Source organism: Podarcis muralis, chromosome 1 (assembly GCF_964188315.1).
Source record: "Podarcis muralis chromosome 1, rPodMur119.hap1.1, whole genome shotgun sequence".
Lineage (NCBI taxonomy): Eukaryota > Metazoa > Chordata > Lepidosauria > Squamata > Lacertidae > Podarcis > Podarcis muralis.
The window spans coordinates 125006728-126160160 of NC_135655.1; the positions used below are offsets into that span (position 1 = coordinate 125006728).

The following is a 1153433-nucleotide window of genomic DNA, read 5'->3' on the forward strand; positions in this document are numbered from 1 at the left end:
CCAAATCAACAAGTACTACAAACACGCCTCCAACTCCCTATTCTAGAGATAGCTTCACCCTGGGTAGGGTTGCCATGTGTCCTCTTTTAGGCGCTGTGGATTAAACCACAGAGCCTAGGACTTGCCGATCAGAAGGTTGGCGGTTCAAACCCCCGTGACGGGGTGAGCTTCCATTGCTCGGTCCCTGCTCCTGCCAACCTAGCAGTTCAAAAGGACGTCAAAGTGCAAGTAGATAAATAGGTACCGCTCCGGCAGGAAGGTAAACGGCATTTCCGTGTGCTGCTCTGGTTCGCCAGAAGCGGCTTAGTCATGCTGGCCACATGACCCGGAAGCTGTACGCCGGCTCCCTCAGCCAATAAAGCGAGATGAGCGCCGCAACCCCAGAGTCGGCCACGACTGGACCTAAAGGTCAGGGGTCCCTTTACCTTATGTGTAGTATGTAACTAAAAATTCAATAAAGATAATCTAAAATGAGATCAATATCCAGTATACACAATCAGGATAAGGAAATATACTTCTATTTAAGATAATTTGTTACACTTTGCACAATGGAACTAAGGCCAAGGCCAGACATGGACCTGACCCATGAAGTGATGGTGAAGTTGGTAGAGGACAGAGACAACACCTTTCCACCACAAATATAATGTGGCCACTGAGACCATATAACACCAGTCCTGAAAGACCTACATTGGCTCCCAGTACGTTTCTGAGCACAATTCAAAGTGTTGGTGCTTTAAAGCCCTAAATACCTCAGTCCTATATACCTGAAGGAGTATCTCCACCCCCATTGTTCGGCCTGGACACTGAGGTCCAGCTCCGAGGGCTTTCTGGCGGTTCCCTCACTGCAGGAAGTGAGGTTACAGGGAACCAGGCAGAGGGCCTTCTCGGTAGTGGCACCCGCCCTGTGGAACGCCCTCCCATCAGATGTCAAGGAAATAAACTACTATCTGATGGCAGCCCTCTTTAGGGAAGTTTTTAATGATTAGGGAAGTTTTAAATGTTTGATGTTTTATCATGTTTTTAATATTCTGTTGGGAGCTGCCCAGAGTGGCTGGGGAAATCCAGCCAGATGGGCTGGGTATAAATAATAATATTTTTATTTTTATTATGTCATGTGAGAGATGTGTGTTCTCCATAGGAATGCCTGACCACTGCAAGTCTTCCCCTTCAAAAAAGAGGAGGTGAAATTTGGCCTATGTGTAATTGAGTATCTATGTGAAACACCCATGTCACATGTGATACTATAGTGAGAGAGAAGGGCAGAGGTTCACCATGTAGCCTGAACAACTTTCTTCACATCATTGGGCGTTACTGCACATGAACAGCTTGCCATTGGTGACAGCTGCCATGCAAAGTGATTAAATGTGGCCTTCATGTGGCACACATGATGTATAAACCAATCCTCCGTTCCACCTAAATGTGTTTAGAATTTGCGTATGAGATAGCTTAACCACAAGTATATTACATTTCACATACCAAGTAGGTTTTCAAACATCCCGACTTAAGGCACATAGGCACTCTTACCGCAGCCTAATTTAAACAACATATGCAGATTTAATGCACCAATGTCATTCAATTGCCTGTTTTCAGACTTATCTAAACAATGAGCTAAAACCTGAATGTCATCTACGTTTTGCCGGCAAGTCTTTCTAATCATTGGCTGACTTGTTATGACATCATGGAATGTTCGCAAATATTCAGACTGGTTATGAGGTGATATCATTCATAGCAAAACTAAGCCCCAGTGATCTTAGTTTTGTATTGATTTTAGCCATTCTCAGAACCCTGAGTCCTTTTCTATATGTTTTTGACAATATGCTTGACATATTCACTTTTTCAACCATGTCCTAGACCCTAAGTGGTGTTCACAACTTGGACAAACAACCCAGAAATAGTTTTGACCTCCTGTATAAAGACCTAAGAGGGACACAGGTGGTGCTGTGGGTTAAACCACAGAGTCTAGGACTTGCCGATCAGAAGGTAGGCGGTTCAAATCCCCATGACGGGGTGAGCTCCCATTGCTCGGTCCCTGCTCCTGGGTCCCTGCCAACCTAACAGTTCAAAAGCACGTTAAAATTCAAGTAGATAAATAGGTACCACTCCGGCAGGAAGGTAAACGGTGCTTCCGTGCACTGCTCTGGTTCGCCAGAAGCAGCTTAGTCATGCTGGCCACATGACCCGGAAGCTGTACGCCAGCTCCCTCGGCCAGTAAAGCGAGATGAGCGCCACAATCCCAGAGTCAGTCACGACTGGACCTAATGGTCAGGGGTCCCTTTACCTTTTATAAAGACCTAACGGCGAAAGTTTTTGTTAGTAATCACTCATCAAAGCCACTGAGACTACAGCGTGGCACACGTCAAGGATGTCCTTTATCTCCACTACTGTTTGCAATCTTTTAAGAACCATTATTGATTTCAATAAGAACCAAAGGATCCACGGAACTAACTTTGGCTCACAATAATTCAAATTTTCACCGTATGTGGATTATTAAATAAATAAACCGCTCTTCATAAAAACAACAGCCAGCTGCACAAATATAAGATGGAGGACACCAGGTTTGCCAGTAGCACATGTGAAAAGGACCCAGGGGCCTTAGTACACCACAAGGTTAAGCTGAGCCAACAGTGTGATGCAGCAGCAAAAAAGCTAATGCTATTCTAGTCTGCATCATCAAAGGAATAATGTCCTGATCAAGGAAAGTAATAGTCTCAACCTATTTTGCCTTTTATATGCTTGTTGTCTTTGTCCATGGAGTTTTCTTGGCAGGGATACTGGAGTGGCCTGACGGTTCCTGCTCCAGGTAGATCACGTTTGGTCAAAACTCTCCACTATGACCTGTCCATCTTGGGTGGCCCTGCACGGCAGAGCTCATAGCTTCTCTGAGTTATTCAAGCCCCTTCGCCACGGCAAGGCAGTGATCCATTTGGGAGAAAAGCAATGACAAACCTAGACAGCATCTTAAAAAGCAGAGACATCACCTTGCCAACAATGGTCCGTATAGTTAAAGCTATGCTTTTCCCAGTAGTGATGTATGGAAGTGAGGGCTGGACCACAAAGAAGGCTGATTGCTGAAGAATTGATGCTTTTGAATTCTGGTTTGGAGGAGACTCTTGATTTTAAAACCTAAACCGAAGACAGGAAGGGAAACTGTTGATATTTTAGTGGTACTAGGTCAAAACTACTCAAACACTCGTTAGACATCTACTTTTTTCTTCTGCTACCTTCTTTGTCCCAGTACACCTGGGATTCAATGAGATAAAACCTCTCTTTATCCTATAGACACAATTGGCCTCTACAGTGGTACCTTGGTTCTCAAACGCCTTGGTTCTCAAACGCCTTGGAACCCAAACACTGCCAACTGGGAAGTAAGTGTTCCGGTTTGCGAACCTTTTTTTCGGAAGCTGAATGTGCTCCGTTTTGAGTGTTACGCTTCTGATTTGAGGGCCACACTTCCGTTTTAAGTGCCAAACTTCTGTTTGGATTGTTACGCTGAGGTCTGTCTGTTTTTGCTATTTATTTTGCGTTTTTGTCCCTCTTTTTTGTGTGTGTGACTGTGTGGAACCCAGTTCAGCTACTGATTGATTGTGTGACTGCCGTACATTGTTTATTGCTTTCATTTTATGGATCAATGGTCTTGTTAGATAGCAAAATCCATGTTAAATTGCTGTTTTTGGGGTTGTTTTTAAAAGTCTGGAACGGATTAATCCATTTTGCATTACTTTTTATGGGAAAGCGTGCCTTGGTTTTGGAACGCTTTGGTTTTGGAACGGACTTCCGGAATGGATTAAGTTTGAGAACCAAGGAACCACTGTATTAGTGGTATTATGTAGAAAGTTGCTTCATACAATTGAGGATGCACACGTTTAATTTTATCATATGGAAATCCTAGGGCCAGAACACTTGGCACACTAAGCCATGATCTGTTAATAATAATAATAATAATAATAATAATAATAATAATAATAATAATAATAATAATTTTACTTCCTGAAGCATTAACAAGCACAAGTCCTTGAAATAGAAAAACAGACACCACTCATTCAGTCTTGATATGATTCTTTGTCTCCGCCAAACCTCTTTAAAAAAGAAGGATATGTAACATTTTCTTCAGTATTGGGATACAGGTAATATACCAGAGATGGTGAGTGTTATTTTGAAAACAGAAACCATATCCTTAGGCAGTATTGATTGCACTTTAATAATTCATAGAGTAATATTTGCAAAAAGAAGCCTAAGTATGGAACTCAAATATTCACAGTTTGGGAATAACCATGTTTATTTGCTAATTCTTTTCAAAAGGTTTTGAGTCTAGGTAAGACATCTGCACTATTTCAAAAAAGCAAAAATAAAATATGGTTGTTGATGCTTTTTTAGTCCTCATGGGCCCCCACTGAAATCTGCAGTCAAATGAAAATGTCTGCATCGGATTGTTTAATATCTGGTAACAATAAATATTTTATTGCAATGATGGAAATAATTCTGTGGCTTTTTGATACAGATTATTCTGAACAATTTAAGGACAATTTCTGCTTTGCATTTACAGACTCGTTGCCTAAAACCACTCCCTCGTCTCACTTTGGATTCCCACATCTGAAAACAAAGGCTCTCGGCCCTTACAGACATTCAGTAATGATAAAAGAAGTGCAAAGCAGCGGCGGTGAAATTCGCATTGCAGGGAGAGTCTCCACCTTGAACTTATATGTTAAGTTCAAGAGACTGGTTTTAAAGTATACAGCCCTATATGTTGGACTTTTTGGAGATGGCCGACCTGACTGGAAGAATCCGCGACCAGAAAGAAGAGGAGATACAAGAGGATTGGAAGAAATTTAAAGAATATTTATCTAAATATTGTGATATAAGATAAATAGAAAATTCTTGGAGGTGATAAATAGGCTTAGGGGTAGAATAAGAATATGTGGTAGTAAATATTAAGGATTAGAATATTAATAAAGGAGAAGAGGTTAGAAAAGGAATGGAGTTAATATTATTAGAAATATGAATTTGGAGAACTGTTATACAGGTGATATAAGGAAATTCAGATAGGGGGATTCAAGGAAGTCAGTTATCAATGTAATGAGAATTAGGTATTTAAAGATACAAATTTTCTTTGTGTTTAGTTTTGTTTATTGTAGTGTAATGTGTTTTTCTTTGTTGTGTGTTTTGTTATGTCTTTTTTGTGATAAATGTGGAAAATCAACAATTTTTTTTTGAAAAAAATAAAAATAAAGTATACAGCCCTATAGAGCTTGGACCAGGACACTTGCGAGATCCCCTTACCCCTTACATACCCCATCAATCACTGCACTCTGCATGTGATACCATTTTATCAGGAACTCCATTGTGCACAAAAAATAGGAATTGGGCCTTTAGTGTTGTGGCACCTATAGACACTCCAAGTGTCTCTATTCTTCAGGGACAAGTCCCAGATTTAAAGAAGACATCCCGGTTTCTGATTTGATCCCAAAATGTCCCGCTTTTCCTTAGGACATCCCTGTTTTCATTGGAGAGATGTTGGAGGGTATGGAGCTATGTGTCAGGCTTTGAGGAATCGCCTTCCTCCCCTGTGGCGGTAAATAAGAAGAACAAACGAAAGGAACATCTTACCAGTTAGATCCTTTAATAATCACAGCAAGAGACAACAGAACATTTCTCCCTAGAATGGCGGTGCTCCCAATTAAGGTTCAACCCTCCTCCTCCATCCCTATTAATCTACGTCACTCCTACATCTTGTAATCTGATCTTGTAACTTCTGCGTTTTCTGTTGTAACACTCTCTGAACTCTCCATGTCTTTGGGGATGAGGAGTTTAATGCTGTCCAGAGACTGTGAATCTGTTAACCCTTTCTCTTCTAGTGCTTCTTCTCCTAGCTGTTCCCCATCCAGTATTCCCCAGCTTCTGCCTTCTGAACTATGCCCCTCTGCAAACCACTGTTCCAAATCTATACTGTCCCTCCTGCTCCTGGGAAGATGCAGGATCAGGGAGAGGAGGTAGCTCCCACCATTCCTCTACAATGCAGCCCTCCTCAGCACAGTCCCTAACATCATGTGACCCCTGAGCCGAAAAGATAAGCAACTATAAAACCTTTAGAAGGCATCTGAAGGCAGCCCTGTCTAGGGAAGCAGGAGCCATGTCGTGTCACTGGAGTTGCAAAACTGATTCCATGCCGTCACCTCAGACACCGATTCCGGCCCAGTGGATTAAGGCAGACAATTCCAACAAGAAAGAAAAGTGGGCGACATCTAAAAGAAACGGGTGTGGCTGCATGAGAAGCTTACAGATGAGCTGAGATTTAAGAAGGGCGTGTATAAGAAATGAAAGGGGAAATCACAAAGATTGTGCAGTGGTAGCTCTGGTTTCAGACGCTTCAGGTTACAGACTCCGCTAACCCAGAAATAGTTGTTGTTGTTTAGTCGTTTAGTCGTGTCCGACTCTTCGTGACCCCATGGACCAGAGCACGCCAGGCACCTCTGTCCTCCACTACCTCCCGCAGTTTGGTCAAACTCATGCTGGTAACCTCGAAAACACTGTCCAACCATCTCGTCCTCTGTCGCCCCTTCTCCTTCTGCCCTCCATCTTTCCCAGAAATAGTACCTCGGGTTAAAAACTTTACTTCAGGGTGGGAACAGAAATCGTGTGGTGGTGGGCCAGCAGCAGTGGGAGGCCCCATTAGCTAAAGTGCTACCTCAGGTTAAGAACAGTTTCAGGTTAAGAACGGACCTCCAGAACGAATTAAGTTCTTAACCCGAGGTACCACTGTACAAGAATAGCCAACCGTTTCAGAGTGAAAAGCTTGGAATACCAGGAAGAACTTTCTGACAGCAAGAGTTATCCAACTGTGGAGCAGGTGCCCTCAGGAGATGGTGGAATCTCCCACCTTGGAGGTTTTTAAGCAGAAGTTGGATGGCCACCTGCCATGGATGTTTTAGTTGAGATTCCTGCAATGCGGGGATTGGACTAGATGACCCCCCCCCCCCCCACACACACAACTCTACTATTCTATGACTCTATGAACTAAGTTGCTAGAGTTTGACAGCAACAATATAAAAGATTGTTTCTCAAGGCTGCCTGCCTCTGGTAAAGTCCAATGATATTTACAGTTTTAGGCCTATTACCCTGAACTTTTTTAGTTACAATGGGGGGGGGGTATTGCAGTTGTTTGTGGTGGGTGGCAGATAAAGGGGAGTCTGAGTCTAAAGGCCTTATATATGAGGTAAATATTTAAGCCTTGGGAGGAAAGAATTGAGTTAACCATCTGACTGCCTTTCACAGGACTGAGGAGGAGGGGGGGGGGAGAATGTGGGCAATTTTAGTAATTTCAGTTACTTGTTCTCAGCAATTTACTTTTCACTTGGGGGAAACCCTTCTCCACTGGAAATAGTACACAAGAGGGAGAATTTTCCTTTCCATCCAGCCAAAGTTTCTTCTATTAAACCCTTAACTATAGCCATGAGACTGTTCTAGTGCAAAATGCATTCTCAGTAATGGATTTGTTGGCATCTTGCAGAGCTGAGGGACTGAGCAAAGTCGCCAATGTATAGATCTGTTTTCCTTCATTTTGACTTTGTCCGCTGATTCTTAATCATGTAATATGGCAGACAGATCTCCTTTCTGAGATTGGGGTTGATGTTGAAGAACTCCCCCTCCCTCTTTAAAAAAAAATATAATTGGGGGGGGGGGAGGTTTGTGCTATTTAGCAATCTTCTGTCTCTTTGTAAGATTATTTTCTTCCTGTGCTGAGTGTATTGTTTACAGGTTTAAAACCGTATTGACTGAATAACCATTTGCCACTATAAAAGCAAATAAATCATATTTATAGCGGCGGAGCATAATAACACTTTGATAACATTCCATCACTAAGCAAAAGTGAAATTTACTTAAATCCACCCAAAGTTAAGCACTTCATTTATTTTAGTGAGAAAGACTTAACGTAACTTAACCCAGTTAAGTTATACAGAAAATCCGCAATTGAACATGACAGGAAGTGGAATGGGGTTGTAGAAGTTCAAATGTTCCAAACAGTTTCACCCTAACACCTCCTGGTGTGATCTTCCCAAGCTTATTTGATCATTCTATTTTATTGTTGATTAACTGATCGATTTAATATATATACCACCTTATATCTGAAGGTCTCAGTGTGGTTCACAGAACAAAATCCAAATATTCTAACCATCTCAGGATTTCTGTCTTTCATACTTTAAATATTTAATGCAGTAGCTGCTTGAATTAAATTTTAAATAACAAGCTCCTTGTTTATTAGTGACACCACCACCACCCCAACTGGGCATGTATAGGAGAGAGAGAGAGAGAGAGAGAGAGAGAGAGAGAGAGAGAGAGAATAAGTAGCAGGCAACAGCTGGAATTTAATTTAATAAGTGAATATGCAGGATGGAGAACTGACTAGGGGAAGTGAATTACTGACTTTTCATCACCGCAAACATGTTTCATACCCAGCCTTCCTGATCCTGAAAAGTGAAAATCCTTCTGATTAAATAAATTTTAAGAGTCCTGGAGGGAAAATATTTAAGTCAGCTCAGTTCTATATCCAAATTGTTATATGTGGTGTTTTCCAATTCTGTTACCAGCTGAAAGTGAGGTTAATTTAATGAGGTGACTGTTACATCTCATGCAAAATGTAGCACGCTCGCCTTCTGAAAGCCTATTTGCATCCCCCATGATGAAGGGACAGCTCCATTACAGTAAGTTCAACTTTGCTGCTGCCCTGCTCTATAACAGCACCATACAGGTAAGCATCTTCGCCCTTCTATGCTGACCACTACTGCTTTTATATACAGTAAGTAATTCGGCACACAGAGCCCATGACAATTAGCCTTGCTCTGAGAGCATTAGCTAATTTAATGTAATTGCTGTGAGATGCTCACAGGCTCAGTTAAACACTATGTGTATAAATAAAAAATGGCGTATTGGGAAGCAATGGGTGATGATAGATAGATAAATAGATAGATAGATGATAGATAGATGATAGATAGATAGATAGATAGATAGATAGATAGATAGATAGATAGATGATAGATAGATGATAGATAGATAGATATAGATAGATGATAGATGATAGATAGATAGATGATAGATAGATAGATAGATAGATAGATAGATAGATAGATGATAGATAGATAGATGATAGATAGATAGATAGATAGATAGATAGATAGATAGATAGATGATAGATAGATGATAGATAGATAGATATAAATAGATGATAGATAGATAGATGATAGATGATAGATAGATAGATGATAGATAGATGATAGATAGATAGATGATAGATTAGATAGATAGATGATAGATAGATAGATAGATAGATAGATGATAGATAGATAGATAGATGATAGATAGATAGATAGATAGATAGATAGATAGATAGATAGATAGATAGATAGATGATAGATATAGATAGATAGATATAGATATAGATAGATAGATAGATAGATAGATAGATGATAGATAGATAGATAGATGATAGATGATAGATGATAGATGATAGATGATAGATAGATAGATAGATGATAGATAGATGATAGATAGATAGATGATAGATAGATGATAGATAGATAGATAGATGATAGATAGATAGATAGATAGATAGATAGATAGATAGATAGATAGATGATAGATAGATGATAGATAGAGATAGATGATAGATACAGATGATATATATATGATAGATAGCACCCCTTCAATTTAGTTTTATGTTGCAACCTACATTAGCCAGGGACATGTATGATGCTTTCTGAGGTTGTGCTAGCCGGAAATCCCTCTCATTTTAGCATGGAGACACAATTACAGAACTATGGAGATCCTATTTCCTTCCAATTATATATTGTAGCTGAATAAAGAAGTTCTTTTGCACACACACCACGCCGGAGACAGAACATTTGTCAGTGCTCTGTGCTGTGAATTCGTTCCTCAGTAGCGAGGGACTTGGGACTGTATTCAATCAACAACCTTGAGGGCCTTTGCTGGCATTTAAATGTGTGCTTCTGTTTATATAAACGGCATGTTCCCATGCATATCCATCTGAGGGCACATATAGACCTCACAACTGGAAACCAAGGGAATTCTACTGGGAGAAAACTGGAATTTATCACACTATTACCGAGCACACAGTACATAACTCAGCCCATCGCAGAATTCAAAAGCCAATTCAAATGCAACCTGGATTTCATTTAGAAGATCGAAATATTTAGCTCACTGTTGGGCAAGGAGTTCCCAGGAGAGATTCGCATTGGGATGCATCTGTGGTGATGACCTGAATTGTAAAATGAGAAACAGGTTCTTTTCAGCAGTAAGGCAATGTTAGAAGCCAATGTGCCATACATAGGCTATGGCTGCGTGGGGGAGAAGACTCAAATGACTTGGTTTCTGACCCTTGAAAATGTCTAAAATCCCCGTTCAGTTTGGATTTCCCCCTCAATCCATGGCATGACGCTGTGGCTGAAGAAAGCATATGGTCCTAATAGATATTCAGTCCAGATGTTAGCTGCCTATAATGTATCCTGAACGGCAGTGCGTAGGGAAAGATGGTGAAGTAGTTAAATAAGGAACATGCACATTCCAGTATTCTCACCCGTTTACTAAAGTTAAGAGTTCCAGATTGCGATACCTCCGGTTCTGTCACATTGAATTTCTGGAAAACATTAAGAGCATGAAATGCACTGTACACGTGAAATAGACATCGAAAAGGAGGACCCCCTTGAGAGTCAAAAGAGCTGCAAACATGCACATGGTATTTTCCTTGAAGGACTTACGCAGGTGTTCTTGGAACGCTTCTATAGTGGCTCTGTTGCAAGAAGATTTGCAGAAAGCCCAGTTAAGACTGGCTTGGATTTCTATTGCACTATTAATATACAAAGCCCCTGGCAGTCCTGATCTTAGCTCTCCTTGTGGCATATTTTACAGACGTGAGGGAGCTAAGAAAACTGACCCTGCAATAATAATAATAATAATAATAATAATAATAATAATAATAATAATAATAATTTATTATTTATACCCCGCCCATCTGGCTGATTTTCCCCAGCCACTCTGGGCGGCTCCCAATCAAGTATTAAAAACAATACAGCGTTAAATATTAAAAACTTCCCTGAACAGGGCTGCCTTCAGATGTCTTTTAAAGATAGGATAGCTGCTTATTTCCTTCACATCTGAAGGGAGGGTGTTCCACAGGGTGGGGGCCACTACTGAGAAGGCCCTCTGCCTGGTTCCCTACTGTAACCTTACCTCTCACAATGAGGGAACCGCCAGAAGGCCCTCGGCGCTGAACGATGAGGCTGGAGATGGTCCTTCAGGTATACAGGACCGAGGCCGTTTAGGGCTTTAAAGGTCAGCACCAACACTTTGAATTGTGCTCAGAAACGTACTGGGAGCCAATGCAGATCTCTCAGAACTGGTGTTATGTGGTCCCAGCGGAAGGAAATGCTCTGTGAGATTATGACCAACCAGCCTTTAGGAGACATCCTTTCATGAATGACTGTGAACAGATGCTGTTTTCTGATTACCGAGACCTGGTTCTGGAGCTGATATCTGACTATACTGACAAGCGCCACTTTGCAAAAGTCGCACACGAGTGTGTTAGCTCACTTGTCAGTCTCCAAGCTCATGTGAATTGCCCATCAGCCAGGTCATGCTAAGTCAGGTGCTACTACTTGTGGGCAACTGTGACCACAAAGATACTCCATAGGGTGGATTTTAGAACGTGTGAGCTCTGTGCTTGGCCCAACAATGTGAAAATGTCACAGCCCACCGCCACCCCCTGCCTGCAAGGGCACCTTGGAATGCCACCACCCTTTCAACCGCCAAGTTTTGTGTTGACATATGGTCTGAAGCTCAACATCAAAAAAACGAAGATCATGGCCACTGGGCCCATCACCTCCTGGCACATAGAAGGGGAAGAAATATAGGCAATGAGAGATTTTACTTTCTTGGGCTCCATGATCACTGCAGATGGTGACAGCAGTCACGAATTAAAAGACGCCTGCTTCTTGGGAGAAAAGCAATGGCAAACCTAGACAGCATCTTAAAAAGCAGAGACATCACCTTGCCAACAAAGGTCCGTATAGTTAAAGCTATGTTTTTTCCAGTAGTGACGTATGGAAGTGAGAGCTGGACCATAAAGAAGGCTGATCGCCGAAGAATTGATGCTTTTGAATTGTGGTGCTGGAGGAGACTCTTGGGAGTCCCATGGACTGCAATAAGATCAAACCAATCCATCTTATGGAAATCAGCCCTGAGTGCTCACTGGAAGGACAGATCCAATACTTTGGCCACCTCATGAGAAGAGAAGACTCCCTGGAAAAGACCCTGATGTTGGGAAAGATGGAGGGCACAAGGAGAAGGGGATGACAGAGGACAAGATGGTTGGACAGTGTTCTCGAAGCTACCAGCATGAGTTTGACCAAACTGCGGGAGGCAGTGGAAGACAGGAGTGCCTGCCGTGCTCTGGTCCATGAGGTCACGAAGAGTCGGACACGACTAAACGACTAAACAACAATGGTGCTGCAGAAGCTCTTACAGATCCAGTCTGAAATCACACCTGTAGGTGGTGATCATGCAAGTGTGAACCTTCTCTTGATTGCGTGACCAGGTGGCGACCACCCCAGCCCCCAGGGACCGCCAGTAAGTAATAATGACACATGACCATGTGTTGTGGATTAAAATTTGGCCGCAACTTTATTAAACTTTCAAATGTAGGAGCCCTTGGCTTAGGCCTTGGGCATGTATCCCTCCCAGCCCCCCAGCCGGGGGAACTGGGGCTCCTCAAGGTAAATGGGATATGGGGGTGCTCTGCAAGATGTATGTGTACGCAGGCAGCCCACCCTATATCCCCACACACGGGGTTGTTCACTGACAACCTTTCAGTGTATTGCCAGTGACACCCATATTACAACCTCTTTAAGAGGGGACCCTGGAATCGCCACCGCAGTGGGAGGGTGAGTCACCACTTCACGCCTCCCCCCAAAAAAAATTTAGGGAAGGAAAAGACTAAAGGATTCCACCCAAGGCTACGGGGAAGACAAAACCTGCCAATGCAGGAAAATTTCTTCCCGGCTCTTCAACAGCAACCAGTCAAAAGACCGTAGCAGCGCCCGCTAAACAGGAAGAGAAAAGGTTAACTTGTAAACAAGAAACATTAAACAAAGGGAGGGGTGGGTGGGTGAAGCTCCTGAGCCAACTGCCTGGCTACTGATGGCTCCTCCCCCTATTTATGCCAGTGGCCCCACCTCCCAGCAGTGTAACTTGACTACTAAGGCTGGGCGTGAGCCTCCAAATAATAACACTGGGAGGCAGGCCAGCCCATACAAACTGGTAAGTTCCCCGGGTTCCGAAGCATTGCACGTAATCCCGCAAAGTGCACCCACAGTGTAAAATGCGAGTGCTCATTACGGTATTGGTTCCATGGAATGAAGATCTCCAGGGGGGAGTTCCTTGACTTCATTTGGACCAACAAGTGCTTGCATCCAGTCAGGTCTTTTGCAGTCTGCAGCTTTCAAAAAGGAACAGCAATTGATTGCTGTCTCTGTCAAAGGCAATGAAAATTATAATCAAAAATAGAGATCCACAATGAAAACGCATAGAGGTGTGTGTGGTGTAAATTAGGAGTTCCGTGTCTTTGGATCTTAAAAAGAAACAAACAAACCATAAATAAGCCCTTCATCCTTGGATACTGCAGCATGTTTGGGACTCAGCTACACTAGTCAATTATAACATTAAAAATGTGTTATAAAAATGGGACACCAGAGGGCACTGTACAGCAGTGATCCATCCCCAGTGGTAAACTGCACTGGGAGCTATATATATATATTAATAGCGGGGTTTTTTAATAGCGGTTTTTCATATCTGTGTAGATCCAGCCCAAGTGTGTGCCTGTCAAACACATCATTGACATGTCAGCTTTAACGCAGTTCATCTCCTGTTTGGTAGCTATCAGGATAAGATGGGCCTGGATTCAGGACCCCCCAAGCACATGCACACATGCCCAACAGAGGCCTGGTGCTGTCAGAGCTGATTGTGCAGATCATCTGTTCAGCACTGTCTATCCAGACAGAATAGCCCAAAGGGAACCTTACAAGGAGGTCTGGCTATCAGGCACATAAATCCAGCAATTAGAATTATTTGTGCATTCCAGATTCCCGAACCAGAAGAGAATTCTCACGTGGGTCATCCTTACTGGACTGGACATTGCTGCCAGAACAGTGATAAGTAATGACAGGGTGCTTCTATTGCAGAGTAAAATGGTTTTGTGAATGCAAACGTCCAACCCTCTGAGAGCGTTGCGGCTGTGACCTTTGCTCAAGGTGAAATAGGCTAGTTAAGGCCTCCCAGTCAGCCAGGGATTCTTACATAAGCTGCATTTCAACCCCTGAGATTAACCCCTTTGCCACATAAAAATAAAAATCAGATCAGATCAAGTTACCATCTCAGGGCAACTCTTCCTATAAACAAGCTCCTTTGTTGCGCAGGCCATAAAAACCTACATGGTGCACACAAGGCGATGAATGCTTAGGATTTACTGCCGTTCAGATCACTGCTGGATAACAAAAGAGACTATAAAAAAATACAGTACCATAAAGGCAATAGCAATATGGGCACAAGGTGCTGGGCTGCTGAATTAGAAGGGAGACTGAATTTTACATCTTTCATCCACCCTCAACTTTCAGTATAGTTGGAAATGACTCTTCTGTTACCTTTGCTAAATGTCCAGCATTTCAGTGGTTTTCTTTGTTTTTGACAAAAGGATTTCAAGAAGCTGCAGTCATAGACATTCCTCCTGTCCCTCCCTCCTGCCCACCCGCCCTGCCTGCCTGCCCCCCCCACTTTATTACTATGCGTGTTGTTCTGAAATACTCAATTCAGCTATAAACAATCTACTCTATCAACAACATGCTTTTGCACTTTTTGAAATGGTGCTTTGAGGCAGATAAATGAAAATAAGTATGGCAGCTTGCCAGTAAAAATTTCTGCAGACTAGATCATCACAGGGGCACGGGCTTCAGTCAGTGTGTTATTTTATATACTGGAGGACCTAAAAATCCATTTCTGCCCATACAATAGCCGTTTGTTTTTCCCTTTGGTTGATGTTTGTTCTAATCCTAGCTGACATTTTTAGATAATAATGGTTCACAAGCTGTTCGGATCCATGCTGAAAGAACCACATCATCTAGGACTCCTTTCTGCTTTTAATAGTAGTGTATGATCAAGGCAGCTGGGGGGTTATATCTCTGAAGCTTTGGACACAGAAAAATTGCCATCATGACCTACAGGTCAAGAATGTGTTGCTATACTTTAACAAAACCTTAGTTTTTCCCACACCTCCTCTATTTGTCCATGTTCTTAGCCCACACAAAGCATTTGTGTTGGCCAGACTAACTTATAGTACTATAAGTACCTACGGGACCGCCTCTCCTGGTATGCCCCGCGGAGGACCTTAAGGCCCCCAAATGACAACATTTTGGAGGTCCCAAGTCGCAAGGTGGTTAGATTGGTCTCAACTAGGGCCAGGGCCTTTTCAGTACTGGCCCCAACTTGGTGGAACGCTCTGTCACAAGAGACTAGGGCCCTGCAGGACTTGACATCTTTCCGCAGGGCTTGCAAGACAGAGCTGTTCCACCTAGCCTTTGGTTTGGTCTCAGTCTGACCCTTATGTTTCCCTCCCCTTATGGTTTTGCATTTTAAATTGCATTTTAACCTGTATTTTAAATTGGTCTCTTTTTTCCCTATTAAGTTTTTACTGTAATTTTACTGGTGTTAGCCAGCCTGAGCCTGGCTCTGGCCGGGGGGGGGGTATAAATAAAATTTTTCATTATTTATTATTATCATTTATTATTTGTCTTCCCTCACAGAAGTTTGACTGCACTCGCTTGGCAATTGAACATTCCTGATTATCACAAGAGTGAGGGATTCATGGTTTCCCAGATGTTGCTGGACTCCAACTGCCATTGTTTGGAGTACAACATCTGGAGGACTATAGGTTCCCAACCTCTGTTGTACTAGATATATGGCTTGATGGCTGACTTAATGTTCTACCAGTGGATGGTCAGGTCATATTTACCTGCACGATAGAAGGAGGCTCTAAACCTAATTTGTCCAATCTCTGGCAGGGGTGGAGGGAATGGTAGTGAGGAGGAGGTTGTTGTTTAGTCGTTTAGTCATGTCCGATTCTTCGTGACCCCATGGACCAGAGCACGCCAGGCACTCCTGTCTTCCACTGCCTCCCGCAGTTTGGTCAAACTCATGCTGGTAGCTTTGAGAACACCGTCCAACCATCTCGTCCTCTGTCGTCCCCTTGTCCTTGTGCCCTCCATCTTTCCCAACATCAGGGTCTTTTCCAGGGAGTCTTCTCTTCTCATGAGGTGGCCAAAGTATTGGAGCCTCAGCTTCACGATCTGTCCTTCCAGTGAGCACTCAGGGCTGATTTCCTTAAGAATGGAGAGGTTTGATCTTCTTGCAGTCCATGGGACTCTCAAGAGTCTCCTCCAGCACCAGAATTCAAAAGCATCATTTCTTCGGTGATCAGCCTTCTTTATGGTCCAGCTCTCACTTCCATACATCACTACTGGGAAAACCATAGCATTAACTATACGGACCTTTGTTGGCAAGGTGATGTCTCTGCTTTTTAAGATGCTGGAAGAGGAGGTAGCAGCACATAATGTAGCAGTTATGAATTCTGAGTGCCTGTAAAGGACTGCTAAGAAATTTGCCAGGGCTTCCATGTTCTTTCTGCACCCTACATAATACTTGCAATTTTGTGTTAATAAACATACTACAGTCAATTTGCATCATACGCTGGGGTTCTGTTCTAAGAGTATATGTGAAGATTGTGTATAGCCCAAATTACCTTTTTTTCTGGCTAGCTGCTGGCTGGCAAGTGGGGAGAAGCTTCATGGAGAGACCTTCATGGAGAGCGATTGGTGGGTGAAGATGGATGAAGGAGACGGGCAGAGAGATGAAGGCAGCACAAAAAGCATGAAGTGGATCCTGGAATGGAGCCGCAGCCAAGCATGTGCAGATGATATTGTGTATGTTTAATGCATGTATGATGTGACTGGACTGTATTGCAAAGAAATGGCCTTTTCACTGAAAAGAAACATCTTTTAAAGCTTGCCTTGGATTATACAGAAAGGAGAGAGTTCCCAGGATCTAATACCCAGTGCATTGCATTATAACAGTGTGAAGGTGAAAAGTTTGTTTTATTTGAGCTGTTTCCAAGCATGCCTCTCTGCGGTACAGTAGAACCTCTACTTACAAGCGCCTCCACTCGCATGTTCAGAGTTGTGACCATGGTAAACCCGGAAGTAACCAGCGAGTTTGCCACCGTTTGCGCATGCGCAGGAGCAGTGATTGCCGTTCGCGCATGTGCAGAAACGGGCAATCGCCGCCTGAGCCTGCGCACAATGGTGCCTCTCCCATCAACCCATTTTGCCATAAGGACAGGCCTCCAGAATGGATTGTGGTCATGAGTAGAGGTTCCACTGTACTTATATCTTACTTGATGAGTTCCCCAGTGGTACCATCTACATTCTGCTGTCTTGTGCTACACACAAGGCCTCGATCAAAGCATCTCCATGCAGTTCCTTGATTTGGTCCAAAATTTCCTAAAAATAGTCTCAGAATATTCTTTTCCACCTTCCCCCAATCTTGTAAAATTTACCCATTCCCCCGAGAGAATTTTTTTTTGGGGGGGGGGAGCCATAGCTGCCCTGTTCTGCCCTGCCCCTGCCCCTGCTGCCACCACTGATGGCTCGAGGTAGGCTTGGGAGTCGCGGGCAGGCGGTGCGCCGAATGTCACCTGGGGCGGTCCACCCCCTCCCTTCCTATGCCCCTGTCAGGAACACCTTGCAGTGGGTGGGGCCAATAGCAGGCCTAGTTCAGCCAGCCTTCCTAAGACTTGGAAGAGTTTTGCAACTTGCTGAAGCAACAGCTCCCCTCTAGTCTGTGCTCTGTCCAAGGTGCTGACCTGAAAGTGACTCTGCTGTACCTCTCACCATGCTAAAACACCACTTCTGCTCCTCCTCTCAGCAACCATAGGTCAGTTCCCATGGAGCACGAGGCCCAGTCAGAGCAGGATATATGATACACCCTTCTATACAATAGAACAGCCTTCTTCAACCTTGTGCACCAGACTGTTGAAAGCTGCAGTAGATGTATAATGCAAATGGATGGTCAAACCACCTTTATTGTGTCCTTACTGATTTTACACAATCATAACAACTACATTCATTCTTCTTTTTCTTTGGCGATCACTCGTAGCCGAGTAAGATTGTTTTCCATAAACACGGTTTTAACAGTGAGCCTGTAAGTGACTGTGGAGGCCAGTTCTGGATCCACACTTCCTTCCACAGTGGGGACATAGGTTTCTGGGCAGGAGTTGATCATGGTGAGGGTTTGTCAAGCGTGCCTTCCTCTTAGCACTTTTCTCCCTTTCGTCCTGAGTTCGAGCGTCTTCAAAGCCCATGACACCTTTGGAAAAGGCTGTTCTCCAATTGGAGCGCTCGCAGGCCAGTGTTTTCCAATTGTTGGTGTTTATATTACATTTTTAAAGATTTGTCTTGAGAGAGTCTTTAAACCTCTTTTGTTGACCACCAGCATTATGCTTTCCATTTTTAAGTTCAGAATATAGTAGTTGCTTTGGAAAATGATAACCAGACATCCACACAACATGACCAGTCCAACGAAGTTGATGTATTCATACATTCTTTGTCTAGCTCCTCCCCTTTGACCTTACTTTCTTGGGTAACCCTGCTGGGAATACGAGACTCCCGACAGCTTCACTCACAAGGGCCATAGGAATGTAGAAGCCCACTCACCATGACAATACACCACTCATGAGTCCAAATGGAGATCATTCAAGGCCACACAGTGAGTTTATGTATTTAAAAACTCATATACCACCAATCCAATTGATTCACATCACTCAAAGTGGCTTACAACAAATAAAATCAAACCAATCCCATTAAATAAATAAAACCATAGCCTACAAATGCAATCAGGTCCATCAGAGACAGGACCCTAAAATGAGCATCTCTACCACATTAACTAACTTAAGGTGTTTTTCCTATATATACGTTTTATGAACTAAATTTTAAAAAATCATCTGCCCAAACAGAAACATTTTAACCAGTCAGTGAATAACAGCAAGAGAGAGGGCCAAATGACACTTGTTGGAATAAGGTATTCCACAACCTTGGAATGACCACCAAAAAGGCCTTCTCTCTCACCCTGCCTCACTCATGGGTTGGATGTGAAGAAGGGTCTTTCCAGAAGATCTTAGAGAGATGAGACTGGTATGATAAGAGATGTCCCCTCCAAGCTTTAAAATGGTTATCAGTCACCATTTTAAATTGTGCCTGGAATCAAAGTAGCAACCACTTTGGAGAATACAGTTGTGCCTTGGAAGTCGAAAGGAATCTGTTCCGGAAGTTCGTTCGACTTCCAAAGCGTTCAAAAACCAAAGTGTGGCTTCCGATTGGCTGCAGGAAGCTCCTGCAGCCAATCAGAAGCCACAGAAGCCCCATCGGACGTTTGGCTTCCAAAAGAACATTCGAAAACCAGGTCACTTCCAGGTTTCGATCATTCGGGAGCCAAAATGCTCAAGAACTAGGCTGTTCGAAAACCAAGGTATGACTGTAGGCGTAAGAAGTTTCCATGGTGAATTGCCCCTTGCAGTTGCATTCTGGACCAACTGTAAGTTCCAAAGACTCTTCAAAGGTAGCCTCATATACTGCAGTAACCCACAGATGGGGTCAACTCTTATTGGGAACCAGTGTAGTTCCAAGTCCAACACGTTCTTCATTGTATTACAAATCTACTTTTATGAACAGCTGTTGAGGAACCTAAGGGACGCGGGTGGCGCTGTGGGTTAAACCACAGAGCCTAGGACTTGCCGATCAGAAGGTCGGTGGTTCGAATCCCCGCAACGGGGTGAGCTCCCGTTGCTCAGTCCCTGCTCCTGGCCCACTAGCAGTTCGAAAGCACGTCAAAGTGCAAGTAGATAAATAGGTACCACTCTGGCAGGAAGGTAAACGGCGCTTCTGTCTGTTGCTCTGGTTCGCCAGAAGCAGCTTAGTCATGCTGGCCACATGATCCGGAAAATGTACGCCGGCACCAGTTGCATTGCGGCACCAACAAACAACAAAGCCTAAAAGTATGGATAAATAAAGGTACAGGTTTTGCTCTAGTCCATGGGGTCACGAAGAGTCGGACACGACTAAACGACTAAACAACAACAACAACAACAACAACAACAACAGTAACATATCCTATAGCCTGTAATAGACACAAATACTAGTAGGTGGTTGGTTATTCCTGGCAGTGTGACCACTTATGATCCGGAATGAAAGGAGATGCATCCTTCACATTGCTAAGTATGTTTGCACCTAATACACTGGAGAAACTGTTTCTGAGCATCTTGGTTCATCCATGTGAAAATGTGACCCCTGTAATACTGCCAAGGTCAGAGAGACTGGAGATGATGTGCTGACTAAGTGCTGGTTAGGCAGTGGGGAAAGGTACCCAGGGGCGATATTAACACGATGAACAAGTTTTGATTGGAGCGAAGCTGTGTTTACATACTCACCTACTTTGCCCACCCAGCAATAAAGAATTTGCTCTTTATAGAAGCAAGAAAAATCCTCCCTTCCCCACTCCCTGGAAGTACGCCAGAGGAAGAACAATTTGTGTCCCAAAGCAAAATCCATATGGATTTTATATGACAGATCAATGAGTGAGCTGGATAGGGCTTACCTGTTGTGAACTAGAATTGCTTCCAGCCTGTTGACATAGTGGATTTTTTTTAAAAGGCTGTAAATGACAGTACTATGTATGGGTGGACAAGTGGCAGGCTGGTCAACAGTTTAGCTTTCGTGGACTTATTTGCAAAGTTTTTTGAGAGCCAGTGTGGTTAGACTTCTTGGGCATTATGGCAGTCAAACCAACAATTCATGCTTTGCCCAATAAGCACACGAAGGGGCTGAGGTTTACAGAGCTTTCCTGTGAAATTTGCTAGAGAGAACTCTGTGAGATTACTTCCTTTGTCTGCCTTGGCAGGAAGCTATAACACCACATGCTTTCTTCCTGCCTGGGCAGCCTCCTCTTTCTTCATCATGTTTCACAGTTGACCACATGTGCATGTCTGAGCTCTGCAGCTCAGACGCCATTTTTTAACTTAACTTTTGTATTTTTGTAGCTTAGATAGTGTAAACCTGCCTTTATTTTGCTACTTTAACTGCTGCTTCAAGATCTAGATTATGTAAGTAAATACTATTTTTACTTTTTCACAAAACTGTGTGTGTGTGTGTGTGTGTGAGAGAGAGAGAGAGAGAGAGAGAGAGAGAGAGAGAGATTGCTATTTTTAAGGGGAAGAAAAGAGGTAATACCAGGGAAAATCCAGTCTGCCTTAAAGCATCCTGGATTATTGTTTCTAGACATTTAAATTAGCCTTGTCTTAGCTTTCAAGTTTAAGCTGCAAAGGATGGGACACTACTGATCTCACTCACATGAGCAAGGAAGGATAGTAACTAAACAGTATATCCTCACCTAGCATCTGAATCCATTCCTACAAGAGTGTTGGACTATGACACGGGAGTTCAAATCCCCATTCGGCTATGAAATTCACTAAGTGCCCCTGAGTCAATTACTGCCTCTCAGACTGACCTACCTTATAGGGCTGCTGTGGCGATGAAATGAGGAAGGGGGAAACCATGTGCACCTCCTTGTACTCCTTGGATAAAATAGCAGTTTAGAAATACAACAAACAGGCAAATAACAAAGATTCTTCTGTGAAGCAAAAATGTCATGCCCTTTTCCATCGGAAATGAAGATTCACCTCTTTATTTCCTGTGATCTTCAAACCCTGATGACTCAGGGTTTCAAAACGCTTGAGGAGTCTCCACAGGTAGAGAAGACACCCAGATGCTGACATTAGTCTCAGCACCACCATGGTACCAGTGGGAGCAGTGGGACTTTAGGGATGGGATTACATGCATGTCCTGGAGGCTCACTGCCTTCTATGCAGAAGTAACACACAAAGGGAGCTAGAGATATTTGGGGGGAGGTTCTTGATCTTGCTTAGGGACAGCATCGTACACAGCCCTCTTCTGATTTTGCAAAAAAGAACAGGCCAAGTTTCCAGTGCAGGTGAGAGTAGAACTTGCACCACGTACAGTTGGTCCATTTGGCTCAGCATCCTGTTCCAGGGTTCCTAGAGCTGGTTGCCTGTTGGAAGCCCAGAACACGATAGCCCTCTCCCACAGCAGTGGCTGGTGCTCACTGTGACTGGTAGGGAAGAAGGCAGAGAGGCTAACAGTAGGTGGAGTCAACGCCAGTCAAAGGCAGAGCCAACTCATTCTAGCTTTTCTCCAGGACCGCTTCTTTCCATTTGAACCTACCCGGACCCTGAGATCATCGTCTGAGGCCCTTCTTCGTGTGGCTGCTCCATGAGAGGTCCAGAGAGTGGCAACACAAGAACAGGGCCTTTTCTGCAGTGGCTCCCCATTTGTGAAATGCTCTCCCCAGAGAGGCTCGCCTGGCGTCTTCATCATACACCTTTAGGCGCCAGGCAAAAATGTTCCTCTTTAATGAGACCTTTGGTTGATTGACATCCAACGCCCTTTTATAATGTATTGGGGAGGAGGGGATTCATGTTTTATTTTTGTTATGTATTTTGTGTTTTTATATTGTGACATTATCCCTCCCTAAGACTTGTGGGTATAGAGTGGCATACGAAGAAGAAGAAGAAGAAGAAGAAGAAGAAGAAGAAGAAGAAGAAGAAGAAGAAGAAGGAGGAGGAGGAGGAGGAGGAGGAGGAGGAGGGGAGGAGGAGGAGGAGGAGGAGGAGGAGGAGGAGGAGAAGAAGAAGAAAGAAGAAGAAGAAGAAGAAGAAGAAGAAGAAGAAGAAGAAAAGAAGGAGGAGGAGGAAGGAGGAGGAGGAGGAGGAGGAAGAAGAAGAAGAAGAAGAAGAAGAAGAAGAAGAAGAAGAAGAAGAAGAAGAAGAAGAAGAGGAAGGAGGAGGAGGAGGAGGAGGAGGAGGAGAAGAAGAAGAAGAAGAAGAAGAAGAAGAAGAAGAAGAAGAAGAAGAAGAAGAGAAGAAGAAGGAGGAGGAGGAGGAGGAAGAAGAAGAAGAAGGAGGAGGAGGAGGAGGAGGAGGAGGAGGAGGAGGAGGAGGAGGAGAGGAGGAGGAGGAGGAGGAGGAGGAGGAGAAGAAGAAGAAGAAGAAGAAGAAGAAGAAGAAGAAGAAGAAGAAGAAGAAGAAGAAGAAGAAGAAGGTGATGGCAGACAGGATGGCTGAGGGAATACTATGGTTGCCCAAAGAACCAGCCCTCCACTGATCTCCCATAGGGTCCCTAGGGACTGGCATGAATTGGATTGATCTTTATTATGGCCATTGGCCCGTCACGCGACAGTTTCCCATACCAACCAACATAATGTACTTGAACCTCCAAATTTAAAACCGCCAAAACTTACAAAAAACAGACAAGAACCAAAGCAACACAAAAACAAAAGGCCAACATCATGCGTTACAATCAATCTGTAACATAAACGTCGCCCTCTGCTCATAAATTAATAGAAGACATCAATGGTGATATCACCTAATTACATCCTAAAACATAGATCATGGTTTAAAGGGATTATCCGAGCTGCACAGGAGTCCGTTTCTCTTCTTTAGGGATAGGACGCTGATCAAGAATCTGGCAACCGTGAGTGATCTTAGGGGGTCATCATCATTTAATAGATATCTCAGTTTGGCTTCAATCGTATCATCGGCAATTCCCTTTAGATATTGAGCAAGAAACTTGCTCCTGGGGGACTGGCATGAAGAGCCTTGCTTCCTCTGGACATGTAGGTTCCATAGAAACCTCATGGAAAGACTCCTTTGATGGGTCTGTAGCTAGGCTTCTATGCAGACATGATGGCCGTATGCGTACAGGAAGCCAAGTTTGCGAAGCTATGTCTCCACACAGGACATCATAATGTGTCCTTCTGTTTCCAGGGCATCGCCACTGTGAACATTTCAATTTTCATGGGTTCTTAGGTTCCAAGGCATGAAGCCAAACCCTTGCAAAGACTGAAGAAAATATATCAGGTATGAAAGCAGGTTCGCTTACAAACCGTGAATGAAAATTCTTCTCACTGCGAGGCAGTTTGATTTAAAAAATAAAAAAATAAAACGAATACATGCATGGCACAGCTTTAGTCCTGAAACTAAATTAATAATGAATGAGGATAGTAATTTTTAATTTTTGTCTGTGCACGAGGAGGAAAAAGAAAATGCGCTTACCAGATTTGACAATTAGAACAGGGCAACAGCATCGCATGGCACAACGCAAAGCGGTTTTTCCCAGCGGTTTTTCAGAGGGAGCTCGGCAGATGTGCTCAAATATTTACAAGTGCACAATATTCACATGCTTTTCAGATGCTGACCCTGCTGATTTGCAAAAGTCTGCTTCAATCTGGAGGGGAGCGCCAGGTTTCCCAACGTGCAACAATGCACCAGAATGACTGCCGGTTGTTGCTGTTTCCGATATAGCACAGTTGTGATCTGCTTAGATAAAAAGGGGCAGGATTCAGGCAAAGACTCCCAGCAGCCCAGTCCCACGTGTGCTTGCTTGCTAGGAAGCAAGGGCCAAGACGGGCTTGACCCGCAACCTGGTTCTATGCCTGATTCTTTGAAGTGGGTCCCTCTAAAGAAGATCGCAGTCTTAGTCCCGCTGATTTCACAATGAGAGAGAAGCCCGTGCATAACCTTCTCCTGTTCAAATCAATGGGACTTAAATATGACTTACTGTGGCTGGGTTCTCACGAGTCACCCTAATGTAACCGCCCTGTGTGATCACAGTGCAATAGAGTCATAGAGTCGGAAGGGACATGTAATATCATTTCTTCCTCCCATCTGCCGATGCAGGAAATCGACTGCCACAGCCTCCCTGAGAGGCTGTTCCAGTTTGTCAATATCCTTCTTAAACTGTGATGCACAAATTGGACGCTACAGAGGCTTCTTGGCCTTTGTGTGGTCACTGAAGGAGGCACCCAGGGCCACCTGCTAGCTTGAAAACCTGGAGAGTATCAAAGGGAGGTGCCAGTCGTGTGAACCAGTGCTTCCTCCAAAGTTGGGGAGATAACCATAGAATGTTTGTGATAATTATAGTGGCTCCCTACTCTGTCAACTGCACTAATGTGCTGTCCATACAGGTCAAACAGTGGTAATCAATGTGCTGACCTCAATATGCTGTTGGACATCTATATCCTATCAGCCCCAGGCATCATGGCCAATGGTCAAGGGTATACGAGGTATAGTCCATCTGGAGGGTACCACAATCACCTCTTAATGGTCCCAGCTTAATTGCAAGCTCACCAACAGAATCGCAGGTTCCCAAGGAAAACCACAAAAGGGACCAGAAGTATGTGAGCCCAACACCAAACAAAGTCTCTTGAGAAGAACATATGCTTGAAGGTATGGAATATGAGCCATATTTTCTCTCTCTCTCTCAAAAGGAAATGTTATTCTCTGGGACATTTAGAAATTAAGTTTCATTCTGAGTCACAACAAAAAGTCCAAGTGAAATTCACAACCCTTCTGAAAGTTTCAAGTGAGAAACATCAACATGAAAACTGTTGGCATTTTGAGTTTAAAAGGAAGTGGAAACTCCTACGTCCCGACGCTGCTCCTGCTATTGGGACGCTGGGTTGGCTGTTGCTTTTTTGACGCCATGACAAATCAAACTGTAATGACAGTTTAAGTTTAAATTAAGCTCTGCGGTTTTATTTCTGAAGCGATTGGAAGTGAATGTTTCTGGTTCAGGACTTCTCACTAGCATGTCAGTGATTTCAAGCTGCTTCCAATTAAATTGTATTTTAAGAAAACCAAGACCAGGGAGAACATTCAGTGGTCCCAGTTAACTCACTTGTTAGTGTGCACCTGTCTGTGCCTTCGTGGCGAGATTGCCTGTCAGAAGTGATGCTGCTTTCCTGGTTTGCCACTGGGCCACTCCAGGCTAGTGTATTCAGCAATGTGTTCCTGACACAATCATAGCGCATTCATATTCCTAATCTTAAGGAAGTCACTAGGTATCAGGGCTGGTTCAGATGCAGGTCAGCACCCAAGATACAAAGATGAACAGAAAGGTTAACTCTTTGTTCAGGAAAACAGCATACAATGCCTGCAGACTGGCTCCTAAAACACAGTTGCCAGGACTGAAGGTCTTCACCGTCTCCACCCCCTGAGCCTCCTTCTCTTCAGCCATACATTTCCCAAGCAGCCTTAAACTACACCAGGGGGCGGATCTGTGCTCTTTGTTCTGCTACATACCGTATTTTTCGCTCCATAAGACGCACCTGACCATAAGATGCACCTAGTTTTTAGAGGAGGAAAATAAGAAAAAAAATATTCTGAACGAAACAGCGGATGTATGATTTTTGTGGTTCATGCCGTGGCCACAGACATGTGATCTGATGGTGAATTTGGGGTGACCATATGTCTGTTTGTCTCTACAGACCCTCGTGGTCTTGGAGACAGGGAAGAGGGGAGCTTAGTACAGTAGGACAAGCAAGTTCCTGAGACGTTTCTGCAGCCTCTGTCCCCTCCTCTTCCGCTTCATCTACTGAGTCTGAACTGCTTTCTGCACCTGGCTTTCCTTGCTCACTAAAGCTTGTTGTGTCCAACCATAACTCTATGATGAGGAATGGTGGGAGGCACCAACTGGGGAACTCCGTAGGGAAGCCTCAGAAGAGGAAGGCTCAGAGCCTGGTGTTATGTACTCACCCTGGGCCAGCAGGGGGATACTGTAGATAGTTTTCACTCAGGTCCACATATGCAAATAAGGGATTGAAAGTGACGCTCAGTGATTGGATAGTTACAGAAAGTGGTTACTGTTGCATTGTAGTGGAGCTCTATATAAGCAGGCTGGCTGAACCCTGGGCCAGCAGGGGGATACTGTAGATAGTTTTCACTCAGGTCCACATATGCAAATAAGGGATTGAAAGTGACGCTCAGTGATTGGATAGTTACAGAAAGTGGTTACTGTTGCATTGTAGTGGAGCTCTATATAAGCAGGCTGGCTGAACCCTTCAGTTCTGTTCTGTTCTGGCCTGTGAATAAACAAGAGCTGTTTGACAACTTAACACCCGGGGAGTGGTGGTGGGACATTGAGGACAGGTCAGGGGGGAGGAATGGTTGGACACAACCCCCACTCACACTGGCCAACCAGATGCCTTTGGAGAAGCCCACAACCGGGGCTTAGCAATAGCCCACTCCCTACTTGCCATTCCCAGCAACCACGTGCCAAAGAGCCCATTAGCTAAGTGCTGTGATGACCACTGCCAATTCGAACTGAAAGGGTGGTTCGGAGTGGGCAGTGTAGTCCAAATAGCATGATCTCTGCTTGCTACTTTGTTCCTTCCCCTGCCCCACTTCTGTTTGTCTCTACAATCCCTAGCGGGAATGGATTTGGCCAGCTGGGATCAAGATACAGTCTAAGAATTTACAACAAAACACAGTCTTGCGAACCTAATGCTAGCAGTAAACAAACCTTTATATCCCAGAGCAAACTCATGGGCTTGTTGGAGGCAACAACCAAAAAATGAGTTTGGTTGTTGTTGTTCTTTAGAAAACCCAGTCAATAAACCATCATCAGAATCATAAGGGCCAAATATAAAATTCTCAGCACCAGAGAATTGCATTAGTGGCAATCCAGTTCTTTACCCTTCTCAATCTCCTGGGCGATCCATTAATTCTCTCCCCCCCCCTCCCCCCAATTCCCATTTTCTGTTTGCATTGCAACCGTCTGCCTCTCTTGACACATTTGCAGAATACCTGTCATACAGCTTGTCTCTTCACCTCTTGCATATTGCAGCATTCACACCTCGAGGAATTATAATGGTATCAGTAAACAAATCTGTTCTGTCTTTAAAAACCAGCAAAATATAAGTCTTCTGGCTTGTTGTTGTCATTGTACCATGCTCTGTAAACTGAAACGGGACTTGGGCACTTGCTAGTCTTTCACTGAAAGCCTGAATAACTCCCGTTGAATAACACCGACTCTAGTAATTCATGTGCACTGCCTTCGGAGGGTGTATTAAACAAATTGGACCCAAGTATGATAGTCATTTATTGTATTAGCAATGAAATCAAACAACTTCACACTATTTGTTTATGATATGGTTGCACGCTACTCTATCTCCAAGTGTTGAGAGACTCTAGGAGTTTGGAGTGCTTACCCATGGTTTGGTTTCTTTGAAAAAGTCTGTGGAGACAATATTTGGGATATTTTGTTTGATTTACACATATACACAACCTGAACATAGAACGGAGAGGCTCACAGAATTAACGTGCCAACCAATCTTGCTTTAGGTTTCTATTGAAGCCCTGAAGTTCAGATTTGGTTTGAACACAGAGCAAGATATGCTTCTGTGTCTCCAGCTTCCAGCATCCAGCTTCCAGTTCTCTCACACAACTCTGGATGCTGTTCTTCTACCTATCAGCCCATTGAGGGGGCAGGGGAAAGGCCTACCCATTTGTTTCTATGGCAACGGAGCTTACTCTTTTAAGATGCAGATGTTGGGTACTTACTGAGCAGCTGATGCCATTAGACTGACAAAAGGAATGGCCTGACCTTCAGCCAGCTCCTTCCTATATTGGCTCTTCTTCTTCTTCTTTGATGATCACTCATAGCCGAGTAAGATTATCTTCCATAGACACGGTTTTAACAATGAGTCCGTAAGTGACCGTGGAGGCCAGTTCTGGACCCACACGTCCTTCCATCGCTTTCCAGGCAGGAGTTGATCACGGTGTGGATTTGCCAAGCGTGCCTTCCTCTTAGGACGTTTCTCCCTTGCATCCTGAGTTCGAGTGTCTTCAAAGCCCTTGACACCTTTGGTAAAGGCTATTCTCCAACTGGAGCGCTCGCAGGCCAGTGTTTATACTACATTTTTTTAGATTTGCCTTGAGACAGTCTTTAAACCTCTTTTGTTGACCACCAGCATTACGCTTTCCATTTTTAAGTTCGGAATAGAGTAGTTGCTTTGGAAAACGATCATCAGACATCCGCACAACTACCTAGGCAGTTATCTTTCCACAAGGGCCAACATTGATGCTGAAATCCAGCATCGCCTGAGCTCTGCAAGTGCGGCTTTCTCCCGATTGAAGTGCAGAGTGTTTGAGGACTGGGACATTGGCAGGGAAACCAAAATGCTTGTTTACAAAGCTATTGTACTACCAACCTTAGTATATGCTTGTGAAACATGGACCACTTATAAACGCCATCTCCAACTCCTTGAAAGGTTCCATCAACGGTGTCTCCGAAAAATTTAACAGATACATTTGGGGCACAGGTTGGGAGTGGACCCAAGATATCTTCCAGATCATGACCCCACCCCCTGCAAACTCATAACACTATTTATTCATGATGGGGAGTGAGGGCAAGAAAAACTGTATTTTCTCTATAGTCAGCCACATGTAGATTTGGCATATCATCACCATGGAGATGCTTGAAGAAGCTGAGCTTTCTGAATTCCATCACAGAATCATAGAGTTCTTCAATACAGGAAATCCAGGAGTAGAGTGTCCACAGAGAGACGAATGCCCAGCCTTTGCTGAAGACCTCCAGCAGGTGGTCCATGGCTGAGCTCCTCTTTCAATATATTTCTCCTAAAGGCATTTATCCTAAAGTTCACCTTTAGAAATCTACTCTCTGGAACAGTAAGTTCAATGAGGATTCCTCTCCATCTGTTCAGAAATCCTGTTCGGGATTTGCAGCCTTACTTGTCCATGAGCTTCTTTCACATTTCCTGAATGTTTCAGCGCAGTTATCTGCTCAAAAATGCATCGGAATCCATTTTTAAAATGTGTATTTTGAGAGAAAATACATTTGGAAATGCCTGTTTTGTGAGAAAATAGTTCTGATGTGTATGTAATTACTTATTCAGATGTGCATTCAATGTGGTTTTGAGCTGTTATTGCTTTAACTGAAGATTAATAGAGAAATTAGACAGGGTGGACTTATGAGAGAACACATGCAAGAGAAACATGAACTGGAAAAAGACCAACACAGTCTTTGCTCGGTGCTGTAGGTGATTGGATCTGCCTGCCAAGCCACCATTTTGCATCTGTCTTCTCCACTACCACTATTATTTTAGGACGGAGTGAAAACAGCCTCCACATTATTATTTGTGGGCAGGTAAAAAAAGAAAAAAAGGTAAAGGGGCACCTGGACAGTTAAGTCCAGTCAAAGGCAGGAAGATGATGGGGGACATTTTTGGAATTCTTCTAATACTGTTTTTCCTCAGAAAAAACCTCTCTTCTGAGGAATTTCAGCTCACTTCATGCAAACGAATTGTCCGAAAAGTTATCTTCTGAGAAATTCCTCATCAGCCACAATTTATTTTGCACTTGGCTTCAGTTGCTGGGCCACAAGGTTTTAGTAGAAACCAAAGGAAATACTGCAAGCTTAAAATCTGACTGTGCCGACATCAGAGAGGGCTCTTGTATGTTTTAATACTTGAGCAGACACTGGGATTCCTGACATGGGCAAACTGCCATAAAATGGGGTGGTAATAATAATAATAATAATAATAATAATAATAATAATAATAATAATAATAATGTAATTCCCCACTCAGTCATGTTAACTCTCTTTTTTAATTGATATTTTGTTTGAAGAATTTCATATATATATATAGAGAGAGAGAGAGAGAGAGAGAGAGAGAGAGAGAGAGAGGTGGTGGGGAGGAAAATATGAATGAAAAATTTTTAAAAATTGCTTTATTTTGTAAATTTTATACACTACTTCATTATGAAAAAACCACCTCAAAATATGAAGAGTATGTGCAATGGATTCAAGATCCAACTGCAATTGAGGATCTACAAGAGGTGAGAGATGGACACTGACAGTTCTGATGGATTCAGTTTTGATTTCTAACCCAGAACTGAAATGAAACAACACACTGCTCCCACCGGTACTTACCCAAAACTATAGGAAGGGAAGCAGTAGAGCTGTTTATTTGTCCACTTATTTATTAATTTATTTACGGCATGCCATTTCTCTGTTCCAGAGATGTTTACAATTATATCGTTTTGCCAGCTTATTGGAAACATGTTAGGAAACTACAGGAGGGAGGACAAAAGAGGTGAGATTTTCCCATTGCTTATCCCGAGTCCAGATTGCCATATTGCCTTGTCTTTGCTTATTGTTCAATCCTACGTGTTTCTTCCATTTAAATATGTGGATCGATGCTGTAGGGTAATAGTAAGTAAAGGTGTGTTCAGATTTTGCTGTACTCCAACTCCCTTCAGCCCCAGCCAACATGGTCAAAGGTGAGGGGAGAGGGGAGTTTTATTCCATCATTTGGAGGGTGTGGCGTTTGCCTCCTAGGTGGGTCATAAGGAAAGGGTTAAATGTGTGTGAAGATGATTGGCCAGTGAAAACTGATAGGAGGAGTTAGAGTGAGAGTTGGAGTTGTGTGAAAGTCAGTTGAGAGTTGGGAGAAGGAAGAGGGAGGAATAGTCTGTGGGTTGGTCGAGTTGTGTTGTGAGAGAGTGAGAGGAACTGTTAGGTGGAGTCAGATAGTTAGTTGGGATAATCAGTTTGAAGTTGTTAGGAACATTGGGTCAGTAAAGAAACTAAGATTAAGAAACTGCCAAGAAAAATTAACTGAAACCATAAACTTGTTTATGCCTATAAATAAACTTGATTTAGGGACACGGGTGGCGCTGTGGGTAAAACCTCAGCGCCTAGGACTTGCCGATCGTCAGGTCGGCAGTTCGAATCCCCGCGGCGGGGTGCGCTCCCGTTGCTCGGTCCCAGCGCCTGCCAACCTAGCGGTTCGGAAGCACCCCTGGGTGCAAGTAGATAAATAGGGACCACTTACTAGCGGGAAGGTAAACGGCGTTTCCGTGTGCTGCGCTGGCTCGCCAGATGCAGCTTGTCACGCTGGCCACATGACCCGGAAGTGTCTGCGGACAACGCTGGCCCCCGGCCTCTTAAGTGAGATGGGCGCACAACCCTAGAGTCGGACACGACTGGCCCGTACGGGCAGGGGTACCTTTACCTTTACCTTTAAACTTGATTATTTGTTAATGTTAATAACCGGCTGGACTCCGTGTGTACCCGTGAGAAACGGGTTGGTGGCAGCGAAGAAAGCAATTACAGTGGTGGCACAGGGTCAATAGACTGTCAAATGTCCGGAGACCCTGTGTGATTGCCACAGAGGGCAATAGCATTAGCTACCTTTGTGGTAGCTAAGGGAAGAATTGGACTAAATGACTGTTAAGTATATTTTGTGGAGAATTGGACTATGTATATCCTGCTCCTTTAATTCTCGTTTGTTGTGGCATTTGTACGGAGCCCCCGGTCGTCTCATGGACTATGGACCCGTACACCACTAATCCGTTGCCACCAACCAGGTCCTCCCTGGTAAAATCACTTCCGTCTGAGTCAGGTTCTCAAGTAAATAAAGAAGAGTGTATTTTATTTCAGACACAAACCAACTTTTATGGCATTCCAAACATTGTTACTCTTTACTTTCTTAGTCTTATTTTCCTCTCTCTATCTCTACTACCTCCCCTCACTCAAGAACCCACTGCCCTGACTTTCTATTTCCAACTGCCTGCCAACTGCTTCTCCAACTGCCTTTCCCAACCAGCCAACCCACTAAAACCAACCAACTACCCACCAACAACTCTAACAAACCTCAGGCTAAGCCCTTTTATACATATGTAGGCTCCGCCTCCAGCTTTCCTATTGGTCTACATTTTTAACCCTTTCTTTTTTTTCCTGTACAGGCAGGCTCTAAACGAAAGGGGAAACGCCACAGGTGTCAACCTCTTTTATGGTCTGTCATTTCCCCTTGAAAATGAGGTTTTCTGAACCCAAAGAAACCATCAACCATTTGGTGGCCTGAAAGAAGAAGAGTTTGGATTTGATATCCCACTTTATCACTACCCAAAGGAGTCTCAAAGCTGCCAACAATCTCCTTTCCCTTCCTCCCCCACAACAAAGACTCTGTGAGGTGAGTGGGGCTGAGAGACTTCAGAGAAGTGTGACTAGCCCAAGGTCACCCAGCAGCTGCAAGTGGAGGAGCAGGGAATCGAACCCGGTTCACCAGATTACAAGTCTACTGCTCTTAACCACTACACCACACTGGCTCTCTAAAAGAGGAGGGAAGTTTTAGAACAAGACCAGTCATAAAATGTGCCCTCAGAAACATCCGTTTCAGAAATGTATGCAGCCCTCTGATCCTTCTGGAAGTACAGTATTCTCTCTCTTTTTTTGCTAAAGCTCCTGTTTACACAGATTTAATCAGTCGTGCCACTGGGGCACAGCAAAACTAGCAATGTGACCTGTAAAGGTTTAGCACCAGATTGCGGTTTACAATCAGACCAACAAGAGTCACTGAAGTGCACAACTCCCGCCCCAATTACTAATTAATCAGACCCAAAGAAGTATCCATAAACAGTACGCATTCAGCTGTGAGTCCCATAAATCCAAAAGGCTTCTCTTTTCGTTTTTGTTTAAAGGAGGAAAGGTGACCTAGAAAGATATCGTTGCTACATTTCACCTGTTATATGATCTCTTCTCTACCCGCACACGTTCTCTTTCAGGTGGGATCATTCTCACTAACGGGCAATCGTTCTCCTGGCAATAGCAAAGCAAACGTTCTGCACAAATAAGAAGTATCACGTTGTGGGAAATCACAATAGTTTAAAAAGCATGTCGGTTGAAAATAATAATAATAATAAATTTTATTTATATCCTGCCCTCCCCAGCCGAAGCCAGGCTCAGGGCGGCTAACAGCAATAAAATAGTACAACATTCTAAAATCATTTCATTATAAAATTAATTCAACTCAAATTGATGGCAACCATTAGGCTAAAGTTCTGTGAAGATTGCCAAAGGAAGGAGTCAGGCTGCGCCCTGACCAAAGGCCTGGTGGAACAGCTCTGTCTTGCAGGCCCTGCCGAAAGATATCAAGTCCTGCAGAGCCCTAGTCTCTTGTGACAGAGCGTTCCACCAGATTGGAGCCACAGCCGAAAAAGCCCTGGCTCTAGTTGAGGCCAGCCTAACCTCTCTGTGGCCTGGGATCTTCAGGATGTTTTTGTTTGAAGACCGTAAGTTTCTCTGTGGGACATACCAGGAGAGGCGGTCCCGTAGGTGCGGGTACCCATATGCATCTTCCCTGCTGTCCATTTGACCCCCAAAGGACCATTTCCAGGGAGAGCTCAAGACATTTTGACGCCTGAGGCAAACCACAAAATGCCAGCCCCCCTCCCTACCAGGGAAGAAGGGGTGAGTGAAGATCTAAATCAGGAACACGGTGGGGGGGGAATAAATATTTACATCAGGATCTGCTGTCCTTGTGGATTCTGCTGCCCGAGGCAGTTGCCTCACATTATCTCATGGGTGGGCCGGCCGGGCCATTTCACAGATGACTCAGAGGCAACTCCAGATTTTTAAACCACATGAAAGCTCACAGAGAGCATAAGCCAATATCAGCTCACCAGGGACCAAACTAGGTGTGACACCATACACACAATAAGCAATTGCATGCTTTGTTCTAAAAGGAAATAAATAGCAGACTTGTCCCCTCGCTCCAGATTGGATCTGTGGTGTGACACAGGGAAGCTTCCCCTCTGCCTCTCTCTGCCCCTTACTGAAGTCCTGACCCACATTTCCCCACTTTGCTATGCTATTTGCATTTATGGTAAATCTCCCATATGAGCCAAGCGCACAAGCTGTGTTGCAGAACATTTTAGGTGAGCACTTAAAGCATCTTGATAACACGTTTCTTTTTTTAAAAAAATGTAAACTTGCTCACAAGCTCTGGATTTCTCTTTTAATTCATGGAAAACTTGATTGCCATTTGCCTCGATTTGGCAGTAAAATGTCATTTTTTCTTGGGTGGAAGGACCAGGAACAACAACAACAACAACAACAAAGCTTGGACATAGAGCTGGAAATCCCAGATGTGTGCCTAGAAACTTGTCACAAAAGGAAGTTTGGATGAATTCCAGTTCTCGTGATTTCTACAAAATGTCTGACAAAGCAAAGCAAATGGGAGGCAAATATTTAAAAAGTCACAGTATAGATTTTACTATTTCAACTCTGATTGCATACACATGGCATTTCATTCTAATATCAATGGAGACATAGTACTTGTCTTTTCTATGCAGTTTACATACAATCTAGATCAGGGATCAGCAAACGTTTTCAGCCGTGGATCGGTCCACTGTCCCTCACACCTTGTGGGGAGCTGGACTATTTTTTTTGGGTGGGGGGAAATGAACGAATTCCTATGCCCCACAAATAACCCAGAGATGCATTTGAAATAAAAGGACACATTCTACTCATGTAAAAACACGCTGATTCCCGGACCGTTCGCTGGCCGGATTTAGAAGGCAATTGGGCCGGATCCAGCCCCTGGGTCTTAGTAAGCCTACCCATGATCTAGATCATTCATTCATTTGATTGTTTGTTTGTTTGTTTATGGTTAATTCTCATGAATGCCTGCCAATCTTTATTGTAGAGTGTGTGGCCTGTCTCTTTAAGAGGCATGCCAAGTACATAATAGGATGTGATTCCTGCAACTAGTGGGAACTAGTTTGAACCTTAGACTTGCCTATGTGGTAAGTCCTAGTTTCTATGCTGAGTGTTGATTTGCCGTTCACCCATAAATGTGACTATTGAAGCTCTCTTGACTCCTGCAGCTTCCTGGTATTTGGCTGTGGTTTCTTCACACAGTGAGTTTCCTTCCCAAACCCACAGGGCAAGCACATAGGGTAAAGTCTTGAGATGGTGGGCCTGTAGAAATAGGCTCCTAGGTGGCTTGAACAGACCATGGAGAGGGAGGCAACCAAGATGATCAAGGGTGTGGAAATCAAGCCTTGTGAGGAGCGATAGAAGGAGCTGGGCATGTTTAGCCTGGAAAAGAAGAGACTGAGAGGAGATATGATTGTTGTTGTTTAGTTGTGTCCAACTCTTCATGACCCCATGGACCAGAGCACGCCAGGCACTCCTGTCTTCCACTGCCTCCCGCAGTTTGGTCAAACTCATGCTGGTAGCTTCGAGAACACTGTCCAACCATCTCGTCCTCTGCCCTTCTCCTTGTGCCCTCCATCTTTCCCAACATCAGGTTCTTTTCCAGGGAGTCTTCTCTTCTCATGAGGTGGCCAAAGTATTGGAGCCTCAGCTTCAGGATCTGTCCTTCCAGTGAGCACTCAGGGCTGATTTCTTTAAGAATGGATAGGTTTTATCTTCTTGCAGTCCATGGGACTCTCAAGAGTGTCCTCTGACACCATAATTCAAAAGCATCAATTCTTTGGTGATCAGCCTTCTTTATGGGGAGATACGATAGCCATCTTCAAATATCTCAAGGGCAGTCACATGGAAGATGGAGCAAACTTTGTTTCTTCTGCTCTGGAGGGCAGGACTCAAACTAATGGATTTAAGTTAAAAGAAAGGAGATCCCAACTAAACATACGGAAAAACTTTCTGACAGAAGAGCTGTTTGACAGTGGAATGGTCTCCCTTGGGAGGTTGTAGACTCTCCTTCCTTGAAGGTTTCTAAGCAGAGATTGGATGGCCATCTGTCATGGATGCTTTAGCTGAGATTCTTGCATTGCAGGGGGTTGGACTAGATAACTCTTGGGATCCCTTCCAACTGTACGATTCTGTGATTCTGTGAGAGCAACAGGGAGGTCATGGTCTGCAGGACACTTCATCTTTGGCCGTTCTTCAGCCGCAGCGGACAAAATCCTACTTACCTTCAGCAGATAGCCACACCATAATTGCAGGAGTACTACTAAATAGGTATTTTGAACCATACGTAAGAGAAGCTCCCTTCCTCGCATGGCACGGAGCCACCCGGCTTTGGCAACAATGTGGGATGTTTATTACGAAAAGCAGAAATACAGAATGTGCACTTATTGTAAAGGTCATTTGGAAGCTAAACTCCGAGCTGTTTTAGTCAGTTTTCAACCTGTTGCAAAAGCAAACACAGCCAGCCAGTGTACGTTGATGGCACTCCATTTCCTTCTGTGGAGCGCCATGTGATTATTGTGCCAAAGTAAATTTTAATCAAGGCTCTCAGCATGTCTTAATGTGACATATTGCATCAGCAGTAGGATATGTCATGTTGGACCAGCGCCTCCCTCCCACACTACGGGTGTAGCTTGTACAGTGAAACTTTAATCAGGAGAGACATCTACCGCTAAGTGTTCTTTTCTGTGCTGTAGGGAAAGACCAACCAAAGATAATCTAATTTAGCATGCAGTCCTGCGCCATAGAACTCAATGGAAAAACTCCTCCTGTTCTAGGAAGAACGTCTCCTGTTATTAGTTCGTTAGCTAGATGAAGTAATAAAAATAAGGTCTCTACTTATCTGAGTCTTTCGCAAGGGCAGTCCAGGCCCGATTGTTTATCAAGGACATTTGGGGATTGCCTTACCATAAATATAATCAGCCCTTTTGCAAAGTTGCCTCGGCCTAGACTGCGAAGGGCTTAAGGGGAAAACAACATATTACCAAAGACGAAAAGGAAATCATGTCAAAACGGAAATTCCCGTTGCCATGTGACCAAACCCTGAGATTGAACACTTCTGGTCACTAGGAGATTAATCAGGGCAAGAGAAACAAAGGCAATCAATGAATGTCTCTCAAGAGGGTGCAATCACTATCCAAATATTTCTCTACGGGTTCATAAAACGATGAGAATTCTTCTTCTTCTTTTTAATCCTTTGTTAACTTCTTATTTTTATGCATCTTGGCCACAATCCAGCACAGTTACACAGGCTGGAAGTTCTATTCATTTGACTCAGCCACAATGAATGTGTGTAGTTGGGTGATGAAGTCTGGCTGTAATCTAGAGTCCAATGCAAGGATAAGGCTTACCAGGATTGGCAATGGTTTATGGAGCTCTGTGTCAGTCGTGGGGAGTCTGTGTTGCTGGACTCTAGCTCCCATCACCCCTCACTATTAGTTCCTGCTGCAAGGAGCTGGTGGGACTTGGAGTTCCACAATACTTGGATGGCCATAGCCTCCCCATCCATAGCTGTCAACTTACAGATTTGAAAATAAGAGACCAGCAGCCTCAAAAATAAGGGATCAGCAGCCAAAATAAGGGATTTTAGCCAACCAGCTCCTTTCCTTTCCCCCATAACAGTCAATCGAAGGAACCTCCAAAAGAAATCCAAAAGCCGCCCCCTCCCACGAGATCGCCACCCGCCATTGTGCTCAACCAGCTCCTTTCCTTTTCCCCCACCATGTGCCCCCGCTCCAGAGAGACCTTTTCCCCGGCAAGTGTGAGTGGGCCGTCGATGACGTATCCATCCGATTCCGAGCACAAGTATGTTCAACTTCTGAGCCCCTCCGAGCCAAAGGCAGAAAGCCCAGCCAGCAGCCAAATGAAGCCTCAAGCAGTGGTTCCCACAGCGCAGCAACCCGGCAAAGGGGATGCAGCAAGGGAAACCACCGACACCTCTCCGCTGGGAAGCGCTGAGCAAAGGCGAGTCCCCAGGCAATGCGGCCGATTTGATTGGCACAAGGCATGCAAGCTCCACCCCCCAGTCGTTCTTAGACTCCTTATTGGGTGAGCAACGCAGCGAAGCAACACAGTTGGAGCCTCCCTCCTCCCTGGCCGGCAGGGAGGGAGGGAGAGGAGCTGCTTCCTTTGAAACCCGGGAAATTTAAGGGACATCATCAATAAGGGACAGCAGCGGGACACGGCGCTGGGATAAGGGAGTTTCCCGCCAAATAAGGGACGGTTGACAGCTATGTCCCCATCCCTGCTATATGCAGCAATGGGAGACCCTTGTTTGCAGATGTGAGGCTTCCTTGCTACATTCTGGCCCAACTGATGCAGTTCGCATGCACGGGTTCCCTTTAATACGGGTATCACGTTTTAAAGTCTTTGGCAGGACTGTAAACTTTAAAAAGTCATTAGCTTTTATTTCTCCCCATCTTTAATCATCTCATATGCAGCTGTAATGTATCTTTGAGAAATCTGTTAAATATGTCGTGTCATCGGGAATCAGTTTGTGGTTGAAATCGGCGCCTTGTAAAAGAGAAATCCAGTTTGACGGATAATTCACTTTCCTTTTTGTTAAAAGGGGAAAAAGAAAACGTGCTTTAAACCTTTAATGATCTATTTTTACAGCCAGACTGGTCCCGGTTTATGCATATGGTTCAAACTAGAATCCCACAATATTAAATATAAAAATAATACTTTCCCTAAGAGGAAGCCACAGTATATCATTGAGGGGGGAGAGAAAACCACAATGAATTGCTAAAATAGGCTATTTGGCTATAAATAGCCAGTTTCTATTTTTGCAAACTTCTATGTGTATATTTTTGGGGGAGTGTGTGTGTGTGTGTGTGTGTGTGTGTGTGTGTAACGTATCTTTCCCCTTAGCTGTAAATAATAGGGTAAGCATTTTGAAAAAGCTGCCTGGTCAAAGACAACTACTCACATCGCTCAGGGGGAAGAAAATGCCTCTCTTTTTCTCACCGCTTGGCAACATAACAGGGAACAGAGGTGCACATCTGTAAATAAATGCATCATTAGATTCTCATCAATTTGTAAGCTTCACTTGATGTATGGCTAAAATAATCCCAGAAGGATAGGTGAGCAAGGATTCATTTTCAGGCTCGTGCAGGCAGACAACACAGCCTGGCAGGGGGTTGAGGTGGGGAGAGACGGTCTAAATGGAGATTTTCCTGCAGATGGGGGGAAATCTCATCGTTACAACTGTCCACAATGAAGGACTATTTAAAGTACATCGTCGCCAATATACTCATTAGCCAAGGAGCTCTGGACATATTAAAAGAACACAGTAAAACAACTAATGAGGCACTTGAGTAGTAACAGGTTGCCATTAGAGCAGCATCTGCTATCATCAGAGTTAATTATTCAGTTGCTTTGTTTTCCAAGTAGGTGTCTGATAAAATTTAGCAGAATCTTAATTAAAACACATTTTCAAACTCCTTAGATGCTCATCTCATCTAAAGAAATCGAGACAATATCCTCCATAAACATCAAGCTTCAGTTGAGCCATCAAACGGAACAAGGAGCTCAGCCAATGCAAGTTTATTTATTTTTTTAATAGATGTTAACCGTTTGAGCGCTGGTGGAATGCAAATGACAATACAATTCTGCACTTGGGAGCGAACTTTTCTCCGGGAGCCTTTCCTGTTCACAAGCTTTGCCAGCTAAGGCCACAATCCTGCGGCCTGTCTTGGTGGAGGTGCAGGAGGGTTCTCCATAGGGCACCTGATCAACCTCGCCTTTCCTGTTATGCCGGAGAGTCGGGCAGAAGGTATATTTGGATCTGCTTGTAGATCTCTGTGTGGTTTGCATTAGACCAGCAAGGATTTTGGACTCCCCTCCTGTTTGGGAGTGCCCTGGGTTTACTTGAGGACTGGTACTTGCAGCAAAGAGGAGCAGAAGGAGGTGCAAAGAAGATGGGAACCTCAGGAAACCAGGAGGAGGTACTTTAGAAACACCACTCCTCCTCTAGGGATGGAGGAGAAATTCGATTCAGGTCACATTGACCTGCAGACATATCTAACTGGCACTTCCTAGAACAATGCACAAATCAAAACACAGCCATTACCAATTCTACCTCAAGGACAGTGCTTGGGTATTGAAAAACATCGAGAAGCTCTTCTGGAGTGGGATGAGCAAGCCCTATTTGATTACAATGGTTTATTCTCTGAATTTTGCAATACAGTTCTCCAGCCAAGTATTATTGACCCAAATCTCATTTTTAAAAAAATTTAAAAAATGCATTAAAAGAAATTAAATACCTAAATACAGTGGTACCTCGGGTTAAGAACTTACAGTGGTGCCCCGCAAGACGAATGCCTCGCAAGACGGAAAACCCGCTAGACAAAAGGGTTTTCCGTTTTGGAGGTGCTTCGCAAAACGAATTTCCTATGGGCTTGCTTCGCAAGACGAAAATGTCTTGCGAGTTCCTGCAGGGTTTTTTTCCCTTCCCCCCCTTTTTTCCCAAGCCGCTAAGCCGCTTATCAGCTGATCCGCTAAGCCGCTAAGCCGCTTAACAGCTGATCGCTAAGCCGCTTATCAGCTGATCCGCTAAGCCGCTAAGCCGCTTATCAGCTGATCCACTAAGCCGCTAAGCCGCTTATCAGCTGATCCGCTAAGCCCGCTAAGCCGCTAATAGCGCTAAGCTGCTAAGCCGCTAATGGGCTTGCTTCGCAAGACGAAAAAACCGCAAGACGAAGAGACTCTCGGAACGGGTACTTTTCGTCTTGCGAGGCACCACTGTAATTTGTTCTGGAGGTCCATTCTTAACCTGAAACTGTTCTTAACCTGAAGCTAATTCTTAAACTTTAGCTAATGGGGCCTCCCGCTGCTGCCGCCGCGCCACCGCTGCACGATTTCTGTTCTCATCCTGAAGCAAAGTTCTTAAACCGAAGTACTATTTGTAGGTTAGCGGAGTCTGTAACCTGAAGCATCTGTAACCCAGGGTACCAGTGTGTGTGTGTGTGTGTGTGTGTGTGTGTGTGTGTATCTCCCCAAAAAAATCACACTAAAATGCTGATGAATTTTCATGAGCACTTCTTTTTAAGGGAAAAAATCACAAACTGATGTGGAAATATGGAGAATTTTACATTATACTGTGAAACTGAGAAAATGAAATTAACAGATTCACTCACCCCCTACTGTCTTTCCCCAATCTTCTTGTTCCCAAACTTGAAGAAAAGATCAGCCCAGCAGCCATAGAGAACATAGGCCCGTTTGAATGTTTTTCCCTCAGCATTTGTCAGGGGAAGATATCAAAACATTCCCAGAAACAAGAGATTCTGCAGATGTTCTATGAATGCCCTGGACACTGTAGAGCATATTCTCTTTCATTGCCCATTGTACAGTACGCTCCGTCAACGCGTGCTGTCCCCTCTTTTGGGCGGTCTGGAACCCCAGCAAGGTGAATGTGTGGGATTCTGCCTATCCGACGTTGACCAAAGGGTAACGGCGGGGGTAGCCAAGTTTTTGGTAGCACTCCTCCAAGGAGCAGGTTAACAAGGAAAACCACTGATTTTATATGTATATATAAAAATATGTATGTAGCCAACTGCTGCCTTTCTATATATATTTTAAGGCTTTTATATGCTATTTTCTCTTTTATGGTTTTATTTGCATAATGCCTAATAAAGGTTTGATAAGTAAGTAAGTAAGAGAACATAGGCAAGCGACTGGAACTATGAGAGGGGAATGGATAATAGCACATCACCAGGTTGCTCTGGGCAGTGCTGGCAAGAACAAAATCGCGTTCCCTACTTAAATGAAACTGCTGAAATGAAGAACTCTTTGATAGTCAGGAGTGGATTTTGGTACAGAAAGACTCAGTTCTGGCTCTCAGAACAAATCCCGGGACTCCAAATGCTTCATTCTTGCCTTGTGCACAAAGCTGCTGTTAGTGGATCCATTCTAGGGGGTCCCAGGGGATGTGGGGAAATAGTTCCTGTTAATCCTAACACCTGCGCATCACTCTCTTATGGGTCCTTCCAGAGCTGCTGTGACAAATGTGCTCCAACATGGCAGGCTGTTCACCATATTCTGCAACGTCCTTGCGCTGTTCTTCTATGGAGGGGAACCTGGGTACGAGGACAAGACGTGTGAGATGGCGGGGACTCTAATATGAAAGGCCTTGATTCAATGAGAAGGGTGTGCCCTGTGGCAGCAGAGCAGGGGCATGGTTTGGGGGCATGAAATTTCAATGCAAAATTGTTAGAGGGTGCTTGCTAACTACAGCTATGCGCTTCTGTCACTGGGCTCCGTTGAAAATGGCTTCTCCATGCAAACCAGGAAGTGACCCCTCCAGACAATGGAGAGACTTTCTTTTTTATTTCTGTGATCTCCTAGTGATGTGGATGCTGTTAGGTAGTTGAATACACAAGCACACTCCGTCCATTTCCCTCCTTCCCACCAGCCCTCCTCGTGTCTTTGGGCACTGGCAACCTACGCTACACCACTGGCAATACAAGAACAATGTGTTATCTAAGGAGGGGGCCTTTAGCCTGACCTATCTCAAACTAAATTCCTCATCTCAACATGCTTCAGCACCCTCATTTTAAATAGCACAATACGCCGTGCCAACTCTGGGCACATAAATTGTACTTGGGTTAAAATGTTTGTCAGTGCTCAACATTGGGCGTTCCCAACTGAAGCAAAATCGAGCACCCTGCTTTATTATCAAGCAAACAAATATATGCCCTTCGAAAGGATAGAGCACTCCTTTTATTTCTAGGGAGGAGCTTATGCTTTTAAGCAGATGTGATTCTCCCAGAGAACGAAAAAAGCAAAGCGTTAGCCTTTGCTATCTTTCATAAAGAGTATATCTGGCAACCTTTCTGGCAGGTAGAAAAGCCTGCTATTGTCACACAGTGGCACATTTGATTATTAAGGGGATCTTAAATATGCATGTTTACCATGTAAAATGCAGCCTTGAAAGCAGCAAAGGCTGTTTTCCTGAAAAACCAGCCAAATCCAAAATGGCACCAACCATCTGTTAAAGCAGGACTCCTGAGCTCCCTTCATGTGAAATCCCACCATTTTGCAGTGACAGGAACAACAGCCACTCTGAGGTAATGCAGGCAATATAATTAATGAGGGTGGCGCGTATATCACCGCACAGATTTCACTATCTGTCCTCCCATGTTATCCGCCGTGCGAAGTGTGCATATGATGGCATGTCTTTGCGTCCTTGTTATCATGAATGTGGGCCAACTGTTTTCATAAGCCGTGAAGTGTGAGCATGAGTGAGCTTTTCAGGATGTGCCTGTGTGGAGAGAGAGAGACGCTCTCCATGTTCGAGCCAAACCACTGGCTGATCATCAGCCCTCAGATGTTATGATCGCTGTGAGGAGCTGCAGCCAGGGGGAAGTGGTTTCCGTGGCCTCCGTGTGTGGGCCGCCCTGTCTGAATCAGCCCTCGGTGTTTTCAAGGGAAACGTTTCCCTGTACCACTCTGCACCTCCCAAAAGCAAACAAAATGGAATGAGAGACGTTTGACTTTATATAGACAGCTTCAACTATCAAATGATTTCCAATGTGGGCTGAGTGGAAGGAGGTAGAATTTTGCAAACATTTTCATGCCCTTGTTTCTTCTTTTCAGTGATTGCTTTTTTAACACAGAAAGGGTGACAGAAATGTTTGTGAGAAAAGGGAAAGAATGAGAGCCCAGCATACGCCAGTTGGCTTTGGTCATGTGATGATGCAACACAGAGCAAGCGAAGGCCTCACATTGCCCTCGTTTTGAATAGAGGGGAAGAGGACATTTGCTTACCTGTTGCCAAGGCAAACAAGTAGGGGCATCCTGTCTTGCTATAATGCTCTGCTGTTGTGGTTTAGTGGTTTAGTCGTGTCCGACTCTTCGTGACCCCATGGACCAGAGCACGCCAGGCACTCCTGTCTTCTACTGCCTCCCGCAGTTTGGTCAAACTCATGCTGGTAGCTTTGAGAACACTGTCCAACCATCTCGTCCTCTGTCGTCCCCTTCTCCTTGTGCCCTCCATCTTTCCCAACATCAGGGTCTTTTCCAGGGAGTCTTCACTTTTCATGAGGTGGCCAAAGTATTGGAGCCTCAGCTTCAGGATCTGTCCTTCCAGTGAGCACTCAGGGCTGATTTCCTTCAGAATGGATAGGTTTGATCTTCTTGCAGTCCATGGGACTCTCAAGAGTCTCCTCCAGCACCATAATTCAAAAGCATCAATTCTTCGGTGATCAGCCTTCTTTATGGTCCAGCTTTCACTTCCATACATCACTACTGGGAAAACCATAGCTTTAACTATACGGACCTTTGTTGGCAAGGTGATGTCTCTCCTTTTTAAGATGCTGTCTAGGTTTGTCATTGCTTTTCTCCCAATGCTCTGCTAGACGCTGGAAATTGCCAGCACAATGCAGCAAGATAGCCTAGCTGAGTCAGCAATGGGCTGAAATCTTCCCTCTTCAGCTGCCATTTAGCATGAAGGCAACATGAGGGCTTAGTGATGATGTCATAGCCAAATCTGAGTAGCTGTGTGGTGCTGTATTGACATCATGCTGCCTACATGATCCCTGATGGGTTAAGACTGGCATACTAAACTAGAAGAAAACCATGTTGTTGTTGTTGTTTTAATAGCAACAAACTGGGTGACAGATAGGTGGAGTACACAGAAGTGAATTTGTGGGGGGGTATCATTTCCCCCCCATGAAATGTTTGCTCTCCTCCCTCCACATTTTCAAAATCTTTTCAAGAAATGTGAGAAACTTTTTACTTTTTAAAACGCTGGATGCTATTACCACCATGAGAAAGACAAAAAGGTTGTTTGGCTTCCTAATGGTCGTATCACAACTAGAGAATAGTGTTTCCATCTTGTAAAAATAAAAATAAGAAGCCAACCATTGAAACTAGAGATGTGCGGAATATTTGGGAGTGAACATATGCCATCTCCACTAAATTTGGCATCTCTCCACGAAACCCATAAATTTACATTCCAGCCCAGGGCTGCACTAGGCCAGTCAATTTTCCCAGAAAACAATATTTTCACGGACTAAATGCTGAAGCAAAAATGTAGTCCTGAAATGGGCATGCTTTCCTCCCCTTTATTAAGTGACAGTTTGGACAGCTTAGGAACCCATAAGACTGCTTAGGAACCTTGCTTATCCTCTTGCAAACAACCATTGTTGCAGCTCTTCCCATTTCAACCCTAGGCAGCCTCTTTGGTACAAGTTAGATATGTACAATATCTATCAGGCAGTCTTCTGTACTTTTTTGACTTGTTAATAGCATCCACTTCTGACAGTACAGTAGCTTAAGCCGTCTCTACAGCCTGTGATATGCGGAATAAAGTTTCTTTTCTTTTTTTTTAAAGCCTCCTTGATGACATTTTGTTGTGTGGGAAAGCTTGCATTTTTGGAAGCCACTTTGATCGTACAATATGGAAAGCGTGCTATCTTAGCTGTTTCCTACACAGAGTTGGAACGAGTCTTTTTTGGAGGAAATCCACTGGCAAGATCTCCAAGCCTTGAGCAGTCAATTTTAACGTGTGTTTTTTATATATATATAAAAAATTAAGTGTATTCTTCATGCATATACTGAGCAGTTATTTTGAGATACTGCCTTCTGGGATGATTACTGTCTGATATCAGATAAGAGTGCCATACCGCATAAACGTGGGTGTGTGAATAGTTCAATTCCTTTGGGACGTTGCAAGTAGGGCCAATTAAGAGCTTTATTAAAGACTGCCGGCCTTACTTCTCTTACAACGCATTTCTAGGTGTGAAATAGATGCTTTAGCCATCAGAAGTAAGTAAAGTAAAAGCGCATAAAAGCAAATCTCAATTATTTTAAATTAAGTTTTGGTTTAAAAGGTAAAGGTAAAGGTACCCCTGCCCGTACGGGCCAGTCTTGACAGACTCTAGGGTTGTGCGCCCATCTCACTCTATAGGCCGGGGGCCAGCGCTGTCCGCAGACACTTCCGGGTCACGTGGCCAGCGTGACATCGCTGCTCTGGCGAGCCAGAGCCGCACACGGAAACGCCGTTTACCTTCCCGCTAGTAAGCGGTCCCTATTTATCTACTTGCACCCGGGGGTGCTTTCGAACTGCTAGGTTGGCAGGCGCTGGGACCGAGCGACAGGAGCGCACCCCGCCGCGGGGATTCGAACTGCCAACCTTTCGATCAGCAAGTCCTAGGCGCTGAGGCTTTAACCCACAGCGCCACCCGCGTCCCTTTTGGTTAAAATATTGGCATAAATCTGAGGGACAGAGGGGGCAACTTGATCTCACTGTCAATCAAACTACCTTTTATTATTCTCCAAAGTAAATGGAGTAATGAAGACCACACTGATGGTCATTTACCCAAGACTAACTACATCCCAAGGGACATGGGTGGCGCTGTGGGTTAAACCACAGAGCCCAGGACTTGCCGATCAGAAGGTCGGTAGTTCGAATCCCTGCGACGGGGTGAGCTCCCATTGCTCGGTCCCTGCTCCTGCCAACCTAGCAGTTCGAAAGCATGTCAAAGTACAAGTAGATAAATAGGTACCGCTGTGTCGGGAAGGTAAACGGCTTTTCCGTGCGCTGCTCTGGTTCGCCAGAAGCAGCTTAGTCATACTGGCCACATGACCCGGAAGCTGTACGCTGGCTCCCTCGGCCAGTAAAGCGAGATGAGCTTCGCAACCCCAGAGTTGGTCACGACTGGACCTAATGGTCAGGGGTACCTTTACATTTACCTTTTAACTACATCCCAAAGGGCACCAGTCAGAAGATTCTCACCCCTGGCAACTGACAGGAGCTGCTCTGTAAGTCCTGGGCCACTACCCAGCCTAACTTCAGGCCCAACGACATATGACATTAAATGCATCTTGGCATCCAACGTACAGGTTTTAAGGAAAATTCAGATAGCAGCAGCCAGAGGGTTGATAATGACTGGGATCAGAGCAAGCAGAGAGGTGGGATTTGACCCACCCCCGCCCCCGTTTTTAACCTGATGAAATCTCTCTGTAGCTATTATTTGAGTAAGGAGGAAATCCCCCCTGCCATCAATGGCGAATTGTGCCCACCCACCAAGCATTTCTCCTCCACCTCTGCTCTGATCCCATGAATTATACCACCACCCCTGCCAAACAGCTAATATAATTTTCATTTTAAAAAAGTCTATATGCTAGGCTATATGCTATATGCTCGATGCCTAGTTGCAAGAGTGGCTTTATTGTCATATTGAAGATGTACCTCTTAACCCATGACTTTAGACACTTGAGATGTATATGTTTGGGACCTGCCTTATTTCTGCGATTTTAAGTTGTCTTAAACATTTTTAAACAGGGGACACAGGTGGCGCTGTGGGTTAAACCACAGAGCCTAGGGCTTGCTGATCAGAAGGTCGGCGGTTCAAATCCCCACGACAGGGTGAGCTCCCGTTGCTCGGTCCCTGCTCCTGCCAACCTAGCAGTTCAAAAGCATGTCAAAGTGCAAGTAGATAAATAGGTACCGCTCCAGCGGGAAGGTAAACGGTGTTTCTGTGCGCTGCTCTGGTTTGCCAGAAGTGGCTTAGTCCTGCTGGCCACATGTCCCGGAAGCTGTATGCCGGCTCCCTTGGCCAATAAAGCGAGATGAGCGCCGCAACCCCAGAGCCGTCTGCGACTGGACCTAATGGTCAGGGGTCCCTTTACCTTAAGGAAAAGCAAGAGACATTCCAGGATCAAATTAGAAAGCGGGATGGCTTCTGTAAATCCAGGACCGTCCCTGGAAAATAGGGACACTTGGAGGATCTGTATGCTCGGTTCAGCAGCTGAATACTGCAATTGCTGACAGGAGTGAGACCCTGCCAGCGTATAACAGCCCTGCTCAGAGTTCTGCGGTAGCTGCCAATTTGTTATCAGGCCAGCGTTGCTATGAGTCTATCAAGCCGCTAGCAACCTGAGAACAGTTTACTTTGAAGGATCACCTTATCCCATGTGCGCTCACTCAGCCACTTCAGTCTGTGCAACAGGCACTTTTGCAAAAGCCGCATGATGTTCATTTCGCACTTGCAAGCGACCAGCCTTTTAGCGTGGCGACTCCTCACCCCATTGACATTAGGCAGGCTTCCTCTCTGCATACATTCCTTTTGGTGCCTGTTTAGGCAAGCCTACCCAAACACGCAAAGTCGATGTGTATTGTAATCTGTAATTTAAGCTTAAATTGTATACTTTTAAGTGTTGGCTTCATTTATCTGCTTTTTTCTTTTTAATAAACTAGTTTCCAAGGTGGGTTTTCATTGACAGTTTTTATGTGTATTTTATATTCTTTGCAAACCACTTAAAGCAGTGGTTATTGGAGTTCCCCCCGCAAGCACAGAGCCCACTTGAAAACCATTGAGGACCACTTTAAAATGTTTTGCTTGTTGCAGCAATTGTATGGCTTGCTGTGCTAGATGCTGTGTGTGTTTATGTGTTTGCGGGAAGAGGCCTTACGGGTTTGCTTTCGATTTATTGTTTGCATTGTGTTCACGTTTTGTATTTTTTATGTTGTGAACCACCCTGTGATCTTCAGTTGAAGGGTGGTATAAAATTAAAAACAAGAAACAAGACAAACCAACTGTATGAAATTTATAAGCACACCACCTCAATGAAGCTCACAGACCTCTGATCAATTGAAGACTCTGGGCTTACCGTATTTTTCGCTCCATAAGACACACTTTTTTCTTCCTAAAAAGTAAGGGGAAATGTCTATGCGTTTTATGGAGTGAATGCGTGGTCCCTGGAGCTGAATTGCTCAGGGGCAAAAAGCAGATCATGCTCTCTTTTTTTTGAAAGAGGGAAGTGGGTGTTGAAACAAAGCCACTGATCATTTGCCAATCGGGGAGAGAGATAAGGGACGCTAGAGATAAAGGAGGCTGCCTGGGAGGGGGCAGGTAAAGACAGCAAACTTGCAAAGGGGGGAAACAGGAAGACTAAAGCAATAAGGAGAGAAATTAGAAGAAAAGGAGGAGCAAAAAGCTGCTCCAGCTAAGGAAAAGACACTAAGGCAAACAAGAGGGAAAGGAGTGTTGAAAGGAAACAGCTGATCGGTGGGATCGGATGAGAGATAAGGGACCCTAGCAGAGGCTGCCTGGCAGGGGGGAGGTAAAAGCCCATGGATCCCCAATGCATGGATTTTTGCATTGGGTCACCCCAAATTCACCATCAGATCACATGTCTGTGGCCACAACATGAACCACAAAAATCATACATCCACTGTTTCGTTCAGAATATTTTTTTTCTTGTTTTCCTCTTCTGAAAACTAGGTGCGTCTTATGATCAGGTGCGTCTTATGGAGCAAAAAATACGGTAGTAGGTTTGATAGCGCAATGCCCAGTTGGGGCAGAACAACCCTTGCTCAGAAACTGCAAAGATTCTGTGTCATTTAGCTGTCTCTTCTTTCCCCGGTGAGAATGCCATTCCTGCTTCCCACATCACGATGCTCCTTGCCAGTTCCACCCACACTCAACAGAGTGCTGTTTGTGAAGTCACCAGGAATGTGACTGGAAGATGACTTCGAACGCAGGCAGAAACGTGTGGCGAGGTGTGCTCCTTGAGATACCTTGGTCAGTGGCAGACTGTCGCGGAGTGGTGGAAGCCGGCTGACCAAGGGCTTCATTGAAAAAAATCTGGTAATCATACCTTAATACCATTTATTTTGCTTCTCAAGTGAAGCATGCAAAGCACTTTTAAGAAAGAATAAAGGTAAAGGTAAAGGGACCCCTGACCATTAGGTCTAATTGTGGCCAACTCTGGGGTTGCGGCACTCATCTCGCTTTATTGGCCGAGGGAGCCGGCGTACAGCTTCCGTCATGTGGCCAGCATGACTAAGCCGCTTCTGGCAAACAAGAGCAGCACACGGAAACACCGTTTACCTTCCCGCCAGAGCGGTACCTATTTATCTACTTGCACTTTGAGGTGCTTTCGAACTGCTAGGTTGGCAGCGCCACCCACAGCCCCACCCGTGTCCCAAGAAAGAATAAAAGGCCTCAAAATGGCTAGTATTTTTACCAAAACCTAAAGGAGTACAATGGGTGGGGACGCAGGTGGCGCTGTGGGTTAAACCACAGAGCCTAGGGCTTGCCGATCAGTAGGCCGGCGGTTCGAATCCCTACGACGGGGTGAGCTCCCGTTGCTCGGTCCCTGCTCCTGCCAACCTAGCAGTTCGAAAGCACGTCAAAGTGCAAGTAGATAAATAGGTACCGCTCCGGCGGGAAGGTAAACGGTGTTTCCGTGCGCTGCTCTGGTTCGCCAGAAGCGGCTTAGTCATGCTGGCCACATGACCCGGAAGCTGTACGCCGGCTCCCTCGGCCAATAAAGCGAGATGAGCGCCACAACCCCAGAGTCGGTTACGACTGGACCTAATGGCCAGGGGTACCTTTACCTTTAAAGGAGTACAAAAAAGAACTTGGGGGTAAACTATGCCCTTGGAAAAGGGGAGGGAGGAGTTCCCATTGCAAGCTGCACCACTCCTTGTAAGAGCTTTTACGAGCATTAGGCAAATGATACATTGGGCATGCAAGGCCTGTACAATGTTCCCTTCCCTTTCACCCCAACTTTCCCCACATTCAGGGCCGGATTAAGACCTTAAGCACTTAAAAGAAATTGGTGCCCCCGTATATGTCTAATTCAAAAAATAAATAAACTGTAAAATAAGATTTTATTTTTCAAAATGAAACAAAACCTACAGTAAAGTGGAAAACAATGTTTATTTTTGTATACTTCCACTTTATTTATATTGGAAAAAATTTCCTCCTGCCTTTTCTAATTGCAATGCTTTTGATCAGATCCTCAAAACTTATTTACGTAACGCATCTGCTTCTATACTCAGCCTGCCTTGTTGCATCGTCGTTCTGCTGGGGTTTTTAATACACTTCAACTAAGAATATGAATGCTCATCTGATCAATCTGTGACCATTAATGTAAGAAATCTGGCTGTTAAGTTGTGGGCGAACATATCAGACGACACAGCGATTCTTCCAAAGCAGCTCTTTATTTGTAAGCTGGAACAGAACTGAACTGAGGAGCTCAGTCAGCCTGCTTATATAGAGCTCCACTAGAATGCAACAGTAACCATTTTCTGTAACTAGCCAATCACTGAATGTCACTTTTGATCCTTCATTTGCATACAAACTATCCAATCACTGAACGTCACTTTCGATCCTTCATTTGCATAACTATCTACAGTATCCCACTGCTGGCCCAGGGTGAGAACTTCAGTACATAACACCGGCAATGTAAAATTTATGTGGTGCTACCCTTCTCTTGATGCCCTAAACACAGGCTTATTTTGCTTAATGATTAATCCAGCTCTGTCCACATTGTAAAGGCCTGAAAGGGAACTGAAACTGCCTTCAGCTGAAAGCACTCAGAAGCCTTCCCTCATCATTAGGAACCCTGATCAACAACTGATGGGGAGGACTAATAGGATTCTCAGCCAAATGCAATTATAACCCCTTCCCATTGAATGTGGGAAAGTGGAGGGGGACAGTGCCTATGCCCTATAGCCACAACTTACCGTACTTTTCCGTATATAAGACTAGGTTTTTCCTTTAAAAATTATGTTAAAAAGTGGGGGTCGTCTTATACATGGGTAGTGCATAGGGTGGACGTTTGATTGGTTGCTGTTGTGGATGTCAGCGGCTATTGTGCGTGTTATTGGTCGCTGCATCAATGGGTGGTGTTGATTGGGCAACGCTGAGGCAATTGGGCGTGCCATCGGCAGCTTCTGCCGGCGAGGGGACAGACGAGAAGTTGATTTTGCGGCGCATGCGGGTGGGCGATTTTCAGCATTCCCCCCTAGAGAAAGCTCAATAACCCAGGGTAATTCCCCCCATTTTCTAAAATTTGAGTCCCCAGAAAACCTCTTATATATGGGGTGTCTTAAACACGGAAAAGTATGGTACCTTATGTTCTTATACAGTGCTTTTTTTCTTTAAAAAAATGTTTAGGGGTACTCTCATTTTGACTCAAGAAAATCACCATTTTATGATTCAAATCGGGGAAAATAAATACAGTAAATGGACAAAAGTACAAAGAACATGCACAACACCGTTGTCCCATCTTCTGTTTTCACAGAGTCGTCATTAACTTTACGCTTCTAAGCTGGCTGTGATGATGAAAAATAGTAATTTTCCTACTCATATTGAAATGCTGCCCCTCAAGGAGGCCAAACTTTCATCAGTAAAACACCACACATCCCCATTCCATGCTGCTTCACACATTAAACGCTCACTTCTGTCTGAGACTCAGGAAACACTGTGACAGGAAATGAGGCTGCCATCGGGGGTAGCAATGGAACTGATGATTCACCATGCTAGAGAAGAAACTTAAAAATTTAAAATTTAGTTTCTTCTCCCATTAGATTCACAAAATGTTTGGGGGTATGCATACCCCTGTGTACCCCCAGGGGAAAAAACCACTGCTCTTATATATTCTTTGAACAGGTCTTATAACAGAAGGGCTATAGATTTGCACCATACTTCGACTAGCTTAGCAGTGCTGGATGAGATGAACCTTGGTGCCATATTCTTGACTCAAAAACAATTGCAGCTGGGTGGAAAAATCGCCATTTTCATTGACCCATTGATTTGCGGTTCCTCAAAACTCCTCTTGATGCACCTTGTCAGAACACCTCGGGGAATTTAGTCCTCGAGTTTTGCTTCAGGTGAAATTCAGAAGCAACTCTAAGCTAAATATTTCCTTATCGAATTCACTTGGCACGGAATCTCTGCCTGCTTTCTGCACGGCGCTTTGGACTCCACTCAAGTAGCTCTTCCCCAATCCCCTTGCTAAAATAAGCAGGAAGCCTGAGGGAAAACTGAGCAGCAGAAGTCGTCTGGGTGGTGTTGCCAGAAGACATTGTCTCTCCCTACCCTCAGAAAGCCAGATTGGCTTTGCCGCATGAAGTCCTGGCAGCAGCGCAGGAGCTAAATGGCAACCTGACAAAGGAGAGGCCGTGAGGGTAGACTGTGGAGACAGAATGGTGGTTGGGCATGGTAGCTCCAGACAAGGTTTGCCAGTTTCCTTGAGGCTCTGGCTCAAGGCAGAGGAAGCTGAGCCTGGAAGTTAAGGGGTGGCCCCTGGGGCAGTAGGATGGGGTGGAGAAACCTAGTGTAGATTGGGGAGGCCTGGCCAGATGGGCGGGGTATAAGTAATAAATTATTATTATCACAGACTAGAGAGGGCAGAGGATGGGCCCTTGGAAGTTCAACGGGGGAAGCCTGACCATGTCTGGTGCCTTAGTGGTTGGTGGCCTGATGGATATGGGGATGGAGCAAGTACTTACAGGTGTCAGGGACTGGGCTGAGGAGGAATGGTGGGGGTGCCCCCCTCCTCTTGAACCTTCCCGAGAAGAGCAGAACAGTATAGATTTAGAACAGTGGTTTGCAGAAGGTCACAGTTCAGAGGCTGCAGAGGGGAGAAGCTGGGAGATGCAGTGGTACCTCGGGTTAAGAACTTAATTCATTCTGGAGGTCCATTCTTAACCTGAAGCAGGTTCTTAACCTGAAGCACCACTTTAGCTAACGGGGCCTCCTGCTGCCGGCATGTGATTTCTGTTCTCATCCTGAAGCAAAGTTCTTAACCCGAGGTACTATTTCTGGGTTAGCGGAGTCTGTAACCTGAAGCATCTGTAACCTGAAACGTCTGTAACCCGAGGTACCACTGTACTGGGGGAGGAGTAGCAGGAAGTAGAAACACCAGGGGAGAGACAGCTGACAGACTAGGTGTCTTTAGAAAGCATTCCTGACACACACACCTGGACCAGTGCCAGATTTACGTATAAGCTAAACAAGCTATAGTAATATATATCTGACGTGCTTTAGAACTGCTAGGTTGGCAGGAGCAGGGACCGAGCAACGGGAGCTCACCCCGTCGCGGGGATTCGAACCACCGACCTTCTGATCGGCAAGTCCTAGGCTCTGTGGTTTAACCCACTGTGCCACCCGCGTCCTAAGGGGTGGTTACAATTGGTTAAACTTGATTCCCCCCCTTTTTAAGCAACTTTTCCAGATCGACTTTGAAGTTTGTTTGTTTCTATTCAATTTCTATTTAAAGTTTTCCACGTGAAATACACTAAAAGGCAAGCTAATCTAAAAGGAAAAGATAAAAAAAATCAAGAATAAGAAAAGGAGGAGGAAGGGTGAAACGAAAAAGCAAACACAAACCTTCTATCACAATTGTATCATGCTCCTTATTCCATACACAAAAGAGTGAACACTTCTAGCGCTCACCAACTCTAAAGTTTTGGTGGGGTATGTGTGTGTTTGTGTGTGCACCCCTCCTCCACTCTCCCATTTCCCAAATCAAATGTGAAACATATTTTCAAAGCCTTCGCGTCACACGATCATCCCACAAATATTCTTGCCTTGCTCGAAGGAGGCTTGGCCAAACTTTTCTGGCAGTTGGTCTGCACACTGCGACGCGTAGCTTATAAGCAAGCCGCCAGGAAAGAGCAGGGCTGACTGCCATCTGAGAAATAGGCAACATCTTACTCCGTATTTAATCAATATCAAAATGACACATCAACATGCACAATTGTTTGTAACCAATTGGCAGACAGTCTCATTAGGGCAAGTTCACTCACCCTTGAAGAGCGATGCTGAGATGTGCAGGGAGGGAGGCGAAAGCTGCAGCGAGGGCCAAAGGGAGATAGAAAACAAGGAGGTGGCAGAACTCAGTGGTCCTCTTCGTGTTGTCGTCCCCCGTCCCCCCCACAAGCACCTGCCCTGTGGCTCAGTCCATGTGAGTAGCGTGTAAGTGAAAACCATGTGGACCAGTCATTTTCCTCTCTTCATCTCAGTCACCACTGCCCACTGGGGAGGGAGAAAATAACATTACGGGATAGACCAGGGCTGCAGGCCCAGTGTACCCAGTGTACCCAGTGTACCTGAAGGAGTGTCTCCCCATCGTTCAGTCTGCTTGGACTTCCGCAATGTGTGCTATGTGGGGATGCCTTTGAAGGTGACCCAGAAACTACAATTAATCCAGAATGCGGCAGCTAGACTGGTGACTGGGAGTAGCCGCCAAGACCCTATAACACCAGTCCTGAGAGATCTGCATTGGCTCCCAGTACGTTTCTGAGCACAATTCAAAGTGCTGGTGCTGACCTTTAAAGCCCTAAATGGCCTCGGTCCAGTATACCTGAAGGAGCGTCTCCACCTCCATCGTTCAGTCCGGACACTGAGGTCCAGCTCCAAGGGCCTTCTGGCGGTTCCCTCACTGTGAGAAGTGAGGTTACAGGGAGCCAGGCAGAGGGCCTTCTCGGTGGTGGCGCCCTCCCACCAGATGTCAAAGAGAAAAACAACTACCAGACTTTTAGAAGACATCTGAAGGCAGCCCTGTTTAGGAAAGTTTTTAATGTTTAACAGACTATTGTATTTTAATATTTTGCTGGAAGCCGCCCAGAGTGGCTGGGGAGGCCTGGCCAGATGGGCGGGGTATAAGTAATAAGTTGTTGTTGTTGTTGTTGTTGTTGTTGTTGTTGTTGTTGTTGTTGTTTCAGTCTTCTCTGGCATTGCCTTTGCGGTGCATTTCCAACAGGGCACACTGTGATAAATATGGCGCCTTGTGCAAGGCCAAAATTTGACACCCACCCCAGTGACCACTCACAGCATCTATGTGGGGCAATGGTTGCAGCCCCTTCGCACTCTGCCTCAGTCCCTGGCACCTAGAGCATGCTTGCTTGCCAGCTGATGCTGGGGAATTCTCCTCGGCTGGTGGTGTTGAGGGGCGGTCTTCCCGGAAAAGAGGACAAATTTGAATGGGCCAATCAGAGGCCCTGCTTGGAGGGTGGTGACTCGCTGGCTAGCCGGGGATTGGCTGTTAACCTGCTTGGCAGTGAGGCTTAAGAGGCCAGCTGTGCGTGGCTTCCAACATTTGTACGCCCCACCTCCTTCCCAAAACTGGACAAGTGCTAACTAGGCTTTGAGAAGGAGGCTTCTAGGACTCTGTTGGAGCCCTCACACCTCCTTCTCAAAGTCCAGCGCTTCCTAGGTGTCCCTGTGGGGGGGGGGGGGACTGGTTGCACCTCCCTAAATCTGCCAATGTTTCCCAACAGCTTCTATTGAAAACACTTTGAAACACACTTCGCAGGGAAAAGATGGCGTCTGCCACCAGAGAAGGACTTTTGGGTTGATTCGGCATAAACACCAGTGTGTGAGGACATACTGCAAACAATAGACTTACCAGCTGCAAAAAAAAAAGGAGAGTCGTACAAATTTCACACAGAAGCACATTATTGCTACTTCAACTCGCCTGTGGAAACAACTCAGAGGCCATGAAAGAAGGAAGGATAACAACAGGAAGATTTAAAGAAGAACTATTGGAACCTCAAGGCAGTAGAGACATAAGATGATCAGAGCCCCACCAAACTTGAAGCATGGGAAGCCCCAACAAAAAATTATAATTTGGCAGAATATTTGGACTATATGATATGTATTTGTATAATTTGGAATACTTAATGTGATCTGATTGGATTGTTAAAATGGAAAAATTAATTAAAATTATTTTTTTTAAAAAAGAAACACACTTTGCAGGCAATCTCTCCCAGGGCCAGTCAGCTGATGCATGCTGGGATACAATGCTTCAACATGCACACCAATAGGAAGGCCGCAGCTTTGCCTGCCCCTTGGCTCATGCAACATATGGTGCCAGGAGCAGGGCAGGTGGATGTGGTTTGGGGAAAATGGCCTCACGGGCCAAATTAAGGCCCATGCCTGGCCAGATTTGGCCCACAGGCTTGAGGTTCCGGACCCTAGAACAGATTCATTTATATAGATTCCCGATGAGGTTAGGTGTGCTTCAAGCAGAACCAGCCGTTGTGATTGCTTGTGAAAGGACTTAGAGGGCAGCTGCTGGATTTCATATATAGTGGTACCTCAGTCTACGAACAGCCCGGTTAACAAACTATTCAGTGAATGAACTCCGCAAAACCGGAAGTGGGTGTTCCGGTTAGCAAACTTTGCCCCAGAAGCCGAACGGTGTAAGGGCACCGGCAGCAGGAGTCCTCAGTAGGGAAAGCGCACCTCGGTTTAAGAACGGCTTCAGTTTAAGAACGGACTTCCGGAACGGATTAAGTTCATAAACCGAGGTACCACTGTACAGTCAAACCTCAGTTCTTGAACGGCTCCATTTTTTAACGTTTCTGCTCACGAACGCAAAAAAAAAACCCGGAAGTAACTGCTTCGGTTTTCAAACAATTTTCAGAAGCCGAACGTGCTACGTGGCTTCCATTTTGAGTTTCTCTATTGTACTGTTGCTTCCGCTTTCAGTTTTCGGTTGTTGAACGTTTTGGAAGTTGAACTGTCTTCCGGAATGGATTACATTTGACAACCGAGGTTTGACTGCACAGAAATGTGATATTTTGTTTGTTTATTATTAATTTTCTATTTTGCCCTTCCTCCCGAAGGAGCCCAGGGTGGCAATAGATCACACCCTTTACCTGTGCCCCTCACGCACAAATACGCACAAGTAAGTTTCGTTCAGTTCAATGGTACTTACTCCTAAGAGTGCAGCCTTTGAGAATTTCCCCCCTCTGTCCCACCATAGCACATCTTGTCAGCTTAGGGCAACCTCTTAATTGTGGCCTCCAAATTTCAGATAAGGACAGTGAGGGTTCATAAAAAAAAAAGTTCTCCGTGCCTGCTCTTCGGTTATAAAACTCCTCACTTTGGAAGACTGCTACACCTCAGCATCTTTCAGAGCTGATTCCGTATTTTTCGCCCTATAGGACGCACCTTTTCCCCTCCAAAAATGAAGGGGAAATGTGTGTGCGTCCTATGGGACGAATGCAGGCTTTCGCTGAAGCCTGGAGAGCGAGAGGGGTCAGTGCGCACCGCCCCCTCTCGCTCTCCAGGCTTCAGGAAGCTCTGCGCAACCCTCGGGAGACCGGCGCGAAGTCGTGCCGGGCTCCCAAGGCTTGCGGATAGCAGCCTGTTCTGGGGGCTGGGGTCGGGGGAAGCTCGGGCTTCCCCTGCCCCAGCCCCACGCCTGGGGGGGAAATAATTTTTTTTCTTTATCCCCCCCCCAAAAAAAAACTAGGTGCGCCCTATGGGTATGTTTTTATCTGGGTATGTTTTTATCTGGGTAGGTCTTTTATGGCTAGCTACTTTTTTTAAAAAAAAATGTATTATTTTGTCTCACATAACCTATATTTTGAGTATATTTGGCATGTGTTTCAAATAAGCCTAAGGGTGGAGAATACATCTGAATAAATAAAGACAATTATGAAGAGAAAAAGATAATGAAAGCAGGATAGTATCTGAGGGATGATTTATATTTTGGGCAGCAATAGAGCCACTGCTTCTTTCCTGCAAAGAGGAGGTGGCTAGAGGCATTGCTTAGACCGCCCCCCCCCCCCAACTGCTTTTTCTCTGCAATCTCCCCAGCCTGGATTCCCAGAGTTAGGATGTGGGATAAATTCAATTCAGGTCACATTTGAAGGCAAACCTGCTTAATTCATACCTTCTGAAACAATTTGTGAACAAAAACGCAGCCATCTTTTGATATTTACATTTCTCTGAATTTTTCAGCACAGTTCTCCAGCCGAGCGGTTTGTAGGGGAAATGTTCCCACTAAAATGAAAAATTCATTATATTATGGGGAAATGGTTTTGCCAAAAAATGTGTATATTGCACAAAAAATGTGTATATTAGGAGAAATCCGCGCTAAAATGCTGAGTTTTAATAGGACTTTAAAAAAAATTAACAAACTGACATGAAGAATGGGACTTAGGAGTGCAAACACAAGTACAAGTCATTTTATTATGGTCAATGACCAGTATAAACTTAGGAACGTAAAAATGAAGAATGGAGAGAAGCTGAAGGTAGAAGAAGAAGAGTTTGGATTTGATATCCCGCTTTATCACTACCCGAAGGAGTCTCAAAGTGGCTAACATTCTCCTTTCCCTTCCTCCCCCAGAACAAACACTCTGTGAGGTGGTGGGGCTGAGAGACTTCAGAGAAGTGTGACTAGCCCAAGGTCACCCAGCAGCTGCATGTGGAGGAGCAGAGACGCAAACCCAGTTCACCAGATCACGAGACTACCGCTCTTAACCACTACACCACACTGGCTCTCCAGGTACAGATTTGTTCAACCCTATTCAAGAGAGTGATGTGACAGCAGTGAGTCGGCAGCAGGGCCGGATTTAGGTTTGATGAGGCCCTAAGCTACTGAAGGTAATGGGGCCAGCTATCCTTTGTCAACAACAAATTGTCACTGTTTTTTGTGTTGAATATATGCTATATGGTGATTTATGGACCTAATAGATCTACTGTTGCCCAAAATATAAACCAGCTGTCACCACTGTATTACAACAGAAGTAAAGGTAAAAGGTAAAGGACCCCTGGATGGTTAAGTCCAGTCAAAGGCTACTATGGGGTTGCCGCGCTCATCTCGCTTCAGGCCAAGGGAGTCAGCATTTGTCCACAGACAGCTTTCCGGGTCATGTGGCCAGCATAACTGTTATGTAGTGTAGTTTCACCCTGGGCCAACAGGGGGATACTGTATATAGTTTTCACTCAGGTCTGTAGATAGTTTTCACTCAGGTCCGCGGCAGTTATTTTAGGCGGGAACTCTGGGGCTGTTGTGGTTACAATGTGACAGCCGGCTGCCTATAAATACAGGCCGGCTGAGCTGTTCACAGTCAGTTCTATTCCAGCTTACCATAATAAAGAGCTACTTGAAGAGATCGCTGTGCCGGCTGCTATGTCAACCCACGACTTAACACTGGCGACGAGGATGGGATAGATGGACATCAGAGCACAGCCAGATGCGGCCAGCCTCTGAACTGAGCTGAATCACTGAGCTGAATCACAGAGCGAAATCACTGAGCGAAATCACTGGGCAGAACCAGTTCAGAGCTGACTGTTCTGGCTAGAGCACTGTGTTCCATCCATCGCCCTTCACGCCGGCATCGGAATCATGGCTTCACTTGTGCCTCTACCGCCGTTTGCGCCAGCCTCTGAATCATGGGACTCCTACCTCGCTCGGTTCGACTGCTACCTCCAAGCCAACGAACTGACAGCAGTATCACAGGATCGGAAGCGGGGCCTATTCCTCAGCCTCTGTGGGCCTGAGGTGTTTGCGACGGCCCGAGCGTTGGTTGCGCCTGAAGCAGTCCAGGCATCACCATGGGACACGATCCAAGAGAAGCTCCGCAACCACTACGCACCAAAGCCGTCCAAGATTGCTGCCCGCCATGCGTTCTACCACAGGAACCAGGCAGAGGGGGAGTCAATCAACAACTACACCACCGCCCTGCGACAGGCTGCAATGCACTGTGAGTTCCGAGACTTAGATGATGCCCTGATGGATCGAATCGTCTGCGGGGTCCGGGACATCCATCTGCAACGGCGTCTCCTAGCCAAGCCAGACCTCACGCTACAGAAAGCCATTGAGGAGGCTGTGGCCTCAGAAGCTGCTGAACGCTCCGCTCAGGAGATCCGCAAGTCCAGCAGCCTGCGTCTTGCTAGGGAGCCCGTTCCGGTGCATCATGAAGAGGCCAGCAGTGAGGAGGCATCCTCCAGTGAAGACGATGATGTGCACCAGACAAAGCGGGAGCGCAGGAAGTTCCAACAGAAGTCCAAGGGCCAACCGGAATGTGCTGGCTGCGGAGGCAACCATTCCCGTGCCAAGTGTCGATTCAGAGACGCCATCTGTAGGAGGTGTTCCAGAAGGGGCCACATCGCTAAGGTCTGCCGATCGGCTCCGTCTGACACCCCCCCTTCATCGACTCGCAAGTCCAAGTCTTCACTCCAGTCTGCCAAGGAAAGTTGTTTCGCTCTCACCAACTGCCGCTGCCCGTCTGGAACCACGATTGGCCAAACCGACTCGCCTACGAGACGCAAGCTGAACGTCACGGTGCTCATTGAAGGAGCTCCATGTGACATGGAGATCGACACCGGGTCTGCCCTGTCCATCGTGTCATGGAGCACCATCAAAAGACTGGTACCCAGAGTGTCCAAAAGGCAACTCGACTCTCACCGCGTACACCTGAGAGACTACCAGGGAAACGACGTTCCCGTGGTAGGCGTTGGCCGGTTCCGGATCGCCTTCAAGGATTTTTCGGGCCTGCTCCGGTTGGTGGTGGTCGAAGGTCAGCGGCCAAGCCTCCTAGGGCTAGACTGGTTTGATGCCCTCGGCCTGGAAGTCACCGGCATCAACTGCATCTCTAACGCAGAGACTGAGGGTCTGGTCAAAGACTTTGCCGAGGTTTTTGACGGCACCTTGGGCCAATATACAGGTACGCCCATCTCCTTTAGCCTGGATCCACAAGTCGCCCCCATCAAGCTAAAGCCACGCCGGGTTCCCTTTGCTCTCAAGGCTAAGGTGGACGAACAACTGGACAAACTGATCGCCCAAGGAGTTTTGGAGCCGGTTGACCACGCAAAGTGGGAAACCCCCATCGTCACGCCTGTCAAGCCAGATGGGTCGGTGAGAATCTGCGCTGACTACAAGTGCACGATCAACAAGGCACTTCAGCAGCACGCTTATCCGGTTCCTGTTGTCCAACACCTGCTGCATTCCCTGGGTGAGGGTAAGGTCTTCGCTAAGCTGGACCTTGCCCAAGCCTATCAACAACTGCCAGTCGATGATGCCACTGCTGAAGCCCAGACGATCGTCACCCACCGGGGGGCATTCCGTTGCCGCCGGTTGCAGTTCGGGGTGAGTGTGGCTCCTGGCATCTTCCAAAGCCTTATGGAGCGTCTCCTGCAAGGGCTTCCGGGCGTGGTACCATATTTTGATGACGTCTTGGTGTCTGCAGACTCACACCAGCAGCTGTTCGAGCGCCTCCGTGCCGTGCTGACCAGGTTCCAGGAGGCCGGGCTCAAGGTAAAAAGGGAGAAGTGCCAGATCGCCGTTCCACAGGTAGAGTTCCTGGGCTATCTTATCGATGCCTCCGGTCTTCATCCAACCACATCCAAGATCCGCGCTATCCAGCAGGCCCCCACTCCAAAGAACAAAACGGAGTTGCAGGCGTTCCTGGGGCTGCTGAACTTTTATAACATGTTCCTGCCCCACAAAGCCACAGTGGCTGAGCCTCTTCACCGACTCCTTAGCACTAAGACGCCTTGGGCCTGGGGTCATCGGGAGACGGCGGCCTTCAACGCGGTCAAGGCTCTCCTTTCTTCGGACAGTGTGCTGGTACAGTACAGTGAATCCAGGCCGCTGGTCCTTGCCTGCGACGCCTCACCTTTTGGCATCGGTGCTGTCCTTAGTCACCGTTTTCCAGATGGAAGAGAAGCACCGCTCGCCTACTTTTCCAGGACACTATCTCCGACGGAACGGAATTACAGCCAGCTCGACAAGGAGGCATTGGCACTTGTGGCTGGAGTGAAGAGGTTTCATGAATACCTCTATGGCAGGACTTTTGACCTCATCACTGACCACAAGCCACTCCTGGGCCTCCTCGCCGGTGATCGTCCAACTCCACCGGTCCTCTCACCACGCATGCTGCGATGGACTGTTTTCCTGGCTGCCTACCACTACCGGCTCATCCACCGCCCGGGGAAATCGATGGGCCATGCCGACGCCCTCAGCCGTTGCCCTCTTCCAGCATTTGTGGAAGACCCGGCTCCAGCTTCATCGCTCCTTCTGATTGAGGATCTTCCGGCAGCGCCTGTGTCGGCTGCCACTGTGGCCTCCGCATCTGCCCAGGATCGCACCATCAGCCGGGTGCTCAACTGGGTGTGGAGGGGGTGGCCACAAGGGCCCTTTGCATCGGAGTTCCAGCCCTTCGCAACCAGACAACATGAACTCTCAGCTCATCGCGGCTGTCTGCTGTGGGGAGACCGCGTCGTGATTCCCCAGGGACTCCGTCAGCGCGTCCTGGAGGCTCTGCACGTTGGCCACCCGGGAATTGTCAAAATGAAGGCGTTGGCTCGGTGTTACGTCTGGTGGCCTAATATGGACGATGCCATCACTGCCTGGGTGTCCGCCTGTCAAGCGTGCCAGGAGTCGAGGCCTGCACCACCGGCAGCTAAGGGATACACGTGGGAGACGCCAAAGACACCCTGGTCGAGGGTGCACATCGATCTGGCTGGCCCCTTTCACGGCCGGACCTTTATGGTAGTGGTGGACGCCTATTCCAAATGGCTGGAGGTCGCCCTGATGCCCTCCACCACTACCGAAGCTGTCATCCGGGTGCTGCGAGGCCTGTTTGCAACGCATGGGTGTCCTGATGTCCTTGTCTCTGACAACGGACCGCAGTTCACATCAGGCACGTTTGAGCGGTATCTTTTGGGACTGGGCATCCGCCATGCCCTAACGGCACCCTTTCATCCATCCAGCAACGGGCAAGCGGAAAGAATGGTGCGCTCGACAAAAGAGGCACTGGCGCGCCTGGACCGGGGAGACTGGCATGAGCGGGTCGCCGAATACTTGTTCGCGCAACACATCACCCCTCATGCGGCCACAGGGAGGAGTCCTGCGGAACTGCTTATGGGCCGCCGCCTCAGGTCACCGCTCGACCGGCTACACCCAGACTTTGCCGTGGCTGAACCCCCAGGCTGTGCCAACGCACCACGGTCATTTGTCCCAGGAAACCAGGTCTTTGCCCGGAACTATGTGGGGGACATCCCTTGGGTGCCAGCCACAGTAGTGGGAGTCACTGGACCTCGCTCGTACCAGGTGGCACTCGAAGACGGGCGCTTGTGGCGACGGCACATAGACCAACTTAGGCGCAGGGTTGGGGACTTGGACACTACCGAGGTGCCCCCAACTGCGCTTGCGGCTCCAGAAGAGACACGTACAGATGGCGAGGCCCCACCTACACCTCCCTCGCAAACTGCCAGCGTGGAGCCGAACCAAGCCGTCTCAGAACAGACTCAGACCACTCCACTTGCGGAGGCTCCACTCACAGCAGCGGATCCAGGGGAGTTGGTTCCAACGCCACCTAGGGTCGCACCACAGCCTCAGCGAGAACTGTGTGGCCCTCCGGACTTGGCTACCAGTCCCCGGCGGTCTGGCAGAGTTTCCAAGCGCCCAACTCATTTAAAGGACTATGTTGTTGGACAGGTATCACTGTTGGTCTAAGTATGGGAAATGTAACCGATATGCTTTTGTGCCTAATTGAACCATTACGCGTAGTGCTGTATATAAGGAAACCATTACGATTGTAACTAACGCCTTATCTCGGTGGGGAGGGGTGTTATGTAGTGTAGTTTCACCCTGGGCCAACAGGGGGATACTGTATATAGTTTTCACTCAGGTCTGTAGATAGTTTTCACTCAGGTCCGCGGCAGTTATTTTAGGCGGGAACTCTGGGGCTGTTGTGGTTACAATGTGACAGCCGGCTGCCTATAAATACAGGCCGGCTGAGCTGTTCACAGTCAGTTCTATTCCAGCTTACCATAATAAAGAGCTACTTGAAGAGATCGCTGTGCCGGCTGCTATGTCAACCCACGACTTAACAATAACTAAACTGCTTCTGGCGCAATGGGACACCATGATGGAAACCAGAGCACGCGGAAATGCTGTTTACCTTCCCGCCACAGTGATACCTCTTTATCTACTTGCACTGGCGTGCTTTCGAACTGCTAGGTTGGCAGGAGCTGGGACAGAGCAACGGGAGCTCACCCCGTTGTGGGGATTCAAATCTCCAGCCTTCTGATCGGCAAGCCCAAGAGGCTCAGTGGTTCAGACCACAGTGTCCAACAACCAATCAGATTCATAATTTAGCAACTCAAGCTTCAAGACTTCTGCGATGTGATTTTCTCAGGGCCACATAGAAACTATGTGAAAACCAGTAACTGAACTCTCAGCATTGCAAAACTTGGCTAAAACGCAAGCCTCTTTTTTCTCTTCTTCTTTTTTTTACATTTGCAGTTTTCTAATGTCCCTTATTTTAAAATAAATAAATGCACAAATAAATAAATAATCGGAGTAAGCGAACGCAGAGCATATAGAGCAGCTTATCAATTGAGAGGAGATAATATTACAGAGCGGTATAGGCACACATGTTATATATTCCAGGGGCAAAATTCTTTTCTCCGGCATGCATGGAGTAATCACAAACATGCATCAAAACAATTTTAAAAAAAGGTTAAGGAAAAGTCAAGCTCAAATGCGCAAGCCAAGCAAAAAGAGTCGAGACAGACTCATGAAAATATCTGAGGCAGGGGGGATGTTTTGAGTCGAAATTCTCTCAGCCCTCGTCTGAGGAAATTGGTGTCATCACTTGTGTTGCTGACTGAAAGGAAAGCTTGTTTCTTGGCTGTCAAGGTAGCCAAAACCCAGTAACATTTCCTTCTGCCCAAGAAAAAGCTGGAGCTGGCTGAAGCCGAAAGAAAAAAGAAGAATGAAACATGATGGGGAAGAGAGCTGGAATCCAAACACAAGCGAAAAATCCCTCCCCACCCTCCTTCCCTTCATTAAACCGCAGAAAAGGCAGAACAAATAGCAACATGTAAAAAATCCGAGCCCTTCTGATAAATTCTACTGGATCGAATCCCTCATTGCAACACATACAAAAGCGTTTAGTCATTGCCTGTGGTGCAAAAATGGATAAAGGCCCAGGGAAGAGATTTTTATGTTTTATTTTTTTGTACTATTCATTTTGGATTCAGTTTTTAAAGCAGGATTGTGCTGGGCAGCTCATCCTGTGGTTAAGGCAGAGGAAAGAAATATTAGGCAGCCGAATATCTGAGGGTTGCCAATAATTCAGGGCAAGAAAGATGGTTCTGTTCTTGAGGCTCCAGCTTCCCTTTGGTAGCCGAGAGGCAAAGATGAGGCAATGGGCTTTAAATGGCAGAAGCGTAAGTGAAAGTGGAATATATTAACACTGGATGTCTTAAACTTGGTGGTTAACAGAATAAATGATGCAAGGAGGGAGCTGCACCCAAGACAGGGAAAGAGGTAGCAAGGGAACAACCAGCTTCTTTAAATAAATTCAAATCTCCAGGCCTGATGAGCTGCACCCAAGGATTCTAAAGGAGCTTGTGGATGTAATCTCAGAACCTCTGTGTCTACTATCTTTGAGAATTCTTGAGGAACAGGTGAGGTCCTCACAGACTGGAGCCACGCAAATGTTGTCCCCATCTTCAAAAAGAGGGGAGGAAGGAGACCCAGGTAACTATTGACTGGTGAGCTTCACATCGATACCAGGAAAGGTTCTGCAACAGATAATTAAACAATGATGCTGCGATGGCAAAAACCCAGCATGGATTTCTCAAAAACAAGTCATGCCAGATAACTGTGACTTTAAGGATGAATGGGAACCCTTTACAAAGTATCTGAAGATGCACCAAAGTGAACTGGACTCCTTGGCAGGTTTTGAATAAACATTCACAAACTTTTTATTGATAATAATCAGCTAAATAGTTTGAGGATCTATACAACTTTGTAACATGCAGAAAACAGCAGTCTCAGAGAAACCAAAGACTGGAACTGAGGGAAGTCGGGGGGTGGGGGGGTTGTGTGGGAGGGGGAGAGGGAGGAAAAATGGGGGGGGCAAGGATGATATGTTTTTTGGATAATATGTCTTGTTTTAATTTTGAATAAATAAAATTAAACAAAAAACAAGTCATGCCAGACAAAACTTCATTTCTTCTTTTGATAAGAGATGCAAGCTTGGTGGATCAGGGGGATGCTGGGGACATAGCATATCTTGATTTCAGTAAGGCTTTTGATAAAGTCTCCCATGCTGTTCTTGTGGGGAAGCTGGTAAAATGTGAGCTGAATGAGTTAACTGTTAGGTGGATTTGTAGCTGGTTAACTGACCAAACCCAAAGAGTATGCACTAATGGTTCCTCATCACTCTGGAAAAAAGTAGGGTGCCACAGGGTTCTATCCTGGGCCCGTTGTTGTTCAGTGTCTTGATAAACAGCTTGGATGAAGGAATGGAGAAGGTGCCCTTCAAATTTGCAGATGACACCAAATTTAGGATCACCGTATTTCCAAAAGTAAAACCAGCGCCGTTTTTTGAATGTCTTGCCTAAGATCCAGGACAAAGCGACACCCCACCCCCTCAATTCCACCTTTGAAAACCCAGTAACGTCTGGGAAAATTCAGATGTATGGCAGCCCTAACAAAACTGGGAGGGGTAGCTAATGCCTCAGAAGACAATATCAGGATTCAATATGCCCTTAACAGATCAGAGAACTAGGCCAAAACTGAATTTCAATGAGGACAAACATAAGGTTCTACACTTAGCCAGCTAGATCAGGGGTCAGCAAACTTTTTCAGCAGGGGGCCAGTCCACTGTCCCTCAGACCTTGGGGGGGGGCAGACTATATTTGGGGGCGGGGGGTGAACAAATTCCTATGCCCCACAAATAACCCAGAGATGCATTTTAAATGAAAGCACACATTCTACTCATGTAAAAACACGCTGATTCCTGAACCATCCGTGAGCCGGATTTAGAAGGCGATTGGGCCGGATCCGGCCCCCGGGCCTTAGTTTGCCTACCCACTGTTAGGATATAGCAGATTGTCTAAGGTTGTTAACAGAGAACAACTTAAGATTTATGTACAGAGGTTGCAATTGGATTGAACCACAGGTACTACAGGTTACACGGAAAGGGGGAGGATGTTAGGATATAGTTCCGTTCCACCTTAAAAGAGTACAGACTGTTGTGTGTCACATGCCTGTTTACTTCCAGCACAGTCTGCTGGGAACTTCCGTTTTGTATATTGCTTTTGCTTTTAGCTGTTTGCTGGACACGAAGGGAAGCAGACATGTTTGTTTTTTCCTTTGTTCCTGAATTATGCTGAATAAAATGCTGTAAATACTGCTTACACATGGCTCTGTCCGCCTCTTCCGTTGTGAGATTTATTTACTCTGCTGATAGAGCGTGCCGAGTCTCTAAACGTATCTGAGGCTTGTGTCGCTGTTCCAAGGGAGACCGGTGATCGCCCGGCTGCTGGCCGGTGGCTGGAGCCAGCTGGGGGGGTCTGCCTGATGCCCCCATCTCGCCGGCAGTATCCAAACACCCATGCCCTAGATTGACAGTGGAACATTTGAAAATGATCTAGGGGTCTTAGCAGACAAAGCCACTTCTGAGCTGGAGAGGAGGTGGGGTTGCGGGCTTCACGCCCACCCCCACGTGCGCAGGGGCTGGCTCACAGCCCCCGCGAGACTGAGGGGAATCCTCGACTGCATCATCTCCCCTGCCAGCCAATTGGCTGGCTTGGGAGGCATGGCCCGCCCTATTTAGGGCCGGCGCGGCCGAGGCTCGACCTCTTTTCGTCGCTCCAGCTGTTCCGGTTTCCCATCCCTCCCATCCTTTAGGCAGGCTCTCTGACCTTGCTATGGACTTCGGTTGGTCACCGTCATGGGGCCTGGTAGGAATTTTTTTCCACTTGGCAAATTGGCTCCAGCCATTTGGTTTTTCGCCTACCTCGTAGCAACTCGTCACAACTCTGCGGCATTGGTGGTTAGGCATTGGTAAGGGGCATTGTTATGCAAATGAGGGGGGGAGGAAGTGCCATCACCTCCCCCACATTGAAGGGTAGTCCAATAAAGGATTCCAGGGGGCGTTGCCCTGTCTGAAGCCTATGGAGGTGTGGGTCTAAGGTACGCCCCCGAGCGGTGACCCCGTAGGAGCTCCTAGTTGACGTGCATCAGCAGGACTCCCTCTTCTGGTGGTTAACCCTTTCCGGTCTTCATGCACTCGGGCTGAAGCTGGATAGTCAATAGGACCAATGCCTAAGCCAATACCACTCATTCCTGTAATCAATAAAGTTGTGGCCTAATTTCGCCCATTAACCTAAATCATGGTGTCTTGTGTCTTTATTTCCACCGGGGGGAGGTGGGAACTCGCCACACAACAAGTTTAACATGAGTCAACAGTGTGATGCAGCAGCAAAAAACCAATTGCTATCCTCGGCTGCATCAACAGTATAGTATCCTGATCACACTATTCTGCCTTGGTCAGACCACACCAGTTCTGGGCACCACAGTTGAAGAAGGACGTTGAAAAGTTGGAACGTATTCAGAGGAGGGTGGCCAAGATGATCAAGGGTCTAGAAACCAAGCCTTATGAGAAATGGTTGAGTGTGTTGGGTATGTTTAGCCTTGAAAACGGGAGATTGAGAGAAAATATGATAGCCATCTTGAAATATCTAAAGGGCTGTCACATGGAAGATGGAGCATGCTTGTTTTCTCCTGCTCCAGAGGGCAGGACTTGAACCGATGGACTCAAATTATGAGAAAGGAGATTCCAATTAAATATCAAGAAGAACTTTCAGGTGGTAAGAGTTGTTCAGCAGTGGAATGGACTCCTTCAGAAGGTGGTAGACTCTCCTTCATTGGAGGCTTTTAAGCAGATGTTGGATGGCCATCTGCCATTGATGTTTTGGTTGAGATTCCTGAATTGCAAGGGATTGGACCAGATGGCCTTTGGGGTCCCTTCCAACCCTACAATTCTATGATACTATGAATCATGCAACTGAGAGGGTATGATCAACAGAGTACTTACTCATGTCCACCACTACAAGTTAGGTGAAAAAGCAGTATGCAGGTATCATAAATAACAAATGGTAAGTAAGAGAGGGAAGACTACATGGATAGCTCAGTTGGTTAGAGCATGGTGCTGATAATGCCAAGGTTCGATCCCAAATGGGACAGCTGCAAAGTCTTGCTTTGCGTGGGGTTGGCCTAGGTGATCCTCAGGGTCCTTTGCAACTCTACAATGTTGTGATTTCTATGGCTCCCGCTCTTTTGACAACCGACCATTGTCCACACCTTGCAGTGGGAAATAAGGCGAGTCCCCAGGCAACGTGGCCAATTTGATCGGCCCAAGGCATGCAAGCTCCACCCCCCAGTCGTTCTTAGACTCCTTATTGGGTGAGTAACGCAGCCAAGCAACACAGTTGGAGCCTTCCACCTCCCTGGCTGGCAGGCAGGGAGGGAGAGGAGCTGCTTCCTTTGAAACCTGGGAAATTTAAGGGACATCATCAATAAGGGACAGCAGCGGGACATGGTACTGGAATAAGGGAGTTTCCCGCCAAAGAAGGGACAGTTGACAGCTATCCAAGGAGGTTCTGCTGTATCATATACTCTCCACTGTGCTTATTCCTTCCTTTGCATCCTTGTTGGAAACTGTTGCAGACATCCCATCGCGTTAAGCAAAAAACTAATTGATAACCTGAGTGCAGCTCTCTGTCGTTCTACATCTGGTGCCACCGACTGGCATTCGCGACAAGCGAAACTCCCGTGACTTTGCACTCCAGCCCTTTTGTTTCATGGGGAAACGTAGTGAGATTCTCGTGGGAAACAGATGCTCAAGCACCCTATTCACAGCATGCTCCCTTAGGCCTAAATATGTTCTCCGTTTGCTAGTAAGTAAAAGAAGCATTTAACATTACCGGCAATGATGGAAGATAACTTTTACCACAGTGGTTTGCATATTTTGCACTTAATTTGTAAGCTTCTTTGTGTACTTCTTACAGATTTTGTAGGCTTCCGGCCATGGAGGTAGCTAAGCTCTGCCAGCGGAGCTCCAATTCTGAGATAATGGAAGCGAGGAGACTGCTTCACAAGTCCAGAGAGCCAGTGTGGTGTAGTGGTTAAGAGCAGTAGTCTCGTAATCTGGGGAACTGGGTTCACTTCCCTGCTCCTCCACATGCAGCTGCTGGGTGACCTTGGGCCAGTCACACTTCTTTGAAGTCTCTCAGCCCCACTCACCTCACAGAGTGTTTGCTGTGGGGGAGGAAGGGAAAGGAGAATGTTAGCCGCTTTGAGACTCCTTCGGGTAGTGATAAAGCGGGATATCAAATCCAAACTCTTGTGGGCCCAGTTGCATGATGCACAGTTTCTTTCGCCAAGCCTGGCTTGACCATGGCAGCCAGAGCAGTAAGAGCTGTTCAGCAGTGGAACAGACACCCAAAAGAGGTGGTGGACTCTCCTTCCTTGGAGGTTTTTAAACAGAGTTTGGATGGCCATCTGTCAGGGATGCTTTATTTGAGATTCCTGCATTGCAGGGGGTTGGACTAGATGGTTTTTGGGGGTCCCTTCCAACTCTTAGATTCTCTGCAGCAATGCAAACATTGATGTCAGGTTCTGGAATTAATTTTAGGAGTTTTAGGAACTGGATTTCGAAGGAGAGAAATGTACGGCAGGGCAAACTGGAGGAATAATGAAGCAACGAAATGTGGGTGGGTGGGAGATCTGCTTGTAAACTGAGATAACTTTATACAATAGCTAAGGGCCATAGCTCAATGGGAAATAATCCATATCTGAAATCCTGGGCTGTGAACACACCAAACATTTAAAGCATATTGCCTCTCCCCAAGAACCCTGGGAGCAGAACATTAATTCCCAGCATCCTTAACAAAGTACAGTTCTTGGGGGGTGGGGAGAAACTTGTAGTTTAATTGTGCCTTAAATATACGGTATACAAAGCTTTAAAAAAAGAATGGGAGAAATTCACATTTTATCTGAGAGACCATTGTAAACAAATGAAAACATTAGCAGATTTTTAACAACGCTTGTAATGGGGGAAAAACTTTGGATAATATAGATTTAAAATATAGAGGATGAAATAATATGCAGTTGAAAAGGATAATATAAAGACCCACGGAGGGAATGGAGGGGGAAGTCTGAGACTCAAGAGAATCTTGCATTTCGAGTGTATTTGCATGTCGAGGTCCCCAGGGCCACCCCAATAACCCACACATCACACAGACATTTTTGTTTAAGGTTTTTGGCATAATTTTGGCCTCAATTTTATTAAAATACAAAAATGTGAGTGGTTGCTTAGGCATTGGTTGCGACTATCTGCCCCCACCATGGGGGACAGACTGACATTCCGCATGCCTGCAAAAGTCAGAAAAGGGGAATACACTTGGGGGTAGCGACGGAGCAGGGAACCTGCCCTCAGCCCTCCCCAAATGCAACCAGGAGCTCTTGCAATGGCCCAAGCCCCCTTGACTGGTTAGACAAGCAATAGTTAGCCCCTGATTCCTTTAACGGAATCCCTTGCAGCAGCAGCATTAGAGGGGCAGGCACAGCCAATCCATGCCCCTCAACCAACCAAACCATAAACCAATGCCTAACCGCGAACCTTACAAGTTGTGACGATTTGCTACGCAGTAGGCAAAAACCAAATGGCCCCAGCCAATCAGCCAGATGGACAAAATTCCTACCGGGCCCCTGCCCCAAGAGCAGACGACCCCATGACAGGCATAGCAAGGTCAGAGCGAACAACCCTAAATATAGGGAGGGGGGGGGGAGGAAGCCCTAGCCTCGTGCAAAGAGTTTTAGCATTTCTGGCTGTCTATCAACAAATGGCAACATTAACTTCTTCCCAACAACAAGGAAAGCCCAATCGCATCAGTGGCCAACAATCAATTAGCCCACCCCCATCTTTGGAGTGTCCTGGCGGCCCCCACCGCAACACGTGCTCTCCACGAAGGAGAACATGCTTTGTGATATTGTTGGAGTTTTATATTTGTAAAATTAAATAAAATGTTTGCAAGTACAAGCAGCCCTGGAGAGGCGTTGCTCTCTATACTGTAGGCGAAACTGAACAAGATGAATCCATAGGAAAACTTGTTACAGGGCAGCTTCCCGTGTTTCTGTGCACATAACATGACACCACTTTCACTCGATGTGCGGCTACAAATCATTGTATAAATTTACCAAGTGATCAGCTTGAGTGGAAGAGCAAATGTTTCTTTCCGCGCGGGGGGGGGGGGGAAAGTAAGCTGGGAAGGTCGAGATGGCCGGCAGCACTCCAGTATATACAGTTGTCACTGATATAATGTAAAGTCAGCCTCGGCTCTTTGATGTTCCATAAACATGTCATTTTGAGCGGAGTCAGTTTTGCAGGCATTTCATCAGCAGAGGCACAACAAACAGCTCCAATTATGCTCCATCACTGTTTATCCTTTACCTCTTTAAAATGCCCATCTATTACCAGCAGGGTGGTTTGCAATGTTTAGTCTCCAGTGAAGATGATATTTAAGGACCCTCAAGCCCTCGGGCAAATTCGCTCCTTCTTTCTCACTTTAATCCTCCGGCTTAAGCAGAGCATGGTGTGGAAGAGGGGAGCGAAAGCCCTCTCGAACGTTGCCTTCAAACATGTAACACGTTTAGACAGAGGTGCATTCAAAGATCCCTGGAAATCACAACTGGAGAAGGAAAGTGTTTCCAGGGTTATAGCCTAGTTGAAGGCAGTTTTTAAAAATGAAAAAAAAATGAAAAGAAAAGAAAGGTTGTATCACGATGCAAACCTATTCAGGAAGCCCAAACTATATTTTAAAAAATAAGTTTATAATTTGTGTGTCCTTGTTTGTTGATTTGATCCTTTTCTACATTGTGACTTGCCATTATTTTTATTAATTATAGTTTGGTAATTATTTATCCTAACTGTTAAGTATAAACTGTTTTATTATCATTTGCTGAAATTTAATTTTCTGTTTACTATTACATTCTAATGGATTAGTGAATATCGCTTTATTTTAAAGTTATGTTTTTGACTTTTTGTATTGGATCAGATTGTTATTAGCTGTGTGATCTTTGCTGTCTATTTTGCTGTTTCTTCAGTTTGTCAACTGCCTTGTGTATAGCACATAGCTGTCAACTGTCCCTTATTTGGCGGGAAAGTCCCTTATCCCAGCGCTGTGTCCCGCTGCTGTCCCTTATTGATGATGTCCCTTAAATTTCCCGGGTTTCAAAAGAAGCAGCTCCTCTCCCTCCCTCCCTGCCAGCCAGGGAGGAGGGAGGCTCCAGTTGTGTTGCTTGGCTGTGTTGCTCACCCAATAAAGAGTCTAAGACTGGGGGGGGTGGAGCTTGCATGCCTTGTGCCAATCAAATCGGCCACGTTGCCTGGGGACTCGCCTTTGCTCAGCGCTTCCCAGCGGAGAGGTGCCAGCGGTTTCCCTTGCTGCATCCCCTTTGCCGGGTTGCTGCGCTGTGGGAACCACCGCTTGAGGCTTCGTTTGGCTGCTGGCTGGGCTTTCTGCCTTTGGCTCGGAGGGGCTCAGAAGTTGAACATACCTGTGCCCCTTGGAAAATCCCTTATTTTGGCTGCTGATCCCTTATTTTCGAGGTTGCTGGTCCCTTATTTTCAAATCTGTAAGTTGACAGCTATGGTATAGCAATCTAGAAAGGCGGTATATAAATTAAAAGTGAAATGAAATGAAAAAGAATATGGGTAGCTGTCATACCAAAACCATCCCCCTGGGGGCCTTTTTCCACTCCAAGGGCTGAATTGCCGCATGGCTATCCTTCAAAGCAGTCAATAGAGCATGAGGCTCTTAATCTCAGAGTCACGGGTTTGAGCAGCGTGTTGGGTAAAAGATTCCTGCATTGCAGGGGGTTGGACTAGATGATTCTCGTGGTGTCTTCCAATTCTACAATTCTATGATTCTGTGCCAGTTTTGGGTGGGGCCACACACAAAGACACTATGCTCTGGTTCACTAAGCTAAGCTACAGTTTAGCGCAGGCATGTCCAAAGTCCATTTCGGGGGCCTAATCCGGCCTGCCGGTCGGTTTAATCCTGTCCCTGTGGCAGTTTATTTCCTGTGTTAAAATTGTAAAAAAAACCCTCAACAACTTCAACCCTAAAAAAGCCCAACAACTTCAATCCTAAAAAAAGCTAAACCACAATTTTGGTTGGCCCCTTGGTCTCCCCTCACGGCCCTTCACTTCATCAAATCTGGCCCTCTTTGAAAAAAATTTGGACACCACTGGTTTAGCAGGTATGACCAATTGTGAGTGTGCACACAACTGCTTTGCACTACCCCTGCTCCTCCTGCTGATGCTGTGTTACTATGGATATAAGCCACCAATTGAGGCCAATTGGGAATCCCACAACCAGGACTCATCTAGGTACTCCATTAGCAGGGCCGGCCCACCCATGAGGCAAGGTGAGGCGATCGCCTCAGGCAGCAGGTCCACTGGGGCAGCAAATCCCGATGTCGATCTTCCTTCCCCCTTGTTCCTGGTGTAGCTCTTCCCTGGCAGGGAAGGGGCGCCATTTGGGGGTCTGCCTCAGGCGGCAAAATGGCTTGGGCTGCCCCTGTCCAATAGACTGTGCCAACCTTTCCACAGCAAGTATGAGTGAATTTACTTTATTACGGTCACAGACCACCATAAGCAAATCATCTAAATAAATAGCATAACAGTATCTCGTAAGCGGATGATTATTAAATAAATGGGAGCAAGAACCAAATGTGTAGATTAAAACATATACATAGATCACTTGATTAGACATAGGTAATGGATGAGTAAAAACTGATAAGAGAAATCAAAAGAGATCAGTTAAAAGCAGTTATATGGGGTGGGGTTCAGAAGTACGGATCTAACAATATGAGCCTTCAATTTAGGACTGATCTGTAGCATAAATCATCCTTCGACAAATATCTATCATGGCAGCACAAAATCTGGCGACTAAATATGTGACTTCTGGGCTTTCGTCCTGTAGTAATAGGAAGATGTAGTGCAAGTAAGGTAAAGGTAAAGGGACCCCTGACCATTAGGTCCAGTCGTGACCGACTCTGGGGTTGCAGCGCTCATCTCGCTTTATCGGCCAAGGGAGCCGGCGTACAGCTTCCGGGTCATGTGGCCAGCATGACTAAGCCGCTTCTGGCAAACCAGAGCAGCGCACGGAAACGCCGTTTACCTTCCCTATTTATCTACTTGCACTTTGATGTGCTTGCGAACTGCTAGATTGGCAGGAGCAGGGACCGAGCAATGGGAGCTCACCCTGTCGCAGGGATTCGAACCGCCGACCTTCTGATCCGTAAGTCCTAGGCTCTGTGGTTTAACCCACAGTGCCACCCGCGTCCCTGTAGTGCAAGTAAGTGCAAGTAAATGCAAGTATCTTCTGGGTTGGGAACCACTCACTCTCAAGGCCACCATCTTGCTAGGACTCATTTTCAGTTTCTTGATGCTCATCTAGACCACCACATTGAGGAACCAGTCTAGAGTCTGTACAGTCACACCTGATTCAAATGTTGCAGTAAATAAAGCTGGCTGTAACCGGGGTACCAATGCGCCAGATCTCCCAATGCCCACTCCCATTGGCTTCATTTAGGCATCAAACAGGATTGAGGGTAGGTTGGTAGTGCCCTGTGGCACACCACAACACAATTGCCAGATGACAAGGTCACCCAATGCCATTGTCTGGATCCAGGAGTGGAACTGCAGTGCCCTCAACATCCATCCCACAGAGTCAGTTCAGAAGGATGCCATGGTCAATGTTCTCAATATCCACCGAAAGATCAAGTAAGAGTAACAGGCTCACTGTCCCCACTGTCCCTGTCTTAATAAAGTTCATCCATCTGGCAACCAACACTGGTTTGGTTCCAAAGCCAGGTCTGGATCCAGACTGGAATAGATCTAGATAATCAATTGGTAAGTCTCTCATTATGGACCAGTCTTGGCCTTCTGTATTTGTCACAAGAAATATCCAATACCTAGGGTTGCCCTATACCAAATGTAAAAACCCGAAAGTTGCTGAGCTTTGATGAAAGAGGATGCTCATCAAATTTACAGATGACACCACCGGAACTGTTGAGTTTTTTCTAAAGGGAAAACCCTAAAGTTGTTGAGATTTTTTTTACAAAGAAAGCAAAAAACATTACTTTTCAATTGACTTGCCTAAGATCCAGGACTGAGTGCGCCTTTCGGAAATTCAACCCGGACATCAATTCTGCCTTTGAAATCCCAGTAACGTCTGGGGAAATCTGGAGGGACCCAGTAAACTTTTCATATAAGCAGGCTCCAGATCTATAACCGCTTGGGTGCTTTCAATAAATGCAAAGTTACAGGGCAGAGAACATCTCATCCAAACACACTTCAAAGCGAAAAAACACAACGAACCTAGACATTTATGGCATAATCCTCTTTAAGTTAGAAGAGCCAATAAAGTCAGCTCCTCCTTATTGGCTGTTAACCACAATAACCTACTCAATTTCATCTTTTGTACATGTCATACGGAGATTTTCATTTTACTTTATTGACTAAGAAATACCCGGTTTTCTGGCTGGAGCTTATTATGTAAAGGCAGCATAAAAGGACTCATTACTTTTTAACTACAAGCAGAGAAGGAAGCAGTGTGCGTGTGTTATTTTGCTGGAAAGACTCCATACAGTAGCATTCCAAGCTATGGGCAATATGGACTTTTGGTGTGCAAAACTGTGGAAAGCTATATCAGAACTACAATCTCAGGCACAAGGTTGTGGGGTAGAGAGTAGGATGCTTGGTTTTAAGCCTGTCAACAAGAACTGAAGCCTTGCTGCAATCGTACATGCACAGCATAATAGGCTTAGGCTAAAGGACTATCTAAGGGACGGGGGTGGCGCTGTGGGTTAAACCACAGAGCCAAGACTTGCCGATCAGAAGGTCAGCGGTTTGAATCCCCGTGACAGGGTGAGCTCCCGTTGCTCGGTCCCTGCTCCTGCCAACCTAGCTGTTCGAAAGCATGAAGTACACGTAGATAAATAGGTACCGCTCCAGCGGGAAGATAAACGGCGTTTCCATGTGCTGCTCTGGTTCGCCAGAAGCAGCTTAGTCATGCTGGCCACATGACCCGGAAGCTGTACGCCGGCTCCCTCAGACAATAAAGCGAGATGAGCGCCATAACCCCAGAGTCATCCACGACTGGACCTAATGGTCAGGGGTCCCTTTACCTTTTTAAAGGACTATCTGTAGGGACGCGGGTGGTGCTGTGGTCTAAACCACTGAGCCTCTTGGGCTTGCCGATCAGAAGGTCGGCAGTTCGAATCCCCGCGACGGGGTGAGCTCCCGTTGCTCAGTCCCAGCTCCTGCCAACCTAGCAGTTTGAAAGCACACCAAAAAATGCAAGTAGATAAATAGGTACCGCTCCGACAGGAACGTAAACGGCGTTTCCGTACGCTGCTCTGGTTTCTCCGGAAGCAGCTTAGTCATGCTGGCCACATGACCTGGAAAAACTGTCTGCAGACGAACTTCGGCTCCCTTGGCCTGTAAAGCAAGATGAGTGCCCCAACCCCAGAGTCGTCTGCGACTGGACTTAACTGTCAGGGGTCCTTTACCTTTACAATTTTAAAGGACTATCTACATTGACTGCGTGGCTGGTGGCCATGTCAGGAGATTTAGAAAAATCAATCCTGGGCATGGAGCAGGGCCGGCCCTACCATTAAGCAGAGTGAGGCAACGGCTTTGGGCAGCAGGTGCTGAGGGTCAGCATTCCCCTTTGTTAGAGGACAAAGCTGTGTCTGTCCTGCATAAGCAGCCTGTTGCTCCTAGGTGTCATGGAAGATGCTCACCAATCACCTGTGTTGAAATAATATTCAGTGGCCAATAGAATGGAGGCACCACCTTGTCCTTTGCCTCAGGCAATGCCTTGGGCTGGCCCTAACTTTGGGCAGATTTTCTTTGGGATTGCAGGACACAGAGAGGAGAAATTTAACCCTTCCCTTCCCAGCAGCAATGCTGAGAGAAGTACACACGCAACAAGCGTTGCAGTTAGTGATAGGTGGGAAAAAAGCCATTGGGTACTTCTTCTTCTTTCCTTATTGTGGATTGTAAGGCAGGGGTGGTTTTCATGGAGGGAAGAGGTAAGAGTTAAACCTCTTTTACCCAGGGCAATGTAGTTCCCCGCACCCAGCACATAGGATTCAAAATGCTGCAAGACAGGCAGCTAACCTAGCATTTAGTTAGGCCAGGGGTCAGCAAACGTTTTCAGCAGGGGGCCAGTCCACTGTCCCTCAGACCTTGTTGGGGGCCGGACTATATTTTTTTTTGGGGGGGGGGGAATGAATGAATTCCTATGCCCCACAAATAACCCAGAGATGCATTTTAAATGAAAGCACACATTCTACTCATATAAAAACACGCTGATTCCCGGACCGTCCGTGGGCCGGATTTAGAAGGCAATTGGGCCGGATCCGGCCCCTGGGCCTCAGTTTGCCTACCCATGAGTTAGGCCTTATGAAATGATTTCCAGAAGTATGCGACACCTTCTGTTCATACATATTCACGAGATGATAGTTTCAAAATCATTTTACTGCTTCCTTCTCCATTATTTTGTGTGTGTGTGTGTGTGTGTGTGTGTGTGTGTGTGTGTGTATCTAGAGAACGTCTATGAGGTCGTTCTTCTATTGAGTCAGACCCGTCTAGGTCGCAGCTTCGCTGTGCCTTTGATTTCAAGACATGAGAACCTGGGGAAATGTCATTGTGACATCAGGTGACTGACAGGTGGGTGGCCCCTCCCAGCTGCCAAATATGGTCTGCAGGGGGTGGGGCAGATAAAGACCCTGCCCTCTCAAGCACAAGCTGAGGTCCTTTTCACAGGACTCTGACCTAAAATACTTCAAACTGGAAATACAGTGGTACCTCGGGTGACATACGCTTCAGGTTACATACGCTTCAGGTTACAGACTCCGCTAACCCAGAAATAGTGCTTCAGGTTAAGAACTTTGCTTCAGGATAAGAACAGAAATTGTGCTCTGGCGGCACAGCGGTAGCAGGAGGCCCCATTAGCTAAAGTGATGCTTCAGGTTAAGAACAGTTTCAGGTTAAGAACGGACCTCCAGAATGAATTAAGTACTGAACCCGAGGTACCACTGTACCAGGGATTGACCACGACAGACAAAGCAGCCACTCATCTTCTCACCTAAGGCCCATCGTATAACTTGGTATAAGGGAACTTCCTAAAAAGAAAGGGTTTCTCTTCACTAATTTCACTCAGTGTGTAGCTATAAAGCAATTATTCTCCATCTTCTTCTTCATTATCCGGCATTGTTGAGATGATCACAATGAACTACACAATAATGAAATAACAAGAAGAGTTGACTGTGGCAGGAATGCACGTAAAACAACTAGACAACGATTAAAAGGTAAAACAGGCTTGCAGTCTGCTATTGTTGATGTTATTTGATTCATTAGAGTCGACAGCATTTGTTGAATGTCTCCCTGGTGTCCACAACTGCACAGGTGATATTTGTCATGCAATTATATACATTTTACAAAACACCAATCAGGATGGTAATTTTGATTTGCTTGTAGCAGGGGTGGCTAAGCCCACTCTCCCCAAGATATATATATTTTTTCCCCTTAAGGAGTCCACCAACTTGGGCAAAAAAGAGACAAAAAGATTTTGTTGAGCAAGAGGAATCTGCAGTTCAGACGAAACTTCAACTATAAATGATAGCGCCACCTTGTGTCAAAACACGATCATTTCTTCTCGAAAATACAGCTTTTGCAACCAGTCAGTCCGCTTAAAAAAACAAACTACCTAACAAAAAATATATATTTTATAATCCCAGGTTTTACTTGAATTGTGGTTCATTTGTTGTAACTTACTTCAGACTTCTTCTCTTCTTATTTCTTTCACCAAACGTGGTTGTAACAGATAATGCCAATTAATTGTGTGGTGTGGTGTGGTGTGGTGTGGTGTAATAGAAGAAGCAAAGTTACTTGCGCCTAGGCACCTGAGAAAATGTTAGCTGGGATCTTTATAGACCTTCACCCTTTACAACCCTCACCATGTCAGTCATCTTACACTTTAGCATAAAAGGACAATAATCTGCTTTATTGCTACAAATGGTAAGGAAACTGCAGGGTGTAGAAGCTTTTTAAAAAAACCTCTGTTGTTTGGCGACCTCACTGCCATTTACCGATAACTTATTGCGGTACTTCACTCAATTAGACGCATAACTTAATCTTATTTAACAGTGTAAGGAACAATTTGGACAGTTTTTGAATCACAATATGCTATATAGCAAATACTATACACACACAATATGCTATAGATGAGACCTGCAGGTATGGGGCAGAATAATAATAATAATAATAATAATAATAATAATAATAATAATAATAATATTATAGGACAATGGTTTCACAATAACCCAAAGGTTTTAATAACCCAATAGGCTTATGCTAGTGGCCTTCAGTTAGAAGAAGAAGAAATTCGCATCTATCTTCACTAAAACACATCTGGTTGATTGTAATGCTCATAAGAAAGAGGTCAGTGGTAGTTAGATAATTAGCTGTTAAATTTCAAAAGAAACATGGCAATGGTGCCTTTATTAGGATAAACAAAAATGCCCCAGCGCTGTGAGTGGGCTTTTGAGTTCCCCAGCAATCTTCTATAGCTTGGACACTCAGTACAGAAAAGGGAGAGGAGGAAGCAGAGCTGAGCATGGCGAGAAAGCTATTTGTAAGTCTGGGGTGCAGAAAATGGACTTAATTAGGAACTTTAATGTGGGAAACTGATTTCAGGTAGCACCAAAGTCTACTTGAATTAAGAAGCAATGGCTGTTCCTATTCTGGAAATGCAAAAATCCCATAGGCGTTTATTAAAACTCTCTCTCTCTCTCCCTCCACGTGTACATATGTCCCTAATCTCCTCTCTCTCTCTTTTTTTCCAAGTAACTTTTCTGATGCTATTGTTTTCTAACCCTCAACAGCTTGGGGAGGAGGTGCAATAAGAGCCACTGTCTTCTCGGTCACAATATATATTTATATGTATATATATGTGGCATAAGGGATGCGGGTGGCGCTGTGGGTTAAACCACAGAGCCTAGGACTTGCCGATCAGAAGGTCGGCGGTTCGAATCCCCGCAACAGGGTGAGCTCCCGTTGCTCTGTCCCTGCTCCTGCCAGCCTAGCAGTTCGAAAGCACGTCAAAAGTGCAAGTAGATAAATAGGTACCGCTCCAATGGGAAGGTAAACGGCATTTCCGTGTGCTGCTCTGGTTCGCCAGAAGCGGCTTAGTCATGCTGGCCACATGACCCGGAAGCTGTACGCTGGCTCCCTCGGCCAATAAAGTGAGATGAATGCGCAACCCCAGAGTCGGTCATGACTGGACCTAATGGTCAGGGGTCCCTTTACCTTTTATATGTGGCATGGATGTGATTCAGCACACACCTCTAACTCCATAACACACCTCTGACATAAAAAGTTACCGGGTCAGGAACTAGATTACACAGGTGGGAGCAGACTTCTGCATGTATGCTAGGTGGGTAACATAAACAGGTGTGCCCAAACCACACAGTTTCTACTCTGATCCAGCAATGTTGACTACAGTGCCCTGGGATTTAATACAGCATTTCACAAAAATAGTCAATTGAGTTGTTTTGACTTTTAACCCCTCAAGCATTATTAAGGATCTCATTACAGGTGACTCCTGGTTCTTCTCAGTTCCAGAGATGCCCTCTGAAAATGAACAATCCCAACGCCTACCTAAAGCACAGAGGCCCCTCTCCATATTTACTGGAGAGAGAAAACGCTTGATCTGTTGCCAGATTATTTGTTTCCCATTGTTGGCATCATACCGAAAAGGCTCTTATTTGATGTAGATGGTTTGGCGGAGGGGGGGGGGGGAGGGACGAAGTGCAGGATTGTACATCAAATTGCAGAGGATTTTTTTTGTTATTTATTTGTGGCAAACAGGCGAGCATATGGCTCTGTGTCTGAATTTTTGTTTGTTTGTTTAGTTTCTCTTTTCTTTCTATTTTGGTTTACTGTCACAAATGTTTTAATTATCTCGTGCGTCGCTGTTTCAGTTACGCATTGTCTCTCTTTCTTTTTGACTTGGGGGCAGCTGTTGAGTTCTCCAGATTTAGGGCCCAAATCTGCTCATCGTTATGCGAGAGCACATTGCCGCATGTCTTGTGTTAAGCAAAAAAAGGGGTGGGGAAGAGAGCCAGCGACTTCGTAATGGGCCGTGACTTATGCTCCATCCGTCACACGAGGCACAAATCGTGGCGGGGGGCAGAAAGGTGAGTGTCCACTCTGGGCTGCATTTTGAAACGTGCTTTGCACATCTCCACATGGATTTCAAGACCTGAGTTTATTGCAATAAATATTTCCTTTGGTAGTAAAGGAACCCCTGACCATTAGGTCCAGTCGTGACCAACTCTGGGGTTGCGGCGATCATCTCACTTTATTGTCCAAGGGAGCCGGCGTACAGCTTCCGGGTCATGTGGCCAGCATGACTAAGCCGCTTCTGGCGAACCAGAGCAGCGCACGGAAACGCTGTTTACCTTCCCGCTGGAGCACTTTGACGTACTTTCGAACTGCTAGGTGGGCAGGAGCAGGGACCGAGCAATGGGAGCTCACCCAGGAGACTCAGGAAGCTTGCTTCGGTCTGAGACTCAGGAAACACCGTGACAGGAAATGAGGCCGCCATCGGGGGTAGCAATGGAACTGACAATTTACTGTGCTAGAGAAGAAACTGCCGTATTTTTCGCTCTATAAGACGCACCAGACCACAAGACGCACCTAGTTTTTGGAGGAGGAAAACAAGAAAAAAAAATATTCTGAATCTCAGAAGCCAGAACAGCAAGAGGGATCGCTGCGCAGTGAAAGCAGCAATCCCTCTTGCTGTTCTGGCTTCTGGGATAGCTGCGCAGCCTGCATTCGCTCCATAAGACGCACACACATTTCCCCTTACTTTTTAGGAGGGAAAAAGTGAGTCTTATAGAGCAAAAAAAACCGTTAAACATTTTTTTAAAAATAAAATTAGTTTCTTCTCTTGTTAGATTCACAAAATGTTTAGGGGTATGTGTACCCCTGCGTACCCCCCCCAAAAAAAACACACACACACACACACACACTGGGCAGAGGAAGAGGAGGGACAGAATTTATTTTATGCGTTTCTGGAACTCTAAATCAGCCCTATTCCGTTCTTGGCCAAAGCCAGGTGCACAGTCTTCTTTCTTGCCAGCTTCTGAAAGGTGGAGGAAGCCAATGTACATTTTAGGCACCTGAAGGATTCAGCCTGGGTCCATTTCAGCACAAATTGACGTGATCTGCACCTCCCAGGCTAAGCCAGCATTCACGCTTCCCAGACGATCTGATGAAGCCCTTGGCTTTAAGTGACAAAAACCCAACACTCCAACATTATTATTTTTAAATAATTTAATTTCATAAATATGTTGAGAGAAAGTACACTTAAGACATGCATATTGAATTTCACAATACGTATTTGTATGAAAATAAAAGTTTCCCATACCCAGAATATTTGTAGCACAACTTGCACAGGGTGGCGGGAGTAACTGCCCGGCGGTGCAATTTGGACCAGTGTATACATTAAAAAATAATAATGATGAACATATAATATGTTGACAGTTATGGAAATGGTATACAGTCATACCTCATGTTACGGACGCTTCAGGTTACGTGTTTTCGGGTTACGGACTGCGGGAAACCTGGAAGTACCGGAACGGGTTACTTCCGGGTTTCGCTGCTCGTGCATGCGCAGAAGTGCTAAATCGTGCTTTGCGCATGCGCAGAAGCGCCGAATCGCGCCGGCGCAGACGCAATGGTTCAGGATGCGAACGCTGCGGGTTGCGGACGTGCCTCAGTCACGGATTACGTGTGCAACCCGAGGTTCCACTGTACAGGTTTCAGATTTCCAGTCTGCTAGCAGCCATGCTCTTCTGCAAGATACACCATTCATCTTCCCTTTTCTATTTTTGTTTTCCAAGTGGCAGTCAACATGCCCAGCCCTCTTTCAGCTTCTGTTGCGGGGGGGGGGGTGCCCCTTTAAAAGTAATTTTTGGCTTATTATTTCTGCAAACCTTAGGGTCCCCTTGATACCTCTCTCTTCTTTCCTCGGGGCTCCGTTTCTGCCAGCGACACACCCACCCACCTGAGTTCACTATTGGAGACAGCAGTAGTACATTTGGCGCTCGTCACCCCCGTGTTTTCAATATGGCAGATGAAACGGCAGGTTTTGTTTGCTCAGAGGCTTAGTGAGGGCAGCTGGCCAGGCAGATGGGCACCCTGAATGCTTTTCAGTGGCCCTGTGCCTGCAGTCTAATTTAGTTCAGCGAAATTCAGCCACTGAATTCTGGGGATGAAGAAAATTAGAGATGTACAGTGGTACCTCGGGTTAAGTACTTAATTCGTTCCGGAGGTCCGTTCTTAACCTGAAACTGTTCTTAACCTGAGGCACCACTTTAGCTAATGGGGCCTCCTGCTGCTGCTGCTGTTGCGCCACCGCCGCTGCACAATTTCTGTTCTCATCCTGAAACAAAGTTCTTAACCCAAGGTACTATTTCTGGGTTAGCGGAGTCTGTAACCTGAAGCGTATGTAACCCGAGGTACCACTGTACAAGCCAGCTTATACGTATTGATTGACTGACTGCACAACTGCTTCTGCACAAGAGCAGCCTGTCTAAACAGTGAGAGCTCAGGATCTCAGAAGAAGAAGAGTTTGGATTTGATATCCCGCCTTATCACTACCCGAAGCAGTCTCAAAGCGGCTAACATTCTCCTTTCCCTTTCTCCCCCACAACAAACACTCTGGGAGGTGAGTGGGGCTGAGAGACTTCAGAGAAGTGTGACTAGCCCAAGGTCACCCAGCAGCTGCATGTGGAGGAGCAGGGAATCGAACCCGGTTCCCCAGATTACGAGTCTACCGCTCTTAACCACTACACCACACTGGCTCACAGTCTGCTCAGAAGCAGTCCGCTTACAGGTCTACAACCAATCTTATACTGGCGCTTGTTTGTGTGGGGCTGAGATATGGATGAAGAAGTGGGAGCCTGCCCTGGGTATCACCACACCACACTCAAACCTCACTGAGGTCCTTAACAACTAGTGTAAGTTATCTGCCCCAGATCTTCCTTTTGAACTTGGGATCTGGTAACTCTTGTGTCTACCACAACGGAGAAGAAAGCGAAATCCCAAATTATGCAGACATTTGTAAGTCATACAGCTGTTTCTCTTTTTAATCTGCAATAATGCTGGCCTCATAAAGGGTATAGCTGCTTGTTTCTACAAATAAAAGCCCACAGCTCAAAGGCAAAATATTTTCGAGACAATGTACAATAAGAGTAAGGGTTCGCCCGCCCGCCCCCCCTCCTTCTCAAACCATGTAAAAGCTGTTTTGTGAAATTAAGCTGGAAATATCATAAGTGGGAAATGACCACAGAATAAATAGGAACCTTTCAGAACGGCAGAAAACATGTGTTATTTATTTTCCTTGTAAACAGAAGTGGCAGATTCAATCAGCAAGAAATATCAGATCATTATGACCATTTTAATCATATAAAAAGGGGGTTCATAAGTTTTGTTTATGGTGCATTTAACAGCACTTTCGGTTTATCGTTAAGGGAAGTCAATAGCCCTTATTTACCGATATGCAAGAGATAAGCTCGTGCATTCCTTTCGACTCTTGCAGGGAACAGAAACCAAGGTGGAACAATTAAGTGTCTGTTCCGTTACCTTTTGCACTCTTCATAAGCATATGGGAATAATTAAAACGCAGTGCATCTGAAAGATTTACAAACAGAGGTCACAATTCAGCACAGAATTAGGCACACAAGCCCAATGAGTCCACAGGGCTGGGGCACCGTTTTCAAAAGGGAGGGGCATCCTTGTTCAGGAACCCAGGTGATTCTCTACCTCTAGCCTGCCTCCTATTTTTAAACATCCTTTGTTGCTTAAAGGTGTATGTGTGTGTCCTCTCCTGATCACAGCAACTCATGAGAAATTTAATCTTTGCAGGTTCCAATACAAGGTGACCTGCTCTGCACCTCCCAGGCTAATGCGCAGATCAAAACTTCAATTATCCATCAGCTTCGACGCCCCCACAGCCTCAAAAAATGGTATCAAAATAGTTTCCAAACGTGTATTTTGGAGAGAAAATACATACTCCAATGGCATTTCTGTGCAGGTTATAAAAATAATAATTAGCGCAGAAACAGGATGGAAGGGATTTATGGGTGAACACATGCAAAAGTGACACGGATCGGCTGATTCACCCGTCTCTAACTAGTAATCTTGCTCTTGTTAATTATAAGATTTAAATAACCACAAATTAATGCTTTAAAACAGGCTGGCTCCAAGCCGGTTGACATGCAGGCAGGAGCCATGGACGTCTGAGCAAAGGATAGGCCGAAGCCTTGGTGCTGATCAGCTGTTCAAAGGGAGTTTTTTGGGGGGGACAAACCGAATTCATTTCCCCCACTGAAAAAGTGGTTGATTTTACTGTCACTCTTCTGACTAGGACAATCGGCATAGTCGATAGAGTTGCGTGCAACGGCCTCTTGAAATTCTCCCCCTATTTGCAGGCAGGGAAATTGCGGTGGGGGGGGTGGCACTGGGCCAAATCTCTCCAGGAGGAGGGAGAGAAATTCTCCAACTGTTTCTAGTGTGTGGGACTCACCATTAGCTTGTGGCATTCGGGCAGCTTGTTTCTGAATTTGGTTTTGTTTTGTTTGCTACCACTGCACAAAGGGGCACCACTGTGGTGGTAGATTGGCGGCCATTTTGCTTCTTCCACGATGCCCTGGCCTTAATGTCATCCCTGTCAGCAGGGCGGTGGTGGGGAGGGAGGCAAACTACAGACACGTTCTAAAAAAAAAAAAAAAAATTTCTTCCAGCTCCACTCTAGCACCTTACCAGATTTTCTCCACCACACATGCCCATCACCTGTTTGCAGGGACATCTCCTCAGAGACATCTCCTCATCCAGCACAGATGTTGTCATCCTGTGTGCTTGTACTGCATAGCTGGATTGAGTGGCCACATCTGGTAACTCAGGTGTGTCCACATTATCACCATAGCTGTCAACTTACAGATTTGAAAAAAAGGGACCAGCAGCCTCAAAAATAAGGGATCAGCAGCCAAAATAAGGGATTTTCCCGGCACAGGTATGTTCAACTTCTGACCCCCTCTGAGCCAAAGGCAGAAAGCCCAGCCAGCAGCCAAACGAAGCCTCAAGCGGTGGTTCCCACAGCGCAGCAACCCAGCAAAGGGGATGCAGCAAGGAAAACCACCATCACCTCTCCGCTGGGAAGCGCTGAGCAAAGGCGAGTCCCCAGGCAACGCGGCCGATTTGATCGACACAAGGCATGCAAGCTCCACCCCCCCAGTTGTTCTTAGACTCCTTATTGGGTGAGCAACGCAGCCAAGCAACACAGTTGGAGCCTCCGGCAGGGAGGGAGGGAGAGGAGCTGCTTCCTTTGAAACCCAGGAAATTTAAGGGACATCATCAATAAGGGACAGCAGCGGGACACGGCGCTGGGATAAGGGACTTTCCCGCCAAATAAGGGACGGCTGACAGCTATGATTATCACCTTAGAGCCCAGTGAAGTCACTTTCTCCCCAGTACATTTCACAGCTCTTCCCCCTGCCCCAGCTGTTCACATCAGCATGGCTTCATTATTGACAGATTTGTTTTTGTTTGTGTTCACACTGGGGAGTGTCGATGGGGTCGGGATCTCTTTACCCTGTGCAAATGCGTTCACCCCTTGGCTAGAGATGAATTAGTGCTTTCCCCAAAAAACGAAATATTTAGGGATACTCTCATTTTGACTCAAGAAAATCACGACGAAAGGAAATGAAGGCGCCATCAGAGGTGTCAACAACGAAACTGACCAATCGTCATGCTAGATTCCAACTCCTACTTCACACATTAAACGCCTGCTTCCGTCTGAGACTTGGGAAACACCATGACAGGAAATGAGGCCGCCATCGGGAGTAGTAACGGAACTGACGATTCACCGTGCTAGGAAAGAAACAAATTTGTTTTTAAAAAATTAGTTTCTTCTCTCGTTAAATCCACAAAATGTTTAGGGGTATACATACCCCTGCGTCCCCCCAGAAAAATAGCACTGAGTATAGTGATGTAATTTACTGAAATTGGGAACACTTAAATGCATTACTGGAATGTTTCCCAGTAACTCTTGTGCGATTCGTTAACTCTTCTCACATGGGAGGCATATTATTACAGTCTCCATTTTGTCTCATTTTGGTGGATGAGTGACTTGACCGTAATGGCTGCATCTCCATGAAGACGGAAGAAGAGACAGGGTTAGATAACTCTCTAAACGCAATAGAGGAGAGAAGGGCTAATATTTCTGTGTGAATGCATGTGACAAAAAGAAGTACAGAAGTTGATGTTCTCCCAAAGAAGCAGTAAGGAGAAGTCTTCTGGAAGGAGAAAGTGGGAACCTCTCAGAAGAAACTTCATGGCCTAGTTGGGTCATGGGCAGAAGGCTGAAGGCAAGTCCTGGAAAGAGAGAAAGACACGGTTTGCTTGAATGTTTAAGGAAGAAGCTGTAATCTTCAACTAAGAACAAAATAAGTCCATGCTTGAATAAATGCTTGCATATATTCTTCTTTAGCTATATGTTCTGCAAGTACAGTGGTACCTTGATTCTCAAACTTAATCCATTCCAGGAATCGGTTTGACTCCAGAAACGGTTCAAAAACCAAGGCCAGCTTCCGATTGGCTGCAGGAGCTTCCTGCCCTCAAACGGAAGCTGCATCGAACATCTAGCTTCCGAAAAACGTTCGCAAACCGGAACACTCACTTCCGGGTTTGTGGTGTTCGGGAGCCGATTTGTTCGACAGCTAAGCCGTTTGAGAACCAAGGTACCACTGTAAAAGTTTTTGGATATTTTAACAAGTGTTTGGACATGGTTTTAGTTTCAAGAAAAGAGTTAGTGTGGCACATGATGTTGGATTCCCAGCTGCAACTTAGCTGCTCTGCCAACAATCCCTCCATCTAGGAGCAGGTTGTATATATGTCAATAAAACCACATATCCTAGAGGCATCACAGTCTCTGCTGTGCCTTATTCCCAAAAGGAATCACAAACCCTGGGTAAGCACCTAAAACCCCTGGGATCTCACACTGCTCCTGGAGAATTGGGTGACTTATTGTTCGAACATGGATTTAAAAGCCAACAGTGAGGGCCCAGGAATTGGGGTTTGTGAGGTAAAGGACCCCTGGGCAGTTAAGTCCAGTCAAAGGCAACTATGTGGTATGGTGCTCATCTCACTTTCAGGCCGAGGGAGCCGGCATTTATCCACAGACAGTTTTCTGGGTCATGTGGCCAGCAGGACTAAACCACTTCTGGAGCAACGGGACACTGTGACGGAAACCAGAGCGCATGGAAATGCCGTTTACCTTCCTGCCACAGCAGTACCTATTTATGTACTTGCACTGGTGTGCTTTCGAACTGTTAGGTTGGCAGGAGCTGGGACAGAGCAACGGGAGCTCACCCCATCGCGGGGATTTGAACCGCCGACCTTCCAAACAGCAAGCCCAAGAGGCTCAGTGGTTTAGACCACAGAGCCACCTGCGTCCCTTGGGGTGTGTGAACACAGTCTCGGTCTTGAACACATTCCAGAGGAGGCCTTTGAAATGTCATGCAGATTTCGCATCTCTCTGCCCCTTTCCCCCCTGCAGATCTGAAGCAGCAACCCTCAGCTTGTCTTAAGCGTTTGTCAGCCAGTGCCCAAAGTGTCCTGGCGCATGCATGCTCCCAAAAGGTAGATTCTCATTTGCAGACGTTTTGATCAGTGCATCTTCATGCGCCGCCCTAGTTCCCCCCCCCCCCCCGAGAGTGGCTGAAATATGAAAGCATGAAACGTTTTCCAAAACGATAATTTTAGAGAAGGGCCAAAGTGATAGTTATAAAGTAGCCAGTTGAGGTCAAATCCTTACATAATGATTAGTTTTTCTGCAGTCTCTTTTAATTTGCTTTTTTAAAATAAAAAATACAGTCTGAGGCTTGCTGAGGGGAGAAAGAAGGTACATGTGGCAGATTCCTTGGCACGGGAAGCCTGATGTCAAGTCGAAAGGAAAGCCACTCAAATATTTCTCTCTGATTAGATTGGAGCATTTCCTCTTAGATTTTGGTTCCTGTGTATCCTAGCTTAAGAACTTCTTCATGTGGCATCTTGTATGAAAAAGAAATCTAATCTTAAGCAGATGTATAACATTTCATCCTTTAAGGCCAGCAATACAGCTGGGGGGATGTTCGGAAGATTTTTTTAACATTTTAATTATTTATTTTTATTTTTTCTGCCGCTCCTCACAAGTCGGTCACCAGCCAGGTCCCCTCTGAACTGCTGTAACTCCCTCTCTCTCTCCCTCTCTCTCTCTCTCTCTCTCTCTCTCTCTCTGCGTGTGTGGTCTCTAAAGTACTTTGGCGATAAGGGTAATTTCTCCCTGCAGTGGAACATTTCATTAAAGAAAATGAGGAACTCTTTTAACATGGGGGGTGGGGTGGGAGGGCAGGCGAAAAATAAACAGAGGGAATGCCATCCGTTGAAAAGGATAAGAACAATAGACCATAAGTGAAAAAAGAGGGGCTTTCTTTGCCACTTTGTGGCTGTTGAGTCACTTGCCCATGTGCATGACTTCATTCGTAAACGGGCTTTCTCAAAATTCTCCATCTGCAGGCAAAGAAATGGTGAGCAGAGCAGGTTGGAGAATTTATGCAACAGTTTCTCAGGGGTGGGGCCTGTGGCTGTCGGTAGCACAACTCCTCCCCATTTTAAAAAAGTTTTCTACTTTTTCCACTGCAACAGTTACAGCCGCTCCAAGTGTCCCTATTTTCCATGGACAGTCCCAGATTTACAAATCCATGCCGGTTTCTGATTTGATCCCAGAATGTCCTGGTTTCCCTTAAAGGTAAAGGGACCCCTGACCGTTAGGTCCAGTCATGACCAACTCTGGGGTTGCGGCGCTCATCTTGCTTTATTGGCCGAGGGAGCCGGCGTACAGCTTCCTGGTCATGTGGCCAGCATAACTAAGCCACTTCTGGCGAACCAGAGCAGCGCACGGAAACGCCGTTCACCTTCCAGCCGGAGTGGGACAGTACAGGATCACTTTGGTCCATCAAAGTCCTGGGGGGAAATGTAAGTCTTAGCCTGGTGCCAAAAAGATATCAGCAAAGGCACCAAGTGGACCTCACCATGGGGAGCATTCAGCAGATGGGGAGCCACCACCGGAAAGGCCCTCTCCATTGTCATCACCATCTGAGACTCCCTCAGAGAAGGGATCTAGAGAAGGGCCTCATATGAAGGGTCCAGGTTGGTTCCTATCAGACAAGGCATTCCAGAAGATACTGAGGTCCTGAGCCATTTGTTGTTGTTTAGTCGTTTAGTCGTGTCTGACTCTTCGTGACCCCATGGACCAGAGCACGCCAGGCACTCCTGTCTTGCACTGCCTCCCACAGTTTGGTCAAACTCATGCTGGTAGCTTCGAGAACACTGTCCAACCATCTCGTCCTCTGTCATCCCCTTCTCCTTGGGCCCTCCATCTTTCCCAACATCAGGGTCTTTTCCAGGGAGTCTTCTCTTCTCATGACGTGGCCAAAGTATTGGAGCCTCAGCTTCAGGATCTGTCCTTCCAGTGAGCACTCAGGGCTGATTTCCTTCAGAATGGAGAGGTTTGATCTTCTTGCAGTCCATGGGACTCTCAAGAGTCTCCTCCAGCACCATAATTCAAAAGCATCAATTCTTCGGCGATCAGCCTTCTTTATGGTCCAGCTCTCACTTCCATACATCACTACTGGGAAAACCATAGCTTTAACTATACAGACCTTTGTTGGCAAGGTGATGTCCATAAAGCACTTTCAATTGGCTAGATTGTCTCTACCTGCCAGGCTACTCTTTGACTCTTCGTAATAGGAAGGTATGGGTGGTAGTACCAAGATCCTTTTGTGCATATGAAATGGCACCTGTACCTTTAAGAAAGCTGTGATTGGCCCTGCCAGGATGGATTGAGGCTATGTCATGGCTGATATAAGAATAGCATTATAATTGCATTGCCAATCTAACAAAGAAAAGGAAGGAGGGACAGGAAAAGTTAATTACAAAAGTTAATATGAACATATATTTTTTTCATCTCATTTTATAACATTTCCCAGAAATCATCCAACCCAATTTGCTCTACAACTAAGCTACGACTTTCCCCCTTGCTATCATTTGCATTATCTTTTTTTTACAAAAAAATTATTGATTTTAACAAATGTAACATATAGAACATACAAAAGAAAACACATTACAATACTAAAAGAAACAAAAAACAAAAATGTAAACACCTATTCCTTCTAATATACATTTTAAAGTCCATTGTATACTGACTTTCTCAATTCCCCCCTGAGTTTCATTGTATCCCCTTGTAACAGTTCTCCAAAATCAACTTTCAATTACAGTTATCTCCTTCAATTTACTTCATCTTCATTTCTTTTCTTATTGGCTTAAATCCATATTAACTATACAACATTCTTATTCTAAACCTAGGCCTGTTTGATACTTTCAAATACCTTCTAATTATCTTATATTACAATATTTGACTAAATAATCTTTAAATGTCTTCCAATCTTCTTGGTATTCCTCGTCCTGATCATGGATTCTTCCAGTCAGGTCAGCCAGCTCCGAAAACTCCAGCATCTTCATCTGCCATTCTTCTACCATTGGTATTTCTTGAGATTTCCATTTTTTAGCTAATAGCAGTCTTGCCGCTGTAGTGGCATACAAAAATAATCTAACATCTTTTTTAGGCAATTCCAGTCCTAATATTCCAAGTAAAAAGGCTTCTGGTTTCTTTACAAATGTATATTTCAACATTTTTTTTCAACTCATTAGAAATCTTTTCCCAGAAGTCCTTAACCTTAGGACACGTCCACCACATATGATAAAAGGATCATTTGCATCATCATCATCATATGATAAAGTAGCAAAACCCTGAGCAATTTTCATGCTAAAGGAGTGCATTTATTTTCCTGTGCAGGAACAGCTTCGTTTATTTTCTCAGCAACTCATTATTAGTATTCGCTATTGTTTATTAACTTACCTGCTGCCAAAATGGCTTCTCTCGTACAAGCCATCGATGAAACTGATTCACATTCTCTCTCTCTCTCTCTCTCTCTCTATATATATATATATATATATCACACACACACACACACACACAAGCATCCCAGGGTTGTCGCAGAGGAATGACCTCATACTGTAAAATGCACAATGTGGGATTTTCACAGGCCTGTTGGTTATCTATGGGGACTGTTGGTGCATTAAGAAGTCATGCACAGACACAATTTATTGGCCTCACTGACATCTGTAAGGATCTGACGGTATTCTTTCTGCTCACTGAAAGATAGGGGCACACTCAGATAACAACAGCTATATTAGGAAGGTAATATAAATCTTTTGGTTGCTGCCATCTTCTCAGCTGCCCAATAAGCTCAGTCCCTGGATAATATCAAACATGTGTCATTCATAAGAGCCTGTCAGCAAGTTTCATGGTAGTTAGGATGGAAGCAATGGAATCTGTAGGACACTTACAGAGCAGAGACAGTGCTCCTCATGGGTGTTTTATGCTCATGCGCATACACCCCCTGCTCCTGCATGATCCCAGAGAGATCATGATTGCGCAGACAGGTGGAGACCCCCCCAACGCAACCCTGAGCGACACCCGAGTGGAATAATGACTCAAGACAACGTGTTATGGGATTGAAATTTGGCCACAACTTTATTAAAGCTTCAGATGTAGGGAGAACTTGGGTTAGGCATTGGGTGTTTATCCCTCCCAGTCCCCAGCCGGGGATCTGGGGAACATCAGGGTTATCCAGAATGAAAGGCAAGAGTCTTGATGGCAGAAGGATGGAAGAATGAGGAAACCCCAACCAAAGAACAGTAGCAAGAGAAATTGATGAACTATGCAGAACTGGTTAAACTGACATACAAATTGCGAGATAAGGACAACTGTGACTTCAAAGAAGAATGGGAGCTTTTTACAAATTACCTAAAAAGACAACAAAATGAACTGGACTCCTTGGCAGGTTTTGAATAAACATACACAAATTTATTGATGGTTGATGCAGCAGATGGATAATATAAGGATTTATACAATTTTACAGTATGCAGAGAACAATATGAGTTGAGAAATCAGAGAGAGGAGCTGAGGGAAGTCTGGGGAGGAGGGTTCTTTGGGGAGGTGGGGGGAAGGGGGAAAATAATGAAGATGATTTGTTTTGATATTTTGTTATGTTGAAATTGTTAATACATTTTTTTAAAAGGGTTATCCAGAATGTGTGGGGATTGGGCTGGCTCTGGAGAACATCTGTTTAAGCAAAGAGCCCGTCCCCATTTTGCCACCATCGCAGGCGAGAGCAATGACAACCTCTCGCCATATGGCCAAGCTCCGAATCTGACTGAGAACTCCCAGGTAAATTCCGCCCACTGTTGTGTGAGCAGGGCGATCCCTCCCCTTACCTGGACAACTCTCTCCTGGTAACGCCTCCCCAGTTGGGATTGGGTGACTGGTAGAGGTAGACGGCTACCTCCAGGTGTACAGCCGGGGGGGGGGGCAAATCCAGGCTGTACTACCAGGAGCCACATGGGATCAGGGGGGCTGTGTGCGACTGCGCAAAAGACGCCCCCCATTTGATGTGGGGAGCAGTCATTCTTAACATGGGTAATTGAGACTGTCCCATTTGATCATACCGTCACACTTCTATTTCCCCTGCTCCCTCAGTTAAAAAGAACATTGTCCCCTGTTAAGTTGTGGGTGAACATATCAGACGACACAGCGATTCTTCAAACAGCTCTTGTTTATTCAGAGGCCAGAACAGAACTGAACAGAAGGGTTCAGTTAGCCTGCTTATATAGAGCTCCAGTACAACGTAACTGTAGCAATTTTCTAAAACTATCCAATCACTGAACGTCACTTTCGATCCCTTATTTGCATAACTATCTACAGTATCCCCCTGCTGGCCCAGGGTGAGAACTTCAGTACATAACACCCCCAAGACTGCAACTCCCAGCATCCCTGGTTCATACTCTGAATGGGAGTTGTAGTTTACCAATATCTGGAGGGCTAAAGGTTCACCTCCCCTAATCGGCAGGACAATATTTTCGCATCTTGTTGTTGTTTAGTCGTTTAGTCGTGTCCGACTCTTCGTGACCCCATGGACCAGAGCACGCCAGGCACTCCTGTCTTCCACTGCCTCCCGCAGTTTGGTCAAACTCATGCTGGTAGCTTCGAGAACACTATCCAACCATCTCGTCCTCTGTCGTCCCCTTCTCCTTGTGCCCTCCATCTTTCCCAACATCAGGGTCTTTTCTCATGAGGTGGCCAAAGTATTGGAGCCTCAGCTTTCGCATCTAGGCAAGGCAAAATATGTGAAGGATAGGGGGCCAACCCCACCCCCCAAAAAAAACCCACGCCAAGGTAAGCGCTCATTGGGGAGAAGCACATGTCTTCCACCTGTTTGGAGATGGCTGGGACTTGAGCCCTCATCCTGTTCTCCATCAACCTCGGGCAAGAGGCAATGCATGCCTTCATCCAGCTGAGTAATAGGTTAGGAACACCAGAAGCATAGCTGTCAACCGTCCCTTATTTGGTGGGAAAGTCCCTTATCCCAGCGCCGTGTCCCGCTGCTGTCCCTTATTGATGATGTCCCTAAAATTTCCGGGTTTCAAAGGAAGCAGCTCCTCTCGCTCGCTCCCTGCCGGCCAGGGAGGAGGGAGGCTCCAACTGTGTTGCTTGGCTGCGTTGCTCACCCAATAAGGAGTCTAAGAACGACTGGGGGGTGGAGCTTGCATGCCTTGTGCCGATCAAATCGGCCGCGTTGCCTGGGGACTCGCCTTTGCTCAGCGCTTCCCAGCGGAGAGGTGACGGTGGTTTTCCTTGCTGCATCCCCTTTGCCGGGTTGCTGCGCTGTGGGAACCACCGCTTGAGGCTTCGTTTGGCTGCTGTCTGGGCTTTCTGCCATTGGCTCGGAGGGGCTCAGAAGTTGAACCTCCCTGTGTTCTGAAAATCCCTTATTTTGGCTGCTGATCCCTTATTTTCGAGGTTGCTGGTCCCTTATTTTCAAATCTGTAAGTTGACAGCTATGACCAGAAGGGATCTCCGCCACCATCCCCTATGCAAACATTACGATTACAAAAAGTGGAGGGGGGTTGTCTCTTTGTCTTATAGGGAATCGAAACGTTGTTCGTTTCCACAACTCCAGAAAGCAGGGGGAAAGGGGACCTTGAAACCTTCCCAGTGAAAGTTTAAACCTGCCTTTTGGTTCTTGTGTAAACGTTTGAGATTGACCTTTTCCCAAAAAAAAGAAATCTTTTATCAAATAGTCTTGATCTTCTGTATGCTTTTAAAATCATTTTGCTTTGCTCTGGGCTGGGATTGGGTGACATTTGTTATGTCTCACAGGCTGGTTTTGCCCACTGGCAAATTTTCTGGTTATTACATATGAGTTTGGAAGAGAAAGCTGACCTCCAAAATTACCTGTTGCCAAATGACTGATGAAGAAAAAGCAGAACAGGAGACTAAAGAGTGCCTAATAGAGAAGTTTATATTTTCTGGGGATCTGGATTATGTCTTCTGGCAAATATATACAAGTCCTTCACTTAGAAAGCTCCATGGGCAGAAGTGCAATAGTTGAATGACAAATGGTTCTATCGCTTTGGGCAGTCACTATAAAACTCTTTATATTCACTACCAATAAACCAGCTAACTTATTCCTTCATATTTTTTAGTAAAAGCCTTTCCCATAAGTAGAAACAGGTTGGCTGAAAGTGCAATCCTAACCACATCTACTTAGAAGTAAGGCCTTCTACAGCATAAAGACTGCAACCTTAATACAGTGGTACCTCAGGTTACAGACACTTTAGGTTACATACGCTTCAGGTTACAGACTCTTCTAACCCAGAAATAGTACCTCGGGTTAAGAACTTTGCTTCAGGATGAGAACAGAAATCGTGTTCCGGCGGTGCAGCGGCAGCAGTAGGCCCCATTAGCTAAAGTGGTGCTTCAGGTTAAGAACAGTTTCAGCTTAAGAACGGACCTCCAGAACAAATTAAGTTCTTAACCCGAGGTACCACTGTAATAGAGAAATTAAGAAATGCAGAATAGGTGATAAAGAACGGAAAATCATCAGAGGTTGTTGACCGAAGTCTAAAATATTGTATAAGATAAGTAGTTATGTTAAATGATTGTTGGAAAAGACTCTCCTCCCCGAAGGGGAGGGGAGGGGTTGTGGTCGGGGCTCGAGCTCCGGCTAGCAGGGGGCGTGGCCCCCTGCTGCCCACTCACCTGGCTGGCGCTCACGCCCCCTCGGTGGCCATCCAACCGGGGGCCACGGTGGGGGCGTGTTCAGCAGCATTTTGCTGCAGCGCCAGCCTTCCCCTGGCCTCATTATGTTAAATGATTGTTGGAAATGATATGTTAAAAAACCAATAAAAATGTATTTTAAAAAAGAGAGAAAATCTGCCAGTCATATCAAAAGAATTCCCCTTAAGTGGCTTCAGGTGTGCACTGGGCAAAGGAGGAATGGTAGAGACTGAACAGAACTCTCCAAATTCACTTTGAATGCGGACTGGTGGCAACTGTAATGTCACAACTTCTTGCCATTTCCAACTGATGCTGTCTCTCCATATCCTTGAACCTCATCTCTCAAACTTGAAGAATCTCTGAAAACTCTTACACCTCACCTACCATACTAGCCAAGCACAGTGCAGGAGTGGAATGGGTCTGTGTGTGTTGCAAAATAAAACATCACTTATCCTGCTGTCAGGGGCTCAGGGACTGAGCCACAGGAGAAGGAGGAGATGGAGAGCGAAGGGGAACAATCGGAGGGGAGCGCAGGAGGGTGTGACAGTGACCAGGGAGATTCCCTGAGTCTCTCCAGCGAATCAGAAGATTCCCAGAAGGAGGCCCCCAGGGTCAGGGCAAGGGGGCCCAGTGGGGAGTCGCCAAGCGGCAGCTGGAAATCAGGGGTAGCTTCCCCACCAGAGCACATCCCACAGACTAGAACAAAAGCCTCCTCCTGCAGGAGGAGGGAGTGAGGCAGGACTGACCACGCCTCCGTCAGAGAGTGGAGGGGCAGAGGAGAGAGCAGGGCTGTCCAGCCTCCCGGAAGGAGAAAGCAGTGAAGGGAGCAGTGTAGCCGTTAGGAGGAAAGTGGGCGGCTGCGCACGCGCGCCAAGTTCAAAGGTAGAGGCGCGAGGGACAGCAGAAAATCCGGATTGGGAGCCAGGTCCCAAAGCCCGCCGGAGACAGGGGGAGGAGTCAGAAGAATCCGCCTCCGAAGAGTCCAGGAGGGTTGGGATCCCAGAGGGCAGGAGGACCCGGAGGCGTAAGGAGCAGAGGGAGGAAAGGAAGAGGTGGAGCAAAGCTCGGGTATTGAGCTGGTGTAAAGGAGGGGCGGATTCAGACGGAACTTCGCCGGTCTAAGGACTCAGATGTAGCGCTGCGCGCCACGGATGTCAAACCAACAATGAACCACAATAAAGACTTTTGTTTATAAAGAGCAACTGGCGTTGGTCCTTTGTGAGCTGGGACCTGAGGCAGCCGCTGACACCTGCCTTTGTCTTAAGGTAAAGGGACCCCTGACCATTAGGTCCAGTCGTGGCCGACTCTGGGGTTGCAGCACTCATCTTGCTTTATTGGCCGAGGGAGCGGTGTACAGCTTCCGGGTCATGTGGCCAGCATGACTAAGCCACTTCTGGCAAACCAGAGCAGCGCACGGAAACACTGTTTACCTTCCCGCTGCAGCGGTACCTATTTATCTACTTGCACTTGACGTGCTTTTGAACTGCTAGGTTGGCAGGAGCAGGGACCAAGCAACGGGAGCTCATCCTGTCATGGGGATTCGAACCGCCGACCTTCTGATCAGGAAGTCCTAGGCTCTGTGGTTTAACCCACAGTGCCACCCGCGTCCCTTGCCTTTGTTTTAGTTATCACATTTTTAATTACCATAACATTTTGACTTCTTAACGCCAATCATAATTGGATTGTGCAATAAAAACAATGTGTTTGGTTTTTGATGTTGCGATATTGCTCCCCACTTGGAAGGCTGCTTCACTCCCAGAGAAAATATCTTGGAATGAATAATTACTAGGTGTCTGTTCCCTAATGAAGATGAATGCCACATCACATCACACAGTCCTCATGTGATTCAGTGGCAGAGGCTAGCATTCTTCTCTGTTTTGATTAACACAAGGCTTATCCAGGTAGGTATCGACCACAGTCCAATTAAACAGACATGGTGACTCATGAGTTAAACAGCCAGCTGCCTTTGGTTTGCTACTCATCTGGTTAGCCCTCCACATAGTCAAGTCACGTGAATCACATCAGACAAATCACTACATTGAATCTAGAACTAGATACAAGGTGAATCTTGGAGTCTGGGCACAGTGGCATAGCAGGGGTTGCTAGTGCCTGGGGCCGTGTGGATGGGGTGGGAGGGAGGGAGTATGCATGCTCATTCAGCTGCGTTACCCAAGAGATTGCAGCCACAGAGATACAAAAGAAGAGTCATTCTGTTGTCTGGAGAGGTCACTTCCTGGTTCGCAAGGAGATGCAGTTTTCTACAGAGCCCCATGACAGAAGCATGCAGCTGTATTGATGCAGTACTGGGTGTAGAAAATTTGCATCCCCAACCATGGATTTATTTATTTTTTTAATTGCCACTGCTTTTAGTATGTGTTTAGTATTTTTATTTGCTGCCATTGCTCCGGCTGCTGGTAAGGTGATCTGGCAAGACATTGGCTATAATATTATGTTTGCTGACTGGGAATGGTTATGGACCACTGGTGTGAAATTCACGGCATGTAATGCCTTGAAAGAAAATATTATGAAAATGATATACAGGTGGTACATGACCCCAGTCAAGCTTGCAAAAATATACCATTTGCCAGACAATAAGTGTTGGAAATGTAAAGAAACTGAGGGAACATTCTTTCACCTTTGGTGGACGTGCCCAAAGGTTAAGGCTTTCTGGGAAATGATCTATAATGAACTGAAAAAGGTATTTAAATATACCTTCCCTTAGAAACCAGAGGCCTTCCTTTTGGGCATTGTTGTCCAAATGGTGCCAAGAAAGGACAGAACTTTCTTTATGTATGCAGTAACAGCAGCAAGAATACTTATCGCAAAGCACTGGAAGACACAAGATTTGCCCACTCTGGAAGAATGGCAGATGCAACTGATAGACTATATGGAATTGGCAGAAATGACTGGCAGAATCCGAGACCTGGGAGAAGAGCTAGTGGAAGAGGACTGAAAGAAATTTAAAGACTACTTGCAAAAGTATTGCAAATTGTATGAATGTTAGAATGATACGGGATATAAAGATAATATGGTATTAGTGATATAGTTGAAAGGAGTATGTAAAAAATGGTTTACAGAACAAAGGTGAAGTCAGAATAATATTATGTCAAACTTAAATAAAATGAAAAAATGGGGGGAAATTGGAGGCATAATAGTTGAAATGTATAATATGAAATAAGATTTGAAAGAAGGTGAGGCATTGCTGAATAAGATTGTGTAAAAGGGAACACAGAAAAGGGAGATGCGAGGGAGTCTGGAAGGAGGATTATGAGAACAATATCTAAGAAATTGGTTTTCTTATGTCTTTTTTATGTCTTTTTTCTTTTGCTTTTTATGATGGGTTTTCTACTGTGCTTTTCTGTTTTTTGGATTGATTGTGATGGTGTTTTTTCTTTTTTCTTATCCTGTTTTGTGAAGTTTGTTTTATTGTTTGAAACTTTAATAAATATCTTTTAAAAATAAAAAAATAAAAAAACCAAATGTGACACTAGATGGCGATAGGGAGCTATGCAAAATCCAATGTGTTTTTCAAAATGTTTTTTAAAAAGGATTTTCACATCATGTTTTTTTTATATGTGTGTGTGTAGATTTCACCCCAGGCAATCTCATGGCTGAGTGGGGATTTGAACCCTGGTCTTCTGGGTCCTAGGCTGGCACTCTAACCGCTACACCGCACTTGCCCTCCAGGTCACACAGAGCTACTTAAGAGTGAAAGGAGGGGCTGGAAGGCTGCAGTGCATATGCAGGGATCTCCACCTTAAGGAAAGGCCCAATTGACCACTGACGTTTATTGACATTTGGCTTCCAAGCAGCAGTCAACTTGGCTGCTCAGCATGACCCTATATTTGCTTACCTAATCTTCATCACTATAATCTCTCGGATGCACACCTTTAAAGGTCCTTTAATGACACAGACAAGTGTATGCTTAGCTGTAGTGCAGAGAGTTAACCGCAGCCACAAAGAACCTGTTCGGAGACCTTAAGCCCTCTTTAAGGTCTGTAAAACAGTTTGGCGACACAGTTAGAGCAAGAGCTTTACTAGGAAAGAGCAAACAACTAAAAGTATTTTTCACAAGGCACACAATAAAACCAGTATGACTGCATTCGGTCAATAGCAGTGAGATCCTTAACTCCTGAGTATCTGCAATTCTTTAGTGAGGCTAAGCTAATAAAGAAGCACGTAATTAACAAAGGCCACCCTGTCTCAAAGTCCCAGTGACTTCCTATTGAAGCAACCTTCTGGTTTTAATATTTTGCATGTATGCGTGAAATAATTTATTGCTGTTCTAAAGTCATTTCAACTGTTCGACATTTGCTGGTTTGCTGACGGAAACAGTAAAAAAAATAATGATTCTTTCATTTGAACATTAGTTCTTAATTTTAACATTTCCTTATTTATTTATTTTTTAAAAAGGGATTTGACGCGGCAATAAACCTTAGGAACATTCCTAAGCAGATAAATATTATAAGCAGGTGAGAGGGTCCCATCCCTCCAGGGGGGGGGGGGGCGTGTTGCACGATTTCCAAACTCTGGGCTTAAGGTGGCATCTCAATAAGTTCATTCATGTAGCAGATTAGTCATTTCATCTCCGATCCCACAATTTTTGACAGGGCATAAGTTGCCTTCATAATTGCCCTATGTGGCATAGCACCCTTGTACCTACGGGGCCGCCTCTCCTGGTATGTCCCGCTGCCCAAGCCACAATGTGGTTAGATTGGTCTCAACTAGGGCCAGGGCCTTTTCAGTACTGGCCCCGACTTGGTGGAACGCTCTGTCACAAGAGACTAGGGCCCTGCAGGACTTGACATCTTTCCGCAGGGACTGCAAGACAGAGCTGTTCCACCAGGCCTTTGGTTTGGACTCATTCTGACCCTTATGTTTCCCGCCCCTTATGGTTTTGATTTATGGACTACTATTAAAATGAGGCTGCATTTTAAATTGTATTTTAACCCGTATTTTAATAAACTGCTTGTTTTTGGGGGGAATTGGTTTGTCCCCCCCCCCATTATATTTTATTGTAATTTTATTGGTGTTAGCTTCCCTTCGCCCAGCTCTGGCTGGGGAGGGTGGGGTATAAATACAAATTTGTTGTTGTTGTTGGAAAAATAAGACCCTGTGTGCTCATAGATAGATAGATAGATAGATAGATAGATAGATAGATAGATAGAAAGATAGATAGATAGATGGTGACCAAGCTGCAGATCAGAACAGGCATCCCATGAAAAAGGAAGCAATTTAAGGGTATGGAGTTTTCCTTCCAAACCCCCCTTTTCACTCCCAAATTTTTTGCGGGTAAAAATCTGGCACAGCCCTATTTCTAATCTTTTAACATCTCCTTTCTGCATTTTCACCCAAGAAAAGTGAAGAATACTTGCACAGCTGCCAAATATCCCACAAAACACATACCTCATATTTCATTCCATTTCAAAAGTCAAACTCAGTGGTGCATATAATCCCTTTTTGTCTTGCTGTTTTCATCGACTCGCAGATAGCTGCTGGAGGTGGGTGCATTTAAATGGCATATATTGGTCCTTTATCAGATGGAGTCAATCGAGCCGGCACCCTTCCAATATACAGTGTAGCTAACAATATTTTGTTTGTTTGTTTGTTGTTTTAAAGGATTTCTGGACCACCTTTCCAATTCCAGGGCTCAAAGCAGCTAAAAGTTTACAGCAGGGATGCGGAAATTGTGGCGCTCTGGAAGTTGTTGGACTCCAACTCCCATCATCCACGGCTGAGGATGATGGGAAATGGAGCCCAACAACATCTGCAGGGCCACAGATTCCCTCATCCCTCGCTTACAGTATAAGCAAATTCTGAGGAACCAACAGGGGATGGAAGAGGAAGAAGTAGCAGACAAAGACCAAATTGTGTGTATTTGGGCCTTATTTTAGTTGGGGGATGAATACTGAGGGGATGAAGGCAACAGAGATTTAGGATCAGAGTTTTCCTTCTCCTTGATGGGCTCCCTTCCCAGGTTGACCAGCCCCATCTGCCCCTCACTTCCCTCTACAACATGTGCAGAAACCGCCATCTTGAATGTTGGACCCACTATTGACCTTGTCTGTTCCATCCACCAGGGCCTGTCTTCGCATGGAAGGGAAGTCCCTAACTCACTCAGGGTTTGAGACCCAATAAAGACAATAGAAAAAACAATTATTATTATTATTATTATTTAATTAAAAAAATAGCAAAACAGTAGATCAATAAGGGAAATGTTGACTGCAGCTTAAAGCAGGGTGTATTCATCAAGATGTTGTTGGACTAATAAATGCTTTAATAGTGGCTCAAAACAGGGTTGGGGAGTCTGTGGTCCTCAGATATTGTCAGACTCCAACGCCCATCAGCCCCAGACAGTATGGCCAATGGTCAGAGGTGATGAGAGCTGTAGTCTAGCAAAATCTGGGGTGGTCACGGGCAACCCACCCCTGGTTTAAAGGGTTCTTAAACACTGAAACTAAGATCATGGCCACTGGTCCCATCACCTCCTGGCAAATAGAAGGGGAAGAAATGGAGGCAGTGAGAGATTTTACTTTCTTGGGCTCCATGATCACTGCAGATGGTGACAGCAGTCACGAAATTAAAAGACGCCTGCTCCTCGGGAGAAAGGCGATGACAAACCTAGACAGCATCTTAAAAAGCAGAGACATCACCTTGCCAACAAAGGTCCGTATAGTTAAAGCTATGGTTTTCCCAGTAGTGATGTATGGAAGTGAGAGCTGGACCATAAAGAAGGCTGATCGCCGAAGAATTGATGCTTTTGAATTATGGTGCTGGAGGAGACTCCCGAGAGTCCCATGGATTGCAAGAAGATCAAACGTATCCATTCTTAAGGAAATTAGCCCTGAGTGCTCACTGGAAGGACAGATCGTGAAGCTGATGCTCCAATACTTTGTCCACCTCATGAGAAGAGAAGACTCCCTGGAAAAGACCCTGATGTTGGGAAAGATGGAGGGCACAAGGAGAAGGGGATGACAGAGGACAAGATGGTTGGACAGTGTTCTCGAAGCTACCAGCATGAGTTTGACCAAACTGCGGGAGGCAGTGGAAGACAGGAGTGCCTGGCGTGCTCTGGTCCATGGGGTCACAAAGAGTCGGACACGACTAAACGACTAAACAACAACAACAAACACTGAAAGAATAAAGAGATCTCTGGTGGCAACAAAACAACAGAATATAATCCAGGTGAATTTGGGGCAAGGGGTCCAAAGACCACCTTCCCAGTTGCCACTTCCACTTTACCTGGGAAGGTGGAATTACCAAAGGAGGATGGGCTGTGTAGGGATTTAAAGATGAGCGGCATATTTTTGAATTGTACTTGGAAATGGATTAGGAGCCAGGGCAGCTGTTTTAAAGCTAGTGAGGTATTTCTCCTGTCCCCAGTCCCAGTTCATAGTTTGACTGATGTGCAGTATTTAAAGCAACCGTCGTTTACGAACAGTCTGGAGAGGCAGCTCCACGTGGAACACATTCCAGTAGTCCAAGAGATATGTTATCAAACACGGACAGCTATCTCTGTATAGAAGAAGATGCAGGATAAGATGAACCTGGAGGATGGTGTTTTGTGACATGGAAGCCACTCAGGAGTCTACAAAGACAATGCCAGAGTGAATAGTACCCTCACATGGTGAACTGGATCCTTTCAGTAGAGTGCAAACCTGTTCAGAATGACCGCTCTCCACATTAAACGGGGGGCGCCCTTTGTGTGGTCATGCGCAGCCCCTGGACCCTATGCGGCTCCATTAGCACAGGCTTGGCTTCGCCTCCCCAAGGTGGGATACCTGGAGGTGTCCACCTACCTCAGTAAGTTGCCCAATCCCGCCTGGGGAAGCGTTGCCAAGGTGATCAGGCCAGGTAGGGAGAGGGACTACCTGACCACACAATAGGGGGAAGATCTTACCTGGGAATCTTCAGTTTGCTCCAGAGCTTCTGCCACCCTACCCACCCTCAGTTAAGACTTCTTTTGCAGGTTAACCTTTTCTTCACAGGTATGCGGGCGCTGCTACGTCAGGGTCGCTGTTGAAGGGCCAGAAAGGAATTCCCTTGCATTGGCAGGTTTTGCCTTTCCTGTAGCAAAACGTCACAACTTTGGCGGTATCAGGCATTGGGCGGAATCCTTTAGTCTATCTTCCCTGAATGGGGGGAGCGTGCAGCGGTGACCCACACCCCCTTCCTCTTTACAGCGGCGATCCCAGGGTTCCCCGTTAAATGGGTTGTTTGAGGGGAGGCTTTGGCCGTACGCCTAGAGGTTGTCATTGCTCTCCCCTGCGATGGGGGCGTAATGGGGGCGGGCTCTCTCTGCTTGAACATATGTTCTCCAGAGCCAGCCCAATCCCCCCACATTCTGGATAACCCTGATGTTCCCCAGATCCCCGGCGGAGGACTGGGAGGGATAAACGCCAATGCCTGAGCCAAGGTCTACCCACATCTGAAACATAATAAAGTTGTGGCCAATTTTAATCCCATAGCACGTTGTCTTGAGTCGTTATTCCACATGGGGGGGGGGGGGCGCCCAGGGTTTGTGGGACTCCACCTGTCCACGCAATGATCACCACCTCCCATGGCAGACTATCAACGGGCTCTCCATATTTTATTTGCATTTCATTTCAGTTGAGTGACCTTCATCTCATTCTTTATTGATTCCAGGCACTAATCCTGCACCCTCACAGCCTCACCTGTATCGGTATCAAACTTTATTTCGGTCAGAGACCAGTGTCGCCTGGCTCTGATGAGAAGGAGAGGTAGTGCTGGGGGAGTCATTGGCATACTGATGACACCTCACCACAGATCCTCAGGTGGCCTCACTCAGCAGCTTCATATAGATCTTAAATAATATGGAGGTCAAAAAACAAGCTCAAGGAAACACCACAGAATAGCTGCCATGAAGAAGAGCAATAGTCTCCCAGCACCACCTTCTGGAAATGCCCAGCTCAGACATTGCAAACTCCCCTTCATTCTTATTTTTATACATTTTAACATGTGTTTGCTGTTGACCCAGCATGGAAACAAATGTTCCTTTCCTCACAAATCTTGCCGGAAATAAGGCTCTGTGTGTCTGACGGCATTTTTACCAGGCTAATTTTCAATTAAATTTCAATTTCCATTGCAGAGCCTGAAACAGCCAAAATAATAATAATAATAAAATACTTGGGGTGGGAGATCTGCTGCTTTTCCTGAAACCATTCTAGGCCATTCCTGAAACCATTCTTTTTTCTCTCTATTGCCTCCTATTGGACATTGGAAAATAAACACAGGGCATTCATCCTGAATATTGTGTTGATTTAAAGCGTATGGCTTGACATTTATCATGGGGCATTGGTAGTCCGCTCCAAAACTCAATTAAGGTAAAATGTTTGGATTTAAATGGATCAAATCTCATTGACTTCATTGTGGGAATAAATGTGAGGAAACAGGAAGTGTGAGCGAACTTTGTCTTCCTGTTTCCAAAGCAGAGTCCAGCTCTGCAGTGCAGTGAGGCAAGATGAAGTCCAGTCAGAGTGTTCGATAAGGTAAGGCAGGGCTCAGGCTTGAAATGAGGCATAGCTCACGCAATGCTCTGGGGGGACACAGAGCTCTGAAGGTGCCCATCTAGGAATAAGCTGGAACTGAGCTTGTAGAGAAAACCAGCAACTTACAGGCATTAAACCTGTGTACATTCAGCTTTATGTACTTGGGATGATGATGATGATGATGAAGAAGAAGAAGAAGAAGAAGAAGATGGAAATGGGCCTGGTGTCCAGAAGGAAAGACTTTGGCCATTCCACCAGCCATTGCACCTAATGTGTTTTGGCTATATGCTATTTTGGCTCTGGCACAATCTCCAAAACTTACCGTATTTTTCGCTCCATAAGACACACTTTTTTCTTCCTAAAAAAGTAAAGGGAAATGTCTGTGCATCTTATGGAGTGAATGTGTGGTCCCTGGAGCTGAATTGCCCTGGGGCAAAAAGCAGATCATCCTTTTTTCTTTTTTCTTTTTTTTCTTTTTTTGAAAGAGGGAAGTGGGTGTTGAAACAAAGCCACTGATCATTTGCCGATCGAGGAGAGAGATAAGGGACGCTAGAGATAAAGGAGGCTGCCTGGGAGTGGGGAGGTAAAGACAGCAGACTTGCAAAGGAGGGAAACAGGAAATCTAAAGCAATAAGGAGAGAAATTAGAAGAAAAGGAGGAGGGGGAAAACTGCTCCAGCTAAGGAAAAGACACTAAGGCAAACAAGAGGGAAGGGAGTGTTGAAAGGAAGCAGCTGATCAGTGGGATCAGATGAGAGATAAGGGACACTAGTGGAGGCTGCCTGGGAGGGGGGAGGTAAAAGCCCATGGATCCTCAGGATTTTTACATTGGGTCACCCCAAATTTACCCCAAATTCACCATCAGATCACATAGCATGTCCATGGCTATAGCCTGCACCAAAAAAAATCACGCATCCACTGTTTCCTGGGGCTGCAATGGAGCAAAAATGTGGTTACAAAGCATGGATCCACATGGATACTCAGGATTTTTGCATTGGGTCACCCCAAATTCACCATCAGATCACATGTCTGTGGCCACAGCAAGAACCACAAAAATCATACATCCACTGTTTCGTTCAAAAAAAATTTTTTTCTTGTTTTCCTCCTCTAAAAACTAGGTGCGTCTTATGGTCAGGTGCGTCTTATGGAGCAAAAAATACAGTAAACTCTACGTAGGTTGCAGACTTACTGTAGTTGTAGCAGCACATGCAACCTATATGGTTGTGTCAGGAGTCCAGGTTCCCAGCTTGATAACACAGTGAGCATAGCTAATTAAAAAGGCGGATTTATTGCAAAAACAAACAGATAGCTCCAGAAAGCTCTAACAAAGCCTCTGGCACCATTACTCAAAATGACCCCTCTGAAGCCTCCTTCCAGCGTCGACAGAAGATATTGAACTTACGAACCTTACACCTCTTATTTTGCTTCCTATCTTGCAGCCCTCCCATTCGCCGACTCCTCGGACTTAGTGGATCAGCTCCCACCTCTTCCTTTTCTGAGAGTTCTTTCACTCCTGTTTGTACTTCTGGTAAGCTTTGGCTTTGTTCCAGCCTGCTCTCAGCTACTGCCTTATCAGCCAGCCCGTCAAGGTCAGGAAGAGCCAAAGTCTGCAGCTGTCAGCTCTCCCCTGCCAAACACCAAAGCCTCTCTGTTCCTTGCTGCTTTCTGCAGTTGGCTGCAAACCTTTGCTTGGAGCTGGCTCATTCCTGACAGGTTAGCACCACCTGCACTGCAAGATGATGCTTGAATTAAAAGGGCTCCAGCCTTCACTAGTAATCTTTTACTGTGATGGAATGGCAGAGCCCTGAGTCTTCTGAGTCAAAGGATAGGAGCACCACATCCTCATGCTGGGAGGTCCCTGGTCCCATACTTTCCTCTGACAGCAGCATTTCTGAGACTGGCACTGTCTGTCCTTCCCCTTCAGGTGCTGAGTCCTCGCCTCCATCATCTGGTGAAGAGGAACCTTGACTCCCAGAGATTCAGAGGTGTTCTCTGGCTTCCATCAGGAACTGACACAGCTTCTTATATATGAAACTTAAACTGTTTATTTTAGAAAAGGGTGCAGTTGAGGCCCAGAACCTCTAACTACTGTGAGGCACCTTAACAGCAATAACAGGAACAAGGGTTTTTAATTTCCACACTGACCCTGGGCAGCTGATGACCACTCTTGCAAATATTAACTCTCCACTAACCACAGGTACCTTACCACATCACTCTAGTCACATAAATAAAAATGGCCCAAGATCTGCATGGCTTACCCACTGCAGGCCTAGTAAGACTCCTGGGTGGGGGTTTTGGGGGGGGGTTGCTTCTTGCCTGGGGCTGCAAAGATTACAGGATGTCAAGCATTTGGGAAAACATGAGATATGTCTGGACTGGGGCTACATCCTTACTGTGTCCTATGTCAGACCCTCCAAGTGTCCCTATTTTCCAGGGACAGCCCTGGATTTACAGAAGCCATCTCAATTTCTTATTTGATCCCAGAATCTCCCGCTTTTCCTTAGAACGTCCCTATTTTCATCGGAGGAATAATAATAATGATAATTGATTGCCCCAGCCACTCTGGCCAGCTTTCAACATACCTTACTTTTCACTCTATAAGATGCACCAGACCACAAGACACACCTAGTTTTTGGAGGAGGAAAACAAGAAAAAAAATATTCTGAATCTCAGAAGCCAGAACTGCAAGAGGGATCGCTGCGCAGTGAAAGCAGCAATCCCTCTTGCTGTTCTGGCTTCTGTGATAGCTGCAGAGTCTGCATTCGCTCCATAAGACACACACACATTTCCCCTTACTTTTTAGGAGGGGAAAAGTGAGTCTTATAGAGGAAAAAATACGGATATATAAAAACATAACAAAACATTAAACGTTAAAAAAACTTCCGTATATAGGGCTGCCTTCAGATGCCTTCTAAAGGTTGTATACTTACTTATCTCCTTGGCTCAGTGATTGCATAACTCCATACCCTCCAACATTTCTCTGGTGAAAATAGGGATTTCCTAAGGAAAAGAGGGACATTCCGGGATCTAATAAAAAACCAGCATGGTTTTTGTAAATCCAGGGCTGTCTCTGGAAAATAGGGACACTTGGAGGGTCTACAGGTTCATATGACCAAAGGTGGTCCTGGGAACTTGCGAGAAGCTGTTTTAGCAATGGAGCAACACATTGTGACATCCTGGATATCACATGGTGATTAATTTAAAGTTTCCAGGTACTTTTTAAAAGTAACTCACATAGAGCACCTTGCAATAATCCAGTCATGATGTAGCTTAGGCATACATGACCCTGATCAGACCTGCCTTCTCCAGGAACAGGTGCAGCCACTGTCTAAACTAAGCAAAGCCATTCCAACTATGACTATCACCAGGTTAATCCAGCCCTCATCCAAACACCGAAGTCTGTGGAATGGAACAGTGGCATAGCTGTCAACTGTCCCTTATTTGGCGGGAAAGTCCCTTATCCCGGCGCTGTGTCCCACTGCTGTCCCTTATTGATGATGTCCCTTAAATTTCCCGGGTTTCAAAGGAAGCAGCTCCTCTCCCTCCCTCCCTGCCGGCCAGGGAGGAGGGAGGCTCCAACTGTGTTGCTTGGCTGCATTGCTCACCCAATAAGGAGTCTAAGAATGACTGGGGGGTGGAGCTTGCAAGCCTTGTGCCGATCAAATCGGCCGTGTTGCCTGGGGACTCGCCTTTGCTCAGCGCTTCCCAGCAGAGAGGTGACGGTGGTTTTCTTTGCTGCATCCCCTTTGCTGGGTTGCTGCGCTGTGTGAACCACCGCTTGAGGCTTCGTTTGGCCGCTGGCTGGGCTTTCTGCCTTTGCCTCGGAGGGGCTCAGAAGTTGAACATACCTGTGCTTGGAAAATCCCTTATTTTGGCTGCTGATCCCTTATTTTCAAGGCTGCTGGTCCCTTGTTTTCAAATCTGTAAGTTGACAGCTATGAACAGTGGGCAAAAGGAAACCACAATGTGTGATACACAAGAGAAGGGATTTCTCTGAATTGTTAAAGCCTCACTGAAAAGATATGACCACAACATGTTCTATGGCTGAAAGACCCATTGAAAATGTTACTTTTGTTTTTGTTTGTTTTTAACTGCATTTATGCATTCCATACGGATGTTATTCTCATGTCATCTCCATACCGATTCATATATAAAGTTTTAGAAGAGATCTGAATGAAGAATGAGTACAATGAGAAGATATGGAACAATGAAGAAGACACTTCAATCAAGCAGTAAACAGCCAGGAAGAGGAAATGGATGGTGTGGTAGCATGAGGCATAGCTAAGGTGACTACAGAAGATCTTGGAATTGACTCAGTTCTTGGTAAGTGCCATGATAATGTAGACAAAGGAACTACCACATTTTTCGCTCTATAAGACGCACCAGACCACAAGGCACACCTAGTTTTTGGAGGAGGAAAACAAGAAAAAAAATACAGTGGTACCTCAGGTTAAGTACTTAATTCGTTCCGGAGGTCCGGTCTTAACCTGAAACTGTTCTTAACCTGAAGCACCACTTTAGCTAATGGGGCCTCCCGCTGCCGCCGCGCCTCCGGAGCACGATTTCTGTTCTCATCCTGAAGCAAAGTTCTTAACCCGAAGCAATATTTCTGGGTTAGTGGAGTCTGTAACCTGAAGCGTATGTTACCTGAAGCGTATGTAACCTGAGGTACCACTGTATTCTGAATCCCAGAAGCCAGAACAGCAAGAGGGATCGCTGCGCAGTGAAAGTAGCAATCCCTCTTGCTGTTCTGGCTTCTGGGATAGCTGCGCAGCCTGCATTCGCTCCATAAGATGCACACACATTTCCCCTTACTTTTTAGGAGGGAAAAAGTGAGTCTTATAGAGCAAAAAAATGGTATATTGCAGAGCATTGGGGGAGGGGGAATATGGTGATGAGTCAAAAAGCATCTCAAGTGCCTTTAAGGAGAAGTGTAGCAAGAGGTTAAAAAAGGCTTTCTGAACTGTTTCTGAGAAAAATGTTTTGGATCCTTTGGACATCCGATGGAGTGGCTCTTGAGGGAAAATGGAATAAATAAATAAAGTGAGCTGCTGTTCCAGGGAATATCGTACGAAGCCTCCCTTTCTCTGCAACATTGAAACGTTAAGTTCGGATGACAGATTCTCCAATAAACTAGACAGCATTATTATGATGCTCCATGTTTTTCAGTGTTCAGCAGCGACATGCACTCTCTGACCCAGAATCAAATACAGGTTTCACACATGCTAGTCCTGCACAGAGTGGGATAGACCGGAACATGTGTCTAACTTTCATGTAAGCCCTGGTCCAGGAGGCAGGCAGAAGGATAGTGGTGCTCTAGTTATCTCCCGCTTGGAATATTGCAAAGTGCTCTACGGGAGGCTAACTTTGAAGGTGACCTGGAAACTACAATTAATCCAGAATGAGGCAGAGCCAAAAGAGCGTATTCTCAAAAAACATTAAGTGCAATGGGTGGTGGAATGGCCAAAGTCTTTCCCCCTGGACACCAGGCCCATATCCCCAATGATGATGATGACGATGATACACCGGTCCTGAAAGACCTACATTGGCCCCCCAGTATGTTTCTGAACACAACACAAAATGTTGGTGCTGACCTTTAAAGCCCTAAATGGCCTTGGTCCAGTATACCTGAAGGAGCGTCTCCACCCCCATCATTCAGGCAGGACACTGAGGTCCAGCTCCAAAGGCCTTCTGGCGGTTCCCTCACTGTGAGAAATGAGGTTACAGGGAACCAGGCAGAGAGCCTTCTTGGTGGTGGCGCCCTCCCTGTGGAACACCCTCCCATCAGATGTCAAATAAATAAACAACTATCTGACTTTTAGAAGACATCTGAAGGCAGCCCTGTTTAGGGATGTTTTTAATATTCTGTTGAGAGCCACCCAGAGTGGCTGGGGAAACCCAGCCAGATGGATGGGATTCAAATAATAAATTCCTCCTCCTCCTCCTCCTCCTCTTCTTCTTCTTCTTCTTCTTCTTCCCATGATCCTTGCTGTGCGGCTCTTTGAGGAAGGAGACATGTGACCCAAGTGCAGTGTTGGTGCTTCCTGTTCTTCCCTCATGTGCTTCCTTTCTATGCTCTTTTCGTTTCCATAACTCTCTCCCCGTCGCAGCTTATGCCTGTCACTACTGCAGTTTGTTTGTTTGATATTGTTGCTATGAATTTGTGATTCCAACTACTGCAAGCCATCCTGAGTGATGTGCACGCATTAGAAGTGTGAGGTAAAAATAAACCGATGTGACTGGCCAAAGAATTGCTGAAAAAAGACCCAACCTTTCCATCCTGAAGGAAATCAGCCCTGAGTGCTCACTGGAAGGACAGATCCTGAAGCTGAGGCTCCAATACTTTGGCCACCTCATGAGAAGAGAAGACTCCCTGGAAAAGACCCTGGTGTTGGGAAAGATGGAGGGCACAAGGAGAAGGGGCAACAGAGGACGAGATGGTTGGACAGTGTTCTCGAAGCTACGAACATGAGTCTGACCAAACTGCGGGAGGCAGTGGAAGACAGGAGTGCCTGGCGTGCTCTGGTCCATGGGGTCTTGAAGAGTCGGACACAACTGAACGACTAAACAACAACAACATGTGCCAGACCCGCTTAGATCTGAAAAACCTCGTGTCCAGGGCATGCATGGTGGGTGGACCACCACAAAACATGGCTGCAACTTTTATAGATCAAATGCAATGGCTGCAGAAGCAAGAATCCATGGAACTGGCTCCCAAATAAGGATTCGGGAACTTGCATCCTACAGCCAAACATTTTTCAGCACTTAAAGCAAAAGGGAACCATAAAATCATGAAAAAGGAAGGTTAAAAAAATCATTGCAGAATTAAAACCCTATCCTTAATGTATTTTGCCTGAAATAATGGATAGCCTGCTGTTGGCATATTACTGAATTGCTGGTAAAATATCTAACTATGTAATACAGTGTAGCCTGAGGGTAGAAAGGAGGGCCGATATGATATAATTTTCTTTTTTTCACTCTTCCCAAATGCCATGACAGTACCTGCTTTACAACTTTGTACAAACTGAAGAGCCATTCATCTATGTCTAAATGAAAATGACATTACATATTTTCTATGATTTATTAGTAAACTACTAAGTAGTAACATCAAGCTTTTAGGAAAAGATTAACATTATGCTGCAGTAACCTGTCATTTTCATTTAAGTAAAAGCTGTTGAAAATGCTCACTCTTTGCAGTGGAACATACAAAATCCCTTCCTAATGGATGTAGAAATGGCCTTAAATCCCTTTTGCACCATAGCATTAAAAACAAGTTATTTGTGTTTGTGTGTGTACTTCATACCCTGCCCTCGCTACACACACACAATTATGCTAGAGCAAACAAGGCTGTCTGGGGATGTTCCTTTCATGGGTTTGCTTTCTTTATTTTCTGTTTGTGTCTAAGCATTTGAGGGGCCTTCAACAACATCTGTCGCCCCCTTTCCATTCTGTCGCTTATATTCCCTTTCCTGGTCCTTTGGCCCATGAATTTCTTCCCTTGAATTTAGCGATATGTGCTGTTTCTGTTTTACTTCTAATTGTATATATTATATTAAAAAATGCACCTTTAAAAATGTTTTTTTAGTTCATTTACACGGATGGCGTTAAAAATTCTGCACACACTAGGCCACACTCCCAACCTAGACTCCAAAAACTGGCAGCATTCCTAGCAGCACAGAATCCGCACATCACAATTCTCTCAGAATTGTTGGATGGGATGCAGGGAAAGAGGCACCATTCTCCATCTGTGGTAGGGCTGCCCACAGGTATTTCAATTCTGGACAGTGGTTTGTCAAGAAATAACCAAATTACAGTGGTGCCTCGCAAGACGAAAAGAATCAGTTCCGCGATTCTCTTCGTCTTGCGGTTTTTTCATCTTGCGAAGCAAGCCCATTAGCGGCTTAGCGGATTAGCGCTATTAGCGACTTAGCGCTATTAGCGGCTTAGCGGATCAGATGATAAGCGGCTTAGCGGCTTAGCGGATCAGCTGATAAGCGGCTTAGCGGATCAGCTGTTAAGCGGCTTAGCGGATCAGCTGTTAAGCGGCTTAGCGGCTTAGCGGCTTAGCAGATCAGCTGTTAAGCGGCTTAGCGGATCAGCTGATAAGCGGCTTAGCGGCTTGGGAAAAGGGGGGGGGAACCCTGCAGGAACTCGCAAGACATTTTCGTCTTGCGAAGCAAGCCCATAGGAAATTCGTTTTGCGAAGCACCTCCAAAACGGAAAACCCTTTCGTCTAGTGGGTTTTCCGTCTTGCGAGGCATTCGTCTTGCAGGGCACCACTGTACTCAAACATCCCGTTCCAACCTCACAGCCAATTTGTTTACTAAATCCATGAGAGAAACAGCTGAAGAAGTTCAATTCACAGGAACTCTTGACACGGTTGTTGGTGGCTGCCAGAACTTCAATTGCCCCCAAATGGAAAACCTTGTGGGGATGGTAATTTTCGCTTTGGGATAAAAAATATGTGGAGATTTGCATCAGCTAAAAAAAAACAGCTCCTAAAGTATGTGTTGTGAAAGGCTCAGAGGATCCTGAAAAAAATTGTCAAACAGCTATTACCATTAGAAATAGTAATATAATAATAATTTATTATTTATACCCCGCCCATCCAGCTGGGCTTCCCCAGCCACTCTGGGTGGTGTGGCATTTGCCATCCTAGGTGTGTGACATCATACTGGGTTCATAAGGAAAGGGTTAACTAAGTGTAATAGGACTAACCTATAGGAACCCAAGGGGAGGAGTTAGAGTTAGAGTTGTTAAGAAGTCAGTCTGTAGTTAGAGAAGAGAGAGGGAGGATAAGTCTGTGGGTTGGGCTAGTCTGATGTGAGAGAGTGAGAGAATCTGTTAAGAAGAGTCAGTCAAACAGTTGAGATAATCAGTCAGGAGGTATTAGGAAGGTATAGGCCTAAGGTTAATAAACTGACAAGAAAATTACCTGAGAAACCATAAACTTGTTAATGCTTATAAAATAAATTTGTTTATTTGGTTTAATTTTAACAACTGTCTGGACTCAGTCTGTAACCCGAGAGTAACGGGTTGGTGGCAGCGGGGAAGCGAGCACAGTGGTGGCACAGGGATCAATAGACCGTTAAACGTCCAGGGATCCTGTGTTTGGCTTCCACCAAAACATTAAAATACAGTAATGCATCAAACATTCAAAGCTTCCCTAAACAGGGCTGCCTTCCCAACGTTTTGCCAGAGTCTCTTTTCTTGTAAGTTGAATCCACTGGTTTCAGTTCTGCCTTCTGCAAAACAAACGTTTGTCATCATCCATGCGGCAGCCCTTTAGATACTTGAAAGTTGCTATCATGCCAATTCTTCTCCAAGCTAAACATGCCCAGCTGTCAGGGTCTGGGCAGAGGAGGAATTGTGGAGGCCGCCTTCCCAGCCTGACCCTTCCAGAGAAGAAAAAGACAGTTCAGAATTACAACAGGGGTTTGAGGGAGGTCACAGCTCAGAGGCAGGTGAGGGGGAAAGCTGGGAAATAACAGGAGAGGAGGAGGAGGAAGAAGAAGCACCAGGGGAGAGATAACTGACGGACTCAGTGTCTTTAGAAAGCATTCCGACCTGGGAGAAGAAGCAGTGGAAGAGGATTGGAAGAAATTTAAGGACTACTTACAAAAACATTGTAAATTGTATGAATGTTAAGAAAGATGCAAGAATAAAAATAAATATGGCATCAGTAAGCTAGTTGAAAAGAATCTGAGAATAGGTGAAAGTTGACAAAAAGTTAACTCTATAGTTAATATTATGCCTAAATGGAATATTTAAGTCTTTGGTAAATAAACTTAGATTTAAAGACATAATATTGGAAAAATACATATAAGACATTAAAACAAGGTGATAATTTGCTGTTCAGAATTTTATAAATTTGGAAAACAGGAGCGAAAGACGTGAGGAAGTCTAAGAAAGTGAAGAAAGTTTGAGTATTAAGAATTTGATTTTGATTTTGATGTTGTATTTTTTCTTCTTTTGTATGTTTTATTTTGTTTTTTGTTTTTTGTTTGTTTATTGTATTGTTGGGGATGGGATTATATGTGTTGGGTGTTAAATGTTTAAAATTTTGAATAAATATTTTTTAAAAAAAATAGAAAGCATTCCAGACCCATCCCCTTTACCAGAAAGCCACTTCCGACCTCAGGAGGAGGTGGTGCTGCGGGCTTCATGCCCCCAACACTCGCACGGAGGCTGGCTCCCAGCCCCGCACGATCAGGGGAATCCTCTGCTGCGTCATACCCCTGGCCAGCCAATCGGCTGGCTCCGGGGGTGTGGCTTGCCGCTTTTAAGGCAAGCGTGGCAGAGGAGCGTCTTCTTTTGCCATTGATCAGCTGGGGAATTTCCCACCCGCCCACCCTTCAAGGTTTCTCCTTTGACCTTGCTATGGACTTCGGTTGGTCGCCGTTAAGGGGCTTGGTAGGAATTCTTCCACTTGGCAAATTGGCACCAGCCATTTGGTCTTTTTCGCCTACCTCGTAGCAAATCGTCACAACTTCCTCGGTTTGGAGGTTAGGCATTGGTAGGGGTATTGTTATGTAGATGAATGGGGGGGAGGAGCGCCATCACCTCCCCCCAGATATTGAAGGGTAGTCCGGTAAAGGATTCCTGGGGGTGTGGCCCCGTCTGAAGCCTAGGGAGGCCAGGGCCCAAGGCACGCCCCCGAGCGGTGACCCCGGGGCACCACAGCACCACCTGCATTCCTCCAAAATACATCTAGGGTATGTCAAATAAATTCAGGTACTATTCAAGTGTTCTTTTTCCTATAAACAAATTACTGATGTTTCATTCCCAAAGCTGTTCATTCCCAAATCATTGATAGACAAGCACAGCCAAAGATGGCTCCAAGATAAACAAAGACAAATGGGAAAAGAGGACTGTTGGGTTTGGGTGTCAATTGCCAGATGAAAGAGGTGCTTAAAACATCATTGGAAACAACAGAAATACTTTTTTTTATGGCCTTTGTGTCAGGTCCTCAGTGCTGGAAATGTATAAAAGGGTGTCTATGTAATATACAGACCAGTGCATGTTTTATGTTGCAAATAGCATGAAGTCAGCATTACAATTTTCTAATGCAGTAGCAGAACATCTGGAAAAATAAATTTGTTTAGCTTGAATAGCAGATCTATTTATTGAGCCTTCTTTCAAGAATATGCACATATCAACACTGGGATTGGATTCTCAAAACAGGGGGAGGGAAGGGAGGGGGTGAAGGGGTCTGGTGAATTCAAATTGATGCACTACTTATTCCACAATAGTAATTCAATTAATGATTTTATAGACCCTATCAGTCAAATGGAATATAGAATCAAAGCAATTAACTTGGTTTGCCAATGCAGCAGTCTCAATCTCCACAAAGTGCATTGCAAAAATTTACCTTTCGCTGTGTGCCAGACAGAGCAAATTGCTTTTGAGGTTTGGAACTTCTGTTTTCCACACTGAATTCCTTGAAATAATATCTGTTTCTTGCTGTGACCTTGAGGCATTTTCATGATGCTGTTCCAGCTACAGTGGACTTTTGCACGTATACCAGTATTGGGAGATATAAAACAATTCCCTTGGGTTGTTGGTGTTTTTTTACTTTCTCTTGCAAAGAACTCTTGAAAAATAAACCCATTATTTGTGCTCAGGATTCCAATACCCAAATCTGTGCCCAAAGTAGAATATCTAAGCAAATTGCCATCTGCCACTCTGAAAGAAGATTGAATGCACCTCTTTCTCAATTCACTAAGAAAAGATGACTGCACAGTTTCTGTCAAGGCGATGGCAAAAGATGATGCCTTGCCCATGCGTCGATGCAAAGTCCCTGGGGTGTTCAATGTACGAACAGCCACAGGGTTGCAGGAGAGCTCATGCAGCTTTCCACTTGGATCTGCGACCATTAATGAGATTTTCTCAGGATATGCATGGGAAGTGATATGAAGGACAGGAGCATCTGAACACTTTTTGGGACCTGGGAGATGCTGGGGAGGAGTGTAGGTGTAGGGTCCAGTTGGCCAGGTGTTGACTATGTCCTAGCCATTGCACATCTTGAACTAGAACTAGTTCCTTTTTTAAATGAACTGTCCAAGCTCTGATTGTGACATAACCAGAGGTTAAGCACCATGGAAACCAAGTTGTTGTGGTGTTATGTTTTAGGCAACCACTGAGCCTCTTGGGCTTGCCGATCAGAAGGTCGGTGGTTCGAATCCCCATGATGGGGTGAGCTCCCGTTGCTCTGTCCCAGTTCCTGCCAACCTAGCAGTTGGAAAACACAACAAGGCAAGTAGATAAATAGGTACCGCTGCGATGGGAAGGTAAACGGTGTTTCTGTGCACTCTGGTTTCCTTCACAGTGTTCTGTTGTGCCAGAAGTGGTTTAGTCATGCTGGCCACATGACCCGGAAAGCTGTCTGTGGACAAACGCCATCTCCCTTGGCCTGAAAGCAAGATGAGCGCCGTAACCCCATAGTCACCTTTGACAGGACTTAACCATCTGGGGGTCCTTTACTTTTACCTTTTACCTCAACCTTGTGCCCTCCAGATGATTTGGACTAGAATTCCCATCATCCCTGACCATTGGTTGGAGTCAATGTGAGTTGTACACATGAGGTAAAGGTAAAGGGACCCCTGACCATTAGGTCCAGTTGTGGCTGACTCTGGGGTTGCGGCGCTCATCTCGCTTTACTGGCCGATATACAGGGAGCCGGTGTACAGCTTCCGGGTCATGTGGCCAGCATGACTAAGCCACTTCTGGCAAACCAGAGCAGCTCACAGAAATGCCATTTGCCTTCCCACCGGAGCGGTACCTATTTATCTACTTGCACTTTGACGTGTTTTCGAACTGCTAGGTGGGCAGGAGCAGGGACCGAGCAACAGGAGCTCACCCCATCGCGGGGATTCGAACTGCCAACCTTCTGATCAGCAAGCCCTGGGCTCTGTGGTTTAACCCACAGCGCCACCCGCATCCTTGTACACATGAGGTAGAGGCAGGAATACCTATTACACTTATCTGTTAACCCAAGTTTTTTGCACTTTAAAAAAAAAAAGTTTCATACACTTCTCAGTTTTCTCATCATTTTGTTGCATTATGATCTCACTTTATCTTGTTTTTAGGAAATTGCATTGACAGTTATTGGTGTGTTTTTACTGAGTCAAAAATTATAATAAGGGATATAAAATTGTAATAATTAATGATAGTCCCAAATATATCAAGGACACCAAGCTGGGGGGGGGGCGTAATCTATAGGCATTTGCTAAGTCACAGAGGCTGCAGGCGTGACAGATATTTGATTTGATTTTTTAAAAAATCACTCTATTCTGAACAACATGGCTTGGGTGGGGACCCTGAGGCCCAATGTGGTCCTGTAGGCATCTCTGTTCGGCCCCCGAGACAACACCCCTCACTTGCCCTCCTCCATACCCTCCTCATGTTGGTGACACACTTTTTAGACACAAATCATTTCGTGACACAGTGATTTACTCACAAACCAGAGGTTAAACTAACCCCTTTCTGGCCCTGGGAGGAGCACAGTGAGCATTCACGTGACACACCGACAGACTGCAGCCGACACACTAACATGTCGCGACACACAGTTTGGAAAGCTCTGAGCTAGGAGATTCATTTTTTAGTTTTTGTTTAATTCATCTATATTGGTTTTAAAATATCATCTTATATATTACAGACAGTTACATCAAAATTAAACACAAAAATATAATAGAAAAATGATAAAGGAAATAAAAAGCAAAAAAGAGTTAACAATAAAAAATGGCTATTGGTTATAACATCCTGTCTTTTCTAACAAAGTCTTCTGAAAGAGACTTCCAATCATTCTCGTCGTACTTTTTCTATTGTCTTAATTTTATCGCACAGTTTGTTTTATAACTTTTCCTGTATATTTATTCCTTTTGTTTATTATGTACAAGTATCATTCAGTTCTGCTAGGATAACGTCATTATTACAGTATAATCTTACATATTCTTTGAATAGTCTCCATTCTCTGAATATTTTTTGATTTGGGGCTCCTCTGACTTTTCCACTCAGCTTTGCTAATTGAAAATACCTGAGCTAGGGGATTCAAATTACTGCAGTTCAGAAAATAATGTTTCACCATACTCAGAAACACATGCATATTCTGTGCTATGTAAAAAGAAAATGAAGATGAACTGCTATTTATCTTTTGAGAAAGATTTCAAAAATCATAGGTCAGGGTGTGTGTGGGGGGGAGATACTAATGTTTGGTTTTAAGTCTTCATCTGACATGGCATTCAAGACGTCAGAAAGCAAGATTCAGATTTCATCAAAGGCATTTTTCCCTCATATTTGTTCATGGTTCATAATCATGTCTGCTATTGTCTCTTCTGGAGGTTATTGTTATGCTGTTGATTACAATTTGTAGATTTACAGGGAATGTAAAAGCAACCACAATGCTTGATCTCAAAGATCCCAAGGACAATATTGGCTTGAATTCTTACATCAATGCAGGCTTTGTGCTTCACTGTTGAAAATATCTACCCAGATGGAAACACCAGAACATGATTCAAAGCTCATTGCAGTAAAATGAATCCAAAGGTTCCCAATGGGGGGAAAATATATCCCATGCATTGGGAAACTTATGCCTTGGGACAAAGATAGTTGGTTCATTTGTTCATTTTTACCTCAGACCTAGTCACATTAGTGTCATGTCCAATCTTCTGACCCAGTTGATTATTTTCTTTCTTTTGACTTGATTTCCAAGAGGTGATGGTTCTAAAGATTTTGCTCACATAATCCAGACCTTCGGTGTCAGTGCCTGAAATGAATTACTGTTTATATTAGAAACTTCGTTTAATAAATTAGGTCTGGTCTATGAACTGTCAAAGTTCTGCTACGTCTGTAATTCATATAGAACAGATGCCTTTTGCGAGACTCTTAGTTAGAAAGTAGGCAACATGATTGCTTCCTTTTTGCCATTACTAGGTTCTGTGGGTTGAGCTATCTACTGCCTATAGAGAATTAAAAACAATTTAAGAGGGCATCTGGTAGAAAGCACTCTAAGGCACCAAAAAAAATTGTTCCATATACAATGCGCTTCTGTTTAGGCCAGAGAATTATTCAGTAATTGGCACTTGTTTAAATAGACCATTCAGAATCAGTTTGGCTTTGGTTTTCCAATTGCAGATTGAGTTACTGAACTTTCTTCTTTCCAAACAAGAAACTTGGGGAGTCCTGATTTTTTCCAGCATATTCATGGCACCACTGTGATTAAGAGCAACAGCTAATTTTTGTACAAGAAACAAACACATTTTTCAAAAAGTGACATAAATAATTCAGACATTTTTTCCCCAGATTGTTTATAAATTATATATATTTAGTTTACTCTGGCCTAGTTTTTGTTTTGTTTTTTGTAAAACTGATTTTTTGTTTTTTAATGAAAGGTAACAGCAGCAATTTTTTAACTGCAGAATTTTAAATGGTAAGGGGAGTCACTGATGTGCCATTTTAACTTTTGGGCTAGCAGTTTTATTTAAGATAGTAAGCCAAATATCCTGTGATTAGACTGGGCTGTTGGAAGCCGACCATTCCATTGTTTATATTTTGCAAAGCACTCTTAATGTGGGAACAGTTGTCACATGAAAAGTTAATAATGAAGCATATCTATAAGGATATAAAATAATGTTGTGGAAACATCAGTTCGCATCAACTGTTATAAGTTCAGACACTTGGAAATTTTCCTTCTATAGCTTTAGGTGACAACATTATGCTTATTTTTCCCCTTATTTCTTAAAGCTTGATTTGTGCATTCTAATTCTTTTTGGGTTCATCCTCCCCAAAAAAATGCCTGTCTGAAGACAAGCCGTTTTGAGTAGAACAGCTGTCCAATGAAAATTTCATTGTTCTCCCTAGTAACACATTAAGATTTCAATAAAAGCTAAACCCATCGCTGGGGGAATTGAGAGTGAGTTTCCTGTGTTGCTGTGCCTATGAAATGAAAATGAAGCAGTTAACCACGGGAAGTCGCGATGGCAGATGTGTGTCACAAGTGAATCGAGATTGGTCAGTTTATGGCGGATGTAGCCTGCCAGCAGTTGCTCACCTTTGGCCACTGAAGCTAACAACATCTGAACTGGGACAGGTTCCCTGCCTCGGATCTATATCAAGCAAATCTCACAACCAAGACTGCAGAGCTAACCCCACTTATCTGGGGCTTCTGAGTAGACATGGTTAAGTTTGCACAGCAACCATTGATGAGCAAATTATCCATTTTGGTTTCTCTCTCTTTTTGCAATTTTAAGTTCACTTCTCCATGTTTTCACACCAGTTTGTGATTTTTTAATTTTATTTTTAAAGTCCCTGTGAAAATTCGTCAGCATGTCAGTCGAAATTTATCCTAATACACACACAGTTTTTGCCTAATGCACACATTTTTGCAAAGCAAATTTCCCTAATATAATGCATCTTTGCACATTATTCTCACTATAAAGTATGCATTTCAATGTACAGTTTACCTTACTATGTGATTTTTTAATTATTATTATTATTATTATTTGCATACTTTACTAGCCTGGACAACCTCATGCAAAATTCAGAGAAGCGCAAATTTTTAAGGATGGCTGTGTTTCAAGTTTGTGTTGTGGTTCAGAAAGTGAGAATTGGGTAGATTTGCCATTAAATGTACTGAAATTATATTTCAGCCCTAACTGCCCAGGTAGGACCCCTTAGGAATACAATCTGTTGCTGTCTCTAAAAATACTATTGATTTGATGGAGTGGCATTTTGTACGGAGACTTCATTTGAAGTGGATTTTGGAGTGATTTGTTTTTCTTAACTTGGAAAGAATACATTTTAATTATAATTCCTGGGTTCTTAGAATTCAGATTTCATGTTAACCTGTAGAGAACCTAAGGCTGCATGGGTTGATATGTTCTTGATACTGCCACCGGTAAGGCAGTGTTAGGTTTAACAACAGTACAGAACCATCTGGTCCTCAGAACACATTCTACATCTAATTTCAAACCTGGTCAGCTTTTAAAGACAATATGTAGATAGTAGGAATATAGGGTTTCTGATGGCTAAGGGTCAAATGGCAAAACCCTGCCACAGATTTTGAATAGAGGGAACTTTTGAAGGAAGAATGGAGTTATCCAGGGGTTGCCAACTGACCAGAAAGAAATGGCCTAGACTGCTCCCATGTCTTCAGCAGCTGTCTCATCAGGGGAAAAAATGACAGCTGACATTTTTTATGCTGTGGAGATCAGCATTAACATCTGCTCATGTATCTAGTTCAGAGGTCAGCAAACTACGGCCCGTGGGCTGGATACGGCCCGAGGGGCTCGTTAAACCAGTCCCCGGTCCTTGCCACCCGCTCAGTCAGTCCCCGCATGGAACTAAACCAGCGCGGCACACCGGCTTAGCTCCACATGGGGACTGACTTCCGGGACACAGCCACAGCTTCCTGGAAGCTCCTGCAGCCAATAGGAAGCCGTAGGCGGCGCCTCCTCCCTCGCCATGGCTCCGAAAGCACATACGCACAGGTGTGTGTGCCCCCGTGCGCGGGCGCTCCGGCCCGCTGGCAGAAAGTTTGCTGACCCCTGATCTAGTTCTCAACAGCACCACAACAAAATCTGATTTAAAAAGCTGACAACGTTATTGTACTTCAAGCATTGCCTCCTCCTAAGTGTGCCTCATGTGCACTTTCAGATCAGATTCACGGGACTCCCGTCCCCACCCCCGGGGTGAAGTGGGAGATTACAGAGTCTTCCTGGTGGTGGCTTCCCTTTCTCAAGAAGCTAAAAAAAGCTGGTGAAAATGTCTTTGTTTGTTTGATCGTGTGTATCAAACACAAGATTTTGGTTTTATGTTTTATCATTGTAAAGTGCCCTGATATTTTATGGCGTGGTGATATAGAAATATAAAATATAAAGTGAATAAATCGATTCTTCTACCCTGAGGGGGGAAATAGTGATATAGGGTGAGTTACAAATATTTTCATTTCAAATATGAAATGATAAAACTAAATCCTTCATCAACAAGGAGAATCCCCCAATCTCTGCAACAAGTGCAATATTCTCTGCTGGAAAACAGAATTCCCTCTCATCCCATTCAGTTTAACAGCATTCCTGTTTCTCCAAACTCCTGGCTGCCTGAGCAATTTGGATGTAAATTTTGCAAGGCACTTTGAAGATTGAACGTCTGCTGTACTGCAAAGCCAAATTAATTGCTTGATTCAGTATTCCAATTGACTGAGAATACAATGTTGCATCTATATATAATTATAAATTGAATTACTATTATGAAATAAGGAATGCATTTCTTCTGAATTTGCCCTTCCCCTCTGCCTCCTATTGATGGGACCTAAATTGTATCATCTTGAGAGTCCCATGGACTGCAAGAAGTTCAAACGTATCCATTCTTAAGGAAATCAGCCCTGAGTGCTCACTGGAAGGACAGATCCTGAAGCTGAGGCTCCAATACTTTGGCCACCTCATGAGAAGAGAAGACTCCCTGGAAAAGACCCTGATGTTGGGAAAAATGGAGGGCACAAGGAGAAGGGGACAACAGAGGATGAGATGGTTGGATGGTGTTCTTGAAGCTACCAGCATGAATTTGATCAAACTGCGGGAGGCAGTGAAGGACAGAAGTGCCTGGCGTGCTCTGGTCCATGGGGTCACGAAGAGTCGGACACGACTAAACGACTAAACAACAACAAATTGTATCATCGGCCAATGAAGTTTGTGTGGCTCATCATAGGCTATCAGACCAACTTCCCAGGGTGCCTAAGCTGTGGCCCTTCAGATGTTGTTCAACTCCAAATCCCATCAGCCTCAGCCAGCATGGATGATGGAAGTTGTAGTGCAGCAGCATCTGTCAGTCTGCAGGTTAGTTTCCCTTGTCTTAGGCTCAGGAAAGCTTTACAGCAATGTAGGAGCTATCATGATTCTAAAGTAACTCACCTCCTGTGTTTTTCCAGGAGTTCTGCTTTATGTGTGTTTTTCCCTAGCCAGCAGGAGAAAGAGGGTACAGTCTGTTGGGAAATACCATAAGAAGACAGTCCACACGAATCCAGAACAAGAGACTTCCCCAGTCTAGCAATCTGTTTCAGTCCAGGCAGAGGGCCTTCTCGGTAGTGGCGCCCGCCCTGTGGAACACCCTCCCATCAGATGTCAAACAGATAAACAACTATTAGACTTTTAGAAGACATCCAAAGGCAGTCCTGTTCAGGGAAGTTGGTTTTTTTTTAAATAATTTTTATTGAATGGTTTTATGTTACAAAAAGCAATACAGCCATACTACCACAAAATATAATTAAGAAATAAAAATTACATACATCGATATTTAGTTTGTTATTTGTTATTTACCGTCTTATTTCCTTCCAAACATTGCATACAACACACATATGTGCAGACACCCACACACGCACAAAAAATGATAATAATGAAAGTAAATATTTTTTCCCCTTTTATCTTCCAAAATCTTTTCTTCAACTTTGACTTCCTGTCAAGTCCCTTTGCATATATTTTATCTTACATTTGAATGTACACAAAACAATAAACCTTTCTATATAATTTTTCTAATACATTCTGAAAACATAATAAATCCTTAATTGTAGTCCACCTCCTTTTAGTTCCTTTATCACTCGAATGCTAGCACAGAGTCTAAACTATTATTGTATTTTTGAACATATTTTTTATAAACATCCCATTTTCCCGCTAATTTTTGCTTTGAGTTTCCTCTGAGTTTACTAGTCAGTTGAGTCGTCTCCACCAATTCCTGTAATTTGATTTGCCAATCTGTTATTTTTGGAGCCTCGTGATCTTTTGTTCAGGGAAGTTTTTAATAGCTGGTGTTTTACTGTGTTTTTAATATTTTGTTGGGAGCCACCCAGAGTGGCTAGGGCAACCAAATCAGACGGATGGCATACTGGCGCTGTGGTCCAAACCACTGAGCCTCTTGGACTTGCCAATCGTAAGTCAGCAGTTCAAATCCGCACAACAGGGTGAGCTCCCGTTGCTTTGTCCCAGCTCCTGCCAGCCTAGCAGTTGGAAAGCATGCCAGCGCAAGTAGATAAATAGGTACCACTACGACGGGAAGGTAAACGGTGTTTCTCTGCGCACTGGTTTCCGTCACGGTGTTCCATTGCACCAGAAGCAGTTTAGTCATGCTGGCCACAGGACCCGGAAAGCTGTCTGTGGACAAACACCGGCTCCCTCAGCCTGAAAGCGAGATGAGCGCCACAACCCCATAGTCATCTTTGACTGGACTTAACTGTCCACGGGTCCTTGTCCTTTTTACTTCTTCTTCTTCTTATTATTATTATTATTTCTAATAGTGACCAGCTAGATGCCTTCAGGAGACTGCAAGCTAGGTATATAGACAACAGTCTTCTGCCATATTATGTTTCTTGCTCCAGACGCTCAGAAGTACACTGCCTAATATGAAGGTTTCATTCACTGAAAGTCCTGTCCAGAACATTGGTTCTAACTCATGGGTAGGCAAACTAAGGCCCGGGGGGGTGGATCGGGCCCAATCACCTTCTAAATCCGACCCATGGACGGTCCAGGAATCAGCATGTTTTTACATGAGTTGAACGTGTGCTTTTATTTAAAATGCATCTCTGGGTTATTTGTGGGGCATAGGAATTCGTTCATTTGTTGTTGTTTTCAAAATATAGTCCGGCCCCCCACAAGGTCTGAGGGACGGTGGACAGGGCCCCCTGCTGAAAAAGTCTGCTGACCCCTGTTCTAACTCTCAATGAAGTACCAGCCGTCACTGTTGCTCTTGTTTGTAGGGAAGGGTATCTGTCTGGAGCTGGTGGGAATCTGTACATGTCTGCCCTGTGTGGTGAATTACTGAACTGCAGGTGGCAGCCATATTTGGTGGAGAAACTTCCAACCAGACTCTGCCCATCCAGGCTATTGCAAAGCAGACAGGAAGGAGTATAAGGGTTTCCTTTGACAACTGCTTGTTGCTGGAGCAACTAGAGCTTTCTTGGTTCGGGGAGGTTTGTGCATCCTTAGTTATTCATTGGTTTGTCCCAAGGCTTCTGGTTCCCAGCTGCAGGCCCACCCCAGACTCATGGCTGAGCCCTGGTAGTATCCACTGCAATATGTCTTGCCTTTGAGTGTCCATAACAGGAACCCTCACGTGGTATTTTTCAATGGGATTTTAAAAGGAAAGAAAACTATCTCACTGTAGCAAAAAAGATCCCGCCTTGTCGTAATCCCACTCAGGGTTTGCAGCTCAGAAAACCTACTCCCCGGCTTCCCCTGAAGCATACAAAATCTCACATTGATTTCATTGTTAAATGGATTAAGCCATTTATTATGGAGAGCTTTAGTTAATGGGATTTGTACCATTGTCAAAAGTAGTTTGCTAATCATTCAAGCTGTGGCAAATTATTGAGGAATATTCATTCAGAGCAAAATCCTTGACTTCAAACTGAGTGTGTTTGCAAAACACAAGGCTTGTCGCACTGCAAAAGTGGGGATATTGAATGGAAAGGAGAATATTGCCTCAACGGAGCACATAAGTGTCTGACAGTTCTCTTAGAAGAAGGATTACTTCGCTCAGTTGTACCCTAGCCCTGCTTCCCATATGGCAACAATGGTGTTCAGAATGTCTGGCTAGGATACGAGAGATTAGGGTTGCCATATTCCCGAAAGTGAAAATGCAGACAGAGTTGTTGAGCTTTGCTTTGATTTTTGTAAGATTTCTTTTTATAAAAATAGCCCAGTTTCCCCCAGACATTTTGCCAATTCAGCAAAAATCTGCCCACCTGCCATTTTAGTGAGTGATTCTGGACGTCTCCAGGAAAACCCGGATAGATAGATTAGATAGATAGATAGATAGATAGATAGATAGATAGATAGATAAGATAAACGTTATTCGCATTAGCCAACGGCCATAGCAACATAAAACAAGCGATATATACAAATAAAAAAGCAATGGGTAAAAAGGGCAATCAAATGGCCAAGATTATCGTTCAGATTGTTGTTGTTTAGTCGTTTAGTCGTGTCTGACTCTTCGTGACCCCATGGACCAGAGCACGCCAGGCACTCCTGTCTTCCACTGCCTCCCGCAGCTTGGTCAAACTCATGCTGGTAGCTTCGAGAACACTGTCCAACCATCTCGTCCTCTGCCGTCCCCTTCTCCTTGTGCCCTCCATCTTTCCCAACATCAGGGTCTTTTCCAGGGAGTCTTCTCTTCTCATGAGGTGGCCAAAGTATTGGAGCCTCAGCTTCAGGATCTGTCCTTCCAGTGAGCACTCAGGGCTGATTTCCTTCAGAATGGATAGGTTCAGATAGTGGCCCTTAATCTCATTGCACCCTCGATAAACCTAGCAACCTTTGGACATATGGCAGCCCCATGGGAGATCATGGGTTCAAATGCCCATTCCTTGGGCCAGTCATTATTTCTCAGCCCAACCTGACCTCAGAGGGTTTTGTGAGCATAAGATGGAGAGCAGGAGAGAAACATACTCACCACCTTGAGCTTCTTGGAGGAAAGGTGGAGTATAAACAGTGGCTATACCCTAAAAAAAAAACATGTGAGGGAGCCCAGAAGGGCCAAAGTATATTTCTAGGTGGGTCAGTCGTGTCCCACATGTTAAGAACTCTGGAAGAAAAATAGCAGCTTATGTTAATAAAAAGGGTCCGGCAATGTGGACCCTCTGCCCAGCACCACCCATGGATATAAATATAATAAAGAAATAAACTGGACTACGGTTTCTTGTAGGCCCAGAAGCTCTGCTCTCCCACTTCTGCAGCCATACAAACACTGCAGTTTGTAAGACCTCTCTTCTATGAGTTGAGAAGTCCTCTCCTAGGTGCCCAGTGATAGGTCCCTAGTGATGAGCGGAACCTGGAAAAATCTAGAAGTCTCAGGGCTACCAGACATAATTCTGTGTGTGTAAGCAGAGGCCATGCGGAGAATATTGGGCTATCCTCTTTACCGGTGTATCTCTCATCTTTCCATGGTTTTGCTCCATTTTCTCTTCGCTCACCACTACACCAAGCTATTTGCTTTTTAAGAAAGACATGGGTGAAAATATTCTTGGACGCCTGCTGCAATAGGATTTATATTGTACCAAGCCTACATCTGACCCACTGCTGCTCCCGATTATAGGGCTGTGTGTTCTGTAATGAAAAACAAGCATATTTATAGAGACAGGTTTCCTATTATCCTAAGAGGCAGCTGTTGCTCTGCTGAGATCCTTTCTTTCTTTAATTAGTTTAGCGGAGTAGTGTCTGTTAATTTCACTCTTGACAGTGATCTTTGGCCCCAGTTTCTGGAGCCTTAAACGATATTGTCCCCTTTTAAAAAATAAAAATAAAAACCTCAAGGCCCTCCACCATTAAATATTTGATTTGATTTGTTCTATTATACAGTATATTAAATGTTATTCTGCCAGCTAAGTATATATGGGTGTGATCCAAGGGCAATTGAAGTTAATGGCTCTCTTTCAATTAGCGTCAATGGTCTTTTTTTATTAAGCACCGTAGACGTGCTTTCTAAATAGCACTAATAATGTTCTGACTACACTAATAAGGGATTTTCTTATGAGCCACACATATGAGACATGCATGGTTCACCAGGCATGACTGCAATGCGAGCAGGGGGATAAGTGATTGGGTGAGTGAGGGTCCATTTCATCACCCTAAATAGCAGTTCCTCCATCAATTTTTAAGTCGTTGGAGAAGGGTCAGACACAATCGTCCAAGAACCGTTCCCTAGAAAGCAGTATTCATTTTAAGCAGTGTGTCGGCAGCAGGGCTTTTCCTCAGTCAGAACTCACCGGAACTCAGTTCTGGCACCTCTCTGGTGTGCGCCATTGCCATTATAAGAGAACAAGGAAAATGTTTGTGGTGAGTTCTGGCACCAGTGTATGTCTGAATACTTTTAGTGTGTTGTTGATCAAATATTTTTACAAATCACTTTCTTAATTACTGGCTCATGCCATATCTGTCTACCAGCTAATCATAAGCATATATAGATCATCCTTCCTCAACCTAGTACCCTTCGGATTTTTTATTTTATTTTTTACTACAGTTCCCATTATCCTTTTGCTGGCCTTGGTGTTTATGGGATTTTTAGTCCAAAACATCTAGACAGCACCAGATGGAGGGGTGCTGGTACAGCGGAACCTCAGCTTTCAAGCATCTTGGAAGCCAAATGTTTGTGTTTTTGAACGCCAAAAACCCGGAAGTGAATGCTTCCATTTTCAAACGCCCCTCGGAAGTTGAACGGCTTCCGAAGCGCATCTCTCCATTTCCTCAATGGAATTTGCAGATCGCCCATCACGCCTCAGTTGTCGAATGTTTTGGAAGTCGAACGGTCTTCTGGAATGGATTACCTTCGGCAACCGAAGTACAGTGGTACTTCGCAAGACGAATGCCTCGCAAGACAAAAAACTCGCAAGACGAAAGGTTTTTTTGTTTTTTGAGCTGCTTCGCAAGACGATTTTCCTTATGGGCTTGCTTCGCAAGATGGAAACGTGTTGCAAGTTTGTTTCCTTTTTCTTAACACCGTTAATACAGTTGCGACTTGACTTCGAGGAGCAACTCATAGAACGCGGTGTGGTAGCCTTTTTTGAGGTTTTTAAAGGCTTTGGTGATTTTTGAAGCTTTTCCGAAACTTTCCCGACACCGTGCTTCGCAAGACGAAAAAAATCGCAAGACGACAAAACTCGCGGAACGAATTAATTTCGTCTTGCAAGGCACCACTGTACCACTGTATAAATTAGTTTTGTGTGGTGTGTGACCCATGATCAGGAGACATACTGAGTCACTGATAAGATTGGTTTGAGATATCCAAATACAGTGCTGTATTGTTATTTAACTGATAGCACAATTGTACAGCTGCCTACTCAGAAGTGAGTCCCATTGAAGTCAATGGGACTTCCTTCCAACAAAATGGGTATTTGGATTGCAGCCTGGAAAAGCAAATGTGAATCAACATGTGCGTCAAGTCAATTTAAAAACACATAACAGAAACAGCTAAAATAGTTTTTTTTAAAAAAAAATACAATAGTTAAAAACAATAATAACTGAAAGTCAGATTAAAATCAATACCAAATGAACATCTGAGGCAGAGACCTTTTCCTCCAGCTGTGAAACAGCCACAGGGAAACTGGATTTCTCTTTTTCCACACCATTTTGATCAAATGAAACTATTTTTCTTTACTGTTAGATTGCTACTGTTATTCAAAACTATTGGTGAAAATCAACTGCCTCCTGGTTTCCATTGTCAAAATCCAGCTTCTTTCATATTTTTCCTCTTTCTCAGATGCCTCATTATAGGCTAGGACAGGCTCCCCTTCGTGGCTTTATAATTCACTTACCCTTGAGGTTTCTTTTGTGCACAGAATATCTGTGGAAGACCATTTTGGATATGAGAAGTGGCTGTTGTTCTATCCCTTTCTTAAAGACGCTGCCTAGTTGCCACTTCACATGAGGGGGAGTTGCAATATGATTTATTATTTGGCTAATATTGGTATATTTCTTTAGCGCTCTTTGCTGACTGCCAATAAACTCCCACCTCTTTCATTTCTGTCTTTGTAAGGAATAGGATTGGGGGTTTTTTTGTAAAAAGATCCTGTGTCCACATTCCTCACTAATCCTGTCAAGTTACCTCAGGCTTCATTCAAGGCCTTCAGCTTAAGCAAGGCTGATGGCGTCATCGGCAGATCGCAGGTGGCGAAGGTCCTTGAGGCCTTCTCTTTATTCTCACAAACCTTGAAAGTTTCCTCCAGGTGGGAGGTGAATTTTAATTTTAATTTCACCCTTCAGAATGAACTTTGAACTCCTCCTTAAATATCATTGTTCTGCACATGTAGATGTGCCTTAAGTCATTCACAAGACCACATGGGTCTTCTTCATTCTCATCGAGAGCATTTACAATGCTTTCCATTTGCACTGAGGCAACGTGCGACTTGCGACTGACAAAAAGAAAACATACAAAATGACTTCCAAAACAAAACGCTTCTGTGATTCCAGCCCTTGTCTGCAGAAGGCTCAGAAGAGGGCTTATGAAAGCTAAGAAACGTGCATCTATTGAAAGTATAGCTATTGGGTAAATGAAGTATAATAGGGCTAGATGCAACAGCTCTCTTTATGTGAAAATGAAACAAGGACAACCTGGTCTGCAGCTCAGTTAATTGGAACAAAATGGATTTAAGCCAGCCTGACCCCATTGACTTCAATGGAACTAAATAACTGGGTAGGCATTTAACATTTTCCACTCTCTACATGTAGGGATTTCTCTAGCTGTTTGATTCAGTCGGGGCAATGTGCTGTCAGAAGTTGCACTCTTGGGCAGCCCAAGTGAGGTGGCTGCCTCAGGAAGCTGGTTTTTGGTGACATGAAAGGACAGCAAATCGTTGATTACTTAATTTATTATTGTTGGGTTTGTGGGACTTCCTTCCTCGGGGGGGGGGGGCAAAATACCGTATTTTTCGCTCTATAAGACGCACCTAGTTTTTGGAGGAGGAAAACAAAAAAAATATTTTGAATCCCAGAAGCCAGAACAGCAAGAGGGATCGCTGTGCAGCGAAAGCAGCGATCCCTCTTGCTGTTCTGGCTTCCGGGATAGCTGCGCAGCCTGCATTCGCTCCATAAGACGCACATACATTTCCCCTTACTTTTTAGGAGGGAAAAAGTGCATCTTATAGAGCAAAAAATACGGTAACTATGGCACTCTTGGCTATTGTGCAATGGGTTTGTGCCTGCTCCATCTCAGGCAACAAAAAGTATTTGGGGGATTGTGTTGTCTGGCAAGCTGCTATGTTTGCATAGCTAGAACATTCATAATTGTGAGACGCTGAATTCTGCCCAATTTCTGTTCTACTGCTGCTGTCTTTATCCTGATTTCATTGTTTTGATTATTATTTTATTGTTGCATGCAGGCATTATTATCTTGCAAGCTGCTCTGGCATATTGAGGGACAGGTTATATTGTTGGCATCCGTCTTTCTCAAGAAACAATGGAGTACACCTCCAGGGATATCGCCAAACTGCTGCATTAGGAGCACTGAAGTGGGGAGTAAGGCTACACAGTGTGTATGGAGGTCCTGCCCGGATGACAAGATCCCCCTCTCAGCTTCGCTGATGTGGTCCAAAGGAAAGCAGGGCAATACATTTGGCACCAGCTCGGCTGCAGGATTGTACTTGAGAGCTTCTGCATGCAAAGCAGATGTTCCGTCCATGAGCTTTGGTTCTTCCCCGCAGGAGCCCTATCACCCTTTGCATATTTACACCTAAACTTTCCATATCAGTATAAGTCCGTACAAACTTTTATACAGCAGTACCAATTCATCTTCTAATAACCACAGCGCTTGTTTAGCACAGTGTTTAATTTACTTAAATATTTTAGGAAAGGAACAAAAACAAACCCGCAGCGTTCTCACCTCTTCTGCTTCAATGCTGCAATTGTTGCAGGAAGTTTGTGTGAACAGATGTGTGGGATCTTTATAAAAAGAAGAAGAAGAAGAAGAAGAAGAAGAAGAAGAAGAAGAAGAAGAAGAAGAAGAAGAAGAAGAAGAGGAGGAGGAGGAGGAGGAGGAGGTGATAGAGAGCCAGTGTGGTGTAGTGGTTAGGAGCGGTAGTCTCATAATCTGGTGAACCGGGTTCGCGTCTCCGCTCCTCCACATGCAGCTGCTGGGTGACCTTGGGCGAGTCACACTTCTCTGACGTCTCTCCGCCTCACTCACCTCACAGAGTGTTTGTTGTGGGGGAGGAAGGGAAAGGAGAATGTTAGCCGCTTTGAGACTCCTTCGGGTAGTGATAAAGCAGGATATCAAATCCAAACTCTCCTCCATCTTCTTTGAATAACGCATTTGGTAAAAATAAAACAATGCTACTAAATAATGCTACAGTGAATGATGCAGATTACATGCAATGGTAAAGGTAAAGGTAAAGGACCCCTGGAAGGTTAAGTCCAGTCAAAGGTGACAATGGGGTTGCGGCACTCATCTTGCTTTCAGGCCAAGGAAGCCGGCATTTGTCCACAGACAGCTTTCCAGGTCATGTGGCTAGCATAACTAAACCGCTTCTGGCACAACGGGACACTGTGATAGAAACCCGACTGCATGGGAACGCCGTTTACCTTCCCGCCGCAGCAATACCTATTTATCTACTTTCACTGGTGTGCTTTCAAACTGCTAGGTTGGCAGAAGCTGGGACAGAGCAATGGGACCTCATTCCATCACGGGGATTCAAACTGCTGACCTTCTGATCGGCAAGCCCAAGAGGCTCAGTGATTTAGAGCACAGCACCACCTGTGTCCCTGCATGTAATGGACTGCACCCCTGACCCCACCATCCAGCAATGTATTTCAATTTAGTCAAGAAGGTGTGTCATGATTAAATCAAATGACTGCATACTATACTTTGCATTCATTGCAGATAGCAACAGAAAAAGCTTCCCTACCAGAAGCATTTTGTAGAAGCTTTCGTGGAGGACTGAGGTCAGGGCAGCGCTGCTCGCAGCCTGCTGAGAGCACACCAAAGAAATATATGCTCACCAAAATCCCATGAGCCATCTCCAATGATGCTGCCATCGCCTCCTTTTCTACTTCTCCCAAGGCACAGAATGGCAATGGAGGCAGAAGTGGCAAGAGGCAAGTGGCAAAAAGCCTGACAAGGTTTTCTTCTTCAGCACAAAAGATGCAGCAATTTTTGTGTGATGCTGAATACCTCCCAGTCCTTGACTAGAAGAGACACTCCATAGCATGGCCTTTCCTCCAAACTGCTTTCATGTGCTGGTCCCATGGGTTACCCGAGAGACAAGGTCCAAGTCCGGTCTGTGATCAAAGGTGCAACGTGGAGGCAGTCCGTAGTAGCTGGAGCTGGGTGCAGGGCAGGGAGTCGGGTGAAGTCAGAAACAGGCATGCAAGCAGGGAGCCAGGGTGGGTCAGGAGCTCTGGAGGGAAAGCAGGACAGGGTTCAGGCAGGAACTAGCAACCAACAATGTTGCTCCCGCAACTTGGGACTGGGGCTGGCCGGCTTTTATCTGCCCTGAGGCATAGGGCAGCCCCGATCCTCTGGTGACTCGCCTCTCCTGGCCTGGAGGCGAGCACTCCTCCTGCAGGAACTTAGTTCCCTCCACCTATCTGCCCTGAGCCTCTGCAGCTCAGGAGAGGCTGGAGGGTTACCGGACCCAGAGGCAACCTCAGCTTCCTCTGATGGGGCTGAGAGTGGAGCACCTGCAGGCAATGGGTCCTCCATCACCTCAGGAGCCAGAGCAGACTCAGCTGGTGCCTGCACCTGAGGATCCAGCACAGGTGAGGACCCTTCAGGCTCATGCCCCAGCCCCGGCTCAGCTGGTTCTGAAGGCGGGGAATCCTGTGCAGGCTGGGATCCCTCAGTTTCAGCATCCAAGTCTGAATCCCAGGCCATCACATTTCGTGAGATTCCCACCTGTCCTTGGGATTCTTCACAGTTCTAACACTGCCAAGGATAGCAAGAAGAAATGTTTGGATTGGATCTTCTTCATTCCAGGAGAATTGTGGAAGGAGGCCCGTTCACTAGAGAAGGCAGTGGGGCCTGGATTATATCACGAGAACCCATCTCACAATCAGAATCACACGACTGTAAGTAGGTGGTGGAAGGAGATTTCCGTTTTTACCACAGAGACCTGGGTTTTGATCCCTACCCACTCATGAAGTCCCCCTTGCAAATTACAATTTAGAAGCAAGATTGTGTGCAACCCAGGGAGGCGTAAAATGCTCATTTTGCTAATAACCTTGGGATATTAAATTACATTCCGTACATACACAGCAGATAGCTGCATAAAACTCTCTCTCAGCATCATCTAAAAAGAAAAGTTAATGTGATGCCTCTGGATTTGTGGTCTCTAGTGCCTCATTGACTCCCGAGAACCTGACACTACATGAACCCTTTCTTCAACACTGCCCCATGACCTGCACTTAATGAAAGTTAAGCACACTTCACGGATGACAATCCATGTATGAGTGACTCTCAAGGGCGCGACAGTCGTGGTTTTGGCTGCTTTGAAAAGACCGATTGGCTGCTTCTGAGGGCACGTTAGTGGTTTCAAATGTAAAGTGATTTAGAACCTCCTTCCCTTGATTATAAAACACTACTGTAAACAGCACGAAACGGAAATGAAAGCAAGAACCTGTATTATGAACAAGGCCCATGCTTCAACTTCAGTGGAAAGAATTTGGTTTCGTCTGAGAGGAAGTGATATCTGCACCGGTTCATTTTCACAAGAGGTGGCACTGTATAATACCATGATTGGTAGCTTCTGCCCATATTTCATAAACAATTTGCATCTGCCTGCAGCCACTTGTTGGGAGTGGAGATGCAAAGATGAAGGAGTGGAATTGGCCGGTGTGCTTGCTTCCTTTGTCTCATGGTACAGACAATAGAAGAGTTGTCTCCAAAAATCATTTATACGTTGCCACCAGGATACAACCAGGGAGCATTTAATTTAAATTCACACCTATCTTTGCAACCATTTCTGATTCTGTAACTTTTTTATTCAGTGAATGTCTCCATTCATCTAGCCTTGATGCATTTCCCACAAACTGCATGTCAATGATGTGCCATAAGTAAGGTCTCTGCTTAGCCTACTTCTCTCAGGTTCTTCTTCTTCTTCTTCTTCTTCTTCTTCTTCTTCTTCTTCTTCTTCTTCTTCTTCTTCATTTGCTTGGACTCATCTTGAGCTTGCTGACAGATTATCTTTGCCAATCCCCCAGAGGTTCTCCTTTTAAGATTTTTGACCCGGTCAGCAAACTAAAGCCATCAGCATCACATAGCATTCATCAGAGTAAAATCATGAGAGTTCTCCCACACATGCCGAAAAATCAAAACTGAAAGGACAGCATGAAGCAAATAGCTTGGCTAGAAGAGGTGTGCCACTATTCCCCTCTCTTTAAGCTCTTTCGAAAGAGCAAACTTCTAAAATGGATGTTAACAGAGTCTTTTCCCAATACACATTTGCTCATCAACGTCCCCAAGACACCCCCCAATAAAACACAATTGACACATGATTTTTAGTTTAAGGTTTTTGGCATAATTTTGGCCACAACTTTCTTAAAATTACAAGCAATGTGAGTGGTTGCTTAGGCATTGGCTGTGACTATCTGACCCCGCACGGGGACAGACTGACATCCGCATGCCCGCGAAGTCAGAAAGGGAAAACATTTTGGGGAGAGAGATGGGACTGGGTACCATGCCTCACCTCTCCCCAAATGCTCCCAGGGGCTCTTGCATGGCCCTAGCCCCTTGACAGGAGTTCGGACAAATGCATGGCGAGCCCCTGGGTTCCTTTAATGGAAAACCCTTGCAGCAGCAGCATTTTGGAGGGGCAGGCACAGCCAATCCATACCCCTCCACCAACCAATTCCTAAACCAATGCCTAACTGCAACCTTACAAGTTGTGACGATTTGCTATGCATTAGGCAAAAACTGTGTTTTGGAGATGAGAGCAGGACCATAAAGAAGGCTGATCACCAAAGAATTGATGCTTTTGAATTATGGTGCTGGAGGAGACTCTTGAGAGTCCCATGGACTGCAAGAAGATCAAACCTCTCCATTCTGAAGGAAATCAGCCCTGAGTGCTCACTGGAAGGACAGATCCTGAAGCTGAGGCTCCAATACTTTGGCCACCTCATGAGAAGAGAAGACTCCCTGGAAAAGACCCTGGTGTTGGGAAAGATGGAGGGCACAAGGAGAAGGGGACAACAGAGGACAAGATGGCTGGATAGTGTTCTCGAAGCTACCAACATGAGTTTGACCAAACTGCGGGAGGCAGTGGAAGACAGGAGTGCCTGGCGTGCTCTGGTCCATGGGGTCATGAAGAGTCGGACACGACTAAACGACTAAACAACAACAACAGGCAAAAACCAAATGGCACCAGCCAATCAGCAAAATGGACAAAATTCCTACCAGGCCCCTGCCCCAAAAGCAGACAACCCCATGACAGGCATAGCAAGGTCAAGCAAACAACCTGAAAATAGGGAGGGAGGGTGATCTGAAGCGTGCAGCGAAAAGAGGAAGCTCAACGCTGTGCGCAGGGTATTTAAAGGCTATGGCTGTCAATCACGAAATGGCAACATTTAAATCTCCCCAGCAACAGGAAGCTCAATGATAATGGTGGCCAAACACTATTCCTGCCCAGCAACAGTGGATGTCTTGTTAGCCCCCACCACAACATGTGCTCTCCATGAAGGAGAACACGCTTTGTACAAAAATGTGGGGGGGGGGGTTTAAACAGTGCCATCTGTTTATTAAGTATTCGCCCTGGTCAGTTTGATAAGAGGGGTTATACGATCTTGCCCATATCTAAGGAAACAAGTGGAATCTCATTTTACAAGTCCCTTGGCATGGAAGAATGGGAGGGGGAGAGAAGGGAGGTTGTTATGTATTCAGTGGTCTGTGTTTCCTGAGCTTGAGTCTGGACTAAGGATTCTGGACCCCTGTGTTCTGATTCGATACATGATATCCAATCACAGAACATTTCAGGATTTGGGCCTCTGCCATTGGCCCTTAAACTCTGAGTCATGATTCACAGCTTAGAAGTTTAGACAGCCAATCATGTTGGGAGTGGGAGTGGCCCAGGCTTTCAGAAATGTATATAAGCAGTTGCTTGATCCTGTTGTCCAGTTCTGTTAGTTCAATAAAGGTTCTTGCTGTTATCACTGTGTCTTGCCTCGTGGGAACCCGCCTACACTTCAGAGGTGGCATAACCATAGCTGTCAACTAATAATAATAATAATAATAATAATAATAATAATAATAATAATAATTTTTATTTATACCCTGCCCTCCCCAGCCAAGGCCAGGCTCAGGGCAGCTAACAAGCAATAATAAAAACAAATTGAATGAATACAACCTAAAACAAGATTAAAATACAACATTAAGATATTGAAACATTAAAATATTAAAATGCAGCCTCATTTTCCCTTTTCTTGCAAGGAATCCTATTCGGAATAAAGGAATTTCCCTTTAAAAAAAGAAAACGTTGACAGCTATGGGCATAACAGAAAAAGCAAAGAGATGTCCCTGTCCTCTTTTGCCTTTGAACTGCTAGCTCCAGCCCCAGATTGTTAAATTGTGGGTGAACATATCAGACGACACAGCAATTCTTCAAACAGCTCTTGTTTATTCACAGGCCTGCTTATATAGAGCTCCAGTACAACGTTACTGTAACAACTTTCTAAAACTATCCAATCACTGAACGTCACTTTCGATCCCTATTTGCATAACTATCTACAGTATCCCCCTGCTTGCCCAGGGTGAGAACTTCAGTACATAACACAGATCTTCCCCTCTTCTACCCACTTGCCCTGCTCAGGCCCAGCTTTCATCTCAGATGCTTCATATCCTCACCTCTCCTTTCATTTTCTGTTCCAATCATTCTCCATCTAGAGCAAGGAGGGGGGAACTCGTGAACCTCCAGATGATCATCATCTCTGACAGTTTGCCTTGCTGGCTGGGGCTCATGGGAGCTGGAGCCCCACAAATCCCGCCTAGTCCTATATAAAGTCACTGCAGTTGTCTAACCCTAAAATGGCCGAGGCCTGAATGATAATCACGTCACCTGCGGGTGCGAGAAAAGGGCACAGCCTTCTCACCAAGTGGAGATGGTTGTCTGACTCAAATCCAGGGGTGATATTGTAAGAATTGCAATATTACAAATCTAGGTTGGATGGCAGTGTATTTTGGACAGCCGTCAATTTCTCCCCGATTCCCTATCAGCTCTGTTTGATGGGCATTTCTTCAAAAGGGTCTTGCATTCTGGCTAAACATGTGTTGTGTGGGTGTTTCTTTTCAGTTTGAGTCTTGCTCCTGTCTGTATTTGTCATATAGTGCTTATGCTTATGCACTGCGCATTAGTAACTGCACAGCTGAACGCAGAAGTCTGTTATGTGGTTGGCATACCATAACAAAAATCGGAATAAAGGGAGAAAATCAGTAAAAAGAAGGCGGTATTTTAAGGAGCCTTCCCTGTGATTGTATAATGTGTGCAATGTTAGACTTCTTTTAAAAACTACAAAACGCTTGCAGTACATAGAAGTTTAAAGTCAAGGATATGTCAATGTTTCTGCTGCTCTTCAAACTACCAGTAGATTGAAAATGCAACCTTTCTTTTCATAAAACATTAGAGGCAACAATTCAATTATTACTGCATTTCTGCCTGGTTTTGTGTTTTAATTATTCCTTACCCCTTCACTACGGACTATTCAGCGTATTCACTCACCACTAGAGTAACAAAGTGTTTCAGAAACACTTCAAAAAAAGACATTCTCCTTCAGGAATTAAGCACAGTTCTCAGTAAGAGTTCACTTAACTATTCAGAGAATAATGACCAAGATGTCAAATCCTTGAAACCCAAGCTTTGAATATATAACAGCAGATACTCATGGTGCCACCCACAAAAATATACACATATGTATATGTCCTTCAGTAAAAGTGAAAGCAATTTAGGATGCTACCCATATTTCTTTTTTTCCTTTTTCTGTTTTGTTTTATCTAGCACTACTGTGCTTTTCACTGTATTGTCTTCCTTTTCAAAAGAAAATTCAGATCTATGGAAATATACGGAGAACTTATCGGCCCTTAAAGCACAATTCCTATCTTAATAATGATAGCGATGGTAACAAGGTCTCTTAGCAATTCATCAGCAACTATCTGTTCAATTATCTCAGATAATTTCTTAAGCAGAGAGTTTGTTTTCCGTGGCATTCCATGACATGTGAGAGAAGAGCCCATTCTCCTTCATAAGGACCATTGTATTTGACGGTAACTGTATTAGCTCAGATGGCGAACTTCTCTCCTGGCCTTTTCATTTCTGGAGAGTACAGAGCCTTTGTCAGAGAAGTTCACCAAACAACCTGCTTCAGCTCTCTGATTCTAGTTTTCCAGTGCAAAATAATAAGGGGGAAAGTTTGCTATTCAGCCTTCAAAGCAAGGCTGAGCTGAAACCATCCAGGAGGTCCTGGTTTTGTTACTGTTGGGAGGGTTTAAATGTGTTTTTCGCACTTCTATGGTTTAAATGTGTTTTCGGTGACCTCAGAAATTATTCTCCACTGCTCCCACGGGACTGATCATGAGACAAAGGGTTGCAGTGTCTTGTGAAGTTCAAGAAAGCTTAGAATAGGCTGTCCATGGGCCAGTCTACATGTGCTAAGCTTGAATTAGTTCTTCAACAGAACTGAGCAAAAACTCAGGAGTGCTATTATATAGCCATGGGTCATGGACTGGTTGGATTTCCCAAGGGAAGAAGGCCTGGGAAGTGGTGGGAGGATGACAATGAGTGGTCAGATGGAGAAGAAGATAGGAGAAGGAATTTTCAGAAGCAGGTAACAGGGTTTAGTGAGCAGGAAGAGGCTGTGACAGAGAGCAGTCTGGAAGCAGAGGCAGAAGTGGAGGCTGGAGAGGAGGGGGGCCAATAGGAAGAGATGAGGCGGGCTGGAGAGGAAGCCCGGCTGACTTCCCCTCCTGCTGCAACCAGTCCCTCTGCAACCAGTCTCTCAGGACCAGAAGAGGCATGAAGAGGGTGGAACAGAGACAGACATGGCAAAGACGTCTCAGATTGCTTGGGAAGGATCTGGGAAGAAGGAGACTTTGGGAAACTATGGGGAATTTCATCCCTCCAAACTGCCTCATAGGATTAAGATCTACTGGGAAGACCTGCTATGCTCACTAGGCCAGAACTGTTCTGTTTTTTTGACTACAGAGTTAACTTCACATGTGCCTTGTGAGTTATTCCTGACCTCCTCCTCACTCCCGCCTTGAAACCATGTGCGGCTCTTCTCTTGAAGCATGAGAATTAGGGTTTATCCACATGTACCTTCCCCCTGCTTTTTCCAGGCATTTGTTGTTTAGTCGTTTAGCCGTGTCCGACTCTTCGTGACCCCGTGGACCAGAGCACGCCAGGCACTCCTGTTTTCCACTGCCTCCTGCAGTTTGGTCAAACTCATGCTGGTAGCTTCGCGAACACTGTCCAACCATCTCGTCCTCTGTCGTCCCCTTCTCCTTGTGCCCTCCATCTTTCCCAACATCAGGGTCTTTTCCAGGGAGGCTTCTCTTCTCATGAGGTGGCCAAAGTATTGGAGCCTCAGCTTCAGGATCTGTCCTTCTAGTGAGCACTCAGGGCTGATTTCCTTCAGAATGGATCGGTTTGATCTTCTTGCAGTCCATGGGACTCTCAAGAGTCTCCCCCAGCACCATAATTCAAAAGCATCAATTCTTTGGCGATCAGCCTTCTTTATGGTCCAGCTCTCACTTCCATACATCATTACTGGGAAAACCATAGCTTTAACTATACGGACCTTTGTCGGCAAGGTGATGTCTCTGCTTTTTAAGATGCTGTCTAGGTTTATCATCGCTTTTCTCCCAAGAAGCAGGCGTCTTTTAATTTCGTGACTGCTGTCACCATCTGCAGTGATCATGGAGCCCAAGAAAGTAAAATCTCTCACTGCCTCCATTTCTTCCCCTTCTATTTGCCAGGAGGTGATGGGTCCAGTGGCCATGATCTTCGTTTTTTTGATGTTGAGCTTCAGACCATATTTTGTACTCTCCTCTTTCACCCTCATTAAAAGGTTCTTTAATTCCTCCTCACTTTCTGCCATCAAGGTTGTGTCATCTGCATATCTGAGGTTGTTGATATGTCTTCCCGCAATCCTAATTCTGGCATAGTCTGCACTTTAAAACACCATGTCCAAGTGTCTTTTCTTGGTGCCAATTGAGCGCTATTTTCTCAGGGAGAGTTCTGGGACAAAAAACTCCACTCAGACACTGAGCTTTTAAGTGTGGACATGTGCCTGGAAAGAGTGTGGCAAAAGATGGGGAACTGGATCTAAGCAGCGAGTCAGATTATTTCTTCTCCCACGCCACCCAATTTTGAAAGGAGGGTGTCAATCACCAGACATTGCTATGAAGCCTGCTTTAGAGGAGAGTGACTCTTAGCACTAATCTGCAGATGGGCACTGAGAGCTATCTCAACTGAAGGGTATTTGCAAGCACTTTGAATATACACTAATTATTATTATTATTATTATTATTATTATTTATTCATTATTTATTATTTATACCCCACCCATCTGACTGGGTTTCCCCAGTCACTCTGGGTGGCTCCCAACACAATATTAAAAACACAATGAAACATCAAACTTTAAAAACTTCCCTAAACAGGGCTGCCTATAAAGGTAAAGGGACCCCTGACCATTAGGTCCAGTCGTGGCTGACTCTGGGGTTGCGGCGCTCATCTCGCTTTATTGGCCGAGGGAGCCGGCATACAGCTTCCGGGTCATGTGGCCAGCATGACTAAGTCGCTTCTGGAGAACCAGAGCAGTGCATGGAAATGCCGTTTACCTTCCCGCCAGAGCAGTACCTATTTATCTACTTGCACTTTGACATGCTTTCGAACTGCTAGGTTGGCAGGAGCAGGGACCGAGCAATGGGAGCTCACCCCATCGCGGGGATTCAAACCACTGACCTTCTGATCAGCAAGTCCTAGGCTCTGTGGTTTAACCCACAGCGCCATCCACATAGGTATATTCTAAAAGTCAGATAGCTTTTTATTTTCTTGACATCTGATGGGAGGGTGTTCCACAGGGCGGGCGCCACTACTGATAAGGCCCTCTTCTTAGTTTCCTGTAACTTCACTTCTCACAGGGAGGGAACTGCCAGAAGGCCCTCAAAGCTGGTCCTCAGTGTCCGGGCTGAACGATGGGGGTGGAGACACTCCTTCAGGTATACAAGCAAACAGACTTCAGAGGGAATGTCCTGCAATGCCCATCAGTTGAATATAAACAGCTTACAAATGGACTTCAGAGTGATGGCTTTCCATGACTGTCAGCTGATCTGTGTTATGAGGGAGTCCTAATTGCCAATGAATGGTCTGTAACACACTTTTAGCTCCAGGTTTCCCATTGCTGGGAAACCTACAGGAAAGGAGAACTGTTATGTACTGAGTTGAATAGGATCCAAAATGCAGCAGTCTGATTGGTCCTAGAACAATAGGATTCAGAATGCAGCAGTCTGATTGGTCCTAGAACCATAGGATTCAGAATGCAGCAGTCTGATTGGTCCACAGGAGCCACCCAATCCAGCTCCAGGTGGAAGTGAATCCGCAACCTGATTGGTCTACAGGAGAATCCCGGAATTAGCCAATCACGTGGGGCCCATTCTGTAATAATGTATATAAGGCAGACATTCTGGGGGAACTTCCATTCCTCCTCACCACTATGAGCTGAATAAACAGCATGAAATCCACTCTCAACTCCGAGTATATTTCAAGAACATACACAATTCCCAACAGAAAGGTAAGCTCAACCCCACACCCCCTGGAATGATAAAGTCTAATGCGTCTTGTGAATGAAGTAAAACCACATCAACAGGTGCCTCTTTTTGGGTGGGGGGGGGGGAGAAAACTTTCAAGAACTTGGACAGGTTTCAGTACAGCACATCTTTGGGGCTGCCTCCTGTGTTGCTCTGCACATTACTTTGTGTCTAGACTTGGATCACACCCACCCACACACCGCTCTTTGTCCGTCATGAAGAGCAACTCTGCAAGCGATGGGCATGAATGAAAACAGTCGCAATTGTCTCTAGGCAGAAGAGCACGTAGTAGCTCATGAGTGCCCCCTAAAGTTCTTGAGAAGTAAGACACCAGGAGTAGTAACACTGCACTGGAAAAGATGTCTGTTCCTAGAGAGCGCAGGAAGTCTGGCGGCTGGCCAAGCAGCAGAGATGCTCTGACAGTGGGATTGGAATGTACAAATTAGGCTCAGGAAATGTCACTTGGAATGATTTTTTTTTTCAAGGCACCTTCATTGCCAATTTTAAATCTTAGAGCAATAGAAGAACTAACTAACCTTATAAAGACAAACATAAGGATAAAATAGGGACAGTGTGTTTCTAGGAAATAGCAAACAGAGACCGGCCCTCGTAAAGAGGAACAACAGGAGCATATGAAAACCTAAATATTTAATTGTACACCCACTGAGGACTGTGGCTTCCCAGTGTGTGTGCACCGGGTATGTTGTTGTTGTTTAGTCGTTTAGTTGTGTCCGACTCTTCGTGGCCCCATGGACCAGAGCACGCCAGGCACTCCTGTCTTCCACTGCCTCCCGCAGTTTGATCAAACTCATGTTGGTAGCTTCAAGAACACTGTCCAACCATCTCGTCCTCTGTCGTCCCCTTCTCCTTGTGCCCTCCATCTTTCCCAACATCAGGGTCTTTTCCAGGGAGTCTTCTCTTCTCATGAGGTGGCCAAAGTATTGGAGTCTCAGCTTCAGGATCTGTCCTTCCAGTGAGCACTCAGGGCTGATTTCCTTCAGAATGGATAAGTTTGATCTTCTTGCAGTCCATGGGACTCTCAAGAGTCTCCTCCAACACCATAATTCAAAAGCATCAATTCTTCGGCAATCAGCCTTCTTAATGGTCCAGCTCTCACTTCCATACATCACTACTGGGAAAACCATGGCTTTAACTTTACGGACCTTTGTTAGCAAGGTCCACAAGCACCTAAGTGCAGACATGTGATAGTCACACCTGAGTAGCTAAACCATGCACTTTTTAAAAAACTTTTCTATTCCGGGATAGTGGGTGGGAGCATTTTTTTTCAATGTGAGAGAACTAAACATAAATCTATGCCTAAAATTTAAATAAAGGAATATAACATGACTTTTAATTTTATTTATTTACTGTATTTTTCGTCCCATAGGACGCTCGGTCCCATAGGACGCACCTAGTTTTTGGGGGGGAAATAAAGGGGGGAAATTTCCTTTATTTCCCCCCAAAACCAGATCGGGGAACAGCAGGATGGCGGCGCTGCGCCTCCCCGCTGTTCCCCGAGCTTGTGGGGCTGGCCGATGTCTGCCTGAAGCGCGGGGCGCTCTGCTTCAGCGCGCCCTGCGCTCCGTGCAGCAGGCTGCTATCCGCAGCCTAGGGAGCCCTGCGGGAACTCCCACAGGGCTCCGCAGGCTGCGGATGTCTGCCTGGCGCGCGGGGCCCTCTGCTTCAGGGCGCCATACGCGCTGGGCGGCAGGCTGCTATCCGCAGCCTAGGGAGCCCTGCGGGAACTCCCGCGGGCTCCCCAGGCTTGCTGATAGCTTCCTGAAGCCTGGAGAGCGAGAGGGGTCGGTGCGCACCGACCCCTCTCGCTCTCCAAGCTTCAGCGAAAGCCTGTATTCGCCCCATAGGACGCACACAGATTTCCCCTTCATTTTTGGAGGGGAAAAAGTGCATCCTATAGGGCGAAAAATACGGTATTTATTTGGAATATATACTGTGTTATAACCCTGAGACATTCTTTAACACAGCTTACAAAAGATTATCAAGATCAAATCACATCTGGCTTACAGTTCAATCCTATGTGTGTTGTCTGAGAAGTAAGTCCCGTTGTAAGACTGTCATCCCATAAGGCTTTCTGGAGAAGATCAATTGAATTTAATGTGGTTTACTTCTGAGTAGGAGGGACACGGGTGGCGCTGTGGGTTAAACCACAGAGCCTAGGACTTGCTGATCAGAAGGTTGACGGATTGAATCCCCGCGACGGGGTGAGCTCCCGTTGCTTGGTCCCTGCTCCTGCCAACCTAGCAGTTCGAAAGCACCTCAAAGTGCAAGTAGATAAATAGGTACCGCTCCAGCGGGAAGGTAAACGGTGTTTCCGTGCGCTGCTCTGGTTCACCAGAAGCGGCTTAGTCATGCTAGCCACATGACCTGGAAGCTGTACGCCGGCTCCCTCGGCCAATAAAGCAAGATGAGTGCTGCAACCCCAGGGTCAGTCACGACTAGACCTAATGGTCAGGGGTCCCTTTACCTTTACCTATACTTCTGAGTAGACATTAATAAGGCAGTCTGACTTAGGCAAGACAATGGAACCTGGTTCTATGAGCATGAAGTATATTTAGCTGCTATTGATTTTGCTCCCATCAAATTAAATGGTAAACTTCCCCAGACTTCAAATAGAATTACAATCTCATTTTTAATGTTGTAAGGAAGAATAATAATTAAATGCTTGCTTTCAGATTGATGATTTCCACTATAGAAAAAAAAATACAATAAATTATCTTTTTTTCTGTTGGAGGATGGAATACAGTGGTACCTTGGGTTAAGTACTTAATTTGTTCAGGAGGTCCGTTCTTAACCTGAAACTGTTCTTAACCTGAAGCACCACTTTAGCTAATGGGGCCTCCTGCTGCCGCTGCGCCACCGGAGCACGATTTCTGTTCTCATCCTGAAGCAAAGTTCTTAACCCGAGGTACTATTTCTGGGTTAGCGGAGTCTGTAACCTGAAGCGTATGTAACCTGAAGCGTATGTAACCCGAGGAACCACTGTAATGCAATGGAGGTTGGGTGTTTCAAGCACACATGTAAACCACCTTTTAGTATTAGAACATAAACAAAATCCACAATCAGTAGAGGAACCATTAAAATATTTTCCATTAACCAGGAATATATCCCCCCCCCCCAATAGAAGTAACACATAGATGACCTTTTAAAAGGGTAATTTCATATGGGATACTAACGGCATTGTTAATGCCCTACTTTAGTCATAGACGCAGTTTGCAGATAATGTTCAGCCAAACCATGGGTTAGCAAAATGTTTGGGTTCCCAGAGCGAAGACTGAGATTGCTATGTACTGAAGTTCTCACCCTGGGCCAGCAGGGGGACACTATAGATAGTTATGCAGATAAAGGATTGAAAGTGACATTCAGTGATTGGATAGTTTTAGAAAATTGTTACAGTTACATTGTACTGGAGCTCTATATAAGCAGGCTGACTGAGCCCTTCAGTTCAGTTCTGTCCTGGACTGCAAATAAACAAGAGCTGTTTGAAGAATCGCTGTGTCGTCTGATATGTTCAACTTAACAGAGATCACTCTGCTCCTTCCCTGTTCCTCCTGCAGCCTCACTCCCCCAAGTGTCTCCCCAGGCAAACCACGAACGGCAAACCCAGAACAAACCTTGATTTTATCTTATGGTGTGGCCGGAGCGAGACAAACCATGTGCCCAAGTTTTAGACGTATCTGTAAGCCAAACCGTGGTTTAGCTCAGGGCCGTACAGCAGCAGCAGCATCGCGACTGCAGTCTTCGCTCTGGGAACTTTCTTGTTGACACTATAATCTACGATTTGGCTTGGCGGTTCACAGAAAAGATCACAATATATAAAATCAAAATAAAAGCAATAATCCAATAACACCCCTCTCCTCCCCCCAAAAAGAGCCACATTTTAAAAGCGTATAGGACAGGGGTCAGCAAACTTTTTCAGCCGGAGGCCGGTCCACTGTCCCTCAGACCTTGTGGGGGGCCGGACTATATTTTGGAAGGGGAAAAAATGAACGAATTCCTATGCCCCACAAATAACCCAGAGATGCATTTTAAATAAAAGGACACATTCTACTCATGTAAAAACATGCTGATTCCCGGACCGTCCGCGGGCCGGATTTAAAGGCAATTGGGCCAGATCCAGCCCCCAGGCTTTAGTTTGCCTATCCATGGTATGGGATGTTGATCAGGTTAAAAAAGGCCTGGTTAAAAATGAACGCTTTTGCCTGGCGCCTAACGGTGTATAATGAAGGCGCCAGGCAAACTTCCCTGGGGAGAGCATTCCACGGATGGGGAGCCACTGCAGAGAAGGCCCGTTCTCGTGTTGCCACCCTCCGAACCTCTTGAGGAGGAGGCACACGAAGGAGGGCCTAAGAAGATGATCTCAGCGTCCAGGTGGGTTCATATGGAAAGAGGCAGTCCTTGAGGTATTGTGATCCTGAGTTGCTTAAGGCTTTATAGGTCAAAACCAGCACTTTGAATTGGGCCCAGAAACTAATTGGTAGCCAATGCAGTTGTACCAGGATCAGTGTAATATGCTCAAACCGTCTTGCAACCTGGCTGCTGAATTCTGCAATGGAACTATTGCATGACCTTCAGCAGCTTTCAGATACATGAAGTAAGCATGGCATGCAAATTTTTCACCAAGGGCAAGGGTCACCAGCATATACCCTCCAGATGTGGACTACATCTCCCATCATCCCTAATCATTGGCCATGCTGGTTGAGGCTGATTGAATTTGTAGTTCACAACATCTGAAGGATACCATATTGATTATTCCCTGAGATTATATCCAATTAAATTATCCTCAGAGTAGGCTCATTGGGTTATAGCCAACTTCAGTCATACACCAAGTGGTACCTTAAGTCCATTTTTCTCAAGGAACTTTCCAAAATACAGTGGTACCTCAGGTTAAGTACTTAATTCGTTCCGGAGGTCCGTTCTTAACCTGAAACTGTTCTTAACCTGAAGCACCACTTTAGCTAATGGGGCCTCCTGCTGCTGCCACGCCGCCGGAGCACGATTTCTGTTCTCATCCTGAAGCAAAGTTCTTAACCTGAGGTACTATTTCTGGGTTAGCGGAGTCTGTAACCTGAAGCGTATGTAACCTGAAGCATATGTAACCCGAGGTACCACTGCATATGGTAGATTATGGGTTCCCTTTTTCAAAAAATGCTGGTGCGGTTCTGTGCATGCCAATGAGAACTTTTACTGAACACTGTGATGCAGATGTATGTATTGTTGAAGGACATGGTAAACAGACCAATAAAAGCGACAACAAATTGATTTCATTGAAAAAAGCAAGTGAACGAAGAAGGGAGCACTGTATTTTAATAAAACCGTGAGCATGTTTATGGCTTGTTTCCTGTTTTCTCTAAAATGCTTTCAACCTTATCTTAACCCTTGCTTTAGAAAAATCCATTCAGTGCCTATAAGAATTCAGAAAGCATGGAGTTAAATAAGTTTGCTCACCCTCCCCCCCCCCCCAACCTCAAACAATTGGAATCAGCAGTTTGCATTATTTTAAAAATGAATGCTGAGAATCAGCAATTTTCCTTTTCTTTTTTGCCTTTCTTTTTTTTTAAGATCTCGTGTTGTTGGGTGTTTTTTTTATATATATTTAAAGTGGAAAACTACATTAAGTGCAAGGCACTCAACAAAGAAGCAGCCATAAAGCCTAAGTAGTCTTGGAGTTATAAAATATGTCCGTTGTGGCAATTCCACTGCCAACAATGAAGTTTTAAGCATTAATATGCCTTCATTGCAGTTTTAATGCCTTAATATTGACTCTATAGCTCTTTTGGGTAATTTTGCTTTCTGTGGTACTTGAAAGGTGATGATGTCAGCATTCTTCATACTGATTCATATGCAGGTTGATGAAGCTGAGTTATTTATTGAGTTCCATTATATTTTCTATAAACATTAGTTCTCAATAAACAGAGACATTTAGCCGAGGGTTTATTTATTAAATAGGTACTGTACAGATGGTTTTGCCACACATGATGTGCTGCAGAGGATATTACTCAGGAATAATCAGCTGTGTTATAGCTTGGCTAAATTAATAAGATGATAATGATGAAATTGATGCTTTTGAGCTAGGCTTGGTAAATGGTTTTTGCATAAACAAACTGATAAATTTGAGAAGCAATTACTTGCTTGTCAAAGATAAAAACACAACAGGGCCCATTTATAGTTAGGTCCTATTTATTTTTAAAGATTGTACCAGATTTTATGTTTAATATGCTGCAATTAAAAAATAATACTTAAATGAAGAATAATAAAAAAACTCTAACTTTCTGAGTTTCTCCTTCAAATTTGAAGATGCAGCACTGCTTGGTTAGACATCAAGTAAACTTTTTTCAGGGCTTTCAGGGAGGAGAATGGGGTGGGGAATCAAGGCTGAGGCGTGAAAAATATTCACATGAGCTCATTGTTTACAAATGCAGCCTTTACAAATATAAAGATGTGTGTGTGTGTGTGTGTGTGTGTGTGTGTGTGTGTGTGTATGTAGTTAGATAGATCAACACCCATGCATATATATAGAAACACATATAAATACACACAAACGTTAACACGGAACACCCAAGCATTGACTTATCTTTGTACCTTTCCTTGACACCCCCTCTCTGTGAGTGGAGAGCCGTATTCATGGGAGAAATGTACACAACAAATGACACACATCTGGGATGTCTAATAAGGGACCAGCTCTGCCCAAGACTCTGCTTCAAAGATGGTGATATTCAGGGCTTTTTTCCAGGGGGAACTCACTGGAACTCAGTTCTGGCACCTCTCAGGCAGGTGCCACTGCCATTCTAAGAGAAAGAGGGAGGCGGTCATGGTGAGTTCTGGCACCTCTTTTTCTAGAAAAATAGCACTGGTGATATTAAATATCTAAATAAATTGTTGTTGTTTAGTCGTGTCTGACTCTTCATGACCCCATGGACCAGAGCATGCCAGGCCCTCCTGTCTCCTGCAGTTTGGTCAAACTCATGTTGGTAGCTTCGAGAACACTGTCCAACCATCTTGTCCTCTGTCATCCCCTTCTCCTTGTGCCCTCCATCTTTCCCAACATCAGGGTCTTTTCCAGGGAGTCATCTCTTCTCATGAGGTGGCCAAAGTATTGGAGCCTCAGCTTCAGGATCAGCCTTCTTTATGGTCCAGCTCTCACTTCCATACATCACTACTGGGAAAACCATAGCTTTAACTATACGGACGTTTGTCGGCAAGGTGATGTCTCTGCTTTTTAAGATGCTGTCTAGGTTTGTCATTGCTCTAAATAAATAAGTAAATGTTATTACCCATATTATAGGAACATTGGCATTCAAAATCTCATTGGCATTCAATATCTCATTCTTTGATTTAGCGGGTTGTCCTTCTAGAGAGCACGTGTTGCACAGAGATCACCAGAGCTACCCTTGTTGTTGCGGGCGGGTATGTTTGGATAGCCACAACTACCCTATTGGTCCCTCAGGTTGCTGGAGGTAATTTGGCCAATGGGAGAACATGCAAGCAGCAATTTGAGGGACATATAAATACCGCTGCATGTTGCGTAGAGATTTCTCTTTCGCTTCGTGTACCGGTTCACTCGCCTGCCCTCCTTAATTTGGGGATATATATGACCTTGCTGTAGGGACGCAGGTGGCGCTGTGAGTTAAACCACAGAGCCTAGGACTTGCCGATCAGAAGGCCGGCAGTTCGAATCCCCACAACAGGGTGAGCTCCCGTTACTCGGTCCCTGCTCCTGCCAACCTAGCAGTTCGAAAGCACATCAAAGTGCAAGTAGATAAATAGGTATCGCTCCGGCGGGAAGGTAAACGGCATTTCCGTGCGCTGCTCTGGTTCGCCAGAAGTGGCTTAGTCATGCTGGCCACATGACCCGGAAGCTGTACGTCAGCTCCCTCGGCCAATAAAGCGAGATGAGCGCCGCAACCCCAGAGTCGGCCACGACTGGACCTAATGGTCAGGGGTCCCTTTACCTTTACCTGTGACCTTGCTGTGCCTATCATGGGGTCGCCTGCTTTGGAGCAGGGACTCGATAGGAATTTTGCCATTTGGCTGATTGGCCGGTGCCATTTGGTTGTCGACTACTGTGTAGCAAATCGTCACAACTTTGTAAGGTTTGCGGTTAGGCATTTGTTAGTGTGATGGAGAGGGTCTGGCTTGACTGTGGCCTGCCCTTCCGTGAGAAAGGGTATTCCGTTAAAGGTATCCAGGAGCTCGTTTGCTTTGTCCGACCCCTGCAAAGGGGATAGGGATGTGAGAGAGTTTATAGGAGCATTTTGGGGAGAGTCAGAGACTGATCCACAGATCAAATGGTCTTTCCAGGGTGTTTACCCTTACTGATGCCATTATTGGTACTGGGTCAGTTCTGATCCTTGACCTGGTGAGTCTGAACAGGATCAGATAGTCTGGAACCAATGCCTAAGCAAACCAGTCACAGCCTCTAATCAACAAAGTGCCCAAAATTATGCTAAAATCCTTAAACAAAAATTTGAGTCTAATTTTGTCTTTCTTGGGGAGACTTTGGGGGTCTTCACACGCAAAGCAGTTTCATATATAAATGATAATAAATTAACAATAACAACGGAATACAAGGGTAGCCTGACAAGATGAAATCAAAGTTAAGAAAGATGTCCTAGCAGTGCAATCCTACATATATGCAATGTCTTGCGCTGAACAGAACTTAAGCTCAGGTAAATGTGTATAGGGTTGCAGCATAAAAGGCTTGGAGAAATGTAAAATAGTTACATCCGGTACCTGAAATACAAACTGAGTGTGGGCAAATGTGTCTGGGGAGAGATTTCCACAGCTAGGTGCCACAACAGAAAAGGCCATGTCTCTGATCACCTCTTACCTAATCTCCACCAGTAGTGGGAGGATCTCGACATGGATCTCTGAAACAGATCCTAATGTGCCAGCACGTTTTTATGGGGCCACATTCATGTGCATACCTGGGTCCTCACGAAGCCATTTAATAATTGGCATTCATGGGCCTAAGTGCAATATGGTGCTATATTAATCTTAAATTGTGACATCTTGCACTCAAATTAGAATCCCGCTCACTATTGTTTCATGTTAAATGTGCAAAACGGTCAGCTTCTAAAAAGTGCATTGATCCAACCAGACTTGTACCCATAAAGGTTGAGAGAATGATGACCTCAGGTACGTTTTGCAAAAATAAAAGACGTTAACTTTGTTACTTTTGGTCTTCAAGTGGAAATACATGCTTACAACCATGTTCCCCCAGGAGACAGCACTCTTCAGCGCTCAATCAGAACAAATGGCGATTCGGGTTTCCTCCAGATTGACGTTTGCCCCAGTTTAGCACTAAAGAGCGGGTTTTCTCTAGGAAAGGAGTGCGGCAAGTGGGAAACAACTCAGGTCCAGATTTTCTCTGTTTTCCCCCATGCTTTCTAGGCAAGAGGAAGTGTGGATGAGACCCTAATTTAGCACAGGCTCTAGTTTTCCCCACCCCTTGAATCTGTTTGAAGTCTTCTTTCTTTCTTTCTTTCTTTCTTTCTTTCTTTCTTTCTTTCTTTCTTTCTTTCTTTCTCTATCTCTCTCTCTCTCTCCCTCTCTCTCCCTGAAAAAAAGACACTTTCAATCACAAGTACAGTTTTGTCACCTTCTGTTCTACCAAGACATCAGGATCACACACACGGGAACTTTTCTGTTCCCTTTAATGTGTGCCACCTCGCTCCTCTTTCATTCATGAGTGGAGTGATTTCATTGCCTACCAGAGTGGAATGCAAAAGCGACACTTTTGGACTGATGACAGGAAGTTGTTGCTTTTTTATAATAATAATAAAAAAAGAATGAACACAAAGGTTCCACTTTACTACTGCTTGGAAGGAAAGGATGCAGCATTTGTGTGTGTGTGTGTGGGAGAGAGAGAGAGAGAGAGAGAGAGAGAGAGAGAGAGAGGGAGGGAGGGAGAGATATTCCACTTCAACTGACAGAGAGAAACACCTTCGGCATCAGTGGCCAATAAAACATCCTATCTGAGTGGAGTGAAGATGAGGCTCTCTTACAATTAAAGATGGCCAACAGGGGCATGCAAGGCGAGTGAAGTGTCCTTGGAGAATTCACCTGCATCTCTGAGAATAAAATGTGCAATGGTTTTAATGGGTATAGAAGGACGGTCCTGTTTTTACGCTAAATAAATGTATGAAGTTTAAAATGTAAAGAGCTATTAATAATTGCTATGCATATCTTGGCGGTACGAGGCTCAGCGCCTGGGTGACACACTTGATTGCATCCTAAGCAAGCCGGGGGCTTCAGCCTTGCCAGGTTTCAGCCTCTGCCGCTTATCTTCAAGACACACGATTAAAGCTGTCATAAAAGTTTGCAGAATTCAAAGAAATGCATCCACTTCGCAGACACCAGCCAACATGGTACAGACCAGGGAAATGGAAGTGGTTTCTGTTGGCCTCACCTGCAACAATGGAAGACCTAAAAAGGTAAAGGTAAAGGGTCCCCTGACCATTAGGTCCAGTCATGGCCGACTCTGGGGTTGTGGTGCTCATCTCGCTTTATTGGCCGAGGGAGCTGGCGTACAGCTTCCGGGTCATGTGGCCAGCATGACTAAGCCGCTTCTGGCAAAACCAGAGCAGCGCACGGAAACGCCGTTTACCTTCCCGCCGGAAGGTGATTATTAACCTATTTATCTACTTGCACTTTGACGTGCTTTCGAACTGCTAGGTTGGCAGGAGCAGGGACCGAGCAACAGGGGCTCACCCCGTTGCGGGGATTTGAACCACCGACCTTCTGATCGGCAAGTCCTAGGCTCTGTGGTTTAACCCACAGCGCCACCCGTGTCCCTAATGGAAGACCTACAGCCCCCAAATTAGTCCTCACTCCTTGGAGAGACTGTGGGTTGTGGGGATAAGATGGGGAAGTCTGTGGGGCTCATTGGGGGACTGAAGACGAACTGGATCTTGCCACACTCCTAACTGCATCAGCTGGAGGCATGCAAATGTCCTCAGAATAAACAGGTATCCGAAACTAGATGGGGCAATAATGACACAATCGATAATGGCATGGTTATTTGGGAGGGAGGGTTCATAGAAGGATCTGGTCCAGACTGAAACTGAAGCAGGGACTGGGGGAGTTAATTTCTTGTCCCGTCAAAGTTAGAATCTGAATCAGGGTGACCCACAGCTGCTATGAGCACCCAGGGGGAAATCCTGAAAGCTGAAGACCACAACTGAAACAAAGGATTTCTGCCCCCTCCATGAACACATGCCCCCCACCGGAGTTAAGCACCTCCCAAAGCTGTTATTACGCATGTTTTCTGTTTATTGTCATCATCTAACTTTGCTCTGCATTTGGGGTGGTTGGGGAGAATAGTATGATACTCCCGACGCAGGGGGAAGCTTCTCCAATGAACGAGACATCCTTGGACCGCTATTGTGAAAAGGAGGTTCGCTTAGATGCTTCTTAACTGTGTCCGCAGAATCATTCTAATTAGAACGGTGATTTAAACCCAGCTTGTGTCATTCTGATTAGGCAAATCCTACAGATCTAGACCACTCAGCTGAGGTGTGCTTCCTTTCGTGTTGCTGACAGATGCCGATGTCACTTCTCAGGGAGCTGAGCATGAATTCATTAAGCAGATTCCCTTGAAATCCCTTGAACTATGATAATTCCTCAGATGCTTACCTGGGACAGTGGGAGAATTCAAATAATGGGAAGCCACTTTAGTTTGGGTCAGCCTGCCCCCTTAGAGAGCCAAAGTATGTAGGCAGAAAGCTTTTTCGGAGAATTGCTCTCCCACCTACCCCATGCTATAGCATGGAATGTTCCAGAACTCTCCGACAAGGCTATTGTCTTTGTAGCTGAAAAACATAATGATTTAAAGCTTCTTCTTATTGCTCCAGTACAACTTTAGTTGCCTTTAAAGCCCTAAACGGCCTTGGCCTAGTATACCTGAAGGAGCATCTCCACCCCCATCGTTCAGCCCGGATACTGAGGTCCAGCTCCAAGAGCCTTCTGGCAGTTCCCTCACTGCGAGAAGTTACAGGGAACCAGGCAGAGGGCCTTCTCAGTGGTGGCACCCGCCCTGTGGAAAGCCCTCCCACCAGATGTCAAGGAAATGAACAACTATCTGACTTTTAGAAGACATCTGAAGGCAGCCTGTTTAGGGAAGTGTTTAATGTTTGATATTTGATAGTGTTTTTAATATTCTGTTGGGAGCCGCCCAGAGTGGCTGGGGAAACCCAGCCAGGTGGGCGGGGTATGAATTATATTATTATTATTATTATTATTATTATTATTATTATTATTATTAGGCTGCACTCTCCTTTTCGAAGCAGTTGCCCAGGCTGGCTTGTAACTCCCTCTTCACTTCCTATCCTTCTATCTATGGTGAATCCCAAGGAACCCTCTCTGTGGCTGCCTGGCTCTCTGCTTGACAACACGCAACAAACACCTTGTTCTGAGAGGGTTAGCAAAGAAACTGTCGGAGTGGCTTTGTGGTGGAACCGCCGAGTCTGATCCCTGTCCCTGTCCTGTGCTGGGGCACCTACCTGTTTCCTCCTCTCCATCATCCTTCAAGCTCCCAGCCTCCAGCACTTCCCAGCTTTCCCCCTCCTCTGGGGTGTGGCAGATCCAAATCCTCTCCCTCTGTGCTTTCCTGGGGGGCGACAGAAATCCTGTGACAAGAGAGGCCTGGGGCATTGTGCAACCTGACTGAATTTCACGCCAGAATAGGGGAGTCTGGAAGCATCCCATGACCTCAGCCACGGAGCTGTGACTTTTCTTCCAACATGCATCTTTAAAGCCCTATATGGCTGAGGAGTGTGAGTCTTCAAGGGCTGCCCCTTCCCATATGAGCCATCCCCCAGACTCTGCAGTCTTCGCCAGAGGCCCTTCTCTGTGCACCCCACCTGAGGAAGTTGTGGAGGGTTAAGAACGCAGGAGAACATCACACAGAGTCGTGTTCTTCCCCTGCCACACTGGCTGAGCCCTTGGAATGAAAATAGGGTCTGGGGCTGAGCCTAAGGTGCCACAACCACATTCCCTTGACTTCCTGCCCCACCTCAGGAGACCTCTCTCTCTCTCTCTCTCTCTCTCTCTCTCTCTCTCTCTCTCTCTCTCTAAGCGGCCATTACTTGGTGGAGCTGTGAAGAAGAGCCTCTGCTGTGCCCCTCTGTGCCCCCACCTTTTCCACCCGTTTGACTGGCATGGAAGATCCTCAAAGGGAAAGTGGATTCAAGTGCCGAGGGCAGAGCTTGGGAGCTGAGCTGCTGCACAGCTAGGCCCGCAAAATGCACTTTGTTGTTCTTCACATCCGGATAGGCAGCCTTCCTTATCTGTGACCAGTGGAGTGTTCTGTTTCCATCTGTGTATTTCATCTCAGCCCTCCCTCCCACCCTTTGCCGTGGAGAGTTAGGATGCTTTTCCAGCTTTCCCAATCTTCTTTCTATGCGGCTTGTCTATGCAGGTAGAATGAATTCCTCTCAAAGCTGAGGCACACACACACACACCCGTACGCACACATATATATACACTGAGGAGTGGGGGGGGGAAGAGGCTCACGTCCATGATTGATGCACTGTTTAATGCCAGTGTGGTATAGTGGTTAAGAGCAGTGGACTCGTAATCTGGTGAACCGGGTTCGATTCCCTGCTCCTCCACATGCAGCTGCTGGGTGACCTTGGGCCAGTCACACTTCTCTGAAGTCTCTCAGCCCCACTCACCTCACAGAGTGTTTGTTGTGGGGGAGGAAGGGAAAGGAGAATGTTAGCCACTTTGAGACTCCATCGGGTAGTGATAAAGTGGGATATCAAATCCAAACTCTTCTTATTCTTCTTCTACGTACAGAGTCTCGAGTAGAACTTAGTGTCTGTTTGGGAAGGAGCCTTTCAAAAGGCACCCTTGACAGGAGAATCCACTCCCCCTGGTCTTTGAGGACAGAGCCACCAAAGGAGAAGGTAAAAGGTAAAGGCCCCCTGGACAGTTCAGTCCAGTCAAAGGCGACTAGGGGGTTGCAGCGCTCATCTCGCTTTCAGGCCAAGGGAGCCGGCATCTGTCCACAGACAGCTTTCCGGGTCATGTGGCCAGCAGGACTAAACCGCTTCTGGCGCAACAGAACACCGTGACGGAAACCAGAGTGCACGGAAACACCGTTTCCCTTCCCGCCACAGTGGTACCTATTTATCTACTTGCACTGGCGTGCTTTCGAACTGCTAGGTTGGCAGGAGCTGGGACAGAGCAACGGGAGCTCACACTCTGTCACAGGGATTCGAACCACCGACCTTCCAATCAGCAAGCCCAAGAGGCTCAGTGGTTTAGACCACAGCGTCCCTGTTACCAAAGGAGAAACCTTCAGGCAACTACGCTAAGAACAGAGAGGGCTTTGATTTGTCTCTCCAGGTCTGTCATGGTTGTGGCTGGGTAACACAGGTACATTGGTACCTCGGGATGCGAATGGGATCCGTTCCGGAGCCCTGTTCGCATCCTGAAGTGAACGCAACCCGCATCTGCGCATGCGCGGGTCGCGTTTTGCCGCTTCCACGCATGCATGTGACGTCATTTTGACCATGCGCACATGCGCACACAGCGAAACCCAGAAGTAACGCACTCCGTTACTTCTGGGTCTCTGTGGAGCGCAACCCAAAAATACTTAACTTGAAGCACATTTATTTCAATACAATCGTCTTTGGATTCTAGCAAATGCTGCAGGTGTGCTTGAGAAATGGCATTAAAGGACATTTTCACATATAAGGGATGGAGCCCAGTCAGTGAGAAGACTCACTTAGTTCAGTGATGTGCCACAGGGGTCACCAATGTGGTGGGCACACACATGTCCTTGTGGCGCATGCCTGGTTGCAGTGTGTGTGTTGTGCTCACAGCAGTTCCCCCAAGTTGGCAAATGTGCTCACAGGGCCTGTGACGTAGCAGCTAGACCACGACTGGGGATACACAGGTTCACTCAGGCACAAAGTTCATTGGTATTGGTACCTCTCAGCCACGGGGACTTTCTGTTAGGATAAAATGGGTTGGAGGTGGGGAGAGATCTATGTCCATCACCTTGAGCTCATTGCAGACGGGTGAGAAATGGATGGAATAAATAAATAAATACATTTGTGAGGAACTGCAGCCTCGACAATTCGGTAAACCCAGCAAAGCAAAACTCTGAATTATCTGGAAGGTTAATTTGCTTTACAAAGGCCTGGTGCCAGCGTTCTCTTCTGCACCAGCAAAGCTAAGAAAAAAGAAAGGCACACCACCTCTAGGTTTCCTGCTCAGTGTGCGTATTGATAAGGGTCTGCAGCCAATTCTGGTACTGCGTTTCCTAGAACATGCCATTCACACAGGTTTTTTAGGCACACACTTTGATGTACAGTGGTACCTCAGGTTAAGTACTTAATTCGTTCCGGAGGTCCGTCCTTAACCTGAAACTGTTCTTAACCTGAAGCACCACTTTAGCTAATGGGGCCTCCTGCTGCTGGAGCACGATTTCTGTTCTCATCCTGAAGCAAAGTTCTTAACCTGAAGCACTATTTCTGGGTTAGCGGAGTCTGTAACCTGAAGCGTATGTAACCTGAAGCGTATGTAACCTGAAGCGTATGTAACCTGAGGTACCACTGTATGCACAAAAAAGGTAATGTGTGGAGCTGTCCTTAAAGTCCATGTTTGAATATATGTTTTTTACTCTCCCCTTTGAGCTTAAATACAGCCGGTCACAAAAATAAAATTAGATCCTCCATAGCTTCTAACATTTCTCTGATGAAAATAGGGACGTCCCATTCCATAATGATAATTTTACTATTTCTAACCCACACACCTTATTGGGTTGCCCCAGCACTCTGGGCAGCTTCCAACATATACAAAAGCATAATAAAGCAATAAATATAATTTAAAAAAAACTTCCCTATGCAGGATTCCCTTCAGACGGCTTGGGGACTGGATAACTCCATACCCTCCAACGTTTCTCCAATGAAAATAGGGACATCCTAAGGAAAAGTGGGACATTCTGGAATCAAATCGGAAACCGGGACAATTTCTCTAAATCAGGCACCTCCCTGGAAAATAGGGGCACTTGGAGGGTCTGAAACAGTAACATACCTGCGTGCGGCAATTCAGGACTTCTTGGCAAACCTGAAGGCATTTTCTAGAGGTATTTTCACACCTCAGGTTCTAATACATAATCAGAGCTTCGGTTCCATGGCTTGCACATCCAAATTAATTAGAAATTTATATGGCCAGGAGTTCAGTTCCGCCTGCATTTAAGACAGAGGCCATTACTGCTTCTGTATTTGCTCTCTTCATCATGGAATAATTATCTGCCCATTTAGAAAATGCAAAATTTGTTTCTGTTTTTAATAGAGGCTTCAAACCATAAAAAATATTCATCTGAACTGCAGAGCTTCAGAAGGCCCTCAGTGGAAAGCAAATGTTTGACTCCAGGTGCACTTTAAATGAGACAGCTAGTTGTCCATATAGATATGCTACTTGGATTTTATTTAACTAGCCATTTAGTCTGCCCTAACCCTGTGGTTCGTATAGTAAAAGCTATGGTCCGTATAGTAAAAGCTATGGTTTTCCCAGTAGTGATGTATGGAAGTGAGAGCTGGACCATAAAGAAGGCTGATCGCAGAAGAATGGATGCTTTTGAATTATGGTGCTGGAGGAGACTCTTGAGAGTCCCATGGACTGCAAGAAGATCAAACCTATCCATTCTGAAGGAAATCAGCCCTGAGTGCTCACTGGAAGGACAGATCTTGAAGCTGAGGCTCCAATAGTTTGGCCACCTCATGAGAAGAGAAGACTCCCTGGAAAAGACCCTGATGTTGGGAAAGATGGAGGGCACAAGGAGAAGGGGCGACAGAGGACGAGATGGTTGGACAGTGTTCTTGAGGCTTCCCACATGAGTTTGACCAAACTGTGGGAGGCAGTGGAAGACAGAAGTGCCTGGCGTGCTCTGGTCCATGGGGTCACGAAGAGGCGGACACGACTAAACGACTAAACAACAACAACAAATCCTGTGGTTCAGAGCGAGCAATGGCACTTCTGTATTTTATTCCAGCATCATGGCAAACTTGTAAATTAGAGTACCCTTCTTTCCTTGTGTGCTGATGAGGTGCTGAGAGGATCACCCAAAAGCATCCAGGAAATGTATTGTTAATAAAAGATTTGAATCGAACCCTGCTAGGTCTGTCAGTCACACTTGCTAGCCAACGGATGCACTGAACTTTCATTCACTTTGACTTTACGAGAAAATAAACAAGTAAATAATGCTATCCTCTGAACAAAGCTTACATGCTACTGGCAATATTGCATTCACACGACTCACTTTGAGTGGCCTGCCATGCAATAATTAGGACAAAACCATGTTTACAATACCATGAAGATTTGTGGGCAACTGAGACGAAACTATGCACTGGTGGGCCTTGTTCATTCATGTGATATTATCGCTTTGACGTTGCTGAAGTTCATAATGCAAACTCTATCTTTGTTTCTAATCCAGGGAAGTCCAGCTCAGGGCAAGAGAAATCGTCTATTAAGTGCTGAAGAAACACACCCCAAGGTGGCAGGAGATTACAGGGGAAGTTTTGCAGGAGATGGACGAGTAGCAAAATTCACAAAAGGGCCACATTTGTTGTTCTGAGATTGCAATTCTCTTCACATACATCAGGGATCAAGCCATGTGTGAATTCAACAGGCCTTAAAGGTAAAGGACCCCTGACAGTTAAGTCCAGTCGTGGACAACTCTGGGGTTGCAGCGCTCATCTCGCTTTACAGGCCGAGGGAGCCGGCGTTTGTCCGCAGACAGTTTTTCCAGGTCATGTGGCCAGCATGACTAAGCCGCTTCTGGCGAAACCAGAGCAGCGCATGGAAACGCCGTTTACCTTCCCACCGGAGTGGTACCTATTTATCTACTTGCACTTTTTGTCTTGCTTTCAAACGGCTAAGTTTGACAGGAGCTGGAACGAGCAACAGGAGCTCACCCTGTCACGGGGATTCGAACTGCCGACCTTCTGATCAGCAAACCCAAGAGGCTCAGTGGTTTAGACCACAGTGCCACTGTAAGCCCACATAGGATTGTGGAGCATGCTTCCATTTGCGGATATGAACTACTGGGCATGTTGACAAATAACAATAATTTGAATATCACTTTCCAATTTGATGAAGAACTTATTAAACAGGGAAGGTCTCACGAAGAAAGGTGGATTCGGTCTTGATTTCCTTGCATATCTGCATCTAAGGTTGCAGTCCTCACCCTGTCTACTCAAATGTAAATCCTATTCAGTGGCGGTTTACTCACAGGTAAGTGGGTTGCAGCCCCTATCTCCTGAAACCCTCTAGCATGTGGCAAAGAACTTTTAAAAAAACGTAGTGGAATGCAAATAAAATTTGACATATCCAAAATGACAAGAAGCCAGCACCCCACCCTGTACGGGAAACTTGTAGGAAACCAACATCACAGCTTTCTTCTTCTGTTAACCTTCTGTCAGAGTTCCTTCCAAGCAATTACCACCAAAGTGACTGAAAGGGAAATCTGGCAGGGTATATTTCTGCCAAATTTGTCTCACAGTAATACACAGTAGAAATATTATTTTGGATTGCTCATTTTGGGCCTGATCCCACCACTTTTTTAAAAAAAGTCTCTGTTGCTCTTCACTCCAGAGTGTCAAAAAAATTAAAAAACCAGTTACCCTCTGAATAAGCTTCCATATACAATATGGTTATGCCTATTGTTTCAACGAGAAGAAAGCAAGGAGAGAGAGAGAGCAGGTTGTGAGGGAACATTGTGTCAACATTAATGTCTGTAATGACTTGCGACATCACAGTGTGCTTCAGGGTCTGTGTCTTGTTTGTGCTTTCAGAAGTCCTGTGTGATACAGCATCGGCAGCCCCATTTTACAGATGGGGAACTGAGGCTGAAATATTCCATTCTTCCCAAAAGCCTCCCCTTAAAGGCATTACCCAAGGCCTCTTGGCTGAGCGTGGGATTGAACCCATGAAAGCACATTTGGATCCTGCACTCTTTCTGTTGACTTTACCACGCACTTAGAAGCAGTTATGTGATACCTGTGCAATAGCTATGTTCCACGACCTAGATCTGTCCTAGAGCTGAGGTGCCAGCTTCTCAAAATAATTGAGGGGGTCCGATGCGATATCCTGATGTTGCACATGTGACATTGCAAGGAGCCAGGGGTTGGCACCAAAGGCCCTCTGAACAGTGAGGGGACCCAGCCCCCTAAAAAAACAGGGGAGGGGACTATAGTGCCTTGGCCCCCAGTAGCCCTAAATGGCCTCGGCCCAGTATACCTGAAGGAGCGCCTCCACCCCCATCGTTCAGCCTGGACACTGAGGTCCAGCTCTGGGGGCCTTCTGGTGGTTCCCTCACTGCAAGAAGCAAAGTTACAGGGAACCAGGCAGAGGGCCTTCTCGGTAGTGGCACCCGCCCTGTGGAACGCCCTCACATCAGATGTCAAAGGAATAAACAACTATATGATTTTTAGAAGACATCTGAAGGCAGCCCTGTTTAGGGAAGTTTTTAATGTTTGATGTTTTCTCATGTTTTTAATATTCTGTTGGGAGCCGCCCAAAGTGGCTGGAGAAACCCAGCCCGATGGGTGGGGTATAAACAATAAATTATTGTTGTTGTTGTTGACGCCTATGTCCTGGACAGAAACGCACATTGCCTTGAATTTTCCCCCGCTTCACTAATGACTTTCTTAATATTGTCATTGAGATTGTCCTTCTTGGCTACAAATGAGACATTTAGACAGGGCTTCTTTTCAGCCGGAATTTACTGGAATTGAGTTCTAGCACTCTCAGGTGGGCGCCATTGCTGTTATAAGAGAACAAGGGAGGCGTTCATGGTGAGATCTGACACTTCTTTTCCATAAATTAGTAGTAGTAGTAGTAGTAGTACCCCATCCAACTGGCTGGGTTGCCCCAGCCACTTTGGGTGGCTTCCAGCATATATAAAAACACAGCCAAACATGAAACCTTAGATAGCTTCCCTATACATGGCTGCCTTCAGATGTTTCCTAAATGTTACTGAATTACTCGTCTCCTTAACATCTGATGGGAGGGCCTTCCACACGGCATTTAGAGCTCTTGTCTAGTCTACTACAGTGGTACCTCGGGTTACAGACGCTTCAGGTTACAGACTCCGCTAACCCAGAAATAGTACCTCGGGTTAAGAACTTTGCTTCAAGATGAGAACAGAAATGGCGCGGTGGCAGCTGCAGGCCCCATTAGCTAAAGAGGTACCTCAGGTTAAGAACAGTTTCAGGTTAAGAACAGACCTCCAGAACGAGTTAAGTTCTTAACCCGAGGTACCACTGTACTAGAATTGCTTTACTATAGATTGTAAGAAGTGAAAGGAGGACTCTTCAGCATGCATATGCCCCTCAGACAAAATGCCACAAGGTTGATTGGGTCAAGAGATTTTTAACATGGGAAAATTTATCCAGTGGCAAGGTGGGGGAATCAGAGGCAAGTTTGTTGTTTCGTATTGGAATACAAGCCACACCAGATCCTTATTCATTATCAGAAGAGATTTAAACATTAAATCAGCTGTAACTTCCCTCCTCTTTTGTATCATTTTTATTATCGTTCTTACCTTTGTCATTCATTTCAAGCTATTAAATATTATCTTATGGTCTGTAGTATGATAAGCAATGACAAGTCATTGGGAAACGACTGTTTTGTTGTAGGTTTAGTTAATGTGCTTTTTGAGAAATATTAACTTTTAAAGTATTTTTTTAAAGTAAAGGGGAAATCACTTCACGGTGAGGCTGTCACCACAAATTGGCATGCACCAAGCTCCACAATAAACAGACTTTTGTGGCAAAACCTGAAGGAACTTTGGCGTCAACAAATACTCTATTTGGACCTTCTTTCTCCTATAACCCATAAAGAGCCTTAAAATCTTCAGAGGAGACCATTCTGGGGGAAAGCATTTACAGAAAGAAGCAAAATCATGAATCAGAAGAAACAATGTAATTGAACCCTGGGTTTATTAACAATATTCGAAAATATTCAACTTAATTTATTAAGTTGAACACCCTCCCATCAGATGTCAAGGAAATAAATGACTATTTGACTTTTAGAAGACATCTGAAAGCAGCACCATTTAGGGAAGTTTTTAATGTTTGATGTTTTATCGTGTTTTTAATATTCTGTTGGGAGCCGCGCAGAGTGGATGGGGAAACCCAGCCAGATGGGTGGCATACAAATATTAAAACTGTTGTTGTTGTTACACAAGGAACTTATTGCTTTTCTTCTGGTGGCGGCACGATTATTCATAGCAAAGAACTGGAGAGGTCATGATTACGTACACATCACACAATGGAAACAGAGCACATGGAGTATTGCTTTATCACTACCCTAAGGAGCACGTCCTAGTGCAAGTAGATAAATAGGTACCGCTCCGGCGGGAAGATAAACGGTGTTTCCATGCGCTGCTCTGGTTCACCAGAAGCAGGTTAGTCATGCTGGCCACATGACCTGGAAGCTGTACGCTCCCTCTGCCAGTAAAGCGAGATGAGCGCCGCAACCCCAGAGTTGTTCATGACTGGACCTAATGGTCAGGGGTCCCTTTACCTTTACCTTTAAGGAGTCTCAAAGCGGCTAACAATCTCCTTTCCCTTCCTCCCCCACAACAAACACTCTGTGAGGTGAGTGGGGCTGAGAGACTTCAGAGAAGTGTGACTAGCCCAAAGTCACCCAGCAGCTGCATGTGGCGGAGCGGGGAAGCGAACCCGGTTCACCAGATTACGAGTCTACCATTCTTAACCACTCCACCACACTGGTGTACAAGCCCTGAACAATGCATCTGATATAGACAGTTTTGCTGAAATATGGTGTTCAAACGATGGCAGGCACCCACTGACTATGCACATGGACTTACGGAAAAATCCGATGCCTTAGTCTTCTGTTCTGGGGGCGGGGGGGACTTGATGGGAATGGGGAAAACCAATTGTTCTGCTAATGTTTATATTTTTGAAAACCAATAAAAAAATCTTTTAAAATAAAAAATACCTTCAGAGGAGGCTCTATTCATAGTCCTACCCATTTCTGCAGTAAACTGGGACGGGGCCTTTTTTGTTGTGGCCTCACAGTTATAGACATCCCGTCCATTAGAAATGTCATAGTCTCTCCTGTTGTCAGCCTTTCATCACCAGATTAATGAGTTTTTGTTCCGTTGTGCCTTTTGGAAAGCAGAGTGAGCAGAGAACTCTTTTTCTTAATGATGATTATTTTTTAAACAAACTTACGTATATTTGAAGACAGCTACAACTTCTATCAAAAGCAGCAACAATAGACTTGTGCTGGCAAAGCACCATTTCTATTGCCTCTCCCCCATGCTCCCCCAAAATCTTATGGGGGGCACCCCACCCCCATAGCTGAATTTGAGGGCGCACAGGGGCTCATCTCTTGCCCTAGCAGAACAGGAGAACTGGATACAGCCCTATATTTGTAAAATCCCTGTTATATCTCCCTCTCAGTTAAACTGCGCTTGTTGTTCATGGTGTGCAAGTCTGACACACTAAGAATGCTCTTGACCATTTGTTCCATTGTTTATTATCCGAATTTATGCTCTGCCCTTCAAGTAATATATCAGGGTAACAATAAGAATATTATAAATTAGTATAATGGAACGTCAATTACTAAGGTTGAAGCGGGCAGGGATAGATTTCCCATTGTTTCACTAGTGTTTTTCTCGTGACTGTGGAAGGAAGGCCACTCTCAAGAACTCACCCACCATCGGTTTATTGCGAAAATGAGCCAAAATCTATAATAAGGAAAACATAGACCGGGAATCCATAATGACAATTCAGCGTCTTTCAACGACAACACGTCACGCCGCATCAGGGGAAACAAAGGACTTGAGAAAACCACTTAGAATGGTAAAACACAGAACATTAACAAAAGGAGCGCCCAAACACAGGCATTTATTAACATGTAAATAGACTGAGTCAGCAATTAGTCAAGACTCATTATAATTGAAGAGACTATAGTAATTAAGCTGCCATCGATTTAATTGTTCCCATTTAATTTAAGGTAAATATTTACTATAACCACGGTTTCTTCTTGACTTCTGCATGGAACGGAAATATATTGATACAGGGCTTGGGATCAAACTTCCCTCGCAGCTTTAGGGAATATGCGTTCCAACCAACTGTCATTCCAGAGTGTGTGTCTTAACTGCAGAAGCAGCTCAGCCAAGGCAGCGCTCTCGAGCTGACAGATCTTTTGAAACTATGCAAATCAGAAAGGCAGGTTTGACTCCAAATGGAGGCTCATTAAAAGTCGTTTCACATACTCAAGATTCAGTTTCTTTTCTCCACCACCACCCCTTTCAAAAAAACAAACCCACAAATTTCATCGAACACCTCGTGAGGCCTGTTCACGAGGTGAAATGAACATCCGTGAGGAGGCCCACCATGGCATGAAGAGCCTCTCAACCGCCATGTTTGATGTCACATTGGCAAGCTCTGTGGTGGGGCCGAATTGCACAACCGTATTGAGGCAACACTGGGTGTTGAAATTTTGCACCCCTAACAATTTTGCACCCGGGGCAACTGTCCTTGTGATCCCTCCCTGCCTCCATGCTGTGCCACTGGCAAAGGGGAAGGGACAGTGGTGCCCATTGTCCAAATGGAATTATATCCATGGTTCTATAGATACAAAATACTGTATTGAGGGATGTGTCTCTATATATTTTGCATTTAAATGTCATATTATATGTAGCAGGGAGACAAAGGGACAGATGTGGTTGTGTGCCCGTCATGCATTCTGATTAGTTATAAAAAGGCCTTTCTAGCCCACGCCTAAGTATGGTTACAGTGGTACCTCGGTTTTGGAACGTAATCTGTTCCGGAAGTCAGTTAGAGCTCTGAAACTTTCCAAAACCGAGGACTCAACAGCCGACAGCTAGGCCTCTGGATTGTGCACTCAGCGGAAGCCGTGTGGCATGTTCGACTTCTGAGGCGTGTTCAAAAACCGAAGCATTTACTTCCAGGTTTACGGCATTCGAAAATCGAAATGTCTGACTTTGTTCCACTGTACTTGGGTTTGGTGTGTGTCATCCCCTCCACCATCATAATGTTGTTTAATTGTTGTGTAAACTACCTTGGGAGTCCTTTTCAGGGCCAAACATCACATGCGTGCACACACACAAATACACTTTTTTAAGAAATAAAGTTCAGTGTCCAAAATTGTATTCTTACCTCCCATGTAGCCCAATATGGGCATTTCACACCTCCCCTTCCTGCCCACCTGCCATCTTGAGAAACTAATCAACCACACCAATAGCAATGCCGCTTCTACACTGGCTGCAGAGGTGGCAGGAGGCCCATGCAGCTGCCATCTTGGGGGCTTTGGCTGCCTCATTCTGCCTAATGGCAGAGCCACCCTGTCGCCACGGTAGCAGGGATGCAACCTTGCCTATGAGAAGGCCAGGACATCGAGGGGATTCTCGTGAGATTTTGCCTGTTGAGGAACCATATACGACAGGTGGAATTCGGAAGCTGAAGAAGAGACACCTCAGGCCTTCGCTCCATTACTGTTGTTGTTTAGTCGATTAGTCGTGTCCGACTCTTCGCGACCCCATGGACCAGAGCACGCCAGGCACTCCTGTCTTCCACTGCCTTCCGCAGTTTGGTCAAACTCATGCTGGTAGCTTCGAGAACACTGTCCAACCATCTCGTCCTCTGTCGTCCCCTTCTCCTTGTGCCCTCCATCTTTCCCAACATCAGAATCTTTTCCAGGGAGTCTTCTCTTCTCATGAGGTGGCCAAAGTACTGGAGCCTCAGCTTCAGGATCTGTCCTTCCAGTGAGCACTCAGGACTGATTTCCTTCAGAATGGAGAGGTTTGATCTTCTTGCAGTCCATGGGACTCTCAAGAGTCTCCTCCAGCACCATAATTCAAAAGCATCAATTCTTTGGCGATCAGCCTTCTTTATGGTCCAGCTCTCACTTCCATACATCACTACTGGGAAAACCATAGCTTTAACTATACAGACCTTTGTTGGTAAGGTGATGTCTCTGCTTTTTAAGATGCTGTCTAGGTTTGTCATTGATTTCTTTACCTTAAATTAAAGCAGACTTTTAATAGAGGATTGCTCTCTGATAGCCCGTCCTGTTGAGGATTCCTGCATACAGAGGACTGTTCTAAGTCAAGTAGTACACAAGGACACCCTGGTGCCTTTGCTTCATTGGGACAGCTTCTCCTGCTGCTCCGTTTTTCCTTGTCAATCACTGCTTTTCCACCAAGCAAATAAACCCTCACTTACTCCCATGCACACCCTGTTTCACTGGCCATGGAGATTACTCTTTTGTTCTTGCCAATTAAGGCAACGCATTCAAACGGCTGTTGAAAAGTCACTGTGTCTAAACCAGGTTACATGCATGCGGAGTATGAATATTGTTCAATATCGCCTGAAAGGGGGGATATTTTTCCCCCTCTGAAAAAGAAATATAACAAAGTGAACATTTGTCAACTGGGCAGCAAACAATAAATGGATCTCTTTTTTTCTATATATAAAAAAATGACAATCCCCAAAACCAGTAATTCCTTTTTAAATAAAAACAAAAATGAGAAACAGTAACTATTAGGAAATCCCACCTGGTGCTTTTTCTGTGTTAATGATGCTTCTTAAATTGCATGTGGGTAAATGGTAATTTTGTCTCACACCATTAAAAACTAATGGAACCCTTGATGATAAGAAATGCCATAGCTAGCTTGTTGGAAAACGTTTAATTAATAAAGTAATAAAATTATTGTAAACTAGTGCAGTTTCACGGAGAATTCAATGGGATATAAAACAGATAAAACGTCCAAGAGAGTTGGTAGAAGAAATAAATGCTACTATACAGTAAAGGCAGAGTATAAAATGAAGCTAAAATTCAAATCAGCTGCTCAGCTAATAAAATGCTATTACACTTCCGTTCAGAGGCTGGGGGGGGGGGGGGGAATCGAACAGTCCAATTCACAATACAGTTAAACTAAAATCCTCAGATTTAAAGATAAATCTCCTTAAGCACTAGTCTTTTCCTGTGCTAATTCACACAACCTTAAGTGCCTGGTGGGCTCCAGAGGGCAAGAAGGCAGGCATTTACTGAGGCGGAGAATAACTGAAGAAAATTCCCAGACTAATGAACCACGTAGGCTGCATTCACACAGCAGTATATTCTGATTTCCCCATTATTTCCCAAAATATTCCAGCTTTCACGTGACGTGAAAGTCACATAAGGAAGCCTAGCAGAATCTGGTGGAAGTTCCGCACTCATTTCCGTGTTACTTGCTTCCAGAAACAGAAAAATCCACTTGCAACCCTACTAATCCACAAAATCTAGGAGTAAAGTGATGAAATTTGGGGCGACATACTGGCATTCAGGGACACGGGTGGTGCTGTGGGTTAAACCACAGAGCCTAGGACTTGCTGATCAGAAGGTCGGTGGTTCGAATCCCCACGACGGGGTGAGCTCCCGTCGCTCGGTCCCGGCTCCCTCGGCCAATAAAGCGAGATGAGCGCCGCAACCCCAGAGTCGGTCACGACTGGACCTAATGGTCAGGTGTCCCTTTACCTTTACCTTTTACTGGCATACAAGCTTTTCCTGTTGTTTCCATGGTGGGTCATGCGGGGGGGGGGGGTAGAAGCACACATATTCAAATATATACAGCTTGTGAAATAGAGGTTTCATTCAGATATCATGGCCAATAAGGTAAAGGTAAAGGTACCCCTGCCCATACGGGCCAGTCTTGCCAGACTCTGGGGTTGAGCGCCCATCTCACTCAAGAGGCCGAGGGCCAGCGCTGTCCGGAGACACTTCCGGGTCACGTGGCCAGCGTGACATCGCTGCTCTGGCGAGCCAGAGCCGCACACGGAAACGCCGTTTACCTTCCCTCTAGAAAGCGGTCCCTATTTATCTACTTGCACCCGGGGGTGCTTTCAAACTGCTAGGTTGGCAGGAGCTGGGACCAAGCAATGGGAGCGCACCCCGCCGCGGGGATTCGAACCGCCGACCTTTCGATCGGCAAGCCCTAGGCGCTGAGGCTTTTACCCACAGCGCCACCCGCGTCCCTATCATGGCCAATAGATCTATCCATTTGTTTAATTCTTTTTTAAAAAAACAACAACCAGCTATGTTAATGGCCATTGCCGTTCCTGGTGATTGATGGAAGCAGAACAGGGTTAACACTTCACTGCTTAGAGTCCTCTCTCAGTTGCTCGAATTCAGCTCCCATGAGTCCCAGCCAAGATGGCCAGTGGTCAGGGATGGTGGGAATTATGGTCCAGCAATATCTGCAGGTTCCTCACATGTAGATGAAGCGTTACAAATTTCACACATAAAGTTGGATGCAAAGATGTTGCAGAATGCCACCCAAAGCAAAAAATGATTCAAAAGTTCAGTGTTCCAAAAGTGCTGCCAGACGCTAAGACAGTTTTCAGTCCCATTTCTAGCACAACCAGTCATTCTCCATCATGATTCTCCATTTTTTCAGGGCCACGAACATGAGCATTTTGCATGTTTAGGAATATTGTCTTCTTTGTATTTTTGTTTTTTTTAAAAAACAACAAATCATGTCACTCTACATTACTCTCCAATTTACCCTTTTGGGGACTTCCGCAAGGTGGGACAACAGGGCTCCCTTGCCCATAAACTGACCTTGGACAAAGTCGCTGAAAGTGTTCATTTCACTACCTACGTTTTCATGAGGGGGGGGAAAGACCCACCATCTCCTCAGTCAAGTTGAAGGCTGGCTAAGGGGCTTTCTCTCACGAAAGCACTGCTCCCTGTCAGTGTTAACTTTGCCATAAATGACATGTTTTCATTTGGCAAAAAAAGGAACGCGATTTTGATAACATTTTTTTTTTCTTCTGAGGCAGATAAATTGACTGCTTTGACATATCTACATATTTTTAAGAACCTGTCAAGGATCTGTGTCTGTTAGTGAAACCCAAAGCAACATGCTGTTACCTTGTCAAATGCTTTCTTGAGCTATTTAATATACTGCCCGTCCCCTGGGAGTGACATGGTTTGTTTGTCCAAAACAGCCACTCTGGTCAAAGGTCTGAGTCAATATTTAATTGTTTTTTGTCCCCGAACCTAACTTCCCCCTGGGGGAATGTTTGTCCACGTTGCCTACTTTGTTTATTGATGAATCTACATCTTTTTTTTTACAACTGCTTCTTTCTGGGTCATCCAATTGGTCCAGATGGAGCAGAACTGTCCATTTCAGATACTACCACTCAAACCACTTTGAGCAATGCTTGTGTGGTGGCTTGGCAACATGGCAGCTTCTGCTCTTGGCGAAGGAGAAGAATAGCCCCATTCTGCATGAGCAAGAAGCCTCCCTCGGCAAAGGAAAACGCAGCTGCGGTGAGAGCGCATATGCTCAGATTCCTGTGAAGCTGGAGAGATGCCGTCAGCGGCTAGGAATTAGCATAGGAGTGGATTTTCTGCAATCTGGAGACCACTTCTGCAGCATCTGGTATTGCGATCACATCAACATGGTATGCATTTTTTTTAAAAAAAAAATGGAACCCATGAAGGAAGTCTCCTCAAGACCATAAAGTTTCTGAACATCTCATCCACACACAAGCAAATTCACCAACGGGATAGAGAAGAACTTCCAAATGCAGAGCATAGTACAGTGGTACCTCGGGTTAAGAACTTCATTCTGGAGGTCCGTTCTTAACCTGAAACTGTTATTAACCTGAAGCACCACTTTAGCTAATGGGGCCTCCTGCTGCCGCCGCGCCGCCAGAACACGATTTCTGTTCTCATCCTGAAGCAAAGTTCTTAACCTGAAGCACTATTTCTGGGTTAGCGAAGTCTGTAACCTGAAGCGTATGTAACCCGAGGTACCACTGTAGTGTAAAACAGGGATAGGGAACCTCAGACCCAAGGGCCAAATACACCTCCTGCGTTTGGCCCTTGTGATTCTATTGAGCTCATGACTGTCTGAAGTTCAGCCTACACTCGAGTAGGACCCTGGCAGAGACACATGCCCAACTGGCATGTTCCCTCCCTCCTGGTCACTCATTTGGGAGCTTCCAAAGCTTTCTTCTGCCCGAACATCACAGCGACCGATGCCAACTGACACCGGCACACTTAGGGATCCGCAGAGTTTGCGCAGCTTGCGTAGCAGACCTCAGCAACTCAGCATTTTGGCTAATCTACTTTATTTACATATAAACACACACGGATCCCTGCAACATGGCTCCCTCTCTCTCTAGCATCAGGCAGCAAAGAGAAAAAAACAAAGGACAATACTCCCACTTCACGGAACACAGTAATACCAAAACATCCTGTCTTCGTCACTTCCCACATTGTGGAGTCAAAACATATACCGTCATGTGATAGACAAAAATCCCATGACTGCAATCATGGAGCAGGAATTCTAACAATGACCCCTCTCCAAGCCACACACTTACCCATTCCTACTCCAACTTCTCAGGGGCCTTAGCCTGGCTGGAAAGTGTCTTCAAACTCCCCACCACCCCACTCCCAGTGATAATGTATTAAATTTTCAAAGGATTTCACATGTACACTCCAATGCATAATAATTTTTTCTTTCATTTTTTCGACTCCCCACCCTGTTATCCATGGTGTTGTTTTTTATTTCTCCCCCTTGCTGCTCCATATCTTCTCTGTCTTATACCATCCATAATAACAATTCAATAATCTATAACTCCTTCTGTTGCTCATGGTTTGAATCCTGATTGCGAATTTCTCATACTACATTATTTCTTTAAATAGTCCGAAAAAGGCTTCCATTCTTTCTTCAACAAAATGACCACCAGCGAGTTCTCTTACTTTAGCTGTTAACTTTGCCAATTCCACATAACAAGGAAGTGTCCTCAAGCTGTGCCTCTTGGCATTTGAGATGAAGAATGACGGCATGTCTATGTGTGCAGAAACCTCTGGCTTTTGTGTGCTTGGGATGTAGCCTACTGTACAAAGGATGATCCATTATATTATCCATATTTGCCTCTGGTCACACCCAACACTTGTCTATGGCCCACAGAAGGCAATGTGGCCCTGGGCCAACAAAGGTGTAAATCGATACCTATGCAAGAGGAGTAAACACTGTTTATAGTCAGTCTGCTGGTTCCTACCTTTATTGAACCCGAATCTAAGTAGAGGAAGGGTGCCCATGCTGAACTGAAGATAACATGGCACCACCAGGAATACATATTCCATTTCTTTTTGAAAATCAGCCAAAATCTGGAGTTTGGCAATGCGTTCCGACATGTGAGACTTCGCACAGCTCAGGCAGAACTAATTAATCTCAGAGATCATGCCCCATTACATTCAAGATTTAAACTGTCAATCAGGAAAGGGAAATAACAAAACAGTCATTTGATCTCTTGTGTGCCAGGCATCTGTTCAGGTCTAAGGACCTGTTATAGTTCCAAAAGAACAGCAATGAAGCAACAGGAGATCAGCATATATAAAAGGCATTTTTTAAAAAATCTGTTTCAGAGAAGATGGCAGCCAATCGTTCATCCTTGCTTCTGAAGGTAAACTCAGAAAGATTTATAAGTGTGTGTGTAAATCAGGTAGGCAATGAAATGTAGGCGGGTTCCCACAAGGTGAGAACAGCAAGAACCTTTATTGAACTAACCGAACTGGACAACAGGGTTAAAGCAACTGCTTATATACATTTCTGAAGGCCTGGGCCACTCCCACTCCCAACGTGATTGGCTGACTAAACTTCCAAGCTGCGAATCATGACTCAGAGTTTAAGGGCCAATGGCAGAGGCCCAAATCTTGAAATGTTCTGTGATTGGGTATCATGTATCGAATCAGAACACAGGGGCTCAGAATCCTTAGTCCAGACTCAAGCTCAGGCAAACACAGACCACTGAATACATAACAGCCAACATGGTGCTTGGGACGTTAACATATGAGAGTGATGGAGGTGAAACAGGTTACCCAATCAGAACCCAGGGGGTGGAGTCAGAGGGACTATAAAACCAGCTCTGGGAGGGGCAAAGGAGGAGTTCATTGGGAGTTGGGTGGTTGGTTGGAGTGGGAGTGAATTGGGAGAGAGTCTGTGGGTAAGTTGAGTTAGCGTAGCAAAATAAGCTGAGTCAGGAACAGTTAGGAGCTAGGAAGACAAGTACAGTGGTACCTCAGGTTAAGTACTTAATTCGTTCTGTAACCTCACTTCTCACAGTGAGGGAACTCCCAGAAGGCCCTCGGTGCTGGACTTCAGTGTCCGGGCTGAACAATGGGGGAGGAGACGCTCCTTCAGGTATACCAGGACGAGGCTGTTTAGGGCTTCAAAGGTCAGCACCAACGCTTTGAATTGTGGTCGGAAACATACTGTTTGTCAATATGATTGTTTTTTGTAATAAAGGTTTTCGGTGCTTTTTCAAAACATATTTCCCCCATAAACTTTGATGTTGGCTGCTAGGCTTTTTGTTAAGGACCCATTATGACTCTTCTGCTTGCATATTTATTCTGGCACTGCAGCAAGTGAGGTCACAAGTCCTGCTGGGGAAAGGACCACTCTCTGCCGTTTCCCTTTCTGCAATACCACAGGGTGCCTCCCCTCTTTTTCCTGAAATATTTATTTATTTAAGATATAGGTGCTGAGGAGGGTCCGATAAACACTTCGCAAATGTTAAATGTTAAATGCTGTTTTTTTCTGGAAAAAGAAGTGCCGTAACTCACCATGAACACCTCCCTTGTTCCGGTGAGTTCCGGTGAGTTCCGGCTGCAAAAAGCTCTGTGTGTGTCGCTTGAAAAAGTGCCACTTCCACAGACTGAAGCCGTCTAGTGTACACAAATGAAATAAGGCATTTATTCAAGTAGAGAATATTTATCTAGAAAACGTTGTCTCCCTTTCCGACAATCTAAAACTACATTTATCTACTAAATTCTGCTATTGTATACCTCTTTAAAATCCTACACGGTTCCCTGAGATGCACTGTGTAGTATGTCCTAAAACTCAATGAAACGTTGAGTTCGCTTTCTGGTTTCATCGTCAATCTAAATATTATTCACAAACATATCCCCCTATTATAGTCCTTTCTTTTATTGCTGCTCGTTCATTCAAATCTTATTCAAGAATACTGTTCTTCCCTCCCCTCCCCTTGCCTAGTAAATATCTTTTTATCTATCTCCTCCATCTATCATATGCATTTCTTTGTGCATAAAACCTTGGGAAATGAAAGACAAATGTTAGGAAATATTTAAACATTGGACAATATTCCTATGAAAGTTTAATGTTCCCAAGCCTACAGTTCCCTAATACCTAACAGTACAAGTTCTGTTGCAATATTTGCCCTAATGGAAAACGATAAGTGGCATTCCTCCAAAGCAAACCACCAAGAATTGAGCAATAAAACAGCAAAATAAAAAATATAAATAAATGCTAGCTTGGCATTTAAAGAAAGAGGAGATGAAGCGAGAACTGCTGTCTGGGATAAGAAAGAATTAACCACAAACCCCTTTTCTATCAAGCACAAAAACCCCTATATTAAAATGACACACATCCCCAAATGCTCAAAGAGTGGCGTGCATTGCGATAGCTCTTCCACTTCCGTGAGACTCTCAGACCCGTGGAGCTCAAATACACATTGAGCAGATTCTAACTCCCCACTCCCTGCTGACGAGTAAAAATATATCTCTAATGCAGTCTATCTATGGAAGGCCAGTAGAGCAAAGATTACCAAAGTTGAAGCAATGATTCTTCAATATCAACTTCGTTGGACTGGTCATGTTGTTTGGATGCCTGATGATCGTCTTCCAAAGCAACTACTCTATTCCACACTTAAAAATGGAAATCGTAATGCCAGTGGTTGACAAAAGAGGTTCAAAGACTCTCTCAAGGCAAATCTTTAAAAATGTATTATAAACACCGACAACTGGGAAACGCTGGCCTGCGAGTGCTCCAATTGGAGACCAGCCTTTACCAAAGGTGTCATGGGCTTTGAAGACACTCAAACTCAAGACACAAGGGAGAAACGTGCTAAGAGGAAGGCACACTTGGCAAATCCACACCATGATCAACTCCCACCCCGGACACCTATGTCCCCACTGTGGAAGGACGTGTGAGTCCAGAATTGGCCTCCGCAGTCACTTACGGACTCACTGTTAAGTCCGTGTTCATGGAAGACAATCTTACTCAGCTTCAAGTGATTGCCAAAGAAGAAGAAAACAAAGAAGACAGATGTAGATGGACTGACCCACTACTAAGTATATTCTCTGTGTTTGTTTGGCAGTGGCACTTTGGTTGTGCCACAGTTTCTGCATGTGCTGTAGAGGGAAGTGAGGGGCAGATGGGGCTCGTCAACCTGAGAAGGTAGCCCATCTAGGAGAAGGAAAACTCTGGTCCTAAACCTCCGCTGCCTTGTGGGATATCTTTGGGAGAAGAAAAGGCCAAGGAGTAAATTCTACACAAATCCAGAGTGGAGTCCCTAAAACGGTTGGATGGCACCTGGTACTCCTGCAGCCAAGCTGGGGCCAAACATATTCTTCTGCCTTCCTTTGGACCACATCAGCAAGGCCGAGAGGGGGGTCTTGTCCTCAGGGCAGCCCAGGACTTCCATAGACACTGAATGTTTTTGGTGGTTGTGTGCAATGAATGATGAGTGAGATTGGGTGAGTGACTGCATGTCTGTTGTGTTGTGTGGACTGACATTTCGTATTTCGCTGCCTTGTGCTTCTCTCTGATTTTATTTTCGTATTGTGTTTATGCATACCAATATTGTTTATATAGGGACGCGGGTGGCGCTGTGGGTAAAAGCCTCAGCGCCTAGGGCTTGCCGATCGAAAGGTCGGCGGTTCGAATCCCCGCGGCGGGGTGCGCTCCCGTTGCTCGGTCCCAGCGCCTGCCAACCTAGCAGTTCGAAAGCACCCCCAGGTGCAAGTAGATAAATAGGGACCGCTTACTGGCGGGAAGGTAAACGGCGTTTCCGTGTGCTGCGCTGGCTCGCCAGATGCAGCTTTGTCATGCTGGCCACGTGACCCGGAAGTGTCTCTGGACAGCGCTGGCCCCCGGCCTCTTAAGTGAGATGGGCGCACAACCCTAGAGTCTGTCAAGACTGGCCCGTACGGGCAGGGGTACCTTTACCTTTACCTTTATTGTTTATATATTCTACATTCAGGTAGGTAGCTGTATTGGTCTGACACAGATGAAATAAATAAAAAAATTGTCCAGTAGCACCTTAGAGACCAACTAAGTTAGTTCTGGGTACAGTGGTACCTCGGGTTACATACGCTTCAGGTTACATACACTTCAGGTTACAGACTCCACTAACCCAGAAATAGTGCTTCAGGTTAAGAACTTTGCTTCAGGATGAGAACAGAAATCGTGCTCCAGCGGTGCGGCAGCAGCAGGAGGCCCCATTAGCTAAAATGGTGCTTCAGGTTAAGAACAGTTTCATGTTAATTATGGACCTCCAGAATGAATTAAGTACTTAATCTGAGGTACCACTGTATAAGATTTCATATGCATGCACATTTCTTCAGATACCAGATACTTGTTCAGATACTTGTTATCTGAAGAAGTGTGCATGCACATGAAAGCTTATGCCCAGAACTAATTTAGTTGGTCTCTAAGGTGCTACTGGACAATTTTTTAATTTCTTTATACATTCGACAGCATTGCTAAATGTGCTAGATGGACACATTTAAAAATGTTGCTGATAGGTTTGGAATTGCCCAAGATAGATGTTAGATTGTTTTTGTATGCCACAACTGCAGCAAGAATTTTGTTAGCCCCAAACTGGAAACTACAATAAATACCAAGAGTGGAGGAATGGCAGATGAAGATGATGGACTTTTTGGAGCTGGCCAACCTGAGTGGAAGAATCCACGAACAGAAAGAGGAGGAATATCAAGAAGAATGGAAGAAATTTAAGGACTATTTAGTTAAATATTTTAAGATAACATAAGTAGAACTACTTGTAAGTACCAAATTGGCCTAGGACTTAAATATGTTAAATTGTATAACATTATGGATAGAAGCTAATATGAAAAGAAAGAAAGATGTTAAGTGAGTAAGTTACTGTATTTTTTGCTCTATAAGACTCACTTTTTCCCTCCTAAAAAGTAAGAGGAAATGTGTGTGCGTCTTATGGAGCGAATGCAGGCTGCGCAGCTATCCCAGAAGCCAGAACAGCAAGAGGGATTGCTGCTTTCACTGCGCAGCAATCCCTCTTGCTCTTCTGGCTTCTGAGATTCAGAATATTTTTTTTCTTGTTTTCCTCCTCCAAAAACTAGGTGCGCCTTATGGTCTGGTGCGTCTTATAGAGCGAAAAATATGGTAATCTTATTTGAAAGTAGTATTGGAAAGCTGCTACAATGAGTTATATGGAAACTCAGCTAGGCGGATTCAAGGAAGTCACTTACCAATGATAACAAAATTGGGGTTTTAACAATTAGGATAAATGTTTGTTTGTTTATATTGTAATGTTTTTCTTTTTGTTTGTTATAAATTTGGAAAATTAATTTAAAAAATTTTAAAAATAAAAATGTTGCTGACTTCTACTCTACAGTTTCACAGCTCTCTGGTTCAGGTGAAATAATTCCATTCTTGGAGATGTAGAAAAACTGACCCTTATTCTATCATCCGTTGGCACACAGGTAGATATTATTAGACTGACATATATAGCTCAGTTGGCAGAGCATGAGACATAATTTCAGGGATGTGGGTACAAGCCCCACATTGGGCAAAATATTCTTGCATTTCAGGGGATTGGACGAGTGGTCCCTCATTGTCCCTCCCTTCCCATTGTGATTCTATGATTCAAGTCAGTTATATAAGGTCATAAAATAAAAGCATTGCTTCTTACATTTCATAAGCAGAGCTATGAGAAGAGATTTTAACCACTTTGATGCATCTTGCTTCAGCAGTGAGTCTTCAGGAGTTAGTAAATCCCTCAACACCAATCAATGCGATGAAACAGAAAAGTGTCCCATGTCGTCAAAACTGTACAAAATATTTTATTTTAAATACGTCGGTGTGGTAACATGCTAGCCATCATGTCAAGAAGAATGGGAAAGAATGAAAACAATGAGCTTTCCCAGACATTGTGTCAATTATAAATCTTGATGAGCAACAGTAGGAGCAGCAAGATTTGCCTGGCATGAGTAGGTTTTTTTGTGGGTTTTAGTCATTGTTTTCACTTTGCAGAACTGACAGCAAATCAACAGGAACCGACATACTAAAAACTCCTTCACTGAAAAACAATATTGCTACTTGCTATGGGTTGGTATCCAACAGTGGTTTAGTGCTGGTGGAAGCACTTCTGCAAGCACATGGCAAAGTACCATATTTTCTCCTGCTCAATTGCAGCTTTCTGTGCCATATCCCAGATTTCTCTGCATCCCCTTTCCAACCCCACCCTTTCTCTCCCAAACATTTCTCTCTCATAGTTTTTGCCTAACTTGAATATATCTTAGAACTCTGATAATTATTATTTTATACATACCCTCCAACATTTCGCCAATGAAAATAGGGACTATTCCATCATCATCATCATCATACACACATATCCTCCAACATTTCTCCAATGAAAATTGTTGTTGTTTAGTCGTTTAGTCATGTCCGACTCTTCGTGACCCCCTGGACCAGAGCACTCCAGGCACTCCTGTCTTCTACTGCCTCCCACACTTTGGTCAAACTCCTGTTTGTAGCTTCAAGAACACTGTCCAACCATCTCGTCCTCTGTCGTCCTCTTCTCCTTGTGCCCTCCATCTTTCCCAACATCAGGGTCTTTTCCAGGGAGTCTTCTCTTCTCATGAGGTGGCCAAAATATTGGAGTCTCAGCTTCACGATCTGTCCTTCCAGTGAGCACTCAGGGCTGATTTCCTTCAGAATGGAGAGGTTTGATCTTCTTGCAGTCCATGGGACTCTCAAGAGTCTCCTCCAGCACCATAATTCAAAAGCATCAATTCTTCGGCGATCAGCCTTCTTTATGGTCCAGCTCTCACTTCCATACATCACTACTGGGAAACCAATGAAAATAGGGACATCCTACTCAAAACAATAATAATTATTATATTATTTATACCCCACTGATTTGCCTGTGTTGCCACCGCCACTCTAGGTGGCTTCCAACATATATAAAAAAACCAACATAATAAAACATTAAAAACTGCTACTGGGCTGCCTTCCTTCGGGGGGGGGGTCGCATAACTCCATACCATTTTTCCAATAAAAATAGGGGCGTCCTAAGGAAAAGTGGGGCATCTCAGGATCAAAACAGCAATCCTTTATTATAGAATAGGGTGTCCCTGTTTTCTTCGGAGAAATGTTGGAGGGTATGTTAAAATAAGAGAAAGTGTGGGACACCGAGACAAGAATGTGGAAGCAGATGGGGCTCTCCTGAGTTGTCGCTAGGAGCTCAGCTTGTAGACTCAGTTCCAAGATTGAAAGGACAGGCTGAAAAAGATGCTACAGCTATCAGGTTATCCACACCTATGCTTCTGAGATGAAGAAGCAATGGCTATTCCCCCTTCACTGAAAAATTAAAGTCTGGCTTGTTGTAACCCCAGGTCTGTCCCAAAGTTTATATGAAACCATCTCCATCTTGGAACTGAATCTACAAGCTGACATCACGGCTGCAACATTCAGCCTATTTTTTTATTATTATTATTTTATTGCACTTTGGGGTTGTTGTTTTTGTTTTAATTCTGCCTGCCCACCCTCACCTTGCCAGATTATGGGCTCAGGATTGATAACTGGAAAGTTCGTCACACCTTTTGTGACAATTTGATTGCCGCCGCCCCCCCCCCCCAAAAAAAGGAACTGCTTAGTTATAGATTGGGGAGTTTGAGGAGAGAAAAAACATTCTTGTATTTTTAAAACCTAAAATGAATTGAATTTAAAGTTGGTTTTGGGGGGGGGGGGAGTTAAAAAAAATTATGCAAGATCCACTGAGAAGAAAAGGCACTTTAGCATTAGAGTGATTCTTTAGCGTGCGTGTATGCATATATATATCGCTGAGATGGAGAGGCAAGTCCTTCACAAGTACTTCATAAAATACTAAACAGGAGTTCAGTAGGAAAGCTCTTGTCGCATCTCAGTTAGGGTGGTTAGTGCCGGTCTTTGAGCTACGGTGCCATTTGCACTTGTCTCGCTCTCCCTTTTGAAAACGTATCGGAAAAGTTGTTGTTTAGGGGAGTAAACTCTTTATCCATGCATATCTTATTTTCTCAGCACTAAGAATGACTCTGATTCTGTCCCGGATATGCATGTCAGATGCATAACTGATTAGTGACAAGTGACACAGAAACAGAAAATGCTCCGTGTTATGATGAATAATAAACTCGGGCAATTTTATGCAGGGAAGCATAAGGCGATGACTTTCTGCACTTCCCCCCCTTCCCATATAAATAATATGGATCTCACCAAAATGGAGAAGTGGGGAAGGCAGAGAAAGTTGTTACGGCAAAGTTATTGGGTGCATTTCCAGTTCCTGTATTAGACTCATACAACCACAGAATTGAGAGATGGAAGGGTCTTACAAGGATCATCTAGTCCAACCCACTGCAATGCCGGAATCTTTTGCTCAATGTGGGGCTTGCACCCAGGACCCTGAGATTAAGAGTCGCAGGCATTACTGACAGAGCTATCCCAGGTTTGGTTTATATAAGAATAATACCCAAAGAGTAACAATGGCAGCACAACCAAATACAGAAAGAAGCATGCTCAGCTGACTTCTGTTAGAGCCACACTTAGGGCCAGTGTGGTGTAGTGGTTAAGAACAGTGGACTCGTAATCTGGGGAACCGGGTTCGTGTCTCCGCTCCTCCACATGCAGCTGCTGGGTGACCTTGGGCCAGTCACACTTCTCTGAAGTCTCTCAGCCCCACTCACCTCACAGAGTGTTTGTTGTGGGGGAGGAAGGGAAAGGAGAATGTTAGCCAATTTGAGACTCCTTCAGGTAGTGATAAAGCGGGATATCAAATCCAAACTCCTCCTCCTCTTCTTTTTCTTCTTCTTCTTCAGTTCTTCCCAGGGAAGCCTGCATACAGTCGTAACCTCGGAAGTCGAACAGAATCCATTCCGGAAATCAGTTCGACTTCCGAAACGTTAGATTTCCGAAGTGCGGCTTCGAATTCCAAAGCCCCCTCGAATGTTCGTCTTCCAAAAGAACATTCCAAAAGTGGAACACTCACTTCCGGTTTTCGATCATTCAGGAGCCAAAACGCTTTACTCCCACGGTGTCCGGGAGCCGAGCTACGACTGTACAGTCATACCTCGAGTTGAATGCGTTTCAGGTTGAGCGCGTTTAAGTTGCGCTCCGCGGCAACCCGGAAGTAACGGAGCTCAAAATGACAATATGCGCATGCGCGGTAGCGGCAAAATGCGACCCGCGCACGCGCAGATGCGCCATCGCATCTTGCGCTCCATTCAGACTGTGAATGGGGCTCCAGATGATGAATTCCGCAAACAGTGGTACCTCAGGTTACATACGCTTCAGGTTACATACGCTTCAGGTTACAGACTCCGCTAACCCAGAAATAGTACCTCAGGTTAAAAACTTTGCTTCAGGCTGAGAACAGAAATCGTGCTCCGGCGGCGCAGCAGCAACAGGAGGCCCCCATTAGCTAAAGTGGTGCTTCAGGTTAAGAACAGTTTCAGGTTAAGTACGGGCCTCCGGAATGAATTAAGTACTTAACCTGAGGTACCACTGTATAGAGCAGGGGTCGGCAACCTAAGGTCCAGGGGCCGGGGTCATTTAACCAGCCCATGGACCCCTGCCGCCCACTCAGTCGGCTCCTGTGCACCACGCTAAACCGGTGTGGAGCAGAGTGGGGACCGCCTTCCCCGACGCTGGCTGGTTTCCCATTGGCTGCAGGAAGCTCCTGCAGCCAATGGGAAGCTGCACACGCCTCCTCCGTGCTGGACGGAGTGTTTGCACATGCGTTCATGCACACGCACTCTGGTCCAGCGCGGCATCTGTGGGAACGTGAACCGGCCCAAGCCACAAAAACTTTGCCGATTCCTGGTATAGGGATTCAAGCCCAAAAGCTTATGGAAATCAACTTGATGGGGGGGCGGGGTAGATCATTGTAGTGATCATCCATTTTAGATAAATGCACAAAGAATTAAATAATTGATCAATGTGCCATATAGCAAAGAATAAGGCGAATGAGCTCGATTCCCACCCCCGGTTTGAATATCATAGTTCTCTGTGCTGACCAAGAAAATGGTTTTCTTAAAATATAGACTTTAAAAGCTTTCCTAAAGATCTATCTAGTATCCGAGGGTGGGGAAACAATCTACATGTGTCCACTTCAAAACATATTTTCCATTACTTTCATATTAAAAAATATTTACCATCTTTTCCAAATTCTATTACTAGCATGAAGAAAAATTAGATTTCTATGACTAATTAAAAACACTTGGTCGAAAATGAAATAGCGGGGAAAAGAGCACATACAACATAGACATTTCCGTGCTGAGGCTGGGATGAGCTGCTTCAAGCACACTCAAGAGTTTGGGGGTGTCTAATGGCATATCTTGAGAGTCCCATGGACTGCAAGAAGATGAAACCTATCCATTCTTAAGGAAATCAGCCCTGGGTGCTCACTGGAAGGACAGATCCTGAAGCTGAGGCTCCAGTACTTTGGCCACCTCATGAGAAGAGAAGACTCCCTGGAAAAGACCCTGATGTTGGGAAAGATGGAGGGCACAAGGAGAAGGGGACAGCAGAGGACAAGATGGTTGGACAGTGTTCTCGAAGCTACCAGCATGAGTTTGACCAAACTGCGGGAGGCAGTGGAAGACAGGAGTGCCTGGCGTGCTCTGGTCCATGGGGTCACGAACAGTCGGACATGACGAAACGACTAAACAACAACAACAATGGCATATCTGAAACTATTTTTTTTTAAAAAAATAACAACTGCCCTAATTCTGAAGGCAATTGGGTGTTTTGGAACACAACCTGGTTGGGTGTAATTTGAGAAATTGACATCCTTCCACCGTCGCTGCTTGGATATGCATAACAGTCTTGCACCCCAACCTACGCCTCCGTTCTAGACCACCCCTTCCTCCTTCTCGAGCAAAGCACAATCTGGGTCTGTGTGTCAGTCCAATGACAACTTGAATCAGCCTCTCGTTGTCATAAGGTATTTATTTATTTATTTATTTATTCATTCATTCATTCATTCCCTGCCCATCTGGCTGGGTTTCCACAGCCACTCTGGACATCTCTCAACAGAATATTAAAAACACGATAAAACACCAAACAGTAAAAACTTCCCTAAACAGGGCTGCCTTCAGATGTCTTCTAAAAGTCAGTTGTTTATTTCCTTGACATCTGATGGGAGGGTGTTCCACAGGGCAGGCGCCACTACTGAGAAGGCCCTCTGACTCGCTCCCTGTAACCTCACTTCTCACAGGGAGGGAACCGCCAGAAGGCCCTCGGAGCTGGACCTCAGTGTCTGGGATGAATGGTGCAGGTGGGGACACTCCTTCAGATATACAGGGCCGAGGCTGTTTAGGGCTTTAAAGGTCAGCACCAACACTTTGAATTGTGCTCGGAAAAGTACTTGGAGCCAATGTAGGTCTTTCAGGACCATAGCTGTCAACTTTTCCCTTTTCTTGCGAGGAATCCTATTTGGAATAAGGGAATTTCCCTTTTAAAAAGGGAGACGTTGACAGCTATGTTCAGGACCAGCGTTATGTGGTCTTGGCAGCCACTCCCAGTCACCAGTCTAGCTGCCGCATTCTGGATTAGTTGTAGTTTCCCAGTCACCTTCAAAGCTAGCCCCAAGTAGATCGCAACATCACACTCAAGATAGTCTCCGCCATCTTGGTCAGATAAATTGCTGGGCAGCAGAGTGGGTGGTATATCAACAGCAACCCCAGTTTACTGACCCACAGGCAACTTGGGCACCCTCATCCATGGTTAAGTCATGAATGATTGAGGTCTTGTCATGTACTGGTCTTGCACTAAATAACCATGCTCAGAAGCTGGTTTGCACTGTGGACTAGCGAAGAGGAGCCCAGTTATTGGGGTGGGGCAGGTGAGAGGCTGGCTCAATCTGCCATCTAGACTTACAACAGCCAAGGCCTCATACCTGGAGTCACTGACTCTGCCAATTGTCTTCTTCTATCCAACCTGCCTATTGAGGAGACAAGCTATAGAGATCAGGCCTTCAAAGCTTGCCCGTGTTCTCCGTACGGAACCAAATTCTGTGTTCCAAAATACAATCACGGTTGTACGGATTTCTAGAATCCCTGACTATATGACCGAGCACAGTATAATCTACATAATCTGCTTTACTCTATTTGATTATAGTGTAACAAATGTATTTTGCACTTTATTTACATTTGGTAAACCTTTCCCAGATGCCCCATACTCTGATATTTTGTATCCCAACTCCTATACGATCAAAGCTGCGAGCAATTCAAAGAAAAGAAGTTCTTCAAAGGCTTGTGACATTTGGAGAGAAATTGAGAAAACGCATCCTCTTTGAAAACTGGAGGACTGCATGGGAAACGAAAGCAAAATAAAATACTATTTATATACACTGCTTCATTTTTTTAAAAGGAAATAGTAATTATCAAATGCCACCAGATTAATAAACAATTACCATAGTAACACCAGCAAGATCTGAAACATATGCTTATCCATTTTTAACGTGTAAATGGAAATACAAGACAGCTGAAAGTTCCTTTGATTCCCTTTGTTCCAATAAGACAAGTGACAAATCCATTAACAGATCCTTTCATGTCATCTCCTCCACTACTGCACTTTGGAACTATATCTGTAAATACTGTGCTAGAAAGAAATGACCATCCGGTCTTTTATTTTCACGGACAATCCACCAAAAAACAAACAAACCCTGGACCTTATTCATGAGAACTACTCTCTGGACACATGTGAAATTACTATATTGCACAAAAAAGTAAAGGTGCGTCCATAATGAAAACAAATCCACAATCTAAGTTAAAGCAATATGACATTTCTGCTGCCCTAAGAAAGGACTTCTTAGTTTTTCTATCCTATCTCATCACTCCGTTTGCCATAAATGCTTTCTATTGGAACACAGGAATTTGCCTTACGTGGAATCAGACCATGGCTCCATCTAAGTCAGCGTTGTCTGTCCAGAATGACAGCAACTCTCCAAGGTCCACCTTGTGATACCAAGATTGGTTGGCTTTGTCTTCTCTGATAATATGCTGTAACTACACTAGAGATGGGGAGGAATTGGGTCTACTTTGTTCATCAGACCAACCAAATCTGACACTCCCAGACTTGCTTGAAGATCACAAAGGAACTCCCGCTCAGATCACACAATTCTCTGGATTTTGCGGTGCATCTGTGGCGCACAAAAGGGGCACACAAAATTGTATGTAAAAGATGCATACAAAATGAGTGTTTTGATGGTAAATGCATTGAGAAGCATTTATTTTCCTCCATGTAACTGTGTGATGGGGATAAGGTGAAACATGTACTAATAGGCTGACCACTGTTTAATTATCAACAAAGCTATCCCAATAGGGATGCTCCACACACTATAGTTTGTACCACGGGTACCAGTTTTCAATCAGTGTTTCTAGATATGTGTCCTTAAAATGCAAGAAGCCTCCTCTCATTCAGGGCTCCCAGCTAGTTTACATATAAGTTTAGTGGGACAGAGCTAAAACAGATTTAACAAATTTTCTAATTTCATTGTTTGAACCTAAGCTTTCAAATTTCACCGTTCACACTTTTAATGCAAAACCCCATTGCTTAGGATTTTGATGGCATCTTTTTGTTCTTTGGGTTTGGCAGTTATCAGACATAAAACTTCCTAAGCTGTTGCTGTCAATTACTGCCCGATACTTAAAACCTCTGCACGCCTCTCATCAAATACAATAAAATATTTGGCGCCATTGTGTGAAGCAGCAATACACTCTGATCGGCGAAAGCTGCAAAACGGAAGGGAAAGGAAAAAAGAGATTGTACATACATCACAGAGGTCAACATTCATTCCATAAGCATGCTTGGATGGCAAAATACGCAGATGTTCTGTAAAAAACACATTTCCCCCAGTTTAACAGATTTCTTCCTTTGGACTTGCCAGTCAGAGTCCATTGCAGTTGAAAGGAAAGGCCATGTTAACAACTTAGAGCAATATAGGTAGCGTTTGGGACCACAATATTTGATGCTGTAAGGAACCACATTGGGATTTGTGATTGGAGAAGGTTGCTCAGAATATGGCATGTCAAATAGAGTGGGAGGGGAAATCGACAGGAGGCTGGAATGGCAGGTGAGATGGAGGTGGAAATTTTGTCCCTGCTGACGTCTGGAAGATGGAGAGAGGGTAGAGGGGATTAACTTGGTGGGAACGGGATTGGGAGATATCAGATCACATCGATCCCGCATTTCAGTTTACAGTGGTACCTCGGGTTACATACGCTTCAGGTTACATATGCTTCAGGTTACAAACTCCGCTAACCCAGGAAATAGTACCTCGGGTTAAGAACTTTGCTTCAGGATGAGAACAGAAATTGTGCTCTGGCGGCACGGCAGCAGCAGGAGGCCCCATTAGCTAAAGTGGTGCTTCAGGTTAAGAACAGTTTCAGGTTAAGTACGGACCTCCGGAACGAATTACCGTATTTTTCGCTCTATAAGACACACTTTTCCCCCTCCAAAAATTAAGGGGAAATGTGTGTGCATCTTATGGAACGAATGCAGGCTCCATGGCTTCAGCGAAAGCAACGCGAAGCCTCCGAAGCGCAGAGGGAGCTCCTCTTGCTGTCCTGGCTTCGCTTCACTGGAGAGGCGCTGAGCAGCTTTCCCTGTCTGCGCAGCGCCCCTTCAGCGAAGCGGGAGGAGAAATGGAAGGGGCCCCGTTTCTCCTGCCGCTTCGCTGAAGGGGCGCTGCGCAGAGAGGGAGGGATTTTTTGTTCTTGTTCTCCCCCTCTAAAACTGGGTGCGTCTTATGGTCGGGTGCGTCCTATAGAGCAAAAAATACGGTAAGTTCTTAACTCGAGGTACCACTGTACTGTATATTTGCCTTCGTTGTTCCTCGAATAAACCAGCTCTTGTTAACCCTGGGTAACCGTCAGCGAAACCCACACTTAAAGGTTTTGAGCAGCTATTCCGATACCTCCACCTGCACGGCGCTGTTAGCACGGTAAGACAGGGACAATCATGTAGACCCTGGGCACCTATTTGGGATCCGTTTATTTCTGATGGTTAGAAATCATACACTGGCAGGGCAATTACTTTAATAAAAACATTCTGATTTTGCAGAAAGCCATATTCAATATTTGCAGAAGGAAGGTAGGGTTTTTGTTTTAAGTATTTTAGACCTTGGAGCGATGCTTCCTATCGAAATTTTAGAGGAGGAAAATATGACAAATCCTGCAGTTTTATTCTCCTCCGTAGCTTCCCATTACTAAGCCAGCCAAATGCCACCGTGGAAAGAGGGACTTCGCATGTCATCTTGATCTGCTGCCTCCAACACCTCCCCCCCCCCCTTTCATTAAAGCTTTAATGCTGCAATTATGGTCACGTTGCCCTATTAAAAAAAAAAAGGAAAAGGCAGTTTACTTTAAAAAGTGAAATTGCATAGCCTACTATTTAATTATACACAAATGTAAATGGCCCATTTTTCCATAACTGGTTATTACAGCACTGTTTTACTTTCTGAGTTTTCACAATCTCTAAAACCTACAATGCTTCCTGCTATATAATTGTTTTGTTACATTATTGTTTTCATCTTATTTTTTTCTTCCCCCCCCCTCTCCCTTTTTAATGCGAGTGCAGCAGGAGGATAAATCTTGGTTTTAAGCCAGCCAGTACTTCATCTACTTAAGCTTTTATAGATGAAGATTGCTGTAATTATCAGAATACCCGCTTATTTCTGAAGTATTATCTTGGCAACCTGCTGGCATTTACAACCAATTAACAAGCGTTGCCCATTAGTTGCGTAAGGGGTATCGCGGAGTAAACCTATTGTGTGTTAATTTTCTATTTTAGATAATCAGTTTGGCCATCCAAAATGGAAAGGGGAAGAAAAGAAAGGTTTGACACGCAGTGGCAAGCGTGTAAAAATTACAACGTGCTTCCGAGAGACAAAGGTATCCAACGACATAGTGATTACTTCACTGTCGTCACCATTGGGTCTTAAGTATTTATTCCTTTTATCTCTTCTGGAAGATAAATTATAAAGTACAGCTTCGGCAAAGTAATCATGTGCCTTCCTCTCCAACTCTCTCCCCCCCCCCCCCGCCCTCCCCAACCGACTGGCTTTTCCTCCTGTCCCCTCCTGTTTGTAATTACATCAAATTGTACAAGTGTTAAACACTATTTAAAAAGAATTTTTTTAAATTAAAAAAAGACAAAGAAAAGAAAACTGGCAGCCGATGGGGGGGGGGGGACAGGCTCCTGTCGCCTTTCTATTACTATTAAAAAGGAGGAACGTGAAGGACTCCGTAAAAGATAGCACTTGTAAGTGGCCTCATGTGCGCTGCATTTCCATCCAGCTTATCATCTTTGTTCCTTTATTTTTGTCGCTCTCCCTGTTTTAAAAATGGGGCAAAGATAAAGGACACCCCTGGATGTCCAGTCAAATTTGACTATGGGGTGCGGAGCTCATCTCCACTTTCAGGCCGAGGGAGCCGGCATTTGTCCGCAGACAGCTTTCCGGGTCAGGTGGCCAGCGTGACTAAACCGCTTCTGGCGCAACGGGACACCGTGATGGGAACCAGAGTGCACGGAAATGCCATTTACCTTCCCGCCACAGTGGTACCTATTTATCTACCTGTGCTGGTGTGCTTTCAAGCTGCTAGGTTGGCAGGAGCTGGGACAAAGCAATGGGAGCTCACCCCGCCGCGCAGATTTGAACTGCCGAACTTATGATCAGCAAGCCCAAGAGGCTGTGTGGTTTAGACCACAGCGCCACCTGCGTCCCTAAAAAAAAAAAAGGAGTAAACTCCATGAAGGGTCCATAAAAGGACGCAAGGATGGTGGGCAGAAAAGATTGACCCTTGAAGGAAAATGTGGGAGACAGAAGAAACCCCTCTTAAAAGTGGGGAGTAGAGATTGAGGGCTTTAAATACACACACTGAGGGAGAGTCCTAGCCCTGGGGAGCAGCTCACCCTAGTAGAAAAAATTGCCTCCTTCAGTAGCAGTCCGCTCATACCCCTACACCATCCCCGTCAATCGCTTTGGAAGCAAAGAGGGCTTTCTGCACAAATTACAGTGGTACCTCGGGTTACAGACACTTCAGGTTACAGACTCCGCTAACCCAGAAATAGTACCTCCGGTTAAGAATTTTGCTTCAGGATGAGAACAGAAATCGTGCTCCGGCAGCACGGCGGCAGCGGTAGGCCCCATTAGCTAAAGTGGTGCTTCAGGTTAAGAACCGTTTCAGGTTAAGAACGGACCTCCAAAACAAATTAAGTACTTAACCTGAGGTACCACTGTATTCCCAGGTAAATTCTTTGTCTATTCTCATATGTGCCAAACTCAGCTCTTTAATATTTGTTGTGTCAATTGCATCCAAGTGATGAAGTGTCTGTTATCGCAGTATGCTGATTTATTTATTGATGTTATTTATTTTAGATGCATAAAAGTTATTTTAAAAAGTCTAGTGGGGATGTAATGGATCGGCCTTTTGAGTAAAGCTGAAAAGTTACTGCTTCATATGACTAACCTGCAGAAAGATGTTCCCTAAGTTATGCAGGGATTCAAAGTCATTGAAATCATTGGAGGGTTGCCATACGTCTGGGAATTCCCAGACATGCCCTATTTTGAGGCCCCTACATGCCTATCCAGGGGAATTTTACAATGTACCAGAATGCGGCAGCTAGACTGGTGACTGGGAGTGGCCACCAAGACCATATAACACCGGTCCTGAAAGACCTACATTGGCTCCCAGTACGTTTCCAAGCACAATTCAAAGTGTTGGTGCTGACCTTGAAAGCCCTAAACGGCCTTGGTCCAGTATACCTGAAGGAGCGTCTCCACCCCCATCGTTCAACCCAGACACTGAGGTCCAGCTCTGAGGGCCTTCTGGCGGTTCCCTCCCTGCAAAAAGTGAGGTTACAGGGAACCAGGCAGAGGGCCTTCTCGGTAGGGGCACCCGCCCTGTGGAACGCCCTCCCATCAGATGTCAAGGAAATAAACAACTATCTGACTTTTAGAAGACATCTGAAGGCAGTCCTGCTTATGGAAGTTTTTAATGTTTGATATTATTATTATTATTATTATTATTATTATTATTATTATTATTATTATTATTACAGTGGTACCTCGGGTTACAGATGCTTCAGGTTACATACGCTTCAGGTCACAGACTCCGCTAACCCAGAAATAGTACCTCGGGTTAAGAACTTTGCTTCAGGATGAGAACAGAAATCGTGCTCTGGCAGCGCGGCAGCAGCAGGAGGCCCCATTAGCTAAAGCGGTGCTTCAGGTTAAGAACAGTTTCAGGTTAAGAACGGACCTATAGAATGAATTAAGTTCTTAACTCGAGGTACCACTGTATTCTTGTTGTTGTTGTTGTTGTTGTTGTTGTTGTTGTTGTCGTTGCTGCTGTTGTTGTTGGTGGTGGTGGTATTCTGTTGGGAGCTGCCCAGAGTGGTTAAAAAAACCCAGCCAGATGGTCCGGGTATAAATAATAAATTTATTATTATTATTATTATTATTATTATTATTATTATTATTATTATTATTAGTTTTAATTTTGTGTGTGTGCACCCAAGCAGCTCCACCCAGTGGCAGAGAGGCTATCTGGTGACTGCCCTATTAAAAAGCTCAACAACTTTTTGTGTCTGGATTTTTGACTCTTGAAATATGGCAACCCTATAAAAGTGTTATTTTGACTGGATCATGGCTATTATTATTAATTATTATTATTGTTGTTGTTGTTGTTGTTTTTAACAAAAACAATAAACTTGACAAAGAAAGCAAAGGGTTCAAGATCCTGTTATTACAAAAATGGTGCCATTACAAAATCCCATTATTGCCAAAGATGGCTATTATCTACTGAGTTTTAAAGACTTAAGCAGATTTTTTTTTAAAAAAAGCATGGTTAGATCCCAACTATTCCACAGATCAGGATGGTTGAATGGTTCCTGCTGTAAAATGACAGGAAATGTATTTTATTAAATGAAGTGAACTGTACAATGATGCCTTTTATTTTCCTCCTGTGGATTGGTTTCATATTTTGCCTCAGCATAAGTTAAACAAAATTAAGACTATGATTATGCTAAAACGATGGAGCCCATTAAAGGAAAAGATAGAAAATGTTGAACTCCCCCAACAAAGTCATAAAGAATTATCAACTGTGCAATTAGTAAAGACTGAGCATACAAAGTGAAGTCTATTAAGTCATAAATGAAGGAGAAAAATGTTGTGCTTGGCAAACTGATGAGTAGATTTGGCTTAATTATTTTGAATTAATTGCTATTGGCTACAATAATTGGAAAATTAAAAATTTAAGGTATGGCCATAAAACCATTCCCATAAAATGAATCTGGTAATACAACCAGGCCATTTGTTTAACTATTTAGCATACAAAAGGCAAAGCAATAATAAGGATTATCTGGCAGAACTGTTCGGCGGAAGGAAGGCTTAGAAAACTGTGCTGCCTGTTCATGCGACGTTCAAGCTGAAGAATGTCAGTATTTGTCCGGAAATTCAATTTTGGTGAACTAAGGCCAGAACGCTAAGCACTGCTTATCCTTCAGCACCCTTAAATACAATGGGACTTACTTCTGAGTAAGCATGCATAGGCTAACACTTCTTTATTCCTTCAGAAACATATTAGTGTTAGAATTTGGTCCATATCATGTCGTCTCTTAGAGCAGGAGGAGCAAGCTCCCATTAGGAGACCACTTCTGTTTTGTAACAAGATAGATAGATAGATAGATACAGTGGTACCTCAGGTTACATACGCTTCAGGTAACGTACGCTTCAGGTTACAGACTCCGCTAACCCAGAAATAGTGCTTCAGGTTACGAACTTTGCTTCAGGATGAGAACAGAAATCATGCTCTAGTGGCGTGGTGGCAGCAGGAGGCCCCATTAGCTAAAGTGGTGCTTCAGGTTAAGAACAGTTTCAGGTTAAGAACGGAGCTCCGGAACGAATTAAGTACTTAACCCAAGGTACCACTGTAGATTAGATAGATGATAGATAGATAGATAGATAGATAGATAGATAGATAGAGATAGATATAGATAGATGATAGATAGGTAGATGATAGATGATGATAGATGATAGATAGATAGATAGATAGATAGATAGATAGATAGATAGATAGATAGATGATAGATAGAAGATAGATAGATGATAGATAGATAGATAGATATAGATAGATTAGATAGATAGATAGATAGATAGATAGATAGATAGATAGATAGATAGATGATAGATAGATGATAGATAGATAGATAGATAGATAGATAGATAGATAGATAGATAGATAGATGTTGATAGATAAGATAGGATAGACAGGCAGATAGATAGATATTTAGAGAATAAGCATATTTTCTCTATTACCATGGCATCTTTTCCTTTAAAAAAAATATGATGGAAATTATTCGAAGAGTACATGTATGCATGTGTCCTGGTGTGTGTTTTTTCATTTAAAACAAACAAACAAACAAACAGAAGCTGTTTTCCTTCCCAGTCTGTATATGCTCAGGAGTACTTGACCCAAGATGCCAGAATATTTGCAAATTTATGTTCGAGTATTAGAACTGGATATGGAACAACTGATTGGTTCAAAATTGGGAAAGGAGTATGACAAGGTTGTATATTGTCCCCCTGCTTATTTAACTTATATGCAGAATTCATCATGCAAAAGGCTGGGCTGGATGAATCCCTAGCCGGAATTAAGATTGCCGGAAGAAATATCAACAACCTCAGATATGCAGATGACTCAACCTTGATGGCAGAAAGTGAGGAGGAACCTTTTAATGAGGGTGAAATGGGAGAGCGCAAAATATGGTCTGAAGCTCAACATCAAAAAAACGAAAATCATGGCCACTGGGCCCATCACCTCCTGACAAATAGAAGGGGAAGAAATGGAGGCAGTGAGAGATTTTACTTTCTTGGACTCCATAATCACTGCAGATGGTGACAGCAGTCACGAAATTAAAAGACGCCTGCTTCTTGGGAGAAAAGCAATGACAAACTAGACAGCATCTTAAAAAGCAGAGACATCACCTTGCTGACAAAGGCCCGTATAGTTAAAGCTATGGTTTTCCCAGTAGTGATGTATGGAAGTGAGAGCTGGACCATAAAGAAGGCTGATCGCCAAAGAATTGATGCTTTTGAATTATGGTGCTGGAGGAGACTCTTGAGAGTCCCGTGGACTGCAAGAAGATCAAACCTATCCATTCTTAAGGGAATCAGCCCTGAGTGCTCACTGGAGGGACAGATCCTGAAGTTGAGGCTCCAATACTTTGGCCACCTCATGAGAAGAGAAGACTCCCTGGATAGGACCTTGATGTTGGGAAAGATTGAGGGCATAAGGAGAAGAGGACGACAGAGGACAAGATGGTTGGGCAATGTTCTCAAAGCTACCAGCATGAGTTTGACCAAACTGCAGGAGGCAGGCAGTGAAAGACAGGAGTGCCTGGCATGCTCTGGTCCATGGGGTCACGAAGAGTTGGAGATGATTAAATGACTAAACAACAACAAATTGACAGAATGGAGAAGATTCAGTCGTTCTGTCTTCCGCTCTCCACACCAACCAAACCATTCTCTCCATAGTGACAGGAGTTCTAATGGTATCAAGATGCATGGTGTACAATTCTACGGCTAAAGCTAAGCAGGTTGGAGCCCGCAAATTTCATGAATTTGAGACTTCAAAGGCTCAGCCCCTTAGAGGAAAAGTAAACTTGTAAGAAAGAAATTTTCCATTGTCAATTTGTGGTTTCCTTTACTGCTGAAAACCACAGAGGTTAAGGAAAGCCAAGGAAGCAGAAGGCGCGCACCGAAACAACTTTGATAGGATTGCTAATTCCTATCAAAATTATGAGGTCACGGTGACCATCTCTTGCTAGAATTGTGCTGCAGTGAGGAAGTGAGGAAATGTCCTCAGATGTTTCTCAAGGAGAAGTCTAGAAAATCATACTGAATACAACTTGAGATCCCATGACAAGACATATACACGCATGCACACACCTTGGCTTTTCTAAACTCTTTTGAACTCTGTCAGCAATTTCTCAAATGTTTCCAATGGATTGTCGAGCTCCCAAATTCTCATAAGCACAGCTGGGGAAGGTTTTCTAGTGGTAAAGTAAGTGACTGGGGTCAGAAAACCGATGACGTGCCAGAGGGCCTTCTCAGAAAAAGCAACCTGGTTGTGGCACCTTCTACCCTCTCTCAGCTGGCCACCTTGCTTTGTCTTTCGGCACCAGCTGAAGATGTCCTTCTGCCAGACCTTGTGAATTTGTTGTGAATGTGCCTCCGATGCTCAAACCCTCCAACATTTCTCCACTGAAAATAAGGACATCCTATTCCATAATGATTTTACTATTTATACCCCACCCATCTGACTGGGATGCCGTAGCCACTCTGGGCAGCTTTCAACATATATAAAAACATAATAAAACATTGAACATTTTTTAAAAAAACAAACTCTCCTTACCTATGCCTTCAGATGTCTTCTAAAGGTACTATAGTTACTTATCTCCTTGGCTTGGGGCTCAAGCATAGCTGTCAAGCGTCCCTTATTTGGCGGGACAGTCCCTTATCCCAGCACCATGTCCCGCTGCTGTCCCTTATTGATGAAGCTTTGTTTGGCTGCTGGCTGGGCTTTCTGCCTTTGCCTCGGAAGGGCTCAGAAGTTGAACCTACCTGTGCCCGGAAAATCCCTTATTTTGGTTGCTGAGCCCTTATTTTCGAGGCTGCTGGTCCCTTATTTTCAAATCTGTAAGTTGACAGCTATGGGCTCAACAATTGCATAACTCCATACCCTCCAACATTTCTCCAATGAAAATAGGGATGTCCTAAGGAAAAGCAGGACGTTCCAGAATCAAATCAGAAACCAGAATGGCTTCTGCAAATCAGGGACTGTCCATGGAAAATAGGGACACTTGGAGGGTCTGCAATGTACATGTGTGTGTGGCCTCCTCCCTTTTCATCCCTCTTCTTCACAGCAGGCCTGGTACCAGTGGTACCATACATTTGAACATGTAACTGACATGGCTTCCTCCAAAGAACACCGGGCACTATAGGTTGCCCACCCCCACAGAGCTACAGTCCATAGCACCCTAAACAAATTACAGTGCCCAGGATTCTTTAGGGCAAGCCATGTGCTTTAAATGTGTGTTAAGTGTGCTTCAAATATGCGCTATGAGTAAGGTAAAAAGGTAAAGGACGCCTGGACGGTTAAGTACAGTGAAAGGCGCTCATCTCACTTTCAGGCCGAGGGAGCTGGCGTTTGTCCACAGACAGCTTTCCAGGTCATGTGGCCAGCATGACTAAGCCGCTTCTGGCGCAACGGGACACCTTGAAGGAAACCAGAGCGCACAGAAACACCATTGACCTTCCCGCTGCAGCGGTACCTATTTATCTACTTGCACTGGTGTGCTTTCAAACTGCTAGGTTCGCAGGAGCTGGGACAGAGCAGCAGGAGCTCGCCCCGTCATGCAGATTGAAACCATCAAATTCTAATCTGCAAGCCCAAGAGGCTCAGTGGTTTAGACCACAGCACCACCTGTGTCCCAGAGCTATGAATATGACCCTTCAGAAGGATTGGTTTACAATGATTTTTCACTGTATTTTATTTTTGTGTGTATAGTTGCACTTTAAATTGTTGCACCTCACTTCGATATTACTTCTGAGGAGAGGTTGGATATAATTCTATAAATGAATGAAATAATTTCTACTCAATAAGCAGTACAACAAGCAATTACGTTTTTTCCACTCTAGATCTACAGTGGTACCTCGGGTTACATACGCTTCAGGTTACAGATGCTTCAAGTTATAGACTCCGCTAAACCAGAAATAGTACCTCGGGTTAAGAACTTTGATTCAGGATGAGAATAGAAATCGTGCAGCAGCAGCGGGAGGCCCCATTAGCTAAAGTGGTGCTTCAGGTTAAGAACAGTTTCAGGTTAAGAATGGACCTCCAGAATGAATTAAGTTCTTAACCCGAGATACCACTGTATTCATGCAGATTCACATTGTCATCCATGGATGGAGCACGAAGGATAGGCAGAGAGGGACGTACCTTACTTGGGTCACAGACCTTGTCTGATACTTGTTGGCAGGATCAGGTAAAGTGTTCTCTTTCCAATACACAAATAATACTAAATGTGGAAAGACTTAACATTTGTGAAGAGTTTTTGGGACCCTCCTAAAGATACCTTTCAAACACTAAGTGTGACTCTCCCACTAGTTACAAAAGTAATAAGCCGAAAGAGGGGGAAATTCCCTCACACACTTCCAATTACTGAATTAAAAATAATATTAACGTTAAGTCAGAAATGATTGATGCCTGTGACCCTACTTCAGTCTTGCCCTCTTGTATTTTTCCCGTTTGATTTCTGCTTGAGTGGAATATAAAAAAGTCTTGCTGTATCCATTATAAGATTTGAAGACAAGCAAGTTCACTGCCAGCAGCTACTCCACTTATTCTTTTAAATGGAAATTTGCCGTCTGCTGTATCACACAGGGTGAGGGGAGGGGGAATACAGAACTATTTTTTGCAGCTTGTTCACTGAACAGATTATTGGAAGGGGAAAAGGCATTTCCCCCCCCTCTTACACATTTCCAAATTTCAGTGAAAATACCATCTTGGCAACTTGAATTGGGGGAAACAGTTTTACTCTCATATTGCTACTATGCTTCATTCGGAAACTGTAACTACATCCATGGCAAAAATAATAATAATCCATGCTCCGAGGATGTTACCTATCAAAGACTTCATTTCTAAACTCGCATTATGCACAGTGGGACTTGTTTCCAAGTAGACGTGCATTTCTTTTTCAGTAAATTCCTCAGGTGATTTGCAGGATTTGATTTTTTAAAATAGAGGTTTGCAAGATTAGAGAAGACTGTACAAGGCAGCAGTGGTGATGCCTGAACTTTTTTCTGATAAATTTATACGTTCTACCACACATTCTTATTCTACCCCTAAGCCTATTTATTACTTCCAAGAATTTTCTATTTATCTTGTATCACAATATTTAGCTAGGTATTCTTTAAATTTCTTCCAATCCTCTTGTGTCTCCTCTTCCTTCTGGTCGTGGATTCTTCCAGTCAGGTCAGTCAGCTCCATAAAGTCCAACATCTTCATCTGCCATTCTTCTATTGTTGGTTTTTCTTGCAATTTCCAGTTTTTGGCTAATAAATGTCTTGCCGCTGTAGTGGCATACAAAAACAGTCTAACATCTTTTTTAGGCAATTCCAGTCCTAGTATTCCACTAGACCTCTGGTTTCTTAATAAATGTATTTTTCAACATTTTTTTCAACTCATTATAAATCTTTTCCCAGAAGTCTTTAGGTGGCATCTGATTCTAGGCAAAAAGACTGCAGCCTCCTGAGTTCAGTCACGGCTTTCTCCTGTTCTGCCTCCCCACTTCACGGATCAAAGCCATCCCCAGCCTCCACTGAGGCTTTCTGTTGTTGTTGTTGTTGTTGTTGTTGTTGTTTAGTAGTTTAGTCATGTCCGACTCTTCGTGACCCCATGGACCAGAGCACGCCAGGCACTTCTGTCTTCCACTGCCTCCCGCAGTTTGGTCAAACTCATGCTGGTAGCTTCAAGAACACTGTCCAACCATCTCGTCCTCTGTCGTCCCCTTCTCCTTGCGCCCTCCATCTTTCCCAACATCAGGGTCTTTTCCAAGGAGTCTTCTCTTCTCATGAGGTGGCCAAAGTATTGGAGCCTCAGCTTCAGGATCTGTCCTTCCAGTGAGCACTCAGGGCTGATTTCCTTAAGAATGGAGAGGTTTGTTCTTCTTGCAGTCCATGGCACTCTCAAGAGTCTCCTCCAGCTCCATAATTCAAAAGCATCAATTCTTCGGCGATCAGCCTTCTTGATGGTCCAGCTCTCACTTCTACTCCACGTGAAATCTGGACGGGGGGAGCCAGCATTCCTCTTTCAAAACAACCAAAGTTGGGGTAGAGATTCCCATTCCCCCAACCCAAGTTCCTACCATTCAGGCCCCCCTATGTTTATTTCTCCCACCTCTTCCATCAGGGCCTGCTGACCCCAGCCTGACCCTGGCAGACGTCATCACTCCTTTGAAAGGAAGCATCAGAGCAACACTATGCCAGTGCGGTCATGATTGCGCTGTTAGAATTTATTCAGTTGTTTTGCTATCTGCTGCATTCTGTCCCACCATTGGTAGTTTATAGCATCAAGTTTGGCTGAGAGATGGCAAGTTGCCCAAAGCCACTTGAGGGGCAGCACCAAACGAGTGAGGATTCCCCTTGTTCTTTGCTCTACATTCAAGTATGCCTGCAGACTCTCTCTTTACCAACACATAAATTCCTCCTGGTACCCTTCATGCTGCCACAATTGCTCTATTCACTTCTCTCAGGTGTGCTTCAAATTTGCTGGGGCTTCAGTGTCTGCGTTGCTAGGAAGCAGCTGTTCCGCGGGTAAGGCGTTAGCGTGCAAGTTGTATTTGCCATAACACGTTTGTCTCTCAGCAATGACACCTTGCTTTTCGATTCGCGGCGTTTTGTACAGCCTTTCTTGTATAGCCTTTCATGTCGCTGCGGTCTCATTCATTTCCGTTTCTTGAGGAAAGCTTCCTAGACAAGTGCTCAGGTTTTCCATCATTGTTCCTGACATTCTGCCACTTTCATCTGGAGCGGAGAATCTTAGGAGGCTCCTTCGTAGAAAATGTGGTTAATTATCGTTTCCCTTTGAGTGGAGACAACCATTTGGTTGATTTGCAACTTTGTCCCTGGCTATGGTACAAGGAGCACTGGAGAACGGGGTTTTTCCTCCTTTTGCTGCTAATAATCATAATATTTCCACAGGGAAAGGAAGGTGGAGTTCAGAAAGATGCATGCTTCCTGCTACAGAAAAGACCTAACTACAGTCATACCTCATGTTATGTCTGCTTCATGTTAGGTTCTTTCAGGATACGACCAGGAAGTACCGGAAAGGGTTACTTCCAGGTTTCGCCACTCGCACATGCGCAAATGCGCAAAATGACATCACATGCATGCGCAGAAGCGGCAAATCGCAACCCGCACATGCGCAGACGCGGGTTGCGTTCTTTTCATGTTGCAAACAGGCCTCCGGAATGGATCCCGTTCACAACCAGAGGTACCACTGTATTTGAGACACTGTTGAAATTGTTCAAGAATTTGCCTGCACTTCTGCCAATACTAGCGAGACCTTGACTGAGCTTTACTGAAACCACTGCACCCTAGAATCAGTTTTTAGGCATCCTCAGCTGGCTGCTTAAAATATTATCTCCTTGCTTTTTTTTTAATCATCTCCTTTTGGCATCCCTATGAATATAGTGAATATTCCCAGTGTGGAGTCTAGTCTCACATAAACAATTCATAAACATGGTTCTCACAGAAGGACATCAAAGTGCAGTGAATATGAAACCCAGTTCATTCGTACTCATTATTGCCATGTTGTCAATGCTTTTCTACAGGATGCTATGTAGTAAGGGCTTGCCTTAATGTTTCCACTTGAACAAACTGTTGGTAGCAGAAATGGTTAAAAAAGAAAAAAAAAAGACTGCAAAATAGTTAATAATAATCACCCTGTTATATCTCAACTCCCCTAGAATTCTCTTTAGGCATTTGTAATGCAGATTAGAGGGACGCGAGTGGCGCTGTGGGTTAAACCACAAAGCCTAGGGCTTGCCAATCAGAAGGTCGGTGGTTCAAATCCCCGCGACGGGGTGAGCTCCCATTGTTCAGTCCCAGCTCCTGCCAACCTAGCAGTTCGAAAGCACATCAAAGTGCAAGTAGATAAATAGGTAATGCTCTGGCGGAAAGGTAAACGGTGTTTCCGTGCGCTGCTCTGGTTTCGCCAGAAGCAGCTTAGCCATGCTGGCCACATGACCCGGAAGCTGTACGCCGGCTCCCTCAGCCAGTAAAGTGAGATGAGCGCTGCAACCCCAGAGTCGGTCACGACTGGACCTAATGGTCAGGGGTCTCTTTACCTTTGAATGTAGATTAAGGAAACAGACAGGAAAAGGGCCAAAGCTGCTGTGACGAGGGATCTGAAAGCATTATGAAAAGAGGACTTCTCCAGAAGTTTCCAACGGTTCTCCAAATGTTGTCAATGGTGCATTGTATCAGAGTTGGCCTACTTTGAAGGCCTGTAAGGCATGTATGCTCGAATATTTCTCGCTGTCCGATTTCTGTGACTATACACCAAACTTTCCGGTCACACCTTGTATTTCATCCAGGTCAGGGTTGAGGCAGCAGCAGGGCATGCTTTAATGGCCCCCTAGATGTGCGTGTGCCCAGCCCATGCCACCAATGCCAGAGCAACACCAGCTCCAGGCCACTTTGTGACTGTTTCGGTTGGTTTGAGAACTATTTTTGGAAGCCAAACGTCTGACGGCGCTTCCACGGCTTCCGATTGGCTGCAGGAGCTTCCTGCAGCCAATCAGAAGTCGTGCTTTGCTTTCAGAATGTTTTTGAAGTCAAACGGACCAGTACAGGCCACATGATCTCCTGCAATGATTTTACAAAGCTTTTAATGTTTAATAGGTTATTGTATTTTAGTGTTTTGTTGGAAGCTGCCCAGAGTGGCTGGGGAAACCCAGCTAGATGGGCGGAGTATAAATAATAAATTATTATTATTATTATTATTATTCCAAGGTACGACTGTGTAAGAGAACAAGAGAGGCGTTCATGGTGAGTTCTGGCACCTCTTTTTCAAAGGAAAAAAATAAGGCTAATATAGTTCTACCAGTTTTTTCAGCAGATTCCTAAATGAAATCTCATTTTTAATTCACCCAAAAAAAAACTGCTGTGCCATAAAAACCATTCACAAAATGGCAAAAGATACATACTTGGCCAACTCAAAGGTTTAGAGGTCTGATCCAAATAACAGATCAATTCCATTGAATGCTTGACCCGAATCTTCTGTTTTTAATGGCAGTATTTTATTAATGTGCATTATATCATTGTGCATTTTTAATTAAGAGTTTTCACTTTTTAATGTTCATATAATTTTATTTTATTTTTACATTTTGTAAGCCACTCCTATTTGGTCATTAAGTGGTATATAAGACGCAGGAGTAGTTTAATGAGCCCTTTGATTTGAAGACTTGCGAAGAGGAACAAATGATTCAAATTGCAATCCTAAACACACCAGGGAGTAAACCCTGTTGAACATAATGCGATTGCACTGTAAAATATTAAGAATGAACAATTTGCACATTTAGAAGACACATTTTAACCCCCAGATACTACTGAAATCCAGCCAGGCAGTTCTCTCGCACGCTTTGAAATCAACGGAACTTTAAGAGTGTTTAATTTTGACTGGATTGAGACCATGTTAACGTAAATTGATTGCGGTGGGTGGAAGAGATGGAATCCAAGTAATGATGAAGAAGGAGGTCGTGTCCGGTTTACCTGTCAACAGACAAGTTGACAAGGCTCACTAACTTCACATTTTAGCAAACTTTTCAATTAGCACCCTCTCCCCTCCCCTTGCTATTTAAATATGCTTAAAGTAATGGTTTTCTGTAATTTCTCTCTCTCTCTTTTCCCCCTTTGGAAACATACCGTGCTATTGTCAGCTTTAAAAAGAAGCAATTTCCTGACTTTTTGAGATTGAGCAGGTCAAGGAAAAATTACTACTGTGGAAACCCTATAATTAAATAGACTAGACAGCTGCACTTATGAGAAACTAAATTTAAGTTTATGCTATTAATACTTGATTTGGGGGTGGCACTTGGAGTTGTAAGCAGAAGTTAAATTTGCTGCCAGCCACCACCCCCACCCCCCCACTTGAAACACGTTTCCCCCCTCCCTTTTTAAAGAAGAAAATCTTTTTCTTTTTTTTTCTTCAAAATAGCCTTTCCTTTTTCTTTCTTTTTGGGAAAAAAATATATATTTCTAACTAGCTGATAGAACAATTAGAACATGCAGCTTAAGAAAAACTCCTCTCTCCCTTCCTTTTTTACTTTCGGTTATTATAATGTTATAATTTGGGGAAAATAGGTAAAGGTGAAAACAACATATATGTTCCTCTTTACAATCATGGAACTAGAAAAACACTTTTAAACATTCAGCTAACTGAAATAAAACACAGTTTCCCAAATTGCACTAACAGCGCATATATACTTACATCTCACACATCAGTTTTTAAAAAAGTACAAATGCAGTCATTTTAATGTTTGCAGACTGCCAACTATATATAAAGGCAAGGTTTTCTGAAGAAAAATTTAAAAATATCTTAGATTCTTGGAAGATAAATAAAGGGATGGTTGTTATTATTACTTCACAATATCACTATTTTGAAATGAAAGGAATTGCCAGCCCATAGCATGAATCTCTGGAATAACTCTTTCAAAACTAAGTGTCCCAGAAACCCAAAATAAAAGTTGGCATATGACGAAACAAAAAAGGGAAAAAAGGAGGGGGGTATTTTGAAGTGGCAATACTCATGATTTTCCACAATGGGGAGTTATTCTAAGTCTTGAGGTACATTTTGCTTTCGTTTTCTCAGAACACGTGTCACTGGCTAAATAGGACTTCTAATATTATTTTTGCCTTGGGGAATATCATGGAAGTCTCTCTTACAAACACATACAAAACAAAAAAAGTCTTCACAACTTTCCCCCCAAATGCATGCAAAAGCAATTAATACACCTTTAGCCAAAAGAACATTACAACTACATTGTTTCAGGCAGATTTTTATCTGTGACGCCATTCAAAAATCCTTTATTAGGCCTTTTATCCAGAATACCTTTTTATTATTATTGCCATCTCTTTGTTCCTTGCATTACAGAATATGTGGAAACTCAGAGCTCGCATCTTCAAGCAGGGCATGAATTGAACCCAGGTTTATGTGCTAAACCGATCCGTAGCAGTGTCAAAAGAAATACACATGTCCCAATAGGTGTGTTCCTAGTTATCATATATTTAACTAAATTGATTCAACAACTGCTGGTAGGTGACACGTATCAAAACATGTCACATATATGCACATTAGGTAGATTGATGAATACACCAATAAAGGAAGCAATAGTAACTGGCAAAATATTTCAGATCCATGTCTGCTTCGTGTTTTCGTTCCTGCATCTGCTTGGCGAGTCAGTAGCAGCTTTTTCCCCTTTCGGTGTGTGTGTGTGGTGCTGGAATTCTGTTTTCCAGCTGCCCTGATTCCATGGAGTAAAGGAAAACTGAAAAGGAAAGCTTCTCGTCAGTAGATGCAGGCATTGTAATAATAATATTAGATTATCATGCTGTCACGAAGCAGTCTACTTGTGAGCACATCCAGGGATAAACACACGCAAAGAAGGCCTGCTTGGAAAAGGGTGATTAGAGATTGCCACCTACCCAAACGAGCTTTGCCCACAAATCAGCAAATGTGATCCTCTCCTTAAAAGACGTGGCAGTGGCAAGAAGTGACGGCGACTATTTAAAGCATAATTATGCACTGCCTCCAGCATGCAGAATGCTTTTGCTTAACTTCAACCAAGAGTTAATTGATAATGCCACTTTGCAAAAGCGCTGGGCCTGCACCACACAGTCGTGTTTCAGCTACGTCTCAAGCAAATGGTTTTTTTAAAAAGTCTTTTCGGATCAAGAAAGCTTGTCATTCTTCAGATCTGATTGTCAGCTCTTGTCGGCAGCTGTGAGGATCAGCAGAAATAGTAAAACATGTGTGTTGCTGCTACGGTATACCTGGTGAAATCTACTAATCGTTTTCTTAAGAAAGAAAAGAACACTTTTGCTGATTGAGCTGCTATTTTCAGCTCCAACGCAAGATTCAGATTGCTTCTACTTTTCTTACTTGCTTATCAAGTACTTCAAGGATGCTTTGTGAAATAAATACTTCTGGTCTTCTGTTGTTGTCAGTTGTGCTGGGATCTAGTGGAAAATCCAACGCAGTTGAACGAATCTAATGAACTATATAATGTACAGTTTATAGGAAGCCCTCAAACTAAGGAGATTACTGGAAGTCTACACCTATGAAACTCCTTGCATGGCATGATCCACTGCGGTCATAATCTACCACAAGAAAGGAATGGAAATAACTTCCGCTCCTTTCTGTATGGTCTTCGAATACAGGAATTGCCTTGATATATATTTCCCCCCCCCCCATTCTGTTGGCCTTATTTTCAGTCCATATTTTATGTGTATTGAGAACATTCTTTTCAAAATCTGAAGAAAAAGTAAGATCAATAATAGCAATCAATGGCACAGTAACAAAAATGGCAACAGAATCAGGGAACTCCTAGCTTTAAAGTTTTCTGCTTTTAAAAAACATGCTTCTGTTGTCCAAGCAGAGAAAAGGATATACTTGGCTGTGAGCAGAAGAGTCACATCAACTGGTGCTTTGGAGTGGATTGTGTTTCAGGCTAAAATTGAGCATGTCTGTTCACCAGTGTAAAAAGTGGTGATATATGTTCATAGGATATGCATGATTCAAGGAATGTGAGAAGTATATTTCTGTTCCCAACTGAATCACTTTCCACCTCCCTCTGCCCTGCTTCCTGGTCATTAAAAAAACAAAAACAAAAACCACCCAACATTATAATTATTAGTTGCTGTTTCTCTTCTTTTTCCCCCCAGAAAAATGAAACTCAAACTGACTTACAAAAATGAACGTTAAAAACAAGGCGAAAACTTAAAATGCACAAGTAATGTAGACTAATACATCAAACTTAGCCCCATCCCACTAAAAGATATGCAGACAATTGAGATCCAAATGTCTGGGAGAACCAGAATGTTTTAGCCTGGTTCTCAAAAACAAATAGTGATGGTGTCATGTCCCTATTTTCCAGGGACATCCCTTATTTAGAGAAGCCATCCCGATTTTTTATTTGATCCCAGAACATCCCACTTTTCCTTAGGATGTCCCTATTTCCACTGGAGAAATGTTGGAGGGTATGGAGTCATCCGACCACCAAGCCGTCTGAAGGCAATCCTGTATAGGGAAGCTTTTGTTATGTTTTTATATATGTGGGAAGCTGCCCAGAGTGGCTGGGGCAACCCAGTCAGATGTGTGGGGTATAAATAGTGAAGCTTTCATTGTGAAATGGGACGTCCCTATTTTCACAGGAGAAATCTTGGAGGGGATGACACCATGCCTTTCAACCACAGTTGAAGCACATCCATCACCACCACTGCTAAGCATTGTGGACACTGTAGTTTACCCCTCATTGAGTTACCACTCACAGCAAACAAACTACAGTCCCCATAATTCTCTGGGGGGGATGTGTTATGAATGTGCTTTGAATGTATGGTGTATACACAGATACAATTTATAATGAAACTCGTCATCTGTTGGAGGTCCTCATGCGCTTGCTTGTACCTGAACATGAGGAAGCTGAATCATGAATATAATGGGCTCTTCCCCGAACCCACAAGCGGGTGGTAAATCATACTGAAATGTGGATGTGAAAACCCCCCTTGATTCACTGATCAGGTAGGGTACATAAATCATGGTTTTGCACATGTGGGACATCTGTTCTGTATGCAAGTAGCCATGTGAAAGGACAAACCACCCCAGAGATTAGCCTTCCAAACATGTAAAACAGGATATTTACAGGCATTTAACACCCGCCGAACGTGTAAACAATGTGAAAGATGCAGGAACCAAATGAGAGGAAGGGTGCAGGCTGCAGGGTGCTATCGGCCCCTGTTGCCCAGTGAGATCTATATAAATCTGGATTTATAGAGGTGGATTTAGGGGAGCACGATCAGCTCAAATGCACTGCACGCAGAGCCATGGAGTCCCACAACTATGGTGCAGAATGGATGATGAGAGGAGGGGAAGCCAAATTTTGGCATCACACAGGGCACCGCTGGAATTTGAGACCCCCAGGTCCACTATAGAACCTGCTCTTCATCTGTCTGCTACACATAGCATTAGGTTCTAATCCTAAGCATACTTGCTGAAACCAGAGGGGTTTATTCCTTAATAAACATCGTTCCGATTGTGCTGCAAGTCTGACACGTGTATTTGAAGTGCAAGACTTTGAGGCCAACAGCTAATGGGCAGCTTTAGTACGTCATTTGTACTTTTACCCTTCTTCTTTTTTTAAAAAAATGGTGCTGGTATGCACATGTTTGTGTGTGTTGATCTAAGCGCATTTTCCCCACCTATACTGCCTTAAAAGTTGTGGCATCAGCTGTTCTTCCATGCAGTTGTTACAACGGCCTTAACTCAAACTACAGTAATGACCATTTTGTCATGCGGCTCTTTAGCCTTAGCGTGGACGTTTTATGCATCTTGTGGAACCTTTGACAAAATAATGTCGCGCAGCAACAAGTGATCTTGTTTAGAAAGCATACTTTTCAAAAGAAGCTTTCTGGCACGGATTCCTCAGTAAGCAGTAATCAACGGGGACGCTCCTTTGTAATTTTTCTGTTTCAGAAATAATATAGGAGTTTACTAACAGGAAGTTTGTGGGCAGGAACAGTAAACAGTCTCACGGTCCATCTGTTATTATGGGATGCAAGAAAGCTGAATAAGGACTTTCTTTTTTAAAGAGGCTATTTAGGTGGGGGGGGGTTAGGGATCAGAGAACTTTATGGGCAAAGGGGAATAGTTTAAATATTATTAATCAACCAAAAATAAATAAATCTAGAAACCAGATCTCTCTTTGTTTTCGTTTTCTGAATTAAACTATCTGACTTTAGCCAAAAGTCTTGTAGACGACCCAAATAAAATACTTTAAATGCTGAGGCACAATCCTGCCCATGTTAAGCATTTTAAAGTCCCATTAATTTCAATGGGTGTGTAGGAGGTCGTAAAACAAATGCTTGACTTCCATGGGAGCTAAAAATAAAATAAAATGCTGAAGTTTGGCTGGATCTTGTCTTTTGTGTTCAGTTGTTAAGGAGGGAGCTTTCTTTGCCTTAACTACCAACTGAGTTGAAAAATCAGATGATACACTCCTGCTGGAATTTCCAGGAAAGTATCTGCTATCCTGGGGAGGGGGGTGACAGAGTTGCCTTCGCTTGCTTTCTGGGGTGAACTGAAAGAGAGTTTCATGGAGAGAGAAGGATGTCACAAGAGCTGTAAAACAGACAATGGGGAAACTGGGTTATGGCTGGAACTTAATGCTTCATGTTCCAGTAAATAAGTACTAACAACTATTGCCCGTTGATTTTTGCAGCAGTGTAACTTCTTATAGCTTCCTTCCTCCCAGAATCGACTCACAGATAGGGATGGAAGGATCTGTCAGCTTCACTTCTCTTGGTTTCTCTTTTTTTTTTTTCCTGTCTTAAATTTGGTTCTCCACGTTTCTGCAGAAATTTGCAAGGGTTCTCTTTGAAAACCCTCCTGAAAATTCTTCGGCATTTCAGTGCCAGTTTCTCCTGATAAAACACATTTTTGGTATGGACGCCTGGCATTTTTGCAAGCCGTTTGTCCTAACATAATGCATTTTTGTATTGTACTATGCTGATACAAATGCAAACTTCCACCAAATAAATGCATTTAAAAAAAACCAAAACCACCGCTGTTTAGAAAACAACATAGCAAATTTCGGGTAAGTGCAAATTTCAAAGGAAGGTTTTTTTCATTTCCCATTTTAATTTGGAAAGTGCGAGCTCAATAAATTTTGCTTTAAATATGAACAGAATCTAATTGGTTCCCTATCCTTATTTGCAGGGTGCTGGGTTGACATGCCACGGGAGGGTGCAAATGATTCGGGCTTGGTTTTTAAAAATTGCACTTAGCTCCGTTGGTACTTTTGTGAAATATTTTGGGTGATATATGCAACGTGGTGTCCTGCTTATACAGATGGACTTCCCCTTCCTCTTCTTCTCTTCCTCCCAGCAGTAGCACCCACTGTTACGTATCCATATCTGCTTAAAAGGGTTGAGGAAGATTGCAGTTTGCAGAATCGGGGTAGGAGAAGAAATCAGATCATGGCCACTGGTGCAATGTTAAATCTTACCCTTTGTAATTAATTTCCCCTAGATAGAGCAATGGAACTCTAGAAGGAGAATGCAGTCACATGTATCATTTGGTCACTTCTACAAAAAGAGATGGTGATTTGTCAGAGAAGAGGTTTGGACATAACATCTTCTCCTTCACACCAACGAATGATCTTCTACAGTAAAATATCAATGCTTACAAAAGCCTTTCTGTAACCAAAAGCCAAATTGGGAAGTACAAGTCAACCCAAATGTACATTTGAAGCAGTTTGGTTGAAATAATGTTTTTATTTTTCAAGTGAGTGAAATTGTTACTCAGCCCAATTATAACATTATCTGGATTCATCTCTAGTCTATTGCTGTGTTAAAATAATTGTTCCATTGGATGTGAATTTGACTTTCAAAAAAAGGCTTGTATTCACAAAACATACGGACATGATTCAGCCAAATGGAAAAAGTTTGTAGTCCCATTAATTTCTCTAAACAGAGACCATGCCCACACTATTTCACTGTAAGATATTAAAATCAGCATCACACATAGAATAATGCCATTTTGTAAATACTATATATCTATAGCCTAATTGCATGCATAATTCCTTCAAAGCATCCCCCATTGACTTCAGTGAGATTACTCAGTGAGTAACAATACACAGCACTGCAACCCAACCCCAACCCCCCGCTAATCGCAGATAATTTACAGGTGCAGATCTATTTACATGTTTTATTGTATGCATTCTAGGGTTGCCATATTTCAGAAAATGACAATCTGGACAAAAGAAGTTGACTTTTTTTGAGGAGGGGACCGAAGTTGTTGAGCTTTCCTTGCCCCCAATTTTTTTCTCGCCCCCCCCCCCCCCGAGAAAATGAAGTTATCATGGTTACCATATGTCTGGGGAAACGGACGTTTAAAAATCCACACAGACACCATTTTCAGGATCAAAATCCCGGGGGTGTCTGGGATTTTGCGAATGTATGGCAGCCCTAATATATTCATGACAGTATTCAAAAATAATACCCAGATTGTGTTAGAAGCAAAAATGCATGCATAGTGATACGGCAAACTTCAGGCACCTGAAATTACACAGTGGGGGGGGGGAATGTTTTGCAAAGGTAAGATGACAGATTTGTCTCTGCAGCACAGGAAAACAGATACACGGGTACAATACTATTTGCTAAATTGCAGAGGAGCAGGGAGCCATGCTAATCTTAGAACGACGGCCAACATACTGTTACGCGATGCCTTACAGACTAGGGCCACAACCGTGCTTGGAAGAAGCACTCTTGAACACCGTGGGACTTGCTTACCAGCAAAGCGGCACAGCAGTGGGTTGTAGCAAATTTATTCTGGCAAAGGGTTTCATGGACTTGAGCCCACTTTGTGGTGCGATGGCTGTTTGGCATTATTCCAGTGTTACCACTCAAACACTAGGTTTTCTTTCCACCCTCTGCAAGGGCGCCATCTTCTGGTTTTCCATTTGAAAAATCAACCCTCTACCTGAAAGAAATGCAAATTTTACAGGGAGATTTTTACAGGGAAAACAGTTTGTATTGTTGTTATGAGGGAGGGGGACTGCTCCTTTTCTCTTATGGGGTACCCAAGAGCCCATGTTGTTGCTGTTTAGTCGTTTAGTCGTGTCCGACTCTTTGTGACCCCCTGGACCAGAGCATGCCAGGCACTCCTGTCTTCCACTGCCTCCCACAGTTTGGTCAAACTCATGCTGGTAGCTTCGAGAACTGTCCCACCATCTCGTCCTCTGTCGTCCCCTTCTCCTTGTGCCCTCCATCTTCCCCAACATCAGGGCCTTTTCCAGGGAGTCTTCTCGTCTCATGAGCCCATATAGAGTCCTTTTGTAGATCCCTTGATCAGTAGGAGAAAATAACAGAGATCAACCAGAGAATATTGAGAAGCAAAGCAGCTAGTAAGCCTGATCTTTATTAAAGCTGTAGCAACAGGGGGCTCCCCCACACACACATGGGGGGGGGGGACAACCCCGAGCCATGCACGCAAGCCCTTATATAGGCATTTTAAATTGCCCGTCCTGGAGTCCAAGACCACCCCCAGAAACATCATACATATCCTGTTTCCCCAAAAGTAAGACATCTCCCGAAAATAAGACCTACTTCCAGCCCCCCCCCCCCCCGAATATAAGGCCTCCCTGATAATTAAGCCACCCTGGAATATAAGGCCCCCGAAGCTACCGTAAGACGTTGCACCGTATACAGGTAATAAATTTCTTTCTTTCTTTCTTTCTTTCTTTCTTTCTTTCTTTCTTTCTTTCTTTCTTTCTTTCTTTCTTTCTTTTTGTTCAACAATAAATGTGTACCGTGGAAAAATAAGACATCCCCTGAAAATAAGACCTGATGCATCTTTGGGAGCAAAAATTAATATAAGACACTGTCTTATTTTCGGGGAAACAGGGTACATCACAGAAGGGGTGTGGCCCAAGACCACCCCCCAGATACATCAGAGAAGGGGCGGAAATCTGGGTGTGTTGTTTCTTCCTGTCTGCCAGGTTACCTGATTGGATTACCTGGGCATCCTGGCCACTCTTTTGTTATGATAACTACTCAATTCCTGAATCCAGGTCACAGGCTCACACCCTATTCATATCTTAAATGTGCCCTCAAGACAGGAGACCATGGGGAGATTTCCCTTTTCCTTGCAGAGAAATATTTGAGGTCATTTTGGGAGAGAGAAAATGGTTTCAGGACTTTTCTGTGGGTTTCAGACATATTTGTGTGTGTTTGCTTGGTACATTTATGAACATCTATTTTATAGATGTACAGTGGTACCTCGGGTTAAGCACTTAATTCGTTCCGGAGGTCCATACTTAACCTGAAACTGTTCTTAACCTGAAGCACCACTTTAGCTAATGGTGCCTCCTGCTGCTGCTGCGCCGCCGGAGCCCAATTTCTGTTCTCATCCTGAAGCAAAGTTCTTAACCTGAAGCACTATTTCTGGGTTAGCGGAGTCTGTAACCTGATGCGTATGTAACCTGAAGCATATGTAAAGACTCTCCTCCCCGAAGGGGAGGGGAGGGGTTGTGGTCGGGGCTCGAGCTCCGGCTAGCAGGGGGCGTGGCCCCCTGCTGCCCACTCACCTGGCTGGCGCTCACGCCCCCTCTGTGGCCATCCAACCGGGGGCCACGGTGGGGGCGTGTTCAGCAGCATTTTGCTGCAGCGCCAGCCTTCCCCCGGCCTCATTCTTCCTTCCTTCGCCCCTCGCGAGTCACCCACCCTCCACTCCCTTTAGTTAGGGCTCGGGTTTTTGGCCTTGCTATGGACCTTAGGTTGGTCGCCCTGGTTGGCTGGGGGGCCTGGTAGGAGTTTTTCCATTTGGCACTAGGCTAATTGGTTTTTTCGCCTACCTCGTAGCAATCGTCACAACTTTTGTGGTATTGGTGGGTAGGTTAGGCATTGGAATAATGTGTTGCGCTGAGTGGAAGTGCTAGGTGTGGCCATCGCCTATGCCTTCAATTTTTAGGGGTATTCCGTTAAAGGAATCTGGGGGTCGTGTATTCCGTCCGATGCCTGCTTGGCGGGAGGCCTTGGCACGACCCTCGGTGACAGCAGGGGTGAGCCTATAGTCGGATTGGCATCAACAGGCTCCACCTACTGGTGAAGAACCCACTTGTTTCGATCCAATGCCTAAGCCAATACCTTTTAAATGCTGTAACCAATAAAGTTGTGGCCTTTCCTAGCCCATTAACCTTATATCACGTGTCCTTGTGTCTTCATTTCACTTCACCGGGGTCGGGACCTCGAACCACAACCCGAGGTACCACTGTATACCTTAAAATTCTTATCACAATGTCCATGAATTAAGTCTCATGTATGAACTCGTAATTCTTAGAACTGTCATATCTTCAGACCTGAACAACACCTCACATTTTTTTTTACTTCCCTCAGTCTGCTATATTTCCTACATGGATGATACAGCCCCTCTAGCTGGGAAATATCGATAGTCTTGTCCCTGCCGTGACTTTGGTCAACACTTCAGAGGATATTATATATTGCCTATTCATTAAACTTTCAATTGCATCGAGGAACGGGAGAGAACTTCAATTCAGGTCTCACTGGAAAAACAGGACCTATAAAAATTCACGCCTTCCAAAACAGTGTGCAACCTGAAACACAGCTGTCTTCCGAAATTTGCACTTCTCCCAGTTTGGCTAAGAAGCTTGCCAAGCAGACAAAAACACATACATTAGGGGGAAGTATGAACATTCAAATTGGCAGCCTTGAAAATACAGTTTTGCTGCTGTAGGGGGTGGAAACAGAAGGCTATTTTAATTCCCCACCATGTCTCCCATCAGAGCTGTCCGAAGATGTTTTTCCTGCCTGAAGTGAAGGACAAAATGCTCCCTCCCACAATGCAGTGAGAAACTGACTGAAATGGCGTTGAATCAGAGCCCCACCACCATCTGCACTGGTGACACCTGGCTTGAGAGCAGTACATGTGAAAAGGATCTAGGAGTCTTGGTTGACCACAAACTTGACATGAGCCAACAGTGTGACGCGGCAGCTAAAAAAGCCAATGCAATTCTGGGCTGCATCAATATGAGTATAGCATCTAGATCAAGGGAAGTAATAGTGCCACTGTATTCTGCTCTGGTCAGACCTCACCTGGAGTACTGTGTCCAGTTCTGGGCACCACAGTTCAAGAAGGACACTGACAAACTGGAACGTGTCCAGAGGAGGGCAACCAAAATGGTCAAACGATGCCTTATGAGGAACGGCTAAGGGAGCTGGGCATGTTTAGCCTGGAGAAGAGGAGGTTAAGGGGTGATATGATAGCCATGTTCAAATATATAAAAGGATGTCATATAGAGGAGGGAGAAAGGTTGTTTTCTGCTGCTCCAGAGAAGCGGACACGGAGCAATGGATCCAAACTACAAGAAAGAAGATTCCACCTAAACATTAGGAAGAACTTCCTGACAGTAAAAGCTGTTCGACAGTGGAATTTGCTGCCAAGGAGTGTGGTGGAGTCTCCTTCTTTGGAGGTCTTTAAGCAGAGGCTTGAGAACCATATGTCAGGAGTGCTCTGATGGTGTTTCCTGCTTGGCAGGGGGTTGGACTCGATGGCCCTTGTGGTCTATTCCAACTCTATGATTCTATGATTCTGTGCACTAGAAATATAAAGCAGAACCATACCACTTTAAGCCAGTTTTCACACACAAAAAACCCTGGGAACTGTAGTTTGCTGAGAGTTTTTAGGAGAGACATATTCTCCTCACAGAGCTGCAATTCCCAGAGTTTCCCAGGAAGGGAGATTTTGACTCTTAATCCAGGATGGGAATCCGACTCCTTAATAACTCCTGTCAGTGGACCTATGGGTGTTGTTGGACTACAACTCCCATCATCCCTGACCATTGGCCATTCTGACTGGGACTGAGGAGAACTGTAGAGTCCAGGGAGATGCCAAGGACTGAACCTGCGGCCCTCTGCACACAAAGCATATGCGCTCTACCGCCGAGCTGTGATACACCTCCTTTCAGCTAGCAAGTTTATTTGCCATTTTCCCCCACCTTTTTTCGTTCTCTTTTTTTAAAGAATTGTTTCTGGTGGAGGTTTGGTGCACTCCAGTGGCTGAGGGTAGACATTGCACCTATATTCAAATATTTCTTACCAGAAAATCATCAGAGCTTGTTACTCTTCACGTCCGTTCATGTGGTAATTTCCTCTCTGTTTTGGGGAAATGAGCTGTTGTCTGTGGCATTTCACTTCAGTGGAGCCTTTATCATCTTGTGATATATTCAATATTCAAAATATCAATGATTTCCCTTCTTCTCTTCCCATGGTTTATTTTGCATAACATAAATCCCTGCGTATTTTATATAAACTAAACCATTCAGTATTCCATTATTACATCCATCAAAACTTATTTACACTGTTGAATTTATCTTAATGCTGCCCATGTTTTCAAATATACACAATTTCCCCTCATATATTCAGTAAACATTTCCCAATCTTCGTTAAACATATGTTTTCCTTCCAGTAGCACCTTAAAGACCAACTAAGTTAGTTCTTGGTATGAGCTTTCGTGTGCATGCATACTTCTTCGTATCTGAAGAAGTGTGCATGCACACGAAAGCTCATACCAAGAACTAACTTAGTTGGTCTTTAAGGTGCTACTGGAAGGAATTTTTTTTGTTTTGACTATGGCAGACCAACACGGCTACCCATCTGTAACTGGAAATATGTTTTCCTTGTTCTCTTATTATCACTGCTCTAAGCTCTCAAACTTCCTCTCCTTCCCAGGGCCGACCCAAGACGTTTTGGCACCTGAGGCGAACCACATTTTGGCACCCCCTCCCCACCAAGGAAGAAGGGCTGAGTGAACATCTACATCAGGAACAAGGTAGAAATAAAGATATAGATTGGGATCTGCTGCCCCTGTGGACTGGGCCACCTGAGCCAGTTGCCTCATGGGTGGGCCGGCCCCTTCCATATTTCTGAAGTATTTCATAGTTCACTTCCAGACAGATTGCAGTTCTCTCCCCCCCCCCCATAATTTTTATTAAATTTTCTGTTTTACATTTTAGAATATTCATTTAAACCACCTTAAAATATCAGTGACTTCCCATGTTTCATTTTGCATAACATAAATCCCTGCGTATTTCATATAAACTAAACCATTGAGTATTCCATTATTACATCCATCAAAACTCATTTACACTGTTGAATTTATCTTAATGCTGCCCACGTTTTCAAATATACACAATTTCCCTCCATATATTCAATAAACATTTTCCAATCTTCTTTAAACGTATGTTTTCCTTGTTCTCTTATTCTGTATGTTAGGTCCACAAGCGGCACATATTTCATCAGTTTAAGTTGCCATTCTTCTTTGGTTGGGACCTCGCTCATTTCCCATTTTGGGGCTAACAAAACACGGGCCACAGTAGTGGCATACATAAATAACCTTATTTGACACCTGGGAATTTCCGTCTGAATTATCCCCAACAAAAAGAACTCTGATTTTTGGGGGGAAAGTATTTTTAAACATTTTTTTCCCAGTTCACTATGAATTATTTCCCAATACTCTTTTAACCTTTTACAGGTCCACCATATATGATAGAATGTACCCTCAGTCTCATTGCATCTCCAGCACTTCTAGAGCTTCAGCTGGACTTTGGGATGGACGTATAGTCTCAAATGGCAAACGTTGTCCATCTCTTCTTTTGTGTCAGTATCTTTTTCTTCACATTTAGTCAGGAAGCTCATGTTCAGCCTCAAATGCAGGAAGCAGATCTGGTTCCGTTTACATACCAGGGAAAGAAGTTCTTCATGTGCTCAGACAGACTAGCAGGGAAGGGCCAGTATCACCATAACCAGCTTCATTCATTTTATATCCCATACACACTTTCCTGGGAGTAAGGGCCCCTCCAGACATCTGTTTTATTCCTTCTCCTTGAGGGACTGCCTTCCCAGGTTGACAAGCCCCCTCTGCCCCTCACTTCCCTTTACAATACATGCAGAAACCACCTTCTGGACTATTGGACCTTCTAGGGGGTCTCGTCTGCTCAATCCACTAGAGCCTGTCTTTACATGCAGGTAAAGTCCCTTAGTCACTGAAAGTTTGGGACCTATTGGGACCCACACCTGGTTTAGCCAGCCAGCTGAAGATATTGGCTCCCAGTATGTTTCCGAACCTAGCAGTTCGAAAGCATGTCAAAGTGAAAGTAGATAAATAGTTCCAGTTACAGATGGGTAGCCGTGTTGGTCTGCCATAGTCAAAACAAAAAAAAATTCCTTCCAGTAGCACCTTAAAGACCAACTAAGTTAGTTCTTGGTATGAGCTTTCGTGTGCATGCACACTCACTCCGGCGGGAAGGTAACCAGCATTTCCATGCGCTGCTCTGATTCGCCAGAAGCGGCTTAGTCATGCTGGCCACATGACCCGGAAGCTGTACACCAGCTCCCTCAGCCAATAAAGCGAGATGAGCGCCGCAACCCCAGAGTCGGTTATGACTGGACCTAATGGTCAGGGGTCCCTTTACCTTTACCTTATGTTTCCGAGCACAATTGAAAGTGTTGGTGCTGACCTTTAAAGCCCTAAACGGCCTCAGCTCAGTATACCTGAAGGAGCGTCTCCACCCCCATCGTTTAGCCTGGACACCAAGGTCCAGCGCCAAGGGCCTTCTGGCAGTTCCCTCCCCGCGAGAAGTGGGGTTACAGGGAACCAGGCAAAGGGCCTTCTCGGTGGTGGCGCCCTCCCTGTGGAATACCCTCCCATCAGATGTCAAGGAAATAAACAACTATCTGACTTTTAGAAGACATCTGAAAGCAGTCCTGTTTAGGGGAGTTTTTGATGTTTTATCATTTTTTTAAAATATTCTGTTGGGAGCTGCCCAGAGTGGCTGGGGAAACCCAGCCAAATAGGTGGGGTAGAAATAAATTGTTGTTGCTGCTGTTGCTGCTGCTGCTGTTATTTCCTGGGATGTGGTCGCTGTCATAGGCTGACAGCTTCTAGGAGCCACAGGTGGGAGCTGAGTGCAGGATGGGGACCATAGGTGAAGGAACTACCCCAGAAAGAGCACATTGTGTCCCCAATACCCCATAGCAAACAAAGCCAAGCAAAACTGAAGCTGCAATCCTATATATACCTATTTGAGAGTAAGCCTCATTGTATACAGGGGCTTCATTCCAATAGGATTGGAGTGTGCAGGTCTTTGCAAAATAGTCATAATACATTTGCAGGACGTGGGTGGTGCTGTGGTCTAAACCACCGAGCCTCTTGGGCTTGCCGATCAGAAGTTCGGCGGTTTGAATCCCTGCGACGGGGTGAGCTCCTGTTGCTCCGTTGCAGCTCCTGCCAACCTAGCAGTTCGAAAGCATGTAGTGCAAGTAGATAAATAGGTACCGCTGCGGCAGGAAGGTAAACGGCGTTTCCATGCGCTCTGGTTTCCGTCATGGTGTCCCATTGTGCCACAAGCGGTTTAGTCCTGCTGGCCACATGACCCAGAAAGCTGTCTGTGGACAGACACCAGCTCCCTCGGCCTGAAAGCGAGATGAGCGCCACACCCCATAGTCGCCTTTGACTGGACTTAACCATCCGGGGGCCCTTTACTTTTTTACCCTTACCATAATACAATACACTGATATATTCAATTGTCAGTGAAAGAAAATGGGGCTTTGCTTGTAGTTTGGCCTCAACATTTGTTTTTACTTCCTGCAGAGGGCTGCAAACCCTAGTTCATCAGAGAACTTGGGGAGGAGGGAGAGATTGAGCTTGCTCCATGAAATGCCCATATCTAAGATTGCGAGAAAATCAAAATTAGTTTTATCAGCCTAATAGGCTGCACTCATTTTGAGAGAAACCGTTTTATTGTGTCACCAGAATGAAATGTTCTGTGCCTGGGAAAGCATGCATTTACAAATCTATTAAATCAAGTGTTTTTTGAACACGATAACAGGGCAAGGACTTTCTCCCTCATCCCATACGACTGTGAATGTCTTCTGCACCCACACCCTGAGGGGCATCATTACCTTGCCTCTGTCCTATTTTGGCATTTGGGCACACTACCATTTCCCAAGATATCCCTTCCATACAGAGTGTTCCTTTAGCTGACATGCATGGGCATACATCTTGCCTACTCAGGCAGACTTCTGTACAGCGGTACCTTGGTTTTCAAACATCTCTGCTGACAAATGTTTCGGTTTTCGAATGCGCCTGGGAAGTCAAACATGAAACGTGGCTTCTGTATTGAGTTTTCCGTTTTCAGGCTTCCGTACTGAGTTTTCTATATTGAGTTTTCCAATTTGATGCTTCCGTTCTGAGTTTTCAGGTTTCGAACGTTTCGGAACTCAAACGGTCTTCCGGAATGGATTACGCTCGAAAACAGGACTGCGATGTGCCTAGAGCTACATCTTGCATTCCCTTTCCTTTTGCCATACAGTCTACGTTTTTCCTCCAGCTTAACCCATTCCATGCATCTGGTGCCATTGGCTCCAGATCACACAAAAGCCGATGGCACCAGAATGCAGGGGTTTGTACTTGCCGGTCTTTGCTCATTTGTCCCATGTCCAGCATGGAAATCAACCCAGCAAATATGATCTGCATTCGCTGTTGTCGCTTTCAGTCTGCAAACGATAGGTAATTACATTTCCTCCTCCTCCCCACCCCCCTCAATCTGCATTGCATTTCCTTTGCATTGAAATGAATGGGGTCGAATAATGTAATGATAATAAGGGACGCGGGTGGCGCTGTGGGTTAAACCACAGAGCCTAGGACTTGCCGATCAGAAGGTCGGTGGTTCGAATGCCCACGGCGGGGTGAGCTCCCATTGTTCAGTCCCTGCTCCTGCCAACCTAGCAGTTCGAAAGCACGTCAAAGTACAAGTAGATAAATAGGTATCGCTCCGGCGGGAAGGTAAACAGCGTTTCCGTGCGCTGCTCTAGTTCGCCAGAAGCGGCTTAGTCATACTGACCACATGACCTGGAAGCTGTACGCCTGTTCCCTCAGCCAGTAAAGCAAGATGAGCGCCGCAACCCCAGAGTCGGTCACGACTGGACCTAGTGGTCAGGGGTCCCTTTACCTTTACCTTTAATGTAATGATAACATAACTTAGGTAGCTAATTACAGTGGTGCCCCGCAAGACGAATGCCTCGCAAGACGGAAAACCCGCTAGATGAAAGGGTTTTCCATTTTGGAGGTGCTTCGCAAAACGAATTTCCTATGGGCTTGCTTCGCAAGACGAAAATGTCTTGCGAGTTCCTGCAGGGGGGTTTTCCTCCCCCCCCTTTTTCCCAAGGCGCTAAGCTGCTTATCAGCTGATCTGCTTAGCCGCTAAGCCGCTTAACAGCTGATCGCCAAGCCGCTTATCAGCTGATCCGCTAAGCCGCTTATCAGCTGATCCGCTAAGCCCGCTAAGCCGCTAATAGCGCTAAGCCGCTAAGCCGCTAATGGGCTTGCTTCGCAAGATGAAAAAACCGCAAGACGAAGAGAATCGCGGAACGGATTATTTTCGTCTTGCCAGGCACCACTGTGCGTAGGTTGTCTTAAGTGACATAATTTCGCCACAGCAGACAACAAGATGAATAACATAGCGTCTGGTGGGAAACAAACCGCAGTGGAGTGGAAACAATATTGCAGAGAGGAATGGGAAATGAGGCCCCCCTAACTGTGATTAACCAAAGGATACCCTATTTCCAATATCACTTTCACATAATACAGTGGTGCCCCGCAAGACGAATACCTCGCAAGATGGAAAACCCGCTAGACGAAAGGGTTTTCCATTTTGGAGGTGCTTCGCAAAACGAATTTCCTATGGGCTTGCTTCGCAAGACGAAAATGTCTTGCAAGTTCCTGCAGGGTTTTTTTCTCCCTCCCTTTTTTCCCAAGCCACTAAGCTGCTTATCAGCTGATCTGCTAAGCTGCTAAGCCGCTTAACAGCTGATCGCTAAGCCGCTTATCAGCTGATCCGCTAAGCCGCTTAACAGCTGATCCGCTAAGCCGCTAAGCCGCTTATCAGCTGATCCGCTAAGCCCGCTAAGCCGCTAATAGCGCTAATCCGCTAAGCCGCTAATGGGCTTGCTTCGCAAGACGAAAAAACCGCAAGACGAAGAGAATCGCGGAATGGATTCTTTTCGTCTTGCGAGGCACCACTGTACCAGATATCAAAGAGAAAAACAACTACAGACTTTTAGAAGACATCTAAAAGGCAGACTATTGTATTTTAATATTTTGTTGGAAGCCGCCCAGAGTGGCTGGGGAAGCCCAGCCAGATGGGCAGGGTATAAATAGTTGTTGTTGTTGTTGTTGTTGTTGTTGTTGTTATTCTGTCTCAGACCACCGAGCAAGAGGGTCTGAGGTTGGAAACCCTAACGAAAAGCCACAATAACAATATTAGCCACAATAACAATAAAAATATGCTATGATGTACCGTATTTATTATACTGAATTTCTCTGATCACTCCATCACTCCATTCGTTCCCCATACACACGAAATCCATAGATGCAGGTGTAGTTTGGATGGTCCCAGTTGCTCAAAATCTTCAAGAGCAGGTATTGAAATTTACCTGAATTTTCTCTCTGAAAATACAGGGACATAAATAGAAGGTTACTTTTTGCTTCCTGTAAAGTATATTTTGTTGCAGGAGTGCCAACTTGGCACCGCAACTGTGGGTGCCATGCAGCATGCATGAACCTGGCGCAGAACCTGGCACTGTTGACCTCCTTTGTAATATTCTATTTTGAAATCTTTAAGATAAAAGTTTGGTTTTCTGTTAGTTATGTTGCTTTGACTGTATACTCTAAATTTGACTTTCTTCAGAAATGTTTGATTCTGGATAGTTTCATTGATGTTTTAATATGCTGTAAACCGCTTAGAGATTTTTCTTAGAAATATAAAGCAACATAGAAATTAAATAGAATAATAATAATAATAATAATAATACCTCCAGCTTGAAAGTTTGCATAGGGAAACCATCGATTCTGTAGACAAATGACCCTAAAAAGTTCCCTTCCTCCTTCTCAAAATCATCTTTGAATCCCTGAGAAGAGACAAAGAGGGAAAGCTGAAGAGATTCGATAAGAGGCTTCAAAGAAATGAACCAAAGGTTGTTATACAAACATTGATAAGTGTTCTTTTAAAAAAAAACTTCCACCTTTAAAATTTCTCAATGCAAAGTCCTGAAAACCATAGGGGAATTACTCACATAGATAGAGAAGTTCTTTGGAGCACTGGTTATTTCTTCTGTGTGAGAAATTTTCTTTGAAATATGATCCAGGGTCACAGCAACCGGGCAGACGGCTTCGGACAATTTGATGACGACATAGCCTTGAGAGCCTTGCATGGCCCAGCAATTCCCAGGGGTGTTATCCCGCTGAAAAACAAAACAGTCTCATGCCTATCAAGAAGAGAGCACACACAAATCTGGAGAATTCAGAAAATAAGTGTCGTTTGTATGCGAATTACACTAAAGACTCAAGTAACTCTTTACAAGTCCCCAACAGTGGTGGTGCTGGGGGAAACAAGAGTTTGTCCCTACTTTGGCAGCCAACACGAGATAGAGGTCAACGTGTCTGGACACCTTTATCTGGTTGTCACTGGGAAGCAAAACTATTGGAAGAGTGTTAAGAGGCTGCTTTTGGTACCTGGCGGTTTGAAAGCACGTCAAAGTGCAAGGAGATAAATAGGTACCACTCCGGTGGGAAGGTAAACGGCATTTACGTGCACTGCTCTGGTTTCACCAGAAGCGGCTTAGTATGCTGGTCACATGACCCGGAAAACCTGTCTGTGGACAAACACTGGCTCCCTCAGCCACTAAAGCGAGATGAGCGCCACAACCCCAGAGTCGTTCGCGATTGGACTTAACTGTCAGGGGTTCTTTACTTTTTAAACATCATGTTATGTTGATATATCACGGTGTCTGAAATAAGGATGGAGCTATGTAGAATCGATCAGTAGGGTTGGGTGATAACTGGTTTTCAACATTGTGCTATATCACCAGCTAAACATTGTGATATACCAATACAGTGGTACTTCGGAAGTCGAACAAAATCCATTCCGGAAGTCCATTTGACTTCCAAACTGTTCGGAAACCAAGGCGTGGCTTCCAATTGGCTGCAGGAAGCTCCTGCAGTCAATCAGAAGCCGTGTAAGCCACGTCAGATGTTCAGGTTCCAAAGAACGTTCGCAAACCAGAACACTCACTTCCGGTTTTGCTGCATTCGGGAACCAAAGCGTTCAACTCGCAAGGCGTCCGGGATCCAAGGTACGACTGTATATCACAATGTCTGAAATGAGGATGGAGCCATGGAGAGGCATTGGCTGGCTTCACAGTTTTTCTCACATTGTGTTTTTTGCATAGCACACACATATCATTATTCACAATATATTGACAGGTCAAAAATTATGAAAACAATATCATGATATGGACTTCAAACAGGTTTTGGATGATATATCAGTGGGACATTCCATTTCACCCGCATCATGTTGGCTGTTGAAAATCCTGCCGCTATTTTATATCATTTTGTTTCAGGTGTTGTGCTTTTACTGTATATTTCTTTTGTCTTAAGGTGTATTAGTGTTTCCTGCTTGGGGGGGGGCTCTTGGCTAAATAGGGGTGTACAAATAATCCATGCCATTGAGACTGGAGGGTAGGTGGATTTCTCTGCTGGATAATAATAATAATAATAATAATAATAATAATAATAATAATAATAAATTTTATTCATATCCCGCCCTCCCCAGCCTTAGCCGGGCTCAGGGCGGCTAACAACAATAAAACAGTACAAAAGTACAGCATAAACAACACTCTAAAATCATTCATTCTAAAATTAATTAATTCAAGCCACTGGCAGCCATTGGGCCAGAGCTCCGCGAAGATTGCCGAAGGAGGGAGTCAGGCTGTGCCCTTGCCAAAGGCCTGGTGGAACAGCTCTGCCTTGCAGGCCCTGAGGAAAGATGTCAAGTCCCGCAGGGCCCTGGTCACTTGTGACAGAGTGTTCCACCAGATCGGATGGATGATTGAGAGGTACTGGTGGTGAGTCAAAAAAATTGAGAAGGACCCCAAACATTGCTTTCCAAGATTCCTACCTCAAGAATCACTTCTGGTGCTCGTGAGTAATCCCAGCACAGTCCCAACATGCAAAGCTGCGCTCCCGTTTCATAGCTTGTGCTGAATTTTACGATCGATGCACCTACAGATATTAGGGCATTAAATAGGGACGGTTTCACACACACACACACACACACACACATACACAATCAAAAATTAGTAAGAGAAACATAGAGAATCCAATCAGAATTAAATTACCACAGTTGGCAAGTGCTAGCCACAAATCTATCGGGGTTTCCCAGTTCAAGTCAAACAGCCTCCAATATGGCTTTGTTTCATTACTTCCTCCATGACTCCTAGAATGAACATTTGGCAATGGAATGTCACGTTCTTCATTTTTTTAAAATACATTGCTACAGGGTTCATCCCTCTCATTTTCCTTTGTTGAGTTTATCAGTAGCTGCCACGATGTGTGATCATCAAGCAAATCCTATAGGGCTTTTTTAAAAAAAGGTGCCAGTACTCACCATTAAATTGTTACAGTAAGTGCCACACTTTAAATATTTGGGGTACTGCATACCCTTGAGTATCCCCGGGGGGGGGGGGGGAGCGCTGCCTGTTTCTCTCCTCTTTCTACCATCCCTTCTCTCTCTCTCTCTCTCTCTCTGATAACTCAATCATCTTTCTCTCTTCCCATTCCTTTTCCTCACCACCAAATTGGTTCCTGGGAGAGGGACAGATTGGTCTGGTCCTGAGGGATTCTCCTCCCCCCTACACCCGCCTTCCATCACGTCATTCATTTGGGCTTCCTCTCCCCCCCCCCTTTCCCTTCCGACATGTAATTTGGGGAACAGCTACCTGAAATGCCCTACCTTTGCCGTAAAGCCTACGTAGTAGAATGCTGCGATTGTACCATATCAGACCCTCCAAGTATCCCTGTTTTCCAGGGACAGTCCTGGATTTATGGAAGCCACCCCAGTTTCTGATCTGATCCTGGAATGTCCCACTTTTCCTTAAGGTAAAGGTAAAGGTACCCCTGACCATTAGGTCCAGTCGCGGAGGACTCTGGGGTTGTGGGGCTCATCTCGCTCTATAGGCCGAGGGAGCCGGCGTTTGTCTGCAGACAGCGTCCGGGTCATGTGGCCAGCATGACTAAGCCGTTTCTGGCGCAATGGAACACTGAAACCAGAGCAGCGCATGGAAACTCCGTTTACCTTCCCACTGGAGCAGTACCTATTTCTCTACTTGCACTTGACGTGCTTTCGAACTGCTAGGTGGGCAGGAGCTGGGACCGAGCAACAGGAGCTCACCCCGCCGCGGGGATTCGAACCGCCAACCTCCTGATTGGCAAGCCCAAAGCTCTGTGGTTTAGATCACAGCGCCACCCACGTCCCTATGACTTTTCCTTAGGACGTCCCTATTTCCCTTGGAGAAATGTTGGAGGGTATTCCATATTAATATGAAGTTAGAAGCCTGCAGCCAATATTCTAGTGGATAAATATTTGCACACACCAGAAATCAACAGATTCAAGAGAGGAGTTACTCCCCTCATACTATATCACTGCTGCTTCCACCCCAACACCACCTCTCTTCCCCGCTCGCTCCATCTCTGTCTCACTGTTCCCTTGAAGCTCTGCTGCCTCCTAGTGTTTGTCTACCACTCCATCTATACCCTCTTCTTACCTGCAGATTTCAGGGCAAAGTCTTCTTTTTCAATCTGATTGCTTTCCACTGAAGTGCCCCCCAATTGGTTGAAGAGATGCTGTCACAAAAAAATATACAATTGAGGTGTAGGAGAGAGAGCCCACATGCCGCTATGCAAACACATGCCCATTACTGCAGGTTATAGAAATAATTTCTCTTCTCCCATCCTGAGTCTTTCCCCCTGGTTGATGTGGCCAAGTGGGGAATATACAATGTCTGGAAGTGCGGGTTGTGGTGAGGGAGAAGCTTCAACAAAGCAGTCAGGGATCAGTGGAGGAAAATGAGGGGAACCACCAAGTAGAGGAGGAACATTATGACTTTGGTGCATCCATACCAGAAGTATTGAGTTATTTTCTTCATAAGCAGAGACATCACCTTGCCAACAAAGGTCCGTATAGTTAAAGCCATGGTTTTCCCAGTAGTGATGTATGGAAGTGAGAGCTGGACCATAAAGAAGGCTGATCGCCAAAGAATTGATGCTTTTGAATTCTGGTGCTGGAGGAGACTCTTGAGAGTCCCATGAACTGCAAGAAGATCAAACCGATCCATTCTGAAGGAAATCAGCCCTGAGTGCTCACTGGAAGGACAGATCCTGAAGCTGAGGCTCCAATACTTTGGCCACCTCAGGAGAAGAAAAGACTCCCTGGAAAAGACCCTGATGTTGGGAAAGGGGACGACAGAGGACGAGATGGTTGGACAGTGTTCTCGAAGCTACAAACATGAGTCTGACCAAACAGCGGTAGGCAGTGGAAGACAGGAGTGCCTGGCCTGCTCTGGTCCATGGGGTCACGAAGAGTCAGACACGACTAAACAACTAAACAACAACAACAAATTTAACTTTCATCCCACCATGAGTGGGGCCAAGAACTTAACAACCAGCAGAGCTGACTTAGAATAGATGGATGGCAACCCAGCCAGATCAGTGAGGTATTAATTCTTCTTCTTCTTCCCCTTCTTCTTCCCCTTCTTCTTCCCCTTCTTCCCCTTCTTCTTCTTCTTCTTCTTCTTCTTCTTCTTCTTCTTCTTCACTGTCACCCTTAACCTCTACCAGCATTGATAGCCCTGTTTATGGCTGACTGTGGAGAGAAGGCATTTTGCAAAAATCTTCATAAGAGTAGCACAAGGCTCTTCTCTTTGGGTGATTTCTTAGGACTGTGAAGGATTCATTTATTTATTAAACTCATATCCCACTTTTCCACAAGGACACAGGCAGCTAACACTGACACTATAAATACAAAAAGACCATCATATCAATTATATCACAAAGTATTCATTTTTATTATCCCTGATTGTATGTGATTCTCAGTAGGCTATGTACACCAATATGATCTGTGTGGGAAATATTTGGATTTTGAAGATTTTCTAGTAAATACTGTTTTTATAAACACCATCAAAATATTATTGCCTGCAGATTTTTTCTGAGATGGCCAAATTGAATGTCTTTTTTCATGACTAAAATTGTTACAAGACATTTTAATCAACATATTGTGCCCGTCTTGGCTTACGTGGGCAAATTTCTTTGATTGGTCAGTTCACTTTCAGAGGGATGCATTACCTGATTGACTGCTAGCCAGTGATAACTGATAATTAGTTATTATAAGTCAGAAGCGTAAATAAATTGTAGCTCAGGTGACCCTCACCTTCTGGGACTCCCAGTGTCCATGGACACTTCCGAGGGCATCTACGAGGCTCTGGAGACCAACGACGTTCTGACGGAAAGTACTGATCTGTTTCTGAAGATTCTGCTGAAGGGCCTCATTCTGGCGACTAAGCAGAAACGTGCAAAACAATCAAAATATCCACAATATTGCTTAAGCCTAAGCAAAATAGCTCACCATGGGGTCAAAGGATGAATTGTGTGGTTGTAGGGTCCTGTGGGGTGGGGTGGGGAATTTGCTCTTCTTAAAAAAAAAAAGAACAAATCAGAATATCATCAAATTTTAGAAGCAGAGAGGGATAGATATTAGACTTATTTTTCCAGGGGTCACACATCATAGGGAATTTGTATCTGAATTTCCAGATCTATATATCGGACGCATTAAAATGGTCATTTGCCTTGTGCCAGTGATTGGAGAGCCGTATTAATTCCTTGTTTTACTATCGATTTCCTCATGCTTCCTGACACCTTTCATTGCAAGTGAGGGATGAGGGCCTTTTCTGCCAAACAACACCTACTACAAACCAGATTTCTTTTTCATTCACACTGACAGGAAGGTCAGTGCTAAAATATTCTTTCCCTGTGCAGCCTGCCCAAGGTTGCAGACACATCAATCTCTCTTCCTACTATATTTTAACAAACTTGCTGTTGAGTTGCCAGCCGGGACCTGAGTTGCATCTTTATCAGAGTATAACCGTGCTTCTTTCTTATGGTGTGTGGGTGGGTGGGTGTGGGTGTGTGCAGAAATCACCAGACTTTTACAAGAACCACCTTCTGCCTTGCTGTGCAATTATCAGCTTGCGTTTTAGGAGGTACAGATATCGCCATTCAAATCTAACCCATGGATTATGGCAGAGCTGGCTCCCAGTACATTTCCGAGCACAATTCAAAGTGTTGGTGCTGACCTTTAAAGCCCTAAACGGCCTCGGTCCAGTATACCTGAAGTAGTGTCTCCACCCGCATTGTTCAGCCCGGACACTGAGATCCAGCGCCGAGGGCCTTCTGGTGGTTCCCTCATTGTGAGAAGGTTACAGGGAACCAGGCAGAGGGCCTTCTCGGTAGTGGCGCCTGCCCTGTGGAACGCCCTCCCAGCAGATGTCAAAGCAATAAACAACTATTTTACTTTTAAAAGTCATCTGAAGGCAGCCCTCTTTAGGGAAGTTTTTAATGTTTGATGCTGTACTGTTTTCAATATTCAGTTGGAAGCCGCCCAGATGGGCAGGGTATAAATAATAAATTATTATTATTATTATTATTATTATTATTATTATTATTATTATTATTATTATTATTATTACCTCTGGCCCTCTAGAGAGCACTGGACTTCAAATTTCCATCAGGCCCACACTGTAGGGCCAATAGTAAGGAACGATGCAACATCTGGAGGCCCACAGGTCCCCCATACTGGCCTTATCCAAGGGTGGTGAACATCTGGCCCTCCAGATGTGGCTGGCCTACATCTCCCATCATCCCTGATCATGGACCATTCTGGTTGCAGCTGATGCTGGTTGGAGACCAACAAGATCTGAAGAGCCACACGCCCCCATCCTTGGAGCATGGGTTTTCATCTTTGCCTCTGCTAAGCTCATCGAAGAGAATCAAACTGCATTTGCGTGTTTTTGCCTCGGGCTGAATTCAAAATGACTGTGTGCCGTACATCCACTGAGAAAGTTGTTTTACCTCAGCTGTACCTTCATCACCTGCTTGAAGATATCAGAGGGGTTGCACAAGCCGTACAGAAATCCTAGAAGGAAACATGAACCACATTAATGGCTTTCTGAACCAATCAGAAAAGGCCTCTCCTCCTCAAGGAGGGGAGGTGTTGTGGGCGGGACGCGATTTCATGCGTCACGCAGGAGCGTTATGCCCCCTGCCCCACTCACCTGGCTGGCGCACCACGCCCACAGGTAAGCGCCCAACCGGGCGGCTTGGAGGGGGCGTGGAGTGCGGTTTAAGATACCGTGGCGCCAGCCATTCCGCCTCACTTTTTGCCTTCCCGTCGCGAGTCACCCACCCACATGTGAACACCCTAGATATTTATGCATGGCCACCACACACAAATTCACTCTTGTGTGTGCATGCACATAGACATACAGCACACATAAGTGTGACTTAGTAGAAGTCAAGGTCTCAATGGATCCGTTTTTAGCAGTCTATATTTGATACACATTACAAATAAATGCACATCACAAATATATTCTGCAGGTTATATAACAAAAAAAATGTGCTTAGGCTAGCTCTTTGAGGAACATACCAGAAAAGATGCCCAACAAGAATATTAGGGTCAGAAAAGCCAACATCTTCATGACAGGCCTTGGATGGTCTCCTGAGAAGATATAAATTCAAGTGGAAATCATGGAAATATATGATTTCTGAGCAATTGTAAATGGAGCATGTATACGCCTGAAAAAGGCAAACATGAGCAAACAAGTCTACGTATGCTCTCTTCCTGTTATCAACATTGCTGCAGATTTTGGCTTTATTTATTTAGGATTTGTTTACTTAGGAAAGCAAGGGTCCCATCCTTTATAGGTAGAAAGGAGATGGGTGGAGCAGTTTTGCTTGTTTTTATAATTGTGACTAGGGGTCCAAGAGGGCATCACTTTTTGTTCAGTCCTGTAGTTGTCACACGCAGCACTGTTTCTGCTCTGCAGAAATTTCTCCATCCCTCCGTCCCGTGCTTTTTTTGTTTTGCAACTTTAACAACAGCGGCAAAAATCACCATCCCAATAAATAACCTGTTTTCACCATTTTCCCTCTGAGCCTGAGAAGAAGAGTGGTCTGTCGAACTGAAGGTGACTCAGTAATGAACCTTATCAGTCCCTTGGCAAGTTCACAGACTTCTTTCATCCTTCCGTCCAACTGAAGATAAATGAGTGTTTATACTTCCAATTAAAGCCTGTTGAAGCCCGTTCACACAATCAATTTACTGTTGATGGTTCTCATATACATCTACCAATGCATGCAATATTCGTCTTTTGGGAAGGTTGTGGTTCAAATTGTTGTTGTTCAGTCGTTTAGTCGTGTCCGACTCTTTGTGACCCCATGGACCAGAGCACGCCAGGCACTCCTGTCTTCCACTGCCTCCCGCAGTTTGGTCAAACTCATGCTGGTAGCTTCGAGAACACTGTCCAACCATCTCGTCCTCTGTCATCCCCTTCTCCTTGTGCCCTCCATCTTTCCCAACATCAGGGTCTTTTCCAGGGAGTCTTCTCTTCTCATGAGGTGGCCAAAGTATTGGAGTCTCAGCTTCAGGATCTGTCCTTCCAATGAGCACTCAGGGCTGATTTCCTTAAGAATGGATAGGTTTGATCTTCTTGCAGTCCATGGGACTCTCAAGAGTCTCCTCCAGCACCATAATTCAAAAGCATCAATTCTTCGGCGATTAGCCTTCTTTATGGTCCAGCTCTCACTGCCATACATCACTACTGGGGAAACCATAGCTTTAACTACACGGACCTTTGTTGGCAAGGGGATGTCTCTGCTTTTTAAGATGCTGTCTAGGTTTGTCATTGCTTTTCTCCCAAGAAGCAGGCATCTTTTAATTTTGTGGCTGCTGTTACCATCTGCAGTGATCATGGAGCCCAAGAAAGTAAAATCTCTCAGTGCCTCCATTTCTTCCCCATCTATTTGCCAGTAGGTGATGGGACCAGTGGCCATTATCTTCAGGTTTTTTCAAATTAGAGAACTTGATTAAGGGAAGAACACTGAGAAGATGCATGCTCTCCCTGTTTCCCTAAACCAGGGGTAGGGAATTTGTGGCCCCAACTCCTATCTACCCCAACCAGCAAATGGTCCATAATCAGGGATGGTGGCAAAGGAGTTATCACCCAACAACATCCAGCTGGACCAAAGTTCCCCCACTTCTTCTCTAAAACTACTCAGCTAACCTACCTGCATGTTGGAATGCAAGAGAAACTGGGTTGGTTCTCAGTGTCCCGGCTCCGAGGAGAGATGGACTGCTGTAGCTCTTCATCTGCTGCACTTCTATAACTATCAAAAGTAAAATGTCACCTCAATAAAGGTAAAAGTAAAGGAACCCCTGAGGTCCAGTCGTGACCGACTCTGGGGTTGCAGCGCTCGTCTTGCCTTACTGGCCGAGGGAGCCGGTGTACAGCTTCCGGCTAATGTGGCCAGCATGACTAAGCCGCTTCTGGCGAACCAGAGCTGTGCACGGAAATGCCGTTTACCTTCCCGCTGGAGTGGTACCTATTTATCTACTTGCACTTTGACGTGCTTTCCAACTGCTAGGTTGGCAGGAGCAGGGACCGAGCAATGGGAGCTCACCCCGTCGCGGGGACTTGAACTGCCAACCTTCTGATCGGCAAGCCCTAGGCTCTGTGGTTTAACCCACAGCACCACCCGCGTCCCCACCTCAATAAGCATCTCTATTAAGGGCCAAGGGTCTGTAGCTCAGCGTCAGAGAACATGCTCTGCACACAAGCGGAGTGCGGCTCAGTCTCTGGCCCCTTCCATTTAAAAGGATCAGAGATCAGGTGATGAGAGAGGCTCTTCTTCATCTGAGACCCTGGAGAGATGCTGTCAATCAGAGTAGACATTACTGGGCCTGAGGGGCAAAGTAGCTTCCTAAGGCTGGTTGCAATTTCTTACTTTCCCATGTTCTATATTTCCTCCATTTATTTTATTAGCAATATTTATAGATCACCCTACAACCAAGTTCTCAGGATGGTGAAAGAGAGAGAGAGAGAAAGAGAGAGAGAGAGAGAGAGAGAATTGTTAAAAGAATTTAAAGGTCTCAAATGTCGAGTAAATATTTGGGCAAAATAGGTTAAGGTAAATGTGAAAGCAACATACATGCTGCTCTTTACAATCATTGAACTAGAAAAACACTTTAAAACGTTCAGCTAACTGAAATAAAACACAGTTCTCAAACTGCATTTTCAGTGCATATATACTTACATCTCACACATCAGGTTTTTTAAATATATATATACAAATGCAGTCATTTTAATGTTTGCAGACTGTCAACTATATATAAAGGCAAGGTTTTCTGAAGAAAAAAATTAAAAATACCTTAGATTCTTGGAAGATAAATAAAGGGATGGTAGTTATTATTACTTCACAATATCACTATTTTGAAACGAAAGGGAGGGGAGAAAAGAACTGTCAGCCCATAGCATGAATCTCTGGAATAACTGAAATGACAACAGTGTTGTTGTTGTTTAGTCATTTAGTCGTGTCCGACTCTTCGTGACCCCATGGACCAGAGCACGCCAGACACTCCTGTCTTCCATTGCCTCCCACAGTTTGGTCAGACTCATGTTTGTAGTTTCGAGAACACTGTCCAACCATCTCGTCCTCTGTCGTCTTTTCCAGGGAGTCTTCTCTTCTCATGAGGTGGCCAAAGTATTGGAGCCTCAGCTTCAGGATCTGTCCTTCCAGTGAGCACTCAGGGCTGATTTCCTTAAGAATGGAGAGGTTTGATCTTCTTGCAGTCCATGGGACTCTCAAGTGTACACTGCCAACAGTGTAGGCCCCAGGAAATGCTCTCTAGAAAGGGCATTCTATAACTGGGGTGCCACCACTTAAAAGGCCATATCCAGGAACAACAGCAGGTAAGACTGAGAAAATTGCTCACTTACTCGCTTTACGCTCTCTGAGGCCCCAAAACTTACTAGGTCCTTCCATTTCCCCAACTTCAGTTCCACATTTAGAAGAGAACATTTGACGTATTCTATTTTAGAGTAAAAGTTTGAATAATATTTTTATGGGTCTGGACAATGATTTATTCCAAAAGGAGTCAGTTCTCATGCTTCCTGTTGCTTCAAATAGAGTAATATTAATTTCGGCAACAAGCCCACCAGTAATATTGGCGGATGCCCTCCATGGAGAAGACGCCATGCTGAGGACGCCCTCAAAGCTGAAGTCATCCTTGACTGCAATGCTAAACAGCTACCGCAAGGACAACTGTGTCTCTGACCACCTGATGCAGAGTCCTCTTCCATCATGGACCTCTGTGCCTCTTCTCAACAGATCATGTGCCCCATCTCCAAATGGAGCTTAAAATGGTAAAGGACCCCTGACAGTTAAGTCCAATCGCAGATGACTCTGGGTTGCGGCGCACACTTCGCTTTACAGGCCGAGGGAGCCAGCCCTTGTCCGCAGACAGTTTTTCTGGGCCATGTGGCCAGCATGACTAAGCCTCTTCTGGTGCAACAGAACACCAAAACCAGAGCAGTGCACGGAAACACCGTTTAATTTCCCACCACAGTGGTACCTATTTATCTACTTGCACTGGTGTGCTTTCGAACTGCTAGGTTGGCAGGAGCAGGGACCGAGCAACGGGACCTCACCCCGTCACAGGGATTCGAACCGCCAACCTTCTGATCAGCAAACCAAGAGGCTCAGTGATTTATACCATAGCGCCACCCACATCCCTACATGGAGCTTAGAGGGAGCCATATTGCTGCTGCTAGCTAGCTTACTTTTCAAGAAAAAATGCACCCAAGACCCGAACATACCTAGAACAAGTGGCTTCTGATCTGGGCACATCACAATGTTAGCGTTGGGTTCCATTGGTGGAGGAGTTTCAAAACAACATTGTTCAATTAAAGGATTTTGATCAGGCAAGTCTTTACCTATTAGAGACAGATGACATTGTTAGCACAGAGGTCCAGAGGAATCAAGGAGGAGCTTGATGCTTTGGATTTGTATAACATGCACTATCAAGTTGGTAAGAAATGGGTTGTCCTCCCCAGACCCAGCTTAAAGGTTTGCTGCGGGGACAGCAGGAGAATGACTGCATTCCTTGTGGACTCACATGCTCAAGGCAGATAGACCACTGAAAGTGCAGTGGGAAGGCTTTCCCCACATAGAGAACGAAAACAAGACCAAGTGCTGTTCTCAGTCTCATCACTACAACCACATGGATTTTAAAAAGTAATGGACTATGTGGAATTTACAAAGCTGACAGCAGTATTAATGTTAAGTTGTGGGTGAACATATCAGATGACACAGCGATTCTTCAAACAGCTCTTGTTTATTCACAGGCCAGGACAGAACTGAACTGAAGGGTTCAGTCAGCCTGCTTATATAGAGCTCCAGTACAACGTAACTGTAACAATTTTCTAAAACTATCTAATCACTGAACGTCACTTTCGATCCCTTATTTGCATAACTATCTACAGTATCCCGCTGCTGGCCCAGGGTGAGAACATAACAATTATGGGATCAAAATAATGAACATTTTATAGAAGAACGGAGGCCCTTTGTGGACTATTTGAAAGAAACACTACAGTCACATGAAATCATGGGCAGGATTCGAGATAGGAGCTGCGGAAGGAAAACAAGAAAGTACAGTCGTACCTCGGAAGTCGAACACTTTGCGACTCAATCCTTTTGGCTCCCAAACGCCGCAAACCCGCAAGTGAGTGTTCCAGTTTGTGAACGTTCTTTGGAACCCGAACCAGAAAGGTCTCCCACCCAAGGTTTAGTGTTACATGTGAATTTGACCACTTCACTTTTCAGAAAATGCACCCCGATCTGCATCAGGACTAGAGTGCACAGGGAAGGGAGATTGAACCCTTTCCCCCCTCCCCTTACTATTTTCCAAGTCCCCCCCCCCACCAGCAATCACTTTTTCCAGCTGTAATTTGACCATGAAAGCAAATGCAGTGGTACCTTGGTTCTCAAACACCTTGGTTCCCAAATGCCGAAAACCTAGAAGTAAGTGTTCCGTTTTTCGAATGTTTTTCGGAAGCCGGCTGTCAGCGATTGTTTCCAGGCACCAATCAGAAGCTGCACCTTGGTTTTCAAACATTTCGGAAGTCAAACAGACTTCCAGAACGGATTAAGTTTGCCATTTTTGTTTCTGCTATTTATTTTGTGTTTTTGTTTTTGAGGCTTTTTCGGTTAATTTCTTTTTGTGACTGTGTGGAACCCAGTTCAGCTACTGATTAATTGATTGATTGTGTGAATGCAGAAATGGACAATGACTATCATCAATGCAGGTAAGAATTTTTTTTTTTTTAATTTTTATCATCTACAATACTGTCTTATTTATTTTATAGTACAGTACATTGATTATTGCTTTCATTTTATGGATCAATGGCCTTGTTGGATAGTAAAATTCATGTTAAATTGCTGTTTTAGGGGTTGTTTTTAAAAGACTGGAAGGGATTGATCCGTTTTGCATTACTTTCTATGGGAAAGGGCACCTTGGTTTTGAAACGCTTTGGTTTTGGAACGGACTTCCAGAACCGATTAAATTTGAGAACCTAGGTGCCACTGTAATGTTTGCAGTAAAAAAAATTAAGTTAACTGCCTTCTTATAATTTGGCAAAAAGAGAATAAAGCTATAGAGACTAGTATGGCACAGCATTTGAGCTAACTCACTCAAGATACCATATTGCACATTCCGCTCTCCACAGTGTTTACTTTAGGCCTTATCTCCTTCACCCCATAAAGCAAGTGTTGTGGGAAGTTGAACTCGATTCCAAATGCCGATTTGAGGATTATGTCCTAAGCACACCCACCAAACATCACTGTAATATCTCAGCGCTCAGTGGAAATGTTGCATTATGGTACATTTTTGTATCTTTCATAGCCCCTCTGAAAACCCGGACAGGATTCAAACTCGGGTCTGGAATGCAAAACTGCATTGTGGGTTTATGCATACCAGTTTTTATTCTGGAATCTCAATCTGCAAGGGAGATGCTGTTTTACAATATAATTCTTACCACTTTGATGTAAGGAATTAGAAACCAGGGGTTTGGTTTTTTTGTTTTGCTTTTAATGTTCCAATATTAATGGTATCGAATCTTTGGCATTAGGCTTCGATTTTGCAGGCCTGCATTTTATGACTCCTGCGCTGCGTTCCCTTTCCCTATCTGACCCTGGAAGTGGGGCAAATGGCAGGATGTTTTGCTATGTCTGCCGTGAGTTAGCGCCACAATCGCCTTGAGAGCTTCCAAGGAACAGATAGGGACAGGAATGTCAACAACCCTCTCGAAGGCCTGGATGCTAAGGAAACAGTGATAAAGGAGGACATTTGAGACCCCAATGGCCTGAGCAGTTAAGGGGCACCCCAAGGTAATTGTGGGGGTGAGGTTGCCAGTATGGAGCCATGTGTGTTTTACTTCTCATGACCTGTAGCCTTTCTCGATGTATGTAGAAGAATCCTGACTCTTTGTGTGCTGTGTTTGAGCCACTATATAAGCTTTGTTCGGGACAGACTTTTTTAAACTGGTGGTTCAGCCAGAACAACCAGTTGCTAGAGCATGAGACCCTTCATCCCAGGGTCATGGGTTTGAGTGAAAGATTCCTGCATTGCAGTGCTCCTTTCCAACTCAACACGTCAGTGATTCTGTGACATTCAGAATATGTCAAAACCCCATTAAACTGGGCTCTGTCCTATTGCAATACAGTGGTACCTCGGGTTACATACGCTTCAGGTTACAGACTCCGCTAACCCAGAAATATTACCTCGAGTTAAGAACTTTACCTCAGGATGAGAACAGAAATCGCGCGGCAGCAGCGGGAGGCCCCATTAGCTAAAGTAGTGCTTCAGGTTAAGAACAGTTTCAGGTTAAGAACGGACCTCTGGAACGAATTAAGTACTTAACCTGAGGTACCACTGTACAGTCATACCTCATGTTACGTCCGCTTCATGTTACATTCTTTCAGGTTACGTCCCATGGCGACCCGGAAGTACCGGAAGTTCTGGGTTTCGCCGCTCACGCATGCGCAGAAGTGTGAAATGGCATCACGTGCATGCGCAGAAGCAGCGAATCACAACCCGCGCATGCGCAGACGCACCGCTGTGGGTTGCGCTCTTTTCATGTTGCGAACGGGCCTCCGGAACGGATCCCGTTTGCAACCAGAGGTACCACTGTAGTTAATAAACTGGATCCCTAACTGGATCTGCTTGCTGCAATTCACTTGGTCCCGTTTTTTATTTAAGCTTGGCTACGATTTAAAGTGACATGCCCGTGTCTCGCTTGGCCACTGAGGGAGCAGAATTAAATCCGAATAAGGCCATTTGTGCTACACACAAACAAACAAAACTGCAGCTCAGTTGGTTCAAGTGTGGTGCTGATAATGGCGAGGTTGCAGGTTCGACCCCCTATGAGACAACCACACATCCTTCCAACTCTACGATGCTATGATACACACTGAACATGTGCGAGCATCGGCAAGTTAAACCAAAGGCCTCACTTCACTTGGCCGATGAGCACACTCACTACAGCAAGGCTGCATCAGGTCTTCCGATCCACTGCTTTTCGCCCCCCAACTTTTCTGGGAGCAAGTCTCCTTCCAGGTTTTGGAATCCCATTTTCCTTCTGAGGCAAGAGAGTTGCGCTTCCTGCGGATTCTTTTGAAAACCCTGAGAAAAGAAAGCTGAAATTGTGTGGTTTTTTTTTTGTGGCAAGAGAGGGGAACCTTACAGGGAGGGGAACCCATAGCTCAGCAGTACATGACTGCATTGCCAAAGGAACCGGGTTCAAATCCTGGTGTTTCCAGGGAGGGCTGCCAAGGACCCCCTGCCTGAAACCCCGAAGAGCCACTGCGAGTCCGTTAAAGGTAAAGGTAAAGGGACCCCTGACCATCAGGTCCAGTCGCGGCCGACTCTGGGATTGTGGCGCTCATCTCGCTTTATTGGCCGAGGGAGCCGGCGTACAGCTTCCGGGTCATGTGGCCAGCATGACTAAGCCACTTCTGGTGAACCAGAGCAGTGCACGGAAACACCGTTTACCTTCCCGCCGGAGCGGTACCTATTTATCTACTTGCACTTTGTGCTTTCGAACTGCTAGGTGGGCAGGAGCAGGGAGAAGCAACGGGAGCTCACCCCGTTGTGGGGATTCGAACCGCCAACCTTCTGATCAGCAAGTCCTAGGCTCTGTGGTTTAACCCACAGTGCCACCCGCGCCCCTTGCAAGTCCGTTAGGGAGGAAATGCCAAAATGGACAGATTTGCTCATCCCCTGCGAGTCCGTTGGGGATGAGCAAATCTGTCCATTTTGGCATTTCCTCACTTTTTCTGTATCATTCAAAAAAACCAAAGCGAAAAACCACCCAACTGCAACCTCCCTCCAAGATGATTCCATCAGGCAGTGCCAGCTCTGGTGCATTGCTTGTAGAAGCAGAATCCCGAACCAAAGAGCAATGGAAAGAAGACAAACCGTTTCCACATACACTGAAATGCAAGCAGGCCACAGCACAATGTTATTCTTACATAAACCAGGCCACAATATGTTACCCAAGCTCCCTTGTACCTCCTCACTCCCGTTTCTCGGTACGAAATGGGTTTCAGCCTTTGGAGAATGGCCAATCTTTCGCTGCGCCGTTCCAGTATAATCCTTTCGCTGTGGCATTCCATGGTCATCCTGCTCAACATGATCAATAATATTTATTTATTTATACATACATACATACATACATACATACATACATACATACATTCATACCCCGCCCACCTGGCTGGGTTTCCCTAGCCCCCTGGGCAACTCCCAACAGAACATTAAAAACACAATAAAACATCAACCATTAAAAACTTCCCTAAACAGGGCTACCTTCAGATGTCTTCTAAAGGTCAGATAGTTTCCTTGACATCTGGTGGGAGGACCCTCAGAGCTGGACCTGAGTGTCTGGGCTGAATGATGGGGGTAGAGACGCTCCTTCAGGTATACTGGGCCGAGGCCGTTTAGGGCTTTAAAGGTCAGCATCAGCCATATCACACATGAAGTGTGATTTCACGCATCCAGAATTGCAATCCAACTGAATCACAATATGGGCAGCGACAAACCACAGCGAAGGATATTCACCTTTTGTGCTCCTGCTGTGCCACAGCAGGGAATAGTGCCATGTGCAGAAATCAACATCCCGATATATCTCACCTTTAACTTCGTTGGAAAAGCCAGATTCTGGTCCTTACTGCTACAGAGATGGGCTTGGAACAGTGAGTGAAACGTATGGCGAAATCTCAGAATTGAGCAGAGCAACGAAATGTTCTTCACCGGCTCCCTGCAAACCAGAATCAAGCAATAAATAAATCATTTCAACCTTCACTGTGAACCAAAATCAATGAAATTGGCTGAAGGAATTCCATGGGTTCATTTGGAGTTGGTGCATGTCGCACAGTTTCCTGCTGAAATCATGCAACTTTTTATACCCCCCCCCCCCAAAAAAAAAAAGGTTTCAGGAAGGGCAGGTGCTCCTCTTTTGTTGTGCTAAAGTGCAAGGTTACCCTCTGGGTGGCAAAATTGGAGAACCAGAACAACTAATAAAGCAGAATTCTCTGTGGATAGTATAAACCCATCACTAACGCACTATTATTGCAGAATAAGGTAAAGGTAAATGGACCCCTGACCATTAGGTCCAGTCGTGACCGACTCTGGGGTTGTGGCACTCATCTCGCTTTATTGGCCGAGGGAGCCGGCGTACAGCTTCCGGGTCATGTGGCCAGCATGACTAAGCCGCTTCTGGCGAACCAGAGCAGCGCACGGAAATGCTGTTTACCTTCCCACCGGAGCGGTACCTATTTATCTACTTGCACTTTTGATGTGCTTTCGAACTGCTAGGTGGACAGGAGCAGGGACCGGGTAGCAACGGGAGCTCACCCCGTTGCAGGGATTCGAACCGCTGACCTTCTGATCGGCAAGTCCTAAGCTCTGTGGTTTAACCCACAGCGCCACCCACATCCCATTATTGCAGAATACAACTGCATAAAAACCTCCAACCAACCCAAGTCCAGGGGGACCTCTCTATAACCCCTTTCAGTTTCATTGCACTATCACAAGGAATGTTGCAAATAATTCTATAAGAAGGACAGTATTACTGACCTTACAATGGCCTAATCCTTCATCTCCCGACCTCAGTAACATCAACTTGAATGAAGGAGATCCGAATGTGGTACTTCTATGTCCTGAAAGGGAAGTGATTCCAATGTATCTGATTGGATACAAACTGCATGTATTTCATCCTTGAGAGGCAGCATATATAGAGGCCTCCTATGAAACAGTTTGAAGGTAATACAAAATGACCTCATAAACGACTTCACTTTGGTAACACTGCCCCAGGTGTGAGGTCATGCGGGAGCCCCAGGAGCTGCACTGTGTCATTGACACTTAGGCAGAAAATCCTTCATCATATATATCTGGAAATCAATATTGGCTCTTGGCTCTCCTATCGCTGGTACCCTGGATACATCATGGCAACTTTTCCATTTAGCATTCATTAAACTTCTGGTGCCTTTTATTGACTTAATTTGTTTCCTCTCTTCTTCTGCCTCTTCCCAACGCTCAGGGCAGTTAACAACAGGTTTGGTAGAGTGAAATATAATAAGAACAGGCATATCCCAAGGAAAGATGTTAAAAATAACCTCCCAACCATCAGGTGTTAACAATCAGCCTGGACAAGAAAGAGTAGACCGTGTATCGTCAACTATGATGGAGTACTAAGGAAAAGGAGATCTAGCACTGAGAGACAACTGACTGAGGACACATTATGTTGTGTTTTTGTTGTTTGAAGGTGTTGCACAGACGGTACATTCATGGTGGTCCTATTGATTGATCATCGTGTCATGATGCAGCAGAAAGAAGAAAGCACCCTCTGCAATATGGAGGATCCAAGCTATTGGAATTGATGGAAGCTGGAAAGAGATTCATGAAATAGGTTGTCCTCTACTTCTGTAAAGCTTGCTCCTATTGAAATAAACAACTACAACTAACATGGTTTATATGCAAGTGAGATGTTTGATGGCTACTGGGAATGCGGGTGGGAGGCAGGCAGTGGCCTTAGATTTTCCGTTTCAAGTATTGCATGTATGAAAGTGGCCCATAAACCACAGAGATCACATTGGGGAGAATTCCAATGGCAGTGGAGGTGTGTTTTTCAGAAGCACAAAATGCTAAGAAATAATCTCTCACCTATCAATAGGAGCCAATTGACGGCTACAAATGGGAGGTGGCTCTGAGACAAATAGGGATTGGACGAGGGAAGTCTGGCAACTTACACAACTATCTAAATTAACTGGAAGGTTTAGGTGAAGGGATGGAAGACAGCAAAAACCAAGACTTGAGGAAGGATGTGTGCAGAGTGAAAAACAGGAAAACTAAGAATCATGTGGATACTTCCATGATCAGATGCAGCCTGCCTCAAAATACTAGTAGCTGAGGGACAGCAGTAGGAGACGACTGTTGCCCTCAGGCGAGTTTGTGGACTTCCCATAGACATCTGGTTCTCCAGTCAAGGAATCTGGCACTAGACTTGATAGTCCTTTTGTCTGATACAATAGAACTCTGATGTTCTGATAAACAAAAGCTGAGATAAGCCCATATTATTTTATTTATACCCCGCCCTCCCCGGCCAAGACTGGGCTCAGGGTGGCTAATATCAGATATAAGAACAATTGATTAAAATACAACTTAAAAACAAGATTAAAATACTACCGTATTTTTCGCTCTATAAGATGCACCAGACCACAAGACTCACCTAGTTTTTGGAGGAGGAAAACAAGAAAAAAATATTCTGAATCTCAGAAGCCAGAACAGCAAGAGGGATCACTGCGCAGTGAAAGCAGCAATCCCTCTTGCTGTTCTGGCTTCTGGGATAGCTGTGCAGCCTGCATTCGCTCCATAAGACGCACACACATGTCCCCTTACTTTTTAGGAGGGAAAAAGTGAGTCTTATAAAGCAAAAAATACGGTACTTAAAATGCAGCCTCGTTTCAATGGAAGCCCAGATCAAAAACTGTCTGCGGGGAGAAAACGTCAAATCTTCACCAAGGCCAACTATCCAGACTGGTCCTACATGGGCCAGAAAAGCCAGGGAAGTCCCCAAATAGGGGTTCCAGCTCTTCTTCCTCCCCGAGCTCAGCAGAGGCGGCATTGGCAGGGGGAGTGGAGATATTTCCGGATCAAACCAGAAGCTGGGATGGCTTTCATAATTCTGAGACTGTCCCTGGAAAAGTAGGGATACTTGGAGGGTATGAGGCAGTCCAGATGAGAATATTAAAAGAGCAGCGGGGGGTTTTCATTGTTTAGAAGGGAGAATCTGACATAGACAACACAACCTTCTTCAAAGCAGAGAGCACAGCCTTGTAGCTGCACAGCAAATTAGTCTAAAAGAGAAATCTGGTGCTTGTTTTTGATTCGGCCATCCTTTCAGACAACCGTATAAAATACATTCTTTTGATTATACTCCAGTGTTTAAAAAGGGAGGGAGAGCCATTATCTCTGTAGGAGGTTCTTACTGCACATCATTGAATAACTTTGTGTGTAATAAGATTGTTTTTTAAGCAGAACGGACCAACATTATAAAAAAACTTCAATTATCTCTTAACGGTGTTTTAGGAGTCTTTTCTTCTAACTCACCAGCAACAGATCTGTTGTGAGTCACGCCAAAATTCCAATATATTGCCTTATAATGAGAGTAACCAAATATAGAGAAAATCTCATCTGAAACACCCAGACAAACAGCTGTAGAAATATGCCTCAAAGCTAGTTTTATGCCTTAATTAACGGCACACTTATTTAATGTTTAATTGTCTCAAACCATCAGCCATTCCAATTTGAGAGAGATAACAGAACCCAGTAATCAAGATAACCAGAAGCACAAAGGAACCACAACAGGCTTGATTTTGTGGAGGAAATTAGGCCTCTACAGAGAAGTGTGGAAGTGCTCCTGGGTTCAGCTTTACACCCAGTGCTATTTTTCTCCAAAAAAAAAAGAGGTTCTGGAACTCACCATGAACACCTCCCTCGTTCTCTGAGAATGGCAATGGCGCCCACCTGAGAGGGGCCAGAACTGAGTTCTGACAACTTCCAGCTGGAAAAAAAGCCCTGTTTACATCTGAATGACCCGGTGGCACTGGGCACTTTTCTACAAGTTCAAGTGGTGCGCCACAGTGTCTCACACTAGATGTAAATGAATTGTGAAAAAGACTCTATGAATTGAAAGTGGAGACGCCCTACGTACTTTGTTTGTTTTGTTTGTTCCACGAGAAAACCTTTAATAAAAAAACTAATTAAAAATAATGAGTGTACCATCTGCTCTTGTTTCTGAGCACATCAGGCCTGGCTATGGGGACATGTCAATTTGTATCCTGCCAATTTCCTTCTCAGCCCAATTCATAATATCGGCGATTAAATAGTTTATAATTCATAATATCGGCGATTAAATTGCAGTGAGAGATTTTACTTTCTTGGGCTCCATGATCACTGCAGATGGTGACAGCAGCCACGAAATTAAAAGACGCCTGCTTCTTGGGAGAAAAGCAATGACAAACCTAGACAGCATCTTAAAAAGCAGAGACATCACCTTGCTGACAAAGGTCCGTATAGTTAAAGCTATGGTTTTCCCAGTAGTGATGTATGGAAGTGAGAGCTGGACCATAAAGAAGGCTGATCGCCAAAGAATTGATGCTTTTGAATTATGGTGCTGGAGGAGACTCTTGAGAGTCCCATGGACTGCAAGAAGATCGAACACATCCATTCTGAAGGAAATCAGCCCTGAGTGCTCACTGGAAGGACAGATCCTGAAGCTGAGGCTCCAATACTTTGGCCACCTCATGAGAAGAGAAGACTCCCTGGAAAAGACCCTGATGTTAGGAATGATGGAGGGCACAAGGAGAAGGGGACGGAAGAGGACGAGATGGTTGGATAGTGTTCTTGAAGCTACCAGCATGAGTTTGACCAAACTGCGGGAGGCAGTGGAAGACAGGGGTGCTCTGGTCCATGGGGTCACGAAGAGTCGGACATGACTAAACAACTAAACAACAACAAATAGTTTTTGTCCAGGACACCTCCTCCTGTACCTCCTCCTGCCTCATCTCTAAGGTCAGAAAGACCACTCCCCACATTAAATGGGGGGGTGCCCTTTGCGTGGTCACGTGCAGCCCCCTGGACCCTATGCGGCAACCTTAGCACAGGCTTGGCTTCGCCTTTCCCAGGTGAGATACCTGGAGGTATCCGCCTATCTCAACCAGTTGCCCAATCCTGCCTGGGGAGGCGTTGCCAAGGTGATCAGGCCAGGTAGGGGGAGGGACCATCTGCCCACACAATAGGGGGAGGATCTTACCTGGGAATCATCAGTCGGCTCCAGAGCTTGTGTCCCATCATTGTTCAAAACCACGCTGATGGGGATTGTAAGGCCAAGTGTCTCTGTGCAGTGACACCCAGGTGGAATCGAGACACATATAAAAATGTTTTAAAATATATATAAATACTTTTTTTAAAAAAAAGTTTTGAAAAACATATTGAATCTGCCATAGCTCACCATTGCCATCTAGTGTCACATTTGTATAATGCACTTTACAGTGTTTTATCGGCAGAGTCCCCAGTCTTTGGAACTCTCCTTCTGAATGCCTCCTCTCGTTTTCCTTTCTGATGACAGGTTAAGGTCGTTCCTTTTTTTTTTTTTGGCAAGCATTTTGCAGTGGTTGAGTTTGATGTTATATCTCTTTGGATGTCTAAAGTATTTTCTTAAATTGTGCATGTGTGTTTCAACCTGTGAGATTCTTTTCAGCAAAAATGCCACACAGAACTAAAATAAGAACACCTCCTTTTCTATACTTTCTGGTTTTCCTAAAGATAGGTCCCCGACTTCTCATTCCTTGCCTACACAAAATATTCTGAATGTATAAAATGTGCTTTTATGATAGAAATCCTCAAAGCATTGCAGAGACACAATGTGCCAGAAGTTTCTGTTCTTCACAGACTGTATTTGCACACTGGGTGACTAGCAGCAGATTCCCATTTTGTCTAAAATAACCAAGAACTGGGGTGCTGTCTTCTCTTTGAAGCTGCATTTCAAAAGAACCATGTCAGCTTTAGATTCCAAGAACTGTTTCCATAGATGTATAGGACAAATTACCATTTTGCACACCATTTCTCTCTCTCTCTCTCTTTCTTTTTTGAGAAAAGAATGGCAATAGAATGGCAATAGGGCCCACCTCAGAGGTGCCAGAACTGAGTTCCAGTGAGTTCTGCCTGGGGAAAAAAGCCCTAGATACACAATTTTTTTTGAAAAGCATTGTTGTTGTTGTTGTTTAGTTGTGTCTGACTCTTCGTGACCCCATGGACCAGAGCACCGAGGTGTTCGGGATCCAAATGAGTGTAAATCTAAGCCAAACCATGTTGTTGTTGTTTAGTCGTTTAGTCGTGTCCGACTCTTCGTGACCCCATGGACCAGAGCATGCCAGGCCCTCCCGTCTTCCAGTGCCTCCTGCAGTTTGGTCAAACGCATGCTGGTAGCTTTGAGAACACTATCCAACCGTCTCGTCCTCTGTCGTCCCCTTCTCCTTGTGCCCTCCATCTTTCCCAACATCAGGGTCTTTTCCAGGGAGTCTTCTCTTCTCATGAGGTGGCCAAAGTATTGGAGTCTCAGCTTCAGGATCTGTCCTTCCAGTGAGCACTCAGGGCTGATTTCCTTAAGAATGGATAGGCTTGATCTTCTTGCAGTCCATGTGACTCTCAAGAGTCTCCTCCAGCACCATAATTCAAAAGCATCAGTTCTTCGGCGATCAGCCTTCTTTATGGTCCAGCTCTCACTTCCATACATCACTACTGGGAAAACCATAGCTTTAATTATACGGACCTTTGTTGTAATGAACATAACTAAAATGAAAACGGAATCTCACTTGACTGAGATTCCAACCACTAGCCCAGGCGTTCAAGACAAGAAGGAACACTCGCCGCTTTTCACAGAAAATAGATATTAACGCGTCAGTAAGTTGTGAGTAATTCAATACAGTGAGAAGCGACTGGCTCAAGTCAGCACGTCTTACATCAACTTCGATCTCCACATTTCGAAATCAATCTCCATTAAATATACAGCTTCTAAAGGAAATGTATGAGCCCAATAGCCAAGGCAAACACAATTGAATTGGTGGTGGTGGTTTTTTCTGCTTTTCTACCAACATAGATAGATAAATAGACAGACAGACAGACAGACAGACAAATGATAAATAAATGATGATAGATATAGATGATTAGATAGATAGATAGATAGATAGAAGATAGATAGATGATAGATAGATAGATAGATAGATATAGATAGATAGATGATAGATAGATGATAGATAGATGATAGATAGATAGATGATAGATAGATAGATAGATAGATAGATAGATAGATAGATAGATAGATAGATGATAGATAGATAGAGATAGATGATAGATGATAGATGATAGATAGATAGATAGATAGATAGATAGATAGATAGATGATAGATAGATAGATAGATAGATAGATAGATGATAGATAGATAGATGATATAGAATAGATAGATAGATGAGAGAGAGATAGAGAGAGAGAGAGAGAGAGAGAGAGAGAGAGAGAGAGAGAGAGAGATTAGATAGATAGATAGATAGATAGATAGATAGATAGATAGATAGATGATAGATGATAGATAGATAGATGATAGATAGATAGATAGATAGATAGATAGATAGATAGATAGATAGATATGATGATAGATTAAGGTTACCAGATTTTTTCAATGAATCCAGGGGCACTTTTCAGCTTCGATGGATTTTGTATGGGGACTGATTTGTAAATCCAGGGACTGTCCCCAGGAAACGGGGATGTCTGGTAACCTTATGATAGATAGTGTGTGTGTGTGTGTGTGTGTGTGTGTGTGTGTGTGACCATCTAGATACAGCTATAGCATGAACTTGCTTTGCTGCAATAATCAACCCAATTCTCAGCTCACTGAAATATCTGAAGTATGAATTTAAATGTGGAGACACTAAACCAGGGCTAAAGCAACTTTTCTACGGTCAGGGACCACTCCAGATATTACTCTGGAAACCAGAACCACCCAACCCTTCCATGATGGTTGTCCAACACACTCAAGTTGGTGTTGCCTAGCACACGTGTGGGGAACTTTTGGCCCTCAAGGTCTCGCTGAACTACAACTCCCAAGAATGACCCCTATTCCTCTCAGAGAGCTATAGTCCACAGAGTTCCCTGGGAAGAGGGATTACCTGTTAAACCATTCTGGGAACTGTAGTTCTGTGAGGGGAATATGGGTCTCCTAACATTTCTCAGCACTTTTAACAAACCACACTTCCCAGAATCCTTTGGGGGAAGCCGTGGCAGTTGAAAGCAGTATGATACTTGCTTTAAATGTCTAGTGCAGACAAGGCTAATAGAAATATGGCCCTCAAATTCTCATTTTCTTCCATTTTTTGGTATCCCTTAAGTTTATATACCTTTTTGTTCTCATTCAGAGAGGAAGTGGGGAGATAACTTTGTGCTGCAGAAAGAAATAACTTGCAATTTAAAGGTCAGTCCATTCAGGATTTTGTTTTGTTTTTTAAATCAACTTTGTTGTTGTTTAGTCGTTCAGTCATGTCCGACTCTTTGTGACCCCATGGACCAGAGCAAGCCAGGCACTCCTGTCTTCCACTGCCTCCCGCTGTTTGGTCAGACTCATGTTGGTAGCTTCAAGAACACTGTCCAACCATCTCGTCCTCTGTCGTCCCCTTCTCCTTGTGCCCTCCATCTTTCCCAACATCAGGGTCTTTTCCAGGCAGTCTTCTCTTCTCATGAGGTGGCCAAAGTATTGGAGTCTCAGCTTCAGGATCTGTCCTTCCAGTGAGCACTCAGGGCTGATTTCCTTCAGAATGGATACGTTTTATCTTCTTGCAGTCCATGGGACTCTCAAGAGTCTCCTCCAGCACCATAATTCAAAAGCATCAATTCTTTGGCGATCAGCCTTCTTTATGGTCCAGCTCTCACTTCCATACATCACTACTGGGAAAACCATAGCTTTTACTATACGGACCTTTGTTGGCAAGGTGATGTCTCTACTTTTTAAGATGCTGTCTAGGTTAAATCAACTTAATGGTTAGCAAAGATCAATAATTTGCCATTCAAGTGACTGTCAAAGAACTTCACTCTCTAGGACACTTGAAGAGAGGTATTGGCTGGGCATTCAATTCCGTAGGGCTTGCTTCTGAACAGACGACAGTCAGGGTTGCTCTGTGAATGGGAACCTTCATGTTCATAGGGACTATAACCTTGAATACCAGTTGCTGAAGACAGTGGGGTGGTAATAGGAGAGGACTGTCAATCAATCCATCTTCCCACTGTGGAAACTGGGATGCTATTCTTGATTATCTGATGCAGCAGGGCTCTGCTTAATTTCTTATTGTCCGCATCACCAATGTATGCAAAGCTACAGATTAGGGTTGTTGTCACATTTCAGACCACGGAGAAATTAAGCAGGCGATTCCCTACTCTGAGCAGTGAGATTGGAAAGGCTACACATTTTGATTTCTGTCTGTGAAAAGATCCTTGTTTGCAAATTAGCAGTGCCATGGTTAAGAGAGTGCAAAGGCTGTGGGTCTCCACATAAATGTGAAAGAGGTAAAACAGATTTCTCCACTGTTGCCTGCAGCACAATGCCTTTTCCACCCTGTTGCCTTATTGGGGATTAGACATTGGTTCATAATGCCAGTGGCAGATGCTTGGGAGAGGTGTGGAAGAGTCTTTTTGTTTGTGTGTGTGTGTCTTTGCCACTAGAGGGTGCACGCACCGTACTTCCCTTAAAACGCACAAGCGTTCATTGTCAAGTCTATTTACAAAGGGCACATTCAGACATCAAAAATTTGCTCCACGCACCTAAGGTTCTCAAATTTTGTACTAACCCTGCAGGCTTGTTTGTTTTAATTTTTTGGTTTTATGGGGGTGGGGGGGGGGGAGATTCACGGAAATTTAGCAGGTGAAATCTGCCCCTTTCCCTTTGTGCAAGACAAAGCCTGCCCAGTTCTATTCCTGTTATGCTGCTGCTGAAGGGATACGAGCGAAGCCAATATAAACACCGACAGTCCTGGGCCAATTTTATGATAGAACCAGCGATTTGGGAAGGATCTAAGGAACGTGGGACTTCATTCCAATGAGCAGAGCACCCAAACCAAAATTTAAATTTGCCCCATCCTTACTATTAGTTTGTTTTAGTTACAAAATTTCTATTCAATATTGCCTTAGCTACCGTATTTCTAGGGACGCGGGTGGTGCTGTGGGTTAAACCACAGAGCCTAGGACTTGCTGATCAGAAGGTCGGCGGTTCGAATCACCTCAACGGGGTGAGCTCCCGTTGCTCGGTCCCTGCTCCTGCCAACCTAGCAGTTCGAAAGCACGTCAAAGTGCAAGTAGATAAATAGGTACCGCTCTGGCGGGAAGGTAAACGGCGTTTCCGTGCGCTGCTCTGGTTTGCCAGAAGCGGCTTAGTCATGCTGGCCACATGACCCGGAAGCTGTACGCCGGCTCCCTCGGCCAATAAAGCGAGATGAGCGCCGCAACCCCAGAGTCGTCTGCAACTGGGCCTAATGGTCAGGGGTCCCTTTACCTTTACCTTACCATATTTCTACTCTCGTCAAAAATCCATCAAAAAATTGTCTCGGAGAGATTGACATTAATGCAACAATTAAAAAAAGCAACATCGTTTGACTTCATAGTGACTTTGCTATCAATCCAGCTGAGGCTACAGCTTGCCTAGGATTATGGGATCATTTTAGGTTGATGGAGCCAGTTGAGTGGGCCACCAGCTTGCTGTCTGTGATTTATCCAACCATATACCCTCTGGAGGCCTGCTCTTCATAGCTGATTAAAGTCAGCCAGAGTGGGGTGGCTGGGCGAATCCAGAGTTTTGTGATGGGGAGCTGGCAACCACCCTTAAAGAGGCAGTGGTACACCTGCTCCTTATAAAGCCCATGTTTAAACCCAATGGCATGGCATATCTACCAGCCAGCTGCCCATATTTCAGGAAGGAAGGAGAGAGTGTGGTGGCAGAGTAACAGCAAGAGTTCCTGATGATACAAAACCATTCCCAAAGTCTTTTCATCCCCTAAGAATATTTATGACCTATTTTTCCATGGGTCCCTTCCAACTCTACAATTCACAACTGTATGAATAAGTAAAAGGAAGCAGAAGTTAGCTATGAGGTTTTCTGAAGGTTTTACTCTGGATGTAAAATGGCTGGATTCTGTAATTAAAAGAAGAAAATACATAAAACCTTGTTTAATGAAGAGAATTCTGAAATTTATTTGGAAAAATAGGTCATAAATATTTTTAGGGGGGCGACGACTTTGGGAATGGTTTTGTATCATTGGCTGAAAAAGAGAGAGAGAAAGATGTTGGTGTTTTCATCAAAAATAATGTTATAGAAACCTCTGTTACAATCTGAATGGTTGTGTCTTCCTCACTGACATAGTCTCTAGCAACGCGCATCAAATTCAGGATTGTATCCCCATAGGAGGTGTCCTGCACTCAGCTGAAATTGCAGCGTCAATCCAGTTTCTTCTCTAAAGGAATAACCAGTAGTTTCGATTAATTCAGCATTTTAGCTACGGCTTGCTGAACGTTGCTTTCATCGCACCTGGCACAGAGAAGATTCACCACTCTTTGCCAAACACATCTCTGTGTGTCTTCAACGCACTGGTAACTGTTTCTAGGTGCATTTCCATGGCCTCGTGTGAAAACTCAGAGCTACCAAGTATGCATTTACTTCCCAGTGCTAACAAAGATTCGTTTTGCAGTGCTGTACGAATGGAACTAAGTGATTGAAGGCACAAACAAGCAGGCTTGGCTCACTTTCATGGTGGATGATTCAATCCATTGCCTCCAACAGCACGGCTTTCCTTACAGTCGAATGCTCTACTTCATTGGAGTTTGTGGGTTCTTGAACTTTGTTGATAATTCCCAGCGAGATGACTGCATGCTGTTGGATCTGCAGCAGTCTCAGAGGCTTCACAGATACCAATGGAGCTCAGGTCAAAGTCATAGGGGTCATTCTGGAGATCAGTTGGCAGGATCATCACAATCCTGCTGAGTTTTCAATATATTCCGCCAGCACATCGCTTGAATGCAACAGAAGGCAGTATTAGCTTGATTATGATGACTTTGATTTATTTGGGAGGAGGGTCATATTGGGTGCTATTCAGCTAAATACTGAATAAATACTATTCAGCTACATATTGGGTGCTATTCAAGGGAAGTAATAGTGCCACTGTATTCTGCTCTGGTCAGACCTCACCTGGAGTACTGTGTCCAGTTCTGGGCACCACAGTTCAAGAAGGACACTGACAAACTGGAACGTGTCCAGAGGAGGGCAACCAAAATGGTCAAAGGCCTGGAAACGATGCCTTATGAGGAACGGCTAAGGGAGCTGGGCATGTTTAGCCTGGAGGAGGTTAAGGGGTGATATGATAGCCATGTTCAAATATATAAAAGGATGTCATATAGAGGAGGGAGAAAGGTTGTTTTCTGCTGCTCCAGAGAAGCGGACACGGAGCAATGGATCCAAACTACAAGAAAGAAGATTCCACCTAAACATTAGGAAGAACTTCCTGACAGTAAGAGCTGTTCGACAGTGGAATTTGCTGCCAAGGAGTGTGGTGGAGTCTCCTTCTTTGGAGGTCTTTAAGCAGAGGCTTGACAACCATATGTCAGGAGTGCTCTGATGGTATTTCGATGGCCCTTGTGGCCCTTGTGGTCTATTCCAACTCTATGATTCTTCTATGATTCAGCTAAATAAATAGTGCAAAAGTTTTGGGCCGTGCAGGTGAACTCTCCCCCTTCTCTTATATAGGCGGCTTATCTTTAAACTTGACTTGGACTGGATATTGCTGAAAAGGTGGAGACCTTCAAAGGACACCTTCAACTAGAAGGCTGTTCTCTGTCAAGTAGGAGATACGGCCACCCTGGAATTGTTACAGCCACCAAGTTCAGCTCTCGGGCTTGTTCAGTAGCAATTGCAGTTCTCACTTCTCTACCTCCCTGTGCAGAGGTCTGCAGCCCTTGGGATGCAAACCATGCCAGCATAGGGGGTCCTGCTTGCATCCAACTCAGGCATGTGGACTCCTTAGCAAAGGAGGAACGCACTGCATTACCCTATATAGCTTTATCCCAGCCACGTTCCGATACTGTCAATCAGAATATTCTGGTCCAAGCCTGACTAAATCCTAGCACGTCTGGAAGATGGAGAGACCCTTTGCCACCTTTGAAGATCTCCATGTGTGGGCAGAAAAGCTCTGAAGACTTTGCTCCCAATAAGAATATGAGCTCTAATTTCATCATTTAGAAAGACCAAGTGATTCTTTAGTTGCATTTAACCCATAGCTGTCAACTTTCAGATTTGAAAATAAGGGATCAGCAGCCTCACCTGTCCTGGGGACAGTCTATGGGATATTTAACAATCCGGAATAGCAGCGGGAAGCAGCGCTGGAATAAGGGAATTTCCCACAAAAAATGGAAGGTTGACAGCTATGATTTAACCATATCAGCCAGCAGTTAACCAGCAGCATGTTAGCCAGGGCTGATCCATTCTCAGTAAATTACTTTGTTCTCAATTTGTGGTGTGGTTTTATGAGTAGGCCTGTTGCCTCATAATATTCCATGTATCTCTGTTTAGTAAGTGATTGATCTAAATCAATATATTTTTCCTACTGTTCACATGCTATTGAAGGCAAAATTCTGAACATGTATTTCATCAGTGTGCAGTAATCGACTTAAAACATGGCTCTTTTTTTTTCCATAGCTTTACTCTCTCAGAAATGTGCAACATGAACATAATAGTGTTAAGGAATCAGAAAAATAAAACAAAATAACTTAATGCATACAAGATTTTCAGACTGTCAAAATTTCAACAATTGGCCTTTTTGTTGAGTAAAATCAGCACATTTGTTAATCAAATTAATTTAAAAAGCTTTTCAAAATAAAAGCAATGCTTAAATAAATATAGTCTCTTATATCAATAGAACACTACTTTCTAACAGAGGTAATGCAGATACATACTCAAGCACTGAGAAGATTGAAATATAGGAACACCATTAAGAATGTTTGAGCCAGACATTATGAAGGATGGTAAAATGAAGACTTTTTGCTTATGTCCTTCAGCTTCACCATGAGACAGAACCCTAGCAGACAACAGTTTCAGCATGAAGTTGAGAACGGTGGCAATCATTAAATTTCCCAAGCTATTTATTTCTGCTACTATGCCTTCTGTCAAATTTCTTCAAATTTCTAGCACATCACGTTCACCGAATCACACTGGCGTGGTGGAAATATGATTTGAGTAGACTGGGGAGGAGCCATATTTGCGCTGGAATCGTCATGTGACTCATGCACCACTGTTGACGCACTACCAGCTTTGTCACAGCCCAGCAAATTAGTGTATTTATATAATGACATCAATGCGCATAACACTCCAAGTAGTAACATGGTAAGTTTGATCATGTGATTTTCAATAGCTGGTCAGGTTAGAGCTTTATTCAACCACTCAGCTCTCACCAGATCATCCTTCTCTTCCACCAGCTATATTTCATTGTGTGCTTGCTCTTGGACATAGCAAAATAAGGCTATTATGTGTTTGCCTTAGGCCTGCTTCTCATGTTAAATGTGTGAGTTTATTCTCACAACCCTTCCTGAAAAGACAGGCTGAGAGAATAACACCACACACAACTAGCGCTAGAGAGAAAAGGCTTGAGAACTGCAGAGCAACTGCTGTTCAGCAAGTCTTTCTTCTGAGTAGCATCATTCCATGTTACCTCCACAGTGGTACCTCAGGTTACATACGCTTCAGGTTACATACGCTTCAGGTTACAGACTCCGCTAACCCAGAAATAGTGCTTCAGGTTAAGAACTTTGCTTCAGGATGAGAACAGAAATCGTGCAGGGCGGCGCAGTGGCAGCAGGAGGCCCCATTAGCTAAAGTGGTGCTTCAGGTTAAGAACAGTTTCAGGTTAAGAACAGACCTCCGGAACGAATTAAGTACTTAACCCAAGGTACCACTGTATTTTGAAAAAAAATAATAGTAACGAATTCCTAGGCCCCACAAATAACCCAGAGATGCATTTTAAATACAGTGGTACCTCAGGTTACATACACTTCAGGTTACATACGCTTCAGGTTACATACGCTTCAGGTTACAGACTCCGCTAACCCAGAAATAGTACCTCGGGTTAAGAACTTTACTTCAGGATGAGAACAGAAATTGTGCTCCGGCGGCATGGCAGCAGCAGGAGGCCCCATTAGCTAAAGTGGTGTTTCAGGTTAAGAACAGTTTCAGGTTAAGAACGGACCTCCAGAACGAATTAAGTACGTAAGCAGAGGCACCACTGTACTTGTATTCCTAGCCAGACGCGTAACTTCCGTTTGAATGCAGGCCCATGTTTGACATGTATCATGAGAAATAGCCCTTGCTGGTTATATGCGGGATTGTTCATAGGAGCAAAGTAAGCAGAATGAAGTTCTTTGAGCTTTATCTCAAGCTCACTGTTTGTATAAACTTCCTTCAGGTAATGATGCTGGGAAACATTCCAGAGTTACTAAGGAGCACCTTCGTATTCTATTATGTCTAAAGGAATATTTGATATCCCACATTTCATAACCAAAGCTTGGAAATCACTCCATCCCTAATTTTGCAGAGCTGAAATATCACCCTGGCTTCCTTGCATGAAACAAAATGGCCAATTTATTCTATTAATATGAGTGCATTTCAAATCATGATTAGCCAAAAAAAAAAAAAAAAAGTTAGTGGAATGTTCATCAGAAGTCCCATTGAGATCTATCAAAAAAAAAAATCTGATTGTTTAATATTTCATCAACTTAATTTAATAGGTAAATTAATTATTTATCATTCCCACTATGCTGAGGAATCCATTATTCATCCATGCCAATAAAAGATTAGGTTCATGTCTGTGCTTTCTTCTGCTGGTAAAATCTGTATTACATAGTTGGAACAGCACAGTTTATTAGAAGCTGCCACTAAAGCAACAGTATGGTACAAAGAAGCATTAAAACTAATGTGTTATGCATTCTCTCTATCCACCAAGATCTTCAGAATGATAAAACCAGTGCTTTTTTTCTGCGGGGACGCAGGGGTATGCATACCTCTAAACATTTTGTGAATCTAAGTTTGTCCTCATTGAGGGGCAGTATTTCAATATGAGTAGGAAAATGAGAGTACCCCTAAACATTTTTTAAAGAAAAAAAGCACTGGATAAAACTCTGATCAAAGATGCCAAAATAAATAAGGAAAAGGGCTAACAATGTAACTTCATGACAGAGCATTTACTAGATCTCCCCACACAAACACACACACACACACACACACACACAGCTTGGATTTATTAGAAATATCACTACTTCAAGAGTCTAAACTTGGATAAATGAACTCAAATAAAACACTGGCATTGTGAGGATTTTAATACTTCTGATATCCGGTAGAGGGCAATCTAGTGCGGTCTTTTCTCTTTCTCTTTTTAAATGTGTTAAAAAAATAATTTCAGGCTATTGAAATATATGCCATTGCCAGACAGCGATGGTCTTCTTTCACAGCCTCCCATTCTCATCGCCAGTCTCCTTTTCTTCTATTGCCTCCAGGCACCGTTTTGACTTGGCATCCAAAATCCCAGTTCTGCTGAGTCCACATGACAAACAAGCCAGTTGGACCTGCTTCATGTTCTCTATGGCTTCGTTCTTGGCGTTCTTCAGTAGATCACCTTGTCCCTACGAATACACAACAAGCACACAGAAAGAAGATGAGTCGTTAATAATGCAAGTCCTTAAAAAGATAAAGAAGGGCTGTATTTCCTCTCTCTCTCTCTCTCTCTCTCTCTCTCTCTCTCTCTCTCTTTCTTTCTTTCTCTCTCTCTCTCTCTCTCTCTCACACACACACACAAACACATACACTTTGTCACAGCATAACATGCACAGACAACAGACAGAATGATAGTGGATGCAGCTGGTCTCTCCGATTTAATACATTATGAGCTGTTAGCAATTCAAGTGAGTTATTAACGCCTCTTTAACCCATCTCCTGACACTAGAGAAAATGGCCAAAATCCAACTAGCAAAAAGGTGCCTTAAATCCTATTGAAAGTAACAGTTCTTAATCATGTACACCCATGCTCTGGACTGATGAAGTTGACTCCTGTCTGGACAATGCTGCTGAGAGCAAATGCTTAAGGGGGGAGAACCTAAGAATCAAACCAAAGTAGACATTTGTTAATCAGCTGAAACACTGAGCCAGCATCAGAATGAACATTTACATCCTCTATTCTTGTTAATGTTTTGGTTGTAATAGTATCCATGGTATAATTATTCAATAGTTTTATATAAAATCAAGAGTGGGTCCCAAAATAATCAGATTCCCCCCCCCAACATTTCAACTAAAGGGCTTACTAGGGTGGGGGGTTAGCAAACTCCAGAAAAGCTGTAATGAACATATTTTCCCCGTTCCATTCTGTTTTTAGTCTGCAGGCTCACTTTGTCCTGCATTCCTAATTCCTCTTGCCTTCTAGTTCAGCTTGCAAAGTTTCCAAAATTAATTTTTGAATTGGCACATACAGTTTACTGTAGTACAGGTTACTGGCGCACACCATGGAATAAACACATTAATAAACTAAATCACAGTGCAAAACTAAAAAAAAACACCCCAATCCATGCAATGATGCAATCACATCAGAAAGGTTCGCCATCACCACCCCAAACCTCCACACAGAGAAAGCACATGTAAGTGCTTTGGTGGCGATGTAAAGGGCCTCAGGTGGGGTCCCTTCACACAACTGCTTGATGTATCTGCAGTGGGGGTAACTCTGCTACATTCAGCACATGAAGGAGAAGGTCTTGTGAACCAGAAAGAATGAATTTCTGTGCTGTGATTATTTAATCAATGAATATGTGCACCGGCGCATGTCAGCAATCTTATAAGGCAGGAAAATGCAAACCAAACTATGGCAAACTGCGCATGCACAGCCATCTGAACTTAAGTCTGGAACTCAAAACCAGATCCCAGCACTTTGACAGAGTTCCGCCAGCTTTTAGATTCGATTTTTGGCATTTGTTGGACAGATCATGAGAGTGATGGTGCTGCTTTGGAGACAGGACCAAGTCACCAGGAACCACAAAATTGCGTGAGAAATTCACATGGGGAGGAATCTGTAAGCATCCCTACAGAAAAGCTCCTCTTTGGGGACATTTTAGAAGAGCACTGCAGCCACCGAGGATCAAAGGCATGCAGGTCCTTAAAAACACTAGCCATAAAAATAGAATGGAGAAATCTGTCAAGCACAACTCCCACAGACGTAACTGTAAGCTTCGCGTTCTAGCTGAAGGGCAGAAGAGAACAAATCAAATAAATGAAGGTTAGGGCTTATACCTTTCCAGGAAACACAGGATTGCTTCCAAAAACAGAAGCTCCATGCCCACAGAAAACTCCATGCCCACACCTGCATAGCCAGTGATGTGGAGCAGGCAAGGAAGCAGCACAATGCAATGATGCCAGTATTCACATAGCCTAGAAATTTCAGCCCATCACCACATTCTCTGCAAAGGATAGAACCGGAACACAAGAGAGGAAATATCCTGTTGCTACTGTGCATCTGTGCACTGTGACCACCATATTTCTTACAATCATTACAATTCACCTTTTTCTCCCCACAGAGAATGATCCCAGCGTGGTGTAGAATACGAACCTGCAAAGGACCAAAGGCAACAATCTCAAGAAGCGTGAGAAATACATTTTTGCCACATTCAGTGCAAAGCTGTAGACATCTGCCATCACTCAGCTCATGCACAACCCCCCCCCTTAGCAAATTTTGGCACTTGGTGAGAACCTGTTGTGACTCGATGATGCACTGACACATGCCATGTGATTCTGCATTCACCCCATTACTCCAGTCCTGGCAAACAAGTTGAGAGAGACAATGGTAGCTGGCAAGGTTCAGAACCAGTAAACAATGCTTGGGAACAATAGCAACTAGATATACCAGCGTGAGCTAAGATTGCATCACAAACTGATAACGTCCGGGCTCATTCAGTCATTCTGCTAAACAACTTAGTGATACAAAGGAGCCCCTGTTCAACATGATGACTCTAGTGTGATTTCAGTGCCCATCCAGCCCTTTATGCCAGATTTCTTTTAAATATCATCACAGCTTTAATTGGTCAACTGCTTCACGACTCCTAAAAAGAGAGCATTGGCATGTAGGAATGAGCACAAAACCTACAGGTAGCTTATAACACAGTGTAACTGCACACAGTGTTTCTGTTCCATCCATGTACACTAAATACATGAACATGAAGTGAAAATACTCATGTAAGAGACAATCAGACATTATGATCTGCAGATCTGCTTCAGTTATGGAGAAAGCGCAGATAAGCATATGTGAATATGTGTATGTGTATGTGTGTGGATGGATGGATAGATAGATAGATAGATAGATAGATAGATAGATAGATAGATAGATAGATAGATAGAGATAGATGATAGATAGATAGATAGATAGATAGATAGATAGATAGATAGATGATAGATAGATAGATAGATAGATAGATAGATAGATAGATAGATGTGTGTGTGTGTGTGTGTGTGAGAGAGAGAGAGAGAGAGAGAGAGAGAGAGAGAGAGGATAGATAGATAGATGATAGATAGATAGATAGATAGATAGATAGATAGATAGATAGATAGATAGATGATAGATAGATAGATAGATAGATAGATGATAGATAGAGATAGATAGATAGATAGATGATAGATAGATAGATATAGATAGATAGATAGATAGATAGATAGATAGATAGATAGATATAGATAGATAGAGATATACGGTAGGTAAAGTAGTCTCTAGGATGGATAGAATCCAAATCTTTCATTGAGACCCAGGAGCAGGGATGAAAGTTGTAAGGGCCACTCATCTTGCATTCATTAGTGTTGTATTGAATGATCATCCCAGAAAATCACCCTACGATTTACTGTTTTGAAGCTGCCAGCAACAGATTGTATCACTGGATTACCTGGGGATCATGCAATAAACTAACTGGCAATCATAAATGTTTGTGAATCATTCATATACTCCCATGTTGATCAAAGCTAAATACCATGGGTAGACAGATGGATTGGCATTGCATCATTGATGAAATGCAGTGATTTCTTGTCAACTGATGGCTCTAACAAGTCTGTTCTCAGAGTTCAGTCACGACAGAGGGATGTAAAGCAATTCAGTTTGAGCTCTAAAAAAGTATCAGGGCTATACTGTTCACCACAAATCTAAAACATATAATCCTTCACATTGCCGCTACATAGATTTTCTTCTATTTAAGTCACTTGTTCTTAGAGTGGCATGTACAGAATTTTTGAAGGAAATTTGGCAAGCGTTTTCCTGCTTAAGTTAATATTGCTTTGTAGTCTGTTTTCTACAGATTTGGCCTGGGGATGGGAGAAAAATTGGATTCAGCTCACATTCATAAATCTACCTAATCTGCACTTTATAAAACAGTTTGTGAACTGAAGGACAGCCATTCTTCAAAAGTTGCACTTCTCCAAATTTTGCAATGCAGTTCTCCAGCCAAGTAGTGCGTAAACTTTACCTTAGCATACACATTATTATTATTATTATTATTATTATTATTATTATTATTATTATTACCTACCACTTCAGCAATTAAAAAATAAAACATCAAGAACATAAGAAGAGCCATGCTAGATCAGACAGATGGCTGCGTGAATCCTGCAAGCATTCTCCTCTCCTGCTATTTCCAACAACTGGTATTCAGAGCTATACTGACTCATTCAGTGGAGGCAGAACATTACCCTCAAGAATAGTAGCCATAAAGGTAAAGGTAAAGGGACCCCTGACCATTAGGTCCAGTCGTGGCCGACTCTGGGGTTGCGGCGCTCATCTCGCTTTATTGGCCGAGGGAGCTGGCGTACAGCTTCCGGGTCATGTGGCCAGCATGACTAAGCTGCTTCTGGCGAACCAGAGCAGCGCATGGAAACGCCATTTACCTTCCCGCCGCAGCGGTACCTATTTATCTACTTGCACTTTGACGTGCTTTCGAACTGCTAGGTGGGAAGGAGCAGGGACCGAACAACGGGCACTCACACTGTCGCGGGGATTCGAACCACTGACCTTCTGATCTGCAAGTCCTAGGCTCTGTGGTTTAACCCACAGCGCCACCCGTGTCCCTATCCTCCGTAAATAAGCCATCCAAGTTGGTGGGCATCTCTGCCTCTTGTGAGAGCGAATGCCATAGTTCGGCTATGCACTGTGTGAAGAAGCAATTTTTTGGTCTGTCCTAAATCCTCCAACATCCTGCTTTTAGTTTTATGCGTTTTAATTTTAGGAGAGAGAAAGAAAAACATTCCCCAATTCAAATTGCAATGACAATGTATATTGCAATTTGATATGTACATCCCCACTCCCCAATTTTCATTAAAGTTTTGTTGGCCTTTGAGGAAAATACACACACACACACACACCTGCTTCATGTGAGCAAGGTGAGAAAGCAAATAATGGTTCTGAGTAACATCTCACAAGAAAATGAATGACAAACATAGGTCTCTTGTGGCAATACTGTTCTACTTCTGCAAGGGATAATTTCCGCGGACATGCTCTTGTTGAGAAGCCATCTGTTTGCTTTGAGAAAATTGGTTGTGAATATAATCTACTTAAAAGGGGGAGGTGCCAGCAAAATTATGTCAACACCTTAACAAAACCAAATACTAGAAAGAATGTGGGGTTAGTTCCAAAAATCTGGTTAAACCAAAATAACCCCTGGAAATAAGTCACTGCAATAACCTGAGAGCACAGAACCATTTTCTTGGCACACACACACATAAAGAACTCATTATTTCTGTCAGACAAAGAAAAATCACATTCCTCTATCCTAGCCTTCGAAGACTCCTGCTTCTTTAGCTATTTATGTATCATAGAGTCTAGAAATAAGTATCAAACCGTAAGAAAAGGTTAAAGACAGTGTCTGGTAGGATGATACAGTAGGATGTTTAATGCTGTATTGTGGTTTTAATATTCGACTGGGAGCCGCCCAGAGTGGCTGGGGAAACCCAGCCAGATGGGCGGGGTATATATAATAAATTATTATTATTATTATTTTATTATTTTAATAAAATAGTAAAGGGCTTCTATAAAAGGTGGGAACATTTGGCAAACACCATTGCCTTCAACAAAATGCACTCCCCCTTTCATCAATTTTTCAAGAAGGCCATCTTCCCAACAGTTATCTCCAGAGGGAACATCCTTCAACACACATTTAGGTAGGTGGGCAATACCTGATCAGGTAGCTCAAAGTAACTGGACTTCACTAGCAGCTTCTCCATGGTTCCAGTCCAGAAGGCTCAGCAAACATCCATACATCATTTTATTTCAGCACCATTTTGGTTTGAAAACTAACCCTCCTAGTCACAGTGACATCATTGCACAGCCAATCCTATTGGGTTACATGACGACAAAACTGAGGGGAAACGTGATGACTGTAGTCAAATCTGATTGGGTGGAGGATGATGTCACTGTTACTAGGAAGAAGGAGGGCTATTTTTTCAAAGAAGAAGATATTGAAGTCACCGCCATCTATAAATATAAGCAACATGGTTTTGCTGAGGGCATCTGGTGAGCTATGGCCCCGCTAAGGGCTGAAAAGCAGAAATGAAACACATGCCTTCATTCTACTATGTGATCATGAGAGCACCAGGGTACCACACAAATCACACAGGTTGGTTTCACCTGCATTGAGGGCACATCTGATGTGCAGCAGACTCACGGATCTGTGCTTCTGCAGGCACAGAATGACAATCAGCCTCTTACATATGCACATTTGTGGGGATATGTAAAGCTAGGGATAGAAGAGGAATCACGGGTGATATTTCTGAGCCCATCACCGATGATTACTTCAGTTGAGATACTGTTCAGGAGGTTGCGTTTGGCATTTATTTGCTCCCTGGTGAGCCACTGCTTTGCCTAATGATGACTCATGCTCTTCCAGACTTTCCTTCACGGAACTTGCCAAAGCAACCATCTGCATATATAGGAAGCACACCACAAAGGAGTACCAGATACAGTTGCTAGTAATGTTTCAATGAACATTAAGGGCCCTGGATTATTCTCCAGCTCAGATTACCATCTAAATCAGAATTCTTGGTTTACCCCTCCCTCCCCCCACCCACTCACTCAGCCTCCCTCCCCCCAATTTCCCACCAACCCCTTTTAAAACACTTTTCCCTGACCACCAGCCTAGCAGCAATAGGACGGATGCTCCAGGCACTACGAGAGATAAGGAAGGCGGTACTGAAGTAGCCCTGGGGAAATCACTTTCCCACGGACCCCTGTAACCTTTTGTCCTGGCACACTGGTGTAGCATGCCAGGTGCCGGGAAGGAATAGGCGGGACAGACCTCGTTTTCTTTGCCTCCCAATGGCTGGAGTGCCACTGGCGGCTCTGTCACTGGATTGACCAGTAGGTAGTGTGAAAGTGTCAGAGAACAGGGTGCTTGGGTCGAGGATTCTGCTTTGACTCAGAAATCAGTCTAGCTATTTCATTTGGGGAAAAGTAACTTGGCTGATTTCCAAGCCAAAGCTTACGCAACCTGAGGGTGGTTCACCCATCACAGTAGCCAAGACAGTAAGTTATGTATTCAGAACTGGGAAGTTAGAAAATGGAGCAACAGCAGTATAAAGTTATTCCTTTTAAGGCCTTAGAAGTAAAATCTAGGATGCATGTCAGCTGGAAATCTGAAGGCATGCTTTCATAATCTCTGTACGGAAGGTTCACAATAAATGAGTAACTAGAAACATTTTACAAAGATAATATACTGTATTTTTTGCTCTATAACACGCACCCGTCCATTACACGCACGTAGTTTTTAGAGGAGGAAAATCCGTAGGCATGCCACCCATAGGCATTCCCTCCATAACACGCACAGACATTTCCCCTTACTTTCTAGGAGGAAAAAAGTGAGTGTTATGGTGCAAAAAATACGGTACATGAAGGGACTTAGCTAATGTATGGTAGGTGCAATGATATATTAAATATTGTTTTTAAATATTGTTTTTAAACTAAGGATTAAACTCCACAAATCTGGAATGGAGTCCCTAAAATGGTTGCCAAGCTACTGCCAAGCATATTGCTCTGCTTTCCTTTGGACCATATCAACAAGGTTTGAGTGGGGTGTTTTGTCACCTGGACAGCCCAGGCCCTCCATACACGCTGCCGAGGCTTGTGCCCCAGGGAGGTCACTTTGGTGATGCTAATGCAGTTGTTGAAGCTACCAGCATGAGTTTGACTAAACTGCGGGAGGCAGTGGAAGACAGAAGTGCCTGGCGTGCTCTGGTCCATGGGGTCACGAAGAGTCAGACACGACTAAATGACTAAACAACAACAATGCAGTTGTTTGACTTCACCCCCGGAGGCACACTCCATTGACTCCCAAGACAAACAGATGCCAACAACAACAACAATGTTGTTTTTATATACCCCCCCCCCAAAAAAATCCCATACCTTAGCCATGATAACTACCGTATTTTTCGCTCTATAGGATGCACTTTTTCCCTTCTAAAAAGTAAGGGGAAATGTGTGTGCGTCTTATGGAGCGAATGCAGGCTGCGCGGCTAAGCCCAAAGCCAGAACAGGGAGACGGAGCATTGTGCAGCGCTCCGTCTCGCTGTTCTAACTTGGGGTTAGCTGTGCAAAGCCTCCACAGGGCAGCGGGGTGAAGGCACCCCGCTGCCCTGTGGAGGCTTCACAGGCTGTCCCCGAAGCCAGAACAGTGAGGCGGAGCGCTGCGCTCCGTCTTGCTGTTCTAGCTTGGGGATGGCCCAAGGGGGTGAAGGCACCCCGCTGCCCTGTGGAGACTTCAAAGGCTGTCCCCGAAGCCAGAACAGCGCTGCGCTCCGTCTTGCTGTTCTAGCTTGGGGATGGCCCAAGGGGGTGAAGGCACCCCGCTGCCCTGTGGAGGCTTCACAGGCTGTCCCCGAAGCCAGAACAGCAAGAGGCTATCCCAGAAGCCAGATCCCTCTTGTTGTTCTGGCTTCTGGGGTTCAGAATTTTTTTCTTCTTGTTTCTTCCCCCCCCCCCCCCCCAAAAAAAAAACTAGGTGCGTCTTATCGTCCGGTGCGTCCTATAAAGCAAAAAATACGGTATTTCTAAAGATTTTTATTATCTGTAGCAGATTTGTATGCTTTTCAAAAGTGACAACAGGAGAAAAGAACAGAGACAGTGAAAGAGTAGGGGTTTAAGAGGGTTGCTTATATTTCAAGAACAGGTGAAATGAGTTGCCAGAGGCAGGGCTTATAGCACCCAACAGCTGGAATTCACAACCCCCCACCCATTTTTCCATCCTTCCCACGTGAGATAGGACTCATTCATTAGTATCCCCTGTCAAAACAAAAGCAGGCTGTGAACAAGAGAGACAACACATGGGATTTAACCTGTGGGCCACCAGTGAGGGGCAACAGAGAAACCATTCAGATAATCAAGGAAAAGTCTTAGCAGCCATAGGCTAGAGGTCATTTCATAGCATCTGACTCCTTTAACAGCCTCCAGCCCACTGATCTGAGCCACAGAGGTTCTATTTGCATGTTTAAGACATGAACTCTGGCACTCAATGGGTGAAGTGAATTCCTGCTTAACTATTCTCCACACTGGAATATGTATTTACACAATTTTGATAAGTGCTTAGACAAGAACTATTATGAAGCTGTCACAAAGCTAAAGGTACAAAACAGCTAGCAAGATGAAACCAACCTGTAATCTACATACATGTCGATTCCCCATCAGATTTTATTTCCTTGACATTGAACATCTGAACATATTTGGAACTGCATCACAAGTAAAAGGCTTTTTTCCACAATTTCCTGAATCAATGGTTGCCACATGTAATTGTATCTATACAGTCCTTAACATTGTTAAACATGGCAAAGACTTTCAGTGCCTAAACTTAAGCTTTCACTGAGAGCTGTATATTAAATAGCCCCTTCACTTTATTTAAAGTGCAAAATCAGACATCCTACAACAAAAGAATCTTAAACAAGTTAATTATGAGGCTTTATGCTTTCCTCAGTTCTGAAAGGCCTGGACTGTGGATTATGATTAAACAGGCCTATTAAAGCAGAGAAGATTAGTTTGGCTAATTCCATAATAGTCTGGAGAGAATTCGCTGTACTGCTAACTGGCTGTTTCAAGGCCCAAGGCAAAATCTGAGCAACTGAAGAGGCAGCGAGAGAGAGAGAGAGAGAGAGCGCAGTTGTCTTGCCTGCTGCAACACCTTCAGTTAATTAAGAGATGGTGTATCTCAGCTTCTTTTTCCAGATGTTGGAAGAAGGCAGTCTAAAAACATCTGTACTAAACATGGGACAGAGCAAAGGGAGCTCACCCCGTCACAGGGATTTGAACCGCTGACCTTCTAATCGGCAAGCCCAAGAGGCTCTGTGGTCTAAACCACTGAGCCACCCACGTCCCTGAGGAAGATAACCACCTGTAAACTGAATATCTCAAAGTCACAGAGCAGCCAATGAAAGATACAACCCAAATGGGATATATGTATCACCAAGGCAAAATTTTGGTCACAATTTTGGTAATGAAACAAACTAACAAAGCCAAATGACCAGATGCCTGATAGATGGTGAGGGTAAAATCAGAAATATAAGCCTGGAGAAGATCAGTCCTCAGCCTGTATGGTTTTTTTTTAAAAAAAAATAGATAACTGAAATGGAAAGTTTTGGTATTAACATGTAGAAATCATCAAGCTAAAGGTTGCTCCAAAATGTTGGAAGAGCCTGCAGGAGCTCATGGAATATGGTGCATAGAGCTGCATTAAATAATCAGCAAATATTGGATGCAACACCTTACATGAATAGAAGCATGTTCCATTAGTCCAAAGGTATCACTGGATAGATCCTTAGCTCCGTATCTTAAAAGTGGACAGTTAACCACCCAACCTCTACCTAGCTTAATATTTAGCTTCTCCTAGTTTGACTTATTAGCCAAAATTCAGAGCAGCCATCAACAACAACCTCCTACCAATTTATTCTCACTTCAGAGTAATGTAAGATGGCTTGGATGACCACCAAAGATTTTGGACCTCAGTGATAAAAGCCAATTAAAACATCATGCTATATTATGCCACTGTGCTTTAAACAAAATTCTGTGCCAGAACCTATGGTGAGTTCTTAGAGATCAGTGGTACAGCGCAAGATTCTTGTTTTGCTATGTCAATCAAGATTTTTACAGCCAAAATGAGAACTGGCTTAAATGCAAATGATTTTTTTTCTATCACCTTGTTATGCAAGCTAAATTATTGTGTATTAGCCTGTCAAATGTAACTAGAAATGACAATCTGTACCTCAAAAATTGTGATATTGGAATATCTGTTTCTCAAAAAAAGTAGAAGTGAATTTGATGTCTACAATATGTCTTAATCCTCAGGATCTCCACTGGACTCAATAACTGAATCCCGCTGTGTTTCTAATATACCTAGTTCTTTCCTAGTTCATCATTACAACAACATAAAAAAGCTGATATCACCACATCAGCAAGGCACAAAACTTGCTTGCAGATTATTTTAGCTGAATACTGACAGAGGTTTTAAATGTGAAATGTGACCATAACAAGAACATATATTATACAGGTATCAGTGGGGTCTGCGAGATAATGATGTGGTACTTCTGTTTGGGATTCCAGGTGCTCCATGCTATTTCATCACACCTGTTCCTTTTGCCAATCCTGACGCTGCATTCAATGCCTACAATGCTTTTTTGTACTTCTCCAAACCTCAGAGGAACTCTGAGTCTGCTGATACCTCCCCTCTTATCATGGATGGTGCCATTTTGGCTACACAAAGACAGCACTCAGAGCGTTGAGATCACTAACAGTAGCATATACAACATTCATCTAGAAGCTGGGATTGGCCTCAACTCCTTGACGTTACCCAGATTCCCACAGGTGTAACATGCAAAACATAGGGGGGAAAGATGGTGTGAAATGCAAAGGAGTTTGTTTGTTTTGCCTGCCTCTCTTTTCTCATTCTGGAACAAACCTCGTCCCTTCTTCAATCTGGTACCACCAGATGTTTTGGCCTTCAAGTCCCATCACCCCCAGGCAGTTGGGCTAGTAGGCATGTATAAAGGAAGTTGTAGTCCATAATAACCTGAAGGGCACCGGATTGAGAAAGGCTGCCTTAGACAGAAAGAGACTTGAAAGATGCCTGCTCTTGTGCCTGTATACACAACTTTCAAGGTTTTATCCATCCAATAATGTGAATCCAGAAACAACTACCTCCGTTCTCACCAGAGAATTGCACGGTGAACCTAAAGATGAGAATATGACAGCCTAGCCTGCGATTTTGCTCCAGCCCCTCCTGGGATCAGTGTGTCTGATGCTTCTCTGTTATGCACTCAGATGACTCTCTCACAGCACATCTGACGTAGGAGTTGTCACCTTTTTCCTATTGTTGTCTAAAAATAAATTGAAGCCTTCAGGGATTGCCTCTCTGTGAAGTTTGGGCAAGCAGCGCTTCTTTAAAAAGCAAAACAAAACAAAAAAACTATTAGTAGAAGGAATGAACAGAGGCTTTACTGCTCTATGCTCTTCTTGACATTCTCTGGTTCACTTGACCTATTTAAAGCTAGCTGTAAGCTGTCAAGGATACAAATTCAAATGACTCCCGTTTTCTAGCATTGTTTTTACTGTAAAGCCTCCTTTTTATCGAGAGCACTGTAATCCTTTGATCAGTTTAGCGACTCTGACAGCTCTGGTACAAATCCTCTTCAACACCTTCTACCTTAAGAGCTCATAAAAGCTGTCAGTCTCACCGTAGCTGGAGAAACAGCAGCAGTCAAACAGCTGCTCTTTGGTCTTGAGCCATCCGAATCCAATACAATATTACAAGGCTTTTGTTTTATCTGTGTAAACTAGAGGCTCTCCCAATCCCCACCTGCCTCTCACATGCCACAGCTAAGCACCCCAAATGGTCAGGAAGCAATAAGAAGCAAACAAAAATAAAGGTTTTCTCCAGGATCAAGGCTCAAAGATGAAAAATTATCCCTGCTCAGTGAAGATATAGGTTGGTATGGGCAGCAGGAAAGTTGTTTGATACCTGTGGAATCCAGGCAAATCTTGTAAGGTCCTGGCCAATTTGGTAATACACACTGCAGTATTACACTCTTTCCACTTATGCTTTCTCCTTGTTGGGTAAACAGTTAGGAAGCTTTCCTTCTCTACACTTCTAAAGTGACTGCTATGACTTTGAAGTGACTACTCTGATATCTAACCCAATTACAGGGACATTTCCTTCTTGGCACAAAGCAATTCTCATGCAGCAAACAGCTCGACATACAGTTCTTGGGAGGTCAAGCATGGGAGATCTCTTCTGGTTGTAACAGTAAACATCAGGACACCCCTATGTTAAGTTTGAAGATAGATTCAAGTGATTGTCAGGAGAGAAAGTGTTGTGGTTGTATTATCTTGTTGTTTGTTGTTGTTGTTTAGTCGTGTCCGACTCTTCATGACCCCATGGACCAGAGCACGCCAGGCACTCCTGTCTTCCACTGCTTCCGCAGTTTGGTCAAACTCATGTTAGCTTCGAGAACACTGTCGAACCATCTCGTCCTCTGTCGTACCCTTCTCCTTGTGCCCTCAGTCTTTCCCAACATCAGGGCCTTTTCCAGGGAGTCTTCTCTTCTCATGAGGTAGCCAAAGTATTGGAGCCTCAGCTTCACGATCTGTCCTTCCAGTGAGCACTCAGGGCTGATTTCTTTAAGAATGGATAGGTTTGATCTTCTTGCAGTCCATGGGACTCTCAAGAGTCTCTTCCAGCACCATAATTCAAAAGCATCAATTCTTCAGCGATCAGCCTTCTTTATGGTCCAGCTCTATGGCTTCACAAAGAGATGCCTGAAAGCACCTTGTTTTAGCCAGTACAAAAGAGGCTGGACTAGACCAGTGATTTCAGGGGGGTGGGGAGTCTAGAGTATATCAAGCAGTCAGTCATAGCAGTTTTGTGAACAGAGTCCACTTTCATATCCAGGAAACTAAAGCCAAGTTTACACAAACAGCAGGGTGGAGGTGGCAAAACTTCTGCAGGACTGTACCACTTCAGACGGGAGAATCTTACTTATTTACAAGGTTTATATCCCACCTGTCTTATTACCAAATGCTTGGTGATACAAAAAGCTCTCTGCACATGGAAAGCTTGTAATTGGGAAGAAATGTTCCAGCCCAGCTGTCTTCCTGAGATACTAGTTTTCTAAGGGCACGTAATTTTGTTGTGCACATAATTTTGTTTTACATGGGCATTATTCAGTCACATGACAACTCAATTCCCATCTGCCAAATGTTCTTAATACAGTCCAGGAACATTTTGCACCTTACCTACTTACCTACAACCTACCTACTACATTCACGTGAAATGATTTCCAGGCTGTCAAATGATTTCCGGAGAAAGTATCCTTCCACAAAGAAGGAAGTCTCCCATCAATTTAACACAGTACAGTAGTATTGATTTTATTTAAACCCAAGATGTTATTTTATTGGGGCGGCATGATGGCTCTTATTTTTAAGGCCTGCTCAGGAAGCCACGCCAGCATAAAAATACATTTGTTTATTCAGTACTGTTTATGCTAGCATGGGATCTCAGAACATCCATTGCTTTTTTTTAAAGGATTTAAGGATTGCTGTATTTAAAAGTACAGTAATTCATGTTAAGTTAATTTCGTTTCTAACTGGAGAAAAGAAGGACCATCAGAGATGAGAAGATAAAACCAGTACTCCCAGAGAAGTATTTTTAGCTTTTAAGGCAAATGATCATGAAATTTAAAATTGCATTATGTGTTTTTGCAATAATACATCTGTGTGATTAAACCCAGCTCTTCAGAGATAAGACCATTACTAATGGACAACAGGATATTTATAAGCGCCAAATGACCACAAATATACTGTAAAGATAAAGCTGTACAAAAAGGGACAGATTCGGATAACATTACCTTGGCAACCCTTTTAAACAGGAAAAGCTGCCTTTGGAGGAGTAACCTGATACTGAAGATCATATTTTGTGGGCAGGGGCTTCAAGAATTCCATGCCTGCTGTTTCCTTGTTCCAAATCTACCACTGGACTTTGAGATACAGTACAGTCGTACCTTGGTTTTTGAACAGCTTAGTTCTCGAACATTTTGGCTGCCGAACGCCACAAACCAGGAAGTGAGTGTTCCAGTTTGCAAACATTTTTGGAAGCCGAACATCCTCTGAGGCTTCCATGGCTTCCGATCGACTGCAGGAAGCTCCCGCAGCCAATTGGAAGCCGCGCCTTGGATTGCGAACGTTTTCGGAAGTCAAACGGACTTCCGGAATGGATTACGTTCGAGAACCAAGGTACGACTGTACTGGCAAATGCACATTTGGACTCCCCTGCCGTTCAGGAGCCACCAGGTAGGTAATTTAGATTGGGAAATGGATTGTGTATACACACACCCCACTGGTGCTCCTATTCTCTTTGTGCATTGAGATGTGGCTTTTCATGTTTAGAAGGTGCTGAAATAACATTAGGCCAGGGCTCCCCAAACTAAGGCCCACAGGCTGGATAAGGCCCAAAGGACTCATTTATCCGGCCCGTGACAACCCCCGTCGCCCACTGCCGCCGCTCACTCTTACCGGCGCTGCGCTGTGCAGCTGCCCACTTCCCGGTCAGAGGAGCACCGGAAGTAGCTTGTGCACATGCGCATGCATTATTTGTGCATGCGCAAGCATTATTTCCTGTGCACATCCAGGTCGGAGGAGGCTCGTGCACATGCGCACAAGCTATTTCTGGTGCTCCTCCGACGCGAAAGTGTGCCAGAAATAGTGTGTGCGCACGCGTATGGGCACGCGCTCCCCTGCCCTCCACGCGATCAGCGCTGGAGACACCGGCCCGAGGTGCGGTAAGTTTGCTGACCCCTGTATTAAGCACATTTATCAAAGAACAGTTTCTTGTTCTTCACTGCTCACGCACCTTGGAAGCATTATCAAATATTCTTCATCAAGGTTACATCTACTCCACGTTCAGGAAGAAATCACAATACTTTTTTTAAAAAAGTCTTTTCTCGAATATATAAATGATGCAATTTGGGCAAATCCGTATGACTGCCCATTCTGCACCATTTACCTTGCCAGTTATGTTGATGGGTGAAGGAGCTTACTCACTAGCGCCCCGCATAATATTGGTCATCATATTCTGAGATTTCACCAGGAACTCTCCACATACTTTAAAGTTCTATATTTGCAGCCTGGATTGTGCAGGCTTTTCTATGCCAACTGTACCCTTTAAACTGATGTAAATGAACAGCATTCCTTTCTGCCACCTTGCCTTGCTTCCTTTAATTAGTGCTCTGCAGGAGCAAAGCTTTGATGTTCTTGCCCTAGTTAAAAATGTCATCATTTCAAATAGAGGGACAACCATGTGCAGGATATACTCCCAAGATATACAGGTAGTACCGTATTTTTCGCTCTGTAAGACGCACCAGACCACAAGACGCACCCAGTTTTGGGAGGAGGAAAACAAAACAAAAAATATTCTGAATCTCAGAAGCCAGAACAGCAAGAGGGATCGCTGGGCAGTGAAAGCAGCAATCCCTCTTGCTGTTCTGGCTTCTGGCATAGCTGTGCAGCCTGCATTCACTCCAGAAGATGCACACACAGTTCCCCTTACTTTTTAGGAGGGAAAAAGTGAGTCTTACAGAGCAAAAAAATACGGTATATTCAAGAGGACTGGAAGTATAAAAATGACAGCCCCATGCTCTTAGGGAAGCAGTCCTCTTCTATCAAGAAGGCTGCAGCTGCCTCATTTTCTACCAGGAGATTAAATAATCTGAAGCACCCCTCTGAGAACTTTCTATGTAAACAGTATTCCTTTTACACTCAACAGCTCTGCTCGTGTTCTGTGTACAAAGTCATAGCTACTGAAATTAATGGCTAACATAAATCCTTGTTACCACCAGAAAGTCAACAGTGCAACTGATTCTGAGACAGATGTTGCCTATATTCCAATCCTTAACCCATTTAACTTGGATGTTATCTCCTATGGATCTCAAGAGCAATTTGCTTCCAAGAGCACAGCCCAAGGGTCACACACATTTCATGTTTAAGAGTACACCCAATATAGTTTAAGTGTGTACGTCTAAAAGGGTTAAGTGTGAAAGTGACAAATACATATATCATACCAACAACAGAGGTGGAAAGCACTAGAAAAAACCCACAGCTGCAAATAAAAAAAGTCTGGTTAAAATTCTAAAAGCAGAAAACTCTGTGAAAACACAGAGTTTAAAATAATAACAATAATATGGCGGCTTCCAGAATATATAAAAACACAGTAAAACATTAAACCTTAAAAAGCTTCCCTATACAGGGCTGCCTTCAGGTGTTTCCTAAATGTTTTATAAAATAATAATCATTACTATTTATTGCCAGGGCAAATGAAATGTAACTGCTACTGTTGTTGTTTACCTAGCATCAATTTTTGTTTATTTTGTTTTATTTGCTACATTTACATCCAATATGTTCTCCAAGGAGCTCGAGGTAAAACTTCCTTTTGTCCTCAGAAAAATCCTAATGAGATAGGTTTGGCAGATTTTGGTGACTGGCCCAAGGTCACCCAGTAAGTGGGGAATGAACTTGGGGTCACTTGTAGATGACCTGTTTATTGAGCACTCTATTCTGATTTGTTTGCAGAGAGATTAGATGACTTTGTATCCAGCAAATGTTATCCGGTACTTTCAAGAGCATTTGCCTGTCACATTCGTTATCATAAAAAGTCAAATTTTTGGAAGCAGCCTTGTTGCTCAAGAACTCCAAATCAGCTTTTATTGTGCAATCTCAATTTGTCATACAGGTGGCTGTGGTTTGCCCAAAATAGCCTGTTGGGTCAAATTCCAAAGTCTATCAGGTTTAGTTAGGCCCACCAGCCAGAGTTTTCTTCTCACTGGTATAATGCATCATACAAGCATCTTATTTCCAAATATCACAACTCTCAATGTCTAAGACCAAAGCTACCCACTTTCTAAAGCAGGGTTCTTCAAAACAAGTATTTATTACAAAGAAGTAAAGATTTCTGGGGAAGAAAAAAAAAGATTCCGCTTACAACTTAATGATAAAATTGATGCTTAAAGAAAACGCTTTGGAAAATTGAGTGGGGAGGAGATATTCCTGTTGTGAAATGCTTGGAAACAAAGCACTAAATAAAAAGAACCTGAAGATCTCACATTCTTTGAAACAACTGGAAGCAGATCCTACTTGCTTGACAACACTTACTGCATCATCCCCTGGGGTGGCTGTTTTCCAACACAAAAGCTGGCAGCCAGGAGACATGGGGAAAGTGGGTTGATTAACTACCACCTGGGAAAGATTGGGATTACAACGATGCTACCCTGAAATTATGGTAGAGTTCACTAAGAAGTTTCCATTGCTAAATAACAATCAAGTCAAAGCCCATTAAGAACACTGTCTTGTACATGAATAGGATCATGCAGGAAAATATCTATTTTTAGCCTCGTATAAGAAATGCAAAACCTAGTGCTGTCAACAAGCAAAAAGCAACTCTCATGGGGGCGTTGGTAAAGTGCGTCAGGAGAAAACAAGGATACAATAGGGCTCTACAAATCTAATAACAATTGACTTGGTTTTACAAATCTTTAAAAGAGACAATTTAAAATCCACTGCCAGAATCTGGCCTAGCCTAATTGGCCTCAGGCAAAAAATCAGTGTTGGGGACAGAGGGGCACGGGCAGGAGAGGCAATGGGACTATTCCCTAGGGTCAAGACACTATCAGTCATCCATGTTCACCTCCCTATGTAAAAAACCACTAGATCTAAATCATCCTTGGAGCAGGGGGGGGGGGACATAAACATATTTAATATGGTCTGGTGGCTTCTGGATTATTATTGTAAAATTTAGTTTATTACAGTACAGGGACCAGCAAAGCCTTCTGCTTGTATGAAATGAGCTCTTCATTAGGATCTGTCTGCTTATGAATAATTCAAATAACATTGTCAGTTGCGGCCTTTTTTTGCCTAAAAGGAAGAAAAAAATTGCACTTCAGAGAGATGCTAACTATAGTGTAAATGAAGACGGGGTGAACAGATAACTCACTGCGGTTCTGGAATATTTCTGAAATGAAGAAAACAAACACATCCTAGTTTTTATCTCTGCAGTGAGCTGTGTTTTGCTCCACTGGAGTATCACTGCCAAAGGTGGATGTTTGGGTGCCACAACCCTGCTCTGCTAGGAATGACAGAGCGTAATAATAAGAGTTTGTAAGTAATCTGCAATCAAGTGTAAAGGTATGCACACTGGGCAAATAAACCCTGATTTCACATCTACACTCAGGGGGTCTGAATTGGCAGCAACGTGACCTTGTGGTTGCAATGGATAGCTCAATGATATATGGCAGCTGTGAAAAAGACAAATGCCATGCATGCTGGGCAGCATTAGGAAACAATTGAAAATAAAACTGCCAATGACATAATGCCATTATACAAATCTATGGTGCAGAGACATCACCTTGCCAACAAGGGTCCGTATAGTTAAAGCTATGGTTTTCCCAGTAGTGATGTATGGAAGTGAGAGCTGGACCATAAAGAAGGCTGATCGCTGAAGAATTGATGCTTTTGAATTATGGTGCTGGAGGAGACTCTTGAGAGTCCCATGGAATGCAAGAAGATCAAACCTATCCATTCTGAAGGAAATCAGCCCTGAGTGCTCACTGGAAGGACAGATCGTGAAGCTGAGGCTGCAGTACTTTGGCCACCTCATGAGAAGAGAAGACTCCCTGGAAAAGACCCTGATGTTGGGAAAGATGGAGGGTACAAGGAGAGGGGAACAACCGAGGACGAGATGGTTGGACAGTGTTTTCGAAGCTACCAGCATGAGTTTGACCAAACTGCGGGAGGCAGTGGAAGACAGGAGTGCCTGGCGTGCTCTGGTCCATGGGGTCACGAAGAGTCAGACACGACCAAACGACTAAACAACAACATGGTGCAGTTACACTTGGAATACTGTGGACCAGGGGTCAGCAAACCGAATTCCTGTGCCCCACAAATAACCCAGAGATGCATTTTAAATAAAAGCACACATTTTACTCATGCAAATACACCAGGCAGACCCCACAAATAACCCAGAGATGCATTTTAAATAAAAGGGCACATTCTACATCTGTAAAAAGACGCTGATTCCAGCACCATCTGGATTTAGAAGGTGATTGGGACGGATCCGGCCCCCGGGCCTTAGTTTGCCTACCCATGCTGTGGACAGTTTGAGTCGCCTTACCTCAAAGAGGCTATTGTATTTCTCCCTCTCTCCTAACCCTAGAACTCGGGGACTTCCAATGAAGATGGATGTTGATAGATTCAGGACGGACAAAATAAAGCATTTCTTCACACCGCACATTCTTTGTATCAGCAGAATGGTGTTCACAGGGTGTTAGAATGCAATCCTAATCATCTACAGCACATGGGCTTGTTGAGAGAGGGGAGAAACTTTTTTAAAAAAAAAAAATTAAAAATTAACTATTGGATATATTCTTTTTCTAAAATGGTTGTCCATAGAATAGCTTGTCCTGTACTCTCCATCTCTGCTTGCCTTTCGTTTAGAACTAGAAGCTGCCCAAATACTTTCCTGGTTCATAGAAGAGTTTTCAAAGAGTTGAAAACATTAATTGTTGAACCAGGGACTAGTTTGCAATTTTTCTACTTATCCTAGTTTCAAAATTCAGTCTTTCTATCTCACAAACCTTTATCTTGCTCAGGGAACACTACAGAAAAGATACAACTGGCTGCCAATATGGGCGGAGGCATAGTTCTTTAAGCGATTCATGAAATAATGAGTCAGGACTGAACAACAAGATGCCTCCTGCAATGAGTGAAGACGTTTGTTATCTGTAGAGTCAACAATTCCTGGTGCTCAGTAGAGATTACCTAGAATCTGACATCTCCCACACGGTGGAATGTGGCCAGATCATTCAATGTATTAATCTTATTAGCTAAACTGGATTTAAGTCTGAATAAGAAGATACCCCCACATTCATTTGCACCCTCAAATAGGGATGGGAGGGAGAGAGTTTAGTTTGGTTCACATTTTAATGGAATCTTCCTTAGTCAAACATCACAAAACAATACAGAAACCGAAATGCAACTGCTTTTGGAATTGAAACTTCCCTGAATGTTGCAATGTAGTTCTCCAGCCAAAAATGTGCAATAGCATGCAAATAGGCATTATATTAGGGGAAACGGTTTGCAAAAATGTATATTTTGCAAAATTGCATACAAGTATATGTACATTAGGATAAATGTGGATTCAAATGCTGAATTTTCATGGAGACGGTTATTTTAGGGAGGGGGCGTTAACTGCAAACTGATGAGGAAATTGGTGAAGATTGGAAAAAATGAAAAACCAAGAGAAAGCAAAATTGGCAGATGCATCCATCCCTATGTTCAGATCCCCTTTGTTGGCATTTCCACAAGACAGCCTACACACTTTATGTTCCCAACTCACTTCCAAATCTATCACTAGATTTCTGGAAATAAAATGCTACTTTGTTGTTGTTGTTTTTAAAAATCTTAATCAAATTATTTTAATATGCTCTGGCATTTATACAACACCGCCTTATGTTGAATGAAACCAAGTTGGCTTATACACCAACTGACAGCAGCTCTCACAAGCACAGATCTTTCCGAATCCTGCTCCCAGAGAACATTTCTAACTGGGAGACACCTAGAATTAAATATGATGCTCTGAATCTAGATTAGGTTACTCAAGATTTAATCCAACTGAAACCAATGGAACCATGAGACTAACTGAAGCCCTATTGGACTTTAATAGAGCGAAAGTACAACTAACTTACAGGACAATCCAAGTCATGTCAACTCAAAAGCAAGTCCCACTGGTTTTCAATTGGTCTTATTATCAGGTAAATGTGCATAGGGACAAAGCCTTAGTCTGGATCTTTACTTCATGCAAAACGTGCACTCTTTCGATGAGCAACAACAAGTCGCACTGTGCTAGTAGAAAACCTTATGCCAAAAAGACCATGACATAGTGCTACTTTGGATATAACCTGTCGTCATTTTAAGAACATAAGATTAGCCAGCTGGTTCAGTCCAATGGCCCATCTAGTCCAGCCTAAGGGAAGCTTGTAAGCAAGACATGAACACAACAGCAGTCTGCCTACCAGCAATCCCCAGCAACTGGAATAAATTCTGTCTCACAGAAAGGACAAATCTACTTTTGGCTGTCCCCTGAAGCCAAAGAAAAACCAAAGAACTCCACAGACTATAAAATGCTTACAACCAATCTTATTAAATTTTATTTGACTAAGGATTGCTTTAATCTCTTAATGTAATGAAATGCTCCTCTTCTTTATGATTGTCATACATCAGCATTTTCCTGCCATCATGTTAATATTCAATATACTTTTCCTGTTAAATGTAAGCAGAAGTTTCAGACCTAGATTCTCTAGAGAAGGAAAGGTGTCACTTTTGTACTTACCTTTAACACAGTGATATCCCATGCAAAACTCTCAATGGCTTTGCTGAGCTTCCTTCCTTTCAAGCCTTCCTTTGTTCCCAGGTCATGAAGCTCTTCATGCAGTTCCATTCCTAACAATATATTTGGCACATGAACAAAGGACAAGACATTGAGGGAAATGCAGTTACATATTTAAACAACAACAACAACCCACATTTATGGGTTCACTGTGCCCCACAAGGATTTATATACACAGTATATGTACACCATCCTTCTCATGCCATCCAGATGTTTGGGGCTACAACTCTCATCAGACCCAGTCAGCAAAGTTGGTCAAAGTTCAGGGAAGATGTAATCCAAGACATTTTCCCCAGGCTGCATGTCGAAACAGGGATGGTTATGCAATCCTGTGGAATTGCAATTTCCACTGCGTTCAATGGAGCTCTTAGCAGAGGAAGCGTGCAGCCTTGCATACTAGCAAAATATATAATTCATTATAGCAACAAGGCATCCATGAATCATACTGTTTCCACATGGTCAATGAAGGCAAAAAGGTAAAGGACCCCTGGATGGTTAAGTCCAGCCAAAGGTGACTATGGGGTTGTGGCTCTCATCTTGCTTTCAGGCCGAGGGAGCCAGCGTTTGTCCACAGACAGCTTTCCAGGTCAGGTGGCCAGCATGACTAAACCGCTTCTGACACAACGGGACACCGTGACAGAAACCAGAGGAAACGCGGTTTACCTTCCCGCCACAGTGGTACCTATTTATCTACTTGCACTGGTGTGCATTTGAACTGCTAGGTAGGCAGGAGCTGGGACAGAGCAACAGGAGCTCACTCCATTGTGCGGATTTGAACCGCCAACCTTCTGATTGGCAAGCCAAGAGGCTCAGTGGTTTAGACCATGGCGCCACCCGTATGCCACATGGTCAAAGAGGTAGCAAGGGAATAGTGGCAAAAACAACAAACAAACATAACCACGGCAGGCAATGTTTCTCCAAGCCTCTTCTCAACTCCTCCTGAGAATATTCCAAAGGGAATTTGAGGAAGGATATCCCAGAGATGCTTACTGTTAACCATGAGCAGTAGCTTAACATTTAGTTCTGGTTCATACTCACTAAAGCATGCACCTCAAAGCAGTCCCTGGGCCACTACTGGAAGAGGCAGGCTCCTTGGGGCAATTTAGGTGAGCACAGTGGGGGAAACCGCACTCCCATACAAATGATTATTGCAACAGGGGGCTGCCTCTGAAGATGGCTCGGAAACTTCAGCTGGCGCAGAATTCAGTGGCCAGGATGCTTGCCGGGGCAAGATGGTTTGAGCATATAACACCAATCCATGGCTGACTGCACTGGATGCCAGTTAGTTTCCAGATCCAATTTGAAGTGCTGGTTTTGACCGATAAAGCTTTAAATGGCTCAGGACATCAATACTTCAAGCACTGCCTCTCCCCGTATGAACCAACCCAGACTCTGCAAAAAATCATCTGAGAACCTTCTTCATGTTCTCCTTCCACAAGAGGTGTGGAGGGTAGCAATACAAAAAAAGGGTCTTTTCTGCAGTGGCCCCCATTTGTGGAATGCTCTTCCCAGGGAGGCTCGCCTGGTATCATCATTAATAATAATAATAATAATAATAATAATAATAATAATAATAATAATTTATTATTTGTACCCCGCCCATCTGGCTGGGTTTCCCCAGCCACTCTGGGCGGCTTCCAACAAAGAAAAAAAATACACTAAAATGTCACATATTAAAAACTTCCCTGAACAGGGCTGCCTTCAGATGTCTTCTGAATGTCAGGTAGTTGTTTATCGCTTTGACATCTGATGGGAGGGCGTTCCACAGGGCGGGTGCCACTACCGAAAAGGCCCTCTGCCTGGTTCCCTGTAACTTGACCTCTCGTAGTGAGGGAACCGCCAGAAGGCCCTCGGAGCTGGACCTCAGTGTCCGGGCAGAACGATGGGGGTAGAGACGCTCCTTCAGATATACTGGACCAAGGCCGTTTAGGGCTTTAAAGGTCAGCACCAACACTTTGAATTGTGCTCGGAAACTTACTGGGAGCCAATGTAGGTCTTTCAAGACCGGTGTTATATGGTCTCGGCGGCCGCACCCAGTCACCAGTCTAGCTGCCGCATTCTGGATTAGTTGTAGTTTCCGGGTCACCTTCAAAGGTAGCCCCACGTAGAGCGCATTGCAGTAGTCCAAGCGGGAGATAACCAGAGCATGTACCACTCTGGCGAGACAGTCCGCAGGCAGATAGGGTCTCAGCCTACGTACCAGATGGAGCTGGTAAACAGCTGCCCTGGATACAGATTTGACCTGTGCCTCCATGGACAGCTGTGAGTCCAAAATGACTCCCAGGCTGCGCACCTGGTCCTTCAGGGGCACAGTTACCCCATTCAGGACCAGGGAATCCTCCACACCTGCCCGCCTCCTGTCCCCCAAAAACAGTACTTCTGTCTTGTCGGGATTCAACCTCAATCTGTTAGCCGCCATCCATCCTCCAACCGCCTCCAGGCACTCACACAGGACCTTCACCGCCTTCACTGGTTCTGATTTAAAAGAGAGGTAGAGCTGGGTATCATCCGCATACTGATGAACACCCAGCCCAAACCTCCTGATGATCTCTCCCAGTGGCTGCATGTAAATGTTGAAAAGCATGGGGGAGAGGACAGAGCCCTGAGGCACCCCACAAGTGAGGGCCCAGGGGTCTGAACACTCATCCCCCACCACCACTTTCTGAACACGGCCCAGGAGGAAGGAGCGGAACCACTGTATGACAGTGCCCCCAGCTCCCAGCCCCTCAAGACGGTCCAGAAGGATGTTATGGTCGATGGTATCAAACGCCGCTGAGAGATCCAGCAGAACTAGGAAACAGCTCTCACCTTTGTCCCTAGCCCGCCGGAGATCATCAACCAGTGCGACCAAGGCAGTTTCAGTCCCATGATGAGGCCTGAATCCCGACTGGAAGGGATCCAAATGGTCCGCTTCTTCCAGGCGTGCCTGGAGTTGTTCAGCAACCACTCGCTCAATCACCTTGCCCAAGAATGGAAGATTTGAGACTGGGCGATAATTGGCCATCGTGGCCGCATCTAAAGATGGTATTTTAAGAAGCGGTTTAATAACCGCCTCTTTCAGCGGGTCTGGGAAGGCTCCCTCACGGAGGGAAGCATTCACCACCCCACGAAGCCCATCGCCCAGTCCTTCCCGGCTAGCTTTTATAAGCCAGGATGGGCAAGGATCCAGGAGACAGGTGGTTGGCTTCACTCGTCCAAGCAGCCTGTCCACATCCTCGGAGGTAACAGGTTGGAATTGATCCCACACAACTTGACTAGACAGGACTCTAGCACTCTCCCGCCCCGGCCCTGCTCCCACGGTGGAGTCTACCTCTTCCCGAATCTGAGCGATTTTATCTGCAAAAAACTTTGCAAAATCATTGCAGGAGATCATGTGGCCCATACTGGGCCCCGATGTTGCAGGTGGTTCCGCTAAATTGTGAACCACCTGAAAAAGTCTCCTGCTGCTGTTTTCTGCAGATGCAATAGAGGCGGCGAAGAAGGTCTTCTTCGCCGTCGCTATCGCCACTTGGTAGGCTCGACGTTGAGCTCTAACCTGTGTCCGGTCAGATTCGGAATGGGTTATCCGCCACCGGCGCTCTAGCCGTCTCAACGATTGTTTCATTGCCCTCAGATCCGTGGAGAACCACGGGGTTATATATCTTTAGGCACCAGGCAAAAAACTTTCTCTAAAACCAAGCTTTTGGCCTTTATCTGTGGCCTTTTAGAAGTGGGTGGGAGGTGTTTAATGTATCTCCCCCTTGGTTTTAATGTACCTATGTGGAGTTTTTTGTCTGCCTGTCTGCCACTTTGGGTTGCCTTGGGCAAGATAAAGCAACTAACACATTTATTAAGTAAATAAATAATCCGGCCAAGGGAGTTATGGCCGCCCATCAATTCATATGATAAATACCTCATAAGAAGGTTGCACCTGTATGAGGAAATTGGTCTCAGTCCAATGTGTACTCCTATAGACCCCCTGTTTGTTACCGCATTTTTCTGTGTATAAGACGAGCTGGAGATTGTCAGCGGCTATTGGGCGTGTTATTGGTGGCTGTGGCAAGGGCTGGTGTTGATTGGATGTTGCTGCAGCAATTGGGCTGGTGACTGATGGCTCTTGTGACGCATGCGAGTGTCAGAACGGGTCAGATGAATGAGCGATTTTCTGCAATCCGCCCCCCCCCCAAAAAAAGCTCAACAACTCTGGGCAATCTCCCCCCCCCCCTTTTCTTAATTTGGAGATTTGGAGTCCCCCCCCAAAACAGGGGCATCTTATACGTGTTATACACAGAAAAATACGGTATTTCCTCTGCCATATGACAAGCCATGTTGGATCAGACCAAAGGCCCAACTAGTCTGCTCTCACAAGAACAGCATCCTCCCCACCTGAGATTCCCAGCAACTGGTAGGCAAAGGTATGCTGCCGTGGGAACGCTCCAGGTAGGGAATATGAGCATCTGTGAATAGGGCAACCAACTCTGGCTTGCATCCATAGACACATGCAGTGTATCTGGTAAAACAGAACACACTGGTGAAAAGGCACCAGAATTATCATGATGAAGATGTATAGCTCCAGTTAGCTGTGCTGCCGGCAATAACCCTGTGCACAGTAATGTGATTGTTCCTCTCAGAGAAAGAAATGTTTATTTATTTGTTTGCATGTTTTTGTACAAGTAGAGGACCTTGGACCTAGCTGCAAAGAATTAAATGCAGATAGGCTGTAGCAAAATAACACAATTACCTTAATTCGGCTGCGTCAGTGGAAAAAATATTGAATGCAGTTAAACCAATTCGAGCCTCAGTTATATGGGCTTCATCTCATTCAGTTGCTTTAGTAATATTAATCCAGTTACTAAATGGAATAAGCTCTGTTTAAACAAGGTTTTAACGAAGTAAGCAAGACTGTTACTGAGGTTTGTGCTGCTTTAACTAGATTACTTCTAAAATCAATTTAATTAAGCTGATGATAGTTTCTAATTGAGGTAATCTCTAAAACAGATGACATGCACGCACACACTCACAGAAGGAGCAAGGCTTTGGGTCATCTAGATACAACAGGCAGAACAAATCATTCACCACTTTGGTTTGAAAGTTGGCTCCCTACCCCCAAGTGAGAATCTTTGTTGTCAGATTCAAAAGCAGAGCTAAGAGATGCTCACAGAAAAAATTACCGTATTTTTTGCTCTATAAGACTCACTTTTTCCCTCCTAAAAAGTAAGGGGAAATGTGTGTGCGTCTTATGGAGCGAATGCAGGCTGCGCAGCTATCCCAGAAACTAGAACAGCAAGAGAGATAGCTGCTTTCGCTGCACAGCGATCCCTCTTGCTGTTCTGGCTTCTGAGATTTTTCTTGTTTTCCTCCTCCAAAAACTAGGTGCGTCTTATGGTCTGGTGCGTCTTATAGAGCGAAAAACACGGTACTTAGCCTGCTTGGCTCATACTACAGTAACACCATGGTTTGCCGTATTTAAATACCAATATGGTTTCAAAAAAAAATTTTTAACCAGTCTGTGTTAAGGAAAACTCCTCCTGTCCTTAAAACTTCAGCAAATGCCTTCTGCAGTTGCAGAGGGAAGGTACCTTAGTCCCACCCTGGGACCTTCAAGTGAAGAGTGGGCTATAAACATTTCAAATGAATGAATGAATGAATGAATGAATGAATGAATGAATGAATAGTATTGCTTGTGACCTAAGGCATTGGGTGTCATTGGGTGTGAGGCTGAGGGATTAGAGCAGGCATCCCCAAACTCGGCCCTCCAGCTGTTTTGGGACTACAACTCCCATCATTCCTAGCTAACAGGACCACTGGTCAGGGAAGATGGGAATTGTAGTCCCAAAACAGCTGGAGGGCCGAGTTTGGGGATGCCTGGATTAGAGAGCAATCCACAGAACCCTTTGGATTTTCCTCTATAACTCAGAACGTATGAAGTGAATGTGTACTACACCAGCTGTTAAACGCCAATCAGACTGCTATCCCACCCACCAAATTTATTATTCATTTATGAATCGCATTTAACACATGTCTCAAGGCGATTTTCAGTCATATCATATAAACGGAGAAAATTGTTTCAAAAACAGTACAAACACACACACACACACACACACACACACACACACAAACCTGAAAAGAGGTTTAGAAACAATGAAAATAAACACATTTTCTTCCAGCTGGAAAAATATCCAATTAAATTGGTTTTATTCTTATGATGCTCATATGTTTGAAATTTATGGATCACACAGCCGACCTTGTCTATTTTTTCTTCTTACAATCAATGATTTTGACAATGAAACTTTAAACAAATTGAATAAGGCGCTGTGATATGGATAGGATGCTTTAAGGCCGGAAGATGTTCTCTCTAGGATATCATACTTTGAGATTATAAGATGTTCTATGGGCTACTGTATAATATTATTGTGCACATGTTTCATTTTGGACTGCTGTTATTCTTGAATACAACCATCAATACACACTTCCCCAAGACAGATCATATAACCTACATCGTCTTGTGCTCTGCTTTGCTCCATGGGCTTTGAGTCTGGAGCAAGAAGATAAACTTGTATGGGAGATGTAGGTTATGAGCTGCCCTGGGAAACTTTGCACTGATGGCCATATTACGGCAGGGGTGGGGAACTGAATCCCGACAAAGAGCTGGATCCAGAACTGGCCCACCATGCGCAAGTGGAGCTTGTGCTTATGAAAAACCGCAGGCTGTTCATCTCAGCGTAATCACAAGTCACCCCCTTCCAGAAAGAATATCATACGTCAAATATCACACGTCAGGATGTATGGAGTTTACTGGAAGTAATTTTGATGTTTTCTTTTTTAACGTAAATTTGCCCAGAACTTGTGGCATTAGTTAAAAGCCTTGCTTTGTAAGCCCTCCCATTTGTAGACAAAGTGACAACCACCATAACCATTTACCAATCCTAGGATGCCTGTGTGACAAAAGCAATCCCGCACCCTGCCCACTTATTTTATGACTGTATTTTCTGCCATCATAAAAAGCGGTACCTTTCCGGACAATTAGTTCAATGCAAGGATAATGGATCAAACAGCCGTAGTTAAATGCTCCCGTCTCATTGATTTCAGTGAAAGAGACCTTAGTGCATGCTTGTAGGGAGGGCGGGGGCTTAAAATGCACAGCTTAAGTAGCTGCTTTTACACACTCGGATACTGTTTCAGAGGTTTTTCCTCCTGTACAACACAGTAGTACTTGGGGCACTGCTGTTCTCCTGGCTTCGGAGAGCAGCCCATCGCTGGCACTTCCCAGAGCGAGAAGGGGAATGGGGAGGTGTGGATTGCTCTTGCCAGTTGAGCAATGGCAAGAGTATCAGATTGGCTCGGCCATGCCGTGCCAGCACAGTCCTGAGCTCTCCATGCCACTTCCCCTCTGCTAAATTCCAGTGATGTGATGTGTTCTGAAACAAGGTGCGCAGCGCTGGTCCCCCACTACACCACCACAAGGGTCTCTAAAGTTACCACAGGAGCCCTGGGGGTATGGGAGCACTCGTGCCACCTTTCATGATGTGGAAAAACCTGCCCTGCCATTTTCCAAACGTTCCTTTTTAAACTCCTTTGGCATTTAATTTCTTGAATCCTCTGTGTCCCCTCTCAGTATTACAGACCATATCTGACCTGTTCAATGAGAGAGGGGTAGTGCTATGAATGGACAATCCCATGGGCATTCTGGTTGGTCACTGTGAGAAGATGATGTTGGACTAGCTTCCCAATAACAGCCTCCCCTATTATTATTATTATTATTATTATTATTATTATTATTATTATTATAGTGGCACCTCGGGTTACATACGCTTCAGGTTACATACGCTTCAGGTTACAGACTCTGCTAGCCCAGAATAGTACCTCGGGTTAAGAACTTTGCTTCAGGATGAGAACAGAAATCGTGCTCTGGCGGCACGACAGCAGCAGGAGGCCCCATTAGCTAAAGTGGGGCTTCAGGTTAAGAACAGTTTCAGGTTAAGAACGGACCTCCAGAACGAATTAAGTACTTAACCCGAGGTACCACTGTATTATTATTTGAATTTATACACCACCCTGTACCTGGAGGTCTCAGGGCGGTTCACAGAAAAGATCAACATAAAAACAACAATATATATATAATCAAAATAAAAACAACAACCCAATAACACCCCCACAAAAAGAGCAGCATTTTAAAAGGGTATAGGATGTCAATCAGATCAACCAAAGGCCTGGTTAAAAAGGAACGTTTTTCCTGGCACCTAAAGGTGTATAATGAAGGTGCCAGGCACACCTCCCTGGGGAGAGCATTCCACAGACGGGGAGCCACTGCAGAGAAGGCCCCGTTCTCGTGTTGCCACCCTCTGAACCTCTCGAGGAGGAGGCACACAAAGGAGGCCCTCAGAAGGTGATCTCAGGGTCCGGGAAGGTTCATATAGGAAGAGGCGGTCCTTGAGGTATTGCGGTCCTGAGCCGTTTAAGGCTTTATAGGTCAAAACCAGCACTTTGAATTGGGCCCCAAAACTAATTGATAGCCAGTGCAGTTGAACCCTAATCTTTGGACTACAACTCCCACCAGTCCCTATCAGCACAACCCTGCTCCCACCTCCTGCAGCAAGGAGGGATATTGTATCCTTAATGGGCAAGAGCTAGAATGGAAAAATATTTGGGATGATTATTGCCAAGGAAGTCTCTTGAGTATATTTAAAACTGAAAGAAGGTTACCTGCTTTCTGGCACTGAACTATCTTGTCGTAAACAGCATCTGACGTTTCTATAAGGAATCTGCTTTCTTGAATCATCTGTCAGGGAAAATAAAACAAGAAAAGTTGCTTTTATTAGCTTTGCCTCTCAGGCCAGAATCCCTATGTCGAAAAGCCCTTATTCGTTCACTCCTCTAAAACGCTCCCCATTTTGTAACAGAAAAAAATGATAAGGGAGATTCCATGAACAGTTTATGTCAATTAGGCATTATCTTGACAGGCAGGGGGAAATGCAAGATACAATGTCAGGAGGAAATGAAGGCAGGAGACAGACAATTACAAGCTTAAGGACATCAATGCCTTGGGTACTTCCAAATGAGCAAAGCTGTCTCTCTAGTTGCAATCATGCACACACTTAACTTTGGAGTTGTTTCACTGAAATCAGCAGGACTTCCACGTGAACCTCCATGGTGTTCAGCAATCAACTGCATCTTATCTCATTCATGATGCTGCCAAATGTGTCATCCAACTGTTAGGTGGCGCATTTGTGAGCATCAAGTGTAAGGTCTTTGTTGTTTAGTCGTTTAGTTGTGTCCGACTCTTCGTGACCCCATGGACCAGAGCACGCCAGGCACTCCTGTCTTCCATTGCCTCCCACAATTTGGTCAAACTCATGCTGGTAGCTTCGAGAACACTGTCCAACCATCTCGTCCTCTGTCGTCTCCTTCTCCTTGTGCCCTCCAAGGTAAGAGTCTAGGGCCCACCATTTCCCATTCCCACACAATGGATGAGGAATAAGGAGAGAGCCGACATGATGCTGTTTCCACCCAGCTCTCATTTAAAAGCAGGGACAACTGTGATTTTTATCACTGAGAAGACCCGGAGTGCAGAGCCTCCAAAGAATTTATCATAGGTAAATTTAAAAAAAAAAAAAATCAAGCTTCACAGTACTTCATGGGGGAGGGGGAGTCATGCTACACTTTGACTCCTTTTTAAATAATGCTGAATGGAAGCACCGGTACTGAGTTTGCATGGTGGGGAGGCACAAGATCTCAAATAACTGTGAATACCAAAAAACAAAACAAAAGTAACCCTTAAAGAATGTTTATTAAATTATGCAGTTAATGGGAGGGAAAGTGGACAGTGCACTCCTTTAAACATCTAAAAGGCATCCCCAATTCTTGCTTAGTGACATTCCATGCAAACACAACCCAGCAGACATCAAAGCCAAAGCAATGTGCATTGTGTGAAGTTTTACAACCCAAAGCCCAACACTTTCATAATGAGGAACTTTTACCCAGAGCAGACCTACTGAAAGGTTTTTCTGTGGCACCCAAAAGTTGACTACATATCTGTGTGTGTGTGTGTGTGTGTGTGTGTGTGTGTGTGTGTAGCTTAGATATAGATATAGATATAGATATAGATATAGATATAGATATAGATGATATAGATCGCCGAAGAATTGATGATTTTGAATTCTGGTGCTGGAGGAGACTCTTGAGAGTCCCATGGACTGCAAGAAGATCAAACCTATCCATTCTGAAGGAAATAAGCCCTGAGTGCTCACTGGAAGGACAGATCCTGAAGCTGAGGCTCCAATACTTTGGCCACCTCATGAGAAGAGAAGACTCCCTGGGAAAGACCCTGATGTTGGGAAAGATGGAGGGCACAAGGAGAAGGGGGCGACCGAGGATGAGATGGTTGGACAGTGTTCTCGAAGCTACAAACATGAGCCTGACCAAACTGCGGGAGGCAGTGGAAGACATGAGTGCCTGGCGTGCTCTGGTCCATGGGGTCACAAAGAGTCGGACACAACTAAACGACTAAACAACAACATACATATACATACATATAGACTCTCTCTCTCTCTTACAGGGTGGCATTCAATGTCACACTAATTTGATTGTTACATCACTGCAAGCATTTCTGCTTGCCAGACAAAACAATCTCCCTAGTACAGGGGTCAGAAGGAGAGGGGGGAAGCCCCATTAGGCTATCTTTCACTACTGCACTGTGTTAGTTGAATCCGGCCCATATATTTATTTATTGATTACTCCCACATACCCCTTGATGTGATTCTGTGATGTCGAAAGGTTTTTGTGACCCCTCCCCACCTCACCAATAATGTGTCCCTCTAAAAAATACCATACCCAACTTTTACACTTTGGCCCCCAAAAGGTGGCCCTCACTCCAAAAAAGATTTGCCGCACCTGCACTAGACCATTTAATCCAATGGTCTGTCGGCAAGACTGTATATGGGATTATTAAATAAAAACAAAGATCAGTTTACAGTTCAAGCATTTTGACTTAAGGTGACTTGTATATCCAGTTCTAAAAGCGGCATGGCAGCCATCAGTTGTGGGGCATATAGTTGTCAAGAGAAAGAAAAATGAGAATCAGACAAACGCTCTTTGTCTGTTTATACGGGATAAAGCCAATAAAACAAGCAGTTAATTGTTAGAAAGATAATTACTAAGGGTCTCTGAGCAACTGCATCTGCTTTGTGTGAAATATCGGAGCATTTCATGCACCACTGAACACACACTGCCACGTAGACGAATTTCCTTCAAAAATGTATTCACATGACTACTTTACAAATACACACAAATCTCAATCACTCAGAAAGTGTATTATAATGTATTTAGTGAGAAATTACACACACACACACACACACACACACACACACACTTGCAGTCCAATCCAATATGAGTTTTGCTCAGAAACAAAACCAATTTCTGTTGGTGTGGTTTACTTTCAAGCAAATACATCATTAGGCTACAGTTCTCTACATGCTATTTACAAGTCAGTCGACCCCACTGAACAATATGGGGCTAACTTCTGACTTAACCTGCACTGAATCAAGCTGCAAGATCCGTGGGTCACTGATTTTAAAGGACACCTATTAAAAGATTTACACCCTAACCCAGGTATCAATACCATCATTTCCATATTCAGGTACATGTCTCTTAAATTCAGGAATCAGGATTATTGGGTTGTTCTTGTTTTTATTTTGATTATGTATTTTCTGTTTTTATATTGTGATTTTATCCTGTGAATCACCCTGAGATCTGTGGATATAGGATGGTATACAAATCTTAATAATAATAATATTCCCCAGCCACTCTGGGTGGATTCCAACAAAGATTAAAAATACATTAAAATGTCACACATTAAAAACTTCCCTAAACAGGACTACCTTAAGTTGTCTTCTGAATGTCAGGTAATTTATCTCTTTGACATCTCATGGGAGGGCATTCCACAGGGTGGGCGCCACTACCGAGAAGGCCCTCTTCCTGGTTCCCTGTAGCTTTGCTTCTCGCAGTGAGGGAACCACCAGAAGGCCCTCGGTGCTGGACCTCAGTAATAATACCCACTAAAATCCTACCATATACTGGCTCAAGTTCCTAAGCCTAAGAACTACACAGCTAACCTCAAGAGCCAGTGCGAGCCAGTGGCAAGTTAGGGGCTCCGCAAAACGGCTTGGCTGAGGTGAGGGCAGCCATGCACTCCTCAGCCAAGCAGTTTATAGAAAAGGAGGGAGGAACAAGCTGTATCGGAGCCTGGCTGATGCAGCTAGATTCTCACTCTGTGCTGGCATGAGGGGCAGACTGCGATATATCGCTGATGAAACCGCCGCAGCTCTGAGTCCCTCTGTCTCCAGCAGCCAGCTGCAGGCGCTGGAGGGACTCAAGAGTGGTAACGGTTTCACTAGCGATATACCACTGAGTGAAACCACCATCACGGTCCTGGGCGATATATCAATATATCACCCAGGCCTACTCCCCAGGGAGAGTCGCATGTCGCCACCATTGAATATCTTTTTTAGCATCAGGCAAAAACATTTCTTTTCTGCTAGGCCTTTCCCTTTTAATTATCCGTGGCCTCCTTCAGTGAGTGGGACCTTTTAGTCCTGCCTTTTGAAAAGATGAATGCGTTTTAGATTTTCCTCTTTTTTATTATTATTATTATCCTGGTTAAATTTATGTTTAATTGATTTATTGTTGTAAGTCACTTTGAGTTTGTTTTGTTAAAAAAGTGATTAATAAGTTCAATTGATTAATTAACTAATTATGCTATCTTCTCACACATCTATTGCCCCATTTGTGTACTAACATGGTTATCTGGCGCTTCTAGCAACTGGGGGGGAAATACTTATTTCCAAGTGGAAAACATTAAATCCATTTTGTATCCTACAATATATAACAGGACAGATACCAATACAGACCAGTGGTTGTCAAGAGGCTCCTCTATCCTCTTTGGGAAAGGTAGAAGATGCTACACAGAGAAAGGCATTGATCTTCTTAAAAGGCTTGGTGCTGATGTTTATTTTTATATAAATTCATTATAAACAAACAAACAAATAAAGTTGAGTTTGGGGAAACACAAGGCATAAGCCAATATGAAAATCTCTGAGAAACAAAGGTGGCTCATGTTATTTCCAATATAAACCAGATAACAACAACCAAAAAAAACCACACCATACCAGGTCGTATGCCGCTAGAACCTTCTTCTGCACATCCGTCAATGTCCCTAAAGGTTCTAGGTAGGGGAAGTTGTCTTTCATACAGAGGGCCACTGAGGGAACATTGTCGCTGTTCATAAGGCGTGAGGACAAGGTCAAAATGCACTGCTTCAGATTGGTAATTGGTGGGAGTCCACAAAGCTCTTTAAGAGACACAATTGCATTCTGTTGAGGAAAATAAAAGCATCAGTTTATACTTACGGCAGGGAATCATTCCAATTTATTTTATAGAGCTAACTGTGACTGTAATGAGGAACACTGGACTCTTTAGAACAGCGATGGCCAACTTTTTTGGCCTGAGGATTACACTGAAGGTTCACCACCTATTTGAGGACCGTATGCTAGTGGTGGGTGTGTCAGAAGCGGATTTAGAGCAGCACAACTGGTTCTCCCACACAGGCACCTAATCTAATGCCTCCGACCCAAAACTTAGTAACCACTTGCTTTGAGAAGGAGGCATGAGGGCTCTGACAGGGTCCTAGAGTCCACCCACCTCTTTCCCAAAGCCTAGTTAGTGCTTGCCCAGTTTTGGGAAGGACGCAGGGAGGGCTCAAGAACGGTGCCAGAGCCTCGTGCCTTCTTCCCAAAAACCAGCACCTCACTCACCCAGTTTTGGGAAGGTGGCACAAGGGCCGGGGGGGGGGGTGTCAAATTTTGTACATTACAGCAGCTTCATAAGCTTCCCGTGGAAGTGTATTTCTGTAAATACGTGAAGTGGTTCTTAGAGACAGGGCTGATGCCAGGTTTGAGGGGACCTGCTATTGTGTCCTAGTGAGCCCCCCCCCCCCATGCTCTGCTGAGTGGGGCAGCAACATGCTACCCAGCTTGCCAAAAGAATGCCAGGTGAGAAACTGCCATCTTAATTTCCCCAGGAAGCCTCTCATCCGACATCAGAGCCCAGAGAAATGAAAATCACAGCGGTTGCAACTTAATCACTTGGTGCTTCTCTTTTGAATGCTGGAAACTTTTTAAACAGGAAGCCGTAAGCAGGAGCTGAGGGCCCTCTGAGAACCATGGGCTCCACCATTTCTGTAAACCTATCAGATGCTGATTTCAAGCCTGCTTAGGGATCTCGAGAAGATTTCAAGGCTTCATTTTCTTCAAGAACATGCAATAGACTGAGCTCTATTTTATTCTATTTTTATCAGCATTCAAGTTTGCTTTTTTTCTTAATGAACTGTCTCCTAAAATGTGTGCTCATATGAATGAGCCTTAAAATATTTCTCTTGTGTTTCTTTTTAAGCCAAAAATAGAAAGGTATCTGCTTGATTTTCCTGAAATGCTCAAAACTAGAGTCAGGGTATATTTAATGTCTCATTGAATAGTAATGTGTGCCCGGTATTTTTAACCTATATTTTCAGGCTATAGTTAAAGGCAGAAGACTTGTCAGCATTCAATAAAGGGCACAAGCTTCCATCATGGCACAGCTGCATCCTCTGACTGACACATTGCATAAGGAGTCAGTTTACAAGTCATACCAGAAGACTACATACACAAATGAAAACCAATTTTCCGTTTTAAGCAGGCATTAAGCAAACCTGGGGGACTCAGGTGGCGCTGTGGTCTAAACCACTGAGCCTCTTGGGCTTGCCGATCAGAAGGTTGGCAGTTCAAATCCCCGCAACAGGGTGAGCTCCTGTTGCTTGGTCCCAGCTCCTGCCACCCTAGCAGTTCGAAAGCATGTCAAAGTGCAAGTATATAAATAGGTACTGCTCCGGCGGGAAGGTAAATGGTGTTTCCATGCGCTGTTCTGGTTTTGTTGTTCCGTTGCACCAGAAGCGGCTTAGTTATGCTGGCCACGTGACCCAGAAAACTGTCTGCGGACAAATGACGGCTCCCTCGGCCTGTAAAGCGAGATGAGCGCCGCAACCCCAGAGTCGTCTGCGACTGGACTTAACTGTCAGGGGTCCTTTACCTTTTAAGGAAACCTGGGATATATACACCTTGGTATGCTAGCACCCAAGAAGCCTATAGGAGAAGCCATTTATTTCCTTCAGGGAACTCTTCCAGAAAGCTGGACATTATATATGCCCTATCAGTTCCTTTTCATGCACTGAGAAAGATAGCTCCGAAAAAGTACTGAGGAAAAGAGGTGCAACTCTCTCCCAGATCTCGCTCACCCCTACTGGGCATGGAGCCACAACACTAGCTTCCTGGAAGTGGGGTTGCTTCCACTTACCAGGAGAGAAAGAGGTGAGTTTCCCCAGCACTGTATCCACCTTGCCTCTTAATCCCTCCCCCCATAAGCAGCAGCACCCCACTCCCAGGAAGCAAGGGAATGAACAAACCAATCAAATGTTCAACATTACACCAGTAGACTCTCTCCCATGCACAAGGGAACTGAAGGATGCTGTGTGATGCAGTATGAACCTTGTAGCAACCTAATTTAAATTATTATCCATTACATATGTGTTTAGTCACCGCCTAAACACTTGAGAGAGCAGTACATGTGAAAAGGATCTAGGAGTCTTGGTTGACCACAAACTTGACATGAGCCAACAGTGTGACGCGGCAGCTAAAAAAGCCAATGCAATTCTGGGCTGCATCAATAGGAGTATAGCATCTAGATCAAGGGAAGTAATAGTGCCACTGTATTCTGCTCTGGTCAGACCTCACCTGGAGTACTGTGTCCAGTTCTGGGCACCACAGTTCAAGAAGGACACTGACAAACTGGAGCGTGTCCAGAGGAAGGCAACCAAAATGGTCAAAGGCCTGGAAACGATGCCTTATGAGGAACGGCTAAGGGAGCTGGGCATGTTTAGCCTGGAGAAGAGGAGGTTAAGGGGTGATATGATAGCCATGTTCAAATATATAAAAGGATGTCATATAGAGGAGGGAGAAAGGTTGTTTTCTGCTGCTCCAGAGAAGCGGACACGGAGCAATGGATCCAAACTACAAGAAAGAAGATTCCACCTAAACATTAGGAAGAACTTCCTGACAGTAAGAGCCGTTCGACAGTGGAATTGGCTGCCAAGGAGTGTGGTGGAGTCCCCTTCTTTGGAGGTCTTTAAGCAGAGGCTTGACAACCATATGTCAGGAGTGCTCTGATGGTGTTTCCTGCTTGGCAGGGGGTTGGACTCGATGGCCCTTGTGGTCTATTCCAACTCTATGATTCTATGATTCTAAACCTCTTCGGCTGCCACAAACCATTTTGTTGCTTATCAAGTTCAGCAGTGGCAGATTTGGAGAGAGTACAAAATTCCATTACAGACACTGCGTTGCTCCAAAGGCCACCTGAATCCCATCAATCCCAAATTATACAAATTGGCACTGAACCTGCATTCTGCTACATACCATTGTAATCCAAGTAGGATAGAAAATGAATGGAACATCTGTGTGTATGAAAGTAATTATAGTCTATAAAAGTGAAAGAGCAACTCTCCATCATTTGGCTATACTAACATTTCTCGTTTTGAGTAGGGCTTTTTTCTCTCTTTTTCTGTACAAGCATATTTACAAACCAGTTCCCAACAGGAATTTACAAAAACACCGCTTTTAGATATAATTAAATCAGCTGCTCTCTCCATCTTCTGACAGACGGCAAAGGGTGTTGTCATCTAAATGCATATTGCAACCTCATTCATTTTTGTGCTAAATGTAATTTGTCTTTAAGGTGTTTCAATAGCAAGATCTGTATTTTCTCACCACTTGCTTATACATTATGGTAAGGATAAAACTGTTTGCATGAATTGTAGACATGTACTTTCACATGATTAAAAAAGTTCCATGTCTGCGATTCAACCCTTCTTCTTTAAAACATGTTGAAAAGAAGGATGCAGCGGCGGGGGGCATACCAAGTTTTATAGAACAAATGAATTAATCTTTTATGGGGAACTTTAAACCCTTTGTAGTACCTACATCAATATACTTTATTTTTCCTGGTGGAAAATTTTGATTTATTGAAGACCATTCCTATTAACAGAAGAAAGTAGACTACTAGTCCTGTAACATTTCATGAAACAGACATTGAAACTCTGACTTCTAACTTCTTTCAGTGCCAAATCTGGTGCACACAAGAATGCTGTTCTTAGTGTGCAGGGACTACAATGGATTTTAGCATGTTTTTGGTACTGGGCTGCGCCATCAAGACAAGTTTGTTTGCACTTGCATCTGGTTTCTTCAATCCTTCTTCGGGGGGGGGGGGGAGAAAGAAGAGAAGGTCATAGGAATCTGGCATTTATGTGTACAGATGCACGGCCTGAGTCACAGCTGATGACAGTATGTGCAGTGGGGGCAGGCATGCAATCTGACTGCCTTGCCACCTCTGGAAGATCCCTCTTGAAGCAACCTTCCTCAATCTGCTGTCCTACAGATGTTTCAGCTACAACTCCCTTCAACCTCAACAAGCATGGCCAACAATCAGGGATGGTGGGAGCTGTAGTATACCAAAAGGCTGTTGAAGAGAAATCCAGAAGAACAAGGATAGCATGGTGGAAGTTGGGAACTTCAGCTTAAAAGGGATGCAGAGGACATCCTAACATAAGGTGCAGCTCATTGACACTTGAGAGGTAGGGTCTTGGGGACTGTGCATTCAACAACACTGAAAGAATACAATTTAAGTGAGCTACAACATTATTTACTAATAGGGTGTTGCATCACTTGCGATAAGATCCCCCATTATGAAAATATCATTAGCAGTTCTTTTGACTTAAATAGTTGATTAAATCAAGTTCTAAAACAAATGAAAAGAATGAAATGGTACGTTTCATTACCTGCATATTTTCCCGCATGTCAGTTGCCTCTCTTAATGGATGTATCGCTGGTTTGAAGATGTCATCTACAATCTTAAGACTTGTATTCCGCAGCATGGTATAGTCTCTTGTTTTCATCCCTATTCTTGCGGTCAGGCTGCGTTTATGGGCCTTCCCTCCACCGCTTCGGTTAGTTATTGCAATGTGCACAAAAAGCGTAACATGCTCCATAAGGTCTCCAACAAAGGAGCGCAAAGGTATGTGCCGATAGCCTGGCTGTATACATTCTAGGGGGATAGCGCATTGGCCTATGAACTCATCTCCAATGTAATCATCATCCAGCACAACAAAACGGATCATTGCAAGCTCTGGTAGGTTTATCTCAAACTCAAAGCTCTCGTCAAAAATGGGGTTATCACTGTTTTGCTGAACAGTTTTAGTTCTCTGTTCTGTACAGTCTGCAGGAATGCCATGGACTTCTAGGAACACATAAGGATCTATGACATCCCCCTTGGCGCAGGCTCCTTTTGGCTTTGGAAAGTTCTGCCCACTGATGATTTTGACATGCAGAACTTGAGGAGAGGCCCCTGGAACTATGCCCTTTGTATTCGCACTGAAATAAGAAACTTCTTCTCGCATAACAGAAGGTCGAAGAACATAACCGCATCCTCCGTTTTGTAGAAACCAACCAGTATGTAAATCCATCATTGGCCCTGGCGTTTGATAATTCATGGCCACTATCTGGCAACCACAGTTCCAAAAATCCTGCGGATTTAAGTTGCTGGAATCTATTCTCATGGCACTAGGGTATATTCGAGACAGAAATTTCTTATTGTAATTTACAAAGTTCTCCGGACACTCATTTGCAATTCTGCTAGCATCTGCTTCACTAAAGGAACAGATTTCCCAGTAATTCTGACTTTTCATTGAGTGCTCAAAATCTTTGAATCTGACAGCTCTGCATACAGATACCAGGTCAGACAGCTCCTTGCATAACCAAGTCATCTTGGGCGTCTCCACAGACACTTCAGACATTCTTCGAGATATTTCAGCTTCTTCGTCTTCATCACTGACTTCTCCCTCTAATAAATCCTCACCATCAGGCAGTTTCTTCCCTTTGATGATAATCTTCATTTTCAGTTTCTCTGGAGATGGAAGGTAGGCTTCTGACTGCGGTGGCATATCAGTATAGAGCCTGTTTTTAAAAATCTTCTTCATCTGTTCAACCATAACCTTCTGCTGCTGTATGGAGCAGTAGTTTCCCAAGCAAAGAATAAGAGGGTACTGTGATGAAACAAAGGCAAATTTGTTGATCACCTCAATGACACATTGAAAAGATAGAGGTGACGTCATGCTGTTACGATTGCAGATGATGGGCTCCTTATCTGGACCATCACACACATCCAGTTCAATACATCGACAGCTCATCTTCAGTGCCCTGACATAGCCATTAATATCAGCTGGCCCTCGCACCTGGTCTTCTATTAGGTAAGTATTGTGAGATGAATTGATATAGTAATGTGATAAAGGCTGGGTCATATCTTGGACAACATTTTTATGTGCAGGGTCAAAAATATCACATTCTGGGGACAGCAAATACTGAGTAAATCCATCAATTGCCAGAAAACCCTGCAACCGCCCTTCCTCTGAAAATTCATACCTTTGAATAATATCAAGACACATTTCTTCAGTTGCTTGTGCCACCCCTTGCTCAGCTTCTAAAAAAAGCATGAGGTCATTGACATCTAAGTATTCTTTGTTTTTAGATATTTGCACCAGCAAAAAATAAACTTCGGGTCTAGTGCAAAGCTCAATGTATGCTTCACAAAATTCCTCTTTTGTTACACGGGTCGTTAGCTTCTCTTTGCTTCTCTGGATTTCCTTAAATTTTAACCTGATCTTTGACTCCTTTAAGGCAGGGTTCAGCTGCTTTATTAATTCTACAGCTGTGTCTTCCAACATGATCCCATTACCATCGACATCTGCGGCTTCAAACACAGACTTTAGCCATGCAAAACGTGGAGTGTCCTGGCTACCTTCTATCAAATCCAGGCACTGTTTGGCACGGGAAACCAGGTACCTCAAACCTGACACCCAAATGTTGGTCACGTCTGCTGAATTGGCAACGAGATCCAGTGACTCATAATTCTCCCCATGAATTATAGAGAAGGCACAGTCTTCGGAAATTTGATCTGCTAGCCCATTGTTTCTGAATGTTTCTGTGTTTTTCCCTAACCGGACCTCTTTCACAGCGGAAATTTCGAGTTTGGCCTTGTCAGGATCTTTCTTAGATGGTTCCCAGCGAAGCGCTTGTGAGTCAGTGTCCAGGGTAAAAAAACGATTATAAATACGGGAGTTTGGCCGGACTTTCTTCAGTTCACAACCAGCCTGCATGAAGCTGATACAGTCGTTGGCACTGCTTATTTTCTTTTCCGATGGCATGCTGCTGAAGGACACTGTTTTCTTGCGTCCACATTTTTGATTTGCAGGATCCTGCAACACAATTTAAAAAACAAAACACAATGAATGCCCTTCAGATCAAATGGTAGGTAGAGAAATGACATGTTAAGTATAATGGTCATTACCACGCTCAACAAGTGACTGACTAAATAACATTCATCCATTAAACTGCACATGGGCTGGTATAAACTATTTTGCAAGAGGTGAATGACAAGATGATCCTTTACCCCTCAACAGAAGCTCATATAGGATTGCTATATGTCTGGATTTTCCTGAATACAACTGGAATACTGCAGTCAGCAGCAGTGTCTGGGCAGAAATTGAGAAAATGTCCGGTAAAATCCAGACGTATGACAACCCATGTTGGCAGTGCCATTTTTGCCGTATTTCCATAAAAATAGCTCAAAAATGGCAATTTTACCCAAAAAAACTCAATAACTATGGGCAAAACTAAAAGAAGCTCAACAACTTTGGCAGAAAAAAGAAAAGCTCAACAACTTTTTTGTCATGATTCACTGTTTGAAATATGGCAACCCTAGTCTGGCACATGCTCCTACTTCAACACTGGCCATTGGACAGTGTTCTTCACCACACTTGAGAGCAGAGAACTGGTTAGAGGGATGTGTGCAGAACACACACAGCCCAGCGCTTTTAACACCTTGATATTACTCTCCCTACACTCTTCACATTTTCTGCCTCAAGCAGCTACCACACTCTGCCCAACAGGAAGGCCGGCTGTGGCATGACTGCCATCAAGTACATAAAAAACAAAGAGTCTTGGGGCAATTTAAAGACTAACAGTTTTTTTTGTAGCATAACTATCAGCACAACAGCAATCAAAGGGGCAGAGTTAAATAAAGGTGATCAAGGCAAAAACCAACATTATCAAACCACTTTAATTCTGCTCTGCATCCTGAAGGATGAACAAAAGAAAACCACAAAATTATAACCACTGTATAAAATGCTGGTTCACATTTGTTACATGACATATATATTTATTCTCATTTCCGTGGCCCAGCCACAATCCATTCTACACAGAAGTTTGTCCATACCAGTGCTTTTTTCGGGGGGTGGGGTGCAGGGGTATGCATACCACTAAACATTTTGCGAATCTTTGTACTTTTGTTCATTTACTGTATTTATTTTTCCGGATTTGAACTATAAAATGGTGATTTTCTTGAGTCAAAATGAGAGTACTCCTAAACATTTTTTTAGAGAAAAAAGCACTGGTCCATACCACTGCTGACCCACAACTCTAATCTCCATCGACATGCAAAGCTTTTTTTTTTTTTTAAGTTACAAGGATATTTAAATAGAAGTGGAATCAAAGCAATTCTACTGAACCAACCAACAATAATAGAAAGTAAGAGTAAAGAGAGTCCAGTTGTCATTTCAAAATCCAGTAATGTGGGCGTCAATGACCCACAACAAATTCCCCCTTGAAACACACAATGGCCCCCATAAAATATGACTTCTATGTAGGCACTGGGTAGCATATCAGTCTATTGTGCAAGACCAGGCAAGTCCCGGCTTTAGAACTCATCTATTAACAGTCTCTGAGTAACAGAGTTTTGAGAATGCTCAGCAGATATGGAACCTTTAGAGGTAGTGGTTTGCCTGAAGATGTTGCTGGACTCCCAACTCCCATCAACCGCAACACATGGCCAATGGTCAGGGAGGATAGGGGCTGCAGCTCCAAACACCTGGAGGCTTACAATCCTTCTCCCCCAATGTAAAATCTTCCCGCTTTCAAATGGTTAATCAGAAAATAAACACCTGAGAAATGTTAAAGCATTGTGAGAATCCACTGACTTTGACACAGGAGTTTTACTATGTGTCAACAAGGCCTACTTTCAGAAGCCAAAAACACCATAACCAGACACTGGAGAGACCTGTCAGGAGTAAGCATAGACCAATGGTACCAAATAGTATGGGAAACAGCCCTACTAGAAAAATTAACCAATAAACTGAAACTGACACGGGGACAAACAGAAGAAGATGCCTTCACCCCGGTATGGCTCCCCTTTATCACATACACAGCCCAACAAGACAATGACAATAATCCACCAACAGCATACAAATCAATATAGCTAACCTGATCCAAAACACCCACCCACCTCACTCACACACGAAAACAAAGATCACCACAGCCAGTCACAAACAATCAACCACACCCTAGGCCAACCCCAACCTCTCTCACCACCAAAGAAACACAAGTGAACAGCACAAGCAACGCTGACACCAGACCCTACATACATTAAGCATAACAGAAACATCGCCACCCGACCCCACCCCCACCCATCTTCCCTCCCTCCACCCCCCTTTTTTCCCTTTTTTCTTTCTTCTCCCCCTAATGTCTCAACAAATGAAACGGATTTGTAAAAATGTTACATGGGAAAAATGAGACTTTACACTTACTTCTGTAAAACAAGAAAATTGTAATAATTAATTTTTTTAAAAAAAGGCCTCAGACAGAATGGCACAGACAGATTAGAGAAGGAAAGAGAGAACCAGTCAGTGCGAGTAAAATGAATGTGTAGAAGTACGCACAGAGCTTGAAGACCTAAGTATGAATGAGACAGAAAGAGCAGAGGCAAGCAGGAACAGATCCAAGGGGCAAAACAACTGTGTGCTCAAACTCCAGGTCTTCTCACTCATCGATTCCCTTACACGCATCCTGAGCCCATATACTCATCCCAACCCCTCAATTCCTGTCTTGCCTCTTTCTCCAGTGATATGCCTTCGGCAGGAAGAGTCAGGAATTGTGATGGTGTGTTTCCGATCATGGAAGGAACGGTCAAAAATTGTGACGACGTGCCTCCATACTGGTCAGCAGAAGCAGCCAAAGACTGTGACGATGTGCCTCCATACTGGTCAGCAGTGGCAACGGGCTGTGGCACTGAGTCCTGAGACTGGGTATGAGCAGTCACAGACTGTGAGGATGCGCCTCCAGATGAGGCAGGAACAGCCACAGACTGCGTCGATTGGCTGCAAGCAGCTACAGATTGTGAGGATGAGCCTCCAGGTGGGGGAAGAACAGCTACAGACAGGGATGATGTGGCTCCAGACAGGGTAGTAGCAGCTATAGACTGTGATGATGTGCCTTCAGGAGGGGTAGGAGCAGCCACAGACTGTGACGACGAGCCCCCGGATGGGGTAGGAGAGTCCACAGATTGTGATGATGAGCTGCTAGAATGGATACAAGCAGTCAACGCTTTCAGAGGACTCAACATTTAAGCACCTTGCTGTTGTGTTCCCTGGCAACCTGGGTGGGCAAAATGGCATATCTGCCTTGCCTTCCCATTGGTCAGAACTTAAGGCCAGCCAATCAAGCACAAAAAGAACACTCGGTACCCAGCCAGAAGCGGATAGAATTCATGGCTGCAGCTTTAATGCAGCTAGGTAATTTGTTTAAATATTTGTAACACACACTTCAGCACCTTGCGGACACCCCTCAAGATAACTTACAAAACCCAGTTAACTAAACAAGAGTGCCAAACCGAAAACTAGAATTGGATTTTATCCTAGACTGTACATTCTAGTGGAAAGAATTCTGACTTAGTAGATTCTGAGATGAAACTAGATGAATGTTTAAAATACAAAGTATGCCCTGCCCACTTTGGCTACTATTGAGGAAGGGAGCACTATTTGGAATCAGAGAACAGACATCATTATCCTCCACCCTTTCATTCGTAATTTGAGCACTGAATCAGAGGAAAATGGGAGACTATGAATGAATGGATGTGAATGTGAAAGGATCTTCCTTTTAAAATACATGGAACTGGTGTATAATGGCTTCACTAACCCATACCAGACAGAACTTTTGCAGCTGAATTCTGATTTAATTGGCACTTCCAAATCATCTTTACAGGCAGTCCCATGTAAAATTCATTACAGTAGCCCAATCACATTGTAGCTAGAGGAAGTCCTGGTCTAACGTGACAAATGCTGTATGTGTTTCAACACACCTCATCTTCTTTTCAGCTCACAATCAAGTCCAATGGTAATCAAAGTGTGTCCATATGTCCTACTCTACAGAGGACGGCCATCTATTTGAAGAGCTCTCCAGTCCAAGTCCTAAAGCGGAAACAGGGAAGGGAAAACAGGGGCCTTGAAGTTGCCTATTAACAGTTAGCACCCGGAACTGTGGTAACTTTGCAGGCACCTGTCAAGAGTGCAGGCACCTGGTTACAGTTTTCTTCACTATGGTGAGATGTATTGTATTTCTATTTATTTTTTAGCAATTATTTCCATATGCAAATTTCATGCAAGCCTGTGCTCTCCTTTGTCCTTTTATTGGTGATGAATATAATACAGGAACAAAAAAATAAACAACTTTAATGTGAAAATAGTTGGCATGATTCTCTATTTTTGGACCAAAACATCTATTTAAAATATCAAATATTGGATAAAGGCATAACAATTTGGGAACTTTAATTTTTTAAAAATAAATTTCTGTCCTAGCTGCTTGAGCAAATTAAAACCTTAAGCTTGCTCTTTCACACCCTCTATTTGTAAATATTGGTATCTCCCTTGGATAGTGAAATATTAGAATGATCTGTAGTACATTCAGGACAAAATTGTAGGCTTCAAGTACCACTTAAACCGCCACACCTGGTGTGAAGGGGGCAAGGGGAGGTGAAGGAGGGGGGGTGAGAGATAATGTGTTTGGCTATATGCCAAAATGATGGAACTAAAAATATCACTACAAAATAAAAAGTAAAAAAAATCCCAAACCACACATTACTTTGCATTCTTTACACGTCACCCTCTTTTCTGCTCATTCGCTCCACATGCAGTTAGCATTCTGTGGCGACTGAGCATGCCCAGTTCTCATTAAGCTTGAGCGTGGGTGATGACATTTTGGGAACATAAGCAACAGCACTCACAGCTGAACATCGTAAATAATGGGAATGAAGCGGTGCCCACTGAGAAGACTCTTCAATACTGCCCTGCATCTAAGCTCTTAGGAAACAAACAAAAACATTCATTTCTATTATTCTAGATCAGGCAAGGGGAACCCTCCAGATTCAGCTGTACTACAACTCCCATCACCCCTGGTCACTGGCCATGCTTGCTGGGCTGGTGGGAGTTCTAGTACAGCAACATCTGGAGCACCAAAAGTTCCTCTAAATGATGAGGCCAATGTCATTATGTTCTATTTTCACTCTCCCATGTATTTCTCAACACAATGTTATACGGTGTGTAGATGAACTCTGATACAAGGTGCCATCCACAGCTCACACAGTGGCCCGAGAGGGAAGTAAAGAAGAGGTGGAGTCACCAAGCAGTCTGGAAAAAGCAAAACAAACAAAAAACATCCTTCTAAGCTTCCAGTACTTAAAAAGGTCTCCTGCTACAGTATCAATGGATATTTTTACAGCAAGATAATTTGCTTCACCCATCAATCTGTTACAGCTCAATGACAATTAGGATTAAAATAAGGAGAAAGCCAATTAAACTAGTACATTAGGTCAACCCTACCATTATCCCTACAGCTCAGAGACACATTTTATTTGTTCCAAGATTTTCATATTGTAATTTATCACAACGCTAATACAAAAGTCTAGATGCCAAGTATAATTGAATGCAGCTGATTATAGGGTGGCTCTTAAAGATCCTTTCAACACATGGTTTAAATGTAAGCCCTTGAAGAAGTTCTGCTGCCACAACAATTTCCAGTAAAAACACAGAATAAATTCAAGAATTTTCCCCTCTGAGTTTCTATCAGCTTACAACATGAAGAGAAACTTACAGGTATGGGTCTTCGCTTCTAATGTGCCTAAAGAAATAAAAATCTCATAGAGCTCTAAGGAACTTCATTCCAGGTAAATCAGTACAGTGGTACCTCGGTTTACGAACTTAATCTGTTCCTGAAGTCCATTTTTAAACCAAAACCATTCTTAAACCGAGATGCGCTTTCCCTAATAAGGCCTCCCACCACCGGTGCCCTTCCACCGTTCGGTTTCCATTTGATGACCGAGGTAAAGTTTGCAAACCAGGACGCCACTTCCGGTTTTGCAGAGTTCGTAAACCGAATCGCTCGTAAACAGGACTGTTCTTAAACCGAGGTACCACTGTATAGGATTGCAGCATTGGACACATTTCAGTCTCTTGACTTTAGTGAACATAGGAGTCAAACCATTGCTCCAGCTAACTCTGTAATGTCTGCACTGGGTAGACATGACTCTCCAGGGTTTCAAAAAGGCGTCCCTCCCTACCCTACCTGGAGATGCTGGGGGTTAAACTTGAGACCTTCTATATGCTCAGCATTGAGCTACGGTCACTTTCCTTCAAGGAAACCTGTATACAGAAGGGACCATCTTAGAAGAGGCATCCCACGTTCTCTCCTTCGCAGCAGAGAACACCTCTTTTAAGGAATGCATGGCCCATTGCTGCAGTAGCACTCCATGGAGGCTGGATCTGCCACCACCTCAGAAACGCACACACACCCATGCCACCTCTACAACAGTCTCTTGGTGAATAGGAGGCACTGCTGGCCTTCTTCCACCCCTGGGGAGGAAACACGAGGGCTGCCCTTTAGGGTCTCCTGGGCTCTGCCCCCCCTCCCAGCATGATTCAGAGTGGGCCCCTTTTCCCTCTGCAACAGCCTTTCATTCCCACTTCACCCATTGGGAAAGCCTGATTTGATTCCTCTACCTTCCCTGCTACTGTTCCAGATGTAGATCTTTATTTTCCTCTTGTTCTAGATATAGAATATATGTTTTAGCACATAGGGTGAACCACAAATGCCCCTACCCCCTGGCCAGGGAAGAAGGGGTGAATGGAGACCTACAGGTGAAACTCGGAAAATTAGAATATCGTGGAAAAGTTCATTTATTTCAGTTTTCATCAGCTGTACGCCGTAATGATCACAATTATAACAAATAAAGGCTTGACATCTCTCGCTTTGCACGTCATGAGTCTATCATATTAGTTTCACCTTTGAAGTTGAATTACTGAAATGAAATTTTCCACGATATTGTAATTTTCTGAGTTTCACCTGTAGGTCTCCATTCACCCCTTCTTCCCTGGCCAGGGGGTGGGGGCATTTGTGGTTCACCCTATGTGCTAAAACATCTAGGGCCACCCCTCCTCTACTAGCCTCTCAATAAACCACCAAGCCCTCTCCCCCATGACCTTTTAATATGGGGTGAGCTGCATTGCTTTAACTATTGCTGTTTACAAGAGCAATCCTAAAGGGGTGAGAGAAAGAGAATCTGTGGCGGATCTACTGTCACTTCCTAAGTCCTGCTGGGTTCACACTTGCAGGGAAATAAGGTGGGGGGGGAGAGCTTTTTCAGGATCCCCCCCCTTCATTCCCCACCATTTTACTCTTTTCCCCCTCCTGTTTGCCGGTGGTTGGGCAAGGAGGTCCAGATAAAGTTATGACTTCTCATCTAGTGAAACCAAAGCTTCCCTTGATTTCTGGCGGCAGAGCAGCAACAGCAGGAGAGGTTTCTGCCTCCAGAATGAGGCATAAGGTAACTTTTCCCCTTTTGTGCCAGTTACTAACACATTACAACATGGTGCACATTGATTAAATCATGGCACCAAAAGCAATCGTGATGAAAATTGCACACTGGTAGACCTGTAAGGGAGGGTGGGAAAGGGGCTAAAAACTGTAGCGAGTTATAGCCTGAACCAAGTCTGGAGATTGCAAATGGGCAAAGGATAAATGACTCATTTGTTGCTGCTGCTCAATACAAAAGAACAAGTCATTTGGAACCCTGACATCTGGGGAGTATTTCAAATGGGAAATTTTGTAAGCAGATCGGTCTTTTAAAAAATCATTTTGCTAATGCAACATAGGTCTCCTACAGATTCCTCAGCACTTTTATCAGTGATGATAAAGCAATGACTCAGCGCCCCATTAAATGTTACCCTAGCTGTGTGCAGAGGCCCCTCTTCTGTAAGCAGCTCCAGCGTGACTGGGTCAGCATTTAATGAACCCAAAGTAAATGTGTAGAGAGTCATATGTAGGGAATCCCAGCTGTGGAAGAAGCACCCTGCCCAGAAGGAGAGAGGAGGAAGACTGTTGGGAAGATGGGAACACCCTTATGTTGTTAAGTATCTTAACAACATAACTTTCCTGATTGAACTTAAATCAAATGGGGCTGATATGGGTGAATAACCCACATTTGAGAGGGTGACCACTTACAAAATTTCTAAAAAAGAGGAAAAGCTTCACTAGAAAAGAGACCAAAAGAAGACACTAATTTGCTTTTTTTTTTTACAAAAAAAATGCACATACTAATTTATATGTATTGCTGCAAATTTATAAATCATGACTATTGAAACAGAAATCCAAGACCATTCACCAAAGTGGTAAAGGCTGTAGATGGGTTGCCTGTGTGCCTGTTCAATCGACTGTCCAGGTATGAAAATATTGGCAGGCACCTTCAAGGCCTCTCTTGCTCTCCTTTCTTGGGGTTCTTCATCTCTAAAGCAGACTTGGACTTGATGGCCCTTCAGATACCAGATGCCACCAAAAGCAGGGTGCCTTCAAAGAGAAGACTTTCTCTGGCAGGTCTTCATACAGACAACTGTCCTCTGTAACCTAAGGATGCATGGCAACCCTAGGTGTAGTGATTATGTTGTAATATAATAGGTCTATAATGTTCTCAGAAATCCATTAAACTTTCCCCATCCCCACTCAGAATGCCTATTTCCTATCCAGTTTATTGCTGCTATTAGAATTAATGTGATGTCAATTTCCCTGAAACCGATACATAAATTCACGCCAGTCCAATCTGCAAGTGTAATTCCAGTCCACTTTCATTTACCTCGCCAAATGATGTCAGATTTTAATTAAAACGCTTTAGCTGAAAATTAAATGTCAGTAGTGATGCAGAGTTGCTGTTAAAGGGGTGTATCAAATAAGCAGCAGACATTTTAAAAAGAAGCAAAGAAGGCAGCACGTGGCTAAAAATGATGATAATGGAACAACGGAGGAACACAGTGTGTGAAAGAGAAGGATATAAGAAGGGTAATCATGGGCTTTTATACAGTATCTGGTCTCCTTGGTGAGATGAACATGAAGAAAAGGACACATTACCAGAGTTTCAGGCAAGTAAACATTCCCAGCTCTACCTGGAGAGGCAACAAGGGCAAGTAAGAAGACAAAACCATCTGTAAAAGCAACTCACTTGTCCATATATACAATGGTAATTGGGACAAGGCATGGCTCCAGGCATTATAGATATTGTAGGTGGGTGATCAGCACATTGTCATTCCTTGATTCCAACCAGGTAATGTCTGAAGGATGATTCACACAGCAAGCACTGTCCTAGATAACGATGATACTCAGACAACAACAATACCCACACAGTTTTATGTGGAAAGGAAGTTGGATTTTCCCAGCAAGAAAAGATCGTTGTTTGAGTGTGGCTGGGCACATTCAATGTGTGCAGCATTATCTTGAGGGGAAACATCTGGATCATGCTCAATGGCACAGTAAGAACTGCATTAATTATTGCAGGAGGGGTGCTTTTTCTAGAAATAGCCCCTTTACCTACTTTTTTTTTTTTGTTGAAGCTAAAAAATATTTATTAAAAAGGATCAGTTGCTTCAACCATGATTATTATTATCAGTGCCTCTTTTCAGCACTTCTCTCCTTTTTTGGTTAAAAAGTGTGACACTTACTGTAACAACTTCATGATGAGTACCGGCACCTATTTTTCTAGGAAAGAAACACTGATTATTATTACTTGCCAGAAATTGTTTTCTGCTTTAACTTTATGTATCCCACTGGAGAGTAGCCATTATTAATGCATGCATGCTTCTGGAATGTGTTTTGCTGACCATCCAATAAACAGCTAATCAAAGATAAAGATCTAGACATTGTAACATCCCATTTAACGTTTATAGCCAAAAAAAATTAAACAACTCTTTCTTTTAAAGAGATGTTGTTCTAGAATACTGTACACACTGATTATCATTCCATTTTGATTTGCAAGGGACGCACAAAGTGTATTTTTGATTGTTATACATTTAATTTCTCAAGGAAGGCTCAGCATTAAATCTGATGAGCAACCTATGCAGTAGGGATTTTCAGAAGCTTAGTACTTGCTCCACTAAGATCAAACCCTGCAGGCACCATCAGCAAATTGTTCTCTAAGGACATGTCTGTCCATTTCCTCCTGCAGCCCTCAAATCTGTATTTGTTTATTAGCAGCTATGGACTAATTTCCTCTTTGGTGTTCTGCGCTACAGGTTTCTCACATCTGAAGATGAAGTTGGACTGAAAACCCAGATGACTGTTTGGTTCAAATATAGGTAAGCTACATTTTCTCTTATTAAGAGAGCCTGGGAGGAGTACACAGGGTCTGTGTGCTGATTGATGGTGACAATAAAGAACACTGAGAGCTGATCCAAATAATCTAGGAATGGGTTCCATATTTTTTCCAAAAGGCTTCCAGCATCTGCCTTCTAGGGGCAACCCACTCTTTATATGCCATTTCATGCTGCCCAAGCTTGGTTTTCTGAATCTTTAACACAAAGCCCTTTGGTATCTGTGTGCACCAGGCCTGAACCAAGACTGCTGTGGTTTAGAAAAAGCTGTGATATGCCCCATTAATAGATTCCCAAGCTGTTAGCATCTGAGCATCTGGCATGTGGTCTTAGTAGCTAAGACCTAGTTTATTCATTGAGGCTGCACTCCCAGGTAAGTGTGTATAGGGCTATTGCTTAACAGAGCACAAAATTAAATGAGCAGGTGGAGTTCAAGGTAAAGCTGATGCATCTCGCCATCTCACAAATCAAAAGCCCCTACAGGGTGTGCAGTGTCACAACACTGGCAGGACCAGATTTTTGCCATCTTTAGGTGTTTAAGTAATTAACTAAGGACAAGTGGGGGCTGAGGGGACAAATGCACTAACTCTACCCTCTAGCCCCCTGTCAATGTTCTCATCACCTTCCATGGGTTGGAGGGTGAGAGCCTCCTTTGCTAGTGACAAGCGGGGTTCTAAATCATGTGTGGAGCCTCCATGAGGTCAAAAGGTCCCTGTTTCAGAAGAACATCACCCACAATCTGGAGTGCAATGGGAACGGCAAAAGGGGCAGTGCTATCATGTTTGTCCCTCTGTGCCCTGCCCTGCTTGTGTGTTTACTGAACATTTAACATGAACCCCTCTAGATGCTGCCAGACTCCAACTCCCATCAGGCCCCAGCCAGCAAGTCCAATAGCCAGGCATGATGGGATCTAAAGTCTACCAGCATCTGAACAGTCACCCTGAACTAGAGGCATTATTATGCTTCTGCACAAGCAGAAGAGCATCTTTGGATTTACTGTATTTTTTGCTCTATAGGACGCACTTTTCCCCCTCCAAAAATGAAGGGGAAATGTGTGTGCGTCCTATGGAGTGAATGTAGGCTTTCGCTGAAGCCTGGAGACCGAGAGGGGTCGGTGCACACCGACTCCTCTCGCTCTCCAGGCTGCAGGCAGCTATCCACAAGCCTTCTGAGCCCGGCAGGAGTTTCACTTTTTTTCATGAACCCATGTCCTCCTCTGGGGTGTGTGAAGCAGTTGCTATATTATGAGGTATGCAACAGTCCTTCCATGACTAGAGAAGTGCACATCCGTAGCAGACGCACACAATTTGAACTTGTCTTAAATGGCAAGCTAAAAAAAGATCCAAAAAGGTGGCATTTGCTTAACGAACGTTAAAGAGCACCAAAGAGAACTTTTGGATGCCCTTTGATGGATGGAAATTCTAATGCCCGGGAATGAATTTTTCAAGCAAAATGTCCTAAGAATGTGTTTCAGGGTCCTGAAGAATGAGAACTGATAACCTTTCACATTGCTGCTGAGATATGGTAACCTTCCCATACTTGTCGTTTGCCGAGAACAGGTATGATTTATTTCATCTACAAAAACAGATACTCCTAACAAGCCAACCTGATAATTTGATTTGAATTCTGAAGCTCACAGGCTGTAAAAATGCCAGATAAAGTTGAAATATAAAATTGTACATTCCACTGGGCTCGCAACAGACCTTGTTCTGCAGTCCACAACCCTGTTCAGATGAAGAACTTGGACACATGCCAGTTGTGTCATGTGGATGTGTGTGTGACTCTATATCTGCTCAAATCTAACAATCTGAACTCAGCTGGGTCGTTGCTTAACCTTTGCACGCACATAACAATTAGCCTTGGAAAAAAGAACCTGGGCTTTTTTGCACTATCATTTTTTCCTTAATTGATTGACTTCAACATCTTCCAGTCTCTGACTAGAACATATAGGTCATGCATTACACTTGCATGTTATTCTATAACTTGTCACCTTTCAAAATGGTTGTCGTATTTGTTTAAAAACAAATTAAATATTGTTTTAAAAGAACTGGGTGAATTTTGAGCAATTGCACCCATTCCCCCACTGGTAAAGTTGGTTTTGTTTGTTGCAGGAGGAAGAAAGCAGTAGGGGAATTGAGCCCTCTTCAGACAATGTGTACTTTATACCATTCTAAAAAGGAGGACTGCACCTATCCGACCAACCCCTGACTTCTGTCCATTCATCAGCTCCCTGAACATTGAATCTCTTTGTGTAACTTGGGGCATTCCTTCATACACACATTCAACTTCATACATGAGCTTTACTGTGAACTACTGTGTGGAGCTTGGGTTGAGATCCCCATGCCACACATTGAAGATGCACAAACGCTGAACATCTGAAAAGATATAATGTGGAATCATGATTTAGCCTGAATATGGGATACTGAGGGAGTCATTTGCATCACATTCCAAAGAGGCTGCCATACGGCCAGTGGCGTAGCGTGGGGGGTGCAGGGGGGGCTGGCCGCACCGGGCGCAACATCTGGGGGTTAGGGTTAGGGGGCGCAAATCCACGGGTTAGGGGGCGCAAATCCACGGGTTAGGGGGCACAAATTACTTGCCTTGCCCCGGGTGCTGACAACCCACGCTACGCCACTGCATACGGCAGAAGGCTTCACATGGGCCAGCAACCACAGAGATTATGGTTGATTTGGGATAACAGAAGTTGCAGTCTAGCAACATCTGGGTAGTGTCAGCTTCCTCACCTTGCACAAGAGAAATGGAAAGTGACTTTAAACCCAGGGACCCTCTTTCAACTGCATCTGCCTCCCCAATTTATCTTGGTGCAGATGGAAATAAAATATCCCGCAGATTGTGCTGATGATGTATCCTGCTCTGCAGTTCATTATGCTTAAACTAGAAAAATACTAAAGACATGTTTCTCGATAAGCCTGACAGATTACATAAAGTCATTGGAGTTTTACAAGGGGAAACATTTTCAAATGTGTTGATTAAATTATGACTAACGACTTGGAGCCATAGATATAAATCTCTAATCTCATCAGCACTAATGATCTCCTGCAGAAGGAAGAAGGTGTTTTATTCACTAAAATAAATAAGCTTTTCAGGGGGAAGCCTCATAGAAAATGAAGTACATTCTCCAAATTGCCTTTCACCAGGCTCATTTTAAAGGAAAAAAATTATTCACGAAAACAAAGAAGGCATCATGAAATCAAGCCACTGTGGGTGGTTTATAAAAGCTAAACCAATGTTTTGTATCCCTTGAAATTACCCATTAGGTTTGCATTCTGAGCCGCTCAACCTTCCAAAATTATTTTTACATAGACATGCCTTGGATTAAATAATGAACTACCATATTTTTCCGTGTATAAGACGCCCCCATGTATAAGATGCCCCCTATTTTTGAGGACTCCAAATTAAGAAAACACTTCTCAGCACTACTCGTGTATAAGACAAGCCCCAATTTTAAACCTAATTTTTTGGTTAAAAAAAACCAAACCCTAGCCTTATACATGGAAAAATATGGTAAATCCCCCACCGCTTTCCCAATCCTGCTCCGATCTTATAGGGGAAGAGGCTCACAAGGGCTTTTGAAAGCCTCCCTCACCCTCCTGTTTTAATACTGAAGTCAATCATATGATGTCATAATGGCTTCAAACTGTTGGCAGCTGGGTGGCCCCACCTACCTATCAAATATGACTCAAAAAGCAATTCTTGATCAGGATCTGGCCTATGGCATACCTTGTTGGCTTCCTTTAGCTATTGTAATAACCATGCTATACTATATTTCCTGCACCACGTTCCACAGGCTACATAACCCTCTCATAGATCAAGTATGCAAGGAGTGGAGAGAAGAAATTGAGAGTGAATTGTTTACTCCTTGATGAGATATTTACTCATTTCTCATTTTTTAATTCTGTCCATCAACGAAGTCCTTTGGATGGTTTTCAAAAGCCATGAATCAATAAAATAGAAATGTACAATCAGATAACCTCAAGACATACACTAAAAACAATTATCAGTACAGGCAATGTAAACCTATCAGAAACCAACATTACATCATTATAAAACTAGCCAAAAAACAGCATAGGAATTAATTAGTGTCAAAGATCAATGATGCACTAAACACGTGTAACTCAAAGAAGCACTGTCAATGAAAAGGCCCCAGTATAGGTGCCAGGCAAGACTCTATGGGAAGGGAGTTCCATAAATGGGGTGCCAGAAATGAAAATAAACTCTTGTCCGTCTCACCTCGTTTGGCAAGGGCTACTTTTCTTCTTAACCTTACTGTAAGCATTGACCCGCACATGAATGTGATTCAGACAAAGTACTTCACAACTTGCTGATATTGCTCCACTGCTGCAAAACATCAACCACATGGGTGTGTCCAAAAACATGTGTTGCCCAGTCAACAACATCCCTCCGGTGTTGGGGAGCAATTGTGTGGGAAGGACACACAGAACTGCCTCCACCAACATCACCCTGCTATTGAAGGTGCTTGCAGTGGTATAGGACAAAAATGGGGAACCTCTCGCTCTTCAGATGTTGTTGGACTTCCATCTCCCATCACCCCCAGCCAGCATGGCCAACGGTCAGGGATGATGGGAGTCCAATAGCATTTGATGGGTAACCTGTTCCCTGGTTACAAGATGTCACCATGAGAAAATAGCTCCACTCCACTACAGGTAAAGTATTGAGATCAGGGAGTTATGTATATGCACTTGGGTTCATCTAAGGTGTGTCCTCTTCATTTAATGGGCTTTAGCTACTACAACAAAGAACATAATAAAACCTTAATATAGATGGGTAGCGAAATGATCTCTAAACATTAACTGTGCTTCTGTCTAGTAGAGGCTGCAGAAGGTTCATGCTTAACTCGTTAGGAAATTAGCACTGTGCTTTTGTTATTACTCTTTGAACAAAGGAATAAGGGGTAGTGGTGAACCACAGAGAGAATATAGCTACTCTCTGACCCTCTGTAATAAAAAGCCATATAATTTACTTGACACTGATTGGAAGCAAAGGTTAGTGATTCACACCAAATTAACACAGCTCTACTACAAGTGCATTACTTATGTGTCATTAACCACCATCCCAAGAGAACTGACTAATCAATGACAGGATAAATTTACTTGCAGGAGCATTTTCTGAATGAGAAAGGAGCAGAAAAGGTCTAACGTGCCAGAGATTCTACATTGAATGCAGCCTAACATTTGAACATGTTGAGCAGTTTGAACATGATCCAGAGCTGGTCTCCCAAGTTTTCTTTAAAGTCTAACAAACCCTGCACTTAAAAAAAGATAACAATTTTAAAATCCTCCTCAATTACACACATCTATCACTCTACACTAAGGGACGCGGGTGGCGCTGTGGGTAAAAGCCTCAGCGCCTAGGGCTTGCCGATCGAAAGGTCGGTGGTTCGAATCCCCGCGGCGGGGTGCGCTCCCGTCGCTCGGTCCCAGTTCGAAAGCACCCCCAGGTCCAAGTAGATAAATAGGGACCGCTTACCAGCGGGAAGGTAAACGGCGTTCCGTGTGCTGCGCTGGCTCGCCAGATGCAGCTTTGTCACGCTGGCCACGTGACCCGGAAGTGTCTCCGGACAGCGCTGGCCCCCGGCCTCTTGAGTGAGATGGGCACAACCCCAGAGTCTGTCAAGACTGGCCCGTACGGGCAGGGGTATCTTTGGGAACATGGGGTGGCTGGTGGGGGGGGGGGTGAGTGGGAGAGAGAGAGAGGCACGCGCACACACTCCAAACACCCTTAAAATAAATGTAAAGTGGACCGTCTACATTATTACAAAAAACAGTAATAATTGAATGCAGTGACAATAATTTATGATAATAAAGAGTGGACACATAGTCCTACAGATACAACCAGCCCTTTGAGGGTGACCAAACTGCTGATGCGGCCCCCAATGAATTTGAGTTTGACACCCCTGACCTACATCAACATAAGGCCAGAACAATATGCTTTATTAAGCTTCCTCACAACAACACTGCTCTCTCGCTCTCTCTCTCTCGCTCTCTCTCTCTGTGTGTAAGAGATATGCATGTAGGTATTATATGTCTATAATTCCCTCAACCTAGTGCTCACCACAAGTTTTGAACTACAACTCCTACAGCCATGACCATCATGGAATCCCAAACATCTAGAAAACACCAGATTGGAGAAGAGTGGTATTATATTTTCTATGTCAACTGACCAGCATATTCCATACCAAACAGTATTCAACAAAATTCAAACATTAGGTTATGCGCTGGCACAAACATGTACCAGACTATTTTGCTTTCGTATAGTCCTATATGGATTATTATGAATTTTACAGCAATAAATCAGAATTCAACCCCAACAGGGGAGAAAAATGAAAACTATGCTCAAGCATTTATTTATTTATTTATTTTGTCTGTATCTTTAAAGGTTGTGGGCTGACATTCAATTCAGTACTGTACAAAAGTATACCATTCAATCCAGTTCTACTCTTTTGAATCTTGGAAATCAAAGTCTGCAGGACATCCATGAGTTTAATTACAGAAGACAGGCATTCAGTAGTCAATATGGTAATCTCCAGATGTCCATGAACAACAACTCCAATTATTCTTTACCATTAGCCAGGCTGGCTGGGCTGATGGGAGCTGTAGTTCAACGACATCTAAAGGACGCCATGTTGGCTATTCCAGCTTTAACTTAGGCCAGCCTTCCCTCAACTTTGTGCCCTCCAGATGTTTTTTGTCTGAGGCTGATGGGAGTTGTGGTCCAAAACATCTAGAGCAGCGGTTCTCAACCTGTGGGTCCCCAGATGTTGTTGGACTACAATCCCATCATCCTGAGCTCTGACCTTGCTAGCTAGGGGTGATGGGAGTTGTAGTTCAACAACATCTGGGGACCCACAGGTTGAGAAAGGCTGATCTAGAGGGTATTAGGTTGAGCAAGGCTGGCCTAGGCTGTGCTTTATTACCAAAGGCTTTATTACATTTTTATATTATTGATAATAATAATAAATGTACAAACAACACCCTTGGAGGCAAGATGTTCCACATATCCACAAAATGTAAGTCCGATCTCAAAAGGCTCCAGAATAAATAAATAAATAAATAAATAATGCAAATGGGCTGAGCACATGAGTTGGTGCTTCTGTTTCCACCCCGGCCATAATTTTAAATGAACTCAAAACAGATGGAATTAAGATCTGTATCATCCGGTGCCCAATTTCTCAGCCACTAACTTTATCTGCCCAAAGCCTCTCCCGCCTATCCCTCACTTGCCGTTCAACCAATGCTATTTGTGTTACAATGCTACTACTTACAATTCACATTGTTCTCTAAGTTTCAATTTAAAAACAGCAGGAAAAGTCAAACGTGGAAATGAACATTTAACATAAACTGCCTGCTCCTCCTGCTGTTGCTCTGCCACTGTAATCTCTCCTGTAAAGAGAGTTAATTTCTTCCTTTTAAATCCCCGCCCCCCACAGTTCCTTAGGCCTTTCCATCCTCGTATTCTTTAAACAAAAGGTTCAAAGTTCCTGTGCAAAAAGTAACAATCCCACTAGGAGTCAATGGGAGTGCATCACACATTTTTCCCATGAACCCTTCCCATCCTTTCCTACACACTGGCCTCACGAAGATCATCTGTGGGAGCAAAATGTCCTTGCAAGGCTACCGCTGAAACTCAGGAGGGCTGTGCAGTTGAGACCGTCTCGCAGCAAGCAGCTTATTTGTGTAGGAGTGTGTTTATTAACATTGTCATTCTCAGCAGTCTCTGTACACAGTGCTCAACATCTGTGCTAAAGTTCAGACCAGCAGTGGATTATCCAGAAACCTTTTAAAATGTCAGCCACCATTTGCATTAATTCACAAGATAAAACACTTAGAGTGCTCTGAAATCTCCTAGTCACAACTGAGCTCAAGGTAACTTATGGAGGGAAGGGGTTGGCCCATCTGAGCTTCTTATATTTTATATCTTTATGTATTTCTATATTCTAATGTTTTCCAACCTGAAATTCAGTTTGCCCCATGACTCCACCAGTTCGTGATTTAAAATAAAATTTTAAAAAGTCTGCATGAATATTCATACACATCCCTGTGTGTGTTTCTTCTAATATATGTATTGTTGTTCCATCTTGCCCAATATTTTTGGAAGCAATTGTCCCAAATATAATGTATTATGCACAAGTCTGAGAACTTTCTGAACCCAATTACCTCTCCCTCTCAAAGTAGCAAGATGGGTTCAGGACGAATCCAGTATTGAACTGGGTTTAGGTCAGATGTTACTTTCTACCTGGGCAGCAAAAGGACACATGGAGACTCGCTCCCCTCTCATGGTAGGTTGGAAAGCAGGGGAAAGGTAAAGGGACCCCTGACCATTAGGTCCAGTCATGGCCTACTCTGGGGTTGCGGCGCTCATCTCACTTTATTGGCCAAGGGAGCTGGCGTACAGCTTCCGGGTCATGGGGCCAGCATGACAAAGCCGCTTCTGGCGAACCAGAGCAGCACACAGAAACGCCGTTCACCTTCCCACCGCAGCGGTATCTATTTATCTACTTGCACTTTGACGTGCTTTTGAACTGCTAGGTTGGCAGGAGCAGGGACCGAGCAATGGGAGCTCACCCCATTGTGGGGATTCGAACCACCGACCTTCTGATCGGCAAGCCCAAGGCTCTGTGGTTTAACCCACAACGCCACCCCCGTCCCTGGAAAGCAGGGTGAATGTATATAAACTGTATGCCTTTTAATACCATCCACCAGAGAAAGAGAGGAAAAGAAGGCCCTAATGGTCAGGGGTCCCTTTACCTTTAATGTCAGGCTGAATTATTCACCAGTTTGCTGAAATGATTGAATAAAGCTCAAAATACCTTTCAATGGTAACTTTGATGTTTAACTTTATATATAGAAATAAGAGTTTTGGTGAGTTGCTGCTAAATCTTTACAGTAGCTTATCTTGGATGCCATGGTGGCAACAGACAAAAATGACAGTAATATATTGATACAAGAGAAAACTTATTTGGGGTGGGATTGCATTTACAGTAAATGTAAAGCAAATAACAGATAATGAAGTGAAGCCTCTGGTCTAATAAAAGCAGTAGAAGTTACGGTAAAAAAGAAGTTGTAAATCCTTTTTCTACCAGTTCCCTTGAGGATGGTTGTGATGGAAATGATAGAGTTATGCATAGTCCCTCTTCTGTGGAGTTATTGTTTTCTGTAATTGCTTTCTCTTTGCTAGTATCAGTTCACATGCCAATTTTGTTAAGCTCAGAAACAGAGAAGCACCTTGGGTCACTTTTCTAAGGCCAATAACTGGAAGCCTTTTTCAATTGGTGAGCTTCAAACAAGAATAAAATTTAATGAAGTGAACATAAAAGGCCTCCAACATTTGTGGGAATAGGCACATTGCATGAAAATGCCCCTTTTACAGAGTGTGATTTACTTCTGTGCTAACCAGAGGTTTCTAGGAATATGGGGAAAGGACTGTACATGTGGTCTTTTGTGGAATATGCTTGTAGATGATGCCTTCCTAGAGCAGACTGCCGAACATTCAAAAGGAGAGATGTAGTAGTCACAGGAGACTTCAATTTTCTCCATATCTGTTGGAACTCAAACTCTACCAAAATTGTAAGGTGGAACAAATTCCTGCATTGCCTCACTGACAATTTTATTTCCCAGAAGATGGAAGAAGCAAAAAGGGGGTTATCTATCTTGGAACTGGTCCTTACTAACAGGGAAGAAGTGATCAACAAAGTGGAAGTACTCAGAAACTTGCAAGGAAGTGATCATGTCTTCCTGGGTTTTATGATACAAAGGCAAGGGAAAGCTGAGTGTATTCAGACATGCACTCTGGACTTTAAGAAAGCCAGTTTCAAAAAGCTTAAGGAGCCACTGGGTGAGATCCCATGTTCAGAAATACTCAATGAGAAGGGTGTCCAAGATGGATGAGAGTTTCTTTAAAGGTGAAATATTGAATGCAGGGGTGCCATATGGGGTGGCCAAAGGCTCCCCCCAAATTTTCAAGAAGTGGGCTGGCCCCCTCAAAATTCCACAGCGGCTGTGCACACATGCTGTGCGATGTGCTCACCTCATTCTGTGTGGCGTGCTTGCGTCACTTGCAGTTTGCAAGCAATTTCCCTTGATAGAATGCATTTTTCTATGTTATTTTCATTAATATTTGCATTTTTCTATGTTATTTTCATTAATATTTGCATTTTTCTGCACACTTTCCCCTAACATATGCATTTTCATAAGCACTGTTTGGTAGGAGAACAGCATTGCAAAATTCAGAGAGGTGCGAATTTTGAAGGATGGCCGAGTTTCAGTTCTTGTATGGTTTCAGAAAGTGCTGATTAAGTAGGTTTGTCTCCAAATGCAAACTGAATTGAATTTCACCCCCCATTCCTACTCATTTCTTATAAGAAGGGGCCCATTCTGGATCAGAGGATAGGTCCACCTGTCCAGCATTATGTTTCCAGAATGCCAGACACCTCTGGAAAAAGGCCCTTCTGGAGAACCAGAGCAGCGCACGGAAACACCGTTTACCTTCCCGCCAGAGTGGTACCTATTTATCTACTTGCACTTTGACGTGCTTTTGAACTGCTAGGTTGGCAGGAGCAGGGACCGAGCAACGGGAGCTCCCCCCGTCGCGGGGATTTGAACTGCTGACCTTCTGATCAGCAAGTCCTAGGCTCTGTGGTTTAACCCACAGCGCCATCTGCGTCCCTTATAGCCTGACATTAAGCGATGACCAAAAAATACAGAGAAGTCCTGTATGTGGTCATCAGTGCTGTGCTGCAGCAGTTGAGCATTCAAAAAGCTGAAGTGGATGCCCTAGGAGAGTTGGGGCCAGAGCTGGAGGAGATCCATAGGAGGGCCAATCCAAAGGCAGTCTGCATAAAGCAGTGTCTGAACTCAGAAGACCACCCTGAGAAGAGCTGAAGTCAACATTCAAAGAAAGCAATCAGCTGTGGAGAAACTGGCAGGTAGGCAGAAGGAGGAAAGCAGAGAAATAGGGAAGTGTCATAACTGAGTGGTAGAGCATCTGCCTGAATTTGCCATTATTCATTACCTGCAGATGTTCCTAGGTTCAACCCCCAACATCTCCAGAGAAGGCAAGGAGAAACCCAACCTAAAATCTTGGACAGGTGCTACCAATACTAAGTTAGATGGACCAATGGTCTAAGCTTGGTACAAAGCAACTTCCTATGCTATATATTCCTCATTCAGAAGCATCTAGACCACACGAGAAACCAATGGGATGCCTAGAAGCTGTGACCCATGAGAACAATACCACCCCCTTTTTTTCCTCAACTATGGGCTCAAGTAGCTCACCATCAAGAGCAGCAAAGCACAGCCCAGGAAGCAGCAACTGTGTGATCAAGTTACATAGAAAGAGAGGGAGTGGAGGTGGGATGAGGACCTGATGTTCACTGCATTCCTCCTCATGGCTTCTTTTCCCCCAAGTGCTTCTTTCCTCAGCCAAACTCTGATTCCAGAAGTGACCTCAGCTGGATGAAAGGTTCTCAAGGAGAAGAGCTGCAGAGAAGAGGTTCTGTCCTCCTGTCCTGAACACCCCTTTGCTGTATTAAGATACACAGTAAATCATTCCCTCCCAATCCATTTTTCTATGTGATTGGAGCAGATCACACAGAGCTGCCACATATTTAATTTGGCCCCCGAGTCCTGGCTGATCCTCGATGTTGATTACCCAACATGGGAATTTCCACTGATGTCCACAGAACCATGTCAACTTCAAAATGATGCAAACACATTTTTAAAATGGTTGCAGGATTGCTGTTTTAAGTAGGATCTTCCCCCATAATGTCATAGTTCTAGGAATTATGAGCTTCATCTGTCTCAAAATGCAACAACTCCACACAATCTCATTGACTGAATGCCACCAAGCCAAACTCCTTCATTCTTATAATTACAATCTAGCAACTTTAGTGACTGGTAAGGGAGGGCCTCTCAGGAAAAGCCAAGCCCTTCAGCTCAAAATGGATGCCCAAAAGACTCATGGATATGAAAGGCCCCATATATCTCAGCCACTATTTTATCACTGCTCCTAAGAAATGAAGAAGTGCGAGCACCGTCTGGCTAACCCTAACCCAAAACTCAGGGAAATATGCAGTATTTACTTCTGTTGCAACGTATTTTCATAAATCTGTTTTTCCCTTTCTCTCTGTTGAACTAGAACATTCAAGCAAGCAACAGGATATTCAGTGCCTACAAGGGAAAAATGAATGGCAATATATTCTTCAGTGAATTTATCTCTTGATTCTCTCAAAGGAAAAGGCTTCTGAACTTATAAACAGCCTCTCAGATTTGTCTGAAGATGTTTCAACACCACTCTTTCTCATGCCTGGTAATAGGGATGAGAAACTGCTTCCATGCTCAAATATGTTAAGAAATCAGGCAAGGAATGAGGTATTTCAGAAGCTGCATGGCCATTCTTGATAAGTTTGACAATAATATAAATACAAGAACCCTTGAAGATACATAGAAACTGAAATGAACTCTGACAGACCTTTTCCTGAAAGCGCGTTTTTTGCTATTCAGCAGTAACAATGAAAAAAAAATCTAAGAAGCCATCAGTCAAAACAGGAAGAGGGTTTTTTTTACCACCAACTACCTTCCCATACTCAAAAGCATAAAAAAGATCAGTGCTATCGATTAGAACCTGCAAAGGAAGGACTAGGCTGCAAACATCCAAAGGGCATTGTCAACTTAACTCCACAACAACTAATTGTTAGGGGAGGCTATGACCATGCAACAGAGTGAACAAGATATTCTCAGAATAAACATTTATAGCTCCTAAGGATCACTTTCTGACATATATTCATAACAGCTCCGATCCTCTGTCTGCTGTACGGAGTGCGTGTGAGGACAGCTTAGGTCTGCTCCCTTAAAAGGGACAGTAGTGGAAGGGGTGGGTGGGTGTGGATGTGTGTAAGGGGAGGGGGAAATAGGACTAAGATCCCCACGTATTCCGCAGCCCAGCCAATGAGAGGCAGTGGCAAGTATGGATGGACTCGTCTATTTCCATCCCATTCATTTCTGCATATTTTTCATTCACTGTTCTGTTATGTCTTGTTTCCACATCCTTTTCTAAAAAATCACGCTTGTGCAGTATTTTGATTGTATTTTACATATTTTTGATCACATTTTAGGCCAGATTGTGAATATAAGCAACCTTTTAAAGCACTCTTTGCAGCAGAATATAGATGTTTTACCCATCACCAGGCAGGCTGTGTGACATGGCAGTATGGGAGAGGGCCTTCTCTGTGGTGGTGCCCTGTCTTTGCATCCAAGTGCAACCTTTCAATGGCACTTAAAGACAATACACCTTTGCCAAGGCTTTTAGTGGGGAATATGTAACTGCCTTATTTATGTTGCATATTTATATGTTTCATAACACATGTTTATGTTTATATTGTTTATACTTACGTTTATATTGCATTGTTTTTAATGGTTATTTTTAAGAGTAGCCCATCCTGGGAACCTTAGATGAAGGGCAGATTTATGCCTTGACAAATAAATAAAAAATGAAATGAAATAAACCCAGGCCTCCTTGATCCTAATGCAAGGCTCTAACTATTACACCACACTGATGTTGACTCTAATGTCTGCTGCCCTTTTGCTTTGACTCTTTGTTAGGAAGAGGATCAATTTAAGCTTCTCTTTATTTTTGGTCATGTTTTTAGGACTTAGTGGCCTTTGCATCCAATTCCCTGGAGCTTCCACCACATCCTTTGCACAAAAGAAAACCAAATAAGTACAAGCAACTATGGAAAAAGTTGAAAATCCACATTAGGCCTATTAAATATTGAAGGGGAGGGGAGGGGAAGGGGGCACTGCAATGTAGACCATCTCTACTTTCAATCTCTAAAGCCGGTTAACTCAAAGCAGCAGCAGCAATAACAGAAACTTTATTCCATATCCCTGTTAGTTCATGAAGTCGCTTGGTAAGCGCATCTTTTAACCACAAGATGCTTGCTAATCTCAAAGAACAGGAAATGAAATAACAGTATTCATATAAATTAGATGCAGTCAATAAATGAACAAAATGCTGGGTTATTAGTTTTTGGCACAAACCCCTTCACTTTGTGCCTTTAAAAGGAGTGGGGGAATGAGAGCAAGGGGTTCTCAAGGGATTCGCCATGGAACCCATTTTCCGTCCCTGTTCCCATGGTGCTGAAAACCTTTTGGCTCTATCATCAATGCTTTATTCAGCCTCCCAAAAAGAATCAACGCTATTTCAGGGCTCGTCCACACTTCCACTTGTCCTGTGCCTAGAAAACACAGGTCCTAGAGCAGGCGTAGGCAAACTCCGGCCCTCCAGATGTTTGGGACTACAATTCCCATTATCCTTGACCACTGGTCCTGTTAGCTACGATGGGAATTGTAGTCCCAAACATCTGGGGGGGGGGGGGAGTTTGCCTATGCCTGTCCTAAGGGTTTTCCACATGTCTGAGTTGTTTTGCCTTTGCCCCACCACTTTTCCCCAGAAAAACCCACTCTTTAGCACTAAATCACAGCAAATGTCAGTCTGGAGAAAACCCATAGACGTTTGCTCCTGTTCACTGGTAAGCAATGGGTTTTCCCGGGGGAGAGCAGCAGGGCAAGAAGTGTGAATGAGCCCTCATTTGCTGTTCTAAGCTAAGGATTGATATGAGGATATTCTTCTGCTACTGCAAAACCATCAGGGCTTCAAAATGTCCAGAAATTTTGCATCTCTAGTCCTAGCACGGCCATTCACCCCCAAAAAGTTCCTATTAGACTCTAAGTGGTTTGGTTTTTGCGGGGGAGAGGGCTGCAACAAGAGGAAAACACAAAATATCCCAGCAATCGTCTTCCTAAATAAGACTTCAACACATCTGCAAGTTATATTTTTGCTGAAAAGTTTGTGGTACTTGCAGTGATGTGTTTAGTGTCACATATAGTTTAGCCCTAATATTATCCATTGCTCAGTTCCAACCAGTTGTTGCGTACACATTTAACTCCATTTCACATCCATTATGTACCTTCAACAGCATGCAGCTGAATACATTTGTACATTCAGCAATTTAGTTTCAGGTTTCCAGAGTTCAAACAATAAAACATTCATAGATTTGAGGGGGGGAATGCTTTGTGAAATCTATTTTCTTAGACTTTTCATGACCCCAAAGTTCACACCTCACTGAGGCTGCGTTTCAAACAGTTACATCATACAGCAAGCACATTTCCAGGGCAATCTGCTCTGTGTAAAATGGCTCTCTGAGGTGTTGATTAGCATCCTGCAGCTTCTTTGAACAGCCTTTGCTTCTAGGCTGAGATTTTGGGGAGCATCTTGGGAGGTCAGCTGGCCACATGCTTCAGGTGAAGTTGGTGCAAACCGAGAAATGTGTTCGCTGAAGGCTGGGTGTGTAGTCAGAGTCTCAAGGGCACGGAGTGAACTTGCAGGTTCAAACATTCAGCCAAAAAAGTAAATGTACAGCAATCTCCAAAACAACAACAATAAAAAAGATCCTCCAGGCACATGTTCGAAGGCTATGAACTTACTAGAGTCAACTTTCCAAAAGAGTGGGTTGTATCCAATAGGAATGTCAGAAAATTCTGACGGAGCAGGGGTGGAAATTGTCAATGTTCGTTTATTCGTCCCAAGTCCAGAAGGGGAATCAATTCAGCAAAAATAATTGCTATGTTGGGTTTTGTTGCCAGCGTTTCTCATTCAATAAAAATGATCTACCACTTGACTGTAAGAAAAAACTTCAAAGCAGTTTGAGGTTTCTTTTTGTTCCTTTCGGCGTGCAAAGAACACATAATTGATTGTGTCCCCCCACCTCCATACACATTTCCTTTTGCATTGAAATGAATGGAGTGGAATAGTGCAATGACAATGTCATTATATAACTAACGTAATTAGTTACGTGAATTATGTAATTTCATCACAGCGGGCAATGGTACATATAACAGTTTTTGGAAGAAGTTGAACATCAGAGGAACAGAAAAAGTGATCAAAGGGCATAAAGTAAGCACAGAGCAAAACGTGAAATGGTGCCTCCTTACATTCTAATATCCAACTACTGTAACTTTTACTTAGAGAAGACCCATTGAAAATAATGGATTGGTCATATGCATTAATTTCAGTGGGTCTACTGTAGGTAGGGCCAACACGGCATACAGTCCAATTAATTTTACTCACCCTTGTTTAGTCACATACGATGGCCCTACTGCATGGAAGCCAACATGCGAACAGCTCTATGTGTGTTGCCTTTAACAGTGCATATTTCTTCCTGGGGCAGGGCCAATGGAGCACCCAAGGGTGCAGCTGGGTCAGCAACATGGCACCACTCCTCAGTAGTTTAATGATTATCCCTTCATATGATTAGCACATGGGGGGGGTCTTGTTACAAAGAAGGAAAGGCACACACTTCCACAATCCAACATGCACTTCCACAATTCAACAGCATCCAAAACAACAGGAACACAAGACAAGTGAGTTCTCTTTAAAAGTATCTTGAGATGTTTGCTCTTGCTTTTGTCCTCTGGAATCTTTCCAAATTCCTGTTAACAGACCATTCAGAATCAGCGGTGCATTTGCTCAGAGCCTGATTTTGATAAGGGATGCTATCATGCTTGTGTGAATACCAATTGGATCTGACGCTCTCAAAGCAGAATGTTATCAGAACCAGACCTGGCTTTCGCACCAGGAGCAACACATGGGGCATACCTGTGACAACTGTGACTTGGGTTCAGAGCATCTCACAGGGTCACAAACACAAATTCTTCAGCAAGAAGGTATTAACAAAATCCTGCAATATTCGGTGCTATGTTACCCCAGTTATATTGTTGGAATCTTTACATTCAACCTATAAGGTAGGTCAGTATTATCATCTCCACATTCAGAAAAGCCAACAAGCCTTTTAAATGGAGATCCCAGTATGCATCTGTACCAGGATATGAAATTGTTTTTTTATATATGAAATTGTTTCAAATTGTTTTTCTATATGGAGTTGCTTTTACGTATGGAATTGTATTTTAATTGTTTTTTCTTGCTGATGTTTTTCCTGTGTGATTGCTTTGGCATGTTTTACAGGATAAATAAGCAGATAAATAAAATATTGTGGATGAGAGACTGACAGATATGCCTCTATTGAGTTAATGGCACAGCAACCAGGAACTCCTAGATTTATAGCTCAGTCATTATGCTGCACTGGCTCTTAAGACAAATTAGCAGAACCAGGCACAGTACAAAATTATTTGAATGTATGTCCCGGCTTATGAATCCCCCCCCCCCCCCGCTTGCTCGCTCACTCTTTAGCTCCCTCCCTCCCCACCTCAGGTAGGTTCAGAGCTCCAACTGTAGGCTCTTTCCAACAACCCATATAATATAATGCATTTAAAGCATCCTTATGCCACTTTATGGGACGTGGGTGGTGCTGTGGGTTAAACCACAGAGCCTAGGGCTTGCCGATCAGAAGGTTGGCGGTTCAAATCCCCGCGACGGGGTGAGCTCCCGTTGCTCGGTCCCTGCTCTTGCCAACCTAGCAGTTCGAAAGCACGTCAAAAGTGCAAGTAGATAAATAAGTACCGCTCTGGCGGGAAGGTAAACGGCATTTCCGTACACTGCTCTGGTTCTCCAGTAGCGGCTTAGTCATGCTGGCCACATGACCCGGAAGCTGTATACTGGCTCCTTCAGCCAGTAAAGCGAGATGAGCGCCGCAACCCCAGAGTCAGCCACGACTGGATCTAATGGTCAGGGGTCCCCTTTACTTTATACCACTTTAACACTCATTGCTTCTATTAAAGAATCATGGGGACCATAGTTAGCAAACTAAGGGTGCTGAGAGTCATTCAGAGACCTCTTAAAGAGCTACAGTTCCAAGCACCTAACAAACTACAGTTCCCATTACTCATTGGCGGAAACCATGACTGTTAAAGTGGCATAAGAGTGATTCAAATGAAGCTGTGGGTGTGACCCACATCTCTGATTAATTTCTTTCCCACATGGTTTTTTTTAGCCAAGCAGCCCAGTCGCATCTCTTTCATAACCGTTCACAAGTGTCATAATCCACTCCAGACATTTCCTGCTAATTTCCATATCTATGATTGTCTCACCTCCTTTTGAATAAAGGTAAATTCAGGTGCTACTACAACTTACTACATAAATTGTATGGTTCCTATGAATTTTATATATTGATTTTATAGAGTTATCACTTGTCTATCTGCCATTTTGAAGGCTCCACTTTGTGGAACAGGGAAGCCAAATATAAATATTGCAATCAATTGATAAACATGCATGTGAAAGAAGGAAGGGCAAGACTGAATGGCTACCAAAAGTATGAAAAGCTCAGAGAAAATGAGCTTGGTGAACATGAGACATCACTAATGAAAACATCAGCAGTTTCTAAGTATTTGAAACATACAGAAAACCTTTACAAGCTACAATGGAGATGTATATCACACATTATCCCAAGAACAGTAATGAAAATGGAAAGTGAATCCATTTCATTCAGAGATTGTGTGAAATGTGCAGAACTTAAACCAAGTCTGCACAGGATTAGGAGTATCCAAATGAAAAGTGATGATTAATAGTAAGGTGCTTCAAACAGATTAGAAGAATGAGCTATTCAACCAAGAAAACTCAATTAATGAAATGCAATAGACCTGGCCTAAATGGCAGTGTTAGTAATGTTAGTACGGATATCCTCTTGATTTCCCACACAGCTAATACCATTTGCCTTGTCTTCTTCCTAAACTTACCACACTCCAATTTCCTGTTTCAGCTGCCTACCTGCCCCTAATCCCTACTCTCTTTGCTCCTTGCAAAAAGAAGAAGAAAAGAAAATAGCAAAAGTATGCACAATACAGAACTTAGATTTGAGTGGGCATACCCACAAACTTCCCAAAAGACATGAACCCATTTGGATTATCTAACTACCTGTGGAAGTTTGGTCATCTGTACCATCCTGCCAATGGAAAGGAGTATTTTTGCCACATATCTGATATGGATGTATGGTAAAATGACTGCCTGAATAGGCTTAGAGTTTGGGTCTGTTGGTGCTGTGTTATTCTTCCAAATTGCCACTGTTCCTCACGGTGAAGAAGCTTGTGTCTGTTTCAAAGCTAAATATGCGGTTTTATGACACATCTCATAAAGAGATCTCCAGTTGAGATACTGGAAAGCTGACAACCTGTTGTTTAACCATTCCCTATACAACTCCAGACATTCTTATTCAGTTTTAATCAGTGATGTTAAAACGACTACGTCCCATGAGGTCTGTTCACTAAACAGCGTCTGTGTCTCTGGCTCCACGAAAAGCCCTGATGCCATTTTGTTTTCCTGATGTTTTATTCATTCATAATGAGCCTAATATGCACATTACGATTCTTGGAGTCATAGATGTTCTCGCACGAAATGGAAATAAAAAAATGCCTCTTTTAGAAGGTCTCCTTCCTACATTTAAGAGATCCCTGGGGAATTATGTTTACTCACACAAGACCCTGAATGAAAATAAAATTTAAACCCATTTGTGTACAACAAAACAACTAATTACTGAAAATTACAGGCTGGGGAAATAGGTGGTGACTTGTTATTGCAGAATAAACACATTCAATGCTACTTCAGCTCCTTTGGCCCCTGTTCAGACCATTTGCTCAGAAAGAAAAATTACAGGACTTGGGTACAAGGGGAAAGTGAACAATTTCACATCTCTCCCCCTCACTGAAGCAAATGGAAGCTTAGGATTTGATTGCCGCAGGTTCCAATCTGGCCCAAGACCCTCACAGCCAGCCTATCTCAGTCCCTTGAAGAGCTTGGCAGGTTGTACATTTTCTGTGCTTTGTGTGTGTGATTAAATTTTCCCTTTCCCTTGAGTTAAAATGAGAATATTCCTAAACATTTTTTTAGAATAAAGCACTGCTCTTGGGGGAATGGGGTTGTGTGAATTTCCCCATTATATTTCATCCGCATGTCCCCTACATTGGAATTAGAAAACGTGCTGATTGCTTAAGCCTTTTGTAGTCAAAATCAAACCACTTTTTAAAAAAAATTAAACAATTAAGAACTCCTATTCCCTAGCCCTCTCTCGACTATACTTACCTAAATCCCTCCCCTAATCAAAAAGACTGTGCTCATCAAGAGGTAGAAACTAAAATAAGATGCCAGAGTAATCATAGAGGGGATACGCAGCTGCTGCAGCAATTCTCATAAAAAGAAAGTTTGTCGAGACATCCTGGAACCATTCTGACACTGCTAATTGGTTAGTCTTTCCAAGAGGAAGGCAATCAACTTTTTTTTAAAAAACAAAAAATAAATCAATCCGTTTTAATAGCTGGCAGGATCCTTGTTAATAAACTTTAGTAGAACACAGTGGCTGCGCCTTATCTCAAGAACTATAGCCCGCCATGAAAAAGGCATTTTTTGGTGTCTCTTGTATCCATGTGAAAAAGAAAATGTTTTATCTGGCATCCTCAGTGACAACCTAACAGGAACATATTGCCTTGGCATGCCATTGTTCCCAGGCTCCTCCTTTCCCTTCTCTCCAGCCAGCAGGAACCTCATGTGATCAAAGAGCGCAATCCTCCTCCTGGAAGTCTAAGTTAGGAGCAGGACTGAGCAGCTGCCAAGAAAGTCATGTCTGGCCTTCCAAAAACCCTGCCAGGCTGGGGGAAGGGAGGGTTCCCCGTCCCCTGCTTCCCTTTTTCTTTTTAACAAATAAAAAGCTTTCCACACATCTACATCTTTCCTAGTGGTATTTAGTTTGCATGTTTCAAGCGGAGGCTATAGCACCTCTCAATAACGCACCATGGCTTTTATACACACCCAGATTCCGGGAGTCTGGAGTAAGTTGTTCTGAAGATGAGAAGGGAAGGGCTAAGGCAGAGGGCTGTGTGTGAGGATATCAAAGCCAAATCATGCGAACAAGAGGGCTTTTTGCTGTTTATGTGGCAGCCAAAATCTCAAGTGAAAAACAAAGGGACAGAGAATATTAGCTATATGAGGAAGCATCTGTAAATGAAGCAAGGCTGGTGAAGCACCCATTGCATCTGGCCATGCAATTCCATACTGCTCGGTATGGAATTCTTAGTCTCAAAGAAACTTTACCCTTGTGAGGTGAAGCCGCTGAAGGCTGGCTCTTGAAAGCCTCATACAGCTGGCTCAGTTCTCAAATGAAGGGAACTTATGCCTCAGCGGCTGCCAACCTCCAATTCTGAGGTTACCCAAGGGCCTGAACTTGCTCCAGCCACTAATTTGTTCACATGATCCAGTGATTTGAGAGCAATGAGAAAAATCAAAAGGCTGTTCATCTTGGGACCAAGTTAGTGTTAAAACACATTCATTTTAAATCCTCAGGGTTTCTCATTTTTGTAACCTGGAGTTCATGCCTCTATAGGGAAACATGGTCTTTTTATGCACGTGTACAAGTGTTGCTGGTTGACTGTCACATCAAGCGATGGTTCTGTTTGTGCAAATGAGTCACTGCAGCTGGACTGCTACTGCCGGAACCTTCGTATTACACACTACCAATGCAAACACGATGCTTTTCAACAGGGCCACGCATTCTGCTGAGAAAGCTTTCATAAAAAGCCATTAAACAATGGGGAAACAAATGAGATACACAGACATGTTTCTAAGGCAATGAATTAGCCTCAAGGTGGGCCCTTGACCCATAATGTAATCAGGGCAAGGAAAAATGTATAGAGGTGAAAGCAGGATTGCAAAGAAAAGGTCCTACCGCCAGTTCAGTATAAAGGCCTGCATGGAGCCCATGTAGATCCCATTCTGTGCATGTAGGGCTTTCTCTGTGCAATCAGGAACCCAAGAAAAGCAAGTTTCACAAAGACATAAAGTTCCTGCTAATGTACATTCCAGCAAACAACTGCCTTTCCCAATGTGTTGTTTTATTTGGACCAGGCTTCTCTGAATCACAGAGTTTCCATACACTCCCCTTCCTTTGTATGGAGGGACTGAAGCCCATTACAACTGCTAACCAACAGCGTTTTTTCCTCTCTGTTTTGTTCCAGCAAACAAAGCAGTACAACTCCAGCTCCTTAGCTGTGTTTCTCTCCCCCAAACATTGCACTTTACAAAGGAAGGGAAGGGCTATTGTTTTGCTTGTTATTTTAGCACTGCTCCAAGAGCGACGGATTCCCCTGCTGCTTTGTCCCCATTTCCCCTCACGTTCTGTGTGCCCCACAGGATGTCACACTCGATTCACCTACTTGAAAGTTTGAAGTGGAGTCTCTGTCTTATTCACAACAAGCCTCTTGCTGCCCTGCCAGATTTGCTAATTGTTGCCAGGACATTATATTAAGGGGGGAAAGAAATGAAAACTTCTTTATGGATGTGACTAATTTTTCCATAGTCAAATCTCAATTACATAGGTCAAACAGAATTGTCTTCTGAAAATATTAATTACATGAAGGAGATGATGATGATGCTTTCAAGCAATCAAAACAATTCACTTTGTAACTGTAATCCTCACCAGTCTTGAAAGGAAGGGAAGGGAATGGTTAAAATCTGGCCCTTCAAATGTTGCTGAACTGAACTCCAGCTCCCATCAGCCTCAGACAGCATGTTCAGCAACATTTGGAGGGACACAGACAAGATAAATTGGTATTACTGTCCTTTCTATTGCAGATGGAGGCAGCATATCTGAAGCTGCAACAAAGTGGTTTGCCCTGAGGCCACCTACTGAATTCACAGCAGAGGCAAGATTCAAACCAGAGACTTCCTGATTTGTAGCCCATTATCTTAGCAGACAAGCCACACCAGCTATCTTTTCATTGACTGTATGCTGCTGTTGTAAAACAATATTTAATAACATGAAAAAAGTGAAGTGGTACAGACTACCTGGCCAAAAAAGCCATCCGATTTTTTCCAGAGACAAACCGCTTTGCACCTCTGAATTTTCTTGCCTGCCGCCTCTATTGGGTCCCGTCAGAGGTATAAGGTTTTGTTATAAAAGTCTCATGATGGTACTTCATTGTAGTCCCATCTGCCTTGCCCATTTAGCCCTAGCCTCACCCATATTGTTGGACAGCCCCTTTCCTTAAAGAAACAGACAATTTAATTCTAATATACAGTGGTACCTCGGGTTACATACGCTTCAGGTTACAGACTCTGCTAACCCAGAAATAGTACCTCAGGTTAAGAACTTTGCTTCAGGGTGAGAACAGAAATCATGCACCGGCGGCGCAGCGGGAGGCCCCATTAGCTAAAGTGTTGCTTCAGGTTAAGAACAGTTTCAGGTTAAGAACGGACCTCTGGAACAAGTGAAGTACTTAACCCGAGGTACCACTTTAATACATTTCAAGAAAGAAGAAAATAGTGTGGGTGCTCTGCCTAACCCACCTATTGTGTCAGGGAGCCAGCCCAGCAGAGGCAATAGCAAAGTGTGAAATGAACTTTGTAAATCTTATAGCAATACTCCCATGCTACAAGTGTGACTTAGACCAGAACTTTGTGCCTTTTGTTACCAGATGAGAACAGAATGTAGAAATAGATGGGCCTCTGGCTAATTCAGTTGGGCTTTTCTTTTGTACCTGCCTGTGCCAACTCACTTTCACCACTGGGCCCTAATTTACACAATCTCATATCCTCCAACATTGCTCCGATGAAAATAAGGACGTCCTAGGGAAAAGTGGGACATTCCAAGGTCAAATCAGAAACTGGGACAGCTTCTGTAAATATGGGACTGTCCCTGGAAAATAGGAGCACTTGGAGGGTCTGCAATCCTGAGGCTAATGTTGGTCCTGTTTTGCTCAACCCGTGGCAGTTCCTTTGTTGCAGCTAACAAATTTAGGCAACTTCATCTAGTGTCAAATTGTACAATTATAGGTTAACATCAAATCCTGTTTAGCTGCTCATGACAAACGAAATGTGCAGAGAGCGACCCCCAAAGGGAGGGAGGAAAGAAACCAGCTAAAACTTAGCAGCTCCTGTGAAAGATGTCTTTATCCCTTGTTTATTCAGGAACGTTTTCTCTCTCTCTTCATCTATTCCTACATGCCTGTTTCCCCACCTCTCTTCTAACCATACTTGATCTTTGCTAATTATTTTACAAACTGATCTGATCCCCACCCCTCAGACCAATGTGTGGACTGGAACGTGGTGATTTGCTGGTTTTCTCACTTCCCAAAAAATTGCAGTGCAGTTTTCAGGTCAGGAGGGAAAATAAGAAAATACATTTTTAACAGTGTCTTTTTTTGAGAGAGAAAATAATTTTAGAAATGCTAAATTTAGAGAAAATAGTTTACAAGTACTTACTGAAATGCACATTTTCATGCAGATGATTATCATTATTATTAAACGTGAAGATGGGACAAAATGGACCTATAGCTCACAGATGAAAATTATGTAGACCAGAGACAGACCAAGCCATCCATTCCTAACCTCTTGTTCTGTGATTCAAAACATATCCTAAGCACATATCACATCTTTTATATAAAGTAGGGATGAGAAACCTGCAGATAAAACTGCAGGGACTACAGTTGGACTGTAGTTGGACTGTGACAGCCCCAGCCATCATAGTCAATAGTCAGGTATGGTGGCAATTGTAGCCCAACAACATCTGGAGGGTCACAGCTTCCCCATCCCTGATATAAAGAGCCTCTTTGAGAACCATACTCTCACCTACAAGTTTAAGCATTCCCAGGATTCCTCCTTCAGGAACTGCATTGACTACAAACTGAGTTTTTTGTTTTTGTTTTTAAAAAGTCATTGCATATATTTTTAGATATTTTTAAAAATGCAATGGAGCATCTGGTGGTGAAGCTGGGCCTGGTGGTTTACAGATCACATCTTAGAAACCACTGGGGTAGGAAATGCAGCCTCTGCTACAACAAAAATAGGTATAAATGGGAGTCTTCAAAATAGGATAAGATTACAGGGACAATTTCAACCTGACCCACGGAACTAGTGCTAGGAATCTTAATGCCAAGGTGGCTCCCAGTTGGGCTTCCTGTGGCCAAGTGCTCTAAAAATGACAGGTACTACTCAAACAATCGAGGAAGTCCTAGATTCCTGTCTCTTTCTGGATGCTGGGGATGTGGGAGGGGGGCAGATAGCAGGGAGGTGATAGAGGAAAGACTACTGCAGATTAGTGTTCTTACAGCCCTGTCTCTTGCACCCAGAAAAGTATTCCCATGTGCAGCTGAGCTTTTTATAGCATGGGCAAAAATATCTCAAGTGGGCCGTTCAAAACATATGTTGCAGAACGGCACATTACACATTGTTTAATGTCACATGTATATGGCTGACAAGCATTGGTGCAGGCTTTAAATTAACTGGTTGTCTATGGCAAGTAGAAGAAGTTCCCTGCAGGTTAAGTAGGCTGATTTGTTTCAGATTCAGTGGAGTGCCCAGGTGTGGTGCCACAGAATCCTCTATTCAGTCTCACCTGGAAAGGGTGATTTGCTTCGAAATCTACCGCATGATGACTGGGTGAAGTGAAAAACTCCTCTTAGAAAGGCACACAGATTGCACAAACAATGGAAGAAAGATTTCCTTGGATCCCATCCAAGTAGATTTTAAATTTCCATTTTGCAGCCCAAGGGAAGACAGCTGGGGAAAACATGCCTCATTCCAAGGCAGACCATTGATCTATCTAGCTCAGCACAAGCTACATTGATTGGTAGTGGCTCTCCGGGATTTCAGACAGGATTCTTTCACAGCCCTACCTGGATTTGTAAAAAATAGTAGTAGTAATAATAATAATAATCCCATAATTGAACAGCAAGCAAAAGCTTCAGGCTGCAATCCTTTGCACACTTGCCTCAGAATAAGTCCTACTGAATTCAATGAGGCCTACTTCTGAGTAGGTATATATAGGATTGCACTGCCAAGTTTACTGCAAACGGCATTTAGCCTTACAGAGATCTCTCATACCTTGCTTTCCTCTGCATATCTCCTTACTAAAAGAAAATAGTGCCCTTTATTTCACTTGTCAGTATTATCCTTTGTCTCTCTCACTTGACCTTCCTTGTTAGGAATTCCCGCATCTCCTCTGTCTCCTCTAAGCAATGGTTATACATCCTATTGTTGAAAATATTCCAGTCTCTGGCTATAGCTATGCCGCTTATGATCGTCATCACCAATGGGGTTTAGAAGTCAAACCACAGTAATTAAAGAAGACTCAAGCAACACTTCTCAGGATCTCTGGAGAGGAATAATCACAACAATGGCAACCCAGCTAGGTGCCCTTCCTTTCCTCTCTAGGGCGTGTAGGTGAGAGACACAATCTGGGGAGAAGGCCCAAACACCACCAATACCAATTACTGCAAACCGCAGGAGACTGGAGCTGCAAACTGGTTGGTTACTGTAGGAACAGGATGCTGGACTAAATGAACTTTTGGCTTGATCCACCAGAGCTCTTCTTATGTTCTTAAAGAGCTGTCTAACCCTGTAAGCTTTTCATGGAAAGCTTTGTACAAATACCACAGCTTGAAAAGCAGATATGCTGAGAAGTGTTGCTTGGGTCTTCTTTAATTACTGTGGTGTGACTTCTAAAGCCCATTGGTGATGACGATGGTAAGCGGCATAGCTATAGCAATTCTCAAATGCGATAAAAATGCAAGTCAAATGCTACAAAGCCAAATGCTCAACCAATATTTTTTTAATAATAATAATAATAAACACCCAAATGATAAATTAAAAGATCTAACCTCAGGACACAGTGCAGCAAAAGAGAGTCATAGCTAACTTCTGCTGAAATCATTGAGACTCATGAGATGCGCCAATTCCATTCACTGTGTGGCAGGCCAGGTCATACCACAAAGCGAAGTGAAGAAGGTTCTAGAACTAATTTGGGGCATTTTGAGGTAATAGATAGGAAAATGATCCTTTCCAGCTGAAATCAACATCATTTAACTGCTTAACTTCCACTTAGCCATGTCCTTTGCTATCTTGAGTGGATTTTCCAGTTCGTAAGGAAGGATATGCCATCTTACTTATGCTCTCTGCCTTCATCAATATGTCTGGGGAGCTGGTGCAGCTAAGTGGCTTAAATTGTAGTGGTGAGCCAGCAACTCCTTGGCTTCTTGAGATTGGAGAGACTGGAGAGATAATATATGTGCAGCATTTCAAACTCTTATGTTCCAATGTGCTTTTTTATTCTCTCTCTCCAAAAAGACACAGTTTGCAGATCAGCATGTTCTTGCCTATTTCTGCCTTTCAAACACATTGCTGGGCAGGGAAGTAGGAGGCAACAGGTAATCATCAATAAAATGAAGTGCTCTCAAGTTGTCACAGCATCACCCATAACATTTCAGCAGGAGATGGTTTTTGTTTTATGGTTGTCGCATTTTGCAACTCTCCCCAGACCACGCCTGGCTAGGACATGCCCTGGAACTCTGACAATGCCTCTCACTTGTCTGGATGAGGAACACAGAGGGGTGTGGGAGGGTTTGTAGAAACTATCCTAATGAACAAAAGTAAAATTCATCTTTGTTGCTTTACCCGTGTTTGTCTCTGGCCCCAGTCACAGCTAGCATGGGGCCCTCTGAAGGTTGCCCAGATGAAATACGGTCTTCAGACTGAAAAGGGATCCCTCTCCCTATGCACCCCAGAATATGAGGTTCCCTCTCAACCCTACTTTATCTTCAAAACAGCCCTGTTAGGTAGATTAGGCTGAGAGGAAATGATATGGCCAAAGTCTTATGGAATGTTTTCCAGTGAATTTTTACTCCTTAATGCTCTAATTCCACAAATCTGAGTGGGTAATTGAGCTTGCCTTGAAGCTGACACTCTAACCCAGCTTTCCCCCAACCTGCTGTCCTCTGGATGTTTTGGACTAAAATTTTCATCAGCTGTAGTCCAAAACACCTGCAGGACATGAGGTTGTGGGAGGCTGCACCAACCACTTTGCCTGAGATTTTCCACCTGTGGCCTGTGGAACATTAGTGGCCCATGAGCTGCATTCCAGTGTGCTGTAATACAGCACAGTGGTACCTCAGGTTACATACGCTTCAGGTTACACACTCCGCTAACCCAGAAATAGTGCTTCAGGTTAAGAACTTTGCTTCAGGATGAGAACAGAAATCATGCTTCGACGCCACGGCAGCAGCGGGAGGCCCCATTAGCTAAAGTGGTGCTTCAGGTTAAGAACAGTTTCAGGTTAAGAACAGACCTCCGAAACGAATTAAGTACTTAACCCGAGGTACCACTGTATACAGTTTCTGACTCACACTTGCATGCTTGAAAGAGTTAGCCTGAGCTGAGGTTGCTAGTGGGGGTGCAGCTTAGGCTCCCAGCAGCCTTTTGCTTCCTCCCTCCTATTCTCTCAGTTTTTTTCTCTTTATGCTTCCTGGAGCAAGCAACAAGCTATGAGGCCATGCGCTCCCTGCAAGTGAACTGAATCTCTCTAAAAGGAGATTTTATACCCTGCATCTTTGCTAACCCAAAGATTGGGCTGTCCTTTTGGTACGGGACCAAGAACTTTCTTTTTAAAGTTGTTTTTTTACTGCCAACAGATGGATTTGTTTGATGCAACTTCTGGAAACTCAGGTGTATAAAACATTCACGTATTTGCAAAGCTAAGTGTCTGTGATTTATTCTAGTGTAAGTATTTTTGTGGAGAACATTGGCTGAAAGGTGGGTGGTGGTAGATGCAAATCTAGTGAAGTTTTAGTGGGCTTGGTGCAATCACCATTGTGCTTAGTTCTGCTACAGGAGAATAAGGAATCTCTTTTCCAAATCTCTTCCTGTGGAAGGTGATCCACATAAATGTTATGGAACTAAGATTATCTGTACTTGACCTTGCCCCTTATCTATTTATTGTTTCTGATGATATAAATCAAGGCCTAGGGCCTGTGATTTCCGTAATACAGTGCTGGTTTTGATGGTGATGCCAGCACTGAAGGGGGAAATGTTGTTAAAATTTGAGTTACAGGTGTGTTTTGATTTGTAAAACAAACATTCCCCATTCTGGGAAATGATATATAATGAATTGAAGAAAATGTTTAAACTCACCTTTGCAAAGAAACCAGAAGCTTTTCTACTAGATGTAATAGGAACAGTAATTTCCAAAGAACAGAAGCAATTATTTATATACACCACAACAACAGCCCGGATCCTGTTAGCTCCAAACTGGAAATAATAACAGTTACCAACAATAGAAGAATGGCAAATAAAATTTACAGACTATGAAGAAATGGCAAAACTGATGGCAAAACTCAGAGACTCTGACAATGAGAAGCTTAAAAAAGAATGGGGGAAATTTATTGTGTATGTGTACAGAAATACTGCAAACAAGTTGGTACACTGGCAGGTTTAGATTAAGCACGTGTTAGTAAGGAATTAGAGAATGTAAAGGTATAACAAGTGGATAAAAATGATAACAAAATGCAGAGAATGATGTAAGATGTAAAGAACCAGTAGAAGGGGGTGAAAGGAAGTTTTGAGGTTTAAAGAACCTCAAAAGAAGGTTTGTAAAATAGTAGGGTTTTTTATTAGAAGTATAAATGTTAGATGGTGGTTTGATTTTTGTATCCTTATTTTATTATTATTTTGAAAAAATTAATTAAAATTTTTACAAAAAAAATGATTTGTAAAATGAACAAAACATTTACAAAGTGGGCCACTGAGACCCTCAGGAATTCTCAAACAGTCTACAAGAAAAATAAGTTGAGGACCAGTGCACTACACTCCAGGTTCGCTTGCGCCTGTGTTCAAACCTTAACTAAAACAAACTATTAACACCAGAATACTAAGTGGAAAACAAAGGAGTGTGAAGACTGCTGTGTTAAAAAATTCTCCTTTTGCGTCTAAGCCTAACCCTGAAATGCTAATTAGGACAACCAATCTGCCCTGTGCCATCTCATCTCCTAAATGAGATGCTATTTTCACACTTAGCAACACTGCTACAACTTCAAGCTCTTGGTGGGGGGGTGTTAACAGTCTGTTACGAAGTCCCCTGAAATCCCAGGCTTGAGACTTCAGTGCCTGATCTTTATCGGCATTTAATCTATTTGCTGACATTTTGTTGCAATCTAAGTAAGTCATACCTGTTAACATTTTAAGTGAAAGGAAAGCATACCACAAAAAAAAAAAAAAATATCCTAGGCCCAGGGGGAGTAGGTGTAGAAAAAGACAGAAAGGCCACCAAGGGCTCTTATATAAAATCAGAATTCTGATCCTCCTGAAACCACTCCAGAAATTAAATTGATTCCCACAAAATGTTAAGACAGCCACCAGTTTAAAGGGTTTTTTAAAAGAACCAAACTGGTAAGAAGTATGCTTCTACCAAGACCTGTGGCATTAGGCATTACAGCTAAGCAGGTGTCTTCCATATTCAAGCGTAATACACAAGGGGTGAGGCGCCTGTGGCCCTCCAGAAACTCCTGAACTACAGTTCCCATCAGCCCCAGCCAGCAGGGGCAGTGGTCATGCTAACATTTACTTCACATACATTAACATGTACAGATCTATACAAATCTAAACTCATTTCTGAACAATCCTGCCATGGATGTATATATAAACCTTGCAGAATATACTTATATAAGTAAAAGGAGGGAGGGAAATAATAAATGCAATAGTGTTTTTAACAGCACGAAAGGCTAGAGAGTTAGAATGAAGTGGTTAGAAAGAGGTTGGTAAAAATCACAGACCTAAAGAGGCTGCAAAGGTTTAAAAACATATTTTTAGCCTATTCCTTTTTATGGCTCTGCATCCCACAGACACTGTTTAATCTTGTGCTGCTAAAAACGGTGCCATATGGAATTCTTTTCAAGGAGTTTTTACTACAGCTTTTCCTCTCTTTTTTCACAGTGCTGTTAAAGTAGCAACACTTCTCAGTTACAGAGTGCTCTTTATGTTCAAAGCTGTTAATGGATAGGGAACTGTAGGTTTCAGAACCAGAAGACAGCTATGATAACCTAGCTTGAATTTCAAGCCTATAATAGGCTACATACTTTTTGACTAATGAATCACTTGCACTTTTATGACTTCCGCTGCATATCCTCTTTTTCTGTCAAAACAGCATTCCCTGACTCAGGGTTCCTAGATGTAGTTTGACTATAACCCTCATAATCCTTGAACACTGGCCTCAATAGCAGGGATTATGGAGGGTACAGTGGTACCTCGGGTTAAGTACTTAATTCGTTCCGGAGGTCCGTACTTAACCTGGAACTGTTCTTAACCTGAAGCACCACTTTAGCCAATGGGGCCTCCCACTGCTGCCACGCCACCAGAGCACGATTTCTGTTCTCATCCTGAAGCAAAGTTCTTAACCCGAGGTACTAATTCTGGGTTAGCGGAGTCTGTAACCTGAAGCGTATGCAACCTGAAGCGTATGTAACCTGAAGCGTATGTAACCCGAGGTACCACTGTATAGTCCTATAACAACTGGGGACCCAGGGTTCAGAAAGGCTTGTCAGGAACCACAGATGGCAATTGATCAAACTGCTATAGGTCCCCAGTAGAGGAACGATGTGCTTATATAGACTTGCAGTTCCGGATACCATCATGAAGGAAATCTCCATTGCAATAGTCTCCCTGGAAGAGACTGTGCTATGTGGAGACTTTTTCACAAATTAATGAAAATTCACATGGTGTTCCCCTGAAGCTACTGCTGCAAAGTGTGAACTGAGTTTCTCTGTGGACTGGTGAACTCCACCCATAAGAGATAAACTCCTTGCCACTACCCACAAGGGGGTGGAGGTGGGGAGATAGGGCACATCAAGAACTTCTAATCTTGCCATGGGTTGCTGATGTTTGTTATAACTAATTGAAGTGTAGGATGTTAATCAGTGATTCATTAGCTAGGTTCAATCTTTTACCCTCTGTACTATACAAAGAAGATCCATGTCCTCATGGGATTAGAGAGCATGAGTCTTTTAATATCTTACTATAGTATCCACTTTGTGCAAAGCTCAAATTGAAATTACTGCTAGATTTAAGGACACCTGGGATGAACCAACTGGATGTTTAATTATTAACAGATCGTGGTTTTAGCAAAAATAAAAATGTGAATGGGCCTTTCAACTGTCCTTCTGAACAATAGCTACTCACGGTTTCTAATTAAGGCCCAAGAATGCACGCCATCAAATATATTGAAAACAATGCAGTCTGCCCTGTCAAAATGACACATGAATGAAATGCCTCCCTCCGTGAGGCTTATGTCCAATCTCCTACATTCCATGAAATGCAGCACAGGGAGATATTATCTACATGTTGCTCAGTCAAGATTTTCTCTCCCTTTCTGTTTCTGTATTTTAGAAATCTCACTGCATGTGCTACTATCGTGATGCAGTGCACTTGTAAAATAACCAAACTCTGCTTAGGGCCTATATCCCCCGATGTACACAAAAATGGGGGAAATAGAAAAAAAAAACACAAAAGTCTCTGTTCTGAGCATCTTTGCTTTCTTCCTTCAATTTTCACTTTTAGGTGCATTTTGCTGTTAGTGATTCTCATGCTCCTAAAGCTGTTGTCCTTCCTAACCTCAGTTAGGACTGGATAGAGATAACAAATTCTGGCAGGAACATGATATCTTCCACCCTGCCAGATTATGCAACCTTTGGATTACATAGAACCCATGGACTCGATGCAAAGGGTTGCGAAGGAATATATGGCTGATCCTTCCCAGATTTTTCTTATCAGCCTATTGCATTGAGAAACAAAAGCCAGCATGTCTGCAAGGAGGCATATGATGATACTAAATCAGCCCGTAGGAGCAACATTGCTTACATGTTATGTATTGTGGCAAGGGAGATAAATCACTTGAACCTCCATGAGTGCAACTGTGGAGGCAACAGCAGCCACATTGGTAAGGTAAAGTTAAAGGGACCCCTGACCATTAGTCGTGACCGACTCTGGGGTTGCGGCGCTCATCTCGCTTTATTGGCCAAGGGAGCCGGCGTACAGCTTCCGGGTCATGTGGCCATCATGACTAAGCCGCTTCTGGCGAACCAGAGCAGCGCACGGAAACGCCGTTTACCTTCCCGCTGGAGCGGTACCTATTTATCTACTTGCACTTTGATGTGCTTTCAAACTGCTAGGTTGGCAGGAGCAGGGACCAAGCAACGGGAGCTCACCCCGTCACGGGGATTCGAACCGCTGACCTTCTAATCAGCAAGTTCTAGGCTCTGTAGTTTAACCCACAGCGCCACCCACATCCCACTAAGGTAAAGGTAAAGGGACCCCTGACCATTAGGTCCAGTCGTGACCAACTCCTCCATGAGTGCAACTGTGGAGGCAACAGCAGCCACATTGGTAAAGGTACGTAAATAAGGAGTGTCCAGTAGGCAAGCATCAAAAGGCCCACAACCATAATCAGAAACTGATTGTACTCCTCATACTGATTGATCTTGCCCTGGTGTAATGGACAGGCATTGTTGAAACCAGATGACAATTTTTATGGGAAAGAATGAAAGGACCCTCTAAATAGACATCTCTGTGGATTTATGATGCTCTAAAATGGGTTATGTGGAAGCATGTCTCTTTGTTCTCAGTTTCATCTAATATTTTCATATACTCATTTTTACAGCTCATTAGTTGCAAAATCTAACATAATGAAGCCCCAGTCTAACTAGAGTCTCTTGATGTCCTATTAAAATAATATGGTCATTAATACAATTCATAACTATTCGTACAATCCAAAACAAGAACTAATGTTATAAATGACCCAATTGCTAAAGTGATGTTTTAATTAATATTTTTTTCCAAGAATCTCATCATGCACAATTTCTTCTGCATGAGACAGTGTTGACCTGCAGGTCACTCATGTTTATGCCCCACAAACCAATTTGTACACATAGCAGCCAGCTATAAAGCATCACAGTTAAGCATCATCCCCAAAATAATAAATAGATGGAGGTTTGCCATATTTCATAGACAAAGCTACGTAGCTTTTGTTTAGAAATAGTAAATTTGCCATCATTAAGATTCTGAACTTGGATATTACAGTGAAACAATAGGGCCAAATATAAATATCTAAGAGTTTATGGATGCTCCTGTCTTGTACCATTTCTGAAAATCCTTTGCCCTAACTTCTCAGATTAATCAACCATTTGGAGGATCACCCTCCAGAGAGCATATTGTGCTGAAAGGAAATAGATTCAATGCCCAGCTCATTCAGTGATAATATTAGGAATTGTGTAAGATAGAGAGAAATCAAAATAGTTATCAGGTCACTTCTCCCACACGATAGCTTTCATAGGGAGTTGGTCCCACCACACCCAATCCCTTTTCTGTAAGAATTTCAGCTTTATCCCCATAGTTCTCAGTCCCAGCTCATTTCTCCACATTTGCCTCACTATCCTCATATGGTATTAGGATTATTATAAACATTAACATTAACATTAATTTAGTTTGTAAATCGCCTACCATGGAAACACATCTAAGTGATCAACAATAAAAAAAATAAAACCAACAATAAAAACTACTTCAAATCCAACACAGATACACTTAAAAGGCTTCTTGAAAAAGCTGGTAAACAACCAGCCTGGCATTTAAGTGGTACATATGCTATTGGTGTACATGCACTCATGCACACAAGCACACACACGCATATATACACATACACACACAGCATCCTACAATTTAAGAAAAGGGAAATAAATTATTTTAAATGAGTAAAAAAGCAAGCACTGTTCACTTCCTCCAAGTCTTCCATCTCCCACCTACGAGCTCAGATATATTTGCGACTCTGCCATTTACAAAATGGCAATCGAGTTACACCTACTAACATCATTAATGTAAATCTGTTCCTTTCAAAACGTACTGCCTTGTTATCTTCATCTGTACTTGTTGTTCTGATGCCCTCTTTCACTGCAATCTAATGCACCCACTTGTAAAGGTAATGTTAAAATAGGAATGAAAGTACTTTTTTCTTTTCTTTTTTGCTTTTTCAGCCAATCACATTCATTCATGATCATCCAATCATCCTTTTAGAAAATGTTCAGACTTGAGCACAGAGTCTTTCTGCAGAGATTCTTCACAGCATTGGGAGTATGCGCTTGCTCTTTAAATTTGTCACGCAGATGAAACAACCAACAGGACATTCTAAGAATTCTACTGATTCTTAAAATCTTTGAGAGAGACTAAGCCAGGGATGGGGAACCTATGACTCTTCAGAAGTTATTAGACCACGTTTCCCCATCACCCCCTGAACAGTAGTCATGCTGGCTGTGGCTGATAGGAACTGGAATCCAACAATATCTGGAGGACCACAGGCTCCCCATTCCTAGGCTAAGGAAAAAGGACTCCAACAAACCAGTTCCAGTGCACTGCACAGACCCTTTATTCTGCTCCAATTCAGAGGGGTTATCCTGTGGCCAGTGAGAGCTGGACCATAAAGAAGGCTGATCGCCGAAGAATTGATGCTTTTGAATTATGGTGCTGGAGGAGACTCTTGAGAGTCCCATGGACTGCAAGAAGATCAAACCTATCCATTCTTAAGGAAATCAGCCCTGAGTGCTCACTGGAAGGACAGATCCTGAAGCTGAGGCTCCAATACTTTGGCCACCTCATGAGAAGAGAAGACTCCCTGGAAAAGACCCTGATGTTGGGAAAGATGGAGGGTACAAGGAGAAGGGGACGACAGAGGACGAGATTGTTGGACAGTGTTCTCGAAGCTACCAGCATGAGTTTGACTAAACTGCGGGAGGCAGTGGAAGACAGGAGTGCCTGGTATGCTCTGGTCCATGGGGTCACGAAGAGTCGGACACGACTAAACAACTAAACAACAACAACAACAACATCCTGTGGCAAGGGATGTTGCACTCCTGGTCCACTAAAGTTGACACCCCACACCACCTCTGTTCCATTTGTGCCCAGAAGTGATTTTGCCTGGCTAAACTGTATCCTTGGAACTAGGATAATACCTCTTGCTTGCCTAGAAGAACATGGGTGTCAGGGGAGCGGGCGAGAAGAAAAAAACTTCTTGTTTTGGGATAGCTGGAATGTAGCATACTAGAAGCATAATACCTGCTGCTCTACCTACTTTTGTCTCCACCTACTTTCCCCTCTGGCCACACCCACCCCTGGCATGTGCCCCTTGGAAGGCTACTGTAATTAAGCAAAAACCATACCCTCCAACATTCCTCCAATGAAACCAGAGTTCCTTAAAAATAATTTTACTATTTATATCCTGCCCATCTGACTGGGTTGCCCCAGCCACTCTGGGCAGCTTCCAACATATATAAAAGACAAAATAAAACATTAAAAAATTTCCTGAAACAGGGCTTCCTTCAGATGGCTCATGGGTCAGATAACTCCATACCCTCCAACATTTCTCCAGTGAAAATAGGGACGTCTTAAGGAAAAAGACATTCCGGGATCAAATCCGAAACTGATCCAGCTTCTGTAAATTCAGGACTGTCACTGGAAAACAAACAAGGACACTTGGGGGGTCTGCAAAAGTATGTGTTACATATATAACCACATATTCTTTCCTTGCCTCCATTTTCCTTTTGTGAACTTGTACGATGGGAAGCATCTGTCAAATCTGTCCTTTACGATGTGCCATGTATATAGACTGTATTATATCAATTAATATGGGACGCAGGTGGCACTGTGGTCTAAACCACTGAGCCTAGCTCTTGCTGATCAGAAGGTCAGAGGTTCGAATCCCCGCAACAGGGTGAGCTCCCATTGCTCAGTCCCAGCTCCTGCCCACCTAGCAGTTCGAAAGCACATCAAAGAGCAAGTAGATTAATAGGTACCGCTCCGGCAGGAAGGTAAACGGCATTTACATGCGCTGCTCTGGTTCGCCAGAAGCGGCTTAGTCACGCTGGCCACATGACCCAGAAGCTAGCTGTGGAGAAACGCCAGCTCCCTCGGCCTATACAGCGAGATGAGCACCACAACCCCAGAGTCGTCCACGACTGGACCTGATGGTCAGGGGGTACCTTTACTTTTTTATATCAATTAATAATAATAGTAATGATGATGATGATGATAATGTTATTGAGGAACGCCTCTAGACTGGGGTACCCTCAGGAAGCCCTGTGCTGCTGAAGCTCTACTGACAGACAAACTGTGTACACACCATATACTAAAGCACATTCCTATCTATAGCTATAGATCTATATATAGATGTAGATATAGATAGATATATCTCCTGGGAACTATAGTTTGTTAAGGGGGCTGCGAATTATACCTCTGTGAGGACTCAACTACAGTTCCCATTATTCTTTGGGAGAACTCATGTGCTTTATATGTATGGTATGTACACAGTCTCAGAATGCCTTCCTTTTTGTAAGCCATACATAGTTCCCTGCAACTGATATTGTCTCTATCTTTTTTCCTTTTTGCCATTTCATCCCTCCCACTCCATTCCTATCGCTCTAGTAAATGCCAGGGCAACATGTACCCAAAGGAATAGGAAGTTTCTTATCACAATATTCTTGACTGATCCAAGCAATCACAAAGGGGTTTTAGGGAAGGAAGGAAGCAGCTTGTCTATCTGTAACGGACTGAGTGATGGAGAGGCAGGGGACACAAAATTCACCCTTGAGCCCTGGAATCTCTTCTTCCTAGTGTGTAGCATAACTACAAAGTAGGAACCCAAAGTAGGAGCCACACTCTTCTCACTATTTTTCAGGCCAATGAGCGATAAGTATTTTTGTCACACTGTTTGAACTGGTGACATTTGTGAATGCATATAGATAAAAGATAAAACTAAGCTCATATGTGAAATGCCTGTCCAATCTGCAATCCCTTTAGGCTCATTATTTTTTATTTTAAAATAAAATAAAAATAAGAAATTCGTAGCGAAGCTAACCACCATATGGCTGAAAGGCTTGTATACAATTATTTATACGCAATATAAAACCTGGCACCTACTCAGACTGAAATTTGTGGTGACTGAGAAAATCTAAAATATTATTGCAATAAACCCTTCTTTCTGTAATAGGCCAAATTGCCATAAAGAGACACATTCCAAGTTGTCCAATTTCGTTTCTTGTTCTACATTCTGCATGGTAAATCCTCCCCATATTCATATAAAGAGATTAACAATATTGTTCAGAGTGCTAGACCTAACTTTCTTCATAAACCACCACAAGAGCAGCAATCCAGCTCTATTATACAGTAATGTCCATTGAATCCACTATCATCTTTCCCACTGTATCCTAGCATGTGTCCCTTTGGAGCAAACATTAAAAGCCAGGAATGTGATCCAGCCAAAATTGAGCAATGTAATTTAAAATGAGGGGATCCTTTAAAAACACATTGCTTACTTCTCCACCTGAGCTCAATGGGACTTACTAGTGCTCATGGTAGTCTGGACTGTACCACAAATAGTCTTTAAGCATTGTGGAACAAGGGCCACACAGTGTAAAGTGCAGGGTTTTAAAAGCACTGTCCTCATGGGATAAGTAACATTAAGGCCGGAGTTCTGTACTCATCCACCTTGGAATAAATTGCACTGATATTTAAACAGATTAGGCATCTCTCATGATGAGCCCAAACCAGAAAAGAAACTTAGATCTTTATTCATGAAAGGTTGCAACAAAAGAACCTTGATGAGCTCATTTCCCTTTAGCAGCAGGAGGCTGAAAAATGGTTTGTTTGGCTCAAAATAGAGTTTTTAATTATTCAGTAATGTTATCAATTTACATTTAGTTAAATAAGGACCAAAAAAATAAAAAGTGCACATCTTCAGAATTCATGAAGCCATACTGGAAGCATCGAGGAAGATGTTACTTGGAAACTTTGCAGAAAACAGAAAGGAATAGGATGGAAATAACTCCATAATCAGGTGAGCATTTCAGAAAACTAATATTTTTCATTGCATTTACTCTGCTCCACATGTTTTCCCAAAAAAATCCCCAGTAGCCTAGCATCTATCTGGTAACAACTCTACCAAGATCAAAACCTTTGGAGGAGTATAGTGGGTGCTCTATTTCTGTGCGCGCCCCCCTCAATCCACCTTTCACATTGACCATATCCACACCAATACAGTTAGAGAAGTATCATGCCACTTTAAACAGCTATGGCTTCCCCCAAGGAATCCTGGAAACTGTAATTTGTTAGGGGTGCTTAGAGTTGTTAGAAGACTGCTATTCCCCCCACAGAGCTACATTTTCCAGAGTTCCCTAAGAAAAATCAAAGTGGTTAAAAATTACAACCCCATACAAAAACTGCAGGCTTTTGCCCACTCAACAGTATTTAATTCCTAAAATATGGAAGACTGCCTATAAATGATCCAATTCTGACAGGGAAACTCTTTCCCTCCTGATCTCAGTTGTATGTTTATAGTTACTCCGAGGTGTGGGGGAAATCACTATGCAATACTCCAGTACACTAGACCTGAGCCCTAGCACTGAAATCCAACTCTGGTGCTAAGTTTTGGTGAGCCTTGACTCAAACAAAACCTCATAAGTAGGTTACTTTAGAAGAAGTACAAAATATGCTAAGGAATGAGCCAGACATGTGCTAATCAATGAGAGACGGCATTGATCTTGGCTGGGGAACAAAATCTTTTAATATATAAGGATAGCTCCTTTCAAGGTGGAAACAACACATGGGGAATTTCCATGCATGCAACTGGTGGCCTCCTTTCATTATTATTTCCTTTACTGTGCCTAGGGAAGCAGTTTAATCTCACCAATGGAAAAAAATAAAACAGTGGCAGTGTTTTTCTGTCTCTTGTAATCTGGGGAAAGAGGCAATGATCCCTTCCCTCACCCCGCAACCCAACTTCATTTTCAGAAGTACTTAAATTTATATATACCACTTAACTTCACGCAGCATGAAACAGCAGCGGTCTTTTGTTTTCCACAAAAAGGTGGTTTGACATTTGTCATGGTTTCAAAAGGCAAGTAAGCTGCAGGGAAGCCTTTCATATCGGATTAGAGCACACAAGAGTGGGATGATGCCTTGTGCAATAAACTGCTTCATTATAGGTGGAAAAGGTAGTAGCAAGTAGGCATGTAAGTAAGCCCCACCAAGCTGGCATATGTAGCTTCTGGAATCTCTCTCAGTGGTTCTTAGATTTTAAAAGGAGATAGCCTAATGTAATAGTGGGACGCAGGTGGCGCTGTGGGTTAAACCACAGAGCCTAGGACTTGCCTATCAGAAGGTTGGTGGTTCGAATCCCCGCGACGGGGTGAGCTCCCGTTGCTTGGTCCCTGCTCCTGCCAACCTAGCAGTTCGAAAGCACGTCAAAGTGCAAGTAGATAAATAGGTACCGCTCTGGCGGGAAGGTAAACAGCATTTCCGTGCGCTGCTCTGGTTCGCCAGAAGCGGCTTAGTCATGCTGGCCACATGACCCAGAAGCTGCACGCCGGCTCCCTCGGCCAATAAAGCGAGATGAGTGCCGCAACCCCATAGTCTGCCACGACTGGACCTAATGGTCAGAGGTCCTTTTAACGTAATAGTAGCTTACCTGATGTTGGACTACAGCTCCCATTATGCCTGACCATCAGTCACCCAGAATGGGGGCCAAGAGGAGCTGAGGTTTGACAACATATAGAGTGGATCTTGTTGGCTACTCCTACTCTAATAAGTCATGAATAACCATTAAAAAACTCATTTTGTTCGCTGTGGACAAGGCGATACAAGAACCCAGAAAAGAATGTGCTCAATATGAAAAAATAGCGTAGTTGTATCAATATGTTATTGTTATTCTTAGGGAACATCATTGAGGCAACGCCATTATAATGTAACAAATTCCCTCAAGTTTATCCCCCAAAGCACCTGGAGAATAGTCTGTTCCCAGGACTATTATTTACACTGTTGCATCCTGAAAAAGAACAGATATCACAGACATGCAAACTATTGTCTTCTCTTGCTTTTCACAAGGTATGTCCATTTGTGGACAACAGCCTCAGGCAGAAGTAGGGCATTTAGCATTTGCCAGTCTCATACTGTGGAGCCCCCTTCCGAAAGAGATTCAGCAGGAATCCCACTTTTAACTTTCAGGCATCTCTTGAAGAATCATTTAAGCCAGCAAGTAGTTTCTCGAGTAGCCAGTCCCTTCAATGATGCCCTGCAATGCTTTTCATTGTTTTTTATGCTTTTATATTGCTCTACAGCACCCTGCTATTTTACGATAGGACAATATACAAATACTTTTAAAACTAAATAACAAAATCTCCACCTCCACTTATAGGCCAATGTACAAACAAGTAATATAATCCATCCTTCTCAATAAACATTTTTGAGCTACACTTAACTATTTTTCTTTAATGTATATATGCTCCAGAAGATATGGACCCTTCGCCATTTCCTTCTAACTGAACACATAGAGGCATTACATCATTTATACTTTGCTGGGGTTTTCATTTAGAATATTGCTACAACGTTTTAACTCTTTCCACTGGTAAAGGCAAAATCCAGCTAGAAAATGTAGCAAGGATGAAAAAGTGGTACAGTACTACTTCTTCCAGAGTGAACATGTGCATTTAATCCATATTTGCCATTTAACTGGTTCCTTTTTATGTTATGTGTGGAATTTCTAGGCAATGCTACTGGAGAAGGGAATGTCTACAAATAACTGTGGCTGAGTTAACATTTTGCCCCAGCCAGATCTGCCTTCCTGTAGGCTTGAAGGTCTCCAGCTAGAACCAGGACTGAAATCAATGTATAGCTTTTTCTGGCTCTGAACAGGTAAGCAAGAGTACCTGACAGCAGTCTAGTAAAGTGCTGGACAGAAATAAGCTACTTCAACAGCAGATCCTAACTGCCTTACTGGGAAGTAAAGGCCCACTTGAACACCACAGGAATTGCTTCCAAGGAAACGTAGTGAAATTCATCTTTTAGTCACTTTTAATGTTTGTTTCTCTTAAATTTAAAGTTATTTAGCTGCTTTTTACGCTCAAATAAAAATTGCTTAGATTACCTCCCAGGGAGGAAGGATGTTTATATAAAAACTGCTGTAACTTGTTCAGAGCCCCACAGACTTTTGTTGGCTACAAATCTAATAAATATAAAAAGTACTTCATGCTCCCCAAACCAGAACTTGCAATAGGGAGCAAGGACATGGGGGCAGATGCAGTCTGCCAGTCGTTCCTTTCCAGATCCTGCCCAGCAACTCTTCCTAAAGCAGGCATGGCCAAATTTGGCCCTCCAGCTGTTTTGGAACTAGCTAACAGGACCAGTGGTATGCAGGTGGCACTGTGGGTTAAACCACAGATCCTAGGACTTGGCGATGAGAAGGTCGGCGGTTCAAATCCCTGCAACAGGGTGAGCTCCCGTTGCTGTCCCAGCTCCTCCCAACCTAGCAGTTCGAAAGCACGTCAAAGTGCAAGTAGATAAATAGGTACCGCTCCGGTGGGAAGGTAAACGGCGTTTCCGTGCACTGCTCTGGTTCGCCAGAAGCAGCTTAGTCATGCTGGCCACATGACCCAGAAGCTGTACGCCGGCTCCCTCAGCCAATAAAGCGAGATGAGTGCCGCAACCACAGAGTCGGTCACAACTGGACCTAATGGTCAGGGGTCCCTTTACCTTTACCTTTTAACAGGACCAGTGGTCAGGGATTATGGGAATTGTAGTCCCAAAACAGGTAGGGCCAAGTTTGGCCATACCTGTAAAGGCTAGGGAAAGGGAAAGGGAAAGAGGCACCTGTAAGGATAGGTACCTGGGGGTTCACTCCCTGAAAGACAAAAGGCACCTATAGACTGGGATTTAATCAGATACCAGCAAAAATGAGACATTTTGTATTAAGGAAAGTAAGAGAAATATTCATTGTGGAAAGTGTGAAATGACATTTGCTTTGATATAATGTCATCTAGCCTCCCCACAAGCAAATTATGATGAATGCTCAATAAACAGGTCATCTGAAAGCACCTGTGGTGCAGTGGCTCAGTGGTCAGAAGGCTGGTGGTTCGAGCCCACCGAGGGATGGTTGTGGGCAAGATTCCTGCATTGCAGGGGGTTGGACTAGATGACCCTCAGGAACCCTTCAAAGTCTGATTCTATGAGTTATTCCACCAAACATCCATCCACATAAGTGACTGGACTTTGACAGACAGACACAGTTGTAGGCTCCGGTGTGTAGAGGGGAAGGAAGCAATACTTGAGCAAGCTAAACTTGTGTTTCGCTTGGATGGGAGACCACTGGGAGCCGCCCAAGGGCAGAAGGTTTTTTCCCCCTAAAGGAAGACATAGTTGCAATGTGGGTAGGGAGGCACCCATAAGAAAAGCAAATCCACAACACATATACACAGATATTGGAATAAACTATTTCAGATAAACGAACACACCAAATTAAACAAACAATCTCTGAATTACACCTGAAAGTAGTTCCTATAATTTCCAGGTGAACTGAATATGAATTTAAGTTGCTTTTATAGCAGAACTTTGGATGATTTTTTAAATTCAATTCAATTTTAATTCAATAATTTATATGTACAGGGTATAAGGGTTTCAACTCACTAAACTCTGTTTGATTGGAGCTGTTGCATTTACTTATCTGAAAAATGATGCTGATTGATATTCCAGCTCAAAAATTATAATTGCTGAGAAAAATAAATGAAAGAATTGTTAACAATACATCATTTGTGTGCTCTGATGTTTTCTTAATCTTCTTATGCATATTTCATACTTCAGCAAAGCAGCTTGTAAGATTCTGAAGGCTTGGGGGGCGGGGGCGGAAATGCACAGTGAATGGAATTGTGAATTGAACCAGAATATTATTGGTTCCTTTTTGGAGGGGGGAAACTTGAACTGGAACTAGAGTAATGTCTTTTTGGAAGGGGTGAACTGAACCTGGACTGAATTCTTTTTTATAAAACAAACTTTCTAAGCCAGGCTCCCTCAACCTTGGCCCTCCAGATGTTTTGAGACTACAATTCCCATCATCCCTGACCACTGGTCCTTCTAGCTAGGGATCATGGGAGTTGTAGGCCAAAAACATCTGAAGGGCCAAGGTTGAGGAAGCCTGTTCTAAGCAGTGCATATACATCTATCCAATGCCTTTTTTTCATTCTCTCACCCAGAGGAGAAATCACCCCTAATGACATTACTCCCATCAATCTAACTGCTTTCATTCCATTAACACATCAAGATTACACCATTATGAAGTGATCAATATTGTTTTCCACTTTCCTGAGCAACAGGTGGCTGCAAGGGAGGAGAGGGAGGGGCGCTTTGGGTGCCTTTACATAATAAACTGTTTATTTACAAATGTACAGGCAGAGCAGATGTGAATCAAGGAAGCACTTGCACTGACAATACTATTCAATGGAGCAACAGTCCTTGTTGTCCCTGCCCCCTGCCCAGCAGAGGAACAGCATATCTTGCAGCCCCCAAAGCGGATTGTTCTTTCCATCCGGAAATCTCTTAGCAACCTTTTCCAGCAAGCTCCATACTCAGAGATGATCTTTCATCTCTTCTGCCCACACTCATGTAGCCTCTAGGAAAACAGCTATTCTAAGTAAACCAAATCAAGATTGGAAAGGACAAAGGAAATCTTAAGAGAGGCAAAAAAAGGTACCGAAAAGGCAGCAGCTATTGCGGCTGCATAAGAGAACACAGTGAGTGATATTCAGTGATGGGCTGCATACACATGATACCTTTAAAGCACTTTTTCCCCCTCAAAGAATTCTGGACACTGTAGCTTGTGAAGGGTTTCTGAGAATTGTAACTCTGTGAGGGGTGTCCAGAATTTTTTGAGGGGTGGAATGTGCTTCTAATATGCTTTAAAAGTATAGTGTGAATGCACATTTCTACTTGTCCCACTGCTTTCCCCCAGGGAAACCTGCTCTTTACTGTTGAATCTGAGCAAACCTCAATTGGTAGACGTTTGTTCCAATTCAGCAGTAAAGAGTGGGTTTTCCCAAGAGAAAGCAGTGGAGCAAATGAAAAACTGCTCAGAGACCCCTGTTTTTTAGGCAAGGGACAAATGATGTGTGGGTGAATCTTTAGATCCATTAATTTCAATGGTACTACTTTGAGTATAACTTGGTTGTATATAACACCCACAATCCATTATTTCCAACATGTTTCACATTCCTTTTTAAGGGAAAGTTGCCTTTATCAATAAGGGAAGCAATCCTATGCCTGCTCCAACCTACTTAAAAACAGTATGACCAACTGACTAACCTTTTTGTATACAATGGTATCCAAATGGTGTCCTTTCACTTACAATGCCAGTTTTGATTCAGCAGAGGTGTCCATTAACATGAGGGGAGGAGGTGGTTGTCAACAATTCCCCCAAATGATTTCAAGGGGCTGATTTTTTTTTGGGGGGGGGGGAAATATGCTGGAAACTTCAAGGGAAAGGATGCATCAGGAAAAATCCCATCCCTGCCCTCTGATTAGCAGACACCTCTGTTGGATCAAAAGCCTGTCACCAATCGGATTCCACCCAAAGATAATTTCTCTTGAAAAAGTTTTCTTCAATACCACCTTTCCTGACATAGTTGTTTCCCTGTAAACAAAGTCTTTACCGGTTGAGACTCAAAGGATGAATTTCATTACATCTGCTTACATCCCCCTTCCCCATTACATTTCAATAACATTTTCCTGCTCTTGGATATTTTTAGGTGGTGCTTGAAATGGAATAGCTTGTAGCTAAATTTTAAAAATCATGACATCACAGTTGTCTTTATTGTACCTACCCTAACCATTGGAACTGGCTTAACTAAAACAATTTCTCCGTATCTTGCTTAATCTAGGTTTCTAGTAGCCTGTAATTTATGTTCAAATAATGCTTCAGAGTAATTTGGTATTGATTCAAGAGTATCACACAGGATCTTTTTTTAAAAAAAAATACAGCTTCCGAAAGGTCAACTATTTTCTTTTTCCTTTGCTCAGTTCTTGCATTTGTTCCCAGAAATTCAGATTTCATCTGGCTAACCCTTGTGAGAAGTTTGGTCACCATCACTGAATTCTAAACTTCACCCACTTCTTCTGCATACCAGAGAATTACCAGATGGTAAACAAGCAGAGCCTGCACCTTGAATAATTCAGAACCACTTTCTTCTCAATTTCAACAAATTTCAGTTTATAATTCATCCACTGACTATGGATTACAAAACATATCAAGCCACTTTATACCAAGTCAAGCAATCTGCAGCCCAAACCTACACTTGTTTTCTTTTAAGCCCTGCTGTGCTCAGTGGGCCTTACTTCCTAATAGGAATACTTAGAATTGTAGCCTTAGTCTATCTAGCTCAGTACCATTGAGTCTGACCAGAGTCTCAGGCAAGGATTCGCTGAGCCTGCAGTCCAAGATCTTTTTTAAGCTGAGATCTCAATGACTGAACCAAAGATATTTCACACGCAAGCAAATGTTCTGCCACTGAGCTATGGCCCTGTCATATAGATAAGTACTCTGCTCAGTCTTCATTGGATTGGTTTGATGGTTAATATGCTAGAAAGCAAGTTCAATTATTTCCAGAGAGAAAATATTGTCTATTTTGATTTAGACAAAAACCCTTTCCTTGAAAACAGGAGTGCAAAGTGGAGCTGCAGAACAGAATGAAGAAATTGCTTCAGAAATGGGTAGAGAAGGTGAAAAGGCTACATAGGGCCGGAATGGTAAACTCTAGAGGATTATTATGGGGGAAATGGCATGGGGCTTGGTAAACAAAGTGAGCAGGGACACAGCCCCTAGTACATGGGTAGGCAAACGAAGGCCCGGGGGCTGGATCCGGCCCAATCGCCTTCTAAATCCGGCCCATAGACAGTCCGGGAATCAGCATGTTTTTACATGAGTAGAATGTGCCTTTTATTTAAAATGCATCTCTGGGTTATTGGGGCATAGGAATTCATTCATTATTTTTTTTCAAAATATAATCCAGCCCCCCACAAGGTCTGAGGGACAGTGGTAAAGTTTGCTGACCCCTGCCTTGTACAAAATAAAAAAATAAAACCTTTATGTACCATCCTACAAGGCAATGCTGAAAGATAATTTCATTCACTCCCTCCAGATTCACATTCCATGGTGACATGTGATTTCAAGACATAGCAGCCAGTGTGAGGTTGTACTTTTCCTTGGATGAGCCCTGCATGAAAATTACATCGCACCTTAATGACAAGCTCAGATGTAGTCATTCATAAGCACAATTCTCCAATATGTGCTGGATGTGACAAACCCCAGCTTGATTTAGAGCAATTGTGCGGAAGAATCAGCCAGACACCCAAAGCTATTGAGTTGGAAAGAAATTCTAGTTGCTCCCAAATGACTGCTTAAGGATCAGAATGTTAGTAAGCATCATGGGACAGAGCCTGCTTTTCGATGTAATTAGATCCAGAACAGAATCAACTAAATGGCCATTGTTGCTTTCTATTGTCAGTGTGCTCATAAAACAAAATCAGCAGTTATTCAGTTATTCTGCAAGCAGGATGCATGCAATTTAAGATCAGGCACAGGCATTGGCCATATAATGATGCTCATTTATTAAATTTATATACCATCCTTCATCCGAAGCTCTAGGGAATTAATATGGGTGATATGTAACATAAAAACACTAAATACAGTGGTACCTTGGGTTACATACGCTTCAGGTTACATACGCTTCAGGTTACAGACTCCGCTAACCCAGAAATAGTACATTGGGTTAAGAACTTTGCTTCAGGATGAGAACAGAAATCGCACGGCAGCAGCGGCAGCAGGAGACCCCATTAGCTAAAGTGGTGCTTCAGGTTAAGAACAGTTCCAGGTTAAGAACAGACCTCTGGAACGAATTAAGTACTTAACCTGAGGTACCACTGTACATGAGACTTGCTATGTGGAAGTCGTGTTTTCACTGGCATTCCCATGTGTGGGCACAATACGTAACCCACCAATTCTACACAGTCACAATATAGATACTTTCAAATGTGCCTAAGAGGGGCCCAAAGGCAACCAATGGCATCCCAATGGAGCATGCACGGAAAATAAATATCAGAAACATAAAAGAACCACAATAGATGTGACACTAATTGGAAGGATGCAACTAGCATTTCTAGTTATTGTAGGGTAAATGGAAGTGCATACACATTCCATTCTGAGCTACTATCAGCCCCAAGAGGGAAGCTTCCATTAACATCACCTCTAGCCAAATCCTAACGAATAGCATGTGACTTCCCATGTATAGATTGAACAGTTCTGTTTCCCATGTGACTTGAGTTCTTTACTATAAATACTGGCGCCATCATGTTTTGTCCAAGTTTTCAGCAATCTTTGGCAATCAGCCAAAACACTTTGACTCAGTTTGGCGTTACGTGTGTTAGGGTTAGATTTTGGCATGCATAATTTCCGCGCCCCCCCCCCGCCTCCACAAACTCCAATTCCCTCCCTTTTTCAGCAAACCGCAACATGTTGTTATATCCAAAGTGACAAATTATCATTTGTGCTCCAAACCAGAACAGCAAACTAAAATGAGTAACCAACATGGTGCTCTCAAAACGATTTGGGCTACAACTCCCATCTTCCCTGACCACTGGCCGTGCCAAGTGGGACTGATGAGAATTGCAGTTCTAAGCACTGAATATCCCTGTTCTTACAATGCAGTAACCTTGCAGGTTTGGGTCTGGTGCTGTAAGTGCCTGAATGGAGATCACCTGGGAACCCTAATGATGCCACCTTGAGTTTTATCATCGAAGAAAGGCAGGATGTAAATGTAACTGGCAGTGGAATCCTGTGCATGAATCCTGAGTCTATTGTGTAGTGTGTGTGTGTGTGTGCACGCGCATGCGTGTATAGCAAGGGTGAGGAACCTGTGACCCTTCAGAAATTGTTGCACTGCAACTCACACGAGCCCACAGCCTACATGTCAGGGATGATGGGAGTTATAGTTCAACAACACCTGGAGGGTCACAGGTTCCCCATCCCTGGTATATAGAACTGCAACTTTATAATGGTCTGCAGTTTTAATGGACTTAAATTCACTGGTAAAATATTGATAAAATATATTTTTTAAAAAAAAATAGTCTGGAAGGCAAGAGAAATAGCATTTTCCCTATTTGAATTTGTGTAACTTGTAACCACAAAGCTGAACGCAGCCCAGCCATTTATGTATGGTGTCCTATCAGGAGTTCAGCAAACCTCCTCCTTCCAAGTCCAGTCTGAAACAGCAGTAATAAAGAGATTGTCAAGGATCTAGCAGGCCTCATGACATGGCGTGTGAGTAGCAGTCAGTTCTGTGGCTCATAATTCTGCAGTCTGATTTAGTGCAAAAATTAGAATGACACTATTTACAGCTGTCAGAGAAATACCCTGTCATTCCATTAGAGATGGACAGAGCAGTCTGGTTCTGGTTCATGTCAGTATATTATGTCCCATTCATAAACTCATTCCAATGCATTTCCACATCATTCTGCAATTAAAAAAGAAATAGAAAATTCACATTTTTGTAAGGTATTTCACCCTAATATTGTAAGCATTTTAGACACATTTGGTACTTTTTTTAGCCAACAGCTATATCACAAAATTCTGAGAAATGCAAAAACTGAAGGGTCATGGCATTCCAATTTGTATATTAATCCAGGAAGTGCAAATCAGGCTGTTTGTTGTAAATCACTTCAAGACTTCTTGTTGTGGGAAGTGATTCATAAAGTCAGTAAACCTAGCCTAACAAGATTGCTTCTAAATGTGTACTGAACAAAATCCTCAAGCATGTCTACTTTCTCTCTCTAGAAGGTCAGAAGCTTGCAAAACATCACTTACAAAATCTGACTCGCCTCACCCACTGCTTCTCTCAAAACTTTCCTAAATCATGCCATGCTGACATGACTTTGAGAGAGAGAAAATATCCTGGTGTGCCATGCCTCAAAATGCTACCAAAGCATTTTTAACCTTATTAGCACATGGTGAGATGGAAGCAACACTCAACAACATTCACAACGGTGTTGTGAAGTGATGCAAGCAATTTGATTTGAGCTAATCTTTTGTTGGTGTCTTCTGAGCCACAGTTCTTTGTCTTCTTAGTTGCTTGCCATATGAAATAGCAGTATGAGGAGAGATTTTTGAAATTCAAGCAAGCAAACAAACAAAGCCACATGCAGAAATTACAATCTTGAGCTATGATCACAGATTTTACTGCCCACATAGCACTCCCTCAGGAATACATGTTTGACCTGTTCCCTTAGTTCTTTTTAAAACAAAAAACAAAAAAACCCTAGACTTTCCTTAAGTAATCCATAAATAATCAAACTGGATGAGATCAAGGAACTGTCTTTTGGTTATGTCATTCAGCAGAGTCCTATGCACATTGCTTGTACTGTATTACCAGGAGTGGTGAAATTCAGGCCTAGGGCTGAATGTGATCCTCCAAGTCTCCTTATTTGGCTCTCAAGACACTCAATAGGCCATGCCCCTTCCCTGACACATCCTCAGCCCTTCAGTGCTTTTGGCCAGCTGGAATGTGCCCTGAAACGGTAATACTGTCTCTTACTTGCATGGATGGAGGACAGAGAGATGTAAGGCAAGGTACAGAAACCTACTGACTTCTGCATGACTGGAACATTTCATTTCTCGTTTCCATTTTCATAATAATTCTGCAGCATCCCTACTTAAGGATGAGATCTTAATGATGGATGGCTGAGTGGGAAAAGGGGATGGAAAAGTGGAGAAACAAAACTTTAACTTTCCATCTCCCACTTTCCCTCCCCACCAAACTTGACAGCCCTTTAGCCAAAGTAAAGGTGCCATTATTTCACATTTCATACAATGAAGTATAATTTAATTGCAAATCCAGACCTGCACTTTTTAGTTTGGGCCAATATTGAATGACTGCTGCTGTCGACTCATCCCCTTAAATTCTCCCCTCCTCTAAAATTCATGGAAGGCCAGCTTTTTCTACCTTCAAACAGTAAATCCCAAGTGCTGAATTGAAAGTGCAGGATTGTTGCTACAAGCTCCTTTTAATGTTTGTTTAATAAGTTGTTTATCAATCCTTAGGCACCAGTCAACTGGGATCTGCAATATAATAGGAATCCATAGTCACCCTGCGAAAATTAAAGGGAGAGAGCAAGAAATAAGATTGAAGGAGGAAGAGAGAGACTAGACAGCACAATAATGATACTGCTAAATGCACTTGCATTTGGCAGACACAGGTAATTCCTGACTATTGCTGAAAATTCTCACGCACCAACTGACAAATGCAGTGGAAAAATCAGGAAGAGACTCAGATTGAGACGTGGATGTTTCTGGGGTGGGGGCAAGAGGGGCAGTTGCCTTTCCCCCAGATAAGGCATAATATCCAAATTTCTTGCTTTCATATATTAAAAGAAGAAGAGGTTTCTAGTATTTTGTAGAATCTGAGATATACCGTATTTTTCTGTGTATAAGATGCCACCATGCATAAAACGCCCCTATTTTGAGTGACTCCAAATTAAGAAAACAACCCCTCAGCACTACCTGTGCTTAAGATGAGCCCCAATTTTAAACCTTTTTTTTTTGTTTTGTTAAAAAACCTAGTCTTATACACGGAAAAATACGGTAATTCAAAATGTAAACGCACTGTCCTCCTCAACCTTTCTTGTTGAGAAAACTAGTATGTTTTCCCGCGCCCACAATTATATCCACCTATGATGGATGGGGACGCGGGTGGCACTGTGGGTAAAAGCCTCAGCGCCTAGGGCTTGCCGATCAAAAGGTCGGCAGTTCGAATCCCCGCGGCGGGGTGCGCTCCCGTTGCTCGGTCCCAGCGCCTGCCAACCTAGCAGTTCGAAAGCACCCGCCGGGTGCAAGTAGATAAATAGGGACCGCTTACTGGCGGGAAGGTAAACGGCGTTCCGTGTGCTGCGCTGGCTCGCCAGATGCAGCTTGTCACGCTAGCCACGTGACCCAGAAGTGTCTTTGGACAGCGCTGGCCCCCGGCCTATAGAGTGAGATGGGCGCACAACCCTAGAGTCTGTCAAGACTGGCCCGTACGGGCAGGGGTACCTTTACCTTTACCTTTATGATGGATGGGAAACTGAAGCCAAGAGACAGTGATGGACACCAAAGTTGACCAAGCATAGCTTTGTAAGGATTTTGGCTGTGATCTCCAAAATATGGTTACCAGATTTTTTTTCAATGACTCCAGGGACACTTTTTAAAAAACAAACAAACTGAGTAGCAACAGGGAATCAGTAGTGGGGATGGCGAGGCAAAAGACCCTAGGCCCAAGCACACGGGCATATTGTATAAAGGTGCAAAGCCCTTCTTTCACACCCTGTGAAACATAAATGTGCAGTTTTTAAAAAACTGGGCAACGGCGCACCACCCGCCCATGACTTCCGAGCCTTCCCCGATCTCCTGTCCCCTTCTCCCTTTGTTTTGACAGATCGGGGAGGGGGAGGCTCGGGAGACACGGGCGGGCAGCTGTTGCCCAGGAGGGGACAAGGTGCACAGTTTCTCTGCCAGGCAAGGTGCAAAGCCCTTCTTTCGCGCCCTGTAAAACATAAATGCTTAATTTTTTTTAAAAAAACTGGGCAACGGCTGCTCACGCACGACTCCCGAGCCTCCCTCCCTCAGTCAAAACAAAGGGGGCAGGAGATCTGTACTGCTGGACATCCCTGGTTCCCCTTCAGCAGCAGCACCAGCCGTGGCAGTCAGCAGCCCAGAGCCAGCCTGGTAGCGCAGTTGGCTCTGGCTGGCTCCAGGAGCTGCTCATTGCCGTGGCACCCGCTATTTTTCCTCTCCGGAAGTCCCCATATGATGTTTTGTTTTGTGCTGAGGCTGCCGCTGCCACGTTTCCCGGGGACAGATTTGCAAATCTGGGGACATTCCGGGGACAGAATTTGTCCGGGGACAGATTTGCCAATCCGGGGACTGTCCCCGGGAACCAGGGACGTCTGGTAACCCTACTCCAAAACCCAGGTCTCTTCGACGCCAGTGGCACTCTGCAGAAGCTCCTGCACTCTTTACAGAAAATAGCCTCAAGGGTAACACTGGCGTGCATGGCACTTTAAGGGCTAATAAAAGACATTGTTGCCTGATCCATTTTGTTTACAATATACAAGCTGTAGCTTCAGCTGGAACAAAATGTGTTAGAGGATCACAGCCAAGGTTAGATAACAATCACGGAATAGAGGAGACGACAGAAGGCAAAGACGCACTGCGGGACGGGGGTGGGGAGTGGCATGACTTTGTTTTCATGTTGTGATCAACAGGCTGTTTCCATTCTGAGGAAGTTATTCGTATTAAGTTGTCAGAAGGCAGAAGTACACTCCCATCCTGTTACCATCAGTGCAGCTCACAGGAGCATCACAGTCTCATTGAAACTATTTCCTTTTGAGGCATACCAGACTATACTGGTGGGTAGTGAGATTATTAAGATGCTTTGAGGAGGCGTGCAAGAGTCCATTATAGGAAAAAGTACAGAGCCATTATACCCCCATAGTAATGCTTACAATATACATACTAAGGTTTATTATCTCACAGGACTCTGTGGAGAAGTTTTGCTCACTTACAATGATGCTACAGGTTTTTGGGAATGCCTCCCTAGAGGTATCACTCGATTACTCTTCCCTCAGCTGAATGTATGAACTGAGTCTATTGAAAAGTTTTGCATCTGAAGCAACAGAAAGAGTTCCTCCTGTAACATTGCACCAGTGACAGTTCATTCATTCACACATGCATATTATGGTCACCAAGTCATAAAACATGAATGCGAGAATCAGCCCTTCGACGTGTTTCCCAGAAAGGGTGGGGTAGGGGGTTGTTTTTGCAGAGTGTTTACCAGTTTCCAAGATCACAATGCGTTTCTTGGATATTGGGGCCAGAACAAAAGCAAGCTGTATAGATGTTTTGAACCATGGTGCTTTCATGAAAGCATTTTCTTCTTTTTCTTTTTGAGTCATACTTCTGGAAATCTGCCAGTGTGGTGTATGCCTCTATAGAGCACTTTGATGACAGGGACTGAACAGTGGCATGTTTATCTCTAGGTCACTTGAGCCAAGAACAATGTTCTCATCACAAAAGCAACAAAAGCAAGCAAAATATACAGGGGTAATGAAGATACAAAGACAGATTTTGAATTATTGACTTAAGACCCCTGCATTTGCTATGGAGAATGCTGCCAAAAACAGCCTCTCCTGGGTGAGAGAACACCAAGCTAACCATAATACATATTAGTACTAATAATGGGATGGGAGAGTTCTACAGAGTCAGCTTCCATGCCCCACTTTGTGTTTCTTGCAGCTGCTGTAGCAATGCTTGAGGATTTCAGTTTCTGTGAATTCTTACGCAAACTGAACTGACCTCCTGGAGTAATGTGCTGATCCAAAGGTAATTATTCTTCAGATTTCACACTTCTCTGAATTTCACAGTACAGCTCAGCTAGCAAAAATCATACCAAAATACATTAAACTAACAAACTTAATTCCAATAGGGACAAATGTAAGGTTCTGCACTTAGGCAAGAAGAACCAGCTGCACAAATATAAGGTGGGTGACACCTGGATTGCCAGTAGTACATGTGAAAATGATCCAGGGGTCTTTGTATACCGCAAGTTTAATGCGAGTCAACAGTGTGATGCAGCAGCAAAAAAACCTAATGCTATTCAAAGTTGCATCAACAGAAGAAAAGTGTCCCAATCAAGGGAAGTAATAGTACTACTCTATTCAGACCACACCTGGAGTCAAATGTCCAGTTCTGGGCACCTCAGTTTAAGAAGAATATTGATTAGCTGGAACATGTGCAGAAGAAGGTAACCAAGGTGATCAAGGGTCTAGAAACCAAGCCTGATGAGGAATGGTTGAAGGAATTGGATATGTTTGCTCAGATAAAAAGGAGACTGAGACGAGATATGATAGCCATCTTCAAATATCTAAAGAGCTGTTACATGGTGGGTAGAGGAAGCTTTTTTCCCCTCCTGCTCCAGAGGCTAGGACCCAAACCAATGAATTCAAGTTACAAGAAAGCAGAATCCCACTAAACATCAAGAAGAACTTTCTGACAGTAAAAGCTGCTCCACAGTGGAACAGACTACCATAAGAGGTGGTGGACTCTCCTTCTCTGGAGGTTTTTAAGCAAAGGTTGTATGACCTCCTAACATGTATGATTTAGTTGAGATACCTGCATTGCAGAGGGTTAGACTAGATGACCCTTGCAGTACCTTCCAACTCTACAATTCTATGATTCTACGTGTATTTTAGGACAAAATATGGAGAAATACACACAGTGAAATAAAATATGTATTTTTAAATACAATTTTTTATGTGGATTTAAACAACTTTAGGATAAGTACAGAAATGGGACAGAACAGACTCACAAAAAGGACACATGTGAAACTGTTAGGCTGATCTAGTCATCCATATTCACAACCTCATGGCCAAGTTTCATCAGTGGCGTAGCGTGGGTTGTCAGCACCCGGGGCAAGGCAAGTAATTTGCGCCCCCTAACCCGTGGATTTGCGCCCCCTAACCCGTGGATTTGCGCCCCCTAACCTGTGGATTTGCCCTAACCCCAGATGTTGCGCCCGGTGCGGCCGGCCCCCCCTGCACCCCCCACGCTACGCCACTGAGTTTCATTGCTACCTATTTCAGGTAGGATGGGGTGGCTCATCATAAAACTCATCATTCAAGAACATCCCTTTGGCAAATGTGATGACTACTGTCAGAACCTCAAAACAATAGAAATAATTATTGTTGCTCTTGGTCCTAAGTCTGGAGTTGGTTACATGTTCCAGGTGAAAGGAACTTTTGCACAGAAAATTCTTTTTTTGCTGGTAAGGTTTAAAAATGATTTCATTTTTCATGCATAGCAAAAGTGTCATTTGGGTTTTCTCAGAATTAGTCCGTTATTCTTTGCTTATTTCCCCCACAGCCCCTTGACTGAATGCACATTTGCTTTACTTTTCCAGAGACAAAGCATTATTCCTCTTTACCTGGCATAAGTTGATCATCCTGGAAGGATCTGGCTAATGATTCAGTCTGTTTGGGGACATGAACTAATGCCTCACATATACAGACAGGCATGATTCCACATAAATTTTGCAGTGCCCTTATCAGCATGTCCACCTATGGTCTGCAGCTGCAGGTGGGCTTCCTTAGTCCCCTGTTCCTAAGCAACTGTCTCTGTTGGAAGCCAAACTAACCTGGTAGACTTTCTGCACTCCTCGCAGCCATTACTGGTTGCTGATCAGGGTCCACACCCACTCCTTTGCAAATGGAAGTGCTGGACTAGAATCCAGTGGAGACTCTTGACTGGAGGAGAGGCAATTTTCTTTTATTCTTCCCCATCTGGAAGCCCTCCGCACCACGCTATTCCAGAGGGCCTCCAGAGCAGCTTTGCAAAAGGCACAAGAGGCTTCAGTTGGGAAAGAATTGGTTAAAACAGCCTCCCTGTCCCCTGCCTCCACTGTGAGCCAAACAACGCTAATCACAAGCTTCGTTCCAATCCACTGCCTTTTCATGTGCCAGCATAAAATGCTCCCTTTCCCTCTGCAGACTCTCTTTACAACAAAGCACAAATGCAATCTTCGAAGCAATGCAGGTGGAATTTCTAGGTGTGAAAAATGCTTTTGAACAATGTCCCTAGAAGATGGCACCCAACCTGGTGCCATTCAGATGTTTTGGACAAGAACTCCTATCATCCCTAATGATGAGCCATGCTGGCTAGGGCTAATGGGAACCACAGCCCAAAATGTCTGGAAATGGCTGCAGCAGAACATTTCGTATTGCCTGCACGAGCTACAGTAAGATGAAAATCTCAAGGATCTGAGAAGGTGACTTAGCCTTCCACGTCCATAATAAGAATATGCAGGAAACAGAGGTCAACACTGACCCACGTAGGTTCTGAGTAGCATTCTCCTCAGTGAGGAGGGATGTAAGTGAAGACATCTGCATTATTTTATTATCACTACATGCCAGTGTCCTCCTGAATATTAATTTTAATGTGAAGTAGGGGCACTAAAGCAGCAACATTCTTAAACACCCGACAAATGAGGGATTCATTTCCTTTTGTATTTTGTGAACACCTCAGGACTTGAAAGCCAAAAAGAGGCTCATGGCTAAGCCTAGAAATAAATATAGGCATCCCCCCACTGACACAGGTGTTAGGTTCCGGGTCCTGGCACATAACTGAAATTGTGTAGAGTGGGGAACACCATATTATGTTTTCAGTTGAAGAGTTATGGAAGTATTTTGTAAGTGTGTGTGTGTGTGTTTCAACAGAACACTGTACTATAACCTCACTTTGTAACAGGAGTTCTTCTGTTCAGAGTTTCAGCCAACTGCCCATTCCCTGATCTCAGATACTCCATTCCATTCCCTGGTTTTCTTTTCCAACAATATTTAATGGCTCCTGAGCACGCTCAGTCCTCCTTGGGCACTTCTTTTAATTGTAATTCCGTAAACCAGTTTCATTAGAGCATGCCAATCTCTCTTGTTTCTCAACGGTCTCACTCCCACTTCATTTCTGTCAGCACTAGCTACCTGAATTTACTATGAGTGATGCTCCCTCTCTAAACAATGTTATTTTACCAAACCTCTTGGGCCACCCTTGCCCCTTCTTTATGATGCTGTTATCTTATGATATAAATGCAGTGATCTGCCTCTTCTATCAAGAGTTAGCCACAGTGACCAACTTATAGCTCCAGGGTATACAAGCGTTCTCAGCTTCAGGTCTCAGTATAGCAATACTGGAAAGAACCCATATTTCTTTCTGTACTTTCAGATTTTGAATGCACACTTAAAAAGAAAATCCCACCCATAAAGCATGCAAACTGCCCTCTGCATTGAGAAACAAGATATTGAGAGGGAGAAGGAAACATATGTTCTCGCTTATATTTTTTCCCAAATTGCTTTTCCAAACAATCCAACCATATGGATGTAATTTATAAAAACCTGAGTCATGCTGTTGTTATAACATTCATCATCATTTATCATTTACAGGAGGGAAAGACATTTCCAAATTACTGGCCCAGTTCAGACATCACACTAAGCCATAGTGAACAACTATGGCTTAATATGAACACACAGCATGTTGGTGTACACTGCTCAAAAGTTCTCATTTCGTCCTCTCCTGCTGCTGCCACAGTGCCAGGAAAAAAGCCAGAGTTTGATTTGCAATAACAGCCAAACCCAGCTCATGGTTGGGTTCTCTCGAAACAGACCATGAGCACTGAAACTCTTTTTTCTTGGCTTACTGCTCATAGTTTGTTTCGGGAAAACAAGTCATAACCCTGGTTCAGATGGCACAACAAGCCATACTCTGGCTCGTTCCCCAGTGGTGTGACAGCAGCAGGAACAAGGGAGGAACAAAGCAATAACATTTGGGCAGCATGCCACCAGCACAATGCAAGCTCGTGTTAAACCAGGTGTCAGGGGTTCAGGGACAGAGGCACAGGTGAGGGAGGAGACAGAGAGCGAGGGGGAAGAATCCCAGGGCAGCGAGGAAGAGGATGACGATGACTTGAGGGATTCCGTGAGTCTTTCAAGTGAATCGGAGGATTCCCAGAAGGGGGCGCCTGTGGTCAGGCCAAGGGGAGTCACAGGGGGGACTCGTCAGGAGCAGGGGACCAGCGGGGGAACCCAAAGTGGGAGCTGGGAGTCGGGACCGGCTTCTCCGCCAGAGCGCAGTGAAGGGGGTGGAGATTCCAGAGTGACAGGAGAAGCAGGTCCGAAAGCAGAGAGGGAGGGGAGATCGGAGCAAGACATCCTCCCGGAAGGGGAGGGGAGTAGTGCAGGGAGTAGTGTAACTATCAAGAGGAAGGTTAGCGGTTGCGAACGCGAGCCAAGTTCAAATGTGGAGGCGCGCAGAAGAACAGGGAGCCCGGAGGAGGAGCCAGGTCCCAAAGCACGCAGGAGGGGGGAAGAGCTGTCTGGGGATTCCGCGTCAGGGGAATCCAGGAGGGGCGAAACCCCAGGGGGCAGGAAGACCCTGCGGAAAAGGAAGGAAAGGAAGAGGTGGAGCAGCACAGCCCTCTTAAACTGGTGCAGAGGAGGGACTGACTCAGAGGGGACTTCAGCGGTCTAAGCGTAACAGACGTGGGGCTGCGCGCCTCGGCTGTGGAGCGTTCAATGAACTTCAATAAACATCTTGGTATATAAACTGGACTTGGCGTTGGTCTCTTGTGAGCTGGGACCTGAGGCGGCCCTGACACCAGGGTTAGTTTTTAACTATGGTTTAAAAGTGACGTGAAAACCAGGTCACTGTAAGCTGAACCTTTGATCCATGAAATCCATAGCCCAGACATTTCAAACATTTTAAGAAGGTCATTCACAAAGTTAGTCAGCAAGGGCTTAGCCATTCATTTCTCTCTTCAAGCTAGCCATTATTTCTTCCCCAACTATGGAGATTTCAGAGTACACTGTGAAATATTGACTTAAGAAAAACCAACTGTATAAGGCTCTCCTGTGCCTGACTTTCAAGCGTCGCAGCAACCACTCTTAACCAAACTCTCACATGGTGGATAACCAATATACCATGGACCTCTGGATATGCTTCATAGGTTAAAGCACGGTGGGCCTTAGATGGCTATGAAATTCCTATGGCAGTATACGGTTCCCTTGTTCCATTAGTGCAATGATTTCTCCTAGAACAAATGAGTTTCCCCACCACAACCCAAAGTGCTCTGGAGGTTTGGGGGGGGGGACCTAGGGCCAATTTAGGGAGAGTATGGGAGGAGGAGAGTGGAGAAAGTTATGTTGTACAAGCAAAGATCTTTGGGCTAACAGGAGAGCATTAGCACTACTTTGGATATAAGCCAATATCTACGCAAAGCATGCTTGCAAAAGTAGCAGTATGCCTGGGTGCAAAGGTACCGGTGATTGGCGAAGGGGGATCAAACCGGTGATCTCTGCATAATTTCATTTTTCAATAGATTAATTTAAAAGGAGCCTCAGAGCAGCCAAATTAAACATTCAAACATGTGCTGTTTAAAGGAGCTAGAATCACATTATGCTCTTGATCTATGTAGGAGTGTCAACACAATGTTCAATCATTTTAATAAACCTTCCTTATATTTATAACATCTAGCAAATATTAGACACACAGTGAGGCAGCCTTCCTAGTGTTTTTACTAGCTGCCTCTATGCTCTGTGCACCTCCAACTTTTAAGGCATTGAAGGTCATAATTCAGAATCTTTACAACCTGAAAATGTACACTATACTGATGTCAACAGGGTATTCTTTTTTATTATTCTTTAAAATATCCCAGTGACGATAACAGACATCTGATAATACTTTCTAATTGGTGGCAGGTGGGTGGCATAGAGATTCACAGATGCATCACTGATTTTGGACCAAAAGGTGAGTATCCTGTAATACACAATCCTACCATAACTGCCTCCAATTCACAAAAACAAATTGAACTGTAGAAAAAAAATAGATATGAAGCTGAATAGTATGAATATTATTATTGTTTTGTCGCTAGAAGTCAAAAGGATGACCATGGACTTTTAAAAGATGGCAATAACTGAAAATTATGTACTTCTTTTACCCACCCAAGAAAATTGGGTCATACTGATGTATCAATTTTTTAAGAAATGAACGACATGCTATATATCCCAGGGCAAAATTAACTGGTATGTCTATTAGCAAACTGAGCTGGTAAGTGCGGCCAAATCACGGCCACTGGGAAACAAGTAGTAGGAATCAGCATGTTGGTTGGAACGCCAAAGTTTACAGAAATATAAAAAAGGAGAACTCTCCTCCCCACCCACAAAAATCTAGGAGGACTGAGCATGTTCAGTGACCACAAAATACAGTGGTACCTCGGGTTACAGATGCTTCAGGTTACAGATTCCGCTAACCCAGAAGTAGTACCTTGAGTTAAGAACTTTGCTTCAGGATGAGAACAGAAATTGAGCGGCGGCAGCAGCAGGAGGCCCCATTAGCTAAAGTGGTACCTCAGGTTAAGAACAGTTTCAGGTTAAGAACGGACCTCCAGAACGAATTAATTTCTTAACCCAAGGTATCAGTGTTAAGAACTTAATTCGTTCTGGAGGTCCGTTCTTAACCTGAAACTGTTCTTAACCTGAGGTTAAGAACCTGAGGTTAAGGTACCACTTTAGCTAATGGGGCCTTCCGCTGCTGCCGCCGCACCGCCGCTGTGCGACTTCTGTTCTCATCCTGAAGCAAAGTTCTTAACCTGAGGTATTTCTGGGTTAGCAGAGTCTGTAACCTGAAGCGTCTGTAACCCGAGGTACCACTGTACTGAATTTGGTTTAGAGAGGGCCATAGAATGGAGCATCATGAAATAGGTATAGGCTGGCACTTTTGTTACAGATCCCAGTTTTATGTGGCATCATGAGTTCGGCTGCCAGTGGCGGGAAGCAGGAAAACAAAACCACAGCACAGCACAAGCTGTACTAGACATTGCAGAAAGGAGGCACTACATATGCAATGATAATCTCTGGTGACAGCCTCGCATTTACTGTAACATCAAGTTTGATGCTAGATTAGACACTGACAGATGCAGCCTCTGAATCATATTCTGCGCTGTGCAGATGAAAGAGTAAGCTTCCCTAATCTCTAAACTCCAAAGTAAGTACTTCCCAAACATGCTCACACAACTTATTGAGGAGTGAAAAGGAAAGACTCCAAAACCTTGCATTTCCTTACCAACTTCAGGCTCTAGTGGGAGCTGTGAAATGTTATCTTTCTTGAAATCTGCATTCCTCCGAGCATTCTTACTCCCAATATTCAAAATATTCCATTACGGGAGAAATGGCACAAAAGCAGAGTTTAAAGAAAAAGATTTCTTCGACATAAAGAGGGGATATTCATGTCACATATGTGGCTCTCACAGTTGGTGAGCCAGAGGTTTCTAGCCACTAACATTTCACTCCTGCAGTTTGGAGGTAAGGACTAGACTGTGACTTAATCTAGTACTTAATCTTCTAGACTTAATCTTCACTTTCAATTGCATGGGAACTACTGAATCTTGGGCTCCTTCTATAACACTCAGTAATATCAGAAGCCTGGTGCCACATGGGCAGAGTCCCCACTGCTCCCTCTGGAATCAAGAGCAGCACTGCTGTGGGAACAAGTCACCATGTGGAGTTCTTCCATATGACCACAGACTTCCATTATCAAGCAATTCTGGAAGGAGATACATGCCTAATTTTGTTCCCCCAGTGTCAATGCTAGATCTTAATCTGGGAGTGGGGACCTGAGGCCCTCCAGACGTTGCTGGACTTCAACTCAAGCACCATGACCAACAGAGACAATGGGAGTTGTAGTCCAGAAACATCTAGAGGACCTCAGGTTCCCCATCTCCATCTTAGTCCTTGCAAAACAATGTGGGTACAGTTTTACCATTGTGCTAGCATCTCTACCTATGTTTTGCAAGCCTCACCGACACATATCTGCCAATCTTTCAACATCTAGAAGATTTGAGACTAACATATCTCACATATTTTTAAATGAACTTCCCCAGTAACAGAAGGAACCATGCAGTTGACTCCTTTAGCCAATGTCTGGCATTACAGAGTGGCACAGAAAGGAGTTATGATGCAAAAAAAGTGGTTCACTTTCCCGCCTGCCTTATGTTTGATTATGGCCTAAAACCCAAATGCTGAAAAGGAAAGCAGATAGTATTACAAAATATGCAAAAATTAAAGTATAAAACAGATTGGTCAGGAAGGGAGGGTTAGAGACCCTACATGCAGGGAATGCCTAATCTAAAATCTGTTTTTTACTGTTTTCATTGTAATTATTTGTATGTTTTAAACAGGTTTTTATATGTATATAGTTTTAATTCTATCAATATTTATTTTTTTCTTGATTGTTATTATATGTTTTTAGAAGTTCTAAATAAATAAATAATAAAATCACACAACCCCAATATCAAATCTCCCAACGTGGAAATAAATAAGATAGGCTAGCATATGGGCCCACCATCTCCAGTCACCTGTGTTGTCTCTGGGCAAGAAAAAACACGTGAAATGAGAAGGTGATCTGCAGAATTGTCTCATAGCCACCTTATGCTTTCAGTTCTTGTGAGGACCCACACAATAATGCAGAAAAGATCAATTCCAATGCCCAAGGTGTAGCAAGGTTCCTTTAAGGCTACTGTGAGGAGGGGATCACAACAAACAGATGCATCTGAGTATCGCTGCAGTAATTTCTTTGTCATCCCTGGAAACAAAGAGTGCAAACACAATTCGTATTATTATTCTAAGCACACAAATGACCTCTCTAATGAGTCTGGCAAAACAGATAATTTTAAATTACACATTTCTTCTGCTTGACGTGGCATCTGCTACTCTTTGCTTCTGCACCTTAGTGAGGACAAATATTCAACTTCGGGGCCTAAGTGAATGCCAATATGTTCAAAAAGAGATTTACTCAAAATTTCCTTGACAGCAGCTGCTGAGCTTTCAGAGGTTATAAATCCATCCTCAAAGTGGGGTTTTAGGATAAACCGGTACAGTGTACACACAGAAGGAAATTAAAACCGGAAAAGCAGAAAAGATAATTGCCAAAAATAATAAAAATGAAAACAGAAGAAAAATCACGTGCCTGGATTTTAGCTTCTCATTTCGTAACTTAAAGAAAAAGAACTAAAGAACCTTACTATTTACTCCTCCTGATGAAGGAAAAATGCAGCCATCAACAGGCCTAGGTCATTTACGCAGGAATAGTTAGAAACATAAAAGGCTGCCTTAAACCAAGTCACATCACTGCTCCATCTAGCTCAGTATTATACAGACAGGTAGCAGCTCTCCAAAGATCCAAGCAGACTTTCCAGGACATGCTGGCAATTGAACATGCAAAGTAGATTGTCTACTACTGAGCTATGGCCCTTTCCCCTTCCATTTATTTGTGTATTTAGTACTTTTATATCCCACCTTTCTTCCATCATGGAACTTGAGGCAGTATAAAGGGCTTCCTGTGCCTTCTCCTATCCGAGCATTTACCAGAACCTGGGACCAATTTGTTGCTGTGAGATTACCAAATGGTGTGTGAAAACGGCATGTGCTTCACCCTTTATCTTGCATGAAGTTACCTATTGTTTTCTTGCTTGCTAATTTTCTTATATCCTGTCCCTCATCCTAAGGTAATAAAACCAACAAGTAGCAATAAAACCTTAACTAAAATTCCAATGCAACAGTGTACCAAATGGCTGAAATAAATCCTTTTTTAATTTTAGCCAGATTATTACCAGCATAAGTGACAACCAGATTTCACTAGGGAGAGAATTCTGGACACAGGGGGCTGCCACCAAGAACACCCTTGCCCCACCCCACAAGCCATGCCCACTGATGGCAGAATTGGAAAAGTCTTCTCCACCTAGCTGAAAGGTACAAGGGAGCAAGTATTGGAAAAATTGAACTTTTAAGTACTTGGTCCTCAATTCATGTAAGGTTTTTGACACCAATTGCTTATCACTGTATCATAATGCACTTAACAGAATGCAACGCTGAACATAATGGGCCTACCTCAAAGCAAATAATCACACTAATAAGTTGGAATTAAAAAAATCATTACTGAAGTAAGTCGAACAAAACAATAAAAATTATAGGACAAATACCAAAATAACAACAACCAGGGCAGTATACCTGAAAGAGACTTAAATCAGGCAAGCATAGTACCTAAAATAATTAGGAAAGCTGAATTTCACGTTGTACCGTGAAGAGAGAGTCCCATGTGTCTGTATTTGTTGTATATTTGATAAAATCCCACAAAACAGCACAGAATGTTTCACGATCCTCCAAGCCTTCGGAAACACATAATTTATGAGTTGTTTTTTCAGCTAGTGCTAAACTCTGCATGTTTTTATACCACAGCAAGAGTCACAAGTCCTATACATTTTCCCATTTGGGGGCAACTGGGAGTTCTGGCAGCCACCAATATCCATGTCAAGAGTTCAACCCTTTCCATAAGTTTGATTTTATTAAACTAAACTTATAACCAGCCTCTCTAAACTAAACCTACCATTCAAGCATTTCTCAACGTAAAACAGTCTTGTCAGATTTCATATGAAGGGCACGAATGAGTACAAAACATTACACTGGAAAAAACCAGGACCACATTGCCACTTTGTGGTGCTACTGTTGGGCAAACAAAGATTTGTTCTTAGAAAACAAACACTGTCCCATTCATCAGCAGTTCTGACCATCAACCTCTGGGGATCAAATTTGTAACAAGAGGAACCTACTCAACAGCTGGTCTAATAAAGCAGAATTGTCAACTTTTGATTCCAATAATATTTGTTGATTGCTTAGGAAGACCCGTCTGGATCAGGCCAATGGTCCTTCTAGTCTCACACTGGTCAACCAGCCTATGGTAAGCTTGCAAGCAGGACATGAGTGCAAGAACACTCTCCCCTCTTGTGGTTTCCAGCAACAGATCTATAAAGCAAAATAGAGTTTCTCCCTTCACTCTCACTCTCTTCAGTTCTGTCTGGAGAATATATTTCCTCCCTTCACAGTTTGCATACTGTTTCCCTGAAAATGTTATCAAACTGCATTCATGCTCATTACTGCTGAAGGGACAGATGATGAGACTGTAGAAAGTGACAGTTCAAATAACTGCAGAGAGGGCATTGTTCACATTAAATTTCTTTCTTAAAAGAAGCCGATTTACAAGAGCTGGATTTTTTGCTTGTCAGAGGAGCAGAGTATAGTATAAGAAGGGGAAATATCGTTATGCCTCACCCCCACCTTTTAACAAATAAATAAAGTGGGGGACAAAATGTTGTTTTTGTCTTCTTTATATATGAAAATGCGCACACCATCACCAATGTTTTGAAAAGGTAAACATAATAATAGCAAACTAAGTACCAAACTGATTTTATAAATAGTGGGGGAAGTAATATACTGTATACCTGTAGTACATATTATTCCAGGATTTGCAGAAAAATGTGCTCAGTTCTCTCTAAATTTATCTGAGATTTGTTGCCCTTTTCGATCAGATATAATTGGTGATTTCCATCATTTTGCCGACAGGTAATTAGGATTTGGGGGTGGAGAAAATGTCAAAGGGTAACAACATATGAATATACTTTAATACTTTGAATGTTCAATTAGATAATCACAAGATCCTCAAAAAAAGCAGGCAAGCCAACTGCTCAAGACTAAATGACTAAGCTGGAAAACTACCAGTTATATTAAAAAATAAATAAATCACTATTTATTTTTAAACTACTAAACATATACCACAGCTAATTAGGTCCCCAAGGCAGCTAACAAACAAGTTGGTCAAGATAATGTCACATTTCAAAAACTCAAGTATAATAATTTAAAAAATAAACACTCATAGCATTACAAATATACATTTAAATGCAGCAGAGAAATCATTCTCCAAGGGCCCTCCTAAATCTCTTTGCTGGCCTTCGAAAGTTAGCAAGGGGTGTTATTTAGAAAGTCTCTCAAAGGGCAGAGACTTTAAAAGCCACCTTCATCTTGTCACCATCTTTAGCAGAGCCATTTGCCAGAGAACGGCGTCCCTGGTTACCTGAGGGCCCCGAGGGTGATCACATGGAAGAAAGTTTTAGTTTTAAATGTGAGCACTTAATAGGGTTGCCAAACCATCTGAATTTTGCTGGCTTGGCCAGAATGTCACCTTCCTTGTCATTTATAATAAAAAAAAAAACAGAAGCTGAGAAGCTAGAAAAACACTACTGCCCAGTTCACGCAAAACACTAAGCCAAAGCATGGGTAAGCATTAATGTGCAAGACAGCAGATACTCACAGGGAGGAATCAGACACTCTCCCCTGGATCTGCTGCTCCTGCTGTGGTGAAATCCAGCACCAAGACATGGTTTGCCTTAGCATTATATCCAAACCCAGACATAGGCTCATGGCTTGTCACACTGGTCTGGACACACCACAAGCTGTAGCCAAGGTCAGTTCCAAAAGTATGTCCTGAAGTAAAATAAAGCAGTATTCTTCAGAGATTCTTTTTTGAAGCCTGAAGTTCCTTTGTTTTAAAAAAACAAAAACTGAACTGGTTCCCTTCTTCCCTGTGCTTAGCACAACTTACCACAGACTTTACCAATTCTAAACACTTTGAAAAGTACAGACCTGATCTTATCAATAGCCATATATCAGTTTTCCTATAATACATTGGTCATGTATGCAAGAATTATAGTAGAGCTGGGAGGGCGGATGTTGCTTCTTTACAAAAGTAATTCTTCAAAGGCTGAAAATGCATCCTGGTTCTCAGTGCAACAGTTGAGCCTGCTGAACAGAGAACATATTCATGCCATATTTAAAGTTGGATTATTGCCATTCCTGCCGGGTACGTATTTCTCCGTGAAGGACAAGTCTGGTAATTGCAATTGCCACAATTCCAAAACAAAACGCTTTCAAGCAGAAATGCCTGATGTATTTAAAAAGACTAGCTTATGAAATTGCTCAAACCATAAAGACCATTATAAAAGAAACGCATACCATAAAACTCTGGATCTAAAAGATGATACATTGTGGCTTTTAGCATTTCTGTTGTTTGAAACATGCCATTTTATATAATGCCCCACAACACCTAGAAAGACTCACAAAATTTCTGCTTCTCGGTGATTTCAAACGTCCAGGCTTGCAGTCCCCCGCCTCTGTGATGGGACTATGCCATAGCAGAAAGTGCACATTTGAATAACTTACAATGTTTATATTTTAAACATTCACTTTCTGATGTGATACAGTCCCAAATCACTGGGAAGCAGCTAACTTCTCTGTTGGGACCCCAATTTATGGAACTCTCCCAAAAGAGATTCATCTTACCACATTTTTACCGTATTTCTCAAGAAGGGGATACCACTTTGCATCTTAAAGCTTTTCCTGTACTTTTGAAAGGATTTTTCATGCTGTTTGTGTGTATGGATAAACTGAGTGCTGCTGTGTTTATAATTCTTATTTTATTGCCCATGTTACAATTGAAATTGTTGTACCTAATTAATAGCTGGTTCTGTGTAATTTTAATATGTGCATTGCCTTAGATACCATCATGAAAGCATCTAATGAGCAAAAAGAATTGCCTGCACTCCCTCCATATGAAAATTTTACAGTGCAATGAAATTTTGTCACTGGAAACACTTTCAAACAAGCAAACCTCCTCCAACATTCTGCAGTAATATAGCTGCTTGCAGGACTATAACACGTCTGTCCAAAACTTAGAATCAGCTCTATTCCCTAGGCACAAAACTCTGTTGCCAATGTTGACAGATATTATAATTCACATATGAAAAGAATAACAGTGTCTTCGGGTGGGTGGGGACTCCAACAGTCTTTGACTTGAAACAAGTCAAAAATAATAATATTATCCATTAAGCATGTTAACAGTACTGCAAATTGCCTGTGTGGCAGTAATATCAGCATGTATGCACAGCACTTTTCCAACTAATTAAGGACACCCATTTCTCAGACTCAGTTTAGTAGCATGTTTAGGTTTCTTTATTCTCCCCCCCCCCTTTTTCTCTCCACTCTTTTCCTGATTAATGAGGTCAGGAAAGAATACTCCATGCCAATAATAGTTTGTATTAACCACAGGAAGCACAACTCAGTACTTTTCCTCACAGTGACTGTTGGGCTAAAAAGGAAGAAAAGAAAAGAGAGGAAAAAAGCCCAGGCAACTGTATACAGTAAAGTCTGAGCACACAACCCAAGAAAAAAACAGCTCAGCCTGCCAAGAGTGCTACAGGAAGTTTAGTAAGTGACAATGTAATTTAAAGCAAAATGCTTATTTGAACTACGAAGAAGCAGGATCATTTTTTATGCCTATCTGGCCGCCGAGTGTACAGACAAAAAATAAAATAAAATGCAGAAAATGCATTGGAAATGTCTCTTGTGCCAGAGGCGGCGGCTGATTCTTATTTGCATATTTCAGAGACATGGCCGTTCATCACTATGGCTGCAGCAGTTGCCAAAACCTGGGGAAGGGTTTTTGCGTGGATTCTTGTGCGATAGTTGGCTTCAATGGCCCAAAAAATAGCCCTTCAAAAAACCACAATACATTATGATAGAAATAAGGAGACTTGGGGGAGGGGGTTTACTGAATGAGGTTTCTTTTGATATGCCTCCTGGCTGCTAAGGCTTTGGCACACACTGCTTTCAAAGTTGTCACTAAACTACAAGGAAAAGAAAGACACTATTGAAATTGCAAAAGCAGAAAACTGCTGTTAGGATGTGGGTTCGCTTCATTCAGGGCATAAACACACCACGAGTGCAAGCAATAAAACAGCAATACCCAAGTGTCCCCTTTGAGAGCCAAAAGAGTCATGCAGGGTGACCACACAACTTGATCAACGCATGTTTGCCCCAGACACCCAAAATGCAAGGGTGTGGGACGTGTATGCCAGGGTTATCTCTCCAGATGTTGTTGGACCCAGACTCCCATCAGCCCCAGTTAGCATGCTCCATAGTCAAGGGTGATGGGAGGTGGAGTCCAATAACATCTGGAGGGTCACAGGTTTCTCATTCCTTGTCTACCCCCTATTTTGCACAATGGAACATACAGAGGACACATATGATTCCTCACTTCCGGTATCCAATCCAGCCTAGGGAAAAACTGTTTAACAATAGAGCATAGCAAGGCAACCCAAAGGAGTGGACCAGATTTTGCTCTCCTCCTTTGTACACTCCTTTTTTTGAGACCCTCGCAGCCCTGCTTTGTATATGAACCAAGCAAACACATGTTCAACATATACGTGTTGGCCTTGCTCATCTAGTCTGGCCCTAAATCACAGCAGTTTCACACAACCTCAAGTTTATCCGGTGGAAGCAACCAAAAAGCCATATTTATACAATAAAACTAAGCCTGAGTGCATCTTTTTATTTACTGGGTTTATATCCCACACTATTCCACACACACACTAAAAAACCCAAAGCAGCAAACAGGAAAACATGCTAAAATAAATCATATGAAAACTCAAAATACATTGCAGCAGGCGAAAGATCCAGATAAAAATGCCAATAAAACTAGGAAATAGCTCAGGAGCAATAAAAGTCGAGTATATTTACTGAACTGAAAACCAGAGGAAAATATATGCTTTTAGCTGGCTCCAGAAGGACAATGAGTGTAGGTGTCAAGCATGCAGAACCAGAGTGGGTGTTCCACAAACAAAAATGTTGGGGAACAATTCACAAAACAGCTTCTGCAGCATATCTAGGTGTGGTTCTCAGAAAACAGGTGTAGATCTCTTCCGGACACAGCAGGGGGATCATGTTTCCTTTTAAACAAGACAATGCCTTAAAAATAAAAATACTGGTCAAGTGTGGAAGTTTACAAGCTTGATTTGCAGTTTAGTGTGTGCAAATGAAAGCACCCTTACAGGAATATCATTATCCCTAAGATTCTCTCTCTCTCTCTTGGAAAGTCTGTTATTATACTGTTTTCGCCCAAATGCTAATCAAGTTTAAAATTGGATTGGCTCCTTAATATTTTGAAACTTTGCTAAAGAAGTGCCAGTTACTATCCAGTCTGGAGAAACAGATCTTGGAATCACACAGCACAGGCTTATTGCCTGGCTGGCAATAAGCCTGATGACTGGCCACTCACTCCATGGGCCAGTTTTATACATAGCCTTCCAGCCAAGTTAGCAGGCCATAACCACCTTTCGAGCTGTCCTGTGACACACAGGTGGATAAAGACAAGCTGGCCTGATCTGCTTTTGTTCTTCTCTGAAGTACAGGCTGCCATCAACATTTGTTTTTTGAAGCCTTACTTTATCCAAAGCAAATCCGTTTTGCACATGGCATTTGTTTTACCTCCAGCACGAAGCAATGACCTTCTTAAGCATGCATAATATCCTTTTAAGGACTGGGTCTGAACTCGGAAGAATGGTCCCTTATAACTCATGGAAATTACCCTTTACCTGCCGGTGTCACTGCTTCAGCCTTTATTAGCAAAACCTCACACTTTCAAGATGATCAGAGTCACAGCGTGCAAATAGCCAAGTGAAAGTAAGTGGGATACACATCTGCCAATTCCTCGAAAGGCTGTCATCGCTTGCATCAAATCTGATTCAAGAGTCTGTAACCAGCTTTCACACAGCTGTTTTCTACTTGCACCACAGTGACTTTCTGAAACAATTCCCCTATGGGAAGATCTAAGGGCTAATTCATGCATTACAATCCTGGCTATCTACCCAAGATGTTTCCAAAGCTTCCTTAAATGTGCATAGTGTACTTGCCTTGATCGGCTGCACCTTCAACTCTCCTGAGTTCGGAAAGAAAAGGAGGTGAATGCATTGCCCTACATGATCTTACCAGCCCTAAAAGTCCACTGTGACACCACTTTAAAGGTAAAGGAACCCCTGCCCGTACGGGCCAGTCTTGACAGACTCTAGGGTTGTGCGCCCATCTCACTCAAGAGGCCAGGGGCCAGCGCTGTCCGGAGACACTTCCGGGTCACGTGGCCAGCGTGACATCGCTGCTCTGGCGAGCCAGAGCCGCACACGGAAACGCCGTTTACCTTCCCGCCAGTAAGCGGTCCCTATTTATCTACTTGCACCCGGAGGTGCTTTCGAACTGCTAGGTTGGCAGGCGCTGGGACCGAACAACGGGAGTGCACCCCGCCGCGGGGATTCGAACCACCGACCTTTCGATCAGCAAGCCCTAGGCGCTGAGGCTTTTACCCACAGCGCCACCCGCATCCCTGTGACACCACTTTAGCACATGGTAAATTTCAGATCATAGGAGCAGAGGAAGCTGCCTTATACCAAAGTCAGGCCATTAGTCCACCTAGCTCAATATTGACAACATTGACCGGCAGTGGCCCCCAGGAGTCTGGGACAGCCCTAGCTGAAGATACCAAGGATTGAACATAGGACCTTCTGCATGCACAGCGGATTCTCTACCATTGAACTATGGTCCTTAGTGAGTATAAGTAAGAAGAAATGAATATATATACTGATTTGCCACAGGTGTTTTGATTTAGGTCAGGATTGTGGGCCAATTGTGTCCGAAGATTTATGACAATTTTGTTCTCAAGCTTTGCTCACAATCTCAAAGTGAGTGTTGGCCCCATCCAAAAACACAATTCCACATGGCACTCTATAACCAGAAGTAAAATTTTAAAAATGTACAATGGAATGCCAGGTTGACGCATCATTTTTCCAAAGCTAGTACACTTCTAAGCATGGATCTTGCTAACTTGTTTAAAGTTACAGTGAAGATCAGCACTCTAAAGGAAACAAATTTTGTTCCCAAAAGTCTAAGTGGTATATTATAAATGTAAAAGCTTATGCATGAGAATATTTACCTACATGTTCAAAACTTCTACGTGGAGCTCTTTTATTCTTCTGAAGCTGTGGGTTTAAACCACAGTTTAAAAGGAAACAAAAACCGTGTTTAATTACCATTTCTAGTTTCGCATAGTCCTTGTTATCTTGGGAGTATAGTCCACTTATTGCAACACTTTAGAATTTCATAGCCATTGGCTTCCACTACAAAGTACTAATGAGTGGGCTTCAAAGAGATACCTTAGGCACAACAAGTGGGATTTTTGACTACATGTAAGGCACACACATCCTTCCTTGCTGGCTGAGGTTGAAAGGAGTTGAAGTCCAAAACATCGAGAGTCCAGCAGGTTGGAAAATTACATTACACATGGTTTCTGAAAGCCCTATCCATTTCAAAAGCAGTTTTGTTATGTGACACCATTCAAGAAACAGCACAAAGATTCTTTGGGCATGGAGAACTAGTGATGCAGTTCTTTCAATCCCAGCCAATATTTGTTATGTACCTGAACAACTAAGTGTTGTACAATTGATAAAGGACATTTTTTTTTTTAAAGGCTATGTTCTGCCATTGCCAAGAGGTAGTCACAATGCACAGTACTACTGTGTTATACAATAATTTCATTAGTTTCAACTGTTTCTCTTGGCAATGAGGTGTGCTATCCCTCATTTTAAAGAAAAGCAGAGCAGGATTGCTGCTAGGATTTTAGGAAGCACCTCACCCAAAAGAATAAGCAATATTCAGAAAACAGAACCTGCACAGTTGAAGATGGGTTCTGCATGACTTGTTTCACAACCTTGAACACAGTGATATCAAATTCATACCTGCATTCTCATACTTATCACTTCAAGGGGGGAAACAGAATTCATTTACTTAATAATGTTACAGAATACAAAGGAACAAAGCTGGCTTTCAGGTTATTTTGAGATACAACATGTTGAACCCTTACACAATAATCCTTTTCTGTTACACATAGTTCCTGGGCTAATGAGTTGAATCATATGGTTCCTCAAAAAATAACAGAAACTATGTACCGTTGCTCATTTCTGCAAACACTGCTTCCAAACATCCCATTTACAAATTGTAGCAAAGTACCTTAAAATTGAAAGGGACGCGGGTGGCGCTGTGGGTTAAACCATAGAGCCTAGGACTTGCCGATCAGAAGGTCGGCGGTTCGAATCCCCGTGACAAGGTGAGCTCCCATTGCTCCGTCCCTGCTCCTGCCCACCTAGCAATTCAAAAGCACGTCAAAGTGCAAGTAGATAAATAGGTACCGCTCTGGCAGAAAGGTAAACGGCGTTTCCGTGTGCTGCTCTGGTTCGCCAGAAGCGGCTTAGTCATGCTGGCCACATGACCCGGAAGCTGTATACTGGCTCCCTCGGCCAATAAAGCGAGATGAGCGCCACAACCCCAGAGTCAGCCACGACTGGACCTAATGATCAGGGGTCCCATTACCTTTATACCTTAAAATCAAATTGAGTTAACTAATGATGCTATCCTAATATTGACCAATATTTTCATTGTTTGTTTCAGATGTTTCCTTAATCCCAATATTATTGTTATTTTGATAACATTTTACTTATATTACAGGAAACAAAAACTACAATTCAATCTTTATAAATTGGCATGGGCAACATGTTTGATATGGCTCAATTCATGGCCCACAGATTCCCTGCACAGTTCCCAGATCCTCTGCCTTTCCATTTCCCACTGGTTAAGGCCACCTCTCCTCTTCATCTTCCACCAGATAGTCTGGCATTGATCAGGAAGTATGATATATCTGCAGTACAACCACTGCCAGCCTTCAGCTCCATCCGAACCTGCCAGAAGGGAATGTATTGTGTAGCAGGAATTGGGCTTGGTGCCTCTTCCCAGCCACCATGGAGAAAAACCATGATGGAGATACAGATTTACAAGCTAAGTAGTTTTGTCATAATACCAGGTAAGTGAATCCAAGTGGCAAAAATAGTTATGTCATGCAAATAGGCAGACATCAGACTGTTGGTCTGGAAAACGTATAAAGTCCTTTATGGCTTTGGTACAGACTATCTGAAGGACCATATCTCCCTATATAAGCCTGCCCAGGCTTTGATATCTTCAGGTGAAGCATTTCTCTTGGTTCTGCATCCTCATGGGCACATTTGGTGAGGACACAAGAGAGGGCATTCTCAGTGGCTGCTATCAGGCTATGGGAGAGCCCTTCATGGGAGGCTAGGCTAGACCTCTCCCTGCTTTCCTTTTCCTAACAGGCAAAGACTTTTTTGTTTACACAGGCCTTTGGCCACTAACTGGCTGTTATGGCAAGGACTTTTAATGGTGGGTGTTGTTTGGTTTCTTCTCCTCTTGTGTTTTTAAATGGTTTAAAGTAGCTTTAATTCAGTGCTGCTTTTAATACGGTAACTGATTTTTTTAATGAAATAATATTTATAACAGTTACGTTTCCGGGCTGTATTTGTTTTTAATTCATGCTGTAAGCTGCCTTGAGTCATGACATACTGGGAGAAAGGGGGGGGGGACATAATCTTTTTTTAAATAAATCTAAATATCAGGTCTCATGGGCTTTAACTAATTGGCATGCTGTCTTTGATGCCCTTGTTTCAGATCAGAAAAACAATGCAGCTTCCTGGTAAAAGTCGCCACCAAAATCTTAAATTGACAGACAGATTCACAACATACCCAGTTCTTTTGAGAACAACAAAATGCCGAGAATTACAAAATTGGGAAAATTGGGGGAAGAGAACATAATTAGGAAATAAACAAGGATCTTTACTACAGCAAAAGAATTATGCTTCTCTGATGGTATGATCAAAACCAGCAGCAAAACTATTTTGGGGGGGAGGGAATAATGCCCCTTGAGATGGATCAGCAAAAAACATGGTTGAGTTTATTACACAGACATGAGAAGATGAGATAAAACAACAAGATAAAATCTCCAAAATAGCAGCTGAATAACCAAAAATTGATGTTTCACTTGTGCAGCCCAGCATTAGCTTTCCCGTTTTCTTTTTCAGTGGTTTCTTTTCTATTTATTAGCATTTGCTAATGCTGGCAAAATGGGATACTATTAATAACATGTATTTGATTGTTTTCCCGTGTGCAGTGCCCTAAATGGCGAGCATAATTTAAAAAAATAAATTAAGTCTAAGTCAAATAGGGGATACTATCTCACCTTCACCCCCTGAAAGTAATACCACCACTATTTAAACAATGTTCAAGATCAGGGGTCAGCAACCTTTTTCAGCCGTGGGCCGGTCCACCATCCCTCAGACCATTTGGTGGGCTGGACTATATTTGGGGGGGGGGGATGAATGAATTCCTATACCCCACAAATGACCCAGAGATGCATTTTAAATAAAAGCACACATTCTACTCATGTAAAAACACACCGATTCCCGGACTGTCCGCGGGCCAGATTTAGAAGGCGATTGGGCTGCATCTGGCCTTAGGTTGCCTACCCCTGTTCAAGATGTTTGAAAGGATGCAACAGGTTCACACATCCAAAGTGAAAGCAATGTGATACAAAAAGCATTCTATTCACATTCCATTCCAGTCTGGTTGGCTACATGATAGCATCATTGTTCCCAGAAGGAAGAAGAGTTCGTTTTTTTAAAAAAAAAAATGGTACCAAAGGAGTAACCAATCAAGGGACAAACCAGACACCAAAGAAAAATGTGAATAGGTGGGTTCTGAAAAACATTTTATCTACTTTCTGTCTTGCAATTTTTTGTGGGCAAACATTCTGAGCAGTACTACATTAAACCCCCAAAATGTGATTCCAGTGTATGGTGTTTACACAGCCTAGGAGTCAGTTCACATGTTTACCCATCATGTAGCGGGAAGACACCCTCATCCATCACAACACAAAAAGTGTGTTGACATAAAATAAAGATTGACACAGTGTGTCTATGTGCAAAGGAGAGAAAGCTCGCACCCATTCCACATGAAATACCCAGGATTTGAAGGGATGTAAAAGAGTTCACAAAGGATGTCAAATTTGACAAATCTCGGTCCTATGGGGGATTTCAAGTCTCTCTGCCTATAAGCTGGAATCAACCATGAGGAATACAGCTCAACATCTTTAAGTATTTTCTAGTGACCATAGTGAAGGAGAGATTGCTTTTTAAGGCTTAAATGGAATTATCAGGCCCTTGGACAAGAGCAAAGCACTTTCAACAGCTAGACTCCAGAGTGTAAGCCAATGCAAAGCTGCTTTGACATCCCTCAAAACTGTTTGTTTGCAGTGGTTTTGCTAGAAATTGCATCTGCTACTAAACATGATCAAACTAACATTTTTATATGTTTTCAGGCTTCTTCGCTTCAGAAGATCTTCACTCAGCAAATTCTCCATGTACTCCTATATATACATGCATTTAAAGCGCACTGGTTCCCCCAAAGAATCATGGGAACTGTTGCACACCCCTCGCAGAGCTACAATTCCCAGCACTTTTAACCATCTATGGTTCCTAGGATTCTTTGTTGGGGGTACAGTGTGCTTTAAATATTTGGTGCAACTGTTCAGATCCAAATGCAATCATTCTCAGAAGACTCAATGAAAGGGTTCTTTGTAATTCTTTTATATTTTGCTTATGCTGAAGGATGTAGCAAGTAACTAAATATTGGGGAACACTCTGAAAATGGACCTAAAAAGGTGCAGCCCTAACCCCTCCAGGTGCTCAGTGTGATCTCCTCTGCCCATCTCCTCTTGTGAGTCTTGTCTTAAATATCAGTGTTTTAAGTGTTTCTGTGCATGCTGTTTGCTGCTTTGGCTGCTCTTGTGTTCAACACCATTACATTTCCCTTGCACAGGGAGTATTTGCATCGTTTGCAAGCAACCCTTTGCACTCATTATCAGTAGAAATATAGGCACACCTGTGCATTAATATCAATGTCATAAAGGCAGAAGGGGGCTATATTAGGGGTAATATTTACAATTCAAAGCACTTTTACCTATGTAGATTAAAATGTGTGCGCGCCTAATAAAAGAAGCAGGGAAGCTCATGTTTCAGCTACAAAAAAAAATGCTAAGTGCTTACTCGTGAGACATTGGCTTTAATGAGGTTATGTGGCTTTTATGCAACAACATCAAAAGCACACTTCCCCCCCAAGGAATCACCACTGAACTAGCTGCTAGAAAATGCTCATGGGAGACTGAGGAGAATTGTGCAGGATTTCCCAAAAGATAAAAACAGAAGCATTGATCTGTATCTAGGGTAGTGCTATGCAAAGATTGTACTGGCATTAGAATTGGCTGGGAAAGGTTATTTGTACTAGATTTTAAAACATGCTTGTTGTAAATAACCTTTATCGTAGACTTTAAACTTTTCCTGAAAAATAAAAAGAACTTTTCTGTCATTTCTGATAACGCTCGTGTCATTTTCACTGTGAGGGTTTTGTAAGTCGGTTTGAGAGACTCACTAGGCTACAGAGGAGGATATAAGAATTCTAAATAAGTAAAAAGAATAATTTTTATAATCCCAAATCCTGCCATGTTAAAAATAGGGTTACTACTGTTGTTCTTTATGAAAGTTTCACAATGGACATTGCACATTGAGCAAAGCATGCTAGAAAATTGGGAGACAGCCCTACAGTTCCTGGGAGGCCATCCCAGGGGAATAGGATTTGCAAATCTCCCTCTCCATGGATGGAGAGGGCGATCTACCCTCAGAAGCCCTCTCTCAGACCAGCTCTCTGCTATACATTTAAGGCAGTGTCATTTCACTTTAAACTGTCATGGCTTGCCCCAAAGAATCCTGGGATATGTACTTTGTTAAGGGTACTGAGAGTTGCTAAGAGATCCCTATTTTCAGTTCTCTTTGCCTTGACATGTCACCCTCTCTGTTTTTAGCCTGTTTGACATGACTCTTTCACAGCCACTTTCACTCTACAATGTACATCATTTCTTCTTTGTCAGCAATTACACTATAAGACAGTGTCTTGATTCCGCAGTTTCAACTGAACATGTTTTTTGGTATAATGACATATTTACAGGTAGACCGGACTAGTGAAGCATTCCCTCCTTCCCCCCCAAAAAAGCACATGTACCTCAGGTGTTACTTTTATCTTATAAAGCTTTTTTAAAAAACAACACCCTATTGAATTTATTGCTAAATTAACATTTAAGCGGAGAATGGGGCTTTTTTTTTTGTCCCCGCAGCCCCAGTAAGCACAACAAAGGAGAAAGGTGAACAAAAGGGTAGGAGTGGGGAAATGACAGGAGACACTCAGTTTTATTTCCCAATTTTAAAAAAAAATTCCCAGGTTTTAAAAGGTAAAAAGGAGAATGTATCTGTGGCAACATGCAAACTAGGCCCAATCCATGTTCCATAGCAACAATATCCTCTGATCCTGTTACAGTAGCAATAGATAAGGGATCATTTCACACAAAATATGTGGGAGGGGAAGAATTCAGTTCAGCTTGCATTTAAAGGTGAACTTACCTAATTTACAGTTCCCAAAACAATACTCGAACTAAAATGCACCCGCCCTTCCCCTAATTTCACAATTCTATTCTCCAGTCAAGCAGTCTGTACAAAAGGTGTACATTAAAAATGCATCTATTAGTAAAAATGCAAAATACCGTATTTTTCGCCGCTCTATAAGATGCACCACACCACAAGACGCACCTAGTTTTTGGAGGAGGAAAACAAGAAGAAAAAATTCTAAATCCCAGAAGCCAGAACAGCAAGAGGGATCGCTGCGCAGCGAAAGCAGCGATCCCTCTTGCTGTTCTGGCTTCTGGGATAGCTGCGCAGCCTGCATTCGCTCCATAAGACACACACACATTTCCCCTTACTTTTTAGGAGGGAAAAAGTGAGTCCTATAGAGCAAAAAATATGGTACATTGTATTGGGAAAGACTGTGCAAAAGTGTGTGTATTAGGAGAAATCTCCATTAAAGTGCTGAGGAATTTTCATGAGGTTTTTTTGTTGTTGTTGTTTTGCAAGGGGTGACGTTTTGATGGAATAATGTAAAAAAAATAATGAACTCAAGACTAGAAAAACAAGAAACTGAGAAAAACCAAAATTGACATGTTTGTCCATTCCTATATCATGCCTGGGTAGAGGAGGCCTTAGGAGCTGGCTCTGTTCCTAATGCAAGCTCAGCCTTCTTCCCCCACTGCCTGTAGAAAAGAGAAGGGAAGAGGTGTCCAGTTCTGGCCATTTTCCTCACGGGAAGCTGGAATATCGATAGTACACCACACTTGATTCTCCTTAGGTTATAAAAATACAACAACAACTGAAACCCCATCAAAACAAATGGCATTTGAATGTTTGATTTGTTTGTCAAGGGCTAATAGTTATTGATTTCTTTTCAAGCACCTTTGGATGCCTCATGGAGGATGCTGCACAAAAGGGAAAGTGATGCAAACCAGTCTGTTTCCTAGGAAATTGTTAAGGCGCCAATAATAGCACAACCTGAGGAGAAAGCAGCCTTCAAAAACGTTTTGAAGAAAATCACATTTAATTTGGGTGGTGGTGGGGAAACCCCACACGCTCCTTTCAACGTAAAATCTCTAAGGCTGTTTGCCATATATACTAAATGCAATACAAGTTTAAAACCTTCATTTTAAAACAGGAAACAACTTAAACTGATAGAAACAATAAAAGCCAAGTCATAGAGTTAGCAGAAACAGTGTTCATTTATCAATGCAAAATGAAAGCTTTCTAGAAAAGAACGATCTTGGTTTCGCACCTTATAGACCTATCAGACTTCCTTCATGAAAGGTTCCACAGCCACCCACTATATATAGTCCTACACAGAGATAGACCTTATTAGGTAACTGGGGAGAGACAGATTCTCTTAGGAGAAGCTCAACATCCAGATAGGTTCATATTGGTCCTTAGGTATTCTGAGCGCAGACCATTTAGTCTGAGGTAGTCAATTTGATACCTTCCAAATGTTGCGGGATTCCAATTCCCAACCAGCCTGGCCATTGGTGAGAGATGACAGGAGCTGTAGCTCCATAACACCTGGAGGGCTACACCTCTGAACTGTTGAGATTCATTCCCCGTGTTTGCAGTCATGGGGTTGTTGTCTTTCACATGACGGTGTATGTTTTTATTCCACAGTGTGGGAAGTGACGGAGACAGGATGTTTTGTGTTACTGTGTTCCGTGAAGTGGGACTATTGTCCTTTGTTCTTTTTCTCTTTGCTGTCTGATGAGAAAGAGGAAGGAACTAAAGCAGAATGCTCCAAGTGTATTATATGTAAATAAAAGTAGATTAGCCAAAATGCTGCGCTACTGAGTTCTGTTACGCAAACTGCAAATACTCTGCAGGATCCCTAAACGTGCTAATGCCTTTTGGTATCAGTTGCGGTGATTTTCGAGCAGAAGAAAGTTTTTGAAGTTCCCAAACGACCAACCAGGAGGGAGAGAACATGCCAGTCGAGCATGTGTCTCTACCAGAGTCCTACATGAGAGTAGGATGCTCCTAACGTCTTCAAAAAGGTTGGCACTTACAGATGGACCCAGAAACCATGCGGAAGCCAGAGAAATTTTAACACCAGTGTCATATTTCCAGATAGCCTTCGGTATTAACATTCGCCACATTCTAAACCAGTGGTAAATTTACAGACAGTTTTCAAGGGCAGCCCTGTGTGAAGCACACTGCAGTAGTCTTCAAACAGAGATATTGCTCAGCAATAAGAAACTGGAATGAATACATTGTATAAACTCAGCTCTAGCATGGCAATTCAGAATGCATATAAACTCAGCTGCTTTGCTAACTGGGCTAATGCTGGACAAATACTGCCTGTGGGAGGGCGCACCAAATTTTTCTTAGAACTTCATTCAGTTAAGTTCCCTAACTGAAGCATGAGAGCGAAGGACATGCAGAGAGGCGGGGGGGGGGGGGAGAGACAAAACTAGAAAAGCTGAGGACATAAATCCATTCCGAGCTCTTACCATTTAATGTGCACAGCAGGTCCCTGATTTCCCCCTTCATCATAATCTAATTCTTCAGCCAAGCTTAGTTGCATAACCCTGCACAACAGGGCCTTTTTCAAAAATGAAAAATGAAAGACAAACTGTCGTTGCAGCTAAGTAAAAGCGGAATGGGATTAGTGTATTGACTCCTTGGTTATTCTGCTTTCAATCCAAAAGTTCAAGGGGAGGTAAGGAGAGAGGGAGAATTCTATAAAGGAGAAGCCACAGCAGTAAGTGGATAACAGCCTTCAAGTAGAACTGCATAGTAACCACACTATAATACATGAAGCCCGCTGGCTCTTCCACTTTCGTTATTCATTTCGAAGCGCCAAGAGGCAAGGGGATATTTTGAAAACCAAGACTGCGGTTTTGATTGGTGACTGGCATTATACCTTGCATGCATTTGTTCGCAGCACAAGCGAGCACCCACAAGCAATTTGACCGAAAGCCCTAAATCGGTATGGAAATGAAATGGGACGTGGTCTGAAGTGCTAGTACAGAGCTCAACCACACTTGTGAGTATACCCCTTGCCCAACAATTTTGTGTGATGTGGGACACACCTTGTCCTGACCACAAGTGGCACCCCACAGCTTAAGATGGATGCCTGTGGGTGGCTTAGCCAGGCAGGTAAAAGTTGCAGAACCTTGGACAGTTCCAAGCAGGAAATGTCCTCCAAAGATGTCTAAAGCTTATCTCAGGCCTTATATCCTTTCTTGGGCAGACCTTCAGTTAGAAGGCCATATCTTCTATCTGAAAAAAAGAGAACCTTAAAATGGCAGTCTTTTGGCTTGGAGCCATTTGCCTTTTGGACAATTCCATGGTGAGCAAGATCCAGGAAGTACAAAGCACCTAGTCAAACAAAGGGAGCCAGCTGTTCACAGAACAACAACACCACACACACACACAAAAGCTGGATACTCAAGCTGCTTTAAGAAGTTCTGAATGTTGCTGAGGGCCGCCAAAAATGGCCACAGGGGCCACATGCAGGCTGCGTGTTCAACCACCCTCTTCTGAATGCTTAGTTGAACTTCATGATAGGTTAACCAGCATTCAAAATTGCAGTGCATGGTGTTTTTTTAAGTGAAGTATGCATTCCAAGGTCCTCACCTTTTCAGCAGAATCTGATGAAGTGAATTCTAGTCGGTGAAAACTTAGCCAATGTGATGCCCCTCCAGATGTTTCTAGACTCAAGCTCTCAACATCCTTGACCTTTTGTCATGAGGACAGGGGCTGGTGTAAGTTGGGAGCCCACAAGCTTCAGGAGGGGACTGTTATGTTTTTAGACTACATTTGTTCAGTGCTTAGATGTTTTCTAATATTAGGTGGTCTAGAAATGTTTCCAGATTAATCAAGAACACATTTCTGAGCCTTCAAAGAAGCACTCGCTGAATTTTGTTTGTTTCTTTGTTCATTTTTGCTGCAACAGATTAAGGTAAGGACTCATCCACTTTTCCACTTACCGTATTTTTCGCACGATTGGACGCACCGGACCATAGGACGCACCTAGTTTTTTGGGGGGGAAATAAAGGAAAAAATTTTCCCCTTTATTTTCCCCCCAAAAGCAGGTCAGGGAAACCGAACCAGGTCGAGGAACAGCGGGATAGTGGCGCTGCGCCTCCCTGCTGTCCCCAAGCTTGTGGGGCTGGCCAATGTCTGTCCGGCGGGCGGGGAGCTCTGCTTCAGGGCGCCCCACCCGCCAGGCAGCAGGCTGCTATCCGCAGCGTGGGGAGCCCTGTGGGGAACTCCTGCAAGCCTCCCCACTCTGCGGATGTATGCCTGGCGCGAGGGGCGCTCTGCTTCAGGGCGCCCCACCCGCCAGGCAGCAGGCTGCTATCCGCAGCGTGGGGAGCCCTGTGGGGAATTCCTGCAAGGCTCCCCACGCTGCGGATGTGTTCCCGAAGCGCCTGGAGCTCTGCTTTCAGGGCGCCCGGCGCTCCGGGAAGCAAGCTGCTATCCGCAGCCTAGACACGGCTAGCGGAGCGCTAATCCCGAAGCCCCAAGCTTCGGGATTAGCGCGGCGCTTCGCTAGCCCTGGGAGAGCCCCGCAACGTCGCGGGGCTCTCCCAGGGCTAGCGAGACCTTGCCGGCACCCAGAAGCTTGGGGCGCGCTGAGCTCCGCGCGCCCCAAGCTTCGGGATTAGCGCGACGCTTCGCTAGCCCTGGGAGAGCCCCGCGACGTCGCGGGGCTCTCCCAGGGCTAGCGAGACCTTGCCGGCACCCAGAAGCTTGGGGCGCGCTGAGCTCCACGCGCCCCAAGCTTCGGGATTAGCGCGGCGCTTCGCTAGCCCTGGGAGAGCCCCGTGACGTCGCGGGGCTCTCCCAGGGCTAGCGAGACCTTGCCGGCACCCAGAAGCTTGGGGCGCGCTGAGCTCCGCGCGCCCCAAGCTTCGGGATTAGTGCGGTGCTTCGCTAGCCCTGGGAGAGCCACGCAATGTCGCGGGGCTCTCCCAGGGCTAGCGAGACCTTGCCGGCACCCAGAAGCTTGGGGCGCGCTGAGCTCCGCACGCCCCAAGCTTCGGGATTAATGCAGCGCTCCGCTAGCCGTGGGAGAGCTGGGTCTCCCACGGCTAGCAGATAGCTTCCTGAAGCCTGGAGAGCGAGAGGGGTCGGTGCGCACCGACCCCTCTCACTCTCCAGGCTTCAGCGAAAGCCTGCATTCGCTCCATAGGACGCACACACATTTTCCCTTGCTTTTTAGGAGGGAAAAAGTGCATCCTATGGTGCGAAAAATACGGTATCCCATGCCTAGAAAGCACAGGTCCAAGCAGTTTTCTGCTTCACCTGCACATTCTAGGCATAGGTGAAAGCAGTTTCCCCCTTGCCCCATTCTTTTCCCAGGGGAAACCCACTCTTTATTGTTGCATCAGAGGAAAATATCAACCAGGAGAAAACGTGAATTCATGTTTGCTCTGACTGAGTGCTAAAAAGCTGTTTCTGCAGGGGAGGGGTATAATGGGACAAGAGGACGTGTGGGTGAACCCTAACATAACTTCCCTCTGGAAGCTGTTGCCTTAAATTGCCAGAAGTCTGTAAGATCTGCAGTTATAAAGCCTCCTGATTCACTTAAAGCTATCCAGTGAATTGTTTCTTAGTTATATCACAAGTATTGTAAATCAATTTTGACCAAATTCAGTTCTGTTTTTGCTTTTTCTTGAATGGGTACACATATAGGCCTAGGTCAGTAAAGATCCAAGGCAAACGTTTTCTTTCTCTTTGCTCCATCTCACTTTTTAACATTGACAGGCAAGACTAATGCATTATAAAAATAAATAAATAAGATGCCTAATGAAAAGCTTTGGTTATATTCCAGAGAAATTTGCATAGATACTCTGGAATAAATTCTATAGGGAAACAAACCTCAGGGCAAAACAGATGCAATAAACATACCCTATGACATCTGAAATTGATTTTGCTAGCCTGGCAAATCACTCAGTACAGCTTTCCAAAAGGGGAAAAAAAACCCACAAACATTACACAGCAAATGCACAGCTAGGGACCACAACAGTATGGAAAAAATCTCTATTATCTTTTCTCAGCGTCATTAGCTGTTATATCATTTAAATGCCTTGAATCCCCTTGTCAGATATGAAATTAAGTTGCACTGGAGTGAATCGTAGGCATTAGCTATCACATTACTCCAAGTGTCGACTACAGGCTTTAGAAAGGAGATGGCAAGGAGAGAATTGATTGTTTTAAAAGAAAAACTGCTTTTGGATTTTAAGTCTTTTTAACAGCAGCAGAGCAAAATCTGATTATAACACTGCGTTTAAATCAAGCTATACCCGCTGAGGTTTTTAAGTCTGTACCCTCCTCAGAGATTTACGTACCAATGGGCATATAAGAGCACCCAACTAACAAATATTAAATGCATCGTGATGGCAAACCCATGGAAATTTCCGTTTCGCGCTAACAGTGTAACATCCATGGGCCTGAACAAAGACAACAATATTTTGGGTGGGATGAATGGGTGGCATTTCAAAAGACACACAGCCTTTATCCACCTACAAATAGATGGATGCTTTTGACACACCTGCTGTGGAAAGCAGGTAGGGAGCAGGCTAAGTGAAAGAGCAGTGGAAAGTACAGTAACCCCATCTCTCTCTCTCTCTCTCTCTCTCTCTCAATCTCTCTCTCTCTCTCTCTCTCTCTCTCTCTCTCTCTCTCTCTCTCTCTTTTTATCTATCTCTCTCTCACACACAAACACACACCTACACATCCTTTTGGATGCAGGCATGATCTTCATAGCCAGCGACATTAATCCAGAAAGTCTTTCATTCCACTAGTTTTGTTATATAGCTCAGAATACTTCTAAGGGGCCCCTAGATGAGCTCTTATGCTCCATCCAGAATCAAAGCAACAATCTCATGCAAGCCCTCCAGGTCTCTCTATCTGGTGTTAAGGATTCTCTCCAGGCCACAAACCTTCCCACTCTTCACCAGCCCTGCTTTTCACCCTCCTTCCCTGTTTCTGCCAGGGGCTGGAATGCATTCTGTGTCTGGCATGCCTGAACAGAGGTTAGAAAGGGGTACATGAGTGCATGTAGAAACTACCCTACTGCACAAAGATGACATGTGTATCAATTGATTTGCCTATTTTTACATCTGCAACCCCTCCCCCAACAATAACACCGGCATGTTGCCTCTTGAAAGGTTGACCAGAAAGAAATATTGTGTTTTGTCTGTAAAAGGTTCCCCATCCCTACTGTAGATACTGAACATGGGGAGGTGGCACTGCCTCCAACATGGCTGGGTCGGGATGGCATGGGGATGAGGGACCAACTCCCTTCTCTTGCGGGGGCCCAATTAGTGCCATTGCCTTCCGTTAAGAGTTTGGCTGTAATCCTTGACGCCTCCCTTTCCATGGAGGCACAAGTTACTGCAACAGCCAAGGCGACATTTTTCCACCTTCGCCGCATCAAGCAGTTGGTCCCTTACTTTTCCCGCCCTGACCTGGCCACAGTGATCCATGCAATGGTCATCTCCAGGCTTGACTACTGTAATTCGCTCTATGCAGGGCTGCCCTTGAAGCTGTCCCAGAAACTCCAGTGGGTGCAGAATGCTGCAGCGAGGCTCCTCACGGGGTCTCTGCCATGGGAGCATATTCATCCAGTGCTTTTCAAGCTGCACTGGCTCCCGGTGGAGTACAGGGTCAGATTTAAGGTGCTGCTTTTGACCTTTAAAGCCCTTCACGGCCTAGGACCCTCGTACCTACAGGATCGCCTCTCCCGGTATGCCCCACGGAGAGCCTCAAGGTCCATAAATAGCAACACCCTAGTGGTCCCGGGCCCTAAGGAAGTTAGATTAGCTTCAACCAGAGCCAGGGCCTTTTCAACTCTGGCTCTGACCTGGTGGAACGCTCTGCCTCCTGAGACCAGGGCCCTGCAGGATCTGATTTCTTTCAACAGTGCCTGTAAGACAGAGTTGTTCCGCCAGGCCTTTGGCTTGGAGCCAATTTGATTCCCTCCCTCTCTTTCTTTTTTCTTTTCCTTCTCCTCCTGTGAGGGGGCTACATTTTAATATTTTCATGTTTCAATATTTTAATGTTGTATTTTACTTTTGTTTTTAAGTTGTAATCATTCAACTTGTTTTTATTATTGCTTGTAAGCCGCTCTGAGCCTGGCCTTGGCTGGGGAGGGCGGGGTATAAATAAAAAAATATTATTATTATTATATGCACATCCAGTGTGAAAATATCTTCTTGTGTGCATTTTGTGGTATCTGAAGAAGCGTGCATGCACACGAAAGTTCATACCAAGAACAAACTTAGTTGGTCTCTAAGGTGCTACTGGAGATTTTATATATATATATATATATATATATATATATATATATATATATATATTTTGACTGCGTCAGACCAACATGGCTACCTACCTGATTCTTGTGTACAGTTGTGTATGTTTCAGAGTCCTGGTAAAGTAGGGTTCCCAAAGACATAAATAGTCCTCTGCGCATCATACAGTTTTATATGCAGAGTTCTTCTATTGTCTGAGTTCTTCTCAGACAATACAAAGAATGTGCATATGCTGGGATGGAGAGAAGGACAAGGTTTGAGGGGTCCCAGGTCTGCCTGTGCCCACTGGTCTGGCACTAGTGGCATTCCTGTGTCAAAAGGAAATTAATAAACAAAGCAGCAGCGTTCAAAGTACACACTCTCATTACCACTTGCAAATACAGTTCTTCCTTACATTACTTACCTAACACCACAAGTTAAATTATTAATGGAGCATGTGTATCTTGGCATCTCACACACACACTTGGCTTCACTTAGGGCATTTCTGATGTACTACAAGATACTCCGCCAGATATTAGGGAAGTCATGCCAGATCAGCTCTGTGTACATACTAGCAAAGCTAAGCGGTCGATTAACTCTGGTCAAATTACATGGCTTTCACAAAGCGGGGGAGCCAGCAAAAGTATGCAGCAGTTTTTAAAATATGCAAAATACCTTTTAACACATATTTTATATTGCAAATTCCACACCATCACCAGACACTGTGTGTGCTGCTATACGTGAAGCAAGTGTATTGCTTGCTGAATGATATTTTTTAAATTGGGATAAGAAAATTAAAATGATATAATGCTGATTTGATCATGTAAATTTACATTTTACACAAATGCAAAAAATGACTAACACAGATAACCTAAAATATCTTACCGCCATACAGTACAATAAATCCAAACATGTTTCAACCAAAACGCATCTTCCTCAGTAGCCACTGAGGAAGTGGTCACTGTGGAAGTACATACATATGCTGTTGGGGATATACACAAATTATGAATTCAGAAATATTTTGAACAATCAGACTCAATTATTTAAAGTATTAGTTGTTTGCACCTACCATTGACTGAAGTGAACTTGAACTAGCTGTGTTACTGTAGGTGAAAACATCAGAGTGGCTAAGAAATAAGCTGAGCTACTTCTGATTTAATTTAATTTTAAAAAGTAGCTTAGAAAATCCAATCTGTTTTTTATAGGTTTGTCCCCACTCTCCTTCCCAAATAAAAGCCCCTTCTCAGTTTTATGTCACAATTGGGTGGTGTTTGGAGAATACTTTTTAGATTTTATTGCTAGTGAAAAGGCAGTCCTGCACACAATATTAATTATTGTCACCCTTTAAAAGATAACATAATTTTGGTGATCTGTGTGACGGTTGTTGTGCATGACAGGAAATGGCTTTTGCGATGCGTCAGCCAGAACTATATTTCAAATGTGACCGCACCATAGATTTATATCCCATTCTGCTATACAAGAATGGAATGTGGGAAACATCTGCACTTCAATCGCTTAATCATAATTCCCTGGAAATTCTGGGAGTGAGAGAGAAAGAGAGTGGTCTACAGAGAAAGCCTGCATCATCATTCTTAGACATTTGGAGGTTAAGAAGTAATATTTGCACTGGGATGCAAGAAGCCCTCTGCATGGGCCTAAAATACTCCAGCATGTGGCCAGGACTTCGCAGAATTTAACTTCTATCTGCAGTCCCCAAACACCATGTCAGGCAGGAACATAGGAAGTTGCTTTCTACCATGTCAGATCATTCGATTGTCATTTCAAAAAGCTGTATAGCACAAACATTAGTCAGTCTCAAGAAAGCCAGCATAGTAAAATTACTAAGCCTGAATCATCTCCACAGAGTTTCACAAGTCTTTGGCGATACTGAATGCACCCTATTGTGTTTAACATGCACAATAAACAGGTACCATATTTCCATTTTCCTAAAGCTATGTGCAATTGTTTTGCCAGTTTCCCTGACAGAACAGCAGAGAAACCACACTAGTGATCCAAAGAAAACACTTCTGCTTTGTTTTTTGTTATTTCTATTCTCAGCACCACCAGACTATTGGTCCATCTAGTTCACTTTGTCTACACTGACTAACAGGAGCTTTCCGGGGTTTTAGGGGTCTTCCCCTGCCCTACTCAAGAGATGCCAGGGAATGAACACGGGACCTTTTGCATGCAAATCATGCAGATGCACAGTATATGGTGCACTCCCTGATTCTCACGAGTAGCTTCTCAGAATCTGCAGAGGCCTGAGGGGAGAGGCCATTCAGAAAGTTCTAGTTTGTACATACATCTTCGGGGCTTGAGCTTAGTATTCCAGATGTTTTGTACTACAACTCCCGTCAGCATAGCCAAAGGTCAGGGATGGTGGGAGTTGTAGCACACAACAACTGGAGGGCACCACATTGGATATGTATAGCAATAAACTTTACAGTAAACCTTAGTATACCTCAGTAAACTTTAGTTTACCTCCGTAAACTTTACAACTTGTAAAGCAGCTCTAAACCATTTTTTTCCTGCATTAGAAAAGAGGGAAAGCATTATGAGAAATAGCAGCTTGAAGGGGGGAAACTTAGTGAATTAATGGCTAAGCTGTGGTTTTAACAAGGGCCTACAGACTTGTAGCACACACTCTGATGCCCTTCCCGCACAGAGCTACAATTTAATGAGGAAGACGAGAACCATGTATACCACTTTGAGCTCCTTGGAGAAAAATGTGGGGTATAAATGCAAAAGATAAATAAGTTTCCAGAGTGGTTTAGCAGTCAATCCCCCTTTCCCAGGGAACTCTGGGAATTATAGCTCTCTGAGGGTAACAGGGGTTTCCTAAGAACTCTCAGCACTCTTAAACTACAGTCCCCAGAATTTGGGGGGGGGGGGGAAGCCATTACTGTTTAATGTAGTATAATAGTGCTTTAAATGTAAGGTGCAGACAGAGCCTTAATCACCACCAAGCGCTGCACAAAAGGAAGAAAGGGAATAAATATTCCCAGCATGGAACAATGTTACCATACAGGCCTTCTCAAATGCACACAGAGTTAATATCATCAGTCATTGCTTCATCTCCCACACAGTCCACCTGCAGACAGAGATAAAAAACAGGAGGAGGCGAAAGGGTTGTACATCTTCAAGGGCAGGTTGAACGAAGGCTCGCTGTGGAAATGTGGCCATTCTCATAAATGCCTTTTTAAAGAGAAATCCAATGTTTCCAGAATATTTGCCTTCTGTTCCCACACAGTGAAACACTATCATGTTTTGCATTTAAATTTCAAAGGATATCATTGTTATCTTTAACACCTTGCAGTTCCTGAGAGAAACCCAGCTCATTTACAGTTGACTTCAAGGAATGCACTAGCAAAACGTTGGGCGTAGGGAATCTTGTCCAACTTTAAAAAACAAAATAGTCTCAAACAGTAATGTTTGTCCTCAACAGCAGAAAATAAACTCAGCAGCCAAATTTAGATTGCTATCCTGAGCACATTTGCTTGGACATAAGTACAATTGAACTTAGAAAAATTCAGAAAAATATGTTTAGAGTATAATTAGAATGTAAGACACATGAACAGAAAATAAATCTGCAAATCATTTGATAAATTTACTGTCTCACAGCACAGTCCTATGCATATTTGTTCTGAATATTGCCCCCCTTAATGAACAATGAATTTGTCCAGTTCGGCCCATGCATTCATGCAAACCACCAAACCAGAACAGACCTTAAGGTGATGAAGTAGCCACTAGGCTCTGAGTATTGGACAACTATACATTAAAAGCTAAAGAAGGGAAGGGAGTTTGTGCCCCTCCAGATGTTGTTGGACTCAGTGGCGTAGTGTGGGTTGTCAGCACCCGGGGCAAGGCAAGTAATTTGCGCCCCCTAACCCGTAGATTTGCGCCCCCTAACCTGTGGATTTGCGCCCCCTAACCCATGGATTTGCCCTAACCCCAGATGTTGCGCCCGGTGCGGCCGGGCCCCCCTGCACACCCCACGCTATGCCACTGGTTGGACTACAACTCCCATTATTCATGACCAATGCAGTTATGCTGGGTGGGGCTGATGGGAGCTGGAGTCCTACAACATTTGGAAGCACAATGATTTCCCATCCCTGTCAAAATTAATAAATGAATCACGGCGTGTACTGCGTTGAAGGAAAATGTAATGAAAATGGTTTATAGATGGTATATAACGCCAGTTAAACTGGATAAAATGTACAAAACATGTAATAAGTGTTGGAAATGTAAAGAAAAAGAAGGAACTTTCTATCATATGTGGTGGGAGTGCAAAAGGGTGAAAGGTTTCTGGGAAATGATATATAATGAACTGAAAAAGATGTTGAAATATACATTTGTTAAAAAAACCAGAGGCCTTTCTATTAGGATTGGTAGGTAATGAAATCAATAAGAAAGATTCTAAACTTTTCCAATACGCAGTAACAGCAGCAAGAATACTTCTGGCGCAAAGATGGAAACAGGAAGAAAATCCAACAGTGGAAGAATGGAGAATGAAATTGACTGAATACGCAGAATTGGACAAACTAACTGGGAAGATTCGATACCAAAAAGACCAAAAGTTTATCGAGGACTGGGGGAGATTTACAGAATATCTGAAAAACATAAGTGATGTACAGATAATGCTTGTTGGTTTTGAAGAGACTCTGTGAAGAATTAAGAAAAATTGTAAAAAAGAAAGTAAGAGGGTAGAGGAGTGTTTAAAGGCAATAATAATTTTAGAAATGCGTTAACAATAGAAATTGTAACGAAAGATTGGCAGAGAAACTGGAGGAAGTCAAAAATTGACGAATGAGTGATAAAATATGAGTTGATTGTATAAAAATGTTTGGAAAACGAATAAAAATTATTATTTAAAAAATTAATAAATGAAATGTTGTATTTAAGGGCTAAAGTCCCATAAAAGAGATTTTGGACATCTGAGGGGAATCTATTGTTCTTAGGACTACAACCCAAAAAACAATTGTTGCATAAATGAGGTTACAGATTAAGACTGCTACATCTGAAAAGCAAAGTCCATTTTTGTCAAGGATAAAAATGGACTTTGCTTTTCCTGATTAAACTCGTGCCACATGTGGTTGGCAGCAACTGCAACTCCGAACATCAAGAAACTCGTGTGCATTTTTCCTTTCTTCGCTCCCAGCAACTGGGGGAGTGGATTCCAAATTTCCTATTATCTTATCTCAGCTTTCTGAGTCTTTCTCTATTTTAATAAAAGCTGCACTTTTCTTTCTAAGCATGATGGACAAAGGGCTTCAGACACTTTTTTTTATCAGTTCAGAAACATTACTAATAGTATCAATCTGAAGAAAACCACTAAAGCAAAACAGGCACCAAGCAAAAGAAATAAATCATCCAACCAAATAAATCCAAGACTGAAGAACCAATTCCAGGCTCTGCTGAGCAAGAGCTGGTACTCAGCTCCCAGGACCAGCATGGGAGGTCAACTCTGACATTTTCTTGCTCCAGCATTGGAAAGTGTCCCATCCCTGGTGCCTAAGCAGCAACAGATGCTGACAGTGTCACTGCAGCCTTGAAAGAAAACCCCAGGTTGTAATATAGGAATGCTTTGGATGGCAGGCAAAGAGGGGCACAATAAGGGAGGATCAATTACAGCCATAGGAAGAAATATCACACACAAAAGCAGTACCTATTTATCTACTTGCACTTTGACGTGCTTTCGAACTGCTAGGTTGGCAGGAGCTGAGACCGAGCAACTGGAGCTCACCCCGTTGCGGGGATTCGAACCGCCGACCTTCCAATCGGCAAGCCCTAGGCTCAGTGGTTTAGACCACAGCACCACCCATGTCCCCAAAATGTAAAGGTAAAGGTAAAATGTACATTTGCTTTAAAAAGCGTTTCCCTTGTCTTATTGCACATTTACACATGTGCAGCTATAACAGAGGCCAGGCTCCAAAGTCTTTTGATGCCATGGATGACTATGCAAAGCAGGTGTAGGTAACCTTTGGCCTGCTGGATGTTGCTGGACTACAACTCCCAGCAACTCAAGCAAGCATAGCCAATGGCCAGAGGTGATGGGGGCTGTAGTTCAGCAACAGCTGGAGGGCCAATGTTCCCCATGCCTGATGAAAGGAAGCTATCCCCTCTTGCTTTGGAAATAATAATATTCCATTTTGAACTGTGGTGGCTGATTCAGACAACCATTTCATCACCCGATGTATGTTACAGTCACCAAGGAATGAATGCATGTGTGAACCAGCCCAAATGAAGGATAAAAGGCCCTAGTACTCTAAGAGACCTCTCAATTCAGGATTTATCCATTTGTACTTGCAGATTGTATGAATGAGAGCTGCCCATTTCATTTATCAGGTTTCAAAAAAGTCTGACAAAGATATGAATACAATATATGCTTTCACATTCCTGCTGAATTAACGACACAAGATTACCATTTGAATACTCACACTGTTAATAACACTGAATAGAGTGTTGATGGCTCCCACATTTCTAATGGGTGTATTATTCCACTTAGCCGCTCCACTCCAGCAAACTCACCTCCAGGTTTGCTATTTTTATTGTTGCACCCAGCTGATACCCAGAGAAGAAATTACATTACACTCAGGAAGCATGTACTATATAATAAACATGCACACTTAGATTTCATCTTTGTTCAGGAGACAATGATATGCTAAGAATCAGGTGTTCAAAAAGGCAGGGCAATTCAAACTCGCATAGATCTTTTGTTGCAGAAATTGCAAATTCAGCTTAAACCAGAATTAACTGCAGTTACTGACACTGTAGGAAGCAAGAGCTGTTGGTTCCTTGGAAATTCCAGAAATAATTACCAGCAGCAATAGCCAGGTCAAGAGTACAATGATCAGTCAAATGGCATTTCAAGACAGTGATGAATGGGGAAAGAAATAGCTGTGTTGAATACACTGGAAAACCAAGCAGATTAATATTTTTTTAAAAAAATAAAAAAGTTTCAGAAAACTAACCAATCCTATTGCATATTTTAATTGAAATTGGTGGCACACACTTTGCTGTCTGAGTAACAGGATCACCTGCTGTAAAGTAGTGAACAGCCCTTGGCTCCAGAAAGAAAAAGAAAACTAGGTGTTTTGCCCATCCTGAATATCTCCACTAAACCAAACTACCTTGGGATCCAGTGCCACAACTATCCAGGCACACCACATTTTGCTTTATAAAGAGAAACAGAGGAGTGAGGTCACTGGTTGGCGTAATCCAACCATCGAGGTAAAACTTACATCCACTTCTCCAAAACCACCTCCTGCTTCAGCACAGTACTTTGCAAATATTAAGCAGGATTGTTATGACAATGCTTATGTATTATGACAAGAACACCTACTGTATTAAGCCATTCACTTAAGATTAGCATCACAAATGTGGCAGCTCTTTTGCTTTTTAATCCCAGTATAAGAGGGGGAGCCAGTCAGAGACAGGAGGCAGGAATGGTTGGCAGTAACAGAGCAAACTCAGCTCCCACAATGCAGAAATATGCTCTCACATATTACCAATGCTAATTGCTAGGTGCTTCAAGTGTCAGATATTATGAACAGCCATGGGAGAGTTTTTAAATTACTGTTCATCATCAGTAATTTATAAGCGTTCAGGAACAGAGAGGAAGGAGGATAATGTCTACTGGGTAATAGGAAAATTAACATCTTATAATTTTCCCAGTACAACCTTAGCAGGGTTACTCGGGTTCCAGTATAATCCTTTACCTCCAGCATAATGTAAAAACACTTTTTTCTACTGCAGGCTTCCCCAGTCTAATGCTCTCCAGATGCTCTGGGCTATGACTCCCACCATCTCTTACCATATGCTATGCTGACTGGGATAGACAGGAACTGTAGTCCAAAACATCTGGAGGGACTTGGTTTGAAGAATGCTGTCCTAGTACAAGAATAAAACGTGACCAGACAGTTTTGTTTAGCCAGCAATACCTTCTTAAAACACTGTAGATTTCAACCATCAGGAGTTTGTGACATTGTTTTTGCATCGAGCTTCTAGTCTCTATGTCTGCAGATATTATGTTAAAATCATGGTAGCAAATAACAGCTCTTCAGTGCTCGGGAGGCAATACTGAATTGGAGGAAGTGGAGATTATACAGATCATCCATGCAGTATGTCATCACATTGAAAGAAAGCAGGAAGGGACAGCACATTTATTACAAAGGTGGCGTTCTGGTGAACCTTGGGCAGAGCACAGCAAATAAATTTTCCAACTTTTGACATGAAAATTTATGGTACCGAACAAAGCCTGCAAAGTGGCATGGACAGTGTGACAACTGTCTGTTCATTTAAGGTATAGCTATTTCAGTTTCTAGCAGCTCCACTCCTACCAAACATACTATCTGCACATAGTAACACACCCCACATCTCAAAAGACAAGCCCAACATCCAAAAGGGCTTTACAGTATATGTGAATAGAGAGACCTTGAATTAGGCTCAGTAGCTCATTGTCAAGCAGTGCAAAACCTTCAAAATTAGAGTGATATGCTACATCTTCAGTGCACCCATGTATCTTCAAGAATAGGCCTTTGCACAGCCTGTAACAGTAACTTATCCAGAATGAATGATCAGAATGTTGCAGCAGTAGAATCGAAGTGGTGAATCACTGTGCTCACAGCAGGCAAATGGGTACTACCCGTCCGACTGCCATTACTGTCGTTGCTATCAAGCATGGATGTGGTAGCTGGCCCAGAAGTCTTTGGGGGGGAGGGCACACAGGTTTTGTGCTTTATTTCTGAAGCTGTAGGTCCAAAGAGAGTACTGCTGTTTTGTGCTGCCCAGAAGTCAAGCCAGCACTTCTACCTCTGCTGCCTAAGGTTGAAATGGGTCAATGCCAGCAGCTCAGACAGGTTCAGAAACAGTGCAGGCTTCTGCTTGTGCTGAAGTCAGGTACACAAAAACACATGCGGTATGTCCTGGCTAAATGGTATATGAATTTGTTTGCATGCATACACACTTTGGGGGGGAGATTAATATATATTAAAACCGGAAGTAGAAAAATAAAAAGGAAGGCCATCTTTTTCAGGTTAGATGGCAACCCTTTTTTTATATATATATGACATACATTATGGTTAATCCATTGTCTTCTGCTTCAAAATGCCTTTTGCCATTTTTGAGAAGCTGACAACAATTTCCCCCCAAAATGGATTAAGAAGTATTAGGGGCCAGGGAGAGAAAAAGAAAGAATGGGATGCCATGGGGGGCAGTTCAGACTCTAAAAAGGCTACCAGTATTAGCTTCCTTCACACTACAAACTGCACCTTTCACTTCACTTTGGTACTTAGCTTTTTTTTAGAACGCTTGAAATGCCTGTGGAGGCTCTGAGAACCCTTGTGCTATAGTAAGGTCAGTGCTTTTTATAATTTAAAAAATGAGGTGCCAGTAGGAAAGTGCCATGGGTGCCAGCAAAAAAGACTGTCATACGCAACAACAACAAAAGAGGTGCCAGTAATCTGTACCAGCAAGGACTGTCACACACACACACACACACACACACACACACACACACACAAACCATGAGTAACGGTATGGGAACCTGTGGTCCTCCAGATCCACTCCAATTCCCATCAGCCGCAGGCAGGAAGGCCAACAGTCAAGGGTAATGAGAGCTGTGGTCCAGCAAAATCTGGATGGCCAAAGGTTAGCCACCCCATCATATTTAAATATGCAGTAATACTTAAGGCATTAGAAAAACCTGATACAAGTCTGTTTAGTTTCCATGAAGAAACTAACAAGAAATGTTACAGTCAATTACCATTTCTCGTGGGGGTTCTGTTCCCAACCCTGACTGCATCAGCGAAGTGCATAAAAGCGGGCCCCGCCCCATTATGCCTTTTTAGTGACACATTTAGTGGCATTTTTGGGTTTGGTGTCATGCACTTGTGCACAATCATGTATCATTCAAACATGTGTTAATCAGTTGTTGCCTGTATAAATTAAACGTAACACAACAGCAACCTAGCACTAAGGGGAAAACGTAAATTTAGTGTCCTAGCTTTGTACTGACATGATAATAAAAATGTCAGCACTCCCCTTGGAGCTGATCCATTAATCATCAGCCCTTCGTTGCTTTTCTCAGAGTCATGCTTAAAATCGTGACATGGATTAAATGGAGCTATGGAGAAAGAGAATGGATGGTAGCGCTTAGAGTTTATTCTAACATTTCCACTTCGTTGTTTATGAACTCCACTCATAAGCATTTGGTCTCCAAAGACTTTTATTCATTTATAAATAAAGCAACTTTAGCATCAACCCGCAATTTTATATTTTGCAAGGGGGTGAGAATACTAAGGCCTAACAAGGAAAGGACAGGAGCAACACTAGCAAGGATTAAAAATGCATCGCATTAGGCTCCTTGGAAGGGCTGTAGGACCGTAGAACACATATCTTGCATGTGTCGAAGGTCTCAAGCTTCAATCCATGGTGCTTGGGAAGGTCTAATTAAAGTCTAATTAAAGTTTCCGTAACACCTACCACAACTTGGCAGGTGGGACAGTAAGGGGGAAGGATGAGAAAACATAGTTTGGGGCAGCTTTGAACCTTTCCTAATGCTCAGTACAGGGTCAGCTGTAATCAGCTTCCATACAAGATGGCAAGGGTAGGAACCACATAGTAGAGCTTGGACAGCTGCTGGGGTGGAAACCAGTTCTTTACCTTCCTGTACGGCTCAGCATACAGGTGGTGCTGTGGGTTAAACCACAGAGCCTAGGACTTGCCGATCAGAAGGTCAGCGGTTCGAATCCCCGTGACGGGGTGAGCTCCCATTGTTCGGTCCCTGCTCCTGCCAACCTAGCAATTTGAAAGCACATCAAAGTGCAAGTAGATAAATAGGTACCGCTCCGGCGGGAAGGTAAATGGCGTTTCCGTGCGCTGCTCTGGTTTGCCAGAAGCGGCTTAGTCATGCTGGCCACATGACCCGGAAGCTGTACGCCAGCTCACTTGGCCAATAAAGCGAGATGAGTGCCGCAACCCCAGAGTCAGCCACAACTGGACCTAATGTTCAGGGGTCCCTTATGGCTCAACATAAGGCTTCACAACAGTCAAGCTTTCCCCCTCCAGGCATTTTGGACATCTCCCATGAGACCCAGCATGATAAAAGTTTTCTAAAGTTTTCTAAGAGTTGGGCAAATATTAAGTAAAACAGCCCTACTCTTCTTCAAAGTTTACATTCTCAAAGGATGATTTTTCCTAATGAGTGCCATCAGCGAAAGTCCTGAGTGAGGGCTTGTGCTTGAATAATGGGCTTTCCCCCTCTCCTACCGCAGTGCACCCTTGTGGCCCCAAAATTGGCTCTGGGGAAAATCAAAACAGCAGGAGGATGGAGGAGAGGGGAGATCATTCAGTCTGGCACTCTGATATCCTTGCACAGACAGAACGTTGGTCATAGCCCAACACTGAATTCCTCTCAGACACCATTTGGAAAAAGGGGCAGAGTAGAGAACAGGAAAACAAGCACATTTGGGCACTTAGTCTTCATAATTCCAAACAGTTTCATAACCAGCTGGAATAGAAGCAGATGGAGACACTTCCAGAGAGATGAGCTAAAAGGTAGTTAGTCCCAGTCAGGGCAATGAAGCAAGCTACACTGTCTCACCTCTCCCTCTGGTTCAACTAGGTGGAATGGCTGCTAATACGTAAGGAATAAAAACCCTTATCTGGTCACTCAAATCACACTGGAATGTCAACAGGACTTGAATGAATATGTTCAAAGTCAAGCAGTTTTGCCAAGTCCTATACATAAATAAATTAATGCACCAGCTTTGTCTAGCGTACCCTTATTTGGGGACACTTGGAAACATGCTTCTGAGCTTTGCTGACTTGGTATTGCAACAGAAGTACTGCCAAGGGATCCTGAGCTTTTCTTGTATAAAAATATCTTTAGGATCAGTGGCTGCAAAAGTCTGGTTTGTTTTCATCTTCCTGTATACACAACTGTGATTGATGACTAGTTTCAGCTTCCCAAGGAAAGCACAAAAACAGGGCAATGGTTATTTTCATCCTGCAAACAGCCTTCCTGCTGGGAACAATATAATGAAACTTAGCAGAGTCAAACACGGCTCAAAAGGGGCTCTTCAAAGCATTGTTCAGCAAGCAATGCTCAAATGCTTCCAAAAGCTGTGTGCATGATTGTGCAAGACATGAAAGAATGGACTCCATTGGTACTGGGGGGACAAATCTTATTGTTTTCTGAAAAATCAACATTTTCATCCAGCTCAGGGTAGCCAATGTGGTGCCCCAATGGAGCCCCCAGCTGGCACAGCCAATGGGAAGGGTTTGTTAAGAGTAGTAGACCAGCAACATCTGGAGGGCAACCTCTAAGGTAGTTCAGTCTTGCAAATCTCTCTTGAAAAAGACAATGCTTTGGCATGCACTTTTAGGGCACTGTTGACAATACTGATGCTAAGGCAACAGGCATATTCAGATGGGTGTCATTATGAGAGGAAATGAAGGAAGTCAGCATCTGCCAGTTTAAGTAAATGACGCAGATAAATTATGCAAATATATCACCTCCTCTGTACAATGCTCATCAAACTACACTGTCCTGTAGAAAATACGGAGTTTGGAAGATGGCGTATTTGCAGCCACATAAAATGCCACATATCGTTTGCTTTTGACAACTTTCCCCTTAGGACTGTTTCACACTGTATGCAGGTAGTGTAGTTCCTGTCAAAAAAAAAAAAAAAGTTCCATGCATCTGCTATAAAATATGTCAGCAACTTTCCACATAGATCAGTCCTTTCATATGGCAAGAGCCCACACCATTACTACCACATGAGACTTCATCATATAAATCTGAAATGCTGCATGGAGTCTCTGAAAAGTAGAAGAGAATTTCATAGTTGATTCCCACCACCTGTGTAACACAGTACTTACTCTAGAATATACAGAATATAAATGGAGTCGCTTGTTACTTAACCCTACAGATTGTGCCCAGATGAAGGCAGGTTGGAATCCTACTCTTTGCCATCTAGTTTTCTATGGTCAGGGATGTGGTGGAGAAACATTCTCCCTCAACATTCTCCACTGGCATAGTCGTACGAACACTACTGCACATACATTTTCTAAATATTTAGATGAGCTTTAAGGTTCCATGAATTTGGCACAGCATAAACATAACAATAGTGAGGAAACATTTTGGCATAATAGTTCACTGAATGATAAAAGCATGCTTATTCCACCAAAGGTTAAAATTAAGAATAAATATACTTGACATTCATATTAAATCTGTAATGCATTGAGTGACTTTTCTCTGCTTTAATATCAAGCTTCAGCAATTCACATTATTTGGCTGAGATACACCTCAGTGTAGAGGCAATATTCCGTGTACAATGACAGCCTCAAGCATTATTTACCAACCATATTCCCAATTTTGGTTTTCCTTTAATCCTAATTCCTTGCCTCCCTCTATCCAGAATGTCGGCAAGAAAAGACTATAAAATAAATTACAAGCATAAACTAATTAGATTCTCCCCTTGAGTCTATAAATTAAACAGCCAATTTACAGTTTTTAACTGATAAGGAGAGAAAAAGATTACCTGCTTGCAATTGATTTAAAATTATTTTACGGGGGGCGGGGGGCGGGACTGCAGCAATTTCAGTGTTAGAGCTTAGAGCTACTTCCCAAAGACACAAATGTATATGCATGCACAAGTATACCCAAGGTTAGAGAGCCATGCATGCTTTCGGCTGTAGGTAACTACAATATTCGTATGTCAACATATTCACATTCATACCTTTGTCTCTCATATGTATTTACATTGGCCAAAGTCAGGAGGAGCAGAAGGTGGAATGCACTGTTTTAGTCAAGTCCCTGTGACATCATACAGGATTTCCCTTTGTCACAGCCTTTTCTATTTGTCTACTACTGATCACTCCCCCAAACTTCCAATTTGGAAGAGGCAAATTATTGAATGATGCAGCCGTTGTTGTACATACTTTGATTGTAAAAATCAACCTTGTTTGGACTCGCACTGAAAGTAGTAGCAATCTCCATCATTTTCGAACTAGCAGCATTTCTGGATAAACGAATAATGTATTCTATGAGATCAATGCATCTACCACCCTGGCTTTTATGCAATCTCCTCAGTCAGGCAAAACCAAGACGCATCCACTCTAAACTGAAAAAACACCCATACATACACTTTTGAAGCAATGCTACTATTCAAAGCATCCTTGCATTAAGCTATCACAGTTTCCTAGCTTCAATGGCTATCCAATGGCACATGAGCTTTTAAGTACACTAAAGACTGGGTGCAGTGCTATGAAAAGACCATGGTTTTGCAGAGAGGTTGTTAAGGAAATCATCTGGAGGAACTAAAGATGGCAACTTGTGTGACTATTTTATGAGGATTCAACCAGTTCTTCATAACTAGTTCCAACCAGAGTAAACATTTGTTTTTCTGCAACCAACTGAGCAATCTCTTATTGGTCATGTCCAGACATGCTAAACCATAGTTTGGCATGACAAGAAAGAGTTTCAGCAAGCCTTGATCTAACACATTCCCTTCCCTTCTCTCTCTTCCTCTAGTGTGGCCACATAACATTCAGAAACCTCTGCTTCCAATTTCAGTTACCAACAGTTTAGTGTATTATCCATACCTGAAACTGTGGTTAATGTTAACTATGGGTATAATTCATCAGTATTATCATTTCTTTACTATTGGTGTACAGAGGTGGCTAATGTGGTTCAAGAGACATCTCTTTAAGTTCTTCTGTTCTTTGTGGTGATCAAATATTTGCAGAGGAAGATGTAAATAAATTAGTAACATCCTAAAACGATACCAAAAAACCCCACTTTGTCAGCCACATCAACAACAAGAAGTGGTGATGAATATTTGTGAAGAGCCAAAAAGGATAGGACACTTCATATGTTCAAGTGGAGAAATCTTAACTGTAGCACCATTGTTTCTGTTTGTAAAGCAGACAGTGGCAACCTGTCCATGTAATTTAGGTCAAGACATTCTTTGCCAAGTTTAATATTAGTCTCTTAATCACTTATGCTGTACTCTAGCTGCCAACAAGGCTTCAGAAAAATTGCATGTCAATTATTTCTAGAAAGCGCAACAAAAAAAGGAAATGGAATGAAGAAGTCCATGCAGCATAGCACCGTAACTTCTGGTTCAGCCAAAGGAAACAAAGACTGAGCTTAAATTGAACAAAGAACTTATGCTCAGTCTGCAAAGATTTTTCCCTAAACCCCTTCGGCAACATCTTTCACTTCTCTCATCTGCTGGGAAAATGAAGTTTGCATAGACCACGGCATGCATGTAGCCCAGCTTTATTTATTGCATAATACATGTCTAATGCTATCAAGAGAATGCCACATCATTTTATGTACACTAACATTTTGAACTCATAAGAATTTGGTTTCGCAGAGCATTTGTTATGGCCAGCAATAACATAAATATTATATACATGTTGTGACAGCCCAACTAGGAATCAATTGACCTGTTTATATGTATGGGAATGTAAGACTCCTGGCACTGCATCCATGTCATCTGACGCAATATCTAAATAGTGCATACCCTACAGCATGCATGGATCCAATACACATAAAATTTAACCGTCTTTTTAATATGTATGGCACTACATGCCCCAGGAAACGGTGCAAACTGGTCTACCATGTGGCATGTGACTGATTAAGTAAATGTTGCTCCACAAAAAATGAATCACCAGCATAGACAAGAGCTTGTTGGAAGTAACTGGGTTTGAACAGGCTCTTAGAATAAGCTGTCATCACTGTGTTGAACTGCATAGAGCAATCCCAAACATATCAGCAAATGGAGAAATCTGTGCTTAATTATCTGCAGTATATCAAGTCCGGACCTTAAAGAATTGCATTAATGCACTGAATCTCTGGAATGGAACAGAGTTTAAAAAATAAAAGTTTTTAAAAGTTTTTTAAATGATAGAACATTATGGATTGTCTTTTCTAACTTACTTTGGGGGTTGCCAGCATGGCACCCACAAGCACCAATGTATTCACAAAAGTTCAATAATCGGTTGATTCAATAATATATATTATTCCTCTTTAAGATTCATCCTACCCATTTTATTCTATGCTTAAAAAGTATACTCAGCCTACCGTATTTTTCTGTGTATATGAGTTTTTTTGCTAAAAAAGATTAGTAAAAAATTGGGACTTGTCTTGTACATGGAAAATTGGCATCCAGGGGGATTTTTTAAATATTTAAGCATATGCCCGGGATTTTGGCTTGGGCGGGCTGAGGTAGTCCCTTTTGCTGCTGTCCCCCCTTTCTCCTCCCCCCTCTGGGCTGCATGCGACTGGCTTGCCTCTTGCTTGACCACTGGAGCAAGAGCAGCTGCCACCACCGCTGCTGAGAGCTGCCTCAGCTACCTCTCCTTGCCCTTCTTTCCTTTTTTCCCCTCTTCCCCTCTCGAACTCCCAGCCTGCCCCCAGCCCACTCACCACGTCCCTCAGCTCAGTTTGCTCGATGGCATGGCCTGGCGCAGAGTGGGCGCTGCCTTCCCCCGGCTCTTCCTCGGTGTCCTGCTTGGGAGCCTCCTTCCCCTCGCTTCCCCGCAGCAGCTGCCACTGAGGGGGAGCATGCGGTGCCCCAACCGCTGCCTTTGCTTCTGCACCACGGTGCACTGCATGCACCTCATGCTGGAAACTGTGAAGGCAATTGCCCCAAAAAAGATAAACTTGCCACCGCAAATCATCCAGATTTTCACTTCTATTTTAGGGTTTGGTTTTCTTAATTTGGGGTTCAAAAAAATAAGGGTAGTCTTATACAGGGGGGCATCCTATAAATGGAAAGATATGCTATTTTTATCGTACCAGCCTGGTGTGAATTTTTGTTGTTGTTGTTAACACAATAAAAATATAAAAAGGCAAAAGTTCTCAATAAATATTTCCTCAAAAATCCACAAGGTTGTGTGCCCTTCCTGCTCAGTTACTGCTTGCACCAGTTTGGATTCTCCTACATTGAACGTGCCCCCTTACACATGCCCACATTTTGTTATATTCTAAGACTAGACTCTCATCCTGCCCTGTGTTCTGAACAGAGGACAGGTATGAAAAGCTTCACTCTTTGAGCAAGCATGGTAGTGACTGATATGGGTGCCGTTTTCCTGTTGATGGGGATCAGGTGCAACATGTCTACACCATTTTGTCATTCTGCATATGTTTAGTTGTGGCAACCATTTGGTGATGGGCACCCACAAAAATTCCAAATCTGCCCACTGGTCCCAAAAGGTTGATGACCCCTGTCTTATGTACTTTTTGTGCTATGTGCTTGCACTGTGGCTCTCCAAAAGACAATACAGTGGTGCCTCGCAAGACGAAAATAATCCGTTCCGCGAGTCTCTTCGTCTAGCGGTTTTTTCGTCTTGCGAAGCAACCCTATTAGCGGCTTAGCGGATTAGCACTATTAGCGGTTTAGCGGCTTAGCGGCTATTAAAGGCTTAGCGGCTTAGAAAAAAAAGGCTTAGCGGCTTAGAAAAAAATCGCAAGACTCGCAAGACGTTTCCGTCTTGCGAAGCAAGCCCATAGGGAAAATCGTCTTGCGTAGCAACTCAAAAACGGAAAACCCTTTCGTCTAGTGGGTTTTTCGTCTTGCGAGGCATTCGTCTTGCGGGGCACCACTGTATAATCAAGTTGCATTTACTTCTTGAAATAAACTATATCAATCATTGCTTCTTTTTGAGCCAGAAATACCAGTCACAATTTGATCCTTTTTATAATTATCAGACAATCCTGAGTGACTGTTAATGCTCCCCCCCCCTCCCCCGTATTCTTTCTGTCTCAGACTTGGGAGGAGAAATTCTGGATTAGTCTTGTGCCTCCAGTGTATTTGATCCACTATAATGAACGCCTCATTGAATTACACAAATTACAATGATTGTGATACTTTAGAATACGTTGTCTATTTTTTTTCTCCAAAACCTTTCACCATATTTTTCCTCCCACAAAATAAAATTATATTTAATGTCAGCTTTTTTGGAGAGTATTTTAGAAGATTCAGCTTGTAGTTTTAGGTGTCACTAGAAAGGTTCTTGATGGATTCCAACCATTATCTTGCATCATAAAGTATCACAGCAATTTTGAAACAGTCTCCACTATCTGTGCTGTTCCACTTGGGCACCCATGGTACCTAAATGTACCCAGCTATTTTAGGAATCAGACCAGAACATAGTGCATTACTGTTTGTTAACATTAAAACTGCTGTTAGATTATTCCTGTGTCTTCAACAGAGAGATAATAATAATAACAATAATAATAAATTTTATTTATATCCCGCCCTCCCCAGCCTTAGCCGGGCTCAGGGCGGCTAACAACAATAAAACAGTACAAAAGTACAGCATAAACAACACTCTAAAATCATTCATTCTAAAATTAATTAATTCAAGCCACTGGCAGCCATTGGGCCAGAGCTCCGCGAAGATTGCCGAAGGAGGGAGTCAGGCTGTGCCCTTGCCAAAGGCCTGGTGGAACAGCTCTGTCTTGCAGGCCCTGCGGAAAGATGTCAAGTCCCGCAGGGCCCTGGTCTCTTGTGACAGAGTGTTCCACCAGATCGGGGCCACAGCCGAAAAAGCCCTGGCTCTCGTTGAGGCCAGCCTAACTTCTCTGTGGCCTGGGACCTTCAAGATGTTTTTATTTGAAGACCGTAAGTTTCTCTGTGGGGCATACCAGGAGAGGCGGTCCCGTAGGTACGAGGGTCCTAGGCCATATAGGGCTTTAAAGGTTAAAACCAGCACCTTAAACCTGATCCTGTACTCCACCGGGAGCCAGTGCAGCTGGTATAGCACCGGGTGAATGTGATCTCGCAGCGAAGACCTCGTAAGGAGTCTTGCTGCAGCATTCTGCACCCGCTGGAGTTTCTGGGTCAGTCTCAAGGGCAGCCCCACGTAGAGCGAGTTACAATAATCCAGTCTGGAGGTGACCGTCGCGTGGATCACAGTGGCTAGGTCAGGGCGATGATCAGCAGGTGAAGCTTTTCCTGACATGGAGCTAAGCAGTTTACACCATTATTTGCTAATCACAGCAGTAGCTCAAACTGCACTTACAATGGATTGACACAAGACCAGTTCAAAAATTCTCAATCGTACCTAGAGCCTGTCATCTGAAGTCCACCACTGTTGCCTAGAAGCCTGCAGCCAAATAATTACTTATTTCAAATAAATATGTAAAACTCAGTCTCCACCCATCCCCTTGTCTCAGTTTTGAAGCTGTTCTGCCCTTTTCTTCAAGTCTCCTTCACCTACCCTTATTTCCCAGTTCCAATCTTTCCTTCACCCACATTGCCTCTGGGCTTCCGGCCCCTTAGTTACCCCACCACCACGGATCTCAGACTTTCCAATCCTCAGGCTGCTCTAAAAACCTGCTGTCCCTAGGATCTGTATGGCATTTTAATACTAGTTAAAACGAAACTTTCCCCTCTGTTAATAAACAGAACTGGAAACATTCCAACTGTTTTGTTCCCTGAGCACTTGGAATTTTTGTGAACATTCCATGACATTGCAGCAGTTGCCCAATGCTTTACTGCCACAAATGCAAAACAACACTGATGAGAGGGAGCAAAGTTCAGTAAGAGACAGCACATGCTTTGCATATATAAAGGTCCCAGGCTGAATCCCCAGTACATCCTGCTAAAGGACCTCAAGTTTGGAGCTGCTACCAGTTTGGACTAGACAATACCAAGCAAGATGGGCCAGCGATATGACTCAGTATAAAGCAACTCCATCTGTTCAGGGTCAAGTAAACCAATCAAGACACACAGATTGTAGCACAAAACTAAAAACTAAATAAATCATGGCCAGTTCCTTAGGGAACCATTCTTTCCCTTTGATATTGCTTTAGAACCAGGATTCTCAAACTTCAAAAAACTAATTCCACTTTTAAAATTATGTGCCTAACCACCACCTAATTAGCAATACTAAACCAAAGAGAGTAAGACGTCTATTGGTAAACAGAGTGCTGAAATGGAATCCTACAGAGCTTAGGCAATCTAATAAAAATTTACCTAATTAAAAGTTGAATTACTAAATGCTGTCTGAATGTGCTCCTTTGGTAAACAAGCTATTTGTCTTACATGCTTATAAACTATGGGAATCATTATCTTGCCAGGGAGAGGTTTTACTTTTAAGATAAGTGACTCGTGATTAACTTACAAATTTTATGTAAGACAGAGATCTCTCTTTTTGTAACTTTTCTACCGACAAGATATTTTTTCATTCATGGGTTGCTAGCACACAGTGGTTTGTGACATAAAACAACCTCTCTCAGCTGGTGGCATATAGTTAACTTTTGCATTTATTTGCATGTATCGCTGACTCAGACCTGAAGCAGATCCATCATGGCATCCAACTCAATGCATCTATAACTGATGAAATCCTGAATAAACAACATATGCACTAAAATTCAACTTAACACCAAATAAGGCTACCAGTAGAATCAGGCTCAGCATTGTTGTGATGCAGAAAAACTATGGTAAAAGCTTATTTGGGCATAACTTGGTATTAGCAAGTATCATATTTTTCCATCTATAAGACTCCCCCATGTATAAGACGCCCCCTATTTTTGGGGACTCCGGTTTAAGAAAATGGGGAAAGATTTATCCATGTAAAAGACACCCCCAAATTTTGGACATTAGTTTTTAGGGGGGTGTGATGGGATGATGAGCTGCTTGTGCGTAAAATCCTAGTCCCTCAGAGTTTGGCCAAGTCCGCAAACCTCTGCCTACGACGGAGCCCCTCAAGCATGGCTCCGTCAGTCGCTAGCAGAATCCGACAGTGGGCGCTTACGGAATCTCTTCCAGCATAAAAGCTCCTTAACGGAAACACGTCTTCTGGACTCTCTGCGCGACAGTTTCCGGCGAGGAGTGGGTGTCCCTATAGGAGGTCCTGAAACCTCCCCACTATTTTCGCTGGAAGTGTCCCTGAGCCATCCCTCCGACTCACTTTCCCTTGGAGCTCCTTCTCTCCCCCTGCTGGTTCCCTCTTCAGCTGCTAAGTCTCTCTCAACCTCTGTGAGCCCTTCCACCTCCTGTCCTTCCGATGGCAGTTCCCTGACAGGGGGGGGCCTAGTCTTATACATGGAGAAATACGGTAGTAGGTGGGTGGGTCAATGGGCTCATTTTCCTCCAGTATTTCCACCCCAAGTATCAACTTCCCAAAACGTATTTAATTTGTACTATCAGTTTTTATGCCTAAACATTTGCCATGCTGAGCAACAAAACAGCCTCAACACACACACACTTGCAGAAAGACACAGGATTGCAGAAAGACTAGCTGATTCACATAGCCTTTCATTCGATTTCTTGCTTGTACATTGGTTTCCCAGTCTGAAATAAAGCAGAAAGATACTTTGGTTTGGCCATCTCCATTTCTTTCCTGCCATAAAGACTACCTCTTTTTCAGCAGCTCTGGACATTAGTACAGCCAGCAAAAGTGGAAGAACCCATAATTAATTTCCACCTTTGATAATGTCTGAAGCCACTTGCTCTCTCCCAAGACAGACACCCAGGAGCATCAACATGCTGAGCTGAACAAAAACAGCTAATTATAATCTATCTGACTCAGAATTCAACCCCTGCTGTTCAAGAAAGCAGCAAATTCTACCATATTTTAACTTTGCATCATCGAAGTAAAATCACTTTTATAGTGCTGAAAAATGGAACTGTCCTTGCCCCTTGTATCACATGAAAGCAAGTGTCAGTATTGGCAGAGGTATCTCATTCTGAATAAAGTTCAGACTCAACCACTTGTAGTTGGGGGAATACAAAAAGGTGTGCAATGCTGTGCACCTTCAGACGCTGCAATATCCAATTCTTGTTGTTTCTTATGTGCCCAGCAGTAAGCTATAGAACTTACATATCCATTCTAGGTTTTAAGGCATAACATGCATTCTCTCTCGTTTCTAAACCATTACCAGGAATTAAACCTGTTATCAGCATCAGCCACAGGTGACACCCCTTAAGAGATCATGTTGGGTGTAGCCACTACCAAGAAAAAGGATTTCCATGTGGTAGCATAACATAAGAACACAGAAAGACACACACTTTTGTAGTCCATTCCAATTGGCTAGCCAAATGCTAATATATTATTGCTTATATATTATATATATTGTCCTACTGTATATTTTGGAAAGTTGTTTTTATGCATTTGGACACCTCTAAAGACGCGGGTGGCGCTCCGGTCTAAACCACAGAGCCTAGGGCTTGCCAATTAGAAGGTCGGCGGTTCGAATCCCCACGGCAGGGTGAGCTCCCGTTGCTCAGTCCCAGCTCCTGCCAACCTAGCAGTTCGAAAGCACATCAAAGTGCAGGTAGATAAATAGGTACCGCTCCAGTGGGAAGGTAAACAGCATTTCCGTGCGCTGCTCTGGTCACCAGAAGCGGCTTAGTCATGCTGGCCACATCACCCGGAAGCTGTCTGCAGACAAACACCGGCTCCCTCGACCAGTAAAGCGAGATGAGCACCACAACCCCAGAGTCATCCACGACTGGACTTAACAGTCAGGGGTCCCTTTACCTTTAAAGACATCATAACCAAATTTTGTTGATGGTTCCCTCTATCAAGGAGCACACACTTATCTCTGTTGGGATACAACTGGGTGCTATTTTGAATCAAGATGACAGACTAAACTGTTCAAAACTGCACTGATTTTAACCACAAATATTTTGTGCACACATGGGGTTCTGTTGGAAAATGGCACCCCTGTGTCAACTTCTCCACCTCACCACTAAAACGTGGGAAATGACTGATCCTTTTGGCATACATTACTGGATAGTGATGTAATGCAGGATGAAGGGATGAAACCTTCACATCTAAGAAAAATTGTTGCTGAAAGTTATAGGTAAGAACTTCATCCAAAGATATCAATTTCAATGGCAGTCTTTGGTCATATGAAAGATAGCTTCTATTCCTAAGCCATGGAATGAAACCTTGATTCTCCAGAACTTTATCAGATATGGGCAGCGGGGCCAGTAATGCTCACTTGTAATCCAGCTTTTTGAACAGGCAGGCTATGGAGTGTCATATGGGAATGGCCTAAGCTTCCTGCTTATTAATTCAGGGGTAGCCATCTAGATGGTGCTGTATTCCACTTCACATCAGCCACAAACAGCATGAGAAATGGCCAGGAAATGGGAGTTGGGGAAGACAGCATTAATCTGTTTATTGCAATGATGTTTTGAGAAGTATTCCTGTTTTTATATTGCTATTCTCATCTTGCTAGCCACTTTGTGAATGTCTGTGTCCCATATTCTAGTTGTTAAGTGGGGAATGCAGGGAAGCAAAGTATCTATGCTAAATGAAAACTTCCCTTTGAGCTTTCATACACATTACGAAACTGAAGGGAACAAAAGGTCTTTGCCGTTGTAATAACCAAAAGGATCAATGACATTGACAGAAAAATGGTATATACTGTAATACAAATTAACAACAAAAATGAGTCAGGAGAAGATGGCGGCAAAGAAGCAAAGGAAGAACAAGAAGGGAGAGATACTAGAATATGCCTTCAAAAGGTAAAATCATTTTGATTAGCCTTGCAGTCTTTATGTAGACAAAAATCCTCCCTTAAATCTAGATCCAAGGCAAGGGGAGTCAAACTTCTTGTTTGAATAAAACTCTGGGGATCTTTTTAAAGTGCTTGCATATCGAGCTGGAGGAGAGAGAACAAACTCACAGATTTTCTCACCAGAGGATGACACAAGGCATTCTCTGCTCTATATGTTAATGGCTGAAACTAATTTATCATCCCAGATGGTATTGTAGGAAACCTAGCCTGAGGGACACAATATAAGAATTAACTAGATGCTCAGTAATTAAACAGCTTCAGAGACTTGCCTCATTTGTATCATGCCAGCCATTCATAAAGATTTCACCTTCCTTGGGACTCAGCAGCTATTGCCTGCTAGTTCGATTCAAATGCTCACTTACGGTATTACTATCTTGAAGAATGTTTTCCTTTTATAGTCATCGAAACCAGCTTCTGACACACAGATTTATACAAAGAAGGTGAAGCCCTAACTAAAATCTGCTTTAAAAAATACACAATTGTAATGTACAAGTTAATGGAATGATTCATCACAGTGATGAATTCATGCTCTTGTCCTTAGGCATCCTGCTCACATTTTACCGGGTTGGAAAAACAAATACTCAAGTATGATGTCTTTATAAATATTGAGGTTTCATGACTCTCTGGTGAATGAGGCAATGAGGTAATAACACAAAGCTACTGTTTATTTGAATTAGGAATCCGCCTGCTTCTACTATCTCCCAAATATTTTGTCTTGTGGGGTAGCATTTCATCAGATGAAAAATCAACTGAAGGCAGACCTCTGGATAACATTTTGACACTTTACTTTGACAGAAACATGGCTAAAGCTACAGATTTTTAAAAGGGGGGATGATAAAATTCATTAATGGATTTTAAACCAGGCAATTGTTCCTTTTAGAGATACGCAGATCAGACTATTTCCAGTTCATGTAAATTTTGTATGTATTCATTCATAAGTCTGTTACGTATATTTGAATACATAACAGTGCATGCATGGCAAAGTGCAGTTTATCCAAAAGTACACATTTTTTTATGTTTTCTATATTAATAGCTGTATTGGCAGAACTGTGAAATCCAAAGGATAATTGTACAGTGGTACCTCAGGTTACATACGTTTCAGGTTACATACGCTTCAGGTTACAGACTCCACTAACCCAGAAATAGTGCTTCAGGTTAAGAACTCTGCTTCAGGATAAGAACAGAAATTGTGCTCCGGCAGCACGGCGGCAGCAGGAGGCCCCATTAGCTAAAGTGGTGCTTCAGGTTAAGAACAGTTTCAGGTTAAGAACGGACCTCCAGAACGAATTAAGTACTTAACCCGAGGTACCACTGTATCTTGATCTGTGCACACACACACCATGCATTTAAAGCACATGACTTCCCCCAAAGATTCCTGGGAACTGTGATTTGTTAAGCTCTGTGGGGAAACTAGAGTTCCTATGATTCTTTTTTGGAGGGGGTGAATGTGTTTTCAATGTATGGTGTGTACCAGAGGTAGGCAACCTAAGGCCCGTGGGCCAGATGCGGCCCAATCGCCTTCTCAATCCAGCCTATGGATCGTCCAGGAATCAGCATGTTTTTACATGAGTAGAATGTGTCCTTTTATTTAAAATGCATCTCTGGGTTATTTGTGGGGCCTGCCTGGTGTTTTTACATGAGTAGACTGTGTGCTTTTATTTAAAATGCGTCTCTGGGTTGTTTGTGGGGCATAGGAATTCATTCATTCCCCCCCCCAAAAAAATATAGTGCAGCCCACCACATGGTCTGAGGGACGGTGGACCGGCCCATGGCTGAAAAAGGTTGCTGACCCCTGGTGTGTACACTGCCTTCATCCAAGAGGTGCAAATTAGGTAAATTAATTTAAAAATGCAGTTTAAACAAAATGTTTCTCCATCCCTACTTTGTTTCATCTTTGCATGCTGATTTTTCAACCTCTAGCAGAAGTGATGGGTATTTCTAACCACAGGGGCCAGTTCACATTTAGCAAGCTGGCTGCTTTTTTTTCTTCACACATTATCTCCTCTCTCTCTCTCTCCTGGTAAGAAAATGACATTGAGAAGTATCAGTATAAAGCCAGGCTATATTTGGATCCTTATTTATTTTTCTAAAATATTTATGTCCCATTTTTCTCAGCTCACAAGTAAACTACCCAAAAGTGGGTGACATACAACTAAAACAGTAAGATCAAACCAAAATAAAATAATAAATAACACACAATGCAGCAGGCAAAAAGTTCCAGGGAGAGGAACCAACCAAACAACTTGCTTAAAATTTAAAAAAGCTTCCAGGAGTTATCAAAACATTGTAAGCGTAGGAGTCAAATGGATTTCCCTGAGCAAGGATAAAGATAGAAGTTGAATCACAGAGTTGGCAAGGACCTCAAAGGTCATCAACCGCCTATGAATGTAGGAAATCCACTAATACAATATCCTGGGCTGGTGGCTCCCAATCTCCAATGAAGGAGAATCCAAACAGCAGAACACAAATCCAGGCAAGCAAAAGTCTGGCATGCATTTCTTTGTTTATTACATTTATATCCCACCTTTCCTCCAAGGAGTTCAAAGTGGTATGTACATTTTATCCTCACAACAACCTCATGAGGGAGGTTAGGCTGAGAGATTATGCCAAGGTAACCCAGTGAGTTTCAAGGCTGAGCAGGCATTGAACCCTGGTTTCCCAGGTCCCAGACCAACACCCGAAGTACACACTCCTCAGGGCAGAGTCATGAGTGAAGTCCATTAACTTTCCGAACCACTCCATTTTGTTGTAGTTGCACCAGGTGACCACACTAGGAACCCTGTACTAGAAGAAGTGAAATGACTGGTTGCTCCATCTCATTTTGTGTATGCTGGTTTACACTTAACACAGAGAACAGCTTCCAAGGTGTTGCTGAGGACAAACCGCATGTCTTTCAAAATCCATTATCATGATTGGCCTCTACATCCAAGAGGGGGGGCGGGATCCCATTATTTTTAAAAAAATCCATCACACCTTGTCATTATGTATTGAGCAGGTTAACCATCCATTTGTTATATACAGTTTAGCTGAGACAAGAACAACAAAGAATATCAGCACAGGGAAAGGTCCCAACAGAATTACAGTGGTATCTCGGGTTACAGATGCTTCAGGTTACAGATGCTTCAGGTTACAGACTCTGCTAACCCAGAAATAGTACCTCGGGTTAAGAACTTTGCTTCAGGATGAGAACAGAAATCACGTGGCGGCAGCTCGGCGGCAGCAGGAGGTCCCATTAGCTAAAGTGGTGTCTCAAGTTAAGAACAGTTTCGGGTTAAGAACGGACCTCCGGAACGAATTAAGTTCTTAATCCGAGGTACCACTGTATTTCATAGAGCCCTGTGTTTATAGACCAGCACCATTCAATGTTGTCGACAATACTTTTCTCCTCACAGTGATGGAGCAGCCAAAAACGACACACTCCAAGTCGACAACACTTATAATTCCCCCAGAGGAAAAAAGAATTCTGAAATGGTGGGTTCTTGTGTACAGGTGACTTCTGCTTTGCTACTCTAAATACAGCTTTGGGAGTTTAACATTTACATATGCTCAGGCTTCACCATGATCATTTTCTATACAGGAAACTTATTCTTTAAAACAACAACTGAGCTGCAGTCTATTATTTGTCTTGTCAACAAGCAGAGCCATTATCATGTTTCCTCTAATAGCAAAGTCAGGTGGTTTGAGTTTGGAAACAAAACAAAAGCATTCAAGAACAAAGGTTGCTGATACATATGGGGTGGGCAACCCTAGGTTTGGAGAAGTGAACATTTGTAAATTAAAAGGATTGAAACATACACACACAAATGAAACAGCCCTGTGAGCTTCCAGAACCTTCAAAAATTTGAGAACCTAACAATATGAAAATACTTGAATAACTTGAAATACTTGAGCAAAAAAAAATGAGAGGCACAAATACAAGATGGGGGACACCTGGCTTGAGAGCAGTACATGTGAAAAGGATCTAGGAGTCTTGGTTGACCACAAACTTGACATGAGCCAACAGTGTGACGCGGCAGCTAAAAAAGCCAATGCAATTCTGGGCTGCATCAATAGGAGTATAGCATCTAGATCAAGGGAAGTAATAGTGCCACTGTATTCTGCTCTGGTCAGACCTGACCTGGAGTACTGTGTCCAGTTCTGGGCACCACAGTTCAAGAAGGACACTGACAAACTGGAACGTGTCCAGAGGAGGGCAACCAAAATGGTCAAAGGCCTGGAAACGATGCCTTATGAGGAACGGCTAAGGGAGCTGGGCATGTTTAGCCTGGAGAAGAGGAGGTTAAGGGGTGATATGATAGCTATGTTCAAATATATAAAAGGATGTCACATAGAGGAGGGAGAAAGGTTGTTTTCTGCTGCTCCAGAGAAGCGGACACGGAGCAATGGATCCAAACTACAAGAAAGAAGATTCCACCTAAACATTAGGAAGAACTTCCTGACAGTAAGAGCTGTTCGACAGTGGAATTTGCTGCCAAGGAGTGTGGTGGAGTCTCCTTCTTTGGAGGTCTTTAAGCAGAGGCTTGACAACCATATGTCAGGAGTGCTCTGATGGTGTTTCCTGCTTGGCAGGGGGTTGGACTCAATGGCCCTTGTGGTCTATTCCAACTCTATGATTCTATGATTCTAACTCGTCTTGTCGTCTGAAAAGGAAACTTTCAGACTCACATAGGAATTCCTATTACAGGTAGGTAGCCGTGTTGGTCTGCCGTAGTCAAAACAAAATAAAAAAATTCCTTCCAGTAGCACCTTAGAGACCAACTAAGTTTGTTATTGGTATGAGAAGAAGTGTGCATGCACACGAAAGCTCATACCAATAACAAACCTAGTTGGTCTCTAAGGTGCTACTGGAAGGAATTTTTTTATATAGGAATTCCTGTTGATGCTGCTTTTTGTAGCAATCTTCACTACTGCGCCCACACTGGTTTTTGACACACCAGGCTGGAGCATTTGCTTTGCTTTTTTAAAAGTGCCTGTGTGCACAAAGAGTAGAAGAGGAATGTATTGGGACAAGAGAGTTGCTCTTGTTTGTCCCATAGGGAGAATGCCAGCTTCCATGCTGGTGACAACCCAGCAGAAGTGGGCATGTCTACATGAGAATTAGTTTCCCTTGCGCTTTGCCAGACAAGGAGTCATGTGCATCTCAACAACTTGGGTAACCAAGGCACGCAAGAGCAATAAACTTTAAAACTTATTTTGTATCAGCAATATTGTTTGAGTAGAGAAGAAATAATCCATTGTAAGATGATGCAAATTCAGGTTACAATCCTTCATCAGTTACATCTGCTGAAACTTCCTTGCTTCAGTGGAATTAAACAGGCAGAACTGGGCACAGGATTGAAACGACAATTATTCCTGCTGCCAACTAACACTAACTTCCCATAATAAAATTTCTAACTGTGGAAATTTTTACATCTCACTTGTGTTTGTCTACTGCCAGCAAATGTAATCCTTTAAACCCGACCTGTGATTTAGCTCTGCTGAAAACACACAATGACATTTCCAAAGCATTTCCTAAATGCATTCAGTCAACTGACCTGTCTTTTTAAATCAATACTTCATGACTGAAGCTTTAGTTGTCGCAAAGTCCTTTTTAATACAAACAGGATCAAGGATTGAAATGCCGGAAAGATCCTACTGTTTGTGCCCAATTGGCAAGAATTTTCCTCTTCCACTACTCACTAAAACTGTAGAGCGAAAAATCGGTGGGTTTCTACAGTGAGGGCTGGCAGCACCAGGCTCCTGCTGAGACCCACACCTCTACAGGGGGCCGATTGGTGACCTGCAGAGCCTCCTAGCTGTCACTTCCTAACTCCTTACCCTCCCCAAAGCATGACATCCTCCACTTGCCTTGCCCTCTTCCTCTTTGGTTGCAGAGATTGGGCCAAGCAGGAACGAGCAAGTGAATGGGCAGCAGTGACACAGGTGGGAAGTTGAGCCCATTCATAAGAACATAGGAAATTGCCTTATACCATCAGATCACTGATCCATCTAAGCCCAGAATTGTCTACTGTGACTCTACCAGGGACACAGGTGGCGCTGTAGTCCAAACCACCGAGCCTCTTGGGCTTGCCAATCATAAGGTCGACAGTTCGAATCCCCGCAACGGGGTGAGCTCCTGTTGCTTTGTCCCAGCTCCTACCAACCTAGCAGTTTGAAAGCACACCAGCATGAGTAGATAAATAGGTACCGCTGCAGTGGGAAGGTAAATGGCGCTTCCGTGGCTCTGGCACAGTGTCCCATTGTTCCAGAAGCAGTTTAATCATGCTGGCCACATGACCCGGAAAGCTGTCTGCAGACAAACACTGGCTCCCTTGGCCTGAAAGCGGAGATGAGCGGCACACCCCATAGTCAAATTTGACTGGACTAAACCATCCAGGGGTCTTTTACCTTTACCTTTTTTTACCTTTACTGCGACTCTCCAGGCAGAAAACATTCCCGAACCTACTTGAAGATGCCAAGTATTGGAAAAAAGGACTATTTGCATACAAAGCAAGTGTTCTACTGTGCCATGGCGCTTCTCCCTGAAAGTGGAGGGGGGAACCAGCTATAGCATAGTCCTGGTAGTGGTGGAACACATTGAATTCATGACTTTAGCTCAGAGTCATGTGGGATATTTTAGAGATATGGTTCCTATAATTCCGATGTGCACTGCCCTGATCAGAACTCCCTCAACTACTGTGTGGATTGGAAGGTAATTTCCTCCGTATGTTGTACTCTCCAAATGTTATTACACAACTCTCAGCTCAAAAAATATGCCAAAGTACATTGAAATAATATTTTAGGTCAAAATCTATTTATAAGAGATGGATCCATCCACTCTTAACTCCATGTCCCACAGGCAAATAAATGCTTAAGAGAGTATATATCCCGTCTAACATTCAGCTGGCACTACAGGAATGTAAGTGATGTTATAGGTCATGAATGCTTTAACATATTGGTTTGTTGAGCTGCAAAATAAACAGCACAGGCAGAAAGTATTTGCAAATGTTATAGGAAAAAGAACATAATGAGTCAACTTCGGCCCACTGGTTTCCTCTGCCCTGCAAAGGCCAAGGTTATCAGCAGTGAACAAATTCAAGGGGAAGTCATTGTACTCCATTAGCTAAACTGTCATTTTAATCAAGGAGACACTGGAGCACAGCTGACTGAACAGTGCACAGACTGTTAGGGGTGAGGAGAGGACTTTGTGCTCAGAAAGAGCAGGGGAAACACCTTGAACACTACATTCAAATTAGCCTAACAGTGTGACATGGATGACAGTTATGCAGTCATGTTATACAAAACCTCCCTCTCTCTAGTCTCATAGTACATAGGTGAACAATAGGTGTTTCCTTAACGGACACCGATGTAGGAAGCACATACATCTGTCTAGATGGGGATGATCCAATGCCCTCTGCAAAACTCCATATTGCTCACGGTGGCGCTTGTATGTATTATAGCAGGGATAGGGAACTTGTGCTCTTCCAGTCTATTGTTGAATGACAGCGCCAATCATCCCTGGGTCATTGGCCATGCTGGCTTGAGCTGATGGGGGCTGGAATCCAACAACATCTGAGGGCCACAAGTACCTCACTGCTGCTATATAAGTTTTAGTCTCTCTCTCTCATGCTGCCTGAAGAACAAAGACAGGAAGAGGGGGAGGCTGCTAATTGAGCAGATAACCTCAGACACACCCATATCAACCATGCTCAAGGGACATTACCTATGGTCAAAACAATGACAAATAGGATTGCAGCCTTGACCATCTGAATAGCTGCAACACTGAGCAAATGAACAACATTCTGAGGGAGAGATGCTGAAGGGGGAAACAATGAGACTTGCCTTTTAAAAATATATACATTAATTGCTAGACAATAATTGCTAGAGTTTATGGCTGGAAAGTGTTTGCTCGTTTTTAAGTGCTTTAATGTTAGATGTGAAGGCAACAGTACAAATTACTAAAAGAAGCCATTAGTGGCTATAGAAATATTGATAAAGTATTGTTTAAAAAATATCCTAGTGACAGGATGCAATGTAAACCTCAGCTAATGGTAGATTCCGTATCTAAGCTAGCTGGTAATAAAGTAGAAATTCAAGATCATCCTATTATAAACCTCTCTGTTCTCAGTAGACTTCCCCCATTATTTATAAGTGTCCTGTGCGGGAGCTCTGTTGCTCCATCTACAGTATGATCTTCCCCTCAAACCCCATGGATATCCCAAAATGTATACCTATGCATAGTTAGCAAAGTCTCCTCAGAGATTGATTGGTTCGATGCTCTTCCCCATATTGTGGCTCTTTTCAGTACAAGTAGCAAACCATTCTAGCTTTTTATTCACTCTCTTACACTGCATGCCCATCTCTGCACATCTGAAAATAAATCAATATGGTGGGGTAGAGAATAGAAGTGGGGTTTTTAGTAATTTTTTCCAAGACTTCCCCCGTCTATTGCCTAGAGATGACAGATCACACCACTGGAGGTTGTACAAACTTCATGTGATGAATAACATGTATTTTAAATTATCTGAAACAGGAATGGAAAACCTATTATCCTCCAGATTATGTTGGATCACAACTCCCATCATCTCTAACTTTCGGCCAAAAGTTTTGAAGGAGTCCAAAAATAGTGCCGCCATTGCAGCATGAAAACAAATGTTCCAGGACTTAAATTGATGAGGTGGGGGGGGGGGATTGGACTGTGGCAAAACGGGAACAGTTATTTCAAGTTCCCGACTCGGTGAACCTGCAAGGACTCTGGAAAATTTATCTTTGGAAAGAGAAAGTAAGTTTGTTCCCTCTTATCAGACTGACTTAAAAAAAAAAGAATCTGCAAAATCTATGCATAATTCTTTATGTGCAGATAAGTGAATCTTCGGTTAAGGAAAATACGAAACCGGCATGTATGTATATTTAAGACAGGATTGGTGTACTGTTTTTATTGTTAATATGACAGTCTTTCTTTCTTTCTCTCTCTCTCTCTCTCTTTCTTTTTCTTTTTGTTGTATCTGGTGGGGGGGGGGGGGAGGATGCATGAAGAAGGTCATGCATATCTTTCTTAGCCAAGCCAGGGAGCAACCAATCCTCACCATCTATTCCCTTAAGGCCATATTTTAGGTACTGTAGTTGAAAGCTTATGTGGATTTAGGACAGAGCTGCTGAAATGCCCAGAGCAAAATGGATAGGCTTTAAAAAAGAAAAAAAGAAGTTGTTCATGGGCAATGGAAAACACATAAAGTGATGGGTTTAAGACCACCGCCACAAACACATGGTTAGCTTAGATGAAATACTGACTTAGCTTAAAATAGAATTTGCCATATAACAGGGTAAACATAAGTTAGGATATTGCTATCCACACACATCTGAATATAAGTCTGCCCCAAAATATCAAAACAACTCCATTTGGATGCACCCATTGATGTGGGATGGAAACTTTTCTGCAGAATTGTTTTCAAGACAGAACACTTGTGTGTGTGTGGATTTTCTTTCATTCTACCAGTTTATTAGGAACAATGAATGAATGCCAACTGGAACTACAATAACAGGCAAGCTGGGGAGTTTCAAAATTTTAATTAATGGTTTTCAGTAATGTTTTTCAGATGATTATCCCTAGCCAGTCAACATATCATGCACAGTTCTTCAGATGGCTAAAATTTATTAGTGTGTCAATAGTACTCAGTGCCTTTGTTTTTATTCTTAAAATTTAAACAATGGAAAGGAAATGCACTGTAAGACTTAAAGCACATTAAATGTGCTTAAATTTCCCCTCCCAAATATTTCAGATCAAATGTTTGCAGTGTACTGGGTTAAAATATGAAGAGGGGTACTTTTTAAAGGCTTTGTTCACTAAATACAAACTAAATATGATCACTCCCCAGGGCATGCGAATATTTTCCAATGCAAGCTGAACATTTTCTAATTCAAAGTTTTCCAGAACACCCACATCACTAGCTACACCTACACTTGTCCATAGGTGGGAAATAGGCATTTCTGAAGTGGAATAAATGCCAATCCAAAGCATTTGGGGTTACATTTAAATTGGACACATCTTCAAAAAGCTTCCCAAGGTAAAATGGTCTCTTTAAAACGACCTCTCTCTCTCCATTATTTGTGGTATTACCTGTATATATGGACAAACAAGAGCCATGAGGTGGCACTGTCCAGGGAGTATGGGAAGATGGAACATCACCACATCATCATGGAATCTCTCTTAACTCTACATGGTGTCAGAGAGTGTAAAGTAACTATACAATCTCTACATCTGTGGTAAGAGGGAACTGCACACATGGAAAATGTCAGACGTAAATTCCTCCACCAAAGAAAGTGAACAATATGTACGTGGTATGTAAAACTCAATCTGAGATATAATATCCACCGGATGTAGCCCAGAGTTTTGACAAGAGAATCACTTCAGGTACCCAAAACCTTATGGTTGTAGGGATGTTAAAATTGTACATGGCCCTGACATTCTGTGATTTGACAGTATAGAAATATTCTATTCTACAGTGCCCTACTACAGAAATTATTTATTATTTAAATTTGTATGCTGCTTTTCCATATAAATCTGCTTCAAATGGCTCAGAATAAAACAACAAAAAAATGGAGAGCCCTACATCATCATAACAACAACAACAACAGCAACAACATTTTAATTGATATCCTGCCCATCTGGCTAGGTTTCCCCAGCCACTCTGAGAGTCTTACAGCATATATAAAAACACAACAAAACATCAAACATTAAAATACAGAATATACTATACTAAATCATATCTAAATATAACATGACAAATCCGGCAATAACTCAATTTATGTTAAAACATTTTTATTTGATTTGATTATTTAATTTCTATACCACTTGATATATTAAAAATATCTCAAAGCAACAACAGACAACTTGAAACAAATATTCCAAAAATACACTGTTGGATATAAAAATGTTACATTAATACAAAGTTACACACACAAAGACAAACACTCTGTGTGTGTGTTTGTGTGCATGCGTGCGTGCACACACACACAACAGGTTTGTTGAGCTTCCCATGGGTCCAAAGTATTCACAGCTCTTTCTTCACCCTCTGTCCTCTCTTCCTCCAGCTGCTAAAACACCATTTTTAAAAATCTGGTTCTTCTTTCCCATTTTTCCTTTCCATGGGCTTGTGCCCTCCAGATGTTTTTAGACCACAGCTCCCATCAGCCCCACAGTCAATGTTGGGTGTTACTGATGGGAACTGTACTCTAAAAAATCGGGGGGGGGGGGAGGAATAGCTCAGGAAAACTGGTGTAGCCTCTGTGCTAGTGTAGTGGCTGGAGAAACCCAGCCAGATGGGCGGGGTATAAATAAAAATTATTATTATTATTATTCATATCAAGAATTCAGATTCAGATTATCCAGTCATCCTAATGATTATCTGTATCTCTGGCATGCCAAAACGAAGGCATATTTGCAGAAGCATTCTTGTAAACTTCAGATTAAACTTACTGAGGAAGTAACAGATGCACTTAGATAGTACATCTTAGTTACATATTGGGAAGATGTGATTATTCAGATTTTGAAATATTATGCATGTGTCAGCCCTGTTCTGCAATGCTCCTTTGGCATCATGCTTGGCTGGCTGCCTCAAATCTGCATTTACCCAGTAATTGCTCTACCGAAGCATAATAATTTCTGTGGAATATGTAACGAGCTAAATCACAAATCAGAGGCCATGCTAATATGGTCTCTAATGGGGAGAAAAACCAATTTGCTTCGCATAAAGAATGCTACAGATGACCCCTGTGCAAAAGACATACAGTTGGAGACCATTGTTTTACTTCCCTGTTCAAGGCAACCGAAGAAGAATGGCATCAAAGATTGGTCAACAGGTACATATCCTACAAAAAACAATTTCATAACTTCCATGGTTAGACACCTTGAAAAATGTCTACATCTGTTATGTTTTACAGCAGCTGGTGATGGCAATATCCCAGTTCACCAAACAGAAGCAGGAAACTGGTCAGATAAACCTTTGGCTTGATCCTGCAGGACTCTTTTGACCTTTAATCTCAGTCAGTCAAAATAAGTCCTAAAAACTGTAATCTTTGAGGAAAGTATAATCCCTCTTTATGAATGACATGCTGCATTTTCTGTTTTGCTTTTAGGTGGATTGTGAGAATCTATGGCAATCCTGGCCCCTTCCACAGCCCCCCACCAACTCCCAAATCCCAGTGCTATCCTGTTTACCATAAGCATCACTGAAAATCAATTCCAATTTTTACATCAATTTCAATTGCATATTTATTATTTAGACTATAAACTTTCCTTAAAGGAGCATCAGTATTGCCACATTTTCTTAATTAAGATGCTTCATTACTGAGAATGTTACTTGAACACAATGACCAATTTTGCTTTAGTTCATTACTGTTCTCTAGACAACCATTGTATGATCACATTAATTTGCAGAGGCTGTCCAAATATTTCATCATAAAAGAAATATGTGGTTTCTTTCTGTAGGAAAAGCACATTAGATTTCCTATAGAAAGAGGCCACATTCTTCTTTTATGATGAAATATCTGAATAGCTTAGGCAAATATAGATTTTCTATAATGGCCCTATCTACATCTTTCTCCACAGTAATGCAGTAACATCCAACAGGTATTATTTTTGTAAACAATTTAGAGCATTTTTATATATTAAAAAGATCAATCAGTATATACCGTAGATTTTGTTAAATAAAACGTGGTGGAACGCTCTGTCACAAGAGACTAGGGCCCTGTGGGATTTGACATCTTTCCGCAGGGCCTGCAAGACGGAGCTGTTCCACCTGGCCTTCGGCTCAGACTCACTCTGACCCCCTATATGGGATTTGGTATATAAATTTTCCCTTGGCTTCTTTGCTGGCCCATGTAGGACCAGCATGGATAGCTAGCTCGGGTGAATATCTGATGTTTCCTCCCTTTATGGTCTTGATTTATGGGCTACTACTAAAATGTAGTAAAATGTAGCGGCGCTGTGGTCTAAACCACTGAACTTTGGGCTTGCCGATCAGAAGGTTGCCAGTTCGAATCCCCGCAACGGGGTGAGCTCCCATTGCTCGGTCCCAGCTCTTGCCAACCTAGCAGTTCCAAAGCATGCCAGTGCAAGTAGATAAATAGGAACCGCTCCAGCGGGAAGGTAAAGAGCGTTTCCGTGCGCTGCTCTGGTTCGCCAGAAGCAGCTTACTCATGCTGGCCACATTACCTGGAAGCTGTACGCCAGCTCCCTCGGCCAATAAAGTGAGATGAGTGCCACAACCCCAGAGTCATCCGTGACTGGACCTAATGGTCAGGGGTCCCTTTACCTTTACTAAAACGAGGCTGCATTTTAAGCCGTATTTTAATTAACTGTTTGTTGTTGTTGTTTTCCTATTACATTTTATTGTATTTCATATTTGGTGTTAGCTGCCCTGAGCCAAGCCCAGGCAGGGGAGGGTGGGGTATAATATTTTTTATTATAATTATTATTTTTATAATAATTATTACTATTATTATTAGGGCTGGGGTATAATTTTTTTAAATTATTATTATTATTATTATTATTATTATTATTATTATTATCAAGGCTTCCCAATTCTAATTTATCTATAGATTAATATCTGGTTGGGGATATAGTAACAAATCCGAAAAAGAGCACCTTTATATGTGGATCAGGACCTATCAAGAAGCTTGTACATTACATTTTATATTGCCCATTGTATGATTCACCCAGAATTAAATTTATCTCCCCTTTTCAGATTGCCTTAGGTCAACCAGATGATTTGAAAATCTGAAAATTAAATGGTTGATGGCAGATGTCAATAAGTGCATCAGCTATAGGGTGGCACTATTTGCACTAGTGGTAAGAAAGATAAAGGCAGCCTTTCTGGATAGTGCAAGTGACAAACCCCAGGGATGCTGATTAGAAGGAATGTTTCTAAATTTTGGACCTTGTAGATTTGTCCTGGTCTGATGCAGGCAATTGTCTTTCATTTTATAGTTTTGTGATTTGTGCTCATAGTGTATTGTGATGGTCATTGGCTATAAACAATTAAATTTACTGACTATAGATAAATTACAGCAGGATAGGGAACCTAAGGCCTCTAGATACTTTTGGATTCCAGCTCCCATCAGACCAGCCAGCATGACCAATCACTGGGGTGATAGTTGTGGTCCAACAATATCTGGAGGACCTCAGGTTCCTCATCCCTTACTTAGGGTGTTTAGCGCTACATGTTAGTTACCCCTCAGTTCTATGCTAAAAGGAAAACCCAAAACAGGCAGAAAAAACACACCCAAACATTCACGCCTTTATTGTGTAATCTGGCACAGATTACAAGCAATATTACACGGAAACTGTGTTAAAAATGATATACCTTTTACTTTCTTCACTGCAGTACAATTAATGTTTTCACCATATTCATTTCATGAGGGTGTTTTCACAAGTAACGCTGAATATATTTTTGTCCTAAATGTATATCCTAAAAATATATATTTGCTAACATTCAGCAGTTTCATGTAGATGTTAGGGGATAAAATCAAACCCTGAGGAACCCCACAATGAAGGCTCCACAGGGCCGAAGATCACTCTTGAAACATCATCCTCTGGAAATGACTATCCAAGTAGGACCAGAAGCACTGAAAAACAGTGCCACCCACCACTAACGCAGACAGCCACTCCAGAAGGATACCATGGTCAACGATATCAAAAATCACTGAGAGGTTGGGAAGAATTAAGATGGACACATTTCCAGAATGCAACCCGATGCGCAGAAGCCTTGTCGTACTCCTTTCCCAATTATGAACCAATCAGTAGTTCCATATCCAGTTCTAACTGTAGCTTCTTGTCCCACATAGAGATTTCTCAGGAGACAAATGAGGTGATCAGGCACTCCCATTTCTTTAAGAACTTGCCATAGTTTGCTGTGGTCGACACAGTCAAAGGCTTCTGCATAGTCAATGGAGCAGAAGTAGATGTTTTTCTGGAACTCTCTAGCTTTCTCCATAATCCAGCGCATGTTTGCAATTTGGGCTCTGGTTCCTCTGCCCCTTCGAAATCCAGCTTGCACTTCTATTAATGGGCAATTCAGAATGCACCCGATTCAAAGTGTAAGGTGGACCTTTAAAAAATATAGGGCCCAAACTAATTCATCCAAACTCAGACCACATTCAAGTTGGACTATGCCATCTCCACAACTCCCATCAATATGTAAGCTAGAGAAAGGTTATTTAGCGATGTCAACATACAGGCCATGAGACTTTGGGCAAATTTAAACTATGGATTTATCTTCCACAAGATGCAGTGATGACCAACAACTTGGATTGCTTTAAAATACAATGAGACAAATTCATAGGCCAGTGAGTCTTATCAATGGCTATTAGCCACAATGTCTATGTTCTACCTTCACTGTTGGAGACCTAGCTGCTGATAATTGTAGGTGCGGAGAGTGAAGGCTTCCCATGGGCATCTGGCTGGCATCTGTGGGAACTGGATCCTGGACTTTGGCCTGATCCAGCAGGGCTCTTCTTGTGTTCTTACCATATCCAGTCCCACCAGCATCAGCCAGGGAAAAGATTAACTTTGCAAAAAGAACAAGGGAGCAAGGATTCATGAGAGGCTGTCCCTCTTGAGACATTTTGGGGTTTCAAGTTGGAAGTTCATGTTCTCAATATGTTAGATGGGTAGGCCCCCCCCCCCGTCACTTTTATTTCATTCACTCTATAGAAGTAACATTCAGAAACATGCAGCCTCATCTAATGCATATTTCCTCCAAAGTCTTATTTAGTTCAAGGAGGTGTGCACAGTGCTTCATTCCAAGTTTGCTTTATTAAAAGAAAAAGACAGACGTGTACTCTCCTTCTGGCTTCCTTGTATTGCAAACCAGACGTCTGAAATATCTTAACTGCCTGACCCACAGTATCTTATAAGAGCACAAGCTGAATGAAATTAAGCATTAAATTCTCTGTTATCGGTGGCTTTTAAAGGGTAAAGATGTCAGTGAGATGAATAGAAGTTCCTGAAGCAAAAAAAAAAGCAGCCCATTAGCAAGGCACTCGAATCACTTTCCTAGGCAAGACATGCCTTCCAGCTACTGAAAGTCAGAACAGAACTTAACCCTTCCCCTTCCCCTCACCATTTTTCTGTTGATCCACCTCTCCCCACCCACCACAAGCTGCTTCTCCAACTCCCATGAAGTGCCAGGTGCATGCTTACAAAGCTGCACACTACACAAGGTAGCATGCTTTAAAAGCCCATTGAAAAACAAAATGAAATGGGGGGGGGGACCACACCTCCTTGCACTTGTGAAACTATCTAGTCAAAGAGAAGTATTTCCATTTACAATCTCCCCCCTGCAGCCTTAAGTGGCACAATCCACTATGCTGAACTGAGCAAATGTATAATCGCTAAACATGCTTCAGTCCTGTAAGGTCTTCAGAAAAAACCACAGCAGCACAATGCCCATAAAAGCGGATGAGGACTATGCCAGAGGGTCACCTTGAGGATGCTATTTGCTCCACAACTAATAGAGAGTGACAACTTCCTCCATGAACGTTGAAATTAATAAAGAAAAAGCTGGTTTACAAGACGTTCACCGTCAGCAAGTCAACCAGTAGCCTTCTTTCCTACAGTTTTTTCTTCTAAGACTGGGAGGCACAGAGAGAGAAAAAACTACAGATAACAAAGGATCAAGCAAGCAGAAGAAACATTGCAACCAGATGGCAGCAGAAAGATACTCAAGGAATTCCAGATCAAAGTTTGTTCTGTCCTGCATGTTGGGTGGGGGAGCTTACTGAAACAAAGCAGATGGCAATCAGCAAGACACATGGCATCTTCTATCATTTCCATTCATTTGTAGCACTACATCAGAGTAAGACCTCTTATAAGATTAATAATAATCATAATAATCAAATGTCCCATCCAGAATACCATTTTGGAGCCTTACAATGCAGGCCTTACATGTCTAAATATGTCAAATGTCATTCAGCGGGCGTTACTCCCAGATAAGTAGGGTTAAGTTTGTAGACTTACTCTGTACTCTTTAAGCCGACTAACAGCAACAAGCATTCTGATGGGGTTGTTGTTTTAAATTTTGTTCAATAATTATCATAAATACCAATATCAGTGGCATGGCTCTGAAGGTCTAAACAAAAACTGAAGCTAATAGGTGTCTTTCTTGGTTGCTCGCCACCTAACTAGGGGAAATTAGTGGGCAGAAGTGAGATGGCCTTTTCCATGGTGGCACCATAGCTCTGCCCTTTGCAGTGAAAAAACCAGGAGAGTTGTGTTTTCATAGTTTGGGCTTAGTGAGTGTTTTATTATTGGTGATTCAAAAAGAAATTACCCTGAATTTTATATTTTTGCATTGCTGTTGCATTTTTGCATTTTTATTATGTGTGCTACACTGAGACAGTTCTGCTCAGAAAGGCAGCCCTTAAATAACTTTTGATAAAATAAAATATTAACAACTGGCTCAGACTAGATTATCCACAGATTTCAGGAAACAATCTACCAGATTAGCAATTATAGCAAGTGGTGCTGTGGGTTAAACCACAGAGCCTAGGACTTGCCAATCAGAAGGTCGGCAGTTCAAATCCCCACAACAGGGTGAGCTCCCATTGCTACCCGGTCCCAGCTCCTGCCAACCTAGCAGTTCGAAAGCACATCAGAGTGCAAGTAGATAAATAAGTACTGCTCCGGCGACATTTCCGTGCGCTGCTCTGGTTCACCAGAAGCAGCTTAGTCATGCTGGCCACACGACCCGGAAGCTGCACACCGGCTCCCTCAGCCAATAAAGCGAGATGAGCGCCGCAACCCCAGAGTCGGTCACGACTGGACCTAATGGTCAGGGGTCCCTTTACCTTTACCTTTATCAGAAAATTAGCAGGCAGCAGCCAGGAATGCTCTTGTCTTGTGTATTCAACCTACCAAGGCACCTTACAATCACAACCCTACAAAGTACCGGTAAGTTGTTAGAGGGAGAGAGCTTTACAAGACCACTGAATGGTCAGCCACAGCAGGGCTGAGCAAGGATATGAACACCACATCCATACCTGAGCACTCTAGTCATCATACTAGCCATGTAGAATCAATGAACAGACATACCATGCCGCGTGCAGACAAACCATAACACATGCAGGAAAATGGGCAGGGAGATGCTCATCTTCCATCTGAGTATAAAGTATTTTTTCCCACTTCTAAATATAACGCTCCACTGAACTCCAAGAATGACCTGTCTGCTGACACCCTACTTCACATCTCAAGAAAAGGCCGCATATAGGGCAAATATATTTCTTGGTTTACCCAGAAGTCCAATTTTCATTGGTACTTACTCCCTAGTCAGAATACACAGGATTTCAGTCTTAGCAATTCAGAACCTCCCCAGTCAGCACATCATCACTTATTATTACCTCCACTAGGTATGTTTTGTAATGTAAAAATATACTTCTGTGGTTTTCAGAGCCACCACAAAGAAGCAAGTTTCATCATAGGTCACATACACAAACAGCATTCTCATAATACATCACTTTCATTTTTTCTTTTACATACAGATCTCTAGCTCTTTAAAAATAAAATACAAATGATTTTTACATGGATGTGGCTGGCTGGCAAGATAGCTACAGCAAGGGAAAGCTATGGAACTGAACTCCTGCTTTTAATATAATTTCATAACATATGTCCACTGTCAAATAACAATCAACACAATTACTAAATGCTTAGCAATCTGTATGTTGTGCCCCAGCATCTTAATACTGTAAAGGCTCTCTCTCAAAAACAGGCATAATACTTCCCTTTTCTCAAACTCTGTTTTTAAAGTATTCACAGCAACTATTCCTTGTACAGTCACTCCCCCAAACAAAAACAAGAAAAATCACTTTCCATATAATCTTCAATTCAAAATAATAACTACACTTGTGCACCCCAATCTTTATACTCCCCAGTCTTAACTCCTATGCTGTTCAGAAGATAACACAAGGTTATGTTTAGTAATTTGAAATTGTCTGAAGGTCCAACTTCATTACTACCATAAGGCAGGCACCCTCCCTCTACTGTTTTAGATGCCTGCTTATTTCAACAAGCTTAGCCAGACATATAAATGTAGTTATATACACTGGTTCATAACATTTTGCCTTATTTATCTGTGCATTCTTGATTTTATATTGTTTTACACACACCCATTACAGATCTTTTAAGATTAAGCACTTTAGTTACTGTATTTTAATGCAGAAAAACTTAAAGCGCTGGTGGTAAACTCTGCATGATGCAGTCCTGACCACATTGGAAGGGACCCTGAGGATCATTCAGTCCAACCCCCGGCAGTGCAGGAATATGCAACCGTCCCATACAGGGATCGAACCTGCAACTTTGGTGTTATCAGCACCATACACTAACCAACTGAGCTATCCAGTGCTGTAGATACATGGCTTAACCTTGAATGTGTACATATGTTTCTACATAGAAAGCACATAGGTAAAGGTAAAGGTACCCCTGACCATTAGGCCCAGTGGCGGATGACTCTGGGGTTGCAGCGCTCATCTCCCTCTATAGGCCGAGGGATCCGGCGTTTGTCCACAGACAGCTTCCGGGTCATGTGGCCAGCATGATTAAGCTGCTTCTGGCGAACCGGAGCAGTGCACGGAAACGCCATTTACCTTCCCGCCGGAGCGGTACCTATTTATCTACTTGCACTTGACGTGCTTTCAAACTGCTAGGTGGGCAGGAGCTGGGACCAGACAACGGAAGCTCACCCCGTCGCAGGGATTTGAACTGCCGACCTTCTGATCGGCAGAAGGTTTAGACCTGTGGTTTAGACCACAGCGCCACCCACGTCCCCATAGAAAGCACATAGTCTGACTAAAACATAAATGGAGCCCACTTGATGGCAACTTACTGAAAAGATAAGCTGCATTTCCTGCCCAAGCCTGGTCAGCTCCTAGCCCAGGCTGGACAGCCAACCAACGGAAGAATCTTCAGATACTCAGGGATGGGAAGAAGCACCTGAACATCTCTGCTTTGCAAATTTACACAACTGAGTGGGCAAAATTGGGAGCCTGGTTTACCGCTCCTTAAGCATCCTTCCTTGTACCCAATGAAAACTGGACACACAGCAATAATCAAGGCTAACTCCAGGGCCAAAGCTGTGGGCATCTTATCCCATAATTCTTTTTCTACAAATATCCTCTTGATCTGACTTCATTTAAGCAAATGAAGAAGCTCCTCCCACTTGATTATTCCCCATATGTGTTGCATCATCTAAAAGTTTTTCTGCTGAGTAAAAAAATGTAACACTCACTGGCGGTTTCCTAGTTAAGCTGGCAGGGCTTATTGTACTGTTACCATATGATTTTACCTGCTTCACTAGCAGCAGATTAAATTTAAAGCAGATCTGAAATCAAACTGTGGAGCGCAGCAGTTGCTCCAAGCACTTCCAGGAATAAGCAATAAAAAGGGTGGCGGCAGTACGTGAAGGGATGCCTGATTTGGAGTAACTCCTGCTATCCTGGATAGAACCAATTAGCTTAATGCAACCATCCGAGATGCAGCCTCCTCCAAGAACCCTTTAAAGCACCAATGCCAAACAGCATGGCCAAGCCAGTGCAAAGGATGAAATGCAGGCACACGACATAAGACTGAAGCAAAGTGCAATGTAGCTACTCCCTGGAAAAAGGGAAAGTACGAACTCCTCTCTCCTGGCTGTTATTTCCAAGCCTAAGTTAGGAAAAGCAAACAACCACAGCACATGTTGACATGGCGTTCATAAGAACCAGTCATCCAACATCATCCTTACCCGCCAAAGACATTCCAGAGGATTACACATTATTCTGGTACAATAAATAGTCACAGCAAGAGGGGATACAGGTAGTGGTAGATCTGACTACTGTATAGGGAAATTTCCTCTCTCTCTTTTTTCCCCCTTCTTCTATATTTCAACTATTTCCCTGCTTGCAACAAAGAGAACTGACCACGTGGTGAGCCAGTCCTCAGCAAAAGGAGGTGGTGGTGGTGGCTCTCTCCATCCATCACCTGTGACAATCCTCTTCCTTTTCAGAAACTAACGATGCCCCTTCCTCTCCGCATGTTCCACTTGCAGCCGAACCTCAGAAAAGAAAGTTTTTAAAGGAAGCAAGTCGGAAGTATCTCTACCTCCCCCCCCCCAAAAAAATCTCCCTCCTCTGCATGTACCGAAATACACGTCGGATTTCTCCTACCCTTCCGTGAACATCGCCACGGCTTAAGTGGCCTAGACAGGCGCCCCCAAACTGTGCGGGTTCCTGGTTTTCTATTAAAAGGGGGTTGGCGCTCGTCGGAGCTGCGCTACACGTGTAGCCACATCCCGGTCGCAGAGGGATGGAAAAGGAGAGGAGCTGGGGTTTTTTAGCGAGCTCGCAGCAGCAGCAACATCCCGGGTGCAGCGAGCGAGCCGAGCGGCTGAACACGCGCGGCGGCGCCGGGCGTCACGTGTGAACCCACCCACCCACCCTCCGGCGGCCAATCCTTACCTTAATGATGCTGCTCCTGCGAGGGGTCGCCCTGGCCGCTTCCAGGAGCATCGCTTCGGGGTCGGCGGCGGCGGCGGCCAGAGACACCCCGCTCCTGCGCTCCCTCCTCCGGGGCGCCTCGGGCTCCGGGAAAGGCTCCGAGTCGCCTTCTCCCGCCGCGGGCGCCGGGGTTGCTTCTGCCATCGCGAAGCGGAGCCGCGTCAACTTCGAGGGGCGCCAGGCTGAATAAATAAAAAAACAAAAAACCCTTTTTCTCCTCTTCCCCTTCCTAAAGCGCCGCTGAGGCAAGTTTCCGCGAAGGAGACGTCGCGCTCGCCTGCTGCATTTCCCGTGGAAATATGAGGAGAAAAGCCGCCGCGCTCGCTCGCTCGGGCTCAGGCGCCCCTCCGCAGCCGCCGGGGCTCCGTCGCAAGCGGGGAAGGGCAGGGCGGGGAGGCGCTAAACTTGGGACAATGAGGGGAGTTTTGCAGCTGAGGAGAATCGTGAGGCGAGGCGAGAGGCGCACTCCGCCTCCTCCGCCTCCTGCTGCTGCTGCGCGCGCTCTTCGTCCTCTTTCTCTCTTTCCCTCACACCCATTCACTCGCGCGGGGGGCGCCGGTCACGGCCAGGAGGCGCCCCCTCAGAAGCCACATTTGAGCGCGCACATCTCCGGGCTCCCCGCCGCCGCCAGCCCGCCAACCGGCAGGAAGTGCCGCCGGTTTCAACTCCCCTCACACTCACACACACACTCGCGCTCCTCTTTCTTTTCTGTTGTGACAGGGCCGTGGCTTGTGTGTTTTGACAGGCGGAGGCTGACGGGCAGCAGCCCCGACCACTCCGCCGAGGGGAAGCGCTCCGCTCGGCCAATCGCCGCGCCGAGGGGGCGGGGCCGGGGAGGCCCAGAGCGAGCGGAACGCGCTCCCTTCTGGAGATCGCTAGGTTCCCCGAGGGGTTTCGACGGGGCGGGAATGCACGGGGTTGGAGGGCATGAATTAGCCTTTACCTTTAATGAAGCGGCCTGTGACCTTTAAAGTTGTGTGCGGTGGGGGGTTTGTTTTTGTTTGTTGTGTTTTTATATTGTAAACTGCGCTGTGATCCTCGCAGGAAGGGCGGTATAGAAATTTAATTAATAATAATAATAATAATAATACCCCTCCCCCATGCAGGAAACCCACGACTACAGCCTAGTTTCATGTCTCTTTTCTCAAAAGGTAACCACCTTTTTAATCATTCAGGTCCACTGTTTGCAGCCCTGTCATAAGAGATCTGGAGGCCAAGATCACTAAGGAGTCCAACAGCCCATAATGATTTCAAATATAATAACAGCATAAAAACTCAAGTTGCTGAAAGTTTAAAAGGAACGCACGTTTTAAAAGGTTATAAAATTAGAAAGGTCACATTTCCTGGCACCAAAATAGCATCAAAGAACGTTCACTTGGAAAAAGGCTCTCTTGGTTGCCCTCCTCCTCATGGAGCCACCACTGAGAAGACCCTGTATCCCGTGGCCACTTTACCACCATCCAGAATTGCCGTATTATCCCAAGGTGACTTGGGAAGAGCTGTTGCTTTCTTCTGATTGTGTTTTCTATGTGCACTGGATAGCTCAGTTGGTTAGAGTGTGGTGCTGATAATGCCAAGGTTGCAGGTTCAGTCCCCATATGGGACAGCTAAATTGCAGGGGGTTGAACTTCATGATCCTCAGGGTCCCTTCCCAGTTCTATGATTCTACTTTTATGAGAGCTAAGGGATCTCTTTCTCTATTTCCATTTCTGTGGCCAGAATTGGATTAGTAAAGGTAAAGGGACCCCTGACCATTAGGTCCAGTCGTGGCCGACTCTGGGGTTGCGGCGCTCATCTTGCTTTATTGGCCGAAGGAGCCGGCGTACAGCTTCCAGGTCATGTGTCCAGCATGACTAAGCCGCTTCTGGCGAACCAGAGCAGCACACGGAAACGTCGTTTACCTTCCCACCGGGGCAGTACCTATTTATCTACTTGCACTTTGACGTGCTTTTGAACTGCTAGGTTGGCAGGAGCTGGGACCGAGCAACGGGAGCTCACCCCGTCATGGGGATTCGAACCGCCGACCTTCTGATCAGCAAGCCCTAGGCTCTGTGGTTTAGACCACAGCGCCACCCGCATCCAATTGAATTAGTATCCCGGTCCAAATATCTTGACTCGCAACAAGAGGCTGCATGGAAGGATCAGATCAGTGGTACTTGGGACTTACGTACATAAGTCACCCATGTTCAGAAAGTTTCAGAATATTGTTTCCATTTATTTTAGATATCTTTGCCAACGTTTAGAGCAAAGCCCTCACAAGATAGCTGACATAAAAAGAATAAAACAATCTTATGCAGTCATTTTAAACAGTACAAATTTCTGTCCCAGCTTCTGCCAACCTAGCAATTCGCAAGTACACCAGTGCAAGTAGATAAATAGGTACTGCTGCGGCGGGAAGGTAAATGGCGGGTAGGTAAATGGCGTTTGAGTGCCCTCTGGCTTCCGTCACGGTGTCCTGTTGCGCCAGAAGCAGTCTAGTCATGCTGGCCACATGACCCGGAATGCTGTCTGCAGTCAAACAGTGGCTCCCTTGGCCTGAAGCAAGATGAGCATCACACCCCATAATCGCCTTTGACTGGACTTAACCATCCAGGGGTCCTTTACCTTTACTTTACCTACATTACATGCAGAGCTTTTTTCTGGGAGTACTAAAGGGTATGCAGTACTGGCACCTTTTTATTCTAAAAGAAATGCACTGCCAACATGATACTGCACGGTGGTTGCTGTGTCAAGAGAAAAAATACTTTAGCACATTCTCATGTTCTGTCACAATGTGAAAAACCATGTGCTGATGCTGATGGACTTCGGAGAGCATGGCCAGAACCTTCACTCTTTGCAGCTTTGAAGGGCGGTGTACTTTTGAAAGAGTTTAATTGCTTTGAAAAATAGCGCTGAGATCAGGCAAGAGGAAGCTTTTCAGAAACAAGATCGCCCTCTAGCTTTTATCTGTAGAACATTCGCTCAGCAAAGGTTAGCGTTGCTCTCAAGGAGCATCCGGATCCGATCCTGGAGCCTTCCCTTTATTGGGCTGCCAAATCAGACTGTTCTTCACCATAGAATGACCCTTGGAATCAAATCAGTTTAAATGCTTTGAATTTCGGTTGATGTCAAAGGCTATGAGCTGACCTCAGCATGCGCCAGAAATTATGACACACGCCAGAGCTCTCAGCAAGTGTGAGAGAGCCTTGGCTTCAAGGTGTTGGAGGGAATGCACAGGTGTTGAGGTGTAACATCCACTGAGCTTGAGCATAGATCAGGAAACATAGGCATTTGTTTAATTAGCGAACCCAACAACCAAAACAAATTAAATGCAAATCATTAAAGGCGGTATGCTTTTGACTTAATTTTCTGACTTAACGTAAACAGTGGCAGAAATTAAAACAAAACCAACATAGCGTCAAAAAGATTTTAAATATCCAGTGACCTTGAAACACCTGGAGAAATCAAAAGGTCTTCAGGTGGTGAAGACAAGAAAGCTGGTGTCAACAGAGCCTTCCAGAAAGGAGCGTTCAATAACCAGGGAACACCGGCAGAAAAGGCAAGCCTTTCTCAAACTCACCTTATTTCTGAATTTAGGAATTTGGAGAAAGGCCTCTGATGATTACCTTAATAATTGGGTGGCTCCAAAAGGGAGGAAATACTCCTTCGGGTATCCAAGACTTGAGCCCTTTAAAACTCCTGTTCATAAATGTGCTAGGAAATTGACTGGGTGCTGGTATTTCTAAACTGGTGAGATGTGTTCCCCGATTCCAGTCCTGGTTAGCAATCCAGCTGCCGTATTTTGTATTAACTGAAGTTACTGATGTTACTGGATGCAACAATAAAGACGTCCAATAACACGAGGTCAGGGCATGGCAGGATAACTGTGGCAAAGTTACGTATATCTGTTCAGGACAGTTTGCAGACAGCACACCAGCTATAACTGGTAAACTTTGTGTCCCTGAGGGCTTCTGGTTATAGGATCAGCTCCAAGCTGCAAACATGATCCTAGGGAAAGTGCAACCACGTAGAAATAAGGTGAGAATCTACTGCTTCTTTTTAATTTCCTTCTGGAAATTGATTTTTTTAAACAGCAACAACAACCTGTATAATTAGTAATAACATTGCTAGTAAAGTAATGTTTGGCAAAAGATAGATGATAGATAGATAGAGATGTTGAAGACCTGATGTTTCAAACAGTTTTGGGAGCAATGTTCTATTTCTTTGAAGAGTGTAGGACTTTTTTTCAGCTGGAGCTCTGCACCTCTCAGGTGGGCGCCATTGCCATTATAAGATAAGAAGGGAGAAGTTCGTGGTCAGCTCCGGCACCTCTTTTTCTAGAAAGATAGCGTGGGAAAAGTGGATATGCTTTTGCAATTCTGGAATCAAACAAGTATTTGTCACAATCTAAGCTTAGAGGTGTAAGAAATTATATTTTAAAAATACACAAAATTGGGCACCCGTGCTTAATCACATTTTCTTTTTAACGTGAGTCTTATATGAATGGACCACTGAATATGTTTAAGCCTTAATCAATTGCTTGCTAATTAATGGAATGTTAAATGCATGGCATATTTAATGACAACCTATTTTGTGTATTCTGTATATACACTTTTTCCTGTTTGTTTCGTTTGTGACAGTGATACAGCATAGCTTAGTGATAGCACCATTTACAAATGAATATGCTCTGTTCCATCTTTTTGATATATTGGTATATTCATTTCAGTCAGAGGCAGTTTATGCTAAAATCCCTCAAGAAATGCAATGAGGCACAAAAATATGCAGTCTGGATCAGAATGCACAGGTCCATTAAATTCACATATGGGTTTTTTCAATTTTATGAAGAAGTATTATGGACTTGTAATGTCAGCTGGTACAATGGAATCTATTTTTAACCTCAGTCTGCGACATAAACCTTAATTTTATACATATAAAATCATAGACTCATAGAATTGTAAAGTTGGAAGGGACTATGAGGATTATCTAATCCAACCTGGTGGAATGTTATATGTCAATCTTTCCTCTTTATCTGTATTTCTTTCTCCTCCTTTCACGGACCTTTCTCGTCTTAAAAATATCACTTTTTAAAGGGGAGGGTTCAGCTTACTTGTGGGTAAGCTGAAGACCACTTATCTGTACATCAGAAGATACAGTGGTACCTTGGGTTACATACGCTTCAGGTTACAGGCTCTGCTAACCCAGGAATAGTACCTCGAGTTAAGAACTCTGCTTCAGGATGAGATCATAAATCGTGCTCCGGCAGTGCGGCGGCAGCAGGAGGCCCCATTAGCTAAAGTGGTGCTTCAGGTTAAGAACGGACCTCCGGAACGAATTAAGTACTTAACCCGAGGTACCACTGTAATGTTGTTTGATAGTGTAGCAGTAATAAACCAAACTGGGGCAGCATTTCATGGAAGTGAACGGGGACGAAATGTGAAAATGGGCTGCCATTTTACAATGGTACCCACAATGACTACAAACTCACTTCCCTAAGAGTTCAGTGTGTGCTATTGTGCCAATATAATATTATTTTTTCCAGTGTGCGCCATTATAATTTTTCAACACGAAAATCCATCAGGCATTTTGTTTCCCATTCACCTAGCTCTCTGGCATCCGTTTGTTCCTATTCACAGCCAACTTAAACTTAATTGACCTAAAGCAGTTGGTGTCGTAATTTTGCCATTTCACTCCCCCACTTAGCCTCTAGACAATTCATTAATCTTTTTATTAAAAGGTACTAATGTAGATCTGGAGGTGGACAACCTTCATCTACCCCTGGTATTGTGAAAACTGACAATTCATTCTTATCTCTCATCGAAGCAATTACTGAATTACAACAGAACTGGTAATTTGTATCTTGTCATCAGAGCATCGCAAAAGTTTATAACAGTGTGAAAGTAACACAAGGTGACATCAGCAGAAGTTAACTCGCACTCTAATAATAATAAGATGCATCAGACCACAAGACGCACCTAGTTTTTGGAGGAGGAAAACAAGAAAAAAAATATTCTGAATCTCAGAAGCCAGAACAGCAAGAGGAAAGCAGCAATCCCTCTTGCTGTTCTGGCTTCTGTGATAGCTGCACAGCCTGCATTCGCTCCATAAGATGCACACACATTTCCCCTTACTTTTTAGCAGGGGAAAAGTGAGTCTTATAGAGCAAAAAATACGGTATTTATACCCCACCCTCCCCAGCCAGAGCTGGGCTCAGGGCAGCTAACACCAATAAAATCACAGTAAAAACATAATGGGAGGGGGAAAGAAAAGGAAACCCCCCCCCAAAAAAAAACCCCAATTTAAAATACAGGTTAAAATGCAATTTAAAATGCAGCCTCATTTTAAAAGTAGCCTTTAAAATAAGCTGCAACACACACTATCTCAGAATGCTACATTTCACTGGCAGATCATAACATGCCCCTCTTAAAAACCTCTTTTAGCAAGTAAGAAAATGAAATATTAAAATAAAATGGGGTATGGTGGTATGGGATAAAATGAATTTATGCAAATCTGAATAAAACCTAAATGAATAGGATAAAACAAACTGAAATTTCCAAATCTTCTCTGACAAAACGCAGCATTCTCTCTTAAGAACTGTTTCCTCTTATCAGTTACTGCAAATAAGACATTGTCCCAGGATAAAAACATTATCAAATTTGTCAGATGCTTTCACTGAAGGATGGGGCCTCACTCTTCACCCACATTAGGAAAATCCCAAGTGAATTACAACAGGACATTCCCTGTTATTCCATAGCTTTGTAGGAGATGTGAGGGTTAGCCCATCAGGTTAGCAGTGAACAGTGAGATGAGATGGGGACACTTACCTGACACACACACACACACCGGTCCATACCTGTCAACGTTTCCCTTTTTTTATGGGAAATTCCCTTATTCCGAATAGGATTCCTTGCAAGAAAAGGGAAACGTTGACAGCTATGCACCCGTCTCCCATGTCTCTGCTGCACACTGGAATGGAAAGGGGTGAGGCAGCAACGAGTTTGCCATGTTGCAAACTCTCTGGGAGAGCTAATTGGGCACGCCTACCAGTGTGTTTGGGACATGGGTGGCGCTGTGGGTTAAACCACAGAGCCTAGGACTTGCCGATCAGACGGTCGGTGGTTCGAATCCCCACAACGGGGTGAGCTCCCATTGCTTAGTCCCTGCTTCTGCCAACCTAGCAGTTCAAAAGCACGTCAAAGTACAAGTAGATAAATAGGTACCGCTCCGGCGGGAAGGTAAACGGCGTTTCCGTGCGCTGCTCTGGTTCACCAGAAGCAGCTTAGTCATACTGGCCACAAGACCTGGAAGCTGTACGCTGGCTCCCTCGGCCAGTAAAGCGAGATGAGCACCGCAACCCCAGAGTCGGTTACGACTGGACCTAACGGTCAGGGGTCCCTTTACCTTTACCAGTGTGTTTGCACCATGCAGATCTGACCACCGCTGTGACCCTCTGCATCTATGAAGCAGCCTCACAACCCTACCCTGCTGTCTGCTATTGCATAGGGCTTTTTTAAAAATCCAAGTATTGCTAAATCAATGTGACATCTCTAAAACGCAGTGGCATTTGGCATGTGTATATGGGCCTCAGCACAAGTCCATACCGATGGCCAAAGTCATACATGTGACATCAGTGAGGGTCGTTTGCTGTTGCACAACTGTGCTCGCAGCATTGCTGTCTTAAAACAATATGCAACGTTTACCTGTCAAGGGGTGTTTCACACACTAATCAAAAGGCACTATTTGCTGCTGATAGAAGTCTGCTGATATGAATCTAATAAAATTAGCATTTGTGATATTCTGTGCTTTTTTCTGAGGGTACTCAAAAGCATGCAGTACCAGCATACTTTTGTTCTAGCAGAAAAGCACTGGTTATATTCACACTAATCACTGTTTGGTCAGATTTTCTCCCTTCTACAGCCGAAAAGGAACAAATTGCCCTTCCTCTTCATTCTGCAGCACCAGACAAACATGTTGTCCTTGTAGATATGTTGTTCCTAACACAATCAGTGTCTGACGTGTATTAAATTCAAAACTCAGGAAGGCAACCTTGAGTTTCTTTCTCCCTTTGCTTTGTTTGGGCTACAGCTTGCAGGATATCCATTTTAAAATAAAGATACCTCGCAAAGAAGCAGAAAACAGAGAAGGACAAGGTCTCGTGACACTGTCTGCAATATATTGGTGGTGGATCAGACACTAGTACAGCATGATAGGGAACACCCCCCCCCCCGGCAGCATTGTTGGACTACAGTTCCCATAATCCCTGGCCAATAGCCTTGCTGGTTGAGGCATATAGAAGTTGGAGTCCTACAACCTTTGGAGGACCACAGGTTGTCCACTATGTAGCCAAGCATTCTTTATTCAACAGTGGCCAACGAGATGCCTCTGGAAAGTTCACAAGAAATTGAATTGATATTGAAATTGAAATTGAAATACTTTATTGTCACTTGTACGACCACTTGTCACTTGTATACAGTGAGATTACACGAGCACCCCCCACTCAGCTCTCTTAGTCTTAATTCCCCTCGTTTACTAACACACACACCAAACCCAAAAGTCAGCTGCCCTGTTGTTATCTTTTCATTCAGCAGCCTAACAGCCCACGGATAGAAGCTGTTCTTTACCCTGTTGGTGCGACTAATCATGCTTCTATATCTTCTGCCTGAGGGGAGGAGATCAAGGAAGTGCCGGCCAGGGTGTGAATCACCCCTGAGAATTTTCCTCATTCTCCTGAGGCAACGTTCTTCTGCTATTTCATCCAGCGGATTTACGAGACAGCCCATAATATCTTGTGCTGTATTCACCACTCTCTGTAGGCACTTGCTATCAGTTGATGTCAAACCATGATGCAGTATGAAAGGACACTTTCTATTGTTGACCAGTAGAAGGAGATCATCAAATGTTGATTGACATAGTTCTTCCGCAATTCTCTGAGGAGATGGAGTCTCTGTTGGGCTTTCTTAACCACCTGGGTTGTATTTATTTTCCAAGTAAGGTCTTCACTGAGATAAACTCCTAGGAATTCAAAGGAAGAGACTCTCACCACACAGCCCTCCCTGGTGTACAGCAGGGCTAGTTCTCCTCTCTTCCTCCAAAAGTCCAACACCATCTCCTTTTTCTTGCTGATATTAAGGTGCAAGTTGTTCACTAGGCACCATGTAGAAGAAGGACATGATGTAACACTCTCCTCTATTGTTCATCCCCATTTTTGAATAATAGAGACTCTATTTGTCTACATATCCTCAAACATATATCCGATGAAAATAGGGACGTCCTACCATACCCTCCAACATTTCTCTGATGAAAATAGAGACGTCCTAAGGAAAAGTGGGACATTCCAGGATCAAATCAGAAACTGGGACGGCTTTTGTAAATCCGGGACTGTCCCTGGAAAATACTTGGACACTTGGAGGGTTTGCTAATATCCATTGATAGACCTGTATTCCATTAATCTGTATAATCCGTATTTAATCACCCTATGAAGATGGTTATTCAAATAGGACCGGAACAGCTGCAAAACAGTGCTACCCACACCAACTGAGACAGCTGCTCCAGAAGAATACCATGGTTCATGGTATGAAAAAGTGCTGAAGGATCAAGGAGGATTAACAGGGACGCATTTTCCCTTTCTCTTTCCTGATAAAGGTGTAGGGTGACAAAGACAGTTTCCATGCCTGAACTTTGCTTTAAATTGATCTAGAAAGTCAGTTTTATCCAAGAGAGCTTCGGTTGGACCACAACACTATTTTCTTTTGGGTGTCTCCTGAAAACTGAGGGTGGGATTCACCTAACATGCCCTATCTGCGGCAGCCCTGTGCAATGACTTCCACTTGCACAAAGGGCTTTCCCACTTCTTCCCCCCAAGTCGCTGAAATTGGCTCGGAGGGGTCAGGAGAAGCCCCAGAACAGCACATGAAGGGAGGAGACTGGGGATTGTTCCATCTGGCAAACTGAAATGCAACATTCATCATAGCTCTACATTGAATTCCACCATGTTTTATTTAGACAGGCCTTTAAGATGAGAATTTATTTTACCAACCAGTATTTTATTGATCGTGCTTTCATTGATCATATTGCGATGCTGTGTTCTAATACGTTCTGCCTTGATAATTTATTTATTTTTAGTACAGTGCATTCTATAAATATGTAAGTAAGTAAACAAATAAACGTAAAATGCTTTTTAGGTGCCCTTCCTCAGAGAAGTGCACAAAAATACAGAAACAATTTGCACAGCATATAAATATGTTAATGACAAACAACAAACCCAAAAGTAGTCCAAAACCATAAAACTAAAACATGGGGGGGGAAGCAGTTTTGACTAACATTCCATCTAAAGCTCTGGGCAATAACTACCAGTAAAAGAGCAGAGAGGAAGGATGAAATAGAGTGGTAAATTATGTCCGAAATGAGAATGCAAGACGAAATGATAGAATAATGTCAGTATTTTTCATATGATTATGCTAGTCTCTGCCTCTGTTTGCCACCATTTTGTTAACACGTGCTGGCCTGGGACCATCGTTTTTTATTTGTGGGTCTCGGTCGTTTTTGGCTGTCTTAAGTAGGCCCTGCATGTAGCAAGACTGAGAACCTGTGTGTTATGTACTGAAGTTCTCACCCTGGGCCAGCAGGGGGATACTGTAGATAGTTTTCACTCAGGTCCGCATACGCAAATAAGGGATTGAAAGTGACGTTCAGTGATTGGATAGTTACAGAAAGTGTTACAGTTGCGTTGTAGTGGAGCTCTATATAAGCAGGCTGGCTGAACCCTTCAGTTCAGTTCAGTTCTGGCCTGTGAATAAACAAGAGCTGTTTGAAGAATCGCTGTGTCGTCTGATACGTTCACCCACAACTTAACATTAATACTGCTGTCAGCTTTGTAAATTCCACATAGTCCATCCAAAAATGTGATGTCGTACCGTCACACATTTTCTGACTGTACATATGACAATGCAGAGGTGGTCAGTGTGGTGGCCTCAGATGTTTTAGACTGCAACTCCCAGCATCCCTGGCCACTGGAGCAGATGATTGTACTCCACAAAATCTGGAGGGAACATTATCTACCCCTGAGATAAAGATACAACAGAAAATTGGTTTCTTTTTTAATCCACTTGTCTGCTTTTGCCACCTTGCTTGAATGCAATCCACTTTTCTTAACCCCTTATGCTATTCTATTCTGCTATTCTACTAGTATGGTGGCATCTCAGACTGCAGTCCTATGCATACTTACCTGTGCATCTCAGTGTTTGCTTCACTGAACTACGACTCAAGCCCTTTGGCAAGAACTTGGTTCCTATTGCTGTGCTTGTATAATCAATCCGGTTTGGAGCTAGTAGAAAACGGTTAAGATTCTTCCACCTAACTAATACTTCAGTCTTCTACACACTTACCTGAGAGTAGGTGGAGGTTACACGTATAAACTTGGGCTGCATATTGCTGTTCATGGTGCTGCCAGAAGATACGTGTTTGGCAGCCAACTTTACCTTCTTCGCTTCTTACTTCTAATGCATTTGTTCTCATTTTCTGCACTCCTTTTGTGTAAGGATGATGAATCACTCTTCCATCTTTTCTCTTTTGGTGACTTCTGACTTTAGTGACATTTCTCTCACTCCCAGTCTTTCCTGCACAGTTTTTAATGATCATTCTGATTTCATTTTCTCACTTTTATGGAAACCTTAGGTGTTTATTTCAATTACATTTAACAACTGGTACTAGGACTTGTGCATCGGTTTGTGACTTCGTGTTTCCTAGAAGGCAAATTTTGGGGATGCGGGTGGTGCCTGTGGTCTAAACCACTGAGCCTTTTGGGGTTGCCGATCAGAAGGTTGGCAGTTCGAATCCCAGCAATGGGGTGAGCTCTGGTTGCTCTGTCCCAGCTGCTGCCAACCTAGCAGTTCAAAAGCACACCAATGCAAGTAGATAAATAGGTACCGCTGCAGCGGGAAGGTAAACGGCGTTTCTGTGCACCCTGGTTTCCGTCACGGTGTTCCGTTGCGCCAGAAGTGGTTTAGTCATGCTGGCCACATGACCCGGAAAGCTGTCTGTGGACAAACGCCAGCTCCCTCGGCCTGAAAGCGAGATGAGCGCAGCAACCCCATAGTCGCCTTTGACTGGACTTAACCGCCCAGGGGTCCTTTACCTTTTTTTTATAAGGCACAGTGAGAGAAATGTCAGCCACAACAACACAGTGGCATTTTACATATTGTGTTACATGTTCATGATCCAGTTTGTCATGAAAACTCTTGCATCACTCCTCTCTACTACCATTCCTGTTGAAGCCTGGCTGTCAACCAGCCTGGAATCAGGTGTGCGCGTGTGTGATTGTTGGCAAAACGATACCCCGAAAGGGGGAGGAGGAATGCAAGTGTCAGAAAGCAAACAGCACGCAGGAAGGGATCTGCAGCTAGCGGCTAGATGCTGCCACCTCCTGCTGCTCCGGGCTTAGAAATAAGATACTACCCCTGCTACTGCTCTTGGTCAGGCCAAGGTGTAATAATTCTCACTGCGCAGAGGTGAGTAACCCCCCCGAACTCCACACGCTTTGTGGTTTGTGTGTGCAGAAGGATCTATGTAACTCTTGTGAGCTGAGCGTGCGTATTTCAGGACAGCAAGTTTCTCGGAGTGAGTGACAGCAGCAACAGGACAAGGGGAGGTGGCAGAGGTGAGCAGAGAGTCTTCTTTCCCAAGCATGGCAAATAAACACTGGTCTCTTCTAAGCAGCACTAGGGGCGGAGGCTAAAACTACAGATAAGCAATGCAAGGATAATACGGAACGGTATGGGCATGAGGGTGATGATTTTTGGGGCAGGAGTAGGAGGGAGACTAGGAGGTGCAATGGATTGAAGGGGCAGGGTAGGTTTTCAAGGAGGGGACAGAGTTTATGTAATCGTGGGGTGCAGGCTGAGATGTTACAGAAAGTGGCAAAAGGAAGGACCGACAGGCAACAAATGAAGGGGAATAATTAATGTGAACTGTTTAAACTGCACGATGCAATATGAAAATATGGAACTGTATACTCTTTTGGCAGCCAAGATGTTGACCTATCTTCTTCCTCAATATTCTCCTGAAAGACTGAAAAAATGCTTGGTCTTGAGACCTTAAGATCTCTCCCTATAGGCTAGTCCATAATGGGCGAACACATTCAAATGAATTCTGTAATGGGTGAGGAGGACCAATGTCAGAGCTTTGTGACTGCATGTAAGCTGATTTGTTAGGATGCGTTAGTTGGACCAACGATTAAATAATGCTGGTGTGTAACGATTAACATACATAATTGCTGTCTAGCAATACAAGGCCGAAAGAATGTGGGAAATAGGTTCAGCTACAAAATACCCACAGATGTCAGTTTATCAACAGGCCAGCCTTTTACTAGTCCGTATATAATTTGTTCTTCAAGCCATTTGATAGAAGGGAAGAATATAAAATCAGAAAAAACCCATTTGTGTCTATGTTTTCATTGTTAGTGCTCACATGTATTTCCAGGAGTAAAGGCTGGCTTGCCTCAGAGTGTTTTGAAGTACCTAAAGCTCATGCTATTAAAAAAAAAAAGCCAGACTTCCTTCCTTGACCTTTTTGCCACTACCAACTTGCATAGCTATAACCCAAATTTTTTACTCAGATTAATTTATGGCTGAAAGCACTAAGGGTGAGAGCACACTGGACATGCTTGGAGACACTTGTCCTTAAGGTGCCATGATATTTTTTATTTTTGTGTGTGTGTGTATTTTGCATCTTTGTTGGAAGCCTTCAGAGTCGCTGGGGAAACCCAGCCAGATGGGCGGGGTACAAATAATAAATTATTATTATTATTATTATTATTATTATTATTATTATTATTATTATCTGAAGTCAGGAGCTGAAAATCCTGGATATAAATTATGGTAGCATTTGTGCGGAAGCCATTTTTGGGAGAAAGTATGGGCTGCCGAGTGGCAACTAACACAAAACAGTCTTACGGGAGAGATGTGTAGAGATGTACAGTGGTACCTTGGGTTACATACGCTTCAGGTTACATACGCTTCAGGTTACAGACTCCGCTAACCCATAAATAGTGCTTCAGGTTAAGAACTTTGATTCAGGATGAGAACAGAAATTATGCTCCGGCGGCGCAGCAGCAGCGGGAGGCTCCATTAGCTAAAGTGGTGCTTCAGGTTAAGAACAGTTTCAGGTTAAGAACGGACCTCTGGAACGAACTAAGTACTTAACCTGAGGTACCACTGTATACGATATTAATCCAGAATGCGGCAGCTAGACTGGTGACTGGGAGTGGCTGCCGGGACCATATAACACCGGTCCTGAGAGATCTGCATTGGCTCCCAGTACGTTTCCGAGCACATTTCAAAATGTTGGTGCTGGCCTTGAAAGCCCTAAACGGCCTCGGTCCTGTATACCTGAAGGAGCGTCTCCACCCCCATCGTTCAGCCTGAACACTGAGATCCAGCGCCGAGGGCCTTCTGGCGGTTCCCTCACTGCGAGAAGTGGGGTTACAGGGAACCAAGCAGAGGGCCTTCTCGGTAGTGAACCTCCCATCAGATGTCAAAGAAACAACTATCTTACTTTTAGAAGACATCTGAAGGCAGTCCTATTTAGGGAAGTTTTTAATGTTTAATGCTGTATTGTTTTTAATATTCGATTGGGAGCCGCCCAGAGTGGCTGGAGAAACTCAGCCAGATGGGCGGGATATAAATATATTATTTATTATTATTATTATTATTATTATTATTATTATTATTATTATTATTATTACAATATGGCAGCAAGTTTAGGGAAGCTTTGTAACGTGTAAAGTTTTACGTTATGTTTTTATAATATATGTTGGAAGCCGCCCAGAGTGGCTGGGGCAATCCTGTCAGATGGGTGGGGCACAATTATTATTATTATTAGCATTAAAAATGCTGTTCCAATGCGCATATACTTGACGGAAATGCTTGATGCTGCTGTGTGCGTTAGGCCGAAACCAGCCAGGATAATAGTGATAGCATTTCTGATACAGGCATATGGATGTGCTTGTGAATAACCTGAAACTAACAAGACTTGTGCTTTCATATTTGGATTGTATTTGCCTCCGAGGTCTGCTCAGAAACCTGAATGGAAATAAGTGTGTGTGAGAGAGAGAGGTTGGAGATGAAATGCTAAATAGGACAAAATGCTAATCTTCAAAGTCGTTCCTCTCTTCCTGCCTAGAGATTACACGGCTCATAACTGGCCATGGATGAAAGCCGAGTTTCTGGGCTTCCAGAAAGTAGGACTTAGGTGTAATTTGGGGGGCCAGGAGGCCAACTAAATCTACCGCCCGCCTAACTTTCAGGCTCCGCCGAGTCCCCTAAACACAACCTCAAGCCCTTACCCTCCCGCTTTTACCCCACCTCTCCGCCCAGCCGAGGCTCCCACCACGTGTGGGGAGCGCGAGTTTGCCGCGCCCGCCCGCCCCCCGTTTTGCCCCAACTCCCGCTTCGCCCTGGGGCTGCGTTGAGGGAGAAGAGCTGCGTGCGCGGAACGTGCCCGCCGGGAGACCGCCGTGTATAGGCGCGCGCGAGGGAAAGAGATGGAGCCCGACCCCTCGGTTAGTATTATGGGGGGGGGGCAGGCCGCCTATGGGGAGGAAACCGTTGGTTTCCTGAGGAAACCGTTGGGGCAGGTTATCTCAAACGGGGAGGCCGACGGTTGCGGCCGGGCAGCTCCGACGGCGACAAAAAAAGGCGTTTTATTAGGCGGTGGCGTTATTTTGTGTGGGTGGGCGAGCGTGAGGCGGGTAAGAGAGAGGGCGCGAAATCTCCTCAGAAGCCTCGACGGCGGTTTCCCGCCAAAACCGGCGGGCGAGGCCCATAACGCTCCCGCGCCCTCCCCGCCTCGCTTTTGGTCACGAGACAGGCGTTGGCCACGCCCTCCCTCCGTCAGCACGAGCCCCTTCCCGCTTTTATCCGTCTTCCTAAAATCCAGCCCCGGCCAACCGCCGTGCTCGCGCCAGCTGCTTTTCTCCACCAGAGCTAGCGCCCCTTTTGCGCGTGCGCCCTAACGGCGGGAGAAGGGCGGTTGGAGCTGGGGGGGGACGGGACGATGTTCTTTCCCGCCAATAGATGCCGCGAAAAAGCCGAGGAAAAGTCAGCGCGAGGCGCTCCTAATTCCCCCTCATTCCTTCTGTAAGTGCTTCCTTCTCTCCGCCCGCCACTTTTCGATGCCCTTCTGGCACTCATTTGTTGCTGTGTCGGCCTTTCCCGCTTTGCCCCCCCCCTCTCTCCGCCCCCCGTCCCCTTTTTAGCTTCTAAAACAGTGTTTCCAAACAGCTGTTTTTGGACTACAACTCCCATCATCCTTAGCTAGCAAGACCAGTGGTCAGGCCCGGTCTTGCTAGCTAGAGGCGGGTGGCGCTGTGGGTTAAACCACAGAGCCTAGGACTTGCCAATCAGAAGGTCAGCGGTTTGAACCCCTGTGACGGGGTGAGCTCCCATTCTTCGGTCCCTGCTCCTGCCAACCTAGCAGTTCAAAAGCACATCAAAGTGCAAGTAGATAAATAGGTACTGCTCCGGCGGGAAGGTAAACAGTGTTTCCGTGCGCTGCTCTGGTTCGCTCAGAAGCGGGTTCGTCTTCGTCATGCTGGCCACATGACCCGGAAGCTGTACGCCGGCTCCCTTGGCCAATAAAGCGAGATGAGCGCCGCAACCCCAGAGTCGGTCACAACTGGACTTAATGGTCAGGGGTCCCTTTGGACTACAACTCCCATCATCCCTAGCTAGCAATACCAGTGGTCAGGCGCAAGAGCCTAGCCAGGCTTTATGTAAGGGGGGAGCAGAACCTCAGTTAAGTATTTGTTATTGATTTACTTGATTTGGGGAGCAGCTGCCCCCCATTGGCTCCACCCATGGTCAGGGATAATGGGAATTTGGTAGTCCAAAAGCAGCTGGAGACCCAAGTTTGGGAAATACTGCGGAATCTAGAACAAGAGAGAGAAAGAGAGATGATTGAAAGGTCAGCGGTTCGATTCCCCGCGGCAGGGTGCGCTCCCGTTGTTCGGTCCCAGCGCCTGCCAACCTAGCAGTTCGAAAGCACTCCTGGGTGCAAGTAGATAAATAGGGACCGCTTACTAGCGGGAAGGTAAACGGCGTTTCCGTGTGTGGCTCTGGCTCGCCAGAGCAGCAATGTCACGCTGGCCACGTGACCCGGAAATGTCTCCGGACAGCACTGGCCCCCGGCCTCTTGAGTGAGATGGGCGCACAACCCTAGAGTCTGTCAAGACTGGCCCGTACGGGCAGGGGTACCTTTACATTTACCTTTTTATCCGCTTTCTAGTAAATAGTCCCGCGAAGAACCTGGCAGTGTCAAGTTTGTAACTTAACTGCGGCACTAGGGAGTTTATTAGAGATGCCTCTTTTTCATTTGGTGGGTGTGTTTCACACGTGGTGTAGAGTTTCGGATCTGCATTTGGCAATTTGAATATAAAAATGAGAAGTCTGATTGCAGATTTATTTGCTAATGCTGGATGAAAAGGCAGAGTTCCTCTCGGTACTTCCAACTCGTGACATCTTTTGGCCTACTTTTGGTTTGTTAGTTAGTTTTCAATCAGTTATGTACATGGAATCTCCCAGTCCTTTTTACAAAGAGTTATTGATTGATTGAATTTATATACTGCCCTATACCCAGAAGTCTCAGGGTGATTCACAGGAAAGATCACAATATATAAAACCAAAATAAAAAGAATAACCCAATAACATCCCCCAATAACACCCCCCCAAAGTGTTGGAGTAGGGAATACAAGCACAGATTTTAACAAGTATACAATATGACAAAATACAAAAGTAGTAAACAAAACATCCTGGGTGATTTTTTAAGAATGGCTTCATCTGGAGCTGCAAATGTAACCGAAACTGCACCAGTAATCTTCCCTGGGGAGACAATACATGAGGTGGGGTGCTACAGTAGAAAAGGTACTATCCTGGGTCAATCCCATATACACAGAAAGGTTTCTGATGAGGATCCTAATAGCTTGGCAGGTTCAGATGGAAAAATGCAGTACTTAACCCAGCAAGGATGGAGTTCCATGTATATTGAACATACTGAAAACCCTTGTTTTCTTGGTACCTCTACATATCCAAAAGAATCATTTTTGGTAACACATGCCATAAAGAAAATGCCTCAAAATCATTATTTGTTTTATGAAGAGTGTCTCCATTTCTAGAGAACTTGATATTTTGGTTAGATTGAAGGGTGAGGGGTGTTGTCTCTGTTATTTGCTGGATTGAATGAAATATCAGGACAGTTCCTTCGCCACTACCACTCTGCTCCAATCGCAAGTAGAGAACAGCAACTTGTTGCATTGCTCTTTGAGAATGCTTGGAATGCCTCATAGGTATTTCATATCTGATGGGACAATCTGCCACCCTTTTCTTCAATTTGAGGCTTGGGAATAGGCAAGGGCTTGTCACATGCAGTATGTCAAGCAAAATTGTGCATCCCTTTTTCTTTATATGTGTGGAGACTTAGCATATGTACAAAAACATGCAGAGTTCAGTATGTTCAACAGCTGTGGAAATCCATCATGGGTTTTCTCATGGGTAGAACTTGCTATTGCTAAAACTAAATTTGTAAGTACTGTACAGTGGTACCTCGGGTTACAGACTCTTCAGGTTACGTGATTTCGGGTTGTGCACCGTGCCGAACCTGGAAGTACCGGAACGGGTTACTTCCGGGTTTCGGCGCATGCACAAAAGTGCTAAATCATGCTTTGCACATGTGCAGAAGCGCCGAATTGTGACCCGCATGTGCACAGACGCGACGCTGTGGGTTGCGAACGGTGCGGGTTGCGAACGTGCCTCCCGCATGTATCATGTTCGCGACCCAAGGATCCACTGTAAATGTAATGCCAGGAACAGATTCAGGCCCAAACAATATGCTACCCACAAACACCTTTAGAAAAGGAGAAGCTGTTTTGGAGTGGAACTTAACCTCTTCCTTCCTAACCTCTGTTTCACTTCTCCAAATTGCCTCCTGTAGCATCACCCTCAGAAGGGTTTCCCATGCATGTTTTGAGAAGTCACCAGGGTTCAAGCAGTTGCAGTTGAGGCCTCAATATGTATGTTCAGTGTTATGGCTAGAAGAAAGGAAGAATGTTTTAGAAGCTTTGAAATCCACATATTCATTAAATCCATTTATTCAGCAGTAGGTCCCACTGTGGAGGTTTCTCACTAGGACATAAGTTTAGGATTGTAGTACTAGGTAGGTAAACAGAAACCCCAGCCTGATAGAAAGGACAGTCAATTTTATTGTATTATATTTTTCTTACTTAAATCTTCAAGAAATTACTGGCTTAAAATAATGCACTGCATTGCCTTACTTGAAATTCTGCCTTATCTACATTACCTTGTATTATTTTGTATTTTTGAATTAAATTAGTTCTTCATAATAGCACTTCATCCTTGTGTTCTGAATTAAATGCTCATTGCCTTAGGCTTCTTCCTCTCACCCTGTCATCTAATGATTGCTGTAAAGTAAAGATATGCTATGAATTTGTGTATTCCCATTGCATTTTTAAGTGTTTATCATCACAGCCAAAATACAGATAAACAATATACAGGAGCAGATTGCAGTCTTGAATTACCATAATGGGAATAGAGTAATGTTTTGTGTTGCAGTAAGAAATTATGCTGTGGGCAGAGTTTCAGTGCTGAAACTGAAAATACAGTATTAATATGCACGTAACATACGTAGTAAAAGATTTCATTGTTAATAACATTAGAAGAAAGGACATGATTTTGTCTATTATGAGATCTCTGGTTGTGTAGGCAGCAACTATTTTAGGCGCTGACATGCGGGTCCTTTTTGCCCTGGGAGAGGGCCGAATTGGGGCTGGGCATGCTTATGAAGGGTATGGGGAGTGGGAATGGAACCCCCAAGCGAAATGGTCTCCACCTGTACAGTGGACCCTCCAGATACGAACTTAATTGGTTCCTGGGGTCCGTACATACCCCAAAAAGTCTGCATCTAGAAGCGCTGCTTTTGCACACGTGCACAGAGCGCTTCTGTGCATGCGCACGTGGCGAAACCCAGAAGTATACACTTCTGGGTTTGCCGCATTCGCAACCCGAAAGTTACTTTACCTGAAGGTAACATAACCCGAGGGTCCACTGTACTTCCTTTTACATAACCTTGCTTTGTGCTCTTAAGTTATTGTGGGGAAAAGAGCACTAACTTTATAATTTTACTGGATAAAATAGATGAAAGCTACTCTGAGGTTCTTTTGGTTCTGATTGGTTTGATATGGTCTGATTAGCTTAACTGATTAGCTATTTAAAACTCCATTTTTAAACCAGAAAATACACTTTAAAAATGTCAGAGTTGTTCCATGGAAAAGTTTCCAGCCAATATCTCAAAAAAGAGTCTCGGTTTTTCACAAGCTGCAGTAGATTTTAAGAGGGCCGCAGGTGGCGCTGTGGTCTAAATCACCGAGCCTCTTGGGTTTGCCATTTGTAAGGTCAGCAGTTCAAATCCATGTGACGGGGTGAGCTCCAGTTGCTTTGTCCCAGCTCCTGCCAATCTAGTGGTTCAAAAGCATACCAGCATGAGTAGATAAATAGGTAGTGCTGCAGCGGGAAGATAAACAGCTTTTCCGTGCGCTCTGGCACTCATCACAGTGTTCCGTGTGCCAGAAGCTATTTAGTCATGGTGGCCACATGACCCTTCTGTAGACAAACACTGGCTTCCTTGGCCTGAAAGTGGAGAGGAGCGCCCATCCCCATAATCGAATTCAACTGGACTTAATCGTCCAGGGGTCCTTTACCTTTTACCTTTAGATTTTTAAATGCTTCTTTATGAAAAATTGTTTATAAATCATGGTGAGGAAATATAGGCTAAAGAGTTGTGTTCTTCAATTATAATTTATTAATATCTCTTAACTATTTCCTTTTAATAACCTTTAACCCCTCAATTGACATATCAGTGTATTTTTCTTTTCCAAATTGGTTTGTTTTTTTCAACAGACTCAGGAAGGACCTTGTCGTGGTTCTGTTGCTCATAGCAGACTGTGCTATGCTAACGCTTCCTGTGCATTCCTAGATACTACACTATGAACAATTATGACAATTTTTTTCTGGAAAAGAAGCTGAAGTTTGGAATTTATTGGCTGAATATTAGGGACACTGTGATAATGTATTTTTTATTATTGTTTGATGGTTAACAGCAGTAGAACTTTATCTCATGTTGTTCATTGTCATTCTGTGCCTTCAATCTGGAGCAAAAGGAGAGAAAATTATTATTTTAAACAATAATGTTTTTTTAATTATTAAGCAGAGGTTTGGGTTTAGAAATGGTTAAAATAGGTGTAGTGAATTTTTTCTTCCAGCTCTTCATTTATTTTTGATGGGTATCCATTATCATGATCCTTGTTGACGGCATGGGTTGTATATACGTATACAAATACACAAACAGTATATACTGCAGGAATATATATTTATGAAGTTGAAATGGCACCATTTAGAAAATCTTTCTGGAACACCAGTGCCCCCCTGGTTGGGAATCACCCAGAATTGCCAATGAGAACTGAACATGCTCAGTGGTAATGTAATGCTGACTGACTGTTGGGAAGGATGGAATGGAGTCCCCTATAGGAGGGTATGGCAGGGTGTTTGAAATCCTGAACACAAGCACTCAATTTTACAACATTTTCTTGCAAGCTACACTTGGTTCAGTCTATTCGAAAACAGTTCTTACAAAGCTTTACGGCCATTATTTTTACAACAGAATTTTGTTTGGATTTTATACACCATTCCCATTCTCTGATAATTTCATGTTGTGGGAATATTTTGCAGAAATATTTTGAAGAATATAATTTCTGCTGTGAAGACTAATTTTTTAAAAAATGAACTAGATAATGTTTTGTACAATATAATTGTGGGTTTTTTCCTATGCAAATTTCAGTCTTTTCCTCGTTAGTGTTAGCAGTAGTTCCATATGGTCTAGCCCGACATAACTGTAGTTACTACTGGTTTTAGTTTCTAGCTTATAAACTAATAATGGTGTACCTTTTCCTTATGGTTCAACTAGTACAGAAATAATGTTACTAGGGAAGAAGGTGTGGTTTTTTTAGTTAATTTTTGATATTTTTCAACATAGGATACAGTAAAAACTGAACCAGTCTAAAGAAAGAAGTAACAAACCAAGAAAAAGAGAGAAAGAGAAAGCTTTCCCCTGTTCCCTCAGCCTCAAACCCTGAGAGAGCCTCTCTGGCTTACCTCACATCCAGGTCCCTTCATCTTCTGTCCAACACCTTCCTAAGTGTATATTCATTTATCTCAAATATAAATATTCAAAGAACCAAACATACATGTAAATAGGGTTAACAGAGAGCTAGAGTTAAAAGTCATAAAGTAAAGGTAAAGGGACCCCTGACCATTAGGTCCAGTCGTGACAGACTCTGGGGTTGCGGTGCTCATCTCGCTTTATTGGCCGAGGGAGCTGGCGTACAGCTTCCGGGTCATGTGGCCAGCATGACTAAGCCGCTTCTGGCGAACCAGAGCAGCACACGGAAACGCTGTTTACCTTCCCGCCGGAGCGGTACCTATTTATCTACTTGCACTTTGACGTGCTTTCGAACTGCTAGTCGTTGGCAGGAGCAGGGACCAAGCAACGGGAGCTCACCCTGTCACAGGGATTCAAATCGCCGACCTTCTGATCGGCAAGTCCTAGGCTCTGTGGTTTAACCCACAGCGCCACCCACGTCCCGAAAAGTCACAGAAAAGCAAGATATGAAGAAAAAAATAAAATAAAAAAGAGAGTCTTCCAATTCTCTGTCTACCAATTATGTATATGACAATTATTTAAAGTATGCACTTCAGAGCAAATTCTAGCTGTATTAATAACTAGCTTTTTCTCATTCTGCTAGATGGTATTTCTCACCCTCCCAGGCACCTTGAATTCACATTTTTTCACTCATGAAGTCCAATATAGCGCTTCAGTTATTACCTTCTAGTGTCCAAAATCTCAGAAAGTAAATTTAATCACCATGATTTTGCAGTCAGCAGCATTTCATTTGAACTGGGTCATGGATCTGTAACCAAAAATTCTCTTCCTTTGAAGAAGGAACTTCTCCGATCAAAAAGTTTTCAGAGGGTAGAAAAATGGGATTCTGCTGCTCCAAGTTGCCAATTTTAAATTGTTCAGCAAGCCACACATAAAGAATGGGAATGTCTACTTGCTTGTTCTGCTAATTTAAATTTTAGAAGAAGCTCTTTTAAAAGATTGCATAGTTTGCAAACCTACACACGTTTAGCTCGTAAGTCCCACACGTTTAGCTCTAAGTCCTGGACTGAGTTGACATATACAGGATTGCACTGTTAATCAGGTGTGATGTCTCTTTTGCACACATGTATATTCCCAGCCTCTTTCATACATGTCCCATCTCATCATGCAAGTTGTAAGACTGTAGTCCTGTAGTCACACTTATCTGGGAGTAAATCTTTGAGAGTAACACAGTGGGTTTTCCCAAATAAATATACACAGGACTGCACTGTAAATGGCATAGAGAAAGAGGTAAGTTGTCTCCTTTTCATAACTATGAAAGGATCAATCTGCCAAGCTGAAATTCATCTCAGTTTCTTATTTTTCTGATACAGTACTAAGTTCAGTTCTCCACCTTAAGCTGTTGGAGTCAAGGGTCCTTGGGGCAAGGAGAGAGTAATTAGGGATGCAGGAAGTGCTTTCTCTTGGTTCATAATTCTCCATGGCTCTTAGCTTCAAAGGGGTTAGAACCTTTAAAAATTTGTAGAGTTGGCATGCATCATGTGACACGACCCGCCCCCATACCATAAACAGTTAAGGAGTATGTATATCTCAATTTTCCCATCTTGTTCCCCCCCCCCCCCCCAGTTTTTCTTCAACTGACACCCTAAATCAGGGGTCTGCAACCCGCGGTTCCGGAGCCGCATGTGGCTCTTTTACACCTTTGCCGCGGCTCCGGGGCGGATACTAGCGAGGGGAGGAGGCGCATCGTGTGCCCCAACACTCCCCACTGTGGCGGGCGCTGTACTGGCTGTGACGTCGCATGGGGCGGTGCGTGCGTTAGTCATGCACCGTCCCGACGTCACCTTCCCGCCCGCCTGCCCACTACATTGTAAGGGGCATGTACGCTGGTCACTGCATTGAAAGGGGGCATGTACGCTGGTCACTGTTTTGAAGGGGAGTAAAGAACACACACACACAAAAAGGTAACTTGTTAACTTAACGTTTATTTCTATGAAGAGGAGTAATTCTGAGGGGTCAAACAAAGAAATAATAAAAAAGTGACAAAAAAGTTATTTTTATAATGACGAGTTTTGCAGCTCCCAGTTGTTTTTTTCTTCGGAAATGGGTCCAAGTGGCTCTTTTTGTCTTAAAGGTTGCAGACCCCTGCCCTAAATAGTCTATCTCATGGAGGTCAGTGAGCATGGTCCTTGTTGGGTCATTTAAGGTTTTTTTTCCTCTTCTCCTCACCCTTTTAATTTACAAACAAATTGTTCTGTTCCTCACATAAGCTGTGAGTACCCTGGTTTCACTATTCCAGTGAGAGGCCTGAGACCAAGTTTGCTATTGGATATAGAATGATTATGATAAGCAAAAACTTGGTCCTTTTCATTTTTTATTTGATTTGTATTGTATGAACCTTTTGAATTTTTTAATAAACCGTATTACTTTGCATGTGCATATAGGGTGGGATATAAAAACATTAGTAAAATACTTAAACATTCCAGTCTACAAGTGAATTGGGTGTGTGTGGAAAGGTTTCAGCTTGTTCTTATTTCTTGATAATTAAAAATAAGAAAACATATAATTAAAAATCATAAGAACATTAAATATTATCTACCATTCTCTTATTGCTTTCAGAATGAATTATGATTTCTAAACATAACTAGGTGCAACAGGTGAAGAAAAGGTAGTGTGTACCAGGTTGAAACCATTTATATGAAAGCAAATTCTCTTAAAATCAATGGAATATACTTTGAAGCAAATATGCAGTGAACTAACTAGCTATATGTATGTAGAATTCAGCTGGTAATCTTAGATTTAGTATATGTGGCATCCTGAATGAAGATACTACCGAAGGTAGCTTAAAGGTACCCCTGCCCATACGGGCCAGTCTTGACAGACTCGAGGGTTGTGCGCCCATCTCACTCAAGAGGCCGGGGGTCCGGAGACACTTCCGGGTGACATCGGCGCTGTCTGGAGACACTTCCGGGTGACATCGCTGCTCTGGCGAGCCAGAGCCGCACACGGAAACACCGTTTACCTTCCCGCTAGTAAGCGGTCCCTATTTATCTACTTGCACCCGGGAGTGCTTTCGAACTGCTAGGTTGGCAGGCGCTGGGACCGAGCAACGGGAGCGCACCCCGCCGCGGGGATTCGAACCGCCGACCTTTCGATCTGCAAGCCCTAGGCGCTGAGGCTTTTACCCACAGCGCCACCCGCGTCCGAAGGTAGCTTAGTACGTCAAAAATTAAATAATAGCTGTGATTTGTCTTTTTAGCATTTCAATTTTTTTGTGTTGAAAATATATCTTAACAAGACTATATTCTCTTAAACAGCAAACTACAAATCAGATGCAAACTGATTCTCTGTCTCCGTCTCCTAACACTGTGTCGCCAGTGCCTTTAAATAACCCCACAAGTGCCCCAAGATTTGGAACAGTCATTCCTAATCGCATCTTTGTTGGAGGAATCGATTTTAAGGTATTTTTTTTCTGATCTTGGTTCCTTAGCAATACAATCATTTTTTTCACTTCTGTCTTAATAGGTTGCTTATATCATTTGTTGTATAGTTTTATGTGTATAAATGTTGAAATTAGGCTCTAATTTTATGTATTTGTTGGACAGGTATAGTGCTACTGCACAAGAATTTCAAGATACAAACACCAACCAATGAGAAAATACTGGATTTGTTCACTTTGCTGGTCCTTCTCATCTCTGTTACTTAATAGAGAAGAAAAGGCGAAAGAGTTGTAATTTTGGACCTGGTAGAGCCTAGAAAGTATCTAGCCCAAATTCTCTTCCAACACTGGTTCTAAGGGGGCAGGAACTTCTACTTAACCTCTACTTGAAAGGTTGCCTTTAAGGCCAGTAGACTAAAAAATAGCATTCAAATTATGATTTTTGAACATTGAATTTAAAAAGACGAGATGCGATTCAGTTAGTGGAATACTTGATACAGAATGGTGTGATCAATATTAATATGATTTTAAAAATAAAACATCCCATAAAGGAAATCAAAGTTAAATGATGATTTTAAGTACATTTATAGTAATGATTTGATGTTGTAATCATTTTCTTTTTCTTTTACTAGACTAATGAGAATGACCTAAGGAAGTTTTTTTCCCAGTATGGCTGCGTCAAAGAAGTAAAAATAGTAAATGACAGAGCTGGAGTATCAAAGGGGTTAGTACAATAAAGCATTTGCTCATCAAGTAGAAATAATACTAGTTCATGCAATACATGCAGGGGGGAAAATCCTTATTACATAATTAACAAGACATGAGCACCTTAAAACTACAACCCCATACACAATTAACTTCGATTAAGTCTCATTAAACTTAGTAAGGCTTGCTTTTGGGTAGATGACTTGTATAGGATTGTACTCATAGTTAAAAATCAACATTTTTTCTCTACAGTAGAGGAGGATATCCTCGTCTGAGTTGCTCCTCCTGTTCACTCCAGAAGGCAGAACTATGCAGTCATAGTCATTCATGGTACATTCAGGTCCTGGAAGGAAAGTACCAGCTCTTTTACAAAAAGTTAAAAGTTTACAAAGAGTTACAAAAAGTTTCCTATTTAGAGGTAATTAGTATATATCAGTTTTCACTATGATTTTCCAAACCATAGGAACAAAAGGCAAGGTGGCATTTCATGTTTTCACAGACTAGGGTACTTTAGGTTGACTATCTCACAACCACAGGCTTCCCCCCCTTGTGGAAGTTCTAAGGGAGACTCTTCCCACTGCCCTGCATGCTCTGCTTGAATTCTCTGCTCTAGCCTCCCTCTTTTTCAAAAGCCCGCACTCCCCACCCCCAATTGGACTGCACAGGTATGGTGATGGGTAAAAGGCCTCAGGCATTCTAAAGTACGGTAATTCTGCCATCAGATCTTGGCTGGGAGTGGCACCAATTGAGGCTTGCAGGTAACTGAAGGTGGGTGGGAGTTTGCTTCCCCACCCTAAAGGTGAGCTAGCCAAATATGGGCCAGCAGGCCCCACATCCCAGGGTGGAAAATTCAACAGGTTGGTGCAAGACTTCTTATTTTCACTACCACCACATCCACGTTCCCCTTCAGCTCTTGCTACTGTCCTGAAGTCCTGGTCCTCCTCATTGCTCTGAACTGATATCTGACAGACCAGAATACCATAGGCACTGCATTTTCATCTCGCACAGAGTGATGAAGGAAAGCTGCTCCTCCCTCCACTTCACCTGCCATGGGATATGCTGCTACTGCTGTCAGTCAAGTCTTCCCAGTTCACAATGTGACAACAATCTAGTGAAAATAAAGTATAGAGAGTATAATACAGGCAAGCATGTAGACAGACTTCTTGTTCATTATGTTAACTATACATATAAACATTTCTGTCAGTTATCTTTTTATGTGTGTCATCTTGGTTTAATCCATTCATTCACAAACTTGAATATGTAACAAATGCTGAAATTAACCCATAATAAGGTGCTGCGCATTGATAGAACAGATTAAAATAGGAAACTTTAATGACTAGTTTTAAGTAGAATAGTTTAAACCAAGTTTAAACCGCGGTAAAAAGCCACCATCCTGGTAAAGGCCATGAGAACTCTAATTTGTTTTGGGGAAGCCAGCCAAAAGATTATGTTTAATGGATTTTTAAATCTGGTGTTTGATATGGTAGATATACTGATCCATAGTGCTCAAGTCAGTCAATGGTTCTTCCTCATTTTATATGATATCAGAAGAGGCCTTCATTTTATGCATGTCAAGCAGCAGCTCTTGTTTGGGAAGGTTGCAAATATAGTATATGCTAAGAAAAACGTATGCTGTTTTACTTAGGTATGGTTTCATCACATTTGAAACTCAGGAAGACGCTCAGAAAATACTACAAGAGGTAAACACGATTTCATTAAAAATTATATATTTGTGCACAGATAGGAACTGGTAATACCAAGTAACATTTGTTTATAGTAAGGTAGTGGGGAGTGCCTGGTGCTGCCCACAAACCAAAAAAATATTGTGATTTTTAAATGGATAATGTGGTTTGTGAGTTTGGACCTGCCACACCAAAAATCAAGTGAAGTTAATCCAGAGTCTTGTTTTGGTCCGCTGCCTTGATTCCAAATGGCGCCTGGCATTCCAACGACAACAGTCTCTTCCATCTCCACCTCAAAAAGTTTCATGCCAAGTTTGGGAACAATATTTTGAGAGGTGTCCAAACATATAGAGTACAAACAGATGCACAGAAAAACAAACTACTTTGCAAAATAATGTGGAACATTAGACATGGGGACCTGCAAAAACAGTGTGTACTCTATTATTTATTGGTTCATTTGTTTAGTTTGTAACTTCACTCTTCACCCAATATTTGTAACACAAGAGTAAAAGCATTGAATACAAAATATAAAACAGATAAACATTACCAAAATATAAATAAACAGCAACTGTCAAAATTACTGGCATATTAACTCAACCACGATCTGAAGGCTTGGGCAAGGAGGTACATCTTCAGCCGCTGTGGAAAGGTAAACTGTTTCAATGCCAGATTTATTTCAGAAAGGAGGTGATTCCAAAGATAAGGTCCAACTACTGAGAAGGTCCCGTTTTGTGGTACCTCAGGGAGGCTTGCCTGGCTGCCTTCATTACATTTCTTTAGGTGCTAGGCCAAAACATGCCTCTTTTAATTAGCCTTTGGCTAATTTAGCAATGCATGAGATGTATTGTTTTTTGTTTGTGGCTATGGTTATAGTTATAAAAGTTATAAAATTTATAATAGTTATCAAAGTTTTATGGATCAAAATATTATGCATTTATATCCACTTGAGATGGTTTTATTTATTTTTTAATCCACTCTGTTTGATTCAATCCTTATGATCACTGTAGTTGGTTATAAAGCGCAGTTGAATACATTATTTAAAACAAATACTTGTCCAGTTCAAAAGAGTCTTACCATTTGGCACAAAACAAAGGACTGAGTTCACAAGACATTTCCATTAAGATTTGAGGTGAACTGAAGGTATCTGTAAAACGTGTTGTTGAAATGTTATTGGGATTTTTGAGACATTCATTATTTGAATACATTTGAAAAATAAACTATTAAGGTAAATAATTGTATGTATTTTCTTTGCTTTGGCTTAGGCTGAAAAACTAAATTATAAGGATAAAAAACTGAATATTGGTCCAGCAATAAGAAAACAACAAGTAGGGATTCCTCGTATGTATTTGCTTGCTTGCTTGCTTGCTTCCTACCCCCTACCCCCATCTTTTACGGGTGTTTTGGAAAAATCTTGGGCTATGCCAGTGCTGTGAAGAATTATTTAGGCTACAATCCTATACACACATACTTGGCAGTAAATTTATTTGAACTCAGTGGTATTTACTTTTGAGTAGACATGCATAGGATTGTACTGTTACTGTTCTATTTGCCTACTAGTGAGTGTTAATATTCTCTTAGCAAGTTTATCTATAGTCCAACTCAGGCTCATGATAGTGGAAGGCTTCTGGCCCAGCTGAGGCACATGCCTTCTGATGGTGATACAGAGTTGCTTCTTTTCATCACATTGGTCCAGGCATAGGCAAACTCTGGCCCTCCAGATGTTTGGGACTACAACTCCCATGATCCTTAGCTAACAGGACCAGTGGTCAGGGATGATGGGAATTGTAGTCCCAAACATTTGGAGGGCCGGAGTTTGCCTATGCCTGCATTAGTCAGTTTCATAGAATGATTCTTAATATTAAATTGCAGTGAGCTGAAATTTTCTGTTAACACATTTTGCGATTTAGAGGGAAATTCTGATGTTGTAATTTGAGGGGATTAGGATGGGGTGGGAATGCTTCTCTGCTCTGTGTTGATGGGGGACATGTCTGACCCAGAGCCCACAGTCACATTTGTGGAACGTTCTGTAAGTGTAGAGTTATAGGACCAGAAATGGGACATATTGGAGATGCCCTTTGGTTTTCTTGATCCAACACCATTCATCTGAGAGGCCCTAGGATTGGATCTATCAACTACACCAGCCTGGAGCTGGCACAGTTAATCCCTCCAACCAATTATTATAATTAAGTGAATTGGTTTCTTGCCCCAAAAACTAATGAGTGAGAAATTAAACAAAAGAACTGCCAAGATAAAAGAAGACCCAAGCATGCACACGTTTCCTACCTTGGCCAGCACAAGCCAGCAGGGCCTTGAAAATGGTGGAAACTTCTGCTTCGCTCCCTCCCACCCACATCCCAGTTAGAATTGCTCTACTCTTAATTGATAAAGTATTATTTACAAGCATCATAGCTTGGATCCTAAAAGTGTGTGTGCTGTGTTCTGCTCACAGAATAGGGTTTTTCTGCCTCTCTTCCCATTGCAGTTCTCTGCATCCTTCAAAAAGCCACTTGTTGAGAGTCAGCCCCCCACCCCTCATCGCGTTTGTGTGCTATGGAGAGTTGTAACTGCAACCTAAGAAATTTGCAGAGGTTTAAGAGCTCTCGGTGTGCAAGTAGAAGTGCTTTCTGCTCTCTTGGGTTCAAGTGGTCTGTTGGATCCAAGCCCATATGTATTAGAATTTTTTTTAAGGATAGAATGCAAAGTACCTGTGAGTTTTCAATTTTGTTACTGCTTATTTTAGGATCCAGTATAATGCCAGCGGCTGGAACAATGTACTTGACTACTTCAACTGGATATCCATACACATATCATAATGGTGTAGCTTATTTTCATACTCCCGAAGTTGCTTCTGTTCCACAGCCATGGCCTGTACGTAATTTCTTTTGTTCTGAGACAGTGCTGATGTGCCAGTAGCTGTTTGGGTTTGTTATTGTTAAATTTTGGAAATTAAAGCTAATTGTCTTCTCTGAATAGCTATCAGCACAAATTTATATAGTATACATTGTTGCCTTTCTAACTGTGCGACCTTGTTTCACACCTCTGTTGTAAGCAGCTTTTGTGAAAAGTGCAACTCTACTGTCCAGTAACAACTAAAAAGTATATTTATTCAAAGGGTGCAGTATATTCCCCTGAATATAAAAAAGCAATTGAGGGAGTCAGCAGGAATAACTATGAAAAAGAATTTGGATGGGCAAGCAAATGGCAAATGCATGCAACACAGAATTGTAGCCATTCTATGGGCCCTTATAACTCTGATTAAAAAATAATAATCATAGGAATGATCCTAGTCTGATTCTCCATAGGATTTCAAAGAATCATAGAATTGTAGAGTTGGAAGGGACCACAAGGGTCATCTAGTCCAGTGTTTCCCAACCTTGGGCCTCCAGCTGTTTTTGAACTACAATTCCCATCATCCCTGACCACTGGTCTTGCTAGCTAGGGATGATGGGAGTTGTAGTCCAAAAACAGCTGGAGGCCCAAGGTTGGGAAACACTGATCTAGTCTACCCTCTGCAATGCAGGAATCATTTGCCTGATGTAGGGCTTGAATGTATGACCGTGAGATTACTGGCAGTTTTGTGTGTGCAGTATCCCACTCCAAATTCACTTTGCGGCATTCGGGAGCCAATTTGTTCGGGAGCCAAGCCGTTCAAGTACCAAGGTACCACCGTACTGTGGTTAACTATGAAAAGTATATTGAAGGGGAATTTGTTTTGGAGGATAGATAGCAAAAGCCCAAATGGCACTTCTGATATGTGAATTATTGTAAATGATTTGTTTGTTTGTTTATAATTTAGTTTTTAGTGTATTGCTTAAAATGTATTTCTTAGTAGCATGTTAATAATTCTTTGGACAACTCAGTAAGATTCTAATTGCTGTTCTCTTTTTTAAAGTCACGTTCTATTTCTAGTTCTCCTGTGATGGTAGCTCAGCCTGTTTATCAACAACCTACATATCATTATCAGGTAAAAAAATAAATGATGCTTTTGGCAACTTATGGCAGCATAGGAGAGGAAATTGTGCTTCATAGTTTAATTGATTTCATAGTTGTTTGTTTGTTTGTTTGTTTGTTTGTTTTACCACTCTAAAAATCCTTAAAAAAAAAATCTTAAGTGGTTTACATTAATATTTATATTTAACAAAAAAATATTTTCAGAAAGCATAAACTAACCATTATGGAAAGATGTATTCTTAATTGAAGCAGGCTCAGTAGTACAGTGGTACCTCAGTTTAAGAACAGCCCTGTTTACGAACTATTTGGTTTATGAACTCCGCAAAACCGGAAGTAGTGTCCCACTTTGCGAACTTTACCTCGGTCTAAGAACGGAAGCCGAACAGTGGAAGGGCACCGGCGGTGGGAGGCCTCATTAGGGAAAGCGCGCCTTGGTTTAAGAACAGTTTCGGTTTAAGAACGGACTTCTGGAACGGGTTAAGTTCGTAAACAGAGGTACCGCTGTAGATGGACAGCCAGTGTATATATTTTAACAATGGTGTCACACAGAATCTTTGAATGTTGAATTGGAAGGGACATGTTCTTGGCCATGTGCCCCCATCAGCAGTCTGCCCCCCGCCCCCATTCTGCACCAGCTGGACCTTCTGAACCAGGCACAAGGGCACATTGCAGTAATCCAACCTTTAGGTTACCAGCTCAAGAACTACTGATATATAGAGTACGTGATATTAGAACTTTATTTGATACTTACCAAAGAAATGGAGGGAAGTCAGAGGCATGATAGAGCCTAAGTTAAATATGTAACCTATATATGTGTAATTTATGAATGTATGTATGTGTACTGAAAATCAATAAAAAATTAATTTGCCAAAAAAAAAAAAAAAAGAACTACTGTGGTTAGATTATCCCTGTCCAGGAGCAGTCCTAGCTGATGAACCAAAGCTGGTAAAAGGCACTCCTAGCCACAGAGGACACTTGGGCCTCTGGTGACATAAATGTATCCAGAAGTACCCACAAGCTAGGCACTTGCTCCTTCAGAGTACAAGCTCAGCCAGAACAGGTAACTTGCCCATGTCCTGAACATGGGAACCAAAGATGATTCAAATATTATATGTCATTAAAGAAAGAAAGATTGATAATATCTTTTTTATTATCTTTTTTTATTATCTTTTTGATAATATCCTTTGCATTTATTGTGTTTAACTCTGCTGTATTGCTGTTAATGTCTTCAGCATATATTTTATTTTACAAACGGTGTAAATGGGGAATTTGGGTAAATGTGGAATTTGGTGTGTGTGTTTTTTAGCATACTGTTGTTTTCAATTACCACAGGCTCCTGCACAGTGTCTTCCAGGACAATGGCAGTGGAGTATTCCACAGGTAAATCATATTCAGTCTCTATAATCTGTTTGTTTATTTATAACAATTATATTGCACCCTTCCTCTAAGTAGTTTAAGGCAGTATAAATAGTCCCCTTTCCTCCACTACTATCCTTGGAACAATTATGTAAGATTAGATTAGGGCTGTCAGATTGTAACTGGCCAGAGGTGAGTAGCCTTTGTAGCTGGGATTTGTGATGTGGATTTAAACCTAGTATACCATACTACTCTCTGTTGGTTTGAGGTATACACTTCATGATGCCATGTGATATACTGATTGCTCCTGGCGGGCATGCAGGTCCAGACTTAATGGAATGAAATGGACTTTTAATTCAGCAGGGGGATACTGCTGGTGGATGGGAGGGGGTGGAGTCATTTTTTGCTGTTTTCGTGGGGTTACAGCTCCCTACCATGCCTGAGAGTGGGGCTCCCTCAGCCCTCTGGGAGCAGTTATTCAGAGAGTTAAAGTGAAGAGGCAAAAGTCACCCCCCCCTTCTGCCTATAGGAGCATCCCCTGAGTGGAATGCTGCTCAGGGAATATTCCTGTTGGCAGAAGTGAAGTGTGGGTACAAGCCAGTAAATTCACATCCTAGAAATTTCAAAATTATACAGTTTCAAAATACGGCCTTCAGTAGATTCATTACATTACCTCAGGTATTACCTGGGACTGTTTTTGGCGCATAGTCCTAATTACTTGCTTGTAGAATTTTGGGAGGAGGGAATGTGATGGAGAAGGAAGAGACAAACTCTTTGAGTAATTCAATTCAAACTGGAAACAAGTTATCATTCAAATGCATGCACACTTTTTAGAACACATGGGTTTGTAAGTGTCAATGCTAAGTGTACTTCCAGGGGGACAGCATTCCACTTAAATAATAGTTATCATATTTGCATTGAAATCATATATTACATTTTTTCTTCTTCTTTAGCTTGAATTCTTCTAAAAATTGAGTGTGTCATATGCAAAACAATGTTTTCTCTTTTTTAGTCTCCTGCCTCTCCCACCTCATTCTTTTATCTACATCCTTCTGAAATTACTTACCAGCCCCTGGAGATTGCCCAGGATGGTGGATGTGTCGCTCCTCCTCTTTCCCTAATGGAAGCTGCAGTTCCAGAGGTACTTATACTCAGAAAAAGTATTTGTAGGCTGCATCTGCTCTACCTATTTAATTATTTGTAGATAATTTGATAAGATTGCATAGAGAATGTATGAAGAAAGAATTTGCTGTAATCAAACATTTTAGAAATCTGTGGGGTACCTTTCAATGAGGACTGTGTGCTAGGGGGCCATTCATAGACTGAGTATTCTCCATTCACATATGAGAGAAAGTAATTAGCAGTACTAATTAATTGAGTATACTGCAGTGACACTTACCCCTTCAGTAGTCTCACTGAATGTAGTAGTCCCTTTATTTTATCTTACAGAATTTTGAGGGAACAGTTTGGAAATAAAGCCCACTTCTATCAGTATAGCTTTGGTCTTTTATCAGTATTGCATAGTCCTGATCTCATATCAATTTTGTAGGGTGCTTCCAGGCAGGGGCCTTATATCACAAAAGGGTTATAAAGGCACTCCTGCTTGTCCTCCATGCCAGTGGGTGGAGCTTGTCAGATTGTATCTGGGTTGGGTTTTTTCTGTCTCTCCCCTCAGCCATTCCTCTTGTTCTCCACTACCTTTTCCCATTCTGGGCATGTGAGCAGATATTTCTTAATCTGTGTGCATTCACCTTAAAAAATATTATCTGAGAAGTGGTGCAAGAGCAAATGTTGTGCAGCTATGAGTTGAGTTTTTGATAGGTATTTCAATAATCTCCCCCTTTATTCCTGCTGCCAACATCAGAGAATGTTTATCTGAACACACCCCTAGTGTAACCAAATAATAGGCATGTGGTGTAATACAATTAATTAATTAATTAATTTATCTTTCTTTATCTTATTTGTTACTTTATTATATGTACATCAATGGCTACTATAATACTGGTTCTTTACTAATCAGCTAACCCTGCTACACATTCATCACCAACTCACACATCATCTACCAGGCACTCCTAACACCACTCTCAACAGCAGACTGTCTCTCCAGCAACCCTGAAACTCCCTTTCAGAACTCCCACCCAGTCACCACTCATTCTCTCCCACTTTTGATAACATTTAATTCCTCTAATTTACCGTACTTAACATTCACCTTGGGTACTCTATACATACACGTGCTTACAATATTATGTACAAAAGCAACAGTCTCACAAGGTCTACATTAAATTGCTGTATTAATCTTTAAAAAAAAAAAGTCTGATGCATGTATTGCAATGTACTCCAGCATAATCCTTCACATGTACTATGTGGAAATCTTGAAGAGTTCCTCTGAAGTGGGTTAGTGGAAGTAGACACATTTACATTGGTTGGATCTAGACACATCCAAGAAGCGCTTCAATTAAACGCATTGCAAACTTTGTACAGTCGTACATCGGAAGTCAAATGGAATCCATTCTGGAAGTTCGACTTCCAAAACATTCAGAAACCAAGGCGTGGCTTCCAATTGGCTACAGGAAGCTCCTGCAGCCAATCGGAAGCTGCAGAACCTGCGTGGGACGTTCGGGTTCCAAAGAGCGTTCACAAACTGGAACACTCACTTCCGGGTTTGCGGCGTTTGGGAGCGAGTTCTACTCACAAGGTGTTTGACTTCTGAGGTAAGACTGTGAGAAATTGCGTTGGCAAAAACGGAACTCCACAGCACCATCTGGTATCACAGTGTTATAATGCATATAAAACGCTTTTTCTAGCTGAGTCCATTGTTTTGGCTGCTAGAAACAAAATAGCTAACTTACGCTCATGTGAGGAGCCAGTAGAAATAGGGGTGCACTGATAGAGCCACCTACTGAAACATCATCACACACATGACAAAAAATCCCACCCTAAAAATCCAGATGAGCAGTAACCATGGATGGATAATGGGTTATTTTTACTTCTGGGTTTTTGTTTTGAAATCTAGTTTAGATGTAAAAAGTATGCGTTGGCATTTTGATGGCAATGACATCATGTGGATGCTGTAAAAAATATGTCATCCACAATCCGTCTGGAAGCAATCTTAGTTTTGCTACTGTTTGGCAGAACCCAGTAAACTAGCTTTTTTATTATATGCTATTAAATTCCGTTTGGGTTCTGCAAACATAGGCAGTATATTCCTGGCTGACATTAGAAATCCCATTCACCACCAGTGCTCAATGAAGCATTTGAAGGATCAAAATAATAATAATAACAACAACAGTAAAATGTATTATTAATTAATTAATTAATTAATTAATTATTGCTTTCACAACCCAGCTTTACATTTCACGTGCAGTTATGTGTACTCTATTATGATGGTCTCATTTATGAGGTGAAGCCCTTAGTCTTGAAACTTGGTTTTAAAAATGTCACATAGAGAGAAATGTACCACTTTCAAATTTTTAAAGTAATCAGGATGTCTTGACTGCAATTTGACATCTAGCAGGACATAAAATTTACCTCATACTGAACAGCAAACCAGCACAGAATGGTCAAACCCACACATACTAGTATAGCTAAATTTATATGTGTATGCATGCATGCATGCATGCACAATAGTGGCATTCAGACAGGCATGGAGGCTTCCATCAGTGGAAGACCTTCATGTAGAATCAAGTGGAAGGTTTTCCTGACCATGATTTGAGAAGTCGAGAAGATCCCAGTTAACTTAGGTGTTTGGTAGTTTCATTGTCCCATTCATATTGTTGCATGCCACTCCAATCTCCAAACGGTGTGGGATTCTAGGGTTCCAGGTGCTTACTCGGGGTTTGGTTTCCTCGGAATGAGGGACGGTGGAAACTGTGGTGTCTTTATGATAAATGGTTTATTTACACATATATACAGCCTGAGCCTACAATAGAGGGGCTCACAGCATCAACACTGCAGAACGTATTATTCCCCCAATAGCCACAGCCTTGGATTCAAGCAGAAATTCAGACATGGCTCTCACTCAGGCTTCTGTCTGCTTCTGGCTCCCAGCTCACCCCCCTAACTCTGGTTTTTGTCCTTCTAATTGCTAGCCAGGTTGGGGGGGGCACCCAGCCAGGTGAAGGGGGATCTACCCATTTACCCTCTGACATAGAGCAACTTCTTTTCTTATATTAACAACCCATACTTAGGGCCATCATGGCCCTTGGCTAGCTAACTCAACAATGGGATATTCCATTTGATTCCAACCCTTTTTGGAGCCAGGAATTAGAAGGGACTCAGGCATACAGCCTAACTCCTGCCCCTAAACTCTCAACAGTATGAATAGAGATAAATAGGAACCCTGATATCTTAGCAAGTTAAACATATTTTTTAAATAAAAAATAGAAAAGAGAGTATAAATATAGCTGACCCCATAAATGTTAAGGCGTACATGGAGTATGAAGTGCTTCAGGTTTGCTAAGTTTAACAAATATTTCAAACAGCTGCTGGACTCCACAGTAACCCTGCTGACTCCGGAGGGTTAAAAATAAATAACTTAATCATTCATTTCTCATCTACTTTCTGTAGAGTTAAAATGGGAGACACATAATCTGCAAAGAACCTTGAGTGCCAGTAGGCATAGAAGGGGCATAGGCAATCTTTAGTCAAGATATGTTAGCTCAATAAGTACCAGAGAGCAAGCTAAATTGGGGGCGGGGGGCACTGTACAGTAGGGATGGAAGGATCTGTCAATTTCAGTTCTCATTTTCTCATTTTTCTAATCTTCATTTCAGTTCTCCACGTTTCTGCAGCAATTTGAGAAAATCCTCATGAAAATTCTTCAGCATTTAATTTCTCCTAATAAACATATTTTGTATACATGTTTGACTAATATACACATTTTGCAAGCAATTTTTCTAATATAATGCATTTTAATCTGTTGTTTTCACTAATCTATACTTTTATGCACACTTTTTCCTAATATATCCATTTTTTATAAATGTTGAGAGAACTGCATCGCAAAATGTGGATAGGTGTGACTTTCTTAGGGTGGCTGGGTTTTGGTTCTTACATTGTTTCGGAAAGTGCAAATTGGATTGATTCGTTTTTAATGCAAAAGCAATCAAATTTCTTCCCAGCCCGTTGTGCAGTAGATGGGCCAAAATTCTATAGATATATTGACAACTTTATAACTTGCAAACCAAAGAATAAGATTTCCCCCTTTCATCATACATTATATACATTTAGCACTGCCAGTTCTGCATTATTACATGCTTCCACTAATTATTTAAATATACTGTGGATCTCTTCCCTTCATTTTGAACCTTCCTGGCCCCAAATCAGGTAAAAAGGTGTCTGTAATAGCCCTAACATCAAACCAACAACAAGCAGAAGTCAGAATCAGGTCTGCACCTTTATATCTATTCTGACAAACCCAAAAAAACCCTGGAAATTTGCAGGTAAACAATTAGCCCAAGGTCAGTTGGGTTCTTGGATAACTAACATAACATTAAAAAGCAGTTCTGAAATGATGGAATGAAAATTGCTTTCTGTGCACATTTTTCCTGTTTATGCTATTTTTAATATATACATGTTTTGTAAATATATTTGTTTGTAAATATGTTTTTCAATATTCATTTGTTTACCAGCCATATTCTGATCATGGAGTTCAAGCATATCACCAAGTTTATGCTCAAAGTGCCATAGCCATGTCAGCCCCTGTGATGCAGCCTGAGTCTGTTAAAGTAAGGTCTATAACCTTCTTTTTCTTTGGGGGCGTGTTTTAGCTGATGGGGACACAATTCAAGTTGGATTGGGAGGTGATAGTGTGAGAAAGGCATAAAATACCCTTTCCCTTGCAAAAGTATAGGCATACTTAGTTTTAATTTTTTTATTTTTTTTTGTAAATCACATCGAGCTTTTGGAAAGGTGAGGTAAAATAGATTAAATAATTAACAAAAAATGAAAATCCTTTGCCACTTTATGTTGTTCTTTTTCTGACTTTACTCTTGAAATTCTTTGAAACATTAGATGTTTGAGTAGATACTTCGTATATATGGCATAGTCACAAAAATATTTCCAGTAGAGGGTGCTACAGTACTAAATGACATCACCAACAAAATTCAGTAGCAGCTAATCAGTAACAAGCTATGAAAAACAATAATCATAGAAATGTTTCAGTGAATTACAAATACTTTTCTATATTTTATTTTTCAAAAAATTAATTATCTGACATTGTTGCTAATTGTGTGAATGGTGACATTAGCAGTAGCAGCCGGTGAGGTGGGATGAAAGCAGTCCTCAGCTGGGAGTGGGGGCGAGTGTCCTTGTGGCCATCAGCAGCTGCCTCTGCTGTAACTTTGTGGTGTCTTGCCAATAAGGGCAGAGGGTGCCTGTACAGTACAATTGCATCGTGCACAGAGGTTATGTTCTGGGGATGACACATAAACCCCAACCCCCCACATGACCATCTTTACCTTTAAGCAATTTACAGGGCTGTCCAAGTTCTCACAAGAGCCTCCCAAAGCCCTGTTAGCAAGCCCGAGAGCTTAAAAGCTCTTTCCATGCCAGGAAAAACCAGGGCAGAACAAGGTTTTAAGCTCTCCATTTTGTGTGCAGTTAATTTGCGGTATTTCAACCAGCTAGCTTTCAACCACATAAGGTTGAAATCATGCAAGACACCATTGTATTGTAGTTCTTTTTTCCTTTACTTCAGGCTTAAAGAATACTAGCTGTAGTTACCGTATTTTTCGTTCTATAGGACGCACATTTTCCCCTCCAAAAATTAAGGGGAAATGTGTGTGCGTCCTATAGAGCGAATGCAGGCTGCGCCGCTAAGCCCAAAGGCAGAACAGGAAGACGGAGCACTGCGGAGTGCTCCGTCTCGCTGCTCTAGCTTGGGGACGGCTGCGCACAAACCTCTGCAGGACAGCGGGGTGCCTTCACCCCGCTGTCCTGCAGAGGCTAGCAAGGCTGTTCCCAAGCCAGAACAGCGAGACGGAGGGCTCCGTCTCGCTGCTCTAGCTTGGGGACGGCTGCGCACAAACCTCTGCAGGACAGCGGGGTGCCTTCACCCCGCTGTCCTGCAGAGGCTAGCAAGGCTGTTCCCAAGCCAGAACAGCGAGACGGAGGGCTCCGTCTCGCTGCTCTAGCTTGGGGACGGCTGCGCGCAAACCTCTGCAGGGCAGCGGGGTGCCTTCACCCCGCTGTCCTGCAGAGGCTAGCAAGGCTGTTCCCAAGCCAGAACAGCGAGACGGAGGGCTCCGTCTCGCTGCTCTAGCTTGGGGACGGCTGCGCACAAACCTCTGCAGGACAGCGGGGTGCCTTCACCCCGCTGTCCTGCAGAGGCTAGCAAGGCTGTTCCCAAGCCAGAACAGCGAGACGGAGTGCTCCGTCTCGCTGCTCTAGCTTGGGGACGGCTGAGCGCAAACCTCTCCAGGGCAGCGGGGTGCCTTCACCCCGCTGTCCTGCAGAGGCTAGCAAGGCTGTTCCCAAGCCAGAACAGCGAGACGGAGGGCTCCGTCTCGCTGCTCTAGCTTGGGGACGGCTGCGCGCAAACCTCTCCAGGGCAGCGGGGTGCCTTCACCCCGCTGTCCTGCAGAGGCTAGCAAGGCTGTTCCCAAGCCAGAACAGCGAGACGGAGGGCTCCGTCTCGCTGCTCTAGCTTGGGGACGGCTGAGCGCAAACCTCTCCAGGGCAGCGGGGTGCCTTCACCCCGCTGTCCTGCAGAAGCTAGCAAGGCTGTTCCCAAGCCAGAACAGCTAAACGGAGGGCTCCGTCTCACTGCTCTAGCTTGGGGACGGCTGCGCGCAAACCTCTGCAGGGCAGCGGGGCGCTGCGCTCCAAAGGCTTCAGAGATCTTTGAGGCTGGCGGTGGGGGAAAGCAGCGCTTCCCCCCACCGCCAGCCCCACAAGCTCTGGTGAATGTACCTTGAACGCACCTTGTTTTAGAGGGGAAGAACAAGAAAAAAAATTTTTCCCCTGTTCTCCCCCTCCTATGGTCTGGTGCGTCCTATGGTCCGGTGCGTCCAATGGAGCGAAAAATACGGTAGCTGCATTTAGAGCTTGGGTTCTTTTCCTCTCCTTTGACCTTAATGGGCTACATAGCCTTCTGAGACTAGAACAAGGAGTAAGAACCCTAGCCAGACATGCAATTGGATCTGTAATTATGTTTCTGCTTTCCTCCTTCTGTGGAGTATGTCTTCCAGTGCAGAATCATGCATCTACCATATTTGAGAAACTTGCATGTTTTTATTAACATAGCTGTCTACATGTACAGCTCTGAGTATGGAAAAGTTCTGAAGCTTGGCTGACCAGTGCTGTAGCAGATGGTTTACAGGATGTGCATAGAATCATAGACTTGGAAGGGACCCTGAGGGTCATCTAGTCCAACCCCCTGCAATGCAGGAATGTATCCACCTGCTTAGATTTTTGTGTTTTGCTGCTGCTGCTGCTGCAGAGGCAACAGGAAATTTTGTTCTGTGGCTGCTAAGCAGATTCTTTTTCCTTTTCACTAGTTAGAATTCATTAATAAAGCAAGCTATTGGGTAGTTGTGTTCCCTCATATATATTCATTTGGGAATCCTGTAGACCTCTGAAAATTGGGTAGGCATGATGTGCCCAACTCAGTATTAATCACAGCTGAAGAGGCATACTCAGAGCAGCATCGCGCATCAGCCTTTGGTACTGTGACTGCTGAGCTTTGCACTTCATCAAGTCCCAAATGTCAGAGGTGGGGGGAAACAGCTCATTGGAAATACTCTCTTGTCTCTAACTGAGCTCCTTGTGATTTCCCCCCATGCCACAATTCTTGGAGAGGGGAGGGAAACCTGATATAAATGCAGTGCTGTTTAGAAAGGGAAGGCTTAAAATTAATGAGCTGATTTCTAGAGATGAGGAAAAAACATAGAGAAGGAAATGGCTAGAAAGTAGCCTACATAGGCCACAACTTGCTAGACTAGCTGTGCAATAGGCCATCCACACCTGAGAAAATGGCACACCCATTGAGTTTTCAAAGTCAGATTTTCTGAGCTCTTAATGAGAGGCAGGTGTTTTAGTTTTAACATTGTGCATATTCCCTGGAAAAGTGAGTGGAGAAAATGTGGCAGTTCCACAGTAAATGCAAAGTGTGGAAGCAGCTCAAGTGACAATCTGTCAAGGAACTGAGAGGACAGAAATTCTCTACACCATGAAAACTGCATGTCTGAAAGATGACTAAGCTAGAACCCTACTATCTGATATCCAGTATTCAATATGTTGAGAGCTTTAGCGCCTTCCCTTTTATGCCCACCTGGGGAACTCAGGTATATGGTATCCAATCTGGGCTGCATGTTCATGTGTTTTCAGCCCTTTTAGAGAACGGAGTGCCTTGATTCCTGAATGCATAGCATCACAAGCCAGTAATTTCTTTTAAATAAGATTAAGCCTAACATTTGTTATCTAGGAATGTGCATTTTTAAACAACAAATATGCAACTAACCAGGACCTATTATTTCAACTTAAATGTGTTATAAAGCTAATGAACATGCCTACCAATATCTTCTAAATGTCCTACAGCTCACATACCATTGCCACCCAAATTCACCAGAAATCCATCCATCCCTGGTTGTATCCTGACAGGTTATAATTATTTGGCTTCAAATAAATTCAGCATTGTGTTTGGACACCCACCAAAGAGATGGCTACCAAAAGCAAACTTCTCCAATGAAGAATCTCCAATATTATAGAATGTAGTTGCTACATCTGGGCATTTCAGTAGGAATGGGGGGTCCAGTGGGCTCTTTTCATGGAGCTGGATACCATGTCCCTGAATCTTGACATCCCACTGCTAGCCCTAGTATGTCACGAGTGCTTCCTTGCCTTCCATAATTCATGTTCACAGAGACACCTGGAACTGGAAATGGGCAGCAGCATAATGCAAGAGAGACAGACTGGAGTTTATGCCTTAATCTAAACCAGGGAACCTTTGGCCTTCTAGATGCTATTGGCTCAGTCATGCTGGCTTCTGTCTCTTGTTTTATCTGCAGTTATTTGCTCAAACAACAGTTTTCTGTTACTTACCTTGGAGTAGATTACAAGATGGATTTAGAAAATCCACCCCTCCCCAGTTTTCAACATGAATCACAGTATATATAGCTCAATTGGGGTGAAGAGTCTCCAGCCTCCCAGTTGGGCCTCTAGGTCTAAAACAAATGGAGAAAACTTGAAATAAACAGGATAAGCTTCACATGCTCACTTAGGAATGTAAAGTGAACAAAGTAAACACTAACGAATATTCAGATAGCAATTGATCATACTGTTTCTGTCTAATAACTAACAAGGTGGAGTTAATTTATTCTCAGGGTTTGGAGATGCTGATGCAGTACTTCTAGGAGTGATAGGTATGCTACAGTATTTTCAATACCAGTTCATCAACCTGGGTATTGTTCATCAACCTGTATTTTTTCTCACCCAGTTATGGGCAATTCTAAAAGACTTGGGTAATCTTTTTCCCTTAGATTAGAACCAAGACACATTCCTTTGAAACCTCAGCCTTGTTCAGATAGTTCCAGGCTGATGAATCTTCCTTGTGACCTCTGTGATTACTTCCAGATCAGTACTGGGGACAGAGGAGAGAGAGATATTTTCTAATAAAAATTGTAACCCAATTCCCCCCCAAGAAGAGTCGTCCAAAGTGGCTAACAACAAATACAAAAATAAGGGGCAGACAATGCAACTGATTTAATAAAGTGTCTCATAAGATTTAGCAATGGTTGGGATTTTAGAAGCATTGTCTTTCTGCACAATGCACACACATTGCAATAATCCTTTCTAGGAGCAATGAACATGAGTGACCATGGCTGAGTCTGGCTGCCCAAAGAACAGGAAATCAGAAATTAGTCATGCTTTAATGCCATTAAAAACAGTGGGAATTAAGTTAGATGTTACTACCTTAAGTCTCATTAGTTTCAGTGTGGCTAAAATAGGACTAGTTTCCTCTGGAATACATGAATTAACCCAGATAGTACTGGGACTACCTTGACTGAATAGAGAGCTGGCGTCACACAAGTAAGTTGTTACTGAAGCTACCTGAGAGCCTAGGAATTTCATGGTTGTAAAAAAGAAAGAGGTGATTTCAACCTCTTTCAGAAGCTGCTGTTCATGAATCTGATTTGTAGGAGACTGTTCTTGGCACAAGACTAATCGAGAAGAACGATGTAGTACGTAACATGCTGAAAGTCAAGTGTAGGGATTTGCATACATGTACTAATTATTTGTGGATAAATAGAAAATTTTGCATAATTGACACTTGGTAATTCACATCTAACCAGAGTGATCACTTAGGACTGATGGGTTTGCTGATCAATCAGAAAATTCTTTGAAATTATTTTCCCTCAGGAAATTGAAAACAATCAAGAGCAAATTTGCTTTATTATGGTATAACTCCATAATCTTCAACAATTCCATGGGAAAACTAACGTGCCAGAGTTTCTTTTAGTGCTTTTTTAAGTCAGGTGGGAAATAGTTTTATATAGTCTTGTTGGTGCTGTTACTATTTTAATTAAATAGATTTGTGTACCACTCTTTATCCGAAGATCCCAGTTTAGTTCACATGTGGTCATTTTGTGTTGTAAATTAATTCCTTCCTTTGCAGACTTTGTTTATATATTTAGCAGAATTGTCATATACCTGCTTAAAATGTCTTGTAATAAACTGCTATTTTGAAATGTAGTTTTTTCCTCTTTATAGGAAGCCAGGATACATTCTGTAAGAAGAAATTTTTCTCATCCTTCTTCTATGAGTTTAAAGCCTCGTTACGCACGAAGTCCTCACTTTCACCCTAGAAAAGATTACAGATCAGATGACACAGTGCTCACAACTCCTTCCTCTACAGACACTGTTAAATAGCACCATAGTTATACTTAATAGCTAATATGAAGGTGTGTAATTTTGTAGCTCCTAATGTATACTGAATACTGCTAAGTCAAAATGTCCTTGCTTTTTGTAAGGTGTTTAAAGACCTTGCACTTGTAAACATAAATCGTTTACTCTTAGTAAACATAAATTGCAGGATAAAATCATGGTTACCTTTATCAATTGGTATTCTTATATGGTGACAGACTTGTAATTGAGAAATATGCAGGCTATACATGTGCTGTTTATTATGCCATTTAAAACTAGCGTATTTGTTTTGCAAACCAAACTTAAAATTCATTTTCATCTGATAGGTTACAAGAATGACTACAATATTAAAAAAACATTTTTGCTTGATGGAAAACGCATGCTATGTTGAAATCCGAATATTTTATTTAACATTTAGCATATTTTTGGGTTTTTTTAATAATTTGGTGCAAATACTGTTTTACATATTGCAACTGAAATAAAATCAATCTTTTTTTTAGTTTATAAAAATTAAAAGTAGTTCCATCTGCTTATGTCCACATATTTTGTTCTGATTTTTGTGACTGATACTGTTCTGAAGGATATAAAATACTACACACATTTTTGATACTATTTTGGATGTGCAAAAATACAAGCTTTGCATTAATAACATAATCTTTGAAAACTTTCATTAAGCCTTTGTCTTCTCCCTGTGCAGGATCAAAATGAATCACTGCCTGTATCATGTCCTGAGGAGGAATACAATTATCCTCTTCACTACAAGGATTAGAATTGTTTATTCCCTGCTTTTGTTTTACAAGCTTTTTGCTGTAGTCTTTCAATTTATACTTATTCTGGCATAATAAATATGCCTGCTGTATTCAATTAGAATTGAAGCCTTTTTATCAAAGGTGAAGTCCAATTGTTTTATTTTTTTAAAAAAGTCAGGTAAGGATTTCATAGAGTCAGTAATACAACGTCAGCAAGGTAGCATTTAAATAAATCTTTTAAGAACTACTGATACTGTCCTTTAACAGCAAACTGGAAATGAACATTTAAATACAACTTATTACCTGCTTTGCCCACAGTGTACCTACCATTACACGTGGCTGGAGTTAGGATAAATTCAGACTTTTACTAAAAAAATATTTATTTTTCTAGTAACATGTTCACTCTTGAGTCTTTAAATAGGTTTGCGCCTTTATAGAACGTAAAAAGATCATATGCAAAAATAATTTATACGTTTTGTAAAAATGTTTGCGATAACCCAGCAACTATCAGATTTAAGTAGTTTTTATGTCAAGTATAAAGAACTTGAATGGTTGGGGGTTATCTGTTTAATGTTACTGTTTTTATATTTACAGAGGTTTTAAAATATATCTGTATAAATGTGTTCACATCTATTGAAACTGCTTTATAACTGTGAAAGGATTTGGTCAGTTGTATATATCCTTGTAAACAATATAAAAGTAGCCAAGAAAAGGCCATGTGTTCTGTTACTATGGCATTATTTCTAAGTATATCATGAAACCATTGTATATAGCTTATTTCATCCAAGCAATCAGGATCAGTTTTGAATCTTTTGCTTGGGTTCCCATTTTTACTTCGTGTATTAGACTAAAAAAAGCATAGTTTTCTGAAAATATTTCAAAATTGAGATGTCCAAAGAATGTCTGGCATTTAGAACTGCAATTTAGAAAACAATGTCATTCATACTTGAAATCCTTTGTTCTTACTGCTTGCGTTACGGAGTTATTGATATTTATATCAGGTTAAATAATACCCAAGACTTTCCATTTTAGTTAATTCATTTAAGAGAGCAATATAAACATCAGGATTAGATTTTTTTTAATCCCTGTTTGGCCAAGGGTAACTTAATACACACAAATATAGTAATAGAAAGAAATGTCTTATGCACAAACAGGTCCCTCCCTCATACCTAATTCTAAGGGGTTATAACAGAAGTAAGAAAGCTGTCTTCTACCCTTTGTATCTGTGGTCTGTTATCAATCCTTTTGAAATGCATGGATTTTTTTTTAATGCAACATTACATTATAGAATTTGGGCTAATACCTCGTCAACCATATTATCTTGAAGGCTAGTTGAATGTAATATATTCCTTCCCCCTTATTATGTTTCTCCATAGAAAAAAATAGCTCCTGAGTCTAGTGTACTTATTAATTCACCTCATTTATATATTGAGGGTTAGCAAGCAAACATTAACAACACCGCTCTGTGTTACAATCCTGATTTTAAAACTTTTATTTGGGATACATGAGAGAATCATATTTGCCATAGATTTAGAGATTGAATGAATTATTTAAGTAATGTTTACGATCATAACTCCAAACGTATTTTAAGAAATAGGTGAAGAACTACCATAATGTTAATTAAAACAGGACTTTTCCTATGACTGTTTTGAAATGTTCGAAAAATGTGAACACCAAATTGTTATTTGTGCTAGTGAACTGGGGAAAATTCACTTTAATCATCACATTGTCATTTGACATATCACTTTGCTATTTCTTTATGCTTTTTAACATACTCTATAATCCATGTAACAAAATAAACTACTCAGCAAACTGCATTCTACTAATAAGATAGACGAAAGTAACAGAACACATGGCTTTGCATACAGACTTTCTACCTGTATTTTAGTATAGTTTTACAATGTAAGGTTATTGTAACATGTGTTAGTGTAAATGTTAGGGTAAAATGGTAGTTTTGGGACGCTCATACTGCACCAGCTTTTTAAGAACTGTAAATGTCACAAGCAAGATATTTGAAGAGATACATATACAAATATACTAAGACCCTAGATTTTTTTAATACACGGTAATTCCATATTACTGTGGAGCTCTGATTTTGAACAATGCTACAAGGTATAGCAGAAGAGTGTTATTTTGTTTTGGGCTTCATTATTGGACAGTGTCGATCAGAGCTTTTGGTGTGATAACAAAACACAGCTGTAAAATGGCACTTGAAAGCAGGATGCATCGTGGGGTATTCTTTAACATATCTTCAAAGGAATATAAGAGTTTACTTTTGCCATGGTAATAAGGAGTAGTTCATAAAAATGCTGATCATAAGTAGAATGCTTTTGCATTGTCATACAATTCTAGCTAAATTAACAGGGTACCAACATGGCTCCTTATGCATTTACTATAGTTCCTGCAACCTTAAGTAAGTTAAGATAAATGTACAGAAAGATGTTTTATCAATAATTTTATAGTACTTCAAAGTTTTACAAATTTGTTCTCTACTCATTTTTTGTTTAAACTATGGGTATAATCCAGTCACACTGCAGGATTCTGTTAGGCTCAGTAGAGCCTTGATTTACACAAATCCCAAACAAGCATAGGCAAGGAAGCGGCGTTGTAGGCATATGTATGGACTTTCCATTCAACCTAATGCCTTTTGCACAGCCTCTACACACACAATGGAGAAAGCATGTCTCTATGAACTATTTGTGCAGGGGTGCTAGGCCCACACTGGACTGGATTCTGCCATGAATGTATGATATACAGTAACGATATTGGTTCCTGTAGCTTGTACCATTTTTAAAAAGCCAATGGCTTTGTAACAAAAGTTTCATCTAAATAAAGTATTCTTTATCTACTATTGGTAATGCAGATTCATTTTTTAGAAAACAATAGTGACAGCTAAATAAAAGTAAGTTAGGGGGGTTTCATATAACACCTTATCATCAAGAATCAGAATCCTGGATAGAACTATTTTGAAGGTGTCGGGTCATGGAATAGTTTAGATCTTAATTATTCCAATTCAGGGGTATCGTAGAGGGAGGACAAGGAGGAGTCATTGTTCCCCTTCTGGTGTTTCGGACCACATGGCCACATTAACTCTACCTGTGTATTGAGCAGCTATTGTTATAAACAATAAACTGGGCAATGTGTTGCTGTTTGATCTTAGTTGCTGCTGCTGTAGTAATAGGATGTAAAACGAAATTAACCACAAAACACAGATCCTTAAAATATCCTCCCCCCCCCCCCCGTTTAATCTTGAACAGAATTTCCAAGAGTAAGCCTTTAAACCTAGCTGAGAAACTCCTCTTCTCAAATAATTTTGTCCCTTTTCTGAAACGAGAAATGGCTCTCAGCTCCGCTTGTATTCTATGGACAAAATTAATGGAATGCATTAGTTGTGCTGCAGTTGTGCTATTGAATGCATGCCTTTAATTTGTTTCTGACCCAGCTACGTGAGAAGTTGAGGCAGCTGTGCACAGGAGTCCTTGGTCCCCAGCGAGGTAGGAAAGGTGCTCAGCCTATAAGAATCCTCATCCACTGTACCCAGTGACTCTAGTAGTTATCCTGACTCCAAGGAACCTTCCACTAGCAAGTGAGGTGTTGTAGGCAAGGTGCAATAATGGCAAAACGCAATTTCTAGACAGCATTTTGGCTCCTCAGGTACAATGGAAGAACTTAAATTTGCTTGGCTTTATATTTGAGGGCAGGGACGCGGGTGGCACTGTGGGTTAAACCACAGAGCCTAGGACTTGCCAATCAGAAGCTTGGCGGTTCGAATCCCTGCGATGGGGTGAGCTCCTGTTGCTCGGTCCCTGCTCCTGCCAACCTAGCAGTTCGAAAGCACCTCAAAGTGCAAGTAGATCAATAGGTACCGCTCTGGCGGGAAGGTAGGCGGCGTTTCCGTGCACTGCTCTGGTTCGCCAGAAGTGGCTTAGTCATGCTGGCCACATGACCCGGAAGCTGTACGCCGGCTCCCTCGGCCAATAAAGCGAGATGAGCGCCGCAACCCCAGAGTCGGTCATGACTGGACCTAATGGTCAGGGGTCCCTTTACCTTAACTATATTTGAGGGCAGTTGGTTCATCAACAACATATGGGACATTTTGAATTATTTTAAATGTGGTTTTTAATGCTGTAACCCACCCATCTGTTGTATGTGCAGCCTTTGAAACCTTCAGCACGTTCCTTGAGAGGGCAGTGGGACACCCAACAGGTCACCCACTGCCTGGACAGTTTTTTTTGTTTGTGGGAGCTGGTGAATCCAGGACCTGCTAGTGGCCTTCCAGTGGCTATATGACGACTTAAGAGGTAGGTCCTCGCTGCCCACAAAAAAAGCTTAAGGGCCTTCGGGTAAGTTCATTTATTTGGGCCTCTGGGTAGACTCTGGTAGCTTCCTCGATCCCTTCCACTCCTGTTTGCCATGGTGGCGTTTAATGCTGTACATCTCCCATGGGTGCTTTCCAGCCGACTGGCAGCAAGAAACATGCCAGCAGCAAGGGCTGATGGAATGCAGACCAGATCTTTGCCCTACTGCCATGCCAACCCTGCTTATCTGCTATAAAACCAAAATTAAGTGGCCTGTTTCAGCCCACAAATGCCTATTCATTGTGCTTATTTCCACTGCTCCAACGAGCCTGGTACAGAATGATAAACTGTTGGCGCAACATGAGATTTTTAAAATATCAATTTGACATGAAGACCAGGAACTAAAAATAACCCCTGCATGACTAGTTAAGCATTTTTGTTGTTTAGTCATGTCCGACTCTTCGTGACCCCATGGACCAGAGCACGCCAGGCACTCCTGTCTTCCACTGCCTCCCACAGTTTGGTCAAACTCATGTTAGTAGATTCGAGAACACTATCCAACCATCTCGTCCTCTGTCGTCCCCTTCTCCTTGTGCCCTTAGTCTTTCCCAACATCAGGGTCTTTTCCAGGGAGTCTTCTCATGAGGTGGCCAAAGTATTGGAAACTCAGCTTCAGGATCTGTCCTTCCAGTGAGCACTCAGGGCTGATTTCCTTCAGAATGGAGAGGTTTGATCTTCTTGCAGTCCATGGGACTCTCAAGAGTCTCCTCCAGCACCAGAATTCAAAAGCATCAATTCTTTGGCGATCAGCCTTCTTTATGGTCCAGTTCTGACTTCCATACATCACTACTGGGAAAACCATAGCTTTAACTACACGGACCCTTGTCGGCAAGGTGATGTCTCTGCTTTTTAAGATGCTGTCTAGGTTTGTCATGGGACCAGGGGCCATGATCTTTGTTTTTCTGATGTTGAGCTTCTATGGGAAGTTTGGGCTGTTTTGTCTTATACAGCTGCCCCCGGTGCCTTTCTCTATCTCTGCAAGTCCAAAGAGAGAGATAAAAAAATCCAAACAGTGTTAACTAATATTAATAATTTAATAATAATTTTACTATTTATACCTATAACTATAAATGTGTTGTCTTACTCTCAAGGAAACTTAAATCAGCTGTATAAAGAAATCATTCATCGACGGATCAAAGTGGAAGCAGCACATTTACTTGTAAGCGCTGGGATCATATAATCAGAATTGTAGATTTGGAAGGGACCTTGAGTGCCATCTAGTCCAACCCCCTGCAAGGCCGAAATCTCTAATGCTAGCTGCCAACTTCCAGGGGGCTTAAAACGCCTTTGAACAATGCAGCTGATAAGATTGTGGCTTAGCTGGGCTGCATGCCCTGAAGAAATGAAAACAAATACAGTGGTACCTCTGGTTATGTACTTAATTTGTTCCGGAGGTCCGTTCTTAACCTGAAACTGTTCTTAACCTGAAGCACCACTTTAGGGCCTCCCACTGCCGCCGCGTGATTTCTGTTCTCATCCTGAAGCAAAGTTCTTAACCCGAGGTATTATTTCTGGGTTAGCTGAGTCTGTAACCTGAAGTGTATGTAACCTGAAGTGTATGTAACCTGAGGTACCACTGTATAAGCAACTAGTTGAAAATCCACTCCTTTGCTCTTTGTTTGCAAAAAGCCCCTAAAACAGAAGTTTTAAGAATTAACTGTTAGCTTAACAGAAAGATTGCCATAGAGCTCTTTCTTGTATAATGTGAATCAAATCCGTCCTCTGCTTTGCTATGATGTACATTTCATACCGTTTCTAAATAGGCCCTATCAGAAGCAGAGAATGTGCTTTTTTATATTTTTTAACTTACTAAGTCAGTTACTCCAAATACAATTTGTACTGCTCTCTAGCCAAGGGAATCTTTTGCTATTGTGTGCATTTTCCCCCCAGCTGTCCTGTGCGAAGGAAGTCAGATCCAAACTCACATTTAAAACAAGAGTTCTGAACTGCTTTTCATTTACTTTGCTCCCCTTTGAGATGCCAGAAGCAATTTCCTCTTGAAGTTGACTTCCTTTCTGGAAACGATTTTGTCTCAAACCATGTTGAGGCTCTCTAGTCCCATTATCTCACTAACTTGCTCTTTTTTGTTCCCTTTTCTTTGCTACTGCAGCAAAACAGACCTTCTGGCTGCAAGGGAATCACGCTGAAGTTTTGCAGCAACTTTTTATTTCGGTTGTTTTCTCACATCATTATCAGCCAGCCAAGAGGGACAGACAAAGCACTCATTGGTGCCCTCTGCAACAGAACACTGCTAGCAGGGGCTGGCTGTAAATTGACGTGGCATGGAAAATCTCTGCTAAGTTTGCAACACTTTGTAAGTTCCTGCAAGAGCAGTAACACTCTTGCCCAGGAGGACTTCGTCGCCTGAAAGCATAAAGGGTTATACGCCTGGATGTAACTATGGCTGGAAAATTCCTCCTGTTTCTAACTTGGGACTTGAAGATTCTTTTTTCTTTGGTGTTGTGGCTAGCAGTAAACAGCATCTAAAACTTTGAGATTCCTTCCTCTTCTTTTTTTTTTTTCCTCCAATCAGAGGGAAACAGATTTTGTGGCATTCTCCATTTCTACCTCCACCCTCTGCACCTTCCTGCTCCCTGCCGGCTGTAACCATGGGGTGCGGACTCAGAAAACTAGAAGACCCAGATGATAGTAGCCCTGGAAAAATATTTTCAACGCTAAAGAGACCGCAAGTGGAGACAAAGACAGACTCTGCTTATGAGTACATATTGCTTGATTTTACTTTGGAAGGTAGGTATCTTGTTTCAGCAGTACTCTGTGTCAAAGGCTTAAATGGGCAAAAGTTTTCCTTATTTTATTTCTTTAGATTACATATGGGAAAACTAATTCACAAGAATCTTTCAACACCAGTCACTGTTAATCATTAGGCTAATGGTTTGGAAATGTGTTAAATTGTGCGTATGAATGCCAGAAAAAAATGTGTATGCATGTAACAATTAGCGCGTTGGTGCCTCTGTTCAGAAAAAAGGTCTTTTTCCAAATCTGTGCGTAGCTGAAAGCCAGTTTCTGTCAGTATCGGCAGTTCTGTTAAACTTGACAGTAAGCACTACTTAAGAGCACTTCTACAGTGGAAAATACCTTTTAGCTTCCTATTCTTTGTTTCGTGTTCTGTTTTGTTTTTGTAGCTCAGGCATGGAAGGAACACTGAATGTTGTGCAGTTAAAAGGCAGGCAGTGTGGGTCTACTTCCCTCTTTTGTAGGGTTTTTCTTGTTTCTAACCGACTCCCTGTCCCAGAAAGTTGAAAACATAAACAACCGACTCCAGACGGCTTCCCATTAAAAACAGGCAGTTCTATTCAGCTGTACAGTAGTTGCTTCAGGGACTCATAATTTTTGCTGAAACGTTTTGGTGTAGCTTCTCCATGGCTATACAGCAGTTCTTGTGGTTGCAGTAGCCAGAATATATTAATGTAGATTACAAGTATAAACTTCATGAAGATTGTTGTGCAGGACACATTTTAGTCCATTACCTGCATTTTTGGTTTTTCATTCTGTATACAATTCATTCATTTCTCTTTGGGTGAAGCGAAACTTCTTTGTGTGGAGAAACAGTAGCAACAACGACAGGGTGGTTGGACTCGATGGCCCTTGTGGTCTCTTCCAACTCTATGATTCTATGATTCTAACATAGTTTTGAGTCTCATGCTGGATTACCTAATACATAAGCGATATACCGGTCTATAAGTTTAAATTGGCAATTGATTTAATGCCTTCTAGATTTTGTTTGCAGCTATTGTTTTGCTACATAGTAGGCAGCATTTTGAGTTGCATAGCTTTGACGTTCCTGAAAGTAGTCTGATGGTGGTTATTTCTTGTGAAAAACAATTATTTTTCATGAAAACATACGTTTTAGCAACTGAACGCAAGGAGGAGGGGAGGTATCTTTACATCACTGCAGTGTTCCATGACATAGACCAAAAAAATCAGGGTTCGAGCCAGAATTTCCGTTTTGCGAATGGAAAACTCTATTCGTGGAAAGGGTTGCAATCCAGCAGAGACTCCTCCTGGAGGAATGGTAATCAGGCCCAGAGTCAGCAACTGGCCTGGTGGGGGGCAAACGTTAAGCCCCAAAGAACCCACTGGGACTGACAACAGTCGCTGGCATCTTCCTTCTACTTTTCCACTACCAGGGCAACCCACCATTTTCTTTTTCCCAGCATGCTTCTGGGCATAGATGGCTGCAGCCTTGGGCGGCGCTCTGCTTCAAAGAAATAAAGATGTTGGTGATCGGTCATCCCTCGCAGCTGTTCTGGAACCCAATATTTCCCCCAACGCATCAGCTGTGCCCTCTGAGCTGGATTGCCTTTGCCCTACTCCGGCCACTGCAACAGGAGCCTCCGCTGAATTGCGGACTCTTCTGCAAACAGGAGTCCTTCCTGTTTACAGAAATCTGGGGCTCCTGTGCACCACCTGGCGAGCTTATTACAGAGGATCTTGCCAGCATCATGGATGTTTTGTGTGTGTGTGTGTGTCCTGGAGGGCATCATGCCCAGATCCCTCCAGAACTGGTGCCAACCCTGGAAGCAATTTTCACAAATTCATCCTTCCTCTCTCCACCACCTCCCACACTGTTCTGGAGTAACCCTCCCCCCACCCTCTGGAGCAGATTTTCAGGGAGAATGAGAGATCTGTCGAAACCCATTTTCCACAAGCAGCGCTGTGAGCGGAGTTCCCGCTGCAGCAACTCTGAATCTAATCTGTCAGCAATATTGGGCTTAAATACTTCCCTATTGTTAAATTCGCAAACCCATCAATGAACACGATCTGAATGTTTAGATGCACTCAGCTAGTTTTCTGTACAGTGGTACCTCGGGTTACATACGCTTCAGGTTACAGACTCCGCTAACCCAGAAATAGTGCTTCAGGTTAAGAATTTTGCTTCAGGATGAGAACAGAAATCGTGCTCCGGCGGCGCAGCAGCAGCAGGAGGCCCCATTAGCTAAAGTGGTGCTTCAGGTTAAGAACAGTTTCAGGTTAAGTACGGACCTCCGGAACGAATTAAGTACTTAACCTGAGGTACCACTGTAATCTCATTAGGATTTCAGCAAAGACAGAAGACCCCTTTTACTTCCAGTCTGATAAAGTGATGCATATTTACTCAAATGTAAGGCTCACGTTCAAAGGGACGCGGGTGGCGCTGTGGTCTAAACCACTGAGCCTAGGGCTTGGTGATCGGAAGGTCACGGTTCGAATCCTGTTGACGAGGTGAGCTCCTGTTGCTTGTTCCCAGCTCCTGCCAACCTAGCAGTTCGAAAGCACGTCAAAGTGCAAGTAGATAAATAGGTACCGCTCTGGAGGGAAGGTAAACGGTGTTTCCGTGCACTGCTCTGGTTCGCTAGAAGCAGCTTAGTCATGCTGACCACATGACCCGGAAAAACTGTCGGCTCCCTCGGCCTGTAAAGCGAGATGAGCGCCACAACCCCAGAGTCGTTCGCGACTGGACTTAACTGTCCGGGGTCCTTTATCTTTACCTTTTTAAGGCTCATGTTCAGGCAAGTATTATTGTAACCATAATCACCTAATTATGGATGTCATCCTAATCCTAAAAGTTCGTAAAAGTTCAATGTGTCTGTCTGCAGCTCAGAGGCAAGAGCAACATCTCAGCAGTTCCATGGTACACTTACTGCTTCTAACGTTCTTGTGCAGCCTTTAGAACACTTAATCTTATGTTTTCATTTGCTATCTTAGCAAAATTTTGGAGCTGGCTATAGGTCACCTTGTGCAGCTAGGATTGACGTGTGTGTTTGTGTAACAAACAATGTCATCTAAATATGACACCTACATGTAAACACTGTACAAAACCAAGAAAACAGACACTTAATGTTTGGAATAATTCATCTACCTTACATGAACATTCCCAACAAGCTTCAGCCACATACAGCTATAGTATAACACCATTTATGTGTGAATATCTTATTTAAGAGCATCCACATATTAACTGGTGAATGTCTAAAGGGACTAATTATATTGTACCATTTTATGGCTACAGTTGGGTACAGGCCTGCATTGTCCTGTACTGCATATTTTAATACATAAACTGGAATTTTATTTACGTATTTAAAAATGTATTATAGATTACCCTTTCGGGAATAGTTGAACATTGATTGATACATCTAGCATACACATATTTGTTTAGGTCTGGTTCCTGCCTAAATACTGTCATCGAGCTGACTGAAAATTAATTTATAGACTCTGCATGTCATTTAAGTGCAAAGTTTTCATTTCATTTTTTATTTTATTTTTGTTTGCCTTCTGTCCATCCCGGGGGAGAAAGTTATAACAGAGTTAGCCTAACAGTGGCCTAAAATGTTGATGTCTGTAATCTGTTGTTTTATATCAGTGTTATTGGGATTCAACATTATTTTGTTTTGTACGTTCTGTGAGCCAGCTTGAAAGGTCTCTGTCCTGATAGGAAGCTTAGAATATAAGTATACAGAATCAGTTCAGACCCCAAAACGAATGTGAGCAAACCGATGAAAAAATGCTGGCATCTGAGCTCGTCTAATTTTGTGATTTCCATTGACTGAAATTATGGTTCAGAGCAACCGACAACTCTATGGTGCAGAATCTAATATTGAGCAGGAATTCCGCCTGCTGAAAATCTCAGCTTTTTCTTTCTTATTTACTTTTAATAGATACAAGTTCCTAGCTCCCACTGATGCAAAAATAGGTTCGACAATATGTGAACAATGCCTGATGAAATCTAAAAAGCCACGGGATAGGTTAACTAGGACTTGTAGGGGACAAGGCTTTGGTGCCTTATCCAACTCCTTAGCCCTGCCCACGAGTAGCAAAAACAAAATAAATTGTGCCAGGTAAATACCTACCTACAAATGTGTGTGGTTTATATAGGTCAGAGAATCTAGCTATCTTTATGTATATAGTTTGCATTTCTTAAATAAAGGTTTTTAGTATAGACTACACCCAGCCCTCGATCTGTACTGTAGCCATAATAGCTACTATTTTAATTTTTATAGCTTTCTCCCTGCACCTGTTGTTGTAACCACTAATCCTTCCAGCTTCTCTGAGTCAGTGGTGTGATATAGCGCCATATGCAGAACAGCCAAGTTGTTTCAATTTTTTCCTATTAGCAGATACCTACAGCGAAACCCCACATTGCAGCTTAAATTTTATATACAGAATATATATATAAGCTATTGTTTCTGTCCAGTGCCGTTGGAAGTCACTGAAATGTTTGTGTAATTGAAATCCCTTTAGCTTCCTCAAATCCAGAGGCAATCAAGATCAGCTCTGTGCTGGAAATTGCAAAAAAGGTGGAGGAATATTATATGAAAGGATATGTGGTAGGAGCTATTCACCCTGTTTTGCTGTCAATTGGACGAAGAAGACACTTCCCAGCAAGTCACATTTATCGAGTCGTACTACTGCGTCTCAAACTGAGGTATGTACCATCGTAAATAAGTGTTTCTATTATTGTTGAAGGTATTTATATCCTGCCTTTCTCCCAAATAGATAAGAGAAACGTAGAGCCAGGCCATAAATACTTGGTCTCAAAAGGTAATTCAGTTGCGTTCCAAGTAACACATTTGGGCGACTTTGTAATCAGGCCTCCATGGAGCATTAGCCAAACAAAAGAGTTGCCAAGACTGAATTCATAATATTTTGGAACGAAGGGAGTTGTGCGTGCTGGCATTTTGTACAAGATACATCAGGCTGTAACAAAGGCTGCTTTCTTTCTGTCTCCAGCCAAAAGCATCAAGCATCCAGAGGACAAAGACAACCCAGACTCGTGATTGAGGAGTGTCCTGCAACATATGAAACACTAACAAATGAGGTGGTAAAAGGACTGTTGGAAAAGGTAGGAAGGTCTTAACAATTCCTCCTTGAAATATTTTGCTTGTACCATTTTCAACATGTCATGTAGGTTAATTTTTTCCACATGTGACTGAGCCTCCTCCCCTCATATGCGCTTCTCAACTAGTCACCTCTTGATTTGAGACCATTTTAAATATGAACCTGCAAATGATGGTTTGCTCTTGTCTCGCAAGCCTGGGTTATACACCAGGATTTAATCCTGCTTCATAGGGCGAGCACAATCCATAGTTTGCTAGTTCAGACGTAATGAACTATGGCTTGCTACAATCCGCAATGTAACTGATGAAATGGAACGCACAAGGGGAGTTAGGAGAGCACATACCATAGCCACAGTTTGGTGTTACCTGTAAGCCAACCCATAGTCACATTAACAGGTGGAATCAGTCAGTAGTCCAGAAAACTATGAATTGTTATATCTTTAACTATATACTGTATAGATAGATGAACCTAGTTTATAGAAGATTATTCTGCTGCAGTAAACTGTTTATAAACACCTCAAAATTGCCAAAAATCATTGGGTGGTATTCAGCTAAGTTTTACTCAGAGTAGACCCATCAAGCCTGGAGGTGACTGTCGCATGGATCACTGTGGCCAGGTCGGGGCGGGAAAGGTAAGGGACCAACTGGGTGGGGTAAAGCAATATGGAAGCAGCAGTTGTGGAGATTGCTCTCAAACCCACTTACCCACTTTCCTTGCTCTCCTTTAGCCCCAGCTTCGGCCCAGGTATCTGAACAGACATGTGCTGTTTTCGCACACCAGTGCGCACTCCTTTCTTCCCGCACCCATACTCCTGTATAACGAAAGCATCACATGCAAATGACCCCCTCACAGTGTTTCTAATTTCTGAATAATAATTTAGAAATGATTTCTAAATGCACACAGCTTAATTATAACTGTATTTGTGTGTTTGGGGGGGGGAATTATATAGATCAACGATGCCGCAAAGAGAGGAATGAAGTTTGTCGGATTTATAACACAACCTTGTCCAAAATCAAAAATCTGCAATGGCACAAGCACAGATGGGAATGCAGAGTCCGATTCAACCCTAGGCAGAAGGAGTAGGGAACAGAGAAGGCACAACACAGATGACAGTGATAAGCCCTGGAATGAAGGGACTCTGAGTGGACAGTCCTCTGAGAGTGGCATAGAAGAAGAAATCCAGCCAGACATCGGGCAGTTGCGGGAGACAGATTTTCATGATGGAAGAGAAGGCAGTCCTAGCCCAACTAAACTGAGGAAAGAAGGTACTGGAAATTGCTACATATATAGTCTTAACTATTTCCAAGGAATGTAAGTATCCATTTTTGGACACGATTACCATCCGGACTGGTTCAAGATCTGAAGGTTCTTTTGGACCCAGCCACACACACACACCCCAACATTAGCAAATACTGTATTTTTTGCTCTATAAGACTCACTTTTCCCCTCCTAAAAAGTAAGGGGAAATGTGTGTGCGTCTTATGGAGCGAATGCAGGCTGTGCAGCTATCACAGAAGCCAGAACAGCAAGAGGGATTGCTGCTTTCACTGCGCAGGGATCCCGCTTGCTGTTCTGGCTTCTGAGATTCAGAATATTTTTTTTCTTGTTTTCCTCCTCCAAAAACTAGATGCGTCTTGTGGTCTGGTGCGTCTTATAGAGCGAAAAATACGGTGGTGATGGCAGGAGGTGATATATCGATATATCGCCCCAAACCATTTTGAAGTCCATATCGTGATACTGGTTTCATAATTTTTGTCCTGGCGATATATCACAAATCAGGGTGGGTGGGTGGGTGCACGCGCTATGCAAAAATCACAATGTGGGGGAAACCGTGACGCCAACCACCCTTAGCTCCATCCTTGTTTCAAACGTCATAATGTATCAGTATATCACAATGTTTAGCTGGTGATATATCATGATGTTGAAAACCAGATATTCCCCAGCCCTACTGTTCGCCTCTACATAAAGGTAAAGGGACCCCTGACCGTTAAGTCCAGTCGTGACCAACTCTGGGGTTGCAGCGCTCATCTCACTTTATTGGCTGAGGGAGCCAGCGTACAGCTTCCGGGTCATGTGGCCAGCATGACTAAGCCACTTCTGGCGAACCAGAGCAGCGCATGGAAATGCCGTTTACCTTCCCGCCGAAGCGATACCTATTTATCTACTTGCACTTTGACGTGCTTTTGAACTGCTAGGTTGGCAGGAGCAGGGACCGAGCAACGGGAGCTCACCCCGTCACGGGGATTCTTACCGCCGACATTCTGATCAGCATGTCCTAGGCTCTGTGGTTTAACCCACAGCGCCACTCGTGTCCCTCACCTCTACATAGTTCCATCCTTATTTCAGATATTGTGATATATTGATATATCATGATGTTTAGCCAGTGCTGTTTCGCGATGTTGAAAACCAGATATCACCCAACGTGGCTTCCCAAACACAAAGGTCGCTGCGGGTGACTGAGAGGAGAAGGGCAGGGCAATCAGCATGACGAAGGCACAGTGTCAAGAGTGTCCGGTTGGTGGCAGCGGTGCACCTGCACTGCTCCAACCTCCCCACCTCCTTGCGCTTCTCCCTCTAAGTTACTGGCAACAACCTCCGTGATGGGAAGCCAGGTAAGCTCCACCAGCCACAATGGCCAGCTTCAACTTTGATGAGTTCCTCTTGCTGTGCAGGCTGTGCCCCTTTTCAGAGCAAGGAAATCTTATCATGCTGATCCATGATTTTGTGACCTTTGTTGCTGCAAGGTACTCCTTAAGTGCGGGTGGTGCTGTGGTCTAAACCACCAAGCCTCTTCGACTTGCCGATCAGAAGGTCGGTGGTTCGAATCCCTGTGACTGAGTGAGTTCCCGTTGCTCTGTCCCAGCTCCTGCCAACCTAGCAGTTCGAAAGCACACCAGTGCAAGTAGATAAATAGGTACCACTGTGGTGGAAAGGTAAACAGCATTTCCATGCATTCTTGTTTCCGTCACGGTGTCCCATTGCGCCAGAAGCAGTTTAGTCATGCTGGCCACATGACCCAGAAAGCTGTCTGTGGACAAATACCAGCTCCCTCGGCCTGGAAGTGAGATGAACGCCGCAACCCCATAGTTGCCTTTGACTGGACTTAACCGTCCAGGCGTCCTTTATCTTCACTCTTAAGTGAGGCTGCTCTTGAAGATGAACTTCCACAACAGGGATGGGTCCCCACAATCTGGAGAGGCGCAAGTTTGCCACCCCTATGGTATAAGATAATCCAGAAGAGGCAAGGGCTTTCTTGACAATGACATTCTTATTATTGTAAGGTCCTCTCCAAAGAGATTCGCCTGGGGCCAACACTGCTGTCATTTGATAGCAGTCAACAGCATTTTTATTTGCCCATGCATTTTAATAGATTATATTAATTTAACTGAACAAGTTTTAGTCTGTTTGAAAGTTTTTTGCTGATTTCTTGTTTTTGATGGGGTGTGGTGTGCTTTTATGCTGCATACCGCCCTGATATCTGATTGTTTATTTTTAAATAAAATAAATATTAATTTAGCCTGGAGCACTTACAAAATGCTTCAGCCCATCTGCTGATGATTGTGGCAAGAACATAGGTAACCCATTCCAATGTAACTCCAATGTAACTTTGGGCCCAGCTCAACATGTTGGTGCTGACTTCACAGCCTGAAACAAACCTAATTCAGGGAACTGCCTCTCTCTGTGTGAGTCCCTTTGCCAGCTGCAGTCCTCAGAGAAAGGGTTGCTCCATATTTTCACATGATGCAGCCATCAGCAGCTGGTCACAGGGCCTTTGCTGCGGTCACCCTGAGGTTTTGGAATGTCCTCCTGAATGAGGTCAGAGATAGCGTGTCTCTGATAGCATTACAGAAAGGTTGCAAAATCCATTTATTTTGCGTGGTATTGCTTCAATGAATATGATGGTCATTGGGTGTAGTCTCAATTGCTAGTATGTGGTTTTGTGAATTTGAATTATTGGTCATTATTACATGCAGGCGGGGACGCGGGTGGCGCTGTGGTCTAAACCACAGAGCCTAGGGCTTGCCGATCAGAAGGTCGGTGGTTCAAATCTCCGTGACGGGGTGAGCTCCCGTTGCTCAGTCCCTGCTCCTGCCAACCTAGCAGTTCGAAAGCACGTCAAAGTGCAAGTAGATAAATAGGTACCGCTCTGGCGGGAAGGCATTTCCATTTCCGTGCGTCGCTCTGGTTTCGCCAGGAGCAGCTTAGTCATGCTGGCCACATGATCCGGAAGCTGTACGCCGGCTCCCTTGGCAAGTAAAGTGAGAGGAGCGCCGCAACCCCAGAGTCGGCCATGACTGGACCTAATGGTCAGGGGTCCCTTTACCTTTACCTTTATTACATGCGGGCACAGTGCCCTTATCCAGAAGGTCCCCATAAACCTGATGGACCTGTTTTCCCACCTCCCCAACCCCAACTACAAATGTGGATGTAGATGGAAACAGGCATGTGGGTATGCCACACACAGCAACAGGATGGCCTTCAGTAGGAACAAGGAGTCTGTGCTATGAATGGGGCAGAATTTCAATTGAATTTGCATTTAAAGGCCAACCTACTTAATTTGCAGTTACTGAAACGATGCACAGACTGAAACACGACTAGCCTATGAGAACAGCACTTCTCCGAATTTTCCAGTGCAGTTTTCCCCCCAGGAGCTGTGTGTGCATATACTGGGCTCAAGTGTGCATAAAATGCACGTGTAAGTGAAAACAACATACAAAACAATGAATTACATTAGGGGAAATGGTTTTGCAAAAAAATAATAATACATTTGACAAAAATATCTTGCGAAATGAGTATGATGAGGAATTTTTGGAAATAATGGTGAATTTTCAAAAGGAGTTGGGTTGTTTTTTGTTTTAAGTAAACTGATGTGGTATTGTGGAATGCTGAACTCAAGCTTGGGAAACTGAAAGAAACAGGAATTAACAGATTTGTGCATCCCTGGTCTGTGAGCATCCCCATTTAGCCCCCTGACCTTCCTACAAGTTACCGTATTTTTTGCTCTATAAGACTCACTTTTTCCCTCCTAAAAAGTAAGGGGAAATGTGTGTGCGTCTTATGGAGAGAATGCAGGCTGCGCAGCTATCCCAGAAGCCAGAACAGCAAGAGGGATTGCTGCTTTCACTGCGCAGCCATCCCTCTTGCTGTTCTGGCTTCTGAGATTCAGAATATTTTTTTTCTTGTTTTCCTCCTCCAAAAACTAGGTGCATCTTGTGGTCTGGTGCGTCTTATAGAGCGAGAAATACGGTACTTGGATTCACATGCAGCTCAAGCAAAGAGACAGAGCTGGGTGGCATACAAAAATATGCATTAACCTCCCATTTCTCCTAATCACCAGTAGGCATGCCAGCAGGTGACGTGGTGATGGCGAAACAGAACTTTGTTGACATACGGTCCCATGTGGCTGTGCCCACAATGGATCAAATCATGCTCTTCCTCTTCTCCATCTTCTTCCCCATCTTCTATTTAACACAATGTGGTTTTTACTACTGGAGGAGGGGAGTAGTATAAACCATTTGTGGCTTAAGGAAACTGTTCTATGAAGGTCTTACAAACAAATAAAGCTCCTAAGGTCTTTGCATTTTCCAGACAGAGGCAGTGTAGGCATTCTGTATTAACCGAAGAACAGATATATGGCACGAAGATAGGTAATCAAGAAGAAAGTTATAGCAACTTAGGCAAGTATGCGCAGAGTGGGAAAGGTGAATCTTGGAAATGTTGAAAAGGAAGTTGCCGTTGTCTGAAGTTCAGTTTGGGGGGGGGAATCAGAACTCTGTGAAGGGATGTCGGCAGCATAATTGCAGAGACCAGATTATGCCGTGAGATGCCAGCAGTGTAAAAATAGATTGGATAGATGAGAAAATTAGAGCACTGAGAAAGGGGATGTAAAACAAGACGGGCAAAGTGCCTAGGACTGGGCAGGGAAGATTCAAAAGCAGAGCTGTCCAACTCAAAAAGAGACAGAGAATGAGCGTTTTGAGAGTTAGGAAAAGAACTCAAAGATGAGACAACCTTGTTCTGTCTAAGGAGGAGGATTTCAAATGTTAAGCACCTCTATTAAGTTGTCTGTTGGCTCAGAAGCTTCCAGCATATTGACTTTCAACACCCCACTTGAGTTTAAATGGTTTTCATTCGCCATGTTGAGGCTTTATGTCATGATCTATGGACAAGTTTGTTCTCTCCACTTGAAATACTGATAACTGCTCTTGATAAGTGTTCCATTTTTAAAAGGGTAATCTTAGTTACTCAATTCCTCCAAGCCCTCATTATCCCTGACTTCTTTATTTTCTAATATCTTATCAGATAACAAATTGTATACAGTCTTCAACGTCTTCGAGGATGATTCCACCTGTTGGACATATCACGACGGTGTCTTGTCTCTAAAAGTGTCAAGGAAAGGACCAGTGATTAGTACTTTGGATGCTGACTGGCTAGAGTTAACCACGTTTTATTACAAACAAGGGTTGTCCTTAATTGACTCATTCGTACACTGGGAGGCTTCTAAAGGTAACTGTAATCATACCATTAGTCTCTTTGCACCTGAAAAAAGGCGATAATAGTATTATTTATTTCAGAACAGTAAAGGACCTAGGTAATGTAGTGGCTTCTCTTACTTAATCAATGTTGTACAATAAGAGTAGGAAGAAGGAAATGATTATTGTGAGGGAAGACACAAACAGTAGAGAAATATTCTATTTTTTCAACAAGTAATATTTTTCTAACAAAATTAATTTTTCTTAGAGAATTAGATGGCAAAAAATTAGGGGTGTTTGTGAGTGAACCGACCTGATTCACAACTCCTAAATTAATACACGGATAGGAACACAGTTGTCTTTTGTTTTTCTGAATTTTGTGATACCATTCATAGCTCTAATAATGCATCAAACTGCATATAAAAAGTGTCTTTTAGGATACCCTATTTGATATGGATGTTTCTGAAGCAAGAGAATAGCACATAATTGGTTACTTGTGTGATTGGAAGTTCGGGCTTCAATGTGATTGTTTGGTAACTGAAAAGCTTCAAGTTCTTTAAAGTAGCATGCTAATTTTTCACCCAATATTCATTTCTTTACTGTTACTATCACTGTTTGTGATAGTTGGGTATGAATGGAACAAAGGGCATCAAGAAGAGTTTCTTTGTGTGAGGTCTCTTCTCTGAAGAGCTGCTTCTGACAAACATTTCACACAGTCCTTGTATGGAAGATATTCAAGTGAGAAGCATTAATAGCTAAATGATAACATTAAGAAAACCTCTTAAGTGAGTAATTTTATGCCTGCTTAGTGCTTTATACTTTACGCATTAACATAAAGTATATGTAAACAAACAATAATGTGGTTCATTTAAGAGGTCTTCTTAATGTTATCATTTGGCTATTAATGTTCATTTTAATGCTTTCCATAACTGATTTTCCCTGTGTGGAAAATAGTTGAACATAAACAATTTTAATATGGAAATTAGATATATTTATTAAAATGTTTTTATTCCTTTATCTTTGGTAACTAAACCTTTCTAGATTTTGTTTTAGTATGTCATGGGTGATTAACTGTGTTTGGCATTTACAGAGAAAAGTACATACAGTATAGTAACGTAACAGATTGTGGAATTAAGTGTGGGGACTCCACAAGTTGCTAGCGCCATTACTTGGAAGTAGCAAATGATGCCCTGGGTCGATCTGTAGGAAAAGGATCTGTTCTCAAAAAGACCTCTAAAATGGTCATGTGTTAAGAGACAGAAGGAAGAGTGTGCTCCCAATGTCTCACACTGATGATGTCACTTCTGGGCACACACACACATCTAGCACATGCAATGTGCCAGGAATCAGGTACCTCCTTTTTACAGGCTCTTTAGGAGAGGGAAATGACATATTTCTTCTACACAGTAATTCCATACCAGGTGTGTGTGTGTGTGTGTGTGTGTGTAATCTCTCATGGATAATAGCACTAGAAGCTTGTGCAATCCACCCTTGATTCCACAATCAGTTTAGTTAGTAAAGGTGACATTATTTTTCTCTGTAGACTCCAAACACAGAAGAGTGCTGATGTGCTAAGACAGAACAGGAAGAAAAACACCCTAATTTGAATGTAATAAAAAGCAGCTACATTAATGATATATTTCTTAACAATTCAAGGTTTCTATCACTTACTTCCTTCTTTTCTTGTTTCCCTAGCTGACTACTTGCCCAAATCATTAGAAGGCTTATTTATATATGAAGAAGAAGGCACAGGAGTGCCCGGTTCAAACAGGAAAGGAAATGATGCCATTGTTGTAGAACAATGGACTGTAATTGAGGTAAATGCCTTGTTTTTGTTTTTATGTATGCAAGTTAGTCTCATAGGTTTGTTTGTCTCCAGATTCAGAATGATATTGATTACAAATTTAGTTCAAATTAGTAAATCAGTATAAGCCAGTCTGTAAAATGGGTGCAACTGAGTTGGCTTGAGTTGGAAAACCCAATTACTATATTTTCTTGTAAATGCTCTTAACTAATACATAAATTGGTCAGGCCTTTAAGGTTACATACCGATTCAAACTTTTGAGGCACACACTAGCAGATCGTAGTATCTGCTACTTAAAATATATCATAGCAGATTATTTCATTCAGCAAGAAGCCTCTGAATAAATATCAGGAGCTGGTCACAGTCGTATATTGCAATTTCTGCGTCACACATTCTTATTTGAACATTTCGTGCAAAATACGCCTGGCAGACAAACCTGAAAAACCACACATGGGTTTGGGTTGATGTTTGGTTTGGGCCAAAGAAATTAGCCACTGTATTGCTGACAGTATATATGTGGTGGCAGCTTCTGCTGGAAAAACTGAACCTCTTGCTTAAATGATGGAACTGGTTTCTAGGAAATGAAGAAGAACAATTAGCTGACTCGTTAAGTTCCCCAATCAAGGTGGCCTCTCAAAAATGTATTTGCCTTCGGAATATTTTTTCCCCCACCCCGCTTTGGGGGTGAGAGCAGCTTTTCTAACCACTAGGCATTCTACTTTTAAATTATACTGCGTTTCAAAAATCCTTAACTTTGGAAGGGTAAGACTTTTTTTAAAAAAAAGTAAGGGGAAGTAGTGCATAAAATAAGCACCGTATTTTTCGCTCTATAAGACGCACCAAACCACAAGACGCACCTAGTTTTTGGAGGAGGAAAACAAGAAAAAAAATATTCTGAATCTCAGAAGCCAGAACAGCAAGAGGGATCGCTGCGCAGTGAAAGCAGCAATCCCTCTTGCTGTTCTGGCTTCTGGGATAGCTGCGCAGCCTGCATTCGTTCCATAAGACGCACACACATTTCCCCTTACTTCTTAGGAGGGAAAAAGTGAGTCTTATAGAGCAAAAAAATACAGTATCTAGTAAAGTAGTTCTGTTAGCACAGGAGCATTTGGCTGGGCAATTGAGCTTCCTCTCCCCGTGTGCCTCCTGCACACCCCATAAATCTGTTCTCCCTCCTGAGTAAATTTGAAGTATGGGGACATGCAGGGAGAGGAAGTTCCATTGTGTAAAAGGAAATCCTAGTGCTCACAGAACTACTTCAGAACTACTTTGTTGTATTATACCACCCAATGGCTCAATTCTGATGACCATGCATTCAAACAGAAGGAAGAAGTAGCAAACTTACCTTTTCATTTTAAACATGGCTTGTTTCCTCATCAGCAAAAGTGGCTTTGGCAGAATATCCAGATTTCTCCCACAAACAATTGCTATGTTTGATCAGAGGCAGCATTAATGAAGAAAGCAGAATCACAGACTCCTCATAATTTCCTTGTTTGCTCTCAGTTCAGCAACAGAGTTAAAGGTCAATCAGGCACATAACATCCTTTTTCCTTTTCTTTTTGCTTCTGTCATGAGAGGAAGGGCAGGGCATGCATTAAAGTTATAGTAATAACATAGTAAAGTAATTATAATAGCAAATAACAACTGGGGATGGGGAAAAGAGGGGAGATGAAATTTGTATGTGAGTATAACATGCAAATCAGATCCAATGTAAGTTTACCAAGTTTGAATAGCTAAATAACCAAGAATAGCCAAATAACATAAACAGACTTTGCCAGTACAGTGGTACCTCGCAAGATTAAATTAATTTGTTTCGCGAGTTTTTTCTTCTTGCGAGTTTTTTGTCTTGCGAAGCACGGTTTCCCATAGGAATGCATTGAAAATCAATCAATGCGTTCCTATGGAAACCGCCTTCAGACCAGGTCCGGGGACAGTCTGTCCCCCGACCTCTTCTGAAGGCTGGGGGGGGGGGGGGGGACAAGGGCTTTTCTTCCCACCGCCAGCCTTCAGAAGGCTGTTCTGAAGGCTGGCGGTGGGAAGAAAAGCCCTTCTCCCCACCGCCCGCCCCGCAAGCTCCGGGGACAGGAGGGCTTTGCTGCCGACCGCCAGCATTTTAAAAGCCCCCGGGACAGTGGAGAAGTCTCCGCTGTCCCGGGAAGGCAGGCGGGGGACGAGCAACGACTTTGCTCCCCCCCGCCTGCCTTCAAAAGCCGTCGGGATAGCGGAGAAACTCGCTGCGCTTCTCCGCTATCCCGGGAAGGCAGGCGGTCGGGAGCAAAGACTTTTGCCCCCCGCCAGCCTTCAGAAGAGGTCCAGGACCTCTTCTGAAGGCCGGCGGTGGGCGAACGTCTTTGCTCCCGACCGCCAGCATTTTAAAAGAGGTCCCTGGAGATTTCCCTATGGGCTTTCTTCTTGCGAAGCAAGCCCATAGGGAAATTCGTCTGGCGAAGCACCTCGAAAAACGGAAAACTCTTTCTTCTTGCGAGTTTTCCGTCTTGCGAGGCATTCGTCTTGCGAGGTACCACTGTAATTGTCTGAGCTATCTAACTTCTCAGGTTTAGCAGAGTTAATGGTGTTGGGCCAATAATGCCACTTTTCAGAGTTCATCTGCCTGCCACGCACATTCTTTTTCAGTCCTGGGATTAATCAGCCATTAGAACTGTCATGCCCTTCCTGATGGGGGGGGGGGGCAGATGACCAGACCATGTCATTACAGAGGAGGCAGGTTTAGTCGTTGTCTGAGGACTATCCCTGCCTCCGGGTCTGGTCCTGACTGGATGGATACTAGAATCAGCAAGGGATACCCACATGACCTGAAGGTGCTGCTGTGCAATGCCAGGTCAATGATTCATAAGACCACTGCCATCCATGACTTGATCATGGATGGAGGACTTGACCTGGCATGTGTGACAGAGACTTGGTTGGATGAAGCAGATGGGCCTGTCCTTGCCGCTGCTTGTCCACCAGGTTTCTCTTACGCACAGCAACCCAGGTCATGTGGGCGGGGAGGGGGGGTTGCAGTGATTTTTAGGAAGTCATTAGTTTGCACCAGGCGTCCTATTGGGAAGACCCAGTTTTCCGAGTGCATGTTCTGGAAGTTGGGCAATAGGGGCAGTACAGGATTCCTACTGGTGTACCGACCTCCCTGCTGCACCAAGGATTCCCTGCCCGAGCTGCTTCAGGTCGTGGCGGATGTCCTCCTGGAGACACCTAGCTTGGTTGTCCTAGGGGATTTTAACATCCATGCCGACACGACCTTACAAGGGGCTGCTCGGGACTTCGTGGAAAGCATGGCCTCCATGGGGCTGTCCCTGAATAAGTCTGGCCCAACCCATAGCCGCGGACATGCCTTGGACCTGGTGTTTACCTCTATGGATGTTGGTGATCTGACACTAAGTAAAAGCGAAACGAAAGAAGTGCCATGGTCAGATCACTTCCTGGTGCAACTGGACTTCTCTGCGACCCATCCCCTCTGCAGGGAGGTGGGACCAATTCGGATGGTCCGCCCCCGCCACTTAATGGATCCAAATGGTTTCCAGAGAGTGGTAGGGGATGCTTTATCCCATGTTGATGGCCTTTCAGCCGATTCCCTGGTGGCCCGCTGGAATGTGGAGTTAACCAGGGCTATTGACTGTTTGGCTCCAAAGCGCCCTCTCCGATTGCATGGAGCCCGGAGAGCCCCGTGGTTCTCCACGGATCTGAGGGCAATGAAACAATCGTTGAGACGGCTAGAGCGCCGGTGGCGGATAACCCATTCCGAATCTGACCGGACACAGGTTAGAGCTCAACGTCGAGCCTACCAAGTGGCGATAGCGACGGCGAAGAAGACTTTCTTCGCCGCCTCTATTGCATCTGCAGAAAACAGCAGCAGGAGACTTTTTCAGGTGGTTCACAATTTAGCGGAACCACCTGCGACATCTGGGCCCAGTATGCGCCACATGATCTCCTGCAATGATTTTGCAAAGTTTTTTGCAGATAAAATCGCTCAGATTTGGGAAGAAGTAGACTCCACCGTGGGAGCAGAGCCAGGGCGGGAGAGTGCTAGAGTCCTGTCTAGTCAAGTTGTGTGGGATCAATTCCAACCTGTTACCTCCGAGGATGTGGACAGGCTGCTTGGACGAGTGAAGCCAACCACCTGCCTCCTGGATCCTTGCCCATCCTGGCTTATAAAAGCTAGCCGGGAAGGACTGGGCGATGGGCTTCGTGGGGTGGTGAATGCTTCCCTCCGTGAGGGAGCCTTCCCAGACCCGCTGAAAGAGGCGGTTATTAAACCGCTTCTTAAAAAACCATCTTTAGATGCAGCCACGATGGCCAATTATCGCCCAGTCTCAAATCTTCCATTCTTGGGCAAGGTGATTGAGCGAGTGGTTGCTGAACAACTCCAGGCACGCCTGGAAGAAGCGGACCATTTGGATCCCTTCCAGTCGGGATTCAGGCCTCATCATGGGACTGAAACTGCCTTGGTCGCACTGGTTGATGATCTCCGGCGGGCTAGGGACAAAGGTGAGAGCTGTTTCCTAGTTCTGCTGGATCTCTCAGCGGCGTTTGATACCATCGACCATAACATCCTTCTGAACCGTCTTGAGGGGCTGGGAGCTGGGGGCACTGTCATACAGTGGTTCCGCTCCTTCCTCCTGGGCCGTGTTCAGAAAGTGGTGGTGGGGGATGAGTGTTCAGACCCCTGGGCCCTCACTTGTGGGGTGCCTCAGGGCTCTGTCCTCTCCCCCATGCTTTTCAACATTTACATGCAGCCACTGGGAGAGATCATCAGGAGGTTTGGGCTGGGTGTTCATCAGTATGCGGATGATACCCAGCTCTACCTCTCTTTTAAATCAGAACCAGTGAAGGCGGTGAAGGTCCTGTGTGAGTGCCTGGAGGCGGTTGGAGGATGGATGGCGGCTAACAGATTGAGGTTGAATCCTGACAAGACAGAAGTACTGTTTTTGGGGGACAGGAGGCGGGCAGGTGTGGAGGATTCCCTGGTCCTGAATGGGGTAACTGTGCCCCTGAAGGACCAGGTGCGCAGCCTGGGAGTCATTTTGGACTCACAGCTGTCCATGGAGGCACAGGTCAAATCTGTATCCAGGGCAGCTGTTTACCAGCTCCATCTGGTACGTAGGCTGAGACCCTATCTGCCTGCGGACTGTCTCGCCAGAGTGGTACATGCTCTGGTTATCTCCCGCTTGGACTACTGCAATGCGCTCTACGTGGGGCTACCTTTGAAGGTGACCCGGAAACTACAACTAATCCAGAATGCGGCAGCTAGACTGGTGACTGGGTGCGGCCGCCGAGACCATATAACACCGGTCTTGAAAGACCTACATTGGCTCCCAGTAAGTTTCCGAGCACAATTCAAAGTGTTGGTGCTGACCTTTAAAGCCCTAAATGGCCTTGGTCCAGTATATCTGAAGGAGCGTCTCCACCCCCATCGTTCTGCCCGGACACTGAGGTCCAGCTCCGAGGGCCTTCTGGCGGTTCCCTCACTACGAGAGGTCAAGTTACAGGGAACCAGGCAGAGGGCCTTCTCGGTAGTGGCGCCCGTCCTGTGGAACGCCCTCCCATCAGATGTCAAAGCGATAAACAACTACCTGACATTCAGAAGACATCTGAAGGCAGCCCTGTTCAGGGAAGTTTTTAATATGTGACATTTTAGTGTATTTTTTATCTTTGTTGGAAGCCGCCCAGAGTGGCTGGGGAAACCCAGCCAGATGGGCGGGGTACAAATAATAAATTATTATTATTATTATTATTATTAACTGGATCCTAGCCTGCACCCTGCTTTGGCAAATGGGGATGCCGGCTGGGACTTGGGCTGTGCCAGGGGGCGGAGCTGACAGAGCGGATAGGCTTCCCTCGGATCTGCCCATTTAACCAGCCCGTACCTGGGGCTCTACCTCTTCGTTCCCTTGCCGGTTTTCCCGACCCACCCACCCTCAGTTTTTAGCTGATAGTCAATAATAATAAGTGGTACTTCGGGTTACATACGCTTCAGGTTACAGACGCTTCAGGTTACAGACTTTGCTAACCCAGAAATAGTACCTCAGGTTAAGAACTTTGCTTCAAGATGAGAATAGAAATCGTGCTCTGGTGGCGCGGCGGCAGCTGGAGGCCCCATTAGCCAAAGTGGTGCTTCAGGTTAAGAACAGTTTCAGGTTAAGAACGGACCTCCGGAACGAATTAAGTACTTAATCTGAGGTACCACTATAATAATAATAATAATAATAATAATAATAATAATATATTATTTGTACCCTGCCCATCCAGCTTGGTTTCCCCTGCCACTCTGGGCGGTTTCCAACAAAGATTAAAAATACATTAAAATGTCACACATTAAAAACTTCCCTAAACAGGGTTGCCTTCAGATGTCTTCTAAAAGTCAGATAGTTGTTTATTTCCTTGACATCTGATGGGAGGGCGGTCCACAGAGAGGGCCCCACTACCGAGAAGGCCCTCTGCCTGGTTCCCTGTAGCTTTGCTTCTCGCAGTGAGGGAACCACCAGAAGGCCCTTGGCACTGGACCTCAGTGTCCGGGCTGAACGATGGGGATGGAGACGCTCCTTCAGTGACTTGGCTGTGGCTAAGGTGGTCAACGTTTTTTGGGGGGCTGGGTAGGAATTTGCCCACCGGGCTGATTGGCACTGACCTGGTGGTTTTGCCTACCTCATAGCAATCATCACAACTGGTTGGGCATTGGGGCAATCCTTTGTTTTGGATGAAGGGGAGGTTGTAGCCTCCGCTTGCCCCTGCAAACACTGGGGTATCCCGTTAAAGGGATCTGGGAGGAGTGGCCATGTCCGCATGCCCAGTTGGCACCAGGGCCAAAGGCATTCCCCCAGACAGTGGTCCCTGTGGGGGTCACACTATTTGATGCATGTCTTAGGAACCCCCGCCTGGATTGACCATGCGTCACTTCCAGCGGGTGGGCCAGAAGTATTTAGTTGCCCCATGCCCAAGCCAAACCTCTTTCATCTGTATTCAATAATGCTGTGGCCTGTTTTGACCCAAAACCAGTCTCTTTGGTCTCTTATTTATATGGCTTGGATTATGGGGAGCCCAACCACCTGGTCCCGCAAGGGTGTCCAAAACTGCTACAGTGGTAAGGTCCAGTCGTGGCCGACTCTGGGGTTGTGGCGCTCATCTCACTTTATTGGCCGAGGGAGCCGGCGTACAGCTTCCGGGTCATGTGGCCAGTGTGACTAAGCCGCTTCGGGCGAACCAGAGCAGCGCACAGAAACACCGTTTAACTTCCTGCCAGAGCGGTACCTATTTATCTACTTGCACTTTGACGTGCTTTCAAACTGCTAGGTGGGCAGGAGCTGGGACCGAGCAACGGGAGCTCACCCCATCGCGGGGATTCGAACCGCTGACCTTCTGATCAGCAAGTCCTAGGCCACCTGCATCCCTGCATTCCAAATCCATTCACGGTTTCCACCAGAAGCTACAGTGGTACCTCGGGTTAAGTACTTAATTCATTCCAGAGGTCTGTTCTTAACCTGAAACTGTTCTTAACCTGAAGCACCACTTTAGCTAATGGGGCCTCCCGCTGCCGCCGCGCCGCAGGAGTACAGTTTCTGTTCTCATCCTGAAGCAAAGTTCTTAACCCGTGGTACTCTTTCTGGGTTAGCGGAGTCTGTAACCTGATGCGTATGTGACCCGAGGTACCACTGTATTTGGCTTGTGGAAATGCTTGCTGCTCTTCCCAAATATACTAATGCCTCTGGTGTTTTTTTTATATAGGGCAGTGAAATCAAAACGGATTATGGTCCTTTGCTACACACCTTGGCTGAGTTCGGCTGGCTTTTAACGTGTGTGCTGCCTACTCCAATCATCCGACTGGACAGGTAGATGAAAACGGTGCCTTTCTCTCCCTAGTGCATGGCAGCCCGGCTTGCGGGGACATACCTGCTCCTGACAACACACGGGGTCTGAGGTGACGCCACCTGGTAGGCAGGGCTTCTGCTTTCACCCGAACAGCTCCGTCTCAGAGGCACGGTTCTCCAGGAGCGCCGATCAAGGGCTTTCAAATGAGTCACATGCACACCAAAAATTAAAATGCTGAGCAGGGTCTCCGTCCCTCCTGACTATAATATTAATAATAATAATTTATTATTTATACCCCGCCCATCTGGGTGGGTTTCCCCAGCCACTCTGGGCGGCTCCCAATCAAATGTTAAAAACTGTACAGCATTAAATATTAAAAACTTCCCTAAACAGGGCTGCCTTCAGATGTCTTTTAAAGATAGGATAGCTGCTTATTTCCTTCACATCTGAAGGGAGGGTGTTCCACAGGGCGGGCGCCACTACCAAGAAGGCCCTCTGCCTGGTTCCCTGTAATCTGGCTTCTCACAGCGAGGGAACTGCCAGAAGGCCCTCGGCGCTGGATCTCAGTGTCTGGGCTGAACGATGGCGGTGGAGACGCTCCTTCAGGTATACAGGACTGAGGCCGTTTAGGGCTTTAAAGGTCAGCACCAACACTTTGAATTGTGCTCGGAAACGTACTGGGAGCCAGTGTAGGTCTTTCAAGACCGGTGTTATATGGTCTTGGCGGCCGCCCCCAGTCACCAGTTTAGCTGCCGCATTCTGGATTAGTAGTAGTTTCTGAGTCACCTTCAAAGGTAGCCCCACGTAGAGAGCATTGCAGTAATCCAAGCAGGAGATAACCAGAGCATGCACCACTCTGGCGAGACAGTCCTCAGGCAGATAGGGTCTCATCCTGCGTACCAGATGGAGCTGATAAACAGCTGCTCTGGACACAGAGCTAACCTGCGCCTCCATGGACAGCTGTGAGTCCAAAATGACTCCCAGGCCGCGCACCTGGTCCTTCAGGTGCACAGTTACCCCATTCAGGACCAGGGAATCCCCCAGACCTGCCCACCCCCTGTCCCCCCGAAACAGTACTTCTTGTCAGGATTCAACCTCAATCTGTTAGCTGCCATCCATCCTCCAACCGCCTCCAGACACTCACACAGTTAACCAAGTCAGCCTGAGGAGGGAGGTTTCTCATTTCTGTTTGTAAGCAGCAGCTGTTGGGTTTCTTACCTCATTGTGAGGGTCTCCAGCTGTTTTTGGACTGCAACTCCCATCATCCCTAGCTTAGCAGGACTAGTGGTCAGGGGTGATGGGAACTGTAGTCCAAAAACAGCTGGAGGCCCGAGTTTGGGAATCCCTGAATTAGAACAATTATGTGATAGATTCTTCTGTGATAGATTCAAACAGGAGCTACCGTTTCACTGTAATTACAAAGGCTACCAACTACTTCAGCAGAGTTTGTTGCTTGGGAAGGAAAATTTTGGTGGTGGGTGGAGTAGCTCAGGAACCGATCCAAGCAAATACGTATTTTTTTCCAAGGGAGTTGACCTAGTTTCTCAATCAATTCTTCTTTTTAAGTGGAAAAGCAGCGCTAGTGTTCCAGATAGTGTTGATAAAATACTCGACTGCAGGGTGTTTTTTTCTAAGGGAAAAGAGTACATTGTTATCACAGAAAAGAAAAACAGAAGCAACTGAGATTTGGGAGTTCCCTGTTTTGTTTTTAAAAAATTGTAGCCTGAAAATCTCCATCAAGACTTGAGCTCTGATTAAAAATCTGTCCTGAAATATTTGGTGGGTTTTTTTTTTGAAGAGAAGAATCACGGTTTTGTTTTTGTTTTTTTGTCCCATAGTTTCATTCTGAATATTTTCTGCACTTTTGTTGTGGAAAATAAATTGGGGGATTTATTTATTTATTTATTTATGACCCATCTGGCTGGGTTGCTAGTCATAAAACTGAATCACAAAAACTGTTACGCACTAGTGAGACATCTGTCAAAAGACATTCATTTTAGCATGAACATGGTATCGCTGTTGTCTGAATATGCTCATTTTTTTCTGATCAACTGAAACCTTTAGAGCAGCATCGCATTTGCTGTTTTTCAGGATCTGAAATGATCAAGTAGGAAAAACCAGCAGAAGGGAAATTGTCCCAAATTGCTTTCCATCAACTTCCTTGCAGATTTTAACCACAACAAGCGTTTAAAGGCAAACAGGAAGCGGCTCTTGGCTTGATTGCCTGTAGAAGGGAACCGGGGCATCATAAGCAGAAAAGGGGTGGTAGAGGAAGTCGGATGTGCTAATACTGAATGAGCACTGTTTCTGAGCCATGATGGGTATGGTTGTGGAAATAAAGGTAGAAAAGTAAGGAAATATTCCAGACATCGGTAGACTAAGGAATCTCCACCACATGGCGGGATGCAGACGTGCACATGCAGCCAACCTCACAGAATTGTAGAGTTGAAGGGTAACCCAGGGGTCATCTAGACCAGCCACCTGCAACGCAGGAATCTCAACTAAAGCATCTTCAGATGTCTTCTAAAGATTGTATAGTTACTTATCTCCTTGACATCTGGTGGGAGGGTGTTCCACAGGGTGGGTGCTACTACCAAGAAGGCCCTCTGCCTGGCTCCCTGTAACTTTACTTCTCGCAATGAGGGAACCACCAGAAGGCCCTTGGAGCTGGACCTCAGCTGAACGATGGGGGTGGAGACTCTCTTCGAGGATGGATGGAGCCATTCAGGGCTTTAAAGGTCAGCACCAACACTTGGAATTATGCTTGGAAACATACCAGGAGCCAATGGAGATCTTTCAGGACTGGTGTTATATGGTCCAGGCGGCCGCTCCCAGTCACCGGTCTAGCTGCCGCATTCTGGATTAGCTGTAGTTTCTGAGTCACCTTCAAAGGTAGCCCCACGTAGAGTGCATTGCAGTAGTCCAAGGTGGAGATGACCAGAGCGTGCACCACTCTGGAGAGACAGTATTCATGTGAGCTGTTTTAATTGCTTTCAAACTGTTGTAACCCATCCTGGGACTTCATGGTGAAAGGCAGGCAAGAAATCTCAATAATAAACAACAGTAATAGGAACAATAACAGCTACTTTTAAATAGAAGGGCTCCAATCCAACAAAGTGTGCATATAGACTTTTTTCATTTTTTAAGGCAAAACCTGTAGAATACACTGTTTAACAGTAAAGACTAAATGGGGGCCTCCTCCTTTACTGACTAGCAATTCCAATTGCTGTTTGCATAGCCCAGGGTGTTAGATCAGTTTGGCGAATCACATACCCTGCACGTGAATTCCTCATCTTGCTAGGGTTCTTCATCCAAAAGCCTGCTTCTGGCAAACACATATGTGAGTTGGGGTGCTGGTGTAATGTCTGGCAAAACCATTACATGATTTAGATTTAAAATTTCAGTGTTATGTCCTTCAACTGATAAATCATTTCCACTGGTATCTATTCTGCAAAGTAAACGTAGCAACAATTAAAAATAGGCAGACAGAGGAAATGCCACATTAATTAGTATTTGTCTGATGGGTTTTATGCTGTCTTTCACATGGCAGATTTCCTTAAGAATGCAAATCACATGTCTGAATACAGAACAGCATATTCTGCAGTCTACGGTTCTCTTTCCCTCACCGCACCCCCCGCCACTGACTTTGAACTCTTAACATCAGAACTCCTGTTGAATCTTAATAACTTTTAGTATCCCAATGTCTTGTACCTTTCAGTGCTAAATGTAAGGACAGAGCTGTTGTTTCCCCCAAATCAGCTGGCGCAGTGCTCTGTGCAGAGAATTAAATCAGAATAAAAATAATAAATAAAAATGGGAAATTATGGGTTGGTTCCTAAGACACAAGAGCAGAGTTCTACTCACATAACAGGCCTTTCCTGCTAAGTCCTTGAAAATCAACTCGAGAGGCTCGGGGTATCAGAGATGGAACCAGGGGGACTGTACCTTTTTTGAACAGGTGCCTTACTCACGGTAACCTTTGGATCCAGCCATATGCATAAACTTCTCGTGCAACTACTAGAGTAAAAGTAGTCACACACTTAAGAATAAATAAAACAGTGAAAGAAGCACTAATTAGCTTCCCTCTGAAGCTTTTGTTTTCACACTCATATTCTACCAATTAACAGTTTTTGCAGACCGCCAAGCCATCCCACCCAGTGATGATGCAATTGCACTGCTTTGAAAAGGTGTGAATCTCCAGTAACTTAGCAGTCAGAACAACAAAAGAGTCTCGTGGCACCTTAAAGGCACCTTATGTTCACGGACTACAGTCCACATATATCTTCTTCCTATTTTTGGGTAAAGCAAATGAGAGCAGAAGCAGCTCCCCTGACTTGAAGACTTTGGGGTCTGGCTGAGCTGTTTCAATAATAATAATAATAATAATAATAATAATAATAATAATAATAATAATTTATTTGTACCCTGCCCATCTGGCTGGGTCTCCCCAGCCACTCTGGGCAGCTTCCAACAAAGATTAAAAATACATTAAAATGTCACACATTAAAAACTTCCCCGAACAGGGCTGCCTTCAGATGTCTTCTAAATGTCAGGTAGTTGTTTATGTCTTTGACATCTGAAAGGAGGGCGTTCCACAGGGCGGGCGCCACTACCAAGAAGGCCCTCTGCCTGGTTCTCTGTAGCTTTGCTTCTCGCAGTGAGGGAACCGCCAGAAGGCCCTCAGAGCTGGACCTCAGCGTCCGGGCAGAACAATGGGGGTGGAGACGCTCCTTCAGGTATACTGGGCTGAGGCCATTTAAAGGTCAACACCAACACTTTGAATTGTGCTCGGAAACGTACTGGGAGCCAATGTAGGCATTTCATTTTTCTCGTTGCTGGCTAGATAGGCATATAGACTATCTGCTGCTGTTATTTTTAACTTGTTTTTATTAAGGGTTGTATCCATTAGTGCCCTTCCACAACCAAGTTCTTCCGTTCACAGTTTTGCTAACAGGACAGGAAGAGCAATGATTATTGCCATTCCTTCCTTCCTCCTGCTGCAGCCCACAACCACCATCTTCCATCCCAGAATCGTCAAATTGTAGATTTGGAAGAGACCCTGAGGATCATCTAGTGCAACCCCCTGCAACCTTAGGGTTATGAGCACCACATTCTAATCCACTGAGCTACCCAGTCCCAGAAAATCGGAAGCAGATTTTCAGGGAACTGTACAGGGGAGGGAAATTGGCAAAAAGCCTCTCTCCTCCTCTTGCAGGGGATGCAGGTGGCGCTGTGGGTTAAACCACAGAGCCTAGGACTTGCTGATCAGAAGGTCGGCGGTTCGAATCCCCGCGACGGGGTGAGCTCCCGTTGCTCAGTCCCTGCTCCTGCCAACCTAGCAGTTCGAAAGCACGTCAAAGTGCAAGTAGATAAATAGGTACCACTCCGGCGGGAAGGGAAACAGTGTTTCCGTGCGCTGCTCTGGTTTGCCAGAAGTGGCTTAGTCATGCTGGCCACATGACCCAGAAGCTGTACGCCGGCTCCCTCGGCCAATAAAGCGAGACGAGCGCCGCAACCCCAGAGTCGGCCACGACTGGACCTAATGGTCAGGGCTCCCTTTACCTTTTACCTCCTCTTGCAGAGTCATCCTGGTTCAAAAGTCTTCTCATGAAATTAAGAGCACTAGCAAATTCAGCCCCAAGAAGTGTGCCATATGCCCTCTTTAAAAATAATTAAACGTCTAATCCCATATATACAAAAACCAACATAGCTCCGGCAATTAATTTGTTTCTAATTCTTTCTGTATAAAATGTCATGAAATAGGAAGCACATCCCTCTGGCCATGACTGCGGCTTCCTAAGCCTGGTTTTCAGTCAACTTTATTTCCTTTCCCAGGATACTGCAAGAGAAGCCTTTTCTGCCCTCAACAAACTTGTAACAGCTACCAGCTTCGACAAATGAACTAAATATACCCTTCAAAGCAGCCAAATTAAAGAAAAAAACCACAACTGTTAGGAAGGCAAAAAACAGTGTTAGAAAGGTAAACTAATTGCAGTGGCGTTCTATCTCCTTGTCAGCTTAAGTTATGCATTCTTTGGCAAAGGCGTAAAAGAGAAAGCGGGGTGTGAGATTTAACTTATAAAAGAAACTCCTTTTTAATGCACTTTCCCTCCCTCATTGAAATTCAGTAGAAATTCCACCATCACTCAACTCAGTTGTGAATTAAAGTAAGCCCCTGGTCATTGTCGTGTTCAGCATTTTAATAAGCCCAGACATCACACATGTTAAATTTGCTTCCAGTCTAAGTAGCACTCGCCTGCTTCCTTGTTAAAATCAAAGTTTTGCCGTCATCAAACTATTTTAATTATTCCGTGCCTTTGTTCAGGAGGGTACACAGCAAAGGAAATGCCTTGTTGCCAGACAAATTCCTGGGATCAGAATCCTGCACATTTTTTTACCTAGCAGGAAGTTTGCATGTAATACGATGTTTCTTCCTTCTCCCCCTCTCACCTCCCTAGTCTTTCGCAGTGGAATCTTTGGAGTTATTTCAATAGCCTGAATACTGGTTCCTTAGGCACATACTAGTATGTGGTGGTACTTAATGCCAAGCGACATGTTTCACAGAAGATGCATGTATCAGCCTTCCAGTATATGTACATGTCTGTGTATACTGTATTTTTTGCTCCATAAGACGCACATGACCATAAGACGCACCTATTTTTTAGAGGGGAAATGCAAGGGGAAAAAATTCTTTAAAGGGAGTGCTGAGCAGAGCCTGTATGCATCCCAGGCTCTCCTCAGTGCTCCCTTTCACGAGTCATGTAGAGTGTGTGTGCGGCGCTTGCAGGCTTTTTCTCCTTGGGGAAAAGCCCCCAAGAGCCACACACACGCTCCGCGCGGCTCTTGGGGGCTTTTCTGGGAGGTGGGGGAAGGGACTGAGGGGCTAAGCCAGAAGCTAGAACAGCGAGAGGGAGCGCTGCGCAGCCTGCATTCGCTCCATAAGACGCACACACACTTCCCCTTACTTTTTAGGTGGGAAAAGGTGCGTCTTATAGAGCAAAAAATACGGTACATTGTTTTTAATTAAAAGTAGCAGGGCTGCAAATTTGATGGGAAGAGTTGGTCCCTGTCCGCCCCTCAAAAAAGCTCCCAAACAGCTTTTTAATTACTCCTCTTGCAGGACCAGAGGCTTCACCCATTAACTCAGCAGGGCAGTGTAAGAATATGGAGGAAGCTCAAAAGTAACAACCAGCAATAGCAAAGGGAAATGGAAATGAGGGGGGAGAGACAGGTTCAGATTGTTCAATGGGTTAGGAGGCCCAATAACTGCGCTGCGTGAAACTATCTTAATAAAATAAACTGCTTATTGCTGAAGGAATTGCTGAACTAATAAATTGAATTGGAATACAAAAAAGGGAGGTATGAGGAGGTCCGGGAAACAAGTAAATGAAAAATAAGTGATGAAAAGATTGAATTGTTTTTAACTATTTTTATTTTGTATTTTTTTCTTTTTTCTTTTTCATTTTGTAATACTGTAAAAACCTTAATAAAAATTTATAAAAAAATAAAATAAAATAAAATAAACTGCTTATATTTGGAGCCCTTCCAGACAGCCTGTTTACAGAGGATTCATTCTGATTTACCTAATGGTCAGGGGTGCCATCGGGTGGGGGGGCTGAAGCCCCCCAAAAGATTTCAAATAAGGGTTCGGGTTTTGCCGCGGCTGGGTGCACAGTTGCTGGTGGTTATGTCTTAACAACAACAACAACAACAACAACAACAACAATAATAATAATGTATTTTTTATACCCCGCCCATCTGACTGGGTTTCCCCAGCCACTCTGGGCGGCTTCCAACAAAACACTAAAATACAATAACCTATAATAATAATAATAATAATAATAATAATAATAATAATTTATTATTTATACCCCGCCCATCTGGCTGAGTTTCCCCAGCCACTCTGGGCGGTTCCCAATCAGTGTTAAAAACAGTACAGCGTTACATATTAAAAACTTCCCTGAACAGGGCTGCCTTAAGATGTCTTCTGAATGTCAGGTAATTATTTATCTCTTTGACATCTGATGGGAGGGCGTTCCACAGGGCGGGCGCCACTACCGAGAAGGCCCTCTGTCTGGTTCCCTGTAGCCTCACTTCTCGCAATGAGGGAACCGCCAGAAGGCCCTCGGCGCTGGATCTCAGTGTCCGGGCTGAACGATGGGGGTGGTGACGCTCCTTCAGGTATACAGTACCGAGGCCGTTTAGGGCTTTAAAGGTCAGCACCAACACTTTGAATCGTGCTCGGAAACGTACTGGGAGCCAATGCAGATCTCTTAGAACCGGTGTTATGTGGTCCCGGTGGCCACTCCCAGTCACCAGTCTAGCTGCCGCATTCTGGATTAATTGCAGTTTCCGGGTCACCTTCAAAGGTAGCCCCACGTAGAGCGCATTGCAGTAGCCCAAGCGAGAGATAACCAGAGCATGCACCACTCTGGCGAAACAGTTCGCGGGCAGGTAGGGTCTTAGCCTGCGTACCAGGTAGAGCTGGTAGACAGCTGCCCTGGACACAAGAGTTAACCTGCGCCTCCATGGACAGCTGTGAGTCCAAAATGACTCCCAGGCCAAGTTTTTAAACATTAAAAACTTCCCTAAACAGGGCTGCCTTCAGATGTCTTCTAAAAGTTTGGTAGTTATTTTTCTCTTTGACATCTGGTGGGAGGCCTGATTCCCTGTAACTTGGCTTCTCACAGTGAGGGAACCGCCAGAAGGCCCTCAGTGCTGGACCTCAGCGTCCGGGCAGAACGATGGAGGTGGAGACGCTCCTTCGGGTATACTGGACCAAGGCCATTTAGGGCTTTAAAGGTCCGCACCAACACTTTGAATTGTGCTCAGAAACGTACTGGGACCCTGTGCAGGTCTTTCAAGACTGGCGTTATATGGTCTCGGCGGCTGCTCCCAGTCACCAGTCTAGCTGCCGCATTCAAGCGAGAGATAACCAGAGCATGCACCACTCTGGTGAGACAGTCTGCGGGCAGGTAGGGTCTCAGCCTGCGTACCAGATGGAGCTGATAAACAGCTGCCCTGGACACAGAATTGACCTGCGCCTCCATGGACAGCTGTGAGTCCAGAATGACTCCCAGGCTGCGCACCTGGTCCTTCAGGGGCACAGTTACCCCATTCAAGACCAGGGAGTCCTCCACACCCGCCGGCCTCCTGTCCCCCCAAAACAGTACTTCTGTCTTGTCAGGATTCAACCTTATGGAAGTGGATGTGCTAGACCAGGGTTGTCCAACAGGTCGATCGCAATCTGCTGGTAGATCCGCATGACGTTTTGGTAGATCGCGCTGGATCTCTGGATCCCTTTCCTTAGCGTCGCTAAAATTTACTCCTTCCCTGCCCCCCTCACCCCGCCCTCCGTTGTTGTTTGATCTCTGGAAGGGAAGATGGAGCTTTCTCTGCGCTGCAGTTTTCATCCATAGTGATCTTTTTGTGAGTGAGTCCCTTTGTCCCTTGCCTTTAACCCCCCCCCCCCAAAAAAAAGCTTTTTTTAAACCCCTAAAAAACGGGGCTTTTCTCCTTCCTAAAAAAAGCTCAGCAACTTTGAGCTGAATCCCCCAGTAGATCACTGCCAGTTTTTAATTCTGAAAGTAGATCACAGTCTCTTGAGAGTTGGCCACCCCTGTGCTAGACCAATGTCTTGCCTGGGCAGTGGACTGAGTGGTGATAAAAATGACGAGGATAAAAATAATACAGGAAGATTGTACAGAGTATCTTAATTTTCTTAATGCAGGGAAAGTCAGCACAAACCGTCCAACCATATCCAGTCATCTCTTTGTGACAAGGCTCTGTGCCTTGGACAGCTGTGATTTGCATGCGGAAATTCAGCAGTTCTGTCGCCACGTCAGGAAGAGTTGCACCTGTTGGATTTTATCAAGCAGCTGTTAAAGGCACAGAACATTTGTCAAGGGGAAAAAAGGTGGCGACTCCGACATAACGGATCAGAGCCTTGTCTGGATTGTTCCTTCAAGGTGCAATCTGTCCCTGTCCAACAAACATAAAAAGATGGCGATCCAGCATCTGATCTAATATGAAACATTTTAAAGCAATAGATTTTGCCCCTTGCCAGGTTCAGGAAATAGAAAATTGTTTTCAATACTTCAAGATAGTTCACTGAAAACAAGATTTCTCTTTCAGTTTTAGCTAACTTTAGTTGCATCAAGGCCTAACAAGTCTAAGCTGACAGAGCTGTTCCACCAGGCCTTTGGTCAGGGCGCAGCCTGACCCCCTCCTCTGGCAATCTGCACAGAATTTTGCTTGATGGTTGCCATTAATTTGATTTTAATTTGATCTAATTAATTTTATAATGAATGTTTTTAGAATGTTGGACTATTTTGTTTGTTGTTAGCCGCCCTGAGCCCAGCTTCGGCTGGGGAGGGCGGGATATAAATAAAATTTATTATTATTATTATTATATTATTAAAGCATTTAGACTTTGATGCAACTGAATGTAGTTGTGACGTGATTCATTTCATTTGAAATCAGTGATGCAAGTGAATTGCGACTCAATTAAATCCTGTTGCTTTCAGTGGTGCTGCAGCTGTGCACCTACCTATCTGAGAAAGTAAGAGTTGTTCAACAGTGGGACGGTCTCCATCGGGAGCTTGTGCACTCTCCTTCGTTGGAGGTTTTTAAGCAGAAGTTGGATAGCCATCTGTCATGGATGCCTTAGGTGAAATTATTTCATTGCAGGGTTTGGACTAGATGACCCCTGGGGTCAATTCCAACTCTAGGGTTCCATGAAATACTGCTGTTGTTGTTATTTAGTCATTTAGTCGTGTCTGACTCTTCATGACCCCATGGACCAGAGCACCCCAGGCACTCCTGTCTTCCACTGCCTCCCGCAGTTTGGTCAAACTCATGCTGGTAGCTTCGAGAACGCTGTCCAACCATCTCGTCCTCTGTTGTCCCCTTCTCCTTGTGCCCTCCATCTTTCCCAACATCAGGGTCTTTTCCAGGGAGTCTTCTCTTTTCATGAGGTGGCCAAAATATTGGAGTCTCAGCTTCAGGATCTGTCCTTCCAGTGAGCACTCAGGGCTGATTTCCTTAAGAATGGAGAGGTTTGATCTTCTTGCAGTCCATGGGACTCTCAAGAGTCTCCTCCAGCACCATAATTCAAAAGCATCAATTCTTCGGCGATCAGCCCTCTTTATGGTCCAGCTCTCACTTCCATACTCGGCTTCTCTGAGTTATTCAAGCCTCTTCGCCACGGCAAGGCAGTGATGCATGAAGGGGATGAAATACTGTATCTTCATGCATTTCCGCCCCCCCAAAACCAGCTTCGATCCGAATTGAGAAAAAGAATAACCTAGCTGTGTTCCAAAGTAGTAGTGTTGCGAAGATTGTAATAAAAATGGGGCCATTGTGAAATAACAGAAGTATCAGTATGGTTGGGGGAATACAAAAATATCTTCACACGCACACAAAATATCAGACTGGTGTCTGCGCAATGAGGAACGATGGAATGTAGACTGTCAACTGGAAAAGAGAAATGGAAAGAGCATGGGATGCCCAGCTTGGAGAGACTAGCTGTCTAGAGCCCTGAACAGGAGCACATTTTACATGTGGATCCTTTTGGATGAAAGGGCAGGGTAGAAATCAGTTAATTAACCGAATATTGAGATAAGGCGATTCTTTATTTACTAGCCTTTTTGCTTTTGTCTGTAAATGCAACGGTCTCATTAAAACCAAGAAGGAAAATGCACAGACAATACATATGAAATCTACATTTGCAAGCAAATGGAGGCTGCAATGTCGTAGGAGATGCTTTCGCGCCAAGGGGAAAGCCTATAAATGACTGGCCACAAGCCAGAACAAAAGTTGATATGTTTATGAAGCCCTGTTGGTTTCAGTGAGATTCATGGCCGTTGTCTACGGTCATTGCTATCAAGTTTGTTAATACTGCTGATGGGATTGTGAAATCACAGGAGTGATTTTGTGACCTGTTCTTCTTACGTTCTACTTCTGCTTTCGTCTTTCTTCTTTATGCAATCCTTTGCTTCTTCTAACATCCTGAAAACCCCTTTCTTATTTAAGCCTCAAATAATCTAACAGCATAATCTCAACATGGTCTACTGAGAAGTCCTATTATATTGTAGTTTTATGTTGCAAACTGCCCCAATATCTATGGGTATAGGGCTGTATACTAACTAAATCAATCAATCATCAATCAATCAATCAATCAATCAGTAGGGCTTGCTCTCAGGAGGTGAGGGAATAAGCAGTATTGAATTCAGTGGTGTTTATTAGTCATTTCTTCCATTTGTATGCCACCATTTTCCTCCAAGAAGCTCAAGGTGTGACATACATAGTTCTGCCTTTTTTCATTTAATTCCCACATGAATGAACCCTGTGAGGTAGTTTATGAGGCTGAGAGGCAATGACTGGCCCAAGGTCACTAAAGGACATTCTGGTCTCCCAGATCTTAAAGTTAAAGGGACCCCCTGACCATTAGATCCAGTCGTGGCCAACTCTGGGATTACGGCGCTCATCTCGCTTTACTGGCCGAGGGAGCTGGCGTACAGCTTCCGGGTCATGTAGCCAGCATGACTAAGCCGCTTTTGGCGAACCAGAGCAGCGCACAGAAATGCCGTTTACCTTCCTGCCAGAGTGGTACCTACTTATCTACTTGCACTTTGACGTGCTTTCGAACTGCTAGGTTGGCAGGAGCAGGACTGAGCAACGGGAGCTCACCCCATCGCGGGGATTCGAACCGCCGACCCTCTGATCGGCAAGTCCTAGGCTCTGTGGTTTAACCCACAGCGCCACCCGCGTCCCTCCCAGATCTTAGTCATACTCTAACCACTGCGCAACACTGCCTATCTGTCTGCTTCTGAGTATAAATGTTTAAGATTGCATTGTTAGTCTGATTCTTCAACTCGCCATCCTTTTTCTTTGACTGCTTCCCACCCCCCATTCCTTTCCATAAGAAGTTCAATTTCCGTCGCCCACTTTTAGAGACTCAACCCCCATTTTTCTCTGCATTCTCTTGCTGCTATTTTTATTGTGCTCACGCCTTCCATCCTGAGTATTGTGCCCCTTTGATCTCTCCCCCCTCCAATCCCAACCAGCTCTTTCTCACTTCCTCTTCAATTGCCACCCTTCCTCCTCTTTCCTTTGCATTTCCTTGACTGCTGGTCTGTAGGCAAGGCCACAGCTTCCTTAATCACTAATACAGAAGCTAGTTTTCCTGCAGGAATCCAATAAAAATGTTGTTCTGTATCATCAAAGATGCTAAAATTATACCTGCAGAGGATATAGACGTTTGAAGATTGTCTGACTTAATCCAGCCAAAGCTTAACAATTTGGATTGATTTCAGAGTCTTCCTTTCCCGATGAAATGAATTGAACTTTGAAGTGATTGACTTGACCTGGCTGTGTACACATTAATGTTTACTCCAGCTCAAGCACACTCCCACTGCTGGCATTTGAAGCCAAGTAACACGGGTGGCGCTGTGGTCTAAACCACTGAGTTTGGGCTTGCCGATCAGAAGGTCGGCGGTTCAAATCACCGCGACGGGGTGAGCTCCGGTTGCTCAGTCCCTGCTCCTGCCAACCCAGCAGTTCAAAAGCACTTCAAAGTGCAAGTAGATAAATAGGTACCGCTCCGGCGGGAAGGTAAACGGCGTTTCCATGCTCTGCTCTGGTTCGCCAGAAGCGGCTTAGTCATGCTGGCCACATGACCCAGAAAAACTGTCTGGGCAAATGCCGGCTCCCTCGGCCTGTAAAGCGAGATGAGTGCCGCAACCCCAGAGTCGTCTGCGACTGGACAATGGTCAGGGGTCCCTTTACCTTTACCTATGCATGACATTAGACACTGTCCCTAGGTATCCTGCAGCTTCTCGAAAAAATACTCCTGTTTGATGTGCTTCCCTTCAAACCAGCTTCCATCTGATTAGAAAACGGAAGCCATGGTTGAGCTGAGGTGTGTACATTGCAGGCAGTTGTCGCACATGCTCAGATGACCGCTTCCGTGAATTGGGAGTTTGGTGCAGGGAAACAAATCAGGTAATGGGCATAAAGTGAAGGCATTGCTGCCCCTGCTCTACAACAACATAAAAATGTGACTTGAAATGCAACAGGGGATAATGGCCTTGCTGCGTTTTAAGCCGCAAATTTGTACACAGCCTGGGTCGTGCGCTATCTTTGCAAGGACTGAGTTTAGTATCATAATGGCACATTATGCATCAGCGGCGTAGCTAGCTGCTTGGGCGCCTGGGCAGTGTGGAGCTTGCTGGCACCTGAGCCACCGCGTCGCTCCCAGGACAGACGCATGGCTCGGGCACACTGCAGGCCCCACGGTAAGGGCTGCCCCAGTGCCGCCCACACCGCCCCCCCTAGCTATGCCTCTGTTATGCATTTATATGAGTTGCAGAAGAAGAAGAAGAGTTTACATTTGATATCCCGCTTTATCACTACCTGAAGGAGTCTCAAAGCGGCTAACATTCTCCTTTCCCTTCCTCCCCCACAACAAACACTCTGTGAGGGGAGTGGGGCTGAGAGACTTCAAAGAAGTGTGACTGGCCCAGGGTCACCCAGCAGCTGCATGTGGAGGAGTGGGGAAGCGAACCTGGTTCACCAGATTATGAGTCTACCGCTCTTAAGCACTACACCAAACTGGCTCTCCTGCAGGAATGGGGTGGGCCAAATTTTTTCCCTCCTTTCCAGTCCCTAAGCGGGAAAGGTAATAGGGTTCACAGCAGCTGGCGGTTTCGTTTCATTCCACTTTTAGTTTGCATAACCGCCTTTCTATATTACTCTACGCAAGGCGGTTTACAAGCTGAAGAAACAACAAATATCACACACCTTATAACAATCTGATCCATTTATTGAGTTTTTATATTCTGCTGGAAGTCACCTGGAGTGTCTGGGGAAAACCGAGCCAGATGGGCAGGGTATAAATAACAAGATTATTATTTAAATAATTATTATAATTATTATAATTATTATTATTATTATTATCCAATGCAAAACATAAGTTAAAAATAATCAACTTACATCAAATAAAGTAATATTCAATAATCCATTAGTGCACAATGAAATTAAATATCAGCAAACAATAATTAAACAGAAGTTCACTCAGCAACTACAATTAATGATTACAAAACTATAATCAGTAATCCAGGCTATGTAGAAATAGAGGAAGCTGCTTTATACTCAGTCAGACCATTTGTCCATCTACTCCAGTATTGTCTACACAGACTGGCAGCAGCAACTTTCCAGGGTTTCAGGTAGGGGACATTGCCTGGAGTTGCCAGGCATCGAACCTGAGACCGTCTGCCTCCAAAACACCTGCTCTGCCCCTGAGCTGTGGCCCTTCCCCTGAAGGAGCGTCTCCACCCCCATCGTTCAGCCCGTACACTGAGGTCCGGCTCCAAGAGCCTTCTGGCAGTTCCCTCACTGCGAGAAGTGAGGTTACAGGGAACCAGGCAGAGGGCCTTCTCGGTAGTGGCGCCCGCCCTGTGGAACATCTTCCCATCAGATGTCAAGGAAATAAAGAACTATCTGACTTTTAGAAGACATCTGAACACCATGCAGCACAAAACCTCCAGATAAAAACCTGGCGAACCAAAGGCTTATATCGCCTAATAGACTTTTATAAAAATAACAAACCCTTGTCAACACAAGAAATACAAGACAAACTAGAAGACACCCAAATGCCCTGGTTAACACAACACCAACTACATGCCCTCTTAAACAACCCAACAGTAAAATCAGCAGCAACTAGGCCCCTGACAACCTTCGAAAACCTCCTCCTAACAACAAAGGGAAACAGTAAAGGGATGGTATCCGCAATATACAAAATACTACTCCAAAATCCCGCAAATCCCCTAGACGCAATCAAAAAACAATGGGAGAACGACATAGGCTATGAGATTAACCCCACTCAATGGACCAGAATGTGGTCTAAACCCCTCTTTAAATCCATATCAACGAAAAGAAAAGAACTCACACTGAAACTCACCTACAGGTGGTACCTAACACCAAGGAAACTAGCGCTAATACACCCAGGAACCTCACCAAAATGCTGGAGAGGGTGCACCTCCACAGGCACATACTTCCACATGTGGTGGGAGTGTCCCAAAATCCAACTATTCTGGACAACAGCCATACAAGAAATATGTAAAATAACTAAGCAAGTAATAGACATCACCCCAGAATTGGCCCTACTAAACATCTTCCAAGACAACAATGCCCATTTACACCACAAAGAACTCATAACCCACCTGCTCTCAGCAGCCAGAAATACCATAACCAGACACTGGAGAGACCTGTCAGGAGTAAGCATGGACCAATGGTACCAAATAGTATGGGAAACAGCCCTACTAGAAAAATTAACTAATAAACTGAAACTGACACGGGGACAAACAGAAGAAGACACCTTCACCCCGGTATGGCTCCCCTTTATCACACACACAGTCCAACAGGACAATGACAATAATCCACCAACAGCATACAAATCAATATAGCTAACCTGATCCAAAACACCCACCCACCTCACTCACACACGAAAACAAAGATCACCACAGCCAATCACAAGCAAACAATCACACCCCAGGCCAACCCCAACCTCTCTCACCACCAAAGGAACACAAGTGAACAACACAAGCAACGCTGACACCAAACTCTACATACATTAAACATAATAGAAACACCGCCACCCGACCCCACCCCCATCCATCTTCCCTCTCTCCACCCCCCCTTTCTTTTTTCTTTCTTTTTTCTTCTCCCCCTAATGCCTCAACAAATGAAACGGATTTGTAAAAATGTTACATGGAAGAAGAAAAAAATACGAGGCACCACACTTCTGTAAAACAAGAAAATCCTTAATAAAATATTTTAAAAAACCAAAAAAGAAGAAGAAGACATCTGAAGGCAGCCCTGCTTAGGGAAGTTTTTAATGTCTGATGTTTTATCATGTTTTTAATATTCTGTTGGGAGCCGCCCAGAGTGGCTGGGGAAACCCAGCCAGATGGGCGGGGTATAAGTAATATATTATTATTATTATATGTAGGAACCCCATGCAAAATGCACATCAGTGTGTAAGTATTTCCATTAACACTTTACTAACCCTGCCTCTCCTCTCTCTTTGACATGCTGCTAGAGAGTGAACCACCAAAGGGTAAGCTGAATTGTGCAGTCTGCAAATTTCCACGAAGACCTTCCTGTGTTTCTCGTCTTTTGGGGGTCAACTCAGCTTCGCTCAAGCCAGGCCTGGAAGGGGTGCTTGGAGCTAGAATCTTTAAATATGGTGGACTGGACTGTCTTAATTAAATGCATAATGCCCTTGCTGAGAAAAACATTGCTTTGCGTATATTGATGGAGAACAGAAGCAACACGATCTTGGTCACAGCAATTCACAAAGTGTGCTGCTCTTTGCCTTAAGCCCATTTCTGTGTTGAAATAGAAGTGCTGAAACTGCTTTTGTGAAAAGCGTCTGGCTTAGAGGTGGTGAACATGTGGTCCTCCAAATGCTTTTTTGGTACTATTTTTATTAATATTTCATTAAGAGAATTTCATTTGTAAAAAGATTAGGGGGGGGGGGAGAGAAAGAAGGAAAAGAATGAGAGAGAATGAAAAAAGAAAGAAAAAATGCTGTTACATTTCCGTGCATTATTATACAGATCTATGTATTCTTTTTATCCTAATACACATATAATTGTCAGCAACCTAACCCATTCTGTGTAAACTCATTCCAAATACCATTGTATTAATCCAAAGAAAGACTGCGTCTATAAACTGTCCATTCATATGTTCCCAGTGTTGTCAAGCCATTGTTAAAGGGGAATCGTATCTCTATTTTCCCCATTCATCAGTATCGGTCTCTTGGTCACCATTAGTGCACGTAGAATCCATTTTTGCTGTCCTATTGTCAATTTCCATACAATGGGTATACAGTTCAAGAGCACATTCACCTCTGAAAATCTTAAAAATTTCCCCAAGTGTCTTGCTTATAGAGTCCAGCACTTTCTCCTAAAACTTAGTAAATGTGGGACACAGTAAAAGCATATGTTTCGAAGAAGCATTATCCATATTACCTCTCCAACAAAGAGCTACATTAGATAGTCTTTTCTTATACAAATGAAAGGGAGTCCAATAGATTCTAAGTTGTATTTTCTGTTGTAGAAGTCTTAGTTTAAGATCTATCGATACATCAAATATCAAAGCCAAATATGGTCCTCCAAACATTATTGAACTACGGTTCACAGCAGCCGTAGCCAAAGTAGACAGTGATCAGGGATGATGAGAATTGTAGCCATTTACCACAATATAAGTAAAGATAAAGTAAAGGGACGCGGGTGGTGCTGTGGGTTAAACCACAGAGCCTAGGGCTTGCCGATCAGAAGGTTGGCGGTTCGAATCCCTGCGATGGGGTGAGCTCCCGTTGCTCGGTCCCTGCTCCTGCCAACCTAGCAGTTCAAAAGCACGTCAAAGATAAATAGGTACCACTCCGGCGGGAAGGTAAACGGCGTTTCCATGGGCTGCTCTGGTTCACCAGAAGCGGCTTAGTCCTGCTGGCCACATGACCCGGAAGCTGTACACCGGCTCCCTCAGCCAATAAAATAAGATGAGCGCCGCAACCCCAGAGTCGGCCACGACTGGACCTAATGGTCAGGGGTCCCTTTACCTTTACCTTTAAGTAAAGATCATTACAATCCAGGATAGAATTAAGTGCATTAAAGCACATTGTATTCTGTGTACTGTGGTGTTCTAGTTAATTCTACAGGCTTTGTGATAATTCTGTGGGCAGGCTAAATGACTTAAGAGTCCTCAACTCCAGATGCTTGATGGAATGACATGTAACATTGGCTTCCTTAGCAAATTCCAAACTTATGAACAGGGTGACATCCAACTAAAGTTGAAGATGAATAATAATAATAAAAATAATAGCAGCTGTGACTCAGGGGATAGCATATGGCCAAGCTGAGCACACACCCAGGCAATTCTGAGAATGTCCCTTTCTCAGAAGCTGCTCTCCACAGAATTCCCAAATTGCTGTTTCCTGGACCCTGAGTTCAAGACAGAGTGCTGAATTCATCTAGCCCAGAACGCCAGCAGAAGGCAGCTCAAGGACTCCTGCTAGCACAACTGGGTTCCCCCCCCCCCCTTAGGCTTGGGCAATAATATACAGTGGTACCTCGGCTTACAGACGCTTCAGGTTACAGACTCTGCTAACCCAGAAATAGTACCTCGGGTTAAGAACTTTGCTTCAGGATGAGAACAGAAATCACGTGGCGGCGGGAGGCCCCATGAGCTAAAGTGGTACCTCAGGTTAAGAACATTTTCAGGCTAAGAACGGACCTCCGGAATGAATTAAGTTCTTAACCCGAGGTACCACTGCATCCATATATCGCCCAGGACCGGTATTAGGGGCAGACCGCCATGACGGCTCCTGAGTCCTTCTGCTACCAGCGCCCCACACGCTGAGGGAAAAACAAACTGCAGCCGGGTGCTGGCGGCAGAGGGACTCAGGAGCAGTGGCGGTTTCACCAGCGATATACCCCTGAGTGAAACCGCCATCTTGTTCCTCCATCTGCTTCAACAAGCCCCATGTCCCTCTGGCTTGAGCACGCTGAAGGGACATGGGGCTTCCTCAGCTGGGGGGCAAGAAGGCTCGAAAAAGCTCTCCTGCCCCCCAGCTGAGCCTTGCCAGTCTCCCTTGCCTTCCGCCCCCCTGGGATGGGTGAGGGGAGGTGCCAACGGGCTGCTTCTTCATCCAGGGAGGGAGAGGCTTGCTCCCCTCCCTGCCCGTGCCAAGGCTGAGGATGTGGCAGGCCTACAGAGGGTTGGCACCGCTGCCTCATCTGCCGCTGCTTGGACATGGGCTCTTTTCTGACATTGTGAGATACAGTGGTACCTCAGGATGCGAACGGGATCCGTTCCAGAGCCCCGTTCGCATCCTGAATGGAACGTAAGACTCAACAGCGCGTCTGCATGTGTGCGGGCCATGTTTTGCCGCTTCCGCGCATGCGCATGGTGTCATTTTGAGCATCTGCGCATGCATGAGCGGCGAAACTTCCGGGTTACTTCCGGGTTGCTGCAGAGCACAACCTGAAAGCGCTCAACCTGAAGCACATTCAACTCGAGGTATGACTGTACCGCCACATCGCGGTGTTTAGTTGGTGGTATATTACGACGTTGGTAAACAGTTATCGCCCAGCCCCAGCCCCACCCCAATGCCTGCCCCAAACTTACTCTGGAGGGTCAGGAGAGACCCCTGGGCAGTGCAGAGGGCGAAGGAGTGGGGTTGTTCCATCTGGCAAGTAAATACCATATTTTTTGCTCTATAAGACTCACTTTTCCCCTCCTAAAAAGAAAGGGGAAATGTATGTGCGTCTTATGGAGCGAATGCAGGCTGTGCAGCTATCCCAGAAGCCAGAACAGCAAGAGGGATTGCTGCTTTCACTGCGCAGCGATCCCTCTTGCTGTTCTGGCTTCTGAGATTCAGAATATTTCTTTTCTTGTTTTCCTCCTCCAAAAACTAGGTGCGTCTTATGGTCTGGTGTGTCTTATAGAGCGAAAAATACGCTAAATGCTTGCACTGATGGGGCCATCAGAAGAATGTGGCATCGAGTTCCCCTTACGGTCTAGAAATTTCACGTGATCTTTTCCCACCGGCAATATATTTTCAGGGCATGAACATGCTGTCCGCCAAAGTTTAAAAAGCTGTTGAAATCCCCCCCCCCCCTTATGTGCAGCCCTTTGAGACAAAATTCAGCTTGTATCTAGGTGGTCGGTGGATATACCGCTGGGGAATGCAGCCAGTTTTCGATATGATATCTTTATTGTCATTGTCCCATACAGAACAATGAAATTGAAAAATCTACATAAGACATTCAAAAACCCCTAAAAACTCTGAAACCCCATTTTAAAATACAATATACTATAGAGACTCCTTATGCTGCATTTAAAACCAGAATTGCATTTGGATAGAAACTGTTTCTCAGGTGGCTAGTCCTGGCCTTTATAACCCTATACCTTCTTCCAGAAGGCAGAAGCTGAAAGAGATCATTTCCGGGGTGCGTACTATCCTGCGCTATCTCTGCCGCTTTCTTATGGCACCTGACAGCATAGATTTGATCTAAGGTGGGAAGAGTGCACCCAAATATTCTCTCTGCAGTCTTTACAACCCTAGACAGCATTATTTTTTCCCTGGCCGTGCAGCTCCCAAACCACACACACAGACCATAAGTTGATACACTCTCCACAGTACAATGGTAAAATGCCATCAACAGGTCCTTTGAGAGATTGTTTTTCTGGAGGATTCTCAGAAAATATAACCTCTGCTGTGCTCTCTTCATCAGGTCTTTGCTGTTTTCTCCCCAGGTTAGGTCATCTCTCAACTCCATTCCCAGTAATCGAAACACCGAGACCTGTTCCACGCGCTACCCCTCAATAATAAGTGGCTAAATATTCAATTTACATTTCCTAAAGTCCACAATAACCTCTTTTGTTTTCTTTAAGTTAAGGAGTAAGTTTCCTCTTTAAAAAAAAACAAAAACTGGCTAACCGTAGCCTTTGCGTCAGTAAGTTTCTGCTTAGATTAGTAAGAAGAAGAAGAGTTTCAGCAGTGGGCAAGGCCGGGCAGGGAACCTCATCTCCTTACTTGACATCTGGCAGGAAAAATATCTTAACCCTGGAGAAAACTAAGGCGTGAAGGAGACAGCTGGTTTGGAACAAAGGGGAGATTAAAAGCAGCTTTAAAACAACAACATAACCTTGCATGTCAAAATTGGTAATGATAGCACTGTCCAATGTGACTAAAATGAGATGGGCTGTGTTCTTGTGTGTGGACTGTGGAGGCCAGGGTTTGGGAACTTTGCAGCCTCCAGATGTTGCTAAAACGCAACTCCCATCAGCACCAGCAAGCATGGCCAACAGCCAGGGGTGATGGGAGCTATGGTTCAGCAACATCTGGAGGACCAGAAGTTCCCCGCAGCTGGAATAGATCAATAATGTGGGTGGGCGTGAGATGTGCCACAAACTGATCCTAAGTTAGTCTCTCACATTTCAGTGAATAATAATAATAATAATAATTTATTATTTATACCCCAGCCACTCTGGGCAGCTTCCAAAAAAATATTAAAATACTGTAATACATCAAGCATTAAAAACTTCCCTAAACAGGGTTGCCTTCAGATGTCTTCTAAAAGTCTGGTAGTTGTTGTTCTCTTTGACATCTGGTGGGAGGGCGTTCCACAGGGAGGGCGCCACTACCGAGAAGGCCCTCTGCCTGGTTCCCTGCAACTTGGCTTCTCACAGTGAGGGAACTGCCAGAAGGCCCTCGGTGCTGGACCTCAGTGTCCGGGTAGAACGATGGGGGTGGAGACGCTCCTTCAGATATACTGGACCGAGCCCGTTTAGGGCTTTAAAGGTCAGCACCAACACTTTGAATTGTGCTCGGAAACGTACTGGGAGCCAATGTAGGTCTATTAAGACCGGTGTTTTATGGTCACGGCGGCCGCTCCCAGTCACCAGTCTAGCTGCGGCGTTCTGGATTAGTTGTAGTTTTGGGGTCACCTTCAAAGGTAGTCCCACATAGAGCACATTGCAGTAGTCCAAGCGGGAGATAACCAGAGCATGCACCACTCTGGCGAGGCAGTCTGCAGGCAAATAGGGTCTCAGCCTACGTACCAGATGGAGCTGATAAACAGCTGCCCTGGACACAGATTTGACCTGTGCCTCCATGGACAGCTGTGAGTCCAAAATGACTCCCATTCTGCGCACCTGGTCCTTCACCTGGTGGAAAGGTGGGGAAACCAGTTGCCAGAACAATTTAGCATCATTCTTTAAGGAAGCGTTTAATAGTTAGGACCAGGAAATATATTCAAATAGCCATTTCTTTGTTGCTGACAGTGCTTTATATTCTCTTTTAAATTCAAGATAGGCTGGAGGTAAGTGACTTAAGACCTACTTTCCTATACTCTTTTCAAGAGTCCCTAAGATCTTTTTTCTTTCCACGACAATCATGGTCAAACCAGTCATGCCCTGTGGAATTAATGGTTTTGTCACCTGAATTTACCTTAGTTGAGACCACATCCTTTATGAGTTCAGTAAGATTATAATGTGCCTCAATAGAAGCTTCTACAGATTGACCATTTATAATTTTTGATCTTAAATGAATTGCTGGTTCCGAATTGAGTGTGGTGTTAACTGCAGTAGACTACAGTGGTACCTCAGGTTACATACGCTTCAGGTTACAGACTCCGCTAACCTGGGAATAGTACCTCGGGTTAAGAACTTTGCTTCAGGATGAGAACAGAAATCGTGCTCTGGCGGCGCGATGGCAGCGGGAAGCCCCATTAGCTAAAGTGGTGCTTCAGGTTAAGAACAGTCCTCCAGAACAAATTAAGTACTTAACCAGAGGTACCACTGTACTTCAGAGACCGTTTTATTCTTTGCTTCGTAGGGACGTCTGCCTTACGGTTTGGCACCTGCAATTAATTAACTAATAAGCAAATGTTCTAAAAGCAGCTTCTTTCCTTTTTCAGTGAGGGAAATTTGGCCACAAAGCAAGTTGTTTTCCTCCAGAGGCCTGTTATGTGGAGCCCAGCTGCTCAAACGCCTGAGGTAAGAACGATGATCTGAGTAGGTATGAGCGAACAGAAAGATTGCAGGTGTGGTGCAACGGCTGTTAAAATTAGCCTGTGTTGTTTGCATGCGTCCGCTGTGCTTCATGACTGAGCAAGAGGCGTTTAAAGCCTCAGCCAGAGTTCTTGGCTCAGAGGATTTTGCCCAACTTTTCTCCTGTTCTCTTCTTTAAACTTGCTTCTTCACAAATAGGCTAAGATAAGACTGTGTAGACTTAGAAAATAATAATAATACAACAACCCCTAGCTTTACCCCACCCTTAGATTCTTTGTTGAATTTTCTGCAAAACCATTTGGCATTCCTCTGCAATCCAGGGCAAGCATACAAATTATGCCTGGGGCTGTGTCTGGGAAAGAAAGAACTTCATTATAACCCCAGCAGCAGCGACAGAGGTTTCCTCTCCCCCCCCCACTCCACAATAAGGAGCACATTGTGTGGGGTTACGCAATGACTAGGATGAGCTGTGCGACAGACTATTATCCGTTTCCTCACGGGTTGGAAAAAAAGACGTTAAAAGGGCTCAGAATAGTTTGTGCAGTTGCTGACCTCAGATGATCCGTCGTCCAGCTGGGCAATTTCCCTGCGAGGAGTATCTGTGCAAAAACCACACTGGCTATTTGGCTGCTGCCTGAGCAGGGTGTGGTGGCAGAGGCCCCACAGCCAGCAGTTGCCCTCTCTCCATAGTCACCGTGGCCTGATCACTGGGTTATTATTAACATTTTCCTTTACGGGGCATCCCTACAAGCTACCATTAGGTAAAGGTAAAGGGACCCCTAACCATTAGGTCCAGTCGTGGCCGACTCTGGGGTTGCAGCGCTCATCTCGCTTTATTGGCCGAGGGAGCCGGCGTACAGCTTCCGGGTCATGTGGTCAGCATGACTAAGCCGCTTCTGGCAAACCAGAGCAGTGCACGGAAACGCCGTTTACCTTCCCGCTGGAGTGGTACCTATTTATCTACTTTGACGTGCTTTCGAACTGCTAGGTTGGCAGGAGCAGGGACCAAGCAATGGGAGCTCACCCCGTCACGGGGATTCGAACCGCCAACCTTCTGATCAGCAAGCCCTAGGCTCTGTGGTTTAACCCACAGCACCACCCGCGTCCCACAAGCTACCGTTATGTGTACCTTAAATGCAACCTCTGGCAGTGAGGTTCATGTATTCCCAAACTTAGGGCTCCAGCTGTTTTTGGACCACAACTTCCATCATCCCTAGCTAGGACTTGTAGTCCAAAAACAGCTGGTGACTACTGCGACCCGTGTTTTGTTAGCCCAAAAATGGAAAACGAGCGAGGTCCCAACTAAAGAAGAATGGCAACTTAAATTGGTGGGATATGCGCAGCTTGCGGACCTAACACAGAATAAAAGGACATACGTTTAAAGAAGATTGGAAAATGTTTATTGAATATTTGGGGGGAATTGTGCACACTTGAAAACATTGGCAGCGTTAAGATAAATTCAACAGTGTATACAAGTTTTGATGGGTGTAATAATGGGAAACTGAATGGTTTTGTTTATGTAAAAGATGCAGGGATTTATGATATGCAAAATGAACCATGGAAAGTGAAGAAGGGGAGTCATTGATATTTTAAGGTTGTTTAAACGAATATTCCAAATTGTAAAACAGAAAATTTAATAAAAATATATAAACAGCTGGCGACCCAAGTTTAGGAAACCCTGCTCTAAACTAAAAAGTCCCAAACACGGTGACCTTTCTTCGCAGGGGAGTTTCCCCATCCCTTCAGTCATTTGTGTTGCCCTTTTCTAAACCTTCCCCAATTTTTCAATATCCTTTTTAAAGAGAGGGAACCAGAACCGTGCAGAGTCACACCATAGCTTTGTATAACAGCGTTATGGTATCAGCAGTTTTTGATTCCTTTCCTAACGGTCCCCAGCATGAAATGTACCTTTTGCCGCAACTTCTGCACACCGTCTCTGATCAAAGCATTCGGAGATGGCTGCACATTATTCCTGTTCTGGCATCAGCAACTGTCTAGTGCATCCAGTTCTCAGTCCATGCATGCACAAAAGCCTGTTTCCATGGGCACATGCGTTGCTCTCACTGATTCAGGATGAATGGCATGCACAATAGAAAACATCTCCTATTCCTCAGTTTTTTCAAGGCAAATTCTGGATGGGCCCAGAAAAAGTTAGGAACACTTACACTGCAATCCTGCACATATCTACTCACAAGTACTAATTAATTCAGTGGGGCTTACTCCCAGTATATAGGACTGCAGCCTTAGGTCCTATTGAAATCAGTGGGATTTAAGTCATCATGACTTTTTGAATTCCTTTCAATGATAACTACAGGCGACCAAGTTGTGTTGGATCTAAGTTAGGATAAACTTTTCTTTTAACATTAAGTGCCAACTTTTAAAAAATCATTAAATTGACATTCAGGAAAAACTGTCCTTTTAAGGAGCTCCAGAAAGGCACATTCGTTAACATTATCCGTTATCTTCTAAGCTATTAAACCTAGAGTGCAATGCAAGTTTACTCAGCAGTTAAGTCCCAGTGGGGTTTGCTCCCAGGTCAGTGTGCTAATACAATTGCCTTAACAACTTTCTGTGCATAACATCCTCAGAGACTTTAGATTAAAATGTGAGGCATCAAGCACAAACCGCCCCCAATAAATTTATTATTCCTACTTTTATTTTTTTAAAAAAACCCTAAAACAAAATAACTAGATTACAGTAATGTAACATTTATTTAAAATTATCTTCAGTGAATTGGCAGCCCTCTCTCTCCCTGTTTCCTTCCTTCGCTGCTTTTTTATAATGAGGAAAACAGAAGAAGGAAAGAAATGTGATCGGGGGGAGCAGCTCTGTTTAAAAACCTTCGCTCTGGCTAAACCGCCACTGCATTACATGCCGAAGTAATATTAAGTTCTGGGAGATTTCCTTCCAGAGATGTAATAAGCTAAGCAGCACAGGAAGCATTTAAGAACTCCCATAACTTTTACGTACTTTAATGTGCCCTGTCCAGGAGTCGCTGAGGTTTTCAGTTACAACGAAATCAAAGAGAGGGTACAGAATGGCAACCTTATGCCTCAGTACCTCAAAGGCTGCAAAGGTCAAACAACTGCTGCTCCCCACCCCCAGGGCTATTTGACACAGAATATTTAAACCGAAGGGCAGAGACAGACGGCCCTCCTCTTCTGTGCTTCAAAGATTCACCCGTCCCTTTTGATTCAGATCCTTTAGAAGCATTTTTCAAATCGCAGTCCCCTATAGCTAGCAGCTGCCATTACGTTGCTAAAGTTGCCCGCCTTGTGGCGCCTTGTAAATGATGCTGTTTAATCCATTATAGGCACTTTGATGAGACAAAGGGGTGGCTCCAAGCTTACAGGGCCACCCTGACCATGTCTCCTCAGAAGTAAGTCCCACTGAATCCAAGGAAACTTATTCCCAAGTAAATAGGGTTGAGGATTGCAGCCTTTGTGTTTCTCGAGGCGTTTTTAGACTTTGTAGATGACATGGAGTTCAGGGGAAAAGGGGAAGAGGACAAATCTTATTCCTAGAATTGCCCACTCAGTACTAAACAGAGGCTAGGTAAAGGTAAAGGGACCCCTGACCATTAGGTCCAGTCGTGACCGACTCTGGGGTTGCGGTGCTCATCTCGCTTTATTGGCCAAGGGAGCTGGCACACAGCTTCCGGGTCATGTGGCCAGCAGGACTAAGCCACTTCTGGCGAACCAGAGCAGCGCACGGAAACACCATTTACCTTCCCGACGGAGAGGTAGCTATTTATCTACTTCCACTTTGACGTGCTTTCGAACTGCTAGGTTGGCAGGAGCAGGGATCGAGCAACGGGAGCTCACCCCCTCGCGGGGATTCAAACCACTGACCTTCTGATCGGCAAGTCCTAGGCTTTGTGGTTTAACCCACAACGCCACCCATGTCCCTAAACAGAGGCTACAGGAAACCAATTTTCCAGTGGGAAGAGCAATGCTCTAATCACACACGCCATGCTCCTGAGGCTCCGATACCAGTTCATGTATTGGCTATGAGGTATTGATTTAGATTCCTAATGCAGACCCAAGTCGTATCTCTGAGAGCTTACTTTTATGTTCTGCTTGGTTAAGAATGTCTTTGGAGAATTATTCTAAGTAACCCTCTAGGTCAAAATCACGGCATCTCCAGCATCACAAAAATATGCTTTTGAGCCCCAGCCCGTTATGCAGACAGGACCAAATTAAGGATTCTTTATCCTAAAGCTTTAATGGGTGTTGGGAGTGTGAGATTCTTTGCCTGTTGCATTAATTTTTGGTCTCCGTTACAATGTAAGAGTATGGCGCAAAGTTATTACTTGGCAGGGTCCCCCCGTAGCTCACTTGCACAGCATCTAAAGGCTTTTCAAACTCCTGGGAACTTGGCTTTACCCAGCATTGGCCACACATAATTATGAAGACAGGGATGGGGAGCTGCATGCCAGAACTGGAGCTAACTTTCGCTTCAGACAATAGATGTCAAAGTTTCTATCACTGCACAGGAAACCAGTGCGTGGGACCAGACTGTAAATTCTGCAAATATTCAGCCATTTCATTCTCGATTCTTTTGTTCCCAGATCCAAGTGCACATTCTTTCAGTTCCCTTCCTCTGTGAACTCTTAATTCAAATATTCGTCTTTTTTTCCATTTCAGAAGAAATCCACCAAGCAACTTAGAGAAGAAAAGGGAAAGGTTCCCAGCAGAAGTGTTGGATTAGACACAGCTACTTCCCAGCCTGCACAAAATACACAAGCTACGGATGAGTTTCATCTATCGCCTTCTGCAGAGTGTTGGCCCAAGGACAGAGCAGTCCACTTTGAAAGCTTCGCTGGATTCAGCAGCAGTGATGGCATACTAAGGGAACTAGATGATGGGCAGTTTGACCAAGAAGATGGAGTCACTCAGGTCACTTGCATGTGACCAGAAAATGGATTAGATGGACCTGTACATATTATTATTTTTTAATGTAAAAATAGAATTTGCTTTTTATATGTGTCGGTATAATTTTCTCCCTTTGTCTTATACAAACATGTGCACATTATACTTCCCCACAACTCTGTAAATATGCTGATAAAAAAGGTAAAGGTAAATAGCACAACTCTTATTTGTTTAGTGTTGGCAGAAGTGCTAACTTTTGAGTGAGGTCTGTTTTACTGGGATTTTGAATTTCTAGAACAGCACTATATGACGTCTCAGCAATCTTTCTGTGAATTGGAAACAACTGCAGATAGGGTGTTCCCTTCTGCTCTTCTGCAAAACATAAGACTTTTTGCAAAGTGCTTGAAATGTAATACAGCAGCATTTCTCTTAATATACTGTTTTAAATATCATAAGGTTTAACACCAAATTAAAACTGTACATAAGAGAACCGTGTGCCATTTTTAGGTTTCAGGTTTAAACTCTCCTCGTGTTAAGAGTGCAAACTCAAACGCTATAATAAAAAATTGGTACTAAAAACAAATCACTAATAGTGTGCAGTCGTAAGTGTTATTAGGTGGCTATTTGTGAATGACTGGAAATAATGACCGACAGAAGAAGAGAGATAAACGGGTTTAAACCCAGTGCCTTGATTTACTTTTCGTTGTAGAGGCCTTACGAATATATGATGCTGCATTGTACAAAGGTCCAAAATACATGTGAGATTAAAAGTCCCTGTGCAGGCTTTTAAAAACACAAATTGCATCAGCAGGAGTGATAATTAACTGGATCAGAGCAGTCAAGGGGTGGGAATTCGACCCTTTCCACCCCTGCAGCAGTTCTGACGAACATTGGTCTTCTGAAGCTGATTATTTCCTTTATGGGAAAATCCTCCAGATAGCTTTATTTCTAATGAATCCTCTGCAAGTAAGACACAACACATTCAAGTCATCTCCAGTGAACTCAATTAATACAGACTCTTTGGCTACACCAAGGAATTCTATGTATGAAACTTCAGCAACTCTCTTGATTAAAATAATTTCAAAACAATTTAGCAAAATAGACTGGTATGGAAAAAGAAAAAGATTTAATTGCAACCTCTACTTTTTTTTTACAATGTAATTCAAAAGACAGACACATCTCAGTTTCCCTATAATGCAGAATGTAAGTTAAACCCTCAATATATATTTACCATACAAAGTCAATAATTCACTTATGCTTACTGAAGTTCTACAGTATCAGCCAGGCACATGTGTGCACACGTTATCAGAGGTACTCGAGTCAACAGCATTAAAGAAGGTTACAAGCAGTGCCCCAGTTACTTAACTTGATTATATGAAGTCAAGTTTACAGTGCAGAATTGGATTTATTTGCTAAAAACAAGATGAGCCATTTCAGAGGCATACACCAGAATAATATGGAGATGTGTTGAGATTTTGTTGCAGCCTCAAGCACCACGGACTTTCACAGAAATGCTTAATGGTGCCATGTCATTTTCCGGCTGGGGGAGGCTGCCCTGAATCAGCCATTTCTGACAATAACCATATATATCCTGCTACCTCTGAAAGGGAAATTCTTTAGCCACTTGCTTTGAGGTATCCATCGCATCTACATTACTCAAGGTAGGCCTTACATTGGGTGAACTGACATAACTAGCTGTTGCTAAGAACACATCCGATGTGATGACCCTGTTATCCATTAAAACCATATTTTAAATTGAAAAGTAAGAACAGCACAGAGGGGCAGAACCTCTCAACAAAGTTGCCACCAACATAGCCCTGTTAAAAGCAAGTGAGGCTAAGTGTCCCTTCTCCTGTAATGGGATGTAAGGTGGCATTCTTGCTGTTAGATAGGCCCAATTTGAAATATATTTTTTTCCCGTTAAGGCATGTACACAATGCTAATCTGAAACACAAATTATGAATATTAGGAAATAAATTTGCACCTTTCATTCTGCGTTAATGAGCACTCTTCAAAATGAAGTGTGTGTGTGTGTGTGTGAAGTCAGCTTGGCAACATAAAAGCCGAAACTTGCCCATTTCAACAGATCAAGGGCCACTGGTTAATGTTTTCATGTGAATGGAGAATACACCCACTTCAAAAAAATAAAAATAAAAAATCTCTCCCAGTCCATTTGATCACTGCTAGTGCTTTTAGATTTCTGCATTCATATACACTAACGCAAACCTGCAAATGCTATTTAAGGAACATACACTTAAGATTTTGGGGTGGGGGGTGGAATTCAATTACTGGAACATAAAGCAGGTGGTATTTGCATGGATGAAAGGTAAGACAGAATCTCCAGCTGCATGTACTGTGATGAGTAGGGTTCAAAATTCCACAGAACCCTTTTGTTACAAATGAGCAAGGCTATTTTGGCACACTCTGCAGTAGTGTAAAATGAACTTTTAATGCAAGGTATCACCTGTAAGCAATTATTATAAATATGCACAGGTATAAGCCACAGAGCACTTTACTGTAGGCAGAACGGAACACAAATTGCTTTTACCCACTGGCAAGAGGTGCAGGAAGGAAAACACAGAGGGGAATCTTTGCCTTAAGGTGACTAAAGTGAACATACGGCCTTTTGCAATACACAAGTCTCCACCGATACAGAAAGGCAAGTCCATAAAGAAAAAATCTAGAATACACTTTTGGCAGTATAATAAGTGTTATCCTTTTGGTATTAATACTGTAATAATTAATATTTGGATACACACATACTACAAGAGTTTAGACGCTATATATGCGCACACCCAAAAAAGCAAAACTTGGGCACTAAAACAAGGGTACTTTCTATAAAATACAAAACGTAAAGAGTTAAATGGACTTGCAAGCTTCTGGTGTTAGTCAAACTAAGGCTAAAATTCCAACTTCATCAGTATATAGGAAGCTTCGGGTTTAAACTGGACAAGGTCTGAAGATTGTGATCCAATGATTGTTTAGCAGCAATTTTACAGAACTGTAAATTCTTTTATTAACAGGCAGTATAAACAGATAATTCTAATTTTATTTAAAAACCATGAGTGCCACATTGAAGAATATACAGCTCATGAATAACTTAAACCATATTCCATATTAAGAGGCAACGCACACAGCATACAAAAAGTATACTAAACAAAGCTCTAAGGATACATGATTGACGTTTCTAAATGATATATACAGCACACAATGTTAATTATGGAATCATTCAGTCCACGACACTCATCATGCCTCACTTTCACCAGAAACTGAATTCTGCACCTCCTCTTCTAAAATTGGTACGATCAGGTTATCCTTGGACATCAGGTTGTATTTCATCACAAATTTGGTAAACCGGTGACACAAGAAGGTTTCATTCTTAAGACAGAAAAATTAAAAAATGCATTAATATACACACATACACACACAGCGTGAAATACATACTTGGGAAAGAAGTTATTCAAAATTAATCATGACCATGTTTTAATTTCCTGTATGGAGACTTCCGTGTAGGAGAAAAGGCCCATCAGGATGCTTGATCAACACTCTGCTCTTGAGACTCTTCCCGCTCACAAAAGCAGGGGGTCAATCAGGCAGACAGAAGTAAGTCTGGGATGCTACTGCACAGTTTCATACACAGAATCCTAGTTAGGTAGACAGTTGTAACAAATAAGGATTGTTGCACTATTGTCAAATCATCTGAATTATTGCTTACTACATGGAAACATTTCTGCTGAATCTAAAGGATAGGGTTTATGCAACAAGGTAGGTAAAGGTAAAGGGACCCCTGACCATTAGGTCCAGTCGTGACCGCCTCTGGGGCTGCGGCGCTCATCTCGCTTTACTGGCCCAGGAAGCCGGCGTACAGCTACCTGGTCATGTGGCCAGCGTGACTAAGCTGCTTCTGGCAAACCAGAGCAGCACATGGAAACGCCGTTTACCTTCCCGCTGGAGCGGTACCTATTTATCTACTTGCACTGATGTGCTTTCGAACTGCTAGGTTGGCAGGAGCTGGGACTGAGCAACGGGAGCTCACCCCGTCGTGGGGATTCGAACCGCCGACCTTCTAATCAGCAAGTCCTAGGCTCTTTGGTTTAACCCACAGCGCCACCCGTGTCCCTATGCAACAAGGTAGTGCACACTTATATATACTAGGAAGAAAGCAACATAATTTGCTTTCAGATCTGAGGCACGTGAAACTATAAGTCCCACTGCCTATCTCAGACAAAACACTGCACACTAAGTATGTGAAGAAGAGCCAATATTCACCTACTCTCACTGGAATCTGTCTGGAGTTTTGGATATTTTGGAGTAAAAGGTAAAAGGTAAAGGACCCCTGGATGGTTAAATCCAGTCAAAGGCGACTATGGGGTTGCAGCGCTCATCTTGCTTTCAGACCGAAGGAGCCAGCGTTTGTCCACAGACAGCTTTCTGGATCATGTGGCCACCATGACTAAACCGCTTCTGGCGCAACGGGACACTGTGACGACTGCCAGAGCGCACGGAAACACCTTTTACCTTCCCTCCACATCGGAGGGAACGCGGGTGGCGCTGTGGGTAAAAGCCTCAGCGCCTAGGGCTTGCCGATCGAAAGGTCGGCGGTTCGAATCCCCGCGGCGGGGTGCGCTCCCGCTGCTCGGTCCCAGCACCTGCCAACCTAGCAGTTCGAAAGCACCCCCGGGTGCAAGTAGATAAATAGGGACCGCTTACCAGCGGGAAGGTAAACGGCGTTTCCGTGTGCGGCTCTGGCTTGCCAGAGCAGCGATGTCACGCTGGCCACGTGACCCGGAAGTGTCTCTGGACAGTGCTGGCCCCCGGCCTCTTGAGTGAGATGGGCGCACAACCCCAGAGTCTGTCAAGACTGGCCCGTACGGGCAGGGGTACCTTTACCTTTACCACATCGGAACCTATTTATCTACTTGCACTGGTGTGCTTTCGAACTGCTAGGTTGGCAGGAGCTGAGACAGAGCAACAGGAGCTCACTCTGTCACGGGGATTCGAACTGCCGACCCTCCGATTGGCAAGCCCAAGAAGCTCAGTGGTTTAGATTACAGTGCCACCCACTTTCCACAAGCTAAACAGATTTTCTACACATACCACGTTTTGGAAGCAAAACATGAGACTCAGCAGTGGTCTCTAAGAACAACTCAGTTTCAGTCGAGTTCAGAAATAAATGCTGATACTAAAACAAAGTGTCAAAAAGAGCAGAACTCTCTGACCAATTGCAACATGACCTCTAGTTCAATACCGTATTAAGGTATGTATAGCACAATCCTCTATCTACTCCCAGGCAGGTGGGTATAGAATTGCAGCTGTAGTATCAGAGTACTTACTTCGTATTCATCAAATATTTGGCGATGATGAAAATATGCATGTGAAAATATTCTGTAAATCCTACGGCAGACCGATCCTAGTTTGGCTACGGAGGATTCCTTTATACTAACCCTGTAAGCAATTAAAAAAAAAAAATTATACATGGACCTTACTTTCTGCTATTGTTGCACTAAATGTTTAATGATGGTTGACAGTATTACTTTCATATATTATCCATGTAAAAATTATTTCTGGCAATAATTTGTTCACCAAATCTATATATAGATTCGTTCAGCCCTGACAATGAGGTCCAGCTCCGAGGACCTTCTAGTGGTTCCCTCACTGCGAGAAGTGAAGCTACAGGGCCTTCGCGGTAGTGGCGCCCACCCTGTGGAATGCCTTCCCATCAGATGTCAAGGAAATAAAGAGCGATGTGACTTTTAGAAGACATCTGAAGGCAGTTTTTAAATGTTTGAAGTTTTGTTGCTTTATTATTATTATTAATAATAATAATAATATTCTGTTGGGAGCCGCCCAGAGTGGCTGGGGAAACCCAGCCCAGATGGGTGGGGTATAAATAATAAAATATTATTATTATTATTATTATTATTATTATTATTCAGAACCAATCATGAATATTTCAAAAAGCAAGCAGATTCACACAGAGCTTTACCTGCTGGGAAAATATTTATTGCTATTCAGAAGACATGCAGCTCCATCCAATGTGTGTCTGGTGTAGTCAATGGCAGGACACTAGAAAGGACCCAAGAAAGAGAGAAGAGAAACTGGAAATCCTTTTGCACAATCAGATTCTCGTTATACAAGTGGGTGGGCATAACTGAATGTCATCTGAAGTTATCACTAGCTCTGATGCTACACCCATAAAGTAAGATGGCATACTAAGGGGGAAAGGTTGTCTTGCTTTAGGGGAATGAGCTTTTGTATGAAAACACTCAGAATATTATGTATACTCCAATTAAGAAATTAATCCTTTACAATTCTAGGATTCTATGAAAACTGTTCAGATAATGGTTCAAGGTCGGAAAAAAGAAACCGTCAAAACAATTGGCAAAGTAGACACTATTACTGAAGTAAGAACACAAAAAATCATACCTACTGACTCAGACATCTAAAAACAGGGGCAGATTGTCACACTGCGTGTAATTCCTCTTAAGAACTGGCATGAGAGTGACACACACAGAGTCACAGTAGCATACTCTTATTTATTCATCCATGTAACGATTACAAAACTCATTTCCAAAAAATAAACTCCTGTCAAACCTTGCGCTTCCCTTGATATTCTGTTCTAATTATTTTTAAAAGGTCCCATTTATCAAACAAACATAATATTCTGGGAACTACAATTTCTCCTGTGAATCAAGTCAGTTACTTGGCCCATCTCTTCGAGCTCTAGACACTTCACTAGCCATTTCCATATAGCCAAAATACGGACACAAGATTTTAGCTGCCAATTTTATTTTTAAATGTCACTCCCCATGCAATATCCTCCTCAGTCTAATTTATGCTATGTATTATTTACACATCCCAAAATCAGATGCCATCTGACAATTCTGCCACTTCTCATACTGACAGACTCAATGAGAGACTTAAAAAAAGACCCCACCAGATCTCATTCCATTTTTCTCCTGGGATAGAAAAATCAAGACCCGTTTCCTACCTAATGCTCATTATAGTGATCCTTCTTCCTAAATCCAAAAGTACTTTGTAGTTTTTTGCTGACATGCCGTTTGACTTTTTCTTCAAGCTGTCAAAACGACAACTGTCTTAATGCTGTTGTGATGAGGCCCCCCCCCCTCAAAAATCCTTAAATTGAAGTATGGAAACCGTAAAAATGTCCACACTCCTTTTTGAGTAATTTCATACCTTCATAACCCCATTCCCTACCAATGGCCTAAATAAGATACACCATGAATTTCCTAACTTTCAGAATCTTCTGGTTCATTTCCCCTAAGAAACCTAATACTATGCCTTCATAGAGAGCCTAACAGATAAATGTACACACTCTATTTCCTTTTTCCATATTATAAAAACTTGCTGTATAATCAGATGTTCTCCTCTTTCCTTGACACCCACACCAATAATCCAAAATAAGTATTGATATAAAGCTATTCCAGTTAGTATACACCTTTATCCTTAGTTTGTAATAACCATAAGGTAAAGGTAAAGGGTAAAGGGACCATTAGGTCCAGTTGTGACCGACTCTGGGGTTGCGGCGCTCATCTCGCTTTACTGGCCAAGGGAGCCGGCGTACAGCTTCCGGGTCATGTGGCCAGCATGACTAAGCCGCTTCTGGTGAACCAGAGCAGCACACAGAAACGCCGTTTACCTTCCCACTGGAGCAGTACCTATTTATCTACTTGCACTTTGACGTGCTTTCAAACTGCTAGGTTGGCAGGAGCAGGGACTGAGAAACGGGAGCTCACCCCGTTGCGGGGATTCGAACCGCCGACCTTCTGATCAGCAAGCCCTAGGCTCTGTGGCTTAACCCACAGCGCCACCCGCGTCCCTTAATCACCATACATTTAGCCAATTCAATTGAGCAGCTTCATAAAATGACAATAAATTTGTAACTGCTTGTCCTCCTGTCTGATTGGAGGTATTAGTTTCTATTATTGGTGTACATCCTGACATATAGTTACCAAAATTCTCTGCTTTTCTATTCATGCAAATCAAGCAATACTCACAATGAAATAGACAAAAATAGAAACCTTCATAAAACTGCTTGATCATATTTTACTTTGGTCATCCAAGAGAAACTCATTTCTTCCATCTTTCTAAATCTAGTTTTACCTCCTGATCCAATGGTTAGTAATTTTCTCAGTCCTTTGGCTATCTACCCCACCTTTATTCCTAGATATCTAGCTTGTTTCTTTGTTATATCCAGATCATAATCACACACACGTTCTGCCTGTTTATCTTATATCCCAAAATAGCACCAGAGTTTTCTATGGTCTGAAACGCATATTTTTCCAAGGATAAAATTATGTCATCTAGATATAGTGCAGTCCAGATCTGCCCTGCTTTCAACCTGACACCACAGATCTTTCCATTTTGCTGTAGTGAGTGGCTCTATCAACAATACAAGTAGTAGAAGTGAGACAGGCAACCCGGTCTTGTTCCTCTAATTGTCTATTCACCAGTATTCTTGCTGATGATGCAGAATAGAGATAAAATGGATTAAAGGCTTCCATGACAGCAAGCAAGCAAGTCAATTTGACCCTGTCTAATGCCTTTGTGGTATCTAAAAAAAGTAATAAAGTTGTGTATTGTTATATACTCATAACCTGTATAATTATCTCCTGAAATACATGACACGTGGTTAGTTTAAGCCATGGGTAGGCAAACTAAGGCCCGGGGGCCAGATCCGGCCCAATCACCTTCTAAATCCGGCCTGCAGATGGTCCGGGAATCACCGTGATTTTACATGAGTAGAATGTGTGCTTTTATTTAAAATGCATCTCTGGGTGATTTGCGGGGCCTGCCTGGTGTTTTTACATGAGTAGAATGTGTGCTTTTATATAAAATGCGTCTCTGGGTTATTTGTGGGGCATAAGAATTCTTTTCTTTTCAAAATATGGTCCGGCCCCCAACAAGGTCTGAGGGACAGTGGACCGGCCCCCTTCTGAAAAAAATTGCTGACCCCTGGTTTAAGTCCTCAACAATGTGCCTGATCTGTGGATGACTTATTCCTGGAGTTCTGCTTGGTGAGCAACAGAGAAAAAGAAAACAAACTAAGGGATTATAGGAGCAAGTACCTGGATTTATTACCCTTTATTACCCTATATATTCACACTATATTTGATATAAAAGCCCTGTGATCTCCTGACCTGGCTGTCCTGAGTCTGACCTAAAAGCCAGAGGTTTTCCGTCTTGCTTGCTGAAAGGCTTACAGGATGCTGGAATTTTCTGTCAAACATACAAAATCTAAAATTTATGAAAGTTGGAGGTTGCACCACCCCGACAAGACTGTGTGCTGAAGACAGATTGTTCCAAGTTGCTATTTGTAAGCTGAATATGGGCTGTAAAATAATAGGTTTTTGTTTTAACACCGGAACTGAAATTTAGAATTTGTCAACACTGTGCACATTATCACAAAGGGATAGAAATGTTTCACTAATCCGGGGGGAGGGAAAAACAAAGAGTATATAAGGAATTCAATCATCAGAACTGACTGGAGTCACCTGGAGTCTATCACTACATCCAAAGGTTGTAAGTGGCAATCACAATCCATCTCTGGACCAAATCCTCAGCTATTTCTGTATATATTCTTGTGTAAATGCTCAGTAAGAGCTTATCCATGGAAGTGTCTGAACATATTTGTCTTTTCACGAACTATTACTATTTCAGTGTGAAGGCTCTGAGCAACATGCTACAAGTAATGGGGAAGCCTGTTTGCTTTTATTACTGTTTTAAAAAAGAGTAAAACTACCCAAGTTCTTATGCAGAAAAACAAATTAGTACTTGGCTTGGAAAAGATTGATGAAAACTTTTTTTAAAACCCAGTAAAATGTGCAGTCATGGCTACAAAACTAAGTTTGTCATAAAATGATGTCAAGATTCAACAGCTGTGGGCCAGGAGCAAATTAAATTGAATCATGACTGCTATGGTGACGTGGTTTGAAGGAATGATACTTGTATCTACTACTACCACTACCGAATTTCAAGTACACAGTAACTTGGTGGCAGGCAAGTATACTCCACAGATGAAAATTATAGCTGATCTCCAACTTGCACGTGTGCTTACCACTTCATGCTGAACAACTGAACCATCTTACAGACAAATAGTGAATGGAAAATGGTAGCAGGATAAGGGCTGGAGGCCCAGTTGTGTGAAGTTGATATGCAGGGAAGAGTCTTGGCAGCTGCTTTTTATATTCATTTCTTACCTCTTTGGGAGTTTTATGGGCTGCACAAAGAAATATCCACTGCTCAGTTGCTGTCATCTGCGTGCATGTATCCGGATGGCATTCAGTCTGTTGAAACATTTGTAAAATAAATAAAGATAACGCCAGGCATAGGGCCTCACATTCAAATTACTCTCTCTATTCCTACCACCATAACTAATAAAAAACAGAGCACTGGAGAACAATACGAAGCATTAAGACACAAATACATAAAAAAGTTATTCTTAATTGTCAAAAGGAACATAAAATAATAAATTACCTGAAGTTTAACCGCAAGGCCATTAAGCTCAAGACAGAACTGCCTAAAATTTTAGAACACAGAAGGTTAGAATTCAGTGGTGTCCAAACTTTTTTCAAAGAGGACCAGATTTGGTGAAGTGAAGCGCCGTAAGGGCCAACCAAAAGGCCGACCAAAGTTGTTAACCTTTTAAAAAAGATTTTACCCCAGGAAATAAACTGCCACAGGGGCTGGATTAAACTGACCAGCAGGCCGGATTAGGCCCCCGAAATGGACTTTGGACATGCCTGGGTTAGATAATCACCTCCCTCCCCCATTAAAACACCACAGTCCAATGATTATGAACTACAATATTTTGGATTATATCTAGCATTATAAATGCTGTCATTTAGCATTCTCTAACTTGGTGTCCTTCACATGTTCTGGGCTACAACTCCCATCATCCCTGACCATTGGCTATTCTGGCTGGGGCTGACCAAATATCTGGAGAGCAATAGGTTCAGAATCCTGAAACCGTAATTTGTTATTTCTGGAATTAAAGTGCGGTCGTGGGGTGGGTGGGAATCACACAAAAACTGGCTGGCTAGAGAATCCAAGATGGCTGTATTTGACCCTTGGCCTGAAGTCCGCCCCCCACCCCGGTCTGTAAACTTGAGTATATCATGAGAAATTTGAATTTAATAAAAATGGCTTTGGTAGTGACAGAAACAAGTATGTTTAACCGTAAAATATATTTCTTCTTAGGATACGGACAATGACTTGGACAATACCAAGCAGGCACTCATTCAAGGATGAAGGCCCCAAGGCCTTTTTTCAGAGACCCGTTTCAGTTAAGCTCAAACATTTATTTATTTTTTACAGCACAGATCATACCTTAAGTGTTCATACTTCCAAACACCTTCATCCTGTCCTTCTGGAGGTTCAAGAATTTTGTCGATGTTTGAACAATCTGCCCTTATGTTTTGCTGGATATACTAGAGGAAAGAAATATTTAAATAAGATACATTTCACTGATGTTAATAATAATGTCAGACATAAACTCAAGTGTGTTCAAGACTGTGGCAAAGTTTGTTGTAGAAATTTCTCAACACACATTGTTAGGGCTGGATCCAGTGCTGCTGCACAGCAGACTTCTGATAGCACAATAGATCTTCCCTTATCCTTTCCCTGCACACCCTCAACATCTGCTCTAATCTGCACCCCGTTCTAATGTTGGGCCTCCAGTGTTCCAAAATGGAAGAGCAACTGTTACTGGAAGCACAATATGTAATACTGACATATTAGAACGGGGTAGGAACCTAAGGCCTGGGGGCCGGATGCGGCCCAATCGCCTTCTCAATCCGGCCTGCAGATGGTCCGGGAACCAGTGTGTTTTTACATGAGTAGAATGTGTCCTTTTATTTAAAATGCATCTCTGGGTTGTTTGTGGGGCACAGGAATATGTTCATTATTTTTTTTCAAAATATAGTCTGGCCCACCACATGGTCTGAGGGACAGTAGACCAGCCCACGGCTGAAAAAGCTTGCTGACCCCTGTATTAGAAGGAACATGGGCTCAGTGGTCCAAAGGCTATTACTGTGAAGGCATTTGAGGATCGAACAAACCCAACTATAATTGCAAGAAAGAAAGCTAAGTAACAGCATGCATGGAACACCACTGTCTTCCTGGTGTGCTAAAGGCTAACCTATCACAAACAACCACAGCTGCTCTTTACATACCACAAGTAAAATTGTCTTTGTAACTATAGAAATGCACTGATATATATTCTAGGCAATTAACAAACAGCAAGAAGCAGAAATAGATGAAATGGGGAGAGGAGAGGTGGACACAATGAAATTAAATATGATCTACCTGCTGAACTGCCAATGTGCTGTCCATTTCTTCAAATGATTCATCAGGCCAATTATAAAAATCCTAAGATAGTAAGGGGGGGAAAAGACTTAAAGCAAACTGAAGAAAAACAGAAAGATTCCAGTCCAAAAGATATTCATTACTGCAAGCGCACTTAGAATGCTAGACATCAAAACAGAACAGACATAGCTGTATACTACGCAGTTGCGCACAAACGTCCGAGTGCAATTCCATTCTATTATTAGGAATGCTCAGCTGTTCCAACAAGACTGTAAAGTCCTTCAGGATATCCCTAATTTCACCATCTCTATTGTCCAATTCTGAGTTAATGCAACTAGCTCAATGTGGGGATCTAGTAAAAGTAGCTACTGCCAAGGCAGCAATATGCAACCTACACTTACAGCAGGGTCAGGTAATGACATCAGTGCAATATCACAAGCCATGACACTGCAATGATGTAGCAGTCTCTGTATCCCATCTGATATACTTATCGACCAGCAATGCAAGTAGTGTGGCCAACTGCAGCATTCTAAATATTTCACTACAGATTGCAAGGGGGGGGGGAGAGAATATTGTAGTTATTCTGCTGAGACATGTTCACCTATTACCTAATTGTCCTCAGTGACTACAAAATGTCAGCTGCAACTTTGCACACTTATACAGAAGTCACACAAACCAGTGAAACTTACCTGGCAGCGTACATGCACAGGGCCGGGCTATTAGACTGCAATCCTAAATTCTTTGGTTTTGGAAATACAGTGGTGCCCCGCAAGACGAAATTAATTCGTTCCGCAATTTTTGTCGTCTAGCGAATTTTTCGGCTTGCGAAGCACGAAATCCCGTAGGAATGCATTGAAAATCAATTAATGCGTTCCTATGGTCAAAAAAAGTCCAAACAAAGCCAAATTTGGTACAACAACAGTTTATTAACTGCTCTTTAAAGTCACACATACTGTAAAGAGCAGTTCAAAAATTGAAGGGAAAATAAATTAACTTTATAAACAAAACATGTCTTTGTTTTTAGACAAAGAAAACAAAGTCGCGAGACGTTTTCGTCTTGCGAAGCAAGCCCATAGGGGAAATTCGTCTTGTGAGGCAAATCGAAAATGGAAAAACCTTTCGTCTAGCGAGTTTTTTGTCTTGCGAGGCATTCGTCTTGCGAGGTACCACTGTAGTGCTATTTATTTCAATAGAACTTAACTCCATGCCAAAAAATGTTCAGGGCTGCAATACAGAGTTTCTAATATCCCAGTAGTCAATGGTAAACTAGTTTTCTGTGATGGGCATTTTGACTATAAGTACTTTTAATGAAATAGGTTGAATAACTAGAATAGTAATAATTCCAGTTCTTTACAGTGCTATAGTCTGTCCTTGTTTGCTCTAAATGGATGCACTGAATTTTAAGATGTGCCAGGAGAAACTCAAAAAAGTTTGCAATCTTTTCTAAATCTATCTATTCATCTATCTGCATTTACATAATACACTGACAGTTATCAGCCCACACCCCTTTTACAGGAGACATTTAAGGTATGTCTCCCACAGCTTTCTCAAGAGGATGACTCATGAATCTTTTCAACTGGAAAAAACACCATGTTACTGAAAAAGAGTAATGCTATAGATAAGAACATACATGAAAATGACTAACTAGTCACATCATAATTTTTTCACTATTCATTAAAGGAAGCTACAATCTGATGATGGACGAAAAATAACCCAAGTATGTCAAAGTTTTCCTGCTACTTTATTCAAGCCTTAATGCTTTACCAGAAGGCACTATAAAGACGCAAGTCATAAGATTTAATTTGCACAGAAAAATGATGACCAATACTTTACACAGAAATACTGTATTTTAAAGAACGCGGGTGGCGCTGTGGGTAAAACCCAGCGCCTAGGGCTTGCCGATCGCATGGTCGGAGGTTCAAATCCCCGCGGCGGGGTGAGCTTCCATATTTCGGTCCCAGCTCCTGCCCACCTAGCAGTTCGAAAGCACCCCTAAAGTGCAAGTAGATAAATAGGTACCGCTTTATAGCGGGAAGGTAAACGGCGTTTCCGTGTGCTGCGCTGGTGCCGGCTCACCAGAGCAGCTTCGTCACGCTGGCCACGTGACCCGGAAGTGTCTCCGGACAGCGCTGGCCCCCGGCCTCTTAAGTGAGATGGGTGCACAACTCTAGAGTCGGACACGACTGGCCCGTATGGGCAGGGGTACCTTTACTGTATTTTAAAAAGGCCTGGCTACATAATTTTAGCAGTAAGGGGAATAACTTGAAAATAACAACAGGAGTCATATCTAATTTAGTATCCAGCCATTTGTATGACACCAACATCTCAATGCTGCATATGATATGCAATCCTTCAAGATGAATGTACCTATCTAGTTAGTTTGCTATAGAACCCACTTATTACTGGGCATTTCATGCACACACACCCTTTTCAGTTGGTGCATTCCTCTGGTATTATCCTAGGATAACTTCACAAATGTTTTCTTTAAGCTAAATTATAAAATGAACTTACTTGCCTCCAGGTTATTTCCTTCAGTCAAAATAAGGCACTTTGCTGTATACAAGAGTCCCAACGATACAACAAATACATATAATTTATAGCCAAGAATTTGACTTGAATAGTCAAAACTTGCAGGCATGGCCAAACTTGGCCCTCCAGATGTTTTGGGACAACTCCCATCATCCCTAGCTAGCAGGACCAGTGGTCGGGGTGATGGGAACTGTAGTCCCAAAACATCTGGAGGGCCAAGTTTGGCCATGCAAATTGCTGTGCTTGTTTTATTTATCAGCAGTTCAGCCTACGAAAAAAAGAGGGTAATACTACCTATACTTTTTAACTTGCCAAGATGGACTAAATTTATATGTATACACTACATGAACTGCTACTATAAAAGGATGGCAAGTGGGGGAAAATAAATAAGACAAAACATACATCAGTACAAGTTGCATCCAGTTTTGAGAGGAAATGGCTGGAACGCAAATACTCAAGACAGCAGTTAAAACAATACACAGAGAAGAGGGAGAGTACAAGACAAAAAAGATTCGCATTTCTCAATACAGTAACACCAACTGCTTTGAAAGGTTAAACACAGATAGGTGTAACCTGGGTCTTAATTACAGCAGGCAAGATTAATGTCAACACGAATCTCTGCCAAATATGCATTTAAAAAAAAAAAATACAGCAAGTATATGAGCAACCTCACAGGCACCAGCCCTGAAAAATACAGGCTAGACAGCTTCTACTCCAACCACCACCCTCCAACTCCTCCCAGCTGTATTCATGAAGTCACTGCCCCCTTTACACGCAATCTTCCCCATCTTCACCCAGCACCTGAAGTCACCTTCCCAAGACCCCACCCCATGGACTCTCTCTCCGTGGGGCAACCAACTCCGTCAAACTCTTCCCTGCGCCCCTATATTCTTCTCCCCCAAACACCCTCTTTTTCCTCTTTCCTCCCTGCACGGGTTACACGCCGTTTCTTTTCCCTTTCCCTTAAACCCTCCTTTCCTAACCACCGTCACGTCCCTAAATTCCCTTTATTTCCGAAGCAGCTGCTTTGAAAAAAAAAAGCCACAACCCACGTCCCTTCCCCGCAACTCCCTCTTATTCTCCTCCCTTTCCAGAAATCCCTGCTCGAGCCGCAGGACACGCAAGGCCGCAGCGGGGCGTTCAGACGTTCGCGAAGTACACGGGGGTGGGGGGGAGGGGAAGAACCGCCCACCACTTTTTGGTCAACGCCGGATCAGGACCCTGCCTGAACCCCCGACCCTCCCCCACCAACACCCAAAAAAATAGCGCGGCCTGCCATTTTGAGGGGAACATCCTACCCTCGCGTTACTTTCCCCTTCGCGGCGGCGGCGGCGCCTCATTGCACTTCCCCGGGGAACGGAGCGAGGCGGAGAGTAGGCCCCGGCCGCCGCCGGCTTCTCGGCTCCCGTCACCCCCCCTGCCGCGCCACCGGGGCCCCCTCCTCCGGCACCCCGCTTCCCACCCGGAGCCAGGGACCCATCGAGCGGGCGCCGGGCTTACCTGGGCCTTGGTGCCCGGCCTGTTCCTCCTCAGCACAGCCGTCCCCTCCGCCATGACCATAGTGACAGCGAGCGGCGCCAGGACCCGGATGCGGCGGTGGCACAGCAGCAGCAGCAACTAACCAAGCGGGGAGGGCGGGGGGAGGAGGAGGAGGAGGGAGGCGGGAGAGGCGCGAGACGACGGACGGGACAACGCGAGACGAGCGAGCTTCCTCCGCGGGGAGGGGGGGGGGCCGAAAGCCCGGCGGGAACGGGTAGGAGAAGCACGTGATCGGCCTACGTCAGGCCGGCGGGGGCGGGAGGCAGGTGCGAGCGCCGAAGAGCAGAAGTCTCACAGGGGCGGGGGAGGGAGGGGGAGAGGGTAGAACAGCGCGCGCGCCCCGAAGCGCAATAGAACGGCGAGGGGAAAGGGGGAGGAGCGAGTATGCGGAGGGCGGGAAGGAAAGGGCGGGAAAGGGGGCTGAGGAGAGGTGGTGAGCCGCCCTGAGGGCGTGTGAGGGAAAGGCGGTGTATAAATCTAAATACAATGGTTGCCATTAATCTGATTTGAACTGATTTTATAATGAAATGATTTTAGAATGTTGTATTGTTTTATTCTTGTTAGCTGCTCTGAGCCCGGCTTCGGCTGGGGAGGGCGGGATATAAATAAAATATTATTATTATAGATAGATAGATAGGGCGCCTCATATATAGGCAAAACTGTGCGGGAAGAAAGCATAATAATAATAATAATTGCCCTGCACAAGAAAGAGGCCTGGACAAAAAGGAGGTGCTGTTTTTTAAAAAATAATAATGGGTGTGTCAGAGAAGCTTGCTTAGACGTTCACAGGAACAGGAGGAGGGGAAATAAAAAACACCCTTAGCAGCAGGCAGCAGTTGAAATACCATATAATAATAATAATAATTTATTATTTATACCAAGCACATTTGGCTGGGTTTCCCCAGCCACTCTGGACGGTTCCCAACAGAATAATAATAATAATAATGTGATAAAACACCAAACACTAAAAAATTCCCTGTGCAGGGCTGCCTTCAGATGTCTTCTAAAAGTCAGATAGTTGTTTATTTCTTTGACATCTGGCGGGAGGGTGTTCCACAGGGCGGGTGCCACTACCGAGAAGGCCCTCTGCCTGGTTCCCTGTAACCTCACTTCTCGCAGGGGGGGGACCGCCAGAAGGCCCTCGGAGCTGGATCTCATTGTCCAGGATGAACGATGGTGGTGGAGACCCTCCTTTGGTTCAACTGGTGCAAATAGGTTTTTGGACAAAAATGAGGAGCGAAAGGCGGAGGTGTTTGTCATCGCTTGCGACCATGCTACCTGTCCTTGCTAACTTTTGACAACAGGGCAAGACAGTGGCCAGAACATGTCACCTCGCAGACACTTCTCTAAAACATAGCACATTATTATTATTATTATTATTATTATTATTATTATTATTATTCCATTTACAATGGTACCTTGGGTTAAGTACTTAATTCGTTCCGGAGGTCCGTTCTTAACCTGAAACTGTGCTTAGCCTGAAGCACCACTTTAGTTAATGGGGCCTCCTGCTGCTGCCGCCGCACCGCCGGAGCACGATTTCTGTTCTCATCCTGAAGCCAAGTTCTTAACCCGAGGTATTATTTCTGGGTTAGCGGAGTCTGTAACCTGAAGTGTATGTAACCTAAAGCGTATTTAACCTGAGGTACCACTGTACAACATAACCAACTTTTCCTCCAAGGAGCTTGAGGTGGTGTGCATGGGGCTCCCCATTCTCTCCTCACAACAACCCTGTGAGGTAGGTTAGGTGGAGAGGCAGTGGCTGCCCCAAGGCCACCTGGTGAACAAGCTTCATGGCTGAGTTGGGATTTCAGGGGCTTTTGAATGTGCCTTCAGGAGAACAATGCTGATCTGAAGGGGGAAACTAGGAAGCAGTAAACAGAAATATTGCATCCACTTTTATTTGTGGTCAATCCAGCACATTTCTTAGCCTGTCCATTGTAACATAAGTGTTATGTACTGAAGTTCTCACCCTGGGCCAGCAGGGGGATACTGTAGATAGTTATGCAAATGAAGGATCGAAAGTGACCTTCAGTGATTGGATAGTTTGTATGCAAATCAATCATAGAATCATAGAATCATAGAGTTGGAAGAGACCACAAGGGCCATCGAGTCCAACCCCCTGCCAAGCAGGAAACACCATCAGAGCACTCCTGACATATGGCTGTCAAGCCTCTGCTTAAAGACCTCCAAAGAAGGAGACTCCACCACACTCCTTGGCAGCAAATTCCACTGTCGAACAGCTCTTACTGTCAGGAAGTTCTTCCTAATGTTTAGGTGGAATCTTCTTTCTTGTAGTTTGGATCCATTGCTCCGTGTCCGCTTCTCTGGAGCAGCAGAAAACAACCTTTCTCCCTCCTCTATGTGACATCCTTTTATATATTTGAACATGGCTATCATATGAAGGATCAAAAGTGATGTTCAGTGATTGGCTAGTTACAGAAAATGGTTACTGTTGCATTCTAGTGGAGCTCTATATAAGCAGGCTGACTGAGCTCCTCAGTTCAGTTCTGTTCCAGCTTACAAATAAAGAGCTGCTTTGGAAGAATCACTGTGTCGTCTGACATGTTCGCCCACAACTTAACAATTAGAGTCATAAGAGCTCAGAACTGGGTTTCCTTTTAACCTCTGAATGGAGCCTTTGCATTTTAGAAGAAGCACGGGTGAACTCAAAATCTTATAACTTTGGTCTAGGAAAATATACCATTGCTACACCCTTAGTGCCTATGCCAAACATGTCTACAGCTTCCCATCATTCACCAGGGCCAAACCCCAGCCTTTTCCCTCTCAAAAAACATTGCTCACCAAGGCCTTTCATATTTGCTTGCTTTTCAGAGCGGGTTTAGCAAAGCAAGCAGAATTAATTGCCCTTGAGAAGATCTTCGCCATGGACAGACAACTGGCCACAGCTCCTAACCTTAGTGGCAGGTCAGGGAGCCTAGCTTTCATCTGTTGGCATCAAACCTTTCTATAAAAGGTAAAGTAACATTCAAAGAAAGTTGGGGGTTTAAAATTAAAAATTTGACTTGTTGCTCTGGTGGATCTATTCCATAACAAAAAAAGGGGAGAGCCTGGCTTTTGGTTTAATCAGGATCACATTTTCACTCTAGAATGGAAGAGGGTTTGGCTTATATCGAGTGTTTTATTTTAAATGTTGCAGAAATTGACAATTATTTGCACTCCTGTCACTGAAGCAGTGCAACCACATGAACTCACTTTGTTCTTTAATAAAAATAGCTACCAACCCCCCTCCCCATAAATAAATTTCCACCTAAAAATGGGGGGGGGGGTAAACTAACCTGAATAACAATAACCATATGTGCCAGGTAGACTAGCCAATGGGACAAGGTGTGTAAAAAAACAGTACAACACCAGGTTTATCAATTTCTTGTTTTGCTTATTACATTTACACTTGTAGAAGCAACATAAACTATGGGAACAAGGCTTTCATTGTGACTTGGCACCAAAAAACAGGTGTTTCCAGTGTCACTTCAGTTTCTGGCTAGATCAATTGCAGCTCAGCTACTTATATACAGTACACTAATTTAATAAAGAGGACAGGTGTTAGGTCTCATTGGCATATTAATAGGATCCAAAATGGTTTAAAAGAATACCCTAGTATTTTCGTGTAGGAGCGCCAATCCGGAAGACCACCTACAGTACAGTGTGGCTAAAAAGAGAGAATTATGTATGAGGAAATAAGGTGACTATGTACAAACATACTTTGTCTGCTTTACAACAAACTGGAATTTGGGTAAAACATTTACTTGACAGAAAGCTAGAGGGAGCAAGGCACTTGTCATTATTTCCTTTCAATGAGAACCTGAATTTCTGGCAGTGGTCCACGTCTTTCTAAGGAAGTTTGGGTAGAAGCAGGGGAAAGTGGGTGCACCTTTCTGACCTCTCAGTCTAATTAAGTCTACTGTTTCATTCTTATCCAGCTGTGTTATCTGATGACACTGGGAGATCTGTGGTGCAAGTTTTTTTTATTTGCAACTTATTTGCATTAATTTCAGTAGACAGCACTTCAAATTCTACGATATTCAGAGCCACGGGAGTTTAGGGAGTGCCCTCTTTCATACCATTCTAGAATTAAAGCAAACACCCACCCATAAAGTTCTGCACACTTGGAGGGTGGGGTTCAGATAGCATTTATTGAATAGAATCCCCTCACCCATGCCACATGGCAAATCTATTTGATGATGAGGAAATTTCAAAATTAGTAACGGTGTCAATATGTGCTGTTAAAGGCAAAACCTAAGCCCTTTGGGCATACTTTAAAATAGTTTATTGAATCCTGGGCCCATACTATCATGCTTTGGATTTGTTTATGGTGCTGGAACTTTTTTTCTCTCCCTCTCCTCGTGCACCTCATAAATTCCTTACAATATTGACTATCCCTGCTCTTAAGGGGAGGTGTAAAATATATTTTGGTTGTGATCCATAATTAAAGAGAATAATGGTTCGCAGCAATGCCCTTCCTGAAGCTGACCTATCAACCACTAAACCATAAGCCAGTTTCAAATAGACAGTACTGGCCTTGTTCTCTGTGATATAGCCTTGCAGTGGATGATATAACATTCTCAGCTGTTGCACATTACATTCTGCATAGCTTGTGCATCATGTCCCCCCATAATTTACAAGGGAGAGGCTCTTTATATATTGGCAGTTGAATCCTAAACATAGTGGCTTAGATACTGTTAACTTAAGTACACAGAAGGAAAGATTCCCAAATTTTCCTTCCCCCTTTTTTCCTTCCTTTATGGAAGTTGGGAAGGGGTCTACCGTGGGGTAGGTGGTAGAGGTTCTAGGTGTATTTGTGGCCTCCACTGAGCTCAGCTTCTCTCAGCTGCCAATTAGGGTTTGAATGCTGTTGCTTTAACCGGGGCAGAATTCACATGTTGGATTTCCATCATTTGGATTGCTCTCCCCATCTGTTCTCTAGTCAAGCAAGTATACAGTGGTACCTTGGATTACAGACGCTTCAGGTTACATACGCTTCAGGTTACAAACTCCACTAACCCAGTACCTTGGGTTAAGAACTTTGCTTCAGGATGAGAACAGAAATCGTGCAGCAGCAGTGCGGCGGCAGTGGGAGGCCCCATTAGCTAAAGTGGTGCTTCAGGTTAAGAACAGTTTCAGGTTAAGAACGGACCTCCAGAACGAATTAAGTACTTAACCCGAGGTACCACTGTATTCTAAATCAGGTTTCTCATTCATCAAGAGCATTATTTCAGTGTCAAACTTTGGCATTTCATTTTCAAGCCTCTTGTTATTGTGATTTGCAGGTCTGGGTCTTGATGTGCCTTATATTATCTCTGCATGCCTTCCTCCATTTTGTTTTTAGGGCAAAAGTATTTCCCACTTATTTTCATTCCTTTAAACATTTTGAGAGAAATCATTAAATCAATCAAAATGGGAGGTCATCAGAGCATGAATCCCTCTGGCCAAGCTATCCCTGTCCAGGAATGGCTAGCAGCAGCGAAACCTGGGCATAGGCACTCCATATTACCAAAGACCCCTGGCTCCAGTGACTATGTGGTATTGAGGAACAGTCCTAGATAATGTAACTGTTCCTTCAGGGTATGTGCAACCCCCCAAAAAACAGGTGGCCCCCAGATTCCCAGACCTAGGAAACACCCCACTTCCACATATTGGTGGCATCCAAACTTCAAATTTTCTGATGACCTCATACAGCAGTTTCATATAGAGAGAACAGGGGACAGAACAGAACCCCGTGGGACCGCATGGATTAGTTTTCATGGGGCTGAACGGAAACCTCCCTATGCTGACCTCCGAGACCAGCCCTGCAATTAGGAACAACACAGTGCCCTCCACTCTCAACTCACAAAGTTATTTCAATAAGATACTGTGTCTACAGTATCAAAAGCCACCGAGAAATCCAAGAGAATCAACAAAGTTGCATTCCCCTCTACACTAAACAAGGCTGTTTCAGTTCCAAACTGGAGCTCGACACCAAACTATAATAGATCCAGATAATCAGCATCCTCCAATGATGTCTGGAGCCGACCAGTAGGTGTCATCATTTTATATTTGCCTGACAAAGCTATTTTGGTTTTCTAAATACTGGATATGCTTCCCCTTTTTCGATTTGCTGGCATGCAGCATTTTGAACAGAGCACAGTAGCTTTTCTGGGAACTGTTTTACATCCCTAATTTTAAAGAATTGCACATTTTATTTCCCTCAAATGCTGATAACCCTTCCATGACAGCACAATAGCATGGCCATTTTGAGTTTGTGCACCAGTAGCTCCTAGCGAGAAATGTGATGTTTTCGAGGTTGGAAGCAATTATTTTATTCATTGACTTGTTTAAGGGATAATTATACTCGACTTGTGAACTCTCCAAGCATTCTGATGCTTTGTTTTTGTTTTTCTAAAGATGGAGAAATTGGTCCAAAAAGCTCTTTAGGATTCCACATCGTAATGGCATGGTGTAAAGAAGGCTGTAATGCAGCACAGGAGGGATTTTTTGGGGGGAGGCATGAAACTAAACCCCAAACTGGTTTCATGGTTCTTTGGCTCCTAGTCTATAGCTTTAAAAAAAAAAATCACAAGCCATCACTGTTTCATCCTGAAATGCTTTGGCTACTTAATTAGCCGGCAAGCTGCTCTAAGTATATATTTTTTTAAAAAAACAACAGAACACACAGAATAAGATAGTAAGAAATGTATTTTGGCTATACACATTGTTTTATTTTGAAGTCACAATGATACTTGGTAATTTGGGAGAATTTGCATTTATTAGAAAATAAAGAAATTATTTACATGATGGAACAGAACCATTTGAGCACTTTTTGTGGAATGAAAACTTAATGATAACGCAGCAAGATGAACTGTTCAGTCCACATATTTTCCAAGAATATCACCATCTCTAAATATGAAATAGTCCTGCAAATAAAGAAAACAAATTTGTCCATGTTAAAGATAAACAATTAAGTAGTTCAAAAGCTGAAACACTGAAGCTCTTCCAACACAGAGATTTATGACATGTCCTTGGATCAGTGCTATACAAATATTAACCCAAGGACAGTTCTTCTACTTCATCATTGCTATTGCTCTGAAAAGGGCTTGAATTCCCCCAAGACAGACTTCAGATGAATTGTCTGGAATAGTTTACAGGGGTTCAAAAGAAAATTAAGAGATTCAGCTGGAATTCTTCTATAAAAGACCCATGTACTCTTGAGATTTTAAATCTCACCCAAGGTTTACATACATATACATAAACTTTTAACTTCGCCACTTTTCATGGTTTGCAAACTTATTTCCACAGATGGTTTGGCCCTAAAATAGTACATACAAATGCTAGAATTTGTGCAATGGTTGTTATTTTTGAAATGCAGGTCACACACTTAGCAAACTTCTATTCCAATACAGGCAAGTTAAACCACAAGGAAATTACTGCAGTGGCTACAAGGGGCGAGTCTTGCCTGTTCCATACTCAGGTTTCTCCCCAAGGAGGTAAGTCACAAATGTGTTTCATTACTTCTTGGTAACAGGCCTAAAAGCAGTAAAATCTCTTCTCCACCTCCCACAACAAAGGAATGGGGTTGCAGAAAGAGGACAGTGGCTATTCCAGATGCAGTTACTTCTGGATGGAGATGAAGAAAGCAATGAAAATTTTATAGAAGGTAGGCAGAGACTGAGGCACTGTGCATATATCTCGGAACATAGCATATGGAAACTATTAGGTATATGAGAATTAGGTGAGCCAGACCACTGAGGTTTCTTGGGAAAGGGCATAAAGATTCTAACGAAATGTATGTGATCTTCCATAAAATTAAGAGAAGCACTGCTTTTGGCTTTGTTTATAAAATAAGAGTTTAAGCAAGTATAAAAGTGGCATACAGGGTATAATATACAGTATAGAAATTTAATTCACATACTAACCTTGTCATCCAGTACAACTTTTGTTCCACCATACTCCGGTAGCAGAACCTTCTCCCCAACTTTTACACTAACTGGACGAGTGTCTCCCTCCTAAAGGGGACAAAGAATAGTTACTGACAACGTATGTTACAATGCTCTTAAAATGTTTTCTGTAGTGGAAATGCAGCTGCAATATTGCATTAGCTGGAGCTTCTGCACCAGGCCCAATGGCAGCCTCAAGGCAAGCACACTGCCGTCATCCAATCTCAGGGCTACTAGTGCATGGTGCTCAAGTGATCCCGATCTAGATATGGTCGTAGCTGGCAAACTAAGCAAAGCTGGTAAAAGGCACTCGCAAGTCACAGAGGTCTCATGAGTCTCCAATGACAAAGATGTATCCAGGAGTACCAACAAGCTACGTACCGCAACCCCATCCAGAACAAGTTACTGGGACCACCTACCCACAGAGCATCTTCCCAGGCTTTCGGCACAAAGGCAAAATATAAATACAGGGCTGCATCAACACTACTGTTCCACTAGCTTGGCATGCTTCTGCATGCACAATGTAACTACACGCCCTCAAAAACTGCTCCAGGATACACACACCTGGTACAGATTTTGAGGGTACACGCAGAGAGGAAAGGAAAGAGGTGTCCAGTTGTGAAGTACAAAGTAAATAAACACCACAGAGACCGTTTATGAGCCACTTACCCAACAGGAGGAGGCAAGTAAAATGCATTTAGATGAGTGCCCTTTGCCCCCTCCCAAAACCAGAAAAGACACGAAGAGTGGCTGGAAGATAAAGCGCTCAACACAACCTCCACAGTGGCTTCCAACCTGATGTTTTGTTCTCCAACTCCTATCAGCACCAGCCAGCCACGGTCAAGTGCTGGGATGATGGGAGATGCAGCTTAGCAACAACTGGAGGGCACTAGGATAGGGAAGTCTGCTCCATAACATAGATCTGTTACATGCACAAAAAAACAATTTCTTTCTTCCTTCCAAACTTACACCCAAATCCTATGAAAGTTTGCTTGGAGACAATGTCGTGCCACATTTAATGGGACTTACGGATACGTTTGCATTGAGTTACAGCATTACAAGCCTTATCACTAAGAAAAGCAAGGAGTACAGCTACCATTAGCTCTGTGCTATAAAGACATGCCAGAGAGTAAATGGCCACTACCCATTCCAATTCTTTCTCAAATAGTGGAAGAACTTGGGGGAAAGGATCATAGTGGTGGTTGAGGAAAGAAGAGGCGTATGATGATGCTGATGTGCAAGTGAGGAAAGGCCAAAAAACCCAAAAAACAGCTGGGGGAGAAAAGCCTAGGAGAGCAGCAAGCAGATAATCACACCTTGAAACGTTAATTAGAAAGCTGCTGCCACTGTACCACACTGCTCATGATGCTTGAGGTAGAGCGGAGAGGTGATTTTGCCTGGAGCACTAAGAAATCTCATGTTTCTTATCTGAAAAGCTATAAAAAGCTTTGATAGGAAAGGTCTGCTTACCTTGCTTTTAGAGCCTGTTCCAACTGCCACAACAGTGGCTTGCAACACTTTTCCTTGTGATTTTTCTGGAATCATAATGCCTCCTTTAGTTACTGTCTCAGCTGCACACCTTTCCACCAATACACGGTCAAAGAGGGGAAGAAATTTTTTAAATGCCTGTCCTGCCTGTTAAAACAAATCACAAGTCATAATGTACAATAAACAAACCTGAGTCTCTCAGCCACAAGCACATTGTCATCTGAAGCAGCAAATATGTGATTCTACCACTTTTGCACCACAGTAAAGGAATGATGGGGAAATAAGGAAAAATCTGGAAAAAACATAGTTACATATATACAATCCCCATTATGGCCAATGAAGTGTTACACATGTCAGTACATTTTAGGTAAAGCAACTTCAAGAAAAAGTTAAATACTTTGTGTAGGTTTTTTTTTAAACATGATCTTAAGATACATGCTTCCTAATTACTCAGTGACTCCTTTCTACAAATAAAGGACATCATGAATGTGAACCAACACCAAAATTATTGGCATCACATGCTGTTAAGAAATGAGTCTCACTCCACAGATCTTGTTCAAAGGAAGAATTCGCAGAAAAAGCTATCTGAAAAAGCCATCTTCCCTATAAAAAGAATACCAACCTTATTTAAATATACCTAGGTGATCTTATTTAAAACAGTATTAACTACATTGGAATAAATAAATTTTGCACAAGGATGTGACTGGAAGATAGAAATGAAAGGTAGAGAGTTATATTGCTTATGTGTTTCAAATTGGAAGAATAGGCATACCTGTAGTAATGGCTTTCAGACAACTTCCAAGCTTTAGTGATTTAGAAACTTACAGATACCACGGAAAATCTACCAACATTCAATTTAGTGTAATAGCATTATTAGGGCAACCAAATTATATCTCAGAAAGGTATGCAAGGCTCATCAATAGGAACTTTAAGATCAAGTTAAACTATAGCAGCACAAGAAAATGTTTAACAGCAAGAAATGTAAATTAACATTCCGCAGTGTAAAGCATGTTGAACTTTGGACATTATTAACACAGTTTTTTGGGAGGCCATCTACTTGTGCCCACCCACTGGTCCACTGGAAGTTCGCTTGCACAACTGAATACCCCTTCCTCTTGTTCCCTCATAACCCCAATTCTGTTCTGATTTGAGGACTCTGGGGCAAACTTGGAGGGCATGGAGGAAAAGGAAGGGAAATATTCTCATGCAATTTTAGATATCACCCATTAACCAAAACATTTTATCCAAGAATGTTTTGATCTGGAAGCATTAAAATAGTAAAGGGTGGACTTCTACTACTTTCTGGAAAAAGCAACCTACAGTATTCAATTTCATATTCAAAAGGAAGCTTTTTGCAAGGCTAGATGCAAAACAAATCCACATTTTTAAGCAGGCAACTATGTATGGGTTAAAGAGCAACTATGTAGGAGTTAATAGAAAACCAGAGAGTGCTAAAATGAAGCTAGCCAGATCACATGACGCTGGCTCACTTTCCGGCCTTCTCGTGGTTTCCAAAGATATCCAGCATGGACACTTACAGAAACAGCTAGAAACCAGGAGAAGGCCTGGGTTATCTGTACTCTTTGGACACTAGAGGTCGCTACTGCAGAAGGAAATTTGAAAGTCTTCTCGAACAAGCTAAGCAAATGGACAATGGAACCAGAGAAGGAATTACCTAAATGTAACCAGCAATTAAAGTATTTCCATTACCTGGGAGCGAGTCCCACTGACTTATTTCCACAGAATCCAATTTCAAGTCTGCAGTGCAGATGCAGCACTGAAGACGAGTGATTAAGAGACTTTAAAACGTCTGAAAACCCATCCTCAATAAAGTACAGTTTATTAGGAGATTTAACAAGTATGTCCCTACCAAGAGTATTCAGCAACAAATATTAATAAGTAAAAATAAAAAAGAGTGTCAGCCACCTATTTGGATACAAGTCAGTAAAGCTTTTGCTAGAAACCTCTCTAGGGTTAGGAATTTACAATACATTGTGCAAAAATACTTGGACTCTACACAAACTTTGGTTTACATCTTAGTAAGAGCATATTGTCAGCACCAACTCTTTCAACTGGTACCAAATTGCTTTAGATTAGTCCATCACATTGGCAATAACAATCCCTGCATGCTCCTACACTATTATGAGCAAGGAGACTGCTACAGAGGAGCAAGTCCCATAGGACTTACTTCTGAGTAGGTATGGTTAGGATTGTGCTGTAGGGATTTAGCTTAAATCAACTAATTTGATCCGATAAGGATTCATCTCATCTCCCATTATTTTGTCGCTTGCCCAATAATTCCTTTCCTTTGCAGCACTACTGAACCAACAACTATCCACTCTCAGTAACAGTCAACGATTGATACAGCAAAAAAACCCCTGCAATTTGCACACTTCACCACACAATAGATACAACTTGTTGCAAAGCAGAGGACGTTCCTGTCACTCACTGTCAAGAGATTCAGAAGATAAAAGGATAAGATAATAAGGAAGAATAAAGAGCACATGGTGTTGTCAGATTTGATTGACTGGTAAGTAACCACTCCTTCATATACTGGGGAAGACAGGGTCAAGGAGGCAAATAACTTCCTTCTCACCACCTCACACCCCTTCAGGACTTGGAAAAGTACGATGGGCTTGAATCCCTGTACTTCCATGCTGCACGCGTGTACTTTACCAAGGGTTGGAAGGGACCACGAGGATCAGCTACTCTCAGTCCCTGCAATGCAGGAATCTTTTGCCCAAAGTGTGGTTTGAACCCATGACCCTGAGAGTCTCACGCTCTACGAACTGAGCTACCCCTCTACACTAACAACAGCTAACGCTATGGAGTTACTCTTCCAGGAATTTGCCTCGTCCGCCTCCCGCCATCACGCCTTGTGAAGGCGAGCTGCGTGCAATCCATTCATACGTGCATCACATTGTGTGGGGTGGGGCTAGATGACCCTGGGGAAACCTTCCGCCTCTACCATTCTAGGAAGGCGTCCACTCTCCCCTGCCCTGGGCTCTGCACTTTTGCACCGGGGCCGCCAGCCAACTGAACCCCACTGGGGGGGGGGGTCCCCTTCTGCCTATTTTACAGGAGAACACCTTTCATCGTGAATGGGTGGAGACAGAGAAGACACTCAAGAGTTGCATTAATGAGAGGGAGGGGGGGAAATAAGGAAATACGGATTATTCTTCCCAACCCTTTGCAAATACTTCTCGAGAGGAAAGCGCGAGCAGCTTACCATGACGCGCGCTTTACAAGGGCTCCTGCTCCCGCTGCGAGGACTCCTTGCACCCCTGACCGACCCACAGAGCTAGCACGCGCGGAAAGGGTCACGGCCCGCGCGTGCGCAGACCTTGCCCCGGAAACGGCGGGGAAACTACTTCCTGTGGCGGTTAGCTGAGGCGTAGTGGGGGCGGGGGAGAATAGTTGGGATAGACTTTAAAACTTTTTCGGTTCGCGCTTTCTCATTACTTGCCGCGAGCCAGATTTGTTTTTTTTTTTTTTTTTTAAACACCCAGATAAGCTGTTCGGGTTTGTGGGCGTGAGGCGACACTCCCGCCATCTTGAGCGAGGGCGAAGGGGAGCGGAGGTGACGCAACGCCCCGCGCAACCTTTCGCGAGCATGTCCATTCCAGAAAATTCTGGAACCGCGGGGCCCGGGAACCTGCGCAAGGCATAAACGCCCGCCGTGCCTTTTACGTTTTGAAACCCGTCCAAGCGCATAGCGCAGGCGCTCCAAGCGAGAGAGTCCCGCCCACTCAGCCCACCCCTGACGTCTCCTGCTCCCGAGGCGAGGATGGGGCGGGGCGCGAGGGTTATGCCGCCAGGCTGGTTCCCGGGTTCCCTTCCGCGCCAAGCTCTCACGTGGGCTCTGGAGAGGGGAGGAGGAAGGGGCGGGGCGGCGGAGGAGAGTCGCGAGAGAGCCGCGCTGCTTCCCAGGCTGTGCGCGTGCGGTCCGAGCCGAGCCCGCTGCCGTTCGTACTGCAACCGCTTCCAGCGCAGAGCCGCCGCCAAAGAGTAAGCGGCGGGGGGGGGGGCGAAGGAGAGAGGAAAGGAAAGGAAGAGATTGACCAATAGGAGCGGGGAGGGTCCTGTGCGTGAAAACGGTTTTTTCCTCCCCGCATGGTCTCCTGACCACCCCCCTCCCCGCCGCACAAGGTGGTTTAGTCCCAATAGGGGAAAGCGTAGATGGGATCAGGGAACTCCTTATTGGGGGGGGGGGGGACGCGTGCCTCAGTCCTTGATTTTATAGAGACGTGGCGGGGGTAGCGGGAGAGAGAGCCCATTTATCAGGGGGAAGAAGCGGCCTTTCCAGCAGCCACGCCAGACCTCTCCTTCAGGCCGAGCGCCTTTATTCTCGCCGCTCCCCTGTCGTGTGAATGCGGTCACACGTGTGTTGGGAGATGGAGGGGCGGGACCTGCGAGTCTTCCATGCCGAAGTCCGATCCCCGCTTTGACGGTTTCCGCTTAGGCTGAACCTCCCCCCCCACCCCCCAAAAAATAAATCACAACCCTTCAAGGCCCTTTTTTGCGTAGAGAGGCGGGTAGAGGCTGCTTGGGACTGAGGCACGTGCTCTGGCGCCCCTCTGCGACTTCCCTGGTGAAGCTGCTGCTGAAGGAGACCTTGTCGCGTTTTTTCCTCCACGTTAAAGGTGGGGCTGCTCCCTTCTCTTTCCCACCCCCACCTCCGCCCTAGGGGGAAAGGTGGGCCAAAGTCAGCCTTCCCCTTTCATTGCAGCGCTGCCCTCCTGGCGGCAGGGGGAGGCGTGGGTCCGCGTGACCTTGTGTGCCGACCTGATGGTAGGAAGGAGCACGTGTGGGGGGCAAAGGGTACGCTGGGCTTGTTCATTGAACTTTCTTCTTCCCTGTTTTCTCCTCCTGAGGCCACTTTCCTCTCTCTCTCCCACCCATTCCATCCCACCCGACCTCCCCGTTTTCTTTAATTGGCTTTTCCTTGATGACCTGAGCAGTTTCCCTATCTCCATTATTCCTGGTATTTGGTTAGTTCAGTATTGTAGTTCCCTCGGCTCCTTTGCATTGAAACTTAACATCAAGGTAACTAATTGGAATCAATAGGATACCCCTTCCGATTTGTAGGACCCTAGAGTTGGAAGGGTCCCTGTGGGTCATCGAGACTAATGCCCTGAAAAAAGCAAGGATATGCAGTTCCCTGTATGGGTATGAGACCTGCAAGCTTGGCATTTTCATAACCAACTGAGCTAGATATGCCCCATTAAACAAGTGTTTGCTCAGTAGTTCTGATCATGTGTATATGTGCTAAAACGCACATGCACTCTGTTGAAATGAAATCAGTGCTGAAATTATATAATACTTTCTCCCTCAGGATAAATATGTATGTTAGGGTTGTGAAACCTGGTTCCCTCCTTTTCTTATGCTCCTAACATTCATTAACTGCACCCAACATGGGCAGTGGTTAAGGAGCAGTAGTCCAGCAATATCTGGAGGGCCTTAAGTGTCCTATGCTAGCGTACAGGGTTAATCGGTGTTAGCACATAAAATTATAGATCTTTGGAGTTGGGAGGAACCCCAAGGGTCATCTAGTCCAACCCCCTGCAAGCAGGAATCCTGCCCACAGCTGTCCCTAAGTGGGCTTGACACCTTCTGGTTAACAGTCATTGTGCCACCTGAGGGACCTTCAAATGAGCAACCCATATGGGTACATATTGCTGCATTGCAGGGGGTTGGACCAGGTCAGGCATGGGCAAACTCGGCCCTCCAGATGTTTTGGGGCTACAACCCCCATCATCCCTAGCTAACAGGACCAGTGGTCAGGGATGATGGGAATTGCAGTCCCAAAACATCTGGAGGGCCGAGTTTGCCTATTCCTGGACTAGATGATCCACGGAGTCCCTTCCAACTCCGATTCTTATGGCTGTTGCCGGTCATGCATGGCCCTGTAATTCAGTTGCCATTTTTCAAAAGGCAGTGCTTGCATTCAGACGACTTCAGCCACTTAGTGTACCTTCAAGCAATGGTCGCGACTGAGCACATGGCTACAGGCATGGAATGCTCTCTAGCAAGTGCCAGATAAAGCAGTGGCTGTGTTGGCACTGATTTCTTTTAAAATTTCATTCGTTTGCAGAAATGCTCCGTTTACCAACAGTGCTGTGTCAGATAAGGCCGGTGTCCAGAGCACTGGCCCCGCACCTTACGAGATCCTATGCAAAAGAAGTTAAATTTGGAGCAGATGCTAGAGCTCTTATGCTGCAGGGCGTTGACCTTCTCGCTGATGCTGTGGCCGTCACCTTGGGACCGAAGGTACTGAAATGGCTTTACTTGCTGTTATGCGGAAGCTTGTGCTGAAGGGATGAGCATAGTCCAAAATATATCCTACGTGCTTGGGGTACGATCCAGTCAAAATTAAGAGCTTTGGGGGCTGACTGGTTTTTCAGTGAGAGAGGTGAGCATGTGCTTAAATAACCTTCCAATGGAATCATTGGGGCTTAAAAGTGCTTCACTTTGACTGGACCTTGTCCTTTGGGTCCTCTTTAAAATAGTTTGCTAGAGCATTCCTGTAAATATATTGCCACTGGCATACATACTTGACACGAATTAGAATTTGTTGCCTGGCAAGTAGATGAATGAGATAGTTGGGACATGTTCATTCATGCATTCTCTCACTTTGTTATTCCTTTGAGCTAAAATCCTCAATGGTTTCAAGTCTACATGGCAGCTGCATATATAGCTAGTTTGAGAGAGGCAGAATGCATCACTCACTTGATCTCCTTTTTGCCTTAATGGTGACTAGACCTTCAGGCTGGACAAGGGGCTGCAAGAGGTGTGTGCACAAGGTGGCCTTCATCTGAATTTCTTTTGGGCTTCTAAGGCCAGCCAGGGGAAGCAGCAGCAAGGAGTCTGGCTAAGTATTCTAGATGGAACCTTGCAATATGCTACAGACACGAATCTTTAGTAATACGTAAAGTATCTCAGTTAACCATTAACAATCCCAAAGCTCTGTCTTCTTCATTGCAAACACTCACTGCTCTTCAGTCACATGCTCTTCCTGCCTCTCCTGCTCCCTGCTTTAGTTTCCTACACCTGTGTAACACATCCCTCTGCTCCTTTGTAGTCGCACCATTGTCCACTTATAGCAGTACATAAATGTGCTCATCACTGGTAAAATGTGCTTCAAGTGAGCAAAGGTCCCAGCAGTACTCTGGACAGTCGCTATCCTTGCCCTCACACTGAACAGAGACGCTCAGGAAAAAAACTGGTGGTAATTTCTTTGGTGAGCTTTCTGGCTCAGTGCAAAGTTAGAAAGTTTCCCACAGCCCAGCTGTGCCATACAATACCTTAGTCAAGCAAGACCTTGTTCCTCAGAGAGTGGCATTTCCAGCAGTGAGCAGAAAGTTTGGCTGGTTACCAAGGCTAATCGGAATTGGTGGGCCTCCGTTTTATGCAGTTCCTCTGATGTCCTCAGAGCTGGTCATTTTTTTAAATTTTTACTAATATGATAAATATGACAAGGTGATTTGCAGACAAATTCTTAGAAAAAGTTAAAATAAGGTACAAGAACAACAGAGTTTAGGTATAAAAGCCACACGGTAACGAACAACTAATTTACATTTTGTATTATCTATACCAGCAGTTTAAATGGAACTATTCCTTTACATTCACATTATCTGTGCCCGCACTTCCTTACATAAGATATTGCTGCTGCTCCCCTCCAACATTCATGGGTTGTTCCAAATGCACCATGTGTATGGATAAATAAATATTATATATTGCTATATAATATGCCCCTACAGGCGTTGCAGCCGTGGCTGATGTGCTGCGGTTGTGTCAATAGGTGGCAGAGAGGAACAAGCTATGTCTACGCTCAGTGTTCTGCAACCCGTGAGCACTCAGAATGATTAGTAGCTTGACAGGTGTCCCATAAATAAATATCATACAGTGAAGTTTTACAAGGGTCCTGGTAGAGCAAAAAATTGTGTTTATGTAGCAGAATGTCCGTCCCACTTGCATGAGCACTAGCTATCCCCATATCTGTTCTAAAAGGTAGAGGGAGCCCCTAAAACAGATTTTTTTTTGGTGCGGAGGAGGAAGTTCCATTGTGCATGTGTAAATACTTCATTCAACATTAGTTGAATGCCTGCTAAAAGTATTTTTGCATGTATGTATGTAAAACCTGAAGTTCAGAGCTGTAAACATTGGTTCCATGTGTATATCAAGCATCTTGACATAGCTCTTACTAAGGGATCATCTGGGGGGAAAGTCTATAAATGTTAGCCAAAGCCAGATTGTGCATCAACACTGCAAGCCACACAACACAGTTAAACTAGTGGAACTTGCTGCAGGAGGCAGTGATGACCACCAATTAAGATGGCTTTAAAAGAGGGGTGGACAAATTCATGGGGGAAGAAGGCTATTAATGGCTGCTACCCCCAGTGGTTCTGCTTTGCTACCACCACAGCTGGAGGTCATAATTCTTCCAAATACCAGTTGCCGCAAACAACAGGAAGGGGGAGTACTGTTGTGCTCAGATGCTTATGGGCCTTCCACAGGCAGCTGGTTGGCCACTGGGGGAACAGGATGCTTGGCTAGATGGGCCGTTGACCTGATACAGCAGGCTCTTCTAATCTTCTACTGTGGTACCTCGCAAGACGAATGCCTCGCAAGACAAAAAACTCGCTAGACGAAAGGGTTTTTTGTTTTTTGAGCTGCTTCGCAAGACGGAAACGTCTTGCAAGTTTGTTTCCTTTTTCTTAACACCGTTAATATAGTTGCGATTTGACTTCGAGGAGCAACTCATAGAACGCGGTGTGGTAGCCTTTTTGAGGTTTTTAAAGACTTTGGTGATTTTTGAAGCTTTTCCAAAACTTTTCCGACACCGTGCTTCGCAAGATGAAAAAAATCGCAAGACGACAAAACTCGCGGAACGAATTAATTTCGTCTTGCGAGGCACCACTGTATAATCATGACATTGTAGAGTTCAGAGGGTCCTCTAGTCCAACCCCTGCTATGCAGAAATCTTGGCTGAAGCATCCATGACAGATGGCCATCCAACCTCCGCTTAAAAGTCTCCAAGGAAGGAGAGTCCACCATCTTTCAAGGGAGTCTGTTGCACTGTTGAAATCGATGCAAGACATTGTTGGAGGCAATGTATACACGTACATTGTATTAGGGAGAGTGCATATCTGCCTTCCTGGACAGCGTTGCGGCTTCCAGCCTCAGGAAGAAATTACCCTAGTAATCCAGTGTTTCATTGTGCGTGTGTGTGTGTCATGTTTTTACAGGGGAGAACAGTAATTATTGAACAGAGCTGGGGAAGCCCTAAGGTGACGAAAGATGGCGTGACAGTAGCCAAGTCAATTGACTTGAAGGACAAGTACAAAAACATTGGAGCCAAGTTAGTTCAGGATGTTGCCAACAATACCAATGAAGAGGCGGGAGACGGTACTACGACCGCAACGGTACTGGCACGTTCGATTGCCAGGGAGGGGTTTGAAATGATCAGCAAAGGAGCAAATCCAGTGGAGATCAGGAGAGGTAATGATGTGGATAATGTTGGCTCACACATGCCAATTCCTCTAGTTATCTTCCTTGTTTATCTTGGAATTTGTTTTCAAATTACAGTGGTACCTCGGGTTAAGTACTTAATTCGATCCGGAGGTCTGTACTTAACCTGAAACTGTTCTTAACCTGAAGCACCACTTTAGTTAATGGGGCCCCCTGCTGCCGGAGCACAATTTCTGTTCTCATCCTGAAGCAAAGTTCTTAACCTGAAGCGTATGTAACCTGAGGTACCACTGTATGTACCAATGTTGCAAAAACATGACAATGTGCTACTTTTGTGAAAAGAAAATGGGAAGTGGGGTGTCTAATTTTCTGGTCATAGATATGCGTACATCCCTTCCTCTTACGCAGGTGTCCAGCGACCCACATCCAGTGGAGCTGTGGGCATGCTATTAGCGTTAGCAGAGTATCAGCAAGAAGGGAGTCTGTAGGTATTTGGCATTGCAAAAGCTTCTTTATTTACAGCAGATCAAAACAAACATGGCTGAGTGTGAGCAGCAGCTTCACACACGTCTCCTCTGTCTGAAAGCAGAGAACAAAGAGAGAAAGTACAAAAGCACATAGAACGGAATTACAGTGTCTGAGTTCTGTTCCCACACTCCTGTTACTATGGAATGTGGATCATGAGATCAAACAGCAATGTGAGAATGAAAATACTAACAATATATTGTGACTCCTGTTAAAGCACATTGGTCAGTGAATTTTTGTATATTGTTTCTGGCGACAACTTGCGTTATGTGTTGTTTACTGTGCATAATGGTACCTGGGCTTTTATAAAATGCTTTTGTGGTCGTCTTCAAAAGCATGAAACAAGTGTGTTGAGGATTAAGACCCTAAAGGTCTGACTGCACGGCAGGGTAGGAGGAACAGTTACTGCCCAAAATGAGTAGCGCATGCCCACAGATAGGCAGTCTTAATAAGCAAATTGCATCTTCATCTTACCTCCTATCTCGTGCCTTTTGTTGCCTGGCACTATGGAAGTTGCATTTTTGGTTCTGCCTCCTGCTCTTGCCTTTATAAGGCAGAGACAGATTCGAGTGAACCTCCATGGCATCAGATTGGCGTTTCCCTTGATGCTGGAGGTGGAGGTAACCAATGGCACAATGCCCTGTGTTTTCCTAGGTGAAGAACCCCTCCTAGTGAATGCTTTTTGGGGGAGAAATTCATGATGCAGGGAAGAGGAAGAGGCAGCTCTAGGACATGTGTGGACCCTATCTCTTCCTGGTGTTTGATGGGATAACTGCATCCCAGCAGTCAGGGATAATGCATTGCATGATCATTTATAGCCTTTTTGTTGCTCTTGGAGCATAGTACGATGGTTAAGTTTTGTTTGCTGTTGACTATGTAGATTGTTTTAATTGCATAGCTGTACCGTGTTCCCTCAGGGGTGATGCTCGCTGTAGATGCTGTAATTGAGGAATTGAAGAAGTTGTCCAAACCAGTCACAACTCCAGAAGAAATTGCTCAGGTAAATGCTATCTCTTTCGTAAAACAAACATCTTCCTTCTCCCTGCTACTTGTATATTGTGTGGGTGCACCGTTTAAGAGGGCTTGCTAAATGTAATATTTCACTCCATTCAACAATATTGTATCTGTGAGAAAATGTTTTAGGCGCTATTCCTTAAATTTGCGTTGTAATGCCTCTGTGACTATGCTTTCGATACCCCAGCCTCTTTTTTTTTTAAAAAGGTAGTGTTTGTAGCTAGTTCACGCAGACCTCTCTCTATTTTTTGGACAGGTTGCTACAATTTCTGCAAATGGCGACAAGGAAATTGGCAACATAATCTCTGATGCCATGAAAAAAGTTGGACGAAAAGGTGTTATCACAGTTAAGGTAAGGGTAACTCTAGTAAGGTCTACTTAAAGGTAAAGGTACCCCTGCCCGTACGAGCCAGTTTTGACAGACTCTGGGGTTGTGCGCCCATCTCACTCAAGAGGCCGGGGGCCAGCGCTGTCTGGAGACACTTCCGGGTCACGTGGCCAGCGTGACAAAGCTGCATCTGGCGAGCCAGCGCAGCACACGGAACGCCGTTTACCTTCCCGCTAGTAAGCGGTCCCTATTTATCTACTTGCACCCGGGGGTGCTTTCGAACTGCTAGGTTGGCAGGCGCTGGGACCGAGCAGCAGGAGCACACCCCGCCGCGGGGATTCGAACCGCCAATCTTTTGATCGGCAAGCCCTAGGCGCTGAGGCTCTTACCCACAGTGCCACCCACGTCCTAAGGTCTACTTATTGTATGCCAAAATAGGATACTAGCTCGTTGTGGAGGAAAAGACCTCATCATTGTAGAAAAAGTGCACCATTATGGGGGAGCCAAAGATCTAAAACAGAAAATGAAGCAGCTTGTTCTGAGATGGGTTGTGCGCACAGGGTGTGGCTAATTTTCATGACCTTTTTTTAAAAAAAACAGGACGGAAAAACTTTGAATGATGAATTAGAAATTATTGAAGGCATGAAGTTTGATAGAGGCTACATCTCTCCCTACTTCATTAATACAGCCAAAGGTAAGTCAGAACACAAGACTCCCGCTGCTCGTTTGCCTTAACAGCTTGGTTCTGTTGGAATAGACTAAACGCAGTTTTTAAAAAAATCTTAGTAATGTGTTCCTTTTTGCCTCAAAATAGAGGCATCTGCAAATACTAGAGCCCACTCCCTAATTTACAGAATTAGATCTGTGGCACAAGTTGTGCCACCTTTTCTGGCATGTGATGTGGTTTGTACATACGGATAAACATGCAGGGAAAGGTGAGAGCTCCCCATGTCACTTGTCAGGAACTTAATCTCACGATCCAAACCTTAATGAACCTCTTAGGGTTCTTAATGGAATACTCTAGGTATGTAACACGTTTGCCCTTTTGCATGCTGTTGCTGATGAAGCTGCCTCACAAATCATAGGTGCTGGACCTCTCATACTTGCATTTTATTTGCATACTTGTAAGCGAGGAGGCAAATTTGGGTACAGGCAAAAAAAAAAAAATTGCTACTAAAATACGTAAAAAATGGAATCCAGCTTTAATCTTTCCCACAAGTAACAAATTATATTTTCCCCAAGCTTCCTTCATTTCAAGCAGCCTAATTTAGAAGGAAGTTGGAAAAGCTTGTTTTGTTTTGACCGTTACATCATTGTTAAAAATTTGGAAGCCAGAAGTCTTTGATCATCTGCAGATCACGGAGAGATCTACCAGTAGATCCTGATCTACCTTCTGCCCATCCCTGAATTAAACTGAAATACTGTATGTTACTGGTTTTAGGTAAACAAACTCTGTAGCATTACACCAGAGTATACTATCTTAATCTTAAAATTCAATTAATGCAAGAATTAATTGCCCTGTTTTTGCATGTCCTTGGGTAGCATTTTAACAGCACCAAGTTCAAAGAAAAGTGGTATGTTAGAGACCATTGAAAGTCTGCTGTAATTGGGCATGTTTTTTGAAGCGTTTCAGAGAAGGTGGCTGCATAATGGCTATGATAGGATTAGAAACTGAGGAATGTTCATAGTCACTGTCTCTTGAGAGAGTACTTTGTAATTTTTTTCAACAACGTTGCTTTCATCTGTAGGACAGAAATGTGAATTCCAAGATGCTTACGTGTTAATCAGTGAAAAGAAGATTTCTAGTGTTCAGTCCATAGTACCAGCTCTTGAAATTGCCAATAATCACCGCAAGCCTTTAGTTATTATTGCTGAAGATGTTGATGGAGAGGCCCTCAGTACCCTTGTATTAAACAGGTAGGCGTGGAACAAGTATCTGTCTTTAATTTTAACACTTTTGAGTTTAATCCATTTGATCTTTCTTAGTAATCAGAAAGGGGTAACTGTTGCAGGGAAGGGCAAAAATCTTCGCTATAGTTAGATAAAACATATTCTTTTTCCAGGTATTGTCTGGTCCAAGAAATTGTACACTTTATGGCCAGATCATAAGGGAAATAAGCCTTAATGATTGAAGTAGGACTTCCATAAAAGAATACTTATCATTGCAGATCTAATGGGCTTAAACTGTGGGGGCGCGGGTGGGGGGGAGAAGATGTTCATCGGTAGTCTTCAGTCTTTAATATGAAAACAAATTTAAATCCTGACAAATAAACAAACAATGAATAGTAGATCACTTTCATTGATTTACGGTTGAATTATCAGTGTTGTCAACTCTAGAGAGCCTTATTTTACCAGAACACAGTTGTACCATTTCGGAATAAAGACGTGAACAACTAATAACTCTTGAGTGCTGACTTTTTCCAGACTGAAGGTTGGCCTACAGGTTGTTGCCGTGAAAGCACCCGGTTTTGGTGACAATAGAAAAAATCAGCTTAAAGATATGGCAGTTGCTACCGGCGGTGCTGTAAGTAAATTTTCATATGTATCTTAAGTACCAACACTAAATAATTAGCATGGGGTACTCATTTACCAATTTCTTGCAGAGCCATCACTGATTATATGTACTTTTCTAACAAAAGACGTTGGATGTTAATCCAGATTGCCATAGGAACATGGGAAATTTATACAAAGACAGGCCATTGGCCACCTAACTCAGTAGTCTTCCTCTTCCTAAGAACCCCAACCAACTTTGTAGACCACCTTTTTTAAACCATATTTGTATTACGGTTTGCGACTGCTGCAACTTTGCTTGGGCTGTGACTTGTTACGGTGATGGGGAACCAGTATAATCCTTGACTATTGGCTGAGATTAATGGGAGCTGTTGTCCCAAATGCCTGAAGGGTCATAGGTTCTCCACCTGTGCCAGCTGAAGATTGTGATCTAGCTCAGTACAATCAACAGGTGTTTGGCAGATGGTTTCCTGGGGTTCAGGCAGGAATCTTTCCCATTTTTGCCGAAAGATGTCAAGAGTTGAACCTGGCACCTTTTGCATACAAAGCATGTTCTCTACAACTGAGCTACAGATGTGTGCCAGTTTAAAGAAAGCACCACACACTGATCAGTTGAGCCAGGCCTAAGCCATTCTATGCAGGTGCCCTGTTTACCGTTGCGTACATCATTGGTTGTTCAGTGCCCTGCTTTCCAGTCACAAAAGATTTGCTTAGAAAATACATTGCCAGTGTAAGCTCTGTGCATTAAGAAACCAATTCAGAATGTGAACGTAACTGGCGGAAAAAATTGTAGTGGTTGAACCCAAATTTGTAGTGGTTGAAGTCCAAATCCGATTCAGGCATGGAACTTGCTGGGTGACTTTGAACCACTTGCTGTCTCTCAGTCTAACCTACCTCAAGGTACTTGTGGGGATAAGAGGCTGAGAGCAAGAGCTTTGTATGCAATGTTGAGGTCCTTGAAGGAAAGGTGGGGTATCACCATAGAAGTAAATAAAATAAATCAACCAATTTTTGCAAATGTCCAGGAAGCTGTTACTTTCTGTTGGTCACTTTGCAATTACAAGTACAGAAAATCTAGGTGAAGAATTAAAAGAGTGTTAATAAGCCCATTCACTGAATTTAGTGGGGCTTTCTCTAGTGAGTGTGTTTAGGATTGCATTCCCAAAAAAGCTGTCTGAATGAAACCAGCTAATCAGTAATTTGAAAAAAGCCGTGGACTTTTTAAAGTATTTAATATTAATCTGTTTCAGGTGTTTGGGGAAGAAGGCTTAACCATAAATGTAGAAGACATTCAACCTCATGACTTTGGTAAAGTTGGAGAAGTCATTGTGACAAAAGATGACTGTTTGCTACTTAAAGGGAAAGGTGACAAAGTACAAATTGAAAAGCGCATTCAGGAAATAGTTGAACAACTGGAGGTTACAACAAGTGAATACGAAAAGGAGAAACTCAATGAACGCCTGGCCAAACTTTCTGACGGAGTAGCTGTACTAAAGGTGAATCTGCGTATTACTATTTTATTTTTATTTATTTATTTACTACTACTTTTATTTGTTGCTTATTGCATAAAATTATTTTACTATTATAAAATACCTTGGAAGTCAAACTGAATCAGTTCTGGAAGTCTGTTCGACTTCCAAAACAAAAACGCGGCCTCTGATTGGCTGCAGGAAGTTCCTGCAGCCAATCAGAAGCCATGAAAGGCCTGTCGGACTTTCGGGTTCCAAAAGAACGTTTGCAAACCGGAACAATCACTTCTGGGTTTGCTGCATTTGGGAGCCAAAACGTCCGAATTCCAGGGCGTTCGACAAGCAAGGTACGACTGTACCTCCCTTCATTCAAGGATCACAGAACGATTTACAATAATGAAAATACACCCATACATAAATTGTTTCTAAGCTGTTTACAGTTGTTTAAAGAATACTTTAATGCAGATGTTTTAATTTGTAATATCAGAATAATACAGTATTATTTTATTTACTAAATGCTCACCCAATAATATTATGAAAGAAAAAGTCCTATACCTGCCAACTAAAAGATGAACACCACAGTGACATTCACCAAAAGTAGATCACTGCACAACAATAGCCTTTTTCCCTGCAGGTACAACTAGCGCTCTCTAGGCTATAAAGTGAGAATAGGAAGCCAGTGGCCCTCCAGATGATGGTGGAGTCTGACCTGCATCAGCCCCAGCTAGCCTGGCCAGAATGAGAGTTTTGTAGCCCTGCATTCCCTAGGGAAGGCCATAGATCATCCACCTTCCCCTGCTATAGAGCTTTATGAAATAACTTTCAGATTAGAGCTTGGATCAGCAGCCTAAAAATAAGATTTCTTTTCTTAGATTGGAGGAACGAGTGACGTTGAGGTGAATGAGAAGAAGGACAGAGTCACGGATGCCCTCAATGCCACTCGTGCTGCCGTAGAGGAAGGCATCGTTCTAGGAGGCGGCTGTGCGCTGCTTCGGTGCATTCCGGCACTAGATACCTTGACTCCAGCCAATGAAGATCAGAAGATTGGTAGGTGCACTACACATGCTTTAAAGTAACAGTTAAGGGCTTGGATCCTGATATAAGCTAACTTGAGGTTCCCCAGCACCTTCTCCCTCCCTCAGTAGACCCTTGCATCGAAATCTTGGTTCCTTGGAGCATTTATCAGCCTTTCTTGGGGGGGTGCAAACAGTTGAGTGGACAGGAAACTCCTTTGGTTAACCTGTCTTTGAATTGCTCCTATTGGCTATGTTGGTGGGTGTTGGGAGCCCCTATATCTGGATGCCCTCAAGGTCATCATCCCTTAGAGCAGGGACTGGGAACCTCAGGTTCAGGGGCTGAATATTTCAGTTATAAGGATTCCTCTTGCTTGCCTGGATAGAAAATGGGGTGGGTGGGTGTGTTGAAACTGGCCTACCATTAGATCACAGTTTTATTTACAGTAGTGCCCCGCAAGACGAAAAAATCTTGCGCGTCCCCGCGGGTTTTTTTCGCTCCCCCCCCCTTTTCCTAAGCTGCTAAGCCGCCTATCAGCTGTTCCGCTGATAACCCGCTTAACAGCTGATCGCGAAAAGCCGCTAGACAGCTGTAGCACTAATCCGCTAAGCTGTCAATGGGGTTGCTTCGCAAGACGAAAAAACCGCTAGACGAAGAGAATCGCGGAACGGATTCTTTTCATCTTGCGAGGCACCACTGTACTGCTCTGTCCATCACTGGCATATGTCCAAAAGGTTGTGCAGGCCAAAGGTTTCCCCAACCCTGATGTAGGAGGGGTTAAGATTTTTGAAAGGGACAGGAGGTCTGCTTAGGCTTGCCAGAAGATTGCAAGGATAGAGAGGGTGCAGGATAGAGAGGGTTGTTATAATCTTTGTTGGCTCCCTTGCTGGTAATGGGATTTCAGACGTACCCATTATGTTGCCGAGACTAGTTTCTGCTAACATCATTTACCTTTTCCTTTAAGGTATTGAAATTATCAAGAGAACACTGAAAATTCCAGCAATGACTATTGCCAAGAATGCAGGCGTTGAAGGATCGCTGATAGTTGAGAAAATCATGCAAAGCGCAGCCGATGTTGGCTATGATGCCATGCTCGGCGAGTTCGTAAACATGGTAGAGAAAGGCATCATTGACCCAACGAAGGTAAGTTCTCTTATTTCCCACTGGGCCTATCATCTCAACACAATAGATAACGAGCTGTACAAGTGTCTCACTGAAATATATCTTAAACTTCTTTTTTTAGGTTGTAAGGACAGCCTTGATGGATGCAGCAGGTGTTGCTTCCCTTCTGTCTACAGCTGAAGCCGTAGTAACTGAAATTCCTAAAGAGGAGAAGGAAGCTGCCATGGGAGGCATGGGGGCTGGCATGGGAGGTGGTGGCATGTTCTAATGCTCAGCTACAGGGATGTCCCATCATGGAACTACAGTGAGTGACTTGACAGTTTGAAGTAAAACTTCAGGTCAGAGCGAAACAGGATGGATAGTGACTGCGGAAGGGCCGGTGTTTGAAGAATCACTGTAACAATAGTTACTGGGTTTCAGTTTAGACATGCATAATCGTTTACAGTCATTGTCCATGCCTACAGATAATTTATTTTGTACTTTGAATAAAGACATTTGTACATTCCTGATACTGGGTGGAAGATCCGTGTACTAATGCTGAGCTCTAAACAGTTCAAGCACTTGCAGTTCTGTTAAAATCAGACTTTTATTGGTGCTTGCTATCACTAGGACATGCAGAAGCCATTGTGTGCAAGACTGAATAAAAATTGTGTACAAAGTAGACAAATATACAATTATGTGACAACTTTATGTAATAAAAGATTGCTCCAAAAAGTATGAAATGTATTCACTTATTCACAACTCAATCCTGTTTTGTATCGGGTATGTGAGCCTGAAAACATTTCTTGGGAGTACAGAGCCAGATTCCAATCATTCTTAAACCATTTTTTTTTTTCTAGGAATGGGAGAAAGGTTAGCCTAAATAGTTCCTTTGCCATCAGCTGTATTAATGTTTGCTGGTTTTGCTCAAATTTGGAGGGCCCAAGGTTGTACTCCTTGTTCTTGCTCAAGATTAAGAGCTATTAAAGTTTAGGCAGCTACAGACGTTGCTTTATTACTTTAAAATTGTGCGACCCAGTGTATTTAGCATCACTCAGGATAAAATGCCACAGCTTCTCTTGATTGTGATGCCTAAACTTTATAAAGACTCTTCCTAGTTAAAGGTAGTAATCTTGAAGCCATTTTAGGAATCTGTTGAAAAGGATACATTTAGCTGCACAGCCAGTTAATACAACTTTGGAAAATGGCAAAATTCAGTGCTAGCTGTAGAGATGATTGCCCAAAAACTTGCTTTAGTCTAGACAAAGCGAATAGTATGTTTTTATCCTAGCAAAGTTGTGCTGTAATATACAAACAGATCTGTGAAACTCAAGTCACTTTAAAGTTTGAATTCATGACTCCTTACAGATTTACCTGCTAGAATCTTGTGAAAGCACTTGACAATGTCATACATGTTCATTGATTAAAAGAGCCCTTTATATATTCATTCCACTTACACACTAAACATTCCCTACTAAGTATAGTTACACATACTGAGAAATTTGTTCTCAGAATTATATGTGCTAATTTAAAGCTTTTCCTGAATAGCAAAAATAACTTAAATATGCATTTGAAAGACTAATAACTTAAAACTTGATTCCAATAGTAAATATTAGAAACACTGCAAAACATTAGGCAGTAGACAGTGCTGAGTTTCATAAAAACTGGCAAGAGGAAGAAGGCAATTTTGGTGTAGTTTATAGCTGCCACTCTTTATCAGCACCTTATAATTGCACTTGATTGAAGCTTTATATTATATACATCTGCATCTTACAGGCCTGTGTTGTACAGTAGTATTATACATAATTTTCAAATTCCCATGTAACTAGAAGCCCACATGGAAGAACACTTCATGTAAAAACGCGATGTCCAAGTAGTTTTAACACTACTTCCCCCCTTTTATGTGTGATGCACTTCGTGAAGCATTAGCTCTCGAGGTATGATTGTTTCTGGACCGTACAACTTGGATGCTCTTCTTTCAAATGCTGCAACCATCTGCTTAACGACTTCATCGAAGAACAGTGTGGCAAGCTGAGAATGTAGAAGGGAACGAAACTCAAAAGAAATCTGTTAAAACAAAGGTAGGTTGTGTCAGTCACTCACAAAAAGATGGCTAAGCCCATTCTTTCCTGCATCCATTTCAGCAAAGGACCAAAGAACTTTGTGGATCTATTCAAGGCAATTATGGAACCATAGTAAGTTCCTCTGGGTGTTTTCCTCTTGGCTGCATCTTCTCATGATAGCCTCCCTCAACTTGCAGCTAACGAAACCCCCTAGTACAGAAAAGGTTTTAGCTGCAGCTCTTTGCATTTTGCCTTCCACTTATCTTTATGCATAACCTTTTCAGTGCATACTGAATTTAGGTGCCAACAGCCACATACCAATGCAAACACAAAACATTTTAGTGTAGAGTACGTTTCTCTTTTTGTTTGATTTTCTGTAGTTGGGCAGTCTTCTGAGTTACCCTCAGGTCTCCTAATACCTTTTTGAGGATGGTGTTTTACTTGCATAAGCATCACCACTTAGAGCTGAATTTCACCAATAAAATAATTTATATAGGCTGAAATTTTAAGATCTGACAAGAAAACAAAACTGCTGCGCACCACCTTTCTGCTGATACAGGAATTAAACCGGTCACTTTTTCAATAAATGAAACAAAAGCAATTCCACTACTGCACGTGGTTGCAACCAAAAACTACACATTAAGGATATGTGTGAAGTTACTGAGAATGTATGCCTATTAAGGACATGACTCTTAAAGAAGTGAGAGGTCCAGGGGGTCTTTAGGCACCAGGCAAAATGTTCCGCTGTAATCAGGCCTTTGGCCTTTAGATATCTGGCCTTTTAGAAGTGGGTGGGATGTTTTGAATTAAATAAAATCAAGCTGTTTATAAGCATCTCTGTTTATAAGCTGCTCTGAGTACATGGTATGCACCTCAAACCTGTGCAGATGTAACAGGTTGGAAAAGGGATTGTGAAATTGGGCTCTACATAGCCCCATGGGTTTGGCCAGATCCGTTTATAAATAATTATATTTTATAATTTTAAATTTTTTTTTATAAATAATTATAAATAGATCATTACTATTTATAATTAATGACAATGAAGATCAGATCTCTAAGGAGGCCAATTCCAAAAGGATATCCACCATGTGAGCAATTAGGTGGAATGGGCAGGATTGATCCCATTCCCATGCAGATACAGTCCTATCTGTCTTCAACAGAGTCTGCTGTTATCTACAGCCTCACTTCAGTCAGTCAGTCATTACAAAATCAAATTGAAAACAATGAAACATTAATTAGTAAGCTTTCAAGAGGTTTATTTGCTGTATTCGGGCATAATCCTAAACTATAGCAAATAAAATATTTAAAAAGTGGAATACCAAAAAAAAGGGGGGGGGGAGTTAATTTGAAAGCTTTTGGGTAGAAATCCCTTAGCATTGGACATTTCCCTCTTCGTACCAGACTATGGTTGCAATGTCTAAAAAACTGCTTGGGATTTATTCTGGTAGAACCACTCAAAAGGTCTGCAGCCAAATCTGCAATTCTATGCAATCATGTACATATGTGAAGGCAGAACTAGAATTATCACAGCAAGCACAAGTTTGTGTGCTGAGATAATTGGGTGGAGCGGGCGAGGGGCACTGATAAGAGTTTTAAAAAACCCTTCACATGCTGATTCTCCCCAGCAGTTTTTCTTAGTTGCAGAGCCCAGCTGGAACAAACACTTTTTGGGGGGTGGGGGACTACCGGCAGGGCAGGATTAGAATTGAGGACCCTGCTGCTGATCACCTATTTGCAGCTGCAACCACTCTCAAAGACAGAGTCCACCCAGTTTATTAAGAAGGTTCAACTAATTTGCATAAAGTATGAAGCATCGGGAAGTGCTATAGAATAGCCACATGCTTCACTTCCTTTCCTGGCAAGGTTTGAAGATGGTTTGTAAAAATAAGGCTGTTGCTGTTGTTTTAAATGTTGCAAACAGCAGTTACAGACTTTCAGAAGCACCAGAATTGGAAAGAAAGTGTGACTGAGCGTGCATAGCAAGGCACATCAATTCTTCTTAAACTTTGACAAAAAGCCAAAATACCCAAAGTGAAGGGATAACATAAGACTCTTATTCTCAGGGTTGTGGATTCCAGCCTCACATTGGGCCAAAGATTCCTGCGTTCCAGGGGTTTGCACTAGATGATTAGATTGAAAATGTGGAAGAACTCAAAAACAGCCCCTGGATAAATGAACTGTTTGCAACAGTTTGGTTTTCACTAGTTTGAACTTGCATGGCAATTCTTAAACCAATGTAGCTAAAAGGAAATTAAACAAATTTTCAAGTTACAAAAATGATCTCATCATGCAAGCTGTGCTTTTTAAAAAGAGGAACAAAAAAAGGAAGCTAGGGAGTTAATGGCAGGTGTTAGCAGAAGTTTTGGACAGACTATACCATTCATTTAAAAGTGCACTGGTTTATTAATAAGTTTATAGACTCCAGGAAGAAATCCATGAAAAATATACTACTTAGGTTTATTCATCATGAGGCCTGTGATATAAAATTTACAATAGTCCTACTAGGTTAGGCACCGGTGTGACCAGTCTGGACAATTTCATTGCAACCCAGCCAGATGGGTGGGGTAATAACAACAACATTCAAGGCAGCAACATCAGGATATGAGGAAAAGCCTGTCATTTCACTGAGTGACAGCCAACCTTTGTACTCTCTTGGCCACAAGTCCTAGAAGACCTGCTCCCTGCCTTGCAGGCTTTTTTCCACATGACCTGGGACGGTGAGCCCTGACTGACTCCACCTAAAAGAGCTGAGGCTGCTAAACAGACTCTTGGGCTGGGGCATTGGTAGGCAAACTAAGGCCTGGGGGCCGGATCCGGCCCAATCGCCTTCTAAATCCAGCCCACAGACAGTCCGGGAATCAGCGTGTTTTTACATGAGTAGAATGTGTGCTTTTATTTAAAATGGATCTCTGGGTTATTTGTGGGGCATAGGAATTCGTTCATATATATTTTTCAAAATATAATCCGGCCCCCCACAAGGTCTGGGGGACAGTGGACCGGCCCCTTGCTGAAAAGGTTTGCTGGCCCCTAGGCTGGGGTATTGTTTAGGAAATTTATTTAGGGTGTGGTTTGTTGCTTTTATTGCTTTTTTTTTTTTTGGTATTTTTTGTATATTTTACATCTTATGATTTATGAGGAAATGGTTCAATTTGGTTGTGTACTTGATTTTTTATTCATTGTTTATGACTACTTTTGTTATGTTTGTAATCATGTAATTTTTTATATGTTGCAAGCTGCCTTGAGCATGGTTTTAATTTCTGAAAGGGAGCGTACACACAAATAAAACGATTGATTGTTCATTGTTTTTGTGCAAGTGGAAATCAGTTCATTCTCCCCCTCTGAAGCCCCTTGCACCTACGCCACCCTAAATCTGCTCCTGAAGGTTGGAGGGATCTTCGGGAGAAAATTGAGGTGGGGTGGGACTGCAGGAGGGAGGGAGGGCAATCCCATCATGCCCTCTGGTGTGATGCTGGATCCCACCCTCTGTGAGAGCCCCAAGGCTCCCTCCGAACCATAAGAAAACTCTACAACCATGAACCATAGGGGTAGGTTCTTGGCACTAACTTTTGTCAATGCTATCTGACACATGCTTTCTTGCTCTTTTCCTCAGAATGAACAATATATGGGCAGGGTTGGTTCTACAAGTCCAAGGGGCTTACAGCAGTCAGCCCTCTTCCTCTTACTACATGACATACCATTTGGAAACTAAGGGGACTTTCGGAAACATAGTGGAAGGAGGCATGAAAGATCTGCTGTTGAAAGAGGAAAAATCTGCAAGCTCTTTGGTGTGCCCGAAATGGCACTTTGGATCCTGCCCTATGTTGAAACTACAAATCAGTAGTAACAAATGAGAATCCATCTTTCTTCTGAAAAAAAATAATAATTGAAAAACAAACTAAGTTTGAATGATAAGCTAGAAACAACACAAACAATGGTGTTGAATTACTTAGTGAAGGAAAGCACGATTAAGAGTTTTCCAGTACCCCGAGTGTATTCAAAGCTATTTAGAAATCAGCATTCTTTCATAATATGTAGATAAACACATTTGAAGTGAATATATTTCACATGCCACCCCTAGCAGAAAGAAAACTTTAAAGTTTATAATAATTTATGTTTGTATATACACGTTTAAAAGGCATGTTTAGAATTCAGGTCGTTTTTGTTTTTTTTAATTAAAATAAACACAGTTGGGAGCAACACACTGACGGCATTTGCACATTGTACTAAACTGCAGTTTACAAGTATCAGGCTTGTGCTCCCCTCCTCCCATGGAGTTTGGAAGCTTTCACTTCTCCTTTTGATTAAACACATTGTGGCACACAGGTATTATTAATAAGGGGTGACCTTGAAAGCCAGAACCCCAGGTCTTTTGTAAAAAGGTAAAGGGACCCCTGACCATTAGGTCCAGTCGTGGACGACTATGAGGTTGTGGCACTCATCTCACTTTATTGGCCGAGGGAGCCGGTGTACAGCTTCCGGGTCACGTGGCCAGCATGACTAAGCCACTACTGGCAAACCAGAGCAGCGCACGGAAACGCCGTTTACCTTCCCGCCGGAGTGGTACCTATTTATCTACTTGCACTTTGACGTGCTTTAGAACTGCTAGGTTGGCAGGAGCAGGGACCGAGCAATGGGAGCTCACCCCGTTGCGGGGATTCGAACCGCCAACCTGATTGGCAAGCCCTAGGCTTTGTGGTTTAACCCACAGCGCCACCTGCGTCTTTTGTACTAGGCCTCAAACTGCTTCCCCATCCCAACTTTATAGAAAAATATTTTTGGCTTACAGGGCAACTGGGGACATGCTGCAGCACACAGGAACAGAAGTGGTACAACTAGAGCTGCACTTAGAGGTCCAGCCTCTCCAAAATGAACACCCATAGAACAGCAGAAAATGGGGGTAGTGGCATTCATGCCCCGTGCAGTGGTCACTGCATCATCCTCTCTTATTTTTTAAAGCACTCTATCGTCGGGAGACAGCTGACTAGGCCTGTACATATTGCTACTTTTCTTTTAAAAAATATACAGTGGTTCCTTGGTTATATACCTTGGTTATATATACCTTGGTTCTCAAAATATAATACCTTGGTTCTCAAACACCTTAGTACTCAAATGCTGAAAACCCGGAAGTACTTTCTATGGGAAAGCACGCCTAGGTTTTGGAATGCTTTGGTTTTGGAACGGACTTCCAGAACATATCAAGTTTGAGAACCAAGGTACCACTGCATTATATGTTTCCTAAACAAAATGTGTATTCCTGAATAATCAAGATGGTGCTATGATTTAAGTGAGTTTAAAATGTAAAGCTGCACATGTTCAGAGTATTCTATTTACTTAAACAGTAACAGTGACAAAAATCACCTAGCTGTACTAATGTATGCCATCTAAATTTGTTTCTTTACACAGAAATTATCACGCAAATTATCAAGCAAATTTGTGTCATGGGCTTGGGCCCCAGTCTTTTTAACTACCTAGCAATATCCCTGGCTTATCACGTCATCTAACTATAGTTCCGGGTCAGATCCTAACTATGGTTAGTTTAAACAAGCCAAGCTTCAACAACCATGGTTAGTTCTGAACAAGCTAATGTCAAATCACAGTCAGTGTTAACCAGAGTTTGTTGATTTGGGTGACATAACAAACGGCAGTTAAGCAAAATCTTCCAAACCCCTCACAACCATGCTGCAGGGAGAGGAAGGAAGTGCACATATCGGAGATTCACTGCAGCTCATTCCCACTCTTTCACACCTTACTAAACCAGGGGTAGTCAACATGGTGCCTGGCAGCTGATGTCTGACTGCAACTCCTTCATCCCTCACCATCAGCGAGACTGGCTGGGTCAATGGGAGTTGTAGTCCAACAACATCTACTGTGCAACATGCTGGCTGTCCCTGCCTTAAACTATAGTTTAGTGTGACATGCAAGCACAGCTTGTTATGGCTTTAAAGGTATATTTCGGTAGTCTGAAGAGCTTGGAAGGCTTAGTCTCATACTTACTGAAAAATCCAAGGTACACGTTCTTGGATAGCCAGGGATTCCTGGACTGAAGCGCCACACTGTTTCCAGATGATTAAATAGTTTCCCATCTGTGCATGATGCCTAGGAAAAAGGTTAACCATTTTAACACTTTGTATTGGATTCAAAACCCTCAGACTTAGATGTTCAACTTATTTCGGCTTCCACATAAACTAGAACTACAAGACCAGAATAAAATCCATAATTTCTCATTTGTTATTTCACAATGTTAGAAAGAGTGCTTCCTTTTTAAGCCCGGAGAAGCAGGAGGGGAAAGTAAAAGTCCCAAAGGTATGGGTAGAGACCATGGATCAGTGGGGGTCCCAGATTCAAACTCTAGCATCTCCACTTAAAAAGTTCTTAACAATGCCATCCGCGCTGAAAAATAAGCAAGGAAAAGGAGCCTCTGTTGGATTCAAGTGCTGTTCACGGAAAAGACAAATAGGATCCAACCCAATGAAACTGAAGGGAGCTGCTGCAAGTTTTTGAAGAATCTCTACAAGTATGTCTTATACTAGAGAAAACTGGCAATGTACATTCAGCGTATTAGCTTCAGGTTTCTTTTCAGCGGATATAAAAACAAAATAATGCATTAATGCAAAATAAGCACAATGTTTATTGCACTTCTGTTCTGTATAGAGAACCCATAACTTAAAACAAAAACTGGATGGGGAGGTAGCAATTTCTGAAGTATGTTCATTCTGTACTGAACAAGCACATCTGTCTACATATAATAGAATGGCAGGAAAGCTGCAAGCAATTATACAGTACAAGATGCTTTAAAAAAATCATTACCTTAACCAAATGAGGTCTCACGAGCGTACAAACCGAAGTGTATTTCTCCATTACAGGAGGAAATCCAACTTCTATGTGTGCCTTGCAATATCCTGAGCGCTTGGATAACACGTCTGACTTTTTGCACCATGGCACAAAGTTCTTGTATTCACTTACAACGGCTACCACATCATACATTTCTTGCATAGAATACCTGACAAGAAGAAAAGTGGAACTTAGTATTACAAGCAGAATTCAAATGACCAAGTCATGCATCATTTCTGTGCTTTCCTATGCTTGAGCTCTTCAGTCATAAAATGTATCTCTTACACACACACACATGAGCCTACCTCACAGGGCAGCTGGGAAGATAAAAATGAATGGAGGATGAAGACATATGTGTGCCAACCTGAGCACCTTGTAGGAAGGGCAGGCAATATTTTTCTTTGGGGTCCCACCAGCTCTGTAGCCTTTTAACATTTATATATATATATAGTTTTGGTAAAGGTAAAGGGACCCCTGACCATTAAGTCCAGTCGTGACCAACTCTGGGGCTGCGGCGCTCATCTCGCTTTATTGGCCAAGGGAGCTGGCGTACAGCTTCCGGGTCATGTGGCCAACATGACTAAGCCACTTCTGGCGAACCAGAGCAGTGCACGGAAACGCCGTTTACCTTCCCGCCAGAGTGGTACCTATCTATCTACTTGTACTTTGACGTGCTTTCGAACTGCTAGGTTGGCAGGAGCAGGGCCCGAGCAACGGGAGCTCACCCCGTCGCGGGGATTTGAACCACCGACCTTCTGATCGGCAAGCCCTAGGCTCTGTGGTTTAACCCACAGCGCCACCCGCGTCCCTTTGGTATACACACTTTAAAAACAAACAAACTACTCCAGTTTTCTTGACCCAACTAAAGTTTATTTTATGATAAAGGCAAAATGCTAAGGCTTTCCCTACCCTACTTTGAGAAATTTCTGAGCATACAGTGGACCACAGTGTTAGGTGTTTTCAGTGTTAGGTGTTAAGTGTTAGGTGTTTTCACTTTTCCATTCATTTCAATAGGAGTTAAATCAGGCTCAAACCTGTTTTACAGCACAATCCTATGAATGTACTCAGAAGAAGCGCCACTGTATTCAGTGAAGCTTAATTACTTCCATGTAAATGTCCATAAGAGTCTCCTTCACTCTATGGTGTTATTTGACTCAAGGGATTTATTTTTACACTTCAAGCCACATTGTAACAGCATAGCAATTTCTACCAAAATGAATATTGCCAGTACAGCTCTGCAAATTATTAACACAGAAATACACGCTTCAGCAACTTAACTACAGTAACCTACTTATGTATGGGAATCCTTTCACTGTAAACATGAAGACTGCTTAACTGTTTCTAAACAGTGTAACAGTTTTTATAACTTTAGGCAAAGAGCCATTCTGTGGTTTGGATCCAAAGGATACTTTGCACACGGAGAAAACATCTTCAAGTTGGACAATTATCTTTTCTCTCTGCAGCCCTCCAAACCTGTATTCTGTGCTGTTCCCAAAAAACCCCATTCTGAAGAGCAGGTTTCCATGGATACAAGGGGATGATGAGCCAGGAAAACCCCAGCATGGGCGCAAAACATAATAGCTTCATCAAATTTGTTAAATACCCTTGCCTTCCAAATTAGTAAAAAAAACGTTCACATGTGTACTGGTGTGACAATATGACACTATACGGTGCACCTAATTTAAGCACACCGTGTTCTTTCTAAACTGCACTGTACAATATATTTGCTTCTAAATTAGACAACAACATGATCTCAGTGAAAGGATAATATAGTATGCTTGCTAGTTGTGCCCTGCAATTGCCACATCCCCATATAAAAAACTATGCAGCAAAGAGAGAGATGGGAGTCCCATGTTTGCCCCATAATGTGACAATCTGTGAAACGTAAATTCTTCAAAGACTGAGAATGAAGTAATTCACAAATAAATAAGACTTGAATCAATTTTAAGTAAACACATCTTGGGCAAAACCAATAGAAGTCAAGACATTGATCAAGATTTGGACATGCAAATCAACACCATGCATTCATATACAATTGTAATTCTACTTATTTGTATACAAACCCTATAATTCTTCTTTCTGAATATTCTTTCCTTTTGTTCCCTAATGGTGAAGTAATGTTGAAGAAAGTTCTTCTTGAAAAAACACAGTGCGTTCCAGCTACTTGAAGCAGGGGGGTCTTGCTCAACAAAATTTCCCAAGAAGTCAAATGCCTGCAATGATTTAATTTTATTATTAGAAGTAGCCCATGCTTAACAAAGTAATTTATCATTTATCTAAATAATAATGTGCAAGATCCAGCATCAAGCCAGAGGGCTGCCCCATCTCCTTTCCCTGAAGCCCTCCAATCTGCTCCAGAGGGTTCTCCAGAATTTCTGGAGCTGATTGGGGAGCTGAAGGCTTATGGGGAGAAGAGGAAGGGCAAGTCCCATTTGGCAAGTCGAAGGCTGTTGCACAAGCAGGACGTCGCAGTTGGATCTCGCTCATTAAATCAAAATGCAACACAAGGACAATCATAGCTTGCAAGCTGTTCAGGATTAGGCTAACTTTTTAGGACAACCTAAATATATCTCAGTCATGAGAAAGAACCTGGCAACAGTACAATACAAAGGCCATCCACCCCATCCGACTTGGCTCCAAGTCAGTCTGAGGCCACGTTACACTATGCTCATCTGTTTGAACTGCCCTATAGCATCTCTAATACTTTGTCCCTTTCCGCTATAAAAACAGTAAAATGAGCTTGAACCACACATCCTTGAAAAGAGAAATTCTTGTTCTTGCACAGGCAGGGATTGTTCAAGCTAGAAGTAGTAATCACATGCTCCTCTGTACCAAAACGTTTTCTCACTCCTCTTAGCACACCAAGAAGAGCAATCTTGCATAGGAGTCTTCTAACATCTTCTGTGACAAACTTGCTGGTAATGGTCAGGGGAAATTTCTCCCTACCCCTGAGGGTCCCACATGCCACAGATCTGGACTGGTACAAATGTTGCTGGCTTTGAATGAAAGCATCTAGATTTTCAAAACTTAACCCTGGTGGCAAAAGCAATTCCACACTAATGTCAACACTGCTTGAAATATCAACATTTCTCCATAAATGAAGCCCCCCCGACATCTAAATTCTTACCCCCAAAGTAATAGTGCTGGCAATATATGTGAAAGACCCTGAAAGGCAGTCACTTAAATAATTTTATTGCATAATTTTCTTACATAATTTAGTATTGCCATATACTCTCTGCAAGTCCAGAAGCAAGATACAATAGTGATGACCATTTTGTATAGTGGTCCTTCGGTATCCAGAATTCATATTCCCTCTCTAAACACAGTGGTTCGTGTGAGCTATCATAGCTGATAACTGCTGTATCATAAATTTGTTTTAACTTACAGTCATACTCACAAGCTTCTGAGAAAATCAGGAAAAGTAGGACGCCTTTTTCTGATCTCAAAATCCCTCAGTGTTGTGTCCAGAACAAAAACATTAGTGCAGATATTTTAATATATGCACTCAAGCATGTGCTAATAACTCTTTTTATGTTGGGATTTCAATTAAGACATCTTCTACTTAGCTTGATGGCAAAATAACCACTTTCTTTAGCAGGACCAATTATTTTAACTTGCAAACTAAACACTGCAGCTTCTACTGTGTGCAGGATTTTTCTTTTTCATTTTGATCTAGCAAACTCTGCCCAGATCTTTGATATTTCACTTAACTGCTAACAATATTCTTTGGGAAACAACACTGGATGCAAAATTAATCAGAACATTAGGCTTCAGCGCTGGTTTCAATGGAAACAGCTTTCCCCGCTTAGAGCAAGGAACTGCAAATAAAGAAACTGAGAGATCACTTTGAGCTCTCAGAGGTTTTACATTATGTCACTTATGATGTCAGGTGTGGGATAAGTGGATGTGGTTGGAGGGAAACAGCCTTATGGGTCAAACTGGGACCCCTAACAGACAAAGCTTGGTCTGCAGACCAGAGGTCCCTCAATCCTACTATTTTATTATTTATTAAATTTCTATACCATCCTTCATTAGAGGATCAATGTTCACATATGTAAAGTTATGAGTTGAGATGTCAAAGTGTGTATGTTTGGGGGGCGGTAATTTAGCTTAGTGGCTGGGAATCCTCTATGTATCAAGGGAAAGCTGTGAAGCTTTTCACAGTACTGTATGTCCTCATCAAAACCTCAAATGTATAGCTTCAGCTATAAAACTAGATTAGAATTACAACATTAGAATTGAACAGGCACAAGGATGAGAAGTTAGAAATGAATTTGACCTTTCCCAGCTGATCTCCTTGATCAAAAAGGTAATCTATGAATCACAGAACTAAAATTATCAATGTTTCAAAGTGCTGTTTATTCTTCTTCTGCCTTGGGTCTCTGAACAAAGACAAGTATTGCATGCACCAAAATGAATAGAAATGGGAGACAGGCACTGCAGGGGAACCTTAGAGACAATAGCTAGCGTACTGTTGTACCGATTTCAAAGGAATACTTTTTGTGGGCAACACTGATGTGGTGACTCTAGGTTTTCATAAACCAGCTATTCAAGACAAAGTGAAGACTAAAGTTCAAATGCAAAGGCTTTAATACCTCAAAAGAAATCAATTTAGAAAGCACCATGATACAGACTGTTGTAGTTATATAACATTTTTTGAAGGGCAACTAAATTTAGCTTCTTAAATATGTATGTTAAGCAATGCCATAACTACAGGGGGGGATAGCAGAGGGTTTTGCCCTGGGTGAAGCCTCCAGAGGACTCCCAACCTGTGTGTGTACGCAAATGCATGTGTAGGGGGGTGCCAAACTGGGTGTTTAACCCAGGTGAAATAAAGTTTAGTTTCGCCCCTGTGTTTACTGCAGCAACAGGCACATTCTTTCAAAGTATTTTCCATTTAATCAGCAAACCATAGAATAAAAACCTTGCGGTTAGAGAGATTGTCAGTATCAACCAAATGTTACTAGACTCCAAATCTCAACATGCCCAATCAGGAATGCTGGGAGTTGTAGTCCAACAACACCTGGGAATCCCAAGGTTGAACAACACCAAGTTAGAAGATACAACGATTAATTGACAGATATTAATTGACAGGGTGATTAATTGGGGGGTGGGTTCTGGCTAGTGATGCTGGGTGGGTAATTTTCTAGTGGGGGGGATATTTCATCATTTTGTTAGCAACAATAAATGGATGCTAGTTACAAGTAATTATTAGGCAATTTTAGTAGCTGCAGGGTTTTTAACTTTCTTTACTAAGTACAACAAACATGCTAAATTAGATCACTCAAGGGCATCAGAAAATTTTCTGATGCATATAATTCAATGCAACTTTACCCTAATTTGCATAGGGTGTTACAGGTAGGTAGCCGTGTTGGTCTGCTGTAGTCAAAACAAAATAAAAAATATCCTTCCAGTAGCACCTTAGAGACCAACTAAGTTTGTTATTGGTATGAGCTTTCGTGTGGTATCTGAAGAAGTGTGCATGCACACGAAAGCTCATCCCAATAACAAACTTAGTTGGTCTCTAAGGTGCTACTGGAAGGATATTTTTTTATTTTGTTTTGCATAGGGTGCTTTGCATCAGAAAATTTTCATAGGAAAAGTTAGTCTAATTTGCAGAATACAATTCTCAAAACAACAACCAAAAAACCAACCCATATCACTGGTTCTATTATAAAGACATCAAGAACCTATTTTCCAAGTTGAATATTCTGTATGTGGGGCGTGGAAACAGGGGCAGGGTCTCTGCTATCAGTAGTTACATTTTACCCTTGCCAAAAAACCCAGGGATTTGGAACATCTAAAGGGTGGAAAAAGGCATTAGGTTCTTAGTGGAGTCTGGGAGTTGGAAAGGAATAAAGGCAGGCGAAAGTGAGTAGAAATGTGCTAAGACGATGAACAATCTCTGATGATCCAAGCTCAGACAACAGGTACCAAAGAGCAAAGGGTCTTTGCAGGAGGAAAAGACTATGCTTTCACCTCTGAAAGGCAAAAGGGCTCAGTTTACAGTGAATGCATCGTATTGTTTCTTTACACAACAATGTTTTTTGTTAGTGGCTTTGGATACTAATGGGGAAGTCGAAGAAAAACATTAATGATGGGAGGCTGCAATCCTGTATTTGCTTACCCTGGAGTAAGTCTTCTCAAGCTCAATGGGACTTACTTCCATAGGACTGCACTGGAAATAAAAGCCATAGGACAACATATCCTTTTCTTGCACTGTTTTTTTGTAGTCAGCAACATTTTGCAAACAAGATGCCACAGAAACACTCCAGACAAGTGTAACAGGCAAAGCGCTTCTGAGAATTGTCTACTAATGTTAATGAACTCCAGGCGGGTATACAGGAGAGTCTCATAGTGAAAGTATTTCACTATTACATCCCCCCGCCCCTTAATATGAGTAGTTACAACAACAATGCACATTTAATTCCATATAGTATATAGATGTGTAACCGGGGGGGGGGGCTCTTTTAAAGCGAAATAGTTCCACTTTGCTCCCTTCATTTCGTTGAGCAAATTAAAGGCGACTTCCTACAACTCATCTTGCTTCTCTGGACTTTTTGTTTCGTTTTGTTTTCTTGCGGCCAGCTTTGTCCTGTGCTTTCTCTTCCATGGCAGAGGACCAAGTTAGACAGCAGCTTAAAAAGCAGAGACATCACCTTGCCAACAAAGGTCTGTATAGTAAAAGCTATGGTTTTCCCAGTAGTGATGTATGGAAGTGAGAGGTGGACCATAAAGAAGGCTGATCGCCAAAGAATTGATGCTTTTGAATTCTGGTGCTGGAGGAGACTCTTGAGAGTCCCATGGACTGCAAGAAGATCAAACCTATCCATTCTGAAGGAAATCAGCCCTGAGTGCTCACTGGAAGGACAGGTCCTGAAGCTGAGGCTCCAATACTTTGGCCACCTCATGAGAAGAGAAGACTCCCTGGAAAAGACCCTGATGTTGGGAAAGATGGAGGGTACAAGGAGAAGGGGACGACAGAGGACGAGATGGTTGGACAGTGTTCTCGAAGCTACCAGCATGAGTTTGACCAAACTGCGGGAGGCAGTGGAAGACAGGAGTGCCTGGCGTGCTCTGGTCCATGGGGTCACGAAGAGTCGGACACGACTAAACAACAACAACAACAGGAGGGGGGGCGAACCCAATTCTCCAGGTACCCAAGCCTTGGCCCCTTTCCACTCCTCCCATAGCACAACCCGGCAGGGAGAGCGTGAAAGCAAGCGCGAACGCCACCTGTTGAACTTCTGCCTGTCACGCTGAGGGAAGAAGAGGCGGGGAAAGGGGAAACCAGACCAAGCCTAACAAGGGCAGGGAGCCACCCTCAGAGCCGGGGGTGGGGTGAGGTGACCTCCCTCGCCTGTCTGAAAAAGCTCCCCGGAGAGGCCGGGCTGCCAAGGGTGAAGCTCCCCGCACCCCTCGCCTCCCCACAGCCGGCCTTTTCTGGGTCTGAGGGAACTATTTCTCCCCCCACCTCAGAGAGCGGTGGGCGGAGCTTCTCACGACCCCGCCTTTCATACCTGAGAGCGGCTCTCCGCGGAGTCAAGGCCAGCCGCGCGGCGAGCGCCTTCCCAACGGCCCGGCCGCTCCGCGCCATAGTCGACCCTCCGCCGCCGCCGCCGCTTAGGTCTCCCTCACGGCCCCCATCCCAACCCTTCCTCCACTCCGGAGACACCCGCCCTCCCGGCGGCTTGTCAACTCCTGGGCCCCGCCTCTCGCCCCGCCCCTCTCGTAGGCCGGCCCAATCGGCCCCGAGCGGCCCCCAGCTCTCAGCCAGTCAGCGGAGCGCTCGCCACGCGCTGCCCTCCCCCCTCTCTTGACGCGCCCCTTCTCCTTCGCGGACGCCTCACCCCGCCCACCCTCTTCCTCCCACCCCCGCCTCCCCAAAGGCACGTGATTTGCCGAGCTCGCGCAAGGCCGTCGACAGGCTCGCGGGGCCGCGCGCGGTCACAAGGCCTTTGCAGCCGGGCGGGCGCTTGGGTTACATAAGGGCCTTTTAAGCCCGTGGAAAGTTAAAATTAGCAGGCGATTGGTTGGCGGGGGTGCCTGTCACTTCGCTCTGTTACTCCGCGGCGCCGCGCGAAGCCGCCAGTCATAGTTGGGTGTGGGAAGACGTCGGAGCTCTTTTCCCTCCCTCTGCCAAAAATGTTCTCTCTCTTTCTTATATATTATATAAAATATAATAACACACACACACATATATATGTTATAAAATATATATTATATACGGTATATTTAACGGCCCCCTGTATGTTTACAGGGGTGGAGAGATAAAATATACATGTACACACAAGAGACACACACACACAAACGTGAAATGGAGATATTATCGATCTCCCCCCTCCCTTAAATAAACAAGCAAAAGTTCATATTCAAGTTGTATGGCTTGTCCTTGCTCTCAGTTTTCCCAACACACAACCATCTGACAAAAAAAATTCCTTCCAGTAGCACCTTAAAGACCAACTAAGTTAGTTCTTGGTATGAGCTTTCGTGTGCATGCACACTTCTTCAGATACACTGAAACAGAAGTTGCCAGATCCTTCTATATAGTGAGAAGGTGGGGAGGGGTATTACTCAGAGGAGGGTGGGGATGGGTGATTGGCAGATAGCTGTGATGAGCCTGTTGACGACTATTAACGACTGCAGTAGGTCTTACAGGAAAAAGCAAGGGGTGAGAAGGTGAAAAATGGCTTTGTCATGTATAGTGAGATAAGAATCCAATGTCTTTATTCAAGCCAGGTGTCTCCATGGTTTTAAGTTTGGTAATGATTTGCAATTCAGCAGCTTCTCTTTCCAGTCTATTTCTGAAATTCCTTTGTAGTAAAACAGCTACTTTGAGATCTTGTATAGAATGTCCTGGGAGATTGAAGTGTTCTCCTACTGGTTTCTCTGTCTTGTGATTCTTGATGTCAGATTTATGTCCGTTTATTCTTTGGCGTAAGGTTTGGCCTGTTTGTCCAATATAGAGAGCTGAAGGACACTGTTGGCATTTGATGGCATACACAATGTTAGACGATGAGCAATTAAATAGTCCAGAGATGGTGTGTGTGATGTTGTTGGGGCCAGTAATGGTGTTGTCCGGGTGTATGTGGCAGCAAAGTTGGCATCTGGGTTTATTGCAGGCTCTGGTGCCAGTGTCCGTGTTAAGTCTGGTTGTAGTATTATTGTGGGTTAGGAGTTGTTTAAGATTGGGTGGCTGTCTGTAGGCAATGAAAGGTCTTCCTCCCAGAGCTTGAGAAAGAGAACTGTCATTGTCCAGGAGAGGTTGTAGATCTCTGATGATGCGTTGTACTGTTTTAACTTGGGAGCTGTATGTGATGACTAGAGGAGTTCTGTTATTTTCTTTTTTGGGTCTGTCTTGCAGCAAGTTCTCTCTGGGTATCAGTCTGGCTCTGTTGATCTGTTGTCTAACTTCATCTGCTGGGTATTTTAGTTCTAAAAAGGTTTGCTGTAGATCTCTTAGGTGAGAGTCTCTGTCTGTAGAATTGGAACAGATACGGCTGTAACGTAGTGCCTGGCTATAAACAATGGACTGTTTGGTATGTTTGGGATGGTGGCTAGAGGCATGTAGATATGTTTGTCGGTCAGTTGGTTTACGGTATAAGGTGGTGTCTATGCGCCCATCCTGTATTTTTATAGTAGTGTCCAAAAAATGTATTTCTTGCATAGATTGATTCATTGTTAGGTTGATTGTGGGGTGAAAATCATTGAATTTCTGGTGGAAGGTGTTCAGGGTCTGTTGACCATGTGTCCAGATGATAAAAATATCATCAATGTATCGCAGGTACAAGAGAGGTTTGAGTGGGTAGGAGTTTAGGAAACGTTGTTCTAAATCTGCCATGAAGATGTTGGCATACTGTGGGGCCATGCGGGTGCCCATTGCTGTGCCGCTGATCTGAAGGAACAGGTCATCACCGAATTTGAAGTTGTTGTGGGTAAGGACAAATTGGCAGAGTTTGGTGGCAAAGTCCGCTGTGGTTTTATCTGAAATGGTGTTCCTTATAGCTTGTAAACCATCGTTGTGTGGGATGTTGGTATACAGAGATTCCACATCCATAGTAGCTAGTATAGTGTTGTTGGGAAGATTATTTAAAGATTGTATTTTCCTCAGGAAATCTGTGGTGTCACGTACATAGCTGGGAGCACTGATGGCATATGGTTTCAGAACAGTGTCCATATAACCGGAGACACCCACTGTGATAGTGCCAATACCTGAAATGATGGGGCGTCCTGGATTTCCTGGTTTGTGTATTTTAGGTAGAAGATAGAAAGTTCCTGGTCGAGGTTCTGTTGGGGTGTTGGTGAGGATCTGTTCTTGGATGTGTGGGGGTAGCTCCTTAACAATCTTGTTCAGTTCTTTTTTGTATTCTTGTGTGGGGTCTGAGTCCAATTTTATGTAAAAGGCGGTATTGGAAAGTTGTCTGTGAGCCTCCTGGATGTAGTCAGTTTTGTTCATGATGACGACAGCTCCACCTTTGTCTGCTTCTTTAATTATAATGTCTGGGTTGTTTCTGAGATTATCTATGGCTCTCCTTTCAGCATGGTTTAGATTTTGTTGTAAGCGGTGGTGTTTTCTGGTCACATCTGTTTGTATTCTGTGGCGGAAGCAGTCAATGTACAAGTCCAGTGTGGTATTGCGTCCATCAGGAGGAGTCCTGTTCTGAGTCCTGTTTCACTGTTCTGAAACCATATGCCATCAGTGCTCCCAGCTATGTACGTGACACCACAGATTTCCTGAGGAAAATACAATCTTTAAATAATCTTCCCAACAACACTATACTAGCTACTATGGATGTGGAATCTCTGTATACCAACATCCCACACAACGATGGTTTACAAGCTATAAGGAACACCATTTCAGATAAAACCACAGCGGACTTTGCCACCAAACTCTGCCAATTTGTCCTTACCCACAACAACTTCAAATTCGGTGATGACCTGTTCCTTCAGATCAGCGGCACAGCAATGGGCACCCGCATGGCCCCACAGTATGCCAACATCTTCATGGCAGATTTAGAACAACGTTTCCTAAACTCCTACCCACTCAAACCTCTCTTGTACCTGCGATACATTGATGATATTTTTATCATCTGGACACATGGTCAACAGACCCTGAACACCTTCCACCAGAAATTCAATGATTTTCACCCCACAATCAACCTAACAATGAATCAATCTATGCAAGAAATACATTTTTTGGACACTACTATAAAAATACAGGATGGGCGCATAGACACCACCTTATACCGTAAACCAACTGACCGACAAACATATCTACATGCCTCTAGCCACCATCCCAAACATACCAAACAGTCCATTGTTTATAGCCAGGCACTACGTTACAGCCGTATCTGTTCCAATTCTACAGACAGAGACTCTCACCTAAGAGATCTACAGCAAACCTTTTTAGAACTAAAATACCCAGCAGATGAAGTTAGACAACAGATCAACAGAGCCAGACTGATACCCAGAGAGAACTTGCTGCAAGACAGACCCAAAAAAGAAAATAACAGAACTCCTCTAGTCATCACATACAGCTCCCAAGTTAAAACAGTACAACGCATCATCAGAGATCTACAACCTCTCCTGGACAATGACAGTTCTCTTTCTCAAGCTCTGGGAGGAAGACCTTTCATTGCCTACAGACAGCCACCCAATCTTAAACAACTCCTAACCCACAATAATACTACAACCAGACTTAACACGGACACTGGCACCAGAGCCTGCAATAAACCCAGATGCCAACTTTGCTGCCACATACACCCGGACAACACCATTACTGGCCCCAACAACATCACACACACCATCTCTGGACTATTTAATTGCTCATCGTCTAACATTGTGTATGCCATCAAATGCCAACAGTGTCCTTCAGCTCTCTATATTGGACAAACAGGCCAAACCTTACGCCAAAGAATAAACGGACATAAATCTGACATCAAGAATCACAAGACAGAGAAACCAGTAGGAGAACACTTCAATCTCCCAGGACATTCTATACAAGATCTCAAAGTAGCTGTTTTACTACAAAGGAATTTCAGAAATAGACTGGAAAGAGAAGCTGCTGAATTGCAAATCATTACCAAACTTAAAACCATGGAGACACCTGGCCTGAATAAAGACATTGGATTCTTATCTCACTATACATGACAAAGCCATTTTTCACCTTCTCACCCCTTGCTTTTTCCTGTAAGACCTACTGCAGTCGTTAATAGTCGTCAACAGGCTCATCACAGCTATCTGCCAATCACCCATCCCCACCCTCCTCTGAGTAATACCCCTCCCCACCTTCTCACTATATAGAAGGATCTGGCAACTTCTGTTTCAGTGTATCTGAAGAAGTGTGCATGCACACGAAAGCTCATACCAAGAACTAACTTAGTTGGTCTTTAAGGTGCTACTGGAAGGAATTTTTTTTGTTTTGACTATGGCAGACCAACACGGCTACCCATCTGTAACTACAACCATCTGAAGTTGTTTCAGATTCAGGCGCTGTTCATGGCATCTCTTGGCCCCCAATCACTAAAACTAGTAAACCCTCCCAACTTCCGAGTGTCCCTATTTTCCAGATACAGTCCCGGAATTACAGAAGCAGTCCCGGTTTCTAATTTGTTCCGCTTTTCCTTAGGACGTCCCTATTTTGATCAGAGAAATGTTGGAGTGTATGGAGTTATGCGATCCCCTGCCCCAGCCAAGGAGATAAGTCACTATACAGCCTTTAGAAGTCCATCTGAAGGCAGCCCTGTACAGTGGTACCTGGGTTAAGAACTTAATTCGTTCTGGAGGTCCGTTCTTAACCTGAAACTGTTCTTAAACTGAAGCACCACTTTAGGTAATGGGGCCTCCCACTGCCGCTACATTTCTGTTCTCATCCTGAAGCAAAGTTCTTAACCCAAGGTACTATTTCTGGGTTAGCGGAGTCTGTAACCTGAAGCGTCTGTAACCTGAGGTACCACTGTATAGGGAAACTTTAAAAAAAAATGTTTAAATGTTTTATTATGTTTTCGTGTATGTTGGATGGGGCAACTCAATTAGTTGGGCCAAGTATAATTATACTTATAATGGAACAGGACATCTCTATTTACATCAGAGAGAAAAGCTGGGAGGGTATGGGCTAGACCAGGCACCCCCAAACTCAGCCCTCCAGATGTTTTGGGACTACAACTCCCATCATCCCTAGCTAACAGGACCAGTGGTCAGGGATGATGGGAATTGTAGTCCCAAAACATCTGGAGGGCCAAGTTTGGGGGTGCCTGGACTAGACATTTGCCTGGGTGGGGTATGTGTGTGTTGAACCCAGGCCTTGGTTCCTACCAAACCTAACATTGCATGTGTTTGCCAGGGGCAGTCACATTTTGCCTTTTCAGAGGAGTAAAGCAAGCCGTTTCGTAGAATCACAGAATCCACAGAGGTGGAAGGGACCCTGAGGGTCATCTAGTCCAACCCCCTGCAATGCAGGACTCGCAGCCAAACAATCCCTGACAGGTGGCCAACCAAGCTCTGCTTAAAAACCTCCCCCTTCCATCCTCCAATGTCCTGGGTCCGTTCCCCCCCCCCCCCAAAAAAAAACCTCCTCAGTGAACAGTTGGCCGTCACCAGCAAAGGTAAGTGCTGGCATCTGCACCCCCAGTCATGTGTGTCCCCTCCCAGTTCCATCACAGCCAGGGGCCCCAAACAGCTGCATCCCTCCTGCCCAGGGAAATGGCTCCTGACCCCTGCCCAGCACCAAGACCCCATCCCCAGATGCCCTCTGCTTGCAGAGCCCAGGGACCCGAGTTCTGATCCTGCGCCACGGTGGCTGGCTGGCCTCAGCGGCGTAGCGTGGGTTGTCAGCACCTGGGGCAAGGCAAGTAATTTGCGCCCCCTAACCCGTGGATTTGCGCCCCCTAACCTGTGGATTTGCGCCCCCTAACCCGTGGATTTGCCCTAACCCCAGATGTTGCGCCCGGTGCGGCCGGCCCCCCCTGCACCCCCCACGCTACGCCACTGGCTGGCCTACAACTACAACTGTCAGTAAGTAAAGCTGCTCCTGCTGAAAATGTGGAAAATGCAAAAACAAACAAACAAATAAAATTATTTATTAAATTTGTACACTGTACTGCCCTTCATCTGAAGATCGCTGGGTGATTTGCACATACAGTAAACCCGCAATGTAAGTGAAAGTTATGTTCTAGGGATCACATCTAAAGCCAAAAGCACATATATGGTTCAAAGTCTCCCCCCCCCCCCGTATGCCTGTTCCTTTTCTGCCCCGTATTTATTTTTTCAAAAGTTTGCCAAGCACGTAAAGCTCAGTGTGCAGAAGCTAAATGCACATACGTTGCGGGCTTATCAAATGTTCTGCACATGACAAGAGGAATGGCAGTGCAAGAATGGGGAATAGAAGAAACAGCTTCTTACACTTACAATTTCCTCTTAACTCCTATCTTTCTCTAAAACTGGTAACTTAAAAGCCCAGGCTCACAAAAAGGTCTTACTTAACAATATGTTAGTGAAATAAGAATAAAAAATGGGGTCCCTTCAAGGAGTTCAGCTTCTTAAGGAAGACTGGACCTTCGGAGAGAGCGTACCTTTTAAGGCTCAAACCGGTTGAGAAATGAACAGAGACCAGACCAGGATATACAAAAGCAAAGTGGCTATAAGCCTGATCTTTATTAAAGCTGTTCTTTATTAAAATGGAGTGCTCCCCCCACACGCAAGAGAGAGGAGGACCCAGGACAAAGGTGTGCAAGCCCTTATATAGACTTTGAAATTGCCCACCCTGTAACTCAAGACCACCCCCCAGATACATCATACCTACATCACAGAAGAGGCGGTCTACAACAGAAAACCTGTCTGCCAGGTTACCCGAGAATGATAACTGATTACATTATTTTGGCAGTCTGGAGATTCCTTTGTAATGGTAAATACTCAGTTCCTGAGTCCAGGTCACAGGCTCGCCCTATTCATATCTTAAATGTGCCCTTAAGACAGGATTTGTGAGAGAGACAATGGGGAGATTTCCCATTTCCTTTGACCTTGCAGAGAAATATTTGAGGTTCTTCTGGGGAGAGAGAAAATGGTTTCAGGACTTTTCTGTGGGTTTCAGACATGTGGTTTACATATTTGCATGTGTTTGTTTGGTACATTTGTGAACATCTATTATATATATAAAACCTTAAAAGTCTTGTAACAAGACCTATTACATCATTTAAGTCTAATTTAGTCCTAGGCCTGATTGGTTCTTTCAAGTGGTTACATATCTTTAATATTAGAATATTTATTCAAATAGTCTTTAAATTTCTTCCAATCTTCTTGGTAGTCCTCTTCTTTCTGGACTTAAATGTATAAATAAGTAAATGTACAATAAGAAAGGTAAAGAAATTGGAATATGACTGTAATATTGTTTTATGAAATAATGATATTGGAAACTGCTACATTCAAATTAAGAGGAAATTCAGATGGAGGAGATTAGAGGAAGTCAACTAAAACGTTTATGAAAATGGATTTTAATTAATTAATTGAGTTTCTTTTTTCTCTCTTTAGGTATGTTAAGTTTGTTGTTCTTTTTTCTTCTTTTTCACTTCTTTATTGTGTTGTTGTTGTTGTGTTGTTGCATATTCTCTTATTTGTTATGTCTATTGAAAATTAATAAATATTATTGTGAAAAAGACCTATTATATCAAAGGCAGTAGGAATAATTACTCAACCCTGCCTGTTTCATGCGCAGAGGGTTCTAAATGAATTATCTGCTATAAGATCACACTCTTCATCCCCCAAGCAAAGTATGATTCAGTCACATTTCTTGCCTCAACATACTTTGCTGAAGGGAAACAAAATCAGGATGGGGCTATACTATAGAACTAATAGAATAATTAACAGCACACTGTAAATAATGAAACTCACTGAGATGGGTGTAAGCCAACTTAAAAGACTGTTTCAATAGCCTTAGGCAGAATTAAGCCATTATGGTGAAAACTTCAGCCTGCTTTATCTGCTTTTCTAAGTTTCAAGGAGAAATCCTGACTCCAGATGACCTTCAGGTAATTCAGGACTGGCAAATCTCCCACCCTAAGCAAAGAAAAGAGCGTTTACCATTTTTAAAAGAAGAGTTCTGCAACATCCGTTTCAAAAAGTTTCCGCCAGGCAGAGGCTAATCTTCCAGATATCTGTTCTATGTTTAGAAATGAGAGTGGCTAATTTAGGCACTGCATTAATTAGATTCTTATTTCACAAGCTGGAGCACTTATGAAAGTGTGGGATGCAGTCCTGTATGATTCCCCCCCCCCCTTGGGGAATATATTATCATTAACAGGCATTAGAACCAAATTCTGCAAATTTCTGGAATTAGTTTATTTAGCTGTCCCCCCTTCCCTGGCAAACATCTGAAGAGACTACATTCAAAACAATGTAAACGTTTATTATAAAAATAATTATTTATATAAACAACAAACATTTGTTCAAATATCTAGAATACAGTGAAGATCCTTTTGGGTGGTAAGTCAGCTAACTCATACCCATAATGTACCTACTGAAATAAAGTCTTATTGATTTAAATGGGCCTGCTCTGAATTTTAAAAGCATTGAATGTCGCTTTTTATTTTTAGACTGCTTTCACAACTGTATATTGCTATATAAATATTTTTTTAGATGAGTCAATTAAAAATGTCAGTTCCTAAAACTGTAATGTTAATGGACACAGAAGTCTTTCCCCACTCTATGTATTAATCATTATCCTTTTAGTGTAAAGTAGAGCTGCAGTTTTCATGAGGAATTTTTAAAAAAATGTCAGCAAAGAAGGTTTATATCTGTTATCGTCTGTCTTAATACACCACATTCCCAAAGAATGAATGAAATACATGCTAATAATAATGCAAATATAACCAAAAGCTATATATCTTTTTCAAAAGCCTCTTGCAAATTTGAATTCTAAACCTAATAATTTATCTTGTCATACAGATACATTTTGTTTTGCCATTTATATCCAGATTTTAGAAAAGTTCATTCAAAAGCTCTCCAGAAAACTTAGGTCTCGGTAAGTAAGCTTTAGTTTGCATTCAAAGCTAGCAGTCTAACAATTATGTTCAACATAAGAAGCTTGTAATCAGTATGTTTATGTATTTTTAAAACAGTCAAGCTACAAGTTGACTCCATTTTCTTCTCCAGCCCTCTAATCATGTATGCATTCACTGCTCAGTTCCTGCCATTTGTCAAATATTCATGCAATAGCCAGCTCATTTTGGTATGGGTTTTAATTTGTGTGTTACCAGAAGATACTGTTGTCTAGAAATAGACACCTGAAGATTTGATGTTTGCACTAAACTGAAGTTGATGCCCGCTTCCAATCCTGCTCATTCCCAATATTTACTGTAGGTTACTGTATTCTGAAAGAACAGTATTATTCCAAAAGCAAATTTAAAACTCTACTAAACTCACACTGAGCTACCATTAAATCCTTGCTCGATACAACTTTGGAGTCACTTATCAATATTTTTATTAAAATATCCTACTGACTTCAGAGGAGTAAATTAAGCAAACTAAGTTTAATATACTAATTTCAGGGTTTGTTTCTCATCAGTGAATTGGTTTTCCTATTTTAGTTCTCAACAGTAGATGATGCAAACATGTTGGCTAGGATGTAAAGAAATGTAAACCTAGTTCTGTGTTCTCAGACACCCAACAAACTGCTTTTGAAACTGAAAGGTGTTTCAAAAGCGGTGTATGTGATATAGTGTGACAGTCAGCTGATTAAAGGGAACGGAAGAGTAGATTTCACTGAGCTGACTCAAGCCTTCTACATGAATCTCGGCAGCTCTATAAATTCCAGTCCCTGCTTCAGCATTTTTACATGCAAGACTGCACAATAAATATTGTCGCCAGGTAGTATAGTCTGATTTTAAGCTATTTTTAAGAATGCAGAACCATTTTTAAATGACAGAAGAGAGTAACATGAAATAACAGATTTTAAGAACTTGAGATCTCTCGCAGTTTCACTAGTTGCGAGCACCTGGAAGCCTGCAGCAGAGGCAAAAATACAAGGCATATTCAAAACTACATATTTAATCAATAGTATCTTACTTCTGCAGTAAAAGGCAGCATGTTTCAGATAAAACACAGAATTGAAAAACCAGTGGAAATGACACTAAAAACAGTGAATTCACTAGTAAGAAAATGTCAGAAAGGCAAATAGTCACTCAATGCTCTTATAAGAATGCAATTTTAAAAATCTTGGCTTTTTCTTCTTCAAAAAATATCATCGTAGCCTTCTATAGCATCCTTGCTATTAGCAACAGCATAAAATTCACTACTGAACAAAGAAACCATCTCTTTGGATGGCTGAAACTGGTTGCAGCAAATCTTATTTCTGTGCATGTAAGCTCTGATCCTTAGAATATTTTCTAGCAGGCTGTCCTGCGGCCTGTTCTTCAGCTTGTGCTTTATCAGATTCATTTGTGAAACTGTACACTCCACGGCTGCACTGCTGAAGGGCAGGGTGAGAAGTGCAAGGGCAAATAATCCTAGCTCGACAAAATCTTTATCTCCCACCTCATCTGTATGTTTTACAACCTCTACCCAGAATTGTTCTATCTGGCTATCTTCTGTGTTTGTCCAACAAACTGTATCCAGATTCCTCCACTGTTGCTCCAATTGCAAGCGATCCCCTCTGTATAATGACAAAAACGACAAAGCTGAAAATGCAGGTCTTAGGGGACTCAGAACAACTGAAGGGTTTAGAGCGGTGAGCGATTCAAGATGATCCACATTTGGGGGCAGGCGAAGCTTTATTTGGTTTGCAAGCTCAAAAACACAATCCCGACACGTCGTTTGAATGGCGCCTCTAATTTGGCAAGAGATTTTGGCTTCTGCTAATTCCGAGAGGAACACTTGCCCAAGATTAGCTTCGGAGAGGGCCAGGTAGTTTTGCTTGCTTCTAATGTCATAGTTCATTATGGATGACCATGTTGGAAAGGCAGAAGGCTTCACGACGCTCTGTAACAGAGTCTTGTAGAACATCACTAACTCAGTAATCAGTTTAACTGGATTAGCAGTTTCCAAAAGAAATAACTTACTGAGCCTGTTTGCTTCCTGGACAAGAGGCTGCAGAAAAACCAGGTAAAGTCTGTTAAGAGGTTCAGAGTACATTTGATAGAGCAGCTCAGCACTGTAGTCCTTTTCAGTGTCTTTTACAGACTGAAAATGCAACTTCAGAGTATCATACAGGCTAAGTATTCTATTAATGCAAGGGCTAATAGACAGCCATCGCGTGTCGGCAACTTGCAGCACCTTCAGGGCAACCTCTCCAACGTTGATTGCAGCGTACAGTTCAGCGTACCGTTTCTGGTGAAACGTGCTTTGAGAAAACCACAAGTAGGTCTGCGCAACCATATATTCTAGGTTCAGGGGAAGCACATCGATCGCTCTCGATAAGCACAGATAAATGGAGTGGCATGTGCACTTAATAAAAACACCGCAAGGATTGAGTTCACAAAACTTTTTGAGCAGCGAATTTTTGTGACCACATAGACTTGCGCTGAGCCCATCGGCACCGATTCCAACACACTTCTTTATGTTGAGCTTATTTTCGTTTAGGAATGATAAGAGAGCCTCTGTGATTTGATCAGTGTCCTTGAAAGTAATTAACCCTACAAAGGAGGATACAATGCATTTCAGCTTGTTGCTGAAGTATCGCACCATCAAGCAAAGCTGCTTCTGCGAAGATGCGTCAGAACTTTCGTCAATGATCAAGGAGTAGTGTCCGTTGCCAATATCCCGAAGCAGCTCTTTGTGGACTGTAGGACCTATGATATCTCTTATAATTGTAGAGCACTTTGTCCTATGAAGGCTTATGTCTTTCTCGGCCATTCCACCAATAATACAACCCAGGTGATCAACAGTAAAAATGCTCATATGGCAAGCTATGTGTGTGGCTAATTTCAGAGCACACACATTCATGGAATCATTCGTTTCCATATGCTTGAATTCATCGAATGTGTCTGGTTTGGCTCCAAATGACATTTCTTTTTCAAGTTGCAATGAATGCCGCTTCTCAAACTCATAGGAGTGTTTATCCACATTCATTGAAGGCTGTGAGAGCAACGCAACGTGCTTCTTATGCTTCTTAGTTTTACTGTGCGACACAAGATCGCTGTGGTGAGCTCTGATTTCACACATGCAGTATCCGCATGCTGCTTTTGACTCATCTCCTGGTACCCTCCGAACCCAGTCTTTTAATCCAGCTTCTCTTTCCCAGTCTCTGCAATACCTTTTACCGTACTTTTCCCACTTTCCAATCTGTTTGCAAGCCATCACGGTAACGTGCTCACCGGCACTCTTTGTAAACAAAGCACTGTTTTCTCTCTGAAAACAAACCAGAAAACATTTTTTTTAAATGAAGTTTTAAAGCAAGTTTATTTTTTTAAAAATTGCCCTTGTGAAAAAAACACACCACACAGGAAAGATTGGCTTGTGCTATAACATTCCCACTAACAAAGGCGGTAGATTTGTTTTCCTAAAGCAGTCAAGTAATGACTGCCAAGTTCTGAATTCTGAAGGAGCGTCTCCACCTCCATCATTCTGCCCGGACACTGAGGTCCAGCGCCGAGGGCCTTCTGGCGGTTCCCTCGCTGCGAGAAGCCAAAGTTACAGGGAACCAGGCAGAGGGCCTTCTCGGTAGTGGCACCCGCCCTGTGGAACGCCCCCCCCCCACCAGATGTCAAAGAGAAAAATAACTACCAAACTTTTAGAAGACATCTAAAGGCAGCCCTGTTTAGGGAAGCTTTTAATGTTTAATAGGTTATTGTATTTTAGTGTTATGTTGGAAGCTGCCCAGAGTGGCTGGGAAAACCCAGCCAGATGGGAAGGGAATAAATTATTATTATTATTATTATTATTATTATTATTATTATTATTATTATTATTATGTGCCATCCCCACTCTCTGACAAGTGGTACCAAGATCCCAGGGGTATTCCAGGCGCTCACCCAGGGTCTGTGCTTATTTGGAGAATTGAAGATGAGGTGGAGACAGTTGTAGCTTTAAGAAATATGATTTATTCACATATTTACACCTGAGTTTGACTGGAGGGAGTCTAGCTCTTACACTACGCTAATCTCAAGCAGGACTTGTTGCCCACAGCAGTGCAGCACTGGATTCCCAGCCAGCCTTCAGCCAGCCTGCCCAAGATGGAGCTCAGTCTCCCCCACTTCTCCTTCCCAGCACACCTTGCTAAAAACACTCTTTTCCTGTCACCTCTCTCACCACCCCATCACCTTGGCAACCTCTGTCTGCTGAGGCCCAAGATTCCTCTTAGCTGGGCCATCAACACCTTTGGTCAGGTGCCTCTATCCCAGGTGAGGCCCTGGCTTGGAAAGGAAGTTTAGCCTGTATTCTCCCACTGGTCTGAATTCTTCCCTTCAATAATCTCCAGATATTAACTAGATCCTGACATTCATTAATTTATTGGGTTTAGGGGGGTCTTCCTCTCCCCCCCCCAAATCTGTAACAATATTTATCCATGTAGTATCTCACCTGCAAAGTTCGTGAAAGCTAATCACCATCGATTAAACATAGGAAGGAAACAATGTGTTGCTGCGAACGAGCTGATCAAACTTTGTTCTAGCAGCAGGCAGCTGGGCAAGACCTGAAGAGTATTCAAATCCCACTTAGCAATGGACCACCAAATCATTGGTCTTATTCCTCCATATAAGGGGAATATAAATGACTTCCGACAAAAACATGCAGCCAGAGCAGGGGTGCCAACTTGAATAAAATATTGGGGAAGGGGGGCAGGTAAGCCCCATCCCACATAACTGATCACGACATGGCACCCCCCATTTGAATGGCAATGCTTATCAGCTTGGGGGGGGGGCTGGCCCCCTAAATTATTTTATGGGGGGGCGAAGAGACCTCAGCCCCTAGGTGTTTGGCTCCTGTAAGCCAGAGATTGAACCAGAGACCCTCTGCATCTAAGCTAGATGTTATATCATAGAGCCACAAGCCCTTCCCTGAAGTAAAAGAGTGAGATTCATAGCATTAACCTGCTATGAATGGAGCAACTAGCAGTTGATGCTACAGTTTTAGAAACGAAACAAGGTATAGCATTATTCATGTAGAGACCTACTGCACAAACAGAAAGAAGAATCTAGAGCAGGCATCCCCAAACTCAGCCCTCCAGCTGTTTTGGGACTACAATTCCCATCAGCCCTGACCACTGGTCCTGTTAGCTAGGGATGATGGGAGTTGTAGTCCCAAAACAGCTGGGGGGGCCAAGTTTGGGGATACCTGATCTAGAGCCTCATTCCCAATGTGCATTCGTGGTGGTGCTTCACAAGATACATAAATAAGTACAAATATGATTAAATGGGACCTACAACAAAATGTTGCAGTGGAACCTCCCTACCAGAGGTAGGACAATTTCAAGCAATGATTCCCTCCCTGCCAGCGGTTCCACTCCTCCTGACCTGTGCCAGTCTTGTTTTTCTTTTATGGCTGCCAGTCTACATACCATGTGTTCATTCAGCTACTTTAATGACATTTTTTTTTTGCTTTAAATTAGCTTAAAAAAACTTTTCCAAACCTCAGGATTCCCTTAAGCGTTGCTGTTACAAAAAAAGAAAAAGAGGTTGATTGCTGTGTTCAGTGACAATTGGTTTTACCTGAAAAACTCGAGCTCTGGCCAGGCTTGTAGTAGTAGCTTAGAGGCAGTCTTTTCTAGTACTGTATTGCTTCTCTCATAGTATTTGTTTTTTAAAGAAACAACCCATAAGCACCTGGCATTTCCCTAATCAAGTGAATCTCTCCCTTGGATACCTTTTCATGGCACTACGGAAACAATCCAGACGGGGAGAAAGAGAGAAAAAATGGAGCCTTTTTCTCTCTAAAGCCTTTATATAAAAATATATATATCTAGAAATCACCCCACTCTACCAGAGCGCTTGATATCCGTCCTGGCCACAAAGGAAGGCAAGCACAGAACCCAAGCGAGCTTACAAATTGGGGATCCAAACACATCTCTTTGTAAGCACCTAGGCGACAGTCACCTTTCCACCCTCAGGGGATGATGATGCCACGAGGCAAAAGTTATCAGGTTACGCGCATGCATGCATACATTACGAACCCATTCTGCAGCTGCCCGTTTGCAACCCGTGCCAAATCCTCGGAATCGGTTGGTGTTTCTGCAAAGCCCCTTTCGTTCTCTGTCCCCCACCCCTACCCACGGAGCCTCTACGCTCCCCACTTTTAGGACCCCCCGACTCCCTTACATCTGAAGCCGGCAGGAGAGATCAGAAGCCCTTTTGCAATGCGATTCCTTCCCAGTCGGTTGCAAGCACAGGCGCTTAGCCTCGAGTAGCGTGGAGAGGAACCCACTCCATCCCGGAGACAGCAGCTTTCTGCCTCCACCCGTCCATTTCCTCTGCTAGCAACAATCCCGCTTTGGCTAAGGCCCAGCCAATGGAGCCGCTCTCCCGCCTAGCCCAGCCCAGGCTCATCCCTCCGCCAACCGATTTGCAGCTGCTGCTGCGCGCAAAGGAGAGGGAGGCGCAACGAGAAGCTCTATGCGCGCTTTTTGGAGAGCGCATGGCAGGCAGTTGTGGAAGCGACTGGTAGGTTTCTCCTCGCGGCTGTAGCTGTGAATCCGGTGGAGACTGACCTGCTGTAGTCCACTGGGCGCATCACCTGCTGGCAAATAGAAGGGGAAGAAATGGAGGCAGTGAGAGATTTTACTTTCTTGGGCTCCATGATCACTGCAGATGGTGACAGCAGTCACGGAATTAAAAGACGCCTGCTTCTTGGGAGGAAAGCAATGACAAACCTAGACAGCATCTTAAAAGCAGAGACATCACCTTGCCAACAAAGGTCCGTATAGTTAAAGCTATGGTTTTCCCAGTAGTGATGGGCCATATAGAAAGCTGATCACCGAAGAATTGATGCTTTTGAATTATGGTGCTGGAGGAGACTCTTGAGAGTCCCATGGACTGCCAGAAGATCCAACCTATCCACTCTTAAGGAAATCAGCCCTGAGTGCTCACTGGAAGGACAGATCCTGAAGCTGAGACTCCAATACTTTGGCCACCTCCTGAGAAGAGAAGACTCCCTGGAAAAGACCCTGATGTTGGGAAAGATGGAGGGCACAAGGAGAAGGGGACAGCAGAGGACGAGATGGTTGGACAGTGTTCTCAAAGCTACCAGCAAGAGTTTGACTAAACTGCGGGAGGCAGTGGAAGACAGGAGTGCCTGGCGTGCTCTGGTCCATGGAGTCACGAAGAGTCCGACACGACTAAACAACAAAGTCCATGTGGGTGGGTGCAGGGAAGAAGAAACGAGCTGGTTAGAGCAGGGCGATGGCAACACCAAGGTTGCTGGTTTGATCCCCGTTGGGAACAGCTGCATATTCCTGCATTGCACAGCAAACACTCTGGCACCGCGCAGCCAGACCTCCTCAGCACTCTGCTCAGCCTCAGGAACCCATCAGCACAGCAAAGAAAACCTTCTTCTTCTTTTGCATATAAATTTTTATTGTTTTCTTTACATAATCTTTTTTCAACAACATCCATCCATCAAAATATACAGTGGTACCTCAGGTTACATACGCTTCAGGTTACATACGTTTCAGGTTACAGACTCTGCTAACCCAGAAATAGTACCTCAGGTTAAGAACTTTGCTTCAGGATGAGAACAGAAATCGTGCCGTGGCGGCAGCGGGAGGCCCCATTAGTTAAAGTGGTGCATCAGGTTAAGAACAGTTTCAGGTTAAGAACAGACCTCAGGAACGAATTAAGTACTTAACCCGAGGTGCCACTGTATACTGGTCCTGGATCCTTCCTGTCAATTTGGCTAATTCCACATAGTCTGTCATCTTCGCCTGTCACTCTGCAGTGGTAGCAGCAAAGAAAACATTCTGGGCCATAACCTGTCATGGAATTCCACTCAGTATTGATCTAGAGCAGATTCCAGTGTATAAATCAGGACCTCACACTTTTCTTTCCCTCACCTGTGGTACTGTGGATACTGTATTGGCCTTCCTCTTCTTCCTATGCAATTCTTCCTATGAGAAGCATGCTACTCTGGTAGCGGCAGCCCCATTAGATTCGTCAATGAATCTTGCTGGTTAATGCTAAAGAGGATAATTAGAATTGCTTTGTGCAAGGGGAGCGGAACCTGAAGACCTCCATGTCATTGAAATTCTACACAATATTGATCCAGAGTGGATTCCAATGTATAGTTAGCAGAGTAAAACTTAAACACGTTGCAGGATTCCCAAAAAATAGACCAGAGGCAATTATATTTCATTCAGCAGAGCTTTACTGCTACTGAAGGCAAATGGTCACAAATCCAATACATTCAGGATTGGCACTGTCCATAAGAAGTCCAGTTGCAGCAGACTTAACTTAAACTTACAGTAACTTATAACAAGACTAAACCTTAACACTATATACATAACACCACACCAGAAGGAAAGAGAGATAGAAAAGAGTGAAACCCAGGCTCCTTCCGGCCTATTTCTAGAGTCAGCATGACCTTGACAGAAGAGATAAGAGAACCAGTTTAAGTCAACTGTACTCAGCTTCTCTGAAGGAATAACCCAAACATCATGAACCTTCTGCTTGTTTCTTTCACGCAGACAAGCTTCCAGAACCCTCTTGAATTAAGTAGAATAGGAAAGATCTCTACACATCAGATCAATACTTTCTGCACCAAGAAATGCAGTTTTTTCTCCAACCTTTATTTCAGATGCCAACAATCGCCTTCATCTATTTTTAATACATTGCACATATACCAGCCACATTCATTTATTCTTCTTTCCTTTACCTTTCTTTACTTCCCTCTCCTTGCTGTAGGCTTTGGTCACTGCTTCCCATTTTCTGTGTTCTCGTTTTTTAGCTTAGGAATTGTTTCTGCTGCATATAGCATCACTACCTTACGTGTTGGAAACCGAGGTTGACATGGTTTACCATCTTCTGTCTTCAGCTGAATGAGCACTCTTCCTCTTTTCTGTGCATGACGGTTCCACTCCCTGAGCTTCATTTTGTTTTCCTCCAAAAGCACATTAAGTCCAACTGCTGCACATACATCTTTAATTTCTGTAGATGTTGGGTTTTCAACTGCTTTCTCAAGCGGTATTCCTTTTGGTATTGTCTTCTTGTTATTGACATAGGCAGGATATATGCAGATAAACTGAGACTTATCGGTGGGCAAAGAAGGCACAGCCCAATTCATGGTGTCCACGCCAGCACAAGAGGGCCGGCCCTTAAAGCCCAGCTCAACAGTAGCCTGGCTGAGCCACAACTGGGTCTTAACTTTTTTTTATTGCCTTCCAAATGTTTCCTGTGTCAACTACTGTTTCCCCCAAAATTGGAGTTTTGCCCACTTTATGGAAGGGTTGTAGTTCAGATTGTTGTTATCCTCATATTGCAGGTATGTAGCAAGGATCACAACAACCTTGTACCTTTACAGCATATTCCGGATGTGTGCAAGTGCTGATGTATACAGATTTATGACAAATCTGAAGCACCTATTTTTTTCTATAAAATCACAGACTCTATATAATCATCAGTTTGTCTGGTGCTTTACAAAGTTCAAGGGGACAAGTGCCTGCCCTGAGGACCTTACAGTCTAAGAATGGGAAACATCGAAGGGGAGGAAATGGAAGCACAGATAAACAGGGAAGCAATATGTGGTTGTTTCAGTTACACATGCTTAGGCTTGGTTGCAGGCTGAGTAGGACAAAGGAACTTTGTTGTTGTTTAGTCGTTTAGTCATGTCCGACTCTTTGTGACCCCATGGACCTGAGCACGCCAGGCACTCCTGTCTTCCACTGCCTCCCGCAGTTTGGTCAAACTCATGCTGGTAGCTTCGAGAACATTATCCAACCATCTCGTCCTCTGTCGTCCCCTTCTCCTTGGGCCCTCCATCTTTCCCAGCATCAGTGTCTTCTCCAGGGAGTCTTCTCTTCTCATGAGGTGGCCAAAGTACTGGAGCCTCAGCTTCAGGATCTGTCCTTCCAGTGAGCACTCAGGGCTGATTTCCTTCAGAATGGATAGGTTTGATCTTCTTGCAGTCCATGCAATTTAAAACAGTCCATGTACAGGAGTTGAATATTACTTCAGCACCGGAGATGGGAAAGAGTTCTACACTGCATCTCAGGGTAGCAGGTTAACTTGGGGTGTAATACTAGCCCTATGGCAAGCACAGCTCTCACTTCCAACACCAGCCCATACCCCCCCACAGCACCTGTTGCCGGGGGGGGTGGGTCTGCCTAATGGAAGGGCCATTGGGAAATTTGAAATAAGACAGGTGGCATCACACAGGTGTTCTGAGCGGCAATTGTGAGCACATTGGGCAGCCAGGGAGCAGGAGACACTCAGGATCACGGAACTCGAGTAATGATGATGATGAGTTATTGCATTGATATCCCACCTCCCTCCTCCAGAGCTCAAAGTGGCATTCATGGTTCTCCCCCTCATTTAATCTTACAACAACCCTGTAAGGTAGGGTGGGCTGAGAGGCAATGCCTGGCCCAATATTATCCAGTGACCTATACAGCTGAGTGGGGATTTGAACTCTGGTCTCTCAGGTCCTAGTCTGACACCCTAACCATATTATTATATTATATTATATTATATTATATTAATGAGAGTGCTTTTTTTCTTGAAAAAATGTTTAGGGGTACTCTCATTTTTGACTCAAGAAAATCACCATTATATAGTTCAAATCAGGAAAAAATGCATACAGTAAATGGACAAAAGTACAAAGATTCACAAAATGTTTAGGGGTATGTGTACCCCTGCGTCCCCCCAGAAGAAAAACAGATATATATTGTATTGTATTGTATTATTACAATCCCACCCTTCATCTGAGGTTCACAGGGTAGTTTACAATATAAAATTTAAAAATATTTCCAATATAAAAACACAAAAAATGTACTGTACTATAGTAACAAAAAAAAACATTAACTCCCGATCCAGACAGGGATGTGCTGGAGTAGAAGAGACCCTCGCTGCATGGAGTAGAAAAGCAAAATAGACAGATGTTTCAAGTGAACTTACGGTCCTTCTCTAACTGCCCATGTTTATTACTTATTATTATATAATAAAGTTCAGATGAAGGACGGTATGCAAATTTTATTTTATATATTTAGTGCCCTTTACTTACAGCTGTTAGGGCAGGGCAGGTTACAGCAGTTTTGAATTCAGTATTTAAAAGCACCTTGCCCCCCAAAATGAGCTATTCAGTCATACTGAAAACAAGACAGGAGAGCAACCATATTAAACACAAGCGCTGCTCAGCTGAGATTCTCTATGAGCAGAAATGGAAAAAGTTGAAGGAAGTTCCCACCAAAGAATGGACAAGCAAGGGGAAGGATTCAGCAAAATTACTGTTTAAAACCTGCTAAAATAAGGTAACCTGATGATAACTGTTTAATGGTTAGAAGCCCTTTTCACACTTAAAAAAAGAAGAAATATTGTAACATGATTAATTCGCGAGCAGAACTTGGAGCTTACGAGCAACAGAAATAGAGGCTATTTGTATTATGGTTACCATATGAAAGCATGAAGGATAAGGTGGAGCAATGAGATGGAATTTAAAAACAACAACAAGAACGGGATACGAAACAAGCAAAAGTTTTATTGTGTATTGGAATGCTATGTGAAATTTGTGGAAACTTAATAAAACATGTTAAACACAAGCAGGGGGTCTGAGAGTACAACGGAAGCTGCGCCTTTTCCAGTACACAAGAAACCCCGCGCGTCTCTAGACCGAAACTCGAGGGCCGCTTGGGCGGAAGCAAGGCCCGAGGCCCTTCCCCAGCCTTCTCGTTCTCGTCTCTATGGTTTCCTCGGCCAGTGTATACCCCGCTCCCCACCCGCTCGCCTCAGCCGCGCTGCTCCGGCGCTTGCGCAAGACTCTCGCGCCTCCCTCCCTCCCCACGCCCTCCGGCCTGTCGGTCCCAGATAGCGGAAGTCGACGTCGACGAGTGGGCGGAGCTCGGCGAGCCCCTTCCATCTCGCTCGCTGTGTTTGTCCCGAGCTCCACACAAAATGGCGAAGATCGCCAAGACTCACGAAGGTAAGGGACGGGGAGGGTTGGGCCGGGCCTTCTTCTCCGGCTCGACTCCGGGCCTGAAACCCTCTTCCGCTCCCCCCCAACCGCCTCACGCGCTTCGGGGGAGCCGGAGGGCCTTCTTCGGGCGGCCCAACGGTTCGCGCGCCTCGGCCGGGGCTAGGCCTGCGCGTAATGGCGTCGCTCGCGCGGTCTCTTCCTTCCTCCTTCCCGCTCTGCCTCCCGCCTTTCCTGAGGCCTCCAGGCCTCGGCTCAGGAGACCCACATGAAGCCCAGCCGAAGATGTGTGTGTTGGTGTGTGTGAGAGAGAGAAATGCTCGGGACCAGAAACCAGCGTGAGGCGCTACACCCACCTCCCCCCCTAAAAAAAAAATAATTCACGAAATGAACACCATTTTTATTAGTTTGACAGTACAAAACCGTGCGCTCAACACCGCGTTTCGTAATACTGGCCACGGAGGGCAAGCGCGAAAAGGAAATGGGCCCCTCGCATGTAATAATACTCGCAAGAGGCGTGCAGAGGGCCACGATTCCCTCTTATTTCACTTCACTTTATGATTTTGGTGGTTTTGAGTCCCGTGTTCAGAGCTCCACTTGTTCTAGGCGCCTTTTGCGACGGGATTTCAGTTTCTGAGCTCTGGGCGCAGTACTGCAGAGTGGAAGGAAAGGGGGGTCTTTTGTGCCCCCAGCTCCTCTCTGAAAACTGTAGAAGAGGCCCTCTTAATTATATTATGGGGGTGGGCAAGGGAAGGATTAGACCAGGGGTAGGCAACCTAAGGCCCGGGGGCCGGATGCCGCCCAATTACCTCAGTCCGGCCTGCGAGGATCTGGGAATCAGCGTATTTTTACATGAGTAGGATGTGTCCTTTTATTTAAAATGCATCTCTGGGTTATTTGTGGGGTGTAGGAATTCACCCCCCCCAATATAGCCCGGCCCCCCACATGGTCTGAGGGACGGTGGACAGGCCCATGGCTGAAAAAGGTTGCTGACCCCTGATCTAAACGATGTGAAAAACGGACATCATATTTTAGCTGCAGTTCATTCATGTTCAGCTTTGTATTCTCGTTATAAAAAAGCCTAGATATTCTGTTGCTGTGCCCATAATCCAGGTTTAAGGTGCCATTTAGCTCCTAGCTTTCATATCTCAGTTTCTAACACTGGTTCAGGCAGAGGTTCTGTTTTTATAAAGATTTATAGATACGTGTTTCTTCAACGGTGTTTGTATGGTTTTCGCCCATGGCCTTTGGCTAGCGCAAGAAAGCTTGTTTACGTGCTCTTTCAGCTTTTGACTCAGTTTGCGGAAAGTGTTGCACATATGGTTCTTGGGGAGGGAGGCTTATTGCTTAACTTGGAGGGTATTTTAAAGTGGGTCGCCGTCTGGGGGGGGGCAGTCCACATGGCCCAACAATGCCATGAAACATACTTAGGAAAGCTGCTAGGAGATGCAGAAGTGAGAAAGGAGGTCAAGTTAGAAGGTGGGGCGGTGTTCATAGTCTTAAGCGGCTTTTCTGAAAGCTTTGTGGCAAGAGCTGTGTGTGGATTTTAGTGGCGTGTGCAATTTCCTAAGCACATTGGTGTGTTTGGAGAAATCTGGCTTTGCCCTTGGGAGGTAACGGTGAGCCCACGAAGAGCGCTTGTGTTTCACTTTAAGCTTGATACCATAGCAGGTGTCGGCCTAGAAGTTCCTACCTGGTTGAACAGCTGTGTTTTTGTAAGGCAAAAGGGATGAATTTCTTACTTTAAACGGTTATGAAGGGAGTAGCTTTCCAGACAAGGACACTGAACGAGTTTAATGTGGGAATGTCTTTTTTCCCCAAACCAGGAATGATGCCGTTGTAACTGAGCAATTAGTAATATACTTTATGCAGCTGGCAAAGAACATTCCCATGTTGATGTGGATAGAGCCCTGTAGCAGAGGAAATTCTCCACTGCTTTCCACAAACGCAGTAACTATAAAAGGGTTAACCATGTCCCCTTTCTTCTAACTAAAGCAAGTACCGGTACATAATCTCTTTCCTTCTGTGGTTCAGTGCTGAGTTTAATATATAGATGCTTTCTTTGCAAAGATGTGACTACTGTAGATTAGCATTTAATCTCAAACGCATTTACTCGAAAATGTCAAATTGACATTTTCTAAACCATTATTCTAGGTAAGTGTGTTTTGGATTGCAGTATTAGGAACGGTCTTCTCTTTCATGGTTTCCCCATCATATATACTTGTGATCTTGCTGCAACATCTGTTGTTGCAAGGCTTCTTAACATAACTTCAATGTGAAATTATAAATTATAAGCTTGTAAAGTATAAGAATATATAATTAATTTATGGTGCAGTAAGCCTAATCACAATAATACATAGTGATCTTTATTATTGAGATTGGATGAGTTTACTTTTATTGGAGATTAAATGTGGGCACCTCAGTTTTACTACTGAATGGATTTTAGATGGTTCTGTTGGAGGCAGAGTGTTCTTAATAGTTGGGGTATGCCCAGTTCCATTATGTCATAGTTACGATTCAGAGTTAGACAAGCCTATCGTTAAATTAAAATTTAAAAAAAGTGCAGGTCTGGAAAAGGCTAGATAACTTGAACTCAGAAGTAGGGGGCTGAGTCAAATGAAGTACCCCCTTTAACAAAAGGGCTTTTCTGCCCGCGCAACAGGACCGCCTCTCTCTTGTCTCTCCCTGTGCACCTCCAAATCTATTCTCAGCTCCACCAATACAGTGGTGCCTCACAAGACGAAATTAATCCGTTCTGCGAGTCTTCGTCTTGCGGTTTTTTCGTCTTGCGAAGCATGGCTATTAGCGGCTATTAACGGCTTAGCGGCTTTAAGAAAAAGGAAACGAACTCGCAAGAACTCGCAAGACGTTTCGTCTTGCGAAGCAAGCCCATAGGGAAATTCGTCTTGCGGAACGACTCAAAAAACGGAAAACTCTTTCATCTAGCGAGTTTTTCGTCTTGCGAGGCATTCGTCTTGCGGGGCACCACTGTACATCGGAACAGATTTGGAGAGCATGCAGGGAGAGGGGAGAGAGATGAAGTCCTTTTGCACAGGTGGAATACTTGGTTCTAATGGTATGGCTTGTTGGATGCAGCCCTGGAGCAGCATGTATTAAAATTAATTAATATAGTTTAACAAGAATTAGTTCCTCTCTTGCTTAAACCTCTTACTGCAAGCCATTCTGTATGTAATATCTTTTGAATGGGGAAATCTTCTGGGCAGACAATTTGTATTTGTACTAATTGTGCCATACCTGGTGGTTTGTGCAACTTTTTGCTGATAAGACAAAGTCGGACATATACATGCAATTGGGGTTAAGTGCTGCATCTTTGATTTCGCAGTTTTGGCTGTAGCAAGTTGTGATGTACTGTATACCGGGGACCCCATTTGATAATAGCTTCTGTAGCAAGAAATTACTAGAACAAAAGAGGCAGGTATAGGGTTTTGAAGCCCAAATGATGAAATCTTCATTTTGTTTACTAAAGTGGTGTTCTTAACGAAAACAAACACACACAACCATTGATTTCCCAAACTAGGAAAATAATGAGTGCAGTAGCTTGCTCTTATCCTAATTGTATTTGTAAAGATGGTTCAAATAATGTTAATGTAGCTATACTTTAATAAAACCAACAGTACAGTTTTTGTTCGTAATATAGTAAATGTAGCATGCATAAGAAACTTAAGTATTGTATACACCTCATTTTCAACTAAAATTTAACCCCCCCCCCAAAAGGGGAGCATTTTTATTTTTCATAGCTTTCTGGAAATTTTACATCTCTAGCCAAGAATGTATTCACCCAGGCATGTGAGGGTAAAGGATCTTGAAATATATGTTTCCTGTAACTTTGCAGTTATTAGATATAAGCCTATTTTGTTAGTTTTTAGGGTTTTTAATGTATTTGCTGCCTTGGACTCCTTTGGGAGGAAAAGAGGGGATAAAAAAACCTAATAAGAATAATAGCCAAAAGTGGAAGCAAAACTTTCAGAACTCCCAACTCCTAGCCGTAGAGGAGGATCAGAAAGGAAGCACAGAAGACTCACTACAGCTGATTCCTGTTAAGTTATATTAGAGCGACATGCAAACATGACCATTTTAGTGCATGTTTTATTATCTGGGTATACATTATTTAGAAGGCCTACAGGAGAGTTGTCATAGTATGACCTTACAGTAGGCAGATCCAACAAATCCTGCAAGTGAGGCAATATTTTATGAACAGTGATAATAATAGTTAATAATAGAAACTTAGAGTTGGAAGGGACCTTGGAGGTTATCCACCTCCCTCATCAGCACAACTGCAACTTTCCTAACAGAAAGTTATTTCATCCTCTGTCAGGCCCTTCGTCTTTACATAAGCCACACTGCTTCCTAGGAATATGCTCACTCCTGACCACACCCCTTCTCTGTGCCCACTTCAAGTCCTTTTGCTGTGCTGGATTGCACCCTTGAACTATGACAGTGCATCTTGATTGTCTGAATGGAGGATTTGTGGGGTGTGTGTGGTGTTTATCTCAAAACCTTTGATGTGTGTGACTGGAATGTCACACCTTACAAAAGCATAGGTTACATCAGTGATGGGCAAACTTGGCCCTCCCCCTGTTTTTGGGACTACAGTTCCCATCATCCCTGACCACTGGTCCTGTTAGCTAAGGATGATGGGAGTTGTAGTCCAAAAAACAGCGGGAGGGCCGAGTTTGGCCATCACTGGGTTACGTTCATTGGTCCACCCACCACTTGCTTGCAGTCCCAGAAAGGTTTCCTCTTCTATCCCTGACTTAATACAGTAGTTTCCTACATAGGCTGTGTTTTCAGCCCTGTAGAACAGTTGCTAGATTGCTCTTTGGTTATGCTTTGGAGAAGTTGATGAAATGCTTCCAGTAATACCTTTGGTCATGCCTTTGTGAATCAATTTGTGTGTATGTGTATGTATATATATATATATATATTAAAGCATTTGAATGTACCTTTGTTATAGACATTGAAGCACAGATTCGAGAAATCCAAGGCAAAAAAGCTGCCCTTGATGAAGCTCAGGGAGTGGGCCTTGATTCTACAGGATATTATGACCAAGAGATCTATGGCGGGAGTGATAGCAGATTCGCTGGATATGTAACTTCAATTGCAGCAACTGAGCTAGAAGACGTAAGTACACCAATATTTTACTGTCAAAACAAAGTCTATCATATTGTTGAAATTGTTCTTAAATGAAAAGGTGTGCAAGTTTTACATTTCCGGCTACAGCTCCCATTTAAAGTTTGCAAAAAAGCCTTCCATCCCGAAAACCATAATTTAAATACAGAAATGAACAATTAATTAAATCTTAAATGTTCCTGTTTGTATAGGATGACGATGACTACTCTTCTACAAGCTTGCTTGGCCAGAAGAAACCTGGATACCATGCACCAGTGGCACTCCTTAATGACATACCACAGTCAACCGAACAGGTGAACTTTTCAGTATATAATACAATAAGGAAGTAAAAGCTTCTTGTTTCCATTTCTGGGAGGAATAATGGGGACAAAATACTCAGTGAGAGGTGTGAGAGATTTTACCTGTGGCCGTGCACACGAACGTACACACTGCATGTGAATTAGTAATTTATTCTGTAAGCTGCTGAAACCATGCAATTGTGTGCAATGATTACATTTCGTTATGTGCCACTTATTGTTTTTAAATTTTAATTGTATTGTTTAACCGGACTTCTTCATTTAGAAGCCACTTAATAGTATTAAACTATATGGTGTAGAATATTTTTTAAAAACCCAATATGATTAAAAGTACAGCCTAAAACCAATAAAACATTGATATAAAAATAAAATAGGAACATGGGGATTGAAATTTAAAAGGTCTAATCTTACGGGTCCAGGGAAGCAATTCATGGTTATTGCTTCGTGTATAGCAGGGGGAAGAGCGTTCCGTAATACAGTTGGAGTGGCAGAAAATGCTCAATTTCTGGTCAATGTCCAATGTTACATTATAGTATATTTTGCCACCCCCATCGTTCTGCCTGGACACTGCGGTCCAGCGCTGAGGGCCTTCTGGCGGCTCCCTCACTGCGAGAAGCAAAGTTACAGGGAACCAGGCAGAGGGCCTTCTCAGTAGTGGTGCCTGCCCTGTGGAACGCCTTCCCATCAGATGTCAAGGAAATAAACAACTATCTAACATTTAGAAGACATCTGAAGGCAGCCCTGTTTAGGGAAGTTTTTAATGACTGATGTGTTAATGTATTTTTAATCTCTTGTTGGAAGCTGCCCATAGTGGCTGGGGAAACCGAGTAAATAATAATAATAATAATAATAATAATAATAATAATAATAATAATAATAATAATAATATTTTATTAATTTGCCTGGATGATCTATGTCACCGTAGAGGTTTGTACAGGGGAAGGCAGGTAGCCTGGTCCTTTCTTGTTCAGGACTTTATATATAACAACAAGACCTTGAACATGACTTGGGAGCTGTATGGCAGCTAGTGTAGTTCCCACCAAGCAGGTTTAATATGTGCTTGTCCAGGTGCTCTGCTTAACTTTGCTGCAGCATTCTGCCCCAGCTCCACCTTCTGCAACAAACATAAGAGTGATTTGGCACAAGACACCAGCTGTGAAGTTTACTGTTGGCAGTGAAGAAAAAGTCTTGCTTTGGAAGGGTTTTATAGGGAATAATGATAAACTGTTTTTAAAATAAAAGCTAAATTAATTTGTAAGTGGAATATGGAATATAATCAGCTACGAACTGTAGTGAATTGGGAACACAATTTTCATTCAGCTGAAGTAGTGTTTCCTTTAAGAGGAAATAGAAAACCTTGGGGAAATTTCCTTATCTTTTTACATTGCCGGCTCACAAAAGAAAACCCGTATTTTGTGTTTCTGGTTCTTAGTATGATCCGTTTGCTGAGCATCGCCCACAAAAGATCGCTGATCGGGAAGATGAATACAAAAACCGCAGGCGGATGATGATTATTTCCCCTGAGCGTCTTGATCCTTTTGCAGATGGTAACTTACTTTCTCTTTTTCACTGGATCTTACGAGTTTTGTTCCCTTAAAATTGTCTTTAGCCCTTTGATTTCTGTTGGCATGCTTATAAATTCAGGAATTTTTAGTTTATGTAGTTTTAAGAGTTGGTTGAAATCGTAGTTTGCCATTTTGTTCATCTTTTATAATACAAATTTTCTTTCCAGGTAGAAGGACAAGAAAATAATGAGCCATTGCCATAGAAACACAAAGGGTTAAAGGTTTCTCTTTTTTCTTTTTTGCTTTGGGTTATGTATACTATACTTTGAGCAACTTGTATATTTAGTGCTCAAGAACCTTCCAGCTTTCTGGAAGGGTTCAGTCCAAAATTAGAACACAAGAGAATTGCTGCTTTTAAAATGCTAAGCAAACATGGCAGTTCATTCTCAGTAGGAAGATTAGCTACATGAAGCAAAAGTAACATTGAGAGGCTTTGGTACTTTTTAATAGTTCAAGTCTGTTCTGATGATTTTAGACTGTAGGTCAGTGCAAGGGGCAGTAGTGGGCCTGATGGAAATTTTCCTCAGGTGAGTCAGCTTGACAGGTAACCTAAGGGCACCTGTTGGTTAAAACTATAGTTGGTTGCAGGTTTTTGTAAATTAGCATTTCAGCCTGCATGAATTGATAGGGATATGGATTTTACTTGCTTAACTGTCATTGATATAAACATGTATTGTCAGAATTCACAGGCCCATACTAACTGTCCTTAATTTCTTTCCTACAGCAGTACTGCTATATGCCAGTCCTGTCTGCATTCTTAAGGGTGCAGTTCAACACATCCTGTGTAGATAATGGTGAAAAAGTATCCCAAAGGAAAGTCCTTATCAAAGCTAGTGTCAGAATGACACTGCCAATTGGGCAATGATCTTCAGCATAGAAAATGTATTAAGAATTTTATTTTGTCCTAAATATTAATGCTATACTACATGTATAGCCAATCTGCACATTAAGAGCAGTGCATCCTTGCTAAGTTTGTTACTATATAGTTGGGCTTCTGTAAAATATTTAAAAGTTAGAATAAAATTTAAGATATAGATTGGTATATCTTATGATGTGGGAAAAACAATCATTTGCCTGTGAGTATCCTTATAGTGAATATAGTTTATTGGAATCAGCTCACAATGTAATAATTGTGCCTTCAGAATCAGTGGGGGGAGAAATTGTGTGCTCTTTAAATGAAGCCCTTTAACATGTCACCACAAAATGAGAATCTGGGAATGGTTGTCCAGATTCATCGAAGCATATACGCTGGTCTGTATGATAAAAAACAATTTTGAGTTATTATCTAGGTTTACAATAGTTCGTAGTCAGATAGCATAGGCTTTATCAGCTTGAACAAGGTAATGTGTTGATTATAAATATCTTTCCAAAGTGTTACTAATGGTAAAGAGATAATTTTCTAGGCTTCTATTCTGCTGCTTGAAGTCAGAACTGCTGATGGAGACAAAAGGCACGAAAGTGTACGTATTCCGGATTAGCAACCCAGGAACCCATCACTTCTGAAGACTCTTTTAACTGTGCTGTCATTTTATCATTCTTATCTCCTTTAAAAAAATATTTGTTTTAAACTGTTGTAGTTATGTTTGTGTTCAAACAGGTTAAATTGATCAGCAAAGTGAATAAACGTAAGATACATGTAATCTTTTTTTTAAAAAACAATTCAGTCAAAACAGTAAAATTAATTGATTTTGGCATAACGTAATATTAGAGTAGGGCAGTTTTAAAAGCCAACTTTTCCTAATCTCCTGTACTTATTATACTTCTGTCCTGTTGCTGTTCTCTTCTGCAGGAGGGAAGACACCTGACCCTAAAATGAATGCGAGAACATATATGGATGTTATGCGTGAACAACATTTGACAAAAGAAGAGGTGGGTTAAAGTTCCACTTTGAATTTTAATTGGTTGCAGTCTAGGCTGATGAACAGGCAGCTTTTGAGAGCCTACCAATGCTCAGATCTCTCATGAATTGGCTCTCCTCCCTGTCCATCCTCCATTGACCTGTTTGTCCAATTGCGCGAACAATTTTAAATTTTCCTATATGTTTTGGAGCAACACCATGTTAAAGCATTGTGAGGAAATTACATGATGGGTGGCTCACAACTGCCCACTGTGGATCATAGTGCTGTTGCCAGTAAGTTCACATACGGAGGCAGCAGACATTGAAGATGGCCAGGAGTTCCTCAACTCTGATCCTAGTGCAACTGCATGTGACGTTCTTGGTGGACAATATGTGCAAATTCAGTGAATTGAGTATTGTGGATTCAGCAAAACAAATGTTATCATGGTGAATTTGCACATGTTTTTAGGAAGAAAACATTTAATTGTCTTGTTCTTTTGGCCGAAACATTGAATCTGTTCACAAATAAAAATCCAGGCTTCCGAGCCATGGTATGGAGCACCAGGAGCAAGCTTTAGGTTCAAGGATTCCTTCCTCCTATCCCAAGCTTAGATCCAGTTGAGCAGGAAGAAACCAATTTATTGTCAGTTCAGACATAATGGCAAAAGATTGCTTGCACTAAGCAGGAATATATAAGTTAGGGAATCTGAGTGAGGGAGCCCATGCCATGGTTTGGAGGATCAGGAATATTTTGAGTACGTCCTGTTCAGTGTAGCCTGTTGATATTTTTGGCTAAATTATTTGACAATAATTGGCAGGTGCTTATCTGCAGAATTAAGTTAAAGCAGCGAAAAAGAAAGAAAAAAAGATTGCAATTAGGGGATAGCCAACTGGATAGCTTACACGTTTACAAAAATGCAAATAAAAGTGTAGATCAAAAGATTTGAAAAGGCTCCACTAGCACAGGAGCGTGGAATTTATTTTAAACTGGCAGTATTGGAGGAATAAGTCATTTATTTGTTTTATCTTTTAACAGAGGGAAATTAGGCAGCAACTAGCAGAAAAGGCTAAGGCCGGCGAACTTAAAGTCGTCAATGGTGCTGCGTCCCAGCCACCATCAAAACGCAAACGGCGTTGGGATCAGACTGCTGACCAGACTCCTGGTACCACACCGAAGAAATTATCTAACTGGGATCAAGCCGAGGTAAGGGTGTGATGATAGTGGCTGCTTGTCTCAAGTCATTGAGTTCTGGGGTTTCACGAGCCTTTGCTGTATGTAGAGCTATCCTTTTTTCTTACTTTGTGAATTCAAGGGCCACTGCCATGGCTTACAGTACAGAGAACAGTTAGGTAGTATGGATGGCATGGTATGCTCACCCATTTCACAGATTTCCATGGAGAGGATAGAGTCCCCAGCACTTTGCCTCCCCTTTCATACAAACCAGGCATATGCCTAAAATGCCCTGCACGTATAGCAGTGTTCCCCAGCCTGGTGCCTTTCAGCTGTCCAATTGGCTGAGATTGATGGGATTGTAGTTCAAAATATATAGAGGGCACCAGGTTGCCTTAGGACCTCTCAATCAAAGTAATGCTCTAGTGTGGAATATATAAAAGCCACAAAGGTGAATGAAAATACCTGCTGGGTTAAAAAAAGACAACCAGTGATCTGCACCCTGATAGTTGATGTGAATTCCCAAGTATTTTGCAATCTTAAGTACTTTTGCAAGTAGTGCAATATAACACCTGTTTCTTTGTTTTATTCAGACCCCTGGACATACTCCGTCTTTGCGATGGGATGAAACACCTGGCCGTGCAAAGGGTAGTGAGACACCTGGAGCAACACCTGGATCTAAAATATGGGATCCAACTCCTAGCCATACACCAGCAGGAGCTGCAACACCTGGGCGTGGGGATACTCCTGGGCATGCAACACCAGGCCATGGAGGTGCAACTTCCAGCGCACGGAAAAATCGATGGGATGAGACTCCCAAAACAGAAAGAGGTATTTTTACCATCCTGATCTGTTATTTGCTTGTCAATGTACATGAAACCCTAAGGCCAAATCCAAAGAACCTCAAGAAGTTCTATGCAGTCAAGAGAGTTCTGGATGTTTTTCTCAGGTAGCGATCTCCTTTGTTACTATTAATACTAAGAAGAATGTCAATTTTCTGTTAAACAACTGCCTGACATTCAGAAGACATCTTAAGACATCTTCAGGGAAGTTTTTAATATGTAACGCTGTACTGTTTTTAACACTTGATTGGGAGCCGCCCAGAGTGTCTGGGGAAACTCAGCCAGATGGGCGGGGTATAAATAAATTATTATTATTATTATTATTATTATTATTATTATTATTATAGGTGCGTGTGTCTTCTGACCAAAGGGGACAAAATTAATCTTCCATTTTAGCAGGTGGAACCCCTCATATTTATTTATTTACTTATTTTAATCTTGATCTCTGAAATAAAAGCTAATAAAAGGATTGCAATCGCTCAGCAAAGCTGTATATAACTAATACAGCTTTACTTATTTGCGAGTAACGTTGTTCATGATTGCATTTGAACATCTTGGGGAAGTGCGAGTTTTGAAAAGGTTCTTGAAACCTGCAGTGAGTTTTCACTTTCAGAATAGATCGTCTGTCTCTGTACACTGGAATCAGTTTGAAGCAAGCGGGTTTTGTTTTACAGATACTCCTGGACATGGGAGTGGTTGGGCTGAAACACCTCGTACTGATCGAGGCGGCGATTCCATTGGCGAAACCCCAACCCCTGGGGCAAGCAAAAGAAAATCACGTTGGGATGAAACGCCTGCGAGCCAGATGGGGGGGAGCACCCCTGTGTTGACACCCGGCAAAACACCAATTGGTACACCAGCTATGAACATGGCGACCCCCACACCAGGTATGCTGGAATTATTTTTTTAACAGCCCAAGCGTAAAACATGCTGGAACTCAGCAACGACCTAATGAAATAGAAAAGCGGTTTTCAAGCTTACTCTGCTTGTCCCTCTGCGTGCGATGCTTGTCTGCTTAAATAATTCAAGCTTGAAATTTGGCCGTGTGCGATAATGATGTATATATGCCTTTGCTTGTTGCGCCGTGCATTTGAACAGGGAGATCATTTGACGCAGTTAACAACATAATTTGTTGATTTCAACATAGGTCACATCATGAGCATGACTCCTGAACAGCTCCAAGCTTGGCGTTGGGAAAGAGAAATAGATGAGAGAAATAGGCCCCTTTCTGATGAAGAACTGGATGCCATGTTTCCTGAGGGATACAGGGTAAGCAGATGGACCCAAGCCATCACTTGCAGGATTAGCATGAATTTAGATAATGTTTTCCTTAACTTTAACGTGCCTTGTTCAGGAACGGACCTATGTTTTGAATATTGCCTGCATGTTGTGAAACAGGACCTGACTGATGTATCTTCTTCGTTCATAGTAACCTAATAGTTTTTGTGCCTGCTTTTAAAAAATCTACCATGAATGGTCTCAAAAGACTGGATGGAATCCAGCCGTTTCCTAAACTTAACCATGGGAACCTGGATAGCTCAGTGGGTTAGAGCATGGTGTTGATAATGCCAGGCAGTGGCGTAGCGTGGGGGGTGCAGGGGGGGCCGGGCGCAACATCTGGGGTTAGGGCAAATCCACAGGTTAGGGGGCGCAAATCCACGGGTTAGGGGGCGCAAATTACTTGCCTTGCCCCGGGTGCTGACAACCCACGCTACGCCACTGATGCCAGGGTTGCAGGTTTGATCCCCATACGGGACAGCTTCATATTCCTGCATTGCAGGGGATTGGACTAGATGGTCCTCAGGGACCCTTTCATCTCTATATGGTTCTGTGATTCTATTGGGCCTAACCCAGAGGAGCCTTTGTATACTTGGGCTCAGTTTCAAAAGCAGTTTGCATTGGAGAGCGAGGTGCTCTTAAGGGAGAAGCAGTCTAAAAAGACCTTGTGCTTAGAATTACTTGCTCTCTCACACTCTCTCTCTTTTTGGAGATCCAGTGTGGTGTAGTGGTTAGAAGGGTGGACTCATAGTCTGGTGAACTGGGTTCGATTCCCTGCTCCTCCACATGCAGCTGCTGGGTGACCTTGGGCCAGTCACACTTCTCTGAAGTCTCTCAGCCTCATTCACCTCACAGAGTGTTTGTTGTGGGGGAGGAAGGGAAAGGAGATTGTTAGCTGCTTTGAGACTCCTTAGGGTAGTGATAAAGTGGGATATCAAATCCAAACTCTTCTTCATCTTTAGTTCACACTAGCCACGGTCAGTGCTCTCAGTCTGAGGTGCTGAATTCTCCTTGGCAAAGCTGCTCAGAGTCTCCAGTGTCATCCTCTCCAGAGCAGCTTAAGTAGAGACAAAATTGGAAGATGAGCACGCTAAATTCAGTACGTGAGAGTTGGGCAAGATTTTAGAGCTGGCTCGCAGCACCTCATTTTCCCAGTGACATTAAGGAGGCCTCTACACTGACGCACAGGCTTCTTCTGGGGCTCCTCCAAGAAGCTGGGAAAGATGATGCCAACTGGCTGAGATCCAACAGATTGGACAGAGTTGTTTCCTGAGCAGACTCTTGAGAAGTGGCGCTGCTCAGGTGAACAGCAGCCTGTAAATTGCCGCTTCTGAGCCAGTTGGGGACAGTATGGTTGCCAGCTGGCGCATAGCTGTTTGTGTTTAACAATTTTAATCGGAGCCAGCCGACCTGACTGGAAGCGTCCGCGACCAGGAGGAGGAGGAGTACCAGGAAGAATGGATGAAATTTAAAGACTATTTACTTAAATACGTTAAGATAACTTAATTGGAAAAATTTGCAAATATCAGATAGGCTTAGGATTTACATATGTGATGTTTGAGAATAATATGCTTAAAGTTAAAATGAAAAGAAAGAAAGATGTTAAGTGATTAAGTTAATATTACGAGAAAACTTGGTTTTGGTAAACTTACAATGATATACACTGAAATTCAGCTAGGGTGATTTGAGGAAGTCACTTAACAATGTTACTAAGATTGGATCAAGTTCAGTTATGATTTTTGTTTGTTTGTTTAAAATTTTGGAAAGTCAATAAATTTTTTGGGGAAAACCACAATTTTAATTTCTCCGATGATTGGTTTGAACACTTAATTTTTTTCATTTTAGGTTCTCCCTCCTCCAGCGGGTTATGTCCCTATCCGTACTCCAGCTCGTAAACTTACAGCGACGCCAACACCTCTGGGCGGCATGACTGGATTCCACATGCAAACTGAAGACAGGACCATGAAAAGTGTCAATGACCAGCCTTCAGGAAATCTTCCTTTCCTAAAACCAGATGACATACAGTATTTCGATAAACTACTGGTGAGATTTTGGCTTGTCTGTATTGTTTTCTTACACTGTATGGAGGTTGGCGTTAAATGTGTATTAACCAACGTACTTGTAATTAACCGTAGGTTGATGTTGACGAATCAACACTCAGTCCAGAGGAACAGAAAGAAAGAAAAATAATGAAATTGCTTTTGAAGATTAAGAATGGCACCCCTCCCATGAGGAAGGTAAGTTAGATCGCTGCCCCTCTTACATCCACTGTTTATACTCACTTTGTCTTGTGTTTGCCCTGTGCTTTATGAGTGAATTTATTATTATTATTATTATGTTATATAGGCTCACTTCATAATTTCTTGCCGGAGCTGGACAGCATTTTTGGTTCCAAGACCCATCATTACTAAAATATTTAGAAGACTGCTTAGAAGAGAGTGGCTGTGTTGATTTAGAAAAATACTTATACACCTGAGTCATGTACAAAACCTCTAAGTGGTGTACAGCAAAAATAAAAACAAAGATTAAAGTCAGAAATCGCACATGCAGCTTGCCAGTCATTTAAATTTATGATCTTGCTGAGATTCCTGTAATTCAGGGGCTTGGAGTAGAGGACCCTTCCAATTCTACAGAAAAGCCCTGTCAGTAAAATGAATCTTTGAAAGATGTCTAAAAACAAGGAGCATTAAATACCATACCTCTTTATTTTAATTTTTTGACTTGCTGGGCTTTAAAATGAATAGAACAGGCTGTATCTAATGTTATGCTACATTTCCCCTCTTCCATAGGCTGCTTTGCGACAGATTACTGATAAAGCTCGTGAATTTGGGGCAGGCCCGCTGTTCAACCAGATTTTACCCTTGCTGATGTCACCAACTCTTGAAGACCAAGAACGCCATTTGCTTGTCAAAGTTATTGACAGAATCTTGTACAAATTAGATGACCTGGTCCGACCATATGTCCACAAGGTTTGTCTCACTGAAATTTAGTACTTTCATTCTGAATGACATAATTTCAATGTAAGCCTGTGATGTATATATTCAGAATGACAGATGATTGTACTCCCTATTGTGTTGTAGGCTCATAGCTATAAATATATTATTTCCACAATTAAATATAGAAAAAAGCTGTGTTGTTAAAACACTGTTGGTGCCCTTCAGATAGTTGCGTTTAAATTTTGAATTCCAGTTTATTAACTTAGGTCCTTAAGTCCTAGCTGCCACAGCTATAATATTATTTTTGGAAGCAGGAATGGTCCTTATTAGCATTAAATTATTAGTGCCAGGTAGCAAAGTAGGAGGATAACAGAGAATTGCAATGTGGATTAAAGGTAAAGGTACCCCTGCCCGTCCGGGCCAGTCTTGACAGACTCTGGGGTTGTGCGCCCATCTCACTTAAGAGGCCAGGGGCCAGCGCTGTCCGGAGACACTTCCGGGTCACGTGGCAAGCGTGACAAAGCTGCATCTGGCGAGCCAGCGCAGCACACGGAAACGCCGTTTACCATCCCACCAGTAAGCAGTCCCTATTTATCTACTTGCACCTGGGGGTGCTTTCGAACTGCTAGGTTGGCAGGCGCTGGGACCGAGCAACGGGAGCGCACCCCGCCGCGGGGATTCGAACCGCCGACCTTTCGATCGGCAAGCCCTAGGTGCTGATGCTTTTTCCCACAGCGCCACCCGCGTCCCCCGCAATGTGGATTAAATGAATGCAAATGAGGGCTTCTTTGGAATTGGAAAGCATGAAACCTTCAACTTCTATGAAGCTCATTCTTGAGTTTAGCTACTACTGAAGTTAACACAGTTTTAAAGCTGTATTTGCATAAGACCTAAGTGTTTTAACTTTCACTTAACCCTTTTCAGATTCTTGTGGTCATTGAACCGTTGCTGATTGATGAAGACTACTATGCCAGGGTAGAAGGCAGAGAAATTATTTCCAACTTGGCTAAGGTAAACACACCATAAATTCTTTCTTTTTCTTACGCTAATACTAGCAGAGATTGAAAACTTGACCTGGGATAACATAATAAGCATATCAACCAATCTGACTGCATATTTTGAAGAGGCAAGATACTGTTGCTTTATGGCTTTGAAAAACGAGCACAGGCTTACCCGATCATGAATTTAGATTGTAGAAATGCTTTGTGCAAGTCAGCAATAGCAGCTTGTTTTCTTATTTTGTCTTTTCAGGCTGCCGGACTGGCAACAATGATTTCCACTATGCGACCTGATATCGATAACATGGATGAATATGTTCGTAACACAACGGCTCGAGCCTTTGCTGTGGTCGCCTCCGCTTTGGGCATTCCATCTCTCTTGCCTTTTTTAAAAGCCGTGTGTAAAAGCAAAAAGTCCTGGCAAGCTAGGCACACTGGTATCAAGATTGTGCAGCAAATTGCTATTCTTATGGGCTGTGCCATTTTACCTCATCTCAGGAGTTTGGTTGAAATTATTGAGCATGGTAAGTAGATGTAAAATTGCATAGCGTTCAAGTCCTAAAGCAGGGGAGTGCCTTTTAGCTGAATGCTGTTAATGGGTCATATAACAAATCAGTGTTGTATCAGAGCACCTTTGATTTTTTCTTTGCAGTAAATTCTGCTGGGTTATGAAAGCAAAATGCAGAGAGGAGAATTTGGACTATTCATAAAATGCATCTTACTTTTAGCTCCATCAGCAAAGTGTGCATTCTGGTTATCGCAGTATTGCAAATGACTAGCAGCTGGCATAGGAGGGACGCGGGTGGTGCTGTGAGTTAAATCACAGAGCCTAGGACTTGGCGATCAGAAGGTTGGCAGTTCGAATCCCCGCGACGGGATGAGCTCCCGTTGCTTGGTCCCTCTCCTGCCAACCTAACAGTTCGAAAGCACATCAAAGTGCAAGTAGATAAATAGGTACCGCCTACCAGCGGGAAGGTAAACGGTATTTCCGTGCACTGCTCTGGTTCTCCAGAAGTGACTTAGTCATGCTGGTCACATGACCTGGCAGCTGCACGCCGGCTCCCTCGGCCAATAAAGTGAGATGAGTGCCGCAACCCCAGAGTCGCCCGCGACTGGACCTAATGGTCAGGGGTCCCTTTACCTTTTTAGCAGCTGGCATACCAATGTAGTGTGTACTTGGTGGTGGAGAGAACATCAATTTTACAACTTTCTTTTTTTAAAAAAGATATTAACTGAGAGTTTATATCAGTCTTGACCCTTTTAACGCTATACAGATAGATAGATAGTTAAGTTATGGCTAGACGAGCCTGCAGTATAGGAGACTAGGATTGGAGGCTGTGCTGAAGTTAGGTTTGCAGTCCTGTTTGCCTCTTGGTGTTGTGCTACTCTTCAAGTTAAGACTTCTTTAGACCAGAGACAAAGCTATACTAAGACCTGTCAAGTACTGTAGTCATACACTTCAGAGTGAGGTGTAGATTTGTGACACCCTTGGCCAAAAGGCTTACCACCACTGGATTAGGTTGTAGGATTGAGATGACTTGGGATATTCTCCCTGATTTGTTGGGGTCTCTCAAGACATTGCTTCATAGCTCCAAAAATATTTTAACATGAATTGTGCGGGTTTTGGTAAGCCTAGGGTGGGATCCAATTTAATGTCTGCACGAAAAGGTTTGAGAGTTGCCATTGTTGCACAGGTGGTAGCACACAAAGCTAAACTGTCAATGAGTTGCAGTTGTGCCAGAGGGTACACAGTCTCTCTGCCAAGCACAAGATTGTGTGCAGCACTTGTGTTGTACTAAGAAGGGACTCCTGTTTACAGAATGCCTCCTGTGGTGCAAGCTGACTGCCACAACTGGGTATCACCTGAAATGTGTTTGTTGTGCCCTGATATCTGTTGACGTCACTTCAGTTGTGTCTCTGCAAGATGAAACGAGCAATGTGTTTTGTTTTTCAGGCTTGGTGGATGAGCAGCAGAAAGTACGTACCATCAGTGCTTTGGCTATTGCTGCTTTAGCCGAGGCAGCAACTCCCTACGGCATAGAGTCATTTGACTCTGTTTTAAAGCCCCTGTGGAAGGGTATACGCCAGCACAGAGGAAAGGTAAGCCTGAGTTGCCTCAATCAGCTCATTTTTAAGAGAACATGCCTGGATATTACTGATTTTTAATCATGTTTCTAAAATTATGTACCATCAGGGTCTGGCTGCCTTCTTAAAAGCTATCGGGTACCTTATTCCACTTATGGATGCAGAATATGCCAATTACTATACCAGAGAAGTAATGTTGATCCTTATCAGAGAGTTCCAGTCTCCTGATGAAGAAATGAAAAAGATTGTGCTGAAGGTACGCAAATGTAATATCTGCTGTTTGTTATTTGAGGCTTTAAAGAGTTGGATGTATGCAAATCATGAAGAAAGTTACACTTCCACGTGCTGTGAGAGATGTATTGGTAACTGTCAATTTTAACTTGTTAATAAAAACAAGTGTAATATTTTATATAATATTTTTATACTATATATATTAATTACACCCCATATGTGTGTGTGTGTGTGTATGAGAGAGAGAGAGAGAGAGAGAGAGAATGAGAGAGAGAGAGAGAGAGAGAGAGAATATGAGATAGACATGGATCCTGAAAGGTAATAGTCTCACCATAGTGCAGAAAGGAATACTGAGATCAGGATAAATGGGAGCTTGCTTAAGATCAGCCCAATGAGTTTGTGCTTGAGCTGTGCTTTGAATCAGGAGCTTCCTGGGTCATGCTGTTGAATGCATTTTTTAATTAGTTGCCTTATAACACAGTTTTTTAACATACTGCTTTTCCAGAATCATTTTGTCTATTTGAAATTGGGTATAATGAAACTTTTATCCTAACTTTTTCTCAAGAAGAAATAGGGTATTCATGCTGGCTATTTCCTCTCCTTCCAGGTAGTAAAGCAGTGCTGTGGAACGGATGGTGTTGAAGCAAACTACATTAAGACAGAGATTCTGCCCCCATTTTTCAAGCACTTTTGGCAGCACAGAATGGCACTGGACAGAAGGAATTACAGACAGGTACTGTTGGCTTCTTAGTTGGAGAAGGCTTTGAACAGATTTGGAAGTGTGTTGGAAACATTTGGAAGTGTGTTGGAAACAAGCAATACTTGTACCATCATAGGTAGTTATAAAGCAGTTTCAGAAGAAACCATAAATGCTAATTCTGGGTAGATTACTGGAAGGCTTATTATTTATTTCAACCATTTGTGTACCACTTCACACCTTAGTCTCTAAACGATGGACAGTGTGGTTAAAACGATAAAAGAACTATGTCCACTACTGCTAGTTTTAATACAAACTTCAAGTTTCATAAAGTTTGACAGTTCTTATTCTGTGAGATACTCAGCGCAGATACGCTGTGTTTCAATTACTCACATATACTGCAGTGGTAATGCCACCAAGAATAGAATTTTAGGACTGCAGTTCTATCCATATGTCTTAAGAGTAAGCCTTTTTAACTAAAACATAGTTTTACTTCTATTTCTTTTTGGTGGAACAGAATAGGGGTGGTATGGAACTTGCTTATTCAAAAAATAAAATAAAAACTGTCTGTTTCAGTTGGTTGACACGACTGTGGAGCTTGCAAACAAAGTTGGAGCAGCGGAAATTATTTCCAGGATTGTGGATGATCTGAAAGATGAAGCTGAGCAGTACAGGAAGATGGTTATGGAGACAATTGAGAAAATCATGGGGAATCTGGGAGCCGCTGATATTGACCACAAGCTGGAAGAACAGCTTATTGATGGTATCCTGTATGCCTTCCAAGAACAGACCACAGAGGTATATGGAAACACTCATAATTTCTATTCGGGGTTAAGTTTAGAATAATGACTAATAATTGTGTCGGAAAGGGAAAATGTAGACTTCAGATTTAAAAATTTACCAGTAACATAATCCATGCTCAAAAACAGCCCATCTGCACAAACATTCCCACAAGTCATTTGGGACTCTGTGGGTAATAAAAGTTGCTATCCCTTTAGTTGTTAAGGGGCCATAGGAGATATCTGACTGAGCCCACACACTATTTTATTCCCAGCCCAACAAGTGACTGGCAACAGTCATCTGGATGGAGAAAGAAAGTACTCAGGCTGCAGCCACAAGGTCCTTCCTGTCTTTGATTTTGAATGAGTTGATACTGAGGTACTTGTGATGCTCGTGTTAGCTAACCCCACTTCAGTATCCATCCCTATTAAGCAGCTGTCAATGGAGAATTGTTTGTTTCCATTTTGGGACTCAGATCAGCTTTTACCATTCTGCTGGCATGATGATGCAAGAGTTCAGGGCTGATAACCTGAAATTTTGCTTGACTGTCAAGTCATGAGAAATGTAGATGGGATCAAAACCTAGCCTGTCAGAACGAGACAGCGAAGCTAGGAAAGTCAAATAACCTCCAATGTTGGTGACTGTGATGGGATGATGAGCAGCTTGTGCGTAAAATCCTAGTCCCTCAGAGTTTGGCCAAGTCCGCAAACCTCTGCCTACGACGGAGCCCCTCAAGCATGGCTCTGTCAGTCGCTAGCAGAATCCGAAAGTGGGCTGTTACGGAATCTCTTCCAGCATAAAAGCTCCTTAACGGAAACACGTCTTTTGGACTCTCGGCGCAACAGTTTCCGGCGAGGAGTGGGTGTCCCTATAGGAGGTCTTGAAACCTCCCCACTGTTTTCGCTGGAAGTGTCTCTGAGCCATCCCTCCGACTCACTTTCCCTCAGAGCTCCCTCTCTCCCCCTGCTGGTTCCCTCTCCAGCTGCTGAGTCTCTCTCAACCTCAGTGAGCCCTTTCACCTCCTGTCCTTCCGATGGCAGTTCCCTGACAGTGACAATACAATACTAAGACATTCTGTTTTATAACTTCCTTGTAAACAGGACTCCGTGATGTTGAACGGATTTGGAACAGTGGTGAATGCTCTCGGCAAGAGAGTTAAACCGTACTTGCCCCAGATCTGCGGTACGGTTTTGTGGCGTTTGAACAACAAGTCGGCCAAAGTAAGGCAGCAAGCTGCTGACCTGATATCCCGTACTGCAGTTGTCATGAAGACTTGTCAGGAGGTAGATACTTTTCCTTATCACTTTTCTTAAACATTGCTTTCATGTCTAGAGACGTTCGATTACAAGCTGTTGTCGCTTCTTCTTTTTTGTTCATAGGAAAAATTGATGGGACACTTGGGTGTGGTATTATATGAGTACCTGGGTGAAGAATATCCTGAAGTGTTGGGCAGTATTCTCGGAGCACTTAAAGCTATTGTGAACGTCATAGGTAAGTGTAGTTTTTATAACTAAACAACACCCTGTGGAACACCCTCCCTTCAGATGTGAAGCAAATAAGCAGCTATCTTCTCTTTAAAAGACATCTGAAGGCAGCCCTGTTCAGGGAAGTTTTTAACATTTAATTCTGTATTGATTTTAATACTTGATTGGGAGCCGCTGAGAGTGGCTGGGGAAACTCAGCCAGATGGGTGGGATATAAATAATAAATTATTATTATTATTATCATTATCATAACAAAGTGAGTTTTTAATTTGGAAGGACGGAAATTGAGACTCAAGGTATCCTTTTCTATGTTGAACAGGTATGCACAAAATGACCCCTCCAATTAAAGACTTGCTGCCAAGGCTCACACCTATCTTGAAGAACAGACATGAAAAAGTGCAGGAGAATTGTATTGACCTGGTTGGGCGTATTGCAGACAGGTAAATGATTTTTTTTGTTGTGCTTAAGTGTACCTTCAGGTCTATATTGTGTAGAATATCTTTTATATATGTGTGCACTGTAATTCCTTTTGCACTTATTAGTACCTCAACATTTGCTGTAATGTTCAATCCAAAATAAATAGTGCAACTACATCTTGCGGATCTAGGTGTTTGCGTAAAAGGTTTCCACTTCCTTTTCTTCATTAAAAAATAACTTTCCCCTCTCTTTTATCCAGGGGGGCAGAATATGTTTCTGCAAGAGAGTGGATGAGAATCTGCTTTGAACTGCTGGAGTTGCTAAAAGCTCACAAGAAAGCCATCCGAAGAGCAACTGTGAACACATTTGGTTATATTGCAAAGGCTATTGGGTAAGCATGTCCCTTACTGTATAAACACACAGCTCAACACAATCTACCATATTTTTTCTGTGGACAAGACAGGGTTTTTTGCTAAAAGAAATTAGTCTAAAATTAGGAAATCGTCTTATAGATAAATGGTGAATGCACAGGTATTCGGGTGTGGGTGGTTCTGGCCTGAATTCAGGCTCTGGCCCGATTTCTTAATTTTGTGTTCAGAAAAATACACGTCTTATACACGGAAAAATACAGTACTTCTCCCTCTCTTTGAAGTAGTGTTAACGTCCCGTTTTCCAACATACAGGGTGATTTTAACCTCCTCCGACTGGGCCCATTGACATGAATGGACTTAAGTAATTAAGTCTGTTGATTTCAGTACTTCTCGATGTCAATCATGTGTGTCTGGGGTTTGGAGAATGAAAAGTTAACACAACTGCAAAGAAAGGGGGAGTTGGATCCTTTTGAGCTATGCATCTGAATGAAAAAACTGGAGAAACAATGGGTATAACTTAGTGAACCAATTACAAACCCACAAAATGTAAATCCCATCAAAAATTCGATGCTGCATTTATACCTTTTTAATTGATAATATCAATCTGTGTGCATTACATATTACAAGGAGCAAGTATGACGGGCCTTACCCCAAGGGACTTAGTCTGTGGGTGCCATGGTTCCTTTATTTTAACATTTTTTTATTGCTTTGTTCTTCTTCCAGACCACACGATGTGCTGGCGACGCTGCTAAATAATTTGAAAGTCCAAGAAAGACAAAACAGAGTGTGTACAACAGTAGCAATAGCTATTGTAGCTGAAACCTGCTCCCCTTTCACAGTGCTGCCTGCGCTCATGAATGAATACAGAGTTCCAGAACTGAATGTCCAGAATGGTGTATTAAAATCACTTTCCTTCCTCTTTGAGTATATTGGAGAAATGGGAAAGGACTACATTTATGCTGTAACCCCATTGCTTGAAGATGCTTTAATGGACAGGCAAGTAAACCCCACTCCCCAGGCTTAAATTGTGCAACCGTCTTCATCTTTCATTTGATGCACTTCTTCTGGAGAATATTAAATGGGGGACAGACACAAGACTTGACTTGCTTTCTAGGCATGTAATAAGCAAACACTGGAAATATTTGTAAAAGCAAAGTTGACCAGAATACATGATAAACAGCCTGTGTGAGCCACCAGTTCTGGGAAGAAGGAGTGGGACTGATTTTCCTGGATCCCAAGTGCCTTCCCTGGAGGGATGGATGTTTAGAATCCCTGCCTCTTTCTCTTCCGTATACATAAAGCAAGCTTAAACAATTGCCACATTGCTTGGCTGAACTTCATTTACATAGCTGTGGCTGGAAAAGATGGCGCTTGGTGTAGCGTAGCTTTCCACTTTTCTACTCTTTTTGGTTGATTAACATCTGCCCAGGGAGGCGGTAGTTAAGCCACTCTGAATTTATCCCCTCCTGGACTCTGGGAACTGTTCCAACTGCTAGCCTGTTACCAATTTTTTTTAGCAAGATCAACACTGGATACCAGTCTGTTTCTGGGTACAGTTTGAAATGTTAGTGTTAATGTATGAAACTCTTAAGTGGCTTGGGGCTAGAATGTTTGAAGGCCTACCAACTCCCACATGAACTTGCTAGATCTTTAAAATCATCTTCAGAGGCCCTTCTCAGAGTGGAGAGATTAAGCTGGTGGTGTCTGAGGAAATCTGTGAGGTACCAGCATTATCATTTGGGTGCCAGGTTATTCTCCAAGGCTTCACATGGTTAAGTGGCCTCTGCCGTTTAATTGTTCCCTTAATCATTTTTTATTATATTGTTTCCCGATTATTACAGCTGCCTGCTTATTTCTTTGTGCTTTTTCTCTACGCCATTGTGTGAATTTTACTGCTTTTAACGTGGTTGGTTTTTATTAATATTGTGAGTTGCTGAAATGGCAAAGCAGTGTATACCGTATTTTTCGTCCCATAGGACGCACCAATTTTTTTTGGGGGGGGGAATAAAGGAAACCCCCCCTTTATTTCCCCCCCAAAACCAGGTTGGGGAACAGTGGGATGGTGGTGCTGCGCCTCCCCGCTGTCCCCCGAGCTTGTGGGGCTGGCTGATGTCTGCCCGGCGCGAGGGGTGCTCTGCTTCAGGGCGCCCCACGCGTGGGGCGGCAGGCTGCGGACACCTGCGCGAAGCACGTGGTGTCCTCCGGAGTGCGCCCATGCTCCGCGCTGCAGGCTGCCGCCCGGGGGAAGTTCCCCTGGGCGCGCAAGGCTTGCGGACACCTGCGTGAAGCACGGGGCGTCCTACGGAGGGCGCCCCATGCTCCGTGCTGCCGGCTGCCGCCCGCAAGCCTTGCGCGCCTGGGGGAACTCCCCCCGGGCGTGCAAGGCTTGCGGATAGCTTCCTGGAGCCTGGAGAGCGAGAGGTGTCGGTGCACACCGATGCCTCTCGCTCTCCAGGCTTCAGCGAAAGCCTGCATTCGCCCCATAGGACGCACACACATTTCCCCTTCATTTTTGGAGGGGAAAAAGTGCGTCCTATAGGGCGAAAAATATGGTAAGTATCTAAAATGATGGTGGCTCTCACCCAGACATACTGAGTTGAATCTATTGATGAGCGCAGCAGGGAGAAAAGAGGATGGACAGTGGTTTGAAGAAGCTAAATGTCACCAAAATAGGTTAACTTGCAACGTATAGTCATGTTGTAACATACATTCTGTCAACCTGGCAAAAACCAAACCTAAACACGTCTATGCAATTTCCTTTTCAGGGACCTTGTTCACAGACAAACCGCTAGTGCTGTAGTACAGCATATGTCGCTTGGAGTATACGGCTTTGGCTGCGAAGACTCTTTGAATCACTTACTGAATTACGTGTGGCCCAATGTGTTTGAGACATCGCCCCATGTCATCCAAGCAGTTATGGGAGCGCTGGAAGGACTGAGGGTTGCTATTGGACCTTGCCGAATGTTACAATATTGTTTACAGGTAAATTTCCTTAAGTAAAAATATTTGGTTTGTGAGCAGACCTTGGAATAAATCCCACATCGCATTTTTTGTCAGCATTCTCAAGGTGACTTCTATGAACAAACACCATAAGCTCGCCTGAACAAATCAGGCAAGGAAAAACATTGGTTAAATATTGCATGACCATAAAACAGTTAATGAAGGCAAGGGAGTTCTTTGACATATTAAGAACTATTGAAATACAATTGTAGTGGTAGAATGACTGCTGGGGTTTTTTTTAATTATAAGACACCTTTTTATTTTAGGGCATAGCTCGTTCCTGATGACTTGCCTTGAAGCATCGTATTTAGGAAGCCTTGATAAATCATTAGCTGAAAATATTCACAAATCAGTGTAACATTTGGTTTGTGCTGTAGCTAAGCTAAAGAAGACAGTGGTTGTGATGGGGGAGCCCTCTGGGTGGATGTGAGAGGTTTTGTGCATCTGCAGTGTGACTTTCACCACTCCCGTCCTCTGTGCTCCACTATACAAGATGTTTTTAAAAACGTTGAGCTTCAGCAGCTTGCAAGTTTCTTGGGGTGAAGAGAGGGTTAGAAGAGGGTAGAGGTATCCCCATTTTGTATATATTTAGTTGTGAACACCCTTTGCAACGCCTAGGATTGTGGCTCCCTATGGATAAACTGTCATTTCTTTTAAACAAATTTGGGGGGGGGGGACGACCTTGGAAATGTGATTTAATTCTCCTACTTTTATTTTCTTAGGGTTTGTTTCACCCTGCCAGAAAAGTCAGAGACGTGTACTGGAAGATCTACAATTCCATCTACATTGGTTCACAGGATGCTTTAATAGCACATTACCCAAGAATCTACAATGACGAAAAGAACACCTACATTCGTTATGAACTCGATTATGTCTTGTAATTTTATTTCTCATTCTTTTTTTTGTGTTTAGTGCACAGCTATTCCACACTTGGTTCAGATCTGGTGATGTACAATTTTTAAGACACCGCAGATCACCGTAGAGCGGATCAGAGGCGCAGAGCTTTAGAAATCCAGTAGCATGATTTTTACATAACATGTCCTTGTTGATTTTGATGTTAAAGCCAGTAGTGACCAAGAGCAGTGATTTGCAGAGTACTGGAAAGATTTCATTTTGGATTCATCTTGATGAGGATTTAGATTCCATTCCTTGTGTTTAAAGGGGCTGTTTATTTGAGAAATAAACATTTGTGTATAAAATATTAATGGTTATGTGTGTGTGTGTGTGTGTGTGTGAGCATTTTTCAAAAGGGAGACACTTTAACAAGTCTCTGATAGATCGTCAAGCAGTTTATGTAAGAAGGTGGCATACTGCATTTTAACCCTCTTTGTCATACCCTAGCTTTTGAATAAATAAGAGAAATGTTCACATTTTGATTGTAGCATCTTCATCCTGTGCTTGCTGTGTGGCCGATAAAATCTACAGATTTTGTACTCGCTGAGCGGTAGTGAGTTTCTGGCTTCCTTCACTCAATTCTTTTTTCCAAATCCCTTGCCAAATTCCTTATTCTCAGCAACTTTTTATTTTTGTATTGTGCTACTCTGTTGTTTTCTGTGAAACTGAGGTGAGATGTTCTAGGAATACAAAAGAGGGTTATTTTTACTAAGCCTGGGAAAACTGGTTGATGGCTCTTGATCCTTACATGGAAAACTCTGATATAGAGAAAAGGCCAGTAGTCTGCCGAGACAAAGAATAAATTATTACAGTGGTACCTTGGTTCTCGTACTTCTGATTGGCTGCAGGAGCTTCCTGCACTCAAGTAGAAGCCGCGTCGGATGTTCAGCTTCCGAAAAATGTTCGCAAACTGGAACAGTTATTTCCAGGTTAGCGGCGATCGGGAACTAAGCCGTTCGAGAACCAAAACACCGCTGTACTAGTTTTTGCCAAGGTAGAGTTCTGCAAATTTATAGTTATATTATTTATAGTTTTCATCTGCTCGCAAGATTTGTAGTAAACAGCATAAATGTGTATGAAATACACTATGAAAGAACAGGCCCTTTGTTTTTGATACAGCATGTAGATCCAGCAAAAGAGAAGTGTAGAAAATGTGTTCCAGGTGAATAGTGACTTCAATTTGTAAGCATAAAAACAAATTATCCTTTAGTCTACACTGGCATGATTCAATGCATAGAGATGATATCCAATGTGGGTGTGGCCGCTTGCAAAAAGGGACGTTTAGTTTCTCTTCTCCCTCCCTTCCCTTCTATGCTGTCAGAATCTGCTTCAGATGGTCCTTTGACCCTCAAGGAGAGGAGAAGCAGCAGAAGCCGCATTGTTCAAGTAGACACTTGTTCACAGCATCCTGGATCTTATCGGATCCAGGCAGTGACTAACCCAGAAAGAGATCTTGGTGTCATGGTGGTTATCTCTGTTAAAATATCAACTCAGTGTGCCATAGCTGTGAACAAGTGAGATTCCAGGGGTCTTGGCGCTTTCCCAGAGTTTGTGTTTGCTTTGGGCACAGCAGAGACTTGTATTTTTGAACTATGGTTTATTTACATATATAAATACAACCTGAGTCGACAGTGGAAGGGTTTCCAGCATTCACATCTCAATATTATTCTTGGCTCCTGTCTTAGGAGCAGCAGGAACTAGTCTTGTTGCCTGTCTCTTTGTTCCAGCCAGCCCACCAGAAGCTCTGTAGGCCTCCCTTCTCCCCTGCTTTTCAAACCTTGCACAGATTTCCTTCAGCCTACGTTCAAGCTGAAACCTAAACCTTTCCCCTGCCCACTAACACGCACAGCTGGAGGAGGAGCCCATTTGACCTTGTCTGGCCATCTCACCTTTTGATGGTTCATCATCAGACTTTGTCCCCTGCTTAATGGTCCATTTTAGCAGCTATGCCAAGTTGGCCTGGGTTGTAGGCATAAATAAATCCAGGGGTTTTAGTGATTGGCACAGATTAATCAAGCTTTGATTAATTATAACACTAAATCTATGAATTTGGGGGATGATCTGGCACCCTGGAATTTGAATGAATATGCATAACATCATGATAGTGGTTGCAGAGAGCTACCTCTCCTTAATAGGGACGTGGGTGGTGCTGTGGTCTAAACCACAGAGCCTAGGACTTGCCGATCAGAAGGTTGGTGGTATGAATCCCCGTGACTGGGTGAGCTCCCGTTGCTCGGTCCCTGCTCCTGCCAACCTAGCAGTTTGAAAGCACGTCAAAGTGCAAGTAGATAAATAGGTACCACTCCGGCGGGAAGGTAAACGGTGTTTCCGTGCGCTGCTCTGGTTCACCAGAAGCGGCTTAGTCATGCTGGCCACATGACCCAGAAGCTGTACGCCGGCACCCTCGGTCAGTAAAGCGAAATGAGCGTCGCAACCCCAGAGTCTGCCACGACTGGACCTAACGGTCAGGGGTCCCTTTACCTCTCCTTAAAATGTGGAGGACCAGCTTTTATTTAGCACAGCTGATTCACCTAACTGCTGCCACCAAAACACCCCCCCCCCCTTTTTGGAATTTGAAGTATTAGTAGAGCATTACATCATTGTCTTTTCACTTATAATTAGGTTGGCTTTTGCAATTTCTGAATCTAATTCAAACGTAAGAGGTGGTGGCTTGAGTTTTTACATAGGGCAGCCATGTTTTTTGTGCACCATTCAGTGATTGAGAGGGCCACTTGCTCTGCTATATTCAAAGGGCAGAAGCAAGAAGCCCTGTGCGCTAGCCACTCGAGGCTGTGGGTAGCTGGATGAGCTATTTTGGAGTTCAGTCGTACCTTGGAAGTCGATTGGAGTCCGTTCCGGAACTCGGTTCGACTTCCAAAATGTTTGGAAACCAAAGCGCGGCTTCCTGCAGCCAATCGGAAGCCGGAGAGCCCTACCGGGCGTTCGGGTTCCAAAGAACGTTCGCAAACCGGAACAATCACTTCTGGGTTTGCGACGTTAAGGAGCCAAAATGTCTGAGTACCAAGGCGTTCGGGATCCAAGGTACGACTGTATTGTAAAAAGCAAAAAAGAAACCTTAAAAACTTATCAGGGAGGCAGTTCTGCAACCCTCAGACACCTTATAAAAGCATCCTCAGGACTGCGGATTCTTAAGAACTCAGGATTTGATGCAGGCGATGGTCTGCCTGGATCAAATCTGGTGAGTTTTGCAGATTCTGCCTCCATCCTTCACTGGCAGTGAACTACAATTGCACTGCTTTCCATTGGCCATCATATAACTGCATTTAAAGAGTGATTCACCATCCGCAAGCTCATGCTCGATAAAGATAATCCTGGACCAGAGCTAAGCAGATAAGAAAGAAAGGAGGTGAAATGGGGAACACAGCGCCAGTGAAGTGAAGGAAGGCACCCTTGTTTTAACTGAAATTCCATTACTGTATTTTAACTCGGGCAATATATTTTTCTCTTTGTCCAGGGTTTTTACAGTGCAGGCATCCACATCTCTCTTCAATCTTTGCACTGTCCTGTAACATCTTTCGTGCAAGAGAGCATATTTTTAGGACCCACAGTAGTTGTGATTGTAATTTCTTTCTTTTCTTAATGGCTTTATTGTATTTTAAATTACGACCACAGCCTAGGACCTTGTGGAGAAAGGCAGGTAATGAACCTAATAATAGCAATAAATGCTGGAACCAGGAAATTTTAATACTGAACACTGGTCTTGGCCTACTATTTCTTACATTTTGCTTTTTATATTTTAAATTAAATATTAACTTTGTGGGCAAAGAAAGACTAAGGTATCGGGAATAATACATATCTTCCTGTATTGCTCTGGGATACAATCGCTCTGAAGGAAAGCACTTTGATTTCCTTTCTTTGAAACATCCTTATTAGGCATCTGTAAAACATTTACATTCCTAGTTCTGGATCAAACTCTTTTTGTGCCTCATGTTACTTATTCCCTTCTTTAGCTAAAATGCTGTGTGGGATGGGGCGGGGAGGGGAGTGTATTGCTCTCCTTTAACTTTTTAACGTGTGTAGTGATAGTATTATATTCCCCCCCCCCAACAGCAGTTCGTTTTAGAAATTAACAGATAATGGGCGACCAGCAGGGAGATGAAGACACTGTGTGGGATTATCTAAATTAAGTAGAATATTCCACATGGTGTAATTGGGAAATTCATCACCAGAGGTCGCAGGGCTTGAATTCTTATTCAACAGAGTGGTCTGAAGATCTGTGCAGGAGTTTTGTCTCAGTTAAATTTTCCCCAGCCACTTAAAAGAGTGTCCATTGAATGTCATCTAACTTAGGGAATGAGCAAACTTCAGGTTTGTAGAAGCGACTTTTGGGTTTTTTAATTGATCCCTGAGATCCGCCAAATGGAGGCACGTAGAAAAAGATACGTACCTAAAGCTAAAGGACCCCTGATCATTAGGTCCAGTCGTGGCCGACTCTGGGGTTGCGGCGCTCATCTTGCTTTATTGGCAGAGGGAGCCGGCGTACAGCTTCCGGGTCATGTGGCCAGCATGACTAAGCCGCTTCTGGCGAACCAGAGCAGCGCACGGAAACGCCGTTTACCTTCCCGCCGGAGCGGTACCTTTTGATCTACTTGCACTTTGACATGCTTTCGAACTGCTAGGTTGGCAGGAGCAGGGAGCTCACCCCGTCACAGGGGATTCGAACCGCCCACCTTCTGATCGGCAAGTTTTAGGCTCTGTGGTTTAACCCACAGCGCTACTTTTTTAATTGAACCCTGAGATCCACCAAATGGAGGCATGTACAAAAAGATACGTACCTAGAATGCAAAAAAAATTATGAGAGCTCAGAAATTTGTTTTGAGCACCAGGGCTGAATGGAACTCACACAAAAAAACTCCACCACTCCTTGTTATCCCAAACTCTGCATTTCAGGGCAGCATAGAATAAGTTTTTTGTTGTTGCTATTATTAAACCCTGGGCTGATCTACAAAAAATCCACAGATTTTTGCATATTCTCTCTTACACACACACACACACACACACACACAGAGAGAGAGAGAGAGAGAGAGAGAGAGATTGGCTGGAATTGAGTATATGCTTTCAGAGTTAATACTAAAGACATTACTTCTGATAAATGAGCCACCATAGCCTCTAGAGGGCCCTGAAAATTTGTGTCTGGAGCTTTTTAGATCCATCTACTCATGTAGAATCTGAAACCAAAGGGGCTCATTGATTGCCCGATGTGAAATATATTGGCATTATTTTCAGCTCTGCTGCCCCACTATCAGCTCATTCTGCCCTTCCCACTTCTGGTCCTAAGACATTGAATCCAACTGTTCACCTTTCCTGATGTTGCTGGTGGACACATAAATGCCCTCGCCTTTCTTCACCCTGATGTCAAATGCTTCACATTAGGAATTCTGTATGGAAAATTGTCTTGCGCTGGACATCCAAGCTGACACTTCCTGATTTTCCAAAATCAATTACCATATTTTTCTGTGTATAAGACGCCCCCATGTATAAGACGACTCCTATTTTTTGAGCCTAAAATTAAGAAATAAATATTTTAAACATTCTGTGTATAAGATGACCCCCAATTTTAAACTTAAAAAATCTGGGGGGAAATATAGTCTTACACACGGAAAAAAATACAGTAATTTCATTTTATGAATTATGTCCGTTTAAACGTTTTGAAGTAGTTAACAATACCAAAATCAAAACAATAAAAATAATTAATACAATTTCATCGATAAAACAAGCAAAATCCAATACAGATACAGACAGGAATAAAAGTCTCCAGTTAAAAGGATAGGTGAAAAAGGAAAGTATTCCCCAGGTGTGGAATAGGCAATAGAGGTGGAATCTCCAGAAGGAAACTTGAGATACTGCTTTGAATAAGACTGCCATATGTCCAGATTTTCCTGGACATTAGGCGGAAGTGACGTCTGAAAGGTGGCATTTTGTCCTGGTTCTTAGACAAGTCAATAGAAAAATTGTTGTTTGTTTTTTTGTTTTTTTTAGCTTTTGTAAAAAAGAAAAGAAAAATCAGCTCAACAATTTGGGGGGCCTCCTAAAGAAAGCTCAACAACTTTTGGGGTGTCCTGGTTTTTCCTTTTTGAAATATGGCAACCCTAGCTTTGAATATTAACAAAGCAATCCCATGTGTTATCTACTGAAAAGCTAAGTTATATTGAGTTCAGTTTTGTTTGCTCCCAGATAAAGTGTGAGATTGCAGCTTAAACGTGTAAGTTGGTTAGAACCTACATTTTTATTATTTTTTTTCGTGATATTGTTGGTTTGACCCAAGGACTTTCCTGTTTCCTGATCGCAGGCCGGGAATGAGGCTGGGCCAAACCTGGGGAAAGGTGGATGCAGACCAGTGGCTATGGTTGTATTTCCTGTGGTCTTCCATCTTTGAAATTTGCTTTTACAGTGGTGACTTTAAGATCTCCAGATGTACATTGCATGCACAGAGGACAAACAGTTACCAGGCATTCTCTACATGAGGGAATATATGGACTGGGAACCCTGGTAGGCTATGCTGTGAAGGAAAAAAATGAAGCACCTGTGACAGTTCAAAGATTATGTGTGTTTATTTTTAAAAAGGCGTATGTTTCCACAGGCCGTAAGTGAAGAATCAAACCAGGTGGATATATAGTTGACTCAACTTCCTGCCTATTCAATTACAAATCGCAAAGTCTTTAAGCTCAGGAGCACAAGAGCTTAGGTTCAAAACAATCTCAAGATGACACATGTCTCCAGTTAGACTAAAAAGAATAACACAAACAACAAAAACAATTGTTTCCTATTGCTTATTTATTTGTAAAGTCTTCTTATTTAAAACTCAACAAAATAATATCTACATATGAAGGAAGCTCCGGCCTACGAAAGCTTATGGCATAACAAAAAAGCGGTCACTAATTTCCCACAGACTTTGTTGTTTTTCAGACGCCATGTTGTTGTTTTTCACGGCGCCTGAGAGACCATTGTGGCAAAATGGTTATTGTAAAATATGCTGGAAATTTTCTTTGTATTTAATATTGTGGAGGCTCTTGACTTGGTTCAGTTTTCTTTGAAGCTTTTCGGTATGCTAGGTCCTGCTGAGGCCTTGCAGTTTTGAATTGGGTGGAGCCAGAGCGAAGGACCAAGCCATCTTGTGAGGGCCATATTTAAGGCAGGATATAAGTGCTTAACAAACAAATAAACGCTGGTGGCAAACAGGAACAAAACTCTGAAGAATCATGGAAATTGTGTTGAAGCTGCTTTGGAAAGGAGGCCATCATGTGAGCCTGTCAAAATTTTTACACATTACTTGGGAAGACAGGCAAGCTAATGCCAGTGTACTGGAAGATGCAAAGATCACTATTTATTTTATTTTTTTAACAGATATTTATTAGAATTTTACAATATGAAAAAAGAAAAAAAATACAAAATAAAAATAGATAAAAAACAATTCCATCACTTTCTTTCATTTGCTTATTTCCCGGACCTCCTCACACCTCCCTTTTTGTATTCCAGTTCAATTTGTTAGTTCAGCAAATCCTTCCCCTCTTTGTTTATCCTAATCTTTAATCTTAAAATAATGTGTAACATTAAATTTTTAACTATTAATAACCCATTTTTTCATACTCCTTATAGCGTTATAGCTAAAACCACATAACTTTTCATCCAACATCATTTTAACATTCATTAATTTTACAATATTTCTGTAGGTAGTCTTTAAATTTCTTCCAATCTTCTTCCACCAACTCTTCTCCCTGGTCTCGGATTCTGCCGGTCATTTCTGCCAGTTCCATATAGTCCATCACCTTCATCTGCCATTCTTCCAGAGTGGGTAGATCTTGTGTCTTCCAATACTTTGCAATAAGTATTCTTGCTGCTGTCGTAGCATACATAAAGAAAGTTCTATCCTTCTTTGGCACCAATTGGCCGACCATGCCCAGGAGAAAGGCCTCTGTTTTTTTCAGGAAAGTATATTTAAATACCTTTTTCATTTCATTATATATCATCTCCCTGAAAGCCTTAATCCTTGGGCACGTCCACCAAAGGTGAAAGAATGTACCTTCAATTTCCTTACATTTCCAACATTTATTATCGGGCAAATGATAGATTTTTGCAAGCTTGACTGGAGTCATGTACCACCTGTATATCATTTTCATAATATTCTCTCTTAAGGCATTACATGCCGTAAACTTCATACCTGTGGTCCATAACTGTTCCCAGTCAGCGAACATAATATTGTGTCCAACGTCTTGTGCCCAATGCAAAGATTACCATTCTTCAACATCAACTTCATTGGACTGCTCATGTTGTTGTGTGGATGCCTGATCATCGTCTTCCAAAGCAACTACTCTATTCCAAACCTAAAAATGGAAAGTGTAATGCCTGTGGTCGACAAAAGAGGTTTAAAGACTCTCTCAGGGCAAATCTAAAAAAATGTAGTATAAACACCGACAACTGGGAAACACTGGCCTGCAAGCGCTCCAATTGGAGAACAGCCTTTACCAAAAGTGCCATGGGCTTTGAAGAGACTCGAACTCAGGACGAAAGGGAGAAACGTGTTAAGAGGAAGGCACGCTTGGCAAACCCTCACCGTGATCAACTCCCACCCGGAAACCTATGTCCCCACTGTGGAAGGACGTGTGGATCCAGAATTGACCTCCACAGTCACTGTTAAGATGAGGTGCGGGCCCCCCTAGGGGATATCATCAATTTGTCCCTTGGCACCGGGACATTCCCAGGGGAACTGAAGGAGGCAGTGGTGCGCCTGCTCTTAAAGAAAACATCATTAGATCCCTTAGATCTATCCAATTACCGCCCGGTTTCGAATCTTCCATTCCTAGGTAAGGTGAACAGCTTGGTGTTCATGGAAGACAATCTTACACGGCTATGAGTTATTGCCAAAGAAAAATGCATGGCATTGACTTCTCCATGGGAATGGAAGTTGGAAGATGCTAGTCTGATCTCTGCTTATCACCCAATAACTTCCCAGTTTTTATACCTCCTCCTAACTCCACTTACAGTAGGACTTACTTCTGAGCAGACAAGGTTAGAATTGTGCTGTGAACCTCACTACATTTGGAGCTGGAGTTCTGACTGCTTAACTCCCTAAGTCAATGGGTGTGAAAACTGCTTGTACATAAATCAAGGTACACAAATCATATCCTGGTCTGTAGTAGCTCCATTGCAAACTTTGGAGCGTCTAGTCCGGAGTTCAGAGGAAAGGATGGTCGGCAGAACTACCAAGTAAGTTGGCAACCTTAAATGTATCTTGGGAGTTTGCTGTTTCAGATCCACAGTGTTTTTTTACACAGTGCTTTTAACCTCCCCTTGAGCTGAAACCAGGAATATAATCAACCTGCCCCTGTGGCAACAGCCTAGGTTTTTTATGTAATTAATCCCCACCCCCCCCCCCAAGAAAAGATTACAATTATTATTTTTTGGCCTGGAATTCTGATTTAATAAAAGGTTCCTGGCACCAGACTCTGCCTATAAGCTACCAGCTAGGCTGCTTCACCCATATTCTCATAGCTGTCAAGTGTCCCTTATTTGAAGGGACAGTCCCTTATTCCATCACCATGTCCCATTGCTGTCCCTTATTGATGGATGTCCCTTAAATGTCCCTTGAATGATGTCCCTTAAATTCCAAAGGAAGCAGCTCCTTTCCCTCCCTCCCTGTTGGCCAGGCAGGAGGGAAGCTCCAACTGTGTTGCTTGGCTGTGTTGCTCACCCAATAAGGAGTCTAAGAACGACTGGGGGGTGGAGCTTGCATGCCTTGTGTGTGGCTAGTTAATGCAAGCTGAACGGGTTTTTGAATGCTGGACGCCATTTTGTTGCACGTGCTGCTGCAAACTTTGCAGTGGAAAGCCAGGCCAGGGAGCCATCTTAAGTTGAGGCTGCATAGGCCTTGTGGTGCATGTGATTCAGATTCTATTCAGTTGAACCTCTGGTTACAAAGTTGGTTGGACAGTGTTCTCGAAGCTACCAGCATGAGTTTGACCAGACTGCAGGAGGACAGGAAGACTGGAGTGCCTGGAACAGGTGAGGCTGCAGGTCCCTTATTTTGGCTGCTGGATCCTTATTTTCAAGGCTGCTGGTCCCTTATTTTCAAATCTGTAAGTTGACAGCTATGTGTTCTTCAGGGGTGAATATTTGTGAACCCCCCCAGGGAAGTACATGAGTGAAATGGGGCATTGGCTTGCCTTAGTAACAGGCAAGCACTGTGTGTTGCATGTAGTATTTAATGAAGAATGACAAAACAGTTCAAGTCGACTTACTTCCAAGTAAGCGTGCACTGGATTACTAACCATTCTTACTATTAATTCTGCAGATGCAAACCAATGAAATGGGAATTATCCTATTGCAGCCTTTAGATCCACTGACCTGGGATAGCTCAGTCGATACAGCAAGAGACTTCTCAATCTCAGGATTGCGGGTTCGAGCCGGAAAGATTCCTGTACTGGGGGGGTGAACTAGATGACACTTGTGGTCCCTTGGAACTCTACAATTTAGAAATCTTTAGCACCAGATTAAGGGCAGTGTGTGGACCTCCCCCTGCCCCCAAACAGGGCACCAACTGAAGGGGTGCAAAATGGAGAATACCCATAGTTAAGAAGATCCATTTGAGGGTGCCAAATTTTGGCCTTGCTTAGGGCGATATATTACCAAAGTTTACCACTGGATTCTGATATCAAGCTTAGATTTCAGAATCAGCATGATTAGGACCGAGCTGTAAGCTGCAGTGTCTAAAAATAAAATAAAGAAACCCCCATTGTTGAGCTTACAGTATATGAAATATATATATGGATGGATGGATAGATGGATAGAGGCAGTGTTTTCTTTTCTGGGGCGATGCAGGGCTATGCATAACCCCTAAACATTTTGTGCATCTTTGTACTTTTGTCCATTTACTATATTTATTTCCCCCGGTTTGGACTATAAAATGGTGATTTTCTTGAGCCAAAACTGACCCCCAAACAATTTTTTTAAAGCACTGTATATACGCTTATATTATATATATATTATAATTATTCTTTTGCATGTGTGAGATACCTATAGCTGTCTGAAGGAGCTTCAGCAGTGGAGATGGAAAATGCAAAGGGCAGGCTTCGGGGTTGGGGGGGAAGGGGGCGAAAGCTGAGAGAGGAACAAAGGACAGAGAACGGGAGCAGCAGGCGGCAGCAGATTTCCGGAAACGAAAGGGAAAGCGGGGAGGCAAGGGTGCAAGCGGCCAGAGGTGCTTTTCGCGGCTCTGGCCGGCAGGGGGTGGCCTTGCGCGCATCGGTGCGCGCCCGCGGCTCGCCGGGTTTTGTGCACCCAGCACTTCCTGCATCCGAGCAGGCTGGGCTTGCCTTTTCTGCTCCTGATCTAACAAGCGGCAGCCGGAGCAGCAGCAGCAGAAGGCGGCTTGTCCAGCTCCGGCTCTCGCGTCTCCCTTTCTGGACCCTCTCGACCCAGCGGATCTGCATGCGCCCGGAGCGAGAGAATGGCAGTGCTCAAGCTCGCCGACCAGGTAGGAGCAGAGGCGAAGGGAGAAGAAGCCACAATGGGAGGCTGTGGCGGGGAGGGGATCCGGCTGAGCCCGGCCGCAGCCAAGGAGCGAGCAGCGAGCGGGGGATCGGCTGCCCTCCGTTGCTGTCGAGAGCCGGAGAGGAGAAGAGAGTGGCCGGGGGGGGCATGGATTCCCCTCCTTCCATTTAACTGAGCGCCAGCCCTGCCCGCCCCTCTCCTCTCCTGCATTTCATTCCTTGCAAGCGTCGCGTCCTGTTGTCCTTTCCCAGGCGGTTTTGCATTGTTGTTGTTTTGCAAAGGCCTTTCCCCCTTTTGCACGTTTCTGTCTAATGTAAATCCAGAGAGAGAGAAGGAAGGCCGGGGGGTGGCGGCTCTGGATTATTCTTTTCAAAAGGCCCTTTTGCAGAAGCGACATGGTTGGGGTTTATTTTTTTGCTCCGAAGCAAACACATACACACAGAGTCAAGTTTCTCATTGTCTTAGGGGAGAAACGAGCAGTTGTCAAAATACTCGGAGGTTTCGTTATTGCGCGGAGGGGAATCTCACGACATCCGTGCATTTGTGGTTTTTGTTGCCGTTCTTCTCGGAGGAGGAGAGATGGCTCTTTGGAATCGCATCGCCCAGCCATCGAGGCCTTTTGTCCTGCTTTGCGGCGCGGGGGCATTTGTTGCCCCCCCCCCCGGACGTGAGATTCCGCCACATTTTCCTCCTGGTCCCTCTTCCTCCTCCTCCTCCTGCTCCACGATTTACCTGCGCAGGGAGGTGGCGGTGCGGATGTCAGGGTTTAAACGCGCGACAAGGAGAGAGAGACTGATGCTGTCAATTGCAGCGCCCCGTCAAGCCATCCTTTGGCATGGCTGGCTTCGCCCGAGGTTTCTAATCCTCCCTCATTGTCCCCCCCCCCCGCTTCCCCCCTTTTTAAAACGTGACACTTTACAGCTGGCTGCATTCAGGGCTCTTAATTGGCTGCTCAATCAGGGCCGGTCCCCAGCCGCTGGAGAAGCTCAAATATTTATGCAGCCTTTTATCAGCGAGAACTCCAAAGGGGAGCCTCTAATAGGCTGTTTGTTTAACCAATCCACGGAACTGTTGGATCCATTTAATCCCCCAAGCCTGGGACTACTGGGTTTTAGTGGCGTTGGAGAAACCCTCTCCTTCACTTAAAAACAAAGGGGATAAAACTGTATTAATATTTGTGTTTTGGAGGGTGCTTGTTGCTTTCCAACTCGTAGAACAGTGTTATCGCAACAAGATCAACAGCCTTGCTCCTTTATTTCCCCGTAAAAAGAAAAAAAGAAAAATTGAGCAGCAGGATTTGTGCGTTTGGTGTGGGATACCTAGCAGGAAGGCCCATTAAATTGCTTATCACAATGTATAAGCAGTGAGTTAGTCAGAGATAGGTGCTCCTTATTCAATTCACGGGCTACATCATGGAATGGAGAACGTCAGCTCTTCATCGGCTTTCGCTGTATGTTCCACAATGCTGATATGTGTACTTTTAATTATTACGCTGGCACCTTGCAGTAAGATTCCTCTTGAGAGTATTGTGTGCCACTGGGCATAACCCTTTACAGTTATTTCTAAGATTGCAAATTACCCTCTTAAATTTGCAGAGTAGGATGAATACTGCAATGTGATACGAAAACCGCATTATAAGTGTTCCTGGTGTCTTTTAAAGTTCTGTTGTTGACTGTGCAAACAATATTTGTTTTTGTAGCTGTTTTTGGATGTGAATAGCACTTCAGAAGGCATATGGATTTTATTGCTTACTCCTTCACTGCATATCTTGATTGAACCGGTACTTCCATAGCTCACTTTTGTTCTTACCGAGGCTTCAATTCTCTCTTGACCTACCCATTGAATTGAATGGGTCTTGCTTCCGGTTAGGCGCGTGTGGGATTGCGCTGCAAATCTCTTACCATTAATAGCACAAAGCATTTAAAAGGGACATTGTGGCTCTTATATATAGTGGCCTCATTTATCTACTGACTGTACCAACTGTTTCAAGCTTGCCTGGTTTAATCTGCTAATTTTGGTTTAACTTGGTCTGTTTATAATCAGTAGCATGGATATCAGCCGAAATCCCCCACTGCTTCTTAAACGGATTATCAAGTTCTTCTTAGATAAAGACCACTGTGATGCACCTTTCTCAATTTCGTGCTTTTTAAAAATATATTGCCTGCTGAAATCCGTTGTTTCGTTGCTTCTGCCATGCGTGGAAAGTTTGGAATGGAAAGTGTCCTTTCGATCTCATAAAATAAAGGCAGGTATTGAAAGCAGACTGCGTTGTCTTCTAATAGCCAGATGTGTGTTTGTGCAGTAAGCAATGTTTATAGCGCTCTCTGTGGCACATGCCCCTTGATGCCGCCTTGTCTTCATATTTGATGCTTCTCACTAATGGCGAAATTGTTTCACGCCAAGAGACTTTCTCTGTGCTCTGCAGGGTAGCACAGAGCCTCATAAATCAGAAGAGCCAGGTAGGCTCTGCAAATTGAACACCCGGGCTGCAGTTAATATTGGAGGTGTCTGTGCTCTGGCTGATAAAGTGCGGCGTTTCAGCAGCGCTTAAAGTCTTAGCCTGAAATCATGTCTTCAGTGCAGTCCTCTGGGGAATTACGGCTCTAAAGGTTTTAAACCTTTACTAAACCTGGGGGGGGGGGGGAGCAGAAGAGAGGAAATGAAATTTGCTTCTGACACACTTCGTGATAGAAAGAAACTGGCTTTGCTTCTGCGTTAAGAGGCCTATGTTGTAGGGCAAACCCTGTGCCCCTTCTCCTGTCAGCCGACTGGCCAGCTTCCTGCTTGGATTATCGTTTCCCCCACCTTTTTACCTTGTTGGAAATGGAAGCTATGAAGACAGCCAGGTGTAAGGAGGCATGATCCAGACCATGCATTTAAAACCCTCTCCTACCATTTTGACAGTCCTGGCTTCCTCCAAAGGATCCTGGAAGTTTGCTAAAGAATATTGTGGTTTGTGAAAGGCTGTTAGGAGAATCTTCATACAGTTACAGTTTCCTAATAATAATAATAATAATAATAATAATAATAATAATTTATTTATACCCCGCCCATCTGGCTAGGTTTCCCCAGCCACTCTGGGCAGCTTCCAACAGAACACTAAAATACAATAACCTATTAAACATTAAAAGCTTCCCTAAACAGGGCTGCCTTGAGATGTCTTCTAAAAGTTTGCTAGTTATTTTTCTCTTTGACATCTGGTGGGAGGGTGTTCCACAGGGCGGGTGCCACTACCGAGAAGGCCCTCTGCCTGGTTCCCTGTAACTTGGCTTCTCGTAGCGGGGGAGGCCCACGGCGCTGGACCTCAGTGTCCGGGCAGAACGAGGGAGGTGGAGACGCTCCTTCAGGTATACTGGACCGAGGCCGTTTAGGGCTTTCAAGGTCAGCACCAACACTTTGAATTGTGCTCGGAAGCGTACTGGGAGCCAATGAAGATCTTTCAGGACTGGTGTTATATGGTCTCGGCGGCCGCTCCCAGTCACCAGTCTAGCTGCTGCATAACTACAGTTCCCAGAACAGTGAAGAAATGCAGGTGCTCTCGCTGAAAGCCCCTGTAGCTCTATCTCTGTTAAGACTGCACTACAACAGAAATTAATTACTGGCCATTATCGACACTGGGCTTGTCTGCACTGGATTTTACAGTGGTTTTGCAGTTGTTTGCATTCCTGTTCAAATTTGCGCAGCCCACATGATGTTACCTTCAATATCAATCTTTATGCTATCCCTGTGTAAATTTGGGTCTACCTGATAATGGGGATAATATGATAATTTGGGGGAAATTGGGCTGCAATCCGCTCCGTAAAGAGTGTCTCCATCATTCAGCCCAGGCACTGAGGTCCAGCTCCAAGGGCCTTCTGGCGGTTCCTAGGGAACTGGGCAAAGGGCCTTATTGGTAGTGGCACCCTCCCTGTGGAACGCCCTCCCATCAGATGTCAAGGAAATGAACAACTTCAGATGTATTCTGAAAGCCAGATAGTTGTTCATTCTGCAGTGCTTCCATTTCTTTTCCAGCTGTGCTTTTAACAGTTTCCTGTGTGCTCCTGAACCTGAAGAATACTTTTCTTTTGATTCCTTAGTTTTGCACAAAGCTGCACAAGCAAACCATTTTTTTAAAAAAAGTCTACATCAGATTTATTGCGCAGCAATCTGAAAAGTGTGCGCTGAGAATTTACAATTGTTGTCATTTCTTTTCCAGCGTGCCAGCAAGCGTGTGCCAGGAATATAGTGATAGATAGATAGATAGATATTCATTTGATCTCTCATATTTGCCCCAAAGCAGAAAACTGCAAAAGCAGATTAACAGTTTCCTGACTGTGTACTTATGCACACTTCCTGTGGAGGGAAATTGTTTAAAAAAAACAAGATGTACAAGCAGATACTTGTGCGCATGCGCCGTCAGTACTTCATCAGTATAATTAATCACATAATAGACACATACAAATTTTGATATAGAATTGGCATGGGGGGAAATCCTTTTGCATATCAGTGCTGCAGAAAATCTGCAAAATAAGAAAACAAGTACAGTCACACCTCATGTTGCGTCCGCTTCAGGTTACGTGTTTTCGTGTTGCGTCCCACAGCAACCTGGAAGTACTGGAACGGGTTACTTCCAGGTTTCGCCGCTCGCGCATGTGCAGAAGCGCTAAATTGCGCCACGTGCAGATGCGGTGCTTCGGCTTGCATCGGTTCCGTGTTACGGACAGGCCTCCGGAACGGATCCCGTCCGTAACACGAGGTTCCACTGTAATAGAAGCAATTCCAGAATTAGCCCTATTAAAGATCTTCCAGGACAACAACGCACATTCACACAACGAGGAACCCATTAAGTCACATACTCTCAGAAGCTAGAAGCATCATAACTAGACACTGGAAAAACCTATCAGGAGTGAACATACACAACTGGTACGAAAATGTATGGGAAGCCACCCTATTAGAAAAGTTAACTAACAAACTTGAACTGGCACGGGGACAAGTAAAGGAGGACACACACACCAGCAGTGTGGCTCCCCTTTATCACATATACAGCACAACAGCATACAAATTGATATGGCTAATCTGACTCAACAATGCCCCAACTAATACAAACAAGCCACACAGTGACCAACCGAATGCAACCAACTACGTTCTAGCAATGCCAACAAAAATAAATAAATGTAGAAGAAGAAGAGTTTGGATTTGATATCCCGCCTTTCACTCCCTTTAAGGAGTCTCAAAGCGGCTAACATTCTCCTTTCCCTTCCTCCCCCACAACAAACACTCTGTGAGGTGAGTGGGGCTGAGAGACTTCAGAGAAGGTCACCCAGCAGCTGCATGTGGAGGAGCGGAGACGCGAACCCGGTTCCCCAGATCACGAGACTACCGCTCTTAACCACTACACCACACTGGTTCACATAAAGGACCTGTCCATGTGACGTTGACAGAAAGATCATTATCCCCCTCCATCTCTCTTTCCCTCCCCACCACATAATACATATGAGAGGGTGGGAGAGTGACGTGTATGTGCATCACCCCCCCCAAAAAACCCCCAAAGAAGGCATATTTTCCTTCTCAAAGCAGTCCATTTCCTTCATAGGCAAATGAAAAGGGATTTCAAGGAAGAATCGGCTAAAATTCATACTGTGAATCGACCAAGATTTCTGTAATTGGCAGGCAGTCCGTGTTTCCACTGAGCTAACATCACATTGCGCAATAGAAAAGACCTACCTAGAGTTATTAGTCTGTGATGGCTTATGATTTGCATGTGTGAGACATGAATGCATGCCACATTCAACAAGCGGCGAACATATACGTGTCAACCGGCCCCTCGGGGCTCCTAGCTACTGTTAGTGGTAGTCAGCATCTTTTAATCTTGCTGAAGTTACTGGTTTCATCAGGTGCTTTTTTTGGGCCGCAGGCATCTGGTCTTTGATTGCTCAGCGTTTGTTTCAGCACAGCTGAGTCAAGTGTCAGGTTGAAGGCTGTAGCCCTAGCCCTGCTGAATTCAACAGTGAGAAGCGCAGGATTGTGCTGCAAGGCTCCTTTAGAAGCCGTGGGCTCAGTCTTAGAACCCACTTCTGCTTCTTGCTGAGGGTGAAGGACAAGTGGTTTCTGCAAACATCCTGCTTTTGTGGGCTGTTGCGCGGAGGTTGACGCAAACCCTCTTGTGACTAATCACTGGTTACAGCAATGTGTGTTTCCATGCAAAACAAGACACTTCACCCTCTCTGCTCCACAAGCGAACAGTCTGAATTTTATCTCAGGCACGTGGCTTGCGGCGCAATTGTGTGCAGGTTTTTGTTGTTGTTCAGTCGTGAAGCCCAAAGCATCTGCAAAATTCATTTCTTCCAACAAGTCACAGATGAAAATGTTGTTGTTGTTTAGTCGTTTAGTCGTGTCCGACTCTTCGTGACCCCATGGACCAGAGCACGCCAGGCACTCCTGTCTTCCACTGACTCCCGCAGTTTGGTCAAACTCATGCTGGCAGCTTCGAGAACACTGTGCAAGCATCTCGTCCTCTGTCCTCCCCTTCTCCTTGTGCCCTCCATCTTTCTCAACATCAGGGTCTTTTCCAGGGAGTCTTCTCTTCTCATGAGGTGGAGTCTCAGCTTCAGGATCTGTCCTTCCAGTGAGCACTCAGGGCTGATTTCCTTAAGAATGGAGAGGTTTGAACTTCTTGCAGTCCATGGGACTCTCAAGAGTCTCCTCCAGCACCAGAATTCAAAAGCATCAATTCTTCAGTGATCAGCCTTCGTTATGGTCCAGCTCTCACTTCCATACATCACTACTGGGAAAACCATAGCTTTAACTATACGGACCTTTGTCGACAAGGTGATGTCTCTGCTTTTTAAGATGCTGTCTATGTTTGTCACTGTTTTCCTCCCAAGAAGCAGGCGTCTTTTAATTTCGTGACTGCTGTCACCATCGTGTGCATGTTTACTGAGAAGTAAATGCTGGTCATTTCTATTTCCCAAGTAGGTTGATTGCATCCATAAACGGTGGTTACTAGTGTTCTCCCTTTCCTCTGAAGAGTCCATCCCGTTCTCGCCCCACTGCCCCCTGGACACTATATGGTGAACCTAAAGTGCAGGAGAAATTTCAGACAGTAGTAAAGCACGTGGCTGCTGCATGTTGCAATAACTGATGCAATTCAGTTCAGCTCTTTCGCAGAAGGAGTAGCGAAAATAAATCTTCTTTTTCTCCAGCTCTGTCATAACAATGCATTGGGGTTTTTTTTTGGGGGGGGGGAATAGCTTGACAGGATTTGAGGTGTATAAATTAAAGAAGCTTGCAGCAGTTCTCATTTCTGTTAGTGCTGTTTAGTATGCTTACTCACTCATGTTTTGAAAAAACGGCCGTGTTCCATGTTCAAAAGGTTCCACTTCTGCTTCCGCATGCGGAGCAGACAGTTGCAGAAGTGAAATCGAGCCACCTCCTGAAGTCCCCTTCTGCATGCAAAGGCACAAGCTTCGTGCACAGGACAACCAGTTCTGCACACAGGGTGTGCAAGCGTGTGCACTCTCAGGTAGAACTGTGCACGTGATACTTTTCTGTTCCCCCAGCCCTTTCATTCCTAGTCTGAATAATAATTTAGAAAGCAATGAGCAGTCCTTGCTCTGTGTCATGGTTTTTGAACTGTGCTCTGCAGCTGCCCCTTTAACTGCAGTTTGAGTGGCATCAATTAGCAAGGTAACAGTGCCCATGAAAGTGTCACCTCCTGCTTTCTGCATATCAGACCCCTGCTAATGGCTCGGGAACAGCTATAAGCCCAGGGTAGGCCTTTTTCTTCTCCTCCTGGTCAGCTGGCAAGCTTACTCTGTGGATCAGACATAAAGATAGCTGGATCTTCTGCTTCAGAAACCAAATTTCGGGGAAGACACAAGATTTACCCACTCTGGAAGAATGGCAGATGAAGGTGATGGACTATATGGAACTGGCGGAAATGACTGGCAGAATCCGAGACCAGGGAGAAGAGTCGGTGGAGGATGATTGGAAGAAATTTAAAGACTATTTACAGAAACACTGCAAAATTAATGAATGTTAGAATGATGTTGGATTGAAGTTAAGCAGTTTTTAGTAGCAATGTTATAAAGGAATATATAAAATGGTTTGTTAATAGGTGATAATATAAAGCTATAATATATTAAGATAAAAGATTAAGATAAAATCAAAGAGGGAAAGGATTTGCTGAGCTAACTAATTGAACTGGAATACAAAAAAGGGAGGTGTGAGGAGGTCAGGGAAACAAGCAAATGAAAGATAAGATTTGGAAAAACTGATCTGTTTTTAACTGTTTTTACTTTGTATTTTCTTTTTTCTTCTTATTTTTGTAAAATGTTGAAATTTTAATAAATATCTTTTTTAAAAAAACAGAAACCAAATTTCGGCGCGCGCGCGCGCACACACACACACACACACACCCTGAGGCTGACAATGCTCCTAATCCTGAAACACTGTCCAGGAGTTGTCCAAAGTGACTTGTACTCTTGGGCTTGGAGATGTCTTCTGGCCAAAGGGGCCTGGAATTGTTAGACAGAAGCTGTTGCCCGGGTACAGACTAGAAGTCATGTTTCCCTGATGGCCCACATGACACAGTCCGACCCATTAGGAGTGAGAAGCAGTGGCAAAAAGTTGGTAGAGCAGGACATGAGCTGCGCTCCTTAAGCCAGGCACAGTGGAAGGCGCCAAATGATGGTGTGGAATATACAGGTGGTCCAATTGGCTTCTGTACATGAAAGGAGGTGCTTGTCCTGAACCTTGCAGAGCAGAATGTCTTGGAGCAGACTTGGAAAAAACGTACCCTTCTTTCTCCCTCATTTTAACATGCACTTTGCTGCTGTCACGGAACTGTTTGTGCAAATAATAATAATAATAATAATAATAATAATAGCCATGCAACCTTATCAGGAACACAACTTTTCTTTGTCTTCGTTACTTTTTCAGACCACAGTCTGTTCTAGTTTCAGGGTTTCCTGCAGTTTGGCGACCGTAATAACTAAGAAGGCTTCTGTCACCATCTTTGCTACTTGTGCCCACTATGATTTGTGCCCACGCTCTGAATTAAAGCTGTCATTGTGTGGAAACAATGGCTATCCCAAAAGGAATTGAACCAGGAGATATGCCTCTTCCAGAAAGCGACCGTATGAACCCCCCCCCCAAACAGTTATAATTGGACAAATGGGGAGGAAAAGTGATCTATACAAATCTGTTATGTTGCGTACTTAAGTCTCCCTGGGTGTGTATGTCATGAGGTTTCACTGGCCCTTGAAATATGAGTGGCATCCAGCAAAACCACATGCTTCTCAAGGTGTGGTATTTCATCTCTGCATGACATGTGGCTTTCAACCTTCTCCTGCTCAACTACAAAATAGGGACATGGTTGTCATGGTGACACAGGAGCTCTGTCCTGCCTGAAAGCTCATAGCTGCCCAGCGGTGATCTAAGGGTCATAGTTGACCTTAGGATTTGTGCATGTTGGATAGGACCGGGGCAGAAAGGTAAAGCTTGCTTATTCCTGCTTTGTCCAAGGCTCATTCTTCTGGAAGAATGCAGTACATCCTGACCCTTTGAAAATCAAACCATGGGGATTGCAGGGTGGAGGAGAATGTTCTACTTCTCCTTTCAGCTGTGCCAGTCTGGGTCAACGGTAGACCTTGGCAGTAGTGGTGTAGAGTAGTGGTGAGAGCCAGTGTGGTGTAGTGGTTAAGAGCGATAGACTCGTAATCTGGGGAACCGGGTTCGCTTCCCCGCTCCTCCACATGCAGCTGCTGGGTGACCTTGGGCTAGTCACACTTCTTTGAAGTCTCTCAGCCTCACTCACCTCACAGAGTGTTTGTTGTGGGAGAGGAAGGGAAAGGAGAATGTTAGCCGCTTTGAGACTCCATAGGGTAGTGATAAAGCGGGATATCAAATCCAAACTCTTCTTCTCTAGGCTCTGGGGGCGTCTGTAAGTCAGGGGCAGCCTGCTACGGCTCCCAAAATCCCTGACCATTGGTGGCACTTGGCAGCAGTGATGGCCACCGATAGCTTTGAAAGAGGATTAGGCAAATTTGTGGAGGATAAAGCTATCACTAGCTGCTAACCCTGACGGTTATGTCCCACTGTTGGAGGAAGCATGTTTAGAATACCAGTCGCTGGAGGGGAGAGTGGCGTTTGGGTCCTGTTGTGGTTGGCCATAACAAAAACTTCCAGGGTTAGGAACTCAGATATATAACCTAAGCGCCAGATGGCTCCTTAAACCAAGGTTACAATTGCTAAAATGGAATGTCTACTTACCACTTTGGGGCAAAACTGCTCCAAAGTCTTATTTTTCAAAGGATGGACTGACGGTGGTTATCAGTTAACCATCTGGCTAGTTCAGAGGTCCTCCTTGAGCTCGGTCAAGAGCTTTGAGAACTTAGAGAAGAAAAGTCGCTTGATCCAAGGACAGTTCACATATACATTGGCCTACCCCTGACCTCTTTTTCTTGATGGCGACTGCTCCTTCTCAGGCTGCACAGAAAAAGCATTTTGGTTTCAGAAATACATTCTGATTGTGGAGATAAAATATAAATGATAGAATTCTACAGTGTCAGAGTACAGCATGTGAGAAGTCCAGATCCAATGATCCTCAGACGGTGGAGATATCAGGCATTATCTTGGTGCCCAGGAATCTTCACTTGGTCACAAATGGTTGGTAGCCAGGTGCAAAACGCCCGGTTCGTCGTTTTTTGGGTGGGTCCATGGGCCTCATTCCGTATGGAAGTGAGAGCTGGACCATAAAGAAGGCTGATCGCCAAAGAATTGATGCTTTTGAATTCTGGTGCTGGAGGAGACTCTTGAGAGTCCCATGGACTGCAAGAAGATCAAACCTCTCCATTCTGAAGGAAATCAGCCCTGAGTGCTCATTGGAAGGACAGATCCTGAAGCTGAGGCTCCAGTACTTTGGTCACCTCATGAGAAGAGAAGACTCCGTGGAAAAGACCCTGATGTTGGGAAAGATGGAGGGCACAAGGAGAAGGGGACGACAGAGGACGAGATGGTTGGACAGTGTTCTCGAAGCTACCAGCATGAGTTTGACCAAACTGCGGGAGGCAGTGGAAGACAGGAGTGCCTGGCGTGCTCTGGTCCAGGGGGTCACGAAGAGTCAGACACGACTAAATGACTAAACAACAACAACAACAAGGGCCTCATTCACTATCAGCTAATCCTCAAAGAATCACGTATCAGTTGTGTGTGTGTGTGGCCAAAAATCTAGCTTTTTGACTTTCTTTCTTTCTTTCTTTCTTTTTTTTTTTTTTGCTGCCCCCAAAGTCAGTAAAGCTCTATGGGTCCTGAGAAATTTGCTTTGGGGTAGGGGCTGAATGAGCCCCACTCCCCAAACTTGGATTCACCAGCTTAGGTTTTAGAATGAAACACACACATGTCGCGGGAGGCGGGATTTTCAAAGAGAGATGGGAGAAGGAATCTTTTGACATAGTGCTTCCACCTGCAGTTTTAATAAGTCCTTGCATCATCATCACCATCATCACCACGATCATCATTATATTATAAAAAAAGCTTTTCAAAAAATCTGTTTCCTAATTAATTGGGGTTATCTTTTGAGTCAATCCGAATGTTCCTAATGAATTAATCAACTCCATTAATTGGCCAAGATGGTTTCCCCCCCTCTAAAGTCATTTGATGTGAAATAGTAGGGTAAGTGTTGTGAAAGCTGACCCAAATCTCACGCGTTGGTAAATTGAGTTCACTTACAGGTCTTGCAACAGAAGCTAAGTTTAAGTCAGCACTGTGCCAGTTATCCTCAGTTATATAAAGCTCTAAGAATTTCCTCCCTCCCCACCCAAAAAACCCACCATTTTCTGCTTCCTCAAAAAGATAATTTGGTATGCAAGTGTAAAAGAGGAAGTCGAGGTCCTGCAAAAACATTTTGTCAAAGTGAGTTTCTCTGAACACCCCAAGTCTTGTGATGCCTTAAAGATGAGCAAGGACACGACAACACTGTATGTCACAGGCCATTTCATCAAAAGCAGCCATTGTGAGGTGGTTATGAATAGCGTGAAGCTATTTAGAAATCACTAATGACTTGCACAGTAAGGATCTCACTTACCTTGAGTTTGTGTCTGTAGCCATGAAGACCTGGTTTAATGCTCTGAATCCTCCCCATTGTTCACGGATTCTTTTATGCACTTACAGATTTTTTAAACCACAGCTTCTTAATTTCCCTTCTGCAGAACGATGGCTGACTTGATAGCTTGCGTATTTCTCAGCTGGACGAAACCAAATGAAACAGCAGAAGTCGAAAGATCCTACGTGACTCTGCTTTATGCCTTCAGCTTATTTTAATTATCTCCGCCCTGGATCCTTTCTCTTTCTTCTTTTTTTTAATCCTAAATTTATTAAGCGAATGGATTCTTTGTATATTCATCTTTGGTCCTTCATTCATATGGATGGATAGGCAAACTAGAATTTCTGTTATGCTCCTGCCCAGTGCTATTTTTCTAGAAAAAGAGGTGCCGGAACTCACTACGAACACCTCCCCTCGTTCCCTTAGAATGGCAATGGCGCCCACCTGAAAGGTGGTGGAACTGAGTTCTGGTGAGTTCCCCCTGAAAAAAAGCCCTGCTCCCACCCCCTCTATTGCTGTGTGTGCATTACTGGCATAAAATGTTGTGAGGTTGGCATCTCCTGCTGGGTTTCAAGTCAGATTTGCATGATGTTGAACACGTCAGTACGGTTTGATGTGCCTGTTCACTTTCTGTCCGCAACCAGTGGATGCAGAGGGGGCTGGGATGTAATCCATCAGGAACTCCTATTAGCGAACGTCTCATCTGCACACGTGCAGCAGCTCTCTCAACTGTACACACCTCAGTTGAACTGTGACGTGAATGTGCCTTTAAGTTTCCAGGTCAAATCAAAGCTGCTTCGAGGGGAGGGAAGTCCATCACACTGCAGCCCTTCACAAGACACTAGGATAGCTCTGCATGGCGGGTAACAACATGGGTAAAGGTAAAGGGACCCCTGACTGTTAGGTCCAGTTGCGGACGACTCTGGGGTTGCGGCGCTCATCTTGCTTTATTGGCCGAGGGAGCCGGCGTACAGCTTCCAGGTCATGTGGCCAGCATGACTAAGCCGCTTCTGGCAAACCAGAGCAGTGCACGGAAAATCTGTTTACCTTCCTGCCGGAGTGGTACCTATTTATCTACTTGCACTTTGACATGCTTTTGAAACTGCTAGGTTGGCAGGAGCAGGGACCGAGCAACGGGAACTCATCCCGTTGCGGGGATTCGAACTGCCGACCTTCCGATCGGCAAGCCCTAGGCTCAGTGGTTTAGACCACAGCACCATCCATGTCCCTTAACAACATGTGTGCACAGATTCAAAAACCTTCAGTGGGAGTGCACTGAAGTCAGAGTAAATGGTGTTATGTACACAGTCTCTCTCTCCCCCCCCCCCTTTCTCTCTGTCTCCTTGGCCAGATGGAAGGTTTCCTAGAATGCAGTACAGTCATACCTCGGGTTGAATGTGCTTCAGGTTGAGCGCTTTCAGGTTGCCCTCCGCGGCAACCCAGAAGTAATGGAGCACGTTACTTCCAGGTTTCGCCGCTCTCAGACGCTCAAAATGACGTCATGTGCATGTGCGGAAACAGCAAAATGCGACCTGTGCACGCGCCGACGCACCATACGTTCCATTCAGGATGCGAATGGGGCTCCGGAACGGATCCTGTTCGCATCCCGAGTTACCACTTACAGTGGTACCTCGGGTTAAGTACTTAATTTGTTCCGGAGGTCCGTTCTTAACCTGAAACTGTTCTTAACCTGAAGCACCACTTTAGCTATTGGGGCCTCTTGCTGCCGCCATGCTGCCGGAGCACGATTTCTGTTCTCATCCTGAAGCAAAGTTCTTAACCTGAAGCACTATTTCTGGGTTGGCGGAGTCTGCAACCTGAAGCGTATGTATCCTGAGGTACCACTGTACAGTCATACCTCGGGTTGAATGTGCTTCAGGTTGAGCGCTTTCAGGTTGCCCTCCACGGCAACCCGGAAGTAATGGAACGCGTTATTTCTGGGTTTTGCCGCTCTTAGACGCTCAAAATGATGTCACGTGCATGCGCGGAAACGGCAAAATGTGACCCGCACATGTGCTGATGCACCGTCGCGTCTTACGTTCCATTCAGGATGCGAACGGGGCTCCGGAACGGATCCTGTTCGCATCCCGAGGTACCACTGTATAATAAAGGGAGCCTCTTCCTCACTCCACAGCACAGAAACCAAGAGAGGAGAGGCTGGCATAATTTGGGTGAGCAGTTGCAAAAGAGGAAAGGGTGATGGTCAATTGGTAACCCTAGCTAGCCAATTGGTAACCCTAGCAATTGATAATCCTAGCTTATAAGGCATCCCTCCCCACCCAGACAACAGTGTTCCATGCATGTATGAGCCAGTCTGTCGTGCAGTGTGGACTTCCCCAGCCCTGTGCCCTGCAGATGTGGCTGCTAATCAACATCTGCTTTTGTCTAGTTTCAGATGTCACCTTCCTCTTCTCCCAGATTTTGCACTTCTTCCTCTGAGCAGGATGCTACTCTGGTCTGAGCGGCCCCCTTGGACCTCTCAAGTTAATCTTGCTGGGTTGGGGGGTGGGGACGGACAAGGCTCTCTAAAGAAAATTTGCCCCCTTGCTCATCATAGACCGTTTCCACGGGATATAATCCTAAATCGTAGAATCGTAGAGTTGGAAGGGAACCAAGGGTCATCTAGTCCAACCCCCTGCAACACTGGAATCTCAGCTAAAATAAGTTCCAGAAGGTGGTTTTATGGCAGACTAGGGAAACCACAGAGCCTAGGACTTGCTGATCAGAAGGTCGCTGGTTCGAATCCCCGCGACGGGTAATCTCCCGTTGCTCGGTCCCTGCCCCTGCCAACCTAGCAGTTTGAAAGCATGCCAGTGCAAGTAGATCAATAGGTACCACTCTGGTGGGAAGGTAAACAGCATTTCTGTGCGCTGCTCTGGTTTGCCAGAAGCGGCTTAGTCATGCTGGCCACATGACCCAAAAGCTGTATGCCGGCTCCCTCGGCCAATAAAGCGAGATGAGCGCCGCAACCCCAGAGTCAGTCATGACTGGACCTAATGGTCAGGGGTCCCTTTACCTTTACCTAGGGAAGCAGTAGCCCTGCCTTACCCTTGTTAGACCTAGGCCTGTTGTCAGACATGGTGGGAGTTGATGGGTGTAGATCAGCATCTGGTGGGTGCTGGTTTGGAGAAGACTGGCTTGCATCACCAGTTCAGGTAGTGTTGTCGTTTGCCAAGAATGGACGCTTAGAAACCAGTGTGATGCTCCTCTAGTAAACCCTAGCAGTGGTGCATCCAGATATAGATGTAACTTTCCACTGAGATGAAAGTGCAAGCTATTGTTCTGCGCAGCCGATAATATCCTCTGTATCTCTGTCCTGATTGAAATGCTGAGGTTTACATATGGCTCCTGGACCTTTTGCAGAGACCACCCAGAGCCAGCGGTGAAATTGGAATCTCTCTCTGATTCTTTTACACCGTATATTAAAACCTGCTGACCTGAAAGAGGGATGTGTGGGGCCTCCTGGGGGGCTTTGTTGTAACAAAGGAAAGCCAGAAATAAAATACAATAGGAAGAACTATGCCACGCGTGTGTCAAGGAACAGGTTTGAAACAGCGTGCACTGATGCGAAAAAAGGCTGTAATTCGGGCGACGTATTTGCAGCACAGCACACACCACAGGTGAATGGATTCTACCCCGTCCCTCTTACAATTTGTAAAGACAATATTAGCAATACACTCGGCACACAAGTTTCGGCTGCCTGACATCTGCTTGCAGTAATCTGCTTTCAATATGTGGTAGGCATAGTTTAGATTTCAAGCCGCAAATGTAGCACAGAGAACTGTTTACGGGTGCAGAGACACACACACTGTCTGGCCATGTGTGCTCATTCTTAGGTGGGGAGACTCTGTACATAATTATCTGTGTAGATGTGTATCTGCCTGAGCTGCAGGGCAGTGGTAGAGTTGTCAGCTTTGCATGCAGAAGGTTGCAGGTTCAATCCCTGGCGTCCTAATAATAATAATAATAATAATAATAATAATAATAATAATAATAAGTTATTATTTAAACCCCGCCCATCTGGCTTGGTTTCCCCAGGCACTCTGGGCAGCTTCCAGCAAAATATTAAAATACAATAATTCATCAAATATTAAAAGCTTCCCTAAACAGGACTGCCTTCAGATGTCTTCTAAAAGTCAGATAGTTTCCTTGACATCAGATGGGAGGGCGTTCCACAGGGCGGGTGCCACTACTGAGAAGGCCCTTTGTCTGGTTCCCTGTAACCTCACTTCTCGCAGTGAGGGAACCACCAGAAGGCCCTCAGAGCTGGACCTCAGTGTCTGGGCTGAACGATGGGGGTGGAGACGCTCCTTCAGGTATACTGGGCCGAGGCCGTTTAGGGCTTTAAAGGTCAGCACCAATTGAATTGTGCCTGGAAACGTACTGGGAGCCAATGTAGGTCTTTCAGGACTGGTGTTATGTGGTCTTGGCGGCCGCTCACAGTCACCAGTAGGTAGGGCTACAAGAGTCTTTTGTGAATGAAATTCTGGAGACCCACTGCCAACAGGACAGCTTTTTGTTGTTGAACTCTGTGGACTTGGAGAAATGCAGCTTCGGTTAAAACAGGGTGCAGTGTCCAGCCAGATGTTGTTGGGCTACAACCTCCCTGGTCCAGCCCTGACCATTGGCCATGCACCCTGCTTACCGTAATAGGATGGCATGGCATCACCACAGACTGCAGTGCGGCTTTTGGCAGTAAGTCGCCGGACAGCCTGGAACAATTTTGCACATCAAATCCAGTACTCAGCACTTTCATCAGTGACTAAGTGGTAGAAAGGATCTTCTCTTGAATACCTTGGAGAATTTCCATGACTCAATATATGGCCAAGAGGCTTTTGAAGTTTGGGCCTCATTACTCCGCGAATATATCTCCATAAAGCGAACACAATAATTGTCCATATGCTAAAATGTGCGTTTGCTGGCTTGTTTTCCTGTCCGAGGAGTGTTGGCTTTCTAAGTTAACTTCCTATAAAAACCCCAAACAAAGAGTAAGTCATTCCTCTAAGGTTGTTCTAACTGCTCCAGCATAACTAGATGACCTAGTTATGATTCCAGGAATCAATAGCCTTCCAATAATCAAGGAGGCACATTCTTAAATTAAAGGAAATGAGCTGCTGTTACCTGAATCGAGGGTAGCTAATGAACAAAAACCAAGTTTGAAAATTCCTTACGCAACTTACCGTAACTTTGGATCTAGTAGGAATAGCCAGAATTGCAAGGTTCCAGTATTTTCTTTTAGAGGCTATTGTACACACCCTGCAGTGGTTTCTGAATAAATACGTTTTGATTAACTAAGCTTTGAGCTCTGAAGGATTCTAGTTTAAAAGTTCATTCTGTCCAACGTTTGCATGGGACTTTTCACCCACCTCCCAATAAAGCGAATGATGGCGATCTAACTGCATGTTCAATTCTGGGGGGCAGGGGGCCCATAACTTTCCACAGGGGATGATGGGAATTATTATTTCACCATGGCTTTATGGAAGGTTTAGCCATAGCAGTAAAGCAAAGTCATTCAATCCATTGTAACCCAGAGCTGCATTTCTGTCACAATTCCATTGCTTTCTCGGTTCAACTTAATAGCAGGAGCCAGATGTTGCCACATCTGGCTGTGTTGCTTTTCTTCCTTTGTGGTTGCCCTGCATCCTTGTTTGCTTGTTGTCTTGAAGCTGCCCACATAGTCTAAATCCTCTCACACGTGCATATTTTGACAAGTTGGCTACACTGTGCCAGGAAAAGAGTACGTCCAAGTTGTTGCCCTTACACGAGAAACAATGGAGCATCAGTAACATTGGGGATTAAATAACTACTAGACGTTGAAATTCCATCTTGAGATGGAAATATGCTATCGTTGAACATTGCAGGACATCATTAGTCATGAGCGGGGTTTAAAAATACTGTGCGACTCCAGAGTGTGCTTTGTTCTGGAACCGAAATGCTAATAAAGTTATTCCTGGAAAATGTGCCAAGGAATCCTTGAGCTTTGTGGGATTCAGTAAGGCTGTCTGCAGTTTCAGAACAATATTATGATTAAACAGAATTTGGGTCAAAATATGCGGTTTGCTGTTTTAATTCCACAGCAGTCCTTGCTCCTCAAGAGAGGTAGGGGAGGCAGCACGACTGCTGTTATTACTCATGCCAGCTGCTGAACAGTCTGCAGAAATTATTTGCGAATGCAATTAATCCAAGAGAGAAATCTTTGCAGGCAATGCTTTTGTTTTGCATGATGATCGGGAACACCCACAGGGATGCCCTGGTCACAATTTCAGATCTGTACCTGCTACCATTCCTGCTTTATGTCAGGACCTCACACTTTTCCTTCCCTCACCTGTGGTACTGTGGATATTGGCCTTCCTCTCTTTCCTGATACAGTGGTACCTTGGGTTACATACGCTTCAGGTTACATACGCTTCAGGTTACAGACTCCACTAACCCAGAAATATTGCTTCAGGTTAAGAACTTTGCTTCAGGATGAGAACAGAAATCGTGCTCTGGCGGCGTGGCGGCAGCGGGAGGCCCCATTAGCTAAAGTGGTGCTTCAGGGTAAGAACAGTTTCACGTTAAGTACAGACCTCCGGAACGAATTAAGTACTTAACCCGAGGTACCACTGTATTGCACTTCTTCCTGTGAGAAGCATGCTACTCTGGTCGCAGCAGCCCCATTGGACTCGTCAATGAATCTTGCTGGTTAATGCTAAAGAGGATAATAAGAATTATTTTGTGCAAGAGGAGTGGAACCTGAAGACCTCCATGTCATTGAAATTCTACTCAATATTGATCCAGAGTAGATTCCAATGTATAGTTAGCAGAGTAAAACTTAAACAAGTTGCAGGATTCCCCAAAAAATAGACCAGAGGCAATTATATTTCATTCAGCAGAGCTTTACTGCTACTGAAGGCAAATGGTCACAAATCCAGTACATTCAGGATTGGCACTGTCCATAAGAAGTCCAGTTGCAGCAGACTTAACTTAAACTTACAATAACTTATAATAAGTCTAAACCTTAACACTATATACATAACACCACACCAGAAGGAAAGAGAGATAGAAAAGAGTGAAACCCAGGGTCCTTCTGGCCTTACTATTATGGTCAACATGACCTTGACAGAAGAGATAAGAGAACCAGTTTAAGCCAGCTGTGCTCAGCTTCTCTGAAGGAATAACCCAAACACCCTGAACCTTCTTCTGCTTGCTCCTTCACACAGAGAAGCTTCCAGAACCCTCTTGAATTATTAGAATAGGAAAGATCTCTACACATCAGATCAATACTTTCTGCACCAAGAAATGCAAACTGACACTCTATCACTCTAATCCGGCCCAGCCAGCAAGGTCAATGGTCCGACATGCTGGGAGTTGAAACCATTGTTGGCATTCCTTGATGGATTATTGCAGGTTGGTTCTGGTTACATTCCACTATTAGGCTAATTGTTTGTTCCTCGAAGGGTTTGAGCTCTGAACGGTACCTTTCCAAGCTATCCCGTTGCAGTTTGAACCAACAGTGAAAGTTGCGTAGGTTGTTTCTGGCACTGCTGAAAGGGATCCGTTGTGACTTGTTATCTAATCCCTCGGGGGGGGGGGGGGGGAGTCAGTTCTGCTTTACTTCCTATTTATTCTCCGCCCCCCCTTGCCAGCAAAGAAAGTCTGAATGAAGTATGGTCGTACCTTGGATTCCGAACGCCTTGGCGCTTGAACGTTTTGGCTCCTGAATGCCGCAAGCCTGGAAGTGAGTGTTCTGGTTTGTGAACATTCTTTTCGAACCCAAACGTCTGGCACGGCTTCCGATTGGCTGCAAGAGCTTCCTGCAGCCAATTGGAAGCTGCACCTTGGTTTCCGAACGTTTTGGAGGTTGAATGGACTTCCGGAATGGCTTCTGTTTGGCTTCCAAGGTACGACTGTATTTTTCCCCCGGGACCTTGTTCTGGTGGTGGTGACAGCAGTCTATTTGGGGTCAGCAGCATCTGATTAGATCAGTTTAATATTGGGATAATGAACTTCTTCCAATGCTTAGGAAACATACTCTACAAATAAACTTGTGTTCATAAATACACGGCTCACTCCAGTAACTCCTAATTGAGACGGCTTATAGCAGCATCATTAAACTAACCATGTTATCTTTTAACAGCAGTCATCTATGTGAACCTGATAAAATTAAATGATCACGGCTGTAAACAATTCCAGGAGCAAACAAATTGCTGCTAATATCGGCTGTGGCTGTAAGAACTGTAACTTCAGGAACTTCTGTTTGAGATGGCTTTCCCCTACTCTTCCTTTTCCCTTATGCACCAAATCTTTATAGAGATTTTTCCTTTGTGCCACAGACCTTCTTAGGAATGATTTCTGTAAGTCATTCTGAGAGCTAAAGGGCAGGGTATAAATTCTATAAATAAATAAAAAATGATAATAAAGAAACAATTGTATAGATATCCCGTCAGGACAGGTTTAGCAGCAGCATAAAAGTGACTAACCAGTGTGGTTTTATGCATGTTTCCAATTTCCTTGGTAAGTGCATGCAGTCTAAGGCCAGGAACCAAAAAGTTGCTAGCATAACTTCCCCAGTGACTGGTGAAATAGACTGTGTTGCTATAACTGCTTGAAAACCCAGTACAGTGGTACCTCGGGTTAAGTACTTAATTCGTTCCGGAGGTCCGTTCTTAACCTGAAACTGTTCTTAACCTGAAGCACCACTTTAGTTAATGGGGCCTCCCGCTGCTGTCGCGCCGCCGGAGCACAATTTCTGTTCTCATCCTGAAGCAAAGTTCTTAACCCAAGGTACTATTTCTGGGTTAGCGGAGTCTGTAACCTGAAGCGTTTGTAACCTGAAACGTATGTAACCCGAGGTACCACTGTATGGCATTTGTGCTTAAGAGCATGAAGAGACCTTTCGGTATTGCAACATAAACCCTCTGCTTGCGCAGCACCATAATAACATCCACAAACAGGAAGCAACACATGGCGTCCGCATGCAGTTGGGACATCTCTGGGGGGAAGGAACCCTGAGATATGCAAGAAATTTCTGCTTAACCCCTTCCCCATATTACCTCTTTAAAAAACTGGTAGGGATCAAGCCTGTGTAGATGCTTTGGCAGAAGAGAACAACACAGAGATGTGAACCAGCAGTTACTTTGAAAGGAACCAGGTATGGCAACCACTTAACCCATCACAAGAAGTCCGCTTCCACCATGTTGGACTTTGCTGAATGGGTTGACTCTTCCTATTTTGCGTTTGGCAAATAGGAATTTGTGTATTGCTTTGGAGCGCCTGATTTTTAATAAGTGCTAGAGTATTTTTTTCAACAGACAAGCAACTAAATTTGTTAATAAATACTAAATGCCACTACATAATAAACATCACTGCTTACCAACTGTCAGAACATTGAAATTTTATGTTGGTCAATGAAGTTTGAAGTTAAATAACCAATTCCGAAACACAGATACTATATCATCCTTGAGTATGCAGCAGATATTCCCGTTGTGAGAAAATACCAGAATATTTGACATCAAGTTTTATAGAGGTGAATTTTTTTAGGCCAAGATTATTTAAACTCAGACTGCATAAAAAATTTCCCCCAGGTGTTGAGCAAACATTAAACATGGTTTCGTACAGTGGAGAAGAGAGGCGTTGATTCACCAAGTTTCCTGCTTCAGAGAGGCTTAGGAGCATCTTGCAAGTTGCAGTTCTCATTTTGAGGGATTCATCCTGCAAGTTGCTATGTTGAGTAAAATATCAGGGTGTGATAGGATATTTCAGACAGAGAAGTTGGTAAGGGTTAAAAATGTTTAACCTGAGAAGTGGCCCTGAGCATGTACAAATCCTCTGAAATAGTACTTTTCCATCCTAAATGTGAGCAAAATGAATTAAACTCGTTATGTTACTGGTGACAAATGGAGATAAATGGCTTTTTAACTCGTTTGAGTTTTGACTGATGGTTCACAATGTATTTTTAAAGCCATCGTGCACTCTGACAAAGGACACTTATGTCTCTAACGTTATACTTCCCTGGGTGCAGTTTTATATAAGTAATGAACTCAGAGAGCAGAACTGCAAACTCCAGAGCACCTTCAATCTTCTGCCGCATGTAGAATCTGAAGCTTTGTAGAAATGTGATGCAGCAAAGATCATACAGAAATACATTTCTTGTATGACGTTAGCACAACTCCTTTGACTTCCCATTAAAAAGGTAAAGTTAAAGGGACCCCTGACCATTAGGTCCAGTCGTGGCTGACTCTGGGGTTGCGGCGCTCATCTCGCTTTATTGGCCGAGGGAGCCGGCGTACAGCTTCCGGGTCATGTGGCCAGCATGATTAAGCCGCTTCTGGCGAACCAGAGCAGCGCACGGAAACGCCGTTTACTTTCCTGCCAGAGCGGTACCTATTTATCTACTTGCACTTTGACGTGCTTTGGAACTGCTAGGTTGGCAAGAGCTGGGACCGAGCAATGGGAGCTCACCCCGTCCCGGGGATTCGAACCGCCAACCTTCTGATCGGCAAGTCCTAGGCTCTGTGGTTTAACCCACAGCGCCACCTGCATCCCTTGACTTCCCATTACATTCTCACAAATCTCTTCCAGTAAAAGGAATTCTTCTGTCCAGGATCCTGGAGAACTACTGCCAGAACAGAGTAGACAGCGCGGAGTTAGTCTATATAAGTTGGCTTCCTGTATTCCTGCAAGGTTCCAACTTTATGGATATCCAATGCATGCAGATCTGTAAAATGTAACTTGCAAAGGGCCCTCTGAGAAAGGATATTGTGCTCGTACAATATATTTGCATGGTTTTGGTTTCACATTTGCGGTGTGCTGGCGATCAGCCAGTTAGAACCTTTGAATCATGCTGCTATCTTGTTTTGTGTGCTGGGATAGCTCTGTTGGAAAAGCATAAAGCTCTTAATCTCAGGGCTGTGGGTTTGAGCCCCACGTTGGGCCAACTTGCTAATCCAGCCTTCCACAACCAATTGTCTTCAGTTTTTGGACTACATCTCTCATTATCCCTGACCATTTGCTTTAATGTTTGGGACTGACAAGAAGTGAAGTTTAACAACATCCGAACTACAAGAAGTCCAGGAAGGTTATACTGAAACACTCCTTATTGAATACTATTTGGTTTCTTTTTTAAATGTTTCTTTCTTTTTATTAATGTTATATAATAAAAGTAAAGGTAAAGGGACCCCTGACAATTAGGTCCAGTCGTGGCCGACTCTGGGGTTGCGATGCTCATCTCGCTTTATTGGCCGAGGGAGCTGGCGTACAGCTTCCGGGTCATGTGGCCAGCATGACTAAGCTGCTTCTGGCGAACCAGAGCAGCGCACGGAAACTCCGTTTACCTTCCCGCCGGAGCGGTACCTATTTATCTACTTGCACTGGCATGCTTTCAAACTGCTAGGTTGGCAGGAGCAGGGACCGAGCAACGGGAGCTCACTCCGTTGGGGGGATTCGAACCGCCTACCTTGTGGTTGGCAAGTCCTAGGCTCTGTGGTTTAACCCACAGCGCCACCTGTGTCCCTTATGTTACATAATAGGTGTTACCTAACATCCTAGTTTACTAAGAAGACGAAAGACAAAGTAGGAAAGAAAGGCTACCCAAATGTGTGTCTGTGTTATAATCTATTACAGAGAACTCTGGAATGTCAATGATGGAAGAAACCAACAACTTTTTTTTGCAGTGTATGAATGAGTTCTTGTGTGTTTGTGGAATGTTGGGTGCCGATAGCGAGTTAATAGAAAATTTAATATCGGATTTCTTTTTGGTAATTCCAAAGTAAGCTCCAAACGGTGGAGAAAACTGACATTGAGAGCAGACCTCTCCTTCTCGGTAGCCGATAGGCTTTTATTATCGGTAGGATGATGACAGGACTTGCACAGGTTCAGGCGACCGTGACCAAATGCATTATTTGTGACTTGCAGAGATAGCTGTTTGGAGAGGCGGTTGTCAAGATAAGGAGAAAATCCGCTAATGCCTGCCATTTGCTATAGAAGTACATATAGCAGAAGTACATATGAATCCAGAAAGTCAAACCTATAATTATCTTTATTTGAAAGAATAAAGTTATAGAATTGGCTGGAGCTAGCACCAGGGGGTGGCATTCTTGGGCACCTGTTGAGCCCAGCAGGGGCCTCAGTTGCTGCTCTCCACAGCCTTCCAGCCCAGTTGCTTCCAACTGAGCCCACAGAGAGGGCAAATATATGCACAGAAAAAGGATTTGGGTTCCTGAAATTCATTCTGATTGTGCAGATAAAATATAACTGATCCCCAAGGCATGCACCTCCAGATGTCTGGCGCCCTCCTGGCGCCCAGGCATCTCCCCTTGGTTGCAGGTGGCCAATAAAAAGGTAAAGGACCATTAGGTCCAGTCGTGGCCGACTCTGGGGTTGCGGCGCTCATCTCGCTTTACTGGCCGAGGGAGCCGGCGTACAGCTTCCGGGTCATGTGGCCAGGATGACTAAACCACTTCTGGCAAACCAGAGCAGCGCACGGAAACGCCGTTTACCTTCCCGCCGGAGCGGTACCTATTTATCTACTTGCACTTTGATGTGCTTTCGAACTGCTAGGTTGGCAGGAGCAGGGACCGAGCAACAGGAGCTCACCCCGTCGCGGGGATTCGAACCGCCGACCTTCTGATCGGCAAGTCCTAGGCTCTGTGGTTTAACCCACAGCGCCACCTGCGTCCCTCAAGTGGCCAATAGCCAGGTGCAAAATGCGCCTGGCGCCTGGCTAATTTCAAACACAGGTGAAGAACATGAGCAACAGCGGGGCAGTTGCTGTACCTTCCATTAAGGACACGTTGGTGGGTAGAGAGAAATGTGTCTTCTTGAGGAGGGAAATAATTGGCCTTGTGGGGGGAAGGAATGAGAGGTCTTGGCACAGCAGATTTTAGCCTCTGCATCTGAATCTTGGTTTGTCCACATTTGGCTCTTTTTGATGTAAACAATGCTCACTGCTAGGAACTGACAAGTCACTTACAACTCATGTACGTTCCCATTTCTGGCTGTCAGTCTGGGTCAGTAGGAGAGCCCTGTGTATCTCTGAACCACTGATTACGTTGCTCAGTTACATAGCGTATCTCTGCTTACAGTTCATGGGACAATCCATCATTTAGTTGGAGGAATCAATCACTGTGGCAGAATGCTGCTGCCTTTTAATATTAAGGGGGCACTGTGTACGGTATGTCTGCCACACTACGACAACAGCATTGATTGTAATCCGGTATTGATGCTGTAAGTATGTAGAAGCACGCAGGCTGCTGGGAGATGCTCCTGTAGGGCTTGCATTGCTAATCTGTTGCGTTGCTAATCTGTTTTGCTTCTCCAAAATGGGATCTGCCTCATAGCTTTAATTATTATTATTATTATTATTATTATTATTATTATTATTATTATTATTTATTATTTGTACCCCGCCCATCTGGGCGGCTTCCAACAAAGACCAAAAATACAGTAAAATGTCACACTTTAAAAACCTCCCTGAATAATGTTGTTTAGTCGTGTCCGACTCTTAATCACCCCATGGACCAGAGCACGCCAGGCACTCCTGTCTTCCACTGCCTCCCGCAGTTTGGTCAAACTCATGCTGGTAGCTTCGAGAACAGTGTCCAACCATCTCGTCCTCTGTCGTTCCCTATTCCTTGTGCCCTCCATCTTTCCCAACATCAGGGTCTTTTCAGGGAGTCTTCTCTTCTCATGAGGTGGCCAAAGGATTGGAGCCTCAGCTTCAGGACCTGTCCTTCCAGTGAGCACTCAGGGCTGATTTCCTTCAGAATGGAGAGGTTTGATCTTCTTGCAGTCCATGGGACTCTCAAGAGTCTCCTCCAGCACCATAATTCAAAAGCATACATTCTTCGGCGATCAGCCTTCTTTATGGTCCAGCTTTCACTTCCATACATAATAATAATAATAGGTTTTAAAGGTCTGTGAATACCAGGCCCCCCCCCCAACTGGAACTTGACAGATTTCAGTTCCAGCACCTCTCAGGTGGGCACCGTTGTCATTATAAGAGAGCAAGGGAGGTGTTCATGGTGAGTCCCTGCACCTCTTTTTCTAGAAAAATAGCACTGGTGAAGACTATACAGTGGTACCCCGCAAGACGAACGCCTCGCAAGACGGAAAACCCGCTAGACGAAAGGGTTTTTCGTTTTGGAGGCGCTTCGCAAAACGAATTTCCCTATGGGCTTGCTTCGCAAGACGAAAGCCCATAGGGAAATCTCCGGGGACCTCTTTTAAATGCTAGCGGTGGGGAGCAAAGCCTTTCCCCCTCCCTCCGGCCTTCAGAAGAGGTCCAGGAAGGCTGGCGGGGGCCGAAAGGCTTTGCTCCTCACCGCCAGCATTTTAAAAGCAGTCCGGGATAGCAGGGAAGCGCTTCCCGCTATCCCGGACGGCTTTTGAAGGCAGGAGAGGTCCGTGAAGCCTGGGCGCGCTGATCTCAGCGCGCGCAGGCTTCGGCATGCCGGCAACTCACCGCAAGCAGCGGCAGCGCTGCCGCTGCTTGCGGAGAGGTCCGCGAAGCCTTGGCCGGACAGCTTTTGAAGGCAGGCGGGGGGGGGAGCAAAGACTTTCGCCCCCGCCAGCCTTCAGAAGAGGTCCTGGACCTCTTCTGAAGGAGGGCGGGGGGCAAATGTCTTTGTCCCCCCTGCCTGCCTTCCCGGGAGAGCTTTTAAAGGCAGGCAGGGGGGACAAAGACTTTCGCCCCCCGCCAGCCTTCAGAAGAGGTCCAGGACCTCTTCTGAAGGCTGGCGGGGGGCAAAAGTCTTTGTCCCCCCTGCCTGCCTTCCCAGGGGCTTTTAAATCACCCCGGACAGCGGAGAAGTCCTCCGCTGTCCCGGGCGATTTTAAAATGCCGCCCGCCAGCATTTTAAGATCGCCCCGGACAGCGGAGAAGCCCTCCACTGTCCCGGGGTTTTTTAAAATGCTGGGGGTGGGAAGAAAAGCCCTTGTCCCCCCCCCCAGCCTTCAGAAGAGGTCGGGGGACAGACTGTCCCCGGACCTGGTCTGAAGTCGGTTTCCCTAGGAACGCATTAATTGATTTTCAATGCATTCCTATGGGAAATCGTGCATCGCAAGACGAAAAACTCGCAAGAAGAAAAAACTTGCGGAACGAATTAATTTCGTCTTGCGAGGCACCACTGTATATGCCTGGATTTTTAATTGCTATGGTTTTGCATGAGGTGTGCGGCTTGTTTAGGAAATGTCTCCACAACATACCTTGGTCCAATCCAGTGAGATGTTCCCATTGTGGTGATGTCAAGCGGATCAGGGTAGAAGGGCCCACACGACCGTGGCAAATGTGGGTTCTTTTGCCCCGTCCCCTACATCATGTCCCTGTTCCGTCGTGTGCTGGAGGGCAAAGGTCTTCAACAAGGAACTTCCACTGTTTGAGGAAGCTCCTCATAAAATTGAAAACCTTGATCGTGTGGGGTTATTAATCATCCCTGCCGTCCTGTATGCAATTCTAACCACGTGGTGCTACTGAATTAAGGGACATCACCTGACCATTCCAGACTCTTTGGTCAATTCCAAGACTCTGGGCAGGAATTATTTGGGGCTGGAATTGTCAAGGTGGCATGCCTGCAGCAATACAGTGGTACCTCGGGTTAAGTACTTAATTCATTCCGGAGGTCCGTTCTTAACCTGAAACTGTTCTTAACCTGAAGCACCACTTTAGCTATTGGGGCCTCCTGCTGCTGCCGCGCCGCCGGAGCACAATTTCTCTTCTCATCCTGAAGCAAAGTTCTTAACCCGAGGTAGTATTTCTGGGTTAGCGCAGTCTGTAACCTGAAGCGTCTGTAATCCGAGGTACCACTGTATTCCTGTTTTGCAGAAATCTGATAACAGAGCTCCCAAAGAACAATTGCGTTGCTTTTCCAGCAACTGAAAGCAAAACATCAAAACAAAATTACCCAGTGCAGCAGCTATTAATCCCAGAAGGCGATGCTAATAGGCTGACTGTTAGCTATTTTTCTCGGTACCGCGGTGGGGGAGAAGACTTAAACCTCTCCCCTCCCATGCACTGTGGTCCCAGTAACAAACCCCTGACAAACCCAGCAACTCACATACTCATAGCAGTCATCTAACCACAATAAAAACCCGGCATCAGCACTTTAAGCAATGCTGTTTAGTAGTCGAGTTTGGCTCCAAAATGAGCTCATACCTCAGTTTCATTTCAGAGCTCTTGTGTGTTTTTGTCTAAAGTGGCTTGCCCGAGGCTGCTTGCCAAATTTCCTCTGCCCAAAGGCTGCCCTGTGTGCAACAGTTGAATGGGCCCTGCTTGAAACGAGGTCTCTGCCCTGCCAATAACGCTGTGCTTTGTGAGGCCTGCTCTCTTTTGAAGAGAGAGCCCTTCTGTATTTCGTACATATGGAACATATTTTATATGTTTACCTGCTGCTCGGGCGCTTTTGTCTTACAGCGACTCTTTAATAATGAACGGTATAAATAATAGATTGGGCTAACAGCCCTGCGTGAGGCTCTCTAAACAGAGAGGCCTGGATCTAATATGCCAGGCTTACAGGAGGGAGCAATGCCCTTGTTTCTGAAGCCCAATTTAAGCTACGCAGCCCCCTGATGTTAATCACATCTGTGATGGGGCAGGACAGAGTGTGCGCATCTCGCCCTCTCTGTTGCATGTCTGGGTATCTAGTTGGGGGACAGGGACTCATCTGTAGCCCAAGGCCTGCTGTGTGATATAGGCTCCCCCCGTCCTGATATTTTAGAACAAGATTAAATTGCCTTTACTGAGAAACCGGCTGCCTTTCGACCTTCCGTCAACGGCTGCCCCGCAGCAGCTGTTTCATCAGACTGCCTAAACTGTTCCCATCTCAGTGGGTTGTTTGGGAGCAAGCCTTTAAGTGGGCAGTGGAGGTGCATCTGTTTCAGGTGGATTTTAAGATTCTGTGGCCTTACAGGGTTTTCATCTTTAAGGTCTTAAACTGGCCTTAAACTGATTATGCTGGTCTGAGCAAGTTTTGTTACGATTTTATACACACATACCATTTGGTTATAGGGACGCGGGTGGCACTATAAGCCTAGGGCTTGCCGATCAGAAGGTCGGCGGTTCGAATCCTGGCGACGGGGTGATCTTCCGTTGCTCGGTCCCTGCTCCTGCCAACCTAGCAGTTCAAAAGCACGTCAAAGTGCAAGTAGATAAATAGGTACCACTCCAGCGGGAAGGTAAACGGCGTTTCCGTGCGCTGCTCTGGTTCACCAGAAGTGGCTTAGTCATGCTGGCTACATGACCCGGAAGCTGTACGCCGGCTCCCTCGGCCAATAAAGCGAGATGAGCGCCGCAACCCCAGAGTCGGTCACGACTGGACCTAGCAGTCAGGGGTTCCTTTACCTTTACCATTTGGTCCCTCCCCCCTGTTTAGTTTGTTTTGTGTTTTATTATTGTGGACGTTATTGTATGGAAGCTGTCTTGGGAAGGTAGTTACCCTAAAAGGTGCCTGAGTTTGCCCTTTTTCTCCTCCCTCTCCATCCTTTTTCCTTTGTGCATAATTTTTTTAAAATTATAAACCTGTGGACAGGGACTGGCAGTATATCGCCCTAACACATCATGATTTGCAATATGTTGCCAGGTCAAAAACTATGAAACTGATATCACAATATGAACTTCAAACCGGTTTTGGATGATATATCGAGATATCGCTCAGCCCTAGTCCTGTGGCTAGAAAGCACAGATCTGAACGTTTTTTCCCTTTGCCCCGCTCCTTTCCCAGGAAAAACCTGCTGTTTACTGCTAAATCGGAGTAAACGACAATCTGGAGAAAACCTGAATTGCCATTTGCTTCCTTTGAGCACTAAAGAGCAGTTTTCCCTGGGGGGAAAGCAGAGGGACAAGAGGTCTTCATGTCAGGGTGTGCTGGCTGTCAGAAACAACCAGTGTGGCAGATTGTCTGGTTAACAGAAGGAAGACAGCATATAAAATAGGTGTAGGGAATAAACTTAAATAATTGTACATAAGCACAGTATGGCCACTTCTTGCCCTGCTTTAAGCAGTTATCTTTTAGCCAGGTTCTAATACAGGGAGAAAATGGCTTAAAGCAGCAGAGCCCAGCAAGGTCAGAAGGCAGCCAGGTGAACACTCTCCTCCCTTCCCTGAATTCTCCTTTCAATAGAAAAATTTAACCCCACATATTACTGATAGCCAGATAGGCAAGCATAATGTGAATGAATAAACAGGCATAAATCTGATTTGGTAGTAACAACAACAACAACAACACCACAGAACTGGATCTTGTTTGTTGCTTGTTGGGTTGGGGAAAAATTGTGATCATGTAAATACAGTATTTTAATGTTGGAATCAACTTGTTGCATTTAAACAGTAAAACAAATGTTACTAATAACTTACATGATAAAAACCACAAAAGGAGCTCTTTACAGAATATACACAGAAGAGGAATGTGCTGAAATTATTATATAAATACCCATTGAGTGTTTTTCAGTTAAGTGGTTTTTGTGAGGTGTTTTTAGGAGCCAAAATGCGTTTAAATTAAAACAACAACCACTTCTTCTGTCCTCAATGAGTTTTTTCTATAAGCAAGAATAACAAGCCTTGTCACGTGATCCTTAATAGATTTAGCATATGTCCTCCAATACTTCCTTGTGGATGTGTGGGTGTCTGTTTTTGTAAATTTGGAACTTAGAACTTTGGATGTGCAGGGAATGTCTTAATGATAAAAGCCTAGGTCTAGGAAGAAAGTTAGCCAATCTTTCCCAAGATGGAAGCTTTGGAGCTTTCTATTTAATCACACTTCATCTACCCATTCATCTTTCTTTCTTTCTTTCTTTCTTTCTTTCCCTCCCTCCCTCCCTCCCTCCCTCCCTCCCTCTAGAGAAATCATGGATGAGCACAAACAGGAAATAGTATTAAACAATCAGGTCCCTTCACCCTCCGAGTTCATGTTCTATTTTAGGATCAGGCTTGAGTTCAACAGAATATGCTGTTCCCGTAGGAGCAAACTTTCTTTATATAATAGACAAACAGGCAGTTTTAATAGTAGGCAAGCGGAATCATACACTTCCATGAGGTGGGAACAAAACAGTCTGGAGTTCTATGGGGCTTCTATGGGGGGGGGGGGGTCCACCCGTTCCTTGTTACACTCTTCACTATTATTGATTTTTTTCAATTATATTTGTGTTTGCATTAATCCCTGTAACATATGGATTGCTTGTTGCCTACTTTGCAAACCTGAGATGGTTAAAAACCTGTATCTCCCAAGACAAAATCCACCCTTCTTCTCCCTTCTGGATTATGGTGCCTCTTTCAACAAGTGGGTGATTGCTTTGGCCTCCCCACCTTCTCTTCGATGAAGACAGCATGTTGACTTGGTACAGTGGTACCTTGGGTTACAGATGCTTCAGGTTACAGACGCTTCAGGTTACAGACTCTGCTAAGCCAGAAATAGTACCTTGGGTTAAGAACTTTGCTTCAGGATGAGAACAGAAATTGCGTGGCGGCAGCGGGAGGCCCCATTAGCTAAAGTGGTACCTCAGGTTAAGAACAGCTTCAGGTTAAGAACGGACCTCCAGAACGAATTAAGTTCTTAACCCGAGGTACCACTTTACTTGGGTATCCATGATGCTATCTCCTTTTGCAAGCTAACGTAACAGACAGAAAGGACCACGCGAATGTTGTGCGAGCGCTTAAGAGCAGGGGAGGTGCCAGTAAAGACCATTTTAGAAACAGGATGTTGGCAACCCTATAGCTGTAACAGACCACCAGGTCTCTAAAAAGCTCTGACCTGTGCACATGGTCAGGAATTGGTAAAAGGAAGCAAGAGGATGTTGCAACTTTTGAAGAAAGGGTTTGTGTTTTTTCGGTGCTGAGCATGGGATGTTTTTTCTCAGATCGTCAGGCCTTGTTTCTGCTTTTTTTTCTGCTTTGCTGTACAGTACTTAGAAAGAGAACCCTGCTTCAGTGGAGGAAGTAGTTTGCAACCTAACTACCACATGTCAACACTGTTTGGTCTGTTGCTAATCCTGGCTATTTTCAGAGATCCAATATAACTAGAAGCTCAGGAAGGCCTTGGGTCATGCACCCTGCAAACGAGGCATCTGGCCAAATTGAGGATTTTTACATATATATAATGTGTGTAGAGTGGTCTGTGCTGTTGAATGGATTATTAATGTTGTCAGAAGACAAAATGTACTACAGGAAATGGCATCAAATGGCTTCGTTTATTCCTGTAGTCCTTACTTGCCCTTGCCAGCTCCTTTATTTCTTTTTTTACATTGCTATGAAAGAAGAATGTGTTCATAGTTGGGGGGGAAAACTGCAAGCACTAACAGTTTGTGGGTTTCAATAGTCTGGCTTTTCTGGTTGTTAGCATCGTTTTTTACGAGGGCTCTGATCTCAGAAGGTGTGTCTTCGTGTTAACACAAGTTTTAAAGGGGGAAAGCTATTCATCAATATATCTGCTGTAATTGTCGTGTAAATTATCTGGAATAATTTAAAAAGTGTGTATAGGCAGGGTTAAAGGTGAAAAGCCAAATTGATATATAGGATCTAGTTTCGTATTAAATTGCTTAAAGGTAAAGGTACCCCTGCCCGTACGGGCCAGTCGTGACCGACTCTGGGGTTGCGCGCCCATCTCGCTTAAGAGGCCGGGGGCCAGCGCTGTCCAGAGACACTTCCGGGTCACGTGGCCAGCGTGACGAAGCTGCTCTGGCGAGCCTGCACCAGCGCAGCACACGGAAACGCCGTTTACCTTCCCGCTATAAAGCGGTACCTATTTATCTACTTGCACTTAGGGGTGCTTTTGAACTGCTAGGTGGGCAGGAGCTGGGACCGAACGACAGGAGCTCACCCCGCCACCGGGATTCGAACCGCCGACCATACGATTGGCAAGTCCTAGGCGCTGAGGTTTTACCCACAGCGCAACCCGCGTCCCCATTAAGTTGCTTACTTGCATGTATAAAATGGACACACAAACTTTAATAAAAGAAACTGATGATTTTGATTGGAATGGCTCAAATTGGATTGGAATACACCAGTTTTAATTAGGGGTTAACTACCCCTGCTCTAACCACTACACTATACAGTGCAATACAATAAAAAATTATTTTGTAGCTGCTGCTCATTATGTTCTGCAATTTTTAAAAAAATAATAATGACAACAACCCAGGAATTTCTTCTTGGACAATTTGGCATGTTTGGTTGATGGGTGTGAATACCTACGCTTTTAAAAAAGTTCCTAATTCTTTGGACACTTTTAACGCCTCTATATTAGTAAGGCATATACTTTAAAAACTTTGGACAAATTTCTGTGCACATTTGGAGCCTTAATGCTTTCTGCAGCCAAGTAGGCGAGAAAGGTTTATTTTGGAACAATTTCTCCCCTTTCTTGGCTGCTTGACAGCAGCTATGATCACTTCAGTTCCCTCTTGAAATAAAAATGCATGTTCAGTGCCGCTCAAGAGTCTGTAGCCGAACTCTTCAGACATGATAAGGCGTCATCCTGCCAAATTAACAAGAGCAAAGTCCACTGCTGTATTTCTGCAAAGGAGCAGCTTTGGTTTCCGGTTTTGAGGCACTTAAGGCAGGGGTTGGGAACCTGTGGCTTTCCAGATGTTCCTGGACTGCAGCTCCCATAATCCTTGACCCATTGGCCATGCTGGGCAGGACTGATGGACACTGGAATCCACCAACATCTCGAGTGGCATGAGCTCTCCACCCCTCGCTAATGGCAGAGAACGCTTGATCTGTAAAGTTCTGGCTGAGTTCCCCCCCAGAGAGTTGTGATGTTCTGTTTACCTCTTAAAACATTTTATGTTTCTGGGTGTGTGTGTAATACGCTCCGAAATCTGCCCATGCTTCTTGTGCCAGAATGCTGGAGAGAGAACTTTCTGTACTTGCTCTAATCAGTGTTTGTCAGATGGTGATTGTACTGGACCAAAGGAAGTGAAGGGAGGCCTTTTAAGGCACCTGAGGCCCCGCATGGCTGTGTCCACACTGGTACATTTAAAGGATGGGAGTGGGTGGCGCTGTGGTATAAACCACTGAGCCTCTTGGGCTAGCTGACCTGAAGGTTGGCGGTTCGAATCCCCATGACAGGGCGAGCTCCTGTTGCTCTGTCTCAGCTCCTGCCAAGCTGGCAGTTTGAAAGCACGCCAGTGCAAGTAGATAAATAGGTACCGCTGCAGCGGGAAGGTAAATGGCATTTCCGTGTGCTCTGGTTTCTGTCACGGTGTCTTGTTGCACCAGAAGCGGTTTAGTCATGCTGGTCACATGACCTGGAAAGCTGTCTGTGGACAAACGGCGGCTCCCTTGGCCTGAAAGCAAGATGAGCGCTGCAACTCCATAGTCGCCTTTGACTGGACATAACCGTCCAGGGATCCTTTCCCTTTTACCTACATTTAAAGCATGCCCTCTAAAAAAGCATCATGAGAACTCAAGTTGACCCTTCACAGAGTCACAGTTCCCAGCACCCTTAAAACTATAATTCCCGTGTTCTGTGTTCCCAAATGTATGGTGTGTTTGCAGCCTAAAACAATATTGAATGCTTTTACTCCCAGTAATCCAAAAAAAATCCAAAGCATTCTAATGTCTTGAATCAAATGATAACTTTTGTGATTAGGAATGATGGCTATAATGAAAATGATGGTTAACTTTCTTCTTCCAATCACACTTCTTCCCAATTCATCAAGAAATTGTAGCCTATGTCTGTGACTTCTATTCATAGAAATAAGAGAGCCCAGCTCATAACGCTTTGCATAGACCTGTAAATTAAGGAGGTTTTGGAATGCCAAATTCAGGGACAGCCTTTCTAATTGAAGAAGTTAATTGCCATTTATACAGGGTTCAGAGGACAAACTATGGGTCTCTATGGATTAACTGCTTGTTGTATTATCTAATGCAGATTGCCCTAGATTCCCCACCTCCCCAGCAGAGCTCTTTAAAGTGTGACTAATCACAAATCTTAAGAGTAACCCTGCTAGTCTGGAAAAATTGGTTCTGCAAATTGGCTCCTTCAGTTTCTTCCTTAATACCTTTCCTGAAACATCCATTATTATATGACCCAAATAAGCTTCTGCAATTTAAGGGCAATGAAGTAGATGTCCAGATTTAAGGGCAATGAAGTAGATGTTCAGATTTAAGGGCAATGAAGTAGATGTCCAGATTTAAGGGCAATGAAGTAGATGTCCAGATTTAAGGGCAATGAAGTAGATGTTCAGATTTAAGGGCTTATGTGCATTCAGAACTTACTGCCTTCCTCATCCTCCTTCTTTTTTTGTCTATACGCCTATCTGCTACCAGGGGTTAGTAAACTTTTTCTGCAGGGGGCCGGTCCACTGTGCCTCAGACCTTGTGGGGATTATATTTTAGAGGGGGGGAAATAACAAATTCCTATGCCCCACAAATAACCCAGAGATGCATTTTAAATAAAAGGACACATTCTACTCATGTAAATCACGCTGATTCTTGGACCGTCCGCAGGCCAGATTTAGAAGGTGATTGGGCCAGATCCGGCCCTCGGACCTTAGTTTGCCCACCCGTGTACTAACCCCTTAGTTTGTTGCAGGGTGGATGAAAATCAATGATATTTTTTTAAAATTGATTTTTTTAATCAGATTTTTTTCGATTTAAATTGGATTTTTAAAAAATAAAATGCTTTTGGAGGAAAAATCTTTCTAAAGATAGTTTTCTGTTTAAATAGCATTATAGCCCAAAGGCTATTCATCAGGAATTAAGGATTTGTTTTTAATTATGTAGCATGAGGCTTTATATGCAGTGTTTAAATTGTTTGGTAAATGAATTCCATTAATCCATTCACAATGTCATGCTCTTACAGAGGTTTCTGTAAGATTATTTGGGGCAGTTTTTCTAACGAGAAGACATGTATTTTTTTGAGCGAATTCATACAGAAACAGAATAGACCTATGTAAAAAATATGTGGAAATGGCATGGATAGCAAACAAACAGACTTGCCCTTCCCTACTGTTAAAATATTGTAAAGGCCAGCCATCGTGAATCAGGTATGGGTGTGTGTGCTTGCATGTGAAAGGTCCCTGTTTCAGTTGCCAATGTATCCAGTGAAAAGTGTTCAAGGTTTGTCTATCTTCCTATATATATATAAATGTAAGGCTGTCGTCACTCTGCAGTTGGCATGGCCGCCAATATGCACCCATGCCAACTGTAGCATAAGGAGCAGTAGGCAAGCAAGTTAGCAGCATTGCTATTTAACAGTGTGTGTGTGGGGGGAACCACTGTGAAGTGCCTCCCCCTCTGTCAAGTGTGCCTGCAGCTAGGTTTTATGGTGGGGAGGTGCTTCACATAGCAGTTTAGCAAACAGCTGTGTGAAGTGCTGGCCCCCTCCATTAAACATGTGGAGGGGAAACACATTTAAAGATGTGTGGAGTTAGTGAGAGGTGAGTGAGGTGTAAAGGGAGGAGGGGGTTGGTCAGACGCAAGGGAAGGGAGGTTGGCAAAGGGTAAGTGGAATTGGTGAGTCGAGTGAGCATTGGTGGCATTCTCTAGTGTTTGCATTTGTGTGTTTTGTGTGTGTGTGTTTAAAGTAATAGGGGACGCAGGTGGCTCTGTGGTCTAAACCACAGAGCCTAGGGCCAGCGCATTTTGATATGGGTTTTAATTTATGTGTTACCAGAAGATTATTACTGGTGATTAAATCTGACACAAGTGACTTTTTAAGGCCTTGGTATAATTGTTGTATGGGACGCAGGTGGCGCTGTGGGTTAAACCACAGAGCCTAGGACTCGCTGATCAGAAGGTTGGCGGTTCGAATCCCCGCGACGGGGTGAGCTCCCGTTGCTTGGTCCCAGTTCCTGCCAACCTAGCAGTCCAAAAGCACGTCAAAGTACAAGTAGATAAATAGGTACCGCTCCGGCGGGAAGGTAAACGGCGTTTCCGTGCGCTGCTCTGGTTTCGCCAGAAGCAGCTTAGTCATGCTGGCCACATGACCTGGAAAAACTGTCTGCGGACAAATGTCGGCTCCCTCGGCCAGTAAAGCGAGATGAGCGCCACAACCCCAGAGTCGTTCGTGACTGGACTTAACTGTCAGGGGTCCTTTATCTTTTTGTTTAAAGTAATCAACCTGCTAGGGTGGAGGATTTATTTCTCAAATGCGGAAATGTCCCTAAAACTACACAGAATATTTTACGGTTGGGAAAACTCCGGTCTTCCCTTTTCAGTTTGCAGCTATTTTTAAAACGTTTTAATGTTTTGCAAATTCAGTTATTCCAGTTTACTTGTCATGCATAGCAAAAGCAGGATGTTTGGTTCCCACCCTGTCCTGTGACCTCTTTTGCCTGGTGAACATGGCATTTCAGTGTCTCAGAGGGGTAGCCATGCTGCAGCAAATGTGTAAGGTGCCACACGACATTTTTCTAAGACGAAATGAGTTATTGTGGCATATGCTTTCATGGAATACAGCCCACTTTGTCAGAAGCATGAAGTCTTATCTGCAGTTGGCAGGTTTTATATAAATATATCTTATGTACGATGTGTAAAAATTGTCAACAGTGTGGCCAGAAGACCATGAAATGCAAAGCTCAGTTGTGCGCAAGATAAGCACAGTGACCATTCTCCAGTGATTTCATGCTGTCTCCTTTTCAAGCTCTGCAGCAGAATTTATCAGTAAGTTTAATTCTATTTGTTTAGAACTTGTCTGAGGCCAAGGTTTCTGTCTCTCATACAGACGGCATTTGTTAAATTAGCAAAGCTCTCGTTGCATTACGCCTCTTCCTGTTTGGTGCAGTGAGTCGATCTTGTGAGATTGCAGCTTCTTCCGTGGTGGAAAGTGCTCCAAAACTAACAACTTTTGAGGATGTTGGAAATGCATGATCTGGTCATGCGCACTAGCACTTGTAACATGAGACCTGTTACTGACCTTGTGGCATCTTCTACCTCGAAATTCAGCTATGTCCGTCAAGTGTACAGTGGTAGGGCAGACGATGGGAATAGCCTTCAAAGTGCATCTGCTTTATGATGTCACCAAACATTGTGTAAGTAGGAAACTAATAATAAAATATCATTGACTTCTCTTGGCAGCTCTCAATAGAAGCAATTTGGCTTGCATCCCCTTGGTTTTGTTCTTGGTGGTTTGAGATTTGCAGCAGGAAGAACCCTGATTGAAAGAAAAGTGGATATTTGTGCGCTGTCTTGTAGTTTATATATGCTGTTGTGTCTCTTCTTTTTCTGCTGCTGCTGTTCCAGAAATTGCATTTTATTATGTACTTATTATAATTGTATTTATATAATTGGTTTGATTTTATACTGTACAGATATTGTGTTATGTAGTGACATATGTTGTATATTGTAAATTTTCCCTGTGGTCTTCTGCAGCTTTCAAAATTCGCATTTTGCATCTTGCCTTCAGCCACTTGCATCAGCCACTTTCTTGGGATCCATGATCACTGCAGATGGTGACAGCAGCCACGAAATTGAAAGACGCCTGCTTCTTGGGAGAAAAGCAATGACAAACCTAGACAGCATCTTAAAAAGCAGAGACATCACCTTGCCAACAAAGGTCCATATAGTTAAAGCTATGGTTTTCCCAGTGATGTATGGAAGTGAGAGCTGGACCATAAAGAAGGCTGATCACTGAAGAATTGATGCTTTTGAATTCTGGTGCTGGAGGAGACTCTTGAGAGTCCCATGGACTGCAAGAAGTTCAGACCTCTCCATTCTTAAGGAAATCAGCCCTGAGTGCTCACTGGAAGGACAGATCCTGAAGCTGAGACTCCACCTCATTAGAAGAGAAGACTTCCTGGAAAAGACCCTGATGTTGGGAAAGATGGAGGGCACAAGGAGAAGGGGACGACAGAGGACAAGATGGCTGGACAGTGTTCTCGAAGCAACCAGCATGAGTTTGACCAAACTGCGGGAGGCAGTGGAAGACAAGAGTGCCTGGCGTGCTCTGGTCCATGGGGTCACGAAGAGTTGGACACGACTAAATGACTAAACAACAACAACAAAATCAGCCACTTGCAACCAAGTGAAGACGCCCAGGCCCCAGGATGCCGCCAAATGTCTCCCCCATCTGGAGGTGCATGCCTGGGGATCCTTGGATCAAGACTGTTTTCAGACACTAGCAACACATCTTGCAGGATTCTATCCACAATTTTTTATCTGCACAATCAGAAAGAATTTCAGGAACCCAAAAGTCTTATTGAAAAATACAGTATGACTTTCGAGCCATCTGGCCCCCAAAATGGCAACTAGGCATTCCGTCTTGGCAACTGAAACCCTGGTTTAAGGAACCGTTTGGCGCCTAGCTTTTATATCTTGAGTTTCTAACCCTGGTTCTGATAATGGTGATGATGAATTAGGGGACAGCATAATGCAAATATTTTAAAGGATGTTGTCAAAAAGGTGGTTGTTATATCATAAGTGCATGTAAGTTTACAAACGTTTCTTTTTCCTTTTTCCTTTCTCCTCCTGTGATGAGGCTGCATTTTAATATTTTAATGTTTCATTATTTTAATGTTGTATTTTAATCTTGTTTTTAAGTTGTATTCATTCAACTTGTTTTTATTATTGCTTGTTAGCCGCCCTGAGCCCGGCCTTGGCTGGGGAGGGCGGGGTATAAATAAAAATTATTATTATTATTATTATTATTATTATTATTATTATTATTATACAGTGGTGCCTCGGGTTACATACGTGTGATGGGATGATGAGCTGCTTGTGCGTAAAATGCAAGTCCCTCAGAGTTTGATCAGGTTTTCAAACCTCTGCCTGTGACGGAGCCCCTCCAGCATGGCTGCGTCAATCGCTAGCAGAATCCGAAAGTGGTTGCTTTCGGAATCGTTTCCAACATAAAAGCTCCTTAACGGAAACACGTCTCCTGGACTCTCGGCATGACAGTTTCCGGCGAGGAGTGGGTGTCCCTATAGGAGGTCCTGAGACCTCCCCACTGTTTTCGCTGGAAGCGTCTCTGAGCCATCCCTCCGACTCACTTTCCCTTGGAGTTCCTGATCTCCCCCTACTGGTTCCCTCTTCAGCTGCTACGTCTCTCTCAACCTCAGTGAGCCTTTGCACCTCCTGTCTTTCCGATGGCAGTTCCCTGACATCCACCTCCCCTCCAGGGCCCCCTTCACCCCCTCCCGTCTCCTCCCCTACGGGCTGTGAGGAGGTAAAACCCCTGAAAGAACCTTCCTCATCGTCCGAAGTTTCGAACACTTCCCTCCACTTGTTGCTGTCCCTGGTCTCTCGGTACTCCTCGTCATCGGAGTCCATTCCCTCTTCCAACTCCGACTCCGCGAATCCTTCCAGTTCCTCTTCCTCGTCGGTGGTGCCGAAATACTCCCTCCTAAACCTTGCTACCGGCTGTGGTTTCCTCGGGAATCTTTGGTGGAACGTTTCTGTTAAAACCTCGTCATTGACCTCCCCTGCAGTCACCCAGGTGTTTTCTGACTCCGGTTCCCCTTCCCACGCCACCAAATACTCCACCTGATTTCCCTTTCACCTAGAATCGAGGATTTCCGCTACATGATTGCTGCGTTCCCTTTCTTCCAAGGCTGGTCCCCTGGCGTGCTCCCCTTCACGTCCCCCCCTGTATGGTGACAGTAACGACCTGTGGAACACTGGGTGCAATTTCATGTGGTTGGGTAACCGGAGTTTGAAAGCCACTGGGTTGATCTGCTGAATGACCTCAAAGGGTCCCAATCTTTTGGGTCTTAATTTCTTACAACTCCCTTTGAACGGCAACCCTTGGGTTGACAGCCACACCTGATTCCCCACCCTTATGGTTTCACCTTCCCTTCTGTTCTTGTCTGCCTGCTTCTTATATTGTGCCTTGGCCCTTTCTAAGTTGAGCTGGAGCTGATGATGGATCGCTTCCATCTCTTCTACAAAATGTTCGGCCGCTGGAACGCTCCATCTCTCCCCTCCATCCCCTGGAAATGCCCTGGGGTGACACCCGTAATTAGCCAAAAAGGGGCTCATCCCTGTGGACACATTCTCCGCATTATTGTAGGCAAATTCTGCCAGCGCCAACTTTTCGACCCAATCGTTCTCTCTGTCATTGACATAACACCTCAGATATTGTTGGAGGATGCCATTTGCTCTTTCCGCCTGCCCGTTGGTTTCAGGGTGCCGGGCAGTCGAAAAATTGACTTCCACGTGCAGCAAGCTCATGAGCTTCCTCCAGAACCTGGAAGTAAATTGTTTGCCGCGGTCTGAGATCACCCTCAAGGGGGCTCCGTGCAACCTAAAGATGTGTTCTACAAACAACTTCGCTGTTTCTTCCGCTGTGACTGCATGTGAGCATGCTACAAAGTGGCACATCTTAGTTAACAGGTCTACTACTACCATGATGGCTGTTTTCCCCTTGGACTTCGGCAGATCTGTCATAAAATCTATTGATACCGCTTCCCAAGGCCGTTCTGGTGTGGGTAATGGTTCTAATAACCCTGCCGGCGCCCTTCTTTCCCCTTTGGCTCGCTGACATTGGTCACACCCTCTTACATACTCCTTTACATCTTCCCTCACCTTGGGCCACCAAAATTCCCTGGTAACCAACCACATGGTCTTGTGTTGCCCAAAATGTCCCGCCGTGGGGCTATCGTGCAACTGCTTGAGTACTCTCCCCCTCAATTCACCTTCTGGTATATACAGTGCCCCTTTGTAATACAATGCCCCATTTCTTTCCTCAAAACCTCCGGGTTTCTCGCCCTCCCCCCTGAGACCTCTGAGCTTATCCTGGGCATATTCATCATTTTCCGTTTCCTCTACCAGTTCTCGTTGCCCCACCAGCGCCGCCCCACACACCCAGCGGTCTTCAGGGATGACATGTCTCTCTTCGATTGCCCCCTCCCCCTCCAAATACTCTGGTTTGCGTGAGAGACGTTTTCTGACGTTTTCTGGGCCTGGCACATAACAAATTTCAAAGTGGAATTTGGAGAATTCCTGTGCCCATCTCACTTGTCGTTGGTTGAGCACTCGAGCTGTTCTCCAATACTCTAAATTCTTGTGGTCGGTGCACACTTGCACCTTGTGTTGTGCCCCAATTAATAAATGTCTCCACCTCCGGAACGCTTCGTGAATGGCGAGTAGTTCCCTGTCATACACCGTGTAGTTCCTCTCGGATTTATTCAGCTTCCTCGAGAAGAAGGCACACGGTCTCCACTCCGACGTATTCCTCCCCGGTTGAAGAAGTACCGCCCCGATCGCCCGGTCGGACGCATCAGTTTCCACTCTCATGGGCTTTCGTAAGTCCACATGCAGAAGTTGTTCTTCCGAGGCGAAAGCCCTTTTCAGTTCTTCAAAAGCTCGCTCCGCCTCCGCCGTCCAAACAAATTTTTTCTTGCTGCTGAGGCAGTCGGTGATGGGCGCCGTCAAGTGTGCAAAGTTCTTGATGAACTTCCGATAAAAGTTCCCAAACCCCAGGAATCTTTGCACATCCTTCTTGGTCTTCGGTGTCTTCCATTCCAGTACCGCTTGGACCTTGCCTGGATCCATGGCCAATCCCTTGTCTGACAAGCGGTACCCCAGGAATTCCACCTCCTTGGTATGAAACTGGCACTTCTCCAGTTTCACCCACAGCTGGTTGGCTTGCAGTCTGCCCAACACTTCTCGAACGTCCCTCACATGCTGCTCCTCATTCTCCGAATACACCAACACGTCGTCTAAAAAGGCCACACAATTCTTGTAGAGCAAAGGTCCCAGGACGTGGTTCATAAAAGCTTGAAAGCACGCCGAGCCCGCTTGTAGACCGAAGGGCATAACGAGGTATTCAAAGGCTCCCAGAGGGGTGAACATGGTGGTCTTCCATTCATCCCCCTTCCTTATGCGTATCAGATTGTACGCCCCCCGCAGGTCCAGTTTTGTAAAAATCTTCCCCTTCCTCACCCTGGTCAAAATGTCATCAATTCGGGGCATAGGAAAAGCCAGGGGTTCCGACACTGCATTCAGGGCCCTAAAGTCCACTACAAGTCTCGGCTTATCTGTGTTTTTTTTGTCCACAAAAAACACTGGGCTGCCCCCTACCGCTCTGGACTCTCTGATGAAACCTCGCTTCAGGTTTTTGTCAATGAACTCCCTCAACTCCTGCATCTCCCTGTCTGACATGGCGTACAGCTTGCCCACTGGGAGTTGGGCCCCAGGGAGTAGGTTGATTTGACAGTCAAAGGGTCTATGCGGCGGCAGTTTGTCTGCTTCCCTTTCGCTGAATACGTTGCTCAGATCTGCATATTGCGGGGGCACCTTCCCTTTATCCATTACTTCCATCCCGGCTAGGGTGACTCTGGCTCCTCCCGGAACCTTCCCCTGCTTGCAGTGTTCTAGGCAATGCGCTGACCCAAAGGAGACCACCCTCTGATGCCAGCCCACTAGCGGATCGTGTAGCGCCAGCCAGCTCATCCCCAAAATGATGGGAGCTCCTCCCAAGGTGGCCACATTAAACGCTATCCGTTCGGTGTGCCTTGCCACCCTCATTATCATCGGGACAGTCTGTTGGCTAACTTCTCCTCCCAACAGCTCTCTGCCGTCAATCGTGGTCACCTGCAAGGGGTTACTTAAAGGGATGGTCTGTATCTGGTGCTCAGCTGCAAACTCCTTACTCATGAAATTACAGGAGCTGCCTGAATCCAAAAGCGCCTTGATCTGTAGTGGGTGTCCGTTTGGCAGCTCTAGCAACACCTCTATCACTAAAGCAGGTCTGGGAGGTTCTGGCGTGGGCACTTTCGCTGCTCTTTGGCCTGGCTGCTGTGCCCCGACGGTGGCAGCCAGGCGTTGGCTTTTACTTGCTCCTTGCTTTCCTCCTCCTTTTCCCCAACAGCTCCTGCCATCCCTTGCCATTCCTTTCTTTGTGGGCAGACTCTGGCAAAGTGCCCTGGCTGTTGGCAGAGATAACATTTCTTGGCGCTCTTTCCCTCCTTCTTCCGCCCTTCACTGGGATTTGAAACTGCGCGCGCCCGCGCTGTTCCAACTTCCATCGGCTCTGCCGGCGGGAAAGGTGGCTCTGGAATGTCTGGAATGCGGAAATCCCTCCAACGTTCTCCTTTCCCTTCCCGCCTTTCCAAAGCCCTCGCTTCCTGGCGCGCTCCTATGGCCAGCGCGGATTTGGTCAGCTGATCCATAGACTCCGCCCTGGGCCCCCGGGAAAGTTCATCTTTAACGGCCGAAGAAAGCCCCTCTTCGAAAAGCATCTGGATGGGTTCCGCCGATAGGTCCCACCCCAATTTATGAATCAACATAGTAAACTCAGTCCAGTACTCACGGACAGATCGGCTCCCCTGTTTGCAAGCCATTAACTGCCTTCGCACCACTCCCTGCTCAATGTCGCTGGAAAACATCAGGTCCATGGCACGAAAAAACTTCCTTGTGTCCTTTAGGATCTCATTATTCACTGCCATCAGGGGTCTAACCCAGTCCTTCGCCCCCGATTCGAGATGGCCAATTACAAAAGCCACTCACGATTCCTCGTCGGGGAAGTCATCAAACTGCAGGTTGAGAGCGTATTGCATCTCTGTTCTAAAGGCATGATAGTTTCTGGGATCCCCCCCGAATTTCTGCACCAATCCTGGCACCTTTCTGGCGAGCGGGGTGGTTTTCTCCTTTCCCTTCTCTGCATCCTGAGCCCTCCTCTCCTCAAGCCTCGCCGTTTGCATGGCAAGCTGGATTTCCAACGCCCTGTACCTTTCTTCCAGGCTTGGACCCCCTCCAGCTGCTCCTGCTCCTCCGGTTCCGGCTGGGTCGCTCATGATGCCTCTCCCTGCACAAGCTGGCTTTCGGGGACTTTCGGATTGCTGTGATGGGATGATGAGCTGCTTGTGCGTAAAATGCAAGTCCCTCAGAGTTTGATCAGGTTTTCAAACCTCTGCCTGTGACGGAGCCCCTCCAGCATGGCTGCGTCAATCGCTAGCAGAATCCGAAAGTGGTTGCTTTCGGAATCGTTTCCAACATAAAAGCTCCTTAACGGAAACACGTCTCCTGGACTCTCGGCGTGACAGTTTCCGGCGAGGAGTGGGTGTCCCTATAGGAGGTCCTGAGACCTCCCCACTGTTTTCGCTGGAAGCGTCTCTGAGCCATCCCTCCGACTCACTTTCCCTTGGAGTTCCTGATCTCCCCCTACTGGTTCCCTCTTCAGCTGCTACGTCTCTCTCAACCTCAGTGAGCCTTTGCACCTCCTGTCTTTCCGATGGCAGTTCCCTGACAATACGCTTCAGGTTACAGACTCCGGTAACCCAGAAATAGCACCTCGGGTTAAGAACTTTGCTTCAGGATGAGAACAGAAATCGTGCTCCAGCAGTGCGGCAGCAGCAGGAAGCCCCATTAGCTAAAGTGGTGTTTCAGGTTAAGAACAGTTTCAGGTTAAGAACGGGCCTCTGGAACGTATTAAGTACTTAACCCGAGGTACCACTGTACATGAATTCTGTTAAAAATAATACACATTATTTTTAGCTTTTATATACTAAGTTTCAGGAATACAGTCAGAGGTATTTACAAGTTTTTGAAAGGATGCAGTCACAACCAAGATTAATGCACTACAGCAATATATTGCTGCACCTGCCTGCCATACCTGAAAGAATCGACAATCACCAGTAAAATTAATTTCATGGTTCTGCATGGATGGCAGAGTACCTGCATTTAACCTTCAGAAATGTTTGCACAATTCTGGCTACCTAATTCTGTAAATCACACCAGCATGAGCCTTTTGTATTAACATAAAAGGCAACTCCATGGAGATGTCTAGTGACCACATACAAGGAATGAAAGACCTGTGCTCTAGCAAAAACAAGGTTAGTTCAAGGAAGTGTTGGGGGGGGGGTCTTCAGGGAGGAAGGCAGAGGCCTTGCAGATCAGGAGGCAACACCAGCTTGTACAACCTGTGATCGACCAACCCAAACGGAGGCCTCTGACTATTAACACATAGCTGCCAACTTACAGATTTGAAAATAAGGGACCAGCAGCCTCGAAAATAAGGGATCAGCAGCCAAAATAAGGGATTTTCCAGTTCAGCTTCTGAGCCCCTCCGAGCCAAAGGCAGAAAGCCCAGCCAGTAGCCAAATGAAGCCTCAAGCGGTGGTTCCCACAGCACAGCAACCCGGCAAAGGGGATGCAGCAAGGAAAACCACCGTCACCTCTCCGCTGGGAAGCGCTGAGCAAAAGCGAGTCCCCAGGCAATGCAGCTGATTTGATAGGCGCAAGGCATGCAAGCTCCACCCCCCAGTCGTTCTTAGACTCCTTATCAGGTGAGCAGTGCAGCCAAGCAACACAGTTGGAGCCTCCCTCCTCCCTGGCCGGCAGGCAGAGAGGGAGAGGAGCTGCTTCCTTTGAAACCCGGGAAACTTAAGGGACATCATCAATAAGGGACAGCAGCGGGACACAGTGCTGGGATAAGGGACTTTCCCGCCAAATAAGGGACGGTTGACAGCTATGTATTAACAGAGGACGTCAATGGGGTTGTCAAGTCTATAGCAGGTCCACAATACGTTGTTGTTGGTAGGGCAGCATTCAACGTAATGGGTCATAGATGATACAAGCCAGATTGTTGGCAGAGTTGGATGGGGAAATCCCACATACCTCCCTAGTTCCATCACCACTAATTGTTGGGGGGGGGGGATAGGTCACTAATCCTTAAAATGCATTCAAATGGAACATCACCCAAAGGCAGTCCATGATGAATGTGTGAGCAGCATGACTAGCAACAGGCTCCACTGCAAGCGTTTATATTAGCTGCTATTTTCTGCTCCTCCTGAGTCTCGCTTTCCCAGTGAGCATTTACTTATTACCATTGGCAGTGGGTGTTTTGCTATAAAAAGGAGAGAATATATTTACTGCGGGGATTTATACTGGAATCTTGGTACAAGGAGAGGACTGATGTTTTAAATTCCTGCTTCTCAGTGCACCTGCTAACTTCCCCAGCTTAAATTACATACGCATTCTCTCCTGATTAATCTATTTTGCAGTTCCAAGGGCTTCTCTGTAACTTCACAGCCATGTGTGCCCTTGTAATAGGATGAGTCCATCACTCCGGAGGTATAACCGTCACTAGGCTTATGTGGCTAGTCTTCTATGTTGCAAAAATAAAATAAAAGTTGGGGAAAGGGAACCTTATAGAAGGCCAAAGCCCTAAAACCAAAGAGGGCCCACACCATTCAGAGGCCTTCCTTTCCCTTGTTCACCCACGGTAAAGGTAAAGGTACCCCTGACCGTTAGGTCCAGTCACAGATGACTTTGGAGTTGCGCTCTCATCTCAATCTGTAGGCCCAAGGAGCCGGAGTTTGTCCGCAGACAGCTTCCGGGTCATGTGGCCAGCATGACTAAGCCGCTTCTGGCGAACCAGAGCACCACACGGAAACGCCGTTTACCTTCCCGCCGGAGCAGTACCTATTTATCTACTTGCACTCTGACGTGCTTTCGAACTGCTAGGTGGGCAGGAGCTGGGACCGAACAACGGGAACTCACCCCGTCATGGGGATTTGAACCGCCAACCTTCTGATCAGCAAGCCCTAGGCTCTGTGGTTTAGACCACAGCGCCACCCACAGTACTTACTCCCAAATAGACAAGACATCCCAGCCTACTTCAAAAACAAGTTTTGGGTTTGTTTAATGGTTAGGTTTTTTTAAACTTTCTTTCCAGTCAGATCAGCTATTTCAGCAGATGAAATACTATTGTACTTTGGCTTGACAGCCTCCCATGGAATAACCTGTTATCATTCAAAAGTGGGATATAAATTAGGTAAATAAATAAATCCTGCTCCTTGGATGGGCATTTAGGCTGAGCACATTGCAGAGTTTAGATGCTTGAAATAGGAGCTGGTCCCAACTGAAATCCCCACTCACACATGTCTATATGGTGTTCTCTCTCAAAACCCCATCCCTCTCCCCAGAGATGAAAAATTATTATCTGCCTTATTGGACCATAGATTCCGAGCCCCAATTTTTGTACTATTTCTCAGTACAGCAACATACAAATTCAACCAACTTGTATAAACAATGGATAAGGAAGGTAGGCCCATTTTACAGTATCAAGTAATAGAATGCACGTCAATTCACATTTTTGTTACGTTTCTTAAAAAAGGAAAGGTAAAGGCACGTTTAAAAGACCCCTGACAGTTAAGTCCAGTTGCAGACAACTCAGGGGTTGCGGTGCTCATCTCGCTTTACAGGCCGAGGGAGCTGGTGTTTGTCCGCAGACAGTTTTTCCAGGTCATGTGGCCAGCGTGACTAAGCCACTTCTGGTGCAATGGAACACCGAAACCAGAGCAGCGCACGGAAATGCTGTTTACCTTCCTGCCAGAGTAGTACCTATTTATCTACTTGCACTTTTGGCATGCTTTCAAACTGCTAGGTTGGCAGGAGCTGGGACAAAGCAACAGGAACTCACCCTGTTGCGGGGATTCGTTTCTTATAACTGTTATTATTTGTTGCTTTAGGTTTGCTGTGATGTTAATAAACATGTATTATGCCATAATCATTAGGAGCACAAATGCTATAAACAAAGTTACAAGTTTAAAGACAATGCAGTAAGATATATTCTATCCACAAACAGGACGACAACTTCTTACATTTTCACAGCTGCCAAACATTCTTACTTACTTCTGGATGAAGTCACTTAAATTATTATTATTAGCTTATTGTATAAAAGTCCACAAAACTGCACAAAATCCAAAGGTTGCCCATTGCCTTGAATTAATTTTAAACTAAATGTATCCCCCCCCCCCCCGAAATGCTCCACACGTTTTTATACCACAATTGTACAGTTAATTTATCCAAGTCTTGGACAATAAGCTGCCTTGCTGCAATCTGGTATATAGATTTCTGAGATAGTTTGTGTGTGAATAACTTTGAGCACCTCAGGTACATTAAAATAATAATAATGATGATGGTGGTGGTGATGATGATGATGATGTATCAGGGGCATAGGGGAGGCAGAGGCAGATTTAGGGCAGTGCAACCAGTTCCACCACAGGGCGTCACAGCTATTATGTAGTGCAGGCATAGGCAAACTCAGCCCTCCAGATGTTTGGGACGACAATTCCCATCATCCCTGACCACTGGCCTGTTTGCTAGGGATGATGGGAATTGTAGTCCCAAACATCTGGAGGGGCAGAGTTTGCCTATACCTGATGTAGTGTATTGAGCAGAACAGAAGGCAGGAGGTGGGAAACCAAATTTTGGGTTTGCACAGAGCGCCACTGAAATTTGAAAGACCAAAGCTCGGCTTTGGAGGAGGAGTCAAAAAAAAAGGGAGGACTCTATAAGACTGGGTTAACAAGTGTCTTCCAATCAGCCTTCGTCACTGGCCATGCTGGCTGAGACTGTGTCCCTGAACAGCTTAGTTGGTTAGAGAGTGGTGCTGATAAAGCCAAGGTTGCAGGTTCAATCCCCATATGGGACATCTGCATATTCTTGCATTGCAGGGGGTTGGACTAGATGATCCTCAGGGTCCCTTCCAACTCTATGAAGGGAATTGAGATTCCGACATCATCTGAAGGGCCACGGGTCTCCACCCGCAACCTTCCTGTAGCTCATCTGTGAAGGGACAGTCCTTTTAGTCCTACTTTGGAGATGAAGTATACCCTCCACCTCTTTTCCTCACACCTTCGTGGAGGAATAAAATTGACTCATACATGTTACATTCTACCTTTTGAAATACAGTGCTCAAGAAACGTTCCCATGATATTTACAGAGAGAATGAGCCAAAATGGTTTTAAGGGGCAAAATCACCTTCTGTAGATCCTACAGCTTTGGCATGATAGGCTAGCAAGCCATTTGTGGTACGTCAACATGAACCTAGTTCAAATTGTCAATACGATTTGCAAACGTAAGGGGGAAAGCAAACTTCTAATTTTGGTTTATTGCTCAGACACTTTCATTTTCAGGGCCTTTCTCTTTAAGATGATTAGGGAAACAGAGAGGGAGAAGTGAAGGCTCTTTATACTACTTTAAGCAGTATGCCCAAGATGTGCATTAAGGACTAATTAAATTCTTTCCAGGAGCAGTTACCTTCTCCTTATTTGGGGAAAAAAACCCTGAGAGATGAAGTAATATACTGGCAAGATATTCCTGAAAGAAATGTCACCTCTGCATTTGGATGAAGAATATTTATGGATTCAGATGGCATGTTTAAAAGAACCCAGAAGTCACCTCCATATCAGAATGTATTGTTTATTTTATGCCTCACAGAAAACTGGATTCAAGACTGAAAATTATTATAAGAATAGCCGGGACTTTGCATAGTAATTTGCTTCCAAATTCATAAACAATAGTGTTAACACCACAGCTAGATCTTGCCTTCTTTCTTTGAGCTCCTCTTCTCACAAAGGTGGGGCCTTGTGTTAATGAGAGCAACTGAAATTGATGGGGGTGACCTTCCAGCTGTACTCTGGCTATCCAGCCTGCAGGTAATATATATGACTTTCCAGTAAGTGGTGCACAAGTAAAGTGGAGAAAGAAAAATGAATTCATTTTGTACTGGCTGTGTTTGACATAGAGACAGAAAATGAGGAAAGTCAAGCACAGCCCGATCATCTAATAAAAAACCAAAGCTGCCGTGGCCTGTGTTTTTAATGGAAGTAAAGGGAGGGACGCGGGTGGCGCTGTGGTCTAAACCACAGAGCCTAGGACTAGCCGATCAGAAGGTTGGCGGTTTGAATCCCCGTGACGGGGTGAGCTCCCGTTGCTCGGTCCCTGCTCCTGCCAACCTAGCAGTTCGAAAGCACGCCAGTACAAGTAGATAAATAGGTACCGCTCCGGCAGGAAGGTAAATGGCGTTTCCGTGCGCTGCTCTGGTTCTCCAGAAACGGCTTAGTCATGCTGGCCACATGACCTGGAAGCTGTACCCTGGCTCCCTCGGCCAATAAAATGAGATGAGCGCCGCAACCCCAGAGTCGGCCACGACTGGACCTAATGGTCAGGGGTCCCTTTACCTTTACCTTTTATACTGTTCCAAATCCTTTACACCATTCTAAATGGCCCCCAAGCGTGTAATAATCACCCCCCCCCAGCCCACCCATTCCCCCCAACCTCAAGAAAACTAGTAAAAACAGGTCTCCAGAACTTCTTTCTGGACAGAGAAGAGCGAATACAGAGGACACTCGGGTTGCGAACGTGATCCGTTCAGGTGGCACATTTGCAACCCGCAGCGTTCGCAACCCACAGCACCACATCTGTGCATGCATGGGTCACGATTCGGCACTTCTGCACATACTCAAAGCGCGATTTAGCGCTTCTGCGCGAATGCCGAAACCCGGAAGTAACCTGTTCCAGTACTTCCGGGTTCGGCGCAGTGCACAACCCAAAAACGCGCAACCTGAAGTGTCTGTAACCCGAGGTATGACTTGTACTGCACTATTACATAGCCTTGTGTAGTGTTCCCACTTAACTTATTCCAGGATTAAATCTACTGAGGTTAAAACCATTAAGCGAGGAGAGACAGCCACCGGCAACTCTCCTTGCAACATGCTGGCTTATTTAGCAAATCTTTTTGGAAAGGCAGAAAGGGGAATAGGAACAATATTTGGCTATAGGTTGTAAAAGAGCAACTATGTAAGAGCCAAGAATGATAATAATCTCTCTCTCTCTCTCTGCATGGTAAAGACCTCATGAGATTCATTTTTAAGAAACGAATTCTCATGATGGGGGCTGTGTGTGGGTGTTTGGGGGTTTTTTTTTAAGCATAACACATGCTTGCCACAAATGCTGGATGGATTCCAGAAAGTCTGAAGGGGCCTCAAGATTTTTTCAACTAGTCTCTCCCAAGCATTGTTTTATCATTTTGCCACCTCACAAGCCACATGACCAGATTTGCCTCTCATTATGGCTTCCTTCCTGTGCTCAGTCCAAACTCCTTTCCACATGTGCCGTCTCCATCTGCAGGAGAATAAAACCTCCCACTTACCTCTATTCTTTACTCTCTTCCAAAGGAAAAAATATCAGCACTGCCATTTAGAGTCTGCCGGAGTGTCTCTTTCTCTCTCTCCTCATCCCACAAAATTCCTGATACATCACCACCCTTAAGAAAATCCAGCAGAGGATTTGATGTTGCACTGTTTAAAGATGGTTTGGAGAATGGGAACTTCCAAGGTCATATGAAGGGAACTTCCAGGAACACCCTAGCCTAGAGTACAATGTTGAAAAGCCTGGATAAATACCTGAATGGCAGCAAACTACAGTGGTACCTCGGGTTAAGTACTTAATTCATTCCGGAGGTCCATTCTTAACCTGAAACTGTTCTTAACCTGAAGCACCACTTTAGCTAATGGGGCTTCCTGCTGCTGCCGCACCAATGAAAACAGGGATGTTTAAACCCGTCTGATAACTCCAGGAAGAGAGGGCTGTACACGCCACAATAAGGAGTGTATCTTTTGATTTAATTGTGATCCGTAGCTTATTTTTTTAAGTTGTTGCTTTTTATATAGGTTGTAATTGTTTTACCGATGATTTGTTAATTGTTCTATAAGATTTATGCTGCATTTGTGACGGGGTGAGCTCCCGTTGCTTGGTCCCAGTTCCTGCTGTACACCGGCTCCCTCGGCCAGTAAAGCGAGATGAGTGCCGCAACCCCAGAGTTGGCCACGACTAGACCTAATGGTCAGGGGTCCCTTTACCTTTACTATAGACAAGGACAAGGATTGTGTTATAGGTGTTGTGTCCACAATTCATGAGGTGCTCAGCAATTAATGTTCTGGTGTGTGTGTGTGTAAGAGAGAGAGAGAGATGTTTCATGCTCCATTGACCTGTATACACCTTGCCCAATTTAAGAGTTGACTTGGTGTGGTCACAGTGACATTTCACTGGGGCAAAAAGTGCAATGTGTCCCTTTAAATACTTGTCCTCTCTCTGTGGTTGTTGTGACCATGCTGTATTGGACTCAGGGACCTGATTCTGTCAAGTATTCCCCATTTGTGATAAGGCTCCGTCAGCCACCATACCAGTTGGGGCTTTTGTCCCTGTGCATGTGGCTGTTGTGCCAGCGTGGCCTCTACTACAAGGAAAGCTCAGATAAGTGGATAAAACCTTTCCTCCATTTTAACTCTGTTTGACAAGCTCTAATTACAAAGGGCTGCAGCGTATCATCAGGTGCACTTGGTGCAAATGCAAGATTACGGAGGTTTGATGATCTGAGACAAGGCTTAGGTCTTGTGTGGGAAGAAGGAAAGGCACACAGAAGTGTGAGATCCGGCGCTCAGAGTTTCTTGAGAGTTTCCTGAGAAGAAATCTCTACGAGGAGTTGGGGTATGTGTGTCAGTAATATTGTTAACAGCTGAGGGCAATAAGAGCACCAGTCCCCCTTTGCAGCTTGGACACAGGTTTCTGTACTATATTTTAAGTTATTTACAATAGTGATAAATTGATTTCATGCGTTCGGTTTTGAATAACTAGAGGCCTTTAAGAGATAGCACCAATCAGAATGGTAGGATGGCAACTTCTCATTGGCTCTATTTCTGTGCTGTAACACAGTACAGTGGTACCTCGGGTTAAGTACTTAATTCGTTCCGGAGGTCCATACTTAACTTGAAACTGTTCTTAACCTGAAGCACCACTTTAGCTAATGGGGCCTCCTGCTGCTGCGCTGCCGGAGGCCGATTTCTGTTCTCATCCTGAAGCAAAGTTCTTAACCTGAAGCAATATTTCTGGGTTAGTGGAGTCTGTAACCTGAAGCGTATGTAACCTGAAGCGTATGTAACCCGAGGTACCACTGTATAGCCATTGATTATGGCTTGAATACATTCAGTTGTTGAATACAGCGCTCATAATCCCTGATCATTGGCCATGCGGGCTGGGGCTGATGGGAGTTGGAGTTCAGCAATCTCTGGAGGAGCACAGGTTTCCCACCCCTGCTTTAATGTATGTAACAATTTCATGACTTGCATAAAATCCTGTCAATTACAGTTCACAGCAGTCAGTCTAGAAATACCCGGTCTTGATATTTTAGTAAATTTCCATATTGAACATTTTGCATACAGTCATACCTCATGTTGTGTTAGGTTCATGTTGCGTCTTTTTGGCTTGTGAACGTGGCAAACCCAGAAGTGTATACTTCCGGGTTTCGCTGCACATGTGTGCACAGAAGTGCTCTATTGTGCCGCGTGCATGTGCAGAAGCAGCGCTCTAGTTACAGACTTTTCGGGTTGTGAATGGCACCCCGGAACAGATCAAGTCCATAACTAGAGGTGCCATTGTATTTATGTTCATGCAGAAGTTAAAATGAATGTGTATACAGTTGTACCTCGGAAGTTGAACGCCTTGTGAGTCAAACACTTTCACTCCCGAACACCGCAAACCCAGAAGTGAGTGTTCCAGTTTGCAAACGTTCTTTGGAACCCAAACATCCAACGCAGGTTCCGATTGGCTGCAGGAGCTTCCCGCAGCCAATCGGAAGCCGCGCCTTGGTTTCCGAACATTTTGGAAGTCGAACGGACTTGCGGAACAGATTCTGTTCAACTTCCGAGGTACGACTGTATTGCTAGGTCCTGGGGGAGAATGAGCAGGATTGGAACCCCGCTGTGTAAAAATGTAACAGTGACTGCACAAGATCCCCCCAAGAGAATAGCTTTGCTGCAATTCACGAATATCCCAGAGCCAGCTGGTGAGCTTTTCGATGTATATTTTCTATAATGTTGCTTGAAACTTTTGCTAGGAGTGGAATGGCGGAGAAAAGACAAAATGGGATTTTCAGTCTCAGCCGAACACCAGCACAACTCTTTTTCAGGGATCTGTTTGTGCTGAGTACATCTGATCCCTGTAGTGTATTTGGCCAGAGGTTTTGTGGGGAGCTGTGAAGGTCTCCTGCCTGGAGGTGATTGCAAGCTGGGCAGTTTGCAAGGTGGTGGTTTCCTGGTTTCAGCATTGAGGCATCCTGGGATGAAAAGTTACTACTTCCGTGGCTAAATTAGATGCGGCACTAAATGCCTGGCCACCCCTGAAAATGGCACCTGTTTTTTCTTTCCCCTCAGTAACATCTGGTAGAACTGACCCAATGCCTGGTACGAGGCTGCTAGTAGTGTTATTGCAAAGAGCTTAAGTTTACAACGCTGTGCTGGAGTCATGCGAGTCTACAACACACATGAGCTGTAGTATTGTTTATAATTTCTCTATGGCTTTGCGGTGCCCAAAGTGTGTGAACACATCTTATTTAATGACTTAGGTCTGCATGGGGACCAGGCAGCTTAATGGGCAAATAAAGAGATTAGTCTTGACATATCTCATTAAGCTGTGGTGCACACATTCTTGGTGTGAAAGAAAGCTGTCCGCTTGCAAAATAATCTCTACATTTGAATCTTGTTAGAACTGGTGTTCTTTATGACTCCCCTCTCCCCTCTCATTGAATGTAGGGCAAATTGACACCAGGTGTTCTCAGAGATGGTATAAGATTTGTTTTACGGCATGAGTCCAGTGCAGAATTTCGTCTTGAAAGGTTTTTAATAAAAACTTAGTTATGTGTTGCTGCTTTCCATTCAATTACTTTTTCTCCCTCCCCCCCCCCAAGCTAAGATTGGAACCCCAAATTCTTTCCTCCACAAAATGACTAGTTACGGCTAGTCCAAGACATTTTGGTGCCTGAGGCAGAGATCAGGATGGTGCCTTCCCCCATCCCATGTGCAAAAGCCAACTACATTGGCAATTGCTTCAATGCTGATGATGGGACAGGGGCCTCTACTGTACAAGAGGGCAGCAATGTAGCTGAGGGGACACAGGGCACACTGCCCAATACAGCTCTGTCTGCCCCCTATCTGTCTGCCTAAGGAAGCTGCTTCTCTCTGCCTAATGATAGGGCCGGCCTTGCATTTGCATTCTTCTTTATTTGTGTTTTGGGTTTGCCATTAAAGGGAGGGGAGGGAGACTCAATTCTCAGTACAGTGGTACCTCGGGTTAAGAACTTAATTCGTTCTGGAGGTCCGTTCTTAACCTGAAACTGTTCTTAACCTGAGGTACCACTTTAGCTAATGGGGTCTCCCACTGCCGCTGCGCGATTTCTGTTCTCATCCTGAAGCAAAGTTCTTAACCCGAGTTACTATTTCTGGTTAGCGGAGTCTGTAACCTGAAGCATCTGTAACCTGAAACGTCTGTAACCCGGGGTACCACTGTAGATTCCGTTGAGTTGTAGAGGACCAATTAAATGGGCTGCGAGTGGCTATCAAGATAGAGGAACTTGTCCTTCTTTCAGAAAACTGAGGTCATCAGGGTCAGGTTATACCCCTCCAAAATGGTGCCCCGGAGTACACTTCTTTGCTTTCTCTCATTTGCTCCTTTGGGGAAAGATAAAGCACAACATTTAGCGATACAAAATTTATTATACGTTCCCCCACGTGCCCCAGTTGCGATGGGTCTTAGTGGGTGTCCTTGACCCATGTGTTAAGGGTGTTTTGCTAATTAAGGAATAGCTGCCACTGGGGAATGCCGAAAATGGGTAGGACGGCTGGATGCAGAAGCTATCGGTGAGAGATCTCCCTGTGTTGCTGCTGCTTGTGTTGTTGCTGCATTAATTGGTTTTTGTCATTGTAGTTTTTCTTGTGGGTTTAGGTGCTGAATGTTCCTCGTTCTATCAGAGCCCTGATGTAAAAATTGGGCTTTTGCTTTTGCTGCCTAACTCCCCATGGGACTCTTGAGTCCCCTAAGTCCATGATTGGTCAGAGAAGAATGGATGGAGGCAGGATCCAGTTGAAAGCAAGGAAGATATTTATTTTTCTGTTGCATTGCAACAGAGTCCCCTCCCCTCCTTCAAAGGAGGGAGCGGCCCTGAACAAAAGTGTGCAGGAACCTTTAAAGACTTTTAACACTGCCCAACCCCCTTAGTCAAAGACCACCCCAAAATCATCATACATACATCATAGGAGCTGGTCTACAGCAGAAATCCTGTCTGCCAGGATACCTGATAATGGTCACTAATTGCATTACCTGGGCAACCTGGCCATTTTTTTGTGATGGTTAATACTTTAGTTCCGGAATCCAGGTCACAGACTCACTTTATTCATACACAAATATGCCCTTAAGACAGGATTGGTAAGCAAAAAGACAATGGGAAGGCTTTCCCCATTTGCCTCCCTTACTGCAGAGGAATATTTGAGGTCATTGGGAGAGTCAAAATGGCTTCAGGATTGCTCTCCTGTACTATTTCAGACACGTGGTTTATATCATGGGTAGGCAAACTAAGGCCCGGGGGCCGGATTCGGCCCAATCGCCTTCTAAATCTGGCCCGCGGACGTTCCAGGAATCAGCGTGTTTTTACATGAGTAGAATGTGTCCTTTTATTTAAAATGCATCTCTGAGTTATTTGTGGGGCATAGGAATTCGTTCATTCCCCCCCCCCCAAAATATAGTTAGCCCCCCCCCACAAGGTCTGAGAGACAGTGGACCGGCCCCCTGCTGAAAAAGTTTGCTGACCCCTGGTTTATATATTTAGATATGTGTGCATTTATGAATATTTATTCTATATTTGAGACCTTAAAATTCTTATAACGGCCCCAAGTAAATAGCGGAAGTGTGTTGCAAGATCGCACTTGCACCTGTTGCTCACAAATTTGCTCTCAAAGGCAAACATTCTCCATGATGTCTGTAGCACAAAGCATGGAAAGCTGGTTGGATGGAGGCTTGCTAGTCTTTTTAATGCCCTTTGCAACTCTGAGGAAGAAGTGGGGAGGGAGGAGATTGGTCAAGCACTGAGTCAGCTTCGCCACAGAGACTGCAGGTGACCCTCACCACGTATGGGTTAACAGAGCAACCATGTAGGATATTTTAAAATTATAGCTATACGTCAGCCGGGTGCTTCCTGGGTATAGGGTTGTTAAAATCACATTGCACCCATTTGCTATTAAATTTCAAAATCAAAAGCTTGTCGAAGAGGTTTATAGGGTGTTGTAGTCTTCTCACAAGGGGTGCGGGTGGTGCTGTGGGTTAAACCACAGAGCCTAGAACTTGCCGATCAGAAGGTCGGCGGTTCGAATCCCTGTGACGGGGTGAGCTCCTGTTGCTCGGTCCCTGTTCCTGCCAACCTAGCAGTTCGAGAGCACGTCAAAGTGCAAGTAGATAAATAGGTACCTCTCCGGCGGGAAGGTAAACGGCGTTTCCGTGCACTGCTCTGGTTCGCCAGAAGCGGCTTAGTTATGCTGGCTACATGACCCGGAAGCTGTACGCCGGCTCCCTTGGCCAATAAAGCGAGACGAGTGCCGCAACCCCAGAGTCATCCACAACTGGACCTAATGGTCAGGGGTCCCATTACCTTTTCTATTCTTCTTACAAGCAAGTCAATGAGTGGGTTCCTCAAGTGGGGGCACCAAACCTTTAAAGCACATGGCTTCCACAAAGAATATTGGGAACTGTAGTTTACCTCTCACAGAGCTACAACTCCCAGCACCCTGAGCAAACTATAGTTCCCAGGATTCTGTGCAGGAAGTCTTCTGCTTTCGGTGTAAGGTGTTCGCTGCCCCCAGTTTACATTTCCATGACTCCTGTGAGTAAGACACTAGTAGGACACTTCAAAGTAGCTGCCGTACATTAACTTTTGATGTGAGCCGATTGTTGAGTTTTCTGGAGTTCTAACAACCAAGCTCAAGGCCTGTGTACGTTAAAATTACGATAAATCTCTCCACTTCTATTCATTTCCTGCCTAAATGTGCTATGCTTAAGGAATAAACAGAAACTATATTCTCCCAAATTGCTGCCATTTGGAGATTGGGTTAAGTAGTCAGTAGTAATAATAATAATAATAATAATAATAATAATAATACAGCTGCTTTAATGCTTCAGTCAATCTTTCTCCGCCTCTGCACATGCATTTTAAACATGGACCGGTGGTTGAGGTTTTTTTAAAAATACCACTGCTGAGAGAAAAGCCATACATATGGCATTAGTGTAAAACTAAAATGCTCAGCTTGTAGTCTTTAGTTAGAGAAAACCTCATTGCGTTAATTTCCTGTTATCACTGAACTAAGCAGAGAAGAGTGAAGCATCGGTTCCTAGTTTCCGGAGTTGAAACATTCTGAGAGAACCATATGTGCCAAATATCTGTGGCCTGGCTTTTAAAAATGTCTGTCAGGTTGCTGCTCAGCACAGTAGATAAAAGAAAAAAATATAGGGAGTTTTAAAAGAAATTATAGAGAGGAGTGAGTGTTGAGACTTCTTTGGGGAGTGCGGCTTCCAAGAAAAATGAACTTGTCTTATTCACGACAGGATAATTCCCTTCAATATTATTGACAGCTCTTCTAGACTTTGAGATTTGTTTGCTTTACAGATAACATGTTACTGGTATTATTATTTTTTTAACTTCTTCATTCTCGGCACTAATCTCAAGTTGCATTCATTATTTGCTTCCATTTGTAGCCCACCTATATTCCAGACTGGTATGAGAAAGAAAAAGCAGAATAAAATTATTGAGATTGAAAGGAAGGTCAATACTGAGCCTCTTTTGTAGGAGGAGGAACAGATAACCACAAAGCAACTCACTAAGATAACAGCTGAACTGGGATCTGAATCTACCTTTTCCAAGTCTAGCACTTTACCCAATGAAGTAAATATACATTTTCTGTATCTAAGATATGTAGTCTACTGTTCTCTATTTATTTTTTTATTGGAAAAATAGTGTGTGATCTCTCTCTCTCTCTCTCTCTCTCTCTCAGTGTATAGCGATCTCTATACAGTCATACCTTGGGATGAATACGCTTCAGCTTAAATATTTTCGGGTAGCTCTCCGCGGCGACCCGGAAGTAACGGAGCGCATTACTTCTGGGTTTTGCCACTCGCGCATGCGCAAATGACGTCACGTGCATGCGCAGTCGCGTCTTACATTCGCTTCAGGATGCGAACGGGGTTCCAGGATGGATCCCGTTCGCATCCAGAGGTACCACTGTATAGATATAACTTTAATGAATAATAATAACAATCAGTGCTATTTTTATTGAAAAAGAGGGGCTGGAATTCACCAGGAACACCTCCCTTGTTCTCTTATAATGGCAATGGCGCCCAACTGAGAGGTGCCAGAACTAAGTTCTGTCGAGTTCCGGCTGAAAAAAGTCCTAATAATAATAATAATAATAATAATAATAATAATACATATACATATAAATTATATCCAAGATTCAGTAGGCTTACAATAAATGAAAAGTCCCTAGATAATGTGTCCCTCATGTTCATGTTCATCTTGATATAATTGGCAATTTAATTGAATACCACAGGGTCGTGTCAGAAATGGTACAAGATATATTCCCTTCTCTTCTCCCTGTGCCCTCTTGAAAAGACCGGATGTTTGCGGAAATTGTCTTTGCTCATTTCTTCGGGGGGGTTGGAGGGACTTGGAATGGTGAGGAGGAATAGGAGAGCCCCTTGGCACAAGTGCTGCTCTGGCCAGCTGCAACCCATAGTTATTACTACTGTGGAAAAGGAAACAGGATGGAGCTGGCAGCAGGAGCACGCCATTAATGGAAAGGAGCGAAAGTGGCTGAAATGGTCTGGGATTTCCTGCCCCAGCAAATGAATAAAACCTCCGAAACAGCATCCCGTATTCCCGATTCGTGTAAACGAATCTCGCCTGAGTTTGCAGATTTCGCTGGGGGGGAGGGGACCGCTTGCGAGTTAGAGCAACACATTTTTATAACAACAGGAAGCCCAGGATTAGGGAAGTTAAAGCCTTTTTTTTGCCATCGGTCCTATTTCCCAAGAGACTTTCTCAGCCGACGTGCTTTTAAACCCAGCAGATGAAAGCCAACTTGACCACAGGGGGATTTCAGTGCAAACGGGCCTTGCCGAGGAGATTTCTTATGCCTTCGGACTGTAGTGCCTCTCCTGCTTCTGGCAAAGCAAGTGGAAAATGTTCTTGTTGGCTTTTAGTGGGTCACTAGAGAGCAAAATGTTTACATCCTACCCTTTAAAGAGAGGAGGTGGAGGGGAGAGAGAGACAGAGAGGTTTCCAGATCGTGTTAATAGACGCAGCACAATGCACTTTAGTTAACTGCAATAGTCTGCACTTGTGAAGAAGGCAAGATGGATGTGATGTGCTGTGTATCACAACTCTCTTATTCACTTCAACTTGCCTTTCCTTTAAACTCTCCGTACCATCCAAAGTTTTACAGAGACACTTTCAAGGATCCATTACCTGAGCACCCCTCCTCATCTTTAGCTCCTGAACATTGCATTGCATTCATTTTCTCCCTATTAGCCTGCCTTGTGTTGGCTGCTGAATCAGAGTGTTTTGGCAAACGAAACTGTTAGGGTTTATTTATTTATATTGACTAAACTTATTAAGACAGGAGTGCCTGGCATGCTCTGGTTCATGGGGTCACAAAGAGTCGGACACGACTAAACGACTTAACAACACAAAACTTATTAGTTCACTGGTCACCCGAAGCTTTCCAAGCAGCTTGCATTATAGAAAAATACACAACAAATGCAGAAATGAGGGGAAATCCTATAATACATTAACATTTCAGACATCCTGCAACTTAGGGTTGTAGCTACTGCCAGGCCTAGTCAGAGTAGGCCTATTGAAGTCTCTGGGCATGACTAATTTAGGCCTATTAATTTCAGTGGGTCTACTCGATGAGTAGGGCTTAGTTGGCTAGAACCCATTATCTTTTTTTCTTTTTAAATCTACAACAATCTCACAATGAACATGATTGTACACGACTACTTAATAGAGATCAGATGTACGGTAGTCTAACCCCTGTGTAAGTTTTTTGCAAGCCAAGCAGGACGAATGATTAAAAAAACAGGTTTCTGGAGGGGTGTGTGTGTTTGTGCATTTAAGTAAGAGTTTGGAAACTAGATTTTCATGCTCCAGTGTCCTTTTATTTCCTTTTCCTTTTGGATTCTGTTGCCGTCATCCTTCGAAGCTCCTAATAAGGCTGGTAGCTTTAAAAGAGATTAGCAAGAGATTAACAAAGCTGGTGGCTTTAAAATAAAAAAAGGGTTGGGAAATCTTGTGAGGAAAGGCCAGCCAAAATGTCCAGTGAAACATTTTCCTGGTGAAGAAAAGAGGATAATGATTCTCATGGCCAAAAGACTGGCTATCTCAAGAAGGAGGAAAGCAGAGTGTTGTGTTGTTGTCATCGTCAAGGTTCTTTATATTGTGTTTGCTGATAATACTTGGTGGATCATTCCCCTGCCTGGGAAACAAGAAATCGTGGGTGGGGAGAGACCCTGAGTTTTACTCCTTAAAGTGCCTGGGCCATAAACGCTCTGCTTTTCATTATCCAGCTGTCGGAAGAGCAGAATTGACATGGACCGCTTTTGGGGGTGGGCTTTGGCTGTGGGCTTAACTGGTGACATTGGTAGATAGCCATTTTTTAAATTAAAAAAAAAATCCACAGCGCCTCAGGACGACCACTGTTGCGTTGCTCTGGGGCATACTGGAAAATCCTAAGCAATTTAAAATGCTATTCGTAGTTACCCAGGGAAGGCTATGGGTGGACTCTGGGGATATTGGAGTCCCAGAGTGCTGGTTGTGGATGGTGAGGCCTGGCAAGGAAAGGGGAAAAATACAGGTTAAACAAGCTGGGCATGTTAGGTTTAGTTAGCCCATTCATTTCCCAGGTAAGCCTGGGTTGTATTTTAAAAAATAAATTGTACAGTTAAAGGTTCTCACGAGCCCAAAACCATGTATGGTGTCCCCAGCCATTTTCTTCTGGGGGAAGGGGATGCTGTGTGTATGTGTGTGAGAGAGATTTTCCCTGCTTGCGACTTCTCCCCTCAAAATCTCTCCACCCTCCCCTGAGCTGACATTTTGCTTCTGTAAGGTGGATCATGTTGTGGTGCAGATTTGAAGCAAAAAAAGAAGCTGGAGGTAGAAGGATTAAACGCCCCCTCCTTCCTCCTCCCCTTTTCTCTGTTCAGAATGACATCCTCCCAAAGCTGCTTAGTTCTGTTTTTGGTTACTGTACTGTACTTCGGATTCTAATTCGTCTCGAATGCTTTATAAATACCTGATTTTCACTGTGCTTTCTTGATAATTTCAAATTTTGGCGTGTGAACCGCTTCACAACCAAGTTGGTATATAAATCATGTCAAATAAATCTCTCTCTCTGTTGTTAAAAGTTTGGAATTAACTGCCCTAAAATATTTGCTTTGAATTTTCTGAGGTCCGCCCCCCCGCCCCCCCTTACAGATTTTAGAATTGGAGATGATATTTGAAGAGTGGATCATAATCACACACACACCCCCACCGCCTATTGAACTACCATAAACTATGGGAGAGGGTTGGAATTGCCACCATGAAAAAGAGTGAGTTGAAAATGGAAGGGAAATTCATCTCTGCTCTTTCTCCTTTTCAGAAGTGGCACACACATTTCAAAAATGCCTATTTTCAGAACCCCACCCGCTTGGTTTGAAAAATGTAGGTCCGTCTTGTTGTCAAAACACACACAGCTCAGTTGTTGCAATTTTCTGCGGTAGGAGAATGGCCAGGTTCCAGGGGGAGAGTGCAGGAATTGGCCTCTGTTTCACCTGGAAACATTAGCAATTCTGAGGGCAGGAGTCTGGTTATACACAGAAAAATGGAAATGAGCCATTTTGAAGCCAAGCTTCTGGCCAAAATTAGCTCAGAAAGCCGAAGGGGGAAAATCTGTATTTACTCAGTGTACACCTCTAACATACTGAGCAACCTGACTGAAGATCTATAATGTTATTTATAGGGCTTCAAGACCTATTATTATGAGGTCTTATTATTAGGCTTGCTATTTAAGGGCTTAAAGACTTTTGTGTATGTGTAAAGGGTGCGTCAGCAACTAAGCGATGAACATCATGCTCCCTGTTAGCCAATTTGTGGTTTTAGATTAGGGGGTCAGTGCTGCTCCTGAAATGCAAGTGACAGCCATTGCAAGTTAAGCGGTGAGATGAACAGTTACAAGCAGCTTGAGTAAATAACCAGGTTTTAACCAGGCACCAAACTGAATAAGGTTATTGCCAAGCAAATATCAGATGGGAGGGCATTCCACAAGTGGGGTGCCGTCACAGAGAAGGCCCTGTCCGGTGTCACCAAGTAATGTGTAACACCCAAAGGTGGGACTTTAAGGAGGGACTCCCCAGAAGATATCAGGACACTCAGGTACCAAGGTGACTTCAGTGATCCACTATATTAGATGACTTTAATAATACATTTTACATCCCTGGCAATATTTCTGGGTTAGCGGAGTGTGTAACCTGAAGCGTATGTAACCTGAAGCGTATGTAACCCAAGGTACCACTGTATCCCCAAATCAACACAGACTGTGGAAACTTCAAACTGGACTTCAAGCATCTGGCATTGTGTGCCTCTCCATTCTTCCTCCAGACTCTGGGTCCTTGGTTTCCAAATGAGATGCAAAAGCTGCTCTCATCAGAAAAGAGTATTGGGGAGCCATGTTATCAGCTGGTGTTGGTCCACTGTGCTTCATTAAGTCCAGGGTCAACGCAGCCATCTACCAGGAGATTTTGGAGCACTTGATGCTTCCTCCTGCAGATGAGCTTTATGGGGATGCTGACTTCATTTTCCAGCAGGACTTTGGCACCTGCCCACACTGCCAAAAGTACCAAAACCTGGTTCAGTGCCCATGGGATTACTGTGCTTGATTGGCCAGCAAACTCACCTGACCTGAACCCCATAGAGAATCAATGGGGCATTGCCAAGAGAAAGATGAGAGACATGAGACCGAGTAATGCAGAAGAGCTGAAGGCTGCTATGGTCTTCCTGGTCTTCCATAACACCTCAGCAATGCCACTGGCTGATAGCATCCATGCCACGCCGCATTGAGGCAGTAATTGATGCAAAAGGGGCCCAAACCAAGCACTGAGTCCATGTGCATGCTTCTACTTCTCAGAGGTCCAATATTGCTCTATTTGCAGTCCTCGGTTTGCTGATTTCGTTTAATATTCTAATTTTCTGAGATGGTTAATTTGGGATTTTCATCAGCTGTACGCCATGATCATCACAATTATAACAAATAAAGGCTTGACATATCTCGCTTTGCATGTCATGAGTCTATCTCATATATTAGTTTCACCTCTTAAGTCGAATTACTGAAATAAATGAACTTTTCCACAATATTCTAATTTTCCGAGTTTCACCTGTAGGCAAAAATATGTTACCTGATGTCATTAGGGCAGGAAGTGAAATGGTATGTGGGTGGCTTTGCCCATATGCCAGACTTGGTCCTCGGGGGTGAATGGAGATAAGGATCTGGTGCCCCAGCCAGTTCCCCACCTCTGCTTTATGATCATGCTTTAAAATAAGTTTAAAGGATGTTAAGAACCACGGATAGATCTCGCCTCTAAATATAGACTGAAAGGGGCAGCTTATGGTGAACTCTCGGAGCAGATGTTTCTTTCAGTCTCATCAGTAATATTTTCCAACTACTGAAGGACCAGCTGCTTAATTATTTCCTGCTTTAGCCATTCACACTATATCCTAGATTCCATGAATGCGACAGCAATGATGTCAGTTTCCCAAGCGCCCTTCCACTGCATAGAAACATATGAACATTGTGTGTTGTGCAAAGGCAAAGGCTGCTTTTTCTCCGGGGACAGGCTATGGGTTCAAGTGCCCCCTTTCTTACTCCAGTGCAAAATCACCCTCCCTTCTCTGGCCTTTGTTAGCAGACAGCCAGGAGAATATGGTATTTCAGAGTGCATAGATTTTTAAAGTTGCGGAAGGATGTTGACCAGTTTTCAGAAATCTAGCAGGCAGTTATAAAGAACCATTGTTAGCAGCTGAGATAGTAGCGCATAGAGGGTTGTTGGTGTAAGTCAATCTTGGACTGTTAGAGGGTTCAAGTTGGTTCACAAGACCATTTCCCCCAAGCCACCCAACCATCAGTTGATGTCACTTGCAATGTCCTATTGTTTCCATTGGTGTATTGTATGTTTTGCACTTTCATTGTATATTTATTTTGTATTAATATGGTACAATGTTGCCCACTGCTTTTTTGGGGGGGAAGGATTTGCACTAAAAAGCAGTATATACCGTATTTTTCGCTCTATAAGATGCACCTGACCATAAGACGCACCTAGTTTTTAGAAGAGGAAAAGAAAAATAATAATATTCTGAATCAAATGTTGTTGAAGAGGCTTTGCGCGGCTATCCCTGAAGCCAGAACAGCAAGAGGGATTGCTGCGCAACAACCCCTCTTGCAGTTCTGGCTTCAGCGAAAGCAACAGAAAGCCTCTTCAGTGCAGTGGGAGGAATGCTCCCGCTGCGCTGAAGAGGCTTCGCGCAGCATTCACTCCATAAGACGCACACACATCTCCCCTTACTTTTTAGGAGGGAAAAAGTGCGTCTTATAGAGCGAAAAATACGGTAAATAAACCAGGCCATATCAAAACCATGCCATCTGATGGGCGGAAGAGCAGCTTAAATCCTGTGTTGGCTGCCCGCCTCTTTCCCTTGCAGGAAACAGGGGTGTGTGGCCAAAGCAGCTGGATTTAATGCCCCTAATCCTCAACCGACTAGCGGGCAGTTGATTTAGATTTCAGGCCAGTCTAGTGTAAATACGACGCTTAACATGGCTGGAAATATCTTGGAGCATGTAATGGGTTTGACATTAAATCATTCCCCCTTCTCTTATTTTTTGTCTCTTCTAGCCCCCGCTGGTCCAAGCAATTTTCAATGGTGATCCTGATGAGATACGTATGTTGATCTACAAAACAGAAGATGTCAATGCTCTGGTAAGTGACTGTGTCTAATCCCCCCACCAAAAAAACCTTGTCTTACGAGATTTGACCAGCAGAAATGCTGATTCATATTTTATTTTGAGGTGCAGAGGAACTTTGTCCTTCCTCTACCCAAAGTCTAGAGGCCTATTCTCAAGATTTGGGCCCCGTCCCCAATAAAGTACACTTGGGATCACATTTATACCTTAATAGCTAATGGGACCAACAGTCAAGCAGGTGGTTTCTGCACGTGCTGCAGAGAGAAGTGAGGGGCAGATGAGGCTCGTCAATCTGAGAAGGTACCTTATCTAGGAGAAGGAAAACTCTGATCCTAAACCTCTTCTGCCTTGTGGGACATCTTTGGGAGAAGAAAAGGCTAAAGAGTAAATTCTACACAAATTCGGAGTGGAGTCCCTAAGATGGTTGGATGACATCTTGTATGCCTCCTTCTGGCAACTCCTGCAGCCAAGCTGGTGTTAAACGTATTGCTGTGCTTTCCTTTGGACCACACCAGCAAGGCCGAGCGGGGTGGGGTGGGGGTCTTGTTGTCTGGGCAGGCCAGGACCTCCATACACACTGCCCAGGCTTGTGCACTTTGAAAAGTCACTTCGGTGCTGGCAGTGCAGCAGTTTGACTTCACCCTCAAAGGCAGACTCCATTGTCTCTTGAGACAGACAGATGCCAAAGACAAGCTATGGCAATTCTTCCTTCCCTGCTTTTTTTAATTGGAGAGATTTATGTAGGAGTGGCTTGCCTAAGGAATAATCCCAAGTGGTATGAAATTCTCCCACTGGTGTTGGCCAGAGAGAGAGACTTAGTTGTTGTACTTAACCAGCAGCTGAGAAATGCAATTATCTAATTATTATTTTTTAAGTCATGATTTTCAAATTCCAAGTCTAGCAACAGCCCTGTTAGAAAGTGTGAGTGGAAGATGAGATGATCATTTTCGTCCATTTTCATGTGTCTGGCTCTGACTGTCACCTGTGATCTGTTTTTACTGGTTTTCTGCTTTCCTCTCTGTGAGGAATTTTCTGCACAATTTTCTTGATAGTCCAGTAAAGCAGGGTTGGGGAGCTTTTCTCCTGGATCGGACAGGTGAGTGGGACGATCCAGTTGTTTAAATTCCACGGTGAGGTTCCCAAGTTCCTGGCAGCCAGGCCACCACAGAATAAAACTTTGTCATTTCAAGCCATGTGAGAAAAGGCTGCTGTTCCTTTAACGTGGGGATCCAGGGCACAGTCCTTCAATGGCTGCGCTCATTTCTCTCTGGTTGGGGACAGAGGGTGGCGCTTGCGGGGGAATTGTCATCGCGCCACTCCTTGGTGTGTGGAGTGCCTCAGGGTGCGATTCTCTCCCCGATGCTTTTTAACATCTTTATGCGCCCCCTCGCCCAGCTTGTCCAGAGTTTTGGGCTGGGTTGCCATCAGTATGCCGATGACACCCAACTCTATCTGTTGATGGATGGCCATCCTGACTCGGCCCCAGACACACTGACCAGATGTTTGGAAGCTATGGCTGGATGGTTACGTGGGAGCCGGTTGAAATTAAACCCTTCGAAGACAGAGGTCCTCTGGCTGGGACGGAGCGATATGGGATTGAGGGGGCAACTCCCATCTCTTGCGGGGGTGCAATTAGTGCCAGCATCGTCCGTTAAGAGTTTGGGTGTAATCTTCGATACCTCCCTCTCTATGGAGGCGCAGATTACAGCTATAACAAAGGTGGCATTTTTTCATCTCCGCCAAGCTAAGCAGTTGGCTCCTTATCTATCTCGCCCTGACCTAGCCACTGTGATCCACGCGACGGTCACCTCCAGACTGGATTATTGTAACTCGCTCTACGTGGGGCTGCCCTTGAGACTGACCCAGAAACTCCAGCGGGTGCAGAATGCCGCGGCGAGACTCCTTATGGGGTCTTCGCTGCGAGATCATATCCATCCGGTGCTATACCAGCTGCACTGGCTCCCGGTGGAGTACAGGATCAGGTTTAAGGTGCTGGTTTTAACCTTTGAAGCCCTATACGGCCTAGGACCCTCGTACCTACGGGACCGCCTCTCCTGGTATGTCCCACAGAGAAATTTACGGTCTGCAAATAAAAACATCTTGAAGATCCCAGGCCATAGAGAGGTTAGGCTGGCCTCAACTAGAGCCAGGGCCTTCTCGGCCGCGGCTCCAATCTGGTGGAACTCTCTGTCACAAGAGACTAGGGCCCTGCAGGACCTGACATCCTTCCGCAGGGCCTGCAAGACAGAGCTGTTCCACCAGGCCTTTGGTCAGGGCGCAGCCTGACCCCCTCCTCTGGCAATCGGCATTCTGCACAGAATTTTGCTTGATGGTTGCCATTAATTTGATTTAATTAATTTTATAATGAATGTATTTTGATTGTTGTTAGCCGCCCTGAGCCCAGCTTCGGCTGGAGAGGGCGGGATATAAATAAAATTTATTATTATTATTATTATTATAACCGATGAAGAACTGTTGTACGGTTTAAAAATACAATATAATTGTGGTGTGTCGTTTTGGTTCTTTAGAGTGGCCATTGTCATGTTTGCTGCTTAATGTGCATGACTGCCTTGGGGAAATTGGAACAGAATTCTTTGTTATTCTCCCTAATCTGCTTGCATGGGTTAAAAATATTACCGTATGTGGACATAAAACAGACTTCTCCTTCGGCGACATACTTGTTGGGGTTTGGAAAACCACTTGTTTCGTTCATACAGTTAAGACGGCGATTGCTCCATTTTTCTTACTGAGGAGAAATGAGATGCTGGTTTTCGTTTATGGCATTGTTGATTTCTTATCTGTCCACTCGTCGTTGTAAACACACTGTTCCTGCATGTGGCTTCACTGGCCCACTGCCCACAGCTACAAGGAAGTTTTGAATTCCTGTTATCGAGTTTTGTAGAGCATTATTGTCTTGTGCCCAACCTAAATATTGTGGATAGTTCAGGGAGCCAGCTAAATAGACTCCCTGACTTTGTGAAGACTGCCAGCTAGCCTAATTAAACCACATCTCGTCCTATATCTTAAAGAACCAATGCTTCATGGCTACATTAACCTTCTTTATCAGTATCACAGACCCAATTTTCTGATCTGTTGTTTTCCCAGTCTGACATAGACTGCATGTGCACCATAGCTTTAAAACAAATTATTTCCCTCAAAGAATTCTGGCGCTTTAGTCTCCCCCTGACAGAGTTACAATTCTCATCAGCCCTTTATATCAAACTACAGTGCCCTGATTTTTTTGTGGGGAGAAATGTGCTTTAAAGGTGCAGAGTCTATGCAAGTTCAAAAAAACATTTTGTGTTTTTGAGAGAACACAAATTAGGTATTTTGTGTGCATATAGTGGCTGCTCATTCAGTTTCTTGGATGTGTCAAACTGGCAGTGCCCCTCTTTGGCATGCAGAACAATGTATGAAAGGTGCTGAGTTTGAGCCATTTTGATGGAAGCCAACCACCAAAACGCAGTTCATGTGTTGGAGCATTCTTGTGATTAGTTCCCAACTCGTCATCACAAAATGATTTTTGTTGTTGGCTGTGCCCTGAAAATTGCCACCTCAATATAGTTTTGTGGATTGTGCCAGATTTAGGTTTATTTTCCCCAGCCATGACTGGAAAAATGAAAATAATGAAGTAGCCATTTAGCTAGTAACCTTAGAGTTTCTCGTTCTACAGCTAATTTTAAAAACGACATCGAGAAATCTCCATTTTGGAAATTCTCTTGGTTTGTTGACACCTTGCTTGAAACAATGGCAGGACTGATTGTCTTTGCACATATTACTGTTCTAATTAAACAATTAGACAGTTAGGCGCAGGGCTAATCAAAGACTTGCCTACCTTTCAGAAGAAGAAAGTGTACAAATGCTGTTTTTCATGAACTGCTTTTCACTACTGTTTATTGTCAGCAAGAAAAATAGTCATTGTGATGCATCAGTCTTGAGACAGAACAATGAAAAAGTTCAGCGAGGCCAAGAGATAAATTAATCCTGCCTCTTCCTTCAACAACTATATATTTAGCCTTGTTTAATGGTATCTATTGTCCTGGACAGGCCTTTTTTTTCGTTTTTTAAAGGACTGTATACTTGAAACATGGCTCTACTTACACTAACAACATGTGCAGTCCTTCCTTCTGTTGTTTTAGACCTTTTTGTATGTGTGTGGGGGGGTCATTTATCTGGTGGAATCACCTTCTTATGCTGGAAGGAAAATGTTTGCACTATTTTGGAGATTGTGAGGTATTCTAGAGAAGGGGGAAAGCAACTTCCCAGCTGCCAGACTTAACTTTTTTGGGTTCTGATGGCTACTGAATGCCTGAAGTTTTGCAACCCTCAGAGTAAACGTGCATGCACAGAACTGAGTTTATGGAATGAACCATTGACTGCTTGACCATGGACTAGATTGGACTTTGGGCTGATCCAGCAGGATCTTACTTGTTGGTTGTCCTTTATAATTGTTTGCACGAGATTAATAGCGAGAGCAAGACAGTGTGGCAGACCTAGACATCAATATCTCCTGCTGCTTGTTGTAGCCACCAACTGCTTTCAGGAGAGCCTTTCTCCTTGCACAGCAGGGTTGGCATCAGGTGTGGGTATGGTTGGGCACCAGCTAAGGCCCACACCTCAGCAGGGGACCCACTGCCAACCCTTCGGGGCCCCTGGCTCTGTCGTTCCTTCTCCATACTGTTGCTGCCTGCACACCTGTCTCCTCCAAGTGAGTTCACAGTAGAAGGAACAAGAAGAAGGAGCAGCAACTTCCACTCATTTTGCCCTCTCCCGAAGCTCCCAAACAGACAACAGCAAGGAGGAGCTGGGCTCACTTAGGGAGGTATCTGTTTGAGGACATCTTGCCTCCCCAAACCCTGGAGCTAATACCATTGTCACAAGGCACCATGCTGTAGAACCTTGCCTAAATCAACAGCAACAAAGGTTTATCCAGAAATCATGTCTACTTGCGCACTGCTTCATAAGCGGTTATTTCTCTTCTGCTTGCTGCCTTTCCCTTCATAATTACCATTCTGCTATCATAATTATCATTATGTCTAGGTGGAATACAGGTGGAGAGTGAGATGCAGATAATTGCAGAAACCTTTTGGCAAACGCTTGAAATTTTGTGCCCTAGCTAATGCTGATCATTGCTACTTAAAAAACGAGACCCGGTGTGGATGAATGCTAGGAGGTTCATGGATGTGGAAGCGAAGTCTCCTTTACTCATAGGGAAATACAGTATTCATGATAAATTTAAATATCACTCCTGTATATCCCACACATCTTACTCTTGTTTCCTTCAATGTAGATCCCGCTTTCATAAGTGGTCAGAAGGGAACCAATCTGGTGTGACTAATCAAAAGTTGGTCAGGGGGCAACCTGAATTACAAAATGTAAAAAGCCTATTAAAAAATGCCCCCCCCCCATTGGATCTCAGACTTCTACAGTTTTAAGTCATAAAGTGAAAAGGCTGTATTGTGAGCAAAATATTGCTGACAAATCTGTTCTCCCATCTGCAAAAGTGCAAGAGGCCCAAAAAGAGCAGGTTTGGATTTGATGTCAGCCAAAGTTAATGTGAAAGGAAAATGAGGTGGAAAAAAAAACATATAAACAAATGCATTATATTAGGAAAATTGCATTGCAAACACTTGTGTATTAAGCAAAATTGCATACAAAAATGTGTATGGTATGAGAAATGAATTTCCACGAGGCCTTAGAAAAAATGCCAACTGGTGTGGAAACGAGCATAAAGTTGGAAAATGAGAAACTGAAACCCAAATTGACAAATTTGCGAATCTTTACAAAAGACCCAATGCTGTCCCAAGAATGCTGCCATATTCACACTGCATGGAGGATCGAAGGAGTTCAGAAGTGGCATGATAGAAATCTCTGTTTTGTGTGCCTAACATAAAGACCCCTACCCCCTCAAGTCCCAGAGCCAACTCTGTAGGCGGCAGCAATTGCCCCATCTTCACACTTGGGGCACCCTGACCGGAAGCAGTAGAGGGTGAAGCAAAACAAAATTTGATGACCGTCTGCTGGCAATCCCTGTATCTTGAACTGCATTGAGGGAGCTTCCCAGGAGTGGCCTTGACTGTCTCCCTCAGTGGCTGCAGCCCACACACCTGCTACAACGGCAGCCTGTTGGCCTTTGGTTAGTAATTCTGTCTCTTTTGCTTTTTAGGACACTGAGAAGAGGACCCCTCTTCACGTTGCTGCTTTCCTGGGGGATGCAGAGATAATCGAGCTTCTAATCTTGTCAGGTACGTAGTTCCTGTGTCACCATTAGGAAAGTAAAATGGCTATGGGTGCATGTAGATGTCGGCTGCATATCACAAACAGGTCATTCAGATCTGAGTTTTCTGTGTTCATGTTCAGCACCTTGTCCCATCAGCTGTGATAGTCCCATAAGTCGTAATATTCATTGCCCATCTCCTGGTCACTGTCCACACAAGTAGGTGGAGCTTGATATTCAGGCTGAGTTTCTTTTGTTCCCCTCCTCAGTCATTTCTTGGCGAGAGACAAAGGCTGGAGGGCCCAGCAGGCTGGGAAATTATCCCTACTCTGGGCGTGTGAGGCCAAGCACCACCATTGGCCAGTTGGTCCCGCGCCCCGGGGAACACCTTTTAATTCCTGCTGCCATTGGCCAATTTGGCGGCAGGAGGACGATCCGGCCTGCAATCGGCCAGTTCACAGAGGAGGCCTGGGGGCCTGCCCGCAAAGTCACCCACCCAAGAAGGGGCAAACAGACTTCTCCCCTTCTCTTCACTAGCCTTTCCCGATTTTGGTGTTCCAATAGGTCAGTGTTTCCCAACCGGTGTTCCGCGGCACACTAGTGTGCCGCGAGATGTTGCCTGGTGTGCCGCGAGATGTTGCCTGGAGGGAGGCGGGCGAGGGCGTTTGCTTCCCGGAGGACGGAGCGAGGGCGCCCCCTGCTGGGCCGGGGCTCGCTCTCCCAGAGGGTAAATCTGGATCAAATGGGACGAGGGGCGGGCAGAATTCTGGGGGCCACTGATGCCCTACAGACCCCCCCCAAGTCCTCCGGGGCGCGCGCTCTGCTGGGCTCTTTTCGGTCGTCGTGCTTGTGGGAAGCCGCCCCTTCCCTGGGCGACGCGCTGCCTCGCGACTCCGGAGTCAGTCCCGCGGGCTCTCGGAGGGACTCGCGAGCGACGGCGCGGCGGCTCCGGGGCGCGCTCAGCCGGGCCGCTGCGCGCCCCCGCGCAGCCCCTGCTGCAGCTGCCCGGCGTGGAGCGCGACGCGGAGCCGGCCAGGCTTGGAGGCGCCCAGGTAGGGCCGAGCCGGGCGGGGGTGGGGAGGTCTCGGTCTGCTGCGGGCGCAGGAGGGCGAGCGGGAGCCGTCGGGTCTCCTGGAAGGAAGCGAGGCGGCGGCTGAGGGGGATGCAGCCCCGTCCCCAGCAACAGGCGCTCCTCGAAGTGAGGCCACAAGTCGGGGCTCGGACAGGGCCTGGAAGCAGCGGCTCCGGCTCTTGGGAGCGGAGAAGGGGACTTCGAAAGCGGCCTGGAGGAGAAAAGCCCCGATGCAGCGAGAGCGGGGAGCGTGCTGCCTTGTCCAGGCCTCCTCGCTTTGTGCCGTCCGCTGCCGGGAGCAGGACACGGGGGCTCCTCTTTCGCATGCTTTCCCGGGTGATCGGTGAGGGTTAGGGTTAGGGTTAGGGTTAGGGTCCCTCAGTCCCTCGCTTTGCTGCCTCCTCCCCCCCCCACCCCCAAAGCTTGGAGGTTCCCCGGCAAGGGGGAGGGAAAAAAATTGAAAGTTACACTTTCGTGCGTCCCTCCCGGCGTGACGCTGCGCGCTGACGTCACGGGGCTGTAATGGTGGTGTGCCTCGATATTTTTTTCATCAAACAAGTGTGCCTTTGCCCAAAAAAGGTTGGGAAACACTGCAATAGGTTGTTGGAAAACCCAGAGCTGGTGCAAAGTCTTTGTTCTGAGCAGTGGTATAAGTAATGTTGGACTTTGAAGTTACTGTTCGTATGTACCACCTCTTTAGGTGGTATGTGTATTAACTCGGTTGCTGCAAAATGTGGTAAGTCTGGAGTCCCTCCTCCTCATTCTGCTGAGTCGGCCCTTTCCTCCTTCTCTCTTTGCTTGTTACCTACGAAGGCCTTGTCCTGCCTGGGCTACACAATCTTCATTTGAGATCCTTTAGTTCGGGGTGAGAATCCTCCAGCCCTCAGGCCTAAGGAGGCCTGCCAAGCCTTCTGAATTGGCTTGCAATAGTGTTTTGGCCAAGCCACACCAACTTGTACTGCTCCTAATGCCACCAGGCATCCCTGGGCACAGGGCGTAGAGTCCAGTTCAGCAAGGCAACTTTTAACTTCATACCCTTTGAAGCCTTGGTGGTAATTTGAAACACTGGTGGCAATGCTACATCTGGCATGGGGTCTTCTTTCATATGGGCATGATGCATGTATTAGCATGGAATTGTTTGTCTCACACTGTCTGTAGCACCATGGCTTGGATCTGAAGATGTGGATGACCACATCTAAGCGTTGGAGACAGTGAAGCCGGCAGCTATTGTACCAGTACAAACTGTGGGGATCAGATGTGCAATGCAGAAATACAACACAAGGGCCATGTTTTCTTTACTGAAGGTGTTAGAAACAATTATTTCCCCTCCCTGTCAAATCCTTTGTACAGAAATCAAGGACATGTGAGAAAGCCTTTTGACAATTAGTGATGGTCTTAAACATATGCTGTTAGACTTCATAAAACATGTTTAAATGTGTAGTGTCTTTGGCAATGTACAACATTTCCTGTTTCTTGAAAGCTTTAATTTTTAAACAGTATTTTTCATGATACAATTACAGTGGGATTATCTGCAAAGCTTAAAGACAATCTCTATCTGCTTTATAAAAAAATATATATTCCAGCTGTTGCTACTTCATCAATGAGCCTAGCTGCAAAAATGGACTGGAAGGGCATGAAGTGACAGAAACATAAATTTTGAGAAACGTTAGAATAGAATACAGCAACTATGAAATTGGTGGAGCACCCAGGATGTGTTGTGTTCTTTAAAGGATTTCGACACACACATAGGCAAATGTATGTGTTGTCGTCTATTATTCCTAGTAACATAAGATCAAATGCTCAAAATTATAAGCAGAAGACTGATCTTGAATGTCAGAGAGTCACACACCTACGTTATAGTTATTGTTTAAATTACGGGAATATTCGAAAACAGAAACATCTCATAAGACACATGTCCGATCCTACCAACACAAACACCCGCAAAAGTCTGGAAGCAAATAAATTACAGCTGTTAAATAATAACCAAATATAATAATTTACTGAAACTTGTAAAATATGCAGGCAAATCAGAGTAGACTTCTGAAAAACTATTATTAGTTGTAACTTTTATTTGCTTGCCTCTTGCAATATATCCCCCCCCCCCCAGGCCTGCTTTCTTTACTGTCAGACTAGCTCATATTGTCTGGTTCTCCTAATGGCTGGCCCGAAGTATACAGCAGGATACTTATTCTTGGCTTGATTTGTCGTTTCCTTTGGCGGGAGGGGGGTGGATCAAGTGAGGGATCAAGTGGGTAGCCAACTCAACTGTGAGCCTGCTGGGGAAGGTTCTCATTTGACCCTTTAAGTAGAAGCAAACAGAAATCCAGGACAGACGGAAAAAGGAGGCAGTTAGTCGCATCTTCATGTGGTTTGCGAACTGGCACTTAGCCACTTACAACACTGGATCCCTGCCACACTGTGACCATCCCCTCCCCCCCGAAGGATTCAGAATGTTGGGGATGAGATTTCTCTGGGTCGAGGCAATCTCTGGAGCATCCTGTTACACGAGGCTAGAATCTGAACCTTCAAGCTTAGATCTGTGCCGTCACGTTATTCTAACACCACACAAGTTCATATAACATAAGAAGGGCCTGCTGGATCAGACCAATGGCACAACTAGTCCTGCATCCTGTTTTCACAGTGGCCAGTCAGATGCCTGCGGGAACCCTGCAAGCCGGACTCGAGCATCATCATCATCATCATCATCTATCTACCGTATTTTTTTCTCTATAAGACTCACTTTTTCCCTCCTAAAAAGTAAGGGGAAATGTGTGTGCGTCTTATGGAGCAAATGCAGGCTGCGCAGCTATCGCAGAAGCCAGAACAGCGAGAGGGATTGCTGCTTTCACTGCCCAGCGATCCCTCTTGCTGTTCTGGCTTCTGAGATTCAGAATATCTTTTTTCTTGTTTTCCTCCTCCAAAAACTAGGTGCGTCTTGTGGTTTGGTGCGGCTTATAGAGCGAAAAATACGGTATCTATCGATCGATCTATTGAATTTATATACCACCCTATACCTGGGGGTCTCGGGGCAGTTCACAGAATAAAATCAAGATATAAACTACAAAATACATAATAAAAATAAAAATGACAACCCAATAACTCCCTCCCCCATCCCCACATTTTAAAAGGGCATAGGGTGTAAATCAAATCATCCAGAGGCCTGGTTAAAAAGGAATGTGTTATGTACTGAAGTTCTCACCCTGGGCCAGCAGGGGGATACTGTAGATAGTTTTCACTCAGGTCCACGTCAGTTATTTTAGGCGGGAAACCCTGGGTTGTTGTTGCTACAATGTTGACAGCCGGCTGCCTATAAAAGCAGGCCGGCTGACCTGTTTGCTGTTCAGTTCTGTTCTGTTCCAGCTTACAAAATAAAGAGCTGCTTTGGAGAAATTGCTGTGTCGTCTGCCATGTCTACCCACTATTCAACAGAACGTTTTTGCCTGGCTCCTAACAGTGTATAAGGAAGGCACCAGGTGAGCTTCCCTGGGGATAGCATTCCACAGACGGGGAGCCACTGCAGAGAAGGCCCGTTCTCGTGTTGCCACCCTCCGAACCTCTTGAGGAGAAGGCACACGAAGGAGGGCCTAAGAAGATGATCTCAGGATCCAGGGAGGTTCATATGGAAAGAGGTGGTCTTTGAGGTATTGTGGTCCTGAGCCGTTTAAGGCTTCATAGGTCAAAACCAGCACTTTGAATCGGGCCCGGAAACTAATTGGTAGCTAGTGCGGCTGGACCAGGATCGGTGTAATATGCTCAGATTGTCTTCCTCCGGTGAGCAACCTGGCTGCTGAATTCTCATCCCGTGGTTTCCAGGAACTGGTATTCAGGAACTGGAAACTGTCAGGCATTGAACCTGGGATCTCTTGCGTGAAACACACATCTTCTGCCACTTAGCCGTACATATAGACAGGACTTAAAAAAACCCCCACAAACCCCTCCCTTCCTGCCCTACTTCATCATTTCACTCCAACTAGGCCATAGAAGACCCTCAGACAGCATGAACTCACATAGCCACAGTGACTTCATTTTCACAGTGCCATTTCCACACAACTGGCCGCAGGTCTTCTACTTTACCCCTGACTAATTTCTCTTTTAATGGTAACCTAGAGGCCCATTCCTGACATGTTTCAGTGCACAGGACATATGCTTTATTCATTAGATGCTATGTTTATTTGTACTGCCACCAGTTCATGTGCCACAAGTCTAACTATGAGCATATTTCACAGAACGTCTCTCCTGAGCCTTGTATGAAATTCAATGGGCTGATTCTTTTTGCAGCGTCTAGCCCCGCCGACAATATCGCTGCTGGTTGTAAATCTTTCTTGCGCTCCCTCTAAATTAAAAAACAAAAGATGCAGAGAGTTATGCCGCCTGCTGTTCACACTTGCCACATTCATCCATTTCCAACCTTTCTGAAGCATCGTTGAAAGCCTAAGCCTAAAAAGAAAGAAAGAAATTTGACTGCAGCTTTGATAGAGAGGGCTTGCTTCTCATCTAACAGGTTGCTGCAGCAAATAAATTTAGAAGTCATATAACCTTGGTGGTATTCCAGAGGGGCATGAGCAGCAATGTGCTGTGTGAGAAATAATACTTCAGAGGTTTTTTTAAAAAACAGCAGCCAGGAAACACACAGAGAATATATAGCATCAGTCCCAGCCGCTATTTTGCACAAGGCCTCATAAAACATGATTGTGTCATATTTATTGCTCACAAAGGAGCTGAATCATTCAGGCCCGAATTCCACACAGTGCTCTGCACACCAATAATAATAATAATAATAATAATTTATTATTTATACCCCGCCCATCTGGGTTTCCCCAGCCACTCTTGTCAAAGTCGCTGGTAAAAAGGTGTCCAGGCGTCCTTATGTTTGAAATAATCTTCATTACCTTTCTAATCCTTATGCTTTCAAAAACATGCCTAAATAAAGAAATGAAGGCATCTTACTTAATTATCTAAGATGGTGGGCAAATATAATCCCCACATATTAAAAGTACATGTTATCTATTTTTTGAGATCCACTGCACAACACCCACCACAAACTAGAGGGCGGTAGAGAGTTTTAAGAAGGCTAATAACTTGTGTAGAGGGTGGCATTGCAGCAATGGGCTCCGCCCTCCATAGGATGCATGCGGGGTAGAGGGCATGTATGTAGAGAAAACTCTATTCACATATCTGGGAAACTCTGCAGAAGTCAGGAGTGGCATGTTAGTCATGTTTAGTGTTTGAAAAGGGCTCCTGTCCTTCTCCAACAGCCTCCTGGAAGTTAACTTGGTGCAGCAGCCAAAGGCCAGTTCATAAGCTGCTTCCTGGTGTCAGTTTCCTCTTTCGCAAGCAGTGAGCAATGTTACAAATGGACACTCGCAGGTTTGGGCAGCAGCAGCTTCTTTGATCAGTGAGCTTCACGGTGGTGCTGAATGAATGCACGGTGGTGCTGAATGTGCCTGACATCCACACGTTCCCCACCCACTTATTACTCTATCCATGCATGTAGACTCCTTGTGCGAAAGGAACATTTTTTAAAAAGCTTAAGGCAGGACTGCAGAACGTGTGTGTCCTTCCAGATGTGGTTGGAGTCCTGTTCTCATCAGCCCTAGCCAGCCTGACCAGTAGTCAAGGACGATAGGGAGTCGTAGTTCAGCAATTTCTGGACGGCATCGTATTGGATGCCCTGAATTAGAGTGTAGGATTGTGGAAACCCAAGTTCAGATTCTTACTCAGCCATGGAGATCTGCAGGTAACCTTGGACCCGTCAACTACCACCAGCCCCTGCCATCATGGCAAATGGTCAGGGATGTTGGAAGTTGTAGTCCAGCTGGCGCAGTGGGTTAAACCACAGAGCCTAGGGCTTGCCGATCACAAGGTCGGTGGTTCGAATCTCCGTGACAGGGTGAGCTCCCGTTGCTTGGTCCCTGCTCCTGCCAACCTAGCATTTCGAAAGCACATCAAAGTGCAAGTAGATAAATAGGTACCGCTCCAGCGGGAAGGTAAACGGCGTTTCCATGCACTGCTCTGGTTCTCCACAAGCGACTTAGTCGTGCTGGCCACATGGCCGGCTTCCTCGGCCAATAAAGCGAGACGAGCGCTGCAACCCCAGAGTCGGTCACGACTGGACCTAATGGTCAGGGGTCCCTTTATTTTACATTTGAAGTGCCACAGGATTGCTATCCATCCTGTAGCCCAATATTGACTTCTCCAATGGGCGGTATCAGCAGTTCTCCTCCGGCAGAAGTCTAGACACAATCTGCTACCTGATCTTTTTTATTAAAAAAAACCAACAACACCTAGAGATTCAAACCGTTTAACATGGGACTAGTGATCTACAGCTCTGCTCCAAAGTAATCAAAATTACTTTGCAGAAATCCAGAGGGTGGAGAACAGATGCTAGCTGCTACTCTACTTGAGTTCAGTCTACCTTGTCCCAAGAACGACCCACGTCTTGAGTGAGGGACTTAGTAGCTCAAACACTTAACTACCGTATTTTTCACCCTATAGGATGCACATTTTCCCCTCCAAAAATGAAGGGGAAATGTGTTGCGTCCTATGGGGCGAATCCAGGCTTTCGCTGAAGCCTGGAGAGCGAGAGGCGTCGGTGCGCACCGACCCCTCTCGCTCTCCAGGCCAGACTCTAGGGTTGTGCGCCCATCTCAAGAGGCCGGGGGCAGCGCTGTCCGAAGACACTTCCAGGTCACGTGACCAGTGTGACAAGCTGCATCTGGCGAGCCAGCGCAGCACACGGAAACACCGTTTACCTTCCCGCTAGTAAGCGGTCCCTATTTATCTACTTGCACCCGGGGTGCTTTCGAACTGCTAGGTTGGCAGGCGCTGGGATCGAGCAACGGGAGCGCACCCCGCCGCGGGGATTCGAACCGCCAACCTTTCGATCGGCAAGCCCTAGGCGCTGAGGCTTTTACCCACAGCGCCACTCGCGTCCCTGAGGGACTTAATAATAATAATAATAATAATAATAATAATAATAATAATAATAATAATTTTTATTTATACCCCACCCTCCCCAGCCAAGGCCAGGCTCAGGGCGGCTAACAAGCAATAATAAAAACAAATTGAATGAAAACAAGATTAAAATACAACATTAAAACATTGAAACATTAAAATGCAGCCTCATCGCAGGCAGAGAAAGGAAAAAAGAAAGAGGGGGAGGGAATCAAATTGACTCCAAGCGAAAGGCCAGGCGGAACAACTCTGTCTTACAGGCCCTGTGGAATGAAATCAGATCCTGCAGGGCCCTGGTCTCATGAGGCAGAGCGTTCCACCAGGCTGGAGCCAGTGTTGAGAAGGCCCTCGCTCTGGTTGAAGCTAATCTAACTTCCTTAGGGCCCGGGACCACTAGGGTGTTGTTATTTATGGACCTTGAGGCTCTCCGTGGGGCATACCGGGAGCATACCGGGAGAGGCGGTCCCGTAGGTACGAGGGTCCTAGGCCGTGAAGGGCTTTAAAGGTCAAAAGCAGCACCTTAAATCTGACCCTGTACTCCACCGGGAGCCAGTGCAGCTTGAAAAGCACTGGGTGAATATGCTCCCATGGCACAGACTCCGTGAGGAGCCTTGCTGCTGCATTCTGCACCCGCTGGAGTTTCTGGGACAGCTTCAAGGGCAGCCCCGCGTAGAGCGAATTACAGTAGTCAAGCCTGGAGGTGACCGTCGCATGGATCACTGTGGCCAGGTCGGGGCAGGAAAGTAGCTTAGAAGCTCAAACTCTTAACTACCACCCCAGCTCTCCAGTGAGGATGGCTTTGCTATACTAAGCAGTCTCCCGTGTGTAAACCAATCATGTGAAGAAGTTATCAAGTTAAACAGAAGTTCTGAACGATAGTCACGCAGGTCAGTAGTGCAAAGCAGTAGTTCTGCTTCCTCTCTTCAAAGCCGTTCACGAACGAACGTTGCGAAGTCAGACGAAAAGGCATGGTTTATGACTGCAACTATCCTGTTATGGCTACATCCTTTCTTCGCATTATTGTGGCAAATCCTGGGCTTGCTCATATCAAAAGCATGCAGAAACAGAAGAGAGGTGCAAGTCTCGAGTGAATTCACAAGGAAACCACTGTGGAATATCAGTTGCATAGCATGCGCTGAAGTTTCCCGCAAGCCTAGTAAAGAGATTTTATAAATATTAACCTTCAAAACAGTAATGGTCCTATGGAAACATAACCACGGTTAAGTCTTATGTCTGAATGTCTACGCCATGGTTGCCTACAAAGCAGACTCGCTTACTTTCAATAATAGTACTCTTATGGGCTTTCAGTGTACCTGATCAACACCTGAACTTCCCACAGGAATGCTTTTCTGCTATCATCTGGAAGAGAGTGTGAGCAACAGAGGCAGATAGTGGTGGAAATATATGAAGATATATTTTGGGTTGTTGTGCCCACATCCTGCTTGAAGACTTCTCAAAGGCTACTGTAAAAACTGGACCAGATGATTTTGGTGGCTGATCTAGCAGGACTTTTCTCACGTTCCTATGACTTCTGCTGTATTCTTGCTTTAAGTGTTCAGTTGTTTAATTTATTTCATTGTAGACAGGTTGTACAATGACAATAAAATGTATTATTATTGTTTATTCCTGAAACATACAGTGAAGGTAAAACACATCCAAGCACACCCAGTGATAAATAGATCTTCTGAATTTTAAAACTCTTACTTAAATAGCCTTGTTCAATGGGCCACGTTCCTCTGGGCAAATTAAATTTATGAATCTAAGTTTGCCATGTCCATTAACTTCTAAGGAGTCTTGGTAGAACCAGTGTTGACTACCACTCATAGGATGTGTCCAATGCTAGCTCTACTCAGAGTAAACCCATGGACAGTAGTGGACATAACAATCTTCTACAGTGGTGCCCCGCAAGACGAATGCCTCGCAAGACGGAAAACCCGCTAGACGAAAGGGTTTTCCGTTTTGGAGGTGCTTCGCAAAACGAATTTCCTATGGGCTTGCTTTGCAAGACAAAAATGTCTTGCGAGTTCCTGCAGGGTTTCCCCCCCCCCCTTTTCCCCAAGCCGCTAAGCCGCTTAACAGCTGATCCGCTAAGCCGCTTAACAGCTGATCCGCTAAGCCGCTTATCAGCTGATCCGCTAAGCCCGCTAAGCCGCTAATAGCGCTAATCCGCTAAGCCGCTAATGGGCTTGCTTCGCAAGACGAAAAAACCGCAAGACGAAGAGACTCGCGGAACGGAGTCTTGCGAGGCACCACTGTACATACATCCTTTTATGTCCATTAATTTCAGTGAGTCTGCTTTGAGTAAGGATAATGTTGGCTCAAGTGATTGGTGAGGCTGCAGATCTTAAGATGAGGGTCAAGGGACCTCTTTGGCTTTTAAAAAAGGTGGTAATGAACTGCAATGCTTCTTTTGTGCTTGACTGAATTTTTCATAGGCTATAATAATTGCTTTACAAATACATGTCGATTGAACGTGCAGATCATTTCTCTCAGTTAGGTAAACGGCACCTTGCAAAATGTGAAGGAAGAGGATGTGGAAGCCAGAATGCGATGAAACTGATAGTGTAGTAGCTTATTTCAGGACTGTGGTCGTTTGACTGTTATAGTTTACCGTATTTTTTGCTCTATAAGACTCACTTTTTCCCTTCTAAAAAGTAAGGGGAAATGTGTGTGTGTCTTATGGAGAGAATGCAGGCTGCACAGCTATCCCAGAAGCAAGAACAGGAAGAGGGATCGCTGCTTTTGTTGCGCAGCAATCCCTCTTGCTGTTCTGGCTTCTGAGGTTCAGAATATTTTTTTTCTTGTTTTCCTCCTCCAAAAACTAGGTGCGTCTTGTGGTCTGGTGCGTCTTATAGAGCGAAAAATACGGTAACCTGTTTTCTTTTTTGGCAATAGAACTGCAGCAACCAACTTTGAACTTATTATTATTGTTTTTTTCGGAGGGCCTACCAAATGATAAGTAAACGAATGTCACAACCACCTTATAAGGCAGTCTTCAAATTCCTCTTCAAAGACAACAGCATGCTATTCAGTTTGCACATAGGGTTTGAGGAGGGGATTATGGTATGGGTAATTTCTCCCCCCTCATATTCAGTACTAAACAACAAAAACCACCCTGAATTCACTGTGGTGAAGGAAAGCATACAGTGCAGTGTGCTTTATACAGGCAGTAAATAACTCTTGGAAACAGTCCCGAGAAGAGTTAAAAAAAATACACAATAAAATAAAACCCACAGAATGGTAGGGCTTTTCTTAACAGGTGGGGTAGAGGATAATATTGCACTTTTATAAAAACGTTAGATGCAGGAGTGCCAATTTGGCCCTGCAGTCGTGAGTGCCATGCGGTGTGCAGGGCTCTGGCACCAAAATTTGTGGGTGCTCGGGCACCCAGGGAGTTGGCACCTAGGGTTAAATGTACATATTTATGTGGGAGTGGTAGAAGCAGCATGTGTTCAACCTCTTAAAGCGTTAGCCTTAAAGCATTCGCTTTATATCCAGCCAACAAAAAGTGGTGCGGGTTGAACACTCTCTGCTGTTGCCCAGTCGCCTGGCCCCAGGTACGGATGGCCACATAATAAGAGCAACTTTGCTAGCTGTGTGAGCATTCAGGCTGCCTATGCCAAGGGCCTTCTCGGTGGCTGCTCCCAGACTTTGGAGCTCCTTCACTGGAGAAGTTAGACCGGCTCTTTCCCTTGTTGTCTTTCCATCGGCAGGTGAAGACCTCTTCTTATTGGAGCAGGCTTTTGGGTACTGACTAGTTTTTTTGAAATGGCTGGTGCTGTGCTGTTTTTATTGTAATCGCCTGCATGTTTTTAACAGTTCTTTCACATTTCTATAATTTTTTTTATTCTGTGTTTATTTGGTCTTCAGTTATTGTTTCCAGCCCTGTTTTTAGCTGTTCCTGTTTTATCTGTAAGCCGCCTTGAGTCCCTGTCAGGGGGGGGAAAGGTGGGGTATAAATAAATAAATAAATAAACGACTACTAGGATCATAAGGGACGTGGGTGGTGCTGTGGATTAAACCACAGAGCCTAGGACTTGCCGATCAGAAGGTCAGTGGTTTGAATCCCCGTAATGGGATGAGCTCCCGTTGCTTGGTCCCTGCTCCTGCCAACCTAGCAGTTCGAAAGCACGTCAAAGTGCAAGTAGATAAATAGGTACCGCTCCAGCGGGAAGGCAAACGCCGTTTCCGTGCGCTGCTCTGGTTCGCCAGGAGCGGCTTAGTCATCCTGGCCACATGACCCGGAAGCTGTACGCCGGCTCCCTCGGCCAATAAAGCGAGATGAGTGCCGCAACCCCAGAGTCGGCCACGACTGGACCTAATGGTCAGGGGTCCCTTTACCTTTACTTTTACTAGGATCATAGAATTGTAGAGATGGAAGGGACCCTGAGGATCATAGAGTCCAACCCCCTGCAAGAATAATGATACAACGCTGTTTTCTGAGCTTCCCATGCAGCATTCCAAGGGAACAGTTGGTTCTTAGCTGCTCAGTCCTCTTCAGATTGCTTAAAATGTGGAGCACGAGCTTTTTGGACGTCTTTGCAATCATTCAACTTGAGTTGGGCCATGAAGGTTTCCCCGGATCTCAACCATTCTTTCCTTCTGTCTTCCCACCACCACACGGATACAAACATGCTCATCTCCAGGAGGAGGCGCTTATATTAGGGACGGGGGAACCAATCTAACTTGTTCGTCTTTTCTGTTGAGCTCTTCCTAGTTGAATTCTCTACAGAGGATCCCCTGAGAGCAAATTAGCTTTGCTATCAACCCTGTTGATGTTAAAAACGAAGCTGCAAAGTCTGGAGCGCAATCCTGCATCGTTCTGCGCCCCAAGTTGCATGTGTGCAATGGAATTATTACCAGTTTTGTTTCAGATGGTCTGAAAGATCTTTCCCTTTTTATTTGCAGGGGCACGTGTCAATGCCAAGGACAACATGTGGCTGACCCCACTGCACCGAGCAGTTGCTTCAAGGAGCGAAGTGAGTGATATAGATATAAACCACTGAGCCTCTTGGGCTTGCCGATCAGAAGGTCGGCGGTTCGAATCCCCGCAACAGAGTGAGCTCCGGTTGCTCTGTCCCAGCTCCTGCCAACCTAGCAGTTCGAAAGCACACCAGCGCAAGTAGATAAATAGGTACCACTGTGGCGGGAAGGTAAACGCCGTTTTCATGCGCTCTGGTTTCCGTCTCGGTGTTCCATTGCGCCAGAAGTGGCTTAGTCATGGTGGCCACATGACCCGGAAAGCTGTCTGTGGACAAACTCTGGCTCCCTTGGCTTGAAAACGAGATGAGCGCTGCAACTCCATAGTCGCCTTTGACTGGACTTAACCGTCCAGGTGTCCTTTACCTTTTAGCTTTATATATCCAAGATATTGTGAAGCGCCGGTTTCATGTATTTCATTGACAAAGTAAACAAAACAAATAATTTATGGATAGTATTGACCCCCCCATCTGTGTTCTAGAAAAGAGTTGTGGGCCGAAGTACAGTTTTAAAAAAAACCTATCAGTTAATAACGCTACAGACTTGCGGTACTTGTAAAAGGAGTAGACATGCCTAGATATTTTAAAAATATTAAGTGGTTTAGAAATGCTTCTTTAAAAAAAATAGCTGAATAAATGTATTTTATTTATTAAATCACCATGAAGCTAGAAGCATCCTAAAGCTCAGAATGTGATAGACTGAGGGGAAGAGGAGGGAGGAACATGGACCCTCTGCCCAATCTGCGGCCATATGGCTTGGCAATTGTGATCACGTTTGTCTTTGCTAAGTTGCTGGTATTGGCCAGGCCAAACGCAAACCACCACTCAGGTATTGTGGCTTGCTAATGACTTGATGAATCTCCTATTTTGCTGTGTGCCTTAGACTGGAAAGAAAGAAAGAAAGAAAGAAAGAAAGAGAGAGAGAGAGACAGAGAGACAGAGAGACAGAGAGATTGCTTGCAAGCCACAATCTGTAGATAGTTAGCTGTCTTCTGCTTAGTGGTGTGCTGGTTATGCAAGTCTCATGCATTCAACTTTTAGAATATAATTAGAAACGTGGCAGGTGTTCCCCAAGGTGAAACTGGTTGTTGATTGCATTGCATACTTTGACCTCCTGGTCACTCCTGTCTGAGACCAACTTGGGTCAAAACAAAAACAATCTGTGGCTTTCATGAATGAGATGCAAAAAACGGATCTCTTGTTTATTTGTATCCCATCAAACATGGCTCCATAGAACCCTTTTTAGTAAGCCTTAACATGGGTAAGGGACGCGGGTGGCGCTGTGGGTAAAAGCCTCAGCGCCTAGGGCTTGCCGATCAAAAGGTCGGCGATTCGAATCCCCGCGGCGGGGTGCGCTCCCGTTGGTCGGTCCCAGCGCCTGCCAACCTAGCAGTTCGAAAGCACCCCCGGGTGCAAGTAGATAAATAGGGACCGCTTACTAGCGGGAAGGTAAACGGCTTTCCGTGTGCGGCTCTGGCTCACCAGAGCAGCGATGTCACGCTGGCCACGTGACCCGGAAGTGTCTCTGGACAGCGCTGGCCCCCGGCCTCTTGAGTGAGATGGGCGCACAACCCTAGAGTCTGTCAAGACTGGCCCATACAGGCAGGGGTACCTTTACCTTTACCTTTAACATGGGTAACTGAAATTGCTCCTCAGGATTGATGAGTGAGGTCTTGGTGTATGAGTGCTGCTCCTAATTGTACTAGAAAGGCAATTAATTCAACTTGCCTTGGAATGTAAGTCTAGCAGGCACTTCTTATGAAAGATCAAGATTCAGGGTAGATATTGTAAGCAAGTATGTCCAAATGTGTAGGGGAAGAGAATAAAAACCAATGGCAAGTAGGCGCTTAGCAAAGTTGATTAAATCTGTGAATATGTTTGTGATGAAAGCTGTGCAGCTGCTAATGGACTACTCAATATAGTTTAAATCAGGGGTGGAAAACCTTTGTTCTTCCAGATGTTGTTGGACATTGCTGCCTTTTGGAGGTCATAGTGCTCTCTTGTCCAGGGATCAAGGTCCCAGACAACTGATCTAAACAAACCAGAATGTCCCAGACCTCGGCTGGTTCGGTAGCAGAAGCGGGGATATATTTGCCTGCTTCCACCTGGTTGGTTAATTAATTAGCTGTAATCAAGGCCTTAGGCCACAAGGCTATTGCTAAAATTTCAGCTGGAACATTTAAGAAAGATAAACCTTTGCGACGCTTGCTGGTCACCCATTACTTACCTTGTATTATCTTTTTCCTGTCCGCTGCCACTAAGCCGCACACAGTCAAAAGCTGTAGGAAGGAAAAGTGTAGGTTTTGCTGAAAGCAAATTTTATTTTTAACTGAAGCAGAAATAGTTAGCCACTGCCTTCCAACATCCCGGCAGAGGACCTTCATTAATGTGACACTTGATTTGTAGCGTAGCAGGAAGCAGAACACGGAAGATAATAAGACGCTGGAATAACCTTGACATAAATGGGACATTCCCTAGAGATCTGCTGGCTTAGGTTGCAGCCCTGTGCACAGTTGGAGGCACACAGCAGTTTTCCAGACAGTGGGTATGATATAGCTGTTCTCCTACATACGCATTTCATTTGTCCAGAGTTGTCTGTCATCAGGCTGGTTTTAGAAGCACTGAGAAATCTTGCACAGCCTGTTTGAGAAGGATGATATTGGGCTGAGTGTGCACATCCCAAATCAGGTCACCTTCAACTCTGGGGAACCCCACCCCACCCCGATCCCCATCGTGATCTGGCTCCAGCCTTAGACTGCTTTAAATGCCATTGATGTCTATGGGAGTTAGGTGGTCTAGCTGCATGCAAGACTACTGCCATCAGCATTGCTAGCTTTTAGGAACAATGAGTGCCACATGCTTTTAACTAGTTTGTTTTTATTACTCTGTATTCTATAACTGATATTTTTTTAATGGTGTAAGCCACCGTAAATCCCAGCTTGGAAGAAAGGCAGAATATAAATATATTAGTACCTCTGGTTACGGACAGGATCTGTTCTGAAGGCCTGGGCGTATCCCGAAAAGTCTGTAAACAGAGGCGTCCTTCTGCGCATGTGCGTGGCACGATTGAACGCTTCTGTGCACATATGCGCGGCACAGATCGCTTCTGTGCATGCACGTTGCATGCAGATTTCTTGTGTACATGCGCGCTGCACGCAGATTGTTTGAGCGCATGCGCGCACAGCGAAACCCGGAGGTATACACTTCCGGGTTTGCCGTGTTCGCAACCCGAAGATTACGTATCCAGAGGGATACGGAACACAAGTCACCACTGTATATTAAATTATTATTTCTGTGAACCTACCTTATTTGTACTTCCTGAACCAACGCATGAACCAAAATTATGCTTTCCTTTTAAATTTTTCCTTTCTCTAAATTTTGCAAAATGTGTAAACGTCTACAAAAAAAGCATATTATGGGGAAGTGGGCACAAAATGTTTATGTTAGTAAAACAGCATACGTAAATGTGTTACATTAGGAGGAAATGACCTGAAAAAAGTGATATCTTAGGAGCAATACATATACAAATGTGAACTTAAAAAAAACAAAATGTTCACAAGTGAAGTGGAAATGGAGGAAGCTGAATTTAAGACTGGGAAAAATGAGAGGCTGAGAGAAACTGAACTGGACAGATTTGTCCATTCCTAAGAAAAACACAAAACAACCAAGCAGGACGGAATTTTCAATGATTCCATCCTCTCATTCTAAGCTGTCGTTTTTGTGTTTGCGTTTTCATCATCCAAACACTGAGTCGAGGCAATGCGTGCCGGTGAATTGGCTGCCGAGTGTGTCTTCTTTTGAAAAAGTTGCAAGCTGGCTTTTCTCCAGAGATGGATGGAATTGCTTCAGCAACCACTGGAGCACTTGCCAAGCCTGGAGGCACAAATCCTTGGAGCTCATTTCTGAAGTCGAGGACTGTCAGGTCACTCCTGGAGTTTCCCAGCTGCTGGCTTCTGACAAAAGTCCAGTGAAAGAAATCTCTAATGGAATACAAATGCTTGGAAAGAAATGAAAGTTGGGGGGGGGGGAGAGATGGAGGGTCTATACACATTAATAGCAAAGGTTAAACATCCAGCTATAAAAAGCAAAGAGGTACAGCTATTATCTTTATGACCCAGAATTGCAACCTACTGGGTTTGTTTCAGAGCTGATGATTTCGATTTAATATGACAGTCTGGCTGACAAGATGGATTTGTAAACCCTTTAATATATATTGATTCTGAAGTGTAACCCTCCCTTTGCTGTGAAACACTAAAATAGTGATGTGGAATGCACATTGTGTGACATAGGTGACAACTCCCTGGGGCCCTGGATGCCCGAACACCCACAAAATTCCCCATGAAGGGGCAGGGCACCCACAAATTTCAGCGCCAGGGCTCTGCACGCTGCACGGCACCCGCGGCCCAGGGCACCCACAGTTGCGGGGCTAAGTTGGCACTCCTGTTGTGTGCACACCTTAGGAGGAGTGTTTTTCCGGCATAGCCTTCTTCCTTTCAGTACATGCATTCATGTACACTTATCAGTCTCCTTGTGGGGGATGGTTGGGCGTGCTGTTCTCCCGGTCCATGAGGTCGCACAGCTCCCCAGGCCTGTCCCACCAAACATCCATCAATATTAAGGTGCTTGATGTGTGGTGGTGGCACACAACTAGAGACTGTGTACACATACCGTATTTTTCGCTCTAGAAGACGCACTTATTCCCCTTCAAAAATTAAGGGGAAATATGTGTGCGTCTTATGGAGCGAATGCAGGCTCCTTGGCTTCAGCGAATGCAACGCGAAGCCTCCGAAGCGCAGAGGGAGAGCTCCCCCCGCGCTCCGGAGGCTTTGTGTTGCTTTCGCTGAAGCTGCTTGAAGCCCCTGGAGCGCAGCAGGAAGTCCCGCTGCGCTCCGGAGGCTTCAGGCAGCTATCCGCAAGCCTTCGGAGCGCAGCAGGAGTTCCCGCTTTGCTCCGAAGGCTTGCGGATAGCCGCCTGAAGCCTGGAGAGCGAGAGGGGTCGGTGCACACCAATCCCTCTTGCTCTCCAGGCTTTGCTTCGCTGGAGAGGCGCTGCACAGTTTTCCCTCTCTGCAAAGCGAGAGGAGAAATGGAAGGGGCTCAGTTTCTCCTGCCGCTTTGCTGAAGGGGCGCTGAGCAGAGAGGGGGAGAATTTTTTTTTCCTGTTCTCCCCCTCCTATAGTCCAGTGCTTCCTATGGTCCGGTGCGTCCTATAGAGCAAAAAATACGGTAACTCAAAATTCAGCTAGGTCCTTTTTCTCAGTTCGGATCGAAGCTGGGTGGTGGTGGAAGGGGGGACCCCACACATCAAAATGCAACATTTGATGAGAAATGACAGGATAGATACAGGATAGATATGGATTGTGGCTCACATCGTGTGGCTTCCCAGTGCATTGGATGCAAAGTGAATGGGTTGTGCGCACAGCCGATATCTCAAATACCAAAGGGTTTTTTGTGTTTTTTTAATAGCGGTGGAATGATGTGGCCACAGTGCAGGAGATTTGCACGTCTGATTTGCATTTATAATAAATGCTTGCTTGTAAGAATTTAACTGTGCTGCCTTTTTAGGAAGCAGTGCAAGTATTGATTAAACATTCGGCTGATGTGAATGCCCGGGACAAGAACTGGCAGACACCCCTGCATGTAGCAGCTGCGAATAAAGCCGTGAAGTGTGCCGAAGTGATCATTCCGCTTCTGAGCGGCGTCAACGTCTCTGACAGAGGGGGTCGGACCGCGTTACACCATGCAGCTCTGAATGGCCATGTCGAAGTGAGTGGGCTTAATAGCCTGGGCTGCTATAGCTCGGGACCTTTTCATGTCAGTGCGTGGGAAGGCAAGCATTTTTCTTAGTTGCTATTTGTGGTGTTAGCCCCAAGTTGAGTGCCAACATTATTTTATCGCTCCCCATGTTTAGGATCAGGGGATAACTTTGTTGCAGGGGATAATAATAATAATAATAATAATAATAATAATAATACATCTGCTCTATTTGGTCATAATTGGCCAATGACAAATTGTGATGAGCTTGAAGTAGAAGTTATAGAAACTCTCAATGGAATCTCAAAATATTCCTCTAGAATGAAGAGGGGAAAGAACCCCTACCTTTCCCGCCCTGACCTGGCCACAGTGATCCATGTGATGGTCACCTCCAAGCTTGACTACTGTAATTCGCTCTATGCGGGGCTGCCCTTGAAGCTGTCCCAGAAACTCCAGCGGGTGCAGAATGCTGCAGCGAGGCTCCTCACAGGGTCTCTGCCATGGGAGCATATTCACCCAGTGCTTTTCCAGCTGCACTGGCTCCCAGTGGAGTACAGAGTCAGATTTAAAGTGCTGCTTTTGACCTTTAAAGCCCTTCACGGCCTAGGACCCTCATACCTATGGGACCCCCTCTCCTGGTATGCCCCATGGAGGACCTTAAGGTCCATATATAGCAACACCCTAGAGGTCCTAGGCCCTAAGGAAGTTAGATTAGCCTCAACCAGAGCCAGGGCCTTCTCAACACTGGCTCCGGCCTGGTGGAACGCTCTGCCTCACGAGACCAGGGCCCTGCGGGATCTGATTTCTTTCCGCAGGGCCTGTAAGACAAAGTTGTTCCGCCTGGCCTTTGGCTTAGAATCAATTTGATTCCCTTCCCTTCTTTCTTTTTCCTTTCTCCTCCTGTGAAGAGGCTGCATCCTAATGTTTTAATGTTGTATTTTAATCTTTTTTAAATTGTATTTTAATCAACTTGTTTTTATTATTGGTTGTTGGCCACCCTGAGCCCAGTCTTGTTTATTTATACCCGGGCAGGGTATAAATAAATTATTATTATTATTATTATTATTATTATTATTATTATTATTATTATTTAACTGCAATAAAGGTTTGGCTTATTTACAGGAAAAGCTTTAGTCAACAGATAACACAGTTGAGCTGCACTTTTCTAGAAGTTTTTAAAGCCTCATTTAAGATTGATTGGATGCTCTAAAATTTTGCTCATAAGAACCGATTGAATACTATATTATGAGAATTGATATTATGTTTCACAGCTATTTTTCATCAGAGCATTACATCACAAGCACCTCTATGACATAGCAGTCTTCATTAAATGGATTCCTGTACTGTCCACAGCAAGTGATATTTGCTTCTTCCTTTTTTTGACGTTCCTTTGTTTCCTTGCTTCAGATGGTGAACTTGCTTTTGGCTAAAGCGGCAAACATCAATGCCTTTGACAAAAAGGACCGGAGAGCTTTGCACTGGGCTGCGTACATGGGTAAGAGCTTTTTTTTAACTCTTTGACAAAAATGGCAATAACAGGAGAGGCAATGAGATTCTTTTAAACCCGTTTAGAAAAATGCAGATTGAAAGTTGCAAGCTCTTGAGGATTTGCACCATCGATATACTAGCCAAAACAGCTGGAAAACGTGGATTGCATTCCTTTAGGAAAAATCCTTAGCATGAAAAGAAAGATGGTAATGGACACTACTGAGCAGCTGTCAGTTGAGCCTTCATGCAGTTGTGTTTTAAAAAAAATCCCAACTCTTCTTTCTTGAACTTAATAAGCACATTTCTCGCGCTTTCCACTGTTTATGTCTCACTGCAGTTCATGATACGGACATGATGGTTTCTCTAAGGCCATCATCTGACTTGGATAGTTTCATAGTGATCCCAATCTGATTCTTCAGTTTCTAGCCATTGAACCACAGTGATATTTGAATGTGGAAGTAGGGTTAGGGATGGATCACTCATACACATTCATTACTTGTTGACTGTAGCCTCATGTGCGGACTTGTATGAGTCCTCGTAGATTACTCCACACAAATTGAATTTTCCTATTATTTCATGCCAGCTCAAGCACAAAGGTATTGAAACAGTATCTTTCAATTGAGACAGTTAACACATTTGGCTGAGGACTGTCGAGACAGAGCAACCAGGTTACGATAGATGGAAGAATGTTGTGACAGCTGCCCTGTACTTATGTGAATGTTAGCAAGTTAAGTTTGTAAGGTTAATAATTAAAGCAGGGGTCAGCAAATGTTTTAAGGAGGGGGCTGGTCCACTCTCCCTAAGACCTTGTGGGGGGCCAGACCCACCCCCTCCCGAAATGACCCCCCCTCCTAAAAGGACCCCCCTGCGCCACTCACCCTGCAGCCGCCAACGCCGCCTTGTCTTTGCCGCTGGCCTGGGCAGTGGAGGCAGCCTCCCCGCCACCGCCGCTTCCTCCCGCTCGGCTCTTGGCCATACGCAGCCGCCTCAGCGGGAAAGAAGGGGCGTCGCCCAGAGGCATCCATGGCTTTGGATTGGCCGCAGGAGCTTCCTGCAGCCCATCCAAAGCCGTGCCAGCATCGCAGAAGTCAGTCCTCGCATGGCGAGGCTGCCGCACCGGTTTAGCCCAGGGACTGACTGAGCAGGCGTCAGGGTCCGCAAGGTTTGCGGGCCGGATTGACGAGCCCAGTAGGCCACATGCGGCCCACAGACCTTAGTGTGCCGACCCCTGAATTAAAGGAACATGTTGGTTCTGCCAATGCTCGGCTTGGGGCTCGGTCAGAAATCACAGATTGTACAAACGCAAGTCACTTACGTCTCTGCATAATCTGGGCAGGTACAAAGTGAGGGCGGAAATTAGATGCAACGACAAATGTGGGTTTTGCCGCAAAAAGAGCAATTTTCCCTCGTTCGCCCATAATGTGTACTTGTATGATGTCATCATGTAAAAGTTACCTTTTGCATTTCATCGCCTCTGCTCTCGTCTATTGGTTGCTTCCTGGATCTTAACATGGTGATGTCATATCACACATATCTATAACTATATATTATGGACACAGTGGACACAGAAGAGGTGGAACTTGTCCATGGATGTCCTTTTCTTTTTGGTGGAATGTTTATATTTATTGTTGGGTTCAGTTCTGCTTTCACTCATTGGCAGATCCAGGTAGGTAGGCGTGTTGGTCTGACGCAGTCAAGATAAATAAATAAAAATTAAAAATTGTCCAGTAGCACCTTAGAGACCAACTAAGTTCGTTCTGGGTATAAGCTTTCGTGTGCATGCACACGAAAGCTTATACCCGGAACGAACTTAGTTGGTCTCTAAGGTGCTACTGGACATTTTTTTTATTCATTGGCAGACCTTCAGAGATGGTTTCATAATTCGGTCTTTCAGTCTTGCTAGTTGATCAGTGCAGCAGCCATACTAAAAAGCACTTGCACTCATTGTTTGGACCAGCTAATCTCAGTGTATGTGGACAGCAGGGACAGCATTCGCTGCTTAAGGACTTGTCGTGAGCCTACCTGGCTCCTCACTGGCACAGAGCAATCTTCACAGTGGGAATGATCATTTGTCCATTATTGCTGGGTTGTTTCAGAGAAAATGTGCGCATGTCTCCCAGGGAGACTTCCACTTTCTGTGGTAGTTTATTTCTGGGCTCAGCGGGTACAAAGCCAGCAACTAGGTGGATGTCAAAGATATGCTAGTGTACAGAAACACTGGAAATGCACCATTAATTCAAAATCATTGCCATCCTTTGAACGCTTCTAATTTTAGAATGCTAGGGAACTCAGTCAGTAACCAACCTTTCAGGGTTAGCTGTAATTAACAAGAGCATTGTCGATAAATAAAACAAGAAACAAAATGAAAACCCTCTATATCTGTGCACTGTGAAATTTAGCAGAACAAAAGCGAGTCATTAGTAATCCTTTTCTGAAATCTTTACTTTTCCAGCTGTGCGTTCAGCACATTCCCTCGCAGTTTTACTGTTAAGGCCATATGTTACCAGTCTTGCCGTTATTAGAAAAATAATCCAAGTATTTTGCTAGGAATATTTGGTAACAGCGAGGGTGTTTTGATTGAGGTTTGAAGCTTTTAGGGACCTTGTCGTGAATAGACTTTCTGCACGCGAAAAGAAAAGCCTCATTATTGGGATAGTTCTGTGTTGTGTATGTGACTTGAGGAGAGGCTGAAACCAGAAAGACACAGTTAATGATAACCAGCTGTGAACGTTTCTTTGTCTGAATGAATGAGTTCTTGAATCTGAGATGCATTGAAACATGAAGCAAAGCTGAAGGTAGAATTCAATAGATAGCTACTTAAAATTATTTCTATATTTCTATATTCACATACTCATTCATAGGAATACCTGTTTTAGTTCTTTGAAACGTGTTGGTTTTGCACCCCTTTTTTTTCTTGGCTTAGGATTCTCCATGTTCATTCCACCGAAAGTTCCTTTAGACAAAACTGTTCAAGAGAGAGGTCTACAAAAGTGTCTTTGTCTTGACTGATGCCATTCATGCAGCTGGTTCAATAGATGATATTAATAATGTACTATTTTTGGAGCCTCCTAACGTTGTCATGCTGATTTGTCACTGGCCCATTGAATAAAGGGAAAAGTAAGAAAAGATTGTCTGCAAAATAAACAGAGGGAATATGGAAGAACTGGGTAATATAGACCTGCTCTATGGGTCTGTGTCCCCCTCTCACCCTCCAGACAAGGCATGACACCTGTGATTATTATTTTTTCTATGTCTGGTGTACACCCCCACCCCACCCCCCAATCTTGTGTTAATAGAGTTGGCCAAAGTCTTTCACTACCCTAGACAGAGAAGCAAATCTCTCTCTCTCTCTCTCTCTCTCTCTCTCTCTCTCTCTCTCTCTCTCTCTCTCCCTCCCTCCCTCCCTCCCTCCCTCCCATCTCTCTCCATGAAAGGACCATAGTTCCCAATGCTAGTGAATATATTTTGACATCTAAGGCAGAAAACCTCCCTCCCTGGCAGTAAAAATACAATAAGAAAAAAAACGAACAATGAAGAATTTGCTGCCCTTCCATGACTTCTACAATCTGTGCTAATGGGAAATACATTCAGCTTGCTTCCTAGTCAACCTGTGAACACACTAGTCTAGAATGTGGTTTGACATTTCTCCAAGGCAAATACAGTGTGTTTATTAAAAATATTTGCCCCCGTTTTGAAGTTTCTCGCTGCAGGACTGTGTAGAAGGGAGAAGGTCCAACAGTGACCCACAATACAATTTTTGATGGATTATCTAGTAACTACAGATTTTTGCATTTTGTTACGTTGGAGGACCTTGATCAGAGCCATGACATAACCTCAAAGAAAGATTTTAAGCAGCAATGTATACAAAGGATCACAATTGTATCTGCTATGCATGTTGGAAGGTTGTTTGCTCCCTGTACATTTGGGCAGCTCTTGACATATCATAACCAAATTTTGTATGGTGGTTCCTGAGATCAAGGAGCAAGTTTTTGTCTGCTTGGATATAACTGGATGCCATTTTAAATCAAGATGGCAGACTGAAACTTTCAAAACTGCACTGTTTTTTTGTTTTCTAAGAATTCCCAGGTAATGCTGGGTACGAGGCTGCCAGTTTGTTGTAACTTAATTGTTAAGACCCTCATACCTACAGGACCGCCTCTCCCGGTATGCCCCACGGAGAGCCTCAAGGTCCACAAATAGCAACACCCTAGTGGTCCCGGGCCCTAAGGAAGTTAGATTAGCTTCAACCAGAGCCAGGGCCTTTTCAACACTGGCTCCAGCCTGGTGGAACGCTCTGCCTCCTGAGACCAGGGCCCTGCAGGATCTGATTTCTTTCCGCAGGGCCTGTAAGACAGAGTTGTTCTGCCTGGCCTTTGGCTTGGAGCCAATTTGATTCCCTCCCCCTCTTTCTTTTTTCTTTTTCCTTTCTCCTCCTGTGATGAGGCTGCATTTTAATATTTTAATGTTTCAATATTTTAATTGTTGTATTTTTAAATGTTGTATTTTAATCTTGCTTTTAAGTTGTATTCATCCAACTTGTTTTTATTATTGCTTGTTAGCCACCCTGAGCCCAGCCTTGGCTGGGGAGGGCGGGGTAAAAATAAAAATTATTATTATTATAGATCTATTCTTTGTGAGTTAAAAAAATGCAGTGGTGGACCACTGGAATTCTTGTTTCAATCAAATGGGTGGTAGACCACATAAGTGGTGGTACGCCCCTTCTGCCAATCTTAGCACCCAAAAGGGCGTGCAGGGAAGGAGGTGGAAATTTAGGGTTTGGGGACCTGAGTCGTTTAGGGCTTGAAATGCTAACATGATCACCTTGAGTTACTTGATTTACGAGTAATGCCCCATTTCTCTTTTCCAAGGCCACTTGGAAGTTGTTGCATTGCTGATCAGTCACGGTGCGGAGGTGACATGTAAAGATAAGAAGGGTTACACTCCACTTCATGCCGCTGCGTCGAACGGGCAGATCAGTGTGGTGAAACACTTTCTCAATCTTGGTGTGGAGGTAAGAAGCAATTAATAATATTTTTTTAACAGGCTAGTGAACACAGGGCACACTGTGATTTTAATCGGTATAATTCCTTCCTGCTGGAATTTTCACCCTGCTATGAAATTAGATTCTCGCTGCCTTTTTAAAATTTATTCTCTCATTGGTAAGGTTTATGGAGGAACCCATTTTGTCACCTGAGTTATTGGTTTTCTCATATTTCTTGCCCATGATGCTAATATACCATAGCAGTTGAGAGTGTTTAAGTGTGATTATCTTGCCTTCCTTTCTCCACCAGGCTTGAAATAAAAATAGGAATTCAGAGTGTGGGTGGATACATACATAGGGGGAGGTACCTCTGAAACCTATTATATATACCAGTTGTACTTCTGGAAAATGAGGATAATAACTTCCATGTTGATGGGCAGACTTTTTCCATATGTTGCAGTGTCATTCCTTCATCCGACCATGTAGATAATCTATTCAGCAATGAGCTAGAGTTCTTTTACCTAGATGAAGTGTGAGGACAGGGAAACCTCTTTTTTCTAATTATTTTTCTTCGAAATTTATATTGAATGCCAGAAAAGATCAGGCAGTCTAAAGATTCTCCTTGATGATTTCCATCAAAACAATGAAGACACACGTTCCATCAAAAAAGATAAGCAACACAATGGATTTTGTTTAAAAAGTTGCATCGTGAAATAAAAGGTTCGAATAAAAAGAGAGAGGTTTCAGAAGAAATATTTTCTTGTTAGGGGCATTAAAGTTCAATTGTCTCATTTGGAAATAAACCAGAACAATGGGACTTGACACCCCTAGCAAAGTAAGTTCTTTACAATTATCACATTTATTTCGTAGTGTGATTTTCCTATTTCCTAGTGTTGGTTTCCTATTTTCTTGAAATAATGCTTTCTTCCACTTAGAAAATTTTCAAGACTTAAGGCTTGTTATTCTTCACTGTCATTTCACATAGATTTTGAAGGGGGGGGGGAACCTCCTCCCCCACCCCCTATTTATGGGTCTAGTTAAAAGCTTTCTAGTTCATAGCTACATTGATTTATTTATTATTTTCCACGGGGAACTCTCTCTCTCTCTCTTTCTCTTGTCTAAAGGGAACTACATACCTAATTAATTGCTATTTACTGGAGTATTTTTGTCAATGAAATCTCTTGCATACAGTAAAAAATCATGTCCAGGAACCCTCCTGCTATGTCAACATGCAGTCAGCGGTGGGTTAGGCAAGGCAAGGGATCTGATGTCTGTAATTTAATTAAATTGGCCTTGTTTTGTTGCAGATTGATGAAATGAACGTCTACGGAAACACTGCACTTCATATTGCTTGTTATAACGGGCAGGATTCTGTGGCTAACGAGCTGATTGACTATGGAGCTAATGTCAACCAACCTAATAACAGTGGATTCACTCCCCTGCATTTTGCTGCTGCTTCTACACATGGAGCTCTTTGTCTGGAATTGTTAGTGAATAATGGAGCAGATGTTAACATTCAGGTAAAACAATAGATTTGACACCTTTAGTTTTAATTGCCTGAACTTGATCTCTGCAAACTGGGTGAAAATGGAAGCAGAAGCCCAGAGGCAACTGTTCGCTACCTCTTGGGATGCTTCCACATATTGCATTCCTTCTCATTCCACTTTTAACAGAATATGGGATAGTCACACCATCATCCACACCTCTTTGCATTTTATGTTTTTACGTCCATGGTATCCCATCCACACCAGTGGGGCAGTTCATGTCTGAAACTGCCTGTTTTTCTCATGCACAGACTGTCCCCTTTCTCCATGCTTCCTATCCGCTACACCTCACTTGTATCCGTAAATACACCACAACCAGCACTTTGTGCTTAGCCCGGTGCTTCATTAGCAGCCCATGCGATTCTTTCAACAGTGGGGTGACATGTTGGCAATATTCTGCTCCAGTGAGCAGTTGAGCCCTTCATTTTGTACCAGCTGCAGCTTATGGACTAACTTCAGGGGCAACCCCACTTAGATCACGTTGCAGTAATCTGGCCTGAAGATTGCCACCACGTAGATGACTGTGGTGAGGTCATCCCGGTCCAGAAACAGCCGTAGTTTTCTTTCTGGCCAAAGCTGGGGAAAGGCACTCGTAGCTACTGAGGTCACAGGGGTCTGTAGTGAAAGAGAGGGGATTAGGAACCCCCTCCTTCAGGGAGAATACGACCTTAACTAAAGTAGGGAATTGACCAATTATCCAGACTTGAGAACCACCCACCCACTGTTAGGATATTTCCGTTCCACCTTAAGAAGGGAGCAGGCTGTTGTGTGTCACAAGCCTGCGTACTTCCTGCACACAGGGAGTTTCCGTTTTGTATATAGCTTTTTGTTCTGGCTGTTTCCTCGAGCAGTCATGTTTTTCCTTTGTTCTGACCAACGTTGAATAAAGCTGTAAAATATGCTCTCCTGGGTGAATCTTCCGTTGTGGAAACTCTGCGAAAAGGGCGTGCATGAGACTTGGAACGCATCTGAGGCTCATGTCGCTAATTGACTGATGCTGTGCCAATGGGAGTCGAGAGACCGCCTGTAGGCTGCCCGATGCCTCGGACTCCCTGGCAGTATCCCAACAACAGGTTATGGGCCCAGAAACCTCTTGTCACAGCCCCTCTGTCTTTCCAGGATTCAGTCAGTTGTAGCTGATAGATTCACATAGTTTGCCCAGCCTGTGATTCTTTTTATCCCTTTTGGGTAGAAGTGAGAGCTGCCTGTAGAAAACAATGGAGAAATCCAGGATTTTATCGTAGCTTCGGTATTCTCCCTTACAGCAAAGGTGAGGGCACTTCCCAGGAAATATCTCTGCGCCCTCAACATTCTGTAGGTCCTGGAAGCACACAATACCATTTGGCTGGTGCCTTTAATTTAAAAATAAAATAAAACACAAACTTATGTGTTTCTGCACACCTAGGGAGACCTCTGAATGAAACCACTACCTTACTTTTGGGTGGCTCTCTTTCACTTCCAAACTGATAGTGAGTTTAGGTCAGGCTTCCTCAAACTCGGCCCTCCAGATGTTTTTGGCCTACAACTCTCATGACCCCTTGCTAGGAGGACCAGTGGTCAGGGATGATGGGAGTTGTAGTCTCAAAACATCTGGAGGGCTGAGGTTGAGGGAGCCTGGTTTAGGTGGTCAAAGAAGAATGGCTGGATTTACTAACAACTCGTAACATTTCTTGACACCTTGCAACCCCGTTCTTATGATTAAACTGAATTGTGGTCAAATGGCAGTGGTCAATTTGGGGCATTTTGTTTTGTTTTTGACAGAGTAAAGATGGGAAGAGTCCGTTGCACATGACAGCCGTTCATGGGAGGTTTACGCGGTCTCAAACTCTCATTCAGAATGGTAAGAAGGTTCTTCCTGTTTTCTTCCTGATCCAAAGAAAGCATTAATGGGGGGGGGGGGATTCATTGAGTTTCAATTACTTTGAATTTATTTATAAGTTGCTTTTCTGCAAAAGTTTTCAAAGCGGTGTACAACTCCCTCCCAGCTCAAATCAGATCAGCCAAAAGACACAGCAGAAGCTGCAGATAAAACTGAATGATCTTCAGCTTTTAAGTTTTTCAGACAAGCCTCTTACAATTCAAAACTCAAAGCAGCTAAATCACCACATTACAAAAGTAACCCTATACATACTCTCCTGGGAATTGAATTCAATGGGGCATAATTCTGAGTAGACATATATAAGATCACCCTAAAAACCCTACTGAGCAACCAAGTTTTGACTTCCTTCCTGAATTAAGAAAGAGCTGGTGGCTCCCTATCGTTCTACCCAGACACTGAGGTCCAGTGCCGAGGGCCTTCTGGCGGTTCCCTCACTGCGAGAAGCCAAGTTACAGGGAACCAGACAGAGGGCCTTCTCGGTAGTGGCACCCGCCCTGTGGAACACCCTCCCACCAGATGTCAAAGAGAAAAATAACTACCAAACTTTTAGAAGACATCTGAAGGCAGCCCTGTTTAGAGAAGCTTTTAATGTTTAATAGGTTATTGTATTTGTGTTTTATTGGAAGCCGCCCAGAGTGGCTGGGGAAACCCAGCCAGATGGGCGGGGTATAAATAATAAATTATTATTATTATTATTATTATTATTATTATTATTATTATTATTATTATATCTTGTTCGGGTAGGGCATCCCACAGATTAGTAGAATGATTGTATATTGGATTGTGTTGTTGTGACCGTTTATCAGCAGCAGACTGTGGAATGCTTTCCATTCGTAGGCGATGACATGCAGTCTTATTTTCTAATACAGAGCATAAGCCCTTCCCAGTTGAGTAATTCTAGCAGTCTTCTACCTGCTGCTTTGCTTTATCTTGCCACTTCCTCTTAACAGTTGTGAATCAATACAGTCAGTACAGGCCTATCGGAGTCAGTTTAACAAGATAGTACACCCAGGTATGGAAGTGTTATTGCCTGATGGTTTAGTTGTATGCAGGCTTGGCCATAGACAAACCAGATGACAGAGGTGGTTCTTTCTAATTTTGTCAGTTCGTCGTCTGACAAAGCTGCCGAGGGGCATGATAAAGAATGAGTTTTATGATATATATATATATGGACAATGTAGGTCAGCGTCTCCAGACTTGGTGCCCTCCATGGTAGATTGGGGGTTTAGATTAAAGCCATCATACCTAGTTCTGCCCTCAAAAAATATTTTCTGCCAAAGAAAATTTAAGACAAAAAACCTAGATATTCATTTTGCCTAAATCTGAAAAAGAAATTTTATAGCATCCTTTACTGGTGAGTAGAATATGTTGTTGTTGTTGTTGTTGTTGAGGAATGATAATGTACCATAAGATGTGTTACCAATGTATTGACACTTACTGGAGAAGCAACGTGAATAAAATATTTCAGCCTATTTGGTAGAAATGTGACACACACACACACACACACACACACACACACACACACACAGCTAAATAACTTCCACAAAAGAAGAAATCTTACCTAGAAAGTTGCAAGACAGAGCTAGAGGTGAACTTGCTAACTGCATTCAAAACTTAGCATATATCATTAAAAGTATGTTAGCTTTCTATCGAAAGAGATTATTAAATGCTCTGAAGTTGAACAGATATATTTGCCCTATTTATATGAGCGAGAGGGGAATTATTAAGTAAACTTTCACAATTGCATGGCAATAATTTTCTGGTGTGTCTGTATAATATAACATCACACACTCACTCATTCTTTCTGCTGTAGGAACACAGTGAGTGCGTGGCTAATGCCTAGCTTACCCTGCCCCTGAAATAGTTTATATTGTGACTAGTGAGAAGACTTAAAATAACTTGCATCACCTCTTCAGGCTGGTGTTGATGAGTGACCTATATTCCTAGTGAGTAATGTGAAATCTTTGGTAGCTGAATTGCACTTGATCCTTACGTGTCATTTCTGCATTAAAAATGTCATTTCCAGGAGGTGAAATTGACTGTGTTGATAAGGATGGCAACACCCCACTCCATGTGGCTGCAAGATATGGACACGAGCTTTTGATTAACACCCTAATAACCAGTGGAGCTGATGCTGCCAGGTAAGTTGCGGAAGAAATACATTTTTTGGATGGTTTAGCAATGACTGACTGTATAAGGTTTGTTGTGAATATGCTAGCACAGGGGTAGGCAACCTAAGGCCCGGGGGCCAGATGCAGCCCAATCGCCTTCTCAATCCAGCCCGTGGGCGGTGCGGGAATCAGCGTGTTTTTACATGAGTAGAATGTGTCTTTTTATTTAAAATGCATCTCTAGGTTATTTGTGGGGCCTGCCTGGTGTTTTGACACAAGTAGAATGTGTGCTTTTATTTAAAATGCATCTCTGGGTTATTTGTGAGGCATAGGAATTCGTTCATTCCCCCCCCCCCAAAAAAAAAATATAGTCCGGCCCCCCACATGGTCTGAGGGACAGTGGCTGAAAAAGGTTGCTGACCCCTGTGCTAGCACATAAGTGCTCATTCAACATGTAACCATATGGATTCTGCGGTTGCAAATTCTTGTTTTTTAAGATACCTAATTCCTGGCTGATACCAAATAAATGTTGTTAAAACCACAGAAGGGACGGAACAGCATATGCTTAACTATCTTTACCGAAACCACTGTGAATTAAAAAGGGTATTTAACTTTGGTTGGATTATATCAGGGGTCAGCAAACTTTTTCAGCAGGGAGCCGGTCCACTGTAACCTCAGACCTTGTGGGGGGCCATATTTATTTTGGAAAAATAAATAAAAAATAACAAATTCCTAGGCCCCACAAATAACTCAGAGATGCATTTTAAATAAAAGGACACATTCTACTCATGTAAAAACATGCTAATTCCCGGACTGTCCACAGTCTGGATTTAGAAGGCGATTGGGCCGGATCTGGCCCCCGGGCCTTAGTTTGCCTACCCATGGATTATACTGTATTTAACATTTGCAACGCTAATTTAGTTATGTCGTTGTCTTTTGGATCTCACAGTTTAAGAACTTTTTATGCTTCTATTTGCAGTGGAAAACTGAAAATTATATAGTGTTTAGATCGTTGCTCTATATAGATTTAGAGGCGAGGGGGTTGGGAGATGACCATTTTGAGAACTGCAACCTTTTTGGCTTCTTCCTTTATAAATTTCAATCTACTCCTTTTCTAAGTGTTTAAGGTAAAAAAAAAAAGGGAGAGAAGAACGCCAGCATGAAAACTAGGTTGAGCAATCTGGGTTATCTGCTCAAAATTTCTATTACACGCTTCAGTGACCTGTAGGTTGATCAAATAAAACACCTCTGTCTGTGGCTGAAATGGCCAGTGAAGTGAAAAGCCGGCTTGGAAGTATTGAGAAGACAGCCATTATAGAAGGAAATTAGTTGCCTGGGATCTCGAATGAAATTCTGAGACGCCCATTTGTCAAGATCCTATTGTGATCTTCTAAGTAGATGTCGAGCAGTAGGGATTTTGCTGTGGAATGAGCAGAAAACAAAGCAGAAGGTCATTGATTAAGATAGTTATGTGTTATAAAGGGATAGGGGATAAAATCAAGACGTGGACAGCTGGGTCATCAGATTATCCTTGGTGTAGCAGAGGGAGCGCATTGCAGGAGAAAGACCGGTTTATATTCAGATGGGAATATTTTTAGGCTGTAGACAGAAATTATGCAATAGCTGGTCTATCAGAAGACAGAAGCTGCATTGGACCATTTATTTATTTTTTGCAACACATGGAAGAGCTCTGCAGATTATTGCAATGGTTTTGCCAGCCTGTCTGGCCTCATATTTGTGTGTCACAGAGATTTCAAAGTGTTTGATATGGCAGGCTTCTTGCTAGGAGTTGTGTTATCATGAAAGTGGTCTATTAAACTCAGAGCCGAATAAGGCACCATTAGGAAACTCACGGTGCTTGTTTGCTGCATTCAACCTAGCATTAAGCAGATCATTCTGTCCAGGCAAGGATTCCAGATTTTATATTAGAATAATCTCCCCCCTCTCCTCCTCCAGTGCACCCCCTAAATCTCTTCTGGGGATTCCCCTGACTCTGCAGAGCAGATTCGAGGACAATAGGGGGGCATGTCTGGGGAGAGGAGAGGGACAAATTCCAGTTGTTTTAGTTCTGGCACAACCATTTACCATATTTTTTGCTCTATAAGACTCACTTTTTCCCTCCTAAAAAGTAAGGGGAAATGTGTGTGCGTTCTATGGAGCGAATGCAGGCTGCGCAGCTATCCCAGAAGCCAGAACAGCAAGAGTGATTGCTGCTTTCACTGCGCAGCGATCCCTCTTGCTATTCTGGCTTCTGGGATTCAGAATATTTTTTTTCTTGTTTTCCTCCTCCAAAAACTAGGTGCGTCTTGTGGTCTGGTGCGTCTTATAGAGCGAAAAATACAGTAGTTGAATACTACTCCCTGACTGTTGAATTTGCCTAGGTTTCCCTGAGATGACAGCCAGCACTTAAATAACTTCCCTCTTGAGTAGATTAAAAAAACAACTTTGAGATGGGTCCACCTGATTTCCTTCTGAAAGGGTTTGCACAGAGGTTCCTTTGTGTTTTTCAGATGTGGCGTCCACAGAATGTTCCCCTTACACTTGGCAGCACTAAATGCCCATGCCGACTGCTGTAGGAAGTTGCTGTCATCAGGTAAGCAAAGGAGGAAGAAAATGCAAAGCTCAGTTAACTTTGCAAGTGAGCTGCTTGTGGGTCCTTCTTTTGGTTAGCGTTGTGTGCTCACATTACTAAAATTTAAAGGCCTCATTTCCTGTTTCGTGTTTGTGGCGCTAGCTGCACGTGCTTATTTGTGCAAACCCCTACCTATGTGCATGCGTATGAATTCCTGTCATCTGTACTGCTTGTGTCTGAAGCACAATGTATGCTTTTTTCTTCCCTGATGGCCATAGGGAATTAGGAACTTTTGTCTATGGTATGTTCCTGGTGGTGGAGGGGGAGCAATTTTCAAGACTTCACCCTGCAGTAGCCTGAAAATCTGCTCCATAGGGCTGGAAGAACCTGCTCCAAGAGCATGGTGGCATGCTGCAAGGAGGAGAAATTGGAAAAAATTGCTACCCCCCTTCCCTGCCATTGGAAACCTGCAATGGAACAGCAGCTTGGGATCCAAGGCTTAGATTTCAATTCTGCATCTACATAATCTGGAAGTAAATCTCACTGGATTTAGGCCCCACCTGCACTGCACATTTAAAGCAGTATCATACCACTTGAAACAGCCATGGCTCCCCCCCCCAAAGAATTCTGGGCATTGTAGTTTCTTCAGGGTGCTGAGACTTGTTAGGAGACCCCTGTTCCCCTCACAGAGCTATAATCATCAGAGTGGCTTAATAATCAGTCCTTCTCCAAAGAGAACTCTGGGAATCACAGCTCAGTGAGGGGAGTTAGGGGTCTCCTAACAACTCTCAGCGGGACACGGGTGGCGCTGTGGGTAAAACCTCAGTGCCTAGGACTTGCAGATCGAAAGGTCGGCGGTTCGAATCCCCGCGGTGGGGTGCGCTCCCGTTGCTCGGTCCCAGCACCTGCCAACCTAGCAGTTTGAAAGCACCTCCGGGTGCAAGTAGATAAATAGGGACCGCTTACTGGCGGGAAGGTAAACGGCGTTTCTGTGTGCTGCGCTGGCTCGCCAGATGCAGCTTGTCACGCTGGCCACGTGACCCGGAAGTGTCTCCGGATAGCGCTGGCCCCCGGCCTCTTGAGTGAGATGGACGCACAACCCTAGAGTTGGACACGACTGGCCCGTACGGGCAGGGGTACCTTTACCTTTCACAACTCTCAGCACCTTAGCAGACAAGTATAGGATCATGTTGCTCTTGTATTTTCAGAGTGAATGATAAAACTTCGGTGCATTGTAAGATTAGGAAATTGGTTTTCCCTTGCTGCCTTTTTTTAAAAAAGCGCTTTATCATATTTTAGATTTCTGATTTGGATGTAATACAATTTTTATTATTATCTTATGCATGGGTAAGAACTCAGAAATATTATAATCCATATTATTTATATAATATTAATATTATTTATAGATGAAGTGGTTAAAAGGATATAGAAACCTTGTGTTGTACCAGTTTTAATGTCCCTGACTGCATAAATCAAGAGTCTTAAGCTCAAATGCATTGGGTGGGAACCAAATCCATCGCCATCAGTTTTGATGTGTGAGTGGAGGCCAGTAATAGAAGCAGTAACTTGGTTAAATTTTATTAAAAATGCCCCAACTATCCCAAGCCAATATCCCCACCTTTCTACCACGTCTAACAAAATTCCTTCATTAGCATTAGCACTATTGGTGTCTTCATGTGTTGGCTCCCCACATCTCGGGCTGCAGCTTCAGATGCCCCACCATTTTCAGCTCCCCCTCCCCCAATGTACTACTCCTTCTCCTCAAAATTACTAAAACAACTGAACCCCTCTTGCCAATCTAAATAGTTCTTGAATCTTAGTTTTGTTTCCTGCTTTTTGCACTTGGCTGCAAATTTAAATGGAATGGAGAAGAGAGCAATGCGCTCTACATGGGGCTACCTTTGAAGGTGACCCGGAAACTGCAATTAATCCAGAATGTGGCAGCCAGACTGGTGACTGGGAGTGGCCGCCGGGACCACATAACACCGGTCCTGAGAGATCTGCATTGGCTCCCAGTATGTTTCCGAGCACAATTCAAAGTGTTGGTGCTGACCTTTAAAGCCTTAAACGGCCTTGGTCCAGTATATCTAAAGGAGTATCTCCACTGCCATCGTTCAGCCCAGACTCTGAGATCCAGCGCCGAGGGCCTTTTGGCGGTTCCCTCACTGTGAGAAGCCAAGTTACAGGGAACCAGGCAGAGGGCCTTCTTGGTAGTGGCGCCCGCCCTGTGGAACGCCCTCCCTTCAGGTGTGAAGGAAATAAGCAGCTATCTTCTCTTTAAAAGACATGTGAAGGCAGCCCTGTTTAGGGAAGTTTTTAATATTTAATGCTGTATTGTTTTTAACACTTGATTGGAAGCCGCCCAGAGTGGCTGGAGAAACTCAGCCAGATGGGCGGGGTATAAATAATAAATGATGATGATGATGATGATGATGTTAGTCGAGGCAGGTTCAAATGCTGCTGTAGGACAGCCCCTGCTAAGGGCATTGCTTCTGAACATAAAGGTTCAGTAACTGGTGTGGAAATGGCATCGTGAACTGCCATTCGGGCTTTTATTTCTGACAGCCCTTTCAAAAAATCATAAGCCACACTACTGGCTTCGCATACAGAAAGTTGGTGCCACGCAAATGTGATTACATATGGTTTCATCCAGCTCCACACCCAAAATGTTTGCACAGACAGCGGCCTCTCTTTCCTGGTGACTAGGCCACGGGTGTTCTACATTTTCCGGTGGCGAAAATATTGGGGAAGTAGGCCATTTTGTAATGTGGGAACAACCCCTGCGTTACGAAAACGGAGCTTCCCTTCCCTCTGGGGGAAAAGCGTGTCGTTTAAAACGCCCCACATGTTGTTCAGTGTATGGTTAGAAACTTGTCAGCATGAATCATTGACGTCCCCGCTTCCTAAGCATGGATAGAAGTGCTTTGTTTAATCTGAGGTACAATGGCAGCTTGCTGAAGAGGCCACCTCTATGACTTGACTATTCCTTTTTAAAGCTGCTGCGCTGAGGGAGGATAAGCCACTCTCACTCCTTGTCCTTGCATTTTTAGCAGCCCAGCTGTCTGCTTAATTTTAAGGCCACCAATACTAGAGCGAACCACACTGGCAGAGCGTAACTGGGCAGCTGCACCTCCAAATTTAGGAGAGTAGTGCAAGAGTATTAGAAACATGGTTTAAGATTGCACCTCTCCATATCTCTTAGGGATTGTCCGTACTTTCTTCAGGGAGACCCAGTCAAATGCTGAATCAGAGCAAATGTCACTCTACCCTATTGATGTTTGCTCTGATTCAGTGGTAAAACAAAATAAAACAAAACACAGAAAAGACAAAACAATACGAACAAATTCTTGTCATATCCTTATTTTTCTAAACATTGCTAAGTGGGCTTCCCCAAGTCCCGCCTATCTGATTTTCATTTTACTTCATCTTTAGCAGTTTACATATATCATAATTTCTAACCATCTTCTAGGTTTGTTATTGTTATTTATTAGATTTATATACCGTCCTTCATAATATCTCAGGGCGGTTCACAGAATAAAATACAGGATAAAGACGAGTAAATAAGTAAAGCCAAGCAGCCAATTAATAACCCCCCTCCGCCCTTCCTACAGAGCCATTTAAAAGGCTGTGGAATATTAATCTGCCAAAGGCCTAGTTGAAGAGGAATGCCTTCGCCTAGCGCCTAAAATATATATAACAAAGGTGCCATTCGAATCTCCCTGGGGAGAGCATTCCACAAATGGGGAGCCACCACAGAGAAGGCCATGTTTGTCACCCTCTGGGCCACATGTGGACGAGGAGGGACACAAAGAAGGGCTTCAGATTAAGATGGTTTATATGAGGAGATGTGGTCCTTCAGGTATCCTGAGCTATTGAAGGCTTTTAAGCCGTTTAAGGTTTCCCTGTGGGAAAGTGGCCGAGCAAGCGAAAGTGTGGACGAGCCCATCGGTGACTCAGAAGCATAGAAGCTGCCTTATACTGACACAGGCTTTTGGTTCATCTAGCTTAATAGCGTCTACACTGATTGACAGTGGCTGTGTCAATTTATTTCATAAAATCTATACATCACTTGATTGTAAAAAAAACTAAAAAAAAACCCTTCAAAGCGGTTTACAAACAGGAGTCTTTTTTGGGATGCCAAACATATGTTGTACAACTGTACTACTACAGTATATTCTTTATAGAGGTGGTAACAGTAGTATGATTATTATTGTGCTTGGGTGTAGCCTTTTACTGCCCTCCCCCCCCCCGCCCCCAATCACTGAAGAAACACTAGTCTTCTACTAAACTTAAAAAATAAAATAAAAAATCAGTTTGCAACTTTTCCAAAAATAGTTCCAAAACTGCTCAGGCGTAAGAAGGAATTGTCCGCTCATCAGTTAATATGGTGTCACAGGCATATAAATATGACAAGGACAGTAACAGTGAAAACGTACCATCTTTTTTTCCACAGTAGCACCAATTGAGCTTTGTTTGGGATTTTTATTAGGCACCTCCTCAAAAAACAAACAAACAAACAAACAAACAAAAACCCTTTCCAAGGAGTAAAAAAGGACAAAAACCTTTCTCCCAGCAATAGGAAATAAATAAATAAACCCATGTGCACGATGCACAAAACAAAGCAGACAGAAATATTTCCACATATGTGAGGATGTATTGTCCGTATGCACCCTTAGGGAAAAATAATCGCAATCCCTTTCTCCCTTTGCCAAAGAATAGCCATCCCCTCCACAACTTAACGGTGATTTTTTTACCATGCCCTTGCTTCAATAAACTTTTGCTGTTTTCCATATAAAGCGTTCGTATTTTCCTAGAAAGTCACCCTTTCTCCCCCCCGCCCCCGACACAGAATCTGAAGCCATCAATAAATAAAAATCCTATTTGAGGCCTGCTGAGGCAATCTCTGTGACTCCCTTGTTTCCTTTGCAGAGCTCTCTGCCTTCGTGCCCTGCTGTCAGTTCTCTCGATAGCAATCTGCCTCATAAATGCCTGCTGCATGATTTAAATACTTATATAGCACAGGGCTGAATGCGAAAATAGATTCTTTCTGACTTTACGGTTCTTCTTTATGCAGCTGCCAAGCTTGAGCAGCCCCTGTCCGTTTCCATGACAACCTCTTGCTGACTACAGTTGTGTCTGCATTCTCTAATTTTTGTGTTGTTGGGTTTTTTTTCTGACTAACTGATTTTTCTGTCTCTGCAATGTTTCTTGCGGTTTAACTAGGACAAAAGTATAGCATAGTATCCATGTTTAGTAATGAGCACGTGCTGTCTGCAGGCTTTGAAATAGACACCCCAGATAAATTTGGAAGAACGTGCCTCCATGCCGCTGCTGCAGGAGGGTAAGTGGTTTTGAAATCGTAACTGCCAAGTTATATATAATTTCAGTTCTGTGGCCTCTCCGCAAAATAAATTGGTTCCAAATAAGGAATAGCGAAAGACTGCATAAAAACGTCGTTTCCGAGGATTGGTATTTTGTGTTTCACGCATGCAAACTCATACTTGAGGAAAAAATAAACTCTGTGCCTGTTTAAGCAAACACCACCGTTCTCCTATCATAGATTGCTCAGCCCTCATTTGAGTCTTCCCTTCTCTTCTGAGTCATTGTATTCTTAAGCACTCATGTGACTGCTGTGGTTTATCATGTAGGAAATCCCATCTGCAAAGCTTAATCTTGCAAATGAATCGTGTGGCCCTCGCAATAAATTGGGTTTTGTGGGAGCAGCATTAAATTAAAAGATCCAAGGCCTACATGAAATTCCATCTTCTCCCTGCCCCATTTGTCCATACATGCCAGTTGCAGAAAAGAGAGCACCATATCCTGTACAGTGGTACCTCGGGTTAAGTACTTAATTCGTTCTGGAGGTCCGTTCTTAACCTGAAACTGTTCTTAACCTGAAGCACCACCTGAAGCTAATGGGGCCTCCAGCTGCCACCGCGCTGCCGGAGCACGATTTCTGTTCTCAACCTGAAGCGCTATTTCTGGGTTAGCGGAGTCTGTAACCTGAAGCGTATGTAACCTGAGGTACCACTGTAATCCTAAACCACAGCATAGAATGCATTGCTTCTTAGCAGGCTGACTGCTAATTTAATACATCATTTTTCTCTCTCAGCGGGGAACAGTACAGTGGTACCTCGTCGAGCGTCCGGTATCCATTCTGGAGCCCCGGACGCTTGACGAAAGTGTCGCTAGACAGAGCATCGCTCTGGACGTGCGCGTGGAGTGGTTTTGCGCTTCTACACATGCGCGAAGCAGCAAACCCGGAAGTAACCCATTCCGGTACTTCCGGGTTTGCTGCGGAAGTCCACCGAAATGGACTATCGAAGGGGCGGACGTTTGCAGAGGTATGACTGTAGCTACTCCTTCCATGACAAGGGAGTTGCCACCATGACCTGATCTATTTAATACTATGTGAGACCTAGCATGTCTCCTATGTCTACTGTGTTAGACAAGGAACCATAGTTTAACCTGGGCCCTCTGCTATACCATACTTAAATACCCTAAAGGTTGATTTAAACCTGGATGAGAATTAATAATAAGTGGCCTTGTGTTAGAGAGCACAAGTTGCACTAGATGGTTGTTTACTACCTCTTCTGCCTGAGCAGATTTTTTTTGTCCTGTCTTATCCAGACCAGACCAACTCAAAGAAGTGAACACTTTGTTCTTTTTTCATACAGGCCAAATAACTAAATTGCCATCCTGGAAGGCAAGTTGCCAGAAAGAGGGGAAAGCAATCCTCATCCTGTAATTCTGTAGCCAAATCTTTCATTTTAACAGACTGTGCCCTCCCCTTGTATCAAAGACTAGCCGTAAAACAAGTCTTAACTTCCACCGTTCCCACATTTGTGCATATCAGGACTTAGGTTTTAGCATGAGAGAGGCTAAACGGGCAACAGATTTCAAGGGGTTTGGTACAGTTCTGATGTTTAAGAGACAGACAGAATGAAAAAGAATGTCAGCTTAATTCCATCTCTTCCATTCATAATAAGCCCTGCATCCAACAAACGTCAATACTGGAGGAGCCAACATACTGCGCCCCAAATGCTGGGAGCTGAATGGTATGAGATGATGGCAGTTGCAGTCATCTGAAGGGCACTGCATGAGATACCCATTTAGCAAACTAAAGGCACCTCCCACATTGAAGGAAGTTCTCCTGCACATAATAAACTTGCAACAATGAATGGGGACTGTGATTTCTTGACCACAGTGAGGGTTGTGAAGGAGAACTTCTTGATAGATCGTGCCTTTAATGTCTTAACAAAATTTTGAAATGAATTGGCTGCAGTGGTTCTTTCCGATTAAACGGTTGGGGTTAAATTTGTATAGATTAATTTAAAATAGTCCTTTGTTATATGCTCTGAAGAAAATCACATTGGTTTATTCAGTGGCATGTATTATGACTTAAAGTAGGTTAACTGGGGCTCCCAATCCTTTGGAAGAATTATTCATGGCTCCCATCAGACTGCCCATGATCACTCATCCACCAGAGGCGTAGCAGCATGTGTGGTGTTGTCAAAGGAGCATGGCTACCCTCACATGTTCCTGGTACCATTTGACTGGTTCTTCCCAGTCCCCGAACTGTTAATGGAGAAACTCCCTGCCCCTCCATCAATGCAAAGTGTCTGTTTTATTTCAATTCATGCCTTCTCTTCCTTTCTTTGTCTTTTCAGTAACGTTGATTGTGTAAAACTCTTGCAGAGCAGTGGAGCAGATTTCAATAAAAAAGACAAACATGGAAGGTTTGTAATTTACCGTACTTAAAAAAAATTAAAAAATGAAAGACAAGAACTTTAGCCTTAACAATACATGAGTATAACAGACAAAACTAAAGGAAGCTCACCCTTGACTTCTAAAACTCTATCCTTGATGAAAGCCACATAGCACAATTCCTGATGCTGGCTGTTAAGTTGTGGGTGAACATATCAGACAACACAGCGATTCTTCAAACAGCTCTTGTTTATTCACAGGCCAGAACAGAACTGAACTGAAGGGTTCAGTCAGCCTGCTTATATGGAGCTCCACTACAACGTAACTGTAACAATTTTCTAAAACTATCCAATCACTGAACGTCACTTTCGATCCCTTATTTGCATAACTATCTACAGTATCCCCCTGCTGGCCCAGGGTGAGAACTTCAATACATAACACTGGCATATTTCTGCTCAGATCTAGAATGCCACAGAGAAACATTGGGCTTCTGCATCCAGATCTCAAATCTGCCTCAGGGCTCTGAGTACGTAGCACGGTCCTGATTTCATAGCACTGGGTCTTTTCCTCCCCTCCTTCCCTCCTGAAGTTTTAGGTTATTTTTGATAGGCTGAAATGTGAGCATGAGAGGATGAGAATGAGAAACTGAGACAGATGGTGGCAGTGGTTATACTTTGCTGTGGGGCTGCCCCTTATTTACATCTCTGCCTGAGCAGGATAGGAAAAAGGCATCCCCTGTAGTATATTGCTGCCTTAAGTGTAATGCCAAAAAATACAGGTGCAGTCTACACTGAATCCATAAAATAGATTTTTGTTCTTTCTATTAAAAAAATCACCTGCCACCAGTGGCTTATTCTTTCCTCTTTCTTTCCCAATACAGTTTGGATTCTTGAATGCTTTTAACTGCTTCTACTTTTGACTGCAATAGTTTTTTGGATGTTTTAACTGGTTTATAATGTTTCTGCTCTTAAATTGTGTATCTATTTGCTTCTCTGGGCTCCTTCCAGAGGAAGGTTGAGATATAGATTTGATAAATAAAAAATAAGCAATTTTTTGCTTTGCCTTTGCCCCCAACTGCATTAATGTGCCAATGTATAAAGAGGTCATCGAGCAGCACTCATTTTTTAAAAATATTGCCAAGCGTATGTATAACCAGTGCTCCCTAACTTTACATGCAGTGCTTTTTTTTGGGGGGGGGGGTGTACTCAGAGGTAGGGACGCGGGTGGCGCTGTGGGTTAAACCACAGAGCCTAGGACTTGCCGATCAGAAGGTCGGCGGTTCGAATCCCTGCAACAGGGTGAGCTCCCATTGCTCGGTCCCTGCTCCTGCCAACCTAGCAGTTCGAAAGCATGTCAAAGTGCAAGTAGATAAATAGGTACCACTCCGGTGGGAAGGTAAACGGCGTTTCCGTGCGCTGCTCTGGTTCGCCAGAAGCGGCTTGGTCATGCTGGCCACATGACCCGGAAGCTGTATGCTGGCTCCCTCGGCCAATAAAGCAAGATGAGCGCCACAACCCCAGAGTCGGCCACGACTGGACCTAATGGTCAGGGGTCGCTTTACCTTTACCTTACTCAGGGGTACGCATACAGTGGTACCTCGGGTTAAGAACTTAATTCATTCTGGAGGTCCGTTCTTAACCTGAAACTGTTCTTAACCTGAAGCACCACTTTAACTAATGGGGCCTCCCGCTGCCGCCATGCTGCCACTGCACGATTTCTGTTCTCATCCTGAAGCAAAGTTCTTAACCCGAGGTAATATTTCTGGCTTAGCGGAGTCTGTAACCTGAAGCGTCTGTAACTTAAGGTACCACTGTACAGAACTAAGCAGGACGGTGCTCCCCTCTCAGTGAATGCACAGGTGCTGAAAATAATGTTTACCTCCTCAGCAAGATAGAGAGGAGCACCAGTTCCTTGGCTGGAGCTCTGGAATGCCCTTATAGAGTTGGCGTATTGCAGGTGCAAAACCTATAAAGGGAATTCACAGGCGTAGGAGAAGAATCATCATTATTTTTCCCTATCCTCCTTCCTCTCTTTCAGGAGTGTTCCTTGTTTCTTCCTTGTTTTTAGTGGTTTTTTTTGTGAATAACATTCCACATCCCTCTGTTTGTTCAATTCTTCTCTCCATACTCCCCACCCCCCTCTGCAGCCCATGGTCTTTTGCATATCCCGAGCGCCTACTTCTAATCTTCACCGCAGGAGGAAGAATATGTTCTGCATTCAATTAAATAGCTGCTATTGTTACCTCGAAATGGGTTCCCCCTATAGTAATGTTGCTGTCAGGAGCAGTTAACGTAACGCACGCCGTTACTCAAGGTAGTGTCTGAGCTAATTCGTTTCTATTTATTTTTCAGGACACCTCTGCACTATGCAGCTGCAAATTGCCATTTCCAATGTATGGAGACGCTGGTGACCACGGGGGCCAATATTAACGAAACAGATGACTGGGGACGGACGGCTTTACACTATGCTGCTGCCTCAGACATGGACAGAAAGTAAACAAGCCTATTTGCATTCCTTGCTTCAACTTCAGCGCTAAGCCAGTGTCATTTCTGGTCTCTTTATGCAACAGTCTTATTTCAGAAAAAAATACTGCCAGAACCAAAAGTATTCCCTTTCCCCTTCATGAATGCATTCAGCTACTTTGATTACTTTGAATAACTTACGTCCTCTGTGTATTGAGAAGCCTCACAGTTCCCTTCAAGTTGCCGTCATATCTGCAAATGCAGCAGCTTGGACTTTTATTTATTTATTTATTTATTTATTTATTTCATAAAATTTAGACACCGCTTGATTGTAAAAAACAAAACAAAGCAAAAACCCTCAAAGCGGTTTACAAAAAAAGATAAAATGATAAAACCGGGGGAGAAGAATCGCAACCATACATACAAAAGTTAGAATGCTAAAACAAATTGAAATTGCCTCACTTTTCATTCTGTCTAAACAGATTAAAATTACCTCACTTCTTTCTAATACCGTCTTTCCATAGAATTGTTCCCTCTTGAGGTTAGTTCCTCACACAGGTAAAAGCTGTGTGTGATATGTAAAAAATTCACCTAGAGCCATTTTAGATTTCATGAGCCTATTGGTAAAACCAGGTCCTTAGTTACTAAGTTATATAGGACGTTTTTTTCATGCAGACAGAAACAAGAGGGACTCTGTTTACTGGAGAGGAGCACTGTAGATGTTTTCTCCCTAAGGTAATGTTGCTGTGATGCCGTTCTTCAAGTTTCTGTCCTCCTGATGTAAAAGTGTAGGTGGGTTTGCGGTATATGGCTGCTCTTCTCAAAAGGAGAGAACACAAAGGGCCTCAAGTGTGTGGCAGCAAAGATGATTCAGTCATTTGATCATTCATGTATTCGAGCCCTGTGTTAGGCCATAAATTCCTACGTGACCCTCATGGTCCTTTCCAACCCTACAACCCTATGGTTCTATGATTCTAAGAACCCATTGCAATTTAGAACATTTTTTTGTATACCTGGAGATACAGAACTATCAGATGAAACATGCATTAGGGGAGGCATTGAGACTATTCTGTCATAGGGCCCCATCATATCCATGCACTCAAGAGATGGCAGAAGGATTAGGCAGTAACCTTGCACTGTGACAGAAATTAAAATATCCCCAGAATACTACTCTTCCTCAAATCTCCTGGCCCAATGACTGAGGGCAGGTCCACTCCACACGTTTAAAGCACATCCAACTCACATTTGAAGCATGTGGCTTCTCTCAAAGAATCATGGGAACTGTAGTTTTCCCCTCACAGGGCTACCATTCGCAGCAACCTTAGTATACTACAGTTCCCATGCTTCTTGGGGTGTGTGTCATGTGCTCTAAACATGCATTGGATGTGCTTTAAACACTTGGTGTTTAAAGCTTCCTGAATTCTCTTCCTCCTCGTGTGTGTATGTGTGTAATTTACCACATATAATAGTCACAGCTGGGTGAATTTGTACCTTTGTAGCCTGCCATGATGTATTGGTACCAGAGGATGTGATTATAATCTCTCTTCCTGTAATACCCAAGTCATTGTAACATGATTCCTTTCTACCTAGCTTGCTACAGATTCCATAGCAGCTGGGGACATACCCTGTGCTTAAAGTCTCCAGCAAAGATAATCTCAAAAGCTATGCCAAAGGAATGGATCTATCTGAACTGCCTATGAATATCAAAGAAAGAAAAAGGGGGATGGGGTGGGACCTGATGGAATAGATTTCCATGATGTAGAGACAGAAAATATTTTTAGGGGGGAAAGGAAAGGATAAGATTAATGCTCTTTAAAATTGGCTCCATACAGCAAGTATTGGTACCACTTGTACTTACAAGCAAGAGGTTTAGCCAGTCCCAGTTCCCGGGCACATGTAAATGTCCGACACACATATCTGAAAACATCAGTGTGCGCTGTACCTGTGCATGCTACTTACATGGGGACATTGTAAAATGTTTTAGGTATAGCTGTAAAAAGGGGGGGGGGGCAAGTTGCGATGGGCCTTAAAAACTGGACATAGTCATTTTTCTCCAGTCAAGGGTTTGCAAACAGAAATATTTTAAGTGGTCTTAAAATGTTAAGGTATATATTGTGGCAGAATTCTTTCCTCAGGTACGGTATTTAAAACATTCCACTGTGATTGATTGATTGATTGATTGATTGGTATGGTTCAAGTGTTTGCTGCCTTTAGTTTTGTGGCATCAACCCTTTGGAATTCACTTCCCTTAAATATTAGATAGGCACCACCTCTTTTGTCATTTTGGCGCCTGATGAAGACCTTCCTCTTTCAACAGACCTTTTAAGTTCAGATATCTACCTTTCTGCATTGTATTGGATATGCTTTTTATATGTTTCTATAATTTTATCATTTGTTGTTTGCTGCCCTAGACTCTTTGGGAGGAAAGGTGGGATATAAATTTAATAATGAATAAGGTTCTTACCAGCTACTGAAGTGGCAAATGCCACAAACAACAGCACTGGGTCCTTAAGAGAGAAGACCAGACTTTTTGGAGAAACAATTCTGAAAATAGGAGTGCTGAACTTTTTGTGCTTTTTCTTCTTTTGTCTCTCTTTATAAAAATGGACATACCAAGCTTCTCATTTCTACTGACCTGATTCGTTAACGATATTCCTGGACAGGGAGCCAATTATGTATGAGGAAATGCTTTTGGGCTGCGTTCAGGATTTCTGCTAATGAAACAGAATGCATTCATATTTTAATAGTGATAAACCCCAAGTCCTCATTTCTTCCATTCTATTTTAAGAACAGGAACATTCTGAACTCGCAGGGAAGAGTCTAGTTAGAACAGGTTTGCTGCTAGTGGCATCATGAGCTGCCATAGAGTTTAACGTTCTTGTTTTGTGAATCTTCGTTAAGAATGGAAAAGGCCAGGAACAAGTCCACCAGTGGTAGATTAGGTACCGTATTTTTTGCTCTATAAGAATCACTTTTCCCCTCCTAAAAAGTAAGGGGAAATGTGTGTGCTTCTTATGGAGCAAATGCAGGCTGCACAGCTATCCCAGAAGCCAGAACAGCAAGAGGGATTGCTGCTTTCACTGCGTAGCAACCCCTCTTGCTGTTCTGGCTTCTGGGATTCAGAATATTTTTTTTCTTGTTTTCCTCCTCCAAAAACTAGGTGCGTCTTGTGGTCTGGTGCGTCTTATAGAGAGAAAAATACGGTAGATCTCAGTTAAACATGAAGAATACAAAAGCAACCTTAGGGAGTCAAACCCATGGTGCATCTAGCCCACGAACCTCAGTGAAACATCAGTTTAAAGTGGTTGATATAGCATAGCTGGTTGACCAGCTGATACATTTCTAGGAGACACATATTTCTCCAGACAGGAGTTGCTGGATTACAGCTCCTTTCATCCCTGACCATTGGCTATGCAGGCAGAAGTTGATAGGAACTGCAGTCCCAAAAGACCTGGAGGTATTGAAACAGTTGTGCAGGCAGTTACAGCCAACATGACAGTAACATCTGCCCTGTGACAATAACTTTGCAAAATTTCTGGAACGTTTGTTATGGAAGCTTGATGTTACTCTTAGCCTTGTCCATAGGTCAGACAGTCAGTTATTATTATTATTATTATTATTATTATTATTATTATTATTATTAAGGGTTCCTGGTGGCACCCATAAGTATGTACACTGCTCTGAAGTGAAAATGATGGCTGGTCGCTTATGCGAATCTCTGAAGTGTCAGTTTTCAAAATGAGTTGCATTTTTCTGTCCCTTATGTTAAGAAGAAAGAATATTTTGGGTAACTCCCATGAGAATGCTGAAGAACTTGAAAGAGCCAATGAAATGAAGGAAAAAGCAGCTGCATTGTAAGTTTGGTGTCAATAGAGCAGTTTGACTCCATCTCCGTATAATGCGTTTGCTTCTGTGGGTTGAAGTTATGTGCGTTCCTTATTTTTGTTCACCTGCTGTGCTGCCGCATACAACTGCTGAGGCAATGAAGCGCTAACCTTTGAATTATGGTCTATCGATATTTGTGTATGTGTGTGTGTGTTTGTGTGTCTTTTTAACTTTTCCGTTCTGGCTGCCGCTGTAGCGTTCCGAGGCATTTTAAACGTGGCGTGCTGTTGTCCAAATCAAGTGCGTTGTGATAATATGCTGCAAGGAATATATGTCCTTCACAAATTTAATAATCATAGCTGATGTTCCTTATGCCGTGGTTTTTGTTGTAGTGTTTGTGTCGATTGTCAACGAGGTAGAATATGCATGCAAGGAAGTGACACAGAAAATGTCATCGACTCTCTTTCCTATGGAGCTGTTCCCAAGTAAATAGACAACATGAGGAAAGCTGTTGGTTTTGATAAATGCATAGGTTGACATTTAGAATGTGTGGGGTTCTGTAGTTGAAGCAGCGACTCTACTACAGCAGCTGATTCTTCCAAAAGAATGGGTTTTAGAATCTGGAGCAGTAGTAGAGCTGATCGTAAAGGATCTTATGACTTACGACTTTTAGAAGACATCTTAAGGCAGCCCTGTTTAGGGAAGTTTTTAATGTTTGCTATTTTATCGCTTTATTATTATTATTAATATTCTGTTGGGAGTGTTAGGATTGTCCTACTCGCATGTAGGACCCTGGCAGAGACACATGCCCGACTGGCATGTTCTCTCGCTCCTGGTCGGTCGGGAGCTTCAAAAGCTTTCTCCAGCCCCAACGTCACAGCGACTGATCCCAAGTGGCATTAGCACGCTTAAGGATCCTACAGAGTGTTAGCAGTTTGCGTAACAAACTCAGTAGCAGCATTTTGGCTAATCTTCTTTATTTACATATAATACACTCGGAGCATTCTGACTTAGCTCCTTCCTCTTTCTCATCAGACAGCAAAGAGAAATAACAAAGGACAATAGTCCCACATCATGGAAACACAGTAACATAAACATCCTGTCTCCATTACTTCCCACTATGTGGAATGAAAACAGACAACGTCATGTGATAGAAAACAATCCCATGACTGCAAGCACGGAGCAGGAATCCTTACAGGGAGCCGCCCAGAGTGGCTGGGGAAACCCAGCCAGATGGATGGGGCATAAATAAATTATTATTATTATTATTATTATTATTATTATTATTATTACTACTACTGCTATTTCCCAGAACATTGGTTATTTCTGTACAAAATCAAAGTGAATGTGAAAGAAAAGCCAGCATATAACAGGTGCAAGATTCTGTGCACAATGAAAAAGCTAGCTAGTTTATACTCAACACCAGGAAATGTCGTCGTCTTGGCATCAGTCTTTATGTCCAATCAGCTGGTACAGCTCAGCATTTATACTTGCAAATATTCCACAGGTGTCTAGAATTCCTTCTTCAAAATGAAGCCAATCCGTCAATCCAGGACAAAGATGGGTACAATACCGTGCATTATGCTGCTGCTTACGGACACCGGCAGTGTTTAGAACTGGTGAGTAGGCCGTGACTGCTACTGAGATGCTGCATGCCAAATGTTAGCTTCTGACAAACAGTTTGTCATGTTCTTAACTCTGCAGGGCTGTGGCGGTTGTTTTTGAGTCCTATTTGAGTCCTATTGAGTCCATATTGGGTATGGGGTTAGGGAAGGGTGGTTCCCCAGAACGGACAGAATTCAAGACTGCATCCTCATAAAGTAGAGCTTGGAAATGGGGAGATAAATGGCTGGCTAATCAGCAAGAAATCTCCAAAACCCTTTTAGACTGCAGACGCTGAGTGGAAATGCCTGAGGCCAACTCCTCTGATTGATGGCCACAGTCAACAACTGCTTCTGTAGTTTGACAGTACCATTGGCATACCAGCTGCTGAAAGTTAAGTGTTGTTTTCCATATAGGGTTGTTGATTCCATGACTCTTCATGGATGGGCTAGGTATTGTGGGCCACTACAGAGCCTAGGACTTGCCGATCAGAAGGTCAATGGTTTGAATCCCCGGGACGGGGTGAGCTCCCGTTGCTCGGTCCCTGCTCCTGCCAACCTAGCAGTTCGAAAGCACAAAGTACAAGTAGATAAATAGGTACCGCTCCGGCGGGAAGGTAAACGGCGTTTCCGTGAGTTGCTCTGGTTCGCCAGAAGCGGCTTGGTCATGCTGGCCACATGACCCGGAAACTGTATGCCGGCTCCCTCGGCCAATAAAGCGAGATGAGCGCCGCAAACCCAGAGTCGGTCACGACTGGACCTAATGGTACCTTACCCCTTTATAGTAAAAGGCACATGGAGGGGAAGACTTGTTTTCTTGAGTTACACAGTAATGACTGTCTTCCCTCAACGCTCCTTGTCACAGAGCACGTGTTGAAGTCCCCATTGCCATAAATGTGGTATGCACCATGCTATCTATGCAACTAATTGAATAATAAGCTTCATTGCGGTGGGGAAACCAGTTCATTTCCATGCCACAGTCCTGTCCCCCCCAAAGCAAGCTGCTGTCTTCTCTGCGTTAAGTTTTGCTGTTCCTCAGTAGGGAAGCGGTGATATTTAAAATACTGACAGATGCAGCCTTTAGCAGAGTTTCACAAGTAACAGCATTTGTTATCACGGCACTTCAGTTTTAATATAAAAAGTGTCGAGAAGGCTTTGTCTACCAGACTTTGCGTAGTCTGGGAAGTAAATGAGGCAGTGACGCCATCTTAAATAACATGTCACAAAAGGAAAAGGAGTGATGCAGATACTTGGGTCTCATTCATCTCTATCTGTGGTCAACCATTCATAAAGCGTTTGAGTGACAGTCCCAAGTATTAATGGATAAGTGAGTGCCAATCATTCCCGCCTGCTTTTGCTATACTAAAAATAGCCTTTCCCCCTAGTGTATTCATTCCTCTCTGGGCTAATTCTTTTGAGCCTTCATTAATCAGAAATAGAAACTGAGATCATTTGATAATATTTCATGGTTGTGATAAGATTAACATCCTTGAACTGTATTGGGTTTTTCCTAAGCTGCCATTCCAAAGAAAAATCCAATTATAAGTCTGATAAGTATGACATGTTGATTGCTGTCAAATGATACATGGAAGGCTATTGAACCGATAAAACATTGTGTATAAAATAAATGTCTTTCTGCAGTGCTTCTTAGCTGGCCTACCAGACATACTGTATTTTTCCGTCTATAAGACACCCCCGTGTATAATTGGGGCAACAACCAATTGCCAATCCACCCTTGGCACTATCTGTGTATAAGACGCCCACTGATTTTTACATTTTTGGGGGGGACCCTAGTCTTATACACGAAAAAATACGGTACTTATTCTCCTGCCCTGTATCCCCTATATTTTCTGTGTCAATATAGTATAAATAAACTTATAATATAGGGATGCGGGTGGCGCTGTGGGTAAAACCACAGTGCCTAGGACTTGCCGATCGCATGGTCGGCGGTTCGAATCCCCGCGGCGGGGTGAGCTCCCGTCTTTCGGTCCCTGCTCCTGCCCACCTAGCAGTTCGAAAGCACCCCTAAGTGCAAGTAGATAAATAGGTACCGCTTTATAGCGGGAAGGTAAACGGCGTTTCCGTGTGCTGCGCTGGTGCAGGCTCGCCAGAGCAGCTTTGTCACGCTGGCCACGTGACCCGGAAGTGTCTGCGGACAGCACTGGCCCCCGGCCTCTTAAGCGAGATGGGCGCACAACCCCAGAGTCGGTCACGACTGGCCCGTACGGGCAGGGGTACCTTTACCTTTAAACTTATAATATACTTTCATGACATATAATTCCCCAATTTTTTTTGCTCTTGTAGAAAGAAAGTGCAGCTGAAACACAGTCAAGACTTTGGGACAATATGATGGAGGCATCAAATCTAAATCTAAATCAAATCAGTTGTCAGCTAGTAAATCAACCATGTTTGTTGAGCTGTGATTTGGACATTTCAGTCCACATAATATTTTCAAAACTGCAAATTATGTAGATTTACATTTAAGTGTGAACTGAGTCAAATCCCCCCCCCTCCACATCCCTAGGATAGGATGAGCGATGTACGTGGCTAACTAAGCAAATTTAGATTGGCCTTGAAACTTTTTAATTATATTTTTTTATTTGCTTGCTAAAGTATGTAGTAAGTAGTCTAGTTACCAACTGCCAAAATGAAGAAATGTTCAGAGAAAGGGGAGAAGAAGGGAAAACAAAATTAGAGAAAAGGGGAAGAACAGGATCGTGTTTGACACTGCACTTTTAAAACACACTGACTAGAGAAATAATGAAAATAATAATTTTATTTAAAATATTATTTTATTTCCTATACCCTTTTAAAATGTGGGGGTTTGGGGGGTTATTTGGTTCTTTTTATTTTGATTATGTATTTTCTGGTTTTATATTTTGATTTTGTTCTGTGAACCACCCTGAGACCTCCAGGTATAGGGCAGTATAATAATAACAATAATAATAATAATAAAATTTATACCCCACCCATCTGACGGTGGCCCCAGCCACTCTGGGTGGCTTCCAACATATATAAAAACATAATAAAACATTACACATTAAAAGGCTTCCTGATGCAGGGCTGCCTTCAGATGTCTTCTAAAGGTTATATAGTTACTCATCTCCTTGACATCTGATAGGAGGGCATTCCACAGGGCGAGTGCCACTACCAAGAAGGCCCTCTGCCTGATTCTCTGTAGTTTCACTTCTCACAGTGAGGGAACCATCAGAAGGCCACCAGAACTGGACCTCAGTGTCCGGGCAGAACGATGGAAGAGACGCTCCTTCAGGTATACATTAGACACAGTGCCATTGGACTTAACGGGAATAATAATAATAATAATAATAATAATAATAATAATAATAATAATAATTTTATTTATGTCCTTCCCATCTGGCTGGGTTTCCCCAGCCACTCTGGGCGGCTTACAGCACATAAAAAATTGTAAAACATTAGACATTAAAAATTTCCCGATACAGGGTTGCCTTCAGATGTCTTCCAAAAGTCAGATAGTTGTTTATTTCCTTGATGTCTGATGGGAGGGTGTTTCACATGGCTCGATACATCACGATGTAGAAAATCAGATATCGCTCAGCCCTGTTAGGTGCTTTGGAAGCTAAGTTTGAGAGAACTGGTCAGATAAAGAGGCTGATACCTTTGTCCCCGTCATTGGCTATAATCCACAACTGTCAGGAGTGGCAAAATGTGTTAGCAAGGACCCATCTCATAAAAACCCGCTTTTAGAAAATTGGAATGCAGGTTTTATTAATTGAAACAGCCAATCTGACAATTTTAACATAGTCTTAATACAGATAATTAATTTTAGTGTCATTATATTTGAGAATCAGATGTCGTGGAAGGAGTTAGAATCATAGCTGCATTCCCTAAAGGCAACCCATTATTCCATTACCTGTTTGTTCCTCTATCAAATGTGGCAATAGTGATAATATACTACCAGCAAGTGTTGAACCCTGTATAGACTGGAAGCTTGTAGGCATTTGCATAGTAACAGATATAAGCATTTCTCCACCGTGTCTGTTTCTCTGGCGCAATATATAATTATAGAAAATCCCCATGGTAATTTATCCTCAATTAGCACGAAGAATTACGCCTGGCAAGAAGTACTGTAAGCTAGAGAGCTATCAGTTTTGCTGGCAAATTTTGTGTTGACATTAGAGCAGAGGAATTCAGCATTCTGGGTAGTAATCTCATTAGCTTTTCGTTTCCTTCCCCCCCCCCCCCCCCGGCATTCTAATCAGGGTTAAGATTAAAAACCAGCGCCACTCCCTGCCTTTTCTTAAATAATAAACTCCCCACCCGCATTATATTTCAAATTGCCGTCTCCCCAGTTACTCTAAAGTAAGGAACTTTTAGCTGCTTTGCTTGGGAAATAGTTTTCAAGTTTCTGCATTAATCTTTGAGCGATTGGGTGATGCGCTGATAAATGTTATCACCTTGGTATTTGAGATAAAATTAACGTTTCATTTCAGAAGGCCTCTTGGAAGAAGTGCATGCTAAGATGACAAAGAGAATACAGTTTACAGTCATTTTATTTATGTGCCCACTAGAGAGTGATATTGTCATAGCCCATGTAGTTGAAGACAAGTGGTCAATTGCTTAAAAAGGTAAAGGGACCCCTGACCGTTAGGTCCAGTCGTGGCCGACTCTGGGGTTGCGGCTCTCATTTTGCTTTATTGGCCGAGGGAGCCAACGTACAGCTTCCAGGTCATGTGGCCAACATGACTAAGCCGCTTCTGGCGAACCAGAGCAGCGCACAGAAACGCCATTTACCTTCCCGCAGGAGCAGTACCTATTTATCTACTTGCACTTTGATGTGCTTTCGAACTGCTAGGTGGGCAGGAGCTGAGACCGAGCAACGGGGGCTCACCCCGTCGCGGGGATTCGAACCACCGACCCCCTGATCGGCAAGTTCTAGGCTCTGTGATTTAACCCAGCGCCACCCGTGTCCCTTTGCTTAAAAAAGGTAAAGGTACCCCTGCCCGTACGGGCCAGTCTTGCCAGACTCTAGGGTTGTGCGCTCATCTCACTCTATAGGCCGGGAGCCAGCACTGTCCGCAGACACTTCCGGGTCACGTGGCCAGCGTGACAAGCTGCATCTGGCGAGCCAGCACAGCACACGGAACGCCGTTTACCTTCCCGCTAGTAAGCGGTCCCTATTTATCTACTTGCACCCGGGGGTGCTTTCGAACTGCTAGGTTGGCAGGCGCTGGGACCGAGCAGCGGGAGCGCACCCCGCCACGGGGATTCGAACCGCCGACCTGACGATCGGCAAGTCCTAGGTGCTGAGGTTTTACCCACAGCGCCACCCATGTCCCTTTGCTTACATACAGGCAAAATCTAATCGCTTGTCTGGTTGGTGATGAGGGCAGCTTTGCCAAGGATTTTAACAGGAAAGAAAATACTTGTTAAATTTGGGGACTAACAAGGGTTTGCAATCAGAGTCAAATAGCCTATAAAGCAATGAGAGTCAGAACCATGTAACTTCAAAAAATAGTGACAAATAGTATAGTATTCCGAAAGGTTAAGCATATAGCCTTTGTTTCACTTTTTTCAAAGGTTGGGATCTAGGAACAAGCATGCTGGTGCTAGCGATGCCAGAAATACAGTTGGAACATCAGTAGTAGTAGTAGTAGTAGTAGTAATAATAATAATAATAATAATAATAATAATAATATGTAATCATCTTATTATTATTTATTCAGTGAAAACTCTGGCTCGAGTTGGGCAAACCTTCTCAATTTTGGTTTCTCTCAGGTTCTCATTCTTCCAGCCTTATGCTGAGTTCTATACATTTCTGACTCAGATTGCGAATTATTTTTTAAAGTCCTTGTGAAAACCTGACTGGATTGTAGTGCAAATTTCTTCTGATACACACATTTTTGTGTGCAATTTTGCCTGATACACCCCCTTCTGCAAGCGATTTATGTGATGCATTCTATATTATCAGTTATACATTTTTAGGCACACTTTCCCCTTATACACACGTTTTGGTACGTTGGTATGGTTGGCAAAATTCAGAGAAGCACAGATTTCAGAGGATAGCTGGGTTTCAGATATTGTTTCAGGAAGTGCAAATTGTGTATGTTTGCATTAAAATCCTAAAGAAAGCAAATTTCTCCTCCATCCATGGCTCTGGCTGCCTGTCTCTGTGATATGTGTGTGTTCCTTTTCTCAATTCTAGCTGAAGACGTAAAGTTCACTGAATAGTAGACAGCATTCCTATGTGTGGTAACTTATAAGGAAATGTGTCAGGGAACTGCCATCGGAAGGACAGGAGGTGGAAAGGCTCACTGAGGTTGAGAGAGACGTAGCAGCGGAAGAGGGAACCAGTAGGGGGAGAGAAGGAACTCCAAGGGAAAGTGAGTCGGAGGGATGGCTCAGAGACGCTTCCAGCGAAAACAGTGGGGAGGTCTCAGGACCTCCTATAGGGACACCCACTCCTCGCCGGAAACTGTCACGCAGAGAGTCCAGAAGACGTGTTTCCGTTAAGGAGCTTTTATGTTGGAAGAGATTCCGAAAGCAACCACTTTCGGACTCTGCTAGCGACTGACGCAGCCATGCCGGAGGGGCTCCGTCACAGGCAGAGGTTTGAGAACCTGATCAAACTCTGAGGGACTTGCATTTTACGCACAAGCAGCTCATTATCCCATCACAAAATGGTTATAGGAATGAAGCTTATACACAGGCAAAAAGTTCATAACAATAACATTAGTGTTGAGTATAACTGTAACGCTGGCTTTATTTTTTGTTTTGGAAAAGTGTCACCATTAACAGTGAAGATTCATTACGAGATAAGCTGATTAAAGGCTCTGTCCTGCTGTCACTGAAGTCAGTAGTATTTAAATCCAGTTGTCTGTGTGGTTTTGGTTTATTTTATACATTTTTAAAAAATATTATTTTTAGGTACTTGCACTCCTCTTTCCTTAGCCCAAAGCAGCTTAAACTGCTTTATCAAACTGGTATAAATACAATATAAAATAATAATAATAATAATAATAATAATAATAATAATAATAATAATAAATTTTATTTATATCCCGCCCTCCCCAGCCGAAGCTGGGCTCAGGGCGGCTAACAACAATCAAATAACTAAATAGTTGAATAATCACACATTCTAAAATATTTCATTATAAAAATTAATTAAAATCAAATTGATGGCAACCAAAATACTGTGCAGGTTGCCAGAGGAGGGAGTCAGGCTGCGCCCTGACCAAAGGCCTGGTGGAACAACTCTGTCTTGCAGGCCCTGCGGAAAGATGTCAGGTCCCGCAGGGCCCTAGTCTCTTGTGACAGAGCATTCCACCAGATTGGAGCCGCAGCCGAGAAGGCCCTGGCTCTAGTTGAGGCCAGCCTAACCTCTCTGCGGCCTGGGACCTTGAGGATGTTTTTATTTACAGACCGTAGGTTTCTCTGTGGGGCATACCAGGAGAGGCGGTCCCGTAGGTACGAGGGTCCTAGGCCATATAGGGCTTTAAAGGTTAAAACCAGCACCTTAAACCTGATCCTATACTCCACCGGGAGCCAGTGCAGGTGGTATAGCACCGGGTGAATGTGATCTCGCAGCGAGGACCCCGTAAGGAGTCTCGCTGCGGCATTCTGTACCCGCTGGAGTTTCTGGGTCAGTCTCAAGGGCAGCCCCACGTAGAGCGAGTTACAATAATCCAGTCTGGAGGTGACCGTCACATGGATCACAGTGGCTAGGTCAGGGCGAGAGAGATAAGGGGCCAACTGCTTAGCTTGGCGGAGATGAAAAAATGCTGCCTTTGTTATAGCTGTAATCTGCACCTCCATAGAGAGGGAGGTATCGAAGATTACACCCAGACTCTTAACGGACGGTGCTGGCACCAATTGCACCCCCGCAAGAGATGGGAGTTGCCCCCTCGATCCCATATCGTCCCGCCCCAGCCAGAGGACCTCTGTCTTCGCAGGATTTAACTTCAACCGGCTCCCACGTAACCATCCAGCCACAGCTTCCAGACATCTGGTCAGTGTGTCTGGGGCCGAGTCAGGATGGCCATCCATCAACAGATAGAGTTGGGTGTCATCAGCATACTGATGGCAACCCAGCCCAAAACTCCGGACAAGCTGGGCGAGGGGGCGCATAAAGATGTTAAAAAGCATCGGGGAGAGAATCGCACCCTGAGGCACTCCACACACCGAGTGGCGCGATGACAATTCCCCCCCAAGCGCCACCCTCTGTCCCCGACCAGAGAGAAACGAGCACAGCCATTGAAGGACTGTGCCCTGGATCCCCACGTCGGCAAGGCGGTGGTCCAGGAGTTCATGATCGACCATGTCAAAGGCTGCTGACAGATCTAGAAGAATCAGCAGCCCCGACCCACCTCGATCCAGCTGCCTGCGGAGATCATCTGTTAGGGCGACCAGAGCCGTCTCGGTCCCATGACCAGCGCGGAAGCCGGACTGGAATGGATCCAGAGCAGATGTTTCGTCCAGAAACCTACCAAGCTGTTCAGCAACCGCTCTCTCAATCACCTTACCCAGGAATGGAAGATTCGAGACCGGGCGGTAATTGGATAGATCTAAGGGATCTAATGATGTTTTCTTTAAGAGCGGACGCACCACCGCCTCCTTCAGTTCCCCTGGGAATGTCCCGGTGCCAAGGGACAGATTGATGATATCCCCCAGGGGGCCCCGCACCTCGTCTGGACACGCTCTAATCAGCCAGGACGGGCACGGGTCGAGAGGACAAGTGGTGGGCTTTCCAGCTCGGAGGAGTCTGTCCACATCGGCTGGGGATATCCGGTCAAAGTGGTCCAATACTGGACCCGAGGACAGTCGAGGGGCCTCCAGTTCCTTTATTGTATCGAAATTGGCGGGGAGGTCATGGCGGAGCAACAGGACCTTCTCCGCAAAAAAGCTCGCAAATGCCTCACAGCTGTGTGTCCAATTGTTATTTAAATTTGGCTGTCCTTCGAGGGACGTTAAAGATCGAATTATACTAAATAATTGCGCCGGGCGAGAGCTAGCGGATGCAATGGAGGCCGAGAAGTAGGACTTCTTAGCGGCCTTCACTGCCATCTCATAGGTTTTCATAAAAACTCTATAGGATGTTCTTGAAGCTCCGTCACGGGCACCCCGCCATACTCGCTCTAGCCGTCTGAGGTCCCGCTTCATTTTCCGGAGCTCCTCGGTAAACCAGGGAGCCCGGTTTCTGCGGGGACGCAGAGGGCGCTTAGGTGCGATCTCATTGATGGCTGCCAGGAGCTGGGTATTCCAGCCCTCAACAAGCTCAGTCAATGAGTCGCCAGGGGGAGCAAGGTCCCGCAAGGCTTGACGGAATCTATCAGGGTCCATGAGCCTCCGCGGGCGAGCCCAAATCGGCTCGCCACCCAAGCAGGGTGGGGGTGGAACGTCAATCCTGGCTTTCAGAGCGTAGTGATCAGACCATGGCACCTTCATCGAAGGAAACATGATCACATCTATACCGACGCCAAAGATCAAATCCAGCGTGTGGCCTGCTTGATGTGTGGGGCCCGAAACAAACTGGGAGAGCCCTAGTGTCGCCATGGAAGACACCAGGTCCAGAGCCTGTGAGGAGGGAGTGGCATCAGCATGGATGTTGAAGTCCCCCAATACCAATAGGTTAGGGAACTCCAAGGCCCAGCCGGCCACCGCCTCCAGCAGGCCTGACAGGGTGGCTGCTGGTGCGCTAGGTGGCCGGTACACCAGCCAGACAGCCAAGCTCACCTCGGAGCCCCACACTAGGCCAACACATTCAATGCCAGGGATCGATGGCGATGGTAGAGCCCTGAAAGAACAATCTTCCCGGATTAATAATGCCACCCCTCCCCCCCGGCCCACAGTCCGCGACTGGTGGAGGACGGAGAAACCCGGGGGCGCCATCTCTCGTAAGGTAACAGTATCCCCTTCGCGCACCCAGGTCTCCGTCACACAAGCCAGGTCGGCCCCCTGAGAGATGAAGAAATCTCGCAGGGTGGCGGTTTTGTTGCCTATAGACCTGGCATTGCACAACACCAGTGACGGAGGTGAGTAATCCTAACAGCAGCAGCATCAACAACAACAGCAAAATCAATGTAACAGACAATAAAATGAATGCAACAGTGTGCCTAGCATTTACCTCATGAACAGTAAGAACTGTGTCCCTTTCAACCATTCATAATGGTAGTGCCTATTTTTTTTTTTTTTAAAAAGAACATTTTTGGTGTTTTCCGTTAACTCAGGGGGGTATGTGTGAGACATGCCTAAAGACTAAATAAAATTAATCTTTTCTGATATGCCCGTTTCCCCCAAACATGCATGTTTTGTCGATCATCCCCTTTCATGTGCATTATCATTTCAGCAGAGGTACAAAGCCCTGTCACTTCTTTATTTGTTGTAGCTTCTGGAGAAAACGAGCCACATTTTTGAGGAATCCGATTCAACAGCTACAAAAAGCCCTTTGCACTTAGCTGTAAGTACACAGTTTCAGTATTATATTGCTGCCTAACTCAAATAACAACTCACAAGGTGTTTGGGTCCCCCCCCCCTTAGGATTCTCCCACACCCCACCCCCGCCAATATTTTGTTTTTTGTACTTCTACAAACCTTGGGGGTTCTGATCCCTTTCTCAAGTACGTGGTCGGTGCCGTCTTGGTTACAGAAGCACACATGCACTTGAGAATACATTTGCCATCAATATATAGGATTTCTTGCTGGAAAGAAAAAGGAGGATACTAAATGAGGTACTCAAAATGCCCCTTCCCCCAGTGTTCCTTTTGTGTATGGTCATAGAATCATAGAATTGTAGTGTCTGAAGGGACCACAAGGGTCATCTAGTACAACCCCCTGCAATGCAGGAATATTTTGCACAAGGTGGGACTTGAACTCCCAACCCTGAGATAAAGAGTCTCATGTACCAACTGAGCTATCCTGACCACCGACCATACTAGCTGGGTGTCAGGAATGAGCCAGCTCCAAGCAATGGTTTGCAGCCAACTACAGAAAGCAGCCCGGAACAGAGAAGCTTAGATTTTACTCAGGCGGGAGAGAGCCGACAGCTGCAAACTTTGGCTCTTCCTGAACTTGAATGGCAAACTGATAAGGCAGTAGGTGAGAGCAGGCTGGAACACAGCCAAAGCTCTCAGGAAGCACAAACAGGTGTGAACAAGAGACAGTCTTTCTGAACAGGAAGAGGCTGGAGCTGATCTACTAAGTCTGAAGAGTCGGCGAATGGGAGGGCTGCTAGATAGGAAGCTAAACAAGAGATGTAAGGGTCCTAAATTCAGTATCTTCTGTCGACACCGGAAGGAGTCTTCAGAAGGGTCATCTTGAGTGATGCTGCCAGAGGCTTTGTTAGAGCCGTCCGGAGCTATCTGTTTGTTTTTGCAATTAAATCCTCCTTTTTAATTAGCTATGCTCACTGTGTCATCAAGCTGGGAACCTGGACTCCTGACACTGGGACTCATGGTAATTGTAGTCCAATTCCTTCCTCTGTACAATGAGTACACTATGCTAAGCTTTGTAGGGCCCTCTTAAGCATCAACAAAGAAGGGGGTATCCCGTTTTGCAGCCTGCAAACAAGGCTACAAATGTTTTGATGCAGCCCTAAAATAAAAATTAATTTTAATCTCAGGTGGTGCTGGGAATCAGATTGCACATTTTTAATACCCTATTATCACATTGAAGGCCTCATTTTCGTTTTCATCTAGTTTATGTCGTTACTTGAAATAAAGGAATGTAAATTGAGTTAATATGAATATACTTCCCCCCAGAAAAGGATATGAGCATGAACACATGTCATCTTTAACCAACAGTCTATCTCATATGCTTAAAACATAAAATTCAATATGAATTTTAATGCATACCTTCCTGCATATTCTGTTCTCATTAACATTCATAGGAATTGCACATCAATGAAATAATTAGAATTTTTAATCCTATTTGAAAGGCTGCAGCTTTTAGCTTTGATGAAAATAAGATTTTAGAATGAATGTAAGATAGAAATAATTTTGTATTTGCCTCTTCAGCATTAAAGCCCTATTTTGTCAACTGAACGGACAAACCCAAAATTACAACAACACTACAATTACAAGCTACCCTGGATAAATGCAGAGAATACACATCCAAATTTAATTTTCATAAGAGATCTTCATCTACACTTGTGCTGCAGTTGTATGCAGTGAGCATTTCATTTTTTAAAAACCCTTTTAAAATGAGAGTTGAAACGTCAGATAACAAAATACGTGAATTTCAATGATAATTTCACAAATTTTCATGTCTGTAAAGGAGCATTGTTCTTGTTCAACTGAGAACCAGAAAAATTGTGTTAAACTCTATCTAGCCACAACTGCATGCAAACTAAGCTCCAGTAGCAGCTCCACTAAACGCTCCCATAGGTAACCCATTTGTTGAGCACTCTTTCTGATTTGCATCCGTTCCTTATTGAGCATTCTTTCTGATTTGTTTGCTAGGTGGCTATATGAAAATGAGCATTCACCCCACACCCATCCTGATTTGCTTGCAGGATGTCTTCCCATTATTCATTCATCCCACACTTTCCCTGTCACCTTCCTAACTGCAAAAAGTCTGCTCCTTTTTAAAAGTGTATCTGTTGTGCTAGGGTGACAGAGCCAATTAATGCACTTTAATTGTGTAAAACTGAAGTCTGGTATGTGCTTGGATCCCACCTACAAAACACTGGAAGTCTGGAGGTGCCCTTAAGCTGCAATCTTAAACATAGGATTGCATAGGATTAGTAAGACTAATTGAACATAGTGGAGTAGACAAGCACAGGATTGTGCTGTTAAAGTATCTGTTGTTTAGCTTCTGACCATCTCCCATTTTGTATATATTTTTAAAATTAACCCCAAAGTTGATCAAGATAATACAGAATTGGCCATTATATACCGTATTTTTCGCTCTATAGGATGCACTTTCCCCCCTCCAAAAATTAAGGGGAAATGTGTGTGCGTCCTATGGAGTGAATGCAGGCTCCTTGGCTTCAGCGATAGCAATGCGAAGCTTCCAAAGCGCAGAGGGAGCACTCCCTCCGCGCTCCGGAGGCTTCGCGGTGCTTTCATTAAAGCCTGAAGCCTTCGGAGCGCAGCGGGAACTCGCGCTGCGCTCCGGAGGCTTCGAGTTCCCTTTGCTGAAGCCGGGAGAGCAAGACTCTCCCAGCTTCAGCAAAAGGAACCTGAAGCCTTCGGAGGACAGCGCGAGTTCCCGCTGCGCTCCGAAGGCTTCAGGCGGCTATCCCTGAAGCCTTTGGAGCACAGCAGGAACTTGCACTGCGCTCCGAAGGCTTCGCATTCCTTTTGCTGAAGCCAGGAGATCAAGACTCTCCTGGCTTCAGCAGAGAGGGAGAGCTGCGCAGCGCCCCTTCAGCAAAGCGGGAGGAGAAATGGAAGGGGCTCCGTTTCTCCTGCCGCTTCGCTGAAGGAGCGCTGAGCAGAGAGGGGGATTTTTTTTTTTCTTGTTCTCCCCCTCTAAAACAAGGTGTGTCCTATGGTCGGGTGCGTCCTATAGAGCGAAAAATACGGTAACCTAAATCTCTTGCAACATAGATCTCATAACTTGTATGTGGATTGTTTGCAATTGTACATACCTACGCTTCTAGAAGAGAGCATTTGTAACTTGATGTGTTTCCTGTAATCACTACGACCCAGTTTTTGCCAAGTCACTGCATAATGATTTTAATCAGTTTTTCATGCAATAGTGTCGTGTCAGATAAAAGCATTAGAAACTATAAGTTGGTGTGGTAAATACTAAATGCAATGAAACCGGATGCTTCAAGACAAAAAACCATTAAATGAGCTATATCGCCAGTATAATGACTTGTCTTCACTGTCGAAATAAATTAAATTGTCCAGTAGCACCTTAGAGACCAACTAAGTTTGTTCCGGGTGTAAGCTTTTGTGTGCATGCACACTTCTTCAGATACACTGAAACAGAAGTCACCAGACCCTTATACATAGTGGGAGGGTGAGGTGGGGCTTTTCTTCACTGTGTTCATTTTTGATTATTATAATAAGGACTATCTCCCATACGTAAAATGCTTATGAAGTGCTTTGGCCTGAAGTAGTAATTTTTTGACCTCTAGGCCTATAATGGTCATCATCAAGCCTTGGAGGTGCTTCTCCAGTCTCTGGGAGACCTGGATATTAAGGATGAGAAAGGACATACTGCCTTGGACCTGGCTGCATTTAAGGGACACACTGAATGTGTGGAAGCGCTCATCAACCAGGGTGCTTCTGTTATGGTGAAAGATAACGTCACCCAACGGACTCCGCTTCATGCCGCAGGTCAGTGAGATGCTGTGATTTGTATGTGTTGGCTGCAATGCAAGTAAACTGCATGCAGAGAAGAGAAGAATGGGGCAGGGTAGTAGCCTGGTGATAGTGCAGCTACTTAGCTTGCAGAAGGTCCCATGCAGCAGAGACCGAAGCTATGGTTGGGCCCCCTCCAGTAGTAACATAGACTGAAACTACCGTATTTTTCGCTCTATAAGACACACTTTTCCCTCCTAAAAAGTAAGGGAAAATGTGTGTGCGTCTTATGGAGTGAATGCAGGCTGTGCGGCTAAGCATGAAGCCAGAACAGGGAGAGGGAGCACTGCGCAGCGCTCCCTCTAGATATTCTGGCTTTTGGATAGCCCCCCCCCCCCGAAGCCTCCGTAGGGCAGCGGGACGAAGGCTCCCCGCTGTCCTGCGGAGGCTTTGTGTGAATCTTGCGGGAAGGGGGGGAGGAGGGAGAGAGCACGCGACTCTGTCCCTTCCCCCAACTCCCAGAAAAGCCCTGAAGAACCGTGCTCCCTTTAAAAAGCGCACGGTTCTTGTGGGAGATGGGGGAAGGTACAGGGGGCAGCTTACCCGCGCGCAGTCTCTTCCAGGCAGGGGGAGCCTTCATCCCTCTGCCCGGGAGAGGCTTCAGCGGCTATCCCAGAAGCCAGAACAGCAAGAGGCTATCCCAGAAGCCAGATCCCTCTTGCTCTTCTGGCTTCTGGGATTCAGATTTTTTTTTTTCTTGTTTCCTCCCCCCCCAAAAAAAAACACTAGGTGTGTCTTATTGTCTGGTACGTCCTATAGAGCAAAAAATACGGTACTTCATTTCCCGTGATAGAAATCTTGATCAAAGATCTTCAATAAATTGTACTCCTTCCTTACCCCCTTGAGACTATCACCAGTTATCATTACTTACTGAACTGGCTATTAGGCCTTTTTTGAAGCAGTCCGTTCTGTATTCACACAAACTCACCTGTAATTGATGACTAAGTGTTGACATGTTACTTTTTCCTATATTCTGGTTTGGTATGGAATGCAAGCTGCTGTTTCTCCAGTGTATTTATCTGCATGGTACCAAACAAACAGGACGAGTGCGATCTTTTGTACTGACATGTTGCAGCACCTCAACATGGTCTGACAGAGACCTCTATTGGCTGAATAAAATTTGTACACCATACACTAGTGGCCAAACTCGTGGAAACCTTTTGGAGAAAGTGTATTTCCAGTCAGGTGTCATCTTGTTTTGGCAATGATGGCTCATAAATTTTAGCATTTAGACCATACTCCTGCAGTCTGCGCCGAACAGTCCTTGCACGCAACTTCATATCACATTGCGCCATGTCATCTTGTATACACCCAGATGATTTTCTTATATCACATAGGCACAGTCTCTCAATTCTTCTATCGTCACTTGCTGTTGTGCACCTTTTCCTGCCTTTACCAGTCTGATTTTGTAGTGACTGAGTCTCCTTATACCTCTTAAGAAATTTAGAAATGCCACCTCTGGTTAAGTTTCCACCAATTTTTGTTCTAATTTATTCATAGCTGTAGCCTTGTGCACTTAATATTACTATTTTACATCACTTTCTGGGTGACCAGTCAACTCTTTGCGCCATTTCTTTAATTTTATTACGTTTTACAAGCTCACTAAATGAAAGAACAAGAAACCCCAATGAACTTGATAGCAATCACATAACACACTGACAAATGGCCTCCTTATTTATGTTATTGTATTACATTCTTCATTAAATTATCTTTCCATTGATATATAATTTTATTGAATTACTCCCCCCCCCCCCGAAAGTGGTGCTATGAGCCATCATTGCCAAAACAAGATGACACCTGATTGGGTCTCTAAACACTCCTTTTTCTGATTATTTGGCTATAACTTTTGATAGAATACAGATAATTGAAGAAACCTTGTTGAATTACATTCTTCATTAAATTATCTTTCCATTGGTATATAATTTTATGGTATTACTCCCCAAAAAAGTGGTGTTATGAGCCATCAAACCTCAGAAATACACTTTCTCCAAAAGGTTTCCACAATTTTTGCCGCTAGTGTATGCTAATATCAGTTCACTCAGACCGGGTTTGAGCATGCTGCATGTGTGTATGTGCAGGCACACAACATTTTAATGCTCTCTTTATTACAACTGGTGGCACAATGCAACATTTTTTGATGTCAGGAGCTTGTCCCTCACAAGAAGTGTCCATTGCTATGCCACCAAGGACAGTCAAAAAATTCAGGCAGTTGTGTTGACCCACTATATACAAATAGGTACATTCTATACCTATATCTGGGACGCAGGTGGCGCTGTGGGTTAAACCACAGAGCCTAGGACTTGCCGATCAGAAGGTCGGCGGTTCGAATCCCTGTGATGGGGTGAGCTCCCGTTGCTCGGTCACTGCTCCTGCCAACCTAGCAGTTCGAAAGCACGTCAAAGTGCAAGTAGATAAATGGGTACTCCGGCGGGAAGGTAAATGGTGTTTCCGTGCGCTGCTCTGGTTCGCCAGAAGCGACTTAGTCATGCTGGCTACATAACCCGGAAGCTATACGCCGGCTCCCTCAGCCAATAAAGCTAGATGAGCGCCGCAACCCCAGAGTCGGCCACGACTAGACCTAATGGTCAGGGGTCTCTTTACCTTTATACCTATATCTACTGGGGGAGTGCCCTCTTGTTCAGCAGGCCCCCTCTCCCTGCCTCAGTCACCCCCCAAATTTCCTTTTCCAGCTCTACAATATCTCCTTGTCTGCCTTCGTTTCCCCTCCATATGTGTTCCCCCTGCACTATACCAACTGATATTTTGGTCATTTGATTCCCACTAGATATAAATCCATATATTCAAGTGCTAAGTAGGGAAAACGCCTAGAATTTGGGACAGCTGTGAATAACTAGATGTAAGAGTGCATGAGCTTCTAGGCTTTATTTTCAGAATGCTAAAATGTTTTCCCTTTTTGTAGTTATCAATGGACACACTCCGTGTTTGCGGCTTTTGTTAGAAGTAGCAGATAACCCTGATGTGACCGATGCGAAAGGACAGTAAGTCGACTTTGTTTTTTATCTGTTTGCGTGACATGTGTGATATTGGGAACACCTTAAGCCTTAGCATTTAGATCAAAATCAAAATAATGTAATAGACTCTTGAGAGTCGCTGCTTCTGTTTCTTATAAAGTTAGCTGCAGCATGGAAGCAGCTTTGGGTTTGGAATTGTGCATTTTGCACTAATTATTTCGGTCTTGGAAGCACACAGATTAATTCCGAGTTTAGAGGATATTCTGACCTTTCCAGACTTTGGCAAAACAGCCACGCTGAAAATGATTGGGGAGGGGGGCAGTACCTCGACAACCTGCTTCTGAAGTACGTTTCCGAGCACAATTCAAAGTGTTGGTGCTGACCTTTAAAGCCCTAAATGGCCTCGGTCCTGTATACCTGAAGGAGGGTCTCCACCTCCATCGTTCAGCCCGGACACTGAGATCCAGCGCCAAGGGCCTTCTGGCGGTTCCCTCATTGCGAGACGTAAGATTACAGGGAACCAGGCAGAGGGCCTTCTCTGTAGTGGCGCCTGCCCTGTGGAACGCCCTCCCAGCAGATGTCAAGGCAATAAACAACTATTTTACTTTTAAAAGACAACTGAAGGCAGCCCTCTTTAGGGAAGTTTTTAATGTCTGATGCTGTATTGTTTTTAATATTCAGTTGGAAGCCGCCCAGAGTGGCTGGGGAAACCCAGCCAGATGGGCAGGGTATAAATATTATTATTATTATTATTATTATTATTATTATTATTATTATTATTATTATTATTATAAGCTAAGCTACCAGCAAAGATTGCAACAGGCAGAAAAGCCCGTGTGTGTGTGTGGATTTTGCCGAGACCCCAAGGGGGAAGAGTGATGCAGTGCATGTACTGTTCTTGCATCTCTATTACAACCTCTCTGTGTGGTCTTTTGTCAGTGGAGACCAGGCCACTGCTGGTAAATGGGGTGCAGGTGGTAAACCTTTTGCAACAGACTCCCCGAGGGCAATGCTTTATTTACTTTTGCACATTAGGAACGTACAGAGGCAAGAGTAAGGGGGTGCATTGAAGGATGTTGTTGACGTAGTTGGGATCTGTTTCCAAGGCTGGCCCTTACCATTAGGCTGAGTGAGGTTTCCGACACTGGGGAAAGTGAGGCAGCCATGGCATCACTTCTGACGTTTCCTCCTGAGCCTCCTGGCTTTTGGTTGGAGGCAGAGCAGTTTGTGTGAGTGATGGCCTGCTCTCCACTCTCTGATCTGTTTCTTGGGGCCACTTTATTCAGTGAGCATATGTAGTAATTTCCTGAAATGTGCTGCTTTAGGCTCTGGCGTGGTGGGAAATTTATGTGCAAATGTTGCCCTGTGAAAAGAAAGAAAGAAAGAAAAAACCCAACACTTGGAAATATAACATGCCAGGGAGAAAGGGTTTAGCCTGTTTCTCTTCCCCCACACCCCCATGGGACAACATCAGTAAAACTCTGAAATTGTTGCAGTGTAGAAATACCTTCACCACTTGGTTTTCCTGATTGAACAAACAGACTATTATTAGAGTTTGGGGTTTGGAGAGCTTGGATTTGATATCCCGCTTTATCACTACCCTAAGGAGTCCCAAAGCAGCTAACATTCTCCTTTCCCTTCCTCCCCCACAACAAACACTCTGTGAGGTGAGTGGGGCTGAGAGACTTCAGAGAAGTGTGACTAGCCCAAGGTCACCCAGCAGCTGCATGTGGAGGAGCAGAGACGCGAACCCGGTTCACCAGATTACGAGTCCACTGCTCTTAACCACCACACCATGCAGGGGTAACCCAATACGATGGCCCTGTATGTTGTTGGTCTTCAGTACCTATTAGCCCCAGGCAACGAGGCCAGGAATGCTGGGGACTGTAGTCTGTGGAAGGCTACACTAGCTGCTCAATTTAGAAATACCTGTGGATCGGATATCTGGAATTATGTGTAGCAAGTATGTGATGCAATAAGAATGTTGGAAAGAGGGAGTATCATTGCAAAGTCTGGTGAAAACGGCAGGTCCTTTTGGATAGCATGTTGAATAAAAAAACCCACAGAAGTAAGATTAAAACTGCTGTTGTCTCTCGTTTCTTAGAACTCCCTTGATGCTAGCTGTGGCTTATGGGCACATAGATGCCGTCGCCTTGTTACTTGAAAAAGAAGCATCAGTGGATGCAGCTGATTCCTTGGGATGCACTGCTTTACATCGAGGGGTAACTGCTAATTTTAGAACATTTTGTCCTATGTGTCTGCTGCATGCCTTTTGAAATTCTGCCTGAAACATACATAATAGTATTCAACGAGTACAGACCACCAAATTAAAGTATAAATGTTGTTGGATCAACTCCCATCACCCCAACAACTAGAGTACCAACGCAGTGTTTCCCAACCTTGGGCCTCCAGCTGTTTTTGAACTACAATTCGCATCATCCCTGACCACTGGTCTTGCTAGCTAGGGATGATGGGAGTTGTAGTCCAAAAACAGCTGGAGGCCCACGGTTGGGAAACACTGCTCTAGAGGACAATAGGTTCCTCATTCCTGATCTTCCAGATGCATCTGGGTCCAGTTCAGCCAAGCAACTTTTATGCTCTAATAAAAAAACCCAAGGCAATTATTGAAAAGAGAATTGCCATGAGAAGGAAAAAAACAACAATCAGGGATATGGAATATATGTAGTAAAATGAACTTTTCTTCTTAAACAAAAAACTCCACAAGTCGTGTTTTCTATTGAAAGGTGTGTGTGTGTGTGTGTGTGTGTGTGTGTGTGCGCGCGCGCTTGCTTAAATTGCTGACAATTAAAAGCTTCAACATTTTTAACTGGAGGAGAGAATAAAAGGTAACAAAAACTATGGGAGGAATTCAACATAGTGCCATGGCAATTGTGCATCAGCACAAGCTTTTCAGCATGCCAGATGGAATTGCCCTCTCTCTTTCCCTCCGTATGCTGTTCTCAAGGTTACCCTGAGCCCCCCCCCCAAGCCATTTTGGGGGAGTGGGTGGCTCAGGGGAGGCAAGAACGAGAGTCCCATTGCGCACACTTCCATTAGCAGGATACATGAGTTGACTCCCGCCCAGTATGTGTACATGTAACAGTATGCTCTTGAGAAGTGGGCTTGGGGGGCTTGCTGTTTTGGTTCTGACACTGTGGAACACAGTCCCAGCATTTCCTGTCCCTAAGAAATGTTTTATGTGCATTACCCTCAACATTCTTGTTGTGTTGTGATCTCTTGTTTGAGGTGGTAACCACTCTCTGAGGTGGTAACCACAATGATCTGTGTTGAGTCACCATGTGGTGTGGCTGATGCTACCAATTTAATTCATTTAGGCAAGCGAAGTGGTAACTTCACTGGCGACACAATTCGTGTAAAGTGTGGGTGTACTCTTATAAACAACACTATAAAGAAGCCAGGGATATGATTTTTCAGAAATGCAGTCATGGTGCTTTCTTTTGCATTGAGCTCTTTAAGTCAGGCAGTAGTATCCTTAAAAGCCGAAAGCCATGTTTTCCATGCATGTGAAACAAATGGGCAACGGGTGGCTTATTTGTGTATGCCACACCACTACATTTGCTATGATGGATCTTTCCTTTTATTTTTAAATTAATTTTCTTACATGATGTACAACAATGGAACAGGAATATAGAACTGGATTGCATGCGATGGCCATCAATACATATCACATTAGCCATTTCTAACCATGCTGCCACTACTTCTTGGACAAAATCGATTTGTTACATCTTTCAAACATACTAAGTGGGTCTATGTTTAAGGGTCTCTGTGAAAACAAAAAAATTCCTTCCAGTAGCACCTTAAAGACCAACTAAGTTAGTTCTTGGTATGAGCTTTCGTGTGCATGCACACTTCTTCAGATACACTGAAACAGAAGTTGCCAGATCCTTCTATATAGTGAGAAGGTGGGGAGGGGTATTACTCAGAAGGGTGGTGGGAATGGGTGATTGGCAGATAGCTGTGATGAGCCTGTTGACGACTCTTAACGACTGCAATAGGTCTTACAGGAAAAAGCAAGGGGTGAGAAGGTGAAAAATGGCTTTGTCATGTATAATGAGATAAGAATCCAATGTCTTTGTTCAGACCAGGTCTCTCCATGGTTTTAAGTTTGGTAATGAGTTGCAATTCAGCAGCTTCTCTTTCCAGTCTATTTCTGAAATTCCTTTGTAGTAAAACAGCTACTTTGAGATCTTGTATAGAATGTCCTGGGAGATTGAAGTGTTCTCCTACTGGTTTCTCTGTCTTGTGATTCTTGATGTCAGATTTATGTCCGTTTATTCTTTGGCGTAAGGTTTGGCCTGTTTGTCCAATATAGACAGCTGAAGGACACTGTTGGCATCTGATGGCATACACAATGTTAGACGATGAGCAATTAAATAGTCCCGAGATGGTATGTGTGATGTTGTTGGGGCCAGTAATGGTGTTGTCCGGGTGTATGTGGCAGCAAAGTTGGCATCTGGGTTCTGGGTTTATTGCAGGCATGTCTCTGTGAGTAATTGATGTGTTTTTGCTGTGATTTCTGGCCTGCCCCAGAAATCCACCCACCACTGGACTCTTCCCACCACATATGAAAATAAGTTGTTTGCAACCTCTCCATCATTCTCATTTAGTTTCCCTCTTGACTGAATTTCAGGAGCACACTCTTCACGAAACTGCCCCCTTAACTGTGCAAACACCAATTTAAAATGTTTTTCTTACGTCTCCCCATCCAGTTCTCTTCTGAATGTCCTCCCCCGCCATATATTTATGCATGTGTGTTTTAAATCAGGTTATGACAGGGCATGAGGAGTGTGTTCAAATGCTGTTGGAACAAGAAGCATTGATAATGTGTAAGGACGCCAGAGGCAGGACACCTCTACATTATGCAGCAGCTCGTGGTCATGCCACATGGCTGAGTGAATTGTTGCAGCTGGCGCTTTCAGAAGGGGACTACAATTTTAAAGATAATCAGAGCTATACACCTTTGCACTGGGCTTCTTATAATGGTAAGTCTCTCCCCCCCCCCCAGCGTACTATGTTAAGGTTGGTGTGGAGTTCAAAGTAAAGTTGAAGCCAGGATTGATGGCTTTTCTAAGCTCTCAGAAGAGCAGTCAGGCAAGCATGTAGGTGTGAGACTGCAAGTGTGAATAAATGCCAGGCACCACGTTCTAATAATCACAACACAAAGCAGAATTAAGGAGGGATGGAGCAGCTTGTTCCGTGTCACTTTAGCATGTACTCAATCATAGCTCCATTCTGTCTCTTTGTTATCCCTGCATTGCAGGGGGTTGAACAATTCTATGTTAAAGGTATTTCTATTTTTTCAAAAGCACCAAAACTTGCACTTATATCCAGTTATTCCCCTAAAACACTCATTTTTACATGTTTCACCATGCAAATGTATGCACTTTTATGTGCATCTTTTGAACCAAGGCTTCATCAGAAAATTCGGAGAACATAATCAAAGCGATAGCTGTGTTCCAATCTGAATACAGGTAGATGAGCCAGCAGTTTGACTCTGTATGAGGCACCTTAGTACAGTGGAACCTCGGAAGCCAGACGCCTTTGAACTCAAACGTTTCGGCTTCCGATCGAAAACTGGAAGTGATTGCTCCGGTTTTCGAATGATTTTTGGAAGCCAAACGTCCGGCGCAGCTTCCATAGCTTCCGATTGGCTGCAGGACACTCCTGCAGCCAATTGGAAGCCGCACCTTGGTTTTTGAACTGTTCCGGGAGCCAAACGGACTCCCGTAATGGATTAAATTTGAAAACCAAGGTACGACTGTTTGCTGAAGTGCTAATTTGCATTATATAAGCTATTTCAGTTGCAAGCAATCCTGAAGCACTTTTGTAACATGAAATCACCCAATTTGTTACAGGTAATGAAGGCTGTATAGAGGTACTGTTGGAACAGAAACCTTTCCGCAACTTTATCGGGAACCCTTTCTCTCCATTGCACTGTGCTGTGTAAGTAGAAACGGCTGCATCAAAGCTCACTTCTTGTGGCTTTAACGGAAGGTCAAGCTAAACTAGGGACAGCAGCAGAAAATTTCTAGAGACGATATCCTTGGATCACGCCCAAAAATACATATATTTGTCTGGTGTTAAAATGCTCCCCTTCTCAAATCATTGGTGTAGGAATGTACACTTGTCACATAATAAACTCAAGGCATTTGAAGTGTTAACTAAAATTAGGGCAAATTCATAAATGCGGGTTTAGTTCACTCTGAGGACAAAAGGAATAAAGGTTACAGAATGTCACAGCCCTGCCTAATTCCCCTGCTTGTCAATTATTGTGTTATGAACTCTTCACTCTGTCACGTCAATAAATATAATATAGAAATGATTATAGTGTTCGTATTTGAGAACGCACCACCATAATTTTCGGATTTGATTGTCAGCTTTTCTGTTACATGCTATGTTCCTAGATTTCACATTGTGCTCTGATCTTTTAAATAGAAACAGTTTAAAGTCCTCTGTAGAACCAATAATTTTTACTTTTGCCGGGGATGTGCTGGATAACATTACCGCTACCTCCCCACACTGGCCATGTTAACTTGTCACACTAAACTTAGTGCGGCATGCATGGGCTCTAGAATAAGCCTCAGGCTTGCATCCTCCTCGCCACCCTTCTTTCTCCCACGTAGCTGGAAGGAGAACTTTGGAAAAAATTACTTTCTGTTTCCTTTAAAATCAGCTTATTGCTGCATCTGAACTGGGGGTTGTGGTTTACCCTAATTAGGGTCAGTTTAAACAAGCCAGCTTCATGGCCAGTGGTTTGAAGTTAGCATGTTTCAAAACTGACCAGAATTCTAGTTTGTACATATCACACTAAACTATGGTTTAGTGGGAAGTGTGAATGTGGACAGTGTCTCTTTTTTAATAACTAGAAGGAACTAACATCTCTTGTTGTGAAATACCAAGAAAAGTCAAACGCCATGACTGCAATCCTATACATATTTACCCATGACAAAAACCTACTGAAATTACGCAGGTGGCACTGTGGTTTAAACCACAGGGCCTAGGACTTGCCGATCAGAAGGTTGGCGGTTCGAATCCCCGCGATGGGCTGAGCTCCCGTTGCTCAGTCCCTGCTCCTGCCAACCGAGCATTACGAAAGCACCTCAAAGTGCAAGTAGATAAATAGGTACCGCTCCGGCGGGAAGGTAAACAGCATTTCCGTGCACTGCTCTGGTTTGCCAGAAGCGGCTTAGTCATGCTAGCCACATGACCCGGAAGCTGTACGCCGGCTCCCTCGGCCAATAAAGCGAGATGAGCGCCGCAACCCCAGAGTCGGCCACGACTGGACCTAATGGTCAGGGGTCCCTTTACCTTTACTTTACCCATCAGAAATGGCAGTATTAGTATTGCTTAAAATCTTTACTTGCACTGAGCAGCTTAGGAATAAAGAATGACATTTGAACACTACATCTTCTTCAGATTCATATAAAACTAGCTTCTAATTCATCAGGAGAAGAAAAGCACTTCAGTCAGATTCCTGCCAGAGTTTTTACTGAATGTGAATCCTCAGCTGTGTGCCAGAGCTATACACAGGGAGAACGTAAAAAAAAAGACTGTGCCCACATATCTTTGCTGGCCCCCTATATGCATTCGTCATAACTTGTGGAAGAGCTTTTCAGGTACAGTTTATATCCGCAGGTGCAAACTCCCTCCTCTATGCATATTTTTCTGTGCAGGAACTGAGTGCCACAGCATTGGAAGCATATAGCCTCTGACATTGACAGTAGCCCTTGATGTAGACTTGTTGCCTAGGCTTTGTTGAGTCAGAAGTACAACCAGGGGGAAAGGATGTATGTTTATGAAATGAGTGACTTATTAAAGGAGAGTTCCAATTTGCAAACCTGTTTTCTCAATAGAATCAATGATCATGAAAATTGTGCGTCGCTACTCATTGGGACCATTGGTGGTGGCATTGTCAATTGTAAAGATGACAAAGGAAGGTAAGGACTGCTCGGATAATGACTGTGTGTTTGTTTTCACTGAACCCATTAAGATATGTTCGAAATACATTATTGATGGTCCCCTGAAAAAAATCAGGGCTTACAGATTTCTCAGTTCTCTAAGATAAGACTTAGGCCCAACCATACTTTCTTTGGTCCCGTGATTTCAAGTTAGGGGACTGAGAGTGGGTCTGTTTGTTTTTGTCCTGTCACTTTCCCTGTGATAGCCAGCTGTTTACTGCTGAAATGGGGGGGGGGCACTTCAATCCACAGAAAACCCATTTGATATTTGTTCCGATTCAGCAGTAAACCACGGGATTTTCCGGGTAAAGCGGTGGGACAAAACAAACAAACAAAAAAACCTTGAACTCATTACTTGAAATCATGGGAGAAATGAAAGTGGACTTGATGCATCCCATGTGTGCATGTTTCTTGTGTCATCCACAGAACAATGTTCTCATCCGAGTAGCAGCCTGCCATCCCACCCCCTTTAATGTTGAATTATTGGATTCGTTGTTTTGAAAAGTTGTTAGCTTGGACTTAGCAGTGGAATAGAACTATTGTATTTTTCTGTGTATAAGATGCCCCCATGTATAAGAAGCCCCCTACTTTTGGAGACCCCAAATTTAGAAAATGGGCTTATGCACTATCTGTGTATAAGACACCCCCAGATTTTTAACCTTATTTTAAAGTAAAAAAAACCTAGTCTTATACACGGAAAAGTACGGTAAGTAAGAATACTAGTAAGAAATTCTCTAGTGTCTAAAAAAAAGCTGTTATTTCTTCTTAGAACACCACTTCACGCAGCAGCCTTCGCGGACCACGTAGAATGCTTGCAGCTTCTCTTAAGCCACAATGCACAAGTAAACGCTGCGGATAATTCAGGGAAAACACCACTTACGATGGCTGCTGAAAAAGGACACGTGGGTGCTGTAGGTAAGTACCTGGCTGCTGGGAACTGATGAGAATGAATACCTTTGTACAGGTCTACAGATATTCTGTATGCGTGTTTAGCAAGAAAAAGCCATCTTCATACAGCGCTGCTGCTGCTTATGTCACCGACAGACACTCCAGATTTCACTTCAAAACGCTACTTTGCCAAGACTTTCATTAGGGTGTACAGGACTAGAGTCTCGTTAGTTTTAGGAAATGCAAGGAGCACACTAGGAAATGGGACATTCTGTGAACAGAGATTGAAGGTAATTTAACTGCCTAAGAGTAATTGTGTGGTCTGTTTTCTTTCTGTATCTTAGATTTTTTGGTGAACAGCGCGAAGGCTGATCTAACTTTGAAAGATAAGAACTCGAATACATCCTTGCACTTGGCTAGCAGTAAAGTATGTTTAAAAGCATTTGTGTGTGTTTGTGTGTGTTCCATGTGTGTAGAAGATATTATTAAAAGTGTAACAAAATAATGATACTTGTATCAGAGGCATAGCTGTCAACCGTCCCTTATTTGGCGGGAAAGTCCCTTATCCCAGCACTGTGTCCCGCTGCTGTCCCTTATTGATGATATCCCTTAAATTTCCCGGGTTTCAAAGGAAGCAGCTCCTCTCCCTCCCTCCATGCTGGCCAGGGAGGAGGGAGGCTCCAACTGTGTTGCTTGGCTGTGTTGCTCACCCAATAAGGAGTCTAAGAATGACTGGGGGGTGAAGCTTGCAACCCTTGTGCCAGTCAAATCAGCCGCATTGCTCAGCGCTTCCCAGCGGAGAGGTGACGGTGGTTTTCCTTGCTGCATCCCCTTTGCCGGGTTGCTGCGCTGTGGGAACCACCGCTTGAGGCTTCGTTTGGCTGCTGGCTGGGCTTTCTGCCTTTGGCTTGGAGGGGCTCAGAAGTTGAACCTACCTGTGCTTTGAAAATCCCTTATTTTGGCTGCTGATCCCTTATTTTCGAGGCTGCTGGTCCCTTATTTTCAAATCTGTAATTTGACAGCTATGATCAGAGGCACTTGGTACTCAGCAAAGTCATCCTGTTCACGCATGGACTTTTGATTACAAACTTCCCCTCTTTCTTCTCTCCCTGTGCACCCCCACCCTGAATTCCCCCTCCCCGACTGTCCAGAGCAAATTTTGGGGCGACAGGTGGGGAGGGGAGAGGAGATGGAGTGGAAGTTGCATTGCACATATGGAAATCCTTGCGCAAACCCAGATTTACCACGTGAATTGGGCTGCGTGTGCAATGGAGACATGATAAAAAGTAGTTTCTTTGTTTGTTGCCTGCCCTTCATCATAAGGCCTAGAGTGGGTTACAACATGAAAAACAATTTTAAAACAACCCAACACCGTAAAAACAAGGGAGGTGTGCCCCCACTGATTGTGTAGTTAGTTTCTTTCTTCCTAACACTTTTTGCAAATCTCTGTGAACCAAGCGAATGCTAAACTTAGCCAGTATATCTTCTGAACACTGGGAATAATTTTGAAAACTAGTACTGTCTTACGAAGGAGGGTGATGGATAAGTGGAAACAAATAAGCCTAAAACAACACTGCTCCAAAATCATTACCCTTTATTTTTGGTGCATTATGAGATAAACTGAAGAGGAAATTGTATTTTATTGTTGACTTTTGCTATTTGCTAGTGGCAACACCAAAGGGCAGAGAATAAACTGGGCTGAAGGATTCTGCTCATAGTTGTTGTTGTTTTCATTTTGGGGAGTAGGCTAAAAGTGGAATAATCATTACATGTTGGATAAACCTATTTATTTTTTCAGTATATTGGGGCTCACCATTGTATATGGAGTGGCAGAAGGTATTTACCGTATGTTCTGGCGTACAAGACGACTTTTTATCCCTGGAAAATCACCCCAAAAGTCGGGGGGTCATCTTATACGCCGGGTATATGCGTTGGGAAGGAGGAGAGGGAGCCGGTGAGCAGAGGTGCTCCTTCTGCCGTCACTCCTCCTCCCTCCCCACAGAAGGGGACGCGGAAAGTCCTTCTGAGTGCGGTGCTCCACCGCCAAACGCCTCGCCTCGGGCTGCTGCTGCAACGGCAGAGGGGTGCGCGCTCTGCCCCTGGCGGCGCTCAAACTCTAAAACGGAACAGCAAAAGTCGTGGGTCGTCTTATACACCCAGTCGCCTAATACGCCGGAATCTACGGTACCGTATTTTTTGCTCTATAAGACTCACCTTTTCCCTTCTAAAAAGTAAGGGGAAATGTGTGTGCGTCTTATGGAGCGAATGCAGGCTGCGCAGCTATCCCAGAAGCCAGAACAGCAAGAGGGATTGCTGCTTTCACTGCGCAGCGATCCCTCTCGCTGTTCTGGCTTCTGAGATTCAGAATCTTTTTTTTCTTGTTTTCCTCTTCCAAAAACTAGGTGCGTCTTGTGGTCTGGTGCGTCTTATAGAGCGAAAAATATGGTGCTTTCTTTCTCAGATTTATTCTTGGATAAAAGCTTTGCTGCAACTTGACACAGTGGCAGAGCTGGTATCAGCAGCCCAGCGGCTTTCTTCCTACTTTGCGATGGAAAAAACCAATGGGAATGAAGCTGGAGGTAGCATTGTCCCCCTGACACTGTTGCAAATTAGGGGGCAATCCCCTGGGGTGCTGAGGGCAGCTCTGTCGCCTCGTCAAGCTGGTGGCACAGTTTTTTGCCGGGGGGGGGGGGGACATAAAATGGTTGCAACTTGACCATGTCCCCAAAATATGGTTCCATGACTTTGGTTGGGGAGTGAACAGCAGGCTTGTGGTTAGCATACGTGCTAATCTGAGGTTAGCACTGCTCAGAAATTACACACACTTACAGACAAAAGATCCACCAGGTGTTCTTGCTCTCATTCTAATAAGTTTCCCCAGTTTTCCTATGCAATTCACTCCTCGTCTGCTCATATCTGATAGCGTTCCTTAAAAATTGGCCTGGATCAGTTTACAGAAAGCTAACCTGTGATAGCATAAAAGGGGGCTGTGAATACTGAGTCACGGCTTAATTAAATACTGTCAGATTCTCATCATTTCCTAAAGCGAGAAGAACATAAATGCATTTATATATTCCAGGGACATGAAAAATGTGCCTTGTTGATACTTGACAAGATACAAGAACAGAGCCTTATCAATGCAAAAAATAATGCATTACAAACGTAAGTATAACCTAATGAAATTTTATTTTTTGTTGACCCAAACTGGCATTTAGTGTTTTTAAAAGTCTACTTAATTTTTGTGTTCTATAAATACGGCGTTCATGTTTGGGTTTTGTTTTTGGGATGTTATTAAGCAGAGGTTGGATGGCCATCTGTCATGGGTGCTTTAGCTGAGATTTCTGCATTGCAGGGGGTTAGACTAGATGACCCTCGGGTCCCTTCCAACTCTAAGATTCTATGATAAGTACATGTTGAAATTGTCCAGAAAATAACTTCTAGTATCCTATACTTTAAGCACGTGAGTGTGCTCTGCATAATATCCCAACAGACCTTTTGAAATGCATCAAGCCTACTTGAATCTAGATGTTATGTTTCCTAGACCTCTTCATATTGCTGCACAGAATGGCTTGAAGATGGTAGTTGAGGAGTTGCTAGCGAAAGGGGCATGTGTACGAGCCGTAGATGAAAATGGTAAGTGAAAACACTCATGAAGAATAACTATCCATCATTATTCAACACGTGTGTGTTTCTAAAATACACACCAGTAGGTTAGACAATGCTGATTGTAACAAGATGTTCAGTATGACTTCGTTAAACATTATTTTGATCATCACCAAAGCACATTTTTCTTTAGCGTAAATAAAACACAATAGCTTATTTTCCTTTTTTGCTTCGTTTTGCCCTCACTGACGGCCACCAGTCATTCTTTAACGCAGTAAGAATTAGAATCTTCTAGTTGCACTAAAGCCATCAACATTTTTTAACTTCTTTGACTGAAGAGTGCTGTGTTTTAAATGCCTAATCAAAGCATGCTCAGGAGAGTGGAGAGATCCAGCAGTTTAACTGTTTCCTTATTAATTCTGAGATCATACTATCTCCAGTTCTGACCACATGTGGTATGCAAAGAAAGTTACTGCCACCCTGTGGACGTAGAAGCAGAAAATATGACGTGATTTTAAGTATTCAGGTAGCGCTGCCATTCATTGAAAGCCTCTTTTGAGTTCCATCTCTCAGTAATATTATGTCAAACTGAATTCTGTACAGCCAATCACTTTTTGCTTTGAACTTTTTGCACTGAAGCAAATTGCTGGATGGATGGCGATCTGATACCGAAAACGCCTTGAGCAGGATCCAAAATGCCCTGTGATAAACTCTACATGCTCACGGTGGTTTTGGATGTAGGTTTCTTATACAAAAGTCCTCCAGTGCTGCATGGCAAACCTCTTTTAAGTTTGAAGGAAGTTTCAAAACCCTTTGAGGTATGGTGTAAGGGTTTTGGTATAAAATTATAAATATTAAATGCTCACTGGACACATGCAAGTCTCTGAGCACACCTAAGGTCACTCTTTGTATCCCATTCTTGAACACCTAGAGATGGCCAGTATTAATGATGTAACTAAATGCAGGCCAAATTCAGGCCATATAACAGAGTAATTTGGAATTTAATCTCATCTTCATTCAATATTCATACAAATATTTTTGTAAATATTTTAAAAACAAACATAGTTTTCTTACAAATTGAACCTGCATAATATTCACACACGAACACTAATTCAGATACAAATGGATATACACAGAATGAGATGGTATGCCTACTAATAAAGAAGAAAATAAAGGGAATCAGTCAAGCAGGGGTCTTTTGTAGTAAAGCAAAAGGAGACTGTGGTCGAACGTTATCATGATGCTTGCTGTTCCAAAACTTCTCAGAATCCATTTCTCAACAGACTTACTCATTCCATGCTCATTTGGCAATCTTCTGTAATAAATTAGCTTAGATAATATTGTCATATTCCATACTTTCCTATAGCAGACCAAAATGAACAAAACAGGCCCCCCCCCCGCCCCCAAATTTGCCACAGTGCATATTTGAGCAGCTATAAGTAGGTTAACAACCACTTCCAAGTCGGTGACATTGACTGGAGCCTTAAGATAACCAAAAAATATAACACTAGGTTCCTTTGGTAATAAATATCTTGCAATTTCCTTAATTAAGAGCAGAAAGTGTTAAAAAAAAATGTGTATTTTAGAACATTCCCAAAAGATAAGTAGAGCACCAATAGTTGCCCTGTATGAATGGATAATTCTTGCTCAATCTATGGAGATTCATGGTCCTGGGATTTTCAATTCATTGGCTTAATTAAAAAAACCTTTATATGGTCTTGATGTGGGGATGAGGACCACAGTCAAGCTCCCTAAAAACTTGTGCAGCGTTCTTGTCATGTAAATGATGCTCGTCCACAGCCCACCAGACATAACCGTGAACTGTAAGGGATGACATTTCGTGCTGGCAGAAAACTCTCTCCATTGCGTCACAGGGTTTAAAAACTAGAAAGTTGAATTATTTTCATGAAGAATTCATCAGCATATACCAAAGCCTGGTTCACAATGTACATAAGCAGTTTATTATTGTATTGTTTCTACACTTTACAACACAATAATAATCTGCTTGAGTACAAAGAGATCCAGCTCTTATCACATTTTGCTTAAAATTACTCAGCTCTAGTTGAGATTAAGTATTTGGATTCTGTGCAATGGGTTCAATGTATTTCATTTCAGTAGGCGCTATGTTACATTTACTGTGTATTTCAATAAGTTTGGCAATCTTCCTTAATGAAAATACTGTTTGCTTAATAGCAGTGTAAATAGCTATTCCTCTCAAACGACTTACTTTGTGAAATTATTTGCCCATAAAAACAAATGCCTCTATGATTCTAAAACAGTCAAATATCATTACGCAGTTGCTTTGGAATGAAAGTCATTGTTCTCAGAATATCACGTGATATTTGAGGCTAAATACGTCTTGGTGCATTAAAGTTGCTTTCAATTTATATTGTCCTCGTGGAATGTTGGTTCACCTGTGTTTATTTCATTTTCGTGGAGGCTGTAAGTTGCCTGCTGTTTTTCTTTTTAAAAAAAATAAAATTGCTTGTAATGAGATTAGCTTAAAACCTCTTTGTGAATTGTGTACGTCCCCAGCATGCCTAATTTTAAAGTGTAACACTGCCTTGCCTGCTGTGATTTGTGACTAAACATACATCTCCAGCCTATAAACCCATCTGGAGATGTATCTGAGGAATGCTCAGGTCTTCTTTTCGTAGTTCCCCAGTACTAACCATTGCTTTGTCTGCATTTGTGCCCAGGTCATACGCCAGCCCTGGCTTGCGCTCCTAACAAAGACGTGGCTGACTGCCTGGCACTCATTTTGGCTACCATGATGCCTTTTTCTCCTTCCAGTACAATGACGGCTCTCAACTTCGTTTCTTTTAAAAAAGACAATTTGAGCAGGACTCACCTCTGCAATAGCTCCAATGCGAGCAGCGCCATTGACTCCTATAGCAAACCCTTAAGTAACGATGTAGGAGCAGAAAATGGATACAATGAAAACGATTCTGATTCGGAAACATTTTGACTTCGGCATTCAATGCCCTTTTCCTCAGTTGCATTTGGATCTAAGTTGGTGTTAAAAATTAAAAAAAGAATAAAAAGGACAATGAATCCCAGAATTACAGTTGACCTTCACTTTTGACTGGAATGAGTACAGTTAGGCAACGGAAGGCTTACAGTTGCCGTTAAACAGAGCCTTTAAGAAAACTGGTTTTTATTGAAATGCATTCATGTTAATGTTCTGCTACTTCCAGCTGTTTTGCTTTCCATAGGTCCTTGTGACTCCTGTGGAAGTCTCTACCTCCTATTGTATGCAGAAAGCGAAAGCTGCCCTATTCCTTTTTGACAGCACAAGTAAACAGGGGAACTTTTGTGTACATATCACGGTGTTAGCTAGGGTATACTGCTAATATGAAGACATTTTTTTCCAGTACAGTATTTGTAGATCATGGGAAGAAACTCTCCACCTCTCTTCACTTTTATTACCTATAGTTATCTAGTCTTCGTTTTTAGATATCTTTGTTATACAAACCAAAGATAAAGCCACAGGTTGTTTTTCCCCGTTTCGTTTCTGTGTTGTTTGCAAGCACTGCACTGCAGGTATCACCACTTTCTACGGAAATTAAAACTTCTAAATTCTACATGAGATGTATTAAGCACTTAAGTACACAAAAGGCACTTTTAAAAGACATTAGCCACAATTTCATTTGCAATTGGAAAGTTTTAGGACCAAATCTTGCTTGCCTCAGTCATTGCACATATCCACCCGCAGCAAAGAGATTATCGGTAAAGCAGACATTATTTGCCTTCCTTTTTCATTATTTGGCACAATCTTGCTTGGCTATTTGCACTTCGCAGTTAAGAATCCCTGGAAATGTGTTGCCTGTGCTGTCAAGGCAATGATATGTTTGAGAAAAATCAGCTATACATTTATAATGCACCTAAATGTTTGTTGTTTGCCAAAATGAATTATCCCCCCCCTTTACTTTAGTGTTTATAAGTTGTATTATTTTTTATCTTGAGCATTTTCTGGTTTTAAAATTCTGCAACATCTGGGCTACATCATGTTGCTGTTGTTTCTAATTACTATTACTGTGCTTAAGCTATACACAGCAGATAAAACCAAAACAGGCGAAGTAAAAAAAAAAAAGCCAATCATCAGGAACTACGTAAGGCAATTGCAATATATTAAAAAGGCCTGCTGACATCAGCTTTCTTATTAAACATCTGCATTATGAATATCTACTCCTTCTGCCAAAGCTTCTAGGTCAAATGGACCCTGTTCCTCGCCTGAGAAAGATGTACGGAAAGAAGACTGAGACTCTTAAAATACAAAGAACTAACCAGCTATACCACGAGGACCAAAAGGCTTCAGTATCTTAAATGGGAAGATGTATTATTTTTTTAATAATGCAAGTGAAAATTCAAATAACTTTTCTAATCACACGTGCACACAAAAGTCTTTTATGTAATTAAAGAGTCTTCTTTGGCTGTATTGTACACTTTAAGACACAAATTTCTAGTAGACATTTTGACATTTGTAACTGATGGATGATGTGTTGATCACAGTTTATTTTTCCAGACTAGAAAATGTTCATACTTTTAATGTTAAATGTGTTTATATTTATTTGAAATGAAACAAGTGCCCAGAAAAAAAGACCATGGTTTGTTCCTTTTTTTTTTTCGTTTTTATTATGTCTTATTAGCTATACATATAGGCAAGCCTAGCTACTGAGTTTTTTGTTTTTGTTTTTAGGTTCTCATATAGCAAGCTTGGTGAAATGTGAAAGCAAAGCTCTGTTTGTGCCCAGTATGGCTTGGGGAATGGAGGTGTATATTGCATGATTCAATAGAATTGGATGCCAGAATAGAGGGGTCTGCATTTTTAAAAGTCTATAGTGTATTTGTTTTACCTGTGAGGAAATGGTGTTCCACATCTCATAGCAAAATGAAGACTAAAGAACCAGGAGGGAACTGTCTTTCCTCATGAAAACAAGTTATATTTTGGGTCTGGGGTGGAAAACCTCAGGCCCAGGGACTATATGTGGCCTTCCAACCGCCTCCATCTTGCCCTTGAGACTCACCCCAGGATACACCTTCTCGTCCCTTCTCCCTGGGCCGTACAATTCGCTGGCCATACTTTCACTCTACCCGCTATGTATAGAAACGTAAGCTACCATTAAAAGGTAATGTTTGCATTCCTGGCTCCTCCCACTTTTGCCTCTGGCCTTGCTCACTGCAGGTATATGACCCCCCCCTTGGGAAGTTGCCCAGAGGGGAATGTAACCCTTGGTTTGGAAAAGGTCTCCCATCGTTGCTTCAGATCAGGGTTTCCCAAACTTGGGTTTTTAGCCGTTTTTTGACTACAACTCCCATCATCGCTAGCTAGCAGCCAGCCTCACACTTTCCACCACCTCCTTTCCTTGGCCCTCTTTCGCCCATTCCTGCCTTTCCTCATCTTCTCTTCCTGCGTGCCCTATTCCTTCAGAAGCTGGATGTGTTCATGCTACGTGTGCAGAGCATGAAAAATGGGTGTTGAGTGGCTAGGACTAAGGGGGACCTGTTTTCCTCTCCTTGTCCTGGTTTTGAGCTGTCTTCCTTTTATCTTCTCCCTAGGCTCCTGCCTAAGAACTCCTGCCTGTCTTTCCTCCTCCTGGCTTCTTCGGAAGTCTTACCTGTTTCTCCAGTCCACATTCCTGGAAGTGCAGTTAGCTGAAGAACCTTGTTAGCTGGAGAACTTATGCTTTTTTTCTTAGAATCATAGAATCATAGAGTTGGAATAGACCACAAGGGCCATCGAGTCCAACCCCCTGCCAAGCAGGAAACACCATCAGAGCACTCCTGACATATGGTTGTCAAGCCTCTGCTTAAAGACCTCCAAAGAAGGAGACTCCACCACACTCCTTGGCAGCAAATTCCACTGTCGAACAGCTCTTACTGTCAGGAAGTTCTTCCTAATGTTTAGGTGGAATCTTCTTTCTTGTAGTTTGGATCCATTGCTCCGTGTCCGCTTCTCTGGAGCAGCAGAAAACAACCTTTCTCCCTCCTCTATATGACATCCTTTTATATATTTGAACATGGCTATCATATCACCCCTTAACCTCCTCTTCTCCAGGCTAAACATGCCCAGCTCCCTTAGCCGTTCCTCATAAGGCATCGTTTCCAGGCCTTTGACCATTTTGGTTGCCCTCCTCTGGACACGTTCCAGTTTGTCAGTGTCCTTCTTGAACTGTGGTGCCCGGAACTGGACACAGTACTCCAGGCAAGGTCTGACCAGAGCAGAATACAGTGGCACTATTACTTCCCTTGATCTAGATGCTATACTCCTATTGATGCAGCCCAGAATTGCATTGGCTTTTTTAGCTGCCACGTCACACTGTTGCCTCTTTTTAAAGGGAAAAAAGAGGCTTCTCTCTGGGGTCAGATGGTACTGAGGGCCACAGCACCCAGAACATTCTGTATGTTGCCACGGACCACTTATGCCTGCAGGTTCCCCGTCCTAATATGTACTTCTGCAGTAGGAAATGTAGTGTGAGAGCTCTCCCAGTTACAGGTCTGGTTCCCATTAACATCCACAGGAAACTGACACAGGATGATTCATAACACCCACTGTTAGGCTCGACAAGGAATACCGTATTTCTTGCTCTATAAGACTCACTTTTTCCCTCCTAAAAAGTAAGGGGAAATGTGTGTGCGTCTTATGGAGCGAATGCAGGCTGCGCAGCTATCCCAGAAGCCAGAACTGTAATAGGGATTGCTGCTTTCACTGCGCAGCGATCCCTCTTGCTGTTCTGGCTTCTGAGATTCAGAATATTTTTTTTCTTGTTTTCCTCCTCCAAAAACTAGGTGCGTCTTGTGGTCTGGTGCATCTTATAGAGCGAAAAATACGGTAATCTACCTGCAAGTTCGCAGGCAGACCAAGTAGTCAGCAGTTAGAGTTCCTGGTTTATGGAACACAACAACCTTCCAAGCTTGCTTTGAGCAGAACAGTTCTGGTAGCGGTGTAATACTAACGGGAGGTTGTGCCGAAAGGGAACAGGCTAATGTGAGGCTGTAATAATTTCTGTCTACGCTGACCATGCATCTTAGTCTGTTTTGTCTGGAAGGACTTGAGACTGTACTACATCAGATCCTGTAACAGGCATGGCAAAAACCTTGGAGGTTTTGCCACAATCGGGTGGTAAATAAATTTTGTTAAGGGAATAAAATAAAGCAGCATCATATAGATTGGGAGGCCACTGATTACCTACTTAGGGCCCTCGTATTTACGGGACCGCCTCTCCTGATATGCCCCGCAGAGGACCTTAAGGTCCATGAATAATCATAGTTTTAGAGGTTCCGGGCCCTAAGGAAGTCAGATTATCCTCCACCAGGGCCAGGGCCTTCTCAGTGATGGCTCTGACCTGGTGGAATGCTATGTTCCATGAGACCAGGGCCCTGCAGGATTTAACTTCCTTCTGCAGGGCCTGTAAGATAGAGCTATTCCGCCTGGCTTTCAATTTGAACTTAGCCTGATCTTTTAGTCCCCTTCCCTCCCCCTCCCCTTTTTATGAAGATTACCCACTCTGGGATCCCACAGCTAATTCTCCCCTGGTCTCCACACTGGCCCAAATAGGACTAATTTAGCCAGCTAGCCCTGGTGATCATCTAATGTTTATTGGATGGATTTCCCCCCTAAACTGATTTTGGAATTCTGAATTTATTGTTATTCATGTTTTATACTGTATTTTATGCTGTTTTTTGTTGCATCAATTAAGTGTTTTAAATTTGTTGTTAGCCGCCCTGAGCCCGGTTTTATGAACCGGGAAGGGTGGGGTATAAATAAAAAATTATTATTATTATTATTATTAAACTAACAATATTCCATAAGTCATGTCTGAAAATCCCTTTTTAATGAGTGGTAAGAATGTTTACTGCTCAGAGCCATAGGCCTCAATACATACAGAAATACAAAGTAGATATAAAAATGCACATCAATCTAACATATTGCATCAAACGTATTCCATCAAACAATACACATAAAAAAGAACAAATAAAATAAAATAAGGCTTCCCCTCCAGAACAAAAGGGACACTGGGCCTCCCTGTAAATTAGCGCATAGGTACTAGAGCAATCATACTCCTCTTAGAAATTACCTAATTACAATATGCAGTGTCAGGTTAGGGCCTGAGAAGAACAGAAATATAATTTAGTGCCAGTGAAAGCCAACCAATCATAGTAATCCAATGTACTGTATTTTGCCCAGCTATTATGGATCAGATCGGTGGTGATTGTAAAATGGAACATTTCCAACCCTTTAAAACTGAAATGCAAAAACCTCTTTTTAAAAAGATTCCTGTTTCCTTCTTTTTTTCTGTCTCAGCCGCACTGGGAAAACTGAGCATGAGTTTTCCCTCTCAGTACTGTAACTTTTTATAACCGAAAAAAAATTTCTAGTATATTGCTGAACAGCAATAACTGATACTTGGAGCACTTAAAATGAGAGGTGTCTGTGTAGAACTGAGCAGACCTGCTTTTTATTATTTCTAGGCTGATCACTTGTTTAAAGAGCAGGCGTGTGGTAGTGCTTTACAGCAGATAGAATATTTACTCTTCTTTATTTCTTCTTTGGAGCATGGAGGTGTGAAATCCAACTTTGTGTGAGCAGACTGCTCCTCCTCCTTCTCCCATGTGCCCTCCAGATCTGCTGTAGAGGGCAACCCAATCCTCTGGAACAGATCCTAAGGTTGTGCAGCGGGAGCAGAGGAAGGAGAAGCCCCCTTACACAAACAGAAGTCTGGCAGCACTAGATGCCATCCCATTGTTTACTGACAGCAGCTGGAAGTACTTGTAGGATTGCCTTTTTGGCTGCATCCTTACATGGAAGTAAGCCCCCCTGAACCAAGTGGAACTTGCTTCTAAGTTCATGTGTTTAGGTCTTGGCTTCATATTAGGAACCTAAGACGCTGCCTTATATCTAGTTCAGCAATGTTCTCTGGGGTTTCGTCTTCTCCAGCTCCGCATGGGACCAATCTACGCTGGTCGATTTAAAACATTAAAGATGCGTTATAAGCGTGTGGGCACCAGAGGGCTCTGTAGAGCAATGTAAAACCATCAATGTAAAATTCCATTGAGAGCTACGTAACGTTTCTTTTTTTACCGTTTTTACAATCAGTCTAGATCCAGCCTTGGAGATCCCAGTGGGCTGTCTTTCTACCCCAGATGCCTTTCTCCCCTACCGCTAATTCCAAGCCTATTGGAAAGACAATGTTTTAAATTAGACCCAATATTTTTGATAGTGTATCATTAAAGTGTAAAAGAACAGTGCAATCCACAGCCATTTAAAGAAAAATATAAGCGAGATACTGGCAATCAACTTCAGTGTGATGCGGATTACACTCTTAACTATTCTCTAATCTAAATGGCAATACTGTTTTGTAGCAGACAAGGTACTGTATTTAAACTATAGGTAAGATCAGGTTTGATCTGTTGTTTTTTATTTGTTAAATCTGTCAGAGGCTAAGCGCTCTGTCTGTTCCATTGAAATTGGTGGGACTTGCTTTCAAGTAAATGTGTTTATGACTGAGAAGCATGAACTTGATTGTGAGTAGTAATGCATGCGTCCCCTTCTATGCCCACATTTCTGTGTTGACAACTAGTATTTAATTCTTGTGAAACTTCAACTGCAGGGTTATAATGCATGGCACTTAACGCTTGCTGGTCTCTATTGTTTCAATTGTAAGATGAACTAGCTCAGGGTTTGGTTTGGTTTTTATCACTACTAAAAGGGCACCACATTATGTTTTGGTACTTTTCCGCAGCAAACATCTGCTGTACTTAACTATGAATCAAATGCTTAAACTCAATTTATTGTCTACTCTTGTTCAGAAACTTGACAATGTGTTTGGGTTTTTATCATCTAAGAAACTTTTTAGAGTGCCTTTTTATATTTGTGTATGCTGGTCTGTTTTGTGACTTGTCTTTCATTTGAGTGATACTGAAGCAATATAATACATGTACATTTTCATTTCAAACCTTTCTTTGAATGTTTCTTTTTTAAATCTTGTGTTAAACATGGAAATTAATATGCTAAATTTGTATAGAAATTGTGCATAACTTTCTGCAGTGCTGCAAACACTTTCTTATTACACAAAACAAACCTTAGGTTAGTGTTATTGAGAAGGGTGTTTTAAAATGGTGACAATCTTGAGTGTGTATAAAATACAATTATACATGGTTGTAATGCAGTGATATAAATATTTAAAAAGCCAATATCTAATGTTTTTTGTAGTTTTGTCTTCATATTCTATGCTTTTAGCATGTGCAATATATCTTTACAAACCATGGTGATATGAATCTGGTGCCAGTGTTACATTTTGTAAGAACTGTTTGTAATAAACAATATGAAATATTGTTGAATGGTTTCAGTGTGTTTGTTGCTGGTTTTGTTTTTTTTTAAACATAAACTGAACTTCAGTGACATAACTATGTAATTAAATGACATGGTTGCACAAAATGGGTATAAGAGATCAATTTAGACTCTAGGCACAGTTCAGTATCTTTTTCAACTACTGAATGCTGTGTTAGTTGTAACTGAGTAGCTTGATTCAGATGGATATTTTTACAAATAAATGATACGAGTATCGTGGCAAAGCTTGAGTCCATCTGTTAGTACTTCTGCATATTTTCAGGTTTCTATAAACATGCACACATAACATTAAGCAGGAAAATGCTGATCCAATCCCAGGATTAAAGACTGTTAGACAGTAAATAAAAATGAGTTTTATATAAGCACAATCGAAATGTGTAAAAACATAATTAAAAAGCATGAACTATCATTATGATAAAATCACCAGTGTTATATGGAACTAATAATGATTAATAATAAAAGCACATCTAAATTTGGATATTGATTTACATAAAATACATACCCTCCATAATAAAACAGCAATCTGAAAACTTTCATAATCTACCAAGGCATTTAATTAAAAATCCAAAACATATAGAAGAACAACTGTCCTTACGTGCTGAGCTGAAGGGGACCAAATGAAGAAGGGAGTTTTCATGGTCTGCAGAATGTCCTGTTCCTCATAATCATTGATTTAACCTTGGATGGAAGAGGGATGCAGAACAGAGTGTCTCCTGAAAATCTTAATGCATTGGCAGAATCGTGTAAAAGCAGGCAAATAAGTACATGTTAGACTGACAATGTTTAGGGCATGGGTAATTTGGCCCAAAACCAAATAAGAAAGAGAGTGAAGAATGAACAGTATTGGAGTAACAAGTAGGATCTGCAACTGTGTTTGGGTAGTTATCCCTCTTAAGGTTTTTTATACGTACTTCTGTACACGGTTGTTTCTAGCATATTGCTTAGATACAAAGCAGGTGTAACAGCAGCTGTTGTTTAGTCGTTTAGTTGTGTCCGACTCTTCGTGACCCCATGGACCAGAGCACGCCAGGCACTCCTGTCTTCCACTGCCTCCCGCAGTTTGGTCAAACTCATGCTGGTAGCTTCGAGAACTCTGTCCAACTCCTCTTGCAGTGTTCTGCAATTTCAGGAACCTCTTGAAACTGACTGTGGATAGTGGTGATGGCCTTTTGACTGAGAGAAGGGTAAGTTTCAAAGAGGCAATGTCCTCTTCTGTTAATGTAAAGGCGGTACGATTTCCTCCACACGGAAAAGCTGTGCTTTGCAGCTTGTCTGCAGCAAAACTACCTCTTTCGCAGCATCTGGGCATTGTTCTATAGGTACTGTATCGAATGGCTTCAATTTACTGCTTCATATAAAATGCCTTTCCTATGGTGATGGCCAATACGCTTGCTGGTACAGTCATACCTCGGGATAAATGTGCTTCAAGTTAAGTATTTTCGGTTGCGCTCCACGGCGACCCAGAAGTAACGGAGCGCGCTACTTCTGGGTTTCACCGCATGCGCAGACAGTCAAGATGATGTCATGCGCAGAAGCGGCGAGACGCAACGCGCGGGCGCGGGTTGCGTTCACTTCAGGATGCGAACGGGGCTCCGGAACGGATCCTGTTCGCATCCTGAGGTACCACTGTACAGTGGTACCTTGGGTTACATACGCTTCAAGTTACATACGCTTCAGGTTACAGACTCCGCTAACCCAGAAATAGTGCTTCAGTTTAAGAACTTTGTTTCAGGATGAGAACAGAAATTGTGCTCCGGTGGCACGGCAGCAGCAGGAGGCTCCATTAGCTAAAGTGGTGCTTCAGGTTAAGAACAGTTTCAGGTTAAGAACGGACCTCCGGAACGAATTAAGTACTTAACCCGAGGTACCACTGTACCTCCTATGGTGCCAGAAAGAGGTCTCAGTAAACATCCTCTCAAAAACCCTTAATGTATGAGAGATTATTTGCTTTTCCTGCACAATTGGTATGTACACTGGCTCGGCCTTGCCTACATTGAATATGCTCCCTTAAACATGCCCAGATTCCATGCTGAACAGTGGAAAGATGCAAAGAGCTTCTGCGAACAACTGAGGCAATGAGTCATGTAGCTGCCCTGCCTTCCCCCATTGACAGGGGGGCATGCCCACACCATTTTTTTTTTTTTAATAAATTTTTTATTGCGTTTCTTTCCATAGTTTTATAGGTTACAAACAAATAACATAATTGCAAGAAACAAATTTTCCCTTTTTTTTAACAACAAAAACAAACAAAAACAACTTGGACTTCCCCACCCCTTCCGATTCTGCGTTATTTAAATTAACAATGTCAGCATTTTGTTACCTTATTTCATGCCTTATTGTAACTTTCAAATGTTATGTACCCAGATTCGATATATTGTATCTCAGTTTCAATGCCTTTAAAATAAACATAACATGTTCGATTCAAATTGTCTCCTTTTCTCTTTTATCACTTATTTTACAATTTACTTAATCATGATTGCTAAAGCATAACTTTTCCTAATCATGCACTATCTTAAGATTCATACAGCTTATAGTATTTTTGCAAATAGTCTTTAAATTTTTTCCAGTCCTCCTCAATTGTTTCTTTATCCAGATCTCGGATTCTGCCGGTCAGTTCAGCTATCTCCATGTAGTCCATCAACTGCTTCTGCCATTCCTCCAGCGTGGGCAAATCTTGTGTCTTCCAGCTCTTAGCAATGAGTATTCTTGCTGCTGTGCTAGCATACATAAACAAAGTTCTGTCTTTCTTTGACATTTTCTGGTCTACCATGCCCAGCAGGAAGGCCTCTGGTTTCTTGGGAAAGGTATACCTAAATACCTTTTTCAATTCATTATAAATCATTTCCCAGAAGGTCTTCACTTTTGGGCAGGTCCACCAGAGATGGAAGAAAGTCCCCTCTGCTTCCTTACACTTCCAACATTTATTGTCAGACAGGTGATGTATCTTAGCTAACTTGACTGGGGTCATGTACCACCGGTATATCATTTTCATAATGTTTTCCTTCAAGGCACTGCATGCCGTGAATTTCATTCCGGTGTTCCATAACCTCTCCCAGTCTTCAAACATAATATTATGTCCAACATCCTGTGCCCATTTTATCATAGCAGATTTAACTAACTCGTCCTGTGTGTTCCACATAAGCAGCAAGTTATACATTCTAGATAGAATCTTGGTCTTTGGTTCTAACAATTCTGTCTCTAGTTTCGATTTCTCCTCCTGGAAACCAACTTTTTTATCCATTTTAAAAACCTCTTGCATTTGAGCATAATGTAACCAATCTCGCACCTTGTTTTTTAGTTTATCCTGGCTCTGCAACTTCCAACTGTCTCCAATTTTTTCAATTAATTCCCAATATTTCGGCCAGTAGGCCTCCATATTGGGTCTTTTTCGAGCCTTGGCCTCCACCGGTGACAGCCACCTCGGTGTTTTACTCTCTAATAAGTCTTTGTATTTCGTCCAGACTGCATAAATTGCTTTTCTGACAATATGGCTTTTAAACAATTTGTGAACTTTAGCCTTGTCATACCATAGGTATGCGTGCCAGCCAAAAGCATTATCAAAACCTTCCAGATCTAGGACATCAGTGTTTTCTAGCAAAAACCAATCTTTCAACCAGCAGAAGGCTGCAGCTTCATAATACAACCTCAAGTCCGGCAGGGCAAACCCCCCTCTTTCTTTTGAGTCTGTTAATATTTTATACTTTATTCGGGGCTTTTTGCCCTGCCAGACAAACCTAGATATATCCTTCTGCCATTTTCCAAAACATTCCACTCTGTCCACGATCTGTAGGGTTTGAAACAAAAATAACATTTTCGGCAACACATTCATTTTTATTGCTGCAATCCTTCCCAACAAGGAAAGTTTCAATCTTGACCAAATTTCTAGATCCTTCTTAACTTCCGACCAACATTTTTCATAGTTGTCCTTAAATAAATTCAAATTTTTGGAAGACAAATAGATCCCTAGGTATTTCACTTTTTTTACCACATTCAGTTCTGTTTCTCTCTGAAACCCCTCTGTTTCTGTAAGTGTCAAATTCTTGGTCAAAACCTTGGTTTTTTGCTTGTTCAACTTAAATCCCGCCACCCGACCAAACTCAGATATAAGTTCAAGAGCTCTTTTTGTACTGGATTCTGGCTCCTGCAGTGTCAAAACTAGATCATCTGCAAAAGCTTTCAATTTGTATTGTTTCACTCCGACCTCTATCCCTTGTACCAACCGGTCCTTCCTTATCATATTCAATAGCACCTCCAGGACTGAAATGAATAAAAGAGGGGATAGAGGGCACCCTTGTCGTGTCCCTTTTTCAATTTTAAACTCCTCCGTCACCACATTGTTCACTATTAATTTAGCCTTTTGCTCTGAATAAATTGCTCGTAACCCATTTTCAAACCCCCGCCCCACTCCCATCCCTTCCAAGTTTTTCTTCATGAACCTCCAAGATATATTGTCAAATGCTTTCTCCGCATCAATAAAAATTAACACCGCCCTTGTGTTCATGTTGGTTTGTAAAAGTTCCAAAATATCAATGATGTTTCTGGTATTCTCATATAAATGTCTACCAGGGAGAAAGCCTGCTTGGTCTTTGTGAATTACTTCATTTAAAACTTTTTTAAGTCTACTTGCCAAAATGTCTGCAAATATTTTGTAATCCACATTCAGGAGTGAGATGGGGCGGTAGTTCTTGAGCTGAGTCTTTTCAGATTCTGTCTTAGGTATCAATGTGATGAAGGCTTCTTTCCACGTTTCTGGTGCCCTCTTCCCATCCAAAATCTGGTTGCATACCTCCAACAAAGGTTGTATCAAATAATCCTTCAAAGTCTTGTAGTATTTGGAGGTAAGCCCGTCCGGGCCTGGAGATTTGCCTAGTTGCATGTTCTGAATGGCACCTTCAATTTCCTGAGTAGTTATTATAGAGTTCAAGATTGATCTTTTATCTTGAGTTATTTTTGATAGTCCATTTATCTTTAAAAATTGATCTATCTCAGATTCTTTCTGAGGCCCCTGTGTATAGAGTTCTTTGAAATATCTGTGGAAGCACTTCCTAATTTCTTCTGGTTTCTGTACCATCCTTCCTTCAATCTCTAGATTTGTTATCGTATTTAACTTTTGTCTTTTTTTCAGCTGCCAGGCTAGCAGCTTTCCACATTTGTTTGCTGATTCAAAAGATCTTTGCTTCATCTGTTTTATTTTCCATTCAATCTCCTGGTTAATCAATTTTGAATATTCTGCTTGATGGAATTTAATTTCTCTCAGCAGCTCCTTTGACTTTGGTTTGGTTCTCAATTTTTCCTCTCCCTGGTGTATTTTCTCCAATATTTTATCTTTCTTTCCATTCCAGAGCTTCTTCTTAATTGTATTCTGTTGTATCAGAAACCCTCTCATAACAGCTTTGCTTGCGTCCCAGATTGTTCTTTTTTCTACTGTAGTGTTCAGATTTATCTCAAAGTAGTCCTTTAGTGTTTTTTGGGCCTTTTTCACAATCTCTTGATCTCTTAGTAGTGTGTCATTCATTCTCCATCTGAAGGAACCGGGTTGAGTTAGTCTGAGTTCTATTTTCAGAGCGTTGTGGTCGGAGCATGTTTTTGGGCAGATTTCCACCTTTTATGCCCACACCATTTTATGGTCCTGACTATATTTCTGGTATTTTAGATGTGGCTGCCGTTTCATGTCATGCCATGTCCCGGGGGCAGCCATTTTGCTAGGCCACACGCCTCACGCCGGCCATTTTGTGACAGGTGACCACGGCACTTTTTCGAGTGCAGGAAAGGAGTGGATTTTAGGTCAGGAAAGCATCCAGGAGAGGTCAACCACCGCTTTGAAGACTTCCATGTAGGAAGAAGTGCTTAAGGGCGAACAAATTTAGTCTTAATAGTTATGGTAATTCTGTAGCCTTGTGCATAAAATCTATTGTGACTGGCCATCCTGGACCGTCTCCCATCAATGTCACGTTTTAAGGACTTGGATGCCAACCGCCAAGCGATGCTTTCGGAAGACCAATGCGAAGAGCTGCAATCTTCATTGCGAAGTTTCATTGCAATCTCCTTGCCCACCACAAAGCCTGTGCATTTGGGGGGCCTTTGCCCTCAATAACATGAGGGCTAATTTTAGGTTAGAATACCTCTCACCTCCTCTTTCCTAGGGCATATCCTCTTGGCACTGGCAAGTGTCCAAAGCCTGATTCTCATCTCTATCTAGAACTTCTGCCCTCTTTTCATCAGGTCCAAATGGTTTGCCATTTCCTCTAAGAAGCAAAAGGAAACAAAGCAGAGAAGGAATGGAGGCTGGGTGACCCTAAGTGATCCTATTTCAATCAGAGACATGCGAAGCCTCTTTATTTAATCCTCCCCAGGAATTATTTTAGGGGCGCAAGGCTTTATGTTTTTTTTTTGGGGGGGGAGCAGAAAGTTATCTGCTATGCAAATAGTCAGTTTGTTGTTGTTTAGTTGTGTCCGACTCTTTGTGACCCCATGGTGAAACTCATGCTGGTAGCTTCGAGAACACTGTCCAACCATCTCGTCCTCTGTCGTCCCCTTCTCCTTGTGCTCCCCATCTTTCCCAACATCAGGGTCTTTTCCAGGGAATCTTCTCTTCTCATGAGGTGGCCAAAGTATTGGAGCCTCAGCTTCTGGATCTGTCCTTCCAGTGAGCACTCAGGGCTGACTTCCTTCAGAATGGATAGGTTTGATCTTCTTGCAGTCCATGGGACTCTCAAGAGTCTCCTCCAGCACCATAATTCAAAAGCATCAATTCTTTGGTGATCAGCCTTCTTTATGGTCCAGCTCTCACTTCCATACACCACTAACTCAGAGAAGCTATGAGCTATGCCATGCAGGGCCACCCAAGATGGACAGGTCATAGTGGAGAGTTTTGACCAAACATGATCCACCTGGAGCAGGAACCGGCAAGCCACTCCAGTATCCCTGCCAAGAAAACTCCATGGACAAAGAAAACAAGTCAGTTAGTTGGGCAGTTTTATTTATTTACTTGACTGGGGGGCGGTTGTCCCTCTGCACCCCTGGTCCTCCCCATTTTTGCTTTCACGGGAGATGCCTTTTATTATATATATATATATATATATATATATATTTGCTTTCGTAGATTTTCACGGGTACAGGAATGCAGGTTTTGGTGTCCTCGGGTGTCTTCCCGTGTAAAAGTTGGGGTGTCTAGGCGACGTTTCGACGAGGTCTCACTCGTCATCTTCAGGCTGGTGCTTTCGGCTTCTTGTTACTGGAACAGAGCAGGATCTCAGTGTTTGAGTTCCTATAAATACTGTTGAGGAGGTGTGGCCTCTAATGTTCTTGGGCAGAGAGGAAGTTCCCAGGCTAGTGTGCCTTTTCTTCTTTTGTTTCTTAATTACTTGAGGGATATCTTGAGTGATTTCTTGAGTTGTATCCTGAGTACCACTTATCGCAGAACACAAGAATGCCGTCAAAAAAGAAGAAAAAACTTCCTCTCTTTTCCAACACATGAAAGAAACAGGACACGAAATTAATTTTGCAGATTCCAAATTGCTCTTTAACATGGAACATCACCACAAGAGAATAATCATGGAAGCCATCGAGATAGAGAAACACCCTCACAACATGAACAAGCGTGACGACACATCCCGCTTGCCAGACATCTGGAAATTAGCCCTCCCCACAAAAACTGACACCAGAGCCAGAGGCACACAGAACGCCATCACCAATCAACCACACCAGACCCAAACCCAGACCCTCTCCACAGATGAATTACAGATACCATCCAGTAGCCAAACCATGGTGGCACCTCCGGATGCTGCACCCCCCTGCAATCCCTACACAGATCTGGCTGGCACAGACCACAAAACCACAGCTCGCCCCTATACACGAAGCCAAGCCAGAGCACAACAAAATGCAGTACAACCATCTTCCCAGAAAAACTCTTCACAAAGTTCAAGAGGTCAAGACACAAAGGCTTTAGCAACTAATCCACACCTAATGACCCACCTAAGTGGTACTCAGGATACAACTCAAGAAATCACTCAAGATATCCCTCAAGTAATTAAGAAACAAAAGAAGAAAAGGCACACTAGCCTGGGAACTTCCTCTCTGCCCAAGAACATTAGAGGCCACACCTCCTCAACAGTATTTATAGGAACTCAAACACTGAGATCCTGCTCTGTTCCAGTAACAAGAAGCCGAAAGCACCAGCCTGAAGATGACGAGTGAGACCTCGTCGAAACGTCGCCTAGACACCCCAACTTTTACACGGGAAGACACCCGAGGACACCAAAACCTGCATATATATATATATATATATATATATATATATATATGGTATATGTGTGTGTGTGTGTATATATATATATATATATGGTAGAGATCATCTAGGTTTGCCCGATTCCCCCACCCTTTGAATGCTCGCCTCTTATTTTGGCGAGCTGTTCTTTGATTAGAATTGAGTAGAATTGCACACTTTCATTCCCCTCCCCCCAGGTAAAACAACACCCAAAGCTTATGAGGGCCTTCTCGGTAGTGACGCCCACCCTGTGGAACGCCCTCCCATCAGATGGCAAGGAAATAAGCAGCTATCTTCTCTTTAAAAGACATCTGAAGGTTTAGGGAAGTTTTTAATATTTAATGCTGTATTGTTTTTAACACTTGATTGGAAGTCGCCCAGAGTGGCTGGGGAAACTCCGCCAGATGGGCGGGATATAAATAATAAATTATTATTATTATTATTATTATATGACGACATTATAACGAAGCGCTCCTGCGCAAGTGCAGAGTGCTCCTGATGTGTCGCTGATAATGGCAGGGAGCAATTGGGCGGGAAAGTGTGTTGGCTCGTTTACTATTTATTAAGTTGTGGGTGAGCATATCAGACGACACAGCGATTCTTCAAACAGCTCTTGTTTATTCACAGGCCAGAACAGAACTGAACTGAAGGGTTCAGCCAGCCTGCTTATATAGAGCTCCACTAGAACGCAACAGTAACCATTTTCTGCAACTATCCAATCACTGAACATCACTTTCGATCCCTTATTTGCATATGTGGACCTGAGTGAAAACTATCTACAGTATCCCCCTGCTGGCCCAGGGTGAGAACTTCAGTACATAACACCATTAGAAACCTTTACTGGATATAATGGAAAAAAACAGATTAAAAAAAAATGAATACAGAATATTTGTTAAAGAGAAGAATTGAAGCTACAAAGAGATAGAGGGAAGTCAGCTAATATAAGAGGGATCCAAACTAGTTTTCCACAGCAGAAATAAAGTGACCGGAAAGAAAGAAAAGAAGGATTGAAAATGTATTTCTTTCTGAGAACCTGCTGTATGGAATATTCAAATTAGTGTTTGTGTCCTTTGAACAATTTTATGTACTTGACTAATTCCTTTTCGTTTTTTGTTTTAACTTATTACTTATCAATTTTATTTCACTTTTTTTTCATTTTCGGATGTTTGGATGTAATGTTTAATTTATGCTTTCTTTGTAATTCTTTTTAAAATGCAATAAAGATAATTTTAAAAAAAGAAAAAGAAAAAAGAAACTATTACTATTATCTTCTTATCCTGGCGGGATATATAAGCGCGGCCCCTTTAAACGCCGACCCTGCCAAGAAGCTCCCCCCCCCACCCACTGCCAGTATTGCCCGCCCTCCGGGAATCCCAACATGGCGCCTAAACCGGCCCTCGGCCCTCATCCGACCTTCCAAATATGGCGACGGGCCCGCCCATCCCTTTCCCCTTTACGCTTCGAAGCCGGCCCCGCCCCTGGCCCCGCCCCAAAGAGCTTTGCCCCGCCCCCACGCGGGGCGTCTGTGTGTAGCCCAGTGAGGCGAACCTGGGGAAGGAAGCGGAGGGAGACCCAGCGAGCGGAGACGCGGCGGCGGCGGGCGGCATGTGGCTGGAGGCGGGCAAGGTCCCCGGAGCCGCGGCGGTCTTCTACGGGGCTCTGGCGGCGCTGGTCCTGCTGGGCGTCCGGGACGTGCTCTTCCAGTACGAGGAGAACCGGTGCAGCATGACCTACATGTTCGAGTACCCCGAGTATTTGGTGAGGGGCCGGTCGGAGAGGGAGCGGCGGGGCCGGTTGGGGGGGGGGGAGTCGCTTTCTCCTCAGAAAGCGCGCCCGGTGCTTCGCCAGGAACAAGACCCTGGACGGTTTCAGGGCGGGGGGGGGGGGGAGGCAGGACCTTGGTTGACGCCTTCCACCCCCCTGCTTCCACTATTATTATTATTATTAATAATAATAATAATAATAATAATAATAATTTTGTTATTTAAACCTTGCCCGCCCATCTGGCTGGGTTTCCCCAGCCACTCTGGGGCGGAGAACTGGGCAAAAGAAACGATCTGACTTTTTAGAAGGCAGACCCCCCCCCCCCCCGTGTCGGGAGCTTTTTAATGTTTGGTGTTTTACTATGTTCGCCTATGCACCGCAAGCCAGTCCAGCGTGAGCTGGATAATAATGATAATAATAATAATAATAATAATAATAATAATAATAATAATAATAATAATAATAATAATAATAATAGATTTGTAAGCATGCACTTCCCTCTCTGTTCGTGTGAGAGAAGTACGTACTAAGATGCCGCTGTCTGTATACCAACCTTCCTGCATTTAGGGGGCACACCTTATTATTAGGATTCTGAGAAGCAATAAGATGTCACTGTCTTTATATCATTTCCCCCCCTTTTTTGTGTGTGCCTTTCCTATTATTATTATTATTATTAGCACTAAGATCCCACTGTCTGTAAATCAACCTTTTCCCATTTTTTTTGGTGTGCCTTTCCTATTCTTATTAGTTGTAGTAGTAGTACTAAGATGCCACTGTCTGTTCATCAACTTTTTCCCCAGTTTTTTGGCGTGCCTTTCCTGTTGTTGTTATTATCATTGTAAGAAGCCCTAAGACTCCACTGTCTATGCATCAACCTTTTTCCATTTTTTAGTGTGCCTTTCCTATTATTATTCTTATAATTGTTATGAGAAGTACTAAGATGCCGCAGTCTGTATATTAACCTTCTTGCATTTTTCTGCAAGAAACACGAATCATGTTCAATAACATCAAGGGGAACTGTGAACAGGGGGGTGGGTGGGTGTGTCAATCTGAAGTTATTGTATGGTTTATCTCTGCAGATCATAGCATAAGTATAAAGATGGACCTAACTGAAATATGACAGGGGACCCTTCTTGATGAGCTCTGGCGACCTTGGTACAAGTCTGGTTCCAGCCTCATGTCCTGAAAGGCTTTCAGGCATATTTTGAGTTCCTCACATGTTGCATAAAGGTCAACACATGCAGATTTAGTTACCAAGTACAGTCTACAAGATAATTTGAGGGCAGGCAAAAGATAAGCCAGTTCAAGTCACAGCCCACCAGGGTGATTTTCAATCAATTCCATTATTCTTTCTAGTTGAGATTCCTGCATTGCAGGGGGTTGGACTAGATGACCCTTGGGCTTCCTCCCAACTCTACAGTTCCGTGATTCTTATCATGAGAAGTACTAAGATGCTACTGGCTATATATTAACCTTCTTGCATTTTTGTGGCATGACTTTCTTATTATTCCTCACTTCCAATATATCCTCTCCTTGATTTGGTATGGTCTCAGTTGCCACAATCCCAGACATGACTGTTCAGAAGTGGGCTCCATTGATTTCAGTGAGGACTTCCTCCCTAGGATGCATGTGTTGGATCGCAGCCCGAAACACACTTTCAGGTTGGAGTCCTAAACATGCTTGCCAGTCTTGACTCTGGGGTGCTAAACGCGCCGAGATTTTCCTCTTCATCATAATATTTTATTAAAGCTTTTTCGCCCTATAGGACGCACCGTCCCATAAGGCGCACCTAGTTTTTTTGGGGGGGAATAAAGGGGGAAAAATTATTTCCCCCCCAGGCCCGAGCTTCCCCTGACCCCAGCCCCCAGAACAGGCAACTCTTCGCAAGCCGCAGGGGCTGCGCGAAGTCTGGGCGCCCAGCCTTCGGCATGCAGGCAACTCTCCGCAAGCCGTGGGAGCCCAGCGCAGGGCTCCCGCGCCTTGCGGAGAGCTGTGCAAAGTCTGGGTGCGCTGAGCTCAGCGCGCCCAGCCTTCGGCATGCAGGCAACTCTCCGCAAGCCGCGGGAGCCTGGCGTGGGCTCCCACGGCTTGCGGAGATCTGCGCGAAGCCTGGAGAGCGAGAGGGGTCGGTGCGCACCGACCCATCTCGCTCTCTAGGCTTCAGCGAAAGCCTGCATTCGCCCCATAGGACACACACACATTTCCCCTTCATTTTTGGAGGGGGAAAAGTGCGTCCTATGGGGCGAAAAATATGGTAATCTAAAATGAAAACAAGAACCAAGAAAGAAAGAGAAAACGGAGTCCTCTCTCAAAGGTAGCTGTTAACCAGTGTCTCGTACAGAAAGTGGTGGACCCTCCCAGTCTCTCACCCTGGGAGATCTTCCCTTCATTGTGTCTCACTCATGGTCTTTCCACCAACCATCCACCACATTCATGGGTGTGTCAGGGATTTTCTTCAAAGGGTGTTTCGAATTGCACCTCAAGCCTGCATCCCTGAAAGCTCTTGCTTGTAAGTTTCATTGAACTCAGTGGTACTTCAAAGTAAACATAAATGGAGCCTTCTCATTTTGCACACAAGTGTGTGTCCATCTACTTTGTGTGGAGTGTAGTTTGGATGGTTTTGGGTTTTTTTAAACCAAAATTCACCTGTGTAACCTGTTCCAAGGTTGTTCAATTCAACACATGGAGTTGTCTCCAACAAATTGCTTCTGTCTGTGAAAAGACAGCAGACTCTACCTGCCACAGTTCCCAGACAACATGTCTCCAAGGTTTTATTGAACCCTGCCATCTCTCCAACCAGAAACTGAATGCTGCATTTACCGCTTTGTAGCTTCCTTGATTATGAGGCTGCAGGGTTCTTAAAGGTATAAATGTTGCTAAAAGCATATTGTTTGCTCCCACAGTGTACTCCAGCATTCTACTTCTGGTACAACAGGCTTTTCCAGTGTTGGCATCGCTCAAAACGATCACATTTTTTCACACCCAGTTGCATCTTGAGATCTGTTACTGATGGTTAGTGCTGCACGGCATTGCTATTTAACAACTACATGAAGCCACTTAGGAAATTTGAAGCACAGTGTTGTCTGTACACTAATGACACACAACTCTGCGATATCTGGATCTGGAGGTGCTGTGCAGGTCCTGAACCAGGGTCTGGACCCATATTGGACTGAATGAGAGCCAACAAACTGAAACTGAATCATATATAGACAAGGGCCTCCCTGTGGGTGAGCGGATTCCAGGTTTGGGATATTGGTCAGTTACCTGCACTTCCTCTGAAGTAACAGGTGCATTGCTTGAAGCGTGCTCCTTGATCCAGCATTGTCACTGTCGACTCAAGTTTCTTGGAGTGCCTTTTGCCAGCTTTGGCTGATAGGCCATTTTATGAGTGTTGCTGGACAGAGTACATACATGGGTAAACTCTAGACCTGATTATTATAATACGTGGGGCTGCACTTGAATTTGGTGCAGAAGTCGCAGCTTGTAGAAAAAGCTGCTGCCGGGTTTTTCTCTGCAGCAGCTTCTTGACAAAGCGTGACACTCCTGTTGCGCCCCCTGGCATTCTCTTTCATTTAGAATTGAAGCAGCCCCAATATGTTTAGGTTTTCAATGTTTGTTGAAGACTTCTTTCAGGCCCCACACCCATCTAGTCTTGCTTCCTGTTCTCACAGCAGCCAAACGGAAGTCTGTAAGCAGAAGCTAAGTGTAACAGCACTCTCCCCACTTGTGATTCCCAGCAACTTGGTATACAGCGTTATATTGCCTCTGACAGTGAAGGTAGAACGTAGCTGCCTGGCTGGTAGCCGTTGTATAATGTAAAGGTAAAGGGACCCCTGACCATTAGGTCCAGCCGTGGCCGACTCTGGGGCTGCGACGCTCATTTCGCTTTATTGACCGAGGGAGCCGGCGAACAGCTTCCGGGTCATGTGGCCAGCATGACTAAGCCGCTTCTGGCAATCCAAAGCAGCGCACGGAAACGCCGTTTACCTTCCCGCCGGAGTGGTACCTATTTATCTACTTGCACTTTGACGTGCTTTCGAACTGCTAGGTTGGCAGGAGCAGGGACCGAGCAACGGGAGCTCACCCCGTCACGGGGATTTGAACCGCTGACCTTCTGATCGGCAAGTCCTAGGCTCTGTGGTTTAACCCACAGTGCCACCCACGTCCCTTGTATAATGTAGAGTGGTCTATAAATTATGATACAAAGCCATGATAAAATATTGTGCCAGTTTGCACACAGCGATAAACTACAGTTAATGGCTTATCAGCTGTGTGCTAAGTGCTATCTCCTTGATTGCTTCTGCTTCTGCTCTTTCCCCCTTTCGTTAGTGCAGGCAGGAGCAGTGAGCCACGAAGCCTTGACTTGGTGTTACACACAAACTGAGATTGTTCTTTGTTTCTCCCTAGCAGACAATGGTTAGCAAGTGAGCAGCCTTCATGTTGACTTCCTCGTTGCGTTTTGTTGGGGAGAAGCAAACTGTGATTCCGGTTCGAATATCTTGTTGCTTGCTCCAGCAGAGGAGCAAATCACAAGCCATCAGGCACCCTGAATTAGCATGCTGTTCTGTCTCAAAAATCCTGGCTTTCCGTTATGTGGAAAGAAGACCATTGTTCATTAATATCTAGATCAGCCATTCTCTCCCAGTCACTCTTTCTGCTGGCCTTTCCCCCTTCGGTCTTCAGAAAATGGCTGTGGTGCTAACAATCTGACCTGTGGTAGGTAAGATCATGCTCCCATTTGTGGACCAAGATCTACCCAATGGAGACAGTTGCTGCAGAGGATAGTACTCCTGAACCTTAAAAAGAGAGAATTTTGCAACTTGTTATTGCATAACACGGCAAGCACGAGAAAAGCTGAACCTGCGAACATTTTCTCCTCCACAGCAATCTTCTATTAATTGGGTCATATTAGGCACAAGAGGTGGCGCTGTGGATAAAAGCCTCAGCGCCTAGGGCTTGCCGATCGAAAGGTCGGCGGTTCGAATCCCCGCGGCGGGGTGCGCTCCCGTTGTTCGGTCCCAGCGCCTGCCAACCTAGCAGTTCGAAAGCACTCCTGGGTGCAAGTAGATAAATAGGGACCGCTTACTGGCGGGAAGGTAAATGGCCACGTGACCCGGAAGTGTCTTCGGACAGCGCTGCCCCCGGCCTCTTGAGTGAGATGGGCGCACAACCCTAGAGTCGGACACGACTGGCCCGTACGGGCAGGGGTACCTTTACCTTTACCTTTAGGCACAAGAGGTCACCCATTTTACTTATATTTCAGCCGCCAGTTTATTCTGGAGTGCTGATGGTTTCTCAGATGTGTGTTAGGTTTCCATTCTGTCTGCTTACATACCTCTGTTTCAATAAGGATTCGGGGACAGGGAACCAGCTTCAGCACAGAGTAGGGAGAACCATGATAATTTTAATAGGCTTGAGAAAGGACACCCACACAGTTTTCTGCACCTGACTTGGGTTGCAATTTGGGTGTTGAAATCTGTTTTATCCTCAGGATATTCAGTGCAATAATAGCTAGGTTTCATGTGCAACGGGTGTGGGAGTGCCAACTATAAATACAGTATTTGCTGCATGCTGGAAGTGGAGGGGAGCGGGGAGTGGTTATCTGATGGTTTAAGCATATCTCTGCATTCCTAAAACCCTTCAAATAGTGGATGAACTGAAATAAAGTAAAAGATAACAGCTGTTTTAATAAGGGCTGATCCTTAACTTTCACATTGCTGTGATTTTGCTGAGCACAGTTGTTGGGTTGGAGGGGGGGAAATTGTTACAACTTCTTTTAGGTATGCAGTAGGATCACATCTTGTGCAGCAATGGCAGGTATATGCAAAACCGTGTATACTCTAATCGCCCCCATGCAAGCATCCTTACCTTCTGGAGCTGGCACTCGCAAGTGGGCCTTGCCCCCCAAAAGCTTACTGGGCAAGACCTGCTCAGCTCATGGGCGCTGGAATGCTATCGCAAGTTCTCAGAAATAACAGAAATAAGACTATCTTACATTGAGGTTAGCAGAGTATCTAAGTCAAAAGCCCCTAAAACCTGAGAAGCTTAGGGTCTAACAAATATAAATATGTCTTGTACAGAATAGCCATCTTGTCCAGGGGCTTTCCCGGACGTCATAAGTAACATCCCTAATTTTTTTGACCTGTAGTGGTTTTGTGAGAATTTCATTTTGAGAAATCTAACAACTGATGAAGAACCAGCTGCAGGAGGGAGAAAATTCAACGTCACAGCTCATAGGATCCTTAACCTTCTTCTATAATTTAGAATAATACTTTGAGAAATGTAAATTTATTTCTTTTGATGTTGTCTATACCATATTATACCCACCAATAATCAAAGGAATAAAATTCTGCCTTTTTTATTTGCTTTAAGCAATAAGACAAAATTTTACCCTGTCTCCGTCCATTCTCCCAATAGCTGTGGTGCAAAAATACCAGAGTAAATTCAGCTCTAGCAGAACGTAGATTATCCAATTCCTATTTAATGTGTTGCAACCTTCAGTGCAGATCCAAAGAACGGGGTGCTGCAAATTGTCTTAAAAGATAGTTCACGGTTTTCTCCAAATTTTCCTCTTGCGAAATTCTAATCCATTTCTCATGAGAAGCTTATGCTATAAAACCTTATCTCAATTATAGGCTTTACATTCTTCCCATTCAGTAGCTTGAAAAGTAGTCCCATTATTATATTCAAAATACTCTTGGCGTTCAACACTAATTTGTGTTTTAAAGCAACCATAATTCAAAAGTAAAATTTTATCAGTTTGACATCCTGTAAAATATTGTAAAAAAGGATACGAAACAGAAAAGCAATGCAACCTAAAACAACATTGGTCGACTTATGTGGGGCGGAGGGTAGGGTAGGTGGGTAAATTCCTGTTGTGTCCCATGTAATACATGCCAAACACCAACCAATCCTGATTCAGCCATACATCGCTTCAACAATCCTATCTAAAACTGGATCTAATTAACACAATTTAGCGCCATTGTATATATCTACTGGTATACCCAAAACCTTCAGGACACCTCTTAGGGCCTCAGCTAAAAACAACAGCCACCCCCATATAAGTCATACTCCCCCTCCCAAATATATTTGTAGGCACCCATAAGAATGTGTAAACTGGCTCTATGATATATAAATATTCTTAAATCAGGAATATTTTCTTTTGTTTTATGCCGCTGTACCTGGCTGCTTATTGCACATCCCAGAACAGCTTGGTTTGTTGTTGTTGTTTTTTTAAAAAAATCAATTTGTCTATCAGCTGTTCTCCAGTTTATATGATTATGATTTAGCAGGTTATTTAATCAGTCTAATCTTGTGGGATGAAATAAATGATAAACTTTGCTCATAATCTTAAAGCTGGGACCTCCCCCCTGTTTTGTAGTGCTTTGAAAGTATAAAGCTTATCTCATATCAAGGGTATAACTGTAAAGGCTAATTGCTGGAGAGCTTATCTTCATTAAACAAAACCATTCAGGTGATTAGGCTGTATAAAAATACACAATACTACAAAAGGGGAATACTACTGAGATCTCAAAAGCTGAAGTGTCTAATTTCATTTATATCAGAACAATTGTAAATTGAATCTGACAATCCTGAACATTCAGTACAGTATCTTTTAAGCAAATCTGACCAAATAAAAACTCATAGTAATGGATTGAAATTTCTTATTTTGCATTAATTGGTAAATTATCATTAGTATTCAAATAGATATTGTTCAAGTTTCATAACGTGCTAATCCTTATCTGCTTCATGAAGCAAAAACCTGCTTCATATCTTGCTAATCGCTTTGTAAGGTAGGCAAATATTCTCCGTACAAGGCTAGAGTCTGAAAGACAGTTGTGTGAGCACTCACAAAGGCACTCAGTTGATAGCTGAACTGGGATTCCAGTCCATAGCTTATGCTTTAAACCATTGATTCACAAAGTAAGCCCCCTTGGGAGGCATGGAACAGTGATGCCTTCCTTCCTTCCTTCCTTCCTTCCTTCCTTCCTTCCTTCCTTCCTTCCTTCCTTCCTTCCTATCCAAGACCTGAGTTGATTGTATCTCACTTGCCAATGGACTCTCACTCGTTTGGGGAAGAAAAAGAGCTGCTGTTCATAGCTAGTTTAGGATGAGGCCCGAAAGATCCTGTACAGCTTTCTGTTAATGCTCTGCAGGGTATCACATGCAGCAGCAGGCTGTAGTCTGTATTCTGGGGAGCAATCCCTAGAAAATAGCAGAATTGTAGGTGAGGGACAGGTTCAAAAGGGTTGAGAAACCTTTCCAAACTAAACCGCCCCTGCTTATACTTTTGTGGCTTTTGGTGGAGAACTTAAGCATATACAGTGGTACCTCGGGTTACATATGCTTCAGGTTACATATGACTCCACTAACCCAGAAATACCACCTCGGGTTAAGAACTTTGCTTCAGGATGAGAACAGAAATCGCGCAGCAGCGGCAGCAGGAGGCCCCATTAGCTAAAGTGGTGCTTCAGGTTAAGAACAGTTTCAGGTTGAGAACGGACCTCCGGAACGAATTAAGTACTTAACCCGAGGTACCACTGTACTCATTTCTACCCCACCTTTCTACAAAAATATTCAAGGAGGCTTCCAATCAAAGTGATAAAATAGTGGTAAAAACAAAGCTAAAAGAGACTGAAATGTTAGCAACAGCAGTCACCCAAGTTAATGACAAAATTCTAACAAAGGTCCCTGAAATTGCACTGTCTGCTGTTCATCTAAAGGCAAGCAGTAATGGGGCCAGCCAGGTGTATCCCAAATTGGAAGCTATTATAGAATTTAGGGGTCACGGCTGAGAGGGGCTTCTTGGGTATCTGCCAACTGTAATTCCCACTGCAGGGGGACCTCAGGAAGGAACTCCAAAGTAAGTTTCTGGACACGTTTGCATGGGAAAAAGCAATGTGATTCTTGAGATGTTCTGCAGAGAGTTAAGAGTAACATAAGCGTTTTAGCCAGAAGAAGTGAGTTATATCTGGCTAGGCTCCTAAGACGCAAGATAGAATTACAAGGCCATGACAGGTTATCTAAGCCAGAGGTGGGCAGAAGATTAGGCACAATCTAATGGTTGGCCACTGACCAGATTCTGAGTTTCTCACAAAGAATGCTGCACTAGCTGAACCACAGTTCTTAACCAAGAGTGCGCATTCAAGATCATATAACCATAGCTGTCATCTTACAGATTTGAAAATAAGGGACCAGCAGCCTCGAAAATAAGGGATCAGCAGCCAAAATAAGGGATTTTCAGAGCACATGTATGTTCAATTTCTGAGCCCCTCCGAGCCAAAGGCAGAAAGCCCAGCCAGCAGCCAAATGAAGCCTCAAGCGGTGGTTCCCATAGCGCAGCAACCCGGCAAAGGGGATGCAGCAAGGAAAACCACCGTCACCTCTCCGCTGGGAAGCGCTGAGCAAAGGCGAGTCCCCAGGCAACACGGCCAATTTGATCGGCACAAGGCATGAAAGCTCCACCCCCCGTCGTTATTAGACTCCTTATTGGGTGAGCAACGCAGCCAAGCAACCCAGTTGGAGCCTCCCTCCTCCCTGGCCAACAGGGAGGGAGGGAGAGGAGCTGCTTCCTTTGAAACCCGGGAAATTTAAGGGATATCATCAATAAGAGACAGCAGCGGGACACGGCGCTGGGATAAGGGACTTTCCCGTCAAATAAGGGACGGTTGCCGGCGATGCATATAACACATGCTATGGCTTAAGATATCCTGACAGCACCTCTTGCATTTAAAACACATTGGTTAACCATGAAGATTCTAACAAATCGTAAAGGTAGACCACACACAAATAAGCAAACCCCAGCCTAATTGAGTCCCTTTTCTTCTTATTTTGACCATAGGTACCGCTATCATAAAAAGTAGCAAACGTTTGCTCTAAAAAACATAGAAATCAAATTATTTAGAACATCAGTGTAACTGTCCAATGAAAGATTAATCCATAGGCGGCTGTTTAGTTCCTGATCTGATCTTGCACATATGGATGTGTTATATGTATATACGCACACATGTCCTTGCCATCTGTAAACATGACCAAACAGCAACAGTTACACTGCTGTATTTAGAACACGGTTCTTACTCTAATATCTAAGTAACTGCTAAGATCCATTGAGAGGATTTGAAGTGGAAATAAGGTCTCCTTCCTTTACTGTACCAGGAATTCTTGTACTATACTGGTGCATGTTCGCTGTACATGTCTGTTTTAGCCTTGGGTGGGACAGATATGAAAGGTGCTTGTCTTATAGTGAAAAAATCCTCATATATTCTCAGAAGTGGTGTTTGTTCTAGAGTAGGTGGGGTTAGGATTGTAGCTTTAGTTGCTACCTTTTAAAGAATTCTAGCTAGAACCTCTTAAACCTGTTAAAGCCTTACAATGTCTAAGATCCAGGTGTTTATTGGTCCACCTCAAACAAAGGTGATTATCTCAGTCTTTCTTCTGGGTGCCCTCATCTTCTGAAGTGTGATGGGTAGTGACCAAAGAGAAGGCTTTTTAAATATAATGGCACATTGCTTCTGGAATGCCCTTACATTTTCCCATGACCTGGAAAAAAACTTACTTCCCCTGACTACTTAGATATTTTTAATTGGAATGTGTAACTCTCCTTGACTGACTGATTTTGTTTTTCCACTTATGTCTTTTTTATTGATTGTATTGATTTCTTTACTTTGGAAGGTGCCCTGAGAGCTCCTATCCCTGAAATTCTGGGGTATAAATTTAATGATGGCTAAAGAAAATAGGGCTTGCCGATCGAAAGGTCGGCGGTTCGAATCCCCGCGGCGGGGTGCGCTCCCGTCGTTCGGTCCCAGCGCCTGCCAACCTAGCAGTTCGAAAGCACCCCCGGGTGCAAGTAGATAAATAGGGACCGCTTATTGGCGGGAAGGTAAACGGCGTTTCCGTGTGCTGTGCTGGCTCGCCAGCTGCAGCTTGTCACGCTGGCCACGTGACCCGGAAAGTGTCTGCGGACAGCGCTGGCCCCCGGCCTCTTAAGTGAGATGGGCGCACAACCCTAGAGTCTGTCAAGACTGGCCTGTACGGGCAGGGGTACCTTTACCTTTACCTTTACCTTAAAGAAAATAAGCGAAAACCCTATGGTACTTCGGCTATATTTATTGGCTTTCAAATATAATAACTTACCCATCTGCCCTTTTTCAGACAAACAATCCACTGCAAGGTTCAGATTGTCCCGTTTGGTTTCCATGTCTGCTACTTCCGCATCTGATACTAAATATTTTATTTGAAAAATAGGCTAAGAGATAAAGAAGGAGTAGCGCATATGCCAAGCAGATTGGGCTTTTACCCGAAAAGCATCATGAAAGGAGGCCAAAAACGAGATGCATAACAAAACAACTTCAGCGTAAAACTGTTATGGAGGAAACAAAAACATGCAGCAGATTTCCTGATTGCAGTGCAGAACTGAAAGTAAACTGCGCAGAACCTGCGAGCTGACCTGGCAGTTCCTGGTTTGGCAAGCCAGGTGGGCCAATGCACAGCATCACCTGTGCAATTGGTGAGCAGAATTTAGTTGCTTTACTTTTACATCTTTCAGGCTTGGATTCCCCCCCAAATTATGGCTTTCTCCATAAGAATTTGTTGCTTATATTTGGTATGCTGCACTTATTGTGCTCAGATGTATCACTAGAGCAGGGCTGAGAAACCTCAGGGTCTGGATCTCTCCCGAGCCACACCCCAGACACACAAACAAACATACGTACATATTTGCACCCTCCATGATTGCTTTAGCTTGGCTGGAATGTGGCCTTGAACTCTGTTAATGACTTGCTTGCCTAGCGGAGGGATTGAGTGGGGTGTGTGAGTGTTATTAGAAATTACCGTATTTTTGCTCTGTAAGACACACTTTTTCCCTCCTAAAAAGTAAGGGGAAATGTGTGTGCGTCTTATGGAGTGAATGCAGGCTGCGCAGCTATCCCAGAAGCCAGAACAGCAAGAGGGATTGCTGCTTTCACTGCGCAGCGATCCCTCTTGCTGTTCTGGCTTCTGAGATTCAGAATATTTCTTTTCTTGTTTTCCTCCTCCCAAAACTAGGTACGTCTTGTGGTCTGGTGCATCTTATAGAGCGAAAAATACGGTACCCTTCCGTACAAAGGCAAAATGCCATATAGTGGTTCCCTGGCCAGGGCAGAAATAAACCCGACTCTCTTTAAGCACATGTAAGAATGTGTACAGCTAAACCCAGGGGTCACCAACTTGGCAGGCACCAAGGTGCCTGAGAAGGCTTTTGTTGGCATCCCCAGGCAGGAGCCTTACTCTGAACTTTCATTTTTTAAAAAGTAAGTTTCTAGCCCTCCTAGAAAGCATGTTATGGAGCAAAATGTGCAGGTACCCTTCTAAATGATTTCTGTGAAATGAGCAAGCCTGGCTGCTTCCCCTGGCAGTATTTTTAAGCAATGAAGTCAGAACTGTGATTGATAAGCGAGTTGTTCTGACGCTTGGCCAGGGATAGGCAACCTAAGGCCGGGGGGCCGGATGCGGCCCAATTGCCTTCTAAATCCGGCCTGTGGATGGTCTGGGAATCAGTGAGTTTTTACATGAGTAGAATGTGTGCTTTTATTTAAAATGCATCTGTGGGTTATTTGTGGGGCATAGGAATTCTTTTTTTTTTTCCATTGATTTTTATTTTCAAAGAAACAAAAGAAAAAAGGAAAAAAAGGACAAACAAAGGAAAAACAAATTGTACATACTATCCATACTACAGCAAATCATATCCATCTTAGACTTCCTTCAACGTCACTGATATTCATTCGTAGTCGTGGGGCATAGGAATTCATTCATCCCCCCCCCCCCCAAAAAAAAATAGTCCGGCCCACCACATGGTCTGAGGATGGTGGTCCACGGCTGAAAAAGGTTGCTGAACCCTGCACTAGGTAATGGAAGCTTTTCTCATTCCCCTTTAATATACCATATTTTTTGCTCTATAAGACTCACTTTTTCCCCTCCTAAAAAGTAAGGGGAAATGTGTGTGCGTCTTATGGAGCGAATGCAGGCTGCACAGCTATCCCAGAAGCCAGAACAGCAAGCGGGATCGCTGCTTTCACTGTGCAGTGATCCCTCTTGCTGTTCTGGCTTCTGAGATTTAGAATATTTTTTTTCTTGTTTTCCTCCTCCAAAAACTAGGTGCGTCTTGTGGTCTGGTGCGTCTTATAGAGCGAAAAATACGGTACTTTTTCTGCTTCGAATTTCCTAGGCTGAAATTCAGTAGGTTAAGCCTTTTCTCATATGGAAATGCAATTCTGGGGAAAGGTTACAGAGACCCAAATCTCTAATTCTGTGTTGTGCCGCACCTCCCTTGGCACCCATTTTGTAACTGGTGCCTACAGCACTCTCAAAATTCAAAATGCATTCTCTCGTCCAAAAAGGTTTGCAGCCCCTGACCTAAATTTTTGAGAAGTATATTACTTTGATTTTCACACACATATCGCCGTCACCCTTTTATAGTCTATAAAATTCATGGCTTGGCGGCAACCTTTAGCATTTTTAGAGCAAATGTCTTTCAAGCTAGCTGCTAAGTTATGATGTGCTTGTATTGCAAGAAGAAGCCGAAAGGCTGCGTCCCGAATTGTTATAAGTGTTTGAATTCATCTGCAATTCATGTGTTGGCCGATATTTATCTAGCTGATGACGTATATGCGGTTGACTGGTGCCAAAGCAGCAAATTTTAAATGAATTCAGTTTCACCTCCCCTGACATTTTATTCATTATGATGTAAGCCTATTAAGTTAGTCAGACAAAATTACATTCTCAAAGTCAACACTTTTTTGTATTCCTTCTGGCATGCAAAATGCTTTTGGATTTTTATTTCAATCATTGTTGCAACAACATCTAACTAGGCCATCTGTATTTCTTATATACATACCTCTCTCTCTCTCTCTCTCTCTCTCTCTCTCTCTCTCTCTCTCTCTCTGTGTGTGTGTGTGTGTGTGTGTATGCACACAGACGCATACAGAGACTAAGATATAAATAGAAGTGATTTGCTGGTCCAGGAGTCATGGGGTTGAAATGGGGCTTGTACCTAGATTTCCTACATAAGAGAACCAGAATGTCTTCCTTTTCAGCAAGATAAGTACTGCATTGAAACTGTTGGATAAACCAATGTCAGTGGAAATAACTTTCCTGGCTTCTAATGCTATCTTATCTTTTATTAGTAGGTTCAGTTTCCTGCAGGTAGTTGAGCTGAAATGGGATGGAGGGGTTGAGAGCAAGATCGTTTAGGGTGCTGAAAAAGCATCTGCATCATTTCAAAACTCCCAAAGCTGTCTCTGCTGAATACAAGTATACCCCAGCTTGAGGTTGCCCAGCTACCTCCTTTTGTAGTTAACTGTTTCTGTACTTAAGATGTACATTTCAGATTTGAACAATAAATTATTACCTCTGGCATACATAAAATATTATTTAAGTATAATTGTATTTTAGAATTATAATTGTATGCATAATTGTATTTTACAGAAAATTAAGCTTCCTAGGAAAGTATCCAGGCGTTATCCAGCCTATGAGCTCTATCTTTATGGGGAAGGAAGTTATGCAGAAGAAAATAGAAATCTGCTCTTAACTGGGATTCCAGTACTCTTCCTCCCTGGCAATGCTGGGAGTTACAAACAAGGTAAGCAATACTGATGTGTGCATTATAATCTTTCATAAACCAGGAAATGTATGAAGATCTGTGGAATGTTACCTTTTTTAAACATAGGTCTTTGTGGAAGTATGTATTCTGAATATTTTGTTTACATGTAATTGTTAAGAGAATTACCAACTTTCTTTGTTGATGTTATTTGCATCATTTAATAGCGTAGGGTAAAATGTGACATTGTGTGAACAGTTAGTAAAAGGTAAAGGTACCCCTGCCTGTACGGGCCAGTCTTGACAGACTCTAGGGTTGTGCGCTCATCTCACTCTATAGGCCGGGAGCCAGCGCTGTCCGCAGACACTTCCGGGTCACGTGGCCAGCGTGACAAGCTGCATCTGGCGAGCCAGCGCAGCACACGGAACGCCCTTTACCTTCCCGCTGGTAAGCGGTCCCTATTTATCTACTTGCACCCGGGGGTGCTTTCGAACTGCTAGGTTGGCAGGCGCTGGGACCGAACGACGGGAGCGCACCCCGCCGCGGGGATTCGAACCGCCGACCATGCGATCGGCAAGTCCTAGGCGCTGAGGTTTTACCCACAGCGCCACCCGCATCCCAAATTATGTAAAATCACATAAGATAAGCTAAAAACAATCAAAACTACAAATCAACAAAATATATTGAGACTGAGCACTATATTTACACTATAGCTTGATTGGCATTTATTTTATTGCACAGCAAGCATGTAAAAGAGTTGTCAAGGAAAGTGGTGTTGGGCAAGGTTTTAGAGATTTATCAGGAAGCGATCCTTAGCCCTGGGCTTCTTAAATAGATTGAGAGCTAGGCAAACCAGCTCTGCTACAGGCGTCAAAGAGGATTATTCAAATAATCACAGAAGATACCATATGGGCATCTGGAAAATGAACAAAATCCCATGTGAATCATGCTCCCAACTGCCATTTGGAGAAACAGAATGTGATTTCAACCTGCAAAAGATGGAATTTTCTCTGAGAACTGGGGAAATATATTTTACAAGCGTAATACTAAAATTAGTGGTACAGGCAACTCCTGTTTTAGGCATGTGTGCACAATTGCACAGATGCGCACAGTGCTGAACCCAGAAACATAATAAAGATGTCACTAAAAGGAGCAGGGAGTTTGCAGGCTTTTTCAATGGGTTTCCGATTTTGCGCAAATGCACAGTGACCCCGGAACGCAAACCCCACGTAAATGGGAGTTGCATGCACTTGACTTAGCTTCAGTTTATGTAAGTGGCTTGAATGAATGAATGAAATCTTTGTTGCTAAAAGCTATAATCCGCCACAATTGGTCACAATGCGTAGAATACAAATAATTGATTTAAAACTGAACAACAACAACAGCAGCAGCTAAGCAAACATACAAAAATGCGAAAGTCACAGCTGTGTAAGTTAAGCACTCCACATCTCACACTCCCCCTTATGATACTTGTCTTGTTGCCTCGCTCTCAACTTACTTGCAGCCAAGGCAAATTTTGCAACCAGTTCAGTAATAAAGGTAAGTGGCTTGAGCACCCGGTGCCAGAGGGCCATGAGCAACTATGTTGATATGTACGTTGCGATGTCTCAGAAGTGCCATATGAAACCAAGAGGCTATAGCAGTCAATTCGGAGGATGGGCAAATATAAACTTGGACCACCCTCTGACTGCATATCATCAAGCGATCTACCAGTCAAGTTCAAAGACTACAAGGTGTAAGATCTGTATTCCTTACTGTTTGTATTATTTTTGCCCTCATAATCCATACATACATTCAAGGAGTTCTCTCCATTCATAATTCAGTTTCCGTAATAAAAGCTAGGGCAGGAATAGGAAACATGATTCCCTCCAGCTGCAGTTATCACTGGCAATAGGCCATGCTAGCTCAGGGTAATAGAAGTTGTAGTCCAAAAACATCTAGAAGCACCACTCCTGATCTAGAATAATTAAATCTTGACCATGGATTCCGCCCCCCCTCCCATTTTGGGTAAGGGTTAGACTCTTTAGAATTTGTCTCTGTCTTCCAAGAACATGTTTGTGTTTTAATATGATGGACCAGCACCCTGTTAATTATGCTGTTTTAAATGTGTATTTTATATTTGATTTCATTTAGCAGTGTGTTTTTTTTTCTTTTTGAAATGTTTAAGTTTTTTTTGTTAACTTTGTTTTAAATGTGTATTCTGCAGTTGACCTCCTTTGTAATATTATCTTTAAGATAATATTTTAGTTTTCTGTTATGTTGTTTTGACTGTATATTTGACTTCCTTCAGAAATGTTTGATTCTGGATTGTTTTATTGATGTTTTAATATGCTGTAAACTGCTTTGAGATTTTTCTAAATAAATAATCTCTACTATTTATGAGAATTTCCAAAGTAGCTGCGGTGATGAGAGCCTCTTGCCATTAGTTCTTGTCTTCATGGAAGTAAATTCCGATCAGCAGCTATGTTGTGGTTTTTTATCAAACCAGCTATAGATCGGTATAGGGTTATGAAAAGAAATGGGTATCAGAATGCATTTGAGAATGGTACAGATCTCTGTGGTGGAGAAACACCTTTCCCATGCTTCTGTATTGCTGAGCAATCTAGATGCAGAAGCAGCCAGGCCTTTTCATGATCTGTTTCAAAGCTTGCGTAAATAATATTGTTCTTAGGTAATACCTCCATATTGTATGTTAGGCCAGGGTTTCTCTAGCATGGAGTTTGGTGACACCAAATTACAACCAGTTGCGTATTTCATTCCATTTTAACAATAGATCTGAATCTTTTCTGTCCCCTGAGGTCAAATTTTCGTAATCTGCCCTAGCATCAAAATCTAGAGATATTAAACTACTTGCTGCTAATAATTCATGTGTGCTTTTTCAGTACGTTCCCTTGGGTCAATAGCACTCAGAAAGGCAGAAGATGCTGACTTCAAGTATCATTTTGATGTCTTCAGCGTCAACTTCAATGAGGAACTTGTTGCACTCTATGGTGGAAGTCTACAAAAGCAAACTAGATTTGTGCATGAGTGTATTAAAGTAATTCTTAAATTGTATAAGGTATGGAGCTAAGCATTATGCACTTATTTAATTCTGTCAAATTATTAGCTGTATTGGATATGACAGCTGCAGGTTGGGAGAGAAATACTGTTACTCTATGTTTTATGGTTGGGGTACCTATCTATCTCCATGATTTGGTATAGGGCCGTGTTTCCCAAACTTGGGTCTCCAGCTTTTCTTTTCTTTTTAACTACAATTCCCATCATCCCTGACTACTGGTCCTGGTCAGGGATGGTAGAAGTTGTAGTCCAAAAACAGCTGGAGACCCAAGTTTGGGAAACACAGTGTTTGAAATTCTCTCGATCGATCAACTACATTCAGTAGCATTATTTGAAAGTTGGGTCCTTTGAAAGTTAGGTCCTTGTCTATCTATACTGGTACCACCCACACGAAAGCGGGGAGCTATCCACAACCTCAGAGCCTCAACATTTGCATAAATACAACTATGTATGCTTATTGTGCATACGATATCAGTGGGACATTGGTGGACTGTTGAGAGAGGAGAAAGTAGAAAATGAGTATGGGTGTGGCATGCAGCATCTAGGAATATGGTATGGAACCCTGGAAATAGCACTCCAAATTGCAACAATTTATTGCAGATCCCACTACTCCTTTGTATCAGCCTGCTGGTTGGTACATTGAAACATTAGGGTTGTGCATTTCTGATACTGCATTTCTGAAACCTTTCTGCCTTTAAAATCAATCAATCAATCAATCAATCAATCAGTAAGACATTTCTATATTGGGGGTGCTCAGGAAAAACCTTTCATTGTCATCTTGTGATTAGCATGAGAAATTTGCTTTCTTTCACAATTTGTACTATTATGCTGAGCACCCTCAATATAGAAATGTCTTACTGATTTAGAGTCAAAATCCAAATAACTGTACTTGAATTGCAGTCTTAATCTTTATAGTAACTTGATTTTTGGCGAACGACAATAAAGTACATCGGAATTCAAATACATCAGCTCTTAAGCAGGAGGGTGCCTGTGATTTCATACAATCTCAGTGTGTTTGATGTCAAATAATTTCTTCCTTATGCTTCCTTTTTCTTTTTTTTAAGGGCCAGGGGTTTGCTCCACGTAGCGTTGCAATAGTAGGTCATTCCATGGGCGGCCTTGTTGCAAGAGCACTGCTGACGCTTAAAAATTTCAAGGTGGAACTCCTCAATGTCCTCGTTACTCAGGCCACACCTCACATTGCACCTGTAATGCCTTTAGACCGATATCTTACTGGTAAGTTTACTCCTAATATGACCACTCTGTAGACATCAGCAAGATTGCTATACCTTAAAGCGCTATAAAAAATTTGTTAATGTGAATCAGTATCCTTTTTATGTCATAATACAGTGGTACCTCGGGTTAAGTACTTAATTCGTTCTGAAGGTCCGTTTATAACCTGAAACTGTTCTTAAGCTGAAGCACCACTTTAGCTAATGGGACCTCCTGCTGCCATTGCGCTGCCAGAGCACGATTTCTGTTCTTATCCTGAAGCAAAGTTCTTAACCTGAAGCACTATTTCTGGGTTAGTGGAGTCTGTAACCTGAAGTGTATGTAACCTGAAGCGTATATAACCTGAGGTACCACTGTAATTTTAAAAGGGTACTAGATAACCCCGATATTAGTCCTCCTAATGCTTTTTAATGTCAGTTCAGGCAAAAATATCTTGCAGTTCCCCTGACAAAGCTCTGACAAACTCCCAAGGGAAGGTTTCTTTCAGTGTAAGAGGGGTAAGGCGCCAAGAATGTCTCTACTTGCCCTCGTTGTTTGATCATGGCCTAGAAGTGGAGCTGGTGGGTCTTCTTTTTAAAATTTTAACTAAGAAAAGAAATGGCAGTCTTTAGGTTGGGAGGGCCCAGTCCATTCAGGGTTTCATAGGTCAAAACCTTGCATTGTACCTGGAGCAGCCAAGGAAAGCTGTACAGGCCGCACAATGTTTCATATAAATTGCTTTTGGAACTTGGCAGTCCTAGGAGGTGAGGTATTGCCTTCAACATCAGCCACCAAGAGTTTTCCTACAGCAGTTCTGTGCGTCTTGCACTTGCCATCCTTTCTTAAATCATAAGTGGCAACAGTAATATCTTAACCCAAGAAGGAAAGCAGAGAGCATTGCTTTAGATCAGGGGTCAGCAAACCTTTTCAGCAGGGGACCGGTCCACTGTCCCTCAGACCTTGTGGGGGGTCGGACAGTATTTTGGGGAAAATAATAATAACGAATTCCTGTGCCGCACAAATAAGCCAGAGATGCATTTTAAATAAAAGGACACATTCTACTCATGTAAAAACACGCTGATTCCTGGACCGTCCGTGGGCCAGATTTAGAAGGTGATTGGGTTGGATCTGGCCCCCGGGCCTTAGTTTGCCTACCCATGCTTTAGATGGAGCTGGTAAAAAGCTTTCCCAGATTCTGCTATTACTTGGACACGGGGGTGGACAAGGAGTGCACCGTCCAAGGGAGTTGTCTCTCTTTTCTCTGGCTCACTGGGTTTGTCAGTCATAAATACTTCGGTCTTCTCTAGATTTGGCTTCCTTGATTTGCCTGCAGCCTAGGGCTTGCTGATCGGAAGGTCGGCGGTTCGAATCCCCGCGACAGGGTGAGCTCCCGTTGCTCCGTCCCAAGTCCTGCCAACCTAGCAGTTCGAAAGCACGTCAAAGTGCAAGTAGATAAATAGTTACCGCTCCAGCGGGAAGGTAAACGGCGTTTCTGTGCGCTGCTCTGGTTTGCCAGAAGCGGCTTAGTCATGCTGGCCACATGACCCAGAAGCTGTCTGCGAACAAACGCCGGCTCCCTCGGCCTATAGATTGAGATGAGCGCCACAACCCCAGAGTCATCTGTGACTGGACCTAATGGTCAGGGGTACCTTTACCTTTAGCTTTGAGCTAGGCACTGGAGGCAGGACGGGGGCTAAGATGAGAAGGGAGACACAGGACGGAGTGGAATCAGCATATGGGTGGAATCTTGCTCCAAATCTGTTAGTTTCAGCTGGTAGCTTCTTGCACCTTAAACAGGAGCAGGGGCAAACAAGACAAGCAATCGGCGGCATCCACCTTGCCAGGAACAAGGGAAGCAGTCCAAGAATTATCCTGTGAGCAACCCTCCGTACAGTTCCTAACAAAGTTCCTAAAATATCAGCAGCTTGCCCTTCTGATTTCTAAGCATATAAATTATCAACCAGGATCGCATTCAGTGTCACGCCTACGAAGCCAGCGTAATTTACGCTCGGGTAAATCATGCCAGTGCAACTTAACCCTATTCCAAACATTTCAGGAGTGTGGCTACTGACACCTGAGCCAACCCAAACTTGGCAGAAGGAAAAGAAGCCTTTGCTGTATAACATTGCTTTTAGAAGGCGGCACTTAAACGCGGGCATTAAACAGCTATAGTTTAGCTTCCATTTAGAAACCCGTATTTCCTGTACAGTACCATGTTCTTATTAGGTTTTGCTCAAAGCCTTTGGAATGAGTTCAGTCACCCACCTATCATGGACAAGAATCGACCAAATCTGGATAACTAGAGGACTGGCACCCAAGATCAAAAAAGTAGAGATCTGCCCTAAAACTTGCTCCGACCATAACGCCTTGAAAATGGACTTGAGACTGACGCCAGCTGGATCCTTCAGATGGAGAATGAATGACACCCTGTTCAGAGATCAGGAGATAGTGAAGAAGGCCCAAAAAACGTTGAAGGATTATTTTGAAATAAATTTGAACACCTCGGTGGAAAAAAAATAATCTGGGACGCAAGCAAAGCTGTTATGAGAGGGTTTCTGATACAACAGAACTCTATTAAGAAAAAACTCTGGAATGGTAAAAAGGACAAGATTTTGGAGAAGATAAGAGATGGAGAGAAAAAGTTGAGACTTAACCCAAAATCAAAAGAAGTTTTAAGAGAAATAAAATTCCATCAAGCACAATATGCGAAATTGATAAATCAAGAAGTGGAATGGAAAATTAAACAGATGAAACAAAGATCATTCGAATCGGCAAATAAATGTGGGAAGCTGCTGGCATGGCAGCTGAAAAAGAGACAAAAATTGAACTTCGTCACCAATCTGGAGGTTGAAGGAAAATGTATTCAGAAACCAGAAGAAATCAGAAAGTGTTTCCAGAGATATTTCAAAAAACTGTTTACTCAAGGGCCTCAAGCAGAGACCGAGATAAACCAATTTATAAAGAGTCACGGTTTGCAAAAACTATCTCAAGACAAACAAACAACCCTGAATTACAAAATAACACAACAGGAAATTGAAAGTGCCATTCAGAACATGCAATTAGGCAAATCCCCGGGCCCAGATGGACTTACCTCCAAATATTATAAGATATTGAAGGAGCATTTGACCCAGCCACTAATGGAGGTATGTAATCAAATTATGGAAGGGAAGGGAGCACCAGAATCGTGGAAAGAAGCCTTCATCACTTTGATACCAAAACTGGAATCTGAAAAGACTCAACTTAAGAACTACCGTCCCATCTCACTCTTAAACGTGGATTACAAAATTTTTGCTGATATTTTGGCAAGTAGATTTAAAAAGGTTTTGAATGAAGTAATTCATAAGGACCAAGCGGGCTTTCTACCTGGTAGGCATTTGTCTGACAACATCAGGAACATTATTGATATTTTGGAGCTACTGCAGACAAATTTGAACACGAAAGCAGTTTTGATTTTTATAGACGCTGAGAAGGCCTTTGACAATATATCTTGGAAATTTATGAAGGAAAATCTGGAAGGGATGGGAGTGGGAAGGGCATTCCAAAATGGTATTGAAGCAATCTATTCAGAACAAAAGGCTAAATTGATAGTGAACAATGTGGTGACAGAGGAGTTCAAAATTGAAAAAGGGACACGACAGGGGTGCCCCTTATCACCCTTGTTATTCATCTCAGTCCTGGAGGTGTTGCTGAATTTGATTAGGAAGGATCAACTGGTGGAAGGAATACAGGTCGGAGGAAAACAATATAAGCTGAAAGCTTTTGCAGATGATCTGGTTTTAACATTACAGGAGCCAGAATCTAGTACAAAAAGAGCTTTAGAATTAATTTATGAGTTTGGTCGGGTGGCGGGATTCAAGCTGAACAAACAAAAGACTAAGGTTTTAGCAAAAAACTTGACATCTTCAGAAATAGATGGGTTTCAAAAGGAAATGGAACTAAAGGTGGTTAAAAAGGTGAAATACCTGGGGGTTAACATGACTGGGAAAAATTTGAATTTGTTTAAAGACAATTATGAAAAATGTTGGTCAGAAATTAAAAAGGATCTAGAAATCTGGTCAAGATTGAAACTTTCCTTGTTGGGAAGAATTGCAGCTGTGAAAATGAATGTATTGCCAAAGATGTTGTTTTTGTTTCAAACCCTGCAGATCGTGGACAGAGTGGAATGTTTTGGAAAGTGGCAGAAGGACATCATGAAGTTTGTCTGGCAGGGCAAAAAGCCCCGGATAAAATTTAAAATATTAACAGACGCAAAAGAAAGAGGGGGATTTGCCCTGCCGGACTTAAGGTTATACTATGAAGCTGCGTCCTTCTGCTGGATGAGGGATTGGTTCTTATTGGAAAACACTGATGTCCTAGATCTGGAAGGGTTTAACAATGCATTTGGGTGGCATGCATATTTGTGGTATGACAAGGCAAAGGCTCATAAATTGTTTAAAAACCATATTGTCAGGAAAGCTTTGTTTAATGTCTGGATTAAATATAAAGACTTACTTGAAAATAAGACTCCGAGGTGGTTATCACCAATGGAGGCTAAGGCCCCAAAAAGGCTTAACATGGAGGGTGGCTGGGCAAAATATTGTGAGATAATAGAAAGAGTCGGAGATAATTGGAAGTTGAAGAGTCTAGAAAAATTAAAAGACAAGGTGCGAGACTGGCTACATTATGCCCAAATACAAGAAACTTTTAAAAAGGACAAAAAAATTGGATTCCAGGTGGAGAAATCGAAATTAGAGACAGAATTACTTGAACCTAAGACAAAAGTGCTTTCAAGAATGTATAATTTGTTGCTTAAATGGAACACACAGGATGAGATGGTTAAATCAGCCATGATAAAATGGGCACAAGACATTGGGTACAACATTATGTTTGAAGACTGGGAAAGGTTATGGACCACCGGTATGAAATTCACGGCATGTACTGCCCTGAAAGAAAACATTATGAAAATGATATACAGGTGGTACATGACCCCAGTCAAACTTGCAAAGATATATCATCTGTCTGACAATAAATGTTGGAAATGTAAGGAGGCTGAAGGAACATTCTTTCACCTCTGGTGGACATGCCCGAGGGTGAAGGCTTTTTGGGAAATGATTTACAATGAGTTGAAAAAGGTATTTAAGTATACCTTTCACAAGAAACCAGAGGCCTTTCTCCTGGGCATTGTGGGCCAGAGAGTGTTAAAGAAGGACAGAACCTTCTTTCTATATGCAACTACAGCAGCAAGAATCCTTATAGCAAAATATTGGAAGGCACAGGAGTTACCCACGCTGGAAGAGTGGCATACGCAACTGATGGATTATATGGAACTGGCTGAAATGACCGGCAGAATCCGGGACCTGGGAGAAGAGGCAGTGGAAGAGGACTGGAAAAAATTTAAGGACTATTTGCAAAAATATTATAAGTTACATGAATGTTGAGAATTTGCTAAGTCTGGTGAAAACAAACTTCGGCAATTAAGTTTGATTATGGTGGAAATTAAGTTATGAGAGTGAAAGGACTAAATTTTAGAGCAATTTTTATATTTTCAGGATTGATGGAAAAGTGAATACACAACAAGTACCCTAATTTTAAAATACAAATAGATGAAAGTACAAAAACGCATGAAACAAGGTATTAATTTGCTGTTATTTTTTATTTATGGTAAAGAATGCAGGGGGTGGAGGATGTGAGGAAGTCCAGTGGATTATGAAAAATTGCAAAATGTGAATCTTTTCTTCTTTATGATTTTTGCTTTATCTTTTCTTCTTTTTTGTAAAGTTGCTTTTGTTGAATTATGGACGATGTATCTGACTTTGGAAAGAAGCAATAAAAAATATTATTATAAAAAAAAAAAAAGGAATGAGTTCAGTCAATGTGTAATAAACGAAATGTTTTGGCTGCAGGCTATACTGGCAATGGGCCTGAGAGTCCCAATGTATCCCGGCACAGCTTAAACGTTAAGCTTAATTGTCGGTTTCATTTTGGGGAAGTGTCGGTGAGCAGTTGGTAACTGGCAGAGAGACTTAGACACAAGGGTTGGTTATTTGGTCATTTGTGGCAAGTTGGTTACCTTAGTTTTCTCAGTGTGGATGCTCTGATTATTATCCTGATGCCTGAGCTTTGACAGAACTGGGACACTTGAGAGAATCCCTTGAATATCAAAGTCTAATGGAATGACTTGCAGCTTTCCAAACTGAGTTTTTTTGATGCAGTTTCCTCTGTGAAGGATTCTTTTGTGTTAGAATTCTGATGACCAAGACCTCTGTCACCTTGACTAATCCTGTGCATTGTTTTTCATGAGCTTACCCCTCAAGCAGCTTGCAAGTTAGGCAGTAGCCGATATGCATAATTGCTAGCATCAAGTTTGTTGCAGCATGAGTGTAAACGAAAAACTCCGAATGGAGCAGGAGTCCGTTAGTATGGTTGCCATGGTGACAATGAATTTATTTCTCACAATCAGAATTTGGAAGCAGCATCCAACAAGAAGCAGCTGTGCTATTTTGCCCTTTAAAAAATAAAAGCAATCTGCCAGCATTTTCTCTTTCTTTTTTAAAAAAATAACTTTTTTATTCAAAATTAAAACGAAACATATCATCCTTATTCCCCCCCCCCATTTTCCCTCCCTCCCCCTCCCTCCCCCCACAGAACTCACCCACCCCCGGACTTCCCTCAGTTCCAGTCTTTGATTTCTCTAAAAGTGCTGTTTTCGGCATGTTACACAGTTATATAGATCCTCAAACTATTTAGCTGATTATTATCAATAAAAAAGTTTGTGAATGTTTATTCAAAACCAGCCAAGGAGTCCAGTTCGCTTTGTTGCGTCTTCAAATACTTTGTAAAGGGTTCCCATTCATCTTTAAAGTCACAGTTATCCTTGTCCCGTACCTTGTATGTCAGTTTTGCCAGTTCTGCATAGTCCGTCAATTTTTCTTGCCATGATTCTTTAGTTGGGGTTTCTTCAGTCTTCCATCCTTGTGCTGTTAAAACTCTCGCGGCCGTTGTCACATACATGAAGATGTTTTTCAGCTTTTTTGGCAGATCTTTCCCTACAACTGCCAGCATTTTCTTGATTGAGCTGCCAGCAGTGGCGGAGGGGCGGTCCGCCCTGGGTGCCACCTCTAAGGGGGGTGACAAGAAGGCACCTCGTGGAGGGCTCGCCCCGCCACCCCCGGGCACGGCGGCATAAGCTGCCACCATCGCACAGCCGCATGCAGAGGATCCTCCGCTCGCGGCTGCAGCAGTGGAATCCTGCAACTGTCCATATGGCACTCGAGCGGCACCATCAGCAAACCGCCCGGCTGCGCATGCGCTGTCCATAGCAGTGCTGCACATGCGCCATACGTAGCGGTGCTGCACATGCACTGTGGGGCAGTTTGCCGGCACCGCCGCTTGAGTGCCGTACGGATGGCGGCGGGATCTCTCCGACGCTGCTGCAGCTGTGAGCTGAGGATCCTGCTGCCGTCCGTACGCCGCTCGAGCGGCGCTGCCTGCAAACAGCCCCGCGGTGCATGTGTGGCACTGCTGTCTACTGCGCATGCGCGGCACCGCTACGTACGCCGCATGCCAAATGCCTGTGAGCCTTCCCTCGCCCCTGGCTGCCAGGTCAACCTCTGCCATGCTGCCACACCTTACAGTCAGCTCTGACTGTTGGAGTTGGAACTGCTTGCATCATTTATAAAGTCTTTTTTGTTTAATGGCATCTATGCCCTTTTTTGCTGCTGCCTCCTGTCACTTCAGCAGTCCTCTCCTCCTCCTCCTTCAAGTCTCCTTTTCTTTCTCCCGAACTTTTGCCTGCAGCCACAAGGGAAGTGTTGCCTCAGCGGTTGGCCTCTTTCCCAATCTCTCATTTATGTCTGAGAAAATGGAAGGTTTTTTGTACTCCCAAAAAAGAGAAATAAAATCCCCCAAAAGGAGAAGTAAAACATAGCATACTGGTTTTATTACTTAAATATGCAGTCTTACCTTGGGTTACAGATGCTTCAGGTTGCATTTTTCAGGTTGTAGACCGCCGAAACCTAGAAGAACCGGAACGGGTTATAGTGGTACCTTGGGTTAAGTACTTAATTCATTCCGGAGGTCCGTTCTTAACCTGAAACTGTACCACTTAACTAATGGGGCCTCCTGCTGCTGCCGCACTGCCAGAGCACGATTTCTGTTCTCATCCTGAAGCAAAGTTCTTAACCCGAGGTACTATTTCTGGGTTAGAGGAGTCTGTAACCTGAAGTGTATGTAACCTGAAGCATATGTAACCCGAGATACCCCTGTACTTCCGGGTTTCGGCGGTTGCGCATGTGTGGAAGCTCTAAATTGCAACCCGCGGTGCACAGACACGCCGCTGCGGGTTGCCAATGTGCATCCCGCACGGATCCCGTTCGCAACCCGAGCGTCCGCTGTACTGCTCTTGTTTGTTTTTTAAAAAGCCTGCTTGACATTTACAATTTCCGAAATTGTGTCGGGAAGTCTTTGCAGCCTGATTCTAAACACATCCCCTCTGAGCTAATACTGATTTTAGTTGGGACTGCTAAAGCTGCTGCCTTAATTTGCATTGTGTGGGCTGATTCACATGTCATCTGTTGATGGTTTTGCATAAGTGGGAGCCAGCCTCGTCTCTGCATTCCCAGAAAAAAGGTACTGTTTGAGGCGGCAATATATGGATCTCACCTTTGGATAGATTCCTATCCATTATTGAGTATGTGGGCCTGACCAGGAGTGAGAGATATGTACTGAAACCTCAATTATTATTTTCTTTCCAAGTATGCAGACATGAGAGTGACTCTCATTTGTGCTAACCAAGAAGAATGTCGTGTCTGAATCAGCCGTGAAACTCAAAAATAAGTTATGCTCATTTCCTTTGAGTATCTCGCCTTCCTTTCTCTTTTACTGTGTAGCATTTAGCTGGTGGTTTTGATACATATCTTTTTGATGCTGCTGTCCTCAGATGATTCTCAATATCCGGTATGAAAGTACAGCTTTTAATGTACATTGTGGTTGATCACTTCAGTTGTGACAGATTCAGAATTTGGACTTCTCTAAACAAAGGCTGCTAAACTAATGTTTAAAACATTTCCCCCCCCTCTGGAAGATTTTTACAGAGCGGTAAACCAGAAATGGATTCAAAAGGCTAAAGAAATAAAGAATCTAACGACTCTTTCTGTGGCGGGAGGATTTCGAGATTATCAAGTTCGTACAGGACTGGCTTTTCTGCCCCGAACAAGTCATCAAAGCAGTGCCTTATGTGTTGTGGTAAACTATGCACCCATTCTTTTAAAATCAAAGTAATATTTACAGATTGGGGGATAAGTAATTTGCAGCCCTAGGGCTCTTGTACACACTGAAGGATTCTTGCTAAAGGTATTGCATATTTAATCCTTGCCCTGGCATTTACTATAACCGGAGTGATTAAAGTTGTATTCTAGATTCAGCTCTCGGTCCCAGTGGAAACAGTGACACTTGTTACCAAACAAATGTGGATTCCCTATAAGATTAGAAGTGTAATGCTTGGGCCAGTATATAAATGTTTTTCTCCCAAATCCATTTTCTGATAAAAGGGCCTAGCAGGAAGAAATAAGAAATCCTACTGGACATGACTAAGAGATTGGGCTTGCCTAAAGTACCGTATTTTTCGCTCTATAAGATGCACCAGACCACAAGACGCACCTAGTTTTTGGAGGAGGAAAACAAGAACAAAAGTATTCTGAATCTCAGAAGCCAGAACAGCAAGAGGGATCACTGCGCAGCGAAAGCAGCAATCCCTCTTGCTGTTCTGGCTTCTGGGATAGCTGTGCAGCCTGCATTCGCTCCATAACACACACACACATTTCCCCTTACTTTTTAGGAGGGAAAAAGTGAGTCTTATAGAGCAAAAAATACGGTAAATTTTTGAATTCTGTCTAAAGACTGCAGTCCTGCATTCAGCTGTCTAAACAGAAGGATCCAAAGAACCACACATCAAATTTTACATATCCAAGGACACTTTTAGCATTCCCCTTCCCAAACAGCCACTCTCCATTCTACAATGCAAACCAATTTTGACATTGAGTCACAATCCCGAGGCATAGTGATCTGCTATAAGGCAGAGGTTCTGCTGTGCTGTGCATGTCTAAACTAGCCCTTTGAGTCCCTGCTGTTGGGATTTTAGCCGTGGGCAGGATTTCAGCAATGTGCTTTCTTCATTAAGCTAATATTAAATGTTTCTCATTAGTAATTTTTGAAAAGAAGTAACAGAAATCTCTTCTTAAATAGACTTCAGCCATTCCTCGTGTCTGGGCTTCAACAGACCATCTCTCCATAGTTTGGTAAGCAGCTTGAACCAGATTAGGTACCCAAATTGACTCTTCTTTTGTTGCTTGATTTCATTTTTATCTGTAGTTTTTATAACTAGCCTTTTTCCCTTACACTCTTTTTATAGGTGTAAAGAATTGATCTTGGCTACCATCCGAGCATTTTTTGACCTTATTGATGAAAACACTAAGCAGGTTTGTATTTCTGTAAATAGTGATGATATTAATGTTAATTTGAATCCATATTCTGTCTTGGGTTTAGTATAAATATGCTTCATTGAGACCAAAACTTAAGTTAAAATTCTTCTGAAATCATGTGTTAATTCTTAGATAACAGAAGATCCACAGAAGAGAATGCTAGTGTTAAATCATCACTTTCTGAGGCACCCTGCAAAATTATATGAAGAGAGCCCTGAATCTGTTGCTGAACTAACAGGTTAGCTTATCTTTTTTTAAAATACAAGATCAGGGTTAGTAGTTGAGTCTAAGCAAAATGGGTTTGAAATAAGCTGTGATCTCTGTTGAAACTAAACACTGGAAGCTCCTTCTCCCGCCTGATGCTTTACTTGGGCTTTTCCCATTTTGTGCACATAGCACCAAACCATGGTTTAGCATTGTATATGTCAGCAGTGGCGTAGCGTGGGGGGTGCCAGGGGGGCCGGCCGCACCGGGCGCAACATGGGCGGGGGGCGCGCTCGCACTAGCAGCTCTCTGCCCCTACTAAAATCCACGGGTTAGGGAGCCCGCGCTTGCTCGGCTTGGCGAGGAGGTCGCAGAAGGGGGAGAGCGAAGCCTTCTGCCGCGGGCAAAAAAAGGAGAGGAAGCCGGGCGGGCGGGCGGGCTGGCTGGCTGGCTGGCGGGGGTCTGGCTGCGCCTGCTGCTGCCGTTGCCGCTGCTGCCGGGCTTTGACAGCTTGGCGAAGCGGAGGGAGAGGAGCTTTATGGTAATTGCGGCTCTCTCTCCACTGGCCGCCTGGGTAGTGAGCCGAGCCGAGCAGGGAGTCTGGCGAGGGGGCGGGAAGAGACTTTCCCCCCTTTTTTCCACCTCGCCTGGTCAAAAAGGAGAGCGGAGTCTCCTCAGGGCGCCCTCAGGCAGGGAGGCAAGCAGAGCGAGGAGGAGAAAGAGGGGAAGGGGGGGGGGAAGCAGCCAGGAAACGCCGCGGTGTGGAGGAGGAATCAATTAAGGAGAGAAAGCGAAAAGCCTTGGAGAAAGGGAAAAAAGGAAAGAAAAGAGGCAGCTCCAGGAGAGCACGGGGAAAAGAGAAGCCTCGCTGCTGCTGCTTGGGAGAGTAAATTACTGTACTTGCCTTGCCCCGGGTTAGGGGGCGCAAATTACTTGCCTTGCCCCAGGTTAGGGGGCGCAAATTACTTGCCTTGCCCCGGGTGCTGATAACCCACGCTACGCCGCTGTATGTCAGGCTCCTAGGTCTCGGCTTCCTCCCCCCCTTTGGCCGTAGATAAGCAGGACAAAGCAAAAAGAGTCCCTTCCTTCCTTCCTAGTCACTTCCGCATCTTGCAACCTGATATCGCAACCACCCTGCTTTTTGTGTAGCCACCTTATCTGCTCTACGTGACTTTGGACTGATAGGCTGAATACTTTCCAGCGGGAGAGAGTCTGTTAGCTCTCTCTCTTCCTGTTCTTCACTTTGTTGTTCACCCCCCAGCTCTTCCCAACTTTTGTATTCAGAACTGTGCCCCTCTGTAAACCGCTGTTCCAAATCTATACTGCTCCACTGCTCCTGGGCAGCCTCAGAATCCTGGTCAGGGGGAGGGGGAGGCTCCCACCATTCCCCATCAGAGCAGTATTCCTCAGCCTGGTCTCTGACAGTATATGAACATGGCCTGTGTGTGGCTTAGTGGTTAAGAGCGGTAGTCACGTAATCTGGGTAACCGGGTTCGCGTCTCTGCTCCTCCACATGCAGCTGCTGGGTGACCTTGGGCCAGTCACACTTTGAAGTCTCTCAGCCCCACTCACCTCACAGAGTGTTTGTTGTGGGGGAGGAAGGGAAAGGAGAATGTTAGCCGCTTTGAGACTCCTTAAAGGGAGTGAAAGGCGGGATATCCAAACTCTTCTTCTTCTTCTTCTTCTTGAACCAACTTCATACTGCATCATCACCACCACATTATTTTAGGGGGAGAGTTCGCAGAACGAACTAGTTCTAAGTTGGTGCTATACTTTTATGTCACTAAATATTGGGTGGTTTAGTACAACACCATCAGGGAAATGGATCTTTGTATATTCTTAAGCTTATTCCTTATTTGTATGAAATCCGGTCCTCGGCAGATATCATGGCTTGATACTATTTGAAGTTAGAAAGTGAAAAAAACCAAAACAGTGGTGGTAATTTTGTAGGAAGTGAGGAAGAATTTTATTCCTGGATGTGTGAAGAGTGATGTTGCTTGATTGCAGGAGAAGTAAACTGGATCCAGATTAAAACTTCAAAATGGTCCTATACAGTGTACAATGTGAGTTGCGTTGATTTCTTCTTTTAACTGTAACTTGTTTAATTTGGGATAGATGACATGGGAAGCTGCCCAGCAGGTAAATGCAGCAACTTAAGGCCTCCTTATTTGGTCCCTGGAACTCTTCATGGGCCACAACTCCACTCCACCAACCAAACTCTTCACTGGCCCTGGTCCACACTCACGTGTTTTTTGCCTGCCTCAAATGCTTGTTGGGATGGAGAATAGGGGTGTGTGTAGAATGCAGCCTACTGTTGTGCTGCCCATTTTTGCCTCTGACCCCACTCGCCACTAGCATACGGCCCTTGTAAGGTGGCCCAGAAGGGAGTTCAGCCTTGGGGTGCTTTGATGAGTTCTCCAACCCTAAGGTAAAGATAAAGGGACCATTAGGTCCAGTTGTGACCGACTCTGGAGTTGCGGCGCTCATCTCGCTTTATTGGCCGAGGGAGCCGGCGTACAGCTTCCGTGTCATGTGGCCAGCATGACAAGCTGCTTCTGGTGAACCAGAGCAGCGCACGGAAACGCCGTTTACCTTCCCGCTGGAGTGGTACCTATTTATCTACTTGCACTTTGACGTACTTTCGAACTGCTAGGTGGGCAGGAGCAGGGACCGAGCAACAGGAGCTCACCCCGTCGCGGGGATTCGAACCGCCGACCTTCTGATCGGCAAGTCCTAGGCTCTGTGGTTTAACCCATAGCGCCACCCGCATCTCCAACCCTACTTTATACCAAATCAGACTCTCCAGGGTTTCAGACGGGTCTTGTTTCCCAGTCGTACCTGGAGATGCCAAGTATTGAACCTGAGACCTTCTGCCTGGAAAGTATGTGCTCTACTTCTGAGCTTTTGGCCCGCCCCCTGTAGACTAATGGCTAATGGTGATTGGAAACCATGTCTGCTCGATCCCATTCTAGCAGTTCTCCAAACTACTTTGCCAAAAGCTATTGAGCTTTTTGGGCAAAATTGGGGGGGAAACGGACCTTTTTGAGTTCAGCATGTTTTTGTCCTTTTCTGAACAGGAATCGGATGGAAAATACTTTACTTTCCCTCTCTCAGGCCATCGAAAACCATACAGTCATGTCTACTGTCAAAGCAGTATGTTGGTGAGAAATTGCTTTCCTTTGCGGCTTGACTTACCTTCATATGTATTTATAGTAAGAAAACAATTTAAATGCTTTCACTATTTTGTATGCCAAGCTATAACGTGTATTCTTACCTCTCTTTCTCCCCCACATGCCTGTTTTATCTGTCAGGACACAAACAGTTGGATATATGGCTGTATAAACAGTTCCTCACCTGTGTGGTAAATATATTTTACATTTCATAAACAAGTAGAATAGAACTGTTTGCAGAAGATACTTGTGCAAATTATTGCTGTTTTTAATGTTCTTTTAAAAATAAGGTTTGGTTTTGTATTTGCTTAAAACGAGTGGTGCTTAGTTCTGTTTTGTTTTCATTTTTGTGTTATATTTTCTGGCCTCTTCCGACTGTTGTGACATACTAGGAATTTAAGCCACCCTTAAACCTGCCTTAATCCACTTCTTGGATTAGGAGAATCCCTATAATCCCACGGTTAGCTGTGTATTTGGCTTTAATGAATAGGATTCCCCTGGGGACTGGTGGATTTTGAACATATTCAAAATTAGCTTAAGCACCCTACAGTTATATTTAAATACTGAAGAAAGAGGAGGAAAGAACATTAATATAGCCATATTATAATATCACATTTAGCACTGTAACACTTTCATATGGTTTATCTAGTACATGAGAAAGCATTTCCAGTGCTCAAAATAGTTATTGCTCAGGGAAAGGCCTTCCAGTATTTGTTTGCAATACGCCAATTTATACATTAACAGTCTTCCATGTATTCCTTAGCTATTATTTTATTATTTCCACTGACCGGTAATCAAAATGTTTGCACAAAATAGCAAGTTAAGAATTTTTAAATTTTTGTTTTTTGTTAAAACATCCTTAAACTTCCCCTAAGAGGATGACAACAATATATAGAGGGAGTTTATGTCTGCTTGCTGCATTCCCTTTATAACTTCCATGTAGAAATCTGCAGAACAGCTTATTTGTTAATTAGCTGTTGTGCAGGAACATCAGACACAGTAAATGTCTGGACCAGTGGTAAAGGGTAGTTTCTGCAGAGAAGGAAGGGAATAAAAGCTTTGGGGGGTGGGGAGAGGCAAAGTTGTTGTGTTTGTTTTAGTTTTGCCAAAAGTTATTGAGCTTTTTGGGCAAAATTGGAAAAAACGGACATTTTTGAGCTTCTTAAAAAGTAAAATTGCCCAAAACAACACTGCTGACACGATGTGCCATACACCTGCATTTTCCGGGACATTTTGCCGATTTCCGCCTAGACACTGCTTCTGACAGCAGTATTCTGGTTATGTCTGGGAAATTCCGAACGTATGGCAACCCTATTCACTATGGTTTGCTGAAACAAGCCAACTTCACAAATTACAGTTGGAAGGTGGCTTATTTCAGCAAAGCACAGTTAAAATTAACCACAGTTTGTCCAGATTAAAAAATTGCAACATGCTACAGTGAATCTGAATTGATGCTTTTGAATTACAGTGGTACCTCGGGTTAAGTACTTAATTCGTTCCGGAGGTCCGTACTTAACCTGAAACTGTTTTTAACCTGAAACACTACTTTAGCTAATGGGGCCTCCTGCTGCTGCCGCGCCGCCGGAGCCCGATTTCTGTTCTCATCCTGAAGCAAAGTTCTTAACCTGAAGCATTATTTCTGGGTTAGCGGAGTCTGTAACCTGAAGCGTATGTAACCTGAAGCGTATGTAACCCGAGATACCACTGTATGATGCTGGAGGAGACTCTTGAGAGTCCCATGGACTCCAAGAAGATCAAATCTATCCATTCTGAAGGAAATCAGCCCTGAGCGCTCACTGGAAGGACAGATCCTGAAGCTGAGGTTCCAATACTTTGGCCACCTCATGAGAAGAGAAGACTGTCTGGAAAAGACCCTGATGTTGGGAAAGATGGAGGGCACAAGGAGAAGGGGACGACAGAGGACGAGATGGTTGGACAGTGTTCTCGAAGCTACCAGCATGAGTTTGACCAAACTGCAGGAGGCAGTGGAAGACAGGAGTGCCTGGGGTGCTCTGGTCCATGGGGTCACAAAGAGTCGGACACTACTAAACAACGACTAAACAACAACAACAACAGTGAATCCAAAATGGAAGTGAAACTTCTAAACACTTCAGAATTGTGGCCAGAGTCAAACTTTTTATGTCTTATCTCCATAATTTTAGAATGTGGTTATTGTGTTACAGTTTCTTGCCTGAGGGCGTTTAGACCTACATTTCCACAAAGGCCTAATTTGACACTCTGGCCACTACACCACATTAGCTATAGGTATCAATAATAGTGATATTAGAGTTGCTTTCTAAACTTGCTTACCAATTAAAATATAGCATTGTGCATAAGAAACTTGAAATAAATATTCCTGAACATCATCTAGCATGGTTCTCTAATCTCTAATAGTTTGTATCTTAATTTTCTACAGTCTGCGAGGTGTTGATTTGAGTTGGAAAACTGAATTACTGCCAACAGTTAAGGTAAAAACTGTACCATTTCCTTGAAAACTAAACACTTGTTTATTTATTCATTATTTAAGAGAATATAAATGTTCTGTGCACTTAAACACATTTTGAAGAGCTTCTGTGATAAAATTAACAGTTCCAGGTTTTCCTTGTGGTTTAAGTGCTCTGTTGGAGACTTCAAAATTATTTTCACCATGATTTTTTAAAAAGACTCAAAATACACTTTACAGGCCAGTTAAACATTACTTTTGCATGTATTGTCTTTCTAGACTGTGACTCTGAAACTTCAAGAATATCCTTCTTTATCACATCTTGTGCTTCATGTACCAGCCGTCAATGGTAATAAGGTAATAGAGAGGGGTGTCTAGTTTGTGTGTGTTTAAAACCAATACACCTGAGTATTTTACATAACTTTTCCTGAAATGTTGTATTTTTTAGCGCATTCCATAACTGGTGATGAGAACTGTTGCTTTCTTTTAACAAATGAGCCAAGTCTTTGCTGTTAGACCAGGCATAGGCAAACTCGGTCCTCCAGATGTTTTGAGACTACAATTCCCATCACCCCTGACCACTGGTCCTGTTAGCTAGGGATGATGGGAGTTGTAGTCCCAAAACATCTGGAGGGCCGAGTTTGCCTGTGCCTGTGTTAGACTATTGATGGATTGACTGCAAGAGTTGTTTGCCTCTGTAGTATCTGGGGTAAAGCACAAACCATGCTTTAGGCTCCACAAGAGAGCCTAAAATACGCCTTAGTTCCAAATGACACGTTTGAGAATCTGCAGAACATTTGCAGGTGATACAGAAATGACCACTACATTTATTTCTGTTTACTAATACAGCGGTACTTCGGGTTAAGTACTTAATTCGTTCCAGAGGTCCGTACTTAACCTGAAACTGTTCTTAACCTGAAGCACCACTTTAGCTAATGGGGCCGCCGCGCTGCCGTAGCACGATTTCTGTTCTCATCCTGAAGCAAAGTTCTTAACCCGAGGTAATATTTCTGGGTTAGCGGAGTCTGTAACCTGAAGCGTATGTAACCCGAGGTACCACTGTAAGGTGATTTGTTAAGTTTATGGTTGAGTCAGTTCTCGAACCCAGTTCTCCTGGTGTGAAGTTTAAGACAGTGGAACCTCAGTTGCCGAATGTAATCCATTCCGGAAGACCGTTCAACTTCCTAAACGTTCAACAACCGAGGCGCAATTGCCAGTCGGCAAAATCCATTGAAAAAATGGAGAAACGCACCTCGGAAGCCGTTTGACTTCCAAGGCGCATTCGAAAATGGAAGCATTCACTTCCGGGTTGTCAGCGTTCGAAAGCCGAAACGTTCAACTTCCGAAGCGTTCAACAACCGAAGTTCCACTGTACCTTGTCTTGGTTTTCCACTTTGTGAGGATGAAATGCTATGTGGACCACTGCCAGAACTTCTAGAAATCACTATGTATTTCCTTTTTGCAGTTTACTTTCGACTGCGAGTTCTTTAACGAAGCTTCAAGAACAGTACAGCTTCCTGTGACCCACCTTTTTTCATTTGGTAGGCCTCCTTCACTGCATTTGGCAAATGCACGATTCTGGTTTCCGTGTATTTAAATAGTTATTTCTTGTTAATTGTGACTCTAAAGACTAAAATCTTTAATATAATATTTTAGTTTTCTGTTAATTATGTTGCTTTGACTGTACACTCTATCTTTGACTTTCCTCAGATTGTTTTATTGATGTTTTAATATTCTGCTTTGAGATTTTTCTTAAAAATATAAAGCGGTATAGAAATGAAATATGTAAGAATGATAATTTACTGACTACTTCTGACATGAAGCAATGCTTTCTACAGGACTTTCTTCAAGCAAAATCGTATTAAATTCAACTGGCCTTATTCACAAGGTTCAGCTTCAACATTTTGGTCAGGTATAAATACTGATTATTATTATTATTTTATTATTATTTCAGGTACATAAGTTTTCTGTTTTGGGTTAGTTCTTTTAGGGAGTTCTAGTAAACTAACATGTATTGCATTGTTACATTTGTTTAGATATACCAAGCTTTTAACATCCTTATAGAGAGCCGCTGCCAGTCGCTTAAAGGTAAATTTATTTCCAGAAATCACTTTTAAACCAGTGTTGGGGGGAGGGGGTAATCCTTTGCATGTACCTCATTACTCACATATTCTTATTTTTGTAATGTCATTCGTTCTGTAGTCTTTATTTCTAAGGTCATTTTGTAGTCTGACTTGCTGTAAAATTAACCTTACTTGATTTTTGGGGGGCTTTGTAGTTGACAGTACAATTTCATGTACTATATTGAAACCTACTGATTCACATTTGAGCAAGGTACATCCAATATTAAGGCTCACCTTGCTCTTCCCTGCTTTTAAAATATACCAATTTTTGTTCGTTTTTCTTCAGTTTTGCTGAGATTTCATAGCAATCTTCTTTTCTTGAAGTACAGTTTCAGTAGCTGAGCTTGCCACTTCATTACAAAACACTCTACAATTCAGCTCAACTTTTCTGCAGTACCCCAGCTTGATTTCATATTATGTTAACTCTGTTAGCTGATACATACATATCAGGTCTGAAAGGTCTGTTAATCTAGAAGATTTTATCTGAACTATTATCTCAAGTTTAGCAGGTGAACTAGTGAACTACAAATAAGCTAAGGTATCAGCATGTGGAGATGTTTGCTTAAATCAGCCATTTAGAGTTTGTGTTTCAGAATCCATTATTTTTTGTTTGCTCTGATCATGGGTAAGGGGGGAAAGGACTCTGTTACAAGAACTTTTTTTTTATCGGTTGATTTAAAAATTGATGGGTACTTAGAAGGCAAATTTAAGCTTACATTTAATGCAAAGGCAAAATTCATTTTAGTCCATAGATTTTAATATTATTAATCCCTTATTTATTGTGGTATTTCCTGAGCATCACAAGATTTGTGTGAAAATAAGGGGTGTGGGTGGGTGTGGGTGTTTCTTCCCCCCAAATGAAGCTAAAATATTTTCTAATGCAAGCGGTAACTGAGATGTGACAGTTGATTCATGACTCTGCTTCATTAATGGGGTGTGGACTGAGAATTTTATTTGATGATTTTATCACTGGTGAGCACCTGGTGTGTCCTGGTAAACCAGCTAAATGTGTGTTGCCACTGAGCTACGTTTTATTCTAAACTCTGTTCTGATCGTTTAGATTTGGTATATATAGATCCCTGTGTGGGCGAAAGAGGAATTAAATGTGTGCAAATGTAGTTGGTATCCCTAAGATGCCTAAATTTGTTTTCTAATCTGCTTATGTTTCAGAGGGAAGCTTTCAGTTCATATGTATGAGATGGTATATGGTATATGTGCTGTGTGTGTGTGTGTGTGTGTGTGTGAGAGAGAGAGAGAGAGAGAGAGAGAGAGAGAGAGAGAGAGAGAGAGAGAGAGACCATTGGAAACATGGTGATGTGGATAGGATGCAAATATTATTCCTTTCATTAAAGTCAGCAGCTTTCAGGGTTCACAGTGGTAAAATGAGACCGGTTCATTATGCTGCAGGCACACAACATTTAAAATGAACCTGGATTGCTCTTGAAGTTCTCCTCTTGCCCCCGCCCCAGATCTTGCAGGTTAGCATTCATAACAGGGCATGGTCTTTTGTTGTCCGTTGTGTTAGCCGACTACCAGTTTGTTACTTGATCTTTTGTAGTTATCCTTTCCCTAATCCAAACTGATTCGCTTTGTCTTGGGTAGTACTTGGATGTTAGCACTACAAAGGCAGATTTATGGGGCTGGGTTTTTTCACTTTATGATAACAATCACAGAAGCTTGGCGTCTTGAAATCTCCCATTTATGCCAGCAAGGATGTGTAGAACCTTATCATCCTCATGCCCTGTCAGTGCAGAGAGGAAGCTTATGCATTGCAAGCCTGACATTTTTAAATTGCCACTTGAACTGGGTGCACGACACTCTCCTTAAAGTTGGCAATCTAATGCCACTTAAGAGTGAAAATGGATGAAGTGAACATACATTTTCTGTTCTGTGAATAACCTTCCCATTTATCTTGCTGAATGGCACAGTTGCCATCTCTCTTTCCTCTTGTTGTACTTCATAAGCCTCTTTCTATTTCTTTCACCGTGCCTGCCTGCAGAGTTGGAATCGGGTAAATGATGATATCACACAGCCGTAATATTAAGTCTGCCGTGCTGCTTGAGTCTGCAGTGTGACGTGAATAATGAGAAGTGTGGCTCAATGCAAAATTGAAATAGACAAGACACATTGGCAAAGAAGCAAAAAAATTAAAATGCCGAGCATTAGAGATTGTGAGCAACTGGGAGATGGTTATTGGAATAAGAGAATTACACATTATCGTTATCTCAGTTGTTGTGGGACGTGGGTGGCGCTGTGGGTAAAACTTCAGCGCCTAGGACTTGCCGATCAAATGGTCGGCGGTTCGAATCCCCGCGGCGGGGTGCGCTCCCGTCGTTCGGTCCCAGCGCCTGCCAACCTAGCAGTTCGAAAGCACCTCCGGGTGCAAGTAGATAAATAGGGACCGCTTACCAGCGGGAAGGTAAACGGCGTTCCGTGTGCTGCGCTGGCTCACCAGATGCAGCTTGTCACGCTGGCTACGTGACCCGGAAGTGTCTGCGGACAGCGCTGGCTCCTAGCCTATAGAGTGAGATGAGCGCACAACCCTAGAGTCTGTCAAGACTGGCCTGTACGGGCAGGGGTACCTTTACCTTTACCTTTACAGTTGTTGTTACATTTCAATATAATTCTACAACCTTACATTATAGCTGTTTTATGACAAAAAGAGGGTCAAATGACATTTGGGCCTCATTCTTGGTCTCTCATGTCACAGCAGAACCTAAGGTGTTGCAAAATACTCCTTGGACTTGCTTTTTGATAGCGTGATATGTTTTGAAAAGTTTCTTTGTTGTAGCAGAGTCCTTTTGTAGTGGCCTGATTTAAACTGATTTCATCAGGTGCTTGGCTCTTTGTTTTATTATGTACTTTCATTTGCTTCTTTCAGAAAGGAAACCTTCTGTGTACCAGCTTCATATACCATGGTCCTATGAAGACTCTTTAACTTTGTCACAGTAAGAGTTTAACATTATTTGATTTCTTTACATCACTGAAAAGTGTCACACCTTAGGACTTCCATATATGATATGAATGCGTTCTCACAATATGCAGGTGGATAGGACCACAAAATTTGGGATAGCAGATGATCTTAACGTCAGAGTTTTTAAGGAAGGGTGAAGGTTTCGTGTGTAACAACAAAACACTGAATAATAGTTAAGTAGCCAGAAGATTCCTACCCATGCCCGTTTCTTCACAAATCCACATGAGACATGGCTTTGTCATGATGCTTCCATGTGTATGCCTCTCCTAGAATAATTCCAAAAAGGTATCAATTGGAAGAAGCTTGAGCAATGATCTGGAAAAGATATGTTGCATAGGTTCAAGTAGTCTCTTCACTGCCTTGCTGACAGTGTTATCTCCACTGGTTAAAACCACGGCTCCTACCCTAATCAGAGTTTGCAAACTAGCTTCAACCATCGTTTCAAAGTCTGAATGATATGGAAACTTTGATAAGCGGTAGTGCCACTTGTTAAATGAATGACAGCTCTGAATGTCTGGGTTTTAGCTCGTCATTAAAAAACAACAACCAGTCGAACCTGCAGCAAAAGCTAGCAATGTATCCTCCTGCACAAAATGAGTTCTCCTGTCTCATAATGCCACACACACTTAACAAGATCGCATCAGACTTTATTTTAGATTGGACAAGTGTTTATTGCAGACCAATATTTTAAAAAAACATAACCTAACCACCACAGGGTTCCATCTTCGACTGAGATTTCTGCAAAGCTGCACATTGCCCAGCCTGAAAATGACACTGCTGTTCCATCGTTGAACATTTATTCATCTTCAGATTGCAAATATGAAGTAAGTAAAAGCCTATATGAAGTAAGTATAAAAAAGAGAATTACATTTCCCCTACTTCCCTTCAAAACAAGGGGGCCCATTTTCTGTATTGTAGTAAAAGACAGACAGTGGAAGCCTTTTGATGCACAACTGAAATAAAGCTCCTTTGTTTGTGTTGCAGCCAGCTGATGTTTGTTATACGTCAGAGTAGGAGAGGGCCTTCTTGGTAATGGCACCCCAGTTTTGGAATTCTTTATTTCCCTTGGTCTTTGCTCAGTAATTAGTGCCTAGGCCTGTTCAGTGTTTCCTTATGATTGCAAATGGACTGCCTTGTTTTACCAGATATGGTTGCATCATTTTACATGGATCCGAATTTTAAATTGTAACCCGCTCTGGGATTGCTTTGCAGTGAAGTGAAGTGCGGGTAATAAAATATTTTAAATAATTGAGCTTTCACCTTTTGTGAAGTGAGCATTTTAAGAGTGCTGTATTTATTTATTTTCCACTAAAATGCACATTTTGCTATTGTTAGTAATTCTGAGGATAAAAAAATAACAAAAAATAAAATATAGTTGCCTGTCATTTAAAAAAAACATAAAATGACACTTAACTAGGTGACGCTTAACAAAGGCCTGGGCAAACAGTCTGTGCTGGGAAAAAATCTTACCATGGTACTGAAAAGGCATAATAATTGTACTAAGTGGACTTCGCTGGGAAGGACATTTCTACACGCACAATGCTGATAATCCCCCACCAGACCTCAGATAATTGGGCACAAACATGTGGTAACTGGGCAAGCCTTCAGGTTCCTGAGTCCTAAACTGCTTAGGTCTTACCCATTAACACAAGAAGTTTGAATTATGCTTGGAAATGGATTGGCAGTTGGTGTATGTTTAAGAACTAACAAAATATGATCTTGATGGTCAGTCCACATAGGAGCTTAGCATCTGTACAGTGGTGCCTCGCAAGACGAAATTAATTCGTTCTGCGAGTTTTGTCGCCTTGCGATTTTTTTCGTCTTGCGAAGCACGGTGTCGGGAAAGTTTTGGAAAAGATTCAAAAATCACCAAAGTCTTTAAAAACCTCAAAAAAGGCTACCACACCGCGTTCTATGAGTTGCTCCTCGAAGTCAAATCACAACTGTATTAACGGTGTTAAGAAAAAGGAAACAAACTTGCAAGACATTTCCGTCTTGCGAAGCAAGCCCATAGGGAAAATCGTCTTGCGAAGCAGCTCAAAAAACCAAAAACCCTTTCGTCTTGCGGGTTTTCCGTCTTGCGAGGCATTCGTCTTGCGAGGTACCACTGTATTTTAAGTTTCCAAGCAGTCTTCCAAGGCAGAACAATACATTGCAGCAGCCTGATCTGGAGCCCATAAGAGCATGGGTCCCTGTGGACCAGCAGTCAGTGTCTAGGAAGGATTGCAGTTGGTTCACCAGCTGAAAATAATGCAAGGCACTTTGTACAAACCAAGGCTTTTTGGGCCTCCAGGGACGCTGCTGGATTGCTAAACTGCACACCTTATTTTATCATAGTAACTGAGAGTATTCTGATTATTTTGTTCTTATGCTATATTATTGTTTTGTGTAAAAAAAAAGCTACCTTTTAAAATGTGTGTTGCAACTAGGTAACCGTCAAGACCTCTTTTCTGCAAGTCCTTGGTCAGGTAAGAAAGTTTTGTTTCACTTAACCTTAAGCTTATAATGCGTAAAGATGACAAAACAATGATAACGTACCTTGATCTGATAAAATGTATTCCGTGAGTGTAGCATGCATCTGTAACAATAGGGTGTAGTTCATAAAAGATAGTCCCAACTGTTCTAACGGATGCCTCCCCAAAATAGGGGTGTGGTGTCTACATTGCCAAATAATTCCCATCCATGGAGCCTGGTGGGTTGGGTTGGATGGGTGGAAGCAGAAAATGCTTTGTTCATAAGAGGTCCAGCTATTGCATGTGTTTACAGGTTTCCTGCCGCCAGGCAATTCCATCCACGCATCACGTCAAGAAAAAACAGTACTGTCTACATCTGTGGGAATTTCTTGGGAAGTTATTTCTTGGGAAGCAAGAAATAACTTGAATGTAGACCAAACAAATGACTTGCTCAAGGCCATATGCTCAATTCAGTTCCCAGAACATCAGACCGCACCTCTCAGCCAGCTACTGCACTGTGCCTTTTTTAAAAGAAGACAAAGCAGTTATGAAAAATCGGAAGCAGACTGAAAAGCCTTAAATAGCTGTCTCTAAAGCAGGGCAGGTGGGACATGGGTGGCGCTGTGGGTTAAACCACAGAGCCTAGGACTTGCCGATCAGAAAGTCGGCGGTTCGAATTCCCGGAACGGGGTGAGCTCCCGTTGCTCGGTCCCAGCTCCTGCCCACCTAGCAGTTCGAAAGCACGTCAAAGTGCAAGTAGATAAATAGGTACTGCTCCGGCGGGAAGGTAAACGGCATTTCCATGTGCTGCTCTGGTTCGCCAGAAGCGGCTTAGTCATGCTGGCCACATGACCCAGAAGCTGTACGCCGGCTCCCTTGGACAATAAAGCGAGATGAGCACCGCAACCCCAGAGTCGGTCACGACTGGACCTAATGGTCAGGGGTCCCTTTACCTTTTTTAAAGCAGGGCAAGTCAGCAACAGAATAGCAAATGAAACTTATTTGTGCAAATTCAGTTTTGCTTAAATCCTATTAACTTAAACCAGGTCAACACAGCTTGTCATGCTTCAGACCAGCCATAATTTATTGCGTTGGTAATTTATTTTTTTGCCGCCTCCCTTAGATGGGTAAACAGCCAGCAAGTCAGAACACATGTTGGTGGATCGCAAGATAATTCAGGCCTGATTTGCCCAGGTGGCTAAAGCTACAGTTCTAATTATAAAGTGGCCATCTTTAATCACAGTCTGAAACTTGATTGTGCTAAATTTGAAGCCGTTTTCTGGGTTCATATGTACAATTATGGGAGCACTGCTACTTTCACATCCTTACCCCTTCATGCTAATGCTGATGTACTTGATTGCAACGTGAGATTTGAGTAACAGATTGATATGTCTGCGTGCTTTTTCTTGGCACTAGAATGTGTGGTACTCATACCTGTGGAAAAGAAACTGAGCACATTTTTATCTTGAAAAAAGATATCCTGAGAGCTAGCTTGGCATATTGGTTAAGAATATAAATTGGGAGTTTTTAATGAACTCTCAGTCTACCCATGAATTTGCTAAGTGGTATTGAGCAAGCCATTTTGTTGTCTCAGCCCTTCCACCTGTTATATAGCCATGTCTCACAGGTTTTTAATAATTACTCAGATAATGTATGTGAAGTATTTAGAAAAAAGCACTATGTAAGTACTGAATTGTTGTGGACATTGGGTGATATTTGCATGCTCCATTTTTTCCATAAAACATTCTTGTTTTGTAGGTAATAAGATTCCATGGTGGCACCCTACCCGTGTACATAATTTCTAATATTCTTCTTGCTTATGGAAGACAGTTAAGGTCCCTAATTTCAACAGGTAACATTTCGTGAAAAGATTTTTAAGCGCAGGTTTGTTTTTTATTATAAAACTAGAAAACAGAGTTTCATTGTACATTTCATTTGTAGTTCGGCAATCGTTTTGTTATCTTTTTTTAAAAAAATGCTGAGATTTGTTGTAAAGTGGTTGATAATCACATAGATACTGATAGGAATCTGGGGAGGGAAGCTATTAACTGGCAAGAATAAACAATAGTTATTGTATAGCTTATCGACTTGAATGTATTTTAAAGCAAACTCTTTACAATGCTAAGTAGCACTTTTAAAAGTCAGTACATTTTTAAAGCTTGAGTTATATTTGATTTCTCAAATCATTAGGGAAATATCCGCCAAGTTATTTGCCCTTTAGGGCAGGAGCTTCATTTTGGTCAGACCTGCAGGCTGGGGGGAAAACACATTTAAATATATTCATATTTGAGAATTCTGTGTCACAAATATTCAGTGTCTAAAACTGAATACAACTATTACTGTAAATAATTTCTGTCGGTCTGTTTCCCCATACCACCAGTGCATTAGTAATGACATCATATGACAAATAGAAGTTTTACTCCAGTGGAATTAGCATTTAACAATGGTTATAATATATCCTGAATTTTGAAACATTTATTATTTTTCTGTTAATATTTTAATTTACTGGCCACATCTGATTCTTGATATACATTTTCTTGTTCTAGGTCATTGCACAGATTTTGTACCTGCACTTACTAAAGCAGCCAGGCCCTATAAAGTAGAACCAATAGTGAATATTGTTAAATTCTTGTTGGGGTAAGTTCCTTGCTTGTATATTTTTCCACTACACCATGGAATTCTTCATGCAGTGATAAAGGTCCTCATCAGTAACATACATACTAAAGAAAAAGCATTTGAAATTAGGATTAATTATAAATTTTTGATAAGCAAGTAAAGCAAACAACTATAATCTTGTGTTTTCTCCCCCCACAGGCTTAACTGGCTTAAAGGAATCTGGGATATATTATCCTTGCCAGAATTGGATGCTGTTACACCGAACAACCAGAATTTGTGGTTTCCTTTTGTATCTCTAATCCTCTTTATGTTTGGGACCGGCATAGCCTATTGGTGTGGCAAACTCTTCAGTTCATTTCTAAGGATCTCATCCTCATTGCATGTAGCTTTGGCCAGGTAAAAAAAACACCAACTGCTCTTATTTTATGTGGGTGAAATGATAAAAGATGAAAATATAGTGCCTACTTATTAAACAGTGATTATACTAAACCTGGGGATAGTTCTTAACTAGCTGAGAGAATGGGTTAACTTTCATGAGGACTGTAGAACATTGTACAATATTTTACTAGCTTTTAGTGGCATCTTTGTGAGATGGTGGCTGTAAGGGCAATTTGGTTAACTTGCATTTAAAGAGAGGTTTTTCTGCATAAGGTAGAACCTTATCACATTCTACCAAAGGATACTAAATGGTCAGAGGTAATAGGGTTAATAGTTGGGTACTTGTTTAGTCCAGGACATCATTCACAAACTGACCATTGCCAGTTTGTAATTTTCCTTTCCAGTTGAAATGCCATTCTTTTTCAATCAAATTCTGAACAGGGCATAAAAGCTTTTTTATTTCACGAAGGAATAAACCATTTATTACATTTCTGTTCTAGTTCTGCAGTGGTTTTCTTCCATTTTTGTTCCTTGGCCTAATCATATCAGATTGAGTTTATTATCCTTCTTTTATTTTTTTAAAGGTTAGATAGGATAGATATCATTTGTGGGCTTAAGGAGGTCTTTGATTTTGCTTTCAATTTTAGTTAATTGGAGCACGTTTCTGCACTTGTACCAGGCAGAATGAAACATACCGCTGCCAAAATCCATGGCCCTTGACTTGATTAAACTTGATTTTTCCTTTTCCTTTTGGTCAAATTACTCTTTTTAAATTCTTGGATTGTACGGTTGATCTTTCTATTTAGGACTCCTCTTTTTCAAAGTAACTTTGCTCATCTTATCCGGGCAAAGTAAAAAGTAATCACGCTTTAATTTAGACTTTGACCCAGAAAGCCACAGAATGCTTGCTTCCTATCTCAGGGTTTGTCCAAGAAACATTTTTTTCCCTAGAAACTGCCCCCCCCCCCCCCGCAAGAAGCTAAACCATTCCAGTGTGTCTGTGCTGTTATAATTCTGTAGTACTAACATCTGCTTTGGGAAATATACATCATTGAAAAACAGACTGGATTCACTAAACGTCAATGTACAAAAGAGATATTTGGTAATACTGTAACTCCTTTTCCTGAAAGGTGAAGTGTTTATTTGCATGTTTAGGGGTAACATTATTTTCAGAAAAGCAGGATGTGGCATCTGTAAGTAGTATTCATAAATACCAAAACTGTTAGTTTAAAAAAAAATGGAAGGGAAAGAATACGAAAAACAGCAAATTCGGGACTCTGTGAAATGAACTGACCCTCATAGTTAAGGATTTTGGTAAGCCTCCTGACGCAGCTGCGTTATAGATGTAGTGCCAGAGTGAAATTGTAACTTTTCCCTACGGACACGAGGACACCCTCTGAAGGGCAATGTGTACCTCCTTTTGCTTGAGCTAGGAAAATGTCTATTGCATAGGTTCTAAACTTTGGTTAGCACAAATCGTAGTTTGGCAAGGTGTCTGAGCTGACCCGTTATACTTTATACATGATTAATGTTTGGCTGCTCAGGGTGTGAGCGGGTGGGTGTGGGGTATTCCCTGGTCCTGAATGGGGTAACTGTGCCCCTGAAGGACCAGGTGCGCAGCCTGGGAATCATTTTGGACTCACAGCTGTCCATGGAGGCACAGGTTAATTCTGTGTCCAGGGCAGCTGTTTATCAGCTCCATCTGATACGCAGGCTAAGACCCTACCTGCCCTCAGACTGTCTCGCCAGAGTGGTGCATGCTCTAGTTATCTCCCGTTTGGACTACTGCAACACGCTCTACGTGGGGCTACCTTTGAAGGTGACCCGGAAACTGCAATTAATCCAGTATGCGGCAGCTAGACTGGTGACTGGGAGTGGCCGCCGGGACCACATAACACCGGTTCTGAGAGATCTGCATCGGCTCCCAGTACGTTTCCAAGCACAATTCAAAGTGCTGGTGCTGACCTTTAAAGCCCTAAATGGCCTCGGTCCTGTATACCTGAAGGAGCGTCTCCACCGCCATCGTTCAGCCCGGACACTGAGATCCAGTGCCGAGGGCCTTCTGGCAGTTCTCTCATTGCGAGAAGTGAGGTTACAGGGAACCAGACAGAGGGCCTTCCCGGTAGTGGTGCCCACCCTGTGGAACACCCTCCCTTCAGATGTGAAGGAAATAAGCAGCTATCCTATCTTTAAAAGACATCTGAAGGGAAGTTTTTAATATTTAACGCTGTACAGTTTTTAACATTTGATTGGGAGCCGCCCAGAGTGGCTGGGGAAACTCAGCCAGATGGACGGGGTATAAATAAATCATCATCATCATCATCATCATCATCATCATCATCATTATTATTTGAATTAAATTATGACTGTTTGCATTTTCCAGACCCTCTCGACTTCCACCAGAGCCCAGTTTGATTACGCGAAGAACGTTGTGCATAGCTGTTTGCATGTTTTTCCTCAGCTGGACTACATGTGGAGCGTTGGCTATATTAATGACATATGCTCATTACACCTTCAAGGTATTTAACCATCCTGTGGCAAATACAGTGTGTGAATAAAATGCTTTTAAAGTTTTTAAATCATGGGTTGGTCTGGGCAGTCTTCTCATAGGTTTGGTGCCGAATGAGATGTGGCGTGGAAAATGAGAGGAAAAGATGGCGCTTGCCTGCCTCCAAGTCATTCAGCTATCCCTGTTTTTGGTGCACATAAAATCCAACACATTTTGCTCAGATTTCTTGGTTGAATACCGTATTTTTCACTCTAATAATAATAATAATAATAATAATAAATTTTATTTATATCCCGCCCTCCCCAGCCGAAGCTGGGCTCAGGGCGGCTAACAACAATCAACTAACCAAATAGTTGAATAATCACACATTCTAAAATATTTCATTATAAAAATTAATTAAAATCAAATTGATGGCAACCAAAATACTGTGCAGGTTGCCAGAGGAGGGAGTCAGGCTGCGCCCTGACCAAAGGCCTGGTGGAACAACTCTGTCTTGCAGGCCCTGCGGAAAGATGTCAGGTCCCGCAGGGCCCTAGTCTCTTGTGACAGAGCATTCCACCAGATTGGAGCTGCAGCCGAGAAGGCCCTGGCTCTAGTTGAGGCCAGCCTAACCTCTCTGAGGCCTGGGACCTTGAGGATGTTTTTATTTACAGACCGTAGGTTTCTCTGTGGGGCATACCAGGAGAGGCGGTCCCGTAGGTACGAGGGTCCTAGGCCGTATAGGGCTTTAAAGGTTAAAACCAGCACCTTAAACTTGATCCTATACTCCACCGGGAGCCAGTGCAGGTGGTATAGCACCGGGTGAATGTGATCTCGCAGCGAGGACCCCGTAAGGAGTCTCGCTGCGGCATTCTGTACCCGCTGGAGTTTCTGGGTCAGTCTCAAGGGCAGCCCCACGTAGAGCGAGTTACAATAATCCAGTCTGGAGGTGACCGTCGCATGGATCACAGTGGCTAGGTCAGGGCGAGAGAGATAAGGGGCCAACTGCTTAGCTTGGCGGAGATGAAAAAATGCCGCCTTTGTTATAGCTGTAATCTGCGCCTCCATAGAGAGGGAGGTATCGAAGATTACACCCAGACTCTTAACGGACGGTGCTGGCACCAATTGCACCCCCGCAAGAGATGGGAGTTGCCCCCTCGATCCCATATCGTCCCGCCCCAGCCAGAGGACCTCTGTCTTCGCAGGATTTAACTTCAACCGGCTCCCACGTAACCATCCAGCCACAGCTTCCAGACATCTGGTCAGTGTGTCTGGGGCCGAGTCAGGATGGCCATCCATCAACAGATAGAGTTGGGTGTCATCAGCATACTGATGGCAACCCAGCCCAAAACTCCGGACAAGCTGGGCGAGGGGGCGCATAAAGATGTTAAAAAGCATCGGGGAGAGAATCGCACCCTGAGGCACTCCACACACCAAGGAGTGGCGCGATGACAATTCCCCCCCAAGCGCCACCCTCTGTCCCCGACCAGAGAGAAACGAGCGCAGCCATTGAAGGACTGTGCCCTGGATCCCCACGTCGGCAAGGCGGTGGTCCAGGAGTTCATGATCGACCATGTCAAAGGCTGCTGACAGATCTAGAAGAATCAGCAGCCCCGACCCACCTCGATCCAGCTGCCTGCGGAGATCATCTGTTAGGGCGACCAGAGCCGTCTCGGTCCCATGACCAGCGCGGAAGCCGGACTGGAATGGATCCAGAGCAGATGTTTCATCCAGAAACCTACCAAGCTGTTCAGCAACCGCTCTCTCAATCACCTTACCCAGGAATGGAAGATTCTATAAGGCGCACCGGACCATAGGGCGCACCTAGTTTTTAGAGGGGGAAATCAAGGAAAAAAATATTATTTCCACACCGACGCCTCTCGCTCTCCAGGCTTCAGCGAAAGCTCCCTCTGCGCTTCGGAGGCTTTGCGTTGCTATTGCTGAAGCCAAGGAACCTGCATTTGCTCCATAGGACGCACACACATTTCCCCTTAATTTTTGGAGGGGGAAAAGTGCATCCTATAGAGCGAAAAATACAGTACTTTTTTTTTACTGTTACCGCCCCCCTGGCCTTCTGTTCCAACTGAAAACCTACTTCATAGGGTTGGGGAACCCTTCAGAACAACATGGGAGGTGGCACTGGGGGTGGGAGTGCAAGCCCAGGTTTCAGACCCCCTCTTCCTCAAGTTGCTCTTCCCTCGTAGTTTGAAAGAACAAGAAAGGAATAATGTTTTAGTTGGATTAATTGGCAAAGTTGACAGCTAAAATAAGAGACCCCTAGTGACAAAGGTTTTGTGGAAGAGTGGAATCCCTTTTCAGATTATTTAAAGAAATATTATTATATGATGGACATGCGAGTAGGATTGGGACTATGAGAAACAGAAGAGAATAAAGATAGCAGTAGTTTTGTTAAGGGTTAAGAGATAGAAGGAAGGGTGTGACAGAGTGAGAGAAACAAACACCATGGAGAAGGGGGTGGAAGTAAAAGGAAAAAAGTTTTTATTATGTACTGAAATGTCTGTGTGAAATTTTTGAAAACTTAATTTAAAAACTTTAAAAAGGGAATTATGTTTTAGTCTCAGTGATGAAGATAAGTTGCACTTACAAGTTGATACACTGCAATTCAAAAAGACTTTTGTTTTTTACAGGTTATTAAACTGCATTCAAATGTCAGAACAGAACTAAGTGTCCTTGATACGGTAGGTTTGTTCAGTTACCAATTTAAAACATTGGAAGTTAATTTAAATCAACAGTAAAAGAAACTTAAAAACATCTCAAAATTTACATGTCTGGATAGGCTTGCCTAAACAAAAATAGTTTTGGCATTTAATGTTTTCAAATGTTTGTGTTCCCCCATAAGTCTCTCCTCTTCTACCTTTTGTTCCCTTTGTGATAACAACAACAACAACAACAACAACAAATTTATTTATACCCCGCCCTCCCCAGCCAAGACCGGGCTCAGGGCAGCTAACAACCAATAATAAAAACAAGTTGCTTAAAATACAACTTAAAAAGCAAGATTAAAATACAACATTAAAACATTAAGATGCAGCCTCTTCACAGGAGGAGAAAGGAAAAAAGAAAGAGGGGGAGGGAATCAAATTGATTCTAAACCAAAGGCCAGGTGGAACAACTCTGTCTTACAGGTGCTGTGGAAAGAAATCAGATCCTGCAGGGCCCTGGTCTCATGAGGCAGAGTGCCAGTGTTGAAAAGGCCCTGGCTCTGGCTGAGGCTAATCTTAGGGCCCGGGACCTCTAGGGTGTTGCTATTTATAGACCTTAAGGTCCTCCGTGGGGCATACCAGGAGAGGTGGTCCCGTAGGTATGGGGGTCCTAGGCCGTGAAAGGCTTTAAAGGTCAAAACCAGCACCTTAAATCTGACCCTGTACTCCACCGGGAGCCAGTGAAGCTGAAAAAGCACTGGGTGAATATGCTCCCATGGCAGAGACCCCGTGAGGAGCCTCGCTGCAGCATTCTGCACCCACTGGAGTTTCTGGGACAGCTTCAAGGGCAGCCCCGCGTGCTTTGCCTTTTGTCTGGTACATCACTAGGGAGTGGGCATGCAGGAAATATTGGTGTGTTCCCCCAAGGACCTGCAATGATGGCTGCACTGGCATCATGGCAGCATTGGGAAAGGAAAGGGCAATAGTATATCTTGGCTACATTGCTACTCAAGCCAGCGTAGTGTAGGGTCTCCCAAACTTGGGTCTCTAGCTGTTTTTGGACTACAACTCCCATCATGCCTAAGCTAGCAGGACCAGTGGTCAGGATTGATAGGGATTGTAGGCCAAAAACAGCTGGAGAGACCCAAATTTGAGGAACCCTGGTGTAGTGGTTAGAGTTCTGGATTCGGACCTGGGAGACCAGGGTTGAAATCCTGAGTCAGCCATGAAGCCCACTGGGTGACCTTTGGCCGGCCAGTCTCTCTCAGCCTCACAGAGTTGTTGGTGAGGGTGAAACGGAGACAGGGAGAGTACGTATCCTACCTTGAGCTCCTTGGAGAAAGAGGTGGATTATAAATTAAATAAATAGCACTACAGCGGTACCTCAGGTTACATACGCTTCAGGTTACAGACTCCGCTAACCCAGAAATAGTACCTCGGGTTAAGAACTTTGCTTCAGGATGAGAACAGAAATTGTGCTCCGGCGGCGCGGCGGCAGCGGGCGGCTCCATTAGCTAAAGTGGTGCTTCAGGTTAAGAACAGTTTCAGGTTAAGAACAGACCTCCGGAACGAATTAAGTACTTAACCTGAGGTACCACTGTACTTGATTTTTTTTTTTTACCTTCCCCATGAAGCACTTTTAAGCTCACCGTTAAACTTTTTATCAACCTATTAATGCCTACGCTAATATTTTATAGTGCCCAAAGAACTCGGAACAAAGCTCCTCTTGTTCCAAAAGAGAAACGGAAGAGAGCTGTGCATCATCAGCAGATGGCCTTTCAGAAGCAGCAGCAACATCATCACCACCTACGGGCAGCGCAGCCGTTGACAGCGTTGTAGACAGTCTTAAGATGCATGTCACCGTCCTCAACTTGCTCACGTTGATTGTGCTGCTCAGTTGCCCGTCTTTAATTTACTGGCTGAAAAATCTCAGGTAACCGCCAGAAGAACTTGCAGGTTTTATACAAGAATCCACGACGGGTTGGTTTCAAACTCAGCTACTCCATCCAAAGGCGTTGATTTTAAAATTGGGGAAGCTCATAGCAGCATCAGTATATGAAGTTTGTTGTATTATCTTTTACTGTGTTGCATATTGTTTCTTGTTTTTTTTTTTTTTATAATAATTTTTATTGATTTTACAACATAAACATAAACATAAACATAAACAAAATACAAACAAACAAAACACGACTTCCCCATACCTCTCCTTCACTGCATTCTTATTTTAAAATCCTTTTTTTTCTAGCAATCCATCATTCAATTTTGTGTTTAATTCCCTTTAAGAATTTTCTTAATTTCAATTTTAACAGCTGTAATTCTCTAGATCATATCCCTCGACATCTCAACATTCCACAATTTTACAACAATTTTTAAAATAAACTTTAAATTTTTTCCAGTCCTCCTCCACTGTCTCTCTCCTCTGGTCACGAATTCTGCCGGTCATCTCTGCCAGTCCCATAAATTCAATCACCTTGGTCTGCCATTCTTCCAGAGTGGGTAGTTCTTTAGTCTTCCAATACTTTGCCAGAAGAATTCTTGCTGCTGTGGTTGCATACATAAAAAAGGTTCTATCTTTCTTTGGAATCATTTGGCCGACCATGCCCAAAAGAAAGGCCTCCGGTTTCTTAACAAATGTCCACTTAAGGATTTTCTTAATTTCATTGTAGATCATTTCCCAGTAAGTCTTAACCTTCGGGCAGGTCCACCAAAGATGATAAAAGGTTCCTTCACATTCATTACATTTCCAACAGTTGTTATTGGGCAGGTGATATATCTTTGCAAGCTTAACTGGGGTCATGTACCACCTATAGATCATTTTCATTATGTTCTCTTTTAAGGCACTGCATGCCGTAAATTTAATGCCTGTGGTCCATAACTGTTCCCAGTCCGCAAACATAATATCATGTCCAATATCTTGTGCCCACTTAATCATAGCTGATTTCACTGTTTCATCCTGTGTGTTCCATTTTAGCAGCAGATTATACATTCTAGACAGATTCTTAGTATTGGGTTCTAGCAGTTCTGTTTCTAATTTTGACCTCTCCTTCTGGAATCCTAGTTTCCTGTCCTGCTTAAAGGTCTCATTAATCTGGTGGTAGTGTAACCAATCTCGGACTTTAGGCTTTAACTTCTCAAAACTCTTTAGTTTCAACTTTTCACCATCGTATTCTATAATTTCACAATATTTTGGCCACACTGAATCCATATTAAGTTTTTTTACCTCCTTAGCTTCCACTGGTGATAACCACCTGGGAGTTTTACTTTCCAACAGATCTTTATACCGACTCCATACATTATACAATGCTTTCCTGACAATATGGTTTTTAAAATTTTTATGAACCTTTACCTTGTCATACCATAAATATGCATGCCAACCGAAGTTGTTATCGTAACCTTCTAGATCTAAGATATCTGTATTCTCAAGAAGTAGCCATTGTTTCAACCAGCAAAAAGCTGCTGCTTCATAGTAGAGTCTGAGGTCCGGCAGGGCAAAACCCCCTCTATCCTTTGCATCAGTCAAGATCTTAAATTTTATTCTGGGTTTTTTGCCCTGCCAGACAAATTTAGATATATCTTTCTGCCACTTCTTGAAACATTCCGTCTTATCTATAATTTGCAATGTCTGAAACAAAAACAACAATCTCGGCAGTACATTCATCTTGATAACAGCAATTCGGCCTAACAAGGAAAGTCTCAGCCTAGACCATATGTCAAGATCTTTCTTCACCTCCAGCCAACATTTCTCATAGTTATCTTTAAATAGGTTCACATTTTTAGATGTTAAGTTCACCCCCAGGTATTTCACCCTTTTTGCTATTTCCAGCCCGGTTTCCCTTTGAAAACTATCTTTTTCCACCATAGTCAAATTTTTCTCCAGCACCTTTGTCTTATATTTATTTAATTTGAAACCTGCTACTTGCCCAAATATTTCAATTAATTCTAAGACTCTTTTTGTGCTGGCTTCTGGTTCTTGCAATGTCAACACTAGATCGTCTGCAAATGCTCTTAACTTATAATGTTTCGTTCCGACCTGTACTCCTTTAACCATCTGATCCCTTCTGATCATGTTCAGCAAAACCTCCAGTACTGTTATAAACAGTAGAGGGGATATTGGGCACCCCTGTCGTGTCCCTTTCTCAATTGGAATCTCGTCCATAACCACCCCATTCACAATTAGTTTAGTTTTTTGTTCAAAGTATATTGCACCTATACCGTTTTCAAAGTTTCGGCCTACCCCCATCCCTTGAAGATTTTTCTTCATAAAGCTCCAACAAATGTTATCAAAGGCTTTCTCTGCGTCCACAAAAATCAACACCGCTTTTCTGTTTATATCAGTCTCCAACAGTTCCAAGATATCGATAATATTCCTCACATTATCTGCCATATGTCTTCCTGGGAGAAAGCCTGTTTGATCCTTATTGATCTCCTCTAGTAGAACTTTCTTAAATCTTTTTGCCAAAATATCTGCAAAAATTTTGTAATCCGTATTCAAGAGTGATATAGGGCGGTAGTTCTTAACTTGATGTTTCTCAGTTTCTGTCTTCGGTATAAGTGAGATAAATGCTTCTTTCCATGATTCGGGAGCCTTTCTCCCCTCCAAAATTTGGTTGCAAACTTCTTTCAATGGTTGTATTAACCATTCTTTCAATACTTTATAGTATAGTATATTGTTTCTTGTTCCTTCCCATGCCGTAAAATCTATTTCTGCTTGTGTAATCATTTAGAATCATAGAATCGGAAGGAACTCCGAGGGGCATCTAGGCCATGGGTAGGCAAACTAAGGCCCGGGGGCCATATCTAGCCCAATCGCCTTCTAAATCTGGCCCACGGACGGTCTGGGGATCAGCGTGTTTTTACATGAGTAGAATGTGTGCTTTTATTTAAAATGCATCTCTGGGTTATTTGTGGGGCATAGGAATTTGTTCATTTATTTTATTTTTTTCAAAATATTGTCCGCCCCCCCAAGGTCTGAGGGACAGTGGACCGGCCCCCTGCTGAAAAAGTTTGCTGACTCCTGATCTAGGCCAACTAAATCATACATGAGAGATGGCCCTCCATCCTCTGCTTATGTATTATCTACCACTTGTGTCTACAATATTCTGTTGCTGCTACTTTGTGTTTCCCTTGCAAAATTTGATTTTCCGTTTATTACCATGCTCTTTGTTTTTTCTCCCCCAAATAGGTACCATATCAAGCTTGATCCTGATCCATGTAGATCTACTGCTTTTATGCTCATAGCCATTTTGGGTATACTCATGAACGCAAGCACTACAAAAGTTAAAACAAGGTACCTTAGTTCATTATCTTCATTTCCCCCACAGTTTTGGTGTTTGAAGGTGCAGTTTGGGGTGTTTATTTGTGTTTTAAAACCAAACAATCACAATTATTTTAGTCACATACAGGTACAAGCCTTTAAGAGCATCTTCTGCCTGTTCCCGCCCTACCCACTATGTATTATCAGGATCACTTAGCAGTGCTTCCCAGACTTGGGTCTCCAGCTGTTTTTGGATTACAGTTCCCATCATCCCTGACCACTGAGTCCTGCTAGCTACGGATGATGGGAGTTTTGTGTTTTCAAGCTGTTTCCTTACTCTTTACTCTTCGGTGGGTGCGATTCAGAGAGGCTTCTCAAAGTGGGAGTGTCAGGGAAGATGCCTTCTGCCAATTTCTCCCCTGTGAGCCCCACATGTTATTATGGGGCAGGCACCCCTGACTGTGTAAACCAAAAACAAGCCATGGTTGCAGCTCACCACTTTTTTGGAGTGAGACAAACCACAAGCCTATGTTTGTGCATAATGCTAAGCTGAACTGTGGCAGTGTGGCAACAGCAGGACCCAGGGAAGAGCAAAGAAGCTGTGATTTTCTCTTCCGGCACCAAAAGGCTTGCACATTCACGATAAACCATAGTTTGGGTTACTGTTACGTGCCAGGCCCTGAGTGCCCCCCCTACACCCCCATTTTCAGGGGTGATGATGGTTCAGGTCAACGCTTGCCATGTTAAGCCTCCATTTAAATGAGACTGCAATATTGAAATGTCAGGCTAGGATATGCCAGAAGGTTGGGTGGTTCAGTCCGAGTCTTTCTTTTCTTTTTCGATTTTTTTATGTGTTTATTAAAAGTACATTCAGTGCATGGGAGTAGCCAAGAGGGCGGAAGGGGGGCAGCTGTCCCCCCAATCAATAAAAATACATAGCAAGCAGAGGTTCTGCCCCCTTCTAACAAAAGGCCTGCCCCCCAAAAAACAAAAATCCTGGCTATGCCTGTGATTCTGTGTCTGTTTTCAAGTCTTCAAGTAGTTCATGCAGGTCAGTTACATTCAGTTTGAGACGTTTTGTTATGGGGTTGCTGGGAGAAGAAGTGGGGAGACAGAGGGCTGAGGAAATAGGGGGGAAATAAACTAAATAATATATAAGCGGACCTTTTGTGTCAACCCCGTGTGGGCAGGTATCTTAATTTTGCTGGCGGAACGAAAGATCAGACAGCCCAGGAGACGGTTGGTTGCAGTTGATGGGTTGCAGTGCGCTTTGTTTATGTAATATGCAGAAGTACTAAATACTCCCTGGTATTTCCCTGGGAATATCTGCACTCTTTATTATGCCACACAGCTTGCAGCCTTAATAACGGCAGAATTGTTTTACCTTTTCCCCCCTTTCTCCACAGTAAACTGCTGAAGATGGCTGCACATCTCCCACTTCCTTTGTCTGTCGCCGCTGTGGTGTTTGCACCAATGCACTTAGACAGAATGCCATACTTCGTAATCATTCCCCTTTTTCTTCACGCGTTATGCTGCATTCTGTAAAGACTTTAGTTTACCAAAGCACCAAGCACACCAGGAAGCCCTGGCGGGAGGGAGTTGAACCAAGGATGATCTGGGACAACATGAAAATATCATAGACATTATCTTCTGTCCGTGGCAGAAGTGAAAACAATGCTGGGCACATGTTGTGAAGGTTGATCCAGTTAGAAAGCATAGGGTTTTGTACCTTACTGTTAAAAAGAAATCCTTGTAGAAACTTGCAGTTCAGTTCTGAATCTGCCTCTGACAATGATGCTTTATTTTTGTGGTGTTTTGGGTTTTTTTTAAAAAAACAAATGTGCACTTGTGTGTCCCATATGCTCTTCGGGATGAAGCACCTTTACTGTTGGCAAAATCCATAACCAATAAGACAATCCGAAAGTTCTTATTCCGTTAAAGGCAGCTGAAGCTATGTTTTGTCCTTCCTTGGGTCTGTACTAAGCTACAATGCCGATGCTGCGCGACTTGGTGACAAATCAAAAACTATTTCACAGCTTCCATGTTTGTGAGATTATTGAAAGTGGTGGTGGCCCAGTACATGGATTTATATTCAGCGTAACATAGTTTACTAAGTATATCAGCAGATGTGTATGCTCTTAGTACTGTTACACTGCAGTGTGAAGCTCAGGGCAGATTCTCGGGTGACTTTCTGTACATAGAGATTCATGCTAGTGTACATGGAAACATGTAGACAGTTACACGGATACCTACTTTAGCAATACTTTGTGTTGGGAATAACACACCCATAGGCGCTTCCCAATATGTGCATATGTTCAAAACCAAAATATGTATCTGTGCAGCTATTTAAATGTGAGTGTTTTAGTAAGGCACTTCTGGCTTCAGTAATCATCATCACAATCATATGGCTTCCAACCGGATAAAAACACAGCAAAACATCACACATTAAAATTTCCCGATACAGGACTCCCTTCACACGTCTTCAGAAAGTTGTTTATATAATTTGACATTGATGGGAGCCACTGCTGAGAAGGCCCTGTGCCTGCTTCCCTGTAACTTCATTTCTCACAGTGAGGGAACCTCCAGAAGGCCCTCGGAGCTGGACCTCAGTTGTCCGGGCTAAACGATGGGGGGTTGGAAACACTCCTTCAGGGCCAAGGCCATTTAGGGCTTTAAAGGTCAGCATCAACACCTTGAATTGTGCTTGGACGCCAATGTAGAAGCTCAGATGAAAAGGAGATGCTTCCCACATATATAGGCAGTTTCCTTGAAGGGCAATGAAATCCCGTACCATGTAAGCAATTTCTCTGCCTCAAGATCGTATCAGTCGCCCACAATATTAGCTTTAATTCTACTGTATTGAGCTTGTTTTCTCTCGTGCATAACAAAGGCCCCCAGAAAGCCGCCGGCCTGAAATCTGGACAACCTCCAGTGGTTTCATACAGACATTATTAAAACAAAATGGACCCCTGAGGTACTCAGTGAGATAATGTGTTATTGATAAGTTACTCAACACCATGGCGGTAACGGGAATCACTTGAAGGCAGAACCTACACATTGGCACTCCCATCTCAACAAGTAGTTGGTGGATATGAGAAGCAAGTATTTATCTCTATGTACAAAGAAGTTTTAAAAGAATCTGCCTTTGGGCCTAACTATTGAGTGGCAAATACTGATCACATATATAACCATTTATAAAGGAGCAGCACGTTTTCTGGTACCTTCTGGTGAAATGTACCGGGCATTAATCCAACAGCAAATGTTGCTCTTCTTGCATTGCACCATCACCTTGGGGAAAAACTGCAGTCGTTTTGCAAATGTAGCCACTTACCTGCAAGCCTAGCTGGTCAGCTTACCTGCATAGACACTTGTATATCTCGTTATTTATTTTTGGTGCATCCATTGCCTTGAGACCTGAGTGCTGATCTTACACGATGGCTCGCTTCCTCTCCCTTTTGTAATCGGGGAAGAGAGCCATTCCTCTGAACCAAGTTAACAGTGTACACATGTCTGTCTTGCCTTTAACCAGTTTGTACCATTCCTGCCTGAAGTGCCTCAGTTAATTCTGGCTTGTATATATAGATATAGATATATATTAATCATTCAGTTTTCTTGGATGCAAAACCTCTGGATTTAAAAAGAAATTCTTTTAACTGTAGAACTGGTACCGCAAGCCTGCTAACAAGTTTAGTACTTAAAAGCTGTTGTATGAACCATGAAGAGCTTTATAACTGGAACAAGTATTTTAAAACACTTCATCTAGTTTTATGGTCTCGGTATCTTTGCATAATTTTTATCCTATAAAAATTATATCCTTGCTACTGTTAAGAGATAAGGCCTTCGGGCAAACAGTACTCTTATTTCTTGAGATCTGATTTCCAGCTGATTACATGGAATTTAACTTGGTGTGCAAGTGACAAAAATTGAGTTGTTGGTGTACTCTGTGTGTGCACCTGCCCCTTGTTAGCTGGATTACTTAATAGGCTGTGCTAGGAGTTAGTCCTGATTAGGGCTTCTTGCTTGCCATAGCTGGCGATGTGAAGAGAAGCTACAAGGCCTCCTGTGCCTCTTAACAGCTGTATGCTAGGGAGAATTTTGGCAGAGGCTTTTGCTCTCCTGTCAAAGTACTGCTCCGGTAGAAAAGACGTTTGCCAAATGTTCCGTTGTACGAAGGGCACCACAGTGCTCTTCAAATTCATGTGTTGGCCTGGGTACTTGGAAGCCTGCGGCTTCCAGTCACGATGCTGACAAGAGCTTCTCCTTCATAACAGGTCCAGGTGCTTCTGAATTACCTGGCTTCGCTTCGCAACTTTTATGCTGCAGTTGGGGCAGGGGCAAAGCCACGCCCAGTTCCTAATTAGGTCATAACGGCACTGAATATAAATTCATCTGTGAAATGGGTGAGTTGACCGCTCTTTGAATTAACTTCATATATGCTGTGTGGGTTCTACGTAGTTCAGATACGTAAGTCTTTTTAATTACCTTTTCTATGCGAATCAGGACGTTGGTAGTACTGCGGTGTTGCTTTTGCAATTTGGGTCTCTGACGTCGTTTGCCTTTTTTGCACTTGGGACCGTTTTCTCCAACCCATAAATAACACAGACTCCCCTTTTGGGCTTTTTCATTTGGAATTGCTGCTCTTCGTGAATTGAAGGACACCCGGTAGCACAAGCCTATCCAAGGAGTTCAGTGTGGTTTACTCCCCGATAAGTCTGCAGGTGTGCATAAGGCTGCTATCCTGTGCAGCACTGGGTAGTGAAGGCCTGGACTAGGTTAAAGTGGCCCGCCAGTCCCTATCTTCCTTCCCACTACAGCACACAGCTGAGAGGAGAGCCTTAAATCTCTGCACCAAGCCCAACACTGGGAACGAGTGTGATGGGTGCCTGTATCTACATTTGAATTCTGCTCTCTGTATGTGGCGATACATGTGTAAATGCTGGGCATGTACTTTGGCAACGGCCACCGTTGTTGGCGTGTGGCCCTCAAGAGGGTGGGCCCAACCTTAAAGTGGCCCTCAGCCAAAAAAAGATACGCCTCTCCTTATACAAGCTACCCAGGGAGTAAGTCCCATGGAACATCACACACTTCCGAGTAGACATGCGTAGTGTGGCACTGTGAAAGGAATACGGAAATTCTGCAACTGAGTATTTTGTTTAAATGAAAACATCACTGAACTTTAAGCCACATCCAAAGTAGCAGCTGTATGTCTTTCCCCCTCCTGCTGCCGCCATCGCTGCAATTTAAGAAAATGCTCCCCTGAAAACATTTGAATTGCTTTTTATACGTCTTACAGATTCAGAAAGCAGTTTGGAGATTATGAACGATAGCTGCTTAAAGACGACATGGTAGGGGTTTATTCTCCCCTTCCCTTTGAACTGTTGGGTATAGGAAGTCAAAAGTGGTGGGGATTTTTTTGAGGCCAACCAAGAAGGCCTATCATCCACAACTTTGCATAACTAGTTCCGTTGCCCCAAAGAGGTACTTCTTGACTTAGGTTTATCAGAAAACAACCCCTTTTCCCCCACCGCTGCATAGCAAACCATTTTTGAAACTTGGGGAGAGGCTTTCAAAAATAAGTTTATGGTGGTTTGAAGCCCTGCTGTTCAAAGGAAGGGTGCCTGAGTTCTTAAACATTCCCAGAATAGTTCTTTGGATCCTAGCCTAGGAATCTTTTATTATTATTGACCAGATTTGAGAATATTGCTTTGCCATTAGATTATATGCCTCAAAAATGATTTGTTACCTCCACAAAGAGATGCTATGTATATCTAAGTTCTGATCACAAATTCTGCTCTGGTGCCTGTGAACAAATGTCAGAAGTACATGGAAACCATTTTCTGATGATGAAATCACTTTAAGCAAAGTGATGACTTGCTTGCGCACTTGAACCTCATTGTCATTTTACGATGCGAGCATTTCATAAACTTCAGTTCTTAAGATATGGTGTGTGTGCTCTGTACTATTGGTACAACAATGCTTTGTCTGCTCGCTGCTGTATATGCTATGAACAACTTGAGAACTGTTAGCCACTAAGCAGCCTAAAAAGTTCATTTTGTAATTCATTTATGTTTAATATGATAGATTCTTACTTAGTTTAGTATTAGATTTTTATATCCCTTTTTAGAAAATATATATATAGCTAGATCGCAACAGGAATTAGCATTCTCTATAATAACACTATAGCTTTCATTTCCTAGAAACTCATGTACTTTACTAAATTACCATCAATTAACATACCTCTGAATATTTTTGCCAATGAACTATGCTTGATAAATGGATCTGTACTTTTGAAGCAATGTGGCACGTGGATTCTTTATTCATCTTTACAAGTGCCTGGTATTCTGATACCAGTCTGCATAATAAGGATTTACGATAGTTTAGATTATCTACAGGAAAACCTTTCTTATGAAGCATCTTGTTTATATACTGGATATAGAGTTTTACAGAGCACTTTCACACATACCTACTTAGAGGGATGGTCCATTGAGTTTCATAGAACTTACTCACAAGTGAGCGTCTGTAGGATTTCAGTCTTAGCCCAATTTTACCAAAAGTTTAAATTCCAAATGGCAGCACTTTCCATATCCCAAATAATGCACGTTATATAGGAGCAAATTCTACAGTCTTTCAGTAATGTGTGAGGACTGTATGAAAGCCCAGGTATCCTGAGACCCAATCCATAGAACCGACACATTCAGACGCACTTTTTAAATAGTGGCTCCTCGTACTGTGCATGACATACTACTAAAACCAAGTAGCATTTTCATGCAGAATGGGGAGGAATTTCTAAAGATGGAAAGTCAGAACTACAGCAGTTGTGTGTGAAGGTCCTGGAGCACACCTTATAAAGCTCTCTCAGTTGTAGTCATTATTTCACCAAAATGAGTTGGCTGTTCATGTATTTAAGCAAGACATGAAGCAAAAGCAAAGTAAGATTTCTTTATTCAAACAAACAAACAAATCTTTATTACGGTCATAGACCAGCATTTAAAATCTAAACAGGTATTAAAACACAAGGTGAATATAAAAATCTATAAGAATTTAAAAGAAGCTAAAAGAATCCAAAATAAGGGTCAGGAACATTGGACGGGTGTGGAAGAGCACAAAAGGTTTTTTTTGTTTTTATTTTAAATTGCGGGAAAAGCCAGTGACACTAGACACCACAAGATCAAACAAAAAGAGATCAACAACAACATCAGAAAAGAAAGAAAAAAAGAAAAAAGGATTACACAGGGGAAATTCGCAGAGTGCCGTTCAACAGAGGAGATTTGCGCTTCCTGATTACTAAAGTGCAAAATTTGGCCACCTCATATGATATTGAGCTTGAGGAATCTTCCAGAAGGTATTTTCGTAGAATTTCGGGGGAGGATTCCAAATAATGTTGTAGGGGTATAAATTTTGATAAAAGCGGCAAAATAAGTTGAGCTCGTTCTTTACTATAAAATTCGCAAAATAGAAGGATGTGTGTAACAGATTCTACCTTATTAGACATACAGGGGCAGAGGCGCATGCATTGGTACCCGCGTGAATTTGCCGTGCAGCACTGCTGAGGGCATTGTCTCAAAGCGGGCTCTAGAGAAAGCCCATCTATAAGCTTCGTTAGTGATGTTAGTTAAGTAAGGGGCAGCTGCAAAATTAGGCCAAGCTTTTAAACATCTATACGACTCCGGGAGTAGGGCATCTTCTTGTTGTAATTCGACATCGTAAAGTCTCTGAGTGATAATTGCTTTTGCCTTGTTCAGAGTTCCAATAAAAAGATTTTCAGGGTTTAAGCCAATTTGTTTGATCTTGTTAGTTATTTGCATAAGCCAAGGAGGGTAGGGAACTGCGGCCAGGAAGCAAGGTAACAGTCCCTTAGGATTGTGATGGATTTTCAGCCAGAGGGATATTGCTTGCTCCCAGACTTTTAATTCCACTCTGGGCAGTCCTGCCTCTTGCCTTAAGACTACATTAGGTGTACACTTTGGGGTAGCAAATAATGATCTTAAGAATTTTGATTGTACTGTTTCAAGGGTCTTAAGGTTGGCAGAGGGGCTAATTTGAGAGCCATACAGAAGTTGGGCTAAAGATTTTGCCTGAAAAACTTTTAGGGCCATTGGGAGGAAGCCAGCTCCTTTCCTTCTGAATAATCTAAGGATGGCATTTGCACTTCTTCCTGCTGATATAGCTGATGTGGTCAGGTGTGTTGACAATTTGGCATTATAAGAGAAAGTAATGCCTAAGTATTGGAAGGTCTTAGTCTGTTCAATGGCATTTCCCTTTACGCTCCAATTATCTTTCCTGAAAGAGCGGTTAAAATGTACAATTTTGGTTTTGGCAAAGTTAATTGTTAACAGTTCAGTGTTACATTGGTCACTAAACTTTCCTAAGGCACGTTTCAGACCCACTTTGGTTTGAGAGAGAAGAACAGCGTCATCCGCATACATTAAAACTGGTACTTTTCTGCCGTTAGAGAACACGGGGGGGGGGGGTTTCGATTTCACGGCAACATGTGACCAGGGAGTTAACATAGATGTTAAATAAAAATGGGGCTAAAAGGCATCCTTGTCTAACTCCTCTTTGGGCTGGGATTTCTCTAGAGAGTCTGCCGTCCTGTGCGAGCAAGACACGAAGCTTAGTTTAAGGATCTCGGCCCTATTCTGTGCAGCGCTCTGTAATACAGGCCATTACTTGTTGATGTGACACTTGACGAATTGGCAACCTTGTCTAAAAGAATTTCTTGTTTTAGAATCTCACTAAAATGTCTTAAGAGTTTTACAGTAGGCCTTTGCAATGTGTAACCCGCTAGCCACATATGGCTGCTTTATTAGGAGCTTGCAAAATTCACTGGTTTTGACGCCGGCCTTGTGATAGCAAAAAAAAAAAAAAAAAAAAAAAAAAAAAAGGAAGTTGTAGCAGGAGCAACAACTGACAAGCTGTGGCGGATAGGTCTTTGTTGAGTTTGAATCTGTGTTTAGCTCTTAAACTGACAATGCTGATAAACCTAATGCGTTTTGCATGAAGAAATAGCTCCACTTCAGTGTGTGGATTCAGAAGTGAAATAAATATGTGAGAATACCGTGCAAAACCCTAAAGAGTGAAACCTGACCTGATTTAAATTCCCACTTTTCCAGTCAAGCGCATGCCTTAAATTAACTAATTGCATTTGTAACTATCTGTAGCACTAGACTGAATTGTTTTGAGCCCAGTGAATGCATTGTGCCACCGTTTGGTAAAAGGAAACAAGGACTTCATAAATGCCCTGATGCATTATCAAAGTTGGGTCACCCTGTTTCAACACTTGGTTATGGGCATGGTCACTACAGTGCACATACAGACCTACCACGCCCAAAGTGTGTTGTTCCACCAGTGGGTTTTTCTGTAGATGGAGTCAATCCATACATGTATTTCATCGTATGTGCAAATTTGCTCCCCCCCCCAACATTGAAAACATTGACGGCTAACATAAACAGGAGGTCTGTGTTTACATCTGAAAGACACTGGTCTCTCGAGGGAAGCAGTTAAACTTCTGAGTCAGTATTGCACAAAAGATGTGTTCCATTATCACAGTGAGCTATGGTTTATTGTGAAATGAACGAGCCCAGGCAAGTCTTAGGCTCCTATTGCCCTCCTTTAGTGCAGTCACAAGTAGGTGATTGAAAGCTTTCACTTTGTCCAAATCCAACAAACCAATTCATCTTAACGATGCTTTGTTTGCAAATAAATCAGCTTCGTAGCACATGGTTTGAAGGTGGCCTGTTTCAAACAAGCCTTAGCCTAAGCTCCTCATATTTTGCTGAGTTCAGATGAGATCGTAAACTGAAGTTTATCAAAAACGAACACAAAGGCTTCCTCAGCTGCGCCAGAAGGGGAAAAGAGCACAGAAGCCCACGGCTAATTATTTCTATACTGTCTTGCAATCAATAATAAAACAGTTAAAGTGCCAATACAAAAAGAAAAGCGTAAAACAGGACGTAAATTGCATCTTAAAAGTTCTGAAAGTAAGAAGGCCTTTGCTTGTTGCCAAATGGACAATGAAGTAGGTGAACCTCTGAGGAGAGCATTCCATAAACAGGGGAGCCTCACTGAAATTGCCCACCTCAGATGGCATGGCCATCTACACGATTGTTGCCAAATACTGCTTTAAAATCTTATGTTTAATCTTTCAAGTTCTTCACACCCTTTGTTAACAGCTGTGTTCTGGGGGGAAAGTGGGGTGTATTTTTAAAACCCTTTTATTGCAAATAGTTCCTAAAGTTTAAATGCATTTGTGTTGGATTCTTCTTCATCTGTTTGCTTCCAACATTTCTTTAAAATACTAAGCTTCTTTATTCTCTTCATTTGTCTGCTTTTTCTATAAAACAATCCCTTTCATTTTTTCAAGGACATCTCTTCTAAGCATCTTTTTTAAAGGAGTTATTCACTAAAGATGTGTGTGTTCATTCTTATATCTGAAATAATTAAAAGAAATGAATGGAACAACAACAACAAAAACACTTTTGCCAAACTATCATATCATTCCATTTTATTAACTTGATAATTTTCAATAGAAGAATGAATTAAAGATGTATGGTTATTGAGTGGATTATCCAGGAAAGAGTTGTGGAAGAGATGATCTTGAAACATTTTGATGATAATTTCAGTTTTAAAAAGCTGACGTGATTCAAAATTATTTTTCCATACAATTTAAAGACAATCGTTGGCTTGGAAGCAGCAACGTTCTTGTGTGACCAATGGTGTCTCCTACTTGTGTAAGAATCAAGCTCCATTCCACGCCTCCAAATTTCTTCCAGTTCCTCCGCTCTGCAGCCAGCCTTGTGCTGCATCCCACACGATTGTGTGGCGTCTCTCATGTTCTACTTAACATGGTGGAAGTGACCATGGTCGAAGTGACCTGGGGGAACAGGTCAACCCCAGTATGCAGTGTAGGATTTGAAACTGGTGGGGATATCAAAGCAGTGTAATTTTGCAAATTTATATTGGGAGTGGGGGAGTTGGTATGAATGTTGATGGAATTGGGCATAGGGACGATCAGTTTGACTGACGTGCGCATGGCTCTGTTGATGAACCTACATGAAATGGTAATGAACACCTTTTGCACTAGTGGAAAACTGCACATGCGCTTTGACACTGATTTTGGGAGTGAACCATTCATGCGTTCCATAACAGGCTTACTTCTACTGTATACATAAACATTCATTTTTTAAGATGTGCATACATTATACAAAATTTTGTACAATCTATTATGACAAAACATTCATGCTCTCTTTGTACTGTATAGTGATACTTGTCATAAATTATACTGTTTTTATTTGAAAAGTGTCATTCAACTGACCATCTGAATATTATTGACTGTATTTCTACTTTGCTCAAGTGCTTTTGGGTGTCACAATGTACATTTTTTGCCTTCAGTCTTTGCTCAGGTACTTTGTGTTGGAGCATTTTGGTGCTTTTCTTTTTCTCATATGTGGTATTTTGTGTCACGAGGAAATAAAATACCGAAAAGGAAAGAAGTGTGTTAACAGCATTGTTAAGCTATTTTATTTATAAGTTTCTATAGCACACCATAAACAAAGCATCTAGTTGGGGAACACGGCACATTCATAAAACAGCATACAAATATTTAATCAGCATTTAGACAGTATTACACAGTAACAGATAATTGAGCCATGCAATACGATTGCATCTTACGTGTGTAACTTGCAATGTTTCAGCCATAGATAGTTGAAGGCTGCTGGTTAAAATCTGGCAAGTTAAAGCAAGCAAGGCATGGAGCTTTAAAGTTCTTTCTGTGCTGGGCAAACCTAGTGCAAAAATAGCTTTCAAGCTCTCTGCTTTGCTTGTGGAAGAATAAAGTCCTATTGGTGTGCAGGCTTAGTTCCAGTTCACCACTGCCAAAAAGGAACTACCGTATTTTTCGCTCTATAAGACGCACCAGACCACAAGATGCACCTAGTTTTTGGAGGAGGAAAACAAGAAAAAAAATATTCTGAATCTCAGAAGCCAGAACAGCAAGAGGGATCGCTACGCAGTGAAAGCAGCAATCCCTCTTGCTGTTCTGGCTTCTGGGATAGCCGTGCAGCCTGCATTCGCTCCATAAGACGCACACACATTTCCCCTTACTTTTTAGGAGGGAACAAGTGAGTCTTATAGAGCAAAAAATACGGTAATTCCATTCCAGTTCAATTCACAATTCATTCATGTGGTCCTCCACATTTTTTCACAGCCTTCAGCGTGTTACAAGCTGCTCTGCTAAACTATAAAATATCAAGACGACCATGGGTCGGCAAACTAAGGCCCAGATCCGTTCCAATAGCCTTCTAAATCTGGCCTGCGGGCGGTCCGGGAATGGGCGTGGATCTGATCGTTTGGGCTGCACCAGCACGCGCGTTCTTTCCCTCGCGGCGATGGCACCTCCTCCCTCCCTCCTGGCTTCTCCTCACCCTGCGGAGGAAGGGGGCTGGGCTTTGATTGGTGCCAGCAAATACAATACAGTCTCGGGTTAAGTACTTAATTCGTTCCGGAGGTCTGTACTTAACCTGAAACTGTTCTTAACCTGAAGCACCACTTTAGCTAATGGGGCCTCCCGCTGCTGCCGTTCCGCCGCCGCACGATTTCCGTTCTCATCCTGAAGCAAAGTTCTTAACCCAAGGTACTATTTCTGGGTTAGCGGAGTCTGTAACTTTAAGCGTATGTAACCCGAGGTACCACTGTATGTGCAGCGGGCATAGGAATTTGTTCATTTCCCCCCTTCCACATATAGTCCGCCGCCCCCACAAGGTCTGAGGGACAGCGAACCTGCCCCCTGCTGAAAACGTTTGAGGACCCCTGAAGATGGAGAAAACATCATTGCACACTTAGGGTGCTATTCACCTAATTAACTTCGTCAGCAGGTGTCCTAGGCAAGGATTTCTGCTTGTGCAGTGAGGCTCACTTCCCCACCTCCCAACTCCTGTGCACCCTTTAAAGGTAAAGGGACCCCTGACCGTTAGGTCCAGTCGTGGCCAACTCTGGGGTTGCGGCGCTCATCTCGCTTTATTGGCCGAGGGAGCCGGTGTACAGCTTCCAAGTCATGTGGCCAGCATGACTAAGCCACTTCTGGCAAACCAGAGCAGTGCACAGAAACGCCGTTTTACCTTCCCATCGGAGTGGTACTTATTTATCTACTTGCATTTTGATGTGCTGTTGAACTGCTAGGTGGGCAGGAGCAGGGACCGAGCAGCGGGAGCTCAGCCCGTCGCGGGGATTCGAACCGCCGACCTGATTGGCAAGTCCTAGGCTCAGTGGTTTAACCCACAGCGCTACCCGCATCCCTTTACACCCCCTGAAATTGGTTCCAGTCAGGAGAACCCCCAGAAGCAAGTGGAAATCTTTGAACAGACAAAACATTTGTAATAGTGTGACACTGAATTCCAGTGTGAACAGTGTGAACAATTGTTTTATTTATTTTACCCAACAATCTTTAAGCTTAAATATTTTATTATTCAGATAGGTAAAAATGGTAAATGCAGTAGCAACAATCAAACATAAGAGCTGATGAAACCCATATATATATATACACATACATACATACATACACACAGTGGTGCCTCACAAGACGAAATTAATTCGTTCCGCAAGTTTTTTCTTCTTGCGAGTTTTTCGTCTTGTGAAGCACGGTTTCCCATAGGAATGCATTGAAAATCAATTAATGCGTTCCTAGGGAAACCGACTTCAGACCAGGTCCGGGGACAGTCTCTCCCCCGACCTCTTCTGAAGGCTGGGGGGGACGAAGACGAAGGGCTTTTCTTCCCACCCCCAGCATTTTAAAAAACCCCGGGACAGCGAAGGACTTCTCCGCTGTCCCGGGGCGATTTAAAAGCCCCTGGGAAGGCAGGCAGGGGGGACAAAGACTTTTGCCCCCCGCCAGCCTTCAGAAGAGGTCCAGGACCTCTTCTGAAGGCTGGCGGGGGGGGGGGGGCAAAAGGCTTTGCTCTCCCCTGCCTGCCTTCCCGGGAGAGCGGAGAAACGCAGTGCATTTCTCCGCTGTCCCCGACGGCTTTTGAAGGCAGGCGGGGGGGAGCAAAGACTTTTGGCCCCCGTCGGCCTTCAGAAGAAGTCAGCGCTGCCGCCCGGCAGCATTTTAAAATCGCCCCGGACAGCGGAGAAGTCCCCCGCTGTCCCGGGGTTTTTAAAAAACCTCTCCGCCCCCCCCCCCCGCCAGGCTTCGGAGCAGCCTTCCGAAGCCTGGCGGCAGGAGGAGGTCCGAGGACAGTGGGGACGAGGCGCTGCGCTTCCCCGCTGTCCCGGAGATTTCCCCATGGGCTTTCGTCTTGCGAAGGAAGCCCATAGGGAACTTCGTCTTGCGAAGCGCCTCCGCGACGGAAAACCCTTTCGTCTAGCGGGTTTTCCGTCTTGCGAGGCGTTCGTCTTGCGGGGCACCACTGTATATATATATATTCAAACTGAGTTTATTTAAAAATTGCCCAAAGTTCCACTGCAAAAGGAACTTCATTTACAATCAGTTCACCTTGACAACTATCAAGTGTGATTCAGAGATTTTGAAAATAATTCTGAAGACCACATCAATTACCATTTCTACTTGGAGACTACTATCCTGCAGAAAACTCATTCAAATATGCTTTTACATCTTCAGCTTTCTCATTCAAACCTCTGAAATTAAAATGTTCCTTATTCCCCCCCCCCAACACCTCTGTATGATTGTATAATAAATCTCATCCTTCCAAAATTGTGAAAGCCATATTTATGTTTTCTGTCTTCTACTGCTTTTTCAGTTACATTTTCCTTTTTTAAAAAAACTATCCGTATTTATTCCCAGACTATAAATTGATTCTCCAATATTGCCAGTCTGCTACCCAATCTGTTTTCTGCCGCATTAATCGTTGTGACTGTATCTTGCTTTAAAATATAATTTTCAAAACTCTGAAATTCCCGAGAAATTAAGTTCCTCGTATTTGCTAGTGTTAATCTGTTTCCATATCTCCTGTTATGTCTTCTTGCCATCTTTATTTTTCTGGGGGAAACAAATCTGTTTTGTTGTTGCTTTCTCCTCCAACTCATTCCTTGCAGCAGTTAAGCCGAAAACAGCAATCTGTCTCTTTTCTTTCCCTTCTCGCACAGGAATGGTGGGGATGATAGCGTTAATCAGCAAGGCAAGCAATGAAAATAAGGGGCAGGAGAAAACCCACACAGTGTCCTGGTTTACGCTTCTCAGCCCTGTGTGTCCCAGTCTCCTCCAGCCATTTCTTGAGGGCCACCTTCTGGTGGTCTGGACAGAAGCAGAGAAATGTGTCTCCCATTCCCAGAGGGATGGTGGGATTACATTTACCCAGCCAGCGTGGTGATGAAAAATGCTGCCAGGAAGCCACATTGGAGCTGATGGGGCGGAAGGCAAGGAGCCCGACAGTAGGTGGCGCCAGAGCCCAACGAAAGGCAGAGCCAGCTGATTCTAGTTTGGTCCCCATCCTCCACTACACGAAGTCCTACAGTGGCAACACAAAGGAAGGATAAGCTTGACAAGGAAGTACCATCATTGGATTAAATGTACACAAGAAGACAGGCAGGTGGCTGCTGGCTAAGGTTGAAATTAGTTGGACAGTTCTTGCCCTAATAGGCCAGCCTTCTCTGGGCCCCAACTGAGCATAAGCAGTGGATATCTGCCCCTCTTCTCTCCAGAGGGATGGTGGGGCCACCTGGATCTAGCAAGCAAGGGATGCTTTTTGTTCTTGCCCCTATGCACATCAGGCTTTTTCCAGAAAGCAACTCTGAACGTGACCCAGGAGGAAGAAGAAGCAGCAGCAGCATCCAATATGGTAAAGGTAATGGGACCCCTGACCATTAGGTCCAGTCGTGACCGACTCTGGTGTTGCAGAGCTCATCTCGCTTTACTGGCCGAGGGAGCCGGCGTACAGCCGGGTCATGTGGCCAGCATGACTAAGCCGCTTCTGGCGAACCAGAGCAGCACACGGAAACGCCGTTTACCTTCCCGCCAGAGTGGTACCTGTTTATCTACTTGCACTTTGACATGCTTTTGAACTGCTAGGTTGGCAGGAGCAGGGAACGAGCAACGAGAGCTCACCCCATCGCAGGGATTCGAACCGCCGACCTTCTGAACGGCAGTCCTAGGCTCTGTGGTTTAACCCACAGAATGCCCATCCTATAGACTGGAGGTTTGGACACCTCCCACAGAAGGGATGAAACACTCGCAAGCCAAAAGATGGGAGAGAAAAGTCATGCTCTCACCTCTTCCCAAAAGGAAGCTGTTCCATCTGTCCAGAGGGAAGAAAATCCATCTCCGTGGAAAATAGGGGAAAAGTTTTTTTTCTTTTAAGCGAGCTCTGGAGATCCTGTGAAACCCAAAAGCTCTGGCCCCACATAGCCACCTGGAGAAAACATAAGGAAGAAAGGGAGGGAGGGAGAAAGGAAGAGGGGAGGGGGGACAGAAAATGGAGAGATGTGGGCGGTTGTTTTACAACTGTACGTAATCATCAAGATCCTCCATCAGCACGTCACCTGAGTGGAAACGAAGAGAAGGCAGATTGAATTATACCAGCTTCATTTGACTTAGGAAAATGTTTGGGAGGGGTCCGTATAGATTGTCAACATCATCCCACCCCTTCAAGGAGATCACAAACGGTAAATTAGGTGGAGAGAGAATGATTGGCCCAAGGTCACCCACAGACTTGACTGGAGATTTGAACCCGGCTCTCCTTGGTTCTAGTCCAAACCTCTAACCAGTTGGCCACCGCGGATTGGTGCTAAAATGTGGACGCATCGGTTATGGGTTGATGTTAGCAGGCATGCACACTTTACCTGAGTGCATATCTTTTTGTACACATTGCGTGGCTAGAAAATGGCACTGCAAAATTTGGAGAAACGGAATTTCAACTGTTTTTCAGTCTGCATCTTGTTTTGAAAAGTGTGAATTGGATAGATTCGCCTTTAATTGCACACCAAATCAAATTCCTCCTCTATCCGGATCACACACAATTCAACAATAAATTTAGGCAATTTGTGTCTTAAGAGACTGGTTGAAGCTATGGATAGTGGTCTTTTATAAGTAGATAATTACAGCTTGTAATTATTCCATATCTTTGGTAGTGTTCCCCGTAACTAGAAATAGACATTACCTTTGCTTGCAGAGAGGCTTTGTACCGCCACAGGCAATTCATTGCAAACTCGAAATTTGTGGAGCTGATGCCATATTTTTTTCTTTACTTGTTTTTCCTGGAGAGATTGAGGGGTGAGGGGAATCCCAAAACAGTCAGAAGTCTTTTTTTCCCCCATCCTGAAGGAAGATTTGTCCTTTATAATATACTTTTTCACAGAAAGCTTAATTTAGTAACTCACCTCCACATCCATTAGTTCTTCTGCATTCCCAAGGATAGAATAAACAAGGAGGATCCCTGCTTCACTGACCCTCCGGTCCGGACTATAAATAGCTAACAAAGCTGTTCTTAGAAAGAATCTTCTTTGTTGTTCATTGAAGAATGTCCCAAACACCTAAAAGCAAAGAAACCAAAATGAAGCAGTCTTTGGATTGCTGCATGTTCATTAAACGATCCCTGCTTCTTCTTCCCTTCTTTCTATTATCACAACTTTGACATCCTTGAGACAGGATGTTGTCCCGTCTGCCCATGATACTGTCAAAGACTGCATTGCAATTATATCTCCCAATGTGTCTCTTCACACAATTCTGCCAACAACCCCTTAAGCTCATCCTGGTGTTTCCTGGAGGCAGAGAAGGGTAAAAGAAAGCAACCCAGATTTCTCAGGTGGAGCAAGAAATCTATCAAACACTTGAGTGGTTTCGCATTGAAAAGGGCTTATAGCATAGAAGGAACACCTTTACCTCTCCAACTTTCATCATGTTTATGTAAGAGAGCATCTTCTTCTCTTCTTGGTACCTCCTGCACCAGAGTTCTTCGGCATTATTCATCCGTATCCCTGACAGTAAGACACCAGGAGTTAAAAGCTTTGTCGTTCCATACTTAAAGGTTTGGGGCAGGGATGGAGAACCTGTGGACCTTCAAGTATTTATTTTTGTAAAATATAATTTTTTATTAGGTTTTTTTTAACATATCATTTTCAACAGTAATTAAACATACTTTTACATCTTATTCAATTTTTTGACTTCCATCAATCCTGTCTGAAAATTTTCCCATCTAATCTCTCCGTATGCATTTATTATCTTCCCTATTACATTTCAAACTCATAACCAATATCTCTATCTTTTCCTACTTTGTAACACTTCGTATATTTCTCCTTACAAAACTTCTTGTAGTCCTTGTTGATTACAGTTGCTCTTCAAATAATTCATATACTTCTTCCAATCTTCTGTAAATCTCTGGTCCCGCAGGTTTCGAATCCTTCCTGTCATTTTGTCCAATTCTGCATAGTCCATTAATTTCGTCTTTTTCAAGTATTGTTGAGCTACATGTTGCGACTGACCACTGGGCATGCTGGCTGGGGTTCCTGGGGATAGGACTCTTAACAATATCTGGAAGAGCCACAGGCTCCCCATTTCTGGGTTTAGGGCTTTTCAGACATAATTTATTCTGATGGCTTTGGAAACATTTTTTAGACTGTTGGGATTATATGTTAACATCCAGCTGGTTCCTTAGAATTCTATTTATTATTGTATTGTATTTTTATGAGCAGTAGTCAATAAAGTAGAACAAGGATGTCTTGTTGCGCAACAGGACTTCCTCCTCTCTCTCTTTTTCCTGTACACCCCTTGTGCCCTCCCCAATCTCCTCTGGAGCATTAGGGAAGCCCCCAGAAACCGATTTAGGGGGCACACAGAGGAGAAGGTGAGGAAGTCCTGTAGAGCAGGCAGAAGACTCTGCCAGAGCACAACTACGTAGTTTGATGGATACCTGTTCTTACAATTTGTTCACCACCTTGGGTGCATTTGGTCAAGATTATAAATATTTAAATGATCGAATGAAAACGAATTTAGGCCTTTCTGTTTCCTTTGGATGATATTCTATTACTTTTTTTTTATGAAGATGTTTGCAAGATCCACCTCGAGAGTTCCCTCCTAGGGAATTTCTCTAGCAACCTCGCGTCTCATTTTGGTATCAGCCTCTGAGGCAAGACTCAAGAAATGAAGGTCAAATTCTGGCTTATATGGAGGAATGTCAAATGCTCTTGCATGCTGATCTCCTGCCATCTTTGCTCAAAGGGTGGGCTCTCTTACTGGCAAAGGGGGAAGAGTATAACATTGTGAAATACAACTGAACAAGACAACAGCTTCTTTCTTCCCCGCTAAGTCAGCTTTGCGGGAAATGCACCATTACCAGAGAGTCAACATGAGACTCGACTGATACTAATGGGAAAACACACTATGAACTGAGACCAGAGGTTCTAATCATATTTCACTAGCGCGTAAAACTAAGGTGTTTAATGTATTCCATCATATTTAAGCATGGGACTGTTGTTGCAACTTTTCCAGCTTACTTGCCTTTCTGGTGCAGGAGCAGCTCGTAGAGACGGAAGATACTCTCCTTGGCATGTCGGCTGACTGCTGCTTGGGGGTCCCCAATACAAATTGCCAGCTCTGCCACGTGGTGCCCCAGTTCTGGGAGTTTGCAGGTAGCCTAGCAAGAAGGAAAACCAGAGAGATCTTTGTCCCCCACTTCTCTGTCAGATCATCTCTATCTTTAATGGGTACGCCTAGCCTCAAAATCTAAGCCCTTCTCAGAAACTCTTAAAATAATACTTTGCATCTCCAAAATGGGCAGACTAGATCATAGCTGTCAACTTACAGATTTGAAAATAAGGGACCAGCAGCCTCGAAAATAAGGGATCAGCAGCCAAAATAAGGGATTTTCAGAGCACAGGTATGTTCAACCTCTGAGCCCCTCCGAGCCAAAGGCAGAAAGCCCAGCCAGCAGCCAAACGAAGCCTCAAGCAGTGGTTCCCACAGGGCAGCAGCCCGGCAACAAGGAAAACCACCGTCACCTCTCCGCTGGGAAGCGCTGAGCAAAGGCGAGTCCCTAGGCAACGCGTTCGATTTGATCGGCACAAGGCATGCAAGCTCCACCCCCCAGTCATTCTTAGACTCCTTATTGGGTGAGCAACGCAGCCAAGCAACACAGTTGGAGCCTCCCTCCTCCCTGGCCAACAGGGAGGGAGGGAGAGGAGCTGCTTCCTTTGAAACTTGGGAAATTTAAGGGACATCATCAATAAGGGACAGCAGCGGGACATGGCGCTGGGATAAGGGACTTTCCCGCCAAATAAGGGACGGTTGACAGCAATGAACTAGGTTAGACTGATACTTCCAGAGAACATAGCCTCCTCTATGTCCTTTGGATGGGACTCTGAGAAGATGGATGTAGGGCCTTCGTGTATCTTGCCAGAACAGCAAATCCACACAGTTCAAGCCAAAAGAGGAACCCCAATGCACCAATCAACTAGGAATGCCAGGAAGAACCCAGTGGTATGGATGGGAGCAGAGAGGTAAAAAGGTAAAGGACCCCTGGGACAGCTAAGGCCAGTCAAATTTGATTATTGGGTGTGGCACCCATCTCCGCTTTCAGGACAAAGGAGCCGGCGTTTGTCCACAGACAGCTTTCCGGGTTGTGGCCAGCAGGACTAAATCGCTTCTGGCACAACGGGACACTGTCAGAAACCAGAGCACACAGAAACACCGTTTACCTTCCCGCCGCAGCAGTACCTATTTATCTACTTGCACTGGCATGCTTTTGAACTGCTAGGTTGGCAGGAGCTGGGACAGAGCAATGGGAACTCACCCCATTGTGGGGATTCGAACCGCCGCCCTTCTGATCAACAAGCTCAAGAGGCTCAGTGGTTTAGACCCAGCGCTACCTGCATCCCTGCGAGATATGGGCTATCACTCAAAGGGACCCAAGAAGAGCATACTAGTGTCATGCAAACAAAGCCATTCCTAGCTGCCGCCACCCCTTCCATTATTGGCTTTCCCCTCTCCTATTCCTTTAAGACTAAGATACTGAAAATAACATTCAGCTCTCAATATGAATTGGCTCTGGAGGGCGGGATAAATCTAAAAATCGGTTGTAGCGACAAAGACCAGCTCTCACATTTGCTCCCTAGAGCAAAAGGGGGCAGCATATGAGGTCACACTTACATCAAAATCTGGCATAAGGACAGCAAAACGCAGGAGTGCAGCACTGCTTTTGATAGCTCTGATTCTCTCCACTTTGTATTTCGCGTGTATCCAAAAATGGATGTGCTGCAGGAGGAAGCAACACCTCAGGAATATTGCACTGGTACAACGTCTCACGCAACCCTTTTGCTCAAAACAAAGGAAGCAGCAGTGATCCAGAATCCAAAATCCACAAGCAGTGGGTTTTTTTGTTTTGTTTTTTAGGACCAACCAAAATGTCTCAAGATGGAAGGTTGTGCATCTGACACATGAGTTCTCCTAGGATGAATTGTTCCTCTTCATAGATATGCCTTAGTTCAGGAATGGGCATAAAGTTGATCAGGATCTACTGTCTTATCTCTGGATGACTTGTGGTGGACTTGCAATGCTTTGTGCCTGATGAATAATGTGGCATTTTAGCTTGGATGTACCCTATTAGCATGAAATATACTTGGAATCCAGAGTGGATTTCATGCTCTTTATTCAGCTCATAGTGGTGAGGAGGAATGGAAGTTCCCTCAGGATGTCTGCTTTATATACATTATTTACACAATGGGCCCCACGTGATTGGCTAATTCCGGGATTCACCTGTAGGCCAATCAGGTTGCAGGTTCACTTCCACCTGGAGCTGGATTGGGTGGCTCCTGAGGACCAATCAGAATGCTGCATTCTGAATCCTATTGTTCTAGGACCAATCAGACTGCTGCATTTTGGATCCTATTCAACTCAGTACATAACATAGCATGTGGCCACATATGCCAGGGATAAGGCTTGGCAGAATCATCCTAAACCCACTCATTTTCTATGTTCAAGCATTTTTTTAAAATAAATATTGTAGGAGAGCAGCTATTTGGTTGCCCGAGGTGGAGCAGCAGATAGTGCTGTCCCACTCCTCAGTCAAGGTAGAAAAGAACGAGTGCCCTTCCCTGGCAATAAAAATAGAATAATCTTCATTGTTAATTTAATGTGCCATTAAGGTAAGATGGGGGATATGCCAAGAGCATTGATTTTGAGGAGATATAGAGGGTGTTTGTAGAATTAGTACTGTTAAAACGGAAAGGGGTGTTGAAATTTTGGGAGGTAGGATAGTTACAATGGAATGGTCTCCGTGGTGGGGTGCACATTTTTATTCTCATTTATGTATGGTTATTACTTTGTGAAAATAAAATAATAAAAAATAAATAGAATAGAATAAAAATAAATTAAATGACTAACTATTCATTTCCATTCTGTGAAGGCCGAAGCCAGCTGCCTGAGGCAGCTACTTCACTCTAATGGCAGGGCCAGCTCTGCTAGGGTATAACCTCCCACCTGCATCCTAAAGCTTTACTACTGTTTGATTCTGTGAGTGCATAAGTGGCCCTGAGTGCCCAAGGGAGAAAATACCACCTCCTAATAGACTGGACTGGGAGATATTAGTCTACTTGGTTGTTTCTCCCCTGAATCTTTGTTTTGAAACCTGTCTTGGTTCAGTCAGTTATTCATGGGCCTGGAAATCACAATATTATGCCCAAACTCTGCCAACGGAGGAATGCATAGTGGGTGATTTTGCAGACCAACTGTTGCTTAGGTTGCGATATCTCCCTGCCAGGCCTTCCTTTGCCGCAATTTCTCTTAGACGCACTTACTTTTAAGATCCTCAGTAGATGCTTGGTGGTCGGATCCTCTGCTAATAATGACCTGAGCAGGATTTCGAGTGTCGCTGAAGTTGTTCTATACAGCGCCTGGAAGAAAAGGGAAATCCCTGCGTGAGAGCTGGATTTTCTCCCCAACAAAGCATGCCAGCAAATAGGCTTCATCCCAGAGCCGTTGAGGTCCGGCCATCAAAGGGAGAACCTCTCACTAGAAGTGGTTCCACAGAAAACATGCTGTTATTGTTCAGCCCGGACACTGAGATCCAGGGCCGAGGGCCTTCTGGCAGTTCCCTCATTGCAAGAAGTGAGGTTACAGGGAACCAGACAGAGGGCCTTCTCGGTTGTGGCGCCCGCCCTGTGGAACGCCCTCCCTTCAGATGTGAAGGAAATAAGCAGCTATCCTATCTTTAAAAGACATCTGAAGGCAGCCCTGTTCAGGGAAGTTTTTAATATTTAACGCTGTACTGTTTTTAACACTTGATTGGGAGCTGCCCAGAGTGGCTGGGGAAACTCAGCCAGATGGGCGGGGTATAAATGATAAATTATTATTATTATTATTATTATTATTATTATTATTATTGAGTAACAACTGTGGGAGGGACGCGGGTGGCGCTGTGGGTTAAAGCCTCAGCGCCTAGGACTTGCTGATCGAAAGGTCGGCGGTTCGAATCCCTGCGGCGGGGTGCGCTCCTGTTGCTCGGTCCCAGCGCCTGCCAACCTAGCAGTTCGAAAGCACCCCCGGGTGCAAGTAGATAAATAGGGACCGCTTACTAGCGGGAAGGTAAACGGCGTTCCGTGTGCTGCGCTGGCTCGCCAGATGCAGCTTGTCACGCTGGCCACGTGATCCGTAAGTGTCTGCGGACAGCGCTGGCCCCCGGCCTATAGAGTGAGATGGCCGCACAACCCTAGAGTCTGTCAAGACTGGCCCGTATGGGCAGGGGTACCTTTACCTTTTAACAACTGTGGGAACAACACACACTGCAGCCTATTCTGTTGGGTACAATAGAATGCTTCTTTCAAGTCTAATTTCAATAAGGGGCCGAGGAGATGACCCTGTGGGTGCCAGGGAATGCCATGCTGGCAACCCCATGGTTCGTGGGTTCAACAAGAATTTACCTACATAAGAGCATAAAAAGGAACCTGCTGGATCAGGCCAATGGCCCATCTAGGCCAGTATCCTTGTGCTCACAGTGGCCAACCAGATGTCTGTGGGAAACCAGGGAGCAGAACATGAGCCCAAGAGCACTCTTCCCCTTTCCAGCAGTTGGTATTTGGAAGCATGGCGGCCTCCAACTGGGAAGGCAGAGCTCAGCCGTCACGGCTTGCAGCTGTTTGACAGCCCTCTCCTCCGTGAATTCATCCAATCTTCTTTCTTTTCTTTTTTTAACATTTTTTATTGGTTTTTAGCATACAAAATTTTTAAAAAACATACCACACAAATTATTACACACATATTCTAGTTTGACTTCCGTCAGCACCTCTGATAATCCTCCGTCGTAATCAATTCATCTGCAGTTCTTAACTTAATATTGCCTTTACCTTTCTTAACAGATGATTTCTCCCTTTCCATTTTTACAATATTTCTTAAATTACTCCTCACAGAACTTTTTGGAGACCTACAAACGTCATCTGATCATCACAAATACTTTTCAAATACTCCGTAAATTTATTCCAGTCTTCGGTGAACCTCTGGTTCCGCCGGTTTCGGATCCTTCCTGTTAGCTTGTCCAATTCTGCATAGTCCATTAACTTCATCCTCCATTCTTCCAACGTTGGTAATTCTTCTTGCTTCCATTTTTGGGCTAATAATATTCTTGCTGCTGTTACCGCATATAAGAAAAGCTTACAATCCTTTCTATTTATATCATTTCCAACCATACCTAAAAGAAATGCTTCTGGTTTCTTTATGAATGTATATTTCAACATTTTTTTCAATTCGTTATATATCATCTCCCAGAAACATTTCACCTTTTTACATTCCCACCACATATGATGGAATGATCCTTCTTTTTCTTTGCATTTCCAACATTTGTTACTACCTTTAAACATTTTTGCTAACTTAACTGGCGTGATGTACCATCTGTACAGAATTTAACCAATCCTCTTTCAAAGCCATCCAAGTTGGTGGCCCATCGCTCCCTACCTGTTTGGTGGCGTCCCCAGTCCCAATGTCCATCGTGAAAACCCCATGCATAGCCAACCGCAAGACACACGACTCCAGTTCTGGATCAAGTGGAGGCTTGATTTTACTGGTGGGGTGGAGGAAAAAGTATTAGATTATGCACTGCCAGAATTTCCTAATCTCCCGCAGGGAGGCTCCTCCAGGAACTTGAGAAGCACAGGACTTCAGATCCCAAACGCCAGGATGAGCACTGAGGATGGAAGAACAGACTCCCCTCCTTGGGCTTGGAGACTACCGTATTTTTTGCTCCATAAGATGCACCAGACCATAAGGCGCACCTAGGTTTGGGAGGAGGAAAACAAGAAAAAAATATTCTGAATCCCAGAAGCCAGAACAGCAAGAGGGATCTGGCTTCTGGGATACCGTGTGGCTGTTCTGGCTTCTAGGATAACGGCGCCAAGCCTCTTCAGGGCAGCGGGATGAAGGATCCCCCTGCCCGAAGAGGCTGCCTGTGGCTAAGGCAGAAGCCAGGACAGGCACGTCGCTGAAGGGGCACTGTGCAGTTCTCCTTCTCTGCGCAGCACCTCTCCTTCGCAGGAGAGGCACTGCACAGAGAGGGAGAGCTGCGCAGCACCCCTTCAGCGAAGCGGGAGGAGGAACAGAAGGGTCTCCTTCTGTTCCTCCTCCCGCTTTGCTGAACGGGTGTTGCGCAGCTCTCCCTCTCTGCACAGCGCCATTCGCTCCATAAGACGCACTCACATTTCCCCTTACCTTTTAGGAGGAAAAAAGTGCGTCTTATGGAGCGGAAAATACAGTATATTTCCCAAGGTGTGGAGAAAACAAATGCCTTCTAAGATCTGTGTGGGCACTTCCAAGGGGAGTCAGTTGCTCCTTTCTGGAGCCTCGGAGTACCGGCCTCTCCACTTCTTCTTTCAACCATTTCTGTTTCGAATGTCTTTGACCTATTGTATTTGATTGTCTGGGCTTCTCCCGGGCCGTTTACCGTGTTGCATCTGCTTTCCTGGAAATACATTATTTTCTACCCTCATTCATCACAAATACAACGGTCTTCGCACGCGCTAATTGCTTCTTAGTAGGATCAGGAATCCCTGGTCTTCAAGAGGCATACCTCAAGTTGTAAATGGCCACCATGCAGCACGGTAGAACTGATGTGGGCACAGAGTGAACCGGGAGTTTCTCCATCACCACCTGGAAGAGACCAAGGGCCAGAACAGAGCAGGTGAAGGACCTCTTTCCACAGATTTCAATGGGGCACTTTCATCCCAAATGGTTTTGTCTAAGCTCTTTCTCATTCACGAGCCCGTTACCAGCACGCTCCCATTTTGTCCCCGCACCTCTGTCTTGTCTCACGATCCGTATTAGCCCAACAGGCAAGCATAAACCTGCATTCCTTTCTGGCCATTTACCCAAAGCACCCATAAAACATCAGATGCTCCCTTTACAAAGAGGGTCCCTAGAATCTCCTTTCCCTGGAAAATCTCCTGCTTGGATCCAAGCCTGCCGTCGAGAATTCCTCATTTCCCTGCTTTCCTCTGTGCAATTTTGTAGACTTGAGGATATAGAATCTCTCTCTGTTTCTCCTTCCCAACCATCTGATCTTTCATCCCCCTCCCTCCCTCGTCAGTGCAGGAATGCTGCTGAATAGCCTTAGAGTCACTGTAGGCCTCCCCACTTTTTAAATTCATTTTAATAACTTATCTTTCTATCAAATTATTCTCAAGGCAACTTAGAAGCAAAAGGACCTCTCTCTCACACACCATTTTGTCACCCACCCACCACTCATTTTCTTTTTTCTTTTAAAATCATTTTTATTGCTTTTCCAATAAAAACAGCCAATTAACATATCCATATCATAATCCATCCTTTATGAGTGTGAGAGAGGGCTGAATGGATGTCTAGCAACTCCCCTTCTAGGGCCCAAGGGGGGGGGGGGATTGTGTGGTCTCTGGGAAGGCTGATAGACCGCCAGATAACTTATATCTGTGGAATACAGTTCATTTACATTGCAATACAGTGGTACCTCGGGTTACATACGCTTCAGGTTACATACGCTTCAGGTTACAGACTCTGCTAACAAAGAAATAGTGCTTCAGGTTAAGAACTTTGCTTCAGGATGAGAACAGAAATCATGCTCCGACGGCGCAATGGCAGCAGGAGGCCCCATTAGCTAAAGTGGTGCTTCAGGTTAAGAACAGTTTCAGGTTAAGAACGGACCTCTGGAACGAATTAAGTACTTAACCCAAGGTACCACTGTATTGCAAACAGTATGCTCTACAATTTACAGTAACAACAAGGTGGAAGTTACTATGCCATTAAATTTCAAACGAAAGGCTTCGACAACAGACTGATTTAACAACTTGGGAGTTGCTGAGTCATTAAACTTCAGACGATAGCCTTGCACCACAGCCCGGATTGGAAGATTGGAATGAAGTCAGGAAAAGCTGCGCTGGTAAATAGCCCCCCCCCCCCAAATCATAATTAATAATTTGGACTGTAATTTGGTCATTTTTTTTAATTTTAGTTTATTGCTTTTAATTGGCTCATTTTCCATCCCTCCTTTCTGGGATGGTTTTCAGAAACATGGCTGTGCTTTGTCTTGTTGTTCTTTGAATAGAAACTTCTTTGGGGAATTAAGTCCTGAAGTCTCAGCTTTGTTTTCCCACCTTCAGAACTTGAGGGGAATGCTTCACTATCCAAACAAAAACTGGGCCAGCTCTGCCATCCTGATTAACTGTCTGTCCTCTGTCAGGAATAGAGCCAAGAGCAGCACAGAGCAGAGGTTTCCCTAACAGCCAACTCAATTTTCCCCAGCCACCTATTACCCTGGAAGGACTTGTTACTGAAACATGGGTTTCAGACACAGAGACAAATACAAATACAGAGAAATACAGAGACAAGGGAGTCCCAAGCAAGCTTAGTCAGGGGGTCCTCTGCGGGACACTTTGGGGAAGGAATTACAACTGCATCCTCGTAGGGTGTTTTCAAGTGGATTTAGTGACCCTTTCCCAAATGGTTTCATAGTCCTTCCACACTTGCCAGGTTTATTTCCACAGAACTAACATGGGTGGTGCTTTGAGTTAAACCACAGAGCCTAGGACTTGCCGATCAGAAGGTCGCGGTTCGAATCCCCGTGACGGGGTGAGCTCCCGTTGCTCGGTCCCTGCTCCTGCCAACCTAGCAGTCCGAAAGCACACCAGTGCAAGTAGATAAATAGGTACTGCTCTGGCGGGAAGGTAAACGGTGTTTCTGTGCGCTGCCCTGGTTCGCCAGAAGCGGCTTAGTCATGCTGGCCACATGACCTGGAAGCTGTACGCCGGCTCCCTCGGCCAGTAAAGCGAGATGAGCGCCACAACCCCTGAGTCAGTCATGACTGGACCTAATGGTCAGGGGTCCCTTTACCTTTAACCCCAAAGCCAGACCTCGTGCCTCTCATCTACTGGCTAGCTGCCACCTCCTTACTGGATTTCTGCACCTCACTTACCACGACAGCCTCTGTTAATTCGTCTTTGGTGTACAGAAGTTTGAGTTTGTTCCGTCGTTTATGCTGTGTAGCGATGCATAAAGCAGAGATGGCACTGAGGAAACTAATGTCCCCGTTTTCATCCTGTTTGCTCTGTAAGTTGAGAGAGAACCGGGGCTATTAGGAGAGGGCATTATCGAGCCTTTCTTGATGTGTCCTAGACATCCTAGATGTGTCCTAGACATCCTTCCTGGTTGGCTCAGAATGAGAACTGAACTGCAGAATTAACCCACCTATTTCACAACTGCTCAGAGACGCTACAGAACTAGAAAAGTGATGAGCTCAGAAGAGGGTAACTGGGATCTTGCGTTTCCACTTTGTAGCGAAAACAGTTCATTCCTTTTTTTGATGGTTCTAGCTACACAACCCTCCATGAGAAAGAAACTGTGCATTCCTTGGGAGGCCAGATCTGCTGCCCCTGTGGATCCTGCCACCTGAGGCAGTCGCCTCATCTTGCCTGACGGGTGGGCCGGCCCTGTATCTTCCTATGTTTCTGCCCAGTGGAATTCCTACTGTGGCTAGATTTATTTTCTCCTGCATGGTGGATGCCCCACTGCTGCCTGGGATTCTTGACCTTCCCGCATGGGTCCAAGCCTGCCCCTGTGGAGACTGCTCATCCTCCCTCCCTCTGTGCATCTCAGCAAACTCAGGGCTAGGTAAAAGCTCTCTCTTTCACTCATCCTCCCTCCTGCCCCATCTTTCTGGTCACTTCTCACCCAAACCCCCTATTCTCATCCTCTCTGGGTGTGCCTGTTTCACTCTCTCCCTTCTGGGAGAACCTTCAGTAAGGTGAATGTACTGTATTTTTCACTCTATAAGATGCACATTGTCCCCTCCAAAAATTAAGGGGAAATGTGTGTGTGTCTTATGGAGCGAATGCAGGCTCCTTGGCTTCAGCGATAGCAATGCGAAGCCTCAGAAGCGCAGTGGGAGCGCTCCCGCCGTGCTCCGGAGGCTTCGCGTTGCTTTCGCTGAAGCCTGGAGAGCGAGAGGGGTCGGTGCGCACCGGCCCCTCTCACTCTCCAGGCTTCAGGGATAGCCGCTGAAGCCTTTGGAGCGCAGTGCGAATTCCCACTGCGCTCCGCAGGCTTCAGGTTCCTTTTCCTGAAGCCGGGAGAGCAAGACTCTCCCAGCTTCAGCAGAGAGGGAGAGCTGCGCAGCGCCCCTTCAGCCAAGTGGGAGGAGAAATTAAAGGGGCTCCGTTTCTCCTGCTGCTTCGCTGAAGGGGCGCTGCGCAGAGAGGGGGAGAATTTTTTTTCTTATTCTCCCCCTCTAAAACAAGGTGCGTCCTATGGTCGGGTGCGTCCTATAGAGCGAAAAATACGGTAATCTTGTATACTATTTCCTTTTAGCAAGTACTCCTTTCCTGGTTAAGTCCTCAGATCTTGGCTCCATTTTCTTTCCCAGGAACCTTGTGCACATGCTCCTCTACCCAGTCCCAAGACTCTACATTACTGATTATGTGTTCGTGTTCATTTGGCCAAAACATGCTTGTTTCTGGGCCAGCTCTACCAGACTTGACAACAGCCTGGCAAGGATATTACAGTAGGAGCTGCTACTAGCATCCAACTTAATTCTCCCAAGCAGCTGCTATTTGTAGTACTATAGAAGTACCATGTGCAGGAAGCATCATGTGCTGAGGGGTTTTGTACCTTGTCTTCCTCCTCCATGCGCTTGAGGATGATGTTGACGGCATCACCATCAAGTTCAATGCTGTCATGCACATCCGACCCGCTGGAAGTAGATGAAAAGACAGAGGAGGTGGAGAAGTGGTTGAGGCTTGTTGATGTTGAATCTAGGAATTGAAAGGGTAAACAGAGAACAGGAAGGCATATTAGTATCTCCTACCTTCTTATTACTATCCCCTAACTTCTTGAAATGGGACGCGGGTGGCGATGTGGGTTAAACCACAGAGCCTAGGGCTTGCCGATCAGAAGGTTTGAATCCCCGCAACGGGGTGAGCTCCCGTTGCTCGGTCCCAGCTCCTGCCCACCTGGCAGTTTGAAAGCACGTCAAAGTGCAAGGAGATAAATAGGTACAGCTCCGGTGGGAAGGTAAACGGCGTTTCCGTGTGCTGCCCTGGTTCGCCAGAAGCGGCTTAGTCCTGCTGGCCACATGACCCGGAAGCTGTACGCCGGCTCCCTCGGCCAATAAAGCGAGATGAGTGCTGCAACCCCAGAGTTGGCCACGACTGGATCTAACGGTCAGGGGTCCCTTTACCTTTATCTTCTTGAAAGAGACCTAGCTTCTTCTCGTTGAATAATTTGCACATTCCTGACAACACCCTAAGCCTCTGGCATCTTCATAAAATCCTCCACCTCACCCACCCTAGAGATGGGTGAATCCATTTCAGTTTCTCTCTGTTTCTCATTTTTCTAATCCTAAATTCAGTTCCCCAAATTTCCACACCAGTTTGCAAATTTTGTTTTTAAAGTCCTCGGGGAAATTTGTTAACGTTATAGTGCAAATTTCTCCTAATACTGTCGTACCTTGGTTCTCGAACAGAATGCATTCCAGGAATTCGTTAGACTTGCAGAACTGTTTGAAAAATAAGGCTTCTGATTGGCTGCAAGAGCATCCTGCAGCCAATCTGAAGCTGCAGAAGCCGCACCAGACGTTCAGTTTCCGAAAATCGTTTGAAAACCTGAACACTCACTTCCGGTTTCCGGTTGTTCGGGAGCTGAAACGTACAAGTTCCAAGGCGGCAACCGAGGTGTGACAGTAGACACATGTTTTTAAAGCAAGTTACTGTAACACAATAGATTTGTATCTTATCTCTACTAACATATACATTTGTATAACACTTTATCCTAGTACATGCATTTTTGTAAACTTCACTGCAAAATTCAGAGAAGTGTGAATTTCAAAAGATGGTTGTGTTCCAGTTCACATATTGTTTCATAAAGTGTGAATTAGTTAGAAGAGGAGGAGTTTGGATTTGATATCCCGCTTTATCACTACCCGAAGGAGTCTCAAAGCAGCTAACATTCTCCTTTCCCTTCCTCCCCCACAACAAAGACTCTGTGAGGTGAGTGGGGCTGAGAGACTTCAGAGAAGTGTGACTGGCCCAAGATCACCCAGCAGCTGCATGTGGAGGAGCAGAGACGCGAACCCGGTTCCCCAGATTACGAGTCTACCGCTCTTAACCACGACACCACACTGGCTCCTCCTAGGTAATTCCATTTCTCCTCCAACCCTCTCCTCCCGTGCAGAATCCCTCTCAAGAATCCTGGGCATCTCCTCACCTAAAACCGTGGACAAGCTCCTTGACTCTTGCTTAGGTTCCAGAACCTTACATTCTTGGGACCAGACCTTTTGGGTTCCACAGCAACTCCAGAACGTGCTTAGTTTATCCCAATTCCTCAGCGTGATAGAGTTCTTTCTCCTGGACAGATGGAACCATTTCAGCTTGGGAAGGGAAGAGAACGCAACTTCGCCCGCACTGCTTTCCTTATGGCTATAGAAATGTTCAAACCTCCGGTCCTGGGGCTTGGCATTTGATGAAGCTGCAGCATCCTGGCTGTCGCTTCCTCCTTTCCCCAGATCTTGTTTGGAGTTGCTCTTTGAAAACAGCTTCTGCAGCTTTGAAAGCCTAAAACAGAGTGGGAGAAGATAGGCTGGCAGTATCCTCCTACTCAACACGCCTGGACTGAACCGGGGCCACATGTGCTTGCTATCATAGGCAAATAGGCTATCTTGTGAAGGAAGTGCTTGGACTACAACTCCCATCATCCCTGGTTGTGCTGGCTGGGGATGATGGCAGTTGGAGTCCAAGGACATATGGAAGGCACTGTGGTGGTAACCATGGTTAGGATTATTGACTATTTGCTATCGCTAGCTATGCTGTGCACAGAACCTGCATTGCCTGGGGAGAAAGGAGCTCCCCTCAGACTGCCCTAGACAAAGCTGGAAAGGCAGAATCAGCTAAGAAATCCAACTTACATTTCCCCCCCTCACACACTCAGTCACACACACTCTCTCTGTCTCAATATAGAAATGTTAGAAGCGGTCACAAAATGGCCAACAGAAGCATGAAGCTTCTCTCTTGCCAAATCACCTTTGCTCACCTGACACGTTCATGAGGCGTGTAAGGTGTGTCACAATGACCTTAGCAACCTAGCAACCGCGGCCATTGTTCCTCTGACATTACATTCATTGATACAGTGAGGGGGGGAAAGTATTTGATCCCCTGCTAAAATTGCCCGTTTGCCCTCTGACAAAGAAATGACCAGTCCATAATTTTAACGGTAGGTTTATTGTAGCTGTGAGAGACAGAATAGCAACAGCAGAAACCCAGAAAACAAAAGTCAGAGTTTGATACACTGCTGTATGAACCACTATGGAGAACTGCAAGAAAGTTGAGAAAAGAAGAAAGGGGAAAGACAAGAAAAAACAAGAGGTAAAAAAGAAGAAAAGGACTCCCGTTTGTTTCAAAGCATCTATGAAATCTAATAAATGTTAATTAATTGACAAGGCACTATTTCCCCTAAATATACTACATATAGAAGCCTACATTTTGCTTATTGTTTTTATTTGCTTGACTCTAAATAAAGTAGAAACTCAGATTATACCCACCAAAGATCTGTGACTTGAATATAAATAAATTGCACCTCAGATATAGTAAATTGCCACGCGAATGAATGTTTTTAAACAGATATCACCCGTTTCATAATTAAGTTGCCGTCCAGATGCCTTCTGAGTATAAATCAAAACATTTCTGGCCAAATTGTTGAGTTTTACAATTCCATAAAATTTTGCGTGTGGTGACAAAACTCTTAACATGAGAGCAGGGGTGCCAGCTTTAATAAAATATTGGGGGGGGGCAGGCTATGTTCACATGGCACCATGCATGCACACCATTTGAATGGCAGTGCCCATCAACTTGGGGGGGGGCAGCCCCCTCAAATATTTTATAGGTGTGAAGCCCCTTGATCCCTAGAAGTCAACTCCTCTGCCTGGGAGAAGCTTCCTGCCCTTGCACAAAGGCGTGCTTATTTTTTTGCCTTCACTCCAGATGCTTTGAGGACTTGGGCTGTGTAAAAGGTAACCATTTCAAAGATGGTTGTTGCCAGTTCTATTTTTCTAGAAGAGAGAGGTGTTGGAACTCACCACAAACCCTTGTTCTCTTAGAACGGTCATGGCCCCCACTAGGCTCCTGTGAGTTCCTGTGGAAAAGAAACCCTGGTTGTTGCAGTAAAGTGATTTATTCCCCACCCCCCACCCCCAGGACAAGACACCAATACAACTCCTAGGTACACCTCTGTGCTTGGTTGCACTGTACATTTTTTATTGAATTTTCTGTTCTACATTTTAGAACATTCATTTAAACAACCTTAAAATATTATTTATTATTAATATTAATACCCACCCATCTGGCTAGGTTTCCCCAGCTACTCTCCTTCTCTTTCCATGGTTCATTTTGCATAACATAAATCTCAGCATATTTTATATAAACTAAACCATTTATGACATTTCTGCCCAGGTCAGGTCATTTCTGCCCAGGGGAAAAAGGTGACCATTCCCTTGGGGAAGGGGAAGAAATGGAGGCAGTGCGAGATTTTACTTTCTTGGGTTCCATGATCACTGCAGATGGTGACAGCAGCCACGAAATTAAAAGACGCCTGCTCCTTGGGAGAAAAGCAACGACAAACCCAGACAGAATCTCAAAAAGCAGAGACATCACCTTGCCAACAAAGGTCCGTAAAGTTAAACATATGGTTTTCCCAATAGTGATGTCTGGAAGTGAGAACTGTACCATAAAGAAGGTTGATGGCCAAAGAATGGGTGCTTTTGAATTATGGTGCTGGAGAAGACTCTTGAGAGTCCCATGGACTGCAAGAAGATCAAACCTCTCCATTCTGAAGGAAATCAGCCCTGAGTGGGCACCTCTTGAGAAGAGAAGACTCCCTGGGAAAGACCCTGATGCTGCGAAAGATGGAGGGCACAAGGAGAGGGGGACGACAGAGGACTAGATGGTTGGACAGTGTTCTCGAAGCTACGAACATGAGGTTAACCAAGCCGTGGAAGACAGGAGTGCCTGGCGTGCTCTGGTCCATGGGGTCACGAAGAGTCGGACATGACTAAATGACTAAACAACAATAGAGCTGCCCATGGCTTGGCCATCCTTGCCTCTCTATCCGTATTGCCCTTTCACTCCTCCTCCTAGCCTTAGTAACTCAGTTGTCTCCTGCCCTCTGAAACAACAAGTCAGTGTGGTGTAGTGGTTAGAGTATCAGTCTAGGACCTGGGAGACCAGGGTTCAAATCCCAATGAAGATCAGTCGGTGAACTTGGGCCAGTCACTGCCTCTTGGCTTAATCCTACCTCACAGGGTTGCTGTAAGGGGGGGAGAGTGGAGAAGCATGTGTGTCACCTTAAACTCTTTTAAGGAGAGGTTGGGATATACAGTCATACCTCGGGTTGAAGTAGCTTCAGGTTAAAACAAAAAAAAATTCCTTCCAGTAGCACCTTAAAGACCAACTAAGTTAGTTCTTGGTATGAGCTTTCGTGTGCATGCACACTTCTTCAGATACCTGAAGAAGTATCTGAAGAAGTGTGCATGCACACGAAAGCTCATACCAAGAACTAACTTAGTTGGTCTTTAAGGTGCTACTGGAAGGAATTTTTTTTGTTTTGACTATGGCAGACCAACACGGCTACCTATCTGCTTCAGGTTAAGTATTTTCGGGTTGCGCTCTGTGGTGACCTGGAAGTAACAGAGCATGTTAGGTGCTTCTGTGCATGCACAGACGCTGAAAATCAGACTCCAATACTTTGGCCACCTCATGAGAAGAGAAGACTCCCTGGAAAAGACCCTGATGTTGGGAAAGATCACAAGGAGGGCACAAGGAGAAGGGGACGACAGAGGACGAGATGGTTGGACAGTGTTCTTGAGGCTACCAGCATGAGTTTGACCAAGCTGTGGGAGGCAGTGGAAGACAGGAGTGCCTGGCCTGCTCTGGTCCATGGGGTCACGAAGAGTCGGACATGACTAAACGACTAAATAACAACAACAAATTTAACTTTCATCCCACCATGAATGGGGCCAAGAACTTAACAACCAGCAGAGCTGACTTAGAATAGATAGATGGCAACCCAGCCAGATCAGTGAGGTATTAATTCTTCTTCTTCTTCTTCTTCTTCTTCTTCTTCTTCTTCTTCTTCTTCTTCATCTTCACTGTCACCCTTAACCTCTACCAGCATTGATAGCCCTGTTTATGGCTGACTGTAAAGAGAAGGCATTTTGCAAAAATCTTCATAAGAGTAGCACGACTAAACAACAACAAAATCACGACGTGTAACATTTCTGCCCAGGTCAGGTCATTTCTGCCCGGGGGAAAAGGTGGCCATTCTCTTCCAAACACCAAGCTTCAGTAATATAAACGTTGATCACGATATGCTACTGACGTTCCCACCCTCCCAGGGCAGAGAATAGATGCCCTTTTCTCTCTTCCTAGCGCAGGTTTACAGAACTGCGTGAAACGACTGCCTTCACGTGCAATATTGGCGCATGCGCAGCGTCCTCCACGCCCCCGGCGTCCTTCCTTGTTTCAGCCCGGACTATTTTAAGTGCCGGACCGTTTGGTCCCTCGCATTAATAACTCCCCCAGCCTCCTCGCTCTTTGCAGAAACAAGGCTTTCTGGATTGTTGCTTCCTTCGCCCCCGCTGCAAAAATGTCGGGGTTCAGCCCCGAACTTATCGAGTACCTGGAAGGGAAAATCTCCTTCGAGGAGTTTGAGAGGCGCAGGGAAGAGCGCAAAAGCCGAGAGAGGAAGGTGAGATTTCACGACACCCCCCCCCCGCCATCTGCAGCTGAGGAGAAAGAAAGGGGTCAATTCCCTTCATGGCGCTCTCTTCTCGTGTTTTGGTTGGGGTGTGTTGGTTTTTTTGGCGGGGTGGACTCCTCGCTTCTATCCCCGAGTCCCCTCCCTCAATATTTTCAGCTATCGTGGGAACTTTTAAAGTCGCTCAAGGCAGACCGTCGTTTGCAAGCAAGCCTTGCAATAAAACCCCGCGAAACCACCGTCCCCCAAAAACCGGCGGTGGGGGGAAAGGGCGATGATGATGATTTTTTGGTAAATTTATTTATTTGTGGATTTTTCAAATTAATTTTTTACTATCACAAATTAACATAAAATATAGAAACAAGATTCCACATAATCTCCTGGACTTCCCTCTTCTGCTTTGTGGGTCCTATTGTTACTTATTTCCTCCTGCATCTTTTATAATGATCCAAATATTTTGCAAGTGTTATTCCAATCCCTTGAACGGATTTTGGCTGTTTACAATGGTTTTTAAGATAGATTATAAATTTTCCTGAAATGCATTGTATCCATCATACTTTTTTCAATTATCTGCATTACAGATACAAAGTTGCACACTTGTACTTTGGGATAACGACTCCTGTTTTTATACTGGCAATTACAGAGTGGTTTTCAAATCCCACTTCATCTGCTAGGAACACACATTGAAAGGATTAGAAAAATACACTCACTCACAGCTCTGATTGCATTAAGTGCCTTGATTACAACCACCTGCTTTTTGCCCAGCTACCCACCCCAACTGGGTGATTTAATTTGAAGTATCTTATTTATCTGACTGCAAGCAAAGTGATAGCTTTTGGGTTCTGGCTTTTTAGGATAATATAACTGAATAGTTGGGAAACCTTGATACAAGGCACTGTTTATGATACTCTGTATTAAGTGCAATACACGGGGTGGTGGACTGTGCTGATTTGTTTGTTGCAACTGAGTCTAGCAGAAAGTGAGCCTCCAGTTTTTCCCAGCCTAAGTGGGCAAATGTAGTTTTAATTTTTAAAGTAGATAAAAAGTGGTAGTTTAACTGTTCTGCTGTGTGGGGGGGGGGAGAGAATGAAAGGTAACTAGATATTCCCCATACAGATATACATATGAATAGCAATAATTCAATATGCTGAATAGACAAAATACACAACACACTATCCAGAAGCGAATATAGTATTCTAGGATCAAAAACTTTTGGTTAAGAGGGGAGGCAAGATGCTTACCAATTTATGTGTGTATCAAAGATAATGGACTGGATCTCAAGCATATGGGTTTTGTCTTGGAAACAGAAATCTGTATGGCAAGTCTCATGTTATTTTTTTCACATAGGTTAAGGCAACTAGCTACACTAGTGTACCCAGTGCTTTTTTCTAAAAAAACGTTTAGGGGTACTCTCATTTTCCTTCTCATATTGAAATACCTCTCAATGAGGCCAAACTTGGATTCACAAAATGTTTAGGGGTATGCATACTCCTGTGTCCCCCCAGAAAAAAGTACTGAGTGTACAAGTTTTTAATGATATACAGTGGAGTAGAATAATGTGTGTTTAAAAATTTGTAGGGCTACATTCATACAACCGTCTTAAAGACTATTGATACGTAAGCTTATATGATTTATTCTGGGGAGCAAAAAACCCCAGCAACTATACCATGAAAGAGGTGGAAAAGGGAAATGTGTATGTCTTACCCATATATATTTCCTGGAAGTAGTTCACTACAAATTTTTGTTCACAATTTCAATGGAACAATTTATTCCAGCGTGTCCAATGTATACCTTTGATAAATGAGTTTCAATTTACCAGTAATTTTGAATAACAGTCCCTGATTCAATTGTACAACAGCAAACCAAATAATTGCCCACAATCAGTCCCATCACCTATGCAGGTAAATTGTTTTGGAATTGCATTCCATATTGACAGTAATGTTATAAAGTTCATATTTTCTCTTCATCGCATTTTGCCGATCTTTACAGGATGGAGAAAATGCACTTACTGAAGAAAATGTAGAAGATCCTGACGCTCCTTCTACATCTGCACAAGGACCATCTGTTGGACCTCAGGGTCACAATGAAGCAGAAGGTACATGTTAAACGAAATGTTTAACTGGAAGGATTTAAAAATGCCATACCTGCTCAGTGGTAGCTTTTAGGTGTAACATTAAGCATTGTTAAGCAAAATATTGAGTGTGCAAGCTCTCCTGCTTTGCTTCTCCTTTAGGCAAGCAGGAAAACAAACCAAGGAGCAGCTTGCTTAGACTAATGTACCAGCCAGTGCTTATGGTTTATTTTTCTCCAAGCAAATCATGATCCAAAGTCAAGGTTTGTTCTTGGCTTCCCTATAATGATTTGTGCGAGAGAAACAATGTTTGCTGGTACATGCTTTGTATACAAAAGGACCCAGGTTCAATCACTGCTGTTCAATGTGTAGTAGAGAATACTTCTACGTGAACCCTTAACCAACAATGCCACAGCATTTGATGCTTCCAGGCTATTCACTGATTTTCTTATAAGACTGGAGTGGGGGTGGGTCTTCTTAGGCTTGCTTTCAGGTGCCAAGTTGTTTTCAGCTACTGGTGATGAAGGCATTACTTGTTATTGACTATAGCCGAAAGAACCAGGTTGTTTGGAGAACCATAGAACCAGATTGTTTGGAGATTCAGTCACAAAAGATCTTGTTACCGTACTTTTCTGTGTATAACATGCCCCCATGTATAACACGCCCCTATTTTTGGGGACTAAAAATTAAGAAAATGAGGAGAGATTAACCAGACTTGTTGAGCTTTTTTGCGGAAGATTGCAGAGAGTTGTTTTTTAGGGGGGGATTGCCGAAAATCACTCACCCGCCTGGCCAACGCTAACACTCACACACGTCGCAACAGCCTCCTAACATCTGTCACCTTGCCGGCAGAAGCAGCCTATTGCCCGCCCCTTGCTGCAGACACCAATAGCACGCTGTAGACCATCTCCGGCTCACGGCATCAACCAATCCCACGTCCCCACTAGGCACTACCCATGTATAAGATGACCCCCTATTTTAAACATAATTTTTCAGTAAAAAAACCCTAGTCTTATACACGGAAAAGTACGGTATGTTTCATGAAATAGATATTTGTTGGTTCGATCACTGTTTCTAGTAATTGGCTTCTCCATTATTTTCACAGACTTAGAAAATATATCAGTGGGCCCTTTGATCCCACTGTAATTATTGAAACGGACTTAATGGCTCAGGCTGTATACAAATAATATTTTTCAAGCAAAGGGAGCAATTTCTTCCCTACTATTACCCATATTCCTAGCCCTGGTGTGGTAGGACCTACACGAATGCAATGTGGCAATTTCCTCAAATACAGGCACTTCCAATAACTTCCGTGAGTCTGTGGAATTGATGGCAGCAGATTGTAGGAAGTGTCAGTTGCAGTCAATTTGTGCAACTTTTTTTTTTTTTAAAAAAGAAGAAAATGTTCTTAAATAGGGAAAGATTCCTGAGAGGAGGTAATGTTGCATGATTTCTCATTGGAGAACATTGTAACCTTTTCTCCCTCCCAACCAGAAGAGACATCAGATGGAGTCAGTAAATCTGTCCATCGAGTTTTTGCTTCTATGATGGGAGAGAATGAAGAGGAAGAAGAGGATGAGGAAGAAGAGGATGAAGACGAAGAGATCTCTGAACAGCCCACAGCAGGAGATGTTTTTGCCCTGGAGATGGTGCTTAACAGAGAGACGAAGAAAATGATGAAGGCAAGTGTTTTCAGACTGAAGAACCTCCAGGGGACTTGGCTATTGCTGAAATGCAGCGGTGAAAGTTACACTTTGAAAGAGATACTCCAATTCAGCGAGAAATGTCCACAAGAGATAAAAGGGGGCTTCTCACACAACTGTTGTATATATTTTTGTCTTACTTGACATGTATTCTGATAGTCATTTCAGCTCCATAGAATTCGTTCTGTATTCTGAGGGGAATTCTCAACCCCCCCCCCCCCGAAGTTACTAATTGTTGCGTATGACTCAGATGTGGTCAGGCCACAGTATCTAATATTAATTTCCCAATGGAGGTTTTTTCATATAACATCTCCCCTGAGCCTGATACGTTCACGTTTTAAGAAATGAATGCTGATTGCAGGAGTCTGATTAAGGTGGGGCTGGTGGCGGGGAGAATAACCCTAAATTTTTGTTTCGTTTTCTGAGTAATTTATGGCGTCATACCAAAATACCAGAATTTCATTAAGGGATACTCTTGGTTCATGCAACATTCTTTTTAGGAAAAGAATAATGTACATATTGTTGCAAGTTGCAACATAATGCAAGTTGGAACTCTAGTGTCTAGTCGCCTTATTGAAATAAAAAAACTGGTAATCTTTTTACTAGGAAAAACGTCCCCGCAGTAAATTGCCCCGTGCCCTTAGAGGCCTCATGGGTGAAGCAAACATCAGGTTTGCTCGAGGCGAGCATGAAGAAGCCATTCTGATGTGCATGGAAATCATAAGACAAGGTATTGTTTGGGGAGGGGTGTTGAGTGATGTTTTTGAACTGGCGACAACTTGAAAGGGCCAATGAAATAAATTTAATACATATGGTGCAGTGTATATGAGTGTAAACATTAGCAGCAGATACAGTGGTACCTTGGTTTAAGAACAGCTTAGTTTATGAACAACTTGGATTAAGAACGCTGCAAACCCAGAAGTAGGTGTTTTGGTTTGTGAACTTTGCCTTGGAAGCAGAACATGTTCCACTTCCTGTTGAATGTAAATTGAGGCCCCCACTGCTATGGGAAAGCACACCTTGGTTTAAGAAAGGACTTCTGGAACGGATAAAGTTCATAAACCAAGGTACCACTGTACTGTGTTTGGACATCTTTCTTTGTTTAGCATATATTTTATTGGCTTACCTAATTATATTGGTTAGGATCTAAGGAGATCGTCAGTAGCATGCTGTGAGCACCTACAGATAATCTAGGACTTTTCAGTTTTATTTTCTGCCTATAGCTTCCTATATTTAATTGGATACCTTTCCCAGAGATTACCTTAAGAAGAAACTGAGTTTAAAACCTCTAGTTGGTGTGTGTGCATTTTTTTTGGGGGGGGGGGCGAGTTTTCTGCACAACCTTACAAATTTTTTAATTGACTTTACACAGATTTCTTCTTATGTATGTTCTTTAGTCATATATTCTAGGATAAGAAACAGGAACTGACTTAGGTTGTCTTGCCATATTATAATGCACCAGTCTGTAGTCCCATCTGTGAACTACTTATTGTTAAAAACATTTTTATCCAGCCTTTCAACCATATGGTCTTCAGGTAGCTAACAACACTTATTTGAAACAAAATCACAATCTAAAAAATCTGAAGAGACTGATAACTTTAAAACATTTCAAAATGGAGCACAAAACAGCAAATAAAAATGTTGCTTTGAGATAACGTAAACAAAATATTTTCATCTGGTGCAAAAAAAGAGATAATAATGTAAGCAAACAGGTTTGGGAAATGGTTGTCACAGGTAATTAACCACTTCTTCTCAAGGCTGGGCATCCAGAAGAGGAAATGCTGCAAAACAGCACCTAACAGCACTTAACTCCTCAGGGCTTCAGGTGATGATCTTAACAATTTGGCGGGTATATATATAAGACCTTCAGATTCTTTCTGAGTCTCACACCTTGGCTTACAGGTCAAAACCAGCACTTTGAATTGCATTCAGAAACAAATTAGTAGACAAGGAATGTTTGAGCAGCGGCAGAATATGTTCAGTCCTGGTTGTATGTACTAATGTTATACAGAGAGATGAGTTTCTTTAAAATGCTAACATGTTTCTGTTTTTGATCTGAGCAGCACCTCTTGCTTATGAACCATTCTCAACTCTCGCCATGATTTATGAAGACCAAGGAGACATGGAGAAATCGTTGCAATTTGAATTGATTGCCGCTCACTTAAATCCCAGCGACACGGAAGAGTGGGTTAGGCTAGCTGAAATGTCTCTTGAGCAAGACAATATTAAGCAGGCTATCTTCTGCTATGGAAAAGGTAAAGAAATGGATTTTTAAGAAACAGAACATCCTTTACAGTGGTGCCCCGCAAGACGAATGCCTCGCAAGACGGAAAACCCGCAAGACGAAAGGGTTTTCCATTTGCGAGTTGCTTCGCAAGACGAATTTCCCTATGGGCTTGCTTCGCAAGAAGAAAGCCCATAGGGAAATCTCCGGGGACCTCTTTTAAATGCTGGCGGTGGGGAGCAAAGCCTTTCCCCCCCTCCGGCCTTCAGAAGAGGTCCAGGAAGGCCGGCGGGGGCCGAAAGGCTTTGCTCCCCACCGCCAGCATTTTATTTTATTTTATTTTTTTTAAATGCATTTTTATTGAAGTTATACACAAAAACAGACATATAAGAAAATACAAAGAGAAAATTACAAAGAAAAGAGAAAAGAAAAAAAAAGAAAAAACACTCATCCGAAAAAAGAAAAACACACAATCTGAACTTCCTTCCATCCTTTTGATAAGTATCAAATATCTCCTTCCACCGCCAGCATTTTAAAAGCAGTCCGGGATAGCAGGGAAGCGCTTCCCGCTATCGTGGACGGCTTTTGAAGGCAGGCGGGGGGAGCAAAGACTTTTGCCCCCCGCCGGCCTTCAGAAGAGGTCCTGGTCCTCTTCTGAAGGCAGACGGGGGGCGAAAGTCTTTGCTCCCCCCTGCCTGCCTTCCCGGGAGAGCGGAGAAAGGCAGCGCGTTTCTCCGCTGTCCCGGGCGGCTTTTGAAGGCAGGCGGGGGGAGCAAAGACTTTTGCCCCCCGCCGGCCTTCAGAAGAGGTCCTGGAGCTCTTCTGAAGGCGGGCGGGGGGCGAAAGTCTTTGCTCCCCCTGCCTACCTTCCCGGGAAAGCGGAGAAAGGCACCTATTTTCACTGGCACACTTTGGATGATTCTCCCAATGCCTCTCGAATCAGATTTCGGGTTGTGTGTGTGTGTGGGGGGGGAAATGCACAAGTGAGATGGGGCGGGGAGCCATGTCTCACAAGCAAGTCCTTTTCCAAGGCTTCTGCTGAGGGGTAAACCACACCCAATGTATTTATATGCAAGCTAGTTTAACAGCTTAGCTGGTTTAGCTAAGAAGTAACAAGACTTACCGTATTTTTCGCACGATTGGACGCACCGGACCATAGGACGCACCTAGTTTTTTGGGGGGGAAATAAAGGAAAAATTTTTTCCCTTTATTTCCCCCCCAAAAGCAGGTCAGGGAAACCGAACCAGGTCGAGGAACAGCGGGATAGTGGCGCTGCGCCTCCCTGTTGTCCCCCGAGCTTGTGGGGCTGGCTGATGTCTGCCTAGCGCGCGGGGCGCTCTGCTTCAGGGCGCCCCACCCGCCGGGCGGCAGGCTGCTATCCGCAGCTTGGGGAGCCTTGCGGGGAACTGCTGCAGGGCTCCCCACGCTGCGGATGTATGCCTGGTGCGCGGGGCGCTCTGCTTCAGGGCGCCCCACCCGCCGGGCGGCAGGCTGCTATCCGCAGCTTGGGGAGCCTTGCGGGGAACTGCTGCAGGGCTCCCCACGCTGCGGATGTATGCCTGGTGCGAGGGGCGCTCTGCTTCAGGGCGCCCCCCGCGCCGGGCGGCAGGCTGCTATCCGCAGCGTGGGGAGCCTTGCGGGGAACTCCTGCAAGGCTCTCCACGCAGCGGATGTGTTCCCGAAGCGCCGGGCGCTCTGCTTTCAGGGCGCCCGACGCTCCGGGAAGCAGGCTGCTATCCGCAGCGTGGGGAGCCCTGTGGGGAACTGCTGCAGGGCTCCCCACGCTGCGGATGTATGCCTGGCGTGAGGGGCGCTCTGCTTCAGGGCGCCCCACCCGCCGGGCGGCAGGCTGCTATCCGCAGCGTGGGGAGCCTTGCGGGGAGCTCCTGCAAGGGTCCCCACGCTGCGGATGTGTTCCCGAAGCGCCGGGAGCTCTGCTTTCAGGGCGCCCGACGCTCCGGGAAGCAGGCTGCTATCCGCAGCCTAGACACGGCTAGCGGAGCGCTAATCCCGAAGCTTGGGGCGTGCGGAGCTTAGCGCGCCCCAAGCTTCTGGGCGCCGGCAAGGTCTCCGCTAGCCATCGCGCGGCTCTCCCAGGGCTAGCGGAGACCTTGCCGGCACCCAGAAGCTTGGGGTGCGCTGAGCTCCGCATGCCCCAAGCTTCTGGATTAGCGCAGTGGTCCGCTAGCCCTGGGAGAGCTGGGTCTCCCACTGCTAGCGGATAGCTTCCTGAAGCCTGGAGAGCGAGAGGGGTCGGTGCGCACCGACCCCTCTCACTCTCCAGGCTTCAGCGAAAGCCTGCATTCGCTCCATAGGACGCACACACATTTTCCCTTGCTTTTTAGGAGGGAAAAAGTGCGTCCTATGGTGTGAAAAATACGGTATCATCAAATCATTCCTCTTGGTGTTCTGATAAAATGACCCATGAGAGCTAATCCTTGATAGCAACTTCATAATTTCAAGAATTACTGATAGGCTGCATGATAGTTTGAAACCACAACGTTATACTGTATGCAACAATAATGTCTCACAACAAATATAACTGATCTGTAGAAAAGACTCTAAAACCTGAAAAAGGAGACAATGCACGTACTTTTGTAAATCAGGAAAATCTTTAATCAAAATTATTTTTAAAAATAAACTTGACTGTGTTCTAGTGGGTCAGCATTCTTCTATAAACCTTTATTTCTATTTCTTAAAAAAATGAAATACGGCAAGAAAGATGATTATAGTGATGCAAAGAGATGCAATATTACATGTGTGAGAAAGAAAAACCAGCTGCCATAAATTGCACTGGAGCCTAAGAACGTCCTTTGCTGGATCAGACAAATCTGTCTGCCAAACCTAGAATTCTGTTTCCAATGGAGACAAGTCCAGGTACCTTTGTGAGCTCACAGCATTTGATACACAGAGCTATAGCACTTCTGAAAATAGGTGTTTCCACTTAGTAAATAATGAGAATAGTTTCTTCGGGCTGTAAAAATCTGATTTTGTGCCTGTTTGTCTTGGCAGAGTTGTTAATAGTAGTAGTAGTAAGAATAGTAATAGTAATAAATAATAATATTATAATAATAATATATTACTACTATTGTTTTGTTATGTTAGTTTTGGTATTATCATTATTATAACACTATTGAATATAATAATGCCTCTTCTTATTTTTATAGCTCTGAAGTATGACCCTACCAATGTGCGATACTTGTGGGAACGATCGAGTCTCTATGAGCAGCTGGGAGAACATAAACTGGCGATGGATGGCTACAGACGCATTTTAAATCTCCTAACTCCTTTCGATGGGGATCGCTTTATGCATCTGGCTAGGGATATGGCAAAGTAAGCATTTAGTCAAACATTTTACAGCGTGCCGAGGCGAAATGTCGCATCGCTGCTGCTGTCCCAAGAATGTGTGTGCTTCTTGAGGCAAACAAGGGTGACCCCAGTTTTTGGGATTGAGACAAACCAGGTGAGGGAAGAAAATAGCATTTGATAATGTATAAATGACAAGAGGGTGCAAGGGTGTTAGAACAGAATGGTTCTCTTTATTATTTACATGTCAGATTTCTTGCACAATAGAACCCAAGGAATACATGAGATTCCCAGGTTGTCTCCCAGCCGGGCACTGACCAGAGTTGGGCCGGCTTAGCTGGCTGGGCCATGTTCCCTAAAACCATGCCCTGATCCTTTGGCGTGGGGACAGTTTTCTTTGTTGTTGTTGTTTAGTCGTGTCCGACTCTTCGTGACCCCATGGACCACAGCACGCCAGGCACTACTGGGAAAACCATAGCTTTAACTATACGGTCCTTTGTCAGTAAGGTGATGTCTCTGCTTTTTAAGATGCTGTCTAGGTTTGTCATTGCTTTTCTCCCAAGAAGCAGGCGTCTTTTAATTTCATGGCTGCTGTCACCATCTGCAGTGATCATGGAGCCCAAGAAAGTAAAATCTCTCACTGCCTCCGATGGTTTTATAGAAATGAGCTTTAAGGGAGATGGCTTTATACAGAAGCCTAATCCCATGCAAAAAGAAATGGATATTGCTGAAGTCATAACCGTTAGATGGAAATTTGCAGAAATTGGTGAAATGTTAGGGACACAAACGGTAAAGATGGACACATTTTAACATTACTTCCATATACTTTGCACGAAGGTGTTTTTTACTGGTGGGGCATTTTGCTTCACGGCTTGCCTAGAAAATTCTCTAACGGCTTTATATGTTTCCTTTTAATTTTTAAAACAAGTTATTACCTGCATTTAACTATATTACCTTACTGCTGTTTCCCATAGGAGCTATTACGAGGCCAATGACATCACTGCTGCTATTGAGATAATGGAAGAAGCCTTTGGTAAACACCAGAACCTCGTATCCATGGAAGATGTCAATATAGCTGCCGAGCTGTATATCTCTAACAAACAGTATGACAAAGCCTTGGCCGTAAGCATGTTAAATTAATTTCCTGTAAGGGCTAGCTGTGTTAGGCACATTGGAAGGGGCAAAATTTATATCTGTCCTTGCATTTATACCCTACCCTTCTTGTGTCCTGGGGTCCAAGGCAGCTAGGTGGGCCTCCCAGGTGGCCAGTCATCCAGGTACTGGCCAGACTCATACTTTCATGGCTCCAGAAAATTGGTGGCCTTGCATTCCTTCAGACCATACCCCCCCCCCTGTTTTTAGGGTCTTGGGGTCACATCCACACCATACCTTTCAAGCACTATTATACAACAGTCATGGAGAATCCGGAGTCCTTTAATTTGTTAAGCATGCTGGGAATTGTAGTTCTGAGAGGTCAGCGCCCATAACAAACTACAGTTCCCAGGATTCTCCATGATGGTTGAAGCAGTATAATAGTGCTTTATGCATATGAGGTGTATGTACCTGACACTCGCCATCCAAGATGCCAGGTAGCAAGCAATACGTTAAACAATTACTGTATTTTTCACTCCATAAGACGCACCTTTTCCCTTCTAAAAAGTAAGGGGAAATGTGTGTGCGTCTTATGGAGCGAATGCAGGGGGGAGGCAGGCAGGAAAAGCCCCACACAAGCTCCACGCAGCTCTTGCGGGCTTTTCCCTGAGGAGGGAGAAGGGACTGACTGGCCGCGCCAGTCCCTTCTCCCTCCTCGTAGAAAAGCCTGCAGGAGCCGCGCACTCCTTAAAGGGTGCTGCTTTAGCTGTGCGCAGTTGCACCCAGCTAAAGCAGCCAGGACAGCCAGCAGGATCCATCCCGCTGGCTGTCTTGGCTTTTGCCATAGCCGCGCGCAGCCTCTCCCGGCCGGAGAGGTTGCGGGCGGCTAAAGAGGAAGCCAGGACGGCGAGCGGGATCCCGCTGGCTTTGCTCTTTGGAGCAGGGCGGGAAACCCGGGCTTCCCCCAGCAGCCCCGAGAAGCGGACAGGCTTTTTCTTGATTTCCCCCTCTGAAAACTAGGTGCGCCTTATGGTCAGGTGCGCCTTATGGAGCGAAAAATATGGTAATGCAATGTGTCCAAAATAAAACCAATTTACTATTGTAACCTCCTGTACTGCCTTAACTCCTGACCATTCAAAACAGGCTGAACAGAAAGTGGTTGCGAAGCTTCCAGAATATTCTTGAGCTTTCGTAATTATGCAGATGAAGGAGTTGTACAATAGTCGAGAGGAGCGCTTAACTTTGTGCCCTTGCTGGTGTTGGGAGAAATTTTTTAAAGGGTTGCTAGACTGGAGGTATCCCTCCCAGAAACCCCAAAAGGAAAGCGGCAGGCTCCAGGTGAAAAGATAGGCCTTTATTGAAATGGTAATGCACTCTGGGGCAGCCTCAAAAATAAGGAGGAAGGCTGCAGAGAACCACATCCAAAGCAATGTTTCTTATACACTTCCAGATCGCACACATGATTTCTGTTCACCAATCTTAACAGTTGCATCCCCGTGTCATCATCCTGAACCAATCAAAATCACTTGGCTCTTCAGATCAGCCCTCATCATAATATGCGATTACATATAATCTTCCTTTATTAAGACTCTGACTAATTTTCCTGTTCTTTAAACGTCTCCCTATATCCCTTTTCACCTGTCTACAAAACAATTCAAGATAAATCACAATGGCCATTCCTGGCTGATTTTCTCTTCATGCATACAATGGCCACCATAGATTATAACAGTTTATTCTTCTCAGAGTTCTGTGGTGGACATTCGCCACATACAGTACCTAAAAGCAGCTAGTTGTGTTCTGTGAAAGATAGGCAGGCGCAGGCCTCTTCAGTGTAGCTAGGCGATAGGCTCCAAAGAAAATGGAATGGTCAAAACAGTAACAGTTTGACGAAATCTCTATTTTCTCCATCGTTGGCACAGCGTTCTTGGCTGAGCTTAGGGAAGGTTGCTGTCCTTTAGTTATATTGAGCCTGAGCAGGGATCTAAGAACCATCTAAGACAGGGGTCAGCAACCTTTTTCAGCCGTGGGTTGGTCCACTGTCCCTCAGACCATGTGGTGGGCCGGACTATTTTTTTTTTTTGGGGGGGAGGGAATGAACAAATTCCTATGCCCCACAAATAACCCAGAGATGCATTTTATAATAATAATAATTAATAATAAAAAATTATTTATACCCCACCCTCCCCAGCCAAGGCTAGGCTCAGGGCGGCTAACGACCAATAATAAAAACGAGTTGAATGAATACAACTTAAAAACAAGATTAAAATACAACATAAATCATTAAAACAATTAAAAGGCAGCCTCATCACAGGAGGAGAAAGGAAAAAGAAAGAGGGGGAGGGAATCAGGGAATCAAATTGACTCCAAGCCAAAGGCCAGGCGGAACAACTCTGTCTTACAGGCCCTGCAGAAAGAAATCAGATCCTGCAGGGCCCTGGTCTCATGAGACAGAGCGTTCCACCAGGCTGGAGCCAGTGTTGAAAAAGCCCTTATTTTAAAAAGTTTCCCCCTCTCCTAAAGATGCTTCCCGCCGCCCCAGGAAAGCTGGTTTTATTTTCAAATGTCAATGATTGCTTTCTATTTTTTTTAGGTCATTACAGATTTTTCAGGAATTGTACTGGAGAAGACAGAGGGACCAAACGATTCTTCAGAGAATCAAGGTACAGTACTAAGGTTATCGGTTCCTTCCGCAGTGAGCTGCACCAATGGTACATAATCTCCCCACGTATTCTGGTTTTCTGGTGTGACTTGGAAGATAATGCCACTAGATTCACAATGGCATTGTGTCGGTTCATATTTTGCCTTTATTTTTAAATGCCTTGGAAAACGAACGACTTGGCAGCACATCTGTACTGGAGCCAATGATTCTCTGCTAGGTGAAGCATTGTTATTATTTGAGTAGGGGGATGGAAATTGAATTGCAAGCCCAATTATGTTATGGAGACATCCTGTTTATAGAGCAGTAGATCAGACCCTTAGAGCATTTGCAGGAAAGGAACTGTTTGTTTGTTGTTTTCATTTGGAAATTTTATTTCAAGTGCCTTGAGTGACTTAGCTACCCTTCTGGATTTCAGTGTCCTTCAATTTCTGATATTTCCCTTTAACTAACTGAGTTGCTGCAAAACAGGCATCACAATTTACTAGCTAAATGTGAGATCTGCTCCTGCGCTGCCTTCAGCTACAAAACCTTGCCTTATGCAATTGGGATACTGACTTTCAGCTGCCATGGGATGGCAGGATAGATAGAAAATCCAGTTAATAATCATGTTATTAATAACGAATTTGAACTGTTTCTCCCCTTCCCCTCCATCCCGAATCAGTGTTTTAACTGGACTTTGTCTTCTGTCATGTACTCTAAAAGCAAAATCATTTTTAAATTGGTTATTTAACAAAGCATATATACTCGCGGGTGGCGCTGTGGGTTAAACCACAGAGCCTAGGACTTGCTGATCAGAAGGTCGGCAGTTCGAATCCCCGCGACGGGGTGAGCTCCCGTTGCTCGGTCCCTGCTCCTGCCAACCTAGCAGTTCGAAAGCACATCAAAGTGCAAGTAGATAAATAGGTACCGCTCCAGCAGGGAGGTAAATGGCGTTTCCGTGCGCTGCTCTGGTTCGCCAGAAGCGGCTTAGTCATGCTGGCAACAACCCGGAAGCTGTACGCCGGCTCCCTCGGCCAATAAAGCGAGATGAGCGCCGCAACCCCAGAGTCGGCCACAACTGAACCTAATGGTCAGGGGTCCCTTTACCTTTATATACTGCTTGGTTGTAGTAAAAGCTCCAAGTGAAGGATTGGAGTAATCTGGAAATATAACCTAGGTCCCATTAGAAAAAACCCCCTGCTATTATCTTCTAGTTGCAGAAAAGGTTACCTGTTCCATACCTGAGGGTGTTCCCATAGACATCACGGTGAAACTTATGGTATGCTTGGTGCACCTGAACATCTTGGAGCCTCTCAATGTAAGTCCAAAAGTGAATAAAGAAAAACAGAGAGGTTTTCTTGGGAGTCAGTGAGATTCCAATGAAGTTACAGTAAAGACAGGGGTGGGGTTGGTTTTTTTTTTTTTTTTTTTGCTTCTATAAAAATATGATCTGGGATCCAAGGAGCAGCTTGGGCAAATTGTACTAGCTGTGTGGACAGTTTCTCATTTTAATGTTTTCTTTGTAAAGGTTATCCTCTTGCCAAATCACTCCCCCCCCCAAAAAAACTTCCCTCTTCTTTGCTAGCACTTTGTCATGGGGCATTCTGGGACTGCTTTTAAAAAGAGGAGAGGTCTAAAGTCCATTTGAGCTCATGAATTGGATTTTTAAAAAATGATTTGTAAGAGATTTTTTTTTTAAAGGCGGGGGGCGGTGAGGTTCTGTCCCTGAGCTATAATAATGCATAGCCTTTATAGCTTTGTAGTGTCAAGGGATATTAGCATGAGTGTTCTAGAATGTAAGCGATTCAGTCGACATTGGGAATATTTGCACCATATGCGCTATGGCTCATTCCTAGTCCAGCTATACACGTCTAAGCCCTAGAAATGTGGTCAAAGCCTATCATTCAACCTCTGATCCATTTGCTGTTGCCCTGTACTCGGGACTCTCAGGATGATTCACAGAATAAAATCAAAATATAAAACCATGAAATACATAATAAATATAAAAACAACAACCCAATAGCCCCCCCCCCCCCGCTCCGCACATTTTAAAAGGGCATAGGATGTAAATTAGGTCAACCAAAGGCCTGGTTAAAAAGGAACGTTTTTGCCTGGCGCCTAAAGGTGGTGCCTAAAGGTGTATAATGAAAGTGCCAGGCAAACTTCCCCTGGGAAGAGCATTCCACAGACGGGGAGCCACTGCAGAAAAGTCCCCGTTCTCATGTTGCCGCCCTCCGGCCCTCTTGACCTTTGACCATGATGTCTGGGGGTGAAGGGAGCAAATCCCCCTCTTCCAGTATCATGGTTTCCTCTACAAGGGTTCTTTGGAAAGGCTTGAAAGATGTATTTCAAAAAAAGTTACACTGGATAGGTTTCGCCACATGGGCGTTTTTGTCCATCTGATGGGTCGGATCCTACAGGAATCCACCATCCTGCTTATGGAAAATCTCTGGAGAAAAGCGTGCATCTTGCCATACCCTAAAGCAGGCGTAGGCAAACTCGGCCCTCCAGATGTTTTGGGACTACAACTCCCATCATCCCTAGCTATTAGGACCAGTGGTCAGGGATGATGGGCGTTGTAGTCCCAAAACATCTGGAGGCCTGAGTTTGCCTATGCCGGCCCTAAATCAGGGCTATGGAACCTTTGTCTCTTCCGATGTTGTCGGACTCCAGTTCCCATTAGCCCCTGCTTTCATGGGAATGGTTAGGGATGATGGGAGTTGTAGTCTTGTAGTATCTGGAGGAACTAAAAGTTCCCCAGTCTTCCCTTAAATAATTAGGGTCCTTTCATGACATTTAAAAAAATTAGTTGGTTTTATAGGAGAATGGGATGCTGCAATACATGGTTGGGATGTTTAGTCTGCATTTAATGTTTTCAATTAGAAATCCAGTTAATCGATCATTTTATTATATATATATATATATATATATATATATATATATATATATATATATTGTATCTGTTTACGATTAATGTTTTCGTTTTAATTTTTTTGTGCTTGATTTTGTTGTTGCTGTTCTGCCAGCTCCTACTGACCACACTAGTGGAGCAGAATCCCGAGGATATGGGAGATTTGTACCTCGATGTTGCAGAAGCCTTCCTTGATGTCGGAGAATACAATTCTGCACTCCCCCTTCTGAGTTCCCTGGTGTGCTCAGAAAGATACAATTTGGCGGTCGTTTGGCTCCGTCACGCAGGTAACAACACTGCTGAAATTGCTAGAAATCTCTTCTGACACGCTAGATGGGTCGCATTTCGTAGTGGAAGATAAGGTGGCTGGTTTTTTGGGGACCCTAATACTAGGGTTGCCGATTTCAGGGGTGGCAAGATTCACAGTGAGGCTGAAAGACCCCGTCCTGGATAGATTCAAGAGTCTCTTGCAGAAAAGCAATTTCTTTAGGAGCATTCCTTTTAATACCTTATAATGATTAGATTTTATGTACTTATTAATCCTTATATTTATATGCCACTGGTCTCCTAAAAAAAGCATCATAGCTGTTTACAACAGAATAAAAACATAAAACCAGAAAGTAAACTAATAAAAGCTAAAAAAACAAGCCAAGGTGCAAATCTGAATCGGATGTGTGTTGGGAATGTAAGGAAAGGAAAGGAACATTTTTTCATATGTGGTGGGCATGCAAAATAGTTAAAGAGTATTGGGAAAGGATATATAATGAGATGACAAAAATGTTGTTAAAAAACATTTTCCCCCAAACCAGAGGCATTCCTTTTGGGAATGGTGCAGACGTCAGAAGTACCCATATGTCAGAAAAATTTATTCTTGTATGTAATGATAGCAGCTTGGATTTTGCTAGCCCCAAAATGGCTGGTGAGTGAGGACCCCAATAAGGAAGATTGGCAACTTAAAAATGATAGAGTATGCAGAACTAGCAGGTCTAACGAATAAAATAAGAGAGTGAGAAGATCAAGTATATAAAGAGGAGTGGGAAATCTTTATGAAGAATTTGGAAAATAAATGTAAACACGTGAAAACAAGGTAGCAGGACTAAGATAAATTCAACAGTGTAATGTAAATACAGGGAGAAATTGAATTAAATGGATACATAAGAATATGCAGGAGTGGAGAGAAATACAGTGGTACCTCGGGTTAAGAACTTAATTCGTTCTGGAGGTCCGTTCTTAACCTGAAACACCACTTTAGCTAATGGGACCTTCTACTGCCACCGCGCCACTGCTGCCAATTTCTGTTCTCATCCTGAAGCAAAGTTCTTAACCTGAAGCACTATTTCTGGGTTAGCGGAGTCTGTAACCTGAAGTGTCTGTAACCCAAGGTACCATTGTAGTAATAATTTACTATCTGTACCTCACCCATCTGGCTGGCTTGAGTGAAGCAGCAATTCTTTGCCTTCCTTTCCAGAATGCTTGAAAGCCTTGGGCTACATCGATCGTGCGGCGGAGAGCTATGGCAGAGTTGTCGAACTCGCCCCTTTACACCTGGATGCCAGGATTTCTCTTTCTACCCTTCAGCAGCAATTGGGCCGGCCTGAGAAAGCCCTGGAAGCACTCGAGCCCATGTATGACCCAGACACGCTGGCACAAGATGCCAACGCCGCTCAGCAAGTAAGTTTGTGTCTGTCCTTTGCCCGCCCGCCTGCCTGCCTCTTACTTTATTTATCCTGTATACCTGAAGGAGCGTCTCCACCCCCATCGTTCAGCCCGGACACTGAGATCCAGCGCCAAGGGCCTTCTGGCAGTTCCCTCACTGCGAGAAGTGAGGCTACAGGGAACCAGGCAGAGGGCCTTCTCGGTGGTGGCACCTGCCCTGTGGAACGCCCTCCCTTCAGATGTGAAGGAAATAAACAGCTATCTTTTTTGCAAAAGACATCTGAAGGCAGCCCTGTTTAGGAAAGTTTTTAATGTTTAATGCTGTATTGTTTTTAACACTTGATTGGAGGCCGCCCAGAGTGGCTGGGGCAACTCAGCCAGTTGGGCGGGGTATAAATAATAAATAATAATAAATAATAAATAAATAAATAAATAAATTATTATTATTATTATTATTATTATTATTATTATTATTATTATTATTATTGCATTCCTATCTCAACCTTTTCTCCAAGGAGCCACAACAAGGAGTAGTGGTTTGCCATTGAAATTCTACTCAATATTGATCCAGGGTAGATTCCAATGTATAGTTAGCAGAGTAAAAACTTAAACAGGTTGCAGGATTCCCCCAAAATAGACCACAGGCTATTGTATTTCATTCAGCAGAGCTTTACTGCTACTGAAGGCAAATGGTCACAAATCCAATACATTCAGGATTGGCACTGTCCATAAGAAGTCCAGTTGCAGCAGACTTAACTTAAACTTACAGTAACTTATAACAAGACTAAACCTTAACACTATATACTATATACATAACACCACACCAGAAGGAAAGAGAGATAGAAAAGAGTGAAACCCAGGCTCCTTCTGACCTATTTTTATAATCAGCATGACCTTGACAGAAAGAGATAAGAGAACCAGTTTAAACCAGCTGTGCTCAGCTTCTCTGAAGGAATAACCCAAACACCAGGAACCTTCTACAGTGGTGCCCCGCAAGACGAATGCCTCGCAAGACGGAAAACCCGCAAGACGAAAGGGTTTTCCGTTTGCGAGTTGCTTCGCAAGACGAATTTCCCTATGGGCTTGCTTCGCAAGAAGAAAGCCCATAGGGAAATCTCCGGGGACCTCTTTTAAATGCTGGCGGTGGGGAGCAAAGCCTTTCCCCCCCTCCGGCCTTCAGAAGAGGTCCAGGAAGGCCGGTCGGGCCGAAAGGCTTTGCTCCCCACCGCCAGCATTTTAAAAGCAGTCCGGGATAGCAGGGAAGCACTTCCCGCTATCGCGGACGGCTTTTGAAGGCAGGCGGGGGGGAGCAAAGACTTTCGCCCCCCGCCCGCCTTCAGAAGAGGTCCTGGACCTCTTCTGAAGGCGGGCGGGGGGCGAAAGTCTTTGCTCCCCCCCGCCTGCCTTCAAAAGCCATCCGGGACAGCGGAGAAACGCGCTGCCTTTCTCCGCTCTCCCGGGAAGGCAGGCAGGGGGGAGCAAAGACTTTTGCCCCCCGCCGGCCTTCAGAAGAGGTCCAGGACTCTGAAGGCTGGCGGGGGGCAAAAGTCTTTGTCCCCCCTGCCTGCCTTCCCAGGGGCTTTTAAATCGCCCCGGACAGCGGAGAAGTCCTCCGCTGTCCCGGGCGATTTTAAAATGCCGCCTGCCAGCATTTTAAGATCCCCCCGGACAGCGGAGAAGTCCTCCGCTGTCCCGGGGTTTTTTAAAATGCTGGGGGTGGGAAGAAAAGCCCTTGTCCCCCCCCCCCAAGCCTTCAGAAGAGGTCGGGGGAGAGACTGTCCCCGGACCTGGTCTGAAGGCGGTTTCCATAGGAACGCATTAATTGATTTTCAATGCATTCCTATGGGAAACCGTGCTTCGCAAGACGAAAAACTCGCAAGAAGAAAAAACTTGTGGAACGAATTAATTTTGTCTTGCGAGGCACCACTGTACTTGTTTCCTTCACACAGAGAAGCTTCCAGAAGTTTCCAGAACCCTCTTGAATTAAGTAGAATAGGAAGGAGCCTCTGCACATCAGATCAATATTTTCTGTACTAAGAAATGCAAACTGACATGGTTCTCCTGCCACACCTCCATTTTATTCTCACAACAATCCCTGTGAGGTAGATTAGGTTGAGAGGCAGTGACTGGTCCATGGTTGCCCAGTGAGCTCCCTGGCTGAGTGGGGATTCAAACCCTGCTTTCCCAGGTCTGACGCTCTGTCCACTGTACCAAACTCGTTCTCAGTTTAATGTGCCTTCTAGGGGACCTTAGAGGAGGAGTTGTTGTTCTTTATTAAATTTATATCCTGCCTTTCATCATAAGTTCTCAGGGCTGTTCACAGAGTAAAATACAGGATTAAAAAAACATGAAAATCAGTAAAACAATACAGCAAAACAATACCCCTTCCCACAGAAGTTTTAAAAGGCCAAAGGCCTGGTTTGAAGAGGAATGTTTTCACTTGGCACCACAAAATATATAATGAATTCCCCAGGCAGATCTCCCTGGGGAGAGCATTCCCCAAATGGGGAGCCACTACAAAAAAGGCCCATTCTCGTGTTACCACTCCTCAGACCTCACATGGAAGGAGGCACACAAAGAAGGGGTATCAGATTATGAACGCCGAGTCCAGGACGGTTTAAATAGGTAGAGGTGGTCCTTTAGGTAGTGCAGCCCTGAGCCATTTAAGGCTTTATAAGTCAAAACCAGCACTTTGGATTGGGCCTGGACACTAATTGGCAGCCGGCGCAGTCTCACCAGGATCTGTGTAATATTCTCAAACTATCTTTGTCCCAGTGAGTAACCTGGCTGCTGAATTCTGCACAAGCTGAAGCTTCAGAACTATCTTCAGAGGCAGCCCTGCCACAAGGAGGCTGCTTTAAATAAATGGACTCTGTTAGGTAGATTAGGCCACTTCCTTCCCACAGTGCCTGTGGCCCTTTTTATTTGGGGTGGTTTTCCAAGGGCTCAGAGGAAAGAACCTGGTCTGCTGCTTGAGTCAGTTCACGTCAACCGCTTAACATACGGAAGTGGTTGCCGTGGAGGTCAGCTTGAGCTGCCTTCTGCATCTGCGCAGTCACCACACACCCAGTTCAGCATCTCCATGTGGACAGGCCAGCACTTCAGCGCTGCATGAGATCTGTTCGGCCAGGCAGCCAGAAGCACACACAAGGGAACAATTGTAGACATCTGTTCCTACTTCCTGTATTGACATTGAGATTGGGACTTGAGAATTCTGATGTAGGCAGTCAGGCAGATTTTTGTGGTTTGCAGCCAACAGTCATTGCATCTCTTTATAGGAACAGAGTAAAATACTAACCCTTTCCTTTCATTTTTACAAACTGCCTTGCTATTTCTTTTTGAAATGAAAGGTGGCAAATCCTTTTTTAAAAAACAACACATTTTTATTTGATTTTACAGATACAAATTTATAACAAAACCAAATACATATCCATATAAAGAGATTTCTTGAGTCTCCCCCCCCCCCAACTCCTCCATGGGTCCTCTTGTCAACGTTTTCAACTGCATATTATTTCATAGTCTATTTTTTATATCTATCCATATTGTCCATAGTACATGTTACATTGCAAGTGAGATTAAAATCCTGCTAATGTTTTCATCTGCTTACAGTGGTCTCCTAAGTATATTATGAATTTTCCCCAGTAAATAAACCCTTGTAACAGTAGCAAATATTATGAGCTTTCTTGTTTACATTGCTCTTCTGCGTTTAAATTATTTGGAAGATGCTGTGCTGTAATTCAGCTGTTTTCTTTACTATATGGATAAATGCAGTGGCTGTTGCAAGTAAAAAGATCCTTCTCTTTCTGATCCCTCAGTCATTGGGGGACGGAGGGGGACAAACTTCTTTCTAATGCCAGTAGTCTACTGTTGATGTTTGTAAAGTACTAATAGATGGGAGAGAGGACTTTGTGTGATCTAACTTTCTCCATGTGGTGCTCAGGAACTGAAACTGCTGCTTCATCGTTCGACGCTGCTGTACTCTCAAGGCAACACATATGGCTACGTTGATTCATTGCTCACCATGTTAGCCATGTTGTTAAAGGTAAGTGAATTATTGCATCTCCTCTGTCACACGGCACACCTTGTGTGGACATGATGACAACTGGGAAATAGGTATTATTAATTTTAAAAGAATGTGTGCTGTGCTTGGTGACCACCTTATAGACATTACCCCTTGTTTGGGCCCAGTTTCTTTGGTTTCATGCAACAGGAACCTATGGATAATGTTCAACTGTTGACAGGTCTCTGATTCAATTAGGTAAAGGGACCCCTGACCATTAGGTCCAGTTGTGGTCGACTCTGGAGTTGCGGCGCTCATCTCGCTTTATTGGCCGAGGGAGCCGGTGTACAGCTTCCAGGTCATGTGGCCAGCATGACTAAGCCGCTTCTGGCGAATCAGAGCAGTGCACAGAAACACCATTTACCTTCCCGCCGGAGTGGTACCTATTTATCTACTTGCACTTTGACGTGCTTTCGTACTGCTAGGTTGGCAGGAGCAGGGACCGAGCAACGGGAGCTCACCCCGTCGCGGGGATTCAAACTGCCGACCTTCTGATCAGCAAGTCCTAGGCTCTGTGGTTTAACCCACAGCACCACCTACGTCCCTTTTATCTGATTCAATTACACCAGTTTTATTTATTTTACATAAACCTTATTTGGCACCAGCAGAAATACTGGCACTTTTCAGCTTGAGTTTGGAATACTTTCACAAGTTAAAACAGTTGTCTGTACCTAGCCATGAAATTGACTGCAGCATGGCTATTCAACTAGCTTCCAATGTGCTCAACATCTTTAGACTCTCCTTGACTGTCTTCCAGGTTGCCATGAATCGAGCTCAGGTGTGTTTAATATCTAGTTCCAAGTCTGGCGAAAGGCACCTCTATCTTATTAAAGTGTCGAGGGATAAAATATCCGATAACGATGATCAGGAAACTACTAACTGTGATGCAAAAGGTAATGGCAGTGTGTGTTTGTATGTGTTTTTGTTTTTAAAGAAGCGTCTTGCCCTAGAAAGCACTTTTGGCATGATAAAACTGCCTCTTGCCTCCTCCTCCTTGTATGGTATAGGTAGTGAATCTGACCTCTGGTATATGAGCCTAGGCTATTTCTGTCCTGTAATGTTCTGATTCTGTGTTGTTCTGGAGTTTTGCAGAGGCCTACATCTTTTAAATTGTGCATGTTTGTCAGATCTATATTTCTGCTCTTCAATTGCAAGCATGGATAACTGCCTGGTAGTTCTGTCAACTGGGTTGGATGCCATTGTGAAGAAGGTTTTCTTCTTATTGACAAGCACGTTATGGAAACAATTGCCTATAGATTATTTCTGCCAACAGTAGGCTTGTCTCCTTCAGATAGTTTTATTTGTAGCTTTTATCGCCTTAGGTTTTATTTTTGTTTTCCGCCCTGAGATTGGTCATACTGTATGATGAGCTCTTGATGTTCTGAATGGCTTAAGATACTGCTTATAATTCTATTGCAGCAATATTTGTGGTGCTTACAAGCGTGCTGACAAAAGACGACTGGTGGAGCCTCCTTCTGAAGGCAATCTATGCTTTGTGCGATCTTTCTCGCTACAAGGAAGCAGAACTCCTAGTGGACTCCTCGCTGGAATACTATTCGTTCTATGACGACAGGCAGAAGCGTAAAGAACTGGAATACTTTGGTCTCTCGGCTGCAATCCTGGACAAGAATTTCCGAAAAGCTTACAATTACATCAGGTGAGTCGCTTCGAAGGGCTTCATTGGGCTGAAGGTTGACTGCACAAATAGCACTGCCTGTCTGGCATGCATCTGAACCAGACTCTTGCATTTAGTGATTAAAGGAACGATTCCTTTGGTCACTGTGTGCAGTCGGACTGATGTTTGCTCCCTCCATAGGATAATGGTCATGGAACATGTCAACAAACCTCAGCTTTGGAATATCTTCAACCAAATCACCATGCACTCGCAAGATGTGCGGCATCATCGCTTCTGCCTTCGGTTGATGCTGAAGAACCCTGACAATCATGCGCTCTGCGTCTTGAATGGCCACAATGCCTTCGTCTCTGGTAGCTTTAAGCATGCTCTTGGTAAGAGAACATTAGTATTGCTTGATAAACATCACAAATGCAACCTCTGATGAAGGTGTTTGATGCTGAACTTCTCCACCCATCCTTTAGAATGCAGTGTTTCTCAAACTTGGTTCCCCAGACATGGTTGGACTACAACTCCCATCATCCATCCCTAGCTAGCAGGGTTGATCCAAGTGGTCAGGGTTGATCAAAGTTCTAGTCCAGGGGTCATCAGACTTTTTCAGCAGGGGGCCTGTCCACTGTCCCTCTGACGTGTGGGGCTGGACTATATTTTGAATTTTTTAAAAAAGAACGGATTCCTATGCCCCACGAATAACCCAGAGATGTATTTTAAATAAAAGCACACATTCTACTCATGTAAGAACACCAGACAGGCCCCACAAATAACCCAGAGATGCATTTTAAATAAAAGGACACATTCTGTTCATGTAAAAACAGGCTGATTCTTGGACCGTCCGCGGGCCGGATTGAGAAGGCGATGGGGCCTTCTAAACATGCCTACCCATGTTCTAGTCCAACAAGAGCTGGGAACCCAGGCTTGAGAAAGAGTGGGCTTCGATAATGTCCCTGATTAGGACACTGGAAGCTCTGCAGAAGGCTGCATGTCTGTGGGTGTGCTCACAAAGCTCTTATCCACTCAGATCTGATGAGCATTGTCAAAACCGATTGCCTGTTAGGCAGATACCTGATAAACAAGACTCTAAACCAAAATAGCTTTTGCTGTAATTAATCCGTTAGCCTTTTAAAGTGCCGCACGAGGCTGCGTGCTTTTGTTGCACAGCTACCCCTCTGAGTAGAGGTGAAAGGTGATGCTGGCTTGCTTTCATCATTTAGCTAAATAATTGTTAATGGACATAGCGTAAAGCTGAGCCTATATGTGTGTGTGAACATTTGTGAAGAATCTATAGGGAGTTTTTAGTAAGTAAAAAAGCGCAGCAACTTATGGTCAGGAATGAAAAGGAGTTTGCTGTTACTCTTCGTAACTCACGAGCTGTGCAAGTTGAACCATAAGCAGAATGCAGGCGTCTCCCCACTTCTGCACAAGCACTCCCACTGACAACAACATGTGTTGTTTTTGGCGCCAAAAGGGGGCAGGTGTGGAGGCAGAAAGGGTGGCCGGGAACAGAACCCCTGCGTAAGTAAGGATTCCACTGAACCTGATGCTTGAAAAAGCAGTGTAATCCACATATGTAATTAATCCATGGGTTGGATTACAGAGCTGTTATGTTCCCTTTGCTGCCTCCACCTCCTCCCTAGTAGGAGCCCTGCTGAAAAAGTTCCCCCGAAGGTCAGGGGTTCCGGCTGAATAGTGGGGTGGCTAGGGAAGAGGGGGTTCATCATGGAACTTTGAAGTGTCAGGCATAGCCCTATTGGCTTTAGCCCAAACGTAGCAGAGTTTTCCTGCACAGCGAGGAAGCTAGTTGCGGCAGTAATGACAAGTCAGCTAGACTCAGAATAACTATTTACAGGATTTATTAAAAGGAGAAAATAAAACCAGCAGAGTTTCTGCATACAAGTAAAAGTAAAATAAACCCTCTCTTTCTCTCTCTCTCAAAACCGTACACAGCACTTCTACTCCTAACAACACCTCACTTCAAACTGAGCTAGCAATCCCTTGATAACAGAGCAGAGTGCTGGTCGTTAACCAATCAGAGTGAGTAGTTTCTAGGTCAAGCAGACCTGGGCTTTCTGCCAAGAGTAAATTGACACCACCTTGAGTTAATTGTGAGAAGCCAGAATCTGCAAGTTTCCCACGAGAACCAATTAACAGAAACTGAACAGTTCAGGCAAAGGCAACTTCAGTGAGCTGTGTTCTTTATGGAAGTATCTGAAAGCCTTTTTGTTCAGCATGTGGTTTTAATAAACAGTATTTCAAAGCCATTCGCTGTTTCCTCCTAGGGCAGTACGTACAAGCTTTCCGTAGTAATCCCAATGAGCCTCTCTATAGCCTTTGTATAGGCCTGACTTTCATCCACATGGCCTCTCAGAAGTATGTGTTAAAAAGGCATGCACTTATAGTACAGGTGAGTTTATTTTATTTTTATTTTTATCCCACTCTTCCTCTTGTGTGGCACATGCTTGCATAGCATGTTCTCGTGCTATGATGTTTAAAATATTCTGTTGGGAGCTGCCCAGAGTGGCTGAGGAAACCCAGCCAGATGGGAGGGGTATAAATAATAAATTTTATTATCTATCTATCTATCTATCTATCTCTATCATGTTTAGCGGCAAGGGTTGAAATGGGTCTTATTATGGTTTCTCCTCAGTGCAGCTTACTTTGAACTCATTATTGATCATTTTGTTACAGTTTTACACACACGTATAGCTATTCTCTCTGTTTAAACACTTGGTTTGCTGTAGAGAATATACGGCTTAAGTACATCGTGGGCAAATAGCCTTGGACATTCCTGACAGTAAGAGCTGTTCGACAGTGGAATTTGCTGCCAAGGAGTGTGGTGGAGTCTCCTTCTTTGGAGGTCTTTAAGCAGAGGCTTGACAACCATATGCCAGGAGTGCTCTGATGGTGTTTCCTGCTTGGCAGGGGGTTGGACTCGATGGCCCTTGTGGTCTATTCCAACTCTATGATTCTATGATTTTATGATTTTGTGTTGTTTCACCTCTATACCATTTTTCTACCACAGCTATGAGCACCCAGAATGTATTTTCTGCTGGGATTTAGCAAACAGACCTTTGCAACCATCGGTCTCTTAACACACGAATTGTACTGGAAGTACTAAAAACAAACCACTGTCGGCTTTGTTTTTCTTAACTACATAATAACTTTATTCTGCCTTTTCCCCATTCAAAACCAAAGCAGAATTTTCTTCCCTTATATTGATTTTATAACTCCTAAATGCCCTAAGATTAAGGCTGCAGTTCTGTTTTCACTTCCTTGGGAATGAATCTCATTGAACTCAGTGGGATTTACTTCCGAGTACAGAATACTTAGGACTTATGTACAATACTTATGTACATCGTTTTGAATATGTCAACAGAAACCTAACAAAATGTTGCTGCTGTTTGAAGATTCCTAGCTTACTGCCTAAAGACTAGGTTAACATATATAGAGATGGAATGCAATCCAGTCCCAGTGAAACACTTTTTAAGTCCCACTGATTTTTAGGGGAGACGATTTGATGAATGTGAGCTTAACTCTCTCCCATTCCAGCTAATGAGAATGAAAACGTCTACGCCTTGACTGGATTGTATTCTACCTTTATACAGCTTGAAAACTATTTACCTGTTTGGATTTTTAGCCTTCTCTGAGTGGAAGAGCTGACAGAACAAAATACTGTACATTATATCAAACTCTGGCACTAAATCCTCACTCAGATCTTGCTGGTATGAGCAAAGGATTTTAAATGTTGCTGTGCGAGTCTATTCTGCTGCTTGTCTGTCGTCTTGGCAGAGGACTGTGTATTTTGCTTTCTCTTGTGTTTTCTTTAATCCACTTCTGTTTGTTCCATTGGTCTCTTACATTTGGACGTGGCCCACCCTTCTGGATTTAAGTCTGAAATCACAGCAATCAGTCCCATTTTGGATGTAATTCTTGTACCAGAATGAGCACTATTCACAGTGCTCATGGCAAACAAGATAGTTAGGCACTCTTGGCTTCCTTGGTTACAGGGATGCTGAGATTCTTAAGAGAAAATGGGCATATAAAAAAGGAGACATTTTAAAGAAATGGGCATGTTAAAAAAAGAGGGGAAAAAAGAGAATGGGCATGTTAAAAAAAGAGAAAATGGGCATGTTAAAAAAGAAGGGAGACTTGACAACTCAAGCATTGTCAAGTGAATTTGGCCTGGTAATTATCATTATGGTTTTAAAGAACTCTTCCATGAGTTTTATTCTCCTACGTCAGAAGAAATAATGTCTTGCCGGGTTTTTTTGCTTTGTTTTCCCAAACAAATTGGGACTGCAAGTACAGTTATGTATTAAGATTTGTGGCAGGGTGCAGAGAGAAGAAACATATGTATTGGAATTGCTGCTTTGTGGGTTTTTTCCAAAAGACCCAATAAGCAAATAAAATGATCAGAATGCAATGTAAGATGGACTACAGATACAGCAGATAACATTGGGCAGGATCCAGGGTGAGGAGGTAGGGCTTGTGTTTTATCTTCCTAGGGCCACAGTCAATCTGTTTTCTTCAACTCCTCATCCTTGTACTGTATGCTAGCATCTGACCATAGCTGTCAACCGTCCCTTATTTGGAGGGAAACTCCCTTATCCCAGCGCCATGTCCCGCTACTGTCCCGGATTGATGATATCCCATAAATTTCCTGGGTCTCAAAGGAAGCAGCTTCTCTCCCTCCCTCCCTGCAGGCCAGGCAGGAGGGAGGCTCCAACTGTGTTGCTTGGCTGCGTTGCTCACCCAATAAGGAGTCTAAGAACGACTGGGGGGGTGGAGCTTGCATGCCTTGTGCTGATCAAATCGGCCATGTTGCCTGGAGACTCGCCTTTGCTCAGTGCTTCCCAGCGGAGAGGTGACGGTGGTTTTCCTTGCTGCATCCCCTTTGCCGGGTTGCTGCGCTGTGTGAACCACCGCTTGAGGCTTCGTTTGGCTGCTGGCTGACTAAAATCCCTTATTTTGGCTGCTGGTCCCTTATTTTTGAGGCTGCTGGTCCCTTATTTTCAAATCTGTAAGTTGACAGCTATGCATCTGACCAAGTCCTAGTTTTGAGAGTTGAGAGAATGGTGGACTTAAAAACAGCCGTCTGCTCATCCAGAGAGAATGGCCCTGGGAATCCTTTCGACTGCCACTGCAACCTGCTCTTGACTCTTTCAGATTATTTTAATCTTGGACGACATTTTTAAACAACATGGGAATGGCTGGTTTTAAAATTCCATTCTCATTCCAAGTACCTTGGTTTTGGAACAGCTTAGTTCCCGAACGTTTTGGCTCCCGAACACCGCAAACCCAGAAGTGACTTCTCCGGTTTGCGAACTGTTTTTGGATGCCGAACGTCTGACGGGGCTTCCAACTGGCTGCAGGAGCTTCCTGCAGCCAATCAGAAGCCATGCTTTGGTTTCTGAACATTTTGGAAGCTGAACGGATTCCATTTGACTTCCAAGGTGCGGGTGTATTCAAAGCTGGGGCAAGAAATCTTATTGGGGGCAAAGGCAGGTCTACATTTGATTTACTGCTCCTTGTTCCTTAGAATTTCTGGTTTTCACACGAGACCTTTCTCCCTCTCCCACCTTGTACACAGGGCTTCTCATTCCTCCAGCAATATCTGAGCCTCCGTGGTTCCTGCCAAGAATCTTTCTACAACTTAGGCCGTGGCCTTCATCAGTTGGGATTGGTACATTTGGCAATTCACTATTACCAGAAGGCACTGGAGCTTCCCCCTCTGATCCTAGAGGTAATGTATGGAAATCTTAGCCCATTACAATTAAAACAGACACTTGAGCCAGGCTTGCAAAGTGCAGGGTTCTCCATTAATGGTTTTAGCATGCTATGCTCCATTTCCTGACATTGTGGAAGGCCAAGGGAGGTAATCCAAGGTGGTACCGCTTTTAATAAGAGATTTTAAGATTTGCAAAACAAATAAATAAATTAGAAGCATAAAATGTAATTTTGGGTGGGTGGCTGGAAGGTTTCTTGCTGAAAAAGCAGGGCAAGCTAAAAATGCTAATACCGCCAATCCCAAGAGACAGCAAGGTTGAGTTTTGTGCCCAAGGGACTCCATTCGAAATGGGCTATCGATAAATTGTGCCCCTTGATGCATTTCATGACTGGGCCAGACCTGGTTGCCCAATCGTATTTCATAGAATCATAGAATCATAGAGTTGGAAGAGACCACAAGGGCCATCGAGTCCAACCCCCTGCCAAGCAGGAAACACCATCAGAGCACTCCTGACATAGGTTGTCAAGCCTCTGCTTAAAGACCTCCAAAGAAGGAGACTCCACCACACTCCTTGGCAGCAAATTCCACTGTCGAACAGCTCTTACTGTCAGGAAGTTCTTCCTAATGTTTAGGTGGAATCTTCTTTCTTGTAGTTTGGATCCATTGCTCCGTGTCCGCTTCTCTGGAGCAGCAGAAAACAACCTTTCTCCCTCCTCTATGTGACATCCTTTTATATATTTGAACATGGCTATCATATCACCCCTTAACCTCCTCTTCTCCAGGCTAAACATGCCCAGCTCCCTTAGCCGTTCCTCATAAGGCATCGTTTCCAGGCCTTTGACCATTTTGGTTGCCCTCCTCTGGACACGTTCCAGTTTGTCACTGTCCTTCTTGAACTGTGGTGCCCAGAACTGGACACAGTACTCCAGGTGAGGTCTGACCAGAGCAGAATACAGTGGCACTATTACTTCCCTTGATCTAGATGCTATACTCCTATTGATGAGGCCCAGAATTGCATTGGCTTTTTTAGCTGCCGCGTCGCACTGTTGGCTCATGTCAAGTTTGTGGTCAACCAAGACTCCTAGATCCTTTTCACATGTACTGCTCTCAAGCCAGGTGTCCCCCATCTTGTATTTGTGCCTCTCATTTTTTTTGCCCAAGTGCAATACTTTACATTTCTCCCTGTTAAAGTTCATCTTGTTTGTTTTGGCCCAGTTCTCTAATCTGTCAAGGTCGTTTTGAAGTGTGATCCTGTCCTCTGGGGTGTTAGCCACCCCTCCCAGTTTGGTGTCATCTGCAAATTTGATCAGGATGCCCTTGAGTCCATCATCCAAGTCATTGATAAAGCAAATGCAGGCAAATTCCAGCTCCCCCCTGCTGCAGCATTGGCTTTCAAAATGGCAAACCCGCCTCCTAAAACAGCACATAATTCTGATTATTAAGTCTTGAATAAACGTTTGCGGAATTAAGACAATACTGCCCTCCAAGGACAGGAAATCTATTCTTGTATGCACTGAAAAGTTGACTTTTGCATCTTATGGAAGCTGCCGGGCTTCAGTTTGCATGTTGCACTGCTTTGAGATGAGTAGACCACTAGTCCCATCTGAAGTGGCCTTAATGTTACTGCTGCTGGAAGGAAAGGAACAGTTGGCATTTCCTATGAAAAATCCTGTCCTTCCATTTCCCTAGCAGGTTGTGCACTAAGGAGGAGCTTGCTGCTTCAGAACTTACTTCATCCGCCACACAAAGACTCAGCTATGTTTCTGGGCTTTAAAAAAATAATAAGTTTGACCATCTTGACACACAATTTCAGAGTCATCCCAGGGGTTTGCCTGCCTACCACTTTATAATTTCTCGAGAAGTGTAGCAAATTCAAAATCTGTGTTAAAAGAGAGCTAACTACCAGCACTTGCCTTCTGAAAGAGGATTTGAGACCTTTCAGAACGTGAGCTTTGGCAGGCTGGAATGTCTGCGATAAAACTGCTGGATTTTCAAAAAACCTAAGAGACGTATTCTTGTATGCAACCGCAGCGGCTCGTATACTTGTGGCCAAGGGTTGGAAAGATCACGAGGCTCCAAAAATAACAGATTGGCAAATCAAATTACAGGAATTGGTGGAGATGGCTCAACTGACTAGCAAACTCAGAGGAAACTCCAAGCAAAAATTTGCGGAAAAATGGGATGGTTATAGATATGTTCAAAAATACAGTAATAGTTTTGACTCTGTGCTAGCATTCGAGTGATAAAGGAACTAAAAGGAGGTGGCTAACAATTAAGGATTTATTTAGAAAGGTTTATTGTTTTGTGTACATTCAAATGTAAGATAAAACATATGCAAAGGGACTTGACAGGAAGTCAAAGTTGAAGAAAAGATTTTGGAAGATAAAAGGGGAAAAAATATTTACTTTCATTATTATCATTTTGTGTGTGGGTGTAGGTGGGTGTCTGCACATATGTGTGTTGTTGTATGCAATGTTTGGGAGGAAATAAGATGGTAAATAACAAATAAACTAAATATTGATGTAATTTTTATTTCTTAATTATATTTAGTGGTAGTATGGCTGTATTGTTTTTTGTAACATAAAACCATTCAATAAAAATTATTAAAAAAACAAAAAAATAATTGCTGGATTGTCATGTATGCAATATATGACAAGTACCCTTTTGCTGCACTTGTTCAGGCAAGTTGTTTTTCTTCCCTCAACTAGGGAATAGAAGCAGACCAGACGGACTTGCGACGGGATATTGCCTTCAATTTATCGCTCATCTACCAGAGCAGTGGAAATATTAGAATGGCTCGGAAAATGCTGTACACGTATGGAATTGTGTGAGGTGAAAGCCGGCATCGAAAACTGATTGAATGAAATAAGATGGATTACTTTCCTTGCTTTCGAGGAACCTGGAAATACGCTGCTGCCTTTCATGGATCTGAGGCTTTGTGACACCGGGCAAACCTATGCTTAAAGATTTCTCCAGATTGGCTGAACATGAAGCAGCCAAGTAGATGGTGCAGGTTTTTACAAAGAGGATCCCTGCTATGGATTGAGCAGATCTGAGGCGTGACACTGACCCCAACCTGACAGGTGTGCTGGAACGTGCAGTGTTTTTTAACATGCAAATTGTGAACAGAGCAAGTCGCACATCTTAATAGCCAAGCACACGGAACGTGGGACATTTTGCTCAGAATGTACAATTGGGAGAGAGTACGAGTAAACGAAATGTGCTAGATAACTCACCAGCAAAAAGACTTCTACCTCTTCAGTGGAAGATCAGCTGCCTCCTTTCAAGGATATTTAACATACATTAGTCCTTTGTGTCTGGAATACCCCATAATCGACGAACCTAGCAAAACCTTTGGATCCTTTTTCTGGGTGCGTGTTTGTCCAACAGTTCTTTAGTATGGAGATTCTGAAGTTACTGTGTTGTTTGTTTGCATCCATGTGAACTTGTCTGTGAAATCTAACCATTTTCTTGCTTTTCTGAAACTGGGGAGTCAGAGATGGTTTGAACTAAAAGCTATACCTGCTCAACTTGAAGTAAGACCCATTGCGACTTATTTCTGAGCAGACATATACGGGATTGTGCTGTAAGGTGCTAACTCTACCAAGCCGTGCTTGATTGCCAGTATACTGCAAAGAAGTATTGGTCTAGTTACCCTTCAGAAACACAATCAACAAGTGTATAGAAGTTTTTAATATTTGATGTCTTAATGTGTTTCAGCTTATTGGAAGCTGCCCAGAGTGGCTGGGGCAACCCAGTCAGATGGGTGGCATATAAATATTTTCATTATTATTAAGGGCATCCACAACCACTCCTGTGCACAGGACTGCAGTCTTAAACTATCCCGTCACAAGCTCTTATTCCCTCTACCCTGTCCTTTGCATATATATATATATATATATATGCAGGTTTTGGTGTCCTCGGGTGTCTTCCCGTGTAAAAGTTGGGGTGTCTAGGCGACGTTTCGACGAGGTCTCACTCGTCATCTTCAGGCTGGTGCTTTCGGCTTCTTGTTACTGGAACAGAGCAGGATCTCAGTGTTTGAGTTCCAGACACCAGACCCAAACCCAGACCCTCTCCACAGATAAATTACAGACACCATCCAGTAGCCAAACCATGATGGCACCTCCGGATGCTGCACCCCCCTGCAATCCCTACACAGATCTGGCTGGCACAGGCCACAAAACCACAGCTCGCCCCTATACACGAAGCCAAGCCAGAGCACAACTACAGCCATCTTCTCAGAAAAACTCTTCACAAAGTTCAAGAGGTCAAGACACAAAGGCTTTAGCAACTAATCCACACCTAATGACCCACCTAAGTGGTACTCAGGATATCACTCAAGAAATCACTCAAGATATCCCTCAAGCAACTAAGGAACAAAAGAAGAAAAGGCACACTAGCCTGGGAACTTCCTCTCGGCCCAGAACATTGGAGGCTATACACCACACCCCTCAACAGTATTTATTGGAACTCAAACACTGAGATCCTGCTCTGTTCCAGTAACAAGAAGCCGAAAGCACCAGCCTGAAGATGACGAGTGAGACCTCGTCGAAACGTCGCCTAGACACCCCAACTTTTACACGGGAAGACACCCGAGGACACCAAAACCTGCATACCTATACCCGTGAAAATCTACGAAAGCATATATATATATATATATATATATATATATATATATATATATATATATATATTGTTCTTATAAATGAGTTATTGGCTGCTTGACACTAGTTTTGTAAAAATCGTGGTTCCAGAAAGGAGTTAAAAGCTTGTTTGATTAAATTTATACATTACTGTATTTCCAACTGTCATTACTTCTCGTATACACAACATGTCGTCCTACAGGTGAGCTCACCTCATCTTCATGTATTACAGCTTAAAGAAGAGGTTGTTCAACAGGGAGAGAAACACACTTGTAGAAAACAAGAAGTATGCTTTAATTTTTAAATACACACACGCGCCTCCTCCCTACACACACACACACACACACACACACACACACACACACACTTATATATTACACGGTAGTGGTCAAAAACAAGAGGAAAGATACCAGAAGTACAGTACATTCTTGCCCATGATTTAGGGTGGCTCTGAGGCCAATTCTGCTCAGTACCCAAGCTTCCTTTTGGAGGCCCAAGCAACTGTTCCTAGCTGTGTGAATTTGTCACCCTTCCACTTTAACGATTCTAGAATAGAGTAATCACTGTTTGCATAATATTTCATCACCAATGATATACTGGATTGTTTTGTGCCTTTGGGTTTGCCTTACCTAATAGTTAATGAGCAGAGCAAGGCACCCACAACCTCGATACTCAGGGAAGAGGATAAGGTTCAATACATAGCAGGAATAGCCAACATCGTGCTGTTCAGATGTTTTAGGCTACAGCTCCCATTATTCCTGCCCTATCGTCCATGCCGCCTGAGGCCGATGTGGGTTCGAGCCCACCATCCTGACGACATCATATTTGCTCCCCCTGCAAGATATAGGTGCGGACCGTTATTGTCTAAGTAGTTATGTTAGAGGGGAAGCATTTTCCGCAAGCACTGCGCTTTTACAACAGCAGGAGATGTGCTTGCTCAAAGCTACCCATCAAACATACAAGTCCTATCCCATGGAACATGCCAAGCTGATGAAGGGACACATAGACATTTTGGAAACCAGCATTGGTGCATTTAAATAATCTACGACACTGCCCCGTTTTAGGATTCAGCTCTGCTATTTTTCCAAAAGTCCCCAAGGCCTTTACCTACAGAGAAGCCTATCCTGTAGCAGTTACACCCTCTGGGCTGCTTGTGCATGTATTTGGCACAAGCTCGGCCCTCACTATGTGCAGAGATGTAATTGCAGGGATTTAAAGACCCCAGGGGGAAGCATTTAGCAGGGTGGGGGGGCTGTAGAAACAGTTTTTTTAATAAAACAGTTTGAAAGTTCCCCAGAGGCGTTATAAGAAATCAGAAAGCTGAACCCAAAGATTTAGAGGATTCCTAGCTGCCAGTCAAGTTTGTGTGTGTGTGTGTGTATATATATATATATACACTCTTTAAAAAGGACTTTTTCTTCATTCCTATAGAGCACAGCTAGTTCACACAGGAGCTCTTCCTCTGCTAGCTTCAGGAAGTAGATGGATGCTCACATAATAGGTCCAGCCTTAGGCTCTGCCTAGGTATAGCATCACCGGCAGCCTGAGAAGTGGTGTTCACAGGTACAGGGTTATACCTTGCAGCCTGGAACCTCCTGGCAAAGCAGCCCTTCACTTGTTCAGCTCACTTAGATATTTCCTCTTGATGAACTGCAGGTGGTTCTTGGTCTCCCAGCGCTTCAGGCATGCCTGGGAAGGAAGCCTGGTCGGCCTTTCCTGTTGACACATAGGATGCTTAGTCAGAGCTGCAAGTAACTCACAGAACGTGCAAGAGAAAATATTAATGTAATAATAATAATAAATTTTATTTATATCCCGCCCTCCCCAGCCGAAGCCGGGCTCAGGGTGGCTAACAACAATAAAATAGTACAACATTCTGATAGGGCCAGGTTGTAACTCTTGGCTAAGCCTAAAACACACACAAACCTCTCAGATTCACTAATCTAGTAAGCGGATGCCTTCATCTATCAGAGGAAAGCCAGTCCAGCAATAAATATCTGGAGCAGCCAGATAATCTGTTAAATTCAGAACAGAGGTGAGTTTCAGTGAGGGACTGTCTCTCATGGAGGGTGAAGGCTGAAGGGTTTGAGGAAGAAAGCTGATAAAAGCTTCAACGTCTACAATCCTTTCCATTTGTTATGATTATTCTTCCAATTAAGGTACCAACTTCCTCATGGAAGCCTCTAGAAGGCACATGAAATGAAGGACATTGGCAGCTCACCTCAAAATTTAAGAATAAAAATCACCTGTTGGATTTCTTCACCTAGACAGCTCGTATAACAAGAAGAGGAGTTTGGATTTGATACCCCGCCTTTCACTACCCGAAGGAGTCTCAAAGCGGCTAACACTCTCCTTTCCCTTCCTCCCCCACAACAAACACTCTGTGAGGTGAGTGGGGTTCAGAGAAGTGTGACTAGCCCAAGGTCACCCTGCAGCTGCATGTGGAGGAGCAGGGAAGCGAACCTGGTTCACCAGATTACAAGACTACCGCTCTTAACCACTACACCACACATGAGTAAAAAAAAAGGGCTCTCTCATGAATTCTTCACACTGCCATTTTAAAAACGAACAAATCTTGAGGTCTCTTGGCACAGGCATAAAGATTGATTGCAACCATCTTCATAGCGCATAAAACTGAATTTTTACAGGCACTCCCAGTATAGTACTACTCTCAGCAGCAGCAGCACAAACAAGGGAACAAGCCATTAGCGAGCCTGTGTCATGACACCTTTTTTGTTTGCGGAAGGTATTCCCTTACTGACCTCTTTTTCATGCTCCTCACAGAAGTATTCTCCAAGGTTCTTCTGCCTGTTTTTCACCAGTTCACGCTGCAGACTATCAAACTTAGATTTGAACCAGTGGTGAGCTTCCTCAAGGTTAGCAGTTATCTGCAGCAGGGAAGGCATTCAAACTCAGTTACATTCCAACCTCATGGTCCAGGGATCCTTTGACACAAATCACCTTGTCAAAAGGTTTTACATCTTTGAACGTCTTTCCGTAAAGACTAAGCCATCAGGTTAATTCATCATGAGGTGCCTTCCTTGTTCCCAGTCATCAGTACAAGTCTGATAAGGATCAGACACATATCGTACTCCCCAAAGCAGGATCAGATCCCGTTTTGTATTATTGTTATATAAAGCAAAATAAATGCTTATAGTCTTTTAAGGACCCCTCTTACTATACCTACAAAGCTCAGCCTCTTAAATGTCTTGCTTGCAACTTAATTAACAAAACAATAATATTATCATTTACGAAAGCAAGACCATTAAATAGGTCTTGTGAAAATCAGAGTGCACATTTGTGGACACATTACAATGTTAGCACTCAAATGCATAACTAATATTTTGTAATGTTAAGGTTAGGCATGACTGGGTAAAGTGAATATAGTTGTATGTAGAGTAGCCTAGAATACGGGAAATTGTGCACCCATCCTTTGCACAATAAGGATTTAACTGCAGTGCTGTAATTGCAGGCATAGCTCTTAGGAATGTGTCACCTCCAGATGATTTGCAACAACATTCATACAAGTGTGTGTATATTTCATGTGAATTCCCCCTGCATGCTCAGAAGTCTCTACAGCTATCATATTGAACTCTCTTTTTCTTTGATACGGTTACACCTCTCACAGATCAGCTGCGATACTGTTGTGTTATACTGACACGGCAATCCCTCTCCCTCTCTGCTTCAATACTTACATGTTCTGACTCTTTGCTGGCTTCTTTCAATTTCTGTTCAGTCTCCTCTTTGCATTTCTTCAAGTGCCTGACTGTGTCTTCCAAAGCCTTGAATGTTACGGAAAAGTCAGAATGAAATCATTTGCCATTCTTCTGCAGAGCAGTTTGCTCTTAGGTCTAGATTCTTAACTGATGCCCCACACCCAACCTGGAAAACAGAAGCTCACTTCTATGGACCTCTTTGCTATGGGCTTCTTACGATGTACAGAGCTAGGGGCTGGGGAAGAGAGCCGATGATGGAGGCCTGAGCAGCTGCTGCCATGGAGACAAATGCCAAAGTGTGCTCAGCACCCACAAAGCCACTTCTGACATGAGGAGGAGGTAGTGTTGCGGGCTCACGCCCCCAACAATCGCGTGGGGCTGGCTGCAGCCCCGTGCGATCAGGGGAATCCTCAGGCCGCATCAGCACCAGAGCCAGCCAATCAGATCTCCCCTTTTCGTCCCAACTGCAGATTCGGTTTCCCACCCACCCACCCTTTAGGTTTTCCTTCTGACCTTGATATGGACTTCGGTTGGTCGCCATTAAGGGGCCTGGTAGGAATTTTTTTCCACTTGGAGAACTGGCACTGGCCATTTGGTTTTTTTCACTTACCTCGTAGCAAATCGTCACAACATCTCTTGGTTATGGCGGTTAGGCATTGGTAGGGGTATTATTATGTAGATGTGTTGGGGGGGGAGGGGCGCCATCACCTCCCCCAAATATTTAAGGGTAATCCAGTAAAGGATTCCGGGGGGCGTTGCCTTGTCCGAAACCTATGGAGGCCAGGGCCTAAAGCACGCCCCCTAGCGGTGACCCCTGGGGGAGTTCCTAGTGATGTGCATCCCAGGGCTCCCCCTTTCCAGTTTTCATGCTAACAGGCTGAAGCCAGATAGTCTGATAGGACCAGTGCCTAAGCCAATACCGCTCTTACCTGTAACCAATAAAGTTGTGGCCTATTTTTGCCCATTAACCTTAATCAATGGTGTCCCGTGTCTTTATTTATTCCAACTGGGGCGAGGCGGGAATCGCCACGCAACCCTTTAGCTGGGTGAGGCCATGGCGCCATTACCTGACACTCTTCCTGAATCCGCTGCCTTTGCTTCTGTTCTGCGACCAGCTGGTTCTCAAGGTTCCTGTTTTCCGTTTCCATCGCTTGCTGATTCCTGGCTAGCTGCTGCATCTCGCCTTGCAGGGTTGTCAACTCAGCAACAAATTCTTTGATCCTAAGGGACTACGGCATGAAAAGAAATCAGATCCCGTGACCCCATGCACGCGTTTCAATCTGGTCTTCACTCCCATTTCCTACACGGAAAAGAGATTCTACCTGCTCGTGGTTTTTCTTCTGGTACTGCTGCTTCATCTCCTCCATTTGCCTCAATTCCGTTTCAATCTCCTGGAAATAAATCACAAAAGTGAATAGAGGAACGTCCTGAGAAAACACCTTGCTTCCGTGACAGAATGCAGTTATTATTAAGCGGCGCCTGCCTCTCTCCTGAAGTTTTGTTCTAATGCAATTCAGTAACAGGAAGTACAGTGGTACCTCGGGTGACAGATGCTTCAGGTTACAGACGCTTCAGGTTACAGCCTCCACTAACCCATAAATAGTGCTTCAGGTTAAGAACTTTGCTTCAGGATGAGAACAGAAATCGTGCTCTGGCGACGCGGCGGCAGCAGGAGGCCCCATTAGCTAAAGTGGTGCTTCAGGTTAAGAACAGTTTCAGGTTAAGAACGGACCTCCAGAACGAATTAAGTTCTTAACCCGAGGTACCACTGTATAGTTAAATCTCACTGGATTGTGCCCACAAATAGTAAGCCAAGGAGGGAGAGGCTATAGTACTGCCCTCCAAAATAAAGCAATGTTGCACAGCTGTCGTCTTGCTTCCCCTTGGACATAAAAAGTGGGACAGGGTGTTGGGCAGCAAAATGGGTTATGAAGCAAAGGCAGATCATGGGGACAGTCAACTAAAGGCCCAGGAATTTTAAGCGCTAGCATTGACGGCCCTAAGCAAATTCCTTGTTGCACCTAGGGCTGGGCAATATCTGGTTTTCAGCTTCGTGATATATCACCAGCTAAACATTGCGATATACAGTGGTACCTCAGGTTAAGTACTTAATTCGTTCTGGAGGTCCGTACTTAACCCGAAACTGTTCTTAACCTGAAGCACCACTTTAGCTAATGGGGCCTCCTGCTGCCGCCGCACCGCTAGAGCACAATTTCTGTTCTCATCCTGAAGCAAAGTTCTTAACCTGAAGCACTATTTCTGGGTTAGCGGAGTCTGTAACCTGAAGCGTATGTAACCTGAGGTACCACTGTACTGATATATCACAACATGTGAAATAAGGATAGAACTATCTAGAGGCATTGGCTGACTTCACAGTTTTTCCCACATCGCGATTTTTGCAAAACACACACATACATCTTGATTTGAAATACATTGCCAGGTCAAAAATTATGAAATCAGTATCATGATGTGGACTTCAAACTGGTTTGGGGCGATATATCAATATGGCATCCATCCCTAGATGCAACTTATCCTTAAATTTTCCTACTCCCTCAAAATCATTTGACAAGTGGTACCTGGTGAGAAAAGCAGCTAACAGTGGTCTGCAGTAATGAGAGTAATGATGATCCATGTTTTATTACAGTGGTACCTTGGTTTACAACAGTAATCTGTTCCAGAGGTCCGTTTGTAAACCAAAACAGGTTGTAACCCAAGGCGCACTTTCGCCAATGGGGCCTCCAAAAAAAAATTTTTTTTGTTTGTCATCCAAAAAAAGTTTGCAAACCGGGACACACACTTCCGGGTTTGATGTTTGTCATCCAAAACGTATGCAAACCAAGGTACCGCTGTACTTCGTTGTCCCCGAGAGGGGGCAATGACAATAAAGATATTATTATTATTATTATTATTATTATTATTATTATTATTATTATTATTATTACTTAATACTTTTAATGCAGCAATTTCTAAAAATCCAGCCACAATTGCCTATCAAACCTGCTTCTATGGATGTGGAGTGCACACGTTTTGCCTGTTTCCAAACAGCATATATAACTGAAAAAGCCAAACTCCTGCCTCCCCAGCACTGATCCAATAGAAGAGACTGACTGACCAGCTTTTATCTGTGCTGAAAATGCAAAGGAAACTTAAGAGATTCCATATCAATGCAATTTAGCACTGTATAGCGCTCATCTACTTCTGCAAGAGCCAGTTGGTTTGCAGCTGCAATAGAAACTCAGCCAAGGGGAACGCAATGAAGTCTCTTTTAAAGTCTCCAATCTATCTGGTATCAGGCTGATACTGAGAGGGCAACTTTCAAAATGGTAGATTGCAGGATGTGTTAAAATCATTTGCATGAAACACCCACACCCCTGCACACCGGCTCACCTTTATCCTTCCTGCATTTTGCGCATTGTTAGACCTGGCATTGAAGTACTGCGTGATTAACGCTTTCTGTCTCTTCAGCTTCTCCTTCTGACTGGCCAGCGCTGCCTCCTGCTCTGCGACTTTTGCCCGCAGTTCCCTGTTAAGGCGGGACATTTCTCCAGATTTAGTGCAGGCCTCCTCCAGGGCTTTCTTCAGCTACAGGGCACCAAGAAAGGGCAAGTTCATGCTCACTTCAAGAAGAAGAAAAAAGGGTGCTCAACACTCACTTCTAAATGACTCTTCTGCTCCCATCACCCCAAGAGCTTTCCAGGTCTTGGTTTCCTATCCTGAAGGCAATTTGTCCAGGGCTTACTGGTGGAAAGGGGGAATATTTTCAGTCCAGGGGCCACAGGAGTAGGGCCAGAAGCAAACATGGGTGTGGTCAGAGGAGGCGGGACTTGGGTGAAGAGGTGTTGCCCAGGGAGAGTCGCCAGACCAGGTGGGCGGGGCTTGGACAGCCATATTTGATACATGGGTCTCAGGTTCCTCACCCCTGCTCTAGGGCTATTATTATTTCTTGAGAGTAAGACAAGTCCCTGGTTAAAACTCTGGGTAAGCTGGATCAGGGTTTCCCAAACTTTGGTCTCCAGCTGTTTTCATCCCTAGCTAGCAGGACCAGTGGTCAGGGATGATGGGAATTGTACTCCAAAACCATCTGGAGACCCAAGTTTGGGGAACCCTGAGCTAGATGGACAAAAAGTCTGACCTAGTCTCAAGCTGCTATCTATGCTCCCGTGATTTTAGTCAGCTGTGAAAATTCACAGGGGCGCATATATCCATGGTGCCAAAAGGAATTTAAATGTGATGTCTGCCACCTGAACCTTGGTTGACACCTTTAGGTCAGCTCTGAATGAAAAAGCTACCCCAGGGAAAGAACACACATTTTATCTTCCTCTATAAAGGTAAAGGGACCCCTGACCGTTAGGTCCAGTCACGAATGACTCTGGGGTTACGGCGCTCATCTCGCTCTATAGGCCGAGGGAGCTAGCATTTGTCCACAGACAGCTTCCGGGTCATGTGGCCAGAATGACTAAGCCGCTTCTGGCGAACCAGAGCAGCGCAAGGAAACACCGTTTGCCTTCCCGCCGGAGCGGTACCTATTTATCTACTTGCACTGGTGTGCTTTCGAACTGCTAGGTTGACAGGAGCAGGGACCGAGCAACGGGAGCTCACCCTGTCGCGGGGATTCGAACCGCCGACCTTCCGATCGGCAAGTCCTAGGCTCTGTGGTTTAACCCACAGCACCACCCGCGTCCCATCTTCCTCTATACACCCCCACAAAACCTAGAAAATAAAATAACTGGCTGTTAAGTCGGGGGGGGGGCATTGCTTCTAATCATAGCGCTCTTTGCTTCCCTAGGAGCAGTTTCCATCCAAACATTTTGCTCATGGTTTGTTTAAGCAGTGGGTTGCTTTACAAACCATGAATTAACCACGAGCTGTCTCACAAAAATTCCAACAAATAGCTTACTTCTCCAACTTTGTTTTGTTTTCCACCTGCTCTTTCATCAGGTCTTAAGAGGCAATGCTGGGTTCTCACAATTCCAAGCCACAGTTCAAACAAGCCATGGTCAGTAAGCCAACAGCAAACCGTGGCTTCGAATTATTATTTTGTTGACAGTAAACAAACCAGTTATGTGTGAATACTGCCCAGCAGCCATGATTTAACAAATGCTCAGCCACAGCTTAAGAAACAACAATTTAGCATTATGTGCAAACTAGGCTTAAAGGACGTTAGCAAAAGGGGAAAGGAAAACCAGGAACATGGCACTTACGCTGAAATTAACTTCTTATAGTAATATTGGACTCAGCTAAGCACATTTATTTATTGAGAGTTGGAAACTCTTATATATGGGAAAATATTCAGTTTATGGGTAGGATAAAAGCTTTTCATTTCTTTAATATAAAGAAAATGCATTCTACAGTGGTGCCCCGCAAGACGAATGCCTCGCAAGACGGAAAACCCGCTAGACGAAAGGGTTTTCCGTTTGCAATGCGCTTCGCAAAACGAATTCCCCTATGGGCTTGCTTCGCAAGACGAAAACGTCTTGCGAGTCTCGCCATATCCCCCCCGCTTCCCCCCCTTTTTCTAAGCCGCTAAGCCACTAATAGCCTTTTAGCAGCTTAGCCGCTAATCCTTTAATATATTAGAGTTAAAGCCATGGTTTTCCATGGCTTTAACTCTAATATATTAAAGGATTGGTTTAACTCTAATATATTAACTCTAATATATTAACTCTAATATATTTAATATATATTAGAGTTAATATAATATATATTTAACTCTAATATATTAAAGGATTAGCGTATAGTTAAAGCCATGGTTTTCCCAGTAGTGATGTATGGAAGTGAGAGCTGGGCCATAAAGAAGGCTGATCGCCGAAGAATTGATGCTTTTGAATTATGGTGCTGGAGAAGACTCTTGAGAATCCCATGGACTGCAAGAAGATCAAACCTATCCATTCTTAAGGAAATCAGCCCTGAGTGCTCACTGGAAGGACAGATCGTGAAGCTGAGGCTCCAGTACTTTGGCCACCTCATGAGAAGAGAAGACTCCCTGGAGAAGACCCTGATGCTGGGAAAGATGGAGGGCACAAGGAGAAGGGGGCGACAGAGGACGAGATGGTTGGATAGTGTTTTCGAGGTTACCAGCATGAGTTTGACCAAACTGCGGGAGGTAGTGGAGGACAGAGGTGCCTGGCGTGCTCTGGTCCATGGGGTCACGAAGAGTCAGACACGACTAAACGACTAAACAACAACAACAAGCCGCTAAACCGCTAATAGCGCTAATCCGCTTAGCCGCTAATGGGGTTGCTTCGCAAGATGAAAAAACCGCTAGACGAAGAGAATCACGGAACGGATTCTTTTCGTCTTGCGAGGCACCACTGTATTTCCTTCCTGGCATGTTTGTATTTTGTAAAAAATAAATAAAGGGAGAATGAAAGGAAGAACAATTATAGGAGAATTAGAAAGCAAACACACAAAGAAAACCATCAATTTGGGTAAGAAGGTGGAAAGAAGAGTGAAGGGAGAGGTACAACATATCAAGAGAGTATCAAAGGTTGAATGTGAGGGTGGGGAGAATGATCTATGATTTAAAGTTGGTTTGGTTGGAAGCCATCAACCATAGTTTTCCAGGTTCATACGTAACAGGAAGCAATGGCAAAATGCTGAATCCTGGCTTGTTCAGCTACTTGCCCAAAGGGAGCCCGTGCATATCCTGGCTTATGAAGCCAGGATTTTCACCTTAGCATTTACGTGCAACCGTGACCACCGAGAAAAACTCAAAACTCTTCCACCTCCTCACACCTCAGCCGATTCCTTTTGAGCAGCCTTCTTGGTTACTTCCCGCTCATTCTGAAACTGTTTCTTCAGAGTCTCAAGGCGATCTGCGTACAACTTTACTTCCAACTTGGTTTCCTCAATTAACTGGTCCCTTTAGTAAAGCAGAGGGAAATAGATTAACAGGAGGTCGCTCACTTTTTCAGGAAAGTAAAGTCTGAAAACATGCAGCACTGATGCTTCCCAAATATAATAATAATAATAATAATAATAATAATAATAATAATAATAATAATAATAATAATAATTTTTATTTATACCCCACCCTTCCCAGTTCAAAAACTGGGCTCAGGGCAGCTAACAACAAATTTAAAACACTTAATTATAAAAGCAGCATAAAGTACAGTATAAAAACATGAATAACAATAAAAATAAAAAATCAATTAGATAATCCCCAGGGCTAGCTGGCTGAATTGCTCCTACTTGGGCCAGCGAGGAGGCCAGGGGAGAATTAGCTGTGGGGTCTCAGAGTGGGTGGATCTTCATAAAAGGGGAGGGGGAGGGAAGAGAAAGGAAATAAAAGATCAGGCTGAATTCAAATTAAAGGCCAGGCGGAATAGCTCTGTCTTACTGGCCAGACGGAATCCTTTTTCTTCCCTTTGCAATTCATTCCCCATCGAGACTCTGGGTTCCCCAGACAAATTTCAAAGCTGCAGACCCCCTCTGCACATTTAGGGCCCTGCCTTGCCAAGTTGATGGCTCAGCAGGTAACAAGTTTCTACTGCCTCAAAAGTCAGATCCGGACTTCAGCTGTTTAGACTGGAAAGGCAAAATCTCCTGCCTATCTAAGTCTTACCTGCATTCCATTAGTTCCTGGCACTCGGCTTCTTTGCTTTCCAGTTCATCTCGAATAAGCATAAGCTTGCTTTGCAGAGCACTGTTGGTCTGCAGAGTTTGCTCTAAATTTTGGGCAAGTTTCTTGTTGTCTGCTTTGGAGGCCTCCAGAATTTTACAAAGAGCTTCCATCTTTTAGGGGGAGAAAAGCACAAGGTAGCAATGATTCTCTTCATGAAACATACAGTTGTGAAACAACAATTTTATTCCGATGATTAAACAACTTATGCAGCTGTCGCTATGAATCTTAATCTGGGAATGGCTTCATGGATGGGGGGAAAACCCAGTAAAATGAACAGTCAGTTGCCAAATATACATTATGCTCAAACTAATTACACCAATTATTTAAAGGACAAATGAACTTTGTTCCTGCTATGCAGGATGCGATCCTTCCAGACAGGCCACCCACGCTGAATGTATTGCTGGTTTTAGTCTATTATAGCCACTGGAAGATGCTGATTTTGTACCTTAAAGCTGTGTTGAGATTGCAAGGTCATTTTGCTGTGGCATTCCTCCAGCTCTGCCTCTAGCATCAGAATTCTTTGCTGGCTTTGGGTCCTGCAAAAGGAAGCAAAGAGACGATGCGAGAGAGAACAAACAAAGGCAAAGGGCGATAGGGAAGCTTCCTCCATGTTTTCTTCCATCAAAAAAGAGCCTCAACTATGATTGAATTAATTCCACTCTGCTCTTGAGGCACACACAGTTGAAAGACTCCTTGAATATTCTCAGACAATGGTTTGGTTTGCACATAATGCTAAGCCGTGGTTTGCTCAGCAAACCACATTTTAACCACGAGTTGTCTCACCGACGATCCAACCATAGCTTGTTTCTTCAAAGTTTGCATTGTTTTCCAGCTGCGTCTTCCTCATGCCTTTGTAGTTTGCCAAGCTTCCGAGGTGGGGAGACACACCAAAGGCTAGGACTAACGCCGTAACACCAAGCCGTGGTTAAAGCAAACCATGGTTCATACATCAGCAACACACCATGGCATCAGACTGTGGTTTCATGGGGCTGAACAAACATGTTAGGCTGCTGGGCAGGGTTGACACACAGCACTAGGTTATGGTTTAATAAATTGTCATTTAGATAAGCAATAGAGGGACACGGGTGGCGCTGTGGGTTAAACCACAGAGCCTAGGACTTGCCGATCAGAAGGTCAGCAGTTCGAATCCCTGCAACGGGGTGAGCTCCCGTTGCTCGGTCCCTGCTCCTGCCAACCTAGCAGTTCAAAAGCATGTAAAAATGCAAGTAGATAAATAGGTACCGCTCCGGCGGGAAGGTCAACGGCGTTTCCATGCGCTGCTCTGGTTCGCCAGAAGCGGCTTAGTCATGCTAGCCACATGACCCGGAAGCTGTATGCCGGCTCCCTTGGCCAATAAAGCGAGATGAGCGCCGCAACCCCAGAGTCGGTCACGACTGGATCTAATGGTCAGGGGTCCCTTTACCTTTACTAGATAAGCAATGGCTTGTACTGTTTTGCTTCCAAAGCAAATACTTCTCATTTTACATAAAGCATCCAAATTAATTACTCCTGGTTTTTCCAATGGCATCAGTACAAACAGCATTCAAGTTAACTGCTCCACCTTTTCCTTTCCCGTCCTTTTCTTTTTTTCAAACGTATTGAGAGACTCCCTTCCAGGTCCCTTGTCTTTCTTCCATTCATTTTCAGCCTAGTCAATGGTTATCATCATTCCCTCATTTGATCTTGATCTATCTGAAGTTAAGTACCTCTCTCACAATTCCTACCCACTCTGCAGCCAGTTTCTTATTTTTAAATGGAGACCATAAATCACACAGTGTTTCAGGGAAGACCATTCGTAAAAAAGAAGATCGTTTGAAATGATTCCCCCCAAAATGATTCCTTATGTTATTGTCTGCAATTATCATCTCCCCCCTTATATTATCCAACTCAGTTTTTAAAAAAAGTTCCCGCTAAATGTGTGTTTTGCTTTAAGCTTTGTTCCACCATGTAGAAGAAGAAGAAGAAGAAGAGGAGGAGGAGGAGGAGGAGTTTGGATTTGATATCCCGCTTTATCACTACCTGAAGGAGTCTCAAAGCAGCTAACATTCTCCTTTCCCTTCCTCCCCCACAACAAACACTCTGTGAGGTGAGTGGGGCTGAGAGACTTCAAAGAAGTGTGACTAGCCCAAGGTCACCCAGCAGCTGCATGTGGAGGAGCGGAGACGCAAACCCGGTTCACCAGATTACAAGTCTACCTCTCTTAACCACTACACCACACTGGCTCTCTCTGTACCTGGAATGCCATACAAAGCAGGCAGCCAAGTTACCTGTCCTTCTTCAGCTCAGCCACCTCAGAATCCTTGCGTCCCAGCTCAGTCTGAACCTTCTCCAGAGCCACCTGCATTTTGTTATGAGAGCCCAACACATTCTCCAACATAGCTGTCACTTTGGCATTGTCTTCCTTCGACTCTTCCAGCTTGCGTCGCAGATTCGTCATCTGAAGTACGAAAGGGGAATGCGAAAGAGCAGGGGGTCTCAATCACGATTACTTGGGGTGGTATTGGGTCACAAGCGACAGCAGAGGGCCTGCTTTGTTTGCTGAAGGTCCCAGGTTCCGCTCCTGACATTTCCACTTCAAGGATATATCAGGTATCCCTGGCAAGACCTTTGAAACACTGGAGGCCAAACCCTGCCAGACAAATATAGGGTACACAAGATGGACCAGCGGTGTGATTCTGTATAAATGCAGCTTTGTGTGCTGAATGCAGAAAACTACACCTTTACAGTCGTACCTTGGATCCCAAACACCTTGCGAGTCAAACGTTTTGGCTCCCGAACGCCACAAACCTGGAAGTAAGCGTTCCAGTTTGCAAATGTTCTTTGGAACCCAAACGTCTGACACGGCTTCCGATTGGCTGCAGGAGCTTCCTGCAGCCAATCAGAAGCCGCAATTTGAAAGTCGAACGTTTCGGAAGTCGAACGGACTTCCGGAACGGATTCTGTTCGACTTCTGAGGGACCAGTGTACTTTGGGCTCTGAGAACGTCACCTCAATCTCCTTTACCCCTGATAAGAAGCATTTATAAAATGCTTTTCCTGAAAATTGAACTGTAGTGCACAGCCAAAATCAATGGGAATGAGATTGGCAGCTGTGTGCTGTCTGTTTGTCAAATGTTTGCATGGGTAAACATACAAATTGGTCAGATTTTCTCCTCCTTCCCCCTGTTTTATACGGAGACATTTAATTTTTAAAAACTGGATGAGACTTATATCCCATTCTTCCTTCAAGAAGCTCCACCATGTTTGCACAAAGTTTGCCAAGGTATTCTCCCACCCAGGCACCAAAAAGGAGACCTACTTGGTTTTAACAACATTGACAGCACCGCTTCCCCTCAAATTATTGTTTGTGCTCCCAATTTGATACCTTGGTACCTCGCAGACCAATATGAAAAACAAAAATCAGGCCTCAACGGCTGATTCATTTCATTCATTCATTCCAGAGATTTCTAGCCTGCCTTTCAAGACATACGTTTTCCAAAGGCAGCTCACAACAAATATAAAACAATTTCCAAACAGCAAACATCAATATCTAAACTATTAAAAACATTTTTTTTCCTAAATAGCAAGCATCAATATCTAAACTACAGTAGTACCTCAGGTTACAAACACCTTGGGTTACAAACACTTCAGGTTACAGACTCTGCTAACCCAAAAGTAGTACCTCGGGTTAAGAACTTTACCTCAGGATGAGAACAGAAATTGTGTGCCAGCGGCACGGCGGCGGTGGGAGGCTCCATTAGCTAAAGTGGTACCTCAGGTTAAGAATGGTTTCAGGGTAAGAACGGACCTCCGGAACGAATTAAGTTCGTAACCAGAAGTAAGGTAAAGGTAAAGGGACCCCTGACCATTAGGTCCAGTCGTGGCCGACTCTGGGGTCGTGGCGCTCATCTCGCTTTATTGGCTGAGGGAGCCGGCGTACAGCTTCCGGGTCATGTGGCCAGCATGACTAAGCCGCTTCTGGCGAACCAGAGCAGTGCACGGAAATGCCGTTTACCTTCCTGCCAGAGCGGTACCTATTTATCTACTTGTACTTTGATGTGCTTTCAAACTGCTAGGTTGGCAGGAGCAGGGACCGAGCAACGGGAGCTCACCCCGTCACAGGGATTCGAACCGCCGACCTTCTGATCGGCAAGCCCTAGGCTCTGTGGTTTAACCCACAACGCCACCCGTGTCCTGTAACCAGAAGTACCACTGTATTAAAAACTAACACAACAGCATCAATGAGACCAGCAAACCAATACAAGGAATGACAGAATCATAATTTGAAAAAATGATTTAAAACAAAGAGGATCGTTAATTGAAAATCCAGTCCATCTTCTCTCTAAACTGGCCCTGAATGTGATTGTTTCCTCTTACACCATGTTGATTTTTTACTTCTTAGATGGGGCCAACTCTAATAATGATTCCAATCTCTTATAATGATTCTTACTCATAAATAAGACAAGGTTTCTGTTTGGGGAATTAGCACTTGAAAGGCATCCGTATCTCAGGACAGGAGTGGCAGGTGATGTGGAGGAGAAATTTCAAAACACACATTGTGGTAGGTTTGCTGCAACGAAGTCCGGACAAAGCTAAAGCACCCAAAGAACATTTGCTACCTTGTGCTTCTCTCTCTCTTCAGTTGCACTTATTTGCCCTTTGAGCTTCTGGTTCTCTCTCAGCGCTTCATCACGGGTTTTGACGGTCACAGAAAAATCATCCTCTCTGCAGACAAGGGCAGACTGTGTCTTTTACAAAAAACAGAGGGGGAGGGGAGGAGAAATGGTTCAAAGATTTTCAGAGCATTTGGGCATCCTTGTCTTTTCAGCCCTGTAGATAAAAGTACAAGACAAATGGCCTGACCAGGCCCATTAAAAACACTGATAGGGCTGCCATACAACCAGTAATTTCTGAAAGGCGGCGCTTCACCCTGGATCTTAGACAAGTCAAACAAAGAATCGTGTGCCCTGGTTTTTACTTTTTGAAATACGGCAACCCTAAACACTGACCAGCCCATTCTCCTACCTGTGTGCCACGGCGTTGTAAGGGGTTTGACGAGCTATTTGCTCAGAGGTTTTCCAGTAGAAAGGTAAAGGTAAAGGACCCTCGACGGTTAAGTCCAGTCAAAGGCGACTATGGGGTTGCGGCGCTCATCTCGCTTTCAGGCCAAGGGAGCTGGCATTTGTCCACAGAGAGCTTTCCGGATCATGTGGCCAGCATGACTAAACCTCTTCTGGCACAACGGGACACCATGACGGAAAGCAGAGCGCAAGGAGACACCATTTACCTTCTTGCTGCAGTGGTACCTATTTATCTACTTGCAATGGCATGCTTTCGAACTGCTAGGTTGGCAGGAGCTGGGACAGAGCAATGGGAGCTCACCCCTCACAGGGATTCAAACCGCCGACCTTCTGATCGGCAAGCCGAAGAGGCTCGGTGGTTTAGACCACAGTGCCACCCATGTCCCAATTTTCCAGGACCTCCATTTCCCCAGTTCATATTAGATCTAAGGCGCACACAGTACATGGACCATCTTTTAACATACGGCCAGGTTTCTCAATTTGGATCGGACCTGGTTTGGGGAGATGGGGGGGAACCCATCCATCGAAACACAGTATTTCTTAAGTAACAATAGAATAGGTACACCACTTCCCAAACCACTGGGGACACACTGAACGCAGAGTAAACAGGAATTATGTGCACGGCCTCAGTTATTAGGTTCAGCTACATTTTATGCCTTTTATACATTTTGTACATTTATGCATTTTATACATTTAGGGACGCAGGTGGCGCTGTGGGTTAACCCACAGAGCCTAGGACTTGCCAAACAGAAGGTCGGCGGTTCAAATCCCAGTGACGAGGTGAGCTCCCGTTGCTCAGTCCCTGCTCCTGCCAACCTAGCAGTTCGAAAGCACGTCAAAGTGCAAGTAGATAAATAGGTACTGCTCTGGCGGGAAGGTAAACGGCGTTTCCGTGCGCTGCTCTGGTTCGCCAGAAGCGGCTTAGTCATGCTGGCCACATGACCTGGAAGCTGTACGCCGGCTCCCTCAGCCAATAAAGCGAGATGAGCGCCACAACCCCAGAGTCGGCCACGACTGGACCTAATGGTCAGGGGTCCCTTTACCTTTACCTCTCCATCTTCACCATTTTCAGGCTTGGCACTCACCCTCTGAAGATCTGTCCCCTCACTGGTTATATCCCACTCAGTCTCTAAGTCGCTGGTATCTTTTTTAGTGTCCAGCTTTTCTTTCATGGCCTTTATAGTCCTGAAGAGAACCTTCGGAGAGGCAGGGGGACAATCCCCACACTCAGAGGCAGCCTCCCTTCCGGGCAGATCTATCATGAAACGAACTCTGCGCTCAGGGGAGCACGCAGTGGAAGGTCGCCCACGAAGTCCCTTGGTCTCACAGGCCAGGCATGATCTAAAACGCTCATTGGATTTCTGCGGCCAGCAATTCTCAGATGACTTTCTTTTTTGGAGAGGCATTTTTACTATAGCACTAGCTGCCTGAGCAGGGGAAACCAAACAACTGGAGAAGGCAACGTGAGACGAAAACAAATGCCCCTAACGTCTAGTAACTTAATGGTTGGCAAGGGCTCCATTTGCAAATCCTGCCTCTCAGCCCAACGACGAGTCAATTTATAAGAGTTGTTGCGTCACTGAGGGAGTCTAAAAGAAGCCATTTTAAATCTCTGCTTCTTGGTGGCTGTTTGAAGTTTAAATGCTCAACAACCCCTCCTATCCAAAGATAAATCAACATGTGTTCTCTCTGAAGTCACCAAGACATCACCCTGCTCTATTTGTGATGTCATGAGGCCTAACCTCTGAGCTCAAAGTGTGACCCAAGCAGAGTAGAACAGCCCACCAATCCGGTTTCTTCCATTTAAATTAGGGGGAGGAGTTGCACAGACCAGTAGCTGTCAACTTTTCCCTTTTCTTGCGAGGAATCCTTTTCGGAATAAGGGAATTTCCTTTTAAAAAAGGGAAGAGTTGACAGCTATGAAGTAGACCTGAATTCCACTCCTGATTCTGTGTTTTTAAAACTACCTTTACACCTAATGTCTTTTTCGTTGTATGCTTGGTTTAGACTCCTTGAGAGCATAGATGTTCCTCTCCTCATCTTGTATCAACACCACTCACCTGATTATTTAGGACTTAAGAACAATGGCGTACCTTACAATTTTCCTGGGTTGTATTAACCAAGTCCTATGTGGAGCAGACTCACTGAAATTAGTGAACTTAAGTTAGTTGTTCTCATTAGCTTCAATAGGTCTATTGTAAGTAGGACTAGCTTTTAAAATCACCCTCTTTAACTCTTACACATGGACAAGGTGTGTTTGAGCAATTAATCTCACACCGTGTTTCGTCCTAAAATTTAACGTAAAGGTAAAGGGACCCCTGACCATTAGGTCCAGTTGTGGCCGACTCTGAGGTTGCGACGCTCATCTCGCTTTACTGGCTGAGGGAGCCGGCGTACAGCTTCTGGGCCATGTGACCAGCATGACTAAGCCACTTCTGGCGAACCAGAGCAGCACACGGAAACGCTGTTTACCTTCCCGCCGGAGTGGTACCTATTTATCTACTTGCACTTTGACATGCTTTGGAACTTCTAGGTTGGCAGGAGCAGGGACCGAGCAATGGGAGCTCACCCTGTCGCGGGGATTCGAACCGCCAACCTTCTGATCGGCAAGTCCTAGGCTCTGTGGTTTAACCCACAGTGCCACCCGTGTCCCAAAAATTTTACATATGCACATACATATTAACAGAACATAAGCCGAAGTGTCTCTACTTTCAGATACTGAGGTTTTCAAAATGGAGGTGAAAGGAGAGGGTGCCAGGGACCTATCACTGTCTATGTTTATTTAAATATTGTGCATGGACTGAAGATTGTGCAGACATATTGCCTTCATCCTGAGCAGCACACAGGAACTAAATGTGGGACAGCCTGCCTGGGAGTCAATTTTGTCAAATCTGCTAATCAAACACTTTCTTTCCACTTGCTTCCCTTCAAGCCAGCACCAACCCTGAGATAATGATGATGATGACGACTACAATTTATTACCCACCACTTCGCCCTAAGGTCCCAGGGTGGATTGCAACAATTAAGACGCAACGTTGCACAATGTTTAAAAGAAGTTTTGAGATACTTAAAATTACAAAAATAGCGTGGGTCCCACAAATATGCATCTGAAGTGTTGGGGAGATAACTGTGTACACTTGAAAACATGGGCAGCATTCAGATAAATTCAACAGTGTAAATAAGTTTTGATGGAAGAAACAATGGAATACTGAATGGTTCAGTTTATGTAAAACATGCAGGGATTTATTGCTATGCAAAATGAGCCATGGAAAGAGAAGAAGGGAAGTCATTGATCTTTTAAGGTTGTCTAAATGAATATTCTAAATTGTAAAACAGAAAATTTAATAAAAATTATTTTATACACATACACACACACACACACAGAGGGACGTGGGTGGCGCTGTGGGTTAAACCACAGAGCCTAGGGCTTGCCGATCAGAAGGTCGGCAGTTCAAATCCCCACGACGGAGTGAGCTCCCGTTGCTCGGTCCCTGCTCCTGCCAACCTAGCAGTTTGAAAGCACGTCAAAGTGCAAGTAGATAAATAGGTACCACTCCAGCGGGAAGGTAAACTGCATTTCTGTACGCTGCTCTGGTTCACCAGAAGCGGCTTTGTCATGCTGGCGACATGACCTGGAAGCTGTACGCCGGCTCCCTCGGCCAGTAAAGCACGATGAGCGCCGCAACCCCAGAGTCGGCCACGACTGGACCTGATGGTCAGGGGTCCCTTTACCTTTACACACACACCCCTAAACTGGGGAACAGCTTCTGGGCAGGAGGTTGTGTGTGTGTCACAACAAGCTAACCACCCCTCTTTTGGCGCCACAGCCATCCTGGAGGCAGTAGCGCCTCACATTCAAGTGCTCTAGTTCTCATAACAACTCTGGGGAGGCCCAAGCAAGCGCAAGCCTTCCCTATGGCTTTGGGAGCTATAGAAAGTGATGAACCCTCAAGCCATCTCTTTGGCCCAGAGAAAACTGTGCAGGATGAGACCGGACTTGAAGGAAGGACAAGGTGGAAAGCCTTGTGTTCCTTGGCTGAGTTTCTCCCCTTCCCCCTGCAATATTTCTTCACTTACTAGCCATACTGAGAAATCACATATTCAGGTGAGCCTGAATATCAAGTCCCAGCACATTTCGAAAGCAGGCTCTGGCAGGCCTTACAACGCCAGAACGATGATCTGAACAGCCACCATTTGTTCTTATTCAGCATATTTGTCAGAAAGAATAGAGTCCTTTGCTGTGGACCCTTTGCGGTCCAAAACATGAGGGTGTTAACTGAAAGGCATTGCCGTTGTTCCAGTACCTGTTTTAGCTTTGCTTCCATCCTCTGCGTGTTGATCCTAATGGAGGCAAGTTCGGTACTCATCTGAAAAGTGAGGTAATAAAAAGCTGAAATGAGGGTCTTCAAAGAAAGCTCGTTTCCACCAGCAATATCTCCTGAGCTCTCTGCATTCCATGCATCCATTAACACCCATGGAATCTGGACACTGGCACAGAATTCAGTTTTTTTGAAAAACCGAATTACAGTGGTACCTCGGGTTACATACGCTTCAGGTTACATACGCTTCACGTTACAGACTCCGCGAACCCAGAAATAGTACCTCAGGTTAAGAACTTTGCTTCAGGATGAGAACAGAAATCGTGCTCTGGTAGCGCAGCGGCAGCAGGAGGCCCCATTAGCTAAAGTGGTGCCTCAGGTTAAGAACAGTTTCAGGTTAAGAACGGACCTCCGGAACGAATTAAGTACTTAACCCGAGGTACCACTGTATTGTTTTCCAATCCTAATGCTGGTGCAGAGTAACTGCAAAATAGAATAACAATACCTGATCAATGCTCAGAAAGCTTGATTATGACTTCTAGCACTCTGCTTCCAAATGCCAGGAAAGCCAAAATATTGCTGTTTCATTAATGCAGATAATATGCAAATATGAACCAAGCATAATGGGCAGTATTCTACTATCAGTGCAAGGATTTCCATGAGCACAGTGGGACTCGCCCCCCCTTCTGAGTGCATTCTGCGCCCTTCCCAAATCTGTTCCAAATGGTTGGGGGAACCCCTAGGACAGATTTCGGGGGCACACAGGGGGAGGAGGAGGAGTGTGGGGAGCTCTGTTGCGCAAGCAGAAATCTTTGCGCTGACTTTCTGAGTACAGAATCCAATTATGTCATGGCACAAAGAGGAATTTCCCCAGCCTGTCCTTCAGCCCAGAAAGACTGGCAACCCACGCTGTAGGTCAATATAACTGGATGGTACCTGGTTACACTTTGTCTCCAAGGTGGTGTTCAGCTTGCGAAGCCGGCTGTTTTCTGAACGTGTGTCCTGGAGGGACTGCGCCTTTTCTTCCAGCTGCTTCACTCTAGTCTATGATAAACGAAAGATGACACGTGTTCCAGAGCCTTCTGAAATACGCGCCTGCGCTCTGGAAACAGCAATGGCGTTTGCCAAACTCGGAGGAAAAAGGGGTCCAATAAAGGCACAATCCGGGTGGTATTTAAATAAAACCCACACCGGCCACTTACAGCTACTTTTCTGCGAGTTTGTGCAGGTGCCTTGTTTTCAACTGAGAAAAGCTATTTCATGAATGCTGTCCTAAAGATTCTTGCATGAAAGCTAAGACCCATTTAAATGAATGAGACATATTTCCCAGTGAATGGGGTCTGACGTGATACTTGGCAGCTTCCTGTGACCCTGAAAATGTATGCTTCCTAGCTGGTAACTTATTTCTGTCTCCATCCTCGTCTTCCTGTCTAAATACAGTGGTACCTCGGGTTACATACGCTTCAGGTTACATACGCTTCAGGTTACAGACTCTGCTAACCCAGAAATAGTGCTTCAGGTTAAGAACTTTGCTTCAGGATGAAAACAGAAATTGTGCTCCGGCGGCGCAGCAGCAGCAGGAGGTCCCATTAGCTAAAGTGGTGCTTCAGGTTAAGAACAGTTTCAGGTACGGACCTCCGGAACGAATTAAGTACTTAACCCGAGGTACCACTGTAGTCATAAAGACTCCAAATGCAAGGCACTGTTTAAATCAGGCATAGGCAAACTCTGGCCCTCCAGATGTTTTGGAACTACAACTTCCATCATCCCTAGCTAACAGTGGTCAGGGGTGATGGGAATTGTAGTCTCAAAACATCTGGAGGTCTGGAGTTTGCCTATGCCTGGTTTAAATTAAGACTTTTCCCCTTCCTTCTGCCTCTGTAAAGCCTACCTGTTAATTTCTGATGCTGGGAGATTGGCAGTGTGTGTGAGGGGGGAATGTATATTATATATTTATACACACAAAAAAACACCCCTAGGGGTTTCATTTTCACCCCCTGCATGCCACACCAGTGAGGCCGAGTTGTTGATTACTGGGGCCAGATGTCAGACAGCAACGTCCAAGGCCATGTTAAGGAGGAATGCGTGTATTGTTGTTTGGGAGGAAGCAAGATCTGTTTTTCTCAGGCAAAGTGTTACTCAAGAGGTATCAGAAGGAAATGTCTGAAAACTTACGAACGACTATTATAGATAGATAGAAGAGGATTTACTCCACACTCGACTATTTTGAGGACAGGCTATAACAATGCATAAAAAGGCACAGCAGAAATTGGTAACCGAACAGGTGATGTGTAGGGAGAAGGGATGAATGTATTTTGAAATGATAGTTGGAAAAAAGTTATTTTTTTGGAAGCAGCAAAGGAGGGAGGAAAACAGAGGGGACTTCTGGGGTGGGAGGGAAGCCCAACTTTCAAATCTGTATTGAATTTGTATTGATCTGGTGACAATTCGTTAAATATTATGGAACGTCAATTAAAATAATTGGCAAAGGGGGGGGGGGAATCTGGTTGCTTTGTTGTTTATAGGCACACTTGGAACTGAAAAAGAAAAGAAAAAAACATAGTGGAAGCCCAGTGCAGTCTGGCTGGAGCCAAAATCAAATTTCAGGCTCCCTTTGAAAGCTTGAGGGGTGCCATGGAGGCAAGGTTCCCACTGATCCATCTCCAGACGCTGCTCCAATGTTAAACAAGTATCAAAAACCACATCAGAAGGACCAGTTGCTCCGTTTCTTACCATAGAAGCACCACCTGGGTTGGATCTTGCCGAAAAGTAGTTTACATGGTACTCCTGTAATGCTTTGAAGCAGGGCCGAAGAGCCTCCAGGTGCTGTTTAACACCACTTCCCATCAACCCCAGCTGGCATGGCCAATGGGCAGAGATGATGGGAGTTTTAGTCCACCACCATCGAGAGCCACAGGCTCCCCGCCCCCGATTTAAAGGGTCCCTGCGCACACCGCTTTCAAAATAACAAGCTCAAATGCATTCAGCGTTCTTTCCTTTTCCTTTCTTTAAAAAAAAATACCATCTCGTAACAATACAAATCTACCTCAGAGGTACAATCTGCCATTTTGCTTGGTTGAAGAGCCTTTTTAACAATGCACACATGCACTTGCGAGTTCCCTCTCTGCAAATTATTGCTGTTTGGGTTTTAATTATTTACTTGTTCATATCCTGTATTTCATTCTGTGAACCGCCCTGAGATCTTATGAAGAAGGGCAACATATAAATTTTAATAATAATAATAATAATAATAATAATAATAATAATAATAATAATAATAAATAAAAAAAATACTAAACAGTGCCATTTTTCTAGAAAAAGGGTGCCGGAATTCAACCTGAAAGCCTCCCTTGTTCTCTTAGAATGGCAACGGCGCTCCTTAATTCCTTAAGGAATACATCAAAATTTATGTGGAAAAAGTAGAATTTCTGACAGATACTGAGTGAATCCAGAAAATGATTAGAGTGAAAGGAGAGTAAAGTCAAGACAGAAGAAGAGATTAAAGAAAAATAAAATAGCGTAACAAGAACGGCTGGAAGTCAAGTCACTTGGTGGGTGTCCGTGTGGGGTAGGTGTGTAGGTATGTCGATATGTACAGTATAGGTAGGTATTATATAGAGTAATGTAGGTATGTTTTATGTTATGAAAATAAGGTAGTGTGTTGTGTATGTGTATTGTGTAAATATGTATGTATGTGTTTTTTATCTGAATAAAATTTAATTTTAAAAAAAAAAATAGAATGGCAATGGCGCCCACCTGAGAGGTGCCGGAACCGAATTCCGGGGAGTTCCGGCTGAAAAAAAGCCCTGATAAGGTACAAAAGCCTGAGAACTAAAACGAAACAGCCAAGTGGCCCTCAGCAATAAAACCACAGTTGGCCCCAGGATTTTGCTGCTCTTCTGCGTAGTCACCACTCAGCAGCCTTTCAAGAGACAATAGGATGGCTGAATGGTCAGCACTACTACAACTTGGGCTGTGTTAACACCAAAAGACTAAAGCTCTAGTATTCTGATGCATTCTACTCTTAAGCTGGCTGGGAGTGGGGCTGAGATAGTTGTTCATCCCCACCCAGGAAACAGCAGCACTGAAAAGAGCAAAGGTCTATCAGCAAGGAAGAACTGAGAGCCAGTGTGGTGCAGTGGTTAAGAGCGGAGGAATCGTAATCTGGGGAACCGGGTTCGCTTCCCCGCTCCTCCACATGCAGCTGCTGGGTGACCTTGGGCCAGTCACACTTCTTTGAAGTCTCTCAGCCCCACTCACCTCACAGAGTGTTTGTTGTGGAGGAGGAAGAGAAAGGAGAATGTTAGCCGCTTTGAGACTCCTTCGGGTAGTGATAAAGCGGGATACCAAATCCAAACTCTTCTTCTCTTCAGAGAAGGCGAACAGCCAGTGGCTGGCCTTACTCCACAAGGCTGACATACCTGAAGTTTCCCTTTCTCATAAGCCAGTTTATTTTTGGTGTCCGTCAGCTCTTCCAGAACTTGCTTTACTTGCTGTTGGGCATGCTGGGGGAAGACAAAAGCAGAGGTCATTCTCATTCACTCACACAAAGACACACACACACTCAAAAAGCATCTTAGTTTTGAGGAGGTGCTTTTGGCGAGCTGCGATGGAGGATGGCTGAATTCCATCACCGCCGTACGTTCCAGAATCAGAGGCTGAGATGGGAGTAATCAGCCTCCCTACACTCCCTGGGCTGGGGAGTGGCAGCTCATCCGCAGCTCACCCAACACCTGGCCCCAAATTCAGAAGGAAAGAGGGGCTGGGGGGCGCTGGGACGTTTCTTGGCAACTCCCCAAAGTCGCCTCCATTTAGCAGCAAGCTTCCAATTCTTAAGATGAAAAATTGGATTTAAGTTTTGGGCATGATCTGAGCCAAGGAGGAGGAGAAACTACTCTGCTAATTAATTCAGCCACTGAGGTGCTAAAAAGGATTTGAACGGAAAAAGGATTAACATCTACATAGACTTGGTATGTTGGAACTGAAAGCCTCCTTTGTTATTATATTTCGTTGCGCTATGTTATATGGCAAAATCCTCCTCTGAAAGAACCAACTGCCCGATCATTTATAGCAAGCGAGACTGGAGAGGTGGTGATATAATATGACTCTAATAATCATTAACTGTGTGGAAATAACAATTATTCAAAAGTGGAAAGCCAAGTTCAAAGTATTCGTATGCAGATATATTTGGAAGAGGATAAAGAGTTTCCCAACTCTGATTTGGAGAAAGACTGGAGAGACGCCAAAAAAACTTTGGAAGTTTCCCTGGAATTAGAATCAGAATGACACAGCTCCAATTAACCGAGTGGCCATGACCGGAAGTAGATCAGCTTGTTGAATTAAATGAGGAGCCTTAGGGAGATAGGTGCCTTTTAATATCTTAATATTTGCATTCCCAGTTTTATACGGCAAAACCTTCCCTGCACAGGTAAACCATTTTAAGGACAGCTGGTCTTAAAAGCATTGGGCAGATGCCTTGATTTGATTTTATCTGGACTGACTTGCTTGAGGTGAGAAGATTTTTGGACTGGCTTGGTGGAAACATCATTTTGTGAAGAGATATTGTGAACATACAGAGGGAACTCTGGGCGTAAATTTCACACAGAATATATTGTTTAGCTTTATCTTGCTTGTTTGATAAACTCAGAGGCTGCGAAAAGTAATGAGGATTAACATCGGAATGATTTATGGGAACTATCACAAAAATTATGAAAGCAGTAGACATATGAGGGGACGCGGGTGGCGCTGTGAGTAAAAGCCTCAGCGCCTAGGACTTGCCGATCAAAAGGTTGGCGGTTCGAATCCCCGTGGCGGGGTGCGCTCCCGTTGCTCGGTCCCAGCGCCTGCCAACCTAGCAGTTCGAAAGCACCCCCGGGTGCAAGTAGATAAATAGGGACCGCTTTCTAGCGGGAAGGTAAACGGCGTTTCCGTGTGCGGCTCTGGCTCGCCAGAGCAGCGATGTCACGCTGGCCACGTGACCCGGAAGTGTCTTCGGACAGCGCTGGCCCCCGGCCTCTTGAGTGAGATGGGCGCACAACCCCAGAGTCTGGCAAGACTGGCCCGTACGGGCAGGGGTACCTTTACCTTTACCTTTAGACATATGAGATGATCAGCCCCCCCCCCATGGGAAGATACCTCCCAAAAATGTTATAATTTGGCATAATATTTGGACTGTTTAATTATTAAATAATATGTATAATTTGGAATATTTAATATGGTTTGATTGGATTGTTGAAGTGGAAAATTTAATAAATAGTATTTTTTTTTTAAAAAGCATCTTAGTCTTTGCTTAGCCAGGCCCGGTATCCCCCCCCCCCCCCTTGAATGGAAGAAGAAAAACACGTGTTTCAGGAGCTTTCAGTTGTGTATGTCAGTAGCCAAAAGGAGGAGAGATGCAGAAATCATACTCTCCGACTCAATATGAGCCTCAGTATGACTTGACTCTCCAGGGGATTTCAAGGTCAGAAAGCCTTTTTGAAATATAGGCAGGATGAAAGCAGGGGACATCAGAACATACAGTCTGCGCAATGGGGAGGTCAAATACATGGGGTGGGCAGCCAAACGGCCCATTCAAGAGATACCCAGGGATTTATTTCCACCAAAAATGTTGATTCCACTTGAATGCAACAGTGGACTATCTGCTCCACCTCTTAACAACATAAAGTCCCCTGTTTTGTTTTCATGCTACACCCACTGATGTCTGCATTGCTCATTTAGAAGGAAAGGGAGAAGAGGCCGAGGCTGTGGTGTGCAACAGCAGAAACCATTACCAGGTCGTTCTCTTTCCCTTTCAAAAAGGGAATCCTAACTGTAGCATTGTCTTTGTCCATGGAGTTTTCTTGGCAGGGATACTGGAGTGGCTTGCCGGTTCCTGCTCCAGTGAGAGCTGGACCATAAAGAAGGCTGATTGCCGAAGAATTGATGCTTTTGAATTATGGTGCTGGAGGAGACTCTTGAGAGTCCCATGGACTGCAAGAAAATCAAACCTATCCATTCTAAAGGAAATCAGCCCTGAGTGCTCACTGGAAGGACAGATCCTGAAGCTGAGGCTCCAATACTTTGGCCACCTCATGAGAAGAGAAGACTCCCTGGAAAAGACCCTGATGTTGGGAAAGAGGACAAGAAGAAGGGGATGGCAGAGGATGAGATGGTTGGACAGTGTTCTCGAAGCTACCAGCATGAGTTTGACTCAACTGCAGGAGGCAGTGGAAGACAGGTGGGCCTGGCGTGCTCTGGTCCATGGAGTCACGAAGAGTCGGACACGACTAAATGACAACAACAACAACAACAACAACAACTGTAGCATCGTTCAATAATTTGTGAGCAGCCTGGTCAAGGGCCATCTAAAGGGCCACTTCCTGGGCCTGGTAAGAGCCCTCAGATCTCATGTTCTGATTCTCTTGCTGGACAGAGATGGAGAAACCAAGATCTTCACTGTGGTCCACTATCACGGCGGAACACTTGAAATAACAGAAGCAAGCCAAATGAAACAGGCCATTTGCCTTAGCTCAGGAGCAGCCAGTGTGGGGTGCACCTTGCTGATGTTGTGGGACTACAATTCCCATCAACCCCAGCCTGTATTATGGTCAATGGTCAGGGATGATGGGAGCTGTAGTCCCACAACATCTGGGGCCACCAACATCTGGGCTATCCCACCTTAACTAAGTAAATATATATTGAACATGGATATTAAACATTGGTTTCCCAAAGAAACAACAAAACTCTTAGCACATTGGTTCTGTGTTGCTTACTATTCATTCTTTTTACAGATTACTTTTCTTTTTTTAAGGGAGGAGCTTGTTCTAATTTTATGAAAATATTATGAAATTATTTCTGCTGAGACTGAAAATTACATGTTGGTGTTCCAAGGCAGCTTCCCGCTCCATTAATTTCTTGTTTTCTTCTTCCAACACCTTCACAGTATCTTTGAGAGGACCGATTTCCAACTTGAAAAAAAGAAGGGAAATTGCCATTATTATTTGCTTGCTTCTTTATTTCACCATGCAAATTCAAGGCAGCTCACACACAAAAATAGTCTTAACTACTCACACTGGCGTGCTTTTGAACTGCTAGCTTGGCAGGAGCTGGGACAGAGCAACAGGAGCTCCCCCCATCGAGGGGATTCGAACCGCCGACCTTCCGATCGGCAAGCCCAAGAGGCTCAGTGGTTTAGACCACAGCGCCACCCGCATCCCAGTTGCTGGTACACCACAACAAAGGCTGTTGATGTCCCAAGCCAACTGAGGTCACATATGGCTTTGTATTCATATTAACTTCACTTATTCTGACTGAATTTATTTAGAAGAACCGTACTGGATCCAGAACCGACCGCTACAATCCAGTTAATTCTGATGCATCCCCAATACCAACAGAGTGTAAACAAGTCTTGTTGGCAGCCGTGGTATGAATGACCATCATACCTTGTGTTCTGTTAGTTCCGCTTCCAATCTTTTGTTCTCTTCCGTTATTTCATGAACTGTTTTCTGCATCTGCCACCAAGGATTAAAAAACAGTTCCATCATCAATCTCACCAAAGGAGGATCCAAGCTGCTCTATTTTACCTCCCTAGGTATTTGAGAGAGAAAATAAACTTACCAAACCCCAGCCTGCCAGCTTCTAACTCTGTACCAGCACAGCTCCTTATATTTCCTTTTATTCCTCATTGCTCCACTATTGATCTACACACGCGATCCATTTGCCTGCACTTCCTCCCTGGTGGACAGTAGGTTCCCCTTGAACTTTTACAAAATAATCTTGAACTTGAGCCAGTGTGGTGTAGTGGTTAAGAGCAGTAGTCTCGTAATATGGGGAACCGGGTTCGCTTCCCCGCTCCTCCACATGCAGCTGCTGGGTGAACTTGGGCTAGTCACACTTCTCTGAAGTCTCTCAGCCCCACTCACCTCACAGAGTGTTTGTTGTGGGGGAGGAAGGGAAAGGAGAATGTGAGCCGCTTTGAGACTCCTTTGGGTAGTGATAAAGCGGGATATCAAATCCAAACTCTTCTTCTTCTGGTGAAATTAAATATGTTGCCCCCCCCCCAAAATCAAGGGTTGTTTACCAATATGCCTGAAGCCCCAAAAAGGTTAGCAAGAAAAACTGTCATGTGCACATCACACATTCCACAACCAAATACACACAGCAACCTAGCTCTACTGGCTAATAATAATAATAATAAATTTTATTTATATCTCGCCCTCCCCGGCCAGAACCGGGCTCAGGGTGGCTAACATCAAAATATACAATATATTAAGACATTAATGCAGAATGCTTCTTTCCAGCCTAATTTCAGGTGTGTGTGTGGGGGGGGACACACGACCCTGCGGGGGTGTCAGGGAAAGCCTCTGCAGACACACCTGTGGGTCCCACGTGGGCAATCAATAACTCTGATGTAATTTTTTAAAATTAAAAGCAACTTTTTAAAAAAAAAAATACGTACTAATGTAGAAATTTCCCTAACCCTTTGAAACAACTATGATGAAAGAGTGCATTTGGCAAAAAACTAGCTTTTTAGTTAAGAATAGACAGTAAGAAAGAAGGGCATATTACTGGCCAGGAACAGAGACATTTGTGCAAATGAAACACACGATTGGTGTATCTTTAATGACCTGTCATATTCATGTCAATCTTCATTTCCCAGGGGTGGGGCGACTCCCAGATATCACTGACAGCTCATAAACTGATGTGCTTAATATACCAGTTCTTTGTGCTGCTTTCAGCAACAGGCAGCACAAAACTGAGTTGTAATAATAATAATAATAATAATAATAATAATAATAATAATAATTTATTATTTATACCCTGCCCATCTGGCTGGGCTTCCCCAGCCACTCTGGGCGGCTTCCAAAAAAATATTAAAATACTGTAATACATCAAACATTAAAAGCTTCCCTAAACAGGGCTGCCTTCAGAGGTCTTCTAAAAGCCTGGTAGTTGTTGTTCTCCTTGACATCTGGTGGGAGGGCGTTCCACAGGGAGGGCGCCACTACCAAGAAGGCCCTCTGCCTGGTTCCCTGTAACTTGGCTTCTTGCAGTGAGGGAACCGCCAGAAGGCCCTCGGTGCTGGACCTCAGTGTCCGGGTAGAACGATGGGGGTGGAGACGCTCCTTCAGATATACTGGACCGAGGCCGTTTAGGGCTTTAAAGGTCAGCACCAACACTTTGAATTGTGCTCGGAAACGTACTGGGAGCCAGTGTAGGTCTTTCAAGACCGGTGTTATGTGGTCTCGGCGTTATATGGTCTTGGAGTTAGTACAGAAATGTCCCCCTCTCCGTTATAAACCATAGCATTCTGTGGTACTAAGCGGTACATCTTGGTCCTTGGAGGCTGCTATTGGAGGAACGCCACACATTTCTCTAAAGAGTGTTTAATGCCCAAACAGACATTTAATCTAATGACTTGTCTCAAACCAAGAGTAGGCCCACTGAGATTAAACAGACCTAAGTCAGCCATGCCCATTAAATTCAGCGGGTTTACTCTGGGTAGGCCTAAGATGCAACCCAGTATTTTTAAAATAACATGGCAAATGTTCATGGTACCTGTTCCTCTAGCCTCTCCTTCTCCTTCAGCAGAGAGTCCCTCTCCTGCAGAGCTGCCTCCAGTTCGCTTCGGATCCTGGCAACTGTGGACTCCAGGAGCTCCTTTTGAGCGGTTGTGGTCTCCTGGAGTTCGGATGCTTCATGCCCGCAGGCAGTGTGTGCTACACGCAAGGCTTCTCTGTGGAGCAAAGAAGCAAACACAAATGCATCACACACCTTTGAAGGTGACCCAGAAACTACAACTAATCCAGAATGTGGCAGCTAGACTGGTGGCTGGGAGTGGCCACCGAGACCACATAACACCGGTCTTGAAAGACCTACATTGGCTCCTAGTACGTTTCCAAGCACAATTCAAAGTGTTGGTGCTGACCTTTAAAGCCCTAAACGGCCTCGGTCCAGTATATCTGAAGGAGCGTCTCCACCCCCATTGTTCAGCCCGGACACTGAGGCCCAGCGCCGAGGGCCTTCTGGCAGTTCCCTCACTGCAAAAAGTGAGGTTACAGGGAACCAGGCAGAGGGCCTTCTTGGTAGTGGCACCCACCCTTTCAGATATCAAGGAGAGAGATAACTATCTGACTTTTAGAAGACATCTGAAGGCAGCCCTGTACTGGGAAGTTTTAAATGTTTGGCATTTTATTGTGCTTTTAATATTCTATTGGGAGCCACCCAGAGTGGCTGGGGAAACCCAGCCAGATGGGCAGGGTATAAATAAATTACTATTACTATTACTATTATTATTATTACTTCTGCAACCTTCAAAAGCAGCCAAAGGTGGTGCCCTGCAAGACGAATGCCTCGCAAGACGGAAAACCCGCTAGATGAAAGGTGGAGGTGCTTCGCAAAACGAATTTCCTATGGGCTTGATTCGCAAGACGAAAATGTCTTGCGAGTTCCTGCAGGTTTTTTCCCCTCCCCCCCCTTTTCCCAAGCCGCTAAGCCGCTTATCAGCTGATCCGCCAAGCCGCTTAACAGCTGATCCGCTAAGCAGCTGATCGCTAAGCCGCTTATCAGCTGATCCGCTAAGCCGCTTAACAGCTGATCCGCTAAGTCGCTAATCAGCTGATCCGCTAAGCCGCTTATCAGTTGATCCACTAAGCCCGCTAAGCCGCTAATAGCGCTAATCCGCTAATGGCCTTGCTTCGCAAGACGAAAAAACCGCAAGACGAAGAGACTCGCGGAACTGGTTCTTTTCGTCTTGCGAGGCACCACTGTATATGAGGGAATCTGACATAAAAGGAAGCCAGGCCACACATAGGAAAGCAATACTTTGGCTCTCACATCTCTCTCTGGAGCTGAGCTTTTTCATTCTGCACAATCTGCAGTTCCGCCGTAATACTGGCCCGGGCAGCATCCAGAATCAAGTCTTGCTCTTGCAGCTTCTGGTTGATTTTATCCTGCTCCACCTAAAAAAGAAAGGAGGAATTATAAAGGCGTTTATAATGATAAAATGAAGATCCAACATTTTCGGCGTGAAAATCTTGGCTGTGAAGAGCTGGAAGAGCCGCTCACTGATTGCAGGCCTCTTTCCACCTGGCCTGAGAGGGCAGGGCCCAGACTGACTCCAGCTACAAAAGTGGAGGCTGGTGAAGAGGCCAGACCACCTTGGCTGCTTCTTAGTGCAGACTCAGGCTACTGAGCTTCCACAGTGTTGCCTCCAGATGTTTTGAGACTACAGTTCCCAGCATCCCTGACCACTGGTCCTGCTAGCTAGGGATCATGGGAGTTGTAGTCCAACAAATTCTGGAGACCTAAGTTTGAGGAAATTCTGTGTACACGAAGCCCACTTGACATATTACAAAATATTAGTGGGTACAAAAGTCTGTCAGGGAGGGGGGAAACTGAGGAGAACGGGCTTGCCTCCCACAATTCTTTGCTCCTACCTTTGTTATGTGCTTGGAGATAGAACCCAATCCAGATAACCCCTCACCAACCCATGGAAATTGTGTACGGCATACACATCGCAGATTAATAGGACGGTTTCTGAAACGCGCGTGAAAATGGCTCCACACCTTTAGGGCAGCCTGGTGATCCGAGATGAGTTGAGCGTTCTCCACGGTAACACTTCGAAGGGTGTCGTTCATTTCTGCACACTGTTGGGCCAACTGCTCATTGAGCACCTTGAGGAAGGACACAAGTGTCACAAGAAGTGTCTATCAACTCATGATTCCCAGCTTTCTTCCTTAAGAATATATGGTAAAATATTGCTCAAAAAAAAGATATGCTAATAGGCCTAGATTAAAATGTAAAGTATCTGAGGGAAGGTAAATTAGCAAGGAAAGTTAATAAGAATATATACACGATTTGAGAAGATTGTAAATGCAAAGATAAACGTAATCTCAGAACGTAGAGGAAATCGAGTGGGGGCGGAGGGAAGTGACAAAAGAATATTAGGTTTGATTGATGGATATATGGGGGGTGGGGAGGATGTGGTGATGGCTTTGGTTTATTTATATTGTGATGTAATCTGGAAAAAAACCCAGTAAAATATTGTATTGGAAATACTACTACTACTACTACTAATAATAATAATAATAAAGGGGGATTCTATGGGCCTTAGGTAGCTAGGTCCTACAGCCAATGTCGGGCAGGATTCAACTTGTTCTAGTTTTTTTCTCATCCTCCTCGCTGCCGAGTTCAGAGGGCAAAATTGAGACTAAATAGGAGGTTGTAGGAGTAGCACCGCATTTGCCCTCAAGGAAAGACCTCAACCAGACATTCCTGGGTGACTCTTCCCCAGCCTCTATTTCTTCAGCACCCATATTCCACACACACAAAATGGCGCATGCAAAATCTATCCAGACCTTGGCAAAGCAATCTCTCTTTTCTGCTAGACATGATTTTGAACCGAGTCCTTAAAAAAAACAAAACAAAATCCCATTACTTGCACTTTTTCTGCCACCTCCCGCAGAGAGGCTATTTCTGATCGCAGCTGCGTGTTCTCCTCGTGTTCCCTGCTCAGAGACAGCCGTGCAGCCTAAAGGAAAAGAAGAGGAAACAAAGGATTCCCTGCTTCAAACAGGCAAAGCATTGCAGGTAGTTCAACCGGGTGTGTCAATACATCCTGTTTTTCCATCTCATTTTTCATCTAATGGGGCAGCCCAGTTAAATTAGTACAGCTCTTGAATAATTAGCCTCATGCCCTTGCTGTATCAGTTGCACTTACCTGAACTGTAGGTATATATGGGGTCAAGACATTAAAGCGGGGGGGGGGGGGGATCCTGCAGAATTCTAAAATTCCTGTTTTTAAACTTACTTTCCCTTCTTCGCTGAGCCTGGAGATGGTATTCTCTCGGGATTCTAGAACAGAACCCACAGAAAGAAAGCGTCATTGGATTTTGATGCTATTAATCAAAATGCTAACCATCATCACTTAAGATGTTGTTGGGGTTTTTTTCCAAATCAAAACACCAAATATAGAACTCTGCTACAGAAACTGCTGCGCCAGGCTCTTTTTTTCCTAGAATACTGTTTCGGACTAACAAGCAAGGACAAATATTAAGATAGATGACATTTTTTTATGGTAAACCTAAGAAAGGATTAGCTCAGGGGTTGGCAAACTAAGGCCCGGGGGCCAGATCAGGCCCAATTGCCTTCAGGATCTGGCCTGTGGACCATCCGTGGATCGGCGTGGGGATTCTGTTTGTTCGGGTTGCGCCATTTCCCCCCTGCACCATTCCATTCCCCCCCCACACACACACACACTGCGGCGGAGCCTCCTCCCTCCCTCCTCCTGCCTTCTCCCAGCCCTGTCTAGAGGAGGAAGGGGGCTGGGCTGAGCTGGCTGAGCGCCATTTTAAGCAGCCCCTCTCCGGAGCCAGCCCTTTCGCGCCGCTCATCTTCCCTCTGCCGCCGCCAACCTGGTGCTCCTGTGGGCCAGAGAGCGGAGCGGACGAGCTTGCTTTGCCTACCCATGAGAAGCAGCGGCGGTAGCGGCCCCAGGGAAGGTAAGCGCAGTGGCTGGAGGTGGGACTACTTGCCCCCTTCACCTCTTCTTCCAGTGGACCGCTCCGCAGCTAATTTTTTTTGCCAACCCCTGGATTAGCTGCTGAAACCTTATGCAGGCTTATTTGCAAATAATTTCCATCGAACTCGGAAGGAATTCCTTCTGAGTAAGAGCTACAGGGCTGGGCTGTGGACTGTTAATGCTTTCACACAAGCCAAAGCAGTACAGTGGTACCTCGGGTTACATACGCTTCAGGTTACAGACTCCGCTCACCCAGAAATAGTACCTCGGGTTAAGAACTTTGCTTCAGGATAAGAACAGAAATCGGGCTCCGGCGGCGTGGCGGCAGCAGGAGGCCCCATTAGCTAAAGTGGTGCTTCAGGTTAAGAACAGTTTCAGGTTAAGAACAGACCTCCAGAACAAATTAAGTACTTAACCCGAGGTACCACTGTAGTCTGTGTCTTTCATTTTTTTAATAAAGAGGTCTTTAAACTCATAAAATGAACCTGGTGAGACTAATTCTGTTGCATTCTACGACAGCACTGCGGTTTATCATGTAAAAGATTACCTGGCCCTGTTAAGTGTTGATGAAAATCCGTAAAAGCTACTGCAGATGAAACCAATCATCTGTAATTTTTTGTTGTTGAAATGTCCCAATAGCTATGCAGCCAGCAAAGAAAGAATTCCCTCCAGGCTCAATCAACTCTCTTTTCAGCATCTCCAACAGTCACTACAAAATCCTTAGGCGTTGGCTGCATAGCCACTTGCTACGTTTTGTGTCATCTCTAAATATATTTGTTCTCATTCAGTTTGTCAATGCCTATCCCACTATTATTGCAGTTAATGTTAATGTTTGTTTAATTGGTGCTGACCTTTAAAGCCCTCAACAGCCTCGGCCCAGTATACCTGAAGGAGCATCTCCACCCCCATTGTTCAGCCCGGACACTGAGGTCCAGCTCCGAGGGCCTTCTGGTGGTTCCCTCACTGCGAGAAGTGAGGTTACAGGGAACCAGACAGAGGGCCTTCTTGGTAGTGGCACCCGCTCCGTGGAATGCCCTGCCAGCAGATGTCAAGGAAATAAACAACTACAGTATCTGACGTTTAGAAGGCATCTGAAGGCAGCCCTGTTTAGGGAAGTTTTCAATGACTGATGTTTTAATGTATTTTTAATCTTTTGTTGGCAGCCACCCAGAGTAGCTGGGGAAACCCAGCCAGATGGGCGGGGTATAAATAATAAATTTATTATTATTATTCACATTTATAGGCCATCCTACGTTTAGGCCCAGACCTGCTAAGACATACTTTCCTATTTCGTCAGAGAGGCTGGAAAGACATCCAAAAGGCCCTTTCTTAATACTTGAGCTGGTCTCACAGTCCTTTCACATGGGAACAGGCCATTGCAGATTTAATACCACAGACAGAGCTTACACACTGCAGTGGTTTTCAGCGAGTCACTTCACACATTAAACTGCCAATTGTTACAGGTGGAGCGCATGAAGAAGAAGAAGAGTTTGGATTTGATATCCCGCTTTATCACTACCCGAAGCAGTCTCAAAGCGGCTAACAATCTCCTTTCCCTTCCTCCCCCACAACAAACACTCTGTGAGGTGAGTGGGGCTGAGAGACTTCAGAGAAGTGTGACTAGCCCAAGGTCACCCAGCAGCTGCATGTGGAGGAGCGGAGACACGAACCCGGTTCCCCAGATTACGAGTCTACCGCTCTTAACCACTACACCACACTGGCTCTCATGGAGTGTGTACTAGTCTTAAGGCATGAAGAAGATCCAAAATGACTTGCATACCTAAATCCGATTTAAGCTGTGTGCACTGCTGTTCCAGCTGAAGAGCCTTCTCCTCCTCCCTTCGCAGCCTCTCCCGAGATATCTCAATATCTTGGCGGAGGCTGTTACAGTCCTCTTGCAGAATGTGAACCTGTAATGGCATCCAAATAACACATTCAGTAATTTCTTTTTAAAAATTAAAAGTAAAAGTAACCACCAACAAAGCCTTTCACTGAGCTAGACAGCTGAAGAATGAACGAGCTATAGCTGTACAACAGTGCAACCAAAAGAATTTTATTTTTTAAATTTTACTTATTTGGTTTTTCAGATTATAGTTTTACAATCCCAAATTCCAACATACAAGATAAAAACAAGATTTCTTAGAATCTCCTGGACTTCCCTCCTCCCCTTTGTGGGTCCTGTTGTTAGCCAATCCCTCCTGCATCTTTTACGATAATCCCAATCTTTTACATCTCCGTTTTGTCCAAAATTCACCATTAAAGTAAAAGCGTTATTCCAATCCTGCTAACAATTTTAACTGTTTACAATGGTCTTTAAGAGAAGTTATAAATTCCCCCCACTCTTTATTAAAATTTTGGTCTTCCTCATTTCTGATTCTTCTGGTCGTTTTTTGCCATTTCGGCAAAGTTGTTTTTAATATTGAAGAAGAAGAGTTTGGATTTGATATCCCGCCTTTCACTCCCTTTAAGGAGTCTCAAAGCGGCTAACATTCTCCTTTCCCTTCCTCCCCCACAACAAACACTCTGTGAGGTGAGTGGGGCTGAGAGACTTCAGAGAAGTGTGACTGGCCCAAGGTCACCCAGCAGCTGCATGTGGAGGAGCGGAGACGTGAACCCGGTTACCCAGATTACGTGACTACCGCTCTTAACCACTACACCACACTGGCTCTCACTGCTTTTAATGCAGGTAATAAATAACCGCACACCCTTAATCTCCCCACCCATAGACACCCTTAAGGCTCAGGGAGAGAACACTGGAAATCTGGGATTGTGATTCAGTGGCAGAGGCCATCTTTTGCATGCAAAAGATCCCAGATTGAACCCCAAGCAACTTCAAAAAGGGCTGGAAAAGAACCTTGCATGAATCTGCAAAGGGTGCCTACCAGTATAGACTACTGATACTACTACTACTACTACTACTACTTTATTACTTATACCCCACCCATCTTGGTTATAGGTAACCAGGCAGAGGGCCTTCTTGGTAGTGGCACCCGCCCTGTGGAACGCCCTCCCACCAGATGTCAAAGAGAAAAACAACTACCAGACTTTTAGAAGACATTTGAAGGCAGTCCTGTTTAGGGAAGCTTTTAATGTTTAACGCACTACTGTATTTTAATATTTTGTTGGAAGCTGCCCAGAGTGGCTGGGGAAACCCAGCCAGATGGGCGGAGTATAAATAAATTATTATTATTATTATTATTATTATTATTATTATTATTATTATTATTATTATTATTTCATTTACCTGTATGCAAGAATGTGTATATATTCTTGCCTGCACAGCAGGGGATGGTCATGCAGTAGGTCTGGAGAAAAGTTGTAGACCTTCCTTTTTAAAATGTGTATTATTATTATATTATTATTATTATATTAAAGAATTGCTATATTTCTATTATTACAGTGGTACCTTGGGTTACATACGCTTCAGGTTACATATGCTTCAGGTTACAGACTCCGCTAACCCAGAAATATTACCTTGGGTTAAGAACTTTGCTTCAGGATGAGAACAGAAATCATGCTCCAGTGGCGTGTTGGCAGTGGGAGGCCCCATTAGCTAAAGTGGTGCTTCAGGTTAAGACCAGTTTCAGGTTAAGAACGGACCTCTGGAACGAATTAAGTACGTAACCAGAGGTACCACTGGATTAATTAATTTTTTACACCTCCCCATACCTGCAGGTCACAGGGCGATTCACTACATAGAATCACAATATTAAAAACGCAAAATAAGTAATAAAAAACAAGAAGAATCCAATAACCCCCCCCTCCCCATTTGATGTTAATCAGCCAAAGGTCTGGTTAAAGAGGAACCCTTTTTTGCCTGGCACCTAAATGAAGGCCCCAGCCAAGCCTCCCTGCCATAGGAGGAGGAGGAGCATTTTGATATTTAAATGTGCTGGGGAAGGGGAGATTGTTGGTTTGCTTCTGTTCTTACTATATATTATGTATTTTTTATATTGTAATTATATGTTGTGAACCACCCTGAGATCTACAGGTATAGGGCGGTATGCAGACTTAATCGGTTAATTAATAATATGAATAGTATGCTGTTGAAACAATAGTACAGTGGTACCTCGGGTTGCATACGCTTCAGGTTACATACGCTTCAGGTTACAGACTCCACTAACCCATAAATAGTGCTTCAGGTTAAGAACTTTGCTTCAGGATGAGAACAGAAATTGTGCTCCGGCGGCGCAGCAGCTGCAGGAGGCCCCATTAGCTAAAGTGGTGCTTCAGGTTAAGAACAGTTTCAGGTTAAGAACGGACCCCCGGAACGAATTAAGTTCTTAACCCGAGGTAGCTCTGTAGTCTGTCAATAGCCTGCAAAACTGTATTGTTCTGGTGGAATCCTAAAACGAGAACGGACGCTTCACCCACCTGCTTCCTTTCGTTTTCCACCGTCGCTTCCATTTCATGCATCCGATAAAGGAGGACTGCTTGGGATTCTTCTAAGGACTGCCGCGTGCTGGACTCCTTGGACAGCTTCTCCGTCAGCTGCAAGCGACAAAGAAGGCGTTGGGAAAACCAGTTCCGTTTCAAACCAGCGCTACAAGAGTGCGAGACTCTAAGCTCTAGGATAAGCAATTTGCTTGGCACTGGGAGGGAGCACTGGAAACGTGCAATCGTCTCTACAGCGGTACCTCGGAAGTCAAACAGAATCCGTTCCGGAAGTCCGTTCGACTTCCGAAAATGTTCGGAAACCAAGGCACAGCTTCCGATTGCCTGCAGGAGCTTCCTGCAGCCAATCAGAAGCTGCAGAAGTCGCACAGGACGTTCGGGTTCCAAAGAACGTTTGCAAACCGGAACGCTCCAGGTTTGCGGCGCTCGGGAGCCAAAACGTTCGAGTCGCAAGGCGTTCGGGTTCCAAGGTACCGCTCTATTTGCCTATCGCAACGTGGATGACGGCAGAACGCTCTTAGCAAATAGAGTGGTACCTTAGGTTACATATGCTTCAGGTTACAGACTCCGCTAACCCAAAAATATTACCTTAGGTTAAGAACTTTGCTTCAGGATGAGAACAGAAATCGTGCTCTGGCGGCGCGGCAGCAACAGGAGGCCCCATTAGCTAAAGTGGTGCTTCAGGTTAAGAACAGACCTCCAGAACGAATTAAGTACGTAACTAGAGGTACCACTGCATTCTACACCTGTCCATAGTTTCATCTCAAATATTCAAAACACGTGCTGGCCTTCGAAACGGATGCAACCCCTCCAAACAGAGGGGCACCTCATGGAAAATGTTGTGAGCATCGCCAAAATATTTATTTCCTTGTTTCAATTGCCATGCCTTCTTGAATTTTTAGGGAGCTCATCTTCTTCACTCCCTGCCCCCCCCTCCCCGTGGTAACCCAAATACCCTTCTGCCCTTACCTCTTGCAGTTTACGGTTCATCTTATTTTTCGCTGCCCTCAACTCATCTGCGGCAACCGTTACATCTCTCTGCAAAAACCAACAGCAGGACATGGGTGGGCTGGATATGCAAATGTTTTTGCCCCCCCCCCCTAAAGCTGGGCTCTTTGTAAGGCATCCCGATCGCTCCTCAAACTGAACTGCGTTTCCACCAAACTTTTCTGACACTTGATGTGGCGGTAAACAACTTTCGAAGCGCTCTGAGCCTGACGTCTTAAGCCACACCATCAGACAGCTTAGAAATGGGGAAGGCAGTTATCAGACTACACTTCCCCCTACCCCCAAGTTTATAATATATATATAAGTCTGAGGATAAATTTTTCCTAATAGGTAAAGGGACCCCTGACCATTAGGTCCAGTTGTGACCGACTCTGGGGTTGCGGCACTCATCTCGCTTTATTGGCCGAGGGAGCTGGCGTACAGCTTCCGGGTGATGTGGCCAGCATGACTAAGCCGCTTCTGGTGAACCAGAGCAGCGCACAGAAACGCCGTTTACCTGCCTGCCGGAGCGGTACCTATTTATCTACTTGCACTTTGACGTGCTTTCGAATTGCTAGGTTGGCAGGAGCAGGGACCGAGCAACAGGAGCTCACCCCGTCACGGGGATTCGAACCGCTGACCTTCTGATCGGCAAGTCCTAGGCTCTGTGGTTTAACCCACAGCGCCACCCGCGTCCCTATGTTTAACATTAAGGGCAATTCCCTCCCCCCCACCGAATTTGGAACTAGAATGAAGTCTAGCTCCCCGGAAAATAAAATAGGATTAATAATTGGGACTGGTGTCGTGTGATAGAGGAGCTAACCCAGAATGCTGTTTAAGAGAGGAAGCCTACCTGCACAGCTAGCACGTTTGCAAAGCTAAGCAGGGTCTGGTATGGTTGCAATACTGGATGGGGGACCACATGTTGAGATTCCTGCATTGCAGGGGGTTGGACTAGATGATTCTCGGGCTCTCTTCCAACTGTAGAATGTTCCCCCCCATCCTTTCCATACAAGCAACCAAACCAATAAGAGCGTGAGGTCTGCAATCTACTCTTCGGTCCAGCTGCCGCTGTATGATTTCTAGCCCATTTTGAGAGATACAGCAAAAGAATAGCAACTCTCAATCGTTCCCATTTTCAGTATAAGACGCACGTCTAAACCTTACAGCATATTAACATTTAGCAATCCTTTCAAAGTCCGCAGTATAGCAACAGTGATCTACAAAACGGCAGATCTGTTAACAGCAGGGTGGATAAAAATCAATTATTTAAAAAAAATACTAAAAAAAACAGATTTTTAAAAATTTAAACTGGATTTTTAAGGATTTGTTTTATGTTTTTCATGCGTGCTAAAACTCAGTTGGGGTTTTTTTTATGTTTAACCATATCAGTTAGCAAACATGGATACCTATGATATGACGTTCTTTTTTTTTTAGTTAAATAATTTGTTTAAATTGTTATTAAGGAAATGATTATTTTTCTCCTTCCAATAAAGTACAGCAGAAAAGTTGTCCAAATATAAACAGTTAACGTATTAAATCTCACAATAATTCCATAGTTATCTGTCTTTGAATTTCTAATAGCATAACCAAATCAGTACTTTTTGATATAACTGTAAAAACTACCCTGAAAAATTATTATTCCAAAAATGAAACCTTCATCGGATTGTAAATATTAAGATTATACCAGCAAGAATAAGTCGGTCAGTAAAAAAAAGAGAGAGCTTTAAATCAAGTCTTACTGACTAGTGATTTAAATTAAACCCACCCTGGTTAACAGACCAGACCAGGCTTCCTCAACCTCGGCCCTCCAGATGTTTCTGGCCTACAACTCCCACGATCCCTAGCTAGCAGGACCAGTGGTCAGGGGTGATGGGAATTGTAGTCCCAAAACACCTGGAGGGCTGAGGTTGAGGACGCCTGGACTAGATCATCACAAACTTCAGTACCTTTGTGGCAGTTGCAATCTCCAGAGCGGCGCTCAGCTTTTGAACTTGACCTCTGGCTTTTTCCTCCTCTTCCCGGGACTCCCTCAGCTGCTGGCATAGCACTCTTCCCTCCATCTGAAGCACCTTCAGTTCTCCGATGTGCTCCTCCTGTATCGCGTTCAGGCGCTGCTCTAAATTGGCTGCAAGACAGCAAGGCAGAAACGGAGGTGCGTTGCACTGAACAGGCTTCCGAGAGCAGACACCATGTTGAAGGTTTCTTTGCCCGATTTGAAATGTGAAGTAGGCTTCAATGCCGCACCCAAAAATGGTTCAGAGCAAAGGTGGGGGACTGGAGGCCTGCCGTTTGGAACCAGCCAGTGGGAGTGGCCGCTGAGACCATCTAACACCGGTCCTGAAAGACCTACATTGGCTCCCAGTACATTTCCGAGCACAATTCAAAGTGTTGCTGCTGAGCTTTAAAGCCCTAAACGGCCTCAGCCCAGTATACCTGAAGGAATCAGCCTTCTTTATGGTCCAGCTCTCACTTCCATACATCACTACTGAGAAACCATAGCTTTAACTATATGGATACTATATGGATTCATGGGTAGGCAAACTTAAGGGCCGGGGGCCGGATCCAGCCCAATCGCCTTCTCAGTCCAGTCCACGGACGGTCCGGGAATCAAAGTGTTTTTACGAGTAGAATGTGCCCTTTTATTTAAAATGCATCTCTGGGTTATTTGTGGGGCATAGGAATTCATTCATTTATTTTTTTCAGAATAAAGTCTGGCCCCCACAAGGTCTGAGGGACAGTGGACTGGCCCCCTGCTGAAACAGTTTGCTGACCCCTGCGTTAGATAAAGAAGGCTGATTGCCAAAGAATTGATGCTTTTGAATTATGGTGCTGGAGGAGGCTCTTGAGAGTCCCATGGACTGCAAGAAGATCAAACCTATCCATTCTGAAGGAAATCATCCCTGAGTGCTCACTGGAAGGACAGATCGTGAAGCTGAGGCTCCAATACTTTGGCCACCTCATGAGAAGAGAAGACTCCCTGGAAAAGACCCTGATGTTGGGAAAGATGGAGGGCTCAAGGAGAAGGGGATGACAGAGGACGAGATGGTTGGACAGTGTTCTCGAAGCTACTAAAGTGAGTTTGACCAAACTGTGGGAGGCAGTGGAAGACAGGAGGGCCTGGCATGCTCTGGTTCATGGGGTCACGAAGAGTCGGACACGACTAAACAACAACCCATGAATCTAATGCCTTTGGCTCCTGCCCCCTGCAGTTACCTGCATGCTTTGGGTTCAGCTCTTTTTCCGTCTGCAGCCGGAACATACTCAGCTTCATGGTTTGCACAACGCTTTCGAGCCGGCACATCCGATTCACGAGAGTTTCGCAGGTCTGCCACAGTGTGTCCTTTGCTCCGCCAAATGCCGTTCTGGCACGGACAGGGCTGATGGTCTGGTGGCCTTCAGAGTTCTCCGAGGGTTTTGAAGGGAAGAGTTCCATGCTGGAAGAAACAAGATGCCCATTCGTTGCTGCGATTTCACATGTGCATATAATATCCTTGGTATTATGCGCACATTATCTGCCTGCATGGCTGCAATCTGGAACACAGCTAAGAGGCAAAACCCATTTCTTGCTGCAAATTGCGTAGGACAGGGGTCCCTGAATTCACCTCCTTCCCTTTTTGCCATACAAGTGAACTGTGGAAAATCCCACAGTTGGGACTACAGTTACTCATCACCCCTAAAACATGGCCAATCAGGTAGGTTCTCCCCCCCCCCAACAAAAGTCCTGCCCCTCCCCAACAAAAATCCTGGCTACGCCCATGCCCTGAAAGAAGATAATCTACTTTCACCAACAGGGAATCCATGGAAGATGTACATACACAGAGAGTTCCCTCATTTGGATACAAAGCTCAACTTTGGTTTAGCATCACAGGCAAAAGTGTCACAGGCTCAACTGCTTCCTCACCATCACCTCCTGCTTCCAGAACAGCCACGAAGAGGAGATCAGAGGCTTTCTCCTCTGTTTTTAATTACAGCAGTTTATTATTATATCCAAACATGGTGAAACTGTGGTTTGTCTCAGCTATGGTTTCTTGTAACAAGCCAACTTCCAGCTCTTGAAACAAGCCAACTCTTACAGGTTATGGAAGGAGTCACCACCAATGGCCAGGGATGATGGGAGTTGTAGTCCAGCAACATCAGTAGGGTACCACCACTGCACTAGGGCAGTTTCCCAAACTTGGGTCTCTAGCCGTTTTTGGACTACAATTGCCATCATCCCTGACCCGTGGTCCTACTAGCTAGAGATGATGGGAGTTGTAGTCCAAAAACAGCTGGAGACCCAAGTTTGGGAAACCCTGCATTAGCGTTTCTCAAACTTGGATCCCCAACTATTGTTGGACTACAACTCCCATCATCCCTAGATGGCAAGACCACTGGTGGGCACACTTGCCAGTGATCAATTAGCAGACCCTGTCTCCTACTTAGCCTCTTAATTCCTATGGAAGCAGTAAGGATGTATTTACTTTTTCACACATGATTTCTCCATCTTGGCTTTATTTCTGTTACATAAATCATGACATGGTATAATATGTCATGTGTTGTTGTTGATCTGAGGTTGCATTTACCTAGTTTTAAGGCCTGCTAAGGAACAAATGAAAGGGACGCGGGTGGCGCTGTGGGTTAAACCACAGAGCCTAGGACTTGCTAATCAGAAGGTTGGCGGTTTGAATCCCTGCGATGGGGTGAGCTCCCGTTGCTCAGTCCCTGCTCCTGCCCACCTAGCAGTTCGAAAGCACGTCAAAAGTGCAAGTAGATAAATAGGTACTGCTCTGGCAGGAAGGTAAACGGTGTTTCCGTGCGCTGCTCTGGTTCGCCAGAAGCGGCTTAGTCATGCTGGCCACATGACCTGGAAGCTGTACGCCGGCTCCCTCGGCCAATAAAGCGAGATGAGCGCCGCAACCCCAGAGTCGGCCACGACTAGACCTAATGGTCAGGGGTCCCTTTACCTTTAAGTAACAAATGATTGTGATTATGTCCCGATATGTAAACCCACAGAATTCAAAGAATTCACTTTATTTTTCCCCGACTGTAAATAAAAAGGTCTGATCTTTATGTCAATACCTCATTCACTTCAGTGCCCTTCATCTGCAACAAAACTTAACTACATCGACTCAAAACAATACAGTATTGTTTCAGAAGACTGATTAAAATCAGAATACATCAACTTCTTAATAACTTGGGTGCTGGTAGCAAAGGCCAGTCAGACGTTCAGAGAGAGAGAGATGATCACACAAATAAAGGAAAATGCAGAATGAAGGTTGAAGTCCTGTATTTACATCCCTGGAAATTACCGTGGAACTTACTTCCATGTAAACATTCATACATTTGTGCTTCAAAGCATTTATTTTGACTATACCTTTGTCCATCAATGCCCAGCGTATGCAGTTCCTTCAAAAGTGCATTTGTCTGCTCTTCAACTACTTTCATCCTCTGGTTCAGCACCACAAAGGTTTCAGGAGCTGTCGAATGGACACTCACTGGGAAGATTATTGGCCTTGCCATCACCGTCTCAGCATTCAACATTGAACTGCAAACAAAGTCAGAGATACCTCTTGATCATCCAATAGAAAGAGAGAGAAGCAGAACATCAAAAAAGAGAGAGAACTGAGTCAATGAGATTACTACTACTACTACTACTACTACTACTACTACTACTACTAATTTATTTATACCCCGCCCTCCCCATCCAAGACTGGGCTCAGGGCGGCTAACAACTAATAATAAAAACAAGTTGATTAAAATACAAGATTAAAATACAACATTAAAACATTAAGATGCAGCCTCTTCACAGGAGGAGAAAGGAAAAAGAAAGAAGGGAAGGGAATCAAACTGATTCTAAGCCAAAGGCCAGGTGGAACAACTCTGTCTTACAGGTGCTGTGGAAAGAAATCAGATCCCGCAGGGCCCTGGTCTCATGAGGCAGAGCGTTCCACCAGGCCGGAGCCAGTGTTGAAAAGGCCCTGGCTCTGGTTGAGGCTAATCTAACTTCCTTAGGGCCCAGGACCTCTAGGGTGTTGCTATTTATGGACCTTAAGGTCCTCCGTGGGGGCATACCGGGAGAGGCGGTCCCGTAGGTACGAGGTACTACATCTCTAATAGGGCCCAGAGGATTATCTATGCCATGGCTTACCCTTAAGAATCCTGGGAATTTTGAATTTGGTGAAGATGCTAAAAATTCCCTATTTAAAATCCCAGTCTCCACTTTCACAAAATGCATCGTCTCTCCAAACACTAGAACTGATTGGCAGTAGATGGAGCATAATGAACCAAAGAAATGACTTCTTCCGATAACACGCAATTAATTTAAATCAGTGGCTGTGATTTGGAACACCTACTGCAGAAGCAGCAGCGCACCTCCCATTTATCGGAGGAATGGGACAGGCTTAGTGGCAGGCTCTTCGCCTGCTGACAGCTCCCTCCCACCTTTCAATCCCAGGTGTTTCCACTAAAAAGGACCAGTTAAGCAGGTGGCAATGTCTCTAAGTGAGTGAGAGAGAGACACTTCAAGTCAAAGCAGACAATACAGCTGAAACATCCTCGGTGTTCAAAGAAAGCTTCACATGTTCCTTACTAAACAGATCCCAGGGAGAAACAACTGAGTGGAAGTCAGCTGCTATCACCTTGATGCCTTTGCGTTTAGGGTTTCCAGGGCCACCTGGTTGGCCCCTGTTTGCAGGCAGAAGTGATATCAGGAAAGAAACGTAACAGACAGAATAATTGCCAAACACAGGAAGATTAAGGTTATAGATTGCATGCCGCACTTGTAGTTTCATAAATCGTTTAATGCGTCAGTAAGAATGGAGGTTGTTAATATTGCAGTTGTTGCATAAGGGATTGTTATTGTGACTTTAGAGTAATTGAAATTAATAAGATTTTGGAATGCACAAATAAATAAAACAATCAAACCATCCATTCTAGCACGCGGGGCGGGGGGGGCACCTAAACTATATAATTTGGTATCCTAATGATTGGTATTAGTATCATAATTTGCCATTGTTATAATGAGGGTATGGGACGTGGGTGGCGCTGTGGGTTAAACCACCGCGCCTAGGACTTGCTGATCAGAAGGTCGGCGGTTTGAATCCCTGCAATGGGATGAGCTCCCGTTGCTCAGTCCCTGCTCCTGCCAACCTAGCAGTTTGAAAGCACAAAGTGCAAGTAGATAAATAGGTACCGCTCTTGCGGGAAGGTAAACAGCGTTTCCGTGCGCTGCTCTGGTTCGCCAGAAGCGGCTTAGTCATGCTGGCCACATGACCCAGAAGCTGTACACCGGCTCCCTTGGCCTATAGAGCGAGATGAGCGCCGCAACCCCAGAGTCAGTCACGACTGGACCTAATGGTCAGGGGTCCCTTTACCTTTATAATGAGGCTATTATTGGACTGTAATTGAAAACTAGTAAGAATTATCATTTTCAATCCAACCCAGTGATATCATTTCTCCCTGTGTTCTTCCTTCTCCTTCCAACCATTCCCTGCATCTGAGACTCCAACCCACCGACCCCTCTCTCTTCCTAGTGACCCTCTCTATTCTTTTGGTGTACAGTATATAATCATTTAGTTCCGAAAAAATACTATTAATATAAACTTGAAAACATGGGTGTAGCCAGGATTTATGGGGCGGGGGCAGAACTGAGCTATCTGCAACAAGATTGGTCAGTTAGTTATTATTATTTTTATTTACTTGATTGGGGAGGGGCTGCAGCTGCCCCCACCCCCCTTAGCTACGCCCATGCTTACAAAACCGATATTCCCAAGATGCAGAAACAACAAAACTATCACTTATGAAAGTGCCCACCGTTTACAAATCCCCAAGACCTGCTGCAGAAGGCCAATACAAATGATAACAAAACAGATATGCCCACCTATCCCTAATCCCCACCCCTTAATTAAATCACATTATATTATTATTATTATTATTATTAGCAACCCCTAAGCAGCGCACCCAGTCTGCTGGTGCCTGGCTATTTTGCGCCCTAGGCTAGGCTAACATATTTGCACACATCCCAACCTGGAGGGGAGGGAGAATAAAAAAAATTGCTAACTTCCATTTCCAAAAAAACCAGAAACGATAGGATTCTTGGAAATATAAAAGCAAAAAAATCACCAGTTGGGGTTTTTTTTTTAACATAGAGCAAAAGCTAATCTGTATAGAAACGGTGTCCCTCAACGGTCAATAAACGAGGTCTGCGTCCCAGTTGGCCTAATTGATGGATTACTGATTAATGATCGCACCGGCTCCGAGATGCGCAGCTGATCCTCCTTTTCCTCGCCTCGCCCTGCACACTCCGGATCCACTTCACTTTCTTCCTTCTTTGCAACTTACCGCTTTCCCTAGAGGCGGCGGGAAGCGCCCCGGCTCTCTCTCCCCGGCTACCTCCGGAGCGCAGCGGCCGCGGACTCCTCCTCCTCTCCGCCCCGCGCCGCTGCGCGCGGAATATGTTTCCATGGAGCTCCTCCCCGGCTTCAAACCGACATGCTTTGCCCAAAAGGGGCGGCCACTTTCGCTGCATTATGGGACTTGTAGTCCTCCCCCCCCCCCGCCCGCTTTCCCAACGTAGCAGGATCTTAAAGTGGAAATGATTGATCAAGTTCAATGCAAACCAAAACACCGCCTCGGTGCAGAGACGCGCACCGGGATGGGTCGTTTCTGGGTGCGCGCGTTTTTGTTTGTTTTTTGTCGCTGCAGCTCTTGCTGGATTTCAGAAAGTGCAGGAAGCTCCTGCAGCCAATGAGAAGCCATGGAAGCCCCGTCAGTCATTCGACTTCCAAAAATAGTTCGCAAACTGGAACAATCACTTCTGGGTTTGCGATGTTTGGGAGCCAAAACGTTTGGGAACTAAGCTGTTCGAAAACCAAGGTATGACTTTCTTCCAGTAGCACCTTAAAGACCAACTAAGTTAGTTCTTGGTATGAGCTTTCGTGTGCATGCACACTTCTTCAGATATGTATCTGAAGAAGTGTGCATGCACACGAAAGCTCATACCAAGAACTAACTTAGTTGGTCTTTAAGGTGCTACTGGAAGGAATTTTTTTTGTTTTGACTATGGCAGACCAACACGGCTACCTATCTGTAACAAGGTATGACTTTGTATTTCTTATAAAAATTGATAGATTCTGCTCTGCAAAGTTCACAACTTAAGTTTTCAATCCATGTGGTTTAAAAACATTGCTTACTGAACTTTTAAAAATAAAAGGATAGAATAAAGAGGTTTGATACTTTTTTTTTAAAAAAAGCATGATATACAAATATATCATAAGCATAAATGTATCTAATAAACAATTGGCTTTCTTGGTTGCCAAATACACAAGTTGTCTCTGGTGCTTCTGCTAATTAGATTTGTGAACTTCCTAAAGTCACGTTTAAAATTATAAAACGCATTCTAGAGTGGCAAGACTTGCCAGAATGTTCTGTGTACATTTCATTTTCACTCCATGGAAAGTAGTTGGCAGAGTCAATAGTCTGTTTCATGGGAAAACCATCAAGTTCCCCTTATTTAAAGACCATTTGAATTAAATACCATTAAAGGGCATCTGAATTCAGAAATGAAATGAAAACAAAATTCATGTTGTCCGCGCATTGGCACACTCAGGTCACAAGGGAAGCAGACTGAAATATTTTGAGGCTGGCCGGCCGTCCATCTCTTACAAAGCTTTCAGCTCCATCAATTAGTACCGAAGCTGATGAGAGCTGTGGGCATTACATTCCACTGGACACCCCTTCATTGGCATTTCACCCTGTCTCTGGCTTTGCATAATCCGATAACCAATCTGCTGTATTCCGATTAATTAAATTATCTGGTATTTCTGGTTTGAAACGGCTCGGGTTTATTCAAGATGCATCTGGACTTTGTGATTTGTGGTTTGGGAGACGGGCGGCGGGGAATATTTGTGGCAGGGGAACTGAAGGTACTTTTTATCACCTTTGGTGGACGTGCCCGAGGATTAAGGCTTTCTGGGAAATGATTTATAATGAAATTAAGAAGGTCCTTAAATGTACCTTTCACAAGAAACCAGAGGCCTTTCTCCTGGGCATGGTTGGCCAATTGGTGTCAAGGAAGGATAGGATGTTTTTCATGTACGCTACCACAGCAGCAAGGATTCTTTTAGCAAAGTATTGGAAGACACAAGAACTACCCACGCTGGAAGAATGGCAGATGAAGGTGATTGACTACATGGGACTGGCTGAGATGACCGGCAGAATCCGTGACCAAGGAAAAGAGACGGTGGAAGAAGATTGGAAGAAGTATAAAGATTATCTTAAGAACTGTTATAAAATTAATGAGTGTTAAAATGTCAAGGGTATTGGAAAAAATAGAATTACAGCTGTAAATGATTGGGTAAGAGAGGTAAGATTAAAGAAAGTGAACAAATATGTTAATGAAGTGAGGGGTTGTTGAGAAATTTTTTTTTTTAAGGGATGCAGAAAAGGGAGGCATGGGGAAGTCGGCGAAACAAGCTTAAGAAAAGGAGGTTATGAAATTATACGTGTTTATATGTTTGTTTTTTGTTTGTTGATGTATTGTGAAGTGTATTGTGTTTATTTTATGTTGGAAAATCAATAAAAAAAATTATAAAAAAAAATATTTGTGGCAGGGGAGAGGGAAGCAGGGGAGAGATCAGAAGGTTGGGCTATATTATGGCGCTCTTTCTCAACTGCGTTTCAATAGCTGAATGCCCAAGGATGAACAATAAAAAATAAAAGTGGAAGGATGTTGTATTTGCTTTATGCTGCTGCTGTGGTATGAATGATAATATGCAGCAATCCCACCAAACAAGCTTGCCAAAATGTATAAAACTTGCTGGAAATGCAGGGAGAAGGAGGGGAATTTCTTGCATATGTGGTGGACTTGCTCCAAGATTAAAACCTTTTGGGATAGTATATACAATGAATTGAAACAGGTATTTAAGTATAATTTCAGTACAAAACCAGAGGCTTTCCTGTTGGGGTTAATTGAGGAAATTGAAGTGAAAGATGTAAATTTGTTCATGTATGCAACAACGGCCGCAAGAATACTCCTGGCCCAGAAATGGAAGCAAAAAGAACTCCCCACATTGGAAGATTGGCAAGTAAAGATGGTTGAATATGTGGAGCTAGCGTCTGTAATCCAAAGTACCACTGTATTTAAATTTTATGGAATCATCAAACTAGAAGGGACATTGAGAATTGTCCTCGCTTATGGTCCTCAACATACGAGGATAGGTCTCTCTTAGTAGGTGCAGAGCATTAAGTAAGTACAGCCTCCTCCCTCATCTTGCTTTTTATTCATGCTATGACAGGTCTAGGAAGGCGAAGAGTTACTCCATCTCATCCCCTAGGGACCTAGGAGACTGCAGGCCACCTGCTGCACTGACAGGGCTGGAACAGCCAGGGAGATCCCTCTTAAACAGCAGTGGTTCCAGGAAAACCTGAAATTTCTTGGACGCTTACCAAGGTTCCTCAAAGACAAGAACAATCATGACCCAAATGCTTCTCCGAAAAACAGCCTGGCCACTGTTATCGATCTTCCTCTTAAATGAACATCTGCAGGGATGCATTAGATATGGTCTATGACTTTTTCCAACTGGTTTGGACTAGTTCCAACCGGCTTGGACTGGATCCAACCGGTATGAACTGATTCTAACTGATATCGGATGGTTCCAAGCGACATATTCCTGTTCCAACCGGCCTGGACCTGTTCTAACCAGCTTGGGCCGGTTTCAAATGACCTGGACCTGCTCCAACATGTCTGGGCTGGTTCCAACCCACTTGGACTGGCACAAACCAGACTAAACATGTTCAAACCGGCCTGGACCAGTTCAAAAGGCTTGGACCAGCACAAAATGGCCTAGACAAGTTAAAACCGGTTTGAACCCGCACAAACCTACCTAGACTGGTTCAAACCGACCTATACCAGTTCAAACTGGCTTGGACAAGCACAAACCCGTGTAGACCAGGTCAAATCAGCCTATACCTGTCTGGGCTGGTTCGAACCCACTTGGACCTGTTCAAACTGGCTTGGGCCGAATCAAACAGGCCTAGACCGGCTGAAACCAGCCTAGACTGGTTCAAACCGGCCTAGACCTGTTCAACCTGGCTTGGACCAGCACAAACGGGGTGCTTTAAGGGTGCTTTCGAACTGCTAGGTGGGCAGGAGCTGGGACCGAAAGACGGGAGCTCACCCCGCCGCGGGGATTCGAACTGCCGACCATACGATGGGCAAGTCCTAGGCACTGTGGTTTTACCCACAGCGCCACCTGCGTACCTCTAATCGGCCAACAAATCGGCCTAGACCAGCTCAAACCGGCTTGGACGGGCACAAACCGGCCTAGACCGGTTCAAACCGGTTTGGACCGGCACAAACCACAGGTTTTTTCCACAGGTTAAGTTGTCGAGGGCTGATTTCTTGGCCTATGATAGAAAGCCTTCTGTTTCCACCGCCAAACCTTTCAGGGGAGAATTTGCAACAGTTTGGCACCATTTTTGAGAGAATTGGAGAATTTCAGATTTTTGCTGAATTGTGACCCCGGGGCTTAGAAATTTCCCCCCCCACAGGTTTTGTCTTCGAGGGCTGATTTCATTTCCTATGATAAAAAGGCTTCTGTTTCCACCGCCAAACCTTTCAGGGGAGAATTTGCAACAGTTTGGCACCATTTTTGACTGAATTGAAGAATTTCAGATTTTTGCTGAAATTGTGCCCCCGGGGCTTAGAAATTTTTTTCCCCACAGGTTAAGTTGTCGAGGGCTGATTTCTTGGCCTATGACAAAAAGCCTTCTGTTTCCACCGCCAAAGCTTTCAGGGGAGAATATGCAACAGTTTGGCACCATTTTTGAGTGAATTGGAGAATTTCATATTTTTGCTTAAATTGGGACCCCGGGGCTTAGAAATTTTTTCCCCCACAGGTTTTATCTTCGAGGGCTGATTTCATTTCCTATTATAAAAAGGCTTCTGTTTCCACAGCCAAACCTTTCAGGGGAGAATTTGCAACAGTTTGGCACCATTTTTGAGTGAATTGAAGAATTTCAGATTTTTGCTGAAATTGTGACCCCGGGGCTTAGAATTTTTTTTTTTCACAGGTTAAGTTGTCAAGGGCTGATTTCTTGGCCTATGATAGAACGCCTTCTGTTTCCACCGCCAAACCATTCAGGGGAGAATTTGCAACAGTTTGGCACCATTTTTGAGAGAATTGGAGAATTTCATATTTTTGCTTAAATTGGGACCCCGGGGCTTAGAAATTTTTCCCCCCACAGGTTTTGTCTTCGAGGGCTGATTTCATTTCCTATGATAAAAAGGCTTCTGTTTCCACCGCCAAACCTTTCAGGGGAGAATTTGCAACAGTTTGGCACCATTTTTGAGTGAATTGAAGAATTTCAGATTTTTGCTGAAATTGTGACCCCTGGGCTTAGAATTTTTTTTTTCACAGGTTAAGTTGTCGAGGGCTGATTTCTTGGTCTATGATAAAAAGCCTTCTGTTTCCACCGCCAAACCATTCAGGGGAGAATTTGCAACAGTTTGGCAGCATTTTTTAGTGAATTGGAGAATTTCAGATTTTTGATGAAATTGTGAGCCCGGGGCTTAGAAATTTTTTCCCCCACAGGTTAAGTTGTCGAGGGCTGATTTCTTGGCCTATGATAGAACGCCTTCTGTTTCCACAGCCAAACCATTCAGGGGAGAATTTGCAACAGTTTGGCACCATTTTTGAGTGAATTGAAGAATTTCAGATTTTTGCTGAAATTGTGACCCCGGGGCTTAGAATTTTTTTTTTTCACAGGTTAAGTTGTCAAGGGCTGATTTCTTGGCCTATGATAGAACGCCTTCTGTTTCCACCGCCAAACCATTCAGGGGAGAATTTGCAACAGTTTGGCACCATTTTTGAGTGAATTGGAGAATTTCAGATTTTTGCTGAAATTGTGACCCTGGGGCTTAGAAATTTTTTTCTTCACAGGTTTTGTCTTCGAGGGCTGATTTCATTTCCTATGATAGAACGCCTTCTGTTTCCACAGCCAAACCATTCAGGGGAGAATTTGCAACAGTTTGGCACCATTTTTGACTGAATTGAAGAATTTCAGATTTTTGCTGAAATTGTGACCCCGGGGCTTAGAATTTTTTTTCCCCACAGGTTAAGTTGTCGAGGGCTGATTTCTTGGCCTATGACAAAAAGCCTTCTGTTTCCACCGCCAAAGCTTTCAGTGGAGAATTTGCAACAGTTTGGCACCATTTTTGAGAGAATTGGAGAATTTCATATTTTTGCTGAAATTGGGACCCCGGGCTTAGAAATTTTTTCCCCCACAGGTTTTAACTTCGAGGGCTGATTTCATTTCCTATTATAAAAAGGCTTCTGTTTCCACAGCCAAACCTTTCAGGGGAGAATTCGCAACAGTTTGGCACCATTTTTGAGTGAATTGGAGAATTTCAGATTTTTGCTGAAATTGTGACCCTGGGGCTTAGAATTTTTTTTTTTCACAGGTTTTGTCTTCGAGGGCTGATTTCATTTCCTATGATAAAAAGGCTTCTGTTTCCACCGCCAAATCTTTCAGGGGAGAATTTGCAACAGTTTGGGACCAGTTTTGAGTGAATTGGAGAATTTCAGATTTTTGCTGAAATTGTGACCCCGGGGCTTAGAATTTTTTTTTTTCACAGGTTATGTCTTCGAGGGCTGATTTCATTTCCTATCACAAAAAGGCTTCTGTTTCCACCGCCAAACCTTTCACGGGAGAATTTGCAACAGTTTGGCACCATTTTTGAGTGAACTGGAGAATTTCAGATTTTTGCTGAAATTGTGACCCCGGGGCTTACAAATTTTTTCCCCCACAGGTTTTGTCTTCGAGGGGTGATTTCATTTCCTATGACAAAAAGGCTTCTGTTTCCTCCGCCAAACCTTTCAGGGGAGAATTTGAAACAGTTTGGCACCATTTTTGAGAGAATTGGAGAATTTCAGATTTTTGCTGAAATTGTGACCCCGGGGCTTAGAAAAAATTTTTCCCACAGGTTTTGTCTTCAAGGGCTGATTTCATTTCCTATGACAAAAAGGCTTCTGTTTCCTCAGCCAAACCGTTCAGGGGAGAATTTGAAACAGTTTGGCACCATTTTTGAGAGAATTGGAGAATTTCAGATTTTTGCTGAAATTGTGACCCCGGGGCTTAGAAAATTTTTTCCCCACAGGTTTTGTCTTCGAGGGCTGATTTCATTTCCTATGACAAAAAGGCTTCTGTTTCCACCGCCAAACCTTTCAGGGGAGAATTTGCAACAGTTTGGCACCATTTTTGAGTGAACTGCAGAATTTCAGATTTTTGCTGAAATTGTGACCCCGGGGCTTAGAAAAAAATTTTTCCACAGGTTTTGTCTTCGAGGGCTGATTTCATTTCCTATGACATAAAGGCTTCTGTTTCCACCGCCAAACCTTTCAGGGGAGAATTTGCAACAGTTTGGCACCGTTTTTGAGTGAACTGGAGAATTTCAGATTTTTGCTGAAATTGTGACCCCGGGGCTTAGAAATTTTTTTTTCACAGGTAAAGTTGTCGAGGGCTGATTTCATTTCCTATGACAAAAAGGCTTCTGTATCCACCGCCAAACCTTTCAGGGGAGAATTTGCAACAGTTTGGCACCATTTTTGAGAGAATTGGAGAATTTCAGATTTTTGCTGAAATTGTGACCCCGGGGCTTAGAAAATTTTTTTTCCACAGGTTTTGTCTTCGAGGGCTGTTTTCATTTCCTATGACAAAAAGGCTTCTGTTTCCACCGCCAAACCTTTCAGGGGAGAATTTGCAACAGTTTGGCACCATTTTTGAGAGAATTGGAGAATTTCAGATTTTTGCTGAAATTGTGACCCCGGGGCTTAGAAAATTTTTTCCTCACAGGTTTTGTCTTCGAGGGCTGATTTCATTTCCTATGACAAAAAGTCTTCTGTTTCCACCGCCAAACCTTTCAGGGGAGAATTTGCAACTGTTTGGCACCATTTTTGAGAGAATTGGAGAATTTCAGATTTTTGCTGAAATTGTGACTGCGGGGCTGAGAAAAAAATTCTTCCACAGGTTTTGTCTTCGAGGGCTGATTTCATTTCCTATGACATAAAGGCTTCTGTTTCCACCGCCAAACCTTTCAGGGGAGAATTTGCAACAGTTTGGCACCGTTTTTGAGTGAACTGGAGAATTTCAGATTTTTGCTGAAATTGTGACCCCGGGGCTTAGAAATTTTTTTTTTCACAGGTAAAGTTGTCGAAGGCTGATTTCATTTCCTATGACAAAAATGCTTCTGTTTCCACCGCCAAACCTTTCAGGGGAGAATTTGCAACAGTTTGGCACCATTTTTGAGAGAATTGGAGAATTTCAGATTTTTGCTGAAATTGTAACCCCGGGGCTTAGAAAATTTTTTTTCCACAGGTTTTGTCTTCGAGGGGTGATTTCATTTCCTATGACAAAAAGGCTTCTGTTTCCACCGCCAAACCTTTCAGGGGAGAATTTGCAACAGTTTGGCACCGTTTTTGAGTGAAATGGAGAATTTCAGATTTTTGCTGAAATTGTGACCCCGGGGCTTAGAATTTTTTTTCCCCACAGGTAAAGTTGTCGAGGGCTGATTTCATTTCCTATGACAAAAAGGCTTCTGTTTCCACCGCCAAACCTTTCAGGGGAGAATTTGCCACAGTTTGGCACCGTTTTTGAGTGAACTGGAGAATTTCAGATTTTTGCTGAAATTGTGACCCCGGGGCTTAGAAATTTTTTTTTCACAGGTAAAGTTGTCGAGGGCTGATTTCATTTCCTATGACAAAAAGGCTTCTGTATCCACCGCCAAACCTTTCAGGGGAGAATTTGCAACAGTTTGGCACCATTTTTGAGAGAATTGGAGAATTTCAGATTTTTGCTGAAATTGTGACCCCGGGGCTTAGAAAATTTTTTTTCCACAGGTTTTGTCTTTGAGGGCTGTTTTCATTTCCTATGACAAAAAGGCTTCTGTTTCCACCGCCAAACCTTTCAGGGGAGAATTTGCAACAGTTTGGCACCGTTTTTGAGTGAACTGGAGAATTTCAGATTTTTGCTGAAATTGTGACCCCGGGGCTTAGAAAATTTTTTCCTCACAGGTTTTGTCTTCGAGGGCTGATTTCATTTCCTATGACAAAAAGTCTTCTGTTTCCACCGCCAAACCTTTCCGGGGAGAATTTGCAACTGTTTGGCACCATTTTTGAGAGAATTGGAGAATTTCAGATTTTTGCTGAAATTGTAACCCCGGGGCTTAGAAAATTTTTTTTCCACAGGTTTTGTCTTCGAGGGGTGATTTCATTTCCTATGACAAAAAGGCTTCTGTTTCCACCGCCAAACCTTTCAGGGGAGAATTTGCAACAGTTTGGCACCGTTTTTGAGTGAAATGGAGAATTTCAGATTTTTGCTGAAATTGTGACCCCGGGGCTTAGAATTTTTTTTTTCACAGGTAAAGTTGTCGAGGGCTGATTTCATTTCCTATGATAAAAAGGCTTCTGTTTCCACCGCCAAACCTTTCAGGGGAGAATTTGCAACAGCTTGGCACCATTTTTGAGAGAATTGGAGAATTTCAGATTTTTGCTGAAATTGTGACCCCGGGGCTTAGAAAATTTTTTTCCACAGGTTTTGTCTTCGAGGGGTGATTTCATTTCCTATGACAAAAAGGCTTCTGTTTCCACCGCCAAACCTTTCAGGGGAGAATTTGCAACAGTTTGGCATCATTTTTGAGAGAATTGGAGAATTTCAGATTTTTGCTGAAATTGTGACCTCGGGGCTTAGAAAATTTTTTTTACCACAAGTCTTGTGCCTTGAGGGCTGATTTCATTTCCTATGATAAAAAGGCTTCTGTTTCCACCGCCAAACCTTTCAGGGGAGAATTTGCAACAGTTTGGCACCATTTTTGAGAGAATTGGAGAATTTCAGATTTTTGCTGAAATTGTGACCCCGGGGCTTAGAAATTTTTTTCCCCACAGGTTTTGTCTTTGAGGGCTGATTTCATTTCCTATGACAAAAAGGCTTCTGTTTCCACCGCCAAACCTTTCCGGGGAGAATTTGCAACAGTTTGGCACCATTTTTTGAGAGAATTGGAGAATTTCAGATTTTTGCTGAAATTGTGACCCAGGGGCTTAGAATTTTTTTTTTCACAGGTTAAGTTGTCGAAGGCTGATTTCATTTCCTATGACAAAAAGGCTTCTGTTTCCACCGCCAAACCTTTCAGGGGAGAATTTGCAACAGTTTGGCACCATTTTTGAGAGAATTGGAGAATTTCAGATTTTTGCTGAAATTGTGACCCCGGGGCTTAGAAAATTTTTTTTCCACAGGTTTTGTCTTCGAGGGCTGTTTTCATTTCCTATGACAAAAAGGCTTCTGTTTCCACCGCCAAACCTTTCAGGGGAGAATTTGCAACAGTTTGGCACCATTTTTGAGAGAATTGGAGAATTTCAGATTTTTGCTGAAATTGTGACCCCGGGGCTTAGAAAATTTTTTCCTCACAGGTTTTGTCTTCGAGGGCTGATTTCATTTCCTATGACAAAAAGTCTTCTGTTTCCACCGCCAAACCTTTCAGGGGAGAATTTGCAACTGTTTGGCACCATTTTTGAGAGAATTGGAGAATTTCAGATTTTTGCTGAAATTGTGACTGCGGGGCTGAGAAAAAAATTCTTCCACAGGTTTTGTCTTCGAGGGCTGATTTCATTTCCTATGACATAAAGGCTTCTGTTTCCACCGCCAAACCTTTCAGGGGAGAATTTGCAACAGTTTGGCACCGTTTTTGAGTGAACTGGAGAATTTCAGATTTTTGCTGAAATTGTGACCCCGGGGCTTAGAAATTTTTTTTTTCACAGGTAAAGTTGTCGAAGGCTGATTTCATTTCCTATGACAAAAATGCTTCTGTTTCCACCGCCAAACCTTTCAGGGGAGAATTTGCAACAGTTTGGCACCATTTTTGAGAGAATTGGAGAATTTCAGATTTTTGCTGAAATTGTAACCCCGGGGCTTAGAAAATTTTTTTTCCACAGGTTTTGTCTTAGAGGGGTGATTTCATTTCCTATGACAAAAAGGCTTCTGTTTCCACCGCCAAACCTTTCAGGGGAGAATTTGCAACAGTTTGGCACCGTTTTTGAGTGAAATGGAGAATTTCAGATTTTTGCTGAAATTGTGACCCCGGGGCTTAGAATTTTTTTTTCCCACAGGTAAAGTTGTCGAGGGCTGATTTCATTTCCTATGACAAAAAGGCTTCTGTTTCCACCGCCAAACCTTTCAGGGGAGAATTTGCCACAGTTTGGCACCGTTTTTGAGTGAACTGGAGAATTTCAGATTTTTGCTGAAATTGTGACCCCGGGGCTTAGAAATTTTTTTTTCACAGGTAAAGTTGTCGAGGGCTGATTTCATTTCCTATGACAAAAAGGCTTCTGTATCCACCGCCAAACCTTTCAGGGGAGAATTTGCAACAGTTTGGCACCATTTTTGAGAGAATTGGAGAATTTCAGATTTTTGCTGAAATTGTGACCCCGGGGCTTAGAAAATTTTTTTTCCACAGGTTTTGTCTTTGAGGGCTGTTTTCATTTCCTATGACAAAAAGGCTTCTGTTTCCACCGCCAAACCTTTCAGGGGAGAATTTGCAACAGTTTGGCACCGTTTTTGAGTGAACTGGAGAATTTCAGATTTTTGCTGAAATTGTGACCCCGGGGCTTAGAAAATTTTTTCCTCACAGGTTTTGTCTTCGAGGGCTGATTTCATTTCCTATGACAAAAAGTCTTCTGTTTCCACCGCCAAACCTTTCCGGGGAGAATTTGCAACTGTTTGGCACCATTTTTGAGAGAATTGGAGAATTTCAGATTTTTGCTGAAATTGTAACCCCGGGGCTTAGAAAATTTTTTTTCCCACAGGTTTTGTCTTCGAGGGGTGATTTCATTTCCTATGACAAAAAGGCTTCTGTTTCCACCGCCAAACCTTTCAGGGGAGAATTTGCAACAGTTTGGCACCGTTTTTGAGTGAAATGGAGAATTTCAGATTTTTGCTGAAATTGTGACCCCGGGGCTTAGAATTTTTTTTTTCACAGGTAAAGTTGTCGAGGGCTGATTTCATTTCCTATGACAAAAAGGCTTCTGTTTCCACCGCCAAACCTTTCAGGGGAGAATTTGCCACAGTTTGGCACCGTTTTTGAGTGAACTGGAGAATTTCAGATTTTTGCTGAAATTGTGACCCCGGGGCTTAGAAATTTTTTTTTCACAGGTAAAGTTGTCGAGGGCTGATTTCATTTCCTATGACAAAAAGGCTTCTGTATCCACCGCCAAACCTTTCAGGGGAGAATTTGCAACAGTTTGGCACCATTTTTGAGAGAATTGGAGAATTTCAGATTTTTGCTGAAATTGTGACCCCGGGGCTTAGAAAATTTTTTTTCCACAGGTTTTGTCTTCGAGGGCTGTTTTCATTTCCTATGACAAAAAGGCTTCTGTTTCCACCGCCAAACCTTTCAGGGGAGAATTTGCAACAGTTTGGCACCATTTTTGAGAGAATTGGAGAATTTCAGATTTTTGCTGAAATTGTGACCCCGGGGCTTAGAAAATTTTTTCCTCACAGGTTTTGTCTTCGAGGGCTGATTTCATTTCCTATGACAAAAAGTCTTCTGTTTCCACCGCCAAACCTTTCAGGGGAGAATTTGCAACTGTTTGGTACCATTTTTGAGAGAATTGGAGAATTTCAGATTTTTGCTGAAATTGTGACTGCGGGGCTGAGAAAAAAATTCTTCCACAGGTTTTGTCTTCGAGGGCTGATTTCATTTCCTATGACATAAAGGCTTCTGTTTCCACCGCCAAACCTTTCAGGGGAGAATTTGCAACAGTTTGGCACCGTTTTTGAGTGAACTGGAGAATTTCAGATTTTTGCTGAAATTGTGACCCCGGGGCTTAGAAATTTTTTTTTTCACAGGTAAAGTTGTCGAAGGCTGATTTCATTTCCTATGACAAAAAGGCTTCTGTTTCCACCGCCAAACCTTTCAGGGGAGAATTTGCAACAGTTTGGCACCATTTTTGAGAGAATTGGAGAATTTCAGATTTTTGCTGTAATTGTAACCCCGGGGCTTAGAAAATTTTTTTCCCACAGGTTTTGTCTTCGAGGGGTGATTTCATTTCCTATGACAAAAAGGCTTCTGTTTCCACCGCCAAACCTTTCAGGGGAGAATTTGCAACAGTTTGGCACCATTTTTGAGAGAATTGGAGAATTTCAGATTTTTGCTGAAATTGTAACCCCGGGGCTTAGAAAAATTTTTTTCCACAGGTTTTGTCTTCGAGGGGTGATTTCATTTCCTATGACAAAAAGGCTTCTGTTTCCACCGCCAAACCTTTCAGGGGAGAATTTGCAACAGTTTGGCACCGTTTTTGAGTGAAATGGAGAATTTCAGATTTTTGCTGAAATTGTGACCCCGGGGCTTAGAATTTTTTTTTTCACAGGTAAAGTTGTTGAGGGCTGATTTCATTTCCTATGACAAAAAGGCTTCTGTTTTCACCGCCAAACCTTTCAGGGGAGAATTTGCAACAGTTTGGCACCATTTTTTAAAAGAATTGGAGAATTTCAGATTTTTGCTGAAATTGTGACCCCGGGGCTTAGAAAATTTTTTTCCACAGGTTTTGTCTTCGAGGGGTGATTTCATTTGCTATGACAAAAAGGCTTCTGTTTCCACCGCCAAACCTTTCAGGGGAGAATTTGCAACAGTTTGGCACCATTTTTGAGAGAATTGGAGAATTTCAGATTTTTGCTGAAATTGTGACCCCGGGGCTTAGAAATTTTTTTTTACCACAAGTCTTGTGCCTTGAGGGCTGATTTCATTTCCTATGATAAAAAGGCTTCTGTTTCCACCGCCAAACCTTTCAGGGGAGAATTTGCAACAGTTTGGCACCATTTTTGAGAGAATTGGAGAATTTCAGATTTTTGCTGAAATTGTGACCCCGGGGCTTAGAAAATTTTTTCCCCACAGGTTTTGTCTTTGAGGGCTGATTTCATTTCCTATGACAAAAAGGCTTCTGTTTCCACCGCCAAACCTTTCCGGGGAGAATTTGCAACAGTTTGGCACCATTTTTTGAGAGAATTGGAGAATTTCAGATTTTTGCTGAAATTGTGACCCAGGGGCTTAGAATTTTTTTTCCCACAGGTTAAGTTGTCAAGGGCTGATTTCTTGGCCTATGATAAAAAGGCTTCTCTTTCCACCGCCAAACCTTTCCGGGGAAAATTTGCAAAAGTTTGGCACCGTTTTTGAGAGAATTGGAGAATTTAAGATTTTTGCTGAAATTGTGACCCAGGGGATAAGAAAAATTTTTTTACCACAGGTTTTGTCTTTGAGGGCTGATTTCATTTCCTATGATAAAAAGGCTTCTGTTTTCAGCGCCAAACCTTTCAGGGGAGAATTTGCAACAGTTTGGCACCATTTTTGAGAGAATTGGAGAATTTCAGATTTGTGCTGAAATTGTGACCCCGGGGCTTAGAAAATTTTTTCCCCACAGGTTTTGTCTTCGAGGGCCGATTTCATTTCCTATGACAAAAAGGCTTCTGTTTCCACCGCCAAACCTTTCAGGGGAGAATTTGCAACAGTTTGGCACCATTTTTGAGAGAATTGGAGAATTTCAGATTTTTGCTGAAATTGTGACCCTGGGGCTTAGAAAAAATTTTTTCCACAGGTTTTGTCTTCGAGGGCTGATTTCATTTCCTATGACAAAAAGGCTTCTGTTTCCACCGCCAAACGTTTCAGGGGAGAATTTGCAACAGTTTGGCACCGTTTATGAGTGAACTGGAGAATTTCAGATTTTTGCTGAAATTGTGACCCCGGGGCTTAGAATTTTTTTTTTTCACAGATAAAGTTGTCGAGGGCTGATTTCATTTCCTATGACAAAAAGGCTTCTGTTTCCACCGCCAAACCTTTCAGGGGAGAATTTGCAACAGTTTGGCACCATTTTTGAGAGAATTGGAGAATTTCAGATTTGTGCTGAAATTGTGACCCCGGGGCTTAGAAAAAATTTTTCCCACAGGTTTTGTCTTCGAGGGCTGATTTCATTTCCTATGACAAAAAGGCTTCTGTTTCCACCGCCAAACCTTTCAGGGGAGAATTTGCAAAAGTTTGGCACCGTTTTTGAGAGAATTGGAGAATTTCAGATTTGTGCTAAAATTGTGACCCCGGGGCTTAGAATTTTTTTCCCCCACAGGTTTTGTCTTCGAGGGCTGATTTCATTTACTATGACAAAAAGCCTTCTGTTTCCACCGCCAAACCTTTCAGGGGAGAATTTGCAACAGTTTGGCACCATTTTTGAGAGAATTGGAGAATTTCAGATTTTTGCTGAAATTGTGACCCCGGGGCTTAGAAAATTTTTTTCCCACAGGTTTTGTCTTCGAGGGCTGATTTCATTTCCTATGACAAAAAGGCTTCTGTTTCCACCGCCAAACCTTTCAGGGGAGAATTTGCAACAGTTTGGCACCATTTTTTGAGAGAATTGGAGAATTTCAGATTTTTGCTGAAATTGTGACTTAGAATTTTTTTTTTCACAGGTTAAGTTGTCAAGGGCTGATTTCTTGGCCTATGATAAAAAGGCTTCTGTTTCCAGCGCCAAACCTTTCAGGGGAGAATTTGCAACAGTTTGGCCCCATTTTTGAGAGAATTGGAGAATTTCAGATTTTTGCTGAAATTGTGACCCCGGGGCTTAGAAAAAAAATTTTCCACAGGTTTTGTCTTCGAGGGCTGATTTCATTTCCTATGACAAAAAGGCTTCTGTTTCCACCGCCAAACCTTTCAGGGGAGAATTTGCAACAGTTTGGCAACATTTTTGAGTGAACTGCAGAATTTCAGATTTGTGCTGAAATTGTGACCCCGGGGCTTAGAAAAATTTTTTTCCACAGGTTTTGTCTTCGAGGGCTGATTTCATTTCCTATGACAAAAAGGCTTTTGTTTCCAGCGCCAAACCTTTCAGGGGAGAATTTGCAACAGTTTGGCACCATTTTTGAGAGAATTGGAGAATTTCAGATTTTTGCTGAAATTGTGACCCCGGGGCTTAGAAATTTTTTTTTTCACAGGTAAAGTTGTCGAGGGCTGATTTCATTTCCTATGACAAAAAGGCTTCTCTTTCCACCGCCAAACCTTTCAGGGGAAAATTTGCAAAAGTTTGGCACCGTTTTTGAGAGAATTGGAGAATTTAAGATTTTTGCTGAAATTGTGACCCCGGGGCTTAGAAAAAAATTTTTACCACAGGTTTTGTCTTTGAGGGCTGATTTCATTTCCTATGATAAATAGGCTTCTGTTTTCAGCGCCAAACCTTTCAGGGGAGAATTTGCAACAGTTTGGCACCATTTTTGAGAGAATTGGAGAATTTCAGATTTGTGCTGAAATTGTGACCCCCGGGGCTTAGAAAATTTTTTCCCCACAGGTTTTGTCTTCGAGGGCCGATTTCATTTACTATGACAAAAAGCCTTCTGTTTCCACCGCCAAACCTTTCAGGGGAGAATTTGCAACAGTTTGGCACCATTTTTGAGAGGATTGGAGAATTTCAGATTTTTGCTGAAATTGTGACCCTGGGGCTTAGAAAAATTTTTTTCCACAGGTTTTGTCTTCGAGGGCTGATTTCATTTCCTATGACAAAAAGGCTTCTGTTTCCACCGCCAAACGTTTCAGGGGAGAATTTGCAACAGTTTGGCACCGTTTATAAGTGAACTGGAGAATTTCAGATTTTTGCTGAAATTGTGACCCCGGGGCTTAGAATTTTTTTTTTCACAGATAAAGTTGTCGAGGGCTGATTTCATTTCCTATGACAAAAAGGCTTCTGTTTCCACCGCCAAACCTTTCAGGGGAGAATTTGCAAAAGTTTGGCACCATTTTTGAGAGAATTGGAGATTTCAGATTTGTGCTGAAATTGTGACCCCGGGGCTTAGAAAAAAATTTTCCCACAGGTTTTGTCTTCGAGGGCTGATTTCATTTCCTATGACAAAAAGGCTTCTGTTTCCACCGCCAAACCTTTCAGGGGAGAATTTGCAACAGTTTGGCACCATTTTTGAGAGGATTGGAGAATTTCAGATTTTTGCTGAAATTGTGACCCTGGGGCTTAGAAAAAATTTTTTCCACAGGTTTTGTCTTCGAGGGCTGATTTCATTTCCTATGACAAAAAGGCTTCTGTTTCCACCGCCAAACGTTTCAGGGGAGAATTTGCAACAGTTTGGCACCGTTTATAAGTGAACTGGAGAATTTCAGATTTTTGCTGAAATTGTGACCCCGGGGCTTAGAATTTTTTTTTTCACAGATAAAGTTGTCGAGGGCTGATTTCATTTCCTATGACAAAAAGGCTTCTGTTTCCACCGCCAAACCTTTCAGGGGAGAATTTGCAAAAGTTTGGCACCATTTTTGAGAGAATTGGAGATTTCAGATTTGTGCTGAAATTGTGACCCCGGGGCTTAGAAAAAAATTTTCCCACAGGTTTTGTCTTCGAGGGCTGATTTCATTTCCTATGACAAAAAGGCTTCTGTTTCCACCGCCAAACCTTTCAGGGGAGAATTTGCAACAGTTTGGCACCATTTTTGAGAGAATTGGAGAATTTCAGATTTTTGCTGAAATTGTGACCCCGGGGTTTAGAATTTTTTTTTTCACAGATAAAGTTGTCGAGGGCTGATTTCATTTCCTATGACAAAAACGCTTCTGTTTCCACCGCCAAACCTTTCAGGGGAGAATTTGCAAAAGTTTGGCACCATTTTTGAGAGAATTGGAGATTTCAGATTTGTGCTGAAATTGTGACCCCGGGGCTTAGAAAAAAATTTTCCCACAGGTTTTGTCTTCGAGGGCTGATTTCATTTCCTATGACAAAAAGGCTTCTGTTTCCACCGCCAAACCTTTCAGGGGAGAATTTGCAAAAGTTTGGCACCGTTTTTGAGAGAATTGGAGAATTTCAGATTTGTGCTAAAATTGTGACCCCGGGGCTTAGAAATTTTTTTCCCCACAGGTTTTGTCTTCGAGGGCTGATTTCATTTCCTATGACAAAAAGGCTTCTGTTTCCACCGCCAAACCTTTCAGGGGAGAATTTGCAACAGTTTGGCACCGTTTTTGAGTGAAATGGAGAATTTCAGATTTTTGCTGAAATTGTGACCCCGGGGCTTAGAATTTTTTTTTTCACAGGTAAAGTTGTCGAGGGCTGATTTCATTTCCTATGACAAAAAGGCTTCTGTTTCCACCGCCAAACCTTTCAGGGGAGAATTTGCAACAGTTTGGCACCATTTTTGAGATAATTGGAGAATTTCAGATTTTTGCTGAAATTGTGACCCCGGGGCTTAGAAAATTTTTTTCCACAGGTTTTGTCTTCGAGGGGTGATTTCATTTGCTATGACAAAAAGGCTTCTGTTTCCACCGCCAAACCTTTCAGGGGAGAATTTGCAACAGTTTGGCACCATTTTTGAGAGAATTGGAGAATTTCAGATTTTTGCTGAAATTGTGACCCCGGGGCTTAGAAATTTTTTTTTACCACAAGTCTTGTGCCTTGAGGGCTGATTTCATTTCCTATGATAAAAAGGCTTCTGTTTCCACCGCCAAACCTTTCAGGGGAGAATTTGCAACAGTTTGGCACCATTTTTGAGAGAATTGGAGAATTTCAGATTTTTGCTGAAATTGTGACCCCGGGGCTTAGAAAATTTTTTCCCCACAGGTTTTGTCTTTGAGGGCTGATTTCATTTCCTATGACAAAAAGGCTTCTGTTTCCACCGCCAAACCTTTCCGGGGAGAATTTGCAACAGTTTGGCACCATTTTTTGAGAGAATTGGAGAATTTCAGATTTTTGCTGAAATTGTGACCCAGGGGCTTAGAATTTTTTTTCCCACAGGTTAAGTTGTCAAGGGCTGATTTCTTGGCCTATGATAAAAAGGCTTCTCTTTCCACCGCCAAACCTTTCCGGGGAAAATTTGCAAAAGTTTGGCACCGTTTTTGAGAGAATTGGAGAATTTAAGATTTTTGCTGAAATTGTGACCCCGGGGATAAGAAAAATTTTTTTACCACAGGTTTTGTCTTTGAGGGCTGATTTCATTTCCTATGATAAAAAGGCTTCTGTTTTCAGCGCCAAACCTTTCAGGGGAGAATTTGCAACAGTTTGGCACCATTTTTGAGAGAATTGGAGAATTTCAGATTTGTGCTGAAATTGTGACCCCGGGGCTTAGAAAATTTTTTCCCCACAGGTTTTGTCTTCGAGGGCCGATTTCATTTCCTATGACAAAAAGGCTTCTGTTTCCACCGCCAAACCTTTCAGGGGAGAATTTGCAACAGTTTGGCACCATTTTTGAGAGAATTGGAGAATTTCAGATTTTTGCTGAAATTGTGACCCTGGGGCTTAGAAAAAATTTTTTCCACAGGTTTTGTCTTCGAGGGCTGATTTCATTTCCTATGACAAAAAGGCTTCTGTTTCCACCGCCAAACGTTTCAGGGGAGAATTTGCAACAGTTTGGCACCGTTTATGAGTGAACTGGAGAATTTCAGATTTTTGCTGAAATTGTGACCCCGGGGCTTAGAATTTTTTTTTTTCACAGATAAAGTTGTCGAGGGCTGATTTCATTTCCTATGACAAAAAGGCTTCTGTTTCCACCGCCAAACCTTTCAGGGGAGAATTTGCAAAAGTTTGGCACCGTTTTTGAGAGAATTGGAGAATTTCAGATTTGTGCTAAAATTGTGACCCCGGGGCTTAGAATTTTTTTCCCCCACAGGTTTTGTCTTCGAGGGCTGATTTCATTTACTATGACAAAAAGCCTTCTGTTTCCACCGCCAAACCTTTCAGGGGAGAATTTGCAACAGTTTGGCACCATTTTTGAGAGAATTGGAGAATTTCAGATTTTTGCTGAAATTGTGACCCCGGGGCTTAGAAAATTTTTTTCCCACAGGTTTTGTCTTCGAGGGCTGATTTCATTTCCTATGACAAAAAGGCTTCTGTTTCCACCGCCAAACCTTTCAGGGGAGAATTTGCAACAGTTTGGCACCATTTTTTGAGAGAATTGGAGAATTTCAGATTTTTGCTGAAATTGTGACTTAGAATTTTTTTTTTCACAGGTTAAGTTGTCAAGGGCTGATTTCTTGGCCTATGATAAAAAGGCTTCTGTTTCCAGCGCCAAACCTTTCAGGGGAGAATTTGCAACAGTTTGGCCCCATTTTTGAGAGAATTGGAGAATTTCAGATTTTTGCTGAAATTGTGACCCCGGGGCTTAGAAAAAAAATTTTCCACAGGTTTTGTCTTCGAGGGCTGATTTCATTTCCTATGACAAAAAGGCTTCTGTTTCCACCGCCAAACCTTTCAGGGGAGAATTTGCAACAGTTTGGCAACATTTTTGAGTGAACTGCAGAATTTCAGATTTGTGCTGAAATTGTGACCCCGGGGCTTAGAAAAAATTTTTTCCACAGATTTTGTCTTCGAGGGCTGATTTCATTTCCTATGACAAAAAGGCTTTTGTTTCCAGCGCCAAACCTTTCAGGGGAGAATTTGCAACAGTTTGGCACCATTTTTGAGAGAATTGGAGAATTTCAGATTTTTGCTGAAATTGTGACCCCGGGGCTTAGAAATTTTTTTTTTCACAGGTAAAGTTGTCGAGGGCTGATTTCATTTCCTATGACAAAAAGGCTTCTCTTTCCACCGCCAAACCTTTCAGGGGAAAATTTGCAAAAGTTTGGCACCGTTTTTGAGAGAATTGGAGAATTTAAGATTTTTGCTGAAATTGTGACCCCGGGGCTTAGAAAAATTTTTTTACCACAGGTTTTGTCTTTGAGGGCTGATTTCATTTCCTATGATAAATAGGCTTCTGTTTTCAGCGCCAAACCTTTCAGGGGAGAATTTGCAACAGTTTGGCACCATTTTTGAGAGAATTGGAGAATTTCAGATTTGTGCTGAAATTGTGACCCCCGGGGCTTAGAAAATTTTTTCCCCACAGGTTTTGTCTTCGAGGGCCGATTTCATTTACTATGACAAAAAGCCTTCTGTTTCCACCGCCAAACCTTTCAGGGGAGAATTTGCAACAGTTTGGCACCATTTTTGAGAGGATTGGAGAATTTCAGATTTTTGCTGAAATTGTGACCCTGGGGCTTAGAAAAAATTTTTTCCACAGGTTTTGTCTTCGAGGGCTGATTTCATTTCCTATGACAAAAAGGCTTCTGTTTCCACCGCCAAACGTTTCAGGGGAGAATTTGCAACAGTTTGGCACCGTTTATAAGTGAACTGGAGAATTTCAGATTTTTGCTGAAATTGTGACCCCGGGGCTTAGAATTTTTTTTTTCACAGATAAAGTTGTCGAGGGCTGATTTCATTTCCTATGACAAAAAGGCTTCTGTTTCCACCGCCAAACCTTTCAGGGGAGAATTTGCAACAGTTTGGCACCATTTTTGAGAGAATTGGAGAATTTCAGATTTGTGCTGAAATTGTGACCCCGGGGCTTAGAAAATTTTTTCCCCACAGGTTTTGTCTTCGAGGGCCGATTTCATTTACTATGACAAAAAGCCTTCTGTTTCCACCGCCAAACCTTTCAGGGGAGAATTTGCAACAGTTTGGCACCATTTTTGAGAGGATTGGAGAATTTCAGATTTTTGCTGAAATTGTGACCCTGGGGCTTAGAAAAAATTTTTTCCACAGGTTTTGTCTTCGAGGGCTGATTTCATTTCCTATGACAAAAAGGCTTCTGTTTCCACCGCCATACCTTTCAGGGGAGAATTTGCAACAGTTTGGCACCGTTTATAAGTGAACTGGAGAATTTCAGATTTTTGCTGAAATTGTGACCCCGGGGCTTAGAATTTTTTTTTTCACAGATAAAGTTGTCGAGGGCTGATTTCATTTCCTATGACAAAAAGGCTTCTGTTTCCACCGCCAAACCTTTCAGGGGAGAATTTGCAAAAGTTTGGCACCATTTTTGAGAGAATTGGAGATTTCAGATTTGTGCTGAAATTGTGACCCCGGGGCTTAGAAAAAAATTTTCCCACAGGTTTTGTCTTCGAGGGCTGATTTCATTTCCTATGACAAAAAGGCTTCTGTTTCCACCGCCAAACCTTTCAGGGGAGAATTTGCAACAGTTTGGCACCATTTTTGAGAGAATTGGAGAATTTCAGATTTTTGCTGAAATTGTGACCCCGGGGCTTAGAATTTTTTTTTTCACAGATAAAGTTGTCGAGGGCTGATTTCATTTCCTATGACAAAAACGCTTCTGTTTCCACCGCCAAACCTTTCAGGGGAGAATTTGCAAAAGTTTGGCACCATTTTTGAGAGAATTGGAGATTTCAGATTTGTGCTGAAATTGTGACCCCGGGGCTTAGAAAAAAATTTTCCCACAGGTTTTGTCTTCGAGGGCTGATTTCATTTCCTATGACAAAAAGGCTTCTGTTTCCACCGCCAAACCTTTCAGGGGAGAATTTGCAACAGTTTGGCACCGTTTTTGAGTGAAATGGAGAATTTCAGATTTGTGCTAAAATTGTGACCCCGGGGCTTAGAAATTTTTTCCCCCACAGGTTTTGTCTTCGAGGGCTGATTTCATTTCCTATGACAAAAAGGCTTCTGTTTCCACCGCCAAACCTTTCAGGGGAGAATTTGCAACAGTTTGGCACCGTTTTTGAGTGAAATGGAGAATTTCAGATTTTTGCTGAAATTGTGACCCCGGGGCTTAGAATTTTTTTTTTCACAGGTAAAGTTGTCGAGGGCTGATTTCATTTCCTATGACAAAAAGGCTTCTGTTTCCACCGCCAAACCTTTCAGGGGAGAATTTGCAACAGTTTGGCACCATTTTTGAGATAATTGGAGAATTTCAGATTTTTGCTGAAATTGTGACCCCGGGGCTTAGAAAATTTTTTTCCACAGGTTTTGTCTTCGAGGGGTGATTTCATTTCCTATGACAAAAAGGCTTCTGTTTCCACCGCCAAACCTTTCAGGGGAGAATTTGCAACAGTTTGGCACCATTTTTGAGAGAATTGGAGAATTTCAGATTTTTGCTGAAATTGTGACCCCGGGGCTTAGAAATTTTTTCTTACCACAAGTCTTGTGCCTTGAGGGCTGATTTCATTTCCTATGATAAAAAGGCTTCTGTTTCCACCGCCAAACCTTTCAGGGGAGAATTTGCAACAGTTTGGCACCATTTTTGAGAGAATTGGAGAATTTCAGATTTTTGCTGAAATTGTGACCCCGGGGCTTAGAAAATTTTTTCCCCACAGGTTTTGTCTTTGAGGCCTGTTTTCATTTCCTATGACAAAAAGGCTTCTGTTTCCACCGCCAAACCTTTCCGGGGAGAATTTGCAACAGTTTGGCACCATTTTTTGAGAGAATTGGAGAATTTCAGATTTTTGCTGAAATTGTGACCCAGGGGCTTAGAATTTTTTTTTCCACAGGTTAAGTTGTCGAAGGCTGATTTCATTTCCTATGACAAAAAGGCTTCTGTTTCCACCGCCAAACCTTTCAGGGGAGAATTTGCAACAGTTTGGCACCATTTTTGAGAGAATTGGAGAATTTCAGATTTTTGCTGAAATTGTAACCCCGGGGCTTAGAAATTTTTTTTCCCACAGGTTTTGTCTTCGAGGGGTGATTTCATTTCCTATGACAAAAAGGCTTCTGTTTCCACCGCCAAACCTTTCAGGGGAGAATTTGCAACAGTTTGGCACCGTTTTTGAGTGAAATGGAGAATTTCAGATTTTTGCTGAAATTGTGACCCCGGGGCTTAGAATTTTTTTTTTCCACAGGTAAAGTTGTCGAGGGCTGATTTCATTTCCTATGACAAAAAGGCTTCTGTTTCCACCGCCAAACCTTTCAGGGGAGAATTTGCCACCGTTTGGCACCGTTTTTGAGTGAACTGGAGAATTTCAGATTTTTGCTGAAATTGTGACCCCGGGGCTTAGAAATTTTTTTTTCACAGGTAAAGTTGTCGAGGGCTGATTTCATTTCCTATGACAAAAAGGCTTCTGTATCCACCGCCAAACCTTTCAGGGGAGAATTTGCAACAGTTTGGCACCATTTTTGAGAGAATTGGAGAATTTCAGATTTTTGCTGAAATTGTGACCCCGGGGCTTAGAAAATTTTTTTTCCACAGGTTTTGTCTTCGAGGGCTGTTTTCATTTCCTATGACAAAAAGGCTTCTGTTTCCACCGCCAAACCTTTCAGGGGAGAATTTGCAACTGTTTGGTACCATTTTTGAGAGAATTGGAGAATTTCAGATTTTTGCTGAAATTGTGACTGCGGGGCTGAGAAAAAAATTCTTCCACAGGTTTTTGTCTTCGAGGGCTGATTTCATTTCCTATGACATAAAGGCTTCTGTTTCCACCGCCAAACCTTTCAGGGGAGAATTTGCAACAGTTTGGCACCGTTTTTGAGTGAACTGGAGAATTTCAGATTTTTGCTGAAATTGTGACCCCGGGGCTTAGAAATTTTTTTTTTCACAGGTAAAGTTGTCGAAGGCTGATTTCATTTCCTATGACAAAAAGGCTTCTGTTTCCACCGCCAAACCTTTCAGGGGAGAATTTGCAACAGTTTGGCACCATTTTTGAGAGAATTGGAGAATTTCAGATTTTTGCTGTAATTGTAACCCCGGGGCTTAGAAAATTTTTTTCCCACAGGTTTTGTCTTCGAGGGGTGATTTCATTTCCTATGACAAAAAGGCTTCTGTTTCCACCGCCAAACCTTTCAGGGGAGAATTTGCAACAGTTTGGCACCATTTTTGAGAGAATTGGAGAATTTCAGATTTTTGCTGAAATTGTAACCCCGGGGCTTAGAAAATTTTTTTTCCACAGGTTTTGTCTTCGAGGCGTGATTTCATTTCCTATGACAAAAAGGCTTCTGTTTCCACCGCCAAACCTTTCACGGGAGAATTTGCAACAGTTTGGCACCGTTTTTGAGTGAAATGGAGAATTTCAGATTTTTGCTGAAATTGTGACCCCGGGGCTTAGAATTTTTTTTTTCACAGGTAAAGTTGTCGAGGGCTGATTTCATTTCCTATGACAAAAAGGCTTCTGTTTCCACCGCCAAACCTTTCAGGGGAGAATTTGCAACAGTTTGGCACCATTTTTGAGAGAATTGGAGAATTTCAGATTTTTGCTGAAATTGTGACCCCGGGGCTTAGAAAATTTTTTTCCACAGGTTTTGTCTTCGAGGGGTGATTTCATTTGCTATGACAAAAAGGCTTCTGTTTCCACCGCCAAACCTTTCAGGGGAGAATTTGCAACAGTTTGGCACCATTTTTGAGAGAATTGGAGAATTTCAGGTTTTTGCTGAAATTGTGACCCCGGGGCTTAGAAATTTTTTTTTACCACAAGTCTTGTGCCTTGAGGGCTGATTTCATTTCCTATGATAAAAAGGCTTCTGTTTCCACCGCCAAACCTTTCAGGGGAGAATTTGCAACAGTTTGGCACCATTTTTGAGAGAATTGGAGAATTTCAGATTTTTGCTGAAATTGTGACCCCGGGGCTTAGAAAATTTTTTCCCCACAGGTTTTGTCTTTGAGGGCTGATTTCATTTCCTATGACAAAAAGGCTTCTGTTTCCACCGCCAAACCTTTCCGGGGAGAATTTGCAACAGTTTGGCACCATTTTTTGAGAGAATTGGAGAATTTCAGATTTTTGCTGAAATTGTGACCCAGGGGCTTAGAATTTTTTTCCCCACAGGTTAAGTTGTCAAGGGCTGATTTCTTGGCCTATGATAAAAAGGCTTCTCTTTCCACCGCCAAACCTTTCAGGGGAAAATTTGCAAAAGTTTGGCACCGTTTTTGAGAGAATTGGAGAATTTAAGATTTTTGCTGAAATTGTGACCCCGGGGATAAGAAAATTTTTTTTACCACAGGTTTTGTCTTTGAGGGCTGATTTCATTTCCTATGATAAAAAGGCTTCTGTTTTCAGCGCCAAACCTTTCAGGGGAGAATTTGCAACAGTTTGGCACCATTTTTGAGAGAATTGGAGAATTTCAGATTTGTGCTGAAATTGTGACCCCGGGGCTTAGAAAATTTTTTCCCCACAGGTTTTGTCTTCGAGGGCCGATTTCATTTCCTATGACAAAAAGGCTTCTGTTTCCACCGCCAAACCTTTCAGGGGAGAATTTGCAACAGTTTGGCACCATTTTTGAGAGAATTGGAGAATTTCAGATTTTTGCTGAAATTGTGACCCTGGGGCTTAGAAAAATTTTTTTCCACAGGTTTTGTCTTCGAGGGCTGATTTCATTTCCTATGACAAAAAGGCTTCTGTTTCCACCGCCAAACGTTTCAGGGGAGAATTTGCAACAGTTTGGCACCGTTTATGAGTGAACTGGAGAATTTCAGATTTTTGCTGAAATTGTGACCCCGGGGCTTAGAATTTTTTTTTTCCACAGATAAAGTTGTCGAGGGCTGATTTCATTTCCTATGACAAAAAGGCTTCTGTTTCCACCGCCAAACCTTTCAGGGGAGAATTTGCAACAGTTTGGCACCATTTTTGAGAGAATTGGAGAATTTCAGATTTGTGCTGAAATTGTGACCCCGGGGCTTAGAAAAAATTTTTCCCACAGGTTTTGTCTTCGAGGGCTGATTTCATTTCCTATGACAAAAAGGCTTCTGTTTCCACCGCCAAACCTTTCAGGGGAGAATTTGCAAAAGTTTGGCACCGTTTTTGAGAGAATTGGAGAATTTCAGATTTGTGCTAAAATTGTGACCCCGGGGCTTAGAATTTTTTTCCCCCACAGGTTTTGTCTTCGAGGGCTGATTTCATTTACTATGACAAAAAGCCTTCTGTTTCCACCGCCAAACCTTTCAGGGGAGAATTTGCAACAGTTTGGCACCATTTTTGAGAGTATTGGAGAATTTCACATTTTTGCTGAAATTGTGACCCCGGGGCTTAGAAAATTTTTTTCCCACAGGTTTTGTCTTCGAGGGCTGATTTCATTTCCTATGACAAAAAGGCTTCTGTTTCCACCGCCAAACCTTTCAGGGGAGAATTTGCAACAGTTTGGCCCCATTTTTGAGAGAATTGGAGAATTTCAGATTTTTGCTGAAATTGTGACCCCGGGGCTTAGAAAAAAAATTTTCCACAGGTTTTGTCTTCGAGGGCTGATTTCATTTCCTATGACAAAAAGGCTTCTGTTTCCACCGCCAAACCTTTCAGGGGAGAATTTGCAACAGTTTGACAACATTTTTGAGTGAACTGCAGAATTTCAGATTTGTGCTGAAATTGTGACCCCGGGGCTTAGAAAAAATTTTTTCCACAGGTTTTGTCTTCGAGGGCTGATTTCATTTCCTATGACAAAAAGGCTTTTGTTTCCAGCGCCAAACCTTTCAGGGGAGAATTTGCAACAGTTTGGCACCATTTTTGAGAGAATTGGAGAATTTCAGATTTTTGCTGAAATTGTGACCCCGGGGCTTAGAAATTTTTTTTTTCACAGGTAAAGTTGTCGAGGGCTGATTTCATTTCCTATGACAAAAAGGCTTCTCTTTCCACCGCCAAACCTTTCAGGGGAAAATTTGCAAAAGTTTGGCACCGTTTTTGAGAGAATTGGAGAATTTAAGATTTTTGCTGAAATTGTGACCCCGGGGCTTAGAAAATTTTTTTTACCACAGGTTTTGTCTTTGAGGGCTGATTTCATTTCCTATGATAAATAGGCTTCTGTTTTCAGCGCCAAACCTTTCAGGGGAGAATTTGCAACAGTTTGGCACCATTTTTGAGAGAATTGGAGAATTTCAGATTTGTGCTGAAATTGTGACCCCCGGGGCTTAGAAAATTTTTTCCCCACAGGTTTTGTCTTCGAGGGCCGATTTCATTTACTATGACAAAAAGCCTTCTGTTTCCACCGCCAAACCTTTCAGGGGAGAATTTGCAACAGTTTGGCACCATTTTTGAGAGGATTGGAGAATTTCAGATTTTTGCTGAAATTGTGACCCTGGGGCTTAGAAAAATTTTTTTCCACAGGTTTTGTCTTCGAGGGCTGATTTCATTTCCTATGACAAAAAGGCTTCTGTTTCCACCGCCAAACGTTTCAGGGGAGAATTTGCAACAGTTTGGCACCGTTTATCAGTGAACTGGAGAATTTCAGATTTTTGCTGAAATTGTGACCCCGGGGCTTAGAATTTTTTTTTTCACAGATAAAGTTGTCGAGGGCTGATTTCATTTCCTATGACAAAAAGGCTTCTGTTTCCACCGCCAAACCTTTCAGGGGAGAATTTGCAAAAGTTTGGCACCATTTTTGAGAGAATTGGAGATTTCAGATTTGTGCTGAAATTGTGACCCCGGGGCTTAGAAAAAAATTTTCCCACAGGTTTTGTCTTCGAGGGCTGATTTCATTTCCTATGACAAAAAGGCTTCTGTTTCCACCGCCAAACCTTTCAGGGGAGAATTTGCAACAGTTTGGCACCATTTTTGAGAGAATTGGAGAATTTCAGATTTTTGCTGAAATTGTGACCCCGGGGCTTAGAAAATTTTTTCCCCACAGGTTTTGTCTTCGAGGGCCGATTTCATTTACTATGACAAAAAGCCTTCTGTTTCCACCGCCAAACCTTTCAGGGGAGAATTTGCAACAGTTTGGCACCATTTTTGAGAGGATTGGAGAATTTCAGATTTTTGCTGAAATTGTGACCCTGGGGCTTAGAAAAATTTTTTTCCACAGGTTTTGTCTTCGAGGGCTGATTTCATTTCCTATGACAAAAAGGCTTCTGTTTCCACCGCCAAACGTTTCAGGGGAGAATTTGCAACAGTTTGGCACCGTTTATAAGTGAACTGGAGAATTTCAGATTTTTGCTGAAATTGTGACCCCGGGGCTTAGAATTTTTTTTTTCACAGATAAAGTTGTCGAGGGCTGATTTCATTTCCTATGACAAAAAGGCTTCTGTTTCCACCGCCAAACCTTTCAGGGGAGAATTTGCAAAAGTTTGGCACCATTTTTGAGAGAATTGGAGATTTCAGATTTGTGCTGAAATTGTGACCCCGGGGCTTAGAAAAAAATTTTCCCACAGGTTTTGTCTTCGAGGGCTGATTTCATTTCCTATGACAAAAAGGCTTCTGTTTCCACCGCCAAACCTTTCAGGGGAGAATTTGCAACAGTTTGGCACCATTTTTGAGAGAATTGGAGAATTTCAGATTTTTGCTGAAATTGTGACCCCGGGGCTTAGAATTTTTTTCACACAGGTTTTGTCTACGAGCGCTGATTTCATTTCCTATGACAAAAAGGCTTCTGTTTCCACCGCCAAACCTTTCAGGGGAGAATTTGCAACAGTTTGGCACCGTTTTTGAGTGAACTGGAGAATTTCAGATTTTTGCTGAAATTGTGACCCCGGGGCTTAGAAAAAATTTTTTCCACAGGTTTTGTCTTCGAGGGCTGATTTCATTTCCTATGACAAAAAGGCTTCTGTTTTCACCGCCAAACCTTTCAGGGGAGAATTTGCAACAGTTTGGCACCGTTTTTGAGAGAATTGGAGAATTTCAGATTTTTGCTGAAATTGTGACCCCGGGGCTTAGAAATTTTTTTCCCCACAGGTTTTGTCTTCGAGGGCTGATTTCATTTACTATGACAAAAAGCCTTCTGTTTCCACCGCCAAACCTTTCAGGGGAGAATTTGCAACAGTTTGGCACCATTTTTGAGAGAATTGGAGAATTTCAGATTTTTGCTGAAATTGTGACCCCCGGGGCTTAGAAAAATTTTTCCCCACAGGTTTTGTCTTCGAGGGCTGATTTCATTTCCTATGACAAAAAGGCTTCTGTTTCCACCGCCAAACCTTTCAGGGGAGAATTTGCAACAGTTTGGCACCATTTTTGAGAGAATTGGAGAATTTCAGATTTTTGCTGAAATTGTGACCCCGGGGCTTAGAAAATTTTTTCCCCACAGGTTTTGTCTTCGAGGGCTGATTTCATTTCCTATGACAAAAAGGCTTCTGTTTCCTCCGCCAAACCTTTCAGGGGAGAATTTGAAACAGTTTGGCACCATTTTTGAGAGAATTGGAGAATTTCAGATTTTTGCTGAAATTGTGACTCCGGGGCTTAGAAAATTTTTTCCCCACAGGTTTTGTCTTCGAGGGCTGATTTCATTTCCTATGACAAAAAGGCTTCTGTTTCCACCGCCAAACCTTTCAGGGGAGAATTTGCAACAGTTTGGCACCATTTTTGAGAGAATTGGAGAATTTCAGATTTTTGCTGAAATTATGACAAAAAGGCTTCTGTTTCCACCGCCAAACCTTTCAGGGGAGAATTTGCAACAGTTTGGCACCATTTTTGAGTGAACTGCAGAATTTCAGATTTTTGCTGAAATTGTGACCCCGGGGCTTAGAAAAATTTTTTTCCACAGGTTTTGTCTTCGAGGGCTGATTTCATTTCCTATGACATAAAGGCTTCTGTTTCCACCGCCAAACCTTTCAGGGGAGAATTTGCAACAGTTTGGCACCATTTTTGAGTGAACTGGAGAATTTCAGATTTTTGGTGAAATTGTGACCCCGGGGCTTAGAAATTTTTTTCCCCACAGGTAAAGTTGTCGAGGGCTGATTTCATTTCCTATGACAAAAAGGCTTCTGTTTCCACCGCCAAACCTTTCAGGGGAGAATTTGCAAAAGTTTGGCACCATTTTTGAGAGAATTGGAGAATTTCAGATTTTTGCTGAAATTGTTACCCCGGGGATTAGAAAAAATTTTTCCCACAGGTTTTGTCTTCGAGGGCTGATTTCATTTCCTATGACAAAAAGGCTTCTGTTTCCTCCGCCAAACCTTTCAGGGGAGAATTTGCAACAGTTTGGCACCATTTTTGAGAGAATTGGAGAATTTCAGATTTTTGCTGAAATTGTGACCCCGGGGCTTAGAAAAAAATTTTTCCACAGGTTTTGTCTTCGAGGGCTGATTTCATTTCCTATGACAAAAAGGCTTCTGTTTCCACTGCCAAACCTTTCAGGGGAGAATTTGCAACAGTTTGGCACCATTTTTGAGTGAACTGCAGAATTTCAGATTTTTGCTGAAATTGTGACCCCGGGGCTTAGAAAAATTTTTTTCCACAGGTTTTGTCTTCGAGGGCTGATTTCATTTCCTATGACATAAAGGCTTCTGTTTCCACCGCCAAACCTTTCAGGGGAGAATTTGCAACAGTTTGGCACCATTTTTGAGTGAACTGGAGAATTTCAGATTTTTGGTGAAATTGTGACCCCGGGGCTTAGAAATTTTTTTCCCCACAGGTAAAGTTGTCGAGGGCTGATTTCATTTCCTATGACAAAAAGGCTTCTGTTTCCACCGCCAAACCTTTCAGGGGAGAATTTGCAAAAGTTTGGCACCATTTTTGAGAGAATTGGAGAATTTCAGATTTTTGCTGAAATTGTGACCCCGGGGCTCAGAATTTTTTTTTTTCACAGGTAAAGTTGTCGAGGGCTGATTTCATTTCCTATGACAAAAAGGCTTCTGTTTCCACCGCCAAACCTTTCAGGGGAGAATTTGCAACAGTTTGGCACCATTTTTGAGAGAATTGGAGAATTTCAGATTTTTCCTGAAATTGTGACTCCGGGGCTTAGAAAATTTTTTTCACACATGTTTTGTCTTCGAGCGCTGATTTCATTTCTTATGACATAAAGGCTTCTGTTTCCACCGCCAAACCTTTCAGGGGAGAATTTGCAACAGTTTGGCACCGTTTTTGAGTGAACTGGAGAATTTCAGATTTTTGCTGAAATTGTGACCCCGGGGCTTAGAATTTTTTTTTTTCACAGGTAAAGTTGTCGAGGGCTGATTTCATTTCCTATGACAAAAAGGCTTCTGTTTCCACCGCCAAACCTTTCAGGGGAGAATTTGCAACAGTTTGGCACCATTTTTGAGAGAACTGGAGAATTTCAGATTTTTGCTGAAATTGTCACCCCGGGGCTTAGAAAATTTTTTTTCCACAGGTTTTGTCTTCGAGGGCTGATTTCATTTCCTCTGACAAAAAGGCTTCTGTTTCCACCGCCAAACCTTTCAGGGGAGAATTTCCAACAGTTTGGCACCATTTTTGAGAGAATTGGAGAATTTCAGATTTTTGCTGAAATTGTTACCCCGGGGATTAGAAAAATTTTTTCCCACAGGTTTTGTCTTCGAGGGCTGATTTCATTTCCTATGACAAAAAGGCTTCTGTTTCCTCCGCCAAACCTTTCAGGGGAGAATTTGCAACAGTTTGGCACCATTTTTGAGAGAATTGGAGAATTTCAGATTTTTGCTGAAATTGTGACCCCGGGGCTTAGAAAAAATTTTTTCCACAGGTTTTGTCTTCGAGGGCTGATTTCATTTCCTATGACAAAAAGGCTTCTGTTTCCACTGCCAAACCTTTCAGGGGAGAATTTGCAACAGTTTGGCACCATTTTTGAGTGAACTGCAGAATTTCAGATTTTTGCTGAAATTGTGACCCCGGGGCTTAGAAAAATTTTTTTCCACAGGTTTTGTCTTCGAGGGCTGATTTCATTTCCTATGACATAAAGGCTTCTGTTTCCACCGCCAAACCTTTCAGGGGAGAATTTGCAACAGTTTGGCACCATTTTTGAGTGAACTGGAGAATTTCAGATTTTTGGTGAAATTGTGACCCCGGGGCTTAGAAATTTTTTTCCCCACAGGTAAAGTTGTCGAGGGCTGATTTCATTTCCTATGACAAAAAGGCTTCTGTTTCCACCGCCAAACCTTTCAGGGGAGAATTTGCAAAAGTTTGGCACCATTTTTGAGAGAATTGGAGAATTTCAGATTTTTGCTGAAATTGTGACCCCGGGGCTCAGAATTTTTTTTTTTCACAGGTAAAGTTGTCGAGGGCTGATTTCATTTCCTATGACAAAAAGGCTTCTGTTTCCACCGCCAAAGCTTTCAGGGGAGAATTTGCAACAGTTTGGCACCATTTTTGAGAGAATTGGAGAATTTCAGATTTTTCCTGAAATTGTGACTCCGGGGCTTAGAAAATTTTTTTCACACATGTTTTGTCTTCGAGCGCTGATTTCATTTCTTATGACATAAAGGCTTCTGTTTCCACCGCCAAACCTTTCAGGGGAGAATTTGCAACAGTTTGGCACCGTTTTTGAGTGAACTGGAGAATTTCAGATTTTTGCTGAAATTGTGACCCCGGGGCTTAGAATTTTTTTTTTTCACAGGTAAAGTTGTCGAGGGCTGATTTCATTTCCTATGACAAAAAGGCTTCTGTTTCCACCGCCAAACCTTTCAGGGGAGAATTTGCAACAGTTTGGCACCATTTTTGAGAGAACTGGAGAATTTCAGATTTTTGCTGAAATTGTCACCCCGGGGCTTAGAAAATTTTTTTTCCACAGGTTTTGTCTTCGAGGGCTGATTTCATTTCCTATGACAAAAAGGGTTCTGTTTCCACCGCCAAACCTTTCAGGGGAGAATTTGCAACAGTTTGGCACCATTTTTGAGAGAACTGCAGAATTTCAGATTTTTGCTGAAATTGTGACCCCGGGGCTTAGAAATTTTTTTTTTCACAGGTAAAGTTGTCGAGGGCTGATTTCATTTCCTATGACAAAAAGGCTTCTGTTTCCACCGCCAAACCTTTCAGGGGAGAATTTGCAAAAGTTTGGCACCATTTTTGAGAGAATTGGAGAATTTCAGATTTTTGCTGAAATTGTGACCCCGGAGCTTAGAAAATTTTTTTCCCACAGGTTCTGTCTTCGAGGGCTGATTTCATTTCCTATGACAAAAAGGCTTCTGTTTCCACCGCCAAACCTTTCAGGGGAGAATTTGCAACAGTTTGGCACCATTTTTGAGAGAACTTGAGAATTTCAGATTTTTGCTGAAATTGTCACCCCGGGGCTTAGAAAAATTTTTTTCCACAGGTTTTGTCTTCGAGGGCTGATTTCATTTCCTATGACAAAAAGGGTTCTGTTTCCACCGCCAAACCTTTCAGGGGAGAATTTGCAACAGTTTGGCACCATTTTTGAGAGAACTGCAGAATTTCAGATTTTAGCTGAAATTGTGACCCCGGGGCTTAGAAAATTTTTTTTTCACAGGTAAAGTTGTCGAGGGCTGATTTCATTTCCTATGACAAAAAGGCTTCTGTTTCCACCGCCAAACCTTTCAGGGGAGAATTTGCAAAAGTTTGGCACCATTTTTGAGAGAATTGGAGAATTTCAGATTTTTGCTGAAATTGTGACCCCGGAGCTTAGAAAATTTTTTTCCCACAGGTTTTGTCTTCGAGGGCTGATTTCATTTCCTATGACAAAAAGGCTTCTGTTTCCACCGCCAAACCTTTCAGGGGAGAATTTGCAACAGTTTGGCACCGTTTTTGAGAGAATTGGAGAATTTCAGATTTTTGCTGAAATTGTGACCCCGGGGCTTAGAAATTTTTTTCCCCACAGGTTTTGTCTTCGAGGGCTGATTTCATTTACTATGACAAAAAGCCTTCTGTTTCCACCGCCAAACCTTTCAGGGGAGAATTTGCAACAGTTTGGCACCATTTTTGAGAGAATTGGAGAATTTCAGATTTTTGCTGAAATTGTGACCCCCGGGGCTTAGAAAAATTTTTCCCCACAGGTTTTGTCTTCGAGGGCTGATTTCATTTCCTATGACAAAAAGGCTTCTGTTTCCACCGCCAAACCTTTCAGGGGAGAATTTGCAACAGTTTGGCACCATTTTTGAGAGAATTGGAGAATTTCAGATTTTTGCTGAAATTGTGACCCCGGGGCTTAGAAAATTTTTTCCCCACAGGTTTTGTCTTCGAGGGCTGATTTCATTTCCTATGACAAAAAGGCTTCTGTTTCCTCCGCCAAACCTTTCAGGGGAGAATTTGAAACAGTTTGGCACCATTTTTGAGAGAATTGGAGAATTTCAGATTTTTGCTGAAATTGTGACTCCGGGGCTTAGAAAATTTTTTCCCCACAGGTTTTGTCTTCGAGGGCTGATTTCATTTCCTATGACAAAAAGGCTTCTGTTTCCACCGCCAAACCTTTCAGGGGAGAATTTGCAACAGTTTGGCACCATTTTTGAGAGAATTGGAGAATTTCAGATTTTTGCTGAAATTATGACAAAAAGGCTTCTGTTTCCACCGCCAAACCTTTCAGGGGAGAATTTGCAACAGTTTGGCACCATTTTTGAGAGAATTCGAGAATTTCACATTTTTGCTGAAATTGTGACCCCGGGGCTTAGAAAATTTTTTTCACACAGGTTTTGTCTTCGAGCGCTGATTTCATTTCCTATGACAAAAAGGCTTCTGTTTCCACCGCCAAACCTTTCAGGGGAGAATTTGCAACAGTTTGGCACCGTTTTTGAGTGAACTGGAGAATTTCAGATTTTTGCTGAAATTGTGACCCCGGGGCTTAGAAAATTTTTTTTCCACAGGTTTTGTCTTCGAGGGCTGATTTCATTTCCTCTGACAAAAAGGCTTCTGTTTCCACCGCCAAACCTTTCAGGGGAGAATTTGCAACAGTTTGGCACCATTTTTGAGAGAATTGGAGAATTTCAGATTTTTGCTGAAATTGTTACCCCGGGGATTAGAAAAAATTTTTCCCACAGGTTTTGTCTTCGAGGGCTGATTTCATTTCCTATGACAAAAAGGCTTCTGTTTCCTCCGCCAAACCTTTCAGGGGAGAATTTGCAACAGTTTGGCACCATTTTTGAGAGAATTGGAGAATTTCAGATTTTTGCTGAAATTGTGACCCCGGGGCTTAGAAAATTTTTTTTCCACAGGTTTTGTCTTCGAGGGCTGATTTCATTTCCTATGACAAAAAGGCTTCTGTTTCCACTGCCAAACCTTTCAGGGGAGAATTTGCAACAGTTTGGCACCATTTTTGAGTGAACTGCAGAATTTCAGATTTTTGCTGAAATTGTGACCCCGGGGCTTAGAAAAATTTTTTCCCACAGGTTTTGTCTTCGAGGGCTGATTTCATTTCCTATGACATAAAGGCTTCTGTTTCCACCGCCAAACCTTTCAGGGGAGAATTTGCAACAGTTTGGCACCATTTTTGAGTGAACTGGAGAATTTCAGATTTTTGGTGAAATTGTGACCCCGGGGCTTAGAATTTTTTTTTCCCACAGGTAAAGTTGTCGAGGGCTGATTTCATTTCCTATGACAAAAAGGCTTCTGTTTCCACCGCCAAACCTTTCAGGGGAGAATTTGCAAAAGTTTGGCACCATTTTTGAGAGAATTGGAGAATTTCAGATTTTTGCTTAAATTGTGACCCCGGGGCTCAGAAATTTTTTTTTTCACAGGTAAAGTTGTCGAGGGCTGATTTCATTTCCTATGACAAAAAGGCTTCTGTTTCCACCGCCAAACCTTTCAGGGGAGAATTTGCAACAGTTTGGCACCATTTTTGAGAGAATTGGAGAATTTCAGATTTTTCCTGAAATTGTGACTCCGGGGCTTAGAAAATTTTTTTCACACATGTTTTGTCTTCGAGCGCTGATTTCATTTCCTATGACATAAAGGCTTCTGTTTCCACCGCCAAACCTTTCAGGGGAGAATTTGCAACAGTTTGGCACCATTTTTGAGAGAACTGGAGAATTTCAGATTTTTGCTGAAATTGTCACCCCGGGGCTTAGAAAATTTTTTTTCCACAGGTTTTGTCTTCGAGGGCTGATTTCATTTCCTATGACAAAAAGGGTTCTGTTTCCACCGCCAAACCTTTCAGGGGAGAATTTGCAACAGTTTGGCACCATTTTTGAGAGAACTGCAGAATTTCAGATTTTTGCTGAAATTGTGACCCCGGGGCTTAGAAAATTTTTTTTTCACAGGTAAAGTTGTCGAGGGCTGATTTCATTTCCTATGACAAAAAGGCTTCTGTTTCCACCGCCAATCCTTTCAGGGGAGAATTTGCAAAAGTTTGGCACCATTTTTGAGAGAATTGGAGAATTTCAGATTTTTGCTGAAATTGTGACCCCGGAGCATAGAAAATTTTTTCCCCACAGGTTCTGTCTTCGAGGGCTGATTTCATTTCCTATGACAAAAAGGCTTCTGTTTCCACCGCCAAACCTTTCAGGGGAGAATTTGCAACAGTTTGGCACCGTTTTTGAGAGAATTGGAGAATTTCAGATTTTTGCTGAAATTGTGACCCCGGGGCTTAGAAAATTTTTTTCCCACAGGTTTTGTCTTCGAGGGCTGATTTCATTTCCTATGACAAAAAGCCTTCTGTTTCCAGTGCCAAACCTTTCAGGGGAGAATTTGCAACAGTTTGGCACCATTTTTGAGAGAATTGGAGAATTTCAGATTTTTGCTGAAATTGTGCCCCCGGGGCTTAGAAAATTTTTTTTACCACAGGTTTTGTCTTCGAGGGCTGATTTCATTTCCTATGACAAAAAGGCTTCTGTTTCCACCGCCATACCTTTCAGGGGAGAATTTGCAACAGTTTGGCACCATTTTTGAGAGAATTGGAGAATTTCAGATTTTTGCTGAAATTATGACAAAAAGGCTTCTGTTTCCACCGCCAAACCTTTCAGGGGAGAATTTGCAACAGTTTGGCACCATTTTTGAGAGAATTCGAGAATTTCACATTTTTGCTGAAATTGTGACCCCGGGGCTTAGAAAATTTTTTTCACACAGGTTTTGTCTTCGAGCGCTGATTTCATTTCCTATGACAAAAAGGCTTCTGTTTCCACCGCCAAACCTTTCAGGGGAGAATTTGCAACAGTTTGGCACCGTTTTTGAGTGAACTGGAGAATTTCAGATTTTTGCTGAAATTGTGACCCCGGGGCTTAGAAAAATTTTTTTCCACAGGTTTTGTCTTCGAGGGCTGATTTCATTTCCTCTGACAAAAAGGCTTCTGTTTCCACCGCCAAACCTTTCAGGGGAGAATTTGCAACAGTTTGGCACCATTTTTGAGAGAATTGGAGAATTTCAGATTTTTGCTGAAATTGTTACCCCGGGGATTAGAAAAAATTTTTCCCACAGGTTTTGTCTTCGAGGGCTGATTTCATTTCCTATGACAAAAAGGCTTCTGTTTCCTCCGCCAAACCTTTCAGGGGAGAATTTGCAACAGTTTGGCACCATTTTTGAGAGAATTGGAGAATTTCAGATTTTTGCTGAAATTGTGACCCCGGGGCTTAGAAAATTTTTTTTCCACAGGTTTTGTCTTCGAGGGCTGATTTCATTTCCTATGACAAAAAGGCTTCTGTTTCCACTGCCAAACCTTTCAGGGGAGAATTTGCAACAGTTTGGCACCATTTTTGAGTGAACTGCAGAATTTCAGATTTTTGCTGAAATTGTGACCTCGGGGCTTAGAAAAATTTTTTCCCACAGGTTTTGTCTTCGAGGGCTGATTTCATTTCCTATGACATAAAGGCTTCTGTTTCCACCGCCAAACCTTTCAGGGGAGAATTTGCAACAGTTTGGCACCATTTTTGAGTGAACTGGAGAATTTCAGATTTTTGGTGAAATTGTGACCCCAGGGCTTAGAAATTTTTTTTCCCACAGGTAAAGTTGTCGAGGGCTGATTTCATTTCCTATGACAAAGAGGCTTCTGTTTCCACCGCCAAACCTTTCAGGGGAGAATTTGCAAAAGTTTGGCACCATTTTTGAGAGAATTGGAGAATTTCAGATTTTTGCTTAAATTGTGACCCCGGGGCTCAGAAATTTTTTTTTTCACAGGTAAAGTTGTCGAGGGCTGATTTCATTTCCTATGACAAAAAGGCTTCTGTTTCCACCGCCAAACCTTTCAGGGGAGAATTTGCAACAGTTTGGCACCATTTTTGAGAGAATTGGAGAATTTCAGATTTTTCCTGAAATTGTGACTCCGGGGCTTAGAAAATTTTTTTCACACATGTTTTGTCTTCGAGCGCTGATTTCATTTCCTATGACATAAAGGCTTCTGTTTCCACCGCCAAACCTTTCAGGGGAGAATTTGCAACAGTTTGGCACCATTTTTGAGAGAACTGGAGAATTTCAGATTTTTGCTGAAATTGTCACCCCGGGGCTTAGAAAAATTTTTTTCCACAGGTTTTGTCTTCGAGGGCTGATTTCATTTCCTATGACAAAAAGGGTTCTGTTTCCACCGCCAAACCTTTCAGGGGAGAATTTGCAACAGTTTGGCACCATTTTTGAGAGAACTGCAGAATTTCAGATTTTTGCTGAAATTGTGACCCCGGGGCTTAGAAAAATTTTTTTTCACAGGTAAAGTTGTCGAGGGCTGATTTCATTTCCTATGACAAAAAGGCTTCTGTTTCCACCGCCAATCCTTTCAGGGGAGAATTTGCAAAAGTTTGGCACCATTTTTGAGAGAATTTGAGAATTTCAGATTTTTGCTGAAATTGTGACCCCGGAGCATAGAAAATTTTTTCCCCACAGGTTCTGTCTTCGAGGGCTGATTTCATTTCCTATGACAAAAAGGCTTCTGTTTCCACCGCCAAACCTTTCAGGGGAGAATTTGCAACAGTTTGGCACCGTTTTTGAGAGAATTGGAGAATTTCAGATTTTTGCTGAAATTGTGACCCCGGGGCTTAGAAAATTTTTTTCCCACAGGTTTTGTCTTCGAGGGCTGATTTCATTTCCTATGACAAAAAGGCTTCTGTTTCCAGTGCCAAACCTTTCAGGGGAGAATTTGCAACAGTTTGGCACCATTTTTGAGAGAATTGGAGAATTTCAGATTTTTGCTGAAATTGTGCCCCCGGGGCTTAGAAAATTTTTTTTACCACAGGTTTTGTCTTCGAGGGCTGATTTCATTTCCTATGACAAAAAGGCTTCTGTTTCCACCGCCATACCTTTCAGGGGAGAATTTGCAACAGTTTGGCACCATTTTTGAGAGAATTGGAGAATTTCAGATTTTTGCTGAAATTGTGATCCCGGGGCTTAGAAAATTTTTTTCACACAGGTTTTGTCTTCGAGCGCTGATTTCATTTCCTATGACAAAAAGGCTTCTGTTTCCACCGCCAAACCTTTCAGGGGAGAATTTGCAACAGTTTGGCACCGTTTTTGAGTGAACTGGAGAATTTCAGATTTTTGCTGAAATTGTGACCCCGGGGCTTAGAAAAATTTTTTTCCACAGGTTTTGTCTTCGAGGGCTGATTTCATTTCCTCTGACAAAAAGGCTTCTGTTTCCACCGCCAAACCTTTCAGGGGAGAATTTGCAACAGTTTGGCACCATTTTTGAGAGAATTGGAGAATTTCAGATTTTTGCTGAAATTGTTACCCCGGGGCTTAGAAATTTTTTTTCCCACAGGTTTTGTCTTCGAGGGCTGATTTCATTTCCTATGACAAAAAGGCTTCTGTTTCCACTGCCAAACCTTTCAGGGGAGAATTTGCAACAGTTTGGCACCATTTTTGAGTGAACTGCAGAATTTCAGATTTTTGCTGAAATTGTGACCTCGGGGCTTAGAAAAATTTTTTCCCACAGGTTTTGTCTTCGAGGGCTGATTTCATTTCCTATGACATAAAGGCTTCTGTTTCCACCGCCAAACCTTTCAGGGGAGAATTTGCAACAGTTTGGCACCATTTTTGAGTGAACTGGAGAATTTCAGATTTTTGGTGAAATTGTGACCCCGGGGCTTAGAAATTTTTTTTCCCACAGGTAAAGTTGTCGAGGGCTGATTTCATTTCCTATGACAAAAAGGCTTCTGTTTCCACCGCCAAACCTTTCAGGGGAGAATTTGCAAAAGTTTGGCACCATTTTTGAGAGAATTGGAGAATTTCAGATTTTTGCTTAAATTGTGACCCCGGGGCTCAGAAATTTTTTTTTTCACAGGTAAAGTTGTCGAGGGCTGATTTCATTTCCTATGACAAAAAGGCTTCTATTTCCACCGCCAAACCTTTCAGGGGAGAATTTGCAACAGTTTGGCACCATTTTTGAGAGAATTGGAGAATTTCAGATTTTTCCTGAAATTGTGACTCCGGGGCTTAGAAAATTTTTTTCACACATGTTTTGTCTTCGAGCGCTGATTTCATTTCCTATGACATAAAGGCTTCTGTTTCCACCGCCAAACCTTTCAGGGGAGAATTTGCAACAGTTTGGCACCATTTTTGAGAGAACTGGAGAATTTCAGATTTTTGCTGAAATTGTCACCCCGGGCCTTAAAAAATTTTTTTCCACAGGTTTTGTCTTCGAGGGCTGATTTCATTTCCTATGACAAAAAGGGTTCTGTTTCCACCGCCAAACCTTTCAGGGGAGAATTTGCAACAGTTTGGCACCATTTTTGAGAGAACTGCAGAATTTCAGATTTTTGCTGAAATTGTGACCCCGGGGCTTAGAAAATTTTTTTTTCACAGGTAAAGTTGTCGAGGGCTGATTTCATTTCCTATGACAAAAAGGCTTCTGTTTCCACCGCCAATCCTTTCAGGGGAGAATTTGCAAAAGTTTGGCACCATTTTTGAGAGAATTTGAGAATTTCAGATTTTTGCTGAAATTGTGACCCCGGAGCATAGAAAATTTTTTCCCCACAGGTTCTGTCTTCGAGGGCTGATTTCATTTCCTATGACAAAAAGGCTTCTGTTTCCACCGCCAAACCTTTCAGGGGAGAATTTGCAACAGTTTGGCACCGTTTTTGAGAGAATTGGAGAATTTCAGATTTTTGCTGAAATTGTGACCCCGGGGCTTAGAAAATTTTTTTCCCACAGGTTTTGTCTTCGAGGGCTGATTTCATTTCCTATGACAAAAAGGCTTCTGTTTCCAGTGCCAAACCTTTCAGGGGAGAATTTGCAACAGTTTGGCACCATTTTTGAGAGAATTGGAGAATTTCAGATTTTTGCTGAAATTGTGCCCCCGGGGCTTAGAAAATTTTTTTTACCACAGGTTTTGTCTTCGAGGGCTGATTTCATTTCCTATGACAAAAAGGCTTCTGTTTCCACCGCCATACCTTTCAGGGGAGAATTTGCAACAGTTTGGCACCATTTTTGAGAGAATTGGAGAATTTCAGATTTTTGCTGAAATTGTGATCCCGGGGCTTAGAAAATTTTTTCCCCACAGGTTTTGTCTTCGAGGGCTGATTTCATTTCCTATGACAAAAAGGCTTCTGTTTCCACCGCCAAACCTTTCAGGGGAGAATTTGCAAAAGTTTGGCACCATTTTTGAGAGAATTGGAGAATTTCAGATTTGTGCTGAAATTGTGACCCCGGGGCTTAGAAAATTTTTTTTCCACAGGTTTTGTCTTCGAGGGCTGATTTCATTTCCTATGACACAAAGGCTTCTGTTTCCACCGCCAAACCTTTCAGGGGAGAATTTGCAACAGTTTGGAACCATTTTTGAGAGAATTGGAGAATTTCAGATTTTTGCTGAAATTGTGACCCCGGGGCTTAGAAAAATTTTTTTCCACAGGTTTTGTCTTCGAGGGCTGATTTCATTTCCTATGACATAAAGGCTTCTGTTTCCACCGCCAAAGCTTTCAGGGGAGAATTTGCAACAGTTTGGCACCATTTTTGAGTGAACTGGAGAATTTCAGATTTTTGGTGAAATTGTGACGCCGGGGCTTAGAATTTTTTTTCCCCACAGGTAAAGTTGTCGAGGGCTGATTTCATTTCCTATGACATAAAGGCTTCTGTTTCCACCGCCAAACCTTTCAGGGGAGAATTTGCAAAAGTTTGGCACCATTTTTGAGAGAATTGGAGAATTTCAGATTTTTGCTGAAATTGTGACCCCGGGCCTTAGAAATTTTTTTCCCCACAGGTTTTGTCTTCGAGGGCTGATTTCATTTCCTATGACAAAAAGGCTTCTGTTTCCTCCGCCAAACCTTTCAGGGGAGAATTTGAAACAGTTTGGCACCGTTTTTGAGAGAATTGGAGAATTTCAGATTTTTGCTGAAATTGTGACCCCGGGGCTTAGGAAAAAAAATTTCCACAGGTTTTGTCTTCGAGGGCTGATTTCATTTCCTATGACAAAAAGGCTTCTGTTTCCACCGCCAAACCTTTCAGGGGAGAATTTGCAAAAGTTTGGCACCGTTTTTGAGAGAACTGGAGAATTTCAGATTTTTGCTGAAATTGTGACCCCGGGGCTTAGAAATTTTTTTTTTCACAGGTAAAGTTGTCGAGGGCTGATTTCATTTCCTATGACAAAAAGGCTTCTGTTTCCACCGCCAAACCTTTCAGGGGAGAATTTGCAAAAGTTTGGCACCGTTTTTGAGAGAACTGGAGAATTTCAGATTTTTGCTGAAATTGTGACCCCGGGGCTTAGAAATTTTTTTTTTCACAGGTAAAGTTGTCGAGGGCTGATTTCATTTCCTATGACAAAAAGGCTTCTGTTTCCACCGCCAAACCTTTCAGGGGAGAATTTGCAACAGTTTGGCACCATTTTTGAGAGAATTGGAGAATTTCAGATTTTTGCTGAAATTGTGACTCCGGGGCTTAGAAAATTTTTTTCCCACAGTTTTTGTCTTCGAGGGCTGATTTCATTTCCTATGACAAAAAGGCTTCTGTTTCCACCGCCAAACCTTTCAGGGAAGAATTTGCAACAGTTTGGCACCATTTTTGAGAGAATTGGAGAATTTCAGATTTTTGCTGAAATTGTGACTCCGGGGCTTAGAAAAATTTTTTTCCACAGGTTTTGTCTTCGAGGGCTGATTTCATTTCCTATGACATAAAGGCTTCTGTTTCCACCGCCAAACGTTTCAGGGGAGAATTTGCAACAGTTTGGCACCGTTTTTGAGTGAACTGGAGAATTTCAGATTTTTGCTGAAATTGTGACCCCGGGGCTTAGAATTTTTTTTTTTCACAGGTAAAGTTGTCGAGGGCTGATTTCATTTCCTATGACAAAAAGGCTTCTGTTTCCACCGCCAAACCTTTCCGGGGAGAATTTGCAAAAGTTTGGCACCATTTTTGAGAGAATTGGAGAATTTCAGATTTGTGCTGAAATTGTGACCCCGGGGCTTAGAAATTTTTTTCCCCACAGGTTCTGTCTTCGAGGGCTGATTTCATTTCCTATGACAAAAAGGCTTCTGTTTCCACCGCCATACCTTTCAGGGGAGAATTTGCAACAGTTTGGCACCATTTTTGAGAGAATTGGAGAATTTCAGATTTTTGCTGAAATTGTGATCCCGGGGCTTAGAAAATTTTTTCCCCACAGGTTTTGTCTTCGAGGGCTGATTTCATTTCCTATGACAAAAAGGCTTCTGTTTCCACCGCCAAACCTTTCAGGGGAGAATTTGCAAAAGTTTGGCACCATTTTTGAGAGAATTGGAGAATTTCAGATTTGTGCTGAAATTGTGACCCCGGGGCTTAGAAAATTTTTTTTCCACAGGTTTTGTCTTCGAGGGCTGATTTCATTTCCTATGACACAAAGGCTTCTGTTTCCACCGCCAAACCTTTCAGGGGAGAATTTGCAACAGTTTGGAACCATTTTTGAGAGAATTGGAGAATTTCAGATTTTTGCTGAAATTGTGACCCCGGGGCTTAGAAAAAAATTTTTCCACAGGTTTTGTCTTCGAGGGCTGATTTCATTTCCTATGACATAAAGGCTTCTGTTTCCACCGCCAAAGCTTTCAGGGGAGAATTTGCAACAGTTTGGCACCATTTTTGAGTGAACTGGAGAATTTCAGATTTTTGGTGAAATTGTGACGCCGGGGCTTAGAATTTTTTTTCCCCACAGGTAAAGTTGTCGAGGGCTGATTTCATTTCCTATGACATAAAGGCTTCTGTTTCCACCGCCAAACCTTTCAGGGGAGAATTTGCAAAAGTTTGGCACCATTTTTGAGAGAATTGGAGAATTTCAGATTTTTGCTGAAATTGTGACCCCGGGGCTTAGAAAAATTTTTTCCCACAGGTTTTGTCTTCGAGGGCTGATTTCATTTCCTATGACAAAAAGGCTTCTGTTTCCACCGCCAAACCTTTCAGGGGAGAATTTGCAAAAGTTTGGCACCGTTTTTGAGAGAACTGGAGAATTTCAGATTTTTGCTGAAATTGTGACCCCGGGGCTTAGAAATTTTTTTTTTCACAGGTAAAGTTGTCGAGGGCTGATTTCATTTCCTATGACAAAAAGGCTTCTGTTTCCACCGCCAAACCTTTCAGGGGAGAATTTGCAAAAGTTTGGCACCGTTTTTGAGAGAACTGGAGAATTTCAGATTTTTGCTGAAATTGTGACCCCGGGGCTTAGAAATTTTTTTTTTCACAGGTAAAGTTGTCGAGGGCTGATTTCATTTCCTATGACAAAAAGGCTTCTGTTTCCACCGCCAAACCTTTCAGGGGAGAATTTGCAACAGTTTGGCACCATTTTTGAGAGAATTGGAGAATTTCAGATTTTTGCTGAAATTGTGACTCCGGGGCTTAGAAAATTTTTTCCCCACAGTTTTTGTCTTCGAGGGCTGATTTCATTTCCTATGACAAAAAGGCTTCTGTTTCCACCGCCAAACCTTTCAGGGAAGAATTTGCAACAGTTTGGCACCATTTTTGAGAGAATTGGAGAATTTCAGATTTTTGCTGAAATTGTGACTCCGGGGCTTAGAAAAATTTTTTTCCACAGGTTTTGTCTTCGAGGGCTGATTTCATTTCCTATGACATAAAGGCTTCTGTTTCCACCGCCAAACGTTTCAGGGGAGAATTTGCAACAGTTTGGCACCGTTTTTGAGTGAACTGGAGAATTTCAGATTTTTGCTGAAATTGTGACCCCGGGGCTTAGAATTTTTTTTTTTCACAGGTAAAGTTGTCGAGGGCTGATTTCATTTCCTATGACAAAAAGGCTTCTGTTTCCACCGCCAAACCTTTCCGGGGAGAATTTGCAACAGTTTGGCACCATTTTTGAGAGAATTGGAGAATTTCAGATTTTTGCTGAAATTGTGACTCCGGGGCTTAGAAATTTTTTTCCCCCACAGTTTTTGTCTTCGAGGGCTGATTTCATTTCCTATGACATAAAGGCTTCTGTTTCCACCGCCAAACCTTTCAGGGGAGAATTTGCAACAGTTTGGCACCATTTTTGAGTGAACTGCAGAATTTCAGATTTTTGCTGAAATTGTGACCCCGGGGCTTAGAAAAATTTTTTTCCACAGGTTTTGTCTTCGAGGGCTGATTTCATTTCCAATGACATAAAGGCTTCTGTTTCCACCGCCAAACCTTTCAGGGGAGAATTTGCAACAGTTTGGCACCGTTTTTGAGTAAACTGGAGAATTTCAGATTTTTGCTGAAATTGTGACCCCGGGGCTTAGAAATTTTTTTTTTCACAGGTAAAGTTGTCGAGGGCTGATTTCATTTCCTATGACAAAAAGGCTTCTGTTTCCACCGCCAAACCTTTCAGGGGAGAATTTGCAACAGTTTGGCACCATTTTTGAGAGAATTGGAGAATTTCAGATTTTTGCTGAAATTGTGACCCCGGGGCTTAGAAATTTTTTTTTCCACAGGTTGTGTCTTCGAGGGCTGTTTTCATTTCCTATGACAAAAAGGCTTCTGTTTCCACCGCCAAACCTTTCTGGGGAGAATTTGCAAAAGTTTGGCACCGTTTTTGAGAGAACTGGAGAATTTCAGATTTTTGCTGAAATTGTGACCCCGGGGCTTAGAAAATTTTTTCCCCACAGGTTTTGTCTTCGAGGGCTGATTTCATTTCCTATGACAAAAAGGCTTCTGTTTCCACCGCCAAACCTTTCAGGGGAGAATTTTCAACAGTTTGGCCCCGTTTTTGAGTGAACTGGAGAATTTCAGATTTGTGCTGAAATTGTGACCCCGGGGCTTAGAAAATTTTTTTTCCACAGGTTTTGTCTTCGAGGGCTGATTTCATTTCCTATGACACAAAGGCTTCTGTTTCCACCGCCAAACCTTTCAGGGGAGAATTTGCAACAGTTTGGCACCATTTTTGAGTGAACTGGAGAATTTCAGATTTTTGGTGAAATTGTGACGCCGGGGCTTAGAATTTTTTTTCCCCACAGGTAAAGTTGTCGAGGGCTGATTTCATTTCCTATGACATAAAGGCTTCTGTTTCCACCGCCAAACCTTTCAGGGGAGAATTTGCAAAAGTTTGGCACCATTTTTGAGAGAATTGGAGAATTTCAGATTTTTGCTGAAATTGTGACCCCGGGCCTTAGAAATTTTTTTCCCCACAGGTTTTGTCTTCGAGGGCTGATTTCATTTCCTATGACAAAAAGGCTTCTGTTTCCTCCGCCAAACCTTTCAGGGGAGAATTTGAAACAGTTTGGCACCGTTTTTGAGAGAATTGGAGAATTTCAGATTTTTGCTGAAATTGTGACCCCGGGGCTTAGGAAAAAAAATTTCCACAGGTTTTGTCTTCGAGGGCTGATTTCATTTCCTATGACAAAAAGGCTTCTGTTTCCACCGCCAAACCTTTCAGGGGAGAATTTGCAAAAGTTTGGCACCGTTTTTGAGAGAACTGGAGAATTTCAGATTTTTGCTGAAATTGTGACCCCGGGGCTTAGAAATTTTTTTTTTCACAGGTAAAGTTGTCGAGGGCTGATTTCATTTCCTATGACAAAAAGGCTTCTGTTTCCACCGCCAAACCTTTCAGGGGAGAATTTGCAAAAGTTTGGCACCGTTTTTGAGAGAACTGGAGAATTTCAGATTTTTGCTGAAATTGTGACCCCGGGGCTTAGAAATTTTTTTTTTCACAGGTAAAGTTGTCGAGGGCTGATTTCATTTCCTATGACAAAAAGGCTTCTGTTTCCACCGCCAAACCTTTCAGGGGAGAATTTGCAACAGTTTGGCACCATTTTTGAGAGAATTGGAGAATTTCAGATTTTTGCTGAAATTGTGACTCCGGGGCTTAGAAAATTTTTTTCCCACAGTTTTTGTCTTCGAGGGCTGATTTCATTTCCTATGACAAAAAGGCTTCTGTTTCCACCGCCAAACCTTTCAGGGAAGAATTTGCAACAGTTTGGCACCATTTTTGAGAGAATTGGAGAATTTCAGATTTTTGCTGAAATTGTGACTCCGGGGCTTAGAAAAATTTTTTTCCACAGGTTTTGTCTTCGAGGGCTGATTTCATTTCCTATGACATAAAGGCTTCTGTTTCCACCGCCAAACGTTTCAGGGGAGAATTTGCAACAGTTTGGCACCGTTTTTGAGTGAACTGGAGAATTTCAGATTTTTGCTGAAATTGTGACCCCGGGGCTTAGAATTTTTTTTTTTCACAGGTAATGTTGTCGAGGGCTGATTTCATTTCCTATGACAAAAAGGCTTCTGTTTCCACCGCCAAACCTTTCCGGGGAGAATTTGCAAAAGTTTGGCACCATTTTTGAGAGAATTGGAGAATTTCAGATTTGTGCTGAAATTGTGACCCCGGGGCTTAGAAATTTTTTTCCCCACAGGTTCTGTCTTCGAGGGCTGATTTCATTTCCTATGACAAAAAGGCTTCTGTTTCCACCGCCAAACCTTTCAGGGGAGAATTTGCAACAGTTTGGCACCATTTTTGAGAGAATTGGAGAATTTCAGATTTTTGCTGAAATTGTGACCCCGGGGCTTAGAAATTTTTTTCCCCACAGGTTTTGTCTTCGAGGGCTGATTTCATTTCCTATGGCAAAAAGGCTTCTGTTTCCACCGCCAAACCTTTCAGGGGAGAATTTGCAACAGTTTGGCACCATTTTTGAGAGAATAGGAGAATTTCAGATTTTTGCTGAAATTGTGACCCCGGGGCTTAGAAAATTTTTTTCCCACAGGTTTTGTCTTCGAGGGCTGATTTCATTTCCTATGACAAAAAGGCTTCTGTTTCCACCGCCAAACCTTTCAGGGGAGAATTTGCAAAAGTTTGGCACCATTTTTGAGAGAATTGGAGAATTTCAGATTTTTGCTGAAATTGTGACCCCGGGGCTTAGAAATTTTTTCCCCTACAGGTTTTGTCTTCGAGGGCTGATTTCATTTCCTATGACAAAAAGGGTTCTGTTTCCTCCGCCAAACCTTTCAGGGGAGAATTTGCAACAGTTTGGCACCATTTTTGAGTGAACTGCAGAATTTCAGATTTTTGCTGAAATTATGACCCCGGGGCTTAGAAAAAAATTTTTCCACAGGTTTTGTCTTCGAGGGCTGATTTCATTTCCTATGACAAAAAGGCTTCTGTTTCCACCGCCAAACCTTTCAGGGGAGAATTTGCAACAGTTTGGCACCATTTTTGAGTGAACTGCAGAATTTCAGATTTTTGCTGAAATTGTGACCCCGGGGCTTAGAATTTTTTTTTTTCACAGGTAAAGTTGTCGAGGGCTGATTTCATTTCCTATGACAAAAAGGCTTCTGTTTCCACCGCCAAACCTTTCAGGGGAGAATTTGCAACAGTTTGGCACCATTTTTGAGAGAACTGGAGAATTTCAGATTTTTGCTGAAATTGTGACCCCGGGGCTTAGAAAATTTTTTTTTCACAGGTAAAGTTGTCGAGGGCTGATTTCATTTCCTATGGCAAAAAGGCTTCTGTTTCCACCGCCAAACCTTTCAGGGGAGAATTTGCAACAGTTTGGCACCGTTTTTGAGAGAATTGGAGAATTTCAGATTTTTGCTGAAATTGTGACCCCGGGGCTTAGAAAAATTTTTTTCCACAGGTTTTGTCTTCGAGGGCTGATTTCATTTCCTATGACAAAAAGGCTTCTGTTTCCACCGCCAAACCTTTCAGGGGAGAATTTGCAACAGTTTGGCACCATTTTTGAGAGAATTGGAGAATTTCAGATTTTTGCTGAAATTGTGACCCCGGGGCTTAGAAATTTTTTTCCCCACAGGTTCTGTCTTCGAGGGCTGATTTCATTTCCTATGACAAAAAGGCTTCTGTTTCCACCGCCAAACCTTTCAGGGGAGAATTTGCAACAGTTTGGCACCGTTTTTGAGAGAATTGGAGAATTTCAGATTTTTGCTGAAATTGTGACCCCGGGGCTTAGAAATTTTTTTTTTCACAGGTAAAGTTGTCGAGGGCTGATTTCATTTCCTATGACAAAAAGGCTTCTGTTTCCACCGCCAAACCTTTCAGGGGAGAATTTGCAACAGTTTGGCACCGTTTTTGAGAGAATTGGAGAATTTCAGATTTTTGCTGAAATTGTGACCCCGGGGCTTAGAAATTTTTTTTTTCACAGGTAAAGTTGTCGAGGGCTGATTTCATTTCCTATGACAAAAAGGCTTCTGTTTCCACCGCCAAACCTTTCAGGGGAGAATTTGCAACAGTTTGGCACCATTTTTGAGAGAATTGGAGAATTTCAGATTTTTGCTGAAATTGTGACCCCGGGGCTTAGAAAACTTTTTTCCCACAGGTTTTGTCTTCGAGGGCTGATTTCATTTCCTATGACAAAAAGGCTTCTGTTTCCTCCGCCAAACCTTTCAGGGGAGAATTTGCAACAGTTTGGCACCATTTTTGAGAGAATTGGAGAATTTCAGATTTTTGCTGAAATTGTGACTCCGGGGCTTAGAAAACTTTTTCCCCACAGGTTTTGTCTTCGAGGGCTGATTTCATTTCCTATGACATAAAGGCTTCTGTTTCCACCGCCAAAGCTTTCAGGGGAGAATTTGCAACAGTTTGGCACCATTTTTGAGTGAACTGGAGAATTTTAGATTTTTGGTGAAATTGTGACCCCGGGGCTTAGAAATTTTTTTTCCCACAGGTAAAGTTGTCGAGGGCTGATTTCATTTCCTATGACAAAAAGGCTTCTGTTTCCACCGCCAAACCTTTCAGGGGAGAATTTGCAACAGTTTGGCACCATTTTTGAGTGAACTGCAGAATTTCAGATTTTTGCTGAAATTGTGACCCCGGGGCTTAGAAAAAATTTTTTCCACAGGTTTTGTCTTCGAGGGCTGATTTCATTTCCTATGACATAAAGGCTTCTGTTTCCACCGCCAAATTTTTCAGGGGAGAATTTGCAACAGTTTGGCACCATTTTTGAGTGAACTGGAGAATTTCAGATTTTTGGTGAAATTGTGACCCCGGGGCTTAGAATTTTTTTTCCCCACAGGTAAAGTTGTCGAGGGCTGATTTCATTTCCTATGACAAAAAGGCTTCTGTTTCCACCGCCAAACCTTTCAGGGGAGAATTTGCAACAGTTTGGCACCATTTTTGAGAGAATTGGAGAATTTCAGATTTTTGCTGAAATTGTGACCCCGGGGCTTAGAAATTTTTTTTTTCACAGGTAAAGTTGTCGAGGGCTGATTTCATTTCCTATGACAAAAAGCCTTCTGTTTCCAGTGCCAAACCTTTCAGGGGAGAATTTGCAAAAGTTTGGCACCATTTTTGAGAGAATTGGAGAATTTCAGATTTTTGCTGAAATTGTGACCCTGGGGCTTAGAAAATTTTTTCCCCACAGGTTTTGTCTTCGAGGGCTGATTTCATTTCCTATGACAAAAAGGCTTCTGTTTCCACCGCCAAACCTTTCAGGGGAGAATTTGCAAAAGTTTGGCACCATTTTTGAGAGAATTGGAGAATTTCAGATTTTTGCTGAAATTGTGACCCCAGGGCTTAGAAATTTTTTTCCCCACAGGTTTTGTCTTCGAGGGCTGATTTCATTTCCTATGGCAAAAAGGCTTCTGTTTCCACCGCCAAACCTTTCAGGGGAGAATTTGCAACAGTTTGGCACCATTTTTGAGAGAATTGGAGAATTTCAGATTTTTGCTGAAATTGTGACCCCGGGGCTTAGAAAATTTTTTTCCCACAGGTTTTGTCTTCGAGGGCTGATTTCATTTCCTATGACAAAAAGGCTTCTGTTTCCACCGCCAAACCTTTCAGGGGAGAATTTGCAAAAGTTTGGCACCATTTTTGAGAGAATTGGAGAATTTCAGATTTTTGCTGAAATTGTGACCCCGGGGCTTAGAAATTTTTTCCCCCACAGGTTTTGTCTTCGAGGGCTGATTTCATTTCCTATGACAAAAAGGGTTCTGTTTCATCCGCCAAACCTTTCAGGGGAGAATTTGCAACAGTTTGGCACCATTTTTGAGTGAACTGCAGAATTTCAGATTTTTGCTGAAATTATGACCCCGGGGCTTAGAAAAATTTTTTTCCACAGGTTTTGTCTTCGAGGGCTGATTTCATTTCCTATGACAAAAAGGCTTCTGTTTCCACCGCCAAACCTTTCAGGGGAGAATTTGCAACAGTTTGGCACCATTTTTGAGAGAATTGGAGAATTTCAGATTTTTGCTGAAATTGTGACCCCGGGGCTTAGAAATTTTTTCCCCCACAGGTTCTGTCTTCGAGGGCTGATTTCATTTCCTATGACAAAAAGGCTTCTGTTTCCACCGCCAAACCTTTCAGGGGAGAATTTGCAACAGTTTGGCACCGTTTTTGAGAGAATTGGAGAATTTCAGATTTTTGCTGAAATTGTGACCCCGGGGCTTAGAAATTTTTTTTTTCACAGGTAAAGTTGTCGAGGGCTGATTTCATTTCCTATGACAAAAATGCTTCTGTTTCCACCGCCAAACCTTTCAGGGGAGAATTTGCAACAGTTTGGCACCGTTTTTGAGAGAATTGGAGAATTTCAGATTTTTGCTGAAATTGTGACCCCCGGGGCTTAGAAATTTTTTTTTTCACAGGTAAAGTTGTCGAGGGCTGATTTCATTTCCTATGACAAAAAGGCTTCTGTTTCCACCGCCAAACCTTTCAGGGGAGAATTTGCAACAGTTTGGCACCATTTTTGAGAGAATTGGAGAATTTCAGATTTTTGCTGAAATTGTGACCCCGGGGCTTAGAAAATTTTTTTCCCACAGGTTTTGTCTTCGAGGGCTGATTTCATTTCCTATGACAAAAAGGCTTCTGTTTCCTCCGCCAAACCTTTCAGGGGAGAATTTGCAACAGTTTGGCACCATTTTTGAGAGAATTGGAGAATTTCAGATTTTTGCTGAAATTGTGACTCCGGGGCTTAGAAAACTTTTTCCCCACAGGTTTTGTCTTCGAGGGCTGATTTCATTTCCTATGACATAAAGGCTTCTGTTTCCACCGCCAAAGCTTTCAGGGGAGAATTTGCAACAGTTTGGCACCATTTTTGAGTGAACTGGAGAATTTCAGATTTTTGGTGAAATTGTGACGCCGGGGCTTAGAATTTTTTTCCCCACAGGTTTTGTCTTCGAGGGCTGATTTCATTTCCTATGACAAAAAGGCTTCTGTTTCCTCCGCCAAACCTTTCAGGGGAGAATTTGCAACAGTTTGGCACCATTTTTGAGAGAATTGGAGAATTTCAGATTTTTGCTGAAATTGTGACCCCGGGGCTTAGAAAATTTTTTTTCCACAGGTTTTGTCTTCGAGGGCTGATTTCATTTCCTATGACAAAAAGGCTTCTGTTTCCACCGCCAAACCTTTCAGGGGAGAATTTGCAACAGTTTGGCACCATTTTTGAGTGAACTGCAGAATTTCAGATTTTTGCTGAAATTGTGACCCCGGGGCTTAGAAAAAATTTTTTCCACAGGTTTTGTCTTCGAGGGCTGATTTCATTTCCTATGACATAAAGGCTTCTGTTTCCACCGCCAAACCTTTCAGGGGAGAATTTGCAACAGTTTGGCACCATTTTTGAGTGAACTGGAGAATTTCAGATTTTTGGTGAAATTGTGACCCCGGGGCTTAGAAATTTTTTTTCCCACAGGTAAACTTGTCGAGGGCTGATTTCATTTCCTATGACAAAAAGGCTTCTGTTTCCACCGCCAAACCTTTCAGGGGAGAATTTGCAACAGTTTGGCACCATTTTTGAGAGAATTGGAGAATTTCAGATTTTTGCTGAAATTGTGACCCCGGGGCTTAGAAATTTTTTTTTTCACAGGTAAAGTTGTCGAGGGCTGATTTCATTTCCTATGACAAAAAGCCTTCTGTTTCCAGTGCCAAACCTTTCAGGGGAGAATTTGCAAAAGTTTGGCACCATTTTTGAGAGAATTGGAGAATTTCAGATTTTTGCTGAAATTGTGACCCTGGGGCTTAGAAAATTTTTTTCCCACAGGTTTTGTCTTCGAGGGCTGATTTCATTTCCTATGACAAAAAGGCTTCTGTTTCCACCGCCAAACCTTTCAGGGGAGAATTTGCAAAAGTTTGGCACCATTTTTGAGAGAATTGGAGAATTTCAGATTTTTGCTGAAATTGTGACCCCGGGGCTTAGAAATTTTTTTCCCCACAGGTTTTGTCTTCGAGGGCTGATTTCATTTCCTATGGCAAAAAGGCTTCTGTTTCCACCGCCAAACCTTTCAGGGGAGAATTTGCAACAGTTTGGCACCATTTTTGAGAGAATTGGAGAATTTCAGATTTTTGCTGAAATTGTGACCCCGGGGCTTAGAAAATTTTTTTCCCACAGGTTTTGTCTTCGAGGGCTGATTTCATTTCCTATGACAAAAAGGCTTCTGTTTCCACCGCCAAACCTTTCAGGGGAGAATTTGCAAAAGTTTGGCACCATTTTTGAGAGAATTGGAGAATTTCAGATTTTTGCTGAAATTGTGACCCCAGGGCTTAGAAATTTTTTTCCCCACAGGTTTTGTCTTCGAGGGCTGATTTCATTTCCTATGACAAAAAGGGTTCTGTTTCCTCCGCCAAACCTTTCAGGGGAGAATTTGCAACAGTTTGGCACCATTTTTGAGTGAACTGCAGAATTTCAGATTTTTGCTGAAATTATGACCCCGGGGCTTAGGAAAATTTTTTTCCACAGGTTTTGTCTTCGAGGGCTGATTTCATTTCCTATGACAAAAGGCTTCTGTTTCCACCGCCAAACCTTTCAGGGGAGAATTTGCAACAGTTTGGCACCATTTTTGAGTGAACTGGAGAATTTCAGATTTTTGGTGAAATTGTGACCCCGGGGCTTAGAAATTTTTTTCCCCACAGGTAAAGTTGTCGAGGGCTGATTTCATTTCCTATGACAAAAAGGCTTCTGTTTCCACCGCCAAACCTTTCAGGGGAGAATTTGCAACAGTTTGGCACCATTTTTGAGAGAATTGGAGAATTTCAGATTTTTGCTGAAATTGTGACCCCGGGGCTTAGAAATTTTTTTTTTCACAGGTAAAGTTGTCGAGGGCTGATTTCATTTCCTATGACAAAAAGCCTTCTGTTTCCAGTGCCAAACCTTTCAGGGGAGAATTTGCAAAAGTTTGGCACCATTTTTGAGAGAATTGGAGAATTTCAGATTTTTGCTGAAATTGTGACCCTGGGGCTTAGAAAATTTTTTTCCCACAGGTTTTGTCTTCGAGGGCTGATTTCATTTCCTATGACAAAAAGGCTTCTGTTTCCACCGCCAAACCTTTCAGGGGAGAATTTGCAAAAGTTTGGCACCATTTTTGAGAGAATTGGAGAATTTCAGATTTTTGCTGAAATTGTGACCCCGGGGCTTAGAAATTTTTTTTTTCACAGGTAAAGTTGTCGAGGGCTGATTTCATTTCCTATGACAAAAAGCCTTCTGTTTCCAGTGCCAAACCTTTCAGGGGAGAATTTGCAAAAGTTTGGCACCATTTTTGAGAGAATTGGAGAATTTCAGATTTTTGCTGAAATTGTGACCCTGGGGCTTAGAAAATTTTTTTCCCACAGGTTTTGTCTTCGAGGGCTGATTTCATTTCCTATGACAAAAAGGCTTCTGTTTCCACCGCCAAACCTTTCAGGGGAGAATTTGCAAAAGTTTGGCACCATTTTTGAGAGAATTGGAGAATTTCAGATTTTTGCTGAAATTGTGACCCCGGGGCTTAGAAATTTTTTTCCCCACAGGTTTTGTCTTCGAGGGCTGATTTCATTTCCTATGGCAAAAAGGCTTCTGTTTCCACCGCCAAACCTTTCAGGGGAGAATTTGCAACAGTTTGGCACCATTTTTGAGAGAATTGGAGAATTTCAGATTTTTGCTGAAATTGTGACCCCGGGGCTTAGAAATTTTTTTCCCCACAGGTTTTGTCTTCGAGGGCTGATTTCATTTCCTATGGCAAAAAGGCTTCTGTTTCCACCGCCAAACCTTTCAGGGGAGAATTTGCAACAGTTTGGCACCATTTTTGAGAGAATTGGAGAATTTCAGATTTTTGCTGAAATTGTGACCCCGGGGCTTAGAAAATTTTTTTCCCACAGGTTTTGTCTTCGAGGGCTGATTTCATTTCCTATGACAAAAAGGCTTCTGTTACCACCGCCAAACCTTTCAGGGGAGAATTTGCAAAAGTTTGGCACCATTTTTGAGAGAATTGGAGAATTTCAGATTTTTGCTGAAATTGTGACCCCAGGGCTTAGAAATTTTTTTCCCCACAGGTTTTGTCTTCGAGGGCTGATTTCATTTCCTATGACAAAAAGGGTTCTGTTTCCTCCGCCAAACCTTTCAGGGGAGAATCTGCAACAGTTTGGCACCATTTTTGAGTGAACTGCAGAATTTCAGATTTTTGCTGAAATTATGACCCCGGGGCTTAGGAAAATTTTTTTCCACAGGTTTTGTCTTCGAGGGCTGATTTCATTTCCTATGACAAAAGGCTTCTGTTTCCACCGCCAAACCTTTCAGGGGAGAATTTGCAACAGTTTGGCACCATTTTTGAGTGAACTGCAGAATTTCAGATTTTTGCTGAAATTGTGACCCCGGGGCTTAGAATTTTTTTTTTCACAGGTAAAGTTGTCGAGGGCTTATTTCATTTCCTATGACAAAAAGGCTTCTGTTTCCACCGCCAAACCTTTCAGGGGAGAATTTGCAACAGTTTGGCACCATTTTTGAGAGAACTGGAGAATTTCAGATTTTTGCTGAAATTGTGACCCCGGGGCTTAGAAAATTTTTTTTTCACAGGTAAAGTTGGCGAGGGCTGATTTCATTTCCTATGGCAAAAAGGCTTCTGTTTCCACCGCCAAACCTTTCAGGGGAGAATTTGCAACAGTTTGGCACCGTTTTTGAGAGAATTGGAGAATTTCAGATTTTTGCTGAAATTGTGACCCCGGGGCTTAGAAATTTTTTTTCCCACAGGTTCTGTCTTCGAGGGCTTATTTCATTTCCTATGACAAAAAGGCTTCTGTTTCCACCGCCAAACCTTTCAGGGGAGAATTTGCAACAGTTTGGCACCATTTTTGAGAGAACTGGAGAATTTCAGATTTTTGCTGAAATTGTGACCCCGGGGCTTAGAAAATTTTTTTTTCACAGGTAAAGTTGGCGAGGGCTGATTTCATTTCCTATGGCAAAAAGGCTTCTGTTTCCACCGCCAAACCTTTCAGGGGAGAATTTGCAACAGTTTGGCACCGTTTTTGAGAGAATTGGAGAATTTCAGATTTTTGCTGAAATTGTGACCCCGGGGCTTAGAAATTTTTTTTCCCACAGGTTCTGTCTTCGAGGGCTGATTTCATTTCCTATGACAAAAAGGCTTCTGTTTCCACCGCCAAACCTTTCAGGGGAGAATTTGCAACAGTTTGGCACCGTTTTTGAGAGAATTGGAGAATTTCAGATTTTTGCTGAAATTGTGACCCCGGGGCTTAGAATTTTTTTTTTTCACAGGTAAAGTGTCGAGGGCTGATTTCATTTCCTATGACAAAAAGGCTTCTGTTTCCACCGCCAAACCTTTCAGGGGAGAATTTGCAACAGTTTGGCACCATTTTTGAGAGAATTGGAGAATTTCAGATTTTTGCTGAAATTGTGACCCCGGGGCTTAGAAATTTTTTTTCCCACAGGTTTTGTGTTCGAGGGCTGATTTCATTTCCTATGACAAAAAGGCTTCTGTTTCCTCCGCCAAACCTTTCAGGGGAGAATTTGCAACAGTTTGGCACCATTTTTGAGAGAATTGGAGAATTTCAGATTTTTGCTGAAATTGTGACCCCGGGGCTTAGAAAATTTTTTTTCCACAGGTTTTGTCTTCGAGGGCTGATTTCATTTCCTATGACAAAAAGGCTTCTGTTTCCACCGCCAAACCTTTCAGGGGAGAATTTGCAACAGTTTGGCACCATTTTTGAGAGAATTGGAGAATTTCAGATTTTTGCTGAAATTGTGACTGCGGGGCTTAGAAAATTTTTTTCCCACAGTTTTTGTCTTCGAGGGCTGATTTCATTTCCTATGACATAAAGGCTTCTGTTTCCACCGCCAAAGCTTTCAGGGGAGAATTTGCAACAGTTTGGCACCATTTTTGAGTGAACTGTAGAATTTCAGATTTTTGCTGAAATTGTGACCCCGGGGCTTAGAAAATTTTTTTTCCACAGGTTTTGTCTTCGAGGGCTGATTTCATTTCCTATGACAAAAAGGATTCTGTTTCCACCGCCAAACCTTTCAGGGTAGAATTTGCAACAGTTTGGCACCATTTTTGAGAGAATTGGAGAATTTCAGATTTTTGCTGAAATTGTGACCCCGGGGCTTAGAAAAAATTTTTTCCACAGGTTTTGTCTTCGAGGGCTGATTTCATTTCGTATGACATAAAGGCTTCTGTTTCCACCGCCAAACCTTTCAGGGGAGAATTTGCAACAGTTTGGCACCATTTTTGAGTGAACTGTAGAATTTCAGATTTTTGGTGAAATTGTGACCCCGGGGCTTAGAATTTTTTTTTCCCACAGGTAAAGTTGTCGAGGGCTGATTTCATTTCCTATGACAAAAAGGCTTCTGTTTCCTCCGCCAAACCTTTCAGGGGAGAATTTGCAACAGTTTGGCACCATTTTTGAGAGAATTGGAGAATTTCAGATTTTTGCTGAAATTGTGACCCCGGGGCTTAGAAATTTTTTTTTCCACAGGTTTTGTCTTCGAGGGCTGATTTCATTTCCTATGACAAAAAGGCTTCTGTTTCCACCGCCAAACCTTTCAGGGGAGAATTTGCAACAGTTTGGCACCATTTTTGAGAGAATTGGAGAATTTCAGATTTTTGCTGAAATTGTGACTCCGGGGCTTAGAAAAATTTTTTCCCACAGTTTTTGTCTTCGAGGGCTGATTTCATTTCCTATGACATAAAGGCTTCTGTTTCCACCGCCAAAGCTTTCAGGGGAGAATTTGCAACAGTTTGGCACCATTTTTGAGTGAACTGTAGAATTTCAGATTTTTGCTGAAATTGTGACCCCGGGGCTTAGAAATTTTTTTTTCCACAGGTTTTGTCTTCGAGGGCTGATTTCATTTCCTATGACAAAAAGGCTTCTGTTTCCACCGCCAAACCTTTCAGGGTAGAATTTGCAACAGTTTGGCACCATTTTTGAGAGAATTGGAGAATTTCAGATTTTTGCTGAAATTGTGACCCCGGGGCTTAGAAAAAAATTTTTCCACAGGTTTTGTCTTCGAGGGCTGATTTCATTTCGTATGACATAAAGGCTTCTGTTTCCACCGCCAAACCTTTCAGGGGAGAATTTGCAACAGTTTGGCACCATTTTTGAGTGAACTGTAGAATTTCAGATTTTTGCTGAAATTGTGACCCCGGGGCTTAGAAAATTTTTTTTCCCCACAGGTAAAGTTGTCGAGGGCTGATTTCATTTCCTATGACAAAAAGGCTTCTGTTTCCACCGCCAAACCTTTCAGGGGAGAATTTGCAAAAGTTTGGCACCATTTTTGAGAGAATTGGAAAATTTCAGATTTTTGCTGAAATTGTGACCCCTGGGCTTAGAAATTTTTTTTTTCACAGGTAAAGTTGTCGAGGGCTGATTTCATTTCCTATGACAAAAAGGCTTCTGTTTCCACCGCCAAACATTTCAGGGGAGAATTTGCAACAGTTTGGCACCATTTTTGAGAGAATTGGAGAATTTCAGATTTTTGCTGAAATTGTGACCCCGGGGCTTAGAAAATCTTTTCCCCACAGGTTTTGTCTTCGAGGGCTGATTTCATTTCCTATGACAAAAAGGCTTCTGTTTCCACCGCCAAACCTTTCAGGGGAGAATTTGCAACAGTTTGGCACCGTTTTTGAGAGAATTGGAGAATTTCAGATTTTTGCTGAAATTGTGACCCCGGGGCTTAGGAAAAAAAAATTCCACAGGTTTTGTCTTCGAGGGCTGATTTCATTTCCTATGACAAAAAGGCTTCTGTTTCCTCCACCAAACCTTTCAGGGGAGAATTTGCAACAGTTTGGCACCATTTTTGAGAGAATTGGAGAATTTCAGATTTTTGCTGAAATTGTGACCCCGGGGCTTAGAAAAAAATTTTTCCACAGGTTTTGTCTTCGAGGGCTGATTTCATTTCCTATGGCAAAAAGGCTTCTGTTTCCACCGCCAAACCTTTCAGGGGAGAATTTGCAACAGTTTGGCACCATTTTTGAGTGAACTGCAGAATTTCAGATTTTTGCTGAAATTGTGACCCCGGGGCTTAGAAAACTTTTTTTCCACAGGTTTTGTCTTCGAGGGCTGATTTCATTTCCTATGACATAAACGCTTCTGTTTCCACCGCCAAACCTTTCAGGGGAGAATTTGCAACAGTTTGGCACCATTTTTGAGTGAACTGCAGAATTTCAGATTTTTGCTGAAATTGTGACCCCGGCGTTAGAAAAAATTTTTTCCACAGGTTTTGTCTTCGAGGGCTGATTTCATTTCCTATGACATAAAGGCTTCTGTTTCCACTGCCAAACCTTTCAGGGGAGAATTTGCAACAGTTTGTCACCATTTTTGAGTGAACTGCAGAATTTCAGATTTTTGCTGAAATTGTGACCCCGGGGTTAGAAAAAAATTTTTCCACAGGTTTTGTCTTCGAGGGCTGATTTCATTTCCTATGACATAAAGGCTTCTGTTTCCACCGCCAAACCTTTCAGGGGAGAATTTGCAACAGTTTGGCACCATTTTTGAGTGAACTGCAGAATTTCAGATTTTTGCTGAAATTGTGACCCCGGGGCTTAGAATTTTTTTTTTCACAGGTAAAGTTGTCGAGGGCTTATTTCATTTCCTATGACAAAAAGGCTTCTGTTTCCACCGCCAAACCTTTCAGGGGAGAATTTGCAACAGTTTGGCACCATTTTTGAGAGAACTGGAGAATTTCAGATTTTTGCTGAAATTGTGACCCCGGGGCTTAGAAAATTTTTTTTTCACAGGTAAAGTTGGCGAGGGCTGATTTCATTTCCTATGGCAAAAAGGCTTCTGTTTCCACCGCCAAACCTTTCAGGGGAGAATTTGCAACAGTTTGGCACCGTTTTTGAGAGAATTGGAGAATTTCAGATTTTTGCTGAAATTGTGACCCCGGGGCTTAGAAATTTTTTTTCCCACAGGTTCTGTCTTCGAGGGCTTATTTCATTTCCTATGACAAAAAGGCTTCTGTTTCCACCGCCAAACCTTTCAGGGGAGAATTTGCAACAGTTTGGCACCATTTTTGAGAGAACTGGAGAATTTCAGATTTTTGCTGAAATTGTGACCCCGGGGCTTAGAAAATTTTTTTTTCACAGGTAAAGTTGGCGAGGGCTGATTTCATTTCCTATGGCAAAAAGGCTTCTGTTTCCACCGCCAAACCTTTCAGGGGAGAATTTGCAACAGTTTGGCACCGTTTTTGAGAGAATTGGAGAATTTCAGATTTTTGCTGAAATTGTGACCCCGGGGCTTAGAAATTTTTTTTCCCACAGGTTCTGTCTTCGAGGGCTGATTTCATTTCCTATGACAAAAAGGCTTCTGTTTCCACCGCCAAACCTTTCAGGGGAGAATTTGCAACAGTTTGGCACCGTTTTTGAGAGAATTGGAGAATTTCAGATTTTTGCTGAAATTGTGACCCCGGGGCTTAGAATTTTTTTTTTTCACAGGTAAAGTGTCGAGGGCTGATTTCATTTCCTATGACAAAAAGGCTTCTGTTTCCACCGCCAAACCTTTCAGGGGAGAATTTGCAACAGTTTGGCACCATTTTTGAGAGAATTGGAGAATTTCAGATTTTTGCTGAAATTGTGACCCCGGGGCTTAGAAATTTTTTTCCCCACAGGTTTTGTGTTCGAGGGCTGATTTCATTTCCTATGACAAAAAGGCTTCTGTTTCCTCCGCCAAACCTTTCAGGGGAGAATTTGCAACAGTTTGGCACCATTTTTGAGAGAATTGGAGAATTTCAGATTTTTGCTGAAATTGTGACCCCGGGGCTTAGAAATTTTTTTTCCCACAGGTTTTGACTTCGAGGGCTGATTTCATTTCCTATGACAAAAAGGCTTCTGTTTCCTCCGCCAAACCTTTCAGGGGAGAATTTGCAACAGTTTGGCACCATTTTTGAGAGAATTGGAGAATTTCAGATTTTTGCTGAAATTGTGACCCCGGGGCTTAGAAAATTTTTTTTCCACAGGTTTTGTCTTCGAGGGCTGATTTCATTTCCTATGACAAAAAGGCTTCTGTTTCCACCGCCAAACCTTTCAGGGGAGAATTTGCAACAGTTTGGCACCATTTTTGAGAGAATTGGAGAATTTCAGATTTTTGCTGAAATTGTGACTGCGGGGCTTAGAAAATTTTTTTCCCACAGTTTTTGTCTTCGAGGGCTGATTTCATTTCCTATGACATAAAGGCTTCTGTTTCCACCGCCAAAGCTTTCAGGGGAGAATTTGCAACAGTTTGGCACCATTTTTGAGTGAACTGTAGAATTTCAGATTTTTGCTGAAATTGTGACCCCGGGGCTTAGAAAATTTTTTTTCCACAGGTTTTGTCTTCGAGGGCTGATTTCATTTCCTATGACAAAAAGGATTCTGTTTCCACCGCCAAACCTTTCAGGGTAGAATTTGCAACAGTTTGGCACCATTTTTGAGAGAATTGGAGAATTTCAGATTTTTGCTGAAATTGTGACCCCGGGGCTTAGAAAAAAATTTTTCCACAGGTTTTGTCTTCGAGGGCTGATTTCATTTCGTATGACATAAAGGCTTCTGTTTCCACCGCCAAACCTTTCAGGGGAGAATTTGCAACAGTTTGGCACCATTTTTGAGTGAACTGTAGAATTTCAGATTTTTGGTGAAATTGTGACCCCGGGGCTTAGAATTTTTTTTCCCCACAGGTAAAGTTGTCGAGGGCTGATTTCATTTCCTATGACAAAAAGGCTTCTGTTTCCTCCGCCAAACCTTTCAGGGGAGAATTTGCAACAGTTTGGCACCATTTTTGAGAGAATTGGAGAATTTCAGATTTTTGCTGAAATTGTGACCCCGGGGCTTAGAAATTTTTTTTTCCACAGGTTTTGTCTTCGAGGGCTGATTTCATTTCCTATGACAAAAAGGCTTCTGTTTCCACCGCCAAACCTTTCAGGGGAGAATTTGCAACAGTTTGGCACCATTTTTGAGAGAATTGGAGAATTTCAGATTTTTGCTGAAATTGTGACTCCGGGGCTTAGAAAAATTTTTTCCCACAGTTTTTGTCTTCGAGGGCTGATTTCATTTCCTATGACATAAAGGCTTCTGTTTCCACCGCCAAAGCTTTCAGGGGAGAATTTGCAACAGTTTGGCACCATTTTTGAGTGAACTGTAGAATTTCAGATTTTTGCTGAAATTGTGACCCCGGGGCTTAGAAAATTTTTTTTCCACAGGTTTTGTCTTCGAGGGCTGATTTCATTTCCTATGACAAAAAGGCTTCTGTTTCCACCGCCAAACCTTTCAGGGTAGAATTTGCAACAGTTTGGCACCATTTTTGAGAGAATTGGAGAATTTCAGATTTTTGCTGAAATTGTGACCCCGGGGCTTAGAAAAAAATTTTTCCACAGGTTTTGTCTTCGAGGGCTGATTTCATTTCGTATGACATAAAGGCTTCTGTTTCCACCGCCAAACCTTTCAGGGGAGAATTTGCAACAGTTTGGCACCATTTTTGAGTGAACTGTAGAATTTCAGATTTTTGCTGAAATTGTGACCCCGGGGCTTAGAAAAATTTTTTTCCCCACAGGTAAAGTTGTCGAGGGCTGATTTCATTTCCTATGACAAAAAGGCTTCTGTTTCCACCGCCAAACCTTTCAGGGGAGAATTTGCAAAAGTTTGGCACCATTTTTGAGAGAATTGGAAAATTTCAGATTTTTGCTGAAATTGTGACCCCTGGGCTTAGAAATTTTTTTTTTCACAGGTAAAGTTGTCGAGGGCTGATTTCATTTCCTATGACAAAAAGGCTTCTGTTTCCACCGCCAAACATTTCAGGGGAGAATTTGCAACAGTTTGGCACCATTTTTGAGAGAATTGGAGAATTTCAGATTTTTGCTGAAATTGTGACCCCGGGGCTTAGAAAATCTTTTCCCCACAGGTTTTGTCTTCGAGGGCTGATTTCATTTCCTATGACAAAAAGGCTTCTGTTTCCACCGCCAAACCTTTCAGGGGAGAATTTGCAACAGTTTGGCACCGTTTTTGAGAGAATTGGAGAATTTCAGATTTTTGCTGAAATTGTGACCCCGGGGCTTAGGAAAAAAAATTTCCACAGGTTTTGTCTTCGAGGGCTGATTTCATTTCCTATGACAAAAAGGCTTCTGTTTCCTCCGCCAAACCTTTCAGGGGAGAATTTGCAACAGTTTGGCACCATTTTTGAGAGAATTGGAGAATTTCAGATTTTTGCTGAAATTGTGACCCCGGGGCTTAGAAAAATTTTTTTCCACAGGTTTTGTCTTCGAGGGCTGATTTCATTTCCTATGGCAAAAAGGCTTCTGTTTCCACCGCCAAACCTTTCAGGGGAGAATTTGCAACAGTTTGGCACCATTTTTGAGTGAACTGCAGAATTTCAGATTTTTGCTGAAATTGTGACCCCGGGGCTTAGAAAACTTTTTTTCCACAGGTTTTGTCTTCGAGGGCTGATTTCATTTCCTATGACATAAACGCTTCTGTTTCCACCGCCAAACCTTTCAGGGGAGAATTTGCAACAGTTTGGCACCATTTTTGAGTGAACTGCAGAATTTCAGATTTTTGCTGAAATTGTGACCCCGGCGTTAGAAAAAATTTTTTCCACAGGTTTTGTCTTCGAGGGCTGATTTCATTTCCTATGACATAAAGGCTTCTGTTTCCACCGCCAAACCTTTCAGGGGAGAATTTGCAACAGTTTGTCACCATTTTTGAGTGAACTGCAGAATTTCAGATTTTTGCTGAAATTGTGACCCCGGGGTTAGAAAAAATTTTTTCCACAGGTTTTGTCTTCGAGGGCTGATTTCATTTCCTATGACATAAAGGCTTCTGTTTCCACCGCCAAACCTTTCAGGGGAGAATTTGCAACAGTTTGGCACCATTTTTGAGTGAACTGGAGAATTTCAGATTTTTGGTGAAATTGTGACCCCGGGGCTTAGAATTTTTTTTTCCCACAGGTAAAGTTGTCGAGGGCTGATTTCATTTCCTATGACAAAAAGGCTTCTGTTTCCACCGCCAAACCTTTCAGGGGAGAATTTGCAAAAGTTTGGCACCATTTTTGAGAGAATTGGAGAATTTCAGATTTTTGCTGAAATTGTGACCCCGGGGCTTAGAATTTTTTTTTTTCACAGGTAAAGTTGTCGAGGGCTGATTTCATTTCCTATGACAAAAAGCCTTCTGTTTCCAGTGCCAAACCTTTCAGGGGAGAATTTGCAAAAGTTTGGCACCATTTTTGAGAGAATTGGAGAATTTCAGATTTTTGCTGAAATTGTGACCCTGGGGCTTAGAAAATTTTTTTCCCACAGGTTTTGTCTTCGAGGGCTGATTTCATTTCCTATGACAAAAAGGCTTCTGTTTCCACCGCCAAACCTTTCAGGGGAGAATTTGCAAAAGTTTGGCACCATTTTTGAGAGAATTGGAGAATTTCAGATTTTTGCTGAAATTGTGACCCCGGGGCTTAGAAATTTTTTCCCCCACAGGTTTTGTCTTCGAGGGCTGATTTCATTTCCTATGGCAAAAAGGCTTCTGTTTCCACCGCCAAACCTTTCAGGGGAGAATTTGCAACAGTTTGGCACCATTTTTGAGAGAATTGGAGAATTTCAGATTTTTGCTGAAATTGTGACCCCGGGGCTTAGAAAATTTTTTTCCCACAGGTTTTGTCTTCGAGGGCTGATTTCATTTCCTATGACAAAAAGGCTTCTGTTTCCACCGCCAAACCTTTCAGGGGAGAATTTGCAAAAGTTTGGCACCATTTTTGAGAGAATTGGAGAATTTCAGATTTTTGCTGAAATTGTGACCCCGGGGCTTAGAAATTTTTTTCCCCACAGGTTTTGTCTTCGAGGGCTGATTTCATTTCCTATGACAAAAAGGGTTCTGTTTCCTCCGCCAAACCTTTCCGGGGAGAATTTGCAACAGTTTGGCACCATTTTTGAGTGAACTGCAGAATTTCAGATTTTTGCTGAAATTATGACCCCGGGGCTTAGAAAATTTTTTTTCCACAGGTTTTGTCTTCGAGGGCTGATTTCATTTCCTATGACAAAAAGGCTTCTGTTTCCACCGCCAAACCTTTCAGGGGAGAATTTGCAACAGTTTGGCACCATTTTTGAGTGAACTGCAGAATTTCAGATTTTTGCTGAAATTGTGACCCCGGGGCTTAGAATTTTTTTTTTTCACAGGTAAAGTTGTCGAGGGCTGATTTCATTTCCTATGACAAAAAGGCTTCTGTTTCCACCGCCAAACCTTTCAGGGGAGAATTTGCAACAGTTTGGCACCATTTTTGAGAGAACTGGAGAATTTCAGATTTTTGCTGAAATTGTGACCCCGGGGCTTAGAAAATTTTTTTTTCACAGGTAAAGTTGGCGAGGGCTGATTTCATTTCCTATGGCAAAAAGACTTCTGTTTCCACCGCCAAACCTTTCAGGGGAGAATTTGCAACAGTTTGGCACCGTTTTTGAGAGAATTGGAGAATTTCAGATTTTTGCTGAAATTGTGACCCCGGGGCTTAGAAAAAAATTTTTCCACAGGTTTTGTCTTCGAGGGCTGATTTCATTTCCTATGACAAAAAGGCTTCTGTTTCCACCGCCAAACCTTTCAGGGGAGAATTTGCAACAGTTTGGCACCATTTTTGAGAGAATTGGAGAATTTCAGATTTTTGCTGAAATTGTGACCCCGGGGCTTAGAAATTTTTTTCCCCACAGGTTCTGTCTTCGAGGGCTGATTTCATTTCCTATGACAAAAAGGCTTCTGTTTCCACCGCCAAACCTTTCAGGGGAGAATTTGCAACAGTTTGGCACCGTTTTTGAGAGAATTGGAGAATTTCAGATTTTTGCTGAAATTGTGACCCCGGGGCTTAGAAATTTTTTTTTTCACAGGTAAAGTTGTCGAGGGCTGATTTCATTTCCTATGACAAAAAGGCTTCTGTTTCCACCGCCAAACCTTTCAGGGGAGAATTTGCAACAGTTTGGCACCATTTTTGAGAGAACTGGAGAATTTCAGATTTTTGCTGAAATTGTGACCCCGGGGCTTAGAAAATTTTTTTTTCACAGGTAAAGTTGGCGAGGGCTGATTTCATTTCCTATGGCAAAAAGGCTTCTGTTTCCACCGCCAAACCTTTCAGGGGAGAATTTGCAACAGTTTGGCACCGTTTTTGAGAGAATTGGAGAATTTCAGATTTTTGCTGAAATTGTGACCCCGGGGCTTAGAAAAAATTTTTTCCACAGGTTTTGTCTTCGAGGGCTGATTTCATTTCCTAGGACAAAAAGGCTTCTGTTTCCACCGCCAAACCTTTCAGGGGAGAATTTGCAACAGTTTGGCACCATTTTTGAGAGAATTGGAGAATTTCAGATTTTTGCTGAAATTGTGACCCCGGGGCTTAGAAATTTTTTTCCCCACAGGTTCTGTCTTCGAGGGCTGATTTCATTTCCTATGACAAAAAGGCTTCTGTTTCCACCGCCAAACCTTTCAGGGGAGAATTTGCAACAGTTTGGCACCGTTTTTGAGAGAATTGGAGAATTTCAGATTTTTGCTGAAATTGTGACCCCGGGGCTTAGAAATTTTTTTTTTTCACAGGTAAAGTTGTCGAGGGCTGATTTCATTTCCTATGACAAAAAGGCTTCTGTTTCCACCGCCAAACCTTTCAGGGGAGAATTTGCAACAGTTTGGCACCATTTTTGAGAGAATTGGAGAATTTCAGATTTTTGGTGAAATTGTGACCCCGGGGCTTAGAATTTTTTTTCCCCACAGGTAAAGTTGTCGAGGGCTGATTTCATTTCCTATGACAAAAAGGCTTCTGTTTCCACCGCCAAACCTTTCAGGGGAGAATTTGCAACAGTTTGGCACCATTTTTGAGAGAATTGGAGAATTTCAGATTTTTGCTGAAATTGTGACCCCGGGGCTTAGAAAATTTTTTTCCCACAGGTTTTGTCTTCGAGGGCTGATTTCATTTCCTATGACAAAAAGGCTTCTGTTTCCTCCGCCAAACCTTTCAGGGGAGAATTTGCAACAGTTTGGCACCATTTTTGAGAGAATTGGAGAATTTCAGATTTTTGCTGAAATTGTGACCCCGGGGCTTAGAAAAATTTTTTTCCACAGGTTTTGTCTTCGAGGGCTGATTTCATTTCCTATGACAAAAAGGCTTCTGTTTCCACCGCCAAACCTTTCAGGGGAGAATTTGCAACAGTTTGGCACCATTTTTGAGAGAATTGGAGAATTTCAGATTTTTGCTGAAATTGTGACCCCGGGGCTTAGAAATTTTTTTCCCCACAGGTTCTGTCTTCGAGGGCTGATTTCATTTCCTATGACAAAAAGGCTTCTGTTTCCACCGCCAAACCTTTCAGGGGAGAATTTGCAACAGTTTGGCACCGTTTTTGAGAGAATTGGAGAATTTCAGATTTTTGCTGAAATTGTGACCCCGGGGCTTAGAAATTTTTTTTTTCACAGGTAAAGTTGTCGAGGGCTGATTTCATTTCCTATGACAAAAAGGCTTCTGTTTCCACCGCCAAACCTTTCAGGGGAGAATTTGCAACAGTTTGGCACCATTTTTGAGAGAATTGGAGAATTTCAGATTTTTGCTGAAATTGTGACCCCGGGGCTTAGAAATTTTTTTCCCCACAGGTTCTGTCTTCGAGGGCTGATTTCATTTCCTATGACAAAAAGGCTTCTGTTTCCACCGCCAAACCTTTCAGGGGAGAATTTGCAACAGTTTGGCACCGTTTTTGAGAGAATTGGAGAATTTCAGATTTTTGCTGAAATTGTGACCCCGGGGCTTAGAAATTTTTTTTTTCACAGGTAAAGTTGTCGAGGGCTGATTTCATTTCCTATGACAAAAAGGCTTCTGTTTCCACCGCCAAACCTTTCAGGGGAGAATTTGCAACAGTTTGGCACCATTTTTGAGAGAACTGGAGAATTTCAGATTTTTGCTGAAATTGTGACCCCGGGGCTTAGAAAATTTTTTTTTCACAGGTAAAGTTGGCGAGGGCTGATTTCATTTCCTATGGCAAAAAGGCTTCTGTTTCCACCGCCAAACCTTTCAGGGGAGAATTTGCAACAGTTTGGCACCGTTTTTGAGAGAATTGGAGAATTTCAGATTTTTGCTGAAATTGTGACCCCGGGGCTTAGAAAAAAATTTTTCCACAGGTTTTGTCTTCGAGGGCTGATTTCATTTCCTAGGACAAAAAGGCTTCTGTTTCCACCGCCAAACCTTTCAGGGGAGAATTTGCAACAGTTTGGCACCATTTTTGAGAGAATTGGAGAATTTCAGATTTTTGCTGAAATTGTGACCCCGGGGCTTAGAAATTTTTTTCCCCACAGGTTCTGTCTTCGAGGGCTGATTTCATTTCCTATGACAAAAAGGCTTCTGTTTCCACCGCCAAACCTTTCAGGGGAGAATTTGCAACAGTTTGGCACCGTTTTTGAGAGAATTGGAGAATTTCAGATTTTTGCTGAAATTGTGACCCCGGGGCTTAGAAATTTTTTTTTTTCACAGGTAAAGTTGTCGAGGGCTGATTTCATTTCCTATGACAAAAAGGCTTCTGTTTCCACCGCCAAACCTTTCAGGGGAGAATTTGCAACAGTTTGGCACCATTTTTGAGAGAATTGGAGAATTTCAGATTTTTGGTGAAATTGTGACCCCGGGGCTTAGAATTTTTTTTCCCCACAGGTAAAGTTGTCGAGGGCTGATTTCATTTCCTATGACAAAAAGGCTTCTGTTTCCACCGCCAAACCTTTCAGGGGAGAATTTGCAACAGTTTGGCACCATTTTTGAGAGAATTGGAGAATTTCAGATTTTTGCTGAAATTGTGACCCCGGGGCTTAGAAAATTTTTTTCCCACAGGTTTTGTCTTCGAGGGCTGATTTCATTTCCTATGACAAAAAGGCTTCTGTTTCCTCCGCCAAACCTTTCAGGGGAGAATTTGCAACAGTTTGGCACCATTTTTGAGAGAATTGGAGAATTTCAGATTTTTGCTGAAATTGTGACCCCGGGGCTTAGAAAAATTTTTTTCCACAGGTTTTGTCTTCGAGGGCTGATTTCATTTCCTATGACAAAAAGGCTTCTGTTTCCACCGCCAAACCTTTCAGGGGAGAATTTGCAACAGTTTGGCACCATTTTTGAGAGAATTGGAGAATTTCAGATTTTTGCTGAAATTGTGACCCCGGGGCTTAGAAATTTTTTTCCCCACAGGTTCTGTCTTCGAGGGCTGATTTCATTTCCTATGACAAAAAGGCTTCTGTTTCCACCGCCAAACCTTTCAGGGGAGAATTTGCAACAGTTTGGCACCGTTTTTGAGAGAATTGGAGAATTTCAGATTTTTGCTGAAATTGTGACCCCGGGGCTTAGAAATTTTTTTTTTCACAGGTAAAGTTGTCGAGGGCTGATTTCATTTCCTATGACAAAAAGGCTTCTGTTTCCACCGCCAAACCTTTCAGGGGAGAATTTGCAACAGTTTGGCACCATTTTTGAGAGAATTGGAGAATTTCAGATTTTTGCTGAAATTGTGACCCCGGGGCTTAGAAATTTTTTTTCCCACAGGTTTTGTCTTCGAGGGCTGATTTCATTTCCTATGACAAAAAGGCTTCTGTTTCCTCCGCCAAACCTTTCAGGGGAGAATTTGCAACAGTTTGGCACCATTTTTGAGAGAATTGGAGAATTTCAGATTTTTGCTGAAATTGTGACTCCGGGGCTTAGAAAATTTTTTTCCCACAGTTTTTGTCTTCGAGGGCTGATTTCATTTCCTATGACATAAAGGCTTCTGTTTCCACCGCCAAAGCTTTCAGGGGAGAATTTGCAACAGTTTGGCACCATTTTTGAGTGAACTGTAGAATTTCAGATTTTTGCTGAAATTGTGACCCCGGGGCTTAGAAAATTTTTTTTCCACAGGTTTTGTCTTCGAGGGCTGATTTCATTTCCTATGACAAAAAGGCTTCTGTTTCCACCGCCAAACCTTTCAGGGTAGAATTTGCAACAGTTTGGCACCATTTTTGAGAGAATTGGAGAATTTCAGATTTTTGCTGAAATTGTGACCCCGGGGCTTAGAAAAAATTTTTTCCACAGGTTTTGTCTTCGAGGGCTGATTTCATTTCGTATGACATAAAGGCTTCTGTTTCCACCGCCAAACCTTTCAGGGGAGAATTTGCAACAGTTTGGCACCATTTTTGAGTGAACTGTAGAATTTCAGATTTTTGGTGAAATTGTGACCCCGGGGCTTAGAATTTTTTTTTCCCACAGGTAAAGTTGTCGAGGGCTGATTTCATTTCCTATGACAAAAAGGCTTCTGTTTCCTCCGCCAAACCTTTCAGGGGAGAATTTGCAACAGTTTGGCACCATTTTTGAGAGAATTGGAGAATTTCAGATTTTTGCTGAAATTGTGACCCCGGGGCTTAGAAATTTTTTTTTCCACAGGTTTTGTCTTCGAGGGCTGATTTCATTTCCTATGACAAAAAGGCTTCTGTTTCCACCGCCAAACCTTTCAGGGGAGAATTTGCAACAGTTTGGCACCATTTTTGAGAGAATTGGAGAATTTCAGATTTTTGCTGAAATTGTGACTCCGGGGCTTAGAAAATTTTTTTCCCACAGTTTTTGTCTTCGAGGGCTGATTTCATTTCCTATGACATAAAGGCTTCTGTTTCCACCGCCAAAGCTTTCAGGGGAGAATTTGCAACAGTTTGGCACCATTTTTGAGTGAACTGTAGAATTTCAGATTTTTGCTGAAATTGTGACCCCGGGGCTTAGAAAATTTTTTTTCCACAGGTTTTGTCTTCGAGGGCTGATTTCATTTCCTATGACAAAAAGGCTTCTGTTTCCACCGCCAAACCTTTCAGGGTAGAATTTGCAACAGTTTGGCACCATTTTTGAGAGAATTGGAGAATTTCAGATTTTTGCTGAAATTGTGACCCCGGGGCTTAGAAAAAATTTTTTCCACAGGTTTTGTCTTCGAGGGCTGATTTCATTTCGTATGACATAAAGGCTTCTGTTTCCACCGCCAAACCTTTCAGGGGAGAATTTGCAACAGTTTGGCACCATTTTTGAGTGAACTGTAGAATTTCAGATTTTTGGTGAAATTGTGACCCCGGGGCTTAGGAATTTTTTTTCCCCACAGGTAAAGTTGTCGAGGGCTGATTTCATTTCCTATGACAAAAAGGCTTCTGTTTCCACCGCCAAACCTTTCAGGGGAGAATTTGCAAAAGTTTGGCACCATTTTTGAGAGAATTGGAGAATTTCAGATTTTTGCTGAAATTGTGACCCCGGGGCTTAGAAAATTTTTTCCCCACAGGTTTTGTCTTCGAGGGCTGATTTCATTTCCTATGACAAAAAGGCTTCTGTTTCCACCGCCAAACCTTTCAGGGGAGAATTTGCAACAGTTTGGCACCGTTTTTGAGAGAATTGGAGAATTTCAGATTTTTGCTGAAATTGTGACCCCGGGGCTTAGGAAAAAAAATTTCCACAGGTTTTGTCTTCGAGGGCTGATTTCATTTCCTATGACAAAAAGGCTTCTGTTTCCTCCGCCAAACCTTTCAGGGGAGAATTTGCAACAGTTTGGCACCATTTTTGAGAGAATTGGAGAATTTCAGATTTTTGCTGAAATTGTGACCCCGGGGCTTAGAAAAAAATTTTTCCACAGGTTTTGTCTTCGAGGGCTGATTTCATTTCCTATGACAAAAAGGCTTCTGTTTCCACCGCCAAACCTTTCAGGGGAGAATTTGCAACAGTTTGGCACCATTTTTGAGTGAACTGCAGAATTTCAGATTTTTGCTGAAATTGTGACCCCGGGGCTTAGAAAAAATTTTTTCCACAGGTTTTGTCTTCGAGGGCTGATTTCATTTCCTATGACATAAAGGCTTCTGTTTCCACCGCCAAACCTTTCAGGGGAGAATTTGCAACAGTTTGGCACCATTTTTGAGTGAACTGGAGAATTTCAGATTTTTGGTGAAATTGTGACCCCGGGGCTTAGAATTTTTTTTCCCCACAGGTAAAGTTGTCGAGGGCTGATTTCATTTCCTATGACAAAAAGGCTTCTGTTTCCACCGCCAAACCTTTCAGGGGAGAATTTGCAACAGTTTGGCAACATTTTTGAGAGAATTGGAGAATTTCAGATTTTTGCTGAAATTGTGACCCCGGGGCTTAGAAATTTTTTTTTTCACAGGTAAAGTTGTCGAGGGCTGATTTCATTTCCTATGACAAAAAGGCTTCTGTTTCCAGTGCCAAACATTTCAGGGGAGAATTTGCAAAAGTTTGGCACCATTTTTGAGAGAATTGGAGAATTTCAGATTTTTGCTGAAATTGTGACCCTGGGGCTTAGAAAATTTTTTTCCCACAGGTTTTGTCTTCGAGGGCTGATTTCATTTCCTATGACAAAAAGGCTTCTGTTTCCACCGCCAAACCTTTCAGGGGAGAATTTGCAAAAGTTTGGCACCATTTTTGAGAGAATTGGAGAATTTCAGATTTTTGCTGAAATTGTGACCCCGGGGCTTAGAAATTTTTTTCCCCACAGGTTTTGTCTTCGAGGGCTGATTTCATTTCCTATGGCAAAAAGGCTTCTGTTTCCACCGCCAAACCTTTCAGGGGAGAATTTGCAACAGTTTGGCACCATTTTTGAGAGAATTGGAGAATTTCAGATTTTTGCTGAAATTGTGACCCCGGGGCTTAGAAAATTTTTTTCCCACAGGTTTTGTCTTCGAGGGCTGATTTCATTTCCTATGACAAAAAGGCTTCTGTTTCCACCGCCAAACCTTTCAGGGGAGAATTTGCAAAAGTTTGGCACCATTTTTGAGAGAATTGGAGAATTTCAGATTTTTGCTGAAATTGTGACCCCCGGGCTTAGAAATTTTTTCCCCCACAGGTTTTGTCTTTGAGGGCTGATTTCATTTCCTATGACAAAAAGGGTTCTGTTTCCTCCGCCAAACCTTTCAGGGGAGAATTTGCAACAGTTTGGCACCATTTTTGAGTGAACTGCAGAATTTCAGATTTTTGCTGAAATTATGACCCCGGGGCTTAGAAAAAATTTTTTCCACAGGTTTTGTCTTAGAGGGCTGATTTCATTTCCTATGACAAAAAGGCTTCTGTTTCCACCGCCAAACCTTTCAGGGGAGAATTTGCAACAGTTTGGCACCATTTTTGAGTGAACTGCAGAATTTCAGATTTTTGCTGAAATTGTGACCCCGGGGCTTAGAATTTTTTTTTTTCACAGGTAAAGTTGTCGAGGGCTGATTTCATTTCCTATGACAAAAAGGCTTCTGTTTCCACCGCCAAACCTTTCAGGGGAGAATTTGCAACAGTTTGGCACCATTTTTGAGAGAACTGGAGAATTTCAGATTTTTGCTGAAATTGTGACCCCGGGGCTTAGAAATTTTTTTTTCACAGGTAAAGTTGGCGAGGGCTGATTTCATTTCCTATGGCAAAAAGGCTTCTGTTTGCACCGCCAAACCTTTCAGGGGAGAATTTGCAACAGTTTGGCACCGTTTTTGAGAGAATTGGAGAATTTCAGATTTTTGCTGAAATTGTGACCCCGGGGCTTAGAAAAAATTTTTTCCACAGGTTTTGTCTTCGAGGGCTGATTTCATTTCCTATGACAAAAAGGCTTCTGTTTCCACCGCCAAACCTTTCAGGGGAGAATTTGCAACAGTTTGGCACCATTTTTGAGAGAATTGGAGAATTTCAGATTTTTTCTGAAATTGTGACCCCGGGGCTTAGAAATTTTTTTTCCCACAGGTTCTGTCTTCGAGGGCTGATTTCATTTCCTATGACAAAAAGGCTTCTGTTTCCACCGCCAAACCTTTCAGGGGAGAATTTGCAACAGTTTGGCACCGTTTTTGAGAGAATTGGAGAATTTCAGATTTTTGCTGAAATTGTGACCCCGGGGCTTAGAAATTTTTTTTTTCACAGGGAAAGTTGTCGAGGGCTGATTTCATTTCCTATGACAAAAAGGCTTCTGTTTCCACCGCCAAACCTTTCAGGGGAGAATTTGCAACAGTTTGGCACCATTTTTGAGAGAATTGGAGAATTTCAGATTTTTGCTGAAATTGTGACCCCGGGGCTTAGAAAATTTTTTCCCCACAGGTTTTGTCTTCGAGGGCTGATTTCATTTCCTATGACAAAAAGGCTTCTGTTTCCTCCGCCAAACCTTTCAGGGGAGAATTTGCAACAGTTTGGCACCATTTTTGAGAGAATTGGAGAATTTCAGATTTTTGCTGAAATTGTGACCCCGGGGCTTAGAAATTTTTTTCCCCACAGGTTTTGACTTCGAGGGCTGATTTCATTTCCTATGACAAAAAGGCTTCTGTTTCCTCCGCCAAACCTTTCAGGGGAGAATTTGCAACAGTTTGGCACCATTTTTGAGTGAACTGCAGAATTTCAGATTTTTGCTGAAATTGTGACCCCGGGGCTTAGAATTTTTTTTTTTCACAGGTAAAGTTGTCGAGGGCTGATTTCATTTCCTATGACAAAAAGGCTTCTGTTTCCACCGCCAAACCTTTCAGGGGAGAATTTGCAACAGTTTGGCACCATTTTTGAGAGAACTGGAGAATTTCAGATTTTTGCTGAAATTGTGACCCCGGGGCTTAGAAATTTTTTTTTTCACAGGTAAAGTTGGTGAGGGCTGATTTCATTTCCTATGGCAAAAAGGCTTCTGTTTCCACCGCCAAACCTTTCAGGGGAGAATTTGCAACAGTTTGGCACCGTTTTTGAGAGAATTGGAGAATTTCAGATTTTTGCTGAAATTGTGACCCCGGGGCTTAGAATTATTTTTCCCACAGGTTCTGTCTTCGAGGGCTGATTTCATTTCCTATGACAAAAAGGCTTCTGTTTCCACCGCCAAACCTTTCAGGGGAGAATTTGCAACAGTTTGGCACCGTTTTTGAGAGAATTGGAGAATTTCAGATTTTTGCTGAAATTGTGACCCCGGGGCTTAGAAATTTTTTTTTTCACAGGTAAAATTGTCGAGGGCTGATTTCATTTCCTATGACAAAAAGGCTTCTGTTTCCACCGCCAAACCTTTCAGGGGAGAATTTGCAACAGTTTGGCACCATTTTTGAGAGAATTGGAGAATTTCAGATTTTTGCTGAAATTGTGACCCCGGGGCTTAGAAAATTTTTTTTCCACAGGTTTTGTCTTCGAGGGCTGATTTCATTTCCTATGACAAAAAGGCTTCTGTTTCCACCGCCAAACCTTTCAGGGGAGAATTTGCAACAGTTTGGCACCATTTTTGAGAGAATTGGAGAATTTCAGATTTTTGCTGAAATTGTGACCCCGGGGCTTAGAAAATTTTTTTCCCACAGTTTTTGTCTTCGAGGGCTGATTTCATTTCCTATGACATAAAGGCTTCTGTTTCCACCGCCAAAGCTTTCAGGGGAGAATTTGCAACAGTTTGGCACCATTTTTGAGTGAACTGTAGAATTTCAGATTTTTGCTGAAATTGTGACCCCGGGGCTTAGAAAATTTTTTTTCCACAGGTTTTGTCTTCGAGGGCTGATTTCATTTCCTATGACAAAAAGGCTTCTGTTTCCACCGCCAAACCTTTCAGGGTAGAATTTGCAACAGTTTGGCACCATTTTTGAGAGAATTGGAGAATTTCAGATTTTTGCTGAAATTGTGACCCCTGGGCTTAGAAATTTTTTTTTTCACAGGTAAAGTTGTCGAGGGCTGATTTCATTTCCTATGACAAAAAGGCTTCTGTTTCCACCGCCAAACATTTCAGGGGAGAATTTGCAACAGTTTGGCACCATTTTTGAGAGAATTGGAGAATTTCAGATTTTTGCTGAAATTGTGACCCCGGGGCTTAGAAAATTTTTTCCCCACAGGTTTTGTCTTCGAGGGCTGATTTCATTTCCTATGACAAAAAGGCTTCTGTTTCCACCGCCAAACCTTTCAGGGGAGAATTTGCAACAGTTTGGCACCGTTTTTGAGAGAATTGGAGAATTTCAGATTTTTGCTGAAATTGTGACCCCGGGGCTTAGGAAAAAAAATTTCCACAGGTTTTGTCTTCGAGGGCTGATTTCATTTCCTATGACAAAAAGGCTTCTGTTTCCTCCGCCAAACCTTTCAGGGGAGAATTTGCAACAGTTTGGCACCATTTTTGAGAGAATTGGAGAATTTCAGATTTTTGCTGAAATTGTGACCCCGGGGCTTAGAAAAAATTTTTTCCACAGGTTTTGTCTTCGACGGCTGATTTCATTTCCTATGACAAAAAGGCTTCTGTTTCCACCGCCAAACCTTTCAGGGGAGAATTTGCAACAGTTTGGCACCATTTTTGAGTGAACTGCAGAATTTCAGATTTTTGCTGAAATTGTGACCCCGGGGCTTAGAAAAATTTTTTTCCACAGGTTTTGTCTTCGAGGGCTGATTTCATTTCCTATGACATAAACGCTTCTGTTTCCACCGCCAAACCTTTCAGGGGAGAATTTGCAACAGTTTGGCACCATTTTTGAGTGAACTGCAGAATTTCAGATTTTTGCTGAAATTGTGACCCCGGCGTTAGAAAAAAATTTTTCCACAGGTTTTGTCTTCGAGGGCTGATTTCATTTCCTATGACATAAAGGCTTCTGTTTCCACCGCCAAACCTTTCAGGGGAGAATTTGCAACAGTTTGGCACCATTTTTGAGTGAACTGCAGAATTTCAGATTTTTGCTGAAATTGTGACCCCGGGGTTAGAAAAAATTTTTTCCACAGGTTTTGTCTTCGAGGGCTGATTTCATTTCCTATGACATAAAGGCTTCTGTTTCCACCGCCAAACCTTTCAGGGGAGAATTTGCAACAGTTTGGCACCATTTTTGAGTGAACTGGAGAATTTCAGATTTTTGGTGAAATTGTGACCCCGGGGCTTAGAATTTTTTTTCCCCACAGGTAAAGTTGTCGAGGGCTGATTTCATTTCCTATGACAAAAAGGCTTCTGTTTCCACCGCCAAACCTTTCAGGGGAGAATTTGCAACAGTTTGGCACCATTTTTGAGAGAATTGGAGAATTTCAGATTTTTGCTGAAATTGTGACCCCGGGGCTTAGAATTATTTTTCCCACAGGTTCTGTCTTCGAGGGCTGATTTCATTTCCTATGACAAAAAGGCTTCTGTTTCCACCGCCAAACCTTTCAGGGGAGAATTTGCAACAGTTTGGCACCGTTTTTGAGAGAATTGGAGAATTTCAGATTTTTGCTGAAATTGTGACCCCGGGGCTTAGAAATTTTTTTTTTCACAGCTAAAATTGTCGAGGGCTGATTTCATTTCCTATGACAAAAAGGCTTCTGTTTCCACCGCCAAACCTTTCAGGGGAGAATTTGCAACAGTTTGGCACCATTTTTGAGAGAATTGGAGAATTTCAGATTTTTGCTGAAATTGTGACCCCGGGGCTTAGAAATTTTTTTTCCCACAGGTTTTGACTTCGAGGGCTGATTTCATTTCCTATGACAAAAAGGCTTCTGTTTCCTCCGCCAAACCTTTCAGGGGAGAATTTGCAACAGTTTGGCACCATTTTTGAGAGCATTGGAGAATTTCAGATTTTTGCTGAAATTGTGACCCCGGGGCTTAGAAATTTTTTTTTCCACAGGTTTTGTCTTCGAGGGCTGATTTCATTTCCTATGACAAAAAGGCTTCTGTTTCCACCGCCAAACCTTTCAGGGGAGAATTTGCAACAGTTTGGCACCATTTTTGAGAGAATTGGAGAATTTCAGATTTTTGCTGAAATTGTGACTCCGGGGCTTAGAAAATTTTTTTCCCACAGTTTTTGTCTTCGAGGGCTGATTTCATTTCCTATGACATAAAGGCTTCTGTTTCCACCGCCAAAGCTTTCAGGGGAGAATTTGCAACAGTTTGGCACCATTTTTGAGTGAACTGTAGAATTTCAGATTTTTGCTGAAATTGTGACCCCGGGGCTTAGAAAATTTTTTTTCCACAGGTTTTGTCTTCGAGGGCTGATTTCATTTCCTATGACAAAAAGGCTTCTGTTTCCACCGCCAAACCTTTCAGGGTAGAATTTGCAACAGTTTGGCACCATTTTTGAGAGAATTGGAGAATTTCAGATTTTTGCTGAAATTGTGACCCCGGGGCTTAGAAAAAATTTTTTCCACAGGTTTTGTCTTCGAGGGCTGATTTCATTTCGTATGACATAAAGGCTTCTGTTTCCACCGCCAAACCTTTCAGGGGAGAATTTGCAAAAGTTTGGCACCATTTTTGAGAGAATTGGAAAATTTCAGATTTTTGCTGAAATTGTGACCCCTGGGCTTAGAAATTTTTTTTTTCACAGGTAAAGTTGTCGAGGGCTGATTTCATTTCCTATGACAAAAAGGCTTCTGTTTCCACCGCCAAACATTTCAGGGGAGAATTTGCAACAGTTTGGCACCATTTTTGAGAGAATTGGAGAATTTCAGATTTTTGCTGAAATTGTGACCCCGGGGCTTAGAAAATTTTTTCCCCACAGGTTTTGTCTTCGAGGGCTGATTTCATTTCCTATGACAAAAAGGCTTCTGTTTCCACCGCCAAACCTTTCAGGGGAGAATTTGCAACAGTTTGGCACCGTTTTTGAGAGAATTGGAGAATTTCAGATTTTTGCTGAAATTGTGACCCCGGGGCTTAGGAAAAAAAATTTCCACAGGTTTTGTCTTCGAGGGCTGATTTCATTTCCTATGACAAAAAGGCTTCTGTTTCCTCCGCCAAACCTTTCAGGGGAGAATTTGCAACAGTTTGGCACCATTTTTGAGAGAATTGGAGAATTTCAGATTTTTGCTGAAATTGTGACCCCGGGGCTTAGAAAAAATTTTTTCCACAGGTTTTGTCTTCGACGGCTGATTTCATTTCCTATGACAAAAAGGCTTCTGTTTCCACCGCCAAACCTTTCAGGGGAGAATTTGCAACAGTTTGGCACCATTTTTGAGTGAACTGCAGAATTTCAGATTTTTGCTGAAATTGTGACCCCGGGGCTTAGAAAAAATTTTTTCCACAGGTTTTGTCTTCGAGGGCTGATTTCATTTCCTATGACATAAACGCTTCTGTTTCCACCGCCAAACCTTTCAGGGGAGAATTTGCAACAGTTTGGCACCATTTTTGAGTGAACTGCAGAATTTCAGATTTTTGCTGAAATTGTGACCCCGGCGTTAGAAAAAAAATTTTCCACAGGTTTTGTCTTCGAGGGCTGATTTCATTTCCTATGACATAAAGGCTTCTGTTTCCACCGCCAAACCTTTCAGGGGAGAATTTGCAACAGTTTGGCACCATTTTTGAGTGAACTGCAGAATTTCAGATTTTTGCTGAAATTGTGACCCCGGGGTTAGAAAAAAATTTTTCCACAGGTTTTGTCTTCGAGGGCTGATTTCATTTCCTATGACATAAAGGCTTCTGTTTCCACCGCCAAACCTTTCAGGGGAGAATTTGCAACAGTTTGGCACCATTTTTGAGTGAACTGGAGAATTTCAGATTTTTGGTGAAATTGTGACCCCGGGGCTTAGAATTTTTTTCCCCCACAGGTAAAGTTGTCGAGGGCTGATTTCATTTCCTATGACAAAAAGGCTTCTGTTTCCACCGCCAAACCTTTCAGGGGAGAATTTGCAAAAGTTTGGCACCATTTTTGAGAGAATTGGAGAATTTCAGATTTTTGCTGAAATTGTGACCCCCGGGCTTAGAAATTTTTTCCCCCACAGGTTTTGTCTTTGAGGGCTGATTTCATTTCCTATGACAAAAAGGGTTCTGTTTCCTCCGCCAAACCTTTCAGGGGAGAATTTGCAACAGTTTGGCACCATTTTTGAGTGAACTGCAGAATTTCAGATTTTTGCTGAAATTATGACCCCGGGGCTTAGAAAAAATTTTTTCCACAGGTTTTGTCTTAGAGGGCTGATTTCATTTCCTATGACAAAAAGGCTTCTGTTTCCACCGCCAAACCTTTCAGGGGAGAATTTGCAACAGTTTGGCACCATTTTTGAGTGAACTGCAGAATTTCAGATTTTTGCTGAAATTGTGACCCCGGGGCTTAGAATTTTTTTTTTTCACAGGTAAAGTTGTCGAGGGCTGATTTCATTTCCTATGACAAAAAGGCTTCTGTTTCCACCGCCAAACCTTTCAGGGGAGAATTTGCAACAGTTTGGCACCATTTTTGAGAGAACTGGAGAATTTCAGATTTTTGCTGAAATTGTGACCCCGGGGCTTAGAAATTTTTTTTTCACAGGTAAAGTTGGCGAGGGCTGATTTCATTTCCTATGGCAAAAAGGCTTCTGTTTGCACCGCCAAACCTTTCAGGGGAGAATTTGCAACAGTTTGGCACCGTTTTTGAGAGAATTGGAGAATTTCAGATTTTTGCTGAAATTGTGACCCCGGGGCTTAGAAAAAATTTTTTCCACAGGTTTTGTCTTCGAGGGCTGATTTCATTTCCTATGACAAAAAGGCTTCTGTTTCCACCGCCAAACCTTTCAGGGGAGAATTTGCAACAGTTTGGCACCATTTTTGAGAGAATTGGAGAATTTCAGATTTTTTCTGAAATTGTGACCCCGGGGCTTAGAAATTTTTTTTCCCACAGGTTCTGTCTTCGAGGGCTGATTTCATTTCCTATGACAAAAAGGCTTCTGTTTCCACCGCCAAACCTTTCAGGGGAGAATTTGCAACAGTTTGGCACCGTTTTTGAGAGAATTGGAGAATTTCAGATTTTTGCTGAAATTGTGACCCCGGGGCTTAGAAATTTTTTTTTTCACAGGGAAAGTTGTCGAGGGCTGATTTCATTTCCTATGACAAAAAGGCTTCTGTTTCCACCGCCAAACCTTTCAGGGGAGAATTTGCAACAGTTTGGCACCATTTTTGAGAGAATTGGAGAATTTCAGATTTTTGCTGAAATTGTGACCCCGGGGCTTAGAAAATTTTTTCCCCACAGGTTTTGTCTTCGAGGGCTGATTTCATTTCCTATGACAAAAAGGCTTCTGTTTCCTCCGCCAAACCTTTCAGGGGAGAATTTGCAACAGTTTGGCACCATTTTTGAGAGAATTGGAGAATTTCAGATTTTTGCTGAAATTGTGACCCCGGGGCTTAGAAATTTTTTTCCCCACAGGTTTTGACTTCGAGGGCTGATTTCATTTCCTATGACAAAAAGGCTTCTGTTTCCTCCGCCAAACCTTTCAGGGGAGAATTTGCAACAGTTTGGCACCATTTTTGAGTGAACTGCAGAATTTCAGATTTTTGCTGAAATTGTGACCCCGGGGCTTAGAATTTTTTTTTTTCACAGGTAAAGTTGTCGAGGGCTGATTTCATTTCCTATGACAAAAAGGCTTCTGTTTCCACCGCCAAACCTTTCAGGGGAGAATTTGCAACAGTTTGGCACCATTTTTGAGAGAACTGGAGAATTTCAGATTTTTGCTGAAATTGTGACCCCGGGGCTTAGAAATTTTTTTTTTCACAGGTAAAGTTGGTGAGGGCTGATTTCATTTCCTATGGCAAAAAGGCTTCTGTTTCCACCGCCAAACCTTTCAGGGGAGAATTTGCAACAGTTTGGCACCGTTTTTGAGAGAATTGGAGAATTTCAGATTTTTGCTGAAATTGTGACCCCGGGGCTTAGAATTATTTTTCCCACAGGTTCTGTCTTCGAGGGCTGATTTCATTTCCTATGACAAAAAGGCTTCTGTTTCCACCGCCAAACCTTTCAGGGGAGAATTTGCAACAGTTTGGCACCGTTTTTGAGAGAATTGGAGAATTTCAGATTTTTGCTGAAATTGTGACCCCGGGGCTTAGAAATTTTTTTTTTCACAGGTAAAATTGTCGAGGGCTGATTTCATTTCCTATGACAAAAAGGCTTCTGTTTCCACCGCCAAACCTTTCAGGGGAGAATTTGCAACAGTTTGGCACCATTTTTGAGAGAATTGGAGAATTTCAGATTTTTGCTGAAATTGTGACCCCGGGGCTTAGAAAATTTTTTTTCCACAGGTTTTGTCTTCGAGGGCTGATTTCATTTCCTATGACAAAAAGGCTTCTGTTTCCACCGCCAAACCTTTCAGGGGAGAATTTGCAACAGTTTGGCACCATTTTTGAGAGAATTGGAGAATTTCAGATTTTTGCTGAAATTGTGACCCCGGGGCTTAGAAAATTTTTTTCCCACAGTTTTTGTCTTCGAGGGCTGATTTCATTTCCTATGACATAAAGGCTTCTGTTTCCACCGCCAAAGCTTTCAGGGGAGAATTTGCAACAGTTTGGCACCATTTTTGAGTGAACTGTAGAATTTCAGATTTTTGCTGAAATTGTGACCCCGGGGCTTAGAAAATTTTTTTTCCACAGGTTTTGTCTTCGAGGGCTGATTTCATTTCCTATGACAAAAAGGCTTCTGTTTCCACCGCCAAACCTTTCAGGGTAGAATTTGCAACAGTTTGGCACCATTTTTGAGAGAATTGGAGAATTTCAGATTTTTGCTGAAATTGTGACCCCTGGGCTTAGAAATTTTTTTTTTCACAGGTAAAGTTGTCGAGGGCTGATTTCATTTCCTATGACAAAAAGGCTTCTGTTTCCACCGCCAAACATTTCAGGGGAGAATTTGCAACAGTTTGGCACCATTTTTGAGAGAATTGGAGAATTTCAGATTTTTGCTGAAATTGTGACCCCGGGGCTTAGAAAATTTTTTCCCCACAGGTTTTGTCTTCGAGGGCTGATTTCATTTCCTATGACAAAAAGGCTTCTGTTTCCACCGCCAAACCTTTCAGGGGAGAATTTGCAACAGTTTGGCACCGTTTTTGAGAGAATTGGAGAATTTCAGATTTTTGCTGAAATTGTGACCCCGGGGCTTAGGAAAAAAAATTTCCACAGGTTTTGTCTTCGAGGGCTGATTTCATTTCCTATGACAAAAAGGCTTCTGTTTCCTCCGCCAAACCTTTCAGGGGAGAATTTGCAACAGTTTGGCACCATTTTTGAGAGAATTGGAGAATTTCAGATTTTTGCTGAAATTGTGACCCCGGGGCTTAGAAAAAATTTTTTCCACAGGTTTTGTCTTCGACGGCTGATTTCATTTCCTATGACAAAAAGGCTTCTGTTTCCACCGCCAAACCTTTCAGGGGAGAATTTGCAACAGTTTGGCACCATTTTTGAGTGAACTGCAGAATTTCAGATTTTTGCTGAAATTGTGACCCCGGGGCTTAGAAAAATTTTTTTCCACAGGTTTTGTCTTCGAGGGCTGATTTCATTTCCTATGACATAAACGCTTCTGTTTCCACCGCCAAACCTTTCAGGGGAGAATTTGCAACAGTTTGGCACCATTTTTGAGTGAACTGCAGAATTTCAGATTTTTGCTGAAATTGTGACCCCGGCGTTAGAAAAAAATTTTTCCACAGGTTTTGTCTTCGAGGGCTGATTTCATTTCCTATGACATAAAGGCTTCTGTTTCCACCGCCAAACCTTTCAGGGGAGAATTTGCAACAGTTTGGCACCATTTTTGAGTGAACTGCAGAATTTCAGATTTTTGCTGAAATTGTGACCCCGGGGTTAGAAAAAATTTTTTCCACAGGTTTTGTCTTCGAGGGCTGATTTCATTTCCTATGACATAAAGGCTTCTGTTTCCACCGCCAAACCTTTCAGGGGAGAATTTGCAACAGTTTGGCACCATTTTTGAGTGAACTGGAGAATTTCAGATTTTTGGTGAAATTGTGACCCCGGGGCTTAGAATTTTTTTTCCCCACAGGTAAAGTTGTCGAGGGCTGATTTCATTTCCTATGACAAAAAGGCTTCTGTTTCCACCGCCAAACCTTTCAGGGGAGAATTTGCAACAGTTTGGCACCATTTTTGAGAGAATTGGAGAATTTCAGATTTTTGCTGAAATTGTGACCCCGGGGCTTAGAATTATTTTTCCCACAGGTTCTGTCTTCGAGGGCTGATTTCATTTCCTATGACAAAAAGGCTTCTGTTTCCACCGCCAAACCTTTCAGGGGAGAATTTGCAACAGTTTGGCACCGTTTTTGAGAGAATTGGAGAATTTCAGATTTTTGCTGAAATTGTGACCCCGGGGCTTAGAAATTTTTTTTTTCACAGCTAAAATTGTCGAGGGCTGATTTCATTTCCTATGACAAAAAGGCTTCTGTTTCCACCGCCAAACCTTTCAGGGGAGAATTTGCAACAGTTTGGCACCATTTTTGAGAGAATTGGAGAATTTCAGATTTTTGCTGAAATTGTGACCCCGGGGCTTAGAAATTTTTTTTCCCACAGGTTTTGACTTCGAGGGCTGATTTCATTTCCTATGACAAAAAGGCTTCTGTTTCCTCCGCCAAACCTTTCAGGGGAGAATTTGCAACAGTTTGGCACCATTTTTGAGAGCATTGGAGAATTTCAGATTTTTGCTGAAATTGTGACCCCGGGGCTTAGAAATTTTTTTTTCCACAGGTTTTGTCTTCGAGGGCTGATTTCATTTCCTATGACAAAAAGGCTTCTGTTTCCACCGCCAAACCTTTCAGGGGAGAATTTGCAACAGTTTGGCACCATTTTTGAGAGAATTGGAGAATTTCAGATTTTTGCTGAAATTGTGACTCCGGGGCTTAGAAAATTTTTTTCCCACAGTTTTTGTCTTCGAGGGCTGATTTCATTTCCTATGACATAAAGGCTTCTGTTTCCACCGCCAAAGCTTTCAGGGGAGAATTTGCAACAGTTTGGCACCATTTTTGAGTGAACTGTAGAATTTCAGATTTTTGCTGAAATTGTGACCCCGGGGCTTAGAAAATTTTTTTTCCACAGGTTTTGTCTTCGAGGGCTGATTTCATTTCCTATGACAAAAAGGCTTCTGTTTCCACCGCCAAACCTTTCAGGGTAGAATTTGCAACAGTTTGGCACCATTTTTGAGAGAATTGGAGAATTTCAGATTTTTGCTGAAATTGTGACCCCGGGGCTTAGAAAAAATTTTTTCCACAGGTTTTGTCTTCGAGGGCTGATTTCATTTCGTATGACATAAAGGCTTCTGTTTCCACCGCCAAACCTTTCAGGGGAGAATTTGCAAAAGTTTGGCACCATTTTTGAGAGAATTGGAAAATTTCAGATTTTTGCTGAAATTGTGACCCCTGGGCTTAGAAATTTTTTTTTTCACAGGTAAAGTTGTCGAGGGCTGATTTCATTTCCTATGACAAAAAGGCTTCTGTTTCCACCGCCAAACATTTCAGGGGAGAATTTGCAACAGTTTGGCACCATTTTTGAGAGAATTGGAGAATTTCAGATTTTTGCTGAAATTGTGACCCCGGGGCTTAGAAAATTTTTTCCCCACAGGTTTTGTCTTCGAGGGCTGATTTCATTTCCTATGACAAAAAGGCTTCTGTTTCCACCGCCAAACCTTTCAGGGGAGAATTTGCAACAGTTTGGCACCGTTTTTGAGAGAATTGGAGAATTTCAGATTTTTGCTGAAATTGTGACCCCGGGGCTTAGGAAAAAAAATTTCCACAGGTTTTGTCTTCGAGGGCTGATTTCATTTCCTATGACAAAAAGGCTTCTGTTTCCTCCGCCAAACCTTTCAGGGGAGAATTTGCAACAGTTTGGCACCATTTTTGAGAGAATTGGAGAATTTCAGATTTTTGCTGAAATTGTGACCCCGGGGCTTAGAAAAAATTTTTTCCACAGGTTTTGTCTTCGACGGCTGATTTCATTTCCTATGACAAAAAGGCTTCTGTTTCCACCGCCAAACCTTTCAGGGGAGAATTTGCAACAGTTTGGCACCATTTTTGAGTGAACTGCAGAATTTCAGATTTTTGCTGAAATTGTGACCCCGGGGCTTAGAAAAAATTTTTTCCACAGGTTTTGTCTTCGAGGGCTGATTTCATTTCCTATGACATAAACGCTTCTGTTTCCACCGCCAAACCTTTCAGGGGAGAATTTGCAACAGTTTGGCACCATTTTTGAGTGAACTGCAGAATTTCAGATTTTTGCTGAAATTGTGACCCCGGCGTTAGAAAAAAATTTTTCCACAGGTTTTGTCTTCGAGGGCTGATTTCATTTCCTATGACATAAAGGCTTCTGTTTCCACCGCCAAACCTTTCAGGGGAGAATTTGCAACAGTTTGGCACCATTTTTGAGTGAACTGCAGAATTTCAGATTTTTGCTGAAATTGTGACCCCGGGGTTAGAAAAAAATTTTTCCACAGGTTTTGTCTTCGAGGGCTGATTTCATTTCCTATGACATAAAGGCTTCTGTTTCCACCGCCAAACCTTTCAGGGGAGAATTTGCAACAGTTTGGCACCATTTTTGAGTGAACTGGAGAATTTCAGATTTTTGGTGAAATTGTGACCCCGGGGCTTAGAATTTTTTTCCCCCACAGGTAAAGTTGTCGAGGGCTGATTTCATTTCCTATGACAAAAAGGCTTCTGTTTCCACCGCCAAACCTTTCAGGGGAGAATTTGCAAAAGTTTGGCACCATTTTTGAGAGAATTGGAGAATTTCAGATTTTTGCTGAAATTGTGACCCCGGGGCTTAGAAATTTTTTTTTTCACAGGTAAAGTTGTCGAGGGCTGATTTCATTTCCTATGACAAAAAGCCTTCTGTTTCCAGTGCCAAACCTTTCAGGGGAGAATTTGCAAAAGTTTGGCACCATTTTTGAGAGAATTGGAGAATTTCAGATTTTTGCTGAAATTGTGACCCTGGGGCTTAGAAAATTTTTTTCCCACAGGTTTTGTCTTCGAGGGCTGATTTCATTTCCTATGACAAAAAGGCTTCTGTTTCCACCGCCAAACCTTTCAGGGGAGAATTTGCAAAAGTTTGGCACCATTTTTGAGAGAATTGGAGAATTTCAGATTTTTGCTGAAATTGTGACCCCGGGGCTTAGAAATTTTTTCCCCCACAGGTTTTGTCTTCGAGGGCTGATTTCATTTCCTATGGCAAAAAGGCTTCTGTTTCCACCGCCAAACCTTTCAGGGGAGAATTTGCAACAGTTTGGCACCATTTTTGAGAGAATTGGAGAATTTCAGATTTTTGCTGAAATTGTGACCCCGGGGCTTAGAAAATTTTTTTCCCACAGGTTTTGTCTTCGAGGGCTGATTTCATTTCCTATGACAAAAAGGCTTCTGTTTCCACCGCCAAACCTTTCAGGGGAGAATTTGCAAAAGTTTGGCACCATTTTTGAGAGAATTGGAGAATTTCAGATTTTTGCTGAAATTGTGACCCCGGGGCTTAGAAATTTTTTTCCCCACAGGTTTTGTCTTCGAGGGCTGATTTCATTTCCTATGACAAAAAGGGTTCTGTTTCCTCCGCCAAACCTTTCCGGGGAGAATTTGCAACAGTTTGGCACCATTTTTGAGTGAACTGCAGAATTTCAGATTTTTGCTGAAATTATGACCCCGGGGCTTAGAAATTTTTTTTTCCACAGGTTTTGTCTTCGAGGGCTGATTTCATTTCCTATGACAAAAAGGCTTCTGTTTCCACCGCCAAACCTTTCAGGGGAGAATTTGCAACAGTTTGGCACCATTTTTGAGTGAACTGCAGAATTTCAGATTTTTGCTGAAATTGTGACCCCGGGGCTTAGAATTTTTTTTTTTCACAGGTAAAGTTGTCGAGGGCTGATTTCATTTCCTATGACAAAAAGGCTTCTGTTTCCACCGCCAAACCTTTCAGGGGAGAATTTGCAACAGTTTGGCACCATTTTTGAGAGAACTGGAGAATTTCAGATTTTTGCTGAAATTGTGACCCCGGGGCTTAGAAAATTTTTTTTTCACAGGTAAAGTTGGCGAGGGCTGATTTCATTTCCTATGGCAAAAAGGCTTCTGTTTCCACCGCCAAACCTTTCAGGGGAGAATTTGCAACAGTTTGGCACCGTTTTTGAGAGAATTGGAGAATTTCAGATTTTTGCTGAAATTGTGACCCCGGGGCTTAGAAAAAATTTTTTCCACAGGTTTTGTCTTCGAGGGCTGATTTCATTTCCTATGACAAAAAGGCTTCTGTTTCCACCGCCAAACCTTTCAGGGGAGAATTTGCAACAGTTTGGCACCATTTTTGAGAGAATTGGAGAATTTCAGATTTTTGCTGAAATTGTGACCCCGGGGCTTAGAAATTTTTTTCCCCACAGGTTCTGTCTTCGAGGGCTGATTTCATTTCCTATGACAAAAAGGCTTCTGTTTCCACCGCCAAACCTTTCAGGGGAGAATTTGCAAAAGTTTGGCACCATTTTTGAGAGAATTGGAGAATTTCAGATTTTTGCTGAAATTGTGACCCCGGGGCTTAGAATTTTTTTTTTTCACAGGTAAAGTTGTCGAGGGCTGATTTCATTTCCTATGACAAAAAGGCTTCTGTTTCCACCGCCAAACCTTTCAGGGGAGAATTTGCAACAGTTTGGCACCATTTTTGAGAGAATTGGAGAATTTCAGATTTTTGCTGAAATTGTGACCCCGGGGCTTAGAAATTTTTTTTTTCACAGGTAAAGTTGTCGAGGGCTGATTTCATTTCCTATGACAAAAAGGCTTCTGTTTCCACCGCTAAACCTTTCAGGGGAGAATTTGCAACAGTTTGGCACCATTTTTGAGAGAACTGGAGAATTTCAGATTTTTGCTGAAATTGTGACCCCGGGGCTTAGAAATTTTTTTTTTCACAGGTAAAGTTGGCGAGGGCTGATTTCATTTCCTATGGCAAAAAGGCTTCTGTTTCCACCGCCAAACCTTTCAGGGGAGAATTTGCAACAGTTTGGCACCGTTTTTGAGAGAATTGGAGAATTTCAGATTTTTGCTGAAATTGTGACCCCGGGGCTTAGAAAAAAATTTTTCCACAGGTTTTGTCTTCGAGGGCTGATTTCATTTCCTATGACAAAAAGGCTTCTGTTTCCACCGCCAAACCTTTCAGGGGAGAATTTGCAACAGTTTGGCACCATTTTTGAGAGAATTGGAGAATTTCAGATTTTTGCTGAAATTGTGACCCCGGGGCTTAGAAATTTTTTCCCCCACAGGTTCTGTCTTCGAGGGCTGATTTCATTTCCTATGGCAAAAAGGCTTCTGTTTCCACCGCCAAACCTTTCAGGGGAGAATTTGCAACAGTTTGGCACCGTTTTTGAGAGAATTGGAGAATTTCAGATTTTTGCTGAAATTGTGACCCCGGGGCTTAGAAATTTTTTTTTTTCACAGGTAAAGTTGTCGAGGGCTGATTTCATTTCCTATGACAAAAAGGCTTCTGTTTCCACCGCCAAACCTTTCAGGGGAGAATTTGCAACAGTTTGGCACCATTTTTGAGAGAATTGGAGAATTTCAGATTTTTGCTGAAATTGTGACCCCGGGGCTTAGAAATTTTTTTCCCCACAGGTTCTGTCTTCGAGGGCTGATTTCATTTCCTATGACAAAAAGGCTTCTGTTTCCACCGCCAAACCTTTCAGGGGAGAATTTGCAACAGTTTGGCACCGTTTTTGAGAGAATTGGAGAATTTCAGATTTTTGCTGAAATTGTGACCCCGGGGCTTAGAAAAAAATTTTTCCACAGGTTTTGTCTTCGAGGGCTGATTTCATTTCCTATGACAAAAAGGCTTCTGTTTCCACCGCCAAACCTTTCAGGGGAGAATTTGCAACAGTTTGGCACCATTTTTGAGAGAATTGGAGAATTTCAGATTTTTGCTGAAATTGTGACCCCGGGGCTTAGAAATTTTTTTCCCCACAGGTTCTGTCTTCGAGGGCTGATTTCATTTCCTATGACAAAAAGGCTTCTGTTTCCACCGCCAAACCTTTCAGGGGAGAATTTGCAACAGTTTGGCACCGTTTTTGAGAGAATTGGAGAATTTCAGATTTTTGCTGAAATTGTGACCCCGGGGCTTAGAAATTTTTTTTTTTCACAGGTAAAGTTGTCGAGGGCTGATTTCATTTCCTATGACAAAAAGGCTTCTGTTTCCACCGCCAAACCTTTCAGGGGAGAATTTGCAACAGTTTGGCACCATTTTTGAGAGAATTGGAGAATTTCAGATTTTTGCTGAAATTGTGACCCCGGGGCTTAGAAATTTTTTTCCCCACAGGTTCTGTCTTCGAGGGCTGATTTCATTTCCTATGACAAAAAGGCTTCTGTTTCCACCGCCAAACCTTTCAGGGGAGAATTTGCAACAGTTTGGCACCGTTTTTGAGAGAATTGGAGAATTTCAGATTTTTGCTGAAATTGTGACCCCGGGGCTTAGAAATTTTTTTTTTCACAGGTAAAGTTGTCGAGGGCTGATTTCATTTCCTATGACAAAAAGGCTTCTGTTTCCACCGCCAAACCTTTCAGGGGAGAATTTGCAACAGTTTGGCACCATTTTTGAGAGAACTGGAGAATTTCAGATTTTTGCTGAAATTGTGACCCCGGGGCTTAGAAAATTTTTTTTTCACAGGTAAAGTTGGCGAGGGCTGATTTCATTTCCTATGGCAAAAAGGCTTCTGTTTCCACCGCCAAACCTTTCAGGGGAGAATTTGCAACAGTTTGGCACCATTTTTGAGAGAATTGGAGAATTTCAGATTTTTGCTGAAATTGTGACCCCGGGGCTTAGAAATTTTTTTCCCCACAGGTTCTGTCTTCGAGGGCTGATTTCATTTCCTATGACAAAAAGGCTTCTGTTTCCACCGCCAAACCTTTCAGGGGAGAATTTGCAACAGTTTGGCACCATTTTTGAGAGAATTGGAGAATTTCAGATTTTTGCTGAAATTGTGACCCCGGGGCTTAGAAATTTTTTTCCCCACAGGTTCTGTCTTCGAGGGCTGATTTCATTTCCTATGACAAAAAGGCTTCTGTTTCCACCGCCAAACCTTTCAGGGGAGAATTTGCAACAGTTTGGCACCGTTTTTGAGAGAATTGGAGAATTTCAGATTTTTGCTGAAATTGTGACCCCGGGGCTTAGAAATTTTTTTTTTTCACAGGTAAAGTTGTCGAGGGCTGATTTCATTTCCTATGACAAAAAGGCTTCTGTTTCCACCGCCAAACCTTTCAGGGGAGAATTTGCAACAGTTTGGCACCATTTTTGAGAGAATTGGAGAATTTCAGATTTTTGCTGAAATTGTGACCCCGGGGCTTAGAAAATTTTTTTCCCACAGGTTTTGTCTTCGAGGGCTGATTTCATTTCCTATGACAAAAAGGCTTCTGTTTCCTCCGCCAAACCTTTCAGGGGAGAATTTGCAACAGTTTGGCACCATTTTTGAGAGAATTGGAGAATTTCAGATTTTTGCTGAAATTGTGACCCCGGGGCTTAGAAAAATTTTTTTCCACAGGTTTTGTCTTCGAGGGCTGATTTCATTTCCTATGACAAAAAGGCTTCTGTTTCCACCGCCAAACCTTTCAGGGGAGAATTTGCAACAGTTTGGCACCATTTTTGAGAGAATTGGAGAATTTCAGATTTTTGCTGAAATTGTGACCCCGGGGCTTAGAAATTTTTTTCCCCACAGGTTCTGTCTTCGAGGGCTGATTTCATTTCCTATGACAAAAAGGCTTCTGTTTCCACCGCCAAACCTTTCAGGGGAGAATTTGCAACAGTTTGGCACCGTTTTTGAGAGAATTGGAGAATTTCAGATTTTTGCTGAAATTGTGACCCCGGGGCTTAGAAATTTTTTTTTTCACAGGTAAAGTTGTCGAGGGCTGATTTCATTTCCTATGACAAAAAGGCTTCTGTTTCCACCGCCAAACCTTTCAGGGGAGAATTTGCAACAGTTTGGCACCATTTTTGAGAGAATTGGAGAATTTCAGATTTTTGCTGAAATTGTGACCCCGGGGCTTAGAAATTTTTTTTCCCACAGGTTTTGTCTTCGAGGGCTGATTTCATTTCCTATGACAAAAAGGCTTCTGTTTCCTCCGCCAAACCTTTCAGGGGAGAATTTGCAACAGTTTGGCACCATTTTTGAGAGAATTGGAGAATTTCAGATTTTTGCTGAAATTGTGACTCCGGGGCTTAGAAAATTTTTTTCCCACAGTTTTTGTCTTCGAGGGCTGATTTCATTTCCTATGACATAAAGGCTTCTGTTTCCACCGCCAAAGCTTTCAGGGGAGAATTTGCAACAGTTTGGCACCATTTTTGAGTGAACTGTAGAATTTCAGATTTTTGCTGAAATTGTGACCCCGGGGCTTAGAAAATTTTTTTTCCACAGGTTTTGTCTTCGAGGGCTGATTTCATTTCCTATGACAAAAAGGCTTCTGTTTCCACCGCCAAACCTTTCAGGGTAGAATTTGCAACAGTTTGGCACCATTTTTGAGAGAATTGGAGAATTTCAGATTTTTGCTGAAATTGTGACCCCGGGGCTTAGAAAAAAATTTTTCCACAGGTTTTGTCTTCGAGGGCTGATTTCATTTCGTATGACATAAAGGCTTCTGTTTCCACCGCCAAACCTTTCAGGGGAGAATTTGCAACAGTTTGGCACCATTTTTGAGTGAACTGTAGAATTTCAGATTTTTGGTGAAATTGTGACCCCGGGGCTTAGAATTTTTTTTCCCCACAGGTAAAGTTGTCGAGGGCTGATTTCATTTCCTATGACAAAAAGGCTTCTGTTTCCTCCGCCAAACCTTTCAGGGGAGAATTTGCAACAGTTTGGCACCATTTTTGAGTGAACTGTAGAATTTCAGATTTTTGCTGAAATTGTGACCCCGGGGCTTAGAAATTTTTTTTTCCACAGGTTTTGTCTTCGAGGGCTGATTTCATTTCCTATGACAAAAAGGCTTCTGTTTCCACCGCCAAACCTTTCAGGGGAGAATTTGCAACAGTTTGGCACCATTTTTGAGAGAATTGGAGAATTTCAGATTTTTGCTGAAATTGTGACTCCGGGGCTTAGAAAATTTTTTTCCCACAGTTTTTGTCTTCGAGGGCTGATTTCATTTCCTATGACATAAAGGCTTCTGTTTCCACCGCCAAAGCTTTCAGGGGAGAATTTGCAACAGTTTGGCACCATTTTTGAGTGAACTGTAGAATTTCAGATTTTTGCTGAAATTGTGACCCCGGGGCTTAGAAAATTTTTTTTCCACAGGTTTTGTCTTCGAGGGCTGATTTCATTTCCTATGACAAAAAGGCTTCTGTTTCCACCGCCAAACCTTTCAGGGTAGAATTTGCAACAGTTTGGCACCATTTTTGAGAGAATTGGAGAATTTCAGATTTTTGCTGAAATTGTGACCCCGGGGCTTAGAAAAAAATTTTTCCACAGGTTTTGTCTTCGAGGGCTGATTTCATTTCGTATGACATAAAGGCTTCTGTTTCCACCGCCAAACCTTTCAGGGGAGAATTTGCAACAGTTTGGCACCATTTTTGAGTGAACTGTAGAATTTCAGATTTTTGGTGAAATTGTGACCCCGGGGCTTAGGAATTTTTTTCCCCACAGGTAAAGTTGTCGAGGGCTGATTTCATTTCCTATGACAAAAAGGCTTCTGTTTCCACCGCCAAACCTTTCAGGGGAGAATTTGCAAAAGTTTGGCACCATTTTTGAGAGAATTGGAGAATTTCAGATTTTTGCTGAAATTGTGACCCCGGGGCTTAGAAAATTTTTTCCCCACAGGTTTTGTCTTCGAGGGCTGATTTCATTTCCTATGACAAAAAGGCTTCTGTTTCCACCGCCAAACCTTTCAGGGGAGAATTTGCAACAGTTTGGCACCGTTTTTGAGAGAATTGGAGAATTTCAGATTTTTGCTGAAATTGTGACCCCGGGGCTTAGGAAAAAAAATTTCCACAGGTTTTGTCTTCGAGGGCTGATTTCATTTCCTATGACAAAAAGGCTTCTGTTTCCTCCGCCAAACCTTTCAGGGGAGAATTTGCAACAGTTTGGCACCATTTTTGAGAGAATTGGAGAATTTCAGATTTTTGCTGAAATTGTGACCCCGGGGCTTAGAAAAATTTTTTTCCACAGGTTTTGTCTTCGAGGGCTGATTTCATTTCCTATGACAAAAAGGCTTCTGTTTCCACCGCCAAACCTTTCAGGGGAGAATTTGCAACAGTTTGGCACCTTTTTTGAGAGAATTGGAGAATTTCAGATTTTTGCTGAAATTGTGACCCCGGGGCTTAGAAAAATTTTTTTCCACAGGTTTTGTCTTCGAGGGCTGATTTCATTTCCTATGACATAAAGGCTTCTGTTTCCACCGCCAAACCTTTCAGGGGAGAATTTGCAACAGTTTGGCACCATTTTTGAGTGAACTGGAGAATTTCAGATTTTTGGTGAAATTGTGACCCCGGGGCTTAGAATTTTTTTTCCCCACAGGTAAAGTTGTCGAGGGCTGATTTCATTTCCTATGACAAAAAGGCTTCTGTTTCCACCGCCAAACCTTTCAGGGGAGAATTTGCAACAGTTTGGCACCATTTTTGAGAGAATTGGAGAATTTCAGATTTTTGCTGAAATTGTGACCCCGGGGCTTAGAAATTTTTTTTTTCACAGGTAAAGTTGTCGAGGGCTGATTTCATTTCCTATGACAAAAAGCCTTCTGTTTCCAGTGCCAAACATTTCAGGGGAGAATTTGCAAAAGTTTGGCACCATTTTTGAGAGAATTGGAGAATTTCAGATTTTTGCTGAAATTGTGACCCTGGGGCTTAGAAAATTTTTTTCCCACAGGTTTTGTCTTCGAGGGCTGATTTCATTTCCTATGACAAAAAGGCTTCTGTTTCCACCGCCAAACCTTTCAGGGGAGAATTTGCAAAAGTTTGGCACCATTTTTGAGAGAATTGGAGAATTTCAGATTTTTGCTGAAATTGTGACCCCGGGGCTTAGAAATTTTTTCCCCCACAGGTTTTGTCTTCGAGGGCTGATTTCATTTCCTATGGCAAAAAGGCTTCTGTTTCCACCGCCAAACCTTTCAGGGGAGAATTTGCAACAGTTTGGCACCATTTTTGAGAGAATTGGAGAATTTCAGATTTTTGCTGAAATTGTGACCCCGGGGCTTAGAAAATTTTTTTCCCACAGGTTTTGTCTTCGAGGGCTGATTTCATTTCCTATGACAAAAAGGCTTCTGTTTCCACCGCCAAACCTTTCAGGGGAGAATTTGCAAAAGTTTGGCACCATTTTTGAGAGAATTGGAGAATTTCAGATTTTTGCTGAAATTGTGACCCCGGGGCTTAGAAATTTTTTTCCCCACAGGTTTTGTCTTTGAGGGCTGATTTCATTTCCTATGACAAAAAGGGTTCTGTTTCCTCCGCCAAACCTTTCAGGGGAGAATTTGCAACAGTTTGGCACCATTTTTGAGAGAATTGGAGAATTTCAGATTTTTGCTGAAATTGTGACCCCGGGGCTTAGAAATTTTTTTCCCCACAGGTTCTGTCTTCGAGGGCTGATTTCATTTCCTATGACAAAAAGGCTTCTGTTTCCACCGCCAAACCTTTCAGGGGAGAATTTGCAACAGTTTGGCACCGTTTTTGAGAGAATTGGAGAATTTCAGATTTTTGCTGAAATTGTGACCCCGGGGCTTAGAAATTTTTTTTTTCACAGGTAAAGTTGTCGAGGGCTGATTTCATTTCCTATGACAAAAAGGCTTCTGTTTCCACCGCCAAACCTTTCAGGGGAGAATTTGCAACAGTTTGGCACCATTTTTGAGAGAATTGGAGAATTTCAGATTTTTGCTGAAATTGTGACCCCGGGGCTTAGAAATTTTTTTTCCCACAGGTTTTGTCTTCGAGGGCTGATTTCATTTCCTATGACAAAAAGGCTTCTGTTTCCTCCGCCAAACCTTTCAGGGGAGAATTTGCAACAGTTTGGCACCATTTTTGAGAGAATTGGAGAATTTCAGATTTTTGCTGAAATTGTGACTCCGGGGCTTAGAAAATTTTTTTCCCACAGTTTTTGTCTTCGAGGGCTGATTTCATTTCCTATGACATAAAGGCTTCTGTTTCCACCGCCAAAGCTTTCAGGGGAGAATTTGCAACAGTTTGGCACCATTTTTGAGTGAACTGTAGAATTTCAGATTTTTGCTGAAATTGTGACCCCGGGGCTTAGAAAATTTTTTTTCCACAGGTTTTGTCTTCGAGGGCTGATTTCATTTCCTATGACAAAAAGGCTTCTGTTTCCACCGCCAAACCTTTCAGGGTAGAATTTGCAACAGTTTGGCACCATTTTTGAGAGAATTGGAGAATTTCAGATTTTTGCTGAAATTGTGACCCCGGGGCTTAGAAAAAAATTTTTCCACAGGTTTTGTCTTCGAGGGCTGATTTCATTTCGTATGACATAAAGGCTTCTGTTTCCACCGCCAAACCTTTCAGGGGAGAATTTGCAACAGTTTGGCACCATTTTTGAGTGAACTGTAGAATTTCAGATTTTTGGTGAAATTGTGACCCCGGGGCTTAGAATTTTTTTTCCCCACAGGTAAAGTTGTCGAGGGCTGATTTCATTTCCTATGACAAAAAGGCTTCTGTTTCCTCCGCCAAACCTTTCAGGGGAGAATTTGCAACAGTTTGGCACCATTTTTGAGTGAACTGTAGAATTTCAGATTTTTGCTGAAATTGTGACCCCGGGGCTTAGAAATTTTTTTTTCCACAGGTTTTGTCTTCGAGGGCTGATTTCATTTCCTATGACAAAAAGGCTTCTGTTTCCACCGCCAAACCTTTCAGGGGAGAATTTGCAACAGTTTGGCACCATTTTTGAGAGAATTGGAGAATTTCAGATTTTTGCTGAAATTGTGACTCCGGGGCTTAGAAAATTTTTTTCCCACAGTTTTTGTCTTCGAGGGCTGATTTCATTTCCTATGACATAAAGGCTTCTGTTTCCACCGCCAAAGCTTTCAGGGGAGAATTTGCAACAGTTTGGCACCATTTTTGAGTGAACTGTAGAATTTCAGATTTTTGCTGAAATTGTGACCCCGGGGCTTAGAAAATTTTTTTTCCACAGGTTTTGTCTTCGAGGGCTGATTTCATTTCCTATGACAAAAAGGCTTCTGTTTCCACCGCCAAACCTTTCAGGGTAGAATTTGCAACAGTTTGGCACCATTTTTGAGAGAATTGGAGAATTTCAGATTTTTGCTGAAATTGTGACCCCGGGGCTTAGAAAAAAATTTTTCCACAGGTTTTGTCTTCGAGGGCTGATTTCATTTCGTATGACATAAAGGCTTCTGTTTCCACCGCCAAACCTTTCAGGGGAGAATTTGCAACAGTTTGGCACCATTTTTGAGTGAACTGTAGAATTTCAGATTTTTGGTGAAATTGTGACCCCGGGGCTTAGGAATTTTTTTCCCCACAGGTAAAGTTGTCGAGGGCTGATTTCATTTCCTATGACAAAAAGGCTTCTGTTTCCACCGCCAAACCTTTCAGGGGAGAATTTGCAAAAGTTTGGCACCATTTTTGAGAGAATTGGAGAATTTCAGATTTTTGCTGAAATTGTGACCCCGGGGCTTAGAAAATTTTTTCCCCACAGGTTTTGTCTTCGAGGGCTGATTTCATTTCCTATGACAAAAAGGCTTCTGTTTCCACCGCCAAACCTTTCAGGGGAGAATTTGCAACAGTTTGGCACCGTTTTTGAGAGAATTGGAGAATTTCAGATTTTTGCTGAAATTGTGACCCCGGGGCTTAGGAAAAAAAATTTCCACAGGTTTTGTCTTCGAGGGCTGATTTCATTTCCTATGACAAAAAGGCTTCTGTTTCCTCCGCCAAACCTTTCAGGGGAGAATTTGCAACAGTTTGGCACCATTTTTGAGAGAATTGGAGAATTTCAGATTTTTGCTGAAATTGTGACCCCGGGGCTTAGAAAAATTTTTTTCCACAGGTTTTGTCTTCGAGGGCTGATTTCATTTCCTATGACAAAAAGGCTTCTGTTTCCACCGCCAAACCTTTCAGGGGAGAATTTGCAACAGTTTGGCACCTTTTTTGAGAGAATTGGAGAATTTCAGATTTTTGCTGAAATTGTGACCCCGGGGCTTAGAAAAATTTTTTTCCACAGGTTTTGTCTTCGAGGGCTGATTTCATTTCCTATGACATAAAGGCTTCTGTTTCCACCGCCAAACCTTTCAGGGGAGAATTTGCAACAGTTTGGCACCATTTTTGAGTGAACTGGAGAATTTCAGATTTTTGGTGAAATTGTGACCCCGGGGCTTAGAATTTTTTTTCCCCACAGGTAAAGTTGTCGAGGGCTGATTTCATTTCCTATGACAAAAAGGCTTCTGTTTCCACCGCCAAACCTTTCAGGGGAGAATTTGCAACAGTTTGGCACCATTTTTGAGAGAATTGGAGAATTTCAGATTTTTGCTGAAATTGTGACCCCGGGGCTTAGAAATTTTTTTTTTCACAGGTAAAGTTGTCGAGGGCTGATTTCATTTCCTATGACAAAAAGCCTTCTGTTTCCAGTGCCAAACATTTCAGGGGAGAATTTGCAAAAGTTTGGCACCATTTTTGAGAGAATTGGAGAATTTCAGATTTTTGCTGAAATTGTGACCCTGGGGCTTAGAAAATTTTTTTCCCACAGGTTTTGTCTTCGAGGGCTGATTTCATTTCCTATGACAAAAAGGCTTCTGTTTCCACCGCCAAACCTTTCAGGGGAGAATTTGCAAAAGTTTGGCACCATTTTTGAGAGAATTGGAGAATTTCAGATTTTTGCTGAAATTGTGACCCCGGGGCTTAGAAATTTTTTCCCCCACAGGTTTTGTCTTCGAGGGCTGATTTCATTTCCTATGGCAAAAAGGCTTCTGTTTCCACCGCCAAACCTTTCAGGGGAGAATTTGCAACAGTTTGGCACCATTTTTGAGAGAATTGGAGAATTTCAGATTTTTGCTGAAATTGTGACCCCGGGGCTTAGAAAATTTTTTTCCCACAGGTTTTGTCTTCGAGGGCTGATTTCATTTCCTATGACAAAAAGGCTTCTGTTTCCACCGCCAAACCTTTCAGGGGAGAATTTGCAAAAGTTTGGCACCATTTTTGAGAGAATTGGAGAATTTCAGATTTTTGCTGAAATTGTGACCCCGGGGCTTAGAAATTTTTTTCCCCACAGGTTTTGTCTTTGAGGGCTGATTTCATTTCCTATGACAAAAAGGGTTCTGTTTCCTCCGCCAAACCTTTCAGGGGAGAATTTGCAACAGTTTGGCACCATTTTTGAGTGAACTGCAGAATTTCAGATTTTTGCTGAAATTATGACCCCGGGGCTTAGAAAATTTTTTTTCCACAGGTTTTGTCTTCGAGGGCTGATTTCATTTCCTATGACAAAAAGGCTTCTGTTTCCACCGCCAAACCTTTCAGGGGAGAATTTGCAACAGTTTGGCACCATTTTTGAGTGAACTGCAGAATTTCAGATTTTTGCTGAAATTGTGACCCCGGGGCTTAGAATTTTTTTTTTCACAGGTAAAGTTGTCGAGGGCTGATTTCATTTCCTATGACAAAAAGGCTTCTGTTTCCACCGCCAAACCTTTCAGGGGAGAATTTGCAACAGTTTGGCACCATTTTTGAGAGAACTGGAGAATTTCAGATTTTTGCTGAAATTGTGACCCCGGGGCTTAGAAAATTTTTTTTTCACAGGTAAAGTTGGCGAGGGCTGATTTCATTTCCTATGGCAAAAAGGCTTCTGTTTCCACCGCCAAACCTTTCAGGGGAGAATTTGCAAAAGTTTGGCACCATTTTTGAGAGAATTGGAGAATTTCAGATTTTTGCTGAAATTGTGACCCCGGGGCTTAGAAAATTTTTTTTCCACAGGTTTTGTCTTCGAGGGCTGATTTCATTTCCTATGACAAAAAGGCTTCTGTTTCCACCGCCAAACCTTTCAGGGGAGAATTTGCAACAGTTTGGCACCATTTTTGAGAGAATTGGAGAATTTCAGATTTTTGCTGAAATTGTGACTCCGGGGCTTAGAAAATTTTTTTCCCACAGTTTTTGTCTTCGAGGGCTGATTTCATTTCCTATGACATAAAGGCTTCTGTTTCCACCGCCAAAGCTTTCAGGGGAGAATTTGCAACAGTTTGGCACCATTTTTGAGTGAACTGTAGAATTTCAGATTTTTGCTGAAATTGTGACCCCGGGGCTTAGAAAAAATTTTTTCCACAGGTTTTGTCTTCGAGGGCTGATTTCATTTCGTATGACATAAAGGCTTCTGTTTCCACCGCCAAACCTTTCAGGGGAGAATTTGCAACAGTTTGGCACCATTTTTGAGTGAACTGTAGAATTTCAGATTTTTGGTGAAATTGTGACCCCGGGGCTTAGAATTTTTTTTTCCCACAGGTAAAGTTGTCGAGGGCTGATTTCATTTCCTATGACAAAAAGGCTTCTGTTTCCACCGCCAAACCTTTCAGGGGAGAATTTGCAAAAGTTTGGCACCATTTTTGAGAGAATTGGAGAATTTCAGATTTTTGCTGAAATTGTGACCCCTGGGCTTAGAAATTTTTTTTTTCACAGGTAAAGTTGTCGAGGGCTGATTTCATTTCCTATGACAAAAAGGCTTCTGTTTCCACCGCCAAACCTTTCAGGGGAGAATTTGCAACAGTTTGGCACCATTTTTGAGAGAATTGGAGAATTTCAGATTTTTGCTGAAATTGTGACCCCGGGGCTTAGAAAATTTTTTTCCCACAGGTTTTGTCTTCGAGGGCTGATTTCATTTCCTATGACAAAAAGGCTTCTGTTTCCACCGCCAAACCTTTCAGGGGAGAATTTGCAACAGTTTGGCACCATTTTTGAGAGAATTGGAGAATTTCAGATTTTTGCTGAAATTGTGACCCCGGGGCTTAGAAAATTTTTTTTCCACAGGTTTTGTCTTCGAGGGCTGATTTCATTTCCTATGACAAAAAGGCTTCTGTTTCCACCGCCAAACCTTTCAGGGGAGAATTTGCAAAAGTTTGGCACCGTTTTTGAGAGAACTGGAGAATTTCAGATTTTTGCTGAAATTGTGACCCCGGGGCTTAGAAATTTTTTTTTTCACAGGTAAAGTTGTCGAGGGCTGATTTCATTTCCTATGACAAAAAGGCTTCTGTTTCCACCGCCAAACCTTTCAGGGGAGAATTTGCAACAGTTTGGCACCATTTTTGAGAGAATTGGAGAATTTCAGATTTTTGCTGAAATTGTGACCCCGGGGCTTAGAAATTTTTTTTTTCACAGGTAAAGTTGTCGAGGGCTGATTTCATTTCCTATGACAAAAAGGCTTCTGTTTCCACCGCCAAACGTTTCAGGGGAGAATTTGCAACAGTTTGGCACCGTTTTTGAGAGAATTGGAGAATTTCAGATTTTTGCTGAAATTGTGACCCCGGGGCTTAGAAATTTTTTCCCCCACAGGTTTTGTCTTCGAGGGCTGATTTCATTTCCTATGACAAAAAGGGTTCTGTTTCCTCCGCCAAACCTTTCAGGGGAGAATGTGCAACAGTTTGGCACCATTTTTGAGTGAACTGCAGAATTTCAGATTTTTGCTGAAATTATGACCCCGGGGCTTAGAAAATTTTTTTTCCACAGGTTTTGTCTTCGAGGGCTGATTTCATTTCCTATGACAAAAAGGCTTCTGTTTCCACCGCCAAACCTTTCAGGGGAGAATTTGCAACAGTTTGGCACCATTTTTGAGTGAACTGCAAAATTTCAGATTTTTGCTGAAATTGTGACCCCGGGGCTTAGAATTTTTTTTTTTCACAGGTAAAGTTGTCGAGGGCTGATTTCATTTCCTATGACAAAAAGGCTTCTGTTTCCACCGCCAAACCTTTCAGGGGAGAATTTGCAAGAGTTTGGCACCATTTTTGAGAGAACTGGAGAATTTCACATTTTTGCTGAAATTGTGACCCCGGGGCTTAGAAAATTTTTTTTCACAGGTAAAGTTGGCGAGGGCTGATTTCATTTCCTATGGCAAAAAGGCTTCTGTTTCCACCGCCAAACCTTTCAGGGGAGAATTTGCAACAGTTTGGCACCGTTTTTGAGAGAATTGGAGAATTTCAGATTTTTGATGAAATTGTGACCCCGGGGCTTAGAAAAAATTTTTTCCACAGGTTTTGTCTTCGAGGGCTGATTTCATTTCCTATGACAAAAAGGCTTCTGTTTCCACCGCCAAACCTTTCAGGGGAGAATTTGCAACAGTTTGGCACCATTTTTGAGAGAATTGGAGAATTTCAGATTTTTGCTGAAATTGTGACCCCCGGGGCTTAGAATTTTTTTTCCCCACAGGTTCTGTCTTCGAGGGCTGATTTCATTTCCTATGACAAAAAGGCTTCTGTTTCCACGGCCAAACCTTTCAGGGGAGAATTTGCAACAGTTTGCACCGTTTTTGAGAGAATTGGAGAATTTCAGATTTTTGCTGAAATTGTGACCCCGAGGCTTAGAAATTTTTTTTTTCACAGGTAAAGTTGTCGAGGGCTGATTTCATTTCCTATGACAAAAAGGCTTCTGTTTCCACCGCCAAACCTTTCAGGGGAGAATTTGCAACAGTTTGGCACCGTTTTTGAGAGAATTGGAGAATTTCAGATTTTTGCTGAAATTGTGACCCCGGGGCTTAGAAATTTTTTTTTTCACAGGTAAAGTTGTCGAGGGCTGATTTCATTTCCTATGACAAAAAGGCTTCTGTTTCCACCGCCAAACCTTTCAGGGGAGAATTTGCAACAGTTTGGCACCTTTTTTGAGAGAATTGGAGAATTTCAGATTTTTGCTGAAATTGTGACCCCGGGGCTTAGAAAATTTTTTCCCCACAGGTTTTGTCTTCGAGGGCTGATTTCATTTCCTATGACAAAAAGGCTTCTGTTTCCTCCGCCAAACCTTTCAGGGGAGAATTTGCAACAGTTTGGCACCATTTTTGAGAGAATTGGAGAATTTCAGATTTTTGCTGAAATTGTGACCCCGGGGCTTAGAAATTTTTTTTCCCACAGGTTTTGTCTTCGAGGGCTGATTTCATTTCCTATGACAAAAAGGCTTCTGTTTCCACCGCCAAACCTTTCAGGGGAGAATTTGCAACAGTTTGGCACCATTTTTGAGAGAATTGGAGAATTTCAGATTTTTGCTGAAATTGTGACCCCGGGGCTTAGAAAATTTTTTTTCCACAGGTTTTGTCTTCGAGGGCTGATTTCATTTCCTATGACAAAAAGGCTTCTGTTTCCACCGCCAAACCTTTCAGGGTAGAATTTGCAACAGTTTGGCACCATTTTTGAGAGAATTGGAGAATTTCAGATTTTTGCTGAAATTGTGACCCCGGGGCTTAGAAAAAAATTTTTCCACAGGTTTTGTCTTCGAGGGCTGATTTCATTTCGTATGACATAAAGGCTTCTGTTTCCACCGCCAAACCTTTCAGGGGAGAATTTGCAAAAGTTTGGCACCATTTTTGAGTGAACTGTAGAATTTCAGATTTTTGGTGAAATTGTGACCCCGGGGCTTAGAATTTTTTTTCCCCACAGGTAAAGTTGTCGAGGGCTGATTTCATTTCCTATGACAAAAAGGCTTCTGTTTCCACCGCCAAACCTTTCAGGGGAGAATTTGCAAAAGTTTGGCACCATTTTTGAGAGAATTGGAGAATTTCAGATTTTTGCTGAAATTGTGACCCCTGGGCTTAGAAATTTTTTTTTTCACAGGTAAAGTTGTCGAGGGCTGATTTCATTTCCTATGACAAAAAGGCTTCTGTTTCCACCGCCAAACATTTCAGGGGAGAATTTGCAACAGTTTGGCACCATTTTTGAGAGAATTGGAGAATTTCAGATTTTTGCTGAAATTGTGACCCCGGGGCTTAGAAATTTTTTCCCCCACAGGTTTTGACTTCGAGGGCTGATTTCATTTCCTATGACAAAAAGGCTTCTGTTTCCACCGCCAAACCTTTCAGGGGAGAATTTGCAACAGTTTGGCACCATTTTTGAGAGAATTGGAGAATTTCAGATTTTTGCTGAAATTGTGACCCCGGGGCTTAGAAAATTTTTTTTCCACAGGTTTTGTCTTCGAGGGCTGATTTCATTTCCTATGACAAAAAGGCTTCTGTTTCCACCGCCAAACCTTTCAGGGGAGAATTTGCAACAGTTTGGCACCATTTTTGAGAGAATTGGAGAATTTCAGATTTTTGCTGAAATTGTGACCCCGGGGCTTAGAAATCTTTTTTCCCACAGGTTTTGTCTTCGAGGGCTGATTTCATTTCCTATGACAAAAAGGCTTCTGTTTCCTCCGCCAAACCTTTCAGGGGAGAATTTGCAACAGTTTGGCACCATTTTTGAGAGAATTGGAGAATTTCAGATTTTTGCTGAAATTGTGACCCCGGGGCTTAGAAAAATTTTTTTTCACAGGTAAAGTTGTCGAGGGCTGATTTCATTTCCTATGGCAAAAAGGCTTCTGTTTCCACCGCCAAACCTTTCAGGGGAGAATTTGCAACAGTTTGGCACCGTTTTTGAGAGAATTGGAGAATTTCAGATTTTTGCTGAAATTGTGACCCCGGGGCTTAGAAAAAAATTTTTCCACAGGTTTTGTCTTCGAGGGCTGATTTCATTTCCTATGACAAAAAGGCTTCTGTTTCCACCGCCAAACCTTTCAGGGGAGAATTTGCAACAGTTTGGCACCATTTTTGAGAGAATTGGAGAATTTCAGATTTTTGCTGAAATTGTGACCCCGGGGCTTAGAAATTTTTTTCCCCACAGGTTCTGTCTTCGAGGGCTGATTTCATTTCCTATGACAAAAAGGCTTCTGTTTCCACCGCCAAACGTTTCAGGGGAGAATTTGCAACAGTTTGGCACCGTTTTTGAGAGAATTGGAGAATTTCAGATTTTTGCTGAAATTGTGACCCCGGGGCTTAGAATTTTTTTTTTTTCACAGGTAAAGTTGTCGAGGGCTGATTTCATTTCCTATGACAAAAAGGCTTCTGTTTCCACCGCCAAACCTTTCAGGGGAGAATTTGCAACAGTTTGGCACCATTTTTGAGAGAATTGGAGAATTTCAGATTTTTGCTGAAATTGTGACCCCGGGGCTTAGAAAATTTTTTCCCCACAGGTTTTGTCTTCGAGGGCTGATTTCATTTCCTATGACAAAAAGGCTTCTGTTTCCACCGCCAAACCTTTCAGGGGAGAATTTGCAACAGTTTGGCACCATTTTTGAGAGAATTGGAGAATTTCAGATTTTTGCTGAAATTGTGACTCCGGGGCTTAGAAAATTTTTTTCCCACAGTTTTTGTCTTCGAGGGCTGATTTCATTTCCTATGACATAAAGGCTTCTGTTTCCACCGCCAAAGCTTTCAGGGGAGAATTTGCAACAGTTTGGCACCATTTTTGAGTGAACTGTAGAATTTCAGATTTTTGCTGAAATTGTGACCCCGGGGCTTAGAAAATTTTTTTTCCACAGGTTTTGTCTTCGAGGGCTGATTTCATTTCCTATGACAAAAAGGCTTCTGTTTCCACCGCCAAACCTTTCAGGGTAGAATTTGCAACAGTTTGGCACCATTTTTGAGAGAATTGGAGAATTTCAGATTTTTGCTGAAATTGTGACCCCGGGGCTTAGAAAAAATTTTTTCCACAGGTTTTGTCTTCGAGGGCTGATTTCATTTCGTATGACATAAAGGCTTCTGTTTCCACCGCCAAACCTTTCAGGGGAGAATTTGCAACAGTTTGGCACCATTTTTGAGTGAACTGTAGAATTTCAGATTTTTGGTGAAATTGTGACCCCGGGGCTTAGAATTTTTTTCCCCCACAGGTAAAGTTGTCGAGGGCTGATTTCATTTCCTATGACAAAAAGGCTTCTGTTTCCACTGCCAAACCTTTCAGGGGAGAATTTGCAAAAGTTTGGCACCATTTTTGAGAGAATTGGAGAATTTCAGATTTTTGCTGAAATTGTGACCCCTGGGCTTAGAAATTTTTTTTTTCACAGGTAAAGTTGTCGAGGGCTGATTTCATTTCCTATGACAAAAAGGCTTCTGTTTCCACCGCCAAACATTTCAGGGGAGAATTTGCAACAGTTTGGCACCATTTTTGAGAGAATTGGAGAATTTCAGATTTTTGCTGAAATTGTGACCCCGGGGCTTAGAAAAATTTTTTCCCACAGGTTTTGTCTTCGAGGGCTGATTTCATTTCCTATGACAAAAAGGCTTCTGTTTCCACCGCCAAACCTTTCAGGGGAGAATTTGCAACAGTTTGGCACCGTTTTTGAGAGAATTGGAGAATTTCAGATTTTTGCTGAAATTGTGACCCCGGGGCTTAGAAATCTTTTTTCCCACAGGTTTTGTCTTCGAGGGCTGATTTCATTTCCTATGACAAAAAGGCTTCTGTTTCCTCCGCCAAACCTTTCAGGGGAGAATTTGCAACAGTTTGGCACCATTTTTGAGAGAATTGGAGAATTTCAGATTTTTGCTGAAATTGTGACCCCGGGGCTTAGAAAAAATTTTTTCCACAGGTTTTGTCTTCGAGGGCTGATTTCATTTCCTATGACAAAAAGGCTTCTGTTTCCACCGCCAAACCTTTCAGGGGAGAATTTGCAAAAGTTTGGCACCGTTTTTGAGAGAACTGGAGAATTTCAGATTTTTGCTGAAATTGTGACCCCGGGGCTTAGAAATTTTTTTTCCCACAGGTTTTGTCTTCGAGGGCTGATTTCATTTCCTATGACAAAAAGGCTTCTGTTTCCACCGCCAAACCTTTCAGGGGAGAATTTGCAACAGTTTGGCACCATTTTTGAGAGAATTGGAGAATTTCAGATTTTTGCTGAAATTGTGACCCCGGGGCTTAGAAAATTTTTTTTCCACAGGTTTTGTCTTCGAGGGCTGATTTCATTTCCTATGACAAAAAGGCTTCTGTTTCCACCGCCAAACCTTTCAGGGTAGAATTTGCAACAGTTTGGCACCATTTTTGAGAGAATTGGAGAATTTCAGATTTTTGCTGAAATTGTGACCCCGGGGCTTAGAAAAAAATTTTTCCACAGGTTTTGTCTTCGAGGGCTGATTTCATTTCGTATGACATAAAGGCTTCTGTTTCCACCGCCAAACCTTTCAGGGGAGAATTTGCAAAAGTTTGGCACCATTTTTGAGTGAACTGTAGAATTTCAGATTTTTGGTGAAATTGTGACCCCGGGGCTTAGAATTTTTTTCCCCCACAGGTAAAGTTGTCGAGGGCTGATTTCATTTCCTATGACAAAAAGGCTTCTGTTTCCACCGCCAAACCTTTCAGGGGAGAATTTGCAAAAGTTTGGCACCATTTTTGAGAGAATTGGAGAATTTCAGATTTTTGCTGAAATTGTGACCCCTGGGCTTAGAAATTTTTTTTTTCACAGGTAAAGTTGTTGAGGGCTGATTTCATTTCCTATGACAAAAAGGCTTCTGTTTCCACCGCCAAACATTTCAGGGGAGAATTTGCAACAGTTTGGCACCATTTTTGAGAGAATTGGAGAATTTCAGATTTTTGCTGAAATTGTGACCCCGGGGCTTAGAAATTTTTTCCCCCACAGGTTTTGACTTCGAGGGCTGATTTCATTTCCTATGACAAAAAGGCTTCTGTTTCCACCGCCAAACCTTTCAGGGGAGAATTTGCAACAGTTTGGCACCATTTTTGAGAGAATTGGAGAATTTCAGATTTTTGCTGAAATTGTGACCCCGGGGCTTAGAAAATTTTTTTTCCACAGGTTTTGTCTTCGAGGGCTGATTTCATTTCCTATGACAAAAAGGCTTCTGTTTCCACCGCCAAACCTTTCAGGGGAGAATTTGCAACAGTTTGGCACCATTTTTGAGAGAATTGGAGAATTTCAGATTTTTGCTGAAATTGTGACCCCGGGGCTTAGAAATCTTTTTTCCCACAGATTTTGTCTTCGAGGGCTGATTTCATTTCCTATGACAAAAAGGCTTCTGTTTCCTCCGCCAAACCTTTCAGGGGAGAATTTGCAACAGTTTGGCACCATTTTTGAGAGAATTGGAGAATTTCAGATTTTTGCTGAAATTGTGACCCCGGGGCTTAGAAAAATTTTTTTTCACAGGTAAAGTTGTCGAGGGCTGATTTCATTTCCTATGGCAAAAAGGCTTCTGTTTCCACCGCCAAACCTTTCAGGGGAGAATTTGCAACAGTTTGGCACCGTTTTTGAGAGAATTGGAGAATTTCAGATTTTTGCTGAAATTGTGACCCCGGGGCTTAGAAAAAAATTTTTCCACAGGTTTTGTCTTCGAGGGCTGATTTCATTTCCTATGACAAAAAGGCTTCTGTTTCCACCGCCAAACCTTTCAGGGGAGAATTTGCAACAGTTTGGCACCATTTTTGAGAGAATTGGAGAATTTCAGATTTTTGCTGAAATTGTGACCCCGGGGCTTAGAAATTTTTTTCCCCACAGGTTCTGTCTTCGAGGGCTGATTTCATTTCCTATGACAAAAAGGCTTCTGTTTCCACCGCCAAACGTTTCAGGGGAGAATTTGCAACAGTTTGGCACCGTTTTTGAGAGAATTGGAGAATTTCAGATTTTTGCTGAAATTGTGACCCCGGGGCTTAGAATTTTTTTTTTTTCACAGGTAAAGTTGTCGAGGGCTGATTTCATTTCCTATGACAAAAAGGCTTCTGTTTCCACCGCCAAACCTTTCAGGGGAGAATTTGCAACAGTTTGGCACCATTTTTGAGAGAATTGGAGAATTTCAGATTTTTGCTGAAATTGTGACCCCGGGGCTTAGAAAATTTTTTCCCCACAGGTTTTGTCTTCGAGGGCTGATTTCATTTCCTATGACAAAAAGGCTTCTGTTTCCACCGCCAAACCTTTCAGGGGAGAATTTGCAACAGTTTGGCACCATTTTTGAGAGAATTGGAGAATTTCAGATTTTTGCTGAAATTGTGACTCCGGGGCTTAGAAAATTTTTTTCCCACAGTTTTTGTCTTCGAGGGCTGATTTCATTTCCTATGACATAAAGGCTTCTGTTTCCACCGCCAAAGCTTTCAGGGGAGAATTTGCAACAGTTTGGCACCATTTTTGAGTGAACTGTAGAATTTCAGATTTTTGCTGAAATTGTGACCCCGGGGCTTAGAAAATTTTTTTTCCACAGGTTTTGTCTTCGAGGGCTGATTTCATTTCCTATGACAAAAAGGCTTCTGTTTCCACCGCCAAACCTTTCAGGGTAGAATTTGCAACAGTTTGGCACCATTTTTGAGAGAATTGGAGAATTTCAGATTTTTGCTGAAATTGTGACCCCGGGGCTTAGAAAAAATTTTTTCCACAGGTTTTGTCTTCGAGGCCTGATTTCATTTCGTATGACATAAAGGCTTCTGTTTCCACCGCCAAACCTTTCAGGGGAGAATTTGCAACAGTTTGGCACCATTTTTGAGTGAACTGTAGAATTTCAGATTTTTGGTGAAATTGTGACCCCGGGGCTTAGAATTTTTTTCCCCCACAGGTAAAGTTGTCGAGGGCTGATTTCATTTCCTATGACAAAAAGGCTTCTGTTTCCACCGCCAAACCTTTCAGGGGAGAATTTGCAAAAGTTTGGCACCATTTTTGAGAGAATTGGAGAATTTCAGATTTTTGCTGAAATTGTGACCCCTGGGCTTAGAAATTTTTTTTTTCACAGGTAAAGTTGTCGAGGGCTGATTTCATTTCCTATGACAAAAAGGCTTCTGTTTCCACCGCCAAACATTTCAGGGGAGAATTTGCAACAGTTTGGCACCATTTTTGAGAGAATTGGAGAATTTCAGATTTTTGCTGAAATTGTGACCCCGGGGCTTAGAAAATTTTTTTCCCACAGGTTTTGTCTTCGAGGGCTGATTTCATTTCCTATGACAAAAAGGCTTCTGTTTCCACCGCCAAACCTTTCAGGGGAGAATTTGCAACAGTTTGGCACCGTTTTTGAGAGAATTGGAGAATTTCAGATTTTTGCTGAAATTGTGACCCCGGGGCTTAGAAAATTTTTTTTCCACAGGTTTTGTCTTCGAGGGCTGATTTCATTTCCTATGACAAAAAGGCTTCTGTTTCCACCGCCAAACCTTTCAGGGGAGAATTTGCAACAGTTTGGCACCATTTTTGAGAGAATTGGAGAATTTCAGATTTTTGCTGAAATTGTGACCCCGGGGCTTAGAAATCTTTTTTCCCACAGGTTTTGTCTTCGAGGGCTGATTTCATTTCCTATGACAAAAAGGCTTCTGTTTCCTCCGCCAAACCTTTCAGGGGAGAATTTGCAACAGTTTGGCACCATTTTTGAGAGAATTGGAGAATTTCAGATTTTTGCTGAAATTGTGACCCCGGGGCTTAGAAAAATTTTTTTCCACAGGTTTTGTCTTCGAGGGCTGATTTCATTTCCTATGACAAAAAGGCTTCTGTTTCCACCGCCAAACCTTTCAGGGGAGAATTTGCAAAAGTTTGGCACCGTTTTTGAGAGAACTGGAGAATTTCAGATTTTTGCTGAAATTGTGACCCCGGGGCTTAGAAAAATTTTTTTTCACAGGTAAAGTTGTCGAGGGCTGATTTCATTTCCTATGACAAAAAGGCTTCTGTTTCCACCGCCAAACCTTTCAGGGGAGAATTTGCAACAGTTTGGCACCATTTTTGAGAGAACTGGAGAATTTCAGATTTTTGCTGAAATTGTGACCCCGGGGCTTAGAAAATTTTTTTTTCACAGGTAAAGTTGTCGAGGGCTGATTTCATTTCCTATGACAAAAAGGCTTCTGTTTCCACCGCCAAACCTTTCAGGGGAGAATTTGCAACAGTTTGGCACCATTTTTGAGAGAATTGGAGAATTTCAGATTTTTGCTGAAATTGTGACCCCGGGGCTTAGAAAATTTTTTTCCCACAGGTTTTGTCTTCGAGGGCTGATTTCATTTCCTGTGACAAAAAGGCTTCTGTTTCCACCGCCAAACCTTTCAGGGGAGAATTTGCAACAGTTTGGCACCATTTTTGAGAGAATTGGAGAATTTCAGATTTTTGCTGAAATTGTGACTCCGGGGCTTAGAAAATTTTTGTCCCACAGTTTTTGTCTTCGAGGGCTGATTTCATTTCCTATGACATAAAGGCTTCTGTTTCCACCGCCAAAGCTTTCAGGGGAGAATTTGCAACAGTTTGGCACCATTTTTGAGTGAACTGTAGAATTTCAGATTTTTGCTGAAATTGTGACCCCGGGGCTTAGAAAATTTTTTTCCCACAGGTTTTGTCTTCGAGGGCTGATTTCATTTCCTATGACAAAAAGGCTTCTGTTTCCACCGCCAAACCTTTCAGGGTAGAATTTGCAACAGTTTGGCACCATTTTTGAGAGAATTGGAGAATTTCAGATTTTTGCTGAAATTGTGACCCCGGGGCTTAGAAAATTTTTTCCCCACAGGTTTTGTCTTCGAGGGCTGATTTCATTTCCTATGACAAAAAGGCTTCTGTTTCCACCGCCAAACCTTTCAGGGGAGAATTTGCAACAGTTTGGCACCGTTTTTGAGAGAATTGGAGAATTTCAGATTTTTGCTGAAATTGTGACCCCGGGGCTTAGAAAATTTTTTTTCCACAGGTTTTGTCTTCGAGGGCTGATTTCATTTCCTATGACAAAAAGGCTTCTGTTTCCACCGCCAAACCTTTCAGGGGAGAATTTGCAACAGTTTGGCACCATTTTTGAGAGAATTGGAGAATTTCAGATTTTTGCTGAAATTGTGACCCCGGGGCTTAGAAATCTTTTTTCCCACAGGTTTTGTCTTCGAGGGCTGATTTCATTTCCTATGACAAAAAGGCTTCTGTTTCCTCCGCCAAACCTTTCAGGGGAGAATTTGCAACAGTTTGGCACCATTTTTGAGAGAATTGGAGAATTTCAGATTTTTGCTGAAATTGTGACCCCGGGGCTTAGAAAAATTTTTTTCCACAGGTTTTGTCTTCGAGGGCTGATTTCATTTCCTCTGACAAAAAGGCTTCTGTTTCCACCGCCAAACCTTTCAGGGGAGAATTTGCAAAAGTTTGGCACCGTTTTTGAGAGAACTGGAGAATTTCAGATTTTTGCTGAAATTGTGACCCCGGGGCTTAGAAAAATTTTTTTTCACAGGTAAAGTTGTCGAGGGCTGATTTCATTTCCTATGACAAAAAGGCTTCTGTTTCCACCGCCAAACCTTTCAGGGGAGAATTTGCAACAGTTTGGCACCATTTTTGAGAGAACTGGAGAATTTCAGATTTTTGCTGAAATTGTGACCCCGGGGCTTAGAAAATTTTTTTTTCACAGGTAAAGTTGTCGAGGGCTGATTTCATTTCCTATGACAAAAAGGCTTCTGTTTCCACCGCCAAACCTTTCAGGGGAGAATTTGCAACAGTTTGGCACCATTTTTGAGAGAATTGGAGAATTTCAGATTTTTGCTGAAATTGTGACCCCGGGGCTTAGAAAATTTTTTTCCCACAGGTTTTGTCTTCGAGGGCTGATTTCATTTCCTATGACAAAAAGGCTTCTGTTTCCACCGCCAAACCTTTCAGGGGAGAATTTGCAACAGTTTGGCACCATTTTTGAGAGAATTGGAGAATTTCAGATTTTTGCTGAAATTGTGACTCCGGGGCTTAGAAAATTTTTTTCCCACAGTTTTTGTCTTCGAGGGCTGATTTCATTTCCTATGACATAAAGGCTTCTGTTTCCACCGCCAAAGCTTTCAGGGGAGAATTTGCAACAGTTTGGCACCATTTTTGAGTGAACTGTAGAATTTCAGATTTTTGCTGAAATTGTGACCCCGGGGCTTAGAAAATTTTTTTCCCACAGGTTTTGTCTTCGAGGGCTGATTTCATTTCCTATGACAAAAAGGCTTCTGTTTCCTCCGCCAAACCTTTCAGGGTAGAATTTGCAACAGTTTGGCACCATTTTTGAGAGAATTGGAGAATTTCAGATTTTTGCTGAAATTGTGACCCCGGGGCTTAGAAAAATTTTTTTCCACAGGTTTTGTCTTCGAGGGCTGATTTCATTTCGTATGACATAAAGGCTTCTGTTTCCCCCGCCAAACCTTTCAGGGGAGAATTTGCAACAGTTTGGCACCATTTTTGAGTGAACTGTAGAATTTCAGATTTTTGGTGAAATTGTGGCCCCGGGGCTTAGAATTTTTTTTCCCCACAGGTAAAGTTGTCGAGGGCTGATTTCATTTCCTATGACAAAAAGGCTTCTGTTTCCACCGCCAAACCTTTCAGGGGAGAATTTGCAAAAGTTTGGCACCATTTTTGAGAGAATTGGAGAATTTCAGATTTTTGCTGAAATTGTGACCCCTGGGCTTAGAAATTTTTTTTTTCACAGGTAAAGTTGTCGAGGGCTGATTTCATTTCCTATGACAAAAAGGCTTCTGTTTCCACCGCCAAACATTTCAGGGGAGAATTTGCAACAGTTTGGCACCATTTTTGAGAGAATTGGAGAATTTCAGATTTTTGCTGAAATTGTGACCCCGGGGCTTAGAAAATTTTTTTCCCACAGGTTTTGTCTTCGAGGGCTGATTTCATTTCCTATGACAAAAAGGCTTCTGTTTCCACCGCCAAACCTTTCAGGGGAGAATTTGCAACAGTTTGGCACCATTTTTGAGAGAATTGGAGAATTTCAGATTTTTGCTGAAATTGTGACCCCGGGGCTTAGAAAATTTTTTTTCCACAGGTTTTGTCTTCGAGGGCTGATTTCATTTCCTATGACAAAAAGGCTTCTGTTTCCACCGCCAAACCTTTCAGGGGAGAATTTGCAACAGTTTGGCACCATTTTTGAGAGAATTGGAGAATTTCAGATTTTTGCTGAAATTGTGACCCCGGGGCTTAGAAATCTTTTTTCCCACAGGTTTTGTCTTCGAGGGCTGATTTCATTTCCTATGACAAAAAGGCTTCTGTTTCCTCCGCCAAACCTTTCAGGGGAGAATTTGCAACAGTTTGGCACCATTTTTGAGAGAATTGGAGAATTTCAGATTTTTGCTGAAATTGTGACTCCGGGGCTTAGAAAAATTTTTTTCCACAGGTTTTGTCTTCGAGGGCTGATTTCATTTCCTATGACAAAAAGGCTTCTGTTTCCACCGCCAAACCTTTCAGGGGAGAATTTGCAAAAGTTTGGCACCGTTTTTGAGAGAACTGGAGAATTTCAGATATTTGCTGAAATTGAGACCCCGGGGCTTAGAAAATTTTTTTTTCACAGGTAAAGTTGTCGAGGGCTGATTTCATTTCCTATGACAAAAAGGCTTCTGTTTCCACCGCCAAACCTTTCAGGGGAGAATTTGCAACAGTTTGGCACCATTTTTGAGAGAACTGGAGAATTTCAGATTTTTGCTGAAATTGTGACCCCGGGGCTTAGAAAATTTTTTTTTCACAGGTAAAGTTGGCGAGGGCTGATTTCATTTCCTATGGCAAAAAGGCTTCTGTTTCCACCGCCAAACCTTTCAGGGGAGAATTTGCAACAGTTTGGCACCGTTTTTGAGAGAATTGGAGAATTTCAGATTTTTGCTGAAATTGTGACTAATTGTGGCTTAGAAAAAATTTTTTCCACAGGTTTTGTCTTCGAGGGCTGATTTCATTTCCTATGACAAAAAGGCTTCTGTTTCCACCGCCAAACCTTTCAGGGGAGAATTTGCAACAGTTTGGCACCATTTTTGAGAGAATTGGAGAATTTCAGATTTTTGCTGAAATTGTGACCCCGGGGCTTAGAAATTTTTTTCCCCACAGGTTCTGTCTTCGAGGGCTGATTTCATTTCCTATGACAAAAAGGCTTCTGTTTCCACCGCCAAACGTTTCAGGGGAGAATTTGCAACAGTTTGGCACCGTTTTTGAGAGAATTGGAGAATTTCAGATTTTTGCTGAAATTGTGACCCCGGGGCTTAGAATTTTTTTTTTTTCACAGGTAAAGTTGTCGAGGGCTGATTTCATTTCCTATGACAAAAAGGCTTCTGTTTCCACCGCCAAACCTTTCAGGGGAGAATTTGCAACAGTTTGGCACCATTTTTGAGAGAATTGGAGAATTTCAGATTTTTGCTGAAATTGTGACCCCGGGGCTTAGAAATTTTTTTCCCCACAGGTTTTGTCTTCGAGGGCTGATTTCATTTCCTATGACAAAAAGGCTTCTGTTTCCACCGCCAAACCTTTCAGGGGAGAATTTGCAACAGTTTGGCACCATTTTTGAGTGAACTGTAGAATTTCAGATTTTTGCTAAAATTGTGACCCCGGGGCTTAGAAAATTTTTTTCCCACAGGTTTTGTCTTCGAGGGCTGATTTCATTTCCTATGACAAAAAGGCTTCTGTTTCCACCGCCAAACCTTTCAGGGTAGAATTTGCAACAGTTTGGCACCATTTTTGAGAGAATTGGAGAATTTCAGATTTTTGCTGAAATTGTGACCCCGGGGCTTAGAAAAATTTTTTTCCACAGGTTTTGTCTTCGAGGGCTGATTTCATTTCGTATGACATAAAGGCTTCTGTTTCCACCGCCAAACCTTTCAGGGGAGAATTTGCAACAGTTTGGCACCATTTTTGATTGAACTGTAGAATTTCAGATTTTTGGTGAAATTGTGACCCCGGGGCTTAGAATTTTTTTTCCCCACAGGTAAAGTTGTCGAGGGCTGATTTCATTTCCTATGACAAAAAGGCTTCTGTTTCCACCGCCAAACCTTTCAGGGGAGAATTTGCAAAAGTTTGGCACCATTTTTGAGAGAATTGGAGAATTTCAGATTTTTGCTGAAATTGTGACCCCTGGGCTTAGAAATTTTTTTTTTCACAGGTAAAGTTGTCGAGGGCTGATTTCATTTCCTATGACAAAAAGGCTTCTGTTTCCACCGCCAAACATTTCAGGGGAGAATTTGCAACAGTTTGGCACCATTTTTGAGAGAATTGGAGAATTTCAGATTTTTGCTGAAATTGTGACCCCGGGGCTTAGAAAAATTTTTTCCCACAGGTTTTGTCTTCGAGGGCTGATTTCATTTCCTATGACAAAAAGGCTTCTGTTTCCACCGCCAAACCTTTCAGGGGAGAATTTGCAACAGTTTGGCACCATTTTTGAGAGAATTGGAGAATTTCAGATTTTTGCTGAAATTGTGACCCCGGGGCTTAGAAAATTTTTTTTCCACAGGTTTTGTCTTCGAGGGCTGATTTCATTTCCTATGACAAAAAGGCTTCTGTTTCCACCGCCAAACCTTTCAGGGGAGAATTTGCAACAGTTTGGGACCATTTTTGAGAGAATTGGAGAATTTCAGATTTTTGCTGAAATTGTGACCCCGGGGCTTAGAAATCTTTTTTCCCACAGGTTTTGTCTTCGAGGGCTGATTTCATTTCCTATGACAAAAAGGCTTCTGTTTCCTCCGCCAAACCTTTCAGGGGAGAATTTGCAACAGTTTGGCACCATTTTTGAGAGAATTGGAGAATTTCAGATTTTTGCTGAAATTGTGACCCCGGGGCTTAGAAAAATTTTTTTCCACAGGTTTTGTCTTCGAGGGCTGATTTCATTTCCTATGACAAAAAGGCTTCTGTTTCCACCGCCAAACCTTTCAGGGGAGAATTTGCAAAAGTTTGGCACCGTTTTTGAGAGAACTGGAGAATTTCAGATTTTTGCTGAAATTGTGACCCCGGGGCTTAGAAAATTTTTTTTTCACAGGTAAAGTTGTCGAGGGCTGATTTCATTTCCTATGACAAAAAGGCTTCTGTTTCCACCGCCAAACCTTTCAGGGGAGAATTTGCAACAGTTTGGCACCATTTTTGAGAGAACTGGAGAATTTCAGATTTTTGCTGAAATTGTGACCCCGGGGCTTAGAAAATTTTTTTTTCACAGGTAAAGTTGTCGAGGGCTGATTTCATTTCCTATGACAAAAAGGCTTCTGTTTCCACCGCCAAACCTTTCAGGGGAGAATTTGCAACAGTTTGGCACCATTTTTGAGAGAATTGGAGAATTTCAGATTTTTGCTGAAATTGTGACCCCGGGGCTTAGAAAATTTTTTTCCCACAGGTTTTGTCTTCGAGGGCTGATTTCATTTCCTATGACAAAAAGGCTTCTGTTTCCACCGCCAAACCTTTCAGGGGAGAATTTGCAACAGTTTGGCACCATTTTTGAGAGAATTGGAGAATTTCAGATTTTTGCTGAAATTGTGACTCCGGGGCTTAGAAAATTTTTTTCCCACAGTTTTTGTCTTCGAGGGCTGATTTCATTTCCTATGACATAAAGGCTTCTGTTTCCACCGCCAAAGCTTCCAGGGGAGAATTTGCAACAGTTTGGCACCATTTTTGAGTGAACTGTAGAATTTCAGATTTTTGCTGAAATTGTGACCCCGGGGCTTAGAAATTTTTTTCCCCACAGGTTCTGTCTTCGAGGGCTGATTTCATTTCCTATGACAAAAAGGCTTCTGTTTCCACCGCCAAACCTTTCAGGGTAGAATTTGCAACAGTTTGGCACCATTTTTGAGAGAATTGGAGAATTTCAGATTTTTGCTGAAATTGTGACCCCGGGGCTTAGAAAAATTTTTTTCCACAGGTTTTGTCTTCGAGGGCTGATTTCATTTCGTATGACATAAAGGCTTCTGTTTCCACCGCCAAACCTTTCAGGGGAGAATTTGCAACAGTTTGGCACCATTTTTGAGTGAACTGTAGAATTTCAGATTTTTGGTGAAATTTTGGCCCCGGGGCTTAGAATTTTTTTCCCCCACAGGTAAAGTTGTCGAGGGCTGATTTCATTTCCTATGACAAAAAGGCTTCTGTTTCCACCGCCAAACCTTTCAGGGGAGAATTTGCAAAAGTTTGGTACCATTTTTGAGAGAATTGGAGAATTTCAGATTTTTGCTGAAATTGTGACCCCTGGGCTTAGAAATTTTTTTTTTCACAGGTAAAGTTGTCGAGGGCTGATTTCATTTCCTATGACAAAAAGGCTTCTGTTTCCACCGCCAAACATTTCAGGGGAGAATTTGCAACAGTTTGGCACCATTTTTGAGAGAATTGGAGAATTTCAGATTTTTGCTGAAATTGTGACCCCGGGGCTTAGAAAATTTTTTTTCCACAGGTTTTGTCTTCGAGGGCTGATTTCATTTCCTATGACAAAAAGGCTTCTGTTTCCACCGCCAAACCTTTCAGGGGAGAATTTGCAACAGTTTGGCACCATTTTTGAGAGAATTGGAGAATTTCAGATTTTTGCTGAAATTGTGACCCCGGGGCTTAGAAAATTTTTTTTCCACAGGTTTTGTCTTCGAGGGCTGATTTCATTTCCTATGACAAAAAGGCTTCTGTTTCCACCTCCAAACCTTTCAGGGGAGAATTTGCAACAGTTTGGCACCATTTTTGAGAGAATTGGAGAATTTCAGATTTTTGCTGAAATTGTGACCCCGGGGCTTAGAAATCTTTTTTCCCACAGGTTTTGTCTTCGAGGGCTGATTTCATTTCCGATGACAAAAAGGCTTCTGTTTCCTCCGCCAAACCTTTCAGGGGAGAATTTGCAACAGTTTGGCACCATTTTTGAGAGAATTGGAGAATTTCAGATTTTCGCTGAAATTGTGACCCCGGGGCTTAGAAAAAAATTTTTCCACAGGTTTTGTCTTCGAGGGCTGATTTCATTTCCTATGACAAAAAGGCTTCTGTTTCCACCGCCAAACCTTTCAGGGGAGAATTTGCAAAAGTTTGGCACCGTTTTTGAGAGAACTGGAGAATTTCAGATTTTTGCTGAAATTGTGACCCCGGGGCTTAGAAAATTTTTTTTTCACAGGTAAAGTTGTCGAGGGCTGATTTCATTTCCTATGACAAAAAGGCTTCTGTTTCCACCGCCAAACCTTTCAGGGGAGAATTTGCAAAAGTTTGGCACCATTTTTGAGAGAATTGGAGAATTTCAGATTTTTGCTGAAATTGTGACCCCTGGGCTTAGAAATTTTTTTTTTTCACAGGTAAAGTTGTCGAGGGCTGATTTCATTTCCTATGACAAAAAGGCTTCTGTTTCCACCGCCAAACATTTCAGGGGAGAATTTGCAACAGTTTGGCACCATTTTTGAGAGAATTGGAGAATTTCAGATTTTTGCTGAAATTGTGACCCCGGGGCTTAGAAAATTTTTTTCCCACAGGTTTTGTCTTCGAGGGCTGATTTCATTTCCTATGACAAAAAGGCTTCTGTTTCCACCGCCAAACCTTTCAGGGGAGAATTTGCAACAGTTTGGCACCATTTTTGAGAGAATTGGAGAATTTCAGATTTTTGCTGAAATTGTGACCCCGGGGTTTAGAAATTTTTTTTTCCACAGGTTTTGTCTTCGAGGGCTGATTTCATTTCCTATGACAAAAAGGCTTCTGTTTCCACCGCCAAACCTTTCAGGGGAGAATTTGCAACAGTTTGGCACCATTTTTGAGAGAATTGGAGAATTTCAGATTTTTGCTGAAATTGTGACCCCGGGGCTTAGAAATCTTTTTTCCCACAGGTTTTGTCTTCGAGGGCTGATTTCATTTCCTATGACAAAAAGGCTTCTGTTTCCTCCGCCAAACCTTTCAGGGGAGAATTTGCAACAGTTTGGCACCATTTTTGAGAGAATTGGAGAATTTCAGATTTTTGCTGAAATTGTGACCCCGGGGCTTAGAAAATTTTTTTTTCACAGGTAAAGTTGTCGAGGGCTGATTTCATTTCCTATGACAAAAAGGCTTCTGTTTCCACCGCCAAACCTTTCAGGGGAGAATTTGCAACAGTTTGGCACCATTTTTGAGAGAACTGGAGAATTTCAGATTTTTGCTGAAATTGTGACCCCGGGGCTTAGAAAATTTTTTTTTCACAGGTAAAGTTGGCGAGGGCTGATTTCATTTCCTATGGCAAAAAGGCTTCTGTTTCCACCGCCAAACCTTTCAGGGGAGAATTTGCAACAGTTTGGCACCGTTTTTGAGAGAATTGGAGAATTTCAGATTTTTGCTGAAATTGTGACCCCGGGGCTTAGAAAATTTTTTTCCCACAGGTTTTGTCTTCGAGGGCTGATTTCATTTCCTATGACAAAAAGGCTTCTGTTTCCACCGCCAAACCTTTCAGGGGAGAATTTGCAAAAGTTTGGCACCATTTTTGAGAGAATTGGAGAATTTCAGATTTTTGCTGAAATTGTGACCCCTGGGCTTAGAAATTTTTTTTTTTCACAGGTAAAGTTGTCGAGGGCTGATTTCATTTCCTATGACAAAAAGGCTTCTGTTTCCACCGCCAAACATTTCAGGGGAGAATTTGCAACAGTTTGGCACCATTTTTGAGAGAATTGGAGAATTTCAGATTTTTGCTGAAATTGTGACCCCGGGGCTTAGAAAATTTTTTTCCCACAGGTTTTGTCTTCGAGGGCTGATTTCATTTCCTATGACAAAAAGGCTTCTGTTTCCACCGCCAAACCTTTCAGGGGAGAATTTGCAACAGTTTGGCACCATTTTTGAGAGAATTGGAGAATTTCAGATTTTTGCTGAAATTGTGACCCCGGGGTTTAGAAATTTTTTTTTCCACAGGTTTTGTCTTCGAGGGCTGATTTCATTTCCTATGACAAAAAGGCTTCTGTTTCCACCGCCAAACCTTTCAGGGGAGAATTTGCAACAGTTTGGCACCATTTTTGAGAGAATTGGAGAATTTCAGATTTTTGCTGAAATTGTGACCCCGGGGCTTAGAAATCTTTTTTCCCACAGGTTTTGTCTTCGAGGGCTGATTTCATTTCCTATGACAAAAAGGCTTCTGTTTCCTCCGCCAAACCTTTCAGGGGAGAATTTGCAACAGTTTGGCACCATTTTTGAGAGAATTGGAGAATTTCAGATTTTTGCTGAAATTGTGACCCCGGGGCTTAGAAAATTTTTTTTTCACAGGTAAAGTTGTCGAGGGCTGATTTCATTTCCTATGACAAAAAGGCTTCTGTTTCCACCGCCAAACCTTTCAGGGGAGAATTTGCAACAGTTTGGCACCATTTTTGAGAGAACTGGAGAATTTCAGATTTTTGCTGAAATTGTGACCCCGGGGCTTAGAAAATTTTTTTTTCACAGGTAAAGTTGGCGAGGGCTGATTTCATTTCCTATGGCAAAAAGGCTTCTGTTTCCACCGCCAAACCTTTCAGGGGAGAATTTGCAACAGTTTGGCACCGTTTTTGAGAGAATTGGAGAATTTCAGATTTTTGCTGAAATTGTGACCCCGGGGCTTAGAAAATTTTTTTCCCACAGGTTTTGTCTTCGAGGGCTGATTTCATTTCCTATGACAAAAAGGCTTCTGTTTCCACCGCCAAACCTTTCAGGGGAGAATTTGCAACAGTTTGGCACCATTTTTGAGAGAATTGGAGAATTTCAGATTTTTGCTGAAATTGTGACTCCGGGGCTTAGAAAATTTTTTCCCCACAGTTTTTGTCTTCGAGGGCTGATTTCATTTCCTATGACATAAAGGCTTCTGTTTCCACCGCCAAAGCTTTCAGGGGAGAATTTGCAACAGTTTGGCACCATTTTTGAGTGAACTGTAGAATTTCAGATTTTTGCTGAAATTGTGACCCCGGGGCTTAGAAAATTTTTTTCCCACAGGTTTTGTCTTCGAGGGCTGATTTCATTTCCTATGACAAAAAGGCTTCTGTTTCCACCGCCAAACCTTTCAGGGTAGAATTTGCAACAGTTTGGCACCATTTTTGAGAGAATTGGGGAATTTCAGATTTTTGCTGAAATTGTGACCCCGGGGCTTAGAAATTTTTTTTTTCACAGGTAAAGTTGTCGAGGGCTGATTTCATTTCCTATGACAAAAAGGCTTCTGTTTCCACCGCCAAACATTTCAGGGGAGAATTTGCAACAGTTTGGCACCATTTTTGAGAGAATTGGAGAATTTCAGATTTTTGCTGAAATTGTGACCCCGGGGCTTAGAAAATTTTTTTCCCAAAGGTTTTGTCTTCGAGGGCTGATTTCATTTCCTATGACAAAAAGGCTTCTGTTTCCACCGCCATTTTTGAGTGAACTGTAGAATTTCAGATTTTTGGTGAAATTGTGACCCCGGGGCTTAGAATTTTTTTTCCCCACAGGTAAAGTTGTCGAGGGCTGATTTCATTTCCTATGACAAAAAGGCTTCTGTTTCCACCGCCAAACCTTTCAGGGGAGAATTTGCAAAAGTTTGGCACCATTTTTGAGAGAATTGGAGAATTTCAGATTTTTGCTGAAATTGTGACCCCGGGGCTTAGAAATCTTTTTTCCCACAGGTTTTGTCTTCGAGGGCTGATTTCATTTCCTATGACAAAAAGGCTTCTGTTTCCACCGCCAAACCTTTCACGGGAGAATTTGCAAAAGTTTGGCACCGTTTTTGAGAGAACTGGAGAATTTCAGATTTTTGCTGAAATTGTGACCCCGGGGCTTAGAAATTTTTTTTTTAACAGGTAAAGTTGTTGAGGGCTGATTTCATTTCCTATGACAAAAAGGCTTCTGTTTCCACCGCCAAACCTTTCAGGGGAGAATTTGCAACAGTTTGGCACCATTTTTGAGAGAACTGGAGAATTTCAGATTTTTGCTGAAATTGTGACCCCGGGGCTTAGAAAATTTTTTTTTCACAGGTAAAGTTGGTGAGGGCTGATTTCATTTCCTATGGCAAAAGGCTTCTGTTTCCACCGCCAAACCTTTCAGGGGAGAATTTGCAACAGTTTGGCACCGTTTTTGAGACAATTGGAGAATTTCAGATTTTTGCTGAAATTGTGACCCCGGGGCTTAGAAAAAAAATTTTCCACAGGTTTTGTCTTCGAGGGCTGATTTCATTTCCTATGACAAAAAGGCTTCTGTTTCCACCGCCAAACCTTTCAGGGGAGAATTTGCAACAGTTTGGCACCATTTTTGAGAGAATTGGAGAATTTCAGATTTTTGCTGAAATTGTGACCCCGGGGCTTAGAAATTTTTTTCCCCACAGGTTCTGTCTTCGAGGGCTGATTTCATTTCCTATGACAAAAAGGCTTCTGTTTCCACCGCCAAACGTTTCAGGGGAGAATTTGCAACAGTTTGGCACCATTTTTGAGAGAATTGGAGAATTTCAGATTTTTGCTGAAATTGTGACCCCGGGGCTTAGAAAAATTTTTTTCCACAGGTTTTGTCTTCGAGGGCTGATTTCATTTCCTATGACAAAAAGGCTTCTGTTTCCACCGCCAAACCTTTCAGGGGAGAATTTGCAAAAGTTTGGCACCGTTTTTGAGAGAACTGGAGAATTTCAGATTTTTGCTGAAATTGTGACCCCGGGGCTTAGAAAATTTTTTTTTCACAGGTAAAGTTGTCGAGGGCTGATTTCATTTCCTATGACAAAAAGGCTTCTGTTTCCACCGCCAAACCTTTCAGGGGAGAATTTGCAAAAGTTTGGCACCATTTTTGAGAGAATTGGAGAATTTCAGATTTTTGCTGAAATTGTGACCCCTGGGCTTAGAAATTTTTTTTTTCACAGGTAAAGTTGTCGAGGGCTGATTTCATTTCCTATGACAAAAAGGCTTCTGTTTCCACCGCCAAACATTTCAGGGGAGAATTTGCAACAGTTTGGCACCATTTTTGAGAGAATTGGAGAATTTCAGATTTTTGCTGAAATTGTGACCCCGGGGCTTAGAAAATTTTTTTCCCACAGGTTTTGTCTTCGAGGGCTGATTTCATTTCCTATGACAAAAAGGCTTCTGTTTCCACCGCCAAACCTTTCAGGGGAGAATTTGCAACAGTTTGGCACCATTTTTGAGAGAATTGGAGAATTTCAGATTTTTGCTGAAATTGTGACCCCGGGGCTTAGAAATCTTTTTTCCCACAGGTTTTGTCTTCGAGGGCTGATTTCATTTCCTATGACAAAAAGGCTTCTGTTTCCTCCGCCAAACCTTTCAGGGGAGAATTTGCAACAGTTTGGCACCATTTTTGAGAGAATTGGAGAATTTCAGATTTTTGCTGAAATTGTGACCCCGGGGCTTAGAAAAAATTTTTTCCACAGGTTTTGTCTTCGAGGGCTGATTTCATTTCCTATGACAAAAAGGCTTCTGTTTCCACCGCCAAACCTTTCAGGGGAGAATTTGCAAAAGTTTGGCACCGTTTTTGAGAGAACTGGAGAATTTCAGATTTTTGCTGAAATTGTGACCCCGGGGCTTAGAAATTTTTTTTTTCACAGGTAAAGTTGTCGAGGGCTGATTTCATTTCCTATGACAAAAAGGCTTCTGTTTCCACCGCCAAACCTTTCAGGGGAGAATTTGCAACAGTTTGGCACCATTTTTGAGAGAACTGGAGAATTTCAGATTTTTGCTGAAATTGTGACCCCGGGGCTTAGAAAATTTTTTTTTCACAGGTAAAGTTGGCGAGGGCTGATTTCATTTCCTATGGCAAAAAGGCTTCTGTTTCCACCGCCAAACCTTTCAGGGGAGAATTTGCAACAGTTTGGCACCGTTTTTGAGAGAATTGGAGAATTTCAGATTTTTGCTGAAATTGTGACCCCGGGGCTTAGAATTTTTTTTTTTTCACAGGTAAAGTTGTCGAGGGCTGATTTCATTTCCTATGACAAAAAGGCTTCTGTTTCCACCGCCAAACCTTTCAGGGGAGAATTTGCAACAGTTTGGCACCATTTTTGAGAGAACTGGAGAATTTCAGATTTTTGCTGAAATTGTGACCCCGGGGCTTAGAAAATTTTTTTTTCACAGGTAAAGTTGGCGAGGGCTGATTTCATTTCCTATGGCAAAAAGGCTTCTGTTTCCACCGCCAAACCTTTCAGGGGAGAATTTGCAACAGTTTGGCACCGTTTTTGAGAGAATTGGAGAATTTCAGATTTTTGCTGAAATTGTGACCCCGGGGCTTAGAATTTTTTTTTTTTCACAGGTAAAGTTGTCGAGGGCTGATTTCATTTCCTATGACAAAAAGGCTTCTGTTTCCACCGCCAAACCTTTCAGGGGAGAATTTGCAACAGTTTGGCACCATTTTTGAGAGAATTGGAGAATTTCAGATTTTTGCTGAAATTGTGACTCCGGGGCTTAGAAAATTTTTTCCCCACAGTTTTGACTTCGAGGGCTGATTTCATTTCCTATGACATAAAGGCTTCTGTTTCCACGGCCAAAGCTTTCAGGGGAGAATTTGCAACAGTTTGGCACCATTTTTGAGTGAACTGTAGAATTTCAGATTTTTGCTGAAATTGTGACCCCGGGGCTTAGAAAATTTTTTTCCCACAGGTTTTGTCTTCGAGGGCTGATTTCATTTCCTATGACAAAAAGGCTTCTGTTTCCACCGCCAAACCTTTCAGGGTAGAATTTGCAACAGTTTGGCACCATTTTTGAGAGAATTGGAGAATTTCAGATTTTTGCTGAAATTGTGACCCCGGGGCTTAGAAATTTTTTTTTTCACAGGTAAAGTTGTCGAGGGCTGATTTCATTTCCTATGACAAAAAGGCTTCTGTTTCCACCGCCAAACATTTCAGGGGAGAATTTGCAACAGTTTGGCACCATTTTTGAGAGAATTGGAGAATTTCAGATTTTTGCTGAAATTGTGACCCCGGGGCTTAGAAAATTTTTTTCCCACAGGTTTTGTCTTCGAGGGCTGATTTCATTTCCTATGACAAAAAGGCTTCTGTTTCCACCGCCATTTTTGAGTGAACTGTAGAATTTGAGATTTTTGGTGAAATTGTGACCCCGGGGCTTAGAATTTTTTTCCCCCACAGGTAAAGTTGTCGAGGGCTGATTTCATTTCCTATGACAAAAAGGCTTCTGTTTCCACCGCCAAACCTTTCAGGGTAGAATTTGCAACAGTTTGGCACCATTTTTGAGAGAATTGGAGAATTTCAGATTTTTGCTGAAATTGTGACCCCGGGGCTTAGAAAATTTTTTTCCCACAGGTTTTGTCTTCGAGGGCTGATTTCATTTCCTATGACAAAAAGGCTTCTGTTTCCACCGCCAAAGCTTTCAGGGGAGAATTTGCAACAGTTTGGCACCATTTTTGAGAGAATTGGAGAATTTCAGATTTTTGCTGAAATTGTGACCCCGGGGCTTAGAAATCTTTTTTCCCACAGGTTTTGTCTTCGAGGGCTGATTTCATTTCCTATGACAAAAAGGCTTCTGTTTCCACCGCCAAACCTTTCAGGGGAGAATTTGCAAAAGTTTGGCACCGTTTTTGAGAGAACTGGAGAATTTCAGATTTTTGCTGAAATTGTGACCCCGGGGCTTAGAAATTTTTTTTTTTCACAGGTAAAGTTGTTGAGGGCTGATTTCATTTCCTATGACAAAAAGGCTTCTGTTTCCACCGCCAAACCTTTCAGGGGAGAATTTGCAACAGTTTGGCACCATTTTTGAGAGAACTGGAGAATTTCAGATTTTTGCTGAAATTGTGACCCCGGGGCTTAGAAAATTTTTTTTTCACAGGTAAAGTTGGCGAGGGCTGATTTCATTTCCTATGGCAAAAAGGCTTCTGTTTCCACCGCCAAACCTTTCAGGGGAGAATTTGCAACAGTTTGGCACCGTTTTTGAGAGAATTGGAGAATTTCAGATTTTTGCTGAAATTGTGACCCCGGGGCTTAGAAAAAAATTTTTCCACAGGTTTTGTCTTCGAGGGCTGATTTCATTTCCTATGACAAAAAGGCTTCTGTTTCCAACGCCAAACCTTTCAGGGGAGAATTTGCAACAGTTTGGCACCATTTTTGAGAGAATTGGAGAATTTCAGATTTTTGCTGAAATTGTGACCCCGGGGCTTAGAAATTTTTTTCCCCACAGGTTCTGTCTTCGAGGGCTGATTTCATTTCCTATGACAAAAAGGCTTCTGTTTCCACCGCCAAACGTTTCAGGGGAGAATTTGCAACAGTTTGGCACCGTTTTTGAGAGAATTGGAGAATTTCAGATTTTTGCTGAAATTGTGACCCCGGGGCTTAGAAAATTTTTTTCCCACAGGTTTTGTCTTCGAGGGCTGATTTCATTTCCTATGACAAAAAGGCTTCTGTTTCCCCCGCCAAACCTTTCAGGGGAGAATTTGCAACAGTTTGGCACCATTTTTGAGAGAATTGGAGAATTTCAGATTTTTGCTGAAATTGTGACCCCGGGGCTTAGAAAATTTTTTTCCCACAGGTTTTGTCTTCGAGGGCTGATTTCATTTCCTATGACAAAAAGGCTTCTGTTTCCACCGCCAAACCTTTCAGGGGAGAATTTGCAACAGTTTGGCACCATTTTTGAGAGAATTGGAGAATTTCAGATTTTTGCTGAAATTGTGACTCCGGGGCTTAGAAAATTTTTTTCCCACAGTTTTTGTCTTCGAGGGCTGATTTCATTTCCTATGACATAAAGGCTTCTGTTTCCACCGCCAAAGCTTTCAGGGGAGAATTTGCAACAGTTTGGCACCATTTTTGAGTGAATTGTAGAATTTCAGATTTTTGCTGAAATTGTGACCCCGGGGCTTAGAAAATTTTTTTTCCACAGGTTTTGTCTTCGAGGGCTGATTTCATTTCCTATGACAAAAAGGCTTCTGTTTCCACCGCCAAACCTTTCAGGGTAGAATTTGCAACAGTTTGGCACCATTTTTGAGAGAATTGGAGAATTTCAGATTTTTGCTGAAATTGTGACCCCGGGGCTTAGAAAAAATTTTTTCCACAGGTTTTGTCTTCGAGGGCTGATTTCATTTCGTATGACATAAAGGCTTCTGTTTCCACCGCCAAACCTTTCAGGGGAGAATTTGCAACAGTTTGGCACCATTTTTGAGTGAACTGTAGAATTTCAGATTTTTGGTGAAATTGTGACCCCGGGGCTTAGAATTTTTTTCCCCCACAGGTAAAGTTGTCGAGGGCTGATTTCATTTCCTATGACAAAAAGGCTTCTGTTTCCACCGCCAAACCTTTCAGGGGAGAATTTGCAAAAGTTTGGCACCATTTTTGAGAGAATTGGAGAATTTCAGATTTTTGCTGAAATTGTGACCCCTGGGCTTAGAAATTTTTTTTTTCACAGGTAAAGTTGTTGAGGGCTGATTTCATTTCCTATGACAAAAAGGCTTCTGTTTCCACCGCCAAACCTTTCAGGGGAGAATTTGCAACAGTTTGGCACCATTTTTGAGAGAATTGGAGAATTTCAGATTTTTGCTGAAATTGTGACCCCGGGGCTTAGAAAATTTTTTTCCCACAGGTTTTGTCTTCGAGGGCTGATTTCATTTCCTATGACAAAAAGGCTTCTGTTTCGACCGCCAAACCTTTCAGGGGAGAATTTGCAACAGTTTGGCACCATTTTTGAGAGAATTGGAGAATTTCAGATTTTTGCTGAAATTGTGACCCCGGGGGCTTAGAAATTTTTTTTCCCACAGGTTCTGTCTTCGAGGGCTGATTTCATTTCCTATGACAAAAAGGCTTCTGTTTCCACCGCCAAACCTTTCAGGGGAGAATTTGCAACAGTTTGGCACCATTTTTGAGAGAATTGGAGAATTTCAGATTTTTGCTGAAATTGTGACCCCGAGGCTTAGAAATTTTTTTCCCCACAGGTTCTGTCTTCGAGGGCTGATTTCATTTCCTATGACAAAAAGGCTTCTGTTTCCACCGCCAAACCTTTCAGGGTAGAATTTGCAACAGTTTGGCCCCCTTTTTTGAGAGAATTGGAGAATTTCAGATTTTTGCTGAAATTGTGACCCCGGGGCTTAGAAATTTTTTTTTTCACAGGTAAAGTTGTCGAGGGCTGATTTCATTTCCTATGACAAAAAGGCTTCTGTTTCCACCGCCAAACATTTCAGGGGAGAATTTGCAACAGTTTGGCACCATTTTTGAGAGAATTGGAGAATTTCAGATTTTTGCTGAAATTGTGACCCCGGGGCTTAGAAAATTTTTTTCCCACAGGTTTTGTCTTCGAGGGCTGATTTCATTTCCTATGACAAAAAGGCTTCTGTTTCCACCGCCATTTTTGAGTGAACTGTAGAATTTGAGATTTTTGGTGAAATTGTGACCCCGGGGCTTAGAATTTTTTTCCCCCACAGGTAAAGTTGTCGAGGGCTGATTTCATTTCCTATGACAAAAAGGCTTCTGTTTCCACCGCCAAACCTTTCAGGGTAGAATTTGCAACAGTTTGGCACCATTTTTGAGAGAATTGGAGAATTTCAGATTTTTGCTGAAATTGTGACCCCGGGGCTTAGAAAATTTTTTTTCCACAGGTTTTGTCTTCGAGGGCTGATTTCATTTCCTATGACAAAAAGGCTTCTGTTTCCACCGCCAAAGCTTTCAGGGGAGAATTTGCAACAGTTTGGCACCATTTTTGAGAGAATTGGAGAATTTCAGATTTTTGCTGAAATTGTGACCCCGGGGCTTAGAAATCTTTTTTCCCACAGGTTTTGTCTTCGAGGGCTGATTTCATTTCCTATGACAAAAAGGCTTCTGTTTCCACCGCCAAACCTTTCAGGGGAGAATTTGCAAAAGTTTGGCACCGTTTTTGAGAGAACTGGAGAATTTCAGATTTTTGCTGAAATTGTGACCCCGGGGCTTAGAAATTTTTTTTTTTCACAGGTAAAGTTGTTGAGGGCTGATTTCATTTCCTATGACAAAAAGGCTTCTGTTTCCACCGCCAAACCTTTCAGGGGAGAATTTGCAACAGTTTGGCACCATTTTTGAGAGAACTGGAGAATTTCAGATTTTTGCTGAAATTGTGACCCCGGGGCTTAGAAAATTTTTTTTTCACAGGTAAAGTTGGCGAGGGCTGATTTCATTTCCTATGGCAAAAAGGCTTCTGTTTCCACCGCCAAACCTTTCAGGGGAGAATTTGCAACAGTTTGGCACCGTTTTTGAGAGAATTGGAGAATTTCAGATTTTTGCTGAAATTGTGACCCCGGGGCTTAGAAAAAAATTTTTCCACAGGTTTTGTCTTCGAGGGCTGATTTCATTTCCTATGACAAAAAGGCTTCTGTTTCCAACGCCAAACCTTTCAGGGGAGAATTTGCAACAGTTTGGCACCATTTTTGAGAGAATTGGAGAATTTCAGATTTTTGCTGAAATTGTGACCCCGGGGCTTAGAAATTTTTTTCCCCACAGGTTCTGTCTTCGAGGGCTGATTTCATTTCCTATGACAAAAAGGCTTCTGTTTCCACCGCCAAACGTTTCAGGGGAGAATTTGCAACAGTTTGGCACCGTTTTTGAGAGAATTGGAGAATTTCAGATTTTTGCTGAAATTGTGACCCCGGGGCTTAGAAAATTTTTTTCCCACAGGTTTTGTCTTCGAGGGCTGATTTCATTTCCTATGACAAAAAGGCTTCTGTTTCCCCCGCCAAACCTTTCAGGGGAGAATTTGCAACAGTTTGGCACCATTTTTGAGAGAATTGGAGAATTTCAGATTTTTGCTGAAATTGTGACCCCGGGGCTTAGAAAATTTTTTTCCCACAGGTTTTGTCTTCGAGGGCTGATTTCATTTCCTATGACAAAAAGGCTTCTGTTTCCACCGCCAAACCTTTCAGGGGAGAATTTGCAACAGTTTGGCACCATTTTTGAGAGAATTGGAGAATTTCAGATTTTTGCTGAAATTGTGACTCCGGGGCTTAGAAAATTTTTTTCCCACAGTTTTTGTCTTCGAGGGCTGATTTCATTTCCTATGACATAAAGGCTTCTGTTTCCACCGCCAAAGCTTTCAGGGGAGAATTTGCAACAGTTTGGCACCATTTTTGAGTGAATTGTAGAATTTCAGATTTTTGCTGAAATTGTGACCCCGGGGCTTAGAAAATTTTTTTTCCACAGGTTTTGTCTTCGAGGGCTGATTTCATTTCCTATGACAAAAAGGCTTCTGTTTCCACCGCCAAACCTTTCAGGGTAGAATTTGCAACAGTTTGGCACCATTTTTGAGAGAATTGGAGAATTTCAGATTTTTGCTGAAATTGTGACCCCGGGGCTTAGAAAAAAATTTTTCCACAGGTTTTGTCTTCGAGGGCTGATTTCATTTCGTATGACATAAAGGCTTCTGTTTCCACCGCCAAACCTTTCAGGGGAGAATTTGCAACAGTTTGGCACCATTTTTGAGTGAACTGTAGAATTTCAGATTTTTGGTGAAATTGTGACCCCGGGGCTTAGAATTTTTTTCCCCCACAGGTAAAGTTGTCGAGGGCTGATTTCATTTCCTATGACAAAAAGGCTTCTGTTTCCACCGCCAAACCTTTCAGGGGAGAATTTGCAAAAGTTTGGCACCATTTTTGAGAGAATTGGAGAATTTCAGATTTTTGCTGAAATTGTGACCCCTGGGCTTAGAAATTTTTTTTTTCACAGGTAAAGTTGTCGAGGGCTGATTTCATTTCCTATGACAAAAAGGCTTCTGTTTCCACCGCCAAACCTTTCAGGGGAGAATTTGCAACAGTTTGGCACCATTTTTGAGAGAATTGGAGAATTTCAGATTTTTGCTGAAATTGTGACCCCGGGGCTTAGAAAATTTTTTTCCCACAGGTTTTGTCTTCGAGGGCTGATTTCATTTCCTATGACAAAAAGGCTTCTGTTTCGACCGCCAAACCTTTCAGGGGAGAATTTGCAACAGTTTGGCACCATTTTTGAGAGAATTGGAGAATTTCAGATTTTTGCTGAAATTGTGACCCCGGGGGCTTAGAAATTTTTTTTCCCACAGGTTCTGTCTTCGAGGGCTGATTTCATTTCCTATGACAAAAAGGCTTCTGTTTCCACCGCCAAACCTTTCAGGGGAGAATTTGCAACAGTTTGGCACCATTTTTGAGAGAATTGGAGAATTTCAGATTTTTGCTGAAATTGTGACCCCGAGGCTTAGAAATTTTTTTCCCCACAGGTTCTGTCTTCGAGGGCTGATTTCATTTCCTATGACAAAAAGGCTTCTGTTTCCACCGCCAAACCTTTCAGGGTAGAATTTGCAACAGTTTGGCCCCCTTTTTTGAGAGAATTGGAGAATTTCAGATTTTTGCTGAAATTGTGACCCCGGGGCTTAGAAAAAAATTTTTCCACAGGTTTTGTCTTCGAGGGCTGATTTCATTTCGTATGACAAAAAGGCTTCTGTTTCCACCGCCAAACCTTTCAGGGGAGAATTTGCAAAAGTTTGGCACCATTTTTGAGAGAATTGGAGAATTTCAGATTTTTGCTGAAATTGTGACCCCGGGGCTTAGAAAATTTTTTTCCCACAGGTTTTGTCTTCGAGGGCTGATTTCATTTCCTATGACAAAAAGGCTTCTGTTTCCACCGCCAAACCTTTCAGGGGAGAATTTGCAACAGTTTGGCACCATTTTTGAGAGAATTGGAGAATTTCAGATTTTTGCTGAAATTGTGACCCCGGGGCTTAGAAAAAAAATTTTCCACAGGTTTTGTCTTCGAGGGCTGATTTCATTTCGTATGACATAAAGGCTTCTGTTTCCACCGCCAAACCTTTCAGGGGAGAATTTGCAACAGTTTGGCACCATTTTTGAGTGAACTGTAGAATTTCAGATTTTTGGTGAAATTGTGACCCCGGGGCTTAGAATTTTTTTTCCCCACAGGTAAAGTTGTCGAGGGCTGATTTCATTTCGTATGACAAAAAGGCTTCTGTTTCCACCGCCAAACCTTTCAGGGGAGAATTTGCAAAAGTTTGGCACCATTTTTGAGAGAATTGGAGAATTTCAGATTTTTGCTGAAATTGTGACCCCTGGGCTTAGAAATTTTTTTTTTCACAGGTAAAGTTGTCGAGGGCTGATTTCATTTCCTATGACAAAAAGGCTTCTGTTTCCACCGCCAAACATTTCAGGGGAGAATTTGCAACAGTTTGGCACCATTTTTGAGAGAATTGGAGAATTTCAGATTTTTGCTGAAATTGTGACCCCGGGGCTTAGAAAATTTTTTTCCCACAGGTTTTGTCTTCGAGGGCTGATTTCATTTCCTATGACAAAAAGGCTTCTGTTTCGACCGCCAAACCTTTCAGGGGAGAATTTGCAACAGTTTGGCACCATTTTTGAGAGAATTGGAGAATTTCAGATTTTTGCTGAAATTGTGACCCCGGGGCTTAGAAAAAAATTTTTCCACAGGTTTTGTCTTCGAGGGCTGATTTCATTTCCTATGACAAAAAGGCTTCTGTTTCCACCGCCAAACCTTTCAGGGGAGAATTTGCAACAGTTTGGCACCGTTTTTGAGAGAATTGGAGAATTTCAGATTTTTGCTGAAATTGTGACCCCGGGGCTTAGAAATTTTTTTTTTCACAGGTAAAGTTGTCGAGGGCTGATTTCATTTCCTATGACAAAAAGGCTTCTGTTTCCACCGCCAAACGTTTCAGGGGAGAATTTGCAACAGTTTGGCACCATTTTTGAGAAAATTGGAGAATTTCAGATTTTTGCTAAAATTGTGACCCCGGGGCTTAGAAATTTTTTTTCCCACAGGTTTTGTCTTCGAGGGCTGATTTCATTTCCTATGACAAAAAGGCTTCTGTTTCCACCGCCAAACCTTTCAGGGGAGAATTTGCAACAGTTTGGCACCATTTTTGAGAGAATTGGAGAATTTCAGTTTTTTGCTGAAATTGTGACTCCGGGGCTTAGAAAATTTTTTTCCCACAGTTTTTGTCTTCGAGGGCTGATTTCATTTCCTATGACATAAAGGCTTCTGTTTCCACCGCCAAAGCTTTCAGGGGAGAATTTGCAACAGTTTGGCACCATTTTTGAGTGAACTGTAGATTTTCAGATTTTTGCTGAAATTGTGACCCCGGGGCTTAGAAAATTTTTTTTCCACAGGTTTTGTCTTCGAGGGCTGATTTCATTTCCTATGACAAAAAGGCTTCTGTTTCCACCGCCAAACCTTTCAGGGTAGAATTTGCAACAGTTTGGCACCATTTTTGAGAGAATTGGAGAATTTCAGATTTTTGCTGAAATTGTGACCCCGGGGCTTAGAAAAAATTTTTTCCACAGGTTTTGTCTTCGAGGGCTGATTTCATTTCGTATGACATAAAGGCTTCTGTTTCCACCGCCAAACCTTTCAGGGGAGAATTTGCAACAGTTTGGCACCATTTTTGAGAGAACTGGAGAATTTCAGATTTTTGGTGAAATTGTGACCCCGGGGCTTAGAATTTTTTTTCCCCACAGGTAAAGTTGTCGAGGGCTGATTTCATTTCCTATGACAAAAAGGCTTCTGTTTCCACCGCCAAACCTTTCAGGGGAGAATTTGCAAAAGTTTGGCACCATTTTTGAGAGAATTGGAGAATTTCAGATTTTTGCTGAAATTGTGACCCCTGGGCTTAGAAATTTTTTTTTTCACAGGTAAAGTTGTCGAGGGCTGATTTCATTTCCTATGACAAAAAGGCTTCTGTTTCCACCGCCAAACATTTCAGGGGAGAATTTGCAACAGTTTGGCACCATTTTTGAGAGAATTGGAGAATTTCAGATTTTTGCTGAAATTGTGACCCCGGGGCTTAGAAAATTTTTTTCCCACAGGTTTTGTCTTCGAGGGCTGATTTCATTTCCTATGACAAAAAGGCTTCTGTTTCCACCGCCAAACCTTTCAGGGGAGAATTTGCAACAGTTTGGCACCATTTTTGAGAGAATTGGAGAATTTCAGATTTTTGCTGAAATTGTGACCCCGGGGCTTAGAAATTTTTTTTTCCACAGGTTTTGTCTTCGAGGGCTGATTTCATTTCCTATGACAAAAAGGCTTCTGTTTCCACCGCCAAACCTTTCAGGGGAGAATTTGCAACAGTTTGGCACCATTTTTGAGAGAATTGGAGAATTTCAGATTTTTGCTGAAATTGTGACCCCGGGGCTTAGAAAAATTTTTTCCCACAGGTTTTGTCTTCGAGGGCTGATTTCATTTCCTATGACAAAAAGGCTTCTGTTTCCACCGCCAAACCTTTCAGGGGAGAATTTGCAAAAGTTTGGCACCGTTTTTGAGAGAACTGGAGAATTTCAGATTTTTGCTGAAATTGTGACCCCGGGGCTTAGAAAATTTTTTTTTCACAGGTAAAGTTGTCGAGGGCTGATTTCATTTCCTATGACAAAAAGGCTTCTGTTTCCACCGCCAAACCTTTCAGGGGAGAATTTGAAACAGTTTGGCACCATTTTTGAGAGAACTGGAGAATTTCAGATTTTTGCTGAAATTGTGACCCCGGGGCTTAGAAATTTTTTTTTTCACAGGTAAAGTTGGCGAGGGCTGATTTCATTTCCTATGGCAAAAAGGCTTCTGTTTCCACCGCCAAACCTTTCAGGGGAGAATTTGCAACAGTTTGGCACCATTTTTGAGAGAATTGGAGAATTTCAGTTTTTTGCTGAAATTGTGACTCCGGGGCTTAGAAAATTTTTTTCCCACAGTTTTTGTCTTCGAGGGCTGATTTCATTTCCTATGACATAAAGGCTTCTGTTTCCACCGCCAAAGCTTTCAGGGGAGAATTTGCAACAGTTTGGCACCATTTTTGAGTGAACTGTAGATTTTCAGATTTTTGCTGAAATTGTGACCCCGGGGCTTAGAAAATTTTTTTTCCACAGGTTTTGTCTTCGAGGGCTGATTTCATTTCCTATGACAAAAAGGCTTCTGTTTCCACCGCCAAACCTTTCAGGGTAGAATTTGCAACAGTTTGGCACCATTTTTGAGAGAATTGGAGAATTTCAGATTTTTGCTGAAATTGTGACCCCGGGGCTTAGAAAATTTTTTCCCCACAGGTTTTGTCTTCGAGGGCTGATTTCATTTCCTATGACAAAAAGGCTTCTGTTTCCTCCGCCAAACCTTTCAGGGGAGAATTTGCAACAGTTTGGCACCATTTTTGAGAAAATTGGAGAATTTCAGATTTTTGCTAAAATTGTGACCCCGGGGCTTAGAAATTTTTTTTCCCACAGGTTTTGTCTTCGAGGGCTGATTTCATTTCCTATGACAAAAAGGCTTCTGTTTCCACCGCCAAACCTTTCAGGGGAGAATTTGCAACAGTTTGGCACCATTTTTGAGAGAATTGGAGAATTTCAGTTTTTTGCTGAAATTGTGACTCCGGGGCTTAGAAAATTTTTTTCCCACAGTTTTTGTCTTCGAGGGCTGATTTCATTTCCTATGACATAAAGGCTTCTGTTTCCACCGCCAAAGCTTTCAGGGGAGAATTTGCAACAGTTTGGCACCATTTTTGAGTGAACTGTAGATTTTCAGATTTTTGCTGAAATTGTGACCCCGGGGCTTAGAAAATTTTTTTTCCACAGGTTTTGTCTTCGAGGGCTGATTTCATTTCCTATGACAAAAAGGCTTCTGTTTCCACCGCCAAACCTTTCAGGGTAGAATTTGCAACAGTTTGGCACCATTTTTGAGAGACTGGAGAATTTCAGATTTTTGCTGAAATTGTGACCCCGGGGCTTAGAAAAAATTTTTTCCACAGGTTTTGTCTTCGAGGGCTGATTTCATTTCGTATGACATAAAGGCTTCTGTTTCCACCGCCAAACCTTTCAGGGGAGAATTTGCAACAGTTTGGCACCATTTTTGAGAGAACTGGAGAATTTCAGATTTTTGGTGAAATTGTGACCCCGGGGCTTAGAATTTTTTTTCCCCACAGGTAAAGTTGTCGAGGGCTGATTTCATTTCCTATGACAAAAAGGCTTCTGTTTCCACCGCCAAACCTTTCAGGGGAGAATTTGCAAAAGTTTGGCACCATTTTTGAGAGAATTGGAGAATTTCAGATTTTTGCTGAAATTGTGACCCCTGGGCTTAGAAATTTTTTTTTTCACAGGTAAAGTTGTCGAGGGCTGATTTCATTTCCTATGACAAAAAGGCTTCTGTTTCCACCGCCAAACATTTCAGGGGAGAATTTGCAACAGTTTGGCACCATTTTTGAGAGAATTGGAGAATTTCAGATTTTTGCTGAAATTGTGACCCCGGGGCTTAGAAAATTTTTTTCCCACAGGTTTTGTCTTCGAGGGCTGATTTCATTTCCTATGACAAAAAGGCTTCTGTTTCCACCGCCAAACCTTTCAGGGGAGAATTTGCAACAGTTTGGCACCATTTTTGAGAGAATTGGAGAATTTCAGATTTTTGCTGAAATTGTGACCCCGGGGCTTAGAAATTTTTTTTCCCACAGGTTTTGTCTTCGAGGGCTGATTTCATTTCCTATGACAAAAAGGCTTCTGTTTCCACCGCCAAACCTTTCAGGGGAGAATTTGCAACAGTTTGGCACCATTTTTGAGAGAATTGGAGAATTTCAGATTTTTGCTGAAATTGTGACCCCGGGGCTTAGAAAAATTTTTTCCCACAGGTTTTGTCTTCGAGGGCTGATTTCATTTCCTATGACAAAAAGGCTTCTGTTTCCACCGCCAAACCTTTCAGGGGAGAATTTGCAAAAGTTTGGCACCGTTTTTGAGAGAACTGGAGAATTTCAGATTTTTGCTGAAATTGTGACCCCGGGGCTTAGAAAATTTTTTTTTCACAGGTAAAGTTGTCGAGGGCTGATTTCATTTCCTATGACAAAAAGGCTTCTGTTTCCACCGCCAAACCTTTCAGGGGAGAATTTGAAACAGTTTGGCACCATTTTTGAGAGAACTGGAGAATTTCAGATTTTTGCTGAAATTGTGACCCCGGGGCTTAGAAATTTTTTTTTTCACAGGTAAAGTTGGCGAGGGCTGATTTCATTTCCTATGGCAAAAAGGCTTCTGTTTCCACCGCCAAACCTTTCAGGGGAGAATTTGCAACAGTTTGGCACCGTTTCTGAGAGAATTGGAGAATTTCAGATTTTTGCTGAAATTGTGACCCCGGGGCTTAGAAAAAAAATTTTCCACAGGTTTTGTCTTCGAGGGCTGATTTCATTTCCTATGAGAAAAAGGCTTCTGTTTCCACCGCCAAACCTTTCAGGGGAGAATTTGCAACAGTTTGGCACCATTTTTGAGAGAATTGGAGAATTTCAGATTTTTGCTGAAATTGTGACCCCGGGGCTTAGAAATTTTTTTCCCCACAGGTTCTGTCTTCGAGGGCTGTTTTCATTTCCTATGACAAAAAGGCTTCTGTTTCCACCGCCAAACCTTTCTGGGGAGAATTTGCAAAAGTTTGGCACTGTTTTTGAGAGAACTGGAGAATTTCAGATTATTGCTGAAATTGTGACCCCGGGGCTTAGAAAAAATTTTTTCCACAGGTTTTGTCTTCGAGGGGTGATTTCATTTCCTACGACATAAAGGCTTCTGTTTCCACCGCCAAACCTTTCAGGGGAGAATTTGCAACAGTTTGGCACCGTTTTTGAGTGAACTGGAGAATTTCAGATTTTTGCTGAAATTGTGACCCCGGGGCTTAGAAATTTTTTTTTTCACAGGTAAAGTTGTCGAAGGCTGATTTCATTTCCTATGACAAAAAGGCTTCTGTTTCCACCGCCAAACCTTTCAGGGGAGAATTTGCAACGGTTTGGCACCATTTTTGAGAGAATTGGAGAATTTCAGATTTTTGCTGAAATTGTGACCCCGGGGCTTAGAATTTTTTTCCCCCACAGGTAAAGTTGTCGAGGGCTGATTTCATTTCCTATGACATAAAGGCTTCTGTTTCCACCGCCAAACCTTTCAGGGGAGAATTTGCAAAAGTTTGGCACCATTTTTGAGAGAATTGGAGAATTTCAGATTTTTGCTGAAATTGTGACCCCGGGGCTTAGAAAATTTTTTTTCCACAGGTTTTGTCTTCGAGGGCTGATTTCATTTCCTATGACAAAAAGGCTTCTGTTTCCACCGCCAAACCTTTCAGGGGAGAATTTGCAACAGTTTGGCACCATTTTTGAGTGAACTGCAGAATTTCAGATTTTTGCTGAAATTGTGACCCCGGGGCTTAGAAAAAATTTTTTCCACAGGTTTTGTCTTCGAGGGCTGATTTCATTTCCTATGACATAAAGGCTTCTGTTTCCACCGCCAAACCTTTCAGGGGAGAATTTGCAACAGTTTGGCACCATTTTTGAGTGAACTGGAGAATTTCAGATTTTTGGGGAAATTGTGACCCCGGGGCTTAGAAAATTTTTTTCCCACAGGTAAAGTTGTCGAGGGCTGATTTCATTTCCTATGACAAAAAGGCTTCTGTTTCCACCGCCAAACCTTTCAGGGGAGAATTTGCAAAAGTTTGGCACCATTTTTGAGAGAATTGGAGAATTTCAGATTTTTGCTGAAATTGTGACCCCGGGGCTTAGAAATTTTTTTTTTTCACAGGTAAAGTTGTCGAGGGCTGATTTCATTTCCTATGACAAAAAGCCTTCTGTTTCCAGTGCCAAACCTTTCAGGGGAGAATTTGCAAAAGTTTGGCACCATTTTTGAGAGAATTGGAGAATTTCAGATTTTTGCTGAAATTGTGACCCTGGGGCTTAGAAAATTTTTTTCCCACAGGTTTTGTCTTCGAGGGCTGATTTCATTTCCTATGACAAAAAGGCTTCTGTTTCCACCGCCAAACCTTTCAGGGGAGAATTTGCAAAAGTTTGGCACCATTTTTGAGAGAATTGGATAATTTCAGATTTTTGCTGAAATTGTGACCCCGGGGCTTAGAAATTTTTTTCCCCACAGGTTTTGTCTTCGAGGGCTGATTTCATTTCCTATGGCAAAAAGGCTTCTGTTTCCACCGCCAAACCTTTCAGGGGAGAATTTGCAACAGTTTGGCACCATTTTTGAGAGAATTGGAGAATTTCAGATTTTTGCTGAAATTGTGACCCCGGGGCTTAGAAAATTTTTTTCCCACAGGTTTTGTCTTCGAGGGCTGATTTCATTTCCTATGACAAAAAGGCTTCTGTTTCCACCGCCAAACCTTTCAGGGGAGAATTTGCAAAAGTTTGGCACCATTTTTGAGAGAATTGGAGAATTTCAGATTTTTGCTGAAATTGTGACCCCGGGGCTTAGAAATTTTTTTTCCCACAGGTTTTGTCTTCGAGGGCTGATTTCATTTCCTATGACAAAAAGGGTTCTGTTTCCTCCGCCAAACCTTTCAGGGGAGAATTTGCAACAGTTTGGCACCATTTTTGAGTGAACTGTAGAATTTCAGATTTTTGCTGAAATTATGACCCCGGGGCTTAGAAAATTTTTTTTCCACAGGTTTTGTCTTCGAGGGCTGATTTCATTTCCTATGACAAAAAGGCTTCTGTTTCCACCGCCAAACCTTTCAGGGGAGAATTTGCAACAGTTTGGCACCATTTTTGAGTGAACTGCAGAATTTCAGATTTTTGCTGAAATTGTGACCCCGGGGCTTAGAATTTTTTTTTTCACAGGTAAAGTTGTCGAGAGCTGATTTCATTTCCTATGACAAAAAGGCTTCTGTTTCCACCGCCAAACCTTTCAGGGGAGAATTTGCAACAGTTTGGCACCATTTTTGAGAGAACTGGAGAATTTCAGATTTTTGCTGAAATTGTGACCCCGGGGCTTAGAAAATTTTTTTTTCACAGGTAAAGTTGGCGAGGGCTGATTTCATTTCCTATGGCAAAAAGGCTTCTGTTTCCACCGCCAAACCTTTCAGGGGAGAATTTGCAACAGTTTGGCACCGTTTTTGAGAGAATTGGAGAATTTCAGATTTTTGCTGAAATTGTGACCCCGGGGGTTAGAAAAAATTTTTTTCCACAGGTTTTGTCTTCGAGAGCTGATTTCATTTCCTATGACAAAAAGGCTTCTGTTTCCACCGCCAAACCTTTCAGGGGAGAATTTGCAAAAGTTTGGCACCATTTTTGAGAGAATTGGAGAATTTCAGATTTTTGCTGAAATTGTGACCCCGGGGCTTAGAAATTTTTTTTCCCACAGGTTCTGTCTTCGAGGGCTGATTTCATTTCCTATGACAAAAAGGCTTCTGTTTCCACCGCCAAACCTTTCAGGGGAGAATTTGCAACAGTTTGGCACCGTTTTTGAGTGAACTGGAGAATTTCAGATTTTTGCTGAAATTGTGACCCCGGGGCTTAGAAATTTTTTTTTTCACAGGTAAAGTTGTCGAAGGCTGATTTCATTTCCTATGACAAAAAGGCTTCTGTTTCCACCGCCAAACCTTTCAGGGGAGAATTTGCAACGGTTTGGCACCATTTTTGAGAGAATTGGAGAATTTCAGATTTTTGCTGAAATTGTGACCCCGGGGCTTAGAATTTTTTTCCCCCACAGGTAAAGTTGTCGAGGGCTGATTTCATTTCCTATGACATAAAGGCTTCTGTTTCCACCGCCAAACCTTTCAGGGGAGAATTTGCAACAGTTTGGCACCATTTTTGAGAGAATTGGAGAATTTCAGATTTTTGCTGAAATTGTGACCCCGGGGCTTAGAAAAATTTTTTTCCACAGGTTTTGTCTTCGAGGGCTGATTTCATTTCCTATGACATAAAGGCTTCTGTTTCCACCGCCAAACCTTTCAGGGGAGAATTTGCAACAGTTTGGCACCATTTTTGAGTGAACTGGAGAATTTCAGATTTTTGGGGAAATTGTGACCCCGGGGCTTAGAATTTTTTTTCCCCACAGGTAAAGTTGTCGAGGGCTGATTTCATTTCCTATGACAAAAAGGCTTCTGTTTCCACCGCCAAACCTTTCAGGGGAGAATTTGCAAAAGTTTGGCACCATTTTTGAGAGAATTGGAGAATTTCAGATTTTTGCTGAAATTGTGACCCCGGGGCTTAGAAATTTTTTTTTTCACAGGTAAAGTTGTCGAGGGCTGATTTCATTTCCTATGACAAAAAGCCTTCTGTTTCCAGTGCCAAACCTTTCAGGGGAGAATTTGCAAAAGTTTGGCACCATTTTTGAGAGAATTGGAGAATTTCAGATTTTTGCTGAAATTGTGACCCTGGGGCTTAGAAAATTTTTTTCCCACAGGTTTTGTCTTCGAGGGCTGATTTCATTTCCTATGACAAAAAGGCTTCTGTTTCCACCGCCAAACCTTTCAGGGGAGAATTTGCAAAAGTTTGGCACCATTTTTGAGAGAATTGGATAATTTCAGATTTTTGCTGAAATTGTGACCCCGGGGCTTAGAAATTTTTTTCCCCACAGGTTTTGTCTTCGAGGGCTGATTTCATTTCCTATGGCAAAAAGGCTTCTGTTTCCACCGCCAAACCTTTCAGGGGAGAATTTGCAACAGTTTGGCACCATTTTTGAGAGAATTGGAGAATTTCAGATTTTTGCTGAAATTGTGACCCCGGGGCTTAGAAAATTTTTTTCCCACAGGTTTTGTCTTCGAGGGCTGATTTCATTTCCTATGACAAAAAGGCTTCTGTTTCCACCGCCAAACCTTTCAGGGGAGAATTTGCAAAAGTTTGGCACCATTTTTGAGAGAATTGGAGAATTTCAGATTTTTGCTGAAATTGTGACCCCGGGGCTTAGAAATTTTTTTTCCCACAGGTTTTGTCTTCGAGGGCTGATTTCATTTCCTATGACAAAAAGGGTTCTGTTTCCTCCGCCAAACCTTTCAGGGGAGAATTTGCAACAGTTTGGCACCATTTTTGAGTGAACTGTAGAATTTCAGATTTTTGCTGAAATTATGACCCCGGGGCTTAGAAAATTTTTTTTCCACAGGTTTTGTCTTCGAGGGCTGATTTCATTTCCTATGACAAAAAGGCTTCTGTTTCCACCGCCAAACCTTTCAGGGGAGAATTTGCAACAGTTTGGCACCATTTTTGAGTGAACTGCAGAATTTCAGATTTTTGCTGAAATTGTGACCCCGGGGCTTAGAATTTTTTTTTTTTCACAGGTAAAGTTGTCGAGAGCTGATTTCATTTCCTATGACAAAAAGGCTTCTGTTTCCACCGCCAAACCTTTCAGGGGAGAATTTGCAACAGTTTGGCACCATTTTTGAGAGAACTGGAGAATTTCAGATTTTTGCTGAAATTGTGACCCCGGGGCTTAGAAAATTTTTTTTTCACAGGTAAAGTTGGCGAGGGCTGATTTCATTTCCTATGGCAAAAAGGCTTCTGTTTCCACCGCCAAACCTTTCAGGGGAGAATTTGCAACAGTTTGGCACCGTTTTTGAGAGAATTGGAGAATTTCAGATTTTTGCTGAAATTGTGACCCCGGGGGTTAGAAAAACTTTTTTTCCACAGGTTTTGTCTTCGAGAGCTGATTTCATTTCCTATGACAAAAAGGCTTCTGTTTCCACCGCCAAACCTTTCAGGGGAGAATTTGCAAAAGTTTGGCACCATTTTTGAGAGAATTGGAGAATTTCAGATTTTTGCTGAAATTGTGACCCCGGGGCTTAGAAATTTTTTTTCCCACAGGTTCTGTCTTCGAGGGCTG

At 43.5% G+C, this 1153433-nt stretch overlaps 16 protein-coding genes, 4 long non-coding RNA genes, 1 other non-coding gene and 1 pseudogene across 50 annotated transcripts; 10 read left to right on the plus strand and 12 right to left on the minus strand.

Moving 5' to 3' along the window:
• Positions 1–489: 489 nt before the first annotated feature.
• LOC144325204 (uncharacterized) lies at positions 490–77256 on the minus strand. Of its 4 annotated transcripts, none has more exons than XR_013390530.1 (4): positions 77034–77256; positions 6082–6239; positions 5289–5561; positions 490–3123 (listed from the first exon to the last, which is right to left on the minus strand). It is a non-coding gene; the product is annotated as an uncharacterized LOC144325204 (long non-coding RNA). The 4 variants fall into 4 exon arrangements; XR_013390531.1 differs by lacking the exon at positions 77034–77256 and adding an exon at positions 24290–25200; XR_013390529.1 differs by lacking the exon at positions 77034–77256 and adding an exon at positions 10211–11170.
• Positions 77257–174200: 96944 nt separating this feature from the next.
• LOC144325243 (uncharacterized) lies at positions 174201–243446 on the plus strand. The gene is made up of 3 exons (XR_013390535.1): positions 174201–174496; positions 191932–192032; positions 243326–243446. It is a non-coding gene; the product is annotated as an uncharacterized LOC144325243 (long non-coding RNA).
• LOC114585344 (SUN domain-containing protein 3-like) lies at positions 212822–224866 on the minus strand. 2 transcript variants are annotated; one of them, XR_013390532.1, is made up of 5 exons: positions 224633–224864; positions 224372–224467; positions 223858–224006; positions 217599–217713; positions 212822–213827 (listed from the first exon to the last, which is right to left on the minus strand). XR_013390532.1 is itself a non-coding variant. In XM_077917885.1 (4 exons), the coding sequence occupies exons 1-3, from the start codon at positions 224768–224770 to the stop codon at positions 223893–223895; spliced, it is 348 nt and encodes a 115-aa protein (XP_077774011.1). In that variant the 5' UTR covers positions 224771–224866; the 3' UTR covers positions 212822–213827; positions 223858–223892. The 2 variants fall into 2 exon arrangements, 1 of the variants encoding a protein (XP_077774011.1); XM_077917885.1 differs by lacking the exon at positions 217599–217713 and having other exon boundaries at positions 224633–224866.
• Positions 243447–255324: 11878 nt separating the features above from the next.
• On the minus strand, positions 255325–443138 carry PLCL1 (phospholipase C like 1 (inactive)). 2 transcript variants are annotated; one of them, XM_077917791.1, is made up of 7 exons: positions 442394–443138; positions 298053–300524; positions 293302–293505; positions 288842–288917; positions 280103–280212; positions 260233–260280; positions 255325–258313 (listed from the first exon to the last, which is right to left on the minus strand). In XM_077917791.1, the coding sequence occupies exons 1-7, from the start codon at positions 442574–442576 to the stop codon at positions 258137–258139; spliced, it is 3270 nt and encodes a 1089-aa protein (XP_077773917.1). In that variant the 5' UTR covers positions 442577–443138; the 3' UTR covers positions 255325–258136. The 2 variants fall into 2 exon arrangements, with proteins under 2 accessions (XP_077773917.1, XP_028607456.2); XM_028751623.2 differs by lacking the exon at positions 260233–260280 and having other exon boundaries at positions 442394–443137.
• An 11530-nt stretch (positions 443139–454668) lies between these two features.
• BOLL (boule RNA binding protein) lies at positions 454669–491219 on the plus strand. Of its 7 annotated transcripts, none has more exons than XM_028751643.2 (12): positions 457820–457964; positions 467947–468090; positions 468701–468792; positions 470419–470473; positions 471718–471793; positions 473196–473323; positions 474348–474419; positions 475739–475786; positions 476775–476903; positions 481390–481485; positions 487469–487659; positions 488319–491219. In XM_028751643.2, the coding sequence occupies exons 1-11, from the start codon at positions 457947–457949 to the stop codon at positions 487625–487627; spliced, it is 1017 nt and encodes a 338-aa protein (XP_028607476.1). In that variant the 5' UTR covers positions 457820–457946; the 3' UTR covers positions 487628–487659; positions 488319–491219. The 7 variants fall into 7 exon arrangements, with proteins under 7 accessions (XP_028607496.1, XP_028607497.1, XP_077773954.1 ...); XM_028751665.2 differs by lacking the exon at positions 488319–491219 and adding an exon at positions 486082–486120 and having other exon boundaries at positions 487469–487573; XM_028751663.2 differs by lacking the exon at positions 457820–457964 and adding an exon at positions 454669–454914 and having other exon boundaries at positions 487469–491219.
• A 3542-nt stretch (positions 491220–494761) lies between these two features.
• On the plus strand, positions 494762–545696 carry RFTN2 (raftlin family member 2). Of its 2 annotated transcripts, none has more exons than XM_028751687.2 (9): positions 494762–495476; positions 499965–500148; positions 500454–500565; positions 501511–501826; positions 506865–507068; positions 508730–508851; positions 516576–516679; positions 540149–540227; positions 544892–545696. In XM_028751687.2, exons 1-9 carry the CDS (start codon positions 495338–495340, stop codon positions 545153–545155), a joined length of 1524 nt encoding a protein of 507 aa, XP_028607520.2. In that variant the 5' UTR covers positions 494762–495337; the 3' UTR covers positions 545156–545696. The 2 variants fall into 2 exon arrangements, with proteins under 2 accessions (XP_028607520.2, XP_028607509.2); XM_028751676.2 differs by having other exon boundaries at positions 494766–495476; positions 544889–545696.
• A 526-nt stretch (positions 545697–546222) lies between these two features.
• MOB4 (MOB family member 4, phocein) lies at positions 546223–561605 on the minus strand. Its single transcript, XM_028751716.2, has 8 exons — positions 561470–561605; positions 557441–557503; positions 556463–556563; positions 555611–555653; positions 555334–555420; positions 551100–551179; positions 550447–550558; positions 546223–548491 (listed from the first exon to the last, which is right to left on the minus strand). The coding sequence occupies exons 1-8, from the start codon at positions 561527–561529 to the stop codon at positions 548360–548362; spliced, it is 678 nt and encodes a 225-aa protein (XP_028607549.1). The 5' UTR covers positions 561530–561605; the 3' UTR covers positions 546223–548359.
• A 26-nt stretch (positions 561606–561631) lies between these two features.
• On the plus strand, positions 561632–573505 carry LOC114607994 (uncharacterized). Of its 2 annotated transcripts, none has more exons than XR_003709281.2 (4): positions 561632–561722; positions 564344–564485; positions 568906–568989; positions 573242–573505. It is a non-coding gene; the product is annotated as an uncharacterized LOC114607994 (long non-coding RNA). The 2 variants fall into 2 exon arrangements; XR_013390534.1 differs by having other exon boundaries at positions 573336–573503.
• On the minus strand, positions 568184–574314 carry HSPE1 (heat shock protein family E (Hsp10) member 1). Its single transcript, XM_028751725.2, has 4 exons — positions 574157–574314; positions 570910–571074; positions 569419–569508; positions 568184–568419 (listed from the first exon to the last, which is right to left on the minus strand). Exons 1-4 carry the CDS (start codon positions 574157–574159, stop codon positions 568369–568371), a joined length of 309 nt encoding a protein of 102 aa, XP_028607558.1. The 5' UTR covers positions 574160–574314; the 3' UTR covers positions 568184–568368.
• Positions 574315–574778: 464 nt separating this feature from the next.
• Positions 574779–589103, plus strand: HSPD1 (heat shock protein family D (Hsp60) member 1). The gene is made up of 12 exons (XM_028751666.2): positions 574779–574935; positions 577022–577197; positions 580176–580428; positions 581841–581923; positions 582194–582289; positions 582866–582959; positions 584014–584182; positions 584690–584789; positions 586027–586272; positions 587118–587292; positions 588224–588402; positions 588503–589103. The coding sequence occupies exons 2-12, from the start codon at positions 577024–577026 to the stop codon at positions 588647–588649; spliced, it is 1716 nt and encodes a 571-aa protein (XP_028607499.2). The 5' UTR covers positions 574779–574935; positions 577022–577023; the 3' UTR covers positions 588650–589103.
• LOC114585618 (small nucleolar RNA SNORA17) lies at positions 578675–578808 on the plus strand. Its single transcript, XR_003703931.1, has one exon. It is a non-coding gene; the product is annotated as a small nucleolar RNA SNORA17 (small nucleolar RNA).
• COQ10B (coenzyme Q10B) lies at positions 588949–604929 on the minus strand. Its single transcript, XM_028751702.2, has 5 exons — positions 604775–604929; positions 599318–599467; positions 597231–597423; positions 596418–596519; positions 588949–590427 (listed from the first exon to the last, which is right to left on the minus strand). The coding sequence occupies exons 1-5, from the start codon at positions 604849–604851 to the stop codon at positions 590260–590262; spliced, it is 690 nt and encodes a 229-aa protein (XP_028607535.2). The 5' UTR covers positions 604852–604929; the 3' UTR covers positions 588949–590259.
• Positions 590460–596411, minus strand: LOC144325246 (uncharacterized). Its single transcript, XR_013390538.1, has 2 exons — positions 595505–596411; positions 590460–595454 (listed from the first exon to the last, which is right to left on the minus strand). It is a non-coding gene; the product is annotated as an uncharacterized LOC144325246 (long non-coding RNA).
• Positions 604930–613632: 8703 nt separating the features above from the next.
• LOC114608004 (uncharacterized) lies at positions 613633–620735 on the minus strand. Of its 3 annotated transcripts, none has more exons than XM_028751764.2 (2): positions 620495–620735; positions 613633–617591 (listed from the first exon to the last, which is right to left on the minus strand). In XM_028751764.2, exon 2 carries the CDS (start codon positions 617538–617540, stop codon positions 615477–615479), a length of 2064 nt encoding a protein of 687 aa, XP_028607597.2. In that variant the 5' UTR covers positions 617541–617591; positions 620495–620735; the 3' UTR covers positions 613633–615476. The 3 variants fall into 3 exon arrangements, with proteins under 3 accessions (XP_028607597.2, XP_028607588.2, XP_028607607.2); XM_028751755.2 differs by lacking the exon at positions 620495–620735 and adding an exon at positions 620350–620470; XM_028751774.2 differs by lacking the exon at positions 620495–620735 and adding an exon at positions 618762–618892.
• A 2284-nt stretch (positions 620736–623019) lies between these two features.
• Positions 623020–623450, minus strand: LOC114584670 (signal recognition particle 19 kDa protein pseudogene; annotated as a pseudogene).
• Positions 623451–626151: 2701 nt separating this feature from the next.
• On the plus strand, positions 626152–652806 carry SF3B1 (splicing factor 3b subunit 1). 4 transcript variants are annotated; one of them, XM_028751786.2, is made up of 25 exons: positions 626153–626300; positions 631267–631433; positions 631634–631735; positions 633171–633285; positions 635093–635172; positions 636177–636344; positions 636905–637142; positions 637828–638040; positions 638301–638422; positions 640277–640474; positions 640567–640668; positions 641221–641400; positions 642292–642378; positions 642619–642889; positions 644320–644465; positions 644560–644706; positions 645289–645414; positions 645955–646176; positions 647259–647441; positions 647538–647649; positions 647962–648082; positions 648319–648450; positions 649154–649426; positions 651196–651412; positions 652153–652806. In XM_028751786.2, the coding sequence occupies exons 1-25, from the start codon at positions 626273–626275 to the stop codon at positions 652309–652311; spliced, it is 3909 nt and encodes a 1302-aa protein (XP_028607619.1). In that variant the 5' UTR covers positions 626153–626272; the 3' UTR covers positions 652312–652806. The 4 variants fall into 4 exon arrangements, 2 of the variants coding, with proteins under 2 accessions (XP_028607619.1, XP_028607628.1); XM_028751795.2 differs by lacking the exons at positions 626153–626300; positions 631267–631433; positions 631634–631735; positions 633171–633285 and adding an exon at positions 633335–634763; XR_013390540.1 differs by lacking the exons at positions 636905–637142; positions 637828–638040; positions 638301–638422; ... (14 more) ...; positions 651196–651412; positions 652153–652806 and adding an exon at positions 634707–634763 and having other exon boundaries at positions 626152–626300; positions 636177–636237.
• Positions 652807–663593: 10787 nt separating this feature from the next.
• ANKRD44 (ankyrin repeat domain 44) lies at positions 663594–825626 on the plus strand. Of its 7 annotated transcripts, none has more exons than XM_028751819.2 (28): positions 663594–663815; positions 730348–730431; positions 736582–736660; positions 749567–749637; positions 755203–755403; positions 756799–756886; positions 761748–761890; positions 763168–763380; positions 765166–765244; positions 767310–767424; positions 769905–769987; positions 775190–775307; positions 777637–777705; positions 780025–780165; positions 783906–783989; positions 785468–785579; positions 795925–795996; positions 799624–799825; positions 802770–802848; positions 804926–805043; positions 807608–807824; positions 808698–808785; positions 810696–810779; positions 811570–811715; positions 812033–812115; positions 814768–814850; positions 815230–815321; positions 817991–825626. In XM_028751819.2, exons 1-28 carry the CDS (start codon positions 663789–663791, stop codon positions 818257–818259), a joined length of 3240 nt encoding a protein of 1079 aa, XP_028607652.2. In that variant the 5' UTR covers positions 663594–663788; the 3' UTR covers positions 818260–825626. The 7 variants fall into 7 exon arrangements, with proteins under 7 accessions (XP_028607652.2, XP_028607672.2, XP_028607681.2 ...); XM_028751828.2 differs by having other exon boundaries at positions 663595–663815; positions 775244–775307; XM_028751859.2 differs by having other exon boundaries at positions 663596–663815; positions 819495–825626.
• A 9809-nt stretch (positions 825627–835435) lies between these two features.
• On the plus strand, positions 835436–898028 carry PGAP1 (post-GPI attachment to proteins inositol deacylase 1). The gene is made up of 27 exons (XM_028751895.2): positions 835436–835666; positions 850133–850286; positions 853127–853302; positions 854366–854537; positions 863575–863735; positions 864735–864787; positions 864901–864967; positions 865103–865208; positions 867182–867237; positions 868252–868335; positions 868486–868535; positions 870761–870812; positions 871067–871144; positions 872253–872328; positions 872626–872699; positions 872824–872875; positions 875792–875858; positions 876600–876708; positions 878314–878352; positions 880096–880189; positions 880884–880974; positions 881152–881349; positions 883715–883850; positions 886468–886518; positions 888180–888415; positions 891665–891769; positions 893143–898028. The coding sequence occupies exons 1-27, from the start codon at positions 835514–835516 to the stop codon at positions 893279–893281; spliced, it is 2829 nt and encodes a 942-aa protein (XP_028607728.2). The 5' UTR covers positions 835436–835513; the 3' UTR covers positions 893282–898028.
• Positions 898029–905978: 7950 nt separating this feature from the next.
• LOC144325261 (uncharacterized) lies at positions 905979–909994 on the minus strand. Of its 2 annotated transcripts, XR_013390545.1 has the most exons (5): positions 909567–909994; positions 909065–909217; positions 908845–908941; positions 907958–908097; positions 905979–907197 (listed from the first exon to the last, which is right to left on the minus strand). XR_013390545.1 is itself a non-coding variant. In XM_077917984.1 (4 exons), the coding sequence occupies exons 1-4, from the start codon at positions 909651–909653 to the stop codon at positions 908184–908186; spliced, it is 381 nt and encodes a 126-aa protein (XP_077774110.1). In that variant the 5' UTR covers positions 909654–909994; the 3' UTR covers positions 907983–908183. The 2 variants fall into 2 exon arrangements, 1 of the variants encoding a protein (XP_077774110.1); XM_077917984.1 differs by lacking the exon at positions 905979–907197 and having other exon boundaries at positions 907983–908227.
• A 1178-nt stretch (positions 909995–911172) lies between these two features.
• Positions 911173–923871, minus strand: LOC114584678 (maestro heat-like repeat family member 5). Its single transcript, XM_077924095.1, has 8 exons — positions 923388–923871; positions 921795–921937; positions 920104–920235; positions 917731–917810; positions 916623–916728; positions 914474–914569; positions 912828–912932; positions 911173–911316 (listed from the first exon to the last, which is right to left on the minus strand). The coding sequence occupies exons 1-8, from the start codon at positions 923869–923871 to the stop codon at positions 911173–911175; spliced, it is 1290 nt and encodes a 429-aa protein (XP_077780221.1).
• A 3849-nt stretch (positions 923872–927720) lies between these two features.
• Positions 927721–960849, plus strand: GTF3C3 (general transcription factor IIIC subunit 3). Its single transcript, XM_028751910.2, has 18 exons — positions 927721–927917; positions 929916–930021; positions 931492–931679; positions 932307–932430; positions 933764–933955; positions 937092–937257; positions 938205–938352; positions 940913–940982; positions 942175–942278; positions 943987–944158; positions 945340–945542; positions 949468–949569; positions 950345–950480; positions 951007–951244; positions 951404–951594; positions 953497–953621; positions 956808–956960; positions 959654–960849. Exons 1-18 carry the CDS (start codon positions 927816–927818, stop codon positions 959774–959776), a joined length of 2643 nt encoding a protein of 880 aa, XP_028607743.2. The 5' UTR covers positions 927721–927815; the 3' UTR covers positions 959777–960849.
• A 1012-nt stretch (positions 960850–961861) lies between these two features.
• On the minus strand, positions 961862–1010642 carry CCDC150 (coiled-coil domain containing 150). 5 transcript variants are annotated; one of them, XM_028751977.2, is made up of 28 exons: positions 1010514–1010642; positions 1007548–1007718; positions 1005408–1005628; positions 1004141–1004319; positions 1002174–1002242; positions 1001184–1001300; positions 998590–998719; positions 996099–996142; positions 995727–995819; positions 994855–994962; positions 994124–994248; positions 992846–993023; positions 990730–990798; positions 990163–990255; positions 986731–986814; positions 983246–983353; positions 982295–982357; positions 977529–977657; positions 975199–975368; positions 973377–973467; positions 972872–973041; positions 972043–972169; positions 968695–968889; positions 966630–966698; positions 966375–966536; positions 965287–965373; positions 964354–964479; positions 961862–963307 (listed from the first exon to the last, which is right to left on the minus strand). In XM_028751977.2, exons 2-28 carry the CDS (start codon positions 1007712–1007714, stop codon positions 963203–963205), a joined length of 3279 nt encoding a protein of 1092 aa, XP_028607810.2. In that variant the 5' UTR covers positions 1007715–1007718; positions 1010514–1010642; the 3' UTR covers positions 961862–963202. The 5 variants fall into 5 exon arrangements, with proteins under 5 accessions (XP_028607810.2, XP_028607769.2, XP_028607820.2 ...); XM_028751936.2 differs by having other exon boundaries at positions 1010423–1010642; XM_028751987.2 differs by having other exon boundaries at positions 1010407–1010642.
• Between the last annotated feature and the right edge of the window lie 142791 nt (positions 1010643–1153433).

Bases quoted from the DNA above. Each gene is read 5' to 3' on its own strand.
- LOC114585344 (XM_077917885.1), bottom strand. From the start codon at position 224,770: ATGCAAGGCTCTCAAGGCTATGTCGTCATCAAATTGTCCGAAGCCGTC. The intron at 224,468-224,632 runs GTGAGTAATTCC...GTCTCTTCTCAG, and splicing joins CAAAGAACTTCTCTATCTAT to GGATTCAAAGATGATTTTGA. The intron at 224,007-224,371 runs GTATTATTATTA...CTGTATTTTCAG, and splicing joins TGCAAACTTTCAAGCTGGAG to AGAGAAAATTCAGGTAAATT.
- MOB4 (XM_028751716.2), bottom strand. From the start codon at position 561,529: ATGGTCATGGCGGAGGGGACGGCTGTGCTGAGGAGGAACAGGCCGGGC. The intron at 550,559-551,099 runs GTAAAGCTCTGT...AATTGCTTACAG, and splicing joins AATAAATATTTTCCCAGCAG to GGTTAGTATAAAGGAATCCT. The intron at 548,492-550,446 runs GTAAGTACTCTG...TTCTGTCTTAAG, and splicing joins AAATATTTGATGAATACGAA to AATGAAACCTTCTTGTGTCA.
- GTF3C3 (XM_028751910.2), top strand. From the start codon at position 927,816: ATGTCGGGGTTCAGCCCCGAACTTATCGAGTACCTGGAAGGGAAAATC. The intron at 933,956-937,091 runs GTAAAGAAATGG...TTATTTTTATAG, and splicing joins TATCTTCTGCTATGGAAAAG to CTCTGAAGTATGACCCTACC. The intron at 951,595-953,496 runs GTAAGAGAACAT...GTTTCCTCCTAG, and splicing joins TAGCTTTAAGCATGCTCTTG to GGCAGTACGTACAAGCTTTC.
- RFTN2 (XM_028751676.2), top strand. From the start codon at position 495,338: ATGGGGTGCGGACTCAGAAAACTAGAAGACCCAGATGATAGTAGCCCT. The intron at 500,566-501,510 runs GTAGGAAGGTCT...GGAATTATATAG, and splicing joins TAAAAGGACTGTTGGAAAAG to ATCAACGATGCCGCAAAGAG. The intron at 507,069-508,729 runs GTAACTGTAATC...TTGTTTCCCTAG, and splicing joins ACACTGGGAGGCTTCTAAAG to CTGACTACTTGCCCAAATCA.
- PGAP1 (XM_028751895.2), top strand. From the start codon at position 835,514: ATGTGGCTGGAGGCGGGCAAGGTCCCCGGAGCCGCGGCGGTCTTCTAC. The intron at 853,303-854,365 runs GTATGGAGCTAA...CTTTTTTTTAAG, and splicing joins TAATTCTTAAATTGTATAAG to GGCCAGGGGTTTGCTCCACG. The intron at 872,876-875,791 runs GTAAATTTATTT...TGCTTCTTTCAG, and splicing joins CCGCTGCCAGTCGCTTAAAG to AAAGGAAACCTTCTGTGTAC.
- LOC144325261 (XM_077917984.1), bottom strand. From the start codon at position 909,653: ATGAATAATGCCGAAGAACTCTGGTGCAGGAGGTACCAAGAAGAGAAG. The intron at 908,942-909,064 runs GTGAGTTACTAA...CAATCTCTCCAG, and splicing joins AAGAACTAATGGATGTGGAG to GAAAAACAAGTAAAGAAAAA. The intron at 908,228-908,844 runs GTAATGTCTATT...GTTTCCACTCAG, and splicing joins AAGCCTCTCTGCAAGCAAAG to GTGACGTGCTGATGGAGGAT.
- CCDC150 (XM_028751977.2), bottom strand. From the start codon at position 1,007,714: ATGTTGAATGCTGAGACGGTGATGGCAAGGCCAATAATCTTCCCAGTG. The intron at 972,170-972,871 runs GTAAGACTTAGA...GCTTTACTAAAG, and splicing joins CAGGAACTAATGGAATGCAG to GGACCAGTTAATTGAGGAAA. The intron at 966,537-966,629 runs GTAGAATCTCTT...TTCATGCCGTAG, and splicing joins AGAAGAAAAACCACGAGCAG to TCCCTTAGGATCAAAGAATT.
- PLCL1 (XM_077917791.1), bottom strand. From the start codon at position 442,576: ATGGCAGAAGCAACCCCGGCGCCCGCGGCGGGAGAAGGCGACTCGGAG. The intron at 300,525-442,393 runs GTAAGGATTGGC...ATTGTGTTGCAG, and splicing joins GCAGGAGCAGCATCATTAAG to GATCCTGCAAATCAAAAATG. The intron at 293,506-298,052 runs GTAATGAAACGT...TTTCCTCAACAG, and splicing joins ACATGCGGGAAAATATGCAG to AATGCAATTGTGTCTCTTAA.
- HSPD1 (XM_028751666.2), top strand. From the start codon at position 577,024: ATGCTCCGTTTACCAACAGTGCTGTGTCAGATAAGGCCGGTGTCCAGA. The intron at 582,290-582,865 runs GTAAGGGTAACT...TAAAAAAAACAG, and splicing joins AAGGTGTTATCACAGTTAAG to GACGGAAAAACTTTGAATGA. The intron at 588,403-588,502 runs GTAAGTTCTCTT...TTCTTTTTTTAG, and splicing joins GCATCATTGACCCAACGAAG to GTTGTAAGGACAGCCTTGAT.
- LOC114608004 (XM_028751764.2), bottom strand. From the start codon at position 617,540: ATGGCTTGCAAACAGATTGGAAAGTGGGAAAAGTACGGTAAAAGGTAT.
- SF3B1 (XM_028751786.2), top strand. From the start codon at position 626,273: ATGGCGAAGATCGCCAAGACTCACGAAG. The intron at 635,173-636,176 runs GTGGGTTAAAGT...ATCTTTTAACAG, and splicing joins AACATTTGACAAAAGAAGAG to AGGGAAATTAGGCAGCAACT. The intron at 636,345-636,904 runs GTAAGGGTGTGA...TGTTTTATTCAG, and splicing joins CTAACTGGGATCAAGCCGAG to ACCCCTGGACATACTCCGTC.
- ANKRD44 (XM_028751819.2), top strand. From the start codon at position 663,789: ATGGCAGTGCTCAAGCTCGCCGACCAG. The intron at 769,988-775,189 runs GTAAGCAAAGGA...CGGTTTAACTAG, and splicing joins TAGGAAGTTGCTGTCATCAG to GACAAAAGTATAGCATAGTA. The intron at 785,580-795,924 runs GTGAGTAGGCCG...TATTTGTTGTAG, and splicing joins ACCGGCAGTGTTTAGAACTG to CTTCTGGAGAAAACGAGCCA.
- COQ10B (XM_028751702.2), bottom strand. From the start codon at position 604,851: ATGGCGCGGAGCGGCCGGGCCGTTGGGAAGGCGCTCGCCGCGCGGCTG. The intron at 599,468-604,774 runs GTATGAAAGGCG...AAATCATTGCAG, and splicing joins CCGCGGAGAGCCGCTCTCAG to GCATTTGACTTCTTGGGAAA. The intron at 597,424-599,317 runs GTTTGTATACAA...TCTTCTTGTCAG, and splicing joins TCAGAAAGAAGAATTATAGG to GTATTCTATGCAAGAAATGT.
- BOLL (XM_028751633.2), top strand. The intron at 474,420-475,738 runs GTAAAAAAATAA...CAATTACCACAG, and splicing joins AACCTACATATCATTATCAG to GCTCCTGCACAGTGTCTTCC. The intron at 476,904-481,389 runs GTACTTATACTC...TTTGTTTACCAG, and splicing joins TGGAAGCTGCAGTTCCAGAG to CCATATTCTGATCATGGAGT.
- LOC114584678 (XM_077924095.1), bottom strand. From the start codon at position 923,871: ATGGGAGTTGTAGTCCAAGCACTTCCTTCACAAGATAGCCTATTTGCC. The intron at 920,236-921,794 runs GTACAAAACCCC...CTCAACTTACAG, and splicing joins GCATGGAGGAGGAAGACAAG to AGCAAACAGGATGAAAACGG. The intron at 911,317-912,827 runs GTAAGTGTGACC...CCTTCTTGCTAG, and splicing joins TCCTTATGCCAGATTTTGAT to GCTACCTGCAAACTCCCAGA.
- HSPE1 (XM_028751725.2), bottom strand. The intron at 569,509-570,909 runs GTAAGCAGACCT...TGTCCCCTTTAG, and splicing joins GAACAGGCTCTAAAAGCAAG to GAGGGAGACACTCGTCCAGT. The intron at 568,420-569,418 runs GTTAGTATGTGA...CTTTATTTGCAG, and splicing joins AAGTTGTACTGGATGACAAG to GACTATTTCATATTTAGAGA.